The sequence below is a fragment of the Semicossyphus pulcher genome, unplaced genomic scaffold (assembly GCF_022749685.1).
Source record: "Semicossyphus pulcher isolate SPU_LCO1_2020_fin unplaced genomic scaffold, fSemPul1.0.p SCAF_21, whole genome shotgun sequence".
Lineage (NCBI taxonomy): Eukaryota > Metazoa > Chordata > Actinopteri > Labriformes > Labridae > Semicossyphus > Semicossyphus pulcher.
The window spans coordinates 13,069,084-14,102,924 of NW_027211695.1; the positions used below are offsets into that span (position 1 = coordinate 13,069,084).

The 1,033,841-nt window shown below is 44.6% G+C and overlaps 17 protein-coding genes, 2 long non-coding RNA genes, 366 other non-coding genes and 1 pseudogene across 390 annotated transcripts; 10 read left to right on the forward strand and 376 right to left on the reverse strand.

The window, feature by feature from the left end:
• Nucleotides 1-674: 674 nt before the first annotated feature.
• Nucleotides 675-94,378, reverse strand: dachb (dachshund b). Of its 2 annotated transcripts, none has more exons than XM_069671964.1 (12): nucleotides 93,518-94,378; nucleotides 42,113-42,228; nucleotides 28,329-28,439; nucleotides 22,271-22,501; nucleotides 19,733-19,902; nucleotides 19,261-19,366; nucleotides 18,333-18,407; nucleotides 13,002-13,099; nucleotides 12,720-12,867; nucleotides 11,669-11,842; nucleotides 9,901-9,966; nucleotides 675-2,025 (listed from the first exon to the last, which is right to left on the reverse strand). In XM_069671964.1, exons 1-12 carry the CDS (start codon nucleotides 94,147-94,149, stop codon nucleotides 1,988-1,990), a joined length of 1,965 nt encoding a protein of 654 aa, XP_069528065.1. In that variant the 5' UTR covers nucleotides 94,150-94,378; the 3' UTR covers nucleotides 675-1,987. The 2 variants fall into 2 exon arrangements, with proteins under 2 accessions (XP_069528065.1, XP_069528064.1); XM_069671963.1 differs by having other exon boundaries at nucleotides 13,002-13,102.
• A 39,235-nt stretch (nucleotides 94,379-133,613) lies between these two features.
• On the forward strand, nucleotides 133,614-142,956 carry LOC138601035 (FERM domain-containing protein 7). The gene is made up of 12 exons (XM_069672606.1): nucleotides 133,614-133,742; nucleotides 138,231-138,335; nucleotides 138,411-138,453; nucleotides 138,568-138,646; nucleotides 138,903-139,000; nucleotides 139,172-139,286; nucleotides 139,380-139,527; nucleotides 139,874-139,969; nucleotides 140,096-140,259; nucleotides 140,778-140,846; nucleotides 141,041-141,116; nucleotides 141,197-142,956. The coding sequence occupies exons 1-12, from the start codon at nucleotides 133,614-133,616 to the stop codon at nucleotides 142,421-142,423; spliced, it is 2,349 nt and encodes a 782-aa protein (XP_069528707.1). The 3' UTR covers nucleotides 142,424-142,956.
• Nucleotides 142,957-143,653: 697 nt separating this feature from the next.
• Nucleotides 143,654-173,574, reverse strand: stk26 (serine/threonine protein kinase 26). 3 transcript variants are annotated; one of them, XM_069672406.1, is made up of 12 exons: nucleotides 173,302-173,574; nucleotides 156,900-156,968; nucleotides 156,562-156,723; nucleotides 156,273-156,329; nucleotides 155,636-155,744; nucleotides 155,305-155,462; nucleotides 148,433-148,618; nucleotides 147,521-147,663; nucleotides 147,336-147,432; nucleotides 146,662-146,724; nucleotides 145,789-145,916; nucleotides 143,654-145,507 (listed from the first exon to the last, which is right to left on the reverse strand). In XM_069672406.1, the coding sequence occupies exons 1-12, from the start codon at nucleotides 173,320-173,322 to the stop codon at nucleotides 145,492-145,494; spliced, it is 1,209 nt and encodes a 402-aa protein (XP_069528507.1). In that variant the 5' UTR covers nucleotides 173,323-173,574; the 3' UTR covers nucleotides 143,654-145,491. The 3 variants fall into 3 exon arrangements, with proteins under 3 accessions (XP_069528507.1, XP_069528506.1, XP_069528508.1); XM_069672405.1 differs by having other exon boundaries at nucleotides 145,780-145,916; XM_069672407.1 differs by lacking the exon at nucleotides 143,654-145,507 and having other exon boundaries at nucleotides 145,776-145,916.
• Nucleotides 173,575-174,898: 1,324 nt separating this feature from the next.
• LOC138601133 (palmitoyltransferase ZDHHC3) lies at nucleotides 174,899-179,822 on the forward strand. The gene is made up of 9 exons (XM_069672715.1): nucleotides 174,899-175,023; nucleotides 175,490-175,578; nucleotides 175,660-175,733; nucleotides 176,406-176,518; nucleotides 176,596-176,657; nucleotides 178,333-178,453; nucleotides 178,604-178,676; nucleotides 179,381-179,570; nucleotides 179,647-179,822. Exons 1-9 carry the CDS (start codon nucleotides 174,899-174,901, stop codon nucleotides 179,736-179,738), a joined length of 939 nt encoding a protein of 312 aa, XP_069528816.1. The 3' UTR covers nucleotides 179,739-179,822.
• Nucleotides 179,823-187,965: 8,143 nt separating this feature from the next.
• LOC138600349 (uncharacterized) lies at nucleotides 187,966-189,522 on the reverse strand. The gene is made up of 6 exons (XR_011308748.1): nucleotides 189,465-189,522; nucleotides 189,189-189,330; nucleotides 188,802-188,945; nucleotides 188,513-188,565; nucleotides 188,309-188,428; nucleotides 187,966-188,045 (listed from the first exon to the last, which is right to left on the reverse strand). It is a non-coding gene; the product is annotated as an uncharacterized lncRNA (long non-coding RNA).
• A 5,407-nt stretch (nucleotides 189,523-194,929) lies between these two features.
• On the reverse strand, nucleotides 194,930-201,846 carry LOC138601181 (probable cyclin-dependent serine/threonine-protein kinase DDB_G0292550). The gene is made up of 6 exons (XM_069672760.1): nucleotides 201,754-201,846; nucleotides 201,412-201,531; nucleotides 200,962-201,139; nucleotides 200,346-200,487; nucleotides 199,518-199,640; nucleotides 194,930-199,121 (listed from the first exon to the last, which is right to left on the reverse strand). The coding sequence occupies exons 1-6, from the start codon at nucleotides 201,844-201,846 to the stop codon at nucleotides 194,930-194,932; spliced, it is 4,848 nt and encodes a 1,615-aa protein (XP_069528861.1).
• A 3,362-nt stretch (nucleotides 201,847-205,208) lies between these two features.
• LOC138601250 (type I phosphatidylinositol 4,5-bisphosphate 4-phosphatase-A-like) lies at nucleotides 205,209-212,261 on the forward strand. Its single transcript, XM_069672832.1, has 7 exons — nucleotides 205,209-205,456; nucleotides 207,336-207,517; nucleotides 208,204-208,310; nucleotides 209,131-209,242; nucleotides 209,345-209,397; nucleotides 209,497-209,587; nucleotides 210,819-212,261. The coding sequence occupies exons 1-7, from the start codon at nucleotides 205,354-205,356 to the stop codon at nucleotides 210,960-210,962; spliced, it is 792 nt and encodes a 263-aa protein (XP_069528933.1). The 5' UTR covers nucleotides 205,209-205,353; the 3' UTR covers nucleotides 210,963-212,261.
• Nucleotides 212,262-231,464: 19,203 nt separating this feature from the next.
• Nucleotides 231,465-254,059, forward strand: LOC138601182 (microtubule-associated protein futsch-like). The gene is made up of 41 exons (XM_069672761.1): nucleotides 231,465-233,497; nucleotides 235,087-235,148; nucleotides 235,485-235,523; nucleotides 235,714-235,908; nucleotides 236,106-236,404; nucleotides 236,520-236,767; nucleotides 236,926-237,066; nucleotides 237,278-237,376; nucleotides 237,455-237,492; nucleotides 237,821-238,791; nucleotides 239,107-239,244; nucleotides 239,329-239,363; nucleotides 239,644-239,796; nucleotides 240,656-240,784; nucleotides 240,885-240,923; nucleotides 241,102-241,227; nucleotides 241,309-241,429; nucleotides 242,799-242,951; nucleotides 243,045-243,079; nucleotides 243,643-243,795; nucleotides 243,890-244,018; nucleotides 244,173-244,211; nucleotides 244,413-244,538; nucleotides 244,633-244,759; nucleotides 245,576-245,746; nucleotides 245,841-245,875; nucleotides 245,962-246,120; nucleotides 246,220-246,354; nucleotides 246,445-246,483; nucleotides 246,567-246,707; nucleotides 246,929-247,023; nucleotides 247,131-247,154; nucleotides 247,232-247,802; nucleotides 248,101-248,163; nucleotides 248,273-251,197; nucleotides 251,446-251,542; nucleotides 252,126-252,233; nucleotides 252,470-252,724; nucleotides 253,038-253,154; nucleotides 253,259-253,380; nucleotides 253,463-254,059. The coding sequence occupies exons 1-41, from the start codon at nucleotides 231,497-231,499 to the stop codon at nucleotides 253,535-253,537; spliced, it is 10,728 nt and encodes a 3,575-aa protein (XP_069528862.1). The 5' UTR covers nucleotides 231,465-231,496; the 3' UTR covers nucleotides 253,538-254,059.
• Nucleotides 254,060-260,479: 6,420 nt separating this feature from the next.
• Nucleotides 260,480-262,079, forward strand: LOC138601252 (uncharacterized). Its single transcript, XR_011308787.1, has 3 exons — nucleotides 260,480-260,548; nucleotides 261,554-261,660; nucleotides 261,978-262,079. It is a non-coding gene; the product is annotated as an uncharacterized lncRNA (long non-coding RNA).
• Nucleotides 262,080-264,791: 2,712 nt separating this feature from the next.
• Nucleotides 264,792-265,773, reverse strand: LOC138601185 (CD276 antigen-like). The gene is made up of 4 exons (XM_069672764.1): nucleotides 265,751-265,773; nucleotides 265,513-265,568; nucleotides 265,020-265,379; nucleotides 264,792-264,910 (listed from the first exon to the last, which is right to left on the reverse strand). The coding sequence occupies exons 2-4, from the start codon at nucleotides 265,559-265,561 to the stop codon at nucleotides 264,792-264,794; spliced, it is 528 nt and encodes a 175-aa protein (XP_069528865.1). The 5' UTR covers nucleotides 265,562-265,568; nucleotides 265,751-265,773.
• A 6,403-nt stretch (nucleotides 265,774-272,176) lies between these two features.
• On the forward strand, nucleotides 272,177-289,558 carry LOC138601186 (voltage-dependent T-type calcium channel subunit alpha-1I-like; annotated as a pseudogene).
• A 3,429-nt stretch (nucleotides 289,559-292,987) lies between these two features.
• On the forward strand, nucleotides 292,988-298,968 carry tmem185 (transmembrane protein 185). The gene is made up of 7 exons (XM_069672258.1): nucleotides 292,988-293,170; nucleotides 293,915-294,091; nucleotides 294,340-294,547; nucleotides 294,694-294,777; nucleotides 294,904-295,080; nucleotides 295,702-295,825; nucleotides 296,041-298,968. The coding sequence occupies exons 1-7, from the start codon at nucleotides 293,133-293,135 to the stop codon at nucleotides 296,289-296,291; spliced, it is 1,059 nt and encodes a 352-aa protein (XP_069528359.1). The 5' UTR covers nucleotides 292,988-293,132; the 3' UTR covers nucleotides 296,292-298,968.
• A 13,795-nt stretch (nucleotides 298,969-312,763) lies between these two features.
• On the reverse strand, nucleotides 312,764-312,919 carry LOC138601646 (U1 spliceosomal RNA). Its single transcript, XR_011309141.1, has one exon. It is a non-coding gene; the product is annotated as a U1 spliceosomal RNA (small nuclear RNA).
• Nucleotides 312,920-324,418: 11,499 nt separating this feature from the next.
• Nucleotides 324,419-324,582, reverse strand: LOC138601607 (U1 spliceosomal RNA). Its single transcript, XR_011309104.1, has one exon. It is a non-coding gene; the product is annotated as a U1 spliceosomal RNA (small nuclear RNA).
• Nucleotides 324,583-325,240: 658 nt separating this feature from the next.
• On the reverse strand, nucleotides 325,241-325,404 carry LOC138601312 (U1 spliceosomal RNA). The gene has a single exon (XR_011308826.1). It is a non-coding gene; the product is annotated as a U1 spliceosomal RNA (small nuclear RNA).
• Nucleotides 325,405-326,062: 658 nt separating this feature from the next.
• Nucleotides 326,063-326,226, reverse strand: LOC138601304 (U1 spliceosomal RNA). Its single transcript, XR_011308819.1, has one exon. It is a non-coding gene; the product is annotated as a U1 spliceosomal RNA (small nuclear RNA).
• Nucleotides 326,227-326,884: 658 nt separating this feature from the next.
• Nucleotides 326,885-327,048, reverse strand: LOC138601313 (U1 spliceosomal RNA). The gene has a single exon (XR_011308827.1). It is a non-coding gene; the product is annotated as a U1 spliceosomal RNA (small nuclear RNA).
• Nucleotides 327,049-327,706: 658 nt separating this feature from the next.
• On the reverse strand, nucleotides 327,707-327,870 carry LOC138601315 (U1 spliceosomal RNA). The gene has a single exon (XR_011308829.1). It is a non-coding gene; the product is annotated as a U1 spliceosomal RNA (small nuclear RNA).
• Nucleotides 327,871-328,528: 658 nt separating this feature from the next.
• LOC138601316 (U1 spliceosomal RNA) lies at nucleotides 328,529-328,692 on the reverse strand. Its single transcript, XR_011308830.1, has one exon. It is a non-coding gene; the product is annotated as a U1 spliceosomal RNA (small nuclear RNA).
• Nucleotides 328,693-329,351: 659 nt separating this feature from the next.
• On the reverse strand, nucleotides 329,352-329,515 carry LOC138601325 (U1 spliceosomal RNA). The gene has a single exon (XR_011308839.1). It is a non-coding gene; the product is annotated as a U1 spliceosomal RNA (small nuclear RNA).
• A 658-nt stretch (nucleotides 329,516-330,173) lies between these two features.
• LOC138601599 (U1 spliceosomal RNA) lies at nucleotides 330,174-330,337 on the reverse strand. Its single transcript, XR_011309096.1, has one exon. It is a non-coding gene; the product is annotated as a U1 spliceosomal RNA (small nuclear RNA).
• A 658-nt stretch (nucleotides 330,338-330,995) lies between these two features.
• Nucleotides 330,996-331,159, reverse strand: LOC138601317 (U1 spliceosomal RNA). Its single transcript, XR_011308831.1, has one exon. It is a non-coding gene; the product is annotated as a U1 spliceosomal RNA (small nuclear RNA).
• A 658-nt stretch (nucleotides 331,160-331,817) lies between these two features.
• On the reverse strand, nucleotides 331,818-331,981 carry LOC138601318 (U1 spliceosomal RNA). Its single transcript, XR_011308832.1, has one exon. It is a non-coding gene; the product is annotated as a U1 spliceosomal RNA (small nuclear RNA).
• Nucleotides 331,982-332,639: 658 nt separating this feature from the next.
• On the reverse strand, nucleotides 332,640-332,803 carry LOC138601337 (U1 spliceosomal RNA). The gene has a single exon (XR_011308850.1). It is a non-coding gene; the product is annotated as a U1 spliceosomal RNA (small nuclear RNA).
• A 658-nt stretch (nucleotides 332,804-333,461) lies between these two features.
• On the reverse strand, nucleotides 333,462-333,625 carry LOC138601600 (U1 spliceosomal RNA). The gene has a single exon (XR_011309097.1). It is a non-coding gene; the product is annotated as a U1 spliceosomal RNA (small nuclear RNA).
• Nucleotides 333,626-334,284: 659 nt separating this feature from the next.
• LOC138601349 (U1 spliceosomal RNA) lies at nucleotides 334,285-334,448 on the reverse strand. Its single transcript, XR_011308861.1, has one exon. It is a non-coding gene; the product is annotated as a U1 spliceosomal RNA (small nuclear RNA).
• Nucleotides 334,449-335,106: 658 nt separating this feature from the next.
• On the reverse strand, nucleotides 335,107-335,270 carry LOC138601601 (U1 spliceosomal RNA). The gene has a single exon (XR_011309098.1). It is a non-coding gene; the product is annotated as a U1 spliceosomal RNA (small nuclear RNA).
• A 658-nt stretch (nucleotides 335,271-335,928) lies between these two features.
• On the reverse strand, nucleotides 335,929-336,092 carry LOC138601360 (U1 spliceosomal RNA). Its single transcript, XR_011308872.1, has one exon. It is a non-coding gene; the product is annotated as a U1 spliceosomal RNA (small nuclear RNA).
• A 658-nt stretch (nucleotides 336,093-336,750) lies between these two features.
• On the reverse strand, nucleotides 336,751-336,914 carry LOC138601372 (U1 spliceosomal RNA). The gene has a single exon (XR_011308883.1). It is a non-coding gene; the product is annotated as a U1 spliceosomal RNA (small nuclear RNA).
• A 658-nt stretch (nucleotides 336,915-337,572) lies between these two features.
• LOC138601383 (U1 spliceosomal RNA) lies at nucleotides 337,573-337,736 on the reverse strand. Its single transcript, XR_011308894.1, has one exon. It is a non-coding gene; the product is annotated as a U1 spliceosomal RNA (small nuclear RNA).
• Nucleotides 337,737-338,394: 658 nt separating this feature from the next.
• LOC138601319 (U1 spliceosomal RNA) lies at nucleotides 338,395-338,558 on the reverse strand. Its single transcript, XR_011308833.1, has one exon. It is a non-coding gene; the product is annotated as a U1 spliceosomal RNA (small nuclear RNA).
• A 658-nt stretch (nucleotides 338,559-339,216) lies between these two features.
• Nucleotides 339,217-339,380, reverse strand: LOC138601320 (U1 spliceosomal RNA). Its single transcript, XR_011308834.1, has one exon. It is a non-coding gene; the product is annotated as a U1 spliceosomal RNA (small nuclear RNA).
• Nucleotides 339,381-340,038: 658 nt separating this feature from the next.
• On the reverse strand, nucleotides 340,039-340,202 carry LOC138601321 (U1 spliceosomal RNA). Its single transcript, XR_011308835.1, has one exon. It is a non-coding gene; the product is annotated as a U1 spliceosomal RNA (small nuclear RNA).
• Nucleotides 340,203-340,860: 658 nt separating this feature from the next.
• On the reverse strand, nucleotides 340,861-341,024 carry LOC138601322 (U1 spliceosomal RNA). The gene has a single exon (XR_011308836.1). It is a non-coding gene; the product is annotated as a U1 spliceosomal RNA (small nuclear RNA).
• A 658-nt stretch (nucleotides 341,025-341,682) lies between these two features.
• LOC138601305 (U1 spliceosomal RNA) lies at nucleotides 341,683-341,846 on the reverse strand. The gene has a single exon (XR_011308820.1). It is a non-coding gene; the product is annotated as a U1 spliceosomal RNA (small nuclear RNA).
• A 658-nt stretch (nucleotides 341,847-342,504) lies between these two features.
• LOC138601306 (U1 spliceosomal RNA) lies at nucleotides 342,505-342,668 on the reverse strand. Its single transcript, XR_011308821.1, has one exon. It is a non-coding gene; the product is annotated as a U1 spliceosomal RNA (small nuclear RNA).
• Nucleotides 342,669-343,326: 658 nt separating this feature from the next.
• Nucleotides 343,327-343,490, reverse strand: LOC138601606 (U1 spliceosomal RNA). The gene has a single exon (XR_011309103.1). It is a non-coding gene; the product is annotated as a U1 spliceosomal RNA (small nuclear RNA).
• Nucleotides 343,491-344,148: 658 nt separating this feature from the next.
• LOC138601323 (U1 spliceosomal RNA) lies at nucleotides 344,149-344,312 on the reverse strand. The gene has a single exon (XR_011308837.1). It is a non-coding gene; the product is annotated as a U1 spliceosomal RNA (small nuclear RNA).
• A 658-nt stretch (nucleotides 344,313-344,970) lies between these two features.
• Nucleotides 344,971-345,134, reverse strand: LOC138601324 (U1 spliceosomal RNA). Its single transcript, XR_011308838.1, has one exon. It is a non-coding gene; the product is annotated as a U1 spliceosomal RNA (small nuclear RNA).
• A 658-nt stretch (nucleotides 345,135-345,792) lies between these two features.
• LOC138601396 (U1 spliceosomal RNA) lies at nucleotides 345,793-345,956 on the reverse strand. The gene has a single exon (XR_011308906.1). It is a non-coding gene; the product is annotated as a U1 spliceosomal RNA (small nuclear RNA).
• A 658-nt stretch (nucleotides 345,957-346,614) lies between these two features.
• Nucleotides 346,615-346,778, reverse strand: LOC138601407 (U1 spliceosomal RNA). Its single transcript, XR_011308917.1, has one exon. It is a non-coding gene; the product is annotated as a U1 spliceosomal RNA (small nuclear RNA).
• A 658-nt stretch (nucleotides 346,779-347,436) lies between these two features.
• On the reverse strand, nucleotides 347,437-347,600 carry LOC138601327 (U1 spliceosomal RNA). Its single transcript, XR_011308840.1, has one exon. It is a non-coding gene; the product is annotated as a U1 spliceosomal RNA (small nuclear RNA).
• Nucleotides 347,601-348,258: 658 nt separating this feature from the next.
• Nucleotides 348,259-348,422, reverse strand: LOC138601328 (U1 spliceosomal RNA). The gene has a single exon (XR_011308841.1). It is a non-coding gene; the product is annotated as a U1 spliceosomal RNA (small nuclear RNA).
• A 658-nt stretch (nucleotides 348,423-349,080) lies between these two features.
• On the reverse strand, nucleotides 349,081-349,244 carry LOC138601419 (U1 spliceosomal RNA). The gene has a single exon (XR_011308928.1). It is a non-coding gene; the product is annotated as a U1 spliceosomal RNA (small nuclear RNA).
• Nucleotides 349,245-349,902: 658 nt separating this feature from the next.
• On the reverse strand, nucleotides 349,903-350,066 carry LOC138601329 (U1 spliceosomal RNA). Its single transcript, XR_011308842.1, has one exon. It is a non-coding gene; the product is annotated as a U1 spliceosomal RNA (small nuclear RNA).
• Nucleotides 350,067-350,724: 658 nt separating this feature from the next.
• Nucleotides 350,725-350,888, reverse strand: LOC138601431 (U1 spliceosomal RNA). Its single transcript, XR_011308939.1, has one exon. It is a non-coding gene; the product is annotated as a U1 spliceosomal RNA (small nuclear RNA).
• Nucleotides 350,889-351,546: 658 nt separating this feature from the next.
• Nucleotides 351,547-351,710, reverse strand: LOC138601330 (U1 spliceosomal RNA). The gene has a single exon (XR_011308843.1). It is a non-coding gene; the product is annotated as a U1 spliceosomal RNA (small nuclear RNA).
• A 658-nt stretch (nucleotides 351,711-352,368) lies between these two features.
• On the reverse strand, nucleotides 352,369-352,532 carry LOC138601331 (U1 spliceosomal RNA). The gene has a single exon (XR_011308844.1). It is a non-coding gene; the product is annotated as a U1 spliceosomal RNA (small nuclear RNA).
• A 658-nt stretch (nucleotides 352,533-353,190) lies between these two features.
• LOC138601587 (U1 spliceosomal RNA) lies at nucleotides 353,191-353,354 on the reverse strand. Its single transcript, XR_011309085.1, has one exon. It is a non-coding gene; the product is annotated as a U1 spliceosomal RNA (small nuclear RNA).
• A 658-nt stretch (nucleotides 353,355-354,012) lies between these two features.
• Nucleotides 354,013-354,176, reverse strand: LOC138601508 (U1 spliceosomal RNA). The gene has a single exon (XR_011309011.1). It is a non-coding gene; the product is annotated as a U1 spliceosomal RNA (small nuclear RNA).
• Nucleotides 354,177-354,834: 658 nt separating this feature from the next.
• Nucleotides 354,835-354,998, reverse strand: LOC138601332 (U1 spliceosomal RNA). The gene has a single exon (XR_011308845.1). It is a non-coding gene; the product is annotated as a U1 spliceosomal RNA (small nuclear RNA).
• Nucleotides 354,999-355,656: 658 nt separating this feature from the next.
• Nucleotides 355,657-355,820, reverse strand: LOC138601333 (U1 spliceosomal RNA). Its single transcript, XR_011308846.1, has one exon. It is a non-coding gene; the product is annotated as a U1 spliceosomal RNA (small nuclear RNA).
• A 658-nt stretch (nucleotides 355,821-356,478) lies between these two features.
• Nucleotides 356,479-356,642, reverse strand: LOC138601334 (U1 spliceosomal RNA). The gene has a single exon (XR_011308847.1). It is a non-coding gene; the product is annotated as a U1 spliceosomal RNA (small nuclear RNA).
• Nucleotides 356,643-357,300: 658 nt separating this feature from the next.
• Nucleotides 357,301-357,464, reverse strand: LOC138601588 (U1 spliceosomal RNA). The gene has a single exon (XR_011309086.1). It is a non-coding gene; the product is annotated as a U1 spliceosomal RNA (small nuclear RNA).
• Nucleotides 357,465-358,122: 658 nt separating this feature from the next.
• Nucleotides 358,123-358,286, reverse strand: LOC138601626 (U1 spliceosomal RNA). Its single transcript, XR_011309122.1, has one exon. It is a non-coding gene; the product is annotated as a U1 spliceosomal RNA (small nuclear RNA).
• Nucleotides 358,287-358,944: 658 nt separating this feature from the next.
• On the reverse strand, nucleotides 358,945-359,108 carry LOC138601335 (U1 spliceosomal RNA). Its single transcript, XR_011308848.1, has one exon. It is a non-coding gene; the product is annotated as a U1 spliceosomal RNA (small nuclear RNA).
• A 658-nt stretch (nucleotides 359,109-359,766) lies between these two features.
• LOC138601336 (U1 spliceosomal RNA) lies at nucleotides 359,767-359,930 on the reverse strand. Its single transcript, XR_011308849.1, has one exon. It is a non-coding gene; the product is annotated as a U1 spliceosomal RNA (small nuclear RNA).
• A 659-nt stretch (nucleotides 359,931-360,589) lies between these two features.
• Nucleotides 360,590-360,753, reverse strand: LOC138601443 (U1 spliceosomal RNA). Its single transcript, XR_011308950.1, has one exon. It is a non-coding gene; the product is annotated as a U1 spliceosomal RNA (small nuclear RNA).
• A 658-nt stretch (nucleotides 360,754-361,411) lies between these two features.
• LOC138601602 (U1 spliceosomal RNA) lies at nucleotides 361,412-361,575 on the reverse strand. Its single transcript, XR_011309099.1, has one exon. It is a non-coding gene; the product is annotated as a U1 spliceosomal RNA (small nuclear RNA).
• A 658-nt stretch (nucleotides 361,576-362,233) lies between these two features.
• On the reverse strand, nucleotides 362,234-362,397 carry LOC138601576 (U1 spliceosomal RNA). The gene has a single exon (XR_011309075.1). It is a non-coding gene; the product is annotated as a U1 spliceosomal RNA (small nuclear RNA).
• Nucleotides 362,398-363,055: 658 nt separating this feature from the next.
• On the reverse strand, nucleotides 363,056-363,219 carry LOC138601338 (U1 spliceosomal RNA). Its single transcript, XR_011308851.1, has one exon. It is a non-coding gene; the product is annotated as a U1 spliceosomal RNA (small nuclear RNA).
• A 658-nt stretch (nucleotides 363,220-363,877) lies between these two features.
• Nucleotides 363,878-364,041, reverse strand: LOC138601339 (U1 spliceosomal RNA). The gene has a single exon (XR_011308852.1). It is a non-coding gene; the product is annotated as a U1 spliceosomal RNA (small nuclear RNA).
• A 658-nt stretch (nucleotides 364,042-364,699) lies between these two features.
• On the reverse strand, nucleotides 364,700-364,863 carry LOC138601589 (U1 spliceosomal RNA). Its single transcript, XR_011309087.1, has one exon. It is a non-coding gene; the product is annotated as a U1 spliceosomal RNA (small nuclear RNA).
• A 658-nt stretch (nucleotides 364,864-365,521) lies between these two features.
• On the reverse strand, nucleotides 365,522-365,685 carry LOC138601340 (U1 spliceosomal RNA). Its single transcript, XR_011308853.1, has one exon. It is a non-coding gene; the product is annotated as a U1 spliceosomal RNA (small nuclear RNA).
• A 658-nt stretch (nucleotides 365,686-366,343) lies between these two features.
• Nucleotides 366,344-366,507, reverse strand: LOC138601341 (U1 spliceosomal RNA). The gene has a single exon (XR_011308854.1). It is a non-coding gene; the product is annotated as a U1 spliceosomal RNA (small nuclear RNA).
• A 658-nt stretch (nucleotides 366,508-367,165) lies between these two features.
• On the reverse strand, nucleotides 367,166-367,329 carry LOC138601590 (U1 spliceosomal RNA). The gene has a single exon (XR_011309088.1). It is a non-coding gene; the product is annotated as a U1 spliceosomal RNA (small nuclear RNA).
• A 658-nt stretch (nucleotides 367,330-367,987) lies between these two features.
• On the reverse strand, nucleotides 367,988-368,151 carry LOC138601682 (U1 spliceosomal RNA). The gene has a single exon (XR_011309175.1). It is a non-coding gene; the product is annotated as a U1 spliceosomal RNA (small nuclear RNA).
• A 658-nt stretch (nucleotides 368,152-368,809) lies between these two features.
• On the reverse strand, nucleotides 368,810-368,973 carry LOC138601343 (U1 spliceosomal RNA). Its single transcript, XR_011308855.1, has one exon. It is a non-coding gene; the product is annotated as a U1 spliceosomal RNA (small nuclear RNA).
• A 658-nt stretch (nucleotides 368,974-369,631) lies between these two features.
• Nucleotides 369,632-369,795, reverse strand: LOC138601344 (U1 spliceosomal RNA). The gene has a single exon (XR_011308856.1). It is a non-coding gene; the product is annotated as a U1 spliceosomal RNA (small nuclear RNA).
• Nucleotides 369,796-370,454: 659 nt separating this feature from the next.
• LOC138601455 (U1 spliceosomal RNA) lies at nucleotides 370,455-370,618 on the reverse strand. Its single transcript, XR_011308961.1, has one exon. It is a non-coding gene; the product is annotated as a U1 spliceosomal RNA (small nuclear RNA).
• A 658-nt stretch (nucleotides 370,619-371,276) lies between these two features.
• On the reverse strand, nucleotides 371,277-371,440 carry LOC138601603 (U1 spliceosomal RNA). Its single transcript, XR_011309100.1, has one exon. It is a non-coding gene; the product is annotated as a U1 spliceosomal RNA (small nuclear RNA).
• A 658-nt stretch (nucleotides 371,441-372,098) lies between these two features.
• LOC138601577 (U1 spliceosomal RNA) lies at nucleotides 372,099-372,262 on the reverse strand. The gene has a single exon (XR_011309076.1). It is a non-coding gene; the product is annotated as a U1 spliceosomal RNA (small nuclear RNA).
• A 658-nt stretch (nucleotides 372,263-372,920) lies between these two features.
• LOC138601466 (U1 spliceosomal RNA) lies at nucleotides 372,921-373,084 on the reverse strand. Its single transcript, XR_011308972.1, has one exon. It is a non-coding gene; the product is annotated as a U1 spliceosomal RNA (small nuclear RNA).
• A 658-nt stretch (nucleotides 373,085-373,742) lies between these two features.
• Nucleotides 373,743-373,906, reverse strand: LOC138601345 (U1 spliceosomal RNA). Its single transcript, XR_011308857.1, has one exon. It is a non-coding gene; the product is annotated as a U1 spliceosomal RNA (small nuclear RNA).
• Nucleotides 373,907-374,564: 658 nt separating this feature from the next.
• LOC138601591 (U1 spliceosomal RNA) lies at nucleotides 374,565-374,728 on the reverse strand. Its single transcript, XR_011309089.1, has one exon. It is a non-coding gene; the product is annotated as a U1 spliceosomal RNA (small nuclear RNA).
• A 658-nt stretch (nucleotides 374,729-375,386) lies between these two features.
• On the reverse strand, nucleotides 375,387-375,550 carry LOC138601279 (U1 spliceosomal RNA). Its single transcript, XR_011308795.1, has one exon. It is a non-coding gene; the product is annotated as a U1 spliceosomal RNA (small nuclear RNA).
• A 658-nt stretch (nucleotides 375,551-376,208) lies between these two features.
• LOC138601578 (U1 spliceosomal RNA) lies at nucleotides 376,209-376,372 on the reverse strand. The gene has a single exon (XR_011309077.1). It is a non-coding gene; the product is annotated as a U1 spliceosomal RNA (small nuclear RNA).
• Nucleotides 376,373-377,030: 658 nt separating this feature from the next.
• Nucleotides 377,031-377,194, reverse strand: LOC138601592 (U1 spliceosomal RNA). Its single transcript, XR_011309090.1, has one exon. It is a non-coding gene; the product is annotated as a U1 spliceosomal RNA (small nuclear RNA).
• Nucleotides 377,195-377,852: 658 nt separating this feature from the next.
• On the reverse strand, nucleotides 377,853-378,016 carry LOC138601290 (U1 spliceosomal RNA). Its single transcript, XR_011308806.1, has one exon. It is a non-coding gene; the product is annotated as a U1 spliceosomal RNA (small nuclear RNA).
• Nucleotides 378,017-378,674: 658 nt separating this feature from the next.
• Nucleotides 378,675-378,838, reverse strand: LOC138601346 (U1 spliceosomal RNA). Its single transcript, XR_011308858.1, has one exon. It is a non-coding gene; the product is annotated as a U1 spliceosomal RNA (small nuclear RNA).
• A 658-nt stretch (nucleotides 378,839-379,496) lies between these two features.
• LOC138601347 (U1 spliceosomal RNA) lies at nucleotides 379,497-379,660 on the reverse strand. Its single transcript, XR_011308859.1, has one exon. It is a non-coding gene; the product is annotated as a U1 spliceosomal RNA (small nuclear RNA).
• A 659-nt stretch (nucleotides 379,661-380,319) lies between these two features.
• On the reverse strand, nucleotides 380,320-380,483 carry LOC138601478 (U1 spliceosomal RNA). Its single transcript, XR_011308983.1, has one exon. It is a non-coding gene; the product is annotated as a U1 spliceosomal RNA (small nuclear RNA).
• A 658-nt stretch (nucleotides 380,484-381,141) lies between these two features.
• On the reverse strand, nucleotides 381,142-381,305 carry LOC138601604 (U1 spliceosomal RNA). The gene has a single exon (XR_011309101.1). It is a non-coding gene; the product is annotated as a U1 spliceosomal RNA (small nuclear RNA).
• Nucleotides 381,306-381,963: 658 nt separating this feature from the next.
• LOC138601579 (U1 spliceosomal RNA) lies at nucleotides 381,964-382,127 on the reverse strand. Its single transcript, XR_011309078.1, has one exon. It is a non-coding gene; the product is annotated as a U1 spliceosomal RNA (small nuclear RNA).
• A 658-nt stretch (nucleotides 382,128-382,785) lies between these two features.
• Nucleotides 382,786-382,949, reverse strand: LOC138601348 (U1 spliceosomal RNA). Its single transcript, XR_011308860.1, has one exon. It is a non-coding gene; the product is annotated as a U1 spliceosomal RNA (small nuclear RNA).
• A 658-nt stretch (nucleotides 382,950-383,607) lies between these two features.
• On the reverse strand, nucleotides 383,608-383,771 carry LOC138601350 (U1 spliceosomal RNA). The gene has a single exon (XR_011308862.1). It is a non-coding gene; the product is annotated as a U1 spliceosomal RNA (small nuclear RNA).
• Nucleotides 383,772-384,429: 658 nt separating this feature from the next.
• LOC138601351 (U1 spliceosomal RNA) lies at nucleotides 384,430-384,593 on the reverse strand. Its single transcript, XR_011308863.1, has one exon. It is a non-coding gene; the product is annotated as a U1 spliceosomal RNA (small nuclear RNA).
• Nucleotides 384,594-385,251: 658 nt separating this feature from the next.
• On the reverse strand, nucleotides 385,252-385,415 carry LOC138601593 (U1 spliceosomal RNA). Its single transcript, XR_011309091.1, has one exon. It is a non-coding gene; the product is annotated as a U1 spliceosomal RNA (small nuclear RNA).
• A 658-nt stretch (nucleotides 385,416-386,073) lies between these two features.
• On the reverse strand, nucleotides 386,074-386,237 carry LOC138601580 (U1 spliceosomal RNA). Its single transcript, XR_011309079.1, has one exon. It is a non-coding gene; the product is annotated as a U1 spliceosomal RNA (small nuclear RNA).
• Nucleotides 386,238-386,895: 658 nt separating this feature from the next.
• On the reverse strand, nucleotides 386,896-387,059 carry LOC138601352 (U1 spliceosomal RNA). Its single transcript, XR_011308864.1, has one exon. It is a non-coding gene; the product is annotated as a U1 spliceosomal RNA (small nuclear RNA).
• A 658-nt stretch (nucleotides 387,060-387,717) lies between these two features.
• Nucleotides 387,718-387,881, reverse strand: LOC138601353 (U1 spliceosomal RNA). Its single transcript, XR_011308865.1, has one exon. It is a non-coding gene; the product is annotated as a U1 spliceosomal RNA (small nuclear RNA).
• A 658-nt stretch (nucleotides 387,882-388,539) lies between these two features.
• On the reverse strand, nucleotides 388,540-388,703 carry LOC138601354 (U1 spliceosomal RNA). Its single transcript, XR_011308866.1, has one exon. It is a non-coding gene; the product is annotated as a U1 spliceosomal RNA (small nuclear RNA).
• Nucleotides 388,704-389,361: 658 nt separating this feature from the next.
• On the reverse strand, nucleotides 389,362-389,525 carry LOC138601594 (U1 spliceosomal RNA). The gene has a single exon (XR_011309092.1). It is a non-coding gene; the product is annotated as a U1 spliceosomal RNA (small nuclear RNA).
• A 658-nt stretch (nucleotides 389,526-390,183) lies between these two features.
• On the reverse strand, nucleotides 390,184-390,347 carry LOC138601355 (U1 spliceosomal RNA). Its single transcript, XR_011308867.1, has one exon. It is a non-coding gene; the product is annotated as a U1 spliceosomal RNA (small nuclear RNA).
• Nucleotides 390,348-391,005: 658 nt separating this feature from the next.
• Nucleotides 391,006-391,169, reverse strand: LOC138601356 (U1 spliceosomal RNA). Its single transcript, XR_011308868.1, has one exon. It is a non-coding gene; the product is annotated as a U1 spliceosomal RNA (small nuclear RNA).
• A 658-nt stretch (nucleotides 391,170-391,827) lies between these two features.
• On the reverse strand, nucleotides 391,828-391,991 carry LOC138601357 (U1 spliceosomal RNA). Its single transcript, XR_011308869.1, has one exon. It is a non-coding gene; the product is annotated as a U1 spliceosomal RNA (small nuclear RNA).
• Nucleotides 391,992-392,649: 658 nt separating this feature from the next.
• LOC138601358 (U1 spliceosomal RNA) lies at nucleotides 392,650-392,813 on the reverse strand. The gene has a single exon (XR_011308870.1). It is a non-coding gene; the product is annotated as a U1 spliceosomal RNA (small nuclear RNA).
• Nucleotides 392,814-393,471: 658 nt separating this feature from the next.
• LOC138601359 (U1 spliceosomal RNA) lies at nucleotides 393,472-393,635 on the reverse strand. Its single transcript, XR_011308871.1, has one exon. It is a non-coding gene; the product is annotated as a U1 spliceosomal RNA (small nuclear RNA).
• A 658-nt stretch (nucleotides 393,636-394,293) lies between these two features.
• On the reverse strand, nucleotides 394,294-394,457 carry LOC138601361 (U1 spliceosomal RNA). The gene has a single exon (XR_011308873.1). It is a non-coding gene; the product is annotated as a U1 spliceosomal RNA (small nuclear RNA).
• A 658-nt stretch (nucleotides 394,458-395,115) lies between these two features.
• Nucleotides 395,116-395,279, reverse strand: LOC138601490 (U1 spliceosomal RNA). Its single transcript, XR_011308994.1, has one exon. It is a non-coding gene; the product is annotated as a U1 spliceosomal RNA (small nuclear RNA).
• Nucleotides 395,280-395,937: 658 nt separating this feature from the next.
• Nucleotides 395,938-396,101, reverse strand: LOC138601362 (U1 spliceosomal RNA). The gene has a single exon (XR_011308874.1). It is a non-coding gene; the product is annotated as a U1 spliceosomal RNA (small nuclear RNA).
• Nucleotides 396,102-396,759: 658 nt separating this feature from the next.
• LOC138601363 (U1 spliceosomal RNA) lies at nucleotides 396,760-396,923 on the reverse strand. Its single transcript, XR_011308875.1, has one exon. It is a non-coding gene; the product is annotated as a U1 spliceosomal RNA (small nuclear RNA).
• Nucleotides 396,924-398,129: 1,206 nt separating this feature from the next.
• On the reverse strand, nucleotides 398,130-398,298 carry LOC138601623 (U1 spliceosomal RNA). The gene has a single exon (XR_011309119.1). It is a non-coding gene; the product is annotated as a U1 spliceosomal RNA (small nuclear RNA).
• Nucleotides 398,299-398,956: 658 nt separating this feature from the next.
• Nucleotides 398,957-399,120, reverse strand: LOC138601364 (U1 spliceosomal RNA). Its single transcript, XR_011308876.1, has one exon. It is a non-coding gene; the product is annotated as a U1 spliceosomal RNA (small nuclear RNA).
• A 658-nt stretch (nucleotides 399,121-399,778) lies between these two features.
• LOC138601365 (U1 spliceosomal RNA) lies at nucleotides 399,779-399,942 on the reverse strand. Its single transcript, XR_011308877.1, has one exon. It is a non-coding gene; the product is annotated as a U1 spliceosomal RNA (small nuclear RNA).
• Nucleotides 399,943-400,600: 658 nt separating this feature from the next.
• LOC138601307 (U1 spliceosomal RNA) lies at nucleotides 400,601-400,764 on the reverse strand. Its single transcript, XR_011308822.1, has one exon. It is a non-coding gene; the product is annotated as a U1 spliceosomal RNA (small nuclear RNA).
• A 658-nt stretch (nucleotides 400,765-401,422) lies between these two features.
• Nucleotides 401,423-401,586, reverse strand: LOC138601571 (U1 spliceosomal RNA). Its single transcript, XR_011309070.1, has one exon. It is a non-coding gene; the product is annotated as a U1 spliceosomal RNA (small nuclear RNA).
• A 658-nt stretch (nucleotides 401,587-402,244) lies between these two features.
• Nucleotides 402,245-402,408, reverse strand: LOC138601502 (U1 spliceosomal RNA). The gene has a single exon (XR_011309005.1). It is a non-coding gene; the product is annotated as a U1 spliceosomal RNA (small nuclear RNA).
• Nucleotides 402,409-403,067: 659 nt separating this feature from the next.
• Nucleotides 403,068-403,231, reverse strand: LOC138601514 (U1 spliceosomal RNA). The gene has a single exon (XR_011309017.1). It is a non-coding gene; the product is annotated as a U1 spliceosomal RNA (small nuclear RNA).
• A 658-nt stretch (nucleotides 403,232-403,889) lies between these two features.
• LOC138601526 (U1 spliceosomal RNA) lies at nucleotides 403,890-404,053 on the reverse strand. The gene has a single exon (XR_011309028.1). It is a non-coding gene; the product is annotated as a U1 spliceosomal RNA (small nuclear RNA).
• Nucleotides 404,054-404,711: 658 nt separating this feature from the next.
• Nucleotides 404,712-404,875, reverse strand: LOC138601366 (U1 spliceosomal RNA). The gene has a single exon (XR_011308878.1). It is a non-coding gene; the product is annotated as a U1 spliceosomal RNA (small nuclear RNA).
• Nucleotides 404,876-405,533: 658 nt separating this feature from the next.
• On the reverse strand, nucleotides 405,534-405,697 carry LOC138601302 (U1 spliceosomal RNA). Its single transcript, XR_011308817.1, has one exon. It is a non-coding gene; the product is annotated as a U1 spliceosomal RNA (small nuclear RNA).
• A 658-nt stretch (nucleotides 405,698-406,355) lies between these two features.
• Nucleotides 406,356-406,519, reverse strand: LOC138601308 (U1 spliceosomal RNA). Its single transcript, XR_011308823.1, has one exon. It is a non-coding gene; the product is annotated as a U1 spliceosomal RNA (small nuclear RNA).
• Nucleotides 406,520-407,177: 658 nt separating this feature from the next.
• Nucleotides 407,178-407,341, reverse strand: LOC138601572 (U1 spliceosomal RNA). Its single transcript, XR_011309071.1, has one exon. It is a non-coding gene; the product is annotated as a U1 spliceosomal RNA (small nuclear RNA).
• Nucleotides 407,342-407,999: 658 nt separating this feature from the next.
• LOC138601538 (U1 spliceosomal RNA) lies at nucleotides 408,000-408,163 on the reverse strand. Its single transcript, XR_011309039.1, has one exon. It is a non-coding gene; the product is annotated as a U1 spliceosomal RNA (small nuclear RNA).
• Nucleotides 408,164-408,822: 659 nt separating this feature from the next.
• On the reverse strand, nucleotides 408,823-408,986 carry LOC138601550 (U1 spliceosomal RNA). Its single transcript, XR_011309050.1, has one exon. It is a non-coding gene; the product is annotated as a U1 spliceosomal RNA (small nuclear RNA).
• A 658-nt stretch (nucleotides 408,987-409,644) lies between these two features.
• LOC138601582 (U1 spliceosomal RNA) lies at nucleotides 409,645-409,808 on the reverse strand. The gene has a single exon (XR_011309080.1). It is a non-coding gene; the product is annotated as a U1 spliceosomal RNA (small nuclear RNA).
• A 658-nt stretch (nucleotides 409,809-410,466) lies between these two features.
• LOC138601314 (U1 spliceosomal RNA) lies at nucleotides 410,467-410,630 on the reverse strand. Its single transcript, XR_011308828.1, has one exon. It is a non-coding gene; the product is annotated as a U1 spliceosomal RNA (small nuclear RNA).
• Nucleotides 410,631-411,288: 658 nt separating this feature from the next.
• Nucleotides 411,289-411,452, reverse strand: LOC138601309 (U1 spliceosomal RNA). The gene has a single exon (XR_011308824.1). It is a non-coding gene; the product is annotated as a U1 spliceosomal RNA (small nuclear RNA).
• A 658-nt stretch (nucleotides 411,453-412,110) lies between these two features.
• On the reverse strand, nucleotides 412,111-412,274 carry LOC138601574 (U1 spliceosomal RNA). The gene has a single exon (XR_011309073.1). It is a non-coding gene; the product is annotated as a U1 spliceosomal RNA (small nuclear RNA).
• A 658-nt stretch (nucleotides 412,275-412,932) lies between these two features.
• LOC138601561 (U1 spliceosomal RNA) lies at nucleotides 412,933-413,096 on the reverse strand. The gene has a single exon (XR_011309061.1). It is a non-coding gene; the product is annotated as a U1 spliceosomal RNA (small nuclear RNA).
• A 659-nt stretch (nucleotides 413,097-413,755) lies between these two features.
• LOC138601573 (U1 spliceosomal RNA) lies at nucleotides 413,756-413,919 on the reverse strand. The gene has a single exon (XR_011309072.1). It is a non-coding gene; the product is annotated as a U1 spliceosomal RNA (small nuclear RNA).
• Nucleotides 413,920-414,577: 658 nt separating this feature from the next.
• LOC138601583 (U1 spliceosomal RNA) lies at nucleotides 414,578-414,741 on the reverse strand. The gene has a single exon (XR_011309081.1). It is a non-coding gene; the product is annotated as a U1 spliceosomal RNA (small nuclear RNA).
• Nucleotides 414,742-415,399: 658 nt separating this feature from the next.
• On the reverse strand, nucleotides 415,400-415,563 carry LOC138601367 (U1 spliceosomal RNA). Its single transcript, XR_011308879.1, has one exon. It is a non-coding gene; the product is annotated as a U1 spliceosomal RNA (small nuclear RNA).
• A 658-nt stretch (nucleotides 415,564-416,221) lies between these two features.
• Nucleotides 416,222-416,385, reverse strand: LOC138601585 (U1 spliceosomal RNA). Its single transcript, XR_011309083.1, has one exon. It is a non-coding gene; the product is annotated as a U1 spliceosomal RNA (small nuclear RNA).
• A 659-nt stretch (nucleotides 416,386-417,044) lies between these two features.
• On the reverse strand, nucleotides 417,045-417,208 carry LOC138601596 (U1 spliceosomal RNA). Its single transcript, XR_011309094.1, has one exon. It is a non-coding gene; the product is annotated as a U1 spliceosomal RNA (small nuclear RNA).
• A 658-nt stretch (nucleotides 417,209-417,866) lies between these two features.
• Nucleotides 417,867-418,030, reverse strand: LOC138601369 (U1 spliceosomal RNA). Its single transcript, XR_011308880.1, has one exon. It is a non-coding gene; the product is annotated as a U1 spliceosomal RNA (small nuclear RNA).
• Nucleotides 418,031-418,688: 658 nt separating this feature from the next.
• On the reverse strand, nucleotides 418,689-418,852 carry LOC138601608 (U1 spliceosomal RNA). The gene has a single exon (XR_011309105.1). It is a non-coding gene; the product is annotated as a U1 spliceosomal RNA (small nuclear RNA).
• Nucleotides 418,853-419,510: 658 nt separating this feature from the next.
• LOC138601370 (U1 spliceosomal RNA) lies at nucleotides 419,511-419,674 on the reverse strand. Its single transcript, XR_011308881.1, has one exon. It is a non-coding gene; the product is annotated as a U1 spliceosomal RNA (small nuclear RNA).
• Nucleotides 419,675-420,332: 658 nt separating this feature from the next.
• On the reverse strand, nucleotides 420,333-420,496 carry LOC138601620 (U1 spliceosomal RNA). The gene has a single exon (XR_011309116.1). It is a non-coding gene; the product is annotated as a U1 spliceosomal RNA (small nuclear RNA).
• Nucleotides 420,497-421,154: 658 nt separating this feature from the next.
• Nucleotides 421,155-421,318, reverse strand: LOC138601371 (U1 spliceosomal RNA). Its single transcript, XR_011308882.1, has one exon. It is a non-coding gene; the product is annotated as a U1 spliceosomal RNA (small nuclear RNA).
• A 658-nt stretch (nucleotides 421,319-421,976) lies between these two features.
• On the reverse strand, nucleotides 421,977-422,140 carry LOC138601373 (U1 spliceosomal RNA). The gene has a single exon (XR_011308884.1). It is a non-coding gene; the product is annotated as a U1 spliceosomal RNA (small nuclear RNA).
• A 658-nt stretch (nucleotides 422,141-422,798) lies between these two features.
• LOC138601595 (U1 spliceosomal RNA) lies at nucleotides 422,799-422,962 on the reverse strand. The gene has a single exon (XR_011309093.1). It is a non-coding gene; the product is annotated as a U1 spliceosomal RNA (small nuclear RNA).
• Nucleotides 422,963-423,620: 658 nt separating this feature from the next.
• Nucleotides 423,621-423,784, reverse strand: LOC138601374 (U1 spliceosomal RNA). The gene has a single exon (XR_011308885.1). It is a non-coding gene; the product is annotated as a U1 spliceosomal RNA (small nuclear RNA).
• Nucleotides 423,785-424,442: 658 nt separating this feature from the next.
• On the reverse strand, nucleotides 424,443-424,606 carry LOC138601375 (U1 spliceosomal RNA). The gene has a single exon (XR_011308886.1). It is a non-coding gene; the product is annotated as a U1 spliceosomal RNA (small nuclear RNA).
• A 658-nt stretch (nucleotides 424,607-425,264) lies between these two features.
• LOC138601376 (U1 spliceosomal RNA) lies at nucleotides 425,265-425,428 on the reverse strand. Its single transcript, XR_011308887.1, has one exon. It is a non-coding gene; the product is annotated as a U1 spliceosomal RNA (small nuclear RNA).
• A 659-nt stretch (nucleotides 425,429-426,087) lies between these two features.
• Nucleotides 426,088-426,251, reverse strand: LOC138601633 (U1 spliceosomal RNA). Its single transcript, XR_011309128.1, has one exon. It is a non-coding gene; the product is annotated as a U1 spliceosomal RNA (small nuclear RNA).
• A 658-nt stretch (nucleotides 426,252-426,909) lies between these two features.
• Nucleotides 426,910-427,073, reverse strand: LOC138601377 (U1 spliceosomal RNA). The gene has a single exon (XR_011308888.1). It is a non-coding gene; the product is annotated as a U1 spliceosomal RNA (small nuclear RNA).
• Nucleotides 427,074-427,731: 658 nt separating this feature from the next.
• Nucleotides 427,732-427,895, reverse strand: LOC138601378 (U1 spliceosomal RNA). The gene has a single exon (XR_011308889.1). It is a non-coding gene; the product is annotated as a U1 spliceosomal RNA (small nuclear RNA).
• Nucleotides 427,896-428,553: 658 nt separating this feature from the next.
• On the reverse strand, nucleotides 428,554-428,717 carry LOC138601379 (U1 spliceosomal RNA). The gene has a single exon (XR_011308890.1). It is a non-coding gene; the product is annotated as a U1 spliceosomal RNA (small nuclear RNA).
• A 658-nt stretch (nucleotides 428,718-429,375) lies between these two features.
• On the reverse strand, nucleotides 429,376-429,539 carry LOC138601644 (U1 spliceosomal RNA). Its single transcript, XR_011309139.1, has one exon. It is a non-coding gene; the product is annotated as a U1 spliceosomal RNA (small nuclear RNA).
• Nucleotides 429,540-430,197: 658 nt separating this feature from the next.
• Nucleotides 430,198-430,361, reverse strand: LOC138601380 (U1 spliceosomal RNA). Its single transcript, XR_011308891.1, has one exon. It is a non-coding gene; the product is annotated as a U1 spliceosomal RNA (small nuclear RNA).
• Nucleotides 430,362-431,019: 658 nt separating this feature from the next.
• Nucleotides 431,020-431,183, reverse strand: LOC138601381 (U1 spliceosomal RNA). The gene has a single exon (XR_011308892.1). It is a non-coding gene; the product is annotated as a U1 spliceosomal RNA (small nuclear RNA).
• Nucleotides 431,184-432,389: 1,206 nt separating this feature from the next.
• Nucleotides 432,390-432,558, reverse strand: LOC138601624 (U1 spliceosomal RNA). The gene has a single exon (XR_011309120.1). It is a non-coding gene; the product is annotated as a U1 spliceosomal RNA (small nuclear RNA).
• A 658-nt stretch (nucleotides 432,559-433,216) lies between these two features.
• LOC138601382 (U1 spliceosomal RNA) lies at nucleotides 433,217-433,380 on the reverse strand. Its single transcript, XR_011308893.1, has one exon. It is a non-coding gene; the product is annotated as a U1 spliceosomal RNA (small nuclear RNA).
• A 658-nt stretch (nucleotides 433,381-434,038) lies between these two features.
• On the reverse strand, nucleotides 434,039-434,202 carry LOC138601384 (U1 spliceosomal RNA). Its single transcript, XR_011308895.1, has one exon. It is a non-coding gene; the product is annotated as a U1 spliceosomal RNA (small nuclear RNA).
• A 658-nt stretch (nucleotides 434,203-434,860) lies between these two features.
• On the reverse strand, nucleotides 434,861-435,024 carry LOC138601385 (U1 spliceosomal RNA). Its single transcript, XR_011308896.1, has one exon. It is a non-coding gene; the product is annotated as a U1 spliceosomal RNA (small nuclear RNA).
• Nucleotides 435,025-436,230: 1,206 nt separating this feature from the next.
• On the reverse strand, nucleotides 436,231-436,399 carry LOC138601625 (U1 spliceosomal RNA). Its single transcript, XR_011309121.1, has one exon. It is a non-coding gene; the product is annotated as a U1 spliceosomal RNA (small nuclear RNA).
• A 658-nt stretch (nucleotides 436,400-437,057) lies between these two features.
• LOC138601598 (U1 spliceosomal RNA) lies at nucleotides 437,058-437,221 on the reverse strand. The gene has a single exon (XR_011309095.1). It is a non-coding gene; the product is annotated as a U1 spliceosomal RNA (small nuclear RNA).
• Nucleotides 437,222-437,879: 658 nt separating this feature from the next.
• Nucleotides 437,880-438,043, reverse strand: LOC138601386 (U1 spliceosomal RNA). The gene has a single exon (XR_011308897.1). It is a non-coding gene; the product is annotated as a U1 spliceosomal RNA (small nuclear RNA).
• Nucleotides 438,044-438,701: 658 nt separating this feature from the next.
• Nucleotides 438,702-438,865, reverse strand: LOC138601387 (U1 spliceosomal RNA). Its single transcript, XR_011308898.1, has one exon. It is a non-coding gene; the product is annotated as a U1 spliceosomal RNA (small nuclear RNA).
• Nucleotides 438,866-439,523: 658 nt separating this feature from the next.
• Nucleotides 439,524-439,687, reverse strand: LOC138601388 (U1 spliceosomal RNA). Its single transcript, XR_011308899.1, has one exon. It is a non-coding gene; the product is annotated as a U1 spliceosomal RNA (small nuclear RNA).
• A 658-nt stretch (nucleotides 439,688-440,345) lies between these two features.
• Nucleotides 440,346-440,509, reverse strand: LOC138601390 (U1 spliceosomal RNA). The gene has a single exon (XR_011308901.1). It is a non-coding gene; the product is annotated as a U1 spliceosomal RNA (small nuclear RNA).
• A 658-nt stretch (nucleotides 440,510-441,167) lies between these two features.
• LOC138601391 (U1 spliceosomal RNA) lies at nucleotides 441,168-441,331 on the reverse strand. The gene has a single exon (XR_011308902.1). It is a non-coding gene; the product is annotated as a U1 spliceosomal RNA (small nuclear RNA).
• Nucleotides 441,332-441,989: 658 nt separating this feature from the next.
• LOC138601392 (U1 spliceosomal RNA) lies at nucleotides 441,990-442,153 on the reverse strand. The gene has a single exon (XR_011308903.1). It is a non-coding gene; the product is annotated as a U1 spliceosomal RNA (small nuclear RNA).
• Nucleotides 442,154-442,811: 658 nt separating this feature from the next.
• LOC138601393 (U1 spliceosomal RNA) lies at nucleotides 442,812-442,975 on the reverse strand. Its single transcript, XR_011308904.1, has one exon. It is a non-coding gene; the product is annotated as a U1 spliceosomal RNA (small nuclear RNA).
• A 1,206-nt stretch (nucleotides 442,976-444,181) lies between these two features.
• On the reverse strand, nucleotides 444,182-444,350 carry LOC138601642 (U1 spliceosomal RNA). Its single transcript, XR_011309137.1, has one exon. It is a non-coding gene; the product is annotated as a U1 spliceosomal RNA (small nuclear RNA).
• Nucleotides 444,351-445,008: 658 nt separating this feature from the next.
• On the reverse strand, nucleotides 445,009-445,172 carry LOC138601656 (U1 spliceosomal RNA). Its single transcript, XR_011309150.1, has one exon. It is a non-coding gene; the product is annotated as a U1 spliceosomal RNA (small nuclear RNA).
• Nucleotides 445,173-445,830: 658 nt separating this feature from the next.
• Nucleotides 445,831-445,994, reverse strand: LOC138601667 (U1 spliceosomal RNA). The gene has a single exon (XR_011309161.1). It is a non-coding gene; the product is annotated as a U1 spliceosomal RNA (small nuclear RNA).
• A 658-nt stretch (nucleotides 445,995-446,652) lies between these two features.
• On the reverse strand, nucleotides 446,653-446,816 carry LOC138601395 (U1 spliceosomal RNA). Its single transcript, XR_011308905.1, has one exon. It is a non-coding gene; the product is annotated as a U1 spliceosomal RNA (small nuclear RNA).
• Nucleotides 446,817-447,474: 658 nt separating this feature from the next.
• On the reverse strand, nucleotides 447,475-447,638 carry LOC138601397 (U1 spliceosomal RNA). Its single transcript, XR_011308907.1, has one exon. It is a non-coding gene; the product is annotated as a U1 spliceosomal RNA (small nuclear RNA).
• Nucleotides 447,639-448,296: 658 nt separating this feature from the next.
• Nucleotides 448,297-448,460, reverse strand: LOC138601398 (U1 spliceosomal RNA). The gene has a single exon (XR_011308908.1). It is a non-coding gene; the product is annotated as a U1 spliceosomal RNA (small nuclear RNA).
• Nucleotides 448,461-449,118: 658 nt separating this feature from the next.
• LOC138601676 (U1 spliceosomal RNA) lies at nucleotides 449,119-449,282 on the reverse strand. The gene has a single exon (XR_011309169.1). It is a non-coding gene; the product is annotated as a U1 spliceosomal RNA (small nuclear RNA).
• A 658-nt stretch (nucleotides 449,283-449,940) lies between these two features.
• Nucleotides 449,941-450,104, reverse strand: LOC138601609 (U1 spliceosomal RNA). The gene has a single exon (XR_011309106.1). It is a non-coding gene; the product is annotated as a U1 spliceosomal RNA (small nuclear RNA).
• A 658-nt stretch (nucleotides 450,105-450,762) lies between these two features.
• On the reverse strand, nucleotides 450,763-450,926 carry LOC138601311 (U1 spliceosomal RNA). Its single transcript, XR_011308825.1, has one exon. It is a non-coding gene; the product is annotated as a U1 spliceosomal RNA (small nuclear RNA).
• Nucleotides 450,927-451,584: 658 nt separating this feature from the next.
• LOC138601399 (U1 spliceosomal RNA) lies at nucleotides 451,585-451,748 on the reverse strand. Its single transcript, XR_011308909.1, has one exon. It is a non-coding gene; the product is annotated as a U1 spliceosomal RNA (small nuclear RNA).
• A 658-nt stretch (nucleotides 451,749-452,406) lies between these two features.
• On the reverse strand, nucleotides 452,407-452,570 carry LOC138601400 (U1 spliceosomal RNA). Its single transcript, XR_011308910.1, has one exon. It is a non-coding gene; the product is annotated as a U1 spliceosomal RNA (small nuclear RNA).
• A 658-nt stretch (nucleotides 452,571-453,228) lies between these two features.
• Nucleotides 453,229-453,392, reverse strand: LOC138601401 (U1 spliceosomal RNA). Its single transcript, XR_011308911.1, has one exon. It is a non-coding gene; the product is annotated as a U1 spliceosomal RNA (small nuclear RNA).
• A 658-nt stretch (nucleotides 453,393-454,050) lies between these two features.
• On the reverse strand, nucleotides 454,051-454,214 carry LOC138601402 (U1 spliceosomal RNA). Its single transcript, XR_011308912.1, has one exon. It is a non-coding gene; the product is annotated as a U1 spliceosomal RNA (small nuclear RNA).
• Nucleotides 454,215-454,873: 659 nt separating this feature from the next.
• On the reverse strand, nucleotides 454,874-455,037 carry LOC138601677 (U1 spliceosomal RNA). Its single transcript, XR_011309170.1, has one exon. It is a non-coding gene; the product is annotated as a U1 spliceosomal RNA (small nuclear RNA).
• Nucleotides 455,038-455,695: 658 nt separating this feature from the next.
• Nucleotides 455,696-455,859, reverse strand: LOC138601584 (U1 spliceosomal RNA). Its single transcript, XR_011309082.1, has one exon. It is a non-coding gene; the product is annotated as a U1 spliceosomal RNA (small nuclear RNA).
• A 658-nt stretch (nucleotides 455,860-456,517) lies between these two features.
• On the reverse strand, nucleotides 456,518-456,681 carry LOC138601678 (U1 spliceosomal RNA). Its single transcript, XR_011309171.1, has one exon. It is a non-coding gene; the product is annotated as a U1 spliceosomal RNA (small nuclear RNA).
• A 658-nt stretch (nucleotides 456,682-457,339) lies between these two features.
• Nucleotides 457,340-457,503, reverse strand: LOC138601679 (U1 spliceosomal RNA). The gene has a single exon (XR_011309172.1). It is a non-coding gene; the product is annotated as a U1 spliceosomal RNA (small nuclear RNA).
• Nucleotides 457,504-458,709: 1,206 nt separating this feature from the next.
• LOC138601627 (U1 spliceosomal RNA) lies at nucleotides 458,710-458,878 on the reverse strand. Its single transcript, XR_011309123.1, has one exon. It is a non-coding gene; the product is annotated as a U1 spliceosomal RNA (small nuclear RNA).
• A 658-nt stretch (nucleotides 458,879-459,536) lies between these two features.
• Nucleotides 459,537-459,700, reverse strand: LOC138601403 (U1 spliceosomal RNA). The gene has a single exon (XR_011308913.1). It is a non-coding gene; the product is annotated as a U1 spliceosomal RNA (small nuclear RNA).
• A 658-nt stretch (nucleotides 459,701-460,358) lies between these two features.
• On the reverse strand, nucleotides 460,359-460,522 carry LOC138601404 (U1 spliceosomal RNA). Its single transcript, XR_011308914.1, has one exon. It is a non-coding gene; the product is annotated as a U1 spliceosomal RNA (small nuclear RNA).
• A 1,206-nt stretch (nucleotides 460,523-461,728) lies between these two features.
• On the reverse strand, nucleotides 461,729-461,897 carry LOC138601628 (U1 spliceosomal RNA). Its single transcript, XR_011309124.1, has one exon. It is a non-coding gene; the product is annotated as a U1 spliceosomal RNA (small nuclear RNA).
• Nucleotides 461,898-462,555: 658 nt separating this feature from the next.
• LOC138601680 (U1 spliceosomal RNA) lies at nucleotides 462,556-462,719 on the reverse strand. Its single transcript, XR_011309173.1, has one exon. It is a non-coding gene; the product is annotated as a U1 spliceosomal RNA (small nuclear RNA).
• Nucleotides 462,720-463,377: 658 nt separating this feature from the next.
• Nucleotides 463,378-463,541, reverse strand: LOC138601405 (U1 spliceosomal RNA). Its single transcript, XR_011308915.1, has one exon. It is a non-coding gene; the product is annotated as a U1 spliceosomal RNA (small nuclear RNA).
• A 658-nt stretch (nucleotides 463,542-464,199) lies between these two features.
• Nucleotides 464,200-464,363, reverse strand: LOC138601406 (U1 spliceosomal RNA). The gene has a single exon (XR_011308916.1). It is a non-coding gene; the product is annotated as a U1 spliceosomal RNA (small nuclear RNA).
• Nucleotides 464,364-465,021: 658 nt separating this feature from the next.
• LOC138601681 (U1 spliceosomal RNA) lies at nucleotides 465,022-465,185 on the reverse strand. The gene has a single exon (XR_011309174.1). It is a non-coding gene; the product is annotated as a U1 spliceosomal RNA (small nuclear RNA).
• A 658-nt stretch (nucleotides 465,186-465,843) lies between these two features.
• Nucleotides 465,844-466,007, reverse strand: LOC138601408 (U1 spliceosomal RNA). Its single transcript, XR_011308918.1, has one exon. It is a non-coding gene; the product is annotated as a U1 spliceosomal RNA (small nuclear RNA).
• A 658-nt stretch (nucleotides 466,008-466,665) lies between these two features.
• LOC138601616 (U1 spliceosomal RNA) lies at nucleotides 466,666-466,829 on the reverse strand. The gene has a single exon (XR_011309112.1). It is a non-coding gene; the product is annotated as a U1 spliceosomal RNA (small nuclear RNA).
• A 658-nt stretch (nucleotides 466,830-467,487) lies between these two features.
• Nucleotides 467,488-467,651, reverse strand: LOC138601605 (U1 spliceosomal RNA). Its single transcript, XR_011309102.1, has one exon. It is a non-coding gene; the product is annotated as a U1 spliceosomal RNA (small nuclear RNA).
• Nucleotides 467,652-468,309: 658 nt separating this feature from the next.
• On the reverse strand, nucleotides 468,310-468,473 carry LOC138601683 (U1 spliceosomal RNA). The gene has a single exon (XR_011309176.1). It is a non-coding gene; the product is annotated as a U1 spliceosomal RNA (small nuclear RNA).
• Nucleotides 468,474-469,131: 658 nt separating this feature from the next.
• LOC138601409 (U1 spliceosomal RNA) lies at nucleotides 469,132-469,295 on the reverse strand. Its single transcript, XR_011308919.1, has one exon. It is a non-coding gene; the product is annotated as a U1 spliceosomal RNA (small nuclear RNA).
• A 658-nt stretch (nucleotides 469,296-469,953) lies between these two features.
• LOC138601411 (U1 spliceosomal RNA) lies at nucleotides 469,954-470,117 on the reverse strand. Its single transcript, XR_011308920.1, has one exon. It is a non-coding gene; the product is annotated as a U1 spliceosomal RNA (small nuclear RNA).
• Nucleotides 470,118-470,775: 658 nt separating this feature from the next.
• LOC138601412 (U1 spliceosomal RNA) lies at nucleotides 470,776-470,939 on the reverse strand. The gene has a single exon (XR_011308921.1). It is a non-coding gene; the product is annotated as a U1 spliceosomal RNA (small nuclear RNA).
• Nucleotides 470,940-471,597: 658 nt separating this feature from the next.
• Nucleotides 471,598-471,761, reverse strand: LOC138601413 (U1 spliceosomal RNA). Its single transcript, XR_011308922.1, has one exon. It is a non-coding gene; the product is annotated as a U1 spliceosomal RNA (small nuclear RNA).
• A 1,206-nt stretch (nucleotides 471,762-472,967) lies between these two features.
• LOC138601630 (U1 spliceosomal RNA) lies at nucleotides 472,968-473,136 on the reverse strand. Its single transcript, XR_011309125.1, has one exon. It is a non-coding gene; the product is annotated as a U1 spliceosomal RNA (small nuclear RNA).
• A 658-nt stretch (nucleotides 473,137-473,794) lies between these two features.
• LOC138601684 (U1 spliceosomal RNA) lies at nucleotides 473,795-473,958 on the reverse strand. The gene has a single exon (XR_011309177.1). It is a non-coding gene; the product is annotated as a U1 spliceosomal RNA (small nuclear RNA).
• Nucleotides 473,959-474,616: 658 nt separating this feature from the next.
• On the reverse strand, nucleotides 474,617-474,780 carry LOC138601414 (U1 spliceosomal RNA). Its single transcript, XR_011308923.1, has one exon. It is a non-coding gene; the product is annotated as a U1 spliceosomal RNA (small nuclear RNA).
• A 1,206-nt stretch (nucleotides 474,781-475,986) lies between these two features.
• On the reverse strand, nucleotides 475,987-476,155 carry LOC138601631 (U1 spliceosomal RNA). The gene has a single exon (XR_011309126.1). It is a non-coding gene; the product is annotated as a U1 spliceosomal RNA (small nuclear RNA).
• A 658-nt stretch (nucleotides 476,156-476,813) lies between these two features.
• On the reverse strand, nucleotides 476,814-476,977 carry LOC138601685 (U1 spliceosomal RNA). Its single transcript, XR_011309178.1, has one exon. It is a non-coding gene; the product is annotated as a U1 spliceosomal RNA (small nuclear RNA).
• A 658-nt stretch (nucleotides 476,978-477,635) lies between these two features.
• Nucleotides 477,636-477,799, reverse strand: LOC138601415 (U1 spliceosomal RNA). Its single transcript, XR_011308924.1, has one exon. It is a non-coding gene; the product is annotated as a U1 spliceosomal RNA (small nuclear RNA).
• Nucleotides 477,800-478,457: 658 nt separating this feature from the next.
• On the reverse strand, nucleotides 478,458-478,621 carry LOC138601416 (U1 spliceosomal RNA). Its single transcript, XR_011308925.1, has one exon. It is a non-coding gene; the product is annotated as a U1 spliceosomal RNA (small nuclear RNA).
• Nucleotides 478,622-479,279: 658 nt separating this feature from the next.
• LOC138601686 (U1 spliceosomal RNA) lies at nucleotides 479,280-479,443 on the reverse strand. The gene has a single exon (XR_011309179.1). It is a non-coding gene; the product is annotated as a U1 spliceosomal RNA (small nuclear RNA).
• Nucleotides 479,444-480,101: 658 nt separating this feature from the next.
• On the reverse strand, nucleotides 480,102-480,265 carry LOC138601417 (U1 spliceosomal RNA). Its single transcript, XR_011308926.1, has one exon. It is a non-coding gene; the product is annotated as a U1 spliceosomal RNA (small nuclear RNA).
• Nucleotides 480,266-480,923: 658 nt separating this feature from the next.
• Nucleotides 480,924-481,087, reverse strand: LOC138601617 (U1 spliceosomal RNA). The gene has a single exon (XR_011309113.1). It is a non-coding gene; the product is annotated as a U1 spliceosomal RNA (small nuclear RNA).
• Nucleotides 481,088-481,745: 658 nt separating this feature from the next.
• Nucleotides 481,746-481,909, reverse strand: LOC138601688 (U1 spliceosomal RNA). The gene has a single exon (XR_011309180.1). It is a non-coding gene; the product is annotated as a U1 spliceosomal RNA (small nuclear RNA).
• A 658-nt stretch (nucleotides 481,910-482,567) lies between these two features.
• On the reverse strand, nucleotides 482,568-482,731 carry LOC138601273 (U1 spliceosomal RNA). The gene has a single exon (XR_011308790.1). It is a non-coding gene; the product is annotated as a U1 spliceosomal RNA (small nuclear RNA).
• Nucleotides 482,732-483,389: 658 nt separating this feature from the next.
• LOC138601418 (U1 spliceosomal RNA) lies at nucleotides 483,390-483,553 on the reverse strand. The gene has a single exon (XR_011308927.1). It is a non-coding gene; the product is annotated as a U1 spliceosomal RNA (small nuclear RNA).
• A 658-nt stretch (nucleotides 483,554-484,211) lies between these two features.
• On the reverse strand, nucleotides 484,212-484,375 carry LOC138601420 (U1 spliceosomal RNA). Its single transcript, XR_011308929.1, has one exon. It is a non-coding gene; the product is annotated as a U1 spliceosomal RNA (small nuclear RNA).
• Nucleotides 484,376-485,033: 658 nt separating this feature from the next.
• Nucleotides 485,034-485,197, reverse strand: LOC138601274 (U1 spliceosomal RNA). Its single transcript, XR_011308791.1, has one exon. It is a non-coding gene; the product is annotated as a U1 spliceosomal RNA (small nuclear RNA).
• Nucleotides 485,198-485,855: 658 nt separating this feature from the next.
• LOC138601421 (U1 spliceosomal RNA) lies at nucleotides 485,856-486,019 on the reverse strand. The gene has a single exon (XR_011308930.1). It is a non-coding gene; the product is annotated as a U1 spliceosomal RNA (small nuclear RNA).
• Nucleotides 486,020-486,677: 658 nt separating this feature from the next.
• Nucleotides 486,678-486,841, reverse strand: LOC138601422 (U1 spliceosomal RNA). Its single transcript, XR_011308931.1, has one exon. It is a non-coding gene; the product is annotated as a U1 spliceosomal RNA (small nuclear RNA).
• A 658-nt stretch (nucleotides 486,842-487,499) lies between these two features.
• On the reverse strand, nucleotides 487,500-487,663 carry LOC138601423 (U1 spliceosomal RNA). The gene has a single exon (XR_011308932.1). It is a non-coding gene; the product is annotated as a U1 spliceosomal RNA (small nuclear RNA).
• Nucleotides 487,664-488,321: 658 nt separating this feature from the next.
• On the reverse strand, nucleotides 488,322-488,485 carry LOC138601424 (U1 spliceosomal RNA). The gene has a single exon (XR_011308933.1). It is a non-coding gene; the product is annotated as a U1 spliceosomal RNA (small nuclear RNA).
• Nucleotides 488,486-489,691: 1,206 nt separating this feature from the next.
• Nucleotides 489,692-489,860, reverse strand: LOC138601632 (U1 spliceosomal RNA). The gene has a single exon (XR_011309127.1). It is a non-coding gene; the product is annotated as a U1 spliceosomal RNA (small nuclear RNA).
• Nucleotides 489,861-490,518: 658 nt separating this feature from the next.
• On the reverse strand, nucleotides 490,519-490,682 carry LOC138601275 (U1 spliceosomal RNA). The gene has a single exon (XR_011308792.1). It is a non-coding gene; the product is annotated as a U1 spliceosomal RNA (small nuclear RNA).
• A 658-nt stretch (nucleotides 490,683-491,340) lies between these two features.
• LOC138601425 (U1 spliceosomal RNA) lies at nucleotides 491,341-491,504 on the reverse strand. The gene has a single exon (XR_011308934.1). It is a non-coding gene; the product is annotated as a U1 spliceosomal RNA (small nuclear RNA).
• Nucleotides 491,505-492,162: 658 nt separating this feature from the next.
• LOC138601427 (U1 spliceosomal RNA) lies at nucleotides 492,163-492,326 on the reverse strand. The gene has a single exon (XR_011308935.1). It is a non-coding gene; the product is annotated as a U1 spliceosomal RNA (small nuclear RNA).
• Nucleotides 492,327-492,984: 658 nt separating this feature from the next.
• On the reverse strand, nucleotides 492,985-493,148 carry LOC138601276 (U1 spliceosomal RNA). Its single transcript, XR_011308793.1, has one exon. It is a non-coding gene; the product is annotated as a U1 spliceosomal RNA (small nuclear RNA).
• Nucleotides 493,149-493,806: 658 nt separating this feature from the next.
• LOC138601428 (U1 spliceosomal RNA) lies at nucleotides 493,807-493,970 on the reverse strand. The gene has a single exon (XR_011308936.1). It is a non-coding gene; the product is annotated as a U1 spliceosomal RNA (small nuclear RNA).
• A 658-nt stretch (nucleotides 493,971-494,628) lies between these two features.
• Nucleotides 494,629-494,792, reverse strand: LOC138601618 (U1 spliceosomal RNA). The gene has a single exon (XR_011309114.1). It is a non-coding gene; the product is annotated as a U1 spliceosomal RNA (small nuclear RNA).
• Nucleotides 494,793-495,450: 658 nt separating this feature from the next.
• Nucleotides 495,451-495,614, reverse strand: LOC138601429 (U1 spliceosomal RNA). The gene has a single exon (XR_011308937.1). It is a non-coding gene; the product is annotated as a U1 spliceosomal RNA (small nuclear RNA).
• Nucleotides 495,615-496,272: 658 nt separating this feature from the next.
• Nucleotides 496,273-496,436, reverse strand: LOC138601277 (U1 spliceosomal RNA). Its single transcript, XR_011308794.1, has one exon. It is a non-coding gene; the product is annotated as a U1 spliceosomal RNA (small nuclear RNA).
• A 658-nt stretch (nucleotides 496,437-497,094) lies between these two features.
• LOC138601430 (U1 spliceosomal RNA) lies at nucleotides 497,095-497,258 on the reverse strand. The gene has a single exon (XR_011308938.1). It is a non-coding gene; the product is annotated as a U1 spliceosomal RNA (small nuclear RNA).
• Nucleotides 497,259-497,916: 658 nt separating this feature from the next.
• On the reverse strand, nucleotides 497,917-498,080 carry LOC138601432 (U1 spliceosomal RNA). Its single transcript, XR_011308940.1, has one exon. It is a non-coding gene; the product is annotated as a U1 spliceosomal RNA (small nuclear RNA).
• Nucleotides 498,081-498,738: 658 nt separating this feature from the next.
• On the reverse strand, nucleotides 498,739-498,902 carry LOC138601433 (U1 spliceosomal RNA). Its single transcript, XR_011308941.1, has one exon. It is a non-coding gene; the product is annotated as a U1 spliceosomal RNA (small nuclear RNA).
• Nucleotides 498,903-499,560: 658 nt separating this feature from the next.
• On the reverse strand, nucleotides 499,561-499,724 carry LOC138601280 (U1 spliceosomal RNA). Its single transcript, XR_011308796.1, has one exon. It is a non-coding gene; the product is annotated as a U1 spliceosomal RNA (small nuclear RNA).
• Nucleotides 499,725-500,382: 658 nt separating this feature from the next.
• Nucleotides 500,383-500,546, reverse strand: LOC138601434 (U1 spliceosomal RNA). The gene has a single exon (XR_011308942.1). It is a non-coding gene; the product is annotated as a U1 spliceosomal RNA (small nuclear RNA).
• Nucleotides 500,547-501,204: 658 nt separating this feature from the next.
• Nucleotides 501,205-501,368, reverse strand: LOC138601435 (U1 spliceosomal RNA). Its single transcript, XR_011308943.1, has one exon. It is a non-coding gene; the product is annotated as a U1 spliceosomal RNA (small nuclear RNA).
• A 658-nt stretch (nucleotides 501,369-502,026) lies between these two features.
• Nucleotides 502,027-502,190, reverse strand: LOC138601436 (U1 spliceosomal RNA). Its single transcript, XR_011308944.1, has one exon. It is a non-coding gene; the product is annotated as a U1 spliceosomal RNA (small nuclear RNA).
• Nucleotides 502,191-502,848: 658 nt separating this feature from the next.
• Nucleotides 502,849-503,012, reverse strand: LOC138601438 (U1 spliceosomal RNA). Its single transcript, XR_011308945.1, has one exon. It is a non-coding gene; the product is annotated as a U1 spliceosomal RNA (small nuclear RNA).
• A 658-nt stretch (nucleotides 503,013-503,670) lies between these two features.
• LOC138601439 (U1 spliceosomal RNA) lies at nucleotides 503,671-503,834 on the reverse strand. The gene has a single exon (XR_011308946.1). It is a non-coding gene; the product is annotated as a U1 spliceosomal RNA (small nuclear RNA).
• Nucleotides 503,835-504,492: 658 nt separating this feature from the next.
• On the reverse strand, nucleotides 504,493-504,656 carry LOC138601440 (U1 spliceosomal RNA). Its single transcript, XR_011308947.1, has one exon. It is a non-coding gene; the product is annotated as a U1 spliceosomal RNA (small nuclear RNA).
• Nucleotides 504,657-505,314: 658 nt separating this feature from the next.
• Nucleotides 505,315-505,478, reverse strand: LOC138601441 (U1 spliceosomal RNA). The gene has a single exon (XR_011308948.1). It is a non-coding gene; the product is annotated as a U1 spliceosomal RNA (small nuclear RNA).
• A 658-nt stretch (nucleotides 505,479-506,136) lies between these two features.
• LOC138601442 (U1 spliceosomal RNA) lies at nucleotides 506,137-506,300 on the reverse strand. Its single transcript, XR_011308949.1, has one exon. It is a non-coding gene; the product is annotated as a U1 spliceosomal RNA (small nuclear RNA).
• A 658-nt stretch (nucleotides 506,301-506,958) lies between these two features.
• Nucleotides 506,959-507,122, reverse strand: LOC138601444 (U1 spliceosomal RNA). The gene has a single exon (XR_011308951.1). It is a non-coding gene; the product is annotated as a U1 spliceosomal RNA (small nuclear RNA).
• Nucleotides 507,123-507,780: 658 nt separating this feature from the next.
• On the reverse strand, nucleotides 507,781-507,944 carry LOC138601445 (U1 spliceosomal RNA). Its single transcript, XR_011308952.1, has one exon. It is a non-coding gene; the product is annotated as a U1 spliceosomal RNA (small nuclear RNA).
• A 658-nt stretch (nucleotides 507,945-508,602) lies between these two features.
• On the reverse strand, nucleotides 508,603-508,766 carry LOC138601446 (U1 spliceosomal RNA). The gene has a single exon (XR_011308953.1). It is a non-coding gene; the product is annotated as a U1 spliceosomal RNA (small nuclear RNA).
• Nucleotides 508,767-509,424: 658 nt separating this feature from the next.
• LOC138601447 (U1 spliceosomal RNA) lies at nucleotides 509,425-509,588 on the reverse strand. Its single transcript, XR_011308954.1, has one exon. It is a non-coding gene; the product is annotated as a U1 spliceosomal RNA (small nuclear RNA).
• Nucleotides 509,589-510,246: 658 nt separating this feature from the next.
• LOC138601448 (U1 spliceosomal RNA) lies at nucleotides 510,247-510,410 on the reverse strand. The gene has a single exon (XR_011308955.1). It is a non-coding gene; the product is annotated as a U1 spliceosomal RNA (small nuclear RNA).
• A 658-nt stretch (nucleotides 510,411-511,068) lies between these two features.
• LOC138601449 (U1 spliceosomal RNA) lies at nucleotides 511,069-511,232 on the reverse strand. The gene has a single exon (XR_011308956.1). It is a non-coding gene; the product is annotated as a U1 spliceosomal RNA (small nuclear RNA).
• A 658-nt stretch (nucleotides 511,233-511,890) lies between these two features.
• Nucleotides 511,891-512,054, reverse strand: LOC138601281 (U1 spliceosomal RNA). The gene has a single exon (XR_011308797.1). It is a non-coding gene; the product is annotated as a U1 spliceosomal RNA (small nuclear RNA).
• Nucleotides 512,055-512,712: 658 nt separating this feature from the next.
• Nucleotides 512,713-512,876, reverse strand: LOC138601450 (U1 spliceosomal RNA). The gene has a single exon (XR_011308957.1). It is a non-coding gene; the product is annotated as a U1 spliceosomal RNA (small nuclear RNA).
• Nucleotides 512,877-513,534: 658 nt separating this feature from the next.
• On the reverse strand, nucleotides 513,535-513,698 carry LOC138601451 (U1 spliceosomal RNA). Its single transcript, XR_011308958.1, has one exon. It is a non-coding gene; the product is annotated as a U1 spliceosomal RNA (small nuclear RNA).
• A 658-nt stretch (nucleotides 513,699-514,356) lies between these two features.
• Nucleotides 514,357-514,520, reverse strand: LOC138601452 (U1 spliceosomal RNA). The gene has a single exon (XR_011308959.1). It is a non-coding gene; the product is annotated as a U1 spliceosomal RNA (small nuclear RNA).
• A 658-nt stretch (nucleotides 514,521-515,178) lies between these two features.
• Nucleotides 515,179-515,342, reverse strand: LOC138601454 (U1 spliceosomal RNA). The gene has a single exon (XR_011308960.1). It is a non-coding gene; the product is annotated as a U1 spliceosomal RNA (small nuclear RNA).
• A 658-nt stretch (nucleotides 515,343-516,000) lies between these two features.
• LOC138601282 (U1 spliceosomal RNA) lies at nucleotides 516,001-516,164 on the reverse strand. Its single transcript, XR_011308798.1, has one exon. It is a non-coding gene; the product is annotated as a U1 spliceosomal RNA (small nuclear RNA).
• A 658-nt stretch (nucleotides 516,165-516,822) lies between these two features.
• Nucleotides 516,823-516,986, reverse strand: LOC138601456 (U1 spliceosomal RNA). The gene has a single exon (XR_011308962.1). It is a non-coding gene; the product is annotated as a U1 spliceosomal RNA (small nuclear RNA).
• Nucleotides 516,987-517,644: 658 nt separating this feature from the next.
• LOC138601457 (U1 spliceosomal RNA) lies at nucleotides 517,645-517,808 on the reverse strand. Its single transcript, XR_011308963.1, has one exon. It is a non-coding gene; the product is annotated as a U1 spliceosomal RNA (small nuclear RNA).
• Nucleotides 517,809-518,466: 658 nt separating this feature from the next.
• Nucleotides 518,467-518,630, reverse strand: LOC138601458 (U1 spliceosomal RNA). Its single transcript, XR_011308964.1, has one exon. It is a non-coding gene; the product is annotated as a U1 spliceosomal RNA (small nuclear RNA).
• Nucleotides 518,631-519,288: 658 nt separating this feature from the next.
• LOC138601459 (U1 spliceosomal RNA) lies at nucleotides 519,289-519,452 on the reverse strand. Its single transcript, XR_011308965.1, has one exon. It is a non-coding gene; the product is annotated as a U1 spliceosomal RNA (small nuclear RNA).
• A 658-nt stretch (nucleotides 519,453-520,110) lies between these two features.
• Nucleotides 520,111-520,274, reverse strand: LOC138601283 (U1 spliceosomal RNA). The gene has a single exon (XR_011308799.1). It is a non-coding gene; the product is annotated as a U1 spliceosomal RNA (small nuclear RNA).
• Nucleotides 520,275-520,932: 658 nt separating this feature from the next.
• LOC138601460 (U1 spliceosomal RNA) lies at nucleotides 520,933-521,096 on the reverse strand. The gene has a single exon (XR_011308966.1). It is a non-coding gene; the product is annotated as a U1 spliceosomal RNA (small nuclear RNA).
• Nucleotides 521,097-521,754: 658 nt separating this feature from the next.
• Nucleotides 521,755-521,918, reverse strand: LOC138601284 (U1 spliceosomal RNA). Its single transcript, XR_011308800.1, has one exon. It is a non-coding gene; the product is annotated as a U1 spliceosomal RNA (small nuclear RNA).
• Nucleotides 521,919-522,576: 658 nt separating this feature from the next.
• On the reverse strand, nucleotides 522,577-522,740 carry LOC138601461 (U1 spliceosomal RNA). Its single transcript, XR_011308967.1, has one exon. It is a non-coding gene; the product is annotated as a U1 spliceosomal RNA (small nuclear RNA).
• Nucleotides 522,741-523,398: 658 nt separating this feature from the next.
• LOC138601462 (U1 spliceosomal RNA) lies at nucleotides 523,399-523,562 on the reverse strand. Its single transcript, XR_011308968.1, has one exon. It is a non-coding gene; the product is annotated as a U1 spliceosomal RNA (small nuclear RNA).
• A 658-nt stretch (nucleotides 523,563-524,220) lies between these two features.
• On the reverse strand, nucleotides 524,221-524,384 carry LOC138601463 (U1 spliceosomal RNA). The gene has a single exon (XR_011308969.1). It is a non-coding gene; the product is annotated as a U1 spliceosomal RNA (small nuclear RNA).
• Nucleotides 524,385-525,042: 658 nt separating this feature from the next.
• Nucleotides 525,043-525,206, reverse strand: LOC138601285 (U1 spliceosomal RNA). The gene has a single exon (XR_011308801.1). It is a non-coding gene; the product is annotated as a U1 spliceosomal RNA (small nuclear RNA).
• Nucleotides 525,207-525,864: 658 nt separating this feature from the next.
• On the reverse strand, nucleotides 525,865-526,028 carry LOC138601464 (U1 spliceosomal RNA). The gene has a single exon (XR_011308970.1). It is a non-coding gene; the product is annotated as a U1 spliceosomal RNA (small nuclear RNA).
• A 658-nt stretch (nucleotides 526,029-526,686) lies between these two features.
• Nucleotides 526,687-526,850, reverse strand: LOC138601465 (U1 spliceosomal RNA). Its single transcript, XR_011308971.1, has one exon. It is a non-coding gene; the product is annotated as a U1 spliceosomal RNA (small nuclear RNA).
• A 658-nt stretch (nucleotides 526,851-527,508) lies between these two features.
• LOC138601467 (U1 spliceosomal RNA) lies at nucleotides 527,509-527,672 on the reverse strand. The gene has a single exon (XR_011308973.1). It is a non-coding gene; the product is annotated as a U1 spliceosomal RNA (small nuclear RNA).
• A 658-nt stretch (nucleotides 527,673-528,330) lies between these two features.
• On the reverse strand, nucleotides 528,331-528,494 carry LOC138601468 (U1 spliceosomal RNA). The gene has a single exon (XR_011308974.1). It is a non-coding gene; the product is annotated as a U1 spliceosomal RNA (small nuclear RNA).
• A 658-nt stretch (nucleotides 528,495-529,152) lies between these two features.
• LOC138601470 (U1 spliceosomal RNA) lies at nucleotides 529,153-529,316 on the reverse strand. The gene has a single exon (XR_011308975.1). It is a non-coding gene; the product is annotated as a U1 spliceosomal RNA (small nuclear RNA).
• Nucleotides 529,317-529,974: 658 nt separating this feature from the next.
• On the reverse strand, nucleotides 529,975-530,138 carry LOC138601471 (U1 spliceosomal RNA). The gene has a single exon (XR_011308976.1). It is a non-coding gene; the product is annotated as a U1 spliceosomal RNA (small nuclear RNA).
• Nucleotides 530,139-530,796: 658 nt separating this feature from the next.
• Nucleotides 530,797-530,960, reverse strand: LOC138601472 (U1 spliceosomal RNA). Its single transcript, XR_011308977.1, has one exon. It is a non-coding gene; the product is annotated as a U1 spliceosomal RNA (small nuclear RNA).
• A 658-nt stretch (nucleotides 530,961-531,618) lies between these two features.
• LOC138601473 (U1 spliceosomal RNA) lies at nucleotides 531,619-531,782 on the reverse strand. The gene has a single exon (XR_011308978.1). It is a non-coding gene; the product is annotated as a U1 spliceosomal RNA (small nuclear RNA).
• Nucleotides 531,783-532,440: 658 nt separating this feature from the next.
• Nucleotides 532,441-532,604, reverse strand: LOC138601286 (U1 spliceosomal RNA). Its single transcript, XR_011308802.1, has one exon. It is a non-coding gene; the product is annotated as a U1 spliceosomal RNA (small nuclear RNA).
• A 658-nt stretch (nucleotides 532,605-533,262) lies between these two features.
• On the reverse strand, nucleotides 533,263-533,426 carry LOC138601474 (U1 spliceosomal RNA). The gene has a single exon (XR_011308979.1). It is a non-coding gene; the product is annotated as a U1 spliceosomal RNA (small nuclear RNA).
• A 658-nt stretch (nucleotides 533,427-534,084) lies between these two features.
• LOC138601475 (U1 spliceosomal RNA) lies at nucleotides 534,085-534,248 on the reverse strand. Its single transcript, XR_011308980.1, has one exon. It is a non-coding gene; the product is annotated as a U1 spliceosomal RNA (small nuclear RNA).
• Nucleotides 534,249-534,906: 658 nt separating this feature from the next.
• Nucleotides 534,907-535,070, reverse strand: LOC138601476 (U1 spliceosomal RNA). Its single transcript, XR_011308981.1, has one exon. It is a non-coding gene; the product is annotated as a U1 spliceosomal RNA (small nuclear RNA).
• A 658-nt stretch (nucleotides 535,071-535,728) lies between these two features.
• On the reverse strand, nucleotides 535,729-535,892 carry LOC138601477 (U1 spliceosomal RNA). The gene has a single exon (XR_011308982.1). It is a non-coding gene; the product is annotated as a U1 spliceosomal RNA (small nuclear RNA).
• Nucleotides 535,893-536,550: 658 nt separating this feature from the next.
• Nucleotides 536,551-536,714, reverse strand: LOC138601479 (U1 spliceosomal RNA). Its single transcript, XR_011308984.1, has one exon. It is a non-coding gene; the product is annotated as a U1 spliceosomal RNA (small nuclear RNA).
• A 658-nt stretch (nucleotides 536,715-537,372) lies between these two features.
• Nucleotides 537,373-537,536, reverse strand: LOC138601480 (U1 spliceosomal RNA). The gene has a single exon (XR_011308985.1). It is a non-coding gene; the product is annotated as a U1 spliceosomal RNA (small nuclear RNA).
• A 658-nt stretch (nucleotides 537,537-538,194) lies between these two features.
• On the reverse strand, nucleotides 538,195-538,358 carry LOC138601481 (U1 spliceosomal RNA). The gene has a single exon (XR_011308986.1). It is a non-coding gene; the product is annotated as a U1 spliceosomal RNA (small nuclear RNA).
• A 658-nt stretch (nucleotides 538,359-539,016) lies between these two features.
• On the reverse strand, nucleotides 539,017-539,180 carry LOC138601287 (U1 spliceosomal RNA). Its single transcript, XR_011308803.1, has one exon. It is a non-coding gene; the product is annotated as a U1 spliceosomal RNA (small nuclear RNA).
• Nucleotides 539,181-539,838: 658 nt separating this feature from the next.
• LOC138601482 (U1 spliceosomal RNA) lies at nucleotides 539,839-540,002 on the reverse strand. The gene has a single exon (XR_011308987.1). It is a non-coding gene; the product is annotated as a U1 spliceosomal RNA (small nuclear RNA).
• Nucleotides 540,003-540,660: 658 nt separating this feature from the next.
• LOC138601483 (U1 spliceosomal RNA) lies at nucleotides 540,661-540,824 on the reverse strand. Its single transcript, XR_011308988.1, has one exon. It is a non-coding gene; the product is annotated as a U1 spliceosomal RNA (small nuclear RNA).
• Nucleotides 540,825-541,482: 658 nt separating this feature from the next.
• On the reverse strand, nucleotides 541,483-541,646 carry LOC138601484 (U1 spliceosomal RNA). The gene has a single exon (XR_011308989.1). It is a non-coding gene; the product is annotated as a U1 spliceosomal RNA (small nuclear RNA).
• Nucleotides 541,647-542,852: 1,206 nt separating this feature from the next.
• LOC138601634 (U1 spliceosomal RNA) lies at nucleotides 542,853-543,021 on the reverse strand. The gene has a single exon (XR_011309129.1). It is a non-coding gene; the product is annotated as a U1 spliceosomal RNA (small nuclear RNA).
• Nucleotides 543,022-544,227: 1,206 nt separating this feature from the next.
• On the reverse strand, nucleotides 544,228-544,396 carry LOC138601635 (U1 spliceosomal RNA). The gene has a single exon (XR_011309130.1). It is a non-coding gene; the product is annotated as a U1 spliceosomal RNA (small nuclear RNA).
• A 658-nt stretch (nucleotides 544,397-545,054) lies between these two features.
• LOC138601486 (U1 spliceosomal RNA) lies at nucleotides 545,055-545,218 on the reverse strand. Its single transcript, XR_011308990.1, has one exon. It is a non-coding gene; the product is annotated as a U1 spliceosomal RNA (small nuclear RNA).
• A 658-nt stretch (nucleotides 545,219-545,876) lies between these two features.
• Nucleotides 545,877-546,040, reverse strand: LOC138601487 (U1 spliceosomal RNA). Its single transcript, XR_011308991.1, has one exon. It is a non-coding gene; the product is annotated as a U1 spliceosomal RNA (small nuclear RNA).
• Nucleotides 546,041-546,698: 658 nt separating this feature from the next.
• On the reverse strand, nucleotides 546,699-546,862 carry LOC138601488 (U1 spliceosomal RNA). Its single transcript, XR_011308992.1, has one exon. It is a non-coding gene; the product is annotated as a U1 spliceosomal RNA (small nuclear RNA).
• Nucleotides 546,863-547,520: 658 nt separating this feature from the next.
• On the reverse strand, nucleotides 547,521-547,684 carry LOC138601288 (U1 spliceosomal RNA). Its single transcript, XR_011308804.1, has one exon. It is a non-coding gene; the product is annotated as a U1 spliceosomal RNA (small nuclear RNA).
• Nucleotides 547,685-548,342: 658 nt separating this feature from the next.
• On the reverse strand, nucleotides 548,343-548,506 carry LOC138601489 (U1 spliceosomal RNA). Its single transcript, XR_011308993.1, has one exon. It is a non-coding gene; the product is annotated as a U1 spliceosomal RNA (small nuclear RNA).
• A 658-nt stretch (nucleotides 548,507-549,164) lies between these two features.
• Nucleotides 549,165-549,328, reverse strand: LOC138601491 (U1 spliceosomal RNA). The gene has a single exon (XR_011308995.1). It is a non-coding gene; the product is annotated as a U1 spliceosomal RNA (small nuclear RNA).
• Nucleotides 549,329-549,986: 658 nt separating this feature from the next.
• LOC138601492 (U1 spliceosomal RNA) lies at nucleotides 549,987-550,150 on the reverse strand. Its single transcript, XR_011308996.1, has one exon. It is a non-coding gene; the product is annotated as a U1 spliceosomal RNA (small nuclear RNA).
• Nucleotides 550,151-550,808: 658 nt separating this feature from the next.
• On the reverse strand, nucleotides 550,809-550,972 carry LOC138601493 (U1 spliceosomal RNA). The gene has a single exon (XR_011308997.1). It is a non-coding gene; the product is annotated as a U1 spliceosomal RNA (small nuclear RNA).
• A 658-nt stretch (nucleotides 550,973-551,630) lies between these two features.
• Nucleotides 551,631-551,794, reverse strand: LOC138601619 (U1 spliceosomal RNA). The gene has a single exon (XR_011309115.1). It is a non-coding gene; the product is annotated as a U1 spliceosomal RNA (small nuclear RNA).
• Nucleotides 551,795-552,452: 658 nt separating this feature from the next.
• Nucleotides 552,453-552,616, reverse strand: LOC138601494 (U1 spliceosomal RNA). The gene has a single exon (XR_011308998.1). It is a non-coding gene; the product is annotated as a U1 spliceosomal RNA (small nuclear RNA).
• Nucleotides 552,617-553,274: 658 nt separating this feature from the next.
• LOC138601495 (U1 spliceosomal RNA) lies at nucleotides 553,275-553,438 on the reverse strand. The gene has a single exon (XR_011308999.1). It is a non-coding gene; the product is annotated as a U1 spliceosomal RNA (small nuclear RNA).
• A 658-nt stretch (nucleotides 553,439-554,096) lies between these two features.
• LOC138601289 (U1 spliceosomal RNA) lies at nucleotides 554,097-554,260 on the reverse strand. Its single transcript, XR_011308805.1, has one exon. It is a non-coding gene; the product is annotated as a U1 spliceosomal RNA (small nuclear RNA).
• A 658-nt stretch (nucleotides 554,261-554,918) lies between these two features.
• On the reverse strand, nucleotides 554,919-555,082 carry LOC138601496 (U1 spliceosomal RNA). The gene has a single exon (XR_011309000.1). It is a non-coding gene; the product is annotated as a U1 spliceosomal RNA (small nuclear RNA).
• Nucleotides 555,083-555,740: 658 nt separating this feature from the next.
• On the reverse strand, nucleotides 555,741-555,904 carry LOC138601497 (U1 spliceosomal RNA). The gene has a single exon (XR_011309001.1). It is a non-coding gene; the product is annotated as a U1 spliceosomal RNA (small nuclear RNA).
• Nucleotides 555,905-556,562: 658 nt separating this feature from the next.
• LOC138601498 (U1 spliceosomal RNA) lies at nucleotides 556,563-556,726 on the reverse strand. The gene has a single exon (XR_011309002.1). It is a non-coding gene; the product is annotated as a U1 spliceosomal RNA (small nuclear RNA).
• A 1,206-nt stretch (nucleotides 556,727-557,932) lies between these two features.
• On the reverse strand, nucleotides 557,933-558,101 carry LOC138601636 (U1 spliceosomal RNA). Its single transcript, XR_011309131.1, has one exon. It is a non-coding gene; the product is annotated as a U1 spliceosomal RNA (small nuclear RNA).
• A 658-nt stretch (nucleotides 558,102-558,759) lies between these two features.
• LOC138601499 (U1 spliceosomal RNA) lies at nucleotides 558,760-558,923 on the reverse strand. The gene has a single exon (XR_011309003.1). It is a non-coding gene; the product is annotated as a U1 spliceosomal RNA (small nuclear RNA).
• A 658-nt stretch (nucleotides 558,924-559,581) lies between these two features.
• On the reverse strand, nucleotides 559,582-559,745 carry LOC138601291 (U1 spliceosomal RNA). Its single transcript, XR_011308807.1, has one exon. It is a non-coding gene; the product is annotated as a U1 spliceosomal RNA (small nuclear RNA).
• Nucleotides 559,746-560,403: 658 nt separating this feature from the next.
• LOC138601500 (U1 spliceosomal RNA) lies at nucleotides 560,404-560,567 on the reverse strand. The gene has a single exon (XR_011309004.1). It is a non-coding gene; the product is annotated as a U1 spliceosomal RNA (small nuclear RNA).
• A 658-nt stretch (nucleotides 560,568-561,225) lies between these two features.
• LOC138601503 (U1 spliceosomal RNA) lies at nucleotides 561,226-561,389 on the reverse strand. The gene has a single exon (XR_011309006.1). It is a non-coding gene; the product is annotated as a U1 spliceosomal RNA (small nuclear RNA).
• A 658-nt stretch (nucleotides 561,390-562,047) lies between these two features.
• Nucleotides 562,048-562,211, reverse strand: LOC138601504 (U1 spliceosomal RNA). Its single transcript, XR_011309007.1, has one exon. It is a non-coding gene; the product is annotated as a U1 spliceosomal RNA (small nuclear RNA).
• A 658-nt stretch (nucleotides 562,212-562,869) lies between these two features.
• LOC138601505 (U1 spliceosomal RNA) lies at nucleotides 562,870-563,033 on the reverse strand. Its single transcript, XR_011309008.1, has one exon. It is a non-coding gene; the product is annotated as a U1 spliceosomal RNA (small nuclear RNA).
• A 658-nt stretch (nucleotides 563,034-563,691) lies between these two features.
• On the reverse strand, nucleotides 563,692-563,855 carry LOC138601506 (U1 spliceosomal RNA). Its single transcript, XR_011309009.1, has one exon. It is a non-coding gene; the product is annotated as a U1 spliceosomal RNA (small nuclear RNA).
• A 658-nt stretch (nucleotides 563,856-564,513) lies between these two features.
• LOC138601507 (U1 spliceosomal RNA) lies at nucleotides 564,514-564,677 on the reverse strand. Its single transcript, XR_011309010.1, has one exon. It is a non-coding gene; the product is annotated as a U1 spliceosomal RNA (small nuclear RNA).
• Nucleotides 564,678-565,335: 658 nt separating this feature from the next.
• On the reverse strand, nucleotides 565,336-565,499 carry LOC138601509 (U1 spliceosomal RNA). Its single transcript, XR_011309012.1, has one exon. It is a non-coding gene; the product is annotated as a U1 spliceosomal RNA (small nuclear RNA).
• A 658-nt stretch (nucleotides 565,500-566,157) lies between these two features.
• On the reverse strand, nucleotides 566,158-566,321 carry LOC138601292 (U1 spliceosomal RNA). Its single transcript, XR_011308808.1, has one exon. It is a non-coding gene; the product is annotated as a U1 spliceosomal RNA (small nuclear RNA).
• A 658-nt stretch (nucleotides 566,322-566,979) lies between these two features.
• LOC138601510 (U1 spliceosomal RNA) lies at nucleotides 566,980-567,143 on the reverse strand. Its single transcript, XR_011309013.1, has one exon. It is a non-coding gene; the product is annotated as a U1 spliceosomal RNA (small nuclear RNA).
• Nucleotides 567,144-567,801: 658 nt separating this feature from the next.
• On the reverse strand, nucleotides 567,802-567,965 carry LOC138601511 (U1 spliceosomal RNA). The gene has a single exon (XR_011309014.1). It is a non-coding gene; the product is annotated as a U1 spliceosomal RNA (small nuclear RNA).
• A 658-nt stretch (nucleotides 567,966-568,623) lies between these two features.
• LOC138601512 (U1 spliceosomal RNA) lies at nucleotides 568,624-568,787 on the reverse strand. The gene has a single exon (XR_011309015.1). It is a non-coding gene; the product is annotated as a U1 spliceosomal RNA (small nuclear RNA).
• A 658-nt stretch (nucleotides 568,788-569,445) lies between these two features.
• On the reverse strand, nucleotides 569,446-569,609 carry LOC138601293 (U1 spliceosomal RNA). Its single transcript, XR_011308809.1, has one exon. It is a non-coding gene; the product is annotated as a U1 spliceosomal RNA (small nuclear RNA).
• Nucleotides 569,610-570,267: 658 nt separating this feature from the next.
• LOC138601513 (U1 spliceosomal RNA) lies at nucleotides 570,268-570,431 on the reverse strand. The gene has a single exon (XR_011309016.1). It is a non-coding gene; the product is annotated as a U1 spliceosomal RNA (small nuclear RNA).
• A 658-nt stretch (nucleotides 570,432-571,089) lies between these two features.
• Nucleotides 571,090-571,253, reverse strand: LOC138601515 (U1 spliceosomal RNA). The gene has a single exon (XR_011309018.1). It is a non-coding gene; the product is annotated as a U1 spliceosomal RNA (small nuclear RNA).
• A 658-nt stretch (nucleotides 571,254-571,911) lies between these two features.
• Nucleotides 571,912-572,075, reverse strand: LOC138601516 (U1 spliceosomal RNA). The gene has a single exon (XR_011309019.1). It is a non-coding gene; the product is annotated as a U1 spliceosomal RNA (small nuclear RNA).
• A 1,206-nt stretch (nucleotides 572,076-573,281) lies between these two features.
• On the reverse strand, nucleotides 573,282-573,450 carry LOC138601637 (U1 spliceosomal RNA). Its single transcript, XR_011309132.1, has one exon. It is a non-coding gene; the product is annotated as a U1 spliceosomal RNA (small nuclear RNA).
• Nucleotides 573,451-574,108: 658 nt separating this feature from the next.
• LOC138601295 (U1 spliceosomal RNA) lies at nucleotides 574,109-574,272 on the reverse strand. Its single transcript, XR_011308810.1, has one exon. It is a non-coding gene; the product is annotated as a U1 spliceosomal RNA (small nuclear RNA).
• Nucleotides 574,273-574,930: 658 nt separating this feature from the next.
• Nucleotides 574,931-575,094, reverse strand: LOC138601518 (U1 spliceosomal RNA). The gene has a single exon (XR_011309020.1). It is a non-coding gene; the product is annotated as a U1 spliceosomal RNA (small nuclear RNA).
• A 658-nt stretch (nucleotides 575,095-575,752) lies between these two features.
• On the reverse strand, nucleotides 575,753-575,916 carry LOC138601519 (U1 spliceosomal RNA). The gene has a single exon (XR_011309021.1). It is a non-coding gene; the product is annotated as a U1 spliceosomal RNA (small nuclear RNA).
• A 658-nt stretch (nucleotides 575,917-576,574) lies between these two features.
• LOC138601520 (U1 spliceosomal RNA) lies at nucleotides 576,575-576,738 on the reverse strand. Its single transcript, XR_011309022.1, has one exon. It is a non-coding gene; the product is annotated as a U1 spliceosomal RNA (small nuclear RNA).
• A 658-nt stretch (nucleotides 576,739-577,396) lies between these two features.
• LOC138601621 (U1 spliceosomal RNA) lies at nucleotides 577,397-577,560 on the reverse strand. Its single transcript, XR_011309117.1, has one exon. It is a non-coding gene; the product is annotated as a U1 spliceosomal RNA (small nuclear RNA).
• A 658-nt stretch (nucleotides 577,561-578,218) lies between these two features.
• On the reverse strand, nucleotides 578,219-578,382 carry LOC138601521 (U1 spliceosomal RNA). Its single transcript, XR_011309023.1, has one exon. It is a non-coding gene; the product is annotated as a U1 spliceosomal RNA (small nuclear RNA).
• A 658-nt stretch (nucleotides 578,383-579,040) lies between these two features.
• LOC138601522 (U1 spliceosomal RNA) lies at nucleotides 579,041-579,204 on the reverse strand. The gene has a single exon (XR_011309024.1). It is a non-coding gene; the product is annotated as a U1 spliceosomal RNA (small nuclear RNA).
• A 658-nt stretch (nucleotides 579,205-579,862) lies between these two features.
• Nucleotides 579,863-580,026, reverse strand: LOC138601296 (U1 spliceosomal RNA). Its single transcript, XR_011308811.1, has one exon. It is a non-coding gene; the product is annotated as a U1 spliceosomal RNA (small nuclear RNA).
• Nucleotides 580,027-580,684: 658 nt separating this feature from the next.
• LOC138601297 (U1 spliceosomal RNA) lies at nucleotides 580,685-580,848 on the reverse strand. Its single transcript, XR_011308812.1, has one exon. It is a non-coding gene; the product is annotated as a U1 spliceosomal RNA (small nuclear RNA).
• Nucleotides 580,849-581,506: 658 nt separating this feature from the next.
• On the reverse strand, nucleotides 581,507-581,670 carry LOC138601523 (U1 spliceosomal RNA). Its single transcript, XR_011309025.1, has one exon. It is a non-coding gene; the product is annotated as a U1 spliceosomal RNA (small nuclear RNA).
• A 658-nt stretch (nucleotides 581,671-582,328) lies between these two features.
• LOC138601524 (U1 spliceosomal RNA) lies at nucleotides 582,329-582,492 on the reverse strand. Its single transcript, XR_011309026.1, has one exon. It is a non-coding gene; the product is annotated as a U1 spliceosomal RNA (small nuclear RNA).
• Nucleotides 582,493-583,150: 658 nt separating this feature from the next.
• On the reverse strand, nucleotides 583,151-583,314 carry LOC138601525 (U1 spliceosomal RNA). Its single transcript, XR_011309027.1, has one exon. It is a non-coding gene; the product is annotated as a U1 spliceosomal RNA (small nuclear RNA).
• A 1,206-nt stretch (nucleotides 583,315-584,520) lies between these two features.
• Nucleotides 584,521-584,689, reverse strand: LOC138601638 (U1 spliceosomal RNA). Its single transcript, XR_011309133.1, has one exon. It is a non-coding gene; the product is annotated as a U1 spliceosomal RNA (small nuclear RNA).
• Nucleotides 584,690-585,347: 658 nt separating this feature from the next.
• Nucleotides 585,348-585,511, reverse strand: LOC138601527 (U1 spliceosomal RNA). Its single transcript, XR_011309029.1, has one exon. It is a non-coding gene; the product is annotated as a U1 spliceosomal RNA (small nuclear RNA).
• Nucleotides 585,512-586,169: 658 nt separating this feature from the next.
• Nucleotides 586,170-586,333, reverse strand: LOC138601298 (U1 spliceosomal RNA). Its single transcript, XR_011308813.1, has one exon. It is a non-coding gene; the product is annotated as a U1 spliceosomal RNA (small nuclear RNA).
• A 658-nt stretch (nucleotides 586,334-586,991) lies between these two features.
• Nucleotides 586,992-587,155, reverse strand: LOC138601528 (U1 spliceosomal RNA). Its single transcript, XR_011309030.1, has one exon. It is a non-coding gene; the product is annotated as a U1 spliceosomal RNA (small nuclear RNA).
• A 658-nt stretch (nucleotides 587,156-587,813) lies between these two features.
• Nucleotides 587,814-587,977, reverse strand: LOC138601529 (U1 spliceosomal RNA). Its single transcript, XR_011309031.1, has one exon. It is a non-coding gene; the product is annotated as a U1 spliceosomal RNA (small nuclear RNA).
• A 658-nt stretch (nucleotides 587,978-588,635) lies between these two features.
• On the reverse strand, nucleotides 588,636-588,799 carry LOC138601530 (U1 spliceosomal RNA). The gene has a single exon (XR_011309032.1). It is a non-coding gene; the product is annotated as a U1 spliceosomal RNA (small nuclear RNA).
• A 658-nt stretch (nucleotides 588,800-589,457) lies between these two features.
• LOC138601531 (U1 spliceosomal RNA) lies at nucleotides 589,458-589,621 on the reverse strand. The gene has a single exon (XR_011309033.1). It is a non-coding gene; the product is annotated as a U1 spliceosomal RNA (small nuclear RNA).
• A 658-nt stretch (nucleotides 589,622-590,279) lies between these two features.
• Nucleotides 590,280-590,443, reverse strand: LOC138601532 (U1 spliceosomal RNA). The gene has a single exon (XR_011309034.1). It is a non-coding gene; the product is annotated as a U1 spliceosomal RNA (small nuclear RNA).
• A 658-nt stretch (nucleotides 590,444-591,101) lies between these two features.
• On the reverse strand, nucleotides 591,102-591,265 carry LOC138601534 (U1 spliceosomal RNA). Its single transcript, XR_011309035.1, has one exon. It is a non-coding gene; the product is annotated as a U1 spliceosomal RNA (small nuclear RNA).
• A 658-nt stretch (nucleotides 591,266-591,923) lies between these two features.
• Nucleotides 591,924-592,087, reverse strand: LOC138601535 (U1 spliceosomal RNA). Its single transcript, XR_011309036.1, has one exon. It is a non-coding gene; the product is annotated as a U1 spliceosomal RNA (small nuclear RNA).
• A 658-nt stretch (nucleotides 592,088-592,745) lies between these two features.
• LOC138601299 (U1 spliceosomal RNA) lies at nucleotides 592,746-592,909 on the reverse strand. Its single transcript, XR_011308814.1, has one exon. It is a non-coding gene; the product is annotated as a U1 spliceosomal RNA (small nuclear RNA).
• A 658-nt stretch (nucleotides 592,910-593,567) lies between these two features.
• On the reverse strand, nucleotides 593,568-593,731 carry LOC138601536 (U1 spliceosomal RNA). Its single transcript, XR_011309037.1, has one exon. It is a non-coding gene; the product is annotated as a U1 spliceosomal RNA (small nuclear RNA).
• A 658-nt stretch (nucleotides 593,732-594,389) lies between these two features.
• LOC138601537 (U1 spliceosomal RNA) lies at nucleotides 594,390-594,553 on the reverse strand. Its single transcript, XR_011309038.1, has one exon. It is a non-coding gene; the product is annotated as a U1 spliceosomal RNA (small nuclear RNA).
• Nucleotides 594,554-595,211: 658 nt separating this feature from the next.
• Nucleotides 595,212-595,375, reverse strand: LOC138601539 (U1 spliceosomal RNA). The gene has a single exon (XR_011309040.1). It is a non-coding gene; the product is annotated as a U1 spliceosomal RNA (small nuclear RNA).
• Nucleotides 595,376-596,581: 1,206 nt separating this feature from the next.
• LOC138601639 (U1 spliceosomal RNA) lies at nucleotides 596,582-596,750 on the reverse strand. The gene has a single exon (XR_011309134.1). It is a non-coding gene; the product is annotated as a U1 spliceosomal RNA (small nuclear RNA).
• A 658-nt stretch (nucleotides 596,751-597,408) lies between these two features.
• Nucleotides 597,409-597,572, reverse strand: LOC138601300 (U1 spliceosomal RNA). The gene has a single exon (XR_011308815.1). It is a non-coding gene; the product is annotated as a U1 spliceosomal RNA (small nuclear RNA).
• A 658-nt stretch (nucleotides 597,573-598,230) lies between these two features.
• LOC138601389 (U1 spliceosomal RNA) lies at nucleotides 598,231-598,395 on the reverse strand. The gene has a single exon (XR_011308900.1). It is a non-coding gene; the product is annotated as a U1 spliceosomal RNA (small nuclear RNA).
• Nucleotides 598,396-599,053: 658 nt separating this feature from the next.
• LOC138601570 (U1 spliceosomal RNA) lies at nucleotides 599,054-599,217 on the reverse strand. The gene has a single exon (XR_011309069.1). It is a non-coding gene; the product is annotated as a U1 spliceosomal RNA (small nuclear RNA).
• A 658-nt stretch (nucleotides 599,218-599,875) lies between these two features.
• LOC138601540 (U1 spliceosomal RNA) lies at nucleotides 599,876-600,039 on the reverse strand. The gene has a single exon (XR_011309041.1). It is a non-coding gene; the product is annotated as a U1 spliceosomal RNA (small nuclear RNA).
• Nucleotides 600,040-600,697: 658 nt separating this feature from the next.
• On the reverse strand, nucleotides 600,698-600,861 carry LOC138601301 (U1 spliceosomal RNA). Its single transcript, XR_011308816.1, has one exon. It is a non-coding gene; the product is annotated as a U1 spliceosomal RNA (small nuclear RNA).
• A 658-nt stretch (nucleotides 600,862-601,519) lies between these two features.
• On the reverse strand, nucleotides 601,520-601,683 carry LOC138601303 (U1 spliceosomal RNA). The gene has a single exon (XR_011308818.1). It is a non-coding gene; the product is annotated as a U1 spliceosomal RNA (small nuclear RNA).
• A 658-nt stretch (nucleotides 601,684-602,341) lies between these two features.
• Nucleotides 602,342-602,505, reverse strand: LOC138601541 (U1 spliceosomal RNA). The gene has a single exon (XR_011309042.1). It is a non-coding gene; the product is annotated as a U1 spliceosomal RNA (small nuclear RNA).
• Nucleotides 602,506-603,163: 658 nt separating this feature from the next.
• LOC138601542 (U1 spliceosomal RNA) lies at nucleotides 603,164-603,327 on the reverse strand. Its single transcript, XR_011309043.1, has one exon. It is a non-coding gene; the product is annotated as a U1 spliceosomal RNA (small nuclear RNA).
• Nucleotides 603,328-603,985: 658 nt separating this feature from the next.
• LOC138601543 (U1 spliceosomal RNA) lies at nucleotides 603,986-604,149 on the reverse strand. The gene has a single exon (XR_011309044.1). It is a non-coding gene; the product is annotated as a U1 spliceosomal RNA (small nuclear RNA).
• Nucleotides 604,150-604,807: 658 nt separating this feature from the next.
• On the reverse strand, nucleotides 604,808-604,971 carry LOC138601614 (U1 spliceosomal RNA). Its single transcript, XR_011309110.1, has one exon. It is a non-coding gene; the product is annotated as a U1 spliceosomal RNA (small nuclear RNA).
• A 1,206-nt stretch (nucleotides 604,972-606,177) lies between these two features.
• On the reverse strand, nucleotides 606,178-606,346 carry LOC138601640 (U1 spliceosomal RNA). The gene has a single exon (XR_011309135.1). It is a non-coding gene; the product is annotated as a U1 spliceosomal RNA (small nuclear RNA).
• A 658-nt stretch (nucleotides 606,347-607,004) lies between these two features.
• On the reverse strand, nucleotides 607,005-607,168 carry LOC138601615 (U1 spliceosomal RNA). Its single transcript, XR_011309111.1, has one exon. It is a non-coding gene; the product is annotated as a U1 spliceosomal RNA (small nuclear RNA).
• A 1,206-nt stretch (nucleotides 607,169-608,374) lies between these two features.
• LOC138601641 (U1 spliceosomal RNA) lies at nucleotides 608,375-608,543 on the reverse strand. The gene has a single exon (XR_011309136.1). It is a non-coding gene; the product is annotated as a U1 spliceosomal RNA (small nuclear RNA).
• A 658-nt stretch (nucleotides 608,544-609,201) lies between these two features.
• Nucleotides 609,202-609,365, reverse strand: LOC138601544 (U1 spliceosomal RNA). The gene has a single exon (XR_011309045.1). It is a non-coding gene; the product is annotated as a U1 spliceosomal RNA (small nuclear RNA).
• Nucleotides 609,366-610,023: 658 nt separating this feature from the next.
• LOC138601645 (U1 spliceosomal RNA) lies at nucleotides 610,024-610,189 on the reverse strand. Its single transcript, XR_011309140.1, has one exon. It is a non-coding gene; the product is annotated as a U1 spliceosomal RNA (small nuclear RNA).
• Nucleotides 610,190-610,719: 530 nt separating this feature from the next.
• LOC138601545 (U1 spliceosomal RNA) lies at nucleotides 610,720-610,883 on the reverse strand. The gene has a single exon (XR_011309046.1). It is a non-coding gene; the product is annotated as a U1 spliceosomal RNA (small nuclear RNA).
• Nucleotides 610,884-611,541: 658 nt separating this feature from the next.
• LOC138601546 (U1 spliceosomal RNA) lies at nucleotides 611,542-611,705 on the reverse strand. Its single transcript, XR_011309047.1, has one exon. It is a non-coding gene; the product is annotated as a U1 spliceosomal RNA (small nuclear RNA).
• A 658-nt stretch (nucleotides 611,706-612,363) lies between these two features.
• On the reverse strand, nucleotides 612,364-612,527 carry LOC138601547 (U1 spliceosomal RNA). Its single transcript, XR_011309048.1, has one exon. It is a non-coding gene; the product is annotated as a U1 spliceosomal RNA (small nuclear RNA).
• A 658-nt stretch (nucleotides 612,528-613,185) lies between these two features.
• LOC138601575 (U1 spliceosomal RNA) lies at nucleotides 613,186-613,349 on the reverse strand. Its single transcript, XR_011309074.1, has one exon. It is a non-coding gene; the product is annotated as a U1 spliceosomal RNA (small nuclear RNA).
• Nucleotides 613,350-614,006: 657 nt separating this feature from the next.
• LOC138601548 (U1 spliceosomal RNA) lies at nucleotides 614,007-614,170 on the reverse strand. The gene has a single exon (XR_011309049.1). It is a non-coding gene; the product is annotated as a U1 spliceosomal RNA (small nuclear RNA).
• Nucleotides 614,171-615,459: 1,289 nt separating this feature from the next.
• Nucleotides 615,460-615,623, reverse strand: LOC138601551 (U1 spliceosomal RNA). Its single transcript, XR_011309051.1, has one exon. It is a non-coding gene; the product is annotated as a U1 spliceosomal RNA (small nuclear RNA).
• Nucleotides 615,624-616,281: 658 nt separating this feature from the next.
• On the reverse strand, nucleotides 616,282-616,447 carry LOC138601643 (U1 spliceosomal RNA). The gene has a single exon (XR_011309138.1). It is a non-coding gene; the product is annotated as a U1 spliceosomal RNA (small nuclear RNA).
• Nucleotides 616,448-616,977: 530 nt separating this feature from the next.
• On the reverse strand, nucleotides 616,978-617,141 carry LOC138601552 (U1 spliceosomal RNA). The gene has a single exon (XR_011309052.1). It is a non-coding gene; the product is annotated as a U1 spliceosomal RNA (small nuclear RNA).
• A 658-nt stretch (nucleotides 617,142-617,799) lies between these two features.
• LOC138601553 (U1 spliceosomal RNA) lies at nucleotides 617,800-617,963 on the reverse strand. Its single transcript, XR_011309053.1, has one exon. It is a non-coding gene; the product is annotated as a U1 spliceosomal RNA (small nuclear RNA).
• A 658-nt stretch (nucleotides 617,964-618,621) lies between these two features.
• Nucleotides 618,622-618,785, reverse strand: LOC138601554 (U1 spliceosomal RNA). The gene has a single exon (XR_011309054.1). It is a non-coding gene; the product is annotated as a U1 spliceosomal RNA (small nuclear RNA).
• Nucleotides 618,786-619,443: 658 nt separating this feature from the next.
• On the reverse strand, nucleotides 619,444-619,607 carry LOC138601622 (U1 spliceosomal RNA). The gene has a single exon (XR_011309118.1). It is a non-coding gene; the product is annotated as a U1 spliceosomal RNA (small nuclear RNA).
• A 658-nt stretch (nucleotides 619,608-620,265) lies between these two features.
• LOC138601555 (U1 spliceosomal RNA) lies at nucleotides 620,266-620,429 on the reverse strand. Its single transcript, XR_011309055.1, has one exon. It is a non-coding gene; the product is annotated as a U1 spliceosomal RNA (small nuclear RNA).
• Nucleotides 620,430-621,088: 659 nt separating this feature from the next.
• On the reverse strand, nucleotides 621,089-621,252 carry LOC138601556 (U1 spliceosomal RNA). Its single transcript, XR_011309056.1, has one exon. It is a non-coding gene; the product is annotated as a U1 spliceosomal RNA (small nuclear RNA).
• Nucleotides 621,253-621,911: 659 nt separating this feature from the next.
• Nucleotides 621,912-622,075, reverse strand: LOC138601557 (U1 spliceosomal RNA). The gene has a single exon (XR_011309057.1). It is a non-coding gene; the product is annotated as a U1 spliceosomal RNA (small nuclear RNA).
• A 659-nt stretch (nucleotides 622,076-622,734) lies between these two features.
• On the reverse strand, nucleotides 622,735-622,898 carry LOC138601558 (U1 spliceosomal RNA). Its single transcript, XR_011309058.1, has one exon. It is a non-coding gene; the product is annotated as a U1 spliceosomal RNA (small nuclear RNA).
• Nucleotides 622,899-623,557: 659 nt separating this feature from the next.
• Nucleotides 623,558-623,721, reverse strand: LOC138601559 (U1 spliceosomal RNA). The gene has a single exon (XR_011309059.1). It is a non-coding gene; the product is annotated as a U1 spliceosomal RNA (small nuclear RNA).
• Nucleotides 623,722-625,032: 1,311 nt separating this feature from the next.
• On the reverse strand, nucleotides 625,033-625,196 carry LOC138601560 (U1 spliceosomal RNA). Its single transcript, XR_011309060.1, has one exon. It is a non-coding gene; the product is annotated as a U1 spliceosomal RNA (small nuclear RNA).
• A 658-nt stretch (nucleotides 625,197-625,854) lies between these two features.
• On the reverse strand, nucleotides 625,855-626,018 carry LOC138601562 (U1 spliceosomal RNA). Its single transcript, XR_011309062.1, has one exon. It is a non-coding gene; the product is annotated as a U1 spliceosomal RNA (small nuclear RNA).
• A 658-nt stretch (nucleotides 626,019-626,676) lies between these two features.
• LOC138601563 (U1 spliceosomal RNA) lies at nucleotides 626,677-626,840 on the reverse strand. Its single transcript, XR_011309063.1, has one exon. It is a non-coding gene; the product is annotated as a U1 spliceosomal RNA (small nuclear RNA).
• Nucleotides 626,841-627,498: 658 nt separating this feature from the next.
• Nucleotides 627,499-627,662, reverse strand: LOC138601564 (U1 spliceosomal RNA). The gene has a single exon (XR_011309064.1). It is a non-coding gene; the product is annotated as a U1 spliceosomal RNA (small nuclear RNA).
• Nucleotides 627,663-628,320: 658 nt separating this feature from the next.
• On the reverse strand, nucleotides 628,321-628,484 carry LOC138601566 (U1 spliceosomal RNA). Its single transcript, XR_011309065.1, has one exon. It is a non-coding gene; the product is annotated as a U1 spliceosomal RNA (small nuclear RNA).
• Nucleotides 628,485-629,142: 658 nt separating this feature from the next.
• Nucleotides 629,143-629,306, reverse strand: LOC138601586 (U1 spliceosomal RNA). The gene has a single exon (XR_011309084.1). It is a non-coding gene; the product is annotated as a U1 spliceosomal RNA (small nuclear RNA).
• Nucleotides 629,307-630,593: 1,287 nt separating this feature from the next.
• LOC138601567 (U1 spliceosomal RNA) lies at nucleotides 630,594-630,757 on the reverse strand. The gene has a single exon (XR_011309066.1). It is a non-coding gene; the product is annotated as a U1 spliceosomal RNA (small nuclear RNA).
• Nucleotides 630,758-631,415: 658 nt separating this feature from the next.
• LOC138601568 (U1 spliceosomal RNA) lies at nucleotides 631,416-631,579 on the reverse strand. The gene has a single exon (XR_011309067.1). It is a non-coding gene; the product is annotated as a U1 spliceosomal RNA (small nuclear RNA).
• A 1,293-nt stretch (nucleotides 631,580-632,872) lies between these two features.
• LOC138601569 (U1 spliceosomal RNA) lies at nucleotides 632,873-633,036 on the reverse strand. The gene has a single exon (XR_011309068.1). It is a non-coding gene; the product is annotated as a U1 spliceosomal RNA (small nuclear RNA).
• A 1,291-nt stretch (nucleotides 633,037-634,327) lies between these two features.
• LOC138601610 (U1 spliceosomal RNA) lies at nucleotides 634,328-634,491 on the reverse strand. The gene has a single exon (XR_011309107.1). It is a non-coding gene; the product is annotated as a U1 spliceosomal RNA (small nuclear RNA).
• Nucleotides 634,492-635,150: 659 nt separating this feature from the next.
• On the reverse strand, nucleotides 635,151-635,314 carry LOC138601612 (U1 spliceosomal RNA). The gene has a single exon (XR_011309109.1). It is a non-coding gene; the product is annotated as a U1 spliceosomal RNA (small nuclear RNA).
• Nucleotides 635,315-636,642: 1,328 nt separating this feature from the next.
• On the reverse strand, nucleotides 636,643-636,806 carry LOC138601611 (U1 spliceosomal RNA). The gene has a single exon (XR_011309108.1). It is a non-coding gene; the product is annotated as a U1 spliceosomal RNA (small nuclear RNA).
• Nucleotides 636,807-640,235: 3,429 nt separating this feature from the next.
• On the reverse strand, nucleotides 640,236-647,395 carry mus81 (MUS81 structure-specific endonuclease subunit). The gene is made up of 17 exons (XM_069672565.1): nucleotides 647,342-647,395; nucleotides 646,940-647,090; nucleotides 646,348-646,477; nucleotides 646,102-646,187; nucleotides 645,470-645,592; nucleotides 645,295-645,375; nucleotides 645,116-645,204; nucleotides 644,836-645,030; nucleotides 644,591-644,761; nucleotides 644,342-644,469; nucleotides 643,569-643,681; nucleotides 643,147-643,266; nucleotides 642,974-643,069; nucleotides 642,724-642,852; nucleotides 642,530-642,633; nucleotides 641,354-641,437; nucleotides 640,236-640,452 (listed from the first exon to the last, which is right to left on the reverse strand). Exons 2-17 carry the CDS (start codon nucleotides 647,078-647,080, stop codon nucleotides 640,386-640,388), a joined length of 1,857 nt encoding a protein of 618 aa, XP_069528666.1. The 5' UTR covers nucleotides 647,081-647,090; nucleotides 647,342-647,395; the 3' UTR covers nucleotides 640,236-640,385.
• Nucleotides 647,396-649,353: 1,958 nt separating this feature from the next.
• ovol1a (ovo-like zinc finger 1a) lies at nucleotides 649,354-659,219 on the reverse strand. The gene is made up of 5 exons (XM_069672548.1): nucleotides 658,734-659,219; nucleotides 651,972-652,201; nucleotides 651,421-651,633; nucleotides 650,140-650,284; nucleotides 649,354-650,056 (listed from the first exon to the last, which is right to left on the reverse strand). The coding sequence occupies exons 1-5, from the start codon at nucleotides 658,831-658,833 to the stop codon at nucleotides 649,734-649,736; spliced, it is 1,011 nt and encodes a 336-aa protein (XP_069528649.1). The 5' UTR covers nucleotides 658,834-659,219; the 3' UTR covers nucleotides 649,354-649,733.
• A 6,573-nt stretch (nucleotides 659,220-665,792) lies between these two features.
• cmasa (cytidine monophosphate N-acetylneuraminic acid synthetase a) lies at nucleotides 665,793-672,536 on the forward strand. Its single transcript, XM_069672031.1, has 8 exons — nucleotides 665,793-666,146; nucleotides 667,297-667,439; nucleotides 667,577-667,732; nucleotides 668,358-668,494; nucleotides 669,245-669,339; nucleotides 669,645-669,816; nucleotides 669,903-670,068; nucleotides 670,187-672,536. Exons 1-8 carry the CDS (start codon nucleotides 665,926-665,928, stop codon nucleotides 670,381-670,383), a joined length of 1,287 nt encoding a protein of 428 aa, XP_069528132.1. The 5' UTR covers nucleotides 665,793-665,925; the 3' UTR covers nucleotides 670,384-672,536.
• Nucleotides 672,537-672,538: 2 nt separating this feature from the next.
• On the reverse strand, nucleotides 672,539-682,313 carry LOC138600572 (E3 ubiquitin-protein ligase TRIM39). Of its 2 annotated transcripts, none has more exons than XM_069672030.1 (15): nucleotides 682,213-682,313; nucleotides 679,809-679,950; nucleotides 679,303-679,534; nucleotides 678,325-678,509; nucleotides 678,038-678,142; nucleotides 677,858-677,953; nucleotides 676,536-676,769; nucleotides 676,298-676,445; nucleotides 675,852-675,899; nucleotides 675,643-675,669; nucleotides 675,412-675,476; nucleotides 674,015-674,125; nucleotides 673,722-673,840; nucleotides 672,986-673,082; nucleotides 672,539-672,875 (listed from the first exon to the last, which is right to left on the reverse strand). In XM_069672030.1, the coding sequence occupies exons 2-15, from the start codon at nucleotides 679,947-679,949 to the stop codon at nucleotides 672,723-672,725; spliced, it is 1,761 nt and encodes a 586-aa protein (XP_069528131.1). In that variant the 5' UTR covers nucleotide 679,950; nucleotides 682,213-682,313; the 3' UTR covers nucleotides 672,539-672,722. The 2 variants fall into 2 exon arrangements, with proteins under 2 accessions (XP_069528131.1, XP_069528129.1); XM_069672028.1 differs by having other exon boundaries at nucleotides 678,325-678,512.
• Nucleotides 682,314-686,491: 4,178 nt separating this feature from the next.
• Nucleotides 686,492-698,973, reverse strand: LOC138601118 (circularly permutated Ras protein 1). The gene is made up of 19 exons (XM_069672698.1): nucleotides 698,908-698,973; nucleotides 695,451-695,499; nucleotides 694,401-694,457; nucleotides 693,899-694,024; nucleotides 693,731-693,817; nucleotides 693,548-693,633; nucleotides 693,231-693,428; nucleotides 692,490-692,534; nucleotides 692,261-692,350; nucleotides 691,673-691,824; nucleotides 691,497-691,578; nucleotides 690,999-691,126; nucleotides 690,686-690,770; nucleotides 689,864-689,970; nucleotides 689,554-689,666; nucleotides 689,287-689,398; nucleotides 688,863-689,003; nucleotides 687,152-687,245; nucleotides 686,492-686,866 (listed from the first exon to the last, which is right to left on the reverse strand). The coding sequence occupies exons 2-19, from the start codon at nucleotides 695,497-695,499 to the stop codon at nucleotides 686,744-686,746; spliced, it is 1,875 nt and encodes a 624-aa protein (XP_069528799.1). The 5' UTR covers nucleotides 698,908-698,973; the 3' UTR covers nucleotides 686,492-686,743.
• Nucleotides 698,974-700,251: 1,278 nt separating this feature from the next.
• tkfc (triokinase/FMN cyclase) lies at nucleotides 700,252-706,408 on the reverse strand. Of its 2 annotated transcripts, XM_069672700.1 has the most exons (17): nucleotides 706,344-706,408; nucleotides 705,556-705,745; nucleotides 705,373-705,477; nucleotides 704,930-705,117; nucleotides 704,735-704,813; nucleotides 704,560-704,649; nucleotides 704,095-704,129; nucleotides 703,920-704,004; nucleotides 703,717-703,806; nucleotides 703,473-703,589; nucleotides 703,144-703,263; nucleotides 702,792-702,929; nucleotides 702,578-702,684; nucleotides 702,381-702,487; nucleotides 701,312-701,345; nucleotides 701,089-701,181; nucleotides 700,252-700,994 (listed from the first exon to the last, which is right to left on the reverse strand). In XM_069672700.1, the coding sequence occupies exons 1-17, from the start codon at nucleotides 706,347-706,349 to the stop codon at nucleotides 700,842-700,844; spliced, it is 1,737 nt and encodes a 578-aa protein (XP_069528801.1). In that variant the 5' UTR covers nucleotides 706,350-706,408; the 3' UTR covers nucleotides 700,252-700,841. The 2 variants fall into 2 exon arrangements, with proteins under 2 accessions (XP_069528801.1, XP_069528800.1); XM_069672699.1 differs by lacking the exon at nucleotides 700,252-700,994 and having other exon boundaries at nucleotides 701,095-701,181; nucleotides 701,312-701,356.
• A 1,272-nt stretch (nucleotides 706,409-707,680) lies between these two features.
• On the forward strand, nucleotides 707,681-800,248 carry exoc6b (exocyst complex component 6B). Its single transcript, XM_069672117.1, has 22 exons — nucleotides 707,681-707,783; nucleotides 716,164-716,329; nucleotides 716,416-716,463; nucleotides 716,549-716,639; nucleotides 716,759-716,804; nucleotides 718,961-719,165; nucleotides 730,346-730,537; nucleotides 732,159-732,227; nucleotides 738,977-739,060; nucleotides 739,252-739,298; nucleotides 741,796-741,916; nucleotides 742,006-742,077; nucleotides 742,712-742,809; nucleotides 743,614-743,719; nucleotides 743,866-743,975; nucleotides 752,178-752,289; nucleotides 752,935-753,069; nucleotides 753,263-753,451; nucleotides 767,346-767,487; nucleotides 771,031-771,104; nucleotides 798,087-798,199; nucleotides 799,423-800,248. Exons 1-22 carry the CDS (start codon nucleotides 707,695-707,697, stop codon nucleotides 799,547-799,549), a joined length of 2,436 nt encoding a protein of 811 aa, XP_069528218.1. The 5' UTR covers nucleotides 707,681-707,694; the 3' UTR covers nucleotides 799,550-800,248.
• Nucleotides 800,249-830,283: 30,035 nt separating this feature from the next.
• On the forward strand, nucleotides 830,284-865,521 carry cyp26b1 (cytochrome P450, family 26, subfamily b, polypeptide 1). The gene is made up of 7 exons (XM_069672505.1): nucleotides 830,284-831,288; nucleotides 848,392-848,616; nucleotides 858,662-858,780; nucleotides 859,185-859,341; nucleotides 859,498-859,653; nucleotides 861,132-861,416; nucleotides 861,796-865,521. Exons 1-7 carry the CDS (start codon nucleotides 831,085-831,087, stop codon nucleotides 862,186-862,188), a joined length of 1,539 nt encoding a protein of 512 aa, XP_069528606.1. The 5' UTR covers nucleotides 830,284-831,084; the 3' UTR covers nucleotides 862,189-865,521.
• The last annotated feature ends 168,320 nt before the right edge of the window (nucleotides 865,522-1,033,841 follow it).

Sequence of the window (1,033,841 nt, forward strand, 5' to 3'; positions counted from 1 at the left end):
GGAAAAAGCAGCTATATCAGTCCTTAGTTAAGATCTTTAGAGAAGTGTCAGTGTCTGTTTTAATACGCTGTATTTTGTAACACCATTACAAAGTCAAAATCAGGTCAAGTACTTTGATGTCTTTTTAAACACAAATGTTTAACATATCTGAGCTGAATCTCAGCGTTGCTGGTAATTTTCCCCAAATGTGTGCATTTTTCTACAAGCAGAAACATATTAAAGGAGAACTTCGGTATTCGGCATAAAAAATGTTACTCTTTAAAAAAGGACGATCTTTGTAGGGATCATTTCCATATATTCCATGTTGTCGCTCCACTTTTAGTGGACGTACTTTGATCAGGTGGAGGCTATCTACTGGACTGATTCCACAAATTTGTACAAATAGGGCCCAGGTTTAAAAATACCGAACTTCTCCTTTAAAATAATTGTAAAGTTTTGCAGATGTAAATCATGTATTGTGTGTGTGTAAATGAGCATCAGACAGCAGTCATTATAATACTGTATATTTGCAGTCAGCTCAAACCCAGAGAACAGTGACAGACTGAGATCATCAGGAGAGAAAATCATGAAACAAAAACAAGAAAAACGCTCAATGTTGTTTCTATCTACACGGAATATCCCTTTAACCCCAAGCCCCGCCCACCCCTCCCTGGCCCCGCCCCTCCTCACCCCTCCCTCCCGTACACATCTCAAATAGTAATCAACAAAGAAACAAATGAAAACACGCGGTGGAATAAACAAAACTGCAACACAACAGTCTGCACTCGCAGGATCAGGGGGGATTCTTGTGTTCGACGGAGCGAGGAGCGCTCGATTTCTACACCTTCAAGAAGGAAGATCAAGCGCTCCTCAGCTTTCATTTGACAAACACCAGAAACTTCATAACTACTTCCTGTCACAGGGGAACAAGGGTCAAAAGGTGAAAAGGTCCAAAGTGGAGGAAGAGAATCCGACGTACCTTCTTTAGGATATAACACGGTGTTTAAAAATCACTCCATCGTCATAAAAAAGGTTGTTTTTTTGAACTTTTGCATCGTCTGATTTCACAAGATAAGGGTGATAGAAAAAACTTCATACATCGAAAAGCTGCATCCAACATGTTTGGAGGAACGCCTCCTTACAGAGAGAAGAAGAAGAGAACAGAAAGGAGAAAGAAGAAGAGGGGAAAGGGGGAGGAGTTGAGCAAAAACAGAGAAGAAGAAGAAGAAGCGGGTAGTTTGGAGGGTAAAAGAAGCCGAATGACAACAGAAGACAAGTTTCCCCATGCATTTGTTTCAGTCCCTGTACGGAAAACTAAAATGAATGAAACATGAGAGACAGAAATAGCCGCCCAAGTTCTTCAGTTTTTCCCTTCAGCCTTTTTCTCCAGTCCTGAGCTCCTCCGATTGGCTGATTATCGTCCAATCAAATCCAGAGAAGAGTCACGAAGCGTTACTTGACCTTTCGGGAACGTGAAGAAGAAGGTTTGGTCTTTTCTCTGAACCATTCTTGTCTTGTTTGCAACCACAGAAACACTTCGTTTCATTGGACCATTTGAAAATATCTCAGTCTTGAATTATCCAATCAAATTGATCCAAGCTCTGTCCTAGCCCCGCCCACATCTGAGAGCACATTTGCTTGGTAAGATATTTAGTCCTTTTCTCGGGAATTATTCTGATTTTCAGTCTTTTTTCGTACCAAACGAGGGATGAAAGACGTCCCAGTGCAGGGAGAGAAAAACAGGAATGAACGTAGTGTTTGTCTAAAAAGAAGAAAGAGAAGAAGAAGAAGAAGAAGAAGAAACACGACACCCGGTGAGTCCCGATCAGGGGGCGTGTCTTAAAGTAGTCTCATAGTTTGTTTTTTTTGTAGCAACGTCAAAAAGTTTGCAAAGATCCCGCCGGGGGAGGTCGTCGGTGCAGAGACGGGCTGGTGGAGTTCTTCTGTGCAGGAGGGGGAGGGGACAGTGACGAAGGGGCGGGGTTTGTGGAGGCGGAGACGGTCTCTTCTAGAACATCATGGGGGTCTTCAGGAACGGCCGGGATTCTGGGTAAAAAACAAAGACAAGGAAATCCGTAAATAAGCGAAGCAACATATGATACAGTTACTATCGTACAAGTAATAAATATTCAAATATCCAAATTTGAGCTGCTGAAAGTTGTGATTTTTGTTGTTATCGCAAAATAATTGACTTAAAGAATGGATCAGTTTTCAATTAAAGTTGCAGCTACACTTTCTGTTGCTCAACCAATCGTTTCATCTTCACCATTAAACCAAGAACTGAGTTCACATTTTTCCACTTCCTGTCCCCTCCTCCTTGAACAGGTTTTCGGTTGATGTCTGAAATAAAGTCACCAGAGATTTTCACATTTTGTTCGAGGACATAGTTACGCAACTTCACACCTTACTCGTGATAATGAACGGCGGTTCACAAGTGATGAAATAAGAACGGAGGGGTTGTCGGGACATGTAACGTCATCACTTTGCTCACAAAAACACTGGCTAATGTTTGTTTACTTTAGGCGACTGTGTTTACGCTTTAAAGATCATGAAAGTGGTTTTTATTTCGAAGATTAGTTTGCTAAACAAAACGAGCAAGTCCTGCAATCATCAGAGTTTATGGACAATCCCCTTGAGCTTTGAGGGAACCATGGCGATGCTAACTTCCTGGTTAGCATACAGAAATACGTCAACACACGTCAGCACTTTGTTATAAGAATGTTTGAGTTCTTTTAACGAGAAGCCTCAAACTCAGCCAACAATTCATCTATTATCTATGCCGCTTATCCTGTTCAGGGTCCCGGCTGTCACTTGACGAGAGGCGGGGTTACAGACAACCTTTCACGCTCACAATCACACCTGCGGACAATTTAAAGTCACAACTGAACCTAACCAGCATGTCTTTGGACTGTGGGAGGAAGCCGGAGTACCCGGAGGGAACCTACGCATGCATGGGATGAACATGCAAACTCCACAAAGGCCAACTGTTTGAACCGGTATTCAAACCAGGAACCTTGTAGCTGATTGACTGTTTGGTCTAAAAATGGGGATCAGTGTTTCCCGTAGATGAAGATGACGTCCTCAGATATCCAAATACATTCACTCTACGGTCTTAGAGGTGGAAACAAAGAAGGAAATGTCGACATTTTAGAGGCTGGAATCCGAAAATTTCGACTTTCCAAAGTGAATTAACGATTATTGCAGGACACAGTTTAAGCTCAAAGAGTTGTGTCTTGCCTCGTCTTTCAGCTGCATCGTTTGAGATACAAATCTCTAATTCTGCCCTCTCTCCCTCTCTCTCATTTCACCTCCGTCGTTCTCCTTCCGCTCCCCGAAGTGCTGTTTCTGCACCCACCCACACAGCGGCACGTGCACGCACAAACATGCATGTGGCAGAAGCACACACGCGCGTGCACACCTTCCTCTCCCCGCGGTGTCATTGTTTTCTGCCAACGTTGCAAAGTGTTTACATTTCTGCATAACAGCAACCATAAACCTCCCTCCTCCTCCTCTTCCTCCTGCCCTCCTCTACTTCTTCCCTCCTCTTCCTCCTCTTCTTAACCCCTCTTTTCCTCCTCTCTTCATCCCTTCTCGTGCTCAGATATGAAACAGGTTCCAGGTCTCCTCGTCGGAGCAAAAAAACTTTTCTCTTTCATCTCTCGCTCGCCCCTCGTTTCCTCCTTCGTATTCCCCTCCTCTCCTCCTCTCCATCCCTCTCATCTCCTGCCCTTCCCTATTTTTATCACTCAGACCCCCTCCTCTCCTCCGCTTTCATCCCTCTCTTCTCCGTGCACCCCCCCCCCCCCCCCCCTCTGCTCCCTCCTGTCCTCTATCTGTTCCTCTCGTATTATTTTTATCTCGACCCATTCTTCTCTCCGTCCTCTCCTGTCCGCTCTCGCTCTCTCTCTCCTTTAGGCACAAAAACTGTCCTCAAACTTAAAAACAGTCACCGCTCGGATCCTCCTTTGAAACTTACATGTGTGACTTAACTGTTTCACGCCTGTTTGTACGTTTTCTGTGACTCAGAGTTAATGTTCTGACACACCAGCTTCCTGCCTGACAAAAAGGGACACTAACAATCAATTATCTGATCATTAATCTGCCAAAGTAATTGTTTGGTCCTAAATATTAGGAAAACATTTATATCTAATATTTAAAACTCTTCTTCAATTCAATTTAAAACAACATAAAACAGGAAACATTCACATCCCAGCAGCTGGAAACTTTTGGACATTAGTGAAATTATTCATAGATTTACATTGTGATTTACACAATTGTTGGAAATAAAGTTTTTTCAGGTACTAAAGTAAAACGAGTCTGTGAACAAACAGGAAGTGTTTAATTCATTGTTTGTAGTCCTCCTTATTTAATTATTCTCGGTGTCAATGACTTTATAACCAAGAGTCAATTAAATTCTACCTGGAACCAGAGAAATATTAATAATAACTAATCATAAATGATTTGTTGGAAATTATTATTATTATTATTATTCTTAAATTATCATTTTATTATTCCCTGTATTTTATTAGAAAATATTCATTATATAACAACATCTTTAAATGTTGTTTTATTCAACCAAGAGTCCAAATAAAAACTGTTTTATTCACAATATAATCAATCAAATATCAGCAGGTAGAATTGTTGCTTTAAATCAATAAATAAAATATTTAATAAATTCACAAAATAGTTTAACATTAATTCATATTCATTGATTAATTTCAGGTAATAAAGTGTTTTCAAACTACAGACAATAAACAGGAAGTGGCATGATTTTTAACCAACTTGTCCTCATTCAATTGTTCCCTTTTTTTTTAATTAAAAAAAGTCTTTTCCATTAAGACATCAAATTTAGTTCTTCAAACAACAGTCCAAATAAAGACAACCTGTTTTATTCACAATTTAATACAACACATATCAGATATTAGCAGCTTGAATTGGAGAAAGCGTCTTTAGAACTCGAGAAATGGCTGAAATATTAATTATAAGTAATAGAAATAATTATGAATATTCACATTTATTGTAAAATAGTTTGTTGTGAATCATCAGTCAATAGTTTCAGGTCAAGCTCAAATAAAAAGTCTGTACAAACCACAGCGGTCACACAGGAAGTGGCTGCTGAACACTTTTTTAAATACAGCTGTAACTAATTATTTATTAACTGCTTAATATGTGTCACAAACAAGTGACACGTTATTTTAAGTTTTCCAAATAAACATCTTCAAATGTCTTTTATCACCAATGGTTGTTAGCTAAAACCTTTTATTTGACAACCAAATAAAACAGGAAGTAAAATATTTGGATTTTGCTTAAAAATAAATGAGACAAAAAGTAATTGATAACACATGATCAGAAAATGTTTATGTTGATAAAGAAGGTGGTTAATCGAATTGATTGTCTCAGGTCACATGAGAAACGAGAGCCACAGAGGAAGTGGAATATTTTCCGCCATTTTTGTAGTTTAATCAGCATTATTATAAAACTACGACTAATAGCCTAATAGTTATCTAATTATAGTCACATATGTGTGATTTGTGACTTATATATTTTCATTTTTTAAATGAGCATCTTTTCTTCACAAAAGAGGAAAAATAAAGATTGAAGTTTATATTACATGCTTTTATTTTGAAAGGCGTGTTATCTCTGCTCATCCATCTAGTTCTTCTGTTCTTTACTCGTTTCTATCTGTGTTTGACCTGTTTCTCTTCCCCTCTCACCTCTATCTGTCACTATAACATACACCTGCAGCCTCCGTGTGTGCGTGTGTGTGTGCATGCATGTGTGTGTGTGTGTGTGCATGTGTGTGTGTGTGTGACCCGCCTCGTTAAAGTCTATCAGCTGGGTGGAGAAAATGTCACCAGGTCTCGGAACAAGGTCACATTTTTCAAACCTCTCCTGAGGAAACTGCACCCCTCCTCCTCCTCCTCCTCCCTCTTTCTCCTGTCCTCCTTTTCCTCCTCTTCCTCTCCTCTTATCCCAAATACATCCCCCTCTCCTTTCCCTTTTTCTCCTCTTTCTTCCTCATCCCTTCCACTCGTCTTTTTCCTTTGAAGTCCTTTTGACCCCTTTCCTTCTCCTTTGTTCTTGTGTTCCTCCTTTCTTCACTTCTGCTCTTCTCCTCTTCCTTTTCCTCTCTTCCATTCTCCCTCCTTTTCTCTGCCCCTCTTTTCCACCCTCTCACCTGTTCTTCCTTGTCTTCTGTTTCTTCTCCTCTTTCTCGGGTCTCTCTTTTCTTACCCATCCTTCTTTTCTTCGTTTTCCTCCTCTCCCCTCTCTCGCTCTTTTTTCCTTTCTTCCTTTTTTCTTCTCTTCTTCCTTACATTCCTCAATATCTCCTCCTTATGCTCTCTTTTCCCCTTCCTCCTATCTGATACAAATTTTTCTCGTCCTCTTCCTTATCCTCCCTTCTTTTCCTGTCCTCCTTTTCCTCCTCTCCCCTCTTCACCGCTTTTATATTCCCTCCCTATTTTCCCTTTCTTTCCATCCTCTTCTTCTCTACACTAATTATTTTCTTTCTACTTCCTCACCCCCGTCTCTCCTCCTCATCCTCTCTTTTCCCCTTCGACCCATCTTGTATCCATTTTCCTCCTCCTCATCCCTTCTTCTCCTGTCCTCCCGTTTCCTCCTCTTCCTCTCCTCTTATCCCAAATCCATCCCTCTTTACTTTTTATCCTCATCGTTTCCACCTCCTCTCATCCAGCTCTTCTTCCTTATCTTCCGTGTCTACTCCTCTTTTGGATCTTCTTTTTTCTTTCTCCCTTCTACCTTTTCTCTGTCCTCCTCTTCCTCTTTGCAGACCTTCCCTCTTTTTTATTCCCACTCTCTTTTCCTTCTCTCCTTGTCTTTCCTCCTCTCTTCAACCCTGTCCCTCCTTCTCCTCTCTTTCCCCCTTCCTTCCATCTGGTACCCATTTTTCTCCTCATCCTCTACTCCTATCCCAAAAACATCCCCCTTTCCCTTTTCTCCTCTTACTTCCTCCCTTTCTCCTCCTTTTCTTGGATTTTTTCTCCCCTTTCTTTTCCTCTCATCCACCTCTTTTCTTTTCCTCATTCGTATTTCTTTATTTCTTCTCCTCTCCGCTTTTCCCATCTTGTCCTCCTCACGTCTTCCCTCGTTTCCTTCCTTGTTTCCTCATCCCTTGTTTCACCTAGACCTTCTCGGTTCCTCCGTGTCTTCCTCTTCCTCTTTTCATCCTGGTCCTTCTATCCTTTCTTTTCCCCCTTCCTTCCATCCTGTGCACACTTTCTCCTCCTTCCTCTCCTCGTCTCTCTGCCTCTCCTTTATTTGCCTCTCCATCCTTCCTTTTCCCATTTCCCCCTTCTTATCTCACCACTCTTTCTTCTTCTACTCTTCATTTGTCCACTTCTCTTTCTTCTAGAGTTTTCTCTCCCCGGTTTCATCCCTTCTTTTCCTTCTCCTAGATTCTTTCTCCTCCTTCCTCCAGCTCTTCTTCATTTTGTTCGGCCAATTAGACACAAATCTCACTCTTTCTCTCCCTCTCTCTTTCCTCCCCCTTCTGTCTCTCCCTCTCTCCCCTGCTCCTCGTTTTCTCCTCCCTCCCTCCCTCCCTTCTTTCTCTCCCTCTCTCTCTGATTGTAATGCGATGTCTTTCTTTGTATTCAGCACTTTTCTCTTCACTCGTTAATTAAGAGTGTGGAAGGTGAGAGAGGCAGGGGAGAGGTGTGTGTGCGCGTGTGTGTGTGCGGTGTGTGTGTGTGAGTAAACCTCCGTAGGTGCAAAATGCTTTTATGGCAGGAGGGATGAGTGTGTGTTTGTCAATGCGAGTGTGTGTGTGTGTGTGAGCAAGGCGGCAAAGGGGTCCTACTGGGCCAATCAACATTAATGAAATCAGGTGGGTCTGCGTGTGTGAGAGTGTGTGTGTGTGTGTGTGTGTGTGTGTGTGTGTGTGTGTGTGTGTGTCGGAGTGCTTGGCTTGCAGAAGAGAGGGGATCTAAAAGAGGTCTAAAGAGGAGAGAGAGCTAATTAGAGTTCCCTGTCTCACCAGAGTGTGGATCAAACACACACACACACACTAAAATGCACAAGTACAGGTACATTGCACACACACACACATGCATAGGGAGTGTGTGTGTGCAGATATTCATTTATACACACGCAGAGTTTGGAGTGAAGGTTTTCAATGTCAGGGAGGACTGAGCACAGCTGGTGGAGAGAGGACGACACATGCATACTAACACACACATACACACGCACACACACACGTCAGTACTGTACTTGTGAGGACCCTCATTGGCATAATGCTTCCTCGAGTCCACGGCTACAACCTCAACCTGACTCTTAACCCTCAACGAAACGCTCGAGGAAATGACGACGAGACACGTCGGCGCTTCTCTGTACCTTTAAACAGATCCACCTCTCTGCCTCTCTGAGCCGTCCTCACGTTCATCAAAGGTCTTTTACACCAACGACGTCCTCGAGTCTTCCTCCAAAAATGTTGCCACTCGCTAACGAACTTCCTGAAACGGTGTCTGTCTTGTTTGATGGTGTGTCAGAGGTTTTTACCCGAGCAGTGACGCTTGTATAAACCTTAACGTGTTAAAAAGGCAGTGCGCTTGGGTGACACAAGAAACACACGTTTTTGTGAAGTTGTGTAAAAGCAAAAGAGGGTCGCCATGTAAACAAAGAGCGCAACACCGTTAAGGTCTTTTCAGATGGGGGGTTATTGTTGCGCCTAGTTATTGATGTTGAATGAGAGGAGCGGGCAGGTCGGGAGGTGCAGGCAATCTGACAGGCAGAGCGACAAGAGGGCACATTCCTGTGAAATCGTCGCGGCCGTGCTCGTCTCACGCACACGCCCGCACGTTGCCGGAGCTGAACGTTCCTGAACTTTTTTTCAACGCAGCGCGCTGTAACCACAGCAATCACAATGGATATTAGACCGGCGATATATAACCACTTTGTAGGGCGTTTGCATGGCAGAGCATCGGCGCAGGACTGGATGCTTCTGGTAACGTCAGTTAAACTTAAGCTAGGCTATACGTGGTGACGGTTAAGTTACAACTATGCTAATTTAGCTAGTTGTTATAGCCTATAGAGGAAATACAGTTGTACCGGCAGGGATACAGTCGTGCACAGAAGCCGTTTCCATGGTAACCACACAGCACTTGTCTGCCTGTCTGTTCACATGAGGAGCGCAGTGAGACCTCATCTGAAAAGACGCCTCCATTACTGCCTCTGGTGCCGGCTCAGAGGCGGAACGACGTCGCCCCAACATTTTGCCTCCGTGCATTTTACATTAAAGACGTATCAGAGGCGTAATAATCCTGCTTTGAACTGTGACTGTAAAAGGAGCTTGTGACTGCTGAAGGGCTGGGAAATTTTGGGAAAACCTTGCTGACCGACAGAGCTTGGAAGCTTCAAAATATCCTCCTTTTCCCCAATCCTTAAAGGTCCTGCCTTTTGGAAAAAATGTCCTCACTTCCTTAAATGTTCTCACCAACAAAACATCTCCCTATTTTCCCAAACTGTCCTGACGTCTGCACCATCCAAAATATGTCCAAACTCTCCAAAACAACTCTCACAATGTCCTATTTTCAGTGTCCTAACCCTCAAGGTCTACTACACACACACACACACAGCCATGTTGACACACAAATATCCACTATGGTACATACTTGATGAAATATATCCACACACACACACACACACACACACTAACATGTGTGTCTGATAAGGTGCACATCAAAGGGAGGCCACAGTGTCTGCTTCATGTCTCCACTAATCCAGCCGGGGCCCCAACACACACATGTGCCCACCACGTGTGTGTGTACAGTGTCATATCTGTTAATATGTGTGTGTATCAGCATGACTCTGCATGCATGAGAGTGTGTCTGACAGTGCCTGTGTGTGTTTTATGTTTTTTATTGTGGGTGTGTGTGCGTGTGTGTGTGCGTGCTCAGGTACCTTGTACAGCGCCGTTGTCTTGCTGGTTTCCATTAAGCTCAGGCTTCTCGTCGGCTGCAGCAGCGTCTGGTATGAAGCACAAAGACAGGACAGAGTCTCAGCGGGTCGGCTCATAAAAGACAAACAGCACCTTGTAACCGCGCGCGGGGCTTAAAAACCCACAGGACTGACAGAGAACAACACGACACAAACACAAACATTTGTCCAGAGAGTTAGATTGTTGGATGCTTGTTTTAGTCTGTTCTCTTCATATTTGGCTGCTTCCTCACAACAAACCCAGAGAGAGTAATGTTGGAAAACATGCACTGTTATTATTAGAGCTGCAACTACCAACCTATTCTCATTATCAATTAATCTGCCAATTATATTAATGATACATTTATTAGTCGTGTGGTTTTTAAAAGATCAAAAAACAGAGAAATAGTAAAATCATAATGATTTCCAACAGTGTTATTGTGTTGGAGGTCCAGAGATTTTGTGTTTGTTTAATTGTAAGACTCGAAAAGGTGGAGCCAAACCGTCTCTACCGCCCCCTGCTGATTGGCTGCAGTATAGCTCATAAAGCCCGCCTCCTCCATGCTAACAGATGGGACATGAGTCAAACTATGGAATCTAAATAATAATAATAATCTCTTCGTTATCGTTAGTTCTTATCATGCTGATTTATGTCCAAGTGAGAAGTTTACTTTTAATTAGTTATTTGATGCCGCAAAAAGGGGGTGTGGCCTCATGATTGACAGCTCTGTTGACAAATGGGGCTCCTGCAGCCGTTCTGTTCCCGAGTAGCAGAGTAGAGGAGGAATGGCGAGAGGAGACGTAACTAACACGAAAGAAGCTGTTCTGTTGCAGACTGAGCCCACCTGAGGGCTCCAACACGATAAGGTAAAAGTGTGTGTTGGGTAGAGGAAGACGATCTCTACTGCACACACTCTGGGTACAAATGAGCAAGATGGCAGCGCCCGCCCCTGGGGGGGTTTAAGCTTCCCTTTTGTACAACGAGAGAAAGCGGAGACGCGTCGGCCGTCTTTATTCTCAGTCACTGGCTTAAACCATGAAATGTTTGGCATTTCCATTTGAAATTGACAAAAAAAAATAGTTCATTGATTATTAAAATAGTTGCTGATTATGTTTCTGTTCATAAACTGCAGGCAGGTGAAGTCCCACCCCTCCAGTGGCACCACCACGGGACCAGATTTTGCGCGTTACTCAACGGCAAGAGGCAAATTATTTCTTTATCCTGTTTGAGTTTGCATTAATGATGTTAATGTTGATGTTAATTTATATCAACACTATAAGTTCCTTTTTTCAGAAGTAAAAACTCTCAAAAGCAATGACCTATTTTGCAGAACCGCTCAGTGAACCACGTCGCCAATATGGCCGACACTTTGCCACATTCCACCAGGGCTGAATCCCATGGTGGTCCACAGGAAGGGGACGGACTCTCTGTTGGTTTGTATTGAAGCTTCACAGATGGATAAACTGCACGTTAACCACTGCTGGTGGTTACTAAACGTTTACAGAAGAAGACTGAAAGCAGCCTGTGTTTAACAGCAGCTCAGATACGACAAGTGTTAGTCCAGGTAAACATGAGGCCACAGACGCAGACAGAGGAAGAAAACATTCGAATCAAAGACTGTAAGAAGGGAAAGATCCGGAACAAAGAAAAGAAACATGTAATCCTTAAACAGTCGGGGCTTTAAGGAGGGCAAGAGTGCAGAAACGCAGACACAAAAACAAACCCCGAGTAAAGCAACAAACTGGCTCGTACCATTCTTGGTGGTGTTGTTGTTGGCGGCGTGCAGCGGCTCGGGGGAGGGGGAGGACGAGGACGAGTGTTTCAGGGCGTCCTCCACTCGCTCCCTCCGCTTGGACTCGAACTCCAGCGCCTCCTGCAGCTTCCTCTTCGCCTTCTTCTCCTTCTTCAGACGCTTCTGGATGGAGGCTGAAGGAGGAAGTGCAGAGATACGAATGGTTTAATGGGAGATGTCTCCTTCTTGTTAAATGGTTCTTGTTTACGTTTTGGGGGGCTGAATCAGAGCTCTTTTTAACTGCCTCAAGTTCCTCAAAGTTCCTACATTTCCCAGAGTGCCTTTCTACAAGTTGTCCTCACAAAAACCTCTATAAATGTATGATCATTCGTAATCACTTGGGATTGCACAAGTCCAACCATCAGGACTTCTCTTTACACCACCAGACTTCTTCCTTTGCTCCTGTCATATTTACTCTGTCCACAAGAGGGCGCCCCCTAAAGCTTGGGGTGAGACTACAGCAGTATTTGGCCAATTTATAACCAATTTACACCTTCCAAAAATTGGTGGAGAAGTCTGGCAAAGGACCATGGTTGGTTTGGATGTTTGGGCCGATTATCTGGCAGTGTGAGGTTAACAAAACAAGTCCTAAACTTGTCCTGAAAGAATCAAAAATATTAGATATAAAGGCTTTAAAAGCTGGATGACTCTGTCAGAAGGTCCTGAGTAGCGTTAAAATCAAATGAAAGAAGTCGACAAGGAGAGAAAGCAGCTGAGTGTTTAAAACAAGGTTAAAGCTTGGAGTCCTTGAGGTGTAATGCTAGCTAATATGCTAATGTTAGCAGGTATTAAAGCTCACTTAAGAACTTCCCGTTCTCACTGCAAAACAACTACAATAAATGTAAATACCGATTGTAAGATGCTGCTACAATATTCAACCTATACGGCTGCCTGGTAGTCCCACGTGTAAAAGCTTTGGCACCATCAGGGTAAAGCTTCTCCTCGATGGATTTGCCCTGTGTCATTGCTCTAAAAGTATGATAGATGTGTGTTTTTATCCATTCTTCAGACCTCTGCTCTGTAGTTCGGAGGTGAGCTGTCGCTCCAGACTCTCCCTCATCTCTCGTTCTCTGTAGAGCTCCATCTTCAGCTCCCTCTTCTCCGCCTGGATCTGTTTGTCCTGCACGCGGGCGTTCTCCACCGCCACCTTCAGCAGGCCCTGAACAAGAGCATGTTTCATCACAATCAACACTTTGTGCAATAAATCATTTTAAAACACTGTAAAAAGTTTGAATCATATACTTTAACCTAGGAGGTTTTAGGGACAGACTAAGTAAAAGAACAGGAAGTTACCTGTATGTTGGTGAGCAGGGTCTCCACTGACGACAGGCCGTCAGCGAATAGGAACGGAGCAGGGAAGCCGGGGGGCAAAGTCTGTCCCAGCGAAGACTCTTCTGAGAGGAAAACACAACAAAGAACACAACTTTTAATGCTCTTTATTCTTTATGGTCAAGACAGTCTCCACACACATGTGGACAAAGTGTGCTCGTGTGACGGGGTTGCTGATTGATCTCCCGATTATAATAATAATAACAATACTGTATATTATTAACATACATTTGATCTTTTTTTGATCACACAAAAGGTTGAATTGTCGTCCTGATCAGTGTAAACTCAGAGCGTGACAGCCCTCATAAAAGTTCCCACCAGCTCTCTGCAGACGGTAATATTTTCATTCAAACTGCGCGGTACTGTTAGCGCTGGCGTGCTTTTTGCCATGAGGCTCAAATATTTGACAATGACTCATTTAAATATGCGCAAACGGTGCCGGCGCACAGAGGGGTGTTTGCACTGCAGCGCGCTTTGCCGTGTATTTAATCCTCTGCGTGTGCTTCGTGAACGAGGCGGAGTCTTTTTGTGTCATTGCTCAGGTATAGTGGGCGCAAAAGCGGGCGCAAAAGCAGCGCAATCCTTTAGAGAATCAAGCCTGAAGTCCTCATCTTCTGTTTTTACTCAGTTTAAGTTTTTGAGCGGCCATTTTCATTTACCTTTTTTTACTTTTAAAACCTCGTCATTGTGAATATTTGCTCTCGTTCTCATTTCATTGGAACTTTTTTCTCTTCGGAAAGAGGAAATTGAGGAAAGATTGTGATTCATTCATAAAATATTCCTGTTTGACTTTTTTTTTGTCATACAGTTTTAACTTCTTATGACACTATTTTTATATTACAAGGCTTTTCCTATTGGTGTAACAAAAACTATTCTGCCCCAGCACCTTTTGTTAACAAAATAAAATAAACATTCTTGTTTCACTTTAATGTGCTGTCAAAGGAAAGGTAGTTAAGAGGTGCTTAACAAGAAACTGAGACTGCTGTTTGTCGTGGAGGTGAAATCTGCCTCTTTGTTTATGAACACATTAAAATATGAATAAATGTTGCTGCTCTTGTTTAAGAATAAAGGACATAAACAAGTGAAACCTGCCTTCAAATTACAGAAGGATGGACCTGAAGTTGTCAGTGCCTTAAACGATAAACAGAAAAGCTTGTTTCCAGCCTTTATGCTAAGCTAAGCTAACCTTCCTCACACTGTAGCTGAAGGAGACGCGAGGGTTCAGAGATGCCAGGTTTCCATCAGCGTCACGTCGCCTCACTTTGAGTGAAGTTTATGAAATGTTGACGTTTACGAAGGAATAAAAGTCAACGAAGCAGCATCAGAGAAATCAATTACAGCACACACACACACACACGCACACGAGCGGTCGTTAGTATTCAGACAATCATGTGGGGTACTAATTGGCAAGGATTAAAGACATCCTTGATTTGTGCGTTGGTGTGTGTGTGTGTATGTGAGCGTGTGTGTGTGTGTGTGTGTTCATTGCGAGTGCGTCACAGTGTCTGATCAGCCCTTAATGCCTAACACACTGACAACTGGGTTAACTCTGCTGTGAAATTAACGCTGATTAAGATGCACTCTAACACACACACATACACGCACACATGCACACACACCATCTCTACCCTCTATCTGCCTCTTCATCCATACATCCCTTCACTCCACCTTTCCTCTCGTTCTCTCTCGTATCTCTTCTTCATCTTTTCTTCACCTGTTTTTTCATCTTCATCTTTAAACCTTCTTCTTCTGTTACTCATCATTTTTTATTAAATTCAAGTACTTTTTATTTTAATATCATGAATTTGCCTCAAAGTGCTTCTTTCTGTGCTTTAGCTTCCATCTTTGCTTTGATCTTTCCACCATTGTTTTATTTCCTGTTTTTCTCATGTTCCTTTTCCTGTTTCTGCCTCACTCTTTCATCCTCCTTTCTATTTCTCAAAGCATTTCATCTTAAAGTGGAAATAAAATATTATTTTTGTCCACTAAAATAGGTATTAAAGTGTAGGGAGGAAGAAGTAAAAGAGTGGATGAGGAGGATGAAAGGTGAGCACAGTAAGAACAAACTGTGGTGGAAAATGACGAGGTGGAAAGGAGAGAATCTGAAGAAACTGGGGAGGAATAAAAACGAGTTGTGAGACCATTTAAAAGGATTCAAAGACACAAGTGTTTCGATAAAAAGAGGGAGGAAGAGAGGTGTGTTAAAATGAGGAGAAGGAGGAGTAAAAGGTCAAAACAGGAAGTGTAAACTCTGGCTCAAAATTGTAGCTCAATCATGTGCTTTTATTTTGAAAGGGAGCAGAGAAGGGGACGAAATTGAGCTTATTCACTAAAAAACAGAGATTACAAAGAAACTTTCATTCAGTTTGTGCTCAAACAAACCAGTCAGACATTTTACTAACTGAGTTTCTATCAACACAACAACCTGGAGACGATCTGCAGCTTAAAGAGACACACACACAGACGGAGCCGAGGCTGCGACACACAGGAAGGTGATCTTCGATCACAAACACTGGTTGGGTTTATTGTGTACTTGTGCAGCAGTAATTGCTCCAGTATACCTTCCAGATGGAGCGAGGCCACAGAGAACATTCTGTTATTTCCCCCTGAGAGCGGCAGTAAACTCTCTCTGTGTCTGAAGGGACGCTCAAAGTTTCAACGTCTTCAACCGGAGCTAAAGACCGGCAAATTTTTAATGAGCGATAATTTAAACACATTTAAATTAGACTATGACGGACAGGAAGAGCTCTCTGATTGCTTTAATTCACACTAGAATCTGGATGTTGTACACTTAGACCTGCAACAATTAGTCGATTAATCGGTTAGTCGATTAATCGCCAACTATTTTAATAATCGACTAATCGTTTCAGTCTTTTTTTAAGAATAGATGTCAAACAGATCTGGCTTTATAGATTGATTACGCCACATTTCTTGACTAAATGATTTATCAATTAATCGTGAAAATCGCCTGCAGATTAATCGATTAAAATAACCATTATTAGCCCATCTGACACTCAGTTAACGTTGTTCTCTGATAACTTTTGCACATTTAGTGACGCTGAATTTTAGGCTAAGTCCACATTAATATGTTTATATTATCCAGCGTAACAGTTTTAATTTCATTAAAGAAAATTATGACGATACATTTTTTCCACGACGAAGACGAAACATTGACGAGGTATAAATAGATCTTTGATAATAAAAACTCTGACGACACGTATGTTTGAGACTAAACTGTTGCTGGTGGGCTGTTGGACATTCAAAATCCATCACATTTTAAAGCCTCAAGCCCCAGTTAGGGATAACGGGTAGCACGATGTTCATTTAGTCAATTATGCTCCCATTTAGAGTCACACAGACCATAAAGCAGGGGAGGATTTAGGGTGGGGATACCTATGATTGACAGGTTCCTACCAAGATAAAGCTGTGACAATAGCTGTGTCCCAATCCAGCGGCTGCAACCTTCGAAGGTCGCATTTAAAGGCCGATTGCGTCACAGAAGCTTGTCGAAGGCTGTCCCAATTCGAAGGCGCCCTCAGATGCGGCCGACAAATGCGTCCTCCGTTCCCCTGGCCGCGAAGAATCCGCCGGGTGCATCCTTCGTGGCCCACCGTATCCCGAGAGCATTGCGCGCCAATTCAAAATCGCGGACTTTTGTGCATACGCTTTCAAATTAATAGTATTTGGTTTCAACTCAGTCGAATAGCTGCGTTACACATGTTTAAGAAAACGAAAGGGCCCTTGAAACAAATTATCTTTAAAATAATAGGTCAACTTACTCGACGTTAGTTATGCTAGCTAGTTAGCCCGCTAGGTACCTGTTGCTTTGCGACAGGAGCAGCATTTGGTGTCTCATTTCAGTTTAACACTACGCAGGCTGTGAATGGAGCATCCTCCGTGGACCGCCTCCTTTGAAGGCTGCAGCCCCTGGATTGGGACACAGCCAATGTCGTCCAAATATAGTCACTTCTGGCTCCAAATAAACAACACGTAGACGGCCAAAGTGCCAAACTTGACTCTATAAAAGAAACATATTTTGTGGCTGGTTTCTTAGTTGTTCAAAATGCTGCAAATTTACCGCCATTACCCAACTTTATACGAAGTTCTTCCTGTTAGCCTCTTATTAAAACGTCTGCAAGAAGTCGGGTGAGCCGATGTGTGAACGCAGCAGGTAAGTGGGCGAGTGGGCGGGGTGATGACGTTTATATCATGTGACCGGTGTGAAACCAGAAGAGCGACACATAACAGGAGGATTAAAAACATCAGAGGTTGAAGAAGAAGAAGGATCGTTTATAAGACGAAAGCAAAGATGTCTGCAGACTGGAGAGATGAAGAGATTTAGGAGCTTCGAGGGCCGACAAGGAAAGTGTTTGCCAGTTGTGGGGAATGACGTGTGTGAAAGGGCAACTCCAGAAAGTTTCAGGGGCAGACTGTCCTGAAATTTTCTGGAGTGCATGTGTGAAAGGGGCCTTTGTTTGAACTGTTACACAGGACCGAGAGGAGCCAATGAGGAGGCGAACGTGGGTCATGTCTCCGTTTAAATTTCACTCAAAGTAAAGTGCTTGAACATGCTGCAGCAGCGCGGACACTCGGCCTTCACGTAGCTAAATCCATGTGATTAAAACACTAAAAAAGGTGTGCATGTAGCTTGAGATCTGTCCTCCTCGGAGAGGCAGGGACAGATTTCTTTTGCCCTTATTGATTTTAAAGGAAGCTTCCTCTCTGCGTGTGATGTGTGCAGCCTTTCTTCACAGTCTGAATGGAGTGAAAATGAAGAGAAGCAAAAAAAGGAGATGAAAACAGAACGTGTTATAAGAATGGAAAATAAAGAGAGAGTGTGATGGAGGGAGGAGAGGCCCCACATGCTTTTAGTGCGTGACCTCTTGACCCCTTTTAGCCATGCCTCCTTCACTTAGCCTCCCCTCGCTCACCCCTCCTCCCTCCATCTATCTCTCCCTCCCTCCCTAGTTCCTCTGATTGATGGCTCAGAGACAGGTGATCAATAGGAGGGGCAGAACATCCTGACGCTTCTGTTTCTCTGTTTGCGCGTGTGTTTTCAGGCCCTGCGTGTGTGTGTGTGTGTGTGTGTAGATACAGTAGATGAGGAAAGCCCTCCTAAGTGACGACGATTTGTCAGTTGTCAGAAGGAAATGGGTGAAGGTTTAGATTAAGGTGCATAATGGAATATCCTCACTTATAGAAGAGTGTGTGTGTGAGACACTCTTCTGTTGTAAGACACTTAGCAGTGTGTGCGTGTGTGTGTGTGTGTGTGTTTGAAGGTGTGTGTGGTCCAACCTTTGTCCTTTGTTATTTTCTTGATGGGTGCAGCAGGGTTGGGCAGAGGAACATCTGCATCAGCTGACACCAATCCTGTTGAAAGAAAGTGCACAGTGAGTTTGAGTGTGTGTGTGTGTGTGTGCTGGTGCATAAAGACACACTATGTTTGCATGCACAAATGTGTAAATACATCTGCAGATGCATGTGCATCAGCGTGCACGGTATCAAAGATGCTTTGTGCACTGTGTTTCAGGATTGGTTGTCAAAGTTTGCAGAATTCGAACCATCTTTTCAAGGTTTGGAATATGTTAACATTTGAAAGTACAACTTGAAAAACCAACAAGTCCGTCGACACATACACAGACGTAGCTCGTTTGTTCCTCTAAAACTCCCCACATGAGTTTTCTTAATAACTTCCCTTACTGAAGACAGGCAACACCTCCTCATACGTAAGTGTTTGAACTGGACAAACACATTAAACGTGTGGTTAACGTTGTTGTTAGCATCTGTTAGCAGTTAGAAATAAATCTGACTTATATCCAGACCAATATGGTAAGTATGCTACTTGGGTAGTTGAATTACTTACATGGGTTACGTGACGTGCAAAATTTGTTTTTACCTCGATACCTTAAAAGATGTTAAATTTTGTGTTTTGGTTTTACACGGGACTCTAATTTCATTATCCTGAGTGAAGGTCCTGTGTTTGTTTGTAACATCCTAAAGTCCCAAAAGCTGTCTAAAAACTTTATCAATCTTTATTTGTTTTGTCTGACCGACAAATATTCTATTTTCTGTCATAGAACAATAAGAAAACCACAAAATGAACACATTTGAGAAGCTGAAAATATCAAGCAGTCGCCTTTTTACTTAAATACTTACAAAAAGCATACAATTGTTTTCCATTTTGTCACATTGATCAGTGCATGTGGATGTAGTGTGCACGTACCGAGTCTTTCGGGCGAGCTGGAGGCCGAGCTGCTGGGCTGCGACTGCAGAGGAGTGTTGGTCTCATCCACAGATGGAGAGAGAGAGGGGCTGTCACACACTCTCTCCTGGAGAAAGAAGAAGACATGAATGAATTGGATCCATACTGAACTGATTTATATCCCTAATATAATCCTGAATATGAACTGGAGATTGGAACTTGCCTACTAGCCTAGCAGCCTACCCCACATTACACTTTGTTCTTTGAACAGTTGTAGCGCCAACAGGGATATTGGTCCACGCCAAATGTTAACACCCATCGAAATCGAGAAATGAACTAAGACTAAAATTCACACATTCTAAAGAAACATTTTAATTTCTCCCTGAAGAGGGTTCTTAAGGAAGTACAGGACAAGTTGTCTTTGAAGGAGTTCCTCAGGGAACCTACCTGGGTCCTCTACCTGGGTGGGTTGTTTGAGTATCTACTTTCTTACCTTGATGACAGGCGCGCGGTGTACATGGGTGTGTATCTGCTGGGCTGCAGCGGCCATGTTGGCAATGGTGTTGAGGTGGTTCATCTGCGACATTGCCATGGCTACGGAGGCGGGCGGCAGGCCCATGGGCAGCAGAGGGTGGGGCATCATCATAAAGGGCAGGTCCAACCCTGAGTGGGCAAGGAAGAACAGCAGATGTGATTTTTAAGTTTTGAATAAAAGTGTTGAAATAAAAAGAGTGACTTCATTTAAATAGACCAACAAATAAAATAAATATAGAATACATTTAGCTGATAGTGGGGTTTTGGGGAAATTTTTAAGGTGGCTAATATACGTTTCACTGAAGCTCTTGTACATACAGCTCCAGAAAAAATAAGAGACCACAGCAAAAGTAAGTTTTCTCTATTTATTGGTTTGTGTTTGTGTAAAATTACCTTTGTTTTAGTGTAAACAACATTTCTCCTACTTTCAAATAAAATGTTCTCATTGAGGTCTTTTATTTGCAGAAAATGACGACTGGTTACGAAACCAAAAGATGTTTTTCAGAGCTTTGTTCAATGGCTTGTGACCATCCATCTTCCTCTTGATCACATTCAGGTTTTCAATGGGGTTCACATCTGGATTGGGCTAGACACGACATGTAGAGAGAGATGCTGATTTAAGGAACATTCGGAGCGGTCTCTTAGTTTTTTCCAGAGCTTCCTTGTCGGTACTCCACTGGGCGTCTCCAAACATGAGCCATGCTAACTTCCACCAACTGTAGGCATTCTCCTGACTTTTGATACCTCACAAGACCCCAATGAAAAAAAAACATACCTTTAAATATATCAATGATTTGGCATTTCTGAGGAGCAAAAACAACAAACAAACTTTATATTACCAAACATCTGCAGCTGCACTTTTGAAAGCCCGCTTTTTTTGGGGTTGAAACTGTCATGGCACCCAAATTTTGTTGTCGCTTTGTAAGGTTCTGACGTGACTTTTTCGGGAGGTTTGTTTCCCAAAAACAAAACAAATAAACAACTGAGTAGCAGATATTTAATGCAGATAAACAGCTAAAAATGTAATACAAAACAAAAAACAGGTTTTTGAGAGCTTGACCCTCAGATTTATTTATATTTTTATACATTTTTAGGCAAACTTACTCCTACTCGTGGCATTTTAAGCTGTATCAATTGTTGTATTGTTTTGTTGTTTGTTTTCAGTACATTTACCCAAGAGTTTTGGGACAGAAGAATCGATACAGAGTTGATTCTCTCTGTGAAATTGATCTGAATACAAGATCGGAAACCTTTACTTTCAACACCAAATGTCCTTCCTTTTCTCTCTCTTGTTTTTAAAAAAAATAATTTTCAATAATTTTTATTATATTATTATACAATATTAATTATTTTTAAATAATTTTTTAAAAAGTATTTATTTCCCTTTTCCATAAACCGTGAAACGTTTGTGATATAAAGACGACAGAAAACGGGGACTCTGGGCCTTTACGTGTCTGTGAACTTGAGTTGAACTTAACCTTGAGGAAAGAGAGAGCGAGAGGTGTCATCGCCGTGTCAAATATCTCGCTAATAAAAGTTGACAAAGCAGAGGAGGGAGGGAGGGAAAGAAAGGAAGAGGAGAAAATATGGAGGTCAGGGGGTTAAAGGGCGATGAGGCGAAAGAAAAGGGAGGTCAAAGCCTCTTTTTTTCTCTCGTTTCCTTTTCTCTTTTTGTGGCTTTGTTTCCTTTCTTTTCCCGTTTTTACCCCTCTCTTTCTTTCCTTACCTCTTTTCAATCCTGGCATCTATTTGTCAATTTTTATGTTGTTTTTGTCCTTTTTTCTCCATTTTGTCCTTGAACCCCTGGATTTTGTCATTTTTGTCCCTCTTTTCTTCGCGTCCTTTCCCCGCTCATCCTTCCTCCTTTTGCACTTGTAGGAACGTTCCATTAACTTCAATCCATCCTTTAACCCCGCACCTCCTAAAAGCCCAACCTTGACCTTTAACCTCTGACCTCAGCCCCCCTCTGACCTGAAAAGAGCCCCTTTATTTTCCCCCAAAAACATGCCGTCGCCTCAGCTGTCCCAAACGCACACACGTGGACACACACAAAATTGCAGTGCTGCTTTCATTCCAATGAAACAATAACACTGATTGCTGTTGTCGTGACGACTGAAGTGAGAGAATAATCAATGTGAGTGTTTGTCGCCTCACGCCGCCCAGTGTGTGTGTGTGTGTGTAAACATATTACTTCTTCAATAAGAAAAAGAGCGAGAATGAGTGTGTTTCTGTTTGTTTGCGTGTCCGTACATATGTGTGACTGTGTGTGTATGTGTGTGTGTGTGGTGTTGATAAATTGAGTCATTTAGTAGAGTGTGTGCTGATTAATCCCGGCAGAGTGTTAATACAGGAGATGGGAACAGATTAAATGGCGTACATTAACAAATATTGCCACCCCCTCTGAACACACACACACACACACACACACACACACACACACACACACACACGCTCTTAATGCATATTTATCTTCATGTGTGTAAGTGTGTGTACTCACTGTTAGCCAAAAGCTGCTGTTGCTGCTGGAGTTGTTGCTGATTGACAGCTCCCATGGCCGCTCCCCTTCCTCCTCCAGCACCTCCTCCTGCTGCTCCTCCTCCAATTCCTCCTCCCCCTGCTCCTACTTGTTGCCCTCCTCCTCCTGCCCCTCCTCCTCCTGGTCCTCCGCTGTGGATTCCTGCAGGGGGGCTGGTCAGACGCTCCTTATCCCAGGAACACTCACTCCCTCCTGGGTAAAGACAGACACACATACAGGCTTAAAACGTGGCTTCTTTAAGCTATAACTGACAGCTCACATGGATGACGTAAGAGTCCACTGTCCGCTAAGCCCCGCCCCCTTTTAGTTACTGTTGATATGCAGACGATGTGCAGTTTTCATACCCTTTTTTAGACTGTATTTTCATGTCTTTGCATTCACATCACAATAATAAATGTCATGTAGGTTTGCTAGTGGCTGGTACTGGACTTGTTAGCATACAAAATCTTTTAATACTAGCATAAAAAAAATACTGGAAACCTCCTTTGACGCTGAAAATGTAGCGAACATGTTACATTATCGTCTCCATTTTTGACCAGCATATTCCCACGGGTATATTTGGAGATGCAGGCGTGTTTACTTGTACTTTTTTTTTTAACGTAACCACTTTGAAACAATCAGGGAATAACGCTCTATGTTGCTAAGTTAGCTTCGTTCTCGCTCTTGTTTTATTCTCTATGTCGCTCAAACACAGCCGCCTTCTCTCTTGCTCCCTTTGCAGTGCTACGTTTAAAGCTTAATTGTTCTGTTTTATATAGCTTATTTTCTTTCAATGCTATCTAATGCAAAATTAACGTATTGTTTTAGAGAAGTGGACAACTTTGCGAGTTGGAATAGCAAAGCCACATACAACAACAACAAAAACAAGATGGCGGACGCCTTGGATGGAGCTGTGTCACTATTGGTCTATTTTTGCCCTTTTGCCTTTATTAGATAGTACAGTAAAGATTGAGAAGAAATGGGGAAGAGAGAGAGTGGGAGAGGGGGTACACAGGCACCAAAGGGCCACGTGTCGGTGTTGAACCTGCAGACGATGCGTCGAGGACTGTGGGGCGGATCCTCTACCTACTGAGCTAAACCAGCGCCCCACTTTAGGTCCACTTGTCCATGTTTCAGTCCATTTTATTTAGCTAACTTTATGAGCAGTTACACATGATTCTAAAAAACAGAAAGAAGTTGCAGATGCTGCCATGGTGTCCCATTGGTTTGAGCGATAAAAATGGACTTAACGTAAATTCTGGAATATAAGACGCAGTCTGTTTTTGGCGGTCTCTCAGAGGAAAAGATGGTTTTCTATATCTATTTATAATATAATTATAATATAATAAAAACTTGTATACAAGTTATTTCAACGCTATTTTGTGTTCATAAGCATATTAAAAAAGCACATTAAAAAATTATGGTCTAGCTACCAGTTGAACTCTACGTTAGCCTACGGTAACGTTGATTGTTGTGAGGATGGCGGCTGCACTAGCGCCGTCGCCTGGCTAAAATATCTTAACACAATAAAAAACCTCTCTGCATTTTATACTGGTATATTGGTCGCACTAGTATTTAGGACGCAGCTCACTTTTTAGATGAAAAAAAACGTATTAAAAGAGCGTCTTATACACCGAGTTTTACGGTAAATCTGAACTGAACATTGCTACGTCGCTCCATGTTCCTCTTGGGCTTGGACAGAACGCACTCTGAAGCATTAGCTGCGTAAATAAATCCCTCTAAACTGCCTTGTAAGAACTTCATCCACAATATAAACAGTGAGGTCCTCCAACTGTTCAAAAAGTGCCTCCGTTTGTACAAAAGTGTACGGCCGTATGACAGCCATCGTCTTTGCTAACGACTGATGCTAGCATATTTAATCAAGCCTGTAATGTTAAACTGATTTTTCACATGTCACATAGCATCCAGGTGCCCTCCCAGGTGGTGGGAAAACAGTTAATTACTTCAAGATTACCTACCACCACACAAGAAAAGTGAAGTTAGCTAGTTAGCGCTCCTTTTGTGAGCTAGTTTCCTAGGTATGCTAATGTTTTTGTCTCATATTTAAGCAGAAATAGAAAATGATAAATGTGTACGGTAAATCAGACACATTTCTTTATTAATTAGACATCATGTCAACGTGTTTTAACCATCATTAAATGCATTAGTGTGTCAAGTTTATTACAGAGCTTGATAATGATCATTAGCATTATTGTAAATTATATTAACTCGATTTGTTAAATCCAGGATAAAGTTTCACATTTTAAATGATTGTTGTAAAGAGTCAAACAACCACTTCCTCTCTCTCTCTCCCTGTGTTACGCTGCCTCTCTCGCCCTCCACTTCTCTCTCTCTGCTCCCCCGTTCCCTCTCTCATCCATCTTCATCTCCCTCCATTAGTTTGAATTAGCAACCGTCTCTCTCTATTATTGCCTACTGAATTCCCTGCGCTGTGTGTGTGTGTGTGTGTGTGTGTAGATGACAGCTGGGCCTCATCCCCTCTGCCATTTACACCAGGGAAGAGAAAGAAGTATAAACAGATGGGCAGATGTTCCCTCTCTCTCTCTCTCTCTCTCTCTCTCTCTCTACCTCACTTCTCATTTTTTCCTCGGCCTTGTCCTCTCCTTCTCTTCCTCTTTTTGTTCTTTTTCTCTTTCCTTTGTCACTTTCTTTCTCTCTCTTTCTCTCATCCCTCTCTGGGAATTCTTCACATCCAGATCTGGGAGGCTAACTGCTTGAACTTGTTTCAAACACCTCTATTTTTGTATGTATCATCTTTTTTTCCAGGTATGAATGTAGAGGAATTTTGTGTTTATATTGTGTATCGTTAAGAAGTGGACATAGCCACCGTTTTAACCCTCCAGTTTGATATTTTGGCTGATAAAATGTTTGTAGTTTGGAACCAGAAGTGACCATATTTGGTCGTCAGGAAGAGCGGAAGCTGGCAAGGGCGAGTGGTCTGAAAACGCTAATTAGCTGCTAAAGCTAGCGCTACTTTGGCTAGCAGGGTGTATATATAATTTATAAGGTAGCTGTGAAATCAACTACCGAACCCTCAGAATATTTAGTGCAAATGAAGGCCACACAAGACTTTTTTAAGGCCGCCTACAAGTGACCTGTCAATCACAAAGAAGTATACCCTTCTTTATCGTCTGTTGTACTCTAAATATGTCCATGATTGTGATACGTCTTTAATGTAAAACGCAAGGAGGCCTAATAGTGGGGCAAAGCAAGGGCGTGATAGCGGCGGAGCTTCGTTACGGGTGTAAAAAAAGGCTTTTGTCTCATAGACTTCTCATCGCAACCAGTGGAGTAGCCCCCTGCTGGACATTACAAAGAATGTAGGTTTAAAACACTTCAGCAGCGGCTTCCCTTCGACTTATCAGTCAAGCTTTCAGGATCAGAATCAGCTTCAGGTATGTTTACATACAAGGAATGTGACTCCGGTTTAACTCCGCTCTCTATGTACAAGCATTAAATATTAAACTACAAACTACAAGCCTACCTTAGACATTAAACTAATGTGAGTTACAAGAGACAATAGCACAATGATGAAGAGTGTTTATATATATATAGAATTATGTTACAGGTGACATGCGACCGTTTTCCAGTATTTACAGTAGAAACAGCGTGCATGAGTCGTGTCACATGAGGGATGATATTTAAAAGGTGTGTCCACACATTGAGGTGCAGCTGCAGTTTCCTCTTTTAAATCTCTTCTTAAAACTTTAATCGTCTAAACTTTGTTTTACTTTTTAACATGTTTTTATTGAAGTTTGGGAAATTACCTGTATTTATTTGTTAGTTTGCTTTTACTATTTGCCTTCATTTAATTGTGAAGAACTTGTTTTTGAAAAGTGCTATTAATAAAGTTATTATTATTATTATTACTATTATAAGAGGGTGTATGTCTTATCATTTGAATTATTTGAGTAATTTCAATGTGTTTAATATAATTTATAAGGTTTGTACAAGAAACATGATGGTGTATTTTTGGGTTGTGCAACTTTTTTCACCATTTTTACAAACTAAACATCGAACAGTTTGATGCACCAATCATCAGCAGCCTAATCCAGAATAAAAATAACTTTTAGTTGTAGTTTTATAAAGAAAATAGTTCAAAATAAGCTCCAGCTCAAACAAATACAACCGTAAAATCTTGATTTTACATGAATGCATGTTTTATAACAATCCAGAGAAAGACACTTTTTCTGCTTTTAGTTCTTTAACTATATTTTTACTTTCATTCTCTTCTGAAGTGACATTTTAAAAGCAGGACTTTCTCTTGTATCAGAGTATTTCCTCCTTTCCTCTCGTCTTTTCCACCTTGCGACAGTCTCAATCTGCCTTTGTACACAAATATTTAGTGCGTCTTTCTTTCTAATAAAGAAGTGGTTTCCTTTGACATCCCTCCCTCAAATCACGTTTTTCTTTTGTCTATAAAAAGAAAAACTAACACAGATCACAGCTCGAGCGATCGACTTTCACCCATCATCTCTCTCTCATTCGGAGCTTATTTTTCTCTTCCGCCTCTTTATTCTCTTTTTCATTCGTACTCTCGTTCTTCTCCCCTTTTGTCCGCCGGAGGTTCCCAGGCCGGTGTGAGTGTCTCTTACAAAGGAAATAAGGTCGCACAAAGAGAGGACAAAACAGCAAACACGGTGAATGAAATGAAAGAAGAAGAAGAAGAAGAAGAAGAGGAGCAGGAGGAGGGGATGAATAAAGAACGACAGGAGGAAGAGAAACTCTATCGGCACGTTAGTCAGGTCAGCTGTGGGTGGAAACAGAAGGAAGGACTGCACGCTCTCTCTCTCTGTCTTTTCTTTTCTCTTTGCTTTTTGTTTTCTGTCCTTTTAATAATTCAGAGACAAACAGCAGAGATGGAGAGCAGCGTGAACGAGTGTGTTCCTGTGTGTGTGTCAGCTCTTTGTTTTATACATGTGTCACTCAGGGCTTCAGTGTTTCCTGATCAAGGCTGTTTATCAGGAACGATCAGACGTCGTTACATCAGGGACTGAAACTACAACTTATCAAACACGTCTATTATTGTTGTTGTTATTATTTTGATTGTTCTTCTTCTTCATCTCCTTCTTCTTGATTGTCTTCTTTTTCTTCTTCTTCATCTTACTCCTTGTCTTCGTCTTCTTCTTCTTTGTCCTCCTCTTCTTCTTCATCGACTTCTTGTTTGTCTTTGTCTACTTCTTCGCCTTTTTCGTCTTCTTCTTCTTCTTATTCCTTGTCTTCGTGTTCTTTTCTTCTTCTTCCTCGTCATTTACTTTTTCTTCAGTATCATCTTCTTCTTTGTCTTTGTCTTCTTCTTCTTTGTCCTCCTCCTCTTCTTGTTGTCTCCGTCTTCTTCTTCTGTTCTTCATCGCTACTTCCCTTTCTTCTTTATCATCTTCCTCTTCGCCATCTTGGTATTCTTCTTCATCCTTTTCTTCTTGTTTGCGTGCGTCTTCTTCGTCTTCTTTATTTTCTTCTTTTTCTTCTCCTACAATTTCTTTACCTTCACCATTTTATGAATATAAATGTGAGCAGAAACGTCTTCATGTAGTAACAGAGAAAACACGTCATTGTCCTATGATTGTGTAAACACCATAAGAGAGTTTTCCAGTAATAAAAAAGTATCAAACTAATAAAAGTGAGTTTGAGAGAAGAAGAAGAAGCAAAACACAGAGGAGAGAAGAAGACACTCAAAGGGAACTTGATCAGCACTTACATAACACACACACACACACACACACACACACACGCCCATGTGATCATGCTCTCGCTGTCATGTGTCCATACGTTTGCCTTCAGTGTAAGACGATCTGTGACATCATGGTTCAGCTCCAGTTTCAACACTTCATAAAACTTTCTCCTCTCCGTCTCTGGTTTCAGTTTTACCTCCTTGTTTCCTCCCTGCAGCCGCCTGACGTGTTTCACAGTTTGTGATGTAAGATCAGGCGAGGTGAGAAAACACGACGTTAAATAGATCCCTCGGGGGGGAAAGGAGGGACAGGTGGAGGTGTGACACCTGTGTTTGTGTGTGTGTTACCTGTGTTGGAGTGTAAGTCGTCGTTGTCCGACTCGTTGCCGTTCTGCAGGCTCATCATCATCTTCATCTTCTGCAGCTTCTGCAGCTCGGCCATGGCTGCTGCTGTGAGGCCTGTGACACACACGCAAACACACACACACACACACACACACAAACACTGTTACCTTCAACATCATCATTAAATCTTCAGCAGTAAACAAGAGTAAAAGTCGGCCCAAGTTTTCGACAGGTATAAGAATCAATATCATCTGCTCATCAGTTAAACTCCTCTTTCCACCTCACAGGTGTTCTTCCCGGTTTTACCCATGATGCTTTGCGCCGAGCTGCAGTGACACACATACTGTCGCCGTCGAACTCTCCTTTCAGTCGGAGCGTTTTGTTGAAGTGTTTCAGGGTGTGAGTGCCGTTTGTGACGCCGCAGGGCCGATGTGTTTTCATACACACATGCAGAAAAACAAAACACACACACGCACACACACACGTAGACAACACGCCCCCCTCTGCTACACACACACACACACACACACACACACACACACACACACACACACACAGTCTTTTGTATGGACTAAGATCCCTGGCTCTGTGCACTGACCTGGAACTGACTTCTATACACAACAACCAGCAGAGTGAGAGCGATGACCCTCTGTGTGTGTGTGTGTGTGTGTGTGTGTGTGTGTGTGTTTTATTGTGTACATGCACTATTATGTTTGTCATCGTGCACATGAGCTTTTTGCATCACGCTGAGTGTGTGTGTGTGTACAGTTTGCTTTCATGTACAAATGTGTGTGTGTGACAGGGAACGCATGCCTGCTTATCTGTGCATACTTGTACCCGTGTGTGTGTGTGTGTGTGTGTGTGCGTGTGTGTGTGTGTGTGTAGGTCAGTTGGTTTTGCCCCGGTCACGGTTGACGGCCTCGGAGGAATGTCCATTACACACACAGTACAGTTGTCTGCGAGCTATAAAGAAAACAAGATAGGAGGGAGGGGAGAGAAAAGAGGGGGAGGGAGGGGCTGTTTGAAATTTAATTTAAAGCAGGATGGAGGGATGATGGAGGAAGAGGGAGGTGTGGAGGAGAGAAAGAGTGTGTTGTGTGCAGGTTAAACTAGAGAAGTTAAAACTGATCTCCGAACTCATCAGCTAACGTTTGAAGGGAGCGGCCATGTTTGCGAGCTTTCCGGTTTAACCAGCGTTTAGCGCTAAACAACTTCCTCCCGTCTCCTCGTTTACAGTCCGGTTAGCAGCTGGAGAAGCGACAGTGTGTTCAGATCAAAGTGAAGTGGAATTATCCCCTCCGCCGTTATCTCCCGGTTCATTCCATCCCCCGGAGAAGCGCCCGTTCATCTGTTAGCGCTGAGTCTCAGTTACACTGTAAACAGTAAGTTACACAGAGGCTGCACTCCAGCGGTATGACGCCGAAAAACAAACTTTGATTAACGGCTCTTAAGTTTGCTGAAATAACAACATCATGATGCAGATTAGTAACAAGTCAACATGAAGCTTTGTCAGGTCTGTCCTCAAGAGGAGAAGAAAACTACTTTAACGTGACAAGTTTGTTGAACGGAGGGCTGAGCCATCATTTCTGATGCATTCGAGGAAGTCGGGAAATCTAAACGCTGAACGGCTTTTGCGACACAGCGTCAAGTAGAAGTTGTTGAATATTTGATCTAGAACAGATTGTTAGCTGTTAGCATGCAGACGTCTGTTTATAGAGATTAATAAGAAGCTAAATCATCGTCCAACCAACGCCTGCTGATACGTGATTGGTCAATACTTCTCGGACTACAAACAGAAACCATACTTCATAGTAAAATCTGCTGTTTTCATCCTTCGAAGCAGCCTGACAGTCAAACAATGTGATAAACTCAATCAACTTTTTCTTCTCATACTTAGGGCAGAGATGTAAAGGATTTTCAAAATAAGAGCAGAAGAGCAGCTGTGCTCAAGGGAACTCGTAGCTCGGTGCTTCATTCTTTCTTGTTGTCCCGATCAGCAGCATCCGACTCTCTCTTTCTTTATCTCGGTGACCTCTCGGCGTTCATCCATCCCACTTCAGCATGTCACTCATTCCTCTCTCTGACTGGTTTCCCATTTCCAGACCTCTATCCTGCTTCCTCTCTCGCTTCTCCATCTTTATATCCTCGTGTCTCCATCTTTTAACTCTTTCTTCTTCCTTTCACATCAATCCTACTTTTTTCCTTCCTGTGTTTTCTCTTATTTTTGTCTGTCGCCCGTTCTGTTAACCCGTTTGGCATTTTCACAACACGACTTTAAAGAACAAAGAAGAACACAATAAATGTATCCTTCATTGCTGATTAAAAGAACTTACAATACTGACTTAAACAATGAATCTACATCTGATATTATTTGCTTTAACCTTCATTTTGTGTTCCTGCCGGTGAGCAGCAGCTCCGTATGGTCCTCTATTTCTCCTCTCTTCATTTTTGGCCTCCTTTCCTCCATCATGTTCCTCCATTTCTCTCCTCCTCCTCTCTCTCAGCAGGACGGCAGACAATACGTCTGGTCAGTGTGCCTCGGGCTCTTTCACTGGACCTCTTTCTTTCTCTCTCTCTCTCTCTGTTCCCTCTTTTTCCCCTTTCCTCATTAGTCTTACTTCTGAAACCGACTGATTTATTAAAAATAGTCACTGAAGAGGCTGGGACCAGGAAACCAATGCCATCTGTACCTGGAAACCGACTCCTCCAAATAACTCATTATGAAGATATTTGACACTTTCTGTCCATCAAAATCTCAATTATTCACGTTATTTTTCAGATACTGCAACCAGTAAAAACTATAAAGAACCAGAATGTAACATGACTGATCAAATCTTATATTGTTTCATTAACTGTAGACACCTTTTAAAAAGAATAAAGAAGCTACAGCCACGCTCGTGGTTCTGCAAGGCTATAGATGCTAACATGTTCACATGAAACATGCAACATTATGTTACCATGTTCAGCATCTTAGTTTAGCTTGTTAGCATGCTTAACTTGCTAATTAGCAGTTAGCACAAAGGACAGCTGAAGCTAATGGGATTGTCATTAGCGTGACATGCTGATTTTTGATTTTAAGTTTTGGACAAATTAAAAGTTCTGAAAACACTTTGTCTTGATTGTCCGTCCATCCATCCATCCATTACTTATACCACTTATCCTGTTCAGGGTCACCCGGGGGTTGGAGCCAATCCCAGCTGTCACTGGGCGAGAGGCGGGGTTACATCTGGACTGATCCAGCCTTTCAATCACAGGGCTTAGGACACTTATACCCCTTTCCCAACTAAATTTAGCGTGTTGATGTGGGTTTTTCAGTCCTGGGTAGCCCCGCTTATAGATGCCGATTGTCTCTGTTCCCATTGCCAGTGAAGTATACTCCTGTCAGTGTTTTTTCTGCTGCGTCACTGTCTGACGTCACAAACACGCCAGAAACAGTGAAGATGTTACGGCGGTTAGGTCTTTATTGTATCTATAACTCATTCAGTCTGTTTATCAAACTCGGCAGCGACAAATCTGGATTGATGTTCGAGCGCTGCTCGGACGGAGACGGGCGGAATTTGTAGCTGAGATGATAATGAGTCGCATAAGTTATAATTGGAGCATAGCATCCTGCTGGAAAGGGGGCATGTCGACACAGGTTTTGTGTTCTCATCAATGGCGATCGGAGCCTAGGCAATAATTATCCGGGTCTACAGCAGAGTCATTTGACCCGGGACTGAATGCCGATTGTAACCTTTCCCACTAAGCAAAAAAAACGTGCATAAGCGGGTTTTTTGACCAGTGGGAAAGCCGATATAAAGACAGTCACCTTTCACGCTCACATTCACACCTACGGCTAATTTCTATCCCCAATGAACCTAACCAGCATGTCTTTGGACTGTGGGAGGAAGCCAGAGTACCCGGAAGGAACCCACGCATGCACAGGGAGAACATGCAAACTCCACACTGAAAGGCCGCCTACGTCTGACCAGGAACCTTCTAGCTGTGAGGCAAAAGCACAAACTACTGCACCACCATGCAGCCCACCTTCAAGCCATTTCACTCAAAAACAAAGATTTGAACGACATGGTGGGACTATAAAAATGTTTCCAAACTCACTGAGACACATCGTCTCGAGACCGTGAATGTCGATACCAAATTCTGTGCCAATAAGTGAAGCAGATATTGCATATTTTGGTCTGAATCAAACATGGCAAACTGAACAGGAACAGTAACGGCAGGTTGGTAAGATAAGAAGGAGTTTCTATTTTGTTTTTGCCAATCTCTGAACCCATTCACCAACATCTGACATACCCTCTGTTATACCATCAGATATACCCTTTGGGAGTGACAGCGAAAATTTGTAGGCGTCCAATGTAGCCATTGGTTATTAGCTGCACTTGCATGCAGATGTCTGTTTATAGAGTTGAATAAATAGTTCAATTGTTTTCTGATGACCAGCAATGGGAGCTGGGATTGTGTTGCGCCCCTTTTGCTCTCCACATGGACTGTTTTGTTTTGGTCAGTACTACTCGGACTACAAACGAGAACTAGAACACTTTCGATAATAAAATCCGGTCCACGCCTACAGACTCTTTATTTTTCAAAAATGTAAGTGCGAATAAAGTTTGTCAAATTTAAGAATCACTCACTATCAGAAAAAGAGGGCAGGAACAAAAATGGAGAATGGAGTATCTCTGTGGGGTCAGCACTACATTTACACATTGATTACTGAGGAACACCTTGACACACAGACACACACCCACACACACACACACACACACACACACACACACACACACAAAGATGCATATACTGATACAGGAAACAGCCTTACACACACGTGCATGGACACACACACACTCGGACACAGAGTCAGAACGCCCGCTCCGCCTCAATGCAACCAGAAGACAATCAATAGTGAGGGCAGAGCCACAATACTGTTCTCCATCATGACTATCAAACACACACACAGACACACACACACACACACACACACGCACACACTCTCTCTCTCTTTCTTTCTCAGATCGATGGCTGTCCGCTGTGTCCACGGTTACCGAGCATCGACCCCGCCTCTAATGGCGACCACGGAACCTTGGGAATTAGTGTGTGATTGATTGACAGACTGCTTCAAAGACACACGCATCATATAGAACCTGTGTGTGTGTGTGTGTGTGTGTGTGTGTGTGTGCGAGAGAGAATATATATTCCAGTGTGTGTGTGTGTGTTTCAGTGGTCCCCTGTGGGTTGTCCATACGTTGTTTACTCATCTCTTTTTCCTCCCTGTGCATCCTAATGCTTTCCGAAGGACGAAGGAGAGAATGGAGTGGAGGACAACACAGGAATGGAATGAAAACAGGAAGTCAGAGTTAGCACAGAAAAGAGGTGAATCGTCGGCGTAACAAGACACACACATTAGTTTCTCACCAGCGTGCACAAGTTAGCGACTTTGTTCTGCTTGACTTAAAAGGCCACATGGAGGGAAAAGCCAAGTCAGGATAAGATCAATCAAAGCCTTTTAACCGAAGACTTGTCATTTTCATATTTTTGGCCCTAATGTTAAAGTCCTCGACTGTTGGCGACTGAAATATTGATACGTTACATATTTAAAGAAAGATAAATTCTATAGTCTTTTTGTTCTATGTTAGAAAGTATTCTTGGCTTTTTACAATGTTGGTTTTGTATTTCTAATTATTGTTGCGTTGTTATTAACAATGCTAGCTGCTAGGGATATGGATTATAATATCTGCTTGCTCCACCACTTTGGTGAAGAATCCCAACAGTGTTATCTTTTGACTTTTACTTTAGCGCCACCAGCCAGTTAAAAATGCCAACTTATGGGGTACGAGTTTAGCTCAGTTGGTAGAGTAGAGCAAGCCCCATATACAGAGGCAAAGTCCTCGACTGTGCATTGGCTGTGGGTACGACTCCATCTTCACTGTCCTGTCGAATAAAGGTAAAAAAGTTACCAGCTTACCAATATCTCTACTTCTACAAAATAGATTGGTACAAAATTTGGTACAGGCAAAGTTTGCTGGAAGATGAATCCAAATGAAAGAAGAACCAGAATTTTGATGGCCCTAAAAGCCATGTGGTGGCTGTTATGTGCAAAAGGAGATGTATTTAAAGAGATTTTCTGATTCACTAAAGTTTGAATAACAAGTTAAATACATGACATGAATGAGGAAACACTACAGTCCCAGAGAAAAGATAAATGGCCTTGTTGTTAACTTTGATTTTAAGCCATAAAATTTGTCGTGCGTGGTTATTGTCTGTGTAAAATCAGGAAATTATGATACATTTAACTGAGGTTACCCAGAATAAACTAAAGATCCTGATCAGAGGTAACGTTTTGAATGCTGAAAGAAGACTTTTCAAAATAAGAGCCAAATAATTTGCTAACACAAAAGCCAGACAGCATGGAAGAAATTTAAGCTTTTTGCAGGGTTAAAATACGTCTTTGGCAACCAGATAACTAAGACATACTACAAATTTTTATACTCAAAATACACTTTTGTACATGTGGAAAAAATCATTCAGTCCTCTCCGTCGTGTCCAGGCCCTGAAGTACAACAGGCTAAGTCATTAACGCCCCACACATCATAAAAAGTGTACCTTCTCCTGGTACTGTAAGGCCTTTTTCAGTAAAAGCATACAGCACATGGCAGGCCATGTTCTAAATGAGATCTGACAGTGTCCTTCCACAGCACAGTGCGTCAGGATGGTCTTTAATAGCTTTGCTGGTGGAGGCTGTTGGGTGATCTTGGAGAGCCCTGAACCCCCCTCCTGAGCTCGCGTGAAACCCACCCCATTTGGCCACGGTTGTAAATATTTAATCCGGTGCACCTACATCTCTGACGAAGTGCTCTGAACGCGCTTTCAGAGACGGAGTGACACTTTGAATAAAACAAACAGGAAAACAGAGAAATTGCTCTTTGTGTTCTGAATTTAGAAACACACTGTTCTGGCTTTTTTGTGTTTCTGTTTTTTTCTTTCTTCCTGCGAGCACTCCGAGTGCCAATTTACAAATGCAGTCGATTGCTTCTGTGCTGAGTCAAATAGATTTCAGCTCCGCACTCTGGCACTTAGGTCGCCCATCTTTAGCTTTCACTGGAAGTCCAGGACGCCCATTTGGAACCATTTTATAGCGGCCATTTTGTGTCATCTCTAATATACTCAGAAACTGGGTTCAGAGAAATAGTTCTTATCATGTTTTTAACTTTAGGATTCTTTTAAGTCTGTAAACAACTCAACAGAAAGTCTTTCAGAAGATTCGACTCAATCTGCCTGTCGGTTTTTCAGCTGGATTAATGTTAACCTGTTAAAATAAATGTTTGAGGCAATAGTTTAGGGTTCTAATATGTAATAAAGTCAACAACTAAAGCTTCAGTTTCCAGATGATGTTCATGAAACTCTAGGGGGTTGTAATGCCTCAAGAAGTTAAAAGCCAGGAGTTCTGTGGCATAGTTATCACATTTGATGCTTTATCGCCAACTTAAAGTCAATGGTTAGAGAGTCATGTTGCTTAACGAATTCAAAATATAGGGAGCTGGGTATCAAACCCCCAACCTTCCAATTGAAAGACGACCGACTTTACCACTGAGCCACAGCCGCCCCATAAGTCAGGGGTTATGTGCCAAATAAAGCCAATAGGTTGGTGTTCCATACCCTGATAAAATTATTAGATTCTCTATTGCCTGTTTAAAGCCAGTAGTAAGAAGTTCTATTGGCCATGTTAAGCCAATCGTTTGGCGTTCTGTTACATGGTGTAAGTCCATGGTTAGACAATAATTCTACAAGATTCTACTGCATAATAAGTTTAGCGTCCTATTACCCCTTAATGTCTATCGTTGAAGGTTCTATCTGTAATGAGTTAAACTGGCAAGTTTTCTATTACCTATTAAGGTGAATAGAATGGAGGTTCTCTTGCCCAACAGAGTGAGTTGTTAGGGTTCCTATCACCTGTTTAAAATCAAGCGATTGGTGGTCTACCATTTCCTTTAAGTCAGTGGTTAAGAAAGTTACTAATCAGGGTTTAACTGTCTGTTTAAAATCAATGGTTGATGAGATCAATTGGTATGAGGTCTAATCAGGTCAATGGGCAAGAATTCAACTGCCAAATAAGCACAGTTGTTTGGGATTCTGTCGCCTGTTTAAACTGCATGGTTAGGGGTTCTATTCCCAACTAAAGTAAGTAGTCAAGCAAGTGTTTCCCAATTAAATTGAGTGGTTAAAATACCATAAAGTAGAAATATAAACAATATAAGTTAGTTGCCAGTAAAGTCAATGGTTGTGTGTTTTATAGTTGTGTGGTTAGAGTCTCTTTCCCCTGTTTTTTTCTGTAACACATGAGGAATACACTAAAGGCCCAATCAAGAGCCGGTGTTTGGTTTGTCCGTTCTGGGCTCTTGTTTAAACATGGCGGTCCAATATGGCCGACTCAGTGGAAGAGGATGTGCTCCTCCTGTAGATATAAAGAGCTCATTTCAAGTCTTATTTTTCATGTGATTATACGCTAATGAAAACATACTTCATTCTCCACCAGCAGGGGGCGCTAGCAGGAACTGATCATGGTGTTTGTGTTTAGGGAAAGCAGGAAAACGTGATGCAGGAGGCGAAAGAAAAAGAACAGGAGGAGGAGGAGAGATGAAAAAGACTTAATGTCAATTTAGTCCTCTTTAGCCTCCCTCCCTCTCTCTCTCTCTCTCTCTCCTCCCCCTTCATCTCTCCCTCGTTCTACCACCCTCTCTCTCTCTCTCTCTCTCTGCAGGTGCACATAAGAGTCCTCAGATGAGTGTATTCTTTTCATGACAAGATTGAAAGCACTTCATCTGTAACCTACACACTACTTGTGTTTGCGTGTGTGTATGTGTGTGTGTGTGTGTGCGTGTGTGTGTGTGCTCATGCGCCAGATGTGTAAATGTTGATTACAACAAAGTGTGTATGTGTCCCAAAAATGTGTCCGCGCAAAGTGCGTTTTTTTATTTCTAAGAAATGTGCGTGTGTATTCAAAAAATGTCTTAGTGTGTAAAGTGTTCGTGTGTGTTTCTGTGTCCAAAGTGTGTGTAGCTGTGTGTGTGTGTGTGTGTGTGTGTGTGTGTGTGTGTGTGTGAAATGTGTGTGTGTGTGTGTGTGTTAGAAGACAAGGCGAACCATTGAGCTGTTTTTGAAGTGAATTAACAAGTCAAATGAGTGCCGCAGCACCCTGCATAGGTTACCACACACACACACACACACACACACACTCACACACACACACACACACACGCGCGCGCACACACACACACACACACACACACACTCCCACGCTTATCATCACAGCTTCTTTGTTGAGGAAGATGAGGCCAATTAAACTGATATCACTCTCTTGTTGTCGTTTCTGCCTCCTCCCTCGTTCTCTCGTCGTTCTCCGTTTCATCCACTTTTTGTCCTCTTTTTGTTCATCCCTCCATCTTTATTTTCACCTCTTTTCTCTTAACTTTTACTCTTTACTTCCTCCATGTTTTATCATTTTTAATCCTCCCTCTCCACCACCTTCTCCTCTCTGCGGTTTCCTTCCTCTTCATCCATCTCTCCTCTTTTCCCTCCCCCTCTTCTTTTTAAGAAAGTTCCTCCATCTTCTTTATAATTTCTTCATTCGCAGTTGTCTATCCCTTCTTTTTTCTCCTCCGTCTTTTCTATCTTTACCTTTAGTTCCTTTTCCTTCACTTTCTGTCTCTTCCTTTTTCCAAAATGTGTCCCCTTCTCCTTCCCACAACTTCTTCCTCCTCCTTCTTCTTCACTTTCCTCTATCTTCTTTTTTCTTCTCCTTTTCCTTCTCCTATCTTCTGCTACTTCTCCTTCAATCTACCTCTCTTTGTCCTCCTTCTTTTTGTCCTTCTCCTTCTTACTTCCTCTTCTCCTCCACTTGCTTTCTTTCTTTTCTTTTCATATCCTCCTCCTTCCTAATCCTCATTTTCTTTCTCTTCCTTATTCCCATCTCCTCGCCTCTCTCTCTTTCTTCTCCTTCTTCCTCTCACCTTTCTCCTTCCCTCTTCTTCTTTTTCTGCTCTTCTCCTTCTTCATCCTTATTTTTTCTCCTCCTACCCCTTCCGCTTTTTCCTCCTTATTCTTCCATCCTCCTCTCCTTTCCTTTTTCTTCTCTCCTTCTCCTTCTTCCTTCTCATTCTTCTCCTCCTTCATCATTATTTCTTTGACCTCCTCCTACTCCTTCTGCCCTTTCCTTACACTTTTTCCTCCATCTTCTTCCTTTCCTTCATCATCACCCTTTTTTCACCTTTAATCTCTTCTTCTTCTTCCTCCATGTCTCCTTCTCCTCCTCCTCCTCTTCTTCTCTATTTCTTCTTCTTCCTCCTCTCATTTTTTATCGTCTTTCATCTGCACCTTGTTCCCTTTTGTTCTTCGTCTTGCTCATTGTCTGTCTCCTCCTTCGTCTCCGTTCATCCTCCTTTTCCATCCTTTTTCACCTCCTCATCTTTCGTCTTACATTTTTTCTTCCTCCTCCTTTCTTCATAATCCTTCGCTCTCTCCTCACTCGTTCCTCAAAACTCTCTCCTCCATGTTTTCTAACAGTGTGATAAATGTCCATCTGTGATTGGCCGATGCCCCCCATCGCCGTGGCGCCCGTGAGGTCGTAAACAACATCCCGTCTCCCCCGGCAACGTGGCGTCTCCATGGACGCAGGGCCGCTAAGACAACCAACTCTGCATGTGTGTGTGACCAATGCCAAGTGTGTGTTAATGTGTGTGTGTGTGTGTGTGTGTGTGTGTGTGAGCTAATGAGCGATCATAAGTGAGCAAATGTTTTCTCTGGGTTCCACTAATGTTCAACAAACACACACACACACTTCTGCGCATACACACACACACACACGCACCTGACGTGTGTGTGTGTGTGTGAGTGTGTGTGTCATTAGTATGCCACAGTGAGCTGTGTCCATATGTCACTAAACACAACCATGTTTTATTTAGAGAGAGAGAGAGAGAAAGAGAGAGAGGGGCCAACAGTCACTGTCAAGGGGACGAAAGGAAGGAAGGATGGAGGGAGGGAGGAAAGGAAAGAAGAGGAAAAGGAAATATTGAAAACAAAGAAGGAAGGAAGGAGTGAGGTGATAAGGAGAAGTGAAGGTTGAAATGAAGGTGGGATGAAAAAGAGGAGTAGAAAAAGGTGGGAAAGTGGAGGAAGAAGTGAGAAATGATCAGATAAGAAGGAAGAAAGAAGGAGAGAAGGAAGGGAGAACACAGCAAGGACACTATGATGGAAGGAGGGTAGAAGAAGAAGTAAAGGAGGGAGGAGAGAAGAGGAAGATGGAAGTTAGACATAAAAGAAAGGGAAGGAGGAAGGCAAAAAAAAGGAAACATAGAAGGAGATAAGGAAGGAGGAAAGGAAAATGATAAGGATGGAGTGAGGGAGGTAAGACAGGAGGGAGGACCAGAGGTGAGGAGAGGAAAGAGGATAGTGGGAGGGAGCGTGGAAGGAGAGACTTTAGGGATAAATGAGAAGGAAGGAAGAGAAGGAAATAAAGGGATGAAGGAGGGAGAAAAAGGTGAGAGGAAAGGGAGGAAAGGGAGGAAAAAAGAAGGGGACGAGGGGAGAGAAAAATAAAAGAAAAGTAGGGGACAGAATGAAAGGAAAAAGGAGAAGGAAATAAGGGAAGGAAACAAGTTGATAAAAGGAAGCTTAGAGAGAGAGAACAAAGACAGAATAGGAAAAAGGAAAGGAAGAATTGAGGAAGGAGTAAGAAGGAAGAGAAACAAGAGAGGGGAAGAAGGACGAAAAGAGAGAGAGAAAGGAAAGGAAGGAATAAAGGAAAGAAGAAGGGAAGCAGCTAGAAAAAGGAAAACAAGGGAGGGAAAAACAAAAGAAGAAGAAGGAGAGAAGTAAAAGAAAGGGAGGAGGAAAGTAAATAAAGGACAGAAGACAGTGAATGTAGAAGAAGAAGTGAAGAAAAGAAGGAGATAGGAGATGAAGGGAGGGAGGGAGAGAGGAGGGAGGGATGGACAGATGGAGGAGTGGGACCCCAGAGACGTGTCATTCATCACACCACCACGCAGTCTGCACTCGTTCAGCCTCTCTTTCTCTCTCTCTGCAGGTCTTCTTCTCCTTTTCTTCTTCCATTTTTCTTCACTCGTTTAATTCACTTCTCCAGATCCTTCCGAGATTATTCCTCTCCGTTTTTAATCCCTCCTTCCCTCCTTCTCCCAATCTGTCTTTCTTTTCCTCCCTCCCTTTCTTCTTTTTCTTCTTGGCACTCGTTTTTTAGGTTTCATCATCTCCTCTGGCGACATCCCTCCTTTCCTCCCTCCATTCACCCCCCCTTCCTCTCTTTCGCTCTCACAGTTTTTCTCTCCATCCATTTTCACTTTCAGCGCCAAAAAGGAAAAAAAAATCCCTCGTTTTTTATCCGTGTCTTTCACTTGTGGATCAAAGAGAGAAGGTGTGGATGGACGGAAGGAAAGAAAGGAGAGGGGAGGAGGGAAGAAGAGATGGGAGAAGGGACGAGAAGAAATGAAGACAGACAAGAAAGGAAAAGAAAAATGGAGGACGAAAGGAAGTGGTATGAAATTAATAAGGACAGAAAGAAAGAGTGAGTAGCTGAAAGAAGGAGCGATAAAACAAGGTAAGGGAGGTGAAGAAAATAGGGGGTACGTAAAAGGAAAAAAAAAGGGGATGAAAAGAAAGAAAGAAAAGAAGAATGACATTAAGACAAAAAGGCAACAGGCATAAATGTAGAAGGGGAAGGAAAGGATGCCCTAGTGGCCAAATGTGGTACTGCAAACAAATATATTCCCCATATAGATCAACTTCATAAAGCGAAAGCCATTAAACTACATTAAAAAGGGCCTATAATGAGCTTTTAGCAACGTTAGCTTCATGTTAGCTTGTTTCCTGTCGACTTCAGTGCATCATCTCACCTCAAGCTGGATTTAAACTTAATCTTCAGCTCCTAAACAACGACAACTAAACTAGCTAACAAAACTAGCTGTATCGGTTTCAGCTAACGTTCATTTAAAAAAGCTCTGGCTGACAGCTTCAGTGCTCATTAGCATTAGCCTAGCGCTGAATTAGAGCTTTGAGCCATTCTGCTTTTCATACATGAAATCTGAAAAGCCTGAAACGTTCTCCACTTTTTATAGTTACCTCCCAACCAGAATACACAACAAGAATTAAATTAATTGTTTTAAGAAGAGGGAAAACAAAAACAAAAAAAGAAAACTAGCTAGAAAACACTCACAACCACACTTTCAGAGCGCTTCTCACTGGCGGTTACTGTTGCTTGGTTACGCAAGTTCAACATTCCGTTTCCCTTGATAGTTTCTGTTAAGTCTGTTTTAAGTTAATCTGTGTGCTTAATATTTGCTTTTATTTAAAGAAGTTTAACAAAAAAATATAAACCGTGTCCTGGCGTTAGCAGCAGCTCTACACCTGGAAATTGTCCCCTCAAAAAAACAAAAGGATTAGATTCTCCTCCGCCATTGTTGACAATGATATCGGAAGTCTTCTTCATTTTGATTGGTCGGTGAGGGAGTAGTGACATTGAGGGATCTCAAATTTCCAGCTTAACTGAACGACGAAGTGTAATTTTACATCCCCTGTTATACCTCTGATGTTGCCTTTTCACAAAGCAAAGCAAAAATTGTCTTTGTCTCTCTTAAATGATTAAAATGTGACATTTTCCACAGAACAGTGACGCTTTGTAACGACATGTAGCTGTATTGACCCAGTTACATAAAGCAAATAAAATCATGGAGGGACTGAAGAGCAGGAAGAAAAGAAAAGAGACTGTAATGCTCTCGTTCTCGTACCCGTGTGTGAGAGCAGGTTGGGGGACAGCAGGCCGGGGAGGCCCGGGTGCAGCAGCCTGGGGCTTTCCTGGATCCCTGCACCAGAACAACGCTTGGGAGGACGGCCGGGACGAGAGCTGGAGGGGAGAGACAGACAGACAGAGGGATTCATTAGTGTGTCAGATTCAGAACGACTTGCACAGAGAGAGAACGGATCAACTGTATCAGCTGATTTTTTTCATCTTTATTATTTAGACTTACAATATGACGTGTTTCGTAGTGCTGAACGTTATACTGTAATTTTATATATCAGGTGTCCCAGCTGAGGCTGACAGCTGGATGCTCCAGCACAGACAGCAGGTCGCTCACACATAATCACATCACAAACTGACATCACACAGCGCTGTCACTGGACGCCATATTGGCTGAAGAGTTGAGTTGCTCTTGATTGGCTGATTTCAGGACTCTTAACAGACCTCTGATTGGTTGATTTTACCGTCAGAGTCTCCGAGGAAACAAAGTGACAAATCATCATTTTCACACCTCCAAGCTCTAAAACCAGAACCAGCAGGAGGTGACACGTCCGGAAATCTTCCCACTTTAAGATCAAGTTTAAGATCAATCAACTTTGACAGGAAGAAAGATTCTGACGCAAGACGGGGGGGACATGTTTGAAAGTTCTTCTGACTTTCTGATAGTGACATAAAGTGTGATAAATCAAGTAACATATTCAGCAACAAACTCCTTCAGAATAAAAGCCCTCATATAAATAGGGCTGTAACAAAATTTAGGGAATGTGGAAGTTTTAGCAATGTAGGGCATACATTTGACACTTTCTTGGTATTTTTTTTGAAAGCTTCCAGTGTTTTTAGTTAAATTTGACTACTTTAAAACCAAATAAATCCATAATTCAGAATTTCTATGCCTGAATTTTATACCTCAAAGTGTGAAAATAGTTGAAATAGTGTCAGACCTCAATGTTCGAAGTAAACTGGAACACTTTACTTTATAAGGTCTCTAGCTTAAATTCACCCAAAATGGCTAATTATGTCATCAGAAACTTATTAGGAATTAATTAAAGTTAGAACAATAATTATCTGGAAATATAATAGAACAGCTTTTTTAACGAATTATAGATTTAAAAAGCAAATAATTCAAATATTTCTTTCACTGCGTAGCTTCTTTTTCTGGTTGTTTGAAGACCTTTAAACACATTACATCAGTATTTTTAAGATCCTAGATTCAGATGGAAGACTTTTATTGTGAAAAGTCTGCGCACAGGAATTTGAACAATAACAATGAATCTGACTTAATATATGTTTGTACATTTTTAGGTCAAAAGGATCAGTTAAATGTTTAACGAGAGAAGTAGAGACGAGACATTAGCATTGAATGGGGCTAAATATGCTAACAGTGATGTAAAACAGGGTCTCACACTCGTACACAAGCAACAGAATACATGTTCTACATGTGCAAGTGAGCCTGAACACACACACACACACACACACACACACCTCTATTTCTGTCACACACACAAACCTAACCTACTGTATTATGCATGTGCACGTAGGCATAAATAAACACACGCATACACAAGAATACAATAACTGCACACGTGCAACTAAACATAAAGGAAGGTACACACACACACACACACACACACACACACACAGGAGGTGTGCATGCAGGCCAACTCTCTGCAGGGTGGCTAAGTAACAGATGGCCGTCCAAAGTCATTTACACCTAGAGAGAGAGAGAGAGAGAGAGAGAGAGAGAGAGGGAGAGAACTAGAACCTGTACACGACATCAGCACAGTGCCACCGGAGGAAGAGAGAGTGGAACCGAATAAAACAGAATTGAATAAAAGAAACCCAAAATAAATACACAGAAAGGGCCAGAAAACACAATTTTATTACACACACACTATATTTAACTTCAAAAACACCAGCTCACACTGTTATAAATGGATTCAACTGTGTGTCTCTGCCCTTACATAAGCTGTTAGCGCCCAGCTACCTAGCGTACTACCTACACCTCTAAGGCTGAAGAGAAGTAGATTATTAGCTAGCTGGGCTACATTATGAGACAAATGAAAACAAAACATGAATCTAGCTAACCTCTGTGAAGTTTTCTAAGGCTGCGTTATTTACCAATCTGATCTGATTTTACATTTCTACTTTAGCAAATTGTAAAACAATGCTATAGCTAACGAGCCACGCTGTAAAATTAGAGCAATAGTGTTTCTTTTTTTCCATATCTTACCACAAAAGTTAAGGGTAATCTACTTTTTAGCCTGCGACTTGTAGCTTTAGCACAGTGTAGATTATTAGCTAGCTAAGCTACATGATTTTGTACACAGGTACACAAACTGCTTTGTACTTGATTGAAGCCCCTTTTGCCAACTTTAGCCTCATTCATTTTTCATTACATCAGCTGAGCCATTAAGTGCATATTCAAGACATCTTTACAGGCTATAGGAGGGAAACAAGTCTTTGTTTTTTGAAGCTACCAGAGCTAACAAAAACGCTACTATCCAATTAAATCTGCTAATCATGTTGTTTTTAGCTAGCTAAATTGATCGTCACTGGGTTAAAACGTGTACAAATTTAACCTATTTTTGTCTAATTCTAGCACATGGTATTTCATGCACAAATAGAAAATGTACATAAAAAGAAAATGTTACATAGAGACCAACCGACATCTCAAATATGACTCTGAATTATGAGTTATACATCTGTAAATAGTAGCATCTCGATACATAGAGTTCTACAACGGAAGTTTGACAGTTGTAGCAACATTAACGGGAGAAGGCGGGGCTTAAAAGATACACAAAGTTCTAAAATCGAAGCTTGACACAAATTGCTACAGTATGTAAAGAGGGTGGGGCTTAAAGAACACTTAGTTACTATCCAATATTACTAGAATAGAACAGAACAGAATAGAGTGATTGTCGGGCTTTTTGGTAACGTGAGCATCTGGCAGATCCCTCTGGGGGCGAGAAAGAGGTGGGAGAAAAGAGAAAGTGTGTGAAAAGATGTGGAGTAGAAAATGTCTGAAAATGTTTTGGGGTGTGATCTTGTACGTGAGAAAACACACACACACACACACACACACATTGAGTGAGTGAGTGAGTGAGAGAGAGAGAGAGAGAGAGAGAGAGAGGGCGAGCGAGGCAGAGGAGCATGAAGAAATGAAAACATGAACCTTCACTTTTCCTCTGAACTCTGCTTCACCTCTCCCTCTCTTTCTCCTTCAATCACACACACACACACACACACCTGTATTCTGACACACTATTCTCTCTCTCTCTCTCTCTCTCACACACACACACACACACACACACACACACACACACACACACACACGCACACACACACACACAGGTGTTTGCATTCAAACCTTAAAGCCTCTCCATCAACAAACCCCCTGCTACCTTTCAGCTCCCGCGTACACACACACACACACACACACACACAAACACAATGGATACATGTTACAGTACCAGGTGTGTGTGTCTGTGTGTGCGTGTGTGTGTGTTCATCTGCATCCATCCATGTATAAGCAACATTAAGTCGGTGTGTGTGTGTGTATCCACGTGAATCCATGCCATGTGTGTGTGTGCAAAGGACACATGATATCGCCTTCTCATTAGCCTTACAGTTCTTTGTTCAGAGTAATGACTGCAGCGTGTGTGTGTGTGTGTATGTGTGTGTGTGTGTGTGTGTGTGTGTGTGTGTGTGTGTGTGTGTGTGTGTCCCGTAGGGTTGCCATATGTTGGGCATTAATCCTCGTCAACGGTCCACTCTCCTTACTGCACCGAGCACAGGAACAAAGAGCAGGTCACACACCGACACACACATCACACACACACACACACACACACACACACACACACACACACACACATGATGCACATAGAGAAGTAGCTAAAGTACAAACACTCACACACACTGCAGAGGATGCAAACACACAGCTTCACACACACACAAACACACACACTCACTCTCCACTGACCTACATTCATTAGTTAACCTTTGACCTTGGCTGCATTAGAAATAGAAACACGCTTGTCCCCCTTCAGCTCTCACTTCCTCACTGCAACACTCTCATGTTAAATTATAATGCAGCAGGTAGGACAGTGACCTTTGACCCCTGACCTCCTCACAGGCTCACATTCACACAGTTAGCAAGCCAAGCAGCAATTTGCTTCTAACGTTCTATTAGTGACATTAAATATGATAAACCAAAAACACTTTGAGCCTTTATTCTGTATTCAGCAACAGATGCTTTCAAAATAAAAGCCTTCTTTTAATCAGGGCTGTGACAAAATTCAGGGAATTTAAGGTTTTAGCAACCTGTGGGATCAAAATGTGTACTTGCTTGGTACTTTTCAGGCTGACGTCAGTGTTTTTAGTTACATTTGACAACTTTTAAGCCAAATAAATGCTGATTTTAAAACAGTTTTCAGACCTTAATGTTGAAATTAAACAGTAACACTTTATTTTAAGGGTCTGTAGCCAATAATGGCCAATTTGGTTATCTGAAAATAAAGTTATTATACTAATTATAGTTAGAACATAAATAATTTTCTAGAAATATAGTGGAACAGTTAAATCAATTAATTTTATATTTAAAAAGCAAATAATATAAATTATTCTTCTGCTTTCTGGTTGTTGGAGGGACTTTAAACACATAAAGTTTGTATTCTAAAATCAGATAAAAGAATGTCGGCCAGTCAGATCACTTGGTTCCTTCATGATGTGATTTGGTTTTAGGATTTTGTCTCCTTAAAATAGCATCAAAATCTAATTAAATATTCATAGAAAAGCAACTGTCAGGATCTTTAAGTGGTTTTGGCGCCCCCTGTGGACAAAGTATGTAGTGTGTCATTAAGAGGTCTGGTAATCTGGATTTGGTTATCCTTAAAAGTCTGTATCTGGATCAGGTTGATCCAATCCAGTTTTACTTTGAAAAACCAGGACGACAGGAAAGATGGATCACCTGATTGTGGATAGAAATAAGTGTATGATAATAATGTCTCATAAACAGGTCAATGATTTATTGATTAACATGAGAAACAGAAGCTGAGAAATGTTGGCTGCTTCTGTCATTTTTGTGTTTTTTTATGACCTTTTAATTTGGCGAGAACAGGAAATCATCCCACGAATGGAAAACATGGAGCTGACATTTTACACACGCACGCATGCACGCACACGCACACACACACACACACACACACACACACACGCACCCGATGATCTGATGAGCCACCTTGAAGTAAGTCTTCCCACTTTGACACACACGCACCCTCGCCTGTCTTCCCAAATGGCCGTTTCTATGGCGACAGAGACTTGATCAATACTCCGTCATTGGCTCTGATGGCCGGTCAGGGTCGCTCGCTCACACACATACACACACACACACACACACACAAACAGCCATGGCGGTGAATAAGCACGGACTCACTAACACGTTTGACAGATTGATTTAGCTCGGAACGTGCAGAGGTCACACACACACACACAAACACACACACGCACACACTCACACACACACACAGTGCAGTTTATCAAAGGCTGCTGCGGTCAATACGTGGGGTAGAACGAGGGGTCAGGCCTCTTTAGCTGAAATCTTTCATCTTCCTCTCCCTCTTCTCTTTTATCTCTCCATCAGTTTGCTGATCAGCTTCTGCTCCTTGTTTTCTTTATTATCAATACTTTTCTTTTCTTTCTTTTATCAATATTTTTCTTTAATTCTTTTATTTATTGTCTGCCGTTTCAGTCCTCAGAGATCTGTTATTCTACGTCTCTTTTTTCCGTTGTTTTCTGCACATTTTTGTTATCCAGATAAAAGTCATTTAAATATCTGCACCTCGCTTTAAATAAAATAAGTGTTAAGATTATATTTGGATTAAATCTGAATTGCTAAACTTTTATTTGAAACATATAAACTTAAAGTTTTCCTCTTTGTCTTGACTTCAAGTTGCTTTTTTGCACATCTTTGTGTCTTTATTCTTATTTTATTTTGGTGATTTTTGTTTGAATATTCTTTATAATGTTTTACTTTAAGTTCAATTTTAATTTAAAGTTGTTTTTGCAACGTTTTCCTTGTTTTCTTTCACTTCTACATAATTATATTATTTTTTATCACTTATAATATTTCTGTTCTTTTGTTGTTTCTGTGGAGCTTGTAGGTACTTGCATGAAAAAGCAGAGGTGTGTTCTATTATTCAACTCTCGATTACTCACCGTTTGAACCCAATGTGTCGTCATTCTGTGGTTGAAAATATATTTATAATTTATTCCTGTTGTTTGATAAATAAAAAATGTACTAAGTGCAACTGCTTAATTTTAGAGCTTAGCCACTTGATGACACCTTTCATGTAAGTATGTCTACACGGACTAACTCATCATCAGCACCCGTTCACTCAGTGTTTAGATCATCCTTCATAAGGAAAGGAGGAGAGCTAGCTAGCGTTAGCCGTCACTTTTTCATTGGTCCAGTTGTAGTGATGACAAATGACCATGCTGTGTGTGCGTACATTCCTACGGAAGCCCTAAGCGGACATGCATCCGTACATGTTATTTATTATGTTTTCCCGTGATAACGAGTTTCCAGCTGTTTTTTCTAGATCTTCACTTATTTATTACGTTACCTTTTCACGTGATAATGACTTAATTTCTGGTTGCTTTCTCGAGATCTTGACATATTTATTTCGTTGGGTGCATGTCCGCTTAGGGCTTCTGTAGACTCCTTCATTGATTTAACTTTTATTCATATATGAATCCTTTATGTATGCAGGGGACCTGATTACTAAATTTGATTTTCAGTCTTCTCAGCTGGTGTCGCTCCTCTTTTTTATCTCTTGCTCCATTAATCCACCCATCTCTCCATCCATCTCCTTTGTCTCCCCCCTAACTCCCTCTTTCATCTGCTGCCCTCCCCCAGCGTGAGGTCAAATGATGATGTCACAACCTCTCTATCGATTACTCGCTTTTTTCCCCTTTCTTTCCCTCTTTTTACCTCCCTCCCTCTGTCTGTTTTCTGTCTCCGCACATCTCTCAGCCGTCATAAATCGTGTCCGACGTTCCCTCTCTCTCTTTTTAACTGTGTGTGTGTGTGTGTGTGTGTGTGTGTGTGCGTGTGTACACTCTTTGTTTGCAGCAGAAGAACAATCTATTCTTTTTAAAGAGACACCAGAGAAATGGGATATATGTCTGTCCACACACACACACATACACACACACACACGCTGGGGCATCATAATCATGGACGCTCACGGACTTGCGGAGAGAAAGAGAGACGGATAGATAGAGAAAGAGAGAGAGAGAGAGAGGAAGAGATGGATGTTTACTTTCCTCTGGGCTTCCGCCTCTTTGATTGGACAGATGAATGACTTCATTGTGAGTGTGTGTCTCTGTGTGTGTGTGCGTGTGTGTATCAGTGTGTTTTTGACAGAGGGGAAAAAGAGAAAGACGGAGAGAAAGAAGGACGAGTGGAAGAAGACGGGCAGAGGTAAAGTGAGGTGGCCAATAATAAGTATTGATTGATAAGGGAAGTAGAGCGAGAATAATAAGGGAGGAAAAGAATCGCCTTAAAACACAGAGTGGAGCCAAACAGGAAAACTGCATTGATTAACTGATGACACCTCTCTTTTTTTTTTCATCCCTCACTCCTTCTTCACTCCATTTATCTCTTATATCTCTCTGCTTATTCCACTTTATACGGCCTGTCTTTTATTCTGTATTTACTCCTGTACATCTGCTCCTTCTGTGAGTCATCCATCCATCTGTTTACCCTCTATTCTTTCTTCAGTCATCCATCCATCCATCCTTCCATCGTGTTGGTGGTATAACATCTATCTATTGACATCTATCCATCTTTTATCCAACTATCCATCCATCCAATCGCCAATCATCCACTGTCATCAATTCATGTTTCTATCCATTATTTGTCCATCTACTGTATCCATCCATCCATCCATCTATTGTATCCATTCAATCCATTCATCCGTCTGTCAGTCTATTGCTTCCATCTTTGTACTGTATCATCCACCCATCCATCCACCCATCTATCCATCCTGCATTAATCCATCCATCCATCCATCCATCCATCCATCCATTCTGCATTAATCCATCCATCCATCCACCCATCCATCCTGCATTAATCCACCTATTCATCCATCCATCCATCTTGCATGAATCCACCCATCCATCCATCCATCCATCCACCCATCCATCCATCCATCCTGCATTAATCCACCTATTCATCCATCCATCCATCTTGCATTAATCCATCCATCCATCCATCCATCCTGCATTAATCCACCTATCCATCCATCCATCCATCCATCCATCCATCCATCATCCATCCATCCATCATCCATCCATCCATCCATCCTGCATTAATCCACCTATCCATCCATCCATCCATCCATCCATCCATCCATCATCCATCCATCCATCATCCATCCATCCATCCATCCATCCATCCATCCTGCATTAATCCACCTATTCATCCATCCATCCATCTTGCATTAATCCATCCATCCATCCATCCATCCTGCATTAATCCACCTATCCATCCATCCATCCACCCTGCATTAATCCACCTATTCATCCTTCCACCCATCTATCCTGCATTAATCCACCTAACTATCCATCCATCCATCCATCTTGCATTAATCCATCCATCCATCCATCCTGCATTAATCCACCTATCCATCCATCCTGCATTAATCCATCCATCCATCCATCCTGCATTTATCCACCCATCCATCCTCCATCAATCCACCTATCCATCCATCCATCCATCCTGCATTAATCCACCTATCTATCCATCCATCCTGCATTAATCCACCTATCTATCCATCCATCCTGCATTAATCCACCTATCCATCCATCCATCCATCTATCCTGCAATAATCCACACATCCATCCTTCCATCCATCCATACATCATTAATCCACCTATCCATCCATTGTGCCCATCCATCCATCCATCCATCCATCAATTGCATCCATCCAAGCCATAGACTGTATCCTGCCATCCATCTACCCATCATTTCTCTATATCTGTCCATCAGTGCATACCTCTATCATCCGTTTATCAGTCTCTTACTAGCCACTACTCACTCTATCTATCTATCTATCCGTCCATCCTACATCCATCCTCTCTCACTCACTCTCCAGAGGAACAGGTGTGCAACGGGACAAGAGACAAAAACACTCCTGCATTTTTAACCAGCACCTATTAAATATTAAACACAGCACACTCACACACACACACACACACACACACACTCACACACACACACACACAGGCAGCGACACACAATCGCTGACGAGACAAGTTATACAGGTCGATGGGCTAACGTGTGTCTGCATGTCTGCGTGAGTGTGAGTGTGTGATGGCTTTAAGCGTCATTACCTTACTTCCTAGGCATGTGGGCAAACACACACACACACACACACGCACACACACACACAGAGGCAGGGATAATTCATACAGGCATACACGGTGCTCTCACATGTTAGCATTTAAGAGGTAAAACTATAACAGACTCCATGTACTCTCTCTGTCCGTCTCCCCCTCCTCCCCTGTCTCCCTCCCTCCGTCTCTTTGAAGTGCTCCATAACAAACTATAACAACAGGAAGTTTTCAATGCGCCACATTGAGAAGGAATGTCACATATGGTATGAGGGAGGGGGGGAGGGAAAGAGGGAGGAGGGTGAAAAGAAGAGAGGGAGGATTAGAGAGGATATGTAGACATCAATCTAGTCATCTTTTCAATTAAATATTTGTGGTCTCGTGAAAAATGTTTCGGCAAGTGTGCCATGAATTTGTTTGATTTCTTTTAGCTGCCTACATAGCCACAAAGATTCTCAATTTTCATGTCGTTATTTTTTACGGGAAGAATTAGGTTTTGGTCCACAGCCAATCATTGACCTTTACCTTAGTTTCAGCCGTTCAGGGCCTGGCTGTTAAAATACATCCCTGATTGGAAAATCTGTCAGCTCCGAAGGGGCCAATTGTTGGGCTTTGAGTAAACACTATTGTTAGGACTGTGTATGCCTGTCTGAAACAAGTGCTGGTTCTATTAGTGCTCGGTCCGAATGTGTGCCCGAAGTTTTTCAGAATGCGAAATGTGCCTGTTTCAGTATGTTGTCCATTTGGACCAGTTGCCCATTCGGGGTTGCTTGGCTCAGGGTATTCCTGCTTGCAGCGCTGTTGGGGGTGGTGCTCCTTCAAAGCTCGAGTAAGCCAATTGCCCCTGTAGTGATAGGACTCATTATTACTTCCAGGCAGTAAGCGGCGTCACAGCTACCGTTCTATCTGTGAGCTACATTTATATTGCCAGGGTAAGACTATGTGAGCTGGCCGTAGAAGAAAACGCAACACGATGCTGAGCTACGCGGCAAGACCTCATTAAAAGTCAGCGCTCAGTAAACCCACGTTTCTTTTGTTTACGGCCCCTATGAAGTGCTTCTTGCAGCGTACTTAAGAACCACTCGTCTGATCAGCTTCAGACTCTACACCTCGCTCCCTGGAGTCCTCAGCAACAAACCTGTGAAGTTATTAAATGATCGTATTCTTGAGATATACAAAGGAAAGAGAGACAAATACTCTGTCCTGTACTGTTACAGCTACCAGCTACCAACGCAGATTTTATATTGCAATTCCGCCAAAACGAAGCTCCACCGTTATGCTGCCTTTACCATTTTACATTGAACCATGCGGCGCCGGCGGTAAGCCGCCCAGTGTGTTTTTACACAGCGTTCTTTACACGCACGCCGCTGTTCTGCCCTGCCGGCTCCGCCATTTACACTGACGCCGTTTTGCCTCTGTTACTACCTCCAATGGCGGCTCAGAGGCGAAACGACTTCAATAAAGTACATCAATCTATCTATCTAAACATGTACCTGCTAAAATTGTCAAGCTAACCAGCATAAAACCTTCGGAATAGCTTGTCTGTTGAGCTTTCCTCAGAGAAGACACTTGAGAGGGACAGGCGTTAGCTTGCTAACATGCTAAACTGGTGATGGTGAACATGTTATGTACCTGCTAGACTCCAGCATGTAAGCATTTGCATTGTGAGCGTGTTAGCATTCTAATTTCCCCGTTTAGCCAAACAGGTAATGATTAATGATTTGAAAACAAACCAGTTAGCAATGTTCAGGGTAGCTCACTATGAACATTTTTTAATTCAACATGTAAGAAGGATTGAGAGAGATAGCTAACATGCTATACTAGTATTGTGAGCACGTTAGCATCTTCATTGTGAGGATGTTAGCATGCTGACGTTTGTATAGCTCAAGGTATAAGGGTAAGAGTAAACAAGCTAGTAGCATCGCTAACCGGTTAGCAGGCCGCAGGGTGGCTCAGAGTGTTGATCTTTGCTCGGAGGAGAAACAGATGAGAGAGAGAGATGGCGGAGAAAGAGGGATGAAAGTAATGAGGAGAGACGTGTGACACATAAACGAGGGAGGGAGGGGGAGGCGTGAGGAGGGAGGGGGAGGCCAGAGACAAAAAAAAAGACAGTAAAGAAGGAAAAGAAAGAAAGAAAAATTTGTCCCAAGCACTATCAGATCAATTTCATCCCTCCATCTCTTCTCAACTGTAGTTAATTTTCTGCCCCTCCGACTCTCCATCCCTCACTCCTCTTCTTTTTTAACCTGTCCTCTCCTCCTTTCCTCGCTCCCTCTCTCTCTATCAATCTCTTCCTCCCCCTCTCCATCTCCCTCTCTCTCCCTCTCTGCAGTTAAGTCAGTGTAATGTAAATGATGTGCCATCGATCGCCCCTGACAGTGCAAGGACGCTCACCTCTTCTCCTCCTCCTCCTCCTCTTCTTCTTCTTCATCGTCCTGTCATCTCTCTTTTTCACACACACACACACACACACACACACACACACACACACACACACACACACACAGACTCTCTCTCTCTTTTTCACACCCCTCCCTCCCTCGTTCCCTCTCTCTCTCTCCTCGGCTGCTCTTTCCTCCACCTAACATCTTTTATCTCTCTTTCTCCCTCGTCTCTCTCTCTCCCTCTCTCCCCTTCACTGTCTTTCTATGTCTCTCTCCCTCGCTTGCCCGCTGCCTCCCACGCCTGTCATCTTTCATCTCTCCCTCTCCCTTCATTTTACTCTCTCTCGCTCTTTCATAGACCATCATTTATGTCTCTCTCTTCCTCCATTGTTCTTTCGGAGCATCTGCTCTCTCTCTTTCTACCTGTACCATCTTTGAGCCTCTCTTCATCTCCTCTCTTTCTCTCTCTCTATCTCATGTCTCTGCAGTCCATCTTTAGCCTGCTAGCTTTGCTTAAAGGAACATCGACCAAAACTAAAGGTGCAAATAGACTTTTGTTTTCAAATTAGAGGTCAAACTTTCTACTTGAACTTCTGTTAATGAGCTTTACATTTTTCTATTGAAAATACATTTTGAAGAAAAAGGAAGTTACTTATCATGTGAGGTCAAATTTAAGGCACTTTTCTTCTTCTAACCAACCAATCATCAATCAGACTGTATTTATATAGCACTTTTCAAGTGCTTTACATAGACATAAAATAAATACAAACACAAATAAAAACAATCACCACCCCCCAATTCCTGCACAAGCATAAATAACAACATGTGAACAGAGAGCTCAATAGAAACAGGAAGTGATGAAACTGAGGAAACGCTATCATGAATTCATAATGAGGAAACACTGGAGGTACGATTAGAATGTTAAGACTCAAAATAGAAAATAAAATGGTGAACATAAATAAGACAAGAAAACCTTTAAAGGTTATCCATAAAAATAAACTAGAATAAGATAATAAAACACTAAAATAAGACGATAAAACACTAAAATAATACGATAAAACACTAAATACAATAAAACACTAAAATAAGACGATAAAAAACTAAAATAAGACTATAAAACACTAAAAAATAAATACATAAATAATAATCCAGAAAACTAAAACTAGAGTAAAGTAATAAAACACTACAATAAGACGATAAAACACTAAAATAAGATGATAAAACACTAAAATAAGACGATAAAACACTAAAATAAGCTAATAAAACACTAAAAAATATATACATAAATATATCCAGAAAACTAAAACTAGAGTAAAGTAATAAAACACTAAAATAAGATAATAAAACACTAAAATATGACGATAAAACACTAAAATATGACGATAAAGCACTAACATAAGATGATAAAACACTAAAATATGACGATAAAGCACTAACATAAGATGATAAAACACTAAAATATGACGATAAAGCACTAACATAAGATGATAAAACACTAAAATAAGACGATATAAACGAATATATATGAATAACTAAAACAGACAAAGATGCAAAAGAATAAGTAAATAAATAAAGTTATAGTTAAATTCAGATAAAAGCCGGACTAAAAATGTTGACGCTCTGTGCTGCCCTCAGGGCCTCAGGCAGGCTGCTCCACAGGACGGGGCCACAACAGTTTGTGTTAAAAAGAAACATCATAATCAAACTGAATCTATTTTATGCAGATTTGATGGACGAATGCTCGTTGTAAAGGGAAGACACTGGAATTGCACATTGTTTCATCTGAAACATAAAGTTGTAAAAGGGTGGATTTAAGTCTCTATTTCTTTAAGATGACTTATATCTTTATTTGTTATATGGTATTAAGTAATTAAGCTTTTAATTAGACTTCTAAAAAATGAAATAATCTGTGAATATGTATCCGTGTTTTTACTTTTTGGTAAAGGGAATAAATTCGGGGGAAATTTGTAGCTTAAAATTGAAGTCATTAAAGTAAAATTAGGTTTTTGCATGAGAATGAAAACGGTTGAATTAATAATAAATCAATTTACAGTTTATTTACCAGTACTTATTGATTATCTGTCTTATGTAATCAGTCTATTGAAATTCAAATAAATCGATTTGGTGTTTAAAAGTGGCCAAAATGAGCAAATGAAAATGTTACATTAAAAAGAATAAATTTCAAAATAAAATTCAAAAAATAAAAGACATATTTAGAACGATAATTACTTAAACTATGCTGATTATATGAGACATATGTAGAATATTCTGAACTTAATTAATATGTATATTTGAGTAGAAATGAATTTTGATACATGACTAGCTATAACAAGTTTTACGCTGATTATCAGCTTCTGATCACTTCTACTTTGTCTCTTACAAACTTCCTGTTATCTTTAGATTTTGACACTATTCCATCAACTATCTATCTTCTTCTTCCTGTTCCTAAACAGTGTCCTTTGATTCTTCATCGTCGTCCTCTTTATTTTCTTCCCCTCTTTCTCTCTTGTCCTCCTTTGTTCCCTCCTTCATCTTCTCCTTCCTTCTCTTTTCCTCTGCTCCCTCTTTCCTTTCTCCTTATCCAAATAGAGGACACAGACAATCCAATAAACGCCCCCGCTCTCAACAGCTGGAGTGTGTGTGTGTGTGTGTGTGTGTGTGTGTGTGTGTGTGTCTGTGAAGCACCGAGTCAGCAGAAAACTAGGATGACACCCTCAGCGCCGGACAGGAATGTCACAGAAAAAAAAGAGAGAGAGAGATGAAGAAATAAAGAAAGAGAGAGAGAAAGAGAGAGAGAAGACAGATGGGCGAGAGAGAGAGGGGAAGGACAGAGGAGAGAGAGAGAGGAAAGAGAGAGAGGAAGAAGAGGAGAAGAAAAACTCTGGGGACTAAGAATGACACATGCAGTATTACTCACCGTCCCCCATACATCACACACACACACACACACACACACACACACACTTTCTCTTGTGCACAAACAAATACACAAGGACACCAAAAAGACAAAGCGGCTCACTTTCTCGCCCTCTTTCTGCCCTCACAAACAGCTTTAGGATAAAACTCTCTGCTGTGAAATAATTTGGGGTTTTAAAGACTTTTTTAAAAAGAAATTAAAATCACTAATCAAACTCTGCAGGATCAGTTATTTTGTTTATCAGCACTTAAAGTCCCAAACACTGTCACTGATACACTGGAGGGCTGCAGTGGAACTGATCGTTGTTGGGTATATTGCGTTTAGAAGAATTCCAGCCACTTGAAAAGCACAGTTAGTTTTGTTGTTTGGACGAATGAAAGGTGGACGACATCAATCAACATCTAGCATGATGTAAGAAGCTTCATTAAAAAGAACACGCTAAAATCCATTTAAAACTGTGCGACAAAGCGTCCCACAGTCACGCACAAGACGCCTCTTTCTCGTCTTGATATCATTCCTCATTAGTCATTTCTTTGTTAGATCTTCGTGACACCAGACAGCAGAAATATACACAAAAGAGAACTTAAAGTCCTGCATGACCTGCTGTCAGCGAGCAGAATTTGGTTTCCCCGGCGATTCATCATGACATCACCAAACCTGTCCGATCACTGAGTCACCACGGACACGACAACTAAAATGCAACAATGTATCGTTTTGTGCCCAGAGTGCCCAGAGTCAAAGGAACACAACTTTACGCTCAGAAGAACAAAGGTGGGGTAACCATATATCTAAGATATATTTATCTGACCACACTCCTCACCACATGGGGGCGGTAATGCAGCGTTTGGTTGTTAGCCAACACAATGAAGAAGATTTACTGTTTTATTAGCGTGAAAAGTTTAGTTTGAACAAAACCCTGTTTGACACGTCAACTGGTTTTTAAATTTAACCGCACATGGTCTAAATCCAACATAATACCCACACACACACACACTACCGCAAACACACAAGACCATCTCTGACAACACACTCACACACACACACAGAGTCAGAAGGTAAGCCTGGATCCTACAATAAGTCCAGTTTTATGACTAGTGTATAACACCAACAGCTGAATCAATATTAGTTTACACTGGGTCACAGTGGACACACACACACACACACAGATACAAGTCCTGCTTCAACACACACCCACCCACCCACAGCTCTTTCCTTTCATAAACACACACATTGAATCTCCCAGAATATATTATTATTACAGATTTACACACGCACACACACACACACACAGATTAGCTTTTATTCTATTACACCCCCGCGGTAGGTCGGCTTGGCCATGTAAGGAAAAACACACGCACACATACACATGCACAGCTAGCCATTATAAAAGTGATAACTGTAACGTAATAAAACACACACACACACACACACACAGAGCTGGTTATTATAAAAAATGATAAACATTCAAAGAGTTGTAAAGTTTTACAGTGATGAACTAACATATCAACTTTATTAACGGCTGACTGTCCTCGTTCTCAGGCTGCGGCTCCGTTTTTACACTCCCATTTAAACCATTTTAATTCCCCCTTCCCCCCCCCCCCTGCCCCGCTTTATACCAGCTGATATGAAGTCAGAAACATTAAACTGCTTTATGGCGACAAAGTGACTGTAAGTGGAGACTTTCTGAGCAGCAGCAGGGACACTCTGGATCGGGAACAAGTCAAAGATTCCATTTATAAGCAAAAAAAGACAGCTTATCTATTAGGTATTATTTAAAAGATGCATTGTAGTAGGCAAAGGTTAACCCTAAACATACATTGTTTTCTTATTAAGTTAAGGAGTTACTCTCCTTTTACTTGTGTACTTTAGGGTTGGTCAGGACATTATTTCTACATACCCAATTATCCACTTTTAATAGATATATAGATATAATATTGATCATTAGGGTTTTGTATCAAACCTCAACTCTACATGGTATTGACGATTGACAAGTACTATAAACTGGCATCAAATGATCCAATTTACCTTGTTTGTAAAGATAAGATAAGATCAGATAAGCAGCTCACAAAACAGTGTTTTGAACAGGAAGTTCCTCATATAAATCCAAATCGTGGCAGTTTTATTGTTTAGTAGACATCTTGTTTTTTTAACATTTAACTACACTTGAGTTTTATGGAGTCTTGATTTATTTTTGTTAAAAGAAAAATAAGCTTGTCTTTGAAGATGTACCTGAAAACCCACATTTATTCTTTGGCTTTTTAATGATGTTTAACCTGTTTTAATTCGGTTTCATTCATTTACTTCAGGCAAATACGGAGAATGCATGGTATAAAAAAAGACTGAAGTTTTCCTTTAAAAAACAGTCCCCAGATAGTCTGAGTGTGATAGTATCCCAATGATAAACCCGTGGTGTACTCTACAGGGGTAGGAAAGGTGGTGGTCTTGTTTTAAGACTGAAAGAGAGGCACGTGTTTACCATATGAACATGTAACTGACAGTACAACCTTTACCAAACCAGCTTCAAGTTTGAACCACAATGTCTGCCATCCTTCCACTTGATGGTGTTATAAAACCATAGCGCAATTTTGTTAAAGGAACATACTGTTGTCCAGGTTTATATCTTTATATAACATTCCATGTTAACACCCAAAACCTACTTTGATAAGCCTATTATAAAATATCAAAGTGCCGTTAGTGTGCTGTGACCTTTATCGACCTCTGATAAGGACCAGACGTCTCTGGCTCAGACATGTGCTGCTACATCCCCTCGAGCTACGGTGGCCCGTAGATGACACAAACAATACAATCACATTTCCTCAACAGAGGGAGAAGTAATCTGGCTAATTAGAGCAGAGATCCAGGAGAAACGTCCAGCGAGGAGGCAATATATCACCGTGCTAACTGCTGGAACAATAAAACTGCTTTGTCATTTGCTTTTTTTGGCATGAGAACAGGGGCTTTTCATCGCTCCTAGGTTAAATATTCAGCTGCGTTTGTTGTTGCTGGTGAGCGGCCGGGGGGGAATGGGGGGCGGAAGCTCTGCTTCAAAACAGAAAGTAAAGCCACAAACAGCAGCTGGTGGAGCAATTATGGACCTGCTCTTATCGATCAACGGCCTCCAGCAGAGATATTATAGTCATGTTGTTCAATCAGTTCATTTAAGGAAAACTGTACGACTTTCTACAACTTCTTTGGATTCACAAACACCTCAAAATGTTCAGCTGCAGGTTTGATTTGAATCCAATCTGATCAATACGTTGAGTAAACCAGCCCTGTCACAGGAAGTCAGGCAGCTTTAATGGTGTCCGACTTCATAAGGCTGTCAATGCTATTTGATTACACAAAACTGGTATCACTTTATAAGGCTGTTAACTCTGTTATCAGATAGTCGATGGGAAAAGTAGAACAGGGAATAACTTCATTATTACTGTTGTTGTTGGGTCATGATAACATTTCAAAGTACAACTCTGTCTGTTTAGGTTCAACTGGCATGTTTTTCCTTGATTTTCTTTGTGTTTTAGAAGTGTTAAGCCATGCTAACAACACATACAGATAGTTATTTACAAAGTCTGACTATGCCCCCACCCCCTGAGGACCACAAGGACATCAATATCAAAGTTCTGGAACTATCTCCCATAATTTGGGGGCTTTTTGGGGTGTAAGAAGTAAAAACTTTTGTTGCAGGCTACAACCTATAGCCGATGTTCTTTTGTAGCCTATATATGTGTACATTTTGGCAAATCCACATACATATTTAATGGTACCAAAATAGCCTTTAGCAATAGCAGTTTACCCATGGATGTAGACATGACTTTAAGTGGATAACATCAATAACGAAGAAAACTTTAAAATGTGACCATTTGGCAAGATTTGGACTTAAATGGTGCATTTTTTTCTATGACATTTAAACTTGCACATTATTGTTTAATCGTGAAGGATATAAGGGGTATTAAACAATATGAAAATGTAAGTCAGAGTGAAAGTAAAACCATGTGCATCATATTGGTGGGTTAAGATCTGACAGAGTTATGACTCAGAGAAGGAGTGCAATTTTGGGCGCAAATTGCAGCAAGTAACTTAATCGGCTCCATGACGTGTGTGAGTGGGTCGAGCTGGAAGGCGGACCTTGTTGGTAAGGGGGTCAAACTGTAGGAACTAACTTCTTGATGTTTTAAATCTGCATCCACCTGTCCTACGCAACCTGCACATTATCTCTGCCTTACGTCTTTCTAGGTGCGCCTGATGGTTTGGTTTATGGGAAAAAACGACGCAAACAAAAATATCTTAAATTCCGTTTAATGCTGAATAGAAGCTAAAATTTTCACGGAACATGACACAAAACACTTGCTTCCAAATTACTCAATTGACATCTAAAAACATAAAACTAAAAGTAAATAAGAAATACTCTGCGACTTTCATTTCCCAAGTTCGTATTTTTCAATCACTGACTAAAGTCTGAGAGCAATAAAATGCAAGATGCGCATCACCTGTGTTTCAAGTTGGGATCCTCTCTTTTACTGTGTCCAATAAAGTTAACTAAATTATTTACATGACTGCAAGCGTACAAACTGAAAACCCTCTATTTTTGTACCAAATGACACAAGTCCGTCCAGGAAATGAAAGAAAATAAAAGATAATGAAGCACAACAGCAGCAAAAGGGCACTGCTTAAAGACTTCTATTTAAATGCTTCGAGGATACATTTTCAGGTTGATTTTTATCTGATTAAAAAGAAAGAAAACTGCGATTTGTATAAAAACTGCAGTCGAACGTGAGTCAAAAGAAACCTGCTCATTTCCAGGCCCGTGTTGCAGTGACTACATTAGCTCAGACTGATGCAATGCCTCATTTCAGGGGCCACCCTGGAACATTATGCTCCAAAACACAATCTATTTAATACAAAATGACACAGTTTCTGCCATCAGGGGATTTCAGCAGGTCTCCGAACCAGGAGCGTTGTCATTTTGCATTAAAGGACATTAAGGTGTGCTGGAGCATGCTGGTGAGAGCTCTGAAAGGGGAGCAAATGAAGAGGTGTGTTGGCGACTTTATATACAGCACTGTCACATAGAACTTTTGCGAATGGCCTTGAAAAATGAGATGGCATTGTAAGCTATTAAGAGTGTTTACATAGCATCATATCCTCGTTACAGACACCGGGACATCTTTGTGGCATCTTATCGCTACATCCATGTTAGCATCAATGTGACGCTGCGTGAAACACTGATTGTATCCATAGACGGATAAACTCCTCTCTGTCTGTCCGTCTTTACCTCTGACTGCACGACTCAGCAGTGAATAGTAATAATCCGCTGCTTCTGAGTTCACCAGTGTTTCCAGTAAATATCAGAGCCGCTGTGACACATCGCCTCTCGGTGTCTGTGACAGTCATTCCCTTTCCTGGAAGCAGACGGCCTGTAAAAACGTGACTCTTTGTCTGCATGGTTAGATTTCACGCACAGCGACCACACACACACACACACACACAGCAAACTTTGTTTTTTAATAAAGCGGCTTGTTATTGCTCTCATTATGCTGTCGTAGTCTAGTTAATCTGTTTTCAAAGAGTACAGAGTGCTCTCTGGATTGTGCTGAGTCAGCCTTAAACAGGCTGTGGACTTTAATGGAGTCAGCATTAGTCTTCTATTAATTATAGCTGACTGATAATTTTCCTGTTTTGTCCTTTTTTTATTTTACAATGTGCAGTAAATGGACATGCAAATGAAGCCGTCACTGCTGTAATTCTTTGTTAATTGTTGTGCTGTTGATATTTGGGCTGCTTTGGAGGCACTACAAGCTCCCCATTGTGACATCATCGGAGAGGGGGGGGCTTCCACCCCTCTTACATTTCTTCTACGTTAGTTATTTTAAAGGAATTTATAACTTTGGAAAAGTCCAATAAAACTCTTCCTACATTAAAATAAACACAGTGAATATTGTCACCTTTAGTTTGTTTGAGTGAGACTCCTACTTCTATGCTTTTTATCGGGGTTATTCGACACTTTAAGTAACTATTCTCTTTGCCTATTGAATTTTAAATACAAAACATATAAACATCGGAGCGAATATGAAACATTATTACAGATAAAACAACACAAGAATGTATAATTCTTGTTAGAACTGGCTTAAACTGGACCAACAGTACAATGAAACATCCATTTGTTTGATCTCTTGTCTGCGTAACACGTTCTTTTACTTTTGATTCTTTGTATTAAATTTCCCTGATGGTATTTCTTTAATCTAAGTCATAATGCTGCACTTTTACTTGCAATATAGTGTTTGTACACGGTTGTATCGCTTCTAGCCCTGTGATTGACTTGTGACCAGTCCAGGTGTAACCCTGCCGCTCGCCAAATGACAGCTGGGATAGTCTCCAGCCTCCCTGTGACCCTGAACAGGATGAGCGGTATAGATAATGGATGGCTGGATGGAATCACATCTTTAATTGAGGTAAAATTTGGACAATGGGACATGGAGTGGTGCAATGATTCCAGCTTAAATTATGTTATCAATAATTATGTCACAGGAAAAAACAAAAAAAAAGGGGATGTAGTGTAAAATATCAGCTGTCTGTAAAGGTGTACTTAGTGTCCTTGATTTAAGAAAGGCTGAGTTACTGAGGCCTGCTGCTCATTTAATGATGATGAAGATGATTATTATGATCTACGAGGAAGAGATAAATAACGCGTGTCAAGTCAGACAGAGTCACCAGAGAGGATCTACAATGATGATGATGATTATGATGTCAGAGTGCCAGATGGAAGTGAGTGGAGGTGGGTGTTTTAACAGCTTTATTTTATGCATTAAATTCTTCTGATTCTGATTTAATGTCATTTTTAGGGGCTCAGGACTTGTTTTACTGTTAGACTAAAGGTCTCATTGACTTTCCTTAAGTTCCATTACAATCGTTACTTATTCAATGTCACTGACGTCAGGTACGTTATGTAAAATACATATCTTATTAAAGTGACAGTGGCATATTTATTTTAACCCAAACCAACTCCTTTTTTTAAACTTCCTCATTCGTTTTTGGTGCCTAATTCTACTTTTTCCTGTTGGTTTTTTTTCCCATTCAAAGGTGTAGGTAAAAGGGCGGCTGTGGCTCAGTGGTAGAGTTGTCGTCTCTCAATCGGAAGGTTGGCAGTTCGATCATTGACTGCTGCAGTCACATGTCGAAATGTCCACGACACTGAACCCCAAATTGAATGCATAGATCATTAACTCTCAGATGTACGTCGCTTTGAACAAAAGAGTCTGCTAGTTAAATTGTAACATTGTTAAAGGACCTGTTGCCAACCATTGGAACAGGTGCTGATTGCTGTGGGTTTGAGGCGTTCCTCAGGGATCCTGATTAAGATACTTCTTAAATTATTTTTTTCCCATCTGTAAGTCCAAATTGAATATGAAAAGTCCTGTGTCAAGTTAGGGATGTAAACAAATGCAGAAATGTTAAAATATTTGCCATTGTGTTCAACAGCTATTTTTTACAGTGCAGTCGCAGCACAGAGCTGTGATCAAAGGACTGAAAAACTCCCTCAGAGCTCAGGTGGCATCCCTGGCAAGTTTTGTTTTAAGAATGACCTGAAGAAATCTGACTCTTGCCTTTAGATGAAAACATGTAAAAACATGCGTATGCTGTTCAAATAGAGGGCACATGCGGTTGTTAAATAAGCTTAAATAGCAGCAAAAAACTCATAAGAAAACTTTATTTTTAAAGCAACAGGAAGTTAAAAGCACAAGCGCTGTTTCCGTTTGAAGACACTGTTTTGGTACATTCAGTGCTGAGCATGACCTTGGATTACAATCCACAGGCAGTTTCTCAGATGTCATTTCCTCTCGCTTCCGAACAATATCTCAGATTGTTACTCTTTTTTTAAAACATTGGTGATAAAAAGAAATAATATATATATATATATAATATTGTGTAACTTAACAGAATGGAGTAATTATGTCCGGAGAGGAGCCTATAGCATGGAGCAAAGAGAGAGGGAGGGAGAGCAGAAGAATGTGGCAGTGGCTTTTGTAGGTCACCCCAAACAAAGCATAAGGGAACGAACCCTACACACACACACACACACACACACACCAGACACACACCAGACACACACACACAGGTGCGTACATTCAGGCCCACATGTTCTCTCTCACTTCTAAAACCATACACACACACTTACACACAAGACCAGATCAAGAAAATAGTTCACACGAACAGCAAGGCCTGTGGTATTTGTTGGCCTCAAGTGGGTCACACACACACACACACACACACACACACACAGGACAAATAATCATGCAGCTTTCATCCTCCAAGGCAGGAAATGCTGCTTTTAAGCTCTGTGTGTTTGACTTAAAAGACAAGTTCACACACACATACACACACACGCGCACACACACGTTTGTATGCCCACATCTGCACCAAAACACACACACACACACATATACAAGCAGCAACATCTTTATGAACACAAAGAACATAAAGTTCGTTAGTGTTCTGCATGTTTACACACACACTTTAACACACATTCCTTCTTTCTTTACATACCAACGAAAAAAGTCACTGCGCTCCAAAAACTACAAACATGGCCGAGATTTAACAAATCCTGAAAGAATCCAAACAACAACAGTGGAAAGATTTGTCTCTCACACACATGAGAGATAAAGGGTAAAAGGGTTGGAAGAAAGAAGGATAAAAAGCTGAAGAAAAAGGGAAATAAAGAAGGAAATAAGGACATGAAGAAGGTGGAAAAGAAGGTTAGATAAGGTTATGGAAGGAAGGGAACAAAGGAAGAATAAAAAGTGTGAAAGAAAGGAATACAGAAACAGATTGAAACGACAGGAGAGGCAAAAGGAGGGAAAATAAGGGGGTTCATGAGCGATGAAATTGTCTTGCAGAGAAGAAGAAAAGAAGAAGACGAAGATGTTTGACAGGCAAGAGGAACATCTGAGGAGACGGAGAGAAAGGGGAGCAGTGGGAGGGAGTGATTAATGAAGAGGGGAGGAGGAGAAAGACGAAGAAGACGTTCCCTCCGTCCATCTATTGTGCAGAAACAGACAGAAAGACTTTAAGACTAAAAATTAAATACAATAAAAAGAGAGGAAGCAACAAAAGAAAGAAAGGAATTCTCCGCATGCAGATTCCATCATAAATCTTGCTTTCTTCCAAAAGGTCAAAGGTCACCAGTGTCAAGATAACATTGAGACAAAAACATCTGGAGGAACGCCACACCCTGAGCATTATTAGAAAATAACTGAACCCTGTTTTCTTGATTTACTAAAGTCGTCTCCTTCACTTTGCCAGTTGTTGCGAGTAAAAACACTGGATTTCCAAAGGGAGTTCTTTATTGGATGTCTGGATGTTTGTCTTGCAGGAGGCAGCTAATGTTTGCCTTGTTTGTGTTGGGTGATATTTAGCAACAAGCAAATATAAAGTTAAAAAAGCAAGTAGAGAAATCCTGTTGGGTTTGGAGAGGCTAAATCAGGATTCTGAACAGAGCACATGTAGTTTCACCCTGTGACCCAGGCTAAAGAAAATACTCAAGGCATTTGTGGACCCTCCAGAAAATAGATGGTGGTCTGGAGTTGGAGAATTACTCATCTGAACAGAAGGAATGACATTAATAACATTTTGAAAACACATTTTATAGCAAATCAAAGTTTGGGAAAATATAGTCAAATGGATTCCCAGTTTGTTAACAGATAAATATTGTTAACAAACTGGGAACAAAGTCATTTGAGGTTGTATAGTATTTTTTGTGTTTTGCTGAGGTAAATAGCTGGCTATAATTGATATTTTTTCAAATGATGGTCATTGACTGTGTCTGTGCAAAGCTTATTACCCCTACTGTTTATTTTAAACTTATATAAAAACAAGTAAGTCTCTAGATGGGTAAAACAAGCACAGAACTTGTTGCCGTTTAACCAAATGTCACACTGACTTCTGTTGAGTTTCATTGGCACTGTCAATTATGTAACATCACTGATGTCCCATACATAATCTAAACTACGTCTGTACTTAAAGCGTCATAAATAGGATACTTAATTTAACACAAACTACAATTTTGAAGTTAACCAAATAGCTTGGGTGCCTAAAAATAATCAAACTGCTTCCATTTCACAATGTTTTTGTAATACAAAGGTATAGGTATGAGGACGTGTTGTCTGCCATGCCTTACACAGGTGATGATTTAGGCTGTTGAGGTGCCTCATGGGTACCAGATTTTTGTATCCATTACTGCAGATGAAGGTATGTTTGAGTGAAAGAAACTGGCATAACAATGACAGATAATTTACACAGGTGTTCCACAAGGATCTTGATTAAGATACTCCTTCATTTCATAATCTTACATTTCTTCGATAACTAAAAATTAAAGCTTAAACTCTAATTTGTGTGTCAGATGTTGGGGGAGTTCATCGGTACCAGATTTTTTATCAATTACATCTGAAGAAAGTGACTTTTTGGAGGAAAAAATGTGTACATAACGTGTTGCTCGTTTCAAGTGGTGTTCCTCAGGGCTCATGGTTAAGATACTTCTTAATTGATAGAAATTCGTTTTCTTTCAAAATATATGTTCATGTTTTTTTCGAAACTGTTAAAATTCCTGCTTCGGCTTAAGGTCAAAGGTCATGGTGAGCTCATACTTATATCTAAACACAATTTAATCCATTATAACTAAAATGTTGTTTCAGAGAAAGAAACTCAGCTAATTTAAACTGGCATTCCTCAGGGCTCCTGATAGACACTTTTAATTTTGTATAATCTGCGTTTAAATTTCTGGGTTAAAACTTTTGAATGAAATTGAGCTTCCACTTAAGTTTTAACTTAACTTCAAACTTGTTATAGCTGTAACAAATGAACGGACAGAAAAGAAAGGCAAGAATGAAACGCACAGTTTCAACATGGATCCACCCTGCTGAATGTTTATCTGCCCGTCCATCTATCTGTCCATCAGTGTATGTGTAGCAGTATTGTTGATGTTAACACAACCTCAGACAGACTGATAATAGGGCAGCTGGAGCATGAAATCACATAGAAAGACAGAGAGAGAGTGAGAGAGAGAGAAAGGATGAGAGACAGAGAGACTACGGGGACAGAGAGAGTAAAATAAAAGGGGATAAAAGAGAGACACATGGTGATATCGGAGTACAGAGAAAAACTAAAAAACAGACAGAAGATAAATAGAAAAAGAGGGAGAAGTGGGGGTTGCTGGCATGGGCGAGAGAGTATGACACAGGGTCACTATGGGAGAGAGAGAGAGAGAGGGCGAGAAACATGAAGAGAAAGAAGTGGGGGAGGGCGAGACACACAGAGAGAAAGAAACAGACACCAAATTCATTGTTTTCATTGTCTAATTCGAACCACAGAGAGGGAGAGGATGGAGAGATGGGGGAGTGGAGGAAGGGAGGAGGCAGAGAGGAAGAGAGAAAAACGAGGAGGAACATGAGACGGGTTGAGAGGGATTCACACACATTCCTGCTTCAGTCTGAAGTTTGAGACTGAAAATGAAACGATCTGAGGAGAACGTTTTTTAAAGAAGACTTTGTGGTTCATCTTCAGAGCGGCTGAATTCCCTCTGCGGCCCTGATTTCAACCTCCAGGACTTCTCCATCACTGTGTTTACTTACACTCCAATAACTCAATTATAACTGCATTAAAGCTCTTATTATTTTAACTGTCGTGTAAACACCTTAACCAGCTTATCTTATTGGATTTAAGGTGTGACTCGAGCCAGAATCTCATCCTCTATTGACTTAAAAGAACTGAAATTCTTTGGAGGAATTCAAGTTAATCAGGAGAACATACATCACGAGGTATTTGGTGTTGACATTCAGGCGACAAAAACACAACACAATGACACCATGAATCATAACTACTAAATAAAGAAAATAGCTTAATCTAACATTTAGGGTTTGTCCTATTAACTTTGTCTGGGCAGGAAAGCTTACTAATTCATTCCCTGGAGTAAATATTGCCGTGCAACTATACCTTTATTGGAATACAAGTGTAGATTAATTATTCATGATTTATACTGGAACCTGCAGGTTTGGTATTACAGTGAAACTATAAGTTACATGTTTTATAAGCAACAAAAAATAATTCTGTAAGATTATATAAAAATACAACCTCACAACAACAAAAAACAACAGACACTTAGTAAATTTAAAAAAGATGAAAATGGAGACAAGAAAAAAAATACACAGGATCCCCTCAGAAATGTCAAAAAAGGTGCTAATACATAAACGTATTGTTATATATTACAAAGAGAGTGTATCTAGGGTTCAATCCCACTCTTCACTAGAGCCAATTTCTTTCCATTTCCTATCATGTTGAGCTACTTTATTAAAGTTTTTGGTGATTATTTTTTCCAAAAGAAAATGTATTTTTAACTTGAGTTACATTCACATTAGTTATTGATTGTGCTTTAAATTTAAATATTTTAACCAGCAGAATGATTGTATTTATTACTTGGGGACGATTCTCATCCAGACAACCTCACATGATGTTTAAAGGTGTAAGTTTAAGACTAATATTTATTTACACAATGGCGATTGTTATCCAAGTCATAAAAAATAATCTTTGGAACAGTTAATTAGATGTATTGACTAATTGAAAAAGTAATAATATGATTAATCATTAACAATTACACGCAGCCAATCTTTAAAGATATTTTAGGAATAAGGACAGTCACATAGTAAAGAAATTAAAAAAATAAATGGTTGTAAATGGTGAGAAAATGGTAAAACAGTGTTGTGTTTCCTATTATTTTATAATCAACTTTATCAAGTTTAAGTTTGAATCCAACATCTCAACAAAATTAAGCATTTTTTTGTCTATGACTATTTTAGACAGATGTCAATGTCTGTTTTGTTGGGGGGGTGTTTTCTTGGAACTCGAACTCTGTTGTTTAATTCTCATTTAAAATCAATAAAATATGTGTATTTCTGTAAAAAAAAAAAAAAAAAAAAAAAAAAAAGTGTTTTTTTTTCGTAATTTACATGTTAACAGTTAAAAAGGTGCACAGATATAAATGTGACCTAAAGAAATATAAGAGACTTTATGTAAAATTTATGGCAGAATATATTTGTATTTCCATTGATTTCACTGTGTTATGCTGTATTATATCTTTACAAAAGCCCATTTAAAAACAAGCATTCAATTAGCTGGTGTTGTAAATCTTGCCCATAAAAACAAATCTGGCCACCATTGGAATCCTCTGAGACTGACATGACTTCAAGCTGAACCTCTCTTCTTTGAACCTAAATAAATACAAAACAGATATATAAAATACAGGTTTTTCTGAAGGAACACTTCATTAACAGGTGAGTGTTTGTAATAAAGTCCAGCTGGGACTCATCAGCAGGTTGCAGGCTTCAGTCCGGCCTGTTTCCTGATGACCACAGTGTGCTCTGTATCTCGCTCCAGTCCCAGGCTGGGGCTAAATTTACTCCGTGTGGGTTACATGCTGGAAAAAGGTTAAGAGCTCCTGATATAGGCTGAATAAACACACTGCTCTGAGTGCACTGACTCTTTTTAAGAATGGTGCTGTATTTATCAAGGAAAATGTTTCATGAGCATGTTTACGCTAATTTTTTAACGACTTCCTGTTGCCCATTCTCACACTCCCACACTTCCAGAGCCACAGTGTGCTGTTCTGCTGCTACAGAGCAGACTGTACTGTTAGTTAGGAGGTCAGTGCCTTGTCTGAATATTTGTTGTTGTTTCACATACTCTGCCCTGGGCTTTAAAGCAACGGTTCACGAATGCTACGCTGTAAAGAAACTGGAAACTAAACACAGACACAAGTGAAGCAAGGATCCATGTAGCCACGCGTTTTCAGATCTGTAAACATAAAAACAAAGGTAGCTAAGTTCCATGCCACACTGATGTAGTGTCTGCTACACTCAAAACTGAAACCAAAAAAGGACTGTACCATCCATGCTCGGTGTATCGAAACTGTGGAAGCAAATGTAGGTAGGGTCCACATAAACTACACTGTATCAAAAAATGTAGCCATTAAAAGAACGAGGGTGCTCTGGACGATTTATGCTACAATGTATCAAAAATATTACAATAGAAAAAACTGCCACTACGTTCTGCGCTACAATAAATCAGAACAGTAACCATAAAAACAACAGTTTCTATTCTTTATGCTGAACTGTATCAAAACTGTAACCACAGAAACAACACTATATGCTACACTATATTAAAACTGTTCCATTAGAAATGACTGTAGCTAAAGTAAATCCAAAGTAATCCACGGTCTTTGCCTCACAAAGTATCGGCATACACTATTAGAAAATGTCTTGGACTTACTTGTTAATGCCGGCTTAGTTGAGCTGAATATTTATCTGCTTGAACCAAACATCACCGTCTTTAGGAAATACATTACACTTATTCATTTGAGCCGAGAAAAACCCAAATGAAGTTCTGGATTGTGGAATTTTCCAATGGGAAACTCTTACAATAATACATCTCAATGCAAGATTGGACATGAAGAATTTCTACACCATATTTTACTTATATACTCTATGCTTGTGTCTAGTAAAGTGTATAATTTTAAACTGACTTTTATCAGCGCTGTATTAAATATACCTCGGGGGAGTTTTCTTGTAAACATACAACTATGTTTACATTCAGTTTTTACGACATAAACACATTCTGTACATCTGAGGGCTCGCAGGTGTTAAATGTTGAATGCATTTCCTTCCTCATAAAACTTTACTTTCAAAGTAAATGGACTGTACTTATATAAATGGACTGTACTTATATAGCGCTTTTCTAGTCTTTGCGACCACTCAAAGCTGCTTTTACACTACATGTCACATTCACCCATTCACACACACATTCATACACTGATGGCAGAGGCTGCTACATAAAGTACCCAACTGTCAATCAGATATCACATTCATACCCGTTGGCTATGCCACCGGGAGCAATTTGGGGTTCAGTGTCTTGCCCAAGGACACTTCGACATGTAGCCTGAGGGAGCTGGGGATCGAACCTCCGACCTTCCGATTGAAAGACGACCACTGAGCCGCAGTAAAAGTAGACTATTAGAATTGTTTGTTTACATCCATATTTGGTAGCTGGCAGGTTTCTCTTTCATTTGCTTTTTTTGTCATATTGCTACTTTTGTTTGCACACCAACTGTTGACAAGTGCTACAGGATGAAACCTTGGAGAGGAGTGTCTTGAGTCTTGTCCGTTGTCTTTTTACATGTGGATAAATTACCAACAAAACATGTAAAAGAATGTTTTCATGACACTAAAGCGTTCTTTTACTGTCTGGTTATAAAATATCTGAATTCCACCTGCTAAATACATCCATTTATCTGATATTTAATTGTAATAAAAATGATAAAAATCACAATTTAACTGCAAAAACTGCAAAGTTAAAAATTTAAAGAAAGAACAAAAACATAAGAGTATAATCAAATAGTTTAGTTGTGACAAAACAAAATAAAAACAACATTCAAGTTCAAAGTCTGGCTGTCCTTTTCTAACACACACATCTCTCTCTTTAACACACACACACACACACAGACTGAAGTTGTTGCTTACATAGACGCTCTTTCTGTCCTGTAAACTGCAATAAACCCAAACACACACACAGACACACCGTAAATCTCACCATAATACGCCCTCTGAGTGTACGTGTGTGTGTTTACGTGTGTGTGTGAGCCTGTTTGTGTATGTGTGTGTGTGTTTTATAGGTGTTGTAAATTTGGCTGCCGGCGTTGTTTTTATCAGCATATTCGCAAGCTGTTTAGCCAACGGTGCAGATGTCACTGTTACGACCACACACACACACACACACACACACAAGCACATCAAGTAACACACACATAAAGACGGGGAGAGAGAATCAAGCACGCACACACACACACACACACACACACACACACACAGGACACTGTTTATACAGTGTGGTATGTGAGTATAATCTCATCTAAATTCACCTGGTTGCTCGTGTGTGTGCGTGTGTGTGTGCGTGTGTGTGTATCAGACCCACCATTTGCATCTGCCTGCGTAAGCCTGTGTGACTTTTTTTTTTCGTCTTCTTCTTCGTGGGTTTAAATGTATGCGTGTTCGGTGTGCATGCATGCAAGTGTGTGAAGGTCAGCGCGAGTGTGTGTGTGTGTGTGCGTTTGAGTGTGTTTGAGTGTTATTTGATTAATGCTGAGAACCGTGGAGTGTTTAGAAAGAGGTCGCGACCTTTCAGCTTCCATTCAATCAGACAGAGAGAGAGAGAGAGAGAGAGAGAGAATACCTCTATCCTCTGTTTTCTAACCTCTCTCTCTCTCTCTTCTGGCTTTTTTCTCGCCCCTTGAGAATCTGATAAGCCTTAGTCAGCACACACACATGCTGACACACACACACACACACACAAATGCTAATAAAGCGAGCTCCTTATTTACCTCAGGTGTGGCGACCACACTTGCGCTATGTGGACGCTCCTGTGCAGATTAATTTGGGACGTTTAGCTCCAGTAAAGAGAAATCTTACAGCAGCAGCATACAGTATTTACAACAGTGACTCGGGCTGCTACTTTAGCAATGATTAATCTGCCATTTTTACTTAATCATTAAGTCTGAATTATAAAAAATGCTCCTCAAAGTTTCCCAGAGCCTAAAGTGACGTCTTCAAGTTGCGTCAACTGTCCAAAAGCTGAATAAACAAACAAACATGACAAAGAAAAACAGCAAATCTTCATATTTAAGAAGCTTGAACCAGCAGATGTTTGACATTTTCACTTGTAAATGGTTCAACGATCAATCGATCTTCAAACTGTTACCATATTTTTAAGCAGCAGCGCTGCACTCATGCATGTGAGTCTGTCCTCATGGGATAAATGGGATAAATAAAAAGTATGTGCATGCTCCGGAACAGTTTGATCCGGGAAGAGAAATCTTAATGATAAAGGATAACATCTTTTCAATAATAATTAGAAGTGTTGCAAAAAAATAATTGTTTTATTATCGATAAGTACGTCTATCACCGTAACAATCAATATTTTAGTCTATAAATGTCTACAATGTTTATCAAAGTTTCCCACAGCCTAATGTGACGTCTATAAATTGCTTCTTTTGTCCAACCAACCGTCTGAAAACTCAATCTTCAATTCCTACCATCAATGACAAAGAAAAAAGTTTACGTTTAAGAAACTTTAACTAGCAAATGTTAGACATATTTTATCTAATCGATCTTCAATTTGGGAAGAGATATTTTGATTTAAAAATGTAAATATTGACAAAAATTTCAGTGAAATGTATAAATGTTGCCAAAAACTATTTATCTATTGTCTTCACAATCAATATTTTTGTCTATAAATGTCCAAAAATTGCGAACAATGCTCATCAAAGCTTCCCACAGCCTAAAGTGACGTCTTTAAATTGCTCTGTTGTCCAAGCGAACCGTCAAAAACCCAAAGATTTGTTATTTACTATCATGGATAACAGAACAAGTAACAAATCCGAAATTTTCTAAAGCTGGAACCAGCAAATATTTCACATTTTCGCTCGAAAGAATCAATACATTTTCAATACAGGCTTCACGCACATGGATCTGAGACGTCCTTGTGGGATAAGCTGCGGTAAATACCTAAAATCAGATGTTGACATGTGACCCTGTGGTGACCATGAGTTTACGGGCAAAAGGAAGATGGAGTAGATGAAAAAGATTTTTTCTTCTTACTGACGGCTTTCTCATACGGGATTGGTAATACCGTTACCGGTAATACCTGTTTCCCGGTCAAGAATTCCAGAGGCTAAGTATGCAGCATTTTGGTTGCAAATTCAGGGCGCTCATTGCAACAACATGGCAACTTATACATAGACAGCAAGCTCAAATCCATTACGGCAACACATCTAAGCATTATGAGACAGATGACATGCATGGTAGGAAACATTTGTCTGTCTTGAAACAGGCTCAACACTTTCAGGTTGGAGAATATTAATACAAACATTAGGAAGCAAATGTTTAGAGCCTTTACTTCATATCTGGGGGATAACATGAAATTTAGACTTTGTTTCAGAAACAACACACCAACATCAACAAAAGCATCTTGTATTCTTTGTAACCAGGTAAATGCTCTTGCAGCTGAATAGGAGTGAACTCCTGCTCTGAGGCTTCAAAGTCATCTAGAGAAAGCCTTCCTGAAGGAGTGGAGGCTGCAGTGTAAAAGTTCAGGTGTCCGCACACTTTTGGCCATGTAGCGTAGCGCTCTCCCTCTCTCCTTTATCCACTGATCTTTCTCTGAGTCAACACTTTCTTTTTTCCCTCTCTCTTTCTCCCATGTCATCTCTTTCCCTTCCTCCACTATCTGTTAATTTGCTCTCTATCTCTCTCTCCTCTCTTTGAACCTCTCCTTTAGCCCCTGCGGCCCCAGCCAATTACACACTGTTTGTCCACCCGTTTTCAATAAAACACTGCTTCCCTCCCTCCCTCCTTCCATTCCTTCCCCTCCTTTTTTTCATTTTTCCTCCCTCTCTCTCCCCCTCTGTCCACCCCCGACTGCTTCCGTCCACTCCTGTCTTCCCTCTCCTCCTCCTCCTCCCTCCCTTCGCTCCCTTTTTTCATTTTTAATTAACTTCTTTTGTAACTTGGAGGCGACCCCCCTCCTTCAACATGCCTCTTGCACTCCCACACTCGCTCTGTCTTTCTCACAAACACACACATACAGAAACACACTAACACACACACTCATCTGTGTGAGACTTGGCCTTCGTCGGCGCACACAAACACAAATGTAAATGGAGGTTAAACATGCTATTTACATATCAATTACAGGCAGACAGCGAATCATGATTAATGCGGAGCTCAGATTAGCGCCGAGCCTGCTAGCTTAAACTAATCTGCTGCTGTTTAACCGCCGTGTCCAACGAGTTAAAGATTTCATACATTCGATTGAGATTTGAAGGATTTTTATTTAAATGGTTTTTTATTACTTTCAGCCTTTGAAGCGATGACTGTGCCAGTTCATAAAGCCTACAACTCCTAGCTTAACCGCTATCTGCTGGGAAGCTGGTGTTACAAATGTGTCTGAGATTTTACAGCCTTAATGTGAATTTAGATTCAGAATAAATCAGGTTAGAGCTATTTGTGTGTAACTGGATAAATTTTGATTCATTTTAGTATGTGTGTCAATAAATTGTGGCTGTTTGGGAGTAGTTTTGGGCCTGCAAGCTTAACGGCTACTAGCTTTTTAGGAGTTTATATCAGACCTCCAAATAGACTACATTTTAAGAAGAGTAATTTAATGAGATGAAAGGAATAATTTGTGGTAATTTGGATCCATTTCATTCATTTAATCGAATACTTTGTGCTTCTGATTAGCGCTAGCTGAGCCTGCTGGCTTTTCCTCATATCTTGGCTACTGGAAAGCTAACTGCTACTAGCTGCTTCAAGAGTCTATGTCAAATCTATCAACAATTTGCATTTTTGATTAGAAATGAAGTAACATATACTATTTGGGATGAATAAATGGTTGAATTCATTTAGTTAATTAATAGATTTAATCATTTTGTGCTTTGGATTAGTGCTAGCTGAGCCGGCTAGCTCTACCGCTCTCTACTGGGAGACTAGTTGCTTTTTCAAGGGCCTTTGTCAAACCTGTGAATCAGTATTAGTTTGTTCATTTGATGATGAGTTAGTTAATGAGACAAGAGGCTCATCATTGATTGAAATATTTGGATATATTTTAGTCATTAATTATTTTAATTCTTGCCTTGGATTAGCACTAGCTGAGCCTGCTAGCTCTTCCACTGACTGCTAGAAAACTGCACATATTTAACTTGCTTAAGGTTTGACAAACTTCTTTAAGCTACATTTAAGCCTTATTATATCTTTTTAGTCTTGGAGTTATATTGAAACTCAATTATCTTTTTTGATTTAAGTTGATCAATTAAGGAAACTTTATATTAACATCCAAGAATGTTAGCTTAATCACTATCTGCTGAGAAAAAGAATGGAATAGGTATCTCTTGTTTTAGATTATTAGAGAGAGGACAGTGGACAGAAATAGGGGAAGAGAGAGTGGGGAAAACACACAGCAAGGGGTAGAGGGTGGGAGTTAAAGCCAGGGTTACTACATTGAGGACTGTAGCCTCTGTACACGTGTACACAATTTAACCGCTATGCTAAACTGGATATATGCACATGGCATAGGTATCTTAAAAAATTATGGTATTTCAACCATTTGTAATGGCAGTTTGGATAAGCTCTGAGTCTGCTAGCTTAACTGCTACTTTTGAGAAAACTGACAAATCCCCCATCTGAAGGAATTTGTGGTTAAAACATTTATTTTAATTGAAAAGATTAAAAGGAGATTAAATAAAAGTAGTTGAAATCTTGTTAAAGCAGAAAATGTACAACTGGTTCGACTATTTTGGCTCCTAAACTCACATTTTCTAAACCAGACTGTCCTAACTTGCGTCCATTATAATTAAAAACCCAGTAAATGAACGCACAGTGAGTTGGTCTTCATGTGCGCTCTATATTTCACTGTGCTTTCATGTTATAGTATGCGGTTTTATAGGTCCGACTGTGCTTTTATGTCAGGTTGCACTTTGTGATTTTACTGGCTTTAGCTGCGGTTTAATTTTGCTTTACTTTATTATAATCCTGCAGGCCATTCATGTGGTTTTCATATGTGTTTGGACTGCAAACCAACCACATGTAGCGGACCTGAAACCAAGACTTATATTATGTTGAAGGCAGCATATTTACATTTTTACAGTGTTTGATAAACTTAGAAAAACTAGTGTTTAAACTGTAAAAAATAAAGTTTGAAATGAAGAAGAAAATAAAAATAAAAAAAGGCATCTTGTGTGTAATCCTATTTTTTCCAAGTGAACCTTGTGACTTTGATGAGATGCTAACCAACAATCCCTCCATCCATCCCTCTGTCATTTTTCCTCCCCTACATGCCCCTCTCTCTTTTAAAGGTGGAGTGCAGTGATTTATTGGTGACACCAATATGTCAAACGACAGAGAGGAGAGAAAAAGAAGAAGAAGGAAGTGAAGAAAGAGAGACAGAAAAACAGATACAGGCAGAAAGAAGAGAAAGACGGCAGAAACAGAAATAGAAAAAGTGGGACGAAAGGAAGCAGAAGACAAAAAGATGTTGTGCAAACTAAGACGGATTCAACAGTTACAGTGATGAGAGCATGAACACACACACACACACATACACACATAGCGCGGAGGGTTTTTTTGACAGCGAAGCATGTATTGTTGCATTGTTTCCTTTGAGTAGAAAATTACAGTGGACCGGATCGCTTCAATGACAAGCTATCAAAACGACAGCATGTCTGCCTGCACACACACACACACACACACGCACACACACAGAGAAACACAAAGCATGCAGTATCACATATACACCAGTTAACATGCAAACACACAAATGTAGTGCGCTGCGACTGAATGACAAGCTCATAGCTGCAAAAACAATGTTTTCACATATTCAATATTAGGAGCTCTGTCTGTCTCTGAAGCTTCAAAATGAGCGAACAACAATGGCTCAAACAATGTGTGAAAAAACATTAATCCTTTATATGCTAATATGCAGGTGCTAGCAAGTTGGTTTAAAGCTGCGCTACGGAAAGTTTATGGGTTTGCTGGAGGGTCGTTCCTGCCTCAGACTTGTGTCAATTAAATAAGATTTGGCAATTCATTACAATATTTAGACTACATGTTCTTTTAATCTGTTTAGTGCCACAACAAACTTGTGTTGTACCTGCAAGACTCACAACTAGACGTCTACAGTCGGCTCCGGTTGTAACTCTTGATTTTCTCTTCTCTTGAGGGCTTTCCTTTTTAGACTGTTTGCCTTCATCTGAGCATCGAATTTGTTTCTTTTTCTCTGGATTTTCACTTATTTTTGAAGATGTATCTGTAGTCATCCATCTCTACTTTGTTTGTTCAGCCATAGTAGATTACTGTTTACTCGCAACACTTGCAGAGACCAGAAAAGCTCCGCCTACCCTCTCTGGCAGCCCAACCACTGCTTGGTGATGGAAACCGCGTCAATAACTGAGCGCCACTTGTGATTTTTCCCTTGAATGTTGCCACAGACACCCAGTTCGTAATAATCCTATATACTGCAAATGCAAATGTTTCATCAGTGGGCCATAGGCTCAATCACCATTGTGTTACCTCATTCGGCGATAGTGACTTTGAAAATCTTCGAGATTACCAGTTTAAGTACAGTTCGTTTCAACACAAACTTCCCAAACTTTAAAACCAAAGCCATGTTTTAACTTTAAATCATGTGATTGATTTAATAATTTTAATCTAAAATTGCTAATCTGCCGTCGTATGCCTAAACAACCATCCACGTCTGTCCCGACATATACCATATATACAATAAAGACTATGAAGAGCTTAAATAAAAAGGGGATGGCATTTATTTTTCGCATTTCAAGTGAAGGTTTCCAGTGAATAAGGTCACAGCGACCCTTAAACACAAAAATTTCACAAATTCATCTTTGAGTCCAAGTGTAAGTTTGTGCCACATTTGAAGAAATTTCCCCATGGTTTTACTGAGTTATTGCATTTAAGGGAATGGGAGGGATCAACAACACAAAACCATGATCTTAATTTTATCCTGTAAGACATTTATGTGAAATCGTGACCTTTGACCTTTGTGAACCAAAGCACACTTGAGTTCATCCTTGAGTCCACGTGGACATTTGCACCAAATCTGAAGACATTTCCTTAGGATATTTATAAGATATCACATTCATTAGACAGGGACGGACCCACAACACGAAAACATAATCGTAATTTTATAATGCAAGATGTTTATGTGAACTTTGACCTTTGACCACCAAATTCTAAACACTTCTTCTTTGAGTACAAGTGTAAGTTTGTGCCACATTTGAAGAAATTTCCCCATGGTTTTACTGAGTTATTACATTTAAGGGAATGGGAGGGATCAACAACACAAAACCATGATCTTAATTTTATCCTATAAGACGTTTATGTGAAATCGTGACCTTTGACCTTTGTGAACCAAAGCACACTTGAGTTCATCCTTGAGTCCACGTGGACATTTGCACCAAATCTGAAGACATTTCCTTAGGATATTTATAAGATATCACATTCATTAGACAGGGACGGACCCACAACACGAAAACATAATCGTAATTTTATAATGCAAGATGTTTATGTGAACTTTGACCTTTGACCACCAAATTCTAAACACTTCTTCTTTGAGTACAAGTGTAAGTTTGTGCCACATTTGAAGAAATTTCCCCATGGTTTTATTGAGTTATCGCATTTAAGGGAATGGGAGGGATCGACAACACCAAACCATGATCTTCATTTTATCCTATAAGACATTTATGTGAAATCGTGACCTTTGACCTTTGTGAATCAAAGCACACTAGAGTTCATCCTTGAGTCCCCGTGGACGTTTGCACCAAATCTGAAGACATTTCCTTAGGATGTTTATAAGATATCACATTCATTAGACACACAACACAACACGAAAACATAATCGTCATTTTATAATGTAAGACGTTTATGTGAACTTTGACCACCAAATTCTAAACTACGTCTTCAATGTCTTCAAATATGGCACAAACTTGAACTTGAGTACAAGTGGAAGTTTGTGCCATATCTGAAGACATTCCGTAGAGTCTTTTCCGAGATATTGTGTTTGGATGGACGGACAACCAGAGAAGAATGACGCATAAAAACTTTAAAAAACTTTTAAACACCACCATCTGTTGACAAAAGAACAAAGCATTTAGAGTCTCTGGATTTAAAATTTACTAAACTATAAACTTCAGGTGAAAGCTTCCTCTCGTCTCAGAGAAAAAAACACATAATTTGGACGATTAAGTTGTCATATTTTTAACTTTATTTTGTGAACATCGTTTGTTACAACTTCATTTTCCTGTCCAGAATCTTTTTGTGTTCAAACAATAGAAGAAACTTTTGTTGGCACTCGAGTGAAGCGCTCACATGTTTGTTTGCTCACACACACACACACACACGCACACACACTCCCACGCCGGTGGAGTGATGAGAACTCGTTCCTCCATAAACGTCTCAGTCAGTTTAACCACTGTTATTATTCTAATCATGATGACATGTTTTTAAATGGATTATTATACGTTTTCATTAATAACACGCTGTCTGGGAAGCAGATTTGACGCGCAGGGTGGCGGTGACGAGCACACACACACTCACGCACACACACGCGCACTGTACATGTGATAACACTTAAACACACACACACAAATCAGAGCAGAAAAAGGTGAAATCTGTGCACACACACGCGTGCTGCTGACATGTTTCCACACTGCTAATTACACTAAGTTAAAGTTTTAGTTAATAACACGCTGTCTGGTAAACTTTCTGTACGATGACACACACACACACACGTTCACATGTGTGTGTGCTCTTGTCATGTTTTTAATTGATTTCAGCTGTAATTATTTGTGTATTTCGACGCACACACACACACACACACACACACTCGTCTGTTTTAGAAGTAATGACATTTTTCCTCCTGTTTTTATTAATAACATGTTGTCTGTCAGAAAAATCACACACGCACACACAAACACACACATCACCTGTCATCCCCCCGCTGCCCTCTCTTTACCCTCTCCCCTCCGCTCCTCCTCTCTGCTCTCCTTTCATCTCCTCCTTCGCCTCTGACCTCCTCCTCCTCCTCTTTCTCTCTCTCTCTTTGATATCGCGGTTTGCGTTTGCAGCTCGCTCTAAACTGTAAATCTGTCGCTCGCTTCTTCTTTTTACGTCTCACACACACACACACACACACACACACAGACAGAAAAACACACACACAGAGAAACACACATACACACACCTCTGACAAGCTGTCACAATAAATAGAGAGATAAGACCAGGTGGAAGGAGAAGAGAGAGGGAGGAGAGGAGAGGAGAGAGGGGAGGGAGGGAGGGGTAAATGACATGAAGATTGAATAAAAGAAGGATGTGAGGGAGGAAAAAGAAAGAGGAGAGGAGGAGGAAGAGAGGAGACAAGAGAGGAGTGGATACACAGAAACTGAAAAAGACGGAGAGAAAGGAAGGAAGAATAGGAGAGATAAAGAACGAAGGTAAAGGAGGGAGAGGGAAGGAGAAAAAAGGAGGGACAAGTGGTTGAACAGAAAGATGAAAAAATAGAAGAGGAGAGAAAGGAGAGGAGGAGGAGAGAAGGAAAAAGGAAAAAGATTGACAAAAAGATGAAGGACAAGGGAGGAAAGGAGGAGAAGGGAAGAGAAGATGGAGAGATGGAGAAAGATAGCAAAGGAAAGATAATGAGGAAAAAGGAGGCTGGTGAAGGAATAGTGGAAGGAAATGGAGAGATGAGGAAACAAGGGAGAAGAAGAGAGGAGGGGAGAGGAGAGGAAGCAAGGTGAGGAAGAACCAAGAGAGATAAAGAGGGGGAGAAAAAGGAGAATGGAGGGGTGATATGAAGACAGAAGGAAAGAGGAGGAGAGAAGAGAAAAGAGGAGTAGATGAACAGAGAGGAGGAGAGAAGGAGCAGGAAACTAAGGAGATGAAGATAGAAGGAAAAAGGGAACAGGAGACGAGGGAAGGAGACAAGGTAGAGAAGGATGGATGGAGTAAGAATTAGAAGAGGAGAAAAGAAAGGAGAAGAGAGGAGAGAAGACAAGGGAGGTGAGGAAGAACAGATGGTCAAAAGATGGGAGGAGAGAAAGCAGGAAAGAAAAGAAAAAACAAGGTTGGTGAAGAAGGAGAGGAAAGAAAGTGGAGAGATGAGAAAAGAAGTGAGGAGAGGAGGAACGAAAAGATGGAAGAGGAACAAAGGAGGAGAAAAAAGAAAAACGGGAGAGGAAACAAGAAGACAAGAGGGTGGTTAGAAAAAGGAAGGAATAAGGAGGAGGAAAAAGGGTGGAGGGGATAGACTGATCGAGAAAAAGATGGAAGAAGATAGGAGATGAAAAGAGGAGAGGATGGACAGAAAAATGGAAAAAGAGAACAAGCAGAAAAAGTAAAGAGAGGAGAAGCAAGGAAAGAGGAGAGATAAGGAGAAATTAAAGATGAGGAGGGAAAGAGGAGAGGAAAGATGGAAAAAGAGGAGGAGAAGACGGAGAAGAGAGATGCAGGAGGGAAACTGGAGGAAGAGAGATTTAACTCAGCAGGAGGAGGTATAAAGAAAAGGAGGAGGTGAAAAGGAGGAGTAGAGGAAGGAGATATGACAGCGGGAGGAGGAGGAGGGATGGAGAGATTACCTGGTGAACGAGAGGGGAAGCTGTTGTGACACTCCCTAATGCGATTTCTAAACCAATCTGCTAAGTGCACCTAAGAGACTGTGTGTGTGTGTGTGTGTGTGTGTGTGTGTGTGTGTGTGTTCACAGGCATCAAATAATCTTGTTGCAGACAACACCATTCCTCCCTTCCTCCTTTCCTCCCTCCATCCCTCCATCACTTCAGGTACGTCCTCGCTAAGACGGCTAAATCTAAAAATGCATCTTTTTTCTGTCAACACTGACGCTTTTTAAAGATGGCCGCCGGAGACTTTGTAACATTTTAAAACACGTCAGATTGTTAGTAATAGTATTTACACTTACACTACAAACTGTGTGAGTGTATTTCACAATCATATAGATGCAAATTTGGTGTAAAATCAATGTCAAAGACTAATATCAATCCAGCTGAAAAATAAAATATCGGTATCTGTCCAGAATCAAATATCAGTCAAGCTTGAATATGTCGCTTACATATATCGGCCTAATCTTCTACAAATTATGAACATTTTTTAAATAAAGTTATTTGTTTATAAACGTAACTGTTAGGGTGCGTTTCACGGTCATATTGATGCAAATTTGGTGTAAAATCAACGTGAAAGATTCATTTTATTCCGACTGAAAAATATATCCTAAAATATCAGTATGTGTCTCCACAATCAAATATCAGTCAGGCTGGAATATGTTGCAACAGCAAAGATATTTCTGAAGAAAACATCAAATAAAATATATTTGCCGTGTGAGCCTTAAGCGGACATGCACCCATACATTTTATTTACTCCGTTTTCCCACGGTAACTCATGATTTTGACTTATTTTTGTGTTTATTTTGAGATAACAAAACTGGTTTTGGAGTTGCTTTATCTCGTTATTTCGAGATAACGCTTCTTTTCCTGTGACAAAGGGTGATTTCCCGTTGTTTTCTAGAGATCTCAACTTATTTATCTCGTTTTCTCGAGATAACAAAGCTGTTTGCTGTTTTTCATGATAACATGATAATTTTCTGGCGACAACAACAACAACAGTTTTTTATGTTTGTTTTGTGCTTTTGCAGCTCTGAGGATACGAGTTACGATCATGTGACGTTACGGTGGTGCAGCTTTGTAATCTCGAGATAACGAGATAAATAAGTCGAGTTTGTTTGTTGTTTTCCGACAACAACAAAAAAGAGGAGAAGAGCTATTATTAGTGATAGTTTGTTTTCACTGTTACACAACTTTAGCCTTAGTTAGCAAAGTAGGGATGTAAATTGACACTTTATTTTCCTTGTTTCATCCCTCTCTCCCTCTCTCTCTCTCTATCATCGTCAGTGTCTCTCGCCCCCTCCTCCTTCTGCAGACTCTCTCTCTCTCAAAAGTTAGAGACTGAAACAGCCTTTGTGAAACATTATCTATTTCCCAACACACACACATGTTGACCTGCCTCTCCCCTCTTGCTGTTTTGTTCAGTCCGCACCCTCTCTCGCACACACACACACACACACACACACACACACACACAGGCGCACACAGGGGGAGAGGATCAGTTCTTTTCCGTGGTGACAGAGGGTCATATTTCTCGCTTTGATCTTCACCTCTCTCCCTCTCCCCTCTTTCTTTCTCTCTCTCTGTTTTCATCCGGAAAACAGAGAGGCAGGCAGACAGAGAGAGAGAGGGAGAGAGAGAGAGAGAGCATCTTTCCTGTGTCTCTCGCCCCGGCTGGTTGGTCGGCTGGTAAGTGAAGCATGAAACCGCCTCCTCGCCCCTGAGACACACACAAGCTCACAGCCACCGGGTCGCTGGACAGAAAATGTAATAAAAATCACACCAAACAGGATGAGAGGGCAAAACTGACTGTACATGAAACGTGATGTGATAATGCACGATGAGAAGTGCTGCTATACATGCAATATTGTCCGTAACTGCACACACAGGCGTACATTGTCACACTTATAACAGCCAGCAATACATTTTAAGATTTCTGTAGACAACTAGTTAGAGAAGTGCAATTTAAAAATGTTTTCTTTGTGTTTCAACAACTCAACAACAGCTGTAGACAAACATGAAGCCAACGTCAGACTGCAGTAGTTATCTGAAAATAACGCACACCCTCCAGCCAATCAGACGCTCCTGTGCACATGGTTCAAAATACTTTCCAAAATGGTGAGAATTCATCTAGAAAAAATAGCAAATCCAGCAAAACTGAACCTTGCACACATTATCCTGTGAAAGACTCTGACCAATCAGTTGTCTGCAGTGTTTCAACTCCATATTTTAGTATTTGCTCAGCTCGCTTGGAGCCTCCGCTGAGGCGATACCTAACAAGAAGTGGGTACCAGGTACTGCCCAAAGTGTTTGCCGATGGAAAACCAAAAAGGACGGCTTTAAGTGAGGCGAATGGAGTCAATTTGTACCAATCAGCTGCATAAATCAGCCAAATAGGGTACAAAATATCGATACGGCAATATATCGTCGTCCTGACTCGTGCAATACAGTTATCGTTAGGCTACAGACAAATATCGATATTTTAGTTAAAAAAAATACGGTGCTCTAAACAGATTCTACACCTTAACTTTTTGGGTGATTTTGTATTCTTCAGTTAATCAGATATCGTGATGTATAATTATATGATTCTCTTGCATTAATCAGTTACGGCAGAATCGCTGTATCGTGATAATATCGTTAACGTGGGTCTAGTATCGTATCGTGAGTTACCCTGCGATTCCCACCCCCACAGCCAATAGCGGCATGTTGGAAAGAAAAAGCAGATCACTTTCATAAACATGTAGCCAGCAACATTTATATCTTCTTATTTTTCCAGTTATTCCTGCAAGGTTAAAGAAGAAAATATACTTTTCATGTGGTTGTAACAGGTAACAAAGGTAACACACTAGTTGCGTCATGTTTTCCTAACTACTTTCTCCTTCCTCAGCTCTTTGCTCGCTAACCTCACAATCGCCACGAAAATTACACCAATTAATCCGACGGCTCTATTTTTCTGCCGGTGTTTTGTGACGTATTTATACACATTTTCATATCGCAATGACGATGAAAGTGTGCAGCTCTGATATAAACAGCGTGAGGAAGGCGATATAAGTCGGATCTGTTGGCTGCTCTGACGCTATGTGCTCAGGTAACGACAGTCAGTAAAAGGTAGCAAAAGAACCAGACAGTTTAAACGTTACACCACAACCTGATCTGCTGCCATGTGAGGCAACTTTGTGCGCTGGATTTTTATAACTGGACATGAGCAGGACGCAGACTTTTACTTTCTCAGATGTTTTAGAAATCTGTGATCACACCAAAGGCGACAGAAAAGGCTCGACTAAAACTAAAGACTCATGTCGGCTGACTTGGCTCCCTTTTTTGTTCAGCTCGGCCTTACTTTCTGCCGTTCTGTTACATATTTCTTTCATAAAATGTATTAAACTGTATTAAATTCTGCTCCTGATTGGATAACAGATCAATAAAGCCGTCTGATTGGTCACCGTGTGGCTCTTAACACACACACAGTCGCACTGCAGCGAGGTGACCTAAGCTCCCCGCCGGCCAACGCTTTAACCTTTATCAATTAACCAGCAGCATAAAGCGGGGCTGAAACACGACACACACACACACACACACAAAACAAACACCAAAAGGAACAACACACACACACACACACACAAATATCAGCAAGACACAAACACCAGAACAGGCAGAAGAATATGAACACACACACACACTCACACAGACAGATGTAACCTGACCCAGTGTGACAACTGATAGCTCTGTTTGTGCTTGCTAGACAATCACACACACACACACACACACACACAGACACGCAGACATACCTCAGCCGGAAAGCAAAACAACTGACCGTGTTCGAGTGTGTGTGCGTCTGTGTGTGTGTGTGTGTGTGTGTGTTTTACAAACCACTGTGCTCCATTAAAAGAACTTAATGCTCCATGCAAAAGAATGAAAAACACCAAATTGATGAAAGGAGTTCATGCTGTGTGTGTGTGTGTGTGTGTGTGTGTGTGTGTGTGAGAGAGAAGCCGCAATGCTTCACAAAAACTAAACGACTTTGCTCCCCCTGTGTTGGAAACAATACGACCTCCATCAACAGTGTGTGTGCGTGTGTGTGTGTGTGTCTTTTTCTGCAAGTGTGTGTGTGTGTGTGGGCTCTAACAGCCTGTCGTGATAAGGAGAGCCCAGAATAACACTCCGACATCAGCAACCTTCCCTCCTGTCACTCACTATCGATTCTCTCTGTCTCACTCACACACACACACAAACACACACTCTAAGAAACACACACACACACACACACACACACACACACACACACACACACACTTACACACGCAACCATGGAGGTGACAAGAAGGCAGAAAGGCCTCCCTCTCTCCTCCCATCCTTTAATAAAAACCATCTGCAGTGCATTTAAAGAATCACTTTTACCCTTTAAGACGACCAGAAATGTTTCCTTCAAAATAAAAGCCTCCAAATTAGAGAGAAAGCCTCAGTGTGTTTATTAGGAAGTGCTTTTTCAATCGTCTGAAAGCACATCAGAGCCGGGGGCTGTGTCCGACAATCTTTGTATCAACCTGCCAATCACAAAAACACCTCATGCTGTGATTGGACGAGAGTGTGAAGGTGGGAAAGTGAGCTCTCTCTTTTTACCCTCATTCTTCACACGAGTACTTTCATTCCAGAAATAGTCGCTGCACTTCCATGAAGCTAAACATGTTTCTCCTCCTCGCTGGTTTTGTTGATGTTTTCCCGGGATGAAAAAAGAAACAAATACATAAAAGTAGGAAGTATTTAAGTACAAGTATGACAAACACCCGTCATCACCCCTACATTCTGGGGTTTGCCGTGGATTGAGTAAGCTTCGCTCTCTGCTACAAACTTCAAGCCTATATTTGTTTACATTTTGGCACATTAGCATCATTAAACGTAAGCCGAATTAGCTATTAGAGCTTCCTCTTTACAGTGTTCCCATGCATGTACAGAAAAGTCTCACTGGATTACTTTGATACAGAAGAAACCTAAAAACGTGATATTTCTAAGGCAGGTTCTGTATTAATGAAGGCGCATCTTTCTTTCTATGACTTCTAAGCAGATTTAAGGATGTTTATTGATGAAAGGTATTTGATATAATGATAAAATTAAAAAGTGTAAATCAAACAGAATCTAAAAATATATGTATCATGTCTGTGTGTTAAGATTTGACAGAGTTATAACCCAGAGAATGAGTGCGATTTATGGCGCAATTTGCGAAGATATCCTCTCAGACAACACTGCTCTCTAAAAGCGGGCAGAATTAGCAGCTAGAGTACAATGACTCTAGTAAACCATCATGCACCTGTCATTTAGCTCACAGTTGAAAACCTCTGATTTAAAGTGATTAATTTGTTGCAGGACTTTATCAAATCACAAGTGTTTCTTTTTATCTGTGCAACCAGGCTCTGAGGAGCAACTGCGCAATAGTCTTTATCTCGATTTGTAGATGCACTTTTGGCACTTTTCAGAACTGCAGCATAAAAATAAAGCTCATTACAAGTGTGCAGTGGAAATAATCTGCATTATCGTTGTTTTTTAAATGTCCCCGGTTATATTCTTTATGCTTCTTCTTGTAAAAAAATCCTGTTAAGAGACCAAAATCAGAAAACAAATGGATCATTTTATCAAATATTATCTGGAAAGCCTGACGCATCTTCTCCCTCTGAGCCGTCGAGCTCTAACTGTTCTGACTTTATCCCACACACACACACACACACCGTCCTGCTTCTTTTAATACTCACTAAAGAACCTGTAATGTGTGTTTATCTGAAACTTAAAACAGTCTAGGTTGAAAACATGTTTCTCTCTCCGATCAAGCGTTTCTCTCTTGTGCAGACATAAAGAGTAACTTCTAGAGATCTGCTGTGCGGTGAGATTGACATCTACACCAACAGAGTATTTTAACGTCTATAAGTCACACAGGTGATGTAAAACCTTACTTAAAAAAGGTGAGATATTGTTCGACTAACTACATTTGTCGGAACTCACTTACAGTTTTAAGCTTCTTTTACTTCACTTAAATGATAATATTTCAATTTGAGCTACTTAATGCATCTTTTTCACCATATTTCAGAGGCACTTTTTATGAAACTATATACATATCTAACAGCAGAAGAAGCTAGTTACATTATGTACAACATAAAAGATGCAATCAATTTATAAATTGAGACACTTTGCTGCAGATTAAGTCGTTAAAATGTGCAGGAGGCTCAAATATTTAAAAATCAGTAACATTAACTTTTATTTTGAAGGTATTACATTGAATATAAGACTTTTAAGTGTTTCCACAGAGCAGTTTTATACTTTTACTTTAGTAAACGATATGAAAGCGTCTTCCACAAGTGTTTATTGCAGATTTTCCACCTTAATGTTACGGTGAATTCTTCACTGACGTATAAAAGAAACATTTAGAGCATTTTAAACTGAAAGAAGAAACACAGAGGCAACATTTACTGTAATATGGACTGAAATCTGCATCGTAGGTAAAAGTGGATGTGAGTGGTTGTTGCTTTTACACACACAAACACACACACACACACATGCACGGTCTGTATGGTTACCGAGAGGACGAAGTATGCAGAAGCCCAGTGGGAGTTTTCTTTCTTTTATTATTTTTTCGTGAGCTTTTAATTTTTCCTTTCTTTCCCAGAGAGGAACATCAAGATGAGAGAGAGAGGCCGGGCGAGAGAGCATTAGAGAGAGAGGGAGAGAGAGAGAGAGAGAGGCATTAGAGGAATGTCAATATGATTGGAGCGAGAGAGGAGTGTGTGTTCGACAACAATAGCTCTCCAGCCGTGTTGTTTCATGCGCGTTCGCATGATCCGTTATTCCCCCTGACACGTACCGCTGTGTGCGAGTGCGAGAGGAGACGGAGTGATTGAGAGGAAGAGACAGAGGAGAGGGGTGAGAGACGGGGGAGACAGAAGGGGGGGACAATTAGCCAGGGACAGAAATACACCCCTGATGATGTGTGTGTGTTTACAGAAAAGAAACAGATGGGGGGGGGGGACGGAGGAGAGATAGAGAGTCAAAAATAGTGACAGAGCGAGATAAAGAAATAAGTGACCCTGCTCTTTAAAACAGAACATTTAAAACTAAATCAACTTAAAGTCACACCTTCTGACAATCCACTGACTCCACATTAACACAATAAGCTGTTAATAATTAGCTTTAACTGAACAACTGCCACCTCAAACTGTCCATCCATCACTCTCATCTCTAATGGAACGAAAATAAAACAGAGCTGAAAGCACACACGAGTGCGTTCCCACTGCGGCAGCCCGGATGTGAAATTCCAGGACTTTTCAAGGAGTTTCCAGAAATAGTCGATGCACTTCCATGAAGCTAAACATGTTTCTCCTCCGCGCTGGTTTTGTTGATGTTTTCCCGGGATCAAAACAGAACCAATTACGTAAAAGTAGAGCGAGTATATAAAGTATGTACAAGCTTGATAAACACCCGTCATCAATCCCATGTTCTGGTTTTTAGAACTGTCGTGGATGGAGTAGGTTTCAAGCCTATATTTGTCTACATTTTAGCACATTAGCATCATTAAAAGTAGGCTGAATAAGCTATTTGCACCTCCTCTTTGCAATTTTCCCATGCATGTACAGAAAAGTCTCACTGGATTACTTTGATACTGAAGAAACCTAAAAACGTGATATTTCTAAGGCAGGTTCTGCATTGATAAAAGCGCATCTTTCTTTCTGACTTCTCAGCAGATTTAACAACATTTAATGATGATAAACATTATAGATAATGATAAAATTGGAAAGTGTGAATCAAACTAAATATAAAAATGAATGTATGTTTGAGTAGGTTTCGCTCTGTGCTACAACTTCAGGACTACATTTGGTCACATATTTGGGAAAGTATCACCATTAAAGGTAAGCCGAATTAGCTATCTGCACCTCCTCTTTGCAATTTTCCCATGCATGCACAGAAAAGTCTCACTGGATTAACTTTGATACTGAAGAAACCTAAAAACGTGATATTTCTAAGGCAGGTTCTGCATTAAAAAAGGCGCATCTTTTTTCCTATGACTTCTAAGCAGATTTAAGGATGTTTACTGATGATAGACGTTAGAGATAATGACAAAATTGGAAAATGGAAATCAAACTGAATCTGTATCATGTCTGTGCGTTAAGTTATAACTCAGAGAAAGAGTGCGATTTATGGTGCAATTTGCTACAATCAGTTGCAAAAGGCTTAAAAGTATTACAATATCTTCTCAGACAACACTGCACTCTAAAAGTGGGCAAAATTAGCAGCTAGAGTACAGGAACAATAGAAAACCCATCATGCACCTGTCGTTTATCTCACAATTTGGAAACTTCTGATTAAAAGTGGTGAATTTGTTGCAGGATTTTATTGAATGTTTCCGGACAAAGGGATCGCAACAGGTTCAGGCTTTCAGTTTATCAGAAGACACACAAGCTTTTAAAAAAGGAACTGCGTCTGTCCCTTTTTGGCGTTAGTGTACGTCTCTTGTGTGTTTTAAATATCGATGGATCTCCTGGTTCCCTGACCTGACTGCTGTCTGGAAATAAGCCCTTCAAATCCTTGTTACACCTGGAACGCAGGAATACAGTGCTGAAGTGGATGCAATACCTAGACGAAATGATGTTTTCCCTGGAGAAAAAAAGCGACCTACGACATAGGCAAATTAACCGTTATTTGACCAAAACAAATGTATCATAATTCATGCGATATATTTCTACTCAGACGATATTTTACTTATTCGAAACGAAGGACACTTCCTGTGACTTCTGCTGCGATTCTAAAGACATTCCCTTAAAAACACGAGTCCTCGAAGCTTTAAAAATACTGATTTTCTGCAGCTTGTTTCCCAAAAAGGAAATAAAATTCTTCTGTTACCAAAAATACTCAAACATGTTCAACGTCTGACTCGGACCGTCGTCACACAGCTGCTGCTTCTGAGCGCTTTCACATCTGGAGGATGATGATTGGAAGATTTGGAGCATTTCAATCTAAAGCCAAAGGATGCACTAATGCAGGGCTGCATTTTGATGCTTCGGTTATCCACAAAACTCAGTTTAAGTTAACAAAAAATGAGTTTTAAACCACGATAAATGTATTTTTTTTTTATATTTCTGACATATTTAGGTGCATTTTAAGTTTTTAAATGGTGGAGGCGAGAAAACTGACGCATAAGACGTCACGCTGGAGCTTTAATTTGAAAGGTGGAAGCAGTTACGCCAACGGAAACAGTGTGAACCAGCAGGTGACAGGTAGACGTAAAGCAGGTCTGCGCGCACACACACACACACACACACAACCGTTATACATAACAGGAATTATAAAACACACTCTGCAAAGTGTCTGTTTACACACAAACACACACATTTAAGCTGCAGTTCTCCAACACACACTCACAGGAAAGCTTTTACTCACACACATACAGTAACACACACACACAGACTAATGGATTATGAGTAAGAGAAGCTTTTCTATAAGTAAAGTCAACAGAAGGTTGTTTTGCTGTCAGTGTTTCTATTTCACTAAAAACTATTAAATAACATGTGTCTGCTCATTTATCACACACACACACACACGCACACTCTTCCATCAGGCTCAGACGTCGATACAGTAAAAGCATCTTTTTTGACACCTAAGCAAAACAGGATTCACACTGGTAACAGAAACAGGAAGTCGATTACAAGAATAAAAGCATTACGCAAACAAGTCACCGAGTTTATGATCAATTATTAAAAAGATAAATATCTGAAAACTGTTGTTTTTTAAAGGAATACTGCATCAATATCTCAGTGACACATGCAAGTGTATAAAGAGACCACATGAAGGACAATGAGGTTGTGTACGCTTGTTTTTAAAGATGCTCTAACATTAAACAGAGAAATATATGTTATTTATTATCAGGTCACTTTATAGGAATGTTATCAGATTATTCAGACAAACTCAATCCTGATAAAGATCTGAATATTGTATAGAAATGTAAATAAATGATCAATAAGGAGGGATATTTGCAGAAATATTGTTTAGAATAACTTCCTCTTTTTCTATATAAACCTTACGTTAAGTTTTTGTGGTGATAATGAATAAATTGTGATTTAATTCAGACACATATCCAGTAAAACAAGAGTATACGTTGTTGCTGAACGTCCCAAACACACCTGGAGTCTCAGTGAGGATGCAGAGATGGGATCAGTCCAATGTAGGAATATTAAAGGAACAGATACAGAGGGAATACATGTCAAAATGAGGGAAAGCTGGTTTGGAAAGAGCCTCTAAAAGTGTGAAACATCCGGAGAGTAAAGTCACTTTTATCGCTACAAACACAGAGAGAACTTTTCAGTAAAACTCAGCACTTTTAATTTCCTGCTCGTGCGGAGACATTTAGGTGAAATCTTTAAACAGTAAAAGTGATGAAAGTGCGGACCGACCTGGCGCTCGTGCAGTCCTGGTACAGCGTCTCGAAGTCCTTCCTGGAGATGAGTTTGCAGCGGTTCACCCCGGGCTGGATGGCGCCGAGCCCCCGCAGCACGCGCACCTGCTCCACGGTGCACACCACCGGGGAGATGTCCAGCCTCTTCAGTTTGGTGTAGACGGTGTGCAACCCGCCCACCAGGTGCTTCAGGAAGAGGTCGAACACCTGCGGCAGGCAGATCAGCTCCTGGCCGTCCACGCTGAAGCTGGCCACCTTCACGCCGTGCACCTCCACCAGCCGGCACTCGCTGCACAGACCCGGGCTGGAGGAGGGCTGCGCCAAGCCGGGGGAGCCGGGGGTCAGACCGGCTGAGCTGAGCGATCCGAGTCCGCCGAGAGGACCCAGAGCGCCGGCTGCTCCGGACACCAGCGGGGCGGAGCCGCCGTTACCCAAGCCGGGCAGGAAGGCGCTGAGCATGCTGCTGGTGAGCCGCGGAGACGGGGACAGGGAGTGGGAGTGGGAGTTGGTGTGCGCGGGGCTGGAGGTTCCGGAGGTGTGGAGCGCGTCCGGGGCCGAGCGGTAGAGCGCGGCCGGAGTTGGGGCGCCGGAGCCCGGCGAGAGGAGCGGAGGGGATCCAGGGAGCGACATGGAAGTGGTGGAAGTGTTGGAGAGTGGTGAAAGCGCGCACACACACTCTCCTCCTGTCTCTCCTGTTCACACACACTCACACACTTTTCTTCTTCTCTCTCTTTCCAGTCCGGGAAACACTTGTGCGTCTCTTCTGTTCACTTTTTCCTCTTCCTCTCTTCTTCTTCCTCGCGCTCCTCTATCTCTCCACTATCCGCTCTCTCGCTCGTGCTCTCCGGGAGCGTGGAAAGCGGACTGTCCGGTCTGTGCGTAAAAGCGACTGGATCAGACTCCGGGTCAGCCCTCGTCCTGGTCCCGCCTCCTTCATGCATGATTGACAGCCGACTGAGCCAATTAGAGACGACTCCTTGTAGGACAGTTGATGTGATTGGCGAGGGGAGAGTGGGAGGACTTTATTACACCCCATTGATGTGTGTGTTTGTGTGAGTGTGTGTCTGTGCGCGCGGAGGGTATCGGTCAGATCTCTCGTTCTGCTGTTTCATAAACTTTCTCACGAGCTGCTTGATTCGCAAACGGGAAGTTTTTATTTTTCTTCTTCTACACTTTTTTCTCAGTTGGTTAAATGTCTCAACCCTGACTCCATGTGCGTGCGTGCGCGCGCGCGTGTGAGCGTGTTTGTGTGCGTGTCCAGCAGTGGCTCAAATGCGAGCTCTGGTGGCGAGAGGGACGCATGTGCTTCACACACTGACCAAAGATCAGCGACTGGAAGAGGAGAGGTGAGGAGAGGATGGATAGAAAGGAAGGTGAAGGAAACAAGGAGTTAAGGAAGGGAGGAAGGAAAGGGAGGGAAGAAGAAGCCAGCATTAAAGGAAGGAAGGAAGGAGAAAGAAAATAAAGAGTAAAGGAAGCAAGGAAGGAAATGAAGGACAGAAAAGATGAAAAAGCAGGTCTTTAATGAAGTAAAGAAGGATACTTGACCAAAAGAACAGAAAGAAAGAGGGAAGGAAAGGAAGGATGAGTAAAGGAAGGACGTAAGAATAAAGGATGTAAGGGGAGAAGAGAGCTAAATGGCACGTGGTGATAAATTATATCACAAAAGAAGAAGAAAAGGGATTAAAAGAGAAAAGAAAAAGATCATGCTGCAGCAGAGAGAATTAATTACTGCTGTGTGTGTGTGTGTGTGTGTGTGTGTGTGTGTGTGTGTTTAAGCAGTGAAATGGGATTGACTGGTGTGGATTACAGTCAGACAGGGTTTTATAATCCGGTGTAATCTCATTACACTGAGGAACCCTGACTGAATGAAAGAGAGAGAGAGGGGGGGGGGGAAATCGAGGAGGAGAGGATGGGAACATGTTAGAACATAATTTACACACTTCATGCATGTGTTTCTGTTCTTACACAAACTTTAATGAATCAAACAAACACTTAACGACTTTATAATGCACAGTGAACCTGCCGCTGAGTCAATCAATCAATCAAATTTTATTTGTATAGCGCCAAATCATAACCAAAGATATCTCGAGACACTTTACAGAAAGAGCAGGTCAAGACCGTACACTTTATGTTATTTAAAGAGAGGCCCGGCATGAATCACCACGAGTAGCACTTAGCAACATTCCGCACATTGGCAGAAACCTCGAGCTGAGTGTCCCTGGGATCGATTTGCCCGGCCGATAATCCAGCTGTGTTTACTAACGTGGGAAATCAAACGTTTGAAAGGATGAAACTTTTTATGGTTGCTTTAATGTTTGTATTTGAGGTGCAACGACAAAAATCTGATATAATAATTACACTGTAAATTCTAACAAGTTTACTTTAAAAAAATGAGGAAACCGATTAAGTTGGGAAAAGTAAGTTAAAGAACTTAACTGTCAAGTCATGTGAAATGTGTTATTTGAGTAAGCTGTAGCCCACTTTTTTAAAGATGTGAGCACTTAAAGGGATAGTTCGGATTTTTGGAAACCAAGTTGTATGAAATACTTGCTCATAGTGTCCTGGATGTAAAGCTATTAGCTCACTCACCGAGTCCTGTGGTCGGAGTTCTGTCCGGTTCTGAACGTGAAATAAGTTGTTCCGGTGAGACGCCAGGGTCATGAAAACAAAGAGTTTTACTCTACAAAAACAACAAGAGGCGATGGTGATCCATTTTCAACACAAAATTATTATCCTACAATTTCATATACTGCGTCTTTTCTCTTGGCACTATTTTCTCTCAAATGCAGTATCACTACGCCTGCAGCAGGCTGGTTTCTCAGGTAAGCCAACCGAGCCGCTGTTTCACTTTGATTCCGACTGATTCACGTCATCGTTGAAGTAAACATGTCGGACTATGAAAGTGATGAGGACGATTTACCTTTAACAACGGATCCAACGGGACATCTGTCCTGACCTGAATATACTGATGAAGGAATGGGCAGAGAGAGAAATGCTCAGCGCGCAGAGTGGAGAGACGCTTCTGGGACGCGTCCGAGACGGAAGGACGAGCATTGGGTGGGCTCGATCACGGAATGCAGCAGACACGTATCCTGTGGAATTTAGGCTTAATACTCAGACGTTTATACTCACTTTGACAAATAAGACACACCTCATTACACTGGATTTAATTTCTGCTAATATTTTATATTAATGTTTTTATGTAAAATGTATGTTTTTTTTCAATAGCTTCCATGTCATGTGACCCAGTGTCCTCAAATCAATGTCAGACGTTAATACTCACTTTGACAAATAAGACATACCTCATTATATTAGATTTTATTGCTTTTTCTATTTTATATTAAAATTTGGAAATAAAACTTCTTTTTTTTTTTCAAAAGCTTCATGTGACCTGGTGTCCTCAAATCATCGTCCACATTATAGCGATTCATTTCTGGTTATTTTCTGGAGATCTCGATTTATTGATCTCGTTTTGTAAACAAATCAACAGGCTGGTCACTGAGATATTACAGAGCCATGCCATGCCGCCATCGCCCACACTGATGAGGTCAGTTAAGCCTGTGTCTGTGTTTGTTTCGAGGGGATACGAGTGATGACCATCTGACGTTACAGTGCTGCAGCGCTGTTATTTTGAGATAAATACGTTGAGATCTCGAGAAAACGATAATTATTATCATTATCACGGAAACACAGAGCCAATAAAATGCATGGATGAATTTGCTTCCGTAGTTTTAAATTACAAATACTTGATTTTTTATTTGTAGGAGCCAAATCAGCAGCAAAGTTTATTAAAGACAGAAGTTATTGTCTTTGTTGTTAGTTAGCACACACTTAAAAGAACCTCCAAATATTATTTGCTACTTTAAGTCCACCTTTATTGTTTCTTCTTGTGTAACCGTCTCTAAAGCCATTTTAGCTTCTGGATTAACACAAAAGTTACTTCCTATATTTTAAATTGAAGTTGTTTTATATATTTGGTGCTTTTGGTGCTATTTGGTGCTAAAATGTTTTTTTTTGCAGAAATGCATTTCAGTTGCACATTTCTGGACAGACTTGGAGCTGGTTTAACATAAAAACGCTTTAAAGAAGAAGAAGAGTCTATTATCTTATATTTTGCAGCAAAGGAAGGAAACATATCAACCAATCAGAGTCGTTTAAATTTCTGCAAACTGTAAATGTATTAGGAAAACGAAAATGGCAAATTGTTCCACAAAATGCACAAATTTTTGGTGTTTGGTGTGTAAAATATCGCAAGAAAATATACATACCGCTGTGCGTTTCCCCAGTATAAAGGGGATTTGTACCCACTGGAAAACAACAAGGGGAAGCAGGAAGTGAGAAAAATTAAGTACACAAGTGAGAATCTAAGAGGAAAGTACACAGTTGATGGAGGATCGAGAGGTCAAGGATAAAAGGCGGGCGTCTGAAGAAAAATTTAAAAGAAAGAGGTGTAAAAACAGAGACGAAGAGAGAGTCAGAGACACGAGGGCAATCATTTGTCTCTGAGGACTAATAATGATCAGACTGAAGCCGGACTCCGAGAGACGACGGACAGGCAGACAGAGAGAGATGGGGTCTTGGTGGAGGTGAATATCTCTCTGCGGGGTTTTAATGACCCAGATGAACTTGGACTTTGGGATGAGGAGGAGAGGAAGAGGAGACCGAGGAGGACACGTGAGGAGACGAGGAAGAGTCAGAGAAGGAAAGATGAAAACAGAGGGAACGAGAGGTGACAAGAGAGCGAGAGGACAGAAGTGGAAAAACGTGTCTGTAAGATGCTTCATCCCCCGAGAGAGGAAGAGGAAGGGTCCGATGTTCGACACAAAAGGCCATTTCAACGTCTTTCAGCCCCTTAAATAACTCATCCTGCTTCATGTCATGTTAGCATGTTGGTGCAGTTTCTCTGCAGCAGGAAAAGACAAGAAGAAGAAGACCTTCTGTCACTTGCATGGATGATGTCACACTGCTCTGGGCCAATCAGAAGCATGTATCACCAAGAGTCAAACACATCTCTTCATAATTCACTCTAAGAACAAAAAGTAGTCAGTAGCTCAGTTTGTATCAGTTTGATGACTAGGTCGGTGCTTCTTGTTGACTCAGGCTAACTTTTAAGCCCTGCTAGCAGCTCTGGGGCTAGCAATGTTTATCAATCAGTTGGACGATGCTTCACTTTCACCAGATTAAAGTGGAGGTGAAATGAAAAATGTCTTTTTAATCCTTTTAGATCACATCCCCCGTAATATTGTGCATCTATTTGACAATATAGGCCAAAAAAAATACAGAAAATCAATTTCTTCGTATTCTTATATCAAAATCCTATCATTTTTTCTTCCTGTAAAACAAAATATCACGTGTGCTTACGTAAGCTAGGACCAACCAATTTCAACCAATAATATCATGACATCCACCTGTCAATCGATCTGCAACATTAAGCCGCAGAGCACCAAGAATGTTCGGTCAGTTAGCTAGCTACTGCGCTGTGGAGAACGTCTGTCTACGCCCACTTCTCAACGATCAAATCAAATCCCTCTAATGATATGTTGCGCCTGCACGTCCTGTTTCACTCGGAAATACGTCACATTACAAATCAAATCAAATCAAATTTTATTTGTATAGCGCCAAATCATAACCAGAGTTATCTCGAGACACTTTACAAAAAGAGCAGGTCTAGACCGACTCTTTGTTATGTTATTTAAAGAGAGGCCCAACATGAATCACCATGAGTAGCACTTAGCAACATTCGGCACATCGGCAAGGAAAAACTTCCTTTAACAGGCAGAAACCTCGAGCAGAACCAGACTCATGTTGAACAGCCATCTGCCTCGGCTGGATGGGCCGAAAATGGGAAAGAAGGAGATGCAGGATAGAGACAGGCAAAGAGAGCAACAACAACATATGTTCTTGTTACAACAACACATACTTATGGTTACAATGCCAATAATAGTGGTAGACTAGTGTGAAGATTAGCAAAATAAATAAATAAATAAATTAGCGAGAGAAGCAGAGTAATGATAAAGGCTGAGGCTGATACAGAAGCTAGATACTCTCGAAATGCCGTTTCATCTCGACTTTAAAGATCTCAACAACTATTGGATGGATTGTTGGAAAATTTCACCAACTCCTCCAACCCAAACGTCCATTAGTTGCATGTTTCTACCTTCAAAAACAACCAACAATAGCGTCCCCTAAATTAGCGCCCCTTCCAACGGCACGCGTCAGGTCCTTATCCTTACATGTTTGTATCGAGCAAACACAAGGATAATGTTCTGAAACGGTCTGAGTTTGGTTAGGGGGGCTTTCACATTACGGAACGGGCCCGGGTCTGAGGACACTTGACCCCAAAGTCTGGTTCGTTTGATTAGTGTGAACACTATAACGTACTTGGACATGATTCGTTGATCCGTGCCTGGGTCCACTTGAAAAGGTCTCAGGTACGGTTCATGTGTACTCGGGTACGGTACGCATGTACCAAACCACGGAAGTGGACTGCTTTTTATAACATCTCGGACGATATCTGTGTATGCGCGGAGCACCACCGATCTCATCCTCTGAACTGCACTGCCATGGCTGATACCGTAGGAATGTAGGTGAGAGGGTCATTCTTGAGATTTTCTCCAAAATATGAATAATAGTCGGCATAGTGCGAAGGTCGGCTCCATTGTATGGGCTTGGGATCATGTGATTCACATGCTTTTTGACACTGGAACGATAACATAAACAATGTTACGTAGTTGATGATACTCCTCTTCTTCTCCTTGTTTTTAAGGTGCATTACCGCCACCTTCCACCTCGGAGTCCTACTGCAATCGTACTCGGGTACGGAACGAAATTACTAATGTGAAAGCTGACCGGCGGGGGAGAAGAGAGGAGTGGCAACCGTACTCAGGTACAGTACGAAGCAATCGTACCTAATGTGAAAGCACTCTAAGTTTATGTATAAAAATTGAGGTTTCGAAAAAAGATGGTTTGGGTTGTGAATAAGTTTGCTTGGTAGGTTAGTTATATAAATAGCATGGGTCAGTGTTAATTTCGTTAACGAAAATAAACGTTTGTCGACTACCTTTTTTCCATGACGAAGACGATACGTTGAACTAAAAATAGATCGTTAATCATAAAAACTGTGATGACACGTAGTTTTCTTTTTTGTTAAGGAGGCGGGACTAAAATGTTAGTGGTGGGCTGTCGGACATTTAAAATCCATGAGATTTCCTCCAGCTGTGCGTCCAACCTGTCTGTCAAAGTACAAGCAATGCCTTCCTGTAACTGGTCGGATTGGTTGAGTCGGAAAAAAAGAACAAATGGACACACTTTATTTATTTAACCCAATGGACTGTAGTAACGGTAGAGGGAGAGACGCCCTGTGGTAACAAATTATGTGGAAGAATTGAGGGGAGAGTCCGGGCTAGATTATCTAAGAAAAGGGATCCAGATATTACACAAGTAAATTTTCATTCATTTCATTTTTCCATTTTCGTCTGAAGACTAAATCTAAAATAGCTGCCAATATGAACGCTGGCATGGGTTAACTTACGTACATGACGTACAGGCCGTCATGTAGGCAACGTAAAAGAAGCCAACGATGACTTTTGGTTTCACAGCAAAAGCCGTACTTTACGGTCTCATGGGTAGAAGTCTTACGTTTGTTTGACCCATCAATCGCCCCCAACCTCCACCCCAAACTGACTCTATAGCTCTTTAAACTACGTCACCTAACGCCTGGCTGGTCACTAGAGGTTGCAGCCTCTCTGTGAACATAAATATAGGTAGTAAGAGGCTCCTATATGAAGGTATTTTTGGTGCGTTAACTGGTACGTAAGGTACGAAACTGAAGTATCCAAAACATTATAGTTTATTTAAGCAGTCAACAAGTTTGGATAAATTGTGGATGGATGATGGATTAGATTGTTATTCGTGGTCGAGCAAACGTCTTGATTTTCAAAAATGCAGCAGGGAGAGACTTAGTTTTATATATTTTTGAATGTAAATGACCGATAATAACGGTGAAATGTTGGTGTTCCTCAAACATCATCTCTTTTTATCTCTCCTTCACTTTAAAACCTGCACGAGTGACAGCAGGGAGGGAAATAATATCATTTATCAGTGAGCAGAGACTCCCAGGGCGGCTGCAGGATGTACAGTGCTGTTTGACAATGATGTATGTTCACTGAAAGTTACCTGAACAACACAACGAGAGAGGATGTCAGTAAAGTTTGAGAACATTGTTTACACATCTGAGAATCTGTGATTGTTGTAGCCTGACAGTCGGATATGTGGGCTCTCTGAAAGCCTCCACATGAAGCTCAAATGTTTCCTGCTGCAGTTAAATTGTTGAAGATTACACGATGTGTATCAAGTCAGCTGATTATATTCTACATATGTAACTACAGTTCCATTATAATGATTGTTATCATGAGTAACTGAGTTCTTTGCAAAAAAAAGACCAAAGATTTAAGAGAGTGATGAAAAGCCAAAGTAGAAGGTAGAAGTTAAATATTAAACTTGTTTTAAAAGCATTTTTAAAAAGAAATGTAAATGTACTAAGGATGTTTTATTCATTGGATTTCATAGGAAACAAAAAACGTGTTTAGACGCAGTGTTTTTAAGATGGCAGAACTTGTTCCCCTTGTGGAACTTTGGAGAACTGCAGGGGGTACTCAGGATTTTTTTGAATTTCATGTTATTTCCTAAAATAATTATGACAAAATAAGTGTCATAAACACAATAAATGTGAGTTCCATGACTACATTTTATATTCATATTCCTATTTATAATGCAAACTGTCAACAGTCGCTACAGATGCAGTCATATTTAAGTTTACGTACGTTTTGTTCGTTGTTTCAGTCGTGCAGGGCCAGTTTCAATATTTAAAGACGGATGAAAACCAATAAGTAGTAGTTTACATGTAGAACCAATACAACTGAAAACAGAGAGATAAAGGACAAATGAGGCTAAAACTGGGCCGACAATTTACCGTCAGTATCAGAAGGAATACGTTTTAATGCTTTGTGCTTTTTAGCCAAACTAGCCAACGGTTGCCGTGTGCCCATGCAGTTCATGAAGGATTTTTGCCGTTAACAAGTTATTTGGTAAATAAGACACTAATATGCAACGCCATGTTATGCCTCTTTATATTGTGTTTTTCTCTACCAAAAATATTGTGCGCATCAGGGGAAACTAGGCTAACCGATTCTTTAATCTTTTTATTTACTTGTTTTTTGATTTTGTACTTTAATATATTCTGTATTTTGATGTCTTATTTTGGCGTAAGAGGGAGCTGAGCCTGAAGGCAAAGCTTTCGATTTACCTGTCGATCCTCACCTGTGGTCATGAGCTTTGGGTAGTGACCGAAAGAAGGAAGATCGCGGATACAAACGGTCAAAATGAGTTTCCTCTGAAGGGTGTCTGGGCTCCGTCTCAGAGATAGGGTAAGGAGCTCGGAGTAGAGAGGCTGCTCCTTAACATCGAAAAGAGCCAGTTGAGGTGCATCTGGTTAGGATGCCTCCTAGGCGCCTGCCTTTGGAGGTTTTTTGGGCACGTCCAACTAGGAGGAAACCCCGGGGTAGAGCTTGCTGGAGGGATTATATGTCCCACCAGGCTTGGGAACGCCTTGGAATCCCCCAAGAGAACCTGGGAAACGTTTGGTAGAGGGACATCCGGGTCAACTTGCTGAGCCTGCCACAACCGCAACCTGGACCTGGATCAGCGGAAGAGAATTTTTCTTTAATGTTCTTAATGTTCTGTTTGTTACTCTGTAAAGCACTTTGAATTGCTTCATGTATGAATGGTGCTTTATAAATAAACTTCCCTAGCCTTGTAAATAAGTATTTACGTTGTAGTCATTTGAGTTCAGTTGAAACACCTTTTATATGTGACCTAGATATCTATAAAGACCACATTAAGCCCTGTTTTAACCTGGATGTATGGACATTTTTGACTTTTGGCAAAGACCAAGACTTCCAGCTGTAAACCACCAAATCAATGGGAGATAAGGAGAGAAGAGAAAGAGATAAGTTGAGTAAAGGAAAAGAGTAAAAATAAAAAATGGAGAAATCGATAAAAAAGAAATAAAAGGCTGAGAGAAATAAAAGAAAGAATAACAAGAGGAAATAAAGAGCAACGCTGCAGTTAAAACAGGGCAGAAGGAGGGAGAGCGTTTCAGACTGTAGAGTCGGTGACATTGGTCTGTCGTCTTTTTATAATTTTCTATTTTTTATTTCACTTTGGGACACAAACATGAAAGAGAAAAGAGCCGCGGGCTGTGTGTGTGTGTGTGTGTGTGAGTTCAAACTCTAGTGTGTCACACACACACCAACACCTCAGTTCTTGTCCAAAGTGTTTCTGTGTACAAACAAACACACACACACACACACACACACACACACACTGCTGCTGTATCTGAGCCATCACTAGAGGCCATCAGGATTTATTTAGCTTTTATTTATACAAGCTTAAAGTCAAACCATCCATCTCACACACACTAGCCCCCAGCTTTCATTACAGTGTGTGTGTGCGTGTGTGTGTGTGTGTGTGTGTGTGTGTGCGCAGCAGATGACATTGCGTGCATGTAAGCAAGTTTTGTGTTTGTGATGATATACAGTAATACTGAGATGACGTGTGTGCGTGCGTGAGTGCGTGTTCCCATCATCCTCGGCACCTCCAGCGATGATGTTGACGACGGCGGCTGAAGTTGTGTTCTTTAATAATCTAATCCAACAACACAATTACCAAGTGTCAAACCGCAGAGCGAGCGACGCAGGCCGGAGAGAGTGACAGCGACGCCTCGTTTCCATAAAAGGAGATTTCATTTTTATTTAAATCATCAGTTAAATTACTCGTCTGAGGACACGCCAAATCTCTCATAAAAATCAGCTCTTGTTTTAAACTCACATGAGGTGGAAAATAGTTAGGTCATCAGTAAATATTAACCTGTCTCACACTGGATTGTGATTGGCTCGAGAGTGTGCATTATTTCCAGATAACTGCACTGCTTTGTTCAACTGTTATCAGTCGTTGTTTCTGCTTAATTTTAACCAAACTTGACAAAGACGGTCTATAAACTGCACCCCTCAATCCCCAAGCATTAATTAGAACAGCTTAGCAAGTTGCCCTACATTTTAACCCCGTTACTGCAAGGCCACAGATAAACTTGCTTGTTAACCGTGCATTCGCTTACACAACCGTCTGTGTCATGAACGTAATTGTTTACATACTTGTCTCTGCACTACACGTGTTACTGAGGGATACCTCTAGAGGGCGCACCAGAGCGCTCAGGCTGTATGCAGCTACCGTATGCGCAGGATGTAAACAACAGACATGGAGACACGAGGAGGTTACTAGAAATGTGCACTTGCATATATGTGACTGGCAAACAGAGCGTCTTAATGCTGTGATGCCAAAGTCGAGTTGTGTTAAACTTCTATGCAGACGACTGCATCATCTACCCAGCAACCATTCCAATACATTTTTAAAAGACATTTTTAAAATTGGAAATGTTGGCGTCGATTCTGACTTCTAAAATCCGGCTAGTTACACAGATTTAACATTTTTAGACTTTAGATATTTAGAGATCACAGCAGAAACAGCTTTCATGTGTTTGGTGGACACCGTCTGCACCGTCTCCGTCCCCACTCCGTCTCTCCAACATGTTCCTCCGTCACAGACTTGTTTCCATTTAGTTTTGCAGGTTTCCACGTCGACTTCTAAAACAGAACTTATCTGTCTGCAGCTGTTTGACAGGCATGTTTGTCTCTGTGCAGTGGCAATGACACATCATACAGATATGGATAATTGAGGACTTGGTCTATCAGCTCGTCTTCAGAGCTTTCTGCCATTGTGTTCCCTGCTGCTGTTTTGACCCTGTCACATCCCCTCTGCCTCTACACTGCCCCTACTGTTCATGTGCAGCTTGCATCTCATGTACGTGTTGCGTTAATTTTTGAGGACGTGCACAGCCGACGCTCCAAACAGATGCAGGGACCGCAGGGCGGCCACCATGCATAAAAGTATATCTCCAGCTGAACTGTTTGATGGGCCATCAAGTCATGTGACATAGTAAAATGGACTGCACTTTAGTCACTGTTGTTTTGATATTTTATTTTACAAATCAACTCAAAAGTTTCCAGTGAAAAAAATAAACCTTGAGACAGAAAAGAGTCAGACGTTTCATACCATAAAAAATGTTGGACGATATCCAGTCTGCTGTAATAAAGCCAAAGCTCATTCCTGTTCCCACTTCTTTCTGTCCCCCATCTCCCTCTCTCTTCTTTTTTTCCCTCTATGTCCCCCTCTGTCCTCCACCTCTCCTTCCCTCTCTGCCCTTCATCCCTCCTTCTCTTTATCACTCCACTCATAAAACCTGCTCATCCAGAAAGAACAGAGTTTAGAGGAGGACGGGGGAGAGGAGAGAGAGAGAGAGAAATGAATGAGGGAGAAAGACAAGGAGAGAAGAGAAGGGGGGAAGATGGAGGGATGCAGAGTAAAAACAGAGTGGTGAAAGAATAGTTATTAGTAAAATTCAGGATCAGATACATTTGTATCAGTGGATTTTGCACAATTTCTGATTCACGCTCTTTTTTTTCTGTAGAATTAGCGCGGTAACCGATTTAAACTGCTTTGTTACGGCTGACCTATGGAAAAAGAGTTGCAATGTTGAAGCTGTGTACCACCATTTTAGTTCATATAACCTGCTTTGCTGGAATATAAACTGCTCCACAAGAGAGGTATGGTTTGGAGACAGTACAAATACATCTCTAAAATAAACCTTGATCAAGAAATAATTTAATATTTTTGGTAAATATTGTCACTGTCGAAAACGTGTCTTTACCGAAACTCAGATCTCACGTCTGTATGTTCAGCTGGCAAAATTAGCTAAATGCGCTACTTTAGCTAGCTAGCTTATTCATGCTAGTATCTTTGTTGTCACTACACCTTCGAATAACTCTGAGGCTACTTCCACAATGGTACATTTTCATTCTAAAATGGTGTTTTAATACAAAAATCATCTCCTTCCAGAAAAGTCTTCAGCAAAATTATGAAATAATCAACGTCCGGTCCATCACGTACACTTTGCATGCGTATGGTAGTGTACGTTTTTGGAAAACACCAAAGGCACACGCAAAGGCGAAAAGTAAGACCAGCCAGTTCTTCGTTTAGACTGACCAGGAGGTAGATCTTTTACTGAAAGAAACGCAAGTAAAAGGCGGTCAAGATGGTGACTGAAAACTCCCAATCACGGAGCAAATGTCTGCTTCGTCATCTTTCCAGAGATCTCTGTTTTCGCCAGTACACACTACAAGGCAGTCCCAGAGTTTTCAAACTAAAACAGGGTTAGCAATGGTTGCAATGGGCTTAAAAATGTGTCTGTTTTCGGGGGATCGGACACACCAGAGTAGTGCAGAAGCCTGGCTTCAATTTAGCAAAAATTATGCCAAATGTAACGATATTTACTTCCCCTAAAGCTGACGTATTTACACGTTGTAATTGTTGGTATACCCTGCAAATAAAAGGAGTAAAAATGACTATTTGTGGTTTTTCAGGGAGTTAACTATGAAAAAACTGCTGATTGCAGTGACTGTTGGCAGTTAGGTTAAACAAACCAAATACTTAGCATAAATACTTCATTTCTAACCATGTATCGTATTTTCAGAGCATTAGCCTGGCTAGCCATTTCTCCTAATTTATGCTAAAACTTTATAAAACTGTCATCTCATTTCCCTCTAGCATGTTTATATCCCAAAATGTTAGGTATTTCTTCAACTTTTAGTAAGATTAGCTGCACTAGCAAGCCAGCAAGCTTGGTGGGCTGCTATCTAAAGCTAGAACTAGCATGTTATTGGTTCTTTTAGCTTGTTGTCTGCTAGCTATAGAGGTGTAGCAGGACACTTGACCCTCGAGTAGGGGCCATGTAAACACGAATTTCTTATGTTTTCACAAGTAAATCTTGCATACTAGAATTTAATCCGACAGGGCCCAAAGAGACGACAGAAAGGAGAGAAAAAAGGAGGCAGAGAGAGACACAGAGGAAAGAGAAATCAAGAGAGCGGGAGCAGGTCTCAAGGTGACTTGTCGTTGTCCTAATTCCTCTTTTAAAACAGCAAAGAGGCCAAAAACACAACTCTCTCTCTGTTTCTCTCAATCTCTTGCTCATCCTCTCTTCTTCCTCTCTCTCTTTATTCCTGCCATGTTCACAAAAAGAGGCTAAAACCATCACCATCTCTCTCTCTCTCTTCCTGTTTTTTATATTCAACTCGTTCTCTTTTCGTATTAGCATCCCTTCATCCTGACGCCACCCTCTCTCCCTCTCTCTCTCCCTCTCTCTGTTCCTGTCGTCTTTGCCAGCAGCGATGTCTTCAAACTCTGATTGATGATGTTTGCCGTCGGTTGCCGTTGTGTCCTGCTTTCTGTTTTTACCAAAATACTCTCTTTCTTTTTCTCTCCCCCTCCTCTCTTTCTCCTCTCAAAACTTTTTCACTTTTTTTTTAAACTGCTGATGTGAAAGTCAACTTACCCCCCTGCTGGGTCCCGAGTGTGTGTTCGAAGTAAGGCAAGGACTTTTGCCTTTTCCATGACAAATACTTAGTATGAACAGTATAACAAATGATATTAATATAATGATAATCATCAAACTGTGTGTTCAGATTCAGATCAGTTTCTTAATTTTGTATTTTCATGGTTACTGATTATTTTGTAATAATCCAAATTAGTTCAAACAATATATTTATTAGAAAATATAATCTATTGTATACTTCCTAATTCTTACATATTTCAACAACTCTTCTACCTAAATTAGAATCTCAACCAACTGTTTTTTATCATTTTTTAATGTAATAAATCATCTTGTGATCAATGCTCAGAAGGGTGTTTAAAAAACGGTAAATCTGCTAAACTAGCCTGGTTTCAGAAGTCTGAATCTTTCTCAGTTTTTATTCCAAGAATGACTAAAAAGGTTGTGCAAATCTTCAAAGGCAGAATTTAGAGCATGTTTGGAAAACCAAAAAAGAAATTGATCCCTCGAATTTATTGGAATGGGTCCAGCCTGTAGTAACCGGGTAGATAACACAGTCGTCCGCATAGAAGTTTAACCAGGCTCGTTTGCATCATATCAGAATGCCATCCATTAAGACGCTCTGTTTGCCAGTTTCATACATGCACGTGCACATTTGTGGATTTGTGGTGGATTGTTTCGTAAAATAAACGCCCCATTTATGTCACAATGGTGTATTGTAACCATGTACTGTAAATCTGGAATATAAGATGCAGTCTGTTTTTGGGGGTATCCCAGAGGGAAAAAAGGGTCTCTTTTGCTATTTATTAATAAAAATGTGTACATAAGTTATTTCAAAACTATTTCAATTTATTTTCACTTGAAACACAGCGTCGAGATTACCACGTTCAATTTACGGTAACGTTGATTGGCTAAATCCCAATCTCTACACTCACGGACTTGGAGGTGCGTTCTCTAAGTGTATGAGTGTTTAATAGGGCTGTATGATTGTGAAGAAATATGTAATTGCAATTATTTTGACTTGAATTGCAATTTCAATATGATTTGCAATATTAAAGGGAATGATGATTTTTACATTATTATTGATCGTTCAGCCCTAGTGCTTTGTGCTGTCGCACCGTCAAATCACAGAGTGTGTAAGGGCTCTAATGCGGCCTTTCCAACACCAAATTTGGTAGTAACCCAGAGTTCATAGCCAACTTGACTACATACACATTTGTGATTGTCCAGCCCCCCCACTAAATGTAAACAAAGCGAGCGTGGAGGTGACGGGAACCACAAATAAGTTTATCTGTTTCTGTTATTCAGTTGAATATTCTGAAAGGATCAATGCCTTTCTGACTTTTCATAGTTTGCTATTGTTGTGAGGACGGCGGCTGCACCGGCGATCATGACGGTGCATTTCCATGACGACGCTTTAGCTAGATTATAGCGCCATCGTCTAGGTAACATACATAACACTATAAAATACCTCTCTGCTTTTTATACAGGCATATTGGTCGCACCTGTATATAGGACACAGCCCACTTTTTGAAAATAAATCTATTAAAAGTGCGTCAAATACACCGAATTTTATCATACATATACTCACGAACTATCGTTAAGTAGAATTTACTTTACTTGCAACTGTACAAGTAAAAGATTGATTTTAATCTTTAAAAAAAACAACATACCTGTACCTCCCATGTCATTCTTACTATCTTCCAATTTCTTCCTCCTTTCCTGCTCTTGTTTATGTCCTTAATAATCTCCATCCTTAACCTTCAATCTTCCTAGATAGATAGATAGATAGATAGATGGATAGATAGATAGTGTGGTTGGTTCATTAATAGGGAGCTTTATTAAATGTGTTTTTTAATGTTTATTTCATTATTAACATATAATCAGTGCCATCAATCACTGTGACAGCCACCTATTGTCAGCCTGGCTGTCACACCGCAGCGCTGTGTGTGTGTGTGTGTGTGTGTGTGTGTGTCGCATGGAGAGATAAATAAAGATAGAGAGAGTGAGCGAGTGTGTATTTGACGCAATTTCAACAAGGTGTGTAAAATCAATAGTCCTTGTCTTAAGGGGAAGGACAGAGGAGGCACTGAAGGAGATGAGGGAAGGGAGGACAAGAGGAGGCAGGAAAGGAAGCAAAGCAGGGTTACAAGAGGTGAAGAAGAAATATGGATTTAAAAAAAGAAAATAATTTAAGACATGTTTCAAACAGAACACAACAGTTTCATTTACATTTAGCTTCATCACTCAGTGATACAAACACAATCTGTGTTTAAAGGTCAAAAAGGTCGTAACTGTGGTGTAGCTTACATGCTAACAGATAAGACAAACGCATAAAAGAACTACATCAATCCCAACATGTTAACATTATTATATTTTTATACTAGTTTTATGAAGCTGTGTGAAAAAAATGGATTTTGTTTCTACACTGGTGCTCTTAGCTCTTGTAAAACAGCTGCTAAAACAAGCTAGTTGTGTTTCTAAATGTACATCTAGCTTTGGCCTACTTTATAAACATCCTATTTTACATTTTGTTTATTGTACCGATACTAGACAAAAAAGCAGTAATGTTTAGCAGTCTTGCTAGTTGTATTTCATTTACTAGACAGAGCCAAGTTAGCTTTAGATAGCTTAGTTTCACCCTGCTTCCAGCCTTTGGGCTTAATCAAGCTAACCGCCAGTTAGCTCTATTAAATTCAAGACGAGGGTGGTGTTAATCTTCTCATCTAACTCAAAACAAATGAAACAATTAGACATATTCTATAAACTTATAACCTATGGTAACATTAGAATACATCTGGGTAGCATGAGTATTGTTAGCTTCCATACTAACAACATGTAAGCTAACGTTTAAAGCTTTAGCCTACTTGATATACATTAATTTTTAAATTTTGGACAAAAAGTAGCAGTTAAGTGTCAAGTAGCAATTGCTTGCTAGTTGTTTTTCTTTAACCTCTGGACACTTACAAGTTAGTTAGCTTAGTTTCACCCTGCTTCCAGTGTTTGTGCTAAATTAAGCTAACCACCTGTTAGCTTAAATTCAAGACATGAGGGTGGTATTAATCTTCTTCTTAATCTAAATAAAATTAAAAGAACCAAATGAGCATACTTTCCAAAATGGTGAACTATGCTAACAGCAAAACACATCTGTGTAGCATGAGTATCGTTAGCTTCCATACTAACAACATATAGCCTAAGCTAACGGTCAAATGCAGGTAGAAATGATGGGATGAGTTAGCTGTTTGCCCCAAATGACGCCAAATGTGAAAAATGCATTTGTTTTACAAAAACGTTTATGTTAATATAATGTTTTAGCTAGAATACTGGCATTGGCTTCGAGTTCAATCTGGATACATCAGTGGTGAACATGTGCATAAGAGGTCTCTGGGTTTTTACTAAAGTCCACTTTTTGACGGCTATGAGTACACCATCTGGTTACTCATACTGCACTGTATATCTCATATTTGTCACAGTGAACGCACTTTTGCGCTCATAATAGCCGGTTTAAGCACAGAAAAACATAAATTGAGACACAGTGTTAGCCTTGTTTTAAATACATTTAGGGATACCAACAAATAAAGTAACTATTAACACCTTAATTTGTTCAATCTACCCCCTCATTGACAAAGTATCAGTAGCATTTACACCTCGTCAATCTGTGTAATAACCACACAACACACACGTCAACTCATGAGCGCTCAGTACCTGTGATTCAGGTAAAAATAAACCTTTTCTGAGCTGATCGTCGGAGTGTTGCTGGTTCAAATCACAGCAGGAAAACACTTCACAACCTTTAAAATGTCAAAGCGGAGTATTTGATGGGGAACTGTTTGAAGAATTGAAATGCACTTGAGCATTAGCACCCAAGCACTTCACTGCTGGAGTGTTGGGAAAAGAGTCAAACACGGAGCGAACATTAAACAAATAATCAGAGAGAAAAACACCTTCAACGACATAAATCAAACCCAAAGCTGGTTGTAGTTGGGAGAGGTGGGTGCTCGGGGTTCCCAGGTGGTGCTGCAGTTTCATTTCCTTCGAAATAAATAAAGAATTAAAGTCAGCGGGGACGGAGACGTGGCACAGGAAGAGTGGAAGCGTTTGGACGACGGCTCGTTTTTTAAATGTGACTCGGAAAACTTTATTGATCCGAGTGCCAAACGGAATTATGGAAACGAAGTGGGAGCTTTGAAGAGAAGTTTCACTGTCGTTATCGTAAGCTGCTATAATCCATCATATCTGGGAATCAAATTAACATATATTTACACCAACACACACACACACACACACACGCTTAAAATGCAAGCACTCACATAATTCGTCTGTCTCTTTCACACACACTCACACAGAGGCCAAATCATTAGTTGTAGGTTAATTAGTGTTATAATTAATAACCCAGCAGACACGTGTGTGTGTGTGAACGTGTGTGTGTGTGCGTGTGAGGTGTGTGTATATGTGTAACGAGGGGTCGGGAGTTAAATCATATTAATTTCAACATTGATTAAGCAATAAAAAAGACTTTTAACCAGCGGGGGTGTATATCACTTCACCACACAGGCATCGCAATTTAAATCTATGTATTAATTAAAATGCGTGTGTGTGTGTGTGTGTGTGTGTGGAAGTGTGTGTTGCTGTGGTTTCTCGAGCGAGGAAGGGATCAACACTCTTTAGCGGAGATAAAGAGAGAGAGATTTGAAGGGGAGTGATAGCAAAACATGGATGTAATTCAGAGAAAAGGCGGCGGAAACAGAGACGGAGAAGAAGAGGAGGGGAGCGGGATCGAGGGAACGTGTGAGAGGTGGAGATAAAATTAAAAAAGAAAGAGAGAGAGAGAGAGGGAGGGGGGAGGGAGTGACTGCTGCATGATTGGATAAGCGCCAGTGACTCTTTGAAATTGCGATCGCCTCAGATATGCATTTCAACGTATAGCTTAACTTTTCTCATATAGATAACAGCTTCGTTAGCCCAAAAACTTTGCCAACTTGAAAGCAGACGCGCGAGGCGTTTCCGCTCTAATTTCCCAGTCAGGCTTTGGTGATTGATCTGCTTTGAAGGCGTTTTAAGCTGTCGGATTCCAAAAGAGGCAAGGAGGAGGAGTGACGTTTTTATGGCCGCCGAACTTGGACGGGTTCGTGCGGCGCGGAGGTTTCTGAGAGAGCCGTGTTGGGACGCTACAAAGGTGGAGAATAATTGAGTCCTAACTGCATTGTTGAAGTGCTGGAGTGAGTTACCGGCTGTGTTAGGCTGCCAAGGCTTTCCCCAAGACCCCGCAAGGCCTCACTGAAGGTAAGAGCCATAAAACAGCCGGCTGGAAGGTTAAACCTGCAGCAGGTGAGCTTTTAAGGGGAAAACAGCAGCTGGAATCACAAATTAAGTCTGCAGCAGGAAGGATCATCCTGTCAGGCACAAGAAGGCGTCTTAACTTCTGATAAAAGGCTTTTAAATTGACTTTTTTTGCACCATATATTAAACAACAAAATGCCCCATTTAGATACAATGCTAACTCATACAGGAAGTGCTGGTATGGTTGCAGAAAATCAACACAAAGGAAGAAAATGCATATAAAGATTTACAGTCATGCACTCGGGATGTAGGCACAAATGTAATGCAATATTAAGATTATTTGCAGGTTTGCTCCTATATACATTATATGTACTTCATTAAAACAATTGCGTACAGTTTATTTGCAGTGCATGCCTTTTATAACAAGCAGAAATTTGACTCGTTTTTTAAGGAAGAACTCAATATGGCCGCCGACAAATAATACTCTTTCTGCACCCATATATTATGTATAAAAGTTAGGACAACTTAATGATGCTAACGCAAACGCTAACTGCATCCCTGTGGTGCCTGCGACAGCAGGTGTGTGTGGAGGCATGTGGTTGGCAAACAGCACCTACCTCTACAGGAGTCTACAGCACTGGCTAAGAGGGCACCGCAGCGACTTTCCTCAGGAAGAACCACCTCACCCAGAAACTGCTCGTGTCCTTCTACTCCATAGAGAGTATACTAACATGCTGTATCTGTGTGTGGTTTGCCAGCTGCACAGCAGCAGAAAGTAGAGTGCTCCAGAGGGTCGTGACCACCGCCCAGAAGATCATCGGCTGCCCTCTCCCCTCCCTGGAAGACCTTTAAAGTTCCCGCTGCCTCAAAAAAGCCAAAAGATCCATCCCACCAAGGACACTACCTGTCTGAACGGCTGCCCAAAGGACAAACAGACTAATTACCATTACTGCACTAAATGCTGCCAAAACCTGAACAGTTGCAATATATTGGGGAATCGTGCAATGTATAGAGAATGTGAAATGTTGCAATGCCTCTACCTTGTGTTATTAGGATTTCTCCTCTTTTTATATAATATATATATTTGTATTTTTTACAGTTTACCTCGGCTGTTTGCACTGACAGAATTGCATCCAATTTTGTTGTACGAGTACAATGACAATACAGAGATTCTGAGTTGAATTTGCCCTCAGCTGTGTTCCAATGGCTGTATATATAGATGGACAACGCGTCTCCATCAGCTCCCATTGTACGTAATTGATGCCAAAATTGCCCCTGCAATTGGAGCTGCCATCTTGCAAAGGTGACGTCATACGGAGCCAGAGTCTGCGCAGTAGAGATCGGCGAGTGAAGCGGCCGTAGCCACTTCCGCTAACCCAAACACACACTTAACTTACCGAAAAAACAGCAAGGATCCCGCACACCAGCGTGTTTAACAGCTTCTCTGTGTTGGTCTGAGGTTAACGTTAGCAGGTATTGATACTTCAATGTCTGCAGTGATTGTTTTAGTTACGTTTCCACTCGCGGATCGTCCTCCGCTCTGCTAATCCAGAACAGATCGGCTGCAGGAGCCGAATAGTCAACAGAGCTGTCAATCATCATTTTGACAGCATCAAATAACTAATTAAAAATAAACTTGTCAGAAAAATGAACACTTGGACGTAAATCAGCATGATAATAACTAGCTATAATGACAGAAACCATGTTTGAAAAAAATGTATCGGGCATGTATTTTGATTTTATAGTTTGACTCATGTCCCATCTGTTAACATGGAGGAGGCGGGCCTTATGACCTATACTGCAGCCAGTCAGCAGGGGGCGCCCGAAATGTTGTGGCTTCACTTTTAGGGAGCTGTCATGTCGTCCATCTTTTTATACAGTCTATGCTGTGTTCAGACCAAAAAAACCCGTAGGATCATTCGAGTTTATTCATTTGAACACGCAAATATTGTTCCTGTTTTTTTGGCATATAGTCTGAAAACACCTCTACAGTCAAGATGGAATGCTGGCCGACAAGGGCAATCGCGCTGCAACGGCCCGAATGGTTTCCTTTGGAAGAAACGGGCTGCAAATTCAGAAACACATGCAACGACAGAAAAGCACTACAAATGGAAAAACACGTGCTGCAAAAGTCTGAAACAAATGCAATCAACATCAAACGAGCTGCGAACACAGAAAGGCTACAAAGTGAAAAAAAACGCTGCAAATCCAGTCGACGCAACGGAAGAGCTCCAGGCCTGTAGGGGGCGCTAAGTGTTACAGGTTTATTATTGACAGGAGAAGGGGAAGGACACGAGACAGTGACGGCATCAAAGATAATAAAAACAGACATATATTTGTCTTGTTTTATGTCTAACTTTAGTAAATTATAACCACAGACTGTCAGTAAGGACTCACTGTTACTGTACGTCACTGCAACAAGCAGAGGTCTCTGAACACACAGGCACAAACATGGAGATAAAAAACACACACGCACACACCTCACTGCAGAAGATTTCAAGCAAAAATCTGTGAAGAAGTGACGCTTAAACACACAAACGCTTTCTCTCTCTCTGACACACACACACACACACACACACACACACACACACGTACACTCACCGCAGGGTGTTGGAGGGAGAAATGATGAGAAGATCAATCATCAGCTGTCAACAGTGGCTAATAGAGTATGAGAACAACATATTAACTATACTGGTTAGATTAACACTCATTCACACGCACACACACTCACGCACACACACACAAATACGAAATATTGATCAGTCGCACAGCTGATTATTTAAAGCAGTAAAAACATACATTGTGATTGTGAACAGAAAGAAAAACACTGTGATAAAATAAAAATGTTCAGCCGGGTGTGTCTTTGGTAAACAGACGATCTCCTCGGAGATAGACTGGCACAGCGGCCGCGTTTCCTCCTCAAACCTGCCAGAGGAGAAGAGCAGTGGATGTTAGACGGGGATTCTCTCTCTCTCTCACACACACACACACACACACACACACCTGTGTGCGTCCTGGTTGACTGAAAGCTGGAGCTTCACCTGCACGTTAAAGGAAGAATTTGAACTCTCTTGTGCTCTGACTGGACCGACCTGATGGAAGGAGACAGAGAAAGAGGTCAGATTGTTCGTTCGCTTGTTCTGTATTTATGATAAGAAGAGACAAACCGCAGACTGTGTGTAAGAAACAGGAGCGTGTAGTGGGTCTGACTTTGCGTTGTGTTGTACAGGAGACAAGGACACATGCAGCCACTTATTGTGCAAACCAGCAGCAACAGCACGACAGAAACAAAACGTTCACATGGTATCTTTCCGCGGTGTAACATCATGAGCAGAGAGCCACAAGCATTCCTTACCCTTGGTCTCCTGCCTTTATTGATAGGACAGTGGATAGAGTTATAAAAGGAAGAGAGAGTGGGCATGACCTGCAGCAAAAGACTTGGTCGGATTTTAACCCGGGGCCGCTACATCGAGGACGGTAGCATCACAAACGTGCCAGAGACAGGGTTAGTAAGCAGTGAAGATGTTGCTCGGACGGAGACGGGCGGAATTTGTAGCCGAGGTGACAAGGAGTCGCAGAAGTTACCGACGGAGCATAGCATCGCGGTGGAAAAGGGGAAGGAGATTAGCGCATCAACACGGGTTTTGTATTCCCATCAATGCCGGCCGGAGCGGGGCGATAAATACCCGGGTCTACTGCAGAGTCATGTGACCCGGGTAGCCTTTCCTACTAAGCAAAAAGCCAGGTGTTAGCGGGCGATTTACAGTCACCAATGAACCTAACGAGCATGTCTTTGTTCTGTGGGAGGAAGCCGGAGTACCCGGAGGGAACCCACACATGCACGGGGAGAACATGCAAACTCCACACAGAAAGGCCCGCTACGTCCAGACAAGGATTTAAACTAGGAACCTTCAACCACTGCACCACCGTGCCCTCTGCAGGAAATGTAGTACGTAAAATAAAAGCTTGCCTTCTTCCCAAGATGATCCCCACATCTACTAAGGTATGGTGTCTAACCTTACACAACGTAAACTTATTTACAACATGTCATCTAAGCCTAAAGAAAACAGAACATGTGCTAACCACCTCCTTCAAAATAAAAGCCTGCTCTAATCTAAAGCATGGCACAACAAGACAAAAATTCAAACCAAGACTTGTCTTGTCAGTCAAAATAGTCCTTAATACCCAGAATCCATTGCACATTCAGGGTCTTCTGCGTGCCCTTTGACACCTTAACTCCAGACTTTTAAACCAAACTACAGGTGTGTACTTTCCCCAGACTTAGCAGCCCATCCTTGGTCCATAAGAAAAGAGGTGGTCCGGATTAAATCCTGAACTTACTGCTCTATGATAAATATTTAAGGACAAAAAAGCTAAAAAAAAAAAATCAAATTTAAGTGTTTGTAAAACCATCTTCGGTCATTTATCGACATAAACATGAGGAAAGTTAAAGTCATCTGACAGCCAATCAGCAGCCCTGACGGAAACGAGATTAAAAGAAGAATTTAAATGAACTTTGAGGTATTTAGCTTCGTTCAGCATCGTGTCACTTTCAGCTGCGTGTGTTATTAAAGATGCAAAGTGTGTGTTGCGTCCTGCCTTTCACCCGACATCTTAATGACGCCGCTGCTGAGTCGGCAAAACAGTGAACAAAGTGAAGAGGATGAAAGATGGAGAGTCGGACGGAGAGGAGAGGAAGAAAAGGATGATTTGAAAGAGGGAAACCTGTAAAAAATAAAGGAGGGATGGTTAAAAAAAAGGCCAAATGTGTGAGAAAAATGAATAAACGGATTAAAGAAGTGTCGAGAGAACGAGCGACCGTTAAAGAAAGAAGAGAAGAAGAAGAATTGAGGGAGAAGTTGCATGTTTTTTAGTATTTTTGTGGTGTTTTTGCTGCAAAATCACACATTTCACACCACTGTGTGTGTGTTTTCATCTGCCCTGTTTGTGTGTGTGTGCCAGACTCATGCCAGCCTGCGCGCACGTGTGTGTGTGTGTGTGTGTGTGTGTGTGTAAACAATAGAGTTGATTAGGCGTTGCGTGGCAGTGACAGCGCTGAGGGGAGATGATTAATGATTCTCTGTTTAATGTGATTAGTCCATTAATACCTCCTGTGATGGCTCCGACCGGCTAACACTGGGGAAAGGTCAGCGCACACACACATGCACACGCACACACACACACACGCACACACACAAGTTTCTGTAATGTATCATTAAGGAGGTCAAAGAAAAGACTTCCTGTCTGAGGGTTTTTCTCTGTTTTATTAGATTTTTACATTAATGCAGATACACACACCTTTATCTGTGCGCGTGTGTGTGTTACTGAAACTGAAACCACAATTAAACAATATAATTTAAAAAATGTTTTTGCATATATAGTCGTAGTTGTAGGACGTTTCTGCAGCTATGGAAACAAGCGGAGCACGCGCAGAGGGTGCAGTACCACTAATGTCCACTAGAGGCTGCTCTTACAAGAACACGCTTCCATAGAGCTCCATTGTATGAGTCTGCTTATCTTCCTTATAGTTATCATTACCCATGAAAATACCATCAAACACCCTGCTGCCTTAAATACTCACCAGAGCATCAAATATGTATTAATCCGCCGCTGAAAATAGACCCTTGAAATCTACTAGTTCCCCCTGTATCGGCTGTGTTTTCTGCACAATACAAGTACCTGTTAGAATATGTTCACATGTAATATGTTTCACAGAAACTAAAGACTCTAATTTGTTCACCTAAATGTCACTGATTAAATTAGTTAATAATAATTTTTTAGCAGATTTTGAAGTGGAGCACAGAGGAGTGAAGATGAGTCCAGATGTGACTGTGATGAATGTAAAACAGACAAACGAAGGGAAAGTTTCTCTTTAAAGAGCTGCCACGGCTCATATATTCCACCAATCTAACCCTAACACAGTCCTGGAAAGTGTGTGTGTGTGTGTGTGTGTGTGTGTGTGTGTGTGTGTGTGTGTGTGTGTGTGTGTGTGTGTGTGTGAATGATTAGACACGGATAGCGGGAGGAACGGAAGGAAAGATCGGGGGAATTCCTTCACTGGAAACGCCGCTCGGTTGCACCTACTGACACACATAAAATGAAGGAGAGAGGTTAAAAAAAAAGGAAAGGTAGAAGGAAAAAGAGCTACGAGGAATTACAGGGTGGAAATAAAAAAGAAAAGAACAAGAAAAAAAGTTTTACAGGACATAAAAATAAAGAATAAAGCTGCGGAAAGAAAGAGGAAGGAAAGAAGCTGAAAGGAAAGACAGAAAATAAGGACGGACACAAGAAAAAGTAAAGAAAATCTTTTGAGGTAAAAATGCAATAAAAGGCGAATAAAAGAAGAACAAACTGATCCTGAATCAATTTAAATGGAGGATGGCATCACACAGTCTGTCTCGCTCTCTCTACACACACACACTCACACACCTTTTTCATCCCAAAGCAACCCTGATGGAAAGAGACACACACACCTGTGTCATCATGTGCAAGCCAGCTGATTCCCTCTCCCTCCCTCACACACACACATACACACACACACACACACACACACACACCCAGCTGACAGCAGAGGAGTGACGGAGCGAGACGGAGGGACGATCAGGCCAGTTTTCCATCAAACTCTGAGCCGACGTTCAAGATTTGTGAAGGAAAATGAGAATTAATGAGTGTTTCATTAGTTCAGAAGTGTTTGTGAATTTAAGGAGAAAAAAAAGTCGATGGATGCAAAATAAATCTTGCAGAATTTATTAAAATGATAAAATATCGACTTCTCGTGAGAACATTTGTATCTGTTTATAAATGTGATAATAATATAATTCCTGGCTTTAACTCTGATGTGTAACGCACCAAAGATAATAATTATAATAATAATAATAATTATAATACATTTTATTTATAGGTGCCTTTCAAAACACTCAGTGTCATCTCACAAGGCAGAGTTGAAACTAAAAACAATAAATCAACAAAATTAACCTGACAGGTTTACAGTGAAACTTAGTGTGAGGGATCAGGCTGAATAAGCTCGAGACGTCATGGTGGTCAGGCACACTATACAAAGCTGCCTATAGACTCTACTCAGTAAAACTGAGGTAACAATTTGCACTTAATTTGACAGAGACACAGACAACCTTTCACGCTCACACTCACAAGCAATTAAGAGTCAACAGTGAACCTAACAAGCATGTCTTTGGACTGTGGGAGGAAGTCGGAGTACCCGGAGGGAACCCACACGTCCACTTTTCTGAACCGGGATTCGAACCAGTAACCTTCTAGTTGTGAGCATAGACTATATAAGAAGATGGACGACATGACAGCTCCCTAAAAGTGAAGCCAAAACATTTCGGGCGCCTCCTGCTGACTGACTGCAGTATAGGTCATAAAGCCCGCCTCCTCCATGTTAACAGATGGGACATGAGTCAAACTATAAAATCAAAATACACGCCCAATAAATTTTTCTTAAACATGGTTTCTGTCATTATAGCTAGTTATTATCATGCTGATTTACGTCCAAGTGTTCATTTTTCTGACAAGTTTATTTTTAATTAGTTATTTGATGCTGTCAAAATGATGATTGACAGCTCTGTTGACAAATTCAGCTCCTGCAGCCAATCAGTTCCAGGTGAGCAGAGCGGAGGACGATCCGCGAGTAGAAACGTAACTAAAACAATCACTACAGTCATTGAAGTTTCCATACCTGTGAACGTTAACCTCAGACCAACGCAGAGAATCTATTCTGCTGTTAAACACGCTGGCATGCGGGATCCTTGCTGTTTTTTCGGTAAGTTAAGTGTGTGTTTGGTGGAAGCGGAAGTGGCTATGGCTTCACTCGCCGATCTCTACTGCGCAGTCTCTGGCTCTGACTTCTTGTCATATACAGGTATCATCAATCATCTGGTGTATCGAACTAATAAATACATAAACACTTTCATTCATTCTATAATACACAGCAAAACAGGAATGTTAACTGATAATCCAACCCTGCCAGCAGGCAAGAACAAACTCTGAGGCATGCGCAGTCTGCAGCACAGGGCCGATATGTTTGGGTAGATTTTATTACATTATTTTGGGTTGCAATTGTTACTGTTGAAAATTAATGCAGTTAAACTTTACTAATTTCAATGTATTTCACTTGCTGTCTAATATACTTTTAGTATAATTGACACAATTTGCATGGATTTTATTTACTACCCTCAAAAATCCCTTTTTACGGTGCAGGTGAGTGGCTCATATACAGCTCCGGAAAAATCTGAAGAGCCCGCTCCAAATATTCCTTAAATCAGCGTCTCTCTCTACATATCATGGCCAGCCCGATACAGATGTGAACCATTGAAAACCTATGGAATGTGATCAAGAGGAAGCTGGATGGTCACAAGCCGTCGAACAAAGCCGAGCTGCTCCAAGAGCAGCCTCCCGTCACCCAGCAGCACTGTGACAGACTGGAGGAGAGCATGCAGACGGAAAGGAAACAATCAATCAATCTACTGAATAAAAAGGTGAAATGAAGATGTAATTAAATAAAGGAGTGGAAGAGGAAAGAGTAAGAGGTGTAAAAGAGTGGAGGATGAACAGATGAGAGTGAGGACGAGTGCATTAAGAGCGCCTGTGTCTTTTAGCCAACGTCTAATTTGTGAGATGAGAGACGGAGAGCTAACCGAGTGGAAAACACCATCGAGAAACTCTGATTAAAGCTTTCCACTGTAATAATGAGATCTGCTCCAATCCTTTTAACAGCCGCCACACACACACACACACACACACACTTATTCTAATCCAGGATTTTTTAATATAAATTTAAGGTCAGACGTGTTTCTGTGTTTTAATCACTTTAAGGACTCATCCTTCACAAGCGCTCCTCTTTAACTTTGTTCTGTTCGTCACTTTTTCTTTGCCTTTTTCTGTTCGCTTATTTTCTATGAGAGGATAAAAGCTGACAGGTTAACATTTATACCAACAAATGATCTGAGAATATGAGTGTTTCTTTGCATTCACGTCAATGAAAACGTCCGCCTGACACTCTCTTATCTTCTCTGGAAAGCATCCTGCAGGACGTAAGCCGAGTTAACTTTATTATTTACTTAATGGAGCGACGCCTTCGATCTAGTTCAGGCAACTGGAGCTGCACTGATTTCACACTTGACATGCGTCACTCTCCACAGTCACCTGACAAACACTTCCTCCCAATGTGGTGTCTATTTAAGCTGCAAGATCTCCACTCTCTCCCTCTCTGCTCTGTCATTGCCACCGTTGCCATGCACCGGTACTGCGCTCATACTTTCAGCCCCACCACCACCCCAGCAATCCACCTGCAGGCTCCTTCTCGGGGGGTTTAAGATGTTATCTCATCAGGAGGTCGGAGCCAAGACGCCAAACATGTTCTGCTGCTGCAATAAATATTTCAAACTGTACAAACGTGAGTTTTCTGATTGAAATAAAAGTTAAAAGATTTCTACTTGATTATTTCCACTACATTTGTCAGACAGCTGTAGTTACTCACAGATTACAGTTTTTCATCTCCTTCCTGTCTGCTGAATCTCCATTTTTGTTGATTTTGAATGCTTCTTATAAACAAACGATAATGTGTGCATACCTTAAAGGGATACTTTAAAGGGATAGCTCGGATTTTTAGACACCAAGTTGTATGAAATACTTGCTATCAGTGTCGTGGATGCAAAGCTATTAGCTCACTCACCGAGTCCCGTGGCCGGAGTTCTGTCCGGTGAGATGCCAGGGTCATGAAACCACCCTATAAAAACAACACGCAGGCGATGGTGATCCTTTTTTTAACACAAAATCATCGTCCTCAGATTTCATATACTGCGCTGTTCTTTTGGCACTATTTTCTCTCTTGACAAATCCAGTATCACTACGCCTGCAGCAGGCTGAATTCTCAGGTAAACTGACCTGGTAGCCGTTTCACGTTGATTCTGACTGTCACCGTGAAGTAAACATGTCGGACTATGAAAGTGATTGATTGATTGGACATTTATCACAGCTCTGAGTTAAGGATCTGTGTCTTTTCTCCAACATGGAATAATCGCACTAACGTAGAAATTTGATTAAGGGCCGTTTATGCGTGTGAAAGGGCCGTAAGTTTTCAGTCACAACATTGTTCTCAGCTCTGTTTCGCTGTCCGAACAAGAGACCATCGTCTTCACATTTAACCCACTCTGCGGACTTTTTGAAAGACTCTGCTGGAGAAACGCCCCTGTTGAAATCTGTACCTTTTAATCTCTGTAATTGTCAAAGCAAAACCCCTCAACAATCGTTTCACACTGACTTCCATTTCCTCGGTGTGAAATGGGCTCTTCAGTCGTCTTAACTGGCTTACAGCCGTCCTCTTCTGTTTCAAAGACAAATCCTATTTTCAGCTCTCATCAGTCGAGAACAGACGCGAGGATTTCTCTGTTTCAATATCTCATTTAGCCACACACACACACTGGGAGCCTGTTGCCACAGCTGCATTTGGAGACAAATCCCTTTTTCTGCTTTGCCCTCTCAGACAAAAACCACTCGTCTCATTTCCTAACCCCGCCTGTTGCACAAGATAAAAGAGGACTTTGTGTGTGCATGTGTGTGTGATCAAGTGGCTTCATTTATGTTCTCTCTTTTCTCTTTCTTTCCACCTCCATCCATCCCCTTTTCCCCATTCTCTCTGCTTTTGAAGGCCGAATTGTGCCCTCTGTGTTTGTACATAAAACTCAATGCAGAGACCATAAAGGTGCCTTTAAATTAGAGAGTATATATCAAGTATCAATTAAATATTTACAAGGTAGAGGTTGTTATGTATGGGTCAGACCTGCAGTGGTCTGTTTGCAACTTTGTCTCCTCATCTGAAAATCCATTTTGTGGTGTTCCGCAGGGTTCAATACAGGGTCCTTTTCTGTTTGCCTTGTATGTGCTCCCCCTGGACAATTAGGACATTATTAAAGTATCCTCTATTATTGCTACACTGGTAATATTAAACAATATGTTTCATTGATCCCTCAAGATGTAGCTTATCTGTCGTACTTTAGTTTTTAAGAAATGGATGGTTGGAGATTTGCTTTATTTGATAATAAAATGATTGATGATGATGATTTGATGATCCAAAGACGTTCTTATATCTGCGTTTTCTGGAGGTTATGGATAGTTTCTGTTTTTTTTACTCTTCTATTTGGGTTCTTTGTTAAATTATTCAAATACCGCATTGGTCTGAATATAAGACGACCCTGATTATAAGACGACCCTGATTATAAGACGACGGGTACACTCGCTTTACAGATAAGTGGCGCTGTCTACTGTTGTGAATGTTTATTGACCCCGAATATAAGATGATCCCACTTTTTCAGATGTATGTCAAAGGAAAAAAAGTTGACTTATATTCGGACTAATGTTTTTGCCTTTGGAATTATCCACCTGGTTTCCAAAATCAGTAGGATTAATCTTCTTGGGACCTTGAATATCTGTTCAAAGTTAAAGGTAAATCCTTGTAGTCTTTGTTTAAATATTTAAATTTGAGTGTGACATTAAAATTACAAAGAGTAGTCGTATATAAAATATTTCATAGGAGACAGAATTTCCTTCATAGTTATTGAAATAATCAGAGTGCGCATGTTGTTTGAATACAGCGTGACATAAATCAGACACATCTGTTAGCGATCTTCATGATGTGTTGAAGCAGAGGTTTGTTCACACTCCAGGAAACTTGTCTAAGCAGGAGTTATTGTTTGATCGGAGCAGTGAGAGGAAAAAGGCTCCAGATCAGCTGAATGTTTGTTAAAGTGCATCTGGGTCTGGAGGAAAATATGAAAGACAAAATAAATCAGGTTGAAGACAGACATGAAGAGACGGAGGAGTGACATCTGCAGGTTTTTTCAGAGTGTGTTTGAGTGTCTTAAAGATGGAGTGTGAGATAGAGCAGCGATGTCAGTGCATGTAATTGAAGCAGGTGATTAAGCATTGAGGCTTCAGTACTGCAGGAACGGAGGGGTGAAGTGGAGGTGGAGGGAGGAGAAGACAAGAGAAGGAGAAGCTGTGGATGAGGAAGAAAAAGGAGGGATGACAGCTAAGGAGTGTTTGTAAAAGGAGGCTATGTTGGAAACGAGAGAAGTAGGAAGTAAAGATGGAGAGAAAATGGAGAAAGACAATTGGGATGGAGAGAAAGGAAGAGAAGAAGACCAACACTGAAGAGAGAAAGGATGAGAGGGAAGACGGAGACGGGAAAGATGGAGATAAAAGAATATTACGGCAAAACATGGAGATGAGGAGGAGGGAGGAAGAAGGAGAGAGAAACAGGAAGAGAAGATGGATGGAAAGATGTGGGGAAAGGGAGACAAAGTTCTAAAGAAATATAAAGAGAGAAAGAATGGAAAGAAGGGAGAAGAGAGAGCAAGAAGAAGAGAAAGGGTCTAATGTAGGAAACAAAGATGAGGGATGAAGTGGGAGCATGAAGTGAAGGAAGGGAGGAGAATAAAAGAAGAGAGGAAAAGACAAATCAGAACTTAACAAGAAAACAAAAGAATAAGTTGGGATGGAGAACGAGGGAACGGCAGTCAAACAGAAACTGAAAAAGAAAGAAAGCGGAGCGAGCTGGTTTTTCCCAGCAGATAGGATCTCTGTCATCAGCTTCCTTCACTTTCCCACATCACATCATTACAATCAGACCTCCATTATCTCCATTAACCGCTCAGGAAACATGTTTCTGTTTGACCCTTTCCAGGCCTTAAATGTTCAGGCTGCTGCTGCATGAACGTGACGTAATCAGAGATATGTTTTTAAATCGGTTTAACCTTACGACTCGAGCTCGTTCAGCTCACAGCAGCATTAGTCATCCATCACTGTGAGGGAAAGATGCAATCACAATATGAACCTCTTATAAACATGTTTCACGTACTGTGTGACTTTTCACGACTGCAAATAAGCATGATTTTTGAAACCTAAGTTTGTAATTTTACCATTTTTCTTTCTGTTTTTGAACCAGAAATGACCATATTTGGACCAGAAGCTTGATACACACCTCTCTCCTGACTAACAGGAAGTCCCGCCCTCAACCCTCCCCTGCTTTCTGGTCTCTGTTTGACTCTAAATAGGAGCATAATTTACTAAATGAACATCATGCTGTGTTGAAGAAGACTTGAAACTACAGATTGAGACCATAAAGTCGTTAGGAAAATGTTTACAGAGGGAATAAATCAAGACAGAAGTAGGACCTTTTTCTCATAGACTTCTATACAATCATACAATCGTCTTGTCTACTGGACATTAGAAAGAATGCAGGTTTAAAGGGGCCATATCTTTTGAATGGATATTCTCATATTTCTGGGTGTTTCTTGTTCACAGTGAAAAAACCCCCCGGCATAATTCCATGTTTTTCCAGAATCACATGTTAAAAAAAAGGTCGCCTCTGAAATGAGCCGTTCAGAACAGCTGCAGGTTTCTAGCAACATGATTTAAATGCACATTAGAATGATAGAAAAATTGATTGCAGAGCTAAAATATGTCCCCTTTAAGACTTTCACATTGGCTTCACTTTTCAGACACAGATGGAACCAGAAAACTTTTGGGGATTTTTACATGTTAGCCTCACGGTTCAGGGAACAGCAATGTTGGTTGATCAGTCGACAACTTTGGTGAGTGAAATATCTCTGCTAATTCACGAACATTCAAGGACTCCAGATGATGAATCCTGACAATGCTGATCCCCTGAATTTCCTTCGGCACCACCACAAGGTCGACATATTTAGTTTCAGAGAGAAAAGTCTTCAGTAGTATTTACCGTGCAGTGAGAATGTTGCAGTTTGTTTTTAGCACTAATTAGCAAACGCTAGCATGCTCCGTGAACTACATAAACGGACGGTTCACGGAGCGGACGTGCTGCGGAGTGTTTACAGTAACGTCAGCAGCAACAGGACGACCGACAGGAAGTAGGAGATGCAAGCTTTTATGCTCAATCCATTTGCAATGCAATTAAGCACAATCAAACACAGCACAAGTTGAATCTCCTCCATGCTAACAGGCTAACTGTAGTGTCGCACAAATGATGATACCTTCTTCTTCTTTTAATGGCGGTTGTTAAACCAGCTTAAAGGTGCATTACCGCCACCCACTGGACTGGCGGTGTAGTGCAGTTACTTTTACAGTTTCTTCATACGTCATTGGCCTGATTTGCATAATCTTCCCGGGACTTTAGGCCACTGCATTAATTAATTCAGCATTAATTCATCAAAACTTTATATTCCGCATTCATTTTTGTAACAGTATCTCTTAATAAAATCAACTAGACTTTAAGGAACAAGAGGAGACAAACCAGAGTGTCTTAAATCAGCTTTCTGTTTCTCTTATTTCCATCATTTTTACCTGCAAATTAAGTTAACAGCTGAAATTCTCACCAGTTACTTTAAACAAGATAAAAAGATTAAACACAGCCAAAGTCTTTACAAACAGGAACTTCAGGAAATATTTTTATTTAAGGGTTAAATTGTGATAAAATCTGTCACATCATCTGCAGTGATGGAAAACATGAGAGAGTTTAGGAGGTTTGTTTTGGGCTGCAGGGTGGAGCAGGTGGGCGGAGTTTATCCAATCAGGACACAGAAAGAAAGAGTCGGTAGTGACTTAGAAATGGCTTCCTGTGATTGTCATCTTACACACACAGAACCCCAGATTCACACACACACACACACACACACACACACACACACGCACACATACACACTCACTCACTCACTCAGCCCTGCTATTTGACTTTCCATACAGTGGTTAATAGTTTGCACCTGTCCTGCTCTGCTCTGCCTTTTTCCAGCATATCCTTCATCACTGCACATGCTGTGTGTGTGTGTGTGTGTGTGTGTGTGTGTGTGATCTTTCTTTTCCACATCATGTCCCCTTCCTTGTCACGCTGCATATCGTTTTTGCTTAATTTTGTAGAAAAGCCAGGATTACATGATCATCCACGTCTGATTTTCCCCTCAGAGGTCGACAGATGTTATAAAAAGGTTTCATACAAACTCACATGTCAAAGTTCTCCACGTCTGATACAATGTTAAATAATCAATGACCTGCTTTAGATGTTATCAGACAGTTAAATGGTCCATCATCAGTTGTTATCACTTCTATTAGAAAGCTACAGAAGGGCCAGAAGTTGAAGAAGGCTCATCTGTAACGACAGGCGGAATGTTACCGGACCTTAGTTGCCATGGTTACATCAACAAAGGTTACTATTCTGTTCGGTTCACGCATCAAAACCAGTCGGTTTGGTTGAAGAAAATATTGTGATTTTGGTTCAAATATTGTACTTAGAAACTATTTAAGAAGGACGTGAAGTCATGTTACTTAATTGACGTAACCTTTGTCAGTGAGATCCCATGCATCCATCATCTATACGTTGTTTGTGTTCAGGGTCACGGCGGGGGCTGGAGCCAATCCCAGCTGTCATTAAGCGAGAGGTGGGGTTACACCTGGACTGATTGTCTGTCAATCATAGTGTTGTCACTTGAGACAGACAACCTTTCAAGCTCACAAATATGGGCAATTTTAGAGTAGTCTAACTTAATAAAAGAAGTTAACTTAACTCAATCCTCAAAGAAATTCGATGTAACTCAATGAACCTAATGAATTAGCAGTAACTCAAAAACGATTATTGTGGAATTTAATTATTCATTTTGAGTGCTTTGGAACACTTTAAGTTGAAGTAATTGATTACAGTTAGTTACATTAATTTATTTAGTCTAAGAAGTGGGGTAGCTAGCGGTAGCTGGCAGCCTACGGTAACGCTGATTGTTGTAAGGGTGGCGGCTGCATTGTACATAAAAATATTAATATAAAATATTAGCATCAATTAAAACCAATGTAATGAGGTGTGTCCTTTTTGTCCGAGTGAATGTTAACATCTGACATGGATTTGAGGACCCTGGGTCACATGACATGGAAGCTATGAACATTTTTTTAATAAATATTTCTATAAATAGATGAAAACATGTATTAAAAGTGTGTCTTATACACTGAATTTTACGGTATTTGTTTTGTGTTGATGCAACTTAAAAGGTTTAAGGTGAGTCAACACAGGAGAGTGTGAAGTTGAGGTGAACTACTGAACTAAGTTCATCTTACTTTATTGACAAGTTCAAAATACTTACTCATTTTAAGCTCAATACACTGAATGGAATAGGTACTGTTTACTTAATTTATGTAAGTTACCTTAACAATAAATAAAAGAGTTGGTTTACTTGAATGGTTTGACTTGAACTAATTCAAACACAGAATCGCTTCGCATGACTTGACACAGTTAACTTATTTTACTAACTTAGGTAAGTAAGTAAGTAAACTTAACCTGTTCGAGTTTACAGTGCACTAATGAACCTAACAAACATGTCTTTGGACTGTGGGAGGACACCGGAGAACCCGGAGGGAACCCAACGGGGGCCTTGTCTGATACAGGCTGAAAGAGTGGAGGACAAACTGGACACGTGCATAAATAAACAATACATATACACTTAATATTATTCAGATTATTAAACTACACAGGTCAGTATATCCAACATTTATGTGACTGAGCTTCAACACCATCTATCTGTTAACCTTTTCAGCATTTTATTCAGAGGAAACGATCTCTGGACGCATATGATTTGTGTTATTTTTATTAACTATTGTGTTGTATATTGTACACATATAAACTGCTATTACCGGCCCAGCTGGGTGCAGGTGTATCACTTGTGAGTCTGCAGGTAAAATGAACCAGCAGAGTTAGAGGACAACACGCCGCTGCGGTGTAAAATTATATGAGAGAAAGCTGTCAGAGCGTGTGTGCGTGTGTGTGTGTGTGTGTCTCAGGAGGGAGGCAGCAGCATAAAGACGCCAGATGCTACTGTGTCAGGCAGGTTAGGTGTGTGTGTGTGAGTGTGTGTGTGTGTGTGTGTGTGAGACAGGGAGAGAGAAAGTGAGACGGGTGAGGAGAGGGAGAGATGGAGAGGACTGGAGAGGAGGGCTGGAAAAATAAAAGTGTGTGTGTGTGTGTGTGTGAGCGTGAGGCAGATGGTGAGTAGAGGCTGGCTCGTATTACAGTATCAAAATATCTACTCATGTTGACTGGACGAGTGCGCGTTGGGTGCGTGTGTGTGTGTGTGTGTGTGTGTGTGTGTGTGTGTGTGTGTGTGACATATCAGCGGTGTTATCCTCAGGTCTGTATCTCCATCTAGTGGTCTGTTTGTGATAATGTACAAATCGTATCTTCAGTCTCCTCATTTGTTCAGAGATTAAAGTAAGAAAACCCCATTCAAAACCTCATTCACTTTTTTATCAATTCTAGTAATGTCAGACCCAGCCTTGGAAGAGAGCTAGCGTGACCATCAGGCCGTTTTGATGGCATCAAAGTTAGATTTTTCAGCCACCAATACGGACAACGATCCTCCTCCTCCTGCACACTAAACCCAGATGCCACCCCTCACATAAACCAGAAGCATAATTTCCGGTAGTGTTAACAGGCAGAATTCTTTTTATAAGAGTTTATCTGTGAAAATTGCTCAACTGAGAAGGTGATTGGCTGTATCCTGCCGCTCATCCAGGACCCCGAGGTGTGCAAGAGAGACTGTCCCGCCACAGATGCTTTGAAACACTCACTTCTTCTGGCAGGAAGCTGTAGCCCATCAGGACCAAAACCTTGCACCACGAGAACAGACACCTGACGTGATCCCTTAACTCCCTGACAACATGTTTGATAAGAGTTAATACTGATATCTTGTTTGTTTGTTTTATCTTATTATATTTATGTGTCCTTGCTTGTATATTTTGCTCTAGGTGAGTTATATGCACCATGAGTCCAAGACAAACTCCATGTAAAATAAAAACATATGTATGTAAGGGATAATGTGTTGTGAGCAGGTTGTTAAAGCGGAATCAAACCGTGCTGTATCCCATACTGTGTTTAGTCATAGACTGTATAAAAAGATGGATGACATGACAGCTCCCTAAAAGTGAAGCCAACACATTTCGGGCGCCCCCCTGCTGCAGTATAGGTCATTAAGCCCGCCTCCTCCATGTTAACAGATGGGACATGAGTCAAACTATAAAATCAAAATACACGCCCGATACATTTTTCTCAAATATGGTTTCTGTCATTATAGCTAGTTATTATCATGCTGATTTACGTCCAAGTTTTCATTTTTCTGAGAAGTTTATTCTAAATTAGTTATTTGATGCTGTCAAAATGATGATTGACAGCTCTGTTGACAAATTCGGCTCCTGCAGCCAATCAGTTCCAGGTGAGCCGAGTGGAGGACGATCCACGAGTGGAAACGTAACTAAAACAATCACTACAGTCATTGAAGTTTCCATACTTGTGAACATTAACCTCAGACCAACACAGAGAAGCTGTTCTGCTGTTAAACACGCCGGCGTGCGGGATCCTTGCTTCACTCGCCGATCTCTACTGCGCAGTCTCTGGCTCCATATGACGTCACCACCACACGATGGCAGAGCCTATCACAAGGGCTATTTTGGCATCAATTTCGTACAATAGGAGAAGATGGAGACGTGTTGTCCATCCATATATACAGTCATTGTGTTTAGTGTAATGTTTACTTCATGTGTAAACAAGCTGACGTCAAACTTACCGGACTTCTCTTCGGATTGATATGATTACAGTTAGTCCTCCGGATTGTGGGATTAGAGCCGCATCCCTAGCGACGGTTTGCTCTTCATAGCAACGGTCTGTTTTTGAGAAATAGCAGACCTTGGAATGCCGTAATTTAACCAATCAGAATCAAGTATTTAACACAACCTTAATAATTTGGGATAAATCAGATTCTGGTTCATACAAATATAATAGGTTAATAGAATATAACTAAAGTAAAACTAGCAACAGACTACCTAAAATCATCGTGGAGTTTGGGTCTCATCTCCTCCTGAATTTTACCATAAATCATCCAACAAACAGGACTTCACATAAAAGTCCGTTCTTACCATTAACTTCTGTGGAAAGCAGGGCATGGAATATCGGGAATAAAAACTATTTCAATTGAGTGGAATTGTATTCAAACTAATATATATTATTACGTTTTGTTTTAACCAGTTTTTAAAAACTACCTTTTAAAGAAAAAGTATTAATTATTTTGTGTCTTAGTTGAAGTTGTGTTATTCTAAGTATGTCCATGTGTGTCAGTCACAGACAGACAGACAAAAGAATGTGAGACAGTGCCTTGACATGTGTGTCATCTCAGTATGTCATATGTCTCTCTCTCTCTCACACACACACACACTCTCACACACTCTCTCTCTCTCTCTCTCTCACACACACACACACACACACACACACACACACACTAAGTGCTCAGTCCATGCTGCAGGCTAGTAGAAGCTTTGCACTACTAGCCTACTTCTGGACAGGTCGTTCTCTAAAAGCGTCCAGCCACCGTGAAATTCATATTATTCTCATGGAGGGCACACACACACACACACACACACACACATATTGAGAGTATAGAACATCTCTCTGCTGCCAACATGCGTACATACGGAACATTTCTGCTGCACAAACTGATATTTGACATTTCAGTGATGCAGGAGGCTTGATGAGGAGATGTTCTTATAATCTCTTATGTTCTTTTCTGTTAATATTTATGTGCACTATAACTTACGTCTTATTTTGAAGGCAGTAATTCTCCTTCAGGTATAACTACTTTTTTTATTTAGTCCTAATTAAAGGACCCACTGTCAGTGTTTTTTGGGGCACTTTACAAACTATTGGGAAGTATAGTGTATGTATTAAATTAACTTTACACTTATGTGTTCAATGTGTAAAATAAAAGGAATTACAGCTTTAATATGGAGTAAAAAGTGCTAAATTCACCTAACAGTTGCGGCTTGAAGTCGATTAAATGTAAATCCTCGAGTTTATTAAACTCAAGATAAACAGGTGTACTTAATTAAGTGTATTTCATTATATGACATCATTAAAATTATGTTTACATATGTTAATGCATCAGTAAGGACAACTGACAATATAATATTAAATAAATATATCAGACTGGCAGCATTTTTACTCTCTGATGATACTTCATTACTTTTACTTCAGTGTAATCTTATACAAAGGACTCCCTCCACCACTGGACTAAAGCACATGTTGTAGTATTGAGTGGTTGTAGCAGCGGTCTGTGTACAACGTCACCCATCTGGAAAGCGCGCGCTCCAGCGGCAGCCTTTGATCCCCGGAGGATGCGGAGGATTGCGGTGATGAGGAGGAGCGCGTGAAGCCGTCTCGCTGCCGTTTCTGGGGGGATTTACGGTCAGGATGGCGGGTTTCATGGAGGACTGTTGGAGTTAGAGACCGGCAGAGATGGAGGACCGTCAGCAGAGGAGCCGGACACTCGGGAGGCTCACGAGCAAGTCCCGGGTCTCCAAGGAGACGAAGCTCCGGCTGCGCGTGATCTTCCTGGATGACAGCGAGCGCACGTTCGAGGTGGAGGTAAGTTTAAAATCAATTAAAGTAATTGCCTAAAAAAAGTGTTTATTAATCTCTCAAGTGTCTGTCATACGTATTTTTTCAGATATCTGACGCAGCAGATTTATCCTATGTTAATATGGAATTTCCCTCAATTCTCGTCTTTTCAAAGACTATTTGTCTCTCTATTTGTGCCTCTTTGCGCCTCTTTGTTGTAGAAATAGAAAGAAAGATACACGATGATGTTAGTGCATCCTATTCCTGGTAATAAGTGTTTATTTTGACCTGAAAATAAGAACTGTTTAAGCTCTGAAACAATATTAGACCAGCGAGGGAATTTAAGCCGGTATTTTTACTCTAATATTGTACATAAGTCACTTTACCTTTTACTCCACTACATTCAGTGGGAACATTAGCTATTTTGCAGATTAACATTAGTAATAGAAATAATATTCTACTGATAAATTATGACGTATTATTATTGATTAAACTCTCGGGTAGTATTTAAAGCAGCTGAAATTAGCATTAGCAATCAAAAGGCTAATTATTATCAGAAGTGGGCACTTCTGCTAAATGATGTTTCAAAATAAAACGTAGTGAAGATTAAAAAGGCGGGACTTTAACCTTTCTTTCTACTTTTTTTAAGTAAAGCATCTAATTACATCTTCTCTCAACCACTGTTTATTTTATCTACTAAACCAGTGGGGAGTTACATTCTTTTAGTACAACTCTAAACAGATAATACAGCATGTTTGGTGTGGACAATCTTACTCATTTACATTTATTTTAGTAAGATTTGAAAACGCAACCGAAACTTCCTGGCTGAACGAACGAAAGTAAACAGTAACTTGCAGATTAACTGAAGACTGTGTGACACACATTAACGTGTTTTTTCTAAGTAAATTAAGTGTTAGAAGATATTTGCTGTCTCATAAAAACAGCTGGATGTGAAACATAAATGCTCTGCTGTCTATGAACTGTCATGTGCTTTACTATCCTGCTCTGGAAAAAGCAGAGAGACAGGCCGCGTTTTCAACATGGTCGCCTGCGAGGCTGTAACACAGTCTAAAAAGAGACTTTCACTGACTATGTGTGTCACTTTCTTCGCCCATACTCTCTCTGTCAGTTTCCCAGCAGCCCCCGGGCCATTAGTCGCATCTTTACAAGAGGAGGAGGAGGAGGAAGTGATGAAGGGAGACAGGAGGAAACAATAAAAGAAAGACAGAAAAAAATATGAATGGACGGGTGGATGAGAGTAAAAATAAACTCTACCCTATGCTGTGATAAATATAGTGTTTGTGTTAAACAGGGGAGGGAGTACATGTGTGTGACAGCTTAAACACACATTAAAACCAGCAGGTTTAAGATGCTGCTCTATGTTTGTGTGAGTGTGTGTCCGATATTTCTCGCCTGCAGGGCACAATAAGATGAGGAGGAGGAGAAAAGATGGATGGATGCATGAATGGATGGATGTATGCTTGATTGACACAGAGTACATGAAGGGAGGGATATCATCATGACGGACAGTTTTTATTTCATGCATTCTTCTTCCTTGTCAAACCGTAGACAGGAAGTCGTGGAGCCTACATGATGTAACTCAGTTGTTTGCAGCTCAGTTGAAGCCTTAAGTCTGGCTTTTTCTCTGTCGTCATCTTGTTTTTGGGGGGGGGTTTTGGAGAAAGAAGTGACGATATTTTGGCGAGAATATACTGTGTTAAGTGGGAAGCTAAAATGCTGTTATATTGTTTGAGTTTGCAAAGCTTATTGGCAATCTGTCATTGATTAGCAACTGGAGAGACAACATATAATAAAAAACCAGAGGGACATCAGGCAATATTTTTATTTACCACATATTTGATGGCTCATTAGGTGCTGACAGGTCACAACAGCTAACGGTAGCATTCAACTCATTCTTAGCTAGCTAGTTTTTAGCTAGCTAGCTCTACTGATAGTTCTGAATTTATGTCTTTCCTGTCATATTGTGTAGCTAACACTGTCCCACACAAATTCAGCACGTTCACAATAGATAGTGACAACAGTTGGTGACAAAAGACGATAAATAGTGAAAATTTTGATTAAATTTGGCCATATTTTTTTTAAAGTAAAACCACATTTAGCATAAATCACTAGGTAAGGACAGCTAAATCTCAACAGCTAATGTTAGCATTTAACCGAATCCAAGCAACGTCACTGTTAGCTAGCTAACTCTACCATTAGCTAGGAATTTGCGTCTTTCCTATATTGTTTAGCTTAAACTGTTCCAATCTAATTTACCATGTTCACAATAGATGGTGACAACAGTTGGTGACAAAAGTCAATAAATAGTGAAAATCCTGAGTAAAATTAGCTAACTTACACCTTTCCTATTGTAAGCTATTGTGTGGCTAACACTATAAAATGGTAATGTTAGCAAGGAAGTAGCTGAATGCTTAAGCTAGCTGATTTCTAATGGTAGTGATGTTTCATTCAATATGTTGTTTTAACTTAAGATGTCCAAGGATTTTCACAGCAGTGTCTTTGCAGTTGCTTATCAGTTGCAGTGAAATGATAAATGTGTCACATTAATTACTTTATAGGTTTTTCACCCCTGCTGACCATCAGAGAGAAAGCAGGTTCAAGGCACCCCTGCATTGGCTTCACTTGTGATTCCAAAGAGCCTACGTTCACTTCCTTACGGTCAAAACCTGGTGCCTGCATTACCCACAATACAACTGCACACCCTGCTTTAAGTGACATCACAAAGTTTAAAACCCAGTTTTGTTTGAAAGGCCAGGTGTATTACATTGTGGTGTATTACAAGATGGATTTCCAGTTAGCAGGGAGGTCAGGAAAGTTGAATCACTAAATTTTACTCCACTCAGTTCTATTGAAACTAACTGCTCTGTTGTTCTGGGGGCGGCTATTTGCTTCTGGTAATCATCAGTTAGGTCTATGTTCTCCTTATAATCGGTTACAGCTGCTCTGTCCCTCCTCTTCCTCCCTCCCTCCCTCCATCTTAAGACAACTTAATGAGGGATGTACAGCAAACCCTACAGGGGGCCAAACACCAGCTAGCAGACAGCAAACACTGAAAAAAAAACATGTTGCTGCAGTAAGAAAACAACGCACAAACACCATCGCAGTGGTTAGGTGGATGGTAGAGAAAAGGATGGGTGTAGAGGCATAGAAAGAAGAATGAGATGAGGAAAGTTAAGAGGAGAGAGGAGGCAAGTAGAAGTAGTCAAAGCCAGATCTGATGTGTGTGCATTAATGTGTCTGCTGCATCTTACTGATGTTTGTTTGTGGTTGTGCTCATTTTAACTATAAATTGGCTAGTTTAATCTACAGCAATGCATTATGGTTTATCAGATTCTCCCATGTTTGGAGCTTCGCTGTCCTGTAAGAACCATGTATCTTAACAGTCCCCTTTCATGAGAACATCAGTCTTGTCTTAAGCTTCTTGGCATGACTAAGCTACTCTAGAAAAGAGGAGGAAGTAAAGAGCGAGAAGGTCCAGGTAAAGGTACGAGGTCAGATGGACTGACTGGTAAAAGAAACAACCTTTAACCAGGTGAATGTGGTTTTAGTCCCTTGTGCACCTAAACCAAAAGTCAACCAAAGTTGACCTCTTGTCCAACATACCAAATGTTATCTTTAATACGTTACTTGGGTTACCTCTAACTCTAACCCGAAACCACTCTTTTCTAACCCAACCATGTAGTTCCAGTACCTAAACCTGACCAAACTGGGACTTACAGCATCACTGGTAATCTCACAGAGACTCTCTACCTTGGGTCTTGGTCCCAATACACCAGCAATAGGCTGGCACCTGGGTCGGCTTCAATAGGTTATAAGACTGGGACTTGAACCCCGGTCTTCCAGGGGAAAAGTAGCAGCCACCCCACCACACCACGAAACAGGATAAGCATCAATATAGTAATCAGCACTCTTATTTGCCACAACCAACTCCCGGTAGGCCAGCGCACCCAAAGACAAAAACTGTTAACCCAAACCCCAACCCAACCCAAACCTAACCCTAACCCCCAAACCATCCTTTTCTAACCATGTGCCAGTACCTAAACCTAACCAAACTGGGACTTACAGCATCACTGGTACTCTCCAATTGTCATATTTGTCAATCAACCTAAGCTGTTGTTGAGGTATGACGCACATGGTTTATTGTAAACATAAAATTTCACAAAATTTAGAGATATTTACAAAAAAATTTTATTTTAAAAAAGAATCTGTCACATGAATGTAATGGAGTAAGAAGTACAATAATTGCCTTTGAGATAGCGGAGACAAAGTATAAAGTTATATAAGTACAAGTATTTTTAGTTAATAATGAACACAATGGACGACCTATAAATTTAAATTATACACTTAAAGTTCTTGTGAGCTAAGTTACAGAGAAATTGAACTGCATTACATCCGGGCTCCCCTGAGTGTCCCTGGGCTTCAGCGGTAAAAGCGTTTCCATTAACAAATCCAATTATCCCTCGTTTTCTCTCTAACTTTAATTCTCTGTCTCAGCAAAAGGTCTTAGGTGGCGACTTCTTCAACAAAGTGTGTGGTCATCTGAAACTCTTGGAGAAGGAGTACTTTGGATTGGAGTTCAGGCACCACAGCGGCAACTATGTGAGAAAATCAAACAGACACGAACTCACACTTTAGAATATCGTGATGCCTTTGTCAAACTTGTTTCTGTTGCAGGTGTGGTTGGAGCTGCTGAAACCGCTCGCCAAACAGATTAAATGTAAGTCATAGAAATGTTCTTTTTTTTTTTACCTTCTTTCAACATTGTTCACTCCCCTCTTTTCTCTTTGCCTCTGTATCTGTTATATTTCCCCATTTTTGTTTTCTCCGTCAGACACCAACGATCTGTTCTTCAGGTTTATAGTTAAGTTCTTCCCACCAGACCCCGGACAACTCAAGAGAGGCCTCACCAGGTAACAATGTTCTAATGATCTTTGCTATAGTAACGCTAAGGTAACAATGTTCTAATGATCTTTGCTATAGTAACATTGTGCTTTACTGTGCTATTAAACATTTATATGGTTCATTGTCCTCTGATTTGATTAAAGTTTCTACTGAGGAAGCTGAATGAAACTGTATTACCAAACTTTCAAGAATGGCGAATAACAATTTGCACATTTACATGAAATCAATGAATCATAGGTGTCGTATTTGTGTGTGTTTGCGCAGGTATCTTTTTGCCTTACAGATTAAGCAGGACTTGTCGAATGGCAGTCTGACCTGTCATGACAACAGCGCCGCCCTGTTGGTCTCTCACATACTGCAGTGTAAGCATTCTGTCGATAGGCATAATTCAATTTACATACAGCATGCTTATAGTTTTTCAGGATTTATCTTTGGTAAATGTGCTCAGTAACAATACTAGATATCAATAATACTTTGGCAAGTACTTTACTTTATTACACATTTGAAGTCATTTTTTTCTGTTTGTGTTGCAGCAGAGCTAGGGGACTATGACGACGATCTGGACTGTCAGCACTTAGAAATGAAGCAGTATGTCCCCAACCAAGAATATATTGACCACAAGATCATCAAGTTTCACAAGAAACACAGGTACACACAAAACTTCATAGTAATCAGACCAAATTATTCGTGGCTTAAATGTCTAGTAAATATATCATTTAGTACTTCTCTTTCCCCCCTTAGAGGCGCATCTCCAGCAGAGTCCGACATCCACCTGCTGGAGGTGACGAGGAAGCTGGACATGTATGGCATCAGGCCTCACCCTGCCCACGACGGGGAGGGAATGAGGATCAACCTGGCTGTCACGCACTCTGGAGTTCTTGTCTTTCAGGTATGTGGTTAATGGGGTGAAAAGGATCCACCAACTATAAAACATGCCTATACTCTGCCAGCTGGAGGTGTTGTACACTGATGACAAATAGGAACAAATGTTGGATGGATTGGAATGAACTTTGGTACATACAAACAAGGTACCCAGAAGTACTTAAGACTCTGGTGATCCCTTGACTTTTTGTCTAGCTCCACCAACAGGTTGGGCAAAATTCTTGCCTGAAATGTTGGGAAATGTTGTACACATTCAATTTTATGTGCTAAAAATCAGCATGTTATATCTTTGAAGACTGATGACTTTGCACTGAGGGACAAATGGATGGATCTTTTTCTTCTATACTTTCTAGGGAAACACTAAAATCAACACTTTCAGCTGGGCAAACATCCGCAAGCTCAGCTTCAAGCGCAAACATTTCCTCATCAAACTACACGAGAAAGTTGGGGTAAGGGTCTGACCTGGTGCTATCCTAAATGTGTCAGTTTTAAACTTCTTTGATTTGTGCGGACTGAATTTGTGTGTCTGAATTTATTAGTTCAGATACTGTATGTGTTGTTTGATGTCTGTCCAGCCATCGGGGAAGGACATATTGGAGTTCTCCATGGCCAGTCGAGATGTGTGCAAGTCGTTCTGGAAGATGTGTGTAGAGTACCACGCCTTCTTCAGACTGGCAGAGGAACCGAAGACGATACATAAAACACTGCTGTCCAGTAAGGGCTCCAGCTTTAGATACAGGTAACCAAACGCTCAGTGCACAGAACCAAGAGTAAACAATTTCCTAGGCTCTATTCTCATCTTTCAATTTATCTACATAAATTTAGTGTTCTTTTAGAATGAAGACCTCAGGTTTTAGACTCTATGGTCAATCACAACTCCTGTATCAACTCTTCCCATTGGGTAACCCAAAATACTCTTGAAGCATGGAATGACCCTGATCTTGAGATGGGACAGAGAACAATCTTTGACACTGATAATTGTTGTATACGAGGTATAAGAACCAAAATGAAATTTGCTCTTTCCCAAACAACACATTGATTCGACATGGGCTAGGTGGGCTTCAACTTGGCATTGGCTCACAAGGGGCCTTTAAGTTAGTTGCTGTTGGGGCCCACATGGGCAATCCAGAAGAACATACATGGTCAAAGAGACAGCAAACATAGATACTGGATTGGTCCCAAGTAAGGTACATTCTATCTAGGTGGACTTTGTGTAAAGCCCATCAAACAGAGTTTAATGTGTCGTTCCTTTGGTAGTGGACGGACCCAAAAGCAGCTGCTGGAGTGTATGGGATCAGGGGAAAAGAAGACTACGCACTTTGAGAGGTGAGAGGAGAACAACTTCATCACTGTCTTCTGTAAGCATGGGGTCAAAGCCAAGCCTTGCAACAGATGACAGAAAATTGTGAATCTCAATAGCAAGGAGACATTTTGAAGAAATAAAACATTCATCTAAATAAGGAAAGAAATGTCCAATTGTCTGTATATATCATCTTTTTATCTCCCTGCTCTTCATCCAGGACCTACTGTCCGTCGGACTATGACCCTAGACATTGTCGCTCCTCCCCTGATCTCCTCACGGATGTCTCCAAACAGGTAATAAAAAATGTAAAACTATTTATGCATGCAATAAACAGTCAAGGAAAACCTACTGTTTGTCTATCTTACCTCCGCAGTTGTACGAGCACTCCCATGCCTTCCCCCGGTCAGGTCATGCCTTGGCAGTCCGTAGTGAGGATGAGATGGACCAGCATCACCAAGGCTTTGATGACATTGAAATGGATGGAGGAGGGGCTCATCGCCGCCAGTCATCCATTGAGGTCCCCCAAAGGACCCACCCTTTCATCCGGGTCACTCCCCTCTCTCCATCTCTACACCAATTTGCCCCCTCGCCCAAGATGAGATGCGCCTCCACATCTGTAATGGAGGAGATGAGAGGAGGACGGATAGGGGCACAACGTCAAGCCCAAAGGCTAGCTGGTATCTATGGCAACCGGTCAAGACGTCGGCCAAATCCTCAGCCACATCCGGATGCTGCTCAGCAGCTGGTTCTGCTCTACCCAAATACTCCTGCCTACCATTATCATCCAGTCCTTCCAACATTCCCTTTAGCTGGTTCTACGCCCCTCAGCCGACATCCTTACCTGTCGGACTATGTTGCTGTCTCCTCTTTGGAGCGTTTCCCACAGCCGAGAAGGCGGGAGTATGTGCCAATGGATGGCATATCGAGGCCCACTTTCTATCCGCTAAGCCACGACTCTCCAGCCCTCTCGCCGATAAGAAGAAACTTCCGCCCATCCGGCTCAGGTGGGCTAGGATTGGCTAGAGTTTATCACCCAGGAAGCAACGGTGCAAGACTAATGGGCGTTGGACGTACGGAGGCGGGGCATTACAGCGATGACTCCAACTTCCTTCCAGGGCTGCCTCGCCGTGTTGCTAGCCAGCCAGATGTCAAGTTTCACCTCTCAAGGAGTGCTAACCCTGCCTTCAACCCGGCCTCTGAGTTCCGTCCCCTTGGTTACTACCCCCACCTGACACGCCCCTCCAGACCCACCTACCTCCCACTAAACTCCTCCCCCTTGCCTGAACGACCCGCCTCACTATGCATGATTGGAGGCACCACTGGAAGCTACAGCGATTCAGATCCTGAGGTTTTCTATCCATATTACTGCCCACCACCCCCACTAGGGAAAATGGTACGGTCTGCGGGACTAGCCAGGATGAGGTTTTCCTCTGGTAGCCTCCAACTAGACGAGGAAGAAGAGGGGGAGGAGGAAGAGGAGGAGAATGCGGCAGCAAAGGAAACAGTTAAAAAAGAATTAAAGAGTGAAGAGGAGAAGAAAGAAAAGACAGAAGGAGAAAAGACCAAAAGTCCTGCGAAGATTACTGAAGTCACACTGTAGATGAAGACAAGAACATTTTACACATGCAAAAACAGCAAAGGTTCATGATGTGATCACATGCAAAACTGGCAGGATGGTTTAAAGAAAAACACCCACTGCAGATTGTACATAAAAGAAGACAGTTGTGATAAATGTGATGGCTTTATATGTATGAGAAGTGAATTGTTGAGTTGCACTGGCAGGTGAAATGTGCTGTTTATGCCTTGTTTTAGCAAAAGCCTCAGCTTATTTATTTGCCGCATTATGGGTACAAAATAGGGAGGGGTTAAATATCTGTAAATGTATCCGTTTACCTCCTGGCTGACCATCAAGTATCAAACAAGCTGACCTGGCCGTCATGTGAACTTTCTGCTCAAACTGTGCTGAGACTGTTCATTAAAGCGGACGCCCATGGGATTGTATTTTTTTTTTTAATGTGCTTAATGAGGACGACCTTGCAGTTGGAGTTACATTTTTTTTATGATGTTTCTATGGAATTTGAGTGATTAGTTATTTTGCAAAAATAAATAATAAAATCATGCATCAATCCTGAGCTGGAAAAAACGACTGAGATTCACTTTTTGGCCAAATCAACGGTTGTACTTACCAAACTTGGGAACTCTGAACACAGCAAAGTAATTTGAAATAGTTGAGATGGGATAAGATATACTATTTCCAAGACTTTAAAGGAACACTATCCAAGAACGTTTCTACAGTTTTAGAGAACAGATGATTCTCCTAGCAATGACTTAAAAGCCTGTCTGAGATTTACTGTTGTTCAGGCATCAAAGTCTTCTTCGGGAACAACAGATGTTCTGGGTGAGTGTCTTGAGTGTTGTTTCAATCTGCTGTGTGTTCAGGTTTTTTTTTTAACTTATTGAAAAACTTTTCGGGTAACTTAGCTGGGTGTTTTTGGCATTTTACAAGAATCGTTTTTTGTGAATGGCGTAGAAAAATGATATTTTTTAGTGTATTTAACACAACTACATTTGCCAATAAAGGATTACAGATGGACGAAAATGTTGGTCTAATTTATAAGAGGAAACAAGACTTGTCCTCTGTTATTCATCATATTATTAGAATTGTATATTTCAATACTGGGAATTTATTTACGTATATACCCAATATTATTAGATATGGGGTAATTTCACTAAACTTAAAACTATTTAGGTTTCTGATAAGCATTGGTTGAAGTACAGGTGCTGTATTTACATGTTTCCCTTTAAGAAAGAAAAGCTGAAACACAAAATATTCCTCAATCCAACTTAAATATTTATTCATAAAACTCTAAGTCCCGCTACAAAAAAAAAAAAAAAAAAAAAGAGTACATTTCTGTAAAATCTTACATCTTTAATTTTACATTTCCCCCCTCAACAAGCAATTTGTATCCCTTATGATATATAAAAAGACAAAAATATACAATGACCAAGTTTTATAGTGTCTTTGGTACAAACTATCAGTAATGCATTTGAATACAGCTCCCTTCATGTTATGGAAAAAGGATCTGTGCCACTTTCCAATGTTAGGAGTTAAAAACGACCTTGACATCGAGGATTATGTTAAGAATCGACTTTCCAACACAGGTTGACTCTTCTTTATGCTTTCCCAAACGCGATGCACATTGGAAAATAAGAGATTTTTCTATAAGCAATGGAAGACCTCAGTACAGTTGTGCCCTGCGCGTGGTTTCTTGAAACATGTTATTTAATTTCCATCACTAAAAGCAGCTTCCAACCAGGTATTTTATTAACTACAAGCATCCAAGTTTAAAATTGAATCCAAGAATTAAATCTTAACAGTTAAGTTACTTCCAAACCAAAGGCAACGCCAAGATCCCTCTATCATCACTACTTTTTAAACCATCAGTTTGGATGCTAACAGCTGTGCAATGCTAATGGTTTGGTTAACAACAAATGTAACTCTGATCTTATTGAAATGGCAGCCATTTTAAACATTCAGGTTGTTATTTTTTATTAATTTGCGATATTTTAATAAACTTGAGGATTTTAATGATATTAAATAGTTACATTTAGATAGTTACAGTTAACTAGCTAGCTAGCTTACTTCTAAAGAAGCTACGAGCTGCCTAGCTGGGGTTAAGAATTTTCTTTTTAAGAATGCAGATCCACTTTTTTTTCCAATGAGGAAACACAGAAACAAAAGAGTTTCTCTGAATCCTACTGTTTTTGTATATTTTAAATGTAGATTTTTTTTTTACCTTGAATGTTCAAAATAAATACTCTATGAATCTGTAAGTAAAGCTGAGGATTCAGATTTCACAGTGTCTTTTTGGGTTCTCGCTGTGATTTTAATTTTGATTTGTAATTAAAATTCCTGTATAATCAAACTAAAATGACTAAATCTAACCCTGCAAACTGAACAATGTGGCTGTTAGACTCTAAGTGGTCGACCCCACCTTGGCTAAGTTCCGGGATCAGGGAGCTGTGATTCAAAGCATTACTGAAGACAACAAAAATATGTAATATTGGCATATAATCTGTCTCAAGTGCTACTGAACAAACATATCAACATCTACAAAGTCAAGGCAAGTCGTGACCAAAAACATACACCACTGCTGAAGGACGAGAGCCCTCTTCTGTATGTTTTACTGTGTGCAACAAAAACATAAAAAAACGGCGCTTATGTTACGAAAATGACTGATATATACATAAATTATTAAGGCACATCAGGAGGTTTAAACCTTAACTTAACAAGACTAACTGGAGGAATTATGTTTGAATCAAATCTGAACAAATGATCTCATTATTCAAAAGATTTTCAAAATAAAGCTTGAGAAAAGGAGCAGAAAACTTCTGATGAAGAAATGCAGCTTTCTTATCACATGTGGGCAGAAAAAAGGGCTTCAACCAGCAGCAGTGATTATATATATATATATATATAATATATAGTGTGTATATATTACATTGGTAGTGTGTGTGTGTGGGTGTGTGTGTTTGAATGATGTGTGTGTACAGTGAGGAGACATCGCACAGCAAATCTCCTCTTTTTCCAATCCTCCAGCAGCGTCACCATACGGAGACTCAGTCTCTCTTTACACAACGTACTTCCTGTTTGGATCCATTCCTCCTTCAGGTGCTCGTGAACCTTGAGACAGAAAACCGGGACGGAGGTAGAGAAAGAGGGATATTTGGTAAACAAATGATCTGATGGAGGCGGTCACAGATATCTGCTTCTAAATGAGACTATAAAGGAGGTAGAAAGAAACCAAGACGGTGAGGAAACAAGATGACAAACGCCATAAAAGAAGCAAACGATCTGCTGCCAGAAAAACACGAAATAAAGGAATAACATAACAAAAACAAACAAAGACAAAAGGGGAAAGAAAGAGGATACAGATTGAGAAATTACAAACCTACTTCTGGTACCTGGCAATGATGTTTGTGACCATCCTGTCCGTGATGCCTGGACAGACCTCCTCAGCCAATCGGATGTTGCGTTCCAGCTCCTCGATGGCCAATCGCTGCTCAGAGTGCTCCTTGTGCTGCTGCTTTAACTGAAATAGAAGATGATTTATGACGCATAAGATGCAAAAGAACTTTTTAAAGATACCAAGGAATCATGATGGTAAAAGAACTCCTCTACCAGATCACCAACTGGTGCGTTATACTTCATATTGATCATGTCTACATTCAGTATATACTACGGGTGGGACAAAATATCGACAAGCCAATATATCGTCGTCCTGACTCGTGCAATACAATTACCTTCACCATGTCACGACTTCATGACTTATAGTGCCGGCGCCTATGACATGAATGAGGGCAATGTGAACGGACAGTATGTGACGGAAGAAGGAGTTGACAGCAGGATAAAAGAAGAAGAAGAAGAAGACAGTGGGATAATGTCGGACCGCAGTAAAAAAGTTGTGAAAACACGTACATTGTTCCATCTCAGTTTGTGTCAAATTCGGTAAAACTGACACCAAATTGTTGGTAATAAATACATTCTTCAGTTAATCAAATATTGTGATTGTCATTATACCGTATGAATGTCTTGCAATATATCAAATATCACAGATTTGCTGTATCTGTGATGTGATATTATCGTTATCGTGGCCACGTATCGTATCGTGATTCCCACCCGTAGTATAAACCCCCATCAAAATAAAAATATATTGTTTCTTTGATTATTGTATAAATAAAATAAACAACACTAATTATGTAATAATATAATATAATATTCATAATGACAGGATGATCTTTTTATTGTACCATGACTTGTAGTGTAGATATACGAACCTCAGTGAAGACCGGAGAGATGACTGTGGTCAGACTGGCAGATTTACTCAGCTGATCCTGACCCTGCACCGAGGAAGAGGAGGAAGAGGAGGAAGGGGATTCGACGTTAGTGTTTTGAGTGAGTTTAATAACATGCACCAATCGTCTATCAAAAGGCTGTTTTCTTTTCTTCAAGTATAGATGATTAAAACCATCCCTGACAAAAGCAGTTTGAAGGTAAAAATCTATTTTGGGGACACTTATATATCGACCAGGGCTACCACTTAAGATGTTAGTTTTCAGGTGAGGATTCCTTCAGTGTTCTGGTTTCTACTGGGAGACAAATTATGCGGCAAACAGACCAACCAGCAAGACTCTAAATAAAGCAATTATATTTTCCAACGCTCCTTGGCAGGGCTTCAGGGTTCTGCGAGCTGAGCTGCTAACGTTAGCTCGTTTCTCTGATGACTTCCAGAAGTGAAGAAAATCCTTCAGGTCCTTCAGGTAAAACGTTACACTGACTGCGCAAGAGGCGGTTAAATTCATAGAGTAAAAAATGTCCAAAGTTTATCATCACTTTTGACAGCCATTAAAAGCGTTGTCTAAAGAACAGCTGTGTTTTTAAAGGGTAATTACTTATTTTATTGGTATACTGACAGTTCATACAAACATATTCACACAGAGAAACGACTGACCGTTCCATTGAGGACCATCCTGCCCTCCGTCTTCTTCTTACGGACGGTGGTGAAGGTCCACTTGAGAGACTTGCTGTTCTCCTTGTTACTGGACTCACTTCACACATACACAAACACACTCATGTCACTCATAGATTATAACATAAATATACATGGTAAAGACATCAAAAAGGAAATCAGAATACCTGTCTGAGTCTTCGGAGCTGCTGTCGGTGTGATCTTCCTCCTTCCACCTCCTGTACCTGTCGATCAGCTCGCTGAGGTACGACGTCTTCTTGCAGTTTTTCACGATGAACTTGTGTTTGAGGAGCTCCTTGGCTGTGGGGCGCTGCATGAAGAGAGAGGGTTTATTTAGGCTTTGTTCAGAGGGAGAGACAGTTTCTTAAATAGTTTATTTTTCGAGGAGAAAGAGGAACAAAAGAAACAAAGAAGAGGAGCTGTTAATCCACCAGGGGGCAGCAAAATGCAACTAAGATCAACCTCATAGGAAAGCTGGCTTAAAATGAAAGACATGTTGAGCTTAACATCAGAGGAAATAATTAAAAATAGAGATTTGACAATGTATCTTATGATATTTATGCATCATAATCTGGTTCTTCATACTTCCTGTTTGATAGAAAGACTTGAATATTTGCTGTTTTCTTTTCTTTTTCAAAGAATTTCACAGAAATGTCACAGATAGAAAACTGCAACCTTTAAGAAGACGATATATTTTTGAACAAATGTTTAATTTTGTTGCGTGGTTGATCAATAAATTCCATTCCTGTCGCCCTGTGAAATGACGCCTGTGCCTCGTTTATTAATGTACAGTATATGTTATATGAGATTGCTAATACTCATGCAGCAGCATTTAACCGTCGTAGCTGCTCCGGGTGAAGCTACTTTATATACAGGCAGGTCGTTAAGTTGAGTGGGGTTTGGACAATCCATAAGGTCACATTATAAATCGGAGAGGTCATTAGAAGATTTAGAGTGGATCTGGTTAACAAACTTTTCTTTATTTTTTTGGGATACTATTTGATGATTTTACCTCTTTATACCTCTTGCCTCAGTTATTTAAATGAAACAATCCCAGCTGCATGTGTTGTGTGTCTTACGAATGAGGGCTGCTTGTTGAGGCAGGCGTCGGTGAAGTCCTTGAAACTCTTGGAGAAGTCTCCGCTCAGCGACGGAGCTGGGGACTTGGGGATGTGGAAGAGCACTCGCATCGGGTGCATGTCCGAGTTTGGGGGCTCTCCTTTGGCGAGCTCGATGGCCGTGATGCCCAGGGACCAGATGTCAGCCTGGAGACGCAGAAACACCGTCAGAATCACACATGGACAGCAATTAAACTCTTTATCTGTGCAAGAGTTTCCGATATATTTCTTACAGTCAGCTTTTAAAACAACCAGGTTCAAGAACACATCGTTTCTTTAAAAATGCATGAAAATAAACTGTTGAAACCACAGTTTCCTCTGCGTGTCAGAACAGGAAAGTTTGAGCAGGATTTTGGCAGCTTCTGTTCAAAATACCTTTCAATAAAGTTTTTAACCAACAGCAGTGTTTGAGAGGCCTGCTACACCTGCACAACATTACCTAAAACCTCTGAAAAATGAGCATTACATATTAAAAATGCAAATACTATATCAAAGTTTAGAGTCTCAGACATCCATGAAAATCTGTTTCTGTGATAAATTCCATGACACGAGAAATTCGAACACAGTATCATGAAAGTTTACAGAAACTTAAATTATTTTTAGATTCTCACTTTTACTTACATTACACCATAAATTACACAGCTAGAACGCTGTTGTGGATATGGTTTTTTATCAAAAGTAAGATTTAATTTTTTCAGCCTTTAATTCCTTTGTTGAGAGAGATCACAGTGGATAGTGTTGGAAATAGGGGAAGAGAGAGTGGAGAAGACAGGCGGAAGAGGGTTGAGGGTGAACCCGGGGCCGCCTCATCGATGACTGCGGCCTCTGCACATGGGACGTGCAATTTAACTGCCAAGCTACACCGGCGTCCAAACCGCGGCCCAATTTTAAATCTATAAATAATCCAGGGCCCGACCGAAGCTTAAATCACAAAACTGTGATCAACACTTACAACAATACATTTTTATGCCATTAACAGAGAAGTTCTGCGTGAAAGTGGACCTAAGCCCACACTTCATGGGCCGGGAATCACAGGTTTACATCAAATGTAAATAAATGGTGAAAAAGGCAAAACATCTTCAGATTGTCTCGTTTTGTTTGATAAAGAACCCAAAAAACACAGAATATTAAGTTCATAATCATATAAAACAAAGAAAAACAGCAGATCAGCGACCTGGAACCAGCATTTTGCTTGAAAAATTACTTGTTATTCAAAATGATCCATTCATTATCTGTAAATAGACTAATGGTGTTAGCTACTACTGCTAACATCAGCTAATTGTACATAAAAACAAACACAGTCAGGTGGTTTGGGTCAGAGCTGTGAGGCTGACTTTCTGTTTGCACAACGGCTTTGACACACACACACTAACCATATGTCAACCTGGACATCACACACACACACACACAGACGTTACACACAGGTTGAATGTCACAACGGTTTAACTTGCTCTAGCGACCATGTGGCAGCCCAGGTAAGGAGCAGACTTATCACACACACACACACACTCAGAGCACACAGAGCTGCTCAGGGTCACATTACAACAGGATGCTCGTTCACTGTTTGACTGTTAACTCCGCCGGCTCCATTACTGTGACACACTGAACATATGGCAGCCTGTAGCAGGAGACCACACACACACACACACACACCGTGTCCCATAACCCATCATATTAAAAGCAATAACTGCAACTTTGCAATGATTGAACGTCTGTGGCGTTTTGTGCTAGCTCATAGCACAGCTTCTGGGCTTTGCTGATTATATACATTTGAAATAAAGTTGTATTTTTTAAGGTCGTTATGGTTTGTTCATGTTTATATGATCACTTTAAATGTATTTACTCTGTTTAGGAGAAGAATCCAGATAATCCCAGATTTACATGACTGGTGGAGGCTGTTAAATTTTATTTTTCAGTGGCTGAAAAGTTTGCATATTGTTTATATTGAGAAAGTGAAAGACAAGATTTGAGGTGTTCAGAGTGTTCTGGTTTCCGTTTGTAGTCCGAGTTGTCCACTGGCGTTTAGCTTTTATCTGACGACACATTAGCAGTTTATACATCTCTATAAACATCTGCATAAAGGTGTATAAAACAATCTGGTCCTGGACATCATCTCTTATTTTCATATGGTTATTTAGTCAAGTTTTTGTATGCAAGATAATAATTATAGCAGTTACTTGGCTGAGTCCACAAAACATGACATGTGACTAGACTAGAGCTACAAATTAGAGTGAGATCAGACAGCAATAATAACACACACACAGTCCTTTCAACACAATGGCTGCCATGTTTTGTCATCTTGTTCTGCGTGCTCAGGTTACGTCTGTTGATTACGTAACTGTTTGTGGTGTCTGCAACTGTCTTTGGTGTTTCAACAAGTCCCACTTTGTCTTCCTTCCCTTTAACGAAGAATGATAACTAGAAAGAGCCTGAATATACCCAACCATTACGTGCTGCATTTATTAATAAATCATATTGTGGTAAAAACCTAAACTCCTACAAAATAAAAGCATACCTTCATGAGATTAGATACTTTTTCTTTGGTTGTTTATCAGACAAATAATGTCCGGTAACTTCTGACACCTTGTGGTTGTCAAGTCCAACTAATCAAGTTGAAGTTACATTTCTGTCTGTGTAGACTCTAGATGTTGGAGTTGTTAAGCAAAAGGTATTAAGAGTGTGTTTTGGCAAATACTATAGCGACATGTTTGATTCCAGTGAGAAATATGCTGCCCTCGCTTAGAGACCATCTTTCCAGAGGAGGAGAGAGTTCTGATAAAGAACTTTAACACATGATGCAATTATCATCACCTTCAGTTCAATATTAGCAAGATCAAAGAGCTTGTTGTGGATGACCAGAGGAACATGAGGCCCCCTGTCATGGTTGTCATCCAGTGAGAGGAAGTGAAAAGGCTGGAGTCTTGCAAGGACCTTGGGGTCTAAATAAAAAAGAATTGCATTGGAGTGACAATATGAAGCATTATGCTGCCACAGAGAAGTTGACCTTTCAACTTTTGAGTATAAATGTCATCACTTCATCATTTTAAACCAATTAGAAATTTGTGTGAAATTTTCTCATAATTAGCGTATGAATTCTCGAGTTATGGCCACAAACATGTTTTGTGAGGTCACAGTGACCTTGACCTTTGACCACCAAAATCTACTCAGTTCATCCTTGAGTCCAAGAGGACGTTTGTGCCAAATTTGAAGAAATTCCCTCAAGGCATTCCTGAGATATCGTGTTCACAATAATGGGATGGACGTGAGATCACAGTGGCCTTGACCTTTGACCTTTGACCACCAAAATCTGATTAGTTCATCCTTGAGTCCAAGAGGACAATTGCTGAAAATTTGAAGAAATTCCCTCAAGGTGTTTCTGAGATATGTTCACAAGAATGAGACGGATGGACAGACGGATGGACAACCCTGAAAACATAATGCCTCTGGCCAAGGCTTTGGCCGGCGCAGAGGCATAAAAAACATCAGTACATCAATGACAACCTAAAATCAAAGAATTTGGTACTATGCATGACCGCACCGGCTAAAAACACATAACTGAGAAGAAAAAAATGTCTGGGAGAAAGTCTGTTATCTTCTTTTTTATGTCTCCGTTTCCAGAGAATTTGTATCATCAGTTTTTCATCTTTCTTCACTCTCTTTAAGTTCTGCCTCGATCAGACATCAAAAAAGCATGACTAATAAATTGCAATGACACACACAGGTGCTGCAGTTTCAGTGGAAGTTGCACACACACATTTACGTAAAAGTCTTGTGGGTGTCTGAAGATGAAAGTCACACTTTGACATAAAAACTCCCACAAACGTTACATACACAAATTCATGTACACGCATAACCAAAAAACTACACACAGATCTGTGCACACCGACACACACACACACACACACACACCCACACACATACACACAGACGTGAATCAAACCAACGCGGAAGACAAAGAACACACACCCTAATGGATTTGCCCCATATAACATCCTCAGACGTGTATTGCCACAAACAAAGACAGAAAGCACCCGGAGACGTCACCTCATTATTTCGGATCATAAAAGACATTTGTGCACTTTGTAATAGGTATTACACACATCTGTTGGATTGTTAGCAGCAGGTGCAGCTTTAAAGCCACAGGGGTTTGTGTTATTTTGAATAGTTACTTGATGTTAAATATAGTAACAAAGTAAGATAACAAAGAAAATGAGGAGGGAATCCCCTGAAAATGGAAAATTACGCTCCTCACGTCCTGATAAAACACTCGAAGGTTAGAAATAAAGTGTTTATTTTTCCAAATCTATATCTATCTATCTCTGTATTTTGTCTCTGTCTCTATATGTCTATACTTCTGTCTATGTTCTTACTTTCCTCAATATGTCTTTATTTCTCCATATACTCTAGATCGCTATATTTCTTTCTCTTTTCTACATTACTCTTTTTTTTGTCTCCGTATTCTCTCTTCTCAGTAGCTTTGTTTTTTGCCTTCTTCTGTACACCTTCTCTTTATGAACTGTATATCTGTATTTCTTTTCTCTTCTCCATATCCAATATTTATCTCTCGTCCTTTAATCTCTCCATCCATCTCCATCGCCTCTCTATCTATATACAGATGTTGCTGTCTTTTGAATCTCTTTATTCTCTTTCCAATATCTCTAAAATCTTATTTCTTCTCTTTTCTTTTATGACCAAAGTTTCTATTATTTTTTCACATAACATCCCAACGCAATAATGCAAAGACATCACATAAGTCTAAGGCAACACATTCACTACCAGTGAAAGACAGGAAACACCTGACGAAAGTAGACAAATAAATAATATCAAAAATAAAGGCATAAAACCAAAAAAATATAAAATAAAAATAAATATCAATAAACTGCAAGTGTTATGTTGTCTTCTGTTTCCAGACTTTAAAGTCAACCTCAAACTACAGGGGTTGGAGGCCAACATCACAAGACCTAGGTAGGTTTAAAATACGTCATGGCCCTGTAAAAAGATCAATATATTTCCCCCCATTTAGCATAGTACGGGTCTAACCGGTTTAATCGTATTTCAATATTGACATTTCTTTAACTCTATATCTCTCTATATCTATATCTTTATTTCTATATCTCTGATTCTTCCTTATCTATTTGTCCAATTTCTATACATCTCTATATTTCTGTTTTCTATATTTATATACAGATATTTGTCTTCTTAATATATCTACATTTCTCTTCCCACTAGGTTCCTCTCTCTTCTCTGAATCTCTCCTCTACAGCTCTCTCTATAATTTCATTTCTTCTTGACATCTCTACATAGATATTGCTGCTCTTTCAATCTCTTTATTTCTCATTCCAATATCTCTACAATCTTATTTATTTTCTATATTTCTATGTTGACATTTCTTTTTACGACATCCCTACATTTCTGCTTTTTATCTGTTTCTCCAATTCCTCTACATTTCTGTTTTCTGTAATTGTAAACAGATAGAAGTTTCTCTCTCTTTTATGTCTGTACATGCCTTTGTACTTTTTAATCAATAATTATCTATCTGTATCTAGGCATGAATGTAACGTACATTTAAAATCATTTGAAGTTACATACAAAATCAAAAAACAGCTTATTTCCTCTGACTTTTCTCATTAAACCCCAGACGACAGGACAGTGTGGGTGTTTTCTATTAGATGCAAATAAAACCAAGAAGACTGTGGAAATAATGCAAACGACCTCAAAGCCAGACACAACAACCAATCTAAGTGGCTGAGGTTGCTACGGCAATACGCAAACATGGCGCACGGTGTAAAGGCAACAGAGGAATCCCACAGCTATAAACTGTATATTTAAGCCAGATGAGATTTAACAACCAAACCCTAAAATAAAACAGAGCACATTCGCCACATTCATGCAGCTACACCAACAACAAAGAGCAGCAGTTCATCTGAGAAAGGAGGCCAAATCACTCTGATCTGCACGTCCCCCATGTGTGTGTTTGGGACACAAACGATAGAAAAGTGCTTCATTTAAAAACTCCAAAAAACTTCTTACACATATCCATCCAAAAGCTGGAGCTGGAACTACAGATGGGTACCATTAGCATTTCATTTTGGCTTGTTGTTGGATATCTACATTTGCTCAGCTCTTCTGCCAACGTATCTCTAATTAAACCTCTTAGAAAGGTATTTCTTTCCCATTGCTTCAAGCAAGAACTTCTTAGCTAACAATGGGCCTTTATCACAGCAGACATTTTTACACCCAACAGGAGGAAAAGCCCATTTAGCTGTTTCAATTTCATGGTCCTGCCTGTCATGGCTTTCTCAGACATCTGAATAGAACAGAACCATTGTTAAAATTATTATTAACACCTGTGCTACTCCTCCTGCTGGATGTAAAAATGGCCGCTGTGAAAAAAGCCCATACAGTATGATAGTGTTATTCGATACTTTTGGAAAAGCATGAATTAATTCTAAAATCCTGTTGCCAAACTCTTGTAACAAATCAAACAGTTATGCTAGTTACGATTAAGTGGTTGAATGCTAACGTTAGCTGTTGTCTAGCAGTAGCAAATGGTTTATGAAATATGCTGTTTTCCCTTGAAATGTGGCCCCATGTAACTCTAACTTCTCGTTATCTTTTCAACGAAGTGATCAATCGAGAACCAGGCCTAGTTATGGTTGCTAGCTGTCATTGGTTGATCTGTTTTTTGGGGGGGGAGGGGTTTAGCAACCAATTACATTAGCAAGGGGCAAACTGCAAAACCACCAAAGCAACTAAAACCTATCAAGTCACAATGTTGTGTTTCCTGTTTCTTTACGATGATAATGAACTGACTTTTCAAAAAAGTGTGTTACCTTGGAGTCATAGGCGGACTGCTGGATGACCTCTGGAGCCATCCAGAACGGCGTTCCCACAAAGGTTTCCCTTTTGATCTGCGTGTCTGTCAGCTGACCGGCCACCCCGAAGTCCGCCAGCTTCACCTGACCCTGCTCCGACAGCAGGACGTTGGCAGCTGCAGAGAATGATCATCAAGATTTGCTTCATGTAACACATCTTTAATAGTTGAATACAGCCGCTTTTAAAACTGTTCCCACTGATAAAAAGCAGCAGGTAAACATCAGTGTAAGAAAAACAACCTCAAAGCCTCCATGTTTGTTTGTTTTACATACAATTAAAGCATCGTACCTTTGATGTCTCTGTGGATCTTCTTCTCAGAGTGCAGGTAGTCGAGACCCTTCAGGATCTCCTTCAGCATGGTGGCAATCTGAACCTCATCGAAAGGACCCACCCGCAGCTGCACACACACATGTACAAACACACGCACACACACACACACACACGGCAGGTGATGACACAGATATAAAACACTCGGTGACATGCCGGAGAACTCACCCAAACACACCCTGTTTAGTTTCATTCAAGACAAGACTCAACACAGAAAGATTATGTAACTATGGGATCAAGTACTGCAATGTATTATATAATCCATTATTCATCATATTATTCATATTTATTAGCAAATTCTTTCTTCTTATTTTTAACGCCTGCTTCATGGACCCTAAACAGACAAAACTACCTAGATATTTTGATAAAGTTTGGATGTTTTCGTCATATATTTTGACATAAATGTAAATTATCTTGCATAAAAAGCCACCATCATAGCAGAATACAAACATACTAGACAAGCCGAAGGCATACATTTCCAGAGAGCTGCTTCTAGTTAGATCGTTTGGAGATGTTTTTAAAATTGAGGATCCTTTCTTCAGCTTTTTAACTGAATAAATTGGGGTACATCACAATAAATCTCAAGGAAAACTCTTACCAAATCGAGCGCTGAACCTCCACCAAGATACTCCATGATGATCCATAGTTTACTGCCCTGAAAGAGAGAAAACAAATGAAGTAAACTGGCACAAAATGCAAATTATAATGTTGATAATGCCTTCTTTAAATATAGCTATATGTAGGCTAGTCTTATTAACTTTTATTTTGTACATCATTATGCCTTCTATGCCATCCTAAATTGACTTTAGCTCCATTTTTCCATTGTAAACAATATGCACTTCCTGTTTGGTGCCATAAACAGAACAGAAATAAGAAGCGTGTCTTACCTTCAGATAGGAGCCGTAGTACTTGGTGATGTACGGACTGTCGCACTGACTGAGCACCGTGATCTCCTGCTGGATGTCCTCGATCTCGTCCTCCGCTTCCTCCAGGTCGATCGTCTTGATGGCAACGACGCTCTGCGTGCGATTATCGATGCCTTTAAACACCTGCAGGAGGGAAATGAAACGGGAGAGGAGAGAAGAGAAGAAAAAAATGAGATGATGAAAGAGGATCAGAAGAAAATAAAAACAGAAAAGGGTAACATTGACTTTAATAATTACATTAGCAACACTTCAGTCAACCGTTTTTCAAAATAAAAGAAAACGTGAACAATAACACACACCTCTCCGAACGATCCCTTTCCAATACGATCCAATTTAGTGAACAGCTCCTCCGGATCGATCTGAGAACTCTGAGAGGAGGAAGAGGAGAGGATACAAGGAGAAAAGAAAGGAAAAAAAGGAGGATACAAGGAGAGAAGAGGAGAAGAAGAAGTTAGGAGACAAGGAAGGCAAGGAGAAGAGAAGAGGATGACAATTGTTAAAATCATTGTTAAAATTTTACATAACTATAAACTAAATCTATAAATACAGCATGTAGTGTGTCTAATAATATGAAGTATATTATTTATGGAAAATATAAAGTAAATAACAACAGAAATGTTGGTTAAACAGGAAGTACGACGTATTCAAAGTCCATAAAAGTACGAGCGAGAAACAAAGTTTTTATCACATTCCCAACAGCTTTGACTCTTATTTCCTCACACACAAAACTCTGCAACATGACAGCCGTGTTGTCACCGCAGAGCTACACAAACCACACACACATATGCTCAAAAAAACCCATAAAAACACAGAAGGAAGCCAGCATGACAGTTAAAGATAACAGGAACTGCACACACACACACACAGCTGTCTGACCGCACACACACACACACACACACACTACACTTATCTCTGACAGCTTTCTACTGACTTACATTCATTTCCATACTCTGCACTCTGTTACCGCTGCGGCTTTAAAACTCAAAATGCTGCTGTCGCTTTACAGGAATCAACGTCACCGTGAAGATGCAGAGATGCAAACTTCACTGTCGATTTGACCGCTTCCGCTTTTTAATTCATAATACATTACGTAACATTTAAGGTGCTACTCAATAGCAAAACAGGCTATTATCAAGGTTTAAATTTGATATATTTTTATCTGAACAACATTAAAATAAATAGGGTTCTTACTCAAGGGAGCATGAATGTGGTCAGCAGATATGTAATGCGCACAGGGGAAGCTTTGGTCTGATGGTGGCACACATATACCCAGATTTGTCGTCTGGCGAGCGAGAAAATGTCAGATAAATTACCTTAACATGGACACAAAAGATTATTTCTTCTAGCTGAATCATAGTCGTGCAAACAATTAGTCTTTCTGTCACTTTACATGTGTGATATTAATTTAATAATCTATATTCTCAGGGCTTCAAAAATGCCTTGAGTTTCAGGGCTGAGATTGAGAGAGAACAATATACTGTATGTAACACTTTCTACACAACACATAGAAAAACATAACCGCAATCATGATCATAAGATCAACACTTTCAATAGTGTTTCTTGAGGCTGTGGGGGTTGTGCAATAAAGTCATGCACTGGTGTTCCTGTCTCTGTCACTCATGACTGTTATGTTTGACGTGGAACATGTGCAATGTGGGTAATGTGCAAAATGTGCTGTTTGTGGTTATCATTGGTTCTTTGTTTACATATTTATTGTTGTTTGTTTATACTGTTTTTTTAATTATTAGTGCTACTGTGGAGGAAGGTAGGAGTATAAGTCCAAGTAAGTATCGCACTATATCGGATAGAATTGTATTAGGGATGCACGATATTGGATTTTTTGCCGATATCTGATATGCCGATATTTTACAACTCATTTAGCCGATTACCGATACCGATATTTTTTTCCTGCACACCTAATTGCAGAGATCATCAATTCTCTTCTGTATTGGAATTAGCGTACAGTATAACGGTGATACTCTTATCACATTTGTTACAACGGTCGGGGTGACGGGTCTTGAGATGGTTAATCACGTTTGTAGTGTTGAAAGACTTGCCTCCACACCACGCACATTTTGGCTTCTAACTCTCTCATGCTGCAGGTAGACACACGTGACGTCATCACGCTGCGCCGCGCAGGTCTTCTTCGCGCCGGGGACATTGCGCCGAGGTCGGGCATTTAATCAAGTATGCAGCAGCCCATCATTTTATCGGTTAATTATATCGGCCGATATCCGATTGTTCATTTTTAAGCCAATATCGGCCGATATCGATAACATGCCGATAACATTGTGCATCCCTAAATTGTATCGTAAAGTGTCATATTGTATTGTATCGTGTGGTGTCGTATCATATAGTTTCATATTGTATCGTGTCGTAACGTATTGTATCGTATTACGTCATATTGTGGTGTATTGTGCCATGTCGTATTGTATTGTATTGTGTTTTATCGTATCATATCGTATCGTGACGTATCGCAGTGTATTGGATCGTATCACGTCGTATCGTGGCATGTCATTTTGTTCTCCGTATCACGTCGTAGCGTATCACGTCGTAGCGTATCACGTCGTAGCGTATCACGTCGTAGCATATTGCATTGTGTTTTATCGGATCGGATCGGATCATATCGTGTCAGATCGTATCGTGTCGGATCGTATCAGATATGGAAAACATGAGCTTCACTGTGTCCACGGTACATGCTTAAACTTTAACTCACACACACTCACTTCACACAACAACAAACCTGCCAGACTATGTTGACATGCATACATTACCCACAAGGCCACTTTCCTTAAAGGGAAGGCTCAGTCAGAAACACTACAGAAAGAATCAAACAGACGCTCAGACAACAGACGAGATGCAGCTCATGGATGGAGTTTAAGGGTTCTTCTGGAGATATTTGCTCACTTTATAACATTACACACTATCTAAACAAGTTGAGTTTATAACTGCAGCAGAGCGGCTCCTCTCTGGCAGTATTAACTGTGGAGCGTTTCAGTGTTGCAAGTCTTGCCATCATGGCCTCAACAAGCACTTGTTATGCAAGTCAGGGCAACACACACACACACACAGACCATGACACACACTCACATTTTGTCTTAAAAAATCGAACATTTAATAAACACACCCAAAGAAGCGCATGATTTGATGCTGGTTGAGTTTCCTCCCTGAGCTAAAAAAAGAACAGTCAACACACACACGGTGCCCACAATGTGGCCACACCCTGTCAGCAAATACAGTGGTGACTGTCTAATGATACTTTTAGTCTGGTACACAGAGAGACGAAGGGAAAAGCGAGGAGAAGAGGCAAAGTTGAGAGGGAGTGAATGCTGAAAGAAAATATCAGACAACAACAAGGGGAATCCCTCCGTAACTCGCAATATAATAATATAAAAGCTTAACTGACTGCTGCCACTTCTATACACAAAATGTTAACAACAATCATCTTTAAAATATCATGATATATAACCGAAAAAAAACAACTAAATGTGCTTTTGACACAAGGTATCACATAACACATTATTTTAAAGCTACAAATCGTTAAAAGAACTCAACAGAACATCTACACAGTTTGAATATAATTTGAATGAGACTCAAAGGAGACAATAACCACAAAGAGTTTCATTTTTATAACAGGGCCTCCAAATGGTAAAAGGTGCTAACCATACAACCACAGCGTCCCCTTTATGACACTAGCATTACATCATACATTTCTCTCCCCTCGTTTCCTGTTCCTGATCAACACTTTTAGCATGACTGGAGGGCAAACATATTTTCAAAATGAACCTATAATGGTATTTGTTAAACAAGCTAGAATTGGTGCCAAAATATACAGCGGTGGTGGTCATAACTTCTTACGAACAGCCAGCAGCATGCTCTTGTCTGGGCCAAAAATACAACTGTATTAAACATTCTCAGAAAAGAACATGACATTTTTAGATTTATACAAAACATCCACCACAAACTAGTTAATCTTCTCTTCCAGGCTCGCATAGCAACATAGCCATTTATTTTCTAACCTAAATGGGGTAGAAACCATTAATAAGACCTCTTTCGAGAGCTAATGTGCCTGAACACATCTGTGCATGTACAGGTATGTGACTCCTGGTTAAACTCTCCTTCACATGAGGTTCAGCACTCGAGTTATTTTTAGCAACACTAGAGGCACGGCTGTAGGGATGGCAGCGTCAGTCCATCTTTCCACAACTTTGGCACGGACTGGAATATCTTCATAAGTACTGACTGTTTATACGCACATTTATCGTCCCAGAGGACATATCTTCAGGCTTTGTTGATTTCCTTACTTTTTCATGAGCTGGACATTTGTGGTTTTGAGTGAAAAGTCTCGACAGATATTTTATGAGTTGGGAAAATATATTTTTAAAAGGAAAATTTGTCCGACACTTGGCCTCAGTTGTACTTTGATGATGGTGTTAATTAGAGCCTGACCGATATATCAGTCGGACGATATTATCGGTTATTGATATCTGTATCGCCGTACATGTTTTCCAAAATGAGCTGATGGGAAAACTTTTTACAGAACATAAAGCAGAAACAATGCTTTGACACTGTCTCCGTCGCAACACATGTAGTGGAGCATCACAGCTTAGCAGATGTTGGTCCACAATCTATAAAAGTGTTGTTTATTCGTTAATATATAGCATGCTTATATATATATTTAAGCATGCTAACATGCTCAGCTAAGATGGTGAACAACGTTTACCCTGCCTGTGCTTGATTGATAGATAGATGATTTGTTATTGTGAGCACATTAGCATTCTGACGTTAGCATTAAGCACAAAGTACAGCCGATCTCTGTAGTTGAGCTTTGTACCAAACATAAACAGGCTGTCTTTCCTGCCAAACAATCGCAATAACTGCACCCATATGTCTGAACAAGAGCAATTACAATACAAAACCTTTAATTTCCTACTCTACTAGGGGTGTGTCATTCAGGGAAATATGTGACAGCATGCTGCATGATTCTCATCCAGACAATAAGGAAGTGCAGAAGCCATCTGTTAACATGTCAATTATGATGTAAAAATATGATAACAATGGGGCTTTTCCCAGAGGGCCTGAGCAACGGCCTATGGACTCTCTTTACATCCTGATAGCATCTGTTATCAACAAAACTACATTTAAATTATATGACATTCGTGTTATGTGTATATTCATTTATTTTTATTCTCATTATAAAAGTTTCCTGTTTCTGTCTAAACACAAAACAATACTTTTAGTGTTGTTAACCACTGACCTTTCAGCTTTCAAATGTTATGACTTCTGCCAATACACAGTCTGACCTTTGACCCCCAAATATTTATCAGCTTATCCCCGAGTCCAGCCGGAAGTTTGTGCAAAGTTTTAAGTGATTCCCTCATCGTTTTCATGAGTTATGACATTATATATCATTATATATATTATTATAAAAAAAAAGTATAAATAAAATATATGTTAAAAAGATTGCTTGTGCAAATATAAACAAAAAGTTTATGTCCAATATCTAGAGGTTATAATCCAATATGTGTGTTTTGTAATATAACACACACTTACTTGAATTTAACATTTAAACAGATTTCATCACTCGTCTTTAAAATATTGAGGTAAACACATACCGTTCCTTCAAAAGTGACTAGATTTCCTTCACTGGCTTAAACTGGTGGAAGTTTGGGGGCTTTGAGTACAAACACTAAAAGACAAACACAAGAGTGGGATGACAGAAACCTGAGAGGTTACACTTTGACCTTTCTGTCTCGGCGTGGTGAAAAAACAGTTGGGGAAGTGAAGCGAGTTAAATATTCAACAGGTTGGTTTTGTCATGTTGATACATCTGTATTTCTGCACTTAAAGGCACAGAAACTGTAAAAATAATACCGTCTTTCATTCAAAAAACAGTTACAGTTAATGTTTCACTACAGGTGACTACACTACAGGGACTAATCTTAAAATGACTGCTAGACATGCAGTCCAGTCTGGGTATTTTATTTAAGCTTATCAGTTACCGGCATTCAAGGAGAATTACACCAATGCAAACAAACCCACGTTACAGATTTAAAAACGCTGTTTCATGTTAATGTTCAACCAAAGCTACAAGAGATTGTCGCTTGTAGGGATAAAATCCTTTGGCATGCATCTGCCGGATTTGATACAAGGAACTAGTCTGGGGAATAATTAAATAAGGACAGATCATGTGAAAAGAACAGAGCTGGCTGAGCAAGCGTGTAGTCCCCACTGTTCATCCAGTACCCTGAACAAAAGTGTTGGATAGCTAATCAGTAAACAGACGGATGAACCGTGGAACAAGAGCAAAAACAAGGACACAAGGCTTTCTTTGACAGAGTCAATAATTCAATTTACAAGTGGCATGAAAGCTAAAGATTAATCTGTAGATTGGTTTTATATTACTCACGTATATCGCCTTCATTTCCCAGAAATCAAAAGGTCTTCAAATTGCTTGTTTAGTCTTAACACAACGTTTTTGAATTTAAAAAAATATCTTTATTTTAAGTTAGTTTGCACAAAAATTCAAAGTAATTGCTGCAGAGTTGGCGATCAGCTAATTTTCCTTAAATAAAATTAACATAATATAATGTAATGTAACCAACATAGAGTTGGCCTTTTGGGGGCTTCTTTGGACATTAATGTGCAAGGAATTTTAGAACCAAACTTTTAGTCATACAATCACCATTTTTATCTATACATCACGTGCAACTGCTAGACAAATGTGTTCATAACCACACAGAGATACAGCTCAGCAAATTTAAGCTAGCTAGCAAGCTAACAGGATCTTAACCAAAAAATGTTGCTTAAACTTTCTGAGACAAAAAGTTGGTTTTCGAAGCCTTTTAACCTTTTTGTTGTAAATATATATATATGTATATATATATATATTTGGCACCTTGGAACAAGTAACACACAAACAAACAAAAGACCTTTTTTAATATCAAACCAACACCACTGCCAACTCCACCTAGGAACTGCAATGCTGATAAATGTTCCACCATGTATCTCCCAAGGATTGCCACAAACTTTTAAACAATCATTCATGTTCCACAGAGGATTCTTCTGAATTTAAAGGTGCCATGATTTCTACTCTAGCGCCACCATCAGGTCAAACTTTACTTGCACAACACTTTGCTTTATTAGCAACCACCTGTAAAACCAATGACATGAAGCACCCTTCGATTCCAAAGGATCCGTCTCCGGCGCGTTTCCATGTGCGACACGACCTCCGGAGTCGATCGCGCCCATTCAAGTCAATGATAGTGATTCAACAACACGCGCCGTGGTCCGTCTATTTTTGACGAAGGCCGCTTTAAACACGCATCACGCTCAACAGAGCAGATCGTTCCAAACAGGAAGTCACTGACGAAAGCAGCATACAGCATCCGGTCATTTCAAAATAAAACACCATGTTCAGACTGGTATGGACCCCCGTTTTTTTCTGTTTATTTTAAGATCAACACACTGAAATCTCGAAAAAAAGGACACTTTTAATTAAGTACGCGGCGCAGACGGAACACGCCGGAGACAGATCCTGTGGGATCGAGGGGTCAGGCTCAAATTTACTTTGTCTTTACCAAAGGGCAAGTGTTACCAGGCTAATATGCTAACATAAGCTATGGTAGACATTACACCTGTTAAATATCATCAGGTTAGCATTATAGTTAGAAGCATATTAGTATGCTGGTGTTAGCATTTAGTTATAAAACTCAAGTATAGCCACACAGAGCTGCTAGCATGACTTTTTTAAGTGTTTAAAATTTTAAACGTGCAACAAGCACCAAGTACAAACACAAATCCATTTCCATTTACAACAATAAGGTTACTTGTTCTACATCTCGAGTCACATAAATGGTCATACTTTCCAGATTTCTTCTACAATAACACCTTTGACTTTCACAAGGTAGGTCAGTTTTTCCATTCAGTCATTTTCAGGCCTTTGCTCTTTCTTTAAAGGACCAACTTTATTTATAGACTTTCCTAATATAGTCCCCTCAATGTTTCCAGCATACATAACAGACCATTTTGTGTGACATTAGACTGAGATTAAGCTGAGACTGATTTTAATATTACGCAGACAGAGACTCTGAGAGGACAAACACACCTGAGTTTTACAGCTGTGGGTTAAACAGTGATAAGGAAAACTCTGGTGATAAGGAGTGTATTCCGGTCAAAGACAGAGAGAGGCTTTGAGTTTCAGAGGTCAGTGAAGCCTGGTCCATGCAAACACTCAGCTGCCCGGGAAAACTTGGACAAGGCTACGGAAAACTCTGTGAGAGAGTGAGTAAGTGAGAGACGGAGAGGGATCCATGTTTTTACTAACAAGTGGTGTCCAAATATCCAAACAAAAAAGCTCTATGTGTGTGTGCATTAGAGGTCAAAGGTCACAGCTGCGGGAGAAGGAAGTACAAACACAGCATTCTGAAAAATGACCTTTGCAGAGCCGCGTCATGTGAGAAACTCACCACTCACTCAACATTTCCTGTTTGGTTAAGCTTAGCTCTAAAACATGACATGATGTGTGGAGTCATCCAACATGAGCACTTGTTAGCAGGAGAGGTTGTTTTCCACCAATTTTCAGACGTACCTACAGGTTAAAACAGGCTGGCTAATGTTTTTATTTTACTGTACTAGACACAGCAATGTCCTCATATATTAAAGGAACAGTTTGAGATTATTGAGAAATAAATTTTTTGCTGTCTTATGTATATTTGGATGTGAAGATTAATACTAATCTCATGTTTGAGTGCAAGATATTAAAGTACAACCAGCAGCTAGGTAGCTTAGCTTAACATACAGAATAAAAACAGGGGAAAACAGCTGGGTACCAGCACCAAAAGGTACTATAACCCCCCGAGCTGAAACAGCATTTCGAGAGTATCTAGCTTCTGTATCGTGACGTATTTCCAAGTGAAACAGGACGTGCAGACGGGACATATCATTAGAGGGATTTGATTTGATCGTTGAGAAGTGGGCGTAGACGTCCACAGCGCAGTAGCTAGCTAACTGACCGAGCCTTCTTGTTGCTCTGCGGCTAAATGTTGCAGATTGATTGGTTGAAATTGTTTGGTGCTAACTTACGTAAGCAAGCGTGAAATTTAGTTTTACCAGAAGAAAAAATGATCGAATTTTGATATAAGAATATGAAGAAATTGATTTACTGTATTTTTTTTGGCCTATATTGTCAAATAGATGCACAATATTACCGGGGATGTGATCTAAAAGGATTAAAATGACATTTTTCATTTCACCTCGACTTTAACAGAGTCTAATAGGTCACTTTTACACAAGGGCGGCTGTGGCTCAGTGGTAGAGTCGGTCGTCTTTCAATCGGAAGGTCGGAGGTTCGATAGCCAGGCATAGGCATAGCCAACGGGTATGAATGTGTTATCTGATTGACAGTTGGGCACTTACGTAGCAGCCTCTGCCATCAGTGTGTGAATGGGTGAATGTGACATGTAGTGTAAAAGCAGCTTTGAGTGATCGCAAAGACTAGAAAAGCGCTATATAAGTACAGTCCATCCATTTACCATTTACTTTAAACCTTCAAAAACAAACTTTGGTTTCCTGGTATTAGAGCCCGAGTAATCTATCTGTTTGATGATGTTATTGTACAATTAAGAGCAGATATAGGCCAATATATGTCAGATATATCTGATGTATAGCTTAGTCATATAAGTGCACAAATCCCTTTAAAAAGGCCTAAAAATTAACAATATAGGCAGCCATTTCAATATATCAACACATTGGTATCTGTCTCAAAATGTGCCAATTATCATTTAGTTGCTGATTAACTTCCTGTCAATCCTGTTATGTAGCTAACAATCTAGCTACAGTATTTGAGCATGTCTGACATCATTTAATCATGGGTAAAACTGATGACTTCAATGACTCGCGTCTCTGCCTGATCTCAAACTGTTGTCCAAACTAACTTGATATAGATCTGTACTGTGACCTGTTACTAAACCTCCAGCACAGGTCTGTGAGGTCATGTGACTCCTGCGTTAAATTTTGGGAAAATATGGAAGTAAAACAACCACATACAAAACAACATGAGCGTAAGAAGCGTGATTCAAGCCACAGAAAAAGTGACTCATCCTCCACTGCCAAAACTTAGCGGCATTCAGCTGGAAGCTGCCGATAATATCTCACCCAGAAACACACGAGTGACGTCTCTTTCAGGTTTCAGGTGGAGTCTGTGATTATGTTATGACGGGAATCCTGACTGTGAGAGCCGGAGCTCTGAGACGGTGCAGCCGTAAAAATTACAAAGAGAAGAAGAAGAAGAGAGGACACTCCCTGGTGTTTGATCAGGCCAATCTGTCGGCACGCCTGCAGATGGCTTCCCTGCAATTTCTGCAATGTTGGGACCAACCTGCTCCTTTTTACTGTACCTGGTAACGCCACCATTCAAAAGAGGAAGGTTGAGCAGAAGAGCGCGGGAAAGTTTAGCTGAAGCTTAAGGATTGATCCTCAGCAGGAGTTACAGTTTATCAGGGAAACAGGAAGTCCTTTCTTTTTATGTTTTTCCTCCTCAAGAGGGGTCAGAGGTCAGGTAGACATCTTCTATAAGCCTGCAGGGATTAAGAAGTTTCAAGTAAAGATCCTTTTTAGACGAATACTGACATGAAAAGTTTATGTGTCACTTTATGTGCCTGATGTCATGTTTTTTTAACTCTTATGCAATCTGTCAACCTCAGCCTGCTCGTGTTGCAAAGTTGCAGTTTGGAAACAACGTTAGAGTTTTTCAAACTTAAAATAAATGGATTATTTTATCTCTGACAATAAAAAAAATCTATTATCTAGGGCTGCAACTAACCAACATTTTCGTTATTGATTAATATCATGATTAATCTAACACTTACTGGATTAGTAATTTAGTCTATAAAATCTCAGACAGTTGTTAAAATGCTAATCACAATTTCCCAGAGGCCTAAGACACTTTATTTACAAGGGATGAAAATGCTCACATTTAAGAAGCTGGAACAAGAAAATGTCTGACTATTTGCTTGAAAAAAACGAATCCACTATTCGATTAATCTCGGCAGTTTCACTGTTATCTACCGTCTCTTTTTTTCTGAGAAAGCGCTGTGCACAAAACATTCAACAACTTCTATTATTTAGCCGTCACTAACTTTCACAAAAAAATGTACAAAAATGTGGCTGGTGGCAGGTCAAATCTGATTGGTCAAAGACAACGCAGCAAAATATAACAAGCAAAAACTCCAACTTGTAACATTGTTGCATAATCAGGGGCGTGTCATTAGTTGTATACTTTCATTCAACTCAGATCGACCTTTATCAGCTTTATAGTAGTGGTAGTTATAGTAGTTAGAACAACTCGAGCAATGACTTCTTTGATATCTGCAATTACATAACATTTAAACACTCACCAGATAACAGTAAGCAAAAAACAGAAACAAATGTAACAAAAAAAAGCAGTCAGACCATCACAAGACACTCAAACGCTCCACGGACACCCCAGACATTAAAACCAAAACTAACACCGCCCAATAAGCATCAATAAAAATGTGTTTGTGTACCCGACCATGACCAAGTCATTGTCAATCAATCATCAACGCATCATATGAGCTGTAAACAACACTGAGTCATCAAACACCTCCAAAGATAATTTATAGAAGCTGCTGAATGCAGCTCAGATCCAAGAAGCTGAAACGAATAAACATAGACACACTGTAAAACCAGGCTAGAGCATGACTTTTTGGGGATATTTGAAGATGCACAAATTCTGCTCAAACTTGGTTTTCAAAAATAGGGCACCCTTCGGAGACTGGTTAGCAAAGGTTCACAACTTCTTACAGAACATTGCAACACATACTCTGAAGTATAAAAATCTACAATCTATAAAAGTCATTTCTTGAGGTGAACCAAACAGGCCCCAATAAATGTTGTCCTGTGATCAATAAAGTTACCAAATGACAACCTAAAAAAACTAGCTTTAGCTAATCTTAATCTGTCTGATCATCGATTTTAAAGGGAAGTTGTCTACAGGACTACTGGACTCTACATCGATTAAAGCAACAACACATGTCATGTAGCAGTAGGCTAGGCTAGGTAGCTAGTTCCAACATCCAGTACAGTACACGGTAGAGTACTTCCGACCTCCGATACAGCCTTTAATCTGGTATCTTGTGTTGGCAAGTATGCCAGTCAGTGCACCAATCAGACACCATGATCAATTAGCCACAAAAATCAGCTGGTTACAGGTTAATTGTCATGTGACAATAACAAACAAAAGCAGGGTGGAGCTAGCAGAGTGTGTAATTTTAGTCAAGCTAGCAAAATGTCAATCAATGTTCTGTAGTATTATGTTGTTTTTTTATGATGTAGTATCGGATGGGTACTCGGTATCAGTCAATACACAAGTCCAGGAATCTGAATCCGCATTAGGAAGGAAAAATGGTGTATCTAATTAACAGACGTTTGGCATGACCTGATTTAGTAGCCCAGAACTACTGACTAGCAGAAGACACCAAATCAGCGGCAGCCATCTTGGTTGTTTACAAAACAACCCTTAAAGCTGCCCCATATTACATATTGGTTGTGATTGGCCTGACCTAATTTGGGTCGGATGGAAATCTGTCTGAATGGAAGGAAAACCCAACTAGCAAATGTGCTAGCAAATAAAACACGAGATACTAGATTTGTCTGGTTCCCTGGCTATAAACAACTGCAACACATTGAATATTTCCTTTGCTTGTGTCATAAGGCATCTTTGCTGTTTTCTTAGAGGGTTCATCTTTCTAAAAATGTTTAAATTCTTGTGACACTGGTGGGCCTTGGTCTATATTCCAGGCAAGGCGAGCCAAATACACTAAAATTAGCAGTGAAGACTTCATACATAGACATGTGCCCAAGGCAGCAAATGTTACAGTAGATCAATAAACATATTATTCATTCAACACAAGAGGTTACTTGTGTAAATTACACAGTTTTGAGATACCATCAAGCAAATGTTTCTCTATGATGTAATCTCTCTTCAGAATAGTATGTGAAACACAGTGTACTTAGTAACCCACAGAATCGTCAGCTGGCTGACAGTGTTGGAAACATTATCTAAAGTGTTCAGATTTCACAACAGCACAGCGTCATCCATTGATAAGAAAAGGAAAAAACAGAGGCGTCATGATGGTTTAAAGTACACGTCTAACTGTGACATCAGCACAGGGACGAATGAATCCCTCTCGGAGCTTTGGTAAAGCTAAGCTAAAATGACCGAAATGATCGAACGTAAAAGTGCCTGAAGTAACTCGACCGACTAAACTCGGGATAACTTTGATATAAGCAATGACAGCTACTAATCTTAGACCTGAATGAACTGATTTTTGACACTTTGGGGCAGCGGAAACAGACTGTAAACACAACACCGACATGTCACCACCTTTCAAGTTCATGTTAGCATGTTAGCATAAAGTTACTTTTAACATTACACATCTAGCAAACGTGCAGCAACATTAGCATTTGTTTGGAGTCCGATTAATGAAAGGCCAATAAGTGTTTTAATTTTAGCACATATCATGTCTCTTTAGCTGCTAAATGCTACACTGTGTTAGCCGGCTGATGGCTTTATGCGCCTGTACGCTGTTTTATGCTAACCATGTAGCATACAGCAGACAATATTGGTGATTTCACACCACTTCCTACTGATGAAAGCCATGAGAGCGAATCAAAATGTTACATTTGCAAGCTGTAAAACCAAAAGAGTGAGCTGAAAGATGCTAACACGCCTTAAAACTGTGTAGTTATTTGATCCATTAGCTATATAAAATTATTGATTATAGCAGCTTTAAGTTACAAGAGGCACAAGTGATTAGGTAGCTTTGTATATTGAGACCTATATAAATAACTGAACATATAAATGGGCTTTTCATTTAATAACTAGAGCTTAAAATAATTATTTTAATTGTGGATAAATGTGTTGTTTAAGTTCTCAAATAATTAATTTAGTCTACAATCAAAAGATATTCAGTTTACTGTCTTAGAGAAGGAAAGAAAACACAAATATTTGCATGGAAATTAAGATATTTTTACTAGTTTTTCTCTTAGAAAATTGGTGATTAATTTAATATTTGAAAGTGAATCAATTCTATGTGTAACAGATGAGAAAGCTAATAAAAACTAATAGGCAATATAACGATTATTTCTGCTTAAAAGATAAATAATCAACCATCAAAGCTGCAATAAATCTTCTGTCACGATCAATCAAGCGTCACTCAACACATCATCATCAGCCTCCTACATCAGATTTTCCCCATCAGCCTCGGCGCTGCAGCAGCTGCTGCCGGGTGTCAGGTGTGTTGATTCTGTGACACTCTTTGGCCCCGCCCACCCGAGACGCACAGAGCAGGCAGAGCAGGTGAGCCGGCAGGCAGGCAGGCAGGCAGCCAGTCCCACAGGTAGACACACCTGAGAGAGCCGGCCAAGCAGGAGGCCGAACAAGAGGCGAGAGAATAACTCGCCCTTTACGCCTTGTTAGGCAGCACGAACGCAGTCAGACTACAGAGTTATTTAACCAACAAAAATCACTCAAATGTTCAACCATGAACACGGCACAGAATATCCTACTGAAGTCCAATAAAAGACATCAAAGGTCACTGACAAGCAACACGATATAGGTCACTAAAGGAGCTCACAGAGATACGAGGCACACAGACACACCTAGTTACCTGTGATTGCAGTCCAGTTACAACCCATATAAAGTTGATTCTGTGCTATAAATAAGGTTAAAATCAGCTCTCAGACACAATGAGTCACTGTAGGAACAGTGCATGAATATTACAGTTATGCAATCACACAGATATGTCCTTTAAAAGATATTAAAGACCTTACAATCATTGTAAGTAACAAAAACAGCTTCAAAATACATGTAAACGAATGAAAAATATAGAGATAAAAACACCTTAAAATTTATACAAACTGAATATTAAGTGCAATTTTAAAGACATTCTAAGAGACATAAAAACTATAAATTCAATGTAAGGTGAGTTCAGTGTACCAACAACACAACAGAAGTCAATCTACCAATAAGAAAGGCACATAAGGCCGCCATAAACTCAGAACAGAGCACCAGAGTCACCTTAAAAGTCACTATACTAAGTGTTGCAGAAGCATTTAAACGCCATATGACCAAAATAAACTCAGTGCGGAGCCAATTTGTTAGCCAGCATAAGAATACAATGGTGATATCTTCAGAAATATGTTGTTAATACTTAAATATCTCTATAAACTCACTGTGTGGTGTCAACATTACAGATTATAAATCACTATATGAAGAGTATAGGGACATCTTAAGCGAAATAAACTCAATATAGACCGCAAAATCATGAATTATGATTTCTATATTGACAGTTTAATATTGACAAACACCATTTTCTCTATAAACTCAGTTTAAAGATGACATAATAAGTCATTAAAGAAACATTAGTCATTTAAAGAGATGTAAACATTAACATAATAGAAGTATATATGATAATAACATGGATGTTTTAAAGAGACAAAGAGAGAACGTAAATTCACTATAAACTCAATAAGGTGTCCAAAAGTCACATGTTATAAGTCACTCTACAAATATTGTAAGCTCATGTAAACACCATGAGATCACTTGTATGAGCTGATTTGATGTCACCATAGGAAGAATTAGTGATTCATTATCTAAAAATTTCTATAATAATATATAAAAAAAACATATCAAACTCAATATCGACCAGCAAAGTCACACACGGACATATTAACAGACATAAACACCATTAAGTCACTTTAGCCTCAAATTGGAGAACTTAACTTATATTAAAAGTCTTAAAATATATATTTAGGAATTATTTTAAGATAATTTAACACCATAAGATCACTATGTACTCAGTTTAAAGTAAGCTAAGTCAATTATAACTGATCACTTAATTGATATTAGCTGGATATGAGAGGGACATCTTGAGAGGTACAAACACCATTAAGTCTTTAATCTCTGTTAGGAGGACTTAAATGACATTAGAAGTCATTAAACAAGATATCCAAACACCATAACATCACATTAAACTCAGTTTGGAGCACTAAAGTGACATTATGACTGATTAAAACATCTATAAGAGTATTAAAGAGATATTTTAAGAGATATTAACAACATAAACTTTCTTTAAACTCAATATGGAGCAGCAAAGTTATACATCAATGTATTTTAGCAACATCTTAGGAGACATAACCACCATAACGTCACATTAAACTAAGTTTGGAGTACTAAAGTGACATTACAACGAAGTATAAGAGATATTTAAAGAGATATTAACACAATAATTCACTTTAAACTCATTAGGGAGGCCTTAAGTCACATTTTATACCTGAATACAAGAACATTTTGAGGACAACATGAAGCAATGTATCCAAAGTTGGCTGTAAACTCTACACAAAAGTAGCAGAGGACCTAATAAAGGTCTCTTTATAGTAACATAATACTGTATAAACATCACGCTGGGTGTGAAAACTGAAGGCAGTTCATTTGACAACAGTCTTGTAGGTTACATAAATCAGATAAACAACAGATAGTCACTTTAAACATATAGGAAATGGCCTGTAGTTGCACAATGTCTCCTCCAGTGTTGCCTAACTGGTTTATTTTGCTGGTAACGACTAAAAAAGACCGAGAGAGCCCTTCAAATCCAGCCCCGCGTCCACCTTTCCACTTACCTGCATACCAGGAACTTCCATGGTTACTTCGAAGTATGAACGCCCTTCTTCTCCACCTCCAGGTCTGTCTGTTTCTTCTTCTTCTTTGCTTTCTTTTTATCTCCTCTTCGAGCTTTCCCCCGCAATGAATAAACTCCCAGAAAACAACTTCGAAGTCAAAGAAAAGGAATATATCCGACAGAACAGGCGGTTTGTGTGCAGACAGCGACAGCAGCAACGGTAGAAAAAGAAATGGACAAACTACAAAACACGCAAACACACACTCACTCACACACACAGTCCTGTGAATGTGTAGCAACAAAAAGTGTTGAGCAAACGAGGATGACGAGCTGGTTACCGCCTACTTCAAGGGAGGAGCGACAGAGTGTGTGAATGTCTACTGCCACCTTGTGTTTATATGCTGTTATTAAGTATTTCTGTCTAATTTGATAGGTAAATTTACTGGTTACTTTGCAGTTTTTTTAAATAAAACCAAATAAATTCAACATATTATTTTTAATATTATATTTTACAATTATGACAGCTCAAAAAACTGTTATAAATACAAACAATAATAGCATTGTTAATAATAAGAAATGAAGAAGTAATAATAACAATAATAATAATATTAAAACATATACATTATTTTACTTATATATGTAAAAATAATTGCACTGAGAAAACATACATGCATACATACATGTACTTGTACATATATACATATACATAAAGTTAAATGTCTAACTGATAAATTACTTACTTGAGTATTTGTTGTAGGTTATGTGTGTACTGTTTTATTGTTACTTTTATTATTTTATTCAATCTTACAATGAAAACACATTTGAGACTCACTGTTGCCTTCAGGTGCAACACATTAAATTAAATATAAGTTCTGCGCTTACCTACACATATACATTACTTTATTTTCATATTTGCCTCCCAATTTATATCATTTCTCAAATCATAGGCAACTATTTTTCTGACTATTAAATATCAGATAATCTCTGAAAAGTTTAACAATTACTGGAAGACACCTCTGATCATCTGGAAGGAAAAATAAAACCAGAAAGTTTTGACTATATTGCAGCTCGTTTTCTATTTCCAATGACAGTAGGCCATTATAGAGTTTAAGGCAAATATAAAGGTTTTATTAACAGATATATTTGTCCGTATGTTACTTTCCACCATTTCTTATTGTTGTAGTTCACATATGTTTATATTATTCTCATGTTGTACAAACTTTGCAAGGAGCTGTGTTATTTCCACAAAAAATGAGTCGCAACTGTCACAACAGGATAAAAAAAATATTGTATGTGGATGAAGATGGTTCTTTAAGGAATCTAGCAATGCATTTTTACCAAAATGTTGAACAACCTCTTTGTTCAACAACCTCTAGACCTCTTTTTAAATTTTCCTTGAACAAATAAGCAGAACGTGAAGATCGATTTTTGTAAAAGTAGTCATGGTGTTTTCTTTTTAAACCAAAATGTCATTTAAAATTCAGATGAACTGGCCCTTTAAAATGTATCGTTTTTTCCTACGGTCCTGGAAGGCAGCATCATGTTACACCGTGATGTCACCCGGAAGCGGGGGACAGGGGGGCGGAGCCCGGCAGAAGATGGCGTCCCTGCGCTGTAGGCGAGACCCCTGCGGCGTTATCTGTCTGATTTTAACTTATTTCAGCGTGTTTTACGCGGACTACGTGGTCATACAGTATGTCCTCATCCCAGCCTACACGGACAGGTCGGTACTTTGTGTTTTTATGTCGTTAAAACCGTTAAAAAACCAACATGGCGCCTGCTTCTCTGCGCTGTCTCCATTCATTTGACAGCAGAAAGGTTTGACAGCATCCTCACGCTTCTTATCTCTACTGCATCCTAACAAAACTTTGTGTTTTTTGACATTAACGAACACGTATTTGTAGTTCAGTGTGTGTCTGTAACGGTTTTGTGTTAAGATGAGAGCAGATAACGTGTTTTTTCTGTTTGTTTACGAGCTGAGGCGTTTGAGCCGCTCTGTTACAGTCAGTCAGCTGTTTGTTTGTTGGAGGAGGCTCCGGTTGTTTATCACTGATGCATTTCAAAATAAAATATTTTAGAGCATAGTTCCTGTAATTTAATTATGCTATATTTTATCATATTTGTCTGCTTGTTTTTCATTTATAATTTACACTTTGTTATAATTGTCTCCTCTCCCTCCTCTGTGACAGTGTGTGGTGTACTCTCCACGGCTCAGTGTTCAACCTGATTCTGCTGCTGCTGCTGGCCTGTCACTCCAAAGCCGTCTTCTCAGACCCCGGTTAGTGAATAACTTTTTTTGTTTTTACTGTAGGAAAAATCTTGATTTAACCTTTGTATATAATGTGTCGCTCTTGTCCAGGCATGGTGCCTCTTCCAGACACAGCCATCGACTTCTCAGACCTTCGATCTCAGTCGTCTCGGATGAACGAACGGGTGAGTCACAAAGGGAAAATCCTGCAGCGGTTTCCTTCTTGTTTTCTAAATTTGAACCCCTTTCTGCTGACAAAATGTTTAATCCACAATTCGACTGCTGACTCAAGTAATAATTGTCCAAGTAAGGAATATAACCGCTTGTTGTGTCCATTTGACTGCACAGAACTACATGTCACATATAAATTGGGGCATTTAACTATGATTTTAACGTTTTATGTTTCTTTTGTCATGAGTTCAACAAAAGCAGAGCTACAGAAAGAGATAAAGGACAGTAATAGAGGGGGATTTCAGAGAGATTGTGGCTTCTGTCTGATTATATCTGTATTATTTAAAACTGTATTTATCTCCTGGTGACTCTGTGTTTACATGTGAGCAGCTGTACTTATGCCTGCTTCTGGGCCTGTCATTATGCATTTATGAGCTTAATGGCAGACTGTGAAGTTTTGCAGACTCTATGACCTAGTAATGGGAGTGACGTGTTAGCCTTTAGCTTGACTGAAAACAGGTACTTTGAAGGTGTGTGATTTTGTTTTGTTGGGGACTATTCCTGTTTTTTCTTTAACTTCTGTAACTAAATAATACAATAATAAGTCGTTCCTTAAATGCCTACAAAAAGAGGTCATACAGAACTGTATTGTGGGTATTTTTGACCTCTCCTCCTACATTATTCAGGGCTGTGAAGGCTGGACGGTGTGCAGTCGCTGTGAGACATACAGACCTCCCAGAGCGCATCACTGCCGCGTCTGTCAGAGGTGTATACGCCGCATGGACCATCACTGTCCCTGGTGAGCAAACTTTCCTTATTTTCTTCACTCATATTCATCTTCTTTTTGTTAATTTAATGCTTTTTTGTGTGTTTCAGGATCAACAACTGTGTTGGAGAGTTAAACCAAAAGTATTTCATCCAGTTTCTCTTCTACACCGGTGAGTACAAACAGCTTTATTAGCCATTTATACCTGTATCAAAACCTGTATTTTATTGTGTTACGGTATTTTCCCGCTATAATCTATCTAAAGCTTCGTCACGGGCACATGCCGTCACGACCGCCAGTGCAGCCGCCATCCTCACAACAAAAGCAAACTATCGAAAGTAAATTAAATCAAGTTAATCCTTTGAGAATATTATACTGAAAACATAAACATCTCTAAACACGCTAAATAACCACAAAAGTGATGAACTACATGTTGTCATTTACAGATAAACGATAAACATGCTCGCTTTGTTTACATTCTGTTTAAACTTTATTAAACACTTCTTCAATATACTAACATTCGTTTACATTTAGTGGAGGGCTGGACAATCACGTTTGTATACAAGTTGGCTATGAACTCTGGGTAACCACCAAAGGAAAGTCCTCATCAGAGCCAGGGCTGCATCTAATTATTATTTTTTTATTGATTAATCTAACAACTTATTTATTGTTTATTCTAAAGATTATATTTTAAGATGACTTATTTTGTCTCCAATGTTCCCGTCACTGTGTGATGATAGTAATAATGATAAAATAAATAAACAATACTAAATAACAACAGACAATTTGTCAGATACCTGTTTAGAAAAACTTTGGACTTCAAATTCAAAAGGATTGCGATGACACAGATTAATTTTATCAATGTATGTCAAAGCAAACCTTTGCCTGGAGAATCAGTATTTCTACCTAAGTACTTATTTAAGACGAGCAGGGTGAGCTAATTTAACAACAGAATGAACTACTTCAAAACATAGGTCAACAGTCATTGAGAAGGTACGTGACGGTAAATACAAGCAGAATAGAGAGAGCTTATGTTTAACATCGTACCGGGGCTTCATTCAAAACGAGGCTCAAGCCGGCGCTCCCCAGAACGTGGCGCACATAACTTTACTGTGCTCCAGCTCTTAACTCAGCCCTCTTGTTATTATTAAACAAACCAACGTATTTCCCCGTCCGTACAATCGATGACGCCGACGAGTCGCCCCAGCCCGAATCAGAGCCCTCACACACTTGTTGATTTGACAGTGGGACAGCACAAAGCACTCACACACTTACCAGGAACGCGACTCAACTCCGATTGCAGGCTGTAATTTGTATGTGTTTTGAATGTGTTTAAAATGAAAATAAATGGAAATAGTGTTGAATTAACTTAAACACACTACACACACACACTAATGTAATTATACGTAGTTAAAACAGACGATTTACAGGAGAATAGAAATAGACAAACGGCTACTTAAAGGAGCCTTAAAAAATATGTTGCAACTATAACGTACATATAAGTAGGTGGAAAAATAGGTGCGTATATAAATCTGTATTTAAATCAAGAATTGTATAAATGGGTAAAACACAAGATTATTATAATTTAGTCTAAAATAACAGTTGAAAACCCTCCAAAAAGTCTGTATACTTTTTTACTCTCACAGCAGCAAATTGTAAAGTTCAGAAGCTTTGAAATTACTCAAACAGTTGTCAAAATAAAATGAATTGTTGCAGCTCAACATTTTTTTTTACTGCAAATACTTCCTCTTCTCATACTTCTTTATTTTGCCACTGCTACTATTGCCCCCACAGCTTCATGTGAAGCTAATGCTGTTGTCATTATGATTCCATGTTTGTGTGTGCAGGCATGGCCAGTCTATACTCCATGGTGTTAGTGGTGTCGGCCTGGATTTGGCGGATAAGGAGCGAAAGAGAAGGTGACGCAGAGAAAGAAGGAGAGGAGACGCCCAGCAAACACCTCATAGTGTGAGTCCTCTGTGGAGTTTTATTAACGGTGTGGCTTTATTTTACTGTTTCAGTGTAAAAACACTCTATAGATGTTTAATTGCTGTTTAGCTTTATCAGTGATGTTGTTATTCAGACAATCAGCCAGTTGTTTTTGTTGATCTCTTTTAGCGCTCACTACATCATCCTCCTGGTGGAGTCGGTGTTGTTCGGCGTGTTTGTCATGGTCATCTTCTACGATCAGGTACTCACACACAATCTCTTTTATTTACATTAATTACATGGAGACTTAATCCAACACTAATCTTTGCTTTAAACAAAATCTTAACCCAAAAATGTAAAGATTTCGATTGTGATGACCTGAGTCCCCACAATGTGACGGTGTAATGTCCCCACAATGCACATGTACAGGAACGTATGTGTTGGATAAAAAGTGAAACGTTAGTACATTTACTCAAGTACTGCACTAAAACAACAATGTAAAGTGAACAAATGTGAGGTACTTAAACTTTATTATATCATAATATATTTTTACTATAAAACATAAAAATGTGAGAACTACAGTACAATGAAATATTTTGAAACTTTTCTTATACTAGTTTAATTAAATTCTACCTGAAGACACCCAATATGAGAATTGGACTCACCAAGCTAAATTACAAAAACGCATTGATATAGTGTTATTTTTATTCAACAGCTTTTTTTTCCTCATCAAAAGGCATTCTGGGAAATATAGGAACTAAAGTCAAGGTTGAAGTAGACCAGGCAGGTTAAGGAAAAGCAGTAAATCCATTAAAACTGGGCAGTAAAGATCTACTGTATTGGTGAACATCCTCTCATTATAAACTAAAGTGAAAAATTAGAGGGCTGAATTTGAATTTTAAATATAATCTTCAAGACATTGTTTAGAAACATAATACGGCATTTTCTCTCTCTGTCACCCTCCAGCTGGTCTCCATCATCACAGACGAGACTCCCATAGAGCAGATGAGAAACAGGCTGATGATCAAGGACAGAGGCTCGTCATCCTCCTCCTCTGCCTCTGCTTCTTCCTCCTCCTCCACCGCCCAGCTGCCTCATCATCCCCCACACACCCGCAAGCCGAAGCTGGCTCTGCTGCGGGAGGTTTTTGGAAGAGGTGTGTTAATCATCTCCACATATCGATTCAGCTTTAAAAAAAACAAAACGTTTCAATCTGTTATTCTTCTCGCCAGGTTCGGTCTTTTGCTGGCTTCTCCCTCTCCACTCCAGCCCCCCGTCAGTCGGCGGTATCAGCTACTCAGCCCTGCCCGACTACGACGTCTGACTTTGACCTGTGAGAGCCGAGAGAGAGAGGAAGGCGAGTCAGGTGTTTTTTTGTGTGAGAATGAGCGAATTTCTGCCTTTCTCAACTTTGATGTCTTATCTTTGGACCTGAGAGGAGAAGAGGAAGGGGGATGAAGGCTGTGACAGGGACGAATGAAGAGAGTGTGTGTGTGTATTAGATGCATGAATACATGAATGAATAATGCTCTGTGTGCGTGTGTGTGTGTTACTCTATCCCCATGGGCCTAAAAATGTTCAGCTTCAGATCATAAGACTCGTGAAAATCTACTTATTTCCTATCATGAAGGAAGAGCACTGATGTTTTCCGTTTTGTCCTGATTTTTATTCCCTGCATTTTTTTTAAAATTCTTGACTTCTGTAGAAGAGTTGGCTCCTTGTGGACACTGGGGTTCGACTAATGTTGGTTTAAAAAGGCTGATATTTTTTCTCTGAAGCTGCTAATATCTGATGTATGACCCTAATTGGAATTTGACAGTTTTTATGCACAAAAATTGCAAAAAATTCAGGACTAGATTTGATAAGAAAATGTGTTGTATTTGTAGGCAGTATCTGCATATTGGCTGTCAACTCCTGAACTGACCTCTTGGGGCATTTTCAGATGTGTAATTCAATGACAAGTTTATTCAGCTGCTTACTGGAGCTCCGACAAGTCATTTATAAATCAATTAGTTGACAAATTGTCAACTGTTGATAATCGATTAATCGGAGAGTTAAAAGTGAAAATTCACTGATTCCAGCTTTAAAATGTGAATATTTTCAGCTTTTGTTCATCCTCTATGACATCCTCTTTATTACTGAGTGAGAACACGGTCCTACACCTTAATACAAACACCAAAAAGACACCATAGGTCAAAGTATTTATTATTTATTCGTTTATGTCCTCAAATTAACCACTTGTGATATAAACTTTTTAATATCCCAAATATCTAATTTTCAACCATATCAGTGAGATTCACGTTTATTTTATTTTCCACAAAGAAAACAAAATGCTGCCTGTAATTTAATTGAAAATTCGAACAAATGAGTTGTTTAGGGGTTTTGACTTGATGCCTTGGAGTTCATATCCGGACAGGAAATGGAGATTGTCCACAGAGAGATTCCTTTTTTTATGTGTGTTTTGTTTCCTCCGTGTTTATCCTGAACTACAAAGACATGTTATCTAACTAAACTGTTACACTTACAGATTTAAACTACTACTTCACATACATATACTCACTTTTGGGGACATTACATAGACCCGCATTTATTTCCTGGAGCCTTGTGCTAACACTAAACACCTAAAAACTAGTTGTTTAACACTTACCTGAACCACTGACCCAAAAATATGCATATTCCAAGTGGGGACACGACGTCCCCATATAACTGTAGTTTGACATGTGTCCCCCAAAAGTAGGCTAAACCAGAACAAATGTGTAAAGATTTTTAATGGGTAACCTTGGAAGAAAATACACATTTCTTCTTTACTGTCATACAACACTGAAATTCTTTTTTTTTTTTTACTTTGGAGATACAATATTTTTGTCTTTTGTTTTCCACTAAATCACACGTGCACACACACTGAGAGAGTACACCTCTCAGTAATCTGCTAAATCTCAGTGAAGGGACGATTCTTAACTAATTTATTGTTTTCTAACTATTCCGTGGAGTTAACTCTACCAAAAACTGTATTTTTATGTAAGGGGTGAAGCTGCCTTTCCATGATCAGGGTTTTTTGCTGCTGGAGTAGTTACAATAATGAAGTTCGTGGCGGTAACAGTAACAGTAGGAAGGTTTAGTGAGGTTTAATATAAACCTCTTATTTTGTTAGTTAAATCACCCAAAGTAAGCTTACCGAATATTACCTCGTATTTCACTCAGATATTGTTGTGGCTAACACTGGACGCTAATACCAAATTTAAGTTTTTAAGGACTCTTGTTTCAAACTCTGAACTGCCACAATTCCTGACAAAAACATCTCCAGACCTTCATTTTGAAAGCTAGACGAGCTAGATTTGGCTATGCTACTATTAGCCATTTTGGGGCAAGTTGCGATGTCACTAAGAGCCATGTTTCCTCCGCGAGAAATTTCCCCGGGGATTAGGAACAATTTAAAGGAACTAAGTTTGTTTCCACTGCAGGGAAATTAGTCTAAATAAACCTCTAAGGACATCATTGTACCCCTGAAAAAGTCCCTGGTGGTGGGGGAGTAAAGCCAGTTTTGAGTAAGCCACTGTTTTCAACATCTGCAGATGCTAACCTGCATGTTTGTTTTTTTGTTCATTGTGCGTTTAGACAACAATGGAGTTACAGAACCAAAGAAAAGACGGATTGGCCTACTGAAAAAAACTGTCGGACTGGACTAATTTGCCTGATTCTCGAATCTTTAGACGTTGGTCACGTTGGCAAATGAAAAAAAACAGGCTGTAGAAACCGTTTAGTTCTTTGAAATGTGGTTCCTTAAATTCCACATTTGCTTTTCATAGTGGACAGAATTGGTAGAGACCTAGTTACCAACTTTAAAGAAGAAGTCTGCTCTAAAAGTCACTGGTTGGGGGCACATTAGGTCACATTTAACATGATGCAACAGGAGAACTTCTCAGTATGGGCACTAAGGCAACTTCACCCCTTGTTGTGTTTTTATGTATGTATATAGTTATTCTGAACTCTAACTCTGTGTTAGACCTGGGCACGTGTGTTTCAGATACAGAAGGGAACAATAATACAAGTGCTTCAGTCGATCAAATGAACTTTTTATTTTAACCTCAGATGTTACAAAACGAGAACAACTGCCAGTAGGGAGATGATGTCACTTGTTTCCTCTGAAAACCCCTTCTCCTCGAATGATGTGACTTAGATCACATGGAGTGATCTGCCTTCTGTTATACGTTTCAAGAAGTTACTGATATTACTGATTATTATTCTTTATGAAACTCTACTTTAAAACATGTTTAACAGGAAAATCAAAGTATCTTCTAGACTTAACAAAGTAAATGAAAACTGTGGAGAGTGTTGGCGGTGGTTATGAGAGGCATGCAGCGTCTGTATTCACACTATGAGCTACGAGGCTAATATTTAATTCTTCAGGTTTGTTTAGTACATTAGTCCACTCTAACAGATTTTTCGTCAACGATTAGATTTTACGTACTTTACTTAAAGAAATCTAATTCTATAGAAGTCTATGAGAAAACAAGCCTACTTCTCTCTTGATTTATGACCTCAGTAAACATTTCCCAAATGAGTTTATGGTCTCAATCTCTAGTTTCAAGTCTTCTTCAATACAGTATGATGTTCATTCTTTAAATTACGACCCCATTGAGGGTCAAATTATGAAGATTATTTGGAAAGGACTTCAAGCTACATGGATATTTGTTTATGTATTGGGTAACTTTGAAATTAATTTGGCTCCTGGTGTGAATATATGTTTTCCTTGATGGGGCTTATCATGAAATCATATGATGGCAAAGAAGCAACCGTCCTCCAAGCTCAAAGAGGCCTTATTTCTGTTGGTTTTATAATGTATGAAATTGACTGCAGAGGAGGACGGGAGCTTGAGGGATGAAACTGGTGATTGTTTCTTATAACCACTGTTCATCACTCTCCAAAGACTACTTGACAAGCAGGAACACTCACAACTCATCCTCGCCCAGGTTGGGTTTTTGTGAGCTGTACAAAGGACGGTTGATATTTTATATTGACAATGTGCAATTCTCATGAAGGGAAACTTACTGAAACTCAGAGCATTTTTTTGTGTTTTCTATTAAGATCTGGGTAAAACAACACAAAGTTTGAAATGTTTTTGGAATTCATGAGGTGCACAAGATTTTTAATTCGTCTTGTGGTCAAAATTCAACAAAGATTGAAGAAGGAATCACTAATACCTTTTTCCATTGAAATTAGCGTGTTGATGCGGGTTTTTCAGACCCGGGAAGACCCACGTATAGATGCTGATTGTCTCTGTTCCCATTGCCAGTGAAGTATGCTCCTGTCGGTCTCTTTTCTGCTGCGTCACCATCTGACGCACCGGGAACACGGTTAGTAACCAGTGAAGATGTTACGGAGGTTAGGTCTTTATTCTTTTATCAAACTCGGCTCTGACAAAGTTGGAAAGATGTTTGAACGCTACTCAAATGGAGACGGGCAGAATTTGTAGCTGAAATTACAAGGAGTCGCAGAAGTTACCGACGGAGCATAGCATCGCGCCAGAAAAGGGGGCGGAGATTAGCGTGTCGACACGGGTTTTGTGTTCCCATCAATGCCGATCGGAGAGGAGGCGATAATTACCCGGGTCTACTGCAGAGTCATGTGACCCGGGTCTGAATGCCGATAGTAACCTTTCCCATTAAGCAATAAGGCGAGTGTGAGCCGTTTTGACCAGTGGGAAAACGGGTTTACAGTCCCATATCACTCTAAATGTTACCAAAAAAATCAGTGCACCTCACCTTTTGAACTACTAAAAACATTTAAAACTTTCATTGACTTTTGTCCAGATGTGTGTGTTAACTATCAGGGTACTGGCTTGCTTGTTTGACTCCGTTGAAAAATGCAGTTGATCTGTTTTCTTTTGTTTGTTTTGTATCGATGTTGATCAATGGGGCGCACTTGTTGCTGTTCAGCCACTTTGGTGCATCGGTTTCAAGTCCAGAAAAACGGACTCTTGCCCACTGTTTGCCGAAACAAAACAAGCGCGTCCCATTTGCTGTTTTACTTGACAGCGGGAAGGAATGTGTGTACAAATAAAAGAGGGCCTGAAATTAACACTTAGCCACCAGCTAAACACTTCATCTCTACTCGCAAAAGTCTGAAACTTATTTGACTTTTGTGGGCAAGAACAAAACCCACTTTAAAGTCCCAAATAGGCAATATACTTCATATTTTGTATCTTCTATTCTGCACTGGTAAAACTCTGTACTTGTTGGCTGGTTGGCCCAAAAAGTTACTTTCACGCCCTGCAAACAAAACCACAAAGAGTTTAATATCATGTGGCATCATGATGAACAAGTTTACAACTGAATGATGTTTTATTTATTGTTACTATCTTGAAACCGTGACCTGTGTATTATTCCTAATGACATGCTGCTCAACTGGAAGTAAAAACAGTCTTTTAATCTTTAGTGTCTCCTTTGTTTTGTTTTTTATCACTGGTTTGTGTTTCATCAAAATATTTATCAGAAGATAGTTGTTGCTTTGTCACTTGAAAACTATATATTTTACTTTCGGCCCTTTGCATTCATACAATCTTAACTCAAAATTGTATCAGTTCTACTTTTGAAGGTTGTTGTTTTAGGGCCATAATTACCGTCTTGGTTTGACTTCAAGGTAGATATCTGAGGATCCAAACAAGCTCCCATCAACTGCCTTCTTCACTGACCTTTCAAACTAAATTCAAGTCCTAAATAAATTTAAAAAAGGATATATATCACATTTCCAGGGGGAAAAAAAGAAATATACGTAGATTAGGGTACTCAAACTGAGAGCCAGATCCACCACTCCAGAGGGTATCATTAGGGACCTCATTTGCAAAGCATTAACAAGTGGTTGTTAGTGCCTTGCAAATTCAGGGCAGTAACACAGCTTTTCTTTCACATTTAGCATTCTGCACCTAACTTAACATTATCAATGAGTTAAAAAAATGTCCTTTTCCAAGCCAAAGAGAAAGGCTCACTTGATGCACAGTTAAAAAACGAGTGAATTATTGATGATTTTGTTGAGTTTAGCTGCTTTCTGTCTCATGTGCATTACATAAGAGTTGTTTAATAATAACTGGAGGCTTAATTTAACCACCAAGTGTTGAAGCTATCCTCCACAGAGAACAACAATATTGGCAGTGAAGTAATGTAAGTTTGAAAGTTCTACATAAAGTTATGGATAACTAAGACTGGCATATTGAATGCCATAGAACCCAATAATTATTTTATACACATAAAATAGTAACAGCTGAAAATGTTTACATGGTAAAAAAAAGACTTTTTTTGGCTGTGGTTAGGTACGGGTTTTTATATTTTTCATGTTATGATGTTAAAATGATAAATACAACTTTGACGCTTTGGCACAATTGTTTGTCAAACTCAAGCCAATAAAGCTTTTGAATTAAATTTAAATTGATATTATGTTTCTACAAAAATTCTTTACAGGATTATTTGTAAAAAAATAAATGAAATACAGTATATCAAAACAATGCAGTGGAAAAGCTTAGAAAATCAATTTAGTAATTCGAAAACAAGAGAAAGCTAACCATCATGTTTTAGCTCTGTCAGAGAACTGAATATTTCAGGAGTCAACAGAGGATCGTGTTGAACCAGCAGGGGATCGCTGTGGTAGTAACTTCCAGTTAGACTTTCCTCACAAATGTCAAGATAAGGTCTGATGGTAGTCCCAGTCTCAACAATAGAACCTTAAGCTGGAAGAGAAACACAAAGGGAGGCCAAGTTATAATCACTGTTATCAGACATAACAGAACTAAAGTGAAATGTGAGAGGATTATGTTTTATAATTATGTTGTCGTTTCAACACATTGTTTGCACATCGGCAATAAAACATTTTATTTTTCAAATTTCTGTATGATAACATTTTTGTATGTCATTTTAATCGAGCAGGTGTGATTCTTGTTCTGTGTTTAAAGCCCACATTGTTGTTGAAGTTGAATTAACCAGTTTCGAATCGATCACATCATACGATCCCAGATAAATAAGTGGATGTGGGTTGTAGGAAACACAGATTTGCTTTTAGAGCAGTGGCCCCTCACTAGTGTATCACTTCTATTAACAGGGCTAGCTGGTGAGCTACTGTAAAGCAGCTGGAGAGCTACAAGCTAAAACACTTTTAAGCCATAATGCTAGCACAATGCTAGCACAAGTAATAAAAAGCTTATTTTTATTTTCTCTACTGCATTTTCTTTTACAGATTATACATGGTTACATTATAAATGATTTAAGAGTTGGGAAATACCCTCTTACTAGCTTTCTAGCTTGCAATTAGTAACAGAGGTGGAAAAAAGTATTTTACACCACAATGAAAAAAAAATCTATGACTATACTATAAAGTGTGACTTAAATCAAAGTACAGGTATTGAATTTTTGTATTGAAGATTAAGTAATGTGCACATGGGGGAAAATCTTGTATATGGAACCCTTTTAAAGGGATAGTTTGGATTTTTTTTGCCGCAGGCGTAGTGATACTGGATTGTTCAAGAGAGGAAATAGTGCCAAAAAAACGGCACAGTATATGCAATCTGCGGATGGTGATTTTGTGTTGGAAATGGATCACCTTTGCCTCCGTGTTTTTTTTGTAGGGTCAAACTTTTTGGTTTCATGATTCATACTTATTATACGTTCGGAACCGGACAGAAGTCCGACCACGGGATTCGGTGAGTAAGCTAATAACTTTATATCCACTACACTACTGGCACGTATTTCATACATAGACTGTATAAAAAGATGGACGACATGACAGCTCCCTAAAAGTGAAGCCAAAACATTTCGGGCGCCCCCTGCTGACTGGCTGCAGTATAGGTCATAAAGCCCGCCTCCTCCATGTTAACAGGTGGGACATGAGTCAAACTATAAAATCAAAATACACGCCCGATAAATTTTTCTCAAACATGGTTTCTGTCATTCTAGCTAGTTATTATCATGATGATTCACATCCAAGTGTTCATTTTTCTGACAAGTTTATTTTTTATTAGTTATTTGATGCTGTCAAAATGATGATTGACAGCTCTGTTGACAAATTCGGCTCCTGCAGCCAATCATTTCCGGGTGAGCAGAGTGGAGGACGATAATCACTACAGTCATTGAAGTTTCCATACCTGTGAACGTTGCTGTGAAACTTCAGACCAACACAGAGAAGCTATTTTGCTGTTAAACACGCCGGTGTGCGAGATCGTTGCTGTTTTAAGTTAAGTGTGTGTTTGGGTTAGCCGAAGTGGCTACGGCCGCTTCACTCGCCGATCTGTACAGCGCAGTCTCTGGCTCCATATGACGTCACCATCGCAAGATGGCAGCGCCTATTGCTGGGGCTATTTTGGCATCAATTTCGCACAATGGGAGCAGATTGAGACGCGTTGTCCATCTATATATACAGTCATTGATTTCATACAACTGGGGGTCAAAAAATCCAAACTGTCCCTTTAAAACCCCCTTGAAAAACTGGATTAACTGCAAAGTCAGAGTATCTCTGCGTGATTATTTGATGCATTACAGGTAATCTGATTAGACAGGGTGAAAGCTGACCTGTTGCGCAAGCGTGTTCCAAATGTAGTCGTCAGACAGTGGAAATGAAGATGAAATCCTCAGCGTCACGCCTATGACAACTACAAAAACAATGAGTCAGCATTACAATGCAGCCCGGAAGAAAAGTGCAATAAAAGTGTTTTTGTTGTACTATTACACAACATGCTTAACGTAATACAGTAAAGACAAAGATCAAAGCATGAAAAGAACAATAGCTGTGTTGTTTTGGGTGTGGTCCACCCATTTTTTCTCTAGTTTGAAGAAAAGTGGTAAGTTGTAGATATAGTATTGGTTGTCTGTGATAAGTGATAAACACCAGCAGTAGTAGGAATGGCGGTTGTACCTCGATTGGGTGGTGGTCTAGTTTCCGGTATAGTTGGTATAGTTGGTGTAGTTTCCAGTTTAGTTGCTGGATGAGCGGTTTGAGTTTCTGCAGTTGAAGTTATATTTGAGGACTGTTCATCTGAAAGAAATTAAAACACAAGACAGATTTGACATGGATATTATCTACATGTGTGAAATCAGCACTTAAAAGATTTCTGCTCACCGCTTCTAACGCTGACAACGACACATCGTAGCTCCGAGTGATACTTTGTTGAACTGAGGAAATAAAAGAGCTTACTAGTGAAATGGTAAGCCAAATGAAAATAGCAAAATATAACAAAACCTGGTAATTTAAGAAACCTTATACTGCCAAACAGCTTTTATCATTCAAATGTACTTAACACCACAGTTGTACTTCAAATTTTGTAATGGCTCAACGTTTCTCTGAAGCACCTATACATTATTCCCATGCACTTGGCCACTGGTTAATGTGTTGAAGACAAAAAACTGACTTGTAAAGTGCTTGGGCAACAAAGCAGATTGGATGGCTTTCTTCATCTTGATCCTGAGAAGGTGTCCATTTAACAATGAACTGTCCTGGTCCTGTAATTGTTTGGTTTGCGTTGTACGGCCCGCTGAACAGCAACTCTGAGACCCTTCGACAAACGAATGAAAAGGTCGACAAGCTTTATGAAAAGCAGCTGCGTAATGAGTAGACTGTTTGCTAACAATCAGCCGTATAATCTAACAGTATATTGGATAATATAACTAAGTGTCATGTTTACAAAAATCTAGCTAGCACCTCCACAACAATGGAGTCAGACATGGAAAGTCTGCAGCAATGACAGTGTTTCTGTCTCAATATCCAAATCATTCTGGGTTTATTTCTTGGGACTTACAGGGAGAAATCTGCCTCTGCATTGATTTTGATTTCCAGGGGCTGATGGACAGAGGTGCTGAGCTGAGCTCCGTTTGCTGGGGTTGGAGTGAGGAACTTGGGCAGATAGAGTCCCTCTTTGCACGATGGCACCACAGGATCCACTTGAACAATAGAGAAAAACACATTCTTTATCGCATTTCATGTGGCATTCACTCCAGAAATCAACTCAGCTAAAACGCCAACGATGTAGCTCAAGGCTAGCTTTAGGCCCACTTTGTCAAATGTGAAGTCTGACCTTTTATAACAAACTGGATAGGTAGTTTGCTGATTGCATTCTTTGTAGTAAATTCCGTCTGCATCCCATTAGTTTCAGTCAGGATGATGGCCTGCCGGGGAAAGTCCTCCATCATCAGCTGTACAGCGTATAGACCTTGATTACTGCTGCTGGTGGGGATGAATGACAAGGAACAAGGCTGCAAAGGAACGACAAAAGACAACATTTTCTTTGGTGTAATGAAATACAATTCAGTATCCTCTAAAGAAATCCATCCTCATGTCCAAATATGGTCAATTCTGATTCAAAAAAGACAACATGCTGCCAGCCTATACGCCCAACTCTAGGCTTTAGGGGGTGACAACAACCAAATTACCTGACGGTCAATCTGATAGTTGTTGAGACATTGAGGATCAATGAGGTTTTATAGGGTACTTTGAGCTGCAGGTGGCTCTAGAGGAAACATCAGGATCATAAGGTCATTAAGATTCATCATCAGGTACATTTGTAAATGTCTGTACAAAATGTCATGGCAATACATCCTAAATTTGTTGAGATAGCGGTGGAACGACTGCGTCCATCTGGACCGATCATGGCTTCCTCAGCCCTGTAGGCATTGAATAAAAAAATCCTACGATATTGTATTTTACCCAGTTTCCTCTGGTTGTAGATGAAAATGATCGTCTCTCGCGATACTGTACTCACTAGTGAGAGGTTGAGAACGGATGGTGGCGTGCAGGGGTTACACTCTGACAGTGCTGTGTTTCCATATCAGCACTTGACCGTGTCTCCGTCAGGGTCGAACGCTAGCAGGTTGAAATCTCTGTGACAGTTTGAAGGAACTCTAAGAAAGAGGAACATGGACAGCTTTAGCAGTTGTTACATCCTGTCTTAAAGTTGACTCAGGCTTTCTGTGAGACCAGACTGGGACGAACTACACAAATGCCTTCCAGACAACATGGTATTCATACCATTTACACTTCAGTGGCACTGTATTAGACTCAGCTCCTTACATTCACTTATCATGAGGCAGACAAACTTGTTTGTAGCTAGTGATATTACCATATATTGTATATTATGTTATCATCAGTGATATTATAATTATGGCCTTGTTCACCTACCTGTTATTGTTTTCCAGTGAAGCCTAAGCCAGCCATCCAAGCAATGCATAAGGTCAACATTATCAGTTAGATGAGAGGATTGATATCATTCTCTTATCTGTATCAATGGTGCCAAAGCGCAAGTGGCAGGTTTGGCAGGCTTTGTGAGCATAAAGGGCCAAAAGAAAACCTGGATACATTTACACATGAAAAAAACATTTCCCCATTTCCATTGGCTTTGTTAAACTAACTGGCTGCTGGCTGTAGCTTCATTTTAAATAGATGGCCAAAAGGGTTGTATTAAACTCTATCTACAACTATCAAACTATTTCTTAAATCATTAAAATTTCCTCTTTAGACAAATGTATTATGCTTTAGTCCCCATGAGAAAGTAGCTTGTATGTAGGGTATGTCAGACGCACAGATGGCCAAAGTGTCCCATGGCATGATGGGGTTTGGGATCTGAAAGGGACAGAACCAGTGTGTAGGCTTACCTCAAAGCCGGCAGGATGGTGGTCTTGGGTGAACTGTTGGCACGGCGGGTGTCTGACCGTATCCTGAGCTCCAACCGGGTCACAGCTTCCCATAATTCAATGCCATTGATGTTATCTATCCATTTATGCCCGTTTAACCTGTGGTTGAAGATCAAAGGAAAGTGCCACACTAAATGTGAGCGTGGTCATTAACAAGGGTTTAATTACACAGTTTTGTTGAATACCCGCTCAATTCCACACTCTGCTATTTCTGTATAGCAGACCACTGATGTGAAGAACCGACCCGGTGGATGCAGTTTTGATCACAGACTCTCGAGGTCCAATCATATCAATCCTCAGACAGAAGTTGTCAACTTGTTAGCAATCCGTTTGCTTAAACACATCCAGACAAAGGGCAGAATAAACCAAAACAAGTACAAAATAGGCTTAAAGGCACAGACTTTGATTCTGACCCCTTTACTGTTAAACTCTATGAAAAAGCCTAGTGGGTGGGTTACTGACAGTGTTGCCAACTCCTCAGTGAAGAAAGTAGATATTGGTTATCCTAATAGTCACTAGAAGTTGCTAAATGACGTCATCGCTAAATGACGTCATCGCCAAATTTGCATAATTGTCCATTTGCATGTCATTGTAATGGACGCTGTAGAAGAGATAATAACGTCGTGGGAGAGACAGAAAGTGAGTAAAAAGAGTAAAAAATCTGCGGCGGTTTTGGGCACGCGCGATTCATTTGCAGTGTGGGCGCGGAGTGGTGTGGGTCTCCTCTCCGCTCTGACTGCAGCTGGAACTGCTGCGCGTGACAACCTGTGAGAGCTTTCGGACGGGGGAGGGGCTCACGGCAGCACCTGCTGCTCGTTGAGTACTGTAACTGCAGAACAATACGTGCTTTCACATCAGAGTCTCCAAAACACCAGAAAAGTCTCCAATAACACCAGAAAAAAGTCACTAGATTTCTCACTAGTCGCTTTTGACAAAAAACGTCGGCAAGAGGATTTGGAAAGTCGCCAGATTTAGCGAGAAAGTCGTCAAGTTGGCAACACTGGTTACTGACACAAGGAAGTTGAACAGACAAAAAATCAGCTAATATATTTTTTGCAGTACATGGTGTACTTACTTAAATTCAAGCGTAGAGTTGCCAGTAACCAGCCCCATGAGGGTTTCCTCTGTCTGACACCATTCCCCACTGCTTTCCATGTAGACCGTCTTCAGGTCTGGACTCAGCATCCAACAATTCTCTCTCGAGCAAGTCAACAAATCACCATCACTGCATGAGTGGAAGTTCCACTTAAAGCGAAGGACCATCTGTTCACATCAAATGTCAAAAACATCCAGCAATTTAAACTTCATTTTCATACCAATAAGTAATTATTCAGTTTTGGAGAAGAAAAGCTTTTGAAATAGCACGCCTGATCTCTATTCCATCGCCACGTGCTACATTGATACTGTACATACCATCAGAGGATCAACGCTGCTTGTCTGTTTTGGGCTATAGGTCATCACGGTCCCGCAGAATTGTGCCTTTGAGCTCCATGCAAGTAGCATCAACAGCAGCAGCAGGTAGATAAACATTTTGAATGCAACGCTCTCTATACACAGACATTAAGAATGAATACGAACATCAACACATGGGCTGCAGTCCTCTCTCTGTCTGTGTGTCCCACACAAAATAATCTCTTTATAAGTCAGACAATACACCAGGAAGTGACCTGGAAAGAGGAAATGTCAGCTGTCAGGGTTGTGAGATAAAATACATTCTTTTTTATTTTTTTGGCATTTTAAATAAGATTATGTTTTGGGTTATTATTATTATTTCACCTAAACTATCCATCTTATTAATATAATCTTATTGTTATTTTATAATTATATATACGGAGATTCTTTTTCTAAACGTTGTTGTGTTTCAATCATAATGACCAATCACGTTTGAGCTTGAATTCAACCTGTGCACGCTCAAACTACACAAACTACAACTACAGGAACTACAAATTAAAAGCAGAACTCTTATGAGACCAGAATCTGTCCCTTGACTTTAGTTCCTGCATTCATATGCAGGAATCTCTTTATAGAGATTAAGTTTGAGGTGTTTTTTTTAACAATGATTGCAGACTGTCTACTGTATAACTGTAAATTCAAAACACCTAACAGTTAAACACAATACAAACTACAGTCTCCAACATGACCATATGTTGAGTCAAAAACTGAACATTAAAACCTACACTTGGGCTGATGCAGAACTATTAGTTTTAGCTCATCTGATCATCTCATATATTAAATGCCTGTTGTATTCGGTCACATCAATTTTCAAGCAGGGCCACACAGTGGACATCTGACATCTCAGCGCTCTGTAATCACAGATAACATCTTTTTTAGATGCTGTCATCTGGGACTTGCTGAGGTAGACAGACGAGTTCTTTACAAAGAATTTAAGTGAAGACTCTAGTGTACAATTACTGTCACTTAGCGGCTGTAATCAGATAGAACATTTGCGTTTCAGATTTTGTCATAGACTCTGTGAACTCAAAGGTTAACAGCAGATCTGATTACTGTACAACTTCAATCAATACGACGGCGGATTTTATTTGCAGTTTGCTTTAATATAAATAGCCATAAAACAAGCACATCTTTGACATAAAAAAATGCAACATAAAAGTTATAAATATTTTGTTTTCAGAAACATGAACCCATGTGCTTTTAAAACCAAACAGTGTTAACACATCCTTACAACCCAACTCACGCTCACAAAAATACATTTTTTTACATCAATACAAAACATTTTTAGTGTTCAAAATAATGACCACATGTTGGACTTGGTGGTGGAGTTTTCAATTGGAAAACTAAAAATCCATAAATGTTCAGGTACTGTCAACAGGGGTCACTGTGGTTGTAGGTTGCAGTTGCACACTGCTCACAAGGCGTAGAGTGATGTCTGATGGCAGCCCTCGACTCACCAGTTCATCTTTGACCTGCCGATGTTAAAGAAATATATCAAATCATATATTTTATTGTATAGTTATTCTTAAACAATAAAAGTGATTGTTGGACAGACATTTTACTTGAACTTTCAAAAAAACGTACGGTCCTTCTTCGTTTGTTCTTGTATTTTTTAGGAAATGTGTCTGTGACACCAACATACAATTACTCTGGAGATTAAACCTCAAACTAGACCCTGCAAATTGCCCCACTGGGTGCAGTTATTTGGAGCTTTCACTGCATATTAGATTACATAAGAAAAAACAGACCTGCTGTAGAACAGTATTTCTGATGTCGTCGTCAGTCAGTGAAGATGAAGAGGAAATCTTTATTCTCAGAGCTGCAACGACTAAAAAAACAGAGTGAGACAACATTACAATGCAAGCAAAACCTTCTACACAGCAGAGAGTCTCTTAAAGAGGCTTTGTAATTACTGGAAACTCAGTGCTGTCATGTTTTTAAAACCAGCTTTCATGTGACTTTCAAGAAAAAGGTGTTGATGAGTGGTGTTAATTTGTTATTTGATGGATCATGACACCGCCACATAATGCGGTTCTGTTAGAAGCTGTGGTCATTTAATGTATTTCCTTAAGACCACACTGCGTGGTTAATGTCCATTAAGAGAATAATATATCGTGATAAATGTCACAGTCTGTCATACTCACTTTGGTTTGAGACTTCTATCACAGGTGTTGGGGAGGTCGTTGCTGTTGTAGTTGAAGAAGGAATAGTCGTACTTTGTTTGGGTGTTTCAGCTGCTGTTGTAATGGTTGTTGCCGCTTCTGGAGTAGTTGTCCAAAGAACAGTGGTTGTGCTTGGTGTTGTTGTGGTGGAAGTAGACGTAGTTGTTGTACTCTGCATGGTTGTTGTCGATGTAGGGGTGGTATAATTGAGTGCTGATGATGTATTTTCTGTAGTAGGTTCACTGATTGTTGTTGTAGATGGTATAGTGGTTGTAGCTGGTGTGGTTGTTGTAGCATTGGTTAAAGTTGGTGGCATAGTTGAAGTAATTGTGGTTGTATTTCCGGTTATTGTTGTAGCTATTGGTGTAGTTGTTGGATGAATGGTTGAAGCTGTTGTTGTTGGGTCTGGTGTGGTTGTAGTAGCATTGGTTGAAGTTAGTTGGGTAGTTGTTAGAGGAATTGTTGTATTTTGTGTGGTTGTTGTAGCTATTGGTGTAGTTGTAGGATGAATGGTTGAAGCTGTTGTTGTTGGGTCTGGTGTGGTTGTTGTAGCATTGGTTGAAGTTAGTTGGGTAGTTGTAAGAGGAATTGTTGTATTTTGTTTGGTTGTTGTAGCTACTAGTGTAGTTGTTGGATGAATAGTCGCAGTTGTTGTTGTTGGGTCTGGTATGGTTGTAGTAGCATTGGTTGAAGTTAGTTGGGTAGTTGTAGCATTGGTTAAAGTTGGTGGCATAGTTGAAGTAATTGTGGTTGTATTTCCGGTTATTGTTGTAGCTATTGGTGTAGTTGTTGGATGAATGGTTGAAGCTGTTGTTGTTGGGTCTGGTGTGGTTGTAGTAGCATTGGTTGAAGTTAGTTGGGTAGTTGTTAGAGGAATTGTTGTATTTTGTGTGGTTGTTGTAGCTATTGGTGTAGTTGTAGGATGAATGGTTGAAGCTGTTGTTGTTGGGTCTGGTGTGGTTGTTGTAGCATTGGTTGAAGTTAGTTGGGTAGTTGTAAGAGAAATTGTTGTATTTTGTTTGGTTGTTGTAGCTACTAGTGTAGTTGTTGGATGAATAGTCGCAGTTGTTGTTGTTGGGTCTGGTATGGTTGTAGTAGCATTGGTTGAAGTTAGTTGAGTAGTTGTAGCATTGGTTAAAGTTGGTGGCATAGTTGAAGTAATTGTGGTTGTATTTCCGGTTATTGTTGTAGCTATTGGTGTAGTTGTTGGATGAATGGTTGAAGCTGTTGTTGTTGGGTCTGGTGTGGTTGTAGTAGTATTGGTTGAAGTTAGTTGGGTAGTTGTTAGAGGAATTGTTGTATTTTGTGTGGTTGTTGTAGCTATTGGTGTAGTTGTAGGATGAATGGTTGAAGCTGTTGTTGTTGGGTCTGGTGTGGTTGTTGTAGCATTGGTTGAAGTTAGTTGGGTAGTTGTTAGAGGAATTGTTGTATTTTGTTTGGTTGTTGTAGCTACTAGTGTAGTTGTTGGATGAATAGTCGCAGTTGTTGTTGTTGGGTCTGGTATGGTTGTAGTAGTATTGGTTGAAGTTAGTTGGGTAGTTGTAGCATTGGTTAAAGTTGGTGGCATAGTTGAAGTAATTGTGGTTGTATTTCCGGTTATTGTTGTAGCTATTGGTGTAGTTGTTGGATGAATGGTTGAAGCTGTTGTTGTTGGGTCTGGTGTGGTTGTAGTAGCATTGGTTGAAGTTAGTTGGGTAGTTGTTAGAGGAATTGTTGTATTTTGTGTGGTTGTTGTAGCTATTGGTGTAGTTGTAGGATGAATGGTTGAAGCTGTTGTTGTTGGGTCTGGTGTGGTTGTTGTAGCATTGGTTGAAGTTAGTTGGGTAGTTGTTAGAGGAATTGTTGTATTTTGTTTGGTTGTTGTAGCTACTAGTGTAGTTGTTGGATGAATAGTCGCAGTTGTTGTTGTTGGGTCTGGTATGGTTGTAGTAGCATTGGTTGAAGTTAGTTGGGTAGTTGTAGCATTGGTTAAAGTTGGTGGCATAGTTGAAGTAATTGTGGTTGTATTTCCGGTTATTGTTGTAGCTATTGGTGTAGTTGTTGGATGAATGGTTGAAGCTGTTGTTGTTGGGTCTGGTGTGGTTGTAGTAGCATTGGTTGAAGTTAGTTGGGTAGTTGTTAGAGGAATTGTTGTATTTTGTTTGGTTGTTGTAGCTACTAGTGTAGTTGTTGGATGAATAGTCGCAGTTGTTGTTGTTGGGTCTGGTGTGGTTGTTGTAGCATTGGTTGAAGTTAGTTGGGTAGTTGTAAGAGAAATTGTTGTATTTTGTTTGGTTGTTGTAGCTACTAGTGTAGTTGTTGGATGAATAGTCGCAGTTGTTGTTGTTGGGTCTGGTATGGTTGTAGTAGCACTGGTTGAAGTTAGTTGGGTAGTTGTAGCATTGGTTAAAGTTGGTGGCATAGTTGAAGTAATTGTGGTTGTATTTCCGGTTATTGTTGTAGCTATTGGTGTAGTTGTTGGATGAATGGTTGAAGCTGTTGTTGTTGGGTCTGGTGTGGTTGTAGTAGTATTGGTTGAAGTTAGTTGGGTAGTTGTTAGAGGAATTGTTGTATTTTGTGTGGTTGTTGTAGCTATTGGTGTAGTTGTAGGATGAATGGTTGAAGCTGTTGTTGTTGGGTCTGGTGTGGTTGTTGTAGCATTGGTTGAAGTTAGTTGGGTAGTTGTAAGAGAAATTGTTGTATTTTGTTTGGTTGTTGTAGCTACTAGTGTAGTTGTTGGATGAATAGTCGCAGTTGTTGTTGTTGGGTCTGGTATGGTTGTAGTAGCATTGGTTGAAGTTAGTTGGGTAGTTGTAGCATTGGTTAAAGTTGGTGGCATAGTTGAAGTAATTGTGGTTGTATTTCCGGTTATTGTTGTAGCTATTGGTGTAGTTGTTGGATGAATGGTTGAAGCTGTTGTTGTTGGGTCTGGTGTGGTTGTAGTAGTATTGGTTGAAGTTAGTTGGGTAGTTGTTAGAGGAATTGTTGTATTTTGTGTGGTTGTTGTAGCTATTGGTGTAGTTGTAGGATGAATGGTTGAAGCTGTTGTTGTTGGGTCTGGTGTGGTTGTTGTAGCATTGGTTGAAGTTAGTTGGGTAGTTGTTAGAGGAATTGTTGTATTTTGTTTGGTTGTTGTAGCTACTAGTGTAGTTGTTGGATGAATAGTCGCAGTTGTTGTTGTTGGGTCTGGTATGGTTGTAGTAGCATTGGTTGAAGTTAGTTGGGTAGTTGTAGCATTGGTTAAAGTTGGTGGCATAGTTGAAGTAATTGTGGTTGTATTTCCAGTTATTGTTGTAGCTATTGGTGTAGTTGTTGGATGAATGGTTGAAGCTGTTGTTGTTGGGTCTGGTGTGGTTGTAGTAGCATTGGTTGAAGTTAGTTGGGTAGTTGTTAGAGGAATTGTTGTATTTTGTGTGGTTGTTGTAGCTATTGGTGTAGTTGTAGGATGAATGGTTGAAGCTGTTGTTGTTGGGTCTGGTGTGGTTGTTGTAGCATTGGTTGAAGTTAGTTGGGTAGTTGTTAGAGGAATTGTTGTATTTTGTTTGGTTGTTGTAGCTACTAGTGTAGTTGTTGGATGAATAGTCGCAGTTGTTGTTGTTGGGTCTGGTATGGTTGTAGTAGCATTGGTTGAAGTTAGTTGGGTAGTTGTAGCATTGGTTAAAGTTGGTGGCATAGTTGAAGTAATTGTGGTTGTATTTCCGGTTATTGTTGTAGCTATTGGTGTAGTTGTTGGATGAATGGTTGAAGCTGTTGTTGTTGGGTCTGGTGTGGTTGTAGTAGCATTGGTTGAAGTTAGTTGGGTAGTTGTTAGAGGAATTGTTGTATTTTGTGTGGTTGTTGTAGCTATTGGTGTAGTTGTAGGATGAATGGTTGAAGCTGTTGTTGTTGGGTCTGGTGTGGTTGTTGTAGCATTGGTTGAAGTTAGTTGGGTAGTTGTTAGAGGAATTGTTGTATTTTGTTTGGTTGTTGTAGCTACTAGTGTAGTTGTTGGATGAATAGTCGCAGTTGTTGTTGTTGGGTCTGGTGTGGTTGTTGTAGCATTGGTTGAAGTTAGTTGGGTAGTTGTAAGAGAAATTGTTGTATTTTGTTTGGTTGTTGTAGCTACTAGTGTAGTTGTTGGATGAATAGTCGCAGTTGTTGTTGTTGGGTCTGGTATGGTTGTAGTAGCACTGGTTGAAGTTAGTTGGGTAGTTGTAGCATTGGTTAAAGTTGGTGGCATAGTTGAAGTAATTGTGGTTGTATTTTTGGTTATTGTTGTAGCTATTGGTGTAGTTGTTGGATGAATGGTTGAAGCTGTTGTTGTTGGGTCTGGTGTGGTTGTAGTAGCATTGGTTGAAGTTAGTTGGGTAGTTGTTAGAGGAATTGTTGTATTTTGTGTGGTTGTTGTAGCTACTGGTGTACTTGTTGGATGAATGGTTGAAGCTGTTGTTGGGTCTGGTGTGGTTGTTCGGTCTGTAAACAGAAATGAAGGTAAAAGAAGATTACCAGTGAAATTTATCAGTGCAGGAAATCAGCAAAGAAATTAAAATAATGAAAGAACAAAGAAGTTTTCTACTCACAGTTTCCAACAGTGACAATGACACATCGTAGCTCTGAGTGATACTTTACTGAGCTGTAAAAATAAATAAATACGAATGCCAAAATTACGTCACTAGTCATTGCTACATATCTCAAGATAGAAAGTTTTTCCATGCTCAAGAGAGACTTACCATTTTAAAAAAAAATTGCACCTTGATGTATGTATTCATGACAAAAAAATTGCCATAAGAAACACAGGTCAGAATTTTTAATTTCAAACATTTCCATATACTTTGCTGTAGGTACATTTACATGTAAACAGTGACTGACCCAGAAAGTGCCTGGACGACAAAGCAGATGGGGAGGCTGTCTCCATCCTCGTTCTCTGATGGAGTCCAGCTAAGGAGGTACTGTCCTGCTCCTGATGTGGACTTGTTCATGTTGTGCGGCCCGCTGAACAGAAGCTCACAATTGCTTAAAAAGACCAGAAGAAGAAAAGGTTTGACGCATTTCAAAAACTCCCCGTTCTCAAATGAAGCTAAACTGGTTTCCATGACATCATGGTTAGAATTGTTCCATAACCAGGCTTCTTACAAAGGTTTTTAATGATGTTTCCTTCATTGTGGTTTGTTTTTGGCTAGCTTTTGGTTGTTGTTAAACTACAGTGGTTGAAACAGTATTGGTCTTGAAAACTCCAAGCTTGTGCAGCTTTTGGTTATAGTGGTGCCAATTAACCGAGAACGCACAAAGAACTGTATGTTAGGAAGTTTTTTAAGGTTTTCTTTTGGCTGTGAATGTATTTTACTGTTATGATGCTTATGTATTACATGTTCTTTTATGACATGTTGTTTGTATGATTGTTGCAATATTTCAAAGAACAGTTTTCCGTGTGAACAGACAGTTTAGTCTTATCAGTCCCGTCTTACTGTGTCTTACATCTGCCAGTCTGACAGTTCTTTGCGTTTCACTTGTTGCTCTCTTGTCAAACATGTCTTGTGCATACGTGTTGAAGTTACACAAAACAGCATTACTCAAGCAACTGAAAACCATACATCCAAATGTGGATAAGCATTTCTTATCTAACCAGAGAAAGTTCTGCAGGACATCATCATCATGCGGTATGCTGCCATCAAATTTCTAAAACTGTTTTCAACTTACGTGGAATTAGTCGCCTCTGCATTGATGCTGATTTCCAGGGTCTGACTGACGGGAGCGTACAGCTGAGCTCTGTTGGCCGGGGTTGGAGGCAGAAACTTGGGTAGATAGACTCCCTCAGTGCAGGATGGAACTTCATCTTCCACTAAAACATTTAGTTTTTAAAAAAAGAGTAAGTAAACATTAGTTGGTACAGCATTTTGGTTCAACGAGAGTATCATTTTGGCTATTTATATTTGTAAAGGGGCTTTTCAAATACTGCTCGCTACCTAGCCACCCTGTTTTGGATCCTGTCAAGTCTAATAGACAGTGCCAAAGGGGCTAGCTGCTTACAGAGCCGGAGCTTTAACATTAAAGGAAAAGACACCTTACTTGCACGGGGGTGTTTAACCTTTAATACTTTTTTGCTGACGACCAAAGTGTCATGGTAGCAAGTATTGACTTCCGAATGGTAATGTCTAGTAGAATCCAACAGTCCTTTGATTAGATAGTTCCTGATTTGCAAAATGTTTACACAACACATACAAACATGGTTTTAAAAATAAGTCCCTATTTTAAAAACTAACAGATTGAATATTCTCCAAACTACTGAAATTTCTTATGTACCAAGAGCCCTTACCTCTTAAAACAAACTGGAGAGGTATTTTGCTGATCACTTCGTTGGTAGTTTTCATCTCCTGTGATCCGTTGGATTGAGTCAGGGTGATCTTTTGTCTGGGGAAGTCCTCCATCACCAGCTGAACAGCATAGGAACCTTTGCTTTGGCCGTTTGTTTGGTTGAATGATAAAGTGCAGGACTACAAGAGGAAATAAAGGGACTTGAGGTTTAAAGTATTCTCTGACACAAAGTAAATTGCAAGACTGTATTCCTAATCTGGAATAAAAATTGGCTAATAAACTACTTTATATTAAAGTCACCAATAATTTTCTTTGAATCCAGTTTTGCTCCAGAGAACAACATTGTGTTTTTACTCGAACAAACATCTTTAAACATCCGTGTCTGTGTCTGTTCAGGAAGTTATAAACAAAATTAAACTCATTAAAGTTGTTGTGATCTGTAGCTACTCACTGGTGAGAGGTTGAGAACAGACGGCGGTGTGCAGGTTTCGCACTCTGACAGTGTGCTGTTTCCGTATCTGCATCTAACCTCGTCTCCGTCAGGGTCAAACGCCAACAGGTTGAACTCTCGCTGACAGTTTGAAGGAACTCTGAACAAAGAGATAGAGCAAACCCATGCATTAGATTCCAGGTAAACCATCAGTTTAATGATGATAATGTCACGTAACCCTTTCCCCAACTCTTTTCAACCTTACAGAAGTGAAAGTGCTGATTAAATATTGATTCCACAATTTCATACAGAAAATTCTTACTAAATACTATAGATAGAAAAATAATCAGTGCTGTGTCTTACCTCAGGGCTGGCAGGATGGTGGTCTGGGGTGACCTGTTGGCTTGGCCAGTGTCCGAACGGGTCCTGAACTCCACCAGAGTCACAGCTTCCCATCGTTCAACGTTATTTACGGTATTTATCCAGTTACCACCTCTTAACCTGTGTTGAAAATCAATGTCAGCGTTGTTTTTTTAACTTACTTCCTTCTTTAATAAAAGTGTGAACAGCTCTAGCTTATAAAAAGATAATAGTTGTTAATATGAATTGCGTGATAAAGAAGCACTGATAGTTGGTGTTTTTCAATGTGTTTTGAAGACGTTCAGCTAAATTCTTTACATTTTGGAAAAGGAGGTTTTGATTTTTCTCACCCTAAATTGACATTTTGACAAATATTTTTTGGCCTCCAGTAAAATTTAGTGTCTTTTTTGTTTTTATTGCACTCACATCATCTGAAACAAAGTGTTGCTGTGAACCTGGCGAGTCATGACCCCCTCCCTCTGACACCACTCTCCGCTGCTCTCCTCCACCGTTTTTAGTATTAAGCTCTCAGTCCCACAGTTCCCGGTGCAGGACCACGAGTCGGAATCTGTGCAAGAGTGGAAATTCAGCTTGTAGCGTAGGATCACCTATGAGATTGAAGTTCAATGAAGATGTGTTAGGCAATTAATGACAACATCCCAGACACAAATATGCAATTATTGGGGTGCTAACTAAGGCAAAGATTTTCTGACATCCTGCTGGCAAACGAGACTTGATGAAGCTATCTTTGTTTCCTGAGATAACTGGACGATTATTCGCTAGTTGAAAGGATTTAGTCTACATTATTTATTAAAAAAAAACATTTTTTAACTTATGTCGAATTGGCACAAAATTGAAAAAGTGGATTTTACCTACATGTACATACCTCAAAAGATCCAGATGCTTGTCTGTTTTTTGGGTAGTAAGTCATCACCGTCCCATAAAAATGAGACGCCTGAGTGCTGCAAACTAGCAGCAGCAGCAGCAGATAGAGCAGCATTGTACATGTGAGTCTCCACACAAAGACAGTGACCAAACACCAACACGTTCACCAAGTGCCTCTCTTTAACTGTCTCCCTCCCACACGGAAAATGGTTTAAGTAGAAATCAAACAATAAACAAGGAAACACACTGGTATGAGGAAATGTTTCTGACAAGATTACTATTTGACAGTGTTGCATGCTGTTTGTCAGTTGTTCATAAATTATATTATGAGGAAATCTTTTAGAAATCACGTCATGTTTGATATAAAAAAAATTTTACATTAAAACAGAGACAGACTCGTGTAAGCTGGATGTGCTTATATCATTAATCTTACATGCTAAAATATCACTTGGGGTGATAAACATCCAGCCACACACACACACACACCACACACCATACCGGAGTCTAATTTCTACTCCCAGACTGTAATGATATCAACACTGACACTGTCGTAACTTTTCTATACTATTGGTTTATTTATTTATTTATTTTTGTTTGTTTGTCTGTTTATCTGTTTGTTTTTTTCTGTTCTATGTCACTATCTTGTTTGTCATGTTAATCCACAAAAACAACAAAACACTTGGGGTGGTAGAAAGATTAAAGTAAACTACTATTTAATCTCCCTTTCTTTTTCCTTTCCAGTTCCCATGGAGAAATGCATGTAAAGTCCCTAATCATAATTAATTTAGAGTTTAAATGTGTTACCCGATTCAACCCAGAAAGAGTCAAAACTTAAAGTAATAATCTCAAAGATTTTCATGTAAATAAATGTCTGTTAAGTCACTATCTCTGAGTGAGGAAAATCACAAGCGGCACCCAGTTCGTGACGCGTTTTCCATCAGCCAGCAGTGGTTGGTCTGCCAGAGAGGGTAGGCGGAGCTAAGCGTCCGCTTTTCCGGTCTCTGCAAGTGCTGCGAGTAAACAGTAATCTACTATGGCTGAACAAACAATGGAAAGATCGATGAATACAGATACAACTTCAAAAGTAAGTGAAAATCCAAAGAAAAAAAAACAAATTGGACGCTCAGATGAAGGCAAACAGTCTGAAAAGGAAAGCGACCGTCAGCAAGGAAAATCAAGAGCCAACCAGAGAGAACCGGAGCCAACCGTGGACGTCTGGTAAATTCGGAAATGTGCTCTTGCAATTACTGTTCATTGCCCCTAGAGGTGTCAAAGAGAACAAAACTGAAGTCTTAGAGACTGAATCTTTAATGAAAACTTTATATAAATGATGTCCACTGTACAAGTTTGTAGACAGATTTTCCGTCCACTTGAAGGCAGTAGAAACAAGTTCTAAAAGAAATGTTGACATATCTACATCCATTAATGTTTACATGGCAAGCATATGTGCAAACAGTATTTACACATCTATCAGTTACTCAGAAGCATTAACAATCAATTTGAGATGTGTTTGTGTCCCCCTGTTGAATGTTAATGCACGATTCACTCTCTTTTTGCTTTGGGCTCCTCCATCGCAGGAACATCAGCACTTCACTAGTTACTGGATGGACTCCTAAGCAGTGTGTGGATCAAAGAAATAGCTAGTAGAATGTGTAAAATCCATGTCGACAGTGCACAAAGTATGTGTTTGGTGTGGTAATAGAGCATCTGATGAGTTGTCTTTGGAATTTTTGCCCCAACAAAGGACAATGAACCATTTGATGTCTGAAAAGATTCAACAACTCAGTGAACTCCTCACTGTCTGAGAAGGAGTCTGATAAGCAGAATGTCAAGTACTTCATGGGTGTTCAAAGAGAATAGTGCAATGTTTTAAAATACAACCCGATCCAACGGAAATTCCTGAAATGGTCACAAAATGTAGTCTCATCAGGGAGCAACAAAGACCTCTGTCTCGTGAGATGGAGCATTCAGAACAAAGTCACAGGTCAATTGTATTAATTGATGCCATATGTCTACTGCGTAACATGACTTTACACTAAATAGTAATGGTCCCTAAAGCTAACCAAACAGTAATCGTTTCAAAACCGTTCTGACATCTGGTTCAGTTGTGAAATTGTTGTAGTTTGATTAGGTTTAGGCACCAGCAATACTTGGATTAGTTCAGGAAATTATTAACATTTAAGCCACCACCTTATATACTCTGGATTTCATTTCCTAACGTATTTGCAGTGAGACAGGGTTGTAAACAGAGACTATATAGAAGAAGTTAAGATTACATAGCTGTAAAATAATGTAACTAATAAGAGCTAAGAAAGAAGTGAATAAAAGAAACAAAAGAAGCAGTAAATTAGCCTAAACCTGGGTTCTTTGTTTGACAAGGTGTCACACACCCAGTGCACTTTGTATTCGTATTTGTACCCTGGCTGTCAAACGATTCAACGGATCATATAACGTCATTCAACCCGCCCATCCCATTCGAGCTCGCTCATTAGTCGAGTGAACTGTCAATCAAAGCCGTGACTCAGATCCTTGTCATGTGACAGATGTTTTTGTTTTTTCGCTTCCGCCTTCTGTGTTCTCGCCGTGTCATGTGGAAGTCAAACTGACAGCTTTTGGGGATTAAAATCTGCTCCACGACTCTTCAAGACATCTCCGACTGACGCCGCAGCAAAGACCCCTTCTGAGGGCGTTTAGAAAGGCCGGGGTCCGGAGGGAGCGATGGCGGACGGGGAACGGTCGCCGCTGCTGTCCGAGCAGCACGACGGGACCAACGGCTTCTCTCCCGGGGGCAGCTCGCATGGATATCTGTCAAAACCGCAGAGTATGTCATCCGTTTCATGTAGACACAGACAAAATTATACGAATTTAAAAAGCATAATTGACCATTTTACTGAGTATTTATGCTTTAGAATGTCGTCAATTTGTTAAAATTGTTAGCTAGCATTAGTTTTAGTTTTCAAGCTAGCTAGGAGTTAGCTAACGTTAGCTTTCAAAATAAGAGCTTTAACCAATAAGTATCTTAAGCAAACTTGACTTTATCAGCGTGTGTAGGCTACTATAATGTAGTGGCAGTGATACAACAACTACAAAGTGAAGTGAATACTGTGAACTGAAGTTGTGTGAATTATATTGGACCAAAATAAAGGAATAACCGAACCTCAGCTCATGTTAGTTAGTTGTTTGCATCCTGCACAGAAGGTCAAAGTTCAGTCAGGCACTTTGCGCTAACTAAACAGTTTCGTATCTTTATTTAGGCTAAGTGATTTTAATTCGTTTTAGTAGACTGATCATTAGTTTAAAATCAAACCAGAACGCAAATGTGATTATTTGCTGCTTACATGTTATCAGTGTAATTATTTAATTACAATTAAATGTCTTTTGAGGGCAAAACTGTCAAATTGTCAAATTCAAGTTACCACGTTAGGCTCTGACAACATGCAACAGGCTATGTTTTTTATTTTTACTATTTCTTGACAATTGTATTGTAATTTAGCAGGAAAAATAAGTGACGGATAAATAAGTACCAAAAAAAATAGATATCTTTCAAGTATAATCGTCATCTTAGCATTATCTCTTCCCTCTTTTTTTGCTTTTTGCTGACTATAAAATTAAATCTTCTTCCCGAATGACACTTCATAAAGACAGGCCTTTCAATGTGTCGCTCTCTGACAGTATCATGTTAACTTGTATAATTGTAACACAGTATTTCCTGATCAGTACGTGACTCACTGTAAGAAGATTTGTTTGAGGAAATTTATGAGGCACAGGATATCAACTGTAATGAGTCATGCAGCCGTGCCACAGCAGGGATTAACAACCAGTTTCAGTCAATGTATCGGCATTAGTGCTGCTCCTAAATGGACTGTTCATTTGTGTACTAACTGTGGGTCTTGGTAAAACTAGGCTATGAGGTATTTGTTGAGCCAACACACACTTTTGTGGTTATTTTATGTTTTACTCAACAAGAAAATACCTTCAGTTCAAAGTGTCTTTTTGGATGTAGACCTTGCCGATAAAACACACCATTACAAAGTTACAAAAATGATAAAGTAGGAGCCTATACGGATGCTTGTGTCGAGACAAAATCCAACATAAAGACTTTGTTTTATTTTATAAATACAAACTAAATAATAAGACAAAGAGTCTACAGTCACGCTATCAGCTCTGTGAATGACACTCGAGCTCTCTCTAAAAATGGCATGCTAACTTTCCCTCAATGACAATAATAACATCCTCATGCTGAGCAGGTCATGTTTAACACTCATATCTAAATATAGTGTGTTAGCATGTGAAAATGTGCTAAAGAGCATGGGACAAAGTAAAGCCGATGCTGATGGGAATGTCTGAAGTTTTGCAGGTATTTGGTCGTCGACCAAGCAATGACAAAAATGTTATCTTTGATCTGATGATGGAGTCAGATGTAAAGTCAGAGGACCAAATTTATGCAAATATTCCAAGGGACCAAGAATGTCTGCATAAAAGTTCATGGCAATCCATCCATTAATTTAGGAGATATTTCTTGATACTTAAGTAGGACAGAAGGTCAGACTGACGTAGCCACTTTCAGATCACAGCACAAGCATGGATTTAAAAAGAGGTGTTTTGCATAAAAAGTTGTCAAAGTTCAGAATTGAAAAAAAAAAGTTTTTGAAACCGAAACTAAAGTATAGTTTTGACTGTAAAGTTTTTCTTCCCTCCAGGTTTGGTGCCGTTCCCCAGCTCGGTGGTACCTGGTGAGCCTCCGCCCCCGTACTCCCCGCAGGGCAGCCCGGACAGCAGCAGCGCGCCGGTCATCAGCTGCCGGGTCTGTCAGAGCGCCATCTCTGTGGAGGGCAAGACGCACCAGCATGTGGTGAAGTGCAGCATCTGCAACGAAGCCACGGTGAGTAACGCAGAGGTGGATTGAGACACACAGTAGACGACTCTTTCTGTCTCAGGTCATTGGACCTACTTCGTCCTGGAACTTCTCACCACCATAGCAAAAAAAACCAAAATGACTTTCCGGAAAAGCCGCCGCTTAGCTCCGCCTACCCTCTCTGGCAGACCAACCACTGCTGGCTGATGGAAAACGTGTCACTAACTGGGCACCGCTTGTGATTTTCTCCATGAAAGTCGCCATAATAATAATACTATATACTGCAAATGTAAAGGCTTTCATCAGTGGGCCATAGGCTCCATCATCATTGTGTAACCTCATTCAGAGATAGATAGAGACTTAACAGACGTTTATTTACATGAATATCTACGAGATTATTAATTTAATACAACAATGTAACACCAGAAAAGGTTGGTTTGTTAGCCATCTACCCTGTTAGAAATGTTTCCCCAGAGCTTAAAGCACCTTCAGTCAAAAACCATAAAATGTCAGACGTTTGGGTGCCCTGTTTCATCATCCAGACATCAGCAGTGTCTCAAGTTTCCTGTCTCAGGAAGTCTTTCCATCGTCTCCTCTGATAAGATGTGCAGAATTTCTGCTGATGGAACCGAAATGGAACCATTTATAAACACCAAATGGGGAAACTTGAACCCTGAAACTGAAAATGTGTCGTGTCTTTTGTGTCTCTGCAGCCGATAAAAAACGCTCCTGTTGGGAAGAAGTACGTCCGCTGCCCGTGTAACTGTCTGCTGATCTGCAAAGTCACGTCGCAGAGGATCGCCTGTCCGAGACCGTACTGGTGAGACGGAGAAACGGAGCGGGATTCTTTCTCGCCCCGGCTCAGCTGTTGCCTTGTTATCACACCATCTGTGCAGGAAACACAGAAGCACATGATGCTCGTACAGCTGGACAGAGGGATTCTTTGAATGTTTCTTTATTTTTAAGATGCACTAGACAAGGAAATGTTTTAGACGACTTAGGAACCATGACAATCTGGTGTCACTTGTGGACTCTGGTTTTAAAGTGACAAATTGAATCATGTGTGCAGAAAGAGATCCGAGTCAGCTGCACTGTATCTGGTCTCCTCTGGTAAACACCGTCCCGGGTCAGCTGGCAGTTCAAGGCAAGGCAGTTCATACTGAAACAGTGCCAGCAGCTGTTCCAAAAGTGTTTGTTTTTGGAGCCTTAAATGTCGCAAAAGTTCTGCTTTTAAAATGTGAATGTAGTCATAGTCATGTTTCTGCCTGGTGAAAGTAATCACAATATTTACTCTACTATGAGCATTGTTTTCAGCACCTAAACAGCTCCTGAGGGAGATATCAGCAGCTAAATGCTCCACTGTGTTCACCAGCTAGCTGCTAGCGTTGTATGCCTGTTGTTTGGCACTGGGTAGATGTGTATACTAAGTTTATCAGAGCTCTTTTGCCTCCCAACTAAAAAGGGAAATCATGTCAGGATCCTGTTGGTTAAAAATCACCTGACCTCTCTCACTTCTCTTGTATCCTCTGCAGTCGAAGTGGAAGTGGTCATCCTTTTGTGGGCTAAATCTACGTGACATTCAGGTGTAACAACCAGCAGCTGTTAACTGTTTGAAATAATCACCTTCTTCTTTCTGTCAGTAAACGCGTCATCAACCTGGGACCGGTTCACATCGGCAGGGACAGTCCTGAACCGCAGCACCAGCCCGTCGGCGTCAGGATCATCTGTGGGCACTGCTCCAACACATTCCTGGTAGGAGACACACACACACTCACACACACACACACACACACACACACACACAGACACACACATGGGCAAACACACACTGATGTTTCACTTCCTCTCTTTCAGTGGACAGAGATTTCAGACCGAACCCTGGCCCGATGTCCACACTGCCGAAAAGTGTGAGTACCTCAACTGCTGTGTGTGTGTGTGTGTGTGTGTGTGTGTGTGTGTGTGTGTGTGTTGCGACAAAACATTCACACAAACACTTTCATTTCCAGCTCTTCTATTGGTCGGCGGTACCCAAGGAGGAGGAGCCTATTGTGCTTCGTGCTGTTTGTCGTCCTCGCCGCCTCCACCGCAGGGCTCATGGTGAGTGTCTGAGAGTGTGTGTAAATTAAAATGTGGACAGAAGTTTTCAGTCGATTTTGACACATTCATTTATTCAGCAAAGCTTTTTTCCTATTTACAACTAGAAAAGCAACATTAAGGAAGAAGATAACTTTTTCTCATTATTATTATTTGTCCGGTAGGTATTTAGACATAGCAATATTTGTATTTTTGTTTACTATATAATGCTTATATTTCCCACTGACAATTTGGACACCTAGAACTGTAATGATGAATGTACCTATGCCTGAAACCTTATTTTTACCTAATTACACCTCACATCAAAAAGACAATTGAGAAGGAAAGTAGGGCACTTAAGGGCAACTTCTTCCTGTGTAAACCCAAACACAATAGCAGATTTAAAGGGCCAGTCTGCCAATTTTCAACCTCAGTCCTATCATGCTATTATGCTTCTCCAATGGGCCCTGGAAAACCTCCGCCAGACTACGTAAAAAACACATAATCTGCCCGAGACCAGGAAGCTCGCTAAACTACACTTCCTCAATCTAGGACGCCCACCTCTGATGTCATGTCTCGTTCAAAATCGTCAGGTTTGATTCGAAATTGCAGACCCGAAGATTTTTTAGACGATCCACTGGTATATTCTTGTTGTATTTCAGACTCTGTACCGCTCTGAGCGATTGCCTGCAGCAAAAACAGTAGTATTTCACTCCAGCGTCTCTCACTGCGCAATGCACTCTGGGTGTTGTAGGAATGTAGAATGGGCGAAACCACAAGCTCCTCGTACAACTTTCTCCACAGCTATGGCGCCGAATTTCAAATATTATTGCTTCTATCGATTACAGAGAACACCAGCTTTGACTGACAGTGGCTTTTTCCTATATGACTCGTGTAAAGAGTCACGATGTGCAAGGACTCCAAATAAGCACCTGTTACCACATTTACTCCCTAACGCCCTGTCGAGATTATATATTATATTTTTAGATGGTCACTGTGCCAGATTGGGTGATTAACTAGTCATAAATTCTTGGCTTGCACAAAAGACATGACAGACACAGAGCTCTGTAACAAATCACAGCTCATCTCGAACCACCTGCATGATGTCATAAAGGAGGAGGACAGCATATGCGCTACAATGAAAAGCATGATCACAGCTAAACAGCATTAATCTGTCATAATCTGTCAGGTTTCTTGTGGTTTTGGATCTCGCTGCTTTAAAAACATTTTGCGTGTGCGTGTTTGTTTTGTTCAGGTTGGCACGTGGCAGCCCGCCCAGCAGTCTAAAGGCATCTACGTTTCGTGGGTGCTGCTGATCCTGCTCCTCCTGTTCACCTTGGCAAGGACCGTCTACTGGAGGTGTCTGAAAATCAGCGATCCCATATCCAACGTCACGTAGGGACAGAGAGAGGGAAAGAAAGTGTGGAGGTAGGAGAGAAGGTAGGGAGGAAAGTGAAGAGGGCCGGTGTATGAAGGGAAGGCGCACATGAAATCTCTGATATCACTTAGAAAGAGAGGGAAGGCCGAAATTGGATTAATTCCAGCTGTCAATTGTCACAAAGGAACTCGGCATGGTTGTTACACATTTGATGAATGGAGGGTCTTTTAAGTTATATAATGTTGCAAACAGAAATTAATCCTAATCAAACAAGATGTGCTTATTTTCTTTAGTCTGTTTCATCTCCTTTTCCATATTTCTGCATATTTTTCTTGGTCTCAACTCCTATAAAAATGATTTCAAAATAAGAGCGTGAACATCAATCAAAGGAGGCACATTTTGATATTTTAAGCAAATTGTCATATTGCATTTCTTACCAAGAATTAGACGAGAAAAATGCTAACACTCTGACGTCTGTACGCTAAATATGCAGCTACAGCCAGTTAGCTTACAGAGACTGGAAACGGGGAGGAACCACACCTTAATAAAGACAAAAAAACACACAAACACCTATCTCAATTTCCACAGAAAGTCAAGTGAAGACATTAAAATACAGATGAAACAAGAAACCACGTCTTTTAAGGGCATTTCAAACTGCGTCTGCTGACAGATACCAGTCAAAGTAACATTGCTTTAAGTGTTTTTGTTCACACAGGACAAATGTGTCATGATCTGAGAAGATATTATTCATTAAAAAAAGATAACATGCATTTTCTGACGGGGATATTTCTAAATTAATAAACTAAAGGCGTTAGTTTGGAGGAAGTGGCATCATTTTCTGTACATTTTTTAAGCGTTAAGATTTCGGGGCATTTGATTTTCTGTTTTGTTTTTTATGTCAAAAGTTCTGAAGTGAAACTAAAAATGTGTCCACAGTTAACAGGAAGTGAAAACACCACTGCTGTTTGGGAACCTTTTATGCAGTAAATCACTTGAAGCACACAAACAGGGAATGATTATTTATTATCTTCTCTCTTCTGAAGTCACATCCATCTTCAAATCAAACTTTTAAAACCTCTCAGAGTCTCCTTCTCTGTTATACTGTAAATATATTCGGTGGATGTTGATTGTTTGGGACTGTACACAATAACCAGAGCTGTCGCTTCCCACCTCGTGGCTGATTAATGTTCCCGCTGACTGTGAAACATGTTGCACTACACTGTACTGATGTACTACTGTATGGTTTTGTCTATATAATCCTGGTGGATGGATGTTTTTTTTTTGTATATTGTGAAACAAAGTAATAATTTTAACAAGGTCTTACGACTCAAATGTGTCTTATTTCAATGAGTGACAGGGTTTGGTTATTTTAGCCAATAAATGACTTGAAACAATCAGTGAAAAACCTGCACGCCGTCTCACTGTTGCTTATAATATTTATCTCATAACGGTGTTTCGGTCGTACCGACCTTCATCAGGAATAATGAGTTTTTCACTTATTGTTTCACGACTGCGCCTCCCTCTGACGCACCTGTCACAATTCAGGTGTGCAGAGGTTTTCTCAAGTTGTTTTGTTGGCCAGTAAATTACTGATTTTTAAATATTTCATGTACAAAATCCAATTAGAATCTGCCACTAGAGAGAGAACATGTTTTTAGTGACTAAAAAAAGTTCCAGTTGGTCCCATTTTTGCCCTCCTGAAAGTTAAAACCATCGTATGAATCCACCAGAAGTCAGTATTATTTAGTTTATTAGTAAAGTTAACATTTAAAACACCTGCACATGCTCTGTGAAATATTTGGAAGCTGATGACGTCACAAACATGTTGTAAGTCGTCTATAAGGCCATTAAAACAGATTAAAGTTATTATAGAGAATACTGTATAAAGTAAAAGATAAATAGGGAATTGATCTTGATTTAATATTTACTTTTAATTGGTTGCCTCTTTACAAGTCTAACTATACGTGTATAAATTGTTATATTGTTATACTATATATGCAGGTCTTACTACCACCATTGTCACATCAAAATGATGTAATACTGTCCACCTCTGGTGTTTTTTTCCCCTTTTTGATTTTTCCATTTGTTATTGATGTGAATAAGAAGCTTGAAAAGCAGAATTTTCTTGTATGAACCACTAGAGGTCACAATCTCTCCTGAAGTGAGAATACTTTGAATCACAGAGTCATGACACCATTCCCAAAATGACCTGGGTGCCATAAACCTTTTCACTGTTGCATTTTATCACTGGTCCTTACTCTCATACTGTTAGTAAACATACCGAAGCTATTTAACAGTAGACCTAGAATCCCAATTATAATAATTATCTGTTGAGGCACTATCTATGTAACTATCAGTGGCAACATTCCCAGGAAAGATCACGAGTGGTGGCCTGTTAATGATGCGTTTTCCATCTCCAGACTTGGTTGGTCAGCTGTAGAGGTTAGTGTAGTGAATAAATGTAATTGTATCAGGGATGAGCATTCGCCCCGGTTTGACCAGGTCCCGATGTCAAGCTCTGTGTCCTGAGTCCCAACAAATATCTATAGAACAGTAACATGTCCCGGTTTTGAATGGGCCCTGTCCCGGTTTTAACCAATTGAAATGTGAAAACAATGTGCCATGCTTGCAACACTTGTCTGTAGATATGTCAATAGATGTCGTTGCCAAGCCTGTTGCTGTTTGAACCAATAGAAAAACATCACGGATGCACTGTGAGTCAAAGTTCAGTTTGTACATGTGTCAATCAATCTCGGCCTGTCACCGTTGCTTAGCTAGCCCAGCTCATCGTAATCGGACAGGACCTGCTTCGTAACGTCAGGTAGGCTAGCTGTCACGCCGAAAAGGAAGTCAGCGTTTTCCAAGGAGCTCCAGGAGAGTTACAGCTTCCTTCGAAAAGTACCAGGCAATGAATATACTGCATTTTGCACACACTGCAAGTGTCCATTCTCAGTCGCCCATGGTGGAAATGCCGACATACAAAGCCCCAATAAAACGAGCAAACAGAAACGGTGGGTACAGGCTGGAAGTAACACTGTTGCGACCTACTTTAGTGAAAAATGTTAACATTTTTGTAAAGACACTTTACATGGTGTTGGAGGTGCACTTATGAAGAGTTCATGTCGGCTTGCGGTAAAATTAAAGTGTCCCTCGTTGTGTTCCGACAAAATGAAGCAATGCCCTGATTGTTTGATGGTTCTAAAGATGATCTCTCCAGATGTTCCTGTGGTGTGGTGGAGGTATGCTAAGAGTGATTTTACTTCCCCCGATCTCCGATTTCAAATATTAAACATTTTCAATATTTACGACCTGATATCCTGTCGTGTGGGGGGAACCCCGAGGACAGCCGAGCAGGTACTCTATGGATCGTCACGTGGAACCACACGACAGCCAATCAGGAAGCACGCTGACTGAAGAAGGAAGCACAACAACGGCAGCCATGGCAACAAAAGCAAACATGCAGCATAAACTAACACGTACAGCCCATGTTCACGCCGTCTCCAACACACTCCCACAGTCACCAATTCTTCCTGCCCTTCCTCCGCCATGTTTGTTTACTCCAAAGTCTCGTTTGACTGCCAGAGATTTAGTGAGATTTCCAGCTGTGAGAGTCGGACTCTGGTTGTTGGTGACTACAGGAACAAAACTGTTCAATCTGTCATTATCTGTCGTCGTGTGGGGGCTCTCTCACATCTTCTAGAGTGGGCCAGGCTTAATATTACCCTCAACAACCTTGGAGATGTGCATTTAAATCTATATTTGTTAACAAATAAAAGGCAAATTTATGTCTTCATCTGCACATATGTCTCCGCACATACGTCCTACTGTGCCTGTGTTCGTGTGTGCTCCAGGGCAAAGGGTAGCGATGACACCCTAAAATAAAAGCAAACATCTCTTGGCTCGACTTCCCCTTCCAGACGCATATAAACAGACACACACACATAGGCACAGTGCTGCCAGTCAGCTGTTGTGTCTTGGTCAGGTGCTAAGCCCTGTGGTCCGGGGGTGGGGATAAAAAGGATATATAATTAATTTGCTGCAATACCCAACAGAGAATAATCCTTTAATGAAAATAGTCATCATCACCTTCTGATAAACTGTTGAGTCAAAAGTCTGAAAAGTAAAAGCTGCTTAAAGCTCACATGCTGGCTCTGAGGACAGGACGTGTCTGGTTGTGCATCGCTAAATACAATAGGGCAAGTGTTTGGGAACGTGATTGTCTGTCGTTAACGGCTTCTAAGCTCAAGAAAAACCTTGCAAGAGGATGGTTTATCGCCTTCTTTTTAGAGCTATTGTTACCCTTTCAAATTTACCTGAAATGCTGTGTATTAACTGCAAAGACAATGTATCATAGTTTGTTATTTGTTGGGTGTAAAATATTTTAATTTCAGACATTTAAGTACAAACTAAACAAATATGACATCTGCATGAGCACATGGCTACTTTGCATATTAGCGATACTTGCTCAGCTGCCATCTGATCTTATACGCTTAGCCACAAAAGAACTAGCCAATGTCTCAAATGTTTCACAATCAAACCATCCGTCACATTTCTAAATACTTCAATTTAGGGCAAAATGAAGCTAGCACAGCCATATTCAGACACAATCCCAATCCCTCAAAAGCGAATATTGTATTCATGAGCGTTGTGAGTCCCAAGAGATGTCCAAAACAGTCCCTATTACAACCCTAATCTTTAACTTTAATCCCTTATACAAATGGATAGCAATGGTAGTTATCAATCTGTGGCATTGCTGGCAGCTGAAACTCAACAACAACTGACCTTTTGGTAAGTACATTCAGAGCAAAAAGGGCAGGAAGTCCAAAACAGCAATAGACAGATGCTTACTTCGTATTTCCTTTTCTAGTTTGCTAAGACTTAAGATGTGAGCCTGATATGGTACTTCCCTCGGATGAACCCAATGTCAAGAAGGACTTAGGGGGGACTTTGGAAGAGATTTCTTTAGGCTCTGGCTTTTTTTGGTTCTGAGGTCTTTTGGTCCTTTTTGGTCTTTCTTGGTCTTTTATTTGCAAGACTTTTATTATTGTAAAACTGAAATACAACTGGACTGCAACCAAAGTCCTCTTGTTGCTCGTCTTTGTGGTCAGCAGCCTCTCTAAGGTAAGAGATCCCCCCTTGGAACAGAGTTAAAAAAGCAGCACCTTAGGTTCTTCACATGACAAAGTAAGTTCAGTTCCCAATCCCAGCTCTTTGTACAGTTCTATAATGTAGCCACACGCACAGGGGGACATGATTATTTAGTCTATGAAAAACACCCGAGCTCACAAATCTTGCTAAATCAATTATTTGAAAAAGGGATCATTTACAGTGTTACCTTTGTAAAATAATCTGCTACAGTTTAGAACACAGATCACTAATGTGCTGCCTAATCTTTAGACCCTTACCTGCAGGGGAGAAGGGCCTGACCATGGCAGTGTCATGGCATTGGCCGCTTCAAGCTCTGATGGACAAAGGTCTCTGAAATATGTAGACCTGCGAGACAAGAGAACCAGGTAAATCCTGCAACAGAAGACGGCCATTCTGAGCTGAAAAAGTTCTCCAAGAGCACCCCCTGTCCTGCTCTACCAAGCACCGCCAAGGGCTTTCTCAATGCACTCTGGAATTCAAAGGCCTGGCAGGATAAAGCCTACGCCAGGCCAGGATGGATACCAGACGTTCGGCAAGGAAAAAGGTTGAGCCAGGGTAGCCTATGACGTTATCTGTTACAACCACGTGAAAGGCATTTGGTGTGAGGTCCAGTCCAGGAATGGGACCAGGATCTGTTTCCTTGCCACAACTCCACAACCTCCAGCAACCGGTGGGTTCCCACCTTTGAAACGTTGGTTCCATCAGAGAGCCACTAATAGCTTGCGTGTTGAAAAAGGAAATAACTTTCTAGTAAGGGATATTCCGTGACCCTCCTTTAATTTAATAGACTTGTCTATCTTAGTTCCCCTCCGTCTCTTGCCCTCAGGACTCTCCTGCTTACTACTCCGTCTTTCCCTCTCTTTCTCTCTCTCTCTCTCTGTCTCTCTCTCTCTCTTTCCAGCTGCTGGCTCAGAGGGACGGGTATAGTGCCATGCAGCATTTTCTCTGGATTCACTCTTGCAGTCTCTTGCGGCTCAAAGCCACTAATGGCTAAAGCCCACAGAAATCCAAAACACTCCAGTTCCAGAACAGCTGGGTTCTTGGACAACAAGAATTCCGGAAAACAGGAATATTGGAAGATTATATTTTGGGGAGCTTGGAAGATTTCACGACTTATTTGTTTACTTTAAATTTCTATCCAGTGTTAAAATTGTTGCGTAGTGATCTACAGCAAGAACTTGAAAGCGGATCTATCGGCTTAATTTTCCAAAACAGAGGAAGGATTTGTTACTTCGGGAAGTCTGTCTTCTGGAATTCATCTGGATTAAAGATTTTGGATTAAATATCTTGACGTTTGTTGTAAACGTGGGAATTATTCAAACGAAAAAGAAGAAAAGACTTTTGGGATCTCTCTTTGGATTTGGAAGTATATATCCTTCCTGATAAAAAAAAGGCTTGGAAGTTAACAGGTGTTTGTGTGTACGTTTGTGATTAAGGACATCGAGAAAGAGTTTGTTTGTTTGTGTGCATGTATGTGTATTTTTGATCATGCTGGAGGAAAAGAAGGCCCGGGATTCTCAGCAACAGGGCCCAGCGAACGCAGGTCAACAAAATACTTTGAAGATCAACAACACTACCTGTAACTTGGATTCGAGTAAAACCAAACACAACTCAAACGGCAGCAACACCTTCAACCCTGGACACCGGTGAGGACAGAAATCTGTCGTTTTTTAGTGTGTGTGTGTGTGCAAGAGATTGGTACGTCAGTGTATGCAACTCATCGTGAATTTGTTTTGTTAATGTCTTAACACTTAAATACAACAGGACGTGTTTGAAGATTAAAGAAGCCATTTTTATGGTGACCAAAATTGTAAGATTGCTATCACAGATTTTGTACAGCAATTAAAAAATGGGTGTTGGGATCAACTGAAACAATCAGATAATTTGCCAGTAGAACAAAAATTGAAAGACATTACAGTCCTGTGTCAGGGTCAGACTGAATATCTTTAACATATAAGCCTCATCAACAATTGTACAATAGGCAGAGATTAATTAATCATTCAGTTGCTGCTGAAATCTGCAAGCTAGCTAACATTTGTTAGCTAACCAACGTTAACATATTTTAGCTAAAATTGCTCTTATATCCATGCCCACTTATTTTTGCTAATTGTATATTGACAGTTTATTCACATAAGGAAAATACTGGAAACATAAGGCAAAAGCTGACTACCAGGTTGGGCGAAAAGGTTGGCGACTTAATACATAGCTTGCAAATCTTCTAAAAAGACAACACAAATGCAATATAGATGATTTATAAGAGCACTTTAATGCTTTAAAAATGGGATTAAGAAAAAGTAAAAGTACAGAGGGCTGAAAACACACGTTTCAACCTTCATAAATGTTGTCTGTTATCCACAGTGGGTGTGAAGTGACCACATTCTTCTACGGCCATGTGTGCATATGGCGCAATTAGCAAGTGTGAAATAGACCTCTGGTATTAACCCTGGCTAGCCCTGCTGACCCTATAGCTAAAACAGGAAGACAACTGTGTGCATGAGTGTTATGTATGTATGTGCGGGTGCCACATCAGCCTGAAATCCAAGGCTTTAAAAGTTTTCTACAGCTATGCATAGCACACATACCGTACATGATCAAAGCACCAAGAAAGACGTGAAATTTAATGGTAGTATGCGACTGCAAAAAGCTTTGTTTTATTCATGAATCCAGGAAAAAGCTATGACATGTAAACCACTGTTTTATCAAGAAGAAATCATTGCTTTAGGAGTAAGTGCTCCAGACAAAGTACAGATTGGATGTCCAAAAAATGTCTTCAAGTTAGGACCGTAGAAAGAAGTTAACTTTTATCTTCGCCCTGATCTTAGCCTCGATGCTAAATAAGCTTTTCAATCAAGTGGTTTGACTTAAAGACGTTAAAGGTTGGGTTGGTTGGAGTTAAGGATTCCTGATTATTTTGCAATTAGGGTTAGGGTTAGGGTATTTTGATGAAGACAGACATTACTGCCTTTCTGTGTGGTCAGTTCTGTTGGGAAACAAATCCTAAATTTGTTGAGTCATTTTGAGGAAAGTCATGTATCATCGACATAAAAAAAACATAGAAGGCTTCACTTCACCTTGACCCCTTCAGAGGTCAAATCAGAGTTCTCATCTTTTGTCCATTCTAAGTTTCTCTGCGTTGGTTGAGTTTACTTTATTTGAGTTTACCATTTTTCTTTATCATTCATTCGTAAATTCATCAATTACCGTCCAGTCATTCATTTACTGCCGCATACTGCATATAGGCATTCATGTTGAGTCACTTGGTGTAGCAGTGTTGGAAAAATTGGGCATTCTCCAACCAAGAAATATCTGTCTTTAATGACTCTACTGTCCCGTAACTTTTAACTAAACTCAACTAAATTTCATGTTCATAAAAAGTCTTTAATGTTGGAACAGAGCCCTTAAATACCCCAAAAAGCTCTCGATAGTTTACCCAGGACAGCCGAGACACTACTGAGGCATTCATAAATTTGTGTGTGGTAGTGTGTCTTTTTGTGTGTGTTACCGTCCCATGCCTGGAGGCCATTATGGGCCTTGGCTGGCTTTTGAGGGGATGATAATATAAAGGGAAGTAAACACTAGAAGACTCCTCGCTGTGAGAGTGTGTGAGCATTATGTAAGCTAAAGTATAAGACAGGGAAAGAAGTGATAAAGAGAGAGAGACGGGGGAAAGTTAGAGGCGAATAAAAGAAAACATCAATAGTGTGTGTGGGACGGAGAGAAAGGGATGCCTTCTATGCAAGGTGTGAAATAGCTTCGGTCTGAAGCAAGGCTTTGCTCTGATCTCTCTGTTGCTGTGGATTTAGACGGCTGGATTTAGGAGTGTTTCTATGTTTGTGAGAGACAGAGGGTGTAAATCTGATTTACCTCCATCTCCTCCTTGTCTCTATTTTCAGGTTTTATCACAGCTCTGTCATCTGATGCTTGTATCACAGGCGCACACATACAGGGTTTTTGAGTGTTTCTATTCCTATTGTTGCTTCGGTAACATTTCTATTAGTGTTAAAGTTTGTCGTCTATGTTTTTCACTTGGATCTCTGTCTTTTTTAAGGATTACAAATTAACTCCTGTGATGTTTAAAGCTATCAAACAACTAGTGGAACCAACAAGGTGGAGTCCGGTTGACTTCGCGCTGAGCAGCTGAATGCAGCCACTGTTGTTGGAGTAGTCCTCCAAACTTTTTCTGATCTGATATCCATTTGGTAAAGTAGCTTTTTCAAACATTTAAGTATCAGATTTTTTGACAGCAGCTGACAGATTTTTGGACAGTTGAACAGTTTCCTAGCTGACACTTTTGTCTATCCTATCTGAAAATCAAATTAGCTTCTTTTTCTTTGATTTAGCATACTTTTAGTCGTAAAATCGAATAACTGTTTAAGCACAACTCATTAAGAAGCCGCTCTAAACTTGTGATGTAGCGGTAGCATTCTAGGCTAGGTAGCTAGTTCCAATTCATTGGGCTTCTAGTTTAAAATAATAGATGCAAGTTTTTTATGAAATTATTAAGAAGTCGACACTCAGCATTTGTAAGTTACTTGAACTACCGTCCAGTTTGTTTAATCTTGACAACAAAGCGAGATTAGAATGTTTAACATCAGTGGCGGCCATCTTGTTTTTTTTCTGAAAATGCCTCATTGGTGCCGTATTAGATAAGACTGGATAAAAATATGCCTGAATGAGAGAAAGACCGGACTAGATAAGATAGACTAGATCATAAGATAAAAAGGGGATGTATTCGAGGTTCCCAGGCTAGAGATCAAAGTTAGCTTAGCTGCAAACTGAACTTAAACCATTGTGGAACGGAAGGAAAAAAGGAAACAGATTTGAAACTAGAAGCACCTTCAACTCCAAAACAGAATGACCTTGTACTCTAACCTCCGCAATAAAGTTGTCTCAGTCAGGCTCACATTTAGCCTACACGCTCCCATATGACCAAACAGCTCGTAAATGTCTGAGAGGGTTTCTGCTTCTGGTATGTGACTGATGTTTCATGTGTGTGTTAGAATACGAGCCAACAGGTGGATTTAAAAGTGCAGCTGCTTCTTTTCACCCCTCTTTCTTTTTACTACTGCTTATCATTTCTGCGTCACGCTTTCTCTTTATCGTACACACACTCTTTAAGTTCACACTCTTGTTTTTCAGTGTCCTGTTCTCTGTCCGTAATGCTCTCTCACACCTGTTGACCATTACCACTTTAACACGACGTTCCATGCTATCCCTCTTTCAGCCTGGCAGGTTTTACTGGTTCCACTGTTTAGCATCACAGGTGATCCAGAGAAGTTAGCTCATCATGTGCAGCATCAATGCTAACTCCTTTTCTATATCTGGGGCTCTGATATGGACCTAATCACAATTCTGTTCACAATCAATTGACACTGAGCAAACGGGCTCGAGGAACAAAGAATATCTTGGTAAATCTTGTGTATGGGGTTTGCAGATAACAATAAAGAGTGGAGAAGGGTCAGGCTTTTCTGATTTCCATCTGCGGAGAACAAGATTGCCCTGGATTCAGCATCTAAAAAGGAAGGAGTTAGCTAGGCTAACATTACTGTGAGCTTTGAGGCTGGCTAGCTAACGCAATGTTTATAAGTTAGTCTATAAAATGTGGACAAAGAAATTAACAATTATTCTTTTTATGGCAGGTTATGAGCCTTACTTTGTTATAGCCAAGATTAGCTAGTTGATTTCTACACATGGATGTTCGTATGGGCTTATAGTTAGCTTTAGAGATGCTGCTAGTTGGATAAAGTTTCCTTAAGACTAGCTAACTCCTGTCTTTTTGCTAAGCTAAGTTAGCTTTAGCTTCACATTTACGGTATAGATTTAAGAGGGGTATCAATGTTCTCATCTGCATCCTGTTTAATTGCACCTTAGGACTTCCTTACCAAATAGCCCAGTTCCCACTCACAGCATAAAATAAAATATGTGAAATGATAGAAAAACTGTTAGCTGAACTAAAACATCAAGAACGCCTAGCAAGCTTTATGTTCATTGTCTGTACAGTGGAAATCATTTCACTTTAGTACATATTAATGCTAAATCTCAATTTTGAAAATTGTTAGCGTTGATGCTTGAGCCAAGCAATCTCCTGAAGTCGAGGTCACTTTATGTTTGACTCCATTAGCTCATCCATTTGTGAAAAGAGTTTCTGGGTCGACCAGCGAGTCCTGCCTCAGAATCAGGTTATTTAGTGGGATAACTGTGGACAGGACGCCATGTTGGGAAACACCAAGTCGGTGACATGATTCTTAGATTGTGTTTACAATGTTTGAGAGACTAGAGACAAGACAGGAGAAAAGACACACTATTAGCAAATTGTTCCCATTGAGAGGAACTTTATGCCTCAACAGTAAACTGATTATATTATTTCTTTTGGATTAAATCTTCAAGTGTCCTCTCTTATCTCTGTATTTCCTTTTGTGACTCAGTTTAGATGTATTTTTAGCTTCCTAAAATAGTAAAAGTCATGTTGCCGACTCTCCATATCAGTTGATATGGTGTCAGGTATAATGCAGCATGTGAGACAGACTGACACATGCCTTAATGGTGATGAAACCTCTCCTCAGCTGTAAATGAAGCTGAGGTGTGATGATGTTACTTGAGACACTCATATTCACACTTAGCTGCATAATGCAATATCACTCTTACTTTCAGCTGCCCGTTGCATTCCAGCTCCCTGTGGCATAAGAGATAGTCTGTGTAAGATCTTACACTTGTAGTCATGCACCTACATGTATGAGGAATAGCGTCTACAGCAATTGTTCAAATGGTGTTTGAAAGAACACTCGACTTGGGTATCTATATCTGATATGGATTCATAAAAGTTCCAATGAATCCAGCGCTGACTTCTGCCTGGTTCAGACTACAGATTTGATGTTCAGATTTGACGATTTTAGCACCAGACACACCAAAACAACATCAAAGAACTTGCAGTGCCAAAAGTTGACTGTGCCTGAAACAGTTGCAGTTGCAATTGAACCATAGACTGAATACAAGAAGTGGACGTAGCCTCTCCGTTTCAAAATTAAAACCAAGGCGGAAGTGCTTTTAATCTGCATTCTTTCGAATAGCCAACAGGGGGCAAATCCACTGACTGAAAACTATTCCTCATGGGTTTATGGTCTTAATCTCTAGTTTCCGGTCTTCTTCAATAAACCTAATTTTCATTAAGTAAATTATGGTCCCATTTAGAGTATAATTGACGATATATGGCAGGACTACCTGTGATTGACAAGTTGTTAACATAGACCTGTCAACAAGTATAGAGGCTTCCCCCCCATCCAAAGATAGTCACTACTGGCTCCAAAAAAACAAGAAGGCAACAGCTATTGAAAATCATATGACTGATTGTGTGACTGTTAAAAGGTTACAAACGGACTGGTGTCGTCAGCCCTTGATGTTTCACTTGTGGAAGAAACAAGTTCTAGTTTTGAGAATCAGAAGTTTCTGTTCTTGGGCACTGATTGGCTTAGCTGTGCAGCCAATCACTATGAATTCTCTCACTGACTGGCTATGAAGATGATTCAACATGCTCAATTAGAGTCCGACTAGTGCAGGAAACGTCGCAGAAACTAAGGCCATTCACGCTCATTGACCGCTCGACATTCGCAGATGACTGACCTTTGGTCTGGTGTGTCAGGGCAAATAGAATCAACAATTCCTTCTATGACTTTACCGAGAGATATGTGTCCCTGACCAATCATAGCTTGCCATCCGTCACCACCCTAGACTGTATTAAAGAAGAGGACATAGCCACAATGATGTCACCCGTTGTTTTGTAAACCTGGATTTTGCCAATTTGGTTGTCACCATCTTGGTTTTTTGGAGACCATATTTGAACGAGAGGGTTGATACGCATTGCTACATCGCTCTCCTGTTTGACAAGCTGTTTTGAAAGTGACTTCTTAACCAAAGGCAGCCACGACCTTAAAAATAACTTTCTTTATTGAAGATTTCTACATTTCTACGTCCCCTTTTTATACACAGCCAATGGTCACCTCCGTCTTGGTGTCACTGATGTTGAAAGAAAGGAGAGAAAAAACAACTGCTATCAGTCATATTTCTACTTTAACTAACCTACCAGATAAGCCCCCTCGCCTCGTCCTCCTCCCTCCCATCTCCTCGTCTCCTCCTTCACATCATCCGTCAAAAATATTAGAGCGTATTAAAGCGCCATCGCTGTGGAAGGATTTATGATCCTGACATGCTGCAGCAGCAGGGTTTGCCTGGTTTGGGTTACAGTGTGCACTCCCTGTCACCGCAGCATGATAATTTAAAACCATCTGTCTGTCGCTGGGTGTGTTGGAGGGGGCACAGGGACTCCAAGGAGCTGCTGAGGTAACCACATAACCGGGAACTGCCAGTCAAAGGAGGCTGGGAGGGCATATTGGGCGAGACTGGGCAGTACCTAAGACAGTCTTTAAAGTGTTTGTTTATACTTCCTAGTACAACCAGTATGATTTAATTCATGGGCTGAAGGATGGGTGCCTCGCAAAGCGACATGTGGTCAGCCATCATGTCGGGTGGGTGAAACATTCCTCCAAAGATTTTCAGTTTTGCCCATTCGAGGAAATCGGAGCCATGGCTTTTCTGGAAAGATCAAGGTGTTGAAGACAGATACTAATTTGAGATTTTGCGTTCCTCATCCGCCCGTCTTGACTGATCTGGGGTCGGGTTACCTCCGGGCAGAATAGTTGAGATCATTGGAGGAGATCTGACCTTATCTTATTGGGGCGGGGGAGGTAGATGCTGCACATTCATGGACACAGATGAATGCATTTCTGTGTGTGACATGGGTAAGAATTATTATTATCATTAGCATCCCAGCTAAAGATTTAGGGTATCATTGCTACTGGTGCTACAAAATGTGATCACTTCTTGCAGCACTACTTTTCAGAATTAACAGCGTTTAAACAGCGAGTTTGGAGTTTGTGCTTGGTGCAAACACTTTTAGAACATGTCTTAAATCAATCAATCAATCAATCAGTGCAAGCAGTTTCCGTTTGCATAGCACCAAATAACAACATAATGAGACTTTACATACAGTATAATGCAGTTCTAGACCATACTATTTGCAATACTTACACCCAACCTGTATCCGCCATGAGAAAGTACTTGGCAACAGTGCCAAGGAAAATCTTTGGTGAACAGCCATCTGCCACCCCGGATGGTTTTGAGAATGCGGAAGAGTGTTTGTAAGAAAATAAATAGGAAGATATAAAAGCTGACTTTGACTTTTCATAGGAACTTTCTCAAGATATATTTAAGAAAAAACTCGATTTAAGAAGATATTGATAACTGAGGCCAACTGAGAACTGTTTGGAACCCGGTAACAAAGTGACAACGAGGGTATCATTGCACCTGACATAGTAGCTGTAGAGCAGGGGTCTCCAACGGGTAGCTCACGGCCTGGATTTTAGTAACTCGCCAAGAGGTTCACAGACTCTGTACAAAAAATCTGACAATAATGAATGCATCTTGAAAGCCATTCATAGCAATGTTGCAGCAACAGGTCGGGTCAGTTATGTTGTACGCTAGTTGAGCTAAAGTGAGGAGTTCGGTGCTGTTAGCCTGTTTAGCCAGATTTATGATGGACAGTGAAGGTGGCCACACCAAGGACAAGTGTGTGCCTCATCTGTGGTACCAACGTTTCAGTCCACAATAGAATCAACATGGGGCGCCACCAGTAGTTACAGCGATGTAATGCAAGTAGCTCTTGGCTACTTTCTTTTTTTTTTTTTTTATGTAACCTTTATTTAACCAGGAGAAATCCCATTGAGATTAAGAACCTCTTTTTCAAGGGAGTCCTGTCCAAGATAGGCAGCAGCAAATACAAAACACAGTTACAAAATTACAAAGTTAAAACAAAAAGACAAATAAAAAGATTTAATTTACAAGCAAATTATGAAAAACAAGTGCATGTTGTGGAGTTGGCATCAAGAACTCTTAGTTTGGATTTAAAAGCGCTCAATGAGATTAACTCTGTTAGTTTACAGTCTTTCTGCAACATATTCCATGCAAAATGTGCAGAGTGAACAAAAGCCTTTTTACCTAATTCAGTACGGGCATATGGAACAGAACGGAAAGAGTAAAGATCAGCATTTTTCTGTGCAATTAAGAGACAAATGTAGGTGGGCAGTAGCCCGAGTATTGCCTTATAAATGAAAGTACACCAATGATGGGTCCTTCGGGTGGCTAGAGCTGGCCATCCCACCCGAGAGTATAACTCACAGTGGTGTGTCAACACTTTACAATTGGTAATAAACCTCAGAGAAGCATGGTAAACAGTGTCAACCTTTCGAAGACATTGAGCAAAAGCATTCATATACAGAAGATCTCCAAAATCCAACACAGACAAAAAAGTTGAAGTGACAAGCTGCTTTTTTGCATTGAAAGAAAAACAACTTGTTTCAGAAATAAAAACCCAATTTTAGCCTCAGAGTCTTCACAAGTTTCTCCACATGCGGCTTGAAAGTGAGGGAGTCACCTTAAACTCAACCAACAGACTCTTATAACTAGATTTTAGAAGTCATGTTCATATGTAAATAGTGTACAAAAGTGCTTTAGACAAACAACAGAGAGTAAACTGAAAGATGTTAGTTCAGTGTGGTTTTAAGGTTATAATAATAATAACATCATAAATGTTCGGAGAATGTTGGAGTTCTGCAACTCGGATTACGTCACCCCCATGAGACCAGGACTCTGACAGGGTAGCGATGACAGCCGAAAATAAAACCGTCTCATCTCCCGGGTCGACGTCCCCTCCCAGACCCACATAAACACACACACTCCTGCATACAGACACACACAGAAACACACTCACACACAACGTCTCAGTGCTGCCAGTCAGCTGTTGTGTCTTGGTCAGGTGTTAAGCCCTGTGGTCCGGAGGAGGGGATAAAAGGGATATATTATTAATTTACTGCAATACCCAACAGAGAATAATCCTTAATGAAAATATTCATCATCACCTTTTGATAAACTGTTGAGTCAAAAGCCTTAAAGATCACATGCTGGCTCTGATGACAGGATGTCTGGTTGTGAATATCATTTGGAATTCCGGAAGTATTTGGGAATATGAATGTCTCTCTTTGTCTGTTTCTAAGCTCCAAAAAATCCTCTTTAATTCTTATTTTTATTTCATTTTTAGAGCTTTTGTTATTCAATCTGACATAGCTTCATAACTTCAGTCATTCAGACTGTAAATTTCAAACTGATTCTTATTCATGAATAAAAGGTTATATTTGGGATTATACACCTTTTCAGTTTACATTAAAGGTTGTGATTAACTGCTAATATCGCACTGCTTATTTGTGGTGTGTAGAAGAATTGTCAGATTCCTCAAGAAATGACAAAATAAGCATCATTTTTTAACTAAATTTTCAATTACACATGCATAAATCAGAGACACTTATATGTACACTTATATGTATATACACTGATATGTGTAGGGTCTGCTACACCTCAGTTCCTTCTGCCTAACTTAGACCTGTTTTAATCATTTGTAGACGTGTTATTTTGCCTTCAGTTGAGAGCAGAAGCATAATACAAGGTGGCAGCCTCTTCCAAATCACTCTACACCTGACAAAACCCTGTCATTTTTTGACAAGAACATTGCCAAAATGCAACCCATTAAGTTCATTTCTGTGGAATTAGCGCCACTGTGTGGTAGAATGTAAATAACAACAAAAAAACTTTAACAGGACTAACGAGTCTGGTCCTTTTTTTCAAAATAAAAGCGCCTAAATGCACAACATTGCGCTCATATAAATAGTCATTTGTCAATGAGAGATATATTTTCAATTCAATTCATGTTCAATTCAAAAGAACTTTAATGGCTTGGGATACATACGTTTACATTGCCAAAGCAAGTGTCAAAGAAAAATATAAATTAAGTACAATAAAACAAAATAAGGACAAAATGTGTAAACAGAGTAACTGCAGCATTAAAATCAAAATACGTGGAGTTTACCTTGAATTACCAAATAAAAACGCTGATTGTACTATTTAAATATAGGCAGATAAGTAAAGAAAACGTATAACTATAACTATAACTATATATACCATTAATACATTTGATTTGTGAATATCTCTTAGAATCAGTAGTATCTTAATTATTCAATTGACCACATAATATACCTACCAAAATGTCGAAAAATTCAAGATTAATTCATCAATGGATTATCATAATAGCTTCTGAATCTTTTTTTCTTCAATTGATTCATCAATTAAACGAACATTTACGGACGAGCACATTTGAGCTCTAATGTGAATATAACTTTAATTTCTTGAATGAAATTAGGATAATCTTAATTTCTATTTTTATTTCTAACGGCTGAGCTTTTATTTTGAAGGCTGGGTGCTAAAACCGGAAGTTTTGACTTTTGTCCGTACAATTTCCTTCCTCCATCCCGAAGATGAGACGAGTTGAGCACATTAAAGCTGCAAGATATACATAAATAACTGAAGGTATGCAACAAAACCTCGTTATATATTGACTGAACAAATTAGTACGTAGTTGCAACCGCTGCTTTTGATGTTAGGCAAGCGGAAACGTTTGTTTGTAGCCGATTTCTCCTCAAGACAGCCGTAAACGCTTTTCAGCAGAGGCACGCGAGGCCAGATTATGCGTTTCACCGCTGTTTGGATCACCGACAGTTCGTGTTCAACGTTACAAATAAAAGATGTTAACTGACATCATTTTGGAGGTTTTAGTGCTTGTGTTATAGTAAAACTTAGGTTAGAGCCAAGCTTAACGGCAGTAACGGCTGGGCTAAGGCCTGTGCAATCAAACAGCTGCGTCACTGTTTTAAAGACATTCAATCCTAATAAGTACTGATCTCACTATTCTATGAGTTTCCATGAACTTTACGGTGTATCGCAACATATGTCTGCAGTAAGTGTATTGCTGATGTTACACAGCTCAAAAGGAAATAAAATTGAACACATTATTATGTCTCCTCTTCCAACTGAAGATGTGTTTAAGTACCTCAACTCTTCTGGAGTTTTTATCCAGGCTGGTGAGGTGTTGACTCTCTATCCTAAAGGCTATTCATGTCATACTTTTTTCATCATAATTTCCTGCAACAGTCTTGATGAAAAGGGCATTTTCATAGCAGACATTTTGCTTGTCATGGTACAAAATACACGGGTGCTATGAGTAATGCCTTGGAAATATGTCAAGAAGACCATGGCAGAGTTGGCAATCTCTGGGGCAAAGGAATGAAGCTAAAGTGGGTACCAAGAACTGCAGTTCTTCAAATGGCCACTTGAGGCTTGCAAGGTCAATTCCCATAGAACCCCATGTTAAGAAGACCCACTGAAGTATACAGCCTACAAAGATTGGTGTAAAGGTGTCTGCACACTATCCAGACAATGCCATACTCACCTCAACATTCTGAAGTTGGAAGTTGCTGGTTGCAGTCTTTAGAATGTTCTGAAACCCAAGTGACAGCTCCACACTGCCAGACATCAGCTGACAGGACAGACTTTTGTTACCTACTTTTTCTTATTTAAGTTTCTGCATTATTTTACATAGACGAAGATCGTGTGGACTGATTTGTCGCATGCGAGTATTGGCTTCTTGTCGAGGGAATGCACTCTCAGATCGTGCGGTTTGTTTGGAAAAGGCGCTCCTTGTTCCAACTTTCCACAACTCCGCCAAACCCGACTGGACATGTAAAACTTAAACAATTCCATCCTTGACACCGACAATCAAAGACTGTCGGCCCACACTGACCCGACAGTTGATGTTGGACGGTGTTTGTCTGGGCAGTGTGCTGCCACTTTAAGTTTCTCTATGCATGACAACCTCTACCTCTAATTTTACACAACTTAGCTTAGTTTGAATTGTATAAAGGCTTTGTATTATGCATAATTAGGGACATGGTCACTGCAAGTGACAGGTTGGTGCCACTTGCTGTCTGCTAGGCATCACGTCAGCTAATTTAGTTGCTCAAGTTAACATCTCAGCTGTGTTTGAAGTGTTGGTATCTTTGTAGATTTTTTTTTGTTTGTTTTTGTTTTTTTGGTGAGTGAAATTCTTGTATGATTTTATCATTATGTAAGCAGTTATTAGTAGGTATAGGTGTTTTGGTTTATATATTTACTATACCTGATATATTTGTGACTGCCACTGCATTGGACTCTTATTTTTGTAGATTTTTCCTCAGACAAAAAGTGTGGGCGATTGTAATGAGAAGACGAGAAGGTTTTTTAAGTTACTCGGTTTGTGTCGTTCATCCCACCCTCGCTCATCCCACCCAAAAGAGATTTGGGTCAGTGATCAGCGAGTCCGCCACGTTCCAGAAGTCAAAACTTCTTTACTGCAATACATGAACAACTCAATTCAGCTACCACCACAGAATGAACTTCACAGAATGTCCTTCTGTGGAGGAGACAGTGGTCAAATAGCTCATTTGCAAGCTAGTGAAATGGTCACTAGCTCTGATAAAATTTTACTTTCGTCAGTCACTCCCTAATAGCATTCAGCACTAGCATTCAGTGGTATTGCGGTGTGAGATGTTGTAAAATGCTTTGTCTTTCTGCTTCCAAACATCACTTTTTTTTTTTACCAAAGTTGCATAGAAAGAAACCAAACCAGTTTGTGTCCTTTGTGTGTTCTGGATGTCACAGTTGACAGCATTAACCTTGCATTTCTTGTTCTCTATATGTGTCATTGCTTCTGCTTTCCCTTTTTTCTTGTTAGTGAAGGCCAGGAAGTGAAAAAGATGCAATGACTGTGTCCAGCAGGAAGCACCGAAGTGGTCAACTTCCAGCCTTCAAGATGGTTGATTCTACCCATCCATGTAGCTGATGTAAATTGCCGTTCAATAATCCCTTCCTTTCTTTCTTAACTTTTCAGCTTTACATTGCTATCGGAGCGCTGTACCCATTCTTCTACTCCGGGGCCCCTAACGAGCCCTCTACTTGGAGGGCTCCCAGGGAGCTCACTCCTGATTGGCCAGCAGGCTGCCTCCTTGCGGCTGGCTCAACTGAAAGCCCAGCTTGCCCTGACGCAAATAAACAACGCTATCACTGTTGGTAGCCAAGGCGCAACCTTTGCAGCCAACTCCAAAACACCTGTTTCCTACATACCTACAACGCCCCCCTCCCCAACTGCTGCAGCCATCAATCTATTAAACCTTCTGAAGATCGCAAACACCATGTCCCATCCCCTGTATAACCCCTATGCCTCCGGGAACCAAAGTTCCACCCAGGGGCAGTATGGACTCTCAAATACACCGGCAGAGAGGGACCCTCGGAGGGCATCTTCTTTTCTTGGGCCTGGTTCTAGCTTTAGTTCTTCTGGATCTTCCTCTATGATTCCTGACAACTCGGCAAATCGGCAAATGATCCCGTCGCTGATGTCTCAGTCGATAAATTATAGGCCTGAACAAAGCAGGGCTACAATGGATGACGACATAGCGAGCTCCATAGACATGCATATTAGCAGAGCTAGAGAGGAGGTGAGGCTTCTAGGAAGACACATGCATCAGCCATTGGACCAGGATACTCGCTATACCAGTGCACAAAGAGAAGAATTTCGCTCTTCAGGCCCAGGAATGTCCTCATACCCGACGTCCTCAACCTCTGCCTCTCTAGGACATAGACACAACTTGGATGTTGAAAGTGGCAGTAGCTCCTTGGACTGGTCATCCAACTACAAACGGCCCATTGCTGATGACTCTAAATTTTATTCACAACCTTCTTCGTCTAGCTATGTAAGCAGTGATGACGGTAGGTTTAATACGCCCAAAGAAAGACAACAAGGTATGCAGTCAATTCCAGGGGTAGGAGATTATGACTATCCAGTTTCAGACAAACCTGCAAACTCTACAGAGTCCACTCGACCTAAATACTCATCTGAATCAGCTGCTAATATCCTTCTCCGCTTTGGACTTGAAAAAGAGGATTTGGAACATCTCATCTCCTATCCTGAAGACCAGATCACTCCTGCTAATCTGCCGTTCATCTTGCGCCAAATCCGCCTTCAGAAGGACAAGAGGGCAGAAGTTCAGTCAAAACCCTACCCCGAACCCCGACCCACCCGAACAGTGAGTGGAGTGGACATTTACAGTTTGAATAGTCCAGGAGGGGCAGGGATGCCTCAAGAGAAATCTTCATCAGCTGTTTTCCAGTCAAGTAAAGTTATTGACTATGGACATATTGGCAAATATACGGCAGGGGCTGGTGATGAGATTGGAAGGAAAAGTGATAGAGACATCAGTGGTAGGTTTGGCGGTATGTTAGCGATGGACACCTCTGCTAACAGACTCAGTCGAGAACCGTTGCAAAAAAATACATCAGAGTTGAAAAGCAGTGCCATGGGTGCTTCACATGAGCATGCAAGTTCTTTTACAAGTCTCGGCTCTTATAGTTCAGTACTGAGCTCTGCAGCTTCTCCAAGCAGTGATCAGACAAAACGATTTCAGACCCCACCAAACCAGACTTTCCAAAATATCCTGAGCTCTTTCTCTCTGCCAAAGAAAGACACAGACATCAGAGATCTCAAGTCTGAAGCCTTAAAGCCTGTTCCTTTGAAAAAAACAGAAATAGATCACCCGTCAACCTCAAAAACAAAACCACCCTGCAATCTGTTTCGTGGCGTGGATCCCAGCCGTCCTGGCCTTGTGCTCATTGGCAGAAATGAATCCAGTGACACAACGGATTCGAGTAAAACTAAAGGTCAGGGGTCGATAGTTATCGAACATATCAAAAGGACGCAGGGACAACAGAAGGAGCAAATGCAGCAACATTCAACACAGCAGAAGCAGATGCAGCAGACCGAGAAGCAGCAGACCCAGAGGCAGCAGACCGAGAAGCAGCAGACCCAGAAGGAGCAGACCCAGAGGCAGCAGACCCAGAAGGAGCAGACCCAGAGGCAGCAGACCCAGAGGCAGCAGACCCAGAGGCAGCAGACCCAGAAGCAGCATACCCAGAGGCAGGAGACCCAGAGTCAGCAGACCCAGAAGCAGCAGACCCAGAGGCAGGAGACCCAGAGGCAGGAGACCCGGAGGCAGGAGACCCAGAGGCAGGAGACCCAGAGACAGGAGACCCAGAAGCAGCAGACCCAGAAGCAGCAGACACAGCCTGTATCTCAAACTGGACAAACAAAGTGGCCTCCAGTTTTTTCTGCTGCAAATTCAGTTCCCCCTGTTCCTTTCCATCCATTGTTGATTCCTGGTGATCCTCGCCCCATCGTCATTCCTCCAGGTCCGCCTCAGCCCCTTCTCGGCCTGGTTACATACAATCACTTGGCTCTGCTGAATTCCAACAGACAGGCTTCAGCAAAGGCGGCAGTCTCCAAGGTCCTGCCAACTCCGGCCATGATGCAGGACTATGCAGCTGCCTCGCCAAGAATCTTACCACATACCTGTACTCTGTGTAACAAAGAATGTACTAATATGAAGGTGAGTGGATGACTTGTCATTTCTTCATTGTTAAATTGTGGGTTGTTTGTCGATATCTTTTCGCCTTTTTAATTGTAAAATTGCCAATTTCAAATTGCAAAATTTTCTGTGTTGTGGAGAAGTACTGAAGAGTTGTAATTAAACGTTTTGAGGGCTGTACTCTCAAGCTTATTTGAAAGGATTCATGTGTAATCAATATTTTTCATGACATGCTAGTTAGATGCTTACCACCCCATGTACGATGGGCACCATTTCCCCCAAAAAACTTGGATGGTAAAATTAGGGCGTGGTTGTTTAAAGGCCTGTTTCAGTTTACTAATGCGATGGAAGGAGACAGTATCTGCTTTTTGTCTGTGTCGTGGATGTAGCCTACAGTGCGGTATAATTCTGCTTGGAAACCTAGCCAACTGAACAATCCAAAAAAATATATTCTGTCCCAAGCTCACCAGCTTATTTGGTTATGAGCTGTTATGATGTTAAATTTAGAAACACGAGGAGGAAGAATCTTCAAATCTGAAGAACATCTGAAGATGACGGAAGATGGCTGTTTACCCCTTTCAGTTTGTTTTCTTAAACTGTTTTTGATGGATGTATAATTCCCCCCACCTTTTTTTTTTAAATGGCTAATTATCAAGCCAAACTTGCCCCTTTTTAAAACATTTTTTTAAATATTTTCCTGTCCAAGGAGGAGTTCATCTACAAATATGATGTACCAGAAGTTACCGGCAACTGTCATACTTTATGAACAATGCTATCTATCTATCTATCTATCTGTATTTTATTCTTTTCTTTCTTTCTTTCTTTCTTTCTTTCTTTCTTTCTTTCTTTCTTTCTTTCTTTCTTTTTTTTTTTTTTTTTTTTTGAAACACTGTATTTTATGTCTTTTTTTAAACGGATGAGTAAAAACAAGGCGCACCAGCTACATCTTCTCCCCAGCTTCCACATCCTCCTGCCTCCAATCCAGATGTCTCACCTTCCGTGACGTCCTGATCCATACTTGATCGTGATCTCTGCTCAGATGACCTCCGGTGAACCTCGGAACAATTATACCAAATAAGACTGAAGTACCAGACATCGCACAAACAGGACCCAAGAAGAAGAACTCTAATGTTCTTTTTTTTACAGGCCCTCCTGTTTTCATTTGAATGTATTGTAACCCTTGAATGAGTTGCCGAAATTGTAATATCCTCGTTTTGTTATTTTGTCAATATACTTGTTTACATGTTTTTTTTTTTGTCATTACTCATCGGCTTATATCAAAGCCATGGGTTATACACAATGCCGCTTTTGCTAATCTCCCAGCTGTTGTTGCTGTGTGTTGTTCCTGTTTTAAAGTTTATTGTAGGCTAAAGTTTTAGAGAAACCATTTAATTTTGTCTTTTGTAGACTGGCTTGTTATCAAACTGACTTGTTCAAACAAGAGCAGAGAAATAGAATGGACTCTTGTACTTGTGTGTCGACAGGGCACCATCTGCGGAGTTTAAGGGAATTTTTTAGGCTCCTGTTTGCTTAATAAAGTATGAGCTTTAAAAAAAATCACCATTATGGCAATGGAAACTAAATTAACGCAATGTGTGTTTTTGTTCAAGGATTGGATCTCACACCAGAACACCCCCCTCCACCTTGAGAACTGCAAACTCCTTCGAAAACAGTTAGTCTTTTTCTTTTTACTTTTCCCCTTTAAAGATCTTGGTAATCGGAGTTGATAATCATTGCCATTTGTCTGAATACTTTAAAACCGTGCCCTCTGGGGCTTCTGCACAATACTGTCATGGGAACATTGCACAGACACAGGGCTTAAATATTAAGAGCTCTGCCTCAGGATTGTCCATTTTGAAGTGGTTGTTTTGTCATTAATGGTACCAGAACCCGTGCAGTTTTTCAGTGTCAAAAGAGAAGAATCACCAAAATACAACAGCTATGCCTTAATGCAAAAAAAATGTCCTTACGCTATTTTAATAGTTGTGTTTGAATTGATTTTTTACAGATACCCAGAGTGGGATGGTGAGATTGATCTCGGTCCCAGGTAAAGTTTTTGACTCTTCGACTCTTCACTGATCTGATTGAAATTAGGCCCAATTCTATACTTTGTCCAGGGCAACAAATTCAGGGCTAAAATCTTTACAATGTCAGCCTAGCTTTAGTTTACACAACCGCGGCAAGCAAACGCACCAATTCCCATCATTCAACTATGCTATTGCTGCTGTTCTCTTCAGGGCTGCAGGTAAAGATGCCAAGCCTTCCACCTCGACCTCTGCACGGACTTCGCAGCATAGTCGACCGAAAACCAGGCATGAGAGCCGCTCCCTTTCCAACTCGCCCAGCCCACGTCGCCGCCGTGGTTCAGAGGGTAGAAGGGAGAGACGTCGTAGTCGATCACGATCGCCTCAACGCTCCAGATACTTTCGCAGGTCTGTGTGGCAGAATATTCTGGTATAAGCATTACACGGTAACGAGAGGAGATTCCTCTCACAACCAGATTGTGTAATTACAAGTCTGTTCCTCCTGCATGTATTTTCTCTTTGGCCCTTCTCAGTCGTACCTTGAGGAATTTAGAAAGAATAATCGAATTGAGTTCAGAAAATAATTTCTTCCATTTTTTTGTTAGGTCCCGGTCTCGTTCTCGTTCTCGTTCTCGTTCTTGGTCTCGCTCTCGCTCTCGCTCTCGCTCACCATGGTATAGCCGCCCAACCTCATTGCGCTATCGATCACGTTCAAGGAGCCATGAGAGGCGAACATCTCCAAGGAGTAGTGACGATAGACGGTCGACACCAAGGAGGAGCCGTGAGAGGCGATCGTCACCTAGAAGGAAACGAGAGAGGCGATCATCCACGGAGGAGTCATCCCCTGAGCGAGAGAGGGAAAACAGCGCAGAGAACCTGGCTAAGAAACTACTGGAAACAACAGGTTTGAGAAACTGCAAATAATTAGCTTTGACATAGTGTGTGTCGACCGTTAAAAGGAAGCAGGACCACCAAAATACTGCTGTTGTCTGACTCTCTTTTCTTCTTTCTCCTTCAAGCTGTCCAGTCCCTGTCAAATCAGTCCGACCTGGAGGCCGTAGTTAAAACTCTGGCTCCTGCCTTACTGGCCGAGCTAGCCAAGATGAAGTCATCCTCCTCTTCCAGAGGACGAAAACACTCCTCGTCTCCTCCCTCTGCTGGAGGAAAGAGATCGTCTTCTACCGCCTCTTCCGCATCCTCTGCTACAGCGAAGAAGGAGTCGACAACAAATCCCTCCAAAGAAAAACCCAGTGTCCACAGGAGCGAGGCAAGTTCTTTCACAAAGACTAAAGTTGGCGTGTTTGAATCAGAGAAATGTGAAACCCTGTCTTCATAAGGCTATGATTCAAGACATATTTGAGATACAACCAGTTTCACTGCCGATTCATGATGTCCAACACGTCTACATTTTTTCTCTCTCTCTAGTCTCATTCGGGTAAAGCATCACCTCCAACAATGGTGAAACTACATGGGGTTCTTGGTTCTCTCTCTCACAGCGAGGTGCTCTCTGCTGTGGAGACCTTTGGAAAAACCAAGTCAGTTGTACTGTTTCGGTCCAGATTGGAGGTATGTGTCGTGATAGTGAAGAGTCTGTGTTTACCTTTGACCATATATTGTTTCTATTCTTTCTAACTGGAATACATTTTTCCTTTGCGTATCATCAACCTACTTTTACACAGTGTTCATTGAAATGGATTTAACCCCCCAAGTTGCTACAAGTGTGTAGATGTTCTTGGTGATTGTTATAACTCAATGATATGTGTGTTTCCACATGCAGGCTATCGTGTGTTTTGAGAAAGAGGAAGACGCTAAGAAATTGAAGGATGAAAAGTTCCTCAATGTGAAGGGAATAACAGTCGCTGTGCTCAGAGAAAAGGTATAAGACTCTTTCTGTTTTCTGTTCCCTGTCCTTGGGAATGATACCCATTAACACATGTCTGCAATTTGTTTACAGGAGACTGTTTCCAAGGAGCAAAAGACGCCTCCTCGGAAGTAAGATATGTTTTATATTGACCCCTTTTTAGCAGGGTTATTTGCTTAATTAGTGTCCTCAGTGGAAAGGAAGTTATTACTAATTTTTCAAAACATACAGTTCATATATTCCAAATTTCTTATTTGTTGTCAGTGTTTTGCGATAAAAACAAATCAAACACATTTTAATTGAGTCCAATTGATGACACAGAGTAAAGGTCAGATTCAACCTTTTGAAGGCCATCTTACAATCTAGGACATAGTAAAACACTCATGACCAAATTACCAAAATATGACCTCAACTTTGTCTCCATTTTTCTCTTGCTTGACTCATCTCTTTTATTTACAGAAAACCTGCCTCGTCCAGTGTGTCCACACCTGAATCCAGCAATAAAAAGGGCGTTCCCCCAACACCTAAAGATGTAACGACTGTCACTAAAGAAAAAGACTCAGTTTCAGAAGCGAAAAAAGCCTCAACCCAGCAGAAAGCTAAAACCTCAGAAACGGGAAAGTTGGCGGTGAAAGAAGAGGTGAAAACGGCCGTGGAAAAGCCAAAAACACCCTCGGAATCAAAGTCATCTGAGAGTCAGCCTGGTGCTGGTGACTCCAAACAAAAACCTGTACCTGAAAAATCTAAAACCACTGTAAAACAATCTGGAGTGGGGCTGAAAGAGAAAGCAAAAGTTGATGAACCACCCAAGGGAAAAGTCGCTGAAGCAAAGACTTCCCAAGCAGAAACGGTCTCAACTGAGAAGAAACCCAAAACTCCAGCAGAGAAACCGCCTACAGGAGAAGCTCTGAAAAAAGGAAAGGTGGAAGAAACAGCTGCAAAGGATGCAGGTGTGCCTTCCAGATCTACAGCTTCAGATGATCAGCCTGATGCAGAAAATTCCAAGCTCAAAGAATCTGAAACTAAGATTCAAAAATCTTTGGCGGTGCCAAAAGACACAGCTGAGGTTGTTGAAAAAGCAAATGTAACAGCTTCTGAACCTACGGATCAAGCAAAACTTGACAAAGCTGCTAACGCTGAACCAATGGAGGTCGTGGTAACTGGAGTTGAAGTTGCAGAGCTCATGGAAGTTGAAAGTTGCACTGAGGGCAAAGGGAAAGAAACAACAAGTACAGAGGCTGTACCAGAACACCAAACTAGAGACAGTCAACCATCAACCAGAACAGAGACCCAGCCGACTGAAACCTCTGTCAAAGCAGAGTCCACGCCACAAGAACCAGAGACCCAGATAGAAGCTTCACAAGTGCAACAACAGGCTGCAGGGAACACAAATGAAGCTGCTGTGGAGCCACTGATGCCAGGTGGAGAAGGTATGTCCGAGACCTTTTCTAATCGCCAGCGTAACTGTTTGTCTTCGCCCTAAGATCATTGGTTCTACAGAAGATGTTCATGGTTATATACTTGGATAATGAGCTAAAGCTGTAGATATCCCTACAGCAGTTGCAAGTTAATGTAGTAATTGTAGTAAACCTCCATAAAACTGTGAAAACATAACAAATTGCATCGCTTTTTTCATCTAGCCCTTTGTTTTTCTTGTTGATCATGACTTATTTTCCTCTCTGTTGAGTTATAACTTGATCTAAAATACTGAATCATCCTTCTTAAATTCAATGATTCTTTTAAAGATCCTGAGAAAGCTTTGTCCGTGACAACTGATCCAACAGCTGCAGCAGTGAGCAAGCAGCAGCCTCCTTATCTGGCTGTGGTTACCCCTCTGACGATTGGGGAAATGTTGGAAAAGCGACTGGATACGAAGAAAATCGGTAAAAAAAAGATTCACACTGCATTTGTCTCACAAATCTTGTATTTGATTATATGGTTAATATTTATTTGTCCTTTTTTCACAGGATGCTTCAATGTGAAAACCTGCTTCACACAAAAAGTAGGTTCCCTCACTTGCCCTACAGTATTTACACCTGTTGTGTTAAGTGCTCAATTACCAGAAGATAGAAGCTTCTGCCCTCATATGATTCGTAAATAATGATAATTGATGTCCTTAATGGATGTATATGGAGCATAAGGGTTGTTTTGATCACGGACTGGGCTGCAGGAGGCTGTTTTAACCCTTTTTTTCTGCAGGCTCTGAGTACAATAAGCGCTCTTGTATTAAACTATTATTCCAAACTTACTTGCTTTTCATTAAATTTTCTTCATTTTTCCAGTTTTTCAAGTTTGGTCAGAAGCAGGTGCTCATATCCGGACTGCCGCAGTATTACGACGGCTGCTACACAGAGGGGGATGTCGCCAATCTGCTCGCTCCATTCGGGTTTCAACAAACGGATGACAACATCTTTGTTTTTCCTCAGGCTAACTTGGTATTTATCTGCATTGGTTTACTACTTCCATGTTTCTGCCTTTGCTCTTAAGTCTTTAATGGAAAATGTTTTGTGATAGCGGCCCCTTCAATCGTTTGTCGTAATATTTTTGCATTCTTATTCTTAAAGTTATAGACACACGACTAATACCTGTATCAGGGGCTGGTTTCACAAAGATAGACTTTGACTATTTGTTATATGTAAGCCATAGTCAGACTTCAGATAGATGTCTAAATTCATCCGTTTCACAAAACCGTTTAGTTCTCGACTATCTCAAGCAGGACTATGATGCGTTGAATTCTGGGTAAATTGGGACTTTTTCAAAACAAAAAAAATTGCAGAAGGAGTGACGGCATCTTACCGCTCAAGTCTGTTTACCCCAGCAGAAAATGTTTGTCTGTTGGACGTTTTAAGGACATTTTACTTCAAATTCAGTTCATTCAACAACAACAACAACAACAACAACAACAACAAACTCAAATGGAAAAAATTGCAGCAACAGTAAACAGTGTTAATCCGACTGTTGAATGGACCATCTAACATGTTCATAATTTGGTGCCGCTCGTCAGCAGATGTCACTGATTGTTACCATGGTAACATCTAAGAGCCGAGTTAGAATTGGGGGTTAGGTGTCTAATTTTTTTGGCTTAATATGAGTCAGTCTTTATTTTTAACTTGCATTATATTAATCTATGAGGAAAATTAAGACTGGCCTAACACTATAGACCAGTCTAAAACATCTTTGTGAAAGCAGCCCCAGACCGATTTGTACCCCTCTGAATGAGCTGAAATGCTTTTTAAAAGTACTTACAAGTGAATAAAAGTAGTTGTTAATTTTTACTCCTGGTTTTCTTCACAGGCCTTCGCCCTGATGCCGACCCTACAGAATGTACGTGACTTACTGAAAGTCTCTATGAAGGGACCGATTATGTTGAAAGGCGCTAAACTCTGTTTCACTGTAATATCCTGGGAAAAAATGACAGAACCGGTAAGCAAGTACACGAGGGATTTGAAGGGTTTGTTAAATTATGGTGCGTTGTGAAAAATATTGTATTTTAACACTGCCTGCTTTGATGTTTCTGTTTTAGCTTGGGTTGTACAAGTCGCTGATGAAGCTGATGAAGTCTGTAAGTAACGCACACGTAATTCCTCCTCCATTTGTAAAATGCTTTAAATTTTGTACGTCATTCATCTTCATGTTCTAAGACTTTCCAAAAACATATGTTACTTACGGTGATAAAATGTGGACAGTATCTGTGTCTCTTTGCCCCCCTGCTAATGGATCACTTCCTGTTTCGGATGCAGCCTGTAAATGATGAAGGAGAGAGAATAGTCTTCATCAAGAACATTCCACCAGCAGAGGGCAGGGAACTCAGGGACGCTTTGAAACATTTTGGTTCTTTTAAGAACTACATGCCTCTTCTCAACAAGGTACAGAAAAACATTTGCATTGAAGTGGCTCTAAAAAAATATTCCCTGTTTGTCTTAATTGTCACCTTTTGTTTGTTCCAGGTGTTTATAGAATTTAAGTCATCTGAAGATGCTGATCGGTTTAGAGGCTGGTACAGTCTCCAGAAACCAGGGCATGGCCACAAAGTGCACAAGCTAAACGACTACCAAATCAATTTTTTTGGTAAGTCTGTGTTTTAGCAATAACAGTAAGGTGTTTACACCCGTGTTTTTGGTATTATAGTGATTGAAGAAAGATTACAATCCTTCCCCAACCTGAAATCCTGCACGACCGGCGAAGGTACTTCACAGGACAAGAAAGCATTCAGCATTACCAGAGTGAAACCAAAAGTTCGTATTGTGCGGAAGCGTCAGGAAAGACTCCAGAGAGACCTCAACGATATGTGTGATAAGCAAAGGATGTGTGGAAATATATGAGAGGTACCACCTGCAGATCTGGACCCGGCCAACTAGTTCAAACTCTTCTTGGGGTATTAATTTCCCCTCTGCAAACTTTTCGACCATCTGACCCCCAAATGCTATGCTCCGTCATCCCAAATTGGTTGCCGAGTTTGATGAACAGACTGAATGAGTAATAGATACAACAAAGACCTAACCACCGTAACATCTTCACTGTTTACTAACCCTGTCTCCGGCGCGTGTTTGATGTCAGATGGTGACGCAGCAGAAAAGAGACCGAAAGGAGTATACTTCACTGGCAATGGGAAAAGAGACAATCGGCATGTATTAGCGTTTTATGTCTTCCCGTTTCGAAAAAAAAAAAATTTTGGTGGGAAAGGGGTGTATTCTTTTGACATTGTGTAAATCTTTGACCTAACGGTTCACCAATGTGTTTAACTGAATTTCAAATCAATCAATCAATCAAATTTTATTTGTATAGCGCCAAATCATAACCAGAGTTATCTCGAGACACTTTACAAAAAGAGCAGGTCTAGACCGACTCTTTGTTATGTTATTTAAAGAGAGGCCCAACATGAATCACCATGAGTAGCACTTAGCAATATTCGGCACATTGGCAGAAAAACTTCCTTTTAATAGGCAGAAACCTCGAGCAGAACCAGACTCATGTTGAACAGCCATCTGCCTCGACTGGATGGGCCGAAAATGGGATAGAAGGGAGATGCAGGATAGAGACAGGCAAAGAGAGCAACAACAACAACATATGTCCTTGTTACAACAACAACATATGTCCTTGTTACAACAACAACATATGTCCTTGTTACATGAACAACAACAGACACGTACTTATGGTTACAATGCCAATAATAGTGGTAGACTAGGGTGAAGATAAGCAAAATAAATAAATTAGTGAGAGAAGCAGAGTAATGATAAAGGCTGAGGTAATGATAAGGTCTACTATTAGCATTAGCAGCAACAATAATGATACTATGGGGAAGGCTGATGTTTGCACCTAACTGAACCAGTTTTTATATATATGATATGTTAAGGTTATCAGTTAGGGTTTTGGATCTTATGAACATTTTTCAGTTTACTGACAAACTTCATTTTTATTTACATGTTTGCCTCTGAAGCTGGCAGCAGTTCCCCAGCTGTGACCTCCGTCACAACTATTTCAAAGGGTGCAGGAAAGAAGAAGAAGAAAATGGTCATTCATTATTCTGCTGATGGCACCCTTCTGACCCGTGGGGAGATGGTACAACAGCATCTGTGCACAGAAGCACTCGGTAAGATATCCACCAGAGACCCAGTTTGTCTGATCGTCTTTGTCATCATCAATGTTTTTCTCTTTTTCTGAATTTGCTTTGTCTTTCTTCCAGTGTGTCTCGAGGAAAAAGCCTGGCAGGCAGCAAAAGTAGGTTTTGTTAAATCACAAAGAATTATGGAAGGTTGTAGCATGGTCAAAGGAAGAACCCTTTAAAAATGTGACCAAATTCAACTCACTAATGAGCAGTTAAAACAATATCTGACTCGACGCGGATGTGCAAAAATATTGACACAATTGTAAAAACACAATTGTCTACGGTGAAGTGAATTGTGTGGTGCAACGAAACAGAATCAAACAAAAGAAAAATCACTGCAGAAAACTGCAAAGCTTAAAATATGATTTTTCACACCCATATTTCGACATGATTGTTGTAGTTTTAAAAATATGTTTATATATAGTTGCACTTGCAGATTAGTGAAGACAACAGAGAGCGACCCTAACTTAGTTCCCTTATAGTTATTATATGCTGCAGGGGAGCAGTACAGGAACTCCTTTATTAATATGTTCCTGATACTGCTTTTTGAAGAGTGTCAGTAAAATATGTAGTTTCAAAAGGGTTTTAAATACTGATGCTTAGTGCAATGTCACAATGTTGAATGACAGATTAACTCCTTATCCTTCCCTCTCTCTTTGTTTCTTCCATTTCCCAGTTTTTGCAACTTCCTCTCAAGGTGTTGATGATCACCAACCTGCCGGCGAATGACGACGGCTGCTACACTGAGGCTGATGTTGCCAATCTGCTCATTCCTTTTGGATTTCAATATAGAGATGACACCATCTATGTTGTTCCTCAGGCGCACATTGTAGGCACCAGATTATTCATCTGCAGTGGTTTGGTTAATCGTAGGTTTCTAAATAAAAGCGCTTAATGACTTTTATTTCTCGTTTCCTGCTCAGGCCTTCGTTTTGATGGACACGATGGAAAATCTGCAACAATTAATGAAAAGCTACAAATGCCAACCTTTTATTTTGAAAGGGTCTCAACTGTCTTTCAGTGTAGTGAACAGCGACATTGAAATGACACCGGTAAGCATGTAAATTCCACTGTTTGAAAGCAGTAGCTCAGACACGCTGCATGTAACGCACATTAAGTCTTGAGTTTATTGATGTGAGAGGAGAATGGTGTACCTAAGGTTACCTTAGCTTTGTAACACTGCCTACTCTGTTGTTTCTGTTCCAGCTGGAATTTTATAAATCACTGATGGACCTGATGACTTGTGTAAGTTACACTAATCTACATTTAACCAGATAAAGCTTAAACTGTCATTGAATAACCGTGAGGGAAGACCTACAGTTATATTTTCTTTCATGTCCATACATGAAAAACGCATTTAGTGCAACTGTACATTGCGGTTGTGGACATGTCTCTGTTGTCTTACTAACTCCTGGTTTGATTTTCCGCCTCCTGTTCTTGCTGCAGCCTGTGAACGATGAAGGAGCGAGAACTATCTTCATCAGGAACATTTCACCGAGTGAGATCAGGGAGCTCAGAGAACTTTTAAAAAAGATTGATTCTGTCAGGAACTTTCTGCCTCTCCTCAACAAGGTAGCAGTGCACCCATATGTGTACTTATATTAAGATGCATTTGAAAAATGTTTTTCTTTGTGTCTTACTATTTGTGTGTGTGTGTGTTTTCCAGGTATTTATAGAGTTTGACTCCTTTCGCGATGCTGATCGGATCGGGGCCTGGTACAGTTTTCTGAAACAACCTCCTGGTTACAGAATCCACAGGCTGAAAATACCAACCAGTGGCTGTACATCACTCGGTAAGTTTGTTTTAGGAATCCCGTCAGAGATGCCATGGTTTGGTTTTTATGCTTCCGCGCCAGCGATAGCCGTGGCTGGAGGCATTATGTTTTCAGGTTGTCCGACCATCTGTCCGTCCCATTCTTGTCAACACGATATCTCAGAAGTGTCAATTTTGAAGAAATTTCCTCAAGGCATAATTGTCCACTTGGATTCAAGGATGACCTGATAAGATTTTGGTGGTTAAAGGTCAAAGGTCAAGGTCATTGTGACCTCATGTCCATTCTATTCTTGTGAATGCGTTATCTTAGGAACGCCTGGAGGGAATTTCTTCACATTTGTGTTCACTTGGACTTGAAGATGAACTGATAAGATTTTGGTGGTCAAAGGTCAAGGTCACTATGACCTCACTAAACACGTTTCTGGTTTTAACTCAATAATGTCTACGCTAATTATAATAAAAGTTGGCACAAACGTCCTCTTAGACTCAAGAATGATGTGATTTAGATTTTGGTGGTCAAAGGTCAAGGTCAGTGAGATCTTCCGAAACCTGAAACTCCAGAACTCCAACGCTAATTATTGGCGGAGGCATACAACTGCAAGGTGGTAATTCTAGCTTATTCATAGTCTATATTCACTTGAGTAACCAGGTTAGTGATAGAGGGTTGAGGATTGGAGAGACTTATTTTCACCAGGTAGTCAGTTAAAATGTTATTGCAGGGCTTTCAGTGGTCGGCAACACAACTGACTTGGCATTTGATATCTTACAACAATCATAATGCTAAAATGGAAAAGGAAAAAATGACTAACTTTGACAAATGTTTATCTTTGTGCAGCACCGAGATTTCCTGAGAACGCTCTGCCGGACAGCGAGGACGTCCTTGACGGGGTAACTGTACCTTCAGTAGACTCGGTTGTTCCGCAGGGCAGCTCTTCACCATTTTGGATCACAATGAGAAATAGTCCCTTCGTGTTCCCTACCAGTTCTCCTTGGTTCATCATCCCAGGTAAGAGAGCCTCCTTTCTCTTCATTCTGACAAGTCTCTGACCTTGTTGACTTCATCAGTAAGGTGACTAAATTTGTTTACTTTTACCTTCAAGAGCACCAGACAGTCAGAGACATGGAGGACATTGAGGTAAGCAGGTTTCAGGTTCAAATTATAATTCCAATCAACAACAACACATGAATTCAACTTTGGGCTTTCGATGTTGTAATTTGCAGAAGGCCAAAGGTTCAATGCTCAACACAGTCATGTTGACTGGTTTGCCAGAAAAAAACTTCAAGCATGAGGATGTGACCAAGCTGGTGTCGCCATATTTCCCCAATTGGAACCTTCACTCCCTGTACTACAGTGTGACAGTCTTGCCCCTGCAGAGGAGGGTAAGTAGGCTGTTACTGGCATTATTGGAATCACATTTTGTTAGCAGGGGCTGTGGTTGAATTTGTTTTAATTCCCGTTTTTCCTCTCTTCATCTCCAGGCCTTTGTGTTTTTTGATGATTGGGAAACATGCTGCAGTTTTGTCGAAGATCACATCGCAAATCCATTCTCTGTCAAGGGCCACACAATAAGGGTCCATTTTGTCTTGCAGAATATGCATCCTGAATCCAGTGAGGTATAGACAATAAAACATGGCGGCTGTAAGATGTTTTAAATGCGCTTTGGGGGCATCTATGACAACCCTTTACTTGTAATCTTTCTGCAGGAGATGATGTACAAAAGCCTGATGAAATGGAGCAACGCGGTAAGTCATGAATCATTCCTGTAAATCTTTTGTCAATCTTTGGATCTCTGGTCCTTTAATCCAACTATGTCTTGGTTTTTTAGGGAGCTCCTGATCCAAACTCTCTGGAGGAGCGATTGCTGTGTGTAAAGATCTCTGAGGCGTCAATGGAAGTCATTAGTGTGGCTGTAGAAGTGGTGGCGTCTGTCGCAGCCTTTGTCAACTTCCTACCACTCTCCAACAGGGTACAAGAACACAAACCATCTAGCTTTCGTGACCTGTTTATTAATGTTAATTTAATACACAATAACAAATCTAGCTAGGTCTGGATATTCCATGTCGTGTAATAATAATTTTGTTGCATATTTTTTAGTACAAGGGCTCTTCTTGTCTGACCTTTTGCTTCTGTTCTTTCCACCTTTTCCTCTCTCTATCTCTCTTGCCACTCTTTGTCATTCTACCTCAGATATGCATTGAGATGGCTGATCCCAGCAGTGTAACAAAGGTGCTGGAGAAGAAAAACACGTTATGTGCAAACACTTCCAAAAAGATGGCACCTTGGTATGCATGTCATTTTAATAGTTAGGGGTATGTAATGAGGTTAAAATAGTTCTTACATGGTTGTTTAGACTGTAGAAACTCACCAACTCCTCTTTCTCTCTCTCCAGGAGTAAAGTTCTATCTTTTGAGAGGTAAGTATACCACTGTGTAAATGCTTACTAACAGTAATACAGACTGCAATTTAAAATCCTGCTCTTTTTAATTTCAGTGTGAAGAGCCTAAAACAGCGCCTGCAAGATTCTAGTAAGACGGCAATAACATTTGAACCGAACTCTGTCGGTGTCGAAGCCAAGCTCCCGTCTCTGGAGTGTCAACCCCAGCCTTCTCCTTCTGAACTTTTGGATAATGTGTCGCAGCCTGCTCTGCAAAACAGTGCCCCTGATGGATCCACTACTTCTGAGCCCATCGCATCAGAACCAAGTGCTACCCCCGCAAGTGGCACAGCATTGATGGAGGATGTTGATAAACCGGAAACTGAGATCCCCATGGACTCCACTATTGGTCCTAAAGAAGAGGAAGATGTAAAGATGCTTAAGGAGGAAGAGGGGTCACTAACAACGTCTGCCTCCACAACTGATGCGACTTCTGCATCAGCAGTTAGCAGTGAAAACATTGTCCATGCTGCTTCCAGCCCTGACCCTTCATCCACAGCGCTCGTGCCTGAAGAGGACTTCGCAGATCTACCTCAGATTAACACGGAAATTTTGCAGGCTCTCACGGTGGCAGTTCGCCAGCACAGACTAACTAGAGGAACCAGGTCCAAGAGTAAGGAGGACGAGGTGAGGCCAGGCTTTGAATCTCTAATTTACAAAGCACAGCTTTCAGTGGCTCAAGCTACAAGATATTTAGGTGAACCGTAATAAAAAATATGAGGAGTAGATGCAGATGTTGTGGTTACTGCCATTGATTAACAAGCTTCAGGGCTCAAAACATTAAATGTTCTTTGAAACCAAGGTATGGCGTTGGTATAGAATGTATTGGTGTCCAAATGTGCCAAGGGTGACTATAGATGTGCATGTTTACGTTACTCCTCAACCCTGCCTCATAAATGATTTCTCATGTATGTGTTTTCTTTAGAGCCGCAGCAAAAGCAACACAAGCTCTAGAAATACAACTACTGAAGATGCTCCTCAAAGGATGGTAAACAACTCCTTTATTATTTATTGGTCAAAACTTTACCTAATTGCCATAATATTGATTCTGTGATTCATTGTTTAAGTAATTGACTATTTCTTTGTTCTCCATCCAGGATCCAGAAGTTTCCACAGATGCTAATCTTTTTGACGTGCAAAATTTTAACATGGAAGACTTTGTCACTGTTGATGAAGTTGGTGATGACGTGGAAGACACGCGCCGTGGGTCTCGTCGCTCCTCCGCATCGGAGCATTCCTCCAGAGACAGGAAAGAGAGGCAAAACTCAAATGCTCGGGAACGGAGCTCAACGAGGTCTTCGAAAGACTCTAAGGGCCCACCCTCTTCCTCATCTTCCACATCCAAGTCGACTAAATGTTCCACACATAATTCAACCTCTGAATCACCAAAAAAGTCCAAGGACTCATCTGAACCCTCCAAATCTCCTACCAAACCTTCATCCTCTTCTAGTGCCAGGAAAGCTACCTTGTCTTCTCCTCCAATGTCGACTGAAACTCCTTCTTCCCCTTCTCAGAAATCACAACCAAGCAGTACAAAATCTTTAACCAAATCATCAAATACTGCATCCTCCGGTAGGGCCCGCTCGTCCTCTGCTGCACGAGAAAGGGAAAAGATAACATCAGCAGCATCTGGCGATGCTTCAATGGACACTTGTGCAGAGCAGCTTAGAGTGGAGGCCAAAGACGTAGAGAGCACAGTGGCTACGTCTGACCTCAAAGTGTCAGCAGCGGGCCCTGCTGCAGAAACTGTTGAGCAAGAGACAAAAATAGAAACACCAGCACAGATGAAGAAAAACAAAGAGGAAGGGAAAAATAATACTGACAAACACAAAGAGGCCTTGGGCAGTGTTGATGTTGAAGAAAAAGCCCAAACTGAGGAGAACAGTAAAATGGAAATGGATGGTTCCCTCAAAGTGCATGACAGTGTTAGCAAAGGTAAAGATGCTTCCGGTCAGAAAGACCTTGTCAAAAATGACAGTTCCACAGCAAAGCAGCTTCCTGAGGAAGATGAATGTCCAGCAGTAGACAAATCTGAAGACAAAACTAAAGTTAAGGACGGAGTAGGAAATGAAGAGACAAATAATGAAGATCATTTCAAAGCGTCAGATGCAGGAAGCAAACAAACTCAAATCCCAAATGAAATTCAGCCTCTGCAAGAAGATCACGACAAAGACAAGTCAAAATACCCTGACCTTAATGCTGCTGAACAAGAAACCTTTAAGATTTTGGATTCAATTGATCAGACTGCGGTAGAAGATGAAAAGCCCAGTCAGAAGATATCCAAAGAAGACAATGGGCCCAGAGAAGAAGACGCATATCAGGTGATTGATTCCGTGGAAGAACCGCTATCAACCACAGAGACGGAGTCAGAGACCGACAAGGGTGGAAAAAAGAGTAAGAAAGGGGAGGCTACTGCTAGAAAAGATGATAGGCCTTCAAGAAGGAGTGGCACCAGAAGCTCAGCCCCCAAAAGTGAAGAGAGAGAGAAATCAACCAAGACACAAGAGAAGACGGATAAAAAAAGTGAGACACGGACAAAGATGGACACTACTGCAGACAAAGCGGTCTCTGAGGAGATGGTGTTTGAGATAGTAGATTCTGTTGAAGACAATCCTGTTCAGGATGACACCACCACAGAAAAGTCCGGTAGAAGAAGAAGTACCAGAGGAAAGAAGGAGGATAAAGTTAAATCAAATCTCACAAAGGCATCTGGAAAAACAGACTGTGAAGAGGAGGCTACATATAAGATTTTAGATTCTGTGGAAGAGGAGACTGTCGATGAGGAACAGACCATCACAACAAGATCTACCAGAGGAAGAAGAGAAAGAAGTAAGCCAGATGCTTCGAGTGAGAAAACAAAAAAAGAAGACACACCAACAAGAAGGAGGCATACTCCTGCCAGAGAGTCACGAAGCAGGGAGAAAACACCAAAGAAAGAGGAGAAAAGCCCTCCAAAAGAGAACACACCAACGAAGAAGATTGAAATAGTTGTTGGAGATGTTAATGAGGAGGATGCTACCTATGAAATACTCGACTCTGTGGATGAAGAGGTTCTTAGGGATGAACGGCCCACTACGAGAGCAAAAGGAAAAAGGGGACGACCAAGAAAACAGGTTGAAACAACTAAAAAAGATGCAACATTAAGAAAGGTTGACAAAGATGCATCTGAAAAAGTGGCTGATGAAGAAGAGACGACCTATCAGATCCTTGATTCTGTTGAGGATGAGACAGGATCAACCAAAATCAATAAACAGGAGGAGGAGGAACCCTTGTTTCAGATCGTAGATTCTCTGGAAGACGATCAAGTTCAGGAAGAGTTGACTGCCACAAAGGTGTCTGATAAAGAAAGAAAGGAAAAATCTAAGACAAAAGATGAAACTCCTCGAAAAGAAACTGGAAAAGAAGATTGTACCACAGTTTCAGAGGCATCTGAAGAATTTGATGTCAAGGAGGAAAATGTCCATCAGATAATAGATGATAATCCGTCTGTCTCCGTAGAAGGATCTAGTACAAGTAAGGAGGAAACCTCGCCAATCAAATCCCAGAGTGAGACTGTCAAACTTGAAAGGAAGGACAAACCTCAGAAAAAACTCTCAGCAAGCACTTTGGGGAACCTGGACGAAGTGAGCGACGAGGAGGAGAATTACCCTGACGACACAGCAGTGGAGGAAGAACTGAGGAAGCATCAAGCTGGCTCAAAAGAGAAGCAGTTCCCCAAGAAACAGGAAGCAAAGAGGTCCGAGGAGAGGGAGCAAAGGAGCCAGAGCAGCAGCAGAGGAGAAGGCGATGGGGGAGGGACAAGGGGGCAGAAGAAAAGAGAGAGGAAGGATGAGGTTTATGGCCAGGAGCTGGTGACCCTGGATGAGATTGGGGCAGATGAAGTCGCTGATGTACAAGAGAATCTAGAGAAGGTCCTGGAGGGAGACCTATCTGCACTCGTCACTCTGGATGAGTTTGTAGAGAAAGAGACTGAAGGAAAGGAACAGAATATGCAGGAGACCCGCCCCCTCAGTCAGGAGGAGGTAAATGTCCAGATCTAAACACGTAAATTCTTCTACCAATACCGATACCAATATTGGCATACCTATATCGATACCAGTTTGTGGGCTGTACCCGTAATTTTGGTACTGAGTTTAGGCCAATACAAAGGCAAGGTATTGGAATCGGTATATGGAAGGAAAAAATGTCTCTCAAGCTAATATTCAGAAAGAAAAAAAAATGCTTTTCACATTGAAAACACTGATGCTTAAGATTTTCTGTTGGGTTTCAGACTTTAGATGAAGCTGGCGACAATGAAGAAGAAAAGCCGGATAATAAGCAACCTGAGAAAACCTCACAGACTGCAAAGCGCAAACACGATGACACAGGTTTGTCCTATTCCGCACAGTAGATTTCAAATACACATAGGCATATTTAGAGTATACATGAAGGAGAGCACTTTATAATAGCTCTGTTTTACGAATGGTCTCCAAGTGAAATTGAAACAACTTGGTACTTAGTAAAGGTCTCTGCTCAAAACCCAGCTTTCAACTTGGTTGTTGTAGTTTTTGCTTCTATCCCTGTATTTAAGTGTCCCATATCTTTGAAAGTTAGTTTTCATACTGTTTTTAACAACATTTAAAGCTCCTGTGAGGAACTTCTGTTTGTGAGGACAAAAAATCTCATCCTGCTTTCTTTAACAGTCATATGTATTACTCATTTAAAATGTTTGCCCTGGAAAATGTAAATAAAGACAGCATGTAGTTAACGGCTTCGTCTGACACCTACCTCCCACCAGTGGTTTCAGGCATTTAAAATAACTATAGAAATAATCAATCTTGTTGCTGATGGTCTGGTCTGCTTTTGTAGGTCAAATTAATTTCAGACCATTTTATGACCAGTGAAAAACTGGAGTATGACATAAAGCCTCGATAAAAAAATCTCTAAACTTTTTCTCGTTTCCTCTTTTAGAGGAAAGTACGAACTTTGTGACAGTAGACGAGGTGGAAGATGAGGCGGAAAAGGGAGCTTTAACACCCCGGACGAGAGGCCGAGCCAAGAGAACAAGACAGACCCCTGGTAACACACACACACACACCTATATCTATTATGTAGTCATGTCATTACCCAATATCTAGTCTTAAAAAGTGTATAATTACATAATTGGCAGTCCTTTGCCTCACTGTTTTCTAATGATGAAGCTCTAAAGTATTGAGTTGGCGTCCCTTTATGCTTTACACTAAACAGATGTCTTTTTGTTTGTTGTTTTGTATATGAATTATTAGTATTTCACCTTCCACTGTCTTTTACAACAGCGAGACAATCTACGAGGGGAAAACCAGTCAACACAAAAGACCAGAAACAAGAAGAAAAGGAACCAACTGATGAACTGCCACCCTCTTCACTCGAAGCTTCCTCCACGTTAGATCCCTCCAAACCGTCGAGTGACAGTCAGCCGGAGGTCGACGAGACAGCTGAGGTGGAAGCAGCGTGCCAAGCCGACATCGACACTGCCTCTGCTGGGCAGGAGCTCCAGCTGGAGGGAGGACGGAGCAGGGCGGATATTAAAGGTACAGACAGCCAAAAGATGGATGGATGCTGGCAATTTCCATATGAACATAGATGTAGTATTTTTATAGTGTTCTGTGGCATCTGTCTTTAAATTGTCTCTAAAGAGGATGACATTTCAGGCTGCAAATGATGAACATAGTTCTTATTATAGCAATTTTCTCATAACAATGTTCGCATGTAACTCTCTGCTATCAGTAATTCTCCTCCTCCTCTATTTCTTTGATTTCTTGCATTTAAGAAATATATTGCTACTTTCAAACCTCTGTGTGTCATGGATTAACTAATTGACGGGTCCTTCTTTCTCTTTATTAGTTCTGAGTAAACAGAGGAGGGAGCTTGATGGCCTTGAATCAAAGCGATCTCGCTCTCAGTCTCCTTCTGTAGCTGCTGACTTCAAACTTCCAGCGTTCACACCCAACAACCCCCTTGGTGAGTCACACATGTCCACGTGTTATTGGATAACAATATGATATGCAAATGTTTAGTGACGCTTTTCCCTTCTGCTTCACTTTCACTTTTGTCTCCCTCTTCAGGTCAGGAGTTTGTAGTCCCCAAATCAGGTTTCTTCTGTAATCTCTGCTCCGTTTTCTACCTGACTGAGAGCACCGCCAAGGATCTCCACTGCAGCAGCCAGAAACACTACGACAATCTGAAGGTACACACAAATACAAACACAAAATTTCAAAGTCTAGTAACACGCGCTTGGGCTTACATTGTTTGCATCTTTCACCTTTCAGAAACATTACCAGGAGCTTCAGCAAAAATCATCAAGAAGGTCAACACAAAGTTATCAAGGCTCTGTTTCTGATTGATCCAGACTCTTGTCATGAATATTTCATGGCCATTTTTTGTTTTTATGTCAAACTTTTTGTTAATACATACATAAAATACATTGGTGTAATTTTGACATGTTAATTCAACAATTTAAAAATGTAGTTAAAAGAGATACCTCACAGTTTCCTGTACCAAAACTCAGCAAATCCTGAAGCGCAAATGTCAGTTTGTCAATTTTCATTTAACCATACCAAGTTCCCACACCTCTTTGTGCCATCACTTTACACAAGGGTCCAATACGTTGATTGATTTCTGTTGTACCGTTTGCTTTGTTCTGTTTCTGCAAACATGAATTAAAAGTGGATTGTCTCAAATGATTTCTGATCATGGTTCATTATCAGTGGGATAATTGCTTTGTTTTTTTTCAGCAGCTGACGAGGCCACAGTTTCAAACAAGGGACTAATTTGTGGTTAACAATTTTCTTTGGAATGAAAGCCTAAATTTAGTATGCAAAAAGTTGATTATACCACGCTAAAATTCTATATCTAGTTTAAAGACTGGCCTCGCTAAAGCAACTGTTACATCCAAAATGATGTGCACTTGTGCGGTTGTTTTCCTAATGAGAGTATAGAGGTATCTTAGTCTCATTTTGCCATTTAAATTGCCAGTTTGGTTGAACAGGTACAGCATTTTGTTCCGTGTACAAAACATGTTTTTTGCTAACCCAAATTAACTGCATTATTGGTGCTGTCGTGGGTCAAAAAGGTCTCAGACCTTGGGCCAGAAAAGGCCTGAGCCTCCCGAGCCACTGACTGTTTAGACTCTACAAGTATCTAGAAACTGGATTCAAAAATCTGAAGACTCTCAATGATGAGCTGAGAAAAATCAGGACTATTTTTATATCGGCAAATATCAATATTGGCCGTTGTTGGGGGATCTCCCAGTCAAACATCCCCTATCGCTAGACACTACCGCTTCAACACCTGTCACGGTTATTTCCAACCACGGGACAGATTGGGTTTTGAAAAAATCATCAACACAAATCACTTAAAGCATAAAGCATGTCGACTTTAGACACACTGTTACCAAGTTTTTCACATATGATATAGGTTTTTCGCTCAGATTAATTGATTCACTTTATTCATTGATTAATTATAGTTTATTTCAGTTCATTTTATTATTCATATCTATGTATTTCATTTTTATGTTCATTCTCTCTTGACGTTGTGTTGGTGTATGTAGAACAATGACTGCCTGTACTGTTTATCCTTGTCCATAGTGTATTTCAGGGCATTCTGTTAATTTGACAGCCGTTCATTTTATGTCTTATCTGATTAAAGTTGTTGGTGGGGAATTGCATAGTGCCTTAATATTGACATTTTTAGTAGGGTGAGAAGTTAAACGTATTCCTTTTTATTTTGAATTGTTACTTATATTAAATGAATGCATGTCCTTTTGGGGATAGACTGTCGCTTAGTCTCTAGGGACTTGGCTTGGGAACTGGATGGTGGCTGGTTTAGGTCCAGGTCAAATCTGGACTAGGTTAACAATGAGACTCCAGAGATTCATGAAAACACAGTTTCTGATTTGTGAAACCTTTATTCTATTTGTGAAAACTGAAAAAAGGGTGATTTCACAAAACCAAATGAAGTGAAAATTGACCTTTTTTCAGTTTTCAGGATTGTATCAGATAATGACCATTTCTGTTTATTCTCATTTCGTCTTCCCCCTATTTGTTAGGTTTTTTGTTGCATTTATTAGTTTGAAGACCGAACCACGCCATCTACAGGTGTTATGTCGCCTTCAAAGTGGACCAGGAAATTCCAATCAGAAGCTGCGAATTAGAAGCCCACTTCAGCCTTGTTGTAAACGAGTGATATTCGATATGCAAGACCAGGATAAACTGGAAACAGACAGCTGTATCAAATATAGAGATTTTATTGACAATAATTAGGATACTCTTAACAAAAGAGTTAAAAAGGGGGCTAAATGCAGGCAATATTAAGGGAGTAATTGAATAGTTAATGAATAATTCAAATCAACAATAACTGAGCCAGAAAAAAAACCCTATGTGGGGCTAAACTGGACTTTCAGGGAGCCTAGAGCGGAGCAACAAGAAATAGTTATAATACATATATGTAGGCAAACGATGAACCAACCAACTAAACCAAACAGAATTAAAACAATACTTGAATTTGCCTACTCAGAGCAAAATAAGGGGACCTAAACCACACTACAAAACACACAAAATGGCTACTCAGTCCCCCTTTAACACAGTAAAAACCTCACAGGAAACAAAACTGAAAAAGGGCCCAATCAATACATTCATTAAAGCTAATAGCTGGTGTCTTTGTTTGACAACTAAAAGAAACCAGGGTAAATGAATATACAAAAGCAAACTTTACAAAAACATTTTACAGAATAAATGTGGTATCAAAGTAATTAATGTGCAAAATAATGCAATGTAAACAAAATATTGCTGACCTAAACACAGTCCTCTCCTTCAGTCAGCGACATGCAGGTGACTGGAATCTATATTTATGAAGAACCATGTTAAAATTACAATAAACGGAACAAAAGCTTATTTACAAACATTGCTGTGCTACGTCAGTGCATACCTTGCTCCTTGGCTGCATAAGCAATCACTCCAAGCAACTGAAACAGGAAGCGTTAGTCCCTCACCAAACATAAGGAATCTAACAAAAAACACACGACCACTTGTTTAACAAATCTATGCTAACACTATAAGTTAAAAGACATATTTAATAATTCTAAATCATGCTTTTAAACTAATTTAACAAGGAAACCTACCAAATTAAACACCAAAGGCTGGCCTCAGCTGCTCTCTCATGTGTGTCAGTGCAGGAAGAAAGGCCCAGGTGAACTCCCCATCCCCTTTAATAGAATAGTGCCACCTTCCCTTCGACATATAGAAGGAAACAAACCAACACCTAGTCACATGTACAGGCAGCTGTGATTAGAGGAGGAAACACTGAAAAGAAAAAACTAATAAGTTTCAGTCTCTGTTCTGTCCCTTAAAAAAAAGCCCCAAAATCAACGTACTGTCAGGTGAGAGAAAAGATCTTCCTGGTTGAGGATACCGAAACCATACACTGGAAAGACCAGTTTCCTTCAAATATGACAGGACAGTATTTCCCTGATGGTGCCAGATCACATGACAACACAATAAGTATATTTGGAGTTATTTCCCCTCTGGTGTAATTACTCTCACTTGGAACAACAGGAGCACAAAGACGCTGATGACTCAGGATTTTGACATTTCAGAATATTTTATGATTAGCTTTAATTTGCTGTCCCCAAACGGAGGACCGCGGTCCGGATCCGGACCCAACTGCCGTCGTCTCCGGACCCGGACCTATTTACAGTTTTGACAAGCGCTTCTATTTTAACCTGCGCAGCTTTTTTGTCTTTGCGGTAGTCATTTAGGGGTCCAGGAAACTCGCAGACCAATGAATTCGTTGTAAATCATCACACGTGACGCTACTCAGCCAATCAAATCTGCCACTCAGCTCGCGACTGACCCGGTGGGTGTGTGAGAATACAGATACAGACTGTGGAGCCAGCCAACAAGAGAGTTACAGAGACACAGTGGGAGAAAATAAGTTAGGAAAAGGTAGACATGGCGTGCTCTAAAATGAGAGCAGTAGAGAAAAGCGAGCTTTTAAGACTGCACATACTCGTATATGATCCGTGACAGTGGCGATTATTAAACGCGGACATTATCTGACACTGTCACTCCGTTTGTCTCTGTTAACAGAGACTCCAGGCTGCAGTTTAGTTCAAAGACTTTATTGATAAACCTGAGAATTACACAGAGCTACAGGCTTCATCATCATGACTAGTTTTCCCCTTATTTCCGCACTTCTGTTCTCACATGTACCGGTATGTGCCCTCTCTCTCTCTCCCCCTCGCTCTCGCTCTCTCCAGCAGTCCGTCAGTGTACAGTGCGTTTAAATATTATTTATTTCATAGTCATTGTCCGCTTTCAAACTCACTATGACTCACCATGAGAAAAAGTCTAATACAACTGCATTTCGGCAAAACATAATACAATTTGGCAAACGAAGAGGTAAAGCTGTCTCTCTCTTTCATTTGATTTCTGCATGGACAACATTATATTACCAGTAGTACCAGACATTATATTATTTGTTTTCATTTACAAAGAAAGGCCAATTCCATCACAAACTGGGGCATAAAATAAACCAAAAATACAAGAAATAAAGGTTTTGACCCCCCCAGATCCCCCAACATACAAGCACACACTTTCCTTACCAATATTGAAATATTCATTATTATTACTGTTAAATTATGAGAGCTCTGTGTAAAAGTTAGCAATTAGCGTTGTTGTAAAAACTATTTAGCCTAATTGTATTTTCTTTATTTGATTTGACAGACGTTCAAAATGTATAAATGTAAGGTACTGACTCATAACGCAGGTCAGAAATTATGATGTTCCGGACCTTTGCTTGAGAAAAAAAATCTCTAATTGGACCTCTTTCAAGTTTAATTGAGTACCCCTGATCTTTAGTATTCCAGTGTTTTTGTTTTTTAATGTACCGTGCATAATGGGCAGGGTTTTACCACAGTGAAGTCATGCTCTCGTGATACGTAAGGCATGTTAAGACAGTGTCCTTCACAGCTGATAGAGTTTCAGTCCGTCTGTCTGGCAGTGCTTCGTACATGTTTAAATGGACTTAATATTTAATTCGCTTTTTCCTCCTACACGCTTCACGTTCGTCGTCCTTTTGCTGCTATTTTACGACACAGCTGTTGAAGGTAAGTCCCGTCTGTTTATATTTTGCTGACTAGATATATTATTTAAACTACACAATAACCGAAATGAATCCCTTGTTACATTGTTAACGTGATTTAATGTCATAACGGCTCCTATGCTACCAACAGTTTAAGCTTATCAACCGTTAATTTACCGTGACAACTGTTGCTATAGCAAGCCTATTTGCCCATTTGTTACAATAGCAACGTTACAACGTTACAAGATAAAGCTTTACATGTACAATTATTTCCCCCTCCAGTTTATACATGTTAACAAGTAGAAATATCACCAATCCTCGTTGATTTAAATTAGGTTTGATAAGGAATCTTTTTTAATATGTTCATAATTTAGTAGTTTGTTTCTCAGACATTTGGTGCCAGTTCTTAATTTGAGTGGCTTAAAATCTAAATCTATTTATTATAATTGATGAGGAAATCATGTGTGTACTTTTCCAGTACAAAATCATATAATTTTCATAAACTAAAGTACTACAAAAGTTACTAATAGTTACGTGCTTTGAAAACTTAGCAAAACTGAACATCCATTCATCTGTCTTCTTGTTTCAGGCTGAATTACAAAAAATCTGAATGTTTTCTTTAGCCATAACACTTACACTTGTATTATTTTGGATAAGATGTACAGGTGTACCTCATAATGTGGCCAATAACAGTAAAAACAATGTTTTTATTGTGTTTTAACATGTGGCTTCGGGCAAACAAAGGAAAATTGTGTTGGGATACGAGCCAACTGATGAGCTCAGCTGAAGACTTGAACATCATCAGCTGAGTTGCAGCTTTGTGTCATCAGAGGCAGAGGTTTAAACTACACTTTTGGTTTAACCTTAACCACACCTGGTTTATTATGTCATGACCATTTCTACTAAAATCCTTCTATTGACTTCTTATAGTGTTAATTTGACAATTAATGGATGGACATGAAATTGTTTGGTGACGATTTTGACAATCGATTAAATGTTTGAATCATGTAATACAAAAAGTTTTCTGGTTGTAGCTTCTCCAGTGTCTCAGAACTTTTCTCTGTTTCATGTCCTAATTAACTGAAAATGTTTGGCTTTTTGATGTTGGTCGGACAAAACAAGACTATTCAAGACGTCACTTTGGATTCAGGGAAGCTGACTGTGACATTTTGTAGAATATAAAAAGAAGTTGCACTTTTAAAGCCATCTGCGTAGCTACAGTGAAATACTGGGAATGTATGAATTTTAGGAGAGTGTCGAAGTATTGAAAAGTTTTAATCATCTCTCTAAAGAGCATCCGATTCCCAACTACACTTTTTTTCCAGGATGTTTTCAATGTTTCTTTTATTCCCCAGGTGAGCCTCAGGTGGTCGGTTCAGCTCAGCCAATCGTGGCCTCTCCGGGTGACAGTGTCATCCTGCCTTGCCATGTGGAGCCACCGGTCAGCGTGGCTAGACTAACAGTGGAGTGGTCCAAGCCCGACCTTCAGCCTGATCCCAACGATTGGCTGAGCCAAGTTGAATATGTACATCTACACCGCAATGGCCGCGAGAACCTGGACATGAAGCTGTCGTCGTATGTCGCTAGGACGGAGCTGTTCGCGGATGAACTGAGACAAGGAAACATATCGCTCAAGATCTTTAATGTGACACTTAAAGACGAGGGGAGATACAGATGTTTTATCCCCAGATTAAAGAGCAGAATACGGTCTGCTACTGTCCGTCTCGTCATTGGTGAGTTTTAATATGTTAAATGTTATTTGTGGTCCAGATTAAAGTTGACTTCTATTGATTTATTACACTGCACATTTTTCCTTGTCGATATGTTGCAACAAATTATACACATACAAGATCTGCTCCTTGAATATCTGTAAAACTTTGAAGTTCATTTTGTCAATAACCTTTGTTGCTGTTACCCCACAAAAGCTAATACTGTCCATTTAAAATGTTTATTAAAATTGTAAAAAAAAATTCCAGAACCAAAAAATATAACAACAGAGACGCCTCCGCATCCCACAAGTCTCCAAACTCCTGATCCGAAAGTTAAAGGTGAGGAAACAGTGGAACAGTCTCAGGAAATGTCAAATACACACACAAAGTAAAATTGTCAACGTGACTGCTTAACAAGTGTTTGTTGTGTACTCAGCCAGCACTTTGTTGTTGCTGTCAGGTGGTGTCCCCAGGAGCAGAGTGATCCCAGCCGTGGTTCTCCTCATCATGATGTTTTTGAGCGTTGGAGTGACAGGACCTTTGGCTCTCAAGTTTCTAAAACAAAAGGTACACCACAGTTTATAGTTTTTTCTACAGGTCATGAGGTGGAAAATAAAGGAAGCACAAAATCTCCCTGACAAATTGTTTTGCTTATTTGGGCCCGAGCACCAACGGTTTCTGTTTGATGGAATTATTATTATTATTTCACAGCACTTTAATCGCATTTTTGAAGGGGTTCCCGTGCCTCAAAACAAATGCGGGCACATTAAAAGTGGCGAAAATTTGATATTTTATGGGTCTCCAACATGGGCGTGGCAAAGTAGCTCAATGGCACCACCTTTAGACTTTCAAAAAGGGGTCCCCATAGAGGTTACTTTCACTTAGGTGTATGAAATGTGGTATGCATATTAAGCATGTCCATACCTACAAAAATGCCTCTTACATCCATATCTCAAACCAAACAGGAAGTCCACAATTTTATGATGAATATGAAAAAATTGTGAATTTTGGCCATTTTCAGGGGTCAAACTTGAATTAACTCCTCCTACACCGTTCACCCGATCCACTTCAAATTTGGTGTACAGGTAGAGGAGACTTGGGCGATGACAATTACCAAAAACTTGTACAAAACTTAAAGGGGCGTGGACGTGGCGGCTTGTCAAATTTCCATGTCTCGCCATGAAACAGGAAGTTGCTGTGACTTAAGCATACATGGCCTTAAAGTTTATTGATATTAGTCCCTTCCTGAACACTTCTACATGTTAAAAATCAGTCTTTGTCGGAGCGCCACCCACTGGCTCGAGGTATTTAGCCTGGTGTGACATGCATCCTTCGCTTGAATGGCATTGTCACTGTGTTGTCTACACTTGATGTTGTGACCAAATCACGTAACAATTAGGAGCCATTTTCACTGTTTTGTGTCTGTTAAACACACTGCCACTGCCGCACATTTTGATCCGCTAAACATAGAATTTACACTGTGTTGCCAACATTTGGTGTTGTCTTAAAAACACATGACAATTGAGAGTCGTTTCCACTGTTCTGTCTCTGATCATCACACTGTGGCTGCAGGTTACTCTGCGACTGCGACACACCCCGAAGTGCAACCCACCCCAACGTTCAACACACCCCGACGTGCACATGGGCCTGCCTGTTTCTCTCCTGCTGCCCTGACTACAGTAAGATGGACTTTCTTTTTCTGCCATTTGTGCTGAAAGTGTGCTGTATATAACTGAAGTAGTATGGAATCAGATTATTATAAACAAAACTTCAATGTCAACCAAAAATAAGAATTCATGGAAGAATTAAACTCACTGATTACCCCTGCTGTTGGTATTCTGTGGCACATGATTACATGAATAGATACCCCGACATATATAACTGAAGTGATTCATTTTAAAGGTAGTGGCGATGTGTATCCCTTTAGAAAAATTTACAAAACTGGTGGTTGCAGTGGGGGTTCCTGAAATTTGGTATGATCTGCTTGTCATTGCAGATGCTGTTAGAAGAAGTCATGTCTCCTGTGCTGCCACGGATGAGGAGATCCACACGTTTTCGATACGGCGGTTCAACTTGGAAGCAGATAAGGAAAGTTCAAGAAGGCGTGCCCCTGTGCCACCGCAAGATCAGCCTCCTGTTATAAATTAAATGTTTTTTGTGTATTATTTATTTGGCTTTTGACTTTATTTGACAGGACGGCTGAAGTTAGACAGGAAATGTTGGGATTAGAGAGTGGGGGATGACATGCACCAAATGATCAGCAGACCGGGAGTCGAGCCTGCGATCATTGCGACGAGGACTATGGCCTCTGTACATGGGGCGCCTGCTCTACCAACTGAGATAAACCAGCTCCCCATTAATTAATTATCTGATTGGATAAGAGCCATTCCATGAGTGTAGATATAGAGAACAGCATCACTGGGACTTTTCACTCTGTGTATCACTCCGCCTCAGCCAGGTGTTTTGAATACTGTTAATTAACGTCACAGCAGGCTGTGTATGTCTACATTATTGAAGCTTGTACCTCTGAATCACACAGCAGACTCTTATTTCACTGGTTGATGATAAATAAAACAGAAAAATGTTTATGATAAAAAACAGCTGATCTGTGGTAACCTGTAGACACAGAGTGCAGGAGGATGTTTGGGTTGCAAAAATCCAGTTTCGGTTAAGTTGAGGAACTATTTGAGTTGGTGGAGCTAAAAAATCAGTTGATTATTCCTGTCTTCAACTATTTTTCGCTTGTTTAAATGTTGTATGAAAGCGATATCACATATTGCTTGATTATATGCATGATTCCTGTGTTTTTTTTAATTAAAAAGAAAAAACGTTTTTATAATATTCCTGGGGTCTGTTTCACAAAGCAGGTTCAACAAACTCTGAGTCTAACCCTGAACTCTGAGTTGATCTACTCTGAGATAGGAAACTTCCACCATGGCAACGGTACACAAAAAGAGTAGAGTGGAGCTTGAAATCCTCACACGGACGTTCAAAAACGTATATGGAAGCAGTTAAAAATAAAATACCAGAACATCATTCAAAGGTGCGGCTCAGGCAGAACAGGCTCATGGCTGAACCTCACTTCAATCAGATTTTAAATATTAAACTAATGAAATATCATTCAGTGGCTGTTTTAATGTGCATCAGCTTTATCCCTAACATGATGCTGACTTCACATACATTATAATTTATTTTGGTTAAACTGAATTGTGTTTAAAAAAAAAAAAATCCAATAACTTACGGCGTCTTATTTGAGTGCTCTCGGCAGTGGTGGTGGAAAATCTAAAAATGCTGACTTTGACACAGTTTTGTCTTTTGATTTTTTTATCATAATTCTAAAAGACTTTTGCAAAGGGGTCAGAGCACCACAGAGACGCAACGTTTTTTTATTTTATTTGTAACCGCTCAAACACACGCGTGAGACGGGCTGAATGAATGAGGAAGTCGAATGAAGGTTTAATAGGCTAGAGGGAGGAGACGGCGCGAAACTTTGAGTTTCCTGAAGAAAACCTGTTCCCGACCAGGTTAGGTTCACAGACACAGTTACCATAGTAACCAACTCGGAGTTGAAATTACCTCTCTTTCTGAAACGGCAAACCCGAGATTTCCCCCATTTCAGGGTTAACAAACTCGGGGTTTTCACTAAACCCGCTTTCTGAAACGAACCCCCGATATGTTTCTGCTGTTGTCACAGTAAACACAGTGTTGGAGCCAAAAGTGAGACAAGTGTTTAGGCCCACAAGATAACAATGATCACCTTTTGGAGACAAAGACAATAAAACTGAAGTCAGTTTGAATCCATGAGAACAAACGTCGGTGCTCGATAATGTAACTCCTCAATGTGTGTGTCTGTACACAAAACATCTTCGATGGCGATGTTATTGCAGTCAAATAGCGATACATAGAAGAATAACCTCGGATCGTAATCCAATCAATATTCAATAAAGTATAAATCCAACAATGTTTCATTGATTAGTTCATGTTTGTGATTCAACCAGTAGAATTTTTTCTTAGTTAAATTAATGAATACAAAAAAATCAAACAATTTCACCAGAATATGTCTGATGACAGGAAGTACATTCAAAACAAATCACAGCTAAAACATGAAGATAGTCTTTGTGATCTTTATACTTCATATCACAGTGAACACATTTTAAAGTGAATGGGTCTTTAGTGACAAACTGATCAGAACAAACTGAACAGCAGAAAAACAAAGAACAATAAAAAAGTTTGCTCATGTGCAGTGTGAAGTTAATGTTCATGAAGGCCAAAGGTCAATAAGACACCTGGGACAATATATGTAAAGTGCAGCTATAGCTTAGAGGGTTAAAAATAAACTTTTTACTTGTTTTATTTGTTCCAATGCATGCCGCACACTGTATTACACAACAGATCAACTTTTTGGGTGTGACAGCAACTTGAAGTACTGACAGTTTAAATATAACAAATAAACTGAACTTAAAATCACATCGATTTGTTCCAGAAACGTCCATTAAAGTGCAAAAACGTTTTAAAGCATAAAAGAATAAAAATAAATATTTACAAAGACTCAATCTGGTCTTGTTTGCTTTTGTAGGTCATTGAGGCTCCATTATAACCAGTTCATAATTGTCCATAGGAGCTTTAAAGTTGTTTGTCACCTGTTTCCTCTGATCATCTGCTGAGCGGTCACTTTCCACACATCCATCTCTGGACTTCAGAGAATTAATATTTCTTGCATGGCGCAGGCGAATGAACACATAGTAACAAACACACAGCCCAACTATCAGGACCGGGACCAGTACACAGCAGAGACCGATCTGTCCCCTCCTCAATATGTTTGTTCCCCCAGGTTCAGTCTCAGCTTCAGTCTCAGCTTCAGTCTCAGCTTCAGTCTCAGGTTTGGGTCGATCCCTCGCTGCTGTGAAGAGACCAAACAAATCAGTGTCACTGATGAGAAGAAGAAACATTTCACTGAACATGAAAACACTTAAATCTCCACATGACTTCTCTTCTGCTGAATGAAACGTGTTAATAAAGTTTAACTGAGTCGTCTTACCAGTCACATTAAGATGACATCTGCTGAGGCTCACACCATAGTCTGTCATCACTTCACACATGTAGATGCCCGAGTCATCAGTCCTGAGTGAGGACACGTGGAGTCTGATTCGTCCCTCTGTGAGGACGTCTTTGTCACACTGGACTCGTCCTACAAACTCTCCATCCTTCACTGGGACCTCATCACCTCCATGTAGACGAAACAGGACTGAGACTCTGTGATCATTGATCATGTTACAGCAGATAAAAAGAGAGCGGAGGGAGCTGCCAGGTTTGGTGGTGAACGTCCACTCCAGTGTGATGTCATCATTCTCCTCGGCCTGATAGGACGTCTGAGTCACGTTCACTTCAAATGTTCCTGCTGAGGAGACAGAGAGGGACGACTTTAACATGTGAGCCTTTAAACATGTTTAATAATGAAGTGTTGAAGTGTTTCAGTGAGTCTGAAAGTGTCTCTGCTCTTTGTGGAGAATAAAGTGAAGGTGTAAACTAACCACAGACACAGCAGGTCAGCTTCAGCAGCAGCAGGATCCTGCACATCATCTTCTCCCTGTGAGACAGAGGTGAACACACCTGAGGTCAAAGGTCAGTCCTCTCATGTGGGACAACAAACAGCTGCAGTCTAGGGTGCAAATGGACTGGTGTTACAGCAGAGCCTGAACTGCACAGCACTGTAAACCCTGAGATCAAACAGTCAACACAGGAAGCTGCAGACATTCCTCTGGATCGTACCTGAAGTGATTTGTAGCTTCACGTTGATTCTGTTCATGACTAAGGAGCATTCACTGTTCCTCCCGTCCTCTGTGCTCTCTGCTGGGATGTTGTAGGTTGTGTGTGTTCTGGGTTCCTCTCCTCCTTCTGTTCCTCTCCTCAGGAGGCTCAGCTCAGCAGCATCCACACTACAACAGAAAATACATCACACAATGAAATACCATTTTACTGCATAATAGTTCTCAAAGTGACTGAAACTATTCTACAGTCTGTATACACAGGCTGTTCACAGGCTTAACATGGTCAGTAAATTGTGTTGAACAAACAAACTTGGATATGAGTATCTTACCCTTTATTCAACCTGCTCAAAGGGACAGATTAAACATGAAAAAACAAAAACCGCTACAAAACTTCCAACACAGCATGGCAAGTGGCCGGTGTCACGTACTATATTGGTCCTACTCCTACTGGCTGGTGATATACATCTCAATCCAGGACCACCAGTGATTGAACAAACATGGAGCTCCACTCCGGCACAAGTGCCCCAAATCCGGTCGGCAAAGGATCAGATCCCCTGGGCTTGCAGGATACGAGGATGATAGCGTCGGAGGCCACGCAAGGTTTGCTTGGGGAAGACCCGCTACACCTGCTTGCAATGGGGCGGGATCTGCGCCAGGAGCCGGCGGCTTTGTCTGGTGATTGCCAGGTGATAGGTGGACCTCACTGCCTTACTGCAGCCAAGACCAACTCGAGTGGTGAGTCTGTTTGATTTGACACACACAAACGGTCGAAGCCGAAAGCTGGGGCTACAACAGAACTCGCCAGCGCATGTAGGTCAGACACAGACACATAAACTGTCGGAGCCGAAAGCTGGGGCTGAAACCAGTGGTGTAGTCTACGTGATATGCAAGTATACGCTGTATACCCACTAGGAAAGGTCCCAGCGTTCCGTATACCCCATTAAGAGGAAAACGTGATTCTTGTTTGCAGCTGCTACATCCCACTAGCCTCTTCAGCCAAATACCTCCATGACAAAGATACGTGTGGTATATGAATGGAATAATTCGCAAAGAGGGGTCCATTATCAGCAATTTAAGGATGAAGTGCAGTATATAGATTCCTGATAATGGACACCTTGAAGTGCATTATCCCTCTTATACCATGGTCGCCAGCTAAAGACAAAAATAAGATGTATTTATGTTTTCATGCTTTTTGCAACCTATATTACATTTTTAACAAGCTGTAAATCTGTTTCCCTCATAACATAAAGGTTATGACTAATACCTGAAAAACGTATTACTATGCCACAAGGTGTAATGTGATGGAAACTTTGTTCACTACTCCGGTAAATAGAAGGGGTCTTAGTTACATCTAGACAATTAGAGGTATTTTAAGCTCATTTAAGTTTGGCTTAGCTTGAGCCAGAAAGCTAAAACGTCTAAACATTTCTTACAGTTGACATACATTGTAAATATACTTTGACAACAAGACTACTAGCTAGCTAAAGAGCTAGCTGACCCAAACAAACACATTTACTGTTACCTAGCAAATGGTATGTAATTTGATCGCTAACGTGATCAACAGTATCAGTACATTCAGGGGGTCAGTGTACTTCCTGATGTGTGGCCATTAATTTAGAACTTCACAGGTGTCCAATTATGAGGAATAAACTGACACCCTGCAGCCAATCGGAATCAAGTAATCACCCAAACCATGGTATAATTGTGATTACTGCATAGTTTGAAAGAACAAGATGATACAATTGTTGTATGGTTTTCCCAGCAAACGTCCTTTTGATGTTCTAATTCTGCTCTCTTTGACAGTGTTTAGAAACAAGACAAAAACTTTAGTAATTAGACAACCACTAACAGAACATGTGTCTTTTTGTGTTCACACAGCAGAGGGGCAAAAATGGTTCATTTCCCGGCAATTATCACATCAAACTACACCAGACAGGACTGAAGTCGGTTACCACCGCACAGGAAACCAGGCCGAGGACACCGCTGAGCATCTGAGACACATGGAGGACTTGAGGTCAACACTTCTTGCTAAAGACGAGATCATTCAAAAACTAATCGAACAACTGAATGAAGCCAACTCAAGGCAGATTCCCTGTTCCAGTCCAGAATCTGCAGTCCCAGCACAAAGCTATGATAAAAAACCTGGTGTCTTAAAAGACAATCTAGCGTTCGGGCGTACGACCCAAAGAAGAAGTCACAACCAAAGCTGTCCTGCTCTTTTGATGGATAGCAGTGCTGATTCTCCTACTTCTTCTTCAGCCTCCCCTTCAGAGAAATTGACGGCGTCCGTACAAAGAGCCTGTCTGTGCACTCTCGAAACCAAGTCAAGCCCAAACGTAGAAACACCACCTCAGTAGTGTCTAGTAACCACTGCAATAATCTGATTGATTTACCTGAATATACAGAGCTGTTGCTGCAATTAGATCAGCCTGATCAGGTGAACTGATACAAATTTGGCATGGTGTGGTTTGGTGCAGGTTAAACGGATCTTGTTGAACCTTTTAACACTTTGAGTTTCGATCAAATAGCTTTGATATCAGCTTTGTTTCTTACCGCTTAGTGTCTTTTTCAGCAACACTCTTGTTCAATAATTTTCTCAGACAAATATTGGTGAAACCTTGATGTAAAGTTTTATCTTTTGTCGACACCTACGTTACGTTAGTTTTCTTGCTATCAAGGCTAACAGCAGGCCAAGCCAAGCGAACCAAATGTGGGCTTATGCTAATGCTAACATTTTGGAATGTTTTAACTTTGTCTTGTTAGCCTGAAAACAGTTAAAATAACTAATTAGCATAACCGGTTAATGTTTTGTATCTTTAAATGGATCAAATTTCAGTCTGTGCTTTCCATTTTTGTAAGAGCAGTTCACTCAAGATAGGATTCAGGTCGTAGCAGCCTGTAAATGTTTGCTAAATGTAAAACACTTGACGTTGCTAGACAGAGATTGTAAGGGAGCGGACGTGTCCACAAAGCCAAACTGAGCAGCGGAAAATACTTCACTCGGTTAGCCTTTAAATGGTTTCAGTCTCAAAAAAGTCTTAAATAACCAAAGTCTCAATTTATTGACATATTGTTGTAAGCAGAAGAATTGCTCATGACATGGCAGTGAAGTGAGATGCTGACTAAGCTTAAGCAAGAGTCGATTTATGTGGTAATGAAGGCTACATTAGGCATCACAGGAAGTTGTTGGGCAATCATGTTCTGCCAAACAGTTTCAACTTGCCACAGCTTTGATTGTACGAATGTCTGAACTCTACTGGAGGGATGGACACCATTCTTCAAAGCAGTGTTTACAAAACTTTATACAATCCTTCACCACAGCTGTCAAGACATTTAACCTCCTCATTTTGTCGACGATTACATTAATTTGCCCTCCTAAAATGCGTTGGAGAACCACTGACTTTTAACATGATACGGATATATTCAGTGTTTAAACTAGTTTTAATGACCTCTTTTGTTTTTTGAGAGGAGACCTTTGTGTTAATTTGCCAATTGGTAAAATCCCTTTGAACCCTTTTTACACCATAAACAAGCTAAGCACCTACAAATAAGCTAGCTCGGCTCCCAAAACTTCCGAGAAATAAAAGGTTGTCACTGCACAATGGACAATCAAAGTTGCTGTCCATCAACGACAGCAAATATAACATTCCCTTAATGCCAACACGCACTCAAACACACGCATACACATTAAGAATTGCATTCAAGTGGGAGTTCTACACGTTTTATATCGCTGTTTTTAGAAATGATTGTGCATAATCGAGGTGCTATTGCACATTAAATATTATGGCCCCTTTTCTATGTCAATACTCTTCAGTTATTAGCCCTGTCCTGTTGTTTTATCGAGCTTGGATGTGTAGGTGTTTTAAGGCCCTGTAGTGCCTTCTGAATGGCAGCGGTGTTTTGATTTTTCTCTTCCGACGAAGAAGATTGTAGCAGAAAATCACTGAAATAAAATTTCAGTGATTTTACCCGTTTTGATCGATAACTCGGTTTGTTTTGGAGAGCAGGAGATCTCTGAATGTAATATGGGCCAGGTAAAACCTTGCCCCATGAGGCAAAAACACCAAAAGTGAAGATTAAACGCCAGTCAGTTCTGAATTCTACCCAAATGTATTCCTCCTCCTAGCATTTTGATGATGCTGGTGGAGAGTGCTGTGTAACATGGCTGGTCCAAAATCTCCCATGGGTGTTCCACAGGGTAGAGATCTGGTGCCATTCATGTTCTGTCAGAGACCCCTTGTGCCTCATGAATTGATGCCTTTTCATCTTGAGGAGGATGATCTTCAGTGATCCTTCTCTCTAAGGGGACTAGTGGACCCAAGCCGTGCCAGAAGACTGCCCCCACAGTCTAACAGAGCCATGAGATCCGCTCACTTTAAGGGTCAAACATTCAGGGCGTTTCCTTTTTTGTAGATACTTTACTAAAATCTGCACTTCTCAGAGCTGTCAATTGAACTAAAAAGGTTGGTTCTCATGAGCCTTCGAAACTTTTGAATGTTCAGGAGTTGGCAGCAAAGATTGAAACTTTAAAACTGTTTGGCTACGTCTTACTTTTTTTATATATAATGGGTCAACCCACCTTACAATAGGAGATAAACATGGTTATATAAGTGAGCCTTTGTTTAATCCCTTTTTAAAACAAGTACTTAGTATGACTGAGCTGAAAAATGACTTCTTAACTTATTTATCATTTCAGGATGAACGTGTTTTCGTCATATTTTAACATGTTTGGGGTTTACGCTGCTGGTGCTTACAATTTAGATTTTAAATCTTTAAAAGTTTAAAAAGACTCTACGCATTGTACTGTTTCTGGTCTGTAGACCTTAAAAGTTGATGTTGCTCTTCCTTTATGTATGTATAATAACTATATTTATCAGTGTGAAAAAGACATTGCACTTTTCTACTTTAACAAAAAATGTTTTACTTTATTTTACTTTTTAAGATATTTTGTATACTTGCATTTCATTAACATTAATATGTTTTGGTACCTTAGGTAATATTATATATTAGGTAATATTATGTTGACAATAACTTGTCAACAAGATTACATTTCTGTATCTTTTTCAAGCTTTACTTTTAAATACACTCTACAAAATGATGAGCCTTGTTTTGTTTGATGTCATGTCATCTTGCTTTTCATATTGTTCTAAAGCTTTGAAAACAAAAAAACAGTACCCCTGGTGGATAAATGATGACATTGTATTTTTTTGATTTGTGCTTGGGTGCTTTTGTTAATCAACCGACATACTGTATACTTTTTATTATGAAGTAAATACTACATTAAAACTACAAAAGCATCTGATGTGCATGTATCCTACATTTTAAAAAAATGAAACAAGATAACGGCCGCTTGTGTTTAAGTTTTTGTTCAATATTCTGCTTAATTTTGGGTTGTACAGGCAGTGTATAAATGATGTGGATGTTGCCACTGAAAATTCACCTGTTGGTTTGGCATTTTGGCAGCGGACGTCTTGGTTTGAATATAAGTTTGCTAGCTTATCTTATCTTATAAAATGTAAGATGTAGTCTAATATATGTAATTCCTACATACGTTCTAGAATGTGTATTCTAATGTGTATTTTCATGTAACAATAACAATTACAGTTTTATTTATACTTAAACGTTTAACTTGTCAGTCGCCAGTGTTTGGAGAAAGTTTTCGGTGAGACAAACAAAAAACAAGATTGACAAAGATTGATAACGACTTTTTTTCTGGTAAGTGCATAGGCCAAGTTTTTATTTCTCGTGTAATTATCTTTAAAGGTGTTTATTAAGTTTCATTCTACTGGATTATTATGCTTTGGTGATATTGTATTATTATTAACATTAAGCCAACTCAGCCCTTGCTCGCTGAACTCTATTTATTTATTTATTCTCCATTATTATTTTAGTATTTTTTTGTATTATCTGGAAGACACCTCATGCTCTAAGGTATGTATAGCAAATGCTAGCGTTACAGCATCCCGCTAGCTGGCTAACAGTGTTGTTATCACCGAAACTAGCGTCAGAGTTACGTTAGCATCAGAGTCAATATAATAGCCAACCAACACTCAGGGATGTTTTTTGTGCATTGTTGTGAATGTAAATTTGCTGATAACACTTGTGCACTTTCACTTAAATAGGCCTACTTGTATTTGAAATAGTGTTATAATGAAAAGATATGTTAGACACAGAGTGCTGGAGAATGTGTAGGGGTTGCTTGGCAACACAAATCAAATCTGCTTTTACGCAACTGTTACACAAGCTGCAAATACAAGTTAAATCGTCAGGCGAAAACAAATATATCAGCATATAGTAGGCTAGTAAAAAGTAACAATAAGCAACAGATTCATTTTGCTCAAACTACCCAACTTTCTCACCCTCTCTTCATTTCATTCCAACCTCTTTGTTTTTCATCTGCCTCCACAGTATCTACATTTGAACAAACATGTTGAAAGAACAAAGGAGTGAGAACCAGCAGGAGGTGTTGCTTCAACCTGCACAAGCACTGCAAAGCAATGCCGCCGCAGAGGAGCAGCAGCTGCCCTACCCGGGTCTGGCCCCCGTTGTTTTTGGCACCTTCAGCCAAACGACAAGAGTCCGCTTTTGGTGTCTGCAAATGATCCACAGCCCATATCCTTTGCTTCTTCCGACAGACACCTAATGACATATACAGCCAGTTCATAAACTGAACTAGATATCATAACACTATGTGTGCATTTCTGATTTTATGTGAAGGACTTTGTAATATGATCTCTGTGTGTTTTGAACTTAACCTTTACTCTACATGGTTGGATTATTTGTCAATAGTGGTAGCCCTGATCACCTGTATGATTCTTTGCATGTACACACCGCAAAAGCAAAGTAATTACATGGAGGTTAGTGTGACACTCTCATATGGGGGCACTGGCAGTCAAATAACCAATCAATTTTTGAACTGTACATTTTATCTCTGATATGAATGGCCAGGTTTTGGACGCACTGATAGTGGCATTCTTTATGCTGGAAATGCTGATGAAGATGTTGGCCCTGGGATTCGTCGAATACATTCAGAACAACTGGAATACATTCGACATCCTTATCAACATCGGAGAGTGAGTATCTCACAGTGCCTTTCTCTCATGCTGACAAATGGCTCTATTTGCTCTGTCCTCTGCAGATAGACAAGTGCAGTTAATGTTGAAAATCATAGTCTTAAGTTTCTCCAAGATTAGAGATAAAAATGTCATTCTTGAACAAACACAGCTCTTAGTTTCAAACCAGAAAAACAGTTTGGACAACTCTGGTCAAACGGGCCTGATTTTTTGGACTACTGTTTAGAGATGGTAATTCCCAAAAAGATTTCATATTCTTTATTAGAGTGTGTTTATTTTTGTACGTGAAAGAAAACAAAATAAAACTCCTCTTCCTGCTTCTGTCTGAAACTGTCCCTTCAGGGTGTTGGACCATGTTCTGGCCTGCTTCGGCATTCAATGGCATGCCTTCCAGGCATTCAGGCCAATGAGACTCTGCGGCAGAATACCAAGTAAGTCCATATTTGAACATTTGATACTTAGCGCTCCTCACCGGATTTCAAATTCAGTGCTCTCAGTTGTCTTCCAATTGCGTTCAGGTGCCTCCTTGTGACTTTCGGGAAAGGCTGAAAGGCTGTTACAATGGCTTTTGCCAGTGTGTGTGAAAGTGTTCAAAATCTAAGGGGTCATCTTCTTCTGTTCATTTGTGTAGGTATGCGAGTCTTGGTGGCAGCGCTTGCGGACATCGTGCCCATGCTTTGCAGTGTCCTCCTCCTCAACATGTTGGTGATCCACATATTTTCCATCGTGGGAGTCCAGCTGTGGGCGGGGCAGCTTCGCAACCGCTGCTTCCTGGGAGAGGACATTTCTACGTAAGGAAATTTCTTGGAGTACTCTTCTAGTGTTTGCATTTTTTTTCTATAATTTTCCTGTATACTAGAATATGCAACAAAAAGAATGGCCTCCAGGCAATTTTTTACATTTTAAAATTAATAGGAAACATTAAAAAAGAGCAAATCCTCAAAGAGAAGTTTGAAACAGAAAATTCCTGATCTCCAAATCATGTTCTGTCAATTGGCTAATAGATTAGTATACTAATTGTTAGTGTCATATTATGATTTATTGTATTTGCTATATGACCAACCTTACTTAAAGGACCAGACTCTGGCAGAGGCCAGGCAGCTCCCTAACCTACACTTCCTCAATCTAGGACGCCCGTCTCCGATGTCTGCAGTGTTTAGTTTGAAAACCTCATACCGTAAATGTAATGAAAAAAGCGTCCGCACACTCAAATCTGTGCAAGCATCTTAATTAAATTAAATCTTATTTAATTAAAATAAAATTCATTAAATTGATTTTAGCTCCAGCACCTCAATCCAGTTTGATACCGGGTGAGCTGTGTTTTTTTCTATTTTTAAAACCACAAACTGTAAAATGTAATTAGTATTTCCGAGAGGTGCCTAGAAACGCTGCCTGCTCTCCTGTTTTCCCTCTCAGACATTCCTCATTTATAACCGAGTCATGTCTCGTTCAAAGTCGTCAGGTTTGAAATGTAGACTGCTATCGATTACAGAGAACACCAGCTTTGACTGACAGTTACTTTTTCCAGCGGTGAACTGCTCCTTTAAAATTTGCTTTTCTCAACACATAGCAAACACATCTTCTGATGTGAAATCTAAAAGCTATTTCATGATATCTGTGGTACATCCGTTTTTTGTGTGTTTAAGTCATTATCTTTCTTTTTTCAATCTAGAAAGTACAACGTGTCGCTGAGTCCTTCCTTCCACTACATCTCCACGTATGGTGAAAAGGTCCCATACATCTGTTCGCCTGACGACAAGCATGGGATGCGTCGCTGCAGGGATTTGCCACCTTCCAGAGTGGATGGGGAGACCTGCTCATTGGCTGCTCCCAACCATTCTTCAGCTGCAGACCTGTCAGAGCCCACAATGGTTGGAAACAACACCAGCAGCTGTGTCAACTGGAACATATACTATAACATCTGTCGTGCCGGGGACGAAAACCCTTGCATGGGAGTTGTCAATTTTGACAACATTGGCTTCTCCTTGATAGCCATGTTCCAGGTAAGAAGGGCTTATATAAGTAAAAAACATAATACAACTCGATTATGGACGAATGAACGAAAACACCCGCTGAAACCTTGTTATGGCCACGTGCCGTTAAACTGGTGCAAATGAGACAAAAACCAAGCCGTCCAGTCAGGGCTGTGACGAGTTGTAGAGGACCTTGAATAACTCAAGTACTGTAAGTTATCAACATTTTCTTTTTCCATCAAAGCCTAATTCCTACAAGTGTTTACAGAGAAATATTACTGTTATTTGTATCGCAGAACAAGCTAATGTTTGAACTTTTGATGCGCGTGGATTACAAACTGAAGGAAGAACTGACAGCTGATTGGTTATTAGTGAACTTTCACCTGAGTGTTGAGAATGCAGAACCCAGACATCATGTGTCATTTCATGAAAACATGGACTTGTCTGTCCGGACCTTTTCTTATTGTCTGTCGTTCTATGCATGTGTGATGTATCATCACAAAGTCTTAGGTGTCTGGATGCCCAGTCATTTCTCTTGAGGAGATAGTTTTGATGGTCATTGTGGAACATGTTTTGAACAAAGAGCTAATAACATGTTAATAAAATATTGCAATATTATGATTGCATCACTCTGTCTCTCACTGCCCCCAGGTTGTCACACTGGAAGGATGGACGGAGATCATGTTTTATGTGATGGATGCCCATTCCTACTGGAATTGCTTGTTCTTAGTCTTTGTCACCATTGTAAGTAGCCACTTATCATTTTTCTTGATTTAATTAAAGGGCCAGGTCGCCGATTTTCAACCTCAGTCTTATCATGCTACTATGGGGAGCTAATGCCATTATGGTAGGACAAAAAATGCAATTTGGCTCTGTGCCTTTGGAGGACGCTTTCCGCTTCTCCAAAGGGCCCTGGAAAACCTCCAGGGAGCTCGCTAAACTACACTTCCTCAATCTAGGACGCCCGCCTCCGATGTCATGACTCGTTCAAAATCGTCAGTTTGAAATGTAGACTGCAGACCTGAAGATGTTTTAGACGATCCACCGGTATATTTTCGTCGTATTTCGGAATCTAAACCGCTCTGAGCCATTGCCTGCAGAGAAACGGTAGAATTTCACTCCAGTGTTTCTGGCTGGGCCGTTCCTTTCAGAGGGAGCGGCGCAATGCACACTGGGTGTTGTAGGAATGTTGAATTGGTGAAACCATGACCTGTTTGTACAACTTTCTCCACAGCTATGGCACGAATTTCAAATATTATTGCTTCTATTGATTACAGAGAACACCAGCTTTGACTGACAGCGGCTTCAAACTGCTCCTTTAACATTTGTCACCTCTGTTCTCTATTGAAGCCAATTTACAGTCAATTGAAAAGAATCACTTTAATGCAAAAAGGCCTCTGGTGCAATTTCCCTGAAGAATGTCTCATTTTTTCTAAATTACAACTCTATACCTCCCCAACCAGGTGGGCTCTCTTGTCATGATGAACGTGTGCGCAGTCGTCATAGCCACCAAGTTCACGGAGAACATGGAGAGGAATGGAGAGCGGCATGCTGGGACCGTGACTGTAGCACAGGTTTTTGCGAAGGTAACCTGCTGGCTGCAGGGCATCTTCTCTTCCTACCAAAGGTCAGTTAATGTATATGTAAGGATATATAAGTAGCCCTTCATTCAAACACTTAGTTGTGTTGGTGTTCAAATATATATGTCTGTAACAGTGATAGGAAATAAATGCTCTCTAATGTTGTTTGTATTAGTTTAGTTTGAGACAAAAGTTTCCGGGTATAGAAAGTGACATTCATCTATGCCTACATATGAACTGAGAGGCCTTTAGATCTTCTCTATTATTATGGAGATAGAGCTGTAAAAACACTGTTTTTGGAAAAAGAGGTCAAAGTTTAAATTGTTCTTTAACATGCCTCTAGTTCTTGCTAGTCACCTGAAAAGAGTTCTCGTGTTTTTAAAGATTTTCATTTAAATAAATGTCTGTTATCTATCTCTGAATGAGGTAACACAATGGTGATTGAGCCTATGGTCCACCTTTAAAATTTGTAGAAGTATTATTATGGACTGGGTGTCTGTGGTGACATTTGCTGAAAAAATCATAAGCGGCGCCCAGTTAGTTACGCGTTTTCCATCAGCCAGCAGTGGTTGGTCTGCCAGAGAGGGTAGGCGGAGCTAAGCGGCTGCTTTTTCGGTCTCTTCAAGTGTTAAAAAACAGAGAAACAGAAACTTCCTGTTGAAGTTGAAACAGGTTAACTAAAAACATGAAATCAATGTAAAGTTGATATCGCTACAACTGCTCCTAATATTTCTGAGAATGGCGTTTATTGAAAATCTGTGGAATCGGCTCTGACGTTTGGTAGGAGGACAATGTGAGGCTCTTGATGGGCAACCTGTTAATAATGACAAGACCATTTAATTAATAATGTATTTATTAAATCTGGGGACAGCAGTAGGTTAAGTTTAGAAGGTCATATTTTGGTTTTTAAGAAGTTGTTCTTGACAGGAATTCTTTCAGGTTTTCACCCGATAAAGAATTTTTCAAGTCCAATCATGTTTGGCCAGTCGATGTGAAGATCTTTTCTCTCTTCTCTTAAGTCTTACAACAGCCTGCATGAGTCTCACGTTTACCTGTAAGACACATTTTTCAGAGTTTTCTGTTGTGATGCCTGGACATTAAAGCGATAGTCTCTAAGATTCTCATTTAGATAAATGTCTGTAAAGTCAATATCTATCGCCAAATGAGGTAACACAATGGTGATTGAGCCTATGGCCCACTGATGAAAGCCTTTGCATTTTCAGTATTACAGACTGGTGGCCAGTTAGTGACGCGTTTTCCATCACCCAGCAGTGTTTGGTCTGCCAGAGAGGGTGGGCGGAGCTAAGCAGCTGCTTTTCCGCTCTCTACAAGTGTTGCGAGTAAACAGTAATCTACTATGGCTGAACAAACAAAGAAAAGATGGATGACTACAGATACAACTTCAAAAATAAGTGAAAATCCAAAGAAAAAGATTTGACACTCAGATGAAGGCAAACCGATGGAAAGCGACCGTCAGCGAGGAAAATCAAGAGTTAGAATCGTAACAAAGGGAGCCAGCCGTAGATATAATTGCCCGCAATTGCCCTTAATCGCCATAAGGTGTCGCCAAATAGAACGAAAGTGAGAACTTTGAGATGGAATCTTTAAGCATGAAAAAAATGAGTTTATATACAGAGTTTTGTCTCTTAGAATCTCAGCGTGCCAACTCCTACAATATGCACTCTAAAGCATACAAACATACACTACCAGTCAGAAGTTTGGACACATGTTCTCATACAAGTGAATGGGAAAGTGTGTCCAAACTTTTGACTGGTATGCAGAGGCACGCTGCCAGAACATAACAGTGTGTCTTAATGTGAGAATTAAACCCTTTTGGTCTACCTCCAGTTGTTTTTCATTAGATCTTTTTCTTTTACCAATAGACGTGGTAGCAGGGTGCAACCTGATTGCAGCGACGGCATGAGCACTGTCTTGGTAAGACTCGTCTGACACATTCTGCAGTTACACCCCTTGCAGCATTGTTGCCTCACTAACAAGGGGTCCCTTCACTGACTCCCCTGTCTTTTAGGGTCAGGCCTGGACATCCACCCAGAGAATCCTGAAGAGGACTGTAGAAAGTGCAGTGTTTGACCGGCTGATCATGGTCACTGTGTTCCTCAGTATTCTCGCCTTGGTCGTAGAGCACCACGAGCAGGTAAGGAGGTCTTTTTGCCTCTTATGAATTTGTTTACACACGAGAGAGACTAAGTTCTGTTCATCTTCTAACGTTAATATCATGTCATCTTTATTCTCCAACAGCCTAAGATGTTGACACAGGCATTAGCGCTTATTAACGTCATCATCACCACTCTCTTTCTCGTGGAGATGATTTTAAAGGTGCTCGTTTTCAAGTGGGAATACTTTCAGGTCCGGGACAACGTCATAGACTTTGTCATCGTTTTCATCAGGTAAAATGAGTTGTTATACCTCTGCACCAGTAACAGCTGTGGCCGGAGGTGTTGTGTTTTTTTTTTAATGTCAATTTTCATTTCATGTAGCAGACGCGTTTGTCCAAAGCGACATACATCTGAGAGTTAGTACAAGTTATATATACGATAAGTTCCTATCCTTTTTCCTGTTATTGCGTGTTTCTCATATGACATCGCCATTGTGCCGTCTGCTGGATAAAAGCGGGATTTGATGTGATGCATTTGATGTAAACTTTAGGTTCTAAACTTTAACTTGTCTAGCTGGCGTAGGGATCGAACCGTTCTTGTTCTTGTTGTTCTTGTTTCTAGCTGTAGTTTTGTTGTTTACCATGACACACAACAACAGTTTTTTGTTTTTTCAGTTTGTGGGTCATTTTTAATACTGAAAGCAAACTGTCAGTCCTGCGGTCTTTGCGTCTTCTGCGGTTCGTGAAGCTTCTCCGCTTCCTGCCTTACCTGAGGAGACAGCTGCTGGTGCTGCAGAAGACCATTGGGAGGGCAGCTACACTCTGGCTGCTCCTGCTCTTCGTCAGCTTCCTTTTCAGGCATGTACAAGCTGTAATAAATCCTTCCTACCAAGTAGACACCTGTGACAGGAAATACCAAAAGCTTTTCTACAACAATTATGATTATTACACGTGTGATGCATCCATTGAAATGATTCTGACTGCATGTTTTTGTTTCTCTGCAGTATTCTGGGCATGCTCCTGTTCGGTGGCAAATTCACGTTCAGGACAGAGCATGGAGACCTTATGACCGACCGCAAAAACTTTGACAGTCTGCACTGGTCCATGATCACCGTTTTTCAGGTTATTTTTTCACCTCATAATTTGTGATATTATTTAATTCCATCATCATGCACCTCAATTAATGTCTCTATTGAATCTATGAATTCAGATTCTGACTCAGGAGGACTGGAATGTCGTGCTTTACAACGCGATCTCGGCTACATCCCCATGGGCCATGCTCTATTTTGTTGGTCTAATTTTGGTGGGGAAAAAAATTCTCCTTAATGTACTTGTGGGCATAGTAGTTCAGAGTTTCCAGTGCATCGAGAATCCCACCGACTTGCCCCCTGAGGATGACCCACACATTGAGAGCAGCGAAAATGTAAGTTTCTCAAGTCTGTGAAGGTTCTCAGTCATCCAGGTCATGGTAATTCTAAGCCTAATCCAAAGGGCGACTGGACTTGGTGGAAGTTCTTGAACACTCAACTCCACCCTCTCTTCTACACTCAACTCTATTTCCTGTTGTTCCAGGTTCCCTCAAGACCCAGTTCTAAATCTGGGCCCAGCGCATCCACTGTGGTTCACGACGTCCCTGCACCCCAAAGCACCGATGAGGACAATGTAAGGTCCTAGGAGTGTTAGCTTTTAGAGTCAGGTCTGAGACTCAACTGAGAGTTAATCCTGGATTAAGATTGTACAAAGTTTTACACCTAATAATGCTGCAGAAAGGAACAAACACAGTTCTTCGCAACATTATGCTGGTTTACCACACATCTTCAGTGTTGCTGTCTTTGTAACTCAGGCAACTGTTTCTATCACTGCAGGAATCAAGGATCCAGAGAGTTCTCCGCTGGTTCAAAGAGCGTGAAGACTGGTCGTTGTACATGTTGTCGCCACGAAACAGGTATCTCTTAAACTCTCCCACCCATGTTGTAAGATCAGGAGGCCGAGAATAAGATAGACATGAATAAAGACACGTTATTTTAAGATGTAAAGGAGTTTATACACGACTGAGACTCAACCACACACAAGCCCCCTTCCCACTGGTCAAAAAACCCATTCAGACCCGGGTCAGATGACTCTGCAGTAGACCCGGGTAAGTCTCTGCTCCGACCGACTAAGACACATATTCTGAACTGTACACTGAACATTGTCAACAACTTGTGCAACAATTTGACATACAGCATTTATACTGTTAATTTAACAATGCTGTGTTGCAGTACTTAACTATTTTTTTTTTTTGTAAACATATGTTCATTGGTTTTTGCATTGACAAATTATGTATAAAATGTTTTCAGGATATAAAACCAAATAACAAACCCATCCCTAACCGAATATATGGCAGTGTACAAAAAAAATAAATACATAAATAAAATAAAACAATACATATAAACACGCACATACTTGAACTAAATTGAGAGGATATAGACGATTAAATTGGTTACAGGCATAATTTACAGTTTTCAATATGACATACAAAATAATTAAAATAAAACATGAATATATAGACAACTTGACATTTTCTCACACTGACAAACTTGTTTATGTTAGCATCTTTTATTTAGCCTCACTCTTCCAAAGCTTCCTCCATATCGCCATTTTTGAGGAAGTCCAAAAATGTCTCCCAAATATTAGCAAACTCTGCGGGCTTCTTTCTCACTATATAGGTCAATTTTTCAAGAGCTAAACTTGCTGTTAATTCCTTCAACCAGCGGACAAGAGAGGGGCTACACACATTTTTCCAACAGAGTGTAATTGAACGTCTTGCCTGTAACAAAAATAGATCAATCATTACTTTCTCTCTCTTAGATAGAGTGCAATTATCAGGGAGAACACCCAACAAGCACAGCTTGGGGCTTAAAATGTACTTAGCTATTATCGAAGTAAATTACATTTAATTCTTATTATAATTATATCTATTATATGAATATATAAATCACCATATAGCCCATTTCTAAGCATTTTTATATTTCTTATTTATTGTATATAAACTGCACATACTTGACATATTTCTTACTTTCTATGTCCTATATTTCTGTAACGCCCGAATTTCCCCCCAGGGATAAATAAAGTATTTCTGTTTCAGATTCTACAGGATAAGTGAAAAAACAATCCCCCGTCAATTCAATCTCCTCCCATCTTCAAGTGTCAACATCTCCTATAATTGGCCCGCTTGTGCTTGTTTTTAGGTTCCGTGTTTTTTGCCGGCGTGTCATCTCTCACAGCATGTTCGACCATGTGGTCCTGCTCTTCATTCTGCTGAGCTGTGTCACCATCGCTTTGGAGAGGCCTGCAATCGACCCTAACAGCACGGTGAGACACACATACTGTTTATATAACCTATGACTACTGTTACTCATGAGAGGTACAATTTGGCATGCAGTAAACCCAAGCTGGATGTTGTGCGACATGCAGTTGATTGGATGTCACTGTGCCCTTTAGGAGCGAATGTTCCTGAAAACGTCCCGCTACCTGTTCTTGGCTATCTTCCTGGGGGAGATGCTTTTTAAGGTAAGGTTTCTTTTTTACTTATTAGTTATTATTGTTGTTATGTTGTTATATATTGTGGACCATTTCCCACATAATAATAAATGTATTGGCTCAGATTTTCAGCTGATATTCTGGAGTGTTAAAAACAATGACTGTACATAAAGATGGATGACGCGTCTCCATCTGCTCTCATCATCATCAGCTGTCAATCATCCTTTATACAGCATCAAAAAATTCAGTTAAAATTTAACTTGTCAGAAAAATAAACACTTAAATTTGAATCAGCCTGATAAGAACTAACTATAATGACAGAAACCATGTTTGAGAAAAATGTATTTGACGTGTGTTTTGATTTTATAGTTTGACTCCATGTCCCATCTGTTAACATGGAGGAGGCGGGCTTTATGACCTATACTGCAGCCAGTCAGCAGGGGGCGATAGAGAGGGTTTGGCTTCACTTTCATGGAGCTGTCATGTCGTCCATCTTTTTGTACAGTTTATGGTTAAAAACTGTTCACAATATTTCAATTGATATTAATGTATTGTTGCTTTAACACCAGGTTCTAGCTCTGGGCTTGCTCTTCGGAAAGGAGAGCTACTCCCGCTCTTTGTGGAACGTCGTGGATGGCTTGTTGGTGATTTTCTCTTTAGTCCACATCTTTGTGTCAATGATTTACACGGGCAACCCCAACATGTTGAGTACACTCAAGGTTTTGCGCCTGCTGCGCACTCTTCGCCCACTGAGGTACGTCATTGATTTGTTTGTATTGATATTTGCTCTTGATACCATTGCTCTTGTATTGTTTGTGTTAATGAATTCAAGCTAACTTTACATTTCCCGCGTTGTTCATCGGTTTGTGTTTGTGAAAAAATACATTTGTCCGTTTGTGTGTTCCAGGGTGATCAAGCGAGCCCCGAAACTGAAGCTTGCAGTGGAAGCTCTGATTCGTTCAGCGAAACCCATCGGGAGCATAGTGCTCATTTGCTGCGCCTTGTTCTCATTCTTTGGAGTTCTTGGGGTGCAGGTGAGACAAAACCCATTTTCAGTAAACACCTAGATTGAGATTATGCTCCTTTCATTCTCTCCATTAAAAGTGCAACTTTTTTGTACAACTGAAATGATGTCAGCACAGCGGTGAAATCGCACTACAGACACTCTTGTCTTTGTCTTGTCTGTAGCTGTTCAGAGGGAAGTTCTTCCGCTGCCTGGGTTACGACACGAGGAACATCACCACCAAGGCTGAATGTCTGTCGGCTGACTATCGCTGGACACGGAAGACGTTCACCTTTGACAGTTTTCCTCAGGTACTGAAAAAAAGTTGATTCATTCTGTTACTGAGAAGTTGTCATTACAATCAACCAGGACACAAACACTATCTCTGAGTCATCTTACAAAACTGGGCTTGATTTCATGCACACAAATTACACATGTTGCACATTCCAATACTGATAGTATACAATAGACAAGCCTATATATAGTTCTAGACACATAATCAATCAGCATGATTCATTAGTTAATTCTGATGCAGATTCCCAAACAGGTTTGATTGTAACAGTAAAGAAATGAAGAGAATTGAGTGTAGCCAGAAGAGGAGAGCACTTTGAGCGCTTTCTAGTTTAAGTTGTTTCTAACTATTACAAAAATATATGAAGGAAATCTAGAATTTAAAAATATTAAAGGGGACATATTTTAGCGCTGAAATCAATTTTCTGTTATTCTAACGTGTTTTTGAATCTCGTTGATAAAGTTTGCTCCATTGTAAAATTGTACTCATGTTTCAATGTCATTATTTTCGGAGCCTCTCCTTCCTCCTGAAACGAACAAGCCGTTTTCCATTCAAAGGTCAGTCCGTAGCCACGATTGGCTGACAGTATTTGGAGGAGGGAGCGGCCGCACTGCACTGTCACTCCGGCCCAATCCCAACCTCCACCCTAAAGCCTAAGCACTGAACACTCACGAACTTTAATGGCGTCAGGCGTGCAGTGCGTGAGTCCGTGAGGGTTTGAGAACTGCATAAAAATGAGGAATGGGACGCACTATCATGGCATCGCACGTTGCCTGGAAACCAGATGGGCCGTTAAATCTAATAAGTAAAAAAGCTGACCTACATATTTTAAGATAAGATAAGCTTTATTTAACAAACTATCAAAAGTCAGAAAGGCATTAATGTTTAATTAATGCAAATATTGAAATTGTTGTCACTTATAGATAAACGTATTTGCGGTTCCCGTCAACGTCCATGCTCGCATTGTTTACATTTCTTATTATTTTTTGGTCAAACTTTACTGATTCCTACTTCAATGTACGGACATTTGTTTACATTTAGTGGGGGGATGGACAATCACGTTTGTATACGTCACCAAGTTTGCTATGAACCCTGGGTAAGTCCCTCAGGAAAGTCTGCAGATATGCGGACTCACGGAAAGTCTGTAATTTGGCTTTGTGAAGTCCGCATCAGAGCCCTCACACACTCTGTGATCTGACAGTGGGACAGCACTAAGCACTCACGCACTTACCAGGAACGCGCTTCAAAGTCCGTGAGTCCGTGAGTGTGGAGATTAGGATTGGGCCTCCAAAGTTTTAGGAAACATGGCTGCTCTAGGATCGGTTATTCGGCCTTATATGTGCGAGCCAGAATCGCCAGGAGGTATCGGAATGGTAAGCTGAAATCTTGACAACGACTTGAATACAAGCTAGTGCAAGAAGGCAGCCTGAGGTGAATGACGGTGAATGACAATTGGTCGATTTCAGCGATAGCAAGGTTCTACGTAGAAACCTGCAGCTGTTCTGAACGGCCCATTTCAGAGGCTGCCTTTTTAAACATGTGATTCTGGAAAACACGGAATTATGCAGTTTTCACTTTTTCACTATGAACAATAAACACCCAAACATGTGAAACCCATGTAAATATCCATTCAAAAGACGTGACCCCTTTAAGAACTGGAAAAGCACTTTGTGTTGACTGAACAGTTATTTCTTTTCCCCCTTCAGGCTCTGATGACCTTGTTTGTGATGTACTCCAAGGATGGCTGGGTGAACATTATGTATGATGGCCTGGATGCTGTTGGAGTAGACAAACAGGTATTTTTCATGGCGATATGTCTTATCGATGTTGTCACACTGTCGTGGTAAGGGAACAATGGGCCGCGCTTACTTGATGTTCCTTTTGTTGGATTACAGAAGTGAGGCCAGTTTGATGGGTCTGAGAGTTTAAATTATCACAGGCATCTGAAACAAACATAAACTTGCAATTACAGAATGATTTGTCTTCTCTTGATAACTCCACCTCTGCACTTCCAAAGAAGTCTGTTATCTGTATCTCTCATGCACAAGAAACCAAAATCTGATGTCTCATTTTTCCTCTTCTCTTCTCAGCCTGTGGAGAACAACAATGAATGGATGCTGCTGTATTTCATCTCCTTCATGATTATGAGCGTCTTTCTCCTCGACATGTTTATTGGTGTAATGGTCTACACCTTCCATCAGTGTCAGCAGGAGCAAAGACAGGCAGATGCATTATCACAGGAGGGAGGAGGAGAAGCACAAAACCAGCGCACGGGTAAGAGTAGTGTGAGATCACTCTGCTGGGGTTCATAATGGAGGGAGACGTTTGGCATATTGTTGGTGACAATATTATGTGACTGTCCAAGAAGTCTGTGGTCCATTTTGTTTGGTGAGTTAAAGGGCCAGTTCGCTGATTTTTTAACCTCAGTCCTATCATGCTATTATGGGGAGCTAATGCCATTATGTTAGGAAAAAATGCAATTTCTCTCTGAGCCTTTGGAGGACGCTATACGCTTCTCCAATGGGCCCTGGAAAACCTCCGCCAGGCTCTGAGCCATTACCATTAGCGTAAACGGTATTTCACTCCAGCGTCTCTCGCTGGGCCGTTCCTTTCAGAGGGAGGGGCGCAATGCATGCTGGGGGTTGTAGGAATGTAGAATGGGCGAAACCACGAGCTGTTTGTACAACTTCCTCCACAGCTATGGCGCCGATTTCAAGCATTTATTGCTTCTATCGATTACAGAGAACACCAGCTTTGACTGACAGTGGCTTTTTCAAGGGGCGGACTGCTCCTTTAAAATCCACAATGATTTATGTGTGACTGCCAGGCCATAGGAGTCGGGATTGTTTCTGATTTTTCCCTGCAGAGATGATGAAAGCCGTATTGATGAGAATGCCAGGTATTTTAAGTTTCCCGGTACCTGTCGTACCCCCGCCACAAGCAGGGACACTGTTATGTTCCACACACTCTCTTGGCTTCTTTAGTTTGATCAATAACTCAAAACATCCCATTAGAAACTCATTCTGTGTGAAACACGATGGTTAACTTGCTGATTCAATCAGCCTTTAGCCTGCTCTCTACCACCCTCCACTCACTTTTGGCTCCAAGAAACCAACATGGCGATGTCGGCCGGACTCGAGGCTTCATAAAGGCAGTGGTAGCCTCATCTTCTTCTCATCTCTTTTTGTGTTTGATATGACTTGTGCTATATAACTTTGTGATATAATTTTCTCTTTATGAGTATAACTGGTCTTTAAAAGTACAAGGCAGAGACATACAGAACATTCATGCTTGGTCACAGTATGAGAAAGATGTCTGAACTTTCAACATTCATGCTGCAGCTAAATCAAGCTGACAGTGGACATGCCACGCAGCATCAGTTACTAAAGTTACTGAGTAGGTAATAATACATCTGCCTTGATGGAATGCTCTCCTGAATATCTGCATGTTTGTGTCTGTGATGTTCTAGAGTGTGAGCAGAGGCCTTACTACGAAGACTACTCCAGACTGCGTCGGTGGATTCACACTCTGTGCACCAGCAGCTTCCTGCACCTGTTCATGACTGTCATCATTTTCCTCAGTGTCATGGTGATGTCCATCGAGCATTACAATCAGCCTCAGGTAATTCACACACAAACGCACATGAGTTGGAATCTCAGAACTGACAGAAAGAAATGGCAGAAATAAACCTGTGTCATTGTTTTTTACAGTACATAACAGATATCATAGAGTATTCCTGCTATGTGTTCACCGCCATCTTCATCCTCGAAGTGCTGATTAAGCTCGTAGCGTTTGGCGTAAAGAGGTTCATAAAAGACAGGTAAGACGTGAGAATGAGTTCTATCGTTTCCTTCAGCATGTTAGCTATTGTTCAATCCCAAAGTGGGACATTTGTGTGTGTTTGTGTTTAGATGGAATCTGCTGGATGTTGCCATTGTCTTCGTCTCCATCGTCAGCATCATTACCCACGAGATAGACATGGCACACACGATTCCCATTAATCCCAGTTTCCTGAGAATCTGCAGAATACTCAGACTCACACAAGGTATGCACGCTCTCGACAAAGAGATCTCTTCCTAGTTTTAAAGCTGTCTTTGGGTGAAATGTTATGTTCCTGTGAAACGGCTAGTGGGGCGCGAGTCTATTCTGCAAATTTACACATTACACACACACGTGCAGAGACCAGAAAAGCAGCCGCTTAGCTCCGCCTACCCTCTCTGGCAGACCAACCACTGCTGGCTGATGGAAAACGCGTCACTAACTGGGCGCCGCTTGTGATTTTCTCCATGAAAGTCGCCACAGACACCCAGTCTTTAGTAATACTATATACTGCAAATGCAAAGGCTTTCATCAGTGGGCCATAGGCTCAATCACCATTGTGTTACTTCATTCAGCGATAGATAGAGACTTAACAGACATTTATTTCGATCTTTAAACTACAGGAAGCTAGGGAGGGACTGATCATGAATATTTCTGTGTGTGTGTGTTATGTATGCATGTAATTCAAAATGACTCCTGTGTCTCTTCAGTGTTGAAAGCCAAAAAGATCCGAGTTCTGCTATATACCATCATAAAGACACTGTCACAGGTAAACACAGACACCTCTTCTTTACCTCTTTCATTCATACATGTGTAGAGAGTCTGAGGGACTTTATTTGGCAGTGTTAGAAGCATGCTTTTGCTGCATTTGTGCACTTCACAGTTTGCTGATTGTGACACTAAAGTATCTCTGTTTTTGGGCCGTTTTGCACACCAAAAACAACAGTGCATGTGTTTGGTAGAGTGATTGTACACAAAGGCCCTCGTCCCTGATTTAGAATTTACAGCCTTTTTTTCACACAGATAATCTAACATGCATTTGAATTCCAGGTTGAAAATATTTGCCTCCTCTTCATGTTCTTCTTTTTCATCTACGCTGCACTGGGAGTGGAGCTGTTTGGAAGGCTAAGTAAGTCACACACACATACACATAGGCTCACTGCAAGGGATCATGGTCCCAGAGTTGCTCATTTATTTGCCCAGTATCCACAAGGAGAGCCAAAAAAGCTTTTTGCTAAACCTCTGTAGTCTGCCACAGGAGGAGCTGTAGCTAAAAACAAGGCTCACACAGAGCATCACTAAGCCAACTGCATTTTAGCTCATCCTTCCTAAAATGATTGTGGACTGTAAACTGGGAGAAATACTATAACAGCCCTACTGTCATTTTCATATCTCAAAATCTCATAGCTTTCATTTTTGGTGCTGAAGGACTTTATTGTTAGAAACCAGTATCTTTACTCTGTTTCCCTCTGTGTTCATCAGAATGCACCGAGGATTACCCCTGCCAGGGTTTAAACCAGTACATCAGCTTCAGGAACTTTGGGGCGGCCCTGCTGACGCTCTACAAAGTGTGCACCGGAGACAGCTGGAGCGGGATTTTAAAAGTATGCACAAAGTCACACATGCATACACAAAAGCCCTACGCTAATATTAGCCCAAAACCCAAATATGTACACCACAGATACATGATGGGTTGAGTTGAAACTGAAACCAGCTGGGTTTGAGGATGTTTAGCGGAGACAAACAAATTTAAAGCGCTGCAACTTCCTCAATCTTTGGTCTGAACTGAGCTTTTTGTTACATTATTACTGTTGTTATTTTAAGATTTTAAGTCAGAAAATTTTGTGAAGTAGCCTCCAGTCTGTGTGCAAGCCCCCGAACCTTGTTCTGTGTCTGTCAAGGACACTTTGAGGGAGTGTCCCCCGGGTGCAGCTGACTGTCCGGCCTACCTGTCCTGGATCTCCCCGCTGTACTTCATGAGCTTTGTGATTATGGCCCAGTTTGTGCTGATAAACCTGGTGGTGGCAGCTATTATGCAGGCTCTGGATGACAGCTCCCAGGTAAAGACCAAGAAAGCACACAAACAAATAGCTGGGGTAAAACACTCCTCCACGATATAATGATGGAGGTGTTTGTGTGTTCCTGTGACTGTGGGAGGTGTGTTCTGGTAGTTATAGCTCCTAGCACGGTCTCCAAAGGCAAATTTGTCCCAGGACGGGTCAGACGAAATCTTTCTATGATTTCTGAATTTGAGAATGACACACAAATGTAACAGAGTAATATTTTGACATTTCAGAGAAAGCCTACTAACTTCTGTCTCCTCCTGCAGGAGGTCTATAACCAACGCGCTGAGCTGGACACGGCGACAAGGGAGACTGTCCAACCCGGGTTAGACACATCAGTGCAGAGGAGTCCAGCTGAGACCTGCTGATAGTGGCTTCTTTTTTAATGATTAATAGTTTATTTTTTTCCACAATTAACAAAGCACCACAGGCAATACCACACAAAAAAAAAAAAAAAAAAAATAATAATAATATATATATATATAATAACAATAATAATGATAAAATAAATATATAATAAAAATAATAATAATAATAATAATAATAAATATATATATATATATATATATATATATATATATATAATAATAAAAAATAATAATAATAATAATAAAATAAAAGGACAAACAATAAAATTAAATTTAACAACTTGACAATGATGTACAGAGTTTCTTATTACCTTCTACAGCAGTATATCCCACAGTAATTCACATTTTTTAACAGTAGTCAACACTTGTTCCTTACTTGAGCCAGAAACGTCAGCAAGTGGACATTAAAACTGAGTGGTACTGTCCCCATTTCAAATCATACTCCTCCATCTTGTTCAGCAGCCTATATGATAATCGCTCTAGAGCAGCCAGCTGGCCAAGAGAAGAGTACCACAAAGATGGCGCTGGTGCAGAGGAGGCTTTCCATTCCCTTACAAGAATTTTCCTCGCTAACATAAGGGCAGTCTTGGTCCATTCTGCAAGTGCTGGGGTTAGATAACTTAAAGGAGAGGGGTCACCCAAGATAAACAGACGGGGGGCGAATCCTGGCCTATAATTTTACCTACAGTGGTACGTATCACAGACCAATACTCATGAAGTTGGGGGCAAGTCAAGAGCATTTGTACTAGAGTGCCATCTTTGTCGAGACACCTCCAGCATCCGGGGTCGTCAATCAGACCCACTCTATGCAGCCTGGATGGCGTCCAATAGACTCTATTTATGATTTTTTTACATTTTTTTCACATTCCTAAGAGTCTTTTCCCATTCTGCCTCTGTAATTGATACATTTAAGTCAGTTTCCCATGTTGATTTCAAAGAATATTTATTCAAATCTGAGGCCTTAAGAATCATATGGTTGTAAGCTGAGGCTTCATGGCCACGTCCAGAAATGTTCAAGACTGTGTCTAGAGTATCAGCACTAGGTGGGGCTATTGAGGAAGAGCCAAATGTTTGTACTAGAAGGTGTCTTAACTGTAAGTACTTCCAAAATTGATTGTGCGGAAGTTTGAATTCCTGTCTAAGTACCTCAAACGGTTTTAATACGCCATCCTGGTACAAGTCTCCAAGAGAAGTAATACCATTCTGAAACCAGGGCTTCCAGAAAAAGGGTGATTTATCAATACATAGCCTAGGATTGAGCCAGATCCCCACAGACTGGTGAAGATAAGGATCCAATTTGAAAATCTGGGCTACTCTCCTCCAAACCCATTGGAAATGGGACAAAATCGGATGTGACCGATTTGGTGGGGCTAGTTTGGCTGTGGTAAAGTTTTTGGGGCGCAAGGGGACTGCAGATGGCAGCTTCTAGGTGGAACCAAGGGGGAGCTCTCTCTGGGGGCTGAAACCACCGTGCCATATGTCTGAGAGTAAAAGCGTAGTGATAAAATAGCAGGTTGGGTACACCTAGGCCTCCTCGATCCACTGATCTCTGTAATTTATGTATGTTCAATCTGGGACGTTTATTGTTCCAATTGAAGTTATTATAGAGTTGGTCAAATTGTTTAAAATAGTGTATTGGGATTCGGATTGGGAGAGCCTGCAGCAGGTAGTTAAATTTTGGAGCGCAGTTCATTTTAATAATATATACCTTGCCCCACATAGATAGATATAGAGGAGACCATCGCTCTACATCAGCGCGCAGACTGTCCAGTAAGGGGTCAAAATTTATTTTAATCAAATCTGATAGAACTGGGGGAAATATTATACCCAGATACTGCAGCCCAGGCTTATTAATATTGTAAATATGTTGAATTTTTTTGGTTAAATGTTTTCTTGTAGTGACCTCGTGTCAAAAAATGTGTTTATTTCTTTATTTACGTCCTTTGTAGAGACAAAATGTAATGTAAAAATCTTTATTTATTCATTTAAAAATCTTATATACGTCTTTTGTTTTTGATTTGTGACAGATGTTGACCACCTGATGTGTCTAAATATTTCTTTACTTCTTTACGTCCTTGTAGACACATCAGGTGAAAATCTTCTGTACAAATCTTTATTTCTTTCTTTAAAATCTTTATTCAAGATTTTTTTTTTTATACAGTTAATACTTGCTAAATAAAGCACATTTGCCAATGATCACAGTGTGTTTACATCATATGTCCTATGACCAATGTATCTGTGCTGAAGTTCAGTGTTGACTCATTGGCTGCTTCTCCCTCAGCTGACCTCTGACACTAGTTAGTAGTGTTTAACCAGCAATATATCAAACTGACTCATTATTAATTGGTTTTTATGTCTTTTTTTTTTGCTTAATGAGTCATCGTCCTTTAACATAAAATAAATACACAGCCGGTTGGTCTGTTTCATTACAGAGAAGTCCCTTTATTTTCTGGTGCAAATTGTAATTTTGGAACGCCCTTTATTAACATATGTTATGTAGTTGATGATGATGTGGCTAGCAACATCAGCTCTCACACAGAGATAAAAAGATATGAATTGCAATGAACATTAGCAGTATGATAAACTGCCTGAAACTGCTGGCTAGGGGGGGCGGGTTGGGGTAGGTGTCAGACGAAATGATTAACTGCACGCTGCCTTTGTTTACATTTTCCAGGGCAAAAAAATTAAAGTGAGTGATACACATGACTGTTAAAGAAAGCACAATACGATTTTTGTTAAAAAAACAGATTAGAGGTAAGGCTTTTTCCGCAGCGGTCGCCAAAACAACACAAACTGAAAGTTCCTTATGGGAGCTTTAACTTGTGCTTTTATTTTGCCAGTGAGAACGTGTTTCACACTAAAAAAACAAAGGCTTTGAAAGTGAAAGTTGTGACTTTTGGAAAGTTTCTTTATTTCTATAAGGTTGAATAATAAAATTGTTTTTCTTTTTGCTTGTTTGTTTTTCATCAGTGCTATAAATAGGCCTGTCTCCATTTGGGGAAGCACCCTGCTGATAAACACGAGACATAGTGGTGACACTTGATGGATATTAGAATGTGAAAGCATTTACATATAATAATATGTAGGTGGAAGACTTTTATCAAGTGTCTGGGACTCAAAATATTTTAAAAGTTGAATTAATCCCAAAGCTGATTTTCTGATGGAAAGAAGCACAGTATATATAGTAAGAACTACTTTCTTCTTTACGTAAAGTAAATGTAACTTTCAGATTAAATCTTTATTTATTTTTCATACATTTAAACCTGTTATTTATTATGTTTTTATGTTTGTATTTTATTTTTTAATAATATTAAAACACATTATAACATATTGTTACAAAAACAATGTTGTCATCCTGCAAGAGTGACGAAATCGAAACAGTTCAACTTCCTCCGTCGTCACGTGATTTCCGTTAGTAAAAAACAAAACACAGGAGCTAGTTTGGAGCTGTAATGAAACTGAACAATAAAACTGAACTACCACCGAAATTAAGATGTGTAGCCTACAAATTAGGTGGTGAATTACCTAACGACACGAAACCTAATGTTGTCGAACTAACCAGCATTTTTACAACATGAATTTAAGGGGACTATTCCAGGATTTCAATCCCAGGTAACGTAAGCTACGAACTAGCACTTAAGCTAACTATGGTTAGCATTGCTTGATTGGGCATCGTTAGTTGCACTGCCGTAAGAAAACATGCCGAATAACTGTGTTTTATACTTTTGTGTTTCACACACCTATTTCTGTTAGCAGAACACGGATTGTAACTTATTAGGTCTGTGAACATACAACAGTTATAGCGAAAAGAATGAGTCTGGCTGAACAAGGCCTGGCTGATAGAACGTTTGGGATTTGTTAGTTAAAATCTGTACGTATTGTAACACGTTAACTGCAAGTAATAAGTTATTAGTTTCGCAGAATTTCAGTCTTCATTTATATTTTAGTAGGGCGACACACATTTTTTTCCCAGGTTGCACATACAGTAAAAGCATTTCAATGACTTGCAGGCGCTTAACAGCAACAGATTCAGGCTTAAAATATCAAAAAGTCAAGCAATACACGGGTACAGTGGAAGTCAAGATGTCAACCACAGCGTTTAGCCACAAGTTATAAAACCACAAATCACAAGTTGTTAGATACTGAGAAGTGTAGTCCGTTTACCATTTTTATTTTGTACACTGATAACAACAGTCTTCAGCCTCAGTATAACTTTGCAGCACCTTCTGAAAATTTGCACACTTTCTACTATCTTCAAGAACTGCAGAGTTGCCTCCCAATGCCTGTAATTTCCAAAACTCCAACTCCAAATAAGCATCTTTAACATCTCAACTTTTTCCCGTCCCCGTGTTGCAGTAAGTTCCTGATCTACTCCTGTTTGCTGCTATTCTCCGTGTTGCTGTCGCTGAGGCTGGATGGAGTCATCCAGTGGAGTTACTGGGCTGTCTTCACCCCAATATGGCTGTGGAAGCTGCTGGTCATCATTGGGGCCTCTGTGGGCACTGGAGTCTGGGCGCACAACCCCCAGTACAGGTTGGTAGACTCTCTCTCATGTGGATGTTTGTGGCTTAGGTTAAGTTGTTAGCAGTCCAAATTGTGAAATTTTAACTTCACATTAAATGTATTGCTATTTCACTGCTAAGAGAAAGAAATCATTACAGTCCAAATCCATTTTATACACAGAGATAAACTGTACACCCTAAAGCATATCCCACATGTCTTGCCCCATAAAATGTAATTATCAGTATGAACAAACTCTCTGTTTTCTTGTCTTCCTTTAGGGCTGAAGGGGAGACATGTGTGGAGTTCAAAGCCATGCTGATTGCAGTGGGACTCCATGTCCTGTTGCTGATGTTCGAGGTGTTGGTGTGCGACCGTGTGGCGAGAGGAAACTACTTCTGGCTTCTCGTCTTTATGCCTCTATTCTTCGTGTCACCCGTCTCTGTAGCAGCCTGCGTCTGGGGGTTCAGACACGACCGCTCCCTCGAGGTGAGGAGTCTGGCTGTTTTCCATGAAAGAAAACACAAACAAAAAAAGCAGGATACTTATTGTATTCATGCCCAAATCTAGAGCATTATTCATAAAAAAAAAAAATCTAATAAAAGATGTTTATCCTTTCCTTTACGTCTCCCCAGCTGGAGGTGTTATGTTCAGTAAACATTCTTCAGTTCATCTTCATCGCTCTGAGGCTTGACAGGATCATCCACTGGCCCTGGCTGGTGAGAAACACAAACACTAAATACATCCGAAATGAGCCACTGGTCCAAACACTGTAATTCTAAAAATGTAAGGCCTATATTGGTCGCAATAATGTCCCAACCTGTGTGTGTTTGTGTGCTGTGCAGGTGGTGTGTGTCCCACTGTGGATCCTGATGTCCTTCCTGTGCCTTGTCGTCCTTTATTACATCATTTGGTCAGTCCTTTTCCTCCGCTCTATTGACATTATCGCCGAGCAACGGCGAACTCACATCACCATGGCGATCAGCTGGATGACCATTGTCGTCCCTCTTCTCACCTTTGAGGTAAGATTAAACTGCTAGTTAATGTTCTATACTCTAAGTTACAATTTAAAAATTAAACATGAAAGCACACACATTTGATTTATCGTATTTGATGATTAAAAGTGCCAAAGTCGTAATTATTGCACGACCTCACGACTATCTCTTTTTGATGTACATAATGATCCATAATGTCCTTTGTGGTGCCTTTGTTTCTACGTTGACTAGAAAAGATGCTTGTAAAGCAAATTGCTTTAACAATAAAATGAGCCTGCCTTGCCCTCTAGTGGAGTATAACATGAACAGCTTTTTTAAATGTAATGTAATGTAAATTTAAACTTGCATAGGATGTCCTGATTATATGATTAATGGGGAGCTTGATCTAAAATGTGAATAAACAAAGAATCTAAAATGTATGGTTAATTTTATACTTTGTTTACTGATATATAGTTGAAACTTTTCATTAGTTTTTAAACTATTTCATCCTGATTTCTTATTTTCAGTTGATTTTTTTTAGATTGGTTTTTGTGATCATTAAAATCCGTCTTTAATCATCTTAAATCAATAAAATCCACCTTCTAAGGCATGTTCTTGCACTTTTGCCTCCCAATTCCATCCTTTTGACTGAGTAATTCTTCCCTTTAGATCCTTCTGGTGCACAAACTGGACGGCCACAACAGTCTGAGCTACGTGTGTGTGTTCGTCCCGCTCTGGCTCTCCCTGCTCACGCTCATGGCCACCACGTTCGGTCAGAAGGGAGGAAACCACTGTGAGTGTTGAAAGCCAGAGATGTGCTGTGGCCTGCAGGATATTTTAAAAAAGCCTATTTTATTATTACTATAGTTACTGATGAACTTTAATCAGTTGTTTAAACAACAAATGAATGCAGCTCTGTAAGAAACATACTTTTTGGTGTTTACAGTGTTTTGCAATTGTTCTATTTTTTTCTGCACTAAACCCGGCTCCGTCTTGATCTTCCTTTAGGGTGGTTTGGCATCCGTAAGGACTTCTGCCACTTCCTGTTGGAGCTCCTCCCTTTCCTGCGAGAGTATGGAAATGTATCCTACGACCTCCAACGCAGCGAGGACCCTGAGGCGGCCGAGGATCTGCCCGTCCCCGAGCCGCCTCCAAAGATTGCCCCCATGTTCCACAAGAAGACAGGCGTGGTGATCACACAGAGCCCTGGGAAATACTTTGTCCCCCCACCTAAACTCTGCATCGACATGCCCGACTAAAACTCAAAGCTAAAGGGACGGGGACTGTTGCACTGATGCCTTCAAGTCCTGAAGCAAACAGCAGAGGACACTGGGTTTGGATTTAATCTGCTGTCCCCTCACCCACAAACTCTGCATCAGCGTGGCTGGCTGGAGAGACACATAAGCGCCCACATGGTTGTGGATAATCAAAAAAATCCAGGATGCTACATTGGTTCCATGAGCTGGATTGAATCTTGGAACCAAACAAGAGGAGAGACTGCTTTGTTTTTGACTGTGTTGCGTAGTCCCACTTTTATCCACTCTGAAGACGCACTTTTCGGGGGAAACTGACAACTAAAGTGTCTCAGATCTAAACATTTGTTTCAAGAGGACTGATGAGACAAAACAGAAGAGCTGGATCTGCCTGGACTTCCTGAATATTTGACTCTATAACAGTAGATCTTTTGAGGTTTGAAGCGTGTCTGAATCAAAGATGCCTTTCTTTGTGATGGGGACCATTGGAGAGACTCTCTAGCTTGAATTTGGGATCATTGTACCCTTATTGCTTGTTCTCACTTTTGACCATGAAGCTGGAGAAAACAAGGGAGGGGGTGGGGTTAATGGAAAGGATTTTTTCAGGTCTGTCTAAGTGCAACACTCGAATGGCCATATAAACATTGAAAGAGTAGCTGCGATCATCCATGCTGTTCATGCTGGCTGTGAAGGGATAAAATCCTCCTGTGGATTTTGGTGTTGGAAGCGTTCTGGTCTTCATTTGGAGAGTTATTTTAGTTTAAAATAAACTTTTTTTTCACTGGAGATTAGTTGCTCTTTGCTGCTCCAAAATAGTAGTGTACACAATGGCTGGTAACTACTGTTTGAGAGCATCAAAAAAGAACTGTTTTCCGGTCCCTTATTACGTTCACATAGCAAACAATACCAATGTGGCTCTAGCGGATGTAACGTTAGTCAGAGCTTCACTCAGTTAAGCTGTTTTACTTAAAATCTGTGTTTTTCCGATGCTTCTGCTGACACAGCTTTTCAGAGCGTGTCGCAAGCCTAGCGCTGCTGAAGACCTCGCAGTTCCAGAGGTTTTCCAAAGGAGTCAAATATCCGCAGAGGTCTCCGCTTCTTTTAACCTGCATCGGTAACTAAAACCGGTAAAAACACTAAAAGCAGCTTCACGATAGAATTGAGAGTTTCTCCAACGCGCTGGATTTATTTATGTTCTTTCTTAGTAATGATTGAATGTCAAACTACATGTAAAAGAAAGTTCTGTCATTCACTTATTTAGCGAGGCAGTACAAAAATGATAGCAATCATTCACACGGAGTTAGCAGTATGTTACTTTCTGTTACTCAACATTCATTTATTTGTCTTTTTCCTGTGCACTTGTGTACATAAAAAAACGAAATGTCATGAATTAATCTGTCAGGGGGAGAGGGCACAGTCCATTCGCAATCCTGACTGCTTGCGGAAAGAAGCTGTTCAGCATGCTGCTGCATGTGACATGGAGGCTCCTGTACCTTTACCCTGATTGCAAGAGGGAGAACAGTACTGCTAACATTTATTCTGTACTCCGTATAAGAAAAAAGGGAAACCATAACAACTCTACTTTGAAAGCAAGAGAGCAAAAGAATTATAGTCCTGTCCTAAATTTCACTCTTGGTTTAAGTTCATTATAAACAACATCCAGAGCACAGAAGAGGAAGTTTTGACCCACATATGTTATGTTTATTAATAATTAGTAATATTACCGGTTTGCTCCAAGATGCCCGATGAATTCGGCATTTGTAACATTAGAATTGAGCAAGGACGGGATCTCTTTCTGATTACAGCGACTCTGTCAATGTAGATATGCCATGCGAGTGTCGTTTCGAGAAAGACCTGTAAGAATTTGCACCTTTCCTTTTAAAAAAAACAAAAAAAAGAACAATGGAAATGGCACTTTGTTAATTTGTTCCAAGAGGAGTCCTGTCTCTCTTTTTTTTTTTATTGTATTCCTGTTTTTGTTTTTCTTGTAAATAACAGAAGTTGCAAAATTAGGGACCAGAGGCAAGATGGCAGAGTTGAAAGTTATGAACAGACTTGGGGAAAAAAAGAAACAAAAGTGTTTGCAAACAATCGTCCACTTCTACTTCAGTTTAGCGTGTACCATCTTGTGTCACTATCAAGATGGTGTCTCAAACCACCGATTTAGAGTCACAAAATATAGTTTGTCCAAAACATAAGAACTTACGGTATGTGCCAAATACTGTAACTCCTAAATGTGACCCTAAAGCACCTGATTAATAAATACATTTTTGGCCTCTCCCAGTGACAAATGGTATATTTGGGGGCTGTTCTATGTGTTCAACAATTCCTGAACATTTTGGCTGTAACACTTTTTATCCACACCTGATTAATGGAGAGTATTACTCCTGAGATTTCCTGTTTGTGTGCACATTGTCAAATATCCTGTATTCAACAAGTTACTCAGAAAAAAACAATCATCCCATCTCTTATTTTACTTTGCAGTGTGTACATTTTTTCTACATATTTACATCCTTTTGCCATTAAATCTGTCTGATTTACTCATTACTCTCCCTTAATGCTGCAAGTAGAACGACATGAGTTTCTCCGGGTGATAACTGGTAGATTTCCAGTAATCACCAGACTGACATTGTCACTGTTTTGTCCAAATATTTATTCTAGAATTAAACTCAGAAAATTCCACCCTGAAAATGTACGATGTCATTATGTTGCATCATTTAAGAGTTTTAAATTGAAGCAAATGATGTGATTTATTTCCCAGTTTCCTGTGCGACAGCAATGGTAAAGGAAAAATCCCTGCACTGTAAATGGTAATGGTAAATGGACTGTACTTATATAGTGCTTTTCTAGTCTTTGCGACCACTCAAAGCTGCTTTTACACTACATATCACATTCACCCATTCACACACTGATGGCAGAGGCTGCTACGTAAGGTGCCCAACTGTCAATCAGGTAACACATTCATGCCCGATGGCTATGCCACCGGGGGCAATTTGGGGTCCAGTGTCTTGCCCAAGGACACTTCGACATGTAGCCTGACGGAGCTGGGGATTGGGCCTCCGACCTTCTGATTGGGGGACGACCGACTCTACCACTGAGCCACAGCCGCCCCACTGTATTGTGGTCTATTGAGGATATAGCCAGTGTATAACTCACCATCTCTTCTATGATACCTCTTCTACTGGAAATCAATTTCTTCCTGTGTTATAGCTGAAACGAGGCGGTGATTTTATGAGGCTGACACTAAAGTCTTGTTTCAGTTTCTTAGATGAAACTCTAGTGTCAGTGCATGAAACATACCCACATGATGCTACATTTTCTGTTTCCCAATTGTCCAAAGTAAGAAGAAGAATAATTCTGAGATTTTCACGGAACAATCACCATCTACTGAAATTTCCTTCAATCAATCAATCAATCAAATTTTATTTGTATAGCGCCAAATCATAACCAGAGTTATCTCGAGACACTTTACAAAAAGAGCAGGGGTCCGTTTCAGAAAGCGGGTTTAGTGAAAACCCCGGGTTTGTTGACCCTGAAATGAGGGAAACCTCGGGTTTGCCGTTTCAGAAAGAGAGGCAACTTTAACTCTGAGTTGGTTACTATGGTAACTGTGTCTGTGAACCTAACCTGGTCGGGAGCAGGTTAGGTTCAGGAAACTCAGAGTTTCGCTCTGTCTCCTCCCTCTAGAATATAAAACCCTCATTCGATTTATTCAGCCCGTCTCACGCGTGTGTTTGAGCGGTTACAAATAATTAAATAAAAACAACGTTGCGTCTCTTTTCTGCTCTGACCGCTTTGCAAAAGTCTTTTATAATTATGATAAAAAAATCAAAAGACAAAACTGTGTCAAAGTCATAATTTTTAGGTTTTCCACCACCACTGCCGAGAGCACTAACACAATTCAGTTTAATCAACATAAATTATAATGTATGTGAAGTTAGCATCATGTTAGGGATAAAGCTAATGCACATTAAAACAGCCACTAAATGATATTTAATCTGTTTAATATTTAAAATATGATTGAAGTGAGGTTCAGCCAAGAGCCTGTTCTACCTGAGCCGCACCTTTGAATGATGTTCTGGTGTTTTATTTTTAACTGCTTCCATGTACGTTTTTCTCCCGCTGCATTGCTCCTAAAGTAATATAAATGTTAGCTTCCGGTCGTGATTAAGTATTAAATAAATAGACCAGTTCAAACTTAAGCATTTACTTGAGCAGCAGTTTCTTCCCGCGCCGCTTCTCTCTCTTTTGCAGCTGCAGCCGTGTTACTTTATATTTCTAAAAACATGCTCATATTTGCTGAACGTCCTCATGAGGACTTCGAGCTCCACTGGTGTGACGTAGGAGGACCTCTTTTAGTATACTGTTGCCATGGTGAATCGTGGTATCGGGGCTCCATTAATGCTGGCTTTTTATAGTCAATGTGCACGCACTAAACTCCGGCTGAACCTACTCAGAGTTGACTGAACTAACTCCGATCAGCTGTCCTGAAACCAAAAAGCCAGCGAATTTTAAGTCAAACCACAGTCCGGGGTTAGACTGAGGGTTTGTTGAACCTCCTTTCTGAAACGGACCCCTGAGAAATGTTTAAAGTGGGCAAGGGGCTGAGAGGGGGATGGAGTGGGATGGGTGTGTCCGGCAGCTCACTGACTCACCTCCCCTGGCCAGAGAAAAATTGAGAGCGACACAGAGTCTCAAGGCACATATGCCACAGAGGGCTCTTTTGAGGTGGAGGACTTCTCCCATCCAGAGTTCCCTGAGGAGCACTTTAGTGTGGTGGAGGACCGTGGTGGTCCCGAGTCCTATCAGTTCGAGCCGTTGGCTCCAGCCCCACTAATGCCTGACGCTGGAGGTTTCGGGGCAGAGGCAACGCAAGTGCATATGCGCCGACTAGGCGTGCAGCCTGTTGCAATTATTGCTGATTCTGAAGAGAGAATGGGCGCAGTCTCTGAGTGGTAACGTAACGTTAGCTAGAAGGCTAATGTACAGTGTGCTAGCAAAAACAATGTAAACTCTAGTGAATGATGTGTCTCGATCAGGATATATTTGAAAATGAGCGCGGTTTCACAGACTCCCTCTCAAAGATGGGGCCGGGGGTTTACCGCCCACCTCTGATTGACAGGCCTAAACATTTCTTTTACAAATTTCATTACATAAAAAAAAGCTGGCAAGGTCCAGGTGTGAGGGGCACTCACTTTGGCCAGTCACTTAGCTTGGCAGAGGGATCATTAAAGAGCAGAGTCAGGTGTGTGTGTGTGTGTGTGTGTGTGTGTGTGTGTGTGTGTGTGTGTGTGTGTGTGTGTGTGTGTGTGTGTGTGTGTGTGTGTGTGTGTGTGTGTGTGTGTGTGTGCGTGCCTGATTGCTCTTGATTGAGAGCAGGTGGCAGGTAGTCTGGTCCCAGGGGAGGGACCAGACTAAGAGCGGTTCAAAAACCCCCATGAAGAGGCAACGACGTAAACAAGCTACCTCGCCCGGATCAGGGAGACCGGGGCTACCTCCTGGAGCCAGACCTGGGGGGGATGCTCATTGGCGAGTGTCTGGTGGTCATTTAGCTTGGCAGAGGGCTCATTAAAGAGCAGAGTCAGGTGTGTGTGTGTGTGTGTGTGCCTGATTGCTCTTGATTGAGAGCAGGTGGTGGGAGCTTATATATACACTTTGAATCCAGCACCCAGTGCTGACTCATTGTCTCACCTCCAGAGATAGTGAGAGCATCTCTCTGTGTCTCCCTGCGTTTTCAGTGTGCTTGTAGATATCAAAACAGCAAACTTTGTTGGGCTTATTATCTCAAAAGCGTTTTCTGTTCTCCCTTCAAATCCCTTGGCCCATTTTTGTTTCAGAAAGTTTTTTCCAGGGTCTCCCTGAGAGTTTACTTTTGGTTCAGCTGCTTGGCAGTGGTGGTTTAGTTTGCCCTTACCCTGACTTTGAGTTTGGTTAAAGGTGCCTGCTTTTTGCTCAATATTATTTGTCCTTTCCCACTCCCTTTCAATCGCTTACGATTTTCAGTGGCTATTCCTTCGGGATAGCTTTTAGAACCCCTTCCCCGTCCGCAATTGTGTCCCACTCCCCCGAACCCTGACACCAGGGCTGATTTAAAACCTTAGACGGCGTGTTTGAGCCATTTCCAACCCATGAAATGCCGATTTTTATAAATTTGGTAAGAACTGTCAATATTAACACCAGCATTGATGTGTTTCATCACAGAACAGCAATATAATTTAGATTACAGCTCAAAAAACATGTTTAAGTGTGCAGTTACTCTTACAGAATATCAGGGTCTAAACAGCCCACAGGTCCTGGGTCAGGTTAAACCAGTATTGCATCTGTGTTATACTGACACCCTGGGTCAAAGGTCAAAGTTTAATCCAGTTATTTTTAAAGGAACAAACAAAAAAGCATGAGGACACGATGAGCATAACAATGAATTTAGAGACAGTGGTTTATTTACTTAAGAAGGTCTAATAGTGTAAACAGGTTAAAAAGGAAATACGTTCTAAACAAGGAGCTCAGGTAAGTTCATCACTTTATAATGCACCTGAGAGACACTGGTGAGGGATTCAGTTTACACGTGACTTTAACAACAACAGAACAACATGACATGAATTTGTGTTTGTTTATTTATTTTTTTATTTCATGCTAATTATTTATTTTGAGCACGTCAGCAGCAGCTAACGCTCTCTATGACCTCGAGGCAGGTTAGGAGTTACTGTCTCTGTAGGTCTGTCAGCTGGGACCTCATGGAGCTCTCTTTCTCCTCCCACTGCTGCTCCTTCTCCTGCAGACATATCCTGAGGCCTTCTGTGGTCTTAAGGAGGGTTGACTTCTCCTTGTTCCACTTTAAGACTTGTTTATCCAGCTCTTTCTCAGCCTCCTTCAGAGCAGAGGTGAGCTTCTTGTTTTTGTGTCTCTGATAATCGACTTTAGAGACACAGGAGGCTTTTGTTTTTTCCATCTCCTCCTGGTGGTGGCTTCTCTCCTGCTGCTGCTGAGTCTCCAGCAGATCCTTTGCCTCTTTAAGTGCAGCTATATTCTTCAGATATGCTCTGTATTTTACCTGCTGAACTTGATGGGAAAGCCGGGATTTCTCCACAGCCTTTCTAGCATCCTCTTTTTATTTTAGGAATGCTTCCTCCATCTCGCTCAGTTCCCGCTTCAGCTTCTGAGCTTCAGCCCGCTCAAAGTGAAGATCACTCTCCATTTTTTTTTCTTTTGAGCGAGCCTCCACCCCTGCTGTTTCCTTTTTAGCGAGCAGCTCCTGAAGGGCCTCACTTTCTTTCTTAATTTTCTCCAGCTGCACTTGGATGTCTTGTTTCTTAAAGTGCTCCAGCTCCAGATCAATGTTGGCTTTCCTGAGGCTGGCCCTGACTTTCTTCAGCTCAGATTTGAGCCCGTCCTCTTCTCTTGGAGCAGAGAGCACCTTCTCCAGCTGCACTTGGAGGTCTTGGTTTTTATAATATTCCATCTCCAGATCTATGCTGGTTTTCCTCAGCCTGGCCCTGACCTTCTTCAGCTCAGATAGGAGAGGTTCCTCTTCCCTCTGAGCAGAGTGTTTGGGCTGAACCTGTTGCAGCTTGGCTTTCAGGCTAGAGATCTCTCTCTGCAGCTCCTCCTCTCTCTCACAGCTCCCCTGCTTGTTCTCTTGCCGCTCTTGGAGCTGATCGAGGAGATTGGCCAGGGAGTCCTCTTGGATCTCCACACAAACACAAACTCCTTCTTCAACCAAAAATACTGAATAAGAAACGGCCGTACATAATCATACCCCAGGATTATAGTCCGGATTAAAAACAAACGTTTTAAAACATCTACAAAAGTGTTTATTCTGACCCCAATATTCCCTATTTTTGTCAAATATATTTTCAAATAACTTCTAGCACAACCTGTATTCCTGTAGCTTGTAAATAAAACAAGGAACACATATCTGACCCTATTCATCATGGCCACCAACTTTTATAACATGTGGCCACTGGGTGGCACTGCAGGTCTCCTGGTCAACCTGCTGCATAAACTGCTGTTCCTGTTAGTTACAGGAATGTATCCATGCACCTACACAATGTGTGACGTTAAAATGAAACATTTTGAAGATAAAAAGTTCAGTGAACTATGTTGAAGTTTTATGAACACATCTTAACTACAAAGCTGCAGTAAAACAAAGGTTGTATCAGGACATCTGCTGGCTAAGTGGCCATATTTAGTGTCTTTATTTGTTTTATGAGTGTTGAATTGTATTCATTGAGCAAAGGCCTACAATTTTGATGATGATCACACATGGGTGTTAAAAAAATCTGCCTACCCTGTTGCTCGCTTACAAAATAGCAACAAAAACGTCTCCTGCCTACCTGAACGCCCTCATCCAGGTCTACACTCCGTCCCGCCCACTACGCTCTGCCAATGAAAGGCGCCTGGGACTCCCATCACAACAGTAGACTCCTCTCCTCTGTCCTCCGGTGGTGGAACGAGCTACCTAACTCCATTCGGTCCGCAGAGTCCCTTTCACCTTTAAGAAGAAGCTAAAGACCCAGCTCTTTATGAACACCTCTGACCTTAATGATATTGATGCTATTGATGATGATGATTTTAAGGGTGTTGTCGATGTTGATTAGGATTCTCATGATGATGATGATGATTATATTGACCTCGTTGATGTTGCTGATGATTATTTAAAAAACAAAAAACCTGTGAGTTGCCTCTGTGCATGGCCTGTTTGCACCAGTGTCCAATTGCACTTGAAGCTGTTTGTTGGCTCTTCCTGACTTCTTTCCCTCCTGTCATGATCGTTGCTTGTGTTTTATTAACTCTCAGATGTACGTCGCTTTGGACAAAAGCTAAATGAAATTGAAACATTGTTGTAACATTGTAAATTAGTTCAGTGTTGATTGTTGATACCAATGAACTTCTATGTTTCCCAAATTGTCCAAAACGTACAGCAAAGTATTTTAAAGTAGCATGTCAAGATCGATTTTTAGAGTTCAGTGTTTAAGTGTGGCTCTTTGAGGATCTCCATGTGGTGTTTTTCATGTGCTACAAGACATGTCAGGGACAGCATCAGCAGTCATCTCCATGGCTGGGCCTGTCTGCTTTTAAACTGCAGTGTACCAAGGACAGGCTGAACAACACGTTTTCAGATTGGCAGGTTTGAGACGTCACAAACCTAAGGAGGAACAGAGGTGTTGGGATTCATATTCCTCAATGCGCCATTGCAGCCTTCCGTCTTCCTGCAATACATTTTTTAAGACTTTTGATTGGCTGCGATTTTCTTTTTCTTCTTTGCATGACCAGGTTATACCGTCGCCTGTTGGTGTGGCATTCTCATGACAGCGTTTCTGTTGTGCTTTTGCGTTTTCGTTTGGACAGGGATTTTTTTTTTTTATAACCGTGCTTGTGTGGACGTGTTTTTGGGGGGGAAATGAAGGAGGGAAAAACTGCGTTTTGAAAAATACCTGTGTACGTGTAGACATGGCCTAAGACTCATTCAAGCTTCTGCTAAATGAGCGTAAGTAAAGAAATAAATCGGTTAACTGAAAACATCTGGGTCACTTTAAATAACGCATTTTAGAGTGTACGTTTTAGCTCTTTCATTACAATGCCATCACTTTTGCTGACCATGTTCTAAACTTTGTATTTGTTGCTTTTTGTTCTACTTTCCATCAAGTCGACTATTCAAAAAAGATTAAGGCAACTGAAACAATTTAGATGTTTTTATTACCAAAATGGCATGGCCAAAGTAACATTGTGCAGTTGCATTTGTTCAAAGTAAGATGTCCAGGAAATCCAGAGTCCTGCAAAAGCTGCACGCCCTTTAACACATTTAACATAATCGTGACTACTGAGACAAAAAGAGTAACCGTTAATGTAGTATCTTAGCTGGTAAGTTAAGGTAATGTGACAGCAGGCTGTGTTTAAAAAAAATACACTGCTGTAGTAAGGTGACTAATAAGATCATATGAGTGTTTCATTAGAAAAAAGGGGTTTTAAACTACATAGTGAGTTGTCTCATGTCCCATACAAACTGCCAACTCAGCCTCTGTCAACCTTACAAATATCTGTAAGGGGAGACATTGAGGTTAAATAGTACTGAAAAGTAATGATCAGCAGCACATTTGAACCCCTGCTAAAAGAGAAAAGTCCTTTAGTGAAGACAGTAAAGGGCCAAAGGGCCAAAAAAAACCTATGTATTTTTTCACAAGCATATAAAATATAGAACAAAAAATATATATTAAAAGTTAATTCAACTTGTTATGGAAGATAAACTAATTTGTGTCCTAAAAACGTCTCTTTTTGGTCTACACTGAATCGAGCTCATTGACCCCAGCTGCATTACAGGGGGTGGGGGGCAAGATAATTAAGCATTCCACCATCACCTGTGTGCCTCACCTGTTGCCCGTTAAAGAGGCTGAGAAAAAGATCGCTCTCAGCTTTGTTCTGTTTTCGTGTCTTTTTCTCCACATGCCTGGTATGAATGGAGAAGACACCGTGTATATTTTCAGGGTCAAAAACTGTTCCCAAAGATTTATTTTGTGGACAAGACATGACATAGAATTTCACACTTACAGTCTAATCATTAAATACAAAAGATATAACAAATACATTTATAGACTGTTGTGATGGGGCCCTGTCTTTATAGATCATAGTAGACAGACTTGACAACACCAACCACACCTACAGCCAGGAAAAACATCCTCCCACCACTCTACCATGGAGTCAAACAAGGTCTCCAGGGTGAACCATTTATTAAATGACTTCCTGTTCTTGACACTGACTATGTCTACTATGTTTGTGTTGAGTTTAAAGGCACTTTCTAGCAAGCAGTGAAGTTTTAGGTGTCTTGAAATGTATCACAATTTGTTGCTGAATTGAGCTGAAATTCCTGCATGTCTTTGACTGACCTAGATAGACGACCTGGCCTCTGATTGATACTAATTGGATGATGGAAGGCAGGTGTATCAGCTGTTCTCCTCTCTTCTAAGGTGGAAATAGAAACGTCTGGCTGTACGAAAGAATAGTACGTTTCACATTATTTTAACGTCAAATCAAAGCAGAGTAACAGGTATCCAATTCTTTAGGTTACATTTTTTTTTACTTTTCTTGAACAGGAATTATATTACACCTCTGCGCATTGATGGTTCTTAGCATACCTCCATTAAGGGTTTTTGAGTTCCTAAAATGTAGCATCATTTTTTGGAAGTCCATCCAAACAAGGAGATGTATTGCTTTGCATGCTCAACATGAAAATGTAAAATGAAAAATCTGTGTCCTCTCTTTTTTTCAACTTGGAGAGAAATACGTTTGTCTCCTCATCCCGGATGCCTTTCTCCATCGAGCTTAGTGTAAAAGGAATGGACCTCATTGAGTATATCTTGCCATTCACTTCATTCCCATCTTCATCTTTTAAATGTTCAATAGTTTGTCTTGTTTTTCACAATTTCGATAAGAAATATCCTTTACATTAATTTTTCTTCCAAGTGTTTTTTTTACTTATAAGAACTCCTTTACTCTTTTCATTTAAAAACTTAATCATATCTTTTTTTAACCTTGTTATATCTTCAATCACAGGGAAACCTAGGTTGAGGAGGTTGTAACTGCATTGTAGTTTCACCTGCATCCTGTTCTGTCTCACGTTTTTTAAGTCCCAGTTTCCTACCTTCAACATTAAAAAACCTCGTTGTTCTAAGTTTTATATTTTCCCACCGGTCCCCCAAAGTATCAAAAAGGGGCTGCAAAGTAAACCACTGCTCCAATTTGTTTTCATATTTTGAAACCACCACTGAATTGTTTAACAAACTGATGTTAGGTTTCCAAGGACCTGTACCAAATTTTGAAACTGCTGGGATGTTGAGGGAGCAGGTTAGTTTATAATGGTTTGAAAGAGGGACTGGGTCAACTACGCAGGAAACTGGCCTGACTTCACCTGTTATAAATAGGAAATCAATACGGGAAAAGGTTTTGCCATTCATTCATGTGTGCCCTGGGTCATTGGGGTTAATCAGTTTGTTGTCTGTTAGGTTACAGTCTTCCATGACGCTCGTCAATACTTGTGAGCTTGCATCAAGTCCAGTAACAGATTGAGAAGATGAAATTCTGTCTCTTTCATGTATAATACAGTTAAAATGATCACCCCCAATGATTACTTCCCTTCCACAACAGATCAATGACTGAAGGGTCTGGATTGTTAAAATGCGATCTTGCATCTCATTTGGGCAATAAATGTTGATTACTCTTAGTTTTGTCTTATCACCGTCAATGTCAACCATCAGTAATCTACCATCTATGACCCTTTCCACCCTCTGAATAGTAAAATTAGTTCTTAATTGCTACACCTGAGGCTAGATTTTTATTGTCACCAGACCAAACTGATTCCCCTTCTTTCCATCTGTCTTTGAATTTTTTACAGTTCTCCATAAAAGGAAGAGAACATTCTTGCAATAAAAAAATATCTCCACCACCATCATGTAGAAGGTTAAAAACAGACTGGCACTTTATGGGGTCATTCAGGCCTCTGGTGTTTATGGTTACTATTTTGAGGGGTGTCGTGTAATCTTATAGGAAGTAAGGGTTATTCAGGAGCTAATGGTCAGTCCTTTGAGGTGTTTTTACCTTTTTCTTTTTCTTCTTTTGGGATTTCCAGTCCTGATGGCCAACCTTTTCCACTTTGTCGCCTTTATCTTACATTTGCGTGATTTCGGAGAAGGCGGATAAACAATGTCTCCACCCTCTAGGCTATAAGACCCTCATTCGACTTCCTCATTCATTCAGCACATATCACGCGCGTTTGAGCGGTTACCAAATAAAAAACGTTGCGTCTCTGTGGTGCTCTGACCCCTTTGCAAAAGTCTTTTATTATTATAATAAAATAATCAAAAGACAAATCTGTGTCAAAGTCATCATTTGTAGATTTTCCACCACCACTACCAGAGCACTCAGATAGGACAAATGATCATTTATTTGGTCCTTTTCATTTCCTACGACTACAAAAGCAGCCGTTAATAATTGGAAATTAAAAAAAGAAAGAAAACTAACTCAGTTCAGTTTAATTAACTAAACAGGATTTATGTGAGAGGACATAATGTTTGTGAAATCAGTATTATGTTAGGGATCAAGCTAATGTTTAATGTAATATTTAATTTGTTTAATATTTAAAAGACGATTGAAGTGAGGTTCAGCCATGAGCCTGTTCTGCCAGAGCCTAACCTTTGAATGATGTTTGTTTTTTTGGAAGCACCATGTACGTTTTTCTCCCACTGGATTGCTCCGGAATTAATATAAATGTTCGCTTCTCTTCCAGTCGTGATCAAATGTTAAATAAATAGACCCGTTCAAACTTAAGCATTCACTCGAGCTGCTTCTCTCTGTTTTACAGCTGCAGCCGTGTTACTTTATTTTTCTAAAAACATGCTCGTCTTTGCTGAACGTCCGCATGAGGATATCGATGAGGATTTGTGATGCAGGAGGATCTCTTTTTGGGTATCGTTGCCATGGTCCATTAATGCTGGCTTTTTATAGTCAGCATGCACGCACTTAACTCCGGCTGAACCTACTCAGAGTCTGAGTCTACTCACCACCTTGCTCACACAATCAGTATAAAGCAGATCAATCCAGGCTCTAATTTTTTGCCCAAAACCAAAACTGATCAGAATCTCTTTTAAATAGACATGATTTATCCTATCAAAGGCTTTTTCTAAGTCAAGTCCACAGATACACAGTGTCAAGCTGCGGTCTTTTGCATAGAGGTATGAGTCCCTCACCAACGCCAAACTGTCACTCATAGACCGCCTTGCTATAGCAAAAGTTTGATCATCCCCCACCACCTCCTCTGCCACCTCCTGTAATCGAAAGAAGAGGGCTTTGGCCAGGATCTTTCGATCCACCCCCAGCAATGTAAGGGGGCACCAGTTCTTAAGCTCTTTCTTATCCCCCTTTTTAAAGAGGAGGGAGATGGTACCTCCCCTCAGGGATAGTGGTAGTTTCTCCAAGCAGAGACTCTCATTGAACATGTCTAACAGAGAGTACTTCAATTCTTCCCAAAAGGTGGTGTAAAATTCTTTTGGCAAGCCATCCGCCCCTGGGGCCTTGTTGTTTTGCATACTACAAATGGCTTTGGTCAATTCATTGATAGATAGTGCCTTTTCAAGATTTTTCTCAGAATGACCCACAGTTTTATTTACTTTGGAAAGGAGGCTGTCCAAATCCTCACTCCTGTACAGGTCTGTATAAAAGGCGCATACACTGTCGAGTATCTCTTGGGTATCTGAAAGTACATCTCCATCTGGATGTGTAAGGGATTCTATCACATTTCTTGGCCGTGCTAGTTTTTAAAAAAAATACCTTGAACATTTCTCGTTCTCTTCCATGTATTGCACTCTGCTGCGCATTAAAAGTCCCTTACTGGCTTCGGTAGAGAGACGTAACATTTCCCTTTTGAGCTCCACTATGCTTTCGGCAACATCAAACCCTACATGGGACATTGTGTATAGGCGCTGTCATTTTGCCTGCTGTTTTAAAAGAGTAAAGCGCTTTTTTCTAGCTACTCTCTTACCCTCTTGTATGAAAAAGTTCCTTGCTCTCGCTTTCACCTCTTCCCACCACTCCACTACAGAATTAAAGGCAAACTGAAGTGAGGACCACTGTTTTAATTTAGCCCTAAATTTTCCAACCACTTTTTGGTCTTGAAGTAAGCACACATCCAGTTTCCAAGCACCTACACCTTTTTTAACCTTTTGTTGAAATACGAGGGAACAATCAATTTTGGCATGATCACAAAAAAACACAGGTTTGACTGATGCATTAGAAACCAGTAACCCCTTTGATGTGAATAGGAAGTCTAGTCTTGAGTGGGTTGTGCCATTTGACCATGTGTACCCCAGTGAGCTAGGTTTCATGACACGAAAGGTGTCTGTTAGTTGAAAGTCTTGCATTAGGTTTTTCAGGACCTCAGAGCTGGAATCCAGTTTAAGTGGTGGTGGTTAACCTGTCTTTTTTTATCCACCAGGCAATAGAAATCACCACCCAATATGACCTCTCTGCCACATGAAAGGAGTGGCTGCATCGCCTTCAGAGTCTCCAAACGATCTTGGAGTTCAGCAGGACAATACACATTAATTATTCTCATGTTAACATGATTCCATTCAATATCAATACAAAGCAGCCTACCATCTATTATGCGCTGCACCCTCTGGATGTTAAAGCCCTGTCCCTTAAATAAGACTGCAACCCGAGATGACTGTTTTTTTTTATTGCCAGACCATACAGAAGGGCCGTGGCCCCATCTATCCTGAAAGGCCTTATAATTGTCTCTGAATTATAGGGTTTTTTTCTTTGTGCTGGTTGCCTAGAGACTGGCACCGGAGAGGGGAGGCCTCCAGGATGTCTCCTGCCTCCTGGAGTGTCACTGGCCGAGTCTTCTGCCCTATGCCCAGGTCTGGTTTGAGATCTTGGAGAGAGGTTGCTTGGTTCAGGGTTGAGGCTATCTCATATTCTTTGGACTCCTCTGGGTCTTCAGCAATGAGCTCAGCACTCCAGTCAGTGTTTGTCTCTGGTTCAGAGGTCTCACCCCCCTGGTTTGGGAAGAGGGCATCCACTGACTGTTGGAGGTCAGTACTTGGTGGTTCAGGCTCATGATTGGGGCCCAGGATTGAAAACTGGTTGAAGTTAGGTTCTTCAGCAGACATCACACAGATCCTGGTAGTGGTGAACTTCACTCGATTGGCGTAGGCTTGAGGACAATCTTTGAAACGATGGTTTGTAGAAGAACAGAGGTTACATTTCACCGGTGTTTTGCATTGTGCGGTTGTGTGGTCTGTGGCTTTACAGCTCTTGCAGGTGTCTTGGGTGCATGTGGCAGCAAGGTGGTCAAGGCTTCCACATTCTCTGCATTCTTTGGGCTGACCATGGTAAAACACAGAGCCCCGGAACGCCCCCATCTGGATTGAGCTCGGGAGATGTTGAAGAGCATCATCAACCCTGTTCAGACGAGCTTGAAAACGCCTGGTGCCCGCCTTGATCCCATCAATGTCCATAACTTCCATGCCATTAATCACAGTACAATATCTCGGCATCCATGTCCAAACATCTTGATTTCGTACTTTTTCAGAAAAAATCATTAAATGAACTGTCTTCAAGTCTCTCTCTGCAAGTGGGGTTAGGGTAATCTTGTTGAAACTTGCAACTGACCTCTTTTTCCTGTCAAATCTTTCCAGGCAGCTTTCAAAGTGTTGCTCAGTTGTAAAGATGACCTTGAAGATTTTCTTTCCTGGATAGGCAAAGATGTAATCCAGCTGGTTGGTGGAAAAACCAAGCTCTTTCTGCAGGATCTGTCGACTGAACTGCAGGCGGTCCATTTGCAAATCTTCCAGAAGATCAAAGCGAACTGCTTTCCTCCGGGAGAATGGATTCTGTCAAGTAGCCATGGTGTGAAGGTTTGGTGGGTAAGCTCAGCAGTTAGCAATGATACTCCTAGGACTCCTTTTTTTCCCCTTCAACACAACAATCAGGGGAGAGCGCGAACGCAGTCCCCCACTACCACAAATTATGCAGCCGAGATTCCCACATTTGGGGAATTTGCAGCGGTCAGCACAGCCGGAGTGCAATGGCTAAGCCTCGCCCTGGGTGAACTTTTAAATTTTAAAATTTTTCAAGGTTTTTATTTGTCCATTTCAGGGTTGATCACAAATGAGTACAGTTTTACAGACCTTTAACATTTCTGCTCAATGGTTACAGACATTACAATTTTTTTCCTATTACATGGCGGAAAATGTAAATCAAAAGCAATGAGTTATTTGTTACAACTACATTATAAAGGCATTAGGAACCTTCCACATTTGTACCTTTTCTCTGTTGTCTTCACTGCTTTTGTCTTTCAACAAGTAATCTTGAATCATGTACATCATGCTTTTTAACACAGTTTCTTGAGGTACCCGGTGTTTCTTAAACACTAAAATGTTTCTTGCTCTCCACAAACTGTCCTTCACGCTGTTTATCACAACCCACCACCTGTCTATGTTTACTGACGATGTACCTTCTAGATAGCCATAAGCTATGTCTTCATAGTTTAATGGACGTCGGTAGAGGTCTTGCAACCACAAGCCTACCAAAGCCCATATGCCCCGTGCAAAGCCACAAGTCCAAAACAGATGTTTTACTGTTTCTTCTACTGCACAGGTTTGTCTGGGGCACATGGTGCTTCTTGAGCAATGCCTCCTCTCCCGGAAGGCTGCAGTGGGCAAGCACTGGTGAACTATCTGCCAGGCTAGATCTTTATGGTTGTTGGTCAAGATTTTGTTGTTTACATTAGACCATGTTAACTGACATTGTTTCTCTATCAGTCTGCCAGCTGGAGCCATCCTAGAGAGCTGAGGAGTCAAAGCTGTTTCTCACTGCTGCTCTTGTTAGTTTGTTCTGTGGAATTTCAGACAGTGCCGTTACCAACTTTTTAGTTATACAAGCATACATTTCTGGACAGTTATCAGAGTGTGGGATGTTCTGTCTAGCTCTTCTACCCCATGCTGCAAGTACTTTTCGACCAACCCAAAGGCCTGCAAAATATCCCCATAAGGACTCAAAGTTGTTGCTCAGAAATGCTTTTAAAATTGGTGTTACAAACATGGCCTTCAGTTTTGCTTCAATCTCCGGAACTGCTCTCCCCCCCTTTTCTACTGGTCTGTACATGGTCTCCCTTTTTAACTTCTCTTTTTTCCCTCCCCAAATGAACTGGAATATGATTTTCCTCCGTGACACCGTGATTTTATAGGGTACTGGAAGAGTTTTTGCTAAATACGTTAATGAAGCGATTACCTCTGCTTTTACAACCAAAATCTTTCCAGTAAGTGTTAATTCTCTGTCTTTCCACTGCATCAATTTTCCTTGTACTTTTGCTAGTTTTGCTTTCCAGTTGGTCACCTCCATATCCTTTCCAATATGTACTCCCAAAACCTTAATGGTGTCTTTGCTTTGGGACACACCCCACTGTTCAATTGTCTCTTTCCAGTTCACATAAAGAATTTCGCTTTGTTCTTTGTTAACCTTTGTGCCTGAGGCAGAAGTGAAATTTCCGCATACTGTTAAAGTCTCATTTATGGACCTATTATCTGTTAACAGTAGGGCCAGATCATCCATATAGAGACTTAATTTTGCTTCTTTGCCATCGCTACCTGGGAAAGGTAGTCCTCTTATGTTACTATTCTGCCGTATAGCGCAGGCCAATGGTTCAAGCGCTAATATAAACAGAAGTGGTGAAAGGGCGCAGCCTTGTCTCACTCCTGATGATATGTTAAAGGGAGTAGTAGTTTTCCCATTAACCATCACCACACTGTTAATATCTGATTACAATAGATTTACCCAATTTTGAAAGGCCTGGCTAAAATTAAAATTGGCAAGAACAGATTTCAAATATTTGTGACTAATGCTGTCGAAAGCCTTTTCCAAATCCACTCCCAAAATGCACAGTGGAAGTTTTCGGTCTTGACAATAAAGATATGAATCTCGGATTTGGGCCAGGCTATCCATCATATGACGGCCTTATACTCCACAAGTTTGTTCAATGCTTATTATTTTTCCAATCTGAGACTGTATTCGAAAGAAGAGTGCCTTTGACAATATTTTAACATCCACTCCCAGCAGAGTAACTGGTCTCCAATTCTTAAGGTCATTTTTTTGTCCTTTCTTGAATAGAAGAGATATAACCCCTCTGCGCATTGATGGTGGAAGTACACCTTTTCAAAATGATTCTTCATATACTGCTAATAGAGGCTTTTTAAGTTGTTCCCAAAAGGTGGCGTAATACTCCTTTGGAAGCCCATCCAAGCCAGGAGACTTGTTGTTCTGCATACTTAACATGGCTTTTGTTATGTCTGAAATTGTTAGCTCTTTCTCTAAATGTTCTCTATCAGTTTCCTCTATTTTTTTGGTCAGTTTGGAGAGAAAAAAGTTTGTCTCAACATCACAGGTATCTCTTTCTACATAGAGTTTACTATAAAAGGAATGGACCTCATTGAGTATGTCTTTAGGGTCATTAAGTTCATTCCACCACTTGACAAGTGGAGGGAAGTTCGGTAAGAGGCTCTGTCAGTATTGGCGTTTTACCCACGTTTTAAGCCGTTTTTACTGTCACAGTTTTTAGCCTCGTTTTTGTGATCCTATCCTGTTTTAACCGGACAAAAGCTTTTAGTAATCGCACGCTTCGTTGTGAAGTTATAGGCCAACTCCACAACACGGAAGTCTTCCGGCCTGTGAAAACGCCGGTATGCGCTGTCAGCTGTCAAGCTACTGCATCGCTTTTCTTTTATCTTAAGTGATCAGTGCTTTTACGGATTCTACTCCCTGCTGCGGATTTTTACAACCTTTTACTGCTTTTACGGACTGCCAAGGATTCTGGACTTTTATCACATTTACTTTATTACGGACGGAGGGCTATGGCTACTGATGGATCTGAGTGCGCCTCCTGCTGCCTTACCGTTTCAATGATGAAGAAAAGCATCGCTTCAATGAAGGCCGAGCTCAGAGAGAAAGATAAGCTCATCTTGGGGTTTTCCACTGTTGCCACGGCCCAGGCGAAACACCTTGCAGTCCTGAGCTCGTCTGGAGATGGCTACCGCAATGGGACCTGCCGTTCTCACTGCTCCGCGCCAACTTCAGAACTGTTCTTTAACGATCACACTGTGCCGTGGCCTGGCTCCACGATCACCGGTACTCCAGAGCCAGAGGCCGCTTCAGTCCTGCAGGAGGATCCGTGGCTTCGTCTGGGAGCGAAGCCCAAAGCAACGGCCGGCTCTACTGACTGCCAGGTACCCGTGGAGACACAGGCATGTGTCAACGGAGCTGACGTGGAAGCCCCGGTGAGTTCGACTCCACGTCAACCGGAGCCCTGGTCGGTGGCATGTAGGGATAAACACTGTGCAAAGCTTCCCGCCCCTTTCTCTCCACCTCTGGACCTCCCGCTGGCCAACAGGTTCGGCATTCTGAGCATGCAGGACTTCCCTCCTCTGGTTGGACCCTCTCCTCAGCTTCCATCGCAGGCGGTTAAGTCCGCCTCCTCCTCCGCCCGCCGCAGGTTGCTGAAGGAGGCCGTGAGGAAGAGAAACTCCGGAGGACTCATCCATCCGAAGGCAGCAGGGGTCCCCTCTGCTAGGAAAGGAACCATCACTTCGCTGCAGAGGTCCCCGGTCACGACCAGCCAGCCACACCCTGCGGCTTCCCAATCCGATGGCTCAGCATCCGTGGACACGGCGGTGGCTGGCTCGCCACACTCGTCTGCCCGGCCACGCACTGTGGGGGGTGCACCGTCCTCACATAGGTACTCCCACCTGTCTCCTCTTCGTCCCCTTCTCCCCCCGACCACTTTGATAGTGGGGGACAGCATCACCAGGAACATTCGCTTTTTTAATGCCACTACACACTGTTTTCCTGGAGCCACAGTCCAGGGCATCCGGGAGAAACTACCTGAGTTGCTGCACTCACTTCCATCCTCCATAAAACGGGTGATAATCCATGTGGGCTGCAATGACACGAATCGTCAGCAATCCGAGTTGACAAAAAGGGATTTCAACGACCTTTTTAGCCTTTTAAAAAACTGTGGGAAGGCTGTTTTTATCAGTGGCCCCCTGCCAACGCTGTCCCGCGGGGATGAGTGTTTTAGCAGGCTCCGCTACCTCAACACCTGGCTCCGGTTCGCCTGCGGAGCTCACAACTTTGTTTTTATGGACAACTTTAATCTGTTTTGGAACCGTCCCTCCTTTTACAGGAATGACGGCGTCCACCCTAACAGTCTGGGCAGCTCCATGTTAAGGGCTAACATGCAGTATATTGTCCGATACACTCCACGTGATTGACTATTTACATTGCACACCCCTGTACCTGAGCCTCCTTCTTCTTCTCCGTCCACAACACCAGCTGCTCACAGTACCTTCCCACTCACTAGCTCCCCCTACAGGTCCCAGTTACCTCTACCACCCCCACCGGACATTTTTCCCATTCAGACCATTACAGGCAGACGTTTTCCCCGGGCACACACACAGAGTGGTTTTAACAGAGACAATCTTGCATATGTTGACATTTCACCTCCCTGTGGTCATGAGCGTGCGTTCAGCACGAACATTAACCTGGCCGTGCTGAACGTGCGCTCTCTTTTAAACAGAACTTTTATTATAAATGACTTGATTTTAGACAACAAGTTAGATGGGATTCTTTTAACAGAGACATGGCTTGGCACAGAGGCACCAGTTGTTCTCACCGAGGCTTGCCCACCAAATTTTAACTTTTTATTTTCTATCAGGGGAGGTAAGAGAGGAGGGGGAACTGCATCCATTTTTAAAAACACATTAACATCAAAGGAAGGTTGTTTTAACAGTTACTCGTCATTTGAGTATCACGCCTTTGTTTTCAGCAGTCCTCCTGTTCTCTGCATCACTGTTTACAGACCACCCCATCACTCCACTTCTTTTATCAGTGAATTTTCAGAGCTTTTATCGATCATACACACCACCTACAATAGAATTTTAATAACTGGCGATTTTAACTTACACGTCGACAACATCTCGGACCCACTGTCCCGAGAATTTTTAAACCTTTTAAATTGTATGGATTTTAACCAGCACGTGACACAGCCGACCCACAACAGAGGACACACCCTGGACCTGGTCATTACCTATGGCCTCTCCACTGGTGTGTCCTCTGTTGTTGACCTGGCTGTGTCCGACCACTACTGTGTGTATTTTAACATCGCCAGTTTTAACCACCAGGAGGCCCCGGTGAGAACAGTGAGGAAACGCTACATAACTTCTGAGGTGGCTGCAAATTTTATCGAGATTTTACAGAGCACTCCTGCTGAAATCTTACCTGCACCCTGTGATTTTATTGCTGACAATTTTAACAGGAAATTAAAATTAGCTTTGGACTCTGTGGCTCCACTTTTAACAAAAACAATAAGAACAAAACCTTTACCCCCGTGGAGAAATGAGGAAATTAAAAAATCAAAAACACAATGCAGGAGTGCGGAGAGAAGGTGGAGAAAAAATAATCTAACAGTCCATTATCAGATATTTCGTGAACATCTCAAATCGTACAATAAAACAGTCAAACAGGCAAGAATATCCCATTTCTCAAAACTCATCACAGACAACAAAAATAACCCCAAATTTCTTTTCTCCACCTTCGATCTTTTAACCAACACCAATTTTAAAAAATCCTCAGAGTCACCAACAGACGCCCTCTGCGAGGACTTTGCAGACCACTTCAGAAGTAAAATCGATGACATCAGATCCAGTCTTTTAGCACATCAGAATGTAACTTTTATCACACCTGGACAGTCGCTTTTATCTGAGGAAACACTGGAGAGTTTTGTCCTGGTTGATGCAAGGACACTTGGTCGAGTTTTCTCCCAGGTAAACCCAACAACCTGCCTTTTAGATCCAATTCCCACATCACTTTTAAAGACATTTTATGGATTCTTCGAGGAACAGATTTTAAATATAGTAAATTGCTCTCTTCAGACGGGTGTCTTCCCCGCTGCCTTCAAAACGACAGTAGTGAAGCCCCTTCTGAAGAAGAGCAATTTAGATCCCAACATTTTTAATAATTACCGACCTGTATCCAACTTACCGTTTTTAAGTAAAATTTTAGAAAAACTGGTTTTTAAGCAACTAAATGACTTCTTAAATAGAAACAATATTTTAGAGAATTATCAATCTGGTTTTAGGATGAACCACAGCACCGAGACAGCCCTTTTAAAGATCTTAAATGACATCAGGTGTGACGCAGACTCACAGAAACTCACAGTCTTGGTTCTACTGAATCTAAGCGCCGCCTTTGACACAGTAGACCATCACATTTTATTAAAAAGACTCAGGAACCTGGTCGGCCTCTCCGGTACTGTTTTTAATTGGTTCAGTTCTTATCTCACAGATCGATCGTTCTCTGTAAGTATGGATACATGTTCCTCTAGAACACATGAAATTAGGTGTGGGGTGCCCCAAGGGTCAATTTTAGGTCCAATTCTTTTTAATCTTTATATGCTTCCACTTGGGGACGTCATCAGGAGGCACGCCATCAATTTTCACAGCTACGCTGATGACACGCAGCTGTACATTATCATGTCTCCTGATGACACAGGGCCTATTGATACCCTTTTAAACTGTATTTTAGATATTAAGTCATGGATGGCAGAGAATTTCCTACAGCTCAACCAGGATAAAACAGAAGTTTTAATCATTGGACCTGAAGGCAAGAGAGAGAAACTTTTACCAAAACTGCAGGATTTTAAACTATCGCAATACTTAAAGAATCTGGGCGTCATTTTTGACTCTGAGCTCACTTTTATGCCACACATTAAAAACGTAACAAAAACAGGTTTTTATCATCTTAAGAATATTGCCAGAGTCTGCCCGTTTCTCTCTCAGGCTAACACGGAGGTGCTGATGCATGCTTTTATCTCTTGTCGTTTAGACTATTGTAATGCCCTGCTCTCTGGTCTTCCCAAAAAGACTATCTCGAACTTACAATTGCTACAAAACTCAGCCGCACGTGTGCTGACAAGGACCAGAGGGCGGGAGCACATTACACCAGTTTTAAAGTTGCTGCATTAGCTCCCCGTGTGTTTCAGGATCGATTTTAAGGTTATTTTATTAGTTTTTAAGTGTCTCAATGGTCTTGCGCCATCTTATCTATCTGAACTGCTTTTACCATATCAACCCTCGCGGACCCTGAGGTCCTCCGGCACCGGCCTTTTAGTCATTCCTAAAGTCAGAACAAAAACCCATGGTGAGGCAGCATTCAGTTACTGTGGCCCACGCTTGTGGAACAGCCTGCCGGAGAGCATCAGGACCACAGAGACTGTTGATATTTTTAAAAAGAAGCTCAAGACTCACTTTTTCAACTTGGCTTTTAACTGATTTATCCTATTCTTTTAACTATTTTATTCTATTTTTAATATCTAATAATTTTATTGATTTATTCTTAATTCTTTTTGCACTTTATTGCTTTTATCTTATTTTTTCTATTTTTATCATTTTATTTCTTACATTTATCTCAGCCTATCTTATTGTCTTTTAGCCTTTTACTTTTTAGCTCCAGTGTTTCCTCATGGGAGCCCTCCACACTGGGAGTTGTGTCTGGTCTGCCCGCGGGGACGTCATCCTGGAGATCCCTCAGGCCCGGAGGACCGTGGGGCTCTGCACCTTGTGCGGAGTCTATCCCGGTCTTTCCGGGTCGGGGTGGTCTCTGTGGGTGGCACTCCTTGTGGGCGTAGACTGTGACCCCTTCCGATGCGGATGGCTCCCATAGGTGGCGTTTTCCTCACCTGTTCCTCAGTGTCCTGCCATGTCTCTCTACCATGTTTTATCCTGAGTGCGTGCGTGTGTGTGGGTGGGTGTATGTGTGTGAGTGTGTATGTGCGTACGTGTACATGCGTGTCTGTATTTGTGTGTGATAAAGTGTATGTGTGCCTCTGCGGGTGGGTCGGGATGGGCAAGTTTCCAGTATTTGTATTATTGTGATATGTTTTTAATTCTAGTGATATGATTTTAATTTTTCTGTGAAGCACTTTGTGTTGCATTCTTTTTGCATGAAAGGTGCTATATAAATAAAGTTTGATTTGATTTGATTTGATTCCCTTCCTCATCTTTTAAATGTTGAATTGATTGTCTCGTCTTAAGTAGTCTCCGAAAGAAATATGTTGTACATTTTTCATTTTCTTCCAAATGTTTTTCTCTACTTTTAATCAGAACTCCTTTACTTTTTTCATTAAAAACCTTCATCATATCTTTTTTTTAACTTTGTTATATCATCCCCCACCGGGAAACCTAGGTTGAGGAGGTTATAACAGCGTTGAAGTTTGGCCTGCATCCTCTTCTGTCTCTCACGATTTTTTTGTCCCAGTTTCCTACCTTCAAAATTAAAAAACCTCATGGTTCTACTGTGGGCGGCTCAGTGGTAGAGTCAGTCGTCTTTCAATCGGAAGGTCGGAGGTTCGATCCCCAGCTCCCTCAGGCTACATGTCGAAGTGTCCTTGGGCAAGACACTGAACCCCAAATTGCTCCCGGTGGCATAGCCAACGGGTATGAATGTGATATCTGATTGACAGTTGGGCACTTTACGTAGCAGCCTCTGCCATCAGTGTGTGAATGGGTGAATGTTATATGTAGTGTAAAAGCAGCTTTGAGTGGTCGCAAAGACTAGAAAAGTGCTATATAAGTACAGTCCATTTACCATTTAAGTTTTATGTTTCCCACCAGTCCCCCAAAGTATCAAAAAGGGACTGCAAAGTAAACCATTGCTCCAATTTGTTTTAATATTTTGAAACCACCACTGAATTGTTTAACAAACTGATGTTAAGTTTCCAAGGACAGGGACCTAATTTTGAGGCTGCTGGGATGTTGAGGCTGCAGGTTAGTCTATGGTGGTCCGAAAAGGGGACCGGGTCAACTACGCAGGAAACTGTCCATGTGTGCCCTGGGTCATTGGGGTTCAACATTTTGTACACATCTGTTAGATGAAAGTCTTCCATGACGCTTGTCAATACATGTGAGCTTGCATCAAGTCCAGTAACAGATTGAGAAGATGAAATTCTGTCTCTTTCATGTATAATACAGTTAAAATCACCCCCAATGATTACTTCCCTTCCACAACAGATCAATGACTGAAGGGTCTGGATTGTTACAATGCGATCTTAAAATTGCTACACCTGAGGCTCGATTCTTATTGTCACCAGACCAAAACGATTCCCCTTCCTTTCATCTGTCTTTGAATTTTTTATAGTTCTCCATAAAAGGAAGAGAACATTCTTGCAATAAAAAAATATCTCCACCACCATCATGTAGAAGGTTAAAAACAGACTTTTAACAGGCACTTTATTGGGTCATTCAGGCCTCTGGTGTTTATGGTTACTATTTTGAGGGGTGTGCTGTAATCTTATTGGAAGTAAGGGCTGTTCAGAATCTGATGGTCAGTCCTTTGAGGCGTTTTCACCTTTTTCTTTTTCTTCTTTTGGGATTTCCAGTCCTGATGGCCAACCTTTTCCACTCCATCGTCTTCATCTTTCATTTGTGTGACTTCGGAGAAGGCGGATAAACAATGAGAGTCCAGGGGAGTTGGCCAACCCTCTCCATCTGGACTCATTGTTGGGGACTCATTGGGTGTTGGGGGGTTTGTTGGCTGTTGGTTTGGGGTCTTTGATATACAGCTTTGAGGTAGAGTTTTCAGATTGCGGTGACAGACCTGCCAACATCAGGTCCAGAAGGTCTCAACAATCTTTTGCCGATATAGTGGTTGTAGTTGTAGGGGCCTGGATAGGCTGGCCTGATGTTATGCTCTCCTGGCTTTCCTTTTCCTTCTGGGTCTCCTTTGTAGGGTGTGTGGTTTGGTTGGAGGTGGATGTTGATGGGATAGCTGGCATAAACTCTGGTGCAAGATAAGAATCATCACTCCAGTCTCTCTGAGTGTGTTCCTCTTCTGTGTTCCTCCGGTTCATCAGCAATGAGCTCAGCACTCCAGTCAGTGCTTGTCTCTGGTTCAGAGGGCTCCCCCCCCTGGTTTGACAAGAGGGCATCCACTGACTGTTGGAGGTCAGCACTTGGTGGTTCAGGCTCATGATTGGGGCCCAGGCTTGAAAACTGGTTGGAGTTAGGTTCTTCAGCAGACATCACACAGATCCTGGCAGTGCTGAACTTCACTCGATTGGCGTAGGCTTGAGGACAATCTTTGAAACGATGGTTTGTAGAAGAACAGAGGTTACATTTCATCAGTGTTTTACGTTGTGCGGTTGTGTGGTTGTGTGGTCTGTGGCTTTACAGCTCTTGCAGGTGTCTTGGGTGCAAGTGGCAGCAAGGTGGTCAAGGCTTCCACATTTTCTGCATTCTTTTGGCTGACCTTGGTAAAACACAGAGCCTCGGAACGCCCCCAGCTGGATTGAGCTCGGGAGATGTTGAAGAGCACCATCAACTCTGTTCAGACGAACTTGAAACCGCCTGGTGCCCGTCTTGATCTCATCAATGTCCATAACTTCCATGCCATTAATCACAGTACAATGTCTCGCCATCCATGTCCAAACATCTTGATTTCGTACTTTATCAGAAAAAATCATAACATGGACGGTCTTCAAGTCTCTCTCTGCAAGTGGGGTTAGGGTAATCTTGTTGAAACCTGCAACTGACCTCTTTTTCCTGTCAAATCTTTCCAGGCAGCTTTCAAAATGTTGCTCAGTCGTAAAGATGACCTCGAAGATTTTCTGTCCTGGATAGGCAAAGATCATCCAGCTGGTTGGTAGAAAAACCAAGCTCTTTTTGCAGGATATGTCGACTGAACTGCAGGCGGTCCATTTGCAAATCTTCCAGAAGATCAAAACGAACTGCATTCCTCCGGGAGAATGGATTCTGTCCAGTAGCCATGGTCTGACGGTTTGGTGGGTAAGCTCAGCAGTTAGCGATGATAGCACTTGTAGCTCTCTGGCCAGGTTTTGAAATCCTTCTTGATCATGGTATCTCCCCTGCCAGGTAAGTATGAGTTGGAACCATCACAGACAGGGGACTCACTCCCAGACATGGCCCCCTGGCTGACGGTGCCCAGCACACATAATCCCCGAGTTGGGGGCCTTTAGCATTAGCTCACCTTCACCTGCTACCAAAGTTGCTGAAAAGTTCAAAACACTGCTGCAATTTGACCAGGGTGTGCGGCACACACGCTCTGTCCCTTTGTTTCCTTCTCCCAGCATTAATTGCTCTAGCAAAAAAGAGATTAAAAAAAGACACAACACAACTCGGAATAGCTACTCGGCAAGCCGTTTCTGTCTCTGAGAAAGCAAACACCGTCCAGCAACCGCGCACAAGCCTAAAACCTAAGCATGCCAGCGAGGGAAGAATGTCCAGAGCACATTTCTTCCACAAAGACAGAACAATCTCGGAGAGGAGGACACGCAATTCATTCTGTCCCCTCCAAAGGGCCGCACCCACTTCTTGCTGCCATCGCGACCGCGGCTTCACAGCGTACATCAGACATCTCTGCACAGCAAGGCTGCCACTTTCTGGACTAACCGCAAAAGTAACCCGAGGCCTCTAAATGAACACGCCCACAAACACGCTGACTCACCAGTCGGGAAAACGCGCAGCACAGGCACAGCCGAGGAGGACTCCTTTTTTTTCTCTTTCCTTCAACACAACGATCAGGGGAGAGCGCGAACGCAGTGCCCCACTACCACAAATTATGCAGTCGAGATTCCCACATTTGGGGAATTCGCAGCGGTCAGCACAGCCGCAGTGCAATGGCTGAGCCTCGCCCTGGGTGAACCACCTTCTTGATCATGGTATCTCCCCTGCCAGGTAAGTATGAGTTGGAAGCGTCAGAGACAGGGGACTCACTCCCAGACACGGCCCCCTGGCTGACGGTGCCCAGCACGCATAATCCCCGAGTTGGGGGCCTTTAGCATTAGCTCACCTTCACCTGCTACCAAAGTTGCTGAAAAGTTCAAAACACTGCTGCAATTTGACCAGGGTGTGCGGCACACACGCTCTGTCCCTTTGTTTCCTTCTCCCAGCATTAATTGCTCTAACAAAAAAGAGATTAAAAAAAGACACAACACAACTCGGAATAGCTACTCGGCAAGCCGTTTCTGTCTCTGAGAAAGCAAACACCGTCCAGCAACCGCGCACAAGCCTAAAACCTAAGCATGCCAGCGAGGGAAGAATGTCCAGAGCACATTTCTTCCACAAAGACAGAACAATCTCGGAGAGGAGGACACGCAATTCATTCTGTCCCCTCCAAAGGGCCGCACCCACTTCTTGCTGCCATTGCGACCGCGGCTTCACAGCGTACATCAGACATCTCTGCACAGCAAGGCTGCCACTTTCTGGACTAACCGCAAAAGTAACCCGAGGCCTCTAAATGAACACGCCCACAAACACGCTGACTCACCAGCCGGGAAAACGCGCAGCACAGGCACAGCCGAGGAGGACTCCTTTTTTTTCTCTTTCCTTCAACACAACGATCAGGGGAGAGCGCGAACGCAGTCCCCCACTACCACAAATTATGCAGTCGAGATTCCCACATTTGGGGAATTCGCAGCGGTCAGCACAGCCGCAGTGCAATGGCTGAGCCTCGCCCTGGGTGAACCACCTTCTTGATCATGGTATCTCCCCTGCCAGGTAAGTATGAGTTGGAAGCGTCAGAGACAGGGGACTCACTCCCAGACACGGCCCCCTGGCTGACGGTGCCCAGCACGCATAATCCCCGAGTTGGGGGCCTTTAGCATTAGCTCACCTTCACCTGCTACCAAAGTTGCTGAAAAGTTCAAAACACTGCTGCAATTTGACCAGGGTGTGCGGCACACACGCTCTGTCCCTTTGTTTCCTTCTCCCAGCATTAATTGCTCTAGCAAAAAAGAGATTAAAAAAAGACACAACACAACTCGGAATAGCTACTCGGCAAGCCGTTTCTGTCTCTGAGAAAGCAAACACCGTCCAGCAACCGCGCACAAGCCTAAAACCTAAGCATGCCAGCGAGGGAAGAATGTCCAGAGCACATTTCTTCCACAAAGACAGAACAATCTCGGAGAGGAGGACACGCAATTCATTCTGTCCCCTCCAAAGGGCCGCACCCACTTCTTGCTGCCATCGCGACCGCGGCTTCACAGCGTACATCAGACATCTCTGCACAGCAAGGCTGCCACTTTCTGGACTAACCGCAAAAGTAACCCGAGGCCTCTAAATGAACACGCCCACAAACACGCTGACTCACCAGTCGGGAAAACGCGCAGCACAGGCACAGCCGAGGAGGACTCCTTTTTTTTCTCTTTCCTTCAACACAACGATCAGGGGAGAGCGCGAACGCAGTCCCCCACTACCAAAAATTATGCAGTCGAGATTCCCACATTTGGGGAATTCGCAGCGGTCAGCACAGCCGCAGTGCAATGGCTGAGCCTCGCCCTGGGTGAACCACCTTCTTGATCGTGGTATCTCCCCTGCCAGGTAAGTATGAGTTGGAAGCGTCAGAGACAGGGGACTCACTCCCAGACACGGCCCCCTGGCTGACGGTGCCCAGCACGCATAATCCCCGAGTTGGGGGCCTTTAGCATTAGCTCACCTTCACCTGCTACCAAAGTTGCTGAAAAGTTCAAAACACTGCTGCAATTTGACCAGGGTGTGCGGCACACACGCTCTGTCCCTTTGTTTCCTTCTCCCAGCATTAATTGCTCTAGCAAAAAAGAGATTAAAAAAAGACACAACACAACTCGGAATAGCTACTCGGCAAGCCGTTTCTGTCTCTGAGAAAGCAAACACCGTCCAGCAACCGCGCACAAGCCTAAAACCTAAGCATGCCAGCGAGGGAAGAATGTCCAGAGCACATTTCTTCCACAAAGACAGAACAATCTCGGAGAGGAGGACACGCAATTCATTCTGTCCCCTCCAAAGGGCCGCACCCACTTCTTGCTGCCATCGCGACCGCGGCTTCACAGCGTACATCAGACATCTCTGCACAGCAAGGCTGCCACTTTCTGGACTAACTGCAAAAGTAACCCGAGGCCTCTAAATGAACACGCCCACAAACACGCTGACTCACCAGTCGGGAAAACGCGCAGCACAGGCACAGCCGAGGAGGACTCCTTTTTTTTCTCTTTCCTTCAACACAACGATCAGGGGAGAGCGCGAACGCAGTCCCCCACTACCACAAATTATGCAGTCGAGATTCCCACATTTGGGGAATTCGCAGCGGTCAGCACAGCCGCAGTGCAATGGCTGAGCCTCGCCCTGGGTGAACCACCTTCTTGATCATGGTATCTCCCCTGCCAGGTAAGTATGAGTTGGAAGCGTCAGAGACAGGGGACTCACTCCCAGACACGGCCCCCTGGCTGACGGTGCCCAGCACGCATAATCCCCGAGTTGGGGGCCTTTAGCATTAGCTCACCTTCACCTGCTACCAAAGTTGCTGAAAAGTTCAAAACACTGCTGCAATTTGACCAGGGTGTGCGGCACACACGCTCTGTCCCTTTGTTTCCTTCTCCCAGCATTAATTGCTCTAGCAAAAAAGAGATTAAAAAAAGACACAACACAACTCGGAATAGCTACTCGGCAAGCCGTTTCTGTCTCTGAGAAAGCAAACACCGTCCAGCAACCGCGCACAAGCCTAAAACCTAAGCATGCCAGCGAGGGAAGAATGTCCAGAGCACATTTCTTCCACAAAGACAGAACAATCTCGGAGAGGAGGACACGCAATTCATTCTGTCCCCTCCAAAGGGCCGCACCCACTTCTTGCTGCCATCGCGACCGCGGCTTCACAGCGTACATCAGACATCTCTGCACAGCAAGGCTGCCACTTTCTGGACTAACCGCAAAAGTAACCCGAGGCCTCTAAATGAACACGCCCACAAACACGCTGACTCACCAGTCGGGAAAACGCGCAGCACAGGCACAGCCGAGGAGGACTCCTTTTTTTTCTCTTTCCTTCAACACAACGATCAGGGGAGAGCGCGAACGCAGTCCCCCACTACCACAAATTATGCAGTCGAGATTCCCACATTTGGGGAATTCGCAGCGGTCAGCACAGCCGCAGTGCAATGGCTGAGCCTCGCCCTGGGTGAACCACCTTCTTGATCATGGTATCTCCCCTGCCAGGTAAGTATGAGTTGGAAGCGTCAGAGACAGGGGACTCACTCCCAGACACGGCCCCCTGGCTGACGGTGCCCAGCACGCATAATCCCCGAGTTGGGGGCCTTTAGCATTAGCTCACCTTCACCTGCTACCAAAGTTGCTGAAAAGTTCAAAACACTGCTGCAATTTGACCAAGGTGTGCGGCACACACGCTCTGTCCCTTTGTTTCCTTCTCCCAGCATTAATTGCTCTAGCAAAAAAGAGATTAAAAAAAGACACAACACAACTCGGAATAGCTACTCGGCAAGCCGTTTCTGTCTCTGAGAAAGCAAACACCGTCCAGCAACCGCGCACAAGCCTAAAACCTAAGCATGCCAGCGAGGGAAGAATGTCCAGAGCACATTTCTTCCACAAAGACAGAACAATCTCGGAGAGGAGGACACGCAATTCATTCTGTCCCCTCCAAAGGGCCGCACCCACTTCTTGCTGCCATCGCGACCGCGGCTTCACAGCGTACATCAGACATCTCTGCACAGCAAGGCTGCCACTTTCTGGACTAACCGCAAAAGTAACCCGAGGCCTCTAAATGAACACGCCCACAAACACGCTGACTCACCAGTCGGGAAAACGTGCAGCACAGGCACAGCCGAGGAGGACTCCTTTTTTTTCTCTTTCCTTCAACACAACGATCAGGGGAGAGCGCGAACGCAGTCCCCCACTACCACAAATTATGCAGTCGAGATTCCCACATTTGGGGAATTCGCAGCGGTCAGCACAGCCGCAGTGCAATGGCTGAGCCTCGCCCTGGGTGAACCACCTTCTTGATCATGGTATCTCCCCTGCCAGGTAAGTATGAGTTGGAAGCGTCAGAGACAGGGGACTCACTCCCAGACACGGCCCCCTGGCTGACGGTGCCCAGCACGCATAATCCCCGAGTTGGGGGCCTTTAGCATTAGCTCACCTTCACCTGCTACCAAAGTTGCTGAAAAGTTCAAAACACTGCTGCAATTTGACCAGGGTGTGCGGCACACACGCTCTGTCCCTTTGTTTCCTTCTCCCAGCATTAATTGCTCTAGCAAAAAAGAGATTAAAAAAAGACACAACACAACTCGGAATAGCTACTCGGCAAGCCGTTTCTGTCTCTGAGAAAGCAAACACCGTCCAGCAACCGCGCACAAGCCTAAAACCTAAGCATGCCAGCGAGGGAAGAATGTCCAGAGCACATTTCTTCCACAAAGACAGAACAATCTCGGAGAGGAGGACACGCAATTCATTCTGTCCCCTCCAAAGGGCCGCACCCACTTCTTGCTGCCATCGCGACCGCGGCTTCACAGCGTACATCAGACATCTCTGCACAGCAAGGCTGCCACTTTCTGGACTAACCGCAAAAGTAACCCGAGGCCTCTAAATGAACACGCCCACAAACACGCTGACTCACCAGTCGGGAAAACGCGCAGCGCAGGCACAGCCGAGGAGGACTCCTTTTTTTCCCTCTTTCCTTCAACACAACGATCAGGGGAGAGCGCGAACGCAGTCCCCCACTACCACAAATTATGCAGTCGAGATTCCCACATTTGGGGAATTCGCAGCGGTCAGCACAGCCGCAGTGCAATGGCTGAGCCTCGCCCTGGGTGAACCACCTTCTTGATCGTGGTATCTCCCCTGCCAGGTAAGTATGAGTTGGAAGCGTCAGAGACAGGGGACTCACTCCCAGACACGGCCCCCTGGCTGACGGTGCCCAGCACGCATAATCCCCGAGTTGGGGGCCTTTAGCATTAGCTCACCTTCACCTGCTACCAAAGTTGCTGAAAAGTTCAAAACACTGCTGCAATTTGACCAGGGTGTGCGGCACACACGCTCTGTCCCTTTGTTTCCTTCTCCCAGCATTAATTGCTCTAGCAAAAAAGAGATTAAAAAAAGACACAACACAACTCGGAATAGCTACTCGGCAAGCCGTTTCTGTCTCTGAGAAAGCAAACACCGTCCAGCAACCGCGCACAAGCCTAAAACCTAAGCATGCCAGCGAGGGAAGAATGTCCAGAGCACATTTCTTCCACAAAGACAGAACAATCTCGGAGAGGAGGACACGCAATTCATTCTGTCCCCTCCAAAGGGCCGCACCCACTTCTTGCTGCCATCGCGACCGCGGCTTCACAGCGTACATCAGACATCTCTGCACAGCAAGGCTGCCACTTTCTGGACTAACCGCAAAAGTAACCCGAGGCCTCTAAATGAACACGCCCACAAACACGCTGACTCACCAGTCGGGAAAACGCGCAGCACAGGCACAGCCGAGGAGGACTCCTTTTTTTTCTCTTTCCTTCAACACAACGATCAGGGGAGAGCGCGAACGCAGTCCCCCACTACCACAAATTATGCAGTCGAGATTGCCACATTTGGGGAACTCGCAGCGGTCAGCACAGCCGCAGTGCAATGGCTGAGCCTCGCCCTGGGTGAACCACCTTCTTGATCATGGTATCTCCCCTGCCAGGTAAGTATGAGTTGGAAGCGTCAGAGACAGGGGACTCACTCCCAGACACGGCCCCCTGGCTGACGGTGCCCAGCACGCATAATCCCCGAGTTGGGGGCCTTTAGCATTAGCTCACCTTCACCTGCTACCAAAGTTGCTGAAAAGTTCAAAACACTGCTGCAATTTGACCAGGGTGTGCGGCACACACGCTCTGTCCCTTTGTTTCCTTCTCCCAGCATTAATTGCTCTAGCAAAAAAGAGATTAAAAAAAGACACAACACAACTCGGAATAGCTACTCGGCAAGCCGTTTCTGTCTCTGAGAAAGCAAACACCGTCCAGCAACCGCGCACAAGCCTAAAACCTAAGCATGCCAGCGAGGGAAGAATGTCCAGAGCACATTTCTTCCACAAAGACAGAACAATCTCGGAGAGGAGGACACGCAATTCATTCTGTCCCCTCCAAAGGGCCGCACCCACTTCTTGCTGCCATCGCGACCGCGGCTTCACAGCGTACATCAGACATCTCTGCACAGCAAGGCTGCCACTTTCTGGACTAACTGCAAAAGTAACCCGAGGCCTCTAAATGAACACGCCCACAAACACGCTGACTCACCAGTCGGGAAAACGCGCAGCACAGGCACAGCCGAGGAGGACTCCTTTTTTTTCTCTTTCCTTCAACACAACGATCAGGGGAGAGCGCGAACGCAGTCCCCCACTACCACAAATTATGCAGTCGAGATTCCCACATTTGGGGAATTCGCAGCGGTCAGCACAGCCGCAGTGCAATGGCTGAGCCTCGCCCTGGGTGAACCACCTTCTTGATCATGGTATCTCCCCTGCCAGGTAAGTATGAGTTGGAAGCGTCAGAGACAGGGGACTCACTCCCAGACACGGCCCCCTGGCTGACGGTGCCCAGCACGCATAATCCCCGAGTTGGGGGCCTTTAGCATTAGCTCACCTTCACCTGCTACCAAAGTTGCTGAAAAGTTCAAAACACTGCTGCAATTTGACCAGGGTGTGCGGCACACACGCTCTGTCCCTTTGTTTCCTTCTCCCAGCATTAATTGCTCTAGCAAAAAAGAGATTAAAAAAAGACACAACACAACTCGGAATAGCTACTCGGCAAGCCGTTTCTGTCTCTGAGAAAGCAAACACCGTCCAGCAACCGCGCACAAGCCTAAAACCTAAGCATGCCAGCGAGGGAAGAATGTCCAGAGCACATTTCTTCCACAAAGACAGAACAATCTCGGAGAGGAGGACACGCAATTCATTCTGTCCCCTCCAAAGGGCCGCACCCACTTCTTGCTGCCATCGCGACCGCGGCTTCACAGCGTACATCAGACATCTCTGCACAGCAAGGCTGCCACTTTCTGGACTAACCGCAAAAGTAACCCGAGGCCTCTAAATGAACACGCCCACAAACACGCTGACTCACCAGTCGGGAAAACGCGCAGCACAGGCACAGCCGAGGAGGACTCCTTTTTTTTCTCTTTCCTTCAACACAACGATCAGGGGAGAGCGCGAACGCAGTCCCCCACTACCACAAATTATGCAGTCGAGATTCCCACATTTGGGGAATTCGCAGCGGTCAGCACAGCCGCAGTGCAATGGCTGAGCCTCGCCCTGGGTGAACCACCTTCTTGATCATGGTATCTCCCCTGCCAGGTAAGTATGAGTTGGAAGCGTCAGAGACAGGGGACTCACTCCCAGACACGGCCCCCTGGCTGACGGTGCCCAGCACGCATAATCCCCGAGTTGGGGGCCTTTAGCATTAGCTCACCTTCACCTGCTACCAAAGTTGCTGAAAAGTTCAAAACACTGCTGCAATTTGACCAAGGTGTGCGGCACACACGCTCTGTCCCTTTGTTTCCTTCTCCCAGCATTAATTGCTCTAGCAAAAAAGAGATTAAAAAAAGACACAACACAACTCGGAATAGCTACTCGGCAAGCCGTTTCTGTCTCTGAGAAAGCAAACACCGTCCAGCAACCGCGCACAAGCCTAAAACCTAAGCATGCCAGCGAGGGAAGAATGTCCAGAGCACATTTCTTCCACAAAGACAGAACAATCTCGGAGAGGAGGACACGCAATTCATTCTGTCCCCTCCAAAGGGCCGCACCCACTTCTTGCTGCCATCGCGACCGCGGCTTCACAGCGTACATCAGACATCTCTGCACAGCAAGGCTGCCACTTTCTGGACTAACCGCAAAAGTAACCCGAGGCCTCTAAATGAACACGCCCACAAACACGCTGACTCACCAGTCGGGAAAACGCGCAGCACAGGCACAGCCGAGGAGGACTCCTTTTTTTTCTCTTTCCTTCAACACAACGATCAGGGGAGAGCGCGAACGCAGTCCCCCACTACCACAAATTATGCAGTCGAGATTCCCACATTTGGGGAATTCGCAGCGGTCAGCACAGCCGCAGTGCAATGGCTGAGCCTCGCCCTGGGTGAACCACCTTCTTGATCGTGGTATCTCCCCTGCCAGGTAAGTATGAGTTGGAAGCGTCAGAGACAGGGGACTCACTCCCAGACACGGCCCCCTGGCTGACGGTGCCCAGCACGCATAATCCCCGAGTTGGGGGCCTTTAGCATTAGCTCACCTTCACCTGCTACCAAAGTTGCTGAAAAGTTCAAAACACTGCTGCAATTTGACCAGGGTGTGCGGCACACACGCTCTGTCCCTTTGTTTCCTTCTCCCAGCATTAATTGCTCTAGCAAAAAAGAGATTAAAAAAAGACACAACACAACTCGGAATAGCTACTCGGCAAGCCGTTTCTGTCTCTGAGAAAGCAAACACCGTCCAGCAACCGCGCACAAGCCTAAAACCTAAGCATGCCAGCGAGGGAAGAATGTCCAGAGCACATTTCTTCCACAAAGACAGAACAATCTCGGAGAGGAGGACACGCAATTCATTCTGTCCCCTCCAAAGGGCCGCACCCACTTCTTGCTGCCATCGCGACCGCGGCTTCACAGCGTACATCAGACATCTCTGCACAGCAAGGCTGCCACTTTCTGGACTAACCGCAAAAGTAACCCGAGGCCTCTAAATGAACACGCCCACAAACACGCTGACTCACCAGTCGGGAAAACGCGCAGCACAGGCACAGCCGAGGAGGACTCCTTTTTTTTCTCTTTCCTTCAACACAACGATCAGGGGAGAGCGCGAACGCAGTCCCCCACTACCACAAATTATGCAGTCGAGATTGCCACATTTGGGGAACTCGCAGCGGTCAGCACAGCCGCAGTGCAATGGCTGAGCCTCGCCCTGGGTGAACCACCTTCTTGATCATGGTATCTCCCCTGCCAGGTAAGTATGAGTTGGAAGCGTCAGAGACAGGGGACTCACTCCCAGACACGGCCCCCTGGCTGACGGTGCCCAGCACGCATAATCCCCGAGTTGGGGGCCTTTAGCATTAGCTCACCTTCACCTGCTACCAAAGTTGCTGAAAAGTTCAAAACACTGCTGCAATTTGACCAGGGTGTGCGGCACACACGCTCTGTCCCTTTGTTTCCTTCTCCCAGCATTAATTGCTCTAGCAAAAAAGAGATTAAAAAAAGACACAACACAACTCGGAATAGCTACTCGGCAAGCCGTTTCTGTCTCTGAGAAAGCAAACACCGTCCAGCAACCGCGCACAAGCCTAAAACCTAAGCATGCCAGCGAGGGAAGAATGTCCAGAGCACATTTCTTCCACAAAGACAGAACAATCTCGGAGAGGAGGACACGCAATTCATTCTGTCCCCTCCAAAGGGCCGCACCCACTTCTTGCTGCCATCGCGACCGCGGCTTCACAGCGTACATCAGACATCTCTGCACAGCAAGGCTGCCACTTTCTGGACTAACCGCAAAAGTAACCCGAGGCCTCTAAATGAACACGCCCACAAACACGCTGACTCACCAGTCGGGAAAACGCGCAGCACAGGCACAGCCGAGGAGGACTCCTTTTTTTCCCTCTTTCCTTCAACACAACGATCAGGGGAGAGCGCGAACGCAGTCCCCCACTACCACAAATTATGCAGTCGAGATTCCCACATTTGGGGAATTCGCAGCGGTCAGCACAGCCGCAGTGCAATGGCTGAGCCTCGCCCTGGGTGAACCACCTTCTTGATCGTGGTATCTCCCCTGCCAGGTAAGTATGAGTTGGAAGCGTCAGAGACAGGGGACTCACTCCCAGACACGGCCCCCTGGCTGACGGTGCCCAGCACGCATAATCCCCGAGTTGGGGGCCTTTAGCATTAGCTCACCTTCACCTGCTACCAAAGTTGCTGAAAAGTTCAAAACACTGCTGCAATTTGACCAGGGTGTGCGGCACACACGCTCTGTCCCTTTGTTTCCTTCTCCCAGCATTAATTGCTCTAGCAAAAAAGAGATTAAAAAAAGACACAACACAACTCGGAATAGCTACTCGGCAAGCCGTTTCTGTCTCTGAGAAAGCAAACACCGTCCAGCAACCGCGCACAAGCCTAAAACCTAAGCATGCCAGCGAGGGAAGAATGTCCAGAGCACATTTCTTCCACAAAGACAGAACAATCTCGGAGAGGAGGACACGCAATTCATTCTGTCCCCTCCAAAGGGCCGCACCCACTTCTTGCTGCCATCGCGACCGCGGCTTCACAGCGTACATCAGACATCTCTGCACAGCAAGGCTGCCACTTTCTGGACTAACCGCAAAAGTAACCCGAGGCCTCTAAATGAACACGCCCACAAACACGCTGACTCACCAGTCGGGAAAACGCGCAGCACAGGCACAGCCGAGGAGGACTCCTTTTTTTTCTCTTTCCTTCAACACAACGATCAGGGGAGAGCGCGAACGCAGTCCCCCACTACCACAAATTATGCAGTCGAGATTGCCACATTTGGGGAACTCGCAGCGGTCAGCACAGCCGCAGTGCAATGGCTGAGCCTCGCCCTGGGTGAACCACCTTCTTGATCATGGTATCTCCCCTGCCAGGTAAGTATGAGTTGGAAGCGTCAGAGACAGGGGACTCACTCCCAGACACGGCCCCCTGGCTGACGGTGCCCAGCACGCATAATCCCCGAGTTGGGGGCCTTTAGCATTAGCTCACCTTCACCTGCTACCAAAGTTGCTGAAAAGTTCAAAACACTGCTGCAATTTGACCAGGGTGTGCGGCACACACGCTCTGTCCCTTTGTTTCCTTCTCCCAGCATTAATTGCTCTAGCAAAAAAGAGATTAAAAAAAGACACAACACAACTCGGAATAGCTACTCGGCAAGCCGTTTCTGTCTCTGAGAAAGCAAACACCGTCCAGCAACCGCGCACAAGCCTAAAACCTAAGCATGCCAGCGAGGGAAGAATGTCCAGAGCACATTTCTTCCACAAAGACAGAACAATCTCGGAGAGGAGGACACGCAATTCATTCTGTCCCCTCCAAAGGGCCGCACCCACTTCTTGCTGCCATCGCGACCGCGGCTTCACAGCGTACATCAGACATCTCTGCACAGCAAGGCTGCCACTTTCTGGACTAACCGCAAAAGTAACCCGAGGCCTCTAAATGAACACGCCCACAAACACGCTGACTCACCAGTCGGGAAAACGCGCAGCACAGGCACAGCCGAGGAGGACTCCTTTTTTTTCTCTTTCCTTCAACACAACGATCAGGGGAGAGCGCGAACGCAGTCCCCCACTACCACAAATTATGCAGTCGAGATTCCCACATTTGGGGAATTCGCAGCGGTCAGCACAGCCGCAGTGCAATGGCTGAGCCTCGCCCTGGGTGAACCACCTTCTTGATCGTGGTATCTCCCCTGCCAGGTAAGTATGAGTTGGAAGCGTCAGAGACAGGGGACTCACTCCCAGACACGGCCCCCTGGCTGACGGTGCCCAGCACGCATAATCCCCGAGTTGGGGGCCTTTAGCATTAGCTCACCTTCACCTGCTACCAAAGTTGCTGAAAAGTTCAAAACACTGCTGCAATTTGACCAGGGTGTGCGGCACACACGCTCTGTCCCTTTGTTTCCTTCTCCCAGCATTAATTGCTCTAGCAAAAAAGAGATTAAAAAAAGACACAACACAACTCGGAATAGCTACTCGGCAAGCCGTTTCTGTCTCTGAGAAAGCAAACACCGTCCAGCAACCGCGCACAAGCCTAAAACCTAAGCATGCCAGCGAGGGAAGAATGTCCAGAGCACATTTCTTCCACAAAGACAGAACAATCTCGGAGAGGAGGACACGCAATTCATTCTGTCCCCTCCAAAGGGCCGCACCCACTTCTTGCTGCCATCGCGACCGCGGCTTCACAGCGTACATCAGACATCTCTGCACAGCAAGGCTGCCACTTTCTGGACTAACCGCAAAAGTAACCCGAGGCCTCTAAATGAACACGCCCACAAACACGCTGACTCACCAGTCGGGAAAACGCGCAGCACAGGCACAGCCGAGGAGGACTCCTTTTTTTTCTCTTTCCTTCAACACAACGATCAGGGGAGAGCGCGAACGCAGTCCCCCACTACCACAAATTATGCAGTCGAGATTCCCACATTTGGGGAATTCGCAGCGGTCAGCACAGCCGCAGTGCAATGGCTGAGCCTCGCCCTGGGTGAACCACCTTCTTGATCGTGGTATCTCCCCTGCCAGGTAAGTATGAGTTGGAAGCGTCAGAGACAGGGGACTCACTCCCAGACACGGCCCCCTGGCTGACGGTGCCCAGCATGCATAATCCCCGAGTTGGGGGCCTTTAGCATTAGCTCACCTTCACCTGCTACCAAAGTTGCTGAAAAGTTCAAAACACTGCTGCAATTTGACCAGGGTGTGCGGCACACACGCTCTGTCCCTTTGTTTCCTTCTCCCAGCATTAATTGCTCTAGCAAAAAAGAGATTAAAAAAAGACACAACACAACTCGGAATAGCTACTCGGCAAGCCGTTTCTGTCTCTGAGAAAGCAAACACCGTCCAGCAACCGCGCACAAGCCTAAAACCTAAGCATGCCAGCGAGGGAAGAATGTCCAGAGCACATTTCTTCCACAAAGACAGAACAATCTCGGAGAGGAGGACACGCAATTCATTCTGTCCCCTCCAAAGGGCCGCACCCACTTCTTGCTGCCATCGCGACCGCGGCTTCACAGCGTACATCAGACATCTCTGCACAGCAAGGCTGCCACTTTCTGGACTAACCGCAAAAGTAACCCGAGGCCTCTAAATGAACACGCCCACAAACACGCTGACTCACCAGTCGGGAAAACGCGCAGCACAGGCACAGCCGAGGAGGACTCCTTTTTTTTCTCTTTCCTTCAACACAACGATCAGGGGAGAGCGCGAACGCAGTCCCCCACTACCACAAATTATGCAGTCGAGATTCCCACATTTGGGGAATTCGCAGCGGTCAGCACAGCCGCAGTGCAATGGCTGAGCCTCGCCCTGGGTGAACCACCTTCTTGATCGTGGTATCTCCCCTGCCAGGTAAGTATGAGTTGGAAGCGTCAGAGACAGGGGACTCACTCCCAGACACGGCCCCCTGGCTGACGGTGCCCAGCACGCATAATCCCCGAGTTGGGGGCCTTTAGCATTAGCTCACCTTCACCTGCTACCAAAGTTGCTGAAAAGTTCAAAACACTGCTGCAATTTGACCAGGGTGTGCGGCACACACGCTCTGTCCCTTTGTTTCCTTCTCCCAGCATTAATTGCTCTAGCAAAAAAGAGATTAAAAAAAGACACAACACAACTCGGAATAGCTACTCGGCAAGCCGTTTCTGTCTCTGAGAAAGCAAACACCGTCCAGCAACCGCGCACAAGCCTAAAACCTAAGCATGCCAGCGAGGGAAGAATGTCCAGAGCACATTTCTTCCACAAAGACAGAACAATCTCGGAGAGGAGGACACGCAATTCATTCTGTCCCCTCCAAAGGGCCGCACCCACTTCTTGCTGCCATCGCGACCGCGGCTTCACAGCGTACATCAGACATCTCTGCACAGCAAGGCTGCCACTTTCTGGACTAACCGCAAAAGTAACCCGAGGCCTCTAAATGAACACGCCCACAAACACGCTGACTCACCAGTCGGGAAAACGCGCAGCACAGGCACAGCCGAGGAGGACTGCTTTTTTTTCTCTTTCCTTCAACACAACGATCAGGGGAGAGCGCGAACGCAGTCCCCCACTACCACAAATTATGCAGTCGAGATTCCCACATTTGGGGAATTCGCAGCGGTCAGCACAGCCGCAGTGCAATGGCTGAGCCTCGCCCTGGGTGAACCACCTTCTTGATCATGGTATCTCCCCTGCCAGGTAAGTATGAGTTGGAAGCGTCAGAGACAGGGGACTCACTCCCAGACACGGCCCCCTGGCTGACGGTGCCCAGCACGCATAATCCCCGAGTTGGGGGCCTTTAGCATTAGCTCACCTTCACCTGCTACCAAAGTTGCTGAAAAGTTCAAAACACTGCTGCAATTTGACCAGGGTGTGCGGCACACACGCTCTGTCCCTTTGTTTCCTTCTCCCAGCATTAATTGCTCTAGCAAAAAAGAGATTAAAAAAAGACACAACACAACTCGGAATAGCTACTCGGCAAGCCGTTTCTGTCTCTGAGAAAGCAAACACCGTCCAGCAACCGCGCACAAGCCTAAAACCTAAGCATGCCAGCGAGGGAAGAATGTCCAGAGCACATTTCTTCCACAAAGACAGAACAATCTCGGAGAGGAGGACACGCAATTCATTCTGTCCCCTCCAAAGGGCCGCACCCACTTCTTGCTGCCATCGCGACCGCGGCTTCACAGCGTACATCAGACATCTCTGCACAGCAAGGCTGCCACTTTCTGGACTAACCGCAAAAGTAACCCGAGGCCTCTAAATGAACACGCCCACAAACACGCTGACTCACCAGTCGGGAAAACGCGCAGCACAGGCACAGCCGAGGAGGACTCCTTTTTTTTCTCTTTCCTTCAACACAACGATCAGGGGAGAGCGCGAACGCAGTCCCCCACTACCACAAATTATGCAGTCGAGATTCCCACATTTGGGGAATTCGCAGCGGTCAGCACAGCCGCAGTGCAATGGCTGAGCCTCGCCCTGGGTGAACCACCTTCTTGATCATGGTATCTCCCCTGCCAGGTAAGTATGAGTTGGAAGCGTCAGAGACAGGGGACTCACTCCCAGACACGGCCCCCTGGCTGACGGTGCCCAGCACGCATAATCCCCGAGTTGGGGGCCTTTAGCATTAGCTCACCTTCACCTGCTACCAAAGTTGCTGAAAAGTTCAAAACACTGCTGCAATTTGACCAGGGTGTGCAGCACACACGCTCTGTCCCTTTGTTTCCTTCTCCCAGCATTAATTGCTCTAGCAAAAAAGAGATTAAAAAAAGACACAACACAACTCGGAATAGCTACTCGGCAAGCCGTTTCTGTCTCTGAGAAAGCAAACACCGTCCAGCAACCGCGCACAAGCCTAAAACCTAAGCATGCCAGCGAGGGAAGAATGTCCAGAGCACATTTCTTCCACAAAGACAGAACAATCTCGGAGAGGAGGACACGCAATTCATTCTGTCCCCTCCAAAGGGCCGCACCCACTTCTTGCTGCCATCGCGACCGCGGCTTCACAGCGTACATCAGACATCTCTGCACAGCAAGGCTGCCACTTTCTGGACTAACCGCAAAAGTAACCCGAGGCCTCTAAATGAACACGCCCACAAACACGCTGACTCACCAGTCGGGAAAACGCGCAGCACAGGCACAGCCGAGGAGGACTCCTTTTTTTTCTCTTTCCTTCAACACAACGATCAGGGGAGAGCGCGAACGCAGTCCCCCACTACCACAAATTATGCAGTCGAGATTCCCACATTTGGGGAATTCGCAGCGGTCAGCACAGCCGCAGTGCAATGGCTGAGCCTCGCCCTGGGTGAACCACCTTCTTGATCATGGTATCTCCCCTGCCAGGTAAGTATGAGTTGGAAGCGTCAGAGACAGGGGACTCACTCCCAGACACGGCCCCCTGGCTGACGGTGCCCAGCACGCATAATCCCCGAGTTGGGGGCCTTTAGCATTAGCTCACCTTCACCTGCTACCAAAGTTGCTGAAAAGTTCAAAACACTGCTGCAATTTGACCAGGGTGTGCGGCACACACGCTCTGTCCCTTTGTTTCCTTCTCCCAGCATTAATTGCTCTAGCAAAAAAGAGATTAAAAAAAGACACAACACAACTCGGAATAGCTACTCGGCAAGCCGTTTCTGTCTCTGAGAAAGCAAACACCGTCCAGCAACCGCGCACAAGCCTAAAACCTAAGCATGCCAGCGAGGGAAGAATGTCCAGAGCACATTTCTTCCACAAAGACAGAACAATCTCGGAGAGGAGGACACGCAATTCATTCTGTCCCCTCCAAAGGGCCGCACCCACTTCTTGCTGCCATCGCGACCGCGGCTTCACAGCGTACATCAGACATCTCTGCACAGCAAGGCTGCCACTTTCTGGACTAACCGCAAAAGTAACCCGAGGCCTCTAAATGAACACGCCCACAAACACGCTGACTCACCAGTCGGGAAAACGCGCAGCACAGGCACAGCCGAGGAGGACTCCTTTTTTTTCTCTTTCCTTCAACACAACGATCAGGGGAGAGCGCGAACGCAGTCCCCCACTACCACAAATTATGCAGTCGAGATTCCCACATTTGGGGAATTCGCAGCGGTCAGCACAGCCGCAGTGCAATGGCTGAGCCTCGCCCTGGGTGAACCACCTTCTTGATCATGGTATCTCCCCTGCCAGGTAAGTATGAGTTGGAAGCGTCAGAGACAGGGGACTCACTCCCAGACACGGCCCCCTGGCTGACGGTGCCCAGCACGCATAATCCCCGAGTTGGGGGCCTTTAGCATTAGCTCACCTTCACCTGCTACCAAAGTTGCTGAAAAGTTCAAAACACTGCTGCAATTTGACCAGGGTGTGCGGCACACACGCTCTGTCCCTTTGTTTCCTTCTCCCAGCATTAATTGCTCTAGCAAAAAAGAGATTAAAAAAAGACACAACACAACTCGGAATAGCTACTCGGCAAGCCGTTTCTGTCTCTGAGAAAGCAAACACCGTCCAGCAACCGCACACAAGCCTAAAACCTAAGCATGCCAGCGAGGGAAGAATGTCCAGAGCACATTTCTTCCACAAAGACAGAACAATCTCGGAGAGGAGGACACGCAATTCATTCTGTCCCCTCCAAAGGGCCGCACCCACTTCTTGCTGCCATCGCGACCGCGGCTTCACAGCGTACATCAGACATCTCTGCACAGCAAGGCTGCCACTTTCTGGACTAACCGCAAAAGTAACCCGAGGCCTCTAAATGAACACGCCCACAAACACGCTGACTCACCAGTCGGGAAAACGCGCAGCACAGGCACAGCCGAGGAGGACTCCTTTTTTTTCTCTTTCCTTCAACACAACGATCAGGGGAGAGCGCGAACGCAGTCCCCCACTACCAAAAATTATGCAGTCGAGATTCCCACATTTGGGGAATTCGCAGCGGTCAGCACAGCCGCAGTGCAATGGCTGAGCCTCGCCCTGGGTGAACCACCTTCTTGATCGTGGTATCTCCCCTGCCAGGTAAGTATGAGTTGGAAGCGTCAGAGACAGGGGACTCACTCCCAGACACGGCCCCCTGGCTGACGGTGCCCAGCACGCATAATCCCCGAGTTGGGGGCCTTTAGCATTAGCTCACCTTCACCTGCTACCAAAGTTGCTGAAAAGTTCAAAACACTGCTGCAATTTGACCAGGGTGTGCGGCACACACGCTCTGTCCCTTTGTTTCCTTCTCCCAGCATTAATTGCTCTAGCAAAAAAGAGATTAAAAAAAGACACAACACAACTCGGAATAGCTACTCGGCAAGCCGTTTCTGTCTCTGAGAAAGCAAACACCGTCCAGCAACCGCGCACAAGCCTAAAACCTAAGCATGCCAGCGAGGGAAGAATGTCCAGAGCACATTTCTTCCACAAAGACAGAACAATCTCGGAGAGGAGGACACGCAATTCATTCTGTCCCCTCCAAAGGGCCGCACCCACTTCTTGCTGCCATCGCGACCGCGGCTTCACAGCGTACATCAGACATCTCTGCACAGCAAGGCTGCCACTTTCTGGACTAACCGCAAAAGTAACCCGAGGCCTCTAAATGAACACGCCCACAAACACGCTGACTCACCAGTCGGGAAAACGCGCAGCACAGGCACAGCCGAGGAGGACTCCTTTTTTTTCTCTTTCCTTCAACACAACGATCAGGGGAGAGCGCGAACGCAGTCCCCCACTACCAAAAATTATGCAGTCGAGATTCCCACATTTGGGGAATTCGCAGCGGTCAGCACAGCCGCAGTGCAATGGCTGAGCCTCGCCCTGGGTGAACCACCTTCTTGATCGTGGTATCTCCCCTGCCAGGTAAGTATGAGTTGGAAGCGTCAGAGACAGGGGACTCACTCCCAGACACGGCCCCCTGGCTGACGGTGCCCAGCACGCATAATCCCCGAGTTGGGGGCCTTTAGCATTAGCTCACCTTCACCTGCTACCAAAGTTGCTGAAAAGTTCAAAACACTGCTGCAATTTGACCAGGGTGTGCGGCACACACGCTCTGTCCCTTTGTTTCCTTCTCCCAGCATTAATTGCTCTAGCAAAAAAGAGATTAAAAAAAGACACAACACAACTCGGAATAGCTACTCGGCAAGCCGTTTCTGTCTCTGAGAAAGCAAACACCGTCCAGCAACCGCGCACAAGCCTAAAACCTAAGCATGCCAGCGAGGGAAGAATGTCCAGAGCACATTTCTTCCACAAAGACAGAACAATCTCGGAGAGGAGGACACGCAATTCATTCTGTCCCCTCCAAAGGGCCGCACCCACTTCTTGCTGCCATCGCGACCGCGGCTTCACAGCGTACATCAGACATCTCTGCACAGCAAGGCTGCCACTTTCTGGACTAACTGCAAAAGTAACCCGAGGCCTCTAAATGAACACGCCCACAAACACGCTGACTCACCAGTCGGGAAAACGCGCAGCACAGGCACAGCCGAGGAGGACTCCTTTTTTTTCTCTTTCCTTCAACACAACGATCAGAGGAGAGCGCGAACGCAGTCCCCCACTACCACAAATTATGCAGTCGAGATTCCCACATTTGGGGAATTCGCAGCGGTCAGCACAGCCGCAGTGCAATGGCTGAGCCTCGCCCTGGGTGAACCACCTTCTTGATCATGGTATCTCCCCTGCCAGGTAAGTATGAGTTGGAAGCGTCAGAGACAGGGGACTCACTCCCAGACACGGCCCCCTGGCTGACGGTGCCCAGCACGCATAATCCCCGAGTTGGGGGCCTTTAGCATTAGCTCACCTTCACCTGCTACCAAAGTTGCTGAAAAGTTCAAAACACTGCTGCAATTTGACCAGGGTGTGCGGCACACACGCTCTGTCCCTTTGTTTCCTTCTCCCAGCATTAATTGCTCTAGCAAAAAAGAGATTAAAAAAAGACACAACACAACTCGGAATAGCTACTCGGCAAGCCGTTTCTGTCTCTGAGAAAGCAAACACCGTCCAGCAACCGCGCACAAGCCTAAAACCTAAGCATGCCAGCGAGGGAAGAATGTCCAGAGCACATTTCTTCCACAAAGACAGAACAATCTCGGAGAGGAGGACACGCAATTCATTCTGTCCCCTCCAAAGGGCCGCACCCACTTCTTGCTGCCATCGCGACCGCGGCTTCACAGCGTACATCAGACATCTCTGCACAGCAAGGCTGCCACTTTCTGGACTAACCGCAAAAGTAACCCGAGGCCTCTAAATGAACACGCCCACAAACACGCTGACTCACCAGTCGGGAAAACGCGCAGCACAGGCACAGCCGAGGAGGACTCCTTTTTTTTCTCTTTCCTTCAACACAACGATCAGGGGAGAGCGCGAACGCAGTCCCCCACTACCACAAATTATGCAGTCGAGATTCCCACATTTGGGGAATTCGCAGCGGTCAGCACAGCCGCAGTGCAATGGCTGAGCCTCGCCCTGGGTGAACCACCTTCTTGATCATGGTATCTCCCCTGCCAGGTAAGTATGAGTTGGAAGCGTCAGAGACAGGGGACTCACTCCCAGACACGGCCCCCTGGCTGACGGTGCCCAGCACGCATAATCCCCGAGTTGGGGGCCTTTAGCATTAGCTCACCTTCACCTGCTACCAAAGTTGCTGAAAAGTTCAAAACACTGCTGCAATTTGACCAAGGTGTGCGGCACACACGCTCTGTCCCTTTGTTTCCTTCTCCCAGCATTAATTGCTCTAGCAAAAAAGAGATTAAAAAAAGACACAACACAACTCGGAATAGCTACTCGGCAAGCCGTTTCTGTCTCTGAGAAAGCAAACACCGTCCAGCAACCGCGCACAAGCCTAAAACCTAAGCATGCCAGCGAGGGAAGAATGTCCAGAGCACATTTCTTCCACAAAGACAGAACAATCTCGGAGAGGAGGACACGCAATTCATTCTGTCCCCTCCAAAGGGCCGCACCCACTTCTTGCTGCCATCGCGACCGCGGCTTCACAGCGTACATCAGACATCTCTGCACAGCAAGGCTGCCACTTTCTGGACTAACCGCAAAAGTAACCCGAGGCCTCTAAATGAACACGCCCACAAACACGCTGACTCACCAGTCGGGAAAACGCGCAGCACAGGCACAGCCGAGGAGGACTCCTTTTTTTTCTCTTTCCTTCAACACAACGATCAGGGGAGAGCGCGAACGCAGTCCCCCACTACCACAAATTATGCAGTCGAGATTCCCACATTTGGGGAATTCGCAGCGGTCAGCACAGCCGCAGTGCAATGGCTGAGCCTCGCCCTGGGTGAACCACCTTCTTGATCATGGTATCTCCCCTGCCAGGTAAGTATGAGTTGGAAGCGTCAGAGACAGGGGACTCACTCCCAGACACGGCCCCCTGGCTGACGGTGCCCAGCACGCATAATCCCCGAGTTGGGGGCCTTTAGCATTAGCTCACCTTCACCTGCTACCAAAGTTGCTGAAAAGTTCAAAACACTGCTGCAATTTGACCAGGGTGTGCGGCACACACGCTCTGTCCCTTTGTTTCCTTCTCCCAGCATTAATTGCTCTAGCAAAAAAGAGATTAAAAAAAGACACAACACAACTCGGAATAGCTACTCGGCAAGCCGTTTCTGTCTCTGAGAAAGCAAACACCGTCCAGCAACCGCGCACAAGCCTAAAACCTAAGCATGCCAGCGAGGGAAGAATGTCCAGAGCACATTTCTTCCACAAAGACAGAACAATCTCGGAGAGGAGGACACGCAATTCATTCTGTCCCCTCCAAAGGGCCGCACCCACTTCTTGCTGCCATCGCGACCGCGGCTTCACAGCGTACATCAGACATCTCTGCACAGCAAGGCTGCCACTTTCTGGACTAACCGCAAAAGTAACCCGAGGCCTCTAAATGAACACGCCCACAAACACGCTGACTCACCAGTCGGGAAAACGTGCAGCACAGGCACAGCCGAGGAGGACTCCTTTTTTTTCTCTTTCCTTCAACACAACGATCAGGGGAGAGCGCGAACGCAGTCCCCCACTACCACAAATTATGCAGTCGAGATTCCCACATTTGGGGAATTCGCAGCGGTCAGCACAGCCGCAGTGCAATGGCTGAGCCTCGCCCTGGGTGAACCACCTTCTTGATCGTGGTATCTCCCCTGCCAGGTAAGTATGAGTTGGAAGCGTCAGAGACAGGGGACTCACTCCCAGACACGGCCCCCTGGCTGACGGTGCCCAGCACGCATAATCCCCGAGTTGGGGGCCTTTAGCATTAGCTCACCTTCACCTGCTACCAAAGTTGCTGAAAAGTTCAAAACACTGCTGCAATTTGACCAGGGTGTGCGGCACACACGCTCTGTCCCTTTGTTTCCTTCTCCCAGCATTAATTGCTCTAGCAAAAAAGAGATTAAAAAAAGACACAACACAACTCGGAATAGCTACTCGGCAAGCCGTTTCTGTCTCTGAGAAAGCAAACACCGTCCAGCAACCGCGCACAAGCCTAAAACCTAAGCATGCCAGCGAGGGAAGAATGTCCAGAGCACATTTCTTCCACAAAGACAGAACAATCTCGGAGAGGAGGACACGCAATTCATTCTGTCCCCTCCAAAGGGCCGCACCCACTTCTTGCTGCCATCGCGACCGCGGCTTCACAGCGTACATCAGACATCTCTGCACAGCAAGGCTGCCACTTTCTGGACTAACCGCAAAAGTAACCCGAGGCCTCTAAATGAACACGCCCACAAACACGCTGACTCACCAGTCGGGAAAACGCGCAGCACAGGCACAGCCGAGGAGGACTCCTTTTTTTTCTCTTTCCTTCAACACAACGATCAGGGGAGAGCGCGAACGCAGTCCCCCACTACCACAAATTATGCAGTCGAGATTCCCACATTTGGGGAATTCGCAGCGGTCAGCACAGCCGCAGTGCAATGGCTGAGCCTCGCCCTGGGTGAACCACCTTCTTGATCGTGGTATCTCCCCTGCCAGGTAAGTATGAGTTGGAAGCGTCAGAGACAGGGGACTCACTCCCAGACACGGCCCCCTGGCTGACGGTGCCCAGCACGCATAATCCCCGAGTTGGGGGCCTTTAGCATTAGCTCACCTTCACCTGCTACCAAAGTTGCTGAAAAGTTCAAAACACTGCTGCAATTTGACCAGGGTGTGCGGCACACACGCTCTGTCCCTTTGTTTCCTTCTCCCAGCATTAATTGCTCTAGCAAAAAAGAGATTAAAAAAAGACACAACACAACTCGGAATAGCTACTCGGCAAGCCGTTTCTGTCTCTGAGAAAGCAAACACCGTCCAGCAACCGCGCACAAGCCTAAAACCTAAGCATGCCAGCGAGGGAAGAATGTCCAGAGCACATTTCTTCCACAAAGACAGAACAATCTCGGAGAGGAGGACACGCAATTCATTCTGTCCCCTCCAAAGGGCCGCACCCACTTCTTGCTGCCATCGCGACCGCGGCTTCACAGCGTACATCAGACATCTCTGCACAGCAAGGCTGCCACTTTCTGGACTAACCGCAAAAGTAACCCGAGGCCTCTAAATGAACACGCCCACAAACACGCTGACTCACCAGTCGGGAAAACGCGCAGCACAGGCACAGCCGAGGAGGACTCCTTTTTTTTCTCTTTCCTTCAACACAACGATCAGGGGAGAGCGCGAACGCAGTCCCCCACTACCACAAATTATGCAGTCGAGATTCCCACATTTGGGGAATTCGCAGCGGTCAGCACAGCCGCAGTGCAATGGCTGAGCCTCGCCCTGGGTGAACCACCTTCTTGATCATGGTATCTCCCCTGCCAGGTAAGTATGAGTTGGAAGCGTCAGAGACAGGGGACTCACTCCCAGACACGGCCCCCTGGCTGACGGTGCCCAGCACGCATAATCCCCGAGTTGGGGGCCTTTAGCATTAGCTCACCTTCACCTGCTACCAAAGTTGCTGAAAAGTTCAAAACACTGCTGCAATTTGACCAGGGTGTGCGGCACACACGCTCTGTCCCTTTGTTTCCTTCTCCCAGCATTAATTGCTCTAGCAAAAAAGAGATTAAAAAAAGACACAACACAACTCGGAATAGCTACTCGGCAAGCCGTTTCTGTCTCTGAGAAAGCAAACACCGTCCAGCAACCGCGCACAAGCCTAAAACCTAAGCATGCCAGCGAGGGAAGAATGTCCAGAGCACATTTCTTCCACAAAGACAGAACAATCTCGGAGAGGAGGACACGCAATTCATTCTGTCCCCTCCAAAGGGCCGCACCCACTTCTTGCTGCCATCGCGACCGCGGCTTCACAGCGTACATCAGACATCTCTGCACAGCAAGGCTGCCACTTTCTGGACTAACCGCAAAAGTAACCCGAGGCCTCTAAATGAACACGCCCACAAACACGCTGACTCACCAGTCGGGAAAACGCGCAGCACAGGCACAGCCGAGGAGGACTCCTTTTTTTTCTCTTTCCTTCAACACAACGATCAGGGGAGAGCGCGAACGCAGTCCCCCACTACCACAAATTATGCAGTCGAGATTCCCACATTTGGGGAATTCGCAGCGGTCAGCACAGCCGCAGTGCAATGGCTGAGCCTCGCCCTGGGTGAACCACCTTCTTGATCATGGTATCTCCCCTGCCAGGTAAGTATGAGTTGGAAGCGTCAGAGACAGGGGACTCACTCCCAGACACGGCCCCCTGGCTGACGGTGCCCAGCACGCATAATCCCCGAGTTGGGGGCCTTTAGCATTAGCTCACCTTCACCTGCTACCAAAGTTGCTGAAAAGTTCAAAACACTGCTGCAATTTGACCAGGGTGTGCGGCACACACGCTCTGTCCCTTTGTTTCCTTCTCCCAGCATTAATTGCTCTAGCAAAAAAGAGATTAAAAAAAGACACAACACAACTCGGAATAGCTACTCGGCAAGCCGTTTCTGTCTCTGAGAAAGCAAACACCGTCCAGCAACCGCGCACAAGCCTAAAACCTAAGCATGCCAGCGAGGGAAGAATGTCCAGAGCACATTTCTTCCACAAAGACAGAACAATCTCGGAGAGGAGGACACGCAATTCATTCTGTCCCCTCCAAAGGGCCGCACCCACTTCTTGCTGCCATCGCGACCGCGGCTTCACAGCGTACATCAGACATCTCTGCACAGCAAGGCTGCCACTTTCTGGACTAACCGCAAAAGTAACCCGAGGCCTCTAAATGAACACGCCCACAAACACGCTGACTCACCAGTCGGGAAAACGCGCAGCACAGGCACAGCCGAGGAGGACTCCTTTTTTTTCTCTTTCCTTCAACACAACGATCAGGGGAGAGCGCGAACGCAGTCCCCCACTACCACAAATTATGCAGTCGAGATTCCCACATTTGGGGAATTCGCAGCGGTCAGCACAGCCGCAGTGCAATGGCTGAGCCTCGCCCTGGGTGAACCACCTTCTTGATCGTGGTATCTCCCCTGCCAGGTAAGTATGAGTTGGAAGCGTCAGAGACAGGGGACTCACTCCCAGACACGGCCCCCTGGCTGACGGTGCCCAGCACGCATAATCCCCGAGTTGGGGGCCTTTAGCATTAGCTCACCTTCACCTGCTACCAAAGTTGCTGAAAAGTTCAAAACACTGCTGCAATTTGACCAGGGTGTGCGGCACACACGCTCTGTCCCTTTGTTTCCTTCTCCCAGCATTAATTGCTCTAGCAAAAAAGAGATTAAAAAAAGACACAACACAACTCGGAATAGCTACTCGGCAAGCCGTTTCTGTCTCTGAGAAAGCAAACACCGTCCAGCAACCGCGCACAAGCCTAAAACCTAAGCATGCCAGCGAGGGAAGAATGTCCAGAGCACATTTCTTCCACAAAGACAGAACAATCTCGGAGAGGAGGACACGCAATTCATTCTGTCCCCTCCAAAGGGCCGCACCCACTTCTTGCTGCCATCGCGACCGCGGCTTCACAGCGTACATCAGACATCTCTGCACAGCAAGGCTGCCACTTTCTGGACTAACTGCAAAAGTAACCCGAGGCCTCTAAATGAACACGCCCACAAACACGCTGACTCACCAGTCGGGAAAACGCGCAGCACAGGCACAGCCGAGGAGGACTCCTTTTTTTTCTCTTTCCTTCAACACAACGATCAGGGGAGAGCGCGAACGCAGTCCCCCACTACCACAAATTATGCAGTCGAGATTCCCACATTTGGGGAATTCGCAGCGGTCAGCACAGCCGCAGTGCAATGGCTGAGCCTCGCCCTGGGTGAACCACCTTCTTGATCATGGTATCTCCCCTGCCAGGTAAGTATGAGTTGGAAGCGTCAGAGACAGGGGACTCACTCCCAGACACGGCCCCCTGGCTGACGGTGCCCAGCACGCATAATCCCCGAGTTGGGGGCCTTTAGCATTAGCTCACCTTCACCTGCTACCAAAGTTGCTGAAAAGTTCAAAACACTGCTGCAATTTGACCAGGGTGTGCGGCACACACGCTCTGTCCCTTTGTTTCCTTCTCCCAGCATTAATTGCTCTAGCAAAAAAGAGATTAAAAAAAGACACAACACAACTCGGAATAGCTACTCGGCAAGCCGTTTCTGTCTCTGAGAAAGCAAACACCGTCCAGCAACCGCGCACAAGCCTAAAACCTAAGCATGCCAGCGAGGGAAGAATGTCCAGAGCACATTTCTTCCACAAAGACAGAACAATCTCGGAGAGGAGGACACGCAATTCATTCTGTCCCCTCCAAAGGGCCGCACCCACTTCTTGCTGCCATCGCGACCGCGGCTTCACAGCGTACATCAGACATCTCTGCACAGCAAGGCTGCCACTTTCTGGACTAACCGCAAAAGTAACCCGAGGCCTCTAAATGAACACGCCCACAAACACGCTGACTCACCAGTCGGGAAAACGCGCAGCACAGGCACAGCCGAGGAGGACTCCTTTTTTTTCTCTTTCCTTCAACACAACGATCAGGGGAGAGCGCGAACGCAGTCCCCCACTACCACAAATTATGCAGTCGAGATTCCCACATTTGGGGAATTCGCAGCGGTCAGCACAGCCGCAGTGCAATGGCTGAGCCTCGCCCTGGGTGAACCACCTTCTTGATCGTGGTATCTCCCCTGCCAGGTAAGTATGAGTTGGAAGCGTCAGAGACAGGGGACTCACTCCCAGACACGGCCCCCTGGCTGACGGTGCCCAGCACGCATAATCCCCGAGTTGGGGGCCTTTAGCATTAGCTCACCTTCACCTGCTACCAAAGTTGCTGAAAAGTTCAAAACACTGCTGCAATTTGACCAGGGTGTGCGGCACACACGCTCTGTCCCTTTGTTTCCTTCTCCCAGCATTAATTGCTCTAGCAAAAAAGAGATTAAAAAAAGACACAACACAACTCGGAATAGCTACTCGGCAAGCCGTTTCTGTCTCTGAGAAAGCAAACACCGTCCAGCAACCGCGCACAAGCCTAAAACCTAAGCATGCCAGCGAGGGAAGAATGTCCAGAGCACATTTCTTCCACAAAGACAGAACAATCTCGGAGAGGAGGACACGCAATTCATTCTGTCCCCTCCAAAGGGCCGCACCCACTTCTTGCTGCCATCGCGACCGCGGCTTCACAGCGTACATCAGACATCTCTGCACAGCAAGGCTGCCACTTTCTGGACTAACCGCAAAAGTAACCCGAGGCCTCTAAATGAACACGCCCACAAACACGCTGACTCACCAGTCGGGAAAACGCGCAGCACAGGCACAGCCGAGGAGGACTCCTTTTTTTTCTCTTTCCTTCAACACAACGATCAGGGGAGAGCGCGAACGCAGTCCCCCACTACCACAAATTATGCAGTCGAGATTCCCACATTTGGGGAATTCGCAGCGGTCAGCACAGCCGCAGTGCAATGGCTGAGCCTCGCCCTGGGTGAACCACCTTCTTGATCATGGTATCTCCCCTGCCAGGTAAGTATGAGTTGGAAGCGTCAGAGACAGGGGACTCACTCCCAGACACGGCCCCCTGGCTGACGGTGCCCAGCACGCATAATCCCCGAGTTGGGGGCCTTTAGCATTAGCTCACCTTCACCTGCTACCAAAGTTGCTGAAAAGTTCAAAACACTGCTGCAATTTGACCAGGGTGTGCGGCACACACGCTCTGTCCCTTTGTTTCCTTCTCCCAGCATTAATTGCTCTAGCAAAAAAGAGATTAAAAAAAGACACAACACAACTCGGAATAGCTACTCGGCAAGCCGTTTCTGTCTCTGAGAAAGCAAACACCGTCCAGCAACCGCGCACAAGCCTAAAACCTAAGCATGCCAGCGAGGGAAGAATGTCCAGAGCACATTTCTTCCACAAAGACAGAACAATCTCGGAGAGGAGGACACGCAATTCATTCTGTCCCCTCCAAAGGGCCGCACCCACTTCTTGCTGCCATCGCGACCGCGGCTTCACAGCGTACATCAGACATCTCTGCACAGCAAGGCTGCCACTTTCTGGACTAACCGCAAAAGTAACCCGAGGCCTCTAAATGAACACGCCCACAAACACGCTGACTCACCAGTCGGGAAAACGCGCAGCACAGGCACAGCCGAGGAGGACTCCTTTTTTTTCTCTTTCCTTCAACACAACGATCAGGGGAGAGCGCGAACGCAGTCCCCCACTACCACAAATTATGCAGTCGAGATTCCCACATTTGGGGAATTCGCAGCGGTCAGCACAGCCGCAGTGCAATGGCTGAGCCTCGCCCTGGGTGAACCACCTTCTTGATCATGGTATCTCCCCTGCCAGGTAAGTATGAGTTGGAAGCGTCAGAGACAGGGGACTCACTCCCAGACACGGCCCCCTGGCTGACGGTGCCCAGCACGCATAATCCCCGAGTTGGGGGCCTTTAGCATTAGCTCACCTTCACCTGCTACCAAAGTTGCTGAAAAGTTCAAAACACTGCTGCAATTTGACCAGGGTGTGCGGCACACACGCTCTGTCCCTTTGTTTCCTTCTCCCAGCATTAATTGCTCTAGCAAAAAAGAGATTAAAAAAAGACACAACACAACTCGGAATAGCTACTCGGCAAGCCGTTTCTGTCTCTGAGAAAGCAAACACCGTCCAGCAACCGCGCACAAGCCTAAAACCTAAGCATGCCAGCGAGGGAAGAATGTCCAGAGCACATTTCTTCCACAAAGACAGAACAATCTCGGAGAGGAGGACACGCAATTCATTCTGTCCCCTCCAAAGGGCCGCACCCACTTCTTGCTGCCATCGCGACCGCGGCTTCACAGCGTACATCAGACATCTCTGCACAGCAAGGCTGCCACTTTCTGGACTAACCGCAAAAGTAACCCGAGGCCTCTAAATGAACACGCCCACAAACACGCTGACTCACCAGTCGGGAAAACGCGCAGCACAGGTACAGCCGAGGAGGACTCCTTTTTTTTCTCTTTCCTTCAACACAACGATCAGGGGAGAGCGCGAACGCAGTCCCCCACTACCACAAATTATGCAGTCGAGGTTCCCACATTTGGGGAATTCGCAGCGGTCAGCACAGCCGCAGTGCAATGGCTGAGCCTCGCCCTGGGTGAACCACCTTCTTGATCGTGGTATCTCCCCTGCCAGGTAAGTATGAGTTGGAAGCGTCAGAGACAGGGGACTCACTCCCAGACACGGCCCCCTGGCTGACGGTGCCCAGCACGCATAATCCCCGAGTTGGGGGCCTTTAGCATTAGCTCACCTTCACCTGCTACCAAAGTTGCTGAAAAGTTCAAAACACTGCTGCAATTTGACCAGGGTGTGCGGCACACACGCTCTGTCCCTTTGTTTCCTTCTCCCAGCATTAATTGCTCTAGCAAAAAAGAGATTAAAAAAAGACACAACACAACTCGGAATAGCTACTCGGCAAGCCGTTTCTGTCTCTGAGAAAGCAAACACCGTCCAGCAACCGCGCACAAGCCTAAAACCTAAGCATGCCAGCGAGGGAAGAATGTCCAGAGCACATTTCTTCCACAAAGACAGAACAATCTCGGAGAGGAGGACACGCAATTCATTCTGTCCCCTCCAAAGGGCCGCACCCACTTCTTGCTGCCATCGCGACCGCGGCTTCACAGCGTACATCAGACATCTCTGCACAGCAAGGCTGCCACTTTCTGGACTAACTGCAAAAGTAACCCGAGGCCTCTAAATGAACACGCCCACAAACACGCTGACTCACCAGTCGGGAAAACGCGCAGCACAGGCACAGCCGAGGAGGACTCCTTTTTTTTCTCTTTCCTTCAACACAACGATCAGGGGAGAGCGCGAACGCAGTCCCCCACTACCACAAATTATGCAGTCGAGATTCCCACATTTGGGGAATTCGCAGTGGTCAGCACAGCCGCAGTGCAATGGCTGAGCCTCGCCCTGGGTGAACCACCTTCTTGATCATGGTATCTCCCCTGCCAGGTAAGTATGAGTTGGAAGCGTCAGAGACAGGGGACTCACTCCCAGACACGGCCCCCTGGCTGACGGTGCCCAGCACGCATAATCCCCGAGTTGGGGGCCTTTAGCATTAGCTCACCTTCACCTGCTACCAAAGTTGCTGAAAAGTTCAAAACACTGCTGCAATTTGACCAGGGTGTGCGGCACACACGCTCTGTCCCTTTGTTTCCTTCTCCCAGCATTAATTGCTCTAGCAAAAAAGAGATTAAAAAAAGACACAACACAACTCGGAATAGCTACTCGGCAAGCCGTTTCTGTCTCTGAGAAAGCAAACACCGTCCAGCAACCGCGCACAAGCCTAAAACCTAAGCATGCCAGCGAGGGAAGAATGTCCAGAGCACATTTCTTCCACAAAGACAGAACAATCTCGGAGAGGAGGACACGCAATTCATTCTGTCCCCTCCAAAGGGCCGCACCCACTTCTTGCTGCCATCGCGACCGCGGCTTCACAGCGTACATCAGACATCTCTGCACAGCAAGGCTGCCACTTTCTGGACTAACCGCAAAAGTAACCCGAGGCCTCTAAATGAACACGCCCACAAACACGCTGACTCACCAGTCGGGAAAACGCGCAGCACAGGCACAGCCGAGGAGGACTCCTTTTTTTTCTCTTTCCTTCAACACAACGATCAGGGGAGAGCGCGAACGCAGTCCCCCACTACCACAAATTATGCAGTCGAGATTCCCACATTTGGGGAATTCGCAGCGGTCAGCACAGCCGCAGTGCAATGGCTGAGCCTCGCCCTGGGTGAACCACCTTCTTGATCATGGTATCTCCCCTGCCAGGTAAGTATGAGTTGGAAGCGTCAGAGACAGGGGACTCACTCCCAGACACGGCCCCCTGGCTGACGGTGCCCAGCACGCATAATCCCCGAGTTGGGGGCCTTTAGCATTAGCTCACCTTCACCTGCTACCAAAGTTGCTGAAAAGTTCAAAACACTGCTGCAATTTGACCAGGGTGTGCGGCACACACGCTCTGTCCCTTTGTTTCCTTCTCCCAGCATTAATTGCTCTAGCAAAAAAGAGATTAAAAAAAGACACAACACAACTCGGAATAGCTACTCGGCAAGCCGTTTCTGTCTCTGAGAAAGCAAACACCGTCCAGCAACCGCGCACAAGCCTAAAACCTAAGCATGCCAGCGAGGGAAGAATGTCCAGAGCACATTTCTTCCACAAAGACAGAACAATCTCGGAGAGGAGGACACGCAATTCATTCTGTCCCCTCCAAAGGGCCGCACCCACTTCTTGCTGCCATCGCGACCGCGGCTTCACAGCGTACATCAGACATCTCTGCACAGCAAGGCTGCCACTTTCTGGACTAACCGCAAAAGTAACCCGAGGCCTCTAAATGAACACGCCCACAAACACGCTGACTCACCAGTCGGGAAAACGCGCAGCACAGGCACAGCCGAGGAGGACTCCTTTTTTTTCTCTTTCCTTCAACACAACGATCAGGGGAGAGCGCGAACGCAGTCCCCCACTACCACAAATTATGCAGTCGAGATTCCCACATTTGGGGAATTCGCAGCGGTCAGCACAGCCGCAGTGCAATGGCTGAGCCTCGCCCTGGGTGAACCACCTTCTTGATCATGGTATCTCCCCTGCCAGGTAAGTATGAGTTGGAAGCGTCAGAGACAGGGGACTCACTCCCAGACACGGCCCCCTGGCTGACGGTGCCCAGCACGCATAATCCCCGAGTTGGGGGCCTTTAGCATTAGCTCACCTTCACCTGCTACCAAAGTTGCTGAAAAGTTCAAAACACTGCTGCAATTTGACCAGGGTGTGCGGCACACACGCTCTGTCCCTTTGTTTCCTTCTCCCAGCATTAATTGCTCTAGCAAAAAAGAGATTAAAAAAAGACACAACACAACTCGGAATAGCTACTCGGCAAGCCGTTTCTGTCTCTGAGAAAGCAAACACCGTCCAGCAACCGCGCACAAGCCTAAAACCTAAGCATGCCAGCGAGGGAAGAATGTCCAGAGCACATTTCTTCCACAAAGACAGAACAATCTCGGAGAGGAGGACACGCAATTCATTCTGTCCCCTCCAAAGGGCCGCACCCACTTCTTGCTGCCATCGCGACCGCGGCTTCACAGCGTACATCAGACATCTCTGCACAGCAAGGCTGCCACTTTCTGGACTAACCGCAAAAGTAACCCGAGGCCTCTAAATGAACACGCCCACAAACACGCTGACTCACCAGTCGGGAAAACGCGCAGCACAGGCACAGCCGAGGAGGACTCCTTTTTTTTCTCTTTCCTTCAACACAACGATCAGGGGAGAGCGCGAACGCAGTCCCCCACTACCACAAATTATGCAGTCGAGATTCCCACATTTGGGGAATTCGCAGCGGTCAGCACAGCCGCAGTGCAATGGCTGAGCCTCGCCCTGGGTGAACCACCTTCTTGATCATGGTATCTCCCCTGCCAGGTAAGTATGAGTTGGAAGCGTCAGAGACAGGGGACTCACTCCCAGACACGGCCCCCTGGCTGACGGTGCCCAGCACGCATAATCCCCGAGTTGGGGGCCTTTAGCATTAGCTCACCTTCACCTGCTACCAAAGTTGCTGAAAAGTTCAAAACACTGCTGCAATTTGACCAGGGTGTGCGGCACACACGCTCTGTCCCTTTGTTTCCTTCTCCCAGCATTAATTGCTCTAGCAAAAAAGAGATTAAAAAAAGACACAACACAACTCGGAATAGCTACTCGGCAAGCCGTTTCTGTCTCTGAGAAAGCAAACACCGTCCAGCAACCGCGCACAAGCCTAAAACCTAAGCATGCCAGCGAGGGAAGAATGTCCAGAGCACATTTCTTCCACAAAGACAGAACAATCTCGGAGAGGAGGACACGCAATTCATTCTGTCCCCTCCAAAGGGCCGCACCCACTTCTTGCTGCCATCGCGACCGCGGCTTCACAGCGTACATCAGACATCTCTGCACAGCAAGGCTGCCACTTTCTGGACTAACCGCAAAAGTAACCCGAGGCCTCTAAATGAACACGCCCACAAACACGCTGACTCACCAGTCGGGAAAACGCGCAGCACAGGTACAGCCGAGGAGGACTCCTTTTTTTTCTCTTTCCTTCAACACAACGATCAGGGGAGAGCGCGAACGCAGTCCCCCACTACCACAAATTATGCAGTCGAGGTTCCCACATTTGGGGAATTCGCAGCGGTCAGCACAGCCGCAGTGCAATGGCTGAGCCTCGCCCTGGGTGAACCACCTTCTTGATCGTGGTATCTCCCCTGCCAGGTAAGTATGAGTTGGAAGCGTCAGAGACAGGGGACTCACTCCCAGACACGGCCCCCTGGCTGACGGTGCCCAGCACGCATAATCCCCGAGTTGGGGGCCTTTAGCATTAGCTCACCTTCACCTGCTACCAAAGTTGCTGAAAAGTTCAAAACACTGCTGCAATTTGACCAGGGTGTGCGGCACACACGCTCTGTCCCTTTGTTTCCTTCTCCCAGCATTAATTGCTCTAGCAAAAAAGAGATTAAAAAAAGACACAACACAACTCGGAATAGCTACTCGGCAAGCCGTTTCTGTCTCTGAGAAAGCAAACACCGTCCAGCAACCGCGCACAAGCCTAAAACCTAAGCATGCCAGCGAGGGAAGAATGTCCAGAGCACATTTCTTCCACAAAGACAGAACAATCTCGGAGAGGAGGACACGCAATTCATTCTGTCCCCTCCAAAGGGCCGCACCCACTTCTTGCTGCCATCGCGACCGCGGCTTCACAGCGTACATCAGACATCTCTGCACAGCAAGGCTGCCACTTTCTGGACTAACTGCAAAAGTAACCCGAGGCCTCTAAATGAACACGCCCACAAACACGCTGACTCACCAGTCGGGAAAACGCGCAGCACAGGCACAGCCGAGGAGGACTCCTTTTTTTTCTCTTTCCTTCAACACAACGATCAGGGGAGAGCGCGAACGCAGTCCCCCACTACCACAAATTATGCAGTCGAGATTCCCACATTTGGGGAATTCGCAGTGGTCAGCACAGCCGCAGTGCAATGGCTGAGCCTCGCCCTGGGTGAACCACCTTCTTGATCATGGTATCTCCCCTGCCAGGTAAGTATGAGTTGGAAGCGTCAGAGACAGGGGACTCACTCCCAGACACGGCCCCCTGGCTGACGGTGCCCAGCACGCATAATCCCCGAGTTGGGGGCCTTTAGCATTAGCTCACCTTCACCTGCTACCAAAGTTGCTGAAAAGTTCAAAACACTGCTGCAATTTGACCAGGGTGTGCGGCACACACGCTCTGTCCCTTTGTTTCCTTCTCCCAGCATTAATTGCTCTAGCAAAAAAGAGATTAAAAAAAGACACAACACAACTCGGAATAGCTACTCGGCAAGCCGTTTCTGTCTCTGAGAAAGCAAACACCGTCCAGCAACCGCGCACAAGCCTAAAACCTAAGCATGCCAGCGAGGGAAGAATGTCCAGAGCACATTTCTTCCACAAAGACAGAACAATCTCGGAGAGGAGGACACGCAATTCATTCTGTCCCCTCCAAAGGGCCGCACCCACTTCTTGCTGCCATCGCGACCGCGGCTTCACAGCGTACATCAGACATCTCTGCACAGCAAGGCTGCCACTTTCTGGACTAACCGCAAAAGTAACCCGAGGCCTCTAAATGAACACGCCCACAAACACGCTGACTCACCAGTCGGGAAAACGCGCAGCACAGGCACAGCCGAGGAGGACTCCTTTTTTTTCTCTTTCCTTCAACACAACGATCAGGGGAGAGCGCGAACGCAGTCCCCCACTACCACAAATTATGCAGTCGAGATTCCCACATTTGGGGAATTCGCAGCGGTCAGCACAGCCGCAGTGCAATGGCTGAGCCTCGCCCTGGGTGAACCACCTTCTTGATCATGGTATCTCCCCTGCCAGGTAAGTATGAGTTGGAAGCGTCAGAGACAGGGGACTCACTCCCAGACACGGCCCCCTGGCTGACGGTGCCCAGCACGCATAATCCCCGAGTTGGGGGCCTTTAGCATTAGCTCACCTTCACCTGCTACCAAAGTTGCTGAAAAGTTCAAAACACTGCTGCAATTTGACCAGGGTGTGCGGCACACACGCTCTGTCCCTTTGTTTCCTTCTCCCAGCATTAATTGCTCTAGCAAAAAAGAGATTAAAAAAAGACACAACACAACTCGGAATAGCTACTCGGCAAGCCGTTTCTGTCTCTGAGAAAGCAAACACCGTCCAGCAACCGCGCACAAGCCTAAAACCTAAGCATGCCAGCGAGGGAAGAATGTCCAGAGCACATTTCTTCCACAAAGACAGAACAATCTCGGAGAGGAGGACACGCAATTCATTCTGTCCCCTCCAAAGGGCCGCACCCACTTCTTGCTGCCATCGCGACCGCGGCTTCACAGCGTACATCAGACATCTCTGCACAGCAAGGCTGCCACTTTCTGGACTAACCGCAAAAGTAACCCGAGGCCTCTAAATGAACACGCCCACAAACACGCTGACTCACCAGTCGGGAAAACGCGCAGCACAGGCACAGCCGAGGAGGACTCCTTTTTTTTCTCTTTCCTTCAACACAACGATCAGGGGAGAGCGCGAACGCAGTCCCCCACTACCACAAATTATGCAGTCGAGATTCCCACATTTGGGGAATTCGCAGCGGTCAGCACAGCCGCAGTGCAATGGCTGAGCCTCGCCCTGGGTGAACCACCTTCTTGATCATGGTATCTCCCCTGCCAGGTAAGTATGAGTTGGAAGCGTCAGAGACAGGGGACTCACTCCCAGACACGGCCCCCTGGCTGACGGTGCCCAGCACGCATAATCCCCGAGTTGGGGGCCTTTAGCATTAGCTCACCTTCACCTGCTACCAAAGTTGCTGAAAAGTTCAAAACACTGCTGCAATTTGACCAGGGTGTGCGGCACACACGCTCTGTCCCTTTGTTTCCTTCTCCCAGCATTAATTGCTCTAGCAAAAAAGAGATTAAAAAAAGACACAACACAACTCGGAATAGCTACTCGGCAAGCCGTTTCTGTCTCTGAGAAAGCAAACACCGTCCAGCAACCGCGCACAAGCCTAAAACCTAAGCATGCCAGCGAGGGAAGAATGTCCAGAGCACATTTCTTCCACAAAGACAGAACAATCTCGGAGAGGAGGACACGCAATTCATTCTGTCCCCTCCAAAGGGCCGCACCCACTTCTTGCTGCCATCGCGACCGCGGCTTCACAGCGTACATCAGACATCTCTGCACAGCAAGGCTGCCACTTTCTGGACTAACCGCAAAAGTAACCCGAGGCCTCTAAATGAACACGCCCACAAACACGCTGACTCACCAGTCGGGAAAACGCGCAGCACAGGCACAGCCGAGGAGGACTCCTTTTTTTTCCTCTTTCCTTCAACACAACGATCAGGGGAGAGCGCGAACGCAGTCCCCCACTACCACAAATTATGCAGTCGAGATTCCCACATTTGGGGAATTCGCAGCGGTCAGCACAGCCGCAGTGCAATGGCTGAGCCTCGCCCTGGGTGAACCACCTTCTTGATCGTGGTATCTCCCCTGCCAGGTAAGTATGAGTTGGAAGCGTCAGAGACAGGGGACTCACTCCCAGACACGGCCCCCTGGCTGACGGTGCCCAGCACGCATAATCCCCGAGTTGGGGGCCTTTAGCATTAGCTCACCTTCACCTGCTACCAAAGTTGCTGAAAAGTTCAAAACACTGCTGCAATTTGACCAGGGTGTGCGGCACACACGCTCTGTCCCTTTGTTTCCTTCTCCCAGCATTAATTGCTCTAGCAAAAAAGAGATTAAAAAAAGACACAACACAACTCGGAATAGCTACTCGGCAAGCCGTTTCTGTCTCTGAGAAAGCAAACACCGTCCAGCAACCGCGCACAAGCCTAAAACCTAAGCATGCCAGCGAGGGAAGAATGTCCAGAGCACATTTCTTCCACAAAGACAGAACAATCTCGGAGAGGAGGACACGCAATTCATTCTGTCCCCTCCAAAGGGCCGCACCCACTTCTTGCTGCCATCGCGACCGCGGCTTCACAGCGTACATCAGACATCTCTGCACAGCAAGGCTGCCACTTTCTGGACTAACTGCAAAAGTAACCCGAGGCCTCTAAATGAACACGCCCACAAACACGCTGACTCACCAGTCGGGAAAACGCGCAGCACAGGCACAGCCGAGGAGGACTCCTTTTTTTTCTCTTTCCTTCAACACAACGATCAGGGGAGAGCGCGAACGCAGTCCCCCACTACCACAAATTATGCAGTCGAGATTCCCACATTTGGGGAATTCGCAGCGGTCAGCACAGCCGCAGTGCAATGGCTGAGCCTCGCCCTGGGTGAACCACCTTCTTGATCATGGTATCTCCCCTGCCAGGTAAATATGAGTTGGAAGCGTCAGAGACAGGGGACTCACTCCCAGACACGGCCCCCTGGCTGACGGTGCCCAGCACGCATAATCCCCGAGTTGGGGGCCTTTAGCATTAGCTCACCTTCACCTGCTACCAAAGTTGCTGAAAAGTTCAAAACACTGCTGCAATTTGACCAGGGTGTGCGGCACACACGCTCTGTCCCTTTGTTTCCTTCTCCCAGCATTAATTGCTCTAGCAAAAAAGAGATTAAAAAAAGACACAACACAACTCGGAATAGCTACTCGGCAAGCCGTTTCTGTCTCTGAGAAAGCAAACACCGTCCAGCAACCGCGCACAAGCCTAAAACCTAAGCATGCCAGCGAGGGAAGAATGTCCAGAGCACATTTCTTCCACAAAGACAGAACAATCTCGGAGAGGAGGACACGCAATTCATTCTGTCCCCTCCAAAGGGCCGCACCCACTTCTTGCTGCCATCGCGACCGCGGCTTCACAGCGTACATCAGACATCTCTGCACAGCAAGGCTGCCACTTTCTGGACTAACCGCAAAAGTAACCCGAGGCCTCTAAATGAACACGCCCACAAACACGCTGACTCACCAGTCGGGAAAACGCGCAGCACAGGCACAGCCGAGGAGGACTCCTTTTTTTTCTCTTTCCTTCAACACAACGATCAGGGGAGAGCGCGAACGCAGTCCCCCACTACCACAAATTATGCAGTCGAGATTGCCACATTTGGGGAATTCGCAGCGGTCAGCACAGCCGCAGTGCAATGGCTGAGCCTCGCCCTGGGTGAACCACCTTCTTGATCATGGTATCTCCCCTGCCAGGTAAGTATGAGTTGGAAGCGTCAGAGACAGGGGACTCACTCCCAGACACGGCCCCCTGGCTGACGGTGCCCAGCACGCATAATCCCCGAGTTGGGGGCCTTTAGCATTAGCTCACCTTCACCTGCTACCAAAGTTACTGAAAAGTTCAAAACACTGCTGCAATTTGACCAGGGTGTGCGGCACACACGCTCTGTCCCTTTGTTTCCTTCTCCCAGCATTAATTGCTCTAGCAAAAAAGAGATTAAAAAAAGACACAACACAACTCGGAATAGCTACTCGGCAAGCCGTTTCTGTCTCTGAGAAAGCAAACACCGTCCAGCAACCGCGCACAAGCCTAAAACCTAAGCATGCCAGCGAGGGAAGAATGTCCAGAGCACATTTCTTCCACAAAGACAGAACAATCTCGGAGAGGAGGACACGCAATTCATTCTGTCCCCTCCAAAGGGCCGCACCCACTTCTTGCTGCCATCGCGACCGCGGCTTCACAGCGTACATCAGACATCTCTGCACAGCAAGGCTGCCACTTTCTGGACTAACCGCAAAAGTAACCCGAGGCCTCTAAATGAACACGCCCACAAACACGCTGACTCACCAGTCGGGAAAACGCGCAGCACAGGCACAGCCGAGGAGGACTCCTTTTTTTTCTCTTTCCTTCAACACAACGATCAGGGGAGAGCGCGAACGCAGTCCCCCACTACCACAAATTATGCAGTCGAGATTCCCACATTTGGGGAATTCGCAGCGGTCAGCACAGCCGCAGTGCAATGGCTGAGCCTCGCCCTGGGTGAACCACCTTCTTGATCATGGTATCTCCCCTGCCAGGTAAGTATGAGTTGGAAGCGTCAGAGACAGGGGACTCACTCCCAGACACGGCCCCCTGGCTGACGGTGCCCAGCACGCATAATCCCCGAGTTGGGGGCCTTTAGCATTAGCTCACCTTCACCTGCTACCAAAGTTGCTGAAAAGTTCAAAACACTGCTGCAATTTGACCAGGGTGTGCGGCACACACGCTCTGTCCCTTTGTTTCCTTCTCCCAGCATTAATTGCTCTAGCAAAAAAGAGATTAAAAAAAGACACAACACAACTCGGAATAGCTACTCGGCAAGCCGTTTCTGTCTCTGAGAAAGCAAACACCGTCCAGCAACCGCGCACAAGCCTAAAACCTAAGCATGCCAGCGAGGGAAGAATGTCCAGAGCACATTTCTTCCACAAAGACAGAACAATCTCGGAGAGGAGGACACGCAATTCATTCTGTCCCCTCCAAAGGGCCGCACCCACTTCTTGCTGCCATCGCGACCGCGGCTTCACAGCGTACATCAGACATCTCTGCACAGCAAGGCTGCCACTTTCTGGACTAACCGCAAAAGTAACCCGAGGCCTCTAAATGAACACGCCCACAAACACGCTGACTCACCAGTCGGGAAAACGCGCAGCACAGGCACAGCCGAGGAGGACTCCTTTTTTTTCTCTTTCCTTCAACACAACGATCAGGGGAGAGCGCGAACGCAGTCCCCCACTACCACAAATTATGCAGTCGAGATTCCCACATTTGGGGAATTCGCAGCGGTCAGCACAGCCGCAGTGCAATGGCTGAGCCTCGCCCTGGGTGAACCACCTTCTTGATCATGGTATCTCCCCTGCCAGGTAAGTATGAGTTGGAAGCGTCAGAGACAGGGGACTCACTCCCAGACACGGCCCCCTGGCTGACGGTGCCCAGCACGCATAATCCCCGAGTTGGGGGCCTTTAGCATTAGCTCACCTTCACCTGCTACCAAAGTTGCTGAAAAGTTCAAAACACTGCTGCAATTTGACCAGGGTGTGCGGCACACACGCTCTGTCCCTTTGTTTCCTTCTCCCAGCATTAATTGCTCTAGCAAAAAAGAGATTAAAAAAAGACACAACACAACTCGGAATAGCTACTCGGCAAGCCGTTTCTGTCTCTGAGAAAGCAAACACCGTCCAGCAACCGCGCACAAGCCTAAAACCTAAGCATGCCAGCGAGGGAAGAATGTCCAGAGCACATTTCTTCCACAAAGACAGAACAATCTCGGAGAGGAGGACACGCAATTCATTCTGTCCCCTCCAAAGGGCCGCACCCACTTCTTGCTGCCATCGCGACCGCGGCTTCACAGCGTACATCAGACATCTCTGCACAGCAAGGCTGCCACTTTCTGGACTAACCGCAAAAGTAACCCGAGGCCTCTAAATGAACACGCCCACAAACACGCTGACTCACCAGTCGGGAAAACGCGCAGCACAGGTACAGCCGAGGAGGACTCCTTTTTTTTCTCTTTCCTTCAACACAACGATCAGGGGAGAGCGCGAACGCAGTCCCCCACTACCACAAATTATGCAGTCGAGGTTCCCACATTTGGGGAATTCGCAGCGGTCAGCACAGCCGCAGTGCAATGGCTGAGCCTCGCCCTGGGTGAACCACCTTCTTGATCGTGGTATCTCCCCTGCCAGGTAAGTATGAGTTGGAAGCGTCAGAGACAGGGGACTCACTCCCAGACACGGCCCCCTGGCTGACGGTGCCCAGCACGCATAATCCCCGAGTTGGGGGCCTTTAGCATTAGCTCACCTTCACCTGCTACCAAAGTTGCTGAAAAGTTCAAAACACTGCTGCAATTTGACCAGGGTGTGCGGCACACACGCTCTGTCCCTTTGTTTCCTTCTCCCAGCATTAATTGCTCTAGCAAAAAAGAGATTAAAAAAAGACACAACACAACTCGGAATAGCTACTCGGCAAGCCGTTTCTGTCTCTGAGAAAGCAAACACCGTCCAGCAACCGCGCACAAGCCTAAAACCTAAGCATGCCAGCGAGGGAAGAATGTCCAGAGCACATTTCTTCCACAAAGACAGAACAATCTCGGAGAGGAGGACACGCAATTCATTCTGTCCCCTCCAAAGGGCCGCACCCACTTCTTGCTGCCATCGCGACCGCGGCTTCACAGCGTACATCAGACATCTCTGCACAGCAAGGCTGCCACTTTCTGGACTAACCGCAAAAGTAACCCGAGGCCTCTAAATGAACACGCCCACAAACACGCTGACTCACCAGTCGGGAAAACGCGCAGCACAGGCACAGCCGAGGAGGACTCCTTTTTTTTCTCTTTCCTTCAACACAACGATCAGGGGAGAGCGCGAACGCAGTCCCCCACTACCACAAATTATGCAGTCGAGATTCCCACATTTGGGGAATTCGCAGCGGTCAGCACAGCCGCAGTGCAATGGCTGAGCCTCGCCCTGGGTGAACCACCTTCTTGATCATGGTATCTCCCCTGCCAGGTAAGTATGAGTTGGAAGCGTCAGAGACAGGGGACTCACTCCCAGACACGGCCCCCTGGCTGACGGTGCCCAGCACGCATAATCCCCGAGTTGGGGGCCTTTAGCATTAGCTCACCTTCACCTGCTACCAAAGTTGCTGAAAAGTTCAAAACACTGCTGCAATTTGACCAGGGTGTGCGGCACACACGCTCTGTCCCTTTGTTTCCTTCTCCCAGCATTAATTGCTCTAGCAAAAAAGAGATTAAAAAAAGACACAACACAACTCGGAATAGCTACTCGGCAAGCCGTTTCTGTCTCTGAGAAAGCAAACACCGTCCAGCAACCGCGCACAAGCCTAAAACCTAAGCATGCCAGCGAGGGAAGAATGTCCAGAGCACATTTCTTCCACAAAGACAGAACAATCTCGGAGAGGAGGACACGCAATTCATTCTGTCCCCTCCAAAGGGCCGCACCCACTTCTTGCTGCCATCGCGACCGCGGCTTCACAGCGTACATCAGACATCTCTGCACAGCAAGGCTGCCACTTTCTGGACTAACCGCAAAAGTAACCCGAGGCCTCTAAATGAACACGCCCACAAACACGCTGACTCACCAGTCGGGAAAACGCGCAGCACAGGCACAGCCGAGGAGGACTCCTTTTTTTTCTCTTTCCTTCAACACAACGATCAGGGGAGAGCGCGAACGCAGTCCCCCACTACCACAAATTATGCAGTCGAGATTCCCACATTTGGGGAATTCGCAGCGGTCAGCACAGCCGCAGTGCAATGGCTGAGCCTCGCCCTGGGTGAACCACCTTCTTGATCATGGTATCTCCCCTGCCAGGTAAGTATGAGTTGGAAGCGTCAGAGACAGGGGACTCACTCCCAGACACGGCCCCCTGGCTGACGGTGCCCAGCACGCATAATCCCCGAGTTGGGGGCCTTTAGCATTAGCTCACCTTCACCTGCTACCAAAGTTGCTGAAAAGTTCAAAACACTGCTGCAATTTGACCAGGGTGTGCGGCACACACGCTCTGTCCCTTTGTTTCCTTCTCCCAGCATTAATTGCTCTAGCAAAAAAGAGATTAAAAAAAGACACAACACAACTCGGAATAGCTACTCGGCAAGCCGTTTCTGTCTCTGAGAAAGCAAACACCGTCCAGCAACCGCGCACAAGCCTAAAACCTAAGCATGCCAGCGAGGGAAGAATGTCCAGAGCACATTTCTTCCACAAAGACAGAACAATCTCGGAGAGGAGGACACGCAATTCATTCTGTCCCCTCCAAAGGGCCGCACCCACTTCTTGCTGCCATCGCGACCGCGGCTTCACAGCGTACATCAGACATCTCTGCACAGCAAGGCTGCCACTTTCTGGACTAACCGCAAAAGTAACCCGAGGCCTCTAAATGAACACGCCCACAAACACGCTGACTCACCAGTCGGGAAAACGCGCAGCACAGGTACAGCCGAGGAGGACTCCTTTTTTTTCTCTTTCCTTCAACACAACGATCAGGGGAGAGCGCGAACGCAGTCCCCCACTACCACAAATTATGCAGTCGAGGTTCCCACATTTGGGGAATTCGCAGCGGTCAGCACAGCCGCAGTGCAATGGCTGAGCCTCGCCCTGGGTGAACCACCTTCTTGATCGTGGTATCTCCCCTGCCAGGTAAGTATGAGTTGGAAGCGTCAGAGACAGGGGACTCACTCCCAGACACGGCCCCCTGGCTGACGGTGCCCAGCACGCATAATCCCCGAGTTGGGGGCCTTTAGCATTAGCTCACCTTCACCTGCTACCAAAGTTGCTGAAAAGTTCAAAACACTGCTGCAATTTGACCAGGGTGTGCGGCACACACGCTCTGTCCCTTTGTTTCCTTCTCCCAGCATTAATTGCTCTAGCAAAAAAGAGATTAAAAAAAGACACAACACAACTCGGAATAGCTACTCGGCAAGCCGTTTCTGTCTCTGAGAAAGCAAACACCGTCCAGCAACCGCGCACAAGCCTAAAACCTAAGCATGCCAGCGAGGGAAGAATGTCCAGAGCACATTTCTTCCACAAAGACAGAACAATCTCGGAGAGGAGGACACGCAATTCATTCTGTCCCCTCCAAAGGGCCGCACCCACTTCTTGCTGCCATCGCGACCGCGGCTTCACAGCGTACATCAGACATCTCTGCACAGCAAGGCTGCCACTTTCTGGACTAACTGCAAAAGTAACCCGAGGCCTCTAAATGAACACGCCCACAAACACGCTGACTCACCAGTCGGGAAAACGCGCAGCACAGGCACAGCCGAGGAGGACTCCTTTTTTTTCTCTTTCCTTCAACACAACGATCAGGGGAGAGCGCGAACGCAGTCCCCCACTACCACAAATTATGCAGTCGAGATTCCCACATTTGGGGAATTCGCAGTGGTCAGCACAGCCGCAGTGCAATGGCTGAGCCTCGCCCTGGGTGAACCACCTTCTTGATCATGGTATCTCCCCTGCCAGGTAAGTATGAGTTGGAAGCGTCAGAGACAGGGGACTCACTCCCAGACACGGCCCCCTGGCTGACGGTGCCCAGCACGCATAATCCCCGAGTTGGGGGCCTTTAGCATTAGCTCACCTTCACCTGCTACCAAAGTTGCTGAAAAGTTCAAAACACTGCTGCAATTTGACCAGGGTGTGCGGCACACACGCTCTGTCCCTTTGTTTCCTTCTCCCAGCATTAATTGCTCTAGCAAAAAAGAGATTAAAAAAAGACACAACACAACTCGGAATAGCTACTCGGCAAGCCGTTTCTGTCTCTGAGAAAGCAAACACCGTCCAGCAACCGCGCACAAGCCTAAAACCTAAGCATGCCAGCGAGGGAAGAATGTCCAGAGCACATTTCTTCCACAAAGACAGAACAATCTCGGAGAGGAGGACACGCAATTCATTCTGTCCCCTCCAAAGGGCCGCACCCACTTCTTGCTGCCATCGCGACCGCGGCTTCACAGCGTACATCAGACATCTCTGCACAGCAAGGCTGCCACTTTCTGGACTAACCGCAAAAGTAACCCGAGGCCTCTAAATGAACACGCCCACAAACACGCTGACTCACCAGTCGGGAAAACGCGCAGCACAGGCACAGCCGAGGAGGACTCCTTTTTTTTCTCTTTCCTTCAACACAACGATCAGGGGAGAGCGCGAACGCAGTCCCCCACTACCACAAATTATGCAGTCGAGATTCCCACATTTGGGGAATTCGCAGCGGTCAGCACAGCCGCAGTGCAATGGCTGAGCCTCGCCCTGGGTGAACCACCTTCTTGATCATGGTATCTCCCCTGCCAGGTAAGTATGAGTTGGAAGCGTCAGAGACAGGGGACTCACTCCCAGACACGGCCCCCTGGCTGACGGTGCCCAGCACGCATAATCCCCGAGTTGGGGGCCTTTAGCATTAGCTCACCTTCACCTGCTACCAAAGTTGCTGAAAAGTTCAAAACACTGCTGCAATTTGACCAGGGTGTGCGGCACACACGCTCTGTCCCTTTGTTTCCTTCTCCCAGCATTAATTGCTCTAGCAAAAAAGAGATTAAAAAAAGACACAACACAACTCGGAATAGCTACTCGGCAAGCCGTTTCTGTCTCTGAGAAAGCAAACACCGTCCAGCAACCGCGCACAAGCCTAAAACCTAAGCATGCCAGCGAGGGAAGAATGTCCAGAGCACATTTCTTCCACAAAGACAGAACAATCTCGGAGAGGAGGACACGCAATTCATTCTGTCCCCTCCAAAGGGCCGCACCCACTTCTTGCTGCCATCGCGACCGCGGCTTCACAGCGTACATCAGACATCTCTGCACAGCAAGGCTGCCACTTTCTGGACTAACCGCAAAAGTAACCCGAGGCCTCTAAATGAACACGCCCACAAACACGCTGACTCACCAGTCGGGAAAACGCGCAGCACAGGCACAGCCGAGGAGGACTCCTTTTTTTTCTCTTTCCTTCAACACAACGATCAGGGGAGAGCGCGAACGCAGTCCCCCACTACCACAAATTATGCAGTCGAGATTCCCACATTTGGGGAATTCGCAGCGGTCAGCACAGCCGCAGTGCAATGGCTGAGCCTCGCCCTGGGTGAACCACCTTCTTGATCATGGTATCTCCCCTGCCAGGTAAGTATGAGTTGGAAGCGTCAGAGACAGGGGACTCACTCCCAGACACGGCCCCCTGGCTGACGGTGCCCAGCACGCATAATCCCCGAGTTGGGGGCCTTTAGCATTAGCTCACCTTCACCTGCTACCAAAGTTGCTGAAAAGTTCAAAACACTGCTGCAATTTGACCAGGGTGTGCGGCACACACGCTCTGTCCCTTTGTTTCCTTCTCCCAGCATTAATTGCTCTAGCAAAAAAGAGATTAAAAAAAGACACAACACAACTCGGAATAGCTACTCGGCAAGCCGTTTCTGTCTCTGAGAAAGCAAACACCGTCCAGCAACCGCGCACAAGCCTAAAACCTAAGCATGCCAGCGAGGGAAGAATGTCCAGAGCACATTTCTTCCACAAAGACAGAACAATCTCGGAGAGGAGGACACGCAATTCATTCTGTCCCCTCCAAAGGGCCGCACCCACTTCTTGCTGCCATCGCGACCGCGGCTTCACAGCGTACATCAGACATCTCTGCACAGCAAGGCTGCCACTTTCTGGACTAACCGCAAAAGTAACCCGAGGCCTCTAAATGAACACGCCCACAAACACGCTGACTCACCAGTCGGGAAAACGCGCAGCACAGGCACAGCCGAGGAGGACTCCTTTTTTTTCCTCTTTCCTTCAACACAACGATCAGGGGAGAGCGCGAACGCAGTCCCCCACTACCACAAATTATGCAGTCGAGATTCCCACATTTGGGGAATTCGCAGCGGTCAGCACAGCCGCAGTGCAATGGCTGAGCCTCGCCCTGGGTGAACCACCTTCTTGATCGTGGTATCTCCCCTGCCAGGTAAGTATGAGTTGGAAGCGTCAGAGACAGGGGACTCACTCCCAGACACGGCCCCCTGGCTGACGGTGCCCAGCACGCATAATCCCCGAGTTGGGGGCCTTTAGCATTAGCTCACCTTCACCTGCTACCAAAGTTGCTGAAAAGTTCAAAACACTGCTGCAATTTGACCAGGGTGTGCGGCACACACGCTCTGTCCCTTTGTTTCCTTCTCCCAGCATTAATTGCTCTAGCAAAAAAGAGATTAAAAAAAGACACAACACAACTCGGAATAGCTACTCGGCAAGCCGTTTCTGTCTCTGAGAAAGCAAACACCGTCCAGCAACCGCGCACAAGCCTAAAACCTAAGCATGCCAGCGAGGGAAGAATGTCCAGAGCACATTTCTTCCACAAAGACAGAACAATCTCGGAGAGGAGGACACGCAATTCATTCTGTCCCCTCCAAAGGGCCGCACCCACTTCTTGCTGCCATCGCGACCGCGGCTTCACAGCGTACATCAGACATCTCTGCACAGCAAGGCTGCCACTTTCTGGACTAACTGCAAAAGTAACCCGAGGCCTCTAAATGAACACGCCCACAAACACGCTGACTCACCAGTCGGGAAAACGCGCAGCACAGGCACAGCCGAGGAGGACTCCTTTTTTTTCTCTTTCCTTCAACACAACGATCAGGGGAGAGCGCGAACGCAGTCCCCCACTACCACAAATTATGCAGTCGAGATTCCCACATTTGGGGAATTCGCAGCGGTCAGCACAGCCGCAGTGCAATGGCTGAGCCTCGCCCTGGGTGAACCACCTTCTTGATCATGGTATCTCCCCTGCCAGGTAAATATGAGTTGGAAGCGTCAGAGACAGGGGACTCACTCCCAGACACGGCCCCCTGGCTGACGGTGCCCAGCACGCATAATCCCCGAGTTGGGGGCCTTTAGCATTAGCTCACCTTCACCTGCTACCAAAGTTGCTGAAAAGTTCAAAACACTGCTGCAATTTGACCAGGGTGTGCGGCACACACGCTCTGTCCCTTTGTTTCCTTCTCCCAGCATTAATTGCTCTAGCAAAAAAGAGATTAAAAAAAGACACAACACAACTCGGAATAGCTACTCGGCAAGCCGTTTCTGTCTCTGAGAAAGCAAACACCGTCCAGCAACCGCGCACAAGCCTAAAACCTAAGCATGCCAGCGAGGGAAGAATGTCCAGAGCACATTTCTTCCACAAAGACAGAACAATCTCGGAGAGGAGGACACGCAATTCATTCTGTCCCCTCCAAAGGGCCGCACCCACTTCTTGCTGCCATCGCGACCGCGGCTTCACAGCGTACATCAGACATCTCTGCACAGCAAGGCTGCCACTTTCTGGACTAACCGCAAAAGTAACCCGAGGCCTCTAAATGAACACGCCCACAAACACGCTGACTCACCAGTCGGGAAAACGCGCAGCACAGGCACAGCCGAGGAGGACTCCTTTTTTTTCTCTTTCCTTCAACACAACGATCAGGGGAGAGCGCGAACGCAGTCCCCCACTACCACAAATTATGCAGTCGAGATTGCCACATTTGGGGAATTCGCAGCGGTCAGCACAGCCGCAGTGCAATGGCTGAGCCTCGCCCTGGGTGAACCACCTTCTTGATCATGGTATCTCCCCTGCCAGGTAAGTATGAGTTGGAAGCGTCAGAGACAGGGGACTCACTCCCAGACACGGCCCCCTGGCTGACGGTGCCCAGCACGCATAATCCCCGAGTTGGGGGCCTTTAGCATTAGCTCACCTTCACCTGCTACCAAAGTTACTGAAAAGTTCAAAACACTGCTGCAATTTGACCAGGGTGTGCGGCACACACGCTCTGTCCCTTTGTTTCCTTCTCCCAGCATTAATTGCTCTAGCAAAAAAGAGATTAAAAAAAGACACAACACAACTCGGAATAGCTACTCGGCAAGCCGTTTCTGTCTCTGAGAAAGCAAACACCGTCCAGCAACCGCGCACAAGCCTAAAACCTAAGCATGCCAGCGAGGGAAGAATGTCCAGAGCACATTTCTTCCACAAAGACAGAACAATCTCGGAGAGGAGGACACGCAATTCATTCTGTCCCCTCCAAAGGGCCGCACCCACTTCTTGCTGCCATCGCGACCGCGGCTTCACAGCGTACATCAGACATCTCTGCACAGCAAGGCTGCCACTTTCTGGACTAACCGCAAAAGTAACCCGAGGCCTCTAAATGAACACGCCCACAAACACGCTGACTCACCAGTCGGGAAAACGCGCAGCACAGGCACAGCCGAGGAGGACTCCTTTTTTTTCTCTTTCCTTCAACACAACGATCAGGGGAGAGCGCGAACGCAGTCCCCCACTACCACAAATTATGCAGTCGAGATTCCCACATTTGGGGAATTCGCAGCGGTCAGCACAGCCGCAGTGCAATGGCTGAGCCTCGCCCTGGGTGAACCACCTTCTTGATCGTGGTATCTCCCCTGCCAGGTAAGTATGAGTTGGAAGCGTCAGAGACAGGGGACTCACTCCCAGACACGGCCCCCTGGCTGACGGTGCCCAGCACGCATAATCCCCGAGTTGGGGGCCTTTAGCATTAGCTCACCTTCACCTGCTACCAAAGTTGCTGAAAAGTTCAAAACACTGCTGCAATTTGACCAGGGTGTGCGGCACACACGCTCTGTCCCTTTGTTTCCTTCTCCCAGCATTAATTGCTCTAGCAAAAAAGAGATTAAAAAAAGACACAACACAACTCGGAATAGCTACTCGGCAAGCCGTTTCTGTCTCTGAGAAAGCAAACACCGTCCAGCAACCGCGCACAAGCCTAAAACCTAAGCATGCCAGCGAGGGAAGAATGTCCAGAGCACATTTCTTCCACAAAGACAGAACAATCTCGGAGAGGAGGACACGCAATTCATTCTGTCCCCTCCAAAGGGCCGCACCCACTTCTTGCTGCCATCGCGACCGCGGCTTCACAGCGTACATCAGACATCTCTGCACAGCAAGGCTGCCACTTTCTGGACTAACCGCAAAAGTAACCCGAGGCCTCTAAATGAACACGCCCACAAACACGCTGACTCACCAGTCGGGAAAACGCGCAGCACAGGCACAGCCGAGGAGGACTCCTTTTTTTTCTCTTTCCTTCAACACAACGATCAGGGGAGAGCGCGAACGCAGTCCCCCACTACCACAAATTATGCAGTCGAGATTCCCACATTTGGGGAATTCGCAGCGGTCAGCACAGCCGCAGTGCAATGGCTGAGCCTCGCCCTGGGTGAACCACCTTCTTGATCATGGTATCTCCCCTGCCAGGTAAGTATGAGTTGGAAGCGTCAGAGACAGGGGACTCACTCCCAGACACGGCCCCCTGGCTGACGGTGCCCAGCACGCATAATCCCCGAGTTGGGGGCCTTTAGCATTAGCTCACCTTCACCTGCTACCAAAGTTGCTGAAAAGTTCAAAACACTGCTGCAATTTGACCAGGGTGTGCGGCACACACGCTCTGTCCCTTTGTTTCCTTCTCCCAGCATTAATTGCTCTAGCAAAAAAGAGATTAAAAAAAGACACAACACAACTCGGAATAGCTACTCGGCAAGCCGTTTCTGTCTCTGAGAAAGCAAACACCGTCCAGCAACCGCGCACAAGCCTAAAACCTAAGCATGCCAGCGAGGGAAGAATGTCCAGAGCACATTTCTTCCACAAAGACAGAACAATCTCGGAGAGGAGGACACGCAATTCATTCTGTCCCCTCCAAAGGGCCGCACCCACTTCTTGCTGCCATCGCGACCGCGGCTTCACAGCGTACATCAGACATCTCTGCACAGCAAGGCTGCCACTTTCTGGACTAACCGCAAAAGTAACCCGAGGCCTCTAAATGAACACGCCCACAAACACGCTGACTCACCAGTCGGGAAAACGCGCAGCACAGGTACAGCCGAGGAGGACTCCTTTTTTTTCTCTTTCCTTCAACACAACGATCAGGGGAGAGCGCGAACGCAGTCCCCCACTACCACAAATTATGCAGTCGAGGTTCCCACATTTGGGGAATTCGCAGCGGTCAGCACAGCCGCAGTGCAATGGCTGAGCCTCGCCCTGGGTGAACCACCTTCTTGATCGTGGTATCTCCCCTGCCAGGTAAGTATGAGTTGGAAGCGTCAGAGACAGGGGACTCACTCCCAGACACGGCCCCCTGGCTGACGGTGCCCAGCACGCATAATCCCCGAGTTGGGGGCCTTTAGCATTAGCTCACCTTCACCTGCTACCAAAGTTGCTGAAAAGTTCAAAACACTGCTGCAATTTGACCAGGGTGTGCGGCACACACGCTCTGTCCCTTTGTTTCCTTCTCCCAGCATTAATTGCTCTAGCAAAAAAGAGATTAAAAAAAGACACAACACAACTCGGAATAGCTACTCGGCAAGCCGTTTCTGTCTCTGAGAAAGCAAACACCGTCCAGCAACCGCGCACAAGCCTAAAACCTAAGCATGCCAGCGAGGGAAGAATGTCCAGAGCACATTTCTTCCACAAAGACAGAACAATCTCGGAGAGGAGGACACGCAATTCATTCTGTCCCCTCCAAAGGGCCGCACCCACTTCTTGCTGCCATCGCGACCGCGGCTTCACAGCGTACATCAGACATCTCTGCACAGCAAGGCTGCCACTTTCTGGACTAACTGCAAAAGTAACCCGAGGCCTCTAAATGAACACGCCCACAAACACGCTGACTCACCAGTCGGGAAAACGCGCAGCACAGGCACAGCCGAGGAGGACTCCTTTTTTTTCTCTTTCCTTCAACACAACGATCAGGGGAGAGCGCGAACGCAGTCCCCCACTACCACAAATTATGCAGTCGAGATTCCCACATTTGGGGAATTCGCAGTGGTCAGCACAGCCGCAGTGCAATGGCTGAGCCTCGCCCTGGGTGAACCACCTTCTTGATCATGGTATCTCCCCTGCCAGGTAAGTATGAGTTGGAAGCGTCAGAGACAGGGGACTCACTCCCAGACACGGCCCCCTGGCTGACGGTGCCCAGCACGCATAATCCCCGAGTTGGGGGCCTTTAGCATTAGCTCACCTTCACCTGCTACCAAAGTTGCTGAAAAGTTCAAAACACTGCTGCAATTTGACCAGGGTGTGCGGCACACACGCTCTGTCCCTTTGTTTCCTTCTCCCAGCATTAATTGCTCTAGCAAAAAAGAGATTAAAAAAAGACACAACACAACTCGGAATAGCTACTCGGCAAGCCGTTTCTGTCTCTGAGAAAGCAAACACCGTCCAGCAACCGCGCACAAGCCTAAAACCTAAGCATGCCAGCGAGGGAAGAATGTCCAGAGCACATTTCTTCCACAAAGACAGAACAATCTCGGAGAGGAGGACACGCAATTCATTCTGTCCCCTCCAAAGGGCCGCACCCACTTCTTGCTGCCATCGCGACCGCGGCTTCACAGCGTACATCAGACATCTCTGCACAGCAAGGCTGCCACTTTCTGGACTAACCGCAAAAGTAACCCGAGGCCTCTAAATGAACACGCCCACAAACACGCTGACTCACCAGTCGGGAAAACGCGCAGCACAGGCACAGCCGAGGAGGACTCCTTTTTTTTCTCTTTCCTTCAACACAACGATCAGGGGAGAGCGCGAACGCAGTCCCCCACTACCACAAATTATGCAGTCGAGATTGCCACATTTGGGGAATTCGCAGCGGTCAGCACAGCCGCAGTGCAATGGCTGAGCCTCGCCCTGGGTGAACCACCTTCTTGATCATGGTATCTCCCCTGCCAGGTAAGTATGAGTTGGAAGCGTCAGAGACAGGGGACTCACTCCCAGACACGGCCCCCTGGCTGACGGTGCCCAGCACGCATAATCCCCGAGTTGGGGGCCTTTAGCATTAGCTCACCTTCACCTGCTACCAAAGTTACTGAAAAGTTCAAAACACTGCTGCAATTTGACCAGGGTGTGCGGCACACACGCTCTGTCCCTTTGTTTCCTTCTCCCAGCATTAATTGCTCTAGCAAAAAAGAGATTAAAAAAAGACACAACACAACTCGGAATAGCTACTCGGCAAGCCGTTTCTGTCTCTGAGAAAGCAAACACCGTCCAGCAACCGCGCACAAGCCTAAAACCTAAGCATGCCAGCGAGGGAAGAATGTCCAGAGCACATTTCTTCCACAAAGACAGAACAATCTCGGAGAGGAGGACACGCAATTCATTCTGTCCCCTCCAAAGGGCCGCACCCACTTCTTGCTGCCATCGCGACCGCGGCTTCACAGCGTACATCAGACATCTCTGCACAGCAAGGCTGCCACTTTCTGGACTAACCGCAAAAGTAACCCGAGGCCTCTAAATGAACACGCCCACAAACACGCTGACTCACCAGTCGGGAAAACGCGCAGCACAGGTACAGCCGAGGAGGACTCCTTTTTTTTCTCTTTCCTTCAACACAACGATCAGGGGAGAGCGCGAACGCAGTCCCCCACTACCACAAATTATGCAGTCGAGGTTCCCACATTTGGGGAATTCGCAGCGGTCAGCACAGCCGCAGTGCAATGGCTGAGCCTCGCCCTGGGTGAACCACCTTCTTGATCGTGGTATCTCCCCTGCCAGGTAAGTATGAGTTGGAAGCGTCAGAGACAGGGGACTCACTCCCAGACACGGCCCCCTGGCTGACGGTGCCCAGCACGCATAATCCCCGAGTTGGGGGCCTTTAGCATTAGCTCACCTTCACCTGCTACCAAAGTTGCTGAAAAGTTCAAAACACTGCTGCAATTTGACCAGGGTGTGCGGCACACACGCTCTGTCCCTTTGTTTCCTTCTCCCAGCATTAATTGCTCTAGCAAAAAAGAGATTAAAAAAAGACACAACACAACTCGGAATAGCTACTCGGCAAGCCGTTTCTGTCTCTGAGAAAGCAAACACCGTCCAGCAACCGCGCACAAGCCTAAAACCTAAGCATGCCAGCGAGGGAAGAATGTCCAGAGCACATTTCTTCCACAAAGACAGAACAATCTCGGAGAGGAGGACACGCAATTCATTCTGTCCCCTCCAAAGGGCCGCACCCACTTCTTGCTGCCATCGCGACCGCGGCTTCACAGCGTACATCAGACATCTCTGCACAGCAAGGCTGCCACTTTCTGGACTAACTGCAAAAGTAACCCGAGGCCTCTAAATGAACACGCCCACAAACACGCTGACTCACCAGTCGGGAAAACGCGCAGCACAGGCACAGCCGAGGAGGACTCCTTTTTTTTCTCTTTCCTTCAACACAACGATCAGGGGAGAGCGCGAACGCAGTCCCCCACTACCACAAATTATGCAGTCGAGATTCCCACATTTGGGGAATTCGCAGTGGTCAGCACAGCCGCAGTGCAATGGCTGAGCCTCGCCCTGGGTGAACCACCTTCTTGATCATGGTATCTCCCCTGCCAGGTAAGTATGAGTTGGAAGCGTCAGAGACAGGGGACTCACTCCCAGACACGGCCCCCTGGCTGACGGTGCCCAGCACGCATAATCCCCGAGTTGGGGGCCTTTAGCATTAGCTCACCTTCACCTGCTACCAAAGTTGCTGAAAAGTTCAAAACACTGCTGCAATTTGACCAGGGTGTGCGGCACACACGCTCTGTCCCTTTGTTTCCTTCTCCCAGCATTAATTGCTCTAGCAAAAAAGAGATTAAAAAAAGACACAACACAACTCGGAATAGCTACTCGGCAAGCCGTTTCTGTCTCTGAGAAAGCAAACACCGTCCAGCAACCGCGCACAAGCCTAAAACCTAAGCATGCCAGCGAGGGAAGAATGTCCAGAGCACATTTCTTCCACAAAGACAGAACAATCTCGGAGAGGAGGACACGCAATTCATTCTGTCCCCTCCAAAGGGCCGCACCCACTTCTTGCTGCCATCGCGACCGCGGCTTCACAGCGTACATCAGACATCTCTGCACAGCAAGGCTGCCACTTTCTGGACTAACCGCAAAAGTAACCCGAGGCCTCTAAATGAACACGCCCACAAACACGCTGACTCACCAGTCGGGAAAACGCGCAGCACAGGCACAGCCGAGGAGGACTCCTTTTTTTTCTCTTTCCTTCAACACAACGATCAGGGGAGAGCGCGAACGCAGTCCCCCACTACCACAAATTATGCAGTCGAGATTCCCACATTTGGGGAATTCGCAGCGGTCAGCACAGCCGCAGTGCAATGGCTGAGCCTCGCCCTGGGTGAACCACCTTCTTGATCATGGTATCTCCCCTGCCAGGTAAGTATGAGTTGGAAGCGTCAGAGACAGGGGACTCACTCCCAGACACGGCCCCCTGGCTGACGGTGCCCAGCACGCATAATCCCCGAGTTGGGGGCCTTTAGCATTAGCTCACCTTCACCTGCTACCAAAGTTGCTGAAAAGTTCAAAACACTGCTGCAATTTGACCAGGGTGTGCGGCACACACGCTCTGTCCCTTTGTTTCCTTCTCCCAGCATTAATTGCTCTAGCAAAAAAGAGATTAAAAAAAGACACAACACAACTCGGAATAGCTACTCGGCAAGCCGTTTCTGTCTCTGAGAAAGCAAACACCGTCCAGCAACCGCGCACAAGCCTAAAACCTAAGCATGCCAGCGAGGGAAGAATGTCCAGAGCACATTTCTTCCACAAAGACAGAACAATCTCGGAGAGGAGGACACGCAATTCATTCTGTCCCCTCCAAAGGGCCGCACCCACTTCTTGCTGCCATCGCGACCGCGGCTTCACAGCGTACATCAGACATCTCTGCACAGCAAGGCTGCCACTTTCTGGACTAACCGCAAAAGTAACCCGAGGCCTCTAAATGAACACGCCCACAAACACGCTGACTCACCAGTCGGGAAAACGCGCAGCACAGGCACAGCCGAGGAGGACTCCTTTTTTTTCTCTTTCCTTCAACACAACGATCAGGGGAGAGCGCGAACGCAGTCCCCCACTACCACAAATTATGCAGTCGAGATTCCCACATTTGGGGAATTCGCAGCGGTCAGCACAGCCGCAGTGCAATGGCTGAGCCTCGCCCTGGGTGAACCACCTTCTTGATCATGGTATCTCCCCTGCCAGGTAAGTATGAGTTGGAAGCGTCAGAGACAGGGGACTCACTCCCAGACACGGCCCCCTGGCTGACGGTGCCCAGCACGCATAATCCCCGAGTTGGGGGCCTTTAGCATTAGCTCACCTTCACCTGCTACCAAAGTTGCTGAAAAGTTCAAAACACTGCTGCAATTTGACCAGGGTGTGCGGCACACACGCTCTGTCCCTTTGTTTCCTTCTCCCAGCATTAATTGCTCTAGCAAAAAAGAGATTAAAAAAAGACACAACACAACTCGGAATAGCTACTCGGCAAGCCGTTTCTGTCTCTGAGAAAGCAAACACCGTCCAGCAACCGCGCACAAGCCTAAAACCTAAGCATGCCAGCGAGGGAAGAATGTCCAGAGCACATTTCTTCCACAAAGACAGAACAATCTCGGAGAGGAGGACACGCAATTCATTCTGTCCCCTCCAAAGGGCCGCACCCACTTCTTGCTGCCATCGCGACCGCGGCTTCACAGCGTACATCAGACATCTCTGCACAGCAAGGCTGCCACTTTCTGGACTAACCGCAAAAGTAACCCGAGGCCTCTAAATGAACACGCCCACAAACACGCTGACTCACCAGTCGGGAAAACGCGCAGCACAGGCACAGCCGAGGAGGACTCCTTTTTTTTCCTCTTTCCTTCAACACAACGATCAGGGGAGAGCGCGAACGCAGTCCCCCACTACCACAAATTATGCAGTCGAGATTCCCACATTTGGGGAATTCGCAGCGGTCAGCACAGCCGCAGTGCAATGGCTGAGCCTCGCCCTGGGTGAACCACCTTCTTGATCGTGGTATCTCCCCTGCCAGGTAAGTATGAGTTGGAAGCGTCAGAGACAGGGGACTCACTCCCAGACACGGCCCCCTGGCTGACGGTGCCCAGCACGCATAATCCCCGAGTTGGGGGCCTTTAGCATTAGCTCACCTTCACCTGCTACCAAAGTTGCTGAAAAGTTCAAAACACTGCTGCAATTTGACCAGGGTGTGCGGCACACACGCTCTGTCCCTTTGTTTCCTTCTCCCAGCATTAATTGCTCTAGCAAAAAAGAGATTAAAAAAAGACACAACACAACTCGGAATAGCTACTCGGCAAGCCGTTTCTGTCTCTGAGAAAGCAAACACCGTCCAGCAACCGCGCACAAGCCTAAAACCTAAGCATGCCAGCGAGGGAAGAATGTCCAGAGCACATTTCTTCCACAAAGACAGAACAATCTCGGAGAGGAGGACACGCAATTCATTCTGTCCCCTCCAAAGGGCCGCACCCACTTCTTGCTGCCATCGCGACCGCGGCTTCACAGCGTACATCAGACATCTCTGCACAGCAAGGCTGCCACTTTCTGGACTAACTGCAAAAGTAACCCGAGGCCTCTAAATGAACACGCCCACAAACACGCTGACTCACCAGTCGGGAAAACGCGCAGCACAGGCACAGCCGAGGAGGACTCCTTTTTTTTCTCTTTCCTTCAACACAACGATCAGGGGAGAGCGCGAACGCAGTCCCCCACTACCACAAATTATGCAGTCGAGATTCCCACATTTGGGGAATTCGCAGCGGTCAGCACAGCCGCAGTGCAATGGCTGAGCCTCGCCCTGGGTGAACCACCTTCTTGATCATGGTATCTCCCCTGCCAGGTAAATATGAGTTGGAAGCGTCAGAGACAGGGGACTCACTCCCAGACACGGCCCCCTGGCTGACGGTGCCCAGCACGCATAATCCCCGAGTTGGGGGCCTTTAGCATTAGCTCACCTTCACCTGCTACCAAAGTTGCTGAAAAGTTCAAAACACTGCTGCAATTTGACCAGGGTGTGCGGCACACACGCTCTGTCCCTTTGTTTCCTTCTCCCAGCATTAATTGCTCTAGCAAAAAAGAGATTAAAAAAAGACACAACACAACTCGGAATAGCTACTCGGCAAGCCGTTTCTGTCTCTGAGAAAGCAAACACCGTCCAGCAACCGCGCACAAGCCTAAAACCTAAGCATGCCAGCGAGGGAAGAATGTCCAGAGCACATTTCTTCCACAAAGACAGAACAATCTCGGAGAGGAGGACACGCAATTCATTCTGTCCCCTCCAAAGGGCCGCACCCACTTCTTGCTGCCATCGCGACCGCGGCTTCACAGCGTACATCAGACATCTCTGCACAGCAAGGCTGCCACTTTCTGGACTAACCGCAAAAGTAACCCGAGGCCTCTAAATGAACACGCCCACAAACACGCTGACTCACCAGTCGGGAAAACGCGCAGCACAGGCACAGCCGAGGAGGACTCCTTTTTTTTCTCTTTCCTTCAACACAACGATCAGGGGAGAGCGCGAACGCAGTCCCCCACTACCACAAATTATGCAGTCGAGATTGCCACATTTGGGGAATTCGCAGCGGTCAGCACAGCCGCAGTGCAATGGCTGAGCCTCGCCCTGGGTGAACCACCTTCTTGATCATGGTATCTCCCCTGCCAGGTAAGTATGAGTTGGAAGCGTCAGAGACAGGGGACTCACTCCCAGACACGGCCCCCTGGCTGACGGTGCCCAGCACGCATAATCCCCGAGTTGGGGGCCTTTAGCATTAGCTCACCTTCACCTGCTACCAAAGTTACTGAAAAGTTCAAAACACTGCTGCAATTTGACCAGGGTGTGCGGCACACACGCTCTGTCCCTTTGTTTCCTTCTCCCAGCATTAATTGCTCTAGCAAAAAAGAGATTAAAAAAAGACACAACACAACTCGGAATAGCTACTCGGCAAGCCGTTTCTGTCTCTGAGAAAGCAAACACCGTCCAGCAACCGCGCACAAGCCTAAAACCTAAGCATGCCAGCGAGGGAAGAATGTCCAGAGCACATTTCTTCCACAAAGACAGAACAATCTCGGAGAGGAGGACACGCAATTCATTCTGTCCCCTCCAAAGGGCCGCACCCACTTCTTGCTGCCATCGCGACCGCGGCTTCACAGCGTACATCAGACATCTCTGCACAGCAAGGCTGCCACTTTCTGGACTAACCGCAAAAGTAACCCGAGGCCTCTAAATGAACACGCCCACAAACACGCTGACTCACCAGTCGGGAAAACGCGCAGCACAGGCACAGCCGAGGAGGACTCCTTTTTTTTCTCTTTCCTTCAACACAACGATCAGGGGAGAGCGCGAACGCAGTCCCCCACTACCACAAATTATGCAGTCGAGATTCCCACATTTGGGGAATTCGCAGCGGTCAGCACAGCCGCAGTGCAATGGCTGAGCCTCGCCCTGGGTGAACCACCTTCTTGATCATGGTATCTCCCCTGCCAGGTAAGTATGAGTTGGAAGCGTCAGAGACAGGGGACTCACTCCCAGACACGGCCCCCTGGCTGACGGTGCCCAGCACGCATAATCCCCGAGTTGGGGGCCTTTAGCATTAGCTCACCTTCACCTGCTACCAAAGTTGCTGAAAAGTTCAAAACACTGCTGCAATTTGACCAGGGTGTGCGGCACACACGCTCTGTCCCTTTGTTTCCTTCTCCCAGCATTAATTGCTCTAGCAAAAAAGAGATTAAAAAAAGACACAACACAACTCGGAATAGCTACTCGGCAAGCCGTTTCTGTCTCTGAGAAAGCAAACACCGTCCAGCAACCGCGCACAAGCCTAAAACCTAAGCATGCCAGCGAGGGAAGAATGTCCAGAGCACATTTCTTCCACAAAGACAGAACAATCTCGGAGAGGAGGACACGCAATTCATTCTGTCCCCTCCAAAGGGCCGCACCCACTTCTTGCTGCCATCGCGACCGCGGCTTCACAGCGTACATCAGACATCTCTGCACAGCAAGGCTGCCACTTTCTGGACTAACCGCAAAAGTAACCCGAGGCCTCTAAATGAACACGCCCACAAACACGCTGACTCACCAGTCGGGAAAACGCGCAGCACAGGCACAGCCGAGGAGGACTCCTTTTTTTTCTCTTTCCTTCAACACAACGATCAGGGGAGAGCGCGAACGCAGTCCCCCACTACCACAAATTATGCAGTCGAGATTCCCACATTTGGGGAATTCGCAGCGGTCAGCACAGCCGCAGTGCAATGGCTGAGCCTCGCCCTGGGTGAACCACCTTCTTGATCATGGTATCTCCCCTGCCAGGTAAGTATGAGTTGGAAGCGTCAGAGACAGGGGACTCACTCCCAGACACGGCCCCCTGGCTGACGGTGCCCAGCACGCATAATCCCCGAGTTGGGGGCCTTTAGCATTAGCTCACCTTCACCTGCTACCAAAGTTGCTGAAAAGTTCAAAACACTGCTGCAATTTGACCAGGGTGTGCGGCACACACGCTCTGTCCCTTTGTTTCCTTCTCCCAGCATTAATTGCTCTAGCAAAAAAGAGATTAAAAAAAGACACAACACAACTCGGAATAGCTACTCGGCAAGCCGTTTCTGTCTCTGAGAAAGCAAACACCGTCCAGCAACCGCGCACAAGCCTAAAACCTAAGCATGCCAGCGAGGGAAGAATGTCCAGAGCACATTTCTTCCACAAAGACAGAACAATCTCGGAGAGGAGGACACGCAATTCATTCTGTCCCCTCCAAAGGGCCGCACCCACTTCTTGCTGCCATCGCGACCGCGGCTTCACAGCGTACATCAGACATCTCTGCACAGCAAGGCTGCCACTTTCTGGACTAACCGCAAAAGTAACCCGAGGCCTCTAAATGAACACGCCCACAAACACGCTGACTCACCAGTCGGGAAAACGCGCAGCACAGGCACAGCCGAGGAGGACTCCTTTTTTTTCTCTTTCCTTCAACACAACGATCAGGGGAGAGCGCGAACGCAGTCCCCCACTACCACAAATTATGCAGTCGAGATTCCCACATTTGGGGAATTCGCAGCGGTCAGCACAGCCGCAGTGCAATGGCTGAGCCTCGCCCTGGGTGAACCACCTTCTTGATCATGGTATCTCCCCTGCCAGGTAAGTATGAGTTGGAAGCGTCAGAGACAGGGGACTCACTCCCAGACACGGCCCCCTGGCTGACGGTGCCCAGCACGCATAATCCCCGAGTTGGGGGCCTTTAGCATTAGCTCACCTTCACCTGCTACCAAAGTTGCTGAAAAGTTCAAAACACTGCTGCAATTTGACCAGGGTGTGCGGCACACACGCTCTGTCCCTTTGTTTCCTTCTCCCAGCATTAATTGCTCTAGCAAAAAAGAGATTAAAAAAAGACACAACACAACTCGGAATAGCTACTCGGCAAGCCGTTTCTGTCTCTGAGAAAGCAAACACCGTCCAGCAACCGCGCACAAGCCTAAAACCTAAGCATGCCAGCGAGGGAAGAATGTCCAGAGCACATTTCTTCCACAAAGACAGAACAATCTCGGAGAGGAGGACACGCAATTCATTCTGTCCCCTCCAAAGGGCCGCACCCACTTCTTGCTGCCATCGCGACCGCGGCTTCACAGCGTACATCAGACATCTCTGCACAGCAAGGCTGCCACTTTCTGGACTAACCGCAAAAGTAACCCGAGGCCTCTAAATGAACACGCCCACAAACACGCTGACTCACCAGTCGGGAAAACGCGCAGCACAGGTACAGCCGAGGAGGACTCCTTTTTTTTCTCTTTCCTTCAACACAACGATCAGGGGAGAGCGCGAACGCAGTCCCCCACTACCACAAATTATGCAGTCGAGGTTCCCACATTTGGGGAATTCGCAGCGGTCAGCACAGCCGCAGTGCAATGGCTGAGCCTCGCCCTGGGTGAACCACCTTCTTGATCGTGGTATCTCCCCTGCCAGGTAAGTATGAGTTGGAAGCGTCAGAGACAGGGGACTCACTCCCAGACACGGCCCCCTGGCTGACGGTGCCCAGCACGCATAATCCCCGAGTTGGGGGCCTTTAGCATTAGCTCACCTTCACCTGCTACCAAAGTTGCTGAAAAGTTCAAAACACTGCTGCAATTTGACCAGGGTGTGCGGCACACACGCTCTGTCCCTTTGTTTCCTTCTCCCAGCATTAATTGCTCTAGCAAAAAAGAGATTAAAAAAAGACACAACACAACTCGGAATAGCTACTCGGCAAGCCGTTTCTGTCTCTGAGAAAGCAAACACCGTCCAGCAACCGCGCACAAGCCTAAAACCTAAGCATGCCAGCGAGGGAAGAATGTCCAGAGCACATTTCTTCCACAAAGACAGAACAATCTCGGAGAGGAGGACACGCAATTCATTCTGTCCCCTCCAAAGGGCCGCACCCACTTCTTGCTGCCATCGCGACCGCGGCTTCACAGCGTACATCAGACATCTCTGCACAGCAAGGCTGCCACTTTCTGGACTAACCGCAAAAGTAACCCGAGGCCTCTAAATGAACACGCCCACAAACACGCTGACTCACCAGTCGGGAAAACGCGCAGCACAGGCACAGCCGAGGAGGACTCCTTTTTTTTCTCTTTCCTTCAACACAACGATCAGGGGAGAGCGCGAACGCAGTCCCCCACTACCACAAATTATGCAGTCGAGATTGCCACATTTGGGGAATTCGCAGCGGTCAGCACAGCCGCAGTGCAATGGCTGAGCCTCGCCCTGGGTGAACCACCTTCTTGATCATGGTATCTCCCCTGCCAGGTAAGTATGAGTTGGAAGCGTCAGAGACAGGGGACTCACTCCCAGACACGGCCCCCTGGCTGACGGTGCCCAGCACGCATAATCCCCGAGTTGGGGGCCTTTAGCATTAGCTCACCTTCACCTGCTACCAAAGTTACTGAAAAGTTCAAAACACTGCTGCAATTTGACCAGGGTGTGCGGCACACACGCTCTGTCCCTTTGTTTCCTTCTCCCAGCATTAATTGCTCTAGCAAAAAAGAGATTAAAAAAAGACACAACACAACTCGGAATAGCTACTCGGCAAGCCGTTTCTGTCTCTGAGAAAGCAAACACCGTCCAGCAACCGCGCACAAGCCTAAAACCTAAGCATGCCAGCGAGGGAAGAATGTCCAGAGCACATTTCTTCCACAAAGACAGAACAATCTCGGAGAGGAGGACACGCAATTCATTCTGTCCCCTCCAAAGGGCCGCACCCACTTCTTGCTGCCATCGCGACCGCGGCTTCACAGCGTACATCAGACATCTCTGCACAGCAAGGCTGCCACTTTCTGGACTAACCGCAAAAGTAACCCGAGGCCTCTAAATGAACACGCCCACAAACACGCTGACTCACCAGTCGGGAAAACGCGCAGCACAGGCACAGCCGAGGAGGACTCCTTTTTTTTCTCTTTCCTTCAACACAACGATCAGGGGAGAGCGCGAACGCAGTCCCCCACTACCACAAATTATGCAGTCGAGATTCCCACATTTGGGGAATTCGCAGCGGTCAGCACAGCCGCAGTGCAATGGCTGAGCCTCGCCCTGGGTGAACCACCTTCTTGATCATGGTATCTCCCCTGCCAGGTAAGTATGAGTTGGAAGCGTCAGAGACAGGGGACTCACTCCCAGACACGGCCCCCTGGCTGACGGTGCCCAGCACGCATAATCCCCGAGTTGGGGGCCTTTAGCATTAGCTCACCTTCACCTGCTACCAAAGTTGCTGAAAAGTTCAAAACACTGCTGCAATTTGACCAGGGTGTGCGGCACACACGCTCTGTCCCTTTGTTTCCTTCTCCCAGCATTAATTGCTCTAGCAAAAAAGAGATTAAAAAAAGACACAACACAACTCGGAATAGCTACTCGGCAAGCCGTTTCTGTCTCTGAGAAAGCAAACACCGTCCAGCAACCGCGCACAAGCCTAAAACCTAAGCATGCCAGCGAGGGAAGAATGTCCAGAGCACATTTCTTCCACAAAGACAGAACAATCTCGGAGAGGAGGACACGCAATTCATTCTGTCCCCTCCAAAGGGCCGCACCCACTTCTTGCTGCCATCGCGACCGCGGCTTCACAGCGTACATCAGACATCTCTGCACAGCAAGGCTGCCACTTTCTGGACTAACCGCAAAAGTAACCCGAGGCCTCTAAATGAACACGCCCACAAACACGCTGACTCACCAGTCGGGAAAACGCGCAGCACAGGCACAGCCGAGGAGGACTCCTTTTTTTTCTCTTTCCTTCAACACAACGATCAGGGGAGAGCGCGAACGCAGTCCCCCACTACCACAAATTATGCAGTCGAGATTCCCACATTTGGGGAATTCGCAGCGGTCAGCACAGCCGCAGTGCAATGGCTGAGCCTCGCCCTGGGTGAACCACCTTCTTGATCATGGTATCTCCCCTGCCAGGTAAGTATGAGTTGGAAGCGTCAGAGACAGGGGACTCACTCCCAGACACGGCCCCCTGGCTGACGGTGCCCAGCACGCATAATCCCCGAGTTGGGGGCCTTTAGCATTAGCTCACCTTCACCTGCTACCAAAGTTGCTGAAAAGTTCAAAACACTGCTGCAATTTGACCAGGGTGTGCGGCACACACGCTCTGTCCCTTTGTTTCCTTCTCCCAGCATTAATTGCTCTAGCAAAAAAGAGATTAAAAAAAGACACAACACAACTCGGAATAGCTACTCGGCAAGCCGTTTCTGTCTCTGAGAAAGCAAACACCGTCCAGCAACCGCGCACAAGCCTAAAACCTAAGCATGCCAGCGAGGGAAGAATGTCCAGAGCACATTTCTTCCACAAAGACAGAACAATCTCGGAGAGGAGGACACGCAATTCATTCTGTCCCCTCCAAAGGGCCGCACCCACTTCTTGCTGCCATCGCGACCGCGGCTTCACAGCGTACATCAGACATCTCTGCACAGCAAGGCTGCCACTTTCTGGACTAACCGCAAAAGTAACCCGAGGCCTCTAAATGAACACGCCCACAAACACGCTGACTCACCAGTCGGGAAAACGCGCAGCACAGGCACAGCCGAGGAGGACTCCTTTTTTTTCTCTTTCCTTCAACACAACGATCAGGGGAGAGCGCGAACGCAGTCCCCCACTACCACAAATTATGCAGTCGAGATTCCCACATTTGGGGAATTCGCAGCGGTCAGCACAGCCGCAGTGCAATGGCTGAGCCTCGCCCTGGGTGAACCACCTTCTTGATCATGGTATCTCCCCTGCCAGGTAAGTATGAGTTGGAAGCGTCAGAGACAGGGGACTCACTCCCAGACACGGCCCCCTGGCTGACGGTGCCCAGCACGCATAATCCCCGAGTTGGGGGCCTTTAGCATTAGCTCACCTTCACCTGCTACCAAAGTTGCTGAAAAGTTCAAAACACTGCTGCAATTTGACCAGGGTGTGCGGCACACACGCTCTGTCCCTTTGTTTCCTTCTCCCAGCATTAATTGCTCTAGCAAAAAAGAGATTAAAAAAAGACACAACACAACTCGGAATAGCTACTCGGCAAGCCGTTTCTGTCTCTGAGAAAGCAAACACCGTCCAGCAACCGCGCACAAGCCTAAAACCTAAGCATGCCAGCGAGGGAAGAATGTCCAGAGCACATTTCTTCCACAAAGACAGAACAATCTCGGAGAGGAGGACACGCAATTCATTCTGTCCCCTCCAAAGGGCCGCACCCACTTCTTGCTGCCATCGCGACCGCGGCTTCACAGCGTACATCAGACATCTCTGCACAGCAAGGCTGCCACTTTCTGGACTAACCGCAAAAGTAACCCGAGGCCTCTAAATGAACACGCCCACAAACACGCTGACTCACCAGTCGGGAAAACGCGCAGCACAGGTACAGCCGAGGAGGACTCCTTTTTTTTCTCTTTCCTTCAACACAACGATCAGGGGAGAGCGCGAACGCAGTCCCCCACTACCACAAATTATGCAGTCGAGGTTCCCACATTTGGGGAATTCGCAGCGGTCAGCACAGCCGCAGTGCAATGGCTGAGCCTCGCCCTGGGTGAACCACCTTCTTGATCGTGGTATCTCCCCTGCCAGGTAAGTATGAGTTGGAAGCGTCAGAGACAGGGGACTCACTCCCAGACACGGCCCCCTGGCTGACGGTGCCCAGCACGCATAATCCCCGAGTTGGGGGCCTTTAGCATTAGCTCACCTTCACCTGCTACCAAAGTTGCTGAAAAGTTCAAAACACTGCTGCAATTTGACCAGGGTGTGCGGCACACACGCTCTGTCCCTTTGTTTCCTTCTCCCAGCATTAATTGCTCTAGCAAAAAAGAGATTAAAAAAAGACACAACACAACTCGGAATAGCTACTCGGCAAGCCGTTTCTGTCTCTGAGAAAGCAAACACCGTCCAGCAACCGCGCACAAGCCTAAAACCTAAGCATGCCAGCGAGGGAAGAATGTCCAGAGCACATTTCTTCCACAAAGACAGAACAATCTCGGAGAGGAGGACACGCAATTCATTCTGTCCCCTCCAAAGGGCCGCACCCACTTCTTGCTGCCATCGCGACCGCGGCTTCACAGCGTACATCAGACATCTCTGCACAGCAAGGCTGCCACTTTCTGGACTAACTGCAAAAGTAACCCGAGGCCTCTAAATGAACACGCCCACAAACACGCTGACTCACCAGTCGGGAAAACGCGCAGCACAGGCACAGCCGAGGAGGACTCCTTTTTTTTCTCTTTCCTTCAACACAACGATCAGGGGAGAGCGCGAACGCAGTCCCCCACTACCACAAATTATGCAGTCGAGATTCCCACATTTGGGGAATTCGCAGCGGTCAGCACAGCCGCAGTGCAATGGCTGAGCCTCGCCCTGGGTGAACCACCTTCTTGATCATGGTATCTCCCCTGCCAGGTAAGTATGAGTTGGAAGCGTCAGAGACAGGGGACTCACTCCCAGACACGGCCCCCTGGCTGACGGTGCCCAGCACGCATAATCCCCGAGTTGGGGGCCTTTAGCATTAGCTCACCTTCACCTGCTACCAAAGTTGCTGAAAAGTTCAAAACACTGCTGCAATTTGACCAGGGTGTGCGGCACACACGCTCTGTCCCTTTGTTTCCTTCTCCCAGCATTAATTGCTCTAGCAAAAAAGAGATTAAAAAAAGACACAACACAACTCGGAATAGCTACTCGGCAAGCCGTTTCTGTCTCTGAGAAAGCAAACACCGTCCAGCAACCGCGCACAAGCCTAAAACCTAAGCATGCCAGCGAGGGAAGAATGTCCAGAGCACATTTCTTCCACAAAGACAGAACAATCTCGGAGAGGAGGACACGCAATTCATTCTGTCCCCTCCAAAGGGCCGCACCCACTTCTTGCTGCCATCGCGACCGCGGCTTCACAGCGTACATCAGACATCTCTGCACAGCAAGGCTGCCACTTTCTGGACTAACCGCAAAAGTAACCCGAGGCCTCTAAATGAACACGCCCACAAACACGCTGACTCACCAGTCGGGAAAACGCGCAGCACAGGCACAGCCGAGGAGGACTCCTTTTTTTTCTCTTTCCTTCAACACAACGATCAGGGGAGAGCGCGAACGCAGTCCCCCACTACCACAAATTATGCAGTCGAGATTCCCACATTTGGGGAATTCGCAGCGGTCAGCACAGCCGCAGTGCAATGGCTGAGCCTCGCCCTGGGTGAACCACCTTCTTGATCATGGTATCTCCCCTGCCAGGTAAGTATGAGTTGGAAGCGTCAGAGACAGGGGACTCACTCCCAGACACGGCCCCCTGGCTGACGGTGCCCAGCACGCATAATCCCCGAGTTGGGGGCCTTTAGCATTAGCTCACCTTCACCTGCTACCAAAGTTGCTGAAAAGTTCAAAACACTGCTGCAATTTGACCAGGGTGTGCGGCACACACGCTCTGTCCCTTTGTTTCCTTCTCCCAGCATTAATTGCTCTAGCAAAAAAGAGATTAAAAAAAGACACAACACAACTCGGAATAGCTACTCGGCAAGCCGTTTCTGTCTCTGAGAAAGCAAACACCGTCCAGCAACCGCGCACAAGCCTAAAACCTAAGCATGCCAGCGAGGGAAGAATGTCCAGAGCACATTTCTTCCACAAAGACAGAACAATCTCGGAGAGGAGGACACGCAATTCATTCTGTCCCCTCCAAAGGGCCGCACCCACTTCTTGCTGCCATCGCGACCGCGGCTTCACAGCGTACATCAGACATCTCTGCACAGCAAGGCTGCCACTTTCTGGACTAACCGCAAAAGTAACCCGAGGCCTCTAAATGAACACGCCCACAAACACGCTGACTCACCAGTCGGGAAAACGCGCAGCACAGGCACAGCCGAGGAGGACTCCTTTTTTTTCTCTTTCCTTCAACACAACGATCAGGGGAGAGCGCGAACGCAGTCCCCCACTACCACAAATTATGCAGTCGAGATTCCCACATTTGGGGAATTCGCAGCGGTCAGCACAGCCGCAGTGCAATGGCTGAGCCTCGCCCTGGGTGAACCACCTTCTTGATCATGGTATCTCCCCTGCCAGGTAAGTATGAGTTGGAAGCGTCAGAGACAGGGGACTCACTCCCAGACACGGCCCCCTGGCTGACGGTGCCCAGCACGCATAATCCCCGAGTTGGGGGCCTTTAGCATTAGCTCACCTTCACCTGCTACCAAAGTTGCTGAAAAGTTCAAAACACTGCTGCAATTTGACCAGGGTGTGCGGCACACACGCTCTGTCCCTTTGTTTCCTTCTCCCAGCATTAATTGCTCTAGCAAAAAAGAGATTAAAAAAAGACACAACACAACTCGGAATAGCTACTCGGCAAGCCGTTTCTGTCTCTGAGAAAGCAAACACCGTCCAGCAACCGCGCACAAGCCTAAAACCTAAGCATGCCAGCGAGGGAAGAATGTCCAGAGCACATTTCTTCCACAAAGACAGAACAATCTCGGAGAGGAGGACACGCAATTCATTCTGTCCCCTCCAAAGGGCCGCACCCACTTCTTGCTGCCATCGCGACCGCGGCTTCACAGCGTACATCAGACATCTCTGCACAGCAAGGCTGCCACTTTCTGGACTAACCGCAAAAGTAACCCGAGGCCTCTAAATGAACACGCCCACAAACACGCTGACTCACCAGTCGGGAAAACGCGCAGCACAGGCACAGCCGAGGAGGACTCCTTTTTTTTCTCTTTCCTTCAACACAACGATCAGGGGAGAGCGCGAACGCAGTCCCCCACTACCACAAATTATGCAGTCGAGATTCCCACATTTGGGGAATTCGCAGCGGTCAGCACAGCCGCAGTGCAATGGCTGAGCCTCGCCCTGGGTGAACCACCTTCTTGATCATGGTATCTCCCCTGCCAGGTAAGTATGAGTTGGAAGCGTCAGAGACAGGGGACTCACTCCCAGACACGGCCCCCTGGCTGACGGTGCCCAGCACGCATAATCCCCGAGTTGGGGGCCTTTAGCATTAGCTCACCTTCACCTGCTACCAAAGTTGCTGAAAAGTTCAAAACACTGCTGCAATTTGACCAGGGTGTGCGGCACACACGCTCTGTCCCTTTGTTTCCTTCTCCCAGCATTAATTGCTCTAGCAAAAAAGAGATTAAAAAAAGACACAACACAACTCGGAATAGCTACTCGGCAAGCCGTTTCTGTCTCTGAGAAAGCAAACACCGTCCAGCAACCGCGCACAAGCCTAAAACCTAAGCATGCCAGCGAGGGAAGAATGTCCAGAGCACATTTCTTCCACAAAGACAGAACAATCTCGGAGAGGAGGACACGCAATTCATTCTGTCCCCTCCAAAGGGCCGCACCCACTTCTTGCTGCCATCGCGACCGCGGCTTCACAGCGTACATCAGACATCTCTGCACAGCAAGGCTGCCACTTTCTGGACTAACTGCAAAAGTAACCCGAGGCCTCTAAATGAACACGCCCACAAACACGCTGACTCACCAGTCGGGAAAACGCGCAGCACAGGCACAGCCGAGGAGGACTCCTTTTTTTTCTCTTTCCTTCAACACAACGATCAGGGGAGAGCGCGAACGCAGTCCCCCACTACCACAAATTATGCAGTCGAGATTCCCACATTTGGGGAATTCGCAGCGGTCAGCACAGCCGCAGTGCAATGGCTGAGCCTCGCCCTGGGTGAACCACCTTCTTGATCATGGTATCTCCCCTGCCAGGTAAGTATGAGTTGGAAGCGTCAGAGACAGGGGACTCACTCCCAGACACGGCCCCCTGGCTGACGGTGCCCAGCACGCATAATCCCCGAGTTGGGGGCCTTTAGCATTAGCTCACCTTCACCTGCTACCAAAGTTGCTGAAAAGTTCAAAACACTGCTGCAATTTGACCAGGGTGTGCGGCACACACGCTCTGTCCCTTTGTTTCCTTCTCCCAGCATTAATTGCTCTAGCAAAAAAGAGATTAAAAAAAGACACAACACAACTCGGAATAGCTACTCGGCAAGCCGTTTCTGTCTCTGAGAAAGCAAACACCGTCCAGCAACCGCGCACAAGCCTAAAACCTAAGCATGCCAGCGAGGGAAGAATGTCCAGAGCACATTTCTTCCACAAAGACAGAACAATCTCGGAGAGGAGGACACGCAATTCATTCTGTCCCCTCCAAAGGGCCGCACCCACTTCTTGCTGCCATCGCGACCGCGGCTTCACAGCGTACATCAGACATCTCTGCACAGCAAGGCTGCCACTTTCTGGACTAACCGCAAAAGTAACCCGAGGCCTCTAAATGAACACGCCCACAAACACGCTGACTCACCAGTCGGGAAAACGCGCAGCACAGGCACAGCCGAGGAGGACTCCTTTTTTTTCTCTTTCCTTCAACACAACGATCAGGGGAGAGCGCGAACGCAGTCCCCCACTACCACAAATTATGCAGTCGAGATTCCCACATTTGGGGAATTCGCAGCGGTCAGCACAGCCGCAGTGCAATGGCTGAGCCTCGCCCTGGGTGAACCACCTTCTTGATCATGGTATCTCCCCTGCCAGGTAAGTATGAGTTGGAAGCGTCAGAGACAGGGGACTCACTCCCAGACACGGCCCCCTGGCTGACGGTGCCCAGCACGCATAATCCCCGAGTTGGGGGCCTTTAGCATTAGCTCACCTTCACCTGCTACCAAAGTTGCTGAAAAGTTCAAAACACTGCTGCAATTTGACCAGGGTGTGCGGCACACACGCTCTGTCCCTTTGTTTCCTTCTCCCAGCATTAATTGCTCTAGCAAAAAAGAGATTAAAAAAAGACACAACACAACTCGGAATAGCTACTCGGCAAGCCGTTTCTGTCTCTGAGAAAGCAAACACCGTCCAGCAACCGCGCACAAGCCTAAAACCTAAGCATGCCAGCGAGGGAAGAATGTCCAGAGCACATTTCTTCCACAAAGACAGAACAATCTCGGAGAGGAGGACACGCAATTCATTCTGTCCCCTCCAAAGGGCCGCACCCACTTCTTGCTGCCATCGCGACCGCGGCTTCACAGCGTACATCAGACATCTCTGCACAGCAAGGCTGCCACTTTCTGGACTAACCGCAAAAGTAACCCGAGGCCTCTAAATGAACACGCCCACAAACACGCTGACTCACCAGTCGGGAAAACGCGCAGCACAGGCACAGCCGAGGAGGACTCCTTTTTTTTCTCTTTCCTTCAACACAACGATCAGGGGAGAGCGCGAACGCAGTCCCCCACTACCACAAATTATGCAGTCGAGATTCCCACATTTGGGGAATTCGCAGCGGTCAGCACAGCCGCAGTGCAATGGCTGAGCCTCGCCCTGGGTGAACCACCTTCTTGATCGTGGTATCTCCCCTGCCAGGTAAGTATGAGTTGGAAGCGTCAGAGACAGGGGACTCACTCCCAGACACGGCCCCCTGGCTGACGGTGCCCAGCACGCATAATCCCCGAGTTGGGGGCCTTTAGCATTAGCTCACCTTCACCTGCTACCAAAGTTGCTGAAAAGTTCAAAACACTGCTGCAATTTGACCAGGGTGTGCGGCACACACGCTCTGTCCCTTTGTTTCCTTCTCCCAGCATTAATTGCTCTAGCAAAAAAGAGATTAAAAAAAGACACAACACAACTCGGAATAGCTACTCGGCAAGCCGTTTCTGTCTCTGAGAAAGCAAACACCGTCCAGCAACCGCGCACAAGCCTAAAACCTAAGCATGCCAGCGAGGGAAGAATGTCCAGAGCACATTTCTTCCACAAAGACAGAACAATCTCGGAGAGGAGGACACGCAATTCATTCTGTCCCCTCCAAAGGGCCGCACCCACTTCTTGCTGCCATCGCGACCGCGGCTTCACAGCGTACATCAGACATCTCTGCACAGCAAGGCTGCCACTTTCTGGACTAACTGCAAAAGTAACCCGAGGCCTCTAAATGAACACGCCCACAAACACGCTGACTCACCAGTCGGGAAAACGCGCAGCACAGGCACAGCCGAGGAGGACTCCTTTTTTTTCTCTTTCCTTCAACACAACGATCAGGGGAGAGCGCGAACGCAGTCCCCCACTACCACAAATTATGCAGTCGAGATTCCCACATTTGGGGAATTCGCAGCGGTCAGCACAGCCGCAGTGCAATGGCTGAGCCTCGCCCTGGGTGAACCACCTTCTTGATCATGGTATCTCCCCTGCCAGGTAAGTATGAGTTGGAAGCGTCAGAGACAGGGGACTCACTCCCAGACACGGCCCCCTGGCTGACGGTGCCCAGCACGCATAATCCCCGAGTTGGGGGCCTTTAGCATTAGCTCACCTTCACCTGCTACCAAAGTTGCTGAAAAGTTCAAAACACTGCTGCAATTTGACCAGGGTGTGCGGCACACACGCTCTGTCCCTTTGTTTCCTTCTCCCAGCATTAATTGCTCTAGCAAAAAAGAGATTAAAAAAAGACACAACACAACTCGGAATAGCTACTCGGCAAGCCGTTTCTGTCTCTGAGAAAGCAAACACCGTCCAGCAACCGCGCACAAGCCTAAAACCTAAGCATGCCAGCGAGGGAAGAATGTCCAGAGCACATTTCTTCCACAAAGACAGAACAATCTCGGAGAGGAGGACACGCAATTCATTCTGTCCCCTCCAAAGGGCCGCACCCACTTCTTGCTGCCATCGCGACCGCGGCTTCACAGCGTACATCAGACATCTCTGCACAGCAAGGCTGCCACTTTCTGGACTAACCGCAAAAGTAACCCGAGGCCTCTAAATGAACACGCCCACAAACACGCTGACTCACCAGTCGGGAAAACGCGCAGCACAGGCACAGCCGAGGAGGACTCCTTTTTTTTCTCTTTCCTTCAACACAACGATCAGGGGAGAGCGCGAACGCAGTCCCCCACTACCACAAATTATGCAGTCGAGATTCCCACATTTGGGGAATTCGCAGCGGTCAGCACAGCCGCAGTGCAATGGCTGAGCCTCGCCCTGGGTGAACCACCTTCTTGATCATGGTATCTCCCCTGCCAGGTAAGTATGAGTTGGAAGCGTCAGAGACAGGGGACTCACTCCCAGACACGGCCCCCTGGCTGACGGTGCCCAGCACGCATAATCCCCGAGTTGGGGGCCTTTAGCATTAGCTCACCTTCACCTGCTACCAAAGTTGCTGAAAAGTTCAAAACACTGCTGCAATTTGACCAGGGTGTGCGGCACACACGCTCTGTCCCTTTGTTTCCTTCTCCCAGCATTAATTGCTCTAGCAAAAAAGAGATTAAAAAAAGACACAACACAACTCGGAATAGCTACTCGGCAAGCCGTTTCTGTCTCTGAGAAAGCAAACACCGTCCAGCAACCGCGCACAAGCCTAAAACCTAAGCATGCCAGCGAGGGAAGAATGTCCAGAGCACATTTCTTCCACAAAGACAGAACAATCTCGGAGAGGAGGACACGCAATTCATTCTGTCCCCTCCAAAGGGCCGCACCCACTTCTTGCTGCCATCGCGACCGCGGCTTCACAGCGTACATCAGACATCTCTGCACAGCAAGGCTGCCACTTTCTGGACTAACCGCAAAAGTAACCCGAGGCCTCTAAATGAACACGCCCACAAACACGCTGACTCACCAGTCGGGAAAACGCGCAGCACAGGCACAGCCGAGGAGGACTCCTTTTTTTTCTCTTTCCTTCAACACAACGATCAGGGGAGAGCGCGAACGCAGTAGAGATGTTTCGGTCCTGAACGATTCGTTCAAAAAGAACGAATCTTTTCAGTGAACGGAATGATCCGTTCACTTTCATGCATCAAATTCGTTCCTTTCGTTCACTTGGCTCCTCTCGCGGCTCCCCACTTCTTTTAGAAAACCAGACTGATTGATGTTAGCACGAGTACAGATATGGACTTATGTGTCTGAAATAAAGAAATAAAGTAAAGTACAATACTAGAAACGGTATTACAACATCTCAAAAATAAACTGACACAACAGCAAGATGAGATAACACATGAATGTTTATTTTTATATAAATATTATAATATTTTCTTTTTAATATAGTTGGGCGAAGTAACTGTTATATTGTGATGATTGAACAAGAAGACCAGTAATGCAATGGGAGCCGTATCGTTCATGAACGAGTGAGAGTGAGTGAGTTACAGGTAAAACGGAAATGTCACTGAACGACCTGGTGAACGAATGTAATGAACGAATCGTTCAGCTGAACGAGATCCGAAGATCCGGGTCACTGAAGTGAACGAGAGTTGACATCTCTAGAACGCAGTCCCCCACTACCACAAATTATGCAGTCGAGATTCCCACATTTGGGGAATTCGCAGCGGTCAGCACAGCCGCAGTGCAATGGCTGAGCCTCGCCCTGGGTGAACCACCTTCTTGATCGTGGTATCTCCCCTGCCAGGTAAGTATGAGTTGGAAGCGTCAGAGACAGGGGACTCACTCCCAGACACGGCCCCCTGGCTGACGGTGCCCAGCACGCATAATCCCCGAGTTGGGGGCCTTTAGCATTAGCTCACCTTCACCTGCTACCAAAGTTGCTGAAAAGTTCAAAACACTGCTGCAATTTGACCAGGGTGTGCGGCACACACGCTCTGTCCCTTTGTTTCCTTCTCCCAGCATTAATTGCTCTAGCAAAAAAGAGATTAAAAAAAGACACAACACAACTCGGAATAGCTACTCGGCAAGCCGTTTCTGTCTCTGAGAAAGCAAACACCGTCCAGCAACCGCGCACAAGCCTAAAACCTAAGCATGCCAGCGAGGGAAGAATGTCCAGAGCACATTTCTTCCACAAAGACAGAACAATCTCGGAGAGGAGGACACGCAATTCATTCTGTCCCCTCCAAAGGGCCGCACCCACTTCTTGCTGCCATCGCGACCGCGGCTTCACAGCGTACATCAGACATCTCTGCACAGCAAGGCTGCCACTTTCTGGACTAACCGCAAAAGTAACCCGAGGCCTCTAAATGAACACGCCCACAAACACGCTGACTCACCAGTCGGGAAAACGCGCAGCACAGGCACAGCCGAGGAGGACTCCTTTTTTTTCTCTTTCCTTCAACACAACAATCAGGGGAGAGCGCGAACGCAGTCCCCCACTACCACAAATTATGCAGTCGAGATTCCCACATTTGGGGAATTCGCAGCGGTCAGCACAGCCGCAGTGCAATGGCTGAGCCTCGCCCTGGGTGAACCACCTTCTTGATCATGGTATCTCCCCTGCCAGGTAAGTATGAGTTGGAAGCGTCAGAGACAGGGGACTCACTCCCAGACACGGCCCCCTGGCTGACGGTGCCCAGCACGCATAATCCCCGAGTTGGGGGCCTTTAGCATTAGCTCACCTTCACCTGCTACCAAAGTTGCTGAAAAGTTCAAAACACTGCTGCAATTTGACCAGGGTGTGCGGCACACACGCTCTGTCCCTTTGTTTCCTTCTCCCAGCATTAATTGCTCTAGCAAAAAAGAGATTAAAAAAAGACACAACACAACTCGGAATAGCTACTCGGCAAGCCGTTTCTGTCTCTGAGAAAGCAAACACCGTCCAGCAACCGCGCACAAGCCTAAAACCTAAGCATGCCAGCGAGGGAAGAATGTCCAGAGCACATTTCTTCCACAAAGACAGAACAATCTCGGAGAGGAGGACACGCAATTCATTCTGTCCCCTCCAAAGGGCCGCACCCACTTCTTGCTGCCATCGCGACCGCGGCTTCACAGCGTACATCAGACATCTCTGCACAGCAAGGCTGCCACTTTCTGGACTAACCGCAAAAGTAACCCGAGGCCTCTAAATGAACACGCCCACAAACACGCTGACTCACCAGTCGGGAAAACGCGCAGCACAGGCACAGCCGAGGAGGACTCCTTTTTTTTCTCTTTCCTTCAACACAACGATCAGGGGAGAGCGCGAACGCAGTCCCCCACTACCACAAATTATGCAGTCGAGATTCCCACATTTGGGGAATTCGCAGCGGTCAGCACAGCCGCAGTGCAATGGCTGAGCCTCGCCCTGGGTGAACCACCTTCTTGATCATGGTATCTCCCCTGCCAGGTAAGTATGAGTTGGAAGCGTCAGAGACAGGGGACTCACTCCCAGACACGGCCCCCTGGCTGACGGTGCCCAGCACGCATAATCCCCGAGTTGGGGGCCTTTAGCATTAGCTCACCTTCACCTGCTACCAAAGTTGCTGAAAAGTTCAAAACACTGCTGCAATTTGACCAGGGTGTGCGGCACACACGCTCTGTCCCTTTGTTTCCTTCTCCCAGCATTAATTGCTCTAGCAAAAAAGAGATTAAAAAAAGACACAACACAACTCGGAATAGCTACTCGGCAAGCCGTTTCTGTCTCTGAGAAAGCAAACACCGTCCAGCAACCGCGCACAAGCCTAAAACCTAAGCATGCCAGCGAGGGAAGAATGTCCAGAGCACATTTCTTCCACAAAGACAGAACAATCTCGGAGAGGAGGACACGCAATTCATTCTGTCCCCTCCAAAGGGCCGCACCCACTTCTTGCTGCCATCGCGACCGCGGCTTCACAGCGTACATCAGACATCTCTGCACAGCAAGGCTGCCACTTTCTGGACTAACCGCAAAAGTAACCCGAGGCCTCTAAATGAACACGCCCACAAACACGCTGACTCACCAGTTGGGAAAACGCGCAGCACAGGCACAGCCGAGGAGGACTCCTTTTTTTTCTCTTTCCTTCAACACAACGATCAGGGGAGAGCGCGAACGCAGTCCCCCACTACCAAAAATTATGCAGTCGAGATTCCCACATTTGGGGAATTCGCAGCGGTCAGCACAGCCGCAGTGCAATGGCTGAGCCTCGCCCTGGGTGAACCACCTTCTTGATCGTGGTATCTCCCCTGCCAGGTAAGTATGAGTTGGAAGCGTCAGAGACAGGGGACTCACTCCCAGACACGGCCCCCTGGCTGACGGTGCCCAGCACGCATAATCCCCGAGTTGGGGGCCTTTAGCATTAGCTCACCTTCACCTGCTACCAAAGTTGCTGAAAAGTTCAAAACACTGCTGCAATTTGACCAGGGTGTGCGGCACACACGCTCTGTCCCTTTGTTTCCTTCTCCCAGCATTAATTGCTCTAGCAAAAAAGAGATTAAAAAAAGACACAACACAACTCGGAATAGCTACTCGGCAAGCCGTTTCTGTCTCTGAGAAAGCAAACACCGTCCAGCAACCGCGCACAAGCCTAAAACCTAAGCATGCCAGCGAGGGAAGAATGTCCAGAGCACATTTCTTCCACAAAGACAGAACAATCTCGGAGAGGAGGACACGCAATTCATTCTGTCCCCTCCAAAGGGCCGCACCCACTTCTTGCTGCCATCGCGACCGCGGCTTCACAGCGTACATCAGACATCTCTGCACAGCAAGGCTGCCACTTTCTGGACTAACCGCAAAAGTAACCCGAGGCCTCTAAATGAACACGCCCACAAACACGCTGACTCACCAGTCGGGAAAACGCGCAGCACAGGCACAGCCGAGGAGGACTCCTTTTTTTTCTCTTTCCTTCAACACAACGATCAGGGGAGAGCGCGAACGCAGTCCCCCACTACCAAAAATTATGCAGTCGAGATTCCCACATTTGGGGAATTCGCAGCGGTCAGCACAGCCGCAGTGCAATGGCTGAGCCTCGCCCTGGGTGAACCACCTTCTTGATCATGGTATCTCCCCTGCCAGGTAAGTATGAGTTGGAAGCGTCAGAGACAGGGGACTCACTCCCAGACACGGCCCCCTGGCTGACGGTGCCCAGCACGCATAATCCCCGAGTTGGGGGCCTTTAGCATTAGCTCACCTTCACCTGCTACCAAAGTTGCTGAAAAGTTCAAAACACTGCTGCAATTTGACCAGGGTGTGCGGCACACACGCTCTGTCCCTTTGTTTCCTTCTCCCAGCATTAATTGCTCTAGCAAAAAAGAGATTAAAAAAAGACACAACACAACTCGGAATAGCTACTCGGCAAGCCGTTTCTGTCTCTGAGAAAGCAAACACCGTCCAGCAACCGCGCACAAGCCTAAAACCTAAGCATGCCAGCGAGGGAAGAATGTCCAGAGCACATTTCTTCCACAAAGACAGAACAATCTCGGAGAGGAGGACACGCAATTCATTCTGTCCCCTCCAAAGGGCCGCACCCACTTCTTGCTGCCATCGCGACCGCGGCTTCACAGCGTACATCAGACATCTCTGCACAGCAAGGCTGCCACTTTCTGGACTAACCGCAAAAGTAACCCGAGGCCTCTAAATGAACACGCCCACAAACACGCTGACTCACCAGTCGGGAAAACGCGCAGCACAGGCACAGCCGAGGAGGACTCCTTTTTTTTCTCTTTCCTTCAACACAACGATCAGGGGAGAGCGCGAACGCAGTCCCCCACTACCACAAATTATGCAGTCGAGATTCCCACATTTGGGGAATTCGCAGCGGTCAGCACAGCCGCAGTGCAATGGCTGAGCCTCGCCCTGGGTGAACCACCTTCTTGATCGTGGTATCTCCCCTGCCAGGTAAGTATGAGTTGGAAGCGTCAGAGACAGGGGACTCACTCCCAGACACGGCCCCCTGGCTGACGGTGCCCAGCACGCATAATCCCCGAGTTGGGGGCCTTTAGCATTAGCTCACCTTCACCTGCTACCAAAGTTGCTGAAAAGTTCAAAACACTGCTGCAATTTGACCAGGGTGTGCGGCACACACGCTCTGTCCCTTTGTTTCCTTCTCCCAGCATTAATTGCTCTAGCAAAAAAGAGATTAAAAAAAGACACAACACAACTCGGAATAGCTACTCGGCAAGCCGTTTCTGTCTCTGAGAAAGCAAACACCGTCCAGCAACCGCGCACAAGCCTAAAACCTAAGCATGCCAGCGAGGGAAGAATGTCCAGAGCACATTTCTTCCACAAAGACAGAACAATCTCGGAGAGGAGGACACGCAATTCATTCTGTCCCCTCCAAAGGGCCGCACCCACTTCTTGCTGCCATCGCGACCGCGGCTTCACAGCGTACATCAGACATCTCTGCACAGCAAGGCTGCCACTTTCTGGACTAACCGCAAAAGTAACCCGAGGCCTCTAAATGAACACGCCCACAAACACGCTGACTCACCAGTCGGGAAAACGCGCAGCACAGGCACAGCCGAGGAGGACTCCTTTTTTTTCCTCTTTCCTTCAACACAACGATCAGGGGAGAGCGCGAACGCAGTCCCCCACTACCACAAATTATGCAGTCGAGATTCCCACATTTGGGGAATTCGCAGCGGTCAGCACAGCCGCAGTGCAATGGCTGAGCCTCGCCCTGGGTGAACCACCTTCTTGATCGTGGTATCTCCCCTGCCAGGTAAGTATGAGTTGGAAGCGTCAGAGACAGGGGACTCACTCCCAGACACGGCCCCCTGGCTGACGGTGCCCAGCACGCATAATCCCCGAGTTGGGGGCCTTTAGCATTAGCTCACCTTCACCTGCTACCAAAGTTGCTGAAAAGTTCAAAACACTGCTGCAATTTGACCAGGGTGTGCGGCACACACGCTCTGTCCCTTTGTTTCCTTCTCCCAGCATTAATTGCTCTAGCAAAAAAGAGATTAAAAAAAGACACAACACAACTCGGAATAGCTACTCGGCAAGCCGTTTCTGTCTCTGAGAAAGCAAACACCGTCCAGCAACCGCGCACAAGCCTAAAACCTAAGCATGCCAGCGAGGGAAGAATGTCCAGAGCACATTTCTTCCACAAAGACAGAACAATCTCGGAGAGGAGGACACGCAATTCATTCTGTCCCCTCCAAAGGGCCGCACCCACTTCTTGCTGCCATCGCGACCGCGGCTTCACAGCGTACATCAGACATCTCTGCACAGCAAGGCTGCCACTTTCTGGACTAACCGCAAAAGTAACCCGAGGCCTCTAAATGAACACGCCCACAAACACGCTGACTCACCAGTCGGGAAAACGCGCAGCACAGGCACAGCCGAGGAGGACTCCTTTTTTTTCTCTTTCCTTCAACACAACGATCAGGGGAGAGCGCGAACGCAGTCCCCCACTACCACAAATTATGCAGTCGAGATTCCCACATTTGGGGAATTCGCAGCGGTCAGCACAGCCGCAGTGCAATGGCTGAGCCTCGCCCTGGGTGAACCACCTTCTTGATCGTGGTATCTCCCCTGCCAGGTAAGTATGAGTTGGAAGCGTCAGAGACAGGGGACTCACTCCCAGACACGGCCCCCTGGCTGACGGTGCCCAGCACGCATAATCCCCGAGTTGGGGGCCTTTAGCATTAGCTCACCTTCACCTGCTACCAAAGTTACTGAAAAGTTCAAAACACTGCTGCAATTTGACCAGGGTGTGCGGCACACACGCTCTGTCCCTTTGTTTCCTTCTCCCAGCATTAATTGCTCTAGCAAAAAAGAGATTAAAAAAAGACACAACACAACTCGGAATAGCTACTCGGCAAGCCGTTTCTGTCTCTGAGAAAGCAAACACCGTCCAGCAACCGCGCACAAGCCTAAAACCTAAGCATGCCAGCGAGGGAAGAATGTCCAGAGCACATTTCTTCCACAAAGACAGAACAATCTCGGAGAGGAGGACACGCAATTCATTCTGTCCCCTCCAAAGGGCCGCACCCACTTCTTGCTGCCATCGCGACCGCGGCTTCACAGCGTACATCAGACATCTCTGCACAGCAAGGCTGCCACTTTCTGGACTAACCGCAAAAGTAACCCGAGGCCTCTAAATGAACACGCCCACAAACACGCTGACTCACCAGTCGGGAAAACGTGCAGCACAGGCACAGCCGAGGAGGACTCCTTTTTTTTCTCTTTCCTTCAACACAACGATCAGGGGAGAGCGCGAACGCAGTCCCCCACTACCACAAATTATGCAGTCGAGATTCCCACATTTGGGGAATTCGCAGCGGTCAGCACAGCCGCAGTGCAATGGCTGAGCCTCGCCCTGGGTGAACCACCTTCTTGATCATGGTATCTCCCCTGCCAGGTAAGTATGAGTTGGAAGCGTCAGAGACAGGGGACTCACTCCCAGACACGGCCCCCTGGCTGACGGTGCCCAGCACGCATAATCCCCGAGTTGGGGGCCTTTAGCATTAGCTCACCTTCACCTGCTACCAAAGTTGCTGAAAAGTTCAAAACACTGCTGCAATTTGACCAGGGTGTGCGGCACACACGCTCTGTCCCTTTGTTTCCTTCTCCCAGCATTAATTGCTCTAGCAAAAAAGAGATTAAAAAAAGACACAACACAACTCGGAATAGCTACTCGGCAAGCCGTTTCTGTCTCTGAGAAAGCAAACACCGTCCAGCAACCGCGCACAAGCCTAAAACCTAAGCATGCCAGCGAGGGAAGAATGTCCAGAGCACATTTCTTCCACAAAGACAGAACAATCTCGGAGAGGAGGACACGCAATTCATTCTGTCCCCTCCAAAGGGCCGCACCCACTTCTTGCTGCCATCGCGACCGCGGCTTCACAGCGTACATCAGACATCTCTGCACAGCAAGGCTGCCACTTTCTGGACTAACCGCAAAAGTAACCCGAGGCCTCTAAATGAACACGCCCACAAACACGCTGACTCACCAGTCGGGAAAACGCGCAGCACAGGCACAGCCGAGGAGGACTCCTTTTTTTTCTCTTTCCTTCAACACAACGATCAGGGGAGAGCGCGAACGCAGTCCCCCACTACCACAAATTATGCAGTCGAGATTCCCACATTTGGGGAATTCGCAGTGGTCAGCACAGCCGCAGTGCAATGGCTGAGCCTCGCCCTGGGTGAACCACCTTCTTGATCATGGTATCTCCCCTGCCAGGTAAGTATGAGTTGGAAGCGTCAGAGACAGGGGACTCACTCCCAGACACGGCCCCCTGGCTGACGGTGCCCAGCACGCATAATCCCCGAGTTGGGGGCCTTTAGCATTAGCTCACCTTCACCTGCTACCAAAGTTGCTGAAAAGTTCAAAACACTGCTGCAATTTGACCAGGGTGTGCGGCACACACGCTCTGTCCCTTTGTTTCCTTCTCCCAGCATTAATTGCTCTAGCAAAAAAGAGATTAAAAAAAGACACAACACAACTCGGAATAGCTACTCGGCAAGCCGTTTCTGTCTCTGAGAAAGCAAACACCGTCCAGCAACCGCGCACAAGCCTAAAACCTAAGCATGCCAGCGAGGGAAGAATGTCCAGAGCACATTTCTTCCACAAAGACAGAACAATCTCGGAGAGGAGGACACGCAATTCATTCTGTCCCCTCCAAAGGGCCGCACCCACTTCTTGCTGCCATCGCGACCGCGGCTTCACAGCGTACATCAGACATCTCTGCACAGCAAGGCTGCCACTTTCTGGACTAACCGCAAAAGTAACCCGAGGCCTCTAAATGAACACGCCCACAAACACGCTGACTCACCAGTTGGGAAAACGCGCAGCACAGGCACAGCCGAGGAGGACTCCTTTTTTTTCTCTTTCCTTCAACACAACGATCAGGGGAGAGCGCGAACGCAGTCCCCCACTACCAAAAATTATGCAGTCGAGATTCCCACATTTGGGGAATTCGCAGCGGTCAGCACAGCCGCAGTGCAATGGCTGAGCCTCGCCCTGGGTGAACCACCTTCTTGATCGTGGTATCTCCCCTGCCAGGTAAGTATGAGTTGGAAGCGTCAGAGACAGGGGACTCACTCCCAGACACGGCCCCCTGGCTGACGGTGCCCAGCACGCATAATCCCCGAGTTGGGGGCCTTTAGCATTAGCTCACCTTCACCTGCTACCAAAGTTGCTGAAAAGTTCAAAACACTGCTGCAATTTGACCAGGGTGTGCGGCACACACGCTCTGTCCCTTTGTTTCCTTCTCCCAGCATTAATTGCTCTAGCAAAAAAGAGATTAAAAAAAGACACAACACAACTCGGAATAGCTACTCGGCAAGCCGTTTCTGTCTCTGAGAAAGCAAACACCGTCCAGCAACCGCGCACAAGCCTAAAACCTAAGCATGCCAGCGAGGGAAGAATGTCCAGAGCACATTTCTTCCACAAAGACAGAACAATCTCGGAGAGGAGGACACGCAATTCATTCTGTCCCCTCCAAAGGGCCGCACCCACTTCTTGCTGCCATCGCGACCGCGGCTTCACAGCGTACATCAGACATCTCTGCACAGCAAGGCTGCCACTTTCTGGACTAACCGCAAAAGTAACCCGAGGCCTCTAAATGAACACGCCCACAAACACGCTGACTCACCAGTCGGGAAAACGCGCAGCACAGGCACAGCCGAGGAGGACTCCTTTTTTTTCTCTTTCCTTCAACACAACGATCAGGGGAGAGCGCGAACGCAGTCCCCCACTACCAAAAATTATGCAGTCGAGATTCCCACATTTGGGGAATTCGCAGCGGTCAGCACAGCCGCAGTGCAATGGCTGAGCCTCGCCCTGGGTGAACCACCTTCTTGATCATGGTATCTCCCCTGCCAGGTAAGTATGAGTTGGAAGCGTCAGAGACAGGGGACTCACTCCCAGACACGGCCCCCTGGCTGACGGTGCCCAGCACGCATAATCCCCGAGTTGGGGGCCTTTAGCATTAGCTCACCTTCACCTGCTACCAAAGTTGCTGAAAAGTTCAAAACACTGCTGCAATTTGACCAGGGTGTGCGGCACACACGCTCTGTCCCTTTGTTTCCTTCTCCCAGCATTAATTGCTCTAGCAAAAAAGAGATTAAAAAAAGACACAACACAACTCGGAATAGCTACTCGGCAAGCCGTTTCTGTCTCTGAGAAAGCAAACACCGTCCAGCAACCGCGCACAAGCCTAAAACCTAAGCATGCCAGCGAGGGAAGAATGTCCAGAGCACATTTCTTCCACAAAGACAGAACAATCTCGGAGAGGAGGACACGCAATTCATTCTGTCCCCTCCAAAGGGCCGCACCCACTTCTTGCTGCCATCGCGACCGCGGCTTCACAGCGTACATCAGACATCTCTGCACAGCAAGGCTGCCACTTTCTGGACTAACCGCAAAAGTAACCCGAGGCCTCTAAATGAACACGCCCACAAACACGCTGACTCACCAGTCGGGAAAACGCGCAGCACAGGCACAGCCGAGGAGGACTCCTTTTTTTTCTCTTTCCTTCAACACAACGATCAGGGGAGAGCGCGAACGCAGTCCCCCACTACCACAAATTATGCAGTCGAGATTCCCACATTTGGGGAATTCGCAGCGGTCAGCACAGCCGCAGTGCAATGGCTGAGCCTCGCCCTGGGTGAACCACCTTCTTGATCGTGGTATCTCCCCTGCCAGGTAAGTATGAGTTGGAAGCGTCAGAGACAGGGGACTCACTCCCAGACACGGCCCCCTGGCTGACGGTGCCCAGCACGCATAATCCCCGAGTTGGGGGCCTTTAGCATTAGCTCACCTTCACCTGCTACCAAAGTTGCTGAAAAGTTCAAAACACTGCTGCAATTTGACCAGGGTGTGCGGCACACACGCTCTGTCCCTTTGTTTCCTTCTCCCAGCATTAATTGCTCTAGCAAAAAAGAGATTAAAAAAAGACACAACACAACTCGGAATAGCTACTCGGCAAGCCGTTTCTGTCTCTGAGAAAGCAAACACCGTCCAGCAACCGCGCACAAGCCTAAAACCTAAGCATGCCAGCGAGGGAAGAATGTCCAGAGCACATTTCTTCCACAAAGACAGAACAATCTCGGAGAGGAGGACACGCAATTCATTCTGTCCCCTCCAAAGGGCCGCACCCACTTCTTGCTGCCATCGCGACCGCGGCTTCACAGCGTACATCAGACATCTCTGCACAGCAAGGCTGCCACTTTCTGGACTAACCGCAAAAGTAACCCGAGGCCTCTAAATGAACACGCCCACAAACACGGTGACTCACCAGTCGGGAAAACGCGCAGCACAGGCACAGCCGAGGAGGACTCCTTTTTTTTCCTCTTTCCTTCAACACAACGATCAGGGGAGAGCGCGAACGCAGTCCCCCACTACCACAAATTATGCAGTCGAGATTCCCACATTTGGGGAATTCGCAGCGGTCAGCACAGCCGCAGTGCAATGGCTGAGCCTCGCCCTGGGTGAACCACCTTCTTGATCGTGGTATCTCCCCTGCCAGGTAAGTATGAGTTGGAAGCGTCAGAGACAGGGGACTCACTCCCAGACACGGCCCCCTGGCTGACGGTGCCCAGCACGCATAATCCCCGAGTTGGGGGCCTTTAGCATTAGCTCACCTTCACCTGCTACCAAAGTTGCTGAAAAGTTCAAAACACTGCTGCAATTTGACCAGGGTGTGCGGCACACACGCTCTGTCCCTTTGTTTCCTTCTCCCAGCATTAATTGCTCTAGCAAAAAAGAGATTAAAAAAAGACACAACACAACTCGGAATAGCTACTCGGCAAGCCGTTTCTGTCTCTGAGAAAGCAAACACCGTCCAGCAACCGCGCACAAGCCTAAAACCTAAGCATGCCAGCGAGGGAAGAATGTCCAGAGCACATTTCTTCCACAAAGACAGAACAATCTCGGAGAGGAGGACACGCAATTCATTCTGTCCCCTCCAAAGGGCCGCACCCACTTCTTGCTGCCATCGCGACCGCGGCTTCACAGCGTACATCAGACATCTCTGCACAGCAAGGCTGCCACTTTCTGGACTAACCGCAAAAGTAACCCGAGGCCTCTAAATGAACACGCCCACAAACACGCTGACTCACCAGTCGGGAAAACGCGCAGCACAGGCACAGCCGAGGAGGACTCCTTTTTTTTCTCTTTCCTTCAACACAACGATCAGGGGAGAGCGCGAACGCAGTCCCCCACTACCACAAATTATGCAGTCGAGATTGCCACATTTGGGGAATTCGCAGCGGTCAGCACAGCCGCAGTGCAATGGCTGAGCCTCGCCCTGGGTGAACCACCTTCTTGATCATGGTATCTCCCCTGCCAGGTAAGTATGAGTTGGAAGCGTCAGAGACAGGGGACTCACTCCCAGACACGGCCCCCTGGCTGACGGTGCCCAGCACGCATAATCCCCGAGTTGGGGGCCTTTAGCATTAGCTCACCTTCACCTGCTACCAAAGTTGCTGAAAAGTTCAAAACACTGCTGCAATTTGACCAGGGTGTGCGGCACACACGCTCTGTCCCTTTGTTTCCTTCTCCCAGCATTAATTGCTCTAGCAAAAAAGAGATTAAAAAAAGACACAACACAACTCGGAATAGCTACTCGGCAAGCCGTTTCTGTCTCTGAGAAAGCAAACACCGTCCAGCAACCGCGCACAAGCCTAAAACCTAAGCATGCCAGCGAGGGAAGAATGTCCAGAGCACATTTCTTCCACAAAGACAGAACAATCTCGGAGAGGAGGACACGCAATTCATTCTGTCCCCTCCAAAGGGCCGCACCCACTTCTTGCTGCCATCGCGACCGCGGCTTCACAGCGTACATCAGACATCTCTGCACAGCAAGGCTGCCACTTTCTGGACTAACCGCAAAAGTAACCCGAGGCCTCTAAATGAACACGCCCACAAACACGCTGACTCACCAGTCGGGAAAACGCGCAGCACAGGCACAGCCGAGGAGGACTCCTTTTTTTTCTCTTTCCTTCAACACAACGATCAGGGGAGAGCGCGAACGCAGTCCCCCACTACCACAAATTATGCAGTCGAGATTCCCACATTTGGGGAATTCGCAGTGGTCAGCACAGCCGCAGTGCAATGGCTGAGCCTCGCCCTGGGTGAACCACCTTCTTGATCATGGTATCTCCCCTGCCAGGTAAGTATGAGTTGGAAGCGTCAGAGACAGGGGACTCACTCCCAGACACGGCCCCCTGGCTGACGGTGCCCAGCACGCATAATCCCCGAGTTGGGGGCCTTTAGCATTAGCTCACCTTCACCTGCTACCAAAGTTGCTGAAAAGTTCAAAACACTGCTGCAATTTGACCAGGGTGTGCGGCACACACGCTCTGTCCCTTTGTTTCCTTCTCCCAGCATTAATTGCTCTAGCAAAAAAGAGATTAAAAAAAGACACAACACAACTCGGAATAGCTACTCGGCAAGCCGTTTCTGTCTCTGAGAAAGCAAACACCGTCCAGCAACCGCGCACAAGCCTAAAACCTAAGCATGCCAGCGAGGGAAGAATGTCCAGAGCACATTTCTTCCACAAAGACAGAACAATCTCGGAGAGGAGGACACGCAATTCATTCTGTCCCCTCCAAAGGGCCGCACCCACTTCTTGCTGCCATCGCGACCGCGGCTTCACAGCGTACATCAGACATCTCTGCACAGCAAGGCTGCCACTTTCTGGACTAACCGCAAAAGTAACCCGAGGCCTCTAAATGAACACGCCCACAAACACGCTGACTCACCAGTTGGGAAAACGCGCAGCACAGGCACAGCCGAGGAGGACTCCTTTTTTTTCTCTTTCCTTCAACACAACGATCAGGGGAGAGCGCGAACGCAGTCCCCCACTACCAAAAATTATGCAGTCGAGATTCCCACATTTGGGGAATTCGCAGCGGTCAGCACAGCCGCAGTGCAATGGCTGAGCCTCGCCCTGGGTGAACCACCTTCTTGATCGTGGTATCTCCCCTGCCAGGTAAGTATGAGTTGGAAGCGTCAGAGACAGGGGACTCACTCCCAGACACGGCCCCCTGGCTGACGGTGCCCAGCACGCATAATCCCCGAGTTGGGGGCCTTTAGCATTAGCTCACCTTCACCTGCTACCAAAGTTGCTGAAAAGTTCAAAACACTGCTGCAATTTGACCAGGGTGTGCGGCACACACGCTCTGTCCCTTTGTTTCCTTCTCCCAGCATTAATTGCTCTAGCAAAAAAGAGATTAAAAAAAGACACAACACAACTCGGAATAGCTACTCGGCAAGCCGTTTCTGTCTCTGAGAAAGCAAACACCGTCCAGCAACCGCGCACAAGCCTAAAACCTAAGCATGCCAGCGAGGGAAGAATGTCCAGAGCACATTTCTTCCACAAAGACAGAACAATCTCGGAGAGGAGGACACGCAATTCATTCTGTCCCCTCCAAAGGGCCGCACCCACTTCTTGCTGCCATCGCGACCGCGGCTTCACAGCGTACATCAGACATCTCTGCACAGCAAGGCTGCCACTTTCTGGACTAACCGCAAAAGTAACCCGAGGCCTCTAAATGAACACGCCCACAAACACGCTGACTCACCAGTCGGGAAAACGCGCAGCACAGGCACAGCCGAGGAGGACTCCTTTTTTTTCTCTTTCCTTCAACACAACGATCAGGGGAGAGCGCGAACGCAGTCCCCCACTACCAAAAATTATGCAGTCGAGATTCCCACATTTGGGGAATTCGCAGCGGTCAGCACAGCCGCAGTGCAATGGCTGAGCCTCGCCCTGGGTGAACCACCTTCTTGATCATGGTATCTCCCCTGCCAGGTAAGTATGAGTTGGAAGCGTCAGAGACAGGGGACTCACTCCCAGACACGGCCCCCTGGCTGACGGTGCCCAGCACGCATAATCCCCGAGTTGGGGGCCTTTAGCATTAGCTCACCTTCACCTGCTACCAAAGTTGCTGAAAAGTTCAAAACACTGCTGCAATTTGACCAGGGTGTGCGGCACACACGCTCTGTCCCTTTGTTTCCTTCTCCCAGCATTAATTGCTCTAGCAAAAAAGAGATTAAAAAAAGACACAACACAACTCGGAATAGCTACTCGGCAAGCCGTTTCTGTCTCTGAGAAAGCAAACACCGTCCAGCAACCGCGCACAAGCCTAAAACCTAAGCATGCCAGCGAGGGAAGAATGTCCAGAGCACATTTCTTCCACAAAGACAGAACAATCTCGGAGAGGAGGACACGCAATTCATTCTGTCCCCTCCAAAGGGCCGCACCCACTTCTTGCTGCCATCGCGACCGCGGCTTCACAGCGTACATCAGACATCTCTGCACAGCAAGGCTGCCACTTTCTGGACTAACCGCAAAAGTAACCCGAGGCCTCTAAATGAACACGCCCACAAACACGCTGACTCACCAGTCGGGAAAACGCGCAGCACAGGCACAGCCGAGGAGGACTCCTTTTTTTTCTCTTTCCTTCAACACAACGATCAGGGGAGAGCGCGAACGCAGTCCCCCACTACCACAAATTATGCAGTCGAGATTCCCACATTTGGGGAATTCGCAGCGGTCAGCACAGCCGCAGTGCAATGGCTGAGCCTCGCCCTGGGTGAACCACCTTCTTGATCGTGGTATCTCCCCTGCCAGGTAAGTATGAGTTGGAAGCGTCAGAGACAGGGGACTCACTCCCAGACACGGCCCCCTGGCTGACGGTGCCCAGCACGCATAATCCCCGAGTTGGGGGCCTTTAGCATTAGCTCACCTTCACCTGCTACCAAAGTTGCTGAAAAGTTCAAAACACTGCTGCAATTTGACCAGGGTGTGCGGCACACACGCTCTGTCCCTTTGTTTCCTTCTCCCAGCATTAATTGCTCTAGCAAAAAAGAGATTAAAAAAAGACACAACACAACTCGGAATAGCTACTCGGCAAGCCGTTTCTGTCTCTGAGAAAGCAAACACCGTCCAGCAACCGCGCACAAGCCTAAAACCTAAGCATGCCAGCGAGGGAAGAATGTCCAGAGCACATTTCTTCCACAAAGACAGAACAATCTCGGAGAGGAGGACACGCAATTCATTCTGTCCCCTCCAAAGGGCCGCACCCACTTCTTGCTGCCATCGCGACCGCGGCTTCACAGCGTACATCAGACATCTCTGCACAGCAAGGCTGCCACTTTCTGGACTAACCGCAAAAGTAACCCGAGGCCTCTAAATGAACACGCCCACAAACACGGTGACTCACCAGTCGGGAAAACGCGCAGCACAGGCACAGCCGAGGAGGACTCCTTTTTTTTCCTCTTTCCTTCAACACAACGATCAGGGGAGAGCGCGAACGCAGTCCCCCACTACCACAAATTATGCAGTCGAGATTCCCACATTTGGGGAATTCGCAGCGGTCAGCACAGCCGCAGTGCAATGGCTGAGCCTCGCCCTGGGTGAACCACCTTCTTGATCGTGGTATCTCCCCTGCCAGGTAAGTATGAGTTGGAAGCGTCAGAGACAGGGGACTCACTCCCAGACACGGCCCCCTGGCTGACGGTGCCCAGCACGCATAATCCCCGAGTTGGGGGCCTTTAGCATTAGCTCACCTTCACCTGCTACCAAAGTTGCTGAAAAGTTCAAAACACTGCTGCAATTTGACCAGGGTGTGCGGCACACACGCTCTGTCCCTTTGTTTCCTTCTCCCAGCATTAATTGCTCTAGCAAAAAAGAGATTAAAAAAAGACACAACACAACTCGGAATAGCTACTCGGCAAGCCGTTTCTGTCTCTGAGAAAGCAAACACCGTCCAGCAACCGCGCACAAGCCTAAAACCTAAGCATGCCAGCGAGGGAAGAATGTCCAGAGCACATTTCTTCCACAAAGACAGAACAATCTCGGAGAGGAGGACACGCAATTCATTCTGTCCCCTCCAAAGGGCCGCACCCACTTCTTGCTGCCATCGCGACCGCGGCTTCACAGCGTACATCAGACATCTCTGCACAGCAAGGCTGCCACTTTCTGGACTAACCGCAAAAGTAACCCGAGGCCTCTAAATGAACACGCCCACAAACACGCTGACTCACCAGTCGGGAAAACGCGCAGCACAGGCACAGCCGAGGAGGACTCCTTTTTTTTCTCTTTCCTTCAACACAACGATCAGGGGAGAGCGCGAACGCAGTCCCCCACTACCACAAATTATGCAGTCGAGATTGCCACATTTGGGGAATTCGCAGCGGTCAGCACAGCCGCAGTGCAATGGCTGAGCCTCGCCCTGGGTGAACCACCTTCTTGATCATGGTATCTCCCCTGCCAGGTAAGTATGAGTTGGAAGCGTCAGAGACAGGGGACTCACTCCCAGACACGGCCCCCTGGCTGACGGTGCCCAGCACGCATAATCCCCGAGTTGGGGGCCTTTAGCATTAGCTCACCTTCACCTGCTACCAAAGTTACTGAAAAGTTCAAAACACTGCTGCAATTTGACCAGGGTGTGCGGCACACACGCTCTGTCCCTTTGTTTCCTTCTCCCAGCATTAATTGCTCTAGCAAAAAAGAGATTAAAAAAAGACACAACACAACTCGGAATAGCTACTCGGCAAGCCGTTTCTGTCTCTGAGAAAGCAAACACCGTCCAGCAACCGCGCACAAGCCTAAAACCTAAGCATGCCAGCGAGGGAAGAATGTCCAGAGCACATTTCTTCCACAAAGACAGAACAATCTCGGAGAGGAGGACACGCAATTCATTCTGTCCCCTCCAAAGGGCCGCACCCACTTCTTGCTGCCATCGCGACCGCGGCTTCACAGCGTACATCAGACATCTCTGCACAGCAAGGCTGCCACTTTCTGGACTAACCGCAAAAGTAACCCGAGGCCTCTAAATGAACACGCCCACAAACACGCTGACTCACCAGTCGGGAAAACGTGCAGCACAGGCACAGCCGAGGAGGACTCCTTTTTTTTCTCTTTCCTTCAACACAACGATCAGGGGAGAGCGCGAACGCAGTCCCCCACTACCACAAATTATGCAGTCGAGATTCCCACATTTGGGGAATTCGCAGCGGTCAGCACAGCCGCAGTGCAATGGCTGAGCCTCGCCCTGGGTGAACCACCTTCTTGATCATGGTATCTCCCCTGCCAGGTAAGTATGAGTTGGAAGCGTCAGAGACAGGGGACTCACTCCCAGACACGGCCCCCTGGCTGACGGTGCCCAGCACGCATAATCCCCGAGTTGGGGGCCTTTAGCATTAGCTCACCTTCACCTGCTACCAAAGTTGCTGAAAAGTTCAAAACACTGCTGCAATTTGACCAGGGTGTGCGGCACACACGCTCTGTCCCTTTGTTTCCTTCTCCCAGCATTAATTGCTCTAGCAAAAAAGAGATTAAAAAAAGACACAACACAACTCGGAATAGCTACTCGGCAAGCCGTTTCTGTCTCTGAGAAAGCAAACACCGTCCAGCAACCGCGCACAAGCCTAAAACCTAAGCATGCCAGCGAGGGAAGAATGTCCAGAGCACATTTCTTCCACAAAGACAGAACAATCTCGGAGAGGAGGACACGCAATTCATTCTGTCCCCTCCAAAGGGCCGCACCCACTTCTTGCTGCCATCGCGACCGCGGCTTCACAGCGTACATCAGACATCTCTGCACAGCAAGGCTGCCACTTTCTGGACTAACCGCAAAAGTAACCCGAGGCCTCTAAATGAACACGCCCACAAACACGCTGACTCACCAGTCGGGAAAACGCGCAGCACAGGCACAGCCGAGGAGGACTCCTTTTTTTTCTCTTTCCTTCAACACAACGATCAGGGGAGAGCGCGAACGCAGTCCCCCACTACCACAAATTATGCAGTCGAGATTCCCACATTTGGGGAATTCGCAGCGGTCAGCACAGCCGCAGTGCAATGGCTGAGCCTCGCCCTGGGTGAACCACCTTCTTGATCGTGGTATCTCCCCTGCCAGGTAAGTATGAGTTGGAAGCGTCAGAGACAGGGGACTCACTCCCAGACACGGCCCCCTGGCTGACGGTGCCCAGCACGCATAATCCCCGAGTTGGGGGCCTTTAGCATTAGCTCACCTTCACCTGCTACCAAAGTTGCTGAAAAGTTCAAAACACTGCTGCAATTTGACCAGGGTGTGCGGCACACACGCTCTGTCCCTTTGTTTCCTTCTCCCAGCATTAATTGCTCTAGCAAAAAAGAGATTAAAAAAAGACACAACACAACTCGGAATAGCTACTCGGCAAGCCGTTTCTGTCTCTGAGAAAGCAAACACCGTCCAGCAACCGCGCACAAGCCTAAAACCTAAGCATGCCAGCGAGGGAAGAATGTCCAGAGCACATTTCTTCCACAAAGACAGAACAATCTCGGAGAGGAGGACACGCAATTCATTCTGTCCCCTCCAAAGGGCCGCACCCACTTCTTGCTGCCATCGCGACCGCGGCTTCACAGCGTACATCAGACATCTCTGCACAGCAAGGCTGCCACTTTCTGGACTAACCGCAAAAGTAACCCGAGGCCTCTAAATGAACACGCCCACAAACACGCTGACTCACCAGTCGGGAAAACGCGCAGCACAGGCACAGCCGAGGAGGACTCCTTTTTTTTCCTCTTTCCTTCAACACAACGATCAGGGGAGAGCGCGAACGCAGTCCCCCACTACCACAAATTATGCAGTCGAGATTCCCACATTTGGGGAATTCGCAGCGGTCAGCACAGCCGCAGTGCAATGGCTGAGCCTCGCCCTGGGTGAACCACCTTCTTGATCGTGGTATCTCCCCTGCCAGGTAAGTATGAGTTGGAAGCGTCAGAGACAGGGGACTCACTCCCAGACACGGCCCCCTGGCTGACGGTGCCCAGCACGCATAATCCCCGAGTTGGGGGCCTTTAGCATTAGCTCACCTTCACCTGCTACCAAAGTTGCTGAAAAGTTCAAAACACTGCTGCAATTTGACCAGGGTGTGCGGCACACACGCTCTGTCCCTTTGTTTCCTTCTCCCAGCATTAATTGCTCTAGCAAAAAAGAGATTAAAAAAAGACACAACACAACTCGGAATAGCTACTCGGCAAGCCGTTTCTGTCTCTGAGAAAGCAAACACCGTCCAGCAACCGCGCACAAGCCTAAAACCTAAGCATGCCAGCGAGGGAAGAATGTCCAGAGCACATTTCTTCCACAAAGACAGAACAATCTCGGAGAGGAGGACACGCAATTCATTCTGTCCCCTCCAAAGGGCCGCACCCACTTCTTGCTGCCATCGCGACCGCGGCTTCACAGCGTACATCAGACATCTCTGCACAGCAAGGCTGCCACTTTCTGGACTAACCGCAAAAGTAACCCGAGGCCTCTAAATGAACACGCCCACAAACACGCTGACTCACCAGTCGGGAAAACGCGCAGCACAGGCACAGCCGAGGAGGACTCCTTTTTTTTCTCTTTCCTTCAACACAACGATCAGGGGAGAGCGCGAACGCAGTCCCCCACTACCACAAATTATGCAGTCGAGATTCCCACATTTGGGGAATTCGCAGCGGTCAGCACAGCCGCAGTGCAATGGCTGAGCCTCGCCCTGGGTGAACCACCTTCTTGATCATGGTATCTCCCCTGCCAGGTAAGTATGAGTTGGAAGCGTCAGAGACAGGGGACTCACTCCCAGACACGGCCCCCTGGCTGACGGTGCCCAGCACGCATAATCCCCGAGTTGGGGGCCTTTAGCATTAGCTCACCTTCACCTGCTACCAAAGTTGCTGAAAAGTTCAAAACACTGCTGCAATTTGACCAGGGTGTGCGGCACACACGCTCTGTCCCTTTGTTTCCTTCTCCCAGCATTAATTGCTCTAGCAAAAAAGAGATTAAAAAAAGACACAACACAACTCGGAATAGCTACTCGGCAAGCCGTTTCTGTCTCTGAGAAAGCAAACACCGTCCAGCAACCGCGCACAAGCCTAAAACCTAAGCATGCCAGCGAGGGAAGAATGTCCAGAGCACATTTCTTCCACAAAGACAGAACAATCTCGGAGAGGAGGACACGCAATTCATTCTGTCCCCTCCAAAGGGCCGCACCCACTTCTTGCTGCCATCGCGACCGCGGCTTCACAGCGTACATCAGACATCTCTGCACAGCAAGGCTGCCACTTTCTGGACTAACCGCAAAAGTAACCCGAGGCCTCTAAATGAACACGCCCACAAACACGCTGACTCACCAGTCGGGAAAACGCGCAGCACAGGCACAGCCGAGGAGGACTCCTTTTTTTTCTCTTTCCTTCAACACAACGATCAGGGGAGAGCGCGAACGCAGTCCCCCACTACCACAAATTATGCAGTCGAGATTCCCACATTTGGGGAATTCGCAGCGGTCAGCACAGCCGCAGTGCAATGGCTGAGCCTCGCCCTGGGTGAACCACCTTCTTGATCGTGGTATCTCCCCTGCCAGGTAAGTATGAGTTGGAAGCGTCAGAGACAGGGGACTCACTCCCAGACACGGCCCCCTGGCTGACGGTGCCCAGCACGCATAATCCCCGAGTTGGGGGCCTTTAGCATTAGCTCACCTTCACCTGCTACCAAAGTTGCTGAAAAGTTCAAAACACTGCTGCAATTTGACCAGGGTGTGCGGCACACACGCTCTGTCCCTTTGTTTCCTTCTCCCAGCATTAATTGCTCTAGCAAAAAAGAGATTAAAAAAAGACACAACACAACTCGGAATAGCTACTCGGCAAGCCGTTTCTGTCTCTGAGAAAGCAAACACCGTCCAGCAACCGCGCACAAGCCTAAAACCTAAGCATGCCAGCGAGGGAAGAATGTCCAGAGCACATTTCTTCCACAAAGACAGAACAATCTCGGAGAGGAGGACACGCAATTCATTCTGTCCCCTCCAAAGGGCCGCACCCACTTCTTGCTGCCATCGCGACCGCGGCTTCACAGCGTACATCAGACATCTCTGCACAGCAAGGCTGCCACTTTCTGGACTAACTGCAAAAGTAACCCGAGGCCTCTAAATGAACACGCCCACAAACACGCTGACTCACCAGTCGGGAAAACGCGCAGCACAGGCACAGCCGAGGAGGACTCCTTTTTTTTCTCTTTCCTTCAACACAACGATCAGGGGAGAGCGCGAACGCAGTCCCCCACTACCACAAATTATGCAGTCGAGATTCCCACATTTGGGGAATTCGCAGCGGTCAGCACAGCCGCAGTGCAATGGCTGAGCCTCGCCCTGGGTGAACCACCTTCTTGATCATGGTATCTCCCCTGCCAGGTAAGTATGAGTTGGAAGCGTCAGAGACAGGGGACTCACTCCCAGACACGGCCCCCTGGCTGACGGTGCCCAGCACGCATAATCCCCGAGTTGGGGGCCTTTAGCATTAGCTCACCTTCACCTGCTACCAAAGTTGCTGAAAAGTTCAAAACACTGCTGCAATTTGACCAGGGTGTGCGGCACACACGCTCTGTCCCTTTGTTTCCTTCTCCCAGCATTAATTGCTCTAGCAAAAAAGAGATTAAAAAAAGACACAACACAACTCGGAATAGCTACTCGGCAAGCCGTTTCTGTCTCTGAGAAAGCAAACACCGTCCAGCAACCGCGCACAAGCCTAAAACCTAAGCATGCCAGCGAGGGAAGAATGTCCAGAGCACATTTCTTCCACAAAGACAGAACAATCTCGGAGAGGAGGACACGCAATTCATTCTGTCCCCTCCAAAGGGCCGCACCCACTTCTTGCTGCCATCGCGACCGCGGCTTCACAGCGTACATCAGACATCTCTGCACAGCAAGGCTGCCACTTTCTGGACTAACCGCAAAAGTAACCCGAGGCCTCTAAATGAACACGCCCACAAACACGCTGACTCACCAGTCGGGAAAACGCGCAGCACAGGCACAGCCGAGGAGGACTCCTTTTTTTTCTCTTTCCTTCAACACAACGATCAGGGGAGAGCGCGAACGCAGTCCCCCACTACCACAAATTATGCAGTCGAGATTCCCACATTTGGGGAATTCGCAGCGGTCAGCACAGCCGCAGTGCAATGGCTGAGCCTCGCCCTGGGTGAACCACCTTCTTGATCGTGGTATCTCCCCTGCCAGGTAAGTATGAGTTGGAAGCGTCAGAGACAGGGGACTCACTCCCAGACACGGCCCCCTGGCTGACGGTGCCCAGCACGCATAATCCCCGAGTTGGGGGCCTTTAGCATTAGCTCACCTTCACCTGCTACCAAAGTTGCTGAAAAGTTCAAAACACTGCTGCAATTTGACCAGGGTGTGCGGCACACACGCTCTGTCCCTTTGTTTCCTTCTCCCAGCATTAATTGCTCTAGCAAAAAAGAGATTAAAAAAAGACACAACACAACTCGGAATAGCTACTCGGCAAGCCGTTTCTGTCTCTGAGAAAGCAAACACCGTCCAGCAACCGCGCACAAGCCTAAAACCTAAGCATGCCAGCGAGGGAAGAATGTCCAGAGCACATTTCTTCCACAAAGACAGAACAATCTCGGAGAGGAGGACACGCAATTCATTCTGTCCCCTCCAAAGGGCCGCACCCACTTCTTGCTGCCATCGCGACCGCGGCTTCACAGCGTACATCAGACATCTCTGCACAGCAAGGCTGCCACTTTCTGGACTAACTGCAAAAGTAACCCGAGGCCTCTAAATGAACACGCCCACAAACACGCTGACTCACCAGTCGGGAAAACGCGCAGCACAGGCACAGCCGAGGAGGACTCCTTTTTTTTCTCTTTCCTTCAACACAACGATCAGGGGAGAGCGCGAACGCAGTCCCCCACTACCACAAATTATGCAGTCGAGATTCCCACATTTGGGGAATTCGCAGCGGTCAGCACAGCCGCAGTGCAATGGCTGAGCCTCGCCCTGGGTGAACCACCTTCTTGATCATGGTATCTCCCCTGCCAGGTAAGTATGAGTTGGAAGCGTCAGAGACAGGGGACTCACTCCCAGACACGGCCCCCTGGCTGACGGTGCCCAGCACGCATAATCCCCGAGTTGGGGGCCTTTAGCATTAGCTCACCTTCACCTGCTACCAAAGTTGCTGAAAAGTTCAAAACACTGCTGCAATTTGACCAGGGTGTGCGGCACACACGCTCTGTCCCTTTGTTTCCTTCTCCCAGCATTAATTGCTCTAGCAAAAAAGAGATTAAAAAAAGACACAACACAACTCGGAATAGCTACTCGGCAAGCCGTTTCTGTCTCTGAGAAAGCAAACACCGTCCAGCAACCGCGCACAAGCCTAAAACCTAAGCATGCCAGCGAGGGAAGAATGTCCAGAGCACATTTCTTCCACAAAGACAGAACAATCTCGGAGAGGAGGACACGCAATTCATTCTGTCCCCTCCAAAGGGCCGCACCCACTTCTTGCTGCCATCGCGACCGCGGCTTCACAGCGTACATCAGACATCTCTGCACAGCAAGGCTGCCACTTTCTGGACTAACCGCAAAAGTAACCCGAGGCCTCTAAATGAACACGCCCACAAACACGCTGACTCACCAGTCGGGAAAACGCGCAGCACAGGCACAGCCGAGGAGGACTCCTTTTTTTTCTCTTTCCTTCAACACAACGATCAGGGGAGAGCGCGAACGCAGTCCCCCACTACCACAAATTATGCAGTCGAGATTCCCACATTTGGGGAATTCGCAGCGGTCAGCACAGCCGCAGTGCAATGGCTGAGCCTCGCCCTGGGTGAACCACCTTCTTGATCATGGTATCTCCCCTGCCAGGTAAGTATGAGTTGGAAGCGTCAGAGACAGGGGACTCACTCCCAGACACGGCCCCCTGGCTGACGGTGCCCAGCACGCATAATCCCCGAGTTGGGGGCCTTTAGCATTAGCTCACCTTCACCTGCTACCAAAGTTGCTGAAAAGTTCAAAACACTGCTGCAATTTGACCAGGGTGTGCGGCACACACGCTCTGTCCCTTTGTTTCCTTCTCCCAGCATTAATTGCTCTAGCAAAAAAGAGATTAAAAAAAGACACAACACAACTCGGAATAGCTACTCGGCAAGCCGTTTCTGTCTCTGAGAAAGCAAACACCGTCCAGCAACCGCGCACAAGCCTAAAACCTAAGCATGCCAGCGAGGGAAGAATGTCCAGAGCACATTTCTTCCACAAAGACAGAACAATCTCGGAGAGGAGGACACGCAATTCATTCTGTCCCCTCCAAAGGGCCGCACCCACTTCTTGCTGCCATCGCGACCGCGGCTTCACAGCGTACATCAGACATCTCTGCACAGCAAGGCTGCCACTTTCTGGACTAACCGCAAAAGTAACCCGAGGCCTCTAAATGAACACGCCCACAAACACGCTGACTCACCAGTCGGGAAAACGCGCAGCACAGGTACAGCCGAGGAGGACTCCTTTTTTTTCTCTTTCCTTCAACACAACGATCAGGGGAGAGCGCGAACGCAGTCCCCCACTACCACAAATTATGCAGTCGAGGTTCCCACATTTGGGGAATTCGCAGCGGTCAGCACAGCCGCAGTGCAATGGCTGAGCCTCGCCCTGGGTGAACCACCTTCTTGATCGTGGTATCTCCCCTGCCAGGTAAGTATGAGTTGGAAGCGTCAGAGACAGGGGACTCACTCCCAGACACGGCCCCCTGGCTGACGGTGCCCAGCACGCATAATCCCCGAGTTGGGGGCCTTTAGCATTAGCTCACCTTCACCTGCTACCAAAGTTGCTGAAAAGTTCAAAACACTGCTGCAATTTGACCAGGGTGTGCGGCACACACGCTCTGTCCCTTTGTTTCCTTCTCCCAGCATTAATTGCTCTAGCAAAAAAGAGATTAAAAAAAGACACAACACAACTCGGAATAGCTACTCGGCAAGCCGTTTCTGTCTCTGAGAAAGCAAACACCGTCCAGCAACCGCGCACAAGCCTAAAACCTAAGCATGCCAGCGAGGGAAGAATGTCCAGAGCACATTTCTTCCACAAAGACAGAACAATCTCGGAGAGGAGGACACGCAATTCATTCTGTCCCCTCCAAAGGGCCGCACCCACTTCTTGCTGCCATCGCGACCGCGGCTTCACAGCGTACATCAGACATCTCTGCACAGCAAGGCTGCCACTTTCTGGACTAACTGCAAAAGTAACCCGAGGCCTCTAAATGAACACGCCCACAAACACGCTGACTCACCAGTCGGGAAAACGCGCAGCACAGGCACAGCCGAGGAGGACTCCTTTTTTTTCTCTTTCCTTCAACACAACGATCAGGGGAGAGCGCGAACGCAGTCCCCCACTACCACAAATTATGCAGTCGAGATTCCCACATTTGGGGAATTCGCAGCGGTCAGCACAGCCGCAGTGCAATGGCTGAGCCTCGCCCTGGGTGAACCACCTTCTTGATCATGGTATCTCCCCTGCCAGGTAAGTATGAGTTGGAAGCGTCAGAGACAGGGGACTCACTCCCAGACACGGCCCCCTGGCTGACGGTGCCCAGCACGCATAATCCCCGAGTTGGGGGCCTTTAGCATTAGCTCACCTTCACCTGCTACCAAAGTTGCTGAAAAGTTCAAAACACTGCTGCAATTTGACCAGGGTGTGCGGCACACACGCTCTGTCCCTTTGTTTCCTTCTCCCAGCATTAATTGCTCTAGCAAAAAAGAGATTAAAAAAAGACACAACACAACTCGGAATAGCTACTCGGCAAGCCGTTTCTGTCTCTGAGAAAGCAAACACCGTCCAGCAACCGCGCACAAGCCTAAAACCTAAGCATGCCAGCGAGGGAAGAATGTCCAGAGCACATTTCTTCCACAAAGACAGAACAATCTCGGAGAGGAGGACACGCAATTCATTCTGTCCCCTCCAAAGGGCCGCACCCACTTCTTGCTGCCATCGCGACCGCGGCTTCACAGCGTACATCAGACATCTCTGCACAGCAAGGCTGCCACTTTCTGGACTAACCGCAAAAGTAACCCGAGGCCTCTAAATGAACACGCCCACAAACACGCTGACTCACCAGTCGGGAAAACGCGCAGCACAGGCACAGCCGAGGAGGACTCCTTTTTTTTCTCTTTCCTTCAACACAACGATCAGGGGAGAGCGCGAACGCAGTCCCCCACTACCACAAATTATGCAGTCGAGATTCCCACATTTGGGGAATTCGCAGCGGTCAGCACAGCCGCAGTGCAATGGCTGAGCCTCGCCCTGGGTGAACCACCTTCTTGATCATGGTATCTCCCCTGCCAGGTAAGTATGAGTTGGAAGCGTCAGAGACAGGGGACTCACTCCCAGACACGGCCCCCTGGCTGACGGTGCCCAGCACGCATAATCCCCGAGTTGGGGGCCTTTAGCATTAGCTCACCTTCACCTGCTACCAAAGTTGCTGAAAAGTTCAAAACACTGCTGCAATTTGACCAGGGTGTGCGGCACACACGCTCTGTCCCTTTGTTTCCTTCTCCCAGCATTAATTGCTCTAGCAAAAAAGAGATTAAAAAAAGACACAACACAACTCGGAATAGCTACTCGGCAAGCCGTTTCTGTCTCTGAGAAAGCAAACACCGTCCAGCAACCGCGCACAAGCCTAAAACCTAAGCATGCCAGCGAGGGAAGAATGTCCAGAGCACATTTCTTCCACAAAGACAGAACAATCTCGGAGAGGAGGACACGCAATTCATTCTGTCCCCTCCAAAGGGCCGCACCCACTTCTTGCTGCCATCGCGACCGCGGCTTCACAGCGTACATCAGACATCTCTGCACAGCAAGGCTGCCACTTTCTGGACTAACCGCAAAAGTAACCCGAGGCCTCTAAATGAACACGCCCACAAACACGCTGACTCACCAGTCGGGAAAACGCGCAGCACAGGCACAGCCGAGGAGGACTCCTTTTTTTTCTCTTTCCTTCAACACAACGATCAGGGGAGAGCGCGAACGCAGTCCCCCACTACCACAAATTATGCAGTCGAGATTCCCACATTTGGGGAATTCGCAGCGGTCAGCACAGCCGCAGTGCAATGGCTGAGCCTCGCCCTGGGTGAACCACCTTCTTGATCATGGTATCTCCCCTGCCAGGTAAGTATGAGTTGGAAGCGTCAGAGACAGGGGACTCACTCCCAGACACGGCCCCCTGGCTGACGGTGCCCAGCACGCATAATCCCCGAGTTGGGGGCCTTTAGCATTAGCTCACCTTCACCTGCTACCAAAGTTGCTGAAAAGTTCAAAACACTGCTGCAATTTGACCAGGGTGTGCGGCACACACGCTCTGTCCCTTTGTTTCCTTCTCCCAGCATTAATTGCTCTAGCAAAAAAGAGATTAAAAAAAGACACAACACAACTCGGAATAGCTACTCGGCAAGCCGTTTCTGTCTCTGAGAAAGCAAACACCGTCCAGCAACCGCGCACAAGCCTAAAACCTAAGCATGCCAGCGAGGGAAGAATGTCCAGAGCACATTTCTTCCACAAAGACAGAACAATCTCGGAGAGGAGGACACGCAATTCATTCTGTCCCCTCCAAAGGGCCGCACCCACTTCTTGCTGCCATCGCGACCGCGGCTTCACAGCGTACATCAGACATCTCTGCACAGCAAGGCTGCCACTTTCTGGACTAACCGCAAAAGTAACCCGAGGCCTCTAAATGAACACGCCCACAAACACGCTGACTCACCAGTCGGGAAAACGCGCAGCACAGGCACAGCCGAGGAGGACTCCTTTTTTTTCCTCTTTCCTTCAACACAACGATCAGGGGAGAGCGCGAACGCAGTCCCCCACTACCACAAATTATGCAGTCGAGATTCCCACATTTGGGGAATTCGCAGCGGTCAGCACAGCCGCAGTGCAATGGCTGAGCCTCGCCCTGGGTGAACCACCTTCTTGATCGTGGTATCTCCCCTGCCAGGTAAGTATGAGTTGGAAGCGTCAGAGACAGGGGACTCACTCCCAGACACGGCCCCCTGGCTGACGGTGCCCAGCACGCATAATCCCCGAGTTGGGGGCCTTTAGCATTAGCTCACCTTCACCTGCTACCAAAGTTGCTGAAAAGTTCAAAACACTGCTGCAATTTGACCAGGGTGTGCGGCACACACGCTCTGTCCCTTTGTTTCCTTCTCCCAGCATTAATTGCTCTAGCAAAAAAGAGATTAAAAAAAGACACAACACAACTCGGAATAGCTACTCGGCAAGCCGTTTCTGTCTCTGAGAAAGCAAACACCGTCCAGCAACCGCGCACAAGCCTAAAACCTAAGCATGCCAGCGAGGGAAGAATGTCCAGAGCACATTTCTTCCACAAAGACAGAACAATCTCGGAGAGGAGGACACGCAATTCATTCTGTCCCCTCCAAAGGGCCGCACCCACTTCTTGCTGCCATCGCGACCGCGGCTTCACAGCGTACATCAGACATCTCTGCACAGCAAGGCTGCCACTTTCTGGACTAACTGCAAAAGTAACCCGAGGCCTCTAAATGAACACGCCCACAAACACGCTGACTCACCAGTCGGGAAAACGCGCAGCACAGGCACAGCCGAGGAGGACTCCTTTTTTTTCTCTTTCCTTCAACACAACGATCAGGGGAGAGCGCGAACGCAGTCCCCCACTACCACAAATTATGCAGTCGAGATTCCCACATTTGGGGAATTCGCAGCGGTCAGCACAGCCGCAGTGCAATGGCTGAGCCTCGCCCTGGGTGAACCACCTTCTTGATCATGGTATCTCCCCTGCCAGGTAAGTATGAGTTGGAAGCGTCAGAGACAGGGGACTCACTCCCAGACACGGCCCCCTGGCTGACGGTGCCCAGCACGCATAATCCCCGAGTTGGGGGCCTTTAGCATTAGCTCACCTTCACCTGCTACCAAAGTTGCTGAAAAGTTCAAAACACTGCTGCAATTTGACCAGGGTGTGCGGCACACACGCTCTGTCCCTTTGTTTCCTTCTCCCAGCATTAATTGCTCTAGCAAAAAAGAGATTAAAAAAAGACACAACACAACTCGGAATAGCTACTCGGCAAGCCGTTTCTGTCTCTGAGAAAGCAAACACCGTCCAGCAACCGCGCACAAGCCTAAAACCTAAGCATGCCAGCGAGGGAAGAATGTCCAGAGCACATTTCTTCCACAAAGACAGAACAATCTCGGAGAGGAGGACACGCAATTCATTCTGTCCCCTCCAAAGGGCCGCACCCACTTCTTGCTGCCATCGCGACCGCGGCTTCACAGCGTACATCAGACATCTCTGCACAGCAAGGCTGCCACTTTCTGGACTAACCGCAAAAGTAACCCGAGGCCTCTAAATGAACACGCCCACAAACACGCTGACTCACCAGTCGGGAAAACGCGCAGCACAGGCACAGCCGAGGAGGACTCCTTTTTTTTCTCTTTCCTTCAACACAACGATCAGGGGAGAGCGCGAACGCAGTCCCCCACTACCACAAATTATGCAGTCGAGATTCCCACATTTGGGGAATTCGCAGCGGTCAGCACAGCCGCAGTGCAATGGCTGAGCCTCGCCCTGGGTGAACCACCTTCTTGATCATGGTATCTCCCCTGCCAGGTAAGTATGAGTTGGAAGCGTCAGAGACAGGGGACTCACTCCCAGACACGGCCCCCTGGCTGACGGTGCCCAGCACGCATAATCCCCGAGTTGGGGGCCTTTAGCATTAGCTCACCTTCACCTGCTACCAAAGTTACTGAAAAGTTCAAAACACTGCTGCAATTTGACCAGGGTGTGCGGCACACACGCTCTGTCCCTTTGTTTCCTTCTCCCAGCATTAATTGCTCTAGCAAAAAAGAGATTAAAAAAAGACACAACACAACTCGGAATAGCTACTCGGCAAGCCGTTTCTGTCTCTGAGAAAGCAAACACCGTCCAGCAACCGCGCACAAGCCTAAAACCTAAGCATGCCAGCGAGGGAAGAATGTCCAGAGCACATTTCTTCCACAAAGACAGAACAATCTCGGAGAGGAGGACACGCAATTCATTCTGTCCCCTCCAAAGGGCCGCACCCACTTCTTGCTGCCATCGCGACCGCGGCTTCACAGCGTACATCAGACATCTCTGCACAGCAAGGCTGCCACTTTCTGGACTAACCGCAAAAGTAACCCGAGGCCTCTAAATGAACACGCCCACAAACACGCTGACTCACCAGTCGGGAAAACGCGCAGCACAGGCACAGCCGAGGAGGACTCCTTTTTTTTCTCTTTCCTTCAACACAACGATCAGGGGAGAGCGCGAACGCAGTCCCCCACTACCACAAATTATGCAGTCGAGATTCCCACATTTGGGGAATTCGCAGCGGTCAGCACAGCCGCAGTGCAATGGCTGAGCCTCGCCCTGGGTGAACCACCTTCTTGATCATGGTATCTCCCCTGCCAGGTAAGTATGAGTTGGAAGCGTCAGAGACAGGGGACTCACTCCCAGACACGGCCCCCTGGCTGACGGTGCCCAGCACGCATAATCCCCGAGTTGGGGGCCTTTAGCATTAGCTCACCTTCACCTGCTACCAAAGTTGCTGAAAAGTTCAAAACACTGCTGCAATTTGACCAGGGTGTGCGGCACACACGCTCTGTCCCTTTGTTTCCTTCTCCCAGCATTAATTGCTCTAGCAAAAAAGAGATTAAAAAAAGACACAACACAACTCGGAATAGCTACTCGGCAAGCCGTTTCTGTCTCTGAGAAAGCAAACACCGTCCAGCAACCGCGCACAAGCCTAAAACCTAAGCATGCCAGCGAGGGAAGAATGTCCAGAGCACATTTCTTCCACAAAGACAGAACAATCTCGGAGAGGAGGACACGCAATTCATTCTGTCCCCTCCAAAGGGCCGCACCCACTTCTTGCTGCCATCGCGACCGCGGCTTCACAGCGTACATCAGACATCTCTGCACAGCAAGGCTGCCACTTTCTGGACTAACCGCAAAAGTAACCCGAGGCCTCTAAATGAACACGCCCACAAACACGCTGACTCACCAGTCGGGAAAACGCGCAGCACAGGCACAGCCGAGGAGGACTCCTTTTTTTTCTCTTTCCTTCAACACAACGATCAGGGGAGAGCGCGAACGCAGTCCCCCACTACCACAAATTATGCAGTCGAGATTCCCACATTTGGGGAATTCGCAGCGGTCAGCACAGCCGCAGTGCAATGGCTGAGCCTCGCCCTGGGTGAACCACCTTCTTGATCGTGGTATCTCCCCTGCCAGGTAAGTATGAGTTGGAAGCGTCAGAGACAGGGGACTCACTCCCAGACACGGCCCCCTGGCTGACGGTGCCCAGCACGCATAATCCCCGAGTTGGGGGCCTTTAGCATTAGCTCACCTTCACCTGCTACCAAAGTTGCTGAAAAGTTCAAAACACTGCTGCAATTTGACCAGGGTGTGCGGCACACACGCTCTGTCCCTTTGTTTCCTTCTCCCAGCATTAATTGCTCTAGCAAAAAAGAGATTAAAAAAAGACACAACACAACTCGGAATAGCTACTCGGCAAGCCGTTTCTGTCTCTGAGAAAGCAAACACCGTCCAGCAACCGCGCACAAGCCTAAAACCTAAGCATGCCAGCGAGGGAAGAATGTCCAGAGCACATTTCTTCCACAAAGACAGAACAATCTCGGAGAGGAGGACACGCAATTCATTCTGTCCCCTCCAAAGGGCCGCACCCACTTCTTGCTGCCATCGCGACCGCGGCTTCACAGCGTACATCAGACATCTCTGCACAGCAAGGCTGCCACTTTCTGGACTAACTGCAAAAGTAACCCGAGGCCTCTAAATGAACACGCCCACAAACACGCTGACTCACCAGTCGGGAAAACGCGCAGCACAGGCACAGCCGAGGAGGACTCCTTTTTTTTCTCTTTCCTTCAACACAACGATCAGGGGAGAGCGCGAACGCAGTCCCCCACTACCACAAATTATGCAGTCGAGATTCCCACATTTGGGGAATTCGCAGCGGTCAGCACAGCCGCAGTGCAATGGCTGAGCCTCGCCCTGGGTGAACCACCTTCTTGATCATGGTATCTCCCCTGCCAGGTAAGTATGAGTTGGAAGCGTCAGAGACAGGGGACTCACTCCCAGACACGGCCCCCTGGCTGACGGTGCCCAGCACGCATAATCCCCGAGTTGGGGGCCTTTAGCATTAGCTCACCTTCACCTGCTACCAAAGTTGCTGAAAAGTTCAAAACACTGCTGCAATTTGACCAGGGTGTGCGGCACACACGCTCTGTCCCTTTGTTTCCTTCTCCCAGCATTAATTGCTCTAGCAAAAAAGAGATTAAAAAAAGACACAACACAACTCGGAATAGCTACTCGGCAAGCCGTTTCTGTCTCTGAGAAAGCAAACACCGTCCAGCAACCGCGCACAAGCCTAAAACCTAAGCATGCCAGCGAGGGAAGAATGTCCAGAGCACATTTCTTCCACAAAGACAGAACAATCTCGGAGAGGAGGACACGCAATTCATTCTGTCCCCTCCAAAGGGCCGCACCCACTTCTTGCTGCCATCGCGACCGCGGCTTCACAGCGTACATCAGACATCTCTGCACAGCAAGGCTGCCACTTTCTGGACTAACCGCAAAAGTAACCCGAGGCCTCTAAATGAACACGCCCACAAACACGCTGACTCACCAGTCGGGAAAACGCGCAGCACAGGCACAGCCGAGGAGGACTCCTTTTTTTTCTCTTTCCTTCAACACAACGATCAGGGGAGAGCGCGAACGCAGTCCCCCACTACCACAAATTATGCAGTCGAGATTCCCACATTTGGGGAATTCGCAGCGGTCAGCACAGCCGCAGTGCAATGGCTGAGCCTCGCCCTGGGTGAACCACCTTCTTGATCATGGTATCTCCCCTGCCAGGTAAGTATGAGTTGGAAGCGTCAGAGACAGGGGACTCACTCCCAGACACGGCCCCCTGGCTGACGGTGCCCAGCACGCATAATCCCCGAGTTGGGGGCCTTTAGCATTAGCTCACCTTCACCTGCTACCAAAGTTGCTGAAAAGTTCAAAACACTGCTGCAATTTGACCAGGGTGTGCGGCACACACGCTCTGTCCCTTTGTTTCCTTCTCCCAGCATTAATTGCTCTAGCAAAAAAGAGATTAAAAAAAGACACAACACAACTCGGAATAGCTACTCGGCAAGCCGTTTCTGTCTCTGAGAAAGCAAACACCGTCCAGCAACCGCGCACAAGCCTAAAACCTAAGCATGCCAGCGAGGGAAGAATGTCCAGAGCACATTTCTTCCACAAAGACAGAACAATCTCGGAGAGGAGGACACGCAATTCATTCTGTCCCCTCCAAAGGGCCGCACCCACTTCTTGCTGCCATCGCGACCGCGGCTTCACAGCGTACATCAGACATCTCTGCACAGCAAGGCTGCCACTTTCTGGACTAACCGCAAAAGTAACCCGAGGCCTCTAAATGAACACGCCCACAAACACGCTGACTCACCAGTCGGGAAAACGCGCAGCACAGGCACAGCCGAGGAGGACTCCTTTTTTTTCTCTTTCCTTCAACACAACGATCAGGGGAGAGCGCGAACGCAGTAGAGATGTTTCGGTCCTGAACGATTCGTTCAAAAAGAACGAATCTTTTCAGTGAACGGAATGATCCGTTCACTTTCATGCATCAAATTCGTTCCTTTCGTTCACTTGGCTCCTCTCGCGGCTCCCCACTTCTTTTAGAAAACCAGACTGATTGATGTTAGCACGAGTACAGATATGGACTTATGTGTCTGAAATAAAGAAATAAAGTAAAGTACAATACTAGAAACGGTATTACAACATCTCAAAAATAAACTGACACAACAGCAAGATGAGATAACACATGAATGTTTATTTTTATATAAATATTATAATATTTTCTTTTTAATATAGTTGGGCGAAGTAACTGTTATATTGTGATGATTGAACAAGAAGACCAGTAATGCAATGGGAGCCGTATCGTTCATGAACGAGTGAGAGTGAGTGAGTTACAGGTAAAACGGAAATGTCACTGAACGACCTGGTGAACGAATGTAATGAACGAATCGTTCAGCTGAACGAGATCCGAAGATCCGGGTCACTGAAGTGAACGAGAGTTGACATCTCTAGAACGCAGTCCCCCACTACCACAAATTATGCAGTCGAGATTCCCACATTTGGGGAATTCGCAGCGGTCAGCACAGCCGCAGTGCAATGGCTGAGCCTCGCCCTGGGTGAACCACCTTCTTGATCGTGGTATCTCCCCTGCCAGGTAAGTATGAGTTGGAAGCGTCAGAGACAGGGGACTCACTCCCAGACACGGCCCCCTGGCTGACGGTGCCCAGCACGCATAATCCCCGAGTTGGGGGCCTTTAGCATTAGCTCACCTTCACCTGCTACCAAAGTTGCTGAAAAGTTCAAAACACTGCTGCAATTTGACCAGGGTGTGCGGCACACACGCTCTGTCCCTTTGTTTCCTTCTCCCAGCATTAATTGCTCTAGCAAAAAAGAGATTAAAAAAAGACACAACACAACTCGGAATAGCTACTCGGCAAGCCGTTTCTGTCTCTGAGAAAGCAAACACCGTCCAGCAACCGCGCACAAGCCTAAAACCTAAGCATGCCAGCGAGGGAAGAATGTCCAGAGCACATTTCTTCCACAAAGACAGAACAATCTCGGAGAGGAGGACACGCAATTCATTCTGTCCCCTCCAAAGGGCCGCACCCACTTCTTGCTGCCATCGCGACCGCGGCTTCACAGCGTACATCAGACATCTCTGCACAGCAAGGCTGCCACTTTCTGGACTAACCGCAAAAGTAACCCGAGGCCTCTAAATGAACACGCCCACAAACACGCTGACTCACCAGTCGGGAAAACGCGCAGCACAGGCACAGCCGAGGAGGACTCCTTTTTTTTCTCTTTCCTTCAACACAACGATCAGGGGAGAGCGCGAACGCAGTCCCCCACTACCACAAATTATGCAGTCGAGATTCCCACATTTGGGGAATTCGCAGCGGTCAGCACAGCCGCAGTGCAATGGCTGAGCCTCGCCCTGGGTGAACCACCTTCTTGATCATGGTATCTCCCCTGCCAGGTAAGTATGAGTTGGAAGCGTCAGAGACAGGGGACTCACTCCCAGACACGGCCCCCTGGCTGACGGTGCCCAGCACGCATAATCCCCGAGTTGGGGGCCTTTAGCATTAGCTCACCTTCACCTGCTACCAAAGTTGCTGAAAAGTTCAAAACACTGCTGCAATTTGACCAGGGTGTGCGGCACACACGCTCTGTCCCTTTGTTTCCTTCTCCCAGCATTAATTGCTCTAGCAAAAAAGAGATTAAAAAAAGACACAACACAACTCGGAATAGCTACTCGGCAAGCCGTTTCTGTCTCTGAGAAAGCAAACACCGTCCAGCAACCGCGCACAAGCCTAAAACCTAAGCATGCCAGCGAGGGAAGAATGTCCAGAGCACATTTCTTCCACAAAGACAGAACAATCTCGGAGAGGAGGACACGCAATTCATTCTGTCCCCTCCAAAGGGCCGCACCCACTTCTTGCTGCCATCGCGACCGCGGCTTCACAGCGTACATCAGACATCTCTGCACAGCAAGGCTGCCACTTTCTGGACTAACCGCAAAAGTAACCCGAGGCCTCTAAATGAACACGCCCACAAACACGCTGACTCACCAGTCGGGAAAACGCGCAGCACAGGCACAGCCGAGGAGGACTCCTTTTTTTTCTCTTTCCTTCAACACAACGATCAGGGGAGAGCGCGAACGCAGTCCCCCACTACCACAAATTATGCAGTCGAGATTCCCACATTTGGGGAATTCGCAGCGGTCAGCACAGCCGCAGTGCAATGGCTGAGCCTCGCCCTGGGTGAACCACCTTCTTGATCATGGTATCTCCCCTGCCAGGTAAGTATGAGTTGGAAGCGTCAGAGACAGGGGACTCACTCCCAGACACGGCCCCCTGGCTGACGGTGCCCAGCACGCATAATCCCCGAGTTGGGGGCCTTTAGCATTAGCTCACCTTCACCTGCTACCAAAGTTGCTGAAAAGTTCAAAACACTGCTGCAATTTGACCAGGGTGTGCGGCACACACGCTCTGTCCCTTTGTTTCCTTCTCCCAGCATTAATTGCTCTAGCAAAAAAGAGATTAAAAAAAGACACAACACAACTCGGAATAGCTACTCGGCAAGCCGTTTCTGTCTCTGAGAAAGCAAACACCGTCCAGCAACCGCGCACAAGCCTAAAACCTAAGCATGCCAGCGAGGGAAGAATGTCCAGAGCACATTTCTTCCACAAAGACAGAACAATCTCGGAGAGGAGGACACGCAATTCATTCTGTCCCCTCCAAAGGGCCGCACCCACTTCTTGCTGCCATCGCGACCGCGGCTTCACAGCGTACATCAGACATCTCTGCACAGCAAGGCTGCCACTTTCTGGACTAACCGCAAAAGTAACCCGAGGCCTCTAAATGAACACGCCCACAAACACGCTGACTCACCAGTCGGGAAAACGCGCAGCACAGGCACAGCCGAGGAGGACTCCTTTTTTTTCTCTTTCCTTCAACACAACGATCAGGGGAGAGCGCGAACGCAGTCCCCCACTACCACAAATTATGCAGTCGAGATTCCCACATTTGGGGAATTCGCAGCGGTCAGCACAGCCGCAGTGCAATGGCTGAGCCTCGCCCTGGGTGAACCACCTTCTTGATCATGGTATCTCCCCTGCCAGGTAAGTATGAGTTGGAAGCGTCAGAGACAGGGGACTCACTCCCAGACACGGCCCCCTGGCTGACGGTGCCCAGCACGCATAATCCCCGAGTTGGGGGCCTTTAGCATTAGCTCACCTTCACCTGCTACCAAAGTTGCTGAAAAGTTCAAAACACTGCTGCAATTTGACCAGGGTGTGCGGCACACACGCTCTGTCCCTTTGTTTCCTTCTCCCAGCATTAATTGCTCTAGCAAAAAAGAGATTAAAAAAAGACACAACACAACTCGGAATAGCTACTCGGCAAGCCGTTTCTGTCTCTGAGAAAGCAAACACCGTCCAGCAACCGCGCACAAGCCTAAAACCTAAGCATGCCAGCGAGGGAAGAATGTCCAGAGCACATTTCTTCCACAAAGACAGAACAATCTCGGAGAGGAGGACACGCAATTCATTCTGTCCCCTCCAAAGGGCCGCACCCACTTCTTGCTGCCATCGCGACCGCGGCTTCACAGCGTACATCAGACATCTCTGCACAGCAAGGCTGCCACTTTCTGGACTAACCGCAAAAGTAACCCGAGGCCTCTAAATGAACACGCCCACAAACACGCTGACTCACCAGTCGGGAAAACGCGCAGCACAGGCACAGCCGAGGAGGACTCCTTTTTTTTCTCTTTCCTTCAACACAACGATCAGGGGAGAGCGCGAACGCAGTAGAGATGTTTCGGTCCTGAACGATTCGTTCAAAAAGAACGAATCTTTTCAGTGAACGGAATGATCCGTTCACTTTCATGCATCAAATTCGTTCCTTTCGTTCACTTGGCTCCTCTCGCGGCTCCCCACTTCTTTTAGAAAACCAGACTGATTGATGTTAGCACGAGTACAGATATGGACTTATGTGTCTGAAATAAAGAAATAAAGTAAAGTACAATACTAGAAACGGTATTACAACATCTCAAAAATAAACTGACACAACAGCAAGATGAGATAACACATGAATGTTTATTTTTATATAAATATTATAATATTTTCTTTTTAATATAGTTGGGCGAAGTAACTGTTATATTGTGATGATTGAACAAGAAGACCAGTAATGCAATGGGAGCCGTATCGTTCATGAACGAGTGAGAGTGAGTGAGTTACAGGTAAACCGGAAATGTCACTGAACGACCTGGTGAACGAATGTAATGAACGAATCGTTCAGCTGAACGAGATCCGAAGATCCGGGTCACTGAAGTGAACGAGAGTTGACATCTCTAGAACGCAGTCCCCCACTACCACAAATTATGCAGTCGAGATTCCCACATTTGGGGAATTCGCAGCGGTCAGCACAGCCGCAGTGCAATGGCTGAGCCTCGCCCTGGGTGAACCACCTTCTTGATCGTGGTATCTCCCCTGCCAGGTAAGTATGAGTTGGAAGCGTCAGAGACAGGGGACTCACTCCCATACACGGCCCCCTGGCTGACGGTGCCCAGCACGCATAATCCCCGAGTTGGGGGCCTTTAGCATTAGCTCACCTTCACCTGCTACCAAAGTTGCTGAAAAGTTCAAAACACTGCTGCAATTTGACCAGGGTGTGCGGCACACACGCTCTGTCCCTTTGTTTCCTTCTCCCAGCATTAATTGCTCTAGCAAAAAAGAGATTAAAAAAAGACACAACACAACTCGGAATAGCTACTCGGCAAGCCGTTTCTGTCTCTGAGAAAGCAAACACCGTCCAGCAACCGCGCACAAGCCTAAAACCTAAGCATGCCAGCGAGGGAAGAATGTCCAGAGCACATTTCTTCCACAAAGACAGAACAATCTCGGAGAGGAGGACACGCAATTCATTCTGTCCCCTCCAAAGGGCCGCACCCACTTCTTGCTGCCATCGCGACCGCGGCTTCACAGCGTACATCAGACATCTCTGCACAGCAAGGCTGCCACTTTCTGGACTAACCGCAAAAGTAACCCGAGGCCTCTAAATGAACACGCCCACAAACACGCTGACTCACCAGTCGGGAAAACGCGCAGCACAGGCACAGCCGAGGAGGACTCCTTTTTTTTCTCTTTCCTTCAACACAACGATCAGGGGAGAGCGCGAACGCAGTCCCCCACTACCACAAATTATGCAGTCGAGGTTCCCACATTTGGGGAATTCGCAGCGGTCAGCACAGCCGCAGTGCAATGGCTGAGCCTCGCCCTGGGTGAACCACCTTCTTGATCGTGGTATCTCCCCTGCCAGGTAAGTATGAGTTGGAAGCGTCAGAGACAGGGGACTCACTCCCAGACACGGCCCCCTGGCTGACGGTGCCCAGCACGCATAATCCCCGAGTTGGGGGCCTTTAGCATTAGCTCACCTTCACCTGCTACCAAAGTTGCTGAAAAGTTCAAAACACTGCTGCAATTTGACCAGGGTGTGCGGCACACACGCTCTGTCCCTTTGTTTCCTTCTCCCAGCATTAATTGCTCTAGCAAAAAAGAGATTAAAAAAAGACACAACACAACTCGGAATAGCTACTCGGCAAGCCGTTTCTGTCTCTGAGAAAGCAAACACCGTCCAGCAACCGCGCACAAGCCTAAAACCTAAGCATGCCAGCGAGGGAAGAATGTCCAGAGCACATTTCTTCCACAAAGACAGAACAATCTCGGAGAGGAGGACACGCAATTCATTCTGTCCCCTCCAAAGGGCCGCACCCACTTCTTGCTGCCATCGCGACCGCGGCTTCACAGCGTACATCAGACATCTCTGCACAGCAAGGCTGCCACTTTCTGGACTAACTGCAAAAGTAACCCGAGGCCTCTAAATGAACACGCCCACAAACACGCTGACTCACCAGTCGGGAAAACGCGCAGCACAGGCACAGCCGAGGAGGACTCCTTTTTTTTCTCTTTCCTTCAACACAACGATCAGGGGAGAGCGCGAACGCAGTCCCCCACTACCACAAATTATGCAGTCGAGATTCCCACATTTGGGGAATTCGCAGCGGTCAGCACAGCCGCAGTGCAATGGCTGAGCCTCGCCCTGGGTGAACCACCTTCTTGATCATGGTATCTCCCCTGCCAGGTAAGTATGAGTTGGAAGCGTCAGAGACAGGGGACTCACTCCCAGACACGGCCCCCTGGCTGACGGTGCCCAGCACGCATAATCCCCGAGTTGGGGGCCTTTAGCATTAGCTCACCTTCACCTGCTACCAAAGTTGCTGAAAAGTTCAAAACACTGCTGCAATTTGACCAGGGTGTGCGGCACACACGCTCTGTCCCTTTGTTTCCTTCTCCCAGCATTAATTGCTCTAGCAAAAAAGAGATTAAAAAAAGACACAACACAACTCGGAATAGCTACTCGGCAAGCCGTTTCTGTCTCTGAGAAAGCAAACACCGTCCAGCAACCGCGCACAAGCCTAAAACCTAAGCATGCCAGCGAGGGAAGAATGTCCAGAGCACATTTCTTCCACAAAGACAGAACAATCTCGGAGAGGAGGACACGCAATTCATTCTGTCCCCTCCAAAGGGCCGCACCCACTTCTTGCTGCCATCGCGACCGCGGCTTCACAGCGTACATCAGACATCTCTGCACAGCAAGGCTGCCACTTTCTGGACTAACCGCAAAAGTAACCCGAGGCCTCTAAATGAACACGCCCACAAACACGCTGACTCACCAGTCGGGAAAACGCGCAGCACAGGCACAGCCGAGGAGGACTCCTTTTTTTTCTCTTTCCTTCAACACAACGATCAGGGGAGAGCGCGAACGCAGTCCCCCACTACCACAAATTATGCAGTCGAGATTCCCACATTTGGGGAATTCGCAGCGGTCAGCACAGCCGCAGTGCAATGGCTGAGCCTCGCCCTGGGTGAACCACCTTCTTGATCATGGTATCTCCCCTGCCAGGTAAGTATGAGTTGGAAGCGTCAGAGACAGGGGACTCACTCCCAGACACGGCCCCCTGGCTGACGGTGCCCAGCACGCATAATCCCCGAGTTGGGGGCCTTTAGCATTAGCTCACCTTCACCTGCTACCAAAGTTGCTGAAAAGTTCAAAACACTGCTGCAATTTGACCAGGGTGTGCGGCACACACGCTCTGTCCCTTTGTTTCCTTCTCCCAGCATTAATTGCTCTAGCAAAAAAGAGATTAAAAAAAGACACAACACAACTCGGAATAGCTACTCGGCAAGCCGTTTCTGTCTCTGAGAAAGCAAACACCGTCCAGCAACCGCGCACAAGCCTAAAACCTAAGCATGCCAGCGAGGGAAGAATGTCCAGAGCACATTTCTTCCACAAAGACAGAACAATCTCGGAGAGGAGGACACGCAATTCATTCTGTCCCCTCCAAAGGGCCGCACCCACTTCTTGCTGCCATCGCGACCGCGGCTTCACAGCGTACATCAGACATCTCTGCACAGCAAGGCTGCCACTTTCTGGACTAACCGCAAAAGTAACCCGAGGCCTCTAAATGAACACGCCCACAAACACGCTGACTCACCAGTCGGGAAAACGCGCAGCACAGGCACAGCCGAGGAGGACTCCTTTTTTTTCTCTTTCCTTCAACACAACGATCAGGGGAGAGCGCGAACGCAGTCCCCCACTACCACAAATTATGCAGTCGAGATTCCCACATTTGGGGAATTCGCAGCGGTCAGCACAGCCGCAGTGCAATGGCTGAGCCTCGCCCTGGGTGAACCACCTTCTTGATCATGGTATCTCCCCTGCCAGGTAAGTATGAGTTGGAAGCGTCAGAGACAGGGGACTCACTCCCAGACACGGCCCCCTGGCTGACGGTGCCCAGCACGCATAATCCCCGAGTTGGGGGCCTTTAGCATTAGCTCACCTTCACCTGCTACCAAAGTTGCTGAAAAGTTCAAAACACTGCTGCAATTTGACCAGGGTGTGCGGCACACACGCTCTGTCCCTTTGTTTCCTTCTCCCAGCATTAATTGCTCTAGCAAAAAAGAGATTAAAAAAAGACACAACACAACTCGGAATAGCTACTCGGCAAGCCGTTTCTGTCTCTGAGAAAGCAAACACCGTCCAGCAACCGCGCACAAGCCTAAAACCTAAGCATGCCAGCGAGGGAAGAATGTCCAGAGCACATTTCTTCCACAAAGACAGAACAATCTCGGAGAGGAGGACACGCAATTCATTCTGTCCCCTCCAAAGGGCCGCACCCACTTCTTGCTGCCATCGCGACCGCGGCTTCACAGCGTACATCAGACATCTCTGCACAGCAAGGCTGCCACTTTCTGGACTAACCGCAAAAGTAACCCGAGGCCTCTAAATGAACACGCCCACAAACACGCTGACTCACCAGTCGGGAAAACGCGCAGCACAGGCACAGCCGAGGAGGACTCCTTTTTTTTCTCTTTCCTTCAACACAACGATCAGGGGAGAGCGCGAACGCAGTCCCCCACTACCACAAATTATGCAGTCGAGATTCCCACATTTGGGGAATTCGCAGCGGTCAGCACAGCCGCAGTGCAATGGCTGAGCCTCGCCCTGGGTGAACCACCTTCTTGATCATGGTATCTCCCCTGCCAGGTAAGTATGAGTTGGAAGCGTCAGAGACAGGGGACTCACTCCCAGACACGGCCCCCTGGCTGACGGTGCCCAGCACGCATAATCCCCGAGTTGGGGGCCTTTAGCATTAGCTCACCTTCACCTGCTACCAAAGTTGCTGAAAAGTTCAAAACACTGCTGCAATTTGACCAGGGTGTGCGGCACACACGCTCTGTCCCTTTGTTTCCTTCTCCCAGCATTAATTGCTCTAGCAAAAAAGAGATTAAAAAAAGACACAACACAACTCGGAATAGCTACTCGGCAAGCCGTTTCTGTCTCTGAGAAAGCAAACACCGTCCAGCAACCGCGCACAAGCCTAAAACCTAAGCATGCCAGCGAGGGAAGAATGTCCAGAGCACATTTCTTCCACAAAGACAGAACAATCTCGGAGAGGAGGACACGCAATTCATTCTGTCCCCTCCAAAGGGCCGCACCCACTTCTTGCTGCCATCGCGACCGCGGCTTCACAGCGTACATCAGACATCTCTGCACAGCAAGGCTGCCACTTTCTGGACTAACTGCAAAAGTAACCCGAGGCCTCTAAATGAACACGCCCACAAACACGCTGACTCACCAGTCGGGAAAACGCGCAGCACAGGCACAGCCGAGGAGGACTCCTTTTTTTTCTCTTTCCTTCAACACAACGATCAGGGGAGAGCGCGAACGCAGTCCCCCACTACCACAAATTATGCAGTCGAGATTCCCACATTTGGGGAATTCGCAGCGGTCAGCACAGCCGCAGTGCAATGGCTGAGCCTCGCCCTGGGTGAACCACCTTCTTGATCATGGTATCTCCCCTGCCAGGTAAGTATGAGTTGGAAGCGTCAGAGACAGGGGACTCACTCCCAGACACGGCCCCCTGGCTGACGGTGCCCAGCACGCATAATCCCCGAGTTGGGGGCCTTTAGCATTAGCTCACCTTCACCTGCTACCAAAGTTGCTGAAAAGTTCAAAACACTGCTGCAATTTGACCAGGGTGTGCGGCACACACGCTCTGTCCCTTTGTTTCCTTCTCCCAGCATTAATTGCTCTAGCAAAAAAGAGATTAAAAAAAGACACAACACAACTCGGAATAGCTACTCGGCAAGCCGTTTCTGTCTCTGAGAAAGCAAACACCGTCCAGCAACCGCGCACAAGCCTAAAACCTAAGCATGCCAGCGAGGGAAGAATGTCCAGAGCACATTTCTTCCACAAAGACAGAACAATCTCGGAGAGGAGGACACGCAATTCATTCTGTCCCCTCCAAAGGGCCGCACCCACTTCTTGCTGCCATCGCGACCGCGGCTTCACAGCGTACATCAGACATCTCTGCACAGCAAGGCTGCCACTTTCTGGACTAACCGCAAAAGTAACCCGAGGCCTCTAAATGAACACGCCCACAAACACGCTGACTCACCAGTCGGGAAAACGCGCAGCACAGGCACAGCCGAGGAGGACTCCTTTTTTTTCTCTTTCCTTCAACACAACGATCAGGGGAGAGCGCGAACGCAGTCCCCCACTACCACAAATTATGCAGTCGAGATTCCCACATTTGGGGAATTCGCAGCGGTCAGCACAGCCGCAGTGCAATGGCTGAGCCTCGCCCTGGGTGAACCACCTTCTTGATCATGGTATCTCCCCTGCCAGGTAAGTATGAGTTGGAAGCGTCAGAGACAGGGGACTCACTCCCAGACACGGCCCCCTGGCTGACGGTGCCCAGCACGCATAATCCCCGAGTTGGGGGCCTTTAGCATTAGCTCACCTTCACCTGCTACCAAAGTTGCTGAAAAGTTCAAAACACTGCTGCAATTTGACCAGGGTGTGCGGCACACACGCTCTGTCCCTTTGTTTCCTTCTCCCAGCATTAATTGCTCTAGCAAAAAAGAGATTAAAAAAAGACACAACACAACTCGGAATAGCTACTCGGCAAGCCGTTTCTGTCTCTGAGAAAGCAAACACCGTCCAGCAACCGCGCACAAGCCTAAAACCTAAGCATGCCAGCGAGGGAAGAATGTCCAGAGCACATTTCTTCCACAAAGACAGAACAATCTCGGAGAGGAGGACACGCAATTCATTCTGTCCCCTCCAAAGGGCCGCACCCACTTCTTGCTGCCATCGCGACCGCGGCTTCACAGCGTACATCAGACATCTCTGCACAGCAAGGCTGCCACTTTCTGGACTAACCGCAAAAGTAACCCGAGGCCTCTAAATGAACACGCCCACAAACACGCTGACTCACCAGTCGGGAAAACGCGCAGCACAGGCACAGCCGAGGAGGACTCCTTTTTTTTCTCTTTCCTTCAACACAACGATCAGGGGAGAGCGCGAACGCAGTCCCCCACTACCACAAATTATGCAGTCGAGATTCCCACATTTGGGGAATTCGCAGCGGTCAGCACAGCCGCAGTGCAATGGCTGAGCCTCGCCCTGGGTGAACCACCTTCTTGATCATGGTATCTCCCCTGCCAGGTAAGTATGAGTTGGAAGCGTCAGAGACAGGGGACTCACTCCCAGACACGGCCCCCTGGCTGACGGTGCCCAGCACGCATAATCCCCGAGTTGGGGGCCTTTAGCATTAGCTCACCTTCACCTGCTACCAAAGTTGCTGAAAAGTTCAAAACACTGCTGCAATTTGACCAGGGTGTGCGGCACACACGCTCTGTCCCTTTGTTTCCTTCTCCCAGCATTAATTGCTCTAGCAAAAAAGAGATTAAAAAAAGACACAACACAACTCGGAATAGCTACTCGGCAAGCCGTTTCTGTCTCTGAGAAAGCAAACACCGTCCAGCAACCGCGCACAAGCCTAAAACCTAAGCATGCCAGCGAGGGAAGAATGTCCAGAGCACATTTCTTCCACAAAGACAGAACAATCTCGGAGAGGAGGACACGCAATTCATTCTGTCCCCTCCAAAGGGCCGCACCCACTTCTTGCTGCCATCGCGACCGCGGCTTCACAGCGTACATCAGACATCTCTGCACAGCAAGGCTGCCACTTTCTGGACTAACCGCAAAAGTAACCCGAGGCCTCTAAATGAACACGCCCACAAACACGCTGACTCACCAGTCGGGAAAACGCGCAGCACAGGCACAGCCGAGGAGGACTCCTTTTTTTTCTCTTTCCTTCAACACAACGATCAGGGGAGAGCGCGAACGCAGTAGAGATGTTTCGGTCCTGAACGATTCGTTCAAAAAGAACGAATCTTTTCAGTGAACGGAATGATCCGTTCACTTTCATGCATCAAATTCGTTCCTTTCGTTCACTTGGCTCCTCTCGCGGCTCCCCACTTCTTTTAGAAAACCAGACTGATTGATGTTAGCACGAGTACAGATATGGACTTATGTGTCTGAAATAAAGAAATAAAGTAAAGTACAATACTAGAAACGGTATTACAACATCTCAAAAATAAACTGACACAACAGCAAGATGAGATAACACATGAATGTTTATTTTTATATAAATATTATAATATTTTCTTTTTAATATAGTTGGGCGAAGTAACTGTTATATTGTGATGATTGAACAAGAAGACCAGTAATGCAATGGGAGCCGTATCGTTCATGAACGAGTGAGAGTGAGTGAGTTACAGGTAAACCGGAAATGTCACTGAACGACCTGGTGAACGAATGTAATGAACGAATCGTTCAGCTGAACGAGATCCGAAGATCCGGGTCACTGAAGTGAACGAGAGTTGACATCTCTAGAACGCAGTCCCCCACTACCACAAATTATGCAGTCGAGATTCCCACATTTGGGGAATTCGCAGCGGTCAGCACAGCCGCAGTGCAATGGCTGAGCCTCGCCCTGGGTGAACCACCTTCTTGATCATGGTATCTCCCCTGCCAGGTAAGTATGAGTTGGAAGCGTCAGAGACAGGGGACTCACTCCCAGACACGGCCCCCTGGCTGACGGTGCCCAGCACGCATAATCCCCGAGTTGGGGGCCTTTAGCATTAGCTCACCTTCACCTGCTACCAAAGTTGCTGAAAAGTTCAAAACACTGCTGCAATTTGACCAGGGTGTGCGGCACACACGCTCTGTCCCTTTGTTTCCTTCTCCCAGCATTAATTGCTCTAGCAAAAAAGAGATTAAAAAAAGACACAACACAACTCGGAATAGCTACTCGGCAAGCCGTTTCTGTCTCTGAGAAAGCAAACACCGTCCAGCAACCGCGCACAAGCCTAAAACCTAAGCATGCCAGCGAGGGAAGAATGTCCAGAGCACATTTCTTCCACAAAGACAGAACAATCTCGGAGAGGAGGACACGCAATTCATTCTGTCCCCTCCAAAGGGCCGCACCCACTTCTTGCTGCCATCGCGACCGCGGCTTCACAGCGTACATCAGACATCTCTGCACAGCAAGGCTGCCACTTTCTGGACTAACCGCAAAAGTAACCCGAGGCCTCTAAATGAACACGCCCACAAACACGCTGACTCACCAGTCGGGAAAACGCGCAGCACAGGCACAGCCGAGGAGGACTCCTTTTTTTTCTCTTTCCTTCAACACAACGATCAGGGGAGAGCGCGAACGCAGTCCCCCACTACCACAAATTATGCAGTCGAGATTCCCACATTTGGGGAATTCGCAGCGGTCAGCACAGCCGCAGTGCAATGGCTGAGCCTCGCCCTGGGTGAACCACCTTCTTGATCGTGGTATCTCCCCTGCCAGGTAAGTATGAGTTGGAAGCGTCAGAGACAGGGGACTCACTCCCATACACGGCCCCCTGGCTGACGGTGCCCAGCACGCATAATCCCCGAGTTGGGGGCCTTTAGCATTAGCTCACCTTCACCTGCTACCAAAGTTGCTGAAAAGTTCAAAACACTGCTGCAATTTGACCAGGGTGTGCGGCACACACGCTCTGTCCCTTTGTTTCCTTCTCCCAGCATTAATTGCTCTAGCAAAAAAGAGATTAAAAAAAGACACAACACAACTCGGAATAGCTACTCGGCAAGCCGTTTCTGTCTCTGAGAAAGCAAACACCGTCCAGCAACCGCGCACAAGCCTAAAACCTAAGCATGCCAGCGAGGGAAGAATGTCCAGAGCACATTTCTTCCACAAAGACAGAACAATCTCGGAGAGGAGGACACGCAATTCATTCTGTCCCCTCCAAAGGGCCGCACCCACTTCTTGCTGCCATCGCGACCGCGGCTTCACAGCGTACATCAGACATCTCTGCACAGCAAGGCTGCCACTTTCTGGACTAACCGCAAAAGTAACCCGAGGCCTCTAAATGAACACGCCCACAAACACGCTGACTCACCAGTCGGGAAAACGCGCAGCACAGGCACAGCCGAGGAGGACTCCTTTTTTTTCTCTTTCCTTCAACACAACGATCAGGGGAGAGCGCGAACGCAGTCCCCCACTACCACAAATTATGCAGTCGAGATTCCCACATTTGGGGAATTCGCAGCGGTCAGCACAGCCGCAGTGCAATGGCTGAGCCTCGCCCTGGGTGAACCACCTTCTTGATCGTGGTATCTCCCCTGCCAGGTAAGTATGAGTTGGAAGCGTCAGAGACAGGGGACTCACTCCCAGACACGGCCCCCTGGCTGACGGTGCCCAGCACGCATAATCCCCGAGTTGGGGGCCTTTAGCATTAGCTCACCTTCACCTGCTACCAAAGTTGCTGAAAAGTTCAAAACACTGCTGCAATTTGACCAGGGTGTGCGGCACACACGCTCTGTCCCTTTGTTTCCTTCTCCCAGCATTAATTGCTCTAGCAAAAAAGAGATTAAAAAAAGACACAACACAACTCGGAATAGCTACTCGGCAAGCCGTTTCTGTCTCTGAGAAAGCAAACACCGTCCAGCAACCGCGCACAAGCCTAAAACCTAAGCATGCCAGCGAGGGAAGAATGTCCAGAGCACATTTCTTCCACAAAGACAGAACAATCTCGGAGAGGAGGACACGCAATTCATTCTGTCCCCTCCAAAGGGCCGCACCCACTTCTTGCTGCCATCGCGACCGCGGCTTCACAGCGTACATCAGACATCTCTGCACAGCAAGGCTGCCACTTTCTGGACTAACTGCAAAAGTAACCCGAGGCCTCTAAATGAACACGCCCACAAACACGCTGACTCACCAGTCGGGAAAACGCGCAGCACAGGCACAGCCGAGGAGGACTCCTTTTTTTTCTCTTTCCTTCAACACAACGATCAGGGGAGAGCGCGAACGCAGTCCCCCACTACCACAAATTATGCAGTCGAGATTCCCACATTTGGGGAATTCGCAGCGGTCAGCACAGCCGCAGTGCAATGGCTGAGCCTCGCCCTGGGTGAACCACCTTCTTGATCATGGTATCTCCCCTGCCAGGTAAGTATGAGTTGGAAGCGTCAGAGACAGGGGACTCACTCCCAGACACGGCCCCCTGGCTGACGGTGCCCAGCACGCATAATCCCCGAGTTGGGGGCCTTTAGCATTAGCTCACCTTCACCTGCTACCAAAGTTGCTGAAAAGTTCAAAACACTGCTGCAATTTGACCAGGGTGTGCGGCACACACGCTCTGTCCCTTTGTTTCCTTCTCCCAGCATTAATTGCTCTAGCAAAAAAGAGATTAAAAAAAGACACAACACAACTCGGAATAGCTACTCGGCAAGCCGTTTCTGTCTCTGAGAAAGCAAACACCGTCCAGCAACCGCGCACAAGCCTAAAACCTAAGCATGCCAGCGAGGGAAGAATGTCCAGAGCACATTTCTTCCACAAAGACAGAACAATCTCGGAGAGGAGGACACGCAATTCATTCTGTCCCCTCCAAAGGGCCGCACCCACTTCTTGCTGCCATCGCGACCGCGGCTTCACAGCGTACATCAGACATCTCTGCACAGCAAGGCTGCCACTTTCTGGACTAACCGCAAAAGTAACCCGAGGCCTCTAAATGAACACGCCCACAAACACGCTGACTCACCAGTCGGGAAAACGCGCAGCACAGGCACAGCCGAGGAGGACTCCTTTTTTTTCTCTTTCCTTCAACACAACGATCAGGGGAGAGCGCGAACGCAGTCCCCCACTACCACAAATTATGCAGTCGAGATTCCCACATTTGGGGAATTCGCAGCGGTCAGCACAGCCGCAGTGCAATGGCTGAGCCTCGCCCTGGGTGAACCACCTTCTTGATCATGGTATCTCCCCTGCCAGGTAAGTATGAGTTGGAAGCGTCAGAGACAGGGGACTCACTCCCAGACACGGCCCCCTGGCTGACGGTGCCCAGCACGCATAATCCCCGAGTTGGGGGCCTTTAGCATTAGCTCACCTTCACCTGCTACCAAAGTTGCTGAAAAGTTCAAAACACTGCTGCAATTTGACCAGGGTGTGCGGCACACACGCTCTGTCCCTTTGTTTCCTTCTCCCAGCATTAATTGCTCTAGCAAAAAAGAGATTAAAAAAAGACACAACACAACTCGGAATAGCTACTCGGCAAGCCGTTTCTGTCTCTGAGAAAGCAAACACCGTCCAGCAACCGCGCACAAGCCTAAAACCTAAGCATGCCAGCGAGGGAAGAATGTCCAGAGCACATTTCTTCCACAAAGACAGAACAATCTCGGAGAGGAGGACACGCAATTCATTCTGTCCCCTCCAAAGGGCCGCACCCACTTCTTGCTGCCATCGCGACCGCGGCTTCACAGCGTACATCAGACATCTCTGCACAGCAAGGCTGCCACTTTCTGGACTAACCGCAAAAGTAACCCGAGGCCTCTAAATGAACACGCCCACAAACACGCTGACTCACCAGTCGGGAAAACGCGCAGCACAGGCACAGCCGAGGAGGACTCCTTTTTTTTCTCTTTCCTTCAACACAACGATCAGGGGAGAGCGCGAACGCAGTCCCCCACTACCACAAATTATGCAGTCGAGATTCCCACATTTGGGGAATTCGCAGCGGTCAGCACAGCCGCAGTGCAATGGCTGAGCCTCGCCCTGGGTGAACCACCTTCTTGATCATGGTATCTCCCCTGCCAGGTAAGTATGAGTTGGAAGCGTCAGAGACAGGGGACTCACTCCCAGACACGGCCCCCTGGCTGACGGTGCCCAGCACGCATAATCCCCGAGTTGGGGGCCTTTAGCATTAGCTCACCTTCACCTGCTACCAAAGTTGCTGAAAAGTTCAAAACACTGCTGCAATTTGACCAGGGTGTGCGGCACACACGCTCTATCCCTTTGTTTCCTTCTCCCAGCATTAATTGCTCTAGCAAAAAAGAGATTAAAAAAAGACACAACACAACTCGGAATAGCTACTCGGCAAGCCGTTTCTGTCTCTGAGAAAGCAAACACCGTCCAGCAACCGCGCACAAGCCTAAAACCTAAGCATGCCAGCGAGGGAAGAATGTCCAGAGCACATTTCTTCCACAAAGACAGAACAATCTCGGAGAGGAGGACACGCAATTCATTCTGTCCCCTCCAAAGGGCCGCACCCACTTCTTGCTGCCATCGCGACCGCGGCTTCACAGCGTACATCAGACATCTCTGCACAGCAAGGCTGCCACTTTCTGGACTAACCGCAAAAGTAACCCGAGGCCTCTAAATGAACACGCCCACAAACACGCTGACTCACCAGTCGGGAAAACGCGCAGCACAGGCACAGCCGAGGAGGACTCCTTTTTTTTCTCTTTCCTTCAACACAACGATCAGGGGAGAGCGCGAACGCAGTCCCCCACTACCACAAATTATGCAGTCGAGATTCCCACATTTGGGGAATTCGCAGCGGTCAGCACAGCCGCAGTGCAATGGCTGAGCCTCGCCCTGGGTGAACCACCTTCTTGATCGTGGTATCTCCCCTGCCAGGTAAGTATGAGTTGGAAGCGTCAGAGACAGGGGACTCACTCCCAGACACGGCCCCCTGGCTGACGGTGCCCAGCACGCATAATCCCCGAGTTGGGGGCCTTTAGCATTAGCTCACCTTCACCTGCTACCAAAGTTGCTGAAAAGTTCAAAACACTGCTGCAATTTGACCAGGGTGTGCGGCACACACGCTCTGTCCCTTTGTTTCCTTCTCCCAGCATTAATTGCTCTAGCAAAAAAGAGATTAAAAAAAGACACAACACAACTCGGAATAGCTACTCGGCAAGCCGTTTCTGTCTCTGAGAAAGCAAACACCGTCCAGCAACCGCGCACAAGCCTAAAACCTAAGCATGCCAGCGAGGGAAGAATGTCCAGAGCACATTTCTTCCACAAAGACAGAACAATCTCGGAGAGGAGGACACGCAATTCATTCTGTCCCCTCCAAAGGGCCGCACCCACTTCTTGCTGCCATCGCGACCGCGGCTTCACAGCGTACATCAGACATCTCTGCACAGCAAGGCTGCCACTTTCTGGACTAACCGCAAAAGTAACCCGAGGCCTCTAAATGAACACGCCCACAAACACGCTGACTCACCAGTCGGGAAAACGCGCAGCACAGGCACAGCCGAGGAGGACTCCTTTTTTTTCTCTTTCCTTCAACACAACGATCAGGGGAGAGCGCGAACGCAGTGCCCCACTACCACAAATTATGCAGTCGAGATTCCCACATTTGGGGAATTCGCAGCGGTCAGCACAGCCGCAGTGCAATGGCTGAGCCTCGCCCTGGGTGAACCACCTTCTTGATCATGGTATCTCCCCTGCCAGGTAAGTATGAGTTGGAAGCGTCAGAGACAGGGGACTCACTCCCAGACACGGCCCCCTGGCTGACGGTGCCCAGCACGCATAATCCCCGAGTTGGGGGCCTTTAGCATTAGCTCACCTTCACCTGCTACCAAAGTTGCTGAAAAGTTCAAAACACTGCTGCAATTTGACCAGGGTGTGCGGCACACACGCTCTGTCCCTTTGTTTCCTTCTCCCAGCATTAATTGCTCTAGCAAAAAAGAGATTAAAAAAAGACACAACACAACTCGGAATAGCTACTCGGCAAGCCGTTTCTGTCTCTGAGAAAGCAAACACCGTCCAGCAACCGCGCACAAGCCTAAAACCTAAGCATGCCAGCGAGGGAAGAATGTCCAGAGCACATTTCTTCCACAAAGACAGAACAATCTCGGAGAGGAGGACACGCAATTCATTCTGTCCCCTCCAAAGGGCCGCACCCACTTCTTGCTGCCATCGCGACCGCGGCTTCACAGCGTACATCAGACATCTCTGCACAGCAAGGCTGCCACTTTCTGGACTAACCGCAAAAGTAACCCGAGGCCTCTAAATGAACACGCCCACAAACACGCTGACTCACCAGTCGGGAAAACGCGCAGCACAGGCACAGCCGAGGAGGACTCCTTTTTTTTCTCTTTCCTTCAACACAACGATCAGGGGAGAGCGCGAACGCAGTCCCCCACTACCAAAAATTATGCAGTCGAGATTCCCACATTTGGGGAATTCGCAGCGGTCAGCACAGCCGCAGTGCAATGGCTGAGCCTCGCCCTGGGTGAACCACCTTCTTGATCGTGGTATCTCCCCTGCCAGGTAAGTATGAGTTGGAAGCGTCAGAGACAGGGGACTCACTCCCAGACACGGCCCCCTGGCTGACGGTGCCCAGCACGCATAATCCCCGAGTTGGGGGCCTTTAGCATTAGCTCACCTTCACCTGCTACCAAAGTTGCTGAAAAGTTCAAAACACTGCTGCAATTTGACCAGGGTGTGCGGCACACACGCTCTGTCCCTTTGTTTCCTTCTCCCAGCATTAATTGCTCTAGCAAAAAAGAGATTAAAAAAAGACACAACACAACTCGGAATAGCTACTCGGCAAGCCGTTTCTGTCTCTGAGAAAGCAAACACCGTCCAGCAACCGCGCACAAGCCTAAAACCTAAGCATGCCAGCGAGGGAAGAATGTCCAGAGCACATTTCTTCCACAAAGACAGAACAATCTCGGAGAGGAGGACACGCAATTCATTCTGTCCCCTCCAAAGGGCCGCACCCACTTCTTGCTGCCATCGCGACCGCGGCTTCACAGCGTACATCAGACATCTCTGCACAGCAAGGCTGCCACTTTCTGGACTAACTGCAAAAGTAACCCGAGGCCTCTAAATGAACACGCCCACAAACACGCTGACTCACCAGTCGGGAAAACGCGCAGCACAGGCACAGCCGAGGAGGACTCCTTTTTTTTCTCTTTCCTTCAACACAACGATCAGGGGAGAGCGCGAACGCAGTCCCCCACTACCACAAATTATGCAGTCGAGATTCCCACATTTGGGGAATTCGCAGCGGTCAGCACAGCCGCAGTGCAATGGCTGAGCCTCGCCCTGGGTGAACCACCTTCTTGATCATGGTATCTCCCCTGCCAGGTAAGTATGAGTTGGAAGCGTCAGAGACAGGGGACTCACTCCCAGACACGGCCCCCTGGCTGACGGTGCCCAGCACGCATAATCCCCGAGTTGGGGGCCTTTAGCATTAGCTCACCTTCACCTGCTACCAAAGTTGCTGAAAAGTTCAAAACACTGCTGCAATTTGACCAGGGTGTGCGGCACACACGCTCTGTCCCTTTGTTTCCTTCTCCCAGCATTAATTGCTCTAGCAAAAAAGAGATTAAAAAAAGACACAACACAACTCGGAATAGCTACTCGGCAAGCCGTTTCTGTCTCTGAGAAAGCAAACACCGTCCAGCAACCGCGCACAAGCCTAAAACCTAAGCATGCCAGCGAGGGAAGAATGTCCAGAGCACATTTCTTCCACAAAGACAGAACAATCTCGGAGAGGAGGACACGCAATTCATTCTGTCCCCTCCAAAGGGCCGCACCCACTTCTTGCTGCCATCGCGACCGCGGCTTCACAGCGTACATCAGACATCTCTGCACAGCAAGGCTGCCACTTTCTGGACTAACCGCAAAAGTAACCCGAGGCCTCTAAATGAACACGCCCACAAACACGCTGACTCACCAGTCGGGAAAACGCGCAGCACAGGCACAGCCGAGGAGGACTCCTTTTTTTTCTCTTTCCTTCAACACAACGATCAGGGGAGAGCGCGAACGCAGTCCCCCACTACCACAAATTATGCAGTCGAGATTCCCACATTTGGGGAATTCGCAGCGGTCAGCACAGCCGCAGTGCAATGGCTGAGCCTCGCCCTGGGTGAACCACCTTCTTGATCATGGTATCTCCCCTGCCAGGTAAGTATGAGTTGGAAGCGTCAGAGACAGGGGACTCACTCCCAGACACGGCCCCCTGGCTGACGGTGCCCAGCACGCATAATCCCCGAGTTGGGGGCCTTTAGCATTAGCTCACCTTCACCTGCTACCAAAGTTGCTGAAAAGTTCAAAACACTGCTGCAATTTGACCAAGGTGTGCGGCACACACGCTCTGTCCCTTTGTTTCCTTCTCCCAGCATTAATTGCTCTAGCAAAAAAGAGATTAAAAAAAGACACAACACAACTCGGAATAGCTACTCGGCAAGCCGTTTCTGTCTCTGAGAAAGCAAACACCGTCCAGCAACCGCGCACAAGCCTAAAACCTAAGCATGCCAGCGAGGGAAGAATGTCCAGAGCACATTTCTTCCACAAAGACAGAACAATCTCGGAGAGGAGGACACGCAATTCATTCTGTCCCCTCCAAAGGGCCGCACCCACTTCTTGCTGCCATCGCGACCGCGGCTTCACAGCGTACATCAGACATCTCTGCACAGCAAGGCTGCCACTTTCTGGACTAACCGCAAAAGTAACCCGAGGCCTCTAAATGAACACGCCCACAAACACGCTGACTCACCAGTCGGGAAAACGCGCAGCACAGGCACAGCCGAGGAGGACTCCTTTTTTTTCTCTTTCCTTCAACACAACGATCAGGGGAGAGCGCGAACGCAGTCCCCCACTACCACAAATTATGCAGTCGAGATTCCCACATTTGGGGAATTCGCAGCGGTCAGCACAGCCGCAGTGCAATGGCTGAGCCTCGCCCTGGGTGAACCACCTTCTTGATCATGGTATCTCCCCTGCCAGGTAAGTATGAGTTGGAAGCGTCAGAGACAGGGGACTCACTCCCAGACACGGCCCCCTGGCTGACGGTGCCCAGCACGCATAATCCCCGAGTTGGGGGCCTTTAGCATTAGCTCACCTTCACCTGCTACCAAAGTTGCTGAAAAGTTCAAAACACTGCTGCAATTTGACCAGGGTGTGCGGCACACACGCTCTGTCCCTTTGTTTCCTTCTCCCAGCATTAATTGCTCTAGCAAAAAAGAGATTAAAAAAAGACACAACACAACTCGGAATAGCTACTCGGCAAGCCGTTTCTGTCTCTGAGAAAGCAAACACCGTCCAGCAACCGCGCACAAGCCTAAAACCTAAGCATGCCAGCGAGGGAAGAATGTCCAGAGCACATTTCTTCCACAAAGACAGAACAATCTCGGAGAGGAGGACACGCAATTCATTCTGTCCCCTCCAAAGGGCCGCACCCACTTCTTGCTGCCATCGCGACCGCGGCTTCACAGCGTACATCAGACATCTCTGCACAGCAAGGCTGCCACTTTCTGGACTAACCGCAAAAGTAACCCGAGGCCTCTAAATGAACACGCCCACAAACACGCTGACTCACCAGTCGGGAAAACGTGCAGCACAGGCACAGCCGAGGAGGACTCCTTTTTTTTCTCTTTCCTTCAACACAACGATCAGGGGAGAGCGCGAACGCAGTCCCCCACTACCACAAATTATGCAGTCGAGATTCCCACATTTGGGGAATTCGCAGCGGTCAGCACAGCCGCAGTGCAATGGCTGAGCCTCGCCCTGGGTGAACCACCTTCTTGATCATGGTATCTCCCCTGCCAGGTAAGTATGAGTTGGAAGCGTCAGAGACAGGGGACTCACTCCCAGACACGGCCCCCTGGCTGACGGTGCCCAGCACGCATAATCCCCGAGTTGGGGGCCTTTAGCATTAGCTCACCTTCACCTGCTACCAAAGTTGCTGAAAAGTTCAAAACACTGCTGCAATTTGACCAGGGTGTGCGGCACACACGCTCTGTCCCTTTGTTTCCTTCTCCCAGCATTAATTGCTCTAGCAAAAAAGAGATTAAAAAAAGACACAACACAACTCGGAATAGCTACTCGGCAAGCCGTTTCTGTCTCTGAGAAAGCAAACACCGTCCAGCAACCGCGCACAAGCCTAAAACCTAAGCATGCCAGCGAGGGAAGAATGTCCAGAGCACATTTCTTCCACAAAGACAGAACAATCTCGGAGAGGAGGACACGCAATTCATTCTGTCCCCTCCAAAGGGCCGCACCCACTTCTTGCTGCCATCGCGACCGCGGCTTCACAGCGTACATCAGACATCTCTGCACAGCAAGGCTGCCACTTTCTGGACTAACCGCAAAAGTAACCCGAGGCCTCTAAATGAACACGCCCACAAACACGCTGACTCACCAGTCGGGAAAACGCGCAGCACAGGCACAGCCGAGGAGGACTCCTTTTTTTTCCTCTTTCCTTCAACACAACGATCAGGGGAGAGCGCGAACGCAGTCCCCCACTACCACAAATTATGCAGTCGAGATTCCCACATTTGGGGAATTCGCAGCGGTCAGCACAGCCGCAGTGCAATGGCTGAGCCTCGCCCTGGGTGAACCACCTTCTTGATCGTGGTATCTCCCCTGCCAGGTAAGTATGAGTTGGAAGCGTCAGAGACAGGGGACTCACTCCCAGACACGGCCCCCTGGCTGACGGTGCCCAGCACGCATAATCCCCGAGTTGGGGGCCTTTAGCATTAGCTCACCTTCACCTGCTACCAAAGTTGCTGAAAAGTTCAAAACACTGCTGCAATTTGACCAGGGTGTGCGGCACACACGCTCTGTCCCTTTGTTTCCTTCTCCCAGCATTAATTGCTCTAGCAAAAAAGAGATTAAAAAAAGACACAACACAACTCGGAATAGCTACTCGGCAAGCCGTTTCTGTCTCTGAGAAAGCAAACACCGTCCAGCAACCGCGCACAAGCCTAAAACCTAAGCATGCCAGCGAGGGAAGAATGTCCAGAGCACATTTCTTCCACAAAGACAGAACAATCTCGGAGAGGAGGACACGCAATTCATTCTGTCCCCTCCAAAGGGCCGCACCCACTTCTTGCTGCCATCGCGACCGCGGCTTCACAGCGTACATCAGACATCTCTGCACAGCAAGGCTGCCACTTTCTGGACTAACCGCAAAAGTAACCCGAGGCCTCTAAATGAACACGCCCACAAACACGCTGACTCACCAGTCGGGAAAACGCGCAGCACAGGCACAGCCGAGGAGGACTCCTTTTTTTTCTCTTTCCTTCAACACAACGATCAGGGGAGAGCGCGAACGCAGTCCCCCACTACCACAAATTATGCAGTCGAGATTGCCACATTTGGGGAATTCGCAGCGGTCAGCACAGCCGCAGTGCAATGGCTGAGCCTCGCCCTGGGTGAACCACCTTCTTGATCATGGTATCTCCCCTGCCAGGTAAGTATGAGTTGGAAGCGTCAGAGACAGGGGACTCACTCCCAGACACGGCCCCCTGGCTGACGGTGCCCAGCACGCATAATCCCCGAGTTGGGGGCCTTTAGCATTAGCTCACCTTCACCTGCTACCAAAGTTGCTGAAAAGTTCAAAACGCTGCTGCAATTTGACCAGGGTGTGCGGCACACACGCTCTGTCCCTTTGTTTCCTTCTCCCAGCATTAATTGCTCTAGCAAAAAAGAGATTAAAAAAAGACACAACACAACTCGGAATAGCTACTCGGCAAGCCGTTTCTGTCTCTGAGAAAGCAAACACCGTCCAGCAACCGCGCACAAGCCTAAAACCTAAGCATGCCAGCGAGGGAAGAATGTCCAGAGCACATTTCTTCCACAAAGACAGAACAATCTCGGAGAGGAGGACACGCAATTCATTCTGTCCCCTCCAAAGGGCCGCACCCACTTCTTGCTGCCATCGCGACCGCGGCTTCACAGCGTACATCAGACATCTCTGCACAGCAAGGCTGCCACTTTCTGGACTAACCGCAAAAGTAACCCGAGGCCTCTAAATGAACACGCCCACAAACACGCTGACTCACCAGTCGGGAAAACGCGCAGCACAGGCACAGCCGAGGAGGACTCCTTTTTTTTCTCTTTCCTTCAACACAACGATCAGGGGAGAGCGCGAACGCAGTCCCCCACTACCACAAATTATGCAGTCGAGATTCCCACATTTGGGGAATTCGCAGCGGTCAGCACAGCCGCAGTGCAATGGCTGAGCCTCGCCCTGGGTGAACCACCTTCTTGATCGTGGTATCTCCCCTGCCAGGTAAGTATGAGTTGGAAGCGTCAGAGACAGGGGACTCACTCCCAGACACGGCCCCCTGGCTGACGGTGCCCAGCACGCATAATCCCCGAGTTGGGGGCCTTTAGCATTAGCTCACCTTCACCTGCTACCAAAGTTGCTGAAAAGTTCAAAACACTGCTGCAATTTGACCAGGGTGTGCGGCACACACGCTCTGTCCCTTTGTTTCCTTCTCCCAGCATTAATTGCTCTAGCAAAAAAGAGATTAAAAAAAGACACAACACAACTCGGAATAGCTACTCGGCAAGCCGTTTCTGTCTCTGAGAAAGCAAACACCGTCCAGCAACCGCGCACAAGCCTAAAACCTAAGCATGCCAGCGAGGGAAGAATGTCCAGAGCACATTTCTTCCACAAAGACAGAACAATCTCGGAGAGGAGGACACGCAATTCATTCTGTCCCCTCCAAAGGGCCGCACCCACTTCTTGCTGCCATCGCGACCGCGGCTTCACAGCGTACATCAGACATCTCTGCACAGCAAGGCTGCCACTTTCTGGACTAACCGCAAAAGTAACCCGAGGCCTCTAAATGAACACGCCCACAAACACGCTGACTCACCAGTCGGGAAAACGCGCAGCACAGGCACAGCCGAGGAGGACTCCTTTTTTTTCTCTTTCCTTCAACACAACGATCAGGGGAGAGCGCGAACGCAGTCCCCCACTACCACAAATTATGCAGTCGAGATTCCCACATTTGGGGAATTCGCAGCGGTCAGCACAGCCGCAGTGCAATGGCTGAGCCTCGCCCTGGGTGAACCACCTTCTTGATCGTGGTATCTCCCCTGCCAGGTAAGTATGAGTTGGAAGCGTCAGAGACAGGGGACTCACTCCCAGACACGGCCCCCTGGCTGACGGTGCCCAGCACGCATAATCCCCGAGTTGGGGGCCTTTAGCATTAGCTCACCTTCACCTGCTACCAAAGTTGCTGAAAAGTTCAAAACACTGCTGCAATTTGACCAGGGTGTGCGGCACACACGCTCTGTCCCTTTGTTTCCTTCTCCCAGCATTAATTGCTCTAGCAAAAAAGAGATTAAAAAAAGACACAACACAACTCGGAATAGCTACTCGGCAAGCCGTTTCTGTCTCTGAGAAAGCAAACACCGTCCAGCAACCGCGCACAAGCCTAAAACCTAAGCATGCCAGCGAGGGAAGAATGTCCAGAGCACATTTCTTCCACAAAGACAGAACAATCTCGGAGAGGAGGACACGCAATTCATTCTGTCCCCTCCAAAGGGCCGCACCCACTTCTTGCTGCCATCGCGACCGCGGCTTCACAGCGTACATCAGACATCTCTGCACAGCAAGGCTGCCACTTTCTGGACTAACCGCAAAAGTAACCCGAGGCCTCTAAATGAACACGCCCACAAACACGCTGACTCACCAGTCGGGAAAACGCGCAGCACAGGCACAGCCGAGGAGGACTCCTTTTTTTTCTCTTTCCTTCAACACAACGATCAGGGGAGAGCGCGAACGCAGTAGAGATGTTTCGGTCCTGAACGATTCGTTCAAAAAGAACGAATCTTTTCAGTGAACGGAATGATCCGTTCACTTTCATGCATCAAATTCGTTCCTTTCGTTCACTTGGCTCCTCTCGCGGCTCCCCACTTCTTTTAGAAAACCAGACTGATTGATGTTAGCACGAGTACAGATATGGACTTATGTGTCTGAAATAAAGAAATAAAGTAAAGTACAATACTAGAAACGGTATTACAACATCTCAAAAATAAACTGACACAACAGCAAGATGAGATAACACATGAATGTTTATTTTTATATAAATATTATAATATTTTCTTTTTAATATAGTTGGGCGAAGTAATTGTTATATTGTGATGATTGAACAAGAAGACCAGTAATGCAATGGGAGCCGTATCGTTCATGAACGAGTGAGAGTGAGTGAGTTACAGGTAAAACGGAAATGTCACTGAACGACCTGGTGAACGAATGTAATGAACGAATCGTTCAGCTGAACGAGATCCGAAGATCCGGGTCACTGAAGTGAACGAGAGTTGACATCTCTAGAACGCAGTCCCCCACTACCACAAATTATGCAGTCGAGATTCCCACATTTGGGGAATTCGCAGCGGTCAGCACAGCCGCAGTGCAATGGCTGAGCCTCGCCCTGGGTGAACCACCTTCTTGATCGTGGTATCTCCCCTGCCAGGTAAGTATGAGTTGGAAGCGTCAGAGACAGGGGACTCACTCCCAGACACGGCCCCCTGGCTGACGGTGCCCAGCACGCATAATCCCCGAGTTGGGGGCCTTTAGCATTAGCTCACCTTCACCTGCTACCAAAGTTGCTGAAAAGTTCAAAACACTGCTGCAATTTGACCAGGGTGTGCGGCACACACGCTCTGTCCCTTTGTTTCCTTCTCCCAGCATTAATTGCTCTAGCAAAAAAGAGATTAAAAAAAGACACAACACAACTCGGAATAGCTACTCGGCAAGCCGTTTCTGTCTCTGAGAAAGCAAACACCGTCCAGCAACCGCGCACAAGCCTAAAACCTAAGCATGCCAGCGAGGGAAGAATGTCCAGAGCACATTTCTTCCACAAAGACAGAACAATCTCGGAGAGGAGGACACGCAATTCATTCTGTCCCCTCCAAAGGGCCGCACCCACTTCTTGCTGCCATCGCGACCGCGGCTTCACAGCGTACATCAGACATCTCTGCACAGCAAGGCTGCCACTTTCTGGACTAACCGCAAAAGTAACCCGAGGCCTCTAAATGAACACGCCCACAAACACGCTGACTCACCAGTCGGGAAAACGCGCAGCACAGGCACAGCCGAGGAGGACTCCTTTTTTTTCTCTTTCCTTCAACACAACGATCAGGGGAGAGCGCGAACGCAGTCCCCCACTACCACAAATTATGCAGTCGAGATTCCCACATTTGGGGAATTCGCAGCGGTCAGCACAGCCGCAGTGCAATGGCTGAGCCTCGCCCTGGGTGAACCACCTTCTTGATCATGGTATCTCCCCTGCCAGGTAAGTATGAGTTGGAAGCGTCAGAGACAGGGGACTCACTCCCAGACACGGCCCCCTGGCTGACGGTGCCCAGCACGCATAATCCCCGAGTTGGGGGCCTTTAGCATTAGCTCACCTTCACCTGCTACCAAAGTTGCTGAAAAGTTCAAAACACTGCTGCAATTTGACCAGGGTGTGCGGCACACACGCTCTGTCCCTTTGTTTCCTTCTCCCAGCATTAATTGCTCTAGCAAAAAAGAGATTAAAAAAAGACACAACACAACTCGGAATAGCTACTCGGCAAGCCGTTTCTGTCTCTGAGAAAGCAAACACCGTCCAGCAACCGCGCACAAGCCTAAAACCTAAGCATGCCAGCGAGGGAAGAATGTCCAGAGCACATTTCTTCCACAAAGACAGAACAATCTCGGAGAGGAGGACACGCAATTCATTCTGTCCCCTCCAAAGGGCCGCACCCACTTCTTGCTGCCATCGCGACCGCGGCTTCACAGCGTACATCAGACATCTCTGCACAGCAAGGCTGCCACTTTCTGGACTAACCGCAAAAGTAACCCGAGGCCTCTAAATGAACACGCCCACAAACACGCTGACTCACCAGTCGGGAAAACGCGCAGCACAGGCACAGCCGAGGAGGACTCCTTTTTTTTCTCTTTCCTTCAACACAACGATCAGGGGAGAGCGCGAACGCAGTCCCCCACTACCACAAATTATGCAGTCGAGATTCCCACATTTGGGGAATTCGCAGCGGTCAGCACAGCCGCAGTGCAATGGCTGAGCCTCGCCCTGGGTGAACCACCTTCTTGATCATGGTATCTCCCCTGCCAGGTAAGTATGAGTTGGAAGCGTCAGAGACAGGGGACTCACTCCCAGACACGGCCCCCTGGCTGACGGTGCCCAGCACGCATAATCCCCGAGTTGGGGGCCTTTAGCATTAGCTCACCTTCACCTGCTACCAAAGTTGCTGAAAAGTTCAAAACACTGCTGCAATTTGACCAGGGTGTGCGGCACACACGCTCTGTCCCTTTGTTTCCTTCTCCCAGCATTAATTGCTCTAGCAAAAAAGAGATTAAAAAAAGACACAACACAACTCGGAATAGCTACTCGGCAAGCCGTTTCTGTCTCTGAGAAAGCAAACACCGTCCAGCAACCGCGCACAAGCCTAAAACCTAAGCATGCCAGCGAGGGAAGAATGTCCAGAGCACATTTCTTCCACAAAGACAGAACAATCTCGGAGAGGAGGACACGCAATTCATTCTGTCCCCTCCAAAGGGCCGCACCCACTTCTTGCTGCCATCGCGACCGCGGCTTCACAGCGTACATCAGACATCTCTGCACAGCAAGGCTGCCACTTTCTGGACTAACCGCAAAAGTAACCCGAGGCCTCTAAATGAACACGCCCACAAACACGCTGACTCACCAGTCGGGAAAACGCGCAGCACAGGCACAGCCGAGGAGGACTCCTTTTTTTTCTCTTTCCTTCAACACAACGATCAGGGGAGAGCGCGAACGCAGTAGAGATGTTTCGGTCCTGAACGATTCGTTCAAAAAGAACGAATCTTTTCAGTGAACGGAATGATCCGTTCACTTTCATGCATCAAATTCGTTCCTTTCGTTCACTTGGCTCCTCTCGCGGCTCCCCACTTCTTTTAGAAAACCAGACTGATTGATGTTAGCACGAGTACAGATATGGACTTATGTGTCTGAAATAAAGAAATAAAGTAAAGTACAATACTAGAAACGGTATTACAACATCTCAAAAATAAACTGACACAACAGCAAGATGAGATAACACATGAATGTTTATTTTTATATAAATATTATAATATTTTCTTTTTAATATAGTTGGGCGAAGTAACTGTTATATTGTGATGATTGAACAAGAAGACCAGTAATGCAATGGGAGCCGTATCGTTCATGAACGAGTGAGAGTGAGTGAGTTACAGGTAAACCGGAAATGTCACTGAACGACCTGGTGAACGAATGTAATGAACGAATCGTTCAGCTGAACGAGATCCGAAGATCCGGGTCACTGAAGTGAACGAGAGTTGACATCTCTAGAACGCAGTCCCCCACTACCACAAATTATGCAGTCGAGATTCCCACATTTGGGGAATTCGCAGCGGTCAGCACAGCCGCAGTGCAATGGCTGAGCCTCGCCCTGGGTGAACCACCTTCTTGATCGTGGTATCTCCCCTGCCAGGTAAGTATGAGTTGGAAGCGTCAGAGACAGGGGACTCACTCCCATACACGGCCCCCTGGCTGACGGTGCCCAGCACGCATAATCCCCGAGTTGGGGGCCTTTAGCATTAGCTCACCTTCACCTGCTACCAAAGTTGCTGAAAAGTTCAAAACACTGCTGCAATTTGACCAGGGTGTGCGGCACACACGCTCTGTCCCTTTGTTTCCTTCTCCCAGCATTAATTGCTCTAGCAAAAAAGAGATTAAAAAAAGACACAACACAACTCGGAATAGCTACTCGGCAAGCCGTTTCTGTCTCTGAGAAAGCAAACACCGTCCAGCAACCGCGCACAAGCCTAAAACCTAAGCATGCCAGCGAGGGAAGAATGTCCAGAGCACATTTCTTCCACAAAGACAGAACAATCTCGGAGAGGAGGACACGCAATTCATTCTGTCCCCTCCAAAGGGCCGCACCCACTTCTTGCTGCCATCGCGACCGCGGCTTCACAGCGTACATCAGACATCTCTGCACAGCAAGGCTGCCACTTTCTGGACTAACCGCAAAAGTAACCCGAGGCCTCTAAATGAACACGCCCACAAACACGCTGACTCACCAGTCGGGAAAACGCGCAGCACAGGCACAGCCGAGGAGGACTCCTTTTTTTTCTCTTTCCTTCAACACAACGATCAGGGGAGAGCGCGAACGCAGTCCCCCACTACCACAAATTATGCAGTCGAGATTCCCACATTTGGGGAATTCGCAGCGGTCAGCACAGCCGCAGTGCAATGGCTGAGCCTCGCCCTGGGTGAACCACCTTCTTGATCGTGGTATCTCCCCTGCCAGGTAAGTATGAGTTGGAAGCGTCAGAGACAGGGGACTCACTCCCAGACACGGCCCCCTGGCTGACGGTGCCCAGCACGCATAATCCCCGAGTTGGGGGCCTTTAGCATTAGCTCACCTTCACCTGCTACCAAAGTTGCTGAAAAGTTCAAAACACTGCTGCAATTTGACCAGGGTGTGCGGCACACACGCTCTGTCCCTTTGTTTCCTTCTCCCAGCATTAATTGCTCTAGCAAAAAAGAGATTAAAAAAAGACACAACACAACTCGGAATAGCTACTCGGCAAGCCGTTTCTGTCTCTGAGAAAGCAAACACCGTCCAGCAACCGCGCACAAGCCTAAAACCTAAGCATGCCAGCGAGGGAAGAATGTCCAGAGCACATTTCTTCCACAAAGACAGAACAATCTCGGAGAGGAGGACACGCAATTCATTCTGTCCCCTCCAAAGGGCCGCACCCACTTCTTGCTGCCATCGCGACCGCGGCTTCACAGCGTACATCAGACATCTCTGCACAGCAAGGCTGCCACTTTCTGGACTAACTGCAAAAGTAACCCGAGGCCTCTAAATGAACACGCCCACAAACACGCTGACTCACCAGTCGGGAAAACGCGCAGCACAGGCACAGCCGAGGAGGACTCCTTTTTTTTCTCTTTCCTTCAACACAACGATCAGGGGAGAGCGCGAACGCAGTCCCCCACTACCACAAATTATGCAGTCGAGATTCCCACATTTGGGGAATTCGCAGCGGTCAGCACAGCCGCAGTGCAATGGCTGAGCCTCGCCCTGGGTGAACCACCTTCTTGATCATGGTATCTCCCCTGCCAGGTAAGTATGAGTTGGAAGCGTCAGAGACAGGGGACTCACTCCCAGACACGGCCCCCTGGCTGACGGTGCCCAGCACGCATAATCCCCGAGTTGGGGGCCTTTAGCATTAGCTCACCTTCACCTGCTACCAAAGTTGCTGAAAAGTTCAAAACACTGCTGCAATTTGACCAGGGTGTGCGGCACACACGCTCTGTCCCTTTGTTTCCTTCTCCCAGCATTAATTGCTCTAGCAAAAAAGAGATTAAAAAAAGACACAACACAACTCGGAATAGCTACTCGGCAAGCCGTTTCTGTCTCTCAGAAAGCAAACACCGTCCAGCAACCGCGCACAAGCCTAAAACCTAAGCATGCCAGCGAGGGAAGAATGTCCAGAGCACATTTCTTCCACAAAGACAGAACAATCTCGGAGAGGAGGACACGCAATTCATTCTGTCCCCTCCAAAGGGCCGCACCCACTTCTTGCTGCCATCGCGACCGCGGCTTCACAGCGTACATCAGACATCTCTGCACAGCAAGGCTGCCACTTTCTGGACTAACCGCAAAAGTAACCCGAGGCCTCTAAATGAACACGCCCACAAACACGCTGACTCACCAGTCGGGAAAACGCGCAGCACAGGCACAGCCGAGGAGGACTCCTTTTTTTTCTCTTTCCTTCAACACAACGATCAGGGGAGAGCGCGAACGCAGTCCCCCACTACCACAAATTATGCAGTCGAGATTCCCACATTTGGGGAATTCGCAGCGGTCAGCACAGCCGCAGTGCAATGGCTGAGCCTCGCCCTGGGTGAACCACCTTCTTGATCATGGTATCTCCCCTGCCAGGTAAGTATGAGTTGGAAGCGTCAGAGACAGGGGACTCACTCCCAGACACGGCCCCCTGGCTGACGGTGCCCAGCACGCATAATCCCCGAGTTGGGGGCCTTTAGCATTAGCTCACCTTCACCTGCTACCAAAGTTGCTGAAAAGTTCAAAACACTGCTGCAATTTGACCAGGGTGTGCGGCACACACGCTCTGTCCCTTTGTTTCCTTCTCCCAGCATTAATTGCTCTAGCAAAAAAGAGATTAAAAAAAGACACAACACAACTCGGAATAGCTACTCGGCAAGCCATTTCTGTCTCTGAGAAAGCAAACACCGTCCAGCAACCGCGCACAAGCCTAAAACCTAAGCATGCCAGCGAGGGAAGAATGTCCAGAGCACATTTCTTCCACAAAGACAGAACAATCTCGGAGAGGAGGACACGCAATTCATTCTGTCCCCTCCAAAGGGCCGCACCCACTTCTTGCTGCCATCGCGACCGCGGCTTCACAGCGTACATCAGACATCTCTGCACAGCAAGGCTGCCACTTTCTGGACTAACCGCAAAAGTAACCCGAGGCCTCTAAATGAACACGCCCACAAACACGCTGACTCACCAGTCGGGAAAACGCGCAGCACAGGCACAGCCGAGGAGGACTCCTTTTTTTTCTCTTTCCTTCAACACAACGATCAGGGGAGAGCGCGAACGCAGTCCCCCACTACCACAAATTATGCAGTCGAGATTCCCACATTTGGGGAATTCGCAGCGGTCAGCACAGCCGCAGTGCAATGGCTGAGCCTCGCCCTGGGTGAACCACCTTCTTGATCGTGGTATCTCCCCTGCCAGGTAAGTATGAGTTGGAAGCGTCAGAGACAGGGGACTCACTCCCAGACACGGCCCCCTGGCTGACGGTGCCCAGCACGCATAATCCCCGAGTTGGGGGCCTTTAGCATTAGCTCACCTTCACCTGCTACCAAAGTTGCTGAAAAGTTCAAAACACTGCTGCAATTTGACCAGGGTGTGCGGCACACACGCTCTGTCCCTTTGTTTCCTTCTCCCAGCATTAATTGCTCTAGCAAAAAAGAGATTAAAAAAAGACACAACACAACTCGGAATAGCTACTCGGCAAGCCGTTTCTGTCTCTGAGAAAGCAAACACCGTCCAGCAACCGCGCACAAGCCTAAAACCTAAGCATGCCAGCGAGGGAAGAATGTCCAGAGCACATTTCTTCCACAAAGACAGAACAATCTCGGAGAGGAGGACACGCAATTCATTCTGTCCCCTCCAAAGGGCCGCACCCACTTCTTGCTGCCATCGCGACCGCGGCTTCACAGCGTACATCAGACATCTCTGCACAGCAAGGCTGCCACTTTCTGGACTAACTGCAAAAGTAACCCGAGGCCTCTAAATGAACACGCCCACAAACACGCTGACTCACCAGTCGGGAAAACGCGCAGCACAGGCACAGCCGAGGAGGACTCCTTTTTTTTCTCTTTCCTTCAACACAACGATCAGGGGAGAGCGCGAACGCAGTCCCCCACTACCACAAATTATGCAGTCGAGATTCCCACATTTGGGGAATTCGCAGCGGTCAGCACAGCCGCAGTGCAATGGCTGAGCCTCGCCCTGGGTGAACCACCTTCTTGATCATGGTATCTCCCCTGCCAGGTAAGTATGAGTTGGAAGCGTCAGAGACAGGGGACTCACTCCCAGACACGGCCCCCTGGCTGACGGTGCCCAGCACGCATAATCCCCGAGTTGGGGGCCTTTAGCATTAGCTCACCTTCACCTGCTACCAAAGTTGCTGAAAAGTTCAAAACACTGCTGCAATTTGACCAGGGTGTGCGGCACACACGCTCTGTCCCTTTGTTTCCTTCTCCCAGCATTAATTGCTCTAGCAAAAAAGAGATTAAAAAAAGACACAACACAACTCGGAATAGCTACTCGGCAAGCCGTTTCTGTCTCTCAGAAAGCAAACACCGTCCAGCAACCGCGCACAAGCCTAAAACCTAAGCATGCCAGCGAGGGAAGAATGTCCAGAGCACATTTCTTCCACAAAGACAGAACAATCTCGGAGAGGAGGACACGCAATTCATTCTGTCCCCTCCAAAGGGCCGCACCCACTTCTTGCTGCCATCGCGACCGCGGCTTCACAGCGTACATCAGACATCTCTGCACAGCAAGGCTGCCACTTTCTGGACTAACCGCAAAAGTAACCCGAGGCCTCTAAATGAACACGCCCACAAACACGCTGACTCACCAGTCGGGAAAACGCGCAGCACAGGCACAGCCGAGGAGGACTCCTTTTTTTTCTCTTTCCTTCAACACAACGATCAGGGGAGAGCGCGAACGCAGTCCCCCACTACCACAAATTATGCAGTCGAGATTCCCACATTTGGGGAATTTGCAGCGGTCAGCACAGCCGCAGTGCAATGGCTGAGCCTCGCCCTGGGTGAACCACCTTCTTGATCATGGTATCTCCCCTGCCAGGTAAGTATGAGTTGGAAGCGTCAGAGACAGGGGACTCACTCCCAGACACGGCCCCCTGGCTGACGGTGCCCAGCACGCATAATCCCCGAGTTGGGGGCCTTTAGCATTAGCTCACCTTCACCTGCTACCAAAGTTGCTGAAAAGTTCAAAACACTGCTGCAATTTGACCAGGGTGTGCGGCACACACGCTCTGTCCCTTTGTTTCCTTCTCCCAGCATTAATTGCTCTAGCAAAAAAGAGATTAAAAAAAGACACAACACAACTCGGAATAGCTACTCGGCAAGCCGTTTCTGTCTCTGAGAAAGCAAACACCGTCCAGCAACCGCGCACAAGCCTAAAACCTAAGCATGCCAGCGAGGGAAGAATGTCCAGAGCACATTTCTTCCACAAAGACAGAACAATCTCGGAGAGGAGGACACGCAATTCATTCTGTCCCCTCCAAAGGGCCGCACCCACTTCTTGCTGCCATCGCGACCGCGGCTTCACAGCGTACATCAGACATCTCTGCACAGCAAGGCTGCCACTTTCTGGACTAACCGCAAAAGTAACCCGAGGCCTCTAAATGAACACGCCCACAAACACGCTGACTCACCAGTCGGGAAAACGCGCAGCACAGGCACAGCCGAGGAGGACTCCTTTTTTTTCTCTTTCCTTCAACACAACGATCAGGGGAGAGCGCGAACGCAGTCCCCCACTACCACAAATTATGCAGTCGAGATTCCCACATTTGGGGAATTCGCAGCGGTCAGCACAGCCGCAGTGCAATGGCTGAGCCTCGCCCTGGGTGAACCACCTTCTTGACCATGGTATCTCCCCTGCCAGGTAAGTATGAGTTGGAAGCGTCAGAGACAGGGGACTCACTCCCAGACACGGCCCCCTGGCTGACGGTGCCCAGCACGCATAATCCCCGAGTTGGGGGCCTTTAGCATTAGCTCACCTTCACCTGCTACCAAAGTTGCTGAAAAGTTCAAAACACTGCTGCAATTTGACCAGGGTGTGCGGCACACACGCTCTATCCCTTTGTTTCCTTCTCCCAGCATTAATTGCTCTAGCAAAAAAGAGATTAAAAAAAGACACAACACAACTCGGAATAGCTACTCGGCAAGCCGTTTCTGTCTCTGAGAAAGCAAACACCGTCCAGCAACCGCGCACAAGCCTAAAACCTAAGCATGCCAGCGAGGGAAGAATGTCCAGAGCACATTTCTTCCACAAAGACAGAACAATCTCGGAGAGGAGGACACGCAATTCATTCTGTCCCCTCCAAAGGGCCGCACCCACTTCTTGCTGCCATCGCGACCGCGGCTTCACAGCGTACATCAGACATCTCTGCACAGCAAGGCTGCCACTTTCTGGACTAACCGCAAAAGTAACCCGAGGCCTCTAAATGAACACGCCCACAAACACGCTGACTCACCAGTCGGGAAAACGCGCAGCACAGGCACAGCCGAGGAGGACTCCTTTTTTTTCTCTTTCCTTCAACACAACGATCAGGGGAGAGCGCGAACGCAGTCCCCCACTACCACAAATTATGCAGTCGAGATTCCCACATTTGGGGAATTCGCAGCGGTCAGCACAGCCGCAGTGCAATGGCTGAGCCTCGCCCTGGGTGAACCACCTTCTTGATCGTGGTATCTCCCCTGCCAGGTAAGTATGAGTTGGAAGCGTCAGAGACAGGGGACTCACTCCCAGACACGGCCCCCTGGCTGACGGTGCCCAGCACGCATAATCCCCGAGTTGGGGGCCTTTAGCATTAGCTCACCTTCACCTGCTACCAAAGTTGCTGAAAAGTTCAAAACACTGCTGCAATTTGACCAGGGTGTGCGGCACACACGCTCTGTCCCTTTGTTTCCTTCTCCCAGCATTAATTGCTCTAGCAAAAAAGAGATTAAAAAAAGACACAACACAACTCGGAATAGCTACTCGGCAAGCCGTTTCTGTCTCTGAGAAAGCAAACACCGTCCAGCAACCGCGCACAAGCCTAAAACCTAAGCATGCCAGCGAGGGAAGAATGTCCAGAGCACATTTCTTCCACAAAGACAGAACAATCTCGGAGAGGAGGACACGCAATTCATTCTGTCCCCTCCAAAGGGCCGCACCCACTTCTTGCTGCCATCGCGACCGCGGCTTCACAGCGTACATCAGACATCTCTGCACAGCAAGGCTGCCACTTTCTGGACTAACTGCAAAAGTAACCCGAGGCCTCTAAATGAACACGCCCACAAACACGCTGACTCACCAGTCGGGAAAACGCGCAGCACAGGCACAGCCGAGGAGGACTCCTTTTTTTTCTCTTTCCTTCAACACAACGATCAGGGGAGAGCGCGAACGCAGTCCCCCACTACCACAAATTATGCAGTCGAGATTCCCACATTTGGGGAATTCGCAGCGGTCAGCACAGCCGCAGTGCAATGGCTGAGCCTCGCCCTGGGTGAACCACCTTCTTGATCATGGTATCTCCCCTGCCAGGTAAGTATGAGTTGGAAGCGTCAGAGACAGGGGACTCACTCCCAGACACGGCCCCCTGGCTGACGGTGCCCAGCACGCATAATCCCCGAGTTGGGGGCCTTTAGCATTAGCTCACCTTCACCTGCTACCAAAGTTGCTGAAAAGTTCAAAACACTGCTGCAATTTGACCAGGGTGTGCGGCACACACGCTCTGTCCCTTTGTTTCCTTCTCCCAGCATTAATTGCTCTAGCAAAAAAGAGATTAAAAAAAGACACAACACAACTCGGAATAGCTACTCGGCAAGCCGTTTCTGTCTCTGAGAAAGCAAACACCGTCCAGCAACCGCGCACAAGCCTAAAACCTAAGCATGCCAGCGAGGGAAGAATGTCCAGAGCACATTTCTTCCACAAAGACAGAACAATCTCGGAGAGGAGGACACGCAATTCATTCTGTCCCCTCCAAAGGGCCGCACCCACTTCTTGCTGCCATCGCGACCGCGGCTTCACAGCGTACATCAGACATCTCTGCACAGCAAGGCTGCCACTTTCTGGACTAACCGCAAAAGTAACCCGAGGCCTCTAAATGAACACGCCCACAAACACGCTGACTCACCAGTCGGGAAAACGCGCAGCACAGGCACAGCCGAGGAGGACTCCTTTTTTTTCTCTTTCCTTCAACACAACGATCAGGGGAGAGCGCGAACGCAGTCCCCCACTACCACAAATTATGCAGTCGAGATTCCCACATTTGGGGAATTCGCAGCGGTCAGCACAGCCGCAGTGCAATGGCTGAGCCTCGCCCTGGGTGAACCACCTTCTTGATCATGGTATCTCCCCTGCCAGGTAAGTATGAGTTGGAAGCGTCAGAGACAGGGGACTCACTCCCAGACACGGCCCCCTGGCTGACGGTGCCCAGCACGCATAATCCCCGAGTTGGGGGCCTTTAGCATTAGCTCACCTTCACCTGCTACCAAAGTTGCTGAAAAGTTCAAAACACTGCTGCAATTTGACCAGGGTGTGCGGCACACACGCTCTGTCCCTTTGTTTCCTTCTCCCAGCATTAATTGCTCTAGCAAAAAAGAGATTAAAAAAAGACACAACACAACTCGGAATAGCTACTCGGCAAGCCGTTTCTGTCTCTGAGAAAGCAAACACCGTCCAGCAACCGCGCACAAGCCTAAAACCTAAGCATGCCAGCGAGGGAAGAATGTCCAGAGCACATTTCTTCCACAAAGACAGAACAATCTCGGAGAGGAGGACACGCAATTCATTCTGTCCCCTCCAAAGGGCCGCACCCACTTCTTGCTGCCATCGCGACCGCGGCTTCACAGCGTACATCAGACATCTCTGCACAGCAAGGCTGCCACTTTCTGGACTAACCGCAAAAGTAACCCGAGGCCTCTAAATGAACACGCCCACAAACACGCTGACTCACCAGTCGGGAAAACGCGCAGCACAGGCACAGCCGAGGAGGACTCCTTTTTTTTCTCTTTCCTTCAACACAACGATCAGGGGAGAGCGCGAACGCAGTCCCCCACTACCACAAATTATGCAGTCGAGATTCCCACATTTGGGGAATTCGCAGCGGTCAGCACAGCCGCAGTGCAATGGCTGAGCCTCGCCCTGGGTGAACCACCTTCTTGATCATGGTATCTCCCCTGCCAGGTAAGTATGAGTTGGAAGCGTCAGAGACAGGGGACTCACTCCCAGACACGGCCCCCTGGCTGACGGTGCCCAGCACGCATAATCCCCGAGTTGGGGGCCTTTAGCATTAGCTCACCTTCACCTGCTACCAAAGTTGCTGAAAAGTTCAAAACACTGCTGCAATTTGACCAGGGTGTGCGGCACACACGCTCTGTCCCTTTGTTTCCTTCTCCCAGCATTAATTGCTCTAGCAAAAAAGAGATTAAAAAAAGACACAACACAACTCGGAATAGCTACTCGGCAAGCCGTTTCTGTCTCTGAGAAAGCAAACACCGTCCAGCAACCGCGCACAAGCCTAAAACCTAAGCATGCCAGCGAGGGAAGAATGTCCAGAGCACATTTCTTCCACAAAGACAGAACAATCTCGGAGAGGAGGACACGCAATTCATTCTGTCCCCTCCAAAGGGCCGCACCCACTTCTTGCTGCCATCGCGACCGCGGCTTCACAGCGTACATCAGACATCTCTGCACAGCAAGGCTGCCACTTTCTGGACTAACCGCAAAAGTAACCCGAGGCCTCTAAATGAACACGCCCACAAACACGCTGACTCACCAGTCGGGAAAACGCGCAGCACAGGCACAGCCGAGGAGGACTCCTTTTTTTTCTCTTTCCTTCAACACAACGATCAGGGGAGAGCGCGAACGCAGTCCCCCACTACCACAAATTATGCAGTCGAGATTCCCACATTTGGGGAATTCGCAGCGGTCAGCACAGCCGCAGTGCAATGGCTGAGCCTCGCCCTGGGTGAACCACCTTCTTGATCATGGTATCTCCCCTGCCAGGTAAGTATGAGTTGGAAGCGTCAGAGACAGGGGACTCACTCCCAGACACGGCCCCCTGGCTGACGGTGCCCAGCACGCATAATCCCCGAGTTGGGGGCCTTTAGCATTAGCTCACCTTCACCTGCTACCAAAGTTGCTGAAAAGTTCAAAACACTGCTGCAATTTGACCAGGGTGTGCGGCACACACGCTCTGTCCCTTTGTTTCCTTCTCCCAGCATTAATTGCTCTAGCAAAAAAGAGATTAAAAAAAGACACAACACAACTCGGAATAGCTACTCGGCAAGCCGTTTCTGTCTCTGAGAAAGCAAACACCGTCCAGCAACCGCGCACAAGCCTAAAACCTAAGCATGCCAGCGAGGGAAGAATGTCCAGAGCACATTTCTTCCACAAAGACAGAACAATCTCGGAGAGGAGGACACGCAATTCATTCTGTCCCCTCCAAAGGGCCGCACCCACTTCTTGCTGCCATCGCGACCGCGGCTTCACAGCGTACATCAGACATCTCTGCACAGCAAGGCTGCCACTTTCTGGACTAACCGCAAAAGTAACCCGAGGCCTCTAAATGAACACGCCCACAAACACGCTGACTCACCAGTCGGGAAAACGCGCAGCACAGGCACAGCCGAGGAGGACTCCTTTTTTTTCTCTTTCCTTCAACACAACGATCAGGGGAGAGCGCGAACGCAGTAGAGATGTTTCGGTCCTGAACGATTCGTTCAAAAAGAACGAATCTTTTCAGTGAACGGAATGATCCGTTCACTTTCATGCATCAAATTCGTTCCTTTCGTTCACTTGGCTCCTCTCGCGGCTCCCCACTTCTTTTAGAAAACCAGACTGATTGATGTTAGCACGAGTACAGATATGGACTTATGTGTCTGAAATAAAGAAATAAAGTAAAGTACAATACTAGAAACGGTATTACAACATCTCAAAAATAAACTGACACAACAGCAAGATGAGATAACACATGAATGTTTATTTTTATATAAATATTATAATATTTTCTTTTTAATATAGTTGGGCGAAGTAATTGTTATATTGTGATGATTGAACAAGAAGACCAGTAATGCAATGGGAGCCGTATCGCTCATGAACGAGTGAGAGTGAGTGAGTTACAGGTAAAACGGAAATGTCACTGAACGACCTGGTGAACGAATGTAATGAACGAATCGTTCAGCTGAACGAGATCCGAAGATCCGGGTCACTGAAGTGAACGAGAGTTGACATCTCTAGAACGCAGTCCCCCACTACCACAAATTATGCAGTCGAGATTCCCACATTTGGGGAATTCGCAGCGGTCAGCACAGCCGCAGTGCAATGGCTGAGCCTCGCCCTGGGTGAACCACCTTCTTGATCGTGGTATCTCCCCTGCCAGGTAAGTATGAGTTGGAAGCGTCAGAGACAGGGGACTCACTCCCAGACACGGCCCCCTGGCTGACGGTGCCCAGCACGCATAATCCCCGAGTTGGGGGCCTTTAGCATTAGCTCACCTTCACCTGCTACCAAAGTTGCTGAAAAGTTCAAAACACTGCTGCAATTTGACCAGGGTGTGCGGCACACACGCTCTGTCCCTTTGTTTCCTTCTCCCAGCATTAATTGCTCTAGCAAAAAAGAGATTAAAAAAAGACACAACACAACTCGGAATAGCTACTCGGCAAGCCGTTTCTGTCTCTGAGAAAGCAAACACCGTCCAGCAACCGCGCACAAGCCTAAAACCTAAGCATGCCAGCGAGGGAAGAATGTCCAGAGCACATTTCTTCCACAAAGACAGAACAATCTCGGAGAGGAGGACACGCAATTCATTCTGTCCCCTCCAAAGGGCCGCACCCACTTCTTGCTGCCATCGCGACCGCGGCTTCACAGCGTACATCAGACATCTCTGCACAGCAAGGCTGCCACTTTCTGGACTAACCGCAAAAGTAACCCGAGGCCTCTAAATGAACACGCCCACAAACACGCTGACTCACCAGTCGGGAAAACGCGCAGCACAGGCACAGCCGAGGAGGACTCCTTTTTTTTCTCTTTCCTTCAACACAACGATCAGGGGAGAGCGCGAACGCAGTCCCCCACTACCACAAATTATGCAGTCGAGATTCCCACATTTGGGGAATTCGCAGCGGTCAGCACAGCCGCAGTGCAATGGCTGAGCCTCGCCCTGGGTGAACCACCTTCTTGATCGTGGTATCTCCCCTGCCAGGTAAGTATGAGTTGGAAGCGTCAGAGACAGGGGACTCACTCCCAGACACGGCCCCCTGGCTGACGGTGCCCAGCACGCATAATCCCCGAGTTGGGGGCCTTTAGCATTAGCTCACCTTCACCTGCTACCAAAGTTGCTGAAAAGTTCAAAACACTGCTGCAATTTGACCAGGGTGTGCGGCACACACGCTCTGTCCCTTTGTTTCCTTCTCCCAGCATTAATTGCTCTAGCAAAAAAGAGATTAAAAAAAGACACAACACAACTCGGAATAGCTACTCGGCAAGCCGTTTCTGTCTCTGAGAAAGCAAACACCGTCCAGCAACCGCGCACAAGCCTAAAACCTAAGCATGCCAGCGAGGGAAGAATGTCCAGAGCACATTTCTTCCACAAAGACAGAACAATCTCGGAGAGGAGGACACGCAATTCATTCTGTCCCCTCCAAAGGGCCGCACCCACTTCTTGCTGCCATCGCGACCGCGGCTTCACAGCGTACATCAGACATCTCTGCACAGCAAGGCTGCCACTTTCTGGACTAACCGCAAAAGTAACCCGAGGCCTCTAAATGAACACGCCCACAAACACGCTGACTCACCAGTCGGGAAAACGCGCAGCACAGGCACAGCCGAGGAGGACTCCTTTTTTTTCTCTTTCCTTCAACACAACGATCAGGGGAGAGCGCGAACGCAGTCCCCCACTACCACAAATTATGCAGTCGAGATTCCCACATTTGGGGAATTCGCAGCGGTCAGCACAGCCGCAGTGCAATGGCTGAGCCTCGCCCTGGGTGAACCACCTTCTTGATCATGGTATCTCCCCTGCCAGGTAAGTATGAGTTGGAAGCGTCAGAGACAGGGGACTCACTCCCAGACACGGCCCCCTGGCTGACGGTGCCCAGCACGCATAATCCCCGAGTTGGGGGCCTTTAGCATTAGCTCACCTTCACCTGCTACCAAAGTTGCTGAAAAGTTCAAAACACTGCTGCAATTTGACCAGGGTGTGCGGCACACACGCTCTGTCCCTTTGTTTCCTTCTCCCAGCATTAATTGCTCTAGCAAAAAAGAGATTAAAAAAAGACACAACACAACTCGGAATAGCTACTCGGCAAGCCGTTTCTGTCTCTGAGAAAGCAAACACCGTCCAGCAACCGCGCACAAGCCTAAAACCTAAGCATGCCAGCGAGGGAAGAATGTCCAGAGCACATTTCTTCCACAAAGACAGAACAATCTCGGAGAGGAGGACACGCAATTCATTCTGTCCCCTCCAAAGGGCCGCACCCACTTCTTGCTGCCATCGCGACCGCGGCTTCACAGCGTACATCAGACATCTCTGCACAGCAAGGCTGCCACTTTCTGGACTAACCGCAAAAGTAACCCGAGGCCTCTAAATGAACACGCCCACAAACACGCTGACTCACCAGTCGGGAAAACGCGCAGCACAGGCACAGCCGAGGAGGACTCCTTTTTTTTCTCTTTCCTTCAACACAACGATCAGGGGAGAGCGCGAACGCAGTAGAGATGTTTCGGTCCTGAACGATTCGTTCAAAAAGAACGAATCTTTTCAGTGAACGGAATGATCCGTTCACTTTCATGCATCAAATTCGTTCCTTTCGTTCACTTGGCTCCTCTCGCGGCTCCCCACTTCTTTTAGAAAACCAGACTGATTGATGTTAGCACGAGTACAGATATGGACTTATGTGTCTGAAATAAAGAAATAAAGTAAAGTACAATACTAGAAACGGTATTACAACATCTCAAAAATAAACTGACACAACAGCAAGATGAGATAACACATGAATGTTTATTTTTATATAAATATTATAATATTTTCTTTTTAATATAGTTGGGCGAAGTAACTGTTATATTGTGATGATTGAACAAGAAGACCAGTAATGCAATGGGAGCCGTATCGTTCATGAACGAGTGAGAGTGAGTGAGTTACAGGTAAACCGGAAATGTCACTGAACGACCTGGTGAACGAATGTAATGAACGAATCGTTCAGCTGAACGAGATCCGAAGATCCGGGTCACTGAAGTGAACGAGAGTTGACATCTCTAGAACGCAGTCCCCCACTACCACAAATTATGCAGTCGAGATTCCCACATTTGGGGAATTCGCAGCGGTCAGCACAGCCGCAGTGCAATGGCTGAGCCTCGCCCTGGGTGAACCACCTTCTTGATCGTGGTATCTCCCCTGCCAGGTAAGTATGAGTTGGAAGCGTCAGAGACAGGGGACTCACTCCCATACACGGCCCCCTGGCTGACGGTGCCCAGCACGCATAATCCCCGAGTTGGGGGCCTTTAGCATTAGCTCACCTTCACCTGCTACCAAAGTTGCTGAAAAGTTCAAAACACTGCTGCAATTTGACCAGGGTGTGCGGCACACACGCTCTGTCCCTTTGTTTCCTTCTCCCAGCATTAATTGCTCTAGCAAAAAAGAGATTAAAAAAAGACACAACACAACTCGGAATAGCTACTCGGCAAGCCGTTTCTGTCTCTGAGAAAGCAAACACCGTCCAGCAACCGCGCACAAGCCTAAAACCTAAGCATGCCAGCGAGGGAAGAATGTCCAGAGCACATTTCTTCCACAAAGACAGAACAATCTCGGAGAGGAGGACACGCAATTCATTCTGTCCCCTCCAAAGGGCCGCACCCACTTCTTGCTGCCATCGCGACCGCGGCTTCACAGCGTACATCAGACATCTCTGCACAGCAAGGCTGCCACTTTCTGGACTAACCGCAAAAGTAACCCGAGGCCTCTAAATGAACACGCCCACAAACACGCTGACTCACCAGTCGGGAAAACGCGCAGCACAGGCACAGCCGAGGAGGACTCCTTTTTTTTCTCTTTCCTTCAACACAACGATCAGGGGAGAGCGCGAACGCAGTCCCCCACTACCACAAATTATGCAGTCGAGATTCCCACATTTGGGGAATTCGCAGCGGTCAGCACAGCCGCAGTGCAATGGCTGAGCCTCGCCCTGGGTGAACCACCTTCTTGATCGTGGTATCTCCCCTGCCAGGTAAGTATGAGTTGGAAGCGTCAGAGACAGGGGACTCACTCCCAGACACGGCCCCCTGGCTGACGGTGCCCAGCACGCATAATCCCCGAGTTGGGGGCCTTTAGCATTAGCTCACCTTCACCTGCTACCAAAGTTGCTGAAAAGTTCAAAACACTGCTGCAATTTGACCAGGGTGTGCGGCACACACGCTCTGTCCCTTTGTTTCCTTCTCCCAGCATTAATTGCTCTAGCAAAAAAGAGATTAAAAAAAGACACAACACAACTCGGAATAGCTACTCGGCAAGCCGTTTCTGTCTCTGAGAAAGCAAACACCGTCCAGCAACCGCGCACAAGCCTAAAACCTAAGCATGCCAGCGAGGGAAGAATGTCCAGAGCACATTTCTTCCACAAAGACAGAACAATCTCGGAGAGGAGGACACGCAATTCATTCTGTCCCCTCCAAAGGGCCGCACCCACTTCTTGCTGCCATCGCGACCGCGGCTTCACAGCGTACATCAGACATCTCTGCACAGCAAGGCTGCCACTTTCTGGACTAACTGCAAAAGTAACCCGAGGCCTCTAAATGAACACGCCCACAAACACGCTGACTCACCAGTCGGGAAAACGCGCAGCACAGGCACAGCCGAGGAGGACTCCTTTTTTTTCTCTTTCCTTCAACACAACGATCAGGGGAGAGCGCGAACGCAGTCCCCCACTACCACAAATTATGCAGTCGAGATTCCCACATTTGGGGAATTCGCAGCGGTCAGCACAGCCGCAGTGCAATGGCTGAGCCTCGCCCTGGGTGAACCACCTTCTTGATCATGGTATCTCCCCTGCCAGGTAAGTATGAGTTGGAAGCGTCAGAGACAGGGGACTCACTCCCAGACACGGCCCCCTGGCTGACGGTGCCCAGCACGCATAATCCCCGAGTTGGGGGCCTTTAGCATTAGCTCACCTTCACCTGCTACCAAAGTTGCTGAAAAGTTCAAAACACTGCTGCAATTTGACCAGGGTGTGCGGCACACACGCTCTGTCCCTTTGTTTCCTTCTCCCAGCATTAATTGCTCTAGCAAAAAAGAGATTAAAAAAAGACACAACACAACTCGGAATAGCTACTCGGCAAGCCGTTTCTGTCTCTCAGAAAGCAAACACCGTCCAGCAACCGCGCACAAGCCTAAAACCTAAGCATGCCAGCGAGGGAAGAATGTCCAGAGCACATTTCTTCCACAAAGACAGAACAATCTCGGAGAGGAGGACACGCAATTCATTCTGTCCCCTCCAAAGGGCCGCACCCACTTCTTGCTGCCATCGCGACCGCGGCTTCACAGCGTACATCAGACATCTCTGCACAGCAAGGCTGCCACTTTCTGGACTAACCGCAAAAGTAACCCGAGGCCTCTAAATGAACACGCCCACAAACACGCTGACTCACCAGTCGGGAAAACGCGCAGCACAGGCACAGCCGAGGAGGACTCCTTTTTTTTCTCTTTCCTTCAACACAACGATCAGGGGAGAGCGCGAACGCAGTCCCCCACTACCACAAATTATGCAGTCGAGATTCCCACATTTGGGGAATTCGCAGCGGTCAGCACAGCCGCAGTGCAATGGCTGAGCCTCGCCCTGGGTGAACCACCTTCTTGATCATGGTATCTCCCCTGCCAGGTAAGTATGAGTTGGAAGCGTCAGAGACAGGGGACTCACTCCCAGACACGGCCCCCTGGCTGACGGTGCCCAGCACGCATAATCCCCGAGTTGGGGGCCTTTAGCATTAGCTCACCTTCACCTGCTACCAAAGTTGCTGAAAAGTTCAAAACACTGCTGCAATTTGACCAGGGTGTGCGGCACACACGCTCTGTCCCTTTGTTTCCTTCTCCCAGCATTAATTGCTCTAGCAAAAAAGAGATTAAAAAAAGACACAACACAACTCGGAATAGCTACTCGGCAAGCCATTTCTGTCTCTGAGAAAGCAAACACCGTCCAGCAACCGCGCACAAGCCTAAAACCTAAGCATGCCAGCGAGGGAAGAATGTCCAGAGCACATTTCTTCCACAAAGACAGAACAATCTCGGAGAGGAGGACACGCAATTCATTCTGTCCCCTCCAAAGGGCCGCACCCACTTCTTGCTGCCATCGCGACCGCGGCTTCACAGCGTACATCAGACATCTCTGCACAGCAAGGCTGCCACTTTCTGGACTAACCGCAAAAGTAACCCGAGGCCTCTAAATGAACACGCCCACAAACACGCTGACTCACCAGTCGGGAAAACGCGCAGCACAGGCACAGCCGAGGAGGACTCCTTTTTTTTCTCTTTCCTTCAACACAACGATCAGGGGAGAGCGCGAACGCAGTCCCCCACTACCACAAATTATGCAGTCGAGATTCCCACATTTGGGGAATTCGCAGCGGTCAGCACAGCCGCAGTGCAATGGCTGAGCCTCGCCCTGGGTGAACCACCTTCTTGATCGTGGTATCTCCCCTGCCAGGTAAGTATGAGTTGGAAGCGTCAGAGACAGGGGACTCACTCCCAGACACGGCCCCCTGGCTGACGGTGCCCAGCACGCATAATCCCCGAGTTGGGGGCCTTTAGCATTAGCTCACCTTCACCTGCTACCAAAGTTGCTGAAAAGTTCAAAACACTGCTGCAATTTGACCAGGGTGTGCGGCACACACGCTCTGTCCCTTTGTTTCCTTCTCCCAGCATTAATTGCTCTAGCAAAAAAGAGATTAAAAAAAGACACAACACAACTCGGAATAGCTACTCGGCAAGCCGTTTCTGTCTCTGAGAAAGCAAACACCGTCCAGCAACCGCGCACAAGCCTAAAACCTAAGCATGCCAGCGAGGGAAGAATGTCCAGAGCACATTTCTTCCACAAAGACAGAACAATCTCGGAGAGGAGGACACGCAATTCATTCTGTCCCCTCCAAAGGGCCGCACCCACTTCTTGCTGCCATCGCGACCGCGGCTTCACAGCGTACATCAGACATCTCTGCACAGCAAGGCTGCCACTTTCTGGACTAACTGCAAAAGTAACCCGAGGCCTCTAAATGAACACGCCCACAAACACGCTGACTCACCAGTCGGGAAAACGCGCAGCACAGGCACAGCCGAGGAGGACTCCTTTTTTTTCTCTTTCCTTCAACACAACGATCAGGGGAGAGCGCGAACGCAGTCCCCCACTACCACAAATTATGCAGTCGAGATTCCCACATTTGGGGAATTCGCAGCGGTCAGCACAGCCGCAGTGCAATGGCTGAGCCTCGCCCTGGGTGAACCACCTTCTTGATCATGGTATCTCCCCTGCCAGGTAAGTATGAGTTGGAAGCGTCAGAGACAGGGGACTCACTCCCAGACACGGCCCCCTGGCTGACGGTGCCCAGCACGCATAATCCCCGAGTTGGGGGCCTTTAGCATTAGCTCACCTTCACCTGCTACCAAAGTTGCTGAAAAGTTCAAAACACTGCTGCAATTTGACCAGGGTGTGCGGCACACACGCTCTGTCCCTTTGTTTCCTTCTCCCAGCATTAATTGCTCTAGCAAAAAAGAGATTAAAAAAAGACACAACACAACTCGGAATAGCTACTCGGCAAGCCGTTTCTGTCTCTCAGAAAGCAAACACCGTCCAGCAACCGCGCACAAGCCTAAAACCTAAGCATGCCAGCGAGGGAAGAATGTCCAGAGCACATTTCTTCCACAAAGACAGAACAATCTCGGAGAGGAGGACACGCAATTCATTCTGTCCCCTCCAAAGGGCCGCACCCACTTCTTGCTGCCATCGCGACCGCGGCTTCACAGCGTACATCAGACATCTCTGCACAGCAAGGCTGCCACTTTCTGGACTAACCGCAAAAGTAACCCGAGGCCTCTAAATGAACACGCCCACAAACACGCTGACTCACCAGTCGGGAAAACGCGCAGCACAGGCACAGCCGAGGAGGACTCCTTTTTTTTCTCTTTCCTTCAACACAACGATCAGGGGAGAGCGCGAACGCAGTCCCCCACTACCACAAATTATGCAGTCGAGATTCCCACATTTGGGGAATTTGCAGCGGTCAGCACAGCCGCAGTGCAATGGCTGAGCCTCGCCCTGGGTGAACCACCTTCTTGATCATGGTATCTCCCCTGCCAGGTAAGTATGAGTTGGAAGCGTCAGAGACAGGGGACTCACTCCCAGACACGGCCCCCTGGCTGACGGTGCCCAGCACGCATAATCCCCGAGTTGGGGGCCTTTAGCATTAGCTCACCTTCACCTGCTACCAAAGTTGCTGAAAAGTTCAAAACACTGCTGCAATTTGACCAGGGTGTGCGGCACACACGCTCTGTCCCTTTGTTTCCTTCTCCCAGCATTAATTGCTCTAGCAAAAAAGAGATTAAAAAAAGACACAACACAACTCGGAATAGCTACTCGGCAAGCCGTTTCTGTCTCTGAGAAAGCAAACACCGTCCAGCAACCGCGCACAAGCCTAAAACCTAAGCATGCCAGCGAGGGAAGAATGTCCAGAGCACATTTCTTCCACAAAGACAGAACAATCTCGGAGAGGAGGACACGCAATTCATTCTGTCCCCTCCAAAGGGCCGCACCCACTTCTTGCTGCCATCGCGACCGCGGCTTCACAGCGTACATCAGACATCTCTGCACAGCAAGGCTGCCACTTTCTGGACTAACCGCAAAAGTAACCCGAGGCCTCTAAATGAACACGCCCACAAACACGCTGACTCACCAGTCGGGAAAACGCGCAGCACAGGCACAGCCGAGGAGGACTCCTTTTTTTTCTCTTTCCTTCAACACAACGATCAGGGGAGAGCGCGAACGCAGTCCCCCACTACCACAAATTATGCAGTCGAGATTCCCACATTTGGGGAATTCGCAGCGGTCAGCACAGCCGCAGTGCAATGGCTGAGCCTCGCCCTGGGTGAACCACCTTCTTGATCGTGGTATCTCCCCTGCCAGGTAAGTATGAGTTGGAAGCGTCAGAGACAGGGGACTCACTCCCAGACACGGCCCCCTGGCTGACGGTGCCCAGCACGCATAATCCCCGAGTTGGGGGCCTTTAGCATTAGCTCACCTTCACCTGCTACCAAAGTTGCTGAAAAGTTCAAAACACTGCTGCAATTTGACCAGGGTGTGCGGCACACACGCTCTATCCCTTTGTTTCCTTCTCCCAGCATTAATTGCTCTAGCAAAAAAGAGATTAAAAAAAGACACAACACAACTCGGAATAGCTACTCGGCAAGCCGTTTCTGTCTCTGAGAAAGCAAACACCGTCCAGCAACCGCGCACAAGCCTAAAACCTAAGCATGCCAGCGAGGGAAGAATGTCCAGAGCACATTTCTTCCACAAAGACAGAACAATCTCGGAGAGGAGGACACGCAATTCATTCTGTCCCCTCCAAAGGGCCGCACCCACTTCTTGCTGCCATCGCGACCGCGGCTTCACAGCGTACATCAGACATCTCTGCACAGCAAGGCTGCCACTTTCTGGACTAACCGCAAAAGTAACCCGAGGCCTCTAAATGAACACGCCCACAAACACGCTGACTCACCAGTCGGGAAAACGCGCAGCACAGGCACAGCCGAGGAGGACTCCTTTTTTTTCTCTTTCCTTCAACACAACGATCAGGGGAGAGCGCGAACGCAGTCCCCCACTACCACAAATTATGCAGTCGAGATTCCCACATTTGGGGAATTCGCAGCGGTCAGCACAGCCGCAGTGCAATGGCTGAGCCTCGCCCTGGGTGAACCACCTTCTTGATCGTGGTATCTCCCCTGCCAGGTAAGTATGAGTTGGAAGCGTCAGAGACAGGGGACTCACTCCCAGACACGGCCCCCTGGCTGACGGTGCCCAGCACGCATAATCCCCGAGTTGGGGGCCTTTAGCATTAGCTCACCTTCACCTGCTACCAAAGTTGCTGAAAAGTTCAAAACACTGCTGCAATTTGACCAGGGTGTGCGGCACACACGCTCTGTCCCTTTGTTTCCTTCTCCCAGCATTAATTGCTCTAGCAAAAAAGAGATTAAAAAAAGACACAACACAACTCGGAATAGCTACTCGGCAAGCCGTTTCTGTCTCTGAGAAAGCAAACACCGTCCAGCAACCGCGCACAAGCCTAAAACCTAAGCATGCCAGCGAGGGAAGAATGTCCAGAGCACATTTCTTCCACAAAGACAGAACAATCTCGGAGAGGAGGACACGCAATTCATTCTGTCCCCTCCAAAGGGCCGCACCCACTTCTTGCTGCCATCGCGACCGCGGCTTCACAGCGTACATCAGACATCTCTGCACAGCAAGGCTGCCACTTTCTGGACTAACTGCAAAAGTAACCCGAGGCCTCTAAATGAACACGCCCACAAACACGCTGACTCACCAGTCGGGAAAACGCGCAGCACAGGCACAGCCGAGGAGGACTCCTTTTTTTTCTCTTTCCTTCAACACAACGATCAGGGGAGAGCGCGAACGCAGTCCCCCACTACCACAAATTATGCAGTCGAGATTCCCACATTTGGGGAATTCGCAGCGGTCAGCACAGCCGCAGTGCAATGGCTGAGCCTCGCCCTGGGTGAACCACCTTCTTGATCATGGTATCTCCCCTGCCAGGTAAGTATGAGTTGGAAGCGTCAGAGACAGGGGACTCACTCCCAGACACGGCCCCCTGGCTGACGGTGCCCAGCACGCATAATCCCCGAGTTGGGGGCCTTTAGCATTAGCTCACCTTCACCTGCTACCAAAGTTGCTGAAAAGTTCAAAACACTGCTGCAATTTGACCAGGGTGTGCGGCACACACGCTCTGTCCCTTTGTTTCCTTCTCCCAGCATTAATTGCTCTAGCAAAAAAGAGATTAAAAAAAGACACAACACAACTCGGAATAGCTACTCGGCAAGCCGTTTCTGTCTCTGAGAAAGCAAACACCGTCCAGCAACCGCGCACAAGCCTAAAACCTAAGCATGCCAGCGAGGGAAGAATGTCCAGAGCACATTTCTTCCACAAAGACAGAACAATCTCGGAGAGGAGGACACGCAATTCATTCTGTCCCCTCCAAAGGGCCGCACCCACTTCTTGCTGCCATCGCGACCGCGGCTTCACAGCGTACATCAGACATCTCTGCACAGCAAGGCTGCCACTTTCTGGACTAACCGCAAAAGTAACCCGAGGCCTCTAAATGAACACGCCCACAAACACGCTGACTCACCAGTCGGGAAAACGCGCAGCACAGGCACAGCCGAGGAGGACTCCTTTTTTTTCTCTTTCCTTCAACACAACGATCAGGGGAGAGCGCGAACGCAGTCCCCCACTACCACAAATTATGCAGTCGAGATTCCCACATTTGGGGAATTCGCAGCGGTCAGCACAGCCGCAGTGCAATGGCTGAGCCTCGCCCTGGGTGAACCACCTTCTTGATCATGGTATCTCCCCTGCCAGGTAAGTATGAGTTGGAAGCGTCAGAGACAGGGGACTCACTCCCAGACACGGCCCCCTGGCTGACGGTGCCCAGCACGCATAATCCCCGAGTTGGGGGCCTTTAGCATTAGCTCACCTTCACCTGCTACCAAAGTTGCTGAAAAGTTCAAAACACTGCTGCAATTTGACCAGGGTGTGCGGCACACACGCTCTGTCCCTTTGTTTCCTTCTCCCAGCATTAATTGCTCTAGCAAAAAAGAGATTAAAAAAAGACACAACACAACTCGGAATAGCTACTCGGCAAGCCGTTTCTGTCTCTGAGAAAGCAAACACCGTCCAGCAACCGCGCACAAGCCTAAAACCTAAGCATGCCAGCGAGGGAAGAATGTCCAGAGCACATTTCTTCCACAAAGACAGAACAATCTCGGAGAGGAGGACACGCAATTCATTCTGTCCCCTCCAAAGGGCCGCACCCACTTCTTGCTGCCATCGCGACCGCGGCTTCACAGCGTACATCAGACATCTCTGCACAGCAAGGCTGCCACTTTCTGGACTAACCGCAAAAGTAACCCGAGGCCTCTAAATGAACACGCCCACAAACACGCTGACTCACCAGTCGGGAAAACGCGCAGCACAGGCACAGCCGAGGAGGACTCCTTTTTTTTCTCTTTCCTTCAACACAACGATCAGGGGAGAGCGCGAACGCAGTCCCCCACTACCACAAATTATGCAGTCGAGATTCCCACATTTGGGGAATTCGCAGCGGTCAGCACAGCCGCAGTGCAATGGCTGAGCCTCGCCCTGGGTGAACCACCTTCTTGATCGTGGTATCTCCCCTGCCAGGTAAGTATGAGTTGGAAGCGTCAGAGACAGGGGACTCACTCCCAGACACGGCCCCCTGGCTGACGGTGCCCAGCACGCATAATCCCCGAGTTGGGGGCCTTTAGCATTAGCTCACCTTCACCTGCTACCAAAGTTGCTGAAAAGTTCAAAACACTGCTGCAATTTGACCAGGGTGTGCGGCACACACGCTCTGTCCCTTTGTTTCCTTCTCCCAGCATTAATTGCTCTAGCAAAAAAGAGATTAAAAAAAGACACAACACAACTCGGAATAGCTACTCGGCAAGCCGTTTCTGTCTCTGAGAAAGCAAACACCGTCCAGCAACCGCGCACAAGCCTAAAACCTAAGCATGCCAGCGAGGGAAGAATGTCCAGAGCACATTTCTTCCACAAAGACAGAACAATCTCGGAGAGGAGGACACGCAATTCATTCTGTCCCCTCCAAAGGGCCGCACCCACTTCTTGCTGCCATCGCGACCGCGGCTTCACAGCGTACATCAGACATCTCTGCACAGCAAGGCTGCCACTTTCTGGACTAACTGCAAAAGTAACCCGAGGCCTCTAAATGAACACGCCCACAAACACGCTGACTCACCAGTCGGGAAAACGCGCAGCACAGGCACAGCCGAGGAGGACTCCTTTTTTTTCTCTTTCCTTCAACACAACGATCAGGGGAGAGCGCGAACGCAGTCCCCCACTACCACAAATTATGCAGTCGAGATTCCCACATTTGGGGAATTCGCAGCGGTCAGCACAGCCGCAGTGCAATGGCTGAGCCTCGCCCTGGGTGAACCACCTTCTTGATCATGGTATCTCCCCTGCCAGGTAAGTATGAGTTGGAAGCGTCAGAGACAGGGGACTCACTCCCAGACACGGCCCCCTGGCTGACGGTGCCCAGCACGCATAATCCCCGAGTTGGGGGCCTTTAGCATTAGCTCACCTTCACCTGCTACCAAAGTTGCTGAAAAGTTCAAAACACTGCTGCAATTTGACCAGGGTGTGCGGCACACACGCTCTGTCCCTTTGTTTCCTTCTCCCAGCATTAATTGCTCTAGCAAAAAAGAGATTAAAAAAAGACACAACACAACTCGGAATAGCTACTCGGCAAGCCGTTTCTGTCTCTGAGAAAGCAAACACCGTCCAGCAACCGCGCACAAGCCTAAAACCTAAGCATGCCAGCGAGGGAAGAATGTCCAGAGCACATTTCTTCCACAAAGACAGAACAATCTCGGAGAGGAGGACACGCAATTCATTCTGTCCCCTCCAAAGGGCCGCACCCACTTCTTGCTGCCATCGCGACCGCGGCTTCACAGCGTACATCAGACATCTCTGCACAGCAAGGCTGCCACTTTCTGGACTAACCGCAAAAGTAACCCGAGGCCTCTAAATGAACACGCCCACAAACACGCTGACTCACCAGTCGGGAAAACGCGCAGCACAGGCACAGCCGAGGAGGACTCCTTTTTTTTCTCTTTCCTTCAACACAACGATCAGGGGAGAGCGCGAACGCAGTCCCCCACTACCACAAATTATGCAGTCGAGATTCCCACATTTGGGGAATTCGCAGCGGTCAGCACAGCCGCAGTGCAATGGCTGAGCCTCGCCCTGGGTGAACCACCTTCTTGATCATGGTATCTCCCCTGCCAGGTAAGTATGAGTTGGAAGCGTCAGAGACAGGGGACTCACTCCCAGACACGGCCCCCTGGCTGACGGTGCCCAGCACGCATAATCCCCGAGTTGGGGGCCTTTAGCATTAGCTCACCTTCACCTGCTACCAAAGTTGCTGAAAAGTTCAAAACACTGCTGCAATTTGACCAGGGTGTGCGGCACACACGCTCTGTCCCTTTGTTTCCTTCTCCCAGCATTAATTGCTCTAGCAAAAAAGAGATTAAAAAAAGACACAACACAACTCGGAATAGCTACTCGGCAAGCCGTTTCTGTCTCTGAGAAAGCAAACACCGTCCAGCAACCGCGCACAAGCCTAAAACCTAAGCATGCCAGCGAGGGAAGAATGTCCAGAGCACATTTCTTCCACAAAGACAGAACAATCTCGGAGAGGAGGACACGCAATTCATTCTGTCCCCTCCAAAGGGCCGCACCCACTTCTTGCTGCCATCGCGACCGCGGCTTCACAGCGTACATCAGACATCTCTGCACAGCAAGGCTGCCACTTTCTGGACTAACCGCAAAAGTAACCCGAGGCCTCTAAATGAACACGCCCACAAACACGCTGACTCACCAGTCGGGAAAACGCGCAGCACAGGCACAGCCGAGGAGGACTCCTTTTTTTTCTCTTTCCTTCAACACAACGATCAGGGGAGAGCGCGAACGCAGTCCCCCACTACCACAAATTATGCAGTCGAGATTCCCACATTTGGGGAATTCGCAGCGGTCAGCACAGCCGCAGTGCAATGGCTGAGCCTCGCCCTGGGTGAACCACCTTCTTGATCATGGTATCTCCCCTGCCAGGTAAGTATGAGTTGGAAGCGTCAGAGACAGGGGACTCACTCCCAGACACGGCCCCCTGGCTGACGGTGCCCAGCACGCATAATCCCCGAGTTGGGGGCCTTTAGCATTAGCTCACCTTCACCTGCTACCAAAGTTGCTGAAAAGTTCAAAACACTGCTGCAATTTGACCAGGGTGTGCGGCACACACGCTCTGTCCCTTTGTTTCCTTCTCCCAGCATTAATTGCTCTAGCAAAAAAGAGATTAAAAAAAGACACAACACAACTCGGAATAGCTACTCGGCAAGCCGTTTCTGTCTCTGAGAAAGCAAACACCGTCCAGCAACCGCGCACAAGCCTAAAACCTAAGCATGCCAGCGAGGGAAGAATGTCCAGAGCACATTTCTTCCACAAAGACAGAACAATCTCGGAGAGGAGGACACGCAATTCATTCTGTCCCCTCCAAAGGGCCGCACCCACTTCTTGCTGCCATCGCGACCGCGGCTTCACAGCGTACATCAGACATCTCTGCACAGCAAGGCTGCCACTTTCTGGACTAACCGCAAAAGTAACCCGAGGCCTCTAAATGAACACGCCCACAAACACGCTGACTCACCAGTCGGGAAAACGCGCAGCACAGGCACAGCCGAGGAGGACTCCTTTTTTTTCTCTTTCCTTCAACACAACGATCAGGGGAGAGCGCGAACGCAGTCCCCCACTACCACAAATTATGCAGTCGAGATTCCCACATTTGGGGAATTCGCAGCGGTCAGCACAGCCGCAGTGCAATGGCTGAGCCTCGCCCTGGGTGAACCACCTTCTTGATCATGGTATCTCCCCTGCCAGGTAAGTATGAGTTGGAAGCGTCAGAGACAGGGGACTCACTCCCAGACACGGCCCCCTGGCTGACGGTGCCCAGCACGCATAATCCCCGAGTTGGGGGCCTTTAGCATTAGCTCACCTTCACCTGCTACCAAAGTTGCTGAAAAGTTCAAAACACTGCTGCAATTTGACCAGGGTGTGCGGCACACACGCTCTGTCCCTTTGTTTCCTTCTCCCAGCATTAATTGCTCTAGCAAAAAAGAGATTAAAAAAAGACACAACACAACTCGGAATAGCTACTCGGCAAGCCGTTTCTGTCTCTGAGAAAGCAAACACCGTCCAGCAACCGCGCACAAGCCTAAAACCTAAGCATGCCAGCGAGGGAAGAATGTCCAGAGCACATTTCTTCCACAAAGACAGAACAATCTCGGAGAGGAGGACACGCAATTCATTCTGTCCCCTCCAAAGGGCCGCACCCACTTCTTGCTGCCATCGCGACCGCGGCTTCACAGCGTACATCAGACATCTCTGCACAGCAAGGCTGCCACTTTCTGGACTAACCGCAAAAGTAACCCGAGGCCTCTAAATGAACACGCCCACAAACACGCTGACTCACCAGTCGGGAAAACGCGCAGCACAGGCACAGCCGAGGAGGACTCCTTTTTTTTCTCTTTCCTTCAACACAACGATCAGGGGAGAGCGCGAACGCAGTAGAGATGTTTCGGTCCTGAACGATTCGTTCAAAAAGAACGAATCTTTTCAGTGAACGGAATGATCCGTTCACTTTCATGCATCAAATTCGTTCCTTTCGTTCACTTGGCTCCTCTCGCGGCTCCCCACTTCTTTTAGAAAACCAGACTGATTGATGTTAGCACGAGTACAGATATGGACTTATGTGTCTGAAATAAAGAAATAAAGTAAAGTACAATACTAGAAACGGTATTACAACATCTCAAAAATAAACTGACACAACAGCAAGATGAGATAACACATGAATGTTTATTTTTATATAAATATTATAATATTTTCTTTTTAATATAGTTGGGCGAAGTAACTGTTATATTGTGATGATTGAACAAGAAGACCAGTAATGCAATGGGAGCCGTATCGTTCATGAACGAGTGAGAGTGAGTGAGTTACAGGTAAACCGGAAATGTCACTGAACGACCTGGTGAACGAATGTAATGAACGAATCGTTCAGCTGAACGAGATCCGAAGATCCGGGTCACTGAAGTGAACGAGAGTTGACATCTCTAGAACGCAGTCCCCCACTACCACAAATTATGCAGTCGAGATTCCCACATTTGGGGAATTCGCAGCGGTCAGCACAGCCGCAGTGCAATGGCTGAGCCTCGCCCTGGGTGAACCACCTTCTTGATCGTGGTATCTCCCCTGCCAGGTAAGTATGAGTTGGAAGCGTCAGAGACAGGGGACTCACTCCCATACACGGCCCCCTGGCTGACGGTGCCCAGCACGCATAATCCCCGAGTTGGGGGCCTTTAGCATTAGCTCACCTTCACCTGCTACCAAAGTTGCTGAAAAGTTCAAAACACTGCTGCAATTTGACCAGGGTGTGCGGCACACACGCTCTGTCCCTTTGTTTCCTTCTCCCAGCATTAATTGCTCTAGCAAAAAAGAGATTAAAAAAAGACACAACACAACTCGGAATAGCTACTCGGCAAGCCGTTTCTGTCTCTGAGAAAGCAAACACCGTCCAGCAACCGCGCACAAGCCTAAAACCTAAGCATGCCAGCGAGGGAAGAATGTCCAGAGCACATTTCTTCCACAAAGACAGAACAATCTCGGAGAGGAGGACACGCAATTCATTCTGTCCCCTCCAAAGGGCCGCACCCACTTCTTGCTGCCATCGCGACCGCGGCTTCACAGCGTACATCAGACATCTCTGCACAGCAAGGCTGCCACTTTCTGGACTAACCGCAAAAGTAACCCGAGGCCTCTAAATGAACACGCCCACAAACACGCTGACTCACCAGTCGGGAAAACGCGCAGCACAGGCACAGCCGAGGAGGACTCCTTTTTTTTCTCTTTCCTTCAACACAACGATCAGGGGAGAGCGCGAACGCAGTCCCCCACTACCACAAATTATGCAGTCGAGATTCCCACATTTGGGGAATTCGCAGCGGTCAGCACAGCCGCAGTGCAATGGCTGAGCCTCGCCCTGGGTGAACCACCTTCTTGATCGTGGTATCTCCCCTGCCAGGTAAGTATGAGTTGGAAGCGTCAGAGACAGGGGACTCACTCCCAGACACGGCCCCCTGGCTGACGGTGCCCAGCACGCATAATCCCCGAGTTGGGGGCCTTTAGCATTAGCTCACCTTCACCTGCTACCAAAGTTGCTGAAAAGTTCAAAACACTGCTGCAATTTGACCAGGGTGTGCGGCACACACGCTCTGTCCCTTTGTTTCCTTCTCCCAGCATTAATTGCTCTAGCAAAAAAGAGATTAAAAAAAGACACAACACAACTCGGAATAGCTACTCGGCAAGCCGTTTCTGTCTCTGAGAAAGCAAACACCGTCCAGCAACCGCGCACAAGCCTAAAACCTAAGCATGCCAGCGAGGGAAGAATGTCCAGAGCACATTTCTTCCACAAAGACAGAACAATCTCGGAGAGGAGGACACGCAATTCATTCTGTCCCCTCCAAAGGGCCGCACCCACTTCTTGCTGCCATCGCGACCGCGGCTTCACAGCGTACATCAGACATCTCTGCACAGCAAGGCTGCCACTTTCTGGACTAACTGCAAAAGTAACCCGAGGCCTCTAAATGAACACGCCCACAAACACGCTGACTCACCAGTCGGGAAAACGCGCAGCACAGGCACAGCCGAGGAGGACTCCTTTTTTTTCTCTTTCCTTCAACACAACGATCAGGGGAGAGCGCGAACGCAGTCCCCCACTACCACAAATTATGCAGTCGAGATTCCCACATTTGGGGAATTCGCAGCGGTCAGCACAGCCGCAGTGCAATGGCTGAGCCTCGCCCTGGGTGAACCACCTTCTTGATCATGGTATCTCCCCTGCCAGGTAAGTATGAGTTGGAAGCGTCAGAGACAGGGGACTCACTCCCAGACACGGCCCCCTGGCTGACGGTGCCCAGCACGCATAATCCCCGAGTTGGGGGCCTTTAGCATTAGCTCACCTTCACCTGCTACCAAAGTTGCTGAAAAGTTCAAAACACTGCTGCAATTTGACCAGGGTGTGCGGCACACACGCTCTGTCCCTTTGTTTCCTTCTCCCAGCATTAATTGCTCTAGCAAAAAAGAGATTAAAAAAAGACACAACACAACTCGGAATAGCTACTCGGCAAGCCGTTTCTGTCTCTCAGAAAGCAAACACCGTCCAGCAACCGCGCACAAGCCTAAAACCTAAGCATGCCAGCGAGGGAAGAATGTCCAGAGCACATTTCTTCCACAAAGACAGAACAATCTCGGAGAGGAGGACACGCAATTCATTCTGTCCCCTCCAAAGGGCCGCACCCACTTCTTGCTGCCATCGCGACCGCGGCTTCACAGCGTACATCAGACATCTCTGCACAGCAAGGCTGCCACTTTCTGGACTAACCGCAAAAGTAACCCGAGGCCTCTAAATGAACACGCCCACAAACACGCTGACTCACCAGTCGGGAAAACGCGCAGCACAGGCACAGCCGAGGAGGACTCCTTTTTTTTCTCTTTCCTTCAACACAACGATCAGGGGAGAGCGCGAACGCAGTCCCCCACTACCACAAATTATGCAGTCGAGATTCCCACATTTGGGGAATTCGCAGCGGTCAGCACAGCCGCAGTGCAATGGCTGAGCCTCGCCCTGGGTGAACCACCTTCTTGATCATGGTATCTCCCCTGCCAGGTAAGTATGAGTTGGAAGCGTCAGAGACAGGGGACTCACTCCCAGACACGGCCCCCTGGCTGACGGTGCCCAGCACGCATAATCCCCGAGTTGGGGGCCTTTAGCATTAGCTCACCTTCACCTGCTACCAAAGTTGCTGAAAAGTTCAAAACACTGCTGCAATTTGACCAGGGTGTGCGGCACACACGCTCTGTCCCTTTGTTTCCTTCTCCCAGCATTAATTGCTCTAGCAAAAAAGAGATTAAAAAAAGACACAACACAACTCGGAATAGCTACTCGGCAAGCCATTTCTGTCTCTGAGAAAGCAAACACCGTCCAGCAACCGCGCACAAGCCTAAAACCTAAGCATGCCAGCGAGGGAAGAATGTCCAGAGCACATTTCTTCCACAAAGACAGAACAATCTCGGAGAGGAGGACACGCAATTCATTCTGTCCCCTCCAAAGGGCCGCACCCACTTCTTGCTGCCATCGCGACCGCGGCTTCACAGCGTACATCAGACATCTCTGCACAGCAAGGCTGCCACTTTCTGGACTAACCGCAAAAGTAACCCGAGGCCTCTAAATGAACACGCCCACAAACACGCTGACTCACCAGTCGGGAAAACGCGCAGCACAGGCACAGCCGAGGAGGACTCCTTTTTTTTCTCTTTCCTTCAACACAACGATCAGGGGAGAGCGCGAACGCAGTCCCCCACTACCACAAATTATGCAGTCGAGATTCCCACATTTGGGGAATTCGCAGCGGTCAGCACAGCCGCAGTGCAATGGCTGAGCCTCGCCCTGGGTGAACCACCTTCTTGATCGTGGTATCTCCCCTGCCAGGTAAGTATGAGTTGGAAGCGTCAGAGACAGGGGACTCACTCCCAGACACGGCCCCCTGGCTGACGGTGCCCAGCACGCATAATCCCCGAGTTGGGGGCCTTTAGCATTAGCTCACCTTCACCTGCTACCAAAGTTGCTGAAAAGTTCAAAACACTGCTGCAATTTGACCAGGGTGTGCGGCACACACGCTCTGTCCCTTTGTTTCCTTCTCCCAGCATTAATTGCTCTAGCAAAAAAGAGATTAAAAAAAGACACAACACAACTCGGAATAGCTACTCGGCAAGCCGTTTCTGTCTCTGAGAAAGCAAACACCGTCCAGCAACCGCGCACAAGCCTAAAACCTAAGCATGCCAGCGAGGGAAGAATGTCCAGAGCACATTTCTTCCACAAAGACAGAACAATCTCGGAGAGGAGGACACGCAATTCATTCTGTCCCCTCCAAAGGGCCGCACCCACTTCTTGCTGCCATCGCGACCGCGGCTTCACAGCGTACATCAGACATCTCTGCACAGCAAGGCTGCCACTTTCTGGACTAACTGCAAAAGTAACCCGAGGCCTCTAAATGAACACGCCCACAAACACGCTGACTCACCAGTCGGGAAAACGCGCAGCACAGGCACAGCCGAGGAGGACTCCTTTTTTTTCTCTTTCCTTCAACACAACGATCAGGGGAGAGCGCGAACGCAGTCCCCCACTACCACAAATTATGCAGTCGAGATTCCCACATTTGGGGAATTCGCAGCGGTCAGCACAGCCGCAGTGCAATGGCTGAGCCTCGCCCTGGGTGAACCACCTTCTTGATCATGGTATCTCCCCTGCCAGGTAAGTATGAGTTGGAAGCGTCAGAGACAGGGGACTCACTCCCAGACACGGCCCCCTGGCTGACGGTGCCCAGCACGCATAATCCCCGAGTTGGGGGCCTTTAGCATTAGCTCACCTTCACCTGCTACCAAAGTTGCTGAAAAGTTCAAAACACTGCTGCAATTTGACCAGGGTGTGCGGCACACACGCTCTGTCCCTTTGTTTCCTTCTCCCAGCATTAATTGCTCTAGCAAAAAAGAGATTAAAAAAAGACACAACACAACTCGGAATAGCTACTCGGCAAGCCGTTTCTGTCTCTCAGAAAGCAAACACCGTCCAGCAACCGCGCACAAGCCTAAAACCTAAGCATGCCAGCGAGGGAAGAATGTCCAGAGCACATTTCTTCCACAAAGACAGAACAATCTCGGAGAGGAGGACACGCAATTCATTCTGTCCCCTCCAAAGGGCCGCACCCACTTCTTGCTGCCATCGCGACCGCGGCTTCACAGCGTACATCAGACATCTCTGCACAGCAAGGCTGCCACTTTCTGGACTAACCGCAAAAGTAACCCGAGGCCTCTAAATGAACACGCCCACAAACACGCTGACTCACCAGTCGGGAAAACGCGCAGCACAGGCACAGCCGAGGAGGACTCCTTTTTTTTCTCTTTCCTTCAACACAACGATCAGGGGAGAGCGCGAACGCAGTCCCCCACTACCACAAATTATGCAGTCGAGATTCCCACATTTGGGGAATTTGCAGCGGTCAGCACAGCCGCAGTGCAATGGCTGAGCCTCGCCCTGGGTGAACCACCTTCTTGATCATGGTATCTCCCCTGCCAGGTAAGTATGAGTTGGAAGCGTCAGAGACAGGGGACTCACTCCCAGACACGGCCCCCTGGCTGACGGTGCCCAGCACGCATAATCCCCGAGTTGGGGGCCTTTAGCATTAGCTCACCTTCACCTGCTACCAAAGTTGCTGAAAAGTTCAAAACACTGCTGCAATTTGACCAGGGTGTGCGGCACACACGCTCTGTCCCTTTGTTTCCTTCTCCCAGCATTAATTGCTCTAGCAAAAAAGAGATTAAAAAAAGACACAACACAACTCGGAATAGCTACTCGGCAAGCCGTTTCTGTCTCTGAGAAAGCAAACACCGTCCAGCAACCGCGCACAAGCCTAAAACCTAAGCATGCCAGCGAGGGAAGAATGTCCAGAGCACATTTCTTCCACAAAGACAGAACAATCTCGGAGAGGAGGACACGCAATTCATTCTGTCCCCTCCAAAGGGCCGCACCCACTTCTTGCTGCCATCGCGACCGCGGCTTCACAGCGTACATCAGACATCTCTGCACAGCAAGGCTGCCACTTTCTGGACTAACCGCAAAAGTAACCCGAGGCCTCTAAATGAACACGCCCACAAACACGCTGACTCACCAGTCGGGAAAACGCGCAGCACAGGCACAGCCGAGGAGGACTCCTTTTTTTTCTCTTTCCTTCAACACAACGATCAGGGGAGAGCGCGAACGCAGTCCCCCACTACCACAAATTATGCAGTCGAGATTCCCACATTTGGGGAATTCGCAGCGGTCAGCACAGCCGCAGTGCAATGGCTGAGCCTCGCCCTGGGTGAACCACCTTCTTGATCATGGTATCTCCCCTGCCAGGTAAGTATGAGTTGGAAGCGTCAGAGACAGGGGACTCACTCCCAGACACGGCCCCCTGGCTGACGGTGCCCAGCACGCATAATCCCCGAGTTGGGGGCCTTTAGCATTAGCTCACCTTCACCTGCTACCAAAGTTGCTGAAAAGTTCAAAACACTGCTGCAATTTGACCAGGGTGTGCGGCACACACGCTCTATCCCTTTGTTTCCTTCTCCCAGCATTAATTGCTCTAGCAAAAAAGAGATTAAAAAAAGACACAACACAACTCGGAATAGCTACTCGGCAAGCCGTTTCTGTCTCTGAGAAAGCAAACACCGTCCAGCAACCGCGCACAAGCCTAAAACCTAAGCATGCCAGCGAGGGAAGAATGTCCAGAGCACATTTCTTCCACAAAGACAGAACAATCTCGGAGAGGAGGACACGCAATTCATTCTGTCCCCTCCAAAGGGCCGCACCCACTTCTTGCTGCCATCGCGACCGCGGCTTCACAGCGTACATCAGACATCTCTGCACAGCAAGGCTGCCACTTTCTGGACTAACCGCAAAAGTAACCCGAGGCCTCTAAATGAACACGCCCACAAACACGCTGACTCACCAGTCGGGAAAACGCGCAGCACAGGCACAGCCGAGGAGGACTCCTTTTTTTTCTCTTTCCTTCAACACAACGATCAGGGGAGAGCGCGAACGCAGTCCCCCACTACCACAAATTATGCAGTCGAGATTCCCACATTTGGGGAATTCGCAGCGGTCAGCACAGCCGCAGTGCAATGGCTGAGCCTCGCCCTGGGTGAACCACCTTCTTGATCGTGGTATCTCCCCTGCCAGGTAAGTATGAGTTGGAAGCGTCAGAGACAGGGGACTCACTCCCAGACACGGCCCCCTGGCTGACGGTGCCCAGCACGCATAATCCCCGAGTTGGGGGCCTTTAGCATTAGCTCACCTTCACCTGCTACCAAAGTTGCTGAAAAGTTCAAAACACTGCTGCAATTTGACCAGGGTGTGCGGCACACACGCTCTGTCCCTTTGTTTCCTTCTCCCAGCATTAATTGCTCTAGCAAAAAAGAGATTAAAAAAAGACACAACACAACTCGGAATAGCTACTCGGCAAGCCGTTTCTGTCTCTGAGAAAGCAAACACCGTCCAGCAACCGCGCACAAGCCTAAAACCTAAGCATGCCAGCGAGGGAAGAATGTCCAGAGCACATTTCTTCCACAAAGACAGAACAATCTCGGAGAGGAGGACACGCAATTCATTCTGTCCCCTCCAAAGGGCCGCACCCACTTCTTGCTGCCATCGCGACCGCGGCTTCACAGCGTACATCAGACATCTCTGCACAGCAAGGCTGCCACTTTCTGGACTAACTGCAAAAGTAACCCGAGGCCTCTAAATGAACACGCCCACAAACACGCTGACTCACCAGTCGGGAAAACGCGCAGCACAGGCACAGCCGAGGAGGACTCCTTTTTTTTCTCTTTCCTTCAACACAACGATCAGGGGAGAGCGCGAACGCAGTCCCCCACTACCACAAATTATGCAGTCGAGATTCCCACATTTGGGGAATTCGCAGCGGTCAGCACAGCCGCAGTGCAATGGCTGAGCCTCGCCCTGGGTGAACCACCTTCTTGATCATGGTATCTCCCCTGCCAGGTAAGTATGAGTTGGAAGCGTCAGAGACAGGGGACTCACTCCCAGACACGGCCCCCTGGCTGACGGTGCCCAGCACGCATAATCCCCGAGTTGGGGGCCTTTAGCATTAGCTCACCTTCACCTGCTACCAAAGTTGCTGAAAAGTTCAAAACACTGCTGCAATTTGACCAGGGTGTGCGGCACACACGCTCTGTCCCTTTGTTTCCTTCTCCCAGCATTAATTGCTCTAGCAAAAAAGAGATTAAAAAAAGACACAACACAACTCGGAATAGCTACTCGGCAAGCCGTTTCTGTCTCTGAGAAAGCAAACACCGTCCAGCAACCGCGCACAAGCCTAAAACCTAAGCATGCCAGCGAGGGAAGAATGTCCAGAGCACATTTCTTCCACAAAGACAGAACAATCTCGGAGAGGAGGACACGCAATTCATTCTGTCCCCTCCAAAGGGCCGCACCCACTTCTTGCTGCCATCGCGACCGCGGCTTCACAGCGTACATCAGACATCTCTGCACAGCAAGGCTGCCACTTTCTGGACTAACCGCAAAAGTAACCCGAGGCCTCTAAATGAACACGCCCACAAACACGCTGACTCACCAGTCGGGAAAACGCGCAGCACAGGCACAGCCGAGGAGGACTCCTTTTTTTTCTCTTTCCTTCAACACAACGATCAGGGGAGAGCGCGAACGCAGTCCCCCACTACCACAAATTATGCAGTCGAGATTCCCACATTTGGGGAATTCGCAGCGGTCAGCACAGCCGCAGTGCAATGGCTGAGCCTCGCCCTGGGTGAACCACCTTCTTGATCATGGTATCTCCCCTGCCAGGTAAGTATGAGTTGGAAGCGTCAGAGACAGGGGACTCACTCCCAGACACGGCCCCCTGGCTGACGGTGCCCAGCACGCATAATCCCCGAGTTGGGGGCCTTTAGCATTAGCTCACCTTCACCTGCTACCAAAGTTGCTGAAAAGTTCAAAACACTGCTGCAATTTGACCAGGGTGTGCGGCACACACGCTCTGTCCCTTTGTTTCCTTCTCCCAGCATTAATTGCTCTAGCAAAAAAGAGATTAAAAAAAGACACAACACAACTCGGAATAGCTACTCGGCAAGCCGTTTCTGTCTCTGAGAAAGCAAACACCGTCCAGCAACCGCGCACAAGCCTAAAACCTAAGCATGCCAGCGAGGGAAGAATGTCCAGAGCACATTTCTTCCACAAAGACAGAACAATCTCGGAGAGGAGGACACGCAATTCATTCTGTCCCCTCCAAAGGGCCGCACCCACTTCTTGCTGCCATCGCGACCGCGGCTTCACAGCGTACATCAGACATCTCTGCACAGCAAGGCTGCCACTTTCTGGACTAACCGCAAAAGTAACCCGAGGCCTCTAAATGAACACGCCCACAAACACGCTGACTCACCAGTCGGGAAAACGCGCAGCACAGGCAAAGCTGAGGAGGACTCCTTTTTTTTCTCTTTCCTTCAACACAACGATCAGGGGAGAGCGCGAACGCAGTCCCCCACTACCACAAATTATGCAGTCGAGATTCCCACATTTGGGGAATTCGCAGCGGTCAGCACAGCCGCAGTGCAATGGCTGAGCCTCGCCCTGGGTGAACCACCTTCTTGATCATGGTATCTCCCCTGCCAGGTAAGTATGAGTTGGAAGCGTCAGAGACAGGGGACTCACTCCCAGACACGGCCCCCTGGCTGACGGTGCCCAGCACGCATAATCCCCGAGTTGGGGGCCTTTAGCATTAGCTCACCTTCACCTGCTACCAAAGTTGCTGAAAAGTTCAAAACACTGCTGCAATTTGACCAGGGTGTGCGGCACACACGCTCTGTCCCTTTGTTTCCTTCTCCCAGCATTAATTGCTCTAGCAAAAAAGAGATTAAAAAAAGACACAACACAACTCGGAATAGCTACTCGGCAAGCCGTTTCTGTCTCTGAGAAAGCAAACACCGTCCAGCAACCGCGCACAAGCCTAAAACCTAAGCATGCCAGCGAGGGAAGAATGTCCAGAGCACATTTCTTCCACAAAGACAGAACAATCTCGGAGAGGAGGACACGCAATTCATTCTGTCCCCTCCAAAGGGCCGCACCCACTTCTTGCTGCCATCGCGACCGCGGCTTCACAGCGTACATCAGACATCTCTGCACAGCAAGGCTGCCACTTTCTGGACTAACCGCAAAAGTAACCCGAGGCCTCTAAATGAACACGCCCACAAACACGCTGACTCACCAGTCGGGAAAACGCGCAGCACAGGTACAGCCGAGGAGGACTCCTTTTTTTTCTCTTTCCTTCAACACAACGATCAGGGGAGAGCGCGAACGCAGTCCCCCACTACCACAAATTATGCAGTCGAGATTCCCACATTTGGGGAATTCGCAGCGGTCAGCACAGCCGCAGTGCAATGGCTGAGCCTCGCCCTGGGTGAACCACCTTCTTGATCGTGGTATCTCCCCTGCCAGGTAAGTATGAGTTGGAAGCGTCAGAGACAGGGGACTCACTCCCAGACACGGCCCCCTGGCTGACGGTGCCCAGCACGCATAATCCCCGAGTTGGGGGCCTTTAGCATTAGCTCACCTTCACCTGCTACCAAAGTTGCTGAAAAGTTCAAAACACTGCTGCAATTTGACCAGGGTGTGCGGCACACACGCTCTGTCCCTTTGTTTCCTTCTCCCAGCATTAATTGCTCTAGCAAAAAAGAGATTAAAAAAAGACACAACACAACTCGGAATAGCTACTCGGCAAGCCGTTTCTGTCTCTGAGAAAGCAAACACCGTCCAGCAACCGCGCACAAGCCTAAAACCTAAGCATGCCAGCGAGGGAAGAATGTCCAGAGCACATTTCTTCCACAAAGACAGAACAATCTCGGAGAGGAGGACACGCAATTCATTCTGTCCCCTCCAAAGGGCCGCACCCACTTCTTGCTGCCATCGCGACCGCGGCTTCACAGCGTACATCAGACATCTCTGCACAGCAAGGCTGCCACTTTCTGGACTAACTGCAAAAGTAACCCGAGGCCTCTAAATGAACACGCCCACAAACACGCTGACTCACCAGTCGGGAAAACGCGCAGCACAGGCACAGCCGAGGAGGACTCCTTTTTTTTCTCTTTCCTTCAACACAACGATCAGGGGAGAGCGCGAACGCAGTCCCCCACTACCACAAATTATGCAGTCGAGATTCCCACATTTGGGGAATTCGCAGCGGTCAGCACAGCCGCAGTGCAATGGCTGAGCCTCGCCCTGGGTGAACCACCTTCTTGATCATGGTATCTCCCCTGCCAGGTAAGTATGAGTTGGAAGCGTCAGAGACAGGGGACTCACTCCCAGACACGGCCCCCTGGCTGACGGTGCCCAGCACGCATAATCCCCGAGTTGGGGGCCTTTAGCATTAGCTCACCTTCACCTGCTACCAAAGTTGCTGAAAAGTTCAAAACACTGCTGCAATTTGACCAGGGTGTGCGGCACACACGCTCTGTCCCTTTGTTTCCTTCTCCCAGCATTAATTGCTCTAGCAAAAAAGAGATTAAAAAAAGACACAACACAACTCGGAATAGCTACTCGGCAAGCCGTTTCTGTCTCTGAGAAAGCAAACACCGTCCAGCAACCGCGCACAAGCCTAAAACCTAAGCATGCCAGCGAGGGAAGAATGTCCAGAGCACATTTCTTCCACAAAGACAGAACAATCTCGGAGAGGAGGACACGCAATTCATTCTGTCCCCTCCAAAGGGCCGCACCCACTTCTTGCTGCCATCGCGACCGCGGCTTCACAGCGTACATCAGACATCTCTGCACAGCAAGGCTGCCACTTTCTGGACTAACCGCAAAAGTAACCCGAGGCCTCTAAATGAACACGCCCACAAACACGCTGACTCACCAGTCGGGAAAACGCGCAGCACAGGCACAGCCGAGGAGGACTCCTTTTTTTTCTCTTTCCTTCAACACAACGATCAGGGGAGAGCGCGAACGCAGTCCCCCACTACCACAAATTATGCAGTCGAGATTCCCACATTTGGGGAATTCGCAGCGGTCAGCACAGCCGCAGTGCAATGGCTGAGCCTCGCCCTGGGTGAACCACCTTCTTGATCATGGTATCTCCCCTGCCAGGTAAGTATGAGTTGGAAGCGTCAGAGACAGGGGACTCACTCCCAGACACGGCCCCCTGGCTGACGGTGCCCAGCACGCATAATCCCCGAGTTGGGGGCCTTTAGCATTAGCTCACCTTCACCTGCTACCAAAGTTGCTGAAAAGTTCAAAACACTGCTGCAATTTGACCAGGGTGTGCGGCACACACGCTCTGTCCCTTTGTTTCCTTCTCCCAGCATTAATTGCTCTAGCAAAAAAGAGATTAAAAAAAGACACAACACAACTCGGAATAGCTACTCGGCAAGCCGTTTCTGTCTCTGAGAAAGCAAACACCGTCCAGCAACCGCGCACAAGCCTAAAACCTAAGCATGCCAGCGAGGGAAGAATGTCCAGAGCACATTTCTTCCACAAAGACAGAACAATCTCGGAGAGGAGGACACGCAATTCATTCTGTCCCCTCCAAAGGGCCGCACCCACTTCTTGCTGCCATCGCGACCGCGGCTTCACAGCGTACATCAGACATCTCTGCACAGCAAGGCTGCCACTTTCTGGACTAACCGCAAAAGTAACCCGAGGCCTCTAAATGAACACGCCCACAAACACGCTGACTCACCAGTCGGGAAAACGCGCAGCACAGGCACAGCCGAGGAGGACTCCTTTTTTTTCTCTTTCCTTCAACACAACGATCAGGGGAGAGCGCGAACGCAGTCCCCCACTACCACAAATTATGCAGTCGAGATTCCCACATTTGGGGAATTCGCAGCGGTCAGCACAGCCGCAGTGCAATGGCTGAGCCTCGCCCTGGGTGAACCACCTTCTTGATCATGGTATCTCCCCTGCCAGGTAAGTATGAGTTGGAAGCGTCAGAGACAGGGGACTCACTCCCAGACACGGCCCCCTGGCTGACGGTGCCCAGCACGCATAATCCCCGAGTTGGGGGCCTTTAGCATTAGCTCACCTTCACCTGCTACCAAAGTTGCTGAAAAGTTCAAAACACTGCTGCAATTTGACCAGGGTGTGCGGCACACACGCTCTGTCCCTTTGTTTCCTTCTCCCAGCATTAATTGCTCTAGCAAAAAAGAGATTAAAAAAAGACACAACACAACTCGGAATAGCTACTCGGCAAGCCATTTCTGTCTCTGAGAAAGCAAACACCGTCCAGCAACCGCGCACAAGCCTAAAACCTAAGCATGCCAGCGAGGGAAGAATGTCCAGAGCACATTTCTTCCACAAAGACAGAACAATCTCGGAGAGGAGGACACGCAATTCATTCTGTCCCCTCCAAAGGGCCGCACCCACTTCTTGCTGCCATCGCGACCGCGGCTTCACAGCGTACATCAGACATCTCTGCACAGCAAGGCTGCCACTTTCTGGACTAACCGCAAAAGTAACCCGAGGCCTCTAAATGAACACGCCCACAAACACGCTGACTCACCAGTCGGGAAAACGCGCAGCACAGGCACAGCCGAGGAGGACTCCTTTTTTTTCTCTTTCCTTCAACACAACGATCAGGGGAGAGCGCGAACGCAGTCCCCCACTACCACAAATTATGCAGTCGAGATTCCCACATTTGGGGAATTCGCAGCGGTCAGCACAGCCGCAGTGCAATGGCTGAGCCTCGCCCTGGGTGAACCACCTTCTTGATCATGGTATCTCCCCTGCCAGGTAAGTATGAGTTGGAAGCGTCAGAGACAGGGGACTCACTCCCAGACACGGCCCCCTGGCTGACGGTGCCCAGCACGCATAATCCCCGAGTTGGGGGCCTTTAGCATTAGCTCACCTTCACCTGCTACCAAAGTTGCTGAAAAGTTCAAAACACTGCTGCAATTTGACCAGGGTGTGCGGCACACACGCTCTGTCCCTTTGTTTCCTTCTCCCAGCATTAATTGCTCTAGCAAAAAAGAGATTAAAAAAAGACACAACACAACTCGGAATAGCTACTCGGCAAGCCGTTTCTGTCTCTGAGAAAGCAAACACCGTCCAGCAACCGCGCACAAGCCTAAAACCTAAGCATGCCAGCGAGGGAAGAATGTCCAGAGCACATTTCTTCCACAAAGACAGAACAATCTCGGAGAGGAGGACACGCAATTCATTCTGTCCCCTCCAAAGGGCCGCACCCACTTCTTGCTGCCATCGCGACCGCGGCTTCACAGCGTACATCAGACATCTCTGCACAGCAAGGCTGCCACTTTCTGGACTAACTGCAAAAGTAACCCGAGGCCTCTAAATGAACACGCCCACAAACACGCTGACTCACCAGTCGGGAAAACGCGCAGCACAGGCACAGCCGAGGAGGACTCCTTTTTTTTCTCTTTCCTTCAACACAACGATCAGGGGAGAGCGCGAACGCAGTCCCCCACTACCACAAATTATGCAGTCGAGATTCCCACATTTGGGGAATTCGCAGCGGTCAGCACAGCCGCAGTGCAATGGCTGAGCCTCGCCCTGGGTGAACCACCTTCTTGATCATGGTATCTCCCCTGCCAGGTAAGTATGAGTTGGAAGCGTCAGAGACAGGGGACTCACTCCCAGACACGGCCCCCTGGCTGACGGTGCCCAGCACGCATAATCCCCGAGTTGGGGGCCTTTAGCATTAGCTCACCTTCACCTGCTACCAAAGTTGCTGAAAAGTTCAAAACACTGCTGCAATTTGACCAGGGTGTGCGGCACACACGCTCTGTCCCTTTGTTTCCTTCTCCCAGCATTAATTGCTCTAGCAAAAAAGAGATTAAAAAAAGACACAACACAACTCGGAATAGCTACTCGGCAAGCCGTTTCTGTCTCTGAGAAAGCAAACACCGTCCAGCAACCGCGCACAAGCCTAAAACCTAAGCATGCCAGCGAGGGAAGAATGTCCAGAGCACATTTCTTCCACAAAGACAGAACAATCTCGGAGAGGAGGACACGCAATTCATTCTGTCCCCTCCAAAGGGCCGCACCCACTTCTTGCTGCCATCGCGACCGCGGCTTCACAGCGTACATCAGACATCTCTGCACAGCAAGGCTGCCACTTTCTGGACTAACCGCAAAAGTAACCCGAGGCCTCTAAATGAACACGCCCACAAACACGCTGACTCACCAGTCGGGAAAACGCGCAGCACAGGCACAGCCGAGGAGGACTCCTTTTTTTTCTCTTTCCTTCAACACAACGATCAGGGGAGAGCGCGAACGCAGTCCCCCACTACCACAAATTATGCAGTCGAGATTCCCACATTTGGGGAATTCGCAGCGGTCAGCACAGCCGCAGTGCAATGGCTGAGCCTCGCCCTGGGTGAACCACCTTCTTGATCATGGTATCTCCCCTGCCAGGTAAGTATGAGTTGGAAGCGTCAGAGACAGGGGACTCACTCCCAGACACGGCCCCCTGGCTGACGGTGCCCAGCACGCATAATCCCCGAGTTGGGGGCCTTTAGCATTAGCTCACCTTCACCTGCTACCAAAGTTGCTGAAAAGTTCAAAACACTGCTGCAATTTGACCAGGGTGTGCGGCACACACGCTCTGTCCCTTTGTTTCCTTCTCCCAGCATTAATTGCTCTAGCAAAAAAGAGATTAAAAAAAGACACAACACAACTCGGAATAGCTACTCGGCAAGCCGTTTCTGTCTCTGAGAAAGCAAACACCGTCCAGCAACCGCGCACAAGCCTAAAACCTAAGCATGCCAGCGAGGGAAGAATGTCCAGAGCACATTTCTTCCACAAAGACAGAACAATCTCGGAGAGGAGGACACGCAATTCATTCTGTCCCCTCCAAAGGGCCGCACCCACTTCTTGCTGCCATCGCGACCGCGGCTTCACAGCGTACATCAGACATCTCTGCACAGCAAGGCTGCCACTTTCTGGACTAACCGCAAAAGTAACCCGAGGCCTCTAAATGAACACGCCCACAAACACGCTGACTCACCAGTCGGGAAAACGCGCAGCACAGGCACAGCCGAGGAGGACTCCTTTTTTTTCTCTTTCCTTCAACACAACGATCAGGGGAGAGCGCGAACGCAGTCCCCCACTACCACAAATTATGCAGTCGAGATTCCCACATTTGGGGAATTCGCAGCGGTCAGCACAGCCGCAGTGCAATGGCTGAGCCTCGCCCTGGGTGAACCACCTTCTTGATCATGGTATCTCCCCTGCCAGGTAAGTATGAGTTGGAAGCGTCAGAGACAGGGGACTCACTCCCAGACACGGCCCCCTGGCTGACGGTGCCCAGCACGCATAATCCCCGAGTTGGGGGCCTTTAGCATTAGCTCACCTTCACCTGCTACCAAAGTTGCTGAAAAGTTCAAAACACTGCTGCAATTTGACCAGGGTGTGCGGCACACACGCTCTGTCCCTTTGTTTCCTTCTCCCAGCATTAATTGCTCTAGCAAAAAAGAGATTAAAAAAAGACACAACACAACTCGGAATAGCTACTCGGCAAGCCGTTTCTGTCTCTGAGAAAGCAAACACCGTCCAGCAACCGCGCACAAGCCTAAAACCTAAGCATGCCAGCGAGGGAAGAATGTCCAGAGCACATTTCTTCCACAAAGACAGAACAATCTCGGAGAGGAGGACACGCAATTCATTCTGTCCCCTCCAAAGGGCCGCACCCACTTCTTGCTGCCATCGCGACCGCGGCTTCACAGCGTACATCAGACATCTCTGCACAGCAAGGCTGCCACTTTCTGGACTAACTGCAAAAGTAACCCGAGGCCTCTAAATGAACACGCCCACAAACACGCTGACTCACCAGTCGGGAAAACGCGCAGCACAGGCACAGCCGAGGAGGACTCCTTTTTTTTCTCTTTCCTTCAACACAACGATCAGGGGAGAGCGCGAACGCAGTCCCCCACTACCACAAATTATGCAGTCGAGATTCCCACATTTGGGGAATTCGCAGCGGTCAGCACAGCCGCAGTGCAATGGCTGAGCCTCGCCCTGGGTGAACCACCTTCTTGATCATGGTATCTCCCCTGCCAGGTAAGTATGAGTTGGAAGCGTCAGAGACAGGGGACTCACTCCCAGACACGGCCCCCTGGCTGACGGTGCCCAGCACGCATAATCCCCGAGTTGGGGGCCTTTAGCATTAGCTCACCTTCACCTGCTACCAAAGTTGCTGAAAAGTTCAAAACACTGCTGCAATTTGACCAGGGTGTGCGGCACACACGCTCTGTCCCTTTGTTTCCTTCTCCCAGCATTAATTGCTCTAGCAAAAAAGAGATTAAAAAAAGACACAACACAACTCGGAATAGCTACTCGGCAAGCCGTTTCTGTCTCTGAGAAAGCAAACACCGTCCAGCAACCACGCACAAGCCTAAAACCTAAGCATGCCAGCGAGGGAAGAATGTCCAGAGCACATTTCTTCCACAAAGACAGAACAATCTCGGAGAGGAGGACACGCAATTCATTCTGTCCCCTCCAAAGGGCCGCACCCACTTCTTGCTGCCATCGCGACCGCGGCTTCACAGCGTACATCAGACATCTCTGCACAGCAAGGCTGCCACTTTCTGGACTAACCGCAAAAGTAACCCGAGGCCTCTAAATGAACACGCCCACAAACACGCTGACTCACCAGTCGGGAAAACGCGCAGCACAGGCACAGCCGAGGAGGACTCCTTTTTTTTCTCTTTCCTTCAACACAACGATCAGGGGAGAGCGCGAACGCAGTCCCCCACTACCACAAATTATGCAGTCGAGATTCCCACATTTGGGGAATTCGCAGCGGTCAGCACAGCCGCAGTGCAATGGCTGAGCCTCGCCCTGGGTGAACCACCTTCTTGATCATGGTATCTCCCCTGCCAGGTAAGTATGAGTTGGAAGCGTCAGAGACAGGGGACTCACTCCCAGACACGGCCCCCTGGCTGACGGTGCCCAGCACGCATAATCCCCGAGTTGGGGGCCTTTAGCATTAGCTCACCTTCACCTGCTACCAAAGTTGCTGAAAAGTTCAAAACACTGCTGCAATTTGACCAGGGTGTGCGGCACACACGCTCTGTCCCTTTGTTTCCTTCTCCCAGCATTAATTGCTCTAGCAAAAAAGAGATTAAAAAAAGACACAACACAACTCGGAATAGCTACTCGGCAAGCCGTTTCTGTCTCTGAGAAAGCAAACACCGTCCAGCAACCGCGCACAAGCCTAAAACCTAAGCATGCCAGCGAGGGAAGAATGTCCAGAGCACATTTCTTCCACAAAGACAGAACAATCTCGGAGAGGAGGACACGCAATTCATTCTGTCCCCTCCAAAGGGCCGCACCCACTTCTTGCTGCCATCGCGACCGCGGCTTCACAGCGTACATCAGACATCTCTGCACAGCAAGGCTGCCACTTTCTGGACTAACCGCAAAAGTAACCCGAGGCCTCTAAATGAACACGCCCACAAACACGCTGACTCACCAGTCGGGAAAACGCGCAGCACAGGCACAGCCGAGGAGGACTCCTTTTTTTTCTCTTTCCTTCAACACAACGATCAGGGGAGAGCGCGAACGCAGTCCCCCACTACCACAAATTATGCAGTCGAGATTCCCACATTTGGGGAATTCGCAGCGGTCAGCACAGCCGCAGTGCAATGGCTGAGCCTCGCCCTGGGTGAACCACCTTCTTGATCATGGTATCTCCCCTGCCAGGTAAGTATGAGTTGGAAGCGTCAGAGACAGGGGACTCACTCCCAGACACGGCCCCCTGGCTGACGGTGCCCAGCACGCATAATCCCCGAGTTGGGGGCCTTTAGCATTAGCTCACCTTCACCTGCTACCAAAGTTGCTGAAAAGTTCAAAACACTGCTGCAATTTGACCAGGGTGTGCGGCACACACGCTCTGTCCCTTTGTTTCCTTCTCCCAGCATTAATTGCTCTAGCAAAAAAGAGATTAAAAAAAGACACAACACAACTCGGAATAGCTACTCGGCAAGCCATTTCTGTCTCTGAGAAAGCAAACACCGTCCAGCAACCGCGCACAAGCCTAAAACCTAAGCATGCCAGCGAGGGAAGAATGTCCAGAGCACATTTCTTCCACAAAGACAGAACAATCTCGGAGAGGAGGACACGCAATTCATTCTGTCCCCTCCAAAGGGCCGCACCCACTTCTTGCTGCCATCGCGACCGCGGCTTCACAGCGTACATCAGACATCTCTGCACAGCAAGGCTGCCACTTTCTGGACTAACCGCAAAAGTAACCCGAGGCCTCTAAATGAACACGCCCACAAACACGCTGACTCACCAGTCGGGAAAACGCGCAGCACAGGCACAGCCGAGGAGGACTCCTTTTTTTTCTCTTTCCTTCAACACAACGATCAGGGGAGAGCGCGAACGCAGTCCCCCACTACCACAAATTATGCAGTCGAGATTCCCACATTTGGGGAATTCGCAGCGGTCAGCACAGCCGCAGTGCAATGGCTGAGCCTCGCCCTGGGTGAACCACCTTCTTGATCATGGTATCTCCCCTGCCAGGTAAGTATGAGTTGGAAGCGTCAGAGACAGGGGACTCACTCCCAGACACGGCCCCCTGGCTGACGGTGCCCAGCACGCATAATCCCCGAGTTGGGGGCCTTTAGCATTAGCTCACCTTCACCTGCTACCAAAGTTGCTGAAAAGTTCAAAACACTGCTGCAATTTGACCAGGGTGTGCGGCACACACGCTCTGTCCCTTTGTTTCCTTCTCCCAGCATTAATTGCTCTAGCAAAAAAGAGATTAAAAAAAGACACAACACAACTCGGAATAGCTACTCGGCAAGCCGTTTCTGTCTCTGAGAAAGCAAACACCGTCCAGCAACCGCGCACAAGCCTAAAACCTAAGCATGCCAGCGAGGGAAGAATGTCCAGAGCACATTTCTTCCACAAAGACAGAACAATCTCGGAGAGGAGGACACGCAATTCATTCTGTCCCCTCCAAAGGGCCGCACCCACTTCTTGCTGCCATCGCGACCGCGGCTTCACAGCGTACATCAGACATCTCTGCACAGCAAGGCTGCCACTTTCTGGACTAACTGCAAAAGTAACCCGAGGCCTCTAAATGAACACGCCCACAAACACGCTGACTCACCAGTCGGGAAAACGCGCAGCACAGGCACAGCCGAGGAGGACTCCTTTTTTTTCTCTTTCCTTCAACACAACGATCAGGGGAGAGCGCGAACGCAGTCCCCCACTACCACAAATTATGCAGTCGAGATTCCCACATTTGGGGAATTCGCAGCGGTCAGCACAGCCGCAGTGCAATGGCTGAGCCTCGCCCTGGGTGAACCACCTTCTTGATCATGGTATCTCCCCTGCCAGGTAAGTATGAGTTGGAAGCGTCAGAGACAGGGGACTCACTCCCAGACACGGCCCCCTGGCTGACGGTGCCCAGCACGCATAATCCCCGAGTTGGGGGCCTTTAGCATTAGCTCACCTTCACCTGCTACCAAAGTTGCTGAAAAGTTCAAAACACTGCTGCAATTTGACCAGGGTGTGCGGCACACACGCTCTGTCCCTTTGTTTCCTTCTCCCAGCATTAATTGCTCTAGCAAAAAAGAGATTAAAAAAAGACACAACACAACTCGGAATAGCTACTCGGCAAGCCGTTTCTGTCTCTGAGAAAGCAAACACCGTCCAGCAACCGCGCACAAGCCTAAAACCTAAGCATGCCAGCGAGGGAAGAATGTCCAGAGCACATTTCTTCCACAAAGACAGAACAATCTCGGAGAGGAGGACACGCAATTCATTCTGTCCCCTCCAAAGGGCCGCACCCACTTCTTGCTGCCATCGCGACCGCGGCTTCACAGCGTACATCAGACATCTCTGCACAGCAAGGCTGCCACTTTCTGGACTAACCGCAAAAGTAACCCGAGGCCTCTAAATGAACACGCCCACAAACACGCTGACTCACCAGTCGGGAAAACGCGCAGCACAGGCACAGCCGAGGAGGACTCCTTTTTTTTCTCTTTCCTTCAACACAACGATCAGGGGAGAGCGCGAACGCAGTCCCCCACTACCACAAATTATGCAGTCGAGATTCCCACATTTGGGGAATTCGCAGCGGTCAGCACAGCCGCAGTGCAATGGCTGAGCCTCGCCCTGGGTGAACCACCTTCTTGATCATGGTATCTCCCCTGCCAGGTAAGTATGAGTTGGAAGCGTCAGAGACAGGGGACTCACTCCCAGACACGGCCCCCTGGCTGACGGTGCCCAGCACGCATAATCCCCGAGTTGGGGGCCTTTAGCATTAGCTCACCTTCACCTGCTACCAAAGTTGCTGAAAAGTTCAAAACACTGCTGCAATTTGACCAGGGTGTGCGGCACACACGCTCTGTCCCTTTGTTTCCTTCTCCCAGCATTAATTGCTCTAGCAAAAAAGAGATTAAAAAAAGACACAACACAACTCGGAATAGCTACTCGGCAAGCCGTTTCTGTCTCTGAGAAAGCAAACACCGTCCAGCAACCGCGCACAAGCCTAAAACCTAAGCATGCCAGCGAGGGAAGAATGTCCAGAGCACATTTCTTCCACAAAGACAGAACAATCTCGGAGAGGAGGACACGCAATTCATTCTGTCCCCTCCAAAGGGCCGCACCCACTTCTTGCTGCCATCGCGACCGCGGCTTCACAGCGTACATCAGACATCTCTGCACAGCAAGGCTGCCACTTTCTGGACTAACCGCAAAAGTAACCCGAGGCCTCTAAATGAACACGCCCACAAACACGCTGACTCACCAGTCGGGAAAACGCGCAGCACAGGCACAGCCGAGGAGGACTCCTTTTTTTTCTCTTTCCTTCAACACAACGATCAGGGGAGAGCGCGAACGCAGTCCCCCACTACCACAAATTATGCAGTCGAGATTCCCACATTTGGGGAATTCGCAGCGGTCAGCACAGCCGCAGTGCAATGGCTGAGCCTCGCCCTGGGTGAACCACCTTCTTGATCATGGTATCTCCCCTGCCAGGTAAGTATGAGTTGGAAGCGTCAGAGACAGGGGACTCACTCCCAGACACGGCCCCCTGGCTGACGGTGCCCAGCACGCATAATCCCCGAGTTGGGGGCCTTTAGCATTAGCTCACCTTCACCTGCTACCAAAGTTGCTGAAAAGTTCAAAACACTGCTGCAATTTGACCAGGGTGTGCGGCACACACGCTCTGTCCCTTTGTTTCCTTCTCCCAGCATTAATTGCTCTAGCAAAAAAGAGATTAAAAAAAGACACAACACAACTCGGAATAGCTACTCGGCAAGCCGTTTCTGTCTCTGAGAAAGCAAACACCGTCCAGCAACCGCGCACAAGCCTAAAACCTAAGCATGCCAGCGAGGGAAGAATGTCCAGAGCACATTTCTTCCACAAAGACAGAACAATCTCGGAGAGGAGGACACGCAATTCATTCTGTCCCCTCCAAAGGGCCGCACCCACTTCTTGCTGCCATCGCGACCGCGGCTTCACAGCGTACATCAGACATCTCTGCACAGCAAGGCTGCCACTTTCTGGACTAACCGCAAAAGTAACCCGAGGCCTCTAAATGAACACGCCCACAAACACGCTGACTCACCAGTCGGGAAAACGCGCAGCACAGGCACAGCCGAGGAGGACTCCTTTTTTTTCTCTTTCCTTCAACACAACGATCAGGGGAGAGCGCGAACGCAGTCCCCCACTACCACAAATTATGCAGTCGAGATTCCCACATTTGGGGAATTCGCAGCGGTCAGCACAGCCGCAGTGCAATGGCTGAGCCTCGCCCTGGGTGAACCACCTTCTTGATCGTGGTATCTCCCCTGCCAGGTAAGTATGAGTTGGAAGCGTCAGAGACAGGGGACTCACTCCCAGACACGGCCCCCTGGCTGACGGTGCCCAGCACGCATAATCCCCGAGTTGGGGGCCTTTAGCATTAGCTCACCTTCACCTGCTACCAAAGTTGCTGAAAAGTTCAAAACACTGCTGCAATTTGACCAGGGTGTGCAGCACACACGCTCTGTCCCTTTGTTTCCTTCTCCCAGCATTAATTGCTCTAGCAAAAAAGAGATTAAAAAAAGACACAACACAACTCGGAATAGCTACTCGGCAAGCCGTTTCTGTCTCTGAGAAAGCAAACACCGTCCAGCAACCGCGCACAAGCCTAAAACCTAAGCATGCCAGCGAGGGAAGAATGTCCAGAGCACATTTCTTCCACAAAGACAGAACAATCTCGGAGAGGAGGACACGCAATTCATTCTGTCCCCTCCAAAGGGCCGCACCCACTTCTTGCTGCCATCGCGACCGCGGCTTCACAGCGTACATCAGACATCTCTGCACAGCAAGGCTGCCACTTTCTGGACTAACTGCAAAAGTAACCCGAGGCCTCTAAATGAACACGCCCACAAACACGCTGACTCACCAGTCGGGAAAACGCGCAGCACAGGCACAGCCGAGGAGGACTCCTTTTTTTTCTCTTTCCTTCAACACAACGATCAGGGGAGAGCGCGAACGCAGTCCCCCACTACCACAAATTATGCAGTCGAGATTCCCACATTTGGGGAATTCGCAGCGGTCAGCACAGCCGCAGTGCAATGGCTGAGCCTCGCCCTGGGTGAACCACCTTCTTGATCATGGTATCTCCCCTGCCAGGTAAGTATGAGTTGGAAGCGTCAGAGACAGGGGACTCACTCCCAGACACGGCCCCCTGGCTGACGGTGCCCAGCACGCATAATCCCCGAGTTGGGGGCCTTTAGCATTAGCTCACCTTCACCTGCTACCAAAGTTGCTGAAAAGTTCAAAACACTGCTGCAATTTGACCAGGGTGTGCGGCACACACGCTCTGTCCCTTTGTTTCCTTCTCCCAGCATTAATTGCTCTAGCAAAAAAGAGATTAAAAAAAGACACAACACAACTCGGAATAGCTACTCGGCAAGCCGTTTCTGTCTCTGAGAAAGCAAACACCGTCCAGCAACCGCGCACAAGCCTAAAACCTAAGCATGCCAGCGAGGGAAGAATGTCCAGAGCACATTTCTTCCACAAAGACAGAACAATCTCGGAGAGGAGGACACGCAATTCATTCTGTCCCCTCCAAAGGGCCGCACCCACTTCTTGCTGCCATCGCGACCGCGGCTTCACAGCGTACATCAGACATCTCTGCACAGCAAGGCTGCCACTTTCTGGACTAACCGCAAAAGTAACCCGAGGCCTCTAAATGAACACGCCCACAAACACGCTGACTCACCAGTCGGGAAAACGCGCAGCACAGGCACAGCCGAGGAGGACTCCTTTTTTTTCTCTTTCCTTCAACACAACGATCAGGGGAGAGCGCGAACGCAGTCCCCCACTACCACAAATTATGCAGTCGAGATTCCCACATTTGGGGAATTCGCAGCGGTCAGCACAGCCGCAGTGCAATGGCTGAGCCTCGCCCTGGGTGAACCACCTTCTTGATCATGGTATCTCCCCTGCCAGGTAAGTATGAGTTGGAAGCGTCAGAGACAGGGGACTCACTCCCAGACACGGCCCCCTGGCTGACGGTGCCCAGCACGCATAATCCCCGAGTTGGGGGCCTTTAGCATTAGCTCACCTTCACCTGCTACCAAAGTTGCTGAAAAGTTCAAAACACTGCTGCAATTTGACCAGGGTGTGCGGCACACACGCTCTGTCCCTTTGTTTCCTTCTCCCAGCATTAATTGCTCTAGCAAAAAAGAGATTAAAAAAAGACACAACACAACTCGGAATAGCTACTCGGCAAGCCGTTTCTGTCTCTGAGAAAGCAAACACCGTCCAGCAACCGCGCACAAGCCTAAAACCTAAGCATGCCAGCGAGGGAAGAATGTCCAGAGCACATTTCTTCCACAAAGACAGAACAATCTCGGAGAGGAGGACACGCAATTCATTCTGTCCCCTCCAAAGGGCCGCACCCACTTCTTGCTGCCATCGCGACCGCGGCTTCACAGCGTACATCAGACATCTCTGCACAGCAAGGCTGCCACTTTCTGGACTAACCGCAAAAGTAACCCGAGGCCTCTAAATGAACACGCCCACAAACACGCTGACTCACCAGTCGGGAAAACGCGCAGCACAGGCACAGCCGAGGAGGACTCCTTTTTTTTCTCTTTCCTTCAACACAACGATCAGGGGAGAGCGCGAACGCAGTCCCCCACTACCACAAATTATGCAGTCGAGATTCCCACATTTGGGGAATTCGCAGCGGTCAGCACAGCCGCAGTGCAATGGCTGAGCCTCGCCCTGGGTGAACCACCTTCTTGATCATGGTATCTCCCCTGCCAGGTAAGTATGAGTTGGAAGCGTCAGAGACAGGGGACTCACTCCCAGACACGGCCCCCTGGCTGACGGTGCCCAGCACGCATAATCCCCGAGTTGGGGGCCTTTAGCATTAGCTCACCTTCACCTGCTACCAAAGTTGCTGAAAAGTTCAAAACACTGCTGCAATTTGACCAGGGTGTGCGGCACACACGCTCTGTCCCTTTGTTTCCTTCTCCCAGCATTAATTGCTCTAGCAAAAAAGAGATTAAAAAAAGACACAACACAACTCGGAATAGCTACTCGGCAAGCCGTTTCTGTCTCTGAGAAAGCAAACACCGTCCAGCAACCGCGCACAAGCCTAAAACCTAAGCATGCCAGCGAGGGAAGAATGTCCAGAGCACATTTCTTCCACAAAGACAGAACAATCTCGGAGAGGAGGACACGCAATTCATTCTGTCCCCTCCAAAGGGCCGCACCCACTTCTTGCTGCCATCGCGACCGCGGCTTCACAGCGTACATCAGACATCTCTGCACAGCAAGGCTGCCACTTTCTGGACTAACCGCAAAAGTAACCCGAGGCCTCTAAATGAACACGCCCACAAACACGCTGACTCACCAGTCGGGAAAACGCGCAGCACAGGCACAGCCGAGGAGGACTCCTTTTTTTTCTCTTTCCTTCAACACAACGATCAGGGGAGAGCGCGAACGCAGTCCCCCACTACCACAAATTATGCAGTCGAGATTCCCACATTTGGGGAATTCGCAGCGGTCAGCACAGCCGCAGTGCAATGGCTGAGCCTCGCCCTGGGTGAACCACCTTCTTGATCATGGTATCTCCCCTGCCAGGTAAGTATGAGTTGGAAGCGTCAGAGACAGGGGACTCACTCCCAGACACGGCCCCCTGGCTGACGGTGCCCAGCACGCATAATCCCCGAGTTGGGGGCCTTTAGCATTAGCTCACCTTCACCTGCTACCAAAGTTGCTGAAAAGTTCAAAACACTGCTGCAATTTGACCAGGGTGTGCGGCACACACGCTCTGTCCCTTTGTTTCCTTCTCCCAGCATTAATTGCTCTAGCAAAAAAGAGATTAAAAAAAGACACAACACAACTCGGAATAGCTACTCGGCAAGCCGTTTCTGTCTCTGAGAAAGCAAACACCGTCCAGCAACCGCGCACAAGCCTAAAACCTAAGCATGCCAGCGAGGGAAGAATGTCCAGAGCACATTTCTTCCACAAAGACAGAACAATCTCGGAGAGGAGGACACGCAATTCATTCTGTCCCCTCCAAAGGGCCGCACCCACTTCTTGCTGCCATCGCGACCGCGGCTTCACAGCGTACATCAGACATCTCTGCACAGCAAGGCTGCCACTTTCTGGACTAACCGCAAAAGTAACCCGAGGCCTCTAAATGAACACGCCCACAAACACGCTGACTCACCAGTCGGGAAAACGCGCAGCACAGGCACAGCCGAGGAGGACTCCTTTTTTTTCTCTTTCCTTCAACACAACGATCAGGGGAGAGCGCGAACGCAGTCCCCCACTACCACAAATTATGCAGTCGAGATTCCCACATTTGGGGAATTCGCAGCGGTCAGCACAGCCGCAGTGCAATGGCTGAGCCTCGCCCTGGGTGAACCACCTTCTTGATCGTGGTATCTCCCCTGCCAGGTAAGTATGAGTTGGAAGCGTCAGAGACAGGGGACTCACTCCCAGACACGGCCCCCTGGCTGACGGTGCCCAGCACGCATAATCCCCGAGTTGGGGGCCTTTAGCATTAGCTCACCTTCACCTGCTACCAAAGTTGCTGAAAAGTTCAAAACACTGCTGCAATTTGACCAGGGTGTGCAGCACACACGCTCTGTCCCTTTGTTTCCTTCTCCCAGCATTAATTGCTCTAGCAAAAAAGAGATTAAAAAAAGACACAACACAACTCGGAATAGCTACTCGGCAAGCCGTTTCTGTCTCTGAGAAAGCAAACACCGTCCAGCAACCGCGCACAAGCCTAAAACCTAAGCATGCCAGCGAGGGAAGAATGTCCAGAGCACATTTCTTCCACAAAGACAGAACAATCTCGGAGAGGAGGACACGCAATTCATTCTGTCCCCTCCAAAGGGCCGCACCCACTTCTTGCTGCCATCGCGACCGCGGCTTCACAGCGTACATCAGACATCTCTGCACAGCAAGGCTGCCACTTTCTGGACTAACTGCAAAAGTAACCCGAGGCCTCTAAATGAACACGCCCACAAACACGCTGACTCACCAGTCGGGAAAACGCGCAGCACAGGCACAGCCGAGGAGGACTCCTTTTTTTTCTCTTTCCTTCAACACAACGATCAGGGGAGAGCGCGAACGCAGTCCCCCACTACCACAAATTATGCAGTCGAGATTCCCACATTTGGGGAATTCGCAGCGGTCAGCACAGCCGCAGTGCAATGGCTGAGCCTCGCCCTGGGTGAACCACCTTCTTGATCATGGTATCTCCCCTGCCAGGTAAGTATGAGTTGGAAGCGTCAGAGACAGGGGACTCACTCCCAGACACGGCCCCCTGGCTGACGGTGCCCAGCACGCATAATCCCCGAGTTGGGGGCCTTTAGCATTAGCTCACCTTCACCTGCTACCAAAGTTGCTGAAAAGTTCAAAACACTGCTGCAATTTGACCAGGGTGTGCGGCACACACGCTCTGTCCCTTTGTTTCCTTCTCCCAGCATTAATTGCTCTAGCAAAAAAGAGATTAAAAAAAGACACAACACAACTCGGAATAGCTACTCGGCAAGCCGTTTCTGTCTCTGAGAAAGCAAACACCGTCCAGCAACCGCGCACAAGCCTAAAACCTAAGCATGCCAGCGAGGGAAGAATGTCCAGAGCACATTTCTTCCACAAAGACAGAACAATCTCGGAGAGGAGGACACGCAATTCATTCTGTCCCCTCCAAAGGGCCGCACCCACTTCTTGCTGCCATCGCGACCGCGGCTTCACAGCGTACATCAGACATCTCTGCACAGCAAGGCTGCCACTTTCTGGACTAACCGCAAAAGTAACCCGAGGCCTCTAAATGAACACGCCCACAAACACGCTGACTCACCAGTCGGGAAAACGCGCAGCACAGGCACAGCCGAGGAGGACTCCTTTTTTTTCTCTTTCCTTCAACACAACGATCAGGGGAGAGCGCGAACGCAGTCCCCCACTACCACAAATTATGCAGTCGAGATTCCCACATTTGGGGAATTCGCAGCGGTCAGCACAGCCGCAGTGCAATGGCTGAGCCTCGCCCTGGGTGAACCACCTTCTTGATCATGGTATCTCCCCTGCCAGGTAAGTATGAGTTGGAAGCGTCAGAGACAGGGGACTCACTCCCAGACACGGCCCCCTGGCTGACGGTGCCCAGCACGCATAATCCCCGAGTTGGGGGCCTTTAGCATTAGCTCACCTTCACCTGCTACCAAAGTTGCTGAAAAGTTCAAAACACTGCTGCAATTTGACCAGGGTGTGCGGCACACACGCTCTGTCCCTTTGTTTCCTTCTCCCAGCATTAATTGCTCTAGCAAAAAAGAGATTAAAAAAAGACACAACACAACTCGGAATAGCTACTCGGCAAGCCGTTTCTGTCTCTGAGAAAGCAAACACCGTCCAGCAACCGCGCACAAGCCTAAAACCTAAGCATGCCAGCGAGGGAAGAATGTCCAGAGCACATTTCTTCCACAAAGACAGAACAATCTCGGAGAGGAGGACACGCAATTCATTCTGTCCCCTCCAAAGGGCCGCACCCACTTCTTGCTGCCATCGCGACCGCGGCTTCACAGCGTACATCAGACATCTCTGCACAGCAAGGCTGCCACTTTCTGGACTAACCGCAAAAGTAACCCGAGGCCTCTAAATGAACACGCCCACAAACACGCTGACTCACCAGTCGGGAAAACGCGCAGCACAGGCACAGCCGAGGAGGACTCCTTTTTTTTCTCTTTCCTTCAACACAACGATCAGGGGAGAGCGCGAACGCAGTCCCCCACTACCACAAATTATGCAGTCGAGATTCCCACATTTGGGGAATTCGCAGCGGTCAGCACAGCCGCAGTGCAATGGCTGAGCCTCGCCCTGGGTGAACCACCTTCTTGATCATGGTATCTCCCCTGCCAGGTAAGTATGAGTTGGAAGCGTCAGAGACAGGGGACTCACTCCCAGACACGGCCCCCTGGCTGACGGTGCCCAGCACGCATAATCCCCGAGTTGGGGGCCTTTAGCATTAGCTCACCTTCACCTGCTACCAAAGTTGCTGAAAAGTTCAAAACACTGCTGCAATTTGACCAGGGTGTGCGGCACACACGCTCTGTCCCTTTGTTTCCTTCTCCCAGCATTAATTGCTCTAGCAAAAAAGAGATTAAAAAAAGACACAACACAACTCGGAATAGCTACTCGGCAAGCCGTTTCTGTCTCTGAGAAAGCAAACACCGTCCAGCAACCGCGCACAAGCCTAAAACCTAAGCATGCCAGCGAGGGAAGAATGTCCAGAGCACATTTCTTCCACAAAGACAGAACAATCTCGGAGAGGAGGACACGCAATTCATTCTGTCCCCTCCAAAGGGCCGCACCCACTTCTTGCTGCCATCGCGACCGCGGCTTCACAGCGTACATCAGACATCTCTGCACAGCAAGGCTGCCACTTTCTGGACTAACCGCAAAAGTAACCCGAGGCCTCTAAATGAACACGCCCACAAACACGCTGACTCACCAGTCGGGAAAACGCGCAGCACAGGCACAGCCGAGGAGGACTCCTTTTTTTTCTCTTTCCTTCAACACAACGATCAGGGGAGAGCGCGAACGCAGTCCCCCACTACCACAAATTATGCAGTCGAGATTCCCACATTTGGGGAATTCGCAGCGGTCAGCACAGCCGCAGTGCAATGGCTGAGCCTCGCCCTGGGTGAACCACCTTCTTGATCATGGTATCTCCCCTGCCAGGTAAGTATGAGTTGGAAGCGTCAGAGACAGGGGACTCACTCCCAGACACGGCCCCCTGGCTGACGGTGCCCAGCACGCATAATCCCCGAGTTGGGGGCCTTTAGCATTAGCTCACCTTCACCTGCTACCAAAGTTGCTGAAAAGTTCAAAACACTGCTGCAATTTGACCAGGGTGTGCGGCACACACGCTCTATCCCTTTGTTTCCTTCTCCCAGCATTAATTGCTCTAGCAAAAAAGAGATTAAAAAAAGACACAACACAACTCGGAATAGCTACTCGGCAAGCCGTTTCTGTCTCTGAGAAAGCAAACACCGTCCAGCAACCGCGCACAAGCCTAAAACCTAAGCATGCCAGCGAGGGAAGAATGTCCAGAGCACATTTCTTCCACAAAGACAGAACAATCTCGGAGAGGAGGACACGCAATTCATTCTGTCCCCTCCAAAGGGCCGCACCCACTTCTTGCTGCCATCGCGACCGCGGCTTCACAGCGTACATCAGACATCTCTGCACAGCAAGGCTGCCACTTTCTGGACTAACCGCAAAAGTAACCCGAGGCCTCTAAATGAACACGCCCACAAACACGCTGACTCACCAGTCGGGAAAACGCGCAGCACAGGCACAGCCGAGGAGGACTCCTTTTTTTTCTCTTTCCTTCAACACAACGATCAGGGGAGAGCGCGAACGCAGTCCCCCACTACCACAAATTATGCAGTCGAGATTCCCACATTTGGGGAATTCGCAGCGGTCAGCACAGCCGCAGTGCAATGGCTGAGCCTCGCCCTGGGTGAACCACCTTCTTGATCGTGGTATCTCCCCTGCCAGGTAAGTATGAGTTGGAAGCGTCAGAGACAGGGGACTCACTCCCAGACACGGCCCCCTGGCTGACGGTGCCCAGCACGCATAATCCCCGAGTTGGGGGCCTTTAGCATTAGCTCACCTTCACCTGCTACCAAAGTTGCTGAAAAGTTCAAAACACTGCTGCAATTTGACCAGGGTGTGCGGCACACACGCTCTGTCCCTTTGTTTCCTTCTCCCAGCATTAATTGCTCTAGCAAAAAAGAGATTAAAAAAAGACACAACACAACTCGGAATAGCTACTCGGCAAGCCGTTTCTGTCTCTGAGAAAGCAAACACCGTCCAGCAACCGCGCACAAGCCTAAAACCTAAGCATGCCAGCGAGGGAAGAATGTCCAGAGCACATTTCTTCCACAAAGACAGAACAATCTCGGAGAGGAGGACACGCAATTCATTCTGTCCCCTCCAAAGGGCCGCACCCACTTCTTGCTGCCATCGCGACCGCGGCTTCACAGCGTACATCAGACATCTCTGCACAGCAAGGCTGCCACTTTCTGGACTAACCGCAAAAGTAACCCGAGGCCTCTAAATGAACACGCCCACAAACACGCTGACTCACCAGTCGGGAAAACGCGCAGCACAGGCACAGCCGAGGAGGACTCCTTTTTTTTCTCTTTCCTTCAACACAACGATCAGGGGAGAGCGCGAACGCAGTCCCCCACTACCACAAATTATGCAGTCGAGATTCCCACATTTGGGGAATTCGCAGCGGTCAGCACAGCCGCAGTGCAATGGCTGAGCCTCGCCCTGGGTGAACCACCTTCTTGATCATGGTATCTCCCCTGCCAGGTAAGTATGAGTTGGAAGCGTCAGAGACAGGGGACTCACTCCCAGACACGGCCCCCTGGCTGACGGTGCCCAGCACGCATAATCCCCGAGTTGGGGGCCTTTAGCATTAGCTCACCTTCACCTGCTACCAAAGTTGCTGAAAAGTTCAAAACACTGCTGCAATTTGACCAGGGTGTGCGGCACACACGCTCTATCCCTTTGTTTCCTTCTCCCAGCATTAATTGCTCTAGCAAAAAAGAGATTAAAAAAAGACACAACACAACTCGGAATAGCTACTCGGCAAGCCGTTTCTGTCTCTGAGAAAGCAAACACCGTCCAGCAACCGCGCACAAGCCTAAAACCTAAGCATGCCAGCGAGGGAAGAATGTCCAGAGCACATTTCTTCCACAAAGACAGAACAATCTCGGAGAGGAGGACACGCAATTCATTCTGTCCCCTCCAAAGGGCCGCACCCACTTCTTGCTGCCATCGCGACCGCGGCTTCACAGCGTACATCAGACATCTCTGCACAGCAAGGCTGCCACTTTCTGGACTAACCGCAAAAGTAACCCGAGGCCTCTAAATGAACACGCCCACAAACACGCTGACTCACCAGTCGGGAAAACGCGCAGCACAGGCACAGCCGAGGAGGACTCCTTTTTTTTCTCTTTCCTTCAACACAACGATCAGGGGAGAGCGCGAACGCAGTCCCCCACTACCACAAATTATGCAGTCGAGATTCCCACATTTGGGGAATTCGCAGCGGTCAGCACAGCCGCAGTGCAATGGCTGAGCCTCGCCCTGGGTGAACCACCTTCTTGATCGTGGTATCTCCCCTGCCAGGTAAGTATGAGTTGGAAGCGTCAGAGACAGGGGACTCACTCCCAGACACGGCCCCCTGGCTGACGGTGCCCAGCACGCATAATCCCCGAGTTGGGGGCCTTTAGCATTAGCTCACCTTCACCTGCTACCAAAGTTGCTGAAAAGTTCAAAACACTGCTGCAATTTGACCAGGGTGTGCGGCACACACGCTCTGTCCCTTTGTTTCCTTCTCCCAGCATTAATTGCTCTAGCAAAAAAGAGATTAAAAAAAGACACAACACAACTCGGAATAGCTACTCGGCAAGCCGTTTCTGTCTCTGAGAAAGCAAACACCGTCCAGCAACCGCGCACAAGCCTAAAACCTAAGCATGCCAGCGAGGGAAGAATGTCCAGAGCACATTTCTTCCACAAAGACAGAACAATCTCGGAGAGGAGGACACGCAATTCATTCTGTCCCCTCCAAAGGGCCGCACCCACTTCTTGCTGCCATCGCGACCGCGGCTTCACAGCGTACATCAGACATCTCTGCACAGCAAGGCTGCCACTTTCTGGACTAACTGCAAAAGTAACCCGAGGCCTCTAAATGAACACGCCCACAAACACGCTGACTCACCAGTCGGGAAAACGCGCAGCACAGGCACAGCCGAGGAGGACTCCTTTTTTTTCTCTTTCCTTCAACACAACGATCAGGGGAGAGCGCGAACGCAGTCCCCCACTACCACAAATTATGCAGTCGAGATTCCCACATTTGGGGAATTCGCAGCGGTCAGCACAGCCGCAGTGCAATGGCTGAGCCTCGCCCTGGGTGAACCACCTTCTTGATCATGGTATCTCCCCTGCCAGGTAAGTATGAGTTGGAAGCGTCAGAGACAGGGGACTCACTCCCAGACACGGCCCCCTGGCTGACGGTGCCCAGCACGCATAATCCCCGAGTTGGGGGCCTTTAGCATTAGCTCACCTTCACCTGCTACCAAAGTTGCTGAAAAGTTCAAAACACTGCTGCAATTTGACCAGGGTGTGCGGCACACACGCTCTGTCCCTTTGTTTCCTTCTCCCAGCATTAATTGCTCTAGCAAAAAAGAGATTAAAAAAAGACACAACACAACTCGGAATAGCTACTCGGCAAGCCGTTTCTGTCTCTGAGAAAGCAAACACCGTCCAGCAACCGCGCACAAGCCTAAAACCTAAGCATGCCAGCGAGGGAAGAATGTCCAGAGCACATTTCTTCCACAAAGACAGAACAATCTCGGAGAGGAGGACACGCAATTCATTCTGTCCCCTCCAAAGGGCCGCACCCACTTCTTGCTGCCATCGCGACCGCGGCTTCACAGCGTACATCAGACATCTCTGCACAGCAAGGCTGCCACTTTCTGGACTAACCGCAAAAGTAACCCGAGGCCTCTAAATGAACACGCCCACAAACACGCTGACTCACCAGTCGGGAAAACGCGCAGCACAGGCACAGCCGAGGAGGACTCCTTTTTTTTCTCTTTCCTTCAACACAACGATCAGGGGAGAGCGCGAACGCAGTCCCCCACTACCACAAATTATGCAGTCGAGATTCCCACATTTGGGGAATTCGCAGCGGTCAGCACAGCCGCAGTGCAATGGCTGAGCCTCGCCCTGGGTGAACCACCTTCTTGATCATGGTATCTCCCCTGCCAGGTAAGTATGAGTTGGAAGCGTCAGAGACAGGGGACTCACTCCCAGACACGGCCCCCTGGCTGACGGTGCCCAGCACGCATAATCCCCGAGTTGGGGGCCTTTAGCATTAGCTCACCTTCACCTGCTACCAAAGTTGCTGAAAAGTTCAAAACACTGCTGCAATTTGACCAGGGTGTGCGGCACACACGCTCTGTCCCTTTGTTTCCTTCTCCCAGCATTAATTGCTCTAGCAAAAAAGAGATTAAAAAAAGACACAACACAACTCGGAATAGCTACTCGGCAAGCCGTTTCTGTCTCTGAGAAAGCAAACACCGTCCAGCAACCGCGCACAAGCCTAAAACCTAAGCATGCCAGCGAGGGAAGAATGTCCAGAGCACATTTCTTCCACAAAGACAGAACAATCTCGGAGAGGAGGACACGCAATTCATTCTGTCCCCTCCAAAGGGCCGCACCCACTTCTTGCTGCCATCGCGACCGCGGCTTCACAGCGTACATCAGACATCTCTGCACAGCAAGGCTGCCACTTTCTGGACTAACCGCAAAAGTAACCCGAGGCCTCTAAATGAACACGCCCACAAACACGCTGACTCACCAGTCGGGAAAACGCGCAGCACAGGCACAGCTGAGGAGGACTCCTTTTTTTTCTCTTTCCTTCAACACAACGATCAGGGGAGAGCGCGAACGCAGTCCCCCACTACCACAAATTATGCAGTCGAGATTCCCACATTTGGGGAATTCGCAGCGGTCAGCACAGCCGCAGTGCAATGGCTGAGCCTCGCCCTGGGTGAACCACCTTCTTGATCATGGTATCTCCCCTGCCAGGTAAGTATGAGTTGGAAGCGTCAGAGACAGGGGACTCACTCCCAGACACGGCCCCCTGGCTGACGGTGCCCAGCACGCATAATCCCCGAGTTGGGGGCCTTTAGCATTAGCTCACCTTCACCTGCTACCAAAGTTGCTGAAAAGTTCAAAACACTGCTGCAATTTGACCAGGGTGTGCGGCACACACGCTCTGTCCCTTTGTTTCCTTCTCCCAGCATTAATTGCTCTAGCAAAAAAGAGATTAAAAAAAGACACAACACAACTCGGAATAGCTACTCGGCAAGCCGTTTCTGTCTCTGAGAAAGCAAACACCGTCCAGCAACCGCGCACAAGCCTAAAACCTAAGCATGCCAGCGAGGGAAGAATGTCCAGAGCACATTTCTTCCACAAAGACAGAACAATCTCGGAGAGGAGGACACGCAATTCATTCTGTCCCCTCCAAAGGGCCGCACCCACTTCTTGCTGCCATCGCGACCGCGGCTTCACAGCGTACATCAGACATCTCTGCACAGCAAGGCTGCCACTTTCTGGACTAACCGCAAAAGTAACCCGAGGCCTCTAAATGAACACGCCCACAAACACGCTGACTCACCAGTCGGGAAAACGCGCAGCACAGGTACAGCCGAGGAGGACTCCTTTTTTTTCTCTTTCCTTCAACACAACGATCAGGGGAGAGCGCGAACGCAGTCCCCCACTACCACAAATTATGCAGTCGAGATTCCCACATTTGGGGAATTCGCAGCGGTCAGCACAGCCGCAGTGCAATGGCTGAGCCTCGCCCTGGGTGAACCACCTTCTTGATCGTGGTATCTCCCCTGCCAGGTAAGTATGAGTTGGAAGCGTCAGAGACAGGGGACTCACTCCCAGACACGGCCCCCTGGCTGACGGTGCCCAGCACGCATAATCCCCGAGTTGGGGGCCTTTAGCATTAGCTCACCTTCACCTGCTACCAAAGTTGCTGAAAAGTTCAAAACACTGCTGCAATTTGACCAGGGTGTGCGGCACACACGCTCTGTCCCTTTGTTTCCTTCTCCCAGCATTAATTGCTCTAGCAAAAAAGAGATTAAAAAAAGACACAACACAACTCGGAATAGCTACTCGGCAAGCCGTTTCTGTCTCTGAGAAAGCAAACACCGTCCAGCAACCGCGCACAAGCCTAAAACCTAAGCATGCCAGCGAGGGAAGAATGTCCAGAGCACATTTCTTCCACAAAGACAGAACAATCTCGGAGAGGAGGACACGCAATTCATTCTGTCCCCTCCAAAGGGCCGCACCCACTTCTTGCTGCCATCGCGACCGCGGCTTCACAGCGTACATCAGACATCTCTGCACAGCAAGGCTGCCACTTTCTGGACTAACTGCAAAAGTAACCCGAGGCCTCTAAATGAACACGCCCACAAACACGCTGACTCACCAGTCGGGAAAACGCGCAGCACAGGCACAGCCGAGGAGGACTCCTTTTTTTTCTCTTTCCTTCAACACAACGATCAGGGGAGAGCGCGAACGCAGTCCCCCACTACCACAAATTATGCAGTCGAGATTCCCACATTTGGGGAATTCGCAGCGGTCAGCACAGCCGCAGTGCAATGGCTGAGCCTCGCCCTGGGTGAACCACCTTCTTGATCATGGTATCTCCCCTGCCAGGTAAGTATGAGTTGGAAGCGTCAGAGACAGGGGACTCACTCCCAGACACGGCCCCCTGGCTGACGGTGCCCAGCACGCATAATCCCCGAGTTGGGGGCCTTTAGCATTAGCTCACCTTCACCTGCTACCAAAGTTGCTGAAAAGTTCAAAACACTGCTGCAATTTGACCAGGGTGTGCGGCACACACGCTCTGTCCCTTTGTTTCCTTCTCCCAGCATTAATTGCTCTAGCAAAAAAGAGATTAAAAAAAGACACAACACAACTCGGAATAGCTACTCGGCAAGCCGTTTCTGTCTCTGAGAAAGCAAACACCGTCCAGCAACCGCGCACAAGCCTAAAACCTAAGCATGCCAGCGAGGGAAGAATGTCCAGAGCACATTTCTTCCACAAAGACAGAACAATCTCGGAGAGGAGGACACGCAATTCATTCTGTCCCCTCCAAAGGGCCGCACCCACTTCTTGCTGCCATCGCGACCGCGGCTTCACAGCGTACATCAGACATCTCTGCACAGCAAGGCTGCCACTTTCTGGACTAACTGCAAAAGTAACCCGAGGCCTCTAAATGAACACGCCCACAAACACGCTGACTCACCAGTCGGGAAAACGCGCAGCACAGGCACAGCCGAGGAGGACTCCTTTTTTTTCTCTTTCCTTCAACACAACGATCAGGGGAGAGCGCGAACGCAGTCCCCCACTACCACAAATTATGCAGTCGAGATTCCCACATTTGGGGAATTCGCAGCGGTCAGCACAGCCGCAGTGCAATGGCTGAGCCTCGCCCTGGGTGAACCACCTTCTTGATCATGGTATCTCCCCTGCCAGGTAAGTATGAGTTGGAAGCGTCAGAGACAGGGGACTCACTCCCAGACACGGCCCCCTGGCTGACGGTGCCCAGCACGCATAATCCCCGAGTTGGGGGCCTTTAGCATTAGCTCACCTTCACCTGCTACCAAAGTTGCTGAAAAGTTCAAAACACTGCTGCAATTTGACCAGGGTGTGCGGCACACACGCTCTGTCCCTTTGTTTCCTTCTCCCAGCATTAATTGCTCTAGCAAAAAAGAGATTAAAAAAAGACACAACACAACTCGGAATAGCTACTCGGCAAGCCGTTTCTGTCTCTGAGAAAGCAAACACCGTCCAGCAACCGCGCACAAGCCTAAAACCTAAGCATGCCAGCGAGGGAAGAATGTCCAGAGCACATTTCTTCCACAAAGACAGAACAATCTCGGAGAGGAGGACACGCAATTCATTCTGTCCCCTCCAAAGGGCCGCACCCACTTCTTGCTGCCATCGCGACCGCGGCTTCACAGCGTACATCAGACATCTCTGCACAGCAAGGCTGCCACTTTCTGGACTAACCGCAAAAGTAACCCGAGGCCTCTAAATGAACACGCCCACAAACACGCTGACTCACCAGTCGGGAAAACGCGCAGCACAGGCACAGCCGAGGAGGACTCCTTTTTTTTCTCTTTCCTTCAACACAACGATCAGGGGAGAGCGCGAACGCAGTCCCCCACTACCACAAATTATGCAGTCGAGATTCCCACATTTGGGGAATTCGCAGCGGTCAGCACAGCCGCAGTGCAATGGCTGAGCCTCGCCCTGGGTGAACCACCTTCTTGATCATGGTATCTCCCCTGCCAGGTAAGTATGAGTTGGAAGCGTCAGAGACAGGGGACTCACTCCCAGACACGGCCCCCTGGCTGACGGTGCCCAGCACGCATAATCCCCGAGTTGGGGGCCTTTAGCATTAGCTCACCTTCACCTGCTACCAAAGTTGCTGAAAAGTTCAAAACACTGCTGCAATTTGACCAGGGTGTGCGGCACACACGCTCTGTCCCTTTGTTTCCTTCTCCCAGCATTAATTGCTCTAGCAAAAAAGAGATTAAAAAAAGACACAACACAACTCGGAATAGCTACTCGGCAAGCCGTTTCTGTCTCTGAGAAAGCAAACACCGTCCAGCAACCGCGCACAAGCCTAAAACCTAAGCATGCCAGCGAGGGAAGAATGTCCAGAGCACATTTCTTCCACAAAGACAGAACAATCTCGGAGAGGAGGACACGCAATTCATTCTGTCCCCTCCAAAGGGCCGCACCCACTTCTTGCTGCCATCGCGACCGCGGCTTCACAGCGTACATCAGACATCTCTGCACAGCAAGGCTGCCACTTTCTGGACTAACCGCAAAAGTAACCCGAGGCCTCTAAATGAACACGCCCACAAACACGCTGACTCACCAGTCGGGAAAACGCGCAGCACAGGCACAGCCGAGGAGGACTCCTTTTTTTTCTCTTTCCTTCAACACAACGATCAGGGGAGAGCGCGAACGCAGTCCCCCACTACCACAAATTATGCAGTCGAGATTCCCACATTTGGGGAATTCGCAGCGGTCAGCACAGCCGCAGTGCAATGGCTGAGCCTCGCCCTGGGTGAACCACCTTCTTGATCATGGTATCTCCCCTGCCAGGTAAGTATGAGTTGGAAGCGTCAGAGACAGGGGACTCACTCCCAGACACGGCCCCCTGGCTGACGGTGCCCAGCACGCATAATCCCCGAGTTGGGGGCCTTTAGCATTAGCTCACCTTCACCTGCTACCAAAGTTGCTGAAAAGTTCAAAACACTGCTGCAATTTGACCAGGGTGTGCGGCACACACGCTCTGTCCCTTTGTTTCCTTCTCCCAGCATTAATTGCTCTAGCAAAAAAGAGATTAAAAAAAGACACAACACAACTCGGAATAGCTACTCGGCAAGCCATTTCTGTCTCTGAGAAAGCAAACACCGTCCAGCAACCGCGCACAAGCCTAAAACCTAAGCATGCCAGCGAGGGAAGAATGTCCAGAGCACATTTCTTCCACAAAGACAGAACAATCTCGGAGAGGAGGACACGCAATTCATTCTGTCCCCTCCAAAGGGCCGCACCCACTTCTTGCTGCCATCGCGACCGCGGCTTCACAGCGTACATCAGACATCTCTGCACAGCAAGGCTGCCACTTTCTGGACTAACCGCAAAAGTAACCCGAGGCCTCTAAATGAACACGCCCACAAACACGCTGACTCACCAGTCGGGAAAACGCGCAGCACAGGCACAGCCGAGGAGGACTCCTTTTTTTTCTCTTTCCTTCAACACAACGATCAGGGGAGAGCGCGAACGCAGTCCCCCACTACCACAAATTATGCAGTCGAGATTCCCACATTTGGGGAATTCGCAGCGGTCAGCACAGCCGCAGTGCAATGGCTGAGCCTCGCCCTGGGTGAACCACCTTCTTGATCATGGTATCTCCCCTGCCAGGTAAGTATGAGTTGGAAGCGTCAGAGACAGGGGACTCACTCCCAGACACGGCCCCCTGGCTGACGGTGCCCAGCACGCATAATCCCCGAGTTGGGGGCCTTTAGCATTAGCTCACCTTCACCTGCTACCAAAGTTGCTGAAAAGTTCAAAACACTGCTGCAATTTGACCAGGGTGTGCGGCACACACGCTCTGTCCCTTTGTTTCCTTCTCCCAGCATTAATTGCTCTAGCAAAAAAGAGATTAAAAAAAGACACAACACAACTCGGAATAGCTACTCGGCAAGCCGTTTCTGTCTCTGAGAAAGCAAACACCGTCCAGCAACCGCGCACAAGCCTAAAACCTAAGCATGCCAGCGAGGGAAGAATGTCCAGAGCACATTTCTTCCACAAAGACAGAACAATCTCGGAGAGGAGGACACGCAATTCATTCTGTCCCCTCCAAAGGGCCGCACCCACTTCTTGCTGCCATCGCGACCGCGGCTTCACAGCGTACATCAGACATCTCTGCACAGCAAGGCTGCCACTTTCTGGACTAACTGCAAAAGTAACCCGAGGCCTCTAAATGAACACGCCCACAAACACGCTGACTCACCAGTCGGGAAAACGCGCAGCACAGGCACAGCCGAGGAGGACTCCTTTTTTTTCTCTTTCCTTCAACACAACGATCAGGGGAGAGCGCGAACGCAGTCCCCCACTACCACAAATTATGCAGTCGAGATTCCCACATTTGGGGAATTCGCAGCGGTCAGCACAGCCGCAGTGCAATGGCTGAGCCTCGCCCTGGGTGAACCACCTTCTTGATCATGGTATCTCCCCTGCCAGGTAAGTATGAGTTGGAAGCGTCAGAGACAGGGGACTCACTCCCAGACACGGCCCCCTGGCTGACGGTGCCCAGCACGCATAATCCCCGAGTTGGGGGCCTTTAGCATTAGCTCACCTTCACCTGCTACCAAAGTTGCTGAAAAGTTCAAAACACTGCTGCAATTTGACCAGGGTGTGCGGCACACACGCTCTGTCCCTTTGTTTCCTTCTCCCAGCATTAATTGCTCTAGCAAAAAAGAGATTAAAAAAAGACACAACACAACTCGGAATAGCTACTCGGCAAGCCGTTTCTGTCTCTGAGAAAGCAAACACCGTCCAGCAACCGCGCACAAGCCTAAAACCTAAGCATGCCAGCGAGGGAAGAATGTCCAGAGCACATTTCTTCCACAAAGACAGAACAATCTCGGAGAGGAGGACACGCAATTCATTCTGTCCCCTCCAAAGGGCCGCACCCACTTCTTGCTGCCATCGCGACCGCGGCTTCACAGCGTACATCAGACATCTCTGCACAGCAAGGCTGCCACTTTCTGGACTAACCGCAAAAGTAACCCGAGGCCTCTAAATGAACACGCCCACAAACACGCTGACTCACCAGTCGGGAAAACGCGCAGCACAGGCACAGCCGAGGAGGACTCCTTTTTTTTCTCTTTCCTTCAACACAACGATCAGGGGAGAGCGCGAACGCAGTCCCCCACTACCACAAATTATGCAGTCGAGATTCCCACATTTGGGGAATTCGCAGCGGTCAGCACAGCCGCAGTGCAATGGCTGAGCCTCGCCCTGGGTGAACCACCTTCTTGATCATGGTATCTCCCCTGCCAGGTAAGTATGAGTTGGAAGCGTCAGAGACAGGGGACTCACTCCCAGACACGGCCCCCTGGCTGACGGTGCCCAGCACGCATAATCCCCGAGTTGGGGGCCTTTAGCATTAGCTCACCTTCACCTGCTACCAAAGTTGCTGAAAAGTTCAAAACACTGCTGCAATTTGACCAGGGTGTGCGGCACACACGCTCTGTCCCTTTGTTTCCTTCTCCCAGCATTAATTGCTCTAGCAAAAAAGAGATTAAAAAAAGACACAACACAACTCGGAATAGCTACTCGGCAAGCCGTTTCTGTCTCTGAGAAAGCAAACACCGTCCAGCAACCGCGCACAAGCCTAAAACCTAAGCATGCCAGCGAGGGAAGAATGTCCAGAGCACATTTCTTCCACAAAGACAGAACAATCTCGGAGAGGAGGACACGCAATTCATTCTGTCCCCTCCAAAGGGCCGCACCCACTTCTTGCTGCCATCGCGACCGCGGCTTCACAGCGTACATCAGACATCTCTGCACAGCAAGGCTGCCACTTTCTGGACTAACCGCAAAAGTAACCCGAGGCCTCTAAATGAACACGCCCACAAACACGCTGACTCACCAGTCGGGAAAACGCGCAGCACAGGCACAGCCGAGGAGGACTCCTTTTTTTTCTCTTTCCTTCAACACAACGATCAGGGGAGAGCGCGAACGCAGTCCCCCACTACCACAAATTATGCAGTCGAGATTCCCACATTTGGGGAATTCGCAGCGGTCAGCACAGCCGCAGTGCAATGGCTGAGCCTCGCCCTGGGTGAACCACCTTCTTGATCATGGTATCTCCCCTGCCAGGTAAGTATGAGTTGGAAGCGTCAGAGACAGGGGACTCACTCCCAGACACGGCCCCCTGGCTGACGGTGCCCAGCACGCATAATCCCCGAGTTGGGGGCCTTTAGCATTAGCTCACCTTCACCTGCTACCAAAGTTGCTGAAAAGTTCAAAACACTGCTGCAATTTGACCAGGGTGTGCGGCACACACGCTCTGTCCCTTTGTTTCCTTCTCCCAGCATTAATTGCTCTAGCAAAAAAGAGATTAAAAAAAGACACAACACAACTCGGAATAGCTACTCGGCAAGCCGTTTCTGTCTCTGAGAAAGCAAACACCGTCCAGCAACCGCGCACAAGCCTAAAACCTAAGCATGCCAGCGAGGGAAGAATGTCCAGAGCACATTTCTTCCACAAAGACAGAACAATCTCGGAGAGGAGGACACGCAATTCATTCTGTCCCCTCCAAAGGGCCGCACCCACTTCTTGCTGCCATCGCGACCGCGGCTTCACAGCGTACATCAGACATCTCTGCACAGCAAGGCTGCCACTTTCTGGACTAACCGCAAAAGTAACCCGAGGCCTCTAAATGAACACGCCCACAAACACGCTGACTCACCAGTCGGGAAAACGCGCAGCACAGGCACAGCCGAGGAGGACTCCTTTTTTTTCTCTTTCCTTCAACACAACGATCAGGGGAGAGCGCGAACGCAGTCCCCCACTACCACAAATTATGCAGTCGAGATTCCCACATTTGGGGAATTCGCAGCGGTCAGCACAGCCGCAGTGCAATGGCTGAGCCTCGCCCTGGGTGAACCACCTTCTTGATCGTGGTATCTCCCCTGCCAGGTAAGTATGAGTTGGAAGCGTCAGAGACAGGGGACTCACTCCCAGACACGGCCCCCTGGCTGACGGTGCCCAGCACGCATAATCCCCGAGTTGGGGGCCTTTAGCATTAGCTCACCTTCACCTGCTACCAAAGTTGCTGAAAAGTTCAAAACACTGCTGCAATTTGACCAGGGTGTGCAGCACACACGCTCTGTCCCTTTGTTTCCTTCTCCCAGCATTAATTGCTCTAGCAAAAAAGAGATTAAAAAAAGACACAACACAACTCGGAATAGCTACTCGGCAAGCCGTTTCTGTCTCTGAGAAAGCAAACACCGTCCAGCAACCGCGCACAAGCCTAAAACCTAAGCATGCCAGCGAGGGAAGAATGTCCAGAGCACATTTCTTCCACAAAGACAGAACAATCTCGGAGAGGAGGACACGCAATTCATTCTGTCCCCTCCAAAGGGCCGCACCCACTTCTTGCTGCCATCGCGACCGCGGCTTCACAGCGTACATCAGACATCTCTGCACAGCAAGGCTGCCACTTTCTGGACTAACTGCAAAAGTAACCCGAGGCCTCTAAATGAACACGCCCACAAACACGCTGACTCACCAGTCGGGAAAACGCGCAGCACAGGCACAGCCGAGGAGGACTCCTTTTTTTTCTCTTTCCTTCAACACAACGATCAGGGGAGAGCGCGAACGCAGTCCCCCACTACCACAAATTATGCAGTCGAGATTCCCACATTTGGGGAATTCGCAGCGGTCAGCACAGCCGCAGTGCAATGGCTGAGCCTCGCCCTGGGTGAACCACCTTCTTGATCATGGTATCTCCCCTGCCAGGTAAGTATGAGTTGGAAGCGTCAGAGACAGGGGACTCACTCCCAGACACGGCCCCCTGGCTGACGGTGCCCAGCACGCATAATCCCCGAGTTGGGGGCCTTTAGCATTAGCTCACCTTCACCTGCTACCAAAGTTGCTGAAAAGTTCAAAACACTGCTGCAATTTGACCAGGGTGTGCGGCACACACGCTCTGTCCCTTTGTTTCCTTCTCCCAGCATTAATTGCTCTAGCAAAAAAGAGATTAAAAAAAGACACAACACAACTCGGAATAGCTACTCGGCAAGCCGTTTCTGTCTCTGAGAAAGCAAACACCGTCCAGCAACCGCGCACAAGCCTAAAACCTAAGCATGCCAGCGAGGGAAGAATGTCCAGAGCACATTTCTTCCACAAAGACAGAACAATCTCGGAGAGGAGGACACGCAATTCATTCTGTCCCCTCCAAAGGGCCGCACCCACTTCTTGCTGCCATCGCGACCGCGGCTTCACAGCGTACATCAGACATCTCTGCACAGCAAGGCTGCCACTTTCTGGACTAACCGCAAAAGTAACCCGAGGCCTCTAAATGAACACGCCCACAAACACGCTGACTCACCAGTCGGGAAAACGCGCAGCACAGGCACAGCCGAGGAGGACTCCTTTTTTTTCTCTTTCCTTCAACACAACGATCAGGGGAGAGCGCGAACGCAGTCCCCCACTACCACAAATTATGCAGTCGAGATTCCCACATTTGGGGAATTCGCAGCGGTCAGCACAGCCGCAGTGCAATGGCTGAGCCTCGCCCTGGGTGAACCACCTTCTTGATCATGGTATCTCCCCTGCCAGGTAAGTATGAGTTGGAAGCGTCAGAGACAGGGGACTCACTCCCAGACACGGCCCCCTGGCTGACGGTGCCCAGCACGCATAATCCCCGAGTTGGGGGCCTTTAGCATTAGCTCACCTTCACCTGCTACCAAAGTTGCTGAAAAGTTCAAAACACTGCTGCAATTTGACCAGGGTGTGCGGCACACACGCTCTGTCCCTTTGTTTCCTTCTCCCAGCATTAATTGCTCTAGCAAAAAAGAGATTAAAAAAAGACACAACACAACTCGGAATAGCTACTCGGCAAGCCGTTTCTGTCTCTGAGAAAGCAAACACCGTCCAGCAACCGCGCACAAGCCTAAAACCTAAGCATGCCAGCGAGGGAAGAATGTCCAGAGCACATTTCTTCCACAAAGACAGAACAATCTCGGAGAGGAGGACACGCAATTCATTCTGTCCCCTCCAAAGGGCCGCACCCACTTCTTGCTGCCATCGCGACCGCGGCTTCACAGCGTACATCAGACATCTCTGCACAGCAAGGCTGCCACTTTCTGGACTAACCGCAAAAGTAACCCGAGGCCTCTAAATGAACACGCCCACAAACACGCTGACTCACCAGTCGGGAAAACGCGCAGCACAGGCACAGCCGAGGAGGACTCCTTTTTTTTCTCTTTCCTTCAACACAACGATCAGGGGAGAGCGCGAACGCAGTCCCCCACTACCACAAATTATGCAGTCGAGATTCCCACATTTGGGGAATTCGCAGCGGTCAGCACAGCCGCAGTGCAATGGCTGAGCCTCGCCCTGGGTGAACCACCTTCTTGATCATGGTATCTCCCCTGCCAGGTAAGTATGAGTTGGAAGCGTCAGAGACAGGGGACTCACTCCCAGACACGGCCCCCTGGCTGACGGTGCCCAGCACGCATAATCCCCGAGTTGGGGGCCTTTAGCATTAGCTCACCTTCACCTGCTACCAAAGTTGCTGAAAAGTTCAAAACACTGCTGCAATTTGACCAGGGTGTGCGGCACACACGCTCTGTCCCTTTGTTTCCTTCTCCCAGCATTAATTGCTCTAGCAAAAAAGAGATTAAAAAAAGACACAACACAACTCGGAATAGCTACTCGGCAAGCCGTTTCTGTCTCTGAGAAAGCAAACACCGTCCAGCAACCGCGCACAAGCCTAAAACCTAAGCATGCCAGCGAGGGAAGAATGTCCAGAGCACATTTCTTCCACAAAGACAGAACAATCTCGGAGAGGAGGACACGCAATTCATTCTGTCCCCTCCAAAGGGCCGCACCCACTTCTTGCTGCCATCGCGACCGCGGCTTCACAGCGTACATCAGACATCTCTGCACAGCAAGGCTGCCACTTTCTGGACTAACCGCAAAAGTAACCCGAGGCCTCTAAATGAACACGCCCACAAACACGCTGACTCACCAGTCGGGAAAACGCGCAGCACAGGCACAGCCGAGGAGGACTCCTTTTTTTTCTCTTTCCTTCAACACAACGATCAGGGGAGAGCGCGAACGCAGTCCCCCACTACCACAAATTATGCAGTCGAGATTCCCACATTTGGGGAATTCGCAGCGGTCAGCACAGCCGCAGTGCAATGGCTGAGCCTCGCCCTGGGTGAACCACCTTCTTGATCATGGTATCTCCCCTGCCAGGTAAGTATGAGTTGGAAGCGTCAGAGACAGGGGACTCACTCCCAGACACGGCCCCCTGGCTGACGGTGCCCAGCACGCATAATCCCCGAGTTGGGGGCCTTTAGCATTAGCTCACCTTCACCTGCTACCAAAGTTGCTGAAAAGTTCAAAACACTGCTGCAATTTGACCAGGGTGTGCGGCACACACGCTCTGTCCCTTTGTTTCCTTCTCCCAGCATTAATTGCTCTAGCAAAAAAGAGATTAAAAAAAGACACAACACAACTCGGAATAGCTACTCGGCAAGCCGTTTCTGTCTCTGAGAAAGCAAACACCGTCCAGCAACCGCGCACAAGCCTAAAACCTAAGCATGCCAGCGAGGGAAGAATGTCCAGAGCACATTTCTTCCACAAAGACAGAACAATCTCGGAGAGGAGGACACGCAATTCATTCTGTCCCCTCCAAAGGGCCGCACCCACTTCTTGCTGCCATCGCGACCGCGGCTTCACAGCGTACATCAGACATCTCTGCACAGCAAGGCTGCCACTTTCTGGACTAACTGCAAAAGTAACCCGAGGCCTCTAAATGAACACGCCCACAAACACGCTGACTCACCAGTCGGGAAAACGCGCAGCACAGGCACAGCCGAGGAGGACTCCTTTTTTTTCTCTTTCCTTCAACACAACGATCAGGGGAGAGCGCGAACGCAGTCCCCCACTACCACAAATTATGCAGTCGAGATTCCCACATTTGGGGAATTCGCAGCGGTCAGCACAGCCGCAGTGCAATGGCTGAGCCTCGCCCTGGGTGAACCACCTTCTTGATCATGGTATCTCCCCTGCCAGGTAAGTATGAGTTGGAAGCGTCAGAGACAGGGGACTCACTCCCAGACACGGCCCCCTGGCTGACGGTGCCCAGCACGCATAATCCCCGAGTTGGGGGCCTTTAGCATTAGCTCACCTTCACCTGCTACCAAAGTTGCTGAAAAGTTCAAAACACTGCTGCAATTTGACCAGGGTGTGCGGCACACACGCTCTGTCCCTTTGTTTCCTTCTCCCAGCATTAATTGCTCTAGCAAAAAAGAGATTAAAAAAAGACACAACACAACTCGGAATAGCTACTCGGCAAGCCGTTTCTGTCTCTGAGAAAGCAAACACCGTCCAGCAACCGCGCACAAGCCTAAAACCTAAGCATGCCAGCGAGGGAAGAATGTCCAGAGCACATTTCTTCCACAAAGACAGAACAATCTCGGAGAGGAGGACACGCAATTCATTCTGTCCCCTCCAAAGGGCCGCACCCACTTCTTGCTGCCATCGCGACCGCGGCTTCACAGCGTACATCAGACATCTCTGCACAGCAAGGCTGCCACTTTCTGGACTAACCGCAAAAGTAACCCGAGGCCTCTAAATGAACACGCCCACAAACACGCTGACTCACCAGTCGGGAAAACGCGCAGCACAGGCACAGCCGAGGAGGACTCCTTTTTTTTCTCTTTCCTTCAACACAACGATCAGGGGAGAGCGCGAACGCAGTCCCCCACTACCACAAATTATGCAGTCGAGATTCCCACATTTGGGGAATTCGCAGCGGTCAGCACAGCCGCAGTGCAATGGCTGAGCCTCGCCCTGGGTGAACCACCTTCTTGATCATGGTATCTCCCCTGCCAGGTAAGTATGAGTTGGAAGCGTCAGAGACAGGGGACTCACTCCCAGACACGGCCCCCTGGCTGACGGTGCCCAGCACGCATAATCCCCGAGTTGGGGGCCTTTAGCATTAGCTCACCTTCACCTGCTACCAAAGTTGCTGAAAAGTTCAAAACACTGCTGCAATTTGACCAGGGTGTGCGGCACACACGCTCTGTCCCTTTGTTTCCTTCTCCCAGCATTAATTGCTCTAGCAAAAAAGAGATTAAAAAAAGACACAACACAACTCGGAATAGCTACTCGGCAAGCCGTTTCTGTCTCTGAGAAAGCAAACACCGTCCAGCAACCGCGCACAAGCCTAAAACCTAAGCATGCCAGCGAGGGAAGAATGTCCAGAGCACATTTCTTCCACAAAGACAGAACAATCTCGGAGAGGAGGACACGCAATTCATTCTGTCCCCTCCAAAGGGCCGCACCCACTTCTTGCTGCCATCGCGACCGCGGCTTCACAGCGTACATCAGACATCTCTGCACAGCAAGGCTGCCACTTTCTGGACTAACCGCAAAAGTAACCCGAGGCCTCTAAATGAACACGCCCACAAACACGCTGACTCACCAGTCGGGAAAACGCGCAGCACAGGCACAGCCGAGGAGGACTCCTTTTTTTTCTCTTTCCTTCAACACAACGATCAGGGGAGAGCGCGAACGCAGTCCCCCACTACCACAAATTATGCAGTCGAGATTCCCACATTTGGGGAATTCGCAGCGGTCAGCACAGCCGCAGTGCAATGGCTGAGCCTCGCCCTGGGTGAACCACCTTCTTGATCATGGTATCTCCCCTGCCAGGTAAGTATGAGTTGGAAGCGTCAGAGACAGGGGACTCACTCCCAGACACGGCCCCCTGGCTGACGGTGCCCAGCACGCATAATCCCCGAGTTGGGGGCCTTTAGCATTAGCTCACCTTCACCTGCTACCAAAGTTGCTGAAAAGTTCAAAACACTGCTGCAATTTGACCAGGGTGTGCGGCACACACGCTCTGTCCCTTTGTTTCCTTCTCCCAGCATTAATTGCTCTAGCAAAAAAGAGATTAAAAAAAGACACAACACAACTCGGAATAGCTACTCGGCAAGCCGTTTCTGTCTCTGAGAAAGCAAACACCGTCCAGCAACCGCGCACAAGCCTAAAACCTAAGCATGCCAGCGAGGGAAGAATGTCCAGAGCACATTTCTTCCACAAAGACAGAACAATCTCGGAGAGGAGGACACGCAATTCATTCTGTCCCCTCCAAAGGGCCGCACCCACTTCTTGCTGCCATCGCGACCGCGGCTTCACAGCGTACATCAGACATCTCTGCACAGCAAGGCTGCCACTTTCTGGACTAACCGCAAAAGTAACCCGAGGCCTCTAAATGAACACGCCCACAAACACGCTGACTCACCAGTCGGGAAAACGCGCAGCACAGGCACAGCCGAGGAGGACTCCTTTTTTTTCTCTTTCCTTCAACACAACGATCAGGGGAGAGCGCGAACGCAGTCCCCCACTACCACAAATTATGCAGTCGAGATTCCCACATTTGGGGAATTCGCAGCGGTCAGCACAGCCGCAGTGCAATGGCTGAGCCTCGCCCTGGGTGAACCACCTTCTTGATCGTGGTATCTCCCCTGCCAGGTAAGTATGAGTTGGAAGCGTCAGAGACAGGGGACTCACTCCCAGACACGACCCCCTGGCTGACGGTGCCCAGCACGCATAATCCCCGAGTTGGGGGCCTTTAGCATTAGCTCACCTTCACCTGCTACCAAAGTTGCTGAAAAGTTCAAAACACTGCTGCAATTTGACCAGGGTGTGCGGCACACACGCTCTGTCCCTTTGTTTCCTTCTCCCAGCATTAATTGCTCTAGCAAAAAAGAGATTAAAAAAAGACACAACACAACTCGGAATAGCTACTCGGCAAGCCGTTTCTGTCTCTGAGAAAGCAAACACCGTCCAGCAACCGCGCACAAGCCTAAAACCTAAGCATGCCAGCGAGGGAAGAATGTCCAGAGCACATTTCTTCCACAAAGACAGAACAATCTCGGAGAGGAGGACACGCAATTCATTCTGTCCCCTCCAAAGGGCCGCACCCACTTCTTGCTGCCATCGCGACCGCGGCTTCACAGCGTACATCAGACATCTCTGCACAGCAAGGCTGCCACTTTCTGGACTAACCGCAAAAGTAACCCGAGGCCTCTAAATGAACACGCCCACAAACACGCTGACTCACCAGTCGGGAAAACGCGCAGCACAGGCACAGCCGAGGAGGACTCCTTTTTTTTCTCTTTCCTTCAACACAACGATCAGGGGAGAGCGCGAACGCAGTCCCCCACTACCACAAATTATGCAGTCGAGATTCCCACATTTGGGGAATTCGCAGCGGTCAGCACAGCCGCAGTGCAATGGCTGAGCCTCGCCCTGGGTGAACCACCTTCTTGATCATGGTATCTCCCCTGCCAGGTAAGTATGAGTTGGAAGCGTCAGAGACAGGGGACTCACTCCCAGACACGGCCCCCTGGCTGACGGTGCCCAGCACGCATAATCCCCGAGTTGGGGGCCTTTAGCATTAGCTCACCTTCACCTGCTACCAAAGTTGCTGAAAAGTTCAAAACACTGCTGCAATTTGACCAGGGTGTGCGGCACACACGCTCTGTCCCTTTGTTTCCTTCTCCCAGCATTAATTGCTCTAGCAAAAAAGAGATTAAAAAAAGACACAACACAACTCGGAATAGCTACTCGGCAAGCCGTTTCTGTCTCTGAGAAAGCAAACACCGTCCAGCAACCGCGCACAAGCCTAAAACCTAAGCATGCCAGCGAGGGAAGAATGTCCAGAGCACATTTCTTCCACAAAGACAGAACAATCTCGGAGAGGAGGACACGCAATTCATTCTGTCCCCTCCAAAGGGCCGCACCCACTTCTTGCTGCCATCGCGACCGCGGCTTCACAGCGTACATCAGACATCTCTGCACAGCAAGGCTGCCACTTTCTGGACTAACCGCAAAAGTAACCCGAGGCCTCTAAATGAACACGCCCACAAACACGCTGACTCACCAGTCGGGAAAACGCGCAGCACAGGCACAGCCGAGGAGGACTCCTTTTTTTTCTCTTTCCTTCAACACAACGATCAGGGGAGAGCGCGAACGCAGTCCCCCACTACCACAAATTATGCAGTCGAGATTCCCACATTTGGGGAATTCGCAGCGGTCAGCACAGCCGCAGTGCAATGGCTGAGCCTCGCCCTGGGTGAACCACCTTCTTGATCATGGTATCTCCCCTGCCAGGTAAGTATGAGTTGGAAGCGTCAGAGACAGGGGACTCACTCCCAGACACGGCCCCCTGGCTGACGGTGCCCAGCACGCATAATCCCCGAGTTGGGGGCCTTTAGCATTAGCTCACCTTCACCTGCTACCAAAGTTGCTGAAAAGTTCAAAACACTGCTGCAATTTGACCAGGGTGTGCGGCACACACGCTCTGTCCCTTTGTTTCCTTCTCCCAGCATTAATTGCTCTAGCAAAAAAGAGATTAAAAAAAGACACAACACAACTCGGAATAGCTACTCGGCAAGCCGTTTCTGTCTCTGAGAAAGCAAACACCGTCCAGCAACCGCGCACAAGCCTAAAACCTAAGCATGCCAGCGAGGGAAGAATGTCCAGAGCACATTTCTTCCACAAAGACAGAACAATCTCGGAGAGGAGGACACGCAATTCATTCTGTCCCCTCCAAAGGGCCGCACCCACTTCTTGCTGCCATCGCGACCGCGGCTTCACAGCGTACATCAGACATCTCTGCACAGCAAGGCTGCCACTTTCTGGACTAACCGCAAAAGTAACCCGAGGCCTCTAAATGAACACGCCCACAAACACGCTGACTCACCAGTCGGGAAAACGCGCAGCACAGGCACAGCCGAGGAGGACTCCTTTTTTTTCTCTTTCCTTCAACACAACGATCAGGGGAGAGCGCGAACGCAGTCCCCCACTACCACAAATTATGCAGTCGAGATTCCCACATTTGGGGAATTCGCAGCGGTCAGCACAGCCGCAGTGCAATGGCTGAGCCTCGCCCTGGGTGAACCACCTTCTTGATCATGGTATCTCCCCTGCCAGGTAAGTATGAGTTGGAAGCGTCAGAGACAGGGGACTCACTCCCAGACACGGCCCCCTGGCTGACGGTGCCCAGCACGCATAATCCCCGAGTTGGGGGCCTTTAGCATTAGCTCACCTTCACCTGCTACCAAAGTTGCTGAAAAGTTCAAAACACTGCTGCAATTTGACCAGGGTGTGCGGCACACACGCTCTGTCCCTTTGTTTCCTTCTCCCAGCATTAATTGCTCTAGCAAAAAAGAGATTAAAAAAAGACACAACACAACTCGGAATAGCTACTCGGCAAGCCGTTTCTGTCTCTGAGAAAGCAAACACCGTCCAGCAACCGCGCACAAGCCTAAAACCTAAGCATGCCAGCGAGGGAAGAATGTCCAGAGCACATTTCTTCCACAAAGACAGAACAATCTCGGAGAGGAGGACACGCAATTCATTCTGTCCCCTCCAAAGGGCCGCACCCACTTCTTGCTGCCATCGCGACCGCGGCTTCACAGCGTACATCAGACATCTCTGCACAGCAAGGCTGCCACTTTCTGGACTAACCGCAAAAGTAACCCGAGGCCTCTAAATGAACACGCCCACAAACACGCTGACTCACCAGTCGGGAAAACGCGCAGCACAGGCACAGCCGAGGAGGACTCCTTTTTTTTCTCTTTCCTTCAACACAACGATCAGGGGAGAGCGCGAACGCAGTAGAGATGTTTCGGTCCTGAACGATTCGTTCAAAAAGAACGAATCTTTTCAGTGAACGGAATGATCCGTTCACTTTCATGCATCAAATTCGTTCCTTTCGTTCACTTGGCTCCTCTCGCGGCTCCCCACTTCTTTTAGAAAACCAGACTGATTGATGTTAGCACGAGTACAGATATGGACTTATGTGTCTGAAATAAAGAAATAAAGTAAAGTACAATACTAGAAACGGTATTACAACATCTCAAAAATAAACTGACACAACAGCAAGATGAGATAACACATGAATGTTTATTTTTATATAAATATTATAATATTTTCTTTTTAATATAGTTGGGCGAAGTAACTGTTATATTGTGATGATTGAACAAGAAGACCAGTAATGCAATGGGAGCCGTATCGTTCATGAACGAGTGAGAGTGAGTGAGTTACAGGTAAACCGGAAATGTCACTGAACGACCTGGTGAACGAATGTAATGAACGAATCGTTCAGCTGAACGAGATCCGAAGATCCGGGTCACTGAAGTGAACGAGAGTTGACATCTCTAGAACGCAGTCCCCCACTACCACAAATTATGCAGTCGAGATTCCCACATTTGGGGAATTCGCAGCGGTCAGCACAGCCGCAGTGCAATGGCTGAGCCTCGCCCTGGGTGAACCACCTTCTTGATCGTGGTATCTCCCCTGCCAGGTAAGTATGAGTTGGAAGCGTCAGAGACAGGGGACTCACTCCCATACACGGCCCCCTGGCTGACGGTGCCCAGCACGCATAATCCCCGAGTTGGGGGCCTTTAGCATTAGCTCACCTTCACCTGCTACCAAAGTTGCTGAAAAGTTCAAAACACTGCTGCAATTTGACCAGGGTGTGCGGCACACACGCTCTGTCCCTTTGTTTCCTTCTCCCAGCATTAATTGCTCTAGCAAAAAAGAGATTAAAAAAAGACACAACACAACTCGGAATAGCTACTCGGCAAGCCGTTTCTGTCTCTGAGAAAGCAAACACCGTCCAGCAACCGCGCACAAGCCTAAAACCTAAGCATGCCAGCGAGGGAAGAATGTCCAGAGCACATTTCTTCCACAAAGACAGAACAATCTCGGAGAGGAGGACACGCAATTCATTCTGTCCCCTCCAAAGGGCCGCACCCACTTCTTGCTGCCATCGCGACCGCGGCTTCACAGCGTACATCAGACATCTCTGCACAGCAAGGCTGCCACTTTCTGGACTAACCGCAAAAGTAACCCGAGGCCTCTAAATGAACACGCCCACAAACACGCTGACTCACCAGTCGGGAAAACGCGCAGCACAGGCACAGCCGAGGAGGACTCCTTTTTTTTCTCTTTCCTTCAACACAACGATCAGGGGAGAGCGCGAACGCAGTAGAGATGTTTCGGTCCTGAACGATTCGTTCAAAAAGAACGAATCTTTTCAGTGAACGGAATGATCCGTTCACTTTCATGCATCAAATTCGTTCCTTTCGTTCACTTGGCTCCTCTCGCGGCTCCCCACTTCTTTTAGAAAACCAGACTGATTGATGTTAGCACGAGTACAGATATGGACTTATGTGTCTGAAATAAAGAAATAAAGTAAAGTACAATACTAGAAACGGTATTACAACATCTCAAAAATAAACTGACACAACAGCAAGATGAGATAACACATGAATGTTTATTTTTATATAAATATTATAATATTTTCTTTTTAATATAGTTGGGCGAAGTAACTGTTATATTGTGATGATTGAACAAGAAGACCAGTAATGCAATGGGAGCCGTATCGTTCATGAACGAGTGAGAGTGAGTGAGTTACAGGTAAACCGGAAATGTCACTGAACGACCTGGTGAACGAATGTAATGAACGAATCGTTCAGCTGAACGAGATCCGAAGATCCGGGTCACTGAAGTGAACGAGAGTTGACATCTCTAGAACGCAGTCCCCCACTACCACAAATTATGCAGTCGAGATTCCCACATTTGGGGAATTCGCAGCGGTCAGCACAGCCGCAGTGCAATGGCTGAGCCTCGCCCTGGGTGAACCACCTTCTTGATCGTGGTATCTCCCCTGCCAGGTAAGTATGAGTTGGAAGCGTCAGAGACAGGGGACTCACTCCCATACACGGCCCCCTGGCTGACGGTGCCCAGCACGCATAATCCCCGAGTTGGGGGCCTTTAGCATTAGCTCACCTTCACCTGCTACCAAAGTTGCTGAAAAGTTCAAAACACTGCTGCAATTTGACCAGGGTGTGCGGCACACACGCTCTGTCCCTTTGTTTCCTTCTCCCAGCATTAATTGCTCTAGCAAAAAAGAGATTAAAAAAAGACACAACACAACTCGGAATAGCTACTCGGCAAGCCGTTTCTGTCTCTGAGAAAGCAAACACCGTCCAGCAACCGCGCACAAGCCTAAAACCTAAGCATGCCAGCGAGGGAAGAATGTCCAGAGCACATTTCTTCCACAAAGACAGAACAATCTCGGAGAGGAGGACACGCAATTCATTCTGTCCCCTCCAAAGGGCCGCACCCACTTCTTGCTGCCATCGCGACCGCGGCTTCACAGCGTACATCAGACATCTCTGCACAGCAAGGCTGCCACTTTCTGGACTAACCGCAAAAGTAACCCGAGGCCTCTAAATGAACACGCCCACAAACACGCTGACTCACCAGTCGGGAAAACGCGCAGCACAGGCACAGCCGAGGAGGACTCCTTTTTTTTCTCTTTCCTTCAACACAACGATCAGGGGAGAGCGCGAACGCAGTCCCCCACTACCACAAATTATGCAGTCGAGATTCCCACATTTGGGGAATTCGCAGCGGTCAGCACAGCCGCAGTGCAATGGCTGAGCCTCGCCCTGGGTGAACCACCTTCTTGATCATGGTATCTCCCCTGCCAGGTAAGTATGAGTTGGAAGCGTCAGAGACAGGGGACTCACTCCCAGACACGGCCCCCTGGCTGACGGTGCCCAGCACGCATAATCCCCGAGTTGGGGGCCTTTAGCATTAGCTCACCTTCACCTGCTACCAAAGTTGCTGAAAAGTTCAAAACACTGCTGCAATTTGACCAGGGTGTGCGGCACACACGCTCTGTCCCTTTGTTTCCTTCTCCCAGCATTAATTGCTCTAGCAAAAAAGAGATTAAAAAAAGACACAACACAACTCGGAATAGCTACTCGGCAAGCCGTTTCTGTCTCTGAGAAAGCAAACACCGTCCAGCAACCGCGCACAAGCCTAAAACCTAAGCATGCCAGCGAGGGAAGAATGTCCAGAGCACATTTCTTCCACAAAGACAGAACAATCTCGGAGAGGAGGACACGCAATTCATTCTGTCCCCTCCAAAGGGCCGCACCCACTTCTTGCTGCCATCGCGACCGCGGCTTCACAGCGTACATCAGACATCTCTGCACAGCAAGGCTGCCACTTTCTGGACTAACCGCAAAAGTAACCCGAGGCCTCTAAATGAACACGCCCACAAACACGCTGACTCACCAGTCGGGAAAACGCGCAGCACAGGCACAGCCGAGGAGGACTCCTTTTTTTTCTCTTTCCTTCAACACAACGATCAGGGGAGAGCGCGAACGCAGTCCCCCACTACCACAAATTATGCAGTCGAGATTCCCACATTTGGGGAATTCGCAGCGGTCAGCACAGCCGCAGTGCAATGGCTGAGCCTCGCCCTGGGTGAACCACCTTCTTGATCATGGTATCTCCCCTGCCAGGTAAGTATGAGTTGGAAGCGTCAGAGACAGGGGACTCACTCCCAGACACGGCCCCCTGGCTGACGGTGCCCAGCACGCATAATCCCCGAGTTGGGGGCCTTTAGCATTAGCTCACCTTCACCTGCTACCAAAGTTGCTGAAAAGTTCAAAACACTGCTGCAATTTGACCAGGGTGTGCGGCACACACGCTCTGTCCCTTTGTTTCCTTCTCCCAGCATTAATTGCTCTAGCAAAAAAGAGATTAAAAAAAGACACAACACAACTCGGAATAGCTACTCGGCAAGCCGTTTCTGTCTCTGAGAAAGCAAACACCGTCCAGCAACCGCGCACAAGCCTAAAACCTAAGCATGCCAGCGAGGGAAGAATGTCCAGAGCACATTTCTTCCACAAAGACAGAACAATCTCGGAGAGGAGGACACGCAATTCATTCTGTCCCCTCCAAAGGGCCGCACCCACTTCTTGCTGCCATCGCGACCGCGGCTTCACAGCGTACATCAGACATCTCTGCACAGCAAGGCTGCCACTTTCTGGACTAACCGCAAAAGTAACCCGAGGCCTCTAAATGAACACGCCCACAAACACGCTGACTCACCAGTCGGGAAAACGCGCAGCACAGGCACAGCCGAGGAGGACTCCTTTTTTTTCTCTTTCCTTCAACACAACGATCAGGGGAGAGCGCGAACGCAGTCCCCCACTACCACAAATTATGCAGTCGAGATTCCCACATTTGGGGAATTCGCAGCGGTCAGCACAGCCGCAGTGCAATGGCTGAGCCTCGCCCTGGGTGAACCACCTTCTTGATCATGGTATCTCCCCTGCCAGGTAAGTATGAGTTGGAAGCGTCAGAGACAGGGGACTCACTCCCAGACACGGCCCCCTGGCTGACGGTGCCCAGCACGCATAATCCCCGAGTTGGGGGCCTTTAGCATTAGCTCACCTTCACCTGCTACCAAAGTTGCTGAAAAGTTCAAAACACTGCTGCAATTTGACCAGGGTGTGCGGCACACACGCTCTGTCCCTTTGTTTCCTTCTCCCAGCATTAATTGCTCTAGCAAAAAAGAGATTAAAAAAAGACACAACACAACTCGGAATAGCTACTCGGCAAGCCGTTTCTGTCTCTGAGAAAGCAAACACCGTCCAGCAACCGCGCACAAGCCTAAAACCTAAGCATGCCAGCGAGGGAAGAATGTCCAGAGCACATTTCTTCCACAAAGACAGAACAATCTCGGAGAGGAGGACACGCAATTCATTCTGTCCCCTCCAAAGGGCCGCACCCACTTCTTGCTGCCATCGCGACCGCGGCTTCACAGCGTACATCAGACATCTCTGCACAGCAAGGCTGCCACTTTCTGGACTAACCGCAAAAGTAACCCGAGGCCTCTAAATGAACACGCCCACAAACACGCTGACTCACCAGTCGGGAAAACGCGCAGCACAGGCACAGCCGAGGAGGACTCCTTTTTTTTCTCTTTCCTTCAACACAACGATCAGGGGAGAGCGCGAACGCAGTCCCCCACTACCACAAATTATGCAGTCGAGATTCCCACATTTGGGGAATTCGCAGCGGTCAGCACAGCCGCAGTGCAATGGCTGAGCCTCGCCCTGGGTGAACCACCTTCTTGATCGTGGTATCTCCCCTGCCAGGTAAGTATGAGTTGGAAGCGTCAGAGACAGGGGACTCACTCCCAGACACGGCCCCCTGGCTGACGGTGCCCAGCACGCATAATCCCCGAGTTGGGGGCCTTTAGCATTAGCTCACCTTCACCTGCTACCAAAGTTGCTGAAAAGTTCAAAACACTGCTGCAATTTGACCAGGGTGTGCAGCACACACGCTCTGTCCCTTTGTTTCCTTCTCCCAGCATTAATTGCTCTAGCAAAAAAGAGATTAAAAAAAGACACAACACAACTCGGAATAGCTACTCGGCAAGCCGTTTCTGTCTCTGAGAAAGCAAACACCGTCCAGCAACCGCGCACAAGCCTAAAACCTAAGCATGCCAGCGAGGGAAGAATGTCCAGAGCACATTTCTTCCACAAAGACAGAACAATCTCGGAGAGGAGGACACGCAATTCATTCTGTCCCCTCCAAAGGGCCGCACCCACTTCTTGCTGCCATCGCGACCGCGGCTTCACAGCGTACATCAGACATCTCTGCACAGCAAGGCTGCCACTTTCTGGACTAACTGCAAAAGTAACCCGAGGCCTCTAAATGAACACGCCCACAAACACGCTGACTCACCAGTCGGGAAAACGCGCAGCACAGGCACAGCCGAGGAGGACTCCTTTTTTTTCTCTTTCCTTCAACACAACGATCAGGGGAGAGCGCGAACGCAGTCCCCCACTACCACAAATTATGCAGTCGAGATTCCCACATTTGGGGAATTCGCAGCGGTCAGCACAGCCGCAGTGCAATGGCTGAGCCTCGCCCTGGGTGAACCACCTTCTTGATCATGGTATCTCCCCTGCCAGGTAAGTATGAGTTGGAAGCGTCAGAGACAGGGGACTCACTCCCAGACACGGCCCCCTGGCTGACGGTGCCCAGCACGCATAATCCCCGAGTTGGGGGCCTTTAGCATTAGCTCACCTTCACCTGCTACCAAAGTTGCTGAAAAGTTCAAAACACTGCTGCAATTTGACCAGGGTGTGCGGCACACACGCTCTGTCCCTTTGTTTCCTTCTCCCAGCATTAATTGCTCTAGCAAAAAAGAGATTAAAAAAAGACACAACACAACTCGGAATAGCTACTCGGCAAGCCGTTTCTGTCTCTGAGAAAGCAAACACCGTCCAGCAACCGCGCACAAGCCTAAAACCTAAGCATGCCAGCGAGGGAAGAATGTCCAGAGCACATTTCTTCCACAAAGACAGAACAATCTCGGAGAGGAGGACACGCAATTCATTCTGTCCCCTCCAAAGGGCCGCACCCACTTCTTGCTGCCATCGCGACCGCGGCTTCACAGCGTACATCAGACATCTCTGCACAGCAAGGCTGCCACTTTCTGGACTAACCGCAAAAGTAACCCGAGGCCTCTAAATGAACACGCCCACAAACACGCTGACTCACCAGTCGGGAAAACGCGCAGCACAGGCACAGCCGAGGAGGACTCCTTTTTTTTCTCTTTCCTTCAACACAACGATCAGGGGAGAGCGCGAACGCAGTCCCCCACTACCACAAATTATGCAGTCGAGATTCCCACATTTGGGGAATTCGCAGCGGTCAGCACAGCCGCAGTGCAATGGCTGAGCCTCGCCCTGGGTGAACCACCTTCTTGATCATGGTATCTCCCCTGCCAGGTAAGTATGAGTTGGAAGCGTCAGAGACAGGGGACTCACTCCCAGACACGGCCCCCTGGCTGACGGTGCCCAGCACGCATAATCCCCGAGTTGGGGGCCTTTAGCATTAGCTCACCTTCACCTGCTACCAAAGTTGCTGAAAAGTTCAAAACACTGCTGCAATTTGACCAGGGTGTGCGGCACACACGCTCTGTCCCTTTGTTTCCTTCTCCCAGCATTAATTGCTCTAGCAAAAAAGAGATTAAAAAAAGACACAACACAACTCGGAATAGCTACTCGGCAAGCCGTTTCTGTCTCTGAGAAAGCAAACACCGTCCAGCAACCGCGCACAAGCCTAAAACCTAAGCATGCCAGCGAGGGAAGAATGTCCAGAGCACATTTCTTCCACAAAGACAGAACAATCTCGGAGAGGAGGACACGCAATTCATTCTGTCCCCTCCAAAGGGCCGCACCCACTTCTTGCTGCCATCGCGACCGCGGCTTCACAGCGTACATCAGACATCTCTGCACAGCAAGGCTGCCACTTTCTGGACTAACCGCAAAAGTAACCCGAGGCCTCTAAATGAACACGCCCACAAACACGCTGACTCACCAGTCGGGAAAACGCGCAGCACAGGCACAGCCGAGGAGGACTCCTTTTTTTTCTCTTTCCTTCAACACAACGATCAGGGGAGAGCGCGAACGCAGTCCCCCACTACCACAAATTATGCAGTCGAGATTCCCACATTTGGGGAATTCGCAGCGGTCAGCACAGCCGCAGTGCAATGGCTGAGCCTCGCCCTGGGTGAACCACCTTCTTGATCATGGTATCTCCCCTGCCAGGTAAGTATGAGTTGGAAGCGTCAGAGACAGGGGACTCACTCCCAGACACGGCCCCCTGGCTGACGGTGCCCAGCACGCATAATCCCCGAGTTGGGGGCCTTTAGCATTAGCTCACCTTCACCTGCTACCAAAGTTGCTGAAAAGTTCAAAACACTGCTGCAATTTGACCAGGGTGTGCGGCACACACGCTCTGTCCCTTTGTTTCCTTCTCCCAGCATTAATTGCTCTAGCAAAAAAGAGATTAAAAAAAGACACAACACAACTCGGAATAGCTACTCGGCAAGCCGTTTCTGTCTCTGAGAAAGCAAACACCGTCCAGCAACCGCGCACAAGCCTAAAACCTAAGCATGCCAGCGAGGGAAGAATGTCCAGAGCACATTTCTTCCACAAAGACAGAACAATCTCGGAGAGGAGGACACGCAATTCATTCTGTCCCCTCCAAAGGGCCGCACCCACTTCTTGCTGCCATCGCGACCGCGGCTTCACAGCGTACATCAGACATCTCTGCACAGCAAGGCTGCCACTTTCTGGACTAACCGCAAAAGTAACCCGAGGCCTCTAAATGAACACGCCCACAAACACGCTGACTCACCAGTCGGGAAAACGCGCAGCACAGGCACAGCCGAGGAGGACTCCTTTTTTTTCTCTTTCCTTCAACACAACGATCAGGGGAGAGCGCGAACGCAGTCCCCCACTACCACAAATTATGCAGTCGAGATTCCCACATTTGGGGAATTCGCAGCGGTCAGCACAGCCGCAGTGCAATGGCTGAGCCTCGCCCTGGGTGAACCACCTTCTTGATCATGGTATCTCCCCTGCCAGGTAAGTATGAGTTGGAAGCGTCAGAGACAGGGGACTCACTCCCAGACACGGCCCCCTGGCTGACGGTGCCCAGCACGCATAATCCCCGAGTTGGGGGCCTTTAGCATTAGCTCACCTTCACCTGCTACCAAAGTTGCTGAAAAGTTCAAAACACTGCTGCAATTTGACCAGGGTGTGCGGCACACACGCTCTGTCCCTTTGTTTCCTTCTCCCAGCATTAATTGCTCTAGCAAAAAAGAGATTAAAAAAAGACACAACACAACTCGGAATAGCTACTCGGCAAGCCGTTTCTGTCTCTGAGAAAGCAAACACCGTCCAGCAACCGCGCACAAGCCTAAAACCTAAGCATGCCAGCGAGGGAAGAATGTCCAGAGCACATTTCTTCCACAAAGACAGAACAATCTCGGAGAGGAGGACACGCAATTCATTCTGTCCCCTCCAAAGGGCCGCACCCACTTCTTGCTGCCATCGCGACCGCGGCTTCACAGCGTACATCAGACATCTCTGCACAGCAAGGCTGCCACTTTCTGGACTAACTGCAAAAGTAACCCGAGGCCTCTAAATGAACACGCCCACAAACACGCTGACTCACCAGTCGGGAAAACGCGCAGCACAGGCACAGCCGAGGAGGACTCCTTTTTTTTCTCTTTCCTTCAACACAACGATCAGGGCAGAGCGCGAACGCAGTCCCCCACTACCACAAATTATGCAGTCGAGATTCCCACATTTGGGGAATTCGCAGCGGTCAGCACAGCCGCAGTGCAATGGCTGAGCCTCGCCCTGGGTGAACCACCTTCTTGATCATGGTATCTCCCCTGCCAGGTAAGTATGAGTTGGAAGCGTCAGAGACAGGGGACTCACTCCCAGACACGGCCCCCTGGCTGACGGTGCCCAGCACGCATAATCCCCGAGTTGGGGGCCTTTAGCATTAGCTCACCTTCACCTGCTACCAAAGTTGCTGAAAAGTTCAAAACACTGCTGCAATTTGACCAGGGTGTGCGGCACACACGCTCTGTCCCTTTGTTTCCTTCTCCCAGCATTAATTGCTCTAGCAAAAAAGAGATTAAAAAAAGACACAACACAACTCGGAATAGCTACTCGGCAAGCCGTTTCTGTCTCTGAGAAAGCAAACACCGTCCAGCAACCGCGCACAAGCCTAAAACCTAAGCATGCCAGCGAGGGAAGAATGTCCAGAGCACATTTCTTCCACAAAGACAGAACAATCTCGGAGAGGAGGACACGCAATTCATTCTGTCCCCTCCAAAGGGCCGCACCCACTTCTTGCTGCCATCGCGACCGCGGCTTCACAGCGTACATCAGACATCTCTGCACAGCAAGGCTGCCACTTTCTGGACTAACCGCAAAAGTAACCCGAGGCCTCTAAATGAACACGCCCACAAACACGCTGACTCACCAGTCGGGAAAACGCGCAGCACAGGCACAGCCGAGGAGGACTCCTTTTTTTTCTCTTTCCTTCAACACAACGATCAGGGGAGAGCGCGAACGCAGTCCCCCACTACCACAAATTATGCAGTCGAGATTCCCACATTTGGGGAATTCGCAGCGGTCAGCACAGCCGCAGTGCAATGGCTGAGCCTCGCCCTGGGTGAACCACCTTCTTGATCATGGTATCTCCCCTGCCAGGTAAGTATGAGTTGGAAGCGTCAGAGACAGGGGACTCACTCCCAGACACGGCCCCCTGGCTGACGGTGCCCAGCACGCATAATCCCCGAGTTGGGGGCCTTTAGCATTAGCTCACCTTCACCTGCTACCAAAGTTGCTGAAAAGTTCAAAACACTGCTGCAATTTGACCAGGGTGTGCGGCACACACGCTCTGTCCCTTTGTTTCCTTCTCCCAGCATTAATTGCTCTAGCAAAAAAGAGATTAAAAAAAGACACAACACAACTCGGAATAGCTACTCGGCAAGCCGTTTCTGTCTCTGAGAAAGCAAACACCGTCCAGCAACCGCGCACAAGCCTAAAACCTAAGCATGCCAGCGAGGGAAGAATGTCCAGAGCACATTTCTTCCACAAAGACAGAACAATCTCGGAGAGGAGGACACGCAATTCATTCTGTCCCCTCCAAAGGGCCGCACCCACTTCTTGCTGCCATCGCGACCGCGGCTTCACAGCGTACATCAGACATCTCTGCACAGCAAGGCTGCCACTTTCTGGACTAACCGCAAAAGTAACCCGAGGCCTCTAAATGAACACGCCCACAAACACGCTGACTCACCAGTCGGGAAAACGCGCAGCACAGGCACAGCCGAGGAGGACTCCTTTTTTTTCTCTTTCCTTCAACACAACGATCAGGGGAGAGCGCGAACGCAGTCCCCCACTACCACAAATTATGCAGTCGAGATTCCCACATTTGGGGAATTCGCAGCGGTCAGCACAGCCGCAGTGCAATGGCTGAGCCTCGCCCTGGGTGAACCACCTTCTTGATCATGGTATCTCCCCTGCCAGGTAAGTATGAGTTGGAAGCGTCAGAGACAGGGGACTCACTCCCAGACACGGCCCCCTGGCTGACGGTGCCCAGCACGCATAATCCCCGAGTTGGGGGCCTTTAGCATTAGCTCACCTTCACCTGCTACCAAAGTTGCTGAAAAGTTCAAAACACTGCTGCAATTTGACCAGGGTGTGCGGCACACACGCTCTGTCCCTTTGTTTCCTTCTCCCAGCATTAATTGCTCTAGCAAAAAAGAGATTAAAAAAAGACACAACACAACTCGGAATAGCTACTCGGCAAGCCGTTTCTGTCTCTGAGAAAGCAAACACCGTCCAGCAACCGCGCACAAGCCTAAAACCTAAGCATGCCAGCGAGGGAAGAATGTCCAGAGCACATTTCTTCCACAAAGACAGAACAATCTCGGAGAGGAGGACACGCAATTCATTCTGTCCCCTCCAAAGGGCCGCACCCACTTCTTGCTGCCATCGCGACCGCGGCTTCACAGCGTACATCAGACATCTCTGCACAGCAAGGCTGCCACTTTCTGGACTAACCGCAAAAGTAACCCGAGGCCTCTAAATGAACACGCCCACAAACACGCTGACTCACCAGTCGGGAAAACGCGCAGCACAGGCACAGCCGAGGAGGACTCCTTTTTTTTCTCTTTCCTTCAACACAACGATCAGGGGAGAGCGCGAACGCAGTCCCCCACTACCACAAATTATGCAGTCGAGATTCCCACATTTGGGGAATTCGCAGCGGTCAGCACAGCCGCAGTGCAATGGCTGAGCCTCGCCCTGGGTGAACCACCTTCTTGATCGTGGTATCTCCCCTGCCAGGTAAGTATGAGTTGGAAGCGTCAGAGACAGGGGACTCACTCCCAGACACGACCCCCTGGCTGACGGTGCCCAGCACGCATAATCCCCGAGTTGGGGGCCTTTAGCATTAGCTCACCTTCACCTGCTACCAAAGTTGCTGAAAAGTTCAAAACACTGCTGCAATTTGACCAGGGTGTGCGGCACACACGCTCTGTCCCTTTGTTTCCTTCTCCCAGCATTAATTGCTCTAGCAAAAAAGAGATTAAAAAAAGACACAACACAACTCGGAATAGCTACTCGGCAAGCCGTTTCTGTCTCTGAGAAAGCAAACACCGTCCAGCAACCGCGCACAAGCCTAAAACCTAAGCATGCCAGCGAGGGAAGAATGTCCAGAGCACATTTCTTCCACAAAGACAGAACAATCTCGGAGAGGAGGACACGCAATTCATTCTGTCCCCTCCAAAGGGCCGCACCCACTTCTTGCTGCCATCGCGACCGCGGCTTCACAGCGTACATCAGACATCTCTGCACAGCAAGGCTGCCACTTTCTGGACTAACCGCAAAAGTAACCCGAGGCCTCTAAATGAACACGCCCACAAACACGCTGACTCACCAGTCGGGAAAACGCGCAGCACAGGCACAGCCGAGGAGGACTCCTTTTTTTTCTCTTTCCTTCAACACAACGATCAGGGGAGAGCGCGAACGCAGTCCCCCACTACCACAAATTATGCAGTCGAGATTCCCACATTTGGGGAATTCGCAGCGGTCAGCACAGCCGCAGTGCAATGGCTGAGCCTCGCCCTGGGTGAACCACCTTCTTGATCATGGTATCTCCCCTGCCAGGTAAGTATGAGTTGGAAGCGTCAGAGACAGGGGACTCACTCCCAGACACGGCCCCCTGGCTGACGGTGCCCAGCACGCATAATCCCCGAGTTGGGGGCCTTTAGCATTAGCTCACCTTCACCTGCTACCAAAGTTGCTGAAAAGTTCAAAACACTGCTGCAATTTGACCAGGGTGTGCGGCACACACGCTCTGTCCCTTTGTTTCCTTCTCCCAGCATTAATTGCTCTAGCAAAAAAGAGATTAAAAAAAGACACAACACAACTCGGAATAGCTACTCGGCAAGCCGTTTCTGTCTCTGAGAAAGCAAACACCGTCCAGCAACCGCGCACAAGCCTAAAACCTAAGCATGCCAGCGAGGGAAGAATGTCCAGAGCACATTTCTTCCACAAAGACAGAACAATCTCGGAGAGGAGGACACGCAATTCATTCTGTCCCCTCCAAAGGGCCGCACCCACTTCTTGCTGCCATCGCGACCGCGGCTTCACAGCGTACATCAGACATCTCTGCACAGCAAGGCTGCCACTTTCTGGACTAACCGCAAAAGTAACCCGAGGCCTCTAAATGAACACGCCCACAAACACGCTGACTCACCAGTCGGGAAAACGCGCAGCACAGGCACAGCCGAGGAGGACTCCTTTTTTTTCTCTTTCCTTCAACACAACGATCAGGGGAGAGCGCGAACGCAGTCCCCCACTACCACAAATTATGCAGTCGAGATTCCCACATTTGGGGAATTCGCAGCGGTCAGCACAGCCGCAGTGCAATGGCTGAGCCTCGCCCTGGGTGAACCACCTTCTTGATCATGGTATCTCCCCTGCCAGGTAAGTATGAGTTGGAAGCGTCAGAGACAGGGGACTCACTCCCAGACACGGCCCCCTGGCTGACGGTGCCCAGCACGCATAATCCCCGAGTTGGGGGCCTTTAGCATTAGCTCACCTTCACCTGCTACCAAAGTTGCTGAAAAGTTCAAAACACTGCTGCAATTTGACCAGGGTGTGCGGCACACACGCTCTGTCCCTTTGTTTCCTTCTCCCAGCATTAATTGCTCTAGCAAAAAAGAGATTAAAAAAAGACACAACACAACTCGGAATAGCTACTCGGCAAGCCGTTTCTGTCTCTGAGAAAGCAAACACCGTCCAGCAACCGCGCACAAGCCTAAAACCTAAGCATGCCAGCGAGGGAAGAATGTCCAGAGCACATTTCTTCCACAAAGACAGAACAATCTCGGAGAGGAGGACACGCAATTCATTCTGTCCCCTCCAAAGGGCCGCACCCACTTCTTGCTGCCATCGCGACCGCGGCTTCACAGCGTACATCAGACATCTCTGCACAGCAAGGCTGCCACTTTCTGGACTAACCGCAAAAGTAACCCGAGGCCTCTAAATGAACACGCCCACAAACACGCTGACTCACCAGTCGGGAAAACGCGCAGCACAGGCACAGCCGAGGAGGACTCCTTTTTTTTCTCTTTCCTTCAACACAACGATCAGGGGAGAGCGCGAACGCAGTCCCCCACTACCACAAATTATGCAGTCGAGATTCCCACATTTGGGGAATTCGCAGCGGTCAGCACAGCCGCAGTGCAATGGCTGAGCCTCGCCCTGGGTGAACCACCTTCTTGATCATGGTATCTCCCCTGCCAGGTAAGTATGAGTTGGAAGCGTCAGAGACAGGGGACTCACTCCCAGACACGGCCCCCTGGCTGACGGTGCCCAGCACGCATAATCCCCGAGTTGGGGGCCTTTAGCATTAGCTCACCTTCACCTGCTACCAAAGTTGCTGAAAAGTTCAAAACACTGCTGCAATTTGACCAGGGTGTGCGGCACACACGCTCTGTCCCTTTGTTTCCTTCTCCCAGCATTAATTGCTCTAGCAAAAAAGAGATTAAAAAAAGACACAACACAACTCGGAATAGCTACTCGGCAAGCCGTTTCTGTCTCTGAGAAAGCAAACACCGTCCAGCAACCGCGCACAAGCCTAAAACCTAAGCATGCCAGCGAGGGAAGAATGTCCAGAGCACATTTCTTCCACAAAGACAGAACAATCTCGGAGAGGAGGACACGCAATTCATTCTGTCCCCTCCAAAGGGCCGCACCCACTTCTTGCTGCCATCGCGACCGCGGCTTCACAGCGTACATCAGACATCTCTGCACAGCAAGGCTGCCACTTTCTGGACTAACCGCAAAAGTAACCCGAGGCCTCTAAATGAACACGCCCACAAACACGCTGACTCACCAGTCGGGAAAACGCGCAGCACAGGCACAGCCGAGGAGGACTCCTTTTTTTTCTCTTTCCTTCAACACAACGATCAGGGGAGAGCGCGAACGCAGTAGAGATGTTTCGGTCCTGAACGATTCGTTCAAAAAGAACGAATCTTTTCAGTGAACGGAATGATCCGTTCACTTTCATGCATCAAATTCGTTCCTTTCGTTCACTTGGCTCCTCTCGCGGCTCCCCACTTCTTTTAGAAAACCAGACTGATTGATGTTAGCACGAGTACAGATATGGACTTATGTGTCTGAAATGAAGAAATAAAGTAAAGTACAATACTAGAAACGGTATTACAACATCTCAAAAATAAACTGACACAACAGCAAGATGAGATAACACATGAATGTTTATTTTTATATAAATATTATAATATTTTCTTTTTAATATAGTTGGGCGAAGTAACTGTTATATTGTGATGATTGAACAAGAAGACCAGTAATGCAATGGGAGCCGTATCGTTCATGAACGAGTGAGAGTGAGTGAGTTACAGGTAAACCGGAAATGTCACTGAACGACCTGGTGAACGAATGTAATGAACGAATCGTTCAGCTGAACGAGATCCGAAGATCCGGGTCACTGAAGTGAACGAGAGTTGACATCTCTAGAACGCAGTCCCCCACTACCACAAATTATGCAGTCGAGATTCCCACATTTGGGGAATTCGCAGCGGTCAGCACAGCCGCAGTGCAATGGCTGAGCCTCGCCCTGGGTGAACCACCTTCTTGATCGTGGTATCTCCCCTGCCAGGTAAGTATGAGTTGGAAGCGTCAGAGACAGGGGACTCACTCCCATACACGGCCCCCTGGCTGACGGTGCCCAGCACGCATAATCCCCGAGTTGGGGGCCTTTAGCATTAGCTCACCTTCACCTGCTACCAAAGTTGCTGAAAAGTTCAAAACACTGCTGCAATTTGACCAGGGTGTGCGGCACACACGCTCTGTCCCTTTGTTTCCTTCTCCCAGCATTAATTGCTCTAGCAAAAAAGAGATTAAAAAAAGACACAACACAACTCGGAATAGCTACTCGGCAAGCCGTTTCTGTCTCTGAGAAAGCAAACACCGTCCAGCAACCGCGCACAAGCCTAAAACCTAAGCATGCCAGCGAGGGAAGAATGTCCAGAGCACATTTCTTCCACAAAGACAGAACAATCTCGGAGAGGAGGACACGCAATTCATTCTGTCCCCTCCAAAGGGCCGCACCCACTTCTTGCTGCCATCGCGACCGCGGCTTCACAGCGTACATCAGACATCTCTGCACAGCAAGGCTGCCACTTTCTGGACTAACCGCAAAAGTAACCCGAGGCCTCTAAATGAACACGCCCACAAACACGCTGACTCACCAGTCGGGAAAACGCGCAGCACAGGCACAGCCGAGGAGGACTCCTTTTTTTTCTCTTTCCTTCAACACAACGATCAGGGGAGAGCGCGAACGCAGTCCCCCACTACCACAAATTATGCAGTCGAGATTCCCACATTTGGGGAATTCGCAGCGGTCAGCACAGCCGCAGTGCAATGGCTGAGCCTCGCCCTGGGTGAACCACCTTCTTGATCATGGTATCTCCCCTGCCAGGTAAGTATGAGTTGGAAGCGTCAGAGACAGGGGACTCACTCCCAGACACGGCCCCCTGGCTGACGGTGCCCAGCACGCATAATCCCCGAGTTGGGGGCCTTTAGCATTAGCTCACCTTCACCTGCTACCAAAGTTGCTGAAAAGTTCAAAACACTGCTGCAATTTGACCAGGGTGTGCGGCACACACGCTCTGTCCCTTTGTTTCCTTCTCCCAGCATTAATTGCTCTAGCAAAAAAGAGATTAAAAAAAGACACAACACAACTCGGAATAGCTACTCGGCAAGCCGTTTCTGTCTCTGAGAAAGCAAACACCGTCCAGCAACCGCGCACAAGCCTAAAACCTAAGCATGCCAGCGAGGGAAGAATGTCCAGAGCACATTTCTTCCACAAAGACAGAACAATCTCGGAGAGGAGGACACGCAATTCATTCTGTCCCCTCCAAAGGGCCGCACCCACTTCTTGCTGCCATCGCGACCGCGGCTTCACAGCGTACATCAGACATCTCTGCACAGCAAGGCTGCCACTTTCTGGACTAACCGCAAAAGTAACCCGAGGCCTCTAAATGAACACGCCCACAAACACGCTGACTCACCAGTCGGGAAAACGCGCAGCACAGGCACAGCCGAGGAGGACTCCTTTTTTTTCTCTTTCCTTCAACACAACGATCAGGGGAGAGCGCGAACGCAGTCCCCCACTACCACAAATTATGCAGTCGAGATTCCCACATTTGGGGAATTCGCAGCGGTCAGCACAGCCGCAGTGCAATGGCTGAGCCTCGCCCTGGGTGAACCACCTTCTTGATCGTGGTATCTCCCCTGCCAGGTAAGTATGAGTTGGAAGCGTCAGAGACAGGGGACTCACTCCCAGACACGGCCCCCTGGCTGACGGTGCCCAGCACGCATAATCCCCGAGTTGGGGGCCTTTAGCATTAGCTCACCTTCACCTGCTACCAAAGTTGCTGAAAAGTTCAAAACACTGCTGCAATTTGACCAGGGTGTGCAGCACACACGCTCTGTCCCTTTGTTTCCTTCTCCCAGCATTAATTGCTCTAGCAAAAAAGAGATTAAAAAAAGACACAACACAACTCGGAATAGCTACTCGGCAAGCCGTTTCTGTCTCTGAGAAAGCAAACACCGTCCAGCAACCGCGCACAAGCCTAAAACCTAAGCATGCCAGCGAGGGAAGAATGTCCAGAGCACATTTCTTCCACAAAGACAGAACAATCTCGGAGAGGAGGACACGCAATTCATTCTGTCCCCTCCAAAGGGCCGCACCCACTTCTTGCTGCCATCGCGACCGCGGCTTCACAGCGTACATCAGACATCTCTGCACAGCAAGGCTGCCACTTTCTGGACTAACTGCAAAAGTAACCCGAGGCCTCTAAATGAACACGCCCACAAACACGCTGACTCACCAGTCGGGAAAACGCGCAGCACAGGCACAGCCGAGGAGGACTCCTTTTTTTTCTCTTTCCTTCAACACAACGATCAGGGGAGAGCGCGAACGCAGTCCCCCACTACCACAAATTATGCAGTCGAGATTCCCACATTTGGGGAATTCGCAGCGGTCAGCACAGCCGCAGTGCAATGGCTGAGCCTCGCCCTGGGTGAACCACCTTCTTGATCATGGTATCTCCCCTGCCAGGTAAGTATGAGTTGGAAGCGTCAGAGACAGGGGACTCACTCCCAGACACGGCCCCCTGGCTGACGGTGCCCAGCACGCATAATCCCCGAGTTGGGGGCCTTTAGCATTAGCTCACCTTCACCTGCTACCAAAGTTGCTGAAAAGTTCAAAACACTGCTGCAATTTGACCAGGGTGTGCGGCACACACGCTCTGTCCCTTTGTTTCCTTCTCCCAGCATTAATTGCTCTAGCAAAAAAGAGATTAAAAAAAGACACAACACAACTCGGAATAGCTACTCGGCAAGCCGTTTCTGTCTCTGAGAAAGCAAACACCGTCCAGCAACCGCGCACAAGCCTAAAACCTAAGCATGCCAGCGAGGGAAGAATGTCCAGAGCACATTTCTTCCACAAAGACAGAACAATCTCGGAGAGGAGGACACGCAATTCATTCTGTCCCCTCCAAAGGGCCGCACCCACTTCTTGCTGCCATCGCGACCGCGGCTTCACAGCGTACATCAGACATCTCTGCACAGCAAGGCTGCCACTTTCTGGACTAACCGCAAAAGTAACCCGAGGCCTCTAAATGAACACGCCCACAAACACGCTGACTCACCAGTCGGGAAAACGCGCAGCACAGGCACAGCCGAGGAGGACTCCTTTTTTTTCTCTTTCCTTCAACACAACGATCAGGGGAGAGCGCGAACGCAGTCCCCCACTACCACAAATTATGCAGTCGAGATTCCCACATTTGGGGAATTCGCAGCGGTCAGCACAGCCGCAGTGCAATGGCTGAGCCTCGCCCTGGGTGAACCACCTTCTTGATCATGGTATCTCCCCTGCCAGGTAAGTATGAGTTGGAAGCGTCAGAGACAGGGGACTCACTCCCAGACACGGCCCCCTGGCTGACGGTGCCCAGCACGCATAATCCCCGAGTTGGGGGCCTTTAGCATTAGCTCACCTTCACCTGCTACCAAAGTTGCTGAAAAGTTCAAAACACTGCTGCAATTTGACCAGGGTGTGCGGCACACACGCTCTGTCCCTTTGTTTCCTTCTCCCAGCATTAATTGCTCTAGCAAAAAAGAGATTAAAAAAAGACACAACACAACTCGGAATAGCTACTCGGCAAGCCGTTTCTGTCTCTGAGAAAGCAAACACCGTCCAGCAACCGCGCACAAGCCTAAAACCTAAGCATGCCAGCGAGGGAAGAATGTCCAGAGCACATTTCTTCCACAAAGACAGAACAATCTCGGAGAGGAGGACACGCAATTCATTCTGTCCCCTCCAAAGGGCCGCACCCACTTCTTGCTGCCATCGCGACCGCGGCTTCACAGCGTACATCAGACATCTCTGCACAGCAAGGCTGCCACTTTCTGGACTAACCGCAAAAGTAACCCGAGGCCTCTAAATGAACACGCCCACAAACACGCTGACTCACCAGTCGGGAAAACGCGCAGCACAGGCACAGCCGAGGAGGACTCCTTTTTTTTCTCTTTCCTTCAACACAACGATCAGGGGAGAGCGCGAACGCAGTCCCCCACTACCACAAATTATGCAGTCGAGATTCCCACATTTGGGGAATTCGCAGCGGTCAGCACAGCCGCAGTGCAATGGCTGAGCCTCGCCCTGGGTGAACCACCTTCTTGATCATGGTATCTCCCCTGCCAGGTAAGTATGAGTTGGAAGCGTCAGAGACAGGGGACTCACTCCCAGACACGGCCCCCTGGCTGACGGTGCCCAGCACGCATAATCCCCGAGTTGGGGGCCTTTAGCATTAGCTCACCTTCACCTGCTACCAAAGTTGCTGAAAAGTTCAAAACACTGCTGCAATTTGACCAGGGTGTGCGGCACACACGCTCTGTCCCTTTGTTTCCTTCTCCCAGCATTAATTGCTCTAGCAAAAAAGAGATTAAAAAAAGACACAACACAACTCGGAATAGCTACTCGGCAAGCCGTTTCTGTCTCTGAGAAAGCAAACACCGTCCAGCAACCGCGCACAAGCCTAAAACCTAAGCATGCCAGCGAGGGAAGAATGTCCAGAGCACATTTCTTCCACAAAGACAGAACAATCTCGGAGAGGAGGACACGCAATTCATTCTGTCCCCTCCAAAGGGCCGCACCCACTTCTTGCTGCCATCGCGACCGCGGCTTCACAGCGTACATCAGACATCTCTGCACAGCAAGGCTGCCACTTTCTGGACTAACCGCAAAAGTAACCCGAGGCCTCTAAATGAACACGCCCACAAACACGCTGACTCACCAGTCGGGAAAACGCGCAGCACAGGCACAGCCGAGGAGGACTCCTTTTTTTTCTCTTTCCTTCAACACAACGATCAGGGGAGAGCGCGAACGCAGTCCCCCACTACCACAAATTATGCAGTCGAGATTCCCACATTTGGGGAATTCGCAGCGGTCAGCACAGCCGCAGTGCAATGGCTGAGCCTCGCCCTGGGTGAACCACCTTCTTGATCATGGTATCTCCCCTGCCAGGTAAGTATGAGTTGGAAGCGTCAGAGACAGGGGACTCACTCCCAGACACGGCCCCCTGGCTGACGGTGCCCAGCACGCATAATCCCCGAGTTGGGGGCCTTTAGCATTAGCTCACCTTCACCTGCTACCAAAGTTGCTGAAAAGTTCAAAACACTGCTGCAATTTGACCAGGGTGTGCGGCACACACGCTCTGTCCCTTTGTTTCCTTCTCCCAGCATTAATTGCTCTAGCAAAAAAGAGATTAAAAAAAGACACAACACAACTCGGAATAGCTACTCGGCAAGCCGTTTCTGTCTCTGAGAAAGCAAACACCGTCCAGCAACCGCGCACAAGCCTAAAACCTAAGCATGCCAGCGAGGGAAGAATGTCCAGAGCACATTTCTTCCACAAAGACAGAACAATCTCGGAGAGGAGGACACGCAATTCATTCTGTCCCCTCCAAAGGGCCGCACCCACTTCTTGCTGCCATCGCGACCGCGGCTTCACAGCGTACATCAGACATCTCTGCACAGCAAGGCTGCCACTTTCTGGACTAACTGCAAAAGTAACCCGAGGCCTCTAAATGAACACGCCCACAAACACGCTGACTCACCAGTCGGGAAAACGCGCAGCACAGGCACAGCCGAGGAGGACTCCTTTTTTTTCTCTTTCCTTCAACACAACGATCAGGGGAGAGCGCGAACGCAGTCCCCCACTACCACAAATTATGCAGTCGAGATTCCCACATTTGGGGAATTCGCAGCGGTCAGCACAGCCGCAGTGCAATGGCTGAGCCTCGCCCTGGGTGAACCACCTTCTTGATCATGGTATCTCCCCTGCCAGGTAAGTATGAGTTGGAAGCGTCAGAGACAGGGGACTCACTCCCAGACACGGCCCCCTGGCTGACGGTGCCCAGCACGCATAATCCCCGAGTTGGGGGCCTTTAGCATTAGCTCACCTTCACCTGCTACCAAAGTTGCTGAAAAGTTCAAAACACTGCTGCAATTTGACCAGGGTGTGCGGCACACACGCTCTGTCCCTTTGTTTCCTTCTCCCAGCATTAATTGCTCTAGCAAAAAAGAGATTAAAAAAAGACACAACACAACTCGGAATAGCTACTCGGCAAGCCGTTTCTGTCTCTGAGAAAGCAAACACCGTCCAGCAACCGCGCACAAGCCTAAAACCTAAGCATGCCAGCGAGGGAAGAATGTCCAGAGCACATTTCTTCCACAAAGACAGAACAATCTCGGAGAGGAGGACACGCAATTCATTCTGTCCCCTCCAAAGGGCCGCACCCACTTCTTGCTGCCATCGCGACCGCGGCTTCACAGCGTACATCAGACATCTCTGCACAGCAAGGCTGCCACTTTCTGGACTAACCGCAAAAGTAACCCGAGGCCTCTAAATGAACACGCCCACAAACACGCTGACTCACCAGTCGGGAAAACGCGCAGCACAGGCACAGCCGAGGAGGACTCCTTTTTTTTCTCTTTCCTTCAACACAACGATCAGGGGAGAGCGCGAACGCAGTCCCCCACTACCACAAATTATGCAGTCGAGATTCCCACATTTGGGGAATTCGCAGCGGTCAGCACAGCCGCAGTGCAATGGCTGAGCCTCGCCCTGGGTGAACCACCTTCTTGATCATGGTATCTCCCCTGCCAGGTAAGTATGAGTTGGAAGCGTCAGAGACAGGGGACTCACTCCCAGACACGGCCCCCTGGCTGACGGTGCCCAGCACGCATAATCCCCGAGTTGGGGGCCTTTAACATTAGCTCACCTTCACCTGCTACCAAAGTTGCTGAAAAGTTCAAAACACTGCTGCAATTTGACCAGGGTGTGCGGCACACACGCTCTGTCCCTTTGTTTCCTTCTCCCAGCATTAATTGCTCTAGCAAAAAAGAGATTAAAAAAAGACACAACACAACTCGGAATAGCTACTCGGCAAGCCGTTTCTGTCTCTGAGAAAGCAAACACCGTCCAGCAACCGCGCACAAGCCTAAAACCTAAGCATGCCAGCGAGGGAAGAATGTCCAGAGCACATTTCTTCCACAAAGACAGAACAATCTCGGAGAGGAGGACACGCAATTCATTCTGTCCCCTCCAAAGGGCCGCACCCACTTCTTGCTGCCATCGCGACCGCGGCTTCACAGCGTACATCAGACATCTCTGCACAGCAAGGCTGCCACTTTCTGGACTAACCGCAAAAGTAACCCGAGGCCTCTAAATGAACACGCCCACAAACACGCTGACTCACCAGTCGGGAAAACGCGCAGCACAGGCACAGCCGAGGAGGACTCCTTTTTTTTCTCTTTCCTTCAACACAACGATCAGGGGAGAGCGCGAACGCAGTCCCCCACTACCACAAATTATGCAGTCGAGATTCCCACATTTGGGGAATTCGCAGCGGTCAGCACAGCCGCAGTGCAATGGCTGAGCCTCGCCCTGGGTGAACCACCTTCTTGATCATGGTATCTCCCCTGCCAGGTAAGTATGAGTTGGAAGCGTCAGAGACAGGGGACTCACTCCCAGACACGGCCCCCTGGCTGACGGTGCCCAGCACGCATAATCCCCGAGTTGGGGGCCTTTAGCATTAGCTCACCTTCACCTGCTACCAAAGTTGCTGAAAAGTTCAAAACACTGCTGCAATTTGACCAGGGTGTGCGGCACACACGCTCTGTCCCTTTGTTTCCTTCTCCCAGCATTAATTGCTCTAGCAAAAAAGAGATTAAAAAAAGACACAACACAACTCGGAATAGCTACTCGGCAAGCCGTTTCTGTCTCTGAGAAAGCAAACACCGTCCAGCAACCGCGCACAAGCCTAAAACCTAAGCATGCCAGCAAGGGAAGAATGTCCAGAGCACATTTCTTCCACAAAGACAGAACAATCTCGGAGAGGAGGACACGCAATTCATTCTGTCCCCTCCAAAGGGCCGCACCCACTTCTTGCTGCCATCGCGACCGCGGCTTCACAGCGTACATCAGACATCTCTGCACAGCAAGGCTGCCACTTTCTGGACTAACCGCAAAAGTAACCCGAGGCCTCTAAATGAACACGCCCACAAACACGCTGACTCACCAGTCGGGAAAACGCGCAGCACAGGCACAGCCGAGGAGGACTCCTTTTTTTTCTCTTTCCTTCAACACAACGATCAGGGGAGAGCGCGAACGCAGTCCCCCACTACCACAAATTATGCAGTCGAGATTCCCACATTTGGGGAATTCGCAGCGGTCAGCACAGCCGCAGTGCAATGGCTGAGCCTCGCCCTGGGTGAACCACCTTCTTGATCGTGGTATCTCCCCTGCCAGGTAAGTATGAGTTGGAAGCGTCAGAGACAGGGGACTCACTCCCAGACACGACCCCCTGGCTGACGGTGCCCAGCACGCATAATCCCCGAGTTGGGGGCCTTTAGCATTAGCTCACCTTCACCTGCTACCAAAGTTGCTGAAAAGTTCAAAACACTGCTGCAATTTGACCAGGGTGTGCGGCACACACGCTCTGTCCCTTTGTTTCCTTCTCCCAGCATTAATTGCTCTAGCAAAAAAGAGATTAAAAAAAGACACAACACAACTCGGAATAGCTACTCGGCAAGCCGTTTCTGTCTCTGAGAAAGCAAACACCGTCCAGCAACCGCGCACAAGCCTAAAACCTAAGCATGCCAGCGAGGGAAGAATGTCCAGAGCACATTTCTTCCACAAAGACAGAACAATCTCGGAGAGGAGGACACGCAATTCATTCTGTCCCCTCCAAAGGGCCGCACCCACTTCTTGCTGCCATCGCGACCGCGGCTTCACAGCGTACATCAGACATCTCTGCACAGCAAGGCTGCCACTTTCTGGACTAACCGCAAAAGTAACCCGAGGCCTCTAAATGAACACGCCCACAAACACGCTGACTCACCAGTCGGGAAAACGCGCAGCACAGGCACAGCCGAGGAGGACTCCTTTTTTTTCTCTTTCCTTCAACACAACGATCAGGGGAGAGCGCGAACGCAGTCCCCCACTACCACAAATTATGCAGTCGAGATTCCCACATTTGGGGAATTCGCAGCGGTCAGCACAGCCGCAGTGCAATGGCTGAGCCTCGCCCTGGGTGAACCACCTTCTTGATCATGGTATCTCCCCTGCCAGGTAAGTATGAGTTGGAAGCGTCAGAGACAGGGGACTCACTCCCAGACACGGCCCCCTGGCTGACGGTGCCCAGCACGCATAATCCCCGAGTTGGGGGCCTTTAGCATTAGCTCACCTTCACCTGCTACCAAAGTTGCTGAAAAGTTCAAAACACTGCTGCAATTTGACCAGGGTGTGCGGCACACACGCTCTGTCCCTTTGTTTCCTTCTCCCAGCATTAATTGCTCTAGCAAAAAAGAGATTAAAAAAAGACACAACACAACTCGGAATAGCTACTCGGCAAGCCGTTTCTGTCTCTGAGAAAGCAAACACCGTCCAGCAACCGCGCACAAGCCTAAAACCTAAGCATGCCAGCGAGGGAAGAATGTCCAGAGCACATTTCTTCCACAAAGACAGAACAATCTCGGAGAGGAGGACACGCAATTCATTCTGTCCCCTCCAAAGGGCCGCACCCACTTCTTGCTGCCATCGCGACCGCGGCTTCACAGCGTACATCAGACATCTCTGCACAGCAAGGCTGCCACTTTCTGGACTAACCGCAAAAGTAACCCGAGGCCTCTAAATGAACACGCCCACAAACACGCTGACTCACCAGTCGGGAAAACGCGCAGCACAGGCACAGCCGAGGAGGACTCCTTTTTTTTCTCTTTCCTTCAACACAACGATCAGGGGAGAGCGCGAACGCAGTCCCCCACTACCACAAATTATGCAGTCGAGATTCCCACATTTGGGGAATTCGCAGCGGTCAGCACAGCCGCAGTGCAATGGCTGAGCCTCGCCCTGGGTGAACCACCTTCTTGATCATGGTATCTCCCCTGCCAGGTAAGTATGAGTTGGAAGCGTCAGAGACAGGGGACTCACTCCCAGACACGGCCCCCTGGCTGACGGTGCCCAGCACGCATAATCCCCGAGTTGGGGGCCTTTAGCATTAGCTCACCTTCACCTGCTACCAAAGTTGCTGAAAAGTTCAAAACACTGCTGCAATTTGACCAGGGTGTGCGGCACACACGCTCTGTCCCTTTGTTTCCTTCTCCCAGCATTAATTGCTCTAGCAAAAAAGAGATTAAAAAAAGACACAACACAACTCGGAATAGCTACTCGGCAAGCCGTTTCTGTCTCTGAGAAAGCAAACACCGTCCAGCAACCGCGCACAAGCCTAAAACCTAAGCATGCCAGCGAGGGAAGAATGTCCAGAGCACATTTCTTCCACAAAGACAGAACAATCTCGGAGAGGAGGACACGCAATTCATTCTGTCCCCTCCAAAGGGCCGCACCCACTTCTTGCTGCCATCGCGACCGCGGCTTCACAGCGTACATCAGACATCTCTGCACAGCAAGGCTGCCACTTTCTGGACTAACCGCAAAAGTAACCCGAGGCCTCTAAATGAACACGCCCACAAACACGCTGACTCACCAGTCGGGAAAACGCGCAGCACAGGCACAGCCGAGGAGGACTCCTTTTTTTTCTCTTTCCTTCAACACAACGATCAGGGGAGAGCGCGAACGCAGTCCCCCACTACCACAAATTATGCAGTCGAGATTCCCACATTTGGGGAATTCGCAGCGGTCAGCACAGCCGCAGTGCAATGGCTGAGCCTCGCCCTGGGTGAACCACCTTCTTGATCATGGTATCTCCCCTGCCAGGTAAGTATGAGTTGGAAGCGTCAGAGACAGGGGACTCACTCCCAGACACGGCCCCCTGGCTGACGGTGCCCAGCACGCATAATCCCCGAGTTGGGGGCCTTTAGCATTAGCTCACCTTCACCTGCTACCAAAGTTGCTGAAAAGTTCAAAACACTGCTGCAATTTGACCAGGGTGTGCGGCACACACGCTCTGTCCCTTTGTTTCCTTCTCCCAGCATTAATTGCTCTAGCAAAAAAGAGATTAAAAAAAGACACAACACAACTCGGAATAGCTACTCGGCAAGCCGTTTCTGTCTCTGAGAAAGCAAACACCGTCCAGCAACCGCGCACAAGCCTAAAACCTAAGCATGCCAGCAAGGGAAGAATGTCCAGAGCACATTTCTTCCACAAAGACAGAACAATCTCGGAGAGGAGGACACGCAATTCATTCTGTCCCCTCCAAAGGGCCGCACCCACTTCTTGCTGCCATCGCGACCGCGGCTTCACAGCGTACATCAGACATCTCTGCACAGCAAGGCTGCCACTTTCTGGACTAACCGCAAAAGTAACCCGAGGCCTCTAAATGAACACGCCCACAAACACGCTGACTCACCAGTCGGGAAAACGCGCAGCACAGGCACAGCCGAGGAGGACTCCTTTTTTTTCTCTTTCCTTCAACACAACGATCAGGGGAGAGCGCGAACGCAGTCCCCCACTACCACAAATTATGCAGTCGAGATTCCCACATTTGGGGAATTCGCAGCGGTCAGCACAGCCGCAGTGCAATGGCTGAGCCTCGCCCTGGGTGAACCACCTTCTTGATCGTGGTATCTCCCCTGCCAGGTAAGTATGAGTTGGAAGCGTCAGAGACAGGGGACTCACTCCCAGACACGACCCCCTGGCTGACGGTGCCCAGCACGCATAATCCCCGAGTTGGGGGCCTTTAGCATTAGCTCACCTTCACCTGCTACCAAAGTTGCTGAAAAGTTCAAAACACTGCTGCAATTTGACCAGGGTGTGCGGCACACACGCTCTGTCCCTTTGTTTCCTTCTCCCAGCATTAATTGCTCTAGCAAAAAAGAGATTAAAAAAAGACACAACACAACTCGGAATAGCTACTCGGCAAGCCGTTTCTGTCTCTGAGAAAGCAAACACCGTCCAGCAACCGCGCACAAGCCTAAAACCTAAGCATGCCAGCGAGGGAAGAATGTCCAGAGCACATTTCTTCCACAAAGACAGAACAATCTCGGAGAGGAGGACACGCAATTCATTCTGTCCCCTCCAAAGGGCCGCACCCACTTCTTGCTGCCATCGCGACCGCGGCTTCACAGCGTACATCAGACATCTCTGCACAGCAAGGCTGCCACTTTCTGGACTAACCGCAAAAGTAACCCGAGGCCTCTAAATGAACACGCCCACAAACACGCTGACTCACCAGTCGGGAAAACGCGCAGCACAGGCACAGCCGAGGAGGACTCCTTTTTTTTCTCTTTCCTTCAACACAACGATCAGGGGAGAGCGCGAACGCAGTCCCCCACTACCACAAATTATGCAGTCGAGATTCCCACATTTGGGGAATTCGCAGCGGTCAGCACAGCCGCAGTGCAATGGCTGAGCCTCGCCCTGGGTGAACCACCTTCTTGATCATGGTATCTCCCCTGCCAGGTAAGTATGAGTTGGAAGCGTCAGAGACAGGGGACTCACTCCCAGACACGGCCCCCTGGCTGACGGTGCCCAGCACGCATAATCCCCGAGTTGGGGGCCTTTAGCATTAGCTCACCTTCACCTGCTACCAAAGTTGCTGAAAAGTTCAAAACACTGCTGCAATTTGACCAGGGTGTGCGGCACACACGCTCTGTCCCTTTGTTTCCTTCTCCCAGCATTAATTGCTCTAGCAAAAAAGAGATTAAAAAAAGACACAACACAACTCGGAATAGCTACTCGGCAAGCCGTTTCTGTCTCTGAGAAAGCAAACACCGTCCAGCAACCGCGCACAAGCCTAAAACCTAAGCATGCCAGCGAGGGAAGAATGTCCAGAGCACATTTCTTCCACAAAGACAGAACAATCTCGGAGAGGAGGACACGCAATTCATTCTGTCCCCTCCAAAGGGCCGCACCCACTTCTTGCTGCCATCGCGACCGCGGCTTCACAGCGTACATCAGACATCTCTGCACAGCAAGGCTGCCACTTTCTGGACTAACCGCAAAAGTAACCCGAGGCCTCTAAATGAACACGCCCACAAACACGCTGACTCACCAGTCGGGAAAACGCGCAGCACAGGCACAGCCGAGGAGGACTCCTTTTTTTTCTCTTTCCTTCAACACAACGATCAGGGGAGAGCGCGAACGCAGTCCCCCACTACCACAAATTATGCAGTCGAGATTCCCACATTTGGGGAATTCGCAGCGGTCAGCACAGCCGCAGTGCAATGGCTGAGCCTCGCCCTGGGTGAACCACCTTCTTGATCATGGTATCTCCCCTGCCAGGTAAGTATGAGTTGGAAGCGTCAGAGACAGGGGACTCACTCCCAGACACGGCCCCCTGGCTGACGGTGCCCAGCACGCATAATCCCCGAGTTGGGGGCCTTTAGCATTAGCTCACCTTCACCTGCTACCAAAGTTGCTGAAAAGTTCAAAACACTGCTGCAATTTGACCAGGGTGTGCGGCACACACGCTCTGTCCCTTTGTTTCCTTCTCCCAGCATTAATTGCTCTAGCAAAAAAGAGATTAAAAAAAGACACAACACAACTCGGAATAGCTACTCGGCAAGCCGTTTCTGTCTCTGAGAAAGCAAACACCGTCCAGCAACCGCGCACAAGCCTAAAACCTAAGCATGCCAGCGAGGGAAGAATGTCCAGAGCACATTTCTTCCACAAAGACAGAACAATCTCGGAGAGGAGGACACGCAATTCATTCTGTCCCCTCCAAAGGGCCGCACCCACTTCTTGCTGCCATCGCGACCGCGGCTTCACAGCGTACATCAGACATCTCTGCACAGCAAGGCTGCCACTTTCTGGACTAACCGCAAAAGTAACCCGAGGCCTCTAAATGAACACGCCCACAAACACGCTGACTCACCAGTCGGGAAAACGCGCAGCACAGGCACAGCCGAGGAGGACTCCTTTTTTTTCTCTTTCCTTCAACACAACGATCAGGGGAGAGCGCGAACGCAGTCCCCCACTACCACAAATTATGCAGTCGAGATTCCCACATTTGGGGAATTCGCAGCGGTCAGCACAGCCGCAGTGCAATGGCTGAGCCTCGCCCTGGGTGAACCACCTTCTTGATCATGGTATCTCCCCTGCCAGGTAAGTATGAGTTGGAAGCGTCAGAGACAGGGGACTCACTCCCAGACACGGCCCCCTGGCTGACGGTGCCCAGCACGCATAATCCCCGAGTTGGGGGCCTTTAGCATTAGCTCACCTTCACCTGCTACCAAAGTTGCTGAAAAGTTCAAAACACTGCTGCAATTTGACCAGGGTGTGCGGCACACACGCTCTGTCCCTTTGTTTCCTTCTCCCAGCATTAATTGCTCTAGCAAAAAAGAGATTAAAAAAAGACACAACACAACTCGGAATAGCTACTCGGCAAGCCGTTTCTGTCTCTGAGAAAGCAAACACCGTCCAGCAACCGCGCACAAGCCTAAAACCTAAGCATGCCAGCGAGGGAAGAATGTCCAGAGCACATTTCTTCCACAAAGACAGAACAATCTCGGAGAGGAGGACACGCAATTCATTCTGTCCCCTCCAAAGGGCCGCACCCACTTCTTGCTGCCATCGCGACCGCGGCTTCACAGCGTACATCAGACATCTCTGCACAGCAAGGCTGCCACTTTCTGGACTAACCGCAAAAGTAACCCGAGGCCTCTAAATGAACACGCCCACAAACACGCTGACTCACCAGTCGGGAAAACGCGCAGCACAGGCACAGCCGAGGAGGACTCCTTTTTTTTCTCTTTCCTTCAACACAACGATCAGGGGAGAGCGCGAACGCAGTAGAGATGTTTCGGTCCTGAACGATTCGTTCAAAAAGAACGAATCTTTTCAGTGAACGGAATGATCCGTTCACTTTCATGCATCAAATTCGTTCCTTTCGTTCACTTGGCTCCTCTCGCGGCTCCCCACTTCTTTTAGAAAACCAGACTGATTGATGTTAGCACGAGTACAGATATGGACTTATGTGTCTGAAATAAAGAAATAAAGTAAAGTACAATACTAGAAACGGTATTACAACATCTCAAAAATAAACTGACACAACAGCAAGATGAGATAACACATGAATGTTTATTTTTATATAAATATTATAATATTTTCTTTTTAATATAGTTGGGCGAAGTAACTGTTATATTGTGATGATTGAACAAGAAGACCAGTAATGCAATGGGAGCCGTATCGTTCATGAACGAGTGAGAGTGAGTGAGTTACAGGTAAACCGGAAATGTCACTGAACGACCTGGTGAACGAATGTAATGAACGAATCGTTCAGCTGAACGAGATCCGAAGATCCGGGTCACTGAAGTGAACGAGAGTTGACATCTCTAGAACGCAGTCCCCCACTACCACAAATTATGCAGTCGAGATTCCCACATTTGGGGAATTCGCAGCGGTCAGCACAGCCGCAGTGCAATGGCTGAGCCTCGCCCTGGGTGAACCACCTTCTTGATCGTGGTATCTCCCCTGCCAGGTAAGTATGAGTTGGAAGCGTCAGAGACAGGGGACTCACTCCCATACACGGCCCCCTGGCTGACGGTGCCCAGCACGCATAATCCCCGAGTTGGGGGCCTTTAGCATTAGCTCACCTTCACCTGCTACCAAAGTTGCTGAAAAGTTCAAAACACTGCTGCAATTTGACCAGGGTGTGCGGCACACACGCTCTGTCCCTTTGTTTCCTTCTCCCAGCATTAATTGCTCTAGCAAAAAAGAGATTAAAAAAAGACACAACACAACTCGGAATAGCTACTCGGCAAGCCGTTTCTGTCTCTGAGAAAGCAAACACCGTCCAGCAACCGCGCACAAGCCTAAAACCTAAGCATGCCAGCGAGGGAAGAATGTCCAGAGCACATTTCTTCCACAAAGACAGAACAATCTCGGAGAGGAGGACACGCAATTCATTCTGTCCCCTCCAAAGGGCCGCACCCACTTCTTGCTGCCATCGCGACCGCGGCTTCACAGCGTACATCAGACATCTCTGCACAGCAAGGCTGCCACTTTCTGGACTAACCGCAAAAGTAACCCGAGGCCTCTAAATGAACACGCCCACAAACACGCTGACTCACCAGTCGGGAAAACGCGCAGCACAGGCACAGCCGAGGAGGACTCCTTTTTTTTCTCTTTCCTTCAACACAACGATCAGGGGAGAGCGCGAACGCAGTCCCCCACTACCACAAATTATGCAGTCGAGATTCCCACATTTGGGGAATTCGCAGCGGTCAGCACAGCCGCAGTGCAATGGCTGAGCCTCGCCCTGGGTGAACCACCTTCTTGATCGTGGTATCTCCCCTGCCAGGTAAGTATGAGTTGGAAGCGTCAGAGACAGGGGACTCACTCCCAGACACGGCCCCCTGGCTGACGGTGCCCAGCACGCATAATCCCCGAGTTGGGGGCCTTTAGCATTAGCTCACCTTCACCTGCTACCAAAGTTGCTGAAAAGTTCAAAACACTGCTGCAATTTGACCAGGGTGTGCGGCACACACGCTCTGTCCCTTTGTTTCCTTCTCCCAGCATTAATTGCTCTAGCAAAAAAGAGATTAAAAAAAGACACAACACAACTCGGAATAGCTACTCGGCAAGCCGTTTCTGTCTCTGAGAAAGCAAACACCGTCCAGCAACCGCGCACAAGCCTAAAACCTAAGCATGCCAGCGAGGGAAGAATGTCCAGAGCACATTTCTTCCACAAAGACAGAACAATCTCGGAGAGGAGGACACGCAATTCATTCTGTCCCCTCCAAAGGGCCGCACCCACTTCTTGCTGCCATCGCGACCGCGGCTTCACAGCGTACATCAGACATCTCTGCACAGCAAGGCTGCCACTTTCTGGACTAACCGCAAAAGTAACCCGAGGCCTCTAAATGAACACGCCCACAAACACGCTGACTCACCAGTCGGGAAAACGCGCAGCACAGGCACAGCCGAGGAGGACTCCTTTTTTTTCTCTTTCCTTCAACACAACGATCAGGGGAGAGCGCGAACGCAGTCCCCCACTACCACAAATTATGCAGTCGAGATTCCCACATTTGGGGAATTCGCAGCGGTCAGCACAGCCGCAGTGCAATGGCTGAGCCTCGCCCTGGGTGAACCACCTTCTTGATCATGGTATCTCCCCTGCCAGGTAAGTATGAGTTGGAAGCGTCAGAGACAGGGGACTCACTCCCAGACACGGCCCCCTGGCTGACGGTGCCCAGCACGCATAATCCCCGAGTTGGGGGCCTTTAGCATTAGCTCACCTTCACCTGCTACCAAAGTTGCTGAAAAGTTCAAAACACTGCTGCAATTTGACCAGGGTGTGCGGCACACACGCTCTGTCCCTTTGTTTCCTTCTCCCAGCATTAATTGCTCTAGCAAAAAAGAGATTAAAAAAAGACACAACACAACTCGGAATAGCTACTCGGCAAGCCGTTTCTGTCTCTGAGAAAGCAAACACCGTCCAGCAACCGCGCACAAGCCTAAAACCTAAGCATGCCAGCGAGGGAAGAATGTCCAGAGCACATTTCTTCCACAAAGACAGAACAATCTCGGAGAGGAGGACACGCAATTCATTCTGTCCCCTCCAAAGGGCCGCACCCACTTCTTGCTGCCATCGCGACCGCGGCTTCACAGCGTACATCAGACATCTCTGCACAGCAAGGCTGCCACTTTCTGGACTAACCGCAAAAGTAACCCGAGGCCTCTAAATGAACACGCCCACAAACACGCTGACTCACCAGTCGGGAAAACGCGCAGCACAGGCACAGCCGAGGAGGACTCCTTTTTTTTCTCTTTCCTTCAACACAACGATCAGGGGAGAGCGCGAACGCAGTCCCCCACTACCACAAATTATGCAGTCGAGATTCCCACATTTGGGGAATTCGCAGCGGTCAGCACAGCCGCAGTGCAATGGCTGAGCCTCGCCCTGGGTGAACCACCTTCTTGATCATGGTATCTCCCCTGCCAGGTAAGTATGAGTTGGAAGCGTCAGAGACAGGGGACTCACTCCCAGACACGGCCCCCTGGCTGACGGTGCCCAGCACGCATAATCCCCGAGTTGGGGGCCTTTAGCATTAGCTCACCTTCACCTGCTACCAAAGTTGCTGAAAAGTTCAAAACACTGCTGCAATTTGACCAGGGTGTGCGGCACACACGCTCTGTCCCTTTGTTTCCTTCTCCCAGCATTAATTGCTCTAGCAAAAAAGAGATTAAAAAAAGACACAACACAACTCGGAATAGCTACTCGGCAAGCCGTTTCTGTCTCTGAGAAAGCAAACACCGTCCAGCAACCGCGCACAAGCCTAAAACCTAAGCATGCCAGCGAGGGAAGAATGTCCAGAGCACATTTCTTCCACAAAGACAGAACAATCTCGGAGAGGAGGACACGCAATTCATTCTGTCCCCTCCAAAGGGCCGCACCCACTTCTTGCTGCCATCGCGACCGCGGCTTCACAGCGTACATCAGACATCTCTGCACAGCAAGGCTGCCACTTTCTGGACTAACCGCAAAAGTAACCCGAGGCCTCTAAATGAACACGCCCACAAACACGCTGACTCACCAGTCGGGAAAACGCGCAGCACAGGCACAGCCGAGGAGGACTCCTTTTTTTTCTCTTTCCTTCAACACAACGATCAGGGGAGAGCGCGAACGCAGTCCCCCACTACCACAAATTATGCAGTCGAGATTCCCACATTTGGGGAATTCGCAGCGGTCAGCACAGCCGCAGTGCAATGGCTGAGCCTCGCCCTGGGTGAACCACCTTCTTGATCATGGTATCTCCCCTGCCAGGTAAGTATGAGTTGGAAGCGTCAGAGACAGGGGACTCACTCCCAGACACGGCCCCCTGGCTGACGGTGCCCAGCACGCATAATCCCCGAGTTGGGGGCCTTTAGCATTAGCTCACCTTCACCTGCTACCAAAGTTGCTGAAAAGTTCAAAACACTGCTGCAATTTGACCAGGGTGTGCGGCACACACGCTCTGTCCCTTTGTTTCCTTCTCCCAGCATTAATTGCTCTAGCAAAAAAGAGATTAAAAAAAGACACAACACAACTCGGAATAGCTACTCGGCAAGCCGTTTCTGTCTCTGAGAAAGCAAACACCGTCCAGCAACCGCGCACAAGCCTAAAACCTAAGCATGCCAGCGAGGGAAGAATGTCCAGAGCACATTTCTTCCACAAAGACAGAACAATCTCGGAGAGGAGGACACGCAATTCATTCTGTCCCCTCCAAAGGGCCGCACCCACTTCTTGCTGCCATCGCGACCGCGGCTTCACAGCGTACATCAGACATCTCTGCACAGCAAGGCTGCCACTTTCTGGACTAACTGCAAAAGTAACCCGAGGCCTCTAAATGAACACGCCCACAAACACGCTGACTCACCAGTCGGGAAAACGCGCAGCACAGGCACAGCCGAGGAGGACTCCTTTTTTTTCTCTTTCCTTCAACACAACGATCAGGGCAGAGCGCGAACGCAGTCCCCCACTACCACAAATTATGCAGTCGAGATTCCCACATTTGGGGAATTCGCAGCGGTCAGCACAGCCGCAGTGCAATGGCTGAGCCTCGCCCTGGGTGAACCACCTTCTTGATCATGGTATCTCCCCTGCCAGGTAAGTATGAGTTGGAAGCGTCAGAGACAGGGGACTCACTCCCAGACACGGCCCCCTGGCTGACGGTGCCCAGCACGCATAATCCCCGAGTTGGGGGCCTTTAGCATTAGCTCACCTTCACCTGCTACCAAAGTTGCTGAAAAGTTCAAAACACTGCTGCAATTTGACCAGGGTGTGCGGCACACACGCTCTGTCCCTTTGTTTCCTTCTCCCAGCATTAATTGCTCTAGCAAAAAAGAGATTAAAAAAAGACACAACACAACTCGGAATAGCTACTCGGCAAGCCGTTTCTGTCTCTGAGAAAGCAAACACCGTCCAGCAACCGCGCACAAGCCTAAAACCTAAGCATGCCAGCGAGGGAAGAATGTCCAGAGCACATTTCTTCCACAAAGACAGAACAATCTCGGAGAGGAGGACACGCAATTCATTCTGTCCCCTCCAAAGGGCCGCACCCACTTCTTGCTGCCATCGCGACCGCGGCTTCACAGCGTACATCAGACATCTCTGCACAGCAAGGCTGCCACTTTCTGGACTAACCGCAAAAGTAACCCGAGGCCTCTAAATGAACACGCCCACAAACACGCTGACTCACCAGTCGGGAAAACGCGCAGCACAGGCACAGCCGAGGAGGACTCCTTTTTTTTCTCTTTCCTTCAACACAACGATCAGGGGAGAGCGCGAACGCAGTCCCCCACTACCACAAATTATGCAGTCGAGATTCCCACATTTGGGGAATTCGCAGCGGTCAGCACAGCCGCAGTGCAATGGCTGAGCCTCGCCCTGGGTGAACCACCTTCTTGATCATGGTATCTCCCCTGCCAGGTAAGTATGAGTTGGAAGCGTCAGAGACAGGGGACTCACTCCCAGACACGGCCCCCTGGCTGACGGTGCCCAGCACGCATAATCCCCGAGTTGGGGGCCTTTAGCATTAGCTCACCTTCACCTGCTACCAAAGTTGCTGAAAAGTTCAAAACACTGCTGCAATTTGACCAGGGTGTGCGGCACACACGCTCTGTCCCTTTGTTTCCTTCTCCCAGCATTAATTGCTCTAGCAAAAAAGAGATTAAAAAAAGACACAACACAACTCGGAATAGCTACTCGGCAAGCCGTTTCTGTCTCTGAGAAAGCAAACACCGTCCAGCAACCGCGCACAAGCCTAAAACCTAAGCATGCCAGCGAGGGAAGAATGTCCAGAGCACATTTCTTCCACAAAGACAGAACAATCTCGGAGAGGAGGACACGCAATTCATTCTGTCCCCTCCAAAGGGCCGCACCCACTTCTTGCTGCCATCGCGACCGCGGCTTCACAGCGTACATCAGACATCTCTGCACAGCAAGGCTGCCACTTTCTGGACTAACCGCAAAAGTAACCCGAGGCCTCTAAATGAACACGCCCACAAACACGCTGACTCACCAGTCGGGAAAACGCGCAGCACAGGCACAGCCGAGGAGGACTCCTTTTTTTTCTCTTTCCTTCAACACAACGATCAGGGGAGAGCGCGAACGCAGTCCCCCACTACCACAAATTATGCAGTCGAGATTCCCACATTTGGGGAATTCGCAGCGGTCAGCACAGCCGCAGTGCAATGGCTGAGCCTCGCCCTGGGTGAACCACCTTCTTGATCATGGTATCTCCCCTGCCAGGTAAGTATGAGTTGGAAGCGTCAGAGACAGGGGACTCACTCCCAGACACGGCCCCCTGGCTGACGGTGCCCAGCACGCATAATCCCCGAGTTGGGGGCCTTTAGCATTAGCTCACCTTCACCTGCTACCAAAGTTGCTGAAAAGTTCAAAACACTGCTGCAATTTGACCAGGGTGTGCGGCACACACGCTCTGTCCCTTTGTTTCCTTCTCCCAGCATTAATTGCTCTAGCAAAAAAGAGATTAAAAAAAGACACAACACAACTCGGAATAGCTACTCGGCAAGCCGTTTCTGTCTCTGAGAAAGCAAACACCGTCCAGCAACCGCGCACAAGCCTAAAACCTAAGCATGCCAGCGAGGGAAGAATGTCCAGAGCACATTTCTTCCACAAAGACAGAACAATCTCGGAGAGGAGGACACGCAATTCATTCTGTCCCCTCCAAAGGGCCGCACCCACTTCTTGCTGCCATCGCGACCGCGGCTTCACAGCGTACATCAGACATCTCTGCACAGCAAGGCTGCCACTTTCTGGACTAACCGCAAAAGTAACCCGAGGCCTCTAAATGAACACGCCCACAAACACGCTGACTCACCAGTCGGGAAAACGCGCAGCACAGGCACAGCCGAGGAGGACTCCTTTTTTTTCTCTTTCCTTCAACACAACGATCAGGGGAGAGCGCGAACGCAGTCCCCCACTACCACAAATTATGCAGTCGAGATTCCCACATTTGGGGAATTCGCAGCGGTCAGCACAGCCGCAGTGCAATGGCTGAGCCTCGCCCTGGGTGAACCACCTTCTTGATCGTGGTATCTCCCCTGCCAGGTAAGTATGAGTTGGAAGCGTCAGAGACAGGGGACTCACTCCCAGACACGACCCCCTGGCTGACGGTGCCCAGCACGCATAATCCCCGAGTTGGGGGCCTTTAGCATTAGCTCACCTTCACCTGCTACCAAAGTTGCTGAAAAGTTCAAAACACTGCTGCAATTTGACCAGGGTGTGCGGCACACACGCTCTGTCCCTTTGTTTCCTTCTCCCAGCATTAATTGCTCTAGCAAAAAAGAGATTAAAAAAAGACACAACACAACTCGGAATAGCTACTCGGCAAGCCGTTTCTGTCTCTGAGAAAGCAAACACCGTCCAGCAACCGCGCACAAGCCTAAAACCTAAGCATGCCAGCGAGGGAAGAATGTCCAGAGCACATTTCTTCCACAAAGACAGAACAATCTCGGAGAGGAGGACACGCAATTCATTCTGTCCCCTCCAAAGGGCCGCACCCACTTCTTGCTGCCATCGCGACCGCGGCTTCACAGCGTACATCAGACATCTCTGCACAGCAAGGCTGCCACTTTCTGGACTAACCGCAAAAGTAACCCGAGGCCTCTAAATGAACACGCCCACAAACACGCTGACTCACCAGTCGGGAAAACGCGCAGCACAGGCACAGCCGAGGAGGACTCCTTTTTTTTCTCTTTCCTTCAACACAACGATCAGGGGAGAGCGCGAACGCAGTCCCCCACTACCACAAATTATGCAGTCGAGATTCCCACATTTGGGGAATTCGCAGCGGTCAGCACAGCCGCAGTGCAATGGCTGAGCCTCGCCCTGGGTGAACCACCTTCTTGATCGTGGTATCTCCCCTGCCAGGTAAGTATGAGTTGGAAGCGTCAGAGACAGGGGACTCACTCCCAGACACGACCCCCTGGCTGACGGTGCCCAGCACGCATAATCCCCGAGTTGGGGGCCTTTAGCATTAGCTCACCTTCACCTGCTACCAAAGTTGCTGAAAAGTTCAAAACACTGCTGCAATTTGACCAGGGTGTGCGGCACACACGCTCTGTCCCTTTGTTTCCTTCTCCCAGCATTAATTGCTCTAGCAAAAAAGAGATTAAAAAAAGACACAACACAACTCGGAATAGCTACTCGGCAAGCCGTTTCTGTCTCTGAGAAAGCAAACACCGTCCAGCAACCGCGCACAAGCCTAAAACCTAAGCATGCCAGCGAGGGAAGAATGTCCAGAGCACATTTCTTCCACAAAGACAGAACAATCTCGGAGAGGAGGACACGCAATTCATTCTGTCCCCTCCAAAGGGCCGCACCCACTTCTTGCTGCCATCGCGACCGCGGCTTCACAGCGTACATCAGACATCTCTGCACAGCAAGGCTGCCACTTTCTGGACTAACCGCAAAAGTAACCCGAGGCCTCTAAATGAACACGCCCACAAACACGCTGACTCACCAGTCGGGAAAACGCGCAGCACAGGCACAGCCGAGGAGGACTCCTTTTTTTTCTCTTTCCTTCAACACAACGATCAGGGGAGAGCGCGAACGCAGTCCCCCACTACCACAAATTATGCAGTCGAGATTCCCACATTTGGGGAATTCGCAGCGGTCAGCACAGCCGCAGTGCAATGGCTGAGCCTCGCCCTGGGTGAACCACCTTCTTGATCATGGTATCTCCCCTGCCAGGTAAGTATGAGTTGGAAGCGTCAGAGACAGGGGACTCACTCCCAGACACGGCCCCCTGGCTGACGGTGCCCAGCACGCATAATCCCCGAGTTGGGGGCCTTTAGCATTAGCTCACCTTCACCTGCTACCAAAGTTGCTGAAAAGTTCAAAACACTGCTGCAATTTGACCAGGGTGTGCGGCACACACGCTCTGTCCCTTTGTTTCCTTCTCCCAGCATTAATTGCTCTAGCAAAAAAGAGATTAAAAAAAGACACAACACAACTCGGAATAGCTACTCGGCAAGCCGTTTCTGTCTCTGAGAAAGCAAACACCGTCCAGCAACCGCGCACAAGCCTAAAACCTAAGCATGCCAGCGAGGGAAGAATGTCCAGAGCACATTTCTTCCACAAAGACAGAACAATCTCGGAGAGGAGGACACGCAATTCATTCTGTCCCCTCCAAAGGGCCGCACCCACTTCTTGCTGCCATCGCGACCGCGGCTTCACAGCGTACATCAGACATCTCTGCACAGCAAGGCTGCCACTTTCTGGACTAACCGCAAAAGTAACCCGAGGCCTCTAAATGAACACGCCCACAAACACGCTGACTCACCAGTCGGGAAAACGCGCAGCACAGGCACAGCCGAGGAGGACTCCTTTTTTTTCTCTTTCCTTCAACACAACGATCAGGGGAGAGCGCGAACGCAGTCCCCCACTACCACAAATTATGCAGTCGAGATTCCCACATTTGGGGAATTCGCAGCGGTCAGCACAGCCGCAGTGCAATGGCTGAGCCTCGCCCTGGGTGAACCACCTTCTTGATCATGGTATCTCCCCTGCCAGGTAAGTATGAGTTGGAAGCGTCAGAGACAGGGGACTCACTCCCAGACACGGCCCCCTGGCTGACGGTGCCCAGCACGCATAATCCCCGAGTTGGGGGCCTTTAGCATTAGCTCACCTTCACCTGCTACCAAAGTTGCTGAAAAGTTCAAAACACTGCTGCAATTTGACCAGGGTGTGCGGCACACACGCTCTGTCCCTTTGTTTCCTTCTCCCAGCATTAATTGCTCTAGCAAAAAAGAGATTAAAAAAAGACACAACACAACTCGGAATAGCTACTCGGCAAGCCGTTTCTGTCTCTGAGAAAGCAAACACCGTCCAGCAACCGCGCACAAGCCTAAAACCTAAGCATGCCAGCGAGGGAAGAATGTCCAGAGCACATTTCTTCCACAAAGACAGAACAATCTCGGAGAGGAGGACACGCAATTCATTCTGTCCCCTCCAAAGGGCCGCACCCACTTCTTGCTGCCATCGCGACCGCGGCTTCACAGCGTACATCAGACATCTCTGCACAGCAAGGCTGCCACTTTCTGGACTAACCGCAAAAGTAACCCGAGGCCTCTAAATGAACACGCCCACAAACACGCTGACTCACCAGTCGGGAAAACGCGCAGCACAGGCACAGCCGAGGAGGACTCCTTTTTTTTCTCTTTCCTTCAACACAACGATCAGGGGAGAGCGCGAACGCAGTCCCCCACTACCACAAATTATGCAGTCGAGATTCCCACATTTGGGGAATTCGCAGCGGTCAGCACAGCCGCAGTGCAATGGCTGAGCCTCGCCCTGGGTGAACCACCTTCTTGATCATGGTATCTCCCCTGCCAGGTAAGTATGAGTTGGAAGCGTCAGAGACAGGGGACTCACTCCCAGACACGGCCCCCTGGCTGACGGTGCCCAGCACGCATAATCCCCGAGTTGGGGGCCTTTAGCATTAGCTCACCTTCACCTGCTACCAAAGTTGCTGAAAAGTTCAAAACACTGCTGCAATTTGACCAGGGTGTGCGGCACACACGCTCTGTCCCTTTGTTTCCTTCTCCCAGCATTAATTGCTCTAGCAAAAAAGAGATTAAAAAAAGACACAACACAACTCGGAATAGCTACTCGGCAAGCCGTTTCTGTCTCTGAGAAAGCAAACACCGTCCAGCAACCGCGCACAAGCCTAAAACCTAAGCATGCCAGCGAGGGAAGAATGTCCAGAGCACATTTCTTCCACAAAGACAGAACAATCTCGGAGAGGAGGACACGCAATTCATTCTGTCCCCTCCAAAGGGCCGCACCCACTTCTTGCTGCCATCGCGACCGCGGCTTCACAGCGTACATCAGACATCTCTGCACAGCAAGGCTGCCACTTTCTGGACTAACCGCAAAAGTAACCCGAGGCCTCTAAATGAACACGCCCACAAACACGCTGACTCACCAGTCGGGAAAACGCGCAGCACAGGCACAGCCGAGGAGGACTCCTTTTTTTTCTCTTTCCTTCAACACAACGATCAGGGGAGAGCGCGAACGCAGTAGAGATGTTTCGGTCCTGAACGATTCGTTCAAAAAGAACGAATCTTTTCAGTGAACGGAATGATCCGTTCACTTTCATGCATCAAATTCGTTCCTTTCGTTCACTTGGCTCCTCTCGCGGCTCCCCACTTCTTTTAGAAAACCAGACTGATTGATGTTAGCACGAGTACAGATATGGACTTATGTGTCTGAAATAAAGAAATAAAGTAAAGTACAATACTAGAAACGGTATTACAACATCTCAAAAATAAACTGACACAACAGCAAGATGAGATAACACATGAATGTTTATTTTTATATAAATATTATAATATTTTCTTTTTAATATAGTTGGGCGAAGTAACTGTTATATTGTGATGATTGAACAAGAAGACCAGTAATGCAATGGGAGCCGTATCGTTCATGAACGAGTGAGAGTGAGTGAGTTACAGGTAAACCGGAAATGTCACTGAACGACCTGGTGAACGAATGTAATGAACGAATCGTTCAGCTGAACGAGATCCGAAGATCCGGGTCACTGAAGTGAACGAGAGTTGACATCTCTAGAACGCAGTCCCCCACTACCACAAATTATGCAGTCGAGATTCCCACATTTGGGGAATTCGCAGCGGTCAGCACAGCCGCAGTGCAATGGCTGAGCCTCGCCCTGGGTGAACCACCTTCTTGATCGTGGTATCTCCCCTGCCAGGTAAGTATGAGTTGGAAGCGTCAGAGACAGGGGACTCACTCCCATACACGGCCCCCTGGCTGACGGTGCCCAGCACGCATAATCCCCGAGTTGGGGGCCTTTAGCATTAGCTCACCTTCACCTGCTACCAAAGTTGCTGAAAAGTTCAAAACACTGCTGCAATTTGACCAGGGTGTGCGGCACACACGCTCTGTCCCTTTGTTTCCTTCTCCCAGCATTAATTGCTCTAGCAAAAAAGAGATTAAAAAAAGACACAACACAACTCGGAATAGCTACTCGGCAAGCCGTTTCTGTCTCTGAGAAAGCAAACACCGTCCAGCAACCGCGCACAAGCCTAAAACCTAAGCATGCCAGCGAGGGAAGAATGTCCAGAGCACATTTCTTCCACAAAGACAGAACAATCTCGGAGAGGAGGACACGCAATTCATTCTGTCCCCTCCAAAGGGCCGCACCCACTTCTTGCTGCCATCGCGACCGCGGCTTCACAGCGTACATCAGACATCTCTGCACAGCAAGGCTGCCACTTTCTGGACTAACCGCAAAAGTAACCCGAGGCCTCTAAATGAACACGCCCACAAACACGCTGACTCACCAGTCGGGAAAACGCGCAGCACAGGCACAGCCGAGGAGGACTCCTTTTTTTTCTCTTTCCTTCAACACAACGATCAGGGGAGAGCGCGAACGCAGTCCCCCACTACCACAAATTATGCAGTCGAGATTCCCACATTTGGGGAATTCGCAGCGGTCAGCACAGCCGCAGTGCAATGGCTGAGCCTCGCCCTGGGTGAACCACCTTCTTGATCATGGTATCTCCCCTGCCAGGTAAGTATGAGTTGGAAGCGTCAGAGACAGGGGACTCACTCCCAGACACGGCCCCCTGGCTGACGGTGCCCAGCACGCATAATCCCCGAGTTGGGGGCCTTTAGCATTAGCTCACCTTCACCTGCTACCAAAGTTGCTGAAAAGTTCAAAACACTGCTGCAATTTGACCAGGGTGTGCGGCACACACGCTCTGTCCCTTTGTTTCCTTCTCCCAGCATTAATTGCTCTAGCAAAAAAGAGATTAAAAAAAGACACAACACAACTCGGAATAGCTACTCGGCAAGCCGTTTCTGTCTCTGAGAAAGCAAACACCGTCCAGCAACCGCGCACAAGCCTAAAACCTAAGCATGCCAGCGAGGGAAGAATGTCCAGAGCACATTTCTTCCACAAAGACAGAACAATCTCGGAGAGGAGGACACGCAATTCATTCTGTCCCCTCCAAAGGGCCGCACCCACTTCTTGCTGCCATCGCGACCGCGGCTTCACAGCGTACATCAGACATCTCTGCACAGCAAGGCTGCCACTTTCTGGACTAACCGCAAAAGTAACCCGAGGCCTCTAAATGAACACGCCCACAAACACGCTGACTCACCAGTCGGGAAAACGCGCAGCACAGGCACAGCCGAGGAGGACTCCTTTTTTTTCTCTTTCCTTCAACACAACGATCAGGGGAGAGCGCGAACGCAGTCCCCCACTACCACAAATTATGCAGTCGAGATTCCCACATTTGGGGAATTCGCAGCGGTCAGCACAGCCGCAGTGCAATGGCTGAGCCTCGCCCTGGGTGAACCACCTTCTTGATCGTGGTATCTCCCCTGCCAGGTAAGTATGAGTTGGAAGCGTCAGAGACAGGGGACTCACTCCCAGACACGGCCCCCTGGCTGACGGTGCCCAGCACGCATAATCCCCGAGTTGGGGGCCTTTAGCATTAGCTCACCTTCACCTGCTACCAAAGTTGCTGAAAAGTTCAAAACACTGCTGCAATTTGACCAGGGTGTGCAGCACACACGCTCTGTCCCTTTGTTTCCTTCTCCCAGCATTAATTGCTCTAGCAAAAAAGAGATTAAAAAAAGACACAACACAACTCGGAATAGCTACTCGGCAAGCCGTTTCTGTCTCTGAGAAAGCAAACACCGTCCAGCAACCGCGCACAAGCCTAAAACCTAAGCATGCCAGCGAGGGAAGAATGTCCAGAGCACATTTCTTCCACAAAGACAGAACAATCTCGGAGAGGAGGACACGCAATTCATTCTGTCCCCTCCAAAGGGCCGCACCCACTTCTTGCTGCCATCGCGACCGCGGCTTCACAGCGTACATCAGACATCTCTGCACAGCAAGGCTGCCACTTTCTGGACTAACTGCAAAAGTAACCCGAGGCCTCTAAATGAACACGCCCACAAACACGCTGACTCACCAGTCGGGAAAACGCGCAGCACAGGCACAGCCGAGGAGGACTCCTTTTTTTTCTCTTTCCTTCAACACAACGATCAGGGGAGAGCGCGAACGCAGTCCCCCACTACCACAAATTATGCAGTCGAGATTCCCACATTTGGGGAATTCGCAGCGGTCAGCACAGCCGCAGTGCAATGGCTGAGCCTCGCCCTGGGTGAACCACCTTCTTGATCATGGTATCTCCCCTGCCAGGTAAGTATGAGTTGGAAGCGTCAGAGACAGGGGACTCACTCCCAGACACGGCCCCCTGGCTGACGGTGCCCAGCACGCATAATCCCCGAGTTGGGGGCCTTTAGCATTAGCTCACCTTCACCTGCTACCAAAGTTGCTGAAAAGTTCAAAACACTGCTGCAATTTGACCAGGGTGTGCGGCACACACGCTCTGTCCCTTTGTTTCCTTCTCCCAGCATTAATTGCTCTAGCAAAAAAGAGATTAAAAAAAGACACAACACAACTCGGAATAGCTACTCGGCAAGCCGTTTCTGTCTCTGAGAAAGCAAACACCGTCCAGCAACCGCGCACAAGCCTAAAACCTAAGCATGCCAGCGAGGGAAGAATGTCCAGAGCACATTTCTTCCACAAAGACAGAACAATCTCGGAGAGGAGGACACGCAATTCATTCTGTCCCCTCCAAAGGGCCGCACCCACTTCTTGCTGCCATCGCGACCGCGGCTTCACAGCGTACATCAGACATCTCTGCACAGCAAGGCTGCCACTTTCTGGACTAACCGCAAAAGTAACCCGAGGCCTCTAAATGAACACGCCCACAAACACGCTGACTCACCAGTCGGGAAAACGCGCAGCACAGGCACAGCCGAGGAGGACTCCTTTTTTTTCTCTTTCCTTCAACACAACGATCAGGGGAGAGCGCGAACGCAGTCCCCCACTACCACAAATTATGCAGTCGAGATTCCCACATTTGGGGAATTCGCAGCGGTCAGCACAGCCGCAGTGCAATGGCTGAGCCTCGCCCTGGGTGAACCACCTTCTTGATCATGGTATCTCCCCTGCCAGGTAAGTATGAGTTGGAAGCGTCAGAGACAGGGGACTCACTCCCAGACACGGCCCCCTGGCTGACGGTGCCCAGCACGCATAATCCCCGAGTTGGGGGCCTTTAGCATTAGCTCACCTTCACCTGCTACCAAAGTTGCTGAAAAGTTCAAAACACTGCTGCAATTTGACCAGGGTGTGCGGCACACACGCTCTGTCCCTTTGTTTCCTTCTCCCAGCATTAATTGCTCTAGCAAAAAAGAGATTAAAAAAAGACACAACACAACTCGGAATAGCTACTCGGCAAGCCGTTTCTGTCTCTGAGAAAGCAAACACCGTCCAGCAACCGCGCACAAGCCTAAAACCTAAGCATGCCAGCGAGGGAAGAATGTCCAGAGCACATTTCTTCCACAAAGACAGAACAATCTCGGAGAGGAGGACACGCAATTCATTCTGTCCCCTCCAAAGGGCCGCACCCACTTCTTGCTGCCATCGCGACCGCGGCTTCACAGCGTACATCAGACATCTCTGCACAGCAAGGCTGCCACTTTCTGGACTAACCGCAAAAGTAACCCGAGGCCTCTAAATGAACACGCCCACAAACACGCTGACTCACCAGTCGGGAAAACGCGCAGCACAGGCACAGCCGAGGAGGACTCCTTTTTTTTCTCTTTCCTTCAACACAACGATCAGGGGAGAGCGCGAACGCAGTCCCCCACTACCACAAATTATGCAGTCGAGATTCCCACATTTGGGGAATTCGCAGCGGTCAGCACAGCCGCAGTGCAATGGCTGAGCCTCGCCCTGGGTGAACCACCTTCTTGATCATGGTATCTCCCCTGCCAGGTAAGTATGAGTTGGAAGCGTCAGAGACAGGGGACTCACTCCCAGACACGGCCCCCTGGCTGACGGTGCCCAGCACGCATAATCCCCGAGTTGGGGGCCTTTAGCATTAGCTCACCTTCACCTGCTACCAAAGTTGCTGAAAAGTTCAAAACACTGCTGCAATTTGACCAGGGTGTGCGGCACACACGCTCTGTCCCTTTGTTTCCTTCTCCCAGCATTAATTGCTCTAGCAAAAAAGAGATTAAAAAAAGACACAACACAACTCGGAATAGCTACTCGGCAAGCCGTTTCTGTCTCTGAGAAAGCAAACACCGTCCAGCAACCGCGCACAAGCCTAAAACCTAAGCATGCCAGCGAGGGAAGAATGTCCAGAGCACATTTCTTCCACAAAGACAGAACAATCTCGGAGAGGAGGACACGCAATTCATTCTGTCCCCTCCAAAGGGCCGCACCCACTTCTTGCTGCCATCGCGACCGCGGCTTCACAGCGTACATCAGACATCTCTGCACAGCAAGGCTGCCACTTTCTGGACTAACCGCAAAAGTAACCCGAGGCCTCTAAATGAACACGCCCACAAACACGCTGACTCACCAGTCGGGAAAACGCGCAGCACAGGCACAGCCGAGGAGGACTCCTTTTTTTTCTCTTTCCTTCAACACAACGATCAGGGGAGAGCGCGAACGCAGTCCCCCACTACCACAAATTATGCAGTCGAGATTCCCACATTTGGGGAATTCGCAGCGGTCAGCACAGCCGCAGTGCAATGGCTGAGCCTCGCCCTGGGTGAACCACCTTCTTGATCATGGTATCTCCCCTGCCAGGTAAGTATGAGTTGGAAGCGTCAGAGACAGGGGACTCACTCCCAGACACGGCCCCCTGGCTGACGGTGCCCAGCACGCATAATCCCCGAGTTGGGGGCCTTTAGCATTAGCTCACCTTCACCTGCTACCAAAGTTGCTGAAAAGTTCAAAACACTGCTGCAATTTGACCAGGGTGTGCGGCACACACGCTCTGTCCCTTTGTTTCCTTCTCCCAGCATTAATTGCTCTAGCAAAAAAGAGATTAAAAAAAGACACAACACAACTCGGAATAGCTACTCGGCAAGCCGTTTCTGTCTCTGAGAAAGCAAACACCGTCCAGCAACCGCGCACAAGCCTAAAACCTAAGCATGCCAGCGAGGGAAGAATGTCCAGAGCACATTTCTTCCACAAAGACAGAACAATCTCGGAGAGGAGGACACGCAATTCATTCTGTCCCCTCCAAAGGGCCGCACCCACTTCTTGCTGCCATCGCGACCGCGGCTTCACAGCGTACATCAGACATCTCTGCACAGCAAGGCTGCCACTTTCTGGACTAACTGCAAAAGTAACCCGAGGCCTCTAAATGAACACGCCCACAAACACGCTGACTCACCAGTCGGGAAAACGCGCAGCACAGGCACAGCCGAGGAGGACTCCTTTTTTTTCTCTTTCCTTCAACACAACGATCAGGGGAGAGCGCGAACGCAGTCCCCCACTACCACAAATTATGCAGTCGAGATTCCCACATTTGGGGAATTCGCAGCGGTCAGCACAGCCGCAGTGCAATGGCTGAGCCTCGCCCTGGGTGAACCACCTTCTTGATCATGGTATCTCCCCTGCCAGGTAAGTATGAGTTGGAAGCGTCAGAGACAGGGGACTCACTCCCAGACACGGCCCCCTGGCTGACGGTGCCCAGCACGCATAATCCCCGAGTTGGGGGCCTTTAGCATTAGCTCACCTTCACCTGCTACCAAAGTTGCTGAAAAGTTCAAAACACTGCTGCAATTTGACCAGGGTGTGCGGCACACACGCTCTGTCCCTTTGTTTCCTTCTCCCAGCATTAATTGCTCTAGCAAAAAAGAGATTAAAAAAAGACACAACACAACTCGGAATAGCTACTCGGCAAGCCGTTTCTGTCTCTGAGAAAGCAAACACCGTCCAGCAACCGCGCACAAGCCTAAAACCTAAGCATGCCAGCGAGGGAAGAATGTCCAGAGCACATTTCTTCCACAAAGACAGAACAATCTCGGAGAGGAGGACACGCAATTCATTCTGTCCCCTCCAAAGGGCCGCACCCACTTCTTGCTGCCATCGCGACCGCGGCTTCACAGCGTACATCAGACATCTCTGCACAGCAAGGCTGCCACTTTCTGGACTAACCGCAAAAGTAACCCGAGGCCTCTAAATGAACACGCCCACAAACACGCTGACTCACCAGTCGGGAAAACGCGCAGCACAGGCACAGCCGAGGAGGACTCCTTTTTTTTCTCTTTCCTTCAACACAACGATCAGGGGAGAGCGCGAACGCAGTCCCCCACTACCACAAATTATGCAGTCGAGATTCCCACATTTGGGGAATTCGCAGCGGTCAGCACAGCCGCAGTGCAATGGCTGAGCCTCGCCCTGGGTGAACCACCTTCTTGATCATGGTATCTCCCCTGCCAGGTAAGTATGAGTTGGAAGCGTCAGAGACAGGGGACTCACTCCCAGACACGGCCCCCTGGCTGACGGTGCCCAGCACGCATAATCCCCGAGTTGGGGGCCTTTAGCATTAGCTCACCTTCACCTGCTACCAAAGTTGCTGAAAAGTTCAAAACACTGCTGCAATTTGACCAGGGTGTGCGGCACACACGCTCTGTCCCTTTGTTTCCTTCTCCCAGCATTAATTGCTCTAGCAAAAAAGAGATTAAAAAAAGACACAACACAACTCGGAATAGCTACTCGGCAAGCCGTTTCTGTCTCTGAGAAAGCAAACACCGTCCAGCAACCGCGCACAAGCCTAAAACCTAAGCATGCCAGCGAGGGAAGAATGTCCAGAGCACATTTCTTCCACAAAGACAGAACAATCTCGGAGAGGAGGACACGCAATTCATTCTGTCCCCTCCAAAGGGCCGCACCCACTTCTTGCTGCCATCGCGACCGCGGCTTCACAGCGTACATCAGACATCTCTGCACAGCAAGGCTGCCACTTTCTGGACTAACCGCAAAAGTAACCCGAGGCCTCTAAATGAACACGCCCACAAACACGCTGACTCACCAGTCGGGAAAACGCGCAGCACAGGCACAGCCGAGGAGGACTCCTTTTTTTTCTCTTTCCTTCAACACAACGATCAGGGGAGAGCGCGAACGCAGTCCCCCACTACCACAAATTATGCAGTCGAGATTCCCACATTTGGGGAATTCGCAGCGGTCAGCACAGCCGCAGTGCAATGGCTGAGCCTCGCCCTGGGTGAACCACCTTCTTGATCATGGTATCTCCCCTGCCAGGTAAGTATGAGTTGGAAGCGTCAGAGACAGGGGACTCACTCCCAGACACGGCCCCCTGGCTGACGGTGCCCAGCACGCATAATCCCCGAGTTGGGGGCCTTTAGCATTAGCTCACCTTCACCTGCTACCAAAGTTGCTGAAAAGTTCAAAACACTGCTGCAATTTGACCAGGGTGTGCGGCACACACGCTCTGTCCCTTTGTTTCCTTCTCCCAGCATTAATTGCTCTAGCAAAAAAGAGATTAAAAAAAGACACAACACAACTCGGAATAGCTACTCGGCAAGCCGTTTCTGTCTCTGAGAAAGCAAACACCGTCCAGCAACCGCGCACAAGCCTAAAACCTAAGCATGCCAGCAAGGGAAGAATGTCCAGAGCACATTTCTTCCACAAAGACAGAACAATCTCGGAGAGGAGGACACGCAATTCATTCTGTCCCCTCCAAAGGGCCGCACCCACTTCTTGCTGCCATCGCGACCGCGGCTTCACAGCGTACATCAGACATCTCTGCACAGCAAGGCTGCCACTTTCTGGACTAACCGCAAAAGTAACCCGAGGCCTCTAAATGAACACGCCCACAAACACGCTGACTCACCAGTCGGGAAAACGCGCAGCACAGGCACAGCCGAGGAGGACTCCTTTTTTTTCTCTTTCCTTCAACACAACGATCAGGGGAGAGCGCGAACGCAGTCCCCCACTACCACAAATTATGCAGTCGAGATTCCCACATTTGGGGAATTCGCAGCGGTCAGCACAGCCGCAGTGCAATGGCTGAGCCTCGCCCTGGGTGAACCACCTTCTTGATCGTGGTATCTCCCCTGCCAGGTAAGTATGAGTTGGAAGCGTCAGAGACAGGGGACTCACTCCCAGACACGACCCCCTGGCTGACGGTGCCCAGCACGCATAATCCCCGAGTTGGGGGCCTTTAGCATTAGCTCACCTTCACCTGCTACCAAAGTTGCTGAAAAGTTCAAAACACTGCTGCAATTTGACCAGGGTGTGCGGCACACACGCTCTGTCCCTTTGTTTCCTTCTCCCAGCATTAATTGCTCTAGCAAAAAAGAGATTAAAAAAAGACACAACACAACTCGGAATAGCTACTCGGCAAGCCGTTTCTGTCTCTGAGAAAGCAAACACCGTCCAGCAACCGCGCACAAGCCTAAAACCTAAGCATGCCAGCGAGGGAAGAATGTCCAGAGCACATTTCTTCCACAAAGACAGAACAATCTCGGAGAGGAGGACACGCAATTCATTCTGTCCCCTCCAAAGGGCCGCACCCACTTCTTGCTGCCATCGCGACCGCGGCTTCACAGCGTACATCAGACATCTCTGCACAGCAAGGCTGCCACTTTCTGGACTAACCGCAAAAGTAACCCGAGGCCTCTAAATGAACACGCCCACAAACACGCTGACTCACCAGTCGGGAAAACGCGCAGCACAGGCACAGCCGAGGAGGACTCCTTTTTTTTCTCTTTCCTTCAACACAACGATCAGGGGAGAGCGCGAACGCAGTCCCCCACTACCACAAATTATGCAGTCGAGATTCCCACATTTGGGGAATTCGCAGCGGTCAGCACAGCCGCAGTGCAATGGCTGAGCCTCGCCCTGGGTGAACCACCTTCTTGATCATGGTATCTCCCCTGCCAGGTAAGTATGAGTTGGAAGCGTCAGAGACAGGGGACTCACTCCCAGACACGGCCCCCTGGCTGACGGTGCCCAGCACGCATAATCCCCGAGTTGGGGGCCTTTAGCATTAGCTCACCTTCACCTGCTACCAAAGTTGCTGAAAAGTTCAAAACACTGCTGCAATTTGACCAGGGTGTGCGGCACACACGCTCTGTCCCTTTGTTTCCTTCTCCCAGCATTAATTGCTCTAGCAAAAAAGAGATTAAAAAAAGACACAACACAACTCGGAATAGCTACTCGGCAAGCCGTTTCTGTCTCTGAGAAAGCAAACACCGTCCAGCAACCGCGCACAAGCCTAAAACCTAAGCATGCCAGCGAGGGAAGAATGTCCAGAGCACATTTCTTCCACAAAGACAGAACAATCTCGGAGAGGAGGACACGCAATTCATTCTGTCCCCTCCAAAGGGCCGCACCCACTTCTTGCTGCCATCGCGACCGCGGCTTCACAGCGTACATCAGACATCTCTGCACAGCAAGGCTGCCACTTTCTGGACTAACCGCAAAAGTAACCCGAGGCCTCTAAATGAACACGCCCACAAACACGCTGACTCACCAGTCGGGAAAACGCGCAGCACAGGCACAGCCGAGGAGGACTCCTTTTTTTTCTCTTTCCTTCAACACAACGATCAGGGGAGAGCGCGAACGCAGTCCCCCACTACCACAAATTATGCAGTCGAGATTCCCACATTTGGGGAATTCGCAGCGGTCAGCACAGCCGCAGTGCAATGGCTGAGCCTCGCCCTGGGTGAACCACCTTCTTGATCATGGTATCTCCCCTGCCAGGTAAGTATGAGTTGGAAGCGTCAGAGACAGGGGACTCACTCCCAGACACGGCCCCCTGGCTGACGGTGCCCAGCACGCATAATCCCCGAGTTGGGGGCCTTTAGCATTAGCTCACCTTCACCTGCTACCAAAGTTGCTGAAAAGTTCAAAACACTGCTGCAATTTGACCAGGGTGTGCGGCACACACGCTCTGTCCCTTTGTTTCCTTCTCCCAGCATTAATTGCTCTAGCAAAAAAGAGATTAAAAAAAGACACAACACAACTCGGAATAGCTACTCGGCAAGCCGTTTCTGTCTCTGAGAAAGCAAACACCGTCCAGCAACCGCGCACAAGCCTAAAACCTAAGCATGCCAGCGAGGGAAGAATGTCCAGAGCACATTTCTTCCACAAAGACAGAACAATCTCGGAGAGGAGGACACGCAATTCATTCTGTCCCCTCCAAAGGGCCGCACCCACTTCTTGCTGCCATCGCGACCGCGGCTTCACAGCGTACATCAGACATCTCTGCACAGCAAGGCTGCCACTTTCTGGACTAACCGCAAAAGTAACCCGAGGCCTCTAAATGAACACGCCCACAAACACGCTGACTCACCAGTCGGGAAAACGCGCAGCACAGGCACAGCCGAGGAGGACTCCTTTTTTTTCTCTTTCCTTCAACACAACGATCAGGGGAGAGCGCGAACGCAGTCCCCCACTACCACAAATTATGCAGTCGAGATTCCCACATTTGGGGAATTCGCAGCGGTCAGCACAGCCGCAGTGCAATGGCTGAGCCTCGCCCTGGGTGAACCACCTTCTTGATCATGGTATCTCCCCTGCCAGGTAAGTATGAGTTGGAAGCGTCAGAGACAGGGGACTCACTCCCAGACACGGCCCCCTGGCTGACGGTGCCCAGCACGCATAATCCCCGAGTTGGGGGCCTTTAGCATTAGCTCACCTTCACCTGCTACCAAAGTTGCTGAAAAGTTCAAAACACTGCTGCAATTTGACCAGGGTGTGCGGCACACACGCTCTGTCCCTTTGTTTCCTTCTCCCAGCATTAATTGCTCTAGCAAAAAAGAGATTAAAAAAAGACACAACACAACTCGGAATAGCTACTCGGCAAGCCGTTTCTGTCTCTGAGAAAGCAAACACCGTCCAGCAACCGCGCACAAGCCTAAAACCTAAGCATGCCAGCGAGGGAAGAATGTCCAGAGCACATTTCTTCCACAAAGACAGAACAATCTCGGAGAGGAGGACACGCAATTCATTCTGTCCCCTCCAAAGGGCCGCACCCACTTCTTGCTGCCATCGCGACCGCGGCTTCACAGCGTACATCAGACATCTCTGCACAGCAAGGCTGCCACTTTCTGGACTAACCGCAAAAGTAACCCGAGGCCTCTAAATGAACACGCCCACAAACACGCTGACTCACCAGTCGGGAAAACGCGCAGCACAGGCACAGCCGAGGAGGACTCCTTTTTTTTCTCTTTCCTTCAACACAACGATCAGGGGAGAGCGCGAACGCAGTAGAGATGTTTCGGTCCTGAACGATTCGTTCAAAAAGAACGAATCTTTTCAGTGAACGGAATGATCCGTTCACTTTCATGCATCAAATTCGTTCCTTTCGTTCACTTGGCTCCTCTCGCGGCTCCCCACTTCTTTTAGAAAACCAGACTGATTGATGTTAGCACGAGTACAGATATGGACTTATGTGTCTGAAATAAAGAAATAAAGTAAAGTACAATACTAGAAACGGTATTACAACATCTCAAAAATAAACTGACACAACAGCAAGATGAGATAACACATGAATGTTTATTTTTATATAAATATTATAATATTTTCTTTTTAATATAGTTGGGCGAAGTAACTGTTATATTGTGATGATTGAACAAGAAGACCAGTAATGCAATGGGAGCCGTATCGTTCATGAACGAGTGAGAGTGAGTGAGTTACAGGTAAACCGGAAATGTCACTGAACGACCTGGTGAACGAATGTAATGAACGAATCGTTCAGCTGAACGAGATCCGAAGATCCGGGTCACTGAAGTGAACGAGAGTTGACATCTCTAGAACGCAGTCCCCCACTACCACAAATTATGCAGTCGAGATTCCCACATTTGGGGAATTCGCAGCGGTCAGCACAGCCGCAGTGCAATGGCTGAGCCTCGCCCTGGGTGAACCACCTTCTTGATCGTGGTATCTCCCCTGCCAGGTAAGTATGAGTTGGAAGCGTCAGAGACAGGGGACTCACTCCCATACACGGCCCCCTGGCTGACGGTGCCCAGCACGCATAATCCCCGAGTTGGGGGCCTTTAGCATTAGCTCACCTTCACCTGCTACCAAAGTTGCTGAAAAGTTCAAAACACTGCTGCAATTTGACCAGGGTGTGCGGCACACACGCTCTGTCCCTTTGTTTCCTTCTCCCAGCATTAATTGCTCTAGCAAAAAAGAGATTAAAAAAAGACACAACACAACTCGGAATAGCTACTCGGCAAGCCGTTTCTGTCTCTGAGAAAGCAAACACCGTCCAGCAACCGCGCACAAGCCTAAAACCTAAGCATGCCAGCGAGGGAAGAATGTCCAGAGCACATTTCTTCCACAAAGACAGAACAATCTCGGAGAGGAGGACACGCAATTCATTCTGTCCCCTCCAAAGGGCCGCACCCACTTCTTGCTGCCATCGCGACCGCGGCTTCACAGCGTACATCAGACATCTCTGCACAGCAAGGCTGCCACTTTCTGGACTAACCGCAAAAGTAACCCGAGGCCTCTAAATGAACACGCCCACAAACACGCTGACTCACCAGTCGGGAAAACGCGCAGCACAGGCACAGCCGAGGAGGACTCCTTTTTTTTCTCTTTCCTTCAACACAACGATCAGGGGAGAGCGCGAACGCAGTCCCCCACTACCACAAATTATGCAGTCGAGATTCCCACATTTGGGGAATTCGCAGCGGTCAGCACAGCCGCAGTGCAATGGCTGAGCCTCGCCCTGGGTGAACCACCTTCTTGATCGTGGTATCTCCCCTGCCAGGTAAGTATGAGTTGGAAGCGTCAGAGACAGGGGACTCACTCCCAGACACGGCCCCCTGGCTGACGGTGCCCAGCACGCATAATCCCCGAGTTGGGGGCCTTTAGCATTAGCTCACCTTCACCTGCTACCAAAGTTGCTGAAAAGTTCAAAACACTGCTGCAATTTGACCAGGGTGTGCGGCACACACGCTCTGTCCCTTTGTTTCCTTCTCCCAGCATTAATTGCTCTAGCAAAAAAGAGATTAAAAAAAGACACAACACAACTCGGAATAGCTACTCGGCAAGCCGTTTCTGTCTCTGAGAAAGCAAACACCGTCCAGCAACCGCGCACAAGCCTAAAACCTAAGCATGCCAGCGAGGGAAGAATGTCCAGAGCACATTTCTTCCACAAAGACAGAACAATCTCGGAGAGGAGGACACGCAATTCATTCTGTCCCCTCCAAAGGGCCGCACCCACTTCTTGCTGCCATCGCGACCGCGGCTTCACAGCGTACATCAGACATCTCTGCACAGCAAGGCTGCCACTTTCTGGACTAACTGCAAAAGTAACCCGAGGCCTCTAAATGAACACGCCCACAAACACGCTGACTCACCAGTCGGGAAAACGCGCAGCACAGGCACAGCCGAGGAGGACTCCTTTTTTTTCTCTTTCCTTCAACACAACGATCAGGGGAGAGCGCGAACGCAGTCCCCCCACTACCACAAATTATGCAGTCGAGATTCCCACATTTGGGGAATTCGCAGCGGTCAGCACAGCCGCAGTGCAATGGCTGAGCCTCGCCCTGGGTGAACCACCTTCTTGATCATGGTATCTCCCCTGCCAGGTAAGTATGAGTTGGAAGCGTCAGAGACAGGGGACTCACTCCCAGACACGGCCCCCTGGCTGACGGTGCCCAGCACGCATAATCCCCGAGTTGGGGGCCTTTAGCATTAGCTCACCTTCACCTGCTACCAAAGTTGCTGAAAAGTTCAAAACACTGCTGCAATTTGACCAGGGTGTGCGGCACACACGCTCTGTCCCTTTGTTTCCTTCTCCCAGCATTAATTGCTCTAGCAAAAAAGAGATTAAAAAAAGACACAACACAACTCGGAATAGCTACTCGGCAAGCCGTTTCTGTCTCTGAGAAAGCAAACACCGTCCAGCAACCGCGCACAAGCCTAAAACCTAAGCATGCCAGCGAGGGAAGAATGTCCAGAGCACATTTCTTCCACAAAGACAGAACAATCTCGGAGAGGAGGACACGCAATTCATTCTGTCCCCTCCAAAGGGCCGCACCCACTTCTTGCTGCCATCGCGACCGCGGCTTCACAGCGTACATCAGACATCTCTGCACAGCAAGGCTGCCACTTTCTGGACTAACCGCAAAAGTAACCCGAGGCCTCTAAATGAACACGCCCACAAACACGCTGACTCACCAGTCGGGAAAACGCGCAGCACAGGCACAGCCGAGGAGGACTCCTTTTTTTTCTCTTTCCTTCAACACAACGATCAGGGGAGAGCGCGAACGCAGTCCCCCACTACCACAAATTATGCAGTCGAGATTCCCACATTTGGGAAATTCGCAGCGGTCAGCACAGCCGCAGTGCAATGGCTGAGCCTCGCCCTGGGTGAACCACCTTCTTGATCATGGTATCTCCCCTGCCAGGTAAGTATGAGTTGAAAGCGTCAGAGACAGGGGACTCACTCCCAGACACGGCCCCCTGGCTGACGGTGCCCAGCACGCATAATCCCCGAGTTGGGGGCCTTTAGCATTAGCTCACCTTCACCTGCTACCAAAGTTGCTGAAAAGTTCAAAACACTGCTGCAATTTGACCAGGGTGTGCGGCACACACGCTCTGTCCCTTTGTTTCCTTCTCCCAGCATTAATTGCTCTAGCAAAAAAGAGATTAAAAAAAGACACAACACAACTCGGAATAGCTACTCGGCAAGCCGTTTCTGTCTCTGAGAAAGCAAACACCGTCCAGCAACCGCGCACAAGCCTAAAACCTAAGCATGCCAGCGAGGGAAGAATGTCCAGAGCACATTTCTTCCACAAAGACAGAACAATCTCGGAGAGGAGGACACGCAATTCATTCTGTCCCCTCCAAAGGGCCGCACCCACTTCTTGCTGCCATCGCGACCGCGGCTTCACAGCGTACATCAGACATCTCTGCACAGCAAGGCTGCCACTTTCTGGACTAACCGCAAAAGTAACCCGAGGCCTCTAAATGAACACGCCCACAAACACGCTGACTCACCAGTCGGGAAAACGCGCAGCACAGGCACAGCCGAGGAGGACTCCTTTTTTTTCTCTTTCCTTCAACACAACGATCAGGGGAGAGCGCGAACGCAGTCCCCCACTACCACAAATTATGCAGTCGAGATTCCCACATTTGGGGAATTCGCAGCGGTCAGCACAGCCGCAGTGCAATGGCTGAGCCTCGCCCTGGGTGAACCACCTTCTTGATCATGGTATCTCCCCTGCCAGGTAAGTATGAGTTGGAAGCGTCAGAGACAGGGGACTCACTCCCAGACACGGCCCCCTGGCTGACGGTGCCCAGCACGCATAATCCCCGAGTTGGGGGCCTTTAGCATTAGCTCACCTTCACCTGCTACCAAAGTTGCTGAAAAGTTCAAAACACTGCTGCAATTTGACCAGGGTGTGCGGCACACACGCTCTGTCCCTTTGTTTCCTTCTCCCAGCATTAATTGCTCTAGCAAAAAAGAGATTAAAAAAAGACACAACACAACTCGGAATAGCTACTCGGCAAGCCGTTTCTGTCTCTGAGAAAGCAAACACCGTCCAGCAACCGCGCACAAGCCTAAAACCTAAGCATGCCAGCGAGGGAAGAATGTCCAGAGCACATTTCTTCCACAAAGACAGAACAATCTCGGAGAGGAGGACACGCAATTCATTCTGTCCCCTCCAAAGGGCCGCACCCACTTCTTGCTGCCATCGCGACCGCGGCTTCACAGCGTACATCAGACATCTCTGCACAGCAAGGCTGCCACTTTCTGGACTAACCGCAAAAGTAACCCGAGGCCTCTAAATGAACACGCCCACAAACACGCTGACTCACCAGTCGGGAAAACGCGCAGCACAGGCACAGCCGAGGAGGACTCCTTTTTTTTCTCTTTCCTTCAACACAACGATCAGGGGAGAGCGCGAACGCAGTCCCCCACTACCACAAATTATGCAGTCGAGATTCCCACATTTGGGGAATTCGCAGCGGTCAGCACAGCCGCAGTGCAATGGCTGAGCCTCGCCCTGGGTGAACCACCTTCTTGATCGTGGTATCTCCCCTGCCAGGTAAGTATGAGTTGGAAGCGTCAGAGACAGGGGACTCACTCCCAGACACGGCCCCCTGGCTGACGGTGCCCAGCACGCATAATCCCCGAGTTGGGGGCCTTTAGCATTAGCTCACCTTCACCTGCTACCAAAGTTGCTGAAAAGTTCAAAACACTGCTGCAATTTGACCAGGGTGTGCGGCACACACGCTCTGTCCCTTTGTTTCCTTCTCCCAGCATTAATTGCTCTAGCAAAAAAGAGATTAAAAAAAGACACAACACAACTCGGAATAGCTACTCGGCAAGCCGTTTCTGTCTCTGAGAAAGCAAACACCGTCCAGCAACCGCGCACAAGCCTAAAACCTAAGCATGCCAGCGAGGGAAGAATGTCCAGAGCACATTTCTTCCACAAAGACAGAACAATCTCGGAGAGGAGGACACGCAATTCATTCTGTCCCCTCCAAAGGGCCGCACCCACTTCTTGCTGCCATCGCGACCGCGGCTTCACAGCGTACATCAGACATCTCTGCACAGCAAGGCTGCCACTTTCTGGACTAACTGCAAAAGTAACCCGAGGCCTCTAAATGAACACGCCCACAAACACGCTGACTCACCAGTCGGGAAAACGCGCAGCACAGGCACAGCCGAGGAGGACTCCTTTTTTTTCTCTTTCCTTCAACACAACGATCAGGGGAGAGCGCGAACGCAGTCCCCCACTACCACAAATTATGCAGTCGAGATTCCCACATTTGGGGAATTCGCAGCGGTCAGCACAGCCGCAGTGCAATGGCTGAGCCTCGCCCTGGGTGAACCACCTTCTTGATCGTGGTATCTCCCCTGCCAGGTAAGTATGAGTTGGAAGCGTCAGAGACAGGGGACTCACTCCCAGACACGGCCCCCTGGCTGACGGTGCCCAGCACGCATAATCCCCGAGTTGGGGGCCTTTAGCATTAGCTCACCTTCACCTGCTACCAAAGTTGCTGAAAAGTTCAAAACACTGCTGCAATTTGACCAGGGTGTGCGGCACACACGCTCTGTCCCTTTGTTTCCTTCTCCCAGCATTAATTGCTCTAGCAAAAAAGAGATTAAAAAAAGACACAACACAACTCGGAATAGCTACTCGGCGAGCCGTTTCTGTCTCTGAGAAAGCAAACACCGTCCAGCAACCGCGCACAAGCCTAAAACCTAAGCATGCCAGCGAGGGAAGAATGTCCAGAGCACATTTCTTCCACAAAGACAGAACAATCTCGGAGAGGAGGACACGCAATTCATTCTGTCCCCTCCAAAGGGCCGCACCCACTTCTTGCTGCCATCGCGACCGCGGCTTCACAGCGTACATCAGACATCTCTGCACAGCAAGGCTGCCACTTTCTGGACTAACTGCAAAAGTAACCCGAGGCCTCTAAATGAACACGCCCACAAACACGCTGACTCACCAGTCGGGAAAACGCGCAGCACAGGCACAGCCGAGGAGGACTCCTTTTTTTTCTCTTTCCTTCAACACAACGATCAGGGGAGAGCGCGAACGCAGTCCCCCACTACCACAAATTATGCAGTCGAGATTCCCACATTTGGGGAATTCGCAGCGGTCAGCACAGCCGCAGTGCAATGGCTGAGCCTCGCCCTGGGTGAACCACCTTCTTGATCATGGTATCTCCCCTGCCAGGTAAGTATGAGTTGGAAGCGTCAGAGACAGGGGACTCACTCCCAGACACGGCCCCCTGGCTGACGGTGCCCAGCACGCATAATCCCCGAGTTGGGGGCCTTTAGCATTAGCTCACCTTCACCTGCTACCAAAGTTGCTGAAAAGTTCAAAACACTGCTGCAATTTGACCAGGGTGTGCGGCACACACGCTCTGTCCCTTTGTTTCCTTCTCCCAGCATTAATTGCTCTAGCAAAAAAGAGATTAAAAAAAGACACAACACAACTCGGAATAGCTACTCGGCAAGCCGTTTCTGTCTCTGAGAAAGCAAACACCGTCCAGCAACCGCGCACAAGCCTAAAACCTAAGCATGCCAGCGAGGGAAGAATGTCCAGAGCACATTTCTTCCACAAAGACAGAACAATCTCGGAGAGGAGGACACGCAATTCATTCTGTCCCCTCCAAAGGGCCGCACCCACTTCTTGCTGCCATCGCGACCGCGGCTTCACAGCGTACATCAGACATCTCTGCACAGCAAGGCTGCCACTTTCTGGACTAACCGCAAAAGTAACCCGAGGCCTCTAAATGAACACGCCCACAAACACGCTGACTCACCAGTCGGGAAAACGCGCAGCACAGGCACAGCCGAGGAGGACTCCTTTTTTTTCTCTTTCCTTCAACACAACGATCAGGGGAGAGCGCGAACGCAGTCCCCCACTACCACAAATTATGCAGTCGAGATTCCCACATTTGGGGAATTCGCAGCGGTCAGCACAGCCGCAGTGCAATGGCTGAGCCTCGCCCTGGGTGAACCACCTTCTTGATCATGGTATCTCCCCTGCCAGGTAAGTATGAGTTGGAAGCGTCAGAGACAGGGGACTCACTCCCAGACACGGCCCCCTGGCTGACGGTGCCCAGCACGCATAATCCCCGAGTTGGGGGCCTTTAGCATTAGCTCACCTTCACCTGCTACCAAAGTTGCTGAAAAGTTCAAAACACTGCTGCAATTTGACCAGGGTGTGCGGCACACACGCTCTGTCCCTTTGTTTCCTTCTCCCAGCATTAATTGCTCTAGCAAAAAAGAGATTAAAAAAAGACACAACACAACTCGGAATAGCTACTCGGCAAGCCGTTTCTGTCTCTGAGAAAGCAAACACCGTCCAGCAACCGCGCACAAGCCTAAAACCTAAGCATGCCAGCGAGGGAAGAATGTCCAGAGCACATTTCTTCCACAAAGACAGAACAATCTCGGAGAGGAGGACACGCAATTCATTCTGTCCCCTCCAAAGGGCCGCACCCACTTCTTGCTGCCATCGCGACCGCGGCTTCACAGCGTACATCAGACATCTCTGCACAGCAAGGCTGCCACTTTCTGGACTAACCGCAAAAGTAACCCGAGGCCTCTAAATGAACACGCCCACAAACACGCTGACTCACCAGTCGGGAAAACGCGCAGCACAGGCACAGCTGAGGAGGACTCCTTTTTTTTCTCTTTCCTTCAACACAACGATCAGGGGAGAGCGCGAACGCAGTCCCCCACTACCACAAATTATGCAGTCGAGATTCCCACATTTGGGGAATTCGCAGCGGTCAGCACAGCCGCAGTGCAATGGCTGAGCCTCGCCCTGGGTGAACCACCTTCTTGATCATGGTATCTCCCCTGCCAGGTAAGTATGAGTTGGAAGCGTCAGAGACAGGGGACTCACTCCCAGACACGGCCCCCTGGCTGACGGTGCCCAGCACGCATAATCCCCGAGTTGGGGGCCTTTAGCATTAGCTCACCTTCACCTGCTACCAAAGTTGCTGAAAAGTTCAAAACACTGCTGCAATTTGACCAGGGTATGCGGCACACACGCTCTGTCCCTTTGTTTCCTTCTCCCAGCATTAATTGCTCTAGCAAAAAAGAGATTAAAAAAAGACACAACACAACTCGGAATAGCTACTCGGCAAGCCGTTTCTGTCTCTGAGAAAGCAAACACCGTCCAGCAACCGCGCACAAGCCTAAAACCTAAGCATGCCAGCGAGGGAAGAATGTCCAGAGCACATTTCTTCCACAAAGACAGAACAATCTCGGAGAGGAGGACACGCAATTCATTCTGTCCCCTCCAAAGGGCCGCACCCACTTCTTGCTGCCATCGCGACCGCGGCTTCACAGCGTACATCAGACATCTCTGCACAGCAAGGCTGCCACTTTCTGGACTAACCGCAAAAGTAACCCGAGGCCTCTAAATGAACACGCCCACAAACACGCTGACTCACCAGTCGGGAAAACGCGCAGCACAGGCACAGCCGAGGAGGACTCCTTTTTTTTCTCTTTCCTTCAACACAACGATCAGGGGAGAGCGCGAACGCAGTCCCCCACTACCACAAATTATGCAGTTGAGATTCCCACATTTGGGGAATTCGCAGCGGTCAGCACAGCCGCAGTGCAATGGCTGAGCCTCGCCCTGGGTGAACCACCTTCTTGATCATGGTATCTCCCCTGCCAGGTAAGTATGAGTTGGAAGCGTCAGAGACAGGGGACTCACTCCCAGACACGGCCCCCTGGCTGACGGTGCCCAGCACGCATAATCCCCGAGTTGGGGGCCTTTAGCATTAGCTCACCTTCACCTGCTACCAAAGTTGCTGAAAAGTTCAAAACACTGCTGCAATTTGACCAGGGTGTGCGGCACACACGCTCTGTCCCTTTGTTTCCTTCTCCCAGCATTAATTGCTCTAGCAAAAAAGAGATTAAAAAAAGACACAACACAACTCGGAATAGCTACTCGGCAAGCCGTTTCTGTCTCTGAGAAAGCAAACACCGTCCAGCAACCGCGCACAAGCCTAAAACCTAAGCATGCCAGCGAGGGAAGAATGTCCAGAGCACATTTCTTCCACAAAGACAGAACAATCTCGGAGAGGAGGACACGCAATTCATTCTGTCCCCTCCAAAGGGCCGCACCCACTTCTTGCTGCCATCGCGACCGCGGCTTCACAGCGTACATCAGACATCTCTGCACAGCAAGGCTGCCACTTTCTGGACTAACCGCAAAAGTAACCCGAGGCCTCTAAATGAACACGCCCACAAACACGCTGACTCACCAGTCGGGAAAACGCGCAGCACAGGCACAGCCGAGGAGGACTCCTTTTTTTTCTCTTTCCTTCAACACAACGATCAGGGGAGAGCGCGAACGCAGTAGAGATGTTTCGGTCCTGAACGATTCGTTCAAAAAGAACGAATCTTTTCAGTGAACGGAATGATCCGTTCACTTTCATGCATCAAATTCGTTCCTTTCGTTCACTTGGCTCCTCTCGCGGCTCCCCACTTCTTTTAGAAAACCAGACTGATTGATGTTAGCACGAGTACAGATATGGACTTATGTGTCTGAAATAAAGAAATAAAGTAAAGTACAATACTAGAAACGGTATTACAACATCTCAAAAATAAACTGACACAACAGCAAGATGAGATAACACATGAATGTTTATTTTTATATAAATATTATAATATTTTCTTTTTAATATAGTTGGGCGAAGTAACTGTTATATTGTGATGATTGAACAAGAAGACCAGTAATGCAATGGGAGCCGTATCGTTCATGAACGAGTGAGAGTGAGTGAGTTACAGGTAAACCGGAAATGTCACTGAACGACCTGGTGAACGAATGTAATGAACGAATCGTTCAGCTGAACGAGATCCGAAGATCCGGGTCACTGAAGTGAACGAGAGTTGACATCTCTAGAACGCAGTCCCCCACTACCACAAATTATGCAGTCGAGATTCCCACATTTGGGGAATTCGCAGCGGTCAGCACAGCCGCAGTGCAATGGCTGAGCCTCGCCCTGGGTGAACCACCTTCTTGATCGTGGTATCTCCCCTGCCAGGTAAGTATGAGTTGGAAGCGTCAGAGACAGGGGACTCACTCCCATACACGGCCCCCTGGCTGACGGTGCCCAGCACGCATAATCCCCGAGTTGGGGGCCTTTAGCATTAGCTCACCTTCACCTGCTACCAAAGTTGCTGAAAAGTTCAAAACACTGCTGCAATTTGACCAGGGTGTGCGGCACACACGCTCTGTCCCTTTGTTTCCTTCTCCCAGCATTAATTGCTCTAGCAAAAAAGAGATTAAAAAAAGACACAACACAACTCGGAATAGCTACTCGGCAAGCCGTTTCTGTCTCTGAGAAAGCAAACACCGTCCAGCAACCGCGCACAAGCCTAAAACCTAAGCATGCCAGCGAGGGAAGAATGTCCAGAGCACATTTCTTCCACAAAGACAGAACAATCTCGGAGAGGAGGACACGCAATTCATTCTGTCCCCTCCAAAGGGCCGCACCCACTTCTTGCTGCCATCGCGACCGCGGCTTCACAGCGTACATCAGACATCTCTGCACAGCAAGGCTGCCACTTTCTGGACTAACCGCAAAAGTAACCCGAGGCCTCTAAATGAACACGCCCACAAACACGCTGACTCACCAGTCGGGAAAACGCGCAGCACAGGCACAGCCGAGGAGGACTCCTTTTTTTTCTCTTTCCTTCAACACAACGATCAGGGGAGAGCGCGAACGCAGTCCCCCACTACCACAAATTATGCAGTTGAGATTCCCACATTTGGGGAATTCGCAGCGGTCAGCACAGCCGCAGTGCAATGGCTGAGCCTCGCCCTGGGTGAACCACCTTCTTGATCATGGTATCTCCCCTGCCAGGTAAGTATGAGTTGGAAGCGTCAGAGACAGGGGACTCACTCCCAGACACGGCCCCCTGGCTGACGGTGCCCAGCACGCATAATCCCCGAGTTGGGGGCCTTTAGCATTAGCTCACCTTCACCTGCTACCAAAGTTGCTGAAAAGTTCAAAACACTGCTGCAATTTGACCAGGGTGTGCGGCACACACGCTCTGTCCCTTTGTTTCCTTCTCCCAGCATTAATTGCTCTAGCAAAAAAGAGATTAAAAAAAGACACAACACAACTCGGAATAGCTACTCGGCAAGCCGTTTCTGTCTCTGAGAAAGCAAACACCGTCCAGCAACCGCGCACAAGCCTAAAACCTAAGCATGCCAGCGAGGGAAGAATGTCCAGAGCACATTTCTTCCACAAAGACAGAACAATCTCGGAGAGGAGGACACGCAATTCATTCTGTCCCCTCCAAAGGGCCGCACCCACTTCTTGCTGCCATCGCGACCGCGGCTTCACAGCGTACATCAGACATCTCTGCACAGCAAGGCTGCCACTTTCTGGACTAACCGCAAAAGTAACCCGAGGCCTCTAAATGAACACGCCCACAAACACGCTGACTCACCAGTCGGGAAAACGCGCAGCACAGGCACAGCCGAGGAGGACTCCTTTTTTTTCTCTTTCCTTCAACACAACGATCAGGGGAGAGCGCGAACGCAGTAGAGATGTTTCGGTCCTGAACGATTCGTTCAAAAAGAACGAATCTTTTCAGTGAACGGAATGATCCGTTCACTTTCATGCATCAAATTCGTTCCTTTCGTTCACTTGGCTCCTCTCGCGGCTCCCCACTTCTTTTAGAAAACCAGACTGATTGATGTTAGCACGAGTACAGATATGGACTTATGTGTCTGAAATAAAGAAATAAAGTAAAGTACAATACTAGAAACGGTATTACAACATCTCAAAAATAAACTGACACAACAGCAAGATGAGATAACACATGAATGTTTATTTTTATATAAATATTATAATATTTTCTTTTTAATATAGTTGGGCGAAGTAACTGTTATATTGTGATGATTGAACAAGAAGACCAGTAATGCAATGGGAGCCGTATCGTTCATGAACGAGTGAGAGTGAGTGAGTTACAGGTAAACCGGAAATGTCACTGAACGACCTGGTGAACGAATGTAATGAACGAATCGTTCAGCTGAACGAGATCCGAAGATCCGGGTCACTGAAGTGAACGAGAGTTGACATCTCTAGAACGCAGTCCCCCACTACCACAAATTATGCAGTCGAGATTCCCACATTTGGGGAATTCGCAGCGGTCAGCACAGCCGCAGTGCAATGGCTGAGCCTCGCCCTGGGTGAACCACCTTCTTGATCGTGGTATCTCCCCTGCCAGGTAAGTATGAGTTGGAAGCGTCAGAGACAGGGGACTCACTCCCATACACGGCCCCCTGGCTGACGGTGCCCAGCACGCATAATCCCCGAGTTGGGGGCCTTTAGCATTAGCTCACCTTCACCTGCTACCAAAGTTGCTGAAAAGTTCAAAACACTGCTGCAATTTGACCAGGGTGTGCGGCACACACGCTCTGTCCCTTTGTTTCCTTCTCCCAGCATTAATTGCTCTAGCAAAAAAGAGATTAAAAAAAGACACAACACAACTCGGAATAGCTACTCGGCAAGCCGTTTCTGTCTCTGAGAAAGCAAACACCGTCCAGCAACCGCGCACAAGCCTAAAACCTAAGCATGCCAGCGAGGGAAGAATGTCCAGAGCACATTTCTTCCACAAAGACAGAACAATCTCGGAGAGGAGGACACGCAATTCATTCTGTCCCCTCCAAAGGGCCGCACCCACTTCTTGCTGCCATCGCGACCGCGGCTTCACAGCGTACATCAGACATCTCTGCACAGCAAGGCTGCCACTTTCTGGACTAACCGCAAAAGTAACCCGAGGCCTCTAAATGAACACGCCCACAAACACGCTGACTCACCAGTCGGGAAAACGCGCAGCACAGGCACAGCCGAGGAGGACTCCTTTTTTTTCTCTTTCCTTCAACACAACGATCAGGGGAGAGCGCGAACGCAGTCCCCCACTACCACAAATTATGCAGTCGAGATTCCCACATTTGGGGAATTCGCAGCGGTCAGCACAGCCGCAGTGCAATGGCTGAGCCTCGCCCTGGGTGAACCACCTTCTTGATCATGGTATCTCCCCTGCCAGGTAAGTATGAGTTGGAAGCGTCAGAGACAGGGGACTCACTCCCAGACACGGCCCCCTGGCTGACGGTGCCCAGCACGCATAATCCCCGAGTTGGGGGCCTTTAGCATTAGCTCACCTTCACCTGCTACCAAAGTTGCTGAAAAGTTCAAAACACTGCTGCAATTTGACCAGGGTGTGCGGCACACACGCTCTGTCCCTTTGTTTCCTTCTCCCAGCATTAATTGCTCTAGCAAAAAAGAGATTAAAAAAAGACACAACACAACTCGGAATAGCTACTCGGCAAGCCGTTTCTGTCTCTGAGAAAGCAAACACCGTCCAGCAACCGCGCACAAGCCTAAAACCTAAGCATGCCAGCGAGGGAAGAATGTCCAGAGCACATTTCTTCCACAAAGACAGAACAATCTCGGAGAGGAGGACACGCAATTCATTCTGTCCCCTCCAAAGGGCCGCACCCACTTCTTGCTGCCATCGCGACCGCGGCTTCACAGCGTACATCAGACATCTCTGCACAGCAAGGCTGCCACTTTCTGGACTAACCGCAAAAGTAACCCGAGGCCTCTAAATGAACACGCCCACAAACACGCTGACTCACCAGTCGGGAAAACGCGCAGCACAGGCACAGCCGAGGAGGACTCCTTTTTTTTCTCTTTCCTTCAACACAACGATCAGGGGAGAGCGCGAACGCAGTCCCCCACTACCACAAATTATGCAGTCGAGATTCCCACATTTGGGGAATTCGCAGCGGTCAGCACAGCCGCAGTGCAACGGCTGAGCCGAGTCCCCGAGTTGGGGGCCTTTAGCATTAGCTCACCTTCACCTGCTACCAAAGTTGCTGAAAAGTTCAAAACACTGCTGCAATTTGACCAGGGTGTGCGGCACACACGCTCTGTCCCTTTGTTTCCTTCTCCCAGCATTAATTGCTCTAGCAAAAAAGAGATTAAAAAAAGACACAACACAACTCGGAATAGCTACTCGGCAAGCCGTTTCTGTCTCTGAGAAAGCAAACACCGTCCAGCAACCGCGCACAAGCCTAAAACCTAAGCATGCCAGCGAGGGAAGAATGTCCAGAGCACATTTCTTCCACAAAGACAGAACAATCTCGGAGAGGAGGACACGCAATTCATTCTGTCCCCTCCAAAGGGCCGCACCCACTTCTTGCTGCCATCGCGACCGCGGCTTCACAGCGTACATCAGACATCTCTGCACAGCAAGGCTGCCACTTTCTGGACTAACCGCAAAAGTAACCCGAGGCCTCTAAATGAACACGCCCACAAACACGCTGACTCACCAGTCGGGAAAACGCGCAGCACAGGCACAGCCGAGGAGGACTCCTTTTTTTTCTCTTTCCTTCAACACAACGATCAGGGGAGAGCGCGAACGCAGTCCCCCACTACCACAAATTATGCAGTCGAGATTCCCACATTTGGGGAATTCGCAGCGGTCAGCACAGCCGCAGTGCAATGGCTGAGCCTCGCCCTGGGTGAACCACCTTCTTGATCATGGTATCTCCCCTGCCAGGTAAGTATGAGTTGGAAGTGTCAGAGACAGGGGACTCACTCCCAGACACGGCCCCCTGGCTGACGGTGCCCAGCACGCATAATCCCCGAGTTGGGGGCCTTTAGCATTAGCTCACCTTCACCTGCTACCAAAGTTGCTGAAAAGTTCAAAACACTGCTGCAATTTGACCAGGGTGTGCGGCACACACGCTCTGTCCCTTTGTTTCCTTCTCCCAGCATTAATTGCTCTAGCAAAAAAGAGATTAAAAAAAGACACAACACAACTCGGAATAGCTACTCGGCAAGCCGTTTCTGTCTCTGAGAAAGCAAACACCGTCCAGCAACCGCGCACAAGCCTAAAACCTAAGCATGCCAGCGAGGGAAGAATGTCCAGAGCACATTTCTTCCACAAAGACAGAACAATCTCGGAGAGGAGGACACGCAATTCATTCTGTCCCCTCCAAAGGGCCGCACCCACTTCTTGCTGCCATCGCGACCGCGGCTTCACAGCGTACATCAGACATCTCTGCACAGCAAGGCTGCCACTTTCTGGACTAACCGCAAAAGTAACCCGAGGCCTCTAAATGAACACGCCCACAAACACGCTGACTCACCAGTCGGGAAAACGCGCAGCACAGGCACAGCCGAGGAGGACTCCTTTTTTTTCTCTTTCCTTCAACACAACGATCAGGGGAGAGCGCGAACGCAGTCCCCCACTACCACAAATTATGCAGTCGAGATTCCCACATTTGGGGAATTCGCAGCGGTCAGCACAGCCGCAGTGCAATGGCTGAGCCTCGCCCTGGGTGAACCACCTTCTTGATCATGGTATCTCCCCTGCCAGGTAAGTATGAGTTGGAAGCGTCAGAGACAGGGGACTCACTCCCAGACACGGCCCCCTGGCTGACGGTGCCCAGCACGCATAATCCCCGAGTTGGGGGCCTTTAGCATTAGCTCACCTTCACCTGCTACCAAAGTTGCTGAAAAGTTCAAAACACTGCTGCAATTTGACCAGGGTGTGCGGCACACACGCTCTGTCCCTTTGTTTCCTTCTCCCAGCATTAATTGCTCTAGCAAAAAAGAGATTAAAAAAAGACACAACACAACTCGGAATAGCTACTCGGCAAGCCGTTTCTGTCTCTGAGAAAGCAAACACCGTCCAGCAACCGCGCACAAGCCTAAAACCTAAGCATGCCAGCGAGGGAAGAATGTCCAGAGCACATTTCTTCCACAAAGACAGAACAATCTCGGAGAGGAGGACACGCAATTCATTCTGTCCCCTCCAAAGGGCCGCACCCACTTCTTGCTGCCATCGCGACCGCGGCTTCACAGCGTACATCAGACATCTCTGCACAGCAAGGCTGCCACTTTCTGGACTAACCGCAAAAGTAACCCGAGGCCTCTAAATGAACACGCCCACAAACACGCTGACTCACCAGTCGGGAAAACGCGCAGCACAGGCACAGCCGAGGAGGACTCCTTTTTTTTCTCTTTCCTTCAACACAACGATCAGGGGAGAGCGCGAACGCAGTCCCCCACTACCACAAATTATGCAGTCGAGATTCCCACATTTGGGGAATTCGCAGCGGTCAGCACAGCCGCAGTGCAATGGCTGAGCCTCGCCCTGGGTGAACCACCTTCTTGATCATGGTATCTCCCCTGCCAGGTAAGTATGAGTTGGAAGCGTCAGAGACAGGGGACTCACTCCCAGACACGGCCCCCTGGCTGACGGTGCCCAGCACGCATAATCCCCGGGTTGGGGGCCTTTAGCATTAGCTCACCTTCACCTGCTACCAAAGTTGCTGAAAAGTTCAAAACACTGCTGCAATTTGACCAGGGTGTGCGGCACACACGCTCTGTCCCTTTGTTTCCTTCTCCCAGCATTAATTGCTCTAGCAAAAAAGAGATTAAAAAAAGACACAACACAACTCGGAATAGCTACTCGGCAAGCCGTTTCTGTCTCTGAGAAAGCAAACACCGTCCAGCAACCGCGCACAAGCCTAAAACCTAAGCATGCCAGCGAGGGAAGAATGTCCAGAGCACATTTCTTCCACAAAGACAGAACAATCTCGGAGAGGAGGACACGCAATTCATTCTGTCCCCTCCAAAGGGCCGCACCCACTTCTTGCTGCCATCGCGACCGCGGCTTCACAGCGTACATCAGACATCTCTGCACAGCAAGGCTGCCACTTTCTGGACTAACCGCAAAAGTAACCCGAGGCCTCTAAATGAACACGCCCACAAACACGCTGACTCACCAGTCGGGAAAACGCGCAGCACAGGCACAGCCGAGGAGGACTCCTTTTTTTTCTCTTTCCTTCAACACAACGATCAGGGGAGAGCGCGAACGCAGTCCCCCACTACCACAAATTATGCAGTCGAGATTCCCACATTTGGGGAATTCGCAGCGGTCAGCACAGCCGCAGTGCAATGGCTGAGCCTCGCCCTGGGTAAACCACCTTCTTGATCATGGTATCTCCCCTGCCAGGTAAGTATGAGTTGGAAGCGTCAGAGACAGGGGACTCACTCCCAGACACGGCCCCCTGGCTGACGGTGCCCAGCACGCATAATCCCCGGGTTGGGGGCCTTTAGCATTAGCTCACCTTCACCTGCTACCAAAGTTGCTGAAAAGTTCAAAACACTGCTGCAATTTGACCAGGGTGTGCGGCACACACGCTCTGTCCCTTTGTTTCCTTCTCCCAGCATTAATTGTTCTAGCAAAAAAGAGATTAAAAAAAGACACAACACAACTCGGAATAGCTACTCGGCAAGCCGTTTCTGTCTCTGAGAAAGCAAACACCGTCCAGCAACCGCGCACAAGCCTAAAACCTAAGCATGCCAGCGAGGGAAGAATGTCCAGAGCACATTTCTTCCACAAAGACAGAACAATCTCGGAGAGGAGGACACGCAATTCATTCTGTCCCCTCCAAAGGGCTGCACCCACTTCTTGCTGCCATCGCGACCGCGGCTTCACAGCGTACATCAGACATCTCTGCACAGCAAGGCTGCCACTTTCTGGACTAACCGCAAAAGTAACCCGAGGCCTCTAAATGAACACCCCACAAACACGCTGACTCACCAGTCGGGAAAACGCGCAGCACAGGCACAGCCGAGGAGGACTCCTTTTTTTTCTCTTTCCTTCAACACAACGATCAGGGGAGAGCGCGAACGCAGTCCCCCACTACCACAAATTATGCAGTCGAGATTCCCACATTTGGGGAATTCGCAGCGGTCAGCACAGCCGCAGTGCAATGGCTGAGCCTCGCCCTGGGTGAACCACCTTCTTGATCATGGTATCTCCCCTGCCAGGTAAGTATGAGTTGGAAGCGTCAGAGACAGGGGACTCACTCCCAGACACGGCCCCCTGGCTGACGGTGCCCAGCACGCATAATCCCCGAGTTGGGGGCCTTTAGCATTAGCTCACCTTCACCTGCTACCAAAGTTGCTGAAAAGTTCAAAACACTGCTGCAATTTGACCAGGGTGTGCGGCACACACGCTCTGTCCCTTTGTTTCCTTCTCCCAGCATTAATTGCTCTAGCAAAAAAGAGATTAAAAAAAGACACAACACAACTCGGAATAGCTACTCGGCAAGCCGTTTCTGTCTCTGAGAAAGCAAACACCGTCCAGTAGAGATGTTTCGGTCCTGAACGATTCGTTCAAAAAGAACGAATCTTTTCAGTGAACGGAATGATCCGTTCACTTTCATGCATCAAAGTCGTTCCTTTCGTTCACTTGGCTCCGCTCGCGGCTCCCCACTTCTTGTTTTAGGAAACCATCTAATGTATCAAATCACCATCATTGGTTAGGAGAACGACTGAACGTATCGCTTGACCGATCGTCTCTCTCTCTCTCTCTCTCTCTCTCTCTCTCTCTCTCGCTCTCGTTCACTGAACGAAGACCATTCTCGTTCACTGAACGAAGCGAGCGACCCGATTAGGTGCATCTGTGTATACAGGTCAATTCACAGATGTGTAAACCACTGACAGATGAACACAAACTAAACTTATGTTTATTTATTTATTTATTTAGAAATTATAATGTCAGAAGGTTTTGTAATGGGCAAGTTGGGCCAAGTAGACCAGTAATGCAATGGGAGCCGTATTTTTCGTGAACGAGTGAGAGTGAGTGAGTTACGGGTAAACCGGAAATGTCACTGAACGACCTGGTGAACGAATGTAATGAACGAATCATTCAGCTGAACGAGATCCGAAGATCCGGGTCACTGAAGTGAACGAGAGTTGACATCTCTACCGTCCAGCAACCGCGCACAAGCCTAAAACCTAAGCATGCCAGCGAGGGAAGAATGTCCAGAGCACATTTCTTCCACAAAGACAGAACAATCTCGGAGAGGAGGACACGCAATTCATTCTGTCCCCTCCAAAGGGCCGCACCCACTTCTTGCTGCCATCGCGACCGCGGCTTCACAGCGTACATCAGACATCTCTGCACAGCAAGGCTGCCACTTTCTGGACTAACCGCAAAAGTAACCCGAGGCCTCTAAATGAACACGCCCACAAACACGCTGACTGACCAGTCGGGAAAACGCGCAGCACAGGCACAGCCGAGGAGGACTCCTTTTTTTTCTCTTTCCTTCAACACAACGATCAGGGGAGAGCGCGAACGCAGTCCCCCACTACCACAAATTATGCAGTCGAGATTCCCACATTTGGGGAATTCGCAGCGGTCAGCACAGCCGCAGTGCAATGGCTGAGCCTCGCCCTGGGTGAACCACCTTCTTGATCATGGTATCTCCCCTGCCAGGTAAGTATGAGTTGGAAGCGTCAGAGACAGGGGACTCACTCCCAGACACGGCCCCCTGGCTGACGGTGCCCAGCACGCATAATCCCCGAGTTGGGGGCCTTTAGCATTAGCTCACCTTCACCTGCTACCAAAGTTGCTGAAAAGTTCAAAACACTGCTGCAATTTGACCAGGGTGTGCGGCACACACGCTCTGTCCCTTTGTTTCCTTCTCCCAGCATTAATTGCTCTAGCAAAAAAGAGATTAAAAAAAGACACAACACAACTCGGAATAGCTACTCGGCAAGCCGTTTCTGTCTCTGAGAAAGCAAACACCGTCCAGCAACCGCGCACAAGCCTAAAACCTAAGCATGCCAGCGAGGGAAGAATGTCCAGAGCACATTTCTTCCACAAAGACAGAACAATCTCGGAGAGGAGGACACGCAATTCATTCTGTCCCCTCCAAAGGGCCGCACCCACTTCTTGCTGCCATCGCGACCGCGGCTTCACAGCGTACATCAGACATCTCTGCACAGCAAGGCTGCCACTTTCTGGACTAACCGCAAAAGTAACCCGAGGCCTCTAAATGAACACGCCCACAAACACGCTGACTCACCAGTCGGGAAAACGCGCAGCACAGGCACAGCCGAGGAGGACTCCTTTTTTTTCTCTTTCCTTCAACACAACGATCAGGGGAGAGCGCGAACGCAGTCCCCCACTACCACAAATTATGCAGTCGAGATTCCCACATTTGGGGAATTCGCAGCGGTCAGCACAGCCGCAGTGCAATGGCTGAGCCGAGTCCCCGAGTTGGGGGCCTTTAGCATTAGCTCACCTTCACCTGCTACCAAAGTTGCTGAAAAGTTCAAAACACTGCTGCAATTTGACCAGGGTGTGCGGCACACACGCTCTGTCCCTTTGTTTCCTTCTCCCAGCATTAATTGCTCTAGCAAAAAAGAGATTAAAAAAAGACACAACACAACTCGGAATAGCTACTCGGCAAGCCGTTTCTGTCTCTGAGAAAGCAAACACCGTCCAGCAACCGCGCACAAGCCTAAAACCTAAGCATGCCAGCGAGGGAAGAATGTCCAGAGCACATTTCTTCCACAAAGACAGAACAATCTCGGAGAGGAGGACACGCAATTCATTCTGTCCCCTCCAAAGGGCCGCACCCACTTCTTGCTGCCATCGCGACCGCGGCTTCACAGCGTACATCAGACATCTCTGCACAGCAAGGCTGCCACTTTCTGGACTAACCGCAAAAGTAACCCGAGGCCTCTAAATGAACACGCCCACAAACACGCTGACTCACCAGTCGGGAAACCGCGCAGCACAGGCACAGCCGAGGAGGACTCCTTTTTTTTCTCTTTCCTTCAACACAACGATCAGGGGAGAGCGCGAACGCAGTCCCCCACTACCACAAATTATGCAGTCGAGATTCCCACATTTGGGGAATTCGCAGCGGTCAGCACAGCCGCAGTGCAATGGCTGAGCCTCGCCCTGGGTGAACCACCTTCTTGATCATGGTATCTCCCCTGCCAGGTAAGTATGAGTTGGAAGCGTCAGAGACAGGGGACTCACTCCCAGACACGGCCCCCTGGCTGACGGTGCCCAGCACGCATAATCCCCGAGTTGGGGGCCTTTAGCATTAGCTCACCTTCACCTGCTACCAAAGTTGCTGAAAAGTTCAAAACACTGCTGCAATTTGACCAGGGTGTGCAGCACACACGCTCTGTCCCTTTGTTTCCTTCTCCCAGCATTAATTGCTCTAGCAAAAAAGAGATTAAAAAAAGACACAACACAACTCGGAATAGCTACTCGGCAAGCCGTTTCTGTCTCTGAGAAAGCAAACACCGTCCAGCAACCGCGCACAAGCCTAAAACCTAAGCATGCCAGCGAGGGAAGAATGTCCAGAGCACATTTCTTCCACAAAGACAGAACAATCTCGGAGAGGAGGACACGCAATTCATTCTGTCCCCTCCAAAGGGCCGCACCCACTTCTTGCTGCCATCGCGACCGCGGCTTCACAGCGTACATCAGACATCTCTGCACAGCAAGGCTGCCACTTTCTGGACTAACCGCAAAAGTAACCCGAGGCCTCTAAATGAACACGCCCACAAACACGCTGACTCACCAGTCGGGAAAACGCGCAGCACAGGCACAGCCGAGGAGGACTCCTTTTTTTTCTCTTTCCTTCAACACAACGATCAGGGGAGAGCGCGAACGCAGTCCCCCACTACCACAAATTATGCAGTCGAGATTCCCACATTTGGGGAATTCGCAGCGGTCAGCACAGCCGCAGTGCAATGGCTGAGCCTCGCCCTGGGTGAACCACCTTCTTGATCATGGTATCTCCCCTGCCAGGTAAGTATGAGTTGGAAGCGTCAGAGACAGGGGACTCACTCCCAGACACGGCCCCCTGGCTGACGGTGCCCAGCACGCATAATCCCCGAGTTGGGGGCCTTTAGCATTAGCTCACCTTCACCTGCTACCAAAGTTGCTGAAAAGTTCAAAACACTGCTGCAATTTGACCAGGGTGTGCGGCACACACGCTCTGTCCCTTTGTTTCCTTCTCCCAGCATTAATTGCTCTAGCAAAAAAGAGATTAAAAAAAGACACAACACAACTCGGAATAGCTACTCGGCAAGCCGTTTCTGTCTCTGAGAAAGCAAACACCGTCCAGCAACCGCGCACAAGCCTAAAACCTAAGCATGCCAGCGAGGGAAGAATGTCCAGAGCACATTTCTTCCACAAAGACAGAACAATCTCAGAGAGGAGGACACGCAATTCATTCTGTCCCCTCCAAAGGGCCGCACCCACTTCTTGCTGCCATCGCGACCGCGGCTTCACAGCGTACATCAGACATCTCTGCACAGCAAGGCTGCCACTTTCTGGACTAACCGCAAAAGTAACCCGAGGCCTCTAAATGAACACGCCCACAAACACGCTGACTCACCAGTCGGGAAAACGCGCAGCACAGGCACAGCCGAGGAGGACTCCTTTTTTTTCTCTTTCCTTCAACACAACGATCAGGGGAGAGCGCGAACGCAGTCCCCCACTACCACAAATTATGCAGTCGAGATTCCCACATTTGGGGAATTCGCAGCGGTCAGCACAGCCGCAGTGCAATGGCTGAGCCTCGCCCTGGGTGAACCACCTTCTTGATCATGGTATCTCCCCTGCCAGGTAAGTATGAGTTGGAAGCGTCAGAGACAGGGGACTCACTCCCAGACACGGCCCCCTGGCTGACGGTGCCCAGCACGCATAATCCCCGAGTTGGGGGCCTTTAGCATTAGCTCACCTTCACCTGCTACCAAAGTTGCTGAAAAGTTCAAAACACTGCTGCAATTTGACCAGGGTGTGCGGCACACACGCTCTGTCCCTTTGTTTCCTTCTCCCAGCATTAATTGCTCTAGCAAAAAAGAGATTAAAAAAAGACACAACACAACTCGGAATAGCTACTCGGCAAGCCGTTTCTGTCTCTGAGAAAGCAAACACCGTCCAGCAACCGCGCACAAGCCTAAAACCTAAGCATGCCAGCGAGGGAAGAATGTCCAGAGCACATTTCTTCCACAAAGACAGAACAATCTCGGAGAGGAGGACACGCAATTCATTCTGTCCCCTCCAAAGGGCCGCACCCACTTCTTGCTGCCATCGCGACCGCGGCTTCACAGCGTACATCAGACATCTCTGCACAGCAAGGCTGCCACTTTCTGGACTAACCGCAAAAGTAACCCGAGGCCTCTAAATGAACACGCCCACAAACACGCTGACTCACCAGTCGGGAAAACGCGCAGCACAGGCACAGCCGAGGAGGACTCCTTTTTTTTCTCTTTCCTTCAACACAACGATCAGGGGAGAGCGCGAACGCAGTCCACCACTACCACAAATTATGCAGTCGAGATTCCCACATTTGGGGAATTCGCAGCGGTCAGCACAGCCGCAGTGCAATGGCTGAGCCTCGCCCTGGGTGAACCACCTTCTTGATCATGGTATCTCCCCTGCCAGGTAAGTATGAGTTGGAAGCGTCAGAGACAGGGGACTCACTCCCAGACACGGCCCCCTGGCTGACGGTGCCCAGCACGCATAATCCCCGAGTTGGGGGCCTTTAGCATTAGCTCACCTTCACCTGCTACCAAAGTTGCTGAAAAGTTCAAAACACTGCTGCAATTTGACCAGGGTGTGCGGCACACACGCTCTGTCCCTTTGTTTCCTTCTCCCAGCATTAATTGCTCTAGCAAAAAAGAGATTAAAAAAAGACACAACACAACTCGGAATAGCTACTCGGCAAGCCGTTTCTGTCTCTGAGAAAGCAAACACCGTCCAGCAACCGCGCACAAGCCTAAAACCTAAGCATGCCAGCGAGGGAAGAATGTCCAGAGCACATTTCTTCCACAAAGACAGAACAATCTCGGAGAGGAGGACACGCAATTCATTCTGTCCCCTCCAAAGGGCCGCACCCACTTCTTGCTGCCATCGCGACCGCGGCTTCACAGCGTACATCAGACATCTCTGCACAGCAAGGCTGCCACTTTCTGGACTAACCGCAAAAGTAACCCGAGGCCTCTAAATGAACACGCCCACAAACACGCTGACTCACCAGTCGGGAAAACGCGCAGCACAGGCACAGCCGAGGAGGACTCCTTTTTTTTCTCTTTCCTTCAACACAACGATCAGGGGAGAGCGCGAACGCAGTCCCCCACTACCACAAATTATGCAGTCGAGATTCCCACATTTGGGGAATTCGCAGCGGTCAGCACAGCCGCAGTGCAATGGCTGAGCCTCGCCCTGGGTGAACCACCTTCTTGATCATGGTATCTCCCCTGCCAGGTAAGTATGAGTTGGAAGCGTCAGAGACAGGGGACTCACTCCCAGACACGGCCCCCTGGCTGACGGTGCCCAGCACGCATAATCCCCGAGTTGGGGGCCTTTAGCATTAGCTCACCTTCACCTGCTACCAAAGTTGCTGAAAAGTTCAAAACACTGCTGCAATTTGACCAGGGTGTGCGGCACACACGCTCTGTCCCTTTGTTTCCTTCTCCCAGCATTAATTGCTCTAGCAAAAAAGAGATTAAAAAAAGACACAACACAACTCGGAATAGCTACTCGGCAAGCCGTTTCTGTCTCTGAGAAAGCAAACACCGTCCAGCAACCGCGCACAAGCCTAAAACCTAAGCATGCCAGCGAGGGAAGAATGTCCAGAGCACATTTCTTCCACAAAGACAGAACAATCTCGGAGAGGAGGACACGCAATTCATTCTGTCCCCTCCAAAGGGCCGCACCCACTTCTTGCTGCCATCGCGACCGCGGCTTCACAGCGTACATCAGACATCTCTGCACAGCAAGGCTGCCACTTTCTGGACTAACCGCAAAAGTAACCCGAGGCCTCTAAATGAACACGCCCACAACCACGCTGACTCACCAGTCGGGAAAACGCGCAGCACAGGCACAGCCGAGGAGGACTCCTTTTTTTTTCTCTTTCCTTCAACACAACGATCAGGGGAGAGCGCGAACGCAGTCCCCCACTACCACAAATTATGCAGTCGAGATTCCCACATTTGGGGAATTCGCAGCGGTCAGCACAGCCGCAGTGCAATGGCTGAGCCTCGCCCTGGGTGAACCACCTTCTTGATCATGGTATCTCCCCTGCCAGGTAAGTATGAGTTGGAAGCGTCAGAGACAGGGGACTCACTCCCAGACACGGCCCCCTGGCTGACGGTGCCCAGCACGCATAATCCCCGAGTTGGGGGCCTTTAGCATTAGCTCACCTTCACCTGCTACCAAAGTTGCTGAAAAGTTCAAAACACTGCTGCAATTTGACCAGGGTGTGCGGCACACACGCTCTGTCCCTTTGTTTCCTTCTCCCAGCATTAATTGCTCTAGCAAAAAAGAGATTAAAAAAAGACACAACACAACTCGGAATAGCTACTCGGCAAGCCGTTTCTGTCTCTGAGAAAGCAAACACCGTCCAGCAACCGCGCACAAGCCTAAAACCTAAGCATGCCAGCGAGGGAAGAATGTCCAGAGCACATTTCTTCCACAAAGACAGAACAATCTCGGAGAGGAGGACACGCAATTCATTCTGTCCCCTCCAAAGGGCCGCACCCACTTCTTGCTGCCATCGCGACCGCGGCTTCACAGCGTACATCAGACATCTCTGCACAGCAAGGCTGCCACTTTCTGGACTAACCGCAAAAGTAACCCGAGGCCTCTAAATGAACACGCCCACAACCACGCTGACTCACCAGTCGGGAAAACGCGCAGCACAGGCACAGCCGAGGAGGACTCCTTTTTTTTTCTCTTTCCTTCAACACAACGATCAGGGGAGAGCGCGAACGCAGTCCCCCACTACCACAAATTATGCAGTCGAGATTCCCACATTTGGGGAATTCGCAGCGGTCAGCACAGCCGCAGTGCAATGGCTGAGCCTCGCCCTGGGTGAACCACCTTCTTGATCATGGTATCTCCCCTGCCAGGTAAGTATGAGTTGGAAGCGTCAGAGACAGGGGACTCACTCCCAGACACGGCCCCCTGGCTGACGGTGCCCAGCACGCATAATCCCCGAGTTGGGGGCCTTTAGCATTAGCTCACCTTCACCTGCTACCAAAGTTGCTGAAAAGTTCAAAACACTGCTGCAATTTGACCAGGGTGTGCGGCACACACGCTCTGTCCCTTTGTTTCCTTCTCCCAGCATTAATTGCTCTAGCAAAAAAGAGATTAAAAAAAGACACAACACAACTCGGAATAGCTACTCGGCAAGCCGTTTCTGTCTCTGAGAAAGCAAACACCGTCCAGCAACCGCGCACAAGCCTAAAACCTAAGCATGCCAGCGAGGGAAGAATGTCCAGAGCACATTTCTTCCACAAAGACAGAACAATCTCGGAGAGGAGGACACGCAATTCATTCTGTCCCCTCCAAAGGGCCGCACCCACTTCTTGCTGCCATCGCGACCGCGGCTTCACAGCGTACATCAGACATCTCTGCACAGCAAGGCTGCCACTTTCTGGACTAACCGCAAAAGTAACCCGAGGCCTCTAAATGAACACGCCCACAACCACGCTGACTCACCAGTCGGGAAAACGCGCAGCACAGGCACAGCCGAGGAGGACTCCTTTTTTTTTCTCTTTCCTTCAACACAACGATCAGGGGAGAGCGCGAACGCAGTCCCCCACTACCACAAATTATGCAGTCGAGATTCCCACATTTGGGGAATTCGCAGCGGTCAGCACAGCCGCAGTGCAATGGCTGAGCCTCGCCCTGGGTGAACCACCTTCTTGATCATGGTATCTCCCCTGCCAGGTAAGTATGAGTTGGAAGCGTCAGAGACAGGGGACTCACTCCCAGACACGGCCCCCTGGCTGACGGTGCCCAGCACGCATAATCCCCGAGTTGGGGGCCTTTAGCATTAGCTCACCTTCACCTGCTACCAAAGTTGCTGAAAAGTTCAAAACACTGCTGCAATTTGACCAGGGTGTGCGGCACACACGCTCTGTCCCTTTGTTTCCTTCTCCCAGCATTAATTGCTCTAGCAAAAAAGAGATTAAAAAAAGACACAACACAACTCGGAATAGCTACTCGGCAAGCCGTTTCTGTCTCTGAGAAAGCAAACACCGTCCAGCAACCGCGCACAAGCCTAAAACCTAAGCATGCCAGCGAGGGAAGAATGTCCAGAGCACATTTCTTCCACAAAGACAGAACAATCTCGGAGAGGAGGACACGCAATTCATTCTGTCCCCTCCAAAGGGCCGCACCCACTTCTTGCTGCCATCGCGACCGCGGCTTCACAGCGTACATCAGACATCTCTGCACAGCAAGGCTGCCACTTTCTGGACTAACCGCAAAAGTAACCCGAGGCCTCTAAATGAACACGCCCACAACCACGCTGACTCACCAGTCGGGAAAACGCGCAGCACAGGCACAGCCGAGGAGGACTCCTTTTTTTTTCTCTTTCCTTCAACACAACGATCAGGGGAGAGCGCGAACGCAGTCCCCCACTACCACAAATTATGCAGTCGAGATTCCCACATTTGGGGAATTCGCAGCGGTCAGCACAGCCGCAGTGCAATGGCTGAGCCTCGCCCTGGGTGAACCACCTTCTTGATCATGGTATCTCCCCTGCCAGGTAAGTATGAGTTGGAAGCGTCAGAGACAGGGGACTCACTCCCAGACACGGCCCCCTGGCTGACGGTGCCCAGCACGCATAATCCCCGAGTTGGGGGCCTTTAGCATTAGCTCACCTTCACCTGCTACCAAAGTTGCTGAAAAGTTCAAAACACTGCTGCAATTTGACCAGGGTGTGCGGCACACACGCTCTGTCCCTTTGTTTCCTTCTCCCAGCATTAATTGCTCTAGCAAAAAAGAGATTAAAAAAAGACACAACACAACTCGGAATAGCTACTCGGCAAGCCGTTTCTGTCTCTGAGAAAGCAAACACCGTCCAGTAGAGATGTTTCGGTCCTGAACGATTCGTTCAAAAAGAACGAATTCGTTTCGTTCAAAAAGAACGAATCTTTTCAGTGAACGGAATGATCCGTTCACTTTCATGCATCAAAGTCGTTCCTTTCGTTCACTTGGCTCCGCTCGCGGCTCCCCACTTCTTGTTTTAGGAAACCATCTAATGTATCAAATCACCATCATTGGTTAGGAGAACGACTGAACGTATCGCTTGACCGATCGTCTCTCTCTCTCTCTCTCTCTCTCTCTCTCTCTCTCGCTCTCGTTCATTGAACGAAGACCATTCTCGTTCACTGAACGAAGCGAGCGACCCGATTAGGTGCATCTGTGTATACAGGTCAATTCACAGATGTGTAAACCACTGACAGATGAACACAAACTAAACTTATGTTTATTTATTTATTTATTTAGAAATTATAATGTCAGAAGGTTTTGTAATGGGCAAGTTGGGCCAAGTAGACCAGTAATGCAATGGGAGCCGTATTTTTCGTGAACGAGTGAGAGTGAGTGAGTTACGGGTAAACCGGAAATGTCACTGAACGACCTGGTGAACGAATGTAATGAACGAATCATTCAGCTGAACGAGATCCGAAGATCCGGGTCACTGAAGTGAACGAGAGTTGACATCTCTACCGTCCAGCAACCGCGCACAAGCCTAAAACCTAAGCATGCCAGCGAGGGAAGAATGTCCAGAGCACATTTCTTCCACAAAGACAGAACAATCTCGGAGAGGAGGACACGCAATTCATTCTGTCCCCTCCAAAGGGCCGCACCCACTTCTTGCTGCCATCGCGACCGCGGCTTCACAGCGTACATCAGACATCTCTGCACAGCAAGGCTGCCACTTTCTGGACTAACCGCAAAAGTAACCCGAGGCCTCTAAATGAACACGCCCACAAACACGCTGACTCACCAGTCGGGAAAACGCGCAGCACAGGCACAGCCGAGGAGGACTCCTTTTTTTTCTCTTTCCTTCAACACAACGATCAGGGGAGAGCGCGAACGCAGTCCCCCACTACCACAAATTATGCAGTCGAGATTCCCACATTTGGGGAATTCGCAGCGGTCAGCACAGCCGCAGTGCAATGGCTGAGCCTCGCCCTGGGTGAACCACCTTCTTGATCATGGTATCTCCCCTGCCAGGTAAGTATGAGTTGGAAGCGTCAGAGACAGGGGACTCACTCCCAGACACGGCCCCCTGGCTGACGGTGCCCAGCACGCATAATCCCCGAGTTGGGGGCCTTTAGCATTAGCTCACCTTCACCTGCTACCAAAGTTGCTGAAAAGTTCAAAACACTGCTGCAATTTGACCAGGGTGTGCGGCACACACGCTCTGTCCCTTTGTTTCCTTCTCCCAGCATTAATTGCTCTAGCAAAAAAGAGATTAAAAAAAGACACAACACAACTCGGAATAGCTACTCGGCAAGCCGTTTCTGTCTCTGAGAAAGCAAACACCGTCCAGCAACCGCGCACAAGCCTAAAACCTAAGCATGCCAGCGAGGGAAGAATGTCCAGAGCACATTTCTTCCACAAAGACAGAACAATCTCAGAGAGGAGGACACGCAATTCATTCTGTCCCCTCCAAAGGGCCGCACCCACTTCTTGCTGCCATCGCGACCGCGGCTTCACAGCGTACATCAGACATCTCTGCACAGCAAGGCTGCCACTTTCTGGACTAACCGCAAAAGTAACCCGAGGCCTCTAAATGAACACGCCCACAAACACGCTGACTCACCAGTCGGGAAACCGCGCAGCACAGGCACAGCCGAGGAGGACTCCTTTTTTTTCTCTTTCCTTCAACACAACGATCAGGGGAGAGCGCGAACGCAGTCCCCCACTACCACAAATTATGCAGTCGAGATTCCCACATTTGGGGAATTCGCAGCGGTCAGCACAGCCGCAGTGCAATGGCTGAGCCTCGCCCTGGGTGAACCACCTTCTTGATCATGGTATCTCCCCTGCCAGGTAAGTATGAGTTGGAAGCGTCAGAGACAGGGGACTCACTCCCAGACACGGCCCCCTGGCTGACGGTGCCCAGCACGCATAATCCCCGAGTTGGGGGCCTTTAGCATTAGCTCACCTTCACCTGCTACCAAAGTTGCTGAAAAGTTCAAAACACTGCTGCAATTTGACCAGGGTGTGCGGCACACACGCTCTGTCCCTTTGTTTCCTTCTCCCAGCATTAATTGCTCTAGCAAAAAAGAGATTAAAAAAAGACACAACACAACTCGGAATAGCTACTCGGCAAGCCGTTTCTGTCTCTGAGAAAGCAAACACCGTCCAGCAACCGCGCACAAGCCTAAAACCTAAGCATGCCAGCGAGGGAAGAATGTCCAGAGCACATTTCTTCCACAAAGACAGAACAATCTCAGAGAGGAGGACACGCAATTCATTCTGTCCCCTCCAAAGGGCCGCACCCACTTCTTGCTGCCATCGCGACCGCGGCTTCACAGCGTACATCAGACATCTCTGCACAGCAAGGCTGCCACTTTCTGGACTAACCGCAAAAGTAACCCGAGGCCTCTAAATGAACACGCCCACAAACACGCTGACTCACCAGTCGGGAAACCGCGCAGCACAGGCACAGCCGAGGAGGACTCCTTTTTTTTCTCTTTCCTTCAACACAACGATCAGGGGAGAGCGCGAACGCAGTCCCCCACTACCACAAATTATGCAGTCGAGATTCCCACATTTGGGGAATTCGCAGCGGTCAGCACAGCCGCAGTGCAATGGCTGAGCCTCGCCCTGGGTGAACCACCTTCTTGATCATGGTATCTCCCCTGCCAGGTAAGTATGAGTTGGAAGCGTCAGAGACAGGGGACTCACTCCCAGACACGGCCCCCTGGCTGACGGTGCCCAGCACGCATAATCCCCGAGTTGGGGGCCTTTAGCATTAGCTCACCTTCACCTGCTACCAAAGTTGCTGAAAAGTTCAAAACACTGCTGCAATTTGACCAGGGTGTGCGGCACACACGCTCTGTCCCTTTGTTTCCTTCTCCCAGCATTAATTGCTCTAGCAAAAAAGAGATTAAAAAAAGACACAACACAACTCGGAATAGCTACTCGGCAAGCCGTTTCTGTCTCTGAGAAAGCAAACACCGTCCAGCAACCGCGCACAAGCCTAAAACCTAAGCATGCCAGCGAGGGAAGAATGTCCAGAGCACATTTCTTCCACAAAGACAGAACAATCTCAGAGAGGAGGACACGCAATTCATTATGTCCCCTCCAAAGGGCCGCACCCACTTCTTGCTGCCATCGCGACCGCGGCTTCACAGCGTACATCAGACATCTCTGCACAGCAAGGCTGCCACTTTCTGGACTAACCGCAAAAGTAACCCGAGGCCTCTAAATGAACACGCCCACAAACACGCTGACTCACCAGTCGGGAAAACGCGCAGCACAGGCACAGCCGAGGAGGACTCCTTTTTTTTCTCTTTCCTTCAACACAACGATCAGGGGAGAGCGCGAACGCAGTCCCCCACTACCACAAATTATGCAGTCGAGATTCCCACATTTGGGGAATTCGCAGCGGTCAGCACAGCCGCAGTGCAATGGCTGAGCCTCGCCCTGGGTGAACCACCTTCTTGATCATGGTATCTCCCCTGCCAGGTAAGTATGAGTTGGAAGCGTCAGAGACAGGGGACTCACTCCCAGACACGGCCCCCTGGCTGACGGTGCCCAGCACGCATAATCCCCGAGTTGGGGGCCTTTAGCATTAGCTCACCTTCACCTGCTACCAAAGTTGCTGAAAAGTTCAAAACACTGCTGCAATTTGACCAGGGTGTGCGGCACACACGCTCTGTCCCTTTGTTTCCTTCTCCCAGCATTAATTGCTCTAGCAAAAAAGAGATTAAAAAAAGACACAACACAACTCGGAATAGCTACTCGGCAAGCCGTTTCTGTCTCTGAGAAAGCAAACACCGTCCAGCAACCGCGCACAAGCCTAAAACCTAAGCATGCCAGCGAGGGAAGAATGTCCAGAGCACATTTCTTCCACAAAGACAGAACAATCTCAGAGAGGAGGACACGCAATTCATTCTGTCCCCTCCAAAGGGCCGCACCCACTTCTTGCTGCCATCGCGACCGCGGCTTCACAGCGTACATCAGACATCTCTGCACAGCAAGGCTGCCACTTTCTGGACTAACCGCAAAAGTAACCCGAGGCCTCTAAATGAACACGCCCACAAACACGCTGACTCACCAGTCGGGAAAACGCGCAGCACAGGCACAGCCGAGGAGGACTCCTTTTTTTTCTCTTTCCTTCAACACAACGATCAGGGGAGAGCGCGAACGCAGTCCCCCACTACCACAAATTATGCAGTCGAGATTCCCACATTTGGGGAATTCGCAGCGGTCAGCACAGCCGCAGTGCAATGGCTGAGCCTCGCCCTGGGTGAACCACCTTCTTGATCATGGTATCTCCCCTGCCAGGTAAGTATGAGTTGGAAGCGTCAGAGACAGGGGACTCACTCCCAGACACGGCCCCCTGGCTGACGGTGCCCAGCACGCATAATCCCCGAGTTGGGGGCCTTTAGCATTAGCTCACCTTCACCTGCTACCAAAGTTGCTGAAAAGTTCAAAACACTGCTGCAATTTGACCAGGGTGTGCGGCACACACGCTCTGTCCCTTTGTTTCCTTCTCCCAGCATTAATTGCTCTAGCAAAAAAGAGATTAAAAAAAGACACAACACAACTCGGAATAGCTACTCGGCAAGCCGTTTCTGTCTCTGAGAAAGCAAACACCGTCCAGCAACCGCGCACAAGCCTAAAACCTAAGCATGCCAGCGAGGGAAGAATGTCCAGAGCACATTTCTTCCACAAAGACAGAACAATCTCGGAGAGGAGGACACGCAATTCATTCTGTCCCCTCCAAAGGGCCGCACCCACTTCTTGCTGCCATCGCGACCGCGGCTTCACAGCGTACATCAGACATCTCTGCACAGCAAGGCTGCCACTTTCTGGACTAACCGCAAAAGTAACCCGAGGCCTCTAAATGAACACGCCCACAAACACGCTGACTCACCAGTCGGGAAAACGCGCAGCACAGGCACAGCCGAGGAGGACTCCTTTTTTTTCTCTTTCCTTCAACACAACGATCAGGGGAGAGCGCGAACGCAGTCCCCCACTACCACAAATTATGCAGTCGAGATTGCCACATTTGGGGAATTCGCAGCGGTCAGCACAGCCGCAGTGCAATGGCTGAGCCTCGCCCTGGGTGAACCACCTTCTTGATCATGGTATCTCCCCTGCCAGGTAAGTATGAGTTGGAAGCGTCAGAGACAGGGGACTCACTCCCAGACACGGCCCCCTGGCTGACGGTGCCCAGCACGCATAATCCCCGAGTTGGGGGCCTTTAGCATTAGCTCACCTTCACCTGCTACCAAAGTTGCTGAAAAGTTCAAAACACTGCTGCAATTTGACCAGGGTGTGCGGCACACACGCTCTGTCCCTTTGTTTCCTTCTCCCAGCATTAATTGCTCTAGCAAAAAAGAGATTAAAAAAAGACACAACACAACTCGGAATAGCTACTCGGCAAGCCGTTTCTGTCTCTGAGAAAGCAAACACCGTCCAGTAGAGATGTTTCGGTCCTGAACGATTCGTTCAAAAAGAACGAATCTTTTCAGTGAACGGAATGATCCGTTCACTTTCATGCATCAAAGTCGTTCCTTTCGTTCACTTGGCTCTGCTCGCGGCTCCCCACTTCTTGTTTTAGGAAACCATCTAATGTATCAAATCACCATCATTGGTTAGGAGAACGACTGAACGTATCGCTTGACCGATCGTCTCTCTCTCTCTCTCTCTCTCTCTCTCTCTCTCTCGCTCTCGTTCACTGAACGAAGACCATTCTCGTTCACTGAACGAAGCGAGCGACCCGATTAGGTGCATCTGTGTATACAGGTCAATTCACAGATGTGTAAACCACTGACAGATGAACACAAACTAAACTTATGTTTATTTATTTATTTATTTAGAAATTATAATGTCAGAAGGTTTTGTAATGGGCAAGTTGGGCCAAGTAGACCAGTAATGCAATGGGAGCCGTATTTTTCGTGAACGAGTGAGAGTGAGTGAGTTACGGGTAAACCGGAAATGTCACTGAACGACCTGGTGAACGAATGTAATGAACGAATCATTCAGCTGAACGAGATCCGAAGATCCGGGTCACTGAAGTGAACGAGAGTTGACATCTCTACCGTCCAGCAACCGCGCACAAGCCTAAAACCTAAGCATGCCAGCGAGGGAAGAATGTCCAGAGCACATTTCTTCCACAAAGACAGAACAATCTCGGAGAGGAGGACACGCAATTCATTCTGTCCCCTCCAAAGGGCCGCACCCACTTCTTGCTGCCATCGCGACCGCGGCTTCACAGCGTACATCAGACATCTCTGCACAGCAAGGCTGCCACTTTCTGGACTAACCGCAAAAGTAACCCGAGGCCTCTAAATGAACACGCCCACAAACACGCTGACTCACCAGTCGGGAAAACGCGCAGCACAGGCACAGCCGAGGAGGACTCCTTTTTTTTCTCTTTCCTTCAACACAACGATCAGGGGAGAGCGCGAACGCAGTCCCCCACTACCACAAATTATGCAGTCGAGATTCCCACATTTGGGGAATTCGCAGCGGTCAGCACAGCCGCAGTGCAATGGCTGAGCCTCGCCCTGGGTGAACCACCTTCTTGATCATGGTATCTCCCCTGCCAGGTAAGTATGAGTTGGAAGCGTCAGAGACAGGGGACTCACTCCCAGACACGGCCCCCTGGCTGACGGTGCCCAGCACGCATAATCCCCGAGTTGGGGGCCTTTAGCATTAGCTCACCTTCACCTGCTACCAAAGTTGCTGAAAAGTTCAAAACACTGCTGCAATTTGACCAGGGTGTGCGGCACACACGCTCTGTCCCTTTGTTTCCTTCTCCCAGCATTAATTGCTCTAGCAAAAAAGAGATTAAAAAAAGACACAACACAACTCGGAATAGCTACTCGGCAAGCCGTTTCTGTCTCTGAGAAAGCAAACACCGTCCAGCAACCGCGCACAAGCCTAAAACCTAAGCATGCCAGCGAGGGAAGAATGTCCAGAGCACATTTCTTCCACAAAGACAGAACAATCTCGGAGAGGAGGACACGCAATTCATTCTGTCCCCTCCAAAGGGCCGCACCCACTTCTTGCTGCCATCGCGACCGCGGCTTCACAGCGTACATCAGACATCTCTGCACAGCAAGGCTGCCACTTTCTGGACTAACCGCAAAAGTAACCCGAGGCCTCTAAATGAACACGCCCACAAACACGCTGACTCACCAGTCGGGAAAACGCGCAGCACAGGCACAGCCGAGGAGGACTCCTTTTTTTTCTCTTTCCTTCAACACAACGATCAGGGGAGAGCGCGAACGCAGTCCCCCACTACCACAAATTATGCAGTCGAGATTCCCACATTTGGGGAATTCGCAGCGGTCAGCACAGCCGCAGTGCAATGGCTGAGCCTCGCCCTGGGTGAACCACCTTCTTGATCATGGTATCTCCCCTGCCAGGTAAGTATGAGTTGGAAGCGTCAGAGACAGGGGACTCACTCCCAGACACGGCCCCCTGGCTGACGGTGCCCAGCACGCATAATCCCCGGGTTGGGGGCCTTTAGCATTAGCTCACCTTCACCTGCTACCAAAGTTGCTGAAAAGTTCAAAACACTGCTGCAATTTGACCAGGGTGTGCGGCACACACGCTCTGTCCCTTTGTTTCCTTCTCCCAGCATTAATTGCTCTAGCAAAAAAGAGATTAAAAAAAGACACAACACAACTCGGAATAGCTACTCGGCAAGCCGTTTCTGTCTCTGAGAAAGCAAACACCGTCCAGTAGAGATGTTTCGGTCCTGAACGATTCGTTCAAAAAGAACGAATCTTTTCAGTGAACGGAATGATCCGTTCACTTTCATGCATCAAAGTCGTTCCTTTCGTTCACTTGGCTCCGCTCGCGGCTCCCCACTTCTTGTTTTAGGAAACCATCTAATGTATCAAATCACCATCATTGGTTAGGAGAACGACTGAACGTATCGCTTGACCGATCGTCTCTCTCTCTCTCTCTCTCTCTCTCTCTCTCTCTCTCTCTCGCTCTCGTTCACTGAACGAAGACCATTCTCGTTCACTGAACGAAGCGAGCGACCCGATTAGGTGCATCTGTGTATACAGGTCAATTCACAGATGTGTAAACCACTGACAGATGAACACAAACTAAACTTATGTTTATTTATTTATTTATTTAGAAATTATAATGTCAGAAGGTTTTGTAATGGGCAAGTTGGGCCAAGTAGACCAGTAATGCAATGGGAGCCGTATTTTTCGTGAACGAGTGAGAGTGAGTGAGTTACGGGTAAACCGGAAATGTCACTGAACGACCTGGTGAACGAATGTAATGAACGAATCATTCAGCTGAACGAGATCCGAAGATCCGGGTCACTGAAGTGAACGAGAGTTGACATCTCTACCGTCCAGCAACCGCGCGCAAGCCTAAAACCTAAGCATGCCAGCGAGGGAAGAATGTCCAGAGCACATTTCTTCCACAAAGACAGAACAATCTCGGAGAGGAGGACACGCAATTCATTCTGTCCCCTCCAAAGGGCCGCACCCACTTCTTGCTGCCATCGCGACCGCGGCTTCACAGCGTACATCAGACATCTCTGCACAGCAAGGCTGCCACTTTCTGGACTAACCGCAAAAGTAACCCGAGGCCTCTAAATGAACACGCCCACAAACACGCTGACTCACCAGTCGGGAAACCGCGCAGCACAGGCACAGCCGAGGAGGACTCCTTTTTTTTCTCTTTCCTTCAACACAACGATCAGGGGAGAGCGCGAACGCAGTCCCCCACTACCACAAATTATGCAGTCGAGATTCCCACATTTGGGGAATTCGCAGCGGTCAGCACAGCCGCAGTGCAATGGCTGAGCCTCGCCCTGGGTGAACCACCTTCTTGATCATGGTATCTCCCCTGCCAGGTAAGTATGAGTTGGAAGCGTCAGAGACAGGGGACTCACTCCCAGACACGGCCCCCTGGCTGACGGTGCCCAGCACGCATAATCCCCGAGTTGGGGGCCTTTAGCATTAGCTCACCTTCACCTGCTACCAAAGTTGCTGAAAAGTTCAAAACACTGCTGCAATTTGACCAGGGTGTGCGGCACACACGCTCTGTCCCTTTGTTTCCTTCTCCCAGCATTAATTGCTCTAGCAAAAAAGAGATTAAAAAAAGACACAACACAACTCGGAATAGCTACTCGGCAAGCCGTTTCTGTCTCTGAGAAAGCAAACACCGTCCAGTAGAGATGTTTCGGTCCTGAACGATTCGTTCAAAAAGAACGAATCTTTTCAGTGAACGGAATGATCCGTTCACTTTCATGCATCAAAGTCGTTCCTTTCGTTCACTTGGCTCCGCTCGCGGCTCCCCACTTCTTGTTTTAGGAAACCATCTAATGTATCAAATCACCATCATTGGTTAGGAGAACGACTGAACGTATCGCTTGACCGATCGTCTCTCTCTCTCTCTCTCTCTCTCTCTCTCTCTCTCTCTCGCTCTCGTTCACTGAACGAAGACCATTCTCGTTCACTGAACGAAGCGAGCGACCCGATTAGGTGCATCTGTGTATACAGGTCAATTCACAGATGTGTAAACCACTGACAGATGAACACAAACTAAACTTATGTTTATTTATTTATTTATTTAGAAATTATAATGTCAGAAGGTTTTGTAATGGGCAAGTTGGGCCAAGTAGACCAGTAATGCAATGGGAGCCGTATTTTTCGTGAACGAGTGAGAGTGAGTGAGTTACGGGTAAACCGGAAATGTCACTGAACGACCTGGTGAACGAATGTAATGAACGAATCATTCAGCTGAACGAGATCCGAAGATCCGGGTCACTGAAGTGAACGAGAGTTGACATCTCTACCGTCCAGCAACCGCGCGCAAGCCTAAAACCTAAGCATGCCAGCGAGGGAAGAATGTCCAGAGCACATTTCTTCCACAAAGACAGAACAATCTCGGAGAGGAGGACACGCAATTCATTCTGTCCCCTCCAAAGGGCCGCACCCACTTCTTGCTGCCATCGCGACCGCGGCTTCACAGCGTACATCAGACATCTCTGCACAGCAAGGCTGCCACTTTCTGGACTAACCGCAAAAGTAACCCGAGGCCTCTAAATGAACACGCCCACAAACACGCTGACTCACCAGTCGGGAAAACGCGCAGCACAGGCACAGCCGAGGAGGACTCCTTTTTTTTCTCTTTCCTTCAACACAACGATCAGGGGAGAGCGCGAACGCAGTCCCCCACTACCACAAATTATGCAGTCGAGATTCCCACATTTGGGGAATTCGCAGCGGTCAGCACAGCCGCAGTGCAATGGCTGAGCCTCGCCCTGGGTGAATCACCTTCTTGATCATGGTATCTCCCCTGCCAGGTAAGTATGAGTTGGAAGCGTCAGAGACAGGGGACTCACTCCCAGACACGGCCCCCTGGCTGACGGTGCCCAGCACGCATAATCCCCGAGTTGGGGGCCTTTAGCATTAGCTCACCTTCACCTGCTACCAAAGTTGCTGAAAAGTTCAAAACACTGCTGCAATTTGACCAGGGTGTGCGGCACACACGCTCTGTCCCTTTGTTTCCTTCTCCCAGCATTAATTGCTCTAGCAAAAAAGAGATTAAAAAAAGACACAACACAACTCGGAATAGCTACTCGGCAAGCCGTTTCTGTCTCTGAGAAAGCAAACACCGTCCAGCAACCGCGCACAAGCCTAAAACCTAAGCATGCCAGCGAGGGAAGAATGTCCAGAGCACATTTCTTCCACAAAGACAGAACAATCTCGGAGAGGAGGACACGCAATTCATTCTGTCCCCTCCAAAGGGCCGCACCCACTTCTTGCTGCCATCGCGACCGCGGCTTCACAGCGTACATCAGACATCTCTGCACAGCAAGGCTGCCACTTTCTGGACTAACCGCAAAAGTAACCCGAGGCCTCTAAATGAACACGCCCACAAACACGCTGACTCACCAGTCGGGAAACCGCGCAGCACAGGCACAGCCGAGGAGGACCCCTTTTTTTTTCTCTTTCCTTCAACACAACGATCAGGGGAGAGCGCGAACGCAGTCCCCCACTACCACAAATTATGCAGTCGAGATTCCCACATTTGGGGAATTCGCAGCGGTCAGCACAGCCGCAGTGCAATGGCTGAGTCTCGCCCTGGGTGAACCACCTTCTTGATCATGGTATCTCCCCTGCCAGGTAAGTATGAGTTGGAAGCGTCAGAGACAGGGGACTCACTCCCAGACACGGCCCCCTGGCTGACGGTGCCCAGCACGCATAATCCCCGAGTTGGGGGCCTTTAGCATTAGCTCACCTTCACCTGCTACCAAAGTTGCTGAAAAGTTCAAAACACTGCTGCAATTTGACCAGGGTGTGCAGCACACACGCTCTGTCCCTTTGTTTCCTTCTCCCAGCATTAATTGCTCTAGCAAAAAAGAGATTAAAAAAAGACACAACACAACTCGGAATAGCTACTCGGCAAGCCGTTTCTGTCTCTGAGAAAGCAAACACCGTCCAGCAACCGCGCACAAGCCTAAAACCTAAGCATGCCAGCGAGGGAAGAATGTCCAGAGCACATTTCTTCCACAAAGACAGAACAATCTCGGAGAGGAGGACACGCAATTCATTCTGTCCCCTCCAAAGGGCCGCACTAGAGATGTTTCGGTCCTGAACGATTCGTTCAAAAAGAACGAATCTTTTCAGTGAACGGAATGATCCGTTCACTTTCATGCATCAAAGTCGTTCCTTTCGTTCACTTGGCTCCGCTCGCGGCTCCCCACTTCTTGTTTTAGGAAACCAGACTGATTGATGTTAGCATGAGCCAATTGCGTTTCAGAGGAGGGCTGTTTGTATCACATCTAATGTATCAAATCACCATCATTGGTTAGGAGAACGACTGAACGTATCGCTTGACCGATCGTCTCTCTCTCTCTCTCTGTCTCTCCCTCGCTCTCGTTCACTGAACAAAGACCATTCTCGTTCACTGAACGAAGCGAGCGACCCGATTAGGTGCATCTGTGTATACAGGTCAATTCACAGATGTGTAAACCACTGACAGATGAACACAAACTAAACTATGTTTATTTATTTAGAAATTATAATGTCAGAAGGATTTGTAATGGGCAAGTTGGGCCAAGTAGACCAGTAATGCAATGGGAGCCGTATTTTTCGTGAACGAGTGAGAGTGAGTGAGTTACGGGTAAACCGGAAATGTCACTGAACGACCTGGTGAACGAATGTAATGAACGAATCGTTCAGCTGAACGAGATCCGAAGATCCGGGTCACTGAAGTGAACGAGAGTTGACATCTCTAGGCCGCACCCACTTCTTGCTGCCATCGCGACCGCGGCTTCACAGCGTACATCAGACATCTCTGCACAGCAAGGCTGCCACTTTCTGGACTAACCGCAAAAGTAACCAGAGGCCTCTAAATGAACACGCCCACAAACACGCTGACTCACCAGTCGGGAAAACGCGCATCACAGGCACAGCCGAGGAGGACTCCTTTTTTTTCTCTTTCCTTCAACACAACGATCAGGGGAGAGCGCGAACGCAGTCCCCCACTACCACAAATTATGCAGTCGAGATTCCCACATTTGGGGAATTCGCAGCGGTCAGCACAGCCGCAGTGCAATGGCTGAGCCTCGTCCTGGGTGAACCACCTTCTTGATCATGGTATCTCCCCTGCCAGGTAAGTATGAGTTGGAAGCGTCAGAGACAGGGGACTCACTCCCAGACACGGCCCCCTGGCTGACGGTGCCCAGCACGCATAATCCCCGAGTTGGGGGCCTTTAGCATTAGCTCACCTTCACCTGCTACCAAAGTTGCTGAAAAGTTCAAAACACTGCTGCAATTTGACCAGGGTGTGCGGCACACACGCTCTGTCCCTTTGTTTCCTTCTCCCAGCATTAATTGCTCTTGCAAAAAAGAGATTAAAAAAAGACACAACACAACGGTTCCTCAAATGTATTCATGAAATATATTTATTTTGCTTTCCTGATACATCCACAACAGAGACTGATAAAACAGTGAAGCCTGAAGTACTTTTGTACTCATAAGACATAAAAACAAGCATTTGTACTGCTTTAAATTGTGGTTTTAATGGCTGTTTATTTCTTATTTGTTCCATGGGTCCGTTTGATACGGCTGGGCTGAGAAAATTCGGTCTAAATCTGTCATTAACGCAACGAAAATACACCTGTGCAACATATCAATCTAATGTAATAGGCTACATGTGTGTTGTAATATATGTTTTTTTTAAGCTGTTTTTCCTTGCTGCTTTCAGCAGCTGCAGCTGAGTGGATTTTAGTCTTGATTATGTGTAATTTCTTCATATCTTTCTGAAATCATAGTTTGCCCTGAATTTGTAAAATATGCCGATCAGCTGACGGCAGACTTGCCCGTGTTTAGAGTGGTATTTTGCTCCAAACAACATCCCTTTCTGTGAACACGCTCATAAAAACCCTGGGTTGACTTATCGAGTTGAAATCCAGCATTGTGTGACCGTTTAGCACAATTGCCTTTGTTTGGTTAAGTGAAGCTAGATCAGGAAAAGATACCCTGGGTATGTTGAACTAGCTTCACAGTATAGGCCCCTGGGTGTGTGGCACACACGCTCTCCCTTTGTTTCCTTCTCGCCTCTGCACAGCACCTCTGACACTTTCTGGACAAACAGCAAAAGCAACTTGAGGCCTCTAATTGAACACGCCAACAATCATGCTGCCTCACCAGTCGTCAAAGTATGCATCAGCACAGTCCAGCGCAGCCAAGGACCCCCTTGTTTCCTTTGATGATAAGAAGTATAATAAGTTACTTTTTTACTTGGCCTACTCCTTAAAAAGTATTATTACTGTTTAGAACTGTTCAACGTGTCTTTAACTGGTGAAGACATTTTTTTCCAGAATTACACAGTTGATTTTTAAATATTAATATAAAATATTATACTACTTTGTATGAATAAAACGTTTTTAAAAAATACTGGGCAATTTGCAAAAATTTTATTTTTCAGAAATACTACTGAGCTTGTCTTTATTACATAGTGTTTCACAGCATATTTTAAGTAATTTTTAATTCTAATCTTTAATGCACTTTGAGTCACAATTAGGAGTAAAAACTAACTATGAACTTTAGTTAGAGTTATGACCTCACAAGTTACTGCACCACTTTATGCAGCCAACCCAACAATGAGCTTCTTCAGATCAAGTTCATCTGACAACTCATGCTCTGAAATTCAGTGTTATGTTGTTTAGCTTGATTTATGCACTACTGGCAGTAGACTAGAACCTTCATGTCAGCATTCTTCGCAGTGGAAAGCATTTTGTTTAAAGTCTAAAAAGGACGGCAATGTCAAATCCCTATGCAATAGACTGTGACGTACGCGGTCATGTGGACCATGACAAATGTCTTAAATCTTTAACCTTAATTGACAAATCTTTGAGTGGAAAAAAGGTTAAAGTCTTGCCAATACTCACCGCTGGTGAAAGCACCTCTCCTCTTCATCATCCTCTGTTTTTCTGATTTTTTGCTAGTAGCCGCCAATACCTGCCCTGACCTGCTGCGTGTAGACGTCATCATAATACACAGAAACGTAGTTATGGACTCACGCAGCGCTACTTGGCTTAGTAAGTGTAATGTTATTACTGACTATTACTGTACATACTCTTAAAACGACAATTCAGTATTCACAACTTTTTTTTCTTGAAATACCACTAATGTACTCAAATTAACACTAGCATATTTTATAATTATAAATGATTAAATATGAAGAATAAAATTCATTTTTGAGGTACTTTACTTACATTTACTGTTACATTTTACATTTACTTCACTACATTCAGAGGGAATTTTTTCACTTTCACTTTCCTGTTTTGACTGGTTAGTTTACAGATCAAAACTCAGCATAAAAATAAAAACATGATCAGCCTATACATGACAATATGCCGTACATTTTGACTTGTGCCCCCTAATATTAAAGCATGTTTTATATCAGTTAGCACTTCAACCAAAGATACATTTTCCAACATGGACAAATACCCTGCAGCTTTCAAGTTCCTAATAACTGCAATGCAACCAGTACTCCACTGGTGGAATAATGCTAATCTTCTTTAAGAGACTGAAACAAAATTGGCAAATATTACAGCTAGCTAGCTTTGTGGATACGTTACTTTATTACAGAAAATTCACAAAACTGTGAGTAATCAAATGCCATACCTCCGACATGGAAACAAGGCCAGGCGACTCAACTATGCACAAACACATAGGAACTGGGGTGCAGAAAGATGGCAGCAGGTGCTCTGGACCGATGAGTCAAAATGTGAAGTATTTGGCTGTAGCAGAAGGCAGTGTCTTCGCCGAAGGGCTGGAGAGCGGTACAAACATGAGTGTCTGCAGACAACAGTGAAGCATGGTGGAGGTTCCTTGCAAGTTTAGGACAGCATTTCTGCAAATGGAGTTGGAGATTTGGTCAGGATTAATGGCAGATACTTATCCATCGTGCAACACCATCAGGGAGGCGTATGATTGGTCCCAAATTTATTCTGCAGCAGGACAACGACCCCCAAACATACAGCCAATGTCATTAAGAACTAAAGAAGAACAAGAAGTCCTGGAAGTGATGGTATGGCCCCCACAGAGCCCTGATCTCAACATCATCGAGTCTGTCTGGGATTACATGAAATGACAGAAGGATTTGAGGAAGCCCACATCAACAGAAGATCTGTGCTTAGTTCTCCAAGATGTTTGGAACAACCTAACATAAACTGTGTGCAAGTGTACCGAGAAGAATTGATGCTGTTTTGAAGGCAAAGGGTGGACACACCAAATATTGATTTGATTTAGAATTATCTTCTGTTCATTCACTGCATTTTGTTAATTGATGAAAATAAACTATTTACATTTCCATTTTTGAAAGCATTCTTAGTTTACAGCATTTTTTCCCACCTGCCTAAAATTTTTGCACAGTACAGTATGTTAAACCAGCCTCATCAATCTGGGCTCATTTTTAAATACAGTTCTAAGCCTGTCGAGAGGAAGAAAAATAATTAACAACAGATTACTTTACAAAACAATAAACTTTATTGATGCAGCATCATACAAGAAGCAATATTTAACAGTAATATAGCAGCATCTGTAAATATAAATTACCGTCCTCAAATTAATCAAGTAGGAACAGAAAACAAATGACTGAAAGTATTCACATTAGGAGGAGAGTGAGCTTGAGTTTAAGTCCGTCTATGAGACAGAGTATATCTGGATGAGTTAGAGTTGATTAGTGTGCGTCTACGATAGTGCTCCTCGAGAACAGTACAGCTGATAGACTGTTCTGCTCAGAGCTGGGCCCAGGTTCCTGAAAAACAAAGAAAGAAGCTATTATAAATAAGGTATCCTTTTTATCTTTTTACTATGTACTGTGGTGTTAACAATGGACCTTCCAGACCACATCCCTGCTACCTGTGAATACTTGCAGGTGAGGTGGAATGGACATAGATGGCTTTGTCTCTTATCTAAGTTGAGGCTCCAGGACATGATCCTCTTTAATGAGAAACATAAAAAATTAAGGGAATAAGTAATTGTACACTTTTATTTTGTGTTTTCATCAAGTAAATTGCTTTTTAATCACCATGATTTATAGCACAAAAATCAAATCAAGCTAACTTATGTTTGGTACCAGCTGCCAGAAAAGTTTGTACATTTTTTGCAGGCACAATTTAAGATCAGTGCGTTCATACAACTTCAGCATGGAGGTCATGGCATTAATAGACAGTAGGGGTAGACGGTAGCTCAGTCTGTAGGGTCTTGGCTTGGGAACTGGATGGTGGTTGGTTCAAGTCCAGGTATTGACCAAGCGAGGAATTGAGCTGGTAGCTGGAGAGGTGCCAGCTGCTTTCCTGGGCTCCATTGAGGTGTCCTTGAGCAAGGCACCGAAGCCCCCACCACTCGGGGCGCATGTCCACGTGCACTCACTCTGACCATAAGTGAATGTCCACAGAGTCCTGTTTGTGCATGTGTGTATTTCAGGCCTATGTGTGTGTAGCATGTTTAATGTTTGGATTAATAAAGCATCGCTTCTTCTCCTTCTTCTTCTAATGTGTATATTTCGACAGTAACTTCACTTCTACCTCAGTATTTTTTTTTGTAAAGTCACAGTTCTTTGACTCAAGTACAACATTTGGTCTCAATCAGTGAACAACAAATACTGTATGATACTTTTGGACATGCAAGGAAAAATCAAAAGACAGTCTACAGACCTTTTTAGCTTCCCGTATCGGATGGAAGAGAGGAGTTTCTCTTTCTCTGCTTCACTTGCACACTTTTCGTAGGCTGTCAAGAGACTGAAAAGAAAAAGATACAGACAAAAACACAAGCTTTGGGTCATAGTCTTTTTTCTTTTCTTACAACGGTAACATTTCCATCAATCATATAAGTGGGGTTTTTTTTTTTTAATGTGTAAGCTTTTGGGGTGCTGGTTTAGCTTACTTGGTAGAGCAAGCCCCCCCCCCAAAAGAAGTGTAAGCTTTTAACTGTAGCTGTGTATTTTTAAAACACTCGACCAAGACGAATACTGTTATTTATCCTTCACCGTTAATATTAATTATCAGTAAACTAGGCTAATTTTAAGCAAGTTACAGAGTTAACCGTTTCTATGGATGCAGCTTTAACCATAGAATCTAATGGACACTATTTTTAATGTAATAAATTACATTTTTCTTAAGTTAATTTAATAGATGTTGCACTAAATACACATAAGAAACAAAAGAATAGTATGGTGTTATTGTAATAGCACAAATCACAGCTGTTTTTCCTTTGGAGAAACTGACCCATGACCTCAATCATAAACTTGACAAATTCTGGGAACTGTGCATGCCTTTGCACTCCTTCCTTCAGAGACTTTGATGCATTTTTCCCTGGAAGCCAACTGTCTAACTGTCTGTGCCATCTATATGCTTGCTATGTGTACAGTCTTAGCAGCATCAGTTATTAATTTGGGGTGAGACTTTAAAATACAAAAATCAGTTTTTTTTAAAAGTAATAGCACATGGTAAAACATAAACTGCATACATTATATTTGCTCTGTACGTCATCTTTTGTGAGTGGGGAATGTAGTCTTTATCCTCTGTGAGCCGCAGGGCAGAATCTGCACTTCAAAGTATCTGCTCATCTCATGGGATCACTTGCAACACTTTGTTGTCTTTTGTGCAGAATCAGTTCTCAAAGATTCTCTGTCTGTCAAAATACGCTCAGTTTCTAAAAACAAAGCACTGACTTTTTTTTTGCATCCACAACATTCCTTTTTCTCGAGCTCAAAGACCTTTTTTTCTGCTGCATTTCTCACTTCCTGTTGCACCACGAAAAAAGGGAGGTAGTGGTTAAGAATAACTGGTGAGTGAGGGAAATGTTTGTACACACTATATTGTGAGAGTTACCTGTGTGGAGTGCTGTATTGCTCCAGAATAGCAGCTGCCTTGTCTCCAGACAAACCGCTGATCTGCATCAACTGTCTGGCAAACACTTCTCTCACTGTCTGACACTAGAGGGGAGAAAACAGGGATTTAAATATTCACAAACATATCCGTAAAAACAGATACATGGTACTTTGTGAAGCTGTAAAAACAAAGACCTTGTTTTTGACGGCACCGTGGTTGAATTCTGCAAAAGAAATGAGAGAGCAAGACGGGGTCCCTCTCTCCTCCTCATCACTCCCTCCGTCACCCTCCAGCTCTCTGGAGCGACAGATCAGCGTACGGTTCTGAAACAAAGATTTATAAGAGGCACAAAAAGTCTGAAGCTTGAATTAGAGTGAAGGAGGAGAGTCTGAAGTCCTAGTTCAAAGAGATATTTCACAGAGCAGTGATGTAACAGCGTCTCACCTGGTACAGTTTGGTCAGGTATCGCGTCATGACAGTGAGGTAGGCCGCCGACTCCCTCACATCCTGGACTCTCTTCACAAAGAAGCCATCAACTACCTAATGTGACAAATAAGTGTGCACATTTTCAACACAAACACAAAATGTTGTAGGTGTAGAAGGGTGTGTTTGATCACCTGTGTGTTGACGATGGCCTGCTGCAGTGTAGTTTCAGGCAAACTGAGGTGGGAGGCAGCCGTGCCACACTCCTCCACCAGATAGACGGGCCGACGAAGACCACACCTCTTCAGACGAAACTGATGCAGGAGAGAAAGGAAGGGAGGAAGAGAGAGAGTTAAATCATGGTTATGTTTATATTTGATTCACTTTTTTTAATTAGACAGAAAAGTTTTTGAGATGAAAGAAATACAGACGAAAAACTTTATATATCAGAAGATACTGGGAGAGAGAGCTGAGGGTGGAGAGAGTATTAGCTGATTTAGACAGGATGGAAATGATGAACGGAAATGGTTCTGTTAGATGACTTCCTCTTGACCAGAATGTAATTAAAACATTGGATAAAGTAATTGACAAAAAAGTTAACGCAGCGCACACCAACCTTCTGCTCCCTGAAGCGTCCGTCTATGATGCTGCCGCACAGGTCGTCCATCCTCTTCCTCTCGATGACGTAATCCAGCACGAGCTCCCGGCCTGAAGGGGCTCGCAACTGACCTGAAGAGGGAGGGAGAGAGATGATGATTTATTATCATTTCATACGGCTAGTTGGGAAACAAAGGCTGGATAAGAATGACCAATGTTTTGGTCTGTATTTAGTGTCTACAGCGCTTTCCCAAAAATGCAGTTATCCACCCGTGTCGGAGCTGAAACTAAAAGCTTCAAGGTTCGCCAACCATTTTGTTCATCCATTAAAAGGTTTGGGTAATTTTCTTTGAAGGAAAAACAAATGAAATGCGTCTGCTTCTGGTTTCTTTAGTCTTATTATAACAGTGAACTAATAGTTTGGGTTGTGAACAAAACAAGGACATCATTTTAACCCTCAAAGACCGAGACAGGCGGCGGCGGCGGCTATACATAGCTCTTGTTGTTAAACGTTTAATAACTTTTGAACCGCTAATCGACACTTAGTTCCACCTGCTCATGACAATCATCAACTCCACCAATCAACTTGTTTTTGGGAAATATGATTGCACACAACTGCAACTAGTGATTATTTCATTGATGATTACTCTATAAATTATTACTTTAAAAAAAAACTGTAAAAAATGTCAATGTTTCCCACACTTTAAAAACGAAGGTATCAAAGGTAAAGATGCACCATTCATGGTCTGCTCACTTTCCTTTCCCCCCTTGTTTTCTCCTCTTGTCTGTTACCTGGAACAGGTGCAAGCTTCTCTCGAGCGACCCACAGGAAGTCTCCAACGTTTAGCTTCCTAACATCGAAGTTCACTCCGTTTCTCTGGAGCTCTTTGACCAGCTCCTGCTTACGGTGATGACTGCCGCTGCACACACAAACACAGCATGAAATATACATATAATTCAACCTAAATAAGGCACACACAAAAGGTTCATGAATGATTAGAGCAACGTGGTGCTTTGATTGACTCCAGGCAGCTCTCTTACCCGGTTGTCTCAATGAAGTCAACACAGAGGAGGATTTCGTACGATCCAGGGAGGAGACATCCTCCACTCGGCTTCCTGCTCGCTGCCTCTGAATTCTGAGGTTTTCCTGAAGAACTCATCCCATTAATCTCGCTCCTCGGCTGAACGACACACGTCTGTTTCTCTGCCGGGCTGAAAGAGAGGATGATTCCTTTTTTTTTTCCAGCAGGAAAATAAGAAAAAGAAGACATTTAATGTGCACTCACTGTATTCTGTCGTCTTCCTTCTCTTCTTCGTCATCATCACTGGCAGTGAGGTCCACAACTCCAGGACCACCTTCCTCCTCTTCCTCCTCCTCCTCCTCTCCTTCACTCCTTCCCCCCTCCAGCCCCTCTTTGGTCCCTTCCTCCGCAGACTCGAGCCGCTCTGCCAAAGCCAGACCCTCCTCTGTCAGAGAATACCTGAGCCAGGAAGAAGAGTGAGGAAAACCTACAGAAAGACCTTCAAAACGACCTGAAAAGCTGCTTGGATAGAAGTTCTTCGTACCTCGCAGGGTTGTGAGTCTTTACCAACAGATTCTTCTGAATCAGAGTGCTGACTGAAGACCAGGCCGTGTACTTACTGCCCAGGTCTGGCTGCAGACAGAGACGGAAGATGAGGGGAAGGGAAAGCAAGCTTTAAAATAAACTAAACTAAAAGAACGTTATTAACGATCATTTATGTACCGCAGTGAAAGACTTGTCACAGAGAAGTTGAGCTTCTGTTTGTAGCTCCATCTTAAACATGTAACCTTTACTGCCAGGGATCTAAAGAGAGAGAGAGAGAGAGAGAGGGATGATAGTTGTCCTACAGAGGCCAGAATGCATTGAATTAGAGATATTTCAGAGGACAAAGTTGTACCTGTGACTGTCTGTACAGAGTCAGCAGCACTGCGTAACCCCCAGACCTCTTCTGAGGCACGTACTCCCTCTTCTTCCTCCCTCCTCCTCTTTTGTCTTTCCCTTGATCGCCTGCTGCATTCTTCTTCAAGGAAATACGTACACACAGGAAACAAATGAAGAGTTAGAGATCACAACGTGTCACTGAAGTAATCCACAATAAACACTACTTACTTTCCTCTCATCATTGATTAAAATAACACAGAATGATGAAAAATTTTACAGCTCATAAAATATATTATATTTACTCTTTGAAGTAGCAGAAGTAGGGAAATGTTTCCACATTACCTTCTCCATTATTTACATGCAAATTAATATTTTTAAAAAGTGACTTTTTTGTCCACATTTTTATGAGATATCTGACACAAACACCTTCTGGTTGTCGCTGACTTAGAGCTGTAGGATACGATTTTGTATGTTGTACGATAAAGCTAGAATTACTGTGTTCATAAATGTTGTGTTACAATGAAGTGACACCATTTCAGGACAATAATTACACCGAGGAAGGAAGGACAGAATTTCGCACAGGTTTCTCTGCAAGGGAATAAATTGTGTCTTTGGCACTGAGACAAACTCACACACTACCCTTCTTACCTTTCTGGAGGGAGCCAGGTTGTTGTTGTCGAGTCGGCCAGGAGGGGGCGCTACTTCAGGGAGAGAATGAATAGGAGCGTTTGAACCTAGAGACGAGGCAGAGGGAAACGAGTGAAGACGGTTTGAGGAGGGTTTTGTAGAAACACTACTCTTTATAACAATCTTTAATCCAGGCTACAGGAGCAATCTTGCAATTTAATACAATCATTTTTAATGCAAACATTATTCCATTCGTCCACCTCTTACCGTTTTCTCTGTAGTACCGTTGCAGCTTTTCATCCAGGATTTTGCAGATGCCGTCTCCAAAGTTCTGGAGGATTTTTGCCTCTTTGGCGTTTTGAAGCGGTAATGGATACTTATTCAGAGAGCTGATGGCCTAGAAAAAACAAACAAAAAAACACATTAATATAGAAGATGATAACTGAAGATTGGTTTCTGCTCATTCCCTTTTTTAAATTTTTTTTTAGGCTGCACTTTTGTCTCGTTTTCAAGTATAAAATACATTTTTGAAGAGTTTATTTAGACCGTAATTTGTATTGTTGCAGGTTATTTGTGAAGAGTAGTGTCCATTAAAACAAAGACAACAAAATATCAAATACAAGTGTCAGTACAACATCAAATGTAATGTTTTTACTTTGCTTGCTACTCATACAGAAGTATACACATAATGTGACGTATTCTGTAGCATTAATATTTCACCCAATTTGATTGACGTGCTGTCGGCAAAAGCAGTGAAAACAGCACCAGAACAATTATCAATATAGCTGCTTCCTAAGCACAGGGTTAGGGTTTCACAGTCTGGTTTTAACAGCTGATCTAAACTGTTCCCCCTCTTTACCTTCTGGTAGGTGTATTGGATCTTCAGTCCCTTCTCTTTGGCCTCGTCCCGGAGCTCGGTCAGCCACTTGAGGAACAGCGGGTTCGGACAGGAGGGCAGGGCGCGTTTCCGACCCAACCGGACCGGCTCCGAGGCTGGCATCCCTCTGGACCTGTCAGGAGTGTGAAAACACATAGACCAAGACGTGTTGACTTCCATGTACCACCACAACAGAAACATTATATAAGGCGACGACAACAAAGCAGACTAGGTGTACTTTAGCTAACATAAGCTAACGTTAGCTGACAATAAAAAGCATTTTGAAATTTTCGCTAACAAGACAGTTAAAGTTAAAGTAGCAAGCGATAGAATTGGCACGAAAAAGTTAGATAAGTCGTGTCTGCTTCTGAAAAACAGGCTTACCTTTAACTTGTGGGTTAGCAGCAGCAGTTGCTGGCGCCTTGTATTCAAAGGCACAGCGCACTTCCTTGTTGATAGCAGTCACGTGACCGGAAAAAGGCGGGGCAACGAGTCAAACAGTGACATCTAGCGGCGAAATTAGTAAACGAACTAGTAAGTGGATAACAGCGTTTGAAAATACATTCAGGCCCAAAGCATTATTGTGCTTAAGTATATTTGTAAGGTACTTTACAAAACGTTACCAATCTCTGTATTTGTACAATGTATTTTACAGAGCAAAAGTTGAATTCTATGCCCCTGAGATTTAGAGATACAACGCTGATAGCTTTCAAAACATTCTACAGTACTATTCACACTATAAATGGTTTAAATGACATTATAACTCAGTGTCAGTTAACTTCTCAGACCGTTATCTGGTTGTTACCTGAATCCGCCTCTATGTGTCCTCAGGCTGAAGAGAGTTAGCAAGATTCCTCCAACAAGACCCAACAGAGACCAAGAATCCAACCTCACCCTCTCAGCCACAACCTCCCTCTGTCTTACAAGCTCACAGTCAAGAGCTTGGGGGGGAAAGCTGCATAATTGGTGCTCAACAGTTAACTTCTATGCACTCACACACATAAGGTCTGAAGAGATAGTATGAGGGAAAAAAATAATGTTTGTATTCGAATAAAGCATGGCTGCTGAGACTTTAGGGACACAGTTGATGTAAAAAGACTGGTTGGATTGAAATGTAAAACATGTGCCCACATGGATTTGCATAAACATGTCTTTAGTGAGTAAGGTAAAGAATTCCTTTTGTGTCCGTTGTAATGTAATCTGCCATCACTTGGAAGCTGTAACACAAATATTCAATCATTATTTACTCTATTGTTTTAACCCACCCAGAATCTAGAGTTGATTCTTTTTGTAAGTCCACAGGCTCAGTGCTACCTTAAGTTGGTTTTCTTGTCCATTTTTAAAAAAGTGTCCCAATTTTAGAACTAAACTGTACATGTATCTACCTGATTGTTACTGATATACAAGTCCATTTTTGGCAAATGTATGCACAAGCATGCATGAAGAATGCTGCTTGCACATGTTTATAAGGATAAAACTGCACATGGAGGATTTTTTATGGTCCACATGCATCCATAGAAATGCACTTGATTGCCTGCTACATTAGAGTTATATATGGTGAAACCACAACCTTTGGGTAATTAGGACCAGGCTCTTAGGATTTTACATGCATTTTACACAAGAACTGAAATGCACTGGTCCTAACTTGTAGTCTGTCTTTGTCGAGAGCAGTCTTAAGAATGGATTTTAAGTCATTGCACCAAGTAAACTTATGCCAAGTCTTAACTACATTGGGTCTTATCAATGGATGTCCATGCAACTGTCCACTGGACTAGGGCTATAGTGGCTTTGTCTTGATCATTTCTTATTAGCGGCAACATTAAGGGTGATCAAAGAAAAGGCTGCTAAGAAGTCCAAATGCAATGACAAATAAGAAGAATAAATCAACTACACGCTGGTGCAGTGGTTGGTACTGTCCTCACAGCGAGAACGTTCCTGGTTCGAATCCTAGTTCAGATGTAGTGGGCCTTTCTGTGTGGAGTTTGCATGTTCTCCCCGTGCATGTTCTCTCCGGGTACTCCAGCTTCCTCCCACAGTCCAAAGACATGCTCATTAGGTTCACTGGTGACTCTAAAATTGCCCGTAGGTGTGAATGTGAGTGTGAAAGGTTGTCTGTCTCTATGTGTCAGCCCTGTGACTGACTGGCGATCAGTCCAGGTGTAACCCCGCCTTTCGCCAAAAGACAGCTGGGATAGGCTCCAATCCAGCCACAACCTTGAACAAGATCAGTGGTCTAGATAATGGCTGGATGGAAATCATCGAGGGTGAATTTCTTTATCTCAGTCGCCCTGTTTTTATGACAATTCTTTACAAACTTAAACTTTTTAAGACCTCATCATGCAAGAATATGTTTCTTGTAAAGTAAGCTTACCAAGAAAGCACGCGTAGTTTTGTAATATATTACTCCCTTTAATGAACAAACACTTTTTTCATAGAAAAACGTTTTCGCTGTACAGAGAAGCCCAGTGGTAATATTTACATGCAGTACAAAGGAAGAAAAATATGATGCAAATATTGTCAGACATGTTTATGAGTTCATCCACACCACAGTATCATGTAAATATGTATCTAAGTCGAGGCAAACTTGGTTTTATTTCATTTAACATTGCAGTCTGTTATGTACAAATACCCAAATCCATAAACACGTATATTATTCACACATTCACACACACATATACAAACACTTTTCATCCACCTCTCTCGTATCACGTCACCTTTATGTCCATCAGTAAACGCATCCATCCCCCCTGAGTTTGTCTTTTTCCTGATCGTTCCTTTACTGGTCACCTGACTCACAGGTATCATCGCTGTCCGCCCCCTGAGGAGACCCGGGCGACGATCCTCCCTCTCTTCCTCCCGCCTTCCTCAAAGCCTTCCCCTTCAGCAGGTGACTGTCGGGGTGGAGCAAGTGCAGGTGGATCAGCAGCTCGTCCTGCGTCCCCGCCGTGTGGCCGCACTCCTCGCACACGTACAGCTTGTTGCGTCGCTCCTTGTAGGCGTACTTCAGGGTGAAGTTGTGGATCTTCTTCATGTGGGACTCCAGGGAGCAGCGCTGGGTGAAGGCCTTGTCACAGAGGGTGCACTTGTAGGGACGTACTCCTGTGTGAAGACGTAAAATTATTGTATATTCTTTCTTTCATCACTGTTAATAGAAGTGTGTGTGGACATGAGTGTGTAGCTACCTGTATGTGTGCGTACGTGTCTCTTCAGGTCGAAGGTGTCGTTGAAGCCCTTGCCGCAGAAGCTGCACAGGTGTCTCTTGGTCTCGTTGTGACACTTGATGTGTCTGTTTAACATCCGCTGGTACTGGAAGGTCTTCTGACAAATCTGCACGCAGCAACAACACAGTCAGGGACATTCTACTTTTACATACATCCACTTAAGGGCCTTTAAACATTAAAGGTGCACTGGAGATTATTTTTAATAAACAATTAAAGTCATGTTTACAAAATGGATTTTTCACCAAATCCATGTGTTTATCTTTAAAGACCAATAAGATGCATTTTTTCCTTATAAAACATCTGCAAAGTGTTCTTCTTCTACACCTTTGTGGGTGTATGGCTAAGTATCTTTGCTATCCTCTATCTTTTAGCGCCAACAACTCTCAATCAGTGGAAATGCAAAAACCATCTGTAGTTGCATGAATCTTGTTGGTTGTAAGTCCGGATAAAAAAAACACAGTGACCCACGCTGAAAAACATCATCTATAGCGTTATTTTTTATGATGTTTTTGATTAATGAATTCCTTATTTTGACTGATTTCTTCTGCCAGTCTTTACAGGTAGTCATTTTACAAATTGAAGGATGTAATAAACGTAAGAAGACAGGGCTCAAGACTAACTTTTAAAATTTGTTGCAAGGCTGGCAACCACACTCTAGCTGTTTGTTGTCGAAAATGAAAAGAACGTCACCGTTTTTACTAAGCTTATATTCGGAGTAATTAGAAAACTATGCAGGTGTATGCCTTCTTTTTAATGAAAATGTGACATCGGTATGTTTTAAAAGCTTCGTTAAAGTTACAGAAGAGTTTTTTTGTTTTATCTATACTTTCCAGGATTTAAATCTTAAATAAGCTAGTCGCTGGTTGCTTTTTCATGCTTATCAAAATTCATTCATCTAACCCTAACCTATGATCTAACAAATATTAAATGTTTTTTTCTCTTTCCTGGCTTTTTGTTTTACGTTATAAAGTGTTGTTTGTTTGTTTGATTAACAAAAAAAACAATAAAGTGTTTTCTACTGAAAATCAAAGGCCAAAGATTTGGTTGCCATTTTTGAAACCTGGAGACTTTCACTGTAAAGTTCAGATCCAGTAAATTAACATTATCAATCAAGTTACATCCAAGTCTAATTCAACAGCAGAGAAAGAGGATTTTCAGAATAAAAGTCCTGATTCTCCACCACACTGGTACAACTACACACACAACCTCACAGTTATACATTATTGTTTTAAAGCCTCTTACCTGGCACACAAACGCCCCGTTCATCCCCGCTGACGAACTCTGACTTTGACCTGTTGACCTGGTCACCATGGAGACCGCTTCCATGGGGGCAGGGGTTGTCGTCAAGGCAACTGGGATCACAGTGGCTTGCGGAGTCACGGACAGCGGGGAGGGAATGGGAGGAAGAGAGAGGGGAAGAGGGGAAGGAACATGGGTGAGCTCGCCTGTGGTTACCTGTGATAAAGAGAGGGATTGTTTATGTGAATCTTTATTTAACAGCAATTTTAAGGAGTGTAGAAACCTTTATTTTGAATGTTTAACATATGCGAGTTGTGTATCTCCAACAAACTAACTGTAAATGTGCAGAAAAATAACAATGAGCTTCGTCAGATTTGATAACATGAGGAAAAGTCAGACTTCGCGGGAAATTTTGTCCTTTAAATGTTTATTTTTGTAAAAAGAAGGAACCAAAACTCTCGATATTTTCCCTTATTTTGAAAGACATGTATTTATTCAGTTTTAAATGGACATATTCCAAAAAAATATACCAAAAAAGTTGCTTGTTTCCTCACCTTGATTTTGGACCGGACGTATGTCGAGTTGCCCTGCGCCCTCCTCCTGACGTCTGACCTCTCCTCCAGTGGAGCAGACAGGCTCTGCGGCCGGCCCAGCATGGTGCTGGACGGCAGCTCGGCGCAGGTTTGCGTGTCTGAGAGGGATTGTTTGGTGAGGCAGAGCGGTGTCGTCTCGGCAGGGCTGGCTTCAGCCTCCATCATCAGAGCGGACGGAGGGAAGATGGAGACTGGAGAGAGAGAGAGAGGACAAGTCAGTTCTCTATATCGAGATATTTTTTGCCGATTCATTACAGCGCAAACAAGTTGGGCTCTTGTTTCTGGCTACCTAGCTACTGTAGCTCCATTTTTCAACAGCTTTTACCTCTGTTTTTGGTCTCTACCAAACATTTAAGGGAGATATCTGGCTTGTAAGCTGATAAATGCGTCGTTATGTCATTAAAAAAGTCTGGAAAAAGTAACCCCTGATGATGTCATAGTGATGTCATCATGGTTTTTCAGCTTAGAAATGACCAATTATTAACAAAAAAGCCAGAGAAACACACTGGCAAAGTGCAGTTCTGGATCTGAAATACAGGGCAGAACAAAACATCATTATGTTGCATTATGGGTAATGTAGTATCCAATGTTTATTATACAAACGTATTACTAGAGACCTAAAGTAACAATATCTCAGCTTCTGCAGCTTTGATTTGTCCGGGGCTTTTTTCAAATGCAACACTAAATCACCGGAGTGTCCTTTAAAAGCGAATATTTTGATTACTTAGTTAATTACTGATCATTAAATGAGCTTCTGTTTGGATGCTATGGTTTAAACAGTAGCATATCAAATCCTACGCATTGATAAATCATGAACATCAAGCTTTTTTTTATCTTGACCACACTTTCCTTACTTCCTTACGTTTTCACAGCCAAGCAAAAACTGAAAACTAGATGCTAAAAAGTCAAGAAATGCCTTTAAAAATGGACAGAAAGGGGGTAAAAAGAGAGCAAGAGAAAAGAGAGAAAGAAAGAAACAGAATTTCACAACAGGCCGCCTGCACCGCTCCATGTTTGCACTATCTCTCAATTAGCAAACACACAGTTAAATACGTGCATGTATTTGAGAGCGTGGGTGTGGGTGTGCACATGTCTGGCTTATTGTTTAATGCGGCTTATTTTGCACGCACACACATGCCCCACATACACACACACTCACACCACATTACCATTGCAGTTAGACTTGTTGGACCAGACAGTCTTGCAGCACCAGCTCTGTACCTTCCTCAAACAATCCACCTCCGCAGGGTGGATGCCTGATTGTGTGTGTGTCTATGTGTGTGTGTGTGTGTGTGTGTGTGAGCACAATACAACGAAACACCACTCATAGGCAGAAAGAGAGAGACTTTTAAGCCTGAAGACATTTAACTGAACAAGTCTGCTGGCAGAAGGGGTCAGGGGGCAATTCAGGCTGCAGCCTCCATTTAAAGTGACTGTTGACATTTGTTTTTGGGAAGTCAATGAAATGATTCAACCGATTTAAAACGACAAAGACACAAAAATGACCACAAAACAACCAATACAGACACAAATTTTAAGAATGGAGACACAAAACAACCACAAAGAGGAAAATTTGGCTGAAAACTGACAGAAATGAACCACAAAATGACTTTAAATAGACAGAAAATGAACTCAAAGAGACATGAAACGAAAACTAACTACTAAACGACCAAAAAGAGACATAGAAAGGCTTCAAAGAAGCACAAAACATCCACAAAGAGACACAAAACAACCTTTTAAAGACACAAAAATGACCACAAAAAAGCCACAAAACAGAAATTGTCTGAAAACCGACAAAAAATAACAACAAAAGGGTCACAAAATGACTTCAAAGAGACACAGAACAACCGAAAAATGGCACAAAAAGACCAAAAAAATACAAAGAAAGACGTCAAAGAGACGCAAAACATCCACAAAGAGACACAAAAAGGCCACAAAACAGACACAAAATGACAACGAGACAGGAAAAAACAAGGCTAAACACAATAAAAAACAAAGACAAACAAAACATCCACAAAGAGACAGAAATTGGCTAAAAACCGACACAAAAAACACAAAGGGTAAAAAAGAAAGACTTAAAATAGACACGAAACAACCAAAAATTACACAAAAGACCAAAACGAGACCCAGAAAGACTTCAAAGAGGCACAAAACAACCACAAAGAGACAGAAATTGGCTAAGAACCGACAATAAATAACCAAAGGGTCACGAAATTACTTCAAAGACCAAAAAATGACACAAAAAGAGACAGAAAACGAGTTCAAAGAGGCACAAAACAACCACAAAGAGACAAGGCAACCCGAACAAGAATCAAATTAGCCACCAAGACTCATAAAACAAGACACCAAATTAAAAACAGACCAAAAAGACCGACCACACTCACAAAACACAAAAAGTAACCACAGAGAGTCAGAAAACACTAAAAGAGACACAAAACACTAAAAGAGACACAAAATGCATAAACAGGACCAAAAACCGACCAATAAGATGTTTGAATCTGTGGCTGTCTGCCGCCGTGTAGGAGGGTTTGGGGGCCTTTAACATGTCTGTGTCTGGGCACTCATTGCTTCATCATCCGTCCATGTTTCAGCTTCCTACATACATGCGTTTGTGCATGTCTATGTGTTTTCAGTTGGCCCACAGGCAGGTCTGATCCACCTCAGTGAGGACAATGAATCAGTTGACACTGCAGGGCCTCAGTCAGATAAAAGTCAAATGTAGATGCAAATGAAGCCTGACTGAGCTGCGTAGATGAGATGACATAAAGAGAAGCAGAGCTAACGGTACGCTGTGACTCACGCTCACAGCTCCGTGTGCACTCTCTCCAGGTCTCAGGTTAGTTTAAACGCTGTGTACACGGTTTATTAATCCAATGGTCAGTACCTGTATTTATGACTTTATATTGTAATGCTCCTGCAGTTTTAGTGTCTCATAAAAGATGTCACTCAGTCGTCCTAAAATCGTAATTATTCCTGCGTGCTGATAGTTTCTGTGGTGACGGCTGCCGGCTGGACATTTAATCTCATCTTGTATTGTTTGTTCACTCCCTCCTACCTCCCTCACCCATGAATGAAGTGTGTGTGTGGGTGAGGGGGTTCAAAATACCCCAACTATTTCCACAACTAGAGGGGGGAGGGAGAGGTGTGTGTAACTCACTACTTCAATATTTTCTTTCTATCCGCTGAACGTGGCTTAGTGTGGAGAGAGAGCCAACAAAGGGGAGATAACTTTCTCAAACACAAGGTGTGTGTGTGTGTGTGTGTGCGTGTTTGCTCAAGGCGTTCTGTCTGCAGCAGTAGGCTGTCAGTAGGGTCCGTTACATTTCCTCCCATCCAATAAACATTAACCTTCCAGCATGCTGAGGACAGACCAAGAGTGATCACATGAATAATAAGGATAAAAAAAACACTATTGATAATAAATCTGCTCCAAAAAGTTTCAAGAGAAGATCAAATATTGATGTGGTAAATTTGGAGCTTAGCTTAGCTTAGCATAAAGACTGGAAACAGGTGGAAACAGATAGCCTGGCTCTGTCCAAAGGTATAAAAAAAGATGTCTGCTAACATCTTTATAGCTCACCGATTAACATGTAAAGTGTCATTTTCTTACTCCTTGCAAAACTAGAACCAGGTGAAGTCACCACAGGTTGACGGGGAACCTTTTGGTGGTGACACGACTACAGGAAGTCACTGCATCCCGCCAAGAAATAGTCCATCTTATTAACCTGTAAAAGCATTGCTAACATTTTAATCAGGGACCTTTAGAAGTGACCAGCTTACCTTTACCGTTTCCTGTCTTAATGCTAAGCTAAGCTAAGCATCTCCGGTCAGTAGCTGAATACTAAGCATATACTGTAGCTGTGCCTCAATCCACGAAGGATGCTCCATTCACAGCCTGTGTAGACGTTAAAGCCGAACTAAAATGAGACGGTCTGGTCTACCCTTGCGTCACCAAACACCGCTCCTGTCGCCTAGCAACAGGTAGCTAGTGGGCTAACTAGCCAGCATAAGTAGCTAGCTTAACTAACGTCATTTCAGTTAACCAATTATTTTAAACATAATTTGTTTCAAGGGCCCTTTGGTTTTCTTAAACATGTGTAACACTAGCTATTCGATTGAGTTGAAACCAAAAACTGGCCGTTTAAATTTGATTTGATTTGGTGCGCATTGCATCTCGGGATGTGGTGGGCCGCGAAGGATGCACCTGATGGATTCTTCACGGCCAGGGAAATCTGAGGACGCATTTGTCGGTCGCATCTGAAGGAACCTTTGAATTGGGACAGCCTTCGACGCGCTTCAGTGACGCAATCGGCCTTCAAACGCGGCCTTTCAAGGCTGCAGCCGCTGGATTGGGACACAGCTTGTATGTATGTGAGCTGCTTTGATCCTCTAAATTTTCAAATTTTTAAGAGTGTTTCACAAAGTTTCTTGATAACTAAATGTCTGTTTATGTCGTGGATTAAGGTTTCATAATTAATAATCAGAAGAATTTTAAGGCCTAATTATAGGCTATAATATATATTTTCAATCTTTATAAACTTGGGCAGTGGCCTCAGAATCTTTCGTTTTGGTAAGGCCACATACACAGTATCAATATATAAAGCCATCACATTGGTTTGTCCATGAATGCTAATGCTAATGCTAATGCTAAGGTATGAAGAAACGACTTTGTTTGACTTTTATATTAAAGAATAAAACCGTTTTTTCTCTCATAAAAAAAATATTATTATTGTTTTTATTATTAAAGAGGGATAACCTGTTTTCTTTAACTTATCAAGGTCCATTTTTAATACTTTGTTTGATTCACGTTCCCTTTTAATCTTAGTTTTTATTTTTATATGGTGTTAAAGGTTTATGTCTTCATCATACATATTATTTTTACTTTAAAGGCACAAAAGAAAAGCTCAAAAGTAACATTTTATCAAGGTCAACATGAAACTTTTATCATCATGTATCCATAGAAGTTTCTGCTACACGTTATTAGTGTTTGATGTTTATTGCACTACATGTATTTATTGTACAGCAGGTTATGACTGATGTCAGATAAAGCACCTGTGTGAATGATAATGCTTCCTGCTGTGTTTTTCTGGAGGTTAAACCGGGTTGATGTGGGGCCCATGACCAATCAGAAACAGGCTGCGGCGCATGTTTGTGGTTTAGAAGATAAAAATAAACTATCCAAACTGGTGGCATCTGAGGCCTCGGAAAAGTATTTATCAGGCCTGTTCCTACGGGCAATTATCATACCTGTGTGTGTGTGTGTTTGTGTGTGTGTCTTGCTTTCACACAAAAGCACACGTTAGGCAGGTACGTCAAGTAACGGCACATACCTGAAACTGTGGCTGAAACCGTTGCTGGGAGTGTTAACTCTGTGTAATTAGGCGCTGACGCTCAGATTTGTAATCTTTGAAATGTTCTCACGACAAATTAAAGATTCTTATTTGTCTTATTCTTCATTTTTACACTTGAATCTCTATTTGTGTGTTACCTAGGATCGAGAAAGTCAAAGTGTGATGCGTAAAATATGCTCGAGGAACTATTTTTCTGCGCGTTTTACCCCCAAAAAATATATGTATGATGTATATGTACATATATATGCTTCTGTTACGGTTATTAAAAATTCTGACTGGATCATTATAGGTCTTTTTAACATCCGTTTAAAACAAACAGCAGTTCAGTTCATCCTCATGTTCCGGTTTCAGACACCAGAGAGGATGTAAAAGTCAATGATTGAAAGTTAACGGTGATGAGAAGTGGAGGAAAAGGGACAGAGAGGGAGAGAAATGGGGGATGGTGGGAGAGGGTGTAGTCCGTTACTTGTTATCTGATACCTACGTGGTCTTACAATAAAAACTGCGCCGATGGCAACAATGAGGATTGTTCTCACTGAGAAGTGGACTCCCTTTGCTTGTCATTTAAATGTAAAGTAGGTGAACGGAGACGTTGAATTTGACAGGCTGCTGTTGTAGTTTCAATGAAGAAAACTTTCATATCTTGACCCAAACCCATATTTTTATTTCGGGATGTGAAGAAAACTTAAGTCTACAAAAACGTCCCCATCAAAGCTCACAATAATCTAAATAATCACAACCTTATACAAAGACTTTAAACCAATCCCTTACCAATATGAGAGAAATACGTGACTGGTAAAAACGCTATTTTTATGTAAGAGAAGCTGTACAAGGAAGAAAGCTGCAATCTGGGGTTGAAGGTCGTTATGTGAAAAGCAACGGGCTCTAGCTCATAGGCCGCAACGCAATGAGAAGGCCAATATCGTAAAGATATGGAAACAGAAATGCGAATATACTTAATTTTGTGCTAAAATGTTATGTTTTAAGTGAGCTTAAATACATGTGTATTTATATGTTTATGTTAATATATTTTGAATGTGTAAAAAATCGTATTGACGCAAACAAAACAATAAAAAACGGTTAAAATAAAAGAATACGCATGTTCACCCTGAACGCAGGAGTTGCACTCTCTCTTCACGGCCCGCTGTGTTTCCCGTTATTCGGTGGCCCCGGACTGCAGCTGCCCCGTTACAATCCCAACCCGACCCCCTCCACACTCACATTCCTACTTCATCCAACACCATTGAAGCAAAAAAACAAAATCCGTGCGTAAAAGCACCCAAAGACGCGTCAAGCAACGTTCACTGTCAACGTTTAGTCGTTTTTCCTTCTTTATGAACAAATATGGCTCATTACAGCAGCGTGGACTCACCTGGGATGTAGACGTCGCCTCGTTCATGATCAGGGAGCTCGCTCCAGTTCCGCTTTCCCGGCGAAACATTCGCCTTTTTCACCAGAAAGGCCCTAGGCATCCTCAATTAAAACTCAGGCCTTTTCTGATAGTAGAAAACCGCTTTTAGAGATTCAGGTAGAAAAAGTTACAAAAGCAGGAAACTCCAAATATGGCAGGAAAAATGGAAGGTGTCGGTCCCCTCTTCTCCTTCCTCCTTGCACCTTTCTTCTCGTTTCGCAAGCCTCGTAACGCTTTTATCTCCTTTTTTCTCCTCACACACCTTCCTCTTAACCTGATTTTCTGAGCAGCTCCGTAGCGAAAAGCGTAGAGAAGTGTTTCGGCGTCCGGACAGGTGAGTCCGCTCAGGTGTGCAACCCGGACAGGTAAAGTCGAAGATCTGCTACAGCGCTCTGAAATAACGGGAGTGTGTGTGAGTGGGTGGGAGGAAAAAACACGGCAGATAGTATCCTGATCACACACGCACACACACATCGACAGAGGTGGGTCAAACAGCAGCACAGGTACTCATTTGAAAAGCAGGAAACAGGCGCCATCGCGCATGCGCGTCAGAAATAACGGTGACAACAAGCTGGAGGCAGCCCGGGTTAGGCCTCAGTATACCTGCTCAACCGGTTTACCCCTCCTTTCTCGCTCTCTGCTTCACTTTTCCTCCCTCTTTCTCCATTCCGCTTTAAGGTGTGGACAAATGACACGAAGAAGAACATTTGGGGGGTAGAAAGTGTCTGAGGACGGGGTAAAGGTCAGGTACACAACATAGACACACTGGAACACACACATAAATATCCTGCTTGTATTTTAACTCTAAAGCTGCAAGAAAACAACAGTCAAACTGCCAATAGGGTGTGTGTTGTTATTATTTTGACTCCACCCAGTAAATGACAACCTCCGGAACAGGACCTGATGAGATTTATGTGGATGTTTGACAGATAATATTTTCAGATGCAGGAGCTCCAACCTGAATTTTCTGTGATCATTCAGATGCTGAAAGTTTGGAAATAAGTCAGTTTTGAGGATTTTTGAAAGGGTGGAAAAGGTGTCTAAAAACAGTGTGAAATGTAACTCTTTAAATGATGCTGAAACAAGTGACCCCTGACACCTACTGCATTGGAGGCTGGTGTTTCTACTGATGTCATTTTCTGCCCTTCTTCTCCTGTAAAGAGGCCCAGGAGAATGCATGTTTAAACATATTGTCAGGGAAGTTTGAGTCCTTTTTAATATTTTGTCACATATAATGTTTCTTTTTTATTGTCTATTCTTTTGCTTTTTGTTGACTCTCAGATACTCAGGAGTGTGAGCTGCATTTTAAATGTCTAAAAGTAGCATCATAAAGGGGTTTCTGTGCAGGCTGTGATGTATTTACATAATAATGTGGGAAGAAATCTAATGTCATTACATTGTTTAATATCACAGCTAAAGAGACAAATACAGGCCTGCAGGTGTAGAGATCATTACAGCCCCACCTTCCCTCCCTGCTGTGTGTTTACAACCCCCTCCTGCTTCTCCACTGTTCTCTTGTCTTTGTAATTAACCTCACACACACACACACACACACACACACACACACACACACACACACACCCTTCTCTAAACATCTCGACTGAGCCCCTCCATCCATCCAAGAACAAAACACAACAAATCAAGCTGTTGCCCATCCCTAGTTTCAGTTTCACAGCTAAGTGGGGAAAAGCAATTGCCCAACATTAATTTTTTTTTCATGTAGCTAAATAGTCTAGTTCCTCAAAACAGATATCATAAACGGAGTAATCAAATGAGTGAACTCTTGTTTCAGAGTCACTTTGTTTGCCAAAAAGGAAATACGAGACGATTCAATTTGATGCGATGCAATACAATACAGTATGATAACACGGTACAATACAGTGCGATACAGTATGAGAACATGGTACAATACAGTGCGATACAGTATGATAACATGGCACAATACAGTGCGATACAGTATGATAACATGGCACAATACAGTGGGATACAGTATGATAACATGGTACAATACAGTGCGATACAGTATGATAACATGGCACAATACAGTGGGATACAGTATGATAACATGGCACAATACAGTACGATACTGTATGATAACATGGTACAATACAGTGCGATACCGAATGATAACATGGCACAATACAGTACGATACAGTGTGATAACATGGTACAATACAGTGCGATACCGAATGATAACATGGCACAATACAGTACGATACAGTGTGATAACATGGTACAATACAGTGCGATACAGTATGATAACATGGTACAATACAGTGCGATACAGTATGATAACATGGTACAATACAGTGCGATACCGAATGATAACATGGCACAATACAGTACGATACAGTGTGATAACATGGTACAATACAGTGCGATACCGAATGATAACATGGCACAATACAGTACGATACAGTGTGATAACATGGTACAATACAGTGCGATACAGTATGATAACATGGTACAATACAGTGCGATACAGTATGATAACATGGTACAATACAGTGCGATACCGAATGATAACATGGCACAATACAGTACGATACTGTATGATAACATGGCACAATACAGTGCGATACAGTATGATAACATGGCACAATACAGTGCGATACAGTATGATAACATGGTACAATACAGTGCGATACCGAATGATAACATGGCACAATACAGTACGATACTGTATGATAACATGGCACAATACAGTGCGATACAGTATGATAACATGGCACAATACAGTGCGATACAGGATGACAGTAAGCATGAGATATGATACGATACAAAATGATACAGTATGAACATATGGTACAATAGGATACAATACAGTGTGATACAGTACAATAGGATACTAAGCAATACGATACGAAACAATACAATACAGCATGATAACATAAGTTATAGGATACTAAACGGTAAGATATGATACGACATGTTACAGTGTGATACAGTACAATAGATAAGATAAGATAATACTTTATTGATCCCCAGGGGGGGAAAAAGTATTATCTTATCATTTGTAGTATCAATAGGATACTAGTAGTACGATACATATGATACAATATGATACAATGTGCAATAGAGTACAATTGGATACTAAGCAATACAATATGAAACAATACGATACAGTATGATAACATGTTATAGGATACTAAACGGTAAGATACGATACAGTAAGATACGATACGATATGATACAGTATGATAACATATGGTACAATATTGTATTGTACAATACAGTGCGATACAGTATGATAGGATAGCAAACGACAAGATATGATATGATACGCTACAATATGGTTCAAGATGGTATGATACAATCCAGGACAATGGAATACTAAATTGTAAGATACGATACGATGCATGATGATAGGATATGGTGCATTAGGACACAATATGGTGCAAAACAGAGCGGTACATTACGATATGAAACCATACAGCATGATGTGAGATTGTGAGATGTTAAGGGGGTTTGTTGTTTGTTTCTTGGCCCCAAAATATTCAAATCTAAGACTTAGTGACCAGTGACTTAGAAAAGGTAATCCACGCTTTCGTGTCTTCCCGACTTGATTATTGTAACTCCCTGTTTACTGGCATCAGCCAGTCGTCCCTGTCCCGCCTGCAACTGGTCCAAAATGCTGCTGCCAGACCAGCATATTAGTCCATTTTAACCCTTTCTTCACTGGCTTCCAATCTGCTTCAGCACAGATTGTAAGGTTGCGCTGATTGTTTTTAAAGCCCAGAATGACCTGGCCTCCTCCGATATAACAGACCTCCTCAGCCTTTACAAAACCTTCAGGCCCCTCAGATCTTCTGACACAGGTCTCCTGGCAGTCCCCCGCTTTAATTTTAAACTTAAAAACATACATGTATATGCTAGCTTTTAACTCCCCTGGCCCTTGGCTGCCTGTTGTGTTTCATATGTAGCATTTATGTCATATGTCATAAAGTCATTTAATTTGGTCAAATCCTTGTCAGTGTCATTACCTGTTATGATACTGTAGATCGTGGCAGATATTCATACATAATGTTTTTGCTGAGTCAGATTCTTCTCAATGTTTAGTATTTGATATGTTTCAATTTCTGTTTATGTAAGCCTGAAGATCTTTTCCCCTCAGTTCCAACACGGCTGTTGTGTCCCTCAGCGAGCTCCTGTGTGCCATCACCTGCAAATTTCTCCCATTTGCATGATCAGATAAACAAAATCTAGCATCCAAAATAGACACAGAAAAAGAAAACAAAACACATGCAGCAGTTTGTCGTCTCCTGACTCTGTGCAGCTGTGAAGGAGAGGTGTGTGACGAGAGGGGTGGTGCAGGGTGAATGAATGAACGGTATGCCGCCCGGGCTGTCGGAGTAGTCCGGGCGGATGAGCTACCTTCTTTCTTCTCTTCTCTTTCCAGCCCCTTCCTAACTGTCACCAACACTGTCATGCTTGTGGTCATGTGGCCTTTAACCCTCTGAGGTCTTTGGAATTGTGTTTAAATTTGAAATACTTGTGAGCTTCAAATATACCACTTTTGCTTCAGCCCACCGATCGATTTAAAGAGAGATAAAGATGCAGAGAGAGATTAGAGACAAAGGGATGAAGCACACAGCACCGGTTCAACCGGATTGATACGTCATTCTGGGGAACTGTTATTTTCATCCTTTTCACCCTCCGTCTTCATTTCCCCATTAACAGAACACAGGGGTAGTTTCAGGTTTCCCAGATGTTTCTGCAGTGTTGTTATTTTCAATATCAGGACACCTCAGAGTAGATTATTGCGTTTATGTCTTAGTCCCATAGCAAAGCACAAAGCAAAGTTTGGTGGTTGTCAGTTAAACCCATAGTTAGGCCTGTTTCACCAATGAATTCCCACAGCTGATCTGCTCTAGTATGTTTATAACCCTATGGAAACATTTTAGCATACGCTTCCTCTTGATCTTCAGTGACACCAATGAAGCTAGTTCTAGTGGCCAGCAGGGGGAGTCTCCCCTGGTTGTGAAAAGGACTGTGATTGGAAGGAGCTAAAAGCTAGTTTCAAGTTGTCTTTTATCCAGTATGACTTTAATTTTGTAAATCATTGTCCCATATAAGGGGAAATAGATGCTAAAACAGGGTATGCATTAATGAGTGTTCTCAACAGGGATAGAAGCTTAAAGACGTGTATCCACCCTCTTCCAAATACGTTCCCTTCTAGCTAAAAAAAAAACAAGATGGCGACGGTGAAACTTTCAAAAGCGAGGCTTTAAAACTGTATTCCAGGTGACATCACCCTGGCTGCATAGCTTACATACAGTCTTTGACTAAGATTCAGCCATGCTAGCGGCTTTGCGCTTTAAGCTAAATGCTAACATCAAAATGACAAAACGTTCACAAGGAAAATGCTAAAATTGGTATGCTTATCACCTGCTAAGCACTATGTTTGCTGTCTTAGTTTAGCATGTTGGCATGGTAGTGTTTGCTAACTAGCATCGAATGCTAAAGCTGATTGGAATGTCGTTATTTTGGCATTTATTCAGTCAGAAGCATGACCTGATGATGTGGCTAGGTGAAAAGTTATCAACATAGATCAGAGCGGGTGATTTTTTAAATGTGTTATTTCTTTTAAGTCAATATTTGTCCTGTGTGCTTTTAGCATTTAAGCTAGTCCCTCTAGCTTTTTTAACCTGGTAAACTTGATGTGACTAAACTCTGCATGGGCAATTATCATCCGACCTACTTCCTCCTGGTTTTGGACTTTCGATTCTTTTGTAATTGTCTCTCTCTCTCTGTCATCCTCCCTCTGTCAACGTCATCATCAAGTCTGCCTACATATTTTATATTTAAAGGCTTTGTTTTCTCAGCAAAGGGTGGGAGCACTGGTCAGGTAGCATACCTGTCTGTGTGTGTTTCTGTGTGGTTGTTTATACCGAAAACACTTATGTGATAATACAGTAAGTGACTGTATTAACTCCAGTGGACACTGCCTGGTGTACAATGGCAAACAGCTGATGGTGTGTTTATTGTTTGGGTGAAGAAACCATTAAATGTAAAAACAAACAAACAAAAAAAACATGAGATAAACGGTAAAAAAGATAACATGTAAGGTATTTAAAGACAAAAATTGGCAATAGACCTGTGCAGCTACCAGGCCGAGCTTGTCGGTCAGGTACTACAACCAAAGTTTCAGCAGTCAGACTCAGTTTCCTTTTATGTAACCATACTTTGACACCTCTGGTATCTGACACAATTACAAGTGTGTCCTTAAAAATAATTAAATGGTTTTTTTGGCAACTAATTGGAGTGACAGAAAGCAGCTGTAAACAAAACATTGACATATTATCTCCCCAATCAACATTATTAGCAAACAGCATATTTACACACCCAGCAAACACTTGATACAAACATTCCTTTTAAATTGTATTTGAGGTCATCAAGTCAAATATTCACCCTCTTTTAGCTCTTGGTTAGCTTTTGGACTCTACCAGCTCCTGAGGGAAATATTTGACTCTTTAGCTGCTTAGTGCTAGAGCTGGGCTAGAAGTGGACATGTTTTTTCCTCATAGAAAACAGCAGACTGCTTCTGCTGGAAAGGATGCTGATGACAGCATTGAGAGTTAACCAAATAATAAGCTTAAAGACACTAAAATCTGAGGGGAGCTTCCAGTGTGGGTTAAGAGTTAACCCCTTTCATCAGACACATAGTCGTTTGATACCTTGTAATAAAAACATTGAATATAGCTGCTTTAAATCAAGAATATATTCATATATATTTCGATAATTCATATCTGACCTGATAAAAGAAGAGTAGGACACAAATCAATAAATGAATACATTTTTTGTTTTGTTTTTGCAGTTTTAGAAAAAACAGTCGAAATGTGAAGAATAAAGTCCAAATGTTAAATTCACAATGTGTAGAAAAACGTTAAAAAAAGATTTCGACAGTTTTGTTTTATTTGTATTGCACATAACGTCTCCGGAGGTGGCGCTGGTGAGCCAACTCCTCAAGTTAGCAACCACAATTAAAGAACAGAAGAAGAAGAAGAAGAAGAAGCCGGAAGTTAATTCATATAAGTAGCCGCCGCGCTGAAAATTCCTTCTTCAACAGCCACATTTCAGCACTGTTGAATTTCTGTATTAGCTTTAATTCTACCCTCATATTCGGACTAACCATTTATTATCTACAGTCGTTATGTCTTCCCTGAAAAGAAAGCTCCCTGGTGATAACGGTGAGCGGGACGGGCAGCCCGGCTCCAAGAAGTCCTGCACGGGAGGGAAGAGACACGTAGCTGCCTTGATTCTGGCGAGAGGAGGGAGCAAAGGGATCCCTCTGAAAAACATCAAAATGTTAGCGGGAGTTCCGCTCATTGGATGGGTGCTGAGAGCTGCTGTGGACTCTGAGATGTTTGACAGGTAGATGAAATAGTTGTAGGGTATGATACTGCTAGTGTGTGGGGTTACTTTCACTGCTACTGTGACACCAAAACCTGTAACTGATATCCTTCAACTTTCCTTTAAACACATGTCTTACTTCATCCTTTGTTTTATAATGTTTACGTATGTACTATTTATCCACCTGTTTAACTCTTCATTACTGCCTTATTATCCTTATCTGTACCAGAGCAAGGATAACTTAAGTATCTGTTTTTTAATGTTATTTAAACATTGTTATTGACATTTAAAAGAAAAAGAAAAATTTTAGGAAGTTATTTAACTTTAATTAATGCTTAGAGGGGACACCTAATTAAGAGCAGGATATGTGGATAATCTTTCAGGAAGTGAAGACCCTTGTTTCTCTGAGGATTTTATGCTTTTTATTGTGGTATTGAGAAGCCATTTTTAGTATTGCTTGACATGATCTAAACTTACCGATTATCAGAATTATAATTAAAGAAAATTATTGTAGTTATTCTTAGTTGCAAGTTGCAACCCTAGACTTATATAGTTCCTGTTAGGGATGCACAATATTATCGGCACATTATCGGTATCCGCAGATTATGGCTTGAAAATGACATATCGGCATCGGCAGACAATTTTTCTGCCGATATTTTCTGTCAATTAAACAACGCTTTAAGTCTGCCTAAATGCTCGGTGATTCCCTAAAAAAGCTTGACGAAATGCTACGACATTAGCTTAGCTCGAGTGTGCACGGCACTGCCTCTTTAGTCAGCGTGAAGAAGGGGGCAAGATGTCTGCGGTGTGGCAGTTTTTGGCCACTATACTAAGAGTAGGCATGATGTAAATTCCACTACAGGGGAGACTTGATGTTCTTTGCAATTAGGGGAAACACATGCGCCTAATATATCGGTATCGAAATCGGCCAAAAGGGTTTGAAAATATTGGCATATCGGCAAAAACTCCAATATCGTGAATTCTTAAAAATAAATGATTCAACTTATTGTTAGTTGCTAGTTGCCGCCTGACACTTCTCTAGTTCCTGTCATTTGTCTTTCTTTACTTGTTATTGAGATAACCCATGATAATCGGGTTGCATCTTAATTTATCTAGTAGAAAAAGTTCTATTTATCATTTCTTTTCTTTTTATAATATCTTCTTTTCCCAGTGTGTGGGTATCGACAGACCATGATGAAATCGAGAAGGTTGCTAAAGCCTGGGGTGCTAAGGTGCATCGCAGGAGTCCTGAAGTCTCCAAAGACTCTTCCACATCACTGGACACCATCCAGGAGTTCATCAGGCTCAACCCAGGTACGCCACCCACCAGGATGTGAAAAGGAGATCAGATAGTTATGTGCTTAACTCCGGCGTGTGTCTGTTTGATTAGCAAGACTGAAGACAGGGAAGCTGTTTAACTTTTAAGAGCACGCCTTGTTGACTTTTTGCAGAGGTGGATGTCATCTGTAACATTCAGGCTACATCCCCGTGTCTCCATCCGTTCCATCTGAAGGGGGCGCTGGAATTGATCACACTGCAGGGCTTTGACTCGGTGTTCTCGGTGGTCCGGAAACACCATTTCCGCTGGCAGGAGGTCAAGAAGGGATGTAAGTCAACAGACTACATAACTTTTGTTTTACAGCAAACTGTTTGCTGTTTGGTTTTATTTTGGCCCTGTCTGTCTCCTTTTATTGTCAAGGTACAATTACACAACATTCAGTTGTTTCAGTTACACAACCACCTCCAGGCGTATTTCGGTAACAAATGAAGCAAGTTGATTTAGCAATAAAAATGATGTCACTCCTTTGAATTAAAGCGTTTATGATTGAAGTGCTTATTCAGCTTCCTACCAGAGCCCAATGGATGTGGTATTTATATCATAGAAGTCCATTACTCTGTTTGACCAAATTACTGCAAAACTAACAAAAATAGCAACAGCCAGAACTCGACTTTATGTGATCATTTGCTAATTGTAGCATGCTAACTTGCTAATGTAAGATGGTGAACATGTTAAAAATTACACCTGATAAAGTTAGCACGTTACCATTGTCTTTATGAGCCATCTGTTATTAGCATTTAGCTAACAAAATAGTACAGTACAGCTTCACAGAGATGGTGGCATTAATCAAATGATCCTTTGCCAAATCAGACCCCACGTGTAAAGAAACTGTTGGAACAAAATGATGTTTGTTGTGGCTGTTTTAGCTTTAACTCTCCCCTTCCGCCTTCTAGCTGGTGAGCTCACCACACCGTGTAACCTGGACCCCGCCAAGCGACCGCGGCGTCAGGACTGGGACGGAGAGCTGTGTGAGAACGGCTCCTTTTACTTCACCACCAGAGACCTCGTTATGAAAGAGGGACGTCTGCAGGTAAGGTGGCTGCAGAGTTCATTTTGGCAGCTATTTTATATTTAGTCTTTAGACGAAAATGCTTCTTAGTTTTAGTTGCATTTTTACCCTTTTTTAGTCCAGTCAAAACATTTTCTCTCTTTCAACTAATTCAACAGCCTGATACAGGTAAAATCTTTTCATGCGTCCTTACATTAATTGTGTTCTGACGGTGTTCTCCACGGGTGATATAATTCTTTAGCTGAGGTTATACAGTCATGGCCAAAAATATTGGCACCCCTGCACTTCTGTCAGATAATGCACCACTTCTCCCAGAAAATTGTTGCAATTACAAATGCTTTGGTATTCACAAGTTTATTTCTTTTATTTGCATTGGAACAACACAAAAAAGCAGAGAAAAAAAGTCAAATCTGATATCATTCTACACAGAACTCCAAAAGATTATTATCTATTTTTATGTTGCCAACTTGTCGTCTTCGTCACAGAAAAAAGGTTGTTGTCGAACATTTAGCGTCAAATTTTTCGTTAACGACGTTAACACTGGTTGGCTGCACAAATGAATGTATTTCATGATTTTATGTTTCCAGTCTTTTAAGGATTTTAATGTGCCTCACATGAAAAAATGTGCTAAGCTCTGAATGTGCAGCGTGTGTCCATGCAAGGATTATCTTGGATTTTGAAGTTGAAAATGTGTAACTTCTACAATTTAACTAATTATGAACTTTGTGTAACAGCATTTTGAATGTAATTTCTCTGTTCCCTTCCCTCAAGGGTGGTAAGTTAGCGTACTTCGAGATGCTGCCAGAGTACAGCGTGGACATAGACGTGGACATCGACTGGCCTGTGGCAGAACAGAGGGTTCTCAGGTGAGATAAAAAACACACTACAAGGCAGAGATGTGATCGGGGTTGGCTCTGCCTCTTCAGCATCCTCCGCTCACTCCTCATACTTTCTAAATAATCTGTTGTACCACTTAATTTTCTGAACGTTTGGCAAATTTACCAGTCTTACCAGATGGTCCCAGTTTAGAGTCTTGCTAGACCTGTATCAGATGTTAGCTGATTCTTTATTTCCTCCCTCCTTTCTTTCTGCATCGGTACAATTATTGCATGGTGTTGGCGTGTGCTGATATTCCATTTCCTTCTTCTTGAATCTGTGCTTCTATCCACAGGTACGGTTACTTCGGTCGCAACACGCCGGAGATGGTCCACCTGATGTTCTGTAACGTTTCCGGCTGTTTAACAGAAGGGAGGATCTTTATGTCTGTGTCCGGAGAGGAGATGGTGTCCATCAACACCAGAGACACCATGGGCATCCGCATGCTGCAGAAAGAAGAAGTGGAGGTCTAAATCCGTCAACATCCTTAAAGCTCTGCTGAATTGGCTCATGTCATAAAGGCCACACACAACCCTCTGTGTTGCTCCACCAGGTGGTGCTGTTGACCTCCAGCGCGGACCCCGTGGCCCAGAAGCTGTCTGACAAACTGGCCAAGAAGACAGGCTGCAAGGTGATGGAGGTGGGGGAGGAGCCGCTGGATGTGTTGAAGAAGGAGGTGGAGCAGAGGAAGCTGGACTGGAAGGACGTGGCGTACATGGGTGAGATATACCTATTAACAAAAGCGTTCTCCAGACGCGGCATGGTGTAATAAGAGATACCCAATGTAGTCTATATATTATGATGTTTATTTCCTCTTCCCGTGTTTTCTCCTCTCAGGTAACGATATACCCGATGTCAACTGTTTGAACCTTGCCGGTTTGAGTGCCGTACCGAGAGATGCTCCAGTGGTTGCCATTAACTCTGCGAAATACACCTGCCACAGTGTCGGGGGAAAGGGAGCCATGAGGGAGTTTGCAGAACACATTCTCCTGCAAAAAGAAAAAGCAAATCGACCGCAAGAACTTCTAATTTAAAATAAGAAGTTTAGAGTTGATGTAGTTTAAAAATATCTGAGAAGCATGTCTGATTTTTAGAGAGAGCAGAGATAAATTAATCAACTTGTTTGCAATCAAGACAAAGATTGTTCTGCATGCTTCTTAGGTATTTTCCAAAAACGAAGGAGTTAAAGTGATGCTGTGAAAACCAAAATGCAATCAGCAGCTAACAAACCTTGAGGTATTGAAGCACTCAGGGCTTGAGGCAGAATCATCTCCTGGTCGGCCGAGGTTGAGCGTAAAGACACAAATCTTTAATCCAAAAGAAAACAGGATAACTCCACTAACACATGCACCAACACTCAAACCTCTAGGCTGGAAACTGCTGAATAGTGCCCCAAAATCTTAAAATACGGTTATATTAAACAGAGAATGTGTCTTATTGTTATTATAAATGTTTTATTAGAGATTCAGCTTTTTAAATTTAAAATGCCTTCTGATTTAATATAAAAGTGAAAGCATTTTAAACCAAAATATAATTGTTCAATGACAAAAATCTTCTTTACCCTTCAAACCGAAAATGTCCCACTCTCGGAACAGCTGATCTTCCCCGTCATGCCTTAAGAACAACCTGTTTTATAACAGGTTTATACGCTGTCTTGCCAAGATTTAGATGAGAAGATGGACATACCTCCCTCATCTGTCCGGTAAACATGAAGCTAAATACAGGACTCTTAACACAAACACTAGAAACAGGGAAACAGCTAGCCTGGTTATCAGAATCTATTTGTTAAAACCTGTGAAGCTCACTTGTTATTACTGTGTTGAAAAACAAGTGTGTGTGGTTTTACGGGAAGTTTATGACTTATTATTTCCTGGCAGGGAGCAGCAACTTCTTGTGAAACCACAACTTTAATTTAATACATTTTTTTCCCGCCTAATGCTGGAATGAGCATTGAGTCAACTTTGGGACTGCCTGTTGCTGGTGGTAACTTCCTGCTTCTAAATAGAAGGATTCATCTACATATGTTTTATCTGCTGGTGGGTATGTGCCCTGATAGACTGCTTTATTGTTAGCTAGTTTTCAGGTTAACAATGGGGATGGATTCATGTGGGACAGGACCTTCATTTGTACTGTTTTTCAGTAAGTTGAGCAATAATGTTTGTGTGTTTTAATTCATTGATGTATGAGGTATGGCAATATGAAATTCTGTGCTGTTATTTTTACTAGGCACTGAGGTGGTTGATTGTTTTGAATGTTTACATGTGGTTAATTTCTGTGATTTTATTTAATTGTGCATTATACATCAATTAGTTGTGTGAATCATTTCCAATGAAGTTGGCTATTGAAGATGAATGCAAGTCTCTGTCTTCTGTTTTTAATATGCAGCAGAGGTGTAACAACAAAGCTGTAACACAAAACACCAAACCAAAGCCCTTACAAGGAACACTAGAGATTAAACCAATGAGAAACAACCAAGCAGCAACCTCTTGGGCCTAAAATTAAAGCTAACATGGAAATGCCAAACACTGCAGTTCCTCTAATGGCCACTTGAGGCTGGCTCCAAAAGTGAGTCAATCCCCATTGACCCCCATTAATAAAATGTCCAACTTTACAGTAGAATTAAACATGTTTACAGCCTATTACAAAACACATTGTTTAGCTAATTTCCTTATTTGTGACAATATAAATATATAAAAAAATATAAAAATTTGAGATAGCAGTTGTTTAAAAAAAGCCTTGAATTTGACATTTTGACGGTCATTAACTTGATTTTATTGACCCAAAAGTGACCATATTTGGACGAGAGGGTGGAACTGGAGAGGAGTTTGGAGTTAGCAAACGCTTAGTAATCAGCTAATGCTAGCGCTAGCTTGTTTAACAAGGTGCATCTTTCATTCATGGAAGTTCTTATATATTAGGGGTTTGGCTAACAAAAACTTGACACAAAAATGAAAAGATTGTCTTTAGTACAAACAAGACATAAATCATGGGGAAACAGCTAGCATGCTAGCATGGCTCTGCCCAATGTTTATCAGACCACCTAAAGAGCTTTGAGTTGCTGCTAGTTGGATTTTGTTTCGACAAACTCTTTGCAACATAATTAAAGTCGGGCTATTCCCCTAAAACACAATATTGAGATCATAACCAAACCATATCAAGAATAATATAAAATACAGACATAAAGATGTATCAGAATATGACACTTTAATAAAAGATTGTACAAATACAACATTAAATTGGTTTTAATTGTATTAATAAACTCAGCATCTTCTGCTAACAAGCTTTTAAGAAGTCAACAGTGAATATTTACATAAAAAAATAAGAACAGGAGTTGTCTTAGAGGAACAACAAACAGCTTTCAGATTTTTTTCTGTCACTCTGTCAGCGTTACAGGCGTGATAATCAGAGGCCCGTCATTCTTTCCAGATTTATTCGTGCAGGGGCTGAAGAAGGGGTGGATGCATTCGCTGAAAGTGTCATTGAACGTGTAGATGTGGATTTTAGAGTCAACGTTGTAGAAAGACACCTGTAGAACCACAATGATATAGAGTGATATTCAGAAACAGAGCTTTAGAGATCATAAACTTGATTGTAAAATGTTGTGAGATAAAAGAGACGGATGGTGTTGATATTAACCTGTCCTTTCTCATAGTCCACAAATACCCCAATCTTCTGTGGTCGGAGATTCACAGGGACGTCTGTGGAGGGTTCAGTGCGAAAGGCATACTTGTTCCTGAGGAGAGGAATGATGGAGGAAAACCAGAGAATGGACAGGATAGTAAATTGTAAGAATGGGTGAGAAAAAAAGAGGAAAAAATAAACGAAATTAAAGAAAAATCTGTAAAATAAACAGAAGAAAAAGTTGTGATAGGATGCTGAGAAGATTAAAGCTGCTTTATCTGACATTTTTGGCCACTTGGGGGTAGCAGAAACACTGTAAACACAACAGAGACATAGTATTACCTTATAAAGATGTAATGGCTAAGAAGTTAGGAAAAAGCTGCCAATTTACTTATCCAGCAATTAGGGAGCAACATTATTTAATTTCAATAAACAGTTATTATAAACAGTTATTACTACAGCTTTTATTACTGTTTATGCACAGAGCAGCCATCTTGGATTTTAAGGTCAAAGTTGATGACATTCTTCCTGGTTTCAAAGTTGGAAATCTGACTACAGAGGGTGTTCCACTTCAAATTTCTGACTGGGACAGAAGAAATACTAACTACCCAGTTTACAGCTCAAGTCCAATACTCGGTCTCCTTTTAGCTCTGTTTTTTGTCTCCACCACTTTTGCTGCTAAAAGCTCAAAAGTGTTCACCAGGTAGTGGCTCACTAGTTCAGTAACAAGTACACCAATGACTAAACTTACTTGTCTCTTAGGCTGAGGAACCAGTATCCGTTGCTTGGGGTAACATCAATCTTCCCCTTCCTGTTGACTGATTGTTTGGCCACCCCAAGATCCCAGTCGGTCTTCCCGCCCACCTCCACCTGTTCACAGGAAGCAGATTCACACTATCAAACACTAACATGTACAATACTCTCTCTGTGATTGTTGTAGCGTACCATGTGTCATTTTGAAGCATTTTTCTTTAGAAAAGAACCAGGCAGATTGGGAATGATTCTGTTTGAAATAATACAGATGTAATGGAGGGTGTCTCTTACCTCCCAGTAGTGTCTCCCAGAGGAGATCGTCTCTCTCCCCAGGACACAGACGACTCTGTCGAACCTCTCTGGATTGTCTGGAAGCAGCTGGTGGCGATCTCCACACCTCACCTGCAGATATATATATTTTTTTATCTAACCTTTATTTTACCAGGAAATTATCCCACTGAGATACAAGATCTCTTTTACAAGGGAGTCCTGGCCAAGACGGCAGTATAAAAAGTTTCACAAAAAACAAACAACAGATTAAAGACAGATACATATAAGTTTCAAGTGCAGAGCGTACAACTGACTAAGATAATTGCATTTACTGATCAAATGCTCCTTAATTCGGCTCATATAGACTTCCAAGCTAATTCATTTCTCTAGTTTGAGGTGACCCTGTAGCTCGAAACCATGACGAGGGAGCAAAGGCATTAAAAGCACTTTTACTGATGACAGATCGAGTTCAAGGAATGACAAACATTACATATCCATGTGACCGAAGGCTGCGGCCAATGAAAGTTTTCGGAGACAGCAGAGAACATAAGTAAGAAGGCAGTTCATGTAGTGTCGCCTTGTAAAGATTCCTTCCTGCAATTATATAATAAAGACAAGCCAACTTCCTCATTCAAAATGCAATGATGGGTGCAGAGACCTGTTTGGTTAAAACCAAACAACTACAGTTGGCCAGTACTGTGCATGTGCCACGTGCTTTGTATTTAATTTGGATTTTTGATAACTCCTTCCTCTTCAGCCTCCCTCACAAATCCATCCATAAACTTCAACTGGTCCAGAATTCAGCTGCCCGTGTCATTACTCGAACCCCCTCCATCCACCACATCCCTCCTGTCCTCCAACAGCTCCACTGGCTCCCGGTTCAGTTCCGTATCCAATTCAAAGTCCTCCTGTTAACATTCAAGGCCATCCACAACCTCGCCCCCCCATATCTGTCCGACCTCCTCCATGTTCCCACTCCCTCCCGCTCCCTCAGATCCTCTTCCTCCTTACACCTGTCTGTCCCCTCCGCCCGACTCACCACGATGGGGAGCAGAGCATTCAGCCGCTCTGCTCCCCGTCTCTGGAATTCATTACCACCCCAACTCAGAAACATCGATTCATTCCCCGATTTTAAATCAAAACTCAAAACACATCTGTTTAAATCTGCTTATTCCACATGACGCTTATTGCTTGGTCACTTTTGTTTTTCTTGTTTTGTTTGTTTTTTCTCTCTCTTTTAATGTGTATTTTGTGTATATATATATATATATATCTATGTACGGTGTCCTTGAGTGCCGAGAAAGGCGCCTTCAAATAAAATGTATTATTATTATTATTATTATGTGAAACTTTAATACAAAAAACAAGCTCAGAATAAATACTTTGAATGATTGTATGATATAAAAATAGAAACTTACACTCTTCATGTCTTCTGACAGAATCAGTCTTGGATGGGAGGTGTTGCAGTCCATAGTCACATCCACTGTGTTGAAAGAAGGAAAGAAATGTAAATAATGTCATATATTTCTATATCAAGCTATGTTTGCTATACGACTGTGTATTAGGGCCATCGTGGGTAAAATATTCTTTGATATAATTAAGCTGTCTTTTTTTGTCCATAATATTCAATTTGTGTGACTGTAACATACCTGCATACTCCTGTACCCTCTTTATCCCTGCAGAAAAACAGTGTCAGACAAATGTTGTTAATACTCACTAACGCATTGTATAGATTTATACCGTTCAAGCTAAGATGGATAAAGAAAGGTAATGGTGTGAATCTGAAAAATTTAAGCTGAATGACAGATGTCATTTACTGGTTTATGTACAGTAAAGACCTTTATTTAAGGACACTCACTGGACTGTGTTCGGACTGGACTGGGTTCCAACACCAAGGTTGGAAAACCTGGAGAGGAAAAAGGAGCCATGTATCAGGAGCTTTTTGGAGAAAGTCAGTTGAACATATTCCAATATTTTGTCCTTTGAATTGGGGCCATTTTTGGATTAGTATAGAGTTGGTTAAATCACTTTGTTTATTGGCTAAATTCAGTCCTTAAAGTCTGACACACTGATATAACACAGTAGGATAAAGAGCCCATACTAAATTCTACCACCAGAGGTATCTGTTGATATATCTATTGACGTAACCAGCTTAAGGACTCACAGAAAAAGGGTGCAGTTTACATACTCATTTGTGATCTTCTCTATCGTTACCAAAATCATAAATATCTCAGTAAAACATTCTCCCTGTTTTCATCGTCTGTTATCTTTGTCAACAAGCCTCGTGTTTTGCATTTCACTGACCTGTTTCTGCGACAGTCCTCAGCTCTTTCTGGAACCTCTCCACCTGAACTGCCAGCGACCTATAGATGGTCCCTGTTCCTAAGTCAGAGTTCACTGACACACAAGACCAGTCTTTTGCAGGTGGAGGATTGGCGAGGACTGGGAACGTCTGGAAAGTAAGTGAAAATGACCCTGAATTTCACTCTTCTTATGATTATTTATATATCATCAAATTGAACTGCGTTGAAACTGTGCCAACCTTGACACCGTGTAGGGCATCGTCTAATTGGGTGAGCTCGGCAAGGGCCTTTTCTCTCCTCCGCAGTTCTTCGACCTCCAGCTCCAGTTGTCTTATCATAGCGTCGGCCTGGTGCTCGCCGGCCCTCCGGCTCATCTCCATCACCTCCATCAGCTCTGCCTGGGAGCGCTGGATTGCAGACACGAGCGCAGAAAACAGGCAAACGCTGCCCGCCGTGTCTCGCTCAAATGTCAGCTGCAGAATTTGTGTTTTGGTAAAAACCCAAAAGTTAGGGACAACCCTGAAATATGGTTAAACCCCTCAACCACCAACTTCAGATAAACAATAGAGAGTGAAAATAAATTTGGGTGGAGCCCAATGTGCCCCTAACAAATTTTGGTGGAACCCGAAACAAAAGTTGATTAAACCTTTGATTTTAGAGGATTACCAAACTAGAATTACCGCCTCGCGGCTGTATGCCTCTGCCAATCAGTCAAGTTGCAGTTTACAACCATGTCTGTCCAGACTCATACAGTGAAGACTTTGAAGGAATTTAATAAAAGGTATAAAGTATATTTCTTGGTGAAACGTGGATGCTTCACACGCATCTTCAGGCCGGCAGCACAGAAGCTCTATACAATCACTACAGTTTCAGGGTGGGCACCAAAGATTAGTGTCACTGATTCAGTATCTGACCGAATGTGAAATATGGTCACAATGTCCCCTTCTGTTCCTGAGTTATGGCCAGAAAAGGGTTTTTGCAGAACATTATGTTGTCACAGTGAAGTTGACTTTTGACCTTTTGGGTATAAAATGTCATCACTTGAATATCTTATCCTCTTAAGCATTCCTAAGATATCGCATTCACAAGAATAGAATGGACATGAGGTCACAGTGACCTTGACCTTTGACCTTTGACCACCAAAATCTAAATCAGTTCATCCTTGAGTCCAAGTGGACAGTTGTGCCAAATTTGAAGAAATTCCCTCAAGGCGTTTCTGAGATATCGTGTTCACAAGAATGGGACAGACAACCCCAAAACATAATGAAAGCGGACTAAAACTTTGGTGGAACACCAATGTCCAAGCAAAAGCCAGAAAAAATTATAGTTGTCGTTGCCTTGAGAAAGGAGTGAACCAGACAGTTCTGGAAAAAAAATATAAAAATGCATGAACGCACACATCATTTTGGCGACCAAAGTTGAATGAAAGTCTGATGTTAGCGGGAGCAAGTTGAGTAAATCTTAATGTTGGTGATTGTATATGTGAATAATGGTTGAAACAAGATGACAGGAGGATTTACAGATTTCCACACAACTGTTTACAAAAGTGTGTTTGTCCTACCTCCAGTTCAGCCACTGACATTTTGATTTCCTCGATCTTCCCGATTCTTTGTCTGATCATATCCTGGATCTCCTTCTCTGACACACTTAGCTGGGCCTGGTTAAAACAAAGAAACTACAGAGGTTAATTCCACAAGCTCTAAATGACTCACTTCTCGGTTTCTCCATCATGTTTTCCCACCTTGGTGTCCCTCCATTGGTCTTCTACAGTCACTGTGTCATGATCCTTATGGTCCTCGGTCTCACAATCAGGACAGATACATAATCTGTCAGTCCTGCAGTAAATCTGTAATCAGTAAGAGAGAGTGTGTGTTGTAGTGTCAAACCTTTATCTGCAATGGAAATTTAATCAGCATAGAGTTCCCAATATCATATACAATCTTTATGACCTCCAAAAAGCACCAAGGACTTTTGGAATCTGAAAATCACTGACAGAAATTGGTTTGTAATTTTGTAGAAGTATAGTACCATTATTCCTCTGTGGTGGATCTCACAGAGAGGTAGGCTTTGGCTGCTTGCAGCACCAGTCACTGTGAACCTTCTTCGGTTGCTGGTGCGATAGGTAGGGGGAGGTGGTGGAGGAGGTCCAGAGGGGGGCATCATGAAAGCAATTGGACTGGAGTTTGGTACCGAAGATGCCATCAAGGTCGTGTCTGCTGAGAAACAAAATCAAGGAAAATTTTAATAGTCTAAGATGATTAATTGAGGGATGTATTGCCCTGTTGACATTGCAATGTCTTGCCATCCAAGTGCTCCTGGTTTCAATTGCTGCTGTGCAACATAACTCTGACAGAACAGTCATATATCATCTGCAAAATGTGCAACTATTCTGACCAGACTGGCTCATCAACTGTGTATGAATGAATACAGAATTTAAAGTATGATAAAAAAATGTCATTATTGTGTGTGTATGTTTAATTAAATTGCATTCGGCATTTGCATTTGGTACTTTTGGAACTTTTGCCTAGTGACAGCAGTAAGTGCAAAGATTTCGGTCTGATTTGCTACTGTATTACTTAGATGATAAAGCAAGCAATGACTTAGAGCTACCTAGTGACTACCTAGTGGCCTACGAGATGCTACCACAGCAAACTCTCAATTAGGATAGAGGCATACCAATATGTATCCAAGTTCTGTTTTAAATATGGTTATTTTGGCCACAAAGAACAAGATTGCAGCAAACAATATGTCAAAGCAAGTATTTCAGAGTTGTAATGAAATATTAATGTGGTTAGAAAGACAGCAATGGAATCGGGCTGAAGCAGGTCCTTTGTACACTTAAGTGCTACAGTATTAATTATCATGTTGGCACTTGATGCTAAATGACTGATATTATCCAGTTGGATATATCATAACCATCATGAAAGGGCATTTACTGGGATCTTGGGATTGAGACTTTGAGATCGATGTTATGATATACCCCTTGAACGATAAACCCCAATTGACCTGTAGCCTCATGGTTCCACTTCACAGGAATTTTTGGCAGAGGTCGAGGCAGCTTCTTCTTTAACTCATCGAAAAACCCGTTTGGTATTCCTCCGTCTGCCCCTTCACTTTTCTTCTCTCTCCCCACTCCTCTCATGGATCTGAACTGATCAGTTATTTCTCGCAGCGTCCTATTGATCTGGAGGTCTGGACGCTTTTGGAAGGTCTTCTTACACAGAGGACACTGGCACACCTGAGAGAGGAAGGGTGAATTGAAAAGCAAATGAAAAGAGGAACCACAGAAGACAATAATTATGATAGAGGAGAGACGGAACGATGGGTAGTCCAAAGTGCAGAAGGAATGGATCGATTGTGTCTTTTAATCAATGCCCAGTCTCAGAGCTGTTCTTAAAAGGTGTAAGTTAAGTCTTGTACATTACTTGCCCTAACTTCCTTCTTTAAAGTTCTGTCTTTTAAACAAAGCTGATCGTTGGTTTCAAACACAACACCCTTACTCTTGTACATACCTTAGAGCCATCCCAGTATCTGCTGATGCAAGCCATGCAGAAGCTGTGGCCGCATGGAGTCGACGAAGGGTTAATGAATGCATCAAGGCAGATGGAGCACTGGAACTGCTCATCAGACAGAAAACTGCCGTATATGGACATCCTGTGGAACGCAAAAGAGAGATTAATACACACTTGAATCAAGACAGACCAATTTTCCAAACAAAAACATCAACAACATGTACAGACTACCAAGTACATTTCCTCTTGCTTGCTTGAGTTTTCAACGGTGCAGACATTGGTGCTGCTTTCCGTTTTGTTCAAGTTTATTTAAGTAAAAATAGTGGTCTAGTCAGCTGGAACCACAGAGACTCTTTTATAACTCTTACTGACCAATCCAAAAGCAATGTTTTTCAAAATGTATTTAAATGTCTCAGGAAGAAGCATTTCATGAAGCTCAATATAGGAGAATTGGGATGTACTTTACAACCAAACAAACACCCAGACAAAACATCCAACTTGGCCTTACCTTGGTAAAAAGCGATTACTCTGGGCATTGACTCAGAGATGGCTTTGAAGTGGCTTGGTGGTAGAGCCCACATGACCACTCAGAAGATGGGCTAGAAATGGGCATACCATGGCATACCAGCAAACATGGGTACTGGTTGGGCCCCAGTTGGGCTACATTCTACCTATTCCATTTGTCCCCACATGGGTGTGCTGGCCAGGAATATTGTAAGTATTAAACCCTTCCCTAGACATGTAGTTACCACCAACCGACACACCAACTTTCCGAGTGAAAGACGACCAACTTTATCACTGAGCCACAGCCAAAGCTGAACTACTGCTCTAATAGAGACAGGGTATGACCTTCTCTTGTTAGGTTTACAACTGACCCAAATGCAACCTGTGGGATCACTGTGTTAAAATACCTTTGGCCTCGAAGATGGAATATTCTGTCACACCCATGATTTTTACTCGAGCATCAACCTCAGGAAAAACATTATGCTTTTTGGTCCACCACTGGTGAGGTTGAAATATAGAGAACGTGTCAATGTCTTGTTTGTTCGGTCCAACAGTTTGATATTTTTAGTGAAATTGTAGAAAGGGTAGTTTATCTCTTGGTTTGGATAAGGAAAAGTAGTAAGAATGGGTTTTCAAGAAGAGCCTAATGCAGGGAAAGCTGAAGTCATGACAGATGAATGGACACATTATATAACGCAGAAAAATAACCCGTCTCCATCAATCAGATTGGAATGGTCAGACGACTTGAGGAATGAAGTTGGGCAAGATTCTGTCCTGCACTATCAAGAACAGCATGAACTAACACTCACAGACTTCTTTAATGTTGTGAGACAAATTCCTTATGTGCAGGTAACATTTGACTTGATTCCTAAGTTGGATTGTATGAGACGCTGTAGTTTAAATATCAATGTTTTAGTTGGAAATAATACTCAATATAAAAGTGTTTTTGTTACTGTGGTAAAATACAGCAATAAACCCAATGACAGCCACAATTCCACTAGTTAAAAGCTGAATATAAACTAAAGAAACCAAGACTTGAACACTTACTGGCCTCAGTAAAAAGTGGTGATTGCATGAAACTAGTGTGTCCTAAGTTACAAAAAAAAAAAGTACAACTTCTGTAATCATGTCAGAAACATAAACTAAAACGGTTCTCCTTATAAAGTATACACATTGTTCTTTTCCATTCTTTCTTCCATTGCAACATGCAGCTTTGAGTGTAATTACCTTGAAGGAAATAGGTTTGCAACCAATACATTTATTTATTTTATTTAACCTTTAACAAGGAACAAAGAACCTTTTTTTACAAGGAACAAAGAAGCATTTAAGATTACATTTCAACGTATTAATAGAGCTTTCAACAGCTTTGAGACACTCAAATTAATAATGGAATCAAAGCCAAGACTTTAACTATACAAAGTGCTTTACTGAAGTGTATTCAAACAACTGTAAGCCTTTAATTGCTAGAGGAGACTCTGACCTTACACTTTATGTTACTGGTTTAAAGAAAAAACAACTCTCCTTTACTGCTGGCTCCTTGAGATAATGTTGATTTTGTGGATTTAGGAATTAAATGTAATGAGCAACTTCAATTTAGACCTGAAATGATAAGTTGATTAATCAGTTCGTTTTTTGACAATTACAAATTTTACATAATTTTTCAAGCACTTAGAGGAAACCTGAGTGTTCATTGAATATCTTCTGGGTTTTGACAGTTGGTTGGACAAAATAAGCCCTACACAAATTGACAATGTAAATTGTATTACTTTTGACATTTAAGAACCACCAAGACATGGGTGGTAGAAGAAATCTCCCATTAAGCACATAAGACTCCTATTACAACCCCTAATATTTTAGTTCAGATTAGCAATGGACATAAAGAAAGAATAAAACCTGTTACCTTCCCTGTTGGTGGGTCTGATATTACAGTAGTATCCAGAAAGCTCCAGAGATGTCTGTCAATGTTGTATTGTGATCTTTTGAAGAAGTGCGTCTGCTCTGGTGGCTGAGTAGAATGAATGTGTGTGAGGCTTTCTTCACAGTGTAAAAAGGAAAATTACACCACGCCCACCCTCCTGTCTCTCTGTTTGGCAGGTAAATGTAGCAGGACTGGTTAAAGTGAGCCAATGAACTGCACACATAATCGGTCAAATGGCCACAGTCTCAACTCTTAATCTGTGTCCCTGTTTTGAATTTCTTTTGCATTAAACAGGGTCGAATAGGGATTCCAGAAAGCATGTCAACAATGTAAAAATAACGTTGTTATTAAATGTTAATAATTAGACCTACAATTGAGAGAGATTGTATCTGACGTTAAAACACCACGACTAGAATAAAAAGAGTCTTTAAATGAGCTAAAAAGCTCGGAAGAAAATGTACTTATTTCCTTCATCTGAGGTTGTGTTCTCCAGCTTGCTAACTGGCAAGACACGACATGTGCTTTTAGTTGTTGGAGGACTTATTACTCTTTTTATTTATCCCCTTTATCTTAAGCTAGACTAATCACTTGCTGGGCTAATTCTTTGTAATAGAGTAAACAAACCTATATTTCTGAACCTCAAAAAGACATTAAATATTATGTGTTCTCTTCATCAATGTCTAACTGATTTGTAATTGTATGAAACTTAAATAAACAACATTCACAACAGATTAAAGTGAAGATGTGGCTAAATAAAGAAACAGAAAATTCCAGTGAAGATGTTTTAAGACAAACACTTGAATGATTATCTGCTTTGCCTTTGTTAACTGGCTTGAGACCAAAGAACAATCTCGTTTCTCTGCTCCACCCTGCAGCATCTAATTCCTTGCTACATGAATGTTATAGTACTATAACAAGGATTAAGTATGCTGTGACTACGTGACGGAGGCTCATTGATGTCATCAAGAATACAATTCGCTCCTCTTATCGTCTGTGTCTGGGTTCGTCGCTGTTGATATAGAGCTGTGGGAATTGTGCGTTTTGCCACCTGCATGTGCCTTCATGTGAATCTTCTCTCTTGAAATCATCTCACTTTGTTTGTGATAAGACAAGGGGCATCTATGTCAAGTATGTCATTCCTGTTGGCTAATGATGCGCTACCTTCAGTAAGAGATAATCAGACACTCAAGACAGTTTGTCTCAAAAGCAACATGTCCTCATACCCAAACAAGAGAAAAGGTCAATTGTCAACAATTCTCAAAACATAATTTATCACCATTCTCTAAAATGACATCAATGACCTTCTGAAAGCATTAGTGAAAGATGTACCGGATAATCAAGTGGATGTCATTGTGAAATGTCGCATTTTGGACAGGTTTAGGCACAATATAAAGGTTAGGTTTAAGCTAGGTTTAGGAAAAGATAATGTTTTGGGTTAAAATAAGATTCCATAACTTAAAGTTATAAACTCGAAGATCTCAGTTTCGTTCTCTTTGGCGATAAAGGGGAATTGCGGGAGCACACTTCCCAGATATCCAGACAGTGCTGCATGTGTGACATCCACAGTTGGCTCCAGTTGTAACTCTTGATTTTCCAGGCTGACGGTCGCTTTCCTTTTTAGACCGTTTGCCTTCATCTGAGCGTCCAATTTGTTTCTTTTTCTTTGGATTTTCACTTATTTTTGAAGTTGTATCTGTAGTCATTCATCTTTTCTTCGTTTGTTCAGCCATAGTAGATTACTATGTTTGTTTACTCGCAACACTTGCGGAGAGCGGAAAAGCATCCGCTTATGTCTGCCTACCCTCTCTGGCAGACCAACTGTGATGAGTGATAATTCGATGAAAATCTCCGAGATTATTACTTTAAAGCTCCTGTGAAGAGTTTTCACTGGTTATGAAACAGACTGAAATTAATTCTGATGCCTCTATATGACCTACTAAACCAGACCATCAGCGACAAGATTGATTATTTCTATACAGTTATTTTTAATGCCTGACACCACTGGCGGGGGGTAGGTGTCAGACGAAGCGATTAACTGCATGCTGCCTTTGTTCACATTTTCCAGGGCAGAAATATAAAGTGAGTGATACATAAGGCTGTTAAAGAAAGCAGGATGAGATTTTTAGTTAAAAACTTCCACTTAAGCGTGTACAGGACAAAATCAGCAAAGAGAGAAGAGGTACAGCTTTGTCCACAGGGGGCGCCAAAATCAACACAAAGCTGTTTATTGGCACTAAGCGACTTCGTTCCCTCCTGTCTCGATCATTGCTTGTGTTGTATTAACTCTCAGATGTACGTCGCTTTGGACAAAACCGTATGCCAAATTAAATTGTAACAGTGAATGAGCTTTTAAGTGATTAAAACCTTTGGCACATACAATCAGTCTTTATGGGAATGGGTACCTATTAGTTTGGACAAAACCGACCATGAAAGAAAAGAAGGTAGTCAGTTGTGGGCTTTGACATATCCCCAAAAATGTCAGCTTAAAGTGAGTGATGAAAAAATGCATAATGCAACTTTCCTAATGATTCCATGATTAATTTAATTGTTTACTTAGAGAACAAACTAGTGTTATTATCTCAGCTTAAAATCAGAAAGTTTGGACACGTGATTTTCACTGCCCTGCAAATATTTTGGTCCATTTTATCTGATGTGTGACCATAAGCTGTATCGCATTCCTGCACGTTTCACAAGCCCAGTCCTTTTCATGTATTGTTCCAATTTGAAGAATAACTAGAGCATTCAGCTGTCGATTAAATCTATTTGAGTAAATACATTTTCTTCTGAAATGTAGTGTAAAATAATTATAAATCACTACATTTATAATTTTATATCACAGTGCTTGAATATGCACTTGTACTATTCGGGTTTGTTTTTCTGCTTGTGTTCCAGTGACACACATAGTTCAAGTAAATTTCCTTCCCTGTTGAGGCTTAACTGATCTTTTGTACCTTCCTCACTGTCGCTCCTATGTTGTTTCACAGTAAGAGCTTATGCAGCAAAGCGATAACAGCATTTAAGGAATTTAACTGACACACATTTGCAGATGGCAAGACTAAACCTGTTGCTCCAGTCTCCGAAATGACAACATGATGTGACTGAAAGACACAGGGGAACATGAAGTTCTGTGAACTATTAAACAGAGATCATTTGCAAAAACTATTTACACCAAATAAGAAAATGTGTGTTATTTGTCATTACAATCGTTCAAATATTGTATTTATTTTTGGTTGTTTATTTATTGTTCGGCTTTCAGTTTGTTTTAGTCTTTTTGGAGGTATTTGGTTGTGGAGTGATGGTACACCTTTCCAGTATCAACCCTTTGGAATATTTGACCACCATTTGTGGAATTATGTTGGTGAACTACATTATCACTTGATGTGTGAGTATCTAACTATAATTCTAGACTAAATTATTAAGTAAAAAATGTTGTTAAAATTATAAATCATGAATGACTGACAAACTGAAAAAGAAAGTTTCTCTCTTGGTCAAGTATTCTTTGTTTTTTTTTTATCAAATCAGTTAACAGTGAACTTTATTTGATAACTAATTTATAGTAGTATTTATATAGTATTTAAGATTTTTTTGTTGAATATCTGTGTTAGTTATGATGCAATGCTTTTAAGTTTATATCACAATTATTGTTGTGATGTAATGATTGCACCAAAAATTTAACTATTAACTGAGTTTTGTTAAGTTTTGTTACACATAAAAAGTGCATAGCTATGCAAGATTAATTAGAGTATAGACAGTTTAAAATTTAGGTTAGTGTGTCACTGGCATGACATGTTGTGTTCTGGTAAACTTCTAATCTCAATAGTCCTAAAGATTCCTCAACTGTTACAGAGGCATTAAGTAGCTGTCAAATGCCTATGACCTGAGGGCTCTGTGTCTCATTTCACGTAAACGTACTTTCTATTACTACAACGCTACGTATAGAATTGTCTGAATTGATATATAATACAATTGGGGTGAAGCACTCAACAATATGGATAGGTATATGCATTTCTTTGACTTTACATATACCATTAATGCTATAACTTCCAAACATCTCATAGACTTTCCTTTTAATCTCCAGGGAAACTTTTAGTTCCAAGAACAGTACGTGGGCTAACACCCTCTTTTCCTTGTGTTTTTACTGCTACAATTGGGAGCCATTGCAGCTCTTATTCTGCCGCTCTCAGAAGTGACAGCTGCCATCTTAAAAAATGGAACAAAAACAGGAACAAATGAACTGACAGTTAAGCCTACATTTGTTTCCTTTCCAACTTTATTTTTGTCATGAAACACAACGACAGACAGCGCCGACCACAGTGCCCCCTCTCTTGATGTTGTTGTTGTTGTGGAAGTCAATGCTATACCAACCACCTGCTGGCTTAATAACAAAAAAAAGTTTTGATCGCGCTGTCTGTATATTTCAATCCTAAAAGATGAATGTTGAAGTCTGCCCAAACCTGATGAAATGTCAAGTCAAGTCTCCATATTTTGAAGATTGATTAATTATTTTTTACAATCATTCCATGAGGGCCTTCTTTTTCTTCCTTATAGTCTTCTTCTGGATTTCACTTGTAATACTTGTTGTACTGCTGGCTCTCTTCATCTGGTACATAACCTTAGCGGCTTCATCAGAGAGAGTCTGTAGGGTAAAAAAAAATAGATAAATCAGTTTAGATCTTATGGAAGGAAACACTTTATTTTAAAGAAGGAAGGAAAGGAAGTTATTTAAGTTTTTTTTTTTTTACTCAGGCCTTTATATTTAAGACAGTTTATCTGTACATTGTAGAATGTCTAAAACATTTCTGGGAATATTTTTTGAAGATTAAATTGTGCTTCACTTATGTGAGTTAAACAGTTCCTATAATCTCCTAGCAAAAGACACTTTCATAATTTCCCTAAATGAGGTAAATTAGTGCTTTAGAACCTGAGATTCTGTTGTGATATCATCACAGATTGTTGTCATCGTGTCCATCCAGTTGCCATAGATACTCTCTTCCTGTTGGATTGGCCTCTGCTTACTACCAGGCAGAAAGAGAAAGTTTATTACACATACCATACCCTAACTTCAAACCTAATATGAACGTTATCACTGATAAAGTCTCATTTTAAAATGATTTGTTAACAATAAAGATGACTCGCCTGTCGTCTGGCAAGTCAATTCACATGCACAAACCCAAACAAACTGGGTCAAAGTCCTCATATTGTGGCTAAAAAGTCTGGGTCAGTTCATTCAGCTCAAGTCCTTCACATCCGTCCCCTCCCCAGTCACTACAGGTGTGCCCCAGGGCTCTGTCCTGGGGCCCCTACTCTTCATCACTTACCTCCTCCCCCTCGGCCATATCCTCCACAAATGTAACATCCATTTCCACTGCTTCGCAGATGACACCCAGCTCTACCTCTCCTGCAAACCAAATTCCACACTCCCACCCCCTTCCCTCTCCTCCTGCCTTTCTGAAATAAAATCCTGGTTCACCTCAAACTTTCTAAAATTAAACAGCAATAAAACTGAAATCCTTCTCATCGGCACCAAATCCACCCTATCTAAAGTTGACAGTTTCTCACTCTCCATAAACAGCACCTCTGTTTCCCCCTCCCCTCAGGTTAAGAGTCTGGGTGTCATCCTCGACAGTACTCTATCTTTCTTCCACTTAAGTAATATCAACCGTCTCCGCCCCTCCCTCACTCCCCACACCTCTGCCATTCTTGTCCACAGCCTCGTCACCTCCCGCCTCGATTACTGCAACTCCCTTCTCTTCGGCCTCCCCCAGAAAGCCCTCCCTAAACTTCAGCTTGTCCAGAACTCTGCCGCCTGGATCATCACCAGAACACCTTCTTCCCACCACATCACCCCCATCCTACAGCAACTCCACTGGCTCCCAATCAACCAACGTATCACCTACAAAATCCTTCTGTATACTTTCAAATCTATCCCTTGCCCCTCCCTCCCTCTCCGACCTCCTGCACATTGCCCCTCCATCCCGCACCCTCTGGTCTTCCTCCTCCATCCACCTCACCGTACCCCCTGCCCGCCTCAGCACCATGGGGGCCAGAGCTTTCAGCCGCTCTGCTCCCCAGCTCTGGAATTCTCTCCCACCTGACCTCCGAAACTGTACCACCCTCCCCATCTTTAAATCTAATCTCAAAACTCATCTGTTCCGCCTTACCTACTCTCCCTAACTCTAAGCACTGTCCCTCACCCAGCGGGACCTTGAGTGTCCTGAAAGGCGCTTCTAAATAAAATGTATTATTATTATTATTTGGGTCCCCACAATGTAATGTAAACATGAATGTGTGTGAAGTTGAGCCTATATCAATAGATGTGTTAATATGATTTTCTGTCCATTTTTCCATTTCCCTTATGTTGTTTTTTTATATTTGTCACGTGGATATAATCTATACACTTCTTATCTTAATAGTTGAGAATAAGCATCTAGAAAACTGTGTAGCTGGAAAGGAATGGGTTTGTCATAAAAATAACAATGGGTTTAGTGCAAAAGTTGGATAGAATTAAATCTTTAAATGCAATGCCACACTGCCAAGGCCTTTACAACCTGCCACTCCACTCTTGTTTTGATCATATTGTAATCTGCCGTCTACCTGGATCAGGGGTTAAAGTGAGAGTCAGAGAGTCATACCTGATTTGATTGAGCAAGTCTTGCTGCGCTTTTAGTTGCCTCTGTGCTTCCTGCACTCGACCCTCCATGGTTAATCTGGCACAGAGTTGAGCACAGTGGACGCCAAGCACTGCAGTGTTGAGGCTACCAGCCGAGATCCAACTTTAGACAAACACAGCAAATTACATTCGCGACACTTGACTTTCAACACAGATCATTACACATTAGAAGGTCAAAAGAGCCTTACAAAGCATAATCCTTGAAATATAGTTTTCTTAACCTAAACCCTTTTAAGTTCCTCACCAGTGTTCAATGTCAGTTCAAAAAACGTTACCTGACTGGGAGTCTGAAAAATATTTTGGCGCCAACTTTACCTGTTTTTGATATTGTTAACTATGGATACAATTAAGTATTTCAGTTAAATATTCATCCTTATTGCATTTACCTGCAGATAGTAACCGGTCGCTGTTCGGTAATGATGCGAGTGACTTTTTGCTGGTCTCTGGTCTTAAAGCTCAGCTGGACTTGGAATGGAAGTGTGTTCTTCTGGAGAAAAACTGTCACACACATAAAAGTTTGAGTAAAACCTTGGTTACCAAGTGTATTGCGTATGTCCCCACAATGTCATTGGGCTGTCAGGTCACGGTCTGCACATCGTAGGAAAACTAAGTTATGGAACATTTATTTAGATTGGACAAAATATAAGTCTTACCCTCCATAAACTCTGGTTTTACAGCAAACTGAATGGTGATCTCCAGTCCCTTGGTTACATTCCCTATCTCTGTCACTAGTTTATGATGTTTTTCATCCTCATATGGGAAATACCTAAAGAGGAAAGAGAGAAGAATGACTCTAAAAAACCCCAAGATAGCTATGTTTCCCAGCTATACATGATGAATAAAGATAAAAACAGATGAAAAAGATAAACATTAGGAAGAGAAATGTTGACAATTAGGATTATGACGACTTCTCGTATGTTGGCAAGGATTATTTTGTAGGAAACAACTTGAGAGACAACTCACACTCCATCAGGAGCAAGCAGGGTCGCCGTGACTCCTGTTGCAAGGACATTGTCGATGGAGGCTGACTGGATCTCTGATGCAACAGTACCAATGCTCACCATGTTCACCTGTTCAGGAGACGTAACGGGGGTTTACAAAATTAGCGTTATTAGTCATGGTTAGTTATTAATACTATTTTCAATCATACTGAGATGCTTCTATAAATTATAACATACACATGTAATACGTTTTCCTACATCATACTAATGCTATGCTATCAATTGTAGATTGCTGTGAGAGAGAAACGATCTTAAACCTTAGAAGTTCAAGGCTATGCCATTGATTTTTCATAGCTGGGCTTCAGAAACCCCTCCCCCGACAGCTTTCACATGTTCAAATGGAGGGATGTGTTGGACAATTTTGGTAACTCTGCGCACTTTCCTAAAAGACAATGAAACGTACCAACTTCAACCTATGATTGGGGAAATGTGTGGCAATGTGAAAGGAGGAAGGGTTATCCTTCTTTCACAAGCTTTATTTTTCATTCTTGCCAAATCTATTTATGTGACTTTAATGTTAAAAACCAAATGCAACACTATAAACGCCTTCAAGAGAGACTGAAAATGTGTACTGCTATCCCCATAACAATATAATGTCTCCTACCTCTAAATAAGGGTATGCTTTTCAATCTGCAAGGCCATACAATATTTTCTGGTATAAACCAACTCTAAGGCACACAATAGCGTCGGGTGGGTTTATGAAGTAAATCCAAATGTGTATTGCTACCATGCTTTGCACCATTCCTGCAACTTTAAATATCCATGTCCAAGAATGTGGACTCACCCTTCCTCCAGTAGTGTCTGCAAGTCTCCCAATGTCAGCCAAGCGACAATCTGTACCTTCAAAAGTCATGACTGATATAATGACTCTAGGAGAAGAAGAGAAACAGAATATATTTTATTCTATTTTTGATTTATATTCTTTGTTTATGTTGTTAATGATTTGAGTTTGAACAGCATCATGCACATGCATTACAAGCAGGGCTGGATGATATTATCAAGACTTAACTAAATGCGCTCGACCAGGACTATGCATATGCACGGAATACTTTCTGTTTATCATGCAACTATGTGTGTGTGTGTATGTGTGTCCTCACCCACTCTCAACAGCCTGTAGAGCAAGTTTTCTGTAGAAATATGAAGTAAGGGAAGAAGAGGACACAGAGGGAGTTTGCTCCATCTCACCCAGTCCAATGTTGGCTCTGCCGTCAGTGCACAAAATCACCTGGAGCACAGAGAAGATCAGGAACTCCACACGTCACAAGTGTCTTTGTTTTGTAAGTTAACTGAAGCATAGTTTGGCAACATTTTCGAACTTGACTAGATTTAAGGGTTAAGTAAGAGTTACTTCTACTACTTCTAAATCTTAAACCTAGCTCTTAGTAGAGGCTAGGTTGTCAGTAAAAATGTGGTAGGTATCGGTGCATAATGTTTAACGGTCGGATAACTTTGACATGTTTCAGCAGAACAAAAAATACAGTGTAAAAACAGCAAATTGCAGTTTTGGTCTCTTTTCAGCTAACTCTGTACATGAAAACACATTTTCCAAAAGGTCGGACTGTTTCTTTTTAATTCATTTACATTAACTCTCTCACCTTTGACCCAGGATATCTTGATGCCATTGCAACTGAGGCTAAAGCTGCAGGACCAAGACACGTAGCCCCGTGCTCCCTGAGTCTGTATATGCAGAAATATATATTATACATATACATTTTTCTATAACACATTTGATGCACACAGACAAACACAAACACTCTTAAGGGTCACTTACTCTTTGACCCTCTGTATTAGTTGGTGGTATGTCTCAACAATACAGTGAGGGATGCAATAAGTAACACTCTGTTCCCATATATGGTCATAGTCAACCAACGCCCAATCCCTGAGAGTTAGAGGAACACTAGTGCCATCGCCGTATATTACAACCTGGAAAAACAATGCATGAGACGCAGTTAGAGGTTCATAGTAATTTAAGTATTGCAGCAAATAAAAAACTTGATGACAGCTCAAAAAAGAGAACCAACAAATAACCTTTGTGTGACCCATTTATATAAACTACCCTGACAAAAATAACTTCTAAAGAGCGTGATAATCCAACAAGGTAAACAGGAAGTCTTCTCTTGCTTTTGATATGGCATGATGAGTCAAGTGTTTTCATATCAGTACATAAGATTCATCCCTTTCAGGCTGCCTTATTTAAAGAAGTTTCAGAAAACTAAAGAAGTAAACGTATCCAGGGTTTCCAAAAATGAATTGAATATATAACTCATAATTTAACATAAAATATTATGTATATTTGAATGATTCATTGTGATAAAAAAAAGGAGTGTACATTGTAAATTGACATCATTATTTCTCCTACATCATCGTTGAATGTGACCAATGCCACTCTTCTGTGAGGGGACTCCTGCACTAGGGATGATAGCGCCCTCTGGAGGGCGTCCTGCATACCCTATTGGGAAAAAACCCAACAATATGTCCATTTTAATACCACCTTATGTCCCACATATTTATATAGATAACAGTGGGTAAACCCTGTATCTGTAGGCGATTTAGTCACAGAAACAAAAAGCAACAAATGAACATCTCACCTCGAGTCTTGATATGTGTGCTTGAGATCCACTGCTTGTTGTAACCTAAAGTGAAGCAAACAAGAACAAAATCTCTTTTTTTTTCATATATAAAATTTATGAAGATAATTCATATGTTTGCTGGGGAGTTAAAGGAGCAGTTCGCCCCTGGAAAAAGACGCTGTCAGTCAAAACTGTTGTTCTGTGTAATCGGTAGAAGCAATAATATCTCATTTTGGCACCATAGCTGTGGAGAAAGTCGTACAAACAGCTCGTGGTTTCGCCCATTCTACATTCCTACAACACCCAGCGTGCATTGCGCCCCTCTCTCTGAAAGGAAAGGCCCAGCGAGAGACGCTGGAGTGAAATACTTTGTTTGGCTGCAGGCAATGACTCAGAGCGGTACAGAATCCGAAACACGGCAAAATATACCGGTGGATCGTCTAAAAAATCTTCAGGTCTGCAGTCTACATTTCAAACCTGACGATTTTGAACGAGACATGACATCGGAGGCAGAGGTTTTCCGGGGCCCATTGGAGAAGCAGATAGCGTCCTCCAAAGGCAAAGAGCGAAACTGCATTAGCTCCCCACAATAGCAGGAGAGGACTGGGGTTGAAAATCAGCAAACTGGCCCTTTAAGATTTACACTTCTTGTAAATAACTTTAGTTACCAAACTACATTTCTCTTGTGGTTAGCTTTGCCATAGTTCAACTTTGTACCTTTCAATGCAGCTTCCCCTCACTGTTCCCAAGCTTACACACCTCTGTAGTGACACTCATGCTGCCAGATATGTCCACACAGAACACCACCAGTGTGTCCTCCAAGTTCTGGTAGTCGTCGTCGCTCTGATTCGACAGATGAATGTCATCACTGAGCACGCCTGTACGCTGACCCACACACACTCGATCTGTACTGTGGTTCACGCTGTTTTCACGCCCGCAGAACTCACACACCCACACCTGAAGGAAAAGGAAAAGAACGTTTTGTGACATTTATGTGTCCTCTATAGCCCTCTATAAAAAATATGAAAGTGTATGAGGGAAAAAAAAGGTGAAAGGTGACATAAACTACAACTTACGTTCCTCTGTATAGAACTCAGACATGACAAGGCCGCACTACACTTCCCACAAATCACAGGGCTCTGAAAAGTCTCCATGCCAGAGGCTGTTTAGACAAGAAGAAGAAGAAAGGAGGTTTTATAAAAAGACAATGACACAGGTGGTTCTCATGCGTGTTTATGTGTGTGTGTGTGTGTGTGAACCTTGGCTGATGTCGACCAGTTTTCCAACACCGAGAGAGACGACGTTGACGTTGGCTTTCAGCCTGCTTTCTCCCTCCAGCTTGTCAGCTGATAAAACACGACCAAGGCATGAAAAATGATACATCTTTGACACTCGCGTGTGTGTGTGAGGACAAAGAGGAAACTCACCTCTGGGTGGGACCGGAGGAAGGAGGGAGGGCGGACCAGGTGGAGGTGGAAAGGAGGGGAGGGGGGGGAGGGGCAGAGAAGTAGGCCGGGGTTTTCTGAGTCGTCGAGGAGGCAGAGGTGGAGGAACTGGACATGAGGAAGGAAAGGATTGCTCATCAGTCATTTGTCTGGTTTTGATGTGTATAATTAAGCTCTTAAACATTTACACTCTCCACACTACAGGTTGAAATTGATTGATTTTCTACTTATGCCTTGTTTACGTGGTGAGAAACAGGGGCTTATTGTGGAGAAACTAAAGTATTTTTTATCTGACTTACTGTTTCAGACACCTTGTTTTCCTATGTGGGCTTTGTACGTCTCCTACAGTGTCTCTTGCATTTGCAGGCATGCCCACACACTCGCATATATGTTACGGCCTAACATGCTTTCCTGTTATTTCGCTGCCATACTCTTGAGAGTTCGAGAGTTCACATGTTTGTGCATGTGAAAGAGAAATAGTTACCTTCTTGCGCTTTAACTGTCACTGTGTTGTCATACTGACGCCCCATTATGGACACACCTGTGGAAAGAAGTTCAATAAGACACATTTATGGTGTTAAAACTTTACATTAAGTAAAGGTAAATTAAGTGGAACAAATACAATTAAATAAAATATGCATTGTTTTGATTTGTGTCAGTATGCAAATAATAAATTCATGCAGCAAGTGCTTAAAAATAAAAGCATTAAATATCAGGAAAATTAAAGACACACAATAAAATGTACAGAAAAAGAATTAAAACTGATTAAGAGCAAAACAGGATGTCAGAGAAGCTAATGTTGTGACCAAGTCATCTGTGCTCAAGTCCCAAGTAAGTCTCAAGTCATTTGGTCCAAGTCCTTAGTTAAGGCAAGTCAAGTCCCTTTCTTTTCAAACCCAAGCTACAGCACTCTTACCTGCAGTATCCCCTCTTTATAAAGAGAAAAGATAAGGTGTTAGCAGCCCGTCTAATAATGATATTATTGGCCAATTTATATAACCAGTTCAAAAAGTACGACAATGAATTGTATCTATTATCTTGGCTCAGATGCAGCCATGATGATGGTCCGGTCTGAGACCTTATTGAGTAGTAACGTGTGATGAGGCTTCTCTTTGCGGGCTTTGATGTTGCATGTTACCATAGCGAGGAGTTTGACTGACAGCCAGTCATCCAATCATGACAATCACATACCGGAGTGGTTTTTGAGTCGTCCAATCATGATTCCCAGTTTGCGCTGCCTTCATACTTGATAGTTATTTGACAACATTGAGTTTTATCATTTGATATTTAACAGCTGACATTCAAACTTATGAACTAACGCAAGTCATCCGAGTCATCATGCCTCAAGCCAAGTCTGAAGTCATTTACTTGCAAGTCCAAGTCGAATCTCAAGTCATTTATTTTTTTTCAAGTCGCAAGTCATCAAAACAGTGACTCGAGTCAACTCGAGTCCAAGTCATCATGACTCGAGTCCACATCTCTGGTGATTAATTTTATTGATGACTGAGAAAATCACGGCGATAAAAGCTCTCACCTCCATCATGCCTCCAGTTACATACAACATGACTGCAGGCGAACTCCATCTGAAACACATGAAGACACTTTTTAAAAAGTCACTTAAAAGACTTTAAAAAACGTTCCTGTGAAGTCAACATGCAGTGTCGCAACCCTGAAGAACAAACTGAATCGTATTACCAAAGGAAAGAGAAAGAGCTGTGAAAAAAGATGCAGAAAACAGTCTAATCAGCTTCCTGGCACCATGTCATTCTTGTCACCATGGCAGCTAAGGCCACGATTTGGTTATTTTTCTAGTAACAGGTGGGTGAGTAAAACCATGAAAGCAGTCATTTCCTGTTTGAACAACTGTCAGGGAAAGCAGAAAAACATGGTCCAAGTGTGTTTAACACGTGTGCAGTACTTTAAATGGGTATTACTGATAACTATCAGGACCACATACAGGCCGCAGAGCTGACAACTGTGCCACCATGCCGTGTAATTAGTATAACTTTTAAACCCCATCATGACCACATTATTTATCTCAGAGAACAGGATACAGACATGTTTCGAATCAGCTGTTTTACAGGTCAGACCTCAGACTAAATAACAGAAAGTTACTGAACGAAACTAAAACTTTACACTTGTTCCAGCTCCTTAAATCGACTGATTTCTGCTTTATATTTAATATCTTTGGATTTGAGAGTGTTAAAACTCCTGTGAGGAGTTTTCACTAGTTATGAAACAGACTGAAATGAATCCTGATTACTCTATACGACCCACAAAAGAAAACAAGACCATCAGCGACAAGACTGATTATTTCTATATGGTTATTTTTAATGCCTGAAACTGCTGGCGGGGGGGATAGGTGTCAGACGAAGCCATTAACTGCACGCTGCCTTTGTTTACATTTTCCAGGGCAAAACTTTTAAGTGAGTGATACATATGACTGTTAAAGAAAGCAGGGGTAAGAGGTACGGCTTTGTCCACAGGGACCGCCAAAAATCAACACAAACCGAAATTTCCTCACAGGAGCTTTTAGTAAGTTGGTAAGGCCAAACACGTAATATGAATATGTCACTGAGGTCTCTGATATTTATTTATAACACACCGCTTTTTGTTATTCTGCGCCTGACTCCTGAAACAAGATACAGCACTTTACTCGAATTTAATGCACTTAACCAGCTAGCAGGGAACGTTCCCATAACATTGGCTAACATAACCTACAAGTTCTAATTACGTTTGAAAGAGAACATTTTAATCTAATATTCAAAGAACGTTTTAAGGATGTTTATCATTTCAAATAAAGTTCTTGTGATGTTAAAGCTTAAACTAAGACAAAACGTTTTAACTGCAACATTGGGAGGAGCGTTCTCCTGCTATTAAAAGGAACATTCTGGGAACCAAATAAAACATTACCAGAACATTGCACGTAACATTCTCAGAATGTTCTTAGAACCAAACATTTCTAGCTCGGTTTACCTTCTGTACATTTTAGAAACTTGATTTTAAGCCTCGCAACCTCTACTTGTAATTGTTATACATAATTGCATCTTATTTAATTATTTATTTTTCCCATTTTAATCACCAAACTTACTTAACTATTTTAGTACATTTGAGGCTTTAACACTTTTATTTTTCCTTTTAATTGTCTTAAATTTAATGTCAGAAATATCCACTGCTCGCTGAGTTTAATGGCCTTTTTATCAATGTGTCGTCTGCTTTGCTGTTTGTTTTTTTAATTGTTCCATAATTAACTCGATATCATTGTAAATAATCTCAGAGTCGTCACAGACCCATAACAGAGGCCTTTTCTACAAGTTCATTATAGATTCTTTAGATAGAACATACAGCTTCTTAACTGGGAGAATAATGGAGTTATATCAAAAAACAGCAGCAAGCCCGCACAAAAAGTTTAATAATCACAAGGCTCCGACCGGTCCTCATCAGGTGACTTTTTTGGAAATGATTAAAATAATCATTATCATTGACCTTCAAACGTTTGCGATTAACATTTCTAACACGGCCTACTGATTCTTTAACATGGAGGACGCGGGAAATCTGCAGACTCAGCTTGGAGAGTTTCATAACAATGTCTAAAAATTGATGATTGATTGACGTTTATTTCAAACATGTTAAAATAAAAGCAGATAAAAAAACTAAACAAGAAAAGCATCTGAAATATGAAAAGTAAACAACAACCTACACTGCCATATTCAACACAAAGCAAACAGTACATGTTCAAAAGGGAGTAGGATGAAGTTTACACTTTTTATTTCAACAATTTTTCAACAGTTATAACACAAATATACACCCGCTGTCTACAATAGAAACAATAACTACATAAACTAATCTTTCCTCATGTTTTTTTGTTTAAACAGAATTAAGTTCGTGCTTTGCTTCAATGTTCAAGCGGTTCTACAAATTCAGTTTCTTTTACGTTGCGGTTTTCTTCTGAAACTGTCACCACCTTCTCTGTTAAAAAACATCTTTTGAACATTAGTTTGAAGTACTTGATTTCATGCTTTATACATAATTAATAAGAAATAGGTTCAAATGAAAGCTGGATGATTCTGAAAACCTCTTTTTTTTCATAAAATGCAAGTTGAACTTTCAAAATATCAAAACAAGTCTGTGTGTTTAATAGATGTTAAATGGAAACAGTCAGCCTTTAGATGTAATGTCTTGATTGTGGAATCCGTAAGGCCCAAGAGTTAAAAAAACAATTAGCCACTTATAATACATTTTCATCTCAAGACTACCACTTAGTATTTTGTCCATTTTACTTACATTTTGTTTCTAGCTTACAGTTGCATTTGATCAGAGCGAGGCTAGCTGTTTCCCTCTGTTTCCAGTCTTTTTGCTGAGCTAAGCTAACCACGTCCTGGCTGCCGCTTTATATTTAACGTTCAGACATGATCGTAATAATAATAAACCTTTATTTATATAGCACCTTTCTAAACCCAGGCTACAAAGTGCTTGACAACAACAACCACATAATAAAAACTCGTCAGTAAAGCACTTTACACTTCTAAAGTTCCGCAAAACATTATATTTAATACATTTACCACCTTTAAACCCGGATATAAATCAGACGCACTAAAACTTTTATATTACTGCTAAAGAAACGGATGTAATGGCAGCCGGTCTACATCTCATATGTATAATATAATAATGCCAATCCTCCTTATAATAGTATCTTAAGTGTTTTGACTCTCTGTGCTAAAATCTTTGACATCTATCAGGATGTTTTCTTTCCCAAAGGTGCCATGATTTGTTCCTGTGTGCAACCAGTATTAATAACAGCAGACACACTTCAACTTACTGCCACATACTGACTGTACTTTGACCTGTTGACACTGTTAAAGAGTTTTCTTTACATGTCAAATCTACCCTGTTTCTTTTGGGATTTCACACACACACACACACACACACACACACACACACACACACACGCACACACACTCAAACACACATAAAAACAAGAAGAGAATTACCTTCGCCGTGGTCTGTTTGCAGCGGTGACGCTCAAACTGAAAGCAAGTGTTTGTGCCTCAGCGGGTTGCTCATATGTGCGAGTGTGTGGGTGTGTTCAAAGTCTCAAAAGCTCTGAGCGTGTGTGTCAGGAAGTTGTTGAGGGGTTGATTGTGAAGATAAAGAGCGAGAGAAATGAAACTTAGAAGAAAGAGAAAAATGAAGAATCAGATTTTTATCTACATTTGTTTGAATCAGAACCAAAGAGAGGAACATCACATGTACAGAAATAAGGCCATCTTACTGTATACACTGTAAAAAACACACAGATAGAAACAGTACAGTTTTAAAAATTACTTTATTAGTCAAAATTAACACTTTTATGTTAATAAAGTGCTTTAGATTTGGCTTCACACTGTAACACAAACACAGCTACAATAAGAGTCGTTGACTGGTTATGAAACATCTCAATTTAACACTGATGACGCGGTATGACCGACAAAACCAAACCATGAGTGAGAAGAGCGCCTGTTTCAGTACTGACGGTTTGTTCTTCTTAATGTGTCTCGTGTATTGCGCTAAACTGTTGGAGCACTTTTTTTACACTTGGGAGACTCACTTAAAAAATGAATCCGCTCAAGTGCACAAGCCCTACACTATATTTGAAGTCTACTTTCCATATGCAGCATCGACGAGCATTTTAACCACAAAACCAAGCTGTAAGTATGTTTAGAAATATCTGTATGAACAAGGCCTACACCAGATAAACGCAAATGTGTGTTGTCTTTGTCCATATAAACAAATAACAGTCATGTTTGTTATTGTTTGGGACTTTGAGTCTAGTTTCTTCTAACAAAACTAAACTATTTTTATCACACTTGGTTCAGAGACTCTGACACCCGCATGAAAAAGTAGAGAGAGTTCCGGTGGGTTGACAGGTTTCTTTATATAATAAATACAAACAGACTTGTGGGCTGCAGTTGTGTTATTTATACGGTTTGTCATCTACCATCTCTAACGGTGTTTAATGTATGTTTAATGAGTGTGATCTGCCACGTGACAGCAACAGTGTAGATAAAAGTAAACGGCACATCCGCTCCGCTCTGTGGCCACAGCGTTAACGAGCACTGGGGCAAGGGGCAGCTGATAACGGGAAAACTAATACTAAGCCCGTTCCCATAACGGTGCGTCTGCCTCAATCATCCCGCCGACATCATCTCTGACAACAGCAGCAGCAGCAGCAGCAGCATTGCGTGCATGTTAACAGTTTACAGGCAGGTGACACACAGACTCTACAGCTCAGCGGTCAGGTCGCTCTGTGCTCTAATGAAGAGCTGCACTAATGTGATATCAGACGGACTTTTCCTGTCAGTTAGTGATGGATAACTAATTTTTGTTTTGCACTGAGCAACAATAAAGTAGCAGCTTGATGTGCCTCACGTAATTTGCTTCATTATCGCACGTCCTGCGATGTGACTATTGCGCATGCGCACATCATAGTTGCGATATATTGTGCAACCCTAATATAGACACATAAAACATAAATCTATTAATTTTCTATTTTATTTTGTTAATAGTTACAAGGAATGTTTTCCACATGATTCGACCACTAACAAAACACAAAACAGAATTATTCAAATTAATAATAACAATTGAATAATAAGGTAATAATCAGCACTTTGATTTACTTTACATTTTTTCCACTTAACATGATTGAAGATACTTTTCTAAAGTCTACTGTAAGATTTAATACAATATTTATGTTTGTTTATTGTCTGAAATGTCTACAAATTATTTAGCAAAAACTTACAATTAGCTTCAAAGAGGTGAAAATCAACATTAATATTTTGTCACATTCAAGTGTTTTGTTAACAAGGCTCAGTAATAGTGTTATTTTCATAGTACAAGTCTAGTGTTGTAATAATCAGGTCATGTACTTTTTGTTAAATCACTCCTACTAACCCTCCAACGACTCGAGCACAGCTCTCAGGATGGCGGCGACAGCCACAGCGCCGGGGTCGGGCAGGGTCACTCGCTCAGCAGCGATGTAGCTGGCTCGCCCCGCCCTCGCCGTGAGGTGACGGGTCGACTCTGCCCCAGAGGAGGCTTTCTAGAAGAGAGAGGGACCGAGGAGGGAAAGGTAACTCAATGAATATATGAACAAACACGGTCAGCAGCTCTACATTTAAAGTTTGTCTTCGTACCTGCACAGCAGTCTGTAGTACAGCCATCTCTCCACCAGGGGGTGCTGTGGTCAGCTTCATCAGCTCGTCCACAGCTGGACACAAAGCATCCAACTAGAGAGGGTAGGAAGCATTTAGTGAGCGTTTTGTGGCTCAGTCAAATTATAGATAATAGTTTTATATAATTCAAGACAAACTTTTTAAAATATAAAAGATGCATGAAAAGTAAAAGAGACTTCCTCACCATTGTTCTGTCTCCGGTGTCAGCACCTCCGTATCTGAAATACAGCTGACATTTAAGATCATTTGATTCATATCAACCCACAGAACCAGCGGGTCTTCCCCTTGACCTTTGAGTGGTTTATCGGCTTCCTGTTGTTGATGCTGTATCGAGCTCGTCTTTGCAAACTTGTTGATAGAAGTGATAGACAGAACTCATATTGGTAAGGGTTCCCAGTGATTCATTTTTTCCACTTTTTCCTGTTTTTCTGTTTGATTCTATTGACTTGAGTCTAAAGGAGCTCTTATTTTCCAGTTCGTGTGGGTTTTTTTGTTATGGATTTTGTCATTTTTTTATTCAAATCTTGCAATTTCACTTGTTTTATCTCTGTTAAATATTTTTCTGTAAATATATATTTTAGACTTTAAGTTCTTCAGCAGCCTTTTCTTGTCATATTGTTTCATTTGGACAAAGGTTTTTGCATAACACTTGTTACTTCCTGTTTTTTCTAGACTTAAAGGTTTTAACAAACTGTATTTTACATTTTTATGAATTCATTATTTTCATTAAAGTTCATCTAATCCATCACCTTTACTAAATTTGCAATATTGGGCTACATAAACAAAAAAATTAATCAACCACTTTATCACTAAATTAATTATTTTTGGCTGTAAAACAAAAAATTATAAAAAAAAGTCAAGCAATTTTTTACATCATCTGCAAGTGTTCATTTTACAATCCTTTGATAATAAATACATTTTTCCTAAAGAGATTATTTCTACAATTTTGTACAACAGAGATATCCAATAAAACATTAAATAATGAACCAACTTTTTCAGCTGTTCTGGTACACTTAAATATTCAGTACCTCAGAAGGTGGCTTTAAATATGTTTTGCGGGTCTTAAAAGAAATCTCCTGAATCCTCATGTGTGTTTTAATTATCATTTATCATATTTGTTCCTCGACCCTTCACTTAGCTTTGTATTGACAAAAAACCCCTTTATGACGAATAACACGCATTCAAAAAACCCAGCAACACACAAAGGCAAAGCAATGAACGTAAATGAAACATAAACACAGATGGCCCCTCACCTCTTCATGGCCTGTGTCCCAGCATGCATTGCACCAGCCCAGGCTACAGCGTTGCTCTTCCCTTGAGTCACATGACCAGCTGCTGCTGTCAGGAACAGACTGTACAACTGAAAGACGCATGAAAATTAGAGTGTTTTCTTCTTTGCAGGTAATGATAGTGCAGGATTTAACTTTGCAACTAAACTTAGGAAACAAACCGCTCCTGAAGACCCGCCCATTTTCTCCTGCACCAATCCAGCGAGGACGGATAACAGCTGCCCGGGGCAACCAGGGACCACATGATGCTGGAGCCACTCCTGAAAGGCTGAATGAGCAAGTGTTCAGCAGATTTGTCGTCATGCCTGTTCTTTAATTATGTTCCTAAACTAGCATGTTGCTATGCTAATGTTGGTTCTTTAAAGTGTGTCATACCTCTAGCAGCTTGTGCATGAGTGTTCCCACAGTCTCCGTCCCCTGCAGCTCGGTCGAGGGAGTTGAGTTCCTCCTGCTTTTCCAGCAGTGTGGAGCAAACCCTCTCTAGTGCTTTACGCATCACAGGACTCAGCGGCCCTGGCAGAAACCAAAACAAAATACACACTTTATTTATTTAAACATTATTTATTATGTAATTTAGAACTACAATTGGTGCTTTTCACAGAATTTATAGCTAGATAACAAACTTACAACGCGGTACACAAAGACCGTCAGTGAACGCATTTAAGCTGCAGTTCCTTAAATGGCCACAAAATGGTTTCAAATTCACCACCGATAAATTAATACTAACCTTCAGAGTATGCGTCGTCCTGTGGTCGTGTGCTCATGGCTTGAGGGTCGGTCGTGTAGCTGCGTCCGCTAACACACACACTGCCGAGGTTTGGCCATGCGGGGGCGCTGGTCTTAGCATCTACATGGGATAGATGATGTTAAATAGGTGTGTGTTTGTTTCGAGCCACTAGCTCCCACTATTTTCCACAAATGGAATCTTTATGTTTTGGAGGAGGCAGGCTTTATGACCTATACTGCAGCCAATCAGCAGGGGGCGATAGAGATGTTTTGGCTTCACTTTTACGGAGCTGTCATGTCGTTCCATCTTTTTATACAGTCTCAACTCACCAAACAGTCTCAGTGTTTCCTGGTTTGTCTTCATCAGTGTCAGTGACACTCCGGCCATCTCCAGTGATGTCATGAAAGACCCGGACATCACCCTGGCAACCACCAAACCACGACTCTCTGCAAGCGTAGAAATAATCCCTCGATTTCCGCTAAATTCTTTAAAGACTTTTGACATTAAAGAATATTAGGGAAAAGGTTCTTTGAATGCATGTTAACACAGACAGGCAGATGTAATAATTGTTACCTAAACACATGATGGCCGCTCGAGTAACAACAGCCATCTCCAGACAGGATAGAGCTCCGAGGTTGTTCACACACACAACCATGCTGTCTCCTGTGTACAAGAAGAACAACTCTGAGTTTGTGTAGAAAATGTTTAAAAACGAATGCATACTTTAAAACTTAATACATTATAAATAAAGAGATAATACATTATACTTAAAGGACCTGATTTAAGAGGCAGATGTGATTGGCTGTCAGGGTTGGTCATGTGATCTATCATGGTTTTTACCACCTCGTCTGCTGATGCCACCTGATTAAGTGGAAAAATAAGTCATAAAAGTAAGCATAAGGAGTAAACAGAGGCATAGATTTAGGCTGGTACTAGCTGCATCTGAGTCACCTTTGACCTTTTGATCCCAGGTTCACCATGGATTCCTGCAGAAGATGGAACACAGCTGTTAACATTTCAAAATGTCAGTTCTCTCTCAGTTTGAATCTCACTCCATCCTGCTTAAACGTACTTTGATAAGAGAGTTTTAGTAAATATTTGGGTTTCCATACACAGTTGGGTCGTTCATAGAAGCATATCACTTGATAACAAAGAAGCAAACAAGTGCCAGATATTTACCTTCAGCTGAACCCATTTAATAAGAAAAATAAATCCTCTTTGAAGACACAGAACAATTTCACAGTGTCTTCAAACATTTGTTAATTAAAGTCAGTCAACGGTAAACAGAAAGGTGTACACTAAATTGAAACCTAATCATGTGTAAATTCTCAATTTTGAAATGTAGTTTCCAGCTCAGGAAAATGAAATTACTTTGTGAACGTCTGTTCACTTTCAATCTCTCTCATCATCTCTCACCCAGTCCCAGCTCCATGTCTCCGGGCGGCAGGTCAAAAGAAGGCAGGCAGCCCGGGACGCTGCACGGAGACAGACTCACCCCCAGAGTACCTGCAAATCACACGCCAACACAGTTTATCATGAAAAGAATGGCAGAAGTTTTCAAGGCTTTAAAAGAGTGAAAAAAAAGACTCACCGATCCCCTTTAAAACCTCTGTCACCTTGGAAACTATCTGGTCCAGTGAGCAGCCTTCCTCTGCCAAGGCACCTGCCAGCTGACAGATTTTTACCATGAGGTGCAATGATCCAGTGGTTTGAGTTAAGATGCTTTTGTTACATGTGTATTTCAAGATACAACCAAACATTCACCTGTGACAGTGTTGTTGTTTACCTTGTGTATGAAGATGGTGCCACACAGGCCTCTCCTCCCGGCTTTACTGGGCTGGTTGAAGGCGCAGTCCTCTGCAACTATCACCATGTCTACAGCAACGCCTTGGTTACGAGCCTGCTCTGCAGCTAATCCAAAGTTGAGGCGGTCGCCGGTGTAGTTCTTTACGATGAGGAGGACCCCAGAGGCTCCTGTTGGTGGTGGAAGGTTTTTATCCTTCAATTAATATTTATTTTATCTTATTTTTCCTCTAACTTAACTTTTATACTGTTGACATCAAATGTCTATTTCCTTTAGATGTTTTTCTTGCAATAACAAGGAGTCCCTTTGCACTATTTTCTACTTTACTGTCCTGTAATAAATGAATAGACAGTAAATTAATCAGTATAGATACACAACCTGCTCTAAAACAGCTAGAAAAAAGGCTAAACCCTAATGTGAATTACCTGCATTGTGCAAGGCCAGAATAGCAGCCAGGATGCTAGCAGGAGGTGGAGACGCAAACACTCCACCTGCCACAGCTGCTGACAGCATACCTGCACCAACATAACCTGGACACAGATGGAAACATGTAAAAACAACAAAACCTATGATACTCTGAGTGACATTGTAAAGTATAGAAGTGTTACCCCCGTGTGCCGGCTCATGTCCCGACCCTCCGCCGGACAGCAGGCCCACTTTGCCCCTCAGGTTGTCCAGGTCGGAGCGGAGCACGACTCTGTGGCCCTTTAGCAGAGAGAGGCCCCCGCTGGCCCTCACCAGGCCGCACAGAGCCTCGTCCACACAGCTGTCTGCTGAGTTTATCAACTTCTTTTTGGGCTAGAGAGACAAATACAGAATGTAAGTACAAAATATATAAGAAGATAACAAAATATGAAGCATTGTGAAAGTAAAGAGTTACCAATTATGTCCTTAAACAAAATGCAAATGCAGCTTATTAACCCAAACAACAGGAAAAATAACAAAGACTATGCATTATTACTTCTTTTAGGCTATTTCTCATATGTATGCACACGATTTAACGTTACTTTCATTATTCAGTATTTTTAAACTGTTATAAACATGTCTTTGTCTTCCCAGTGAGTGGGAGTGTGTGAGAATGAGGTCAGACTTGAAACATAAACAAACACACACATGGTAAACTCCAGGTTTACACAAGGCTATGCAGTAAACTTTATCTGCAACAACAACACATTATAAAATACACTTTTTACAGCTTTTCCTTTAGTTCAAGTAACACACTGCGCTCTGCATGGACTCTGATCCTTCTGACTAGCAAGTGTGCAAAGCAATGCTAACTCAACCAACTCCTGTCACCCTTCATAACGGCACAAATTCACAATCCGAAAGACTCACTGCTCTGTAAATCTTTTTAGGCATGTTTAGTAATGTCTTATACAATTAATTTTTTTTTTACCTCCATTTGGACTTTTCTTGCCTCTTTTCCCCTCCGACAGCAGGTTGAAGCAGAATATAAATAACACAGATAACATAGGATTGACACCGGATGTATACGAATCTGCCTACAAAATAAAAGCGTGTAAATTCTTCATCTTTATGAAAAGGTAACTGCATATTTAAACGTGGGTAGAACTTGTTCGTCAGTTGCCAAATACTAAAACAGCGTCATTTGTTTAAATATTAACTGAACTTGGTCCTTGAATTGTACGACTAAAGTTGGGGATATTTTTTTATTTTGAAAAATGAAGAGGAAACCTTGCGTTTCCATATGTACGGTAGCAAACGACCACGCCCACTTTTTTGTTTCCGGTAAACTGTTAAAACTACTGGGTTTCAAAAATTAAAGTAGGACAGCAGCATGGCTCCCACATTTTTTAAACTAATTTAAAATAAGTAAGTAAGAAAACAGTATTTAATTAAAATATCATTAGAAATGTATTTAGAAAAAACTTACTGTTCTGTTCTGTTACAGTGAGTATGTGAAATAAAAACACAGAAATAGTTATGTTCTTTATAAACTTCTTAACAAGTAAATAATGAAATAAAAACAATACAAACAAAGTGTAATTTCGCCATGCTGTACCCCCTGTATTCCTCTCAGGGACCCCCGGAGGTCACCGGACCCTTCTTTAAAATCTAATGTCAACAGGAATGTTGATTGTGAAGCAAATTTCCCCCTAATCTAGATATTTCAAAATGAATGCAAATGGTAGTTTGTCCTTTTAAAGACAATATTTTAATGAACACATATAACGTTATCTACAAATAAAGCTGCAGTGATTCCTCGATTCATCTATTAGACAGTAGTAAAAGGGTTATTAGCACTAATCGAAAACATTTTTCCAAGCAAAATTGTCATTTGGTAAATGTAAAGATAGGCAGCTTTTCTTTGTTATTTTCTTTAGAAAATGAGTCTTAGGGTTTTTTGGACAGGTGGTTGGGAAAAAGAAGACGTTACTTTGGCTCTGAAATGTTTTGATGTTTTTTTTACACTATTTATTATTGACTAAAAGATTAAATCAGAAAATAAAATGCAGATAACTCTATAAATAATCCTAATAATAATCGTTAGTTTCAGCCTCACCTACAAAAATGCTGCACTTTGAGTCCGTGTGGAAATATTAGGAGGTTATTTAATTTCTCTGTATTTTTCCCTTTTTCCCTTGAAACTCCGCTCACTCGGGCTGCTCAATGAAAACATCCAACCAACCCCTCTGGTTCCTCCTGCATGACGCACGGACTGGAGCCCAGCCAGTCCGCTCAGCTCAGTTCAGCTCAGCTCGGAACCGTCCAGCGCAACATGCAGGATGGCGAGTGTGGAGACAGCCGCCGAACACGAGCGTATCCTGCGGGAGATAGAGAGCACAGACACCAACTGTATCGGGCCGACCCTCCGGTGAGTGATTCAAGCCCCCGGTTACAATTCGCCCCGTGAAAACAGCTGAACCTCGGCGTCACCCAGCTGAGGGAGCGCTGCTAGCTATGGCTAGCCCCAAGTTAGCAACTCCTGCGGGAGCTTGCTCCAAACTTTAACGATCATGTGTCCATTATCGGACAGCTAGCCGGCTAACGTTAGCATAAGCTAGCTTAGTAAGTAGTATACCCTGAGATGTCTAAGCATACACGACAAGTTCTAACTGTTTGGGGTAGTTTAACGTTTTTACCTTTTAACTTGTTTCCAACGTTTGTCAACTTCTCTTAAGACATTTCAGCAACTTAGGCTAATGTTAGCTAACTTAGCTGATGCTGCATTCAAGGTTCCACGGATGCTGGGATTTCCCAAGTTTGGATATCGTTCTTCTACCTGTCAAATCGTTATGTGGAAAAAAATTACTTGAAACAATAAAAATAAAATGTATCACAATTTATTATTAATAACTAAATAAGGTAAATGTACGTGGACAATATCTGATCATCAAAACATTGTACCATATTTAAATTGATTAAGGAGCCAAAAAGTAAATTCGCAATACGCTGATTATTTAAACAGGAAAAAAGGTTTCTCATCAACTAGAGAGTGTTTATTTTGGTCGTTTGTTGGCATATGTTTAATTTTTCCAACTTTCAGAGTTGTTATGCCTTCCCGTGGAAGCCTTTTAGTGAATTTTCCCAGTTGGAAACTCACTTTTCCGATTATACCGACAGCACTTGAATGCAGGCTAACTTATTGTCATTCTGCTCACTGGTGTTAGAGCTTGCACTAGGAGTCGATGGTTGTTTCTGGAAGCTAATTAAGCTCTCATTTATTTAAGCGGCTCTTCTGTTTATCACTCAAGTGGGCTAACTTGTCTGGAGGAGTTTTGAAGGCTAATTATTGTAGCCTGCTAGGTAGTTAGCAACAGCCGAGATACATATCAAGGAGTGTCAAGTGCAACAGCAGCAGCAGCCCTGTCTGTGTACACAATGAATGAGACCTACAGCCCTGTGTGATTACATCACACTGAAACCACACTAGTTTGTGTTCGTCATGTGTTTGAATGCTTATGGATATTGAAACTGTTCAATAATAATTTAGGGGAAACTGCACTTACAGGCTAAATCGAAGTAGACGCTTGCAGTGATTGGCTGTAGGGCTGACTTTGGACGCTTTTTACTCCATATATTGATCTGTCACAGAGTGGAAATGCATGCCAAAACAGCATGTCAGTTTACAGCTTCTACCTTTTTGTATAGCTTAGTTGTTGTAAACCCAACCGGATGAAGTATTTTAGTCTTTTAACTTCTAATAGTTATGAGAGAAAAATAAGCTTAGCTAAAGTTAGAGGCAGTTTGGCTTGGCTTTAAGCCCAGCAGAAGCGCATCAGAGAAACAGTGATTTTTAACATTAAGCTGCTTTTATTCAGTGTTATATTGTTATTAATCCCTATATCTACTAGTTGTGCAGAGTGGAAGCGTCGGTGGTTAATTCGGCTCATGTTTCAAGACCGTAAACTTTAAACACTGAAGGGATGCTAACCTAAAAACTGAGCTAAGGTCATTAGACCGCACTTAATCTAAAATGACTAAGATTGATGCTAATTTTACACTAGTTTCTTCCTCTTGGAAGAATCTGTTCCCTTGGCAGCCTTTGAACTCATTGTCTGAAGAGGAAATGTGAATATACAAATGCAACAGAGGAACTGGCACCAATTTTGAGTCATTTTCAATTTTCATTTTTAAGCTTGTTATTCAGGCCAGTCACTGTGCCCAGTGGGAGGTTAGCAAGCCCAGAGATGTGTCTGTGTTTACTGGCCCTCTCAAGCTGCAAATGCCATATGACTTGACAACTTTGTGTGACACCTCCTGGTGCCACATTCCCCTGTGGGTGCTGTTCAGTGACAGTGTGAGTGACTCAGGCTGACAAGCCGACAGCTAGGATATAATTTTTCTGTCCACAGAGTTTCATCTCTTCCAGCTTCCTGTCTCAGTATTTCCACTTCAACCACACTGAAAACATAAAAGCCCAGTCTGTTTGGAGCTGTCGGCTACATCATCGGCTATATTTAGCCAGAGGGACGTTTAAAATAGAGCTCAATATTGGGTGAATATATCAGGTGATGCAGGATGTAGCTGTTACCTTCAAAAGTAGGCTATATTTTTGGATTGTGTGTGTATATTTGGATTAAAAGCAGCACTTATAAACAGTTCAGCTCTGGTGCTGCTTTATCACTTTGACTTGACATAATGACAACATCTTTCCTGATATTTTTTCCTTTATTTTATAATTTCCAGGCAGAAATTAAGCTTTTTTTTTTTGCATAATTGTTGATATTTTATCCAGATTTCAAGCATCAGGACTCTAATGTTCAGCCTTCTCTGAACCGTCCTTAATAGTGACTTTTTAATGACTAAAACTCTTCATGCAGCCGAGTTAAACAGGTTGGCAGTGAGTTGGCGCTGTGTGTGTGTTAGGTGTTGTGCTGCTCTTGCAGCAGCGTTGCGCAGGTCGGGGCCGGCAGCAGCATTCCAGATCTGACAGGAGCAGCACTGATCAGTCAGCCAACTCCCCCAGGTTAGGCACATTCACCTGGAGACGGGAAATACCTCCATCCGTCTTTATGTTCCTCTAAATGCCAAAGAACAGTATAGACACACATCACATCAAGACATGCATCTCTCTGTCACTGTGTGCGCATGCGTGAGTTTATTTCTGCATTACTGTCGGCTCCTGTTGCTATCAAATTTAAGTTACATCATCAGAAGAGGGTGATGGTGCCTCTTGCCGTTCCTCTGTGTAGTATCTTTCCCCTTTGAGTTTCTCTCTGCTGCTTAGAGGTCGAGGAAGGAGTTCCTGTTTTTTAAACGGATGTTTGAGTGGATTTGAAACCTGAAAACTGCTTTCTGACTGTTGCTGACTGAAAGTGCTGCATCCGCATGTTGCTGCAGATGTTGCTGATTGTGTCATGTTTCTTGTGTTTGAGATGTTGCAGCTTATCAGTCAACTGTCGTGGCGATTTGCCCTAATATATATATAGTGTGCAGCATCAGCAGTAATGCAGGCGTTGTACCGGACTATCGTGGTGACGAAGGAGCTGAGCGTGAAGGCAAAGCTTTTCATCTACGTTCCAACCCTCACCTGTGGTCAGGAGCTTTGGGAAGTGACCGACAGAACGAGGTTGTGGATACAAGAAGGGATGCATGATATTATCGGCACGTTATCGGATATCGGCCAACACGCCGATATCCGCCAATATAATTACCCGATAAAATAATGGGCTGCTGCATACTTGATTAAATGCCGACCTCGGCGCAATGTCCCTGGCGCGAAGTAGACCTGCGCGGCACAGCGTGATGACGTCACGTGTGTCTACCTGCAGCATGAGAGAGTTAGAAGCCAAAATGTCCGTGGTGTGGAAGTTTTTCAAAGTGTCCGAAATGATAGCAAAACTGCTATTTGCAATGACTGCTCAGCTTCGGTGATGCGAGGAGGAGCCAAGGCAAAGTCTTTCAACACTACAAACTTGATTAACCATCTCAAGACCCGTCACCCCGACCGTTGTAACAAATGTGATAAGAGTATCACCATTATACTGTATGCTAATTCCAATACAGAAGAGAGTTGATGATCTCTGCAATTAGGTGTGCGGGAAAAAAATATCGGTATCGGTAATCGGCTAAATGAGTTGTAAAATATCGGCATATCGGATATCGGTCAAAAATCCAATATCGTGCATCCCTAGATACAAGCAGCTGAAATCCTCCGCAGGGTGTCTGGGCTCAGCCTTAGAGATAGGGTAAGGAGCTCGGACAATCAAAAGGAGACAGTTGAGGTGCATCTGATTAAGATGCCCCCTTGGTGCCTAAAGTTGGAGTTTTTCTGGGAAACGTCCAACTGGGAGGAGACGCCGGGGTAGACCCAGAGGGATTATATATCCTGTCTGGCCTGGGAACGCCTCAGGATCCCTCAGGAGGAGCTGGAAAATGTCGCTTGGGACGGGGACGTCTGGGCTAACTTGCTCAGCCTGCTGCCTCCGCGACCCGTCCCCGGACATGCGGAGGGAAATGGATGGATCACCAATCAACACTTTAGTTCTTTGCTGTTTATTAGACAACTGCAGCAAACAAATCAATGGCGTCCTTCTCTTCCTTCTCCTGGTACAGAACATACACCTTTCCCAGCACTCATCTATCCTGTCTCCACCTTCCCTTATTTGTAAATACATAAATACATGACTAAATAATATAAAACAAAATAAGCGACAGCTCCAGTTATGCAGCTCAAAGTGAGGAGAGCTCCTGGTATAACTTTAAAACGCTCCCTCCCTCTCCCTCTCTCTCTGTGTGTGTGTGTGTTGGGCTCCGCCCTGTGTTTAACTGTCAGCTGGTGAGTTTGGTCAGATTTCGCCATCAATGACAGAGAACCTGTATGAGCGTGCTCATTATGCGGTTCTACTTCTGAGCCATATTCTGCCGTAGCGTTCAAGGCTTTGATTTATGTTTGGCACACAGGCTGTCCAACAAAGGGAGACAACAGGCTGCCAAATAGTGATTTATTCCTTTTCCTTCATTCTTTTTATGCTCCTTATAACTGAAAATCAGAGTGGATAATAAACTACAACGGCGTTTATTCTCTGGAACACATGAGAGCCATTTTTTCGATTGGATTCATGCTCGGTACTCGGTCGATGTGCAAGTTATTTAGAGTGTTTATAGCTCGCGTTGAAGACATTTAGCACGGCCCGAGTAGCTGTGAAGAACTGTGTGTGTGTGTGTGTGGGGGGGGGGAGTAGTACCAGTGCGAAAAGGGAGGGAGTAACCTGCCACAAGTTTGTTACAGCCCACATACACAGAAACACACACACACCCTGCTGACTCATCCGTCTGCACTAGAGAAGACACACAAACGGACACACATTCATACACACTCCAGTTTGCTGTGTCTCTAATCTTCATCTGTCAGGCTCCTCATAGAAAACACATGCACAATCTGACACACACACACACACGGGCAGCTGTTTACAATGATGTCACACCCTGGAGCAGCTTTCTTCAACTTCTCGGTGTCACTCAAACTCTGTGGGAACCACTGGTTGCTTTGCTCCTTCCTGTTTCATTGACTCATCCAGTTTAGTGCAGCACTGCAGTTAGAGACACACGTGTACAAAGCAGCGCAGAGGTCGGACATGCTGTTCCTCTCTGTGTCAGACAGCACCAGGCTCTGCTGCTAACACACATGCTATTCTCAGCTCATGCACCTTGTCAGGAAACATGCTATTGTCTGAGGACTTCACAGGAGGAAGTGAAAACAACATGTCTCTGGTGCTACTTCTGGTGCTATCCTATGTGGATATTACGATCCACTTTACAGCTGACAGGCTCATGACCTCTCTCTCCTATCATCTGAGCAAACAGTATGAATGGAGGTGGACTCGTTCCAGCTCTCAGCGCGCTCTTCCTTCTGTTATTATTTGTTCAAACATCCTCATTCATGCTCCTATTTATGAGGTTGTGCGTCTGTGTGATCGGCCTGTGACTTTATGTGGCTCAGTGTGGGTGAAAGGCCGTGGTTGTGTCATCTCTGGACAATTAGTTACTGTGTGTTATTCCATGTTTCTATGAATACCACACAGTGGAAGCTCTCTCTCTCTCTCTGTGTGTCTAAAGAAAGCCCTGTGCGTGGCGTCAGGCCTGCTCTCTATTGTACGAGTATACGAGCATTTCCTGGTCAACAGGAGGAAGGGTGGTCACACACAGACACACACACAGGTGTTTGTGCTGTTTTTAGATGGGGAAAGTACACATTCCACTGATCACTGTTACAGAGGAGCTTGTTTACACTCATGCGTGTCCTGATGAGAGCGCTTTGAATAGTTTGAAATGAGACTTATTTTATTACTTTTGTTCACCTTTAAAGCTCCTGTGAGGAACTTTCGGTTTGTGTTGATTTTGGCGCCCCCTGTGCACAAAGCCGTGCATCTTATCTCTTTGCTGATTTTGTCTTGTACATGCTGAAGTGGTGGTTTTAACAAAAAACAATCATATCACTCACAGAATAAATTTCAGACTGTTTTATAACCAGTGAAAAACTCCCCACAGGAGCTTTAATCAGCTTTTTGTTTCTTTGTGGTGTTTGACTCTAAAGACGAGTTTTTCTTTCTCTGTGTCTGTTTTTTATATCAAAATGCCCTGTTGGTAGGTCTGTGACCGTAACGGCATAACTGTAATACTGTGGTAATGAGGCGGCTGAGGGATGGCTACAGCGCCCGTAAAACCTTCCAACGGATTGCTGTAGTGGTAGAAATCTAATGTCAATAAGCTACGATTTGATCTGGCAATGGATGACATGTGTAACAAACTAGAGCCCGACCGATATTGGATTTTTGGGGCCGATGCCGATTCCGATATTAGGGAGTAAAAAAATTCCGATATCAATCGGTTGACCGATAAATCGGTCGGGCTCTCTAACAAACAGGAAAAAAGGTTACTAATAATCCATGCAACAGCTAAAGGCAGATTTGAATATAAACGAAATGATGGTGTCAAATATTAAGAACGTACAATTACTGCTTACACTCTGATGTTGTACTGACTACAGCAAACCAGTCTTTCTCCCGCAGTAGACAGCTGGGCTACAACAACAGGAAGTGTGCTTATCACACATTAAAATCTTAAGGGGACGCAGTAAACTCACTATCCATACGTCCCAGGCAAGCACCTCATCTTTCTCATACAGAACGACACAATATGAACAACGAACTCGTTGGAAAGAAACGTGGCTGTCAGAGCACCGCTGTTTCAACCCTCTGCGCGTTTAGTCGGTGCAGACGAGCCCGTGTGCAGTCTATCCCGTCACCACAGATTTCAACCATTAAAGCTCCTGTGAGGAGTTTTTCGATGGTTATGAAACAGACTGAAATTAATTCTGATGCCTCTATATGAGCTACAAAAGCAAACCAGACCATCAGCGTATTAACTGCATGTTTCCTTTGTTTACATTTTCCACAGCAACAATTTAAAGTGAGTGATACATGTGACTGCTAAAGAAAACCACCACTTAAGGGCAAAATCAGCAAAGAGATAAGAAGTACGGCTTTGACCACAGGGGGCGCCAAAATCAACACAAACCGAAAGCAGCTTTAAGGATATAAACTCTGTGGTTAATAAAGTCCTGTTTCCACCGCTCATGCTGTGTTCACTCATGTGAGATAAACAAAACATACTCCGGCAGCGGGCTGAGGTGGCGGTTAACCACTGAAATCGCAAGGGGGTGTTAGTTTCTCACCGTGGTTAGAAAAATTCAGTACAGTCACAGCCCTACCTGTAGTTAATGTATAAGAGTTAACATGCAGCTTTTATGCACAGAATCACTTCCATTGCGATTTTAGCTGATTTACTAAAACAATTAAACACGTTGAACTGTGCCTTTAAAGCTACGTCTAACTTGGATTAATAAGCTAACCAATCAAAGGTACTTTACTCTCAAACTGAGGCCTTATTAAAGCCCAGATACACTATGTTCAAATCTCAACAGTGTTCGTTAGATGTTTTTTTTGGCCTTGTGCCTTTATTGTACCGGACTGTGTGTAGAGTTGGAAACACGGCCAGAGAGGGGACGACATGCAGCAGAGCGCCGAGGGTCGGAGTTTAACCCGAGGAGGCTGCGCCAGGGGCTGAGCCTCTGTACATGGGGCGCACGCCTTAACCGCTGAGCTAAACCGGCGCCCCTAATCAAAGCTTTCCCTAATTAAGTAGTCCGAATCCCTTCGTCTTTAAATATCAGGCGTTAAACTACTTAAGTCTGTAGATAAAGAACTTCGATGTCTTGGGGGCTCACTGCAGAACACTGCGACATAAAGGACACACTGTGTGCAGGCAATGTGTAGCAGTGAGTTTCCATCACACAGCACTGATTGTTAACATGCCTTTAAGCAAGGCATTAAACCTCAAACTGCCCGTGTGTCCTCACTAAAGATAAGTGCATGCTCTGGTTGTTGTCAGCTCTCAGCTGTGGATGGAAAGTAGCTGAAGATTGCTGCTATGGCGCCCCCTGATGGACACAGTTAGTAGATGCAGCCATTGGACGCCTGCACGGGACCATCTTTTTCTTCTTCCCCTTTTCTTTTTTGATCCCGGTGCGTGAGAAATGTGAAGCTTAACATTTGATAACTTATTTTCCTCTCCTCTCTCCATCCTCCTTCATGTTTGAAGCCTGTTATGTTCAGAAATGCAAGTATTTGTAGGTTAAACTGTTTCTAAAACTCCAGTTTTATCTGTAATTTCTTTGGCTGTAGAAGATATACATGTTAATATATTTCCCCTTCTTACCCGTCTTCTCCTCCTTCTTTCTCCCTCTGCAGGTCGGTGTACGACGGTCAGGAGCATGGCCTCTTCATGGAGAAGCTGGACGCTCGGATCAGGAACCACGACCGCGAGATCGAGAAGATGTGTAACCATCACTTCCAGGGCTTCGTCGACTCCATCACCGAGCTGCTCAAAGTGCGAGGGGAGGCGCAGAAACTCAAGGCGAGGAGGGACGGGGAGGACGGGGAGCAGGTTAAAAGACTTACGGATGAGTTGATGTCTAACTTTAAATTGTTTTCCTCCCTCAGAGCCAGGTGACGGAGACCAACAGGCGCCTGCAGGATGATGGGAAAGATGTAAGTTTAAAGGTTCACTAATATCTATTCAATCAGAGATCGTGTGTAGAGTCTGCTTTCTTCACCTCCTCTCTCTCCTCTTAAGCTCATCGGCTCTATGGAGGAGCTGCAGCAGTGCCGAGTGCAGCAGAGGAACATCGCCACCACAATAGACAAACTGACACACTGCCTGCCAGGTAACACACGAACATGGATTACAGAATAGATTCCCAAAGACATGTTTCTTACCCCAAGCAGAGATTATAAATGTTCTTGTTTAAATGAAGTTTGCTTCTTGTCTCGTTGCTCTCCACAGTCCTGGAGATGTACAGCAGACTGCAGGAGCAGATGAGAGCCAAAAGGTTTGTTCCTCATACTGTTTTACCTCAAACACCTTTACTTTAAGAGTCTAAATCTTAGGGACGAAGATGACGGATACATTTTGGCTAAAAAATATGAAAACAGGCTGTTCGAGCGCTGAAAGGGGGAGAAAAAGCCAGAGCGTCAATGTAAATTTGAAAATAACGCCCCAAAATGTTCGACCTTTTTTTCCATTGCGAAGACAAGACGTTGACGAGCTAAAAATAGATCTTTGATAATAAAAACTATGATGATTTTTGTTTTGTTTTCGTTAACAAGACGAGACGGGACTAAAATGTTAGTGGTCGGACGTTCGCTGATTTTCAACCTCCGTCCTATCATGCCGTTATGGTAGGAAAATAAATGCACTTTCGCTCTGTGCCTTTGGAGGACGCTATCTGCTTCTCCAGTGGGCCCTGGAAACCTCTGGCGGAGGCCAGGCAGCTCGCTAAACTACACTTCCTCAATCTAGGACGCCCGCCTCCGATGTTGTGTCAACATCGTCAGTTATATTCTCGTCTTATGTCAGATTCTGTCCCGCTCTGAGCCATTGCCTGCAGTGAAACGGTAGTATTTCACTCCACTGTCTCTCGCTGGGCCGTTCCTATCAGAGGGAGGGGCGCAATGCATGCTGGGTGTTGTAGGAATGTGGAATGGGTGAAACCACAAGCGGTTTGAACAACTTTCTCCACAGCTGTGGCGCCATTTTCAACATTTGACATTTAAAATGCATATTTCCCCCACTGTGCGTCTAATCTGTCCGTCAAAATACAAGAAATGCATTCCTGTAACTGGGTAACCTGGTTGGAGATAACCGGTATCATGAAGGTGTTTGTGAACTTTCTCTGTTAAAATGGTAATCTAGAAGATTTCAGTTTTGCCCTCTTCGGCGGCACCTTGTGACGATAAAGGGGAATTGGTTGTAACTCTTGATTTTCCTCGCTGACAGTCGCGTCCAATTTGTTTCTTTTTCTTTGGATTTTCACTTATTTTTGAAGTTGTATCTGTAGTCATCCATCTTTTCTTTGTTTGTTCAGCCATAGTAGATTACTGTTTACTCACAACACTAGCAGAGGCCGGAAAAGCAGCCGCTTAGCTCCGCCTACCCTCTCTGGCAGACCAACCACTGCTGGGTGAGGGAAAACGCGCCACTAACTGAGTGCCGCTTGTGATTTTTTCCATGAATGTCGCACCAGACTCCCAGTGTGTAATACTGCAAATGCAAAGGCTTTCATCAGTGGGCCATAGGCTCAAACACCATTGTGTTACCTCATTCGGTGATAGATAGAGACTTCACAGACATTTATTTACATGAAATTCTTTCAATCAGGCTTTGTGCTTTAGGCTCTGAGCGCAATCACAGTCATTTGACGCTTTAAAGGAGCGATCTTCAGCTGTCTGCTTCAATCAGACTGTTTAAATGAGAAGCGATGACGAAAAGTAATCTTTAAATGCTGTGTCCTCATCGTTCATTTACTGTATGGATGATCTGCTGAAGGGTAAAAGTAAAAATGAACACTGCAGAGCATCGGCTTGTGGACAGGAAGTGGACCCTGATTCTTCACAGAGAGTCACAGACATGAAGAGAAGTTACTGTACTGTGAAAAAGAGGATGGTGAAAATGTTTTAACTGCCACCACTAGATGGAGCTGGAGCGCCACGAATAGCACCACAGGTTTCTTCTCTCCGTCCCTCCCTGGCCTCGGCCTGACCTGCAGTCGGGAGCCTGGTTGGTCATAAATTTGTCGTTTGTTTGTGTGTTTTTCTACTTCTCTGTGTCCTGCGGCAGCCGGGCTCGCAGGGAGCAGGGAGAGGTCAGCCAGCAGCCACTGCTCCTGGAGAGAAAACGTGTGTGTAAGAGATGCAGTGGAGTGTTTTGGGGGATATAGTATTGCCAAAGATCCCTGAGGTGTATCTGTGTGTATTTATTTCTGTGTGTGTTTATCTTTGTGTGTTTCTGCGTGCTGTTAGTCATCCATCTGACAGGCAGGACGTGGTTTTACTGCTGTGTGTGTGTTAGTTATGCAAGTGTGTCCTCCCATGACCAGAAAGGAGCTAAAAAACATAAAAGTAGGCATTAGAAAAGTTCGATCTTATCCTGAGCTGTAGTAGAAAGTGGATAAAGTGCATCTGCTGTATTCATGTGTGTGTTTGTCAGGTACTACCCGGCTCTGCGGACGCTGGAGCAGCTGGAGCACACGTGTCTCCCCCGGGCCGGTCAGTACCGCTTCTGCTCCATCATGGCGGAAAACATCCCCAAGCTGAGGACGCAGATCCGAGACACGGCCATGACGCAGCTGAGGGACTTCCTGGAGAGCATCCGGAAACACTCCGACAAGATCGGAGAGACCGCCATCAAGCAGGTATGCGAAGTCAGCTGATGCAGAGTAGTTTTGCAATCATACAGCAGTTGCAAGGGTTAAAATTCAAGCAGAAGAAGCAGGGGGGGGTCGTCTAATTTATTCCACACATTCAGCCTTGTCCAAAGCATTTCCTACATTACCCACAACTCAGCCGGCCACAATAATCCCACATCTCAAAGCATCTGAAGGACGCAAGGGACTGATAAATCGAGCATATGTTGCACGCACTGGCACCGCGCCCTTCACTTCACAAAAAGTAATTAAAGTTTGAGGGATGTCTTAAAACAAACTTTTTACCCAGCTGTCCAATCAGAAGAGAGGAGGGACCAAGGTTTCCGTTATCCGGTAATTGCTGTTTGTTTACTGTTGAAGTCCGACATATTGAAATCCCCCTGTGAGTAAAGTCCGGTGGAAATAATACATGTTCAACAAAAATATCACAGATTCATGATAACTCCGTCCCCTCAGCGCTTCAGGACTCTGCTAAACCAGCCCTCTGAACCATTATTGGTCATTTTGGCGAAAGAATAACCGAGGACGCGTCGGCAGCACCAGCCCCCTCTCATCTTTGCCACAAGCGCGCGAGATGCCTTCGCTGTGATGACAGCTCTCCGCGGCTATCGATGGCTTGAATTTCTCCACATTTCAGTGGAATATATCCAGATTAATTTGTGTATTAATACTAGACGAATAACGAACTGCACTCATCTGGGAGAGAGAGAGAGAGTGCGCAGAAGTGGTCATTTCAGCACGAGACATGTGCTGTATACATTTCAGTTTAGTGAAGTGTACGAACTGAGCTGTAGACTCGAGTTTTTACTCTGCGATTCCGCCTCAGTGCCGTAACGAAGCTCCGCCGTCATGCAGCCATTGCCATTTTACACTGGACCAAACCACGTCGGCGTAAAGCCGCCCCAGTGTTCCGTTGTTGTGGAAGCAAATCGTGCATGAGGTGTAAACAAACAGCGCGTGCTTCAAATACACACGTGCACGACGCTGTTTCCCCCTGCAGTCTAGTAGGAGGAACGACTTTGCCTCACCGTTCCGCCTCTGTGCGTTTTACGTAGAAGATGAGGTGTAACAGAGGTATAAGAATCCCGCCTTCAACCGGCAGTGTAAAAAGGGCTCTTGTTTACAGTGACAGACAGTGATCGCTGTCTCATGCACGACTCCTCTGCAGGTTGAAAGTGCAAAATTATTGCTAAGGACGATTCATTAACTTACCTACCCAATTCTACAATACAGCCAGCCCATCGATTGTTGTTAAGTGAAATAAATGCAGAGAATATTTGACCGTAATTTCACCCTTTTTGTCCGTAACATTGAAATCTTCCAGGACACGTGGACGCTAACCCTGGGAGGGAGGTAAAACGAATACATCTTTTAGATAACTAAAGTATATGTGTGTGAGACAGAGGCTACCTCTGCACAGCAGCCCGGGCGTGTGTGTGTGTGTTAGCTGATAAGGCCTCTGGTTTGTGTATCTGCGCTCACAACACAATTGTTTTTTGTTCTCCATCATGTCTCTGTCTGTTAATCAGAAGCAGCCTGTGTGTGTGTGTGTGTGTGTGAGAGATTCTTGCTCTGTGGTTCCATTGCCAGTAAACAAGCATGAAGGCGCTGCAGGAGACGCCATAGCTTGTCAATGAACACACACACACACACTGAAAGACGAAGCTTTTCAGCACTCACCTAATTGTTTTTCTGTGTTCCAAGGCCGAGGAAGTCCGACATGTGTGTGTGTGTGTGTGTGTTTGTGTGTTCTCTTGTGGGATCCTCAGCTCAAAGTGAGGCCTCTTGTTTATTTGTGCGCCTCCATTATTTTGGGAATGTCGCTCCTCGGGATGGCAGGATGAAGGGGAGGGATGGGAGTGAGGACGGAGGGGCCGACGACAGACAGACGAGCGGATGGAGACTCTGAGAAAAGTGGCTGCACAGTCTGTCGTGGACTTTATGCTGTATTGTGAGATTCTGACACTTTGCAAACACCTGAGTCATCACGCTGGTTCTGCTGGTCTCAGGCTGCAACATCCAGGGCTGCAATTTGGCCCTGGATCTTTGTTGCACTTAATTCCTCTTGTTCTTTCCTGCCTCTCTTAGTCTTCCACTAAACTCAGGGTCGGTGGTTTGATTCCCAGCTCCTCCTGTCCACATGTTCGAGTGTCTTTGAGCAGATATCTGCATCCAAAATTGCTCCTGTTGGTTAGACGGGCACCTTAATTGGTTGCTCCCTGCAATCTACTTAAAGGGCCAGTTCGCCGATTTTCAACCTCCGTCCTATCATGCCATTATGGTAGGAAAATAAATGCACTTTGCTTTGTGCCTTTGGAGGACGCTATGTGCTTCTCCAGTGGGCCCTGGAAACCTCTGGCGGAGGCCAGGCAGCTTGCTAAACTACACTTCCTCAATCTAGGACGCCCGCCTCCGATGTCGTGATCAAAATCGTCAGTTATATTCTCGTCTTATTTCAGATTCTGTCCCGCTCTGAGCCATCGCCTGCAGAGAAATGGTAGTATTTCACTCCACTGTCTCTCGCCCGGCCGTTCCATTTAGAGGGAGGGGCGCAATGCATGCTGGGTGTTGTAGGAATATGGAATGGGTTAAACCACAAGCTGTTTGTACAACATTCTCCACAGCTATGGCGCCAATTTCAAATATTACTTCTCCTATCGATTACAGAGAACACCAGCTTTGACTGACAGCGGCTTTTTCCAGGGGAGAATCGCTCCTTTCGAAAGCAAGTTTTTTATCCGTTGCTATGGATACCTTAGTGTATTTTCCTGTTTCTGTTTGTATATTTATTGCTGCACCACAAGGTGCGCTAAATTAAAAGCGCACTAAAGCTAGGTTACTGTCTAACTGCGGTTCTCTGAATATTGGGTCTAACGTATAAATCGAGAGCTTTGAACCCAGATTTGTTGACAGATTTGAGATGTGAAACTGTAAATGTGTACATTTGACAGAATATAATTAAAAGATATTTTCTCTTGAAGAACCACACACACACTCACGTTCTTTGCTGTATTCCACTGAATTTCGAAATGAATGCATCCTCTTGGAACATTCTGTTCGTAGTTGTCCTTCCCAAATCAGCGTGTGTCCGAGGTCCTCATCCTCAGCTGCCATTTTTATTTATTAAAATGAATGACATGTTTGTGAATACTGCATAATATTGCTGTCAGAATTGGCAAAAATTACGTTCGATTATTCCTTCAAAAAAACCCACAAATGTTCGAACTATTCGAATATCTATTTTTGCACAATATGTCCACAAGAGGACACACCAACACAACGAGAGACAAACTTACTTGCAAAGATATATTGATTTTAACAGCCTTTTAAAAAGATCCTACACCTTGCAAAATAAACAAATTAAGTAGGTTGCAGTAAAACGGACATTCAGCGTTCCAAGCGAGCTGTGCTGTGACAGGTATATTTATTCAAACATAGCCTTAAAAAAAAAAATCAACATACTTACACCTGTCTGTTAAACTGGGGGAGAGAATCTCTCTGTCTGGCCGGGCCGGGATTTAAATTCCCCGACATCTTTACCGCACGCCACACAATTGTTGTTTTAGCTCCTTTCAGCAAGACTTAAGTTAATTATTAGTGTATCATAGTGACGTCGGGATGCATTCAAGGTTGCTCCGTAACCAAGAGTGCGCGTGAGGACACACAAGAACTATAATATTCATTTTAATATCCGAATATCCGTTTTTTATTACAGTTCGATTATATATTCGAATTTAGAATATTCAATGACAACCCTACTGCATAATGTCATTTGACAGTAGAATAATACACTTGATTCTGGAATCACTGCTTCTATTTCATCATCAGTGGAGCATCTTTAAGTTTACTTCTGTTGCTCTGATTTCATCTGAACTGAACTTCCTCTCTCAAGAAGTTATGAGAGAAAGAAGCCTGTAAGCTGCAATCACTTACTGTAGATTTACTTATTGACTTTGTCCTCTAGAGGTCGCTAGAGGATCGTCTCTCGCTCTTGAAACTTGTTGCTGAATGAATGCTTCCCTGCAGAGCACGAGGTGTCCCGAGTTCGACAATGATGCCTTCACTGTCACCTGTGTGGTGGCAGCCACATTACAACCTCATATCTTAACCGTGTGTGTGTGGTGGGAGCAACGTGTAACTTGTCGTGTTTGCTTCTGTTTGAGAGCTCAGAGGAGGGATTGATTTGTGGGCTAATACATCGAGGCATCAGATCAGTACCTATGTGTGCTGACTAGACTTGATACCTTATCCTGCATTTCAGGCTGTGTTTGAGGCATGTCAATACTGGTATCAGCAACAGAACAACTCTTGTTATAGTATTTGGTTTTGCTCAAAGCTGTGAAACTGAAACTAAATCTTCCAATAAAATTCAGAAACATTGAAAAAAACAGTAAATTCAGAGTAATTTGTCTTCTAATATGAATCATACTCATCACATCGTCCTCAGGTATCACGCCAGGCACCCTGACCCCCTCAGTGACCCTCAGGTGGGGGGTCCTGGGATCGCATAGTGGGACTCACTGGTGTAGAAAATCCACTTGCAGTCAGTGAAGAAGCTAACCGCTAACTCCGCTAACCACTAATTACAAGGGAGATTATGGAAACCCCAGCGGTCCAGCAGGCTGATACCGATACTGGGATTATGTTGTATCGAATGTTTGGCAATCAGAGGCCTCCTCCGTGTGTGTGTGTGTGTGTGTGAACGACATGGACGAACAAATTAGAAGCTCTTCTTTCCTTTTCTTTGTCCCTCCTTCACTCTCTCCTCTTCTTCTTTCTGCCTCCATCCCTTCCTCGCTCAGACAGCGTGTCTCTCTGCTGCGCTCTGTTCCAAATTAGCTCCGACTCTCCGTACCCGGCCGTCGTTACGGCTCCCTCCACCGAAGATGTGAAAATAAATAGATCTGGGGAAAGAGGAGGAGTGGGGGGTGGAGGAAGGAGACGGAGGAGAGTACAGGGCTTACAATGGAGCTATTGTCTGCTGCCGCATGCCCGTAGAAGAAGAGGGAGGAAGATGCGTGGAGAAGAAGAGAGGGAAAGGAGGTTTGAGAATGGGAAGGAGTGAAAGAGGAAAAGATGGGGAAAGAAAAGGAGATGTAGGGAAGAGAAATTGATGGACAGGGAAGGAAAGAGGAAGAGATAGAAGGGGTTAATAGAAAGTTAAAAGGCGATAAGAGGAGGAGAAAGCCGATAAAGGAGGACACTGGAGGAAGATGAGGAGGATAGTAGAAGTGAAGGGAAAGCGGGGAAGACGGAAGGAAGGAAGGAGTGGACAAGGAGAAGGAGACGAAGAGCAAGGAGAAAAATGTGGAATAGGAGAGGAAGACAAGAAGATGAGATGGATGAGAGAGGAAGTGGAAGTGGAGATGGATTGGTGGGGAAGAGGAAGATAAAAGGAAAAAGAGGGGGAAAAATTGAGTCAGAAGATGAAGGCGAAAGGGAGGAAGAGTGGGAAACAGGAAATAAGGCCATGTTCATGCAGTCATTAGCCGGATTACAACCTCCTCATGGCCTGGCTCAATGCAACACTGTCAATTTGGTTTGAATCCGCAATCTTTAGATCATGTTTAAATTGTTGCATACATTTTCAGCCGGTGTGAGAAACAGTTGGTGCTTCTGCAATGTGAGAACTTGTTGCCCATCTTGTAATAAATGTAATATTTGGGGATTTTCAACCCTTGGTTAAACCAAAAAGAAGTTTGGTGACGTCTCCCTGCGCTGTCTGATTTTATGTCTTTAAAGGCGGTGTATTATGCTAATCTCAAGCTTCATACTTCACTGTGATACCTGGGAGTAGCTTAGCATAATTTACAGTTAAAGAACTCCTTATGTTTCTCAGCGCAGGCCCTCATACAGCCTTAAGCGACTTAGTCAGCTCTGTCCCTTTAGGAAACCCCGCCCCTACAAGCCCGCTTTCTTCTGAACCGAAGCCTGCTGAGGCTGCAATTTGTGACATCACAAAGTGAAGCGTCTGCAGATGTCCGTCTCAAAGCAAGCGTTCACAGCAGCCTGCAGACTGAGCTGAGAAGCGTTAGGGATTACTCCAACATACTTTTACCTACAGATTTGAAACTTCACCCACGTTTAGTCTGAACATCCAACATTGTAACATTATATATATGTCTTAAAATGTGAAACAGAATAATACTCCCTCTTTAAATTTGCATTTATAACGTTTTTCAGTTGTCTGTCTTGTCCATCTGTCCACCCGTACGTCCGGCCATCCCATTCTTGTGGACGCGATTCCTCAGGAACACCTGGAGGGAACATCTTTAATCAAGGATGAACTGATAACTTAAGAAATAAGAAATCTACTTTCAACAAGAAATCAACAATTTTTATGCCCCAAAAGACAACGGCAAAAACACTTTTCTGGCCATTATTCCCGTCCCATTCTTGTCAACGTAATATGTCTGGAGCGGCATGAAGGGATATCTTTCAATTTTGCTCAATCATCTACTTTTGGAGACCAAAGTCACTGCGACCTCAAGTCTGTCCTGTTCAATCTAACGCAAAATCTGAGCATTGCCTGGAGGGAGTTTTTCTTGCTTCTTGGATCATGTTTCATTTCATCGCGGTGCGGTAGATTACAAGAAGGGACGAAGCAAAAGGTGATGAAGAAAGAGAGGGATGGGATCACTGAGAAGCAAATGTTTCGGCCATTCTTTTAAAACTCTTTCCTGTCATTTGTCGTTTCCCTCTTTCTCTCTCACTCTGTCCCCTTACACCCCCCCTCCTCTCTATAGTGTCTGTCTTTCTTTCGTCTACTCTTTCCATCTCCTCATCTTTCCATCTACATCCCTCCCTCCTTCCTTCCTTGTCTCCTTTTTTCTTCTTTTATCCACTTTCAGCAAAGGACAAGTACAGAGCTTCTGCTGTGTATTCGGTAGTGTTACACACACAGTCGCACACACTAATGGGAAACAGATTGTTGGGCCTGTGAAGTGGAAGAAGATTGATTACCTGTATCTAGTTACTGAACACACATGCGTGCGCGTGCAGCGAGGGTGGCGGAGGGCACGCGCTGGGTCGCTGTATTGAACCATCACAGGGAAAAAAGACTCTTATGGTGTGTGTGTGTGTTGTCTGCAGAATAATGCTCCACAGTTCACTGCCACCGGACACCATTATTCCTTGCTCGGTGCATGCTTGCCAAAAAGTGATCTATAGTAGGGATGTCCCAGTCAGGTTTTTGACCCAAATCCTGATGCGAGTCATTTAATACAGAGTATTTTTCTACTCAGAGCGCCAAATTGGTATTTAATATTTGACTACATGATCCAGCTGTGCAGTGCACTGTGAGTACACCTCAGATTGTTTTACTTCTGTCCCAAAACTTTTGTGAATACTTCTGCTGTCCCGCTTTGAAGGCTCCTTCAGATGCGCCCCCCTTACCTAGGCCACAAATCCATCAGGTGCGTCCTTCGTGGCCCAACGTATCCCGCCAATTCATCCAAGATGGCGGCCTCTTGAACGGCCGAGGGACACACTTTTGAATGTTAAAGTTTTTGCTTTCAACTCAATCAAATAGCTAGCGATACAAGTGTTAAAAAAACAAAAGGGGCATTGAAACAAAGTATCTTAACAGATTAAGTTACGTGACGTTACTTATGCTAGCCAGTTAGCCCGCTAGCTACCCTTTGCTAGGCGACAGGAGGCGTTTGGTGCTGCAAGGGTAAGGGCTGGAACAGCTGGTGACGCAAACAGGAAATCCTCCGTAGACTTTCCCACACTAAACAGCCGCTTCGAACCACCTGTCAACAACAAAATCACTGCAGCTTTGTTCTTTCGCTTATAATTTCTGTCAGTTTACTCACCCAGGCCGCAGATCCACAAGGAGAACTGCAAATGGCCTAGAAGTTTCTCAGAGAAGCACATGTAACTCTGGACTGCCTTGTGGTGTTCCCACAATGTAACATTAGATCATTTAAGAAATATCTACAGTCATTTTGCACTAAATGGATTAGAGTGTGGCTCTGATTCTGGTCCTCATCCCCACAAGTTTGATTTTGCTTCTCCTGGGGAAATTTACATCCATGTGCCTCCACCATTGCTGTCTTCTTTCCAGCTCCTGTTCCTCCTCCTCTTCACTATCTTTCCCTTACTCATTCCTCTGTCTTCATCTTTTTCCTTATTCATACTTTACATTATCTCCCTCAACGTTTGTTTCCCACGTTTTCCTCCACTTCTCTTTTGGGGATTTTGCGCAAGAGATGACGCACATTCCCCCACTTGAGCTTTGAGTGCCGCACCGAATGCCACCCCTGAAGAGAAACGCCACAAAAGACAGGGTTAAAAAGGTCCCTATTTTCAACAGAACGTGGCATTGTGTGATAGGTTTGAATGAATGGCGGTATGCGCATATACACAGCATGCCAGGGGTTGCCTCAAGACACATATACACACAAAGACACCTGTGGAAGAATGCAAAAGAGCCGATTTCAATCACCAAGTGGAATTTTCTGACGTAGATAGTGACGTACGAATCTTCAGCATTGCGTCCATTTGGAAAGCTGTATTTCTATGTCATTCAGCGCCTCTCTAATGTCTGCCTTTCATGGGTTTCTGTCTTTGGAGATTTAGTTATGTTAATTTGTTTGTGGGAAGAAAGAAAACAACGGTTTGACTGATTGGGAAGGAATTCCACGCAGAGAAAAAAAAGTGTCGTCGACCAAACAAGCCGTCCGTGCCGTTCGTTTTTCTTCTTTTAAATTATTCTTTTGTTCTTCAAGTGTTTTGGTTGACTAACTCTTGGAGAATAAGTGAAAGGATTGGAATATTTTTTGACATTGTTTGTAACCTCAAAAGCGAGGGCACAGCTTGGCACATTCCTGTTTGTCCCCACTCGCTCCCACCTTAACCTTCTATGCACAGGATTCAGACTTTCCACTGATTTTGTTTGTAGTTATTGTCTGATATGACTCATTAGTCTTCTATGTGTGTGGGCATCAGATCAAAGATGGCATTGTATTCTCCCAACATCTCTGATATTGTGTTCTTCCGCTTTTGTGCATATCCACCCTGCCACGAACACCAGTTTTTCTCATTACCGTTGTCATTAAAGGCGCAGATCGAGGCGCTTGAAGTCTCTGACGCATCTATTGACTTCCTTATCGACAGATTTAAGTGCACGAGGTAGGCTACTTGCTGGCGCCAGGCGTGCAGAGGAAGCCGTGGCATTCACGTGGACTTTCAAAAGGAGCAAAGGCGGATTTGGGTGTGCATGGAAAGATGCACATAGCTTACATCTGAGAGGGTTTTCCCACAGAAACACTTTGGTGGCCCAGCCTTGAAAGAGACTTTACGTTGGAAGGAGCGTTCAAAGAAATTAGAGGCATTTGACGAACAAATCCAAGAAATCAACATATTCAGATATAAGAACTTGTACTCAAATGTCTGCAAAACAACATCATTGAATTCCTAATGGCGCGCGAAAAACTCGAGCTGAATTATCTACAGTGGACGACAAGAAAAGCTCTGCCACAGAAGGATCCGGAGGCAGGCTGGCCGTCTCTATAAGCAACAAGACTCTGTTTACATTCTGTCTTGGATACAAGCTTCCATTAATTACTTACCAAAACTTCCTGCTTGATTATTCTTATTTTTAGTATTCCTGATCTAAAATTGCAACAAAGGGAGCAGAGTGCATCATTTCCCAAAAAACTCCACAAATAGATACACAGACAGGACGCGGTTTAAATCAGATATTGCATTGTTCTACTGAAAGTCTTTTCCATTTCCATTTCCTTCTGTCTTTCCCTCGGTGATCGACACTGGTCAGTGTTGTATTACCCAAACATATGCCAACATAAAGTATCTTAGGAAGGTATCGGGCCAACATGTGCTCCCAGAACTGCTTGGAACTCCACCGGAGGGGTGGACACAGTTCTTCCAAAAGATATTCCCTCATTTGGCGTTTTGATGAGAGAACACTGTCCAACACATCAGTCCAAATATCAAAGGTATTAAACTGGGTTGAGAGCTGGGGACTGTGAAGGCTAAAGCATCTGATTTGCATTGGGGTTTGTCCAGTAGGCAATGCCATTGTCAATCGCCGAGACTTACAGCCATCGCCCACTGAGCCCTCAACCATCCTAGAAAATCAGCCTACATGAGTTAGACTTCCCAACGCCCATCACACCTTTCGCACGCTTCTAAACTCCCATCTCAGATAGTACGATGGCTTGTGGTCATTTTTGGGAATTCACTGCCAAGTTGGTGCCCATGCCCCGGGCATACCCCTCCCTTGAACAACCATTTAATTGTCCATTGCGATGTTTCAATCTAAACTTCGTCATAAACCAATTCGATAGACATCCTAACCCTTCATCAAACCACTCGGTGAGCCCAAGTGCCCTGTGGAGGCCCCTCTCATCAGGATAGAAATGTTTCACCATAGGACACAAGTGGACACAATCCAAGAACAGGGCCCCAACAGAGGCACTAGATCCCCTCCCTGTTGGGCTCTAGTATTCAGGTTTAACTTTTACTTACCACTTAAATTGGAAGAACGGTTTTGACAAGAAAAAGCAGAGGTCAAACACGTAAGCTGTCTTTCAAGTCCCCAGCACTAATTTTATGTGCTTTGTTTTCAACTTCATTGACTCTTCATCCTTCCTGTTCTTCCCTTCCTGTCTTGCTTTTTTTTCCCCCTGTGGTGCATTCTTAGGTGCTTTGGTAAATCCCTTTTTTATTGGTCATTTCCATGGGTATTTTCATGGGACAAGGAGTGGCAGGTTTTTACACAAAGGTCTCGACCTTGACCTTGTTACACCGTTCGCCCGCTTAAAAAACAGGGATGTGAGAGGTGTCTGAAGCTGTTTGTTTTTCTGAGTGCGTTTTCTTTGCTTGTGTATTGTTGGCGTAATCATAGCACGTCTGGACATCTACAATAGAGTTTGATATGAGTGTATCCCTGTTATAAGTAAACATCCGGATTTAGTGTCAGAGCCTTGTAATCAAAGAGCTTTCAATGCTCTGAAGTTGCGCCAAAAGCAAAATGCAACAAGTTCCCCTTCCTCCTTGTGTTGCTTTTGAAATGTGTTTTGGAAATTTGGAGACTAAAATTGTTGAGTAGAAGGAAACAAAGCAGGTAATAATATCAGTTTCAAGGGTTGACTTTAAAGCTGTATGGCTTTCTGATGTTATTTAACTGTGTTGTGTTTCAGGCCCAGCTACAGCGTTCATTGGACAGCTCCGTCTCAATGCAGCCCAGGGCCCTGACTGGCCGACGCGGCAGAAAGGAGGCGGCGGCGGCGGCGGCGGCTATGGTGACGGACAGCGATGGACAGGGTGGCAGCCCAGTGTCAGAACAGGACTCTGGTATTCTGGACGTGGAGGATGAAGAGGAGGATGATGAGGTGAGAAACAGCACAAACAGACACATGAAAGCGATAGAGCTGTACTAGATCTTTTAGTTTGGTTTGCTGTGTCCATCCCATACTTCTCTCATTGGTATTTAATGTGGGCACGAAGCCGCCCCTTCCACCATCCAGTGCTGGTATTCTTGCAAGCTGCTGGCAGAAGAGACGCATACGCCAATGTTTGTTCCCACCAACTTCATTTAGTGTGATAGCAAATAAACGGCGACCTTTTGGCCTAATACAAACTGTCCTGTCCATTAAAGTATCTTACAAAGTGTTTAGCGCACGATTACACCAGTAGAAGAAACGGTAGGTCGTTTAACATGTTTATAAACTGTCCAAAAGGTGAACTAGTAGAACTTTTGGCATTGTTAAAAAATGGACACAAAGCATTTGGGCACTGAACTCTTTAAGTCATCCCTCACGGGATCCAAAGTCCTGTTTGCAGCCTGGTTGTTATTCCCACTCAAGGAAAGCAAAGTACAATGAGTTTGCAGAGAATAGAGAGCTGAACTTGTCACCCCCGCGCTGCCCATTCTGTTTTAAGGTCCCTGTCGTCCCCTCCGCTTATTTACGTCCTGTAAACTCCACTCAACCCTCTTCACGGGAAGACCTTGGCTCGAACAAAGGCCTGACCCCGCGGTCGCGGAGGTTACGACCGCGTTGGCGCCGATGGCTGTGGCGATGCCAACCATGGCCGTCTGCTCACGCCATCCCTGCCCGTGTCACGCCTTACCCTTTACTCCTCTTCCCTTCTTTTACAGTCGTCCCCCGTGTGTCTCCTTCTTCTTTCTTTTTTATTCTTTCTTTACGTCTTCTCTTTTGTTCTTTCCCGAGTTTGCTCTTTCAGTTTTCTTCTCCTTTTCTTCTCCGTCATCGATGCTTTCTCTCTCCCCTCTGTCTTGCCTTTACGTCTACCTGTTTGTCTCTCTTTCTTTCTCTCTTTTGACTCTTCTGACGCCTTCTTCTTTAATAATTGAAGTAATTTCCATTCTTTAAACTCTAAAGTACATCTACCTACTTGTGCCTCTTTCTACCATCATCCCATCACGTCTCAATCCTCCTCTTTTCTGCCTCCATCCCTCCTCTTCCTTCACCTCTGTCTATAAGTGATACGACTCTTTGTTTTGATCGTGTGTGTGTGTGCACAGTTACATCAAAGCTGGCATTGTGCTTCGCCTCCAATGATTTTTACAGAAAGCAAACTTTCCAGAGGGCAAGAGGGCACGTGGATTTCTGCTCTGATCGTCTGGTGTGTGTCTCTGTGTGTGTGTGTGTGTGCATGTCTGTGTGTGTGTGTTAAAACGGGTAAAATTGCCACTGTTTTGATCTCTTGAAGACAGAGGATGTGGGTAAAGAGGAAGCAGTGGAATGTGGGATGTTAGATGGAAAGAAAAAGAGGAATGAACGGCTGGTGACTGTCAGAGGACCTCCAGACAAAAATAATGAAGTGCTGCTGAATGCTTCCCCCTCTTCTATGTCTCTCTGTCCATTACACTACAGTTCACTTTGTAGATACATGTTCATTTGTTTTGCAGAAGAACTGACTTCAAAAAATGCGCAAATGTTGTTTTGTTCCTGAGGTGAACATCCCGTCTGACTGTGTGTCTCTCTGCAGGTTCCAGGAGCTCACGACTTGGTGGATTTCTCTCCGGTTTACCGCTGTCTTCATATCTACACTGTGCTGGTGAGTTAGTCTGCATAACTTTCACCTCTGGTTTTATCCTCTCCACTTGATGCACAGGCGTTCCAGTCTGTGGGACATGTGAACAAGTTTAAACACTCTGCTTTGATTACCATGAACTCCGACCACGATTCAGTCCTGTTATAATATTCACACAGATGCTAACTAAGTAGCAACGCCAAATTCAAAACGTATGATTCTGTTTTATTCAATAAAAAAATCTATTTTTCCCCTGTATAAATATACAGTACTCATCATCATATAGTTTCATGGAACCTCATTGTCATTGTAGTTGGGTTAACACAGTGATTCTCGCCCGACACGGCGGCATGACAGGGGGGAAGCGTCACCGCTCCTGTGTGGTTTTTTTTTCCGTTTGGAAAATGGAGCAGGCGGAACTATGTTTTGACGTCGGGACAACCGCGTTGCCCTGGTGATTTCCATAACAGATTTCTCATTCAGACACACACAGAGAAAAAGTCCAGCATTGCCAATGGACAAATATATTACAGGGGCGAAAACACAAACAGCTGACGCGTCAGATACCAACAAGACGACGTCGGCCGACGTTAACGCTGACGACGCTTCTCCTGCTCTTGGATTTACAGCGAATATGGTCGGAGATGAAGAGAGACATGTCTGTGTTATATGTCTGAAACGTCTGGCAGCTGCAGCAAAAATCTGTTTCTTAGCACAGATTGAACTTTATTGTTATTGTTCTGAAAAAGTTATTGCACATTTTATTATATTTCTGTTTGAAAAAGTCTAATGGAGCAATTGAAATTGGGGTTTTTTGCGCAGCAAATGACTCAGAGAAAAGTGAAAAGAATGGTCACAAACTTTCTTTCAATAAAAGTTAAACTTGACCCATTTGTGACAATTTTTTGGGGGCGGCGGGGCCTGGGAATTGTTCTTTCTCTAAAGGGGGGCATGACAGACAACATTTTCTGGAAACTGTGGCTAAATTAACAACTAAATACTTTGCTGCAAAACACATCGGCTCGCCCTACAATACTTTCAAAGTCATTAGTCCATAAAGCACTCAATGGTTCAGTATATATCTAACTCACTCAGACTTCAACCTCTTGTCTTGTAACTGTAACCAGAATTAGATCTCAGTCCCGTGATGGGGTTACTGTGGTCCTCCTCTCTGGAACAAGCTCCCTGTTGACCTATGGTCCATCACAACTGTCTCTACTTTAACAAGACTAGGTCCAAACTAGTATGTGGCTGACCGCATCAGGTCAGTGCGCGCTTTTGTGGGCGACACTGGAAGCGCGGCGTGTGCGTGACGGCTGCGGGACGTCATTTGAAATGCATGAAAACGGATGAGTCTTCACGATACTGGCCTGCCAAAATTTTCGATGAGAATTGTGATGAGTCCTATTGATCTCTGTAGTAAAAGTCACAGGCATGGAGGGTAAAGTAGGTCAACACTTATGCGGTATGCTTTTTCAAAGTAAAAGCCCGATCTGGTATTCTGAATCCCCTCGTTTGTACACAATGCTTTTATTTTGAAGTGTTTCCCAGGCCGTTGTTGTTGTTATTTGTTTTTAACTTCATTTGGCTCTGAAGGTACCATCAGTCAGTCTGTGCGATGCTGTAAGATGAGGCCTCTGGAGCGGCTGGAGCCGCTGGCTTCAATCCAACCAGCCTGCTGCTGCTGCTCTGTGTGTGTGTGTGTCTCATCTCAGCTACAGCGAAAGCGACATGGGTGGAGGTGTTGACTGGGCCATGACGGGGTTAGATGCACATTTTGGGGTCTGTGTGTGTTTGTGTGTGTGCCTGCAGGCCTGTAGGGGCCGTGACCGGGCCAGCACGGCCAGAGGGTCGGCTGTTTCTGCTCAGTGTGTGTGTGCGAGTCTGAGGGGCTCTCTGGCGAGGGGGGACAGGAAGTGCATGAACTTTGACAGGAAGGAGAAAATGAACAGCAAAAAAAGAGCGATGGAGGGAGTCAAAAAGGGAGAGTGAGGTTAGAGAGAGGGTAAAGGGGGCGAGATGATGGTTGGGAGGGAAGAGAGGAGAGGTCACAGGAGTTTAAAGGGTGAGGATTTCAAGGTGCTGAGAGGAGAAGAAGCTACAACAATGCACATCAGTCTGCGTTTGTTATTCAACGTTTGATTCAATCAGTCTTGCACACACAGCGGCCTCTTTATTAGGTACAATCTGATGTAAGCTTGTTGCCGTGGTTTCTTAAGGAGCAATAAGTTCACACCTTGTATTCGAAAGACGTTTTGTTCTAACGTCTCCTCACAGTTCGCAAACTATCCCTCATGTTTAGAGCAGTTTATACTTCGACAGAGGAGGTTAATTAAAAGTGGATGTTGTTGCACCACAGCGATTAGAGCATGATTGCTCCCAGTCTGACCAGTCTGATGGTCTCCTCTCCTCGGTGCTGGACCCCGGCCCCGTGTTTACACTGATCACAGCTCCGTCCACGTTTCCCAACAGTGTTCAGCAGCGTGTCTGCGCGAGCGCAACAAAGGGGTATTGTTCGAGACTCCGGCTTGGAAAAATCAGGGACTTTAAACATGGAAAAGAGCGAGAGAGATGGAGGTGGAGAGAGGGGGGACGAGCGGATGGATGGAGGAGGAGGAAGGTTTGGAGAAAGTGGAGGTCTTGATTGCAAAGTGGATTTCAAATCCAGGTTTACTAGAAAAATAAATGAAATTGTTAGAAGCGCGTGGCTGCTTAAGTACGAGTCAGTCTCATTTAACAATATAACTGTGTGTGTGTGTGTGTGTGTGTGTGTTCCTGAGTTTCCAGTCCATGCCTCTGCCCAGTGCAGCAAACTCTGCAGGACAGTCTCGATTTCTTCTCTAATGGTAAATCTACGTCTCTGCCCAATGGCCTGTCAATCAAACTGCTGCGACACCGCTTTAATGGGTAAAACTGTTTCAGCCATGTGTGAGCATTTGTCTGCGTGTGTGTGTGTGTGTGTGTCCAGGTTTTAATCCAAAGAGAACAATGCTTCAAGTAACGCAGGAAATAAAGGAAGAACAGAGAAGTCGCCTTCCTTACGGGGACATACTGCAAGTCCCCGTAAGGTAAATCAATCAGTTTTGAGGCTGAAAACTTGGTTTAAGTTTAGGGTTAGGTTAAGTCTCAAGGAAATGAATGTAAGTCAATGGTAATGTCCTCTGAATGAATGAAAACATGTCCCGGTGTGTACGAGGTAGGGCGAGGTCCCCCCCCCCGCAATGATGGAGGATCTTCTTCCAATTTCTTAAATGCACCTGAAGGAGAAGAGGATGGAGGAGAGGGGAGGTTTCTGGAGGAGCTCAAAGCGAGGATTCACAGGTGCCTCCTCTGTCCTCGCACCTCTTTCCTCGCTGGGAGCAGCTAAGACACGAGGAAGCAACGCGAGGAGACACGCGAGGAGACACATTAGTGGAATGAAAAGTCCCTATGTTTCAGTGTGTTTGTAATCTATGTAGCCAAGGTTGAAGACTTGGTTTAAGGTTAGACTAAGGATGCATTTTGATGAAATGAATGTAAGTAATAAAGGGATGGAAAGAGGAAAGAAAATACAGATTCAACTTCAGACACATAAAGGAGGGACGTTTGATAACACACTTGCATTGTGGGGACACAATTCAAGTCCTTTTACAGGAAATGTGAGGGGTGAAGAGGGGTGTTTTAAGGTTAGGCTAAGTCTCTGGAAACTCTAAGTATGTCCTCTGAAGTGATGGAAACACGACTGTGTGTGTGTGTGAGAAAAAGATTGAGGGAAGCCGACCTCAGAGGTGAAGAGGTCAGACCTTTCAACACCTTCCCGAGACAGAACACACTCCTTTCCCCTCTCCTCCATCTTTCATCCTCTGCGCCTTCTCTTTCATTTCCCTCCTCCCCTCTCTCTCTCGCTCTCACCCCTCTCTTACCCTTGTCTTCCTGTTTTTGCCCCTTTAACCTCCCCGTGACCTCCCTCCTTTCCTCCCCCTCTCTCCTAAGTCCTTATCGCTCTGAGGCCGGTTCACTCTCTCCTCTCACCTTCCTGTTGCACCTCCGCTGACCTTTACCCTCCCTCTTCATCCTCTAATCTCATCAACACCACTTGTTACCATTTAAAGTCCTCTTTCTGTCACTTCACCCCTGTTCTCTCCATCTTTTTATCATTCCACAACTCATTGATTTCTCCTTCCTTCGATGTCTCAACGTCCTCTTGTTGTTTTCGTTTTCTCTTTCAACGCTCGCTCGCTCTCGAACTTGGCTTGCTCTTTATCACTTTAAAGGACCATTACAACAATTTTGCATGTTGTCACCCTGAAACTAGGCTTACTCTACTATTTAAATACGCCATTTTTCCAAACCATACCCGACATTTTTAGGTCGATTTCCTACCTTGATTTCCTAATAAAGCCACCCTGTTTTTGCCCAGTTGACGGCTTTTAATGTGAAACAGCAGCAACAGGAAGTGCGTTGGAAATTTGTTATTGAGCTTGTAGTAGGTGTTGTTTTGTTCTGGTAGCCATTTTATGAATATATGCAATTTAATGCCATTGCAAACTATTTCCTCTGTAATAAATATGTAGTTTTGAATCAAAATTGAATCATATTATATCTGTTAAAGGAGTGATTCTCCCCACTGTCAGTCAAAGCTGGTGTTCTCTGTAATCGATAGAAGCAATAATATTTGAAATTGGCGCCATAGCTGTGGAGAAAGTTGTACAAACAGCTCGTGGTTTTGCCCATTCTACATTCCTACAACACCCAGCATGCATTGCGCCCCTCCCTCTGAAAGGAACGGCCTAGCGAGAGACGCTGGAGTGAAATACTACCGTTTACACTGCAGGCAATCGCTCAGAGCGGTATCCGAAATACGCAGAGAATATACCGGTGGAAAATCTTCAGGTCTGCAGTCTACATTTCAAACTGACGATTTTTAACAAGACACGACATCTGAGGCGGGCGTCCTAGATTGAGGAAGTGTAGTTCAGCGAGCTCCCTGGCCTCCGCCAGACTATGTAAAAGGCGTCATCTGGCGGAGGTTTTCCAGGGCCCATTAGAGAAGCGGATAGCGTCCTCCAAAGGCACAAAGTCACAGAGGCATTAGCTCTCCCCATGATAGCATGATAGGAATGAGGTTGAAAATCGGCGAACTGGCCCTTTAAGACAAAATATGTCCGAGATGTTCGATTTGATCACATAAAGATCAAGTTAGATTGTACAACTGTACCTTTGATTCTCTTTGACCTGCATTGTTTTCTCTTTGTTTCACCTTCTACACTTCCTGGTCTGTCTTATTCATTGTACATCTCGCTGCCTCCACTGTTTATAGCCATGTTACAGAGGACGCACACACATTCTCCGCCCCGCGTTTCACCTCTCTGGACTCCCTCTGGACGAGAGCGAGCACGGTTTATTAGAGTTCATGGCCATTTGATGCCGCCTGTTGGTTGAATACACATTGTTCATCTGAGGGTCGATGTGGGAGTTAAAGAACAGTTTTGTCACCTCGTAACACCAAACTAAACCTAAAACAGAATCACTATAAACACAGTCTGGACTTGGCCACGTGAGATTCATACTGTGCGTTGTTTGGTTTGTAACAGGTTTGTGCGTTTTCAATGGACATTGTTCAGCTGAGGGTCACATTAACGAATTAAAGAATAAGGTCGCGCTTCAGTACAAACACTGGCCAAATGGGCATCTATAGTTTCATCATATCTAATATTAGGTATTGCTCACTTGGCCTTCAGTTCAACAATTTTTATCCCTTTATCTTACCACCTCTAACCGTAGTGATAGCAGTTATAGGTCACCACACACACGTATAAACAGAGTGTCACTACCAGAGCCCTGCGGTCAGCAGTGTAGATACACAGTATTGGTTCTGGTGGTGGTCTGGTCAGCAGGTAAGAGTCATATCATGTTATCTGCCCACTCCTGGTCTCTTATCTCTGAGCTCACTGGGCCTCAGATAGACCACAAGTTTCTCCCACACAGCAGCGAGCAAGCGAGATAAGAGAGAGAGCTTATGTGTAATGGAAGGAAGAGATACGAGGCGGTCAAGTTTAGAAAGCTCACTCTGTGTGTGTGTGTGGGGGGGGGTTAGTTTTGAAGTCTGACCAATGACGCCAACCAAAACTGAACAGCAACCAGTCCTGGTCATCAAAGACACACTGTCTATCTCTACCGTAACCTTACACACAGGACTTTATCTCCACTTTCCCATCATTCAGAGGGTCTGACCTTTGGTTTCTCGCCTCATTAAGCCAGCAATGGCCTCAAACAACCTTAAACGTTCTGGTGTAGTTGAAGGAGCATGAAGTCGTTACCCTAGGAGCTGAAAATGTTCTACCTGAATATATTGGACTTTGGTGTTTGGTCGTCCTTAAAGTCTGTAGAAGTTGTTGGGAAATAACCAAACTTGAAATCTCCACCAGTTCCTATTCCAACTGATTCAGGTCATTGGTTGTTATTGGGTGGGTGTCATACATTTCCTGCACAGAGGGGCACTACAAACAATTTATAAACAACCAAGATGGCCGCCCCTGGTGTGGCGCTTTGAATCCACTATTAAACCAACTGGATGGTATATTTTCTATAAAACACGAACAAATAACTGCACTTAATACTTTTATTGATCCCGAAGATGTGTTGGCCATACGTCCAACAACCCAGTGCTCTGAACGGTCTGCCCCCTTTGGTAAAACCATTGGTAATAATTAGATTACAATTCTGCTCCAGGTGGTGGTTGACCTTTGCATGCCTTGCATCCCATCCATTCTCACCTGCAGTTTGTCTTTTAGGGTTTGCGTGACGTGTTTGAGAACTACTACAGAAAGCAGAGGAGGAAACAGGCCCGCCTCGTGCTGCAGCCCCACTCTAACATGGTATGACCCTGCACCGTCACTCTGTCTTATTTGTGTATGTCCACACACTCCTAACTGCACCTGCCCTTCCCCTGCACAAACACTCCCCTCTCCCACTCACACACACTCATCTAATAACCGTATTATTATATTACATCTCTCCATCTCTCTCCTCCCTCTATACTTGTTTTAACTTTCTTTTGCATTCATAGCATGAAACTCTGGAGGGATACAGACGGTACTTCAATCAGATTGTTGGGTAAGTCCTTCAGTCCATCCAATCCATCTCTTCCAAACCTTTTGATACATGTGTCCTCAGAGGATTTTCATCTGCATTCAACTGTGTCATGTTTTTGATTGATTGTTTATTGAATGTTTTCCAACAGCAGGCCCATCTTGAATAAGGTTCATGTGGTAAAATAGCACAGTATGGGCCACGTGCAATGTCCTAAAATACAATGTAAAACCATCTACACCTTCTGAGATGGGCTTCAATATTGGAAGTAAAACTTCCAAGTTGCAACTCCTTCTCCAGCCAATAAATATTCATAAATCTGCTTAGAAATCATAGAAAAAAGCCAAATTAAAGAGCTGATTTAACATGGATTTGATGGTGCCAGTTAGCTAAAATATAAATGAATATATGCTACAAAACTCGAGCCATTAAAGCCCCAAATTATGGGTACTGTAGTTCCAAAGCTAGCTTGATTATCCTCCAAATTAAAGTAAGACGTCTATCGTCTATCCATCACCCATCCACCTTTCCCTGACTCCGTTCCTCCATAAATTAATCCAGCTCACTGATCTATCCTTCCTTAAATGCATGTCAATTCTTCACCCACCTCTCCGTCCACCCATCTATCCATCCGTCCACCCATTGTAGACTTGTGTGTAACTTGGCAGACGCCCGAGCGAGAGGCGGTGAGAAAGAGAAACTTTGAGCGAAAGCAAACATTGGACGTTTAGCGACACCTCATTTCATTTCATCCGAGTGACTTCTGACTGTTTGACATCTTTTCATCTCTCATTCCCTCCCACTGTTTTTCTTTTCCATCCTTTTTTTTTTACTCCCCCGCTCTGGCCACTCTCCCCCTTCCCCTCATTTTACTTTTCCTCTCATCCATCACTCCATCCAATCCTCTCCATTGTGTTCGCACACACACGCGCGCATTGGCGGTGACGATTGATAGAGTGAGTGTGATGGCGGTTGGCTTATTGCTGTTATTCCTTCTGTCTGTCTGACTCGAGCAGACGCTTCTTTAAACACCGCCAAGGCTGGACACACACACTAACACATTGGCACACACTTCAGGTCTGTTGTTCCCATTTGAACATTTGGAAAGTGCCATCCTGTGTCACTCTTTCATTGCCGTTTCATCCATTCTTCCTCTCAATTACCATTCATCTGTCCGTTCCACCAATTACTCCTTCATGTGCAACAGTCTTGCCGGTCCTTCAGTGATTGAATCTTCGGTTTATTCCCAGTAACAACCGGACGGCCTGTAATGAAAGATGCCTCGTCTGTCTTTATTCATTTACTCGTTCATTCAACTTGTTTTTACACATCACAGCTGCAAAAACACAACATGAAAAGTAAAATATTTGTGCATTTTTAAGGAGAAACAAATGAAGAAAGCTCACCTTAAAGCTTGTAAAGTGCTTCTAAAAGTATATAAGATAAGCAAATGGTGTTTAGTCGAGTCCGTCTACTGGCAGTTTCCCCAAACATGTCCAAACATGTTTCAAACAACTCAGCCTTGACCCTCTCAGCTCGCAGGTCTTGAATTGCCGCCCAATCTTTGCACAAACAGGGTCCTGGAGCGAGTCTAGTGTCTGGGATAATATCCACGATGTTAGCGTGTCGTCGCTAGCTGAGGCCTCGGGCTTGCCTGGAGTCTTGCCCAATGCTGCCTATCTTGTTCCAGAGGCCGCTGCTTTTCCGACTGGTTGTTAGTCGCCATCACGGTCTTGAAATACTTCCAACTTATTTAGTCTTGATAACGTCAGAATAAAACTCTCACTGTTGTTTTGACAGATCAATGCTAAGTTTCAAAGTTGACCTGTTAAGAGCTTGCAAGACGCACGTCTACATCCTAGCTTGCGCAACAGTGCCCCCCTCAACCGTGACCCCTCTTGATTTTAATAACCTTCAACGAAACCATTTCCTAAACTTCTTTCCTCAAGTTTAGTATTTCTTTTGGACTTCTTAGCCTTTATTTGACTGGACAGTGAAGATAGACAGGACATATGGGGAGCGGAGACGTGCACCAATGGGCCACGATGCATAGAGGAACTTTACTGCCACCCTGTCTTATGTTTAATCCTAATATATTCCAAACATTTGAAGATCAATAAAAGAATGTCCTCCCTTCATATCCAACAAAAACCAACCCAAAACGGCACACGTCACTCCACTGTTCATATCCCTCCACTGGGAGCGCCCCAGTCCAGGTCCTTGAACCTCGTCCAGGTCCTCGTCCCTCGTCCAGGTCTACACTATACTCTGCCAATGAAAGGCGCCTGGCACTCCCATCACAACAGCGCCCTAAGTCTCTAACTAGACTCTTCTCCTCAGTAGTCCCCCGATGGCGGACCGAGTTACCAACGGTCCTCATTGATTTGCTCAACAAGTCTCCAGGAAGTCACTGCACCTGGCCAAGAAATAGTACCACACTTAACCCCCTGTAGCAAGACTTAGGTGCACCATGACTCTCTTGTTCTCTTTCGTCTTACCCTCTGTCTCGCTCTCCGTCCAGCTTCTTTGTTGTGGAAGATCACATCCTTCACACCACGCAGGGTTTGGTCAACAGAGCGTACGTGGAGGAGCTTTGGGAGTTGGCGCTATCCAAAATCATCGCCGCTCTGAGGACACACTCTGTAAGGAAACACAACCCAAATATAAATACACACTTTAAAGTCAGACAGAAAGACATACAAGCCGTCTGACCCCTCGTCTGTCTCCTCAGTCGTACTGCGACAACCCGGACCTGGTGCTGGATCTGAAGAACCTCATTGTCCTCTTCGCTGACACACTGCAGGTACGTGTGTGATTAACTGCCCTCCCTGCAGCCCTTGTTAACATCATTCAGTCTATTCTTTCCATGTTGGTGTTTTATGCTCGTGTGTTCAGATATCTTGGCACATGCCATGTAAGCTGTGAGCTATTCTACTTCAGGGGCCCATGAAACTTGTTCAAAGCATGTTTTGTAGTTTAAAAATGGACGCCTGCCAGTCTCTAAAGAAAGACTCTCTTTCTTATTCCGAAGAGGTTTATCATGTGATGTCAGTCGTTCTCCGCTGTGTGTATGAACTAACCTGGATGGATGGAGTGTGATGGATGAAGGGGAGATAGAGGGGGATGTGGGTAAACGCTGGACAGGGGGAAACATTCAGAGATGAGTGCGAGAGAACGAGGGAGGGGTGGATTGTACGATGCCCAAAAGTCCTTCACGTGAAGTGATGAGGTGCCAGCGGATGGCTGAATTCAACCTCTCCTCTCCTCATTGTTGGCAGGGATCTCACTCTGTTCATAACAATGAGTCAACCGGGTGTTTTAGTTAAAAGTGGTGTGTGTTATCATGTGTGGAGACTAAATTCAAACTGGTCTATTGTCGGTCGTTTGTAACGGACATTATGGAAGGCGTATGTTCTGACTGGTTCCTTCTCCTGCAGGGTTATGGCTTCCCGGTGTCCCAGCTCTTCGACATGCTGCTGGAGATGCGGGAGCAGTACGGAGAAATCCTGCTCAAGAGGTGGAACCTCACCTTCAGGTACTGAGACGCGATTAAACCTTTGCTGGGCAGTAACAGGAAGTGATTGGGGGAGTGGTACCGTGTGCGTGTTTAGGCCTGTTTTTCAGCACGTTACAGAGTGTGTGCCGCCCCGACCTTCTACTTTCTAGTCATAAGGTCAGGAGGGCACACACTCGACATACACACACTCTCACACATACAAGTGTTGGTTTGTGGGAAACTTCCTCGTCCTGGTTTTGAAGTTTTACGAGCAGCCAGAGAGAGGAAGTGTTTTAAAACAAGTTTTCCGGGACATTCTTTGCCCTTAAGAATGGGTACTACCCTCACAAGCTCGTACGTGTTGTATCGTGTGTGTGTTTGGGCTTTTACATGCCATTGTTTCACCATCGCTTTTGTCCAATGACACCAGTGGGACTTGCAGCGAGAGCAGACAAACAAACACACACTCCCTCTCTCCTTCCCCTCTGTTTCTCTGTCGTTTTCACACAAACACACACACACACATAAACACACCAAAACGCACGCTCTGGGGAAGCCACAGGAATGTTGTGTTGTATTGTTGGAGAGGGAGCGCTCTCCGGTTCACGGCCTCTCCATGGAACGCTGGAACGTCCGAACTTTGGAGCGCCAACAAGAAACAGGGGTGGTGAAAGAGGGGAGGGGGGTAAGAAAACCGCAAGAATTAGAATGACCCCCAGTGGGATGATTGTTTATATATGTATGTGTGTGTGTGTTTGAGAGAGAGAGGGAGGCTGATGGCACTCGTTCCTGTTCGGTCTGAGAAAATACAAAAACTTACCTGTGATTCTGTTTCCTCTTCAGGCAGGTGTTGGACCAGGACAACTACAGTCCGATCCCCGTCTCCACAGAGCAGGAGTACAGACACTACACTTCCCAGTTTCCCATGCAAGACCCCGAGCTGGAGAAGGTAGAATCAGAGAAAATATATTTAATTCAAAATCTCTTCAGGATATAAAGCGTGGACGTCAGTGAGGTTACTATTGATCAAAATGTCAAGTAAAATTGAGCAGAATTTGATTTAATCCCTGCTTTTCTTTGCTTAATTTGCTCCAGCTTCCCTTCCCCAAGAAGCTTCCCTTCTCCGAGTTTGTGCCAAAAGTCTACTGCCAACTCAAAGAGTTCATCTACGCCTGTCTGAAGTACTCCGAAGACCTGCATCTCAGGTACACCTCACTGCTCCTCTGTCAGAGATTATCATGCTATCAGTGTTTGGGTATTTTTCCGTCCTTTGCTTACTTAATTTGGCAACCCAGTCCTGGAGGCTGTAGAGAATCATGTGCCTCCTCTGATACACCTGGAGTAACCAGGTCACCTTTTTTTGCAAGGTCTTCGGCAAGGTTCCAATCCCCATAAATCAGAATTGCTACAGAAGACATGATCCCTCCCAACCGTCAGAGCTCCCATTGAAGCCTTTTTCACACTTCAAAAAAATGTTGATTTAAACACAATGCATGTAGACTTAACTGATGTCATTGGTTATTAACTAACTTAGACACATGTCTGTATCAGAATAAAAGCTGCTGAAATCCAGCACAAAGTCAACAGCGTGCAGAAAAACAAGATAAATATCCTGTGTCCTTTCTGTCGGCTAATTAAGGGCCATTTTAATCCTCATTTTTTGATTACTTCAGCCTGCTACACCTGCTCAAACTCTCCGCGTCTCAACTTCTTTAGAAGCAGGGGAATCTGCACCAGACACAAACAAACACACGTAAACACTCACAAGCGTTTGGAAGAGGCAAAGTTCTTTCCGTCCTGAGCAGGGATCTTTGTTTCATTACTATTGGCCAAAACTCAACAATCAAGTCCAGCTTCTGTTGCATGTGCTGTCGAGGTTAAGCAGTAACCTCCTGAGTGTGTGTGTGTGTGTGTGTTCTGGTTCTGGTTAATGGAAGAATTGACTTAAACAATGCGGCCACTTTTCTACCGAGGAGACGAGCAATCAGAAGACGACTTCCGCTGTCCAGAAGGATCCCACGGGGCTGGGTTACAGCCAGACACACACACACAAACACACACATTGACAAACATGGGCTCATATGTGCGCATAATTTCATGCACGTTTCACAGCAGAGCGCTCCTTGTGAATCCTTCTGCTGCACTTTGTATTTCTGTTTATATGTACTTTTGTTTATGAGTATTAGTGTTATGACTCTCTGTGGGGGCTGGGAACCAGAGAGGTACCATTGATCCGTGACCGGCGGAAGAAATCGAGACAGAGGAGTGATTGGGAAAGATGTCGTCTAATCACAGCAGTGGAACTTGCATAATAGAGTAAAAAGCTGTCCTGTAGCTTGGTGCTTCTTGAGATGTTCCCACTAACACAGTCTGCTTCTGTCTCATTCATTAGATTGTTGCAACAACTCTCTGAAATCATCCGTCTGAACCGACAAAAAATGTTCAGACAGATGTTTTCTTCCTTGTGTAACAGTTCCTCTCTGGTCTCCTTGTGACCAGACAGCACTAATCGCTCTTCTCAATCAGAGTAATGACTCCCATTATTTGACCTGGCTTGATTTTTTACGCTCCTGCACACACCCCGCTATCTGGTTACAGCGGCGGCAAGCCTTCCTGCCCCAGCTTCAAACGCGCACAGATGCACAGGTTCCGGAAGCAGACGGGATGATGGAGCGGGATTGTGGTCATTGATCCTTCTGACCTCTGACCTTAACCTCTGTTTGCAATTCTGATTTGGCGGAAAGAGAGTATGCTTTCTTTTTAAGCTCCTCGTGTGCAATTTGTTGTCATACAAGCACGTGTCTCGCTCATAGCTTGGTCTGTTGGGTGAGAGGTTCCCCGCTTTAGTCCAGACCTAAATATCCCAACACTTTCTCAATAAAACGCCATGAAATTTGGCATGGATGTCCAAGGATGAAGCATGGATGAAGTGCACTTGGAGCTAAGCTGTGTCTCAGTGTCTCACAGTAATACAAAGGCACAGGAAATGCTCAAATTATGGAAACACTTCTCTAAAGGAAGCTTGGAAGGAACTAGAAAGCGTTCTACTTTCCAGTCTTCCCAAGAGAACCTACATCCAGAAATGTACACCCAGTCATACTTCATATTGTCTCAACATTGGCAGACGGAGATGCCAGTTTTCCGGCTAGCATGGCTCAAGAAGCAAAGATATTACTTTACATTTTAAAAAGACCTGGCTTGGCAGTGGCCGCCGTGACGAGTACTGCTCACTTCTGAGATGTTTCAGTAGAAGATGGCGTCGGGGTGATACTGGCACTAAAACTTGTGGGAAAGACATCAACCTGTACTCTAGATGTAGATCGACGGGGTTTGCAGCCAAAAGTTTGCTGCTTTGATTCCTGGACCGGTGAAAACTCGAGATACATCTGTCTTTGGATCCGCCACAGAGATGCCCATGAGCCACACACTCCTTGAACCCCAAACTTGGGTCCAACGTAAGAAGACTGTGGGTGTGAATGTGTTGAACTGCGAATATGAAACAAGGTGTTGCTGAGAAAGAGCATACAGGCTCGGTCAGCCTGTTTGGGGCAAGGACTGAAAGGAACAGAGACATGTATGGATGAAAGAGAAAATGCTTCTTGGCAATCGTCTCCACTCGATCGAAGAGAATCAAGCAGTTCAAAATCAAATTGCTTAGCGTGCTGATCAATCACAAACACCAGTTGAGATCCAGCCACTGAGGACCTCGTGCCAAGTAAATCTTGTTTGATACAACCTTGTTCCAAGTTCCCATTTATCACAGGGGTCACATTTTGTCATGCAGCTGGCAAAGTGTCGAACCTTCTTGTACTAAAGCAATCTCACTACATGAGCGATGTAGGACTAGCCGCAGTGGTTCTCAAACTTTTTCTGTCAAAATTGAAATATAATAAAATGTGCAATAACTTTTTCAGAACAATAACAATAAAGTTCAATTAGTGCTTAAAAAAAAACAGTGTTTCCGCTACATACATTTTGCTGTGGCGGCCCTGAAACAGTGACAGGAGTCACAGGACGTCAATCACACGTGAAGTCGTGGCAACCAAATAAACAACAGCGGGACCAGTTTACTCGTCACACAGTGTTCTAACGGGTAAAAGAGGGTCCGACATCGGACGCTCTCTGTCCGCACACAATCATATGCAGTTCTGTTACGCAATCTAAACAATCATATTGTGTATCTCCGTACGTCCCTATTGTAAATGCATTGATTGTAGCTGTTTATAAAGCTTATAAAAAGGTGCAGATGTCATTTGGTAACAATCGCTACGTCATTAATAACGTCCCTCCCTTTGTCCAACGTCAAAACATAGTTCCGCCTGCTACATTTTCCAAACGTTGGCGCACCCCCCCTGTCATTCCACTTGAAACTGTGATTCACAGTTTGAGAATCACTGGACTAGCCCAAGGACTATCAACATTTATCTTCAAAGTCCAAACATCTTGGTCACTTTTAACTTATTGGGCAGTTTGTTAATTGAGCTTTTTGACTGCAAAATGTTGCACCAAAAACTTTCTTTGAATGGAACTTGTGCTGCTTGCAGTGTACTTAAGAGTTGTTCAAATTCCGTCTCTGCAACAAACAAGTCTTCACACATCTTTTGTGTTGAGTAGATCATCAACCGCCCCAATCAATCGCATCAGAGTGGTTGGAACGCTGTAAGAAAATAGTGCCCTTGCAAAACCGTGTCAGGTAGGAACTTGTTTGGTTGAACCATTGCTTGTGTGGTGCCAAGCCCTGGCCCAACGCCAGCCTAGCACGATCCAAATGTTCCTCAAAGTCCACCATTTTATTTTTGTAGGATGCTAGCTCTGAGCATGTCTCGTGTAGTCGAAGGGGAAGTGATTTCTGTTCGAAATAGGCATCCAATGACAGGCTTTAATGCAGAGTCAACAGACTCGTCCTTTGAGCTCTAACTCTGGTCCACCATGTTGTAACCAGGTAAGGTTGACCCAAACAAAGTAGCTCTGAGCTCCCTAAAAGTGAAGCCAAAACATTTCGGGCGCCCCCTGCTGACTGGCTGCAGTATAGGTCATAAAGCCCGCCTCCTCCATGTTAACAGATGGGACATGAGTCAAACTATAAAACCAAAATACATGCCCGATAAATTTTTCTCAAACATGGTTTCTGTCATTATAGCTAGTTATTATCATGCTGATTCACGTCCTAGTGTTCATTTTTCTGCCAAGTTTATTTTTAATTAGTTATTTGATGCTGTCAAAATGATGATTGACAGCTCTATTTACAAATTCGGCTCCTGCAGCCGATCACTTCCGGGTGAGCAGAGTGGAGGACGATACGTGAGTGGAAACGTAACTAAAACAATCACTACAGTCATTGAAGTTTCCATACCTGCTAACGTTAACCTCAGACCAACACAGAGAAGCTGTTCTGCTGTTAAACACGCCGGCGAGCGGGATCCTTGCTGTTTTTTCGGTAAGTTAAGTGTGTGTTTGGGTTAGCGGAAGTGGCTACGGCCGCTTCACTCGCCGATCTCTACTGCGCAGTCTCTGGCTCCGTATGATGGCAGCGCCTATCACAGGGGCTATTTTGGCATCAATTTCGTACAATGGGAGCAGATGGAGACGCGTTGTGCATCTATATACAGTCATTGGTTCCAATCCAGATCAAGTTCTGGACTCCTAACCCCATCATTTTGAGCTACTACACTGAAGTCCCTCTCTCTCTCTCTTTCATCATGTTTCAGTCACGTCCGTTTATTTCAGTCAGCGGGTGGTTGAAGAGTTGAACCGCAGTGCTATTTAGTGTCAGAACTGCTGTTTCGGTGACAAATGATGTACAAAGTCGTGCTAAGGAGCAATTTCAGGGCGAGTGCAACGCTATTTGCGTGCCATTGTGCAAGAAATTCCAAAACAGTTTTCTCTGCTCACTGTCGTTGCTTTTTCTGTGTATTCTTATAAAAAACCTCCGCATGTATCCCTCCTCACTGAGCTGTAAACACGCCTACACTTTAAGGCATCTGGCTTCCTTCTGACAGCGTCGACCGCTGCACATTTATTGTGACTGATGGGCGCATAAATATCATGAAATTCAATCCGAATTCTGCGGTGTGTCTATATTTGTATAAGTGTGTGTGCCTGCTGAGTTCACTAGCATACATTGACTTTTTGCTACTCTCAAAACACACACACCTCATTTTTGTCCACTCCGCACTTCTGCCACTCGAGGAATTTTCCCCCCTTGCTCCCAAATTGTCGGAACGTTTTTAGGATTCCTCTGCTTTTTACGGATTTAAGGAGAGTTTGAAATTCCAGCTCTCGCTCTCCTTAAGGCGACACAGTCTGTGTGTGTGTCTTTGTGTGTGTGTGTGTGTGCTTAGGTTGAATTCCAGTCACAGATAATTTGCTGATTTGGTTGGAATGTGTTTGTTACTCACAGGGATTTGGAGTCGAACAATCCAAAACACACTTGAACACAGATTCTTCTTCGTTGTCCCGCAGTGCGAGAAAGTAATCACTTATGTTCCTGCTGATTATCTCTGCCCGTAAGAGTGTTTGACCTCCCCTGACTTTCTGTGTGTGTGAGAGAGTGTGTGTTACACTTCAAAATCAGTTTGTGCCTTTATCTCTATCTAACTTCATGTGCATCTTCTTGAAATACCTGCCACTGGCTGCCTTCATTATACAGCTTTATCGTGTTGGTTGTCTGCCTGTAGGTCTTTGAAGTTTTGAACACGATATCTCTGGAACGCCTGGAGGAAATATCTTTAAATTTGGCAGCAACGCTCATCAATGTACTGATTGTATCTTGGCAAACTTCACTGTGATTTCTCAAAAACCATTCTTGTCCAGAACTCAAAATTTCATGGGCTAATTATGACACAATTTCACACAAAAGTCACAAAAAAATTGTGACTGTATGACTTTTCGTGCCCGAAAGCTCAAAGGTCCACGGCACTCTGTCAACGTAGAGACAGTTTTTTATCGCCAATTTCTCCCGTCTCACCCTTCGATTCCACAGGATCCATCTCCGGCGCGTTCCGTCTGCGCCGCGACCTCCGGAGTCAATCGCGCCCGTTCAAGTCAATGATCGTGATTCCACAGCACGTGCCGCGGTCCGTCTCCGGCACGTCCCAGAAGCGTGTCTCCGCTCTGCTCCGCTAAAGATACGCGCCGGGTCTATTTTTGACGGAGGCCGCTTCAAAAATGCATCAAGCTCAACAGAGCCGATCTTTCCAAACAGGAAGTCACACACGAAAGCAGAATACAGCATCTGGTAATTTCAAAATAAAACACCATGTTCAGACCGGTAAAGACGTTTTTTCCCGTTTATTTTAAGATCAACACACTGAAATCGAAAAAAGAACACTTTTAATTAAGTAGTGTACTCAGCCATGGTAGAAACACAAAAATCACGAAATGATTTCCAAATGAGCAGATAATCAACCTTGGATGTGCAAACTGAACTGTAGTTTGTATGTTGCTCTGTTAGCATTGATGTTATCGTGTGATTTCTCAATTCTCGCGCGATAATATAGTAGTCCCGCAATCTTGTGATCTCGTGAATCCAGCTGCTTGGGCCAGACACACGCATCCTGTGGGCGAGGGCCCGCGCCGTTGACGGACCAGAAATGTGGCGCAGACGGAACGCGCCGGAGACGGATCCTGTGGGACCGAGGGGTCATTCTTGCGAACATGATATCTTTGGAAATTCTGGATGGAATATCTTAAAATTTGGAACAAACTTCCTCTTGGACTCGAGGATGAACTGACAAAATTTTGGTTTGTCAAAGGTTGAGGTGGCCGACATCAAATTAGTCCCATTTTCTTGAATGATGATACCATCAAAGACGATTAGCGGACAATCTCCCAAGCAAAGAAACAGAGAAAGACGTATGCTGGTATTGTTAATGTCGGTCTACTCGTGTTCTAGTTTGGTTTTGAGGGTGTTCTGTCAAATATATTCCATATTCAGATGCATCCCCCATCCCTCGCCCTGACCCTCTTACACCGCCACCCTGTAGGAAACACTGATGGATGTAAACCGAACCTTGTCCCTGTTCAGTTTGTGTTCATCGTCCCGTAACTGCACTCACAGACGGCTCGCTTCATTGTCTTGTGCAGCTTCCAGGAACCAGTTATCAAACATGCATCGATGACTAACGCTTTGATAAACCTAGACTCCCTAAATGTGCAGAAATTTGTGTGGGGGGTTTCCACCAAGTATCTCCCACATTTCAAAGATAATAGTGTGTCAGAGATCGTCTAAGTGGGACTGATTAGCGCTATCAAACTTGTTGTTATTGTAAATTTGAGCTCAGTTCAGACTTCACAGCCTGCTGGCTCTCTGTGTGCCTTGTTGGCTGTGCAGAGGCGGTAATTTTAGTATCATTTAAGTCTGCTGAGGGACGAGGCTGGGTAATTTATTACCATATGTCTTATATCAGGACAGATAACAGAAAAAGATGAATGTTTTCTTGATTTGAGGACTACATTTGTGTCAACCTTGAATGCTTCTACAGTGGTTAAAGTTAAAGGGGAACCCAAGCCCTATTTGTACCTGTTTTGGGTGAGTAAGTGACCTGTACAAAGTCTTGAACTAACAGGCTGAAGTGTCTGTAAACATTACCGAAAGAATCCCTACAGAAAAGGACCTTGATGCAGCCTTTACGTCACTCTTCAAAGCCACCAGACGCCATTGACAGAAACTGTAATTTAGCCTCACAGATCACAGGAGTTGGCCTTCTGCTGCCTGGGTTGGTTCATTTGCCTGTGTTTGGATGGTATTGGATCTAAAGTAACCATTTAAAACACACAATATCACAAACAAAGGTACCAATCCAGGCAGCGGTTGACCCGCAAATCTTGTGTTCTGTAAAGTAAAATTATTGTTTTTGTCAGAGTCTGGTGGCTTTAAAGAGAGCGGTGTAACAATCATATTTCTCTCCCTTGAACAAAAATGTCCGTCTCTGTTCGGATCCTTTCCTTGTTATTCTCATGGCGGAAAGCAGGACTTCCAGCGGACGTATTTGATCAGGCACGTTTGCCCACAGGGATGACTGTGCAGCCTCTACAGCCGTCTCGCAGATGTTGGCTGAAGCGATCTATTCCAAAACTTTTTGTACCATTATTAATGAGGTCCGGGTTGAAAATACTGGAATTCCCCTTTAATTATCTCCAGCACTATCAGGAAATTTAAATTAATGTCAGCCTCCTAATGAGCCTGTCAGCTCAGACATGCTAATGTGCTCGATTGAATTGGCTGACATTTTGAGTTTTTCCAAACGGAGAGATTTGCAGACAGAGAAATTAACTTAAACGGTTTGTTCTGGCCTTCGGAAGCAGAAAATGTCTGCGAGAAATGGAAGTAATAAGTTCTGCACACACACTTATTGTACGCCGTACACTTTGTTTACCCGTTTATGTGTGTGTCTGTGTGTCCTCAGCTCCACGGAGGTCGACGATATGATCCGCAAGTCCACAAATCTGCTGTTGACCAGGACCCTCAGCAACTGTCTGCAGTACGCCATTAAGAAGAAGAATGTCGGGCTGGCCGAGGTACTCAATGTGTATGTGTGTGTAAAGAAAGAACCCTCTTTTAATCTCTGAGGGAACGAGCTAATGATGTTTGCACACTTTCAGTGTAACTCCATTGTTCAGTTTGGTCATTCTCAACATTTCCAGCTCATTTCTCCCGACAAAAACCAAGTGGTTGTTTAATTTCCACTTTGCCGGGCTGTTTGTTTCCACACTCAGCGATCAGCCTAGAAACCAAACATCGTTAATCCCCAGGAACAGGATGCGACAATAAGGACATTTCAGCATGTCTGCATCCTTTAGCAAACATTTGTAGACGTCAGAATCCCAGAAATTAAAAATAGCCAGCAAAATGTCCAGATAAGAAGGCGATTAATGCAAAAACAATCACACAAACAGGAGTCAGCAGCCTGATTAGAGTTAAAATGAAACACTAATGTGCTTTAATTTTGTTTTATCCTGAAATAAATGATTAAATATGTCCATAGGGGAAAGACTAAGTTAATCTCTTAGCATCTACTTTCTTTAAATACTGCATAATTCCTTAATAAATGTACACTCAGTGCCCTACATTTATGTTCAGTCGTGCATTTCGGTTTTAAACACACATCTTTTAGAGATACAAAGATGCCCTGTGTCATTTTAATGTCCTCTGTTTGCATCCAGTTGGTGCAGGTGATCATAAACACCACCCACCTGGAGCAGAGCTGCCACTTCCTGGAGGAGTTCATATCAAACATCACGAACGTCCCGCCTGACACAGTGAACGCCACCAAGCTGTACGGGACCTCCACTTTTAAGGTACATCAAGAAGCTCCTAGTATTTTTCTATCTTCCTTCCATCCTCACATTTATTTATTTATTTGTTTTGTTTTTATCGTCTTTTATTTCTCTCAGTTTGTCCTTTCTTGTTAGTTCTAAAACCAAGGTAGAGAAATGAATATAATAGAGATCCATCAAAAATTAATCTTACTTGATCTGGGTCCTCTTGCAGGACGCCCGTCACTCAGCCGAGGCGGAGATCTACACCAGCCTGAACGCCAAGATCGACCAGTTCCTGCAGCTGGCTGATTATGATTGGATGGCTCCGGTGCAAGGAGGCGGGACTCAGGACGCCAGCGACTACCTGATTGACCTGATTGCTTTTCTGAATAGCACCTTCAGTGTCTTCACCAACCTGCCTGTAAGTACTAACACATATAAAGACATACAGACATAGAGGAACACCTTATTTTAATAATAATGATTATAAACTTTATTTATAAAGCACTTTAAAAAGCAAAGCTGGGGGAAATTGAACCATTAAAATGACTCTAAAAACACATAAAGTAGAATAAAACACTAATTTTCTATGAGATGGTGACATAAACAATTACATAGTTATTGTTATTTAATATTATTTAAAGGTATATTTTAGTATTTTTTGTTAAATGTGTTATATCCCTGGAATCTGTACAAACAAAGCTACACATTTTTGTAAGTGAATAAAACACAATTCTTTCCGTTGTGACACAATTAATAAAAGTTTCATGACGGAAACTTTTTTTTTCTCCATCAAATTTTACAGAATGAACACACAAAATAATTCTTAAAATAGAAACATAAACGGCATATTAAAGATTTATATGCAACAGTTAAAACACTTGTAAAATCTGTTCAACTTTAAGGTTATACAAGTTCAGTTATTTATGCTCTAGTTATTCTGTATTTTAATTCAATTCAAACAGGATTACGCTAACAACAATCTCCTTTGGCCAGATTGATGGAGGTACATTTATAATTAGGTTATATTCATTTAAAAGCTGCTTAGTATTAGCTTACAGACATAACAAGGTTACGCCAATAGTTTTCTGTGCATTAAATATATTTTCAAGAATTTTAAGCACAAAGACATAAAATAGTTATACAAGGGAATGGCACATAAATGTGTTTATTAATGTTTGCAAAAGTTATGAATCCACATTTACTAGTATATGAATCTGCATGCTCACACACATCTATATGCTCTGTTTATTTTGTGTAAACCGTATGTGTGTCCCAGTTGTGTGTGAGTGTTTGTTTGTGTGTTATATAAGCCCCCTCACCAGTCTCTCTGCATGTTAGCGTGAGACATCACAGGGCCGGACAATCTGCTTTAGTTGGTCCGAGTATCGGCTTGTTACGGGTTAGATCGTTAACATGGGGCCCGTTAAGCTCATTAAAGGGTGAGCTGGTCAGGTCAGCAGCACCGGATTATAAAGCGGCTCAGGCTATTGACTCTACAGCCCGGCTCTAATGACATTATACACTGCATCGTGGGCTGTATAGAGACCATTTCAGAGTGTAGACATTTAAAATAATACATTTTCCTCGTGATAGTATCAGAAAAAACAACTGTCTGACTGGGCATTAGCATGTCAATTATGCTGCTACTTAAGCTGCTATAAAAGCCATTATGCATTAGCCCACCATGCTAATATTCAGGATTATGCACAGTTGATACAGTTCTTAGTAGCATTCTTAAACTAAACTGTTAGCCTCTTTATATTTAAAATAATCCTATCATTTCATTTAGCTTGTAAATAAATTAGATTTATCTTTTATGATAAAAGCAAAGTGTGATTATAAATTCTGTTTTGTTTGTTTTCACAAATATATGAGGCAGAAAACTAGACACAGCCTGAGGTCCTAGGTACATTTTTGACTAAGTAGATTTATACTTTTATGTCGACTATAACCAGAATTATTACAATATTTTAATTGTAATTGATTAAAGCTAAATTTCGAAGCTCAACCTGTAAATTTGAAGTTTAAAGTTAATTTTTTAACTAAAACTAGAATTATTCTTGAATTTGAAAAGCTGTTAAACAAAGTTTAAAATAAAACCAGTTATAATCAAGAATTTGGAAAAGTTATTGATTCAAACTGCTCAACAAAGGTCGTCCTCTAGATTAGCATTTTAAATTGATCTAAAAAAAATACGTAGATTTAATCCAGAATTTTACATTTTATTTTAGGTAAATATTCTAGACATTCAACTAAGCTCAGCCTGTAAATTTGTATTTAAAAAACTAAATTTTTAACTAAAACCAAAAAAATCAACAATTTGTAAAGGAATTGATTCAAGCTATTTAACAAAGCTCAACCTCTAGATTAGCAGTTCAACATTATTTAAAATGCTCAACTAGACTTAATCTGGAATTTTTAAAAAGCTGTTCAACTTGTATTTTTAATTTATGTATTTTAAGTTAATTTAGAAAATGACCTAGAATTCATCCAGAATTTTAAAGGTAATATTTCAACCACGCTCTACCTGTAAATTTGTATTTTTAAACTAAAACCAGTATTCATACATAATTTGAAAAGGTATTGATTTACAAAACTCAACCTCTGGATAAACATTTTAAAGTTATTTTAATAAATTCTAAAACTAGAACAAATTCAGAATTTTATTTTATCAAAGTTATTGATAAAACTGTTGAACGAAGCCCACCCTGTACATTTTTATTTTAAGGTAGATTTTATAATATTAACTTTTTATAAAACTTTTTTTATTTTATAAAACCATTATTAATCCAGAATTCAGAATAGATCTTGAATCGAGCTTTTCAAAAACGCGTATTTTAATTATTTTAAAATAGTGAAACTAGTATTAATCCAGAATTTGAAAAGCTGTTCAACAAAGTTTAAAATCGAACCAGTTATAATCCAGAATTCAGATAAGGTATTCATTCAGACTGTTGAACACAGCTCAACCTGTGTATTTGACTTTTATATAGTCTTATACTTTTATTATTAAAGTAAGTCAGAATTACTACACTAATATTTTGATAGTTATTGATTGAAGACAGCAATGTCAACCTGTACATTTAACTCTTAATGTTATTTTATAACTAAAACTAGAATTATACCAATAATAGTTATTCATTCAAGCTAATTACACAAACATCATCCTGTAACCCAAAAACGTATTTTACAGTCTGTAATTAGATCTCTCATAATGAACTTTTTATGTACACTGTAAAAAACACACGATCCACGTTCCCACTCCTTTGCGAGATCGGATTAAGCACATGGACAGGTCTCATAAAGCTCGCAGCTCACACACACACACACAGTTAGTATTAAGATGATTGGGCTCACAGATTTGGTCAAAGCGGGTCACAAGGCCAGAAGGCCACACACACAAGGTGGTCGAGCTAAGTGTTTTCCAGCACTTCTAAGAAGCTTTTCCTACACCCCCACAAGCCCCGGACATGACCCCGTCACACACACTTTAACACGCAGACGCACACACACACACACAGTGCGGGGCCTCCTAAGTAGATCAGATGCTGTGGATCTAAAAAGCTGGGTGGTATGACCCTCTGAAGAAAGAGGTGATCATATAAAAGCGTTGAATTACACTCAAATGAATAAGATACTATTGAAGGGAGTCAATATAAGCAAGAATACAAGATGACTGCTTATATTAGCACTGCTGCTACTACTGCTAGTTCTACGACTACAGCTACTGCTTGTACTAATTAAAATGTTTTCTTGTTTCAAAACTGACTATTAAACATACAGTTCGATATGCTATGATACGATAAGTTTGGTATGATACGGTACAATACGATATGATGCGGTGCGATATGGTACAGTACGTTACGATACGGTATGATATGGTACGATACGATACAGTACGATACGGTACGATATGGTACGGTAAGATACGGTACAGTATGATACGGTGTGATACGGTACGACATGATACTGTGCAATACAGTACAATACGGTTACGATTACGATATGATATGATAAGATACGGGACGATATGGTACGATAAAATACCGTTTGGTACGATATGGTACGGTACAATACGATACTGTGCGATACTGTGCAATACAGTACGACACGGTACGATATGGTACGGTACGATACAGTACGATACGGTACGCTAAAATACTGTTTGGTACAATATGGTACGGTACGATACGATACTGTGCGATACAGTACGCTACGATACGGTACGATATGGTACGGTACGATACGGTACGATACAGTACGGTACGATACGGTGCCATACGGTATGATCCGATACAATACGATAAAATACTGTTTGGTGGGGCGCTGGTTTAGCTTTAGTAGTTGGTAGAGCGGGCGCCCCATGTACAGATGCTGTAGTCCTCGTCGCACCGATCGCAGGTTCGACTCCCAGTCTGCCGATCATTTGGTGCATGTCATCCCCCCTCAAAAATACAGTTTGGTACGATACACTACGATATGGTACGACACGACAAGATACGATACGATGCGATACGGTATGATACGATACAATATGATACTATACAAAATGATATGGTATGATACGATATACTTTGTTGTCCAAGTAGGAAAATTTGTCTTGGACTTGAGTTCTTGGACTTTCATACATTCAGCAGCATCCACAGATGGCAATCAACATGTAAACAGGGAAGCACATACAAATAACAACCGCAAACATCATATATTGCACATTACCAATATTGAAAGAAGCAGCAAACGAGTCTGGGGTTAGTAGGGCTGTGCCCATGGAGGTCCTTGTTAGTAGTGTAAATCTGTGTATATATTATATGAGTATGTTCTGTGTTCAGGCCTCTACAAACAGAAAGCAAAGCATGTTTTCACCTGGTGTAATTCGAATTAATTTCAAGATAGGACTGTTCGTCTTGGAGTTGGACTTGTGGGCGTTGCCATCGCCCATTGCAGTGTAGATTTCGGGATGCTCCAGGAAAGTCAAAGGTTCAGAAAAGATGGTGGAAGACCGTTACTGGACAGGCACCAAGAATCCAAGAATGAGTGATTGTTTCATATTTTTATGACTATAAAAATCCGGGATGTTATGTAAGTAACAGTAAGCGCTCTGAAAGCCTACATACACACACGCTTTGTTAAACGAAGGCTCACCATGACACAGCAGCATTCTTGCAGCAGCCCGGCGCACTCTGTATGTGTGCTTGTGCTTATGTGGTTGTTTTAACAGCTCTAAATGTTACTAGCTGGAAGCAGGCGTGCACTTAGAAAGCTCAGCTGGCTCACATTTCTTCAACAACTTCAGACACACACGCTCATCGTCCCAGAGAGGAAAATTTTACTTTATCCAAGAGCTAATAATACCACTCAGAGTTTAGTGCAAGCTAAATACTGGTAATCGAATTTAGCTCGCATTTAAAGATGGAACAGGGACGGCTTGAAGAGCCCTCAGGAGTGAAAATAATCAAGAATATTCTGGACCCTCCTCTGACTGTACTGCTCTAATTTTCTGCCCCATAAGCTCCTTCATCAGGTTTGTGCCGTGCTTCGAGGAGGTTTGGCGGCAGCTTCCCCTCTGTGAGTCCAGGACTTACTGAGTTCTCCATGGGGCTTCCGCACATTGCAACAAATTGCCAGATAAAGCCAGATTAGCTTCATCTCTCGGGCCTTTGTGCAAGAAATACTGTACACAGAGGTGGAAAGAGCTGCCAGTGTCTTGCAGGTTTATTTCTGAGCAGCCGTTAAACTCGACTTTTTATGTCTCTCATTAATAACACAAACGTTTTTACTGCTCTGCCATCCGCTTAATGTCATGGTTTATGTTTTTCACCATAGGGAACGCCAATAGAACATGCTACCTTACCGGTGAGTATCTGGGTTGTTTTGGTAACAGAGTGATGTTTACCGATCCCTGACTGACCCTGTTAACCCTTCAACTTTGACCCCTTGATCCCAAACTTGAGAGTTTACCAACCAGCATGCGAGATGAAAAGGAAGTGATGCACGTTTGCCTGATTGTGTGTTGATGTGCCCCAAAGCTCAAAGCTCAAACCCCAACCAGGGAGGGAATTCGTAACCGGCTAGTTGCCGGTGCTAACCATAGGCTGAACAACAAGTGGACCCAACTCGGGGTCTTAAAAGGGAAGCTACTTTACTTGTTGCAACAAGAAATCTGATGGGATAGAAGTCTATGAGAAAATTAGCCAAGTTGTCACTTGATTTATTTCCTCCTGAAACATTTCCTAACCAATATTTGGTCTCAAAAAATATGTATGATGTTATACGTTGACATTAAAGATTTGGTTGTGGTTTCCAAGTAATCTCCATAGAGATCCAATTTCCAGAACATTTCAAGACAGTCTGCCTCTGAAATTTTCCAGAGTTGCCCTTTCAGCGGGAGATTTTCCCTGTCGGACGGGGGAGGTGTTTCATGAGGCAGGACATGACGTAAGACCTAAGCTGTAGAAGTCCCCGCAAATGGCGAACAATTTCGGGCGTCGGCCCTCACACAGAAGCTCCTGACTCTCTTCATCTGTCCAGTTTGCAGACATCTGTGCTGTTGTCGTCTTGTAAACAATCCTTCTTCTTCTTCAACCTCGGATGTTTGTAACCACCCTGTTATGCGTCGCTTTTCTGTGCCGGTTTTGCGCTGGTCGCATGATATAAACGGCCAATCCCTCGCGGCTCACCCCGACCTCTTGTGGACAATTAACTTGGAGGCTGGTAGGAAAAAGTATGCGTAAAGTCGGGGTGAGAAATTTGTCTGTTTGCATCCACACATGCAGCCCACTTGGCAGTGTCGGGACATTTTCAGGAGTGCAGTCAATGAGTGAAAAGGGCTTTGATGAAGCAATAAAAAATGAAGGGCGCTGGTTTATCTCGGTTGGTGGAGCGGGCGCCCCATGTGTAGTGGTTACAGTCCTTGACGCACCGATCGCAGGTTCGACTCCCAGTCTGCCGATCATTTGGTGCACGTCATCCCCCGCTCTCTACTCCCCACATTTCCTGTCTCTCTTCAGCTGTCCTCTACAACGAATGCCCCAAAAAATAGTCTTTAAAAAAAAAACAAAGAAAAGAAAAATGAAGGCTGAATTTGAAAGTATTTAAAAATGTATTTACCACTTGTTACACTAGACAAAAAGGAATTTCCAGCCCTGGTATCTGTCTGACAAAATGTGGTTTAAAGACCTTGAAGTGAAGCTGCTTGCACTGACTCCGTGTGTGTGTGTGTGTCAAGGTTACAGTGAAAGAGAAAACTCAGAAAAATGCACTCGAAACCTGAAGTCCAGACTTCATTTTTGTGGTGTTTCCTGAGTGACATGAACAAATACCGAAAATAACGGAGCAAACTGTGATTGTTCCACAAGACTTAACCTGGATCGGCTCCTTTTACGGTGATTTGGAGGTCAACTCCTTGAATTTAAATCTCAATTCCCATTATTAGTCATTTTCCAATCATGATAAACACCTGTAACCCTTGACAGTCATGCTAAACACTCTATCACTCGTATTCTCTATCACAGATGAAGCATTGAACTCCAGTGTGTCGCACATCAGTATCACATTTCCGCTGTGATCCCACCTCTTGACTTTTGGCTGCCCTAGCTTGGCGTTCTCTTGACTGACAGGTTTCTGGATAGACGGAGAGCATTTTATACACCGTGTCGAATCCCTTCCAGGAGTCGTGAATCAGTGCATTATGGCGTTTGTAAAGCAGCGACTTTACTGTGCGGCTGTGTTTCTAACTTCTGACGCTGAATTCAGATGGGAGTGCTTCAAAACAAAACTGCGTCCAAGCTGGGAGGTGCACGGTTTGTTGGAGATGCACACCAATCTGTTTTTACACTGAACGCTTTCACATATGAGGTTCTGGTTGTTCTAACAAATTTGTCAACAGACTTTTGAGTCTTGACTTTCTTGATTAAATTTGCACAAATATGATCTAGAAATCCGCAAATGTGGAAATGTACCCTATAAATCTGCTTAATCCAACACCCATTGTGTTTATTGGACGTGTATTGAGTACCTGCGCTGCCTTGGTCACACCGCCACAGCATTTGTAAATAACTTGTCATTGTCGATGTGTAAAGCCTGTGCAGCTAACTGGACAGGACTGCTGGGGTATTGTGTGTTTGACCACACGCAGACAGATGATTTTACCCTGAAATACAATGTGTTTCAAAACGAGACCACATCCCTGTTTCGACCACAAACACACATTTTTCTCTTGTTGTTTTAAGTGAGCTGGATTGGATTGGAACAAGGTTGTCAGGATCACTTGGAAGCTTTATTAGATGTCTTTAAAGCCGCAGAAAACGTGCTGTTAAGTCTAAAAGCTGCAGTAAGATGAATATATGTGCTGTTAAAGGATGGACTGAAAGCTCAATCTGTACTATCCAAGTGTTTAGTGGCTTTCAGCTTGTTGTTTAGGACACTTCCAGTGTTAAGATCTTCGGTTTGCATTGGTTTCTGACCACAGCAGGGATCTGTTTACAGCAAAAACTCCCTGAAACCCACTGTACACTATCTCCCAAGCACAAAACAGTGGGATAGAGAGATTCACTGTAAGAATAGCTTAAAAATGCTACTGTTTCTAACTGATTTGCAATATCAGTTGATAATCTTACATAATTTCAGGCATGTTTTTACAGCTTGTTTTCCACCGCCTCTTAACGACCCTAAAAGTTATTGCCGATTATATTCTGTTTGGTCAGTAGTTTGTTTAAGATAAGAGAATCTTTATTGATCCCTGTTGGGGGAAATTAATTTGTTACAACAGCTCAGAAAACGGTGATAAATAGTATATACAAACAATAATAGTATGATAGTAAGAGCAACAAGAAGTAAAGAAGTAATGATAATATTAAAATTAAAATGAATATGTGCATAGTGCAAGTTTGAAAAAAGAGCATTTTGACTGTAAGTCAAGACTTAAAGTCGAGGTGAAATGAAAAATGTCATTTTAATCCTTTTAGATCACATCCCCGGTAATATTGTGCATCTATTTGACAATATAGGCCAAAAAAATACAGAAAATCAATTTCTTCGTATTCTTATATCAAAATCAGATCATTTTTTCTTCTGGTAAAACTAAATTTCCCGCGTGCTTACGTAAGTTAGCACCAAACAATTTCAACATTTAGCCACAGAGCACCAAGAACACTCGGTCAGTTAGCTAGCTACTGCGCTGTGCAGAACGTCTGTCTACGCCCACTTCTCAACGATCAAATCAAATCCGTCTAATGATATGTCCCGCCTGCACGTCCTGTTTCACTCGGAAATACGTCACGATACGGAAGCTAGATACTCTCGAAATGCCGTTTCAGCTCGACTTTAATACGCTAATTATGACGCGGTTTCTAAAAACTAATATGATAAAATAATGGATTTAAGACCCAAAAGGTCAAAGGTCAACGTCACCGTGACATTACAATGTCCTGAAAAAATGCTTTTCTCGCCATATGTCCCATCCATAGAGTGTAAAGAAAAATGGCCGACATGACTCCGGCTCCCTAAAAGTGGAGCCAAACCCTCTCTACCGCCCCCTGCTGACTGGCTGCAGTATAGGTCGTAAAGCCAGCCTCCTCCATGTTAACAGATGGGACATGAGTCAAACTTTAAAATCAAAATACACGGCAAATACATTTTTCTCAAACATGCTGATTTATGTCAAAGTGAATAGTTTACTTTTAATTAGTTATTTGATGCTATAAAAAGGGGGTGTGACCTCATGATTGACAGCTCTGTTGACAAATCGGGCTACTGCAGCCGTTCTGTTCCCGAGTAGCAGAGTAGAGGAGGAACGGCGAGAGGAGACGTAACTAACACTAACACTACAGTCAGTGAACTTTCCATAAGCGTGAATATCTGCTTCAGACCGACACAAGAAGCTGTTCTGCCGGATCCTTGCAAGTGTGTTTTTGTTAGCGGAAGTGGCTACGGCAGCGCAAGACACCATTGCAAGATGGGAGTGCCCGGCTTTTGGCTTGGAGACACGTTGTCCATCTTTATATACAGTCATTGGTCGCATCCCATTCGTGTGAACGTGATGGGAGCTTGACTTTGGCGCAAACGTCCACTTGAACTTGAGGATGAACTGATTCAATCTTGGTGGTCAAAGGTCAATCCCACTGTGACCTCACGCCTGTCTCATTTTCGTGAACTCTATATCTCAGAACAAGAGACTTTATCGCATCTTGTTTCGGATGGTTTAGCTCTGCTTTGGTCTCCTCCATCCACTGAGAAACATCTCCTCAGCTGGTCTCTAACAGCGCTGTAAATGTGCTCATGAGTAAAACAATTAGATAAAAATCAGGTTAATTATATTCAATAATGTCTGAAATCCTCATTAACTCTCTTTAAACATTACGACAGATGGACAGAGAGTTACTTTTTACTGTCTTTCTCATCTGTCTGCATTCCTTTAATAACTCCTCCTTTTCCTTCCTCTTCCCTCCTTCATTCCTATTCCTTGATTATTCACCCTCTTCATCTCTGCCTGACCCCGCCAGTCTCGTCCCCATCCTCTCTCCCCTGTCCTCCCCCTCGCCTGCTTTCTTTCCTCTCCTGTCTATTTGTTCAGCCGTTAGCAGCTGAGGAGCTTTTAATGAGGCCTTTGATAAACGTCTCTCGTTAGTAAGGAGGAGGGATGGATGGAGGGAGGGAGGGAGGGAGAGGAAAGAGGGGTGTGAGGTTAGGGAGGCTTTTGGAATAAAGGGATAGAGGTGGGAGGAGAAGCATCAATTGACACATCTGTCTCTCCTTCTGACCTCCCCTTTTCACCTTCGCTCCCTCATTTTTATTCCTTTTTTACTCCCTCAGTGGTCCCTCATTAATCCTCTTATTTCCTTTCCTAACCACTGCTTTCATTTCCTTTTCATTCCTTCCGTTTGTGTCCTTTCCTTCTCTTATCATTTCTTTCTTTCTGTTCCTTTCCTTTCATCCTTCCTCACCTGTCTTTTTCTTTTCTTTCCTTCTCTTTGGTTATTAACCTTTCCTCAATTTTCCTTTCAGGTGATGCCTCACCTCTCAATTCCTTCCTTTTCCTCTCTTCACCTTTCCTTTCTTTTCATTTATTTCCTCAGCTTTCCTTCCTTTTCTTACCTTTCGTATTCACCTTCCCTCCTGCTTTTCTCTGTTTTTTTTGTCCTTTTTACTCCTCCTCCCTTGTTTCTTTACTTACTTTACTGTACCTTTCCTTCTTTTTTCACCTTACCTTATCCTTTCCTCACTTATCATTTCATCCCTTCTTTCCCCTTCTCCTTTACTTTCCTTACCTGTCAGTTATTTTCCTTAATTTATCTTTCCTTTTCTTTCCTCACCTTCTCTCCTCTTCCTTTCCTTGCCATTCCTCTGCTCACCTGTCTTTTTCTTTCCTTACTTTCCCCACATGTCTCAACCTTTCTTTTACTCACCTACACTCCTCCTGCTTTCCTTACTTTCCCTTTTCTTTCAATTTTTTCACCTTTCCTTATCTTACCTGTGATTTCATCCCTTTTCCTTTCTTCTCTTCTCCTTTCCTTCCAGTACCTGTCCCTTTCTTACCTTCCTTCTTCACCTTTCCTCCTGCTTTGCTCTCCTTTCTTTTTCTCACCTGTCCCTAAACTTTCTTTTGTTTTCTTCCCTCTTTTCACCGCTTCTCGACTTTCCTTTCTTCACCTTCTCTCTTCTTTCTTTCTCGCCTCACCTGCCCTTTTCTGTCCTTCCTTTCCCCACATCTCTTCACCTTTCTTTTATTTATCCACACTCTTCCTCTTTTTGTTTCCTTCTTTTTTCTCATATTACCTTATCCTTTTCTTTCCTCACCTATCATTTCATAAAATGTAATCTCTTCTCCTTTCCTTTCCATCACTGTTCTCCCTTTCCTCACCTGTCAGGTCTTGGCTTTACTCACTTTCCTTCTTCACCTTTCCTCCTGCTTTGCTTTCTTTTTCTCACCTTCACAAAACATTTCTTTCCTCACCTGCCATGCCTTTTCTTTCCTCCCTAATCTTTTGCTCACCTTTCCTTTTTTTATATCCGATCTTTCCGTTCCTTTTTTCACCTGTCCTTTTCTTTCCTCTCCTTCCTTCACCCTTTCTTTACTCTCCTACACTTCCCTTAATTTCCCTTTATTTTCCTTTTGTATTTTCAGCTTTGTGTGTGTTCTTTTTCTCCCATTCCTCTAACCTTTTCTTTCCTTTCATTTCCTCACCTGTCATTTCATCTCCTTTCCTTTTTTTTCGCTCACTATTTCCTTTCCCTATCCTACCTTCCCGTTTATAACCTTTCTTTACTTTCCTCACCTTTCTTCACCTGTCCTTTCCTCACCTCCACTAATTTTCCTTTCCTCAGCTCTGCTTTACTTTCTTTTTTGTCCTTCCATCACCTTTTCTTTCAGCCCTTTCCTTTCCCTATTTCACCTCTTCTTTCCTTTGTTTCTGTCACTTTACCCCCTTCCCTCTTTGAATGTCTCCTTTCCTCTCTCTCTCCTCTTTCCTCCCTCCCTCCGGCAAGCCTCAGGCTAATGGTTCCCAGTTGTCTGCGTTGAACTGCGAGACAGCGGCGCTCCTGTCAGACAGACCTACCTGTGTGTGTGTGTTTGTGTATGCGTCGGTCGGCCCACGTTCAGGACATGTAAATAGAATTAACCCATTTCACGCTCAATCTCACCCTGTGATCACTGACCCCCGTGTGTGTGTGTGTGTGTGTGTGTGCAGAGTTCAGAGGATATCCGGCCACTCGTAGGTGTGTGTGCTTCTCGAACATATGTGCAGGCACGTGTGTGTAATTTGATTTCCCTTTGAGGTGAGCGCTGCCTCCTGAATGAACCGAGCGACTCGTTCCTGAGGAGGAGCTCGGTTCAGCTACGCTCACATTTCTCTCTGCTGTTTGTTGTATGAGAGAAGATGAATTCTGCGGAATAAGAGAGCTGATTTTCTAATAGTTTTTTTAATGAGAGACTTAATTACATGTCAGACTTGAGTTATTTGTATATTTCTTCACCTTCACCCTCTCCTTCGTCCTTTTCATCTGCTTCCTTCATTCTGTTGGAATGTAGACGTCGAGGTCGAGTACAAGGCCACGGCTAGTCACCGAGGCCGAACACACACACACAGCACACGCTCACACACACTCAATCAAACCCACACAAAACACATGTTTTGCTTCCTGTATTAATGCGTTGTCATGAACTTCCTCTTCCGCTCCTTTTATTCTTGTTATGCTCCTTCATCATTCTGACTGCACCTGAACGCAGCACACTTTGTAAACGTACAGTCATAGTGTGTGTGTGTGGGTATGCATAAAAAAATTTGATGTAATGCACCTGAACTGATGTGTGTAGTGTTGATGCAACTGGGTTTTAGTGTCTCTGTTTGCATGTTTAATTTGTGTCTTAGTTCTCTGTAAGGCTGCAGGATTCATCCAAATCTATTCAAAATCCATCCATCCATTATCTAGACCGCTTATCCTGTTCAGTGTCGCGGGTTGCTGGAGCCTATCCCAGCTATCATTGGGCGCAGGGCGGGGTTACACCCTGGGCTGGTCGCCAGTCAATCACAGGGCTGACACATAGAGACAGACAACCTGGCGCATTCACACCCACACTTATGGGCAATTTAGAGTCACCAATTAACCTTACAAGCACGTCTTTGGACTGTGGGAGGAAGCCGGAGACTAATAAATATGTAATAAAAGAAAACAATAAATAAAAACAGCACTATAATGAAGAACTGTATCTGCAGAGATGATCTATGTAACAAATATTGCTCTTCAGATTTGTTACAGACAAAACAAACTTCAACAAGATTTTAGGGTTCAGGTGTTTTTTAATGTGAAATTATAAACAAAAATAATCATTAACACTCATCATATCCCAACTGAAATATCTGTCAAAATAATCATTGTATAATTATGTGTGTGTGTATATATATGTATCTATAGATATAGAGATATAGATAGATAAACAGAGAGATAGAGATATGGATAGAGATAGAAATATAGATGCATAGAGGTTTACAGATATATATAGATAGACTGATAGATTTAGACATATAGATACAGAGTTAGAGATATATAGATATAGAAATATGTAGTGTAAATGTAATTAAGTTTAAATACAATACAAATGTAATGTCAGTTTATACTGATGTATGTACATTCCTGCTTAGAACAAGAGACGAAGAAAAACCTGGAAGCGAGCATGTCCGTCAACACTGTTTGATTGACAGGTGGTCTCCGGCACGTGCAGCGCAATAATGTCAAATATATATATAAGCCCTCACCAGTTCTCTCTCTCTCTCCCTGTCTGTCTCTCTTTCCCTCTGCCTGTCTGTCCCTCGCAGGGTAAAGTGGCGCAGACGGCGTGCATGTCCGCCTGCAAACACATCTCCACCTCGCTGATGCAGCTGCTGCTCGACCCGGAGGTGAGACAGGTCTCGATGGGAGCTCTGCAGCAGCTCTACACCGACGTCAAGGAGTGCGAGAGTGAGTGTCCGCAGTTAGCTTTGTCTTGCATGTCTTTATATTATTATTATTATTATGATAAGTAGTAGTATGAGCCTGTTCCCTCCCTTTGCCCTTCCTGTCTGACCCCCCAATATTTAATTTACCTCCTCCATTATTTCTTGTCTCCTCCTACCTTATTTTCCTCCTTTCCTTCCTCCTCTGCTCTTTTAATCTCTCCTACTTCATTTCTTCACATTGTCTTTTATCTTCTTATTTAATATCTGTCCTAACTCCTTTCTCACCTCAACTTTTTTTTTTTCAACGTTTTTTAATTATTTGTGTTTAATTATTTTTATTTATTTATTTTTTTTAAGATTAAAAATTCCCAAAAATTAAAATTAAAAATTAAAAAAATATATAAAAATAATGAAACAAAAATAAAAATAAGTGACACTTACAATGAACTTGGAAAGTTTAATGCGAGCAGTTTCCCTTTGAAAGCACAGGGGGCGCTATGATTCAACCTGATACTGTTAGTCAGATAGCATCTTTGATCTCTGCTCTGTCATGTCACTTTTCCCCTCCTATCTCCCTTTTTTTCCCGTGTTTTCTTCTTCTCCTCTCCTCCCCCTTTTCTCCCTCCCTTCTCTCCATCATATCGTCTTCCTCTCTCCTTCCCACCCTCCGTCGTCCCCCTCCCTCCCCCCTGTGTTTTCTGAGACTTAAAGATGGAGATAAAAGAGGGGGAGGGTCGGAAATTTGTGAGGCGTCATTGGCTCGTTTTTTTACATGATCAAGGTTCTTAGAGTCACAGCGCGGGTTGCACGGTGTGTGTGTGTGTGCGTGTGAGTGATATGATGTGCAGTGGCATGCGTGCAGAGATGCAGAGGGGTTAGGAGGTTACAGAGTTACTTGTTCAAGGCGGACGGGGGGATGAGAGGAGGAAAATCTGGGAAGGATGGAGGAGAAGGGCGGGTGGAGTGAAAAATTTGAGGGATGTGAAGAATTCAATAGATTAATATAAAGGACTCTTTTACTGTTGAACTATGACCTAACCGGATACATTACATTAAGGGGTTAAATAAAAAACTTTAAAGGAGGAGAGAGAAGGCTAAAGAGGAGCGAAAGAGGGGCTACTGGATGAAAGGAGAGGATATGAAGTTGAAGAGTGATGGTGAAGAAATTAGGAATACAAAAAAGAAAAGGTAGCATGGAAAATGGATAGAATAAGTCATAAAAAGAAAGATGAAAGAAACATCGGGCCTTTAGAGATGAAAATAATTTAATGAACGAGAAAAAATTAGAGAGCAGAAGTGAACTAAGAAGGGATTAAATGAAAAAGGAGGTTATATAGAAGGATGGAGCAGAATGGGATGAAAGCGGTCGAGGAACAAGAGGGCCGAGAAAATGGGATTAAAAGAAAGAGGTGTGAAATTAAAAAAATAAAAGCGCACAAGAAAGAAAGAAAGGAGGACAGAAAACACGGATGAGAGGAGAGATTAAAGGAAACTCGCTAGTGAGAGTGAAAGAAGGAGGAAGTGAGAGGAATTAAATAAGAGATTAAATAAAAGCAGGAATTCAGGGAGGAACAGATGAAATTGATACGATCACTGGGGAGTGAATGAAAAAAGATGGAGGGGAAAAAAACGGAGGATTGGTAAAGTACGGAAAGGGGCGAGTAAAAGAAAAAGACAGGAAGTGTATGTTCGGTTGTTTCACTTTTTACACACACAGCAAGAAAAACTTGCCCATGTTATGAGGACAGAAAACCTAAGTGTGTTTGCAAGGCTTCTTAAAGATGGCTCTGCATGTAAAAATAAATGTTTCAAAGTAGTTCGTCTCCTGTCTCTGCAATCAGTGCAAATCTTAGTGTTTTTCATTCATTAATTTGCTAGTATTTGTCAGACACAGACGGCGATTCTCTGCCCGCTGCAAACACGTTCATACAGAGAATTTGGGGGACAAATTTGGACACATTTCTCTCTCATGATGCACTCATTATTAAGTCGAAGCTCATTTTCATGCATGACAATTGCGGCTTAATCCAAACAATTTTATAGATTCAAAATTAATATTATAATTCCGCCTTTGGAAAGCTGCGAGTAAGGTCAGGAGTAAAAAATCTAAGCAAAAAAACGGGCCAAAAAGACTTGATAATGTAGGGGGGGAAAGAAACGTAATGAAAGCGGAAGAAAATTACCCAAACAAAGGAGTTATAAAGCAAATGATTAGGTATAAATTTAAGTAATGTACAGTAAATGATTAAGGCAGAGAAAGAGGAAGGAAGAACATTTTAAAATGGAAATATTTGAGGGAAACAACAACTCAAAACCAAAAGAAAGGTAGAAAATGTTGCAGGAAACGGAAAAAAGTCGGAAGAAAGGGTCACAAACGGAAAGGAAAGAAGTGAAAGTCAGGGACCATTGTGTCCATAAGAGTTTTATCTTTGTCCTCTGAAAGCGTGATGGTGATTCAAAGCTTCTTAAAGACACATTTTGTGGCAAATACTCAAATTTCTCCAACCATATCCCAGCCGTTTTTTAACTGAAATCTGCAACAGGTCAGAAAACACATGGATTGATTTTGTTAAGTTTGGACAAAAACTTTTGTCTTAAACGTCTTTAGAAAGTTGTTGAGATGAAAGACTGAGAGACACAGAGGGAGGAGATGGAGAGAGAGGAAAGAAGAGAGGTGAAGGTAAAGAAAAACAGTCAGGTAAAAGTAGGCAGGTACAGTAAGGAGGTTTGGTGTGGTGTAACGAGATAAAAGGTTAGCTTAGCCGATAGCGTCACAGTTCATAAGCTCGGCCCTGTGTGTGTATACGTGTGAGTGTCTGTGCGTGTCTCACGGGGGTCACTGAAGATGGCAGGCGTGTAATCCGTGCTGTGGTGTGTGTGTGTGTGTGTATTGCCCTGTGTTTCTGCATGTGTGTGTGTGTGTGTGTGTGTGTGTGCGTCCTGAGGTGAAAGAGATTAGCTACAGGCTTGCTCTCGCTCTCTCTCCTCGCGCCACTCCTCTTTTCTCTCGTTCCCTCGCTCGGAATACCAGTCGGCTTGTTTACGGGGGCCAACTGACGCCAAGACCCCAGCTCACACTCCGAACGACCCTGACACACAACACAACAACACACACACACACACACGGGCGTCACCCTGGGTTCAAAATCCAACAGTCGTCAACTGTTCTCAAACATGCGGCGAAAGCGCTGTACAAACACACACACACACACACACGACTAGCTTACTAAACATCACGCACACACATTCAGCACAATCTACATTTAAACGCACCACAAAACCTTTGCTTTGACACCCACAAACGCGCACACACACCCTCTTTTTCTTCCTCAACAAGACCCAGCGACATGACTCTAACACCCTGCCCTCCCCCTCCCCCCTCCCTCCCCCCTCCTCTCCCTCCCCAGGCTGTCATTTGTCTGCCAATCTATCCCGATGCATAGCGAATCCGACCAGGTCTTTTATTATTCCGTTTTTCACCCTTCTTTTTTTTCCCTCCTCCTCCTCCTCTCTTCCCTCTCTCCGGGGGAGGACCGGGGGGGGGCGGGCTTGTATTTTCCCACAGGTTTTGCCAGAGCCGGCCCGGTCGCAGGCTTCCAGGGTGACACGTTGCTTCTGGCCTTCAGTGACTTGAGACAAGTAGGTCTTTGTCTCCCTCGTGGTCCTCTCTCCTTCGTTTTCTCTTTCTCTCTACTATCTTTTTTCTACCTCCTCCTCCTCCTCCCCCCCTCGTCCTTTTCATTCTTCCTCGCATCCTCCCCCCCAGTCCTCCTCCTCAAACACTTTCTCCTCCTTGTCTTCCTCATTCATTTGCTTTTCTGATTTTTTTTTTTGTTATGTTTTTTTACCCTTAATTTTTCCTTAAATTCATGTCCTTATCATTCCTGTTTGCCGACTTTTGTCCTCGTCTTTTTTTTTTAATCTATTCTCTCTGTTTAAAATTCTCACAAAATTAATTAATTTTTAATTTGCGACATCCACCAAATCCTCTTTACTATTGTCACACTGCTTGTTGATTGTTTTTTGTGGAAATCAGCACTGTGTTCGCCAATTATTTCAAGGAAATGTCACTCAAGAAATCACACGTTAATCCACCAGATATAGCGATCCGTATTAAGGTGAAGTTTCTTATCTGATGCAAATATGTAAAAACGAACAAATTGATATCCCTTTATTTCACCTGGTACAGTCACATAACACAAAAGTTGTCTTGCATCCCATGTTCTAGCTACCTCTAAAATCATATGATATAGCACTGAACAACACCTTAGACATAAATGTCACACACACACACAAAATAGTGATGATTAAACAAATATTAATAGACAATTATATCTAACCGCAATATTACAAAGCACCAATGTGGTGCATTTTTTGCTACTAAGGTTAATAATGTTTGCCATGTGGCATAACATTTCTGAGCACACACTCTTCATGAAGGCTTTGTTACATTTAAATATAATCCATTAGATAATGGACTATAAGATACACCCTTTTTGTAGACCTTCTCACTGGTCAGGCTGTCGTGGGATCATACAGTACAAAAATACAACCGTAATACAAGTGTAAAGACAGACGGAGACAAACATCTACTTCAAACAGTCAATGACAAAATAACAAACTCATTCCCCCAAGATGCACCACAGAACACCACAGGAAGTCATTCCTGCCTGCAGCCATCAAACTTTTCAACTCCTCCCTCTGACACTCTTATTTTCAACTGTGCATAAACTAGATATAAATTTCTGCAATATTTCAACTGTGCAATAATCTGACCGTGTGGTCAGCAGGCAATTATCAATACATTATAAATTTTAACTTCAGCAGCTGAAATGTTTATTAAAAATGTGCTGTGAACCGCAACACCAACTTCAGGACCACTTTCACCCTTGGCCGACCCATTAATACTGCATTTATACTGTTAATTTAACAATATTGTGTTGCTGTATTTAACTTGTATTTACCAGCATTCTGACTATTATATTTAATTCATATTTGAATCACCGTAGACCCCATTTCTCAGCATTTAATATTTTAGATTTATGGTTCCTATTTTCTTCATGCCATATATTTCCTCATGCATATCTCTGTATAAGAGCAACTTCTGAGTTTGAAAGGGCAATTAACGTATATAAGCTTTATAAACCCACAGATTTGAATATTTGTTTATGTCTTATTAGCAAGCAGCACTAACCTTCCAAACCTACAGAACCGTCTGGTGAACCGGACATACTTTGTTATCAATACACTATAAATTAGAATCTTTATTGAACAATTGTCCCACGTGAAAATGTACTGTAAACCTTAACAAGTTCAGGACCACTTTTACACTTTCACCCTTGGCCGACCCGGGTCCTCGGACCTGATATTGGGCCGCAGTTGCGGGCAGGAAGTGGGCTCGGCTGTGTGCTGGGGCGTCTTGTTTCGGGGTCCTGGGAAAACCGGAGCAGAACCAGTGAGAGGAGGGACAGAACTGGACGGCTCCGCTGAGTTCAGGATGTTGGGCGGAGTGTGTGTGATTGTGTTTGTGTGTGCGTTTTTCGACTTTACGAAGAAAAAAGTGTTTGGCAGGCAAGTGCGTACAACGTGCAAGAAAGTGCGTGTGAGCGAACATCGTTTTTGAGTGTATTCTTTCTAGAGACTTTGGTGTGTGTGTGTGTCATCGTTGTAAATGTGTGAAACTGAGCAGCGTGTGTGTGTCTGTCATCCTTGTGAATGTGTGTAACAGGCCGGAGAGTCCAAGCGAAAGTTTGTGTGGCTTTCTGGCTACGCTGTGTGTGTGTGTGTTTGTCGACTTTGCTGTGAAAGTTGGTAGAAAGTGTGTGCGCTTGTGTGTGAAACTGAGCGTAGAGTGTGTGTTTGTGTGAAACAGGGCGGAGAGCGAGGCAAAGTTTGTGTGTCCGCTTTTAAGTCTTTGATGAGTGTGTGTGTGTTTGTCGTAGTTGTTGTTGAGTGTGTGAAAGTCGGTGTGTGTGTGTGTGTGTGTCTATTTTTGTGTGTGTGTGTGACAGCGGATGACGGATGGGCCGGCAGGACGGAGCAGGGGACGATGAATGAGGTGACAGACAGAGACGGATAGCCCTTTATCCCTCCGTCACAATCCCTCTTTCTCTCCTCCTCTCTTCTCTTTCTGCGCCTGTCGGGATGATGCAGTGCCTCTTGTTCTCTCGCTCGGAGGAGGAGAAGGAAGGGGGGAAGATGGGGAGAAGGAGAAAAGAAAAAATTGCATTCATCCGGCATCGATGTTTACTTCAACCCCCACCTCCTCCTCCTCTTCTCCTCTTGCCCCTTCCACTGCTTGCTTCATCATACCCTCTTCTTGCCTCTCCTCTTTCCTCCCCCTTCTTTTTTTGCCGATCAGAATCAGTTGACTCCATCGCTCCTTTTCTTTCAGCTTTTATTTCTTTCTCTCTCTCATCCATTGTTTTTCGTGACCACTCTTATCATATCAAAAGAATTCCTCCCTCCCCCCCGAACGTGCTTTCATACACGATCTCTGTGCGTGTAAACATCTGCCCGAGAGCATCTTTTTGTATGCGTGAGAATCCGCATTCTTCAGGTAAATCCTTCTCATACGTGCTCATAACAGCGCACTGATGCTATTAGAGTGTGTGTGTCACTGTGTGTGTGTGTGTGTGTGTGTGAGACCTGGCGGGTGAATGGCCGATAAATCACGCTGACGGGGCCGTTTGTTGTGTGGTCGGGTCCCGGTGTTCTGGAAGGTTCCGGGGTCCTGGGACAGGGCCGAGACAGGAGTTCCCCGAGGACACACACACACACACACACACATTTAGAGATGCATACACACACAGTTTGAGATACTTGGACGGACACGGAGTGCAGAGAGAGATGAAAACACGGTTTGTGTATGAGCGGTTTGAAAAGCGCAGCATGAATAGAATAATCGAGAACCATGATGTAAGCAGAATCATTTTTGTGTGTTTAAAATCTTCCAACCTGGCCATGGACAGTCGACTTTACCCTTGCAGAACTGCTTGGGGGAGCATGGGACATTGCTCATGCAGTCTACATGTGTTTTGTAAACTTGGGGAAGGCCTGCGGTCGTGTCCACTTGGGGGTCCCTGGGGGTTACCGCGCGAATATGACAACCGGGGCGTTTGCTACGAGACATCTGGTCTCTGTATAACCAAAGGGAGAACTGTGTCCGCATCCTCGCCACAAACATATCCCGAGGATGTGGACACAGTTCTCCTTTTGGGAGTCCAAACACGTTCCCGGTGCATGTTGGCTTCCGCCAGGGTTGTCCCTTGCAAGGCTTCTGTTTGTTATTTTCATGGACAGGATCTCAAGGCGAAGCAGGGGGGAGGACGGTTTCCAGTTTGGGGGTTTCAGAATTTCATCTCTGCTCTTTGCAGATGATGTGTTTTTGTTGGCTTCATCAAGCTTGGACCTCCAGCAGGTATTAGGGCAGTTTGCAGCCAGGAGGATATATCCCGTGTAGCCAGGGAATGCCTCAGAATCCCCCAGGAGGAGCTGGAAAACATTGCTGGGGAAAGTTGCTGCATCACCTTGCTGAGCCTGCTGCACGACCCGACCCCGGAAAAGTGGTAGAAAGCAGATGGATGGATGAATGGATAAATCAGGCTCAACAAACATTTTTCAGGCCCTAGGAAAACTGCGGTCGTATTTAAACCAGAAAAAGATTTTTTTCTGAGAACAAAAAATGAGGGTCTTTTAGTATCGGTACTTTCCCAGCTCAATGGGAACCCTAAGCGACCTTATGATCAGTGCTTGGTCTAGATGTAAGCGTAAATGGTTGAACGTGTAAGCCAAAGCAGCACTGGCAGCAGCCATCTTTAAAAACCTGCGAAACAGCCCATAACAGTAGTCAGTAGTCTTAGTCTTAGTAATTGTAGTCGTATTGTATTTCACTAAACCACGTACGAATGGAGTGACAGTAAGGTCTCATTTTTGGGCCGACAACACACAACATCCTGTAAAACCATTCAATTTATAGAACCCCAAATACCAAGAGAAGGTATCTCATGAAACTTAGCATGTAGAGCAGGTCTAGATCCTAGTCTTTGTTCGGTTTCTTAATACTAAAGAGACTGACCTCTGTCCATCAAAGAGCAAGCACTTGGAAACAGTAGCAAGGGGGAAATAATGAACAGGCAGAAACCTCAGTCAGGGGTGCACAACTAGAAGGTTCCTAGTTCGAATCCCAGTTTGGACGTAGTGGTCATTTCTCTGCGGAGTTTGTATGTTCACCCCGTGCATGCGTGGGTTCCCTCCGAGTACTCTGGCTTCCTCCCACAGTCCAGAAACATGCTCGTTAGGATCATTGGTGACTCTAAAATTGCCCGTGGATGTGAGCATGAGGTTGTCCGTCTTTATGTGTCAGCCCTGTGATTGATTGGTGATCAGTCCAGGTGTAACTCCACCTCTCGCCCAATGACAGCTGGGATAAGGCTCAAGCAGAACTGGACTCCTTGGTGGGCAGCCCTCTGCCACTGTACACTAAGGAAACAAAGGGGTAATCCCAGGCTGGTGCTAATTTGGGCAAATTTGGATCCCAAAACCAAAATGATTTTTGATACCTCACTTTGAGTTTATGACAAACCTTTTGTTATATTTGTCATAATATGATAAACATCTCAAATGCATCAGAGTTTGATTTCGTTTCTACTCTGCAGTCATCCATCCATTATCTATAGTGCTTGTCCTATTCCGGGTCGTGGGGGGCTTGAGCCTATCCCAGCTGTCATTTGACAAGAGGCGGGGTTACACCTTGACAGGTCGCCAGTCAATCACAGGGCTGACACATAGAGACAGACAACCTTTCACGCTCACATTCATAGGCAAATTCAAAGTCACCAATGAGGCTAACGAGCATGTCTTTGGTCTGTGGTGAGGAAGCCGGAGTACCCGGAGGGCACCCACGCGTGCACGGGGAGAACATGCAAACTCCGCACAGAAAAGCCCACGATGTCTGAACCGGGATTTGAACCAGCAACCTTCTAGATGTGAGGCAACAGCGCTAACCACTGCACCTGTTGTCCAAAATAAGCGAAATTGTCCACAACTTTTACCAATGGAAACACAATACTAACTGTTCTATTGAAACCAAGACTCAACTGAATTGAATTGGACTGGCTTCAGAGATCATCATGTACTCTCGGGATGTGATTGAATGAATGTATTAAATATATAACATGCGTGTTCTAAAGCAGCTGGCACGAGCCGTAGACTGAAAAAAACTCAACATCATGTCCTGATTTTTTCACTTTTTATGACAAACACTTTCATACCGTCTTTAAAAAAATGCTGAATCACAGTAACAAGCTTATCTGAACTGTCAGCAGCTTTCTCCTATTCTCTGTGATTGCTAAATGATTTGGTGAGCAAGGGAGGCTGATTGTGTGTGTGTGTGTGTGTGTGTTGGTGTGTGTGCACTCCCCAGGCTGCCCTTCTCCACAGATCCTATCAATCCTCCTATATTTAGAACATTCAGAAGTCTGTGGTTACTTCAAACCTTTGGCTGGCCCTTGTGTCTTTTGGTGTGTGTGTGTGTGTGTGTTGCGGTGTGGCGTTCCCCCAGAAAAGCGCTTGCAACAGTAGAGTTCCACTCATCCCCTTCTCGACTCGCTCATACGCCAGGCATGCATTCTTCCACCTTGGGCCCGTTCGTGTGTGCGTGTGCGTGCGTGTGTCTTGTCATTGATTGGACCCGGGTTTGTTTCTTTGGTCGACCACAGACAGTCAGATTCCATCCATTCATCATGTCGTCTCTCTCTCCTCCTCCTCCTTCCCTTCTTTCTTACGTCTTTGTATTCTTTTCTTTTCTGTCACTTTCAATTTTCTTCTTTTCTCCCCCAATATTCCTCCTCCTCTTCTCCTACTCCATCCCCTCTTCATCGATCACATCTCTCCTTTCCTCATACTCTTTCTCCTCTTCTTATCAAATTTCTCCTCTCTTCTAACTGTCCCCTCAATATCATCCTCTCCTCCAATCTCACCATCCTCTCCTTGTTTCCTCCCCTTCCCCTCCTTTCCTCTCCTCAATTCCCTCCTTCCTTATTCTTCTCTCCTTTCCTTTCCTCTCTGCTCAGCTCCTTTCCTTAATTTCACCCTCTCCTCACTCCGTCCATCTCTCTCCTCTCCTCAATTCCCAAATTTCTTCTTCCTCTTTCCTCCCCTCTCAATTTCCACCTCTCCTCCCCTTAATACACCCTATCCTCCTAAATTTGCTCTTTTCCTCCTTTCCTCTATCCTCGCCTCGTCTCAATCTCCTCTCCTAGATTTACTCACTTCTCCTTCTCTTCCTTCACTCCCTTCTTCTCACTCCCTCTCCTCCCTTCTTCTCCACTCCTCAATCTCACACTTTTCTTCTCAATTTGGCCCTGTCTTCTCCTCCTGTCGTTTTCTCCCTGCTCCCATCCTTTACTTAATTGTATCATCTCCTTAGCCCCCCTTCTCTCCTCGATCTCATCCTCCTCTCCTAAATTTTCTCTCTCCCTTTTCTCTCTGCTCTTGTCCTCTCCTTAATATCCTTCTCTCCATTTCTCTTTCTGTTACTCATCTAGTCAATTTATTTCTCTTCTCCTCTTCTCCTGTCTTTTCTCGTCTCCTTAATTTCCTCCCTTCTTCTCTCCTTATATCCTTCCTAACTTTCCTTCCCTCCTCTCCTTCTCTTTCTCCTCTCCAGCTAAGTTTTTTCCACACACACACACACACACACACACACACACACACACTTTTTTCTTTCAGTAGTGTCCGACGTTTGTGTGTGTCCCGACCATTACCTCACGAGGCTTCCCTCTCCCGCTCCAAGAGCAACATGTCACAGCAAGACAACCGCTCCCCTTACCCGGCCTGTGTGTGTGTGTGTGTGTGTGTGTGTGTGTGTGTGTGTGTGTGTGTGTGTGTGTGTGTGTGTGTGTGTGTGTGTGTGTGTGTGTGTGTGTGTGTGTGTGTGTGTGTGCGAGTGTGTGTGTGCGAGTGTGTGTGTGTGTGTGTGTGCGAGTGTGTGTGCGAGTGTGTGTGCGAGTGTGCGCAGATTGACCGGCGTAGCAAGTAGCGATTATCCAGTGACAGGAGCAGATTCTCCCCCTCAGCCCGTGTGTGTGTGTGTGTCGAGGTAACAGACAGGCTAAGCGATGAGATGAGGCCCGGTGGGAGAGGAAACCTCCATCTCACCTCGGCGTAACCCGGACTAACGAGGCAGCGAGAGCGAGAGGAGGGACGGCTGGAAAAAAGGGATGAAGCTGTGGAGCCAAATTTAAGGAACAACTAAATGTATCAATGAGTTTATAATGTTGAGCTTAATGAAGTTTCCAATATGCTAATAAGATGCTAAGATACCGGAATCAATTTAACTTTGCTGCAAGTATCAGAGACTCTGCAGCAGCTACAAACTAAGGCAAATTACCGTCTTCAGAACAGGCTGTTTGCTCCACTTTTCTTCTCGTACAGTCAGAAAACAACATGTGCAGAGCCGCTCCATCCATCAGCGCAGCAGGAAGCCTTCACTTGGTTCTGTCAGACTTTGTTTGTTGCCTCATTGTTCCCGGCCTGAGAGCACATGCTACTTAACGCGCCGGCTTCCTCTCTGTTGTCTGACTCACAATGAAAGAAATATTACAGTCCTCCAGGAAATAATCCCTCAACATCATACTGTTTTGTTTGTGCACACATTACTTCTTTATTTAGCCGGTAACTTAAGGTTAGTCTCTATGTCGAGCTTGCTGTAGCTGTAATCCTCCTCCTCTTACTTTCCTGCCTAAGGTTTGTTTCTGTCTTGGAATGAGAACACCTGGAGGTTAACATCACTTATTGATAGGCCTGCGGTTTGATCCAAGCTACATCATTAGAGACACACGGGGAGATATAGGACTGTCGCCCCCTGAAAGTCCATCCATTCTCTTCGGCTTATCCGGAGTCCAGTCGCGCAGGCAGCAGGCTAAGCAAGTTAGTCTAGACGTCTCTCTCCCTAGCAACGCTCTACCTGGGGGATCCCGAGACGTTCCCAGGCCAGGTGGGATCTATAATCCTTCCAGCAAGCTCTTGGTCTTGGACCTTCAGGGTCTCCTCCCAGTTGGACATGCCCGGAAAACCTCCACAGGGAGGCGCATCCTAATCAGATGCCCAACCACCAGATCAGTTGAAAAGATCCTAATAAGGCAAATCTCTGCGTTTTTGTTGCACATGACAGGATATAAACTTTAATAACCAAGTCTCTAAATGACCTTGTATTCATCGTTCATGAGGTTGTTTCAAGGAGCCGAATTATCCACAAACGCCTCCTCTCTCCAGCGCAAACTGATTTGAGGATTTAATCCAGTGGAAACAGGATATAAAGTAGCTTCACTTTAAAATCAGTGTTTCTCTAATGCTGTTTGGTGGACACATCATGTCAAGAGAATCCTTGTTTGTCGGTGCTCTGCTTTTTTTTGTAATGATTTCTTCAGTTTTGGATGAGAGAAATCAGATTTGACCGACTAAATCTGAGTCTGGTTGAGCTCTACAATACAGAAGAGGTCTCAAGTGTTCACATTTCGTTGAGGCTGCGGAGAAAAAAAAGGGTGGAGAAAGGTGAAAAGAAAGTGAAAGATAAGGAGGAGGGTAGGCAGAGGTGAGGATGAGGACAGGAAGAGATAGACGAGGTCAGAGAGATGGAGCGAGACAGAAAATCTGCTACCGTCGCATTCCTGAGGACTGTGGTCACACTGGGACAGCTGCAGCGCGCGCGTGTGTGTGTGTAAAAGGTCAGGTTCAGGGAAGGGACTGCTGCTGACAACACGGGGATGAACTCAACAAACGCACATGCTCGACCACGTCAGCAACCGAGTGACCTTTGGCCTTTCAACTTCTAGAAGGCCCAGTCAGATGGGGAGAGAAAGCAGATAAATGTAGGTGAAGAAAGAAGTGCAAAAGGCATTACTGGAGGAGAAAGCGAATACGACAGACTGGGTTGAATCTGGAGGAAGATGACAGGAGGAGAAGGAAACGAAAAAGAGGGAAAACGAGACATGAATGCGTGAAAATGTTGACGGAGCGGAGCAGAAAGCGAGGGATAACGGGTGAAAGAGTGCAGTCAGGTGAAAGTGATACGGCGGCTGAAACGGACGTACAGGGTGGTCTCTCTCTCTCTCTCCTCGGGAGGCTGACACTTCCCTTCATCCGTTTGACCGCTCACAGAAGGGGGGATGAATAGAGGAGTGGAGAGGGGTGAAAGAGCGGGATGAGCGGAGAAGAAAGAGGGCGAGGGGAGGATGAGCAGCAGACGGACATCTAAATGCTCGCCCCGTCGATCTATTGGAAGAGCGGGAGAGAGAGAGAGACACATAAACATGGATGCGAAAGGTTTTTAGTTAGCGAGAAACGAAGCAACACTTTTCGTGGACACTCGTGCGAACAAACTTTCGGGCGTAGAAGCGTCTAAAACTTGGCTTTAGTCCGTCCTCCACAAACACGCTCATGGAAATGTTGGTGCGTGAGGCATCCTGGAGGCCAAGCAATGTGAGAGACGGACCATGTAACTATTCAGCCGTGAAGACCTGGGTTCAAGTCTGGCCAAGGACTCTTACTGTGTCCCATTCGACCTGTGGCGCTCTCCTCATGTATCCTGTGTGAAGTTAAAGCTCTTTTTTTGATGACTTTTCATTGTAAAATAGCATCTTGAAACTGTTGGCAGTGTTTGCGATAACTCCCAAATGATGGAAAAAATCATTTGATTGAATTTGTTTCCTTTGATTAAAGCTGGAATTGGCAACTTTGGAGAAACCAGTAAGATCGACTACTTGATAAAAGCCTCTCTGAATGTATAATGCGGAGTTACAAGAGAGCGTTGGGGATAGCAGCCCATCATTGTCATCGTAAACTGTATCCAACTACCTCTCTCTCCCATCCTTGTACAACTAACTCGCTAGGGTAGGCAATGCGCGCCCCACCAGAGTAATAATAGTACACAGGCAGGTATGTAGACAGGAAAGGAAAGCATCCAGATAGAATCTCACAGGCTTATTACAGGCCGCCTTTTTTGTAGCATTTGATTTGTAGTTTGCAGTTGAATTGAATTGAAATTTTCAACATACAGCAGAGATGTGGACTTGAGATTTGGTGACTTGGACACAAATCGACTCAAGTCACTGTTTTGATGACTTGCAACTTGACTTGACAAAAAATAAATGACTTGAGACTCGACTTGAGGCATGATGACTCGGATGACTTGCGTTAGTTCATAAGTTTGAATGTTAGCTGTTAAGTATAAAATGATAAAATTAAGTGTTGTCGAATTTTTGTCTAACTATCAAGTATGAAGGCAGCGCAAACTGGGAATCATGACGACTCAAAAAGCTCCTCCGTATGTGATTGTCATGATTGGATGCTATGGCAACACACAACATCAAAGCCCCTAAAGAGAAGCCTCATCAGTCGTACTCGTTACTACTCAATACGGTCTCGGACCAGACCATCATCATGGCTGCGTCTGTGCCAAGATAATACAGATACAATTCATTGTCATACTTTTTGAACAGGTTCTAAAAATTGGCCAATAATATCATTATTAGACGAGCTACTAATACCTTGTCTTTTCTCTTTATAAAGACCGGATACTACAGGTAAGAGTGCTGTGTAATGGGTGGGAAAAAAGTGACTTGACTCGTGACTTGACTTGCCTGAACTAAGGACTCGACTCGACTTGACTTGACTTGCCCAAGAAAAAATGACTCGAGACATGCTTGAGACTTGGACCAAATAACTTGAGACTTACTTGGGACTTGAGCAAAGATGACTTGGTCACAACACTGACATACAGTATTGGTCCGAATACAAGACGTTTTTTGTTTTTTTTGGTCTTCAAAAGGTCGGATCGTCCCATAATCAGGGTCGTCTTATATTCGGAACAATACCGTATACAAGGGTTAGGGTCAGCAGAACATGTACATAGTTAGATGTTGGGTGTTGAACACAGTGGGGAGTTTAACAGCTAAAGAAACAGGTATTACCCTCAGGAGATGGTGGGGACCAAAAACAGAGCCATAAGATTAAGATGTACTTCTATTGGCCCTTTGGGGATTTTTTTCTGGACTCCTTCCAACTGCAGTTACAGCTAGAATTACACAAAAGTCACAGTTCAAGCATACTTAAAGCAGTCTGCACCAATCAATCAATCAATCAATCAAATTTTATTTGTATAGCGCCAAATCATAACCAGGGTTATCTCGAGACACTTTACAGAAAGAGCAGGTCTAGACCGACTCTTTGTTAAGTTATTTAAAGAGAGGCCCAACATCAATCCACCATGAGTAGCACTTAGCAATTCGGCACATTGGCAAGGAAAAACTTCCTTTTAACAGGCAGAAACCTCGAGCAGAACCAGACTCATGTTGAACAGCCATCTGCCTCGACTGGATGGGCCGAAAATGGGATAGAAGGAGATGCAGGATAGAGACAGGCAAAGAGAGCAACAACAACATATGTTCTTGTTACCACAACAACATATGTCCTTGTTACATGAACAACAACAGACACATACTTATGGTTACAATGCCAATAATAGTGGTAGACTAGGGTGAAGATTGGCTAAATAAATAAATAAATAAATAAATTAGCGAGAGAAGCAGATAAAAGCCTCTCTGAATGTATAATGCGGAGTTACAAGAGAGCGTTGGGGATAGCAGCCCATCATTGTTATTGTTAACTGTATCCAACTACCTCTCTCTCCCATCCTTGTACAACTAACTCGCTAGCGTAGGCAATGCGCGCCCCACCAGAGTAATAATAGTACACAGGCAGGTATGTAGACAGGAAAGGAAAGCATCCAGATAGAATCTCACAGGCTTATTACAGGCCGCCTTTTTTTGTAGCATTTGATTTGTAGATTGCAGTTGAATTGAATTGAAATTTTCAACATACAGCAGAGATGTGGACTTGAGACTTGGTGACTTGGACACAAATTGACTCAAGTCACTGTTTTGATGACTTGCAACTTGACTTGACAAAAAATAAATGACTTGAGACTCGACTTGGACTTGCAAGTTAATGACTTGAGACTTGACTTGAGGCATGATGACTCGGATGACTTCATAAGTTTGAATGTTAGCTATTAAGTATAAAATGATAAAATTAAGTGTTGTCGAATTTTTGTCTAACTATCAAGTATGAAGGCAGCACAAACTGGGAATCATGATTGGACGACTCAAAAAGCTCCTCCGTATGTGATTGTCATTATTGGATGACTGGCTGTCAGTCAAACTCCTTGCTATGGCAACACACAACATCAAAGCCCCTAAAGAGAAGCCTCATCAGTCGTACTCGTTACTACTCAATACGGTCTCGGACCAGACCATCATCATGGCTGCGTCTGTGCCAAGATAATACAGATACAATTCATTGTCATACTTTTTGAACAGGTTCTAAAAATTGGCCAATAATATCATTATTAGACGAGCTACTAATACCTTGTCTTTTCTCTTTATAAAGACCGGATACTACAGGTAAGAGTGCTGTATAATGGGTGGGGAAAAAGTGACTTGACTCGTGACTTGACTTGCCTGAACCAAGGACTCGACTCAACTTGACTTGACTTGCCCAAGAAAAAATGACTCGAGACATGCTTGAGACTTGGACCAAATAACTTGAGACTTACTTGGGACTTGAGCAAAGATGACTTGGTCACAACACTGACATACAGTATTGGTCCGAATACAAGACGTTTTTTGTTTTTTTTGGTCTTCAAAAGGTCGGATCGTCCCATAATCAGGGTCGTCTTATATTCGGAACAATACCGTATACAAGGGTTAGGGTCAGCAGAACATGTACATAGTTAGATGTTGGGTGTTGAACACAGTGGGGAGTTTAACAGCTAAAGAAACAGGTATTACCCTCAGGAGATGGTGGGGACCAAAAACAGAGCCATAAGATTAAGATGTACTTCTATTGGCCCTTTGGGGATTTTTTTCTGGACTCCTTCCAACTGCAGTTACAGCTAGAATTACACAAAAGTCACAGTTCAAGCATACTTAAAGCAGTCTGCACCAGACAGGGAAACACATACATCCATTCACATACACAAAATTTTTCAGTTTCACAATTGCTTTACCGTTTATTTCTAATACCTAATGGGTTCATTCAAATCAAGATTAATCTCCACTAGAAACAGTGAGCAAAATATTATTTTCTTCACACACCTGTCTGCTTCTCACACACACACACATTTTCTTCTTTATATAGAGGTGTATATTTTAAGCACACATGCACAGCAGGGTGTGAGCGTAATGAAGCGGTCAGTGATCCCGCTGCGTTCAAGATAACAACAAAAAATTGTTGCTGCTTGAAATGTGTGCGTCTATATCTGCCGATTTATGAGTTCAGGCTATTATTTGTGTGGGAGAGGTCAGCGTTTGTGTGTGTGTGTGTGTGTGTGTGTGTGTGTGTGTGTGTGTGTCTCGGCCCCTGTCTCAACTTCCTGTCCTGTCTGTGGCCGGCCTTATCGGTATGACAACAGGTCAGGTAGTGGTCACGGCTGCAGAGCTATTCAGCGACCTGATTGGACGGGGAGGGGAGCGGCAGTTCGCTTCTTCCGATTGATGGTCAAGTAGTGGTCACACACATTAATACAAATCTTTGAGTCATTTAATCACAGATATGGATACACACACACACAGCCAATAATGACAGTCAGTCTCACACACACACATATAACACACACATACAGTTGACCGTGTGGTGACCGGGTCAGGTCATTGTTCTGTGTTATCAGTCTTGACCTCTCTGTCAGGCTCCCCGATACGACCTGCATCTACACCCCTTCCTGTGTGTGTGTGTGTGTGTGTGTGTGTGTGTGTGTGTGTGTGTGTGTGTGTGTGTGTGTGTGTGTGTGTGTGTGTGTGTGTGTGTGTGTGACTCTGCGGTCACTCCATGGTCAAACCAAAAGTTGAGACTCCTAAGCAGCTCTCACCTTTCAACCGTTTCCTGTTTTGGGGTTGTTGAGGAGACAGAGAGAGGGAAGGGGCGGGGTCTAATTTTTGCAGTAAATTAGATTTTTGCCTGCAGTTGAATAATAGTTTGAAGATCAGTTTGGGGCCACAGTTGTATTTGAAATGTACTTAATTGCTGCTTATGTAAATTTCCGGCAGGCTTTAGACTTTCCAATTTCAACACTTGGTCACGTGTTGTAAGGGTGAACAAGGGCTCAGTGAAGTCAGAGGTGTTATAAAAACAACACAAACGGTCGGTTTAATACATTATTATGACATTGGAATAAGTCGACTCACAAAAAAATCAACCCTTATTTAAGTTGCACATTTTTGTTTTATTTGCAGATATTTGTGTATTTGCATTTTTCCTTTTTCATTTAAGTTCAATTATTATGTCTTTTAAAAATATATATATATATTGAAATAACAAATATTGGTCAAATTGTTTAAGAGGTTTTCATCCAAAAGACTTGTTTATGAACCCCCGTATCTTTGCAGCTCCAGTGGAGCCCTTGATTTTTGATTAATTTTATTATTGTCATGCATAAACAACATGGCCAGCCCAAAAAGGCTTACAAGACACCATTAGTAACAAAAAAAACAAAAACCAAAAGACAGATATCAGAGCTAATATTAAAGAAAGAAACCATCCTGACGTTTCTTCCAGGCTCGAGGAACCAAAGTGGCCGACTTACAAGTATTAAAACTAAACAACCGTTCCATCCTGTCGTCATTAGAGCACCAACAAGACATTTCATTCATCAAAGATGCTCTTATCTCATCATAAAACGAACAATATAAAAGAAAATGTGAGTTAAACTTCTTCCAGTTCGCATAATTCACACAACTTGTGTTGCACCTAAATTTGCCGACTTCAAGAGCCAGAAGAAGAATTCCTGTTCTCACCTGAGCAACAAAAGATCTCTGACTCATTGTTAGGTTTGCTGCAACATAAGGTTCAGTACCGTAATCGTGCCTGATTTGGATATATGTTTGTAATTTTTGTTTTTTTGAACAAGATATAATTTCATAATTTTTCTTCGAATCTAGCAAATAACTTTTTCTAAATCTGTTCATGCTGTATGACGCTCCTATGTTAACCTTTTTGTTTCACATAAAAAATTATGTTATTATTGTTCCCGTTAAACAAAAGTTTTTATCTGGTTAAAACCAGTATTGGCTTCCACTTTCACTTTAAAATGATATTTAATCTAAATGAATACAGAAAAATGGATTCAATGTCAAAGAGATTACATCTTCAGTATTGGTTTAAAGCTTTGCCAAAGTGAAGTCTGAAAAGTGGCCGAACCCAAAATGAACTCCCGGCCGAGAATTAACCTCTAAGAAGTGTCTGGACCCAAATTGACAAAAAAAAGTGGCTGAGGCCGAAACGACCTTTTCTTAAAAAGCGCTTGGATCTAAATTGAGCTTGGAGCGGAGCTAAAAGCTGCTGTTTTTCCAGCCCTGTTTGTTTTGGAGTCTTCCGTCTTTATTTGCTTTATCAGCGCGCTGAGCAGCTCCCAGCAGGCCCCTCTGACTTCAGCCTGCACTCGTTTATCGTCTCCCCGTATCTCACTCACTCGTTCTTCCTCCTCCGTAACATCTAGTTACCCTCCGCCTGACCTCCTTCGCTCCCTCCTTTCCCCTTCTCCTGCAGTCCTGTAATATTTCCCCAATCATTCTTTCTGAGTTTTCCTCTCTTCCCTCTCATTTACCTCCCCTCATTCTCCCTCTCTCTCTCTCTCACTCTGTCTCTGTCTGACTATGTCTCTCAGTCACCCTCTCTCCATCTGCGTAGTGTCTAATTGACAGCAGAGACCCCTGGTTGAACCACCAGCACTCTTCTCTCGGTTTTGTTGTTTTTTTTTCTTTCCGCACTCATTCCATTTCAGCCCTGTCACTTTTTTTAAGGGGTCGCACAACTTTCTCTGTCACTGCTTGGGAGGAGGGAGGGAACATGGGGAAGGGAAGGAGGTGAGAGACCGAGTAAGATGGTGGAGAGGAGAGGGTAAGGAGAAAAGGAGAGACAAAGCAGAGGAAGGAGAACATTAGTTACTTATGTAAGTGAGGTAGCCTAGAGTTCAGAGAAGCACGGCTGTGACATGAAGATGTAAAAGGTCATTTTGGAGCCGTGTTCCAGTAACTCCTGCCAAATAGCACTGGAACAATCTTGTAATATTCTACACTTTATGTCTCACTGAACTCTGCAAGTAACAAGGGATGCACCAATTTCTTTTTTATGCTTCTGGTCTCCTTCCCGCTCAGACAGATTTTCAATCTACCTGATTCAGGTCCGGCCAAGGGCAGGTTTAAGTGTCATCGAGGCATATTCATAAACAAGAAAGATGGCTGCTGCTGCTAATGGGAAAGTTATGAATCTGCATCGCTTCAGTATGAAACACACTGCAAAACATCACACATTTAGTTCTTTTGGTTGTATTGGCAATACTCATTGGTAATCAAAGTGAGTAGTTCAGTGTCTAGGGACTTGGCTTGGGAACCGGAGGGTGGCCGGTTTAAGTCCCGGTGCGGACCAATCATGGAATTGGGTCTGGTAGCTGGAGAAGTGTTGAGGTGTCCTTGAGCAAGGCACTGAATCCCCAACTGCTCTGGGCGCATGTCCATACGTATTTTTTAGGATACACTTGTTTACCTACTTATTTTTATTTGCCCTTTATTGCAATGTCGCACTATCCACTTAGTGTGCTGCTCTAACACTGTAAATTTCCCTGTTGTGGGACAAATAAAGGATCTTATCTTAGTTTCAGACAAATACAGATCTGTGAACTGGTCTGACAATGCCGTTTCTAGTATTGTTATTATATTAGTATTGGCACTGATTCAGTTCCACTGTATTGGGTCAGTCAGGCCACAATAGTCAGGGAAACGACTATTTAATCACTTTGGCTCTCAGGATTTGCACTCTTGGCTACCGTACCTTGACCACTCCAGCCTTTACAACTCATATATATTATTTCCTATGGCTGAGAAATATCTCTGATTTGGCAGCAATGTTTTTACTTCCTGATTCTGACAAGAAATCCATCTATCCGTCAGTTCTCTTCTGCTTATCCGTAGTCAGGTGTGGCAGCAGAATGAGCAAGGTATTCCAGATGTCCCTCTATCTAGCAATATTTTTCATTCCCTGGGGTAGATCCCGAGGCATTTTCAGGCTTGATGAGACAAGTATTCCCTCCAGCAAGTTCTGGGCCTACCCTGGGTTCTGCGAAGGTCAAACGACCCCCTAAAGAAAGTTGAATTCAAAAGGGAGCTGAAGTTCTTGAAGACATTCTGCCTCTGATCAGCTATGCTTCTTTGGTTCTGAAAAAGCTTAACAGAAGAAGTCTCTGGAATGAGTTTAGAAGTGTTATCAGCACTTAACCAAGTCCAGTTGCCTTTTGGATCAAATTAAGAACCACCATGGCCTGGATGACCGAGTACCTCAAGGAAGGCGCCTATGAGGCATCCTAATCCGATGCAAACAGAAACAGCTCAGCTGCGTCCTTTCATCTTGAAATTTCTACTTGAATACACGATCTAAATCTTTGGTCACTACCCAACGCTCATGACCATAGGCAAAGGTTGGAATGTAGATCAAATGGTGCCATCCAGCTCAGCTCCCTATCACCATAATGGCCCAAATTCACATCACCAAAACGATACCAGGAAGTCGGTAGTCTTTATACCCCAGGTGGCCTTGAATGAGTGCGTTGGGAAACTGAACGGGTGGTGCTGTCCTAAACAAACTGTTTGGCCTTTGTGTCTGGTTTCTTTTTAATGTACCTAAGTGCTTCTTAGCATAGAAAACAGTCACCATCTGTGCCTAAGTATAAGATCCAGAAGAGAGTTACTGCTGAAGTACCCTTTCCAGTGGTGCTGTTCTATAGCTAACCTCTGACCTCTTCTTGTAGAGAAACAACACAAACGATAACTTCCCAACAGGGAGCGATAAAGCATCATGATTTTATCTCCTCTTAGCTGTGTTTTATTACCCCACACATGACGAGAAGTGGACCCACTGAGGATTAATAAAGTACAGTCTGTACATTGAAGGAGTATCACAGTGGAGGTTGTGCTGTATTGTGGTTGCTGGCAGCAGAGCGCTGTGGTTGCAGGAACGAGGCTGCAGGCAGATGTACAAAGATACACACTTTTGGTTTTAATTTAATTTTTGGCCCACCACTGAGAAAGAAAAATTAGATCCCTGTTGCAAAGCGATAACATCCAAGCTTACTCCATTTCAGTCATAGTTCAAGATGGAGTGATACTGTCTAAGCTGCAGGGGGGGAAGGAAGGCTCCTCCATTCTGTGTTATTACACAATGTGAAGTTAAAAACAAATGTGAGAATAGAGTGGAGAAACTTAAGATAAGGAATATGAGAAAGTTTTGGTTTGGAGCTTCTGAACAATTGAGTGGACTGTCTCTCGGGTATTGCACGCACCACAATTGTGATAGCATTCCTTGATAACCCTTTCAAGCTGACTTTTGACCTCAGGCTTTTAGAGGTCAAGAGCTGACTTTGGGGTTAAGTGTTCCTGGAGGTTGTCAGTCAGATTCTGTTGCGATGAGATGGACCATGCTTGTTTTTAACAGGATTTTCTCTGGGTATTTTTGTGCGAAATATTATTGACTGGAAAGAACTTTAGATCAGTAGCTGCAGATGGAAAACAGCAACTGAGCTTGATTGGTGGTTTGTCAAATAAACCACCTGGACGAGATTGGGCAATTAATGACAATGGAAATAGCTGCAAGTTGTTGCAAGATATTTGGTGGGTACTTGTTGAACTTTTGTTGAATTTAGGACAGCAACAATTAAAGAACGGAGAATATAATCACTGTGGCATGATGATGGTTAAAGGCTCGACTTGCTTTTTCCTTCCGTTCCCCTCTCTGAGACCTTTGTGCTAGAAACCTGTGGCAGGTCACCATGATACTGATAGGCAGGTGTCAAGAAGAAAACTCTTGTTCGTGACCTTTCAACCCTGAAAGCCAGTGCAGGTGAAAGCTCAAAAGAGATGTGACCAAAGAGATACAAGAACTTAAGCTACGTCAGGGTGGATGGGGGGAATTGAGAAACAACAGACCTTTTTAAGATAAAAGATGGAAACAACTTTCTGTGCTTTTAGTGAATTCTGGACTTGTTGGATGGACAGAGACGTGACCCCTTTGATGGACAGGTGTCAAGATGCTCCATCCTTACTTCCCCTTTAAAGGCATTTTCTCCCCTTTTTAGGTTTCTATCTGACATTAAACATAGTCCAGACAGACGGCAAGAAAGAGGCTTGATTGTCAGGTGTCAGCGTGGTCTTTGTGTGCGGGTGGCGACCTTTGAACTCTCATATCAGATTTGGATATAGTGATGGGAGAAGAAGGAGAGATGACTGGTGATGGACAGGTATCAAAGCAAACTTTTTTCCAGTCGTTCAGAAGCACTTTTTCTGTTTTTGGTGACCTCTTGAAGGTCTTACGTCGGGAACTGTATGATTTGCCAAATTTTTGTACCATGTATTCTTTTTTGTTGGTCTTTTTATGCCTTCATTCGAGAGAGAGGACAGTGGAAAGAGTTAGAAATAGGGGAAGAGAGAATGGGGATGACATGCAGCAAAGGGCCGAGGGGGGGGAGTCGAACCCGGGGCTGCTACATCTTGGACGCGCGATTTAACCGCCGAGCTAAAACGAGCTCCTGTACCATGTGCACAAGGAAGGGGTGACGTCCCTCCTTTTCTGATGGACCACCGTGAGACCTTATGTTGGAAGAATATGTAAATTCAAACAATTAAAACTAGTGTGTTGTCTGTGTTATTAGGTATTTTCACAATCACATACAACAACTTGAAACTTTGATTGACGTAAAAAAAAAAAAACTTTTAAACTGACAACTGTCTCTTAACTTTGACTCCTGTACAAACAAACATAACTATATTGTATATAATACAATACAATATTGTCCAGTATTGGGTAATATGGTGGTCTGCTGAAGGGAAGGGACTTTGCTCTGAAAGTTTCAAGAGCTTTTTGTTTGGGATAAAGAAACGCTCCCGATCTTACGAGCAGTGAAGCCAAAGAAAGGATCGGTTGCTGCAAAGTGCATTAGATAAGTGGACAGATGATTGATGGACAGACGGTGGATTTTGGAAAGAGCAGACTGCAGAGATGGACGGGTGCCAACATGGCTGCTTTCCTTGATAAAAGTCAAACCCACTTTCCCTGCTTTTAGTGACCTTTGAACTCTCGCCTGTCAAATTCAGAGGGAGATGGACAGCTGAGAGAGCTGTGAGAAGAGAGGTTGTAGAGAGGGAGAGATGACAGTGGACAAGAGGAAGAAGAAGGGGGGGAGTTTTCTGTCCTTCTCTCCTGTAAAGAGAAATGATTGGTCTCTTTCTTACCTTCATAGCGTTAGCATTACATAATCGCAGCCTGCATTTGTGCGTTCGCAGAGTGTAAACATGATGAATTCTGGGTGACCCTGACGTTCGGCCATTAGGAATGTGAACACGGCAATCCCCCGACGGTCCCAAACAAATAAATCCAGCTTACAGCCGGAATAACCATTAACAAGTCTGCTAAACACCGAGGGGGGAGGAGAGGGCAGGAGAGCAAGAGGTGTGGATACAGAGGGAAAGAAAAGATGGGGTAAAGGGGAGGAGAGTGAGAAAAAGAGGAGAGCAAGGGCTATGGAGGACCAGGGAGGAAAAGAAAGGAGGGACAAATGGAGAGAAGAAGGGAAATTGACATAAGGAGGACGAGGAGAAGATGATAAAAGAGGGTAAGGAGAAGAAGGGGGAGGAGATAAAGAAGGAGAGATGACTATGAAGAAAAAGAGATGCTGAACAAGAAGGCGCTGAAGGAGATAAAGGAGAGATGAAGAAGGAGAAGTAGATGAGGAGATAAAGAAGGAGAGATGAAGTTGAAAAGAAGAGATGCTGAAGAAGGAGTAGGGGGAGAAGGAGCTGAAGGAGATAAAGAGATTAAGGAGAGATTAAGAAGGAGGAGGAGAGATGAAGAATAGATTGACGAGGAGAAGGAGCGACAAAGAGTGAGAGGAAGAGATATGAAGGAGATGACGTGAATAAGGAGGAGAGGGATAGAGAGAAAGAGGAGGGCAGAGTGGAGGAAGAAAAGAGGAGTGCAAGATGTATGGAGAGGAAGAGTTCCCGGTAAGTCAAAAAAGAAGGTAACGAAAGTACAATGAAAAAGAAGAGAGGAGAGAGAGAGGAAAGGTGGATTGGGGGAGGAGCGGGAGAGGAGGATGAAAAGATAGGGAAAGGAGAAGGTAAGGGTGGAGGAGGAGTAAAAACAGGTTGGAGAGGAAAGATAAAGAGGGAAAGAAAGGTGGAGAGGAAGAGGAGAAAATAATGCAGGAAGAAACAAGAGGAGGAAGAAGAGGAGCAGAAGTGGAACTAGGAGTGCAGAGAGAGGGCAAGAAAGGAGGGATGGAGAGGGGGAGGAAGGTTAACAAGGAGAGGATGAAGAAAGAAATAAAGAAAGGATGGACCGAGGATAGGAAGGAATAAAAGGAGTGATTGAATGTTGAGACAGGAGAGAGAGAGAGGGATGCTAGAAAGTAAGGAAACAAAAAAAGGAGAACGGAGGAGGAGGGAGGAAAGGAGGGAGGGGGTGAGGCCCATTAGCGGAGGAGAAATGAGAGAAAACAAACAAGAGAAGTGAGGAGAACACGTCACTTTGTTTTTCTGCTCGCCCCCCCTGGAAGAATAAGAGGAAGCAATAATCAGTGTGTGTGTGTGTGTGTGTGTGTGTGTTAATGTGTGTGTGTTAATGTGTGTGTGTGTGTGGGAGACAGAAGCGATAGTGCGGGGGAGGTCACGGCGAGGTGAGAGAGGGGGAGCGAGACGGAGGGAGAAGTTCAGCGAGAGGTGAAGAGAGAGACCTGCCGTTTTCTCCGCGTGTGTGTGTTTAGGGTGAATCGGGGGTCAGGTGTGTGTGTGTGTGTGTGTGTGTGTGTGTGTGTGCCAGGAGGACCTGCTGGCTCGCGTGTGGCTCGTTTTTTTGGACGAGCCACGCTCTCCCTTTTCTTCTTCTTCTCTTTTCCATTTTCATCAGTCTTATCTGTCTCTCCTCCTCCTCCTCCCTCCTGTCCTCCCCTCTTGTTGCACTTCTCCTACTGCTTTAACCCTCGCTCCCTCCCTCGCTCCAAACTTACCTACTGACCTCAAGTTCACCCAGAACTCCCTCTGCTCCTCTCCTCTTTTCTCTCCTTTTCCTTTCTCCTCTCTTGTATCTTCTCTGCTCCTTTTCTTCCTCTTCTTTCCTTATTTTCTCTAGTTCTCTCACCTCCTCACTGCTCCTCTTTTTTGTCTTCTCCTTCTCTTTTCTCCCTTCTCTTCTCGCCTCTTTCTCCTCACATCTACTCTTTACGTTTCCTCTCCTCTTCTCCTTTCGTTCTTTTCTTTCATCTCTCCTCTTCATCCCTCCTTCTTTTTTCTGTCCTCCTCTTTCCTCCTCCTCATCTCTTCTTCCTTCCTCCCTCCCTCCCTCCTATTTCCACTCAGTTTCTTTCCTCTTGTCCATCTTCACCTTCTCTTTCTCTTTCTCTCCTCTCCCTCTCATCTCCTTTTCTCTTCTTTCCTTTTCCTGTTTCCTCTCCTCCTCTTTCATTTTTTTTACCTTCTTTACCTTCCTCTGCTTCTTCCTTACCTCCTCTTTCCATCTTCTTTCCTCGTTTTCACCTCTCTCCTTCTCTTTCCTCCTCTCTTCTCTTTTCATTTTACTCCCTCCTCTCCTTCACCTCTTTGGTTCTCTTCTTTTACCTCCTTGACTTTCCTTCACTCCTCTTTTTCTTCTTTCATCTCATCTTCTCTGCTTTCTTGTCTGTCCTTATCTGCTCTCCTTTCCGACCCTGTTGCTCCCTTGTCTCCTTCTTTCCTCCTCTCCTTCACCTCATTTGGTTCTTTCTTCTTTCTGGTCCCGTCCTCCCGTCTTCTACTCATATTCTCTCCGGTTCAGTTCATCTTAATCCATCTTCACCTCCTCTCCTCCCTTTCTTTTCTTTACTCTTTCCTTCTCTTTCCACTTTCTTTGTCTCCTCCTCTTTTTCCTCCATATTTCCTCAAATATTTCTTACCTTCTTTGTCTTTCCCTCCCTTCTCCTCTTCCCTTACTCTTTGTCCTTACCTCCTTTCTCCATCATCTTTCTCTTTACTTTTTTCACTCCACTAACCTCCCTTCTTTCCTTTTCTCCATCCTTTTTCTTCTTCTTTTCTCCTCCTACTCTTTCAATCTTTTTTTGGAGCATTTGTTTCTGTTATCTCCAAAACAAGAACGAGGGAGTGAAAAACAGAAAGAGAGAGATGTAGTGAGCGTGATCACAAAGTAAAGACAGCGATCCGCACGCAGATAACATGAAAATCTCATGAACCTCAGTCGCCAGCTTATCTACAAGCGTGTGTGTGTGTGTGTGTTAGCTCAGCTTCTCAGGGCTACTTCCTCTAAACACACAGCTACAGTATCTCTCTTTATCTGCTGTGGCTTCACCTTGTTGTTAACACACACACACACATCTGTAATAAACAGTTGTTCACATAACCTCCCAGCCGGATGATATTTCTACTTTATGTAACCGTCTTTATTTGTACCTGTTTATGTGCACATGCAGCCTGTTTTCATGCAGCCTGCGCGCGTGTGTGTGTGTGTTTGTACTTGTTTATACGGGGAGATTAGCAGGTCAAACTGCGGCCGTGCGAGGGTGAACTCGGGGACAAAGGAGAGAGAGAGAGAGAGGGGTGAATACAGAAGTGAAAGGAGCAGAGGGAGGAAGAGAAGTGTGGGAAGAAGGAGGGAGGAAAAGATCAGGAAGTCCAAATCGGACATTCGTCATATAGCCAGACTTAGAGGAAGTTTTAATAACTCTACAGTTCCCTGAAAATATTCAGGACACCTCCTGTTTTCATGAGGAGCTCTGATGAGGTGAAGTCAGGTGAAAGCCGTGACCTCTTGACTCTGTAAATGTTGTAAATGTAAAAGATCCATTCATTTAGTTCTCCAGCCTCCAAGACTTTTTTACTTTTAGCCGACATTGTTCCACAGTTCCATTCTCCTTTAGTTTTTCACTGAACACTTTGAATACCTCCGTGTTCTTGTGCGTTTCAACAAAAGCCCTGTCAGGACCCTCACCTTGTCCTCGTCTGTCCGCTACTCATCTTGCAGCCTGGCTGCGTGGCTGTTTCTGCAAGTGTCAACATCCATTTACAACCCACAATGCACTGTGTTTTGGTTTGTGTCCTGTACGAGGTCCTACTTTAAGTCTGGTTATGTTCTCCACTGAATCGCACCGGACAGTGGTTGGTTTGGAAACGCACCAAGTCCGGTCTTTTCTGGCGAGCCATGGTTCAGTGGTTTGGCCCACACCCGAGTTCGATGCGTGTTCTCACCTGTCCAAACCAACCTGTCTTTCACAGTAAAGTCCGAAAAGTCTGGACCAATGCTGTCAGGTGTGAAAGCACCCTAAGAGACAATATAGGCTACAACCTCTTTGCACCTTGCGCCTTAAATTGCACCAAGGTTATGCACCGTGTAACTCGCAAGACTGAGTTTGGACCGGCACTAAATGCACTTGCGCCTTGCACGTTCAAATAGGGTCCTCGGTATTAGCAATATCAACTCACCAACTCAAATGTAGTAGGATAATAAAGATCTAAATCAAATCATTGCTTGCAGGCCAAAAAGTCTGTCTGTAAAAGCGTGTGTTAGAAACCCATAGGTTCCCCATAGTTTGAGTAAATAAACCAGTCCTGTGTCCTGTGGGACAACCAAATGTCCCGCAGGCTAGTCAGAGGTCTGGGAGGCCAGAAGGACCAAAATTAGGCATCCTGCTGTTGACTGGGAAGAAGTGCAATCCATGAATGAGTGGAGCTAAACTTGTTCAAAAAGTCCCACGATTCACTTCCTGTTTCCCATCATTCCTTCACTCATCTCCAAACTTAGAAACTGTGTCACCCACATCTTCTTTACTCCTTCCTGCTTGATGTCGCACCTCCATTACCCATCCCTTCTCCTGCTTATCTATCCAATCGTCATCTGCCCTTCCTTTACCCTTCTCTCTCTCTGCCCTGTTATCCATTTCTCTCCATCTGCGTCTCCTTCCATCTTTACTCTCCAATTTTCTCCCCCACATGTGGTTTTGCTCTCCATCCCTCTGTTCTCCCTCCCTCCCTCTCCTCCTCTTCTCTCATCCCTCGCTCACATATGGTTTCTCTCTCTGGATCTGTGTGTGTTTGGTGTTACCCAGAGTTCACCGGGGCTCCCTGCTCATATATAAGTGTGTGTGTTACAGACATAGATAGAGAGACGGAGTGTGTGTATGTCTGCTGGCTTACTGGTTCGCCTGCCTGGGCCTGTTGGTGTGTGTGTGCGTGTGTGCGTGTGTTAGGTAGAGTTCAGCAGGGCAGCAGGTTATGCAACAGATTCGAATGTGGGTCATTCAGAGGAAGACTTCACCCCCCTTCTCCTCTCCTCCTTCAATCCCAGTCGCCTTTTCTCCTTCCTTCCTTGATTCCTGCGCTCTACTCTTTCTCTTTGTCACATTTTTGTTGTTTATTTACCTGAATTTGCCCACTTGAAAGAATCCCAGAAGTTGAGCAATCCAGTAGATTTTGTCAGAGATCACTCCGTTAATCACCCGTTGAGCGTTAGTGATGTCAACATAAACATCCGGATTGCGTAGCATGTTTGAAGCCCTTAACAGTTCTTAGTAAGTCTTCATCCGGGCTCAGTATGCAGGTCTTAAGTGCTGATTTATCCCTGATTCACCATGGATCCATCCATCCATCCATTATCTATACCACTTATCTTCTTCAGGGTCGTGGGAGGCTGGAGCCTATCCCAGCTGTCACTGAGCAAGAGGTTGGGTCACGTCTGGACAGGTCGCCAGTCAATCACAGAGCTGACACATAGAGACAAACAACCTTTCACGCTCACACTCAGGCAATTCAGAGTCGGCAATGAACCTAACGAGCATGTCTTTGGACTGTGGGAGGAAGTACCCGGTGGAACCCACGCATGCACGATGAGAACATGCCAACCCCACACAGAAAGGCCTCCTATTTGAACCTTCTAGCTGTGCAGCCCTGTTCACGGGTATAAAAGACCGTTCCAGCTTACCTCCAGTTCTTGCTGAAGCACATTGTTGACGATATTAATTTTTTTTGCGAATGAAGTTCGGTGGCTTTGAAGAGAGCGAGGTGACGACTTATGCTACTTTAAAATAAACAAATCTTAGTCCTTTACAATAAGGTATATCTCTTTAGTGATCCTTCCTGTAATGTAAGACATGTACCCTTTCACAGCAAGAATAATACCTTTTATTGGATGATCAGGCTTTTTTGCCCCCAAACATTTTATAGCCATTAAAGCCTTTTTAGTGGCTGCTGGCTGCAGCAATCTGCTGAAGATGTTGTGGAACTTTTTGTACCTAGAAGTGATTTAGACCCAGATTGTGGCCTAGGATAAAAAAAGAAATGCTGGAATTCCCCTCAACGACTTTAATTCTTCTAGATTTAATATTTCCAACTATAAAATGCTCCATACTCAGATTTTCCTGCCGTTAAACTGGTGACCAAATCTGACGATCACAATCTGCTTGATGATGCTGGTGTTTAAGTTCTCACATATGATGCTCAACATCTTTTCATGTCTCTTTCTCTGTCTGTCTTTGTCTAGTTACTGGACCTGTTCACGCAGTGGGATTGGTCGACCTACCTGGCCGATTACGGAAAACCCACCTGCAAATACCTGAGAGTGAACCCCCACACTGCACTGGCCCTGCTGGAGAAGTGAGCAATCCTTCATTCATGCACACATCTGGTGTTTCCAATCGTTCAGTCATCATCCTGGTTATTCTGTCCCTGAAATCCTCATTTCATTCTTTCAAGCCATTAAAAAACTGAATGAATGAATGAAACTGAATTTAACCAGGGGTGCATTAAAGGTCAAGAATTTTGCTGAACAACTCTTGAGTGTGTTTTCTATCTCCCTTGTTTTAAGTCACTATGCTAAGCTAAGCTAAGCTAAATACCTCCAGAGTCAAGCAACAAACTTAACAGGCAGACAGTAGGTTATAATTGGTCTTATTTCTTTCTGTTGAGAACAACAAATAACCAAATCTTAACTTAAATGTAATAAACAACCAGATTTCTTAATGTTATAAAAATCACCGCCCTCAAACTACAAGTTAACCTCTGAGCGCTCCATCCATCTTTACCTTCATCTCACCTGGTCTTTCCTGTCTCCTGTCTGTCCTCTTCGCCGTGTTCTGACAGGTTGTTTAAGCCGTGAGTATTGTGGACGTTGTGTTTAAGTGATGTTGGATTCTGGCATGTTTACTGCTAAAGTGTGAATAAATACAGTGAAAAGAAATAACCCTTTATGGTTGGTTTAAGATCACGTCATGTATCTTTGTACCATTATTTAATCCATTTAGAGCCTTGCACAAACACAAACTTTCAAGACTTTAGGTTAGACACACACAAAAAGAGTCGTATGATTGCGTCCATTGTTCGGTACAGTCCAGTTGACCTTCCTTAATCAGGCTCAGTATTTTGTCTCCGGACCTCCAGAGGGCCCAGGCCCGGTGGTCCCTCTGTGCCCAGGAGGAAGCACCCTGCTGGGGCTTGTCTGCTCTGCTGGGCCCCTGAACTTCCTGGAGGTCTATAACAGTCCAGTGTTCTGCGACAGAACACACACTGTCTCATGTGACACTGAGCGCACACAAGCCAAACTCTTAAGCCAAAACACACTTTTCTTCTTTAACAGGTGACTGGCGGGGATGTGTGTGTGTGTACTGAGCATGCTCGAACTATTGTGCACTTGTGTGTTTTCCTGAATGCGTTGGATGAAGTTTTGCAGTGGATATTGGTGCACTTACAGCAGTTAAAATAAAATGTAAAATACTAAAATCATTATCCCATTTTTCCTTCTTTTTCCTTCTCTCACTTCTTTCCTTTTTTTCCTTCCACTTCCTGTTCCCCTTCCATCCCTTCTCACTCTCTACCTCCAGGATGAAGGAGACGAGCAGGAAGAACAACATGTTCGCCCAGTTCAGGAAGACCGACCGAGACAGACAGAAGCTCATCGACACCGTCATCAAGCAGCTACGCAACCTCATCGCACAGCACCACACCTAGAGCGAGCGGCCTGATTGGCCAGCAGGGCCTGAATCCGCTATCCAATTGGCTGATTTAAACCATCCAGCTTTACTTGACAACCCTACAACCATTGCTTGATCTATGCACCTTAACTCCACTAGTCTTCCATCAACCAGGTCATTTTTTACATCCCAAAATAAAGCAACATCTACAGCAAGTTCATTTGATAACAAGCTCAAACAGTTTAATCCTATTGGTTAAATGAAGCCACTGTTTCTGCAGAACTGCTGGGCTTACAACAAGTATTCTGACAGCTACTTTTTCTTCTATCCGACTGAAACACTGCTGGTTATCAAGATCCTTTAGGTTACTTCCTGTCCGGATGTTGTCGCTCTTACTAACTTTACCTCTAAGAACGAACAAACAGGATGTTTATAGATGTTAAAATTCACTTCCTTGGTCTAAACTGAGAAGCTTTGTGCAGACTGTTGGGATTTTAGAATAATGTCTCAAATCATGGGTTAAAGACACTCAGCGTCTGTTTAGGAACATCTCTGCTGCACCAGACAAACTCTGGGACTGAGACTGCTTCTTAGATACAATACAGAGATCTTCAAACGCTTAGATGCACTTCTGTCACTCTAGATTGGAGGTCGTCTTTTGGTGGCGGTTGCGAGTGACACAAAGTACACTTTCAAATCTGATTTGAGCATCTATTGCGTCCAGACTGGAGAAATTGGGTAGCATTTCAAAACCATCCAAACCAACCAAAATTGGCATATCATGTGGGTTTTCTTCTTTCCAGACTCACTAAAATCAACCTTGATACTACCTGGATTTGCCAAAATATATTTAGGACTGGCAACCTGAACAAGGTCTTGTCAGAAAACATACAACTTCAGTTTTGTCATGTTTCTTTTTGTCACGCCTGTCCGACCTAGCAACAGTACGAGGGCAGGAGTTCATTGCTCAGTTGTGTGCGAAATTTTAATCCTTGGATCACAAGCTTCCACTTCCCGTCCTTTAATCTGCCCTCACCCCCTCTTTATGTTTCATCCTCTGTCGCAGACGACCTTTCACGTCTTCCGCATTACTCCTCCTCACTGTGGCACAATAACAGAACGTATTGAATGTACATCGGAGAGGGTCGTAGCGTTTTAATACTTAAGCCGGGAAAAGCACTGAACTCGAGGTCAGGTCTGGATAAGAATAGATATGTGACGATTTAACAGATTGTTACTGCGATAAAAGTTGTCTGATAAAGGGGGATAATCATGCAACATGGCAACCCGTTTCCTCTCTTAAATATAACCTGCAAACACTTGAATGGGCACACTATTTAAACTAGGGCAACCATGTTCTCCCCTGTTGTCCAAACATGGCAACCCATTACTCTTCCATTAAATCATATTTGAATGGGATGTTGTTGTTGCCTGAGCATTTTTTACTCATCATGTATAAAAAACTTGGTCTTAAAAAGGGGATTAAACCCCCAATCTGGCAACCGCATAGTGTTTAGTTTGCCTGGTTGCCTAGAGAGGAACTAATTTGTATAGAAAGCATCGTACAAACGCTGAGCACACACACTTTTACGTCTTCCATACTCATATACCAGCTGTGTGTGTGTGTTGTAGTGCAAGCACAGCACATAATTACATTTACACTAGATTATTTGTTGAACTAATATGGGTCTTTTTGTTTATTTTCTGCTTATTTCTTGAACTTGGGTGCAATAACACGATGGAAACTGCAGTATTTTGTGTGTGTGGCGCTTTATAAAAGGGATTGAAACCTCCAGTGTGTGTGTGTGTGTGTGTGTGTGTTCGTGTGTGTCAGAAGGGAATTTAGTCCTCCGCTTCCTCTCTTCATCAGCCGCCATGTTTGATTTCTAAGCAACATCATGTTTCTTTGTGAGGTGTTGTGTATGGATATAGTGTGTGTTTATGCAGATGATTGTTTCGTGTGAGTGTGTGTGTGTGTGTGTATGTATGTATGTGTGTATGTGTGTGTGTGTGTGTGTGTGTGTGGTTTTCATCCATCCTTAGCTATGTATCGTTTGTAGGTGTTATTAAGGGAATGGGGCCGTCGTTATTGAATGTGCCTTTGCTGTATTATGTTTTTTTGTTGTTGTTTCCTGCCAATAAAAGCAGCAACTCTGCAGTGTTTGGAGTCTGGACGCAGTGAACTGAAGATTCAGGCTTACTTTAAAGTCCATTTTGTAGATATTTCCGGAGATTTCAACCACATCTCAGTCTTCTGGGGGTCCGTTTCTTCATTTACCTTCCTGTAACACCCAATTGTATGGCATTATTTGCTGATAGCTAAGTAATAGTATGTTATGACATTACATTTTAGGCTTTAAATGATGAATAATCACTGCTTATGTCCTAATTTACAACCTGAAATCTCTTAAGAATAAGACTATTAGGATTAGAGACAGTTTCTTATAGAATTAGGACGTTATCTCTTTATAGCACAGAAACAGTTAAATAGTTTAGAATCGGATTTCTTTTCTTTTCGTGAATTCAGTGCAATTTTCTAAAAAAAAAGTTTTTTTCCCCTTGGAATATCATTGAAAAATGCAAAAAAATCTGAGACTTGAGTCGTACATTTTTTTTCTTGCAAATTTCTGACTTTAATATCATGACATTTTGCATTTTTTGATGATATTCCAAAGGAAAAATAAAAACCATTTTTCAGTATTGTTATTTTATCTTATTTTACAAAATTGCACTTTAATGAAGTCAGAAATTAGCGAGATATTGGAGATACCCAAGTTTTTTATCTGGCAAATTTACAAATTTAATCTTGGAATTTTCAAGTTTTTTCTCGCAACATTACTCTTCTCCTCTGGCTCCGTTATTTCTTTTTTGTTTTTACAATGGCCCTAATACGCCACCGTATCCCTCTCTCTAGGTTCTTGAAAAAAATGTTTCTACACACAATTGCACTCATATGTCCTCATGCTAGTTTAGATTTGGTTGCGGTATTTTGGACAGCCAATGGACTCAGCGTCCAGAGTCCTTACACTGCAGATGTTGTTGCTCTTTTCTTTTGTATTGTGTTTAAGCAGAAATCTTTACTGAGACAGAAGCACTGTACACGCTGTTGTATTAAACCACTAATGAATGAAAGTAAAATACTAATAAAGTTGCCAACAATGCCAACAAACAAATATGGAATAAATGAAAAACTGTCAAATATTTTCTCTTCAAGTTTTTGTGTCATTTCAACTTTACTAATCTAATGATAGATTCATGTTCATTTGTAGTTATTGTAGTAGCAAGTTGCATGTTAATTGGTATTTAAATTGGATGTTTTGCTTAATGTGCCGGCTAGCAACATGCTAACAAAGCTTTAGTTTATAATTGAGTCTTGTGTTGTTGGTTTCTACGGAAGCCCTTAGTGGACATGCATCCATGCCTTTTATTTACTCTGTTTTCCTGTGATAATGGAGAGCTCCACTTCTTTATCTCAAGATAACAACGTTGCACCAGCGTAACATCAGGTGAAGTTATGCTCTATCCCCCTTTTTCCAGGTTTTATGCTAAGCTAAGCTAACTATCTCCTATAATTGTCTTCAGTAAGGCACCTCCCTCCCTCAACCACTAAATACAAGGCCGGGAACAGCTGATAGACAGTAATATCCTCATAAAAACAACTTCTACCAAACACTTGTCTTTTTCTCCCAGTGCCTCTCTCTCCCACACTGCCTGTCTTTCTCTGACCTTTGACCCGTGAGACAGCGAGGCCGTCTGCTGTGAGCGATGTGATTAACGAGGACTTTCTCTCTGTGTTTGTGTGTGTGTGTTGGCGCTGCAGGTGGGAGGTGTGTGTGTGTGTGTGTGTGTGTGTGTGTGTTCTTGTTCAGTGGAGGGCAGCGACTCAAATCTGAAGCAACACAAACTCTCTGCATGCTCCAGCGTGTGTGTGTGTGTTCCCAGCGGTCCATAGAGGAGCGGTGGAGCGCTCAGAGCTTCAGGATGCCTCACAAAAACCTCCCTCTGTCTTTCCGTTTTCTTTCTTTCTCCTCTTTTTGAACTCTCTCTGCTGTTTCCAGTTTTAAATGTTTCCTGAAATGTTCACGCACTGATTGAGCTGAATCACTAGAAAGCCTCCTCTCATCCCTCTGTGCATCATCTTAACCCTTCCTGAGCAAAAGAAGAAGTAAGTTTATCCAATGTAAGCTGCAGATTTCTCGCAGACAGTGACGAGTGAGTCTGTGGTATCACAGAAGCTGACCTTACAGATTTTAGTTCCACATTTTGTCTCTTTTTAGCAGCGATTACGTCTTTATTCAGGTCACAGTCCGGAGGTTAGGTTTAGAAATGTTCTATGAGATTACTGTACATGAACACAACTGTCTTCAAGCGCACAGCTGCATCACATCTGGAAAGTAATAATAATTTGGTATAAACCTACTACTTGTATATTTGGTGTATTAGTATCATGAATATATATGCAATAACTGATGTGTCTTAATCCACAAAAGAGGCACACAAACGCAATGCAATTAAGGTAAATTAAATTAAAATAGTTGGTGAACATTTTGCCAAAGAAATATATTTTATATAATATATTTGGATAAAACACAAAAACTGAAAAATTAGTCATGGTATAGTATGTAAAAAAAAAAATCAGTATGTCAAAAAAAAGTCATAGTATAGGATGTCAAAAAAGTCATAATATATGTCAAATATTTCATAGTATAGTATGTCAAAAAATGTCATAATATAGTATGTCAAAAAAGTCATAGTTTAGTATGTCAAAAAAAGTATTACTATCGTACGTCAAAAATGTCACAGTATAGTATGTCAAAAAATGTCATATAGTATGTCAAAGTCATAGTTTACTATGTCAAAAATGACACAGTATAGTATGTCAAAAAATGTCATATTATAGTATGTCAAAGTCATACTATGTCAAAAAAAGTCGTGGTATAGTATGTCGAAAAAAATGGGTCAGTATAGTATGTCAAAAAATGTCATAGTATAGCATGTCAAAAAAGTCATAGTATAGTATGTCAAAAAAGTCATATGTCAAATATTTCATAATATAGTATGTCGAAAAAGGTCATAGTATAGTATGTCGAAAAAAATCACAATAAAGTATGTCGAAAAATGTCAGTTTAGTAAGTCAAAAAAAGAATGTCAGTATAGTACGTCAAAAAATGTCATAGTATAGTATGTCAAAAAATGTCATAATATAGTATGTCAAAAAAGTCATAGTTTAGTATGTCAAAAAAAGGTCATAGTATAGGATGTCGAAATAAGTCATAGTATAGTATGTCAAAAAAGTCATGTCAAATATTTCATAATATAGTATGTCAAAAAATGTCATAATATAGTATGTCAAAAAAGTCATAGTTTAGTATGTCAAAAAATGTCACAGTATAGTATGTCGAAAAAATAGTATAGTATGTCGAAAAAAGTCAGTTTACTATGTCAAAAAAAGTCATAGTATAGTATGTCGAAAAAGGTCATAGTATAGTATGTCGAAAAAAATCACAATAAAGTATGTCGAAAAATGTCAGTTTAGTAAGTCAAAAAAAAAATGTCAGTATAGTACGTCAAAAAATGTCATAGTATAGTGTAACAAAAAAGTCTTACTATAGTATGTCAAAAAAGTCATAATAAAGTATGTCGAAAAAAAGTCATAGTAGTATGTCAAAAACAAATGCCAGTATCGCGTGCCATAAAAGTCATAGTATAGTATGTCGAAAAAGGTCATAGTATAGTATGTCGAAAAAAGTCATAGTATGTCAAAAATGTCATAGTTTAGTATGTCAAAAAAAGTCTTACTATAGTATGTCAAAAAAAAGTCATAGTATAGGATGTTGAAAAAAGTCATAATATGTCAAAAAATGTCAGTTTAGTATGTCAAAAAATGTCATAGTATAGTGTGTCAAAAAATGTCACAGTATAGTATGTCAAAGAAAGAGATAGTATAGTATGTCGAAAAAAGTCAGTTTACTATGTCAAAAAAAGTCATATTATAGTACGTCAAAAATGTCACAGTATAGTATGTCAAAAAATGTCATATTATAGGATGTCAAAGTAATAGTTTACTATGTCAAAAAAGTCATAGTTTAGTATGTCAAAAAAAGTTTTAATATAGTATGTCAAAAATGTCACAGTATAGTGTGTCAAAAAATGTCATATTATAGTATGTCATAAAATGTCATAGTATAGTGTGTCAACAAAAGTCAAAGTATGGTATGTCAAAAAATGTCACAGTATAGTGTGTCAAAAAAGTCATAGTTTAGTATGTCAAAAAATATGTCAGCATTGTATGTCAAAAAATGTCATAGTATAGTATGTCAAAAAAATGTCAGTATAGTCTGTCAAAAAAAGTCTTATTATAGTATGTCCAAAAAAAGTCATAGTATAGTATGTCAAAAAAGTCATATGTCAAATATTTCATAATATAATATGTCAAAAAATGTCATAATATAGTATGTCAAAGTCATAGTATAGTATGTCGAAAAAGGTCATAGTATAGTATGTCAAAAAATGTCAGTTTAGTATGTCATGACAAAAGTCAGTATAGTATGTCAAAAAATGTCATAGTATAGTATGTCAAAAAAGTCATAGTATCTCGAAAAAGTCATAATATGTCAAATATTTCATAATATAGTATGTCAAAAAATGTCATAATATAGTATGTCAAAGTCATAGTATAGTATGTCGAAAAAGGTCATAGTATAGTATGTCAAAAAATGTCAGTTTAGTATAGTATGTCAAAAAATGTCAGTTTAGTATGTCATGACAAAAGTCAGTATAGTATATCAAAAAATGTCGTAGTGTAGTATGTCAAAAAAGTCATAGTTTAGTATGTCAAAAAAGTCTTACTATAGTATGTCAAAAATGTCACAGTATAGTGTGTCAAAAAATGTCATAGTATAGTGTAACAAAAAAGTCTTACTATATTATGTCAAAAAAAGTCATAGTATGTCGAAAAAAAGTCATAGTTTAGTATGTCAAAAAAGTCTTACTATAGTATTTCAAAAATGTCATAATATAGTATGTCAAAAAAGTCATAGTTTAGTATGTCAAAAAAGTCTTACTATAGTATTTCAAAAATGTCACAGTATAGTGTGTCAAAAGATGTCATAGTATAGTGTGTCAAAAAATGTCATAGTATAGTATGTAAAAGAAGTCATAGTATAGTATGTGAAAAAAAGTCATAGTATAATATGTTGAAAAAAGTCATAGTATAGTATGTCGAAAAAAAGTCATAATATAGTATGTCAAAAAAAGTCTTACTATAGTATGTCAAAAATGTCACAGTATGGTATGTCAAAAAATGTCACTTTAGTGTGTAAAAAAAAATGTCAGTATAGTACGTCAAAAAAAAGTCATAGTAGTATGTCAAAAACAAATGCCAGAATAGTATGTCAAAAAATGGCATAGAATAGTATGTCAAAAAAGTCATAGTAGTATGTCAAAAACAAATGCCAGTATCGTGTGTCAAAAAATGTCATAGTATCGTGTGTCAAAAAGGTCATAGTATAGTATGTCGAAAAAAGTCATAGTATAATATGTCGAAAAAGGTCATAGTATAGTATGTCGAAAAAATTTAACAGTATAGTATGTCAAAAAATGTGATAGTATAATGTAACAAAAAAAGTCATAGTATAGGATTTCTAAAAAAGTCATAGTATAGTATGTCAAAAAATGTCAGTTTAGTATGTCAAAAAAAATGTCAGTATAGTATGTCAAAAAATGTCATAGTATAGTGTAACAAAAAAAGTCTTACTATAGTATGTCAAAAAATGTCAGTTTAGTATGTCAAAAAAAATGTCAGTATAGTATGTCAAAAAATGTCATAGTATAGTGTAACAAAAAAAGTCTTACTATAGTATGTCAAAAAATGTCATAATATAGTATGCCAAAAAAGTCACAGTATAGTATGTCAAAAAATGTCATATTATAGTATGTCAAATAAGTCATAGTTTACTATGTCAAAAAAGTCATAGTATAGTATGTTGAAAAAGGTCATAGAACAGTATGTGAAAAAAAAGTCGCAGTATAGTATGTCGAAAAAAATGTCAGGCTACTATGTCAAAAAATGCCAGTATAGTATGTCAAAAAAATTTCATAGTATTGTATGTCAAAAATATCACAGTATAGTATGTCAAAAAATGTCATAGTATAGTCTGTCAACAAAGTCATAGTATGGTATGTCAAAAATGTCAGTATAGTATGTCAAAAAAAAGTCGCAGTATAGTAGGTCAAAAAATTGTCATAGTATAGTATGTCAAAAAATGGCATAGAATAGTATTTCAAAATAGTCATAGTAGTATGTCAAAAACACATGCCAGCATCGTGTGTCAAAAAATGTCATAGTATAGTGTAACAAAAAAGTCTTACTATAGTATGTCAAAAAAGTCAGTGTAGTTTGTCAAAAGATGTCATAGTATAGTGTGTCAAAAAAAGTCATATGTCAAATATTTCATAGAATAGTATGTCAAAAAATGTCATAATATAGTATGTCAAAAAAGTCATAGTTTAGTATGTCAAAAAAAGTTTTACTATAGTTTGTCAAAAATGTCACAGTATAGTATGTCAAAAAATGTCATATTATAGAATGTCAAATAAGTCATAGTTTAATATGTCAAAAAAAGTCATAGTATAGTATGTCGAAAAAGGTCAAAGTATAGTATGTAAAAAAAAAGTCGCAGTATAGTATGTCGAAAAAAATGGCAGAGTAGTATGTCAAAAAAGTCATAGTATGGTATGTCAAAAATGTCACAGTATAGTATGTCAAAAAATGTCATAGTATAGTGTGTCAAAAAAGTCATATTATAGTATGTCGGAAAAAGTCATAGTATATTATGTCGAAAAAGGTCAGTATAGTGTGTCAAAAAATGTCATAGTATAGTATGTCAAAATAATGTTAGTATAGTATGTCAAAAAAATGTCAGTATAGTGTGTCAAAAAATGTCATAGTATAGTATGTCAAAAACAAATGCCAGTATAGTATGTCAAAAAATGGCATAGAATAGTATTTCAAAATAGTCATAGTAGTATGTCAAAAACACATGCCAGTATCGTGTGTCAAAAAATGGCATAGTATTGTGTATCAAAAAAGTCATAGTATAGTATGTCATAAAAATTTTACAGTATAGTATGTCAAAAAATGTCATAGTATAGTGTAACAAAAAAGTCTTTCTATAGTATGTCAAAAAAGTCAAAGTGTAGTTTGTCAAAAGATGTCATAGTATGGTGTGTCAAAAAAGTCATAGTATAGTATGTCAAAAAAGTCATAGTATGGTATGTCAAAAATGTCACAGTATAGTATGTCAAAAAATGTCATAGTATAGTGTGTCAAAAAAGTCAGTATTGTATGTCAAAAAATGTCAGTATAGTATGTCAAAAAAAAAGTATAGTATAGTATGTCAAAAAAAGTCATAGTATAGTGTGTCAACAAAAGTCACAGTATAGTATGTCAAAAAATGTCATAGTACAGTATGCCAAATACATTTCACAGTATAGTAGGTCAAAAAAATGTCATAGTATAGTATGTCAAAAAATGGCATAGTAGTATGTCAAAAACAAATGCCAGTATAGTATGTCAAAAAATGGCATAGAATAGTATTTCAAAATAGTCATAGTAGTATGTCAAAAACACATGCCAGTATCGTGTGTCAAAAAATGGCATAGTATTGTGTATCAAAAAAGTCATAGTATAGTATGTCATAAAAATTTTACAGTATAGTATGTCAAAAAATGTCATAGTATAGTGTAACAAAAAAGTCTTTCTATAGTATGTCAAAAAAGTCAAAGTGTAGTTTGTCAAAAGATGTCATAGTATGGTGTGTCAAAAAAGTCATAGTATAGTATGTCAAAAAAGTCATAGTATGGTATGTCAAAGATGTCACAGTATAGTATGTCAAAAAATGTCATAGTATAGTATGTCAAAATAATGTTAGTATAGTATGTCAAAATGTCAGTATGTCAAAAAATATCATAGTATAATATGTAAAAAAAGTTATAGTTTGCTATGTCAAAAAATAATGGCATAGAGTAGTATGTCAAAAAAGTCAAAGTATAGTATGTCAAAAACAAATGCCAGTATCGTGTGTCAAAAAATATAGTATCGTGTGTCAAAGAAGTCATAGTATAGTATGTCAAAAAAGTCATAGTATGGTATGTCAAAAATGTCACAGTATAGTATGTCAAAAAATGTCATAGTATAGTGTGTCAAAAAAGTCATATTATAGTATGTCGGAAAAAGTCATAGTATAGTATGTCGAAAAAGGTCATAGAATAGTATGTGAAAAAAAAGTCAGGCTACTATGTCAAAAAATGTCATAGTATTGTATGTCAAAAAATGTCAGTATAGTATGTCAAAAAAAATTCATAGTATTGTATGTCAAAAAATGTCAGTATAGTATGTCAAAAAATGTCATAGTATAGTATGTCAAAATAATGTTAGTATAGTATGTCAAAATGTCAGTATGTCAAAAAATGTCATAGTATAATATGTAAAAAAAGTTATAGTTTGCTACGTCAAAAAATATCAGTATAGTATTTCAAAAAAGTCAAAGTATAGTATGTCATAAAAATGTCATTATATAGTATCTCAAAAAATGTCATAGTATCGTATGTCAAAAAAGTCAGTATAGTATGTAAAAAAAATCAAAGTATAGTATGTAAAAAAAATCATAGTTTAGGATGTCAAAAAAAGTCACAGTAAAGTATGTAAAAAAGAAAATTCATAGTATAGGATGTCAAAAAAAAGTCGCAGTATAGTATGTCAAAAAAAAAAGTAGTCCTTGTATCAGTCTGTAGTTTTCCCTTGAAGACTTTGAAGAGAATTTAATGATCAGAAGAAGGTGCTTAAACACAAATTGATCCGGGGCATATTGTATATCAAAAATGTTCATTGTTTTGCTTCAGTTTCAGGGTTGAGCGACTTGTTTCGACAAAATAGTGTGAAACGATGTGCAACAGGGTTTTAGGTATGTTTTCTTTATTTGGGGTGGTGTGTCAAAGGTTTAACCCAATCAGCAATGTGTATATAAACCCAGTCATATTAAAAAGGAACCGTGCTTGTGCAACACAACATACACAACATGCAGGGTGTTAAACATAACTTACTCTGGAGTAGGTGAAGTGTGCAGCAGAAGTTAACATACCGATGTACACCTGCAGAAAAGAAGTAAAAAGGCCTGGACACTGATGTGAACCTTTCCTTTGTGTTCATGATGTGAATATGCAGAGAGACATTGTGTTCTTTCCCAAAAACAAAATAGCAGATATCTGAGGTTTTGGTTGCCAAATATTTAACAGAAAACATCAAAACACCCATGACTTTAACTATAAGCTGAACAGTTTATTACTTGGCGGAAAACAGCCTCATAATTCAAGTTATTTTTAATGTGACGTGATAAACTGTGTGAAATATTAGATTTGAAAGAAACGGTGAAGAAAAGAGAAGAACTGTAGAGAATAAGAGTAAATTTGACATTAAATGAGATGAAAGTTCAAGGTGATGCTCTTCCTTTAAGTGTGAAAGTGAGCACATTTGTCGATCACTTCAGAGTCTCTCTTCCTGCTGCTCAAACAGTTTGAGTGCTACAAGATGTGTTACTGTATGCTAACAGAACTGGAGCTGCAGCGTGTGTTATCTCATTATTACTCGTCTGACAGCGGTGTGTCTCAGATTCCTGCGGCCTGGCAAGTGTGAGAAGAAGCAGATCTCTATTTTAAACACACACACAGAAGAGCATCCAGAATCCAATAAAACAATCTTCATGTTTCCTCTGCTGTCTTTTAAAGAAGAGCCAAACACATGACGACTCTGGATGAAGCAGCTAAATAAGGAACAGATTTATGGTTCTTTGTTTAAAACTGCTACTACGACAGAAACTTTACAAGCGTTTTCAAAGAAATGGAACATCAATGATCATTAATTTCTCCAATGAGGAGCAGGACTTTTCAGAAACGGGTCATAGATTTGAAAAAACAAGTGTAAAGTTGAGATGATTTGGGATTTTAAAGGATTTACTTACACTGCATAATGTTGGATATATTCACAATTTTGTCATGATCTCAAGTCGCATCTCGTATAAATTTAACAGCTAAAATTACGGAAAAAAGTGAGCAGTGACTGACATCACCGTCACAAACGAAAAATAATTGCATACATGGGTTGAGTTTGATTGGATCTCACAAGAGCTGCATTCAAAAATTGAAATTCCATCTACTATGTCAAAAGAAGGAAGAAAAACAAGTATATTTTTAGTGTAGGAAGCTCCTTAAAATGTATTTAATTTAACTTTAAGGTATAATTAAGTCTTCAACTAGATTCAATGTATAAATTCTTAATGTCAACCAAAAAGATCGTATGCAACATATGAAACTTTAAGGGGCTAACTTTATCTTTTCAAATATTTTTGTGGGTTTTTTTGGCTAAATGTATTCGTTTTTGTTGTTGTTTTTTTATGCGTCTTTATTCCACTGCTTTCTGATCTCAAAGTGACCTGCAGGGGTGAAAGGTCATCCTGGGGTTACCAGAGGTCATTGATGTTGAGATCGTGGACTGCATGGAAGACCACACACACGCACACACACACACCAACAGAATATCTCATCTACTATCAGTGCTTTTCTCTCACACTCTCACCGCTACACAAACTATCTGCTCATCTTATTGCATGTTTTAATCTCTGTGTGTGTGTGTGTGTGTGTGTGTGTGTGTGTGTATGCTGCCCTCATTTGATAGTGTGTTCTGTCAGACAGGGAAGAGATGAACTGCTAAGTTTAGAAACAGGAAGTCATCATTTAACATAGTAGAATAACTTCCTCCCAAAACACATCATCTACAGGAGCAGGTGAGAGAGGAGAGGAAGAAGCCTTATGTCCTTCCTTGTTTCCTTTCTTCCTTTATGTCCTTATATTGATATCAGCAGCAACGGCCGACATAACAAAATGCAGTCACTTCCTTTAGTCTTCCTCTACACATAATACGTTCATACATTTTAATACATATCATATTATAGTGTGCATTTTCCCCTAATGATTATTGTGTGATTATCTTGTTCATTCACACCTGTACTGGCGGTGTTTTTCATACTATCATCACTTCCCGGATTGGGTCTGGTTTGCATGTCGTCTGGCTCCTGTGTGAGAGATAAAAAGAGGTTAATAATCAGTTCATCAGCTTGTAAAACTTCTCTTCCTGCAAAACACAAAGAGACACGGACGGCTGATGTGAAGATATGGACAGAACAAAAAAAGGATATTTGCGTATTTTAGACAAATAAAAGGCTCCAAAACATCTAATTTAATTTTCAAAATAAAAGCTCAATTTTTGTTCTGTTTTCTTACATGAATGACTCCAACATGTGTGTGTCCACTGAAACTGAGCATGCAGGGCGATGCTACCGAACACACTCCAACTCCCACACAGAGGTGTAATGAAGACGGATGGGACAGCACACACACTTCTCCTCGCCTCCTGGTTATTGATGAGCCTGAGGGGTCAAAGGTTACAGAAACACCAACTGTGTGTGTAACTTGCACTTTCTCGCTTTCAGCGTGACATTTATCTTCATGGTTAAAAATGAAACGTATTTCTAGTTTTTTTTCAAAGTTTTCATTTTTAACTTTTACTTTTACTTAAAAACAATTCCCTTTTCTCCCCTCTTTTTTAGCTTCCTATATCGCTCTATTCTTAATACTCAATCGAGATAATAAAGCTGATAAAATATTTATTTATACTTGAATAAAAATCTGTGTCCTGTAGATTTTTCTTTATGGTTTCCCTTCTTTACATAGGAAACTTTTTTGAATAAACTTTAGCTTGTTTTTGCCTTCTTCTTCAGCTCGTGTTTCATTTGTGTTCTCACGTTCATCCTCTTTAAGATGTGAAATCAACCTCTTGACTCGCACACATTTATACAGTTTGTTGAAATAAAGGTCACACAAAAGATCTTTGATTTCATACAGAAAAGCAGTTTTATTTTAGGTCGTCGAATTTGTTGGCTAAATCGACAACTGTCGTATAAGACTTTAGTTTTAGCTACCTAGCATAAACTAATGCTAACACTAAAACTCATATGTTTGTTGAAAACACCATTTTAAATTTTCTTCATAGCACTTCAGGATGATGGGTTTTTCAATAACAAATGTGTTATTGGTTCTTTAATACACTCATGATAGCTAGGCCTGTATAGATAATGTTATGTTAACAGGCTAACGCTAAAGCTGCACACAAAAAGTTTGCATGCTAAATAACACAGTGGCTAGTTTTGTACTTAAACGTTCAAATTATGCCTCACTTTCCTTTTGGAAAAGAACTAGCGAATGAGTTTTGCTAACTAACAGTTAGCTATGGCAGGTTTTAGTAGAGCTGCTGACAAACTCCCCCCCCCAAAAAAAATAATTTAGCCTGTATTAGCCTAGCTTTGTAACACAATGGATGTACCAGTCCATAGTATGGAATTTTCTAACATACACTGTAACCCCATAAAATGGTGTTAAGTGGTGGTAAGATTAGTTAGTATTAGTAAGCTAGCTTGCTGGGTATGTTTTCTGCTTTCATTTGAGAATTGAAACATGATTGAATTCATGTGCGACATTTTTGTGTTTAAACACAAACTCTTTAGATACAGAGTAAAACTAAACTCATCCAAATTCTCCTGAAATATTAAGTAAGTTTGTGTTCTTTGACCTGAATATTGGAGTTTCTTTTTTTCCCATTAACAGACAGACCAGGAAATATTTGTTAAAGTAACTTGATTTAAAACAGGAAATGTACTTTAAATCCAGGACGACCACATTATTCATCTCTCTTGACGCCTGTGGTCCTCTGAAACGCTCCATCCTGTCCTCCTCCTCTTTCTCATCTCCTCTCTCTGCATTTCTTTCAGTTTTCATCCTCAGAGAGTTTCACTAATATTCCCCCCTAAAATAGCTGTGGCCTGACCAGCAAATTCTCTTTCTTACTAAACACTACTACTGTGTGTACAAGTGTGTGTGTGTGTGTGTGTGTGTGTGTGTGTGTGTGTGTGTGAAGCCCTGCCAGTTATTCATTCCTTTCTCCTCCTGACCACATATGAATACAGCTGAATTATAATAAAATCCATTATTAAAGCTTAGCAGAGATCTGATAGCTGTGTTTTAGGGATTATTATGACATACTTTAAGTGTGTGTGTGTGTGTGCGTGCGTGCGTGCGTGCGTGTGCACCGAACTTTCCCCCGGTATTCACAGTAAATAAAAACATTAAAGCGTTGAGCGGCATTACAGTAATAGCCGTTTTATATCTGATTGGATACAGACGTCTCTGGTGGAATTTTCGGAAATGTGTGTGTCTGTGTGTGTGTTGGAGAGAGAGAGACAGACATATATCCCGCTAGGAAAGTGACTAACTGATTATGATTTCTGGGAAAAGAGCGGCGTTAGCTTACCGTGTTTATTGCTAATTTGTTCATTTGTACTGTGACAGTCATGTTGTGGTAAATAAAGTACGTTGCGTTTAAACAGTTTGTCAGTGTGTGTTTAGAAACCACATAGCTATAGATGAGCACATTCATTTTTGGTCACTGGAATTTTTGGGGGATTTTTTTAACCCTTAAACACACCATTGAATCATTATGTATTAGTATCAACTTTATTTTTGTAACAACACAGTTACAGTTAGGAAAGACAGTGGTGGGGACTGATCTACATGGAAATGTAAGTAATATTATTAATACAATAGATAATGAGATAAAATAACATATGCATAAAAGTAATTAAAGTGATGCTATGGAACTCACTGCCTCAAAATATCAAAACTGTCGCTACTTTTAAAAGGAAATGGAAGACCTTTCCTTTTAATCAAGCTTTTATTTTGGAGGAATTTTATAGGCCTAGCCTAGCCTTTAGATGTATGGATGGATGGATGGATGGATGGATCCCAAACTGGGAAATTGTGGCATTACAGTAACAGGTTATCAAAGCGAATACAGCACATGACAAAATACAAACACAGTAGGAATAACCCTAACACTAGAAGAAAGAAAGGAATATACAGTACAACCAGATATTCTAACAGCAATAATAAAAAACTAATAATAATAATAATGATAACCTTTTATGGGTTTTAAGTTATTGATGTTTTTACTGTAGTGATTGTTTTTTTTCTTTCTTACATCTTTCTACTTGTTTTAGTCTTTCAAAATTGTATCTATTGTTGTCAATATCTGTTCTATTTTTCTGCCTGTTTGTTCCTTTGTGAAGCACATGAAGGCTGCATGTTTGTATAGCAGGTGCTATATAAAGAAAGTTGAGTACAACAAAATTAATTTAAAAGTGTAGATGACCCCCCTTAAAAGGTGTGATTGAGGTTTTAAAATACTTTTTCTTATATTAATCAGTAGATTGTCTGTTATATAATCTGATGAATAATGTTTACCTAGTTTTATTCCCACTAACATCTCTTTAGTTTATCTTTAGTAGAATATTTTCTTTTAAATTTTATGTAGCCTTTATTTAGACACGTGGTATCATTCTCAAGAGAGACCTGCTTCGACAGCAGCAACAACACAGAGTTACTCTTATTAATAATGGTGGACTTGCACACTTTTACTTAAAATTTACAGTGAATGAATAACATTTAGAAGAGAGCTCAGTGACCTGGCTGGAAAATAAAAAGATCTGAAATATTTGAAATACAGATTAATATTTTTATTTTGTTCATTCATGGACCGCTGGAATTATTTTAGGTTATACTCAAAAATCAGTTTTGATTAAAAAGTGTTTTCATTTTTTTAGTTTCGTTTTCATGTGAAGCAACAGTTTGATAAAAATAAGATTATGATCATTAAATGACCTCCAGAAATACTTGAATATTAACTACTTCATTGACTATTTCTGACTAATTTTCCTGGGAAAACTCGAAATAAACGTATTTCACATGAAATTTGTTGCGTCGGCCTTCTTACTGAGAAATGTTTCCTGTTTTTGTTTCATTTCGTAGTTTTGTTCACAGTGACGGCATCTCTGTGCTTTTTAAAACTAATGAGTTTGAACTTTTCCCACCACACAAGAGTTCAACAAACTTAAACATTAAAAGATGAGTAAAGAATGCAGGAAAACACACACACACACACACACACACACACACACACACACACACAGCTGAGTCATTGGGCCCAGATGTCTTTATTCGCTCTTCACCTCCGTACAACAGAATGACTGTTGAAGTCAGACATAAACCCTCGTAAAACACGATTGAACACAAACACACACTCATACCAGGCGCCAATTAACCATTGAACACACACATACACACACACGCTTGCACACGTATGCATCATAAACTCACATGATTTACACACTCACACACACTAAGGTTGACCTGATGAACTGTGTTTTGTAGCTGACGGCGGTGTGTATCATCATGGGAAACTGATGCTACATGTGTTATCTATAAACCTCTGATTAACAACAGCGCTCGTGCGTGTGTGTGTCAGAGAAAAAGTGTGTGTTATGTACGTGTTTTATATCATGTTGCACACACACTCCGTACTTAATGTGCAGTGCAGACTAATAGTTTTGGGATGTGTGTATCGCCTCGTTGGCACCATCAGTGTGACAGTCAGCAGGAGATCCGACACCCTGAGGACACGCAGACATTTTACAGGCGGTTCAACGTGGAGCAGCGGTGTTATGAGCTGTTTGGTTCTGCCTTTAAAATGCCAGTCTGGGGTCAGACGGCGTGTCAGATTTAATCTGTAACATTCATTAGAGAAAGAGAGGGAATCAGAAACAGATAGATAAAGTCATGCAAAGTTGTTAAAACTGTGTGTTAAAGTTGATGTTTTTTCTGACCTATATGTGACCAAAACTGTCCAGTTTTCTTCACCAAAATAGCCAAAAAAGCTAAATGAACCAGCCTTAACGTTATGTTGGAGTACAGCACATCCACCCAAAAGACATCAAATGGAAAAAGGTCATGATTTCCGACCAGTTACAAGAATAGTAAAATGACTCTACTAAATTTGAATCTCAGCAAAACCCTCCATATTGACATGAATGCAGAACCAGAAAACTGGTCTGAACTTGCGGTTACTTTCTTGAGTGTGTGCCTGATCACACCCAACAGAAACCAACCCATTCTCAGTCCCAGGTTGTCAAATAGAAATGCTCAAAAATCCCATGCAAACACACTAGGTATCCTTTAATGTCAGTTTTTTTGCAAGTTAATTTAGAAAGCTTTCTAAGAAATGATTCACGCAAAGATCATGGTTTTGGTTATAATATTAATTCAACTGAACACAACCAATGTAAATCCAGACCTCCTTTCACTTACGCTCTTTACACTACTTCACTGTGACTTCCTATCCCACTTCCGATGGGTTTACACGATCAAAGTTTAGTGAGTTAGCATGCTAACATTTGCTAATTTTGTTGTTATACACCCAACCACAAGCATTTGATCAAAAAAAAGTTGAACCTTGAAAAGTTAAGAGATACCCAAAGTAAATTAAAAATCGTCATACCTAGAGTCATGCTACTAGCTTAGCTAAAAATGTATATAAAAGCAACAACGTAACATAACCTGATGTTGTAGCACAGGCTTAAAATGAAAGACAAAAAAAACGATGTGAGGGAAAAGAAAGACTAAAAGAGAGGATGGGGAGAAAGACTGAGTGCTAATTTGAAGAAAGAAGAACAGGGCTCATCTGTCTCCTCTTATTTTATGTTTCTGAACATGTCCCTGTCATCTCTTTTTCAATCTTGTTCATTGTTGATTGTCTGGTCTGTGCGAGAGAAAACCACAGCACATAAACCCCACTCTCTCATGGCGTCTTTGACGTTACATTTGCCTCTCCGTGCCTCATTTGTTCTTGTCATTTATCACATCATTTTGTCATTAAAAACACGCAGAATCTGCCTTTCTGTCCTCCCAGCATCACTCTTCTTTTCTGCACAGCTTCTTCATCAGAGCATCTATTTGTCACATCAAAGGAGCTACTTTTTAACCCTCAGTTTTGTTGCGTCATAGTATGTCACCGCGACCACTGATGAGGGTGGATTAAGGTCTGTCTGTCTCTCACACTTTAACAAAAAGAGATATTTTCTTAATTTAAACCATTCTCTGTCCCTACCAGAGGCGCAATGGTTCCCTGTGGAGCTTTTGAAGGCAAAGGACTCTTCTGAAAAGAGAAACAGTTGAAGATTTTGTCCTCCAAACACAAAGTTTGAGAAAAAAAAAAAGCACAGACACTTAATCCAGCTAAATTAGTTTCAGATGTCTGGTGATTACTGACCAAACATTGTTAGGTTTTCATCTTTGTAGCGCAATCTGGGAACTTCTTCAGCTAACTATCATCATTTCCTGATGCTCATGTGTAAATGATTAGAATAAAAAGGTGTTAATATTTTACCCAAGAACATGAGACCAAAATATCTAAACTGTAACTCTTATCTAGATAACATTTCTACCCACAGTTAACAAACCTGTTAGTTTCCAGAATATTGTTGTGTGATTATGTAGCTAACAGTTGCTTTGTAACGTTAGCTACATCAATTATTGTTGGCTAAAATGAACCCCATGTGTGATACATATATTAGCATGGACCAATTTAGCTGGTGATGTGATTTGCCATGCAAACCAACTTACATATCAACTCAAATAGTATTTTGCTAGCTATAGCATTAGCAAGAAAGCATGCTAAGGTTAGCCAACCAGCTGTAACTTAGCTACGCAGCATGGATCAGGATTTGACTGCTTTGTAATGTTTGCTGATAAAATAATTTGCTAACAGTAAGCTAGCCAATTTACCAGACAGATAGTTATGAATTAGCTGACATCATCCGCCAAATAAAGTATTGTTCTATGTTAGCTAGGTAGGAATTGTTTGCGTTTGCATGCACGCTGCATTAGGCAATGGTTGTATTTTTGTAGTGGTTTATAATATATAACGATGATGATGAAGGTGCCCTGACCTTCTCACTACTCATGCGGCCTCCAAATTGATGTTACGACATGGGAATTGGTTAAAACGATACACAACTTCCCACTTCATGTTTTTATGATTTAACCACCGTTTAACAATTCACCATCATTTTAACCAAAACCACAACCTTTTCCTACTGCTGAAATGTTTTTATACGCTTATCCCGAGCAGGGGAAGATCAGAAAACGGGGTTATATTTTGAATTGGGGTGTTACCTGGATGATAGGGGCCTCAGATCAGAAAGTTCTTAAATGCATCCATCAGGAGGGTAAAGGCTGACGACATGTTTTGTTGATTAACTTGAGAACTTTCTGGGTAAGAGGGCGGCCAAAGCTCTGCGACAGAAAGGCAACATACCCCAAACAAAACAAAACAAATAAAGAAGGTACTAGAAGAGAACAATCTGTGACCATGACAAGAACCGAGTGCTACAGCCTTGCTAAGAGCTCATTAGCAGTGTTTGAGGAAAGCAACATTACCCAGCTACTCCCCTAAGGCAGGACTGAGGGTTTCAAACCCACAACCCAGCGGTCCACCAAAGCAGTTTTTATGTAAAAAAAAAAAAAAAAAAAAAAAAAAGTGAACTGAGCTGTCTTCTCTGTCAGACGTAAAGCCACGGCTGGAAACACAGATCTGATCAAATGAAGCCCTAATTAAGTTGTCGCACACTAACCTTGTGGAGCAGCACAAAAAAACCCACATCCTAGTTTTTACTCAGAAGTCTTCCCACAAGTCTCGATCCAGAAAATTTAGCGAGGAGGGGGAACGGCCACTTTGTACTTAATTAGTTCAAGGAATCTGCATGAAATCCTGCAATGTTTAACCACACTTAGTCACTGACCCCGGATCTTGTGGGCATCAAAGTCGGCACAGATAGTTCCCTTCTTCCGACTAAATTCATTCCCGAAATATGTCTTCTGTTCAGTTTCGGTTGTCTTTTGAAGGAACAGGTCTGTAATCAATCAGATATGAAAAGAAAAGACATCTCTTGCAACAACATTTCGAAATCTTTATGTTGTTTTGGGAAGTGCTACGAAAACATGTAATTATTATTTTTTTTTTAGAATTTACACCAGATTATTGACCTTCTGAACTTTAAGGTCAAAATGTCAGACTCTAAAAATCTGTGTTTATTAATGCTAATAAAAGCACATGAGGATATAGTTCATTAGCAACAAAGTTATGATCCAGAACACAGTGCCACGTGGAAAAACCTCCGTCTCCCCATTAAAACGAACCATTAGCCACATCTGTAACTTCTGCCTTCAGTTCAGTCAATGTGTCTGTTTCCGTGTGTTTCCTGTACTTAACTGCGTCTTTTCTGTTGTTTTGTTGTTGTCCTTTTAGCTATGCCAGGTCGTTTTTATTGTTTATTTATAACCATTGGGTCTACAGATGCCCAGCTGCTCTAAACACACAGCTTTTATTCGTTAACAGGAGGTAACTTAAGAGCAGAAATGATGTTAAAATTTGCAAAGCTAATTGGTGCAGCCTGTGATTACAGAGCAAATGGTTTACTGACTCTTTTTAAATTAATATAATAAAACCTTTTCGATGATCATCTTTTTCCACAGTGATTAAGTCCACCCCAGTTATTATTCATCTGCCTATTTAACTTCATAGAACCTGATGTTCCCCTCAGGTCCCCTGGGATGTTGCTTTTAATAGGAACTAAATGAGACTGCTTCCTTACCAAATCCTTACTATCTGCTTGTTTTACTCTCACTGAAAGGTGTGTGATGATATGATTAAACAAAAATTGGAACCTGAGACCAAAAGTCAAGATAACTAGAGAAATTTTATACTGAATGATACACTTTTCAAAGATGTAGGCGAACAGAAATTACAACGTAGTAGGGCCACATTAAAGAAACAACAAATCAGAGATTACGAGAATAAAGTCGGAACTGAAGAAAGTCGTTATATTATGATAACAAAGCCATAAGAGAAGAAAGTCGGAATATTATGAGAAATATGATACCCTTCAAAATAAGATTTAGGCTAACTATAGCCTCAAATTATATCTTTATTCTCGTAATTTTATGTCTTATTTCTCATAATCTCTGATTTTTTTTTCTTTAACATGGCCCTAATGCTCCATCATAAGAAAATAATGCGCCCCCTAATGAGAAAACATTTGTACCTTTTCAACACCATAAAGGTGGAAAAGTAGCATCTTTATAAAGGCACCTAGCCTGACATTGCAAATTACTCAGGAACCTTTTTTGTTGTTGTTTTGTTTCCAAAGGTATGTGGGGGTTTTTCACACCAAAAAGTACACATCTTCTCAAGTTTTTCCTGTGTGTTCTGGTCTGTACTCAATGTAAGTAAAGACTTATTGGGTCTGAAACAATAATGTCCCTTTACCGAAGTGCAATTCTTAGATGCAGGTTTTTGTTATTTGTCCTTAATCCATTACTGCATTGCATTTCAGAGGCAAATATTGTACTAATTACTCAACTACATAAACTACTACAGTTACTAGTTGCAACAAACGTAGCATCATCTTTCAAATATAAGACTTTGGTTGAACTAAATTTGTCAAACAGGGTAAAAAAAAAGTAAAACTAGCTCTAAAACTTTAAGTGCTGCTTACATGTTATTGCATCAGTAAAATTATTATTATAAGACAACATTTACATTTTACTTCTACTATTTCTGAAGTGATTACTGTTTCCCACACAAGTCATTCAGGGTTGAAAAGGTTAAAAAATTATCCAACATGTTTTGGAAACTATCCCCACTGGATGCCAAAATTGCCTAAATTTGTCCTAATTGGTAAATCGTGACCCTCTGGCATTGACTGATTGTACTGGCTGTAACTTCCCATAATTCCCTGCCCTTGTTTTTGCTTTGGAACACCCACAAATGCTAATAAAAGAGCAGCGAAGAAAAGACCGATGATATGCTTCAGGGTTCAGAGTAAAAGTGAGTTTTTGGCTCGCTGTAAACCCTCAGAAGTCTGACTGTGCTGCCCGTAAATCAGCGTGTTACTGTGAATCTTACTGTAAATCTGTGTGCGTGTGAGGTGAGTCAGTCGGCAGTATTTGATGATGTCATAGCTCGTTGACCGTATACAACAATAAGTGCTCTAATATAACCCAGGCTGCAGGGTCACCAGGGTGCCACTAACGTGTGTGGTAATGAGGTCATTAGTGCTTGTAAAATCTGTCTCGTTTTTGAGCCTCATGCTCTTCCTTAGTGTTTCAATATCAAGCAGTTTTATGCATCACATCTTGACTTTGTTTCATGCCAATTCTAGTTTTTATTATATTTCTAAATTTGGCCTGTATATGAAAAGTGTTTGTTTGTTGTGTTTCATGTTCCCAGAACTTTGAAATGAATCTTGAATCATGTTTTATGCGCTAAATAGTTCTTGGGTGGTTCATTGATTTAGTATTTATTAAAAAAATCTCTTTAATCCTGCTTATGAGTGGCTTAAAGTGATGTGTTCTGGGGAGAAGACACATGTTTTTGAACTTGGTTGAAAGCTTCGGTCATATTGTATTGTCGATTTTCACTAGCATGATGACCTACATATTTTTATTTTGAGTATTTATAAAGTTTGTATTATTATTATAATTTTTTTCAGATATATTATGTTTGTGACATTGCATTATGTCATTATCTGAAAAAAATAAAAATAAATAACAGTTTCTAATTTAGGTCCCCATAAACCAGCAATTTGTTGTTGGTCCCCATTTTGCATCTAAAACAAAATCACTTCTATTTTAGCATCTATTATAAAGTCTTTTTTCTGCTTTTCTAACACATGGTTAATGTGAAATGGTCTGTTTTAGTATATAAAGGCATCCTCTTTTGGCTCACACGGGACTTGAACTATTGTCTCCTTGGCGAAACTGCTGGACTGTGCTCACAATGTCATCGGTTATACATCAATTACAATCTTACTTTTTGTAGATATACTCACAAACAGGAGAACAGCTGTATTCAGCTATCACTGTAATCCAGCATTAATATAGTTATGGTAAAATGTTGTAATGTTTGCTATACTTATACCTACCTCAAAACAAGGAATTTATTGAATTTACCATAAATGTTGACAAGATTCAGAAGCTGATTTTTCTTACATCTAATCACCGATTATTCTCTTTTGCACCTGTCTGTAGTGTATACAGGAGAGCAAAATGTTTTTTTCTTGTATGACTTCTTAATACATAAATTGTACTTGTTTGTATTTTGTACAATTTTGCATCTGTTATGTTACAAGAGAACTAAACCAAACTTTCTCTTTCCCCATTTTCTTTATCTCTTGTCGTGTGTGCGCTCATGTTAACGTCCTCTGTCCCACTAAGCCTCCTAAAGCCTTAGCTAAACACCTCGGCTGTGAAAGGTCGTTCCAGGGTCAGAGGAAATTGAAAATACGTTTGCTAGCAAAACTCACACGCATCATCATACACACACTGTCACAAACCCACGCTGTCTGCCCTCATGCTAACTGAGGTGAGCGAGTGTGTGTGTTTAGATAAAGTGTTAAAAGCTCAGACGGACATAGCTGTGGAATGTAAAGATAAGGCATTTTTGCTTATATAAAGAAACACACACTCGGGCCGCAGCCACACGAAAGTGGTAATTATCTAACTTACACACATAATGGTTTTAATGGGCTAAGCACCGACAAATCTCCCCGTCCCCGACCTGGAATGGAAACACTGTAAGTCTGACACATTATACAAGAGGTTGTGACCTTGTAATGGAAGCATAAAGTGACATAAAGCTCCAGATTTTCAGGAGGGCAGCGGTTATGTTGTGTGTTATTAACATTCAGGAGCTTCTTGAATCAGATCTGGTTTGAACCTCAGCTGAACTCTGATTGAACAGATTGTGGTGAGGCAATGAAGAAGTGAATCAGCTTTGAATCAGAGCTTCTTTTATGGGCATGACAAACTCCCCTACTTCACATTATTTTTCCACTCCAACTAAGAGATTCATACATGACTCAATAAAACCAGCAATGTTTTAGATACAACTCAACTTGATCCTTTTTTGGAATCAAACCTTTTTCTGGTCAGAAATTGCTGACAAATGAAACCCGCACAGGCCCAACACATTTGACTTCCTCATGAGAATTCAGACAGCTCTGGTACCTCATACTCCTACAGTACCCCCCACAAGAATCCCCATGGGGACACGGTTCAACACCTTTGCAATTCAACAAATACATGTCGACTGAGGAGCAACATGATTGTGCAGTGGTTAGCACTGTCTCACAGAAAGAAGGTCATGGTTTTGTACTTGCCTAGCTGGACGGGTTTGCATGGGAATCAAATATTCCTGTATTTGTTAATGTCCTGTGACTGGCGAGTTGTCCAGTGTGTCATTTCTTGCACAATGCCTGCTGGGATCCATGCCAGTCTGAACTCTAAGAAGAGAGCCTAACCCTAACCCTAACTCTAAACTAATGAATGGATGAACCTCTGGACTGGATTGTTTGAATTAAACGCAAGATTCTTGTGCCCTAATAAGGATAAGTGTTCAGTGAAAAAACCCTTCCAATTGTGCCCTCATCCCAATACTTAGCAATTACCTACCACATGACCCTTAGTGGTTAGCGCAACCCAAGCAGCATCGCCACCTTCAACAGACCCAGGCTCCGTTCATGCGAGCTCCAAGTATTTAGAATGCCGATACTACCTACTCCACTACAGGGATTGATATTTGCCAAACCCTCTTGTTACCCTGATAATGTAAAGAGCTGGTCCCAGTTTCTCAAAAGGTCTGAATCCGAATTGCTTCTCTTGGATCTTAAGTTTGACATTTGGTCAGCGCTCTAAAAGCTTGGAATGCCGAGCAGTGGGCACTAATGGTAACCACCATCCTGGTCTACCAATCGCAGGCTCTGGGTCATAGCTCTTAATTTAGGAGACTTAGCAGCCCATCAATGTGCAGAGCCTTCAGCATTTCAAGGCAAATTTCATCCAAACCTGCCACCTACCAACAAAGGTTCTACCATCATGAATCATCTCACAACATTCACATTTGACGACCCGTAAGATAGAAAACTTCTGACCTTTATATGAAACTGAAAAAAACGAGCCTTGACCAGCTACAACAGTTAAATGCTGCTTATGTTTCAGTGGCATTTTCGACTGTGATTATGGTTTCTTTAATGCTGCCAACAGTGTCTATTACATCACTCTTTTACCCATAATCACAGTGAAGAATGTCTGCTGGGGTATTAGCGATATAATGCATGATCTTAACTGTAACAAACATCCAATCCAACATAACCGTGGAAGGCATGTGGTCAAGTGTTTGCTGGATGGATGAAACAACATTTAACTGATGAGGCAAAAAGCAAAAAATGACTCTTTTTAACCCTTTCATGGAAGGATCTCTCCGTTTTTCGGACAGAGTCGTAGTCTTTGGAGGCTTTTCTGTCTGGGCATAATGATGCTTTGTCATATCTATCATGAACTGACCTTAAGAGCATGGTTTATCCTCTATTGCAAAGGAGTTGATCAGAAAACAGGCCAGATTTTCATCAGTATTTAACCTCTGTTTCTGTCTCTATGTATCTACTTATATTAAGAAAAGACAGAAATAGCTATGTGCAGTGAAATGACGCTATCCATGGTGCTGACACTCCCATCAATTCACCTAAAGTTAATTTCATTGCAACCCTAAACAGGATAAGCGGTATAGATAATGGATGGAAAATGAAAAACTGGAGCTCTGCATGCTTACAAACCAAACGACCTTTGGCACTTAAAAAAAAGCATACATGCAAACTTTTTTTTAAGTTCCCAGGCTATACCAGATATTTCAGATTTTGCATAATCTGTCTTGTTTTGAAAAACAGGATGTTCTGTGTATGAATGTGCTGGATTGTACCTTAAGGCTGTTTTGCTGGAGGATTTACATACATTGCATACACTCTGAGGTAATCCACGGGTCACCTGCGTGTTTGCCGAGGTCAAACATGCTTCATGTATGTAACGTAAACAGTGAACTACTGAATTTGACAATTGTTTTTTTAGCTTGGTGTTGGAATTTACGGTGTCTTTTACTATAAATTGTTATAAAAGTAAACTGTTACTTTTAGATTTTTTTGCATTTTAAAGTTTAATACAGAGTTTGTTTTTAATGTATTTTACTTTAATGTCTTTTCAGGTCTGGAAACTTTTACGTAAACACTTTATAAATTTACTGAAACTACCTTTACAGCTCATTATTGACTGGAACTGGAAATTGACGTTGCATATAAAGTGGCTTCAAAAGTTCCACATAAAACATTACTTGTATTTTGAACTGCACAGAGAAAAACACACATTGAATACTGCAACTCCCTCCTGGCAGGCCTTCCTGCATGCACTTCTAACCCTCTGCAGATGATCCAGAACGCAGCAGTGTGACTGGTCTTCAATCAATCCAAAACGGGACATGTCACTCTGCTGCTCATATCCCTCCACTGGCTCCCAGTCGCCGCTCGCATTAAATTCAAACCCAGTTGCTCGCTTACAAAACAGCAACAAAAACAGCTCCTGCCTACCTGAACGCCCTCATCCAGGTCTGCACTACGCTCTGCCAATGAAAGGCGCCTGATACTCCCATCACAACAGGGCCCTAAGTCTCTAACTAGACTCTTCTCCTCAGTAGTCCCCAGGTGGTGGAACGAGCTACCAAACTTGACCTTAATGATATTGATGCTATTGATGATGATGACATTGAGGATGTAGTTTATGCTGACTAGGATTTTAATGATGATGATGATGACTATACTGAGCTTGTTGATGTTGCTGATGATGATGATTATTATTATTAAATAAATAAATGAAATAAATCTTGATCTTGATCGTTGCTTGTGTTGTGTTAACTCTCAGATGTACGTCGCTCTAAAATTGTAACATTGTAACATTTGTAACTTGGGAAGATAAATACAAATGTTTGGCACAGTTTGGTGCAACGTTGCAACAAAGCTGTGCAAAACAGATGCATCAACAGTCACAATCCACATACAAAAGCAGGGTATTCTGACATTATCAGAGTAAAGAATCAACATCTAATCATCTAAATCTAAAACTCCACACGCAGAAACGTCCACCTCCTTCTGAGGAAGCTTGTGTCATGTGATCTAAAGCTCTGTAGAAGCTATTAAATGGATCTTGTGGTGAAACTCTTTTGTCAACATGGTACTTTTTCTTCCAGTCCTGCTGGTTTCAGATCCACAGAAACATTTGAACTCACATTTGAACTTTCCAAACTGTACAAGGAGGCCACAACCACAACAGTAGGGCAGCATTCTCTGGTTGTTCCGCGTAACAATAAAAGACCCGAGAAGGGATGCTGCTACGAGCCCTTTAAGCCCTTTAATTATGTGTCCTTCTTTATTCAGCGAGGCTTTTTAAGCTTTTTAAGCAGACGTGGCCAAAAAAGTGTTGAGTCAGCTTCAAATATTAAGCCTTAGAGAGTCACAAATACGCATCTGAAGAGTTGATTGACTCATTTCACCTCTCACCTCTTTCATGTCAGCAGATATCAGTTTGTGCGTGTGTGTGAGAGCTTTAGGAATGTAAACTTCTGATGCTTTTACAAGGGAAACACAAAAAGAGTGCACACACCGTTAATTCAAACGAAGCAGAAAATCAAATCAACGCTTTTCTCTCCGTTTTCTCTCTTTCTCATCAAGCTCCCTCTTACCTCCTCTCTTTCTGGCCAGCGGCCATGTGCCTCTCCGCCGCTAGGCGGCAGCATTGAGCCGCTTTCAGAGAACGAGGGTGAGATGCTGAAGAGAAGAGAAGGGAAGAAAAAGAAACGAGAGAGACCTGGAGTTTTTGTTTATTATCCCATGAAGGGCAGAAATCCTTCTGAGAATTGTTCCCTTGTTCTGCTAAACAAAGGAGGAAAAGACAGGGTTAAAGGAGAAAGAGGTGAAGAGGGAGGAGAAAGGTAGATGGGGGGAGATGAGGAGATTGAAAGTTGGCAAAAAGGTGGAGAAAGAGGAGCACGAGTGTGGATCACATCAAAGAAAATGGGGGAAATAAAAGCAGATGAGACACGAGTAAGAGGTCAAACAACTTCCTGTCTGAATGACCTTTCGCTGGTCTGTGTGTGTGTGTGTGTGTGTGTGTGTGTGTGTGTTGCAGCTAGGGTCAGGGTCTAAACTCTCTCTGTTATGTATATAATATTCTGAGGACCTAATTGAAGCCAGTCATTTTCTTTGGCATGAGGTGGCGCAGCCCAGACTTCCCCCGAACGCTGTCGTCCCGCTGATCTGATCGTTTTCCGAAGACTTAAGAAGGAGAAGCCGAGGGCGAGGACGTGGCTGAGGACTGGAGCCAGAATCGAACCTGTGACCTTTTAGGTTACACAGTAGGGTCAGGTCGCAGGTCATCAGAGTGGAAGTGATTTCTGATTCAGGGGAAAGATGACAGCAGAGTGATGGGAAATAAAGGACAGAGGGGGATGGTGGGATGATGGGAATGTAGTAAGTACATGTATAGAGGCTGCACTGTAAAGGTGAGAAGAGGAGACAACAGGGAGGAAGACAGAAAGAAAGAGTGATGTGAGGTATCACAACAAGCAGATCAAGGAGGAGGTGATGTGTGTGACTATATGCACTTAATACGGCTACATTTATATATACACGCACACATGTTCTCATACACAGAAGAAGTAAAGACAGACTGACTGACAGAAAGAGAATAAAGACCTCCACACTCCTCCGCTGAGCGTGTAAGTACGACATAAGAAGAGAACAAAGGTGATAATCTGTAAATTAAATGAGTTATGAATCATTTCCATTCAGTGAGACAGGTTTTAGCTTCTGACACGGACTCAAATTATCAGCCAGTTTCAGATCCGTGTCCTCGATTCGTGTCCCATGATGCACCGGGGACACGGACGTGTGAAAACCCTTGGATAGTGAACTAGACGCAGCGCACTCTGTGCGTAAAAGCGCGTCCTGGATCCCTGGGAACTTTGGAGTGAACCCGGATGATTTTGCAGCAGTGACTTTCTTTTTTCGATGGAACATGTTATTGATTTTAGAGTCTCATGTTTCTACTCGCCATTCCAAATTAGGTTACATTAATCCTGATGTGTGCGCAGCGCTGTGTTAGTCTGCAGGTGATTAGTTCAAGCAAGAGTGCGCACGTCCTGCACGGAGACAGGAGCCATAAAAGTAACTGCAAGTCCCGCTTCCCTCTCTCTCTCTCTCCCTCTCTGTGTTTCTCACTCACTGGCGCTCAGCCAGCTCCAGCACGCTCCAAGCCTCCTCTCCTCTTGCGCCGCTTGCCGCTCACTTTACACCAACCCCTCCTTCTGAGAGGAGAGAGGAGGAAGAGGAGGGAGGGGAGGGGAGGAGGGGGTCCTCCAGGAGCTGAAAGAGGTGGAGCAGAGGGGAGGGATGGAGGGAGGAAGGGGAGGGAAGGGGACTCTCTCTCCCCCTCTTGCCGACGCTGGGGTGAGGTGGGATGGGGTGGGGTGGGAGGGGGGCGACGGGAGCCCTTGGCCGCCTATTCGCCTTCCAGTTGCCTCCGCACTATATAAACACTCATTGGTGCCTCTGGCTTGACGCACACACACTCTTTACGCACGCATCCACACACACACACACACGCGCACATACACACACTGAGGGTGACTTGTATATGCAGCCAGAGAGAGAGAGAGAAAGAGAGAGAGAGAGAGAGAGAGAGAGAGAGAGGAGCGCTCAGAAACAGAAAGGTACACAGAGAAGAGAGTGGACGACAGAAAGTAAGAGAAGCAGAAAGAGGACGGTGGCTCCTGAGCATCTCCAGCGCACCTTTTCACTCCTGCACGCTCACGGATCTAAAGAGTCTCCACTTTACTTCATCCTCCTCGTGTTTGCCTCAGAGAGAGATTAAAACTTTTCTTGCAAAGAGATTTTTTCTTTTTTTTAATAAAAAAGAACATTTTGGAGTTGACAGAGACGCGATTCCTGGAAGAGATTTCGTTCATTTTTTCCCCCCAAACCAAGTCTTTCCATCCCTCGAGAAGTTTTAAAAAGTAAAGCCCTTGTTAGTTCCAGGGCTCGGCTTCACTTTTTCCACGTGTCCCACGCTGCCCCCGCTCCTGACACTAACGAGTTACCTTGAGATTTTTGCCTGCCTTGAATGTTTCAAATCTTTTCTTTTGATTTGAAGTCACTGACCCACAAACGAGACCAAAATGAGATTTCAGACATCAGTCTCGTGTGATTATTGTCCCAAAGGCTTAAATCATTAAAACCAGGCGAGTTTTAAAGCTTTTATTTTTCCACTTTACAAGCTGAGGTGTGAAACTGAAGATACGGGGAGCGCAGCTCACCTGTAGCATCTCCTTCGCTCAACCGACACTATTTTGCACTTTTGACGCACAGAAACGCCACTTTGTGACTATTTCAAGACAGAGATCAGCTCTAACTGAGCAGAGAAAACTCCGCTCCACAGAGTTCATTCATTCTGCAGCCTCTTGTCGCTTCCAGGGGGCTTTGGAGTGCGTAAAGGAGCGCTGCGCTTTTACGCAAAAAAAGTTGGAAACCCAACTTTTGAATCTTCCCGGGGATCCTCACCTGCCTGTTTTTGTGAGTTTAGAGAAACTTCAGCATCTTTTTGAAAGTCTTCCAGAGGGACGCCGGGCTCTCCATCATCATGCTGTTCGACAGTTTCGACCTCGTCTCGGCTCTGGCCACTCTGGCCGCCTGCCTGGTGTCCATGGCTCTGCTGCTCGCCGTCTCCCAGCAGCTGTGGCAGCTCCGGTGGACGGCCACGCGGGATAAAAACTGCAAGCTGCCCATGCCCAAAGGATCCATGGGCTTCCCCTTCATCGGCGAGACCTGCCACTGGCTCCTGCAGGTAAGCGCGCCCTCAGGGCGGGGAGGGGGGATTGTTGGAGCGTGGGTCCCGGTGTCTGCGCGAGGACAGACGGGACTTTATCCAAGTATGATGAAATCACTCTTATCTATTTCATTTATGCTTCTTGAACACTTTCCAGACTCTTATTTTGGCATTTTACCGCCTGAGTTCATTCATCACTTTTACACTTTTTCACTGAGTTTACGGAGCTCGCGCTGATTTAACGGATCTCACTCCGCTATTTGCAAAGTGTTTCAGAGTTCTCCTGCGGTGGGACAGTGAGATAATCGTGATTTTGACTATAAGGGAGCCTTTTCGCGGCATATATTGCACTTTTTTTTGCAGCTTTGCCCTGATGTTGTTACTTTTGCTCGACTTTTGTTCCTCTATCAAACAAGTGATCAGTTTGTGAAACGTTATTTGAGTCTTTTAAAGCAAAGTTTCCATCGTTACCATCATTTGGCTCAACATCCCATGATGCTTAGCGCTAAATGTCCCTATTATTGTATACTCTCAGCCCGGTAACTGTCTATTTTCTTGTGATAATGTGTCTTAAAGGTAAATTGAAGCTGCTTTATCTTCCTACGCGCCTGTGATGCACACAGAGCGACTCCGCGCGCGCGCGCGCACGCATCACAACTTTCACTTCACTTTTGATTAGTTTAAAGCCCCACAATCTGTCTCCCGCTCCTCTGTGGCTCCATCAGGCGATCAGATCAGTTTTCGTTTTATTGTCTCAGACGGGAGCGTGTCGGGTCAGCCAGACGCGGCGCGCGAGGGGTCGAGCTGCAGTCAGACTGATAGTTTATCGGTCATATCTGATACGGTGGCACTTAGTGACGGCGGCTGTCTCTGTGCTGACGTTAGGTATAAAGTCTCGCCACTTCCTTGAAATTAAATGTTGATGTTTGATGTGCGACGATGTGAAGAATGTGTTCGTTATGTGGCGAAGTTTCAACGCGAACTCATCCAAAGTCATCAGTGACGACGCGTCCGTATTTGACGCTTTGGGAGTTTACGTAGAGACAGAATGAAGGTAAACGTGTGACAGGGTGAAATGAGGGTAAAGTGCACACCTCTGGCTCCCTCTTCTTCTTCTTCTTCTCCCCCTCTCCTCTCTGAAAAAAGTTCCCAGCATGCTGCATGTTTCAGAAATCACTCAGCTTCCTCCTCTGGCAGCCTGACTGACAGCTTGTAAGGCTGCATTGAGGGAATTCGATCACTTATTGGTGAGATGCTTCACTCCTCTCTTCCCGTTTGCTCCAAAACGTGCTGAACTGATCATCTATTTAGCATATTTGCGCCTGATCAATGAGAAAAACTCCCACAATCCTTTGTACTCATGGAATATGTCTGAATATGTGCTTAACTTTTATTTTTAGACACAAAGAAAGAAATGTTGAGCTCACCAGACAGCACAAGAGTCCCGCTAAGCAGCCGATGTCAGCGCGATCTGATGGCTCCCAGGACAGAAAGGGTTGGGGGGGTAAATGGGAACAAATAAAAAAAAGGGAGAGAAAGAGATGAAGGGGGGAGAAAAGGAGGAAAAGCGTAAAGAGGGAAGCAAAAGGAGGAGAAAAAAAAAGCGAACGAGCGGAGGCACGTTGGCCGTGTGCGGGGCTTGAACTCGCGGTGCTCCTCTCCGTTAACATCTGACACCGAGCGAGACGCGTTCCCGGAATGCAAGCGAGGACCACGGCCAAGTTTATGGAGAGGGGAAGGAAGGGGGGGGCATGTCAGTCAGAAAGAGGAATAAAAGGCTGAGTGTGTCTATACTTATGAGGACCAAATGTCACCACAAGCAGAGCAGAAGCTGCAGAAAGAGCAGAGTTTGGCTACTGCATGAAGTCTCGGCCTTATCTTGATACAGTTAATAAGTTAATGTAGTCAATGAAACGCCTCATAAATTAACTTAGCTAAGAGCGAGATAAAGACGCTTGGCTGCAGCCTCGTCTGCTCTGTGGGAAAGCGAGACGGAGCTGCAGATCTGATGGGACCCTCGTTCCCAGATGCTGTTTCATGTCTCAGCTACTAGTCTGCCGCCTGATTGGTCGTGGAGACGACGTGTCAGACGAGCTCAGAGACGAGTCGTCTGCCTGCGAGAGCCGAGGGAAAAGACTTCTGAAGGCAGATGTTGAGATTTTGCACCAAAATGGTTTTGATTAAGAGTGAAAGAGCAAAGGAAGAGGCAGAATATTTAGAGATAAGAGGCTCTTTGACACTTTCACAGAGCTTTGAAATGTAACCACCAAATCTGCAAGTTTTTGCCCACATTGTTTTTAACTCTTTGTGAAGGTCAGCATGCTTTCCTGCAGGTTCTACTGCCTTGTTTTAAGTCGTGCGAATGGTGTCCTCTCTCCTCATGTTCGTCGAGGCAGCACAGCAGAGGGTTTTCTTAGAAAGCACCCGACTTCACGTCCAATCAAATCAAGCTTCATCTTGTAACTTAGTCGGTTAAACGTGGAAAAAAGGGACTGTTGTTGCTTCGCTGTCTCACAAATGGGTCACAACTGTGGCTTTGGACCAACCATAAAAGGACTTTATGCTCAGCAGTGTGCGACTGTGTGTCAAGTATTTTCTTGCATTTAGTCTTTAAATCTGCAATAAGTGACTCAGCGAAACACGTGCGGTCGTGTTTGTGTCCAATATGTACTCTTTTTTTATCTCTGTTTTTGGTCTCCACCACCTCCTAAGGGGAATATTTGTTTGTTTAGCGGCTAAATGCTTCCCTACGATCACAAGCTAGTCGCAAACTTTGTTCTTCTTCTGTTTTTACTGGAGGTCAAGACTCATTTATTCAATCATTACTTTTACCTGCTTTAATAACAGGTAAAACCTTTGCTCTACCTTTGGAAGCCATCCAAAATCAGGCGACTCTTGTGTTGCAAGTTGTGTGTTTTACCGTGAGAGTAAGAGGCAGTTTAGCAGGAATACATCACAGTACTGTTTGTGATTTCTGTGGATTATGTTACTTTTCCTCACTCACGTTCTCTTTTGTTCTGTTTCTCTCTCCTCTTTCCCCTTAACGTCTTTTTTTCTTTCTGCACTCTTCTTATTTAAACTTTAATACGTACACATACAGTATGTTTTAACTCGACACACGCGCAGCAGCAGCAGCAGCAGCAGCAGCAGCAGCAGATTTAGTGACGGGTCCATTTTAAAGCGATCCGCAGTTAGGAACAGTTTTACGCTCACTCTGCCAAAGACCTGTCTGCTCTCATTAGGAGCCTGAGCTTTGTGAAGGGCCGGTGCCAAGCAGGAGCCTCACTACTGAGCAGGGACACACACACGTGCAGTGAAACACTACCTACATGGGGCACAATCATGTATACAACGGCATAAACACACAGAAGTAATGCAGACATATTTTATTAAGCTGCACACACAGAGGGGTGAATACACACTTATATAGACGTTAACAAACGACAGTGTGTGTACATTTAAACTCCTACAGTAAAGTGTAACATCTACATCTGTACAGTTATTTATGTAGAAACAAGACGTTTTCACAATTTGTGTGAAAATATTGAAAGTGAATGCACAATTTTTTTAAGAATTACATTGATTTCCTGTATTTATGACATTATAGTGAATAATCGTGCACATTTGTTTGAGTTTTGCTCCATTCTTTAGTAGTTTATATATTTTTTGTGTAAATTTAAGGTTACAGATACTTTTAATTATTTAAGAATGACTTTAGTCCACAAATGTTGCCATTTTTTAAATTTATTTTTTAAAATAAGGTGTTATTCCTTCAGCGCAAAATTTAAATTGTTTGCACGAAATTCAATTTAGTCGGATTTTCACACTAACACTTCTCGGCCGAGTTAATTTTAAAATCAAAGGTCAGACTCAGTCACAACAGTAGTTTCCAGCAGCAACATGACAGCTTAATGTAACATTGTTCTTTTGTCCTGGACACAATGGAAGTAGTTACCAGTTGCTGCCACTAGGGGTCTCCAAAGTTCAAAGCTCCCGGATGTGGTTTTTGAATTTATTTAAGGTTTAGGTGTAAAACTGAAAACGATAATTTATATTTTGTTTAAAGATTTCTTGGTAATTAATCTGACAGTCTCTAAGATTTCTGTTTGGTTCTCTTGGGCGCCACTAATGGCGATAAATTGTAACTGCAGAAGGACACATCCCAATTTATCCAGACGTCCACGGTTGGCTCCGGTTGTAACTCTTGATTTTTCTCGCTGACGGTCACTTTCCTTTTTAGACTGTTTGCTTCATTTGAGCTTTTCTTTTTAAATTGGATTTTCACTTATTTTTGAAGTTGTATCTGTAGTCATCCATCTTTTCTTTGTTTGTTCAGCCATAGTAGATTACTGTTTACTCGCAACACTTGCAGAGACCGGAAAAGCAGCCGCTTAGCTCCGCCTACCCTTTCTTGCTGACCAACCACTGCTGGCTGATGGAAAACGCGTCACTAACTGGGCGCCGCTTGTGATTTACTCCATGAATATCACTAAAAGACATCCAGTCCATAATAATACTATATACGGCAAATGCAAAGGCTTTCATCCGTGGGCCATAGGCTCAATCACCATTGTGTTACCTCATTCAGCGACAGATAGAGACTTAACAGACATTTACTTAAATAAAAATCTTCAAGATTTTTACTTTAAGTTCTTCTAAAGTTGTCTAATGTTAAAAATATTCCGTTAGCTGCCTCGCGGGGGCGCTAAAGCAAGCTTTTTCAAAACACGAATCAATAACGACACAGACTGATGCTGTTCCCCGTCAACAACGGAAACCAATCTGCTATTCCGAATGCGGATTCTCCTGATCTGGTCCTGATACCTCACACACACACACACAAATACACACTTACAGTACACACACAGATGCAAATACACACACATGTGGTGCAGACAGGCTGGACTGAATCTGGGTCAGACCGGAGGAAATGAACACATGGCGCTGAGACTCAGACTGTACCATGAGTTTGTGCGTGTGTGATTTAAGTTTGTGAATGAGCACACACACACATAAATACACAGATAAACTAGATATCGAAGCAGAAGGTGTGACTGTTTTCTCTTTCATAAGTTTCTTTCTTCCAGCAGTTTGGGTAAACTGAGGCATTAGCGCGCACACACAGGATACACACACACACACACACACACACACACACACTAATGCGTTGTCCTTGTGTGCCAGCCTGTCTTCTTGTCTCTGTTTGCAGTGATGAAGTGTAAATGACGGTGGGCAGAGTAATAACAGTCCTGCAGACCAAACTGTCTCTCATCTCACACAGTGATGACAGCTCTCTCTCTCTCTTTCCCTTCGTCTTCCTCCTCTTCTTCTGCAACACCTGTTCTGCTGTCTCCGGCTCTTTATGGTAGCACTATTCCCTGACTGTCTAACAGGAAGTACAAAGGACTCTAAGTGTAAATTGCTCTTTAATTTCTCTCTGTCTCCTGTAACACATTCATGGTGCCTTCATGGGACATTGGAACATTGGAACATTCATCTACGGAGCCGCGCTATGAAAGCGACACCTGAAACTGACTTTTGGAACTTTTTTTGGGACACATTTTTCTGTTGAATATTTACAGTTTTAAAATGGTGCGAATTCAGCGTTTACATGTTTGTGCTAAGTCACGTAGCAACAGTGTTCTTAGGACTTTAGCCATTTTGTGTATTCAGATATCCATATCAAAAACACAATAGCACAACATGCATTTAAAGGCAGCTTTCTGTCCTGTTGCGTTGTAAAAAAAAACAAAACCAAAAAAAAGGTTGTAATGTATAGTTAACAACAGGTTCGTTGGCGCTGCAAACATGCGCACTTATGGGTTTTAGCAGTTGCTTAATTCTCACCATATAGGAAAAACGTGTTGTTCAGTGTTATAAGGGAATGATTGGGCAACAAGAGTTTACAAACATAATTTTATCGTCCTGTAAAATTTGCGTAAAATTGACTTTATTTTTTAAATAAAATGTGAAAATATCTGCCAACACGTTTAAATTAGATTTTCCTTCCTGCTCTGATTTCCGTTGTCAACAAGCCTGAGAAATGAAATGTTCAACCTAAATGTGACTGCTTCAAACTAATCCAAAAAGTGACGGAAACTTGCAGTGAAAGATTCGGACTCCTGAAACCTGCTCTGATCACCTCAGATCCTGTTCTGGTTTACAGCACATGTGGGACCTTTGTGTTTGAACCCTCAGACAGAGCGGGATTGTGAGGACTTCATCTATAGAAGGTTCCATTACTGCGGTCCAGCTCGTTGAGTGCTGCATAGCTGCGGTTACACAGTCCTGAGGCACATTCACAAACGTTATATGGAAATACTATGAGTATATAGGCACAAAGTAATTAGATGTAGCATTCACACTACTAGCAAACACAAGCTAGCCCTGCAGAGAAGTGTTTGAGCTCTGACACATCTTATAACAATACCTTAAGTCCTTCTTTCTTTCTATGAGAACTGAAAAAACTGCCAAGTGTGTTTGTGCAAGTGTGTGTTTGTTGGGCGAGAGATACATAGTTAATTGAGAAGCCCTTTATATGTGTGTGCATGTGTGCACGGTGTGGTGTAACAGAGTTAACATTCAAGGCAGGACCCCTGGTCCTCCCAGGACTCTTCTTCTCCCACCCTTTGAACCTTTGTTTTTTAAGGTTTCTCTCCATCTTTTTGGCTCATCGCTCTTTCTTTTTGTCCTTTGTTTGAATATTTCCGTTGAATTTAGTTATGAAGAATCAAGTGCTAGTGTTTTCTTGTTAGTTTTCTTTGTAAAGGTAGATGTTTGTAGCTTTTAAGTCCATTGCGTTTCGTGTTATCCTTTTATCATTCCTCATTTTCATTCCTTCTTCTTCTAGCAATACATTTTTCTCTTTCATATGTTGTTCTTTCTCCTTTCTTTTTAAAATGTCCTCCTTTTCTTGCACCGCTTTTCTCCACAAAGACAATTTTGCCGCTTGGACTTTAGCTTTATTGCTAAAGCATCCAGCGACAACCAAAACAAAATTACTTTTTATTTCGGTTATAGCGTCACTCCCCATCTAGCTTTTATCTTTCTCCCACTCCTCTTTCACCCTTCTTCATCCATCCTTCCATCCCAGCCTTTCTCCTCCTCCTCCTCCTCTTATTGTTCTGATTAGCAGGAGGTGCTGGCAGCCCCTTCTTTCACCCCAAGAACACACCGCTCCTTCCTAACAACACTCTTGTCCTTGGCCGAGTTCAGAGCACAATGTTAAGCTCTTTTTCTCAATGAGTGTGAGGGTGTGTGAGTGTGTTTGTGTGTGTGAGAAAAGGAAATAAACCCCTTTACCTGTTATGAAATTTGTAGGCCTAAGTTGCAAACTATAGCTGGAATTATTATCATTATTTAAATATTCAAATAATCCCATGAAAAGACCAAAAGAATGTGCTAGTGGTTGCTAGTGGTATCCAGTACTTCGGCTAACAATTTTTATGGCTTTTCCATGACTTTTAGCTAACTATTTTATTTATTCAACACTAAAGCTAACTATTAACGGCAACTTAACTTTTAGCGAACAATTTTAACCACTTATCTCTTTATCCCTAACGTTTTCAAAATCTTTTATCTAGCCTATTTTTTTAAGCAAACACTTTCAACCCTTTATGTAGTACTTTAAGCTAACTGTTTCAACCGTTTAGCTAGTACTTGGGCTAACAATTTTCAAAGCCTTTCCTATTACTTTTAGCTAACTATTTCAACAGTTTGTGCATTACTGTAAGCTAACTATTTTATTTAGCCTATCCATTACTTAAGCTAATTATTACAATGGCAACATAACTTTTAGCTAACTGTTTCAACTATTTATCTAGCACTTTGGCTAACAATTTTCACAGCTTTTCCATTACTTTTAGCTGACAGTTTGATTTAGCCATTACTCAAGCTTACTATTACAATGACAACATAGCTTTTAGCTAACATTTTCCACCATTTATCTAGTACTTTTAGCGAACAATTTCAACCGTTGTTCATTACTTTAAGCTAACTGTTCTATTTATCCATGACTTAAGCTAACTATTACAACAGCAACATTACTTTTAGCTAACAATTTCAGCCACTGCTACTTTTTTAACAACAACTACTACTTTTAGCTAACGTTTTATCCATGTATCTAGTGCTTTTAGCTAACTATTTCAACTGTTCATCCTGTATCCTACTTTAGCTAAGTATTTCAAACTCTTCCAGTACTTTTAGCTCACTTTTTCAACCATTTATCTATGACGTTTAACTTATAGGCTGTTTTAACTCTCCATTGATCACACATTTAGCCGACAGTTTATAGAATATACTGACAGAATACACTTTTTATTAGATTAATTTATTGTCGTTTTTTAAGGGATTTGTTAACGATAAGAAAAATTTAGAGCATAACTGACTATTTTTTGAGTTGTACGCTGTCTGTATCCTGTATTCTTGTTGAGGTTTGTGTGTGTGTATGTGTGTGCGTCAGGGTATTAGCTGGGGTCCCGGGGTGAGTGCTTAGAGAGTTTTGAACAACCATAATCTCCCTTCCTATAATGTCCCCGGGTCAGGGGCCAACCCTCTCTCTCCCTCTCTCTCTCCTGCTCCCTCTTTCTGTCTCCCTCTCCCTCTATTCTGCTTGTTTTTTGGCTGAACCATCCGAAGCTCATTTTCGTTAATCCGTCTTTTTAAAGTGAGCAGCCTTCCCCATCTCTCCGCCTCCTCTGCCACGCTCTCTGCTTGCTTTCTCTTGCTCCGTTTTTGGCGCTTACCCCTTTCACACTTTCTCTTCCTCATTCCCCTTTACCCCCGTTCTCTCCGTTCTATTCTTACCCCTCCTCCTCCTCCTCTTCTTCTCTTTCCTTCCTCTTCCTTTCCTTCTTTCCTTTCTCCCATCCCACTTTCTTACTCCATCTCTTTCGTCTTCCCTCTCTGTCTCTCTGATGTGGTGGCGTGACCGCAAAGGGACGGGGTTCATTGTCAAGTCGAGGACCTATCGCCCCATTCAAACGCACCAACACACACACACACATACACACACACACGTACAAAAACTCACACACTGGTTCCTTGGTATCTCTGGCACCGGCTGAATGATTGACAGCTGAAAAGAAAGAAGGAATTCCCTCACAGCCTTTGACCTCGTTTCCTCTCTCTCTTGTACTTCTTGCCGCTGCTGCTTTTTCACTTTTCCTTTCTTACATTTATTGTAGTTTTAGATATAAAAATGAAACTTTGTGAGACACTTCTAAAAAAAAAATCGCCTGTTAGTCAAGCAGTGTGGGAAAAATGGTGGCTTGTTTGAATTTTTACTGTAGATAACAAGTCAGTTCATCCTTTTAAAAGACTCTTTTTCCCCCTGAAATGTGCTTAATTAAATTTGACTCACCTGCTCCTTTGCTGCTATCATACTGCGTTAGAATAGATCGACTGATGCGTTGGGTTGCGCTTCAACAAACGGACAAACGCGTCGGCAGACGGCGGCCGTCCACGTACCTTCAGCTCCTGCATCGAGAGGAAATTACAAGTCAGACCTCTGCATCCTTTTCCTTTAATTTATTTTCTATTTATTTTATTTTATAGGACAGCTGATGATAGACAGGAAATATAGGGAGGAGAGAGTGATATGCAGCAAAGGGCCAACGGCAGGAGTCGAACCTGCAGCCGCTGCGTCGAGGACTGTAGCCCTCTGTATACGGGGCGCCTGCTCTACACACTGAGCTGAACCGGGGCCCCATGTTTTTGCTTTAAGTAAAAAATGAAGCGCAGCAAAAATATTACTTTGTTATAAACCAAATGATCAAGACACGTAACTGACCCATGCGGTATAGATGATAAGAAATGAATGACTCGAGTTCACTTATAAATTCACACATTTATACAAATTCAGGCAGGAGCAGATGACAATTTAAAACTAAAACATAGTAAAAAAAAATTTAAAAAAAGTCATTCAAGTAAAAAAAAAAAATAAAAGGTTGGAGAAGAAAAAAGTGTAATTTAAATATTAAAATAATTTAAAGGTTGTTTTCAGAAACATTGACCCACAGATTAACTGTTAGCCTCCAGAATATCGCATTTTCTTACACATGCATCATGCATTTAAAACATACAGTACGTAGAATACATCCACTGAACAAGAAATTACATTTACAGCATCGTACATCAGGTCATCAGGTCAGCGAGAACACGACAGCATGGCCCCAAACATCAGCCATCAAAATAAAAAATACACATCCTCACATTGTTAACAACTCTATCTTCTTCTGTGTCAAACTTCAGGCTCTATTTTCTCTCTCCATGCAGAGCCGGTAAATGACTCTTTATCATTGTTGCACTTAGAAGCGCTGTCATTCATCTCCTGCTACTGTCTCTCCCTCCTCTCTAGAGAAGCTTCCCCCACTACACGTCACCCTGATATTTCTGTCATACATCTACTCTGCTTAGAACGTACTCTTTCTGTCCCCCTCCACACACACACACACACACACACTCACATACTCTTGCTATCCCCCCCATCTCGCCGGCGTGTGTGTGAGTGCCGGCGGAGCCGCGGCGTTGATCTGAGTAAACATAATTAGCTGTGTTTTTTTGTCTTGCCCTAATAAAAGAGTCATTTGTTGGACATTTCCACTGCGCTACAAAGAGGACATTTATAAGCCCAGGGCCCAGGTTCGCCCCCAGGCCAACCCCAACAGAACAGACGGGGGTATTTTTAGCACGGCCGGCGCGCTAGCTAGCTCTGCTCGGACAGTGTGTGTGTGTGAGAGAGAGAGAGGAGTGTGTGTAAGTGCAGAGAGAGAGGAGAAGAGAGAGAGGGAGATTTTATACGATTTTCTCTGATCTTTGAGGCGTTTGTCTGAAATTTGGAGCGAATGTGTTTGGATGGCGTGTCAGGAAGCAGAAGCCCCCTCCCCCGCGCTCCCCCTCCTCCTCCCTTTATTGAGGTTCTTGTAAAATATCTGATAAATCTCGGTTCAAAAACTATAAAAGGGACTCTGTGGAAGCGTGCACATCGCTGGGTACACGAACAGCTCTCTCCAGACTACAGACACACAAAGTTTAAAGCGCCTTACTTTAAAGATAGTCCCTCATTGATGTGTGCACGACCTTGATTTACCGTTATAATGACCTTAAATAAACCTTAACCTGCAGACTTGTGCACTACATTTTTATCTAAAGACGCTTCAGGGTGCAGTCTGAAGCCGCCTCTCAACAGGCAGGCGACGCTTTTATTTGTCCTAAAGTGAGCGTGGAGTTTCTGGGGAGAAAATGGCGGCAAAACCGGGCCGTTGTAGACGGTAAGGAGATGCGCGACAAAGAAGAAGGTTTCCTCTTATAAATATATCCCGAACTTTAATGCTATAGTATAAATGTACTGAGATTTAAGGTAATAGATTCTGTGGCGTAATTGCATCATGGAGCCTTGATGTCGCCTGCAGGAAAGACATTTATGGAGCAGGTTTTTGAGTCATTAATGACATTTAAGAGTGAAGATGTAGAACTAAAATATCATAAATTAATGTAACTTTACTTTGGCGAAACATCTTAAAGACTCTGATCATTTTTAGCGTAGAAAAAGTCCCAACTTCCGTATCTAAGATGTATCTAAAATTCAAATAAATAAATGATCATAAGTCGAAGTTAATATTCTGTTCACAAATCTGGTAAAAAATCTGTCTGAAAAACTTTGTGAACCACAGCAGCTGCGACTTTCTCAAAATAAAGAGCATACATACTGTCCACATGCACACATCTCTCTTTGTTGCTAGGAAACACATCCACAGGAAAAGCTGAACACTTTACGCCCGCCATCATTAAGAGAAACCTCTTTATGGTTTTCGGCTCACATCACAGTTTGCTGCCTGCAACCTCGGCGGTAAAATCAGCCGTGATGTTGTGGGAGCAATTTTGGTTTCTGGGTTTCTTTTTTTTTTTTTTCTGAGCGAGTGTTTACAGCGAGGACTCCGTCGCCTCGCTGACGTTTGGAGGGAAAATGTTCAGATTATGTTCAATCAGTGTGACGCTGTGACGCCTGCTGCTCGGCGGCGACGTCTACGACTCTGTGTGTGTGTGTGTGTGTGATCCAGTGTGCGATTCTGTACGTGTTCTCCTGCATGAGAAGTGTGGCGTCATTACATCACAACTTTCCATGCTTGCCTCTCAGTGTGTGTGTGTGTGTGTGTGTGTGTGTTTTGCCAGATTTGGGGGGGAGGGAGGGGGGTGTACACTTCTCACCTTTTACGTTAAATGTCATCCAGACCACACCCCTGGCGCACACACACACACACACACACAGATTATTTAACGTTTTCGCTCTGTGCACATTTTTTTTTCCGTTTTCTTGTGGGGAATAAGACGGATGAAATCCCGCCAGAATGTGAGAGTGTGAAAAGAAAATATGGAGAAATGGAAAGAGCGAAAGTAAGAAGAGATACACACATAATGCACGTAGCTCACACACACTCACACGCCACAAAAAGTACACAATCGGCCCAATCTGATGCTGTATCTTGGAGTGTGAAAGGGAGCCTTGTCTGGCTGCCTGAGGAACTCCCTTCGACTTGGACTGTGTGTGCGAGTGTGTGCGTGTGTGTGTGTGTGTGTGTGCGAGCAGGCCTGCCAGGCAGACATACTAAACCACTCTACATCCATGTGGCAGCAAACTGTAACTTGGAAAACAACCCCACTCTTACACGCACACACACCCCGAGGGCTCCAGAGGCCAGCCGGCGACCTGGAGTGTGCGTTAATGTTTGTGTGAGTGTGTGTGTGTGTGCGTGCCACAGCAAAAAAAGAGGAAGTGTACAGGAGCTGTGAAAACAGTTCAGGTCAACAGTTTGTACCCAGACGGATCGACGGAGAGAGAGACAGAAAACTGCAGAGGTGAAGGAAGGGAGGATATCTCTTTAAAAATTCACTTTAACGTGTCGTTTTTTCAAGTTGCTTTGATTAAAGTCGACGCTATATAATGTTAAACTTTACATATCTTGAATTTACAAACTCCTAAAAACTCCCAAATCAAAGAGCGGTTGCTTTCAAGTCGACATTTTGCAGCAATATTCGACAGGAAGAAGATAGGCGGCTTTCCACGACCACAGGAGCAGGACGCGGACCACAATGCAATGCAGCGGCAGGAAAAAGATACATATTTAAAGATAAACTCAAAAACTAATCCCCAAATTGCCCCGCGTGGATAAATTACTGTCAACACCTCATGAAAAGGTCTTAACATCTGCAGGAACTTAAGCGCCCTGACAAACAGAGGTGGGGCGTGTTGGGCCGAATGCTAATTAGCAACATTTTTCATCTATAAAAGCAGTCTGGCAATCAGAGTTTTCAAAGCAACATGAAACAGCCAACAGAGCCGCGGAGAGGCCGGAGCATCTGTGCTCAATTTGGGCCGAGTTCACACAGAGAGACGTTGGGATGTGAGGTGCGTCGCGAGGAGGGGAGGACGAGATGAGCCGGAGAGGAAAAGTAGGCGAGATTGCAGATTTAGTGTCTTTGTGATGTTTTTACGCTGCATCTTCAAAAACTTTAAAGCGTTCTCCTAACTTTGCTTTCTGCGTAGTCGGAAAGTACGTGTGTCGGATTTTTTAAAAAGCTGCAAGAAATGATTCAATGCGCAACAAGAAAAATTTGGTAATTTGTGACGATTTATAGCAAACACAGCAAACTGCAACGTTTTTAAAAGTCTTTACGACACTTGTGCATGGCAGGTATTCAGGGTTATGGTTCAGAAATAGGTGCCCAAAGGAGAGGGCTGTGTGATGGTTAGATAAAGCTTTGAAAATATTATAAAAATTGCGCAAACTTGACCTGATAATGTTGTTTTTTTCTTGGTTAAAATAAATTTTTCTGCCGCCATCATTCTGGGAAATATACTGCTTAGCTTCTGTGTCGGTTCTCCGTCAGGCTTCTCCAAAACGGAGCCGTGCTGACGGCCTCCGACTGGTCTTACAGTGATACACTGACTATCATCATAAAACTGATTAAAACTAACCCACACTGTCCCGTAAAGGTCGGGGAAACATCATGAATATGATCCATAAAGAATGGTTAGAGTCAGGATAGGTCATGGTTTACAAAAAGGCAAATGTTTGTTACAAGGCTGCACGACAAACGTGACGCGTAGTTGAAGAACAAAACTGGAAGAAATTCTTAAATTCAGAAACATTGAATATGTGTTTGGGAAAAAATTGATACCAATACAGAACAGGATATATTTAAATGCATGTTACCTCAGAATTAATGTGATTTAATTTGTTTATTAGACGTGGTTTAAAGATGCAGATACATCCAGCTCCAGATCAGCGTCCAGAAAGGCTTTGGTTTATGTCATTCTTTGACTATTTTAGTATAAGGCGGCGTCAGGAGCTTTTAATTTGATTGTATTAAAAGTGTCAGGACTTCAGTGCAGGAATCTGACCTACAAAGGACACCACAAACCAGAATCACTTGTTATCGCTTCAGCCGGTGAAACGCTGTAAAGAAATACACCTCCGCTGTGAGAGGTGTGTCCCAAACAGGAAGTGAACTACCTGCTAAAATTAGTCGCTGAACACACACACATAAACTCATGTTAATACACTCAGACGCTCTCCGTCTCTCAGCACTCACACAAACACATCTTAATTAAAATCTGTTCATTATATCTGTTGTACAAAGATGTGGCACCAAACGTTTACAGCACCTCGTAGTGCTGCTTCCTTGGTGTGTATATGTACGTGAGTGCCTGTGTGTGTGTGCGCGCCTCACAGTCGTACATATCTCTTTCCCCAGGAGTAAACTGGGGTCAAACCAGTTAGTGTTGTCACGGCGATTTGCAGTCAGGCCTCTGCGTGTTTGTTTGCTTTGCACGTTTTTTTGTGACTTTTATGAATTTAGCGTCCGTGTGCATGAATGTGTGTTTTTACTGTATGTGTGTCTCAGAGTGTGTGTGAATGATGTGTTTGTCTGCAGTGTGTGTGTCCGTGTGTGTGTGTAACACAGTAAGCTGCCCTCGGGCTGATATATATTCTTTTCACTCAAACAGCCCATTTACAGTTCTGGGGTCGGCTCCCTCTCGCTCTGCCGTGACCCGGACCGTTTAGAGGTCAGCGTCAAAGCTGAACCCAGGTCAGCTCGCTAACTGACTCCAGCTCCGGTCCTCTGGGGGTTTACTGACAGCCAGGCGGCTCAAACTGTGGGGTAGGGGCCTGAAATGGGCTGTTTGGCTTCTACTGTTGGGTCCCAGCATGAAAAAGGGCGCAAAGATATTCACTGTATCCTCTGGAGTCTCTGTGCCACACTTCCTCTCCATCAGTTTCTGTCTGTCTGCCAAAGGAATGATCCATGAACTTTCACTGCTCACGCAAATTACCCATTTGGTTCTTTTTCTTCTGTTTATTTCTGTTTATTTCAAACTGGAAACATTAAACACATGACTTCCTAGCAGGCAGGAGTGTTTAGAAGTGTAGCTGCCATGAAATGAAAGTGTGGTGGATCGCTGGTCTAATTTGAAAAATCTCAGGTCCTGAAAATGTTCAGTTTTTCCCAACATGGCGGCTTAGTAATGCTGAGTGATCATAAATTAAGGAAAATGTATAATTTAACTTCTTCAGGCCTCATTAAGTTTTTAAATAAAACAATCAAATGAGAAAAAACTAGAAGGGCACCTGGAGAGTGCAAAACTCCACCAAGGCCAACAGTTCAGTCGTCTATGATATGCAAAACCACTATGTCGGGATACATTAGTCTGATCCTTCATCATAGCTTATTTATGTGGCAGATCTGGTCCCAAATTCCTGGGGTCCTTCCTCGGGCCATGAGACACCTTTAGACCACGTTCCATGTGAATTGTCACAGCAGTTTTTTCGCAATCCCGCTGGCAACATCACCTCCTCGGCGGGTGGATGCAACCACTCTTTGTAGCCATGACAAACCTACAACAAGTGATCCTAAGTCGATGTTGTTTTGTTTGTAAGAGTCAAAACCCAAAAAATGTTGGCAGCCACCAAACTACAGCTCCTGGACGCTCAAATCTATATTTTTTATCAATATTCGCATCCAGTAAATCTGTAAGTAGAAGCTACGCATCAAAAGTTTTGAACCTCAAGGAACCACATCAACATCTTTCTGCACTCTTTCATCGTAATGACTTTTTCTGTACTTGAGGCCTGAGCTGAAAGTGTTTTGAGAACCTCTGACCTCGTCTTTTCATTGATGGAGGTCAAAGCAGAACTCACATCACATCCCAAAGGCTTCCCAAATCAGTCTTCATTGGATTAACCTGGTGTATACTGTCTGCACTGAAACATCTGCAGCCTCCGTGTTTACTTTTGCTCTGGGAGCGGAGACGATGGATCCATCAGAAACTTTTAGCGTGTGGGGACTCAAAAGAAATGGTCTGTTTGGGCTCCAAACCACAGAGAGAAAAAGAAATACTCTGAGCTTTTAGAGGTGAAGATCAAAGCTGGAGCGGCGGTCCAATCCGAAAAGACTGTTTTCAATCAATAAAAAAAATCTGTCGTTAAAATCATTGCAGATAATTTGTGGTTTGCAAAAGACCATCAGCATCTGTGGCAGATTGTCGAGCAAGTCTTGTTAACGATGGTGTTCGGGATGTTGGTAGTAAGTTTACAGTGCTTCCTTCAGGAGTTTTACAACATAAACCAGCAGGTGATGTAAAATATAACCTAAAAATGTGTCCAAAAGCAAGTCCAAATCTGGTTTTCTTACGGCACAGTCAAACCAAGTAAAAAAAAAAAGTAGAGATCAAAAACATTGTAGGAAATTGGACATAGGAGATGAGGGGATCTCCATTTACCGATGGGACAGGAGGAGCTTCTAATAAAGTGTGGGGTGATTGGGAATCTCCTCCAAATAATGTAGTCTAACTTCTTTTTGCTCAGGTGTCTTCAGACTTGTTCAGGCGCCCCTTCCTTCTTATGGATATATAAATCTTTATGAGGTGTAACTCTATGTAGGACAGAAAAAGCACTCTAATGTAAGTCAATATTTGATGTTTGACGGGCTGAAAGAAACCAGCTCCCACTGTTGAAGCAACCTTTGAGCCACCAGGTTGATTAATAACCCTTGCAGGATATGTATTTGTCAATCAAATCCGAAGAGCTCTTTCATTGATCTTTATTCCTTCTCTCTGTCCAGGGTTCGGGCTTCCACGCGTCGCGGAGGCAGAAGTACGGCAACGTCTTCAAGACCCACCTCCTCGGCCGGCCTCTGATCCGGGTGACGGGCGCCGAGAATGTGCGTAAGGTCCTGATGGGCGAGCACACGCTGGTGACGGTGGACTGGCCGCAGAGCACTGCCACGCTGCTGGGACCAAACTCGCTGGCCAACAGCATCGGAGACATCCACCGCAAGAGGAGGAAGGTCAGGACTCACAACACTCGAATACATGAATACAAAGAGACACATGTTTGCGTTTGGGACATGTAACGGGAGTCAGGACGGGGGGAAAGTGGCTCTGAAAAGTCAGTATGTTGCTCCTTTGCAGAGGACGGCAGCTGTAGTTTAGTTTGGAGTCATTTGGTGCACAATGAGGAAGGGAGGACACACAAACAGAAAGAGAGTATCAGTGTAAAGCTATCCGTCTTATCAGCAGCATTCTGGCTACTGAAGCGTGAGAACCACCCCTCCATCGCTCCATCGTCCACTCACTACCTGTGTGCCCTCATTACCTGTTTTCTCTCCTCATGTTTTCTTTATTTAATTCTGACTAAAACATCTCTCCATTTTCCTTTTTTCACCTTCTGTCTGTCTTCCCTTTCTCTATCTTTTCAGTGCCAGTAGGACCATTTCAGGTAATCAGCCACTTAGCTCTCCCTCCTATTATCCCGTTATCCCCGGGCACATACCTTCCCTCTCTCTCACACACACACAGTCACAGATAAACACACAGGGAGCAGAGTCTGCTGTGTTTTCCTATAAATCTAGTTTTCTCTCGTTGGATCGTCCGTGGAGGAGGAGAGGAAGCAGGCAGATTTTTTGGGGGGAAGGCGGGGTTGGGTTTCGTTGCCTGCACGGTGCCCGGGGACAGTGAGGGGTCGGTTGGGTCTAATCTGGGCTCTGATCCCCTCTCCTCTCCCTGGAGACCCCCGCACTAACCTCATGTAATGACCCCTGATTAGGAAGGCAGCCTCCGACACAAGCACAAAGAGGGGCTTTCTGTGGGGGCCCAACACACACACACACACACACACACACACATAACATTACAGGAAAGCATATGTGCACACACACACACCTGAACATTCCCCCGCTCTCAGCCCAAGTAGACGGAGTCCAGCAACTGCTGCTTATAGCTGTAGGGTAAGCCTTGGTGCTGCTCGGCCTCTAACCTGCTGAAGCGCCTTTGAGCAAGACTGGCAATCTCCTACCTGCTGCCAATTGGTCCGTGACCTTTGACCTTCCTGCGGATGCAAATTGAAAGAGGTTTGAAGACTAAATTACACAGGATCCGTCTCCGCCAGGACCTCTGGAGTTGATCGCACCCACTCTAGTCAATTCTCGTGTTTCTACAGCACGCGCCGCGTTCCGTCTCAGATGTGTCCCATAAGCGTCTCTCCGCTCTGCTCCGCTAAAAGTACGCGCCGAGTCTATTTTTGACGGAGGCCGCTTCAAGCACGCGCCAAGCTGAACCGAGCAGATCGTTCCAAACAGGAAGTCAGACACGAAAACAGCATAGAGCATCTGGTTATTTCAAAATAAAACGTGTACAGACATCCGTTTTGATATCCTATCACCATATCACCATGACATCATAGCCGGTGGCTCGAGGCCAGGAGTCAATCAATCGGTCGAAACGCCTCCTGGGGGCTACGGCGTGCGCCTTGTGACGGACAAGAACTGCGGTGGACGCAGATCCTGTGGGATCCGGGCGCTAAAGAGGAATAAACTCGCTAGCTTGGCAACACTGAGGCTGCAAACAATCAATCATTTCTTTTATATATCCTCGAGCAGAGCCGGACTCAAGGGCCATTTGCCGCGACCCATGATGCAACATTCTCTGCAGGACCCAGCGTTGCATCAAAAAAACCCACTTGACTGAGATCACCACGTAAATAACGACTGTGTTTATCACCACATGTATCTCCATATAGTCTTGCTTAAGGACAGGAGGGGTCGAGAAACAGGGACAGGGACGGAGGGAGGAGAGAATGACAAGCAGGGCAGAGAGGTCAGCTGGGCAGTGTGTGTGTGTGTGTGTGTGTGTGTGTGTGTGTGTGTGTTGGCAGCGCTCCCTCCTGTTTTCTGGGTAATAAAACAAAGTCAACAGACAGAAGCAGAACAACATCAACTGAGAGAAAGAATGAGCGACTGGCTCACTGTCTGACCCACTGGACCAGAACTGCTGCTCACTGTGTGTGTGTGTGTGTGCAGGCCCTCCTTGTGGTTTTCGTACGGAAAAACAATCTTCACACAGCACATTAGCCTTTGGTGGATCAACAGAGCCAGCCAGTTTCCATATAACCCCGTGTTAAGCTAGGAAACTAACTCCCTCAAAGAGCCACGGCGGGCTGGTTTTCCACTACGGGACGGTCAGGGCCAAACGAGGCCACATCATGCTTGTCTGAAAACAACATCAAACACGTGAACCTCTGCTGCAGACAGATTGAGTTTTATCACTCCTGGTACCAGATCAAGGCTTTTCCCATGGGCTCAGGGACAGGCCGGAGTCGGTTCTGAGTGCGGAACCAGTGTGGCTCCTGAAACTTTCATGGAAATGTCGCGACAGAAGTCTCCTCTCGGATACTTCCACTTCTAAAGACAGATTTCTATATTCAGATCACCGTGGTGTCAATGGCCAGAGGCAGCGCAGACAGCACCTTCTTGCAAGGTCAGACTGGGAGTTAAATGGGTCCCCATTACGGCACCTTTTCTGACATCGATTTCATTTGTATGTTGACTAGATTCCGTTCTTTCAGTCTTGATTCTGATTTGGTTTTTCCCAATTTTTGCAAAGACAGATCCTGAGAACGGAGGTCTGTAGCGTTGCACTTGCCTATCAGTATTAGGTAGTATGGATTAAAAAGAGATGACCGGTTGTTCCAAATCACAAGCACACAAATTTGGTCATGTTTGGCTCGTGGAAAATGGGGGACAAGTCCTAAAATCTTACACAAAATCCAGACCGTCTTGATATGAAAATGGACGAAACTAGAGGAGGACAAAGGAGGAATAACCATTAGTCAGCACGTTTGGACCACTTGGGCTTAAGGCCCCTGTTGTCTGTTAGATCTTCATAATTGTGGTGCCAGGATTGTCTTTGTGTTCGTAGAAAAGGTAGATCATTTTGGTAACCCCTCGACTCCATAGGATCCATCTCCGGCGCATTCCGGAACTAATCCTGGGTTCAGACGTAGCGGGCCTTTCTGTGTGGAGTTTGTATGTTCTCCCCGTGCATGCGTGGGTTCCCTCCGGGTACTCCGGCTTCCTTCCACAGTCCTAAGACATGCTCGTTAGGTTCATTGGTGACTCTAAATCGGCCGTAGACATGAGTGTGAGTGTGAGTGTGAAAGGTTGTCCTGCCCTGTGATTGACTGGTGATCCGTCCAGGTGTTACCCTGCCTTTCGCCCAGTGACAGCTGGGATAGGCTCCAGCCTCCTGCGACCTAAACTGGATAAGCGGTATACATAATGGATGGATGGATGGATGGACTACATGGACAGAACGCCACGTAAAAACACTGAGGTTTGGGTTCTGCTACTGAAACGATGACATAATGACCGAGCTGGAAGAGACAGCAACACTTGGTGATGACAACCAATTCAGCTGACCACGATGAGCCATACGGTTAAATAGATTTTAGTTATATTCTTTAGTTTTAAGTGTGCAAAACAACAATGAAGATAGTCCATCTGACCTTTCTGTCCCTCAGCTGCCCGACCCGCTCTTCACCTTTCTCAGTGATATAAACAGTTTGTGTGCTTTAGTAAACACACTGAGACGGCCCGACCTGCAGTGGAAAAAATGTCCCTCTGAACTGAAATAACACAGGGTGAATCAAAGTGAGGCGTTTTAAGGCACACTCACACACACTGTGTTGACAGTGGCAGCCAGCTCTTTATTTTCACCTCACATTCAGTCTTTTTTGCTCCTCCACTATTTAAATTCCCTCATTCCGACTCTTTTTAAGGTTCCACATTTTCCTTCTCGTCTGTTTTTTTTGTATTTTGGAACCATCCCTCCGTGCCTAAATTTAGGAGATGGAGAAACACAGGCAGGGAGAACAGAGACAAGGGAGACATGTGGACCTCTGCCTCAGTTTACAGTCTGATTTAGCTTCTTTCTCAGTGATAATCAGAGAAAAAAAGGGGCCTTGAATGCACCACAGCAAGTCAAAGCTGAAGCCAGCGAGGTGAAATCAGTATGCAGCTCTCACGGCTGTTTCCTGTGCTTCCGCTCATCACCAGTAGAGGGCACCGCCAATTCCAGCTGAACTGAAGCCAGCTCTGTCTGCCCCCTCTGTGCTTCACTCAGTTTGATCACTCTCTGAGGTCACATTTAATGGACAGATACATGAATGTTGAGGGTTTAAAAGAGGAGAAAATACTACTAATAATAAAGTGTTACAGTAATGCAATGATACAATACGGCAGTGGTGGAGGAAATCTACATTAAAATAGTATTACACTACAAAGCAAAAGTATTGTAAAGTGTAAAGTATGGCATTTATATAAACTCTGATAAATCACTGTAACACAGAGCAGAGAAATTTAATAATAAATAAGGCAAAATGGAAATATTCAAGTTAAGAAACAATAAATGTGGTAAATTTCGACTTCCCAATCCTGGAAAATTCCTTAAAAACCTAAAGAAATTCGTGTTCTTTAAGCTGCCGAGCATCCGCATTTGGATATAAAAGGTCATCTTCCAGAAATACTTGTGAACGCTTGTGTTGAGATCGCGTACAAGCTGAATCTTAGCCTCCTGAGTGACTCGTTTTGACTTCACCTGGCCGCTCTGAGCTTCTACAACTAAAGCTCGCCAAAGGCAACCCTCCTCTGATTCACGGCGTTGATAGAAGCGGGGGAAAGACGCGCGGACTGCTTGTTTGACTAAGAGCGAAGAGAGAAAGGAATAAAACAGTGTTTTAAGGAGAGGATGGATGAAGGGGCCGGGAGAGACGGGAAGAGGTGGGAGTAAAGAGAGAGAGAGAGAGAGAGAGGAGGGCAGAGAGAAGAATAAAGGAGTCTTTACATGTCTGTGGAACCAGCAGCTCGCAGCACTTTCACATAATTTAAGACATATGGACGTTATTAGGACGACCGTGTCTGTGTGTGTGTGACTATGTAAGTGTGTTTGCAAGAGTCTGGCAGTGTGTGCGTCAGTGTGTGTGTGTCTTTAAGCCTGTGTCTTTGCGCTGCAGGCTACAGAAGACAGTCACGTTTTTGTGGTGCAGAAGAATGACTGTTGAATGAAACAACAACACACACACACACACACACACGTCCTGAGTGGAACGTCCCAGAGTGACACTGCATAAAAAACTGTGTTTGATTGGCAGCCGTGCTGTGTAGTGAGATGCTGTGAGTGTGTGTGTTAGTCTGACCTGTAGTTACCTTTCAGTCGGACTGACTCACCGGTCCCACAGTAGCTCAACTGCTGCTCCAACTCTATTTCTGTACGTGTGTGTGTGTGTGTGTGTGTGTCTGTGTGTGTAGAAGTGGCAAACTACTCACCTAAATCGACCAATTATGTATAATCCAGCGCAGGCGGCTTAAGTCGGTTAACGTTACACAACCATCTTTGGCTTAACGAAAAATCTGCCAATTCACTTTTAGATCTTGCTGAAGATCTTCATGACGATTCTGAAAGATGATTCGTTTTTCTCGTCCCATGGTGAGTCTTTATCAAACTAAGAAGCTAACAGCTGGCTAGCTGCTAGCTTAGAGATAAATAGCTGAGTCATGGATACAAAGATATTAAATCCGAAGCTGTTACCGCTACCGCTAAAGAGCTTCAGACGGCGCCTGCATTAGTAGGCCAGCAGGTGGTTGGCATTAAAGTCCTGGTACGGTTTAGGTTAAAAACTTCTAAAGATCATGGTATCAATTGAAATATGATCCTCAAGGAGCAGATGGAGTGGAGTTACGTACAACTCAACGTTGACTTTAGGTTTCACACCGGCACAAACCCTGGTCTCCTTGGTGAAAGTCCTGTGTTTGTTTGACCCATCGGGGCATCCAGAGCACCCCCTTGCTGACAATGAGGTTGTGGTCGCGTCTGACTACCTCTTATCAATGCCACAGATGGCTGACATCTGTGAACTGACATAGGTTGTGAAGTTGTCACCAAACGTTTAACACCATGGATCAATAGCGTCTTGCAAACATCCATTTTTGGATCAGAGGACTTTCTTTGCATGGCGTCGCATCTTTCATGGCCTCTTGTCTTTTTCCAACTCACTTCTTGCGTGTCTTCATGTTGTTTGGAGACCAGACAGACTCGTCAAGGACCCCTTGCATTTACTCATACAATGTCCCAACCCCAACGACTTTAAAGTACCTCATAGACGTATTACGTGCATAGGCGCCGACCCCGTGGGTGTGCTTTGGAGATGGCCGAGCATCCACTGGCACCAAACTCTACCAGGGTTTCCCACACATGCTCGGGCCCCAAAGCATCCACTGGATCGTAGTATATTTGGCAGCCCATTTCGGCCCTCTGCAATCGATTAGCTAGTGGCATTGGGCAATTTCCCCTCGCTCTAGCTTCCCCCCCACATGCTCGGGGATCTGATAATGACCTGGAACAATGGATAAATGAACAGTGACCGATCAATTGAACTTTGACATGAACGTCCTCTCTCAAAGCTAACTAACCAGGCTGCCTCACAAACAAAAGCAGCAGCCATGGCAGCCTTGTGTTTCTCCTCAGACTGTTCTGAGGTCAGATAGTGTGTGTAATCCACTGTGGTCAGGGTTGGAAAGCAGGTCATGTAAACTGATCTGTGACCAGCGGCCCCAGGGTGCGGCAGCAGAGGAAATGTAGCGCTGCTAACGTCTTGGAGCTCTGTGATCTGCACTAACCACTCCCTAACACACACAGCATTATATACTGTATATATATAAAGCCATACAGTGCATACACGTAACTCACACATGCACACTCTCGTGCACACAGGGCTGAGCTCAGTGGACTATTGTTCATTCATTCTGAGAGCGAAGGAGGGAGGGAAGCAGGGTTTGGAGGAGCGATGGTAGAGAGAGGGAAGAGGGCAAAAGAGGAGAAAGAAAATGAGAGGAAAAATGAGGTAGAGGACAAAATAAGAGTATGGGTGCCCAACTGATGGTTTAGAGGCTGAAACATCAACCTCAGGAACCACATGTACCCTCACTGGCCTGGGCTCAAAGCCCACTAGAAGCTCCTTTCTTCCCTCTCAGACTCTATTATGTCTCAATGGAAAAAAGCAGGAACAGTCTTCATAACCATGTTTCTTCAGTGTCTTAACGTGTGGAAAAATATATTCTTCATACACAATAAAGCCATTTTGTGGCTAAACCAGTTCAGTTCTACTTGCACAGTTTTTCCAAAGGTTTATTCTGGACGTACGTGTCTTTAAAAGAGCGTTATCAAGGAGACAAAGCGTGCCAGTTTGCAACATCCCGTCAAAGTTACTAAAAGTAAAGTCTACATTGTTTTAAGCTCAGTTTAGTTTATCCGCACGGTTGTGAAAAGTCGTAAAAAGAACCCACAGCGATAAAATAAACCGAGACCACAAACAAGATGCAATTATTAGTTTGGGCAAGTAAGGAAACAAAGAAGCAGCTCGTAAAAAGTAAGGCTGTCAAAGTACATTCCCTTTCACGCCACTATTTATTTTAACGCATGCGCGTTCTATTATTATGACCCTCCGCCCGCCCCGTAGTTTGAGAAATCAGGAAGCGATGCAGCCGCAGTGTTGTGGATAGCATGCAGAAACAAACCTCCGTGAGCAGAAATAGAAAAAGAAAAGGGTCTTTTACATGAGAGGTTCAGCCTCAAAGCCCTGCTAGATGGTTCTCTGGACAAGACAAAAAGTTATTTGTTTTTACTGTCGATGTGAACTGAGTTACCACCGGCAGCGTTTCCGCTACATACATTTTGCAGTTCGTTCGCCGGCTCTCCTTGTTGAGGAAGAGCACTGAAACAGTGACAGGAGTCACAGTACATCAGGACGCTCTCTGTCCGCACACAATCATATGCAGTGTAAACATTCCTACTGTGTATCTCCGTATGTCCCTATTGTAAATGCATTGATTGTCGCTGTTTATAAAGCTTATAAAAGGTGCAGATGTCATTCGGTAACGATCGATCATTTGATCGCTACGTCATTAATAACATCCCTCGTGCACACGTGGCTCACGTGTTGTGAGAACTGAATTGCGAGAGAAAATATTTAACTTTTGTGACTTAATTAAACAGACTGCAGATGAAGACAGTCAACTCAGCAGACAGAGAGACAGACAGAAAGAGGGGGCGGGGCCAGAAGCTGTGCAGAGAGCAGAGGTGCATGTGTGTTGAGGGGACTGAAGCAAAGCAAAGTGATCAGATTAAAGTAGTTTGTGAAATAAGCATAAGTCTACATGTGATGTGCTTCTCACAGAAATCACTGATATATGCGATGATTGCCATGTTATGCTTTCAGCATATTTTCTGAGCATGCAGTACCTTTGAGGTTATACTGTAGAATATTCTGGACAGTATTTACAACAGGTTAAACAATTCGATTCATATGCGAATAATCGCGATTAAATATTCGATCGATTGTAAGCCCTAGTAAAAACACATAAATAAAACAACAAAGAAAGAAACTAGCTCCGGGATACATGCAGAAGTTCATCCCACAGCTTAACTACCACTTCCACATCGATCGTAAGGCTCTTTAAGTGACTGAGGCTCTGACGGAGCTACCACTTATCATTACACAGAAGTATTCATATAAAATGTTCAAATGTTCCAGTCTCATTTCATTGTGCAGAAAATGCAAACCATGTGTACCAGTCGCTGCTTGAAAAATGTGCTGCATCGCCGTCCTGCTGTTGCTGATCAAATAAATACCAGTCTGAAAGAATCGATTTGTTTTTGGGGCGAGCGGAAAAGGTTAAATGAATCAGACTGTTATTTATCCAAATAAAGCTAAGTGTTAGTGACTGATTCATATTCATATAAAAGCCCTATTCTAGTCTAGTCCGCTCACGTTTCTCCTTTCCACTCCAATGTTCTCCACTTCTAAATCATTCCAAAGTTTTAAGGGCAGTTTTGGAGGTTAAATCAGAAGGAATGTTATTTGTCCAAACAACACTGACGACTGTCGACTGATTCATACAAAGAAATACTACTACAAGCAGCCAGGAAAGACTTAACCCCCTGCCCCTCCTCCTTCTCCTCTCCTTTGCTCTTTCTGTCTGTCATTCTGGTTCTGCTGACTACAGGGGAAAACCTCCACAATGTATAAGTCTCTGTAAAGAAGGCTTGGGGGGGAGAGAAGGAGAGGGAGAGAATTCAGGGGTGAATAAGGACCGGGCATCACAGAAAAACGAACAAGAACAAACACACAATGGAAAGTCTTGTCTAGGTACAATTCAGAGGAGAGAAGACAGGGATTAATGGATAGAAAAGTTGAGATGTGACAGAAGGGAGTAGAAAGGTTAATATTAGGAAAATTGTACAAGGATCAACTTTGCAAAATGTCAAGTGAGTCAGATGCACAACTGTAAGCAACTTTCTATTGCTGCAATGCCATCTATAGGAGAAATCGCCAAACATTTGGGAGGTTTGTTCATCAGTGAAAGGTGCACATGTTTGGAAGAAACTGCTTCAGTCATTTAAGAGTTATACCAGTTTGCCATAAAGTGCATGCCTGTAAAAATGCTGGCCACCTTTTGGTAGATTCGATGGAATTGGGCAATGCGACGCATATTTAGGAGTTGTTATCAAAATTTAAGAGTGTATTATAAAAGTCCAAACTGGACCCAAACTTATTCTCCCCTCTTAATCGCTGACGGTTGACCAATCCTTTAAAATGTCGAATTGTCCTGCCCATTAAAAGACAGACAAACAAACAGATGAAAACCCCTCCTTGGTGGAGGTTGTGAATGTAAATACCACAGCAGAGGCAACGTGTCCTTCGTGACATCTGTTCATGCACCCTGTCAGTCAGGATTTGCCACGCTCAGAAGTTTCCTAAAGATATTCAACTGTAAGAGGATCATGTGCAGTTTGTTTGCCTAATCAGTGCTTTTGTCCTCTGCTCGGACTTGCATGGGTTCAAATGACTTTCTCTGTGCTTTCTGTCTGAGTGCCAGCGCATAGAATTTATGAGTGTTTCATTAATATTCTGGTTGATCTTATCAGCCTTTGCAGTTTGAACAGACAGGTGTGTACCCATTCTGCATTTTAAGTTAAGGGCCTCTTACTCTTTCTCTGCAGGTGTTTGCCAAAGTGTTTAGCCACGAGGCGTTGGAGTCCTACCTCCCGAAAATCCAGCAGGTCATCCAGGAGAGCCTCCGAGTGTGGAGCTCCAACCCTGAGCCCATCAACGTCTACAGGTACAGCAGTGGTCCAGGGTGTGAAAATTAGTGTTTGGATCATCATCATCATAGGAGGTTGGAACACTAGTATTTCTGCAGAGAAAACAACACTCCTACACATTAAGAGGCGAATACTGTAGTAAATCTGTATTTGCATATCAGTATCTTCAAGTGAAACAGGCATCACTGAAACATTTGGGGTTGTTGTGTTTTGAAACCAATGTTGCAGTATCCAGGACAATAAGAACATCATCAGTGTGGGTAGAAATATCTTATCTGCAAGAATAGTATAACGCCAGGTCCTTTGCAAGACTGCTTATAATTGACCCAACAACGATAACAAAGAAGAGGTATAAATGCAGGTATCATCAGTCAAGCATCACATTTATATGCATTGGTCCTGATTGGTTGTCTTTCCACAGGGAGAGCCAGAGGTTGTCGTTTACGATGGCGGTGAGGGTGCTGCTGGGATTCAGGGTGTCCGAGGAGGAGATGAGGAATCTGTTCTCAACCTTCCAGGACTTTGTTGACAACCTGTTCAGTTTGCCCATTGACCTGCCGTTTAGTGGCTACAGGAAGGTACGTGTTGACCTATAGTTTTTCTTTGGTCTATGTTTTTTTCCAACTGGCAATTTACCAATTAGGCCACTGCTGATGAAAAAACTGGTTAAATCACTGGGCTTCATTGAGACATGTTGTAGGCCAGTATTAAGTTCCCTATGTTTTTGTTTGCAGGGTATCCGTGCACGTGACTCCCTGCAAAAAAGCATAGAAAAGGCCATCAGAGAGAAACCGCTGTGTTCCCAAGGGAAGGATTACAGCGATGCGTTGGACGTTCTGATGGAGAGCGCCAAGGAGAACGGCACCGAGCTCACCATGCAGGAGCTGAAGGTAACGCACCTTTGCACAAAAATGACCCGAGTAGCGGGAAAAGGTGTGCAAACAAGCTTTGGAAGCGGCTGTACCATGAATGGTAGTCGTAACAAATACGGCATAGGTACACACCAACTCTGCTGCGTATTTGTTCTAACATACATAGAGTGAACACACTCACTGTTTACCAAGTAAAGTACTGCCAAAGGGTACCTGACGTGGATGACTGAACACACACATATAGACCAACAAATTTGTCCAACAAATCATCTTGGGATCATAAGCAATGAAAGTGACTTTATATACACATCTTTATGTAAAATATGACTGCAGGGATGCTAAGCCAATGCCTAGAGGCAGACAGTAACAGTATAAGACACACACACTCATGGACAGGCACACCCTCTATTTACCTATTAAAGTAATTCTGAGGAATTCTGTGGAAACTCAACTCTCTCTGCGTCTCTCTCGCTCTCTGTGGTTTCTGGGTTAAGTCCAGGGCCAAAAATAAGTCAACACTCCCCCTGCTAGGGGTCTGAAAGAGGCCTCCTGTACGCACACACTCACACACACATATATATATATAAATACACACACAAAGTGAACTGGGGAGCCCCTGTCGCAGAGGCCCAGGCTGAAGCACTCTCCTGCAGTTTTCTGACGCACGCATATATAACACACAGACGCAGGGTGAGGCAGAGATGTGTTTTGACACGGATGATGGCAGATGAGAGGTTTATAATGAGTGTCGTGCTGCCCAGCCTCAGTGTTATTTATTCCACTACCTTAATAATGGGCCCGGCAAGGAGCGCTTTATGTTGTTATTGGACATGAATTTTCCAAAAAACGCTTCTTTTTAGGAAAGAAAAACATCACACTTTTATTATGTCTTGGCTTTTGACATTTTTTTTGGCCATGTCATTACGAAACAAATGGCAGGCATGAGGTGTGGGATAGTGGATTTGTGCCCAAAGTAAGGCTGAGGGCCCAGGTCGAACTCGCCTTAAAAAAAGATTTCACATTTAAAAAAAGAATAAATCAAAAAGCTTTTGGCTGATATCCACACTCACTCTTCAGCACATAATACTACCATCTAGATTTCCACTCTCTGGACCCTTTAGTCAAGTGACAAGCAATTAGCCCATCAGAAGCTGAGGGAGAATCCAGTTGGCTTGTCCACAAAGTAAAGACAAATCAACTCAAATGCCCTCGGTAAATATCTGCAGTCGGTGTAAGTTTGTCCTCATGCTGAAATTATGCTTTACTTTAAATATCAAAGACTGGCTTTTCCCAATGTCTGGCGCAGTAGTGGATAGTAATAGTGATTGAATAGGGGGCCTAGTCCCAGTCCCAGTTGGGTATTCCAGATGGGTTCCACATATCAACCCAGCTAATACCCATGTAGGCCCCACTTAGAAGTATTAACTGGACAGAAGCCTAATGTTTGAGAACCAGGGCTCTAACAGACCACTTCCCTTAATATGATCATCTCTAAGGAGTCAACAATCGAGCTGATCTTTGCTGCCTTCGCCACCACGGCCAGCGCCAGCACCTCGCTTATCATGCAGCTCCTCCGCCACCCTGCCGTCTTGGAGCGCCTAAGAGAGGAGCTGAGAGCCAGGGGTCTCCTCCACAACGGCTGCCTTTGCCCTGAAGGCGAGCTGAGGCTGGACACCATCGTGAGCCTCAAGTACCTGGACTGTGTCATCAAGGAGGTGCTGAGACTCTTTACGCCTGTCTCAGGGGCCTACAGAACGGCCATGCAGACCTTTGAACTTGACGTGAGTAGTCCTGTAACAGTCACATCAAAGTCACGTTTCAGCTGTATTTTCTGTTGTTGTTCCATGCCATGGTAGTTCTTCCTTCTTTTGAAATGACAGAATACTACCTAAAATTGCGCTTTTTTATAGGTATACTTATCAAGAACCAAGTGCTGTAGCAACTGATGCTCAGATTCCTGTGTTTCTATCTTGCATGTATTCTTTAAACAGTGTCCTACGCTTACTGATACACAGGAACTGGAATCAGTTGTCTTGTAACTCCCAGAGTCTCTAGCTCTATAAGCTATTGAGGGACAACCTCTCCAGCATGATCACACTATAATCTAATTCTACTCATGATTGCACCCATAAAAACTGCTTTATGTCTTTATGTCTTTAGGGAGTCCAGGTTCCAAAGGGCTGGAGTGTGATGTACAGCATCCGGGACACACATGACACCTCGGCTGTCTTCAAAGATGTGGATGCCTTTGACCCTGATCGCTTCAGCCAGGAGCGAGGAGAAGACAAAGAGGGACGCTTCCACTACCTTCCATTTGGCGGTGGTGTGCGGTCCTGTCTAGGCAAGCAGCTCGCGACTCTCTTCCTTCGAATCCTTGCCATTGAGTTGGCCAGCACCAGCCGTTTTGAGCTTGCTACCCGGCAGTTTCCACGTGTGGTCACAGTACCAGTGGTCCACCCTGTTGACGGGCTGAAGGTCAAGTTCTACGGCTTGGACTCCAACCAGAACGAGATCATGGCCAAGTCGGAAGAGCTGCTGGGAGCAACTGTTTGAAAGGGCAGGGAGTTGACAAGTAAGGGGGGGGTGTTGAATTGAAGAAGTCTTTAGGGAGAAGATTGAAGGAAGGAAAGAAAGAATTTCAGAGTTATTTTTTCTTCTCCACCTTTGCTATGCTAAGTTAGAGGTTCCTTTTCAGACTAAAAGAAGAGCAGAGGTCTTCATCTCTTGAACAGCTGATGATGATGATCGGGACATTCCTCTGAGAAAGAAAGAAGCTGCCAAAAAAGTTATGAATTATGCTCTATTCTGTGTATTTTTTTTTAAAGAAATCTACAAACAAAATCTATTTACAAAATAGCTATGTAATTTAATTTGAAATAGAGTGTGGGTAGTGCACAATGGTAGGAAGAGAAGTATGGTGGTACTTTCGTGAAATTGAGTGTTGAAAATAGGAAAGTAAAAGTCAGGATGGTTGTGGAAGGAAGGCAAGATGGATGAAACAGGGTATAGGATGAAAGAATGATATATTAGCAGTTTGTTTGATCTTAATCAAATGCAGTGAACCATTACAGTTATCTAGCAGGGTATAAGAGGTGGATATATAGACTGAATGTTCTAGTTTTTCTGGACAAAATGTAACAATTTTTGAGCCAGAATTTTTGTGCCACCCAGATTCAACTGATGTGTTCTGGTTATCTGAAAAAGTTTTGAAAGAATGACATGAAACAGTGCTGACTTTGCGTTTTCCATCAAAGGTCCATCAAGATAAAAAATTGCTTCCTAGCTTACAGAAGCATTGGCAAGGATCATAGCACACTGGGTAGCAGGTTGGGGCACAGTGTCAATAAAACTTGTCAGATTAGCTCTGCAACACTTCTTTAAGCCAACCGTATCATGATGCAGTAAATACTTTGACTGGCTTACATTTGTACTGCTAATAAGGGTTCAAGTATCAATTCAGGCAGTGGAGGAGAGGGCTGTTCTTAGAAATGAGGGATGTAGTTCTGTTAGGGAAAATATGCTGGCTGCATATTCTAAGGGGCGTAACACATGACATTTTGAATTAATGTAACTGGGCAATTTGTTAACTTTCTTACAACCTTCTTTCCTGCTGTTTTCTTCACAAAGTTGCCTGTAAACTTATTGATTGAAAAAGTACTTCCTACATTGCTTCTACTCATTCATCGTATTGTAGAATAAGCTTAAATGACCAACAATACGAGACAAAAACAAACTTTATTTATTGTAGGGATTGAAGGGCTTCGATTGCAATCCTAATTACGTTAAAGAATAGAGGAACAAGGGAGTTTTTAGACGAAGTAACTGTTCAGGGTACTTCTCAAGGAGGTACCCTTGCTTGATGCTGTCATTATGCTTTTTACATTCTTCAAACTTTAAAACTATTCCTTGTTTGTGTTCCAAATTACAAACTGTAAAATCTCAAAGTATTGGGGACAAAAAAACAGGCTAGTGGTATGTCTTACTGTAGCGTCTTATTATCTTACTACTCTATTCATCAGTCTTTGCTAAGAGGTTGTCCACGAATATTGACTCAAAATGTTGCCCACATAAGAAGCTAATCCTAGTAATCTTGTTGGTGCGTAAACTCAGGTGAAGATTAGACATTGTAGGGGAAAACAAATTAGCATTTATTTTTTGGTGGTTAACTCTGACTGACTGCACATAAATACTGTCACTTACTCACTGTAGAAGTTTCAGAGCTGGACCGAATACTTTTTGAAAAGTGGTCAATCCTAATGGACAAAATATTTCAGGATGCCCTCACCTGATGTATGACCATCTGCAACCTTATTTATCCACCCAAGGAAGCTATTTTTGAGGTGAAAGCAGAATTAACTAACAGGAATTCCCAATTGGCATCACACATAAAGAGTTACTGAATCAAAGTCAGACAGCAACAAGGTCCAGGTGCGTTTCTGACCATTTGCTTTGACACATAAACTTCACTTTCAAGTTGCGTTGAGATTGAACTCTCTCGGACAGTGACCCGCCGAAAGAACTTAGTAAAGAACTTTGGCTCACAAAGCGGTGAAACTTCCTGAGCTGGAGGTGGAGAAAAGACAGAGGGATACAGTCGAGTTGAGGAGGAGAAAACCTACATACATGCTGCTTGAATGTTGCTTTGTCATACTGTGTTTGTTTGTTTGTGTGCTGTTTTTTTTTTCCCGTCTCTGTGGGGCAGCCATTTTGAGTTTCGTGGAGAAGGTGACATTTTGTCTTGCTGCTCCTCCAATCAACGCTAAAAATGCAAAAGAAAATAAATTCCATGGTTTAAGCAACTTTATTAGCTGAAAGAGATTTATAGTTTGAGGTGATTGCACAATCAGAACTCTCAGAGCTTTGTGTGTTCCAGAATTGGAGGGAAATTTGTTTTCTTATTTCCCATAAATGGAAAGCTTCTGCAACGGAACTCTGGGACTTTTAGCGGGACTCTCGGACATTCTAGAATCGTTGAACTAAGTCCCGAAACGAAGCTTGAGAAAGAAGGACCAATGAAATTTCAGGGGACGGCAGGGTTACTCTCAGAGGGCTTTTCTTCTTGTGTGATCCTGTTTGTCCAACAGCATTCCAGACGGATTCTGCCTGTGCTACACATTGTTCACTCTTTTTACCAACCACACCACTGATTTCTTCCTTATGAAAAAAAAATAAAAATAGAATTTTTTGCTGCTTTTCTTGTGTACATTTTCTAATTGAGAGTTATAGATTGCAATAGTTTGTATCGAGTGAGATTTGCTATTTCTTCCCCTTTTTATATATATATAATTTAGCTGATTAAAATATTTGCATTTTGTGAAACCCGGAAGAGCATTAATAGGTAATAGTGTATATTAATTTGTACAATATTTCTTTCCTTAGCAAGCCATGGGGAAAATCAGCTATTTACATTTACTAATAACCTAATATTAATGTTATTGTACGATTAATATTGTTGTTATAAGATATTTGAAATGATATTTTTTATTCTATTACAGATATAGAGTTTTTAGGCTAAATGAGAAGGTCTTTGGTAAATATTGGATGTATTTAGAATGTTATGTATTTCAGTTATATTGTAAACAGTGTTTAAAATGTTAATATTGTTGATTTGATTACTGTAATAATTATTATTTTTTTGTTATTCAGACTTATTATCACTGCATTTTATTTGATATTAATTATGGAAAAACAGAAAGCACTTGCGAGGTATGTCTATTTTTTAAGTGCCATGCGACTACACTTCCCTTCCTCTCACTTGTTGGTTTCTCTGAACTTGTCTTATGTCATTCTGTACATAATATTTGAATTTCTTTTTACAGGAAAAAAATGTTCATTTAGTTTAAATATGAATGTCTTGTTCTACTTTCTTCCTTTCCTTTTTGTTACCGTGACTGTTAAATGTACTCCTGTAATAAACTATAAAGAAAAAGAAATCTGAATCGTGGCTTTACTACATTTACCCTTCTTCTAGCTAGCTGAAGAGGAAATGGTTGGGAAACAGATCGCACTAAGACATTTCTAATGTGTCAAACATTATAAATATGATAAATGTTCATCCATCATCTGAGCTTTAAACTATAAGGATTCACCAACTTTACCTCTCTTGAGGACGGAACACTCACAGCTGTATTAATGGAGCGTATTAACCAATAACATATTCTACACTCAACACCATGTGTCATGGTTGTTAAAACTGCATTCTGACAGTGTTAATGTCGTGAAGACACATATATCCAAACCACTTCCAGAATAGATAAAACATGCATACATTTAAAGTGTGAAAGTGTGTGTTCTTATAAACCACATTAAACAAACACGTCAATTCAAACAGATGGAAGGCAGCCTGCATACGCTAATACGCGAAAGTACTGAAAGCACTAACATTCTGACTGGACATTCTGATTTACATATCAGAATGTCCAGAAAGCTTGAGGATAAGTAACAAGTATGACCAGGAGCTTTTTGTCAGTTTAAAATTAACCTTTGATGATGGATGGATGGATGGATACTTTATTGATCCTGAGGGAAATGTCGGCATTCAGTAGCTTACAAGACATATGAAATCACACATCTGTCAACCCAACCCCCCCTTAAGCCTATAAGGGGGAATAATAAAGATAGAGACAAAATAAAAATAAAAATAAACACTATTAAAATAAAGGCTGTTAAAATTACAACTGTACACTGCAACATTGCAACATTGAGTAGTGGCTGTATGCCAGTAGTGCAAATTTAAACATGATGAGCAGAGTTAGTGCGAAAACGTACAGTGCAAATGTGCATAAAGTAAATGGTAAATGGACTGTACTTATATAGCGCTTTTCTAGTCTTTGCGACCACTCAAAGCTGCTTTTACACTACATGTCACATTCACCCATTCACACACTGATGTCAGAGGCTGCTACGTAAAGTGCCCAACTGTCAATCAGATATCACATTCATACCCGTTGGCTATGCCACCGGGAGCAATTTGGGGTTCAGTGTCTTGCTCAAGGACACTTCGACATGTAGCCTGAGGGAGCTGGGGATCGAACCTCCGACCTTCTGATTGAAAGACAACCGACTCTACCACTGAGCCACACCCGCCGTAAGATTTATAACCATAAATAAGTGAGTGTTAAAGTGTCATAATGAGATACAATATCCATAGGATATATAGAGTTATACCGTGAGTGTACTACAAAAAGTTAAGAGTTAAAAAACTACACTAACACGAAACAGACGGAGCTAGCTACAAATGCTGCAGACAAACATCCATCCAAAATACTTTTTAATGATAAACCCATCTGCTAAAGTTGGTAATGTTGGAATATTAACTCAATATCTGCAAACCATAACTAAAGTATGATTACAGTTAGGCATCTTAAATGTAAACAAAAGACTGATATATCTTTAAGAAGTTAAAGTTGAACATGTTACATCTGCCATAGAGCTTCCCGCAAAGACTAATTATAAACCTATATTACTGTCAACTCGGAAAGGCCTATACCTCTTTATACCATACTATCCTATACTTGCAAAGGCCTATTCCAAAGCTGCCAGAGCTTCAGTGCAAAGGCTATTACAAATGTGAAAAATATTGACAATGGTTACCCAGTAATAATCCCAACAGTATTGTTTGAGAGATTCTGTACTATTGGGGAGATGTAACAGAGTGTTTGTTTCATGCTTTAAACTCACTATTTCTTTTATGTTCCAATCACGTACGTCCAGCACACAACACATGCGTTAAGAGGATGTGACTAATTGTGTATTTTATAATTTGATCAAATAAGTTCACAGACTTCATGTTGCTCAATCTAGAAAAACTAATCTGGGAAGCAATTTATATCTGTAAAGGAAACAATAACAGGCCAAATTGTTTTTCATTGTTGTTTTTTGTTGTGGATTTTTCCATTGAATTCTTCAAAACAAGAAACTGAGACTTGTCATGTGGGGAACACACAGAAACTCGTGGTCTGGTTCAGACTCTCAGCACACTGACTGACTGATGTCTCAATGCATCCGTATCTGTTTTCATTTCCCAGTCGGCAGATCGCTGTGGTTTGTGAACATCAAGAAGAAAAAGGCTGTGATGTTCGCTGGGAGTTTTTCTGGAGCTTGATGGAAGACAGGAACAAAGACAGAGAACGGCAGAAAGCTATTAGAATGAGGACAGATGTGGAAAAAATAAACTAAATACTTGATACACTAATTAGACATGGTTTAAGAGCTTACACACACAAGTTTGTTCTTGTACTTCTAGGTCCCTCATTAGCATAAAGCATCACAATTACATGCTAAACCCGAACACTAACCTAATCCTCGAAACCACGTCTGAACTCTCAAACAGCTCTTCGAAGGTCCGTTCAAAAGTGAGGACGGCCCTGAATGTCCGAAGGGTGAGGACTGGCCATCGTGTCCACACTTTCCAGAAGAAAACTCCAAGAGGATATACTGTGTTAGAGTTTTGGAAAGATGCATTTCTGTACCTTTGTGAAGTAAAAAAAAATAAGATGGAATGAAACAAGGAACAAAGAAAAATAATAGGGAGAAAAGACATAGAGAAAGAGAGGACAGGAAAAGGCTAGAAGGCAGGAAAAAGAATGAAAGTACTCTCAGCTGTGACTGGCTTCTCGTCTCAAGGATTAAAACAAATTTATTATCCAGCAGACTGGATGCAATAGCACACAGCAGAACCCTCAGCTGGAGGTCTGGGGGATCATGAGAAACACAGAGAATAGTAAAATCACCCATCAGCATGCAGACTGAATAAGCAGGATCAGACTGCTGTGGGAGCAGAAGTGTGACAGTCCATCTCAGAACAGGATGATGTAGTGAAGATAAAAGAGTGAGAAGAGAAACTGAACAATGCTAATCTCAAACTTCATGCAGGACCAGATCCAGATCCAGATCCTGTCTCAGAGGGCTTTCCTATAGACCACATAGACCTATAGACAATTCCCTGTTTTGATAAAGAAATAGTTTTGCTCATGAAAGATACGTTTACATTACATATAACATGTAGTTAACAGCTGTGGCCAATATCAGTCATGTGTAGATCAAGACATCTATTCTAGGCTTAATCCAAAAGGCAACTGGACTTGGTTGAAGTTCTTGAAAAGAGAAGAATTAAGCCTAGAATTACCATGATCTGGATGAGAACCTTCACAGACAACTAGTTTACACTAAGAAAAAATGCATTATCAAGAGTTGGTGTGACCCAGATAGGTTGTAACTTGTCAGGTAGCCTACGTAGGTATATGTTTGTCGGGTATTAATTGGTTGAATTGCAAAAAAAGTAGAAGTTCAGGTTTGACGTAGCGCTTGGGGCGAAACTGCCGTTGGAAGTTTATGAACTGATACACATGTTGAGAGAAAATGATTCTGCATGTCATGCAGTTTCAATTTTTCATCTCAGTTCAAACATTGTTTCCCGTAAGTTAACATGAGTGGTTCTTCATCAAAAAAGAAAGCGTGTCTGCAGCCAGGAGCAACTGAATCTGTTGCCAGTAAGCCGTGAGAAAGTTGGAGGAAATGTCAATCTCCCATGGGACAGCCTTTAGAGAACAAAACTTAGAGAAAGATTGATTGTTTGAGTTTTCATAGGAAAAAGATAAAACATCATATTGGGATAAATGCCATGTATCTGTGTGGAAATTCCAGAAAGGTGTGTACATGCAGGTTCTTTTCATAATCTCCACATGACTTTGTCAGCAGGTGTGTTCGTGTACAGGTGCCAAAGCTTTCTGGCAGTTGGCAATCGCTGTGTGTTTCAGTTTCTATGAGGCGAGTGATTTCCTCATTGCAGTAATGTGGGGTTTCCCTGCATGACGGCCTGTCAGACATGTATGAACCGTACCTTGTTGGGTATTTCTTTTGAGTACAGCTCAGACGGGCAACAAACATTCACCAGCCAAATGAACTTTGCGGTTGACAAAGAAAACATTAATGGCAATACAAAACTGTTACTTAAAAAGCCCATTTTAAGGAGCATGACGTGTTACTGGTTCTCTTTGGTTTAACCAATTGGGCTTAAAATCAATTTGCAATCATTCACAAAAACAATGAGCACTGAGAAGTTATTGGAAGGTCGCCTGTTTCCCTGTCAAACGCTGCAAGTTGTTCCAAGATTTGTGATGTCAAGGACTTTGTAGTCAATTAAAAAATAGGTCAAATTCCTAAGCAAACACAAAACAAAGGAAAAAAGAGAAACACTAAACTGTAATCTATATGTAAAAAGTAGCCAAATACCTATGCATGTATATGCTTGATATAACAATTCAAGTATTCAAGAAATTGATGATAGAAATACATGACATTCTCATATCACAATTACCTCTTGAAGATTGGATGCTGGATTCTTATTATAGTTATTGACAAAGGAGCATGGTAATACACCAAATAGTTTTCAGCAATGTTACTCTGAACCACCTGTCAATAACCCCTAGAAGAGCCCATGCTGTTAATATCAAATTAAAAACATAAAATATAAATTAACATTCACTTCACCCAGCTCACGGACTAAATATAAAATTTCCTTGTTTATTTAAGCCTTGGTTTTCAGAAGAATAAGAACAGAAAGTGAGAGCAAAGGTGTGACTCACTGAGAATTGGAGGAAATACAGAGGGAAAAACTGTTGCATAAGATGATTGGCACAATAAAGAATAACAAAGCTAAATTAAATCAGAAGAGAAAAAGAAAGAAGGAATGACAGTGTGGGCGAGAGAGAGAATAAACAGGAAGCCACTTGGATGACACATTAAGACAAGGAAATGCCAAACCATAAATGACAACAGGCGTAGGTGATGATGGGAAGATAAAACCGGGAGTTGCCACAGGTGCGTATGCGTGTAGGGTCATGAACTCATGAAGATGTGTCTAAAGCACAGCAGGTGCAGGAGTCAAACTGAGTTCAAAGAACAAGCACAGACACATGAAAGAACACATACGTACGTTTGTATTTCTATACTTGTGAAGACCTGCATTGACATAATGCATTTCTCACTATCACAATAACATCTTATCTCAGTTTTTACTAACTTGAACTCCAGAACATCCTAGAGTCAAGGTTACCCAAGACCAGGGGTCCTCAAACTTAATATTGAAAGGTCTAAATCTGATTTCTATACAAGGTCAAAGGTCTGGAACAACTGGTGATAAGCAAATTACTTCTATTTAATTTGTTTATAGCTTACAAGCAAAGGAGGCAAAAGAAATAGCACTGTTTGCCTGCAATTGGTAGCTCATGAACCCAAACAGCAGTACTTTTACATGACCAACTTTTAACATTAAAGTGGACACGTGCACTGTGTAGTTTTAGAAGAAATTTTAACTTAAAGAGAAAAATGTCTTTGTTTTCACACATGAATAAACAGATAAACTGACCTTAAAGGACAACACAACAAGACACTGTAACATCGAAATGTTTTTGAGGTATTGTATAAATCACATGGTGCCCTAAGACAGTTAAAATACACAGCAGCCTAATGTGAGAAATGGCACTGTCTGCCTTCAGTGAGTGGCACGCAGGCCACTCGGAGAGAGGCTGCTGTGTCATAGATATCACAAAAATTTGTTTGTTGATTCATAGGAGATGTTTACTGTCAACGTTTTGTTGTCCTCACCTCTGTATTCTGAGGATATTGCTGTTCAAAATGTCCGTGCTTTGTGTCATAATGTCAACATTTCCACTTTACACAACTCCAAATCACAAACATGGCCTTCGTGCTGGACTGGGGCAGAATGAATGCATATTTCTCCGTCCACTCATCTTGAAAACTTGGTATTGTCGGTCAACTTTTCTTTTCTTCGCACATTTCGATAGTGACATCCTCACCGCATTGGCGATTTAATTAAACCCTCCTTCTCTACTCCTTCACTGCTAATTACACCAACAGAAGACGGTGATGTCTCGCTTTTATTGTGCCCGCTGGACAGGACGTGGGTGCCTGCTACCCGTTAGCTAGCTTGCTAATTTGCACGGACGCTTGCTAGCCCATGAACATTGACGTTGCGTCATGTGCGCTCTGGCTGTCAGCGTTTCCATGACAATGGTGTCAAACAGGGAAACAATTACGTTTAAACCCTAATTTTGGGCCAGGAGAGATAGATTATATTTTACATAACAAACAATTTATTGATAAATATGAAACATTTTTTCAATGTAGGAAATGTACACTTCATTACATTGTACTATCTCAGTGCTAATAAGACGCTTGGGCTGGGTCCGGATTGACTTGCCGTCCGGTCTGGATCCGGACCATAGTCCAGGCTTTGAGAATGCCTGTCCTAGACCCTAGGAGTCTTGAACCTTCAACAACCCAGTGAAAAGCAACAACTAGCCAAAATGTCCTCACTTTCCGAAAGTGTCCTCAGAATGTCTAAAATTCACGTGTCCTCATATAGATAGAGAAACAAGAACAACACACACACACACACACACACACACACACACACACACACTGGCTCTCAAAAACAACAGAGCACACATGTGGTACAGTAGCTTGAACAACATATAAAAAATGTATTCACTGAGTGTGTGATGTGAATCCAAGACAGGCTCATGCTTTGATGTTAAATCCACATGACCTGAGATGAAACCATCTGTGAGCAGTCATCTCAGTATCATACCACTCTGGTATTCTTTCACACATATATTCTCTGATTTAAGTGCAGATAGAGCCCACTTTTTCCCAATAAGTGTTAAGTGGACATGCAGAAAAGAAAACTGAAAAAAAACTGAAAAAAATGAGTGCCTAAGAATTTGATTCAACAGGATCAAATGAAGGATGTTTTTCATAAGGATACATGAATATAACATAATAAAAAACTGTTTTAACAAAGATGGAAACTGAACCTGAAAAAGCAGTTGTACAATATTTCCCGACAGAACTTAATCATTAATTATTGATGAAAATGGTAATGAGATTAGTATCAAGTTCAGACTGTCTATGACATCACTGTATTGATCCCTGGCAAAAGATCTGAGTGTTTGTAGAAGGGTCATTTTTAGCATATCCACTTACACATGTCGATGTAGTTTGAATGTTGTATTTACGGATACTTTTGTATCCCTTTAAGCCACTGATGTTAGTATAGATATTTCTGTATTCGTTATCTCTGTATTTCATGCCAAAAATGTACAATAAGTAAAGTTATCTCAAGGATTTGAGTTGATGAAATGGCAAGTTAAAGGAGAAGTTCTGTATTTTGAAACCTGGGGCCTATTGTTTTTTTTTGTTTGGTTTTTTTCTACAAATTTGTGTCGAAATGACAAAAACTTTTGGAATCGGTCCACTAGGTGTCCTCCGCCATAGCCGCAATATGGCTGCAACATAATGGCCTGGGGCAATCGTACCCGATCAGAGTACGTCCACTAAAAGTACTTGTTTTTGCCACTGACAGGCTCAGATTGTTACTCCAGGTGTCCCACAACATTTCGAAAAATATCCCAACGAAGGTCGTCCTTTCTTTAAAGAGTAAGATCCTTTTTGTGTAACCAGAATCAGAAGTCTCACTCAAGGAGAAGTCTCACTCTGAAATCTCAGGGGTGGTGAGATGTTATCTGAACAGGACGCTGGTTCAAATGCCTCATCTTCATCGTCGAGATCAGGTAAATATTCAGCCATGACTTTTTAAATATATTCTACGTAAACAAATCCTCGTTTCCACCATCTAAACCTGCTGAACAAAACCAGTTTGTTCCTATAGAATATGAGTAAAATGATTACTTATAGAAAACTTTGGCCATCATTTACAAGTACTTCAAGACTTAAGGTAAAGGTAATACTAAGAGAAAAAGTTCTATTATATAAATTCAAGCTAACACCTCATTTCGATGAATATGTTTCAATTTTTGGCAATTAACGTTTGTGGTCTCAAATGATGATAGAATGATATAATAAGGTTAAATAAACAGCACTCATTCAAAAAAGTACACAAACTTACCTGGTCTAAGATCAAACAAAATTCGACTACAGCAGGAAACTGGATTTTAGTTTTAGCTACGGATCAATGATGACACTTTCACATGCCAGTAAAAAGACACATGATCTTTTCATCTTAATGTTTTTCTTTACGTAACCTCAAACCATAAGAGGGGTGTCAAATTAACAACAATCAATCGAGCTCATTGGTAAGAGAAAGATGAACCTCGCATAATTTTAACAGTTACATACCACCAGGGAGATGAGGGCATCGGTGACCAGTGGCACCGATTGGTTGTACTATGAGATAAGATATCGGGTTATATCTTGCAAGTCTGTCAATCTAAGTTGAACCTTACCTATGCTCTTCAGAAAAATCATAATGAATCATTGGAAACAGAGAGGGCAGAAAAAAAGAGAGGCGAATAGGAGGTAGGATGGTATTAGGAATACAATGGAAGTGATGGAGGGGGAGAAAGCCGGCATCAGATGATACAGGTTTTGATGAAGCAAGGAGAAGGGAGAGTAAAAGGACTTCGATGAGGTGGGGAAAGAATGGACACATTGAAATGATAGCTTTTGACTTAGAGAAAGAAGAGACAGGTAAAAAAAAGAAACGCACAGAAGGCAATATAGATTGAATAATAAAAGAAAGATGGAAAAGACAAGGCAGGGACGAGGATGATGGAAGAGAAAAACAAGAGATAACAGGAAGAAAAACAGTAAAATATGGGAAAAAAAGAAAAGTAGGAAGAGGTGTGTATTAGATTTATGTCTTGGCCCTGCAAGCTAACCTCCCCTATCAGCCCATTAACATCTTAAATGTTGAGGAAAACTTTATCAGTGCCATCACGCACAAACACTGACTATTTTGACTACACTTGCCCTCCAGTTCTTGGGCTCTTATCTGCTGTTATGAAAGAACAATGGCTTCTTTCAGTCTTCTGCCCTCCCTCTCGGTCCAACTCTCTCCTTCTCCCCTTTTCTTCCTCAGCCTCTCTCCATCCTCGGAATGCAGATTTCCGACCACAGGGTTTGAAGTCGGGCTGGAGGGGAGCTAATTATTATGGAAAAGAGAACAAGACACGGAGGGAGGGAGGAAAAAGAGATAGATTCGGGAGGGGGGAGAAAAGGACAGACAGATGTAGAGAGGAGGACGAGGAGAAGAGCAGCACTGTTGTTCATTAGCAGAAGAAAGAAACAAACACAGAAAGAAGTTAAGAGTTCATTTCCCATACTTCATGTTTACTTTAGAGGGCTGGTGGGCAGCTGGGGCAAAACCCAGCATTTACTTAAAACAGGGCAGGAGAACATCTTGGGTTGTGTTTCACCTGGCTTGTACATCTTTGAGGAAGGAATGGAAGGACATTAGAAATTAGCCACCCTAATTCAGCATCGGCAGGCTCGTACAAGGATGAGTCTTTATATGAGTTTGATTTAGATTCTCTCTGGGAATTTTATACCAGGGTTCTGAAAAGGATGCTGCGGCCTGTAGTCAACCTTCAGTAACAGATGGAACATTGCGGATTCCATCCTCGCTGTGGAACAGTGCACTAGCTCTTTACTCTTGCAGGATTAGCGGGGTATCATGGAAGTGTGCACAATCCAGTCGACAAGTGTTTGTTGGACTAGGAGAAGGCCTTCTATAATGTGTACTGTGGTCGGAACTGCGAGAGTGTTGGGTTCAGCTTCATAACAGCCATCAGGTCCTTGAAAAGGAAGGTGAGAGTCTTTGTTCGTGGCACCAGGTTAAAAACCTTTTGGTGGGTGTTGGCTTTAACCAGGGTTCTCTTGTCACTGATTCTGTTTTTGTTTACCATGATGAGGATCCTCAAGAGAGTGTCTGTTTGGGGATTTTAGAATTGCATACCCACTTTTTGCAGATGATGTGGTTCTGTTGGCCTTAGTACACTGTGACCTCCAACCTGAGAACTGTGGACTGCTCCTTCAAGGTTTATAGTGTCTTAATTCCTCACGTTCAAGTATCTTAGGGTCTTGTTCACAGGTGAAAGTGAAAAGAAGTGTAGGACTGCATCAGCAGGAGTCATACCAAACGATAGCGGTGAGAAAGGACGTGAGCCAGAAGGCAAAGCTCTAGATATACCACTCGATCTATGTTCAAACTCCCACCTATAGCAGGCTCTTTAGGTAGTCGCTGATACAAGTGGCCAAAATGAGTTGCCTTTCTAGGGCTCAGACTTTGAGATACAAGGAACTTAGGACACAGGGCTTTAAAATAGTGGTCATCAAACAAATAGGTGACATCTTGGTGGCTGTGTCCACTTCTTTTATTTAGAAATGTGATTTAACACGATTGTAACAGCTTCGTAGAAGCAGTTTTCTAAAGGAAATACTGGACATCTGCCACATCTGTTGGCTGTCCAGCAGACCATAAGTGAAGAAAAAGAGGTGAAAACATTCCCACCCTCGCTGTAACATGACCCCGTACACGAATCCTACTCTTATAAATGTGAGCTTGTCATGGGCTGACACTGAACGAACTCATTTACAATACTGTATTTTCTCATACAGTACTAATAACCAGGCGGCCCGCCCAGGTAAATTAACAGAAGCCAAGGACATTTTTTCATTCATTTCGGGCCCTGCATGGATGCATAGGGCTGGTGATTCACATCACTTGATTCAGAGCTAGATCTTAATGCTGCCAAGTGTTGAAAGCTTGTCATTAAGCATCAAGTTCATAATTTCTTTCAGTGCATCTGTGCTGCTGGTGGTGTCCGTGCCAACACAAACTGAATGGAGAGACAGTTTGAATCACAGCCTCAGTAATGAGGAGGAAGTAGTTAGCTAATGTTGTTGCACTGCCATTAGCTAACACAGTACTTCTATGGTAAAGCTGAAAGTCTCCAGTGGTTGTTTTTATAATAGTGCGTTGATAACAGTGAAGGAGCAAATGGAGTTCTAGTTTTATGTATATGGTTTAGATTGATAGAAAGAAACAACAGCCCTGCCTATAATTGGAAACAATGGGAAACGGTGAGTCTGGTGCTGGAACAAAATATTTTACTATAAAAATAATGATTTAAGAAATGTAAAAATTGGAAAAAAAAAAACGTACAAATGGGGAAAAAAAATCACAGGAAGCTGCAATGATAATGATCTGCATTTGAATTTGGATTTCCCATCAGCTCTGGGTAACGTACTGCTGGGTCTCTCTTGCAGGGAGGTTTGTCTTCTCTTCAAAATGCCACGTAGCCAAACTTCAGCGAACTTCTACCAACCTTCTGTATCTCAGAGATTCTTATTCCAACTGTCACTTAATCCCAGAACCCCTTCCCTCCATTAAATATCTAAAATTCTCTCCATGTACTGTTCGAGGGGAAGGCAGTGGGGTTGAACATTATTGTTGTCATATTGTTGGATGGGGACTAGAGTGGGTACAATGGTCTTTAATGTAATAACCACGATGTTGGTTTGAGTCCCAGACCTCTTCTGAAGTTCATCTGATGCCACGAGGGACTGAAGGGGGCTTAAGATGCTGGAAAGCTTGCAAACTATGAACACATACACACATCCACTCTTGTACATACATACATGGAAAATCATGGTAGCACACATTAAATTGTTTGTTTTTCTTCTATACATTAAAATAATACAGTGTTCACTTTTGGTAAAGGAAAAGAGACTCCACTCTCCTGCGTGAAAGGCTTGTATTTGTCTGATGTACTGTATACTGTACTCTATAATATATGATATACTCCTTGCACAGACTAATTATATGGCCATATTGAGGGGAAGACTGTCTGAAATCACTGCAAGCAGTGCAAATCATCCTGATACCGACCTTTAGGGGAACAGAGAGAACCAACAATTTCAATCACCAACCCTGAAGCACCGAGGATTTCATGCACAAATTATTTTTTGCCTGAAACTTTGCCTTATTCCTCCCAGTAACTTTGAGTTGCTTCATACACTGAAATGGAGCAAATAAAACAAATAGAGAGATTAAAAAGGAAGAGTAAAAGAATGGGGTTGACGGAGAAAGATACGGTAAAAGTTAAAAGAAAGTACAAGAGGAGGTCTGAAAGAAAGGCAGAGACCGTAACAAGCCAAACAGGGATCCAAGGCTCAGCTGTGCTTTGGTTTCTGCAGTTGCCAAACACGCCAATGTGACCAAAACCAAGCTATCCCCATACAACGCCCCCACCCCTCACACAACACCCCTAAAATACATCCTCTCCCACCCATCGAGCTCTGAGGGGGAGATATTTGTGGGGAGCGTCTGGTTTGAAAACAATGTACGTTCCAGTTCGCTGCTCCATCCTCTGCGCAGAGACAAACAAGACTGTGGTCCCATTCCCCAGAGATAAGCTAAATTTGTGTGTTTGTGTGTGTGTGTTTGTGACCTCTTAAAGTTTTCCACAATAATCAGAGATGCCATCTACAATGGAGTGAGAGGCAAAGACAGAAAGAAAAGCAGAAGTGCATTTCTGGCTGAATCTGTGTTGTTGCGGTGACCGCAGGCTTGTGGTATGCTGATAAGTCCAGATGCATCCTCAAACAATATTAGTGGTTACAGTCAAATTTCTATGGCCAAAAATTAGCATCAGGGTCATTAAAGGCAACCATTGCTTTATTTCAAGATGTAACATTTTCAATAGGCAGCAGAAAACTCAGTTTTTGACTCTTTGAGACAACTGGAAACATCTTTAGAGAAGTGGTGTGTAGAATTTAGTGGCATCTAGCAGTGATTTCAACTAACTGATCGCCTACAAGTTTATAGGAGAACCTATGGTGTCCACGTAACTTGCAAAAGATGTAAAAGGTCTTTGCAGCAACTTCTTTTGTCTGCTTGGAACTTCTGTAGAAACACGGTGGGTTTGTGGATGATATGTTTTAATTGTCCCATCAGACACTTTTCAGTCCTGTACTGCTTGGAATGTCGGCCATATTGGAGTAGTGTTTTCGTCATAGTTTCCATGTGCAGGTAATGTAGAAAATGTAAAACATGTTTAATGCAGACAACCAGTTAGCATCAAAAACATACCATCATTCTTGCCTCAACATGGTTCTTTTTGCAGGAATCATAGCAGAACATCTACTTAGTTCATACTTTGCAAATACCTTCCATACATACAATAAAAGTGAATGGTTTTCTTGCAGCAACCGTCTAAAGCAACACTAACTTTGTGAAAACAGGTATTGACTAAATAGACATTTGAAGAAAATGCTGCTCCAGGGGTGCTCTCCTTCCACAGACAGAACGCCTATGTGATCCGTCACTCTTAAGGTGCCTTCAGACGAGGTGCTTTTAACAGGCGCCAACCTGTTGCCGACCAGATCCAGTGGCTAGTTTCCAGTTTCCTTTGAACTGCTGCGCATCCCAGTGAGTGATGTGACTTAATGCGGAACAAGTCTACAAGTCATATTTGGCGATGGTCTAAACTATGCTTGACATCCAGGAAACAGTTGCGTTGCGAATATAAGGTGAAGTAAAGATGAAAACAGAGACTCTTGAGGTTTCATACGTCACGTTTGTTTTGCAACTTTCCTCCTTTTCCTGCAAACTATTGACAAAGGCAGGATTTGGAAGCAAGACAAGGAACCTGTGTCTGATTGTTATGTCAACAAGACAAGGTCAAAACCGAGTATGTGGCTGACCGCATCAGGTCACTGTGCGCTTTTGTGTTACAAGGACTGTCCTTATGAGGCCGATGACAATGTGTTTGAAAGCAGGTGTGCGCCATGGATGTAGTGGACGAGCAGAGGAGGAGCAGCCCCGTCTACTCCCCGAACGAAGTATCCAGAGCCGTATAGACAGAGAGTCGCATCACTGGAGGTCCAATATGCTCCATGATCTGCCATTGCAATGTCGCAACTCTTTCTCTCTATGGCTCTGAAAGTACCGTCACTCAGTCAGTCACATAAAGACCCATGTGTTGGGCTGACTTTGGTGGTCAGCCAAAAATTATAACAACAACAAGCTCAGTTGAGTAGTACCTCAAAATTTAGAGGTCCACTGAGCAAACAGAAGATGCTGGATAATGAAAGCTGTGGCAAAGTGTGAAAACACTTTACTAAGACTCGAGTTCAAGCATTGTAGGACGCATGCCTAAATGTACACAAGGTCACTTGAAGGTAAAGTAAATGGCAGTGGGAAAAACATTTGAAAGAACAGTTGAAAAGATTAGGTCTGATGTGAAGTGGCTTTGGAAGTTTCAATGTTTTTAATCCCAGGACGTCAAAGGGCGGCGCTTACCTTCTATCATAAGTTATGCTTTGCTCTGCGTCTCATGGGTAGGCACAAGATAGCATCTAAGGTCAGTTTTAGTCCTTTCTTTCCATTAACACATGGTTCATGTCAAACGGTATTAGGTCAAACATTAGATTAGTATATCCTTCTCCCATAACTGCCACACCCAGCCTACTGGACACCCACTTTCTAAGGTGATTATGGTAGCAGCGATAATTTTCACTTTTACTGTTGGTCCCTAGTTAAAAGTTTGAGGAAGCTAGATGTAATTTTAAACTTTATCTGTTTTTTCCCTGAATGTGACATTAGTGAATCTCCAGTTGCTGTTAATGTCACACAGCCAAGGCTTCTAGCTGAATCTGTTTATAATTTGCAGATGGAGCAGCTCTTGCTCTGGGAACTATTGTTGTTGAAGCCAATACAGCACACTGGAAATGAGAGTTAATTAAATGACAGAAGAATAGAATGACAGAGACGGAGAAAATGAAAGTGTCAACGAGGCCATGACCTGAAAGTTGGAAGCTGTGAGCTAGAGCAAATCCTGGCGACACACGTTTCCAATTTACAGTAATTATAACAAGATGACAGAAGGAAGGGAGCTGCAAAGAGGTGTGTGTTTATGTGTGTGTGAAAGACACGGGGGATGTATGTCAAATGTGTAAGGAGGCTGATGACACATTTGTCAGAACAGAGGCCCATAATGAACCAGAAAACAGAGGGAAGCAAAATGAAAGAAAAAATGAACCAAAGTAAAGATAAACATTCACATGGACTGCCGAGGTACTCGCACTTCAGTCCTTAAAAATCTTGACAACTAGAGGATGGATTGCTAAAATATCAGGTACTGATATTTAAAGTGATAATCTCCAAGATTTTCTTGTAAATAAATGTCTGTTAAGTCTCTATCTATCGATGAATGAGGTAACACAATGGTGATTGAGCCTATGGCCCACTGATGAAAGCCTTTGCATTTGCACTATTTTTACAGTCTGGGTGTCTATGGCGACAAAAATCACAAGCGGCGCCCAGTTAGTGACGCGGTAAGAAACGGTAATCTACTATGGCTGAACAAACATAGAGAAGATCGATGACTACAGATACAACTTCAAAAATAAGTGAAAATCCAAAGAAAAGAAAGAAACAAATTTGACGCTCAGATGAAGGAAAACGACCGTCAGCGTTACAGAGTTACAACCGGAGCCAGCCGTGGACGTCTGGTTAAATTGGGGAGTTTAATCCTGCAATTACCGTTTAACTCCAAAGGTGCCGCCAAAGAGAACAAAACTGAAATCTTTTAGATTATATCTTTAAGTTTCTCTGTCTTTCCATCTAGTGATACTGGCGGGTGAAATAGTTCAACATGTACCAGATAGATGGAACAAAATTTAGTATAGACATTGACTGTTTCCAGACGTGGCATGCTGAGGGCTTCAGGGATTCTCTGACTTTTAATCTGTTACCACCAGCAGCTTTCTCTCATTTCTCAACAACTGCTGGAACGACTGCCACAATAACAACGATGAAGATCCCCGGACTTTTCATCAAACACCAACTATTTGGTGTATTGCACAAGATACTCAAGAACCCCAAAGTTTTTATCTAGAGATACCAACAAGACAGAGTTTCTACTCATCCAGAGAAATATCTCAACATCTAACCAACTGACTGACACAACATTTGGTATAGACATTTACAGTATCATTCCAGACATTCCATCCTAATGACTTTGCATCCTTTAACTCGCTTCATCTTTACGGTTGCTTTCCTTTGAGTGCACAAGCCAATGTGAATCTTATTTTCCGTACTTGATTTGGCAAAATATTTAATATATACTGACTGGGAACTGATGATTCCAATAGCTGTTGCACAAAAACGCAACTTTACACGACTAGGAGCGCAGATTTATATAAGAGCGAGCCAGCTGAATGAAGAAAGGGGTAACACAAGGACATAATCCATAAGAGGCTAGATGATAATGATGGTGGTGATTATGCTGAGAACTGGAGGTCTGCTGGGAATGTTGACGCCACCAGCCTCTTTCTCATTATGTTTTTTTTTTTGCAATGGAAACAGTATGCTGTTATTTCAACGGTATAGACCCTGTCCCAGTTTGTACCCGTGTACGTTTTGTGAGCCTTCAATTTTGCTATTTTCACAGGGATACTAACAGGATTTAGCTCAGCAATTTGACCATTAAGCTAATTATCCTCTGTCCCCACATACATACACACACCAGCGTCCAATCAGCATTCCGATATTTGATCTCCTCCACCTGACGGCTTCCAGCTTCTAGTCTGGAAAACCAACCCTCACAAAAACACACACACACACACACACACAAATACAGGATCCGAGACGTTCCCGGCTATTTTCCTAGACTGGCATTTTGGAGCCCACTCCCAATCATCCTAACTACTCTGAAAAACACAAGATGTACGAGTGAATACACACGTAAAATTACAAATTTGCACAATAAAATAAGCTGCCAAGCTATTGGACTCCTTGTGCAGGCCAGGCTTAAGCTTGGATGAACATTCGATTTGTATCCAAAAGCAAATTAATTGAACTGAAAGAGTTAAAATGTCCAAAAAACATTCACAATGGAGCCTTTTATGAATCACAGCCTGACAGTGAAAAGAGTAAAGAAAGGAGAGAAAGAAAAACGACAACAAAATAGAGAATGTGAGTGAAATAGAAGAAATTAAAAGAAGAAAGAATTAAGGGGAGAGATGCCAATGTACAAAGACATTGAGAGATTCTGGAGCATAAAATAATGTGAAATGAGTCAAAGGGTAAGCAAGTTAAGAAGCAATCAGCGTATAACATCTGCAAATTTCAGTCCTGAATGGCGGACCATAGCCAGGCTTTCTTTAGACAGAGCTTGTTAGTGTGTGGCTACAATATGAGAGCTGTGTACCTGATATTCTTTGTGTTCAAAGGGTCACACTCATGTCACAAGTCATGAGACACCGGTGCTTGGCAAAAGCAATATGGATGCCAGATTAACACTTATGTCAGTGTCTAGAAGCTTCCAGGGCAGGGAATGTAGCATGCTGAATTGAATTGTTTTTCCAGAAATTGGCTATTATTTCCCTTGGAACATCTCTCACTGTTATAGTTGAAACCGCATAATATTTATAAGTGTAAAAGTTTGACAGGTGTATCAACAATAACCAAGGGAGTGGGACTTAACGAAGGGGGTCAAGTGAGGTGTTCATAAGGACTCAACAATTTGAATTTGACCACATGTAAAAGCACCAATAATAAAGTTGATGGTATGAATATGTCTTTAAATAAACTTCATTCCAGTTAACAACCGGGTCAAAGAGTTAGCAAGCTCTGTCAGAAAACTAACTGTTAGCTAGCTTGTTAGTTCAGAGGCTTATTTTCTGTAGTCAGAGACTCTATATTTAATGAAGTATGTACGATAATTAACAGTCTGGAAAATAAAATATCGAATTAAAGATGAACGAGGTGATTAAATATTGTTAGCTTTTGATTGGTTAGCCACCGCATTAGTGCCTAGCATGCCAGTAACAGTAGTTTACTAGCTAGCACTGCAAGTAGTCACTATGGAACAAAAACACTGCCAAACAAAAACAAATTAATTTCAGATTAACACTTTTTGTGAGACCAAAACTTAAGTCTGGGAAAAACAACGATGAAGGGCAAAGAAGCAGAAATGATGAAAAGTTAAGTAGAGAGCTGCTTCTCCGAGAGATGATCCAAGATGACACATCGGGTCAGAGGATAAAAGAAAGACACACAAATCAAACACAACACATGGAAATGTGATCAAGAAGACTTTAAAGATAGTGAATATTTTCCAACCAAACATTTCCATGATTTCAATGCTTCCAGCTAGAAAAACTAATTATTGAAGTTAAGAAAAAGTTCTTTGTGACACATAATGATTTTTCTGTCTGATTTATATGGAAAATGTTTTGAAGAAGATTAAATTAGTGGAACCAGAGGTCTATTAATCAAAGGACACCGTCTTTGAATAAGTCAAACGGTCATGCTGCAGTCCTAAACAAACAGTACGCCTGTTGATGAAGAGTCTTAACAGGGATGCACATCTTTCTAGAGCTGCACAGAGGATGGAGAAGAAATTACACCCTTAATATGGATAGAAATCCATTTGTGGTCGTTGCATGATCGACCTGACAAATGCTCCACTGCACGACAAATCAAATGTGGCTTTGGAAATGTCTAAAAGATCTGGTAAATATGTCTGCTACAACGTCCCCGAAGTGTAAAACCTCAATTTCTTTGCTTTCATGTTCAGATGAAAGCAGGAACTTCTGCCAGCGTGCACATTCCCACTTTTAGAAGGATCCCCTTTGGAATGGAGGAGGCTTTTATTTTGAAATCGCTCTTTCAAGCGCTATATATTTGTGTCAGAGATGATGGAAACAGCAAGAGGTATAGCAAAAATAAAAGTGGACATATTTATCTTTGGGTCACGTTAGACAGAGAGCAGGTCGCTGGTTAACATACACTGTATAAAGGAAGGACAAGTACTGTATGTGAACATTAAGAGGCAGCGCTAGAATCAAAAGAAAAAAGCTCAGACTTTCTCCTGCTCGCTAACAGCTTTAAAGCCAAACAAGATAATACATTAATTTATAGTTACAAAGCCTCCACTGTGCACTGCAGACTTAACAATGTCACTGAAACAGTGTGAAAAAAAGATAGAGAAAAAACAGTTTGTACGCAAGAGTCGAGTGTGTTCAAGTGCACGTTTGTGTTACAGAACGGAGACGAGTAAAGCCAAGTCTGGGGTACATTCAGTTCTCTGTGTTTGTATGACAATTAAGTTCAGTTAAACTCTTTGAAAGCTTTCAGTAACATAATGTTGATGCACGACACATTTTCCATAAACTCTAGTCTTTTCCCCCACATATTCTAAGCCTGTGTAGTTAATTCTAACATTGAGGAGAAAGTGTCAGTCAGCAGATTTCTGTTCTCGCTATAGTAACCAGAAGCCATGTCTACTGTAGCTTAGATTGTACTAGATTTTGTGACGTGAATGGCAGCATGCAATCATTTTCTGCTTTTGTCGAGAGAAAGGAGGGCTTTCCAATTTTTTTTTGCCGTAATTCAAGACTAACAGGTTACTGTCATTTATAATTTACTGTCATTTTCAACAACTTTTGAATAAGAAGTAGAATCAGAATCTACTTTATTGGCCAAGTAAGTGTAGAAATAGAAGGAATTTAACTCTTATTTTACATTGCTTTTAGTGTAACAGGAACAGACATACATCACTAATATGCAAATATTAGTGATGCACAATACAGCACTTTATAGGTATCTGCAGATTATGGCTTGAAATTGACATCGACTGATATTTTCCGGCGATAAAACAACACTTTAATTCTGCCTAAATGCTCGATGATTCCCTAAAGAAGCTTGACGTAATGCCATGACATTAACTCAGCGTGAGTGTGCGTACGCTGCTTGCACAAAGTTATCAACAATATACAAATAAAGACTAAAAGTCACAGAAACTCGAGCCAATGAACAGAAGTTAAACAACTCTTAACTAGCTAACAGTTAGCTCACATTCTTGTCATTATGCCAACTTAACAACATCAAACACGCCGAAAATACACTCGGGAACAAAGCCAATGCTAACAGAGCGTAAAATTAAAAAAAACATCAGTGCAAAACTAACTCACATCTTCACGGACACACACAATAAAAAGAGTCTGTCAGCGATCACTGATGTCTCCGTAGTAGGTGCAGTCAACAAGTCTGGGCATGTCTCCCTCACTGTCGTGTTTCAGGGGGGATGCTGCATTCAGGTGCGCTCAGAAACACGAGTGATCAGACACGTGGCCTTTTGTGAAACGCCTCTTCCATCAAGCGTGAAGAAGGGTGCAAGATGTCTGTGGTATGGCAGTTTTTGGCCACTACGATAAGAGTTGGCATGATATCAATTCCACTACAGAGGAGACTTGATGTTCTCTGCAATTAGGTGGAAAAAAATGTGCCTCATGTATCAGTTTGAAAATCGGCAATTGGCCAAAAAAGGGTTGGAAAATATCGGCATATTGGATATCGGCAAAAAATCCAGTATCGTGCATCCCTACCAAATATATAAGGCATATTGTTTTATGTGTGGTGATAGTGAAGAGTCCCAAAGGTGCTAAAACAAATACATGATAAAAAACAGTGTATCTAAACATTTACATGTGCAAACTTTTCCAGCCAAACATATAATTTACAGCATGTAAATTATAAATTAATCGTTGAAACTGTCCAACAGTTCGTGACAAACTAGCATTAGAGAAAGCACCCTCATTCACAACACAGGATACTCTGGAGTGACTGGCCCTACAGTCACCCTACATACCCTTGCCAGGTTTGTTTTTCTCTGTGAATAACCCCCCCCCCCCCCCCCCCCCGGTAGCGAAGCCCTTGTCTACCATAGCAGACACCCAGGCACGTCCATGACGCGAGCCAAAAGGGTCTGGCTGCGACAGACTAATCAGGTTTGTGTTCACAGTAAAATGAGACGTGTTTTTGATTGATGACTGTTTTTACTCGTCCCATTTGCCCGTTGTACACCTGGCGTGAACCGAGGCAAAGTGGTTTGTGATCGATTAAAACGAGACGGTGTTTCTCTTGATAATTTCTTTCAACTTCACTTGAACCTGATGACGCACACTCTCTTTATACACATGCCTGTTTCAAAGCCTGGGTACTACAAACTGTAGAGAAACTTGAACAATAAAGGAAAAAAGTTGTGTAAATGATAACCCAACTCTGTCACAACTCTGTATAGCTTATTCCAACAAGCGCTGCAAGCCAACCATTGTTTGCTGCATTATGGAGCATATTGGAAACATATTCGCCCTGATCTTTGATAAGCCCAGATAAGGGATGCATATATCATTTCAGCTCTAGAAATGATTAAGGCAGAGGGTAGCAAACAAAGTGGACAATGTTGGGTTCATGGAAGGCAAACAAACCCTCAAAAAAATCATCTTTCATTAGCACGGAACACCAAGCGTGTTCGCCTCTTCTTAATTAACTTTTAATTGAAATTCCTCACCCTCTACTTTTCGCTCTTTGAACTCCATCTGCATCCTCTGACAAATTTCCCCTGGGCATTAAAACCTCATCTTATTTTACTCAACTAACCAAACAAAACCACTTTGAACTCTGAATGGGATGACTTTAAATCATGTGCAGAGGCACATAACTATAATATATAATGCACCAACTACTGGATGCATATTGGATAAGTGAGGTAATCTTTTCCTCAACCAAATCATAAAGTCAGTTGGAAAACAGTTGCGACATGGTACAATGAAAACAGGAACTTCCATTTCCCTGCAAAGACTTGTAAACCAAAAGCTGCACAAACACACAGAAACAGGCGAGTCACACAGAGGTCAGAGTCTCGATTTGATCACACGACTGTCAATGAAACAGCAGCGTTTAATTTAAGGGATGGAGGTGATAAATCATGGGATTGTAAATGGATGTGGTTTAGAAACCAGTAGAGGATCTTTCACTTTCTGTCTTTGTCTGTATCTCCTGCTCATTTGACATCCCAGTGCTTCATAACCTGGACTCTCCTTCCCTCGCATCCACTCCGTCTCCTTCCCTCCATCCCATCATCTTTCATCCAGATGCCATGTTGTTGATGAATTCAATCAAAAGCTCATTTGTCACTGACTGGAAAACACACACCGAGAGAGGGAGCATCCTGTGTTCTGACACATTGCGAAAACAATCGCTGGAAGCTTCATGTGTGCTTCGGCGTCCTGAAAAAACCTTTTGTCGTCACGCACCTTAAAAGGTTGATTTTAATGGGAAATCAGAAGTAAACAAGGTTGTTCCTGTTGCATTTGTGATATAAAACACACTTTCCATCTCTGCCTCCGGTGACTTGGATTCCCCGCTTGACTCAGAAGGACAGCCAAAGGTTACCAGATGCTAAATAGCACAATGCAAAGTTGTATAACAGTTTACCAGATATGAGTCAGTGCATATTAAAGTCATGCAAATTTATATTGTAACCCTGAAAAGTTTATGCATGCAGACAGGGCACAAAGAATGTCCTGTAACTGATCACTGACAGCTTGGATCGACTTCTTTTTGATGTAAACGTCTCAAACTCAGGGAGTTCAGTCCAATCCACCAAGTCAGCTATGTGTTCCAGTTCTGAATCGTTAAACCCAAAAGTGATTTTGTTTTCCCAAAGCCACGAGGTCCCTCAACTACAATCTTACTTGGGGTTTAAAGAAATCTTCTGTTCAGTCCCATTTGTGAGTATCTGAGGTCGAATTTTCCCCTACGAATTCCGGAACAAGTAGTTGTCAATGAAAAAAGCAGAACAACATCACTTACTTACTCCTCTTCATCCACTATGGGACATAAGGCTTCAATGAGCTTTCTCCATTGTACTCGCTCCTTGGCAGCATGTTGGGCCTCTCCCCGTGTCACAGTTCTGCACCGGGTGGATTTGGGCCTTCCGGTGTTTTCTTTTGCCTGGTGGTGCCCATCTTTAGGCAACTCCTAGCCATCTGAGACGTCTGTGTGTGCTTTCCTTGGTGATGCTCCGGCTACCTGTTTTCTTGTACAGTTGGTGGTTGGAGATATTGTTTGGCTTGGAACTACATCAGGTCTGTGACAACTTCTTCACATTATCAAACTAAAGTAATCGTCAATGTCCTCTCAATGAACACAATTAGACAAGAACGTCAATGTTGGAAAAATGTAATATTTCGATAACCCAAATATTTTAATCCAATGCCAACATTTTTCTGGGGGTGGGCTTACAGCCTACTCTTCTGAAACCGCTATAGTCTAAATTGGATTGGTTAGATATCTAATTGTATACATCACAGTTTGGGTGGGGGGCTCAGGATTGCATTGCAGGGAGTTTGCCATAAAAAGGTGTTGAAGCAATGGCATGGCATGGTTTTCGTATTGCCTAATGGTTTGGTTGAATTTAGGGAAAGATCACGGCAAAAAAAAAGATGCAGCTAGGCAACTTAGAATCAAGTTTGGGAACCTGACAGCAGCCTGCTCTCATTCCCATGTCCTGAAATACCAAACTCCACACTCGGTGTCTTCTGTAAAACCCATCCAAGGCAATCCTAGACTGCAACTGCTCTTAGTGACCGAGTATAAAGACAGAGTCTGGTTGGGGTTGTGATCAGGGGGAATGAGAGGGCCAAACAACACACACCTTCCACTCAGGACAGGGAGTCTGTTGTGAACCCACCCCAGGATGTTTTCCCTAAAATGTAGCAAATTGCCTAAAACGGATCATTTCACATTAAGCCAGGTTAAAAGGGAAAAGTGGTACGCCAATGAGGCCCCATGGGATGAGAACATGTTGGGTTATAGTTGGACTGAACCTCCTTTTTCTTGCATGAAAGTCCTGTCGTCCACCCCATAACTGTCCACCTCAGGACATGGGTAAAGGCTCCAATATTTCCTGTATTGGCACTGGATGATGGGAATTGAGTATAAATTGTGAGGTGCAGTGTTGGGCAAAAGTTGACAGATTTGGACGCGATTCCAGGGGTTACTGCGCTAATGACATGACATTCAAAAGCAACCTTTACACACAGGATGTGTTTTAATCTCCTCATTAGATGCTTGAATTATTAGGTAAACAGCTGAAGAGGAAAGATTTTTGTTTGCTTACACTGGCTTTTTGTTTCCAGCTCGTAGAAGAAGAAAGGAAGAAAATAAAAGATGGATGGGAAGAAATACCAAGAACTGGAAGTCAGTCAACCATTTGAAATTCATAAAGATCACACTCTGTGCCCACGTTTGCCTCGCCTCTGTGACTTGTGTTTATGTTTACGGCAAGAAGATACACTCATGCCCTATTTTGTCATGTGTGCTACAAGCCAATCAAGGGAAACAATGGAACAAACAGGGTTCTGTGTTGTAGTTCACAGTGGGTTTAAGGCGCAAACTCACCTTGAAAACTCGCCAGTTTGCTCTCAGCTCATCAGAACAAATAGAATTAAACCCTGTGGTGTCAAAAAGTCACAATGATGGCGTTCGGCCTTCAAGATTCGCTGCAGGATGTGTTGGAACCAAAGCTTTGTTTCGAGGAAGAGGATTGGGAGAAGGGATCTGTATGGGAACGACGACAGAAATCAAGGACGGAGGAGAGAAGACAGATGAAGAGAAGGGTTGATCCAGGCGTTTTTAATTACGACTGCAGAGAAAACGGCAAAAGAAAGAAAAATGAAAAGGGACTAAAGATAAAAACAATCCCTTGCAGCAAAGATTTTTCTGGTTTTGTATTTTTCAAATTATCATTCTGTGGTCTGCAAGTGTGTGTGCGCGCACATGCGTTTAAATGTGTGTATGCAATCTGCATAATACAATCTGTACGCAAGTGACAAAAGGGCCAGCTGCATGTGTGTAGCGGAGTTTGGTCCTATGTGTCAAGAGAGATTGATAAGTGCTGTTGGCTATGTGCTATAAGTCTCATTGCAGTGCTAAGAGATGTTTTATCACCCTGACACTCATCCACGACATTTAGCAAAGACAACTCACATCCCATACAAACACACACACATATAGACGTACATTCAGGTACCCTGTAAAAATGCAAAGATTACCGAGATGATTAAACAATGAAAAGGTTATTAAGTCTCTAAAACTTTATTGTCCCTTCAAGGGAAATTTGTTTTGCAAATTAGCTCTACATAGCAAAAACTGAAGCTTTAAGACTCACCGAGTTTATATTTTTACAATATTATTATTAAATAGCTTGAGATGTTAGAAGATGCACTCATTTGATTGCTTGCTCCAGGCCTGAAGATTGATACCACTCTTACATCCGTCTGTTAAACATGAAGCTCAAAGAAGCTGAAGGTGAAATTGAAATTGAGTCAATTAAATATTAAAAACTCATTGAACTTATTTGTGCAAAGTGCGGTATCTTCATAAACACAAAAATACACAAGCACTTATTCATTTGCACAATGTAACAGACTAATGATGCATCTCTATTTACCCCTCTGTCTCTTTCACACACAGACTCGCAGACAAAGCAGACCACCTTAGCAACGGTCACTGAGTCTACAGACACAACAGCATCCAAAACAAACTGATGTCATTCTATAGAAAAGGAACTTCTCTCTACGTGGGCGCACACATCTCTTTGTCACACGTACACACATTTCATTAACAGTTGTGTGGAGATATTAACGTTGTCAGGTTCAGCGGCTAACAGCACCGTAGTGACAATACGATCATTTATCATAAAACACAACAACTGAGTGAACAGCAGAAGTGACATCACAGAGGCGAAAACACCAGCTGCGTTTACGTGGACCCTGATGTTTCCCCGAACAATCAGGATTACCACCTCAATTGGACGAGACTTGCCTGATTCGAAGTCATTTTCACAAAGGTTCAAAGGGTGTGGTTTACTTGAAGAATGAAGACATGAGATAAGACTGAGACTGAGGGGATTAAGGAAAAGGTCATTTGTATAAACAGATATCTGCATCTGATTGCAGGTTATGTTGGCCCAGCACAAGATCATCTAACAGGAAGCGAGCTGTTTGTAGTCTTATTGACTAATCTTGAACTCACTTTGGAAAAACTGTCCATGTGCCCGATATGCAATCCTGAATTCCAGCTGCTGACTGTTATCGAACAAAAATTACTCTGCACAATTATGCAGATCGCTGGTCGCTGATCGTCCAACTCCATTCTCGTGTGTTAAGTTGGAAGCCCCGATTGTTGGCCGATGCCTCAGAGGCTTAATTGTTGTCAGACGATAGCCGATGCGTTCCGAGATTTAGGGAAAGATACACCATAAAAACTTAAATGAGGAGACATGGATAGGCAGAGAGAAAATAAGAGAGAGGAGAACATTAGGGATAGAAAAGAGAAAGTTAGACCGAGGTATTAATCAAGGATGAAAAGAGTCTCTCTCTGGCTCGAACACAGCATTCATTCTTCGAATCACGGATTGCAACAGCAGCTCAGCTATCTCAGCTTTGAGCCAGTGGTCAAATCAAATTATCTTTAGTTTCAACCGTGCAGCTTTTTGGGCTTTGTCACAGTTAATATTGATCTATTGTATTATGGGATTTATCCTGATCCAAAACCACAGCGGTTGATCTCTCAAGTGTCAGTTAGGACTAATACCTGGAATCAAACGCACATCTGAAACTCACAGACGAGGAGCGGAGCACAGATCAGTGACCAGAGGGAGATATGGAATTACTGTCAGCCACCGCACAAATCCATCTTTGTTTCACGGGTCAGCAAAGAAAGTCATTATTTCGACTAAACTTTGCCTTTGTATAAAAACTGGATTATTTAATTGGCCAAGGAAACTTCTTTAACTATTTGAATATTTTGTGCTGCGGCCTAAAGCTTCTACTTATACCTACAGTAATGGTGTTGACATACTATATGTTCTACAACTGTTTTTGCTGTTGAGATGTATCAATGCTGTACTTGTGATGTAAGTTAGATATTTTAAATATGACTTGAAGACAAGAATTTTGCCTCACGTACAACCAGATACACACTCATACACAACTGGCAGTGGAGCTGCCATGCAAGACAATGGACTGCCCATTTCCCAGTTTGGGATCCATCCATCCATCCATCCATCCATCCATCCATCTGTTGTGAGCAACATTAGATTTTAAAGTCCATAAGTCCTTGCTTGGTAAACCAATGAAAATGTCAGGTACCATGCTCAGTCACATCAGTAATTTAAAACACAAGTTCAACTAAAGCGGGGTAAACACTACAAGATAATCGGGCCGATTTTGGGCCCGATTCCCCCTTCAGACAATCATAAGCAAAGTCCTGATTTTCTGATGGTTCTAAAGATTATCTTGCCAGATGTTCCTGAGGTATGATGGATGTCTAACCCTTCCCCCGATCTGCTCAGAAGAACTCTGTGGCCGCACCAGTTTCAAATTGTAAACATTAAACATGTTCACTACTTACGACCCATTATCCTGTTGTGTGGGAGGAACCCCGAGGACAGCCGAGCACGCACTCTGTGGATTGTCACGTGGAACAAAACAATAGCCAATGGGGAAGCAAGCTGACTGAAGAAGGAAGCACAACAACCGCATGAAGTAACATGTACAGCCCATGTTCATGTCATCACTTCATCCATAGTTTATGAATTTTCAGTAAAAAGTCCAAAAACCATCATCACCAATTCTTCCTACCCATCGTCCACCATGTTTGTTTACTCTAAAGTCTTGTTTGACCGCCAGAGATTTGCAAGTTTTCCAGCTGTGAGAGTTGGGACTCTGGTTGTACAAATGGAATCTGTTAGTGTGGTTGGCGTGTTGTTTTGGCATAATAGTTGCTCTTCACACGCTACAGGAGCAAAACTGTTAAATCAATCATTATATATCGTCATGTGTGGGGTCTCTCACATTTTCAACATCTGTTAAGATTTAAAAAATCTTTTAGTGTCAGCCAGGCATTACACATCGGTGACCAACGGCAAGCAACAGAATCTTGACCGGGCTGACTACGTGTGGGAACACAGAGCTTGAGAGTCCCAAGTACCTAAGTCAATAGCTTTCTTTTACCACTATTTTCGTAATACTGTATACCGGAAAATAAACCCCGCCAAAGAGAATTCATGGTACAAATTTGTCTTTTGAATCAACAGAAGTAGAGCTTGTTGTCCTGTAATCACAGGGTTGGCAGTTTGACCCCCAGCTCGCCCAATCCTTGGGCAAGGTACTGAACCCCAAATCTACCGCCATTTCCTGTGTGAACTCATCTTGTCAGCAACCATTCCAACTATCTTGTTAGCCGACAGCAAACTCAAGAGCCTTAGAGACCTATTGTTACTGACTGGGACTCACTAAAAATATGGTCTTTCGTCAGGGGGCCATTGACCTATGGCCTGCCTCACACAGAGTATTGTCTGCCTGATTTGCGTTCTCCTCGGCTTGAATTGGTTCGTCTTGTCACTTTATGGATAAGCGTGCAATCTGTAACTCAAAAAGTTGTTCATTCAGCAAAAAACTTTTCCTTAAAACGCCTCATTGTAATTTCACATAGAGATGTATTTGTTTGAGATTACTGAATAATGGAGATACACATAAGCGTCTTGCTCCTTGTTGCGTTACTGCTGACACGAATCAACAGCGACTAGACTTTCCTGCAGATTTTCAACTGGCTTTTATCTGACTGTTGATGAATTCTCAAATGGACCATCCTAACGTAACACTGGAAAATATGTCAAACTAAATAGTGCTGAATTGTAGCTCTTCTGATGCGACTGGGTCTTTAGAAAGTGAATGTCAGCACTCAGTTTGAGGCTCTCTGGGCTGTATCAGTGGCAAAGAGTCTGTACTGTATTCCAGGATATAAACCGAGCCAAGATCATGACTTGATCTTGGGGTTTGACGCTGATTAATACCTGGAATAAAAGCAAAGATCAGACTCTTTACAACAGTAGACCTCCTATGTTGTTTTATGAAGAAGTCGCCAACAGAAGCATAGAGGAGGAAATTACAATCAGCCATCAGTTGTAAAATCTTGATTTCTTATCTTTACCAATTGTTATTTCCAAGGTCTTGTCTCTTGCCAAAATAATAGTGGTTGTTACATTCTGGGACAGAGAGACTTCTTCGGGCCTATAGGCAAGAAGGTTTGTTTTTCTGCCCTCAATATAACATTCTCTTGGATATATAACAGCTAATTCTCCTGTATTGTGTTCCAGGATATAGCCAGATCAAAAAACCACATCAACTGCCTCGGGATTCCCTCTGGTTTATTCTATTTTTCGTCCATCCATCTTTAGTTCCAGTAAAGACAAAGTGCAAAAAAGACTTCTGATTGCAGGTTTTGGTACAAAAGCAGAGGAAATTACGAACATCATGTTGGTGAAACTTTGCCTGTGGAGGATAAAATCACAAAAATGTTGGTTGAAACAGTGGCTGGATGTGGGTAGTTTGAAGACAAGAATAGTTTCCTGCCCTGAAAGTAAATCTGTCTGGGCTTTGTCACAGCCAGTATCAGTGTATTCTATTCCAGGATATAGCCTGTTCCAAAAACCACATGTGCTGGCTGAGGATTCCCTCTAGCCTCAGGCATGGCTAATACCTGGAAAAGGACAGAGATCAGTTACTCTCCCTGTCTCAGCAGATCTATTATGGGATTTTGAAGGCCAATACTCTAATAGCTGAAATTTGATACATTCTATTTGCATTTTTCCTTCCACTTCAATTCTTATCATGCCAATGTCTGCCAGCATTTAGGCAATGGAAAACACCTGATCTATCACTCTAACAGTGACTGAACTTGTTGAACAAAGTTGTACATCAACTCCGCGTACACCTCCTCTGCTTTGGTTAACAGTCAACTGAATATGGAAGCCACTAATTTCATAATACATATAACACCTGCCAGTTGCGTACTACAGAATATTGAGCTTTCCAGTTAAAACAGCGGCTGTGTTGGAATTACTCTGTAACCAAGCATAAAAATACCAGCATGCATAGTGAAACTGCTCTATGTTTTCAATAGTGGACACCATAGTCTCACTATTGTGGTATCCACTGCCTGGCCCAAAAAAATCACACACACTAATATTTCATTGGACCGCCTTTAGCTTTGATTACGGCACACATTTTCCGTGGCATTTGATAAGCTTACGCAATGTCACATTTCCGTCCAGAGTTGCATTCATTTTTCGCCAAGATCTTGTATTGATGATGGGAAACTACAAGCTTAAGAAACACACCTGCACAGTAAACACTTGACTTGTACATACAGGTGGTGCAGAGATAGGAAGTGATGATGCGAAGATTGTACCTCCACTGTAACGGTTATACGGGAGATGGCATCACAGCATCAGCGCACATCATGAGGGTACAGGTGAAAACAATGTGTGGGGCCTGTGTGAAGACATAAGTGTGCATCTACTTCTATACATCTCCTTTGACTCTGTGTTCAGTGTGAGAGGTCACAGAGTTGCTTGATCGGTTATGTTTTGGAACTAAAAAAACTATTTGTTTGGATACACATGCTATCAAAACACGCACACAATCGCTCACATACATGCATGCATGCACAACACACATACATGCATGCTCTGAATATGGTTATATGAGAAGCGATGAAAGAAACATAAGCAGCTGAAGGAAGAGGGGAGTAAGAGAGTAAAACAGATGTAAACAGGATAAAAAGAGCAAAACAAAAAGAAAATGTATGAAAGAGAAAATAAGAGAGGGAAAAAATAGGAAGAAAATGAAGAAAGAAACAGCCAACTTGTTGTTGGAGTGAAAGGGGAAACACTAAATGCTGTGTAACATTTATAGCTCAGCACTTTTCAGGGTCACTCGACTCAATGACCCCCAACACAAACCAAAAAACCTCCCTTACTCCCCCAATCTGTCTTTCCTTTCTGCTTCATCTCTGTCTATATGATACACACTCCCAGAATGAACACAATCACACACACACACACACACACACACACACAAACGTACAGTAATAAATATGAGACATATTTGTGAGTCGTCCATAAGTTATTGAATAAAATCTCTTTCTGTTGATTTTTACCCTACAAAAAGTCGACCTTTGTGGCTTTTAAATGTATCTGTAAGAAAAAGAAGAAAGTGGTAAACTGCGTATCCTGGATGCATCACAATGTGGGGACATACGCACATCTGCTCACAGTCTTGCGGGGACTTAATAACCATCTGGGGACAAAAGCCAGGTCCCCACTTTTCTGACCATTTTCTTCAGGGTTAGCATTTTAGGTTTTTAGTTTGGCTAGGATTAGGCAACAAAAGCACTTAAGTTCAGAAAAAGATGCTGTTGTTGAGGTTAAAGCTGGACTGGTTAAACCAAAGTACAAAAAAAGTACAAAATATGTACTTCTGTAAGAATGTGACACAACTTCTGTCAGTTAGACTAACTTTAACTTTTGGTCTGACCACAAACCCCTGGAATCTACGACTGTTACATAACTTTTGTATATTTACTGAAAACATGTTATTGGTATTAGTTACAAAAGAAGGTGTTTGTTAAAATATACATAGTGTATTGTTATGTTACATGCTATTGGGTTTCAATAAATTTCTATTCGTCTACACCAGGGGTCTACAACCGTTTCTCATCTGAGAGCTACTATAAAAACATGAAAGTGGAGCTGCTTGCATTACATCGCTGTAACTGCTGGTGGCGCCCAATGTTGATTCTTTTGTCGACTGAAACATTGGTACCCCAGATGAGGCACACACACTTTCTTGCCACCTTCATTGTCCATCATAAATCTGGCTAAACAGGCTAATAGCACTGAACTCAGTTGGCTCAAGTAGCGTACAGCATAACTGTCCCGACCTGTCGTTGGATGTTGCTGCAAAATTGCTGTGATTGGTTAGGTTCAGACGTTTACGAACTGGAGCATCACTGTTTTTTACTGACAGCTGATCGGCCTATCCTATTATTTTGTATTGGAGGGGGTGAGACTTCTGTGTATTTGAATGAATTGAAGTAGGATGAGGCTTTCAAGGTGCATTTATTGTTGTCAGATTTTTTGTACAGTCTGTGAACCTCTTGGCGAGCTACCTGTTGAAGACCCCTGGTCTATACCATGTAGAATTTAACACACATGTAATAAATACTAAGATATCTACTACCTAAGCACTACCTAAAATATATGAGAATATTCAGAAAGTTTGCCCTTAAATTGTATTCTATTTGACTCATATATTTTTGGTCTATTTAACGTCATCATGTATAACATTGGTAAAATACATTATTAGCTCTATTAGTTTTAAAATGGTTTATACCCATTTCTTACTAGTTTCTTTACATTGCTCCACCCTGTATTATTCTCCCCAGTGGATTTCAGTCAGTTACATATTTGGATGGTTTTCTTAACCTCTCACCTCAGTGACACACTCTGCCACGATGGCCACAGGGTGCACACACATTCTTACACACCTCAACCAGGTTTATACAGCTGTCTGAAATGTGTGTGCGTATATGTGTGTGCTGCTGACACTGCTATCTGAAATGAAATGGAGGGAAAAGAAGGAAAAGTAAAAGAACAACTAATTCTTTGTTAAAGATCTTGGTCCTACAATCGCTCTCAGAGAGAGACGTGGGTGAGTCATAAATTTATTTCACTCATCAATTACATTTGCAGGGCAACAGGGAAAATGTATGTGTGAGAGAACCCGTCTAAATGACTGGAACAAAGACCCAAAATGTTTACTTAATGACTCTCCCTTAACTAAATGCTAACAACATTAATTACATGTGAAAAACACTGTGAAATGTTTACACACCAAGCTACGTGGTTAGGTGTAGTCAAAAATCATGCTTAGGCTTAAATATTATTTCAAGGTTGACTTTTGGTCTCTCATGGAACAAAAACTCCAATGTCCTGGGTGAAAGTCATGTGTTTGTTTGACCCATCCATCCACATCGACCTCGTCCCTGCAGACTTTGTTGCCCTTGTTACCATGTCCTCTGACTTCCTAAAGGTAAAGCAGGCACAAAACATCTACTTCCTTTTTTATAACTGAAATACATTGGTTAGATATTCTTACTCATTATAAAAAAAAAGAATCAAAATTTATGTCCATTTACAACTATCTAGAGCATTTCGTGACTGTTTTTACAAACTGCCATGAGACCGTGTTGTATCGTACCTGTTTCTGAACCAATATGACCATTTGAACTGAAGAGCACTTGTCAGTGTGGATCTGATCTGACATACAAATGATGTCACTCTTTGGTTATGCAGTGGTTTGTACTTTAAATATACAGTTTGGACAAACCACACACACAAACACAAGTCCAAAATGACTAAAGTCCTTGTCCGTCCTCACCAAAGGAAGCCCTGACCCTGAATCAGGAATGTGGTGGTTTAGACTGTCCATCCTGTATATGCTTGTATTTCTGAATGTCTGTTATATGTGTGTACGTGTGTGTGGGTGGGTGGGAGAGAGATATACGTGGAACTGTTGTGGGAGCATGTCAGCACATGACACCACCTTGGGGCGGCTGTGGCTCAGTGGTAGAGTCAGTCGTCTTTCTATCGGAAGGTCGGAGGCTTGATCCCCAGCTCCTTCAGGCTACATGTCGAAGCATCCTTGGGCAAGACACTAAACCCCAAATTGCTTCCGGTGGCATAGCCAACGGGTATAACTGTGATAACTGATTGACAGTTGGCCACTTTACGTAGCAGTCTCTGCCATCAATGTGGGTGAATGTGACATGTAGTGTAAAAGCAACTTTGAGTGGTCGCAAAGACAAGAAAAGCGCTATATAAGTACAGTCCATTTACCATCATAGGGTGCAGTAAGAGGAAGCGTGGGAATCTGATCTTTTCCACTGATGACGGAACAGGAGGAAGATGCTAGATAATAAATACAAAAAATATCTTGTCTCCCAATCTGCCACTTTATCTTCAGGTTCATTATTTTGTGACTCATGCAGGGTCAAGGCCATTTGTACCAGGAACTACAAAATAATAATATATAAAAATTAAATGGAAAAACGTTGTTGAATAAAGACAAAAAAAAGGGGTTCTTAGATATAAAACACAAGAAGAATTCCAGGTTAAGCTTTAGTGTTCGTTTTATGCATCATGTCTGCTGTGTTTTCTTGATCTTTCCAAGGAAAACTAAAGATTTGTATCTTATTTCTGAGTCAAAAACATGATATGATGATGACATATTGGTGCTAAAAAAGGAAGTCTTTGGTGCATCCATAATGATGGCTAATACAACTGCATTCATTTTTCAAAATGACAGGCAAGTAGTAAATATGTATCATTTAAAACTCATAACTTGAGCAAGGAAAAGACAGAATAGGCCGACGCTTGCTTAACCTGCATGTGCTTCAGTGCTGACGATGAGTGACAACGTTAAAACGCCAGGAAGGGAAGGGATGATGAATCATAAAAGGTTAGGCCATGCTTATTATTCTATGAGTGTGTGTCAGCTACCAGCACATACCAGTGGTACAGTGAGTGTACAAGCCAAGAATGCCTGACCGTTGTGTCTGTAACCACCCTGAAACACTTCCACCTTTTACCCTCTTCTTATGTTACAGTTTTTAGAAAATTGAGCCCACAAGGAGAAACTGGGGAAAATCTGTAAAAATGTTGCAGACCTTCCAAAGTGCTTCTCTGAGGTTTAGGGTTAGATAAGGTAAACCATTGTCTTGTCAAGTTCATGGAGGATACCTGGAGGACAAACTTCAGACCCTGGATAAGAATAAAATACATCCACAAACTCAAATTAAAGAGCTTGATGTAAGATAAGGGTGTTGTATATCATAAATAAACAGTCACCAACTCAATATTGGGACATCCCAAATTTCATTTGGCTATTTGATTTAACTATTTGTTCCCTTTTACTGTTAAGCTCCAGACCAAACTCCTATATCAGCCTACAAACTAGACAAGGACTGTTGCCTTGTCTTGTGTTGCCCTCTATCTGGGCCAAGAAGTTGCTCCTTAACACACCCCAAAGACTACAGCTGATAACCAACCAGCATGTACTTTCTGCACCTGTGAACAAGGACCAGCAGGTGGCAGTTGTCTGTATTGTTCAAAAAATGGAAACCATACAACCTGCGACTGCTGATGTGTAAACTGTTGTAATAAAGCATCAGTTGCCACTCCTGGCTATTGGTGTTTTGTTGAAGGAGAAATTACTTTCCTAATTTCCCCTTCTCTTCTAGTGTGCTGAATCACTTAGCTGAACACTTAATCAGAGGAACGTCTCTTACCGACAAGCTCCAACGCCGATCCAACATGCTCAGTTAGACAAAGGCCGACCATAACCAAAATAAGACTAGGTCAAAACCTAGTATGTGGCTGACCACATCAGGTCAATGTGCACTTTTGTGGGCAATGTGTTACAAGGACTGTCCTTATGAGGCCAATGCAACGTGTTTGAAAGCAGGCGCACGCGGCAGACATAGGTAAGGGTTAGTATCCAGAGCCGTATAGACAGAGCGTTGCGTCAGTGGAGGTCCAATATGCTCCATGATCCGCGATTGTGATGTCGCCACTCTCTCTCTTCACGGCCCTGAAAGCACTGTCACTCACTCAGTCAGTCAGTCACATACAGACCCGTGTGTAGGGTTGACCCCAGCGGTCAGCAGAAAACTAAGGCCTCAGACGACCTTGAAGGCCTGACATTGGCAGATGGGTGAACGTCGCCCTGGTTGTCTTTACTTAGTCATAGAAATGTTTGTTTGACTTATGCTGTGTGACACATTGAACTGTCAACTGACAGGCAGAGAGTAGGTTTATGTGTTTGTTTTTGACCACTCCTTAACTTTGTCGCTGACTCAAGCACCCACAAAGAAACCACATCAATTTTTTGAGTCTCGGCAACGTGACACATTGACCCTCTGCACCAAATGTGCCGGTGTCCTCCAACGCAGTGACCACAGAAAGGCTTCCTCTCCAACTTGTTTTGGAAAAGTCATTTTCATCATAATCCCTGTCAGGAAACAACACGTCATGTTGATGGAGGGAATTCCAAAAAAGTTCAAGAATTGGTATGTTATTTAACAGGGGTCTGGTGGGGGAAGGTTGGGAACACCACGTTGTTTTTCCAAGACTGATTTCCATGAAAGGCACTAATGATGTCTGTGGTCTGTCTGGGCTGTTGATGGTCAGGGACGAGGAAAGAGGAGGAGGGACAGAGGCAAAATAAGAAGAGGTGACTAAGGAGGGAAGATGGAAAGAAAGTAAAGGAAAAAAAGGGAAGGAGGAGGACAATGAGGTAGGACAAAGAGTGAAAGAAAAACATCAACATAATAGAAGCTAAAATACGAGACGATCGAACTGAAGGAAGTCGAGCATAGACAGACCATAGGTGGTGGAAGGAAGTAAAAAGCAGGTGAAGAATTGCAGGCAGACAGTTGTGGATAGGAAAAGGAAAATGAAGAAAGGATATGGTGAATTAGAAGGAAGAAAACAGAGGAACGAAGAGAAGAGAGGAGATTAAAAAATGGAGGAGGGCGAGGGCTGGAGGGGGAAGGTGGGGTTCAATAACTCCTTATCCAAATCATAGCCGCAGACACATGAATTGGGCCAAAACCTAAAGGCATCTGAAGTGCTGTTATATAGTTCATAACAACTGCTTCTATCATTATTAATAATATGAAACCGCAAGTTGGAATCTGTTTTTCGGCCTTTTTACCAACCTGACAACTGGTTATACTCCACACAGACCAATAAAATCCAGCAAACTAGCTTGCACTTATTAAACGAGCGTATGAATGAGTGTACTGCAGTGGCCCAGCAATATGATTATGTACTTTAACAACCTGACAAATGAATAATATTCCATACAGACTAATAAAAGATACAGTTCTGCTAGAAGAGGGGCAATCAGTAACAAATAATAAATGTCAACAAGTTTAATGAACACCACCACAAAGTCTGCAGAGTAGAGGATTTTCCACTTTGCTCTTGTAGGAACAAAACTTCACATTGGAAAAAGTTATTAGGAATATTTTTACATATATAATCCAATGATACTGTACAAGGCTTCAAGCAAGTTTTAGGATACACACACTAGAGCTTAAGAAAATATAATTATGTATGATTAATCCATGCATATCTTCAGTTGTATTTGCAGTTTCTTGGGGCTTAATTTGTTTGGTATTTCCCGTCAACCAATTTTATTTGCTAGCCAACTGGTGCTTTTGTTCCAACCACCCATTATCTCTGTCCAATCAAATGGGGTATATTTTGGTATCAGGGTATTGGAATAATGTTTTTTTGTTGTCTGGATAAGTTCTGGGGGAGAAGAAGCTGTTGGAACAATGGCCAGTCCCCTTTTCTCTTCATCAAATCATGACATTTGAGCCTCTGGGAATGGCGACAAATATTTCCTGGCTTCCAGTGCAGCCAGCAGATATGCAGATAACTTCTACCTGACACCCGAGCCTAGCGGGAACTAGCGTGACTGTCACAGGATTTTCTACACAAAATGCACTCGGAGTTGATAGATGTCATATTCAGCAAATCGAATTAAAAGCTAAATCACTGTTGGATGATAGTTGGTTTCAAGATTGCATTTTGGCTAATGTGGTCCAATTCTTTTGTTTGCCTTTGCTTGTTTCCTGTATACAATCTCCAGCTAAACGTGATTGGGCAATACTACTTAGGGCCCTTTCACTAAAGGTACAATTGCTTCATACCGTACCAGAGTACGGTTGCCCCCCCTCTCCGCTTTCACATTAATAATTTCGTTCCGTACCTGAGTACACTTGCGGTAGGACGCCGAAGCAGAAGGTGGCGGTGATGCACCTCCAAAACAAGGAGAAGAGTATCATCAACTATGTGACATTGTTAATGCTGTCGTTCCAGTGTAGAAAGACCCTAAACGACCCTTTCACCTACCTTCTTATGGTATCAGCCATGGCCGTGCAGTTCAGAGGATGAGCCCGGCGGTGCTGCGCGCATACGAAGTTTTCAGGAGGAGACATTATAAAAGTCCACTTCTGTGTTTTGGTACAGTAGCTTTCACACCTGATGCGTATCGCACCCGAGTACACATGAACCATACTCGAGACCACTTTTTTAAGTGGACTCGGACAAGGATCAACAAACTGTGCCCGAGTACGGTACACAGTGTTCACACTAATCAAACGAACTGGACTTTGGGGTCAAGTGGACTCGGATCCAGGCCCCTCATGTGAAAGCCCCCTTAGGATACCACAGGAAATAGAACACGTCTGATATCACAATCTTGTCCCAGATACTTCATAAATATTTCTTTACAAAGATTAGTAAGAGGACAATTTGTTAATGTGCCTCTATTTAATAAATGTCTGAGCTACAGGATATGGGCTGCCTGGACCATTTTATCAAGTATGACGATTCTCAAAGACAGCTAGAATTACTCCGAGCGTTTTGGAAATTGTGACTGTTGATGTGGATTAATGGTTAAAAAAAATAAGTCTTTGAAGGTGAACCTGAACCTCAAAGAGGTACTGAAGCTCTTTGTTCTCTGTTTCCGTATTATTTGAATCATCACAAGGTTCCTGAAATATGTTGACAGGATGCACGGCGGGCTGACTTTTCCCTCGAAGTGTTTATTATTCTGTTGTCTTGCTGTGTACTCTGCCGGAGAATGAACAAGACATGACTCTGTCAAACACAAACATGAACATGTAAACTTCAGCTTAGTCACTCAGTCCACTACGCCTGATTTTATTCTGAGCTAGTGAACACACAGACACACACACACACACACACACACTCTAGAGAGCAATGCTGTGGTCATTTCAACCACAGCTAAACATCCTGGTACCAGACCTCAGGTTTTCCTTGTTACCATGACAGCACAATTGTTACGCTGCCATGTGTATTATGGGATAGGAATGGGGTGAATCTTGGGTTAAGCCACACGTTTGTCTATGTGTGTGTGTGTCTTGAGTGACCATCTGCAGCCACACTTACTTTCTGTGAGTGTGTAGTCATCCATAGTGTACGTGTTTTTCTGCATGTGTTTGTGACACACTGCAGATTACAGGTCTGCTGTGGCCTGGCTACATGACGCGGTGACTCGTCACTGTATAAACATTAAGTAAACAAAGACATCTGACTTTTGGCTGCTCTTCTTCACAGTCATTTTACAGTGTAATAGTGTCATTCATCCCGCTTTGGGCCAAGGAGGCGGCTCAACACTGACCACAAGGATTCCTGTACCGACTCCAAAACATGAAGACACCTTTAACCTCAATTGGCTTGCATGTCACTCTTTCAGACCTTAAGTTACCAAGTTACTTTAGAGCACGGAGAAAGAAAATAGAAGAGGAAGTCAGTGCGTTTAAAGATTTATATCCCAACAGTCTTTTTGTCCTTACCCCCCCTCCCACACGTGTTTGCCTACTACATGTCTCTTGTTCTGTTTTGACTGTTGTTGTTTTATACTGCTTTTAACCATACTTGTCTTAATACTGTTTGTTTGAACTTATGTTATATTTTTAAGACTGGTAGAACATTTTGAACTTGAGAAAAAAAAAAACGTACTAATCTTTGGATGTTTTTAAAATATGTAAGTTTGTTCAACACCAAGCGACTTTTCACCTTGTCAGTCGCACAATTTTTTACTGCTGGGCCGATGTACCAACTGTGCAGATATTAGCTGTAAGCTAGCAAGTGATTAATGTATTAACCGTAGACCATTATGGTACAAGCCATATTGGATTACGGCTGGGTGTCCCTCCAAGGGTTTTTATTTTGTAATAATTGTAATATAATGTAATGTTTGGACACTTTTGTTACTTTACAGCCAACAGTAGCAGAATGAAGTAATGTTATATGGAGTAATTAAAACCTATTTTTTTGTGACCGTTTGGCTTTTAGAAAATCTTACAATTGGATAAAACACCATAGTTCACAATGGAATGTCCAAACTCTGGGAAAGGAATTCTAAACTTAATCCAGGAGGCAAATGGACTTCTATGATGCCATCTATGTTAAGCTGGAAAAACCATCCCTTAACAGAGGTGGTGGCCTAAGACACCACTTATCACCCACTTACAATGCAGTGTTGAATTCTCTGTCCAAACACCTGAGATCACACTCACTCAGGATCACGTGAGTTTAACGACCCATCAACTCCAGTGGGCACTAACGACTCTCAGTGATGCTGGGTTCACAGCTCAGGCTAACGACTCATCCCTGATTACACATCTGTTAGCATACTAATGACCTACAGAGGCTTGTATTTCTGGCTCTGTCCACCAGTCAGTTAGAACTTAAGGCTTTTGGATGAGAGAACTTCAACCAAGTCCAGTTGCCTTTTGGATTAATCTTAGAATTACCATGATCTGGATGACTGAGAACCTTCACAGATCTGGGACAGGAACAGCAAAAAAAAGCTGCTGGTTCAAGTGACCTCTGTTTGGCCTGAAGGTAAAGACATGACAAATAAAGAGACACTAACAGAGACAGAGGAAGCAGGAAAGGTCATGTAACTGCAGTGGCTGTTTATAGTATGTGTTTGAGTATAAGTGCACATCTGTCTGTTTGTGTTTAGCTCTGAAATGTTTAAAGAGGAGGGAGACGGTTCCTCTCCAGTGACATCATTGCAGACGAAGAGGCTGCTATAATGGTCCCAGGGTGTCTTTAAACTCTTAATGTGTGTGTGCTGGAATCCTAGCAGGTCAGCCAGAGGCTAGAGGAGCACTTGCACTTGTATCTTGTCTTCTGCTTCATTCTTTTACATTAGGTAAGTCCTTTTTTTATTCTTTTCCCCAGGAAAGAAAGATAAACACAGGGAGGAAAGGACACGGATGACAGTATAAGATGAGAAGACAGACAGGAAATGAGAAAAAAAGAATTACACAAGACAATGATATAGACGATACAGCTGTGCCAAATATGTGATTGGTTAGGCCTGATAATAAGGGCCTATGTGATCCAGTAGTTGATTGGCTGTCTGATCCCCTTCCAGTCCTGATTGGCTGCAAGGGTGTCGCAATCCAACAGTAATGTCATCCAACGGGCACGGAGAATACATCAAATCAGGAAGTGACCAGGGCGCCACAACAGGTCAAATGTTTTGTCCTACTCTTTACAGATTTTTCTTGTTTACTTAAATCAATTAACATTCAAGATGACTGCCTGAAGTTTAGCGGGTGAGCACAATGACTGAATCAAAGCCAAACGTATTGGCAGAGACAGTCAGTTGTATTCATGTTATTTTCAGCAGAACTGTTTTCATTCAGAGTTACATGGGTCCTTTCAGGGCAGATATTGTGAGTATTAGCGGAAGATTTAATCAAGTGGCCGATCCAATCGAGTGTCCACAATTGACACTTGAGAAAAAGATTTCTGTGTTCATGTTTCTTTCCTGAGATTTACAAAGATTTCATGAGGAAACAACAACAAAAAGACTTGCCATGATCTGTTTCCCCTTTACCTTAGGAGAACTTTGGAGGTTTGGATTGACTGTAGGGACTTTGTTGATTTAACATCCAGTTTGCCAAACTGTTTGTCCAATGTAAATCTACAGCTATTAAACTGTAATGTATACAGACAAAAGTGTTCCAGAAAGCTGACAGTATAGTGTCAGTTGGAGCCCATACAACAGACGTAATCAGGGTGTAACAGCCATTGTGTGCCGATGGAGCACACATGTAAAACCTGCTGCTTTTCTGGATAGATGATGGATACCGATGCTTGGAAAAGAGGACAGTGGTGCATTGTAATGCATACATCCATCTGCAATAAACACACTCTAGGTGTAGTTACTCCTCCAGTGTCAGTTTTGCAATTGCAGGTTTGTGTAGTCAAATTAAATATGTCACATTCAGTCATAATTAGGAATAAAATGTGCTTGTTTTTTGAGTTTTGGATGTGCCACAACAAATTATGTGGTTATTAAGACACTCCTCAAGGCCGACTTGTATTTAGGAAAAGATCATGGTTTGGGTTTAAAGTTACCAATTGACTATTGGTTTCTCCCGGTATCCTGGATAAAAGTCCTGTGCTTGTTTGATCTATCCTTCCACTGAACCACCATCCCAAGCAGACTTTTGTGTTCTTCCTCCTACGTCACATGACTGCTGGAGGACAGCATTCATAACTGATGCAAGCGGGGCATCTAGATAATCATATTATGAAGCTTTGAGCCACTGTCCAAGGTGCTTAAGTTTAACAGTGTAAACAGCCTTGCAATGGTAGTGTGTGTTTCCTTGTAGAGTTATTAAAGAGGAAACAAAGAACTAACTTGTTGTAATGTAGAATCATTCTGGCAGATCTTAAAAGAACTCTGGCCTATGTGTGGTCGCTGCCAATTTCAGTTGACAAAACAATCACAACCAGCAAAGATATGGCTCTGACTTGAGCATAAGATGGTAGCCATAGATCTGTCAGTTTTTCAAAGAATGACAAAAGCTTGTTAAATTGTGTCATATCATGCTGTTTGAGGAACTTGCAGGCTTGCATATCCAGTTTAACAATGTTTCACGAAACAGATTGTGGATGTATTTCAAAGGCTGCATTGTAGACAAAGACTCCGCCTCATTTGGAAGTTTGGTGTACTCCATTCCTGTTTACGTTAATCTCCACAATAAGAAATAAAGCAGAGACTCAGTAGAAAACAACATTAGCATGATATTTTGTTTTTATAAAATTAGAGCAGCCACTTGGTGATCTGATAAAAAAACAGCGTAATCATAACCAGACAATTCAGAGACATGCTGTAATGTCAGAAAACAGACCATGTAGCATATTCTCTACTATCAATCCTTTAAAGCTGAAGCCAAACTGGCAAACATGGCCGTCTTGGCAAACAGAAGCCAAGAGAATCTGAGAAATGTTGTTTTGAGGGGAACCGCTTGGGATAAATGGCAAGTAGCTAAGCCCTGGTTGGGACTGGTTTGGCCCTGTAGTGGAAACCATGCTGCTGGGGAGCTTCCAGAAGACACAGTGGGACCCTGGCTTCAGTTGAAATAAAACTCTTGGCAGGATAGAAGACGGCTATAAAACACAGATATGAAGATGTCTCAATGTTTCTGATGGTTCGTCCATCTGTGACAGAGGCTGAGCAAGGGTTAAAGTGATATATGACAGAAACACTTGTCACCTGGGTTTGACAATGGTTTGGTGATTTTTTTTTTTTTACAGACAAACAAAAATTTAACGTACCAATATTTTGGTACCTTTAAATGTTCAAACCACTGGCCAAAGTTGAAAGGAAACAATTGGCAGGATATTAGTCAGCAGTGAAAAAGTCTCTCTAATGATTAGTCCATCTGCCTAAAGAGGACATTCAAGGGTCAGTGCGTGCTGCTCCGTTCTGCTCTGTTTTATTGTGCTGTGCCTCCCTCTAATTTAAAAATGCTAAAGGGTAAAACCTGGATCCTATTTCTGCATATTTAGGGGTTTAAATGACTAATGACCACAAAAAGATTTGGCTTCCCCCGAGTAGATTTCCTCATTGACCAGCTGCTAGATGGGCTGCAATGTAATCCTTAGGGGCAACTGTGCTCGATCAAAGCACGTCCACTAAAAGTGTTTGTTTTAGCGACTGACGCACTGAAATTGTTATTCTCAGTACCCGAGAGCACTGTGGAAAGGATCCCTACAGAGATAAACCTTTTTGTAAAGGAGGATCTCTCTTGTTTCTGCAGAAGTCTGGCCCAGGATGATAAATGATTGTCTCTGAAATCTCATGGTAAGAAGCGACTTGTTTTATGAAGACAACGTTGGTTGGTGTTGGATGGAGGAGGTAGGGAACCTTTCCGTAATGTAGTAAGACATTTAGAATAAAAATAGGAGCATGTTATAGTTCTTATTTTTAAACCTGGGCTCTATTTTTTTTTACAAATTTATGTGTCGAAATGACTCATAGGAACAAAAACGGTCCAGTAGATGGACTAGCAATAGCTGCAACATAATCCAGGGGCAACTGCGCCCGATCAAAGCACCTCCACTAAAAGTGCTTGTTTTTGCCACTGACAGGCTTGGATTGTTACTCCAGGTGTCCGACAACTTTACGGAAACGATCCCTACAAAGATCGTCCTTTTTTTAAAGAGTAAGATCCTTTTGTGTAACCAGAAACAGAAGTCTCGCTCAAGGAGAAGTCTCGCTGTGAAATACCGCGGCTGGTGATATTGGAGAGAGGATTCGTTTACGTAGAGGACTGGCACCAGGAATATATTTCAAAAGCCATGGCTGAATATTTACCTGATCGACGATGAAGATGAGGCATTTGAATTCGATGTCTAGGGATGATACCTCGGACACTCTTACTGGAGCGATTGGAGTCACTGGAGTCATTTCGAAACGGAAATTTGTAAAAATAGGGCCCAGGTTTAAAAATACCGAACTTCTCCTTTCAAAACAGGAACTTGTAATGGACATATTTTATTAGGTACAAGGATTACAAAGCAGCCATGGCTGCCTGTTTTGTGGCTGCCAGCTGAGGCAACCTACCGACATACTGGTAGGTCCTTCCGTAGAGATGGACTCTTTCTGCTGAACAAATGCCATCCAAGCAAATCTATTTCTTACATTTCTTACACAACATCATGAGATACCTGCTTTGTGTTACCTTGTAAGGTATCTTCTATAGTTGTTCTCTGACAAATGCCCTGTTGGCCAATGCATCAGTTTGTTGGGGGACTTTAGCTACCATGTAATTGGCGGTTGCAACTCTACGGCCCATTTATATCAGATGTGCACAGAGATTTATATCAGTATGGCCACTGAAGCTGCTCTCAGGACAAGTCTGGCAAATAATGGAATCACATTAAATCCAATCTGGCAAACCATATCTCATAAACAGCAGAGAGATGCCAAGTGTAACCATCGCTCTCAAATAGTTTGGAGGCCATCAGCTGACCAGGTCCCATTTGTCAAGGTACACCCGTTGTCAAAGGATAGCTTAAGTGAGGTTGAAATAATAGCTAGACACAGGCAAACAGAGGTTACAAGCAGTGCAAATGACTTCAACTGTGATTAATACACACCCACTTAAAAATAACTCCCATGTGAATCGACCAAAATCTTAACACATGCTAGGATTCATCAGGGTTGAGATAACAGCCAACACTGGAAACAAACAGCGTGAGTTGGACAATGTTTACATAGAGTCGGAGTTGGCAGGCTCGGAGACAGCTATTAGATAGAAAATTAAGATGTTTCTTTGTTTCTGTTCTCAGTAACTTGGATTCTCTTACTGTTGCGAAAGGACAGCCAAGGGTTACCAGATGCTACACAGGGATGGTAGCTGACATGACACAAGCTGAAGGAGCTCAACAATTCCAGGTATCTTGTGGGCGTCTTTATTCAGATCTGATAAAACAAGGGTTCCAACGAGGCTGAGTAAGCATGTCAGTCTTTGAGCTAAGAAAGCTCCAAAGGGATTGCTTTCCGCACATCCGGCCCACAGTCGTGTCAATTTTGTAGAAATGTATCAGAGCGAAGTGCGAATGGCGGATGTGAGTGATGAATGTTTGACCTCTTTTCAGTTTGAGGCAAATCTTACAAGTAAGTCCTTCACATTGACCTGGACTGGTGATTAATTAGACGGAAATATGTATGAATTGTTAATAATGTTAACAGATAGAACCAAGCTCTTCCTATAATACGCACACACACACACACCAAGTAAAATGCAATTTGTTACAGTACTGTACACAACCTCTGTGATTCATCTCTCACACACACTTTCTCAAGGTTAACTTTCCGTTACTCTGTCTTCCTTTTTCCACATCCCTCTCTTTCTCTCTCTCTCTCTCTCTCACACACACACACACACACACACACGGTCTATTAACCTTTCCAATACTTATACACATTTCAACCACTCACTTTTCATCGTCATATTTCCAAGATACACATTTCTGCGCACACAAACACAACCGTTAGCGTACACAATACACTCTATTACATACTTCAAACACACACACTGTTTGGGAGAGAGGTAAACCAGTGACTTTTGGCCAACATCTGCATCACTGAGTTCAAGGAAAACACACACACACTCAACCAGGCCAATCCCATGACAGCATAAGTACATACACACCCATGGAGGAACGTTGACTAACAACATGATTATAATGATGTCGAGGTCTTTCTTCATGAACTCTGCAGGACCTGCGGCTGGCTACTGTAACGCACACATGCGTGCACACATGAAGATAAAGAAGCTTCTCAATCGCACTTCAACACTCGAAACCTTCAAATACACACTTTCTCAACCCGCACCCACGCGTGCCTGGCCTTCTCCGTTTCACCGAGATGACTTTTGCCCAACATCTGTATCACTGAGCTCAAGGAAAACACACGCACACACGCTGAGTTTGTGTTTGGTGCAGGCCAAGGATGCTGCATGCTTTTGGTCAGCTCTGCTATTCAGCTGGCTATTCATAGAAGACCACAAATTTATCACTCAGCACTGTGCGTGTGCTTGTGCGTCTGCATACGTGTGCATCAGCGAGACATAGAAGAGTTCTCCTGATAGAGGAGAGAACAGGGATATAGAGATGAAGATCTGTGTGTGTGTGTGTGTTTACCCCGTACTCCTGTGTGTTTTCCACTCTGTAATCATGATGTCAACCTAACCATCTGAAATGTAACAAATGTCCCACACTGACAAACAGATCAGAGACACGCATTCCTATGGGACCTTGAATGCATCACAGTGACTATATGTTACACAAGGAAAAGTGGCAGCCGCGCTTGAACACAAACACACTCATACCTGTGGTTTTGGGATCTCCTCTGGTTGTGCTTCAACCAGTGAACTTCCACTGACCTGCAGCTTTAGCTGGAATATTTTGCTTCAAGGATAACTCTGGTATTATAAAAGCTGGGCACAATTCTGACATATTTTGGGGTCTAACTGACAATGGTACAGAAGGTTTTGGAGTTGGCTCAGCTGCAAGCCAGAAAACGGACTGTAATGGCAGCAATTAATCCTTGCGGGCAACTTTGCCCAAACAACGTTCATCCACTAAAAGTTCTCGTTTTTGTCCCTGACAGGCTCAGATTGTTATTCTCTGTGTCAGAAAGGATCCCTACATCAGGGCTGCACAGTGGGGCAGTGGTTCCTGGTTTGAATCCCAATTCTGATGTAGGGGGGCGTTTCTGTGTGGAGTCTGCATGTTCTCCGCGTGCATGCGTGGGCTCTCTCCTGTCGCTCCGGCTTCCTACCACAGTCCAAAGACATGCTGGTTAGGTTCAGTGGCTGTCTCTATGTGTCAGCCCTGTGATTGACTGGCGACCAGTCCAGACACGCCACTCTCACCCAGTGACAGCTGGGATATGCTCCAGCACCCCGAGACCCTGAACAGGGTAAGCGGTATACGTGATGGATGGATGGGTCAACTATCCATATGAGATGGGAATCAAATAGCACTCTCTCTTAAGCCGCTCTCCCACTGGTCAAAAAACCAGCTAACACCCGGCGTTTTTACCTAGTGGGAACAATCAGCATTCAGACCCGAGTCAAATGACTCTGCAGTAAACCCTAATCATCGCCTTGATCAGCATTGATGAGAACACAAAACCTGTGTCGACACGTTAATCTCCGCCCCCTTTCTGGCGCGATGCTATGCTCCGTCGGTAACTACTGCGACTCCTGGTTTTTAATGACAGTGTTCATGCATCTCTGCATGCTCTCCTCCGGTCTGTCACAGTGCTGTTGGGCGATGTTAGGCCGCTCTTGGATGCAGCTCGACTTTGTTCGATGGCTCGTGACCGTCCGTCTTCCTCTTGATCACATTCAGGAGGTTTTCAGTGGGGGTCAGATCTGGATTGGTATATTCAGTATACAACCGAGAGCTGCAAAGTAACAGAGCTAGCTTCAGAATTTCATTGGTGACTTAAAGTGCATCGATTGGTCCCAGTTTTCAACCTCATCATTATCTATGGAGTAAAGAGTGAGAAAGATGTCTAAAGTTGTTGCACATATGGAACAAACTCTTAAGCCACTTTCCGACTGACTGAATAAACCTGCTAACACTCGCTAACACCGCTTACACCTGGCTTTTTTGCTAAATGGGAAAGGTTACAATCTGCATTCAGAACCGGGTCAAATGACTCTGCAGTAGACCCTGTTAATTATCGCCTCGGCTCCGATCGGCGTTGATGGGAACACAAAAACCACGTCAACACGCTAATCTCCGCCCCCTTTATGCTCCATTGGTAACTTCTGCGACTCCTTGTCATCTCAGCTACAAATTCTGCCCGTCTTCGTCTGAGCAGCGCTCGAACATCGTTCCAAATTTGTTGAGGTTGATAAACAGACTAAATGAGTGATAGATACAATAAAGACCTAACCACCGAAACATCGTCACTGTTTACTAACCCTGTTTCGGGCGCGTTTGTGACGTCAGACGGTGACGCAGCAGAAAAGAGAACGACAGGAGTATACTTCACTGGCAATGGGAAAAGAGACAACTGGTGCTCACCAAATTGAGCAAAAGGGGAATTTAGGAGTGACAATGAGAACTTCATAAAGGGGGGACTGGTAATTCTTCCATAGTGTGTTTGTGACCACAGGAAATCATGACCAATATTTGACAGAAACATCAACGAACTCATCGAAGAAGAAATGTCAACTTTAGCCCAAATCTTGGGATTAGCAACCAATACAAGAAAAATGTTTGAGCGACACAGATTCATAACAAATACACAGAAGAAAGACAGGGACATAGCTAATGAAATTGAACCTGACTCCTGTGGATTTCTGGCTTCACAAATAGTAGCAAACTAATCCACTTGACGCCAACACAACCCTGCTCACCCTGAAGTCAACCGAGTGTTGGAAGTAGGGCAGAGGGAAGGGAGCTGAACCGTATTACGAAATGATATCACAATGTTCGCCATTTCTTCGGATTCTCAGTAAATGTTCTCTAAGAACGCTGACTAGCTATTCTAGAAATTACCCAATAAGCTTCAATAATCTTTTGGAAGTGGCTCTTGGGCTCCTGGCTTATGAAAGTTATTCAGCTTTCAACTCAAATGAATTAATGACAATTCTCAAAGCTGGAGCCTGGATGGAGGAGAACAGAAGTAAAAGCTATCGGGTGACAACAGAGATTAAACTGGAGTCGTTTGTGTCCGTACATGCCCGGGCTGCAACATGGTCCGAAAAAGTGAAAGTATTTCATGGCAAGTGGCCGTTTTATGGTTAAAGTGAAATAGCAAACAGATGAGACGAATAAAGAAGCTGAGCAGTCGTTCTCTGGACACACAAGAGGATTACTGAGCTGATTTCCACCAGATTCATCCTGGCAATCAAAGGGAATACGAAGATGAATGTACCAGAGACGCTTGTAAATGCTTTTAATATTTATGTTGAACGGAAACAGTCCAGGATGCTTTATTCATTGATCAATGGGGTAGCGGACAGATCGCCTGGAAATCAGACAAATCTGTGATCCGAATTAATTTCTCTCTGTTGTTTTTGTCTCTTTTCTTTTTTCCCCACACAGTTAGAGGACTGACACCAAATTTACCGGACGTCTTCCTGAGGATTAATAAGATAAAGGTTAGTCCTCCAGAGTCTGTGATCAGGTCTTTTCTTTACTGCAGTGTTCTACTATAGAGAAATAACAGACCTTTGACGCATCAGAATTGACTGTTTAAAGACTTTCTTGTTAATAAATGTCTTTGAAGACTCTATCTGTCGCCGGATGAGGTAACACAATGGTGATTGAGCCTATGGCCCACTGATGAAAGCCTTTGCATTTGCAGTATTACAGACTGGTGGCCAGTTAGTGACGCGTTTTCCATCAGCCAGCAGTGGTTGGTCTGCCAGAGAGGGTAGGCGGAGCTAAGCGGCTGCTTTTCCGGTCTCTGCAAGTGTTGCGAGTAAACAGTAATCTACTATGGCTGAATAAATAAAGAAAAGATGGATGACTACAGATACAACTTCAAAAATAAGTGAAAATCCAAAGAAAAAGAAACAAACTCGACGCTCAGATGAAGCAAACAGTCTAAAAAGGAAAGCGACTGTCAGCGAGGAAAATCAAGAGTTACAACCTGGAGCCAACCGTGGACGTCTGGATAAATTGTGAAGTGTGCTCCCGCAATTACCGTTTATCACCAAAGGTGCCACCAAAGAAACTGAGATCTTCGATATTGAGTCTTTAACACAGCCGTGTAATAAGTAAGGCATGATGTACAGTGAGCAGGTTGTTAAAGTGGAAAGGAACCCAGATGATGCAGGACGACTGGTCTCACCTCAAAATCTGAAACTATTACACTGAAAAACACCAAATCGACTTCTTTTCCTCTTTTTTGCTGTTATCTTTATGTTTCCTGAACACAGACAGGGAGGCACGTTGATGGAGAAAGAGGGATGGGAGCTGCAGAACATATCGGACTGTGTTTTTGGCCCAGAAATTTAGCCTGAGCAGACTTTCTCCTCCTTCTTCCTTCTTTGTCTGTCTTTTCTTACTGCTCCTTCTGTCTCTAACCATGTCTGTCGTAATCTGCTTTCCCTTTCTTTGTCTTTCTCTGTTATTCCTTAAGTGTTTTTCTGTGCATGTGTGTGTGTGTGTGCGTGCGCTGTCGTACAGTGTAAGTGATACAGATAGAGCAGCCGCAGCCTATGATAACAGGATTACTAGACAGCCGTGTTTAATTTGAGCTCAGGGCAAATACAGGCTGAGTGTGTGCGTGTGTATGTGTGTGTGTGTGTGTGTGTGTGTGTGTGCGTGAGAGAGAGAGAGAGTGTGTCTCCTCTGTCTTTTTAGGTGGCCTCGATTCCAGTAAGTGCAGTGTCTAAATTGGCTCAGTACCCCGATTTACCTTCCTTCTCCCACCCACCCTCTCACACACACACACACACACACACACGCACACACACACACACACACGCACAGTTGAAGAGGACACCACCCCTCGTATTTGGATAATACCTCGATATCTTTGACCAGTTCACTTATTTTTAGAAGGGATCACATCCAAGGAACATTTTTCTCCGTTTTGTTTCCTTTCTCTCTCTCTCCTTCACACACGCACACACACACACGCACGTTTAGAGAGATCAGCCACTCGTCCAAAAAGAAGATGAGGGGAGAAATGTATCCTCCTGTTTCTGCCAAATACTTGCAGTCATGCAAACATACTTGGTCCTCACACACACACGCACACACGCACACACTTCCCCTCTGTGCTGTGGTCGGGGTTCTCAAATTAGCTGGTCAGCAGTCGGTCGTATCCTGGGGGGTTGTCGGTTGGATTCCCGTAACTGAAGCAATTTGGACCTATTTTTTCTCCTAATGGTATCTGCATACTTCAAATAACCATGACTCTTGACATTCTTTCCTCTCTTTGTCCCTCCAGCTCTCTGTTTGAGTGTTTATATTTTGTTTTTCCATGCAGGATCCTGTTCTTACCCGATGAGGATAATTCAGTTGCACATCGTCTGAGCATCTATAATGTTTATTCCATGTCCCAGTCACCTTGCAACAGATGGCAGCCGACCAAGTGTTTCTCAGGAGCAGAGGTGGAAGAAGAATGAGTATTTTTAATAAGAAATGTATTTATTAGTATTATTTAGTCTTTTTAGCTAGCTACACTTTACCCTTTGCTTAAAAGTCTTTCACTTAAAATGAATGTAATACCTCTTTCCCACCGAAATTAGCACATTTACGCAGGTTTTTCAGACCCGGGAAGACCCGCTTATAGATTGTCTCTTTTCCCATTGCCAGTGAAGTATACTCCTGTCTGTCTCTTTTCTGCTGCGTCACCGTCTGACGTCACAAACGTGCCCGAAACAGGGCTAGTAAACAGTGAAGATGTTACGATGGTTAGGTCTTTATTGTATCTATTACTCATTCAGTCTGTTTATCAAACTCAGCGCCGACAAATTTAGAACAATGACGGGCTGAATTTGTAGCTGAGATGACAAGGAGTCGCAGAAGTTACCAACGGAGCATAAAGGGGGTGGAGATTAGCGTGTGAACACGGTTTTTGTCCCATCAACGCGATCGGAGCCGATGCGATAATTACCCGGGTCTACTGCAGAGTCATTTGACCCGGGTCTGAATACCGATTGTAGCCTTTCCCATTTCGCAAAAAAGCCAGGTGTTAGCGGGTGTTAGCGGTGTTAGCGTGTTTATTCAGTCAGTGGGAAAGTGGCTTAAGAGTTTGTTCCATATGTGCAACAACTTTAGAAACCTTTCTCACTCTTTACTCTATAAATAAAGATGAGTTTGAAAACTGGGACCAATCGATGCACTTTAAGTCACCATCATCAATCATATGTAATATAATGGAATTCTGAAGCTAGCTCTGTTACTTTGCAGCTCTTGGTTGTATACTGTATATCCCAATCCAGATCTGACCCCCACTGAAAACCTCCTGAATGTGATCAACAGGAAGATGGACGGTCACAAGCCATCGAACAAAGCCAAGCTGCTCCAAGAGCGGGCTAACATCGCCCAACAGCACTGTGACAGACCGGAGGAGAGCATGCAGAGATGCATGAACGCTGTCATTAAAAAACAGGATATTCACCAGAAATTGATCTTTAGTATTCTGTTGTGGAAACATGAACTTGTTTTCTTTGCATTATTCCAGCTCGGAAAAACATCTCGTCATTTTCTGCAAATAAAAGACCCCAATGAGAAGATTTGATTTGGAAGTTGATGTTGTAAAAAGTTAATTTCACACAAACACAAACCTCTCATTTTTCCGGAGCTGTATTCGGAGTATTTTGTAACCTTTTCTTGTCATATTTCTTGTCGTATACTTTCTACTATCTTGGACTCTTCACATGTGTTTCCTCAAGAGAGCTGCAGTGAAAACTGAACTTCTGTGTTCTCCAGAGGTAAGCAAGCCTCATATAAAATCACAGCCTTAATGCAACATGGAAAAGCAAGTTTCACCCTTTGCAATACTGCAAGATTGCTCAGCTGTCAGTTTCCAGTACATGATGTTGCATGTCTTATTGATTGGGAAACTTTGGGCTGGAGCAGTATACCGACTATACTTTGCACGCTGCACAGCAGGACCTCTGAATCTCCACCCTCTGAACTTGAACTCAACCAGCGAGATGATTTCCACCTGAAGAGCAGCACGCCACTAAAACTTTCTTATGATGTTTGGTACATTTGGTCTTTTCTCGCTCATTCTGATGTTAACTGAAGCTATTTGTCTCTGAATCTGGACCTTTGCAGTCTCTTTAAACGTCTCTCCCTGTGTTTTATATCTTCTCCCGTCTGCCTCTCGCTGCTCGCTCTCTGCTCTTTCACTCCTCTTCGAGTTACACAGACCTTTTGCTCCTTACTAAGCAGTTTTCCAGAAGTTGTATTTCTGTGTGTGTGTGTGTGTGTGTGTGTGTGTGTGTGTGTGTGTGTGTGTTAGTGGTTGAAAACCTCTCAGAAGGTGATGACAAGACCTCAAAACTCAGGGCTTTTCTTTCAGGCCAGAATTTCTCTCTTTTACCTTTTATTACTGTTTTTTTTCTTTCCGTCTCCCTCGCACGCTTTCTCCCTCTCTCCGTCAGTCTGACGCTTTAATATTCGATTTTAAAATGGATCACTGGCATTATAAAAAAATAATCAACTAGCTGCACAAGCATTGCATGATGTAAAAAAGACATCTGCTTGGAGAAAGTGTGCATGCAAATATGTGTTCTGTTGTATCATCACAAAGAGTTTCAGAGGTGAAAGGTAAAAGAAAATGCTGCTGTAAAAACGTCATACTGCTCTGTTACACATTGAAAATCATAAAAGTAAGTTTGCAACTTGTTCCCGTCTTATTGATTCCAGTTATTCATCAGACACTGACAAGACAGAGGATAGTGAACATCCAGGGGTATGTAAGGCCGTATTTCAACAATTAGACAGCAGCTAACGGCATCTGACGTTAACGACAGCATTCGACCACCTACAAGCTAACATGACAACGTTACAATTTCATTTAGCAGATGCTTTTGTCCAAAGCGACGTACATCTGAGAGTTACGACGCAAGCAGCGATCAAGACAGGAGGGAACGAAGTCAGTGAGAGCCAACAAACAGCTTAAAGTGCAGTTGGACACTGGTGCTGACAGGCAGTGTATATCAACACGGTCAATATCATCAACACCATCATTAGCATCATCATCATTAATAGCATCAATACCATTTAGTGGTTTTTCACTGAACAGTTTGAACACCTCCGTGTTTGGTCAGCCCATATTTCTATTTCCTCGCCACTACCCCATGTCTGTCCTCTACTCATCTTACTGCCTGGCTGTGTGTCTGTCTCTGCAAGTGTCAGCACTCGTAAACGACCCACAATGCACTGTGTTTTTGGTTTGCCTCCTGTATTAGGTCCTACTTTAAGTCGGATCTGTCTGAATCGAACCGCACCGAGGTTCGTTTGGAAACGGACCGAGACCCGTCTTTTCTAGTGGACCGTGGTCCGGTTGTTTGGTCCGCACCGGAGTTTGATTCCGGCGTTCACACCAACCTAAACGAACCGCACAGAGGGCACAAACGCTCCAGTTGGACTAAACAAGGCTGGTGTGAACCCGCCCTTAAAGGTAGAAAGGGACTCTGCGGACCGAATGGAGTTTGGTAGCTCGTTCCACCACCGCGGGACTACTGAGGAGAAGAGTCTAGTTAGAGACTTAGGGTCCTGTTGTGATGGGAGTACCAGGCGCCTTTCATTGGCAGAGCGTAGTGTAGACCTGGATGAGGGCGTTCAGGTAGGCAGGAGACGTTTCTGTTGCAGTTTTGTAAGCGAGCAACAGGGTTTGAATTTGATGTGAGCGGCGACTGGGAGCCAGTGGAGGGATATGCGCAGTGGAGTGTTATATGATACCATAGTAGGGTATAAATGTCAACGCACATTTTGGACACATTTATTTAATCCCGATAGTGAAACATATAAAACTGTGTGAATATTATGAATGGGTTAAGCTAGCTTTGTAATCATTTTCTCTAACTATGAAAACGCTGTATATAGGGAGGGGATGCAGCTACCGTGATGCCAACCATTGGTTTGTTCACTAAAGTATTGAAGCCTTGAGTTTTTTTTAAAAATGGCTGTCACCATCTTGATTTTTTTGTGACCAAAAGTGACCACATTTAGACTGACAAGGGAGGATAAGAGAAGGGGAAGTTAGCTCGGTTTGCCAACTGCATCCATAATTTGTGTTGGCTGATATTAATCGGGATGCTAATTTTTGCTAGCATAAAACAGGCTGTAAAGAAAATGTAGCTCTGAGAGAATTACGCAAACTCACACACACACACACACGCACACACACGCACACACACACACACACACACACACACACACAAACGCATAGCCTTCTTTCCCAATGGTCCGTGAGTTGTTGGAGACATAAAGAGATAATGAGCCATCAAATACTGTATATGATCCACTTTTCCAGAACCTTCTGTCTGACCACAGACAACAGAGCGTGGAGATTTACACACACACACACACACACACACTTGCTCCATCCATAATCATCTCCCAAAGTAACCCCATGTTGTGCCGTCTCATCTTTCTTATTCTGTGTTTCGGAAAATCCATGCTGCTGCGAAGCCAGGCGGAACGAGGGAGGGAGGGAGTGAGGGATTGAAGGGAGGAGGAGGGAGAGAGAAAAAATGAAAGGAGATGTGAGGAGGTGAGGTACCCCTCTTGCCCCATTCTTGGACGCTTACTTTAAACGTATTGTTTTCATGTGCTGTCAGGTAAGACATGAAGTGTGGTATAAAAAAGGCAGAAGTCTGCAGTCGAGGGCGATGGATGAGTCAAACGAACAAGGGATGAGTCAAAGTTAGCTTCCTTTAAGAAGGTTAAGTTTCGTACGTAACATATCGTACTCGCGTTAGTTATGTCATACATGGTGCTTCAGTTACATAACGTACATAAGTGACATTACAGGCACATTACTAACTAAACCAAACCAAACCCATGATCTTATTCCTGAACTTTACCAAGTAGTTTTGGTGCCTTAACTTAACCAGATGTTGCACATGTATTAAAGCTCACTTGACCCCAGACGCCTGCACTCACAAAACTGACGCCAGAGTGATACGCACATTGACATACTTTGAAGCTTAGGGCCACAGACCAGTCTGCTGTATTTGCCAAGTTGGGAGTTGTTCCAGGCGTTCCTGTTGGCTTTGTTCCGCACGGCGTTGGACTTATATGTCCCCCCGTGTCGTGGAAATGAAACCTCATTTCAAGGCAGAAAATCCTGCAGAAAAAAGGAGCTTCTTCTTATTAAGTGTTAAAAGTTCTCAATGAAATCAACCTTGACCATATCTGACTGTGGTAGTTCTGCAGCAGAATCCCCCGAATCTCTGCTCCCTACCAAAGAGACTTCAGACACTCCCCTCAGAAATAACACTAGTAGATGGTGTTCTTTCTTACTTGTGCTACCCAAAACATTGGCCCCAAGGAAAGGAAAGGAGTTATAGGTAAAGAAGATAGCAAAGGAGAAAAGGAGACACAGGGGAGAGACAACAGAGAAGAAGAACACTTCACCCGCTGCAACCCTGCCTAGTTGCCAACACTGAAAACCCCAAAGTTGGTGTGACAATAAACAACAACAATGTATCACCTTTAAGTTCGATTCCTTCCTTGCTGTTCTTTGTCTTGGCAAATAAACCGCCTACTAAAAGTTCCTTTTCAAACCTAAACAAGTGGGGATACGAGGAAGAAGCTGAGAGAACACTTTTAAGGGAGGGGTGGATGACGGAGAAAAAGGACGATTGGATGAGCTAGCTGCTAGCGTGTGGCGCTAACAACAAAATGAATGTAATGGAATTAAACGGCTCCGAGTCCAGATCTGGTAGACTGACTCCAGTTCAATTAACTCCCACACACAGACGGTCTGTTCAATGTCAACCGCCTTCTGCTCCACACAAAAACCTTTCTACACTTCACCGTTTTGCATTTTTGTGTATGTACATGTGTGTGTGACATCCAAAGACTGTCTGGCAGGTCCAGCCATTGGAGAAGGACAAGGCCAAGTCCTGGGTCGCTGAGGGGACACACACTCTGAGAACATGAAACAGACACAAAGCCTGGCTGAGTCAGAATCTTTGAATTCAGGGTACATTCAGAACATTCTGGTATAACCAGAGAGTAAAACACAGAGGCAGTTTGACATTTAAAAACAGGGACTTTCGCTTGTCATAAAATACTTTGTTGGGACTCCAAGGTAAAGAGTGTCCTGATTGATGTTTCTAAAGATGATCTCTACAGATGTTCCTGTGGTGTGAGGGATGTTAATAGTGATTTGTCTTCCCGCGATCTGCTCGGGAGAACGTCAGCGTCACACCTATTTCAAATTGTAAATATTAAACATATTCAATATTTATGATCTGATATCCTGTTGTGTGGGGGGAACCCCGAGGACAGCCAAGCAGGTACTCTGGATCGTCACGTGGAACCAAACGATAGCCAATCAGGAAGCAAGCTGACTGAAGAAGGAAGCACAACAACCGCAGCCGTGGCGACAAAAGCAAACCTGAAGTATTAAGTAACATGTATAGCCCATGTTCACGCCGTCTCCTCCACTTCATCCACAATTTGTTCTTTTTTCTATCATCGCCGATTCTTTCTGCCCATCGTCTGCCATGTTTGTTTACTCTGAAGTCTTGTTTGACCGCGTGAGATTTTGTGAGATGTCCAGTTGTGAGAGTTGGGACTCTGGTTGTTGGTGAATGATATGCTGTTTTGGCGTCATCGTTGCTCTCGACATACTACAGGAGCAAAACTGTTCAATGGATTGTCATGTGGAGCAAAACGACAGCCAATCAGGAAGCAAGCTGACTGAAGAAGGAAGCACAACAACCGCAGCCATGGCGACAAAAGCAAACGTGAAGCATAAAGTAACACGTACAGCCCGTGTTCACGCCGTCTCCACCACTTCATCCACAGTTTGTTCCTTTTTCTTCCTGAATTTTCAGTAAAAAGTCCAAAAACAATCATCGCCGATTCTTCCTGCCCGTTGTCCGCCATTTTTGTTTACTCTGAAGTCTCGTTTGACCCTGTGAGATTTAGTGAGATTTCCAGCTGTGAGAGTTGGACTCTGGTTGTTGGTGACTGAATCTGTTAGTGCGTGGTGTGCTGTTTTGGCGTCATCGTTGCTCTCGACACACTACAGGATTATATATCGTCATGTGTGAGGTGTCTCTCACATATTCAACACCTGTTAAGATTTGAAACATGTTTTAGTGTGGGCCAGGGTAGGCAGCGGTATAGATAATGGATGGATGGACATTCATGTTGCCGTCATGAGCCATCATAAGTGCAAAAGTCTGTCTTGGGATTCGTCCCAAGGTTCGGGAAATATCTTCTCTGAAATAAAAAACATTGTCTTATTATGTTGATAAAACTGCGGAAGGTATCCGGACATTATAACATTTCTATCAAAGCTTCGAGTCTCTAGCGGCTGCACTCTGAGACCTACACATGCTGTATGTGTGGGTTAGGTTTAGCCATCTGTTATCAGTTGTGCAGGAAATATGATTAATTAAAAGTGTACACTGAAACATTTGAATGTGATTATGACGAAACTGTGCATCTTACTGTTTTATTGCCTCTACTTCCTGTTTTGCTCTCTTTTATTGATCTTCTCTTTGCTTCCTCCCTCCATCCTCCATAAATCGATAACAAACACAATATTCATCTGGAAGCACTGAAAGCGTGTGTTCGCGGGAGGGGTACACACACACAGGCGTACACACAACTCTGCCTCATTATTTGTGTTTACTCGCCGTATTTCCGAGCGGAGCCGCGTGATGCTGCGATCAATAAAAAAATGAACACAAAACAAAGAGGCTGAGCGGTGCGTTTTGCGTTTTAATGTGCTTGTTAGGTTGCAGTGCATGGGGTCAGCAGCTCTATAAACACATCATAGAGCTGAATGCAAGCGAACGCACACTTCAGACAAACAGAGGGCAGTTTTTGTGCACTTTTAAGGGTGTTATGTTCGTGTGGGTTCATGTGTGTGAGTGGATATGCAGTTTCATGTGTGTGTGTGTGTGTTCCTCTCATGCGCTCTGTTTGTTTGTTCGCAGTTTAAATGGGGGCACTGGGAGGTTTGCGAGATGCAAGCTGGTTTACTGGTCTCTAAACAGAGTTAATGAAGAGAGGAGTCAAACAGAGGGCAGAGAGGAGAGGAGAAAGAGAGCAGAAGGAGGAGAGAAAAGGAAGACAAGATAGGTGATTGGAGAGTTAAGAAAAAGAGGGAACAGAGGAGAGAAAAGAGTAACAATGGAGGGGAGAAGAGATAAGGAAAAGTGGATGATAAGAGGGCAAAGGGAGGATAAAAGAAGACAAAGATGGAGGAGAGAAGATGGAAAGAAAGTAACAAGAAAGGAATGGAAGATGGGAATGCAGGTAGTGGGAAGACGAAGAGAAAGGAGGCAGATTGAACATGGAAGAGAGAGGAAGTAAAAAGTGGATGATGAGAGGGATAAAAGGAAAGGAAGAGAAAGATATGGGAGAGAACGGAAGACAAGAAAAGGAGGGAGAGGCAAGTTGAGAAGATGAAGAGAGATGAGGTAAGAAAAGCATAGAAGAAAAGGAGGAAGGGAAGTTGGAAGGACGGATGGAGGAGGACGAGATGACCAAGGCCACAAGGAGAAAAAGAGGAGATGAAGAGAGGGTGGTTCAGAAATGAAATATAAGGAGAGAGGTGAGGAGAGACAAAATGGAAAGACTGAGGAGACAGTAAAAGAGGAAAGGAAAAAAATCTAGGGAGAAAAGAAAGATGAAAGGAGACAAGAAGAGAAAGTTGAAGCAGAAGAAAAGAGAAAAATTATAAGTGGAAAAGAAGCACGGGGGGGGGGGGGCAAGGAGGAGAGGAGGGATGGGAAAATGTGAGACAAAACAAAAGGTATAAGGAAAGCGGAGGAAAAGAGGATAAGGAGCGATAGATTACATTTTGTGGGACATGATGATGGAAGAGAGGAGGACACAGGTGTGAGCAGCTAAGGAGGGAGATAGAAAAGATAAAAGACCAGACAAAAGGAAAGAAAGTGAGAGGATTAAAAAGACAACCAAGTGTAGGGCGACCAGAGGAGGACAATGGAGGGATGAAGGAGATGGAGGAGAGGAGGACCAGGAGGAGGAGAGGAATCCGAACTATTGGCACCGCAGGCTGTTGAAACCGTCCCGCAGTTGTTTTCGCACTGAGCGAACAGACGTCGGAGTTTCTGAAATGCCATCAACACAAAGCAGCAGACAGTCAACTGTTTCATCAGAGAGCCTCCTCCTCCTCCTCCTCCTCCTCCTCCTCCAGGATTTACATCCCCTGATGGCCTATGAAACAGACTACAATAACAACGCTGAGATCCATGGCTGACTGGAGAAGCTTTTGCACACACAGGCCCTACAAAGGTGCTGCTAATGCTGATAAACGCAGTTGAAATAACTTGTTGGTAAAGTTCAGTGGAAGATCCTGCTTTTGGATAACACAAGTACGTATGTTGAATGTATCCTCAGACAGTGTGTGAGCCATCTTTTCGCGTATAATTCTCCGAATGTCGTCAAACACAGGTGCTCTTTCGGGTCTCATACAGACGCATTAGATGTTCTGGTGAGACAAAGATTCATGGCCCTAAAGAAACTAGAGACAAGTTAGACGACTCCTGTGCCTGTTACTCATCCAGCAGGACCACCATGGAGTTGGCCCGACATTTCCTGAAATCGTCCTGCGGTCTGAGCGGGTTCAGAAGCAGAGGAATCGACCCTCCACACCGCAGCAGACCCGATGGAGCCCAGCAGGACGCTTTTGAAAAAAATCTTTACCAAAGGTGTTTGATTTGGTCGGTCCGGTCTGGCAAGGCTCTGCTGTCGAGCTTGAGCCAAGACTCACCAAGGCGGGAAGCTGTCAGCAATCCTACCAGCGGCCAATGAGAGTGCGGCTCAAGGGGGAAGAGAGAGAAGAGAAGTAAATTAAGGCATCATGGAATCATAGAAAGTGAGAAAAAGTAGACAGAGACATGTTTTTAACTCCAGAAACTTCAAATCGATCTTATGTAGTGATTTCACCTGGGATTCTACGTGAACTTTGACTGGGGATTTATCTACATCAAACATTCCTGTTACAGTACAACAAAAAGCTACATGATGGGAATAGAGCGAATGGAGATTGTCCACTAAAAGAACGTGGATTGCGTCAATCTTTTGGACAAGTAAAAAAAAAAAACATGTAATAAAATCCACCCAATGTTTGAGGAGATATCACGTTCTTAGATGGATGTGAGGTCAGATCAACCTTGACCTTTGACCACCAGAATCTAACCAGGTAATCCCCGAGTCCAAGTGATTGGTTCTGCCATTATTGAACACATTCCATTCCAGCGTTTCTGAGATACCATATTCACAAAAAATGGAACAGGCCCAATGTAAGGAAATGAGTTACAGTGAGAGTGACCTTTGACCTTTTGGGTGCAAAACATCACCACTTCATTACTTTATCCTCTCAGAAATTTTTGTGAAATGCTGCATTATCAGCAAAATGGGTTTAAGAGATAACCATGACCTTTGACCTGCAAATTTCCTACAGCTATATTCTGAATTTGCATTGGGTAGATGGGACGTTTGAATGACTTCATTGATCTTCTTACTGTTGTTCTAATATGACAGCTTGATATCAGGACAGCGAGCAGATCAAATCTGAACCTTTGTCTGTTTTCATGATCTGTCTCTCTTTGTTCCAAATCTCTGTCTCTTGTCTTCATCGCTCGACCTCTTCACCGAGCCTCCTGTCCAAACCTCTCTCATCGTTTGCTCTCTAATTTTCTCTCATCTCGACTGAAGTCCAACCCTCTGTCTTTGCCTCTCTCTTTTCTGATTCTCTCACTCATTCTTTTGATTTGCGCTCAGACAGAGCGGGGCTGCCAGCTCGAGGTGCTGAAGACATCCTGGAACCTCGGTCGGAGGCCAACGAACATGAACCAGAATCATGGCTCTAATCTGCATTTTATGTGTCTATTTCTGTGTGCACATGTGTGTTACATCTTGCATAAGTCAATGCGGGTGTGTGTGCTCTGCAGAAGGGCCATCAGCTTTGAGCCAGAGGTTTAAGCGAGACAAGGAGGGCGGGAATTATGGGAAATGAAACCAAGTTCAACATGAAAAAATTCTGCACACACACAAATGTGAAGCAGACAAACGTTACAAAACCCAAACGTGCCTGAGAGAGTCACAAGGGACGAACTGGTTATGTGAAAAAATCATCTTTTCATTATTTCACTCTTTGATGTGTAATTATCCTCTCTTCCCCTCTCTCTTTGAGTTTCTCTGTCTTTGTGCATGTCTCTCTATCCTGCTGTCTGAATGATATTAATTGGTAGGAAACAAAGATTGATGTTAAAGGCCAACGCTTCTCTGCAGAGCCAGTCAGTGCTTTAATTATCAGTCAATGGATTCAGCATCTGTCTGCACTAAAGACATGGCTCGCTGTGCCAGAGCTTTAAACACACAGCCACACACAGGTTTCCTACAAGTTCACTGTCCCTTTATGCTTGAGCAAACCAGTATTTCAGATGTGTGTATGACCCCTGAATAACATACAGTGTTTCATTTATGATGGTGAGCACACAGTATTTCAGCCATTAACAGATCATAAAGGCCTGTCTTTACTAATGACTCGGCTAAAGAGAGAAACAGATCTTCTGAGTGCTACTTTACAGCCTGGCTTCTTTCTTCTTTCATATATTTTAGTGAAAATGTTACAGAGTGTTCCTGACGGCACTCAGGAGCTTGGCAGGTTTTCATCGCACAGTTCTATTTATTGGCGCGTTAAAGCTTTTCAACTCGCAGGTTCAATATGTAAAGACAGGAGGAGTCGAGGCCAGACCTTCCACATTAAATTCTGGTTTGAAGTGTGGGGGAAACGGAGCAAGAGGTTGGTGAAAGTGCGCCATACCTGCCAATGCTCCAGTTTTTAAGCAGGTGTCTACTGTGCTCTACTGAGGACAACCCTGTTTCTCTAGGGGTTCTGTTCCATGCTACATAAATGTGCCCACCGACATGTTTTCCCCACTGGAAGGGCAAGTAGAAGGGCACTTGTCTTGAAGGGCTCTATAAAGGGCACATTGTCAGGTTTTTTCTACTAGAATGGCACCCTGGAGGGCACATGATCTTGTTTTCTCCATTGGAAGGTTGAGCTTGAGGGCACAAGCCTTTCTTCCCTGGAGGTCACCCTATAGCCCACTTTTGTTTTCTCCACTGGATTGACAAACTGGATCACGTTTCTCCACTCAAAGGGCACCATGGGAAGGCACCCTAGAGGGCACTTTATCATGGGGCGGCTGTGGCTCAGCGGTAGAGTCGGTTGTCTCGCAATTGGAGAGTTGGTGGTTCGATCCTTGACTGCTACAGTCACATGTCGAAGTGTCCTTGGGCGAGATACTGAACCCCGAATTGTTCCCGAATGCGTAGCCATTGGGTATGAATGGGCATAGATCTGACTGGAGATTGGCACTTAGGCCTTTGCCATCAGTGTGAATGGGTGAATGTGACATGTAGTGTCAGCTTTGAGTGGTTGGAAGACTAATAAAGCCCAGTCCATTTCCATTTATCATATTTTCTCCACTGTAATGACACGCTGGAGGGCAATGTAACGTGCTGTCTCCACCAGGAGAACAAGTTTCCTCCAACCGAATGGCACTCTAGAGGGCACTTTTTAATGGTTTCTATTCAGAAATGGCCCTACTCCACTGGAAGGACACTCAGAGGACACTTCATTAGATTCTCCTCATCGGAAGGGTACAACGGGCTCTATATCGTGTTTCCTCCACTGGAAGGGCATCCTGGAGGGTACTTCATGTTTAACTGTCATAGGTGCATATAAGGGAGCATTCCTGAAGATGAACAAGTAAACCCAAAGAACAAGACGTCTTTGTCCCACTGTCTTTGATTGGCAAGTGAATTCTGGGAAGTATAATGCAGAAACACCACAGAAAAGAGCAAAACAAGAGAGAGATATAAAAAGCCTATAATTACAGTAATTATACATCACATTAAATCATCATAGCTTGTTCTGCTTTGGAATCCTGTAGCCACTACAGCTCTTTTTGTATGTTTTGACAAAGTGAGTGTGTTGATCCCTAACACATGTTTTCTTAAGTATTTGGTAATAAAAATATAAGTGGGTATCAGTTTTGGATACGTTATTACTCAGTTCTGCAAAGAGAGAAAATGAAACCTGGCTTTTGCCAGTATGACTGATTACATAACGACTGGCTGTCAAGGAAAAACGGCTTTTACAAGTTTGTTGATATCATTCATCATCACACAGTATAAGAGATGTACACGAGAGAAATATTAGATTGGAGAAAGAATTTAAGAAAACAAACTCACTTCTCGCCACCCTCTGACACTTCTCTATTTCTACCCATCATTCTGCCTATTTCTGCCTCATTAATTTGCTTTTTGTCTCCCCCCTCTTCCATCCATTGGTGTGCAGATTCTCCCTTCCATGCCAGGCTGGGAGCTACTCCTGCCAACCATAATAATATTGTAGGACTCACACACATACCCGCACACACTGGGAGACAGAGGAGCATATAAATACTTCCACATTACTGGAATAGTTAAGGAGAGAGAAATGGATGGCTGAGGACGGAGGACAGACATGTCGAGGTGTTCCAGAGGGCAAAGTGTAGATGGATGACAGGAAAAACAGACTCCAGGCGATGTACCTCTGGAGAAAAAGGATGTGTTCTTTTCATCCTTCCATCAGGCCACTCCACACATAATTAAAACATCTCAATATTCAACGACTTTGTGAATAATGACTTTTCAAAAATCTATTCATGTCCTCAAAAAGGCTATTTTTAAATATCTTTAAAGGAGGACAGTTGTTTGGATTTGTGTTAGGAAGCGTTGTGCCAAATGTACGACTTGTTCTGCACTTCAAGAACAAGTTGTCCTGAATAAAAGGTCTATGAAACATTTTGAACAGTGGAGATATTTGCAGCTGCTTCTGATCATTGGTTGGACTACTTTAGAAAACTACATACAGTATACTGTATAAGAAAACATTGGAATATCTTTACATTGACCTGTCGAGTCAAAAAATGTTATTTTAACTGTCGCACCAAACGTTAAAAAGGCAGCAATAAGAGAAGGAGAGAGAGCGAAAGCAGATTAAAGTGAAAAGCAGAATGAGATTTGTATTTATCAACACCCACAAGGCTGTTACAAGATGGATGGATGGATGGATGGATGGATGGATGGATGGATAAATGGGTGGATGGATGGATGGATGGATGAATAAATGGACAAATGGATGGATAAATGGATGGATGGATGGATGGATGGATGAATAAATGGATGATGGATAAATGGATGAATAAATGGATGGATGGATGGATGAATAAATGGATGGGTGGATGGATGAAAGGATGGATGATGGATGGATAAATGGATGGAAGGACGGATGAATAGATGAATGGATGAATGGATGAATGGATAGATGGATGAATAAATGAATGAATGGATAGATGGATGAATAAATGGACAAATGGATGGATAAATGGATGGATGGATGGATGAATAAATGGATGGATGATGGATGGATGGACAAATGGATGAATGGATAAATGGATGAATAAATGGATGGATGGATGAATAAATGGATGGGTGGATGGATGAAAGGATGGATGATGGATGGATAAATGGATGGAAGGACGGATGAATAGATGAATGGATGAATGGATAGATGGATGAATAAATGGATGAATGGATAGATGGATGAATAAATGGATGAATGGATAGATGGATGAATAAATGGATGAATGGATAGATGGATGAATAAATGGATGGATGGATGGATGAATAAATGGATAAATGGATGGATAAATGGACAAATGGATAGATGGATTAATAAATGGATGGATGGATAGATGGGTGGATGGATAAATGAATGGATGAATAAATGGATGGATAGATGGATGGATGGATGGATGGATGGACAAATGGATAGATGGATAGATACATAACAAATTGTCTGACTGGCACATTTATACACCCTCTTTCCATATAATACATCCATCTTCACCAATCCCCGCTGGGTCACTGAAGATGAAAGAATAGAAGTTTTAAAGAAAGAAAAACAGTTGAATAAAAGTTGTGAAATCAAAGAGACTTTCTGACCCTCGCTAGATTACACGCCACCTTATTGCCAACTTATAACTCGCACTAAAAGTGTTCATATGTGTGTTTATTCACAGAGGAGGTCAAACAGTAGGGGAGCGTTTTATATCAAAGTCTAAGAGCTCAGACTGGCTCTGCTAGGCACAATCACTCCCGTATGACCCTGTGTGTGTGTGTGATTGTAAGTCCTTAAATCATTCCAATATGATCATAACAATGTCATCAGAAACTTGGGAGATCAAGAGTTCAGGCGAACACAATGTTCCATAAGAGTGTGCACGTCCAAATGCCTGTCTGCAGGCATACGTGCCTCCGTCCCCATGTTTGTAATTGTGTGTGAATATATATTTGTGTAAAAGCACGTGTTAGCATCTTGCTTTTTATCAAAGTCTGAAAGTGATGTGAGAGAGAAAGAGTGAGCATGTGTAAGAGCGTGCATCCAAAATTAACAACCCCTGCTGTCTCCAAGGTCGCAGCACAAAAAAGCAGAAGTCAGGATTATGGAAATTTCAGAGGCCGGAATTCCTCGGTTTGCTTCCAAGCATCATTCACTCTTAGCGAGGTCAAGTCCATAAAACACACACACGCACATAAACACACACAGGCAGACAAAAGGGTAGTCAGTGTAACGTAGGTGAACCGTGTCAGGATAAATCTGATAGTCCCAACATAATACAACGACGGCCACAAAAATGTCAACAGTCTACTTAACCCCCTGGAACGGATGTGAGGGGGAACGGCCGAGAGAGAAAAGAAAACGGAGCAACGAATAAACTGAGAGGAAGAAAGAATGGCTGCAAGGTGGCCAGAGCTAAGGGAGAGCTGCGGTGAAGCAGAAAATTTAAGAGAGATCAGTTTCGGATCGCATGGATGTCCACCGCTAAGTGTTCACCTTTTGGTTTTGGGTCACTTCTAAATTTGGCTCATGGCCATCACATTTGATATCGAGGCATCTCCTGAATGGTGATCGCCAAAGACCAATAACCAAGTCTTCATTGATCAAATGGAAACCTGCATGTAGACCACATTGTGTTGGATCTCTCCAAAAAGTTAATTGTACTTGCAGGCTGTTTTAACTAATGAGGAGCTGGTTCTCTGACGGAAAGTCATTGATTGCTTCTTTTAGTTTAGGATCAGAGGATTTCTGATTGTTGATCATGTGGAGTGGTAAGGTGGGCCTTGAGGTCAGCAGGTGGAATGGTGTGACCTCTGACATTGTGCCTTACCAATAAGGCGGAGAAGAAGTTGAGCTTGAGGGCAAACTGTGGAGGTCTGGAAGTTGAACGCGTGTAATTTCTTGCCACAATCAAATCCTTTGCAATGTGGCAGGGTACTTCTTCTCTTTTCTTGATTGTTTGAACAGATGAATCCTGTCTCATAGAATAAAAAGTTCCTCTGAAGTATTTTGACATCTGATAAGCATTCCAAATGAATGCAACTCCTTTCTTTTAAAGCATTGTTTAACCAGTTAGTCTAAGGACGATCCTACAAATCTCTTTACTTCCATGAGCACCTCCTGACCTGAAACTCAACTCTTTCGCTCCGCTCCCTCAATAACTTCTCACCCTGCCCCCCCATCCCACACAACCCTCCTTTCCTTGTCTGTCCTGCTCTGTCCTAACCCATAAACAGAGCCTTACCTCCTCCTCCTCCTGCCCTCCTAACATTGAACTCACCTCATTCCCTCTATCCAACCCCAAATTTCTCACCCCCCACCACCCTCCCCAACACCAGCTGTAACCCTAAACTTACCTTTAACATTGTTAAACACACTGATACACACACCTCAGCTCACCCAGATCCAGCCCAGTGGCCTGACCTTGCCTCCTCTCCATTTTAACTCTCCCATAACTTCACACCGAGCTGAACTTGTGCCCTGAACACCGCCTTTCTCACCCCTGCAGATGTGCACACTTGTCCACGCACACACACACACAAATGAAGACACACAAATGCTTCCGATCTCGTCTTCTTCCCCTCCCTTGGTTCCCCTTAAGGTTTGCGTGTGTGAGTAAATCGATCTGTCATCATAAAAACGTCTCATAGAGGGGCTGTTACACAACATATTACCTAGGAAAACAGACAAAGCCTGAAATCATTCCTTCAGGATTTAAGGAAACCCGTGGAAAACCACAAAGCAACACCAAACTCACACTCAGGCCATTCTTTTGCACCATAAAATCTTGGATGAGTTGTTGCACATCATGTGCACAAAAACATATCACACTACATTCTATTAATTCTTATTGTTGCCATGGAGAATCTTATAGTAAAGTAAGCTTTGCATCATTGCTTAGCACTATTTGGTCATTGTCTTTTTTGGCAAACTGAGATGCTAAAAGGAGCATGAGAAAGTGTTGGTATATGAAGAACTGAAAATGAGAACAGGCTCACAATAGTTGTACGTTGAACTAGTACATTCTTACAAAACTTTCAAGACTCCAGCCACAACCTAGAACATCTCTTAGGGCCCGATCAGACAGAACGTGTTTTAGCAGCTGGGGGTGGCTTTTTTGTCATTGTTTTCAATGAGAGGGACGCTTTTTGCGCACTGCTTTTGCGTTGCAGAGCGCCTCGCATTTTTCCACTTTGTGCACCTCGCGTTTTTCAGGAAACGCTCCAAGCGCCTCGAGTTGAAAAAACTTCAACTCAAAGCAGAAAAGGGCCCGATGTCATTGCCGTTTTTTCTGATGAGGGCCTTCTGTTAGTTTACAATATAACGGTTAGGTTAATGACAGCTAATGATTCTGTGGTTGCCTTAACAATAGTAGAAAAAAAAGGCGCAGCAAGCTGCTCTTTTTTAAACCGTTGGCTTCAACAAAAAAGGCAGTGCGGTGCGCCTTGCGTTTTACAGCCTGCAAAACGTGTTCTGTCTGATCGGGCCCTTACCCGACCCCGCCTATCTTTGTATGAAAGTCCTTACGCCAGCAGAGCTAGTGGAGGATCATCACCAATGGCCCCACATCTCCACATCAAGATATGCTCCAGTCATTTTCAAGGCTCAAGCTCAAGTTTTAAGGTGCAGATTAATTGCTTTATGCAGATGATGTGGTTCTGTTGATTTTATCAAAGTGGAACCTGCAGCAGCAAGAACTGTGCTGGTTTACAGCTGAGTGTGAAGCGTCCAGATAAGACTCAACAATTCATGTTCATATGTTCAATTCATTCAACTGTTCATATCCATTCTGCATCTATTCAAGTACAAGTTTAAATCATCTGATCACATCATTGAAAATCGAGCCAGTTTTGAACTAAAATAACTTCTTAATGGCCTTAAATCTGTCTTCCTAACACAATCTTCCCTCCTCCTCTTCTGCCCCTACACCCTCCTTCCTCCCGATATTCTCAGAAACAAGAGTATCAGGAAACCTGATGCATTTTTTGGCTCATGGATGAACATCATCTCACTTTCATTTTGACTCCCCCCCCCCCTTCTTCTGCGGTCATTGGAGGGTCATACATCCATGAAACATCCGTTGGGTTTCTCTCCCAATTCACAACCATCCGCTCTCCAATATATTCTCACATTCTCTGCAGTTATCACATTCTCAGATGTTAGACAAGAGGGCAAGAGGTCTTATGGATTCGGAGAATACCGAAGTGTCAGGCACTCATACACACTCACACACAAACACTGCGTCTGGCCAACCCTTGTTCTCTGGTTGACCCTTGCCTTTCTCTTCTGCGCTCTCACCCCGTAACTTAATGCCTAATTTCACAATGCACGCACACACAGGTAAAAAAAACACACATAAAATCTCTCCTTACCCACCAAAATAGATTTCCAGGCAGTCTGTCTCACCTTAGGTTCTCTCTCTGTCTCTCTTTTATCTCACCCATTTGCACACACACTCATGAACACGCACACACAGCCCCAGTGTGTGCTGACCTAGGAGTAACTCAGTGAAGTCAGCCAATAAAACACAGAGGAATCGTCGGCACGTAACTTGACATTCTAGTGGTTTGTTTGGATAACCTCTCGCTGCGCGGAACCAACACACACACACACACACACACGCTCATACTACAAGCTCAGTATTTTACATTTACGACTCTCTCGATCCTGCAGGACCCCACCGCCTCGCTCGGCCCCCAGCGTTGCCCTCTCGTCCACCCCGCCACACACACATATTTAGTCTACCAACCCTCTGTTTTCCCAGCAATTATCTCCAAACTAAACAGTTACCCAAAAGAGGTAACTACAGACCAGAGTTATTGTGAAAGCAATACTCCTTTTTTTAGCCACGTTAGCAGCGTCGCTCGAGGAAAAGGCAGCGTCCGACGGTTATGAAATACCCCAACAGCTATCAGACAGATTGTCATGAAATTTGGAGCAGACATTCACGGTCCACGGAGGGTAAATATTACCTACTGTAATTACAGCAGGTCAAACTTTTGACTCGTCCAGCATTTCAGTTCATGGCAGGACACTTGGGCCATATTCAACCATTTTTTATGTGTACAGCTGTATCTATCTAAATTTAAATAAACATAGATGCTAGGGTTTTCCACACAAAGTATCACTAAGGAAATTTTTGCCAAATTAAATACCAGTGAGAAATGAATTTAAGGCTTGGGGGGGGGGGGGGGTTGTTAGATTAGGCACTAATTGACTGTTCAGGATACCGCACTAACTAGTCCCATGGTGACTTAACAGCTCTTACATTTCTCTGTCAGTTGGAGTCACTTGCTGATCTGATTCTCTGATTCTCTACTTTTAGGAAAGAACGATGGTCACAAGAAGATCAACAACATTCAAAACAATGTATTTTTCATTTGGCAGTTTTCTAATTTCTGCCTTTTCATACAGCTAATAAGTGGGTAGTTTCTAGAAATATCAAAAAATCTGACCCTAACCCTTTCTACTAACTACTCTGCCGCCAGACATCGTCATGTGGTCTTCTGTCGAGAAAAGGGTCCCGAACTGGCAGTGGAGTGCCAAGAGGCTGCCTGGAAAGCCAAGATTTACCCCGTGGAGGTTGGATGTCAGGGCTTTGTCAGCAGTGCAGTTGTTCAGCAGCTCCGTGGTGCTGGCTTGACGGGGTCAAACCAGAGGAAGGTGGTAAAGGAGCTGGGGGGGAAAGGCAGAGAAAGCCAGCTACTGGCTTTGGCTCCGGAGGTTGGGGGCTAACACCCCTGTAAAGGCAGCTGCAGGGGGTGGCGGGGAGATGTTCCCAAAGTGCCACTGCCCCCCCCGGTGGGAGATGTACTGGTATAGGGGGCGAAACATCGAATAACGGCACTTTCCACCCTGCAGTTGACCTAATGGCACCGAAGGAGGTGCGACAGGCTGAAATGCCAAGGGGAAGGGACTCGAATACCCACAACTCAAACATACCCTGCTTGCGATGTGGGGCTCGAGCTGGCTTTAGTATAAAGAATCAACAAACCATTTCACTAACCAGATCAAGGCTGGCTATTCCAACCATTAACATTTCAAACTACATTTCAAATTCGTTCCTATGCGTTGTTGCTTTGCTCAAGTTTACTTTAACGGCCACATTCTTATTTTACGGCAGCATACATGTGCACATACTATTTTGTTTGCCTGTGTTACCTTGCCTGTGTGTGAACTCTTGTTCCCCCTGCTGTGTGTTCCAGGTCTGTATTTATGAGTCTCTAGGCTCCCACTGAAAACCAAATCTTCTTTAACTTTTACCTCAACGTGACCCTCAGCAGCACAGTCTGTGTGTGTGTGTGTGTGTGTGTGTGTGTATGGATAGGTGTTTATGTGTGAGCGTGTGAACACGCTGCCAAGAGTGTCATCATTACCTCACCCTGACCTCTGTGTATGTGTGTGTGTGGCTGTGTGATCGTTTTCACCTCTTTACCTCACAGACTCTGGACTCCCCTCATACGTACTTTCTGTAGTCCTTATGTGCACGTGTGACATTCGGATCAGGATTACCTTTACCTCTCTCTGAATCCTGACCCCGACCCCTCAACCAAAACTTTCTTTCACTATATAAAACACTGTAATGGAGGCGTTTTTCACTCCCCGCTTCAAAGGAGCAAGCTGAGGTTTTAAGGCAACTTGCACATTAGTCATTTTACCTGTTAAGTTATGAGAACATAGACACCAAAATCATCCAAGTAGACCTCATAAATCATCTAATGCACCTCAAGCCCTAAAGGTTTCATGACCGCAGATTGGAAGTGATAATTGCGTAAATCTGCTACTATGAGGTAAATAAATGTATCCTAAAGATTTATAAGTTTTGCTGAACAGTAGCCTCACCACTAGCGCCAATTATGGGCTAATAGCAAACATTAAATCACAGTTTAACAGGAGCACAAGTAGAGACAGAAAACAGACAGTTACCAAATTGTACGACATATTTAGCTATTATTGTTAATCCAGCTTGTAGCAATCCAAGGCTTTATCACCAAATCCCTGAAATGTGTTCCTTGAACTGACTTTAACAATTATAGGATCAATTCAGTTACTAAAGCATAGAGTAACACTAGCACAAACAGAGAGAGCCCATCAGTCATGAATAGATTCCATTACACAGCAATATGTAGCCTAGCTAAAATAGCTAACATTTTCTTAGGTACATAAGAAGTAATATCACAGCAATATCCCCGCTAACATTGACATATTTGCTCACATAATATTAGCTTACTTGTACTTACTTGAACTGACCCCTTTACACAGCCATATGTAGCCTCGCTCAGTGGTTCTCAAAGTGGGGTCCTAGGACCCCTGGGGGTCCACGAACCATAACCTGGGGGTCCGCGAAATAATTATAATAAATCTATAATAAATTATAAAACTGTACTGTATCATTACAAACTGCATGTCTACAGATGATGGCCATTTGCGCCAATGAAACAAGCATATTGTGTCCATTACTCCCGCCCACGTTAGGTTTGGACCAATAGAAACTGACATGATTGTGACACATCACGTCAATCTGTCATGAATCACTCAGCTCACTCAGGCCGCAGCGAACCGTTCCTGCAGCTGTCTTAGTGCTGTTAATTTTCTGAAACCTTTTAAGATCAATTAGTTGAAATGTATAAATGCTGCCGAGTTGAGTCCACAAGCAGTTTGAATAAAATGAACCTCTGTTTTAAAGTATATAAGTGGTGTTAACATGATTCTAATTGAAATGTTTTTCTGTTTATCACTGTGAGGCAGGTCTGAATGGCATTGTTCCAATGGCATGTAAGAGTGCAAATGGAACGGTGTTACGATTATGAGGGGGTCCTTGGAAAATGTTCCCTGGCCCCAAAAAATTTGAGAACCCCTGGCCTAGCTATAGCTTTCATTACACTAGCTAACTGGTGCCCCGATTAGCAATAGCACAAGTAGAGAAGAATTATAAGTACATGAATTAACTCAGTAAAGTCATCACACAACTTTGCCAACATTAGCTAGCATTAGCCAGAAAAGGTATGTTTTTCTGGCTCTATCCACTGGAAACATGAGGGTGAATTATAAACCAATTTTTGCATTGACAAACAGTTTGATGCAAAAACTGCTTGATGATCTCATTTTGTTATAGTTGCGAGAGACTTGCTTTAAAATTTAGCATGTAACCAGGCCACTATTTGGGTCATTGCCTTTCACAATACCAAGCTCTTTCACCTTCCCAACACTGATGAAATGTTGATGCAAAAGTACAAAGGAATCAGGACGTTTGTTGAACGTTTATGTTGCATTAGCAAAGGCTTGTAATACGTGGCTACAACTGGTGGCTAAAAGTATTAATTGGTGGCCACAGATAAACTTTTTATATTAACATGCCAACAAACTTACTGTTAATGTTTTAACCAATAGCTGCCTCCAACTAGCTCTGAATAATAGCGTTGGTGTACAAAATGATCATAGAGTTATTATGTAGATGCCATAATATCAATGGCAGAGTTCTGCTCCAGAGACAGCATGGTTTTTATCACAAAATAAAGCTATAATGTGATAATTCTTACAGTTAGGCTTAAAATGTCTTGAACACTAACATCTGTTTGGAGAGAATCATACCCCGTTTCAGGAATAAAGAGCTTTACCTTCTCTCACAGTGTAAAATATCCCACTCAACCTTGACTGGGGCTCCTCTGGTGCTGTGGTTAATGTTACTGTCTCCACCCTGGTCCTCAGCTGTAGTTTAAAAACGGACAGTCTGACCACAGAGATTTCACAGATATCCCGACGTTGTCAACTTTACCTTCACAGCTGCATGTGTGTGTTGGCGGCTTTGCATGTGTTGTATTTCATTTGGCCTTTTTGTCTTTGAAGCACTGCACATTTGCCAGTTATCCTTCACGTCTAGAAAGGCATGCAGTGTATGCTAATGTGGTCTAGTGCCCCTACGCCCTTTTATGCATATATTTGCCAGTATGTGTGTCTAACATCTCTAACACATCTCTAATACACACTGACCGTGGATGCTCCACAGATTGGCCCATTGTGTCATCTTCTCTTGCTGATGGTAGAAAGCAGACAATCCTTCGCACACGAGGTGCATTTCAAAGAACTTTTGGCAGAACCTATATTGTGGAATGTGGAGTTTCGTATTGTAGCTGACAATTCGTTTCTTGCATATTTGGAGCCTTTAAGCCCAAGACAAACCAAACAAACATAAAAGAACAAAAGGCGACAAAGGCATCGCTCCATGCTGTCCAAGTCCGATCAAAGGAGACGCACATACGGTACATCTTTCACACAACTCAACGCCAACACTCCAACAGTTTTATAACATTGCAACTTGTATCGAAGATTATGTCTGATAATAAGCTGCAAACACCACAGGGGTCGTCAGGCCTTGGCGTTTTGCTTGTGGAAGAAGAGACGACCAGTGCTTTGCTTGCTTTTCTCACTTCTATTTCTCTTCTCTTCTGGATAAGTTGATTTAGCTGAACTGTCAATAAGTGTGCCCTCTCTTATGGACAGGGCAAACACAACACACGATAGTGCTGGACACACCCCAAAAAAACTAGGGACACAGGGATGCTCCGACAAGGCCAATAGTCAACAGTTGACCTTGCATATCAGGGCCCTAAATCAAGGGGTCAAAGGACAGGTAGGAGCGGCTTTCATGTCCAGTCAAAAGAAGATAAAGATAGTTATACAGGACATTAGGAGGTAGGGATCAGTTCAGAGGCTGTCCTTCTGAACCTCCGTAGCCGTATTGTCAGATCCTATAGATCCGAATCTTGTTTTCTACAAAACTGTATAAACAATATAACATTTTTAAAAGTTATGCAAGATCCGGCAGATCTACTGGCAGAGTCATTGGCAGAAATTGAATTGAACGTATATTTCCATAAGAATAGAATCATCTGAGAATAAGGATCCTTGACTTTTAATGAGCTCTTTGTATTTACAGGAGCAGGTCCTCTTCCATGAAGCCTGCCATGCTGCACTGCCACGTTTATCAACCAAAATCTATCTCTAGAGCACTCTAGATTTACCCAAGTATAGGTTCTCCTACATGCTTAGAATGGCTTTTCAGTTGGCTACAACCTGAAACCTCAACGCTAAATGCTACCAAAACCTGAAACTGATACTTTAATACATCAAAGTGTGATAATGCTTTTAGCAGAGGCAGCACAAGGTCTTGGATAGCAAAAGGTCTTTTACAAAGCGAATTTAGTTTTGCTTTTCCTTATCATTACGTAGGGAAAGCTGAGTTTTCTTTTCACTACTTAGCTGAGAGTTTGCCAGTACAGTAAGGAAGGCCGTAAACTACATTTCAACAAGGTTTTTGATTAAATTATACTGAGGTATCTGATTTCAATTATGATCTGCCCTCAGGTTGACACAAATCTTTATGGGCTGATCAAGAGTTTCACACTACATAATAATTCTTGAAATATTTGTTTTTGGAGAAGAAAGGAGTCGAACCTCTCAGCTACCAACGCTCTGTGCTCCGTTAAATTGGCCAACGTGGCATCCAGCTGAAATTAAAAAGCCCTGCACTGACCGTTCTCTCACCTCGCCGTAACAACTGTTGTTATTCCTCAACTGGCAAAACTCAGCGCTCACATATTTAGAGAAGGCATTTGAGAAATTTCGCCCACCTGTGTTTCTTTAAGTAGTGATGTCTTGGCAAGGTGAAGCGGCTTTTGAAACCAAGACATGAAAGCCGAGCACAGATACTGGCAGCTGTGTGTGTGTATAGTATATGTGTGTATGTTATCAACAGCGCTGTTTTACAAGCACATGGACATGGTAAACACCAGCAGTAATTTGTGCGTTCACATATTTGTATGTGTTCAACAATGCTATAAAGCGATAAAGGAATGTACTTTCACTCTTTAATGAGGTTCATCAAAACAGTGAGCCGTCAAGAAACAAGCCTCTTCACACGCAAGGTGGAGGAACGAGAGGGTGATGGAGGGACAAGAAGGGCCTGGCTTTTATAGGTAGAAACAATCGTAGATTAACAGATTGATTGGTTGATTGATAGAAGAAGGAATAATCCTGAATTTAATCTGTTATTCTATAAAGCTCGGACAATAAAAGGCATTGTTTCTAATTCAGATATGTTTAGATTCTGCATTTGTATTGCTGTACATATCAAATACATAAACAAGTTAGGTTAAACATTGAACATTAAAAAGGGAGATGAAAGGGGCAGTATGAAAGATGGAAATATTTCGTTGTTCATAATTAAACAATGTTAAATCAACTTTATATTTTGAAGGCTCAACTTCTGGTAGAAACCACACCCAGGGAGTTGGTTGTTTGGTTTGGTTGTTTGGTTGCTCGGTTGTTTAATTTTTTTGCTTGGTTGGTTGCTTGGTTGATTGTTTGTTTGGTTGGTTGGTTGTTTGATTGTTTGGTTGGTTTGCTGTTTGCCTGGTTGGTTGCTTGGTTGGATTTGGAGTTGTGTTTCTGGCTAATTCTTTTACGTCTATGTTGGTCTCCACCAAACATTTCTTTAGCTGCTAAATGCTTCACTCTGTAAGAATCCTGCTTTGGGGATGTGTGCAGTTGGGTGATGAAACCCAAGTTGTCACTTCAAGTAAACCCATTCACAATTAGGGATGCAAGATATTATTGGCCCGTTATCGGTATCTGCAGATTATGGCTTGAAAATGACATATCATTATCAGCAGCAGATGTCATTTTTCTGCTGATATTTTCTGCCGATAAAACACTTTAATTTTGCCTAAATGCTTGATGATTCCCCAAAAAAACTTAGCGTTATGCTACGACATTAACTCGGCACAAGTGTGCACGTGCACTGCCTGCGCAAAGTTAGCAACAATATACAAATAAAGACTAAAAAGTCACAGAAACTCAAGCCAATGAACAGAAGTTAAACAACGTTCACAACTATTAACTAGCTAACAGTTAGCTCACATTCTCTCATTTTACCAACTTAACAACATCAAACATGCAGAAAATACAGTCGTGGCCAAAGCCGACGCTAACAGAGAGTAACATAAACATCAGTGCAAAACTAACTTACATCTTCATGGACGCACACACGATAAAAAGAGTCAGTCAGCGATCACTGATGTCTCCATAATAGGTGCAGTGAACAAGTCCGAGCATATCTCCCTCACTGCCGTGTTTTGGGGGGATGCTGCATTCAGGTGCGCTCAGAAACTTGAGTGATCAGACACGTGACCTTTTGTGCAACGCCTCTTCCTTTAAGTATGAAGAAGGGTGCAAGATGTCTGTGGTATAGCAGTTTTTGGCCACTACAATAATAGTTGGCATGATATCAATTCCACTACAGGGGAGACTTGATGTTCCCTGCAATTAAGTGGAAAAAAAAACATGCGCCTAATATATCGGTACTGAATTCTGCAAAAAGAGTTGGAAATTATCAGCAAAAAATCCAATATCGTGCATCCCTATTCAGAATACATAAAGTCAATGACACATTTTCAATGTGTAAAGACTGAGAGGAGCAGCTTTTAGGAAAAGAAAATCACTTACTTCTGGTCCAACAGCTTCAGTCAGTCTTCAGCTGCAGGGAATTCAGACCTGGAAGGAAATAAAACGTGACTTAGTTTATATAAAAAATGTAATCTGCAAAGAACAAAAGAACAGATGTGATAGTAATGCTTGTAAATCAACAAGAGATTTCCATTTTTGGTCAACTCACATTCGCTAAAATGTAATAAAGATGCATATTAACCATCACAGAGGAGCATACTCAGACATTTTGCAAGATATTTGTCATAATGGACTAAAAAAAGAACAGCAATTACAGGTTTAAAGACTGCAAACAGAATGTTATACGTAAAACTACAGAGGGCCGAGGGCAGATATGTCAGACAGATGTGAGGCTGTAAAGTTAGCACCTATAAAAGAAAAGAGAGATATTTTTCATTAACTGAGTAGAGAAAATATACGAAAATATAAAAACAAGTTGAGGACAGAAGAAGAAAAACTACAAAGCTATTAGCAAGTGTGGTCTAAAGATCGGGTGATACATAGAAAACATCAGGTTTTACAGAAATTGAGGTAAAGCTGAGAGTTTCTTTCCGAATCTGAAAAGTTCTTCTTTGTGATTCCACCTTAGGATGATTGATCTTATATTCCACAGTGTGTGTGTGTGTGTGTGTGTGTGTGTGTGTGTATGTGTGTGCGTGTGTGTGTGTGTGCAGTCTATATAAATCTACAGCCTGTTTTCTTTCGCTCTGCTCGAGTGGAATATTTTTCTAATGAGTGTTTTAGTCCTCCGACCATCACATGAACACACACCATCAGGGACGAGCATATGGAAATGAAATCAAGGGGGAGACAGAGAGCTTACCAAGGCCAAGACACACACACACACACACACACACACACACACACACATTCGTATACACAGACCAAGGTCAGTCGTACTTTGATCTGCAGTATACTTGTATTTTACAATGTTTGAACTTTTTGTACTCAAACCCAAATTTCTGAACAATGAGTACACAATAATTCACACATAAAACTCTATACAGAATGCTCTCTCTCTCTCTCTCTCTCTCTCTCGCTCTCAATGCCACCCAACTTGCAAACAGCATCTTCTCACCCACAACTCATCATGCATGGCAGCTTGGTCATTTGCCCTACGCCCCAAAATATGATGCTGTGAAAATGTCTCCTGTATCGTATATTCTGGATGCTCTCCTCTATATCTAACTGTTTCTATGTGCTGTGGAGGTCAGATCAAAGAGCAGAAATAACTGAAAAAAGTCGGCTTTGAGTGGCGAAGGGTCAAACACAGGACTTGTGAAACCATGTGATGTTCCCCATATTTCATTTTTCTTTTTTTTTTTACATTACACTATAAACGTTACCTCATGTGTGTTGCATAAAGTATGCTTCCTCAGCTGTGTCAGCTGAGTCTGAACATTGGTACTTACAAAAATGTTATTATGAAAGTCTAACTGAACCGCTTCTGATTGATTTTGAAATTGTTACAGGATGATGCTTTTTCTTTTTAAACGTACAGCCTTATTTCACAAACCGATGTTGCTGACTTTTTTGCACTTGACTTTGTTTTATATGGAAGCCCTAAGCGGACATGCATCTATCCATTTTATTTAATTGGTTTTCCTGTTGTTTTCTTGAGTTCTTGACTTATATATCTCATTATCTCGAGATAAAGAGCTGGTTTCCCATTACAGCGGATTAATTTATATCATTACCTCAGTTATATAGCTGTTTTCCCACTATAACGGATTCATTTATGTTATTATCTTGAGATAACAGAGCTGGTTTCCCATTATAACGCTTATAAAGCTGGTTTTCCCGAGATAACCGGATGATTTTCCGACTACAAAACAGAACAACAGGCTGGTGACTGTGATATTACAGACCAGGACATGCCATGTTGCCATTGCCCACACTAATGAGGTCAGTTAATGTCGAGCTGAAACGGCATTTCGAGAGTATCTAGCTTCCGTATCGTGACGTATTTCCGAGTGAAACAGGACGTGCAGGCGGGACATATCATTTGAGGGATTTGATTTGATCGCTGAGGAGGATAATCTGACGTTACAGTGATGCAGTGTTGTTATCTTGAGACAGCGAGATAAGTAAGCAGAGATCTCAAGAAACCAACTGGAAATTACTCGTTAACACAGGAAAACAGAGTAAATAAAATGTATAGATGCATGTTCACTTAGGGCTTCCGTAGTTTTGGAATAGTAGCTGGATGTCGACTACCAATTATTGCTAGCTTGACTGCAAAGGACACCTTGATGGTGATATTATGATGCTTTGGGCCACAGACAAAGCTGCCCTATGTGATAAGTTGGGAGTTAGAACATGTTAAAAAACAGATTTCCTGGCAGACAAACATGAAACACATCCCCAAAGTTCATACATGTTTACATACTGTATGTGTTCAAGAGTTCATAACTATAAAAAACAAACACGCTTCTGCTTGTGTGAAAGTGTGTGTTCCCCGTTAACATCAGCACCAAAAACCTAACTGTAACCAAAACATCCAGGTTTCATAACAGTTTCAGGAAAACTTCAATGGTTGTGACCTCCAGTGAGTCTCTCTGTATCTCTGCTCTGTGTTTATGTGTGCGCTGCTCTGCGAGTGTGGAGTCACCAGATAACATCTCTGATCTTTTATCTGGTTTTTATTGTTACCGGCTGCAGATTCACCTGCCAGACAACAAGCTCATTCAGCCTCTGCGACCCTTTGGCCTTCGCTTCACCCAGACAGCTCCGGGTGAGTTCAGCCAGAGAAAGACAATACAGAAGAAAATGATGAAGAGATTAAACCTCAAAACCATAGCCGTTAGCCTTTAGCTCAGGCTAAAAGGAATTCATAAAAGCTGGTGGGGTTACACCATAATTGTTTTTGGCAAAAGGTACTTTTGGAACTCCTAGCACTTTACACAACAGCACACTTTAATAGAGTGTTTAGCAAAGGTGACGACACAAGGAACACAAGCCTTAAAGTACGGTGGCTCTAAGATGCAAAACCTCAAAAGAAACACATTTTAAAAAGCAAAAACAGTAATTATTGAATGATATGTTGACCAGACTGAGGCCCATATGAGCTAGCTTACTAAAACTTAGGGGGGAAATGTAGTTTTCATGCTTGACAGTTAGAATGGAAAACTGCTACCATTCTAAGCTAACATGCAGCTAGAGCTAGCAGGGGATTAGCCGAGCAAACATGCAGGAGCCAGGATGGAACTTGTCATGTGTAACATATGTCTTTTCTGAATGGATTAACCCAACAAATGTAGTTTTAGTCGTGCTGATATGCAGACTTCATCTTTGGGCAGAGCCATACTAGCTTTTTAGCTTCCAGTCTTTATGCTATTCTAAGCTAATCTCCCTGTAGCTTGATATTAAGCGTACAGATACCTAAAAGGTATAAATCTTACCAAGCGAGAAAATACATCAATTTCCCAACTTTGAAACGATATACTCCATGACTTCTACTTCAGATCTGATCCCGACTTTCACTCACAATCGAATGATTCAATACTGAGGTTCAAAGTTGATTTGATTTGTCATGAGGGAGCTTTCAGTTCATCAAAGCACATGACCTTTTGCATCTTTGCGGGCACATTCACCAGTTGTTCTGCTGTCATCAATGTCTGCACATCCACCAAGAAGAAAACAAAGTGCCTGTCAGGATGTCAGCGCGGCTTTGTGCTCCCCACTGATTCAATCTGCCGTGTTTGTTGCAGATTTCTCCGACTGATAGAAGTGGGAACAATGTTTTATACACAATAAACATCTTTTTATTTAGTCTAGCAGCTTGTTGTGGAAAGTTGTTTGTTAATGTGAGACAGGTCATCGTCAGTGTTGGGAATTTATCTTAGGGTTGTGTTTGTGCATGTTCTCTGATGTGGAGGTAACCTTAACTTTTCACTTGTTATGTGGTTTTACATGTTGAGGTTGGTGTCTTCGGAAGAATGGCTCATCAAGGCACAGGATTAAAAGGTTGGATTTAAAAGCTTCAATCGCTTTCAAACAAGAAAAACAGTTGGAGAAAGGCCACAGGCTGTTTTTGTTTCCATTTTAACTTACAAAGAAGACAAAAGTGGTGGGTTCTTCATACAGCTGTGGGATTCTTGGTTCTTTCCCGTCATCCTTATTAAGTTTGATAACATATCAGCCATTTCATTGACAACATTGCTGTAGAGGTAGACCGGATAAGAACTCAAAGTTAAAGAATACCTATACTACATGTATTTGGCCACCAAAGGCAGTACGCCAAGTGTTTGATGTTTGCCTGACCTTGAGATTTACTTTACCCATCAATGTGGTTATTTTGCACACGTGGAGGAAGAAGCAGAAACTGTTTCTGCAATGGAGATTTTGGGGTCGCAGGGTCATTTTAATGCAAGTTTTTTGCTAAACTTGAAACATTTTGAACATACCGTATTGGGTTTTTTTTTCCTTGACATACATCTGAAAAAGTGGGGCTGTCCTATATTCGGGGTCTAGACTTTTAAAGGCCGGTATACGTTCACAACAGTAGACAGCACCACTTATCTGTAAAGCAAATGTACCCCTCATGACTGAGGCCAGCTGTCACTCACAGCTACAGAGCCAGGAGGATGAAAGATGGAGAGACACGGTGATCGTCCGAAACAAATGGCTCAAAAGTCGACCAAGTTAACAACAACTGAGGTGGAGTTATGATGCTAATTTTAAGATAATGTTCATCATAGTCATTAAACAACTGTTGGGCAGCAGAAAAATACAGTGTCACAGAGGTCAATGTCCAAAGACGGCGAGCCCAAAACAGTGGTCTTAAAAATGCTAACAGTCTTAGCTGACAGATGCTAACAGAGAAAATTGTACCGCAGTCCTCAAAGCGACCGCTTCAAGAGACTGACAGGAGAGTGTGTGATTGTGTTACTGAGCAACGGAACGAAGGTCTGCCCGTTAGCAGAGCTGTCATCCAGCTGCAGATATTGAAATCTTGAGTTTATTTTAAAGGTAAAAAAATTGTTTTCTTAATAAAAACAAATTTGGTCTTCAAAAAGTCTTCCAGAAATATTTGTCTTAAATAGGGGGGTCGTCTTATAATCAGGGTTGTCTTATATTTGGACCAATATGGTAGTGCTTCAGTTCACGCTGGGCATATAAATTTGCATCTATTTGACCCTTTGCTAAGCCCCTCCCTTGAACGGCCAATGTCCAATCCTACGTTAGCAACCGTAACTAGGCAGGCCCCAAAAGTGGGATAATTTAGCTTTGCTAGCAATGGGCTCAAACATATTAGATAATGAAAGTTATAGGAACTAACAGTTAGCTTAAAATAAAACAATATATTGACCTACCTCGCTATGCAACAACATTGTTGTTCCTGTATGATGATAGGTGTAGCAACAGTAACCAAGGGGGGCGGGATTTAGCAAAGTGTCAATTGCGTGTATCTTTTCATTTTGTTTACAATTGCGCCACCTCAAAAATGTGCTTTGCGTCTAGACACTCTGAGAATAAACATCTTAGAAATGTTTTGAAAAAGCAAGAATTACAGCCATGGAGTGCAAAAAAAAAATGTCCACACGTACTACCAGTGATGTCACAGGGCAATGAAGAGACGGCATTGTCCCTTTGTGATTGTGAAGTGAGACTTTGCAAAAAACAGAACCAGGTTTAACGCTTCATTTAAACAAGCAACATGTAGTTCAGCCTGTTTGCTGACACAAGTTCTTCCAAATTGGAAACGAATTGGTGCAGCCAATGTTGGTGAATTGTTGTAAAAAAAATTCCTTTAAAACCACAACTATGCTCCTGCAACAATACATGTTGTCTGGAAATCTCCTCAGACAGCAGCCTCAGTTATAGCAGCGGCGGCTCAGATAAGATGGCTGACGTTGTTAAGGACAATTCAAACAATCTGACCTTCACCGGCTGGAGTTCATGAACTGGAGATCTAATCAGTGTCAGTGTGGCTTCCCGTCTCCGCTCGGTCAGATAACACGGTCTCACCTTGTTGCCCAAATAAATATCCAGGTTTCATTACTCACCCAACTGCAGAGAAGAGACTGAACCTCAAGGAGCTGAATCCAAACTGTCAGAAGAACTTGACCTCACTAACATTCAATCTGTTTTATACCTGTTTTATATTAATCCCATATATATCCCATATTTTCATATATTGTGCACATATATCACTGTCTTTCTTCATCTGCGTTCTGACACCTCGGAGTATCATTCTCACACAGCACCCTGCATGTGAACTCTGCGCTGGCAAGGGGAATGACTCAGGTGTTTTTCCACATACGTGTGTGTGTGTGTGTTTTAAGTGTGTTTGTGTGACAGTGCAGTCCTGTTTGTTTGCAGTGGGAGTGTGTGAATGTGTGTGTCTGAGTAAGAAAGAGTCAGGTGTCAAGTTTAGCCTCCGATCGACCCAACCTGGGAATGATCTAGTCTCAGTGGGGGAAGCCAAAACTGCTCCTCTACGTGTGTGTGTGTGTGTGTGAAGGTGTGTTGCATGTGTGTGTAACCCAGAGATGACTCACAAACCATCTGGAGGCCAGATGTAGGTTAGAAAGCTCCTCTCTCGCTCCCTCCCTCCTGTTGCTGTTAGTTCCCTTAGTTAACCCGTGAACTTTGACCTCTTTGCTGTGGCGTGGGTGTGCGAGAGTGTGAGCTCAGGCTTTCCTGTTAGAGTAAACGGCGAGGTCGTGACCTTTCTCAGAGGTTGTGAACTCTCCTTTTGTGACCTCCTGAGTTCAAGTTCACTAATTGACCCTGTTCCCACTCAAACAGCCTCCTTCTTCCTCTTCTCCCCCTCCCGCCACCTCGTACAGTGATTAACTCTGGGAAACTGGACCCTAAAATGTGTTACAGGCTGGTCTCTGAATCTGGACAACTGTAAAAACCTCACTAAAACAATAGCAGAGACTTTGATAGTGTTTATATGATCTTAATATTAAAATTAAAAACGGGATGACACCAGAAACAGGACGCTTGCCTTTATTAGACTCCTTTGTAAAACTCTCTCTTGTCTCGCCAGAAAGGGTAGCACAAAGGGCAAGTGGCAGAAAAGCTGCACAAATAAAGCTTAGAATGACACATTCATGACATTGGAGAGGCGATTGCACAGGTGTTATGTTTACACAGGTATACGATATTTATACGATACGATATTTGTACGATATTTACCCAGAGGTTTTAAAGATATAATCTTGAAGATTTTCATGTCAATAAATGTCTGTTCTGTATCTGTCACCGAATAAGGCCCACTGATGAAAGCCTTTGCATTTGCAGTATTACAGACTGGGTGTCTGGTGTGACTTTCGCGGAAAAAATCACAAGCGTCGCCCAGTTAGTGATGCATTTTCCATCAGCCAGCAGTGGTTGGTCTGCCAGAGAGGGTAGGTGGAGCTAAGCGGCTGCTTCTCCGGTCTCTGGAGTAAACAATAATCTACTATGGCTAAACAAACAGAGAAAAGATAACTACAGATACAACCTCAAAAATAAGTGAAAATCCAAAGAAAAAGAAACAAATTCGTCGCTCAGATGAAGGAAAACAGTCCAAAAAAAGGAAAGCGACCGTCAGCGAGGAAAATCAAGAGTTACCTTGTAATTTGAGTGATGGCACGATCAAAAAGTGGCCAATTATATGCCACTAGGGGGCCCGCGGCATGTGCCAATCGCTAGACTCGTGTGTGTGTGTAGTTCAGCGGCATGTGTTGATCCCCTCCGTGGTTTGCCACTCGTCGTCCAAAGACATAAATCGCTTCCTATCGGTAGGTGCCGCTCAAAAATGGAAGGCCACTATCAGACGTGTCTGTGAAGGTTCTGAGTCATCCAGGTCATGGTCATTCTAGGTTTATATTTCGAGCTTCAATCACCAATCAGTTTAGAAGTTAAGTAGCCTTTCATATGAGAGGTGAAACGTCTTGAAGAACTTCAACCAAGTCCAGTTGCCTTTTGGATTAAGCCTAGAGCCACTATTAGACTGTCACACCAGTACCAGCAATGCTCCACCTCCATGATGCGAATGAAAATGTATACTAGTGGTCTTGCTTAACATTTACTGCCGTAAATGTAAAAATGTTTTTATTGACAACATAAGTGCAACATAGCGATGGAAATATAGGAATGTATACGTTTGTCACATCCACATTGAAAGTGCGGTTGTTCAGTTCGTCCGTGATGACAGGAAAGTAACTTCATAGGCTCATGCCGTGGCACATCATCGGCCACTTTTAGATCTCGCTGCTTCTGTGTTATTTAGAAAATGATCAATTAACCATAAGTCATAAATTGCTTATTCTTCTTACAAAACTACAGAATCCAGCAGACACCTTTCAAAATAGTGTAATAAATTCAGTGAAAACATCCTGTTGTAAACCGAAGGGCCAGTTTTATCGTGTGGCCATTATGTCACTGTTCCAGCCACTTGAGTTGGGGCTGGATGGTACTCTTTAATAAACTGTTTAGTTAAATCGACAACAATACATCATATAAGTTAATTGCAGCAGGATTCGAAGATTATTTGCGATAATTGAATAAATCTCTCCAACAGCTCTCGGGACTTAAACTTAATGAGGATAATGTCTTGAGTGCAGCCACAAAGTTTCCGAGAACAAAGGCGATTTTTGACAGTGGTAACTCACAGGCCGCTGTGGGCCATTCTTCACAGATGAAACACGTGTTTATTTGCTGTCAAATATTCCTCCAACAACACCAACCCAAAGCCTTACCAGTAAATCATCTCAATAATTACGTGTGTGTGTATATGTGTACCAGTAAAGCGGTAAAACTTCAACTAACAGGACAGCAGAGCTGGAATTCTGTTTATTGTTCGGCCAAATGTTCTGATTTCACCCCAAGAGAGGCCGAGCTTGTGCATGGGCTGGCGAGAGTAGACGCACTTAGCTTTGAACATTATTTTTGGTGGGATTGTTGTCTGAGTGCGCTTATTATTAACGAGGTCGGACATGAGGCGACCTCAGCTGATCTGTATCCAGAGAGAGTCTCCAGCTGATAAGCTAATAAAGCTGGAGTGGTGGAGAAGAGGAGCTGATGATTCATCTCTGAATTACACATGAGAATGAAAGCAAGAAGAAAATCAAAGTTACTTCCTCACAAACTGTACCAGGACATGAGAAAGATGCAAATCAGCAAAGAAGGAGGACAAACAGAAAAAAAGGCAAAAACATCCAAACCGTCTGTCTCGTATTGAAAAACCACTTTCCTTTGATAATCTTAACCCCAAAAAACTTTCCAAGTTCGCCTTCATCACCATCCCTAAGTGCTCCACGGGGTGCTTTTATTCTGAAGGAGGATCAGAGTGGAAGCGCACCAGCTGGATCATATTCATCAATATGCATGAGCTTTGGTTTTTCTCGCTATGTGCGTATAAACAAACAAAAGCCAAGCTGAAACAAACCACAGGACGGCCGCAAACTGCAGCCAGACTCTGGCTCAGTTTGTTACAGTTACCTGCTGAGAGGAGGATGTTTGACTCTCTGGACGCTGTTCAAGCCCGGCTGATTGGAGTTTTATGAGGACAGTTGACAGAGAGAGACACACAAGTTCCAGTTGATACATTAAACATCTCGATGAGATGAGTCGTCAGCACATCTAGATCTTTAGCGGGAAAAAAGCAAACACTAAGGAGAGAGTACTTTCTGCATCTCTTCATAACTCAGAGTACGACTTAAAAGTGTCTGACAACAAGCGACAGCTGAATCTGGTGAGTGTTGAATTTGGCGCTGGAAATAGTGCCAAAATGTACTCGAGTATGCAGTGTAGCATTAAAGGAGAAGTTCGGTATTTTTATCTAAGTGCCCTATTTTCACAAATTCAGGTGTTGAAATGACTCATAGGAACAAAAACTTTTGGAATCGGTCCAGTAGGTGTCCTCCGCTGTAGCCGCAATACGGCTGCAATGGCTGCAACATGATCCCCCGGGGCAAATGCACCCGTTCAAAGCACGTCCACTAAAAGTGCTTGTTTTTGCCGCTGACAGGCTCAGATTGTTACTCCAGGTGTCCGACAACATCACGGAAATGATCCCTACAAAGATCGTCCTTTTTTTTTAAAGAGTAACTTTTTGGATAACCAGAAACAGAAGTCTCGCTCAAGAGAAGTCTCGCTCTGAAATCTCGTGGGTGGACGGTGGAAATGTGAGTTAGAGTAGGAGAGAGGATTTGTTCACATTGAGGACTGCAAGCAGGAATATACTTCAAAAGCCATGGCTGAATATTTACCTGATTTCGACGATGGAGATGAGGCATTTGAACCAACGTCCTGTTCAGGTAACACCTCATATTTGAGAGCGAGACCTCCGATTCTGGTTACACACATCTGACTCTTTAAAAAAAAAAAAGGACGATCTTTGTTGGGATTATTTCCGTAATGTTGTCGGACACCTGGAGTAACAATCTGATCCTGTCAGTGGAAAAAACAAGCACTTTAAGTGGACGTACTTTGATAGGGCACAATTGCCCCAGGGGATTATGTTGTAGCCATTGCAGCCGTATTGCGGCTACAGCGGAGGACCGATTCCAAAAGTTTTTGTTCCTATGATCATTTCAACACACAAATTTGTGAAAAATAGGGCCCAGGTTTAAAAATACCAGACTTCTCCTTTAACACATTATGTATTTCATGTAATGCAAATGCAACTGCAGCGCCAACACAATGAGAACAGAACAAGAAAACCCAATTCTGTGTGAGCGTCAACCTTATTGCCAACATTTTTAAACTGCTGCTGATACTGAACATTGATAGATTTGAAAATAGGAATGAAAGATTATAACGCAGACTAATAGCATGTTCCCTTACTTACTTACATACAGAGCGGCTTTTTATTTTATTCTCTGATATCTTTTTTGATTGTGGTGGTTTGAAAACAAACACTCGAAGCTCTGTTACAATTGTTTTTGTCCAAAGCGACGTACATCACTGATTAATACCGGGCATTCATTCAAAACTGAAACAAACATAGGCGTGCCATTATCTGGTTACAAATAGTTAATCCACACCTTTCAGCCAATCAGAATCAGGAATTCCCAACAGCCACTTAAAGGTAAAATTGAAGTTTGATTAAATGATCCACACAGTTCAAACACAAACTGCAACACAACTTGGCTACAGGGTCAGGCCAACGTGACACAATGTCTACACACTGACATGTAAACAAACACATGTGACCACCGGAAAACATACATGTAACGTAAACACATCACAAAGCATAAACATAATGCAACGCATCCGTCTTTAGTTCACCTCTTCCCTCCATGACTGATGGGAGCAGCTGCGTTCCATGGGAATTTTGGGAAAACATTGAGCCGGAATCACGTCGTTCACTCACAGCTAAATGATGAGCAGTGTGTGTAATGTTACAGTTTGATTCATAAATCACACGAGTAAATCAGCAGTACAGTCATCAGCAGTCCTGTTTCTTAATGCTGGGATCTCGCTGACATTTCCATGAACCAGCGCTTGATGTTCGTCAGATGAACAGAGGAGAGGACGAGGGGATGGATGAAAGATGGGATCGGGAGAGGAAACAATAGAAATCTGCCGGGCAGATGTCGCCCTCTCTTTCCCAATACTTGTGTTGAAACAGGGGGAAATCTCTCCAGTGTGTACGTGTGTGAGCGCAGTATTTTCCCACCAAGAGAGAGGGATGCTCCAACATGTTCCAGCTATCAAATTTGCGCGTGTGTGTGTGTGTGTGGTGAGTTCATATCCGTTTGACAAACTTTATGGTGTTAAAACTGAGTTCTGACTTTCTGTTTCTCTTTAATAACGTGTTCATTGACGGTAAAGTCTCATGATGGCTTTGCGTGGGTGTGTGTCTGTTTCAGGAGTAATAGCAGTGCTGCTACTGTCCACCGTGTGTGTGCGTGTGTGTGTTTAAGATGGAAAATTACTGTCTCATTGGGACACTCTTAACATTTAAAATTAAAGGTGGAAATGCAGTGCTTTAAGACAGCTTTGGTGAGTCACAGAAGCTTTTAAGGTGGTATTAGGGTGAAATTTAGAGGCGTATCAGGTGAAAAGGGGATTAAAGTAATAACTACAGAAGTATCTGCATGCCAGGGTGGAAAAATAGGAAATTCAGGAAATGGACAAGACAAACGCCAACATATTAAGGAAAAGGGAAGAAAATAGCACGGGGTAGAGGGCAGAAAGAGTCAATTAATTTTGGATTATGCAAAAAAGATATGAAAGATGATTGGAACAGTTCTGGAACGAAGTTATTCCACCGTTTTCTGGGTTATTCCAGACTTTCAAGGCTTTTGCCATCCATCTGGGTAGTAGTTTCGGTTTATTCTTGACTTTTTCGTAACATTTATAGTTTGTAGTTTTCTGGTGCTTCCCTCTGATACATTTGGCCTGGAAGTTTTATTCCAGGCTTTGTGAGGTAATTCCTGATGTTTTAGTCCACAATTTATTTTGGGAAATCCCTGACTTTCATGAATTTCCAAACTTTTTGAACATTTTTTTGATTGGACTTTTACAAGTTATTCCATGAATCTAGGTTAGTACAGATTAGACTTTTATGGATGTAATACCAAGAATGTCTTTCATTTTATTCCATCCATTTTTCTAATAAGTCTTGACATTTAAAAGTGTAGCAGGACTGTTGTCATTTTAAGTTTATTCCTTATTCTTAAGAGTTATATTCTACATAAGATGTTTTTTGTGTATCTGAGTACAAACAAGCACACTGAGGTGAAATAAATGAGATCAAATTGGGGTTGAGACAATCGGTAAGTTCAGGAAGAGGGAAACAGAAGCCACAAGCAAAACTCATGAAAAAGACACAGTCATACACCCCCTGTTGGGATAAAGATGTGTGACGTAACCGTCTAAATGCTCTGAACTCCAGCTAATTGGGGCAATTTGTAGCTTCTGCTAAGATCTAATAATGCACTCGCACAGACAACGAAAAACCTCCAGATGGTAATTATTGGTGTCAGCCTCTTCCTACCTGCTTTACCTCTCAGCTGAACAGAGGGGAGTCAGGAAGTAGACTGTAATTACACTCTTCCCCTGAATGAAACACAACCACACACAGATGATGATGCGACTGAGTGAGAGAACGATGTGGAGACACAGTAAGGGGGAGCCAGACAACAAGAGAGCAATTAGCCATGTTACTGGTTTGTGTAACCGCCAACAGCAGCCGGGATCGTCTTTTCAAACACTGAACGTCAGGGACCCACTTTGGTCCAGGTTGAATTCGCTCAACAACTATTGGATGGATTGCTGTTAATATTATGGAGATATTCATGGTCCCCAGAGAGCGAATCCCACTGACTTCGATGACTTCTCCTCTACCGCCATCACAAGGTCGACATTTGTAGTTTTAAAGGACATACATCAACAACTATTGGATTGATTGCCTTGTAAGTCCATACAGACATTCATGGTCCTCAGGGGATGAAACCTACGGATGAAGGTAAATGCCTGACTCTTCCTCTTTCACCACAGTGAGGTTGATCTTTGTGGGTTCAACTGATTACCTCAAAGGTTCACTCAGACATTCATGGTCCCCAGAGGATGAATGATCACCTGACTTTTACTGTAGTGCCACTATGAGGTTGATATTAATGGTTTTATGTGAAAACCCTTTACAAACATTGAGTGGATTGTGACCAATGTTGTTTTTATCTGCGTATCTTGCAACAAACATGACTAAAGTTGAATCTTTCTGCATCTATGGCTGCACACCAAACACAATATCTCTGCCATCGTTCTTGTAGTAAAACCTCACTACATCTGAGAGCTCGCTGGTTCTTGACAGGTTCGGCGTTTTCCAACCCTCAAAACCCATTCAAAGAAAAAGTACAAAGCCAGAGCAGACATTTTATGTTTGGTCACACTGCAAGACGCAACAACCAGATGCTGACACTGTTTCCCTTTTGTCTCTTTAACCAAAGGGGCAGGAGGACAGACGGGGGTTTATTTCTCTCTGCCACGTTGTTTATTTGGCTGTTTGTGAGACTCTAAACAAGCGATCTGTCGCTGGAGACGTTTTGTCCAACCACGTGCCTGCGTGGTTAACTGAAGCTAAACAAGCTCAGAACATGATCCGGGCGGCTCTGGCACTCCCAGTAGGTGGTTTGGGACATGATACTGTTCATTTGAAGCCAGGCAGGAAGTTTTGGGGAAGGACATGTTGGGGAATTGAAATCCACTTTAGTTTGACTCGGCTACGGCTGACATCTGTGTCTGCTTTCCTGCTTTATTAATCTGCCTACATTACGGACATTTAAATGGATTGCAATGGCTGCATGAGGTTTTGATTATATTATTTGACTTTTTGATTTAATTTAATTCTATTAAACAATTTACTTCTGTTGGCTTGTTATGCATTACCAATTGGCTTAGCAATTAAGAACCAGTGTCAGCTGCGTCAACGCTAACACAATGATTGGACATGGTTTCATTAAATGGTTCAAAAAAAGCTTATATTCCCACGATTTCCAAGGATTTGGCAATCTGGGGATTCTGCTAAATGCCGGACTGTGGGACCACCATAAGCCACGTTGGCAAAAAAAAGCTGTGTAATAAACAACTTGCGTTAACAGCTTTTGGCTTTGTTGGTAGAGCCCATCTGACTGGGGGATGAATGGTTCATACATTGTCAAAGGACTACCGAGGCCTACACTGTATTTCAAATGCAGCTGTACCAACCCTCGACGCAATCCACTGAATGCAATACAGACACAGATCAGCGTTCATCTGAAAATAATGCAACTGCATCAGTGCCTCAAATCCAACTCCATTCTGGTTCTCAAGCTGCCAGTCGGACAATAAACAACAACCAGCGTATGGAAATGGAAGTCTGGCCAGGAGTCCGTTATTGCGAAGCGCTGGCCGCCCCGAAAAGTTGGCTGTTGCTCCCAGAGGCTATATCAACATCAAAGGAAACTTTTCCTGGTCACAACTTGTATTTGAGTCTTTGTTTGATGCAACCAAAAACATTAAGAGCATAAAAGGAGAAAGAAATGAAGGCGTGGTGTCCTTTAGACTTCTCAATTAAGTTGATTGAAACACTGCAACATAAAGTTTCAATCAGCACCAAGAACACTAGAATCACCAGCTCCTCCTGATCACAGCTGAAATACTCAAAGAGGAAACTCTGTGTCCCTCAGGTTAAGTGTGAGTATGACCATCTTTTCCTCATGATCTTCCCATGAAATGTAATCACTGTGAAGATCACATTTTGTTCCTAAAATGTGTCGTCACACACATCCTCGCACTCTTTTCCCATGTAGTTAAGAAGGTAGAGGTCAGAATTCTAGGAAACTTCCTCTTTAACCTTTTGATGACCCAAAAATGTTTTTTCGTTCCCGTGTCGTTGCCTTTGAGTACCTGGCAGCAGCCCTGTGAAAAGTATCGAGGGGACATACCATTCCTGTTCAAATGAAACGCGAATCGGGCCAAACTGTTCTCTTACTCTCTTACTACAGCTTATGGAGCTGAGGAGGAACGGCTTGCATGTAATTATGAGAGAATTGGTTTAGTTCCCTGTTGGCTTGGACCACCATTGCTAACAAATGTTAACACCAGACGGCTGCCAAATTCTTATGGAGGACCTTTCTGGACATCCTGGAAGGAATCTTGGTTAAACATCAGGAAAAAATACTTCTTAAAACCCTTTAAACTTTAGATCTGGCTGAACTTCCCTTTCCCTTATTATTATTCTTTAATAGCCCCAGGGGTAAGACAAAGGGCAACCTGGTGGTTATTTTGTAAATGTATTTATCCAATAAAAAACTGCCTGAGTGTGGACCTTCATGCACTTTTTCAACACTCTTATTCAAAGACATATTTCACACCTATGAGCCGCCCAGAACAAACTGGAGTTAGTTAGATATACCAACACTGGAAATATTAAACACCTTGCCCATTGGCAGCTCGAGGGCACTGGAATTTACTTTACTCCCTTCCTGCCCAGTTTTGGAGCCCAAATGCCCCAAACATGACAAATATTAATATTCAAGTGACAAGTACTTAAAGCAGAAGTAATGTCATATATTCTTGGATGTTTTGGGACAAACTATCACCAACTGGTACATCCCATGTGTTTTGTAATTATATTCTTTTTGAAAACAAAGCAAGCAGTTATTTTACAATTGGTACGGGTCACATGTAAAAGATACAACATGTTGATGAGTGAAAGCTTTCACTAGAGCCAAGCTAGCTGTTCCCATCATTTCAAGTCTTAATTCTAAGATAAGCTAACCATGCCCTGGCTTAAGCTCACATTTAAATGGACAGACATCAGAAGGGTACTGTTCTTCTCATTGACATAAAGGCATTTCCCAAGTCAAACAATATCTTTAGAAATGTGGCACTATCATCGAATGAGGTGACACAATGGTGATTGAGCCTATGGCCCACAGATGAAAGCCTTTGCATTTGCAGTATTACAGACTGGGTGTCTGGAAAAAATCACAAGCAGCGCCCAGTTAGTGACGGGTTTTCCATCACCCAGCAGTGATTGGTCTGCCACAGAGGGTAGGCGGAGCTAAGCGGCTGCTTTTCCGGTCTCTGCAGGTGTTGCGAGTAAACAGTAATCTACTATGGCTGAACAAACAAAGAAAAGGTCGATGACTACAGATACCACTTCAAAAATAAGTGAAAATCCAAAGAAAAAGAAACAAATTGGGCGCTCAGATGAAGGCAAACAGTCTAAAAAGGAAAGCGACCGTCAGCGAGGAAAATCAGAAGTTACAACCGGGGCCAGCCATGGACGTCACACATGAAACACTGTCTGGATATCTGGGAAGTTTGCTCCCGCAATTACCGTTTATCGCCATAGGTGCCGCCAAAGAGAATGAAACTGAGATCTTTGCGATTATTACTTTAAGGCCTTGAATCAACTTCAGAAATACGCCCACGAGGAAACATTAAGCTTACGTCCATTTCCCACATCTAGAAAATGTCTCAATTGAAGCTCTAAGCCTCGATCTTGCTCCACCATGTGTTTTTTAGTACTTAAGATATAATGAAACAAAATCTGAACATACACACATTAAAAGCTGTGCCCATTGTTATTGGACTTCCTTCTATTCCTCTGAGACTCGACTTAAGTAACTTATTGTGACTTCTTATGTTGGTATTTTCAGTCATTTATCCAAATCACAACTATTTCAGCAAGAAACCAAAGTCTAAAAACTCGGATGCGACCAAACAGTGGGCAGAATTACGAAACTACCGCTCTCTGGTTTCTGGGATATTCCTACGCAGAGGAAAATGGGAGGTTATGAGTGTATGAACCTCTCTGTGACCTCCACTTCCCCTTTCCCTTAAAACACACACACATATATTCCGTTCTTTCCCACTTTATAATCCCTGGATGGGTCCAAATCGACATTTTTCTCAGCCAATGAACTAGCCTCAGATATTCGTATAAAGTTCACATCAGCGTGAACTACTGGCTGATGGCAGCACTCTGACCTTTCTTATCCTTGTTATTACTCCTCCTCCCTCTTTTATACCCATTTTATACTAACCTCTTAACCCTTTCTCCATTCTCCCCTCAACTCTCTCTTAACCTTTCCTCACTCTCTTCTCCTTTTCCCGACTCTTTATCCCACCACTTCATCCTCTCTTACGAAATTCAGGCCAGTCTGTCATCAACCCGTCCATGTGACTCTCCTTTAAAGCTCCCATCCTTCTTTTCTCGCTCTCCCGATGTTTCTTTCCAGTCGGCAATTCCCTTTTAACAGCAAGCCAGTGGCCCTTGACAATCTGTTTCGCAGAGACGATGGAGAGACCCCGGGACGGGCTGAGAGAGAGAGAGAGAGTGAGAGGGATTTAAATATGTTAAAGGAAAGATTGAAAGATACTAAACAGATCTTGAGAGGAACAGATGATGCAAAGTGAGAGAAGCTGGAGTGTAAAAGGGGAAGACGTGGCTCACTTTAAAACAATGCTACCGTGAACGGAGCCATTCCGCACATTAAGACTTTTATGTTTTATGTATAAAGGATGAGGTTATTCTAGATTTATGTCATTAGTTTCAACAAGTCTATCCGTAAAGTCCAGCTACTCTACTTCCTTGTCCATATCCCCAAGCCCACTGGTTTCTCCTAAAGCCAGGCTCAGACTGGCAATCTGGCAACACTGGCAAACGCCAGCACTTAGCACCTAGTGGGCTGCCAGGCCACCAGAAATGTGTGTGGGGAATTGTGGGAGAAAAAAATTGACTTGCCGGTCGCAGCCCACTTCATGTTGGAACAGCCCATCTGATTAGGGGTCGCACGGTCCCAAGTAGGCTACCGATACAGGTGCCGGAAGGGCTACCGTTGTCACCTGCCCCCACCTCTTCAAGTGAATCCGTCCATCCATCAAATCATACTCAAATAAAGACAGAAGAAAACAGAATCAGTGAAGAAAACAAAAAACAAATGGATAAAAGGAGAAGCGTAAAAGGTCAGAGAGAGAACTTGTTCACACAAAACCCGGCTGTTAGCAAAACGTTAGCGCCTAGCTGCAGCAGTGATGACATTCCAGAGGCACCAAATGGGAAGGAGGGGGAAAGAGTATGGACGCAGCAGGGACAAGACGAGGAGGCCAAGGACTAGCTAAGTGATGACAACCTCCCAGCATCAGGTAAAAGTCATCCTGACAGCGTTAACAGAGATAGGCTAGAGGGGATACGATTGCACCGGAGCGCTAACTGGAACGGCACGACGGGAACCGTTCTCTGCTCTCTGGTCTCTGGCATGCAGCATTCTGGAGGTATTTATGATGACATGTCAGATACAACCCAGCAGTGTGGCGTTTAACGTGGCTGATAAACACTACACTACCTAGACCTTTTGGTCACACACTTCATTGAAGTTGCCGATCAAAAGAATATTTCAAATATGTGAATAAGATGAGCTGCTAAATTGCAACGTTTTTTTTCATGAAATAAAATTAATTGATTTATTCACGCAGTAGCCTCAGAAAGGCTAAACACACAACAACATAAGGCTACTGTTTCAAACTCAAAGAATACATGTGTTAATCAGAGCACTCGTAAGAACATAGCACGAGCAGAGCACTAAGTATTTTTTGAATTTATGAACGATGCTCTGTCAAAATCAGCGGGGTGCGTCGAAACAGCTGTTACGCTGCCAACACCACAGCACTGTCCATGGTTCTGAAACAACAGCTAAGCCATAGTCCCGATTTGATCGTATCTTAAACACCCCCCCTCCTCTGCCAACTTGATATCTATTGCTCAGCCTATATGTTACAAAATGGCTGATATTCCGCTGCGTATGTTGGAGAAAAATGGGGCTGGTCCGGACAAAAATTGCCAGAAGCCATCATTGGTGCACAAATACACAACTTCATTAATCAAAAAGGCCTGGAAATTTCAGGAAACAACTGGGCACATACGTTTTAAGCAAGTGTTTCTCAAGGGGAGCAAGTATGGCTTTTAATGGGGACTATTTTCTGCTGTGGATTGTTGCTCTAGTTACGGCATCAGGATGGTATTTTCAGTAGTTTTTGCACAAGTATGACACAGAGTCAGATATATCAGGCTTCGGATACACACAAAACAACAGCCCAAAAATGCGGGACACAGAAAAGACACCACATCATTCCTGCAAGTGAAATACAGAATTGATTTTAAAATGTTATTTGTTTTTAAAGCCTTAAACGTTTAGCTTCACAATATATTACTGATCTCTTTATTCTAGATTCTGCCCCCAGGTCACATAGGTCATCGTCACAGCAGCTCCTCTAAGTCCCTCAGTGCTGAGGTGACCTGGCTTTTAAGGTTGCTGCGCCCAGGCTCTGCAGTGACCTAATGTCCCGCATTCAGTCCCGTTCCACCATGAACAATTTTTAATCAAATCTAAAGACCCACCCTCTCTCTCTTGGCTTAAGCTCTGTCTAATGTTGCCCCATCATTTTTGTTTACTCCACTCTGACCTGATTTCTGTTGTCCTCCTTCCTGCATTTTGTTTTGCAGTTGTCTATATATGTTTGGCTTTCTTTATTACTATGTGCTTTATTGTGGGATTTGTTGACTATAATAAATACATAGAATATCAACAGATTTACCTCTTAATTATACCTTAACCTATTACTTCTGTACTTAAACTACAGTACAGAGGTACTTCTAAATCGTGAGGTTGATTGTGAGGAAGATTTTAATGCCTCTCCACCATGGAACAAACCATTTTACACACATATGTTCTTACAACTAGGGATGCACGATATTGGATTTTTTGCAGATATCTTCCAACCCTTTTTTGCCGATTTCGAGACTGATATATATGAGGCACATGTTTTTTTCCACCTAACTGCAGAGAACAGTAAGTCTCCCCTGTAGTGGAATTGATATCATGCCTACTCTTATTGTAGTGGCCAGAAACTGCCATAAAGCAGACATCTTGCACCCCGCAAGAGGCGTTGTACAAAAGGTCACGTGTCTGATCACTCACGTTTCTGAGCGCACCTGAATGCAGCATCCCCCCAAAACACGGTAGTGAGGGAGACATGCCCGGACTTGTTTAGTGCACCAATACGGAGACATCAGTGACTGCCGCCGGACTCTTTTTATTGTGTGTGCGTCCTTGAATATGTGAGTTAGTTTTGCTCTGATGTTTATTTTACTCTCTGCTAGCGTCGGCTTTAGCCAAGAGTGTATTTTCTGCGTGTATGATGTTGTTAAGTCGGTAAAATGACGAGAACGAGAGCTAACTGTTAGCTAGTTAAGAGTTGTGAACGTTGTTTAACTTCTCTTCATTGGCTTGAGTTTCTGTGACTTTTTAGTCTTTATTTGTATATTGTTGATAACTTTGCGCAACAGTGCGCGCACACACTCGTGCCGAGTTAATGTCATGGCAATCTGCCACCGAAGACGACCACTTCAAGCAGACTATATCCATCTTTCTACAACTTCACTTGACTTGGCTGAAGCTGGATGATAGGAGCACTTGCTCTTATTGCCATGTATTGTTATACAAACTATAGCGCATACATTTTCAAAGGTGTACGCATGAACAGTGAATGAGAGCATATAAAGAGACTGAAGGAAAGAGAGAAAAATATTCAAGAGAAAGAAATGAAAGAGACATGTATTAGCACATTGTAACTGCAGTGGCCAGTCAGTCTGGAAACCCATAATAACCCTTCAACACTAATGACAAAACCACTCACACACACACATACACGCTCTGGCAACCTCGTGGTCTCTCTTTCACCCATGTATCTGTCTTTTTCTCTCTATCAGTTCCTCTGTAGTCACTTTTCTGTGAACTCTTTCCCTTTTTCCCTCTCTGTCTTCACGCATACACACCCAGTGTTGATGGTAAAACCATTCCATATCAGGGTTATTCAGAGGGGAAAAAGTCATTCTTTCTGACAGCCCCGTTAAGAAAAGAAATACCTCCAGCACTAAAACTGGACTAAGGTTTCACTCGTGACACCACACCAGACAACATTTGATTTTCTGGGTTATTTCAGATGCAATCTAACGCGCCAAAACACTATAAAAATCAGCCAGTGAGACAGCGACGCACGATTGGTGTTTATCGTGTTTGGGATGCCGCGTGAGACGCCAAGAACCTGATTCTTCAGCCTGGTGTTTCTCTGTTAGCATGAAATCTATATCATACTGGTTATTTTCACTCTGGCTCATGAGCTGCTTGTAAATCACGGATGAAGAGTGGACCACCGGCTCTGGGTTCAAAATACGGTGGGCTTAAAAGTGTTGGCAGTCAGACTCGGAGAGTAACTCTGGGGCAAGCGGACTTTCAAACATTCATTAGCCCCCTTTATCATTTATCAAGCCACAGCTCACTTAAAGAATTAAATCTGTTTTTTTGATTGCTGGTGTGGCTTTCCAACATTGGTCCCAACATTACGATATTCTAAACCAGGGAAAGCAATGTTTGTGAAGGCAGTGAGGATTAAGAGTCACTTTGGGTTTTGAGTTTCTTGCTCAAGGACATTTCGCAACGCTCAGACGGGCAATCGAGCCAATAGGAGGAGGAACTTTTTTTGTCTGCACAAAAATACCCCAAAACCAATCCTCCCATATCAGATTCAAACCACATTTATGGGTCATTCGAAATGTTATTCAGATCCATCTAAAAATATGTAGTTTAGTGTCTATTTATTTGTTATGTAGATGACAATCATTAAACTTGTGTTCAAATCAGATGAAGTATGTGTCTTTTTAACACACAGTTAAGCCTCCTTGTGCTTTAAGCGTGTGTGGTTAAGCATCGAACTAGCTTTTTTTGTCAAAGCACTTCCAGGTCACTTTCCTGGTCACGGCTGACATGGCGACATGGAGTTAAACTACTTCAGCCGAAAACAACGTGTGAAACGTTACTTGAATAATGCGACAACAACGAGTACTCGAGTATTCTTCCCCATCCCTACTTGAAACAACATCAACTACTTCAGAGATTTGATGCTGGATCTTGTGATTAGTCCGGCCTTACTTCTTCTATCTTTAGCGTGTATCGCCCATTTGAAGTTTTATTGCAGGGTTGTAGCCATGTTATTGCCAGCCACTTTTTTTTGAAAAATAAAAGGTCTTATTATAAAAAGAAGAAACAATGAAAGTGAGTCTTGTGTTCAGGAATCCTCAACTGTGTTCCATGGATTAATAACCAGTAATACGAGGGTCATGGATCATCCAAACTGGGCCCGTCTGCTTGGAAAAGAGTCCATTTTAGTGTCTGCTTTTAAAAACAAGTTCAGTGATAAAGGAAAATGAATTCCCCTGCGATGACTTCTTAGAACAACCTTTCCAACCTCGACTGCAGCCTTTGATATTCTCTTCATGAAAAAGAGATCAGAGTGTTGGAAAGGTGGGCTGACACAATCCTAATAATATTTTTATTGATCATTTAACGACACATGCCAGGGCTCAGCGATAGACCTGCTACGCTTGATCCAAGTTCCAAGGGTTTGATATTGAAGCTTTTCCGCCTTTAAACTGGAACAGCAGACATCTGAGAAATTAATAGGGTTAATATCTGCAGTATCTGTAAGAAAAATGTTAAAATGATATTATAGATACCGCGCTTGAGCTCAAAGCAGAAGAGCTGTGTTTTTCAAATTGAGCCAGCGACATCGTCGTTAAAGAGGTTTTAATCTCGCACGAGGTCCGGGCAATCATTTGTCGCAGCTTCCAGGGTTTTGATATACATTTCAAAGGAACCAGAGCGACCACATCTGCTCAAAACATAGAGATTTCAATTCTTTTCCATTTCCACTTCGAGCACTCGGTGTCTCATCCAGAGACACTTACAGCAAGTGAGAAGGTACTGTGGGGTTTCGGAAACTTGCTCCAGGGCACGTGGATGATGGAGAAGGACGGCGGAATAACAGCTCTGACCTCTCGCTTGTGGGAAAAATTATGAGGGATACAATAACAGTTTATTGAAATCAGTGTTCACGGCAGTTTTACCGTAACCGTCTCGGCTCTACTTCTCTTCCGTCTCAGGCAGCAGTTTTATTTAGCTCTAGTGTCAAAGTTAAAGCAGATAAACTACAGCAGCTGATGATGCCATAGATACTGGAAAGTGTAATGAGGGTTGAAAGTTAATTATAATGTAGATCCTCTAGCTTGTATATTTGTCAAAGCATCAATTAGCTGTGCAGCTCTTGGAATGGCAGCCTGTTGATCCGTCACCGACTTTTGTCCAGACTAAAATACCTCAAACACCATCGGATGGATGGCCATGAAAGCATTGTGAATCATTTTATTGATCACACTAGGTACGTTACAACATTTTCCAGGGCTTTGATAATCCAGCACGGTTCCTCTTTTGTAATTCTATCCAGCAGCGGTGTCCAGGGTACTTTGATTTCCGTTCGCTTTCATGTCTCCAGACATTGTTATTTCTGTCCTTTGTTGGATTTCACTTCAGATTTGGCCTCATTTAACTGGGAATAGAGCGCTTGAAGGATACAAGGAGACTATGTCTATAAATCAGAGTCGAAACCACCTTTAACATGTGTCTCGTGTATAAACAACTAAACTGTTCTTCCTTGTGGTGAAAGCCAGAGTTCAGAGAGTCAACGGTAGCAAACTGGCAGGCTTGAAACAAGCTAACCACACATAACTATTGCAGCGAAACCAGCAGGAATAGAGGAGTCAAAATGCAGGTATAATCCTTTCACCTCTTCCCGAGCTGCTGCCGCCACCCGCTCCTTGTTTTCTCAACTTCATGAGGAAGCGACGGAGTGATTTTCCATGGCATCGTCGCGGCGGCAGCGGCACAGCAGCCACTGGATTTGGCCCTCAGGTCTGCTCTTTGACGGTAAAACCATGGGAACAGAACTGTAAAACACTGGCCTGGACACACTACTGACAACACACACTGCTATTAAAAAAGACCTTACAGGTATGTGTGTGAGCGAGTGTGCCGACCTTAAGAGGACGGAAGAGGAAAATAAAGGAAATCAAAGAGCTGAAAGGTGGAAATATATAGAGAGGAGAGATTAAGAAAGAAAAAGTGTGTGTTGGTGTGTGTGTGTGTGTGTGTGTGTTTGCGCGGCTGTAAAACCCTATACAAGGTGCCAACGGCTGTGACCTGTGACCTGTTTTGAATGTTGCTGTATGTTGGAATGTATATTAGCAGGATTTGGTGTTCCGGTGCCCCCGAGGGCGTGTAGTATGTGTGTGTGTGCATGTGTGTGTGTGTGACCTCAGACATGTGTTCGTGTTAACTGGCACCATTAAGCCTTGAGGGGATCATTAGTGTGCTCTGGGAGCTGCCTTTACTGTACATGGTAGGGGACCTTTTGCACACACACACCGAACGCGCACATGAATGGACTTACACACATTTGCTTCTCTTAGTCTGCCCCGAAAAATGTTAAATGCCTGAAATATGCGCATGTACACACACAGACGCTGTAACCAACATGGCGTCTCCAGCATGGCCGCCTGAGCGTTTCACCATGTATAGCCAATTTGTGGTAAAGCCTACATTTAACAACCATGAGAAGCCATAAATATGCAATGCAACAATGATTGCTCAGATTTATATGGCAGGCAGCTATCAACCCTGCTTTCTGATTGGTCACAAAGACCAACATTTCCTTTATCCATCCATAGATGGATTGCTAAGTGCTGTGGTGAGCACAGAGCTAGGTATCAATCGTTGCTTCTTATTGTCTTTTGGAGCAAGGAACTCTGGAGCAAGCATGTACGATTTGAAGGTCTTGCTTTAGAGAGGTGCAATTTTTAACGCCTGGCAGGACGTTAATGTCACAACACTGAAAGCTGAGGTTGGCAAAGTTGGAGAAACTAGCAAGAGTAAGCTAGGTTTTTAATGTTTTCAAATCAAAGATGTCAAAGCCACTTGTACTTAACACATGAACACACTCTGCCGCTCTTAAGGTCTTTTCAGACGAGGGACGATTGATGCGCCTTGTCATTCATTTTCAATGAGAGGCGAGGTAGGAAGGCGCGGGCGATCTGACAACCGTCAACTTTTTTCTACGCGTCTACGCTATAGTAACCGGGAAAACAATGGATGAAAGACTGATCCTTGCTGTAAGTGACCGGAGTTGTATAACCACTTTGTAAACAGTCACAGGGACATTAACAGGAGGGCCTTTGCATGGCAGAGCATCGGTGCAAGGCTGGAAGTTTCAGGTAATGAAAGATATCAATAAAAAATTTGTTATAGCCTGTAAAGAAAGTACAGTTGTACCGGCAGAGATACAGTAGTGCGCAGAAGCCGTATACATGGTTACCACATGTAGAGCAACTGCCGTTTATTCACAAAGCGCTTGCGTGCCTGTCTCTTTACATGAGGAGTGCTGTGAGACCGAGATCCAAGAGGGCACGCAAACGGAGTGTCGCCCCCCCCGTCTGAAAAGACCTTTATAGTGCAAGATGAGTCCATGCAGGATCACTGGGGTGAGGAGTGAAGTGCGTCTTTGTCATCACTCAACATATAAAACTACAATCCATCCATCCATCCATCTTCCACTCATCCGAGTCACGGTGACAGCAGGCTAAGCAAAGTGACCCAGACGCCCCTCTCCCTTGCAACATTTTCCGGCTCCTCCTGCGGGTTTCATGGCGTTCCCAGGTCAGGTAGGATATATAATCCATCCAGCTAACTCTGGATCTGCCTCGGATCTCCTCCCAGTTGGATGTGCCTGGAAAACCTCCAAGGGGAAGTCCCCTTAGGTATCCTAACCAGATGCCCGAACCATCTCAACTGGCTCCTTTCGATGTGAAGGAGTAGCAGCTCTATCGAGATATCAAACTACCTTCCTCTGTTATTCTTCTGCAACTAGCTTGCCAGCTTTAGCTCCGCTCCAAATAGATTGCTCTGGATGCGTCTCAGTCAGGATGCTCTGACTACTCAAATCAGATTTCATGGCACCTTTACAATCTGTTACAGCTGTTTATGCTTCCTGCACAGTTTGTCCTTTTTCTGTTGTGTCTTCCCAGGTGATTAGTGAATGAGGTTAACCTGGTTGTAGATGCTTAAAAGCAGAGAAAGATTTTGTCGGGTCAGATCGTGGATGGTTGTTAGCCCCATAGGGCCGCCTCAGGGTGGGGTGTAACACCATCACACAGGAAACACAGGGTCTCCAGGGACCTGTAATGTGTGCGACCCACCAGCAGTTAGCAAGTGATGCAAAGGAGAAGAAAGTAGCACCTAACTACAAGAACCCAGAAATGTCTGCTAAATGGGGACACCATTAAGCTTCTTGTGCTCCTGCAACCACAAACATCATTCAGACACCTGCAGATTCATTTTGGTACTTGTCTTCAACAAACTTCAACAAACTCAAGCCAATGAGCAAACTTTGTCGGCCTTCTTTACAAGACAGGTTGAGGTAAAGTGTATTCACCTGCATCTAAACTTGATGATACGACTCTCAAAAGAGTCAGAAATCCAGTACAAAGAGGGAAAGTGACAAAAGAAGGTCTGAGAAGAGGAAGATGGACTAAGGATGTGTTGTGAGGGACAGAAGAGCAGATAGGAGAGGGGGGTTAAACACACGTACAAACAGAGCCTCCATTTGGGCAATTTTAAGTGGTCTCTTTGTCCTCCTTCACAGTCCCCTTCCCTCCTTTGCTCTCTGTCCTTTCTTTCGCCCTTTTAACTGTAACCAGAGAGGCCAAGAACAACGCTAGGAGAAAGGGAGAGAGATAGGAGGAGGCATAGGAGAGAGAAAGGGGGCTTAAAGAGGGGTGGTTAGGAGATAACAACTGTCTCCTCGCTGTAAGAGAATCCCCTCTTTTTGCTCCTCTTTTTTCCAGATAAGGGAAAGAGCAGGTTTATCTATTGATGCTCAATTGAGGCTGGAGACCCAGTGTGTGTGTGTGTGTGTGTGTGTGTGTCAGAGACAGACGAGTTTCTCAGACCCCTGACGCCTATCATCCCCTCTTCTTCTGCTCCTTTTTCCGCCCCAGCCATTCATTCACAGTTTCACAAGACGAGGTCAGTCAGGCTCTTTTGGCAGGGCGTCCACACACACACACACACACACACACACACACACACACACACACACACGGTCGTCCCTCAGGTAGCACTGTTTGTATGGGAAACAGGCTGCTAAGGGTTCAGTGAAAGGTTGTCCTGCCTGATGCAACATTGACAAGAGTGAGGGAAGAAGTTAAAGAAGAGAACGACAGACAAATGTAGGAATTACCCGTGCTGTGCTCATCCCCGAGCGTAAACAGGAGAATCTGAAGCTGTGCGAGTTTCCCTCTTCTCTTTCCCTCCACCATGCTGTCCGTTTTCCAAACTGTTGTCTGGCTTTGGCTCTGATTCTTTCACTTCATTCATTTCCTGAACTGTAACCCCGCTCTCCCCTTCATTTGTTGTCTTTGTGGTTTGTGCTCTGCTGAGTGTACCATTAGCATCCTTGTCTTTATCTGCTCGTCATTAACTACTCACTTGTCATCATGGTTACAACTACAGTATGGGATTCCTGCAGCAAGGGGTCACTCAGTCAGAAAGACGTAGCTTGATGATGTGATGAAGAAGCATGGGATCGTGTCTTCTATTGATGGATCTTTAGATGTTTGTTTCCTCGCTGTAACTACAACATAATTCTACATGTAGCTAGATCAGTTATTTTGTGACATGTGGAAAGACAGAACTTGTGATAGTGGTTGCAAAGAATGGCTATCTTAAAAGAGAATCTCGTCTATGAGGGGCTAAATCAACTAATCGTTGGTTAAGTCCAAAAAGGCAGCTGTATAGCGCATGTTGTCGTCTTCTTTTATCATAATTCCTTAAGTTGTGCCCTCCCGAAACATGCTATTCGAGAGTTCTGGTCTGTTTCATCATAGATCCACTTCGACCACACGCCACACCGTCGCACAGCAACCCTGCATTGTCTACACACGGGAGACCCCTGAAGCCGGCCAGAACACTGGATATCCCTGCAGAAGCCTGGAGAAGGACACAGGATGCAGAGGAGAAAAAAAGCGAGGGAAGAGAGCTGGGTTGAGACATCGGAGACTTATGGAGAGGAGGTATAAGTCGTGTCTCCCCTCTGTTGTCGTGGGCAACGTGAGATCCTTGGCAAATAAAATGGACGAGCTAATGGCACTAGTCAGGAGTCAGAGGGAGTTCTGCGAGTGCAGCATGATGTGCTTCACACCCAAATTTCCCTCCGGGGATAAATAAAGTATTTCTGATTCTGTTATACCTGAAGCAACAGCAGCATCTACTCTGAACTCTTAGGAAGAACAGGTGCTCCTCGTCTATATTTCCTTTTAAGTCACAAAGTTGTCCAAGTTGGAGTCTCATGTGAATTGGGATCTCATGAAACCAGCTGCCTAGAAGGTAAGAGGAGTCTGACTGCAAGTTGTTCACAGGCCTTCTGTGGCTCCAGATGAAGCTACGCGATATCTGTTGAATTGCCTCCAGTGATGTCACCTGAGTCGGCCTCTGAAGATTCCATTGGAGAATAAACAAAGAAATTCTTGGGGCTTGGCGTTAGAAGGAATCCAGCTTACATGATCTTAATTTAGCCGCTAATAATGCAACAAAATCTCCAACTGAAATGCTGGCAATTGATTTGAATTGTGGGTAATGTAGGAAATGAAACTTGAATGGATTTATACTGCCACCTTTGAGGCCTCTTTTTTCTTCGTCTTCTCCTTCACCACCCTGTCCTCCTCTTCACCTTCCTCTCCTACAGTATTCTTTATTTCTGCTGAGTGGGAAGCTCCAAGCTGACCCAGACCCCCCCGCTGTTCCCCTCTCTCTTTGCCCCGGTCAGAGCACCTCTCCTGGGACACGCCAGGCCGCGAGGTGGGCCTCTCTGGCAGTCTGGACCGGGGATCTGGTTAGTAAGCAGGAATGTGTGGAGTGTAAATGAACACACACACACACACACAGTAAAAACACATACCTGCACACACCTACCCACACATACTCTCACTGTGGAAGCAGACAGACTGATGAGGAGGGATGACACAGCTTCTCTTGTCTGTCACCGTTCCACTCTCATTCTTTTTCTCCTCGGCTCATTCACTCGGTTCATCTCCGGAGAGGACGGACGGATGGACTTTCACTGATAGGAAACAAGTGAGAAGGTTTTGTTTACCTCAAAAGGGGGGAGATACAAAAGGAGAGGGGGGCAGAGAAAGAGGGTAAAGTGGGAGGAAAGGAAAGAGGAGTTTACGACCTTGTGTGATGCTCTAAGTTGAACAAGTTTTGAACTTGATGGAATCTGTGGTAAAGTTTGCTATAACTACTATGCAAGGTGCGGCTACACTTTTGGTTAGCAATAAGAGGTAAGCAACATCTACATAGGATTTCAAAATAAAGCTTGCTTGCTGAGTTTAGGATGTGCAACAGAACTGAACATGTGGTTAACGTTGTGAAAAGGGTCTCCTTGAGGTTTCGGAAGCGTTAGGGTTGAAACTGGGTCACATCAACCCCGATTGCCACCGTGATTGGACTTTCACGCTTTGTCTGAGTTCAAAACAACATCAAAACAAAATGCAGCACCAGAAGTGATGCAAGAGCATTTCGAAGAATTCAGGCACTGGCTATGCTGCCGTATTTGAGGAGTTGGGACCGAGAACCGACCAAATACCAGATGTGATATTGGGGGGAAAGTAAGTGAGCAGCTCTACAGGCAGACAGAAAGAGTTTATGTCAGCTTTAGGAGACTGTTATTCTAAATTTGTTCACTTGATTGATGCAAGTGTTTGTCTGTGCGCATGTGTGGCCTCACAATCAGGTGTGTGAGTGACTCAGCTCTCTCATTAACCAGTCTACAACCTTCAGCCATTTCCTCAAATTAACCCTGTGAAAATACGGTGCAAATGTGTGTGTTTTACTTTCAGTGGCAGTCACGCCCTGCTTGATCGATTGCCAACTTTTCAGAACAAACATTCTGGTAAAGTTCACTGTTTGTATGTCCAGACACCTGCTCCACATGGCTTTCAGTCATGAGCGTGTGTGTGTTGGAGCGGTTGTGCGATGTCCTTGGTTTGGCTGAGGAATTTTCTGGGGTAACACTTTGCTCGAGTGAATAAAGAAACAGAGCGCAAGGCGGAAAAAGAAAGATTGATGTTAAAAGAGAGTGAGGAAGGAGGCATGGTAATGAGCAGAATAAAGTGGTCATTGGGAATTAATCTCATTACTTTTTTAAGTAATTGTTTGGTTGATATGTCAGAAATACATAAAAAAAAATGTACAAGCTCCAAGAGTTGTTGTTGGGATTCTAAAATGCCTTGTTTTGTCAGAGGGACGGTTCAGTGTAAATTCTGTGGACAAGTTGGTGGATGTTTGTGCAGTATACAGACTAAGGAGTTGTACTCAACTGGTATGGCTAACAATGGCTAACCTGGCCATAGGTCAAGGCCAAGGTTTTCCTCGAAGCGTCCAGCTCTGACTGACTTTTTGAACTTGAATGCAATCAACTTGGGTATGACATCATTCCCAGCTCAGACTTCCAAATTATAAGGAACACAGCATTAGACTTACAGACACATCGCTAGCATGGCTGAAGACGTAAACACTTTCTCCAATTCATCTCTTATCCTTCAATCACTCCCCTCCTCCACCTTTCTCCTATTCCGTAGTAAGCCTATTTTCCCACTTGTCAAAAAACCAGCGCGATGCTATGCTCCGTCTATAACTTCTGCGACTCCTTGTCATCTCAGCTACAAATTCCGCCCGTCTCCGTCTGAGCAGCGCTCCAACATCATTTCAAATTTGTTGGCGCTGACTTTGATAAACAGACTGAATTAGTAATAGATGCAATAAAGACTTAACCACCGTAACATCTTCACTGGTTACTAACCCTGTCTTTGTGACGTCAGACGGTGACGCAGCAGAAAAGAGAGTGACAGGAGTATACTCCACTGGCAATGGGAAAAGAGACAATCTGCATCTATAAGCAGGTCTTCCCGGGTCTGAAAAACCTGCGTCAGCGCGTTAATTTTTGTTGGGAAAGGGGTATTACAGTAGCACTTGTCAATGCTAACAGCAGTCTGTAATGCCCTATCATTACACTCTGAGCACAGTCTCTGAAGGCCTTATCATGTTGTAACCCTGTAACACTGGCTCCACTGCGGCCCAGGCCTCTTTATCTGTTTCTGTTACTCTAAATGGACAGGGTAACTCCAATGAGACTCCATTTGGCATTGAGTTCCCCAAAATGGTCAATCATTATCACCTCTCTAGCCTTTCAAAACTTTCTGCATCGCTCACATGTGCTTCCTATAGTAATGGTATGTATAAAGGATGTATGTATGTCCGTTGGGACTATAAAAGGAGGGGTCAAAGGTTTCAGATTATATCCTCTTACATGGTGTCAGGAGTGCTTAATCCCATCACAGTTCATGTTGCAGGTCCTAAAGGATGATTTTGATGAAAATCAACAACTCATGATTGTGTAGAATAATTCATTGTCTGAGATGCCAGGGGTCACAAGGCTGACCTACCTAGCAGCTCTCTACTACACTGCAGCATGCCCTGTTTGCCTTCTTGTCTGGGAGAAGAAGAAAAAGGTGGAAAAACTCCATAAAAAAACAAAAGGGAAAAGAAACGAATCAACAAACAATGGATTTCCTGTTCTTCATAGACCCATCATAATAATTTACTTTTAAGACTTTTCTTATTGGCCCAATTGGATTTGCCGGTTTGAAAGGTTCCAAATTGTTGCTGGACTGAAGGAAAAACCTGCAAATATCAGGTAAACATGCTGACACAGACCAGAAGGTAGAAAACTTGGATATGATTAAATTCAAGCACAGGATTAACAGAGAAGGTCAGGCAGGAAAAGTGCCCCCGGCAAGGGTCAAGGCTTCCAAAAAAGACAGAAGAGTTGTGGATGTTGTGCCAAAGCACTAAGACATTCCCTGAATAACTGTACAGCCAGGGAAGCAGAGGGCAGGAAATGCCATAAGAAAGGCCATAATTCAGCTGCTTGTAGATCTGGCAAGTGGATGCATTTCAGGAACAGGAACAGATTGGTGCTGAGGGATGGTTGTGGTGTCCAATCCTAAGGAAAAGATCGAGTTCTGCATTGGTCTTACCCAACTTAACGAGCACATCGGTGAGAATAAAACATCCTGCCTGTGAATCCCTGGTCAAGCTTGCAGGAGCTACAGTTTTTATCAGCCTTTTTAGGAGATACTGTCTTCACAGATAGCCATTTGAGATTTCTTTAGTACCCAGGCACTTCCAGCTGCTAACACAGATGTCAGCAGGGCTAGAAAGAACTAGCCACTCATTAGATTAATCATTGACTGGAAAGAGAATCCATATAATATAACCCATCAAGGGCTGTGCACAGTCAGGAGAAGCTACAACCATAGGTGGCTTGACCTTTGGCCATTCAAAAGGAAGGATCAGGAGATGAAGGAAACAAACATTCTAGTAAAACAAAAGACAACAAATGAAAGAAGACTCAAAGCAGAGTTCAAACCATCAGAGGTCCCACCAGACGCCAAGCAATATACAAGTATAAAAGTACTATTCCTTGGTGGTGGGTCATAAAATATCATGCCTTGGCCTGTCCTCTCCCATTCTACAAAAGTATCCGTTGAGGTGTTTCTACCTCCTGGCTTAAGAGCGGAACATCAGTGCTCCCTCATTTTGTGTTTGTAAGGTTTATACAGAAAGGACCCCCTTGAAAAGACTGTCTTAAATGGGGGTAATGACAAAGATATTTTGTAACGTTTTTGTTGTGACCAAGTCATCTTTGCTCAAGTCCCAAGTAAGTCTCAAGTCATTTGCACCAAGTCTCAAGCAAGTCTCATGTCATTTATTCTTGGGTAAGTCAAGTCAAGTCACTTTTTTTCCACCCATTATACAGCAATCTCACCTGTGGTATCCGATCTTCATAAAGAGAAAAGACAGGGTGTTAGTAGCTCGTCTAATAACGATATTATTGGACAATTTATAGAACCTGTTCAAAAAGTATGAAAGTGAATTGTATGTGATGATGGTCCGGTCTAACGAGTACGACTGATGAGGCTTCTCTTGGGGGGCTTTGATGTTGCGTGTTGCCATAGCGAGGAGTTTGACTGACAGCCAGTCCTCCAATCAAGACAATCACATACTGGGGAGCTTTTTGAGTCTTCCAATCATGATTCCCAGTTTGCGCTGACTTCATACTTGATAGTTAGACAGAAACTTGACAACATTGTATTTTATTGTTTAACAGGTAACATTCAAACTTATGAACACACGCAAGTCATCAGAGTCTTTATGCCTCAAGTCAAGTTTCAAGACATTTATTTTTTGTCAAGTCAAGTCGCAAGTCATCAAAACAGTAACTCGGGTCGACTCGAGTCTCTCCGTTTTGCCCTCAATCCAAACAACAGTCAGGCTATTTGAATTCAACTTTCTCCAGACAAGTGATGACAGCCCTCATACCGGATGCATTTCTGTTTACATGGTTTAACATGTCATACACAAGACACCTGGATACATCATCTAGTTTTTGACAGCAACTAGCATATTCCACATGCACATGAGAAGCATTATATACACCTTATTGCTCTTGAGACCACAGGAAATACCCCGATGGTATAATATTATATCATAAAGTACAGTATAGTATAAAGTTAAATGTTCCACTGCGTACGTGACATCAGGTGTGTAAATCTGTCTGCTGACATAACAGTTCCCTCCACGTTTTTCCTTTTGGACTGGACTTCTAAGGCGGCTTCTACACATTTGAGGAGAGTATAATCTCCAGCTCCCTCTAGTGGAGGAACTGGGAACAAAGGTGAGCTGCTCCTACAGTAAGTTTACTCACTCTCTGCTCATCTTATTAGTCTACAGTGTACAGATAATTGATTACAAAGGATTAGGCTCCTAATTCAGGTCGGTTACATTTAAGTCTTTTACGTTCTCCACCCCTTTTCTTCCACTGCTGTAACAACAAATTGGTTTAAATATTAAGTGTTAACGTTTGTTGGAGAGAGAGAGCGGGGCAGTGAGTGTGTTCATGTGTGTTATGTTTGTGTATTAGTGCATAATTAAAATAATTGTCAGTGATTAGAGCAAAGCTGTAAACATTAGAGAGGGAAGGACAAGCCAGCTACTGTATGGAAAAGCACATAAACACACACACACTCACAAGCTTCCAGTCTTATAAAACAAATACACAACCGTATGGTATTTAAGAGACTGATTCATCACTACGGGTGTGTGTGCTTCAATGTTTTATAGTCCCATCTTGAAGCAGACCAACACTGTGCTGGGCACTCGCAGGCATTTTAATGTTCTCTTCTTAAAACAGGCCGCAGTAAAACACTCTACAGTAACGGTAGAGAACACACACACACACACACACACACACACACATTTTAACAATACACAGTGCACAAAATGAAGATTAAGCGGAGAAGGTAGGTGGCGTAAAAGGGCAAGTTGTGCGCAGCCTGCTGTGGATGAAAACGATGCTGCTAGAAGACGTAAAATTCTGAATTCAATACAAGATAGCAGCTGCTGTAATATCCTCTTTAACCAACGCTGCTGATCGGTGTTCTCAGCAGTTTTCCGCAAACCATTATACAGTATATATGTGTATTTAAACATCTGAAAAAGTGAAGGAAGAAGGGTGTGTTAATGAAAAATGGAGGAAGACCAAACTCGTTAAGGACCCAGGCGCTTTGAACACATTGAAACCAGCTGGTACCTACTACATGCCCATAGTTACCTGTATGTTAAGGGGCCCATAGCTTTAGGCTAAGAGCCTGGTGTGTGTGCAGACAGGGGATGTGGGTATCCTTAATGTGTGTGCGTTCATATGAAGGTCCATGTTTTAGTTCCAGGGATAGAGGGAGTCTTGTGTGGACTTTAGGCCCAGAAAGGAGGCCTCTCTGTGGGCCACGGCAGCACAGTAGCCCTGCCTCTGTAGTGCAAACCTCCAGGCTGTCACAGAGGGCCTGCTGCACTGTTCACCCAAACAAGACAGAAACACAGAGGCTGCTGAAATTTGTCAAATCAAATCAAATCCTCAATCAACACATTGCATATACAAATATTAAAAGCAACAGTTTTCAGATAGATGTGGCTTGAAGTGTTCGTCCTTTGGATGATTTATAAAATCGCCTCCCAGACCAAGTTGCCCGTGATTTGAATACCATGGCTCCAAATGGATCGTCTGGCGATACGCTCTGGAGGGAGAGCAGACTGCTGATTTGGTGGGACGCTGGTGACTTATGAGAAACAGAGTCTGAGGTGGCTTTGGCAAACGTTCGAGGTGCAAGAACGCTGTTTGACTAGTCAGCAAAAGTTCGTTTTCCTCAAAGCTCATGAGGGAGAGAAATTCGGCCCACATTTGTGGACGCTGACCAAGCTTGTTGAAGTTGGCTGGGTTCGAGCATTATTCACACGCGTCGGCTAATCAGATTCTATGCTTCATTTCCTCCCGACAAACATGACACAAAGCAGAGTCTACCAGCTGTAATCCCAATCTGTCTTTTTCTTCAGTTAATTGATCTAATGTTAAACAAATATATAAATAAATCAAACCAATAAAGAAGGTAGGGCACTATGGATAAGAAATAATGCTTACACTTTATTTTAAAATCAGTCTTGGGCAATCAGATCTTAAGAGGGTGGAGCAACATTAATATTAGCATTGTGATCAAATTACTCAAAACACTTGGCAAGTTTGCTCCAAACGCAATCGACCACATTCAACGGATGCGCACTCTGTAACAGTCGGTCAATTGGTCACCCACCTCCTCAATCTGGTCAAGTTCACTGACAGTAGGAGTACTAGTGTTCTAGTTCTGTGTCAAAGTCAAATTCCTTGTACGTGTAAACCTAACCTTCTGATTCACTTTGTTCCACCCTGAAATATACCTGATTACATACTAACAACCTAAACAAAGATAATTACCATGGTACCAGCTCAGAATCCTCCAGCATAGCCATTCTGAGCATGCTAGTATGTTGCTAATAGCATTGACTCTGAAGCACTGCTGTCCTAAAGTACTAAGTGCTTGCTAACCTAGCTTTATCTAACTCAGGGGTTTTCAAAGTACGGCAAAGTGAGCCAGCAGCAAGTCAGCATCTTCCTCGGCTGCGACTACAGTAGACGAAGAAAACTTATGATGTAGAATCAAATGAGAATTAATTGATAGGATTGGTTTACCCAGATGTTGAGGACATGTAAATATTCACTGCTCTTTCTAATTAATAACTTCAAAAGGAAACTGAAATCGAAGTTGGCCAAAATGAAGAGGTCACATTATTCAACATGGATTCCTTGGTTGTTGGCATGTATTTACATAGCAGTCAGTGGCTTTCTGCTTTACTGATGCGCAGCAGTGGGGAAACATAGACAGCAGGAGCAGCAGAAAATGACTCGTGTATTACGCCCGCCTCCCGCGCAGCATACGTGGCTGTTGAGATTGCAGCATTGAATAATATTGGAGCGGCGAGTTAACATGGTCTCTCTCTCTCCTTACTAAAAATTGATCTATTTTGCCGCACACATCGCAGAAGTTTGCTAACCAGATGTTTAAAGTTATTTTTTCTGGTTTATTTTTTCTCATGCTGCACCTCCATTATGTTCATAACTTTAGTTTGTTTATTTGTGCATGGACAACATTAATAGCCTGCACTGATTTGCAAGTAAATGTAATTAAAAGATAAGCGCAGAGCAGATACCAAACTGAAAAGCATCATTGGACATGCTTTCTTGGAAGCTCTTATTTCTGAGATTTCAGAATTGCCAAAGCAACATTTTTCAACAATTAATTGTTTTGAAAGATAAATCAAACCCAGAAGACATACTCAAGGATAAATATTAAATATCTAAATTGTTCCTAAACTGTTTTTTGGCATTGTGACGTCAAAATATCAAGTGTCAGACCCTCAACTCTCCACAAAAGGGAGAGTTTATAACAAAGACCCTGCTTGGATGTGCAATATCCCAGAACAATATTACAACATCGGCCAGAAGAAAAGAACAAAACTAAGGTAGACTTTTCATACTTCTGTTTTACTTTAGAAAATCCACATCTTTTTACACATAAAATTGTAACTATTAGCCCATTAAACCTCGGCAATACATGAAACGTCTGCAAAAGGCTAAATGTCGTAGTTTTCTTTCTCTTTTGGGTCACAGAGCCATGAAAGGGAAAGAACAGGAAGATGGATTTTGCTCTAAACTGTACCATCTGCTGAGCCTGGAAAAAACACTGCACAGAGTTTGCAGCATTATTTTATACGATACATTATCAGCAGTATGAGTTACGGAATCTCTTATATTCACAAAATACGCTTTTTTTTTTGCACGATACCTGAGCTTGCCCGATTCTTTAAAACATCTTTTGGACCACCACCAATGTTGTGTTCTCCGTGCTCTCCCTTTGAAATCCAGTATGTTTGGGATTATGTTTGTCATAAGCAAAGTGGAATCGAATGTGTGGATGTGTCTTGTAAAGCAGAGAGCCGTGGGGTATGACAGTCGAGTCCAGTCAAATGTTTTCGGAGGGAGGCAGAGCGAGGCTTCGGCTCCGGCTCTGATGTGGATGAGCGCATGTGGAACACTGCAGAGTCTCCATGCGTAAACAAACAGATATGGTAGCAATAATCGGTGGGATTCTACATCAAAACGCTTGGCTTCAACCGCTGTTAGGCCCACTCACATGTTTATGTGCATGTGTGTTTCAGAGGCATGTGGGAATTCATACTGTGCACATCTCTGCAAGTGTGCATTGTTTCATATGTTCATATACAGTGTTGGTAACGCTGCTTAGCTTTGCAAGATACCGATTACTTCATACTAGAAGATGTTGTTTGAAGTACAGCAATGCTTCCTGGGGTACAAATTTAAACTAATACCCCTTTCCCACCGACATTAGCACATTGACGCATGTTTCTCAGACCCGGGAAGACCCACTTATAGATGGCGATTGTCTCTTTTCCCATTGCCAGTGAAGTATACTCCTGTCGGCCTCTTTTCCGCTGCGTCACCGCCTGATGTCACAAACATGCCGGAAACAGGGTTAGTAAACAGAGAAGATGTTACGGTGGTAAGGTCTTTATTGTATCTATTACTCATTCAGTCTGTGAATCAAACTTGGCGCTGACAAATTTGGAACGATGTTCGAGTCAGGTTTTGTGTTCCCATCAAAGCCGATCCGAGCCGAGGCGATAATTACCCGGGTCTACTGCAGAGCCGTTCGACCCGTGTCTGAATACCGATTGTAACCTTTCCCACTAAGAAAAAAAGCCGGGTGTTAGCGGCTTTTTTGACCAGTGGGAAAGGGGCTTGAGAAATAGTAGTTCAAGCTAGTTTGTAAAAGAAAAAGGTTAAATTGACAATCTTAATGTGACAAAAATTGTAACATTTTGTATGCACATGCTAGCAAAAACTGCTGCTCACTCGGGTTTATTGCAAATAAAAAATTTTAAAAAACCCACTATTCATGGGAAAGTGCAATGAATGCAATCTTTGGTTTGTATACAATCTCCATCAGTCAAAGTCTCTGAGTCAAAAACCTTTAAAACGATCTTCAAATATTTTTCATAGTTATTATTATTATTTTTCATAGACAAAACCAGCTTCCTGGAATATACCGGAGTCCTTAACCGGACCTTAACGAAACAATCCCTTTGGGGCTTTTCACAAGGACCAAACTGAAAGTTATATTTTAAGATTTTGTGTTATGTTAATACGTATATCTCATGTTTGAAAATATATTCAATTTGAACCATCCTTTTCCTTTATAGACTTTAAATGTTAGTACTTTCAGTTGTTGAATGCAAAAAAGTAAAAGTAGTAATTGTTTTGCAGATATGGATATCGGTGAACTATCAGCAAGCTGCAGTTAAACTACCGGCTGAATTACATATTGTTGCCTACTCCTCAACACTGTTTATATATGTGTGCACATCCATGTACGTTTACAGTTAGAAGTGCTGTTCTGACTTACCTACTTTTGGGGACACATGTCGGACTAAAGTCAACTGGGGACCGCTTGTCCATCTGGGGACAAAAGCCACGTCCACCATTTGAAAACAGCTGATTTTTGGGTCAGTGGTTAAGGTTGGGATTCGTATTAGGAAAACTGTAGTTGTGATAAGTGTTATTGCAAGTCTTCGGGAAATTAAGTCTATGGAATGTCCCCAAAAGTCACCTAAGTATGCACGTGTGTGTGGGTGATGCAGACCAGATTGTGATTCTCTCTAGCAGCACATCGTAAGTTTGTTAAAACATTGTTTTCTATCTCCCATCCAACACCACAGTGGCCGGCCAAGTGTATTGGACCTAAACACACATTTACAGACGCTAACACATGCACGCATACACCAGGGAGTTGTGTAACAGAGTGAATCAGAGTGCATCCCTGTTTCCAGATGGAGAGCTGAAGTAAAATTGCTGTCTTTGAGAGTTCTCGAATGGATTTAAAGGTGATTGTAACATCACAACATGTTGCTCCAATGTTTCATTCACTGTTGGAAAACGCAACTGCATTTCCATCCAAACACATTGCAAAAGATAAATCTTTAAATCAGATTAGAAGTCTGAACAGAATTTAGGAATTTGGACATTAGTTCAACATGGTTGTAAAACTTTAACTATGACCTTCGCTCTTCTATCAGCAGAGTACTTTGTTTTCTTTGGATGCTCAACTTGAAAATTGGTCATAGTTGTCTGATTTATAAACTACTTCTGGGTATTAAAAATAGAAAAAATAAAGAAGGAAACCAACGAAATAATGAGACGACCAGAACCAGAAAAAAACAATCCATGTATTATTATTTACTGCATTATCAATTTTTGGAATAGCTGTCCCCTATGCATGTCTCAATCCAACAGGAAGAGCTTAAAGACCCCCTCCAGTGAAAATCCAGTGTATAACCTTGTTTTTCATGTGCTACAAGACATATCAGGGACAACACCAGCATCTCCATGGCTGGGCCTGTCTGCTTTTAAACTGCAGTGTACCAAGGACAGGCTGAACAACACGTTTTCAGATTGGCAGGTTTGAGACGTCACAAACCTAAGGAGCCAATCCCGTTAATGGAGGGGGTGACGCTATGCAGATCATTATGTGTAACCTATGGCAACCACTTCAGTGATGCGTGAGCCAACTGCAACCGTCATTGTTGCAAACTCACTACTGACTACTAACGTTAACGTTACTACTACTCATTACTACATTTCAAGCTAGCTAAGCTTCAACAAGTTGCCACTAAATGATGGCAGATACGTGTTTTCTTTTCGCGAGGAATGGGGCGGTTGTAAATTTGAATAGTGGGCGGGGCTTATGCAAATTCGGGAATTTGTAATGAGGGAGAATGTGGAGATGACTTGGGAGGATTTTTAAGGTAATTAAACATATTTGGCAAAAAAAAACCATATCAGACACAATTTATTATTTCAGGCAGAGCTTTTTATACGTCTTAAAACATGACTGGAGCTGCTCTTTAAGAGCTTTAGAGGTGACCTACAGAATAGTATTGATGATGTGCAATGCCTGGTTCTTGTTACCTGAGGATGACTCTTAGACTATTTCAAGACTAATTTGTCCTAGTGATGTGTCGGCTGTGAATCCCTTCTTTCACCTCCAGCTCAAACCTCCATTATACTCACCTTCTCATCTCCTTTTCTCACTATTTTCCCCCCTTCTCCTCCTCTCTCTCTCTGACCAAAAAAAAGGCAAATGTAAAAGGTGAAAGAAAACAAATGAATGTGAAAGTAAGGCTGGAACAAAAAAAGAGAGTCTTGACAGCAAATTGCTTCCCTTTTCCTTTCTCACATCCAGTCGCCCTGGCCAGACATCGCTGGGTGGCTTTCATACCACTAATAAACTTGTCTCCATCGTCTCTCACACACGCACACACACACAAAAGGAACATAATGTTGGCTTGTTTTAAGTCGGTATAATAAAACTCAAACTCACTCACCAAAACACACATTTTCAGGCGGCTGTGTTGAAGCTCCGCCAACCTTGTTCTTTGGCGAGTGCGAGGGGCAACCTTGTGTGTCTGTGTGTGTGTGTGTATGTGTGATTGATACGCCTACAGTCTGAGCGATATATCCCCAAGATCAGTTGCTATGGCAATGATGGTAAACAAACACACAACAGGCATTTTCCTATAAATCTTCTTGTGTGCGACGGTAGCATCAATGAAGTTTCTTCAAAAGGAGAGAGACGGTAACTTCAGCATCTCTCCCTCTCCCTCTTTGTCCAAAGTTGTAAAAATAAACCAAAATCTGCCCTTAATCATTTTTATTTTTATTCAGGCGAGGACATGAAGGGGCTTTGCTCCAACAAAAAAAAGAAAAAGACGTACAACTATGGAAAAAAAAAATTCACACCTACTCTCACAAAGAGTCTGCTGGCTTGAAGGAAAGCACATTGTGGCATATTACTGAGGTTGTGAGTCATCTCGGGGGGCCTTGGCTTCCAACATTTTGATGATTTTCGGATGGAGTCGTCTGTGTTTTTGAATTATTGATGGATAAATTTGAGGTACCCGCACCCAGAAGTGAAGGAGTTTCTGTGGAGATTCATTTTCTGTCAGGAGTCGGTGGAAAAACTGTGGCTTTTCACGCCAAACTTCTGCAGGGAAAAGTGAGAATTTGTGTAAGAGCGTAAATGTTTCTGTCCAGAAGAAAGACGGATCGTTCTTCTTTCCATCTTTCTGAAAATGATATGTCAAATTTTAGTTTATTTCCCAAAACAATTAGTCCGCTGGCTCTCCTTTTTCTTTTTCTGGGCTTGAGTTTTGTTTCATTTTGACAGTTGCCGACAACTCAAAGCGTTTGTACATCATCACGTGAAGCCGTGTTGCAACGTCTTTTCATCTTCAGACGCAGCATCCATCAAGCACAGAACCACGATTTACAATTAAAAGAAACCACCCTGTTTTGTTTGTCATCTTCACTCGTCTTCTTTTTCTGTCGGCTTTGAAAATGCAGAGGGTGTGAGCCAATCACAACACAGCTGCAGGCAGAGGGCGGGACTTTACAGTAATGAGTGAAATTCACGGACACAATGGGCCCCGACTGTCGAAACCAAGTCGAGTGCAGATTAAAGGCTTTTCAAGTGCTTTGTGTAATTTACTCTTATTCTGACTTATTCTGTGTGCGTAAAAGTTCAAAAGGATTTTAGAGTTTTTCTTTTAAATCCAGCGTATTTTGGGGTGAAAATGGGAGAGATTTTTGTAGTTTGTGTGATATTCTTACAAACGGGGGTCTGTGTTTTTGTAACGTTCTTGTGTCGTTCTATAGTTGATTTGTTACAGACTGCTCCTCACTTTTTGTGGTTATTATAAATTGATCTGTTTATTATTTCTAATGATTAAATTATCTGATAAGCCCCCTGGAAGTAAATGTTTGTTAATTTTGGATGATGTAGGGAGTGCAGAGTCCTGTACCTGCTGGTACCCGACGAGTAACCCAGAAAAAAGTTATGTAATGGGTAAAAAATACATTTATATAAATTCACGGGTCTGGGTAAAAATGAACAAAATGCGGGCGCACAGCGCGTGAGAACAAGCAGCCTAAGCAGCCGCAGGATTTGTTTTATTGTGAAAGTTTCACCCACACATCGGCCAAATAACGGGAAGTTGTGACAGCGACGTAGGCTAGTGGCACCGACATTGTCAGTGGCTTTGTTGCTTGTAAAAAGTGTTAGCTAGGTACATCTTCGCTAAGGAAACGCATCTGTTAATACACTTAGTCTGTACGGGCCAGTGCAGGTTTGAAAAATTGGACCAGTGCAGGACTCTGAGGGAGTTTATAAAAGACGGTTAGAAAAGAGGGAGTTTATTATCATTCTTATCTGGGATAAAGGTAGACTTAAAGGAGAGATGGGGAATATTTTTAACCATTTTTAATGTGTATTTTTACACATGAAGCATACAGAACATGAACAATTTGTTGACTGACTAAGTGATGATCAGGCTTTGGGTCTGGTTTTGTACAAATATCCTCCCAGCCGCTGGAAAATGACATCCTACTAACTCCCCCATCCTCATCCTGGTACCCCCTCTGTTCTATTGCCTAGGCAACCGTGGAGGTCAGGACCTCGGCGTGTGCCGTCGTTGACCAACCCATCAGCCAACGCAGCGTGATAGCAGTGTGCGTACGTGTGTCTGTGTGTGTGTAACAATGTTCACACACAGAAGCCCCTTTATGCTGCTCGCAGAATGGAAGCAGTTGTCAGACAGCTGTGTCTACACACACACACACACACACACAGTGTCTCCCAGTAAAGCTGGTTCCCATTGCCTTGGGTGGAGATGGAGACTGCCAGTTGGACATCGCCCAAGTGAAACATTAAAAGAGACATATATAGTACGTACATATGTGTGTGTGTGTGTTTGTACTACAGGATAGTGATGGAATAGTACAACAGCAGTTGAGGCCGATCATCCAAGCTGGACAATAAATTTTATATGGCTGAATATGTAGTGGTTTTGTTCCTCATGAATGTCCAGGGGATGAGGACAGTACAATAAAATTAAACCCAGGAGGAAGCAGGGAAGCGGCTTCTTAGAGCCGATCCAGACGGTCTATAAACCAGAAAAGAAGACAGAAATTTTACTTTATTACTTTGACAAATTATTATCAACGTTATCAAAGTTTCACTGAATCAATTACAATTATTTAGCTGACTTCAGAATGAAAGAGACTTTAAATGACAGCACCTAAAAACACCATTCCACTAAGTCGAGCTCATAAAATCATTGATCGGGGCTTGAAGACCCCGATACTAGTTAACAAACTAAGAGAGCACAAACCTCCAACAAGACCATGAGTCCTGTCTTCATCTGCTAATATTCAGAAACTGGTTTAAATATGTAGCCAGTATTTTTTCTTGCTTGTGAGTCAGAATGGCAAATAATTTCTTGTTTGCAAGTTGGATTCAGACTTAAAAATAAAAATAGGATCACAGTTGCCCCCCCTTCTACCAATTCTATGACGGAGTGTTAGGGCCAGGTTAAAAAAGAAAAAAAATCTGAGATTACAAAAAAAGTTGTTATATTACCAAAATAAGGACGTAATCATATTATTTATAACAACTTTATTCTTGTAATATAACAACTTTATTCTCGTAATATTACAACTTTATTCTCATAATATTGCAACTTTATTTTCGTAATATTATGACTTTATTTTTGTAATATAACGACTTTATTCTCATAATATTACAATTTTATTCTCGTAATATTGCGACTTTATTCTCGTATTTTTACGACTTTTGTCTCATATTACGACTTTCTTCTCATATGACTTTATTCTCGTAATAAGTTTTTTTTTTCTTTAATGTAGTCTTAATAATCCATTGTACAATTCTAATCAGTTTGTCCAGTAGTATTTTTCCTAATCATGATGAAAATCAGACAAACACCACAAAAATGACGTAATTTAGGTAGGTAAAGTAATTAACATGCACTGAGAGATTTATGAGGTTCCCAGGCTTTAAAACCATAATTACCATTAGTGAACATGACTGCATCACCCCAACATTTCCCTCTAAAAATTTAAACAACTAATGTTCAACAACAAAAAAATTACAGAAACTCTCGTTCGATTAACTGAACTGGAAAGGCTTAAAATTTCTAAAGCATTGCTATGGTCCTTTTATGTTTGTCTGTCATGTTGGAGTTTTACCAATCACAATAAGGAATTCCTTTTCCTATAGTGCTGTATTGTAAGTTTGACTTGACTTTGGGGAACAATACAAGACAGTGTCATGGACTCCTTTGGGAATCCCTGTATGTGCATTTTGCTGTCTTGACTTTATGTTTGCCATAAAATGAAGGCGACACTGAGGCGAGACAAACGACGAACGCACTTTGATGGTTAAGTTTTATCTTTTTCATGTAACATACAGAGAAAATGTGGACATCATCTCATGTGGTTGTCGTGGTTCACAGTCAGGCTGTATTTATCTTTAACCATCCACACCGAGACAGGAAGGCACAGCTGGACCCAGACAGAAAAAAGGCACAGGGCGAATTGGAAAATAGCGGGGTGAGATAGAGGTTGGAAAAATATACATGAGAAAAAGTCTGTTTGACCCAGTTTGATGGACAGATAAAGGACAGAAAACATGACTGAGTTTAAAGGGGTTCCTATAGAGTGAAAAGAAAACCATGATTTTGTATCAAAGGGAGAAAGACAGGCTGGGTGGTTAGACCCTCAAAGGTTGGCGTTGCACCTACATATACCCTGTTTTCTGTCATTTGATGCTGAACAGGGGGTTGTTTTCTAAGACATCAAAAAAAGATCCGTCAGATGCAACAATTCCTGGTAACAAAAAGAACAAAAATAGACTGCTGGTGCCTTCCAAGACAACACATGAATAATTGTAAATCTGGGACCCAATAATTAGGATGAAAACACACAAACTAAACTCTCTTATTTGGAGGCAATCTCGAGACTCAACGGCTACCATCTGACAGCAATTTAACCTTTTGGAGGCAAAAGTTTTGGGTTAAACAAATGGACACTGATTTAAGAGACATTGGGCCTCATGCAAGAAGCTATATACAAACAAATTTTCTCTTAGTTTGTTCCGACCCATTGGTTTCCGGGACTCACCAATGTTCTCTTATTTTTTTAAGAGAACATTTTACGATTGGTGGAGGCCACTCTTACCAAGATAAGAAAAAAAACCTCCGGTTTTCACTGTCCACAAATTGTTTGTCTAATGCACGGAAATATAAGTTTAAAATTGAGAAACATAAAAAATGGATCATATAATCAAGGGCAGCCAATTAAAGGGGAGCCAGCTCCTCAGGTCAGGAATCAGCTGTCCATCTACATCTGAAGGACAAAGGGCACTCCTTTGAAGACAGCAAGGTTCACATGCTAGCCAGAGAAGACCTGTGGTTCTATAGAGGTGTCAAGGAAGCCATCAAGGTTTTCCAGATTAACATAAACAGAGGTGGTGGCTTAAGACACCACATATTACCCACTTACAATGCAGTGTTGAATTCTCTGCCCAAACAGCTGAAATCACACTCAGGATCACGTGAGCTTAACGACCCATCAACACCAATGGGTACTAATGACTCTCAGTGATGCTGGGTTCACAGCTCAGGCTAACGACTCACCCCTGATTACATATCTATTAGCATACTAATGACCCACAGAGGCTTATATTTCTAGCTCCGTCCACCAGTCAGTTAGAACTGAAGAAGCCTTTCAGATGAGAGGTGGGGGCAGCACATGGAGAATGCCGATGTACTGGTTCCAGAATTTTGTGCGAGGCCCCTACAAGGATAGTCTTCACGCACACTACCAAAGCCCACTCAAACATGATTGGTCGATACTACTCCGACTACAAGCAGAAACCACAACTCTTCAATACCAACATTCCGTCCCTTGCCTACAGATTCTGCATCCAGATATCTGTTTATAGTGATTAATGCTGAGGGAACCAAAATGATCTTACCTAGGAAGCAATCATCTACATTCAGAGAACTTCAAAGTAATCAAGGAGATAATTCTAAGGCACAGTCATTAATGTAAAAGTCAAAAGCTCTGTAGGCACATCCATCCACTCGGACCGTTCGTTTGACGTCTCGTGTTCCAGATTTACCTTTCTTACTTGTGGCTTTTGGTTTCTGAAGATGAGTCCAACATGGTTCCTCCGGTAGCCAAAACAGACACGCTCGGCTGGAAGAACACAATCGTTCTCATTAACTCTTCTCTATCTCCATCTCCATTTTTCCATTTCTGTCTCTCTTCAATGATGTGATAAACAGCCACAGATGTGGATGGCACCCACACACACACAGAGGACAAGTAGCAGCCTGTTACTGTGTTGTGAAGCTTTATAATTGGTCCATTTATCTTCATGTAAATATAACATGGTGGAGTCCTTCTAACCTTTACTGGATTGGTATCATATGTGAGCCTGGAGCATCCTCACAACACACGAACATCTGACTCCAAAGTACACACATTTTAGAGGACTGTAACATTAAACATATACAACCATCTGTCTGTTTTACACACACTACGGCTTTCAGTGTAGTGACTCTGCTGGGAAGGTCCGATGGTTGCGCACCATTTCATCACTCTTTCTTCACCGTATAACCCTCTTCCATCATCTCTGCTTGTCTGCTTGTCCCTGGATGATCTCTCCATTCAAAGGTCATGAATGTGATAAGGATATTTCCCCAAGTGTCTAAGTAGTTCTTTATATTGCAGCTCTTATTCAATTCCTTTTGCACACACCTAGAGAAGGAATGCTGGCATGTTTTCAGACATGATATAACACCTAAGAATTATTTGATCAAGGCAAAGGTATAGGCAAAAAAATATCATGTTCTTCAAGGTTACTGTTTTTGTCAGTGGAGTCTGGTGGTTTTAAAAAGAGCGATGTAAGGACTGGGATTTTCAGGATCCCTCCTTAGATCTCTGGCCCTTTTCCCACTGGTCAAAAGCACCGCAGACGTCCGGCATTTTTGCTTCATGAGAAAGATTACAATGGGCATTCAGACCCGGGTCAAATGACTCTGCAGTAGACCCGGGTAATTATTGCCTCGGTTTCGAGCGGCAATGAAGGGAACACAAAACCCGTGTCGACGCGTGCTTTGCTCCGTTGGTAACTTCTGCGACTCCTTGTCATCTCAGTTGTCGCCCGTCTCCGTCCGAGCAGTGCTCGAACATCGATCTAGATTTGTCGTCAGAGTTTGATAAACAGACTGAATGAGTGATAGATACAATAAAGACCTAACCACCGTAACATCTTCACTGTTTACAAACCCTGTCTTTGGCACGTTTGTGACATCAGACGGTGACACAGCAGAAAAGAGACTGACAGGAGTATACTTCACTGGCAGTGGGAAAAGAGACAGTCGGAATCTATAAGCGGGTCTTCCCAGGTCTGCTGCTGTCTGAAGCGATCTATCAGAGGAAATGCAAGGCTTTTTCATTCCTTCGAGTTATCTGGACCCAATTACTCTTCAGGTGATAAATGTATAGCATGGCTGCTAATGATTTCTCTCTGGGCGTATCTTACTTTGTGCTGCTGCAGCCTGTTTCATTAACATTTGGTTCAGACTTTCATCTCATTCTCTTCCAATCTCCTCTCATTTGCTGCTGTTGTTCAACACAGTGGAACAACAACTTGAGTAGGATGTGGATGGATGTGGCTGACGGAGAGAAAGGGACAGAGAGGGGCGATCCTGCAGTCTTTACATCTGTCTGCATGGGCGTATGAAAAGAAACACCAAAAACCGCCTTTCCAGCTTTCAAAACAAGAGCTGTGACGTTTCACTGTAAGAATGGAGGGAAGACACAACTGTGGCTTTGGGGTTACCGTGTAAGTATATGTGTGTAATCTTATACATATTGTTTGTTTTGTAACTAAAACATGATTGTTTAATTGTTGGGTAAAACGTCACAAGAAAACAGATCTTTGGTGCTTAACAGAGAGATTTTAGAGAATTAAAACAGCAAACTAAAGTCATCACTTGATTTTCATCCAAACATTTGGTATAAATATGGCACCCTCATGAAAAGCAGCTTTTTGTAATAACAACTTTAGTAAATAAAAACTAGAAATCCTGACTTGAACCTTTGACCCCTCAGGATCTGAGGATGTGGGAAGAGACGGGGGATTAAACATGCAGAGCAGTCCCTCGTAAACGAGTTTAAATCGGGACTTGAACTGGTGACCCCCGTGTATCTGACCATGTGGAAAACAGTTTACGGGTTTGAATCCCAGCAGCTAAACAGAGCCGCTGAGGCCCATATGGATCCAGTTGTCCATCAAAGGCCGGAGAGGGAAAAATAAACACTTTTTATATGATTTCTCTTTCAGAAAGACTCCGTCTCCTAGCTGGAGTTCTACTGGCACAAAATACTCTGATGCTCGCTCAAAATGTCGTTTTGCATGTGTGTTTGTGTGTCTAAATGTGTGTTCGTCCCTTCCTGTGTATCGATCCTGACTGATGTGGCCTGTCCAAGTGATGTTTATTTTCTGCTGTGATTACTCAGAAAAGTAGAAAAGAGAACATAGAGAAGATGGGACAGATGAAAGAAGGAGCAGGAGGAGGAGATTATTTTGGCTTTCCTGTTTGAGGTCAGGGACAGCAGGAGAACAGAGTTTGTAAATCTGATTCTGAAGGTTAGACTTGGTCAAATGACATGATTTTACACTGGAAGACATTACGCCCACATGTTTTTGGAAAAACTACTTTAGAGGTCGTCTCTGTGAGCAACTTTTTACGACCCAAATTTAAGTTTATGACTTATTGGTTTTACATAGTTTACTTTAATTATGATCATGTACAGTAACTTAAGTAAGTCATTTAACGGACGTAACTATTGTACTTAATTTAATCCAAATGATATTTTGCTAAATCTAACCACTAAATTTTGGTGTCTTTTTTCTCACAAAGTTAACCTCATGTTCTGCTTGTTTTGTCCGTCACGTCAAATACTTCGTTATGGAGAACGCTCATGTGTTTTGTTATGGGATCATTGTTTAGGTATGTCTCAGATTAGGGATCAGGGATTAAAAGGATTCATTAAAAAATTACATAAGAGCTGAAGAAGAAAGGTTTGCATACTTAAAGTCTGTAGACCCAATCCTAAAAGGAAAACTAAGTGTCGTGTTAAGCCGGAGATTTACTTGCTGCTCGGCCTTGCGTCCGCGTACACAACCGGCAGAGTCATGAACGTAACTGTTCTGCACTACGCGTGTTACTGGAGGATACCTCTAGAGGGCAGACCAGAGAGCTTAGGCTGTATGAAACTACTGTGTTTGCAGGATGTAAACAGAAGACATGGAGACTCTGATGTTCATTCTGAGATCACGGCAGAAAAAGTGTGTGATCGGTGAACAGAACCCACCGTCTGCACCGTCCCCACTCCGTGTCTCCAACATGTTCCTCCGTGCACGGACGTAACGCGCCCGGACTTGTTTGTTGACTAAAACAGAATTTATCTTGTCTCCAGCTGTTTGTCAGGCATGTTTGTCTCTGTGCAGCTGCAACGACAAATCGTACAGATGTGGATAATTGTGGACTTGATCTATCAGCTCCTCTTCAAAACTCTCTGCCTGCTGCTGTGTTGAACCTGTCCCCTCTGCCGTTACAGTGCCCCTACTGGTCATGTGCAAACTGCCTCTCGTGTACGTGTAGCGTTCATTTTTGAGGGCGTGCACAGCTGACACACCAAACAGACGAAGGGAATGGGCGGCAGCCATCATGCGCACACATACACGTAGTTAAAGCTCCTGTGAGGAGCTTTTAGATGGTTATGAAACAGACTGAAATTAATTCTGATGACTCTATATGACCTGCAAAAGCAAACAGACCATCAGCGATCAGACTTTTTGTTAAAAACACCACTTAAGCACACTACAGGACAAAATCAGCAAAGAGATAAGAGGTACAGCTTTTGTCCACAGGGGGCGCCAAAATCAACACAAACCGAAACTTCCTCACAGGAGTTTTAAAAGCAAGTATATCTCCGGCAGAAGAACAGAACAGAAAACCACACCAATTAAAAGTGTTTATATTTCTTCCAAACTGCTGTATTCGAAGGTGGAATGAAAGCCAGATATCAAACTGAGGGGGCAGACATAAAACTGTTTAGTCAGTGGAATATTGTGACATTGTTTCATACTGTCTCTCATGAAGGTCATTCATTGTACCACAAAAACGTGGGTGCTTGTTGCGTCAAGACCGAAAAGGAGACCTTGATAAAAGAAACAGATATGGTTGGACGCAGACGCCCACTAATCCAACGTCAGAAAGGTGTGGCAGCAGGGGGTTTCCAAGGCCATTGAACTGTCTGACAAGCAGCAGTGTGGAAACAGATGCACAGCTTTTGGATGGACAGAGCCAAACAGACAAAGTAGTCACAGTCACAAACACTAATGTATGTTACGTCCCTGACCTTGAAAGTTTACACTCTATTGCCTCAAACACATTTTCCACATGTGATAATTGTAACTGACCACAAAAGTGTCCACATGAGGGTAATAACACACAGATCACATGTAGCACTAAAACAGAATGTACCAAACGCAACTGGATTGAATATAATTTGGAACGGCGCCAAAGTCAAACCCTGCTTAAAGGAATCAGATGGAGAATCTGTATCACAAAGCGAAAGTGGCTGCTAAGAGTTCTATGAGTTTATTGTGATTTAACACCTAATGTGTCAGTTTAACTTAAATAGCTGGTGCTAAAACGCCTGAAAGAAAAAAATCTGCCAAACCATCTGCCTCACACTCGTCTGATGCTTCACTGACAATGTAGCGCAATGCAAGGAAAATTACCTCTAAGTTATCACAAGGGGGAAAACAAAAGCCCTCTATGTCATCAGGTATAATGTATTCGACATGAACAGTTGCAGGTCTCTAGCTCACGGCTTGCCAGGAACAAGTGTTAGTTAATTTTTGAGTAACAACATTTTTGAGAAGGTGGATCATTTCCCAGCAGAAGGAGGCGCGACCGGGTAGACTGAGGTCAGAGATGTAAAAAAAACAATGGATTTTTTAGAAAAGTCGAGCACCGTGATCCCGGCCTGAAGGACTCTTAAGTATTGTCCTTGAATAAAACTGCCGTATATCCCCCCCCATCCTCCCCACCAAACCAAACAAGTATCCAGCCATCACAAACAGTAAACGCAGGAAATTTAAAAAAGACGAGGGCAAAAGGACAACAGGGGCCGTGTGTACAAACACAGGAAATACCTGCTTTCTCCTACAAGTGCTAGTCATGCATAAAACATAAACGATGGCCACAACTGGGTTGTGGGCGTCCCTCTGCTTGACAACAAGTAAACACAAAGATACACCTGCAATGATGGCTACAAGCACAGGCACTTAAATGACCACAACTTTCAAAAGCATACTCACACAAAAACTTCAAATCCATAATGACAGCTGTGAGACCAGATCAAACCTCTTATCTCAGAGTGAAAGTCATGACCGGGTAGACAGAGGTCGCAGAGCTTAAAAAAACTGGACCGAATGATGTGTGAAAACAGTTTGTGGTTACCAGCATGAATATAAAAACTCATTTTGAAGGATTACTTGGAGTTCTGTGTTCATGGATATTTGGCGTCACTTTGGTTAGCAGGGACGACGTGGTGTGCTTTGGCCTCAGATCTTACTTATACGAGCTTTGTCGCACGTCTTTGGCTCGAGTAGTCCTCGCCACGTTCCCTCTTAATGATAAACAAAAACGCCATAAAAACTAATCCTCATGAAAAGGAGTGACTTTAAAACGGGCCTAAACAAGCACTGCTGTGTTCTGTCCCGGGTTTGGAATTCTATCCACATGTTCCCATTTGATCCCTGTTATTGCAGTCGCTGAAACACAAATCCCAGCGACATTCCCACAACCACATGACTGGGACTGCCTCGGGGTCAGATAGAGACCATGTTTGCCAGTTTGTATGCATGCATTAGTGTAGGCCTGTGTGTTTCTCTGGGTTTTTTTCTAACAGCAGATGTCCGTAAGCTTTTGTCAGAGCAGAAACACAGGCTTGTCAGAGCGCACCCTCCTGGTGGAGGTGAGCCTTGTGGACAAGCAGCAGTGGGCCCTCTGGATGAGATGGGCCTCCTGGATGAAGTGATTGATACTTCAGCGTTAGCTCTGCACTGGAGACCATTTTACTGGAACTCTGTCTACGGTAGATTTAAAGCTGTCTGAGAAGCAGATGGATGGGGTTTACAACGCCAGGTTAACTCAAACAGTGTCAGTTGTATGATTTAGAATAATACTGTCCACTGAGTGGTTTGTAAATGGTAAATGGACTGTACTTAGTGCTTTTCTAGTCTTTGCAACCACTCAAAGCTGCTTTTACACTACGTCACATTCACCCATTCACACACATTCATACACTGATGGCAGAGGTTATGTCCCAGCGGTCAATCAGCTGTTTGCCAGGCCACTGGGAGCAATTTGGGGTTCAGTGTCTTGCCCAAGGACACTTCGACATGTAGACTGAGGGAGCTGGGGATCGGACCTCCAACCTTCCTGTTGAAAGAAGACCGACTCTACCACTGAGCCACAGCCGCTCTGCCAAACGTTATCCTCTTGACAATTCCTCTAAAAGAAAATTGTTTGATTTCTGTTCTTGCTAAGTGAGACCGACGTAGGATTTACCTTAATTACCTCAACTGATCGTATCTCAACATACACTAGCAGACTATAAAATTACCTACTATTTTTTAAGACTTGAATCTGACACCCTCTTACAATCGAAAGAGATCTTAATCACAGGGTTATTTTGCAAGACTATTTAAACTAGAAGGGCGTACATGGAGAGAATTGAGTCAAGGCTCTTTTTACAAAAACAATGCAAAAGGATAATATCATATGACCAAAAATGTCCTGAAAGGGAGAGCATAAAGTTGAAGGTGAACTTTCAGTCACCAAGCATTGCTAAGAATAATGACCGGATCAAAGCCAAAACACAAACCCCGTCCCAGGACCAGGCCTTTCCCGGACCTTACTGGGTGTATGTGGACCCAGCCAGCCGTTTTGCGTAGGCTGCGGTCAAATCCCTGTCCAGCTTACAGTTCAGACTGTGACGCAGATCATTGCCCTCTGTGTGTGTGTTAGTTGAATCACAATGCGGTGCTGTTAAGTCTCAATTCATCACATAGAGCTCAAATGTGGTGACCTGGGTGGAGTACTGGGGTATAATACAAATTAATGTGCCAGCCATGTAAAAACATGAGGAAGTCATGTTTATGCAGACTTGTACAACAAACCTTTACACTACACGACAAAAGTATACTGAGAAACATGTGACTGTTTAACATCTTATTCCAAAACCATTGCCATTAATCTGCTTCCAATAATCCTCTTCACTCTTCTGGTTCTAGGATGTTCACCAGATTTTTGGAACCAGGATGCAGGGATTTTCTTAATTCACCCACAAAAGCATCAGTGAGGTCCAACACTGATGTTTGGAGATAAGGCCTGGCTTGCAGTCAGTGTTCCACTTCATTCCAAAGTGGTTTGATGTGGTGGGACCAGTCAAGTTCTGCCACGCCAAACTGGGAAAGAACATTTCTTTATGGTTCTGGCATTGTGCTCAGGGTAATCGTCATGTTGAAATGGGATGCCATTATGATGGTTTGGACAGGTTTGTGTACATACTTTTGGTAAAATGGTGTATGTTGGCACATAAGCATGTAAACCAAACATAGATCAATGTTGCTGTAAAGTAAGGCAGTGTCAAGCGGTTTACTCAGAAGTTCATTCTCTTGTCTATTCTCCCAGGCTTTCTGTTTCTATATCTTTCTTTGGTTTCTTTAAGTCAATACCTGGTGACATCAGTAGGGTGAATATGTTAGCTTTCATTGGAATCTTCATTGGAATCATTGGAAGATTGCAAGTAAGTAAGCAGTTTTGTTCTTGACAGGACTCACCTTCAAGAAGTGGTTTCTATACAGATATGAGTCAATCGTATACTTTGTCTGAAAATTGATAACGGTATACATTTCTTTTTTGTAACGCTTTCTAAATCCATTGATATTCTTTTGACGTCACTAAGGTGTCCATGCTTTCGAACATGTTAATTGTCTGACAGATAGCAAGACAACACTTGCTTGCTAATTGGGGTAGACAGTAGCTCAGTCTGTAGGGACTTGGCTTGGGAACCGAAGGGTGGTTGATTCAAGTTCCGGTACGGACCAAGCAAAAAGAGCTGGAGAGTTGCCAGTTTGTTTCCAGGGCACTGCAGAGGTGGCCACTGAATTCCCCAACTGACTGTCCATTAAAATATGTCTTCTTCTGACTGCAAGCTAACGTCAAACGGATCCAACTGGTCAATGTATGTTTCCCTAGGTAAATATGGTGAAAACACCAAGCTAGAGCTTACTTGATAATTTTTTTTTTCTTCTCTATGCCCTCAAATCTAAGGGCATAGGTTTCAAGACAGTTTCAGGACTTTAGACATTGAGATATCCCAAGTGTCTGAAAGTAATTTTACTATTCAAACTGGACTTAAACTTAACTCCCTGCATAGCCCTTACCCTGGAACATTGGGATGACCCCACAGTAGTAGTTTGCTGTACAAATCTCTGTTGTTACTGGGCCTTTACTCTTTATGTGTGTCTTTCTGGGTTTCTTTTCCCGTCTCGCTCTCTCTCTCCCCCCTTCTCTCTGGCACCTACAGTAAGAAGTCATCATGCTCAATTACATTGACATGACTGGACCAACCGCTGTGCTCACACACAGACACACCCACACACACTTCTTCCAAGAATATTACAAAATACAAAGGCATTCATAAGAGGGATACAGTGCTCTTTGTGAACTCTCTCAGTCTGTCTGTCTCCTGTACAGTACTATTACAGACTCTCCCAATACACACACACACACACACTTGCACGCTTGGTTCACACATGTTACTGCAATAATTTGGGGGTGAATAAAAGCTTTTTATTGAGATTTAATGATGTGTTCACTCTGAGCAGCACTCTAACAGTGACACAGAACAGAGGGCTGGCACAGGGATCGGCCTTTAGTGGGGTGACTCACACCTACACACACACACGTTACAGTAACGTTGACCCTCGCCTGACAGTCTGTCAATATACGAGTGGGAAAAGTCATGTCTCCCACACTGTTAACATGGCCTTCACATCCTCTATTCTTACTTTCACACCCTCTTCATGTGTTTGTAAAAAGAACATGCATGTAAAAGGCTCTCAGGGCGTATAAAACTGGAATGGGAGCCAGAGGAGACGGCTACAGGTACTGTGACCAACTAATTAGCCTGTAACATGGAAAAGCGGGACTGGACTGAGAGAGGACACCAATAAGGTTCTCTGCGTACATCTGGCGCCATCATGGAGGTTCAGTGGAACAACTGTATGTACACAGACAACATAGAATTTTGTTCACGAAAAGATAAAAGTGTATTATAACCAAAGGAGTTCCAAGAGACGAAGGTCTTAAGATCATTTTTTTTGTCTTACCAAGAGTCTAAAGCCAAAAGTAATTGGTTTATATTAATAAGACAGAGAAGTTACAACTGCGCACATCTAAACAGTTACATTTGAATGTTCCTTCATTTATACGTCGTGCGTGAACGCTAACATGTTGTGATGAAAGTGAGGTATGTTGCAGTCAGTTCTGGAGTATTTCTGCCCCCAAGTGGTCAAAGATTTAATAATTCAGCTTTAAAGTTGGCAGAACACATCTTAAAATAAGCCATGGACAACAAAACAGGAAAGTCTTTCCAGGAACAAGGTCAATTTATAACCATTTGTATATCAATAGAAATGTGCAGGCAGTAATTAAAGCCTTGTTAAATTAGCCCACATTTAACGTTTGAATGGATTTTCTAATTCTAAGTTGCATTGGATTTACGAATATACTAACAAACCTGTTATTTTTATTTTATCTTAAGAAAAGGCAGTACGTCAGGCTGGCTTTCAAAGCACAGATCAGTGCTAATATGTCTGTCTTGTTAAGTAAGCCGGCCACACGGGGGGTTAAGGAGCCTCTGTGTTGTTTACATAAAGGTGCCTGGGAAAAGACCCAGGGTTCAGGGGCAGTTCATACAGCCCTCGTAAGATGCTGCTGAGGGGCCCTTAAGGTATTTATAACATGCTACCATAGAGCCCCCCAACTGCTAAAACAAATCATTAGCATCCTGCAAAAATCTTATATGACTCTGAAGAGGCAATTTTTGAGGAAATGAGAAAACCTGGCTTATTTTCTCATCGATGCTGCTGCATTTTTGACATTTCAGAAGGTGCTGTCAAAGGTCAAGCCTCGGCTCAGCGTCAGGGACTTATGAGAACCGAGTATCCTTCTTTTGTGACATGCTTTTCTGGAAGGTTTTTTGTTTCTCTGATTTTAATCTAACTCTTGTTTAAAGGTAGTTTAGCTGCTCATTCAAGTACTCATTCAGAAAAATTGTCTTAAGAAAAGGGTTAATCGTCAACAAATGAGTTCAACGAAACTTGCCAGAATGCCATGACATCATTATTTTCATATTTGCTATGTTTCTTTACTACATTACAGGCTTTATTACACTTTGTTTTATTGCATTATTGGCATTTGCTCAGGGATATTATTAAGTTAGAGACCTCAAAGGGTCAAACGGAGGGTAGTGTCTTCCCGACTGACACTGCAGTGATTGAACCCATGACCTTGCAAGTTGCTTCTCAGCTTCCTAACCACAAGACCACTCCTTCATGTGCAGCAGCGTGATGGGAGAGGTTTTGGTGTCAGTTTTGGTGACAGGAGGGCCTTTGTGAAGTGTTGAGGGTCTGCCTGGGAAATTGTAGTTTAAAAGGCGCACGGGGGCTCGTAAGAGCGTCCTTGATGGGCTCGTGGGGAGTTCATTTGGTGGTGGAGAGGGTTCGTAATGTAGTGATGAGGGTTCATAAGGCTGGTGTTACAGGCACAGGAAGGTCAGGAACTCTGCAAGATGCTAATGGTGGGCTCCAAAGTGTAGCCTCTTTTTGACCTTGGTCAAAGTTTAAAGCAAAAGTCTGTTGTTTTACCTTCTCTTCCACTATTTCCGGTCATTTATTCCAAACAAAAACATCCTTGCTGTACTTTCGATGAAGAATGGCCATCAATCAACGCTAAATTACATTCATTAAAATGACTTAATTCCCTCTACGTTTATTTCATCTTGTCATCTGTTATTCCCAGCCGCCCTCTTCTCTTTGTTTTTCCTCATCACCTCCTCTAGATGGGAAGCTTAGGGTCAATGTGTTTAACACACACAAATATACGGTCTGTCTCTCTCCAAAGAGGGCCCCCTGTTTCTATTGAGACCCCAACATGCTCGTTAAATTCCTCCCATAACTGTTCATCCTTATTTCAAGAAGTCTTCTACCCATTCCTTTTCCCTCCAACTCTGCCCTTCTCATATTTTTTCACTTCCCTCTCCCTTCATATCTTTACATTACCTTTTTAATCCCCCTTTACCACTTGTCTTCAACAACTCTTTCTAATTCTTATCCCTCTTTAGCTCTTACTCGCTGCCCTTTTCACCCCACCAATCCTGGAGGTGAAGAGTGCACAGGAAAAATGCCTCTGACGTTCCCTTTGTCTTGCACTTTCCTTTTCTCATTTCCTTCCACATACTTTCCTCCCATCATGGACTGCTTCGCAATTTCTCTTCGTTTCTCCGCCTAAAAGCCTGGGGGTGAAGAGTGCAGGGTAGAGTGTTTTTGCTGTGGGAGTCATGGTCATTACTGAGCTATGGACGATCACCAGAGGGAAAGAGGGACGGAGGAAAGAAAGAGCTTGGGGGAAGACTGGACGCTTAAGCTTTATACTCTACGTCCATTCAACTGTCAGCCAAACCAATGAGGATTTGTGAACATTTAAAATATTGTGAAAAAGGAACGTTACAATCAACCTGGTTAACCCAAAGAAATGGGATCAATGCAAAACATGTCACCTGAACTTAATTTGAGAATCTCACTGTTGGCCAAGCCCACTTTTGACTCCTCGACACAAGTTGGATATATCAAGTTGTGAGTGGAATAACCAAGAATTCAGGGTTATGGTATTGAAGCCCCCCTTTTTTCCCCCTCTAAATTATCTAAAATGGGCCTTAGTCACTTTGTTCCAGACTATAATATCTGGACAATTGGTCGTTTGGATTGGACATTGGTTGGATTACAAAGACATTCGGTAGACGATTTCTTTGGACTTGAATGAATCCTGCTGACTTTGGGGACTTCCTGACTTTGTCTTTAGCTTCAACATACGTTGACATGTAGAATTTATGTAATTGATGTAACTGTAATCAGTACAGAATGGATGTCAAAAAAAATTATAATTAATTATAATCTAGCAAGGCATAAGCAAAAGTAAGCATGCTAAACTAAAATGGTTAACCTGGTAAACATTACAACTTCGAGTGCTATAAGCTGGTCCAGAGTTTCAGGTATGCGGTGAAATATCTCAACATTTACATGATGGATTGGGACACATTTTGGTACAGTCATTCATCTTCCTCAGGTAATGAATCTTACTGATTCTGGTCTCCTGACATTTCTTCTAGGGTCACCAGCGGGTTGACATTGGTAGGTTTGATGCATTTAAAAGGATAGATGCATTTCAATGCAGTTTGGTGGGGAAAGTAGCTCATCTCATGACAGTACTGGTAGAAAATTTCAGACTATCCAACGTTTTATCTACTTTTTACCCTTCTAAAGTTTGTGTTTCTTTAAAATGAGCATTACAGCCTATAAGAGACACTAGCAAGGGGCGCTGGTTTAGCTCAGTTGGTAGAGCAGGCGCCCAATATGCAGAGGCTACAGTCCTCGACGCACTGATCGCTGGCTTAACTCCTGGCCTGCCGATCCATTTGGTGTCAACCCCCACTCACTACTCCCCACATTTCCTGTCTCACTTCATCTGTCCTATCTAATAAAGGCATAAAGCCCCAAAAAAAATCTTTAAAAAAAAAAAAGAGACACTAGCAAGCCGTTAGCCTTGTAAAATCAAGCAGTAATGTTCTTCTCGAGAATCCTCAATCTCCTAATGTTGACATTAAATATCCTCAGCCTTTTTCAAGCCACAAGCAAGAGCACTGCCTTTGCCATAGCATGTAGTTACTTGGACCTCCCCCTTTGAGGTTACAACCAAGATGAATTCTGAAATTATCTGGCTCCTGCTCCGTTCTGCCTGAAATGTTTGAAGATGGAAAATATGTTCCACAGAATGAAGCTTAGACACAAGTGAACTCAAAGTACTTTTTTATGTCTGTATTAGTTAATATTGGTTAAACTTAATGCTTTCATCAGAAGATAAAAGTCAAGGAATTGGCAATATACTTATGTAGAACCTGGAAGGGCAGTCAGAGAGCACAGACCTCCACAAGGCCAATAGTAAGCGAGTTGGAGCAACTTTTATTGCTTGTTCGTGAGTAGGATCCGGATCCTCTCCAAAATTTAATGGGTTCTTCCTTGGCCCTTTCTACACCCTTCCACCAAGTTTCATGGAAATCGGGCCAGTAGTTTTTCCATAGTTCTGCTGGTGCACCTCAGGAAATGCAATCAAAAATGGCAAATAGAGGAATTCTGTAACTTTGGGTCAAACCAAGCTTAACCTTACAAACGCGGCTTCCTTATGAAATATTATCACCCTCCTTTCATTTCATCATTTGGGGTTTTTCCCCTCCTCTATCCCTTGATTTTCTTAAATTCCCTTTTTTTTCTGGATAGCTTCTCCCTTCTTTTTCTGTAACTACTTCTACTCTTCTTCAGTGATGGCTTAAGCAGGCCTCGTGAAATGTCTCCACACACAGAGAGAGAGAGAGAGAGAGAGGGGACTCTGAGGGGTGATCATGGTTCAGAGGCCAAACAAATGTTCTGTCAGATTTACGGGCTGAGCGAGGTTGGTGGCGCTTCCACACACAGACATGCACACACACACACACACACACACACACACACACACACACACACACAAATAGTAGTCCTGTGGACAAACAAATTATGTCATATAATACACCCACCCACACACACTCCTATGACCTCACCACAACATGACCTACCTTAAACTTTTACCCTCTCTTTAACTCTAATCATCACCTTAGTATTAACCACCACATGGCTGACCTTTACCCTCAACCTGACCTGAACCTGACCTTATTTACATCCTTGACCACTCTGAGAAAACAGCCCTCTAACTGACCACTTTTACACGCCTGTTGGAACACTGGTAACAACTAAATACCATTTTGGGTCGTAGAAACTGTCGAGAATATTTGAGTATTTAAGGATTAAAATAAACCTCCTTTGGTGTGCTGTAAAACAAAATATTATCTGTCCATCATCCTGCAGGAACACCTTAATTCTAGAGCATCAAACAAAAGTAGACCCAGGATTGTTTGACTTCCTGCCTCAGAGCATTTTTTGACTTAATTTTATACGTTCATAGGTGAAAAAGTTGTTATTGGGGATTGGGATGTATAATTTTACATAACTTCACAACTTTACAAAACATTGTCCAAATGTTCTTAGAATGTGCAATGATGATAAGATTTTGGGACAGTCAGCAGACGTGATGTAACGAAATCGTCATTTGTTTATTTTGTATATCATGAATAATGCATTTGCCACCTTATAGAAACAGGCAGACTTTACACTTTGTTTAATGCAGACTGTATTTTTATGTTGGCAGATAAGCATGACACGAGTGTATGTTATGAATGCCAAAGACGGGAGTATTACTGTACGTGTGATACAACAAGTGTGTTTAGTAGAGTGAGTAAACACATTTATATAAATTTAACATTTTACAAAAATACACATTTACAACATTTTTACAGTATACAACGAGTAGAGGTAAAGGTAGGAAGTATTTAACTGTAATAAATCACTTAACTCACACATAAAACAGTTAAAGCTTAAATCCTCGCCAAACTCAGAAACGTGCATCAATCAAAACACACAGAAAACAGTACAGCTTATTTTATACATGTATATCTGTGAGCGGATTGATGGCTACCCTCTGCACAGCTACCTTTTACCAGTTATCCTGTTGCATGGAGCAGGGGCTCGCTAACAAGCTAACTTCTGCTGTTCACAAAACTTAACTTGCCCAAACATCACAATAACGCCGTTTTGAAACTCTCTACTTGTTAGCAAGATGCTACCGACATGTTAGCTCTGTTTATGACCATAAACATACCTGAAAAGGGCAGAAATAATCACCAGAGTGATTCAGTGATGTTTCCTCAACAATAGCGTTTAGTAGAGCGAGGAAAACACAGCGGATCTCCCAGGTGCGTGGGCGGAGACAAAAGCAATCGATCCCAGACAATCTAGCTCATATCACTTAGTAGATTACAGATAAACATCGCTACATCTTAATTTCAACAATAAAGTAAAGTAAGACAGAGTAAACCATGAAACACTCTTTTAGCATCTTATCTGTTTCTGTTTACATTTAACTGATTTTAAATGACTTGATGATTTTAGTCACTATGAAATTTCTAATGAGTATACAATGTTTTTATCCCCAATCAAGATAACCATGAACTTCCTGTTTTACTCTAATCTGTTAAGTGTATAACTTTTTAATGTGTCACACGTGCGGAAGCTTGTGTGTGTGTAGATGTTATGTGCCCCTAGAACCTCAGCTGGTATTGTTTAGTGCGAGGGAGCAGTTGGACCCTGTGACTGATCTTTCGACACCTTTACAACACACACACACACGCTCAACTTACAAAGTCACAAATGAGCTCTCAGCACCTCGGCTACAAGGCATTCCTGTGACATGTACATGGTACGGGCACGGGGTCACACTCGGTACTGGCTGAATCTGCGTGTGTGAAGGTAAATGTTTTAAATGACCAGAAATGAGTGTCCACACACGGTCAGTTTTTTTGTATTTTTGTGTGCACTCAAATACATTCCCAAGACTCGCAGAACCAAAAGATTCGAGGTGATGTTTTCCTGTTTTTGTTCTTCTTACAGAGGACGTGGTGTGTTTTAGGAAAGTCGCAGCATGCTGCTTGATTGACAGGTGATTTCTGGGTTGGCATCAAGTGTGCTCAGCTGTGGATAAATTCTGGGTGTTTGACAAAGCTATAATTACATGAACTCTAGCAAGTGAGGAGATATGTGGAAAGTAAAGTCGGTCATTCAACTGTCACTCTAAAGTCAGACAGGCTCAAATCTCCGGCTGCTACATGCTGTTCATGCTCTCTCTCTCTGTCTCGCACATATGACCCCACAGCATCAACAGGGAAAGAAACAACTACAGAGAGAACTCTTTTCCATAGACGTCAGAGAGAAAACACACACACACTTACTTACACATACTCAGAAAAGTAATGGGGGGTGGGGGTGTGCATGTTTGTGGTTAGTGCTGAGGAGTTACCATGGGCTCATGCCGTCATTTGCCAAGGCTCGGGGGGTAAGGAGGAATAACTCCACCGAAACACCAAAAACCACAACAAAGCATCTCTGCTCGGAGAGTGAGAGGGGAGGAATGGAGTGGAAAAGAGGAGAGGCGGCGAGGGGACGACAGACAGACCAGCATCTGACCCAAGAGGACGGATGGAGAGATACAGGATGGCAGAGAAGGATGGAATGAGTGGCAGCTTAGAAGGTGACAACACGACCTCCAGTGGCTGAGCACAGTAAAGATTCACAAAATCTGTTTAGAAAGAACATTTAATTCTTTCTCTTATAAGAGATATCATGTTAGTGAGACTAATCTACTTATTTTGTCGCTCTTATGTTGCTTTGTACATTTCTATGATGTGTAATGAGGGGAGTTAAGACTAAGAAATAAAATGTAAAGTTGTGTTTATGCACGAGAGATGCTCCAAAGATGTCTATGAACACCAAAGAAACACAGGAAATTTAAAGAAGAAGATATTGGGCCTCATGCAGCAACAGTGATCTCAAACTGGAGGGGCATGGTTGACCTTTTGTAATTCGCATAGGTAACGCCCCTTGAACACCATATAAGGGTAGGTGCATGTTGTGCCGTGTGCAAAACCAAACACAAGAAGAAATGCAACCGAAAAAAGGTAGCAAGAAGAAGAAGAAGAACTACAGCAGGTACGAAATTACGAAGATATAAGATAAGCAACATGACAAAGGGAACCAACCTTGCTAGTACCGGGTTGGACCCCCGTCTGCCTTCAGAACTGCCTTAAGTCTTTGTGGCATTGATTCAACAAGGTGCTGGAAACATTCCCAGAGATTTTGGTCCATATTGACGTGACAGCATCACACAGATTCTGCTGGTTTGCCGGCTGCACATCCATGACGCCCAAAGGCGCTCTACTGGATTGAGATGTGGTGACAGTGGAGGCCTTACTCTTTTTTTGGACCATTCTCTGTAAACCCTAGAGGTGGTTGTGCGTGAAAATCCCAGTAGACCAACAGTTTCTGAAATACTCAGACCAGCCGGTCCGGCACCAACAACCATGCCACGTTCAAAGTCACTTAAATCACCTTTCTTCCCCAGTCTGATGCTCGGTTTGAGCTTCAGCAGGTCGTTTTGAGTGAGCCAGTGAGTGTCTTAAATTACACAACTCTCAAGATCAGGACTAAAGGTAGTGATTTGGGGAACAAACTGCTTCAATAGGAACTCTTCACTGCTGCATTCTATTATTTATATTCTATCAAGATTCAAATCAGCTTTAAACAAGCATGGAAACTGATTTATCTGTGGGCTCTGCTCCCCTAGATGTTCGACCAGAGGCCAAACTAGATGGAGAGAGATACAGTGGAGGGATAAAGATGTAGATAACAGCCTTCACTGAGCTTTCATTGTGCTCACAAACCAGAAATAACAGTTTGACACGTGTGCCAAATGGCAGACAAAAGTTCAAGTCGCTGAAAGACATTAATGTGAAAGTTCAATCGCTCTGACAAGGAAGGCAATGATGTCTGTGTGTGCTCACTGTGTGCTGGATCATAAAGCAAAGAGATCAGGAGTTTCAAAAAGGAACAAATTACTCTTCTGACAATCGATGAGTTGTTAAAACGAAGGTGCAGAGAGATGGATGACACCCAGTGAAAGTAAAGGCAAGACAGACGTGAATTAACTTACTGGACTTGTTCTTGTCATCCTCAAGCTGATATACCGCCGAACAGTCACATAGAAGGCAAACCGACGGGAGGGAGAAATGAAAGAGGGATGACAGAAAGAAAAGGATGAGTGCCAGGGATGAGTGACGCCCTGATTAAAGCTGGAGGACTGTGATGATAATGAAGCAGTGCACCTGACTCTAATACCTGCTAATGGCCTCCATGACATCTATCGGTGTGTGCATCTGTCTCTGAATATCTATAACAAGCCCTCATCCCTCGAGGAATCTGCCACGTCTTTCAGCATCTTCCTATTTAGACACCTGGGGAGGACAATAACAGGTGGACCACCTGCAGGAAGATATTTAAGGACGGACTGATGAGGGCAAACAGACTGCTGAAAGATGGACTGACAGTGAAGTATCTCTGGGATTAAAAAGAGAATCCTAATGTTGGTGCAACCCAGGATAAAGTTGCATTGCAAAGTAACGAGCAAGTAAGTGTAGTAAGATATCTTACAGGACATATTCAGAGGACTGCAGGAACCACATTTCAGCTTTGGCTCTTGTTCCACAAAAAGTCGATACTACCCAGCCTTTGGAGTCCTTTCAGACCGGCTGTGAGCTGCCGTGTCAAGTTAACATAACTGACTCTTGCTGATTGGTCAACAAGACTACCTGTAGCTGTGTCTAAATTCAGTGGCTGCAGCCTTCGAAGGATGCCGTCTATGGAGGATGAGTCATTCGTAGCCTGTGTAGCCAAGGCTGAACTGAAATGAGATGGTCTGGTCTACAGAGGATCTCCTGTTTGCGTCACCCGCTGTTCCGCTGTTAGCCTTGCGCTACCAAACGCGGCTCCTGTAGTCTAGCGACTGGAACCACGTTTGGTTGCTCTGTGCCTTTGGAGGATGCTATCCGCTTCTCCAATGGGCCCTGGAAAACCTCCGCCAGACTACGTTAAATGCGTCATCTGGCGAAGGCCAGGGAGCTCGCTCAAGTACACTTCCTCAATCTAGGACGCCCGCCTCCGATGTCATGTCTCGTTCAAAATCGTCAGGTTTGAAATGTAGACTGCAGACCTGAAGATTTTTTAGATGATCCACCGGTATATTCTCGTCGTATTTCAGATTCTGTACCGCTCTGAGCCATTGCCTGCAGCGAAACGGTAGCATTTACTACTTTAACCCATTATTTAAAAAACAATAATAACCCATTATTTAAAAAATAATTAGTTTCAAGGCCCCCCTTTGTTTTGTTAACATTTGTATCTGTAGCTGTTTGATTGAGTTGAAACCAAAAACTTTTACATTTATTCCTCGCCATGTTAAAGGTTTCGCCATCTCGTCTGAATTTGCGCGCAATGAATCTCAGGATACGTTGTGCCGCAGAGGATGCACCCGATGGATCCTTCGTGGCCCAGGAAAAGGAGGACGCGCATGTCGGGCGCATCTGAAGGAGCCTTCGAAATCCTTCGACGCACCGCTGTGATGAAATCGACCTTCAATTATGTCCGTCGAAGGGTTCAGCCCCTGAATGCAAAATGTTCGCATTGTTATGTATACTCTACCAAGTGCCTCGTCTCCCTCTCTCTCCTGTCAATATTAAAGCTGTTCCACTAAGCGCCCCTTACAGGCCTGGAGCTCTTCCACTGTGATGACTGGATTTGCAATGTTGCAATTGTTTTCTGGCTTTGTGTGGTTTTTTTTGTTGTGTGTTGCAAATTTGCTGTTTAAACATTTGTTTCGGCCTTTTGCAGCACATTTACCGTCAGTGCATCATTTCTGAATTTGCAGTCTTTTACTTCTAATGGAAATTGTTCGGGTTGTTGCAGTGACTTGTATGCAGTCGCATATGCCCGATCATAATCTTCTCCAACCTCACGACGTGATTCATCCAGCATGGTTGGTGAAAAACAAGTTCATGTGACGTATCAGACATCACATGACCACAGTGTATCGAACGATGTGTCCTGACTGGTTACAAATTGTGCCAATTAATAAAAGGGAGGTTATAATTATTGGTCTTTCCATTAATTCTTCCTAAAACCCTCATTTAAATCATGACTGCACATCATGATTTCCATTATTAAATATGACGACGCCTCTTGTAGAGCCCTCAGTAATGCTAGCCGAGGTAATCCTGGGTAATTGTCCATATATCAGCCCCGCAGGCTGAGTTCACTGCCAGTAATTGCACATGTGGCATCAGGTCTCATCTTAAGGGTGAAAAATAGAGACACCGAAAAGAAAATGGGAGAGATTTACTGTAAAAGTGAGGTCAGTCGGTTTTTATAACTTTAAAACAAACACACATACACACACACACACACACACACACACACACACAGTATCAAGCCAGACAGATATGACATCATTGCGGTCCGTGATTCAATCGCCACCGGCGGCGACCGCGAGCCAAGCACATGACCGCAACCCTCGTATATCAAGCCCCCTGCAGTGTGTGTGTGTGTGTGTTTGGAGACGCTGGTGTGTTCTCTAATGATAGAGAGGAAGAGGGAGAAGAGTCTGTTTGGAGAGGCTGACAGCTCGATCCATTCTCTGTCCACACGTCTGATCAACCTGTTTTTCTAGAGTGATCCAGACTGATGGTGTCTGTCTTCTTAAATTCAGTTATTAAAAGTCTGTATCATTATATCTAAGTCAATATGTATGATATTTCTAGACAATGGCAGTTAGAAATTGCTATTCCAATCCTAACAATACTATTGCAACTATGGTTGTCTCACTTATTAGTTTAGTACGCTAAATTTACTGTTGGAATACAGCTATGTGCGATCATTAAAATAGTTTCTGAGCAGAACATTTGTTGTATTTAATAACATAAATTGATTATGCATGCATTATAAAGCAGAAGGCCAGCAGCTCCCATATTCTGCAAGGTAAAATTGCAATTTTTGTCAGTGGAGTTTGGTGCGCCAGTCAGTGGCAAGAACAAGCAGTTTTAGTGGACATACTTTGATCGTTACGTTGCAGCCATTACAGCCTGTTTCCATCTGTAAGTTTACGCGATTTATGCACCAAATTATTTCAAATAATTGGGCCTGGGTTTAAAAATACCTTTACCTTTTAATTCAGCTGTAATTTTAATCCAAAAACATCAAGGGAGCGTAGATAATAGAAACAGACCATTGTCCATGGCAGACAATGGACTTTATGTTATGCATATAGGGGACGCAGAATTCCATATCAGTTCTACATCTTCAGCAGCAGTGATGCGGGTGCTGTATAGGATTGTCGTGGTGAAGAGGGAGCTGAGCCTGAAGGCAATGCTGATTTCTCAGTCTTCTGCGTTCATACCCTCACCTGTGGTCACAAGCTTTGGGGAGCGACCGGAAGAATGAGATACAAGCGGCCGAAATGAGGTTCCTCCGCAGGTAGGACATGCGGAGGGAGCTCGGAGTAGAGCTGCTACTCCTTTGCATCAAAAGGAGCCAGTTGAGGTGCATCTGGTTAGGATGCCTCCTGGGCGCCTCCCTGGAGTTTTCCGGTCCAACTGGGAGGAGACCCCGGCGCAGACCCAGAGCTTGCTACAGGGATGATATATCCCGTCCGGCACAGGATCTCCAGGAGGAGCTGGAAAACGTTGCTAGGGATGGATGTTGGATGGATGGATGGAAGCTTCTCTTTGTACTGTAGATGTACTTGACTGTCCATGCTATCTGTATGATGTCATTATGTACTGGTGACTCCGCTGACCTCTGATGAGCTGTAAATTACACCAACGAGCTCCCCGGCTCTTTCAGCGCGATCAATCTCTCTCATAAATATCAAATAGTGAATAATAAAAGTCCGCTCTCAGACTCGGGAGCTGACCCCGACTCTCCACTTAGCCTGTGTTCAGTCCTGGTTGATAAATTCAGTCTGTGTGGGTCGTTACTGCCCTGCGGCACCCGAGGTGACACATGCTCTCTCGTCGCATGGCGTCATCAGATATAAACCGAGATGGATCTTAAAACATGTTTTAGGAGACAGGCTTTTATATGACTTGTTTATGGCGTGTCACTTCCAATAATGCGATAAAAAAATATTCAACTCTTTGCATCCGTTCACATATTGACAAAGTGATAAAAGTCAGTCATATTTATGGATCATTAGGCTTAAGGACTATGATGTTATGTTCTGCTCTTAAGACTTTAATGGCTCCTAAAGTGGCAGGTGTGTTCATAAAGAGCAGAGATCACAGCCGTTAAAGGATTCTCACATTTTTACTTATAACGTGCTAAATTATGGCCCTGGTTTATTTTAATGCGTTGGTCAAAGCAAAGCTTGATACATACAGGTTAGTCTGTTTGATTCTTTTACTTCATAATACAGGTATAAATATCAGTTGTTTTCATTAGGGTGTACATTTACATTATCTAATCATATGTTGAATACACATATGATTAGATTATGTAAATGTAATTGTCTAAATAGCACTAGAAGTAGTTCATCCATGTACTGACAACATTAAAAAACTAGATCAAACGTCAGAAAAGTCAGAAAAACTGAATCAGTGCCACAAAATTGGACTTCATGTAAAGCAGTATTGAAATGTTTGGGTCGGTAAGGGGCGGAAAAACTCCAAACCAAATGAGTGATAATGATCTTATCAAGACAAAAGAGCTAGCAGCAGATAACCACCTGCCTAATATTGTGTAGGTCCCCCTTTTGCCGCCAAGACAGCCCTGACCCGACGAGGCGTGGACTCCACTAGACCTCTGAAGGTGTGCTGAGGTATCTGGCACCAAGACGTTAGCAGCAGATCCTTTAAGTCCTGTACGTTGCGAGGTGGGGCAACCACGGATCAGACTTGTTTGTCCAGCACATCCCACAGACGCTCAATTGGATACCTTGAACACCTTGAACTCGTCGTTGTTTTCCTCAAACCATTCCACGCCTGCAGTGTGGCAGGGCGCATTATCCTGCTGAGAGAGGCCACTGCCATTAGGGAATACCGTCTCCATGAACTTGATCCGCAACAATGTTCAGGTAGGTGGTACGTGTCAAAGGAACATCCACATGAATGGCAGCACCCAAGAACATCACCCAAAGCATCACACTGCCTCCGCCGGCTCGCCTTCTTCCCATAGTGCATCCTGTCGCCGGTTCACTGGTTTTCCTTCCTTGGACCACTTTTGGGGCCGACCACTGCAGACGGGGAACACCTCACAAGAGCTGCAGTTTTAGAGATGCTCTGACCCAGTCGTCGAGCCATCACAGTTTGGCCCTTGTGTAAGTCGCTCACAACCTCACGCTTGCCTATTTTTCCTGCTTCCAGCTCATCAACTTCAAGGACAAACTGTTCACTTGCTGCGTAACATATCCCACCCACTGACGAGAGAACCAATGTTTTTCATTGACCTGTCAGTGGTCATAATATTATGGCTGATTAATAATATAATACAAATTTTCACTCTCCTTTTATCTCCGTTTTGGTCTCCACCAACTTCTGGAAAAATGTGAGGCATTTCAGAAACGTTCTTCCCTCGCTAGTTGCTAACTTTGTCTGCTGTTTGGTGCTGAGAAGGTTACTGCAGGTAAGTGCAGCTGGAAATAAGGTTGATCAGTGAGACAAGACTAAAAACATATAGTCAATTTGCAGCTCCGCACTTTAGTTAGTTTTGATTTATTGTTCATATAAAAAACGTATTGATTAGTGATGCATAAGTGGGCAAGACACTAAATCTCTTCCAGCTCCAGGGGTGCTGCTCCACAGCTTAACTCTGACCTTTGACCTCTGCTGGATCAGTAAAGTATCACCTTATTATCAAAAGTTGGACGATCCCTCTGCTGGCCCGACGCTTTAGTCTCTTCGGCTTTTATCAGGTTTCACACCCCGACAGCTGTTGAGTTTGAAACCAGCAGGGCGTCCGTCTCAGTGATGCTGTGTGTGTGTGTGTGTGTGTTTGCATGTGTGTGTGTGTGTGTGTGTGTGTGTGTGTGTGTGTGTGTGTGAACAGCACCAGAATGTGTTTTACAGCCTGGGAAGGCAGCGTCCTCGGGGCTCGTGTTGTTAGTGAACCACATTCTTCTCTCTTCTCATAATCACGCACAGACCCACAGTTCAGCAGCAGGGCAAGGCTCAACACAGAAACACGCCGCTTTCATCACAGAGCAAACATCGTATTGATATCTTTTTCTCATTACGCTAAGATCTTTTCCTGATTAGCATCTTTTACTGTTCAATAGGAGCATTTCTACACACGATCGCGGTGTCATTTTCAAAGCGTGTCCTGCTTTTTATGCTCGTGTGCCAAAGTTTTAATAAAATAATCTTGTTCCCGACATAAAGGAGGTTCACCTTTTGCTCCTGCAATTCTTTGAGATGTGTTTATATTTTCTTTTTAGTTATGGAAGGATACAAAATGTGCAGCACACTTTGACGGAATTGTTTTTAACTTGCAGCAGAGATCTAAAAGAAGCTATAAAACACGACGTTTTCACTTAAGCCTCAGAGTCAGAGTGTAATATACTACTTTTGTTTGGAGGTGTTGATCGTTCTGCTGATATAGGAGTTTTGTTTTACAGCTTTAAAGCAGCAAAGAACAAACTACAAACACTAGATATGCATTCTTTCCCCTCATGAAGACATTCACAGATTTCGCTTTGGGTGATGTTTTCTCCAAATTTAACTCCTCTTTTAAGTGTTTTGGTCTCCACCAACTTCTGAGTGAAATAACTTGTTTCATAGCAGGTAGATGTTCACAAGCTAGCAGCTAAGTCTGTTTGATATTAGGTACGAGTGCATATCACTGGTTCTTCAATGAGAGCTACAGGACTATCTGTACTAGGTTTGAGATAAGAGATCAACCTGAACTAAACACCACCTACTGACCAATCAGGTCTCTTGAATCAGGAGCTTTGAGAGCTGATGGTGAGAGCGGACAAACACTTCCCCTTCACATGCACTGTAAATTCTAACGAGTTAAGTTTACTTACACAACGATTAGGAAACCGATCACCCTGAGGAAAGTAAGTAAAAGAACTTAACTGTGTCGGGTCATGAAACGATTCTGTATTCAGAATGAACATGCGTTATTTGAGAGCACTTAATGTCTCCAGTACACTGTAAAACCTGATGAGTTAGTTCAACTCAAACCATTTCAGGAACTCTTATTTATTGTTACGGTAACTTACATAAATTAAAGTAAACAGAACCCATTCCATTCAGTGTGTTGAACTTAAAATGAGTGTTTTGAACTTATCAATAAACTAAGATGAACTTAGTGAAGTAGTTTACCTCAACTTCAAACTCTCCTGTGTCGACTCATTTTAAGTGAGGAGACTGATTTAACCTTTAAAGTTGCTTCAACACAAAACAAATACAGTAAAATTCAATGTATAAGTCACATTTTTTTCATCTATTCATAGAAACATTCAGTTTTTTTTCAATATAGCATCGTCATAGCATCGATGCGTCATAGCGTCACTACACAATCACGTCGTGTGACCCAGCGTCCTCAAATCAATGTCAAATGTTACACTCACTCGGACAAATAAGACACACCACATTATATTGGATTTAATTGCTGCTTATATTTTATAATAATATTTTTACCATTATTCTACTTCATACTGCACCTTATATTGTACCATGTCATAGTCCTTAGAGCTCATACCAATACTGTATCACCTCATCCTGCATACCATGTCACTTTATCCCACAACTGTCACTTTATCCGGTCACTTACTCCTACTTTTATAACAGTTGTATAAACCTTGTATTTTTACATCCCTCGTATTTTTTATATATCTATCTATTCTTATTTTTTTAAACTGTAGTCAGTGACTTGCTATTTTGTCTTGGTACTGCTGTAACCCCAGAATTCCCCCCCCCCCCGGGGATCAATAAAGGATTATTTTATCTTTTATGTAAAATGTTATGTTTTTAAAAACACTTTCAGCGGGCATGCACTGTCATGATCGCCATGGCAGCCGCCACCCTTACAACAATCAACGTTACCATAGGCTAGCTACCGCACCGCTAACATTTTTGAGTCACTGCTGATTCATTGGGATGACTTACATCAAACTTCTTTTATGAAAGATATTCATCGTGCTTCACTGATAAACATCTACAACGGAGACTGATCAAAGCAGTGAAGCCTTGTTGTACTTATGAGACATGAAAGTGAGCTTTAAACCGCTTTAAACTGTGCTTTCATATTTAGTATTATTTGCTCCATGAGTCCGTTGAAACAGTTGCATTTTTTCACAAGCATTAGGTAACAATTACAAAATCAACATCCTAATGTTGAGCACAAAATGTTTAGCATTTTTGCCATCTTGTTAGCAGCAAATTAGCACTGAAAACTGAAGTACATTTTGACCATGTCCACAATAAACTGAAGGAAACACAGAAGAGATTAAAAAGCCACTTCAACCTTAGACAGCTAAGGAACACAACGGCAAGGCTGAGAGTTGATGAAAATACAAAGTCAAGAACTCCTGAGATGCTCAAAGATTGTCTGCACATGTTCTTTAAACAAAAGCAGAGCAGAGATGAAGAAAAGAGTTGTTGGGCCTTCTCACCTTTCCCTCATCTCCCTCGCCCGTCGTCTCCTCTGAAGCTGTGAACCTGACAGGTGTGAAATTATACCTCTATCCCCTCTTTCTCCCCTCCTCCCTCCATCGTGCTCTCCTGACCTCGGCACACTCACATCTGGCAGACGGTTAGTGAGAGTACAAGAGAGTTTTTCTTTGTTAGAGAGTGAAAGAAAAAAGCTTCAGCACACATTTCCCCTCTGCTTCGCATCGCTCCACTTCTTCCTGGACTACAAACCCAACAGCCGTCACTCATGTCTCCGCTCTCCTCCTTTGATTGACAACTAATGAGGATTAAGTGGAGCGAGTAAGTCTTCTAACATTACTGGATCAAGTGCATAAATGCAGGAGCTTACAGAGCGCGGGGGTGCAATCCAAACCTACGGTAACGCTCATTCACGGCTGCCAGCGTGTCTCAGCGAGTACCAGTCAAGTGTGTGCATCCGCGTTAGGAAACATTTATGCATGCATGCGTCACTGCATGCGATTATGTGTATATGTGATCTGTGTTTGTCAGTGTGTGCGTCATTGCAAAAAGGGCGCATGTGTGTTCCCATCCTGTTTTGGTGGAAGCCATGCAGGAGGGTATTTTAATGTTTGTGTGTCCAATCCTGCGTCACCATTGGCTAACTGCTGTAATCGATGCAGAGTCAGATTCTCAGCCGCTCCTACGTCTTTCCTTGCAGCCGCAGAGTTCAACCACAACCCCTTCCCGTCCTTTCTCCCTCCTTTTTCCACCCCTTACACTCCTGTCTTACTCTCGTCTCTCTGTGGTTTGTGTTTTAATTTATTCATGGTCTCCATGTGTCGCACAGCTGCACCACAACTTTGCCGAAAACCCAAGGTCTCGCCTTGAGTCTGCAGGCCGAGGAGAGGACCGGCTGCTGCAGCAAAGGTGTAATACTGCGTTCAGCCAGGTCATCATTGTAGGACGTGACGATGAAGACGCATCACGTGCATTAAAGCTGGAAGAAAAGCAGGCTCCATCTGTGAGAGGAAACAGAGAGCCAGGCAGGTCGAGGAAGTCGCCATCTTCCTTCATCTCTGACAGTGCAGGTGCAATTCCCGATTTGTGACGCATTTTCTGACCAAAATATAAACCTGCTGGCAAAATTGCTTATCGAGATTATATGCATGTTCTTTAATCTCCTGACATCCTGCCCTCCTTCCTCTGTCCCTTTTGCCTTTTCCCCATCATCTCTTTTTTTCTTCCACCTTTCTTCTCATTCTTGCCTCCCTCTTTTCTTTTTACCTCCTCTTTCTTCCTCTCCATCCGGACAGTACAATACCCTGTCTGTGTGCCTAAAATAGCAGCTCTGTGTTTTCCATATGGCTCCCATTCTCTCGCTGCGCAGAAAGACTATATTGTAGCAAACTGGGCTGTAAAAACAGAACGGGGGCGACTCTTAAATGAAAAACCTGCTCCTCTATTTACACCACCTGAAGGGGGAAGTTACCTTTAACCATGCTCTCGCCCTAACAGCAACTAGTCATGTCTTAATCATCCACGCAGACCTGGGCTTTGCCAAACTGATGATGGGGGTTAAAAATAGTTTCTCATGTTGTTAAAGAACATACATGATAAGTCTTTTTCCAAACAAATGGACGCACCTGCTTCTAAGCTTTACAGGATCGTTGTCAAGAGCTGAGACAGAATTCATGGAGTCATAGTTTGGTCAAAATATGAAGGTAAACAGATACTGAAACAAGTAAGAAATATGAATTATTTACGGCTGAATCTCTCAATCTCACTTACTCTTAACCCAAACTATCAAGGCAGATGGGAGTCCACCAAGAGTCCACGTCTACTTGAGGTTTCTGCCTTTTAAAAGGAAGTTTCAGGAAGGAAGTGCTTGCTGGGTAACTGTAAATAATGTTAGGAAGAATACGGTTTATATCTGCTCTCATTATGAAGTGTCACAAGTTACTTATTGTTATGATTTAGCGCTATGTAACTCAGAAATGATTGATAAATTCATAGAGGAGGTCAAGTATTTTAGAAACAAAAATAAGCAAAGCAGCGACACAAGTCAATTCTTGGTGCAAGAACAACTTGGATGCTACAAAAAATCAGAGCAACAAAGCAGGTTACTTAGCATTAGGCTGCTAGGCTAGCTAGCTAGTTCCAACATTTAACTCATGAGGCTTCAAACTTAACACAATACACCTACGCATGCCATTTCTTACGTGACATGAACTGCTGTCCCGTTCTTTTAATATTGATAATATAGGGGATTCAGAATGCCTCAACAGCACTCCTGGAAGCCAGGGGAAACAAAAGATATCTGCAAGAGAAAAACACATAGGCTTGCAGATTTGTCTTGTTCCCAGGCTACCAATAGGGAGCATATAAAACGCAAACAGAAAAGGACCCAGTACCAAACCTTGGGGATCACCACCGAACAGATTTTCAAATGAGACCAAATTGCAAAGAGAAAATGAGAAAACAACTACACGGCTAGCCCAGAGAAGGGTACTGATAAGTAAATATTTAATTAATACCTGATGTATCCTAAACAAATATACAACATTTACAAGCATTACATGGTCTTTACATGTAGTTTTACGTCCAAGAGAGCATGATACACGATTTAAACGCAACAGCAGATTAAGAATGTTGCAAATTTGCAGCTGCCATCTTGATTGTTAATGAAATTCAAAGTTGCTCCACTCACTCCTAAATCCAGCCTCATAGAAGATAAACAGTTGTGATGTGAACCTGTCCAGACACATCGGAAAGGAAAATAAAACATGAGCTCGCCAATTTTACGCGGTTCAGGTGAGTGAAGTTGTGAAAAAGAAACACGTGACCTGAAGACAAAATAGCTCTTACCTATGGGTGACTCCTACAAACACTTTAATTTATAAATACTAGTTTAATTAAGTTCATAAATCAGTTTAACAGACACATTCGGCAGCTGTGTGTATTATTATTAATAGTTATGCATTTACTGAACAGACAGCCTGTGTGATCATGAACACAATGAATTTGGAAAATTACAAAAACACACACGAGCATTCACTGAAGTAATGGACTGAACTTTCAGACAAATTATGTTAGTAGAAACACATGGTGAGGACACACACACACATACACACACACACACACACACACACACACACACAGAGTAATAGTCTCAGCTCATAGGCATTAATATCAGGGGTGATATAATGACTCCCGAGGGCCCTGACCTTTATAAGTGGGATGGAAAACAAAGGCAGCGCTTACACACACACACACACACGCACATGCACACGCACACACCATTCCAGCTTTTCACTATGATTTATTGTGATAAAAAGGGAGAACCGAGGCCTTGGCAGTCTGCGCTACATTTTTACTGAGATGATTTTTTTTCTGTTCCGTTATTTGTGTTGGTACTGAAGCAAGACTCGCTGTGTTTATGTGTGTGTGTGTGTGTGTGTGTGTGTGTGTGTGTCTGAGGGTCCAGACTGGTGTGTGTTTGTGTAGCCCTCCAACTAAGGAGTTGATAACTTTCCAGCTACTGAAAACATTTATTTATTCTTTCCTCCCTTTTTATACAAATGGTCTTTAGCAGGCAGTGGGAGTGTGTGTGTGTGTGTGTGTTTGTGTGTGTGTGTGTATGAGGTTGTATATTTTCATGCCTTGAGTATAAAATTGATTTTAAAAATATATATATATATTATGGTTTTTAAGTGTGTGTCTTATAAGGAGTTTCTGAGACATGGAGACTGGTGCGGCGACAGCTCGTTTATCAATCATTTGAGTAAAATAAATGTAAAGAACAAGAAAAATAAAAGTGACAAATGAACATTTATCACCATTTAATACCCGTTATAAACCAACCAATGTGTGCGGGGTCACAACTTTAAAGAATCTGCACAGAGAGTGTCTGTTTAAGGCCTGTGTCCACTAACAGCTTTTTTACGCTGGCAGCGCCCAGTTCAGCGTTTTCAGCACTAACAGTTAAAAATAGTTTAACTTTTGGAACACTGCCACGCTCATCAGTGTCACTTCTCCCTCACTGACGAATCAAAATCAAGAAAGGGCGGGACTTCAGATATCAACTTTGTCAGCAACAGTGGCGAAGGAGAAGCTAGTCCTCTTGTTTTTTCGAGGGTACAATTTCCAGATGTAGAGCTGCTGCTAACGCAAGGACATATACAAGAAAATATTAAGCATGCAGAGCAATTTAAAACAGACTTCGGTAACCTAGCAACAGTGAGTGCCGGTGAGAAGCGCTCTGAAATTGAGGTCGTGGCCACTGCCAGCGCAAAAAACGCCGTTAGTGGACACAGGCCCTTAAGGTGCTTTCTGATAGCAAGAGGATATGTCTACATCTTTTTAAAGTTTCTTATTTTTAATATCTGACATCAGACTTTAATGGTTACTCCTAATATGCTGAGGTAGATGTTTGACGGCTAGATCGCCCACACACACAGACACACACACAGACCAGAAACCCCTTATTAGTCTGCTAATCTCTGTGAAGCACACACACACCACCAGGGGGGTAACACTCAATCATCCTGTGGGACTATGATAAAGGCCACAAGTACAAAATACACACACACACACACACACACACACACACACACACACGCACGCACGCACACACACGCTCCTCTAACAGTCTTTAAGTCCTACTTGGTTGAGCTACAGTGCTGTTATCTTAATGGGTAAATGTGCAGCTGAGTCAGTGAACGCCACACAGAAAACAGGGGTTACATGACAGCAACAACTTCTACACACACACACACACACACACACATCAAAAGACAAAGTACAAGTATGATGTTAAAGAAATACACACACCCACACACACACAAACACACACAGGGCAGCCTGTAAAACGCTCGGCTCCTTCTACCTTCAGCTCTGGCTCGCTAATTGGCGGAGGCCTGTGATTGGCTGCTGGACGCCTGCCAACAACCAGTGAGAGGCCTCGGTCTGCTCGATCAAACCACGGCTCCTAAAACAGCAGGAGAGCAGTGTGTGTGTGTGTGTGTGTGTGTGTGGGAGTGTGTGTGGTCACCTTAGGGGTACAAACTGTAACACACACACAGACACACACACACACAATTGCTATAGTGATGGCTGCATGATTACAGTCTACATTTACCATAAAACCTTAAATTAATAAAGTATGTGAAACATCCTGTGTGTGTGTGTGTGTGTGTGTGTGTGTGTCAGCCACATGTGTTAGAGTCATAACACTCTCAGTAGGAGGTTTCAAACCCACAATGGTCTTTGTACTGTGGCTGCTCTGCGTACATGAAGCGGTCGTCACACCTTCAGACTGACTCAAACACTCTATTCGAGAGTCAAACAGACTTATTCTCTTTATATTCATGTTATTTTATGGATTTTTCTTGCTGTATTTTAGCTCTATGTCTACTTTCAAGTTTCCAATAAGCTTTCAAAATCATACAAGTGAGACATAATTTACCCTCAGTCAGTGTCGTCCCATCACATTAGCTCTGGTTATTGGACCAGTTCCATTCAGGATACTTTGAAACTTGTAGACAACATATTGCATCATGTTGCATCATCAACTGAGGGAGTAGCACAAAAGAAGTATAAGAAGTAAACAATAGACGACATGGCTGATTGCATTGATTAACTGCAAGCTTTTGTTGTGTTAAAACAGACATTACAGTTAGGCTAGTTCCGACCAAGTAATCTGATTGGATAAGAGGCAATCCATGAGTGCTGATATAGAGAACAACATCACTCCGCTTCAGCCAGGTGTTCTGAATACTGTTAGTTAACATTACAGACTGTGACCGTGTGTGTCTACACTGATCAAGCTGGTACCTGTCACACAGCAGAGTGTTATTTCACTGATAAATGTACATGATAAAAAACAGCCTATCTGTGGTCACCTGTAAACACAAGCTGTGTCCCAATCCAGGGGCTGCAAGGCGAGGGATTTTAAACATCATTTTGTTTAAAGGCCTTTTTGTTCTTTTTACATCCATCCATCCATCTTCTTCCGCTTATCCGAGGCTGGGTTGCGGTGGCAGTAGGCTAAGCAAGGTGACCCAGACGCCCCTCTGCCCAGCAACGTTTTGGGGAATCCCAGGCCAGACGGGACATATAATCCCTCCAGCGAGCACAGAAGCCCAGGAGGCATCCTAAATCAGAAGCCTGAACCACCTCAACTGGCTCCTTTTGATGGGAAGGAGTAGTGGCTCTACTCCGAGCTCCCTCCGGATGTCTGAGCTCCCTACCCTCTCTCCAAGACTGAGCCTAGACGCCCTGCGGAGGAAACTCATTTCGGCCACTTGTATCTCATTCTTTCGGTCGCTCCCCAAAACTCAGGTGAGGGTTGGAGCGCAGATCGACTGGAAAAGCTCCCACTTCACCACAAACGGTCCTGTACACACCCGCATGTATGTGTATCTCTAACTATTCGATTGAGCTGAACGAAAATGTATTACATTTAAAGTGTATTCCTCGGCCGCCATCTTGTTTGAATTGGCGTGCGATGAATCTCAGGAATACGTTAGGGCCCGGGAAAAGGACGCATTTGTCGGCCGCATCTGAAGGAGCCTTCGAAATAGGACGCCCGGCTGTGACGCAATCGGCCTTCAAATACTTCCTCTGAAGGACGCAGCTTACGGCTCCGTCTTGTTCTTCTACTTCCTGCAACATTTAAAAAATTATCCACCACTTCAAAATAAAAGCCTTCCCCTATTAAGTTAAAAGCTTTAAATCGGATGCAGCAGAATGAGGCTCATGTGCAACTAAAGCACTTCATTACATCTCTTGTTTCATGTGAAATACTTATGTCGTTAATTTGTATCCAGCAGAGTGTAAACGGTGTACTCGGCCGCTTACGATGTAAACCATTATAGAAAGAGGTAATTAGAGAGGGGAAACACATAGAGTCACTATAACTGACTGTAAATAGCGTCAGAAATGGCTTCTGATACCATGAAAATCTTACTGATCATAACTTTAATGTTCTTTTAAAGAGTGAAGACGCTCAAACATTATTCAGATGCTTTAATTGAAAGTGAAACATGATGGAAACCACACGGCAGCAGACCTGCATGTGGAAAATGCTCGCTAATACCCTGCTGTCAAACACTTACACACACATGCACACACACACAGGGTAGGTCGGCAGATTAGAGTAGACTAGGTCTACGCTGAAGTCAGGGAAACAGTTGAAATGTTAAGCGGTGGAAACGGAGCCGAGCTGTGGAGCTGAATTAGCAGCGATGTATTGCTCTATTGTAGCAGACGCCTCTGAGCACAAACACACACACACACACGAGCGCACACAGATGTCATTAAGCATCAGAAACACACACACACAGATGCGAAAAAGATTTGGTGATTAAAGGTTAAGGTTTGAGAGCGCACACACACGCACACACACGCAGGACGTGGGCCTTCATTCAGAAACAGACGGGGAAACAAGCTCCGTTAAAATGGATTTATTTTATGAAATCTAATAATCGCAGCAATAAAAACATATTGGAATAATGTTTTGGCTGTTTCCTCTCTGACGTCCAAAGCCCCTTTTCCTGCTCGCATTTACAGAGGTGAGTGAAAGGATATGAGACCGTGTGTGTGTGTGTGTGTAGCATTAAACGGAGGATGCAAGGAAAGAAAGAGTCCAGGTTACATTCAAATAAAAGGATTTAAAGCCAACAGGATATTACATCATGAAGCTGGCCGGCATCCCAGTCGCTTGATTGGCTGTTTCTTTTTTTTTTCTAACATATACGTCCACACTGATTTAACTTTAACTGCTCCGGCTTTAGGAATTACACATAAACCCGAGATTTAATTTAAATAAATAGAAGGAAAAGGACGGGGGGAACAAAGGGAAAGAACTTTAAAGAGCTTTAAAAGAAGCAAAAAAGGCCGGACTAATGAAAGGAGAGCAGAAGTAATATGGAGTTTAAACAGAAAGCAAAGAGAATAAATGGATTTGGAGTCATTCTTGGCGGGACATGCTTTCTTGCCTCTTTCCGAGGCCTGTCGACAGTCTGCAGGCTTCTAATGGTTTAGTAGGAGATGCAGACACACACACACACACACACACGGTCATATATGCACCAAAGCCAACCACAGCTCGTCTTGTCCTTGTTGGCACCGGTTCCCCCCAGACAGAAACCAATTAGAGAGTTACGGGATCAGAAACAGGGAGAGAAGCACAATCGAACACAGAGCTCATCCATTAACTCGCACTCACACGCGCAGGCAGGTTCAGCGCGTTACCCGGACCTGTCACGGTGGTCCGGGGCGTCTGCTGGCATCGAGCGGTGTCAATAAAGGTTGCGACATCTAAAGGTTCAGGTTGGGAGGTTTGTAAAAGGTAAATGAGGGGAATATTGAAGGCAGGGTGGCCCAAGAGAGCAGACCGGACAGCTGGCAGATCGCTCTCAGTGAAATCCATCAAATGAGGAAATAAAGTGTGTGAGATGTAAAAGACAGGGGTTATAATGTCATGTAAGAGATACGAAATATGTTAATGTTCAAATAACTCTGTATAACTCGAGCTTCAAATACACACACACTCTGCACTGTTCCGCCAATAGACTATAAATAATGGACGTAGTCTCAGTGACGTCACCCATTGGTTTCTGTGGAAGCGTTTTGAAGCCCGAATTGCGCCGGCGCTGGGGGTCGCCATATTGGAAATGCCAGAGCCGGCTAATCCAGAGGCAGGCAAAGAGGCGGAGCGCGACCGAGCTTAAGCCTTTGGCTGAGCTCTACGGGCGAGCCGCATGAATCAGCCAGCTACGGCTATGAAGCTAGGCTATATGCTACTCAGCGTAGCTACCGGTTATTAGCCATAGACTGTATAAATGATGAATGAGCTAGTTTGACTTTCCCAGGAGGAGATTCTGTTTGTGATGCTGAGTGACTGCAGGTGTTTAGCTGTCAGACTAAAGAAGTAGCAGGAAACGTAAAATAACCGATAAATAAATAAATAATATTTATTTATAAAATATTCTCTATTTACTCTCCTATTTACTGGCCGACGATTAAATAAATGTTTGATAAACACTGAACAGGCTAACAAACAGCTAAAGCGAGCACGGTATACCTGCTACTTAGTGCTAAAAATATTTCAATATATAACACTAACATTTAACTCACCGAAAAGCTGGAGCTCAGACTTCTTGCACGGCCATAAAGTTCCAGAAATCAAACAGAGATAGATTATTTGTCCAAACTTTGTCTCTCTCCAACTTGTCGTTTCCAACAACACAAACAGGTGAAGTTAAGCTTAGTGTCTGTGCGTCTGTGTTGACGTTGAGCAGACAGCCAGCAGGATCCACCTGTCAATCAAATGATCCGGCCCCTATGATTCAAGGCTTAATATAATTAAAACGAGTGTGTTATAAAAAAAAAAGTCACCCCCCGTACAGTTATCTTGAACAATAAAATTAGCTATTTATGACAAAACCGTTTTTGTACCAGGCTGTAAACTTTGGCATTTTCCCATCTGCTGTAATGTTATTCTTTGTTTTCTGGAGCCTCAAGTGGCCACTCGAGGAACTGCAGTTTTTTTGCACTTGGCTTCATTTTTCAACACCAAAAGGATGCCGCTTGGTTCCGCCCTGCCGGCACTGCTGTTTACACAGACGCTGTTTTCGCCTCGTTACTACCTCCAATGCTGGCTCAGAGGTGGAAGGACTTCGCCCCACCGTCCTGACTCCACGCGTTCTACAAAGAAGACGTTCAGAGGGGTAATAGTCCCGCCGTGAACTGGCAGTGTACAAAGTGCTATAGTGAGTTTGTTTCCTGACCTGACAGACAAATCCAGCGACCAGACCAAGTCCATGTAAAACTACTTTGTGGAGCTGCTTATACAAGTGAGCCTCTCTCTGAGCCTTTAATATGAATCATGACAAAATTATGCCTTTTTCTTTCATTGCAACTTGAAGAAATTCCTTTATAAACACACTCACTATTATTTAGGACTTCATTTATACAGATATGTCTCAGTTTTGATCCGGCCTTTGACGTTTTAACTGAGACGAGCTGGACTACGTCAAACTCACCAACACCAACTCTCCATCGCCAAACAGCTCCACCACCGAGCTGTGCTTTTAAAGTCCCGGACAGTCACCAAGCAGCTCCGCTCTCGTATGAGACAAAGAACAATGAGCTGCTTTAAAACACTTTATAGAGCAATCATCACAGTACGAAACGAACTTTACTATCTGTTGTTTCTCGCAACTATACAGAGGGATATTGTGCAACTGTGGCCACCAGAAGGTCCTGGACGCAAACAAAAAACGCACAAACAGCGAGCGCACGGAGGACGCGTAAACGAACATACTGAGTAAAATGCACAAATCAGACCCCGAAAACAAACAAACATTTAGCAGGCAAAAAAAAAACCTCTCCAGCAGATTACAACAAACCATGAAGGCAATAACACACACTTCATTTCACTTCATCACTGGTTTTACTATCTGCCTCAGAGGTCGTTAAGGGCTGCCTTTAACGAGAAGCCCCCACCGACGCGCCTTAACGAGACTAAATAAAAGTCCCCGCATTAACGGCCTGAAATCTTATTAGCACTCATGCTAATTTGTAATCATAACATCCCACTGTTTGGGTAAAATCTCACCCAGCGTGAGCCAGTGTGTGAGTGTGATAAAGGCCACACACACACACACACACTCGCACACAACAATAGAAGTCAAGTAATACCAGGCTGAACAAAGACAGGCATTGTTTCGTTGGGGGGGGACTGTGAGACAGGACGGAGTTACAGCTCCCACAATGAGCAACACACACGTACAGTAAAGGTGGTGATGTGTTCAAATTCGCATGAAAAACAGGGCGTTTTTGGTTTCTTTAGTCTCCTTGACCTGTTAACTTCCTGCCCCAAACAGGAAATGGACGAGCGCTTTGAGTGTTACATGTCAGGAGCCTCTCTTTGACATTTAGGGACTGTTTGCGAACGTGTGTGTGTGTGTGTGTGTGAGTGAATGTCATCCCCCCAAAAGACCTTGAAGACGTGCGAGGGTGCTTGCGACTTCACACTTACTGTTCTTCCCAGTGTCCGAGCTGTTTCCTTTAAAAGTCCCTTCAGAATAAGGCTGGACGTCCGCTCTTTTAGTCTCACGCTCTTCCCCCTCCAGCTCGCCTCGCCTCCCTCGTAACTCCTCGCAGGTTGTTTGAACTCCCGGCGAAGGTCGCGACATCTGAGGTACAGAAAGGCGGAGAAGTTGGAAAAAGGTGTCTTGGGAAATTTCAGGAATGTGTTGTGACTGTTTCCTGCTTTTTTTGGAGGTAAGGTTTGGAGGTCAGTTTTTGGTAAAATACAGTTAAAAAAATATTAATTACGCGCTTTATTTACAAAAAAGATTGAAGGATTGTGGGATGTTAGAAGATCCTTTTCTCCATGCTGTTGTTTGTTAGATATCTCCTGTCTTACATGAAAAAATACAACTAACACTTATTATTTATTTTGATATATTTCAAATCTTTTAAAACTATTTTTCAAGTAGTGTATTTTTTATTTAGTTAAGTTACAAAAATGTTTTAGTCTCTATCTATCGCTAAATGAGGTAGTACAATGGTGATTGAGCCTACGGCCCACTGACAAGAGCCTTTGCATTTTCAGTATTACAGACTGGGTGACATTCGATTAAGAAAATCCCAAGCAGCGCCCAGTTAGTGACGCGTTTACCATCACCCAGCAGTGGATGGTCTGCCAGACGGGGTAGGCGGAGCTAAGCGGCTGCTTTTCCGGTCTCTGCAAGTGTTGCGAGTAAACAGTAATCTACTATGGCTGAACAAACAAAGAAAAGATGGATGACTACAAATACAACTTCAACAAGAAGTGAAAATCCAAAGAAAAAGAAACAAATTCGACACTCACATGAAGGCAAACAGACTGAAAAGGAAAGCGACCGTCAGCGAGAAAAATCAAGAGTTACAACCGTGGACGCCTGTGTGCTCCCGCAATTGCCGATTATCGCCAGAAGGTGCCGCCAAAGCAGAACTGAAATCTGCGGGATTATATCTTTCAGGGATGGTTTGTTGGAGAAGTACAAGGGAGAACCTATCATTTTTTCCTCAGCCTTTGCTTGAAGATAGTTAATAAAAAACACTTGCGCTCCCCCTGCTGGCTGTTGGTTTTGGATCACCAACACCTGAAAGAGATAGCAGGGTGAGTACAGACATTAAAACCAACAGCCAGCAGGGGGAGCGCATGTAACACCCCCACCATAAGTTACTGAACATGTATTAAGAGAATAAGAATTAAGTTGCATAATTTCTCATTACGCTACATATTCAGGGGAAAAAAATAGATCTACAGGTGCGACAATGCGTCGGCCAAAACATTGTCACTGCCACGGACATGTCTCACCTCCACATTGAAGAGTTAGCTAAATAGCGTTATGTATGTAGCGTTAGGTATATAGCGTTAGGTATATAGCATGAAATATGCAGCAGAGTGTGCAGCAGAGGGATGTGAAGGTACCTGCTGCTCGCACCCAATGCATCCTGGTACATGTAGGCACTGCAGACAAACAACAGGAGCTCAGCTCTCTTGGTAAATATAGTATGTACTGAGGAAGTTGTTGCTTCAATTTACCACATTTAAGGTAGCAAAAACACACATATAATGTGCACAGTTTTGGTGTCATTAAAGTGTACAAATAAAATATGAATCATTTTTCCCAGTGCAATCATTTACATACAGTCCCTAACTTTAGAATATGAATTGAAGGGTAGTTTTGAATGACCTCTAGCTCATGGACTTTTGGAAGTCACATAATCTCGGGTTTATGTGTATGGAATTTTTACTTCATGAACCCTTAAAATGTAACAAAAGGCTGCTTCTGACTCCATGTCAAACTTCCAACACATCCGTGAATCACCAAAAAGCAATTTAGAGCCCAAAATGGTGCAAATGTCATCAAAAGCAAGACTGTAAAACTTTCCTTTAACATGCAGCAGATACCTTCAATAGATGCAGACGTGCAGATGGAAGCAGATCTTCAACAGGTGAATGCAAGCAGGCAAAACATCTCTACAAGGCAGGAGGAGAAACCACTTCCTGGTTGGAAGGCACATGACCAGACACGTGTCACATGACGAGGAACCTATGAGAATTCAGCTCAGTCAAAAAGGGCTCAAAAACAATCTAAAACATCTATTTGGCCAAAGCGACATCTTTGCTAACAAACCCAACATATTATCTGACACCACAGCTCCAATATAAGATAAAAGAAGTCATTTCAGAGAGTACACAACAGAATTTCAGCAGCTTCCCAACTGTTTATTTGAATGTGAAGATTATGCCTTTTACACAAGGAAATATAGTTGAATACATACAATCATTATGTAATCTGAATGTCTAAAATACATATGCTTTTCAACAATATATAACTTAATTTAAAAATATACATCCTTTGACCACAGACACCAATGTTTGCCGGGTTATGGGCGGTGTAATAAGCTCAGGTTCCCCAAATTTAAACGCCGTCAGACCTCAGATGTTCCAGTTCTAAGACATTCTCTCACCGCCACATCACCCTGCAGCTGTTCACAAGAGTGTGAGATGAACCGGGGGATGAGGTAAAGAGCAGACCACCCTCTCCTACCTGAGCTCTGGAAGACGTCATGTGTAGCATCGAGCTAACGGTGACTAAACTCCCCAACAATTCAGTGATTAGCATCTTGTTAAATTATATTGCTTTTTCCACTGAGCTGTTCAGCTGCATTCCTCGCTGCTAGTTAACGCAAAGACTAATGAGAGGAGCATGGCGTGTAAAATGACTTTACAACTGTGTGTTTTAGGTTCAACAAAAGACAAACAACTGAACAGACACACAATACAAGTTTATTGTGATCCTGAAAATGGTGCATTTAAATACGGTGAGTTTGTTCTGCACAGGTAAATTACTGCCAGACATGTCTGTCCAGCATCGAGCTAGAACACACTTTAACTAAATCCACTATTAAGAGCTGATAGTTCCTAAATGTTTGTACTAATCATTCATGTTTTGGTGTTTGAGTATGAAGAATATCTGGACAAGGACATTTTATCTGCATATGCATGATGTAGGAAGCAAAATATTTCTATCAGGAGAGTTCCACTTTTAATTTGTACTCCGAGTTGTAGTGACCAATATGTTATATACAGAAAAACAAGAGGCAGAACATGGTTGGTCATGAAGCAGATTAGTCAAAGGAATAACAGCTAAGTTAGCGCTAGCTAACAGCTTACCATACCCAAATCCTGGAACCAAGCGGTGACCTCCGGTGTTGAAAAATGAAGCCAATGCGGAAGTGCAAAAAACTGCAGTTCCTTGAGTGTCCACTTGAAGCTCCACAAGCCAAGAAATAACATTACGGCAGATGGGAAAATGCCCGGACCATAGTGATGAGAAGGCCGGGCGTTTACCCGATGCTATCTCACTGGGACAAGCGAGCACCTGCAATCAGACTGTCACAAACAGAATCTCATTCACAAGCTAAAGGATCAGCCTCAGACACTGTTTAGCTTTGATAACTTGGCGTTTGCTAATTTTGCACTCCTCTCCAGCCCCACCCTCCCAAATATGGTCACTTCTGGCTCCTGTAAACCAGCAGTGGCCATATTTCGGCTTCATTTACGCAGTTGAGAAACCAATGACCACTAACACTAGCTAAATTGTCGCTCAATTTAAACTGCTCCAGGAGTCAAATAAAAGTAAAAACCTGAATAAATGAGTCAAGGAAAATAGTTCTCCAAGCCGTGCAACTACATAGGTTGTTTGTCCTACCAATGATTGTATACAAAGATGGCCGACGCGTCTTCATCTGCTCCCATCGTACGAAAGTGATGCCAAAACAGCCCCTGTGATAGGCGCTGCCATCTTGCGATAGTGACATTATTTGGAGCCAGAGTGTGCCGTAGCCACTTCCGATAACCAAAACACACCCTTAACTTACCGAAAAAACAAGGATCCCGCACGCCGGCATGTTTAACAGCAGAACAGCTTCTTTGTGTTGGTCTGAGGTTAACGTTCACAGAAACTTAGCTGACTGTAGTGAATGTTTTAGTTACGTCTCCTCTCGCCGTTCCTCCTCCACTCTGCTAATCCAGAACTGATCGGCTGCAGGAGCCGTATTTGTAAACAGAGCTGTCAATCATCCTTTTTACAGCATCAAATAACAAATTAAAAGTAAACTTGTCAGAAAAATTAACACCTGGATGTAAATCAGCATGATAAGAACTTACTATAATGACAGAAACCATGTTTGAGAAAAATGTATTTGGCGTGTATTTTGATTTTATAGTTTGACTCATGTCCCATCTGTTAACATGGAGGAGGCGGGCTTTATGACCTATACTGCAGCCAGTCAGCAGGGGAATGTTTCACCTTTAGGGAATTGTCATGTCGTCCATCTTTGGTTCCTACCCTCTAATACGACCTACAGGAGCGTTTTCTATACTAAGCCACCTTAGCGATGGCAGCCAACATTCTGACTGTAAGATAATCTAGTGAAACAGGTGAAGTTTTTTAGATTTAGGCGCCAAAGCCGCTTAGTTAAGTTCTAAAAAGTATGTTAGTTATGTAACTGAAACTATGTGTAATGTTTATGTTGTGTATAAAAGTGACATTACGTCACGTTGGCTTCAGTTTCATGTCGGAGGCTAGCTATGTTGTTTGGGGTGGAAGTGTTTGTTTTACATCCATCGCTCCCGAAAGCCGCCCCAACCGCATATAGTTCCTTAAACGTCACCTGAGTACATCTTTTCTGCGGTCACACTAAACACGGCCACTAGAGGTCTCTGATGACGATGTTTAGGCTTGTATTTTAGGTTTCGCTGGTCTTCTAGGCAGCAGACCAAGCTGACTCTGATTTTGTATCAAGCTGACAAGTGATTTTGAAAGAGAGTGTCATTTTCTGTGCAGCTGGATCTACAACAGAGTCATTAATTCAATAACTTTCCTAAATTTCATCCAAAGAATTATGAAAACTTTGAGTCAGAAGCCAGACAGCGAACATCAGCGCTCGCTGACAGACAGCTTCATGGCGTTTAAACTCGAGACAGGGAGTTGAGCTCTGGACGGCCTCAGAGGTGTCAACACAAGCTGTTCACGCACACGTGAGTGTCTGTGTGTGTGGCGAGTGTTTGCGAGCTGATATCACATGTCTGCGTGTGTGTGTGAGAGTTTGTAAGCTGATATCACTGCTCTGAACTCTGGCAGTGTGAAGGATAGACTCAGGTACAGATGGGGCTACTGTGGTTTAATGCTGCGAGTGTTTGATGTTACACGCCTCCTCGCCGCTACATGTGTGTGTGAGTTTGAGGTGATAATGATACAACTAGAATCCCGTTTGCCAGCCTGCCCTCCGGTCATTTTCCATCACATCTGGTGAACGAGACGCACTTTGACCTCTCCATGTTCAAAGCCGCCCTAAACACACTCACACAGTCGGAGAGTGCATCCATGTATGTTGGCTGTAAACAAGATATGTTTCTGAGAAACCACATTTATTTCATCACTGAGTCAGATTAAAATAGCAGCGAGATGAGGCAACAAGACGAGGAGAGAGAAGAAGAAAGAGAGGTGGGAGGGAAAGGGGCTGGGGATGTGGAAATGAGTGAGTTAAAAGGGGGAAGAATTCTTGCTGCTGGTTTTACTGGAGGTGATTCTAAATGTGGAGTCTCATTTGAAGAGGAGAACTATGGAAGCCAGGAACGGCCATGTTCGCGATATATGTTGTTTTTCTGCAATTATCTGATCCAAATGATGTCGTTATCTTGAGGTAACAAACCTTGTTATCTCATAGTAAAGGGTGGATTCATCTTTCAATCCTCAATTTCCAATCGAAACAATTCCAATGACCATTTAAAATAAAAAAAACAACTGTTGATTTGTCTGGATCATTGTAAATTTAAATCTAAAGTAAGAATTGAGCTGCAGAAATGGGACGGACAAAGCAAAACAAAAGGCCATCCTAGGGGCTACGTATGACACCTCTCTGTACTCTAGTGACAAATGGTCGGTGTAAATTGGTACTGTCTTGGCTAAAAGTCCAATGTTCCTTCATTTGAGAGAGCTGGGCGAGATTCTCCATTTGGAGAAGCTTTGATTCAAAGTTGCAGGAGAGTGTATGATAAGGCATGGGGACCAGAGACATCTAAGGGGTCTGAGGGGGGGTGA

Excerpts from the sequence above, each read along its gene's own strand:
- tkfc (XM_069672700.1), bottom strand. Across the intron at positions 703,264-703,472 it reads GGAAACACTGAGACTGTTTG|ATGCTAAGACCAGCGCCCCC; the intron begins GTGAGTTGAGAC and ends TATCCCATGTAG. Across the intron at positions 701,346-702,380 it reads GGGACACAGGCCATGAAGAG|ATACGGAGGTGCTGACACCG; the intron begins GTGAGGGGCCAT and ends GCTGTATTTCAG.
- tmem185 (XM_069672258.1), top strand. The coding sequence starts at position 293,133 with ATGAATTTAAGGGGACTATTCCAGGATTTCAATCCCAG. Across the intron at positions 293,171-293,914 it reads TTCCAGGATTTCAATCCCAG|TAAGTTCCTGATCTACTCCT; the intron begins GTAACGTAAGCT and ends CCCGTGTTGCAG. Across the intron at positions 294,778-294,903 it reads TCATCCACTGGCCCTGGCTG|GTGGTGTGTGTCCCACTGTG; the intron begins GTGAGAAACACA and ends TGTGCTGTGCAG.
- LOC138600572 (XM_069672028.1), bottom strand. The coding sequence starts at position 679,949 with ATGTCCATATACGGCAGTTTTCTGTCTGATGAGCAGTTCCAGTGCTCC. Across the intron at positions 675,900-676,297 it reads GAGGACTGTCGCAGAAACAG|GTTTTCCAACCTTGGTGTTG; the intron begins GTCAGTGAAATG and ends TTTCCTCTCCAG. Across the intron at positions 673,083-673,721 it reads TTCCTCAGCCTAAGAGACAA|GAACAAGTATGCCTTTCGCA; the intron begins GTAAGTTTAGTC and ends TCCTCTCCTCAG.
- cyp26b1 (XM_069672505.1), top strand. The coding sequence starts at position 831,085 with ATGCTGTTCGACAGTTTCGACCTCGTCTCGGCTCTGGCCACTCTGGCC. Across the intron at positions 858,781-859,184 it reads GAGCCCATCAACGTCTACAG|GGAGAGCCAGAGGTTGTCGT; the intron begins GTACAGCAGTGG and ends GTCTTTCCACAG. Across the intron at positions 861,417-861,795 it reads TGCAGACCTTTGAACTTGAC|GGAGTCCAGGTTCCAAAGGG; the intron begins GTGAGTAGTCCT and ends TTATGTCTTTAG.
- LOC138601118 (XM_069672698.1), bottom strand. The coding sequence starts at position 695,499 with ATGGAGTTCGCCTGCAGTCATGTTGTATGTAACTGGAGGCATGATGGA. Across the intron at positions 691,825-692,260 it reads TGGTCACATTCAACGATGAT|GTTGTAATATACGGCGATGG; the intron begins GTAGGAGAAATA and ends TTGTTTTTCCAG. Across the intron at positions 691,127-691,496 it reads CAAGATATCCTGGGTCAAAG|GTGATTTTGTGCACTGACGG; the intron begins GTGAGAGAGTTA and ends TCTGTGCTCCAG.
- LOC138601250 (XM_069672832.1), top strand. The coding sequence starts at position 205,354 with ATGGCGGACGGGGAACGGTCGCCGCTGCTGTCCGAGCAGCACGACGGG. Across the intron at positions 205,457-207,335 it reads ATATCTGTCAAAACCGCAGA|GTTTGGTGCCGTTCCCCAGC; the intron begins GTATGTCATCCG and ends TCTTCCCTCCAG. Across the intron at positions 209,588-210,818 it reads CCTCCACCGCAGGGCTCATG|GTTGGCACGTGGCAGCCCGC; the intron begins GTGAGTGTCTGA and ends TGTTTTGTTCAG.
- stk26 (XM_069672405.1), bottom strand. The coding sequence starts at position 173,322 with ATGGAAGTTCCTGGTATGCAG. Across the intron at positions 156,969-173,301 it reads TGGAAGTTCCTGGTATGCAG|AGTTCTCAGATCGATCCGGA; the intron begins GTAAGTGGAAAG and ends TCCTCCTCTCAG. Across the intron at positions 147,664-148,432 it reads TCAACAAGCAGCCCTCATTC|CGCCCCACAGCCAAGGAGCT; the intron begins GTAAGACACACA and ends CTCTTCATGCAG.
- LOC138601185 (XM_069672764.1), bottom strand. The coding sequence starts at position 265,561 with ATGATGTGCAGGATCCTGCTGCTGCTGAAGCTGACCTGCTGTGTCTGT. Across the intron at positions 265,380-265,512 it reads GCTGACCTGCTGTGTCTGTG|CAGGAACATTTGAAGTGAAC; the intron begins GTTAGTTTACAC and ends CTGTCTCCTCAG. Across the intron at positions 264,911-265,019 it reads ATGTCATCTTAATGTGACTG|TGACACTGATTTGTTTGGTC; the intron begins GTAAGACGACTC and ends TCTTCTCATCAG.
- dachb (XM_069671963.1), bottom strand. The coding sequence starts at position 94,149 with ATGTCGCTCCCTGGATCCCCTCCGCTCCTCTCGCCGGGCTCCGGCGCC. Across the intron at positions 19,367-19,732 it reads ACCGCGCGCCTGTCATCAAG|GAGAGAGTGTGTGACAGCCC; the intron begins GTAAGAAAGTAG and ends TTCTTTCTCCAG. Across the intron at positions 9,967-11,668 it reads CAACAACACCACCAAGAATG|ACGCTGCTGCAGCCGACGAG; the intron begins GTACGAGCCAGT and ends GCTTCATACCAG.
- LOC138601181 (XM_069672760.1), bottom strand. The coding sequence starts at position 201,846 with ATGGGAAGCTGTGACTCTGGTGGAGTTCAGGACCCGTTCGGACACTGG. Across the intron at positions 199,641-200,345 it reads GCAGAGGCGACTAATTCCAC|CGGGCCGCACAACATGAACA; the intron begins GTAAGTTGAAAA and ends GCTTCTGTTCAG. Across the intron at positions 199,122-199,517 it reads GTCGTCCAGGCACTTTCTGG|ACCGAACAACCACACCAGAC; the intron begins GTCAGTCACTGT and ends TTCTGTTTACAG.
- LOC138601035 (XM_069672606.1), top strand. The coding sequence starts at position 133,614 with ATGGAGGACCGTCAGCAGAGGAGCCGGACACTCGGGAGGCTCACGAGC. Across the intron at positions 138,336-138,410 it reads GGCACCACAGCGGCAACTAT|GTGTGGTTGGAGCTGCTGAA; the intron begins GTGAGAAAATCA and ends TTTCTGTTGCAG. Across the intron at positions 138,454-138,567 it reads GCTCGCCAAACAGATTAAAT|ACACCAACGATCTGTTCTTC; the intron begins GTAAGTCATAGA and ends TTTCTCCGTCAG.
- LOC138601182 (XM_069672761.1), top strand. The coding sequence starts at position 231,497 with ATGGATGACGACATAGCGAGCTCCATAGACATGCATATTAGCAGAGCT. Across the intron at positions 235,909-236,105 it reads CGCTCCAGATACTTTCGCAG|GTCCCGGTCTCGTTCTCGTT; the intron begins GTCTGTGTGGCA and ends TTTTTTTGTTAG. Across the intron at positions 253,381-253,462 it reads AACACTACGACAATCTGAAG|AAACATTACCAGGAGCTTCA; the intron begins GTACACACAAAT and ends TTCACCTTTCAG.
- exoc6b (XM_069672117.1), top strand. The coding sequence starts at position 707,695 with ATGGCGAGTGTGGAGACAGCCGCCGAACACGAGCGTATCCTGCGGGAG. Across the intron at positions 739,061-739,251 it reads TGCAGCCCCACTCTAACATG|CATGAAACTCTGGAGGGATA; the intron begins GTATGACCCTGC and ends TTGCATTCATAG. Across the intron at positions 739,299-741,795 it reads TACTTCAATCAGATTGTTGG|CTTCTTTGTTGTGGAAGATC; the intron begins GTAAGTCCTTCA and ends CTCTCCGTCCAG.
- cmasa (XM_069672031.1), top strand. The coding sequence starts at position 665,926 with ATGTCTTCCCTGAAAAGAAAGCTCCCTGGTGATAACGGTGAGCGGGAC. Across the intron at positions 666,147-667,296 it reads GACTCTGAGATGTTTGACAG|TGTGTGGGTATCGACAGACC; the intron begins GTAGATGAAATA and ends TTCTTTTCCCAG. Across the intron at positions 669,340-669,644 it reads GCAGAACAGAGGGTTCTCAG|GTACGGTTACTTCGGTCGCA; the intron begins GTGAGATAAAAA and ends TTCTATCCACAG.
- mus81 (XM_069672565.1), bottom strand. The coding sequence starts at position 647,080 with ATGCCAGCCTCGGAGCCGGTCCGGTTGGGTCGGAAACGCGCCCTGCCC. Across the intron at positions 646,478-646,939 it reads TCCAATACACCTACCAGAAG|GCCATCAGCTCTCTGAATAA; the intron begins GTAAAGAGGGGG and ends TGTTTTTTCTAG. Across the intron at positions 645,593-646,101 it reads ACCTGGCTCCCTCCAGAAAG|AAGAATGCAGCAGGCGATCA; the intron begins GTAAGAAGGGTA and ends ATTTCCTTGAAG.
- ovol1a (XM_069672548.1), bottom strand. The coding sequence starts at position 658,833 with ATGCCTAGGGCCTTTCTGGTGAAAAAGGCGAATGTTTCGCCGGGAAAG. Across the intron at positions 652,202-658,733 it reads AGGCGACGTCTACATCCCAG|TCTCCATCTTCCCTCCGTCC; the intron begins GTGAGTCCACGC and ends CTCTCTCTCCAG. Across the intron at positions 650,057-650,139 it reads ACACGTACGCACACATACAG|GAGTACGTCCCTACAAGTGC; the intron begins GTAGCTACACAC and ends GTCTTCACACAG.
- LOC138601133 (XM_069672715.1), top strand. The coding sequence starts at position 174,899 with ATGGCGTCCCTGCGCTGTAGGCGAGACCCCTGCGGCGTTATCTGTCTG. Across the intron at positions 176,519-176,595 it reads ATGGACCATCACTGTCCCTG|GATCAACAACTGTGTTGGAG; the intron begins GTGAGCAAACTT and ends TGTGTGTTTCAG. Across the intron at positions 176,658-178,332 it reads CCAGTTTCTCTTCTACACCG|GCATGGCCAGTCTATACTCC; the intron begins GTGAGTACAAAC and ends TTGTGTGTGCAG.